Source organism: Canis lupus, chromosome 7, assembly GCF_011100685.1.
Source record: "Canis lupus familiaris isolate Mischka breed German Shepherd chromosome 7, alternate assembly UU_Cfam_GSD_1.0, whole genome shotgun sequence".
NCBI classification, from domain to species: Eukaryota; Metazoa; Chordata; class Mammalia; order Carnivora; family Canidae; genus Canis; species Canis lupus.
In genome coordinates this window covers 73,884,171-74,902,926 of record NC_049228.1, presented here as the reverse complement: position 1 = coordinate 74,902,926, position 1,018,756 = coordinate 73,884,171, and the positions used below count along the sequence as shown (strand labels likewise).

The 1,018,756-nt window shown below is 40.5% G+C and overlaps 2 protein-coding genes and 2 long non-coding RNA genes across 11 annotated transcripts; all 4 read right to left on the bottom strand.

The window, feature by feature from the left end:
• Positions 1 to 32,556: 32,556 nt before the first annotated feature.
• On the bottom strand, positions 32,557 to 59,808 carry RAB12 (RAB12, member RAS oncogene family). The gene is made up of 6 exons (XM_038543836.1): positions 59,307 to 59,808; positions 42,973 to 43,033; positions 36,716 to 36,854; positions 35,555 to 35,644; positions 34,987 to 35,091; positions 32,557 to 33,772 (listed from the first exon to the last, which is right to left on the bottom strand). The coding sequence occupies exons 1-6, from the start codon at positions 59,806 to 59,808 to the stop codon at positions 33,659 to 33,661; spliced, it is 1,011 nt and encodes a 336-aa protein (XP_038399764.1). The 3' UTR covers positions 32,557 to 33,658.
• A 168,679-nt stretch (positions 59,809 to 228,487) lies between these two features.
• Positions 228,488 to 1,007,476, bottom strand: PTPRM (protein tyrosine phosphatase receptor type M). Of its 8 annotated transcripts, XM_038543828.1 has the most exons (35): positions 1,007,375 to 1,007,476; positions 817,008 to 817,130; positions 718,077 to 718,348; positions 683,401 to 683,479; positions 665,451 to 665,566; positions 641,371 to 641,545; positions 636,132 to 636,425; positions 538,851 to 539,159; positions 533,497 to 533,606; positions 523,150 to 523,351; positions 520,318 to 520,420; positions 496,643 to 496,916; positions 495,560 to 495,596; positions 488,855 to 488,929; positions 460,305 to 460,437; positions 379,065 to 379,216; positions 375,332 to 375,406; positions 375,075 to 375,101; positions 370,817 to 370,828; positions 369,911 to 370,098; positions 333,004 to 333,091; positions 313,696 to 313,772; positions 309,731 to 309,767; positions 286,197 to 286,294; positions 259,769 to 259,885; positions 259,036 to 259,086; positions 254,752 to 254,906; positions 254,359 to 254,494; positions 252,506 to 252,655; positions 251,611 to 251,784; positions 250,149 to 250,280; positions 246,465 to 246,590; positions 244,325 to 244,488; positions 237,789 to 237,924; positions 228,488 to 229,337 (listed from the first exon to the last, which is right to left on the bottom strand). In XM_038543828.1, exons 1-35 carry the CDS (start codon positions 1,007,445 to 1,007,447, stop codon positions 229,284 to 229,286), a joined length of 4,524 nt encoding a protein of 1,507 aa, XP_038399756.1. In that variant the 5' UTR covers positions 1,007,448 to 1,007,476; the 3' UTR covers positions 228,488 to 229,283. The 8 variants fall into 8 exon arrangements, with proteins under 8 accessions (XP_038399756.1, XP_038399758.1, XP_038399759.1 ...); XM_038543830.1 differs by lacking the exon at positions 259,036 to 259,086; XM_038543831.1 differs by lacking the exon at positions 488,855 to 488,929.
• LOC119872615 lies at positions 783,467 to 785,969 on the bottom strand. The gene is made up of 2 exons (XR_005362676.1): positions 785,736 to 785,969; positions 783,467 to 783,778 (listed from the first exon to the last, which is right to left on the bottom strand). It is a non-coding gene; the product is annotated as an uncharacterized LOC119872615 (long non-coding RNA).
• On the bottom strand, positions 905,547 to 912,483 carry LOC119872614. Its single transcript, XR_005362675.1, has 3 exons — positions 912,403 to 912,483; positions 910,826 to 910,984; positions 905,547 to 908,383 (listed from the first exon to the last, which is right to left on the bottom strand). It is a non-coding gene; the product is annotated as an uncharacterized LOC119872614 (long non-coding RNA).
• Positions 1,007,477 to 1,018,756: the final 11,280 nt, after the last annotated feature.

Below are 1,018,756 nucleotides of genomic sequence, written 5' to 3'. Positions count from 1 at the left end.
GCTAAGAAATTTCTTGAATAAAGGAGAAATAAGGGACACCAGGGTGGCTCAGTAATTGAGCGTCTGCCTTCGGCTCAGGGCATGATCCTGGCCCTGGGATCAACTCCCACATCGGGTTCCCTGTAGAGAACCTGCTTCTCCCTCTGCCTATGTCTCTGCTTCTCTCTGTGTATCTCTCATGAGTGGACAAATAAAATCTTAAAGAAAAGGGGAAGTGAATTCATCCATCCATCCATCTATCCATTACTTCTGCTGTGCAAAAGCATAAGTACTCCCCTTCAAATACGTGAACATGAATGTTTCCTTTTTTAATTTTTAAAAGTGAGGGCAGAGAATATACCACATCAATTACTGCTAGATACATTACAAATCTTAAATGAGGGGGAAAATGGCAAAGAAAATTTTATATGTTTTTTTTCTCCTGATTCACAATGTTAAAATCTTTAATGCTATTTAGACAGCTTGTGAATAGGATGAAATATAAAAATCTTGGTAATAGTGAATTTGGTTGAGAACTACAGGGAAGACTAATCATTTATTTTTTATTTTTATTGTTTTAAGTAGGCTCGATGCCTAACATCAGGGCTTGAACTCACCACCCTGAAATCAAGAGTTGCATGCTCCACTGATTGAGCCAGCCAGGTGCCCCAAAGTCTAATTTAAATTGTAGAAAATTTATAGGTTTTTTTTTTTCTGATTTAGGAAACCAGACTTTAATGTATGATAATAATGGGAAGTAGGTAGCATCTGTTCACTGTTGATTTAAGAATTGGGACACCCAATCTTGTTCTGCCCCTGGCAAGCAAAGAATGACCTGCAAATGTCCTGATTTAGGACCAGACTGACCTCAGCCAAAATCTCAATAGACCACAGGGGATCTTGCTAGCTGAGTGAATCTGGTCAAATCATGGCTTAACTTCTCTCCATGTAGCTTCCTTTGTCCACCAGCAGCATGACAATAATAGTGATAAAATACTCCCCCAAGAGTTGTTGTGAGGATTAAATGAGATATTGTGTGTCAGACCTTTTGTACATTCAAAACACACAGACAAGTTCCATTTAATTAGCCATGTGACCTTCTGGCAAGTCACTTAACCTCACCAGTTTCAATTCTCTCCAATTCTAAATTCTCTTCCCAAACAGCCTCCTTGGATTATAGAGAATTGTAATTAGCATATCAAGCACCAGCCTCATTTGTGCCAGCTCCCCGCTATCACTGCAATTACACTGTTTATATGTAAATGGAACCCCAACTCCCTGAATGGTGCCAGTGCACTCAGCTAAGAAAACAGTGTCTAATCTTATTGACACTCCTCCTTTCCTTAGCAAACCCTTGTTCACTAAGAACACAAAAGGTACACTTCTGAGCAGCCCCTAAGGAACTGACAAGGTTGGGGAAAAATGCAGTTTAAATTCTTAAGATTTTTCTTTGGTTGAGTGATGGGAATGGAAATGACCTTACAAATACTACAGGGCAGCCACGGTGGTGCAGTGGTTTAGCGCCGCCTGCAGCCTAGGGTGTGATCCTGGAGACCCGGGATCTGGATCGAGTCCCGTGTCAGGCTCTCTGCATGGTGCCTGCTTCTCCCTCTGTCTGTGTCTCTGCCTCTTTCTCTCTCTCTCTGTGTCTCTATGAATAAATAAATTTTTAAAAATCTTAAAAAAAAACAAAACAAATGCATACTACACACCTTCCTTTAAGAACATTGTTTGGAAGCTAATTCTATTTGCAATTAGCAGTGACAGCTCCTGAAGCATTTTTAAGCTGAAAGGAAAGTTTAACTGACCTGCAATCACCATCAAGATGTGTGTTTATGTCGGGGGAGGGGATCAGAAGTGTGCATCCAGCAGAAATCTCTACAGTCAGAAAGGTTTGTCTGACTGAGTCTTAGAATCTGCTGGTTGATTCCGTTTCCCACCCAAACATCTGAGTCAGCCCTAGTTACGGCTCATTCATTTAGCACAAACATTTTGCCAAACACAGAGAACACAAAAATGACTAATCATTGCTCTGGCCCTCAAAGAGTCTTGTTAAGGAGCCAATATATAAGCAAGGATGATGTATTATGATGTGTGAGGGGAGATGGGTGCTGCTGTGGGGCACAAAGGAAAGAATAAGCAGCCTCCTGCGGGTACAGGAGAGGGCTGGTGAGGAATAGTCTCAGAAGGAGGTGACCATTTTTGTCTTTCCCAAATCTGTGTTCCCCTAATTATAAAGGTCCTCTCCTGCTCCTCATTTTCAAGGAAGATAGTAGCTCTTGCTATCTGTCAAGATTAAGTCCTGTTTGGGGACATGACATTATCCCCAAGCTGGATGTGTCACAGGGAGATCTGCATGGCTAATAGCTGCAAGCAAATCAGAGTTTTGCTGGCTTGTTTGGGCATGTCCTGTGTAAGGGGAGCTCAGCCAGGACTGCTCATCTACCTCCTCTGTGGGGAAGCCGGGGCTCACCAGCAGCCAGCAGCTAGGAGTTCCTATGGCCAGGGGAAGGGCAACTGTCATGTTCCCCAAACAAAGCCCCACTGTTTACACTGTAAACAGTAGGTGGGCTTTTCACTAGGTCACTTTGAAAGCCCCCCATCTTTAGGATAATTGATTCTTTGAAATGAGGCCACTTAGAACCAAGAAAAATGTGGAAAGGTGGTTTATGGTTAGGTTCTCTCCACTCTCATACAACCCAACCTGAAGGTGGTTCTTTTTTTATTTTAACTTTTTATTTATTCATTCATTCATGAGACCCACAGAGAGAGGCAGAGACATAGGCAGAGGGAGAAGCAGGCTCCATGCAGGGAGCCTGACGTGAGACTCTGATCCTGGGTCCCTAGGATCAGGCCCTGCCCCCTGAAGGTGGTTCTTAACAGCATCCAAGAACTACCTTGCCCAGTTTCAGAGCCCTCAGGGCAGTGGTTCTTAAATTCCCCTATCAGCAGCACCTGCCCTCAAATTCCCCCGCCCTCAAATTTTCCTGGTAGGTCTGGGTTGCACTTGAGATTTGCATTTCTAGCAAGTTCCCAGGTGAGACCAAGTTTTGACCACTGCCTCAGAGCATGACTGATTGCTCTTGATAAAGTAAACTTTTCAATTTAAGTATGACACTTAGTGTAATCTTACATGGTTAGACCAGATAAAATAAGAAAAGGATGTTCAATTAAAGACCACCTCTGTCTCACTTGACTGAGTGGGTGGGTGACGGGTTTCCCAGAACCAGTCTTTTTTTTTTTTTAAACATTTTATTTATTTATTTATTTGAGAGAGTATAAGCAGGGAGGAGAGGGAAAGGCAGGCTCTCCACTGAGCAGGGAGCCCAATTCGGAACTTGATCCCAAGACCCTGGGATCGTGACCTGAGATGAAGGCAGATACCTAACTGACTGAGCCACCCAGGTGCCCCACCCCTCTCCCCCAAACCAGTCTTCACTGAAGTTTATCATATGGGGCACCTGGGTGGTTCAGTTCTGACTCTTGGTTTTGGCTCAGGTCATGATCTCAGGGTCCTGGGAGCAAGCCCAGCATCAGGCTTTGTGCTCAGCAGGGAGTCTGCTTCTCCCTCTGCCCCTCCCCCTGCTCATGCACACACACTCTCTCTCTCTCTCACGCGCACACACACACGTGCACGCACGTACATACACACACATAAATAAGTAAATGAAGTCTTTTTAAAAAATTACATTTATCATAAATTGCTTTGATTTTTTTTGAAGTCAAGAACACTAATTTCTTTCCAGAAGAAAATTGGGAATTACAGTATACAGAATTAAATTCCTTTCCAGACTGGGTTTGGACATATATTCTTTTACACCAGGAACACAAGGCACTTACTTAACATAAATAGAAGGTGGTTTTATTGAGGATTCAGTAGCTACTCCCTCAGGCTTCTAAGAAGGGAAATGGCATCACATCATACACACTAGAGAATCAGAGTTCCTGCCTTCCGCACAGCAGTAGAGTTTCTTATCTGCCCTTCTCTCTGCAAGCTGGCTGTCTTGGCTCACTTGGTGCTTTCACTGTGTCTAGCTTTAGTCTGTGATAGCTTTGGCTGTGACCACACAGGAGGTTGCAGCTCTGTCCCCGCAGCTGACTGACTCCTTTTCTCCTACCTGTGTTCCAGAACTCTTTGGAGAGAAAATCTGATTGACCCAACTTGAGCCAGGGATCTGCCCTGATCCAGCTGTCAGCTATGAGGCCGATGGCCAGCCCAGCATCCCCAAAAGAAAGGGGAGTCTTGGTGGAGAAGCAATGATGGATGCCTGCGAAGTGGACCGTATACATCCTACCTCACATCTTTGTATACAAGGCACTAGGTGCATAAAGTACCTAGCTAGATACTCGGAATGGATTAGTTTCTTTTCCTTCTCATTCTTCTTCCAGAAAATTAATCAGGAATTCAGGGAATGGGGTAGAGGAATCTGATTAACTGCGTCCAGGAGGACAGCATAGGTGGGAAGGTCTTCTGAACCCTTGATCCACCCCCAAGTTGGCTGCACAGGAGAGGCAAAATCTTTAGGTCTGCTCACTCAGGACACTGGGGAATAGTCACACACCTCTCTTTCTTCACACTTCAGAACAGTGTGACTATTCGTCAGAGGTTTTCTTTTTGCAGGAAAGGTGACAGAAAAATTATGGATGTTGTTAAAAAAACAAGATGCAACAGAGTACATTTGAAGATTATAATTTGCTTTATTCAGTGATTCACAAATTGGGCAGCATCCCATCTAGCAAATAGGAAGGAGCTCTGAGGAGTTGTACAAAACAGAAGATTTACAGGCAGGAGGGGGGGCAGAGGCAAGGAAGTCAAACAAAAGAAAGGATTGTTTCAGTCCATGACCCCTTCCTTTAGGGGAGGGGTAGAGGTCTATCAGGCCACCAGTGCTCATCAAGTAGTTCCAGGCTTATGGGTTTAAATTCCCCTCTAGGGAGAGGCTGAAACTGCAATTAGGACAGGTATTAAGTCTTGCTTTTGCTGGCATGGGGCTCAGCACAAGTGACTCTATTTTGAACCTCTTGTTTCTTTTCTTAACAATGTGTAAAATTGTACCTTGATCTCAAGGGTCTAAACCATATGCTTAACTGTAATCCAAATGCTTGAATGAATATGTGGATTTAATAGCACATGTATTATTTTGTGCCAATTTATGGGGCAAAAAACCCTTTTGTAGTCCCCAAAAGACAATGGCCTTTAATATTAGCATGCGTGACTTTTAATTCAAGTCCTTGTTTAGGCAGTTTCAATTCAAGGAGATTTCTTACCTTTCCTCTGCTCCCTTTGCCTCCTTCCTTCTTTTGTTTGTTTTTAAATTTGAATTTTACCAATATTTCTAGGACTTTCTGGCAGTAGAAGTGGTGTTTTTACCGGGAGAGTTTTGACTCATCACAACCTTATACCAAAAGGCAAGGTGGGAATCCAGAACCACAGTAAAAGTTCCGTCAGGATACTCTGGTCCTACTCCGTGCTCACAGCCTTCCCTGGGGGTCTGGTGTAAGACTGGGGCCAGGGGGATGGACATCACCCCAGGAGTTCCTCCTGTCTTCACATTGTACCCCGGGGTCTATTCCCCACAGCAGGGGGTTCCCTGGTTATTTTAATTTCAAAGTAATTTTGCATTTCTACCTGTAGCACAGCAACCCACACATCCGTTTAGCATTTATCATTTCTGGAAGGTAAAAAGGAAAATTCTTCTTTCTCAGATTTTTTAGCTATAAGCAAACTACTCTCATTTGCCACATGTTGAATCAACCATTGACTGACCAGGCACCATAAGAACATATTGAAATTATCTATCTATCTCCTCTGGGAATTCTATTGTTTTTAATCATTTTTATGGTGGCAGGAAAGAAAACATTGAAAATATATTTCACTATATTTACTCTTATCAGAGAATTTCTCCTATTCACACCAGTGATTGCTAAAAGAATTTAGACAAGGCAACTGCAAAACCAGAAGTTCTAACTAAAAAAGTAGCCCTTTCTCTTTTGGGTTGGTTACAATTTTTCAAATTGCTTGACCAAATTATGAAAAATAATGTTGTATCCAGTAGTTATAATGAACCTCTGTGCACTTGCAGTGACCTCCCCTCTCCATTTGTCTTCTCATTTATTTTAGGAAGAAAAGCTTTTAGCCAACATTCCTCCCTTCTGTGTTTTGTTTTCCTGCTTTGAACTGGCATCTGAAGATGTCTTGTTAATTTGAAAATAATCTTTTCCTTGGAACTATGGGGCTATGGTTCTCAAACCTTAACATGTATCAGAATTGTCCAGAAGGTTTGTTTATGCAGTGATAGCTGGAGCCCAATCCCAGAGTTTCTAATTCCACAGGAATGGAGAGAACTTGCATTTCTCACACCCCCGAGGTGTCTCTGCTGTTGGCTGCTGCTGTTCCTACAGGGCCATGCATTGGGAACTGCTGATCTAGATAAAAAGCAGGCAGCACGCCCTTGCAATTGGCCTTGCAATAGTTTACAAACACTGTCATTAAACTGTAGAAAAAAGTGACAGATTTTATATACCATATTGAGCTGCCTATATTTTAAAGATGAAAGAGAGAGCTTAATCATTCCTAAACTTCTCCACAAGCCTCCTCATCCCTATGCAATTAACTTCCCATGTCTTGCCATCTCCCATTTATTTATAAATACAAGTTCAGCCTCGAATTAAGGAATCCTTTTTTCCAAGGTCGGAGAAATTCCTGAAGAAAAGGGGAAATAGTATCTACTGAGTCCCCATGGCCTTTGCGACATCAGGCTCTGTAATCCTGGGTGAGAGTTTCAAGGGATAATGAAAACCATAGTTTTGGCCTCCAGAATTGAAACAGTTTGTGTAAATTTCCCATCCCCTTTTATACCAGGAAAGAGGCAATTGGGCAAATGAAGAATACAAAACCTCCTAAGTTAAATATTTTCTCAACCAAATGAAGTTTAGTCGATTACTAATTTCAGGAATTATTTCACATCCTCTTTTAAATCGGCTGGAGAAACCGATAACACACATAGTTTTCAGGTATAAGTGCCAAAACTCAGCCCCGCTATCTCAGCCTGATTGATGTTGAGAACTTTATCACTAACACCTCTGAACTAAAACTGTAACCAGCCAAATGGGGACCAATTAAGTAGCCAGTGGATATTTACAGCGCTACAAATTTCTTCAGACCAGAAATGGGAGACAATAGTGTAAGAAAGGTCACCTTTTTCTGCCACGAATTACAAACATAGAATAAAAGTCAGTTGAGGAAGACATAAGTAAAAATGGCTTTATTTGGTTTGATTAGACAAAAAAAAAGTCATAATTTATGTTTAAATTAAAAACAGAGAACAAAAATTCTCCCCAGAGATTTGCTTGCACTTCAGGATAACAAAGAAACTGCCTCTTGCTCTAGAGGGCAGAATGGGCAGGTTTGCCAGCAGCCACTAAGGTTGGAGGGCCGCTAGGCTCCAGGGTTCCCCAGCTCTGACACGGGTGCCCTGTGTGTCCCCTATTGCTTAGCCCCACGCTTAGCTGGGTAAGAGAACCAGTTCCAACAAGAAGCTCATGCTGTGTGCTGTGCCTGGAGAGATAGATTGTCTAAATTCATGAAATGGTTACCTTCTTTCCGGCCAAGACCGCAGCAGGGTGACAGTCCCCACACTCCTGCTGTATCACCGTTTCAGAACTATATGTCTGCTCATCACTCCGTTATGAAACCGCTCGTTATTTATTTTGCCAACTTTCTGTGTTTTATGTTTGCAGCAATTCTTCTTATACTATGTGTCCAAGACCTTTGTCATTTAAATGTTATGCCATAGGGTTGTTTGTAGATACACAAGCAGAAGTATTTTTTTAGAGTAGAGGATTTAGAGATAAAACCACACAAATCCTAAGTGCATATCTTGGTGAATTATCACAAAGTGAATATATCTAAGCACCGTCCAAGAAATGGACCATTAGCCCAGAGCCCTACCGAGCCCCTGCTACATAAAAGTGGCCCCTCTCTTGACTCCTAACGCCATAGATTAGTGGACCTGTTTTGAACCTTATATATATGGAGCCATTCGGTGTGTTTCCTTCTATATCCCGTTTCTTTGGTTCATGTTAATGTTTAGGAGTTCCAGATAACAAATCGTTCTATGTGACTCTATTGCATTCACTTTCATTGCTACATAGAATTCCATTTTAGGACTGCCACAATCTGTTTATTTTTTCCACTGTTTGTGGTCACTTTAGTCATTTACATTTGTAACTATTAAGAATAACAGTGTTGTGAACATTCTTTGCTGCACATGTTACATGCAGTTCTGGTGGCTGTAATTTTACAAAATAATGCAAAATAGGTTCTAGAATGGCTGTACTGAATCATACACCCATCAAAGTGTGTGTTTCTGTCCCTCCAACATATGGCATTTTTCTTCCATTTACATGTTAAAACCAGCCCGAGTGGGGCACCTGGGTGGCTCAGTGGTTGAGTGCCTCCTGTGGCTCAGGGCATGATCCGTGGTCCTGGATTAGAGTCCTGAGTCAAGCTCCCCACAGGCAGCCTGCTTCTCCCTCTCCATGTGTCTGCCTCTTTCTGTGTCTCTCATGAATAAATAAAATCTTGAAAATAAAATAAAATAAAATAAAATAAAATAAATTTGCTCTGAACTTACTGATCTCTCTCTCTCTCTCTCTCTCTAGTATGTGTTTTAAAGATATTTAAATTCCTAGGTTTGGAAGGACAGATGTCATTGAAATGTTCTATAGGGTCGTTGTTTTAAATTATGAGGTCGTGGACTCCTTTGAGAATAAAACTTAAAGTCCTTCTTCTCTCTAAAATGCATTTATGCACAAATGCCCAGAAAATTCTACCTGAACTTCTGAGGAGACTCCAACCCCCAGGAGCTCTTCAGTTCCTGACTTCCAGATCAAGGACTCCCTTATAAAGCACTGACATTAGCAGAGTAACTGCTCTCAAGAGATCTTCCAAGTCTTATTTCCTACTTTTTCATCCCCTCCTCCCTTATTTCCAGCAGAGAAAAGTTGCAACTTCCTACTTTGAAGGAGTCACAGCTCATTTCAAAGAGATCAGGGTCCACCTCTCTTGAGCACACTTGCTTTGGGAGCAGGAGGGCCGTGAGAGCTGGGCTCCTTCTGCCTTGCACATGGTCTCTTATCACCCTTTGCTCTTCACCAACCTGCTGCCTGCACTCTTTCAGGTGGGGTAGCCCATCATGCCCGCTCACACATCCAACGTGCCCCACCCTGACTCTGCCTACCCCCACCCCCCGACTCTGTCTCTCTTCCTCACCTCCACTTTCCAAGACAGAAACATTACTCCCCAATCTCCACATTTCCAGGAGAAAAATATGTCAACTATGTCAAATGGTGCCAAGCCCCAGGCATCCTTTCTCATTAGTATCCCCCAGAACTCTGATGCCTGGCCCCATCCTAGTCAAGTTAAATCCATGTCTCAGGGCAGAGGCCAGGCATTGGTGCATCTTCTAAGTTTCCTAGGGTAATTCTGACACTCAGAGAAAGTTGAGAACCACAAGGCCAAGGGCTGTGGAAAGGCCAGCTATATAAAAGATATTTTATCCATACGTATGGAAGAACCATTTTGGTGTGAAATGGAAGAGGGAATGAAAAATATTTCTGGAAAACTTAGAGAAGATTCATCTGCAGTGGTCCATTAAATTCAGAGTACTTGGAGCAGCTCCAGACTCCCCTTTAGCCAAGAACAGAGAAAAAACTGAGGTCTTCACCCTCCCATTGGCTTGTTGTTTTTTCTTCTTAAAAATTAAAACCTTAGGGTTAACATTTTTGTCAAGATAATGCATACTCAACAGAGAGCAACTTTTTTGAGTGTGCATTACTCTGTATAATTTAAAATTACAAATTAAAAGTTCCTGAAAGAGATGTAGTCCTCTTCAATGTTTTCTCTGTCCATGTGACTCTTGCCTTTTTTGTCAAGTTTAGTCATTATTATACTATATTAATTTAATTTTCTGCTTTTCCCTTAAATTCTAACAATAACAATAGCTTTCCTGCCTATTATATAATGTAACTTGAAAATACTTAACCTTAAAAAAAAAAAAAAAAAAAAGAAAATACTTAACCTTGCACTTACTTTTTAGCATTATTTTAAAATATTCTTTCCTAGGGGTGCCTGAGTGGCTCAATCAGTTGGGTGTCTGGCTTCAGCTTGAGTCATGGTCTCAGGGTCCTGAGATCGAGCCCCGTGTTGGGCTCCCTGCTCAGCGGGGACTCTGCTTCTCTCTCTGCCTCTGCTCTTAGGTCTGCTCCCTCTCTCTCAAATAAATAAATAAAATTTTTAGAATAAAATAAAGTCTTAAAAAAGACATTCTTTCCTAAAAGATAAAATAAAATAAAACATTCTTTCTTTACTAGGAAGCCACAGAGAAGACCCTCTCCTCAATGTATTAAATCTCTGTTCAGAACCACAGATAACAAGACCACAGGGTTGATTTGAACCTAAAAAGCTTTTTGCTCTTTCAAGTTCTCAGTATCTCACTTTCTTATTTTTCTTCTTTTCTCGCATTTTCTTCAGTTACAGGATTGGGCTGAATGAGGGTGCCTGCTTCTTACTAGCAGGACAACCTTCGGACAAGTTACTGAGACTTTCAGTGCCATCGTACCTGGGTTCTTCCACTTAAAATGAGGATAATAATGGTACTTACCTCTTTTCTATTTATGTGCCTATTGTTTTAACAAGTAAGTATTTCACATGTAGGATGGGCCAGATACTGTTGTAGACGCTTTACAAATACCAGCATGTCGAACCCTAGCAGGGTTGTAGAGATACATGAGTAAAGTCATAGCACAGGGCATGGAGCAGAGGGCCTCATTATCCTCCATCTGCTCACCCATTTCTTTCCTCTGGATCTTTGTAATCTCCGCTTACACCTATGAAGACGGCCTCCTCTCTGCCATCATGTGTGCACGTTCTGCATGAGGGCTTAGCACTTTCTGTGAACACCTTCTGCTCTAATGAGACCTAGATTTTTCTATTTATTTGTGATCTATTTAAACTGAGCTATGTGTCCTCTTAGAATCATTGCTGCTAGGGGAAGGCAGAGGGAGACCAGCAGGCCTGCTGGTGGAGCAGAGGCTTTGAAGGATGTGTGGGAATTTTCTGTCTAAGGGAACAGGAAAAGAAGGCAGTCACAGGAAATGGCATGGCCCTGAGTTTGAGGAGTGGGGAGGATGCCAGTGCGACGGTGAGTCCAAGGACATGAGATCAGAGATGAACATCCTTCCAACAATGGGGAAGTTTATTTACAGAGATAAGAAGCCTGCCTGTGATGACCTGGCCTTGGAGAAACTTTGGTTCCAATCAAGCTTGCTTTCTCTAGGACAGTCCATTGAAAACAAAAAACCCAGCTTTACTGAACTATAATTCACATACAAAGAATTTACCCATCTAAAATATACAATTCAGCGTCTTTAAGTGTATTACAGAGTCGTGCAACCGTTGCCATAACCTTAAGTTTAGGACACTTTCATTGCCGCCAAAGAAAAGCTCATGTAGTCAGCACTCATTCCCCATTTTCCACCCTCACTCCCAGTCTCTGGTGACCATGGATCTCCTTTCTGTTTCTACAGATTTGCCTACTGTGGACATTTCATAGGAGTGGAATTACACAGTATGTAGGTCTTTTGTGGCTGGCTTCTTTCCCTTAGTGGAATGTTTTCAAGGCTCAGGCATGTTGCTGCATGAATTCCTTTTACGGCTGACTAATACTCCTTTGTAAGGGTAGATCATATTTTGTTTATTTGTTCACCAATTGAGGGACATTTGGGTTGTTTCTGTTTTGGAGCTATTATCAGTAATACTGATGTGAACATCCATGGACAAGTTTTTGTGTGGACGTGTTTTCATTTCTCTTGGGTATGTATCCAAGAGAATAGAATTGCTGGATCATAGCTTAACTTAACTTTTTGAGGAGCTGACAAACATTTTTTCCAAGGAGCAGCACCATTTGACATTGCTACCATCATTGCACGAGGGTTCCAATTTCTCCATATCCCAGCCAACAATTGGTGTTGTGTGTGTCTTTTTGATGATAGCCATCCATGTGGATGTAAAGTGGCTTTTCATTTCATTTTTACCCATTTTTCCCTAATGACCAATGATGTTGAGCATTTTTTCATATATGTATTGGTCAACTGTGTATTTTCTTTGGTTAAATGTCTATTCAAATCCTTCCCCCATTGTAAATTGGGTTATTTGTCTTTTCATTGTTGAATTGTAAGAATTCTTTATATATTCTGGATATAAATATTTTATCAGATATTATTTGCAAATATTTCGATACAGTCACACTTCATTTTATGGATATACATATGGATGTTTTTTCACTTCCTTGATGGCATTGTTTGCAGCTCAATTTTTTAAAATTTTGATGAAGTCTAAATAAAAATTATGCTTTTGGTGCCCTATCCAAAGCCATTACTGAAGGTCATGAGGATTTACTCCTAAGTCATATTCTAAGAGTTTTGTAGGGACACCTGGGTGGCTCCGCGGCTGAGCGTCTGCTTTTGGCTACTTTTGGACCTCCCTGGGGTCCTGGGATTGAGTCCTGCAACAGGCTCCCTGTATGGAGCCTGCTTCTCCCTCTGCCTGTGTCTCTACCTCTCTCTGTGTGTCTCTCGTGAATAAATAAATATTAAAAAAATAAGAGTTTTGTAGTTTTAGCTCTTAGATTTAAGTGTGTGGTCCATTTTGAGTTAATTGTTGTGCCTGGTGTGAGGTAGGGGGTCCAGGAGATTCTGGAAATCCCATCTGAATCAAGGACTCATATCTATTACCAAATGAAAAATGTTTTAGATTTTTGACTACTGTCTTAGATTTTAGTGTGGGAACTTGGGCTCATTATCTTTGAGAAAGTAACAAAAAGTAACAAATTAACTGTCCTTTGAAGCAAAAAGAGAATAAAATCCTGATCTCTTAATCTGCTGAATATGTTCTTCTTTTCCATCTTCGTTCTCTTTCTCTCAAAACCCTTACCTTTTGTTTATTCTCCTTTTTTCTCCACTCATTTATTGTGTTGTAATATCGTAAGCACATTCAAATATTAGGAAACACACACACATCCCTTGTTTAAAAGGGACTGCATAAGATCAATCATATATATCAGAATGATTTTATAAGTCCAATACGAATTCAAATATTGTACTCTCCAAATCACTCATATTTGATTTACCCCCCCCCCCCTTAGCAATGCCTGGTCCACTAGGAACAGTTGATGAACACCCACCAAAACAGTAAGTGTGGGGTAGAGGAGATCACTGACTATTGGGTGGGTCTGGGGAAGGTCCTGTCTCTGAGCCAAGCACACGAGTGAGCATAGCGGGATGACACAGATAAGGTCTTGACTCACAGGAAGCGCTGCTTTTTTCATCTACTCCTTGTGCCAGCAATGTTTATGCAAAATCTCCTTACCTGCTGGACAAACTGCACAGCAGATCCTTCACCAGTCCAAGTGCCTTCCTTACTCTTAGGGGAACAACTGCAGCTAGAATGAAGGCAGATCCCTCTTCTAGGCTTGAGGGGTCTTGCGTGGCCATTTGCCTAGCCCCTTGCCTGTGTCCTCCACTTGCCCAGCACATCCTGCTCCAAAGCGCATCCCAGTACCTGTCCCTAGAGCAGTTCTCTGAGCACTCTACCTAAGACATCCCTTCACTCTGCCCTCACTCTATCCTGTGGCCACCTTGGCTTTCCCTCATGCTCTTGGTATCTCCTTGGTCTGCTCACTGCTCTCGGAAGGTCAGCACATGAGGCACGGACCCCCCACTGCCTCCAAAGAGCATCACAGCACCTCCCCACATACACCCCCACCACAGTACAGCTGGGCACTGGTAGGTGCTCATAAAATGCCTTTTAAAAAAATATTTTATTTATTTATTCATGAGAAACACATGAGAGAGAGAGAGAGAGAGGCAGAGACACAGGCAGAGGGAGAAGCAGGCTCCATGCAGGGAGCCCGACGTGGGACTCGATCCTGAGTCTCCAGAATCAGGCCCTGGGCCAAAGGCAGCGCTAAACTGCTGAGCCACCAGGCTGCCCATAAAATGGCCTTTAAAATCATTAACTAGGTAGTTGTTTTCCTGGGCATAAGACGTACATGTAGCCTCCCTTTGGACAAGTCTGAAGCACCTTCTCCCTTCCCTACTGTCCTGCAGGGTGCTGCCCCCGCGGCGGGGTGAAGCCAGGCTGTGCTCCAGAGGGGGACAATTCAGGATTAGGAGCCACGGATGGGGAGGGGGCGGCAGTTTTTCTTCCAGGAGACAGAGTGGGAACCAGAGCTGGGGAACAGCTAGCCTGGCTGACCTCAGTCTGGGCCCCTGAACCTGCAGACCTGAGCTTTGCGCCTCGCACTCCCGTCCAAGTCCTGGGCGGAACCTCTCACACCAGCTGCAAGTGCGTGGGGTTGGGGGGCACAGCGCTGAGGGTCTCGGAGCCAGCGCCTGCCCCACAAACCCCAAGACCTGTGTGTCTGTGGGCCCCATGTCTGAAATCCGAATACAAAGGTGCCCAGCTCGCAGGCTGTTGTAAGAATGAAATCATTTCATACATCTGATGTGCTTAGGATGGGACCCGTGGCTAAAGGTGTTGGTCAGCTGTTGTTATTACACAAAAGGGAGCAGGAGGAGGGCTGGGGAGAAACCAGTGGCAGAGAAAGAACACGCGCAGCTGCCTCTCTCCGCAGCGCCGCCCGCCCGCACTTTGCATACAGCTGGCGCACAGACTCTCTTGACAGAAGTCCCTGAGCCAACTGGCACACGCGGGGCAGAGAAAGGAGCCACGGTTGCCAAAGCTTCAGAATAAAGACTTAGCCCGCTGACAAGTGCCACGGGATTCCTTTTGTCCGGGCACACCGCCCCCCCCCCCCTTTTAAATTAAGCCAAAACTGGGAATCTAAGGCCTTTGTCCTCCTCTCAAGGCCTCAAGTGCAATGCTAACCTGCAGGCTCTGGGAACTTGGTGAAAAACGACGATGGTCAAGGTTCGAAACCACCCGGCCTTGCCGAGTTACAATTCAGAGAGCATTATTATTATTTTGAAACCATTTTCCAAACAAAACACTTTGCAGCCTCCTTCTTAAAGAAATGGGCACGTTTAACAGCTTCAGCAGGCTCCGGAGGGGCAGCAGAGGCAGATCTGCTGGGGCCCAGGGGCTCAGTCCTCAGGATGTCAGGCGGGGGGTGCAGGACCCCAGCACCTTCATTCACCCTCATCGGATTAGCTTTCAGGCCCTGGGCAAGGTCACCGGGAGCCCAGCTGCAAGTGCAAATTTGTAATGAGAAAGGGTGCCCTCTTCAATATCAGCCAGTGTGAACCGGTTTCCTAGGTGACAGGTGGTGCTGTTTTCCTGGGTAAATTCACAGGGAGGGGAAGGAAGTCAAAATTAGTAAAAATTAACCTGAGCAATGAACTAATCCTTTTAACCAATAAAAGCTGACCTCCAGCAATCACTGGGAACTGTGGAATGTATTTTAACATGTTCTACTTCCCTAATCCTTCTTCCAATCGATACCATCAATGGCAGGTTTGATTGTTCACCAGTTTATTATTCAATTTGTATGAATAGGTAAAAAAAAAGAAGCACAACCACAATTGGTGTTTTCCCAAATGAGTTCCATTTGCGTTCTGTGTAGCAATTAATGCTAAACTGTCAAGTTACAATAGGACAAGGAGGCTTGTGTGAGAATAAAGATTTCTCTTTCTTGGTCTCAGAATTAGAGAGAAATAGCAATTCTTCAATGACTCTGTGAGGTTGTGGCTTAAATGTATCCCCATATCCATCCATGTACCTACACAGAAATACTACGCTGTACACAGTTACGTGGCCTGCCTGCCTGCCTGCCTTCCATCGTTCCTTCCATCTTGGCTTCCCTTTCTTACTCCTTTCTCTCTCTTTTTCTTGCCAGATATATGTACTGTCAGCATACATTCACTGAATGTTTGCTTTGGGTCAGACACTCATTTTACAAAGACTGAAATGTCCCCTGCCTTCCTTTCACAATCTAGTTGGGGACACAGGCATAAAAAGGCATTATAACCCGAATGTCAAGCTGCTTCCACCAGCCTGTGGAGTCAAGAAAGTCACCTTGACGTTCACAATCCCCAATTCCTGTCCTGGCCTCCACCTCCAGGCGAGCCTGGCTCCCCACCGCGTTTTGCTCCCCTCCCCAGCAGCGGACAGCTAAGGCAGGACAAGGGGACAAATGAATGGATGAATGAAAACATAAATAGGGTCAGAATCAGGTATGTCTTGATAGAGGCATGAATATGTTCCTGAAAAGTGGTTCGGTTTATTTGAGATCACACGTTTTAAAATTCAGAGAGGGAGCTTACTATTTAAAGCGATCTGACTGGGTCGGGGGGATGGGGTAACTGGGTGATGGGCATTAACAGGGGGCACGTGATGGGATGAGCGCTGGGTGTTACGCACAACTAATGAATTATTGAAAGCTGCATCTGAAACTAATGATGTACTCTAAGTTGGCTGGTTGAATTTAAATCTTAAAAAAAAAAAAAAAAAAAAAGCAACCTGACAGCGAATCATTTTGCAAAGCAAGGAAATTGCCGTCATTTTGTAATGACCCCGATTCACCAACTTCGTTTCACTGGGATTTTCCCGTACGGACTTGTCTTCGAGTACACAGTTTTCATAGCCCCCAGAAGCCTCCAGGAAGCCACGTAGCATCTGAGACAGGGGGGAGCCGAGGCCGAGGCCGCAGGATGCCGTCCAGAGGGGGTGGGGAGGACCCCTCGGGAGCACTCGGGGGGGCGCGCTGGAGGCTCTCGTGGCCGCCGGCAGAGTCGCGGGTGCACCCCTCTTGATGCCTTAGAGTCAGCTTTGAGGAGCTTCCAAATAGCCAATAAGAAATCCTTGGAAGCCAAGGGCCTACTCCAGTCTCCCGTGAGGGGGGTGGGGCCCGGAAGGCCGGGGCGACGGGGGTGGGGGGGGCCCAGGGGGTCCGCGGGGGCAGCCAGCTGGCCGGGCCGCACCAGCGTCTCCGCAGACCTCCTGGCTCCCAGGGCGCCCCCCACCCCACCCCGTGGCACCAGACGGGGGACATTTGAGCCCCCCCCGGCCAGGGTCCGTGTCAGGGCCTGGACGCAGGTGCTCCATCCCCATCGCAATCTGGTTCTGTCGATGCGGTGAGACGGAGGCCGCAGCCCAGCGGTTCCCAGAGCCGCAGTGAGCCCGCGGCCGGCCCAGGGCGAGAGCCCAGATGCGTCCGAGCCGGGCGGGGCCCGGCGCTGGGTGTGAGCGGCCGCCCCGGCTCCAGCCCTCAGCCCTCCAGCCGCTGCTGCTTTTACTTGCCTCTCAGCTTGAACGCGGTTACTAACACCAGCGGCCTTAGCAGCCGAGTCACAGGAGGCACAGAGCAAGCCCCTTTGTACCTTCGTGGTCTCCAAGTGCGCAGACGGCAGGGCCGGCGGATCAAGAGGCCCTTCTATGCTCGGGTCAGACTGCCGGCGGCCGAGTGGCCCCTCGCCCCCTCCCCTCCTCCCCTCCCCCTCCTCCCCTCCCCTCTTCCCCCCCCCCCCCCCCGGGCTGCCCCTCTCTGCGGGTTGTCTGTCCCGGAGCCATTGACCTCTTTTGTTCCAAAGCGGCTTATAGATGACTGTGGGTACGTCCGGGTCCCGGGGCGCGCCCCTGGTTTCCCTAGAAGCCTCTGAGGCAGAAGCCCCGCGGGGCCCCCGGGAGCCCTTCTCCAGCAAGACCAGCCCCTCCTGCCGCTTAGCAGCAGCGGGACGTTGGAAATGCAGTAAAAACTGCAAAGGAGACCACATCTGCCCGGATTGCCACTGCCCCCGTTTCTTGGAGTCCGTCTCCTCTCCCTGCCCCCAGCCAGAGTCCAGGATAAGGCACCAAGACCAGGGGGGCACCATCCTTTCAAGCTGAAGGCCTTCGGGCCGGACTTTTGAAGGAACCATCTCTGAGGACAGAGCGACGGCTGATGTCCCTGCCCGGAGAAGTGCTGGAGCTTTGGGGGGGCCTCCCCGGGCGGGAGCCTCACCCTCACAAGGACCTGCCAAGACAAGCGAGCTCAGGGAGCCGGCAGGATCCTGCCAGGACTCGTAGGGCACGGGGGGGGGGGGGGGGGGGCGTTTCCCTCCAGCGCAGAGGGGGGCCTGGGGGCCGCCCCCCACCCCACCCCGCCAGCCGCAGCCTCAGGGCCGCTAGGCCCGAACTAGCTGACTCGGCAGGTGGCTGGTTGCCACGGCAACCTGACAGCCTCTCCCGGAGGCTGGGGGGGCTGGGGGGGGGGGGCTGTGCGGGAGGTAGGCCTCGGCTGGTGATATGCTATATGTTGGCAAATTGAACTCCAATAAAAAAATAATTAATAATATATATATATATATACAAATCAGAGATTAAAAAAAGAAAATTATAAAACGTTGATGAAGAAAGTTACACAAATGGCAGAGAAAAGCACCAGAACGCCTGAAAGGGACCAGCGGCTGGGCCTTAAACGTGAGGGCATGGAATCCTGAGAAAACAGTATCGTGGTGGAGATTAAAATCCCACCCAAGGACAAAAGGCAGAGAAAAAAGGGAACAACCTGGATCTTTTGAACTAAGGGAGAGAGTATATGAAAGCGTCGGAGGCAACTCCCTCAGCCTGCAGCCTGGGGCAGTGAGTGACAGGCAGGGGCTGGGAGCGACCTTGGCAATGACAAAGCCAGGCTTGTGTTAGCGATGGAATAGCTGCAGCCACCCTCAGCCAGGAGCACACCGAGAGTTTTCTATCAGGGCTGGCAGATGGCTAGAGATTTTGCACTGCCTTGGATTTAAAGTATTTCTTCCTATGAAATCAGACCTTTCTTGTAATGTGAAATGAATTTAAGTGGCAGTTTCAAGTAGTCGTCACCAATGATACCAGGCACAAAATGAAAAAAAAAAAAAAAAAAAAAAAGCCAGGATAGTTATTGTGAGGTAAGGCCAAACCAGCAAGTGTTCATGTGTTTTGTCAACTCCGTTCTCCTCCGTGTGACCACTCTTATCCACCTGCAGAGACCCAAGCTATGCGGGGGGTCCAGCTGGGGTGAGTAGTTGGCTCTGGATGTTGAAGTAGGAGGACTCTAGGGGCAGCCTGCTGGTTTGTGGGATTAAAACTTGAGTCAGGGTCATCGCTGAGAAAATCTTCAGCCTTCCTGACTATCCCAACAGGCTAACCTGAAAAGCCCTAACTCCTGAGCGACAATGGATGATATTTGCTTTATCAATTCATCTGAATGAACCTGAATGTTATTGTTTCCAGAACACTGAAACGATGCTAAGGCTCTGTTAAGTGCCAGGATGGGCTCATACTAAAGGGTTTCATTAGCCACATATGAAACTTCCTCCCTTTGCCAACAAATCATGTGGACCACAATGTGAGGGAATGGCTCACCCCCAGCTGCAAACATTTTGTGACTTTCTTTGGAAGATATGCCAAAGAAGTTGTCCATTAAAACACAAAGTCACATAGCCTTGTATTGAGTTTAACTTAAGCCCTTTTCCTGGAATTCATCCAAGCAAGATGGTGTTGGCCTCTGCTGCTCTCCAAACCACAGTCCCAGGAAGCCCCACTGCTACCAAGTGAGGGCTCACCCTTTTGTATTTTCTCCCTGGGGCTCTGGCTGGTGCATTCACATATCTATAAAAATGTTTCAGGTGCGTATCCAGTATATAAAAAGAGCTTTTACAAATCAATATGTAAAATGCAGACAATGGATAGGAAAAAAGGGCTAAAGATGGGGAAAAAAACATTAAAACCATAATGAAATACCATTATATAGCCATCAGAATGCATAAAATGAAAAAAAATAGGCAATTTCAAGTTGCTGAGAAGTTATATTAATGTAATTATAACTACTAGTTATATTTATGTGACTGAATAATTATAGTATTTTGTTATAAAATAATAAATTGTTATTATTTTTAGTAATATTAAATAGGGCAGCTTAATTATAGAGCTGCTGGTAAACATGCACGCTGAAAATTGGTACCAATACTATGGGGAACATCTTTCCCAGTTTCCATTAAAGCCGAATATACATACCCTATGACCCGGTAATTCTACTCCTAGGTACACACAGCAGAAATGCATACCTATGTTCACCAAAAGAACGAGCAGGAATGTTCATATCAGGCCCATTTTTAATAACCCCAAGTTATCCAAATGTCCACTTACATAGGATGGATAAATCACAGTTCAGTCATACAATGGATAATACAATGAGGATGGACACACCATGACTCGCTGTGACAACACAGATAAATCTCCCAGTAGCATGAGAGAGCATCTTATGAATGAGCCATTTGAAGAAAGTTCAAAACCCAGCAAACCAGTCTATGGAGTTAGAAGTTAGGATAGTGTATAAGAGGGTACTTCTGAGACTTTGGTACCATCCTTTCTTTACTTCAAGAAAAGTCTATCAGCTGTACAACTAATGATTTATATATGTTATTCTACGATAAAAATGATGAAGTCGGGGGTCCCCGGGGGCTCAGTCAGTTAAGTGTCCAGCTCTAGGTTTTGCCTCAGGTCGTGATCTCAGGGTCACGAGCTTAAGAGCATTACACTCTGCACTCAGCAAGGAGTCTGCTTAAGACTCTCTCCCTCTCTCGCTGCCCTTTCCCCACTCACTCTTTCTTTAAAATAAATAAATAAATCTTTAAAAAAAAATGATGGAGCGCCTGGGTGGCTCAGTCAGTTGAGTGTCTGCCTTTGGCTCAGGTCCTGATCCCGGGGTCCTGGGATGGAGCCCCACATTGGGCTCCCTTCTCAGTGGGGGAGGCTGTTTCTCCATCTGCCTTCTGCTTTCCCTGCCTCTCTCTGTGTCAAATAAATAAATAAAATCTGACGATAGATGATAGATAGATAGATAGATAGATAGATAGATAGATAGATAGATAGATAAAGTAAATAAAAGATGAAGACAAAAAAGAACCAAAGTAAAAACCTCTAGGAGAGCCTGCCCCTGAGAAGTGCTGGTCTGTCCAGTCCACGGGACTGTCGTCCCTCTGGTACCTACTGCTGGCCACCTCTTGACGTTCCCCTAATTTCTCAGAGGCCCAGAGAGAACTATCTTTCTCTCCTCATCTCCTGTTTCTCTTTCTTTTGTTTACCTCGCAATGGCCTCGCCAGTCACTCTCTCTGCCTGACCCCAGTTGCCAAGGAGAGAGGAGCTAAGTACCCTTTTCTTACATCCTAAACCTACTCATTACCTAACACCATCATAGAGCAAGAGAAATCATCCTTTATTTCCAAGTGGTATAAGCTAGATCATGACTCTTCGAGGTACCCTTGCCAAGGGTACCTACTTCGATGAGTCGTTAGAGTGTCCACTCAAATTCTCCCTCTCTTTTTCTCCTTCTCAGAGGAGTTTATACTTCCAGCTTCTCTGTTCCTCATGCTGTACCTGACGTTGTTGTGTCCTCTCTAAAGTTCTTTCCCAGTCTGCAGGGGCTGTCCTGCCTTGTGGAAATCAATCCCTTGGCTATCCCTGTCCTGCTGCTTGAATTCCTTACCCACCCATCCCTTGGCTATGTCCCCTGCCCTGTTCTCAACTGCTCCTGCCATAAATGCCACAGCCAGGAGTCACGATCTGAGTGCTGTCCACGGCCAGAATTTACAAAGCAAATATCAAGTCGATTTAAAGAATAAAATACAGGTTTTTGTTTTCCTTAAACAAAACCTAGATAAAAAACAAACAATAAGGTTTATGAAAAGAATTATCTTGAAAACTATCATACTCTACCTAACACTTCTTTTTTGTTTTTGTTTTTAAAGATTTTACTTGTTTATTCATGAGAGGCAGAGACACAGGCAGAGGGAGAAGCAGGCTCCACGCGGGGAGCCCGATGTGGGACTCCATCCCAGGACCCTGGGATCACGACCTGAGCCGAAGGCAGATGCTCAACCGCTGAGCCACCGAGGTGCCTCTACCTCTAACACTTCTTTATGAATAAAGATCTTCAGCTTTAGATTTAGAAAAATTCCTGAGTGCAAATTGAATTCACTAGTCGGTTCAAATCACTGCTAAAATGTAGGGCATGGTTTTAAAGATTTACTTTCCTTTTCTAAGTTTGCAATATAGCAAAATGATGCCTTTTATATATGGTAGAAAACATTAAAATAACAAAGACTCCAATTTAGAAATAATGGTACTATTCATAAATGTTTTTTAACCTGCAGGGTCTTTAAAAAAAATCATTAGTGCTCTGGCTCCTCCTAATGGACAGTTTGCATGATTGCAGAAGCACTTCAAAGATTATTCCAGGACCCCTAGATATTTCATTATTTTATGGTCCAAGTAGTTTCCCTAGGGGTTTGAGGTGGCCTAATTAATATACACACTACAATATAGTGGGGGGAAAAAAGAAATTCAGGCTTACAATGTCCTCAACAACATCCTTTCACTCAAGGTAATAATGGATTCCAAAGAAGTTTCCCACAGTTGTTCCAATTTAGTTGAAGGCATGACTTCAAAGCATAGAGACAATCCCCAGAGTCAAGACGATGGGTTTCTACACCCAGCTCTCCTATGAGCTGCCTTGATCTGGAGAGTAAAACGAAAGAAAGGAATAGAGAGTGTGACTTTTGAACTCTGCATCACAAAATTTTTTATAAAGTTGAGCAGCAGATATTTGAAGCTTGTGTTCAATTTCAGCAGCTTGGAGTGTGTGTAATTTGCAGAGCTGATTAAGAGCAATCCATATGTTTTTAAATCACCAAGCAGATGGGAGGACTGTCTTGATTTTTGGTGGAAAATAAAAAGCCTAATGAAAATGCTAGATGGAACGGATGGCCATAAAGCATCATTCTTGGTATTCAGTTTATGCACAATTACTGAATCCTTCTACTGGCTTTTCTAAAAATAGGCTATGGTAAGGTATTTTCGGATCAGCCATGGGGGAGATGGAGAAGGAAGTGACTTTTCTGTTTTCTTCCAGAATATTTGTAGTTTCAAGTGTCATAGTTAGATCTGCGATCCTTTTTGAGTTAGTTTTTGCATAGGGTGAGGGGGATAGATTGAGGTTCATTTGTTGCATCTGGATGTCTAATTGTTGCAGCACCATTAATTGAAAAAAAAAACCTATCTTTTTTCTATTGAGTTGCCTCTTCCCACATTTGTTAAAAATGGATTGAAAAATAAAAAAAAATAAAAAAATAAAAATGAATTCACCTTATATCTGTGGGTCTATTTCTTGACTTAATTCTGTTCCACTCATCTATGTGTCTATCCTTTCTTCTCTGCCATGTCTTATTACTGTAGATTTATAGTTAAGATTTAGAAATATTAAGTCTTAAATAATGTGAGTCTTCTAGATTTGTTCTTCTTCAAAATTGCTTTGACTACTCCAGTTCATTTGCTTTTACATATGAAATTTAGAATTAGCTTGTTGATTTCTACAAAAAAACTCTTGTAGGGATTTTGATCAGATTGACAATGAAACCATAGACAAGTCTGGGGAGTGGATGTCTTGACATATTGAGACTTCTAATCCATAAAAGCAGCAATCTCTCCATTTATTTAGATCTTTTTTCTTTAATCAAGATTTTATAGTTTTCAGGATATAGATTTTGCATATATGTTGTTAGATTTGTCCCTAAGGAAAAAAAAAAAAAAGATTTGTCCCTAAGAATTTCTTGGCTCTTTTTGGGGAGGGGTGCTATTTAAATGGTATAAAATTCAATCTCAAAATGTTTATTGCTAGTAAATACAAATACTGCTGATTTTTGTATATTGACCTTGTTTCTTGTGACCTAGCTAAAGTCTATTATTGGTTCTAATAAATTTATTATAAATTCTCGGTGAATTTCTATGTAGACAATCGTGCCATATGTGAATAGAGACAATTTTGTTTGTATGTATTTCCTTTTATTCCTTTTTCTTGCTTTATTGCAGGCTAGGACATCTAGTATGCTGCTAATTAAAGAACAAACATCTTTGGCTTGTCCCTAATTTTAGGGGGAAAGCAATCGATATTTCACCATCAAGTATGAAGTCCTCTGTTGTTTTTTTGTAGGTAACCTTTAGCAAGTTGAGAAAGTTCCCTATTTCTTTTGAATGATTTTTGGCAGTTTGTGTTTTCAAGAAATCCATTCACTTTAATTTAAGTTGTCACATTTATGGGCATAGAATAGTTTAGGAGGTTTCATTATTATTTAATGTCTTTAATGTCTGTATTGATGTCTTCTCTTTGAGTATAGATATGGATAACTTGTCCCTTTTCTCTGTATTTCTTGATGAATTTGGCTAGAGGTTTATCAATTTGCTGATCTTTTCAAAGATATTTACCCCTCATTTCTTTAAAACTTTTATTGTGATAATATATATATAATATAAATTTACATTTCAGCTATTTTTAAAAGATTCACTTATTAAAAAATTTAAACAAGATTTTATTTATTTATTCATGAGAGATACACAGAGAGAGAGGCAGAGACACAGGCAGAGGGAGAAGCAGGCTCCCTGTGGGGAGCCCGACTGTGGGACTTGATCCCAGGACCTTGGGATCCTACGACCTGAGCCAAAGGCAGCTGCTCAACCACTGAGCCACTGTTTATTTTAAACACAAGTTGGGGGGAAGGGCAGAGGGAGAGGGAGGGAGGGAGAGAGAGAGAGAGAGAGAGAGAGAATCCCAAACAGACTCTGCACTGAACAGGCAGTCCCATGTGGGACTCAATCCCACAACCGTGAGATTATGACCGGAGCCAAAATCAAGAGTTGGAAGCTTAACTGATGCGGGTGCCTCCCATTTTAACTATTTTTAAGGATACAGTTTAGTGGCATCAAGTACATTCACATTGTTGTGCGGCCATCACCACTATCCAATTCCAGAACTTTTTCATCCTCCCTCCCCAACTGAAATTCTGTACTCACTAAGCATTAACTCCCTGTCCCCTTCCCCCAGCCCTTGGTAACTCTCATTGTACTTTCCGTCTCTAAGAATTTGACTACTCTAGGTACTTCATATAAATGGAATAATTTGTCAGTATTTGTCCTTTGTGACTGGCTTATTTCACTTAGCATAATGTCTTCAGGGTTCATCTATGTTGTAACGTGTGTCAGAATTCCCTTCCTTTTTAAGGCTGAATCACATTCCATTTTATGTACCTATCACATATTACATCTTGTTTATTCATTTATCCATCAGTGGGCACTGTGTGGGTTACTCCCACCTTTTGACTATTTTCAATAATACTGCTATAAACACGGATGTACAAATGTTCGTTTCAGTCCCTTTCCCTTCTTTGGGCATGAACCCAGAAGTAGAACTGTTGGATCATGTGGCAGTTCTATATTTAATATTTTGAGGAATCACCATACCACTTTCCAGAGAGGCTGAATCATTTTATATTCTCACTAGGAGTGCATAAAAGTTGCAATTTTCCTCCACATTCTAGCCAGCTTTTGTTATTTTGGTTTTTTGATAATAGCAATTTTAATGAATGTGAAGTGGTATCTCATTGTAAGTTTGTGTTGGACTTCCCTAATGATTATTTTTTGTTCATTCAAAAAATTGGGTTGTAAAAAACAAATTGGGTTGTTTGATTTTTGTTGTTGTTGAGTTGTATGGATTCAGTTTTTAGTTTATTGATTTTTTTCTATTATTTTTATGTTCTTGATTTCATTGATTTATGTTTCATCTTTATTATTTGCTTCTTCTTGCATTGAGTTTAATTTGCTTTTCCTCCACTAGTTTCTTAAAGTGAAACTTAGATCAGTTATCCAAGATCTTCTTTCTTTTCTAATATAAGCCTTTAATGCTTTAAATTTTCTTCTGTATACTACTTTTGCTACCTCCCACAAATTTTGATGCATTGTATTTGCATTTTCATTCAATTTAAAATGTTTTTACATTTCCCTTTTGATTTCTTTTTGACAAATGGGTTGTTTAAAAGTGTATTGTTTATTTTCCAACTATTTAGAGACTTTACAGACATTTTCTATTATTCTAGTTTAATTCAGTTGTGGTCAGAGAACATATTGTGTGTGTAAAAAAAGTTTAAATTTTGGGATGCCTGGCTGGCTCAGTTGGTGGAATACACGAGTCTTGATCTCAGGATTATGAGTTCAAGTCCCAAGTTGGGTATAGCGATTATTTAAAAATAACGTTTTGTTGAAAAAAAAAAAAACTGTTTATTTAAGTAATCTCTATGCCCAACTTGGGGCTTAAACTCATGATCTCAAGATCAAGAGATACATGCTCTTCTAACTGAGCCAGCAAAGTACCCCTTGATTTCCTTTCTCTTCAATTTGTTAAAGTTTGTTTTATGGCCCAGAATAGGATCTATGTTGATAAATCTTTCATGTGATTTGAAAAGAACATATATTCTGTTCTTGGAGGGAGTTGAGTTAGGTTAACCTGTTGTTCAGGTTTTTGATAGCCTCACCGATTTTCTGTCTGCTTGTCCTATTGATTATAGAGAAAGGAACATTGAAATCTAACTACAATTGTGGATCTGTGTTTTTTCTCCTTTCAGTTTTACCAATTTTTGCCTCATGTATTTTGAAGCTGTGTTGTTAGGTGCATTCAAGTTGAGGATTGTTGTCTTCTTGGTGAATTGAAACCTTTATCATGATATAATGTTCCTCTTTTTTTTCCTGGTAATATTTATTGTTCTGAAATCTATTTTTTTCTGATATTAATATAAACAATCCAGCTTTCTTTTGATTAGTGTTTTCATGACATCTCACCATCTTTTGACTTATAACTTATCTTTGTCATATTTATAAATGTATTTGTTGTACACAGCATATACTTAGGTCTTGCTTTTTTATATGACAATCTCTATCTTTATTTTATTTTTTTAAAAGATTTTATTTATTTATTCATGAGAGACCCAGAGAGAAAGAGAGGCAGAGACACAGGCAGAGGGAGAAGCAGGCTCCATGCAGGGAGCCCGATGTGGGACTCGATCCTGGGTTCCCAGGATCACGTCCTGGGCTGAAGGCAGACGCTCAACCATTGAGCCACCTGGGCTGCCCCAATCTCTATCTTTTATTGTATAGATTTAGACTGTCCACAGTTAATATAATTATTAATATGGGTGGAATAAATTTCACCATCTTGATAGTTGTTTTCTATTTATGTTTGCTTTAGAAAGATATTTAAAGGCAGTGCTTGTGCTTTAATCACACTGGTGACTTTTAGGAAACTATAATGGCTATAAGAACACAAACTTTTTGGGCCATCTTTCCCTTTGCAGGAAATCAATTGCCCGATGAGTGGTTAATACAAATAGATAAGGCATGCTTACGTATATATTTAACCCAAAGTGTTACTAAGTCTTTTCAAAGAGTGTGAGAGAAGGCAGCAAGAAGTCTAAAGACTTGGGGCTTGCAAGGTCTTAGCTCTACCTCTTGCTAGTTCTGCAGATCTGGACAAGCACCTAATCTCATTGAAGCTCTAATGGAGGAAATAATGCTAAAATGATTGGAGGTACTATCTCTGAATCTTGGGTAGATCTGTGGGAAAAAAATCTCTCCACTTAGAACACTCTAGAGAAAATGGGAATTCTGAATGTGTTTGGGCAATAAAAGGGAATCTAATAAATAGTCATAGTTGACTTGAGAGGTTTTTGTTTTTGTTTTTCTAGACAGGGAGAATAATTGCAATATATATACAAATCAGTGACTGTTGTAAGGATGCAAACAAGGAACCATGAAGCTTCAGATAATTCAGGCTAGAGAGAAGAAGACTCCATTCAATGGAGCTTGGAGGCCATTTGGATACAGAGGATAGAAAAGGGAGAGGTCTAGGGCCACTTTCAAGTTTCGTATTTGGGAAATTTGGTAAATAGTAGTTCTTTCATTGAGCTACAGAATACAGGACAGGTTAGAGGGGGTGGCTCATCAATAGAAGGTGATATCAGTTTTTAATTCATGTCAGTTGAGTTTGAGGGGTCTGGCGAACTAGGGTGGAGGTGTCTGTAGGTAGCCCGATTTATGAGGGATCTGGGCTAGAGACGTAGAAGCCGTTGGCATACAGGTGGGGGCTGGAATCATAGGCATGGGTCAATGTATACACTGAAAAGTGGGCTGAGGGTAGATGCCTGGGCTATTAGTGGGGAGGCTTTCAGCTGTTAGTAAGGAACATTCAAACTAAAAGTGGTATAAGCTGCTTTTATCTTACATAGCAAGATGATACAATTAACTCAGTGGCGCTTAAACTGAAGGGCCTGTGTCATTTCTTTTCCTCATCTATTTTCTCTGGTATTTTGACTGTTCTTTGGGAGACTTTCTTTATAGTCCAAGATGGCTGCTGCAGTTCCAAGCAATCCTGAGGATGACTAATTCCAGAGGCACCAATCTGTGTGAGAGTCCTTTTTTAAGGTAAAAGAGAAACCACCAGTGGGCTTGAACTCAATGTAGTCACTTGCCCATCCCTAAACAATCCTCAGGGAAGTGAGGGAGTTATGGTGAGTGTACACTGGTTAAGATTCACCCCCCCACCCCGCCATGGCTGCTCCCAGAAGCACAGGACCATTCAATACCTGAGCAAAATGAAAGAGGTGAAGAAATGACCATTGGATAGAAGCCCAAAGGCCTGCCACTTGCTGGGGAGCATAATGCCTACAACACAAACCAAGGGAGATGCTAAGACATATTCTGAGGACACTGACATTAGGGTCCACAGAATCCAAGAAAGAAGAAGAGATTCTGGAAAGATAATATGATGATTAAAAACAAAAATTAACTGGTAAATTTGGAATAAGGTCTGTAGTTTGGTTAATAGTGCTGTGCTAATGTCAATGTCCCAGTTTTGATAATTGTGCTATAGTTCTAGAAGATGTCATCAGGGAAAACTAGGGAAAGGGTATGTGGTGACTCTGTACTATTTTTTGCAATTTCCTGTCAGTCTAAAAATATGAAAAAATAAAGGGTTTTAAAAAGCTACAGCAGTGGGCACCTGGGTGGCTCGGTGGTGGTGGAGTGTCTGCCTCCCGCTCAGGGCGTGATCCCAGGATGGGTGGAGTCTCACGTTGGGCTCCCTGCAGGGAGTCTGCTTCTCCCTCTGCCTGTGTCTCTGCCTCTCTTTGTGTGTCAATCGTGAATAAATAAATAAAATCTTTTTTTTTTAATAAATAAAATCTTAAAAAAAAAAAGCTACGCAGTAATAGCTAATTAAGTATTTGCTGCATGCGGGGATTATTATAGGAAATCCACGGACTTTGTTCTTCTCCGTCTACACGGACAATTACAAATTCATTTTACACCAGTCTCTCTACTCATCTCAGTTTCTGAGAATCCAATGAGCACTCACCTAGGACAATGAGCTATAAAAACAGCTGTTTTTGTTTGTTTTGTTATTGAAGCTTTTTATTATGTGATATACATATACTGTTAGTGTTGGGACCCTTTTACATCATGATACTCTCTATTGTGGAATCCATATAGTTCCATACTGTAATGAAGACATTTATACAAAGTGACACTTTGGGATTTGCATGGCCGCATATAAGTATCAGTGAACACCGGCACACACATCACTAATAAGCATGTTGACACTTCAGTGTTAGAGGCTTCATTTATTCCGGTTGTGCTTCCTTTGGCAGATGGCCGTTATGTTTGACTTTATTACCATATTGAGGATGCCAGAGAACTTGCATTTGCCAAGGAATAATCTCTTGAGATGCAATGTCAGGAAGTAGAATGGTGTAGTCTAACTCAATGAAGTCAGCATTTCTTTGCACCTGCTTGACAGTTTGAATTTTTACCATTTTATACCATGTGTTTTCCGTAGAATTCTGCTGTATTATATAACCACAGGCTAAGTGTCAAACTGGCTTCGTTTCTGGACATACATTTCCAAAACTGTCTGGAATATTTTGTGCTTCAAGTATTTCCTTCATGGACTGAGAGTCCCTTCTAAAAATCAAGAGGGATGACATTGAGTTTCAGTTTCTCACTTGATGGACTGTCAGAGTTGACAATGAATAACCGGCCCTAAAGAATTATGGAGGGTTATAGTAGAGGACCCTGAAAAGTCCTAGTCACACTGTCTACAATCCTACTGATTGGAGAAGAACCCTAAACACATAGTAGAAACCTAGAGAATAAAAATTTAATGAAAGGCAAGAGCTGTAAACCACACTAGGACACTTTGCAAAGTCCTACTTTTATTTTTTTTATTTTTATTTTTAAAGATTTTTATTTATTCATGAGAGATAGAGAGAGAGAGAGAGGCAGGGACACAGGCAGAGGGAAAAGCGGGCTCCATGCAGGGAGCCCGATGTGGGACTCAATCCCAGGTCTCCAGGATCACATTCTGGGCCAAAGGCAGGAGCTAAACCGCTGAGCCACCCAGGCATCCCAAAGTCCTACCTTTAACCCCAAAACTACCCCACTGAAAACAAGGGTGCTTCTGCTGATACTACAGCAGACAGACATAGAAGCAGGAGCAAAGATTTAGTTGTAAATATGAAAGGCCACAGATCACTGAAGTAGCCGCAAATGCCCACGGCAAGAGAACTTTTCTTTCCTTAAACTCTTTCGAGCAGGTTTCCTGAGACCCCTCCCAATACCCCAGTGGCCAGGAAAACAGGTGGAAATCAGGCATTTTTAAAGAGGGATTAGCTATAGGAAACTAGCCAGATTATTGTGGGGTTTTGCCTTTTTTCAAACTTCATTTTTTTTCAAACTTCATTTTTAAGACAAATTTTTTTAAATTTAATTCTCAACTTTTTTTTTTTAAGTTAAATTCAATTATTATATAGTGTATTATTAGTTCCAGAGGTAGAGGTCAGTGATTCATCAGTTGCATATAACACCCAGTACTCATTCCATCAGGCACCCTTCTTAAATGCCTGTCCCCCAGTTACCCGACCCCTGCACCCACCTCCCCTCCATGAATGGATAAAGAGGTGGTACAGATACACGATGGAATACTACTCAGCCATCAAAAAATCTTACCATTTGCAACAACGTGGATGAAACTAGAAGGTACTATGCTAAGGGAAATAAGTTAATTGGAGAAAGACAGTTTTAGGATCTCGCTTATATGTGGAATTTAAGAAACAAAACAGGATCATAGGGGAAGAGAGAAAAAAATAAGACAAAATCAGAGAGGGAGACAAATCATAAGAGCCTCTTTATCTATAGTAGGCACATCATTGTGTTTTTTTCTTTTAAAGATTTTATTTATTCATGAGAGACACAGAGAGAGAGGCAGAGACACAGGCAGAGGGAGAAGCAGGCTCCCCATGGGGAAACTGATGCAGGACTCAATCCCAGGACCCCAGGATCACACCCTGAGCCACAGGCACTCAACCCCTGAGCCACCCAGGCGTCCTAGGCACATCACTGTTAACATGCTGACCCACAGAGGGAACGCTAGGGCAATCCGCTGATAAGACAACTGAAGGAAGCTACAATGGCTGCCAGTACTGGGGGCAGCAGATGGGAAGATGGGGCATTACCCAAACTTTGGAGCTCAGACAGGCCCAGCCTGAGCTCTGGGGGGTGCTGCCAGCCTGGCAGGTGCTGATGCCGAGCAGGGGCAGGACCCGCTGGGCAGACAAACATCTGAAGAGGGAGTCAGCAGGTGCTGGATGGTTGGGGCTGGGGCCAGGCAGGCAGGACATGGACTTGCCCCAGTCTGCCCAGTGTGCGGTGCAGGGAGAGGACGCTGGTGGCTGGATGCCCAGCCTGGGCTATTCCTCTAGGGAGCTGACTGGAATGAAAAAATGATAAGCAAATCCCTCCTGTTCTCCTTCCCAGTCCGTCAAGTCTCTCCCACCCAGACCCAAAGAGGAGGGTCTGGTGAATGTTCTAGAGTCCCAGCGCCGCACCACAGAGCACAGCCACGAGGGTGGCAGTAATAGGTAACTAATCCCCACGATCCACATCTGACAGTTGAATGGTAAAAGGTACAAACGTTAACAAGAACATTTTCTCGAGGACAGTATATACATAAGTGTTTTAGAGTTCAAAGGCACTAAGCACATTCACACTGTGTGTAATCACCACCACCACTCATTGCCAGAACATTTTCATCTTCCCAAACTAAAGTTGCTCCCAATTAAACAATAACTCCTCATCCCCCCTACCCCCGGCCCCTGCCAACAACCATTCCACTTGGTCCATGAATTTGACTACTCTAGGTCCCTCATATATATGGAATCCTGTCCTTCCATGCCTGGCTTTCTTGCATTTAGCAGAATGTCCCCAAGGTTGGTCCATGCTGTGGCGCGGGGTCAGAATGTCCTTCCTCTTTAAGGGTGAACAATACTCCACTGCATGTGTAGCCCACTTAGGCTTACCCACTGACCTGCTGATGGGCATCTGGTGTGTTTCCCCCTTCTAGCTATTGTGAATAATGCTATGAACACTGGTGTGTTAAGAGTCTTTTTGGGCCCCTGCTTTCTGTTTTTATTTTGGTATGTACCTAGAGGTGGAATTTCCGGATCATATTATAGTTTTAGGTTTAACTTTTGAGAAGCAGCCTGTATCCTCCATAGTGGAGGATACTATATTTTTCTTCTCTAAAATGCTCCAAAGATTAAGATGCGAAGCTTTTGAAAAATACTGTATGGTGTACAATCTCCAACTCCACAAAGAAATGTGGCAACTCAACTGTCATTCATAAATACAAAATTTTATTTGCACTTCATTAGTGTAGAAAGACCACAATGCTTTTCATATCACAACACTCAAGACACGCCAAGTTATTCAAATACATAATTACTTATTTACCTTGACTAAACAAAACAGTGCAGTTTAATAAAAGATATACCAAAGATAGAGTTCACAAATTCATTATCAGACCAAAAAAAAAAAAAAAATTCTTTTGAACACAGTCTAGGCTTAATAGGAATAAGCTTCGCCGTAAAGGGGAGAAGTTTTATCATTACAAAGGTATAGAATGTTTAGGTAAATACGTATGTTCTTTGATATAGTAAAATGTATCTCTTTAAAATTCCTTTAAACAGGATTTGTTTAGGACAGCAGCGTTGTTTTAAAATCTTCTTCTATAGTCTCAAAAACACTTCTTTCTTTATTGAATCTTTGCAGTTCTTAAAAGCACAGGGTTATGTCCATCAGGAAACCATGAGAGAGATTCTGCGGCCTTAGGACCAAGTCAAACCCCAACCCTCTAACTAGCAGTATTCTACGGTGACACTGACATTAATAAATAACCTTCAAAGACGGCTGTGAACGGAGCTTTGCTTTGTGGCAGAAATACTCCCATACTTCAGAGATGCTACGTCTGGGGAAATGTCTTGTAAATAAAGAAAAAGCACTTATGACAGCTTTATTTTTTTTCCCAAAAAGTCTTTAGTTTTACAAATTTTCTTTAAAACGGTAAGCAAAGCACCACTTTCTTTCTTATCAGAATGTCTCCGGTCCTCATACTATAATTAACGAGGACAATTATTTATTTCAAGAAACATTATACCTTTCATTTCTCCCATTCTTCATATTAGAAGTACTATGTTTCCCAGTGTATGTACAACAGATGCTGGGATAATGAATGAAATATAATTTGGAGGGAAATATGGAATTTATAACCAAAACTTACCCAGGATTGCATATTTGCATATTTACAAGTTAGTGTAGAGCTCTGACTTGGATTACAAAGTGCGAAAGGAAATCGTCAAAATGATTGTATTGTAGTGCAGAAGAGAACATTTTCCCCTTTCCAGGAATCATTTCCACTTTGTCTCCAAAGTAGCAAATTAACAGCATCGAACGTGTGGTCTTGGTGGAGGCAGTTCTGGTGGAATCTCGGGTTCTGGTTGTAACGAGAGGATACTATTGGACAACTCATTCCTTAAAATATCCAGAGGCATCTTAAGGACAAAGGAAAAAAGACAAACACATTTATTTAACCACGCGTTGTAGGTGTAAGTGCTCTGCAGACCACACATGGGAGCAAAGGAGTTTCACATAAAGATCTCCAATCATCGACGTTGAATTAGATGCTCAAATATGAAGCAACAAAAATTAAAACCAGATTCAGGGTATTTTGTGTCACGCACAAACACTGGCCAGTCCTCAACATACTGCATGGTAAAAGAAACCGGATGGATCTACCTCATAAACATGTATTTTCATAGAACCTTATGATAATGGAAATCTAATGTATTAATACAGGGAAAAAATGGTTCTGCACCCTCAGGGGTAGCATCACTAAGGGAAGAAATAACTTCTCTTAACAATTATATAAACAATCCTTTTATTTATTTATTTTTAAAAGATTTTATTTATTTATTCATGAGAGACACACAGAGAGAGAGAGAGGCAGAGACATAGGCAGAGGGAGAAGCAGGCTCCATGCAGGGAGCCCGAAGTGGGACTCGATCCTGGAACTCTGGGATCACACCCTGGGCGGAAGGCAGGTGCTCAACCGCTGAGCCGCCCAGGAATCCCCTAAACAATCCTTTTATTAGGAGCTTCTGAATTATGTTTGGATTAGCAGATTATATGTAGTAACAACATAAACCCAAGGAAAGTTCTTTTTAAAAAATCTTTGAATTTAAGCCTATAAATGTTTGAAGAAACTGCTGTTCGACGATGCTGTCTAGCAATTTTCCTGCAACTTCGTGTCCCGGAAAGGCCTAGGGAATGGAATCAGGCCCCACAGGAAGCACTGCACTGAGGGTGAGGCAGGGGCTCCCACCTCACTGAGACACCTGCATGCTCCCCCCAGGTCCCCACGGTCTGTATCTATCTTAATTATTGTGGGAAAATGGGGAAAAAAACCAAAAGCAAATGTCAAACAAACAAGGCCTGTTGTTATACCTGCTCCAGTCACTTCCCGCAACCATCTTTAGGGCTCAGCAAATCTATTGGACACCAACTGTGGACACGGAGACGCCCTGGGCGGGACACGGTGGTCACCACAGCTGGAGGCCTCCGGCCACCGTAACCATCTCACCTGCTTCTTCACCGCCGCTGAGTGAGTACCTTGCTTCTCTTTCTAAGGAAAACATTCTCAACCAAAGCATCATGAAGGGAACAACAGGTTTCAAATGAGACAGCTGACTGCTGTTAATTGTTTTACCTTTTTCAGAATGTCATCGACAAGCTTCAGAAAGATCTCGTCCACATTGAAGTTATCCTTGGCACTGGCTTCACAGAACCGCATCCCGGTTATCTGCTGCGCGAACTGAGAACACAGATTCACATTTTCCATGTGGCCTGCCATGCAGTGGTGCGTGCGGCCAGGTGGCCTGTGACTGGGGGAATCACAGCGTTCTGCGCTCTGGCTTTATGGGAGGGCGCCAGGTTTTCAAAGCCCCGTTTACGCTCAAGGAGTTCGATTCTCCACGGAAGGGTGCAATACCAGAGCACAAGTCATGAAAGCAATTTTACGGATTAAAGAACGTTTCTCTGTAGAAAATGTTGGGTTAGAGAACAATGTAGTATATACTGATGCAGACACTGCGCTCCCCGCCCCCCATCTCGAAATGATCTTTAAAACTCCCTGCTCCTTTAAATCCAAACAAATGAGAAGGATGTGACTGTATAATTATTTCACAATTAAAAAAACCATTTACTTAAAAAAATCTACGACCTGCTAACCGCACAGCGTGTGGGCAGTGATGTCCCCTTCTCCCCATTTCTCTCACCTTTTCACCTTGCTGCCTGGTGATCTCTCGGTCAGTTTCACAGTCCAACTTATTTCCAACTAAGAGAAGTTCTGCATCTTCTGAAGCATACTGTGGAATTTTAAAAGAAGCTGCATTTCAAAGGTGGGCAGTGTCATATACTGACAGAAAACGTAAACAAGTCTGCTGCTTTGCGATCATTGTGCGTTCATCCACTCCCCCAGTCTCTGGGCAGTGGCCCTGTCCCCGGCCCTGTCCCAGGTGGGATCGACTCAGGTGGGGTCGGAGACTGTCCTCATGGGGCTTAGGGCTTTAGAAAGTGATGTGCTTGCTAGCAGGCATTATGAACCACAACACTCTGAGCCTCTGATGATAATTTCTAAGAATCTTCCAGAGCAAATGATTTACAAGACAGGCAAAGCCCTGTACTTAAAATGGCCATCAACTGAAGAAAGTCCAACAGAATAGATGGAGAACGAAATAAGTTACCGTACATAAAAAGAATGCAGCCATTCAGAAAAACCCAAACCACCTATGCTTTGGAAGAACATTAATAGGCTGGCATGATAGGATATTCAGTGAAACAAGCAGGCTGCAGAACTACATGGAATATGGATTCAATTCAGTTTTTCAGAATGGCAGAGCGATACATTTTTTTTTTTGCGATACATTTTTAAATTTATTTTTGTGCCTGATTTTCCAAATTTTTCTATCATGACAAGATTATCATTAATCTTATGATCAGAAAAAAGCTAGGTTTCTAAGTTCTAAAAAATATATATAGGTACAGTAGGATCTCTCTTTAAAAACACTAAACTCTCTTGAATAACTCATTGAATTTTTGGGGGTATTCTAAACAACTACTTGAGACAGGCTGCAGAAAAAGACACCTGGATGGTATGACCTTGGCCAAGTACTCAGGGATCTCGGTCTCTTTCTCAGCATGGCATGTGGGGAGCAGAACAGTGCCCGCCTGATGAAGCCTGGTGTGGACTGGGCAGGGGAAGTACTAGAGAAACTCACAAAAAGGTAAAAAGCAAGAGTCAAATATGAAAAGGGGGAGAGCATTTGATCTCAAGACCTCAGCAGATTCACAAACTGAGTACCTAACAGGGCCCTGATGCTTGAGGCCTTTCTGTCTATGTGATTAATATAGGTCTCACAGGAAAAGGCAACACCTACCTTATCAATCATCTTCATCCATTTTGGCAAATCATCAAAAGTCTCCTTCTTAGTGATATCATATACTAGTATGATCCCCTTGGCACTTCTGTAATAAGCTGAGGTAATGCTGTTGAATCTCTCCTGACCTGCTGTGTCCCTACGAAATAGCAGCAAAAATCAGCTCCCAAATAAGAACCAGAGGGGGCAACTCCACCTTCCAATGTGAACAGGAGTGGAGGCCCCGCCCTGCCCCCCTGCAGGCTGATTCTAGTCACATCCATGCATATGCATCAGTATTAGTGGGGGTAGGGGGGTGAGAGGTAGTTTTTCTGAGTTACATTCAGACAAAAACAGTCCCAATTTCTCTCAAGATTTTGAAAATAAGAGAATAATGTGTAGAATGATGAAATTTAACACCATCTACAAAATTTTTTTTTTTAAAGTAACCTCTATGCCCCATGTGGGGCTCAAACTCACAATCCTGAGATCGAGAGTCACATGTCTTATCAACTGAGACAGCCAGGCGCCCCTACAAACTCTCTTTTAACCGACATCAATGGTTATATCTGATTTTTTAAGATGATGACCAAGACTCGCTTGCTAATGAAAAATACTATAAAATCAGTCTCATTATTTTCTTAAGTCTTTCTAAAACAGAAGAGGGGTCAAAGGGGAAGGTAGGACAGACCAGATAGTTTTGCAAATACGATGAAGTTCAATATTATCTGACTACTTTAAAAGCCAGAAGCTGTATTTATTCTCCAGGCTGAAGTCGATCATTTCAACGTGAAGAATGATGTAAGCTTATACTAATAGTGTACAGCAGCTGGCTAAGACATATTTTCTCCATCTAATAAGCCAAGAAACTGCTGAAACCCATCATGTATTTATGAATGAGCTCAATGGAGCAGGGCTTCTTATCTGTAGATAAATTTCTTTAAAGATGATCCGTAATTTAGCTCTTCCCACAGAACCCGAACTCAACAGCATGCTCCCCCTAGGGCCACCTGAGACAGGTGGGTCAAGCAGGCAGGAACATTGCCAGGGGGCAATGCGGTGAACAGATAGGGTTCTTCCTGAAAGGCCAGTCAGGGCCTCCAATGATGAGGGCATGTGGGTTTCCGCGGAGTGGAGAGAATGTGTACCTTTTCCCAAATGCATTTGACCAAAGACTACTTCTCTTGAGGTGCACTTTGTGGGACTGTATCCCTAAAATACCCTTCCCTTCAGCAATGATGATATCACTGAGCTTGCCACCAAATTAGTTCACATTAGTGATGCCTGTTGTTATGCCAAATAAACACAAAAGCTTGTTGGCAAATTCATTTTCACATAAAACAAAGCCATTTGGATATAAGGATCCCCTGCTGCTTTTGACTATAACGCCCAGGAGGGCTGAGACCAGTCTGTTTCTGTCCAGCAGGGTCCAGCAGGGTGCCCAGCCCACAGCGTGCTGCCATTAAGCATGTCCCGAACAAAAGTTTACATGTTTAAAATGTGGCAGTTGATGCCACTTTAAGGCAAAATAAACTTTATTTTTTGATCTAGAAATGCCATCTAGATAGATGGGAACTGAATTCTTCAAGATTCCTAAAAAACCTCAAAGACCACACTAATGGGCACTGCACCTTCAAGGTTAGTGAGAAGGAACTGATGCAGATACCATTTCATTTACACAAGGAATCAATGGATAAAATTGTTTCTGGAATCCTAGGCATACAGGAGTGTAACTAATACTTTTTTTGGGGAGATGGAGAGAGGCAGAGGGCGAGGGAAGACAGATTTTAAAGCAGGCTCCATGTCCAGCATGGAACTTGATGCTGGGCTTGATCCCACAACCCTGAGATCATGACCTGAGTTGAAATCAAGAGTCGGACATTTAACTGACTTAGCCAACCAGGTGCCCCTATAATTACTTTTGCATCAATAAAGAGTTAAATCTTTCAGAGCATGGTTTCCCACTCTATCACAAGTTATGGCTTGATCAAATTAGGATCTGATCAAATATTTTTAATGTCTTAAAAATATGCTGTGCTGTTTTGATACTGTTAAGAAACAATATCTCATTTCTTTAAAAAGTAAAAAAAAACCCCTACATTTTACTACTCTGAAATCTTTGGTGAGCATAATACTTTAATAGTTTAATAGAATAAGCCTTTATTCTAAGCAACTTTAATCTGGCTATTTAGCATAACTCAACTGACATTAATTTCTGCACATATTCAAAGAATTAGAATCTAGACACTGGGGGTTCCAACATAGTGAGATTAGAGATAAGGTTTTTTTTTTTTTTTTTTTGAGATAACGGTTTTTTATTTTTATTTTTAAATGCTTTTATTTATTTAAATGTGGTAAGAAGACCTGCCATGAAATCTTTCTTTTAACAGAGTTTTGGATGTAACAGAGTATTGTTATGTAAGGCACAATGTCTTACAGCACATTTCAAAAGTGTTAAAAAGCCAACAGTTGAAGAACAGGGAGAGTAAAAGGCATTTCTGATAGAGCTAAAAACACCTGTTGCCTGGGTGGCACAGCCAGGAATCTTAGAAACATTAAGAAATCAGCTGTCTCTGCTGGCTTTCACTCAGACAACAGAAGACGACAAGACCTCAAAAGGCAAAATCTGAGGGATTCTAACACAAATAAGCCAGCAAGTTCAGTTTACAAAAACATTAACCAGCCAGTTAAGGAAACATTAACCAGTTTGCCACTCCCATGTCAAGTCATTCCTTAAATTCCACCTTTTTGTGTCTGGCTCTGAAGGCTTGAGATAGGAAAGCATCTTCCTTTAAGAAACTGACTATTCCTTATTTCCAAAATATGTGGGTTGTGCAAATATGCTGTCTAGTCCTCTGAAGCTCCTTTCCTTGATTTATTTCCCTAATAAATAATCTGCTACCACATACAAAGAACAGGGAAATGAAATGCAGACACAGTTCAACAAGTATTTATTACAGATCTCCTATGTGTCAGCAGCATAAAAGTGCCACCCAAGTTCCTACTTCTCAAAAAATGAGATGCTAAGAAGACACCAATGCACTGATGATGCTTCTTTCTGGGAAGGTGCAGAATCCTAATATTTCCCTTCTTTATCTCCATAAATATGAGTTTTCACTGTCATGATAAAGAGACCATTCCTAGAGATTTGTAGGGTAGTAATGGCAGCTAAACTGTCATTTCCTGCAGCTGGAATAAGAGGTGATTATTTCTCTCTTTGCTTTTTGTGCAAATTGAAAAATTCCTGCAATTCTGTTTCCCCAGTTTTGTAATATGACCATGCTTTGAAAATTCAAAGATTCTTACTTGCATTTAATATATCCACTTAAAGATGTCATTATTAATTTTCTGTGTATGAAATCCAAGCAGAGAATGAAAAATAAGCCTGATGTTGGCATAAGAACCAAATCTCCTACAGGGAAGACTGGCATGGTGGACGGGACAATATATGACACATGTTAATTCCCTGTGTTTAATCTGTAGGACCGCATCTGAATGTCATTTCATGAAGCTATATTCTAGTTGACGCACTTTGTTTTAGCTACACTTACATAAAGGTCTTACACACATACGTGAAGAAAGAGATGAGAAAGTGGTCCTTTTTTTCTGACCACAGATAATCCAGGGACTGAAAAAAATGTGGCCATGATATAAAATGTAGCATAAACGTGTGACAATGCCATCTACAGCTTATGGTACCTTAAACTTTCAGGAACCTCTGGTTAATATTTTCTCATATTGGCTATATCCAGAAATCATCAAGAAAAAAAATGCATTTCTTCTAATCAGATCTCTGTGAAAGCCAACTGGGAATGTTCATGGATTGACATTCTAGAAAATCAGAGCACAGCTATTATTAGCAGAGCAAGGCCGCTGAGGCTCTTTGAAGAACCCTCTCCAACTACACAGGCTCCTCCTGGGCCCTCAACTGTGATGGCAAAGTGGTGACAACACTCCCCCAACAAAGCAGACCATGACAGCAACAGCACAGGCGAGGCTTCTGACTCTGAAAGGAGTCATGTATTAAATAGTGAACTGTGATTCCCATATTTGCTATCTACTGTGTAACAGTAAATGAAGGAAATTTAATCCTTTACATAAAACACCTCGGATGGCACCAATCTTACTTTGAGTATTGTGTGATTAACAAGTGGTGGGCATTTTGGGGACATGTCATTCACTGTTGAAAACACCTTTGGGAAAACTTCAGTCCCTCCTTTCTCACTGAATCACTGGGATGCTCCCTGTGGAAAACGTGTCATCAACCTTTCAATACATTCACTGAATCTTGTTTTTCTCCCTCAGTTGTGTTCTTTGGAAGAGTCAAGGATGGGAGTTAGGAGGAGGAGTTAGGTGGGGAATGTGTTTACAACCAAGAGAAATATGGTTTCGGAGTGTCCTGTGTATTTCCTGGAACTGTACCAGCACACTTTTCCCCACAGGGTGGGATTCACAGGTGAGCCCTTTCAGATAAGATTCAAAGGCTCTGTCCTGAGATTCCAGAAGTATCCAATGTCACTGGCCCAGACAGCCTTAATGGGCTGAGTTCCAGGGAGCCACAGGACATCTGGACAGACTTTTTATAGGTTGGATTACTGTTGCCTGAGATGAAACCTGAAGTATGAAGACAGTAATTAAGGTATGTCTGCTTAGACAGGCCATGATGTCATCACTTAGACACTGCTGTCACTCACTAAGCAAGCTCCACAGGCGTTCTAATACTAGCTCTATCCCCCTGTGTTCAATAATCTCCTTCAGAGAGTATCTCACCCACAGGTGCTAGACAGAGGTGAAGTACCTCAGATGATCCTTTTATTTATTTTTAAAAGATTTATTTATTTATTCATGAGACACACACAGAGAGAGGCAGAGACATAGGCAGAGACACAGGCAGCGGGAGAAGCAGGCTCCCTGCAGGGAGCCCGATGTGGGACTTGATCCCGGAACTCCAGGACCACAACCCAAGCCAAAGGTAGACACTCAACTGCTGAGCCACCCAGGCATCTCCCAGATGATCCTTTTAAAGACTCTTTACCTTAGAGAGCTTATAATCAGAAACAACAGCTCATGTGAGAGATACTTTGTCATCACTTCCAGAGTTCAAAAAAATGGGCAGCAACACCAAAGTTTGTGGGCTTTCCAATTAAGGGCTAATAAAATGAACACCCATTTTTTTGGGCCATCATGTATTTGGGCTAGACTGTTAATGTTTCATAATCAAACCAAAAGCCCAAACTCCCAACCCCAAAAGTCCTCACAGTGGGTTATACAGTCGCAGGTGACCAAATGAAGACATTACCTCAGACACCTCCGGGAGGCAGCAATGCCGGCTGGGCTGCAGCTGTGCCCCACACGGGGGCACGGGTGAAGAATGAAGGCATGGCACTAACACTCAAGCATTAGGTGACCGATGATGCCACAGATGAGGCAGCAAGTAACGCAGATGAAAGCAAACACACACATGGTGGACAGACACTCAGAGCTGAGGTGGACCTGCAGAGGAGTTAGTAGGCTGAGTACACAGTAGCAGGGAGGTGAAGAACAGAGGGCATTCTCTGAGCCCCTCGGTGGTGCCACGGTTAAACCAGCACCACATCTGCTCTGCACCCCGCAGGTCGTTTCCCAGTGCCCCTGGTGGGCCCCTGGGAGCCCACAGAAAGCTCCTGGTGCCACGCAGCTACCACATGGCTGGTTTAGCTGCTCTTGGTCATGATGTGAGAAGGGCGCTTCTCTTCAGAAAGCGGCCCTGGATTGATTCATTCCCAGTTGGTACAAGTGGGGCTTACATCATGTGGCATGAGCCACGCGTCCAGCGGGAGCATGTGCATCCCACAGTGATGCTCCCACTGAGCCCCCCCGGGCAGCCCCCACTGTCTCTGGGTGATCTGCCTCGAAACTGCACAGATCTGGTTTGGAACGTGATGGAATTTTTTTTTTTTTTGCATACTAGCCGACAAAAATCACTTTAAAAATGTGCAGACAAGCATTTGAGCAATCATCTTAGTGATGACAATTTTGCTAGTATGTCAAATGATTTGAAAAGAGGCATCAAGGCTCCAAATTATTAAAGTGACATTCTCCTTTCACCACTCCCCACGTGCAAATGAAGTATGAAACAGGTAGACTTCCTAAATTTTCTCACTGTTCATTTTACTTAAAGATGAGCAAAGGAGAGGAAAGGTAGGAGAGGCAAGCCAGCTTGAACAGTTAATTTTATCAGACAGGCGTACAGACTGTGAACATACATGGTGGTTACTGTGTGTAGATCCCCCACTTACCAGATCTGTAATCTGATTTTCTTTCCTCTTAGCTCTACAGTCTTGATTTTAAAGTCAACACCTGCAAATAAAGCAAATGAAAGTGAAGCAAAAAAGATGCAATTTGCTATAAAAAAAATCCTATCTGTACGTTTTGTATCATCAACAGAAAAACAAAAAATGTGGTATTACTAAGTCCCAAAAGGAAAAGCAGAAGTCCATTAATACCTGTAACGTGGTCTATACTTCCACACAGACTGTATGAAGTCAACCTAGGTTATATTTTACCCCAAACTATCTACGTAGCATTTGCTAATCGTAATATAATTTATTACTACCACAAGTTTAACATAAAAGCCATTTAAAAATTGCGTTTGATAATTACATTAAAAATGGAATGGCTTTAAAAGAATGATATATTGGGGAAAATTCTTACAAAAAATGCTGGAAACTTAATCTTGATTTCAGACAGCCTTAGTCTGAATTTAGAAATTACTGTATTAAATTCTATAGCATCCACAAAAAATTTAGTTAATATATAAACATGACTTCTTTATTACATTGTCAATAGCGTGGAACAAGAATTATTTCTAAAAAACTTACACAAGTTAACCTAACCAATTTTACTTTTTATTCATTTTAATACTGAGCAAACCATCATGTATCACTCACTGTCCCTTCCTTTTTTTTTTTTTTCCACTGTCCCTTCCTAATCAAGCCCTTAAGCCTTCAGAGAATTTTTCTTTTCTTTTTTTTTTTTTTTTTTAAGATCTATTTATTTATGATAGACACAGAGAGAGAGAGAGAGGCAGAGACACAGGCAGAGTGAGAAGCAGGCTCCATGCCGGGATCCCGGGACTCCAGGATCATGCCCTGGGGCAAAGGCAGGCGCCAAACCGCTGAGCCCAGGGATCCCCCTTCAGATAATCTTTTTTTTTTTATTTTTTTATTTTTTTAAAAGATTTTATTTATTTATTCATGAGAATGCACAGAGAGGAGAGAGAGAGAGAGAGAGGCAGAGACGCAGGCAGAGGGAGAAGCAGGCTCCATGCACCGGGAGCCCGACGTGGGACTCGATCCCGGGTCTCCAGGATTGCGCCCTGGGCCAAAGGCAGGCGCCAAATCGCTGCGCCACCCAGGGATCCCCCTTCAGAGAATTTCTTAAACCAAATTTCCATTTGTGTATGTTACCTTATATGGGTCTCGATTATAGAAAGCTTGTAGATTTCAAAACAATGTTTTTCACACAATTTTCGCAACAAACCAAAGGGATGCTGACTGAATTTGAGAGTTAGAGACATTCCTTACGGGAACCACTTGGGCCTGCTCCTTGGGACCCAGGGTCACAATACTGCCGGGCCTCTGCCAGGCACCTCTGCCAGGCAGGGCCCGAGTCCGTCGGTGAGCGCTGTGCGCCACCCAGCGGGTAAGGACCCCGCTCTCTGGTTCTCCATCTCGGCATCTGAGGCAGCACTGCAAAGCCAGAGGATGTTCTTGAGGTGAAGCGCAAGACATGTGACTTTTATAATTAGCAACACACCGCAGACACCACTGCAACACCGAAAGACGTGTTTACAACTCGGGGCAGCAGGGCAGGGGGGCGGCCGCCAGCTCTTGGCCTGTACAACACAGAGAAGTTGCAGGAATGGAAACGGTCACAGGAGAACAAAGCTAGAGAGTACCCTATGTTTTAATTCTTAATCTCTTACACCAGGCATAATTTCAAATGTCACTGAGCGAAAGCTGGTTAATTCAATTTCACTTTCAGTTCTGGAAAGGATCTGCTCTTCAAAGTCAAATGATACTCTAAACCAGCCTTGAAAAAGGAAGCGTCTGTGGGCTACCAATATCCTCAGAGTTCCCGAATGACTCAATCATAGGGAAGCACATAACTTAAAGTGATATTCTACAAGGCACAAAAAACAGCCTGGAGAGATTTGTTACATCTTTATTTTATTTTATTTATTTTTATTATTTATATTTATTATTTTTATTATTATATGAGAGACACAGAGAGGCAGAGACACAGGCAGAGGGAGAAGCAGGCTCCATGCAGGGAGCCTGACATGGGACTCGATCCTAGATCTCCAGGATCACACCCTGGGCTGAAGGCAGCGTTAAACCTCTGAGCCACTCCAGCTGCCCATGTCTTGATTTTAAACAGGCACAGCTTAAAGACCAAACGCGGTCCTTCCGATATTAGCTGAAGTTAGGGCCTCCCCCTGTTGCTCTGCAAGGGCAAACTACAAATCAAATTCCTATTTTTGTCATGACTACTATTTTGTTTCTCAGTTACTCTGAGGTTTTTTTGTTTTTAGGTTTCAGTAAAGGGGGCTGTGACTTTTGTAAAATTTGTCACAGTGGCTGCTACTGTCAAAAAGAACTGGCAGGTGATCCCTCTTTTGTGAGCTCTGCTCAGGGTCAACTAGAGGAATCCCTTGAAGCAGGCAGTGCCAAAATTTTGTTTACATTGTTTTCTCTCAAGAATTGTTCTGAGCCCTGGGTAACATTGACATTTTCACAATATTGTGATGTTACCCAGGGCAATTTACACATTTAATGCAATCCCTACCAAAATACCATGGACTTTCTTCACAGAGTTGGAACAAATCATCTTAAGATTTGTGTGGAATCAGAAAAGACCCCGAATAGCCAGGGGAATATTAAAACCATAGCTGGGGGCATTACAATGCCAGATTTCAGGTTGTACTACAAAGCTGTGGTCATCAAGACAATGTGGTACTGGCACAAAAACAGACACATAGGTCAATGGAACAGAATAGAAAATACAGAAATGGGCCCTCAACTTTATGGTCAACTAATATTCGACAAAGCAGGAAAGATTATCTACTGGAAAAAAGACAGTCTCTTCAATAAATGGTGCTGGGAAAATTGGACATCCACATGCAGAAGAATGAAACTAGACCATTCTCTTGCACCAGACCAAAGATAGACTCAAAATGGATGAAAGATTTAAATGTGAGACAAGATTCCATCAAAATCCTAGAGAAGAACGCAGGCAACACCCTTTTTGAACTCGGCCACAGCAACTTCTTGCAAGATACATCCATGAAGGCAAGAGAAACAAAAGCAAAAATGAATTATTGGGACTTCATCAAGATAAGAAGCTTCTGCACAGCAGAAGAAACAGTCAACAAAACTACAAGACAACCTACAGAATGGGAGAAGATATTTGCAAATGATGTATCAAATAAAGGGCTAGTTTCCAAGATCTATAAAGAATTTATTAAACTCAACAGCAAAGAAACAAACAACCCAATCATGAAATGGGCAAAAGAGATGAACAGAAATTTCACAGAGGAAGACACAGACACGGCCAAGAAGCACATGAGAAAATGCCCCGCATCTCTGGTCATCAGGGAAATACAAATCAAAACCACAATGAGATCCCACCTCACACCAGTGAGAATGGTGCAAATTAACAAGACAGGAAACAACGAATGTTGGAGAGGATGTGGAGAAAGGGGAACCCTCTTACACTGCTGATGGGAATGTGAACTGGTTCAGCCACTCTGGGAAACTGTGGGGAGGTTCCTCAGAGAGTTAAAAATAGAACTACCCTACGACCCAGCAATTGCACTGCTGGGGATTTACCCCAAAGATACAGATGCAGTGAAACGGCAGGACACCTGCACCCCGATGTTTATAGCAGCAATGTCCACAATAGCCAAACTGTGGAAGGAGCCTTGGTGTCCATCAAAAGATGAATGGATAAAGATGTGATCTATGTATACAATGGAATATTACTCAGCCATTATTATTATTATTATTATTATTATTATTAAATATTTTATTTATTTATTCATGAGAGAGACAGAGAGAGAGAGGGAGAGAGAGGCAGAGACACAGACAGAGGGAGAAGCAGGCTCCATGCAGGGAGCCTGATGTGGGACTCGATCCCAGGTCTCCATCTCCAGTATCAGGCCCTGGGCTGAAGGCGGCGCTAGACTGCTGAGCCACCCGGGCTGCCCTTACTCAGCCATTAGAAACGACAAATACTCACCATTTGCTTTGACGTGGATGGAACTGGAGGGTATTATGCTGAGTGAAGTAAGTCAGTCAGAGAAGGACAAACATTATATGGTTTCATTCATTCAGGGAATATAAAAAATAGTGAAAGGGAATAAAGGGAAAGGAGTGAAAATATCAGTGAGGGTGACAAAACATGAAAGACTCCTAACTCTGGGAAATGAACAAGGGGTAGTGGAAAGGGAGGTGGGTGGGGGTGACTGGGTGATGGGCACTGAGGGGGGCACTTGGAGGGATGAGCACTGGGTGTTATGCTAAATGTTGGCAAATTGAACTCCAATAAAAAAAAAATAAAAAAAAAAAGACTTGTTCTGAGCCTGAATACGTCAGACGCTCTTTTTCAACCTACTTGAACAACTTCTGCAGCTTTTAAGGATCCTATACCAGGACTCTTTTGTAACCACAAAATCTAATGAATAAAAAGTAACAGCTAAGAGTGTTAGTGTTCAAAATCAGGAAACAAGAGGTAATGTTATCACCTTTTGATTGTAAATACGTTACTAATTTTAACAGGAAAACAAAACAAAGATTAAGAATCTGGGGAGCCAAGATGAAGACTGTCTGGTTTCAGTGATATTCATTACATCTTTACTAACAACAGAAAAATACCCAGTGGTGAAATCTAAAATTTCACAAAAGAACCCATTAAGATAGCTCTCTCTCTTGAATGCAGTATCTCTTCCCACATTGAACCACCACTCAGTGGCTTATAAGGACTAGAAACTGACTCCAATTAATGGCTTGCAAACACTGGCTTGTAACAGTCTACAACTAAATGTTTCTAAAAACCTTCTTACATGAAATAATAATAAAAAAATCTCTCGATGTTGTCTATTTTAAGAATTAGCAGGTCATAAAAGTTACAACGATCCTTAATAGAAGGTAGTAAGTCCTCAATAACCTCAGATATTCAGTGGATCCCTTTTAGGAAAAGTCAGCACAGAGCTGGCCCAGAGAAGGAGCTGCTAGGACCAATGTCTACGAACAGGTAAGGGGCAGAAAGAGTGGCATCTCTACTTCCCGCCCTTGTTGAAAAACTGAAAACCCAGTTTTCTCCAGGTAATGTGACCAGTGGAGGCAGTCAGCCCTACCATGAGTTGATGGGGACAATCCCTGCTCTTAAAGGGCTTAGTCATACTGACCTAAATCAACACCCCATGCAGTTGGCAAAGAAGTGTCTTTCTTTGCTGGTCTCTCTTCTTAGAGAACCTCCTTGTCTGCCCAGAAACCTTTTACATCCCACTTGATTCCCCATCTGAACCTTTCTGCCTGCCCCACAGTCCTATCTGTGCACTCTGTTCTCAGACCTGCACTCTCTCGGATCTCCTATCACATCATTCCTTCTTTGTTGCTTGGTGTCTCCCCTGAGGACGGTCATCTCTGACTCCCTATAGCCCAGGACACTGCCTGGTACACACTAGCAACTTGGTAAATCTGATCAATGAAAGACACCCCCTCTTCAAATCCTGGACATGTAAGGAAAATGCTATTTTTGGAAAAATTAAGGAATTCAGGACTGATTCATAAAAACAAAACAGGGCAACAAAACTCATGCAAAACACTTTAGTAGAAAGGAAAGGCAGATGTTCTGAGTGACGGGTGCCGGGCACATAGATGTCGCCCTAGAAATGGAATATTTCATTTCCCCTACAATTCCAATTGTTGATGGTAAATCCTTAAAGGATAGGGCAGTCCTAATAATATATACTCATATCCTCTCCCTGCATTCGCTCATCCCAGGGGAGTATTATGGTAATAGTTCATTCAGTCATGTAGATGGGAAGTGGTCCACTAAGTGAATCATTCTGGCAACAGGAGCTTACCTTTCTTTAAGCTTACTAAGGCTATGAAAGTCTTTCAAAAAATATTTTAATCAGAAAGGACACAATTCACAGGGCTAAAATTCCTGTATCAATGGGCACAGATGGTTCTGTTTGAGTTACCATGTGTTCCTGATCTTACTTTTCTTTAATAACAATGATGGTGGACATCTGTCAAGCCCTCCGTGCTGACTTGGGATCCTATAGCAGCCCAATGAGGTGGGCATTAGTATCCTCATTTTACAGAGGGAGACACCAGTGTAGGCAGAGGACAAGGTATCTGCTTTAAGGTCATATCACATGCTGGCTGAGTGCCAGACCCAGATCCAAATTTATAACACTGGCCGCAATGAAAACTGGTTATAATAAGAGTCATATGCATGGAAAAAAGGGAAAGGTGTGAAATGTTCTGTAAATGACCCAGAACCACCCTAATCGAGCTGTTAAAGAACAAAGCTGAACTTTGCACTTGGCCTTCTTTGTATTTATCTTTCATAAATCTTTGCAATGGCATAAAGAATTGGCATACTTAGTGCTGATAAGATTTCTAAGTTCCCCTTAAGGCAAAACATTTCTAAAACATTACCATATTTCTTTCTGCCAGGCCATAAGAAGTTACAAAAATGGAAGTGGCAAAAATAAACAGAAGCTTCTTTCTTCACATTCCTTTCCAGCAAAAAGCTAAACAAATAAAAGCAAGATTAACAGCATGATCCACACCTATGATTACAGCCCAATGGTCTTCTCCCTTTTTTCTTCTTTGCCTATCTCCCCTATACCCGCAAGATCTTATTTTCTTTTACTTCATACTTTTTGGAGGTTGAAAGATTTCATAGTCTTTGAAATAAATTGTTTCAATTCAAAAATGGTTGTGATGTTACTGCCACTTTAATAATAACTATCTTAAGTTAATACAGTAGCTTTTCTTCCAAGGATATAGATTTTATATGGAGTCATCCAATTTTAGACATGGTATTTCTACTAAGGGAGAAGATTTCCGGCATTTTCACTGAGTTGAGAGTGAGAAAATAAATTAAGAAAAGAGTCAAAGTCACATAGAGGTAAATTTAACATTGGAAAACGAGTCACTCAAATGTGGGGCCAGTCTTCTGCCCAAATGCCACCTACCAGAAGAGAGAGTACAACAGAAGTCCCACAGGAAAGCACCATATAAAGAAGTCAACGCAACAGAAACCAAGTGCTCTGATTGCAAAATATTCAGTGGTAGATACTATTATTAAAATATGACGGTACCTGGCCTGAAAGAGATGCTATGACATTATAAATGCTCATCAGGGGATGCCAGGGTGGCTCAGGGTGATCCCGGGGTCCTGGGAACAAGTCCTGCATCAGGCTCCCTGTGGAGAGCCTGCTTCTCCCTCTGCCTCTCTCTCTGCCTCTCATGAATACATAAAATCTTAAAAAAAGAAAAAAAAAACCACTCATCAGGCCTGAGGACATGAAATCTCTATCCTATCAGTAAGATCTGCCTCTTTCATCCCAAGCTGGACAGGCCACCATGCGAGCAAGTAGAGACCACCCGGTGTCTCCCCATCCCTGACACATGCAGCACATGGAAATAGCCTCACACTCGACTGGACAAAGACAGGGGTACCATAAACACCACGAAGCAGGGAGGAGTCTGAGGTGACCGACTTCGAAAGACGGGCAGGGAGGGGAAGCAAGTGGGCCCCACAGAGCCCATCAGGATGGGCAGGCAGCTGCGTTTTCATGAAGTATATACACTTAAGAAAGAATTTCACGGGGGGGGGGGGGGGGTGTTCCCTTCATAATAAAAAGATTAACAACTCTTTTATGCTGTTTACTATGCTTCAGGCACTATTCTAAGGGCTTTACGTCCATTAATTCACTGCAGTGTGTCCTCTTAACAATTTTATGAGGTAGGTATTGTTGTCCCATTCTACAGATGAAAACACTGAGGTCAGGGGCTACTACCTGCCCAGAGTCACGAAGCTGTGTTAGGGCATGAATTTGAACCCGGTGAATGGTGCCAGGCTGTGCTCCTCCAGCCCCACTGGGCAGCCTCCTCTGTTGATGAGAAAAGGAGGGGACAGCTGGAAGGTTATAAACATCACTTTAATATTAGTTTTGCATAGTTAGAGAAATATTTTTAAAAAGTAAGAGGGGGGCACCTGCGTGGGCTCAGACAGTTAATGATCCTGGGGTCCTGGGATTGAACCCCACGTTGGGCTCTGCTCGGCGAGGAGCCTGCTTCTCCCTCTCCTTGCTCTCTCAAATAAATAAATAAAATCTTAAAAAAACAAGTAAGAGTGAAGTTCACGGCTTCTTGGACAGACAGTTCCTGCAGCAGCAAGACTTCCTCTGCTTCCTGGTTACAGGCAGACAGACCCCTCTCTGAAAAGGCAGAGTTAACTTCCCTTTGGTCACAAGAGGAAAAGCATATTGAGTGAGGGGAGGAGAATCTGGGGGAAGAAACTCCAAAACCTAGATGATCGAGAGAAAATATTACAGAAAATATCAGTAATATTTTCTTCTTATGAAAAAAAATTAACTTGACTACTAATATTGGGTTCATAAAAGTGCAGGGACTGGGATCCCTGGGTGGCGCAGCGGTTTGGCGCTTGCCTTTGGCCCAGGGCGCAATCCTGGAGATCTGGGATCGAATGCCACGTCTGGGATCGAATCCCGGTGCATGGAGCCTGCTTCTTCCTCTGCCCCTCTCTCTCTCTCTCTCTGACTATCATAAATAAATTTAAAAAAATTAAAAAAAAAAGTGCAGGGACTGTCAAAAGTATTTTGCACTTTACCCAGGTCATGTGTTTACATTTCCCTTTTTAAAGATCTGCTTATTTGTTTTAGAGTGAGCATGTGTGCGTGTGCAGGGAGGGCAGAAGGAGAGGACAAGAATCTTAAGCAGGCTCCCTGCAAAACATGGGGCCCTATGTGGGGCTCGAGCCCATGACCCTGAGATCATGACCTGAGCTGAAACCAAGAGTCGAATGCTTAACTGACTGAGCCACCCAGGTGCCCCTACGTTTCCATTTTCACATTCACCTATATATTTCACTATGTATCTCTAAAGGATAAAGATTCATTTTGGAGCGTTCCAGAGTTTTTGCATCTATGGTATGAATGAGGAGAGAACACAATTGATGTTTATAATTTTCTCTTTCAGGCCAGGTACCTAAGATATTTCATCTCCATTTATTCCTGTAGCCTGAGATACGAAAAGCATGGAAGCCCCCTACTTCTTTCTTTCCATGAAAGAGGAAAATGAAATTAAGCTGCTCACTTAAAGACACACCCACACGTCGTGGTAGGGCAGATCCAGGGACCCTGCATCTACCTCTGAAATCCATTCCTTCCACCTGTCACACCGCTGGGGTGAGGGCAGAAGGGCATGTAGGAGGAGGAGTGGCCAGGGAGAAGGCAAAGTGCTTTGCTTTAGAAGTGAAAATTTGGTTGTAGGTGTGGTTCCTTAACAGTCAGGCCTGGGGAGGGAGAGGAAGCAGGTGAACACGAAGGCTCTTCACAGAAGCCGGTCCCTTCACTGGGGTCCTGAATGCTAAATTATGGTTGGGAAAGCTAGGAGAATTTTATTCGTCAGCTACTTCCACCATAGGCCTGCCTGGTGTGGAGTTGCAGGCCATTATTTGGTTTTGTTAACTCAGAAGGCATTACGTAAGCACCAGAAACCAAACAACGGAGGCTGTCGGATTTTGGGGGGAAGAGGTTTTCAATGGAATATAGTGTTCTGTTAGGGCTGCACTGTGTTTTTGGGTTTTGAAGGATAAGGAGTTTTTGAAAAACCTAATCACATTCAACTAAGGGCACTATTTTAGGTCTGTAGCTTTGGTTTTTCCAAATGTAAAAGGTGTGCGACAAAAGGAGAAAAATCAATTTCTTCCTCTGTTCACTATAGCAATATAGCATTTTACCTCTTTTCTAACATTTTATTGTGGCCATCTCCATGACTCCCTCCCTTGCCCTTCTGAAAAGGACAAGCCAGGTAAGGAGGTGTTAGCTTTGTGCCCTACGAGATGGCTAGTGGAATGGTATCTTACATAAATACAACAGCCTGATAATACCTGCAGGAAGGACTCACTATATAAAGCTACATTTTCTTTACAAATGCCAACAAATGCTTAATGAGAACAATGTATCTGGCACTCGAGGCTGCAGAATAATTTGGACTTAGCAGTTCTCAGAGGAGCCTACTCTGCCTTCTGAAGCCAGTTCTAAGATCTGCTAGCAGATTGCTCCTGGCGGATTCCACGGAGCTGGAGGGAGAGAGGCAATCTCTAAGAATCTGGATCTTTATCATGCATAATGAAACCTTTCTTCTTCCGTGCAGCACAGTGACAGAAAGGCTGAATGCACTTAAGCCAGGTCTTTAAATAGATTTTTATTCAACTTAAACAACAGACGGCAACTACATTTCCATACTTTCTTTGAAAGCTGACTATTCCGCAAGAAGGGACGTGCTCTGCACAAGCCTATCCGTTTGCACCAAGTTCATTAAATAAATCAAGCTAATGACAATACATAGCATCTGCTGTTTTAAAAACGAAATGTTAACCATTCGCATCTGTTCCTTTCACACTCACATCTCCCTGAGTCATCGTGTTACATCATTCTGGCAGGGCAGTGAGACAGCACTGGAGAGGTTCGGCACTGGGCTCTTGGGGTGGGAATTCTGGACTACTCTCCCTAATTCTCTTTTAAGTGAAACACTTAGGCAGATCAGCCATGGCATGGAAGACTGCATAGGAGCAAACAAGACCAAAATAAAATACACAATTTAGAATTTTCATCCAGAATTAGATGCTCCTTCTGGGTTTTCCAGTAAAAATGTCTGACCTGTTTCCAGAACGAAGCACAAGCAGTTGGCTTCCCCTGACAGCGGTTCCACTGCTTCCAGGTAAAGCTGACCAGACTTGTGGGCTGCATTTCATCCAGCATGGCCCCTAATACTCAAGGCCAACCCACAGAAAACCGTTTCTGCGGGGGACTGACATTCAGCTGTGACTGAAATACAGTCACCTACCTGCACCACTAAGTTCCCTGCCCATGGCACAGGGGTCCTCAGTGTGCCTTCAGCTTAACTCTGGACTCAAAAGGGATGAGTCCAGCAAAGAGAACACAAGGACTATGGCCAGCACCTCAGTGAAGACAGGGCTTCAGTAAAGAACCATCACCCATGACCAGACACTCAGGGGCCAGCTTGTAGAGTCTAATGCATTGATGCACAATGAGAAAAATGAAGAGTGGTAAGGTTCTCAGGACTACATTCAAAGAACTTTTTAATTCTGATAGTCCTTCCTACTTTTTTTTTTTTTTGTCTACTTCTTTTTTTGAAAAGTTGGTGACAGACTTTCAAAAATGTCTTTAGTTGCAAAATAAAATAAACTGGCAATCCTAGGTTGGGATCCTAGTGCTGGGGGAAATTTTTACTGCCCAGGAAAATCAGAATTCTAGTCTAGACTGCCTTCCTCCTACTTTTCCTTATTCATATATGTAGAATTTTGGATAATTTTAATGAATATGCAAAAGGCCAAAGATGCTTTAAAATGGCTATTTAGGTAAGAAATCCAGTTCTTAGAGCATATTTTGAAATCCCAGAAGGCAAGCGATGAGTGATGACAGTGGCATAAAGAAGTCAATTTCACTGACACTGTAGATCAATGACATCACAGGCCTGCAGGGGGACTAGATTCCATTAAGTTGTGAAGGACTCTGGTGTTTGATTCTGAGTCAGAATTTTCACAAATCAAAGTAACTTTAAATCTCAGAGTAAGCTAAGGAACAAACAGAAAGAACTCACTTGTAGCCCTGGCCCTGACCACTAGCTGACCAGCTGTGTCACAGTGGGTAAGCTGCTTACGTCTCTGAACCTTCGCTCACTCATCTGTAAAATGGGAATAATTTTCAGGATTGCTATGAGGATCAGTGTCCCTTTTGCTGGCACATTTTAAATATTCAATAAATAGTAGCTACTGCTAAAAGAATGTTATATTTGTATGCACAGACCACTAAAATACTTCTCTAAAGACACAAGCCAGTTGGTGACAGAGCCTAAATCACAAGCCCCAGTTCCTCCTCTCACTCTAGTGCTTTTTCTAGAATGTAATGCTGCCGGTGTGGGGGTGAAAGTTGGTGCTACCTGGTAAAACCATTTTAATTCAAACAAAGTTAACAGCTAGAAATAAAAGAGGCTGAGAAATGTAAATTTTGTAAGTTTTCTTGTATGTTAGATAGTTGTAAAGTTCTATAGCATAACTAATTTGTTTCCATTTCTTAAACTTCTAAAAACTGCTCCAATACTTTTTTTTAAGTAATATATATATCCAGTGTGAGGCTCAAACTCAGGACCCTGAGATCAAGAGTCATACGCTCTTAAACTGAGCCAGCCAGGTGAGCTTGCCCTTGTACTTTTCAAAGGACCTGTCAAATTACGCTAATTATATCAGCGTAATTATTCCATGGATACAAAATCCCACTTGAAAATACCACCCCATCTAGACAATTTCCATTGCATAGGTCAATTAGTGAATAGTCTTTTAAAAAAATTTTATTTAAACAAAATTTTTTTTAAGTAAATACAGTCTTTTTAGCTTTTCATATCCTGGTGAATTTTGTGTTTTAAATCAAATCAATTTCTAATTTGATAAAAAACACACAAAAAAAGTCAACATTTTGCTCATTTATAATTTCACAAAGTTCTTTATCTCAAATCTCTTTAAGTTTCCACTATAATCTTTTAGAGAAAGTTCAAGTGAGACTGATCCTCTACAAAAAAGCACTCACTGGAGCCACTCTTCTAACCTCTGAATTACATGAGGCCGTCACTTCAGTGACCCACCTGGGTTGGCACATGCTCAGATTCCTCCCTGCCACGCTGTGGGGCCTGGGGTACTTTCCAGACTCTGCTGGCCTGAGCAGCACACATCTGCAAGCCCAGACAGGGAAAGGCAAAGTCCGCTGTGGAAGAGAATCTTTCTCTATGTGGATCCAACTGTACTACCTGAAAAACTGGCCTCAGGAGGACAATCGGCCTGAGCTAACTGCTCAGCCGGTAGGCATTCAGGTGAGGCAACCCCAATCCTATACCACACCCAACACTGTTTTTAAATACCATTTTTATAAAGGAACTTGGGGAATGAGTTTATCTTTACAGCATTCCAATTAGGAGGGAGCCTTCCAGACAACAAGCCCTCTTCCTACTCCCCCCATTGGAGGGGCTTCCACTGCATTCCTCAAAAATTCCGTACACATCTCCAACACTGCTCTTACCAACACAGGTCATCCTGCTCCCCAGAGGTTCTGAGCCACTTCTGGACAGAGACCACATGTTCTTTACCACTGAATCTTTGGTGGATAGCATAGTACCTCACACCCCGTAGGTGCTCAATAAATGATCTGACAGCTAGAAGGAAAAAGCAACTGTGAGGCAGAGATGGAAGGGGGACTACTTAGGTTTCCTGAAGGGTCTTAATACTGTGGATCAGACCAGAGGTGATCAACTTTCTCTGAACGTCCCACAATTAATAAACACTTACCAGCCAAGTACTATCTAGGCTATGCCTGGAAGAAATAAAAATGAGCAAGGCAAAAACCCAATCACAAGGAACCCCACAGTGGTGGCAGTGTGGGAGATATGTGAAGTGTATATATTTATGTTTGCCAAAAGGACAGAGAACCAAACTGCCTGGTCTCCTTGCCTCCTGTTTCTTCATCATTCCCAAATAAATATCCTATGTAATCCTGCCAAATTAGCTTCACTGTCTCCATGCCAATGCTATATTCAGAGGCCTTTCCAGATCCAGTTGCTATGGATAAGGTCCATGCTCCTTAGCACGGCAGTCAAGGTCTTAAAAGCCTTATTCCCAACGTCTACTAATGAGTCTTTCCCAGAATGTGGCTATGAGATTGAGATTTATACTAAGAAATATATATATTTGGACTTTGTCCCCATTCCAGTCCCAGAGCTCCTAGAACCTTTGGAATTTTCTAGGGAGAAAATTATAAAGGTGACCTTTGGAATGCCCCCCAGATCACCAAAAGATGGGGCCTTGTCAACAGAAGAACCAACTAAGTGATTGGAGGGTCTGAATTTTTGTCCCCCGCCCCAAGGAGGGTAAAGGGGCCGGACATTGACTCTTATCACAAATGGCCAATGGTTTAACCATGCCTATGTAATGAAGCCTCTATAAAATCCCAAAGGGCAAGTTTAGAGCTCGGGGGCTGGTGAACACGCAGCATTTGGGGAGAGCATCATGCTCGGAGATCACGGAAACACTGGGCCCCTTCCTGAATTACATCCGTTTATAATTACCTGGTAATCTAGTAAGTAGATTTCTCTGAGTTCTGCCAACTGTTCTGACAAATTAATCAAACCTAAGGAGGTGGTTTGTGGGAACCTCTGATCTACAGCAGGCCAATCAGAAGCACAAGTGAAAACCTGCAGTTGCAATTGGCTCTGAAGGGGGGGGGGGCGGGTAGGAGTAGTTCCGTACAACTGACCTCTTAGAGTCTGCTTAGAAAGCCCTTCTTCACTGTTCTTTCCCACTCTAAAGTACATCTTTGCCCATCTCCTAATCCCCTCCGCCCACCTAACCTCTCATTTCTTTACCTATCAGTGCTTGTGCTAATTTTTATCATGCAGTACAACAATATTATCCCTCATTTTTATAATATATTAAGTGTGCAGCTATAAAACTGATACTTCTGAATTGCTTTAACTCTACTTACATCAGGTACTAAAAAGTACAATGTAAACCTCATGTTTTTGTTTTTTTTTTTGTTTGTAAACCTCATTTGATCGTTAGTAACTTCCTATCCTCTATATGATCCAAGACTGGATATTAAAACAGGTATAGGTATGCTACTCAATTATGATAGCATGGTCCCAAGGGCATCACTTTAAAAACAAAGGATACAGAGAATGCAAGTATGTCCCAAATAGTCTATTCCAAAAAAGGACCAAGGGAAACACTTCTCAATGGCAAAACAAAAAAGACAATATGAAATCAGGGTTTAATTTTCCAACGAGACACTGGAAATGTATACTGATCTGTCACATGACGTTTAAAAAACAATTCTTGGGCAGCCCAGGTGGTCCAGGGCGTGATCCTGGAGACCCAGGATCGAGTCCCACGTCGGGCTCCCTGCATGGAGCCTGCTTCTCCCTCTGTGTATGTCTCTGCCCTCTCTGTGTCTCTCATGAATAAATAAATAAAATCTTAAAAAAAAATAAAAATAAAAATCAATTCTTTCCCAAATTGTACTGCCTTGACTACCACTGGTTACAGTGCTAAATATGTGTACAAGTACATGGCAAGATAATTCTGTATTTCAAATTTAAATACTACTCAAGGTTTCTTGGACCTCTTTGGGGAAATCCTTTACTGACCATCACTGAAGGTGACTGCCCTTTACTTTGAAGACCTACCTCATCTATGTGGTTCCCCTAGCTCTGACAGCTTTAAGGGGTTTTCCATCGAAAAAACTATGACCCACACCAACGTGACAAACCTCAATTCCAAGTCCTGAAATCTGACTTCATTAAAAAAACTTCCCCTGCAGTTTCAATTTTAGATCCTGAGGACAAAATGCTTTCTGACCTGGAGAGCTACTGTATTTATTTACTCCATTGCCGTACTTCACCCATCCAGGTGATTCTGGAAGACTCCTCCCCCCATTTCAGCAAGTCCAGGGTTATTTGAGGTCATGGACAAATACAGCTGAAGTCCCTCTGACCCTCACTGACAGTTAAAACGAGGAATTTAGTGTAGTTTTAGTCTTAATAGTCTCCATAGAGCCTCCACAGGGAATTTCAAACTTCATTATTTCAGCGCATCAGAAAAGTGAGCTCAAAATCAGCAGAATAAGCCCTGGTTCTCAAGCACCGGAATTCTCCACACATGACCCACTTTGGCCATCTGGGCGGGCGCACAGCTGCAACTTCACTACGCCGCCCGCCTGCTTCCCCCCTCGCAGCACCCCTTTTCTTGGGTGAGTAACCTAAAGGCCAGGAGCTTCCCGTGGCCTCTCACACCGTCCCCGAAGGCTGAACGGGACCAATGCATCACCCTCATCTCATGACCGCCCTTGCACGGTGCGAAAGGGGACGCTGGCTCGACACCCAGCGGGGATCAGGGACTGGGAGGGGCGCGAGGGGCTTGAGCCGCGGACGACAGAGGCCGGGAGGCCCCAGGGACAAGTCTGCGTGGGGACCACACGAACATCTCGGTCTGGCTTTAGGAAAGGATCAGGGACGTCCCCTGGGGCCGCCCCTCCCCCTAAAATTCACGGAGAGGCCCGTCCGCCCCGAATGCAAGGCCGCCCGGCAGGGGGTGCGGGGGGGGGGGCTCGCAGGCGAGGAGAGGACCGAGGGCACGGCCCCGGGCACCGCCGGCCCAGGACACCGCGGGAGGGCAGCGCCGGCGGCGGCGGGGCGGGGGGGGGGGGGGGTTGGGTCCGGCACGGCCGCGGCGCCCTTACCCACGGTGGACTTGCAGGCCTCGCAGAAGGTGTCGTCGGTGAAGCGCTCCATCAGGCTGGTCTTGCCCACGCCTCGGGAGCCGATGATGATGACCTGCAGCTTGAAGTCGGCCGGCCTGGGGGGCTGCTTCCTCCGGCGAGCCTGGCCGCCCGACAGCGCCGGGGAGCCCGCGCCCAGGCCGCCGCCGCCCCCCGCCCGCCTCTGCAGCGCGGCGCCCGGATCCATGCACGCATACGGCTCCCGCTCGGCCCGCCGCCCGCCGCCGCGCGCCCCGGGCCCCGGCGCCCCCTCGGCCTCCGCCGCGCGCCGGGGGTCGGCCCCGGGCTCGGCGTCCGCCCGCTCGAGCGGCCCCGGCGGCCCGGCGGCTCCGCGCTGAGGCTGCGCCTCCGGCCGGCTGCCCGCGCCCGCGCCCGCGTCCCCGCCGCCGCCGCCGCCGCCGCTGCCGCCGCCGCCGGGAGAGGAGGAAGGGAAGCAGCTACTTCGCAGCAGCGGCAGCAGCATCCCGGACGAGGAGGGGCAGGAAGCGCAGGCGCGGGGCGGGCGGGGCGGGCGGGGCCGCGGGAGGCGCGCGGGGCGGGCGGCCGGGTGCTCGCGCGCCCCCTGCCGGCGGGAGGACCGCGCGCGCGGCGCTCCCCGCCCGCACCGCCGGCGCCTGTGCGCGCACCTCGTCCTTGCTCTCTTGCCGCCGCTCCGCTGGCCCCTCTCCCCTGTCTCTTTTCTTTTCTTGTAACTTCTCTTCCCTCTGCACCCTCCCGCCTTTTCCTTCTTCACTCCTCTTTTACCCTCTTTCACTAAGCGCAGTCCCCAAGCACCACCACAGTTTATGACCCGTCGCTCCCCCAAACCTGTTGCATCATCGCTCAAGATCACAATCTCGCAAATCACTGTTGCAAACCCAAAATGTGGCTGGGACGGTCGCAGGCCCCCGAGCCAGGCCTTCTCCGTCACACCCTGCCCCCGGGGGCGCCTGTTCGGACCCAATCAGGCGGAGCCCCCACCTGCTCCCCCGGGGGGGGGGGGGGGGAGGGTAGACTCCTTTCTGTCTCCCGGGCCTGTCTTCCTAGGAACACAGGAAATCACTTGTTTCTAGCCCTGGTTTCTGCCTCATTCAGAGTACAGAAGTTTCTATGCCGTTTCGCTTTTAATATAAGTCAATGGCATGCTGCTCTGGGTGAGCGAGTGAGTTAAACCTCCAACAGTAGTGAGAAACTCCAAGATTGACACTCCAAGAATTTAGGAGTTATGGACTCGGGCACGTGTTTTGCCTCTTCTAGTTGGAAGGATTGGAGGATACAGAAAATCACTGCTGTGATTCCTCGCCAGGGATTTGTTTAGCAAATTCCTCAGTGTGAATTTGAGCACCTCAGAACACAGGGTTCTAAATGTGATAGGAGCTGGCACATTTGCCGAGAATGATCACGTAATCCACCGAATTTCAGCTTTATTTAGAACTGGGTTTGGTAATGCATAGTACATGTGGATGTTCCTCTACAAACCTGTTCTGTAAAGATCTTGTACTGCCCACAAATTAATTGGAAGTTTACATTTGTACAGGAGTCCTTAACTTTCCAAAAGCCATCACAATAGTTTTTCCTTTTTTTTTTTTTTTTTTGCTAGTTCTTAAAATATTTAAAATATGATTGGATCTCTGTAATTTTAAACACGACTCCATCCATCATTTGCAAGCAAGGAACCACTCTCAACTGTTGATTTCTTTCCTCCTCTATAGGAATGAGAGTAGGAATCTCTCTTGCCATTTAGCAATGACACTAAGCAAGCACATCCCTGTTCACATGCACATGGCGTCATCAGTCTTGACATACATACCAGACTTTGGTGGGAGTCCATCCTGTTCTTCAATGTGTCCGTGAGGGACATGTTGGTCACTGATTACAATGCATACCTGGTATTTTTGTAGTGATCTGTGGGCGGAAGAGCTAGCTGTGAAGTTTGTGCTCCCTGCAATTACTCATAGTTAATATACTGGGGTAAGGGAAATTTTAACCGGTTGGGGAAATGGTGTTATTTAACTAAATTGTGGTAACTGAAATTTCTGTTTATCGGAGTCTGCAAAGAAAGTACTGTCTGTACCAAAAAAGCATTCATTATAATGAGGGTGGGAGTCAGATTGCATCATTCTTTGCTAACAGAACTCTTGAGTCTTGTCCAGACGCTCACGCTGCTCTGTGAAGTCATGTGGTTCAGGTAAAGCTCGCCCAAGCGTCAGGACCAGGAGGAGAATGTTGTTTTGTCTCAGTCAATCACTCAGATTCTATTCTCCTTGCCAATAAGTGGCTCAGAAGATGGCATATGACCAGTCTGGTCAATGAGACATGCAGGGAAATCCTTGGGAGGACAGAGATTCTGGTAAAAGGTTTGAAGCTCTTTGAAAAAGACCCTAGAGAGGAAAAACAACAAACAAAAACAAAAACAGGCCCAAGGAAGAGAGAGACCTTCTTCTTTGACCTTTTGTGTGAAAGATGTAATGTTTATAGGAGTTCCTGCTCTCTTGCTATCTTGAGGACAGCTAGTTGACAAGTTGTAGATGGTAAAGTGGACAGAAAAAAAAAAAAAAAATCCTAGATGTGATTGTGAAGACACGGAATTAACCAACAATAGAGACAACCCCACCCCCGCCCCATCTAGGGACATCTTACCATGCAAGAGAATAGATTCCCTTGTTGTTTAAATCTTTTGAGTTAGGTTTTTTCATATTTGTAGCTGAAAGAATCCTAACAAGTGTAGGAAATGTGTGCTTACGCATGACATTATACAGGTAAGCTTGAATCAGTCCTAATCTTTTTTTAAAGAATGTACTTTATCAGTCACAAATTACCTGTGATGTGCCTGACAACTGATCACAACACACAAGTGTTTCACGGTCCTCCTGTTTGGAACTGGGCGGTGTCCTAGCTATGAAGGAAAGGCAACAGGTGGGAGTAACTCGAGAAGAATATCAAATTCAATATATTTCCCCAAACTGGAAGCCAAGGTAACATTCTGTTGGACACAGAGACTGATATAAAAAAGCATCATCTAAAACTCAGAGTGGATCCAGGTTTTGTGGGGCTTGACAATTTTGGGGTCATTTTATTTATTTATTTATTTTTGGGGGGGGTCACTTTTTAAGGAAAGAAAAAATTTCAAAATTACAAATGCAAAACCATCAAGAACTGCTTAGGGTCTGAGATGTTAGCTAACAAGTTAGCTCACCACAGTTTCACAGGTGCTGGCAGAGGACAGGAGGCTCCTGGGTTAAAGGCATGGACCCTGGAGAGGCAAGCAAGTCTAATCTTGCTCCTGCTAAGGCACCCCGGGTTTTACTGAGATGTAACTGACATATAACATTGTTTTAATCCAAAGTGTAAAACAGAATGATTGGGTACTTGCATATATTGTGAAATGATCAATACAACAAGTTTAGTTAACATCCATCAATTCACAGACTTAAAATTTGTGTGTGTGTGTGTGTGTGTGTGTGGTGTTTTTTTTTCTTTCTTTTCTTTTTTTTTTTTTTTTAATTTTCCAGCAGCTTTCAAATATATAACACAATGTTTTTAACTACAGTCTCCATGCTGCTGGCCACTGAGCTAGCCGGGCGTCTCAAGAATTTCCTTCTTTTTAAAAGCTGAATTATATTCCATTGTGTGTATGTGCATTTATCACGTTTCCTTATCCATTCATCCGTTGATGGACACTTCGCTTGTTTCTATGTCTTGGCTATTATAAACCATGCTGCAATGAACACAGGGTGCAGATGTCTTTTTGAGATAGTGATTTTTTTCTGGGACGCCTGGGTGGTTCAGTGGCTGAACGTCTACCTTCCGCTCGGGGCGTGATCCCGGGATCCGGGATCGAGTCCCACATTGGGCTTCCTGCACAGAGCCTGCTTCTCCCTCTGCCTGTGTCTCTGCCTCTCTCTGGTCTCTCATGAATAAATAAATAAATCTTTAAAAAAAAAGAGAGAGAGAGACAGTGACTTTCTTTTTTTGGAGAAATACCTAGAAGTGGAATTGGACCACCCAAAAATGGAACTGGACCAGATGGTAGTTCCATTTTCAATTTTTTGAAGAACCTCCATACTGTTTTCCAAAGTGGCCACATCCATTTACATTCCCACCACAAGCAGGTCATATTTTATTAGTTGACCTTATCACTTTATTGCTTCCAGCGCAACGAGCAATATGGGCATCATATTCACCTCAGTTCCCTTTGTCCCCAAGTCCCACAGCTGCTGTGGGACTGTGTCCAGGTGGATGCTACACACAGTGGGGTTTGCATGATAGCTGGGAGCCCCAGTCTTTAACAGGGCTGCAAGCAAACCTGCCCAACCTTTGCCAGGAGGGAGTCATTGTTTTTACTACACTGGTCAGCAGATAAATCCTCCCTCTGTTTTGAAGAGAGTTGGGATCTCATTCTTCCAAGGTCATTTGCTCTACAAGCATCCCAGGAAAAATCATCAGAAACATAAGTCGTCAGTGCCCCTGTTTGCAAGATGTGCAGAAGCACAAGAGACTCATGGAAAATTATCTCCCAACAAAAATTAGGTTAAAAGTAAATATTTTTTACGAATGATAAAATAAATGACAATTCACAAATTTAAAAGAGCTGATACCTGCTCTGAACAAAATTTTAAAGCTTGGTGTTTTCATCAATGAATTGCCTGAATCATGTCTATAATCTTTCTTACTACATTTGTTGGCTGCATACATTTGATTATATGAAATAATTTTGTAATATCTTTTATAGAGAGAATGGAAATGTAGTCTTTACTCTAGCATGGTTGACTGGAATTTTTAACTTCTTGTTATTGGTAGTTGGGACACGTTGAAATACATGTGACTTCATATCCAGACATATTCTCTGTTCACAGTTCTGCTATAGGCTTTTGTCCTACAAACACAGGGATTCTGATCAACACTGTTTTTATTCAAAAAGAAAGCAAAATGTATCACGTGTTTACAATTGTCTATACTTCACTATTAAAAAAAAAAAGATTGATTGATTGATTGATTTTAGAGGGGGAGGTGGGAAAGGGGTGGAGGAAGAAGGAGAGAGAGAATCCCAAGCTGACTCCCTGCTGAGTGCAGAGCCCCATCTTGACTCAGGGCTCGATCCCACACCCTGAGATCATAACCTGAACCAAAATCAGGAGTTGGTCACTTAACCGACTGAACCACCCGGGAGCCCCATCTACACTTCACTATTAAGTGCATCCCATACTGGAAAGAATTCCACTCTGCTTGGGCACTGATGAGGACTGAATTTTCTACTTAGAATTTTGAGCTTCTGATTATTGAAATAATATGCCTCAGGTGAACTTCTGGCTGCACCTGTCATTTCCCCACCAGTGTCCATGTATTTTTGGTGCCAGCTAGTAGGACAATGTTCTAATTGTAATATGACTTCCGAACATGAACCTTTGTGTCACAACCCACGTTAGTTGGCACAGTGGTCAAAAAGCTAATTCCTACCTGGAATTATGAGTAATTTGATTGTACATACAAGTGACTATGAACCACACAATATATCCCATTAAGCCTAAACTAAAAATTATGCCCAGTTCAATGTCCCCATAGGTATGGCCACTCAAACACCACCTGACAAAGGTGGAAATGTGATGGAAGGAGAGACGGTGTGGGAAGAGGCAGCAGCCTTGACAAATTGCACTAAAGTTATTTTCCTCTAAACTTCACAGACACTTGGTTATGAGAACACAGTGCTTGGATCCCTCCCAAGCTTCTGCAAACAAAAGGTCCTTAAGCTTAAGCTTCATCATTTGTGATAAATCCACAGCTGCCTAAATCTCAACTCCATGCTTATATATTAACCAAAATCAATAACCTTTTCCTCCTTGTTACTCAAGATGAATAAATGTCTCAAATATGAATGTATAAACTATATTTACACTTGAAAAAGGACATCTGTTTCATATTTGGGGATTCTGTATAAGAACTTGTTGACAAGAAAGAGTTTGAAATCTAATGTGGGAATAATCGATAGAACCAAACCCTGGAAGAAATGGGAGACTGAGTGCTGCCCTTTGCCTCAGAGAAGGGGGTTGGTGGATGGTGATCAATGCTTTTGCAAGCAAGAGGGAAGAAAAGCATGCCTAGGATGCTCAGAGCCTCATAACCATCATTATGCTATTGTCTCTATGAAGTCCAAGGCCATATCAAGACCTTTGGAAGCCCTAAGCTCTGGAGAGTATGGCGTCTACCAGTGCCTTCTCTGTGTGTAATGTAAAAGACAAAGTAGGTGAAATGAAATATAAACTTAAGGGTGTTAGGGGTTTAAATGTGTGTTCTGAAATGTTACATTGAAATCCTAACCCCCGGTGCCTTAGAATGTGACCTCATTTGAAAATAGGGTCATTATAAATGTGATTAGTTAAATTAAGATAAGGACACAATCCAAAATGGCTGGTGTCTTCATATGAAGAAGAGATGAGGTGCGCACACGTGAGGGGGTTGCCATGTGATGATAGAGGCAGAGAGTGAAGTGCTAAAGCTGTGAGCCGGGGAAAAGCCAAGATTGCTGGCAAGACACCAGAAGCTGAAAGAAGCAGGGAAGGAATCACCCCTGCAGACTTCAGAGCCAGCATGGCCCCACCTAATATCTCACTTCTGACCTCCAGAACTGGGAGAGAATAAGTTTATATTGATCTAAACCACCCCATTTATGGTCCTTGGCTTCAGGAGCCCTAGCAAGCTATAGTTGAGCCTTGAACACTGTGAGGGTTAGTGGTGCTGATGCCCGTCCCATGCAGTTGAAAATCCATGTGTAACTTTTGACTCCCCAAAATCTTGACTACTTCCACGCCCTGCTACTGATCTAGAAGCCTTACTGATAACATAAGCAGTAGATTAACACATATTTTGCATGCTCTATGTATTACCTACTGTTTTCTTACAATAAAATAAGATAGAGAAAAGACAATGTTATCCAGAAAATCATAAGGAAGAGAAGATAGATTTACTGAACTGTCTTTACTGAAAGAACCCCATGTTATGCAAGTAACACATATGTGTGTATGCTCAGTTCAAATTATGTTGTTCAAGGGTCAACTGTAATACGAAGGGCCAAGGAATTCTGATTTTTTGGGTCATGGTTAATTATTTCAGTGCCTTTTTTTTTCTTTTAGAAATATGAAATTCTTTTCTAAAGCTCTGCCTCCTTGTCCATCTCTCTGGCTGCCTCTGGTTTCCTGATGCCCTGGGTACAAGCTTGGTCTGCCCTTTGTGATACTCAGAACTGAAATTCTTTTTCTCTCTGCCCCTAGTATTGTTTCAGTGATGGACTGTTGTTACCACGACACTAGTCCATGTTCTACTTTTAGGACTCAGTTCTGGGGTAAAGCCTGTTACTGCCGTGGAATCACAGGAAGCAATCTGGCTGGACCCCTATCTGCCCCTAGATGACAGCGGTACCCTCCACCCCCAGGAAGCCTGCGCTGGTGGACACAGTAGGTCCAGGGAAGGAGACTGACTGTAGGACAGTAGAGGTAAGGGCATGGCCAATGCAACTTGTGAGGATCAGTGTCTGCTCCCACCCTCTACTCTATGGGCTACTGCCTCTTAAGTTTTGACAAATGCTCATTTGACATTTTTCTCGATGTTCTATCGAGTGCTATGCAAATGCAGCTGGCAGACAAGCCCCCTAATGGCCTCTTCCAACTCATGGCTTTTCCATGTCGAGGTCCTGTGGTTCCTCTACAAAGAACTTTGAGAATTTGGGAAGATTATCCACATCTCTCATTGGCCAGAATGAGGTCATATACTTTGAAGCCAGGTGCTGGCAAAGGAAATGAGTCCATCATCAAGGGTTACCTCTGGTCAGTCTCCATGAATTACTGGGAGAGGGCTGGACACGAGTGAAATCAGAGCTTGGCTAGCAAGGAAGAAGGTGGAAAGGGATGTTGGGTCGGCATCCAACAGTTCCTGCTGTAAGCATCAGCCTCAAACCCAGCAGCATCCTGGCTGCTCTTCTTCCGTGCTTAGAAGCCCACCTGTCTGTGATTTCACCCCAGCCAGCTGGTCTAGTGAGAAGCTCTGCCTGCATGACTGCCTTGTTTTCCCTTTGCTCCAGCCTCCACTCTCTCAGTCCTATGTTTCTGGCTGCACAGCCCTACTTGTAAGGTAGGGAAAGGCAAAGAATACCCCGGGCTGGAAAATAAGGCCTAGACAAAGAAAGAGAGATGCAAATGCTTCCTACATGTTCTGGGACCAGTGAGGGGTCAGGAATTTTGGAAGAAGAGACACACAATTGGAGCAGATTAATTAACTCATTTATTCAACATGCTTAAATCGATCACCTGCTGTGTGCTAGGCCCTGGGGGCATAATCCTGGACAAGAGGACACAGTCTCCATGATGGACATTCCCAGGGCCACTCTCTGACCTTCTCCACTCTGTTCCAAGCTCAGGAGGTGACCCGTTTTAGCTGCCAGGACAGGCCCCTCACCCTCAGGCTTCCAGTCGGGTTTGGCCCAATTGAGGCAATAGTAGGAGATGAGAAGTGGGGAGAGAGTGAGGGTGAGTTTTTTTCTTCAAGTTCCATCCCTGTTGGACCACTGCGGGTCAACTACATCTCTCTTAATGACATGCCATCTGCTCATTTTATTATGCCTTATCAGTGTGTTAATTTTCCCCACATGAAAATATTTCCAGTTGAATATTTTAGATACTGTCCTTCATTTGACCTGAGCACTTTTACCTGTGTGAAATGGCTCAACTGGAGTAATATGCTTATCTCCATTGTATTATTTAATGACAAAATGTATTAGTGCAACTTATGCTGCTTAATAAAGTCCTTGGAATATGTGTGGGTATGGGTGGTGTCAAAAAGATGGAGAATTTAAACATCCCAGTAGTAGCTTATATAACACACTCTGCTTCTCTCTCTCTCACATACACACAAATGCACACACACGTACCTACATACAGACATGCATACACTCCTCAGCTGTTGTTTTGGGATTTTCCTTCCCTCTTTAATATTGTTCTTTTATTTTAAACACAGACAAAAGCACACACATGGGAGCAGAGTGGAAATGAAACAGCCAGTGTGTGCGTGTTTTTTTGTGTGTGTGTGTCTTGTAAGAGTAGATAGAGATGTTACATCTCAATCAAGATAGTCCTGTGTCCCTGGAAAATTTTAGCTAAGCAAGTATACATGTCCTTTCTCAAAAAAGGAAAATTAGAAAATTTAAAGATAACAATGATTTGCTTGGTTTCAGATTATAGAAATTGAACAGTGACAAGTTTTAGCAAAAATGGAAAATAAATTTTTATGCTATGGGCACCGCACATAGAAACCACAGAGAGAAATGCAAATGGGCCCAGGGACTGAAGGGGAGGCAGAAACCCCAGGGCCATCAGGACTTTCTCTCACCTTCCATCCATGTCTCTTGGGATGTCAGTTCGATCGGTTTATCTCTTGTGATCTTCCTCTGCTTCCCAGGTGCCAAAAGAGGAAAAGACTATTACCTGCAGCTCCTAGAAAGAAAAAGTATATACTCCCCACTCTTTTTCTATTTCCAAACTCATTGGGAAGGCCTCTGGTTGTCCTGGCTTGGGTTGGTGCTCCACTTTTAGACCAACAAAGAGTGGCAAAGAAAGCAGACATCACCTAAGAACAGGACAGCTTGATGTAATCAGGTTCATGGGCAAGGGAAGCCAATTCCAGAGAAGTACCAGCGGGTGGAGGAGATGACGTGGGCTGTGAGCTGGGGAGACAAAATTATAGCTGTCTGCTTCCACAAGCAGGTAAAAAAGGGGAGAAGACTTATAATAACATCATTCAGAGGTAATAGTTGGGATATTGGAACACTGTTGTTTTCCCTGAGAAAACACATTGTCTATCCACACTTTAAGATAGAAGCAGTGGTAAGATCATGTGGGTGTTTTTAAATTTTCCTAATATTTTTATGTATTTTGTAAGTTCTTATATGAATCCACTTTTATAATTTGAAAAAACCTTATATTTTAGAAGCAATAAGAGAAGTATTTCTGGACACATCAAGTTTTTGAAGTTTTCTGAACACTTGTAATCTGTACATTGAGCATTTTTGATTCATGGGGTGCCATCCTGACATAATTTTATCTTATCTATCACTGCTCTTTTATATTTGTTCAGTGGGACAAGCTTTTCTCCATATCTGGATAAAAACTCAGGCAGCTCGATGGCTTTCAGGTCCCTCTCAAGTAATACAAATTGTCTCAACACAGAAATGAGGATTTCCAGTCCCCAACAATTTTCTAAACTCAAACTTGATTTGATTGAGGTGTCTCTCCTCTACCAGGTGGGAGGCCTGTAGCTGAAGAATATCCAATGTTCTATTCCATTTTTCCCCAAACCCCATCTGTGTGCTAACCATGATTTCTGACACCTGCAGGATTGGGCATTACCTGGGGACGATGGGAAGGCAAGAGAAAGAATGGTCTGTATTACGCTAATGCTGTCATGAGCTGGCCTCTTGCTTTCTGGTGCTGGCAGGTTCTGTCTCATGAGTCTTTGTGTGGGTGCCTCCGAGGCCTTCCTCCAGCCACCCACCCGAGCGGGCACCTCCCATTTGCAGTTAGGGAGTTGGGGGTGATTTTTTTTTTCCCTGGTTCACGGTTTGCATTTCGCCCAGAGCTATACTTGCCACTCCTTGCACCTCCAGGTGGCTGTCTTGGATAAGAACTGACCTGCAATGGCTTTCTTATGTCGGAAGCATTCATGCCCATTTGCTATAGCATCTTGGGGTGCAAGCTTCCCACACAGCTGCCATCCTGCCCCTGGGGCCATTGGCAGAGCATAACATCTCTCATTCTTTAGATTTCTCAAGTGGGAATCAGAGACCCATTTCCGGGGCTGCCATGGCATGGAACTCTAGCCAGGCTCTTCACGTGTCCCCCTTATACCTCTCTCAGCAGTCTGAGTTGAGATCAAGTGTCCCCCATCTCCCTCCCCCAGGGGCTGGGACTTAGAGCCCATCAATAGTCTCTCTAAAAATCCTCTGGATAAATCCCCCTGGTCTCCTCACATCCTGATCTTTGATGTAGGTCAGGATTGCAGTTCCTCACCACTTACCTTAAGAGTTAACATCCTTATTTGGAAGCTCAGTTTGGCCTATGATCTTCCTATGATGTCAGAGTCTCAGCAAAAAGTTGCATTTTTGTGTTCTTTTATGTTAAAAAATGCCCCCTCACATTAATTTTAAGTGAATGAATAAAAGAATTCATAAATAAATAAATAAATAAATAAATAAATAAATAAATCATCCTTGAAAGCTGTTTTTTGTTTGGAAAAGTTAAAATTGCAACTGTGCTCTGTTCTCTCTGCATCCATTCTTAAACATCTCACATCTGAGAGGTTATGTGGTGCTGGGCTTTAGAGTCCACACTAGAAATGTAATAGTAATACCTTTCTAGTGAGTTGGTTGAAAAAGAGGGCTTCCAAATTGCTTGTTTCTGCACTCAATTATTCAGAATTAGGAGACACAGAAGAACCTAGAAAAAAGAGCCATGAATAACGTATTGCTTTGTGTCTACCTCAACCCTGAAGTAAGCAAGAAATTACATAAAGGATTTTATTTTTTTCCTTTCACATCTTTATTTTATTTTAATTTTTTTACATTTTTAAAATTGAAATTCAATTTGCCAACATATAGTATAACACCCAGTGCTCATCCCATCAAGTGCCTTCCTCAGTGCCTGCCACCCAGTTACCCCATCCCTCCACCTTCCTCCCCTTCCACAACCCTTTGTTTCCCAGAGTTAGGAGTCTCTCATGGTTTATCTCCCTCTCTAATTTTTCCCAAGTAAAGGATTTTAAAACTGGAAGATTTGCACCTCAGTCAAGATTACAGGGTTTTTAACTTTTTAATTTATTTTTATTTAAAAATTTTTTTTAAGATTTTATTTACTTATTTTAGAGAGAGAGGACAAGCAAGGGGAGGGGCAGAGGAAGAGGGAGAGGGACAAACCAACTCCCCACTGAGTAGGGAGCCCAATGGGGCTCGATCCCAGAACTCCAGATTCATGACCTGAGCTGGAGGCAGATGCTCAACTGACTGAGCCACCCAGGTGCCCAATTACAGGGATTTTTTTGAAGATTTTTTACTTTTAAAAATCTCTACACCTAACATGGGGCTCGAACTCATAACCCTGAGATTAAGAGTTGCACACTCTACCGGCTGAGCCAGCCAGCCACCTGGAGATTACAGTTTTACTGTATGTTTCAAATATTCTTCTGAATTTCCTCAGTGATGGTCATACTGTTAAAAAAATCAGATTTTTTTTTAAAATTTTTCCTCAAAAGGAGGCATTCAAATTTGAAGATTAAACTCAACGATGTTGTACTTTAATAACCATGTTCGATGGTATTAACGGCATGATGGGGCCCTCCCCAGGCGATGCTGTCTCTCAAGGATGGCTTCACACATCCGTGATCCTGATCCTGAGGCCAAGGGAGGCTGTCCCACGCAAGGTGTTTGCGAGGAGGTGGGGGGCCAGGCCTCTCTGTTATGCGGACAATACACATTTCTTTTACTGCTGCTTTAATTGCATTTCCAAAGTCTGAAGTTACTACTGCCCCTCACTGGGACTAATCATTTTATTTGGAAGAATGTCTTTCTAATGGTGGAGCTGTGGCTTTCTGCCACACAAAAAAGTGCCAATTTTTTTTAAAAAACCCTCACCTTCCTCTCTTTTTCCCCTTCTTCCTCCTCTTTCCTCTCCTTCTCCCCCCCCCCCTTTCTATTTTGTTCTCTACATGAACCACCCATTCCAACTTTAGTCCAGCTGAAGATGTGCATCCTAGAATTTGCCTGGTGACTGAGCCTCTGTTTTCTCCCCGTAGGCAGAGAGGAGGCTAAAAACCCTGGTGGCCAGAAACTAAGGTCTTGCTCCTCTTCCAATGGTCCTTCCTCCCGGTGCAGTCCCACCCATATGTCCAGCTGTGGTCCCTCACCGCAGAAAGCCACCAGCCTCTTTGAGGAAGTAGGCTAACCTTGGTCTTTTTCTCCTGATGACTTCAATTTCTTAGGTCTGACTACATATTTAAGCACCAGGGTGAGAGAAAATGGGTTTCTCTAGAAGTAATAAGGGCCTATAAAGACTCTTAGTCCTGGGAGTCAGGGCTCAGGGGACTGTACTGTCTTCCTTAGCCCGCATCACAACAGGTGCCATGCTGCTGTGACTCCCTCGAATCTGCACCCAGGCACGCTCAAGGCAGCTTGACTTTTCAGCAGCACTTTCCCTTTCAGGGCTGCCACACCTGTGAATGTGACCTGGATCTTCCCAGCCCATGTTGCTTTATCATCTAATTTAACGTAGTAGTTTAGGCAACGAACAAACATTAACAAGTGGGTCAACCTGGCACTCCTGTGTTAGCTGATTCCTGCCTTGAGAAAACTCACTATGCGGTAGAAAAACATGTGTCTCCTCTGTATCTGCTTACTACTCTCCATATTCAGTGTAGCAAACACCTCTGGAGCCTCTTCAAATCCTCCCGACCTCACATGGTGTCCCAACTACCCTGAAGCCACCTGCATGGTACAGGCTCTGAACAGCTTTGGGAAGGGGCCACCTGACAGTGTCTTGCATCTCAATGGGTTCGTGTCAACAGTCTCTCACTTCCTACCACAAGGCTTCTTTGGATGCCAGCTTGGGTCCCTCCACAAACACCTGGGACATTCAGGAGTTAACCCCAATGGAGTCCCCTTGGCCAATGGGTGACAAGAGTTTTTTCCTTTCACTGCTTGGCCAATATAGTAATCCGGAAGCAGTACTACATCTTGGAAGATAGTGCACCGATTAGCACTACCACCAAGGACAGAAGATGTAGGGATTTGAGCTTCATTATATCCATTCAATCCTGTTTGGTTCCTGTACAATCCAGTGGTATCACGGCAGATGCCAGTGGGTTACTGCAAATTAAACAAATGGCAGCCAAAAGCAGTGGCTCTAATACATGAACAATACCTTTATTGGAGCAGTTTAGCTCCTCTTCTGGCACTTTGCATGCAGCTCTTGATCTGGCAAATGAATTTTTCTCAAAGAAGCATCAAAAGCAGTTTACTTTCATCAGAAAGTATACCAGTAGTTTCCTGAGCTCTTCTATTCTTCGTCATAATATAATCTATAGGAACATTGATTATCTTGACACTTCACAAACCACCATGCTGGGTCGCTTTATTGGTAATATCATGCTAACTGGATCTGGTGAGCATACACCTGAAGAACTCTACAAGTCTTTGTAAAATTTAAATGTGACTGAGGGTTAGAGATACATGCCATAAAGATGTGAGCATCTGCCACTTTGGGAAAGATTTTAGGGATCTAATGGTTTGGGGGAAGGAGGGAAGTTCCCTTTAAGGAAAAAGAGAAGTGGTTGCCCCTTGCATCTCCTATGAGAAAAAACAAAAACCACAAAAAGACAAGGCCTTTGGTGAGACTTTTTGGATTTTGGAGACATAGCACATACCATATTTGGGAGTACTGCTCTGACTCATTTATTGTACAGCTCAGAAGGCTACCAGTTTTAAGTAGGATAGCTCTGTAGAAGGTCCAGGCTAGCTTTCCATCCGGCCATTTTACCCAGCAGAGCTGATGCTAGTAGAGGTATCTATGGCAGATAAGGACACTGGATGGTCAGTTCTTCTACTTCTGAAGTGATGCCATTCTGCAGCAGAGAACCACTTGCCATTTGAAAAACAAATGTGCTATTGGGTCCTAGTGGAGACTGACCTGCTTGCTAACCAGAGATACCAAGTGCCTTAGACCAGAGCTGACCATCATGAACTGGTATTATCAGCTCTACCATGTTATAAGCTTAGAAGGTAATGCTACAACTAGGGAGGTGTATGACCTATCCACTTAGAGATGAAATCCAGAGCTCGATCTGTAAACAGCCCTGTGTCAAAACCTCCTGTTAGCAGAAAACGTGGCTGCTTAAAACCTACTGTCAGGGTAACAGATTTCTGCTGCTGAAAAGTTGTTACGTCTGCCTTATGCAAACTTTTTCCCTGTAGGGTGGAAATTGTCTTGGGATTTCATAGGGCTTACAGAAGAGATTTCATAAGCCGCTTTGTGTCTTCTTACTAATAAATATTTGTTTATTCAATATTTATATTTGTTTATATGTCTGTTTTGAGACGTGTTCATTATATTCTAGCAGCAATGTTGTTAACTTTCACCCACCTCAACCATTTTGGGTGGCTCCCATCACTTGCTAACAAGCAACCGAAGGTCCTGAGTGACCACATTAGCTTAGGAAGTTTGCCACATAAGTAACTGGGCAAGGATTAGCATCCTGCGTTTGATATGACCAAATAGAGAGACAATGGGGCTGAGAAACTTGATGAATCCAAAGTGTCCAGGAAAACTGGGGTTCATTCAAATTTGTCAAGATCTATGCAAATAACATATTTATTATTATAAAATAAGAGTAATTAAAACAGGGTAGTACTGGTATGGGGATAGACAGACAAGGACAGAAAAAAAGATTCTGGAAACACGTATATGGACATTCAATTTATGACACAGGGGCACCATAGGACAGTGTGTTTTCAAGCACCAGACCTAGAACAGTTGGGCACCCACATGGCTACAAAATGAAATTAGGCCCTACTTCACACATCTCTCAAGACAAATTCCAGGTAGATCAGGGACTCAAATGGGAAGACGAAACTGTATGTGACTTAACAAGTTCACTTGGGAGAAAAATCTTCATGATCTGGGAGAGGAAAGACTTCTTGTGCAGAACACAAAGAGTTCTATGTAGACAGAAAAAGATCAATACTTTGACAACATTTAAAATGAATGATTTCTGCACTTTTAGGATATCTAAAGAACTATTGTAAATGAGTAAGAAAAAGACAGAGTATCCAACAGGAAAATGGACAAAAGACTTAAATATCTTTCGAAGAGGTATTGCAAATGTCAATGATCTTCCGAAAAGATGGTCTACTCCCTTAACCAGTGAAATGCAAATTAAGCCACACACCAATCGGGTGCACAAAAGTGAACTTGTACTGCAGTGCCCCCTCTGTCATAAGTTCAAACATCCATGTCTCTTTTTTCAAGACACTCTATTCTGTTCCAGAGACCCCCTGTTTTACCTGCCCAGAGAATAAGTCTGTTTTCTGTCAGATAGGAGAAAGAAGTTTCCATTGCATAGAATTACGAAGGCAGTTGGGAGTTTTGTTTTGTTTTGTTTTGTTTTGTTTTGTTTTGTTTTGCTTTGTTTTGTTTTGTTTGTTTGTTTGTTTGTTTTGTTAAGCATACAACCAATTGTCCTCACCTATGCTTCAATTCCTGAGTCCTTAGGAAGATTCTTTGGTGTATATCATGTTGCTTCTCAGCTTTCTCTGCTGCTGGCATAAGATTCAATTTCCTTGGATTTACTGAGTAATTTATCACTCTTCCATCTGCTTCTAGAGACCAAATTTTATTGTCTCTTATTTATCCTTGAGGGATTGATTATTACTAAAAAAAACAAAACAAAAAACAAAAACCTAACCCTTTCTCATTATCTTAGTGGGATTTCAAGAGGAAGAGTCTCTCTCTCTCTCTCTCTATATATATATATGTATAAAATGTATAAAATGTATAGTCTATACTACATACCACATATGTAATATTATATATATATATATATATATATATATATATATATATATATTCCCTAACTCTGAATAAATGTTTAGAAAAATGTTTTTAAAATAAGTTAGGAAAGAATCAAAATCTGGTACCTCTGACTCAGTTTCTTATAGTCAACAGAATGGAGAACTGCATGAGAATAAATTATTATATCCATTGTCAATAGAATTTTCTGTCATTACTGTTTTCTTAGTTTCTCATTTAGTCCCCACATAAAAGACAGCCTTAACGAGGGCCTCGAGCTGTGTGCCAGAAGAAATGCACCAGAATCACACAGATCTTTCAATTACGGTGTTTGGGGTGGATTCTGGTCAACCTCAGGAGGACCCTCCCACTCGGGTGTTCAGAGGAAGTAAAATTTCTCTCTCTCTCTCTCTCTTTTTCTTTTTTGGAAGTATAGAGAGATTGCACATTTGTTTAGACCAAAATTTGGATGTTTATAATAAAAATATTGTTTATTTTTACTGGTCTGGCCTTTCTGCACAGGAGAGGGAGCCTAAACTTTATTCAGTTTGGCCCTGTCTGCCCTGGAAATGTTTAGCTGTTCTTTGTAACATGCCCAGACTCAGTGCTTTCCCCCACCTGCCCCTATTTCCCTCCTTTCTCCAGTGTATGGTTAGTGGAAGGGCTTCTGGTGGCTTCTTCATGGATCAGGGCCTTGGGGTTCCTGAGGCCTCTGATGAAGAAATTCATGACAAAGAACTCTGGACCATTCATTCTTTTGGCCTGGGTGACTCTTCCAGGAAACATTAACCACCTCCTTTTAGCTGGCCAGGCCTTACTTTACCTCTCCCTGGCTAATGAAATCTGGGTACAAATCCCAAATCAAAAGCAAGGTGAATATACACAATGTTCAGGCAGCTTCCTGAGTCCAGGCCATGCTAACCCACCTGCCCATGGAAGAGATATCCCTCCCTCAAGTAAAACTTTAGTATTTTACATACTTCTCGTCAAAATCCAATAAGCAATGATTTCAATTTTATACAAATCAAGAAAGGAACATAAAAACAGAGAATTTAAATGCTCAATAACAATAATTAGAAACATTGAATCATTGGGCTGTAATGAGGATTTTCATTGGTATGAAAATCTCTGTATGAAATTCCAATGCATAATTGTTCCAGGATATCATTTTCCAGAAACCGTCATTAGATGTTCCAGTGACATTGTAGATCTTGAATAATTTTTTTAAAGTTTAGATCTTGAGTAATTTTTTTTAAGTTTAATTTTGAGAAGCTATATTCTCCACAGGCAACTGAAAACGGCAGAGTTTGATGTATGTTAGGAACTTCAGAAATACTCAAAATGTGTCTGGTAAATGGTTGCTGCAAACACAGTATAATTCTTAAACAGTGTCATATTAGTTATTAGAAAATCATCCAAGTTCTTTCGTTCTTCATATTGACATCCCATTAATTTAACTTTCCTTGCCATGTGTATCAGCCAATTTCAAGTGTAAACTTAACATTGTTATAGGAATTTATGTTTGTTATATTCTTCAAATTATGTATGTCTTCCAAACAGTGAAAAGGTGTTATATTTTCAATTATATAAAACTTTTTTCTAAAATTATTGTTGTATGTAATATGGGGAAAGGAAGAATTAATTTTGAAATTTCATTTTGGGTCCTAAATGATAAGATCTATAGTAAAAATGAGTATTGTTCCTTTTTGAGGAATAGTTGAGAAGTTGATTTCAGTGTCAGAAGATTGCAATTTGTTTCACCTAAATAACATTAAAAGAAATAAATATTGCATTTTTCTTCAAAGAATTCCAAATCCTTTTGATGCTTTCATGGGCATTAGTACATTACATTTTTGTTACTGTATCACTTTGCTTATATTGCTAATTTTACTTTAACCACTATTTCAAATGAGTACAGGGTAAATACAGTTGAAAATAGCAATTTAAAATATCATAACCTTGGCTTGCATTATAGGATGTATCTTTTTTAATTTTCAAGAATTTCTAAGTGGGTTTATCTGAGGCCTGATGGCATCCACCTGCCTTCTCATTGCAGACTTAATGGTTTCAAATTTGTGCTTGGCAAATGTGTTCTTAATACAACCAATATTTACTGAAGCAGCAAAGTAGTTATACAGTTCTCAGATATTAACAGAAATCCAGTGTTATCAAAAGTTTTTGCTGCAACATTCACTGACATATTTGAAAATGTGCAGAACAAGGAATACTGGATGCCTTAGAGTTTTTTCCTGGGGCCCTGCTCTTGCCTTCCATTCTGTTTTCTAGGGATATCTATGGCCTGTCAAGTATTTCTCTCTAAATTTGAATTTGGTATTACTCTTTTAAGAATATGCATAAATCCTTATCAACCATGTCATCTATTGGGGAAAATTCCACAGAAGCTTTGCACACAGTATTTGCATCTTGAAAATCTAGAAATCAATAATTATCTGTTTTTCATCTGGGCTTTTACCTGAAACAGCTGGGTAATATTTTGCATTTCTTACCTTATTGAAAATGATTTTGTTCACCACATCTATTGTACTTCTATGGAGTTTTGCATTTTATTCCCCAAATAATGCATAATATTTTACATTGATCCTTGTATTTTGTGTAAATGTCCTGTTATAATGTTTTCAAATCTTGTCATGGATTTTGCAAAGTGGAGAAAATTACCCCCATCACATTCATAAATGTTTTTAGATCATCCTTTGAACACGAAACATTGTCCTACAGAAAAGCTGTATCACCATATTATTCATTCACTGTGTCCATAATTTCTTTTTTCATTTTCATATAGTTTCTTTTTTTTGTTGTTGTTAAAGATTTTATTTATTTATTCGTGAGAGAGACACACACACAGAGAGAAAGAGAGGCAGAGACACAGGCAGAGAGAGAAGCAGGCTCCGTGCAGGGAGCCCAATGTGGGACTCCATCCTGGGACTCCAGGATCACGCCCTGAGCCGAAGGCAGGCGCTAAACCACTGAGCCACCCAGGGATCCCCTCATTTTCATATAGTTTCTATCCTGTTGCTTGGACAGTTACATTTTTTTTCAAATCAGTTTATATTTTTAAATACTACTGTATTTAAAGTACAGTAGTACAGTGAAGATGTACATTTCACTTATTTCATGTTTAGCGAGAACATGTGACAATTGCTGCCAACCTTTGCAACCATACTCATTTTTTGGTTGATTGTCCTCATCCCTAAAGAGTTATCAATTTTGACAATAAACTGAGTTTTTGAGATAAAATAAAGTATCAAGGATCTGGTGACTTCTTTTCTCCATTTGGGAGGAATCTGCGTGTAGTAAGATTCTAATCTTTCTGCTTGCACTAATTTTAGAAGGGTAAAAATCTCTGAGGTGGATAGTTTCCAAGAAGAGTGTTCAACGAGAGCCAGTATGTAATGTTCAAATCATATGGCCATCTACTTGGATGGGTAGAAATATATTTGGTTTAATGCATTCTCTTAAAAAAAAAAAAACACTTGCAGTTTTTCTTGAAATGCATCAGTAATGGTTGATGTCAGCAATACAGCTGTGTTACAGTCTTCTTTAGAGTTGTTTTATTTTATTCTCACATTTTTTACTTACTTTTTTCAAAGATTTACTTAATGAACAAAATGATTTAATTATTTGTGTTGTGATCTTAATGATTAAAAAAAATTTTCCTGTCACCTCAGAAAGAAACAACATAATAATTTAGTATTTTTATCTTAGAACTTAGAACTTTATAAAATAACATGTATTTAATAAGACTCTCAGTTTTAACAGTAATAACTTCTTTACTGACAAAATATTCACAACAGCAGATTACACAATTGCAATATTGAAACAGATCATTTGTGGATTATTAATTTGTGGATTATATTATTAATTATAGGAAGGCTTTTTCCTTAGAGATGTGTATCCTAACGAAGGTATTGTAGATTTAAATTGGGAACTCTGTTCTACTATTCTAGAAGAGTCACTAATCAGCAGATGACTAAAACTGCAACATAAAACACAAAATTTAGTCACTGCACTAATACCAACAAGGAATTTAAAAAATTTTATTGAAAAGACTCTCCCAGTTTAGTACATCAGACTGAAAAAAATCTCCTTGTTTAAAAGCACACATTTATTTAGATGGGCTAGATGATTAGGCCTTTGATTATTGACTAATTTCCTCTTTAGAAGTTAATGAAGAATCACATATGTATTTTACACTCTTAGAATAAGCCACTTTCCTTTTATCTATCAAAACCTATCCATATATACTGATTTTGTTAAAATAAGATGCATTACTGCCATCTCCTGGAAAACTGTCATAATAATTATACAAATTGCTCATCTTTGAAGTGTACAAAATATAGTACAAACACAGACCATCTACAATAATAAAGCTGTTTCTCATGTGAATAGTTCCCACCTTGAACGTGGTGTCCTTATACAGTGCACAACTTGAACAACTGTCCATCTTGCTCTTAGTTAATCTTCTGGGGCCAGTCATACGGTTTTCCCGGACACCTTCCTTTAACGGTGTGATTCTGAGGAAGAAAGTCAGAGACTCACCTAGAGAGGAACTTGAGTGTGCGTGACTGTGCTGGCCTTCTCATTGGTAAATTTGTCTGCTATCTATCCTGCCCCCAGCCTTGCCTCGGGCTGTTCTACACATATATTGACTTGCTAAATTTCTGCTGTGGCTTCACAAGTTAATGTCCTTGGTTTTCAAGCCCTTCAGCACTGGGGTGCTACCTACTTCTCAAGCCTTATCTTTCTTCCTCACACTTTTGCCTCTAAGCCTTCACAATGCTGATCCCTTTGCTTAGAAAATTCTTTTCCTTCCCCCCTGCCCCACAACTTCAAGGCCTTTAATTTTAAAGCACAGACATAAGCTGACCTAAATCCCTAAATGTTTTTATTCCTATGCTAGAAGTAAGATAAGTATATTCTCATCTTAGAAATTGTGAAGCAACACTTCCAGCTTCTTTTTTTTTTAAGATTTTATTTATTTATTCATGAGAGACACAAAAAGAGAAGCAGAGATACAGGCAGAGGCAGAAGCAGGCTCCCTGAGGGGGGCCTGATGAGGGACTCAATCCCAGGACCTGGGGATCACAGTCTGAGCTGAAGGTAGATGCTCAACCACTGAGCCACCCAGGTGTCCCAATACCTCTAGCTTCTAACAATTTCTGTAGTGAACAGGTTTTGGCAATACAAAACATTTTAGAAATCCAATGAAGGAAACTTTTGGGAACATGCATGGTAATTCTGAAATAGAGAAAAATCTACTGAAATCTGTATTGAGTGGATCTAAGATCAAAACATGAGACAGCATACAGCAGGACAGATTGAAACATCCCGATATCAAAAGGCCCAAATACAACCTTGATTACCAGAGGGCCATGGGCTCCAGGTCCAGAGAAATTAGGCGAAAGGAAGTCATGCTCTGGGAAAGTAATAATTATTGCAAACCAGTTATGAACTTCCACCTGACCCAGAATGAAGGCATTAACTTCCACCCTCCTTTTTTGGCTGCAGCTACCCTGTTCCTCAAGTCTTTGTTATGGTCACTGTGGCCCTGACTTGGATGGTGCCCATGAAAATTTTGCAACTATGGACAGTGTGACTTGAAGGTTTTACTATTTTAGATATATTTATAGTCCAGGATGAATTGCTGAGATCTCTTAATATTTTCAGAATTGATGGCAAATTAAAAGAGTAATTCTAGTAAGCAAATCAGGAGGTTTGTACTGGTTGATTTAAATCTATCAACATTCTAGGGTGCCTGGGTGGCTCAGTCAGTTGAGCCTTTGGCTCAAGGTTATGATCCCAGGGTTCTGGGATCTAGTCCCACCTGGGGCACAGGGGAGCCTGCTTCTCCCTCTCCTTCTGCCTACAACTTTCCCTGTTTATGCTCTTTCTAGTTCTCTGTCAAATAAATACACACACACACACACACACACAAATAATAAGTCCATTAACGTTCTACGTTTGAGGTGGTCTCATGCTTTGGGTGAGGAAGCCTCACAGTACTTGAACGGCCCCTCCAGGCCCTCCTAGGTGGTGCTGGCAAGATGGTAGGAGCTTCCTAAGTGTATGGCTGGCTGGACAACTGTGCTCCTGACCTACACACATTTAAGGACACATGGCATAAGGATATGTGGACACAGGCCACTCGCAGAGCTGGTGCAGTGCCCGGCCGAAGGCACAATGAAATCAAACAACCTTGAGATCCTACAGATCACATCTTGGCCAAGTAGATCGCCAGCACCCGGCTTTGACAAAAGTGTGCTGAATAAATTAGAAGTAAGATAGTAAAAGGAAAAGAGACACACTTTGTCAAAGGAGCACATTTCCAGGCTGTATCAGTGGTCAAACAAACGGAGAAATGAACCAGCGGCCCCTTGGAAGAAAGGAGGTACCTTTGTTACACAAATGGCCTCAGGATCTACATTAGTCCCAAGGTCTCAAGGTCTCACCTGTAGGTCAGGCTCTACAGTTGGAGCCTTGAAATTCTCCTTACCCCCTTTCTCTCCTTTCTCATTTATGTATCTCATTATTTTTAAAGATTTTTTTTTATTTATTCATGAGAGACGCCAGAGAGAGGCAGAGACACAAGCAGAGGGAGAAGCAGGCTCTCTGCAGGGAGCCCGATGTGGGACTCGATCCCGGGACCCTGGGATCACGACCTGAGCAGAAGGCAGATGCTCAACCACTGAGCCACCCAGGTGACCCAGCTTTTATTATTTTTAATCAGTAAAAAATTGTAACAAATACAATATATTTTTTATTATTCTTCATTAATGGAACGAATATTCAAAGTGACAACTCAGAGAGAGAGAGAGAGAGAGAAAGAAGTGGGGGGAGGGAGGCGGACAAGAGAGGGAGACAGAGATGGGAAGAGAGACTGATTTATTATTTAGTGTTTCTGGATTTATCTGCAGCAGACACGATCCATTAACTGTCAGTCATGGAAGCCAGTTTTCATGTTCTAACACTCTCCCTGCTTTTTTCCTTCCTCATTATCCTGCATTTTTTTGGTTAAAATTATACTAGTTGAATTTTCTGAAATTAACCTATCTATGGTCTTCGGTGTCACTGCTTCCACGGGTTCTATCCTTTCCTCGATCAGCCCTGAAATCTTCGAGGTCATCACACTTGGTTGGGGGTCTTTCTTGCATTCATTTTTCTAGTATTCAGTGGACTCTCTCTGGGAGCTATTTCTTTAGATATTGTTATGGTATCTGGCTGTGGTTTTTAAATCCACTCAGGCATCAACCTTCAATTCTTTCTCCTGCAGTCAATTCTTTCTCCTCCTTATTTACCAACAAATCCAAATAGTCTTTGACCAAGTATACAAACATACTAATGTTCATCTTAAAGAGCCTTCTTTTTTACCCTCCACATTAGAAATCATAATATCCTGCTCTAAAGTGGAAAGTTCAGAATATTTAAGATTCTGTTTCTGTTGTTCAGCTGTATCTATTGAGTAAACTGCTTGAAGTCACAGAACTGGCCTCACCGACACTATCAGTTTATGAGGAACCTTTTTTGAAAATCTCATTCCTTTTTTTCCAACAGGCATCCAAGTCCAGATGGAAGAGTAGACAGTGTTTGTTTCAGTGCCTATGATGTGAATATATTCCTCGGGGGAACGGGAGGGGACAGACTGCTGATTGCAGTTGCTCCTGAGCCTGGATCACCCTGTCCGCTGCCCCTGCCCCTGTCCCCTGCCCCCTGCCCACTGCCCCTGCCTGCTGCCTGCAGAGCAAAGCCTGGCAGGGTTCCACCAGTTGAGATCTTGATGCGTATTTTCCAGTCTATATCAACAACTGTTAATCTGAACAAAGATACCTGCTCTTGCTGCACGAGTGATCCGTGATAATCAGAATAAAATGCCACCAGACAAGTGGCCCTCAGATGCATCATGTCTGTACAGCCAAGCACAGATTCACTCTCTGCTCATGTTTGTCCAGCTGTCAAGTGTAGTACCTTCCAGTAGGGACATGGAACAGCGATTGCTTTTCTGTGTTATGTGCCATTGACACTATATTACACCCTGCTGCATCCTTTCTACAAAGGGTTTTTCAACTAGTTTTTCTTTTTCCTTCTGGGTGTAACATTTGTCATTAACTTTAGCATGACTTCTCTCAATCTTCTTGGGAATCCTATGGTTCACACATGCTTTTGCTACGGGGAGTGCAACTTGTTTTGTTGTTTTTCTTTTTTGCAATAAAAACCTCCCCCTTTTTTTTAAACTGGAAATCATTATGTTGGGCTTTTTCCAGGAGAACTCATTAAGTTCTACCAAAGGGATGACAGAGTCTTAAAAATGATGCGACAGCTTCATTTTCTTTGACAGAGTTCATACTTTTCTTTGACAGAGTTGACACCAGACAGCACACCACCCATTAGCACCTTCCAGTGTTGGTCTCCTAAGAAAAATCATCACAGGTGGAGATTCCCCAGCTGTAGCACACACTAATGCACATTTCCTATTCTCACTGAAGTCGTGCTCAAGACACGTTTTTGCAGCATTATTCTGAGGTGTATTAGCATTATTATTTTCAATACTATACTCGGTGAACCACTTTTCAACCACTCCTCCAAGTTTGTGAACTGTAAAGTGTAAGATACAAAATTGAAAGAAGTGCCAATTTAATGAACAGAAATGACCAAAATAACATCAGACTCCATTAGCATGATGAGCTTCTAAGGTGATGGTTGAGATGACCTGGCCAACAGTCTTTGTAGGCCAAGTCATTTTTTCTTTTTCTTTTTTAGAATAGGTGAAATTTCTTTGAAAATTGTAATTAATTTTACATTCAAAATTCAAAAGTATATAAAGCATTTTTTTCTTCTGTTTTGTTATCCCAAACTGCCTGGCTGCCCGTGAAGGAACTGACGGGCCACCAGGGGCTGTCAGCAATCAGAGAGTCACATGCTGAGAAATGCTGCTCTATATCAAAGTAAAAATCTATCTAGCACCAGCCCCAGGACTCCCTCATTACTGCTCTTCTGTAAAGCACATCTACTCCAACCTGCCTAGCTGGTCCTACCTTGCCTCATGGCTTCCTGTGACAGAGATCCCCAACTCTCCCTGGTAGCCCATTCCACTTGAGGAGTTCTGATTAGTGACACACCTTTCTTTATGTTTAGCTAAAAGCAACAATGGTGAGAATGAGAAGTGTATTTTATTTTTAGATAATCCTGAGTCCAGAAGAAATGTGAAGTGAAGGAGAGAGACGCACAATCCTTTGAGCTTCCCCTTCCTCTCTCCCCTGACCTCTGCCCTGAGGACATCTGCTGGGTTCCCGAGCTGTGAGAGCCTCTTTCCTTGGGATTGGTTAGTTAGCTGGTCAGCTAGTACCTACCCAAGAGTGGAAAGCCTGGAAGTCTGGGCTGTGTATGTATAAAATGACATGTATATGGCCTATGGTATATGTTATGGTGTGTGATATGTGGCATGTGGTATATGGTATATGGTATTCGGTATGATATGGTATATGGTACATGGTATGGTATGATATATGGTATATTGGACAGTACGTGGTATGTGGTATGTGGTATATGGTATATATAATGGTCTATAGATGGTATATGGTTTATGGTATATAGTATATATAGTACATAGCATATGATACGGCAAGTGGTATATGGTATATCAAGAGGTATATTGGTGTATGGCGTGATATGTGATATATGGTATATGGTATGGTACAATATATATGTGTGCAGAGGAGGGGATCCCATACTCAATAAGCCTGTGATATTACATGATTTTCTGTGCTCAGAGGAGGACTACACAAGCTTTGTGGCTACATGAAGTTGACCTGGGGTGGAGTCAACTACTGTACTCAAAATCAAACAGTGGAATGAATGCACTTGTCATTCATTCAGCAAACGTTTACTGATTCTGGGGATTCAGTAACTAAAATATGAGAATTAACTCTTAGAGCTTCTATTCTGGAGGGTGTCATACCCAATAAACAAGTTATTATATAACATGGTTTGGGGACAGAAAGGGGCATAGAGTATTTGTGATGTCTCTTTAGATAAGGTGGGTAGGAAAGCCGTCTCTGAGGAGGTGAAATTAGAACAGCATCCTGACTAAGTGGAGGCCCGAGCCACAGGGACTTATGGAAGAGCACTCTGGCAGAGGGTGAAGTGCCCTGGCCTCTAGAGTGCACTGTGGGCTGGCTGAAGGGTGGAGTGCAGGGGTGGGGCAGGTCTTGGGCTGGGGTGGGGTGGAAGCCAGGAGGTCTGTGTATCCATGCATGGCCTCCTAGCTAGGGACAGAACTTTGCATTTCATCTACAGCAAGTGGGTGGGATGGGAAACCTTGGCCAATGGGGGACAAGGGAGTTACTCGATCTGATTTCCATCCTTATAGAATCCCTCGGACTGTTGAATGGGAAAACAGAAGATTTGGGGAAGCCTTAGAAATACAGAGCTGGATTTGGGAGCTGGAACAATGGCTGTACTGCTGGATGACCTTGACATGTAGCTTAACCTCTCTGAGTCTCAGAGTTGTATCCATAAATTGGTGATAATAATAGTAACATTTACCTCATAGTATTGTTTACCTCTAACCACTATTTTTCGAGCAGCTGCTCTGTGCCAGCCCTACTGTGAGCTGCTGAGCTGTGGTGAGAGCCCAGCAGGCTCCTAACACAGCAGAGTTCAGGAAATGGTACCCATGGCTATCATCTTCATGATGATTCAGTTAGTGTCCTGGTCCAATGGAGGAAGCGGCTCTGGGTCTCATATCAAGGGTGACAGACACATGATCCTGGCCAGGAATCTCTCTGGGTGTCTCTCATTTCTGGAGACTCAGGCCAGGTGCTATGGAAACATTGGCAACATCCCCACGCCTGGTTTATCCACTACTCCTGACCCTCTGCCTTTGCACTTTTAGAATTCTAAGACTTTAAAAGTGACTTGCATTAATTCGCCTTGTTTTGGTACATCTTATCCCTCGTACTTCTAGCATTTGATCTTGACTTTTTGTGGTGGTTGTTATGTCAATGATCTCACTGAGTCAAAAATTTGCTTTTCTGTAGCTTCCAAAGTGCAGAAATGTAGAAATACTAGTTGGTCAGCCTATGTATCTGCAATCTAAGGATGACAACCAGCATACTGTGTTGTGTTATTATTGATTGGTTTTATTATTAACACGACCTTAGATAAAATCAAATTAAGAAGCTCTGACTTGGAAGGAATATATCTTTTTAAATTTTATTTTTTTAACTTTTTATTTTTTGGAAGTGATTATTTGTTTATTTCACACACACACACACACAGAGCACAAGCAGGGTGGAGAGGGGCAGAGGGGGAAGGAGAAGCAGACTCCCCACTGTACAGGGAGCCTAACGTGGGATCGATTAGGACCCCAGGATCATGACCAGAGCCCAAGGCAGACATTCAACTGACTGAGCAACCCAGGCACCACTTCAAAATTCATTTTTAATTGTGATGAAATACAAATGACATAAAAGTTATCTTAACTACTTACTATGGCATATATACTAGTTACTATAGTATATATACTATATATAGGTACCATAAATACTACAACTATACTTAATTGTATAGTTTAGAGGCATTAGGCAGATCCACATTGTTGTGCAACACGACCACTGTCCATCTCCAGGACTCTTTCATTTTGCAAAACTGAAACTCTGTCCCCATTAAACAACAATTGCCCATTCCCTCTTCCCGCAGCCCCTGGGACCCAATATTCTACTTTTAATCTCTATGAATGCAACCATTCTAGGTCCTTCCTATAAATGGAAGCATGCAGTATTTGTCCTTTTGTGACCAGCTTATTTCGCTTAGCATCATGGCTTTGGGGTTCATCCATGTAGCCTATTGTAGAATTACTTTCCTTTTAATTTTTAAAAAAGATTTTATTTATTCATGAGAGACACAGGGAGAGAAAGAGAGAGAGAGAGAGAGAGAGAGAGAGGCAGAGACACAAGCAGAGGGAGAAGCAGGCTCCATGCAGAGAGCCTGACGTGGGACTCGATCCTGTGTCTCCAGGATCAGGCCCTGGGCTGAAGGCAGCGCTAAACCGCTGAGCCACCAGGGTTTAAAATTTTAAACCTTAAATTTTAAAAAACTTTATTGAGGCATAATTGACAATAAAGTTATAAGATACTTCAAGTATATAATGTGATGATTTGGTAAATGTATACATTATGAAAAGATTTCCATCATTGAGTTAATGAACACATCCATCACTTCACTTATTTATTTCTTTTTTTTGGTTTAGGCTTAAGTTCTACTCTCTTAGCAAATTTCAATTATACGGTACGGTGTTCATGTTATGCCTTAGATCCTCAGACTTTATTCATTTTATAACAGAATTTATACCTTTTACCTACCTCTCCCTATTTTCCCCACTTTCCCAGCCCTTGGCAACCACCATTCTACTCTGTTTTTAAAAAAGTCTACATATAAGTGATATCACATAGTATTTGTCTTTCTCTCTCTGACTTATTTCATTTCATGCCCTCAGTTTCATCCATGTTGTCACAAAGAGCAGGATTTCCTCCATTTTTTAAAGGAAATGAAAATTTCCTTCTTTTTAAGTGGAATAATATTCCATTGTGTGTGTGTGTATATATATATATATATATATATATATATATATATATATATATACATTTTCTTTTTTAAACATTTTAAATTCATTTAATTAACATATTATGTATTATTGGTTTCAGAGGTAGAGGTCAATGATTGTGATTCATCAGTCTTATATCATACCCAATGCTCATTACATCTCATGTTTTCCTTAATACCCATCACCTAGTTATCCATCCCCTTACCTCCTTCCCCTCCTGTGAACTCAGTTTATTTCCTATGATTAAGAGTCTCTTATGGTTTGTCTCCTTCTCTGATTTTGTCTTGTTTTACTTTTTTCCTCTCTTCCCATATGATACTCTATTTTGTTTCTTAAATTCCACATATGAATGAGATCATATGATAATTATCTTTCAGTGATTGACTTATTTCACTTAGTGTAATATCCTCTAGTTCCATCCATGTCATTACAAATGGCAAGATTTCAGTATTTTTGATAGCCGAATAGTAGTCCATTATATATAAGACCACATCTTCTTTATCTACTCATCTGTCAATGGACATCTGATCTCTTTGCATAGTTTGGCTGTTGTGGACATTACTGCTATAAACATTGGGGTGCAGATCACTACATTTGTATCTTTAGGGTAAATACCCAGTAGTGCAATTGCTGGATCATAGGGTAGCTCTATTTTCAACTTTTTGAGGAATCTCTATACTGTTTTCCAGAGTGGCTGCACCTATTTGCATTCCCACCAACAGTGTAAGAGGGTTCCCCTTTCTCTAAACAACTGTCAACAATCCTCGTCAACAACTGTCATTTCCTGACTTGTTAATTTTAGCCATTCTGACCGGTGTGAGGTGGTATCTCATTGTGGTTTTGATTTGTATTTCCCTGATGCTGAGAGATGTGGAGCATTTTTTCATGTGTCTGTTGGCCATCTGTATGTCTTCTTTGGAGAAATGTCTGTTCATGTTTTCTAGCCATTTCTTGATTGGATTATTTGTTTTGGGGTGATGAGTTTGAGAAATTCTTTATAGATTTTGGATACTAAACCTTTGTCTTGTGTGTCATTTGCAAATATCTTCTCCCATTCTGTAGATTGCCCTTTGGTTTTGTCAACTGTTTCCTTTGCTGTGCAAAGGTTTTTTATCTTGATGAGGTTCCAATAGTTCATTTTTGCCTTTGTTTCCCTTGTCTTTGGAGATGTGTCTAATTAAAGTTGCTGTGGCCGAGGTCAATAAAATTGCTGCCTGTGTTCTCCTTTAGGATTTTGATGGATTCCTCTTTCACATTTAGGCCTTTTATCCATTTTGAGTTTATTTTTGTGTATGGTGTGAGGAAATGGTCCAGTTTCATTATTTTGCATGTGGCTGTCCAATTTTCTCAACACCATTTGTTGAAGAAATTTCTTCCATTGGATACTCTTTCTTCCTTTGTTGAAGACGAGTTGCCCATAGAGTTGAGGGTCCATTCCTGGGTTCTCTATTCTGTTCCATAGATCTATATGGCTGTTTTTGTGCCAGTACTATGCTGTCTTGATGACTACAGCTTTGTAGTAGAGCTTGAAATATACTATATTTTCTTTATTCATTCATCTATTGACAGACATGTAGGTCCATCAATTTGCTTATTGTGAATAAATGCCTCAGTGAATACTGGAGTACTGATATCTTTTCAAGATAATGATTTCATTTCCTTTGGAAAAATACCCAGAAATAGAATGGCTAGGTCATATGGTAATTCTATTTTTAATTTCTTTAGGAACCTCCATACTGTTTCCCGTAACGGCTACACCAATTTACATTCCCACCAACAGTGCATGAGAGATCCTCTGTTGTTGAAAAGTCTATCTTTTCCCCATTAAATGATCTTGGCACCCTTGTCAAAAATAATTTGACCCTTTGTGTAAGAGTTTGTTTCTGGGCTCTCTGTTATAGTCCATTGGCCTATATATCTGTCTTTATTCTAGTACCACATCACTTTGATTGCTGTCACTTTGTAGTAAGTTTTGATATTAGGAAACAAGACCTCAGCTTTGTTCTTCCTTTTTAAAGATCATTTTGGCTATTTGGGATCCCTTGAGATTCCATATGAATTTCAGGGTGAATTTTTCTGTGTCTGCAAAGGGCATCATTGGGATTTTGATAGGGTTGTGTTGGATCTGTAGGTCACTTCACATAGTATGATAAGTTAACAGTATCAAGTCTTCCAGTCCATGAGTGTGCGGGGTGTCTTTATTTATGTCTTTTTAAATTTCTTTCAGCAATGTTTTGTGGTGTTCAGTGTACGAGTCTTTCACTTCCTTGATTAAATTAATTCATAAGTATTTTATTCTTATTTGATGTTATTGTAAAAGGACTTGCTTTTTAAATTTCCTTTTCAGATTGTACATTGTTAGTGTGTAGAAACACAATTGATTTTTGAATGTTGATTTCATATCCTGCAACTTTGCTGAATTTATCAGTTCCAACATGCTGTAGTGTGTGTGTGTGTGTGTGTGTGTGTGTGTGTGGTTTTGAATGCTTTCAAAACCATCTTCTCCCTATCTATTAAAAGTCTGTGCATAAATGCTCTTAACATCTAACAAAGACTGGATGTGGATGTGTAGGGAATCCTGACCACTCCATGCTGGTATTGGTATAGATAGAAAAAGCAAATCACACGATTGCCAAGTGTGCTTTGAATCTATCAGTTACACAAAACCAAATATAAATGCTTGAAATTCCAGGTTGAAAATGTTGACAGAAAAGAGGAATATTCAAGAGATCTTTTTAGATGTTTTCAATTTGCTTAGTTTTGAAATGTGATCTCTGAATAAATTTGAATTGTGCTTATCCCAACATGTCAGAAATTTCACAGAAAATGGTAAATAACATTTAGCAGAAAATTGCTTTGCTTTGTGGGATCTCCTATTAGACCATAAATGAGATGTAAATAGTTTTATAATTTAGGAGAAACAGTGAATAGCTTTTCCTGCTTGAGAATGGAAGACTTACCTACTTTAGAAGTAATTCGAATGCCTGCCTGAAAACATCATAATCTGAGAACTCAGAGTTCAGAGAATTTATGCACTGTCAAATTAGAGCTATGAATAGAGGGTGGGTTTACTGGGCTCTACATATAGTTAAAGGAAAAGGATATGATTAGAAAAGTTAAAAAATTGAAAAAAAAAAAGAAAAGTGAAAAAATTGGAGCTGCTTCCACTTTTTAGAGGGTTGGGGCCAACCCCTTTTCTACGGGGCCAGCCTTTGGGGTGGTTGGAGAGAGGGAAACAAGGTAAGCAATGGTTACCTGCATTGCTCTGAATCCTGGATGACTTCAGCTAGGCCCCAGGAATATGCACTTTGGCTTTATTCCAGACCAGGCTTCTCTTGAGATAGTGAGCCCAGGGATTAGGACAGGGAGGACCATATGCATTTACACCCTGGAGCTAGCACATCAGAGTCTGTAAAAAGCAGATCAGCAGAACCTGTAGCTCTTTCAAGCACACAGTTGCAGTGAATCAAAGCCTTCCCCCTTTCTCCTTGGCCTAAGAGACAAATGACCACTGAGCTCCTTCCCAGACATTCCCCATTCTCCACCGGAGGAGCAAGCGACCAGATCATGCGTGGGCCTGCCTATAATTATTGTTTACTTCCATTTCTGTGGCTCTGCTCCTTTCAGCCTATTAACATAATGAGAGGTTCTGTAGCCAGGCAGCTGGGGATAGAACAGGTTCGGTTTAGACTCTGACTCACTGTGTTTCATTGGGTCAAACTCCAGTTGTGTCTGCTCAGGGTTTAGCTCTCTTCTGTAGTCCCAAGAATGCAAACTAGCCTGCAGTCTTGCCAGGTTACTCTCCCTGGTTTTGCTCCCCCTTGCACCACTTCCTCCCCCAACCTCAAACTCAGGCTGGCCTGTAGAGTCTTTCCTGAGTGTATAGAAATGGCTCTTCTTACTTAGGCTCATAAATCCCGAGCACTTTTCCTTTCTTTATGCAGTAGGTTATCCCTCCCCTTGATACTGGCGATTAACAATGACTCCATTTCCTGTGCCTTTCTAGATGGTTTTACCCTTACAAAAAATAACTGATTTTTAACTTTTCCCTTTTCTCTTCATTGTTTCACTTCTTTTGTAGAATTGCTTCACTTCCCTTTGGATTATTCTATGTAATAAGACAAATATGATATCCCCTACTTTTATAATTCCCCATTTGGAACTATGTAAAATATTAATTGTCCCAGTTCCTTTTCCCAAAAGGAGACATCCTTTAAACTATGCCAACTGATGCATCTGAAAAGATTAGCTTTTGACCGTCATAGGTAACTTTGACCTGCTTATTTATCCCATTGTTCTAAAGTGGGCCAGATTTCTATTTTTCCTAATAGATTTCTCCTATATTTAAAAAAATCTGAAATAATTTCAAACTTAGAGGAAAGTTCTAAGTACAGTACAGAACTATTTTTTCCTACATCATTTGCCCACATAATGTTCCGACTCCCCCAGATGCATTTGCACAACAATATATGCATAACCACACTATGGTTAATTAATATGATACATTGTTGTCATTTAACCCTTAAAACCCCTTTAAATTTCACCAGTTGTCCTAATAATGTCCTAAATAGCAAAAGAATCCAATCTAAGTTTCACATTGCATGCAGTTTTTATCTCTTTAGTTTCCTTCATTCTTGAATAATTTCAGTCTTTCCTTGGTTTACATCACCCTGAAGCTTACAGGTTTGTTATTTAGTAAAATATCCTTCAATTTGGATTGATTTGATGTTCTCTCATGGTTAAATTCAGATTAACCACGCATCTTTGCAGGAATATCATAGAAGTGATGTTATGGTTTCATCACAGCCTTTCATGTGGCACATTTCAGTTTCTCTCATTACTAGTGGTTTTTACTGGGATCATTTATTAAGATGGTATTTGTCAGCTTCCCCCTGTAAAGTTATTCTTTCTTTCCCTTAGTAAATAAGTAGTATTTTGGAGGAAGATTTTTCTGGCTCTATGTAAACATCCTATTCCTCATGAAACTTTTAAATTACTTATTTTCTTATTTATGTCAACAAGGACCTCTGGGTTATACTTCTATTCAATGGATTATAATCTGTCACTATTATTATCTATTTGTATGCTGAAAAATGTACCAGATCGGGTCAGTGGGAGCCCCTTCAAGCTGGCATCTGTGTCCATTTGTAGCTTCTCTCATTCTTTGAGTACTGTCATACTTTCTGGCACAATAAAATATTTTAGGGTCATCTTGAACTTTCCTTGCATCAGTTGCTGGAATCAGCCACTTCTCCAAGCTGATGTGGTATGGAAAATAAAGGAACCCCAAAGTTCCTTTAGTGTGGAAAATGGTATATAGAAACCAAGATGTGGGCACTAAATGTGCTCATTGTTATTCATGTACTTGGTGTTCCCAGCTCTGTCAGTGCACAGAGCTAAGGAATGTACGTAAGTTTGTATATGTGTTTGTATGTAGGTATATGTGCACATGCACAAACACATGTATACATTTTCATCTGTATTTATTTTGGTATCTATCTTTATGTCCTAAAAACCTCCAATTCCAATCAAGTAACAATGCTCATGCTAGGTTTTCTCCCTTTCCATTTCTCCAATGCCAAGAAATCTGGCTCCCATTATCCTCAGCATTGTTACTCATTTGGTCAGTTTCCCAGCTGTACTCAATCTTGAATTGCTGCCTCCAACCCCACCTGCATACCTATGTAGATGCTCTCCCCACCCTACACCAGGCTGGCCCCCCCAAAGGCAAGACTTCTCATTCTATCAGCTCTGATACCCCAAGCCAAGTCAGTCTCCTGTGGGAGACATGCTCACCTTCTTGGGGCTCTGGCTTTGAGGACAACACATCTTACTCGCTCTACATCAGGCAGATACCTATTTTGCTTTTTTTTTTTTTTTTAAGGGCGGAGATGTGCATTAGATATATCCAGGATTGAAGACAATCTGCACAATCAGTGATTCTTATTGTATTAATCATAACAAGATCTGTAAGATCATTGTTGGCAGGGTATCTCCAAGGTCCTAAGCATATTCAACTTTAAGTAAGCAAATGCACCCGTATATATCAAAAGATTACAACAAGTGTAGTTTCCTATAACAAATACCCATAGTCTCAAGGTCCTACATCAATATTCCCTGCAACTGTTTCAACAAATCTTTCAATAAAAGAGGAATGCTCTTTGCTGTTTTAGGTAAACATACAAAAACTCAACTTTGTGATGACAAGATACAAAATCCATATAGATTTCATTTATATTTTGTTACTTGCACATGAATCCTTCTTAACCGTCTCTCTTTCAAAACAAGAGATAATGGATAACATAAGACTTTGTCTTCTCAGAATCACTTGTATCTATAGCTTTTTATCTGCTCAAAGTTCCTTCTTCAAAGAAACAAGCAAACAAAAACTTGTGACTTCTTGGATCAGGTACTTTTGAATAAAAAAAACATTTGAGGGGTCTGTTTCTAGTGTCTCCAAGTATCTTAAGTAATGCCCACAATAGGGCTCTGTGGCTCATGGCAGGGGCATTATCCACAAAGATAAAGTGACATTTGGTTCAGTTTGGGGAAAGTGATTAGCCTAAAGATGGATTGGCATTCATTATAATGAGTGCTAGAACCAGAAACCCAGTTCTCTTAGCTGAAGCTACTGCATTGTCCACTAAGCCAGACTTTTATTTGATAAGTATGAGCATAATTCAGTTACATCCCCAAAGGGCTGCTATTCTATTTTCATTATATTTTTAAAATATCTTCAAAAATTTAACTATATATTAAACTTAACATCTATAGAACTTTTGAACCCTAAGTGTAACTTTGAAAGAAATCAACAACAGGGAAAAAATTTAGTTAACACTAATAATTCATAATTTTATTCTTAACAGTATTGCTTTCATAAGTTTTTATTTTAATTCCAGAAGATTAACATATAGTGTTAATGTTGGTTTCAGATTAAAATATAGTAATTCAATAGTCCCATACATCACTCTGTGCTCACCATATTTCTAACAATATTGTTTAGATATTAATAGATTTTTAAAGACTTTGGGGCTTAAAATTTCTGATGAATGTGGATGCAAAAATTATCAAGAAAATCCTAGCAAATCAAATCCAACAGTATATTAAAAGAATCATTCCCCACAATCAAGTGAGTTTTATTCCTTGGTTGCAAGGGTGGTTCGATATTCACAAAGCAATCACTGTGATACACCACATTAATAAAAGAGAGGATAAGAACAATATGATCCTCTCAAGAGATGCAGAAAAAGCATTTGACAAAGTACAGCACTCATTCTTTTTTTTTTAAGACATACGATTTTTTTTTAAATATATTTTTTTAAATTTTTATTTATTTATGATAGTCACAGAGAGAGAAAGAGAGGCAGAGACACAGGCAGAGAGAAGCAGGCTCCATGCACCGGGAGCCCGACGTGGGAATCGATCCTGGGTCTCCAGGATCGCGCCCTAGGCCAAAGGCAGGCGCCAAACCGCTGCGCCACCCAGGGATCCTACAGCACTCATTCTTGATAAAAACCCTCAACAAAGTCAGGATAGAGGGAATATATCTCAACATCATAAAGGACATATATGAAACACTTACATTCATATAATCCTCAATGGGGAAAAACTGAGAGCTTTTCCTCCATAATAAGGAACAAGACAGAGTTGTCCACTCTCATCACTGTTAATTAACATAGTGCTGGAAGTCCTAGCCTCAGCAATCGGACAACAAAAAAGAGGTAAAAGGTATCCAAATTAGCAAGGAAGGGCAGCCCGGTGGCTCAGCAGTTTAGCTCTGCCTTCCGCCCAGGGCATGATCTGGAGACCTGGGATTGAGTCCCACTCAGGCTCCCTGCATGGAGCCTGTCTCTCTGTCTCTGTCTCTGTCTCTCTGTGTGTTTCTCATGAATAAATAAATAAAATATTAAAAAAAAACAAATTAGCAAGGAAGAAGTCAAACTCTATTTGCACAACATGATACGCTATGTAGAAAACCCAAAAGATTCCACCAAAAAATTGCCAGAACTGATACATGAATTCAGTAAAGTCACAGGATGCAAAACTAACATACAGAAATCTGTTGTATTTCTACATCCCAATAGTGAAGCAGCAGAAATAGGAGTTAAGGAATAGTTCCTATTTACAATTGTACCAAAAACTGTAAGATATCTAGGAATAAACCTAACCAAAGTAGTAAAAGATCTGTACTCTGAAATTTATAGAACACTTATGAAAGAAATTGAAGATGACATAAGGAAATGGGAAAAAATTCCGTGATCATGGGTTGGAAGAACAAGTATTGTTAAAATGTCTATGCTACCCAAAGCAATCTGTACATTTAATGCAATGCCTATCAAAATACTATCAGCATTTTTCACAGAGCTAGAATAAACAATCCTAAAATTTGTATGGAATCATGAAAGATCCCAGATAGCCAAAGTAATCTTGAAAAAGAAAAGCAAAGCTGGTGGCATCACAATTCCAGACTTCAAGTTATATTACAAAGCAGTAAAAGACAGCATGGTACTGGCACAAACACAGGCACATAGATCAATGGAACAGCATAGAAAAACCAGAAATGGACCCCAACTATATCGTTAATTAATCCTTTCCAGTGGAAAAAAGACAGTTTTTCAATACATGGTGTTGGGAAACCTGGACAGCAACATACAAAAGAATGAAACTGGACCACTTTCTTACACCATACCCAAAAATAACTTCAAAATGGATGAAAGACCTAAGTATGAGACAGGAAACCATCAAAACTCTAGAGGAAAACACAGGCAGTAACTTCTTTGACATCAGCCATAGAACTTCTTACTAAATATGTCTCCCAAGGCAAAGGAAACAAAAGCAAAAACGAACTATTCGGTCTCCATCAAGATAAAAAGCACAGCAAAGGAAACAATCAGCAAAACTAAAAGGCAACCTTTGGAAAGGGAAAAGATATTTGCAAATGACATATCTGATAAAGGGTTAGTTCCAAAATCTATAAAGGACTTATCAAACTCAACCCCCAAAAGACAAATAATCCAGTTAAAAAATGGGCAGAAGACATGAATAGATATTTTTCTGACAAAGATATAGCTAACAGATACATGAAAAGATGCTCAACATCAGTCATCATCAGAGAAATATAAATCAAAATCACAATGAGATACCACTTCACATCTGTCAGAATGACTAAAATTAACACAGGAAACAACAGATACTGATGAGAATGCAGAGAAAGGAGAATCTTCTTGTACTGTTGGCGGGAATGCAAACTGTTGCAGCCACTCTGGAAAACAGTATGGAGTTTCCTCAAAAAGTGACAAATATAGCTACCCTATGACCCAGCAATTGCATTACTGGGCTTTTACCCAAAGGATACAAAAATACTGACTCAAAGGGATACATGCACTCTACTGTTTATAGCAGCATTATCAATGATAGCCAAATTATGGAAAGAGCCCAAATTACCATTGATTAATAAATGAATAAAGAAGAGATGGTATATACATCAACAATGGAATATCACTTAGCCATAAAAAAGAATGAAGTCTTGCCATTTTCAGTGATGTGGATGGAGCTGAGCAAAATAAGTCGGAGAATGACATATACCATATGATTTTATTCATATGTGGAATTTAAGAAACAAAATGGATGAATATAGGGGAAAAGAAGAGAGAGAGGCAAACTATAAAACTATAGAGAACAAACTGAGAGTTGCTGGAGGGGAGGTGGGTGAGGGGATGGTAAAATGGGTCATAGGGATTAAGGAGGGCACTTGTGATGAGCACTTGGCATTGTATGTAACTGATGAATCATTAAATTCTACACCTGAAACTAATTACACTCTGCTAACTAACTGGAATTTAAATAAAAACTTGAAACTAAAAAAAATAAAAAAAAATTACATGTTACAAGCCATATTAAGAAAATAAAAGACTTCTGTACTCAAATAATGATCTTTAAGCAGATGGGATTATTTCTAGAAATAAGTTAAAAATACTGATGCAAAATTCTGCTAAAGAAACGAAAAAGCAGAAAAATAGGTGTTTCTTCCAAACATAAAGTATTTGTCCTATTCTTTTGAAAAAGACATCTTAATTTAGGTCAGCAAATTGTACTATAGTGTTGGAAAGCAGGCAGTGTGGTGATTTGTGTGAATTTACACCACCTTTGATCTTAGCAGTTTCTTGGAGATGGATTACCCTGCCCTGAGCAAAGGAAGAGAATTGATCTCAATGAAGAAGCCACAAATTAGACAGCAGGATACTCCCATAGCAAGCTATGAAGGGCAGTAGATAGTAATTCCATTTAGGAATTGTTGCAAATAGCAGTACCTTTAAGCCATTTCAGCTGCCTGCAAAAGCCACCTAAGCATAGCTAATTATGTTTGTGATAATAAGCTTTTACTCTGGTATCAAATGCATAATTTTTTGATACATTACATTTGAAACACAATATCACAACTCTGCTTAGGTTTGCATAGCTAGGTCATCTTCATTTCCATTTTATTAAAATAACCAAAGAATTTTATAATTGACCAGAAGGTTAAATTAGCCTAATTAACAAGATCGGAAGAGGCATTTCCCTCTTTTATTACTTTCTCTAACAGAGTTATTATATCTAATAAAAGTCATTAAATATGAATTTTCAAAAGTCACTGTCCTGGAATGACACATTGACATACTTGATGAGCAAGTGGCTGTCATTGAGGGTCCTTTCTGTGATTATTCAGTAGAGAAGTTGGCTACTTTGACTTCATGGGACTTATTTTGTAAATGTAGAGGTTGTGTGTATGATATTTAACAGCTGGTTGATTGAGTTAATTCAGAAAAAAAATCAGCCACTCAATTACCTTATGAACAGACTAAATTTTTTCACCTTAATTCATTGTTTAAAAATAATAGGGTAGAGGTCTGTGTTCTGGTCCTAAAAGAGCACAGCCTGGGGAATCAGACAGGAAAAGGGGTTCACTTGCATCACTGGTTTTTTTTTTTTTCATGGTTTGTCTCCCTCTTTAATTTTTCCCACTCACTTCCCCTCCTTTTCCTTATAATCCCTTTCACTATTTCTTATATTCCTCGTAAGAGTGAAACCATATATATATATAAAAAAGAAACCATATGATGATTCTCCTTGTCTAATGGACTTACTTCAGTCCCTATAATACCCTTTGATTCCATCCACCTCGAAGCAAATGGTGGATCGTCGTCCTTTCTGAGGGCTGAGTACTATTCCATTGTATATATACACACATCTTCTTTATCCAGTCATCCTTCAAAGGAATCATGACTCCTTCCACAGTTTGGCTATTGTGGACATTGCTGCTATCAAATTGGGGCACAGGTTTCCTGGTGTTTCACTGCACCTGTATATTTGGGGTAAATACCAAGCAGTGCAATTGCTGGGTCATAGGGTAGCCCTTTTTTTAACTCTTTGAGGAACCTCCACACAGTTTTCCAGAGTGGCTCTACGAGCTTGCGTTCCCACCAACAGTGCGAGAGGGTTCCCCCTTCTCCACATCCTCCGCAACATCTGTTGTTTCCTGTCTTTTTTTTTAATAAATTTATTTTTTATTGGTGTTCAATTTGCCAACATATAGAATAACACCCAGTGCTCATCCCGTCAAGTGTCCACCTCAGTGCCCGTCACCCAGTCACCCCCACCCCCCGCCCACCTTCTGTTCCATGCATCACTGTTTTTATTCATTTAACAGACATTTCCTCTTTCCCTGGTCTTTTTATTATTTTTAAAGATTATATTTATTTATTTATTTGGGGGAGGGGGAGAGGGGCAAGGGAGAGGGAGAGAGAGGATCCCAAGCAGACTCTGCTGAGTGCAGAACCCAACTTGGAGCTTGATTCCACCATCCTGAGATTATGACCTGAGCCAGAACCAAGAGTTGGATGCTTAGCTCACTGAGCCACCCAGACACCCTTCTTTGGTCTTTTTAAATTGGAGCTTGACCTTAAGTTTGCCTGAGCTGACCATCCATACTTGTCCTCCTTGCTCCCCATGCAGACTCCTGGTGACTGAGTCTAGGCTTAGTTCTGCCACAAGGACACCATCCAAGGGCAGAATGCACCAGCCAGGTGCTGTGGAGTGTGAGACTTTCAGGATTCAGGACTTCTGATGGATTTTAATCATTTGTCAAATGTTTAAGTTAAGAAAAAACCACCAGTGGCCACTGCTTCATGGGAGGGCAAGTTTGAAGGCAAGGTAAATGGCAACTGTAGCCCATAGAAAGAAGAGCATGATGCAGTTAAGCAGCAATATCTGTGAGCCACTGTGATCTTGCATAGGAAATATGAGAAATTCACTTTCACCTGGGGTCCTGTCAATTAGGATTAGATGTTGCTACATATTATAGATACCCTGATGTGTGCCTGCCATGACTGTGAGAGTAGGCATAGGCAATGGTCAGCTCTAGTTTCTGAAGAAACAACCTGAGGGGTGCCTGGGTGGTTCAGTGGTTGAGTGTCTGCCTTTGGCTCAGGTTATGATCCTGGGGTCCTTGGTTTGAGTCCTACATCGGGCTCCCCACAGGGATCTTGCTTCTCCCTCTGCCTATGTCTCTGCCTCTCTCTGTGTGTCTCTCATGAATAAATAAATAAAATCTTTTTTAAAAAAAGAAACAACCTGAAAGGTGGGAGAAAACATGGATGCTGAGAAAATATGATGTTTGAAGAGCACTGCAGGGTCAGGCGTATCCATCCTTGGTGTGAACAGATGCCACAAGCAAAGCATATCGGAGTCACCTGAGAACACAAGGACCCAAGGTTAATGAAGGGCTACCCCAAGGTACAATAATACGGAGCAAGGCAGCTGGGAATTTCTAAAGATAAGAAGAAATAGGAGATTCCATATTACTTTATGAGGCATTTTCCCTTTTGACTGAAAGCTTTCAGGGCTTGAGGACACGACTCTTGTGCTCATTGTTTGTTTATGGTGCACAGCCCAGTCCTTGGCACAATTCTTCTTTCCGTAGACACTGTGCTCCACTGTGTGGCAGGCGCTGTCCAAATGCTGAGGAATCTACAGTGAATAAAAGTGAATAAAAAAACAGGAGTCCTTTCCCTTACTGAACTTTTGTTCTTCTGGGAGGACAAGAGTACAGAGAATAGAATAATTTATATAGTGACAAATGGCATGAGGAAGGAGGACCGGGAGGTTATAAGTGCTCAGTACTTTAAAAAGAGTGATCTCAGGTTGGGGTTCCCAGAAGATGTTACCGAGATGGGAATTTCTGACTAAGCGATTTACTGAGGACGTGCTCTGAGGAGACACTGGTAAGCAGGTGGGGAAAGCGGTCAGAAGACTGGTGGAAGCCAAGCAGGGGTGTGGTTGCAGCAAGTCTCACAGGGCAGCTTTGGCTCTGTGTGCAGGGCAAAGGAGCTGGGCTTAGATCCTTGGATCTTCAATTATTGGCTAAGAGCTGCCTAGCAGGATATGAAGTCCCAATGCTTCCAGCTTGAGTAGTGTGGTAGGGGCGGGGGGAGTCCTCTGAGGAAGAGTCACAGGTCTGGGCATCCAATGAAGAGGCATTTGAGGAGACATGTCCTGAAGAGATATAACCACCACAGTTCACCCCTTGTTCTGCCATGATCCACCCTGTCTCTCATCACATCCTCTCTGACCACTCCCAGTTTGCTCATCCTGGTGTGAGGCCACAGTTTCCAGGTAAAAGTTTGCAAGAGTAGGGCTGTGCATCCTGTTGCTGCAGTGGACATGAGAGTGTAGATAGAGAACAGCCATCACTTCTTCCCATACTTCTGTTGGTTTAGGTGGATTATTTACAGGGTCACCAACAGTGTCCCCTGCAAATGGAATTAAAGAATCTGGTCAGATACTGTGAGATACAAGGCACCAGAAATACTTGGCTATCACCTGAACATTAGAGCCAAGATGATGGCATCCAGAGTGAATGCGTATGTGTCCCTGGCACCCTTAGACGAGGCCAATTTCTGTCCTGTCCCCCTGCAGGTTATAACAGGCAAATGTTCTTTTTTTTTTTTTTTTTTGCATAGTTCAGATTTCAGCCCCTCTTCTGAAATTCCAACATTCGAGCTTCTGAACATTATATTTTAGTTCCCTCTCACTCACAGACCACAAAAATTCTCTGTCCCTTTGTTCCTTTGACCATTGTCCCCTGCAGTGGTCATTGCTACCAATCATGGACAAGCAAAGTGTGTACCACATGACAGAGCAGCAGCCACAGGAAGCAGGAGCAAAGCAGGTGGGCACAGCTCAGGGAGCAGAGAACCATCAGAGTTTGTAGACATGAGCACAGCAACACCAGCTTTGGGCAGGAAGACACTTGCCAGCCACCAGACCAGTTTCATGAGAGGCATGTCAGGGCCCGGATGTCTTTGGAAGACAGGGGAGGAGAAAGGAAGTGTGGGAGTGCACACATGTTTTGAAGACAAAATCAGACAAGTCCATGAAGAGCTGGGAACTCAGATGTTCCTTCCCAAACCAGTTGCACGGCTGTTGCCTCCTGGTCGCACCAACCTGATGGCTTTCTGCTTTGATAGAATTGTGATCCAGCATTTCACACTGTCTTAATAAGCTGGAATGAATCATGCTCCTCATCTATGCCCCTCGTACTAGCTTTGTACTAACTACACATCCCTTGGCCTGTGAGCCAGACATCACAAGGTCTTTTTTGCCCCACTGTCCTCCATTCATGCTGAGGTTAGGAGCATTTGCTGGGCCATCTGAGAAGGAGGCATGACACAGATTAACTTAAACCATTAAAAGTATGGAAAGGGCCAGCAAATGAAGTCTTATATACTGTGAATTATGAACAATGATGACTATGTCAGGCAAAGTAAGTAGTGTCCTATAGAGGGAATCATTTCAGACAGAGGATTTGTTCATCTAGAAAAATTGACTCGATATTTTGAGTATTGACTCAATATTTTATTGGCCCAATATTTTTTTTATAAATAAAAATCTACATTATGAGTATCTTGAAGTATCTAGAGATGTGTGAGGTTCAAGGACTTATTTTATATTTATCTTGATGTCACCTCCTAATAGCACTTACAGAAGGTACTGGAACACAGGTAACATCAACAATAACTTCAGGGGGCTGATGGGAAGCTGAGTACTGCCTCTTAACCTTAAGGCTGTTATAGTGTGGTGAAAAATGCACCCCCCAATGCCCCAAGATATATTTGTCCCAGTCCCTAGAAACTGTGAATTGAATATTATCTTATTTGGAAACAGTCTTTGCTGTTGTGATTGAGTTAAGGACTTTGGATGGGGAGAGTGTCCTGGATTATCCAGGTGGGCCCTAAGTGCAATCACATGTATCCTTATATGAGGGAAACAGAGGGAGATTTGTTACATTTAGAATACTAGGCCAAGAGAAGACTGTGAAGGGTTAGAACAATATGGCCATAGACCAAAGACTGCGGGGAGAAGCTGGATTCCAGAAGCTGGAAGAGGCAAGAAACAGATTATCTTCTAAAGTCTAGAGTATTTCCTTTTGGTATCTAGAGTATCATGAGTGCTGAAGAAATGAGTCTAGAAAAGACAAAAAGAGGGGACATTTAGGGCACCTAGGTTGCTTAGTCAGTTAAGTATCTGTCTTTGGCTTAGGTCATGATCTCAGGGTCCTGGGATCGAGTCCCATGTCAGGCTCCCATTCAGTCGGGAGTTTGCTTTTCCCCTGCTGCTTATGCCCCCTCTCTCTCTCACTCTCTCTCAAATAAAAAAAGAAAAGAAAAGAGGGAATATTTAGATATTTAAGGACCTATAGGAGTTTTCCAAATGGAAAAGACATTCCAAGGCTGTTTAGGCATGGAGGTCAATATGGAGAGGTCAAGAAATGATCACAAAGGCTGCTGCTGCTTCTAGGAAGGCCCTCTGTGCCCCATCCTCCTGCTTCATCTGTCTTTGGTGGTTCAGTGGATCTCAAATGGGGGTGATTTTTGCTCCTTCCTACAAGGGACATGTGGCAGTGTCTAGATGTTTTTAGCTGTCATGACTTGGGGGCCGCTACTGGCATCTAGCAGGCAGAGGCCTGGGATGCTGCTAAATATCCTGTGATGCACAGAACAGCCCACTACAGAGAATTATTCTCCAAAGTATGGAGTGTTTTGAGATGGGGAAACTCACCCACCTAATTGCCCTTACTCCTTAGGTTCCATCTCATGAGTCACTTCTTTCAGCCCTGATGAGATCAGACCTCTCATGGTAGCTCATACTCCTCCTTTACTTGCTCACTCACTGCTGATTTAGGACATCAGATCTTTATGGTATGACATTTTATTAAAGCCTAGAAGAGGAAAGGCAAGTCAGCTGGGGGCTGGGGGTAGGGGGTCGTGTGGACCAAAAGAGAAAGAAGAAACAAAGCTATACAGGGTCTATGTTCAATATGGCAGGCAGTCCAGTCCTAGCTGAGCTGCTAACCAGTTTCGTGACCATGGGCAAACCACCTGGTATCTCCATTAGAATCCTCAACCACAAGGGGTGAGTGGATTAGATAGTCTTGTGGGTCCCTTCAGCAGGGACTGCTTGCCTCTGGAGAAATCAGCATTGTTCTGACTGCCATATTCTTGGTGGGGGGTGTGGGGGAGTGGTGCTTAGAAATGATACTGGAAGGACAGGCTTTCAGTAGCCCAGCTGCTGGCAGGGAAAAAATTCTCTTGGCTTAAGTAGAGATTTTGAAAAAAGGATGGAGGGAGCATTCATTGCCCTTGTGCCCTAGGGAAAGTATTGCTTTCATCCTGAAGGAGAAGGAGAACCAGCTTCAATGATTTCTTTGTCCTTTGTGGAATTTGCCACTCACATGCATTCAGCAGTCAGCAGTCACCACTGGAATGAATCTGAACAAAATTTACAAAATAAATAATTATAACTAGCTTCAAAAGGAGTATAACATTTTTTGTTAAATCTTTCAAGTGAAATCTGGATCCAGCTGCCAAACAATAGATAAGCATTAATTCATGTGGGCATCTGAACAATGATGCCTTGGGGTGGAGAAGGGGGAGAATGTATTGCTGGAAGAAACTGGTTGATTGCAGCTACTTGGTGTGGCTCTTCTAGAAGTCAGACCAGGAGAGAAATACTGAGCATCTGAACCTCACACAAGGTCTGGAATCACAATATTGGTGCCTGGAGAACAGATACAGTCTGCTTTACTGCAAGTGCCAGTGATTTCCTGGCCATGAATTGCCTTCACCAATGGGACTGCCTTTAGCAATTCCACTTTCTGTTCTAGGACCAGGGTCTTACATCTTAAAACCCAGGGGACACTGTAAAAATTATATTCAATGCAGGAATGTGGTTTTGAAAGGGGCTGTTGGTTTCCTTTTCTATGTGTGCTTATCCTATCAGGTTAAACATTTGACAATAGGTATGAAACTGCATATACCTTATCAGTTTCAATTAGGGTTGCCATATTTAGCAAATATAAATTCAGATTGCTGAATTAAATGTGAATTTCAGATGAACAATACATAATTGATTACTTCAAATATTGCATAGACATAAAATTATTCATTGATTATTTGAAATCAAACTTAAAAATGTATTTATGTATTTATTTAAGGATATATATAGAGAGATTGAGCAGAGGGAGTGGTAGAGGGAGAGAATCTCACGCAGATTCCCTGCTGACATGGAGCCTGACGTGGGGCTCAGTGCTATGACCCTGAGATCATGATTTGAGCTGAAATCAAGATCTGGATGTTCAACTGACTGAGCCACCCAGGCGCCCTGAAACCAAAATTTAACTAAGCATCTTGTATTTTAAATCTGACAGCTTACCTCAAATACAGTATTTTTTTGCATATACAAACATTTGTATGTATGTACAAGTATAAATATATTCATTTTCCCACATAAATGGTAGCATATTGGATGCTATTCTGTCTTGATTTTATTATTTAATGATATATCTTATGGATTACTCTTTATGAGTACACACATATCTGCCTCATTCTTTTTAAGAGCTACTGAATAGATAACCATAGACATTCAGACATCAGTAGATATTTATCTACAACTCAGAATTTTTTAAAATAACATTTATCCCCAGCATGGGGATCAAACTCAAGATCCCAGAACTGTGAATCATATGCTCTACTAAGTCACCAGGCACCGTGCCCCCCCACCCCCAACTTAGAGTTTTATAGTTGCCAAAGAATGCAAACCTTTTTCTTCATGCTACCTTCTCTAGGGAAGATCTAGAGATGTCTGAGAAAGACAAATGTGGCCTTAGTTTTGCCATCCAGTCACTAATGAAAATGTATTGTCAGACTTTTCTAGTGCATCATTCAATATCAATTAGTAGCAGTCATAATTTCCCCTTTGGAGCCCTATTTTAACATGGACTAGTTGCTTTTCAGTCATATGTAGAGAGCATTCTGGATCTTGTCTATACACCAATCATAAGTTGGATCCCTTGTTTCCTGGGTCCTATGTCTTAATCTTTTTTGGTTTACACTCTTATTTTATAGGAGAGCATTCTCTAGGAGTTTTCTTACAAACAGCTTACAAAGTGGTATTACAGGTTTTTGCATTTTTGATAGGATTCTATTCTGTTCCTATATATTATTGATAGTTTGGTTGGGTATAGAATTATAATTTGCAAATATTTTTCTTTCAGAATTGTAAGGAAAATATTGCATTATCTTCTAAATTTTGGTGTTATTATTTAAGAGGCTTGATGCTATTCTGATTATTGTGGGTTTTTTTATTGTAGCTGGGTTTTTTTTTCTTTTTTATTCTCTGGAAGTATTTAGAATTGTTTCTTTCCAATGATAAGAAATTTCTTGAAAATATGCCTTAAGGTTGGTCTTTTTATTTATGGTATTTGGCTGTTGATACACCCAGTAATTTTAGAGACTTATATCCTTCAATTAAAGTTCATATTTTTTATTTATTGGGTAGATTAGTCCCAATAATTTCCCTTGTTCTCTCATTTCAGAGCACCTATTATTTTAGAGCACCTATTATTAGGATATTTGACTTTTGGGGAATGAATCTCTAATTTTCTTATCTTGTTTATTTTTCATCCTCTTGTGTATTATACTTCCCAGGAAATTTTCTTGACTTTTTCTCTCAACAATTTTTATGAATTTTAAAATGTTGAATGTTTAAATGTTGTATAGACCAGGATAGGCTCATATATGCTGTGGTATTGACACCAAAATTTCAATGACAACAAACAACAAAGGTTTCTTTCTAGTTCAAGCTACACAGACCTTGAGGGTCAGCATGGCTCTTCTCTGTATTATTGTCATGCTGAGACACAAACCCATGGCCCAATTCACCCCTGGAACATTGCTGGTCTCCTAACAAGAATAAAAAAAGGAGCACATGCAAATCACACATTAACTCCTAAAGCTTCTATTTGGACAGACCCTTCTGCTCATGTTTCAGTGGCCAAAGCATGTCACATGACTAAATCTGCCATTTGTAGATTAGGAAAGTACAATCCTCTTCCAAGAGGAGAAATGAATATTGTAGATAATAATATAAATATATTCAACCACACATCACACTTTTCAAATAGCAAGATTGTATTCTGTTTTCTGATTCATCAAATTACTTGATTTATGGGTTTAATATCATCTTGAACCTCTCTGAGGATATTATTTACATTTTGATTGATATTTTAAAGCTTTTGCCTGAAAATTTGTTTCCCCTGACTCCTTTCTTTTTTCCATTTATTTGTTTTTATCTGACTTCATAAGGTGGACTTACCTTGTATATATTGTGATCCTTAGTTGCCCATTCAGATTTAAGAGTGAGTCACTTAAGAGCAGATTGGAAGTTGACCAGTAGGCTTCTCTTTTAAGTGGGTAGAAGATCTCTTATCTGGGGACCAAGAATTAGTCTATGGAGGTTGTATATCAGTCAGAGTCCCAACAGGAAATAGAATGGCATTTGAGAAGGGGACTGGGAGGGAATTTAACAATGGAGCTATTAGTGGAGTTTAAGGAACCAATAATGGATGGTGAAGCACCTAGTGACTGGGGAGCCATTACCACTAGAGATTTGAAGAGACCAGGGATATTAGAAGTTTCTGGAATCTAGCAAAGCTTAAAAGCTATGGGAGAGGGGCTTCTCAACAGGAACCATTACTATAGGTGGGGGAATGCAGCATACCAAACTCTAGCCTATCATGAAGGAACAGAACAAATACTCCAACCATCTCTCTCTTCCAGTCTTACAGGCTCATGCCAGTGCACCTGTAACCTAGCAGAACTTTCCTAGAAGCCAGCAGGCGAGAGAACCTGTGTGACACAGTGTGTCATGATTTGCCTCCTGGAACACAGAACACAGGAGAGAAGGATAGAGTAGATCTGAAGGACCAAGAGAACATCCTGCAGAGATTATTTCTCTAGGGCACAGCTCAATGTCTCCAGAAGGCAGTGAGTCCTCTGATAGCCTTCTCAGGGTGAGTAGCTGGCTGCCAGGAATTCTACAAACAAGGTGAGACAGGAGGCTGGGAGGCAGTTGTTGTAGATGAAGAATCTTCTCTAATCCCCACTTCCGTTCTCCATGCCTCAGCCAGCATTCCATTGTATCTTTTGCCCTCAGTGCTCCAGCTGTTCAAGGAAGGGTGGGATGAGCCAGCTTCTTTCCTGCCTCTTGACTCCTGGGCACACACCTTCAGATGTGGCTTCCTCTCCTCTGCCAGATCGGTTACCATTTCTCTTCCAATACTTTGGAATTTCTTGGTTCTGTTGCATTTCCTTTTTTATTTCTCTATTTTACTAGAAAATGGTACTATTTAACATTTTTATATATTATTTTAACAGAATATGTATTAATTATATATAGTTCTTTTTTAAAAATTTTATTTATTTATTCAGAGAGAGAGAGAGAGGCAGAGACACAGGCAGAGGGAGAAGCAGGCTCCATGCAGGGAGCCTGACGTGGGACTCTATCCGGGGTCTCCAGGATCACATCCTGGACCGAAGGCGGTGCTGAACCGCTGAGCCACCTGGGCTGCCCTTATATATAGTTCTTTAATATTATCTGTTATTCCCAAAACAGATACAAAATAATTAATTAACTAGAGTAGCAAAAATAATATGCTGACAGTAAACCCTCAGAGGGATATATTTTAAGGATGAGAGAGAGAGAGGCAAAGAAATTATAACCTTGATATTGTATGGATTTTTAAGAATGGTGTTGGAATCTTAAACCTAAAATTCTTTGGGTGTGAATTATAAATTAGAGTGCATGAGTAAACACATTCATGTTTTGGGAAAATTTCACGGTGGAAGACGTGGAATGGGGGAAAGTATGTGAGAACACTGTGCATCAGATTTGAGGCTATGGCTTTAAATACCAACAAAATCATGTGTTACTGATGAGAAGTAGTGAGAAGTTCATAAATTCACCTAACAAAGTTCTTGCCAGGAATATAGCAATGTTTGACCTGTTATCAGAAAAAAAGAGTCAAATATAGAATGTAGGATCCCTGACAGGGACTCTTCAGAGGACTCACTGTCGTGAAGAACAGAGAGAGGTGAGGCAATTGCTCTATATTAGAGGAGAATAACAAGACATAATACTCAATGCAAGCATGTGAACCTTGTCTACATTCTGAGTTAAAAGGAAAAGGAATATAAAGGACATCACTGGGACAACTGAGGAAGTGGTGTTAGATTATTTAGTTGAATTACATTGTTTTTTAGGGGTGGTAGATGTGTTGTGGTTGAAGCATCACCACGTGCACTCTACTTTCTGGAGGTTTGGCAAGAGGGAGGTGAGCGTGCACAGGAAGAGTGAAGCGGGCTTGGCAAGGTGTCAGCCGCTGCTGGATTTTACGTGTGTTCACTGTATTGCTATTTTGAATGTTCAAGACAAAAAGTGAATACATTTTAAATATGTACTAAAAAAAACCTTCTAACTTTAATGTTTTAAAAAAATTGTTGCAAGAACAACAGTTGTCCCCCTACCCTCACCCTTTTTAGTAACCCATCTCTGTTTTGCTTTGTGAAATCAATAATAAATGACTGAGGCACACTGAAGCGAGAGAGGAAAGCTAGGGACCATGTTCTAGAGCAATAGCTCTGGCTGAGAAACGCAACTTGCTGTCTTGCCAGGAGAGTTTGTTTAAAAAGATGGCTTCTTGCATCTTCACCTTACTACTTCCTGCTGTCAAACACCAAAACCCAACCTACCTTCTATCCCCTATATAGGGGATCATCATATACTTTTCTGTGAGAAGAGGCAGGAAGCCTAGGGATATGAATGTCCTCTCTGACACATGCCAGTCAGAGGTCCCATCCTGAAGAGAATGTTGACCCAGGATTCAAAATTAGAAACTCCTCCCAGGTGCATGGAAAAAGGGAGCTGAAAACGTAGACACGGTTCCAACTTCTCAACACTGAGTGGTGACGAACAAGATCTCCATCTTCATTCTCATTTTGGCAGGGTCCCCAAAGGATGAGAAAAAAACAAAGGAAAGAGAAAGGGTAAGAACTATGGGTGGTTGGGATATCTAGCTGCTAGAGCAGAAAGTGCAGTCTGCTCTCCCAAACTTACTTCTTCCACCTGCCTATGAGCCTCTCATCAGTGGCACTCTTGACACCTGAGCTGCTAACTCCCAACATGCAGTTTCCAAAATGTTTACAGCACTGGGTGAAGTCACTGGCTCTAGAATACCCATGTGGCAGCTGACCAAGATTTCTTCCATTTCTGAATAGGTCGTACATCTAAAAATCAAATCTGCCACAGGTAGGATGGCACTGCACACATACATGTGTTGATACCAAGCCCACCTATGCTCTGGCACATTACAACAGGGAAAGAAAGAGTTTGGGGAAATTAAAATTGCTCCCTCCCATCCCTGATCTCTCTGAAGCTATGCTTGTATCTTTTATACCTGTTCACTTATTTTTTTTAAGGAGTGGTTGTGATGGGCCTGGTATAGACACATATGTCAGTTTGCAGACACAGATATGATTAAAATGTAGGTGCTCATGCTTACAGACTACAGACAGACACATACACATATATGAGGTTATTTGGAATAGCAAAGAAAAAGTTCCTAGCTCCTGGATATTTGTCTTTTCCCAGCTTAACTGACTCAATGTTTCATCCTTCTGAGGGCAACAATCTTGAAAATCCATCCTGCACACTGGTTAGAGGGGGAAGGAAAGGAAATAGGGACTGGTAACCTCTGTCACCATAAAGTGTTTCTTTAGGGTGAATTCTCAGGGCAGACTGGCTGGGCTATAAAGATGGGCTCATTTTAATTGTAGAAGTGCCAAATTATGGGCAGCCCCGGTGGCCCAGCGGTTTAGTGCTGCCTTCAGCCCGGGGTGTGATCCTGGAAGACCCGGAATCGAGGCCCACATCAGGCTCCCTGCATGGAGCCTGCTTCTCCCTCTGCCCATCTCTCTCTCTCTCTCTCTCTCTCTCTCTCTCTGTCATAAATAAATAAATAACATCTTAAAAAAAAGAAGTGCCAAATTATCTTCCAACAATGTCATGTAGATGTTCATTTCCAGCAGCAATGATGAGAATATCCTTCCCCTCCAGCAGATCTTCACCAACCATTAACACCAGAAAACAAAAGATGTTTTCATTACAATGGGTGAGAATGGTATTTCATCTTTTAAAGTTTTCATTTCCATGCCTCCTAATGAAGGTAAGCATTATTGAATATATTTATTGGCCATTTGCACTTCATTTTCTCTGATTTTTCTTTTTTTTTTTTTCCTTTGTTTATTTTTTCCCCTGTGAGATTGTCTTTTTCTGGCTGCCTAGAGAGAGTTCTTTACATATTCTCAGTATTAATATTTATCTGTCATAATTGTTTTAAATATTTCATCTGATTTGTCTTCAATTTTGTTTTAGTGTATATTTTGTTATAACAGAAGTTTTAAAGATGCTTTACTTTTATAATCTAAAAAGCATATATCTAGAGAAAGTAAATGTTACTTCTAAGCTTATTTTTCTATAAAGCTAGAATTCAGGTATGATTGACTGAAGAGAGTCATAAACACTCTAGTATAAGCACTGGGGACCTAGAAAGCCAGCACATAACTCATGGCACCATCTTGCAAATCTCAATTGCATCTGATACTTCCATGTTGTCTACATAAGGCTCTTGTCATCAATCAGATAACAAGTGACAGAGTTTTCTGACAACTGTGGGCATGCTCTGACTCTTTGGAGGCCTGAGGCATCTAGTCAAGAGCAGAGGGCCTTCTGTATTACTTATGAGAGTCTAGTAGGGCTGCCACAGCACTCACAAACACATGGAGAACCATCCAGGTGGCCAACATTTGCTCTGCCATAGGTCATTGATGTATAGAAGCTTCCAGTGTCAGAGCCTACTTTGAGCAAAATTCATTATCTCTCAACCATTAAAAAATGTCAAGACCATTAGCTTATGGGCCAGATAAAAGCAGTTAGTGGGGCTAGATTCAACCATAGTTTGCTGATCCTAGTTCTAAACAGTCTTGCCAGGGCCTCCAGTGAGATGGAACGTCAATTACTTCTATTGGCTTCCTTTCCTTCCTTACCTCACTATTCCTACTCCCCTGGAATCACCTTTCAAATAAGCAATTTGACTCAAATCCCTCTCAGGGTCTAGCTCTGTTCTTAGACCTCTTCCTAAACTTGTAAATTGGATTTTCTCCTCCTCCACCTTTACCCAAAGTTACAGACCATAGAACTGCAGAGAAGGAGATACTGGCCCTCCCCGTCTGCCTTCCCTGTACTTTTTCTAGGCCACCCTGTGCTTCTCCTGCTCATCCCATATGCCCAGCTGCCAAACCTCTCCACTCTGTATTCCATTTCCTCAAGGATACTTCAGTGAATAAGATGATCCTTCTCTGATACCATAGTGCTTTCCTTCTGCTGGGGAAGGAAGAAGAGTAAACCCACAATTATGCCCAGTGAGATCACCTGGATGTGTAGTAGGGCACAGAAGTCAGGGAGAATTTACAAGAACTTTCTTTTTTTTTTTTTTTTAAAGATTTATTTATTTATTAATGATAGACACACACACAGAGAGAGAGAGAGAGAGATGCAGAGACACAGGCAGAGGGAGAAGCAGATTCCATGCAGGGAGCCTGATGTGGGACTCGATCCCAGGACTCCAGGATCGCACCCTGGGCCAAAGGCATGCGCCAAACCGCTGAGCCACCCAGGGATCCCCTATAAGAACTTTCTTAAGCCTCGTCTCCTCACCTGAAGAGAGGATGATCACAGCTCATTCTTTATGGGGCTCTGGGAGAATGAAATTGATATCAAACATTAATCATGCATTATAGTGAAGGGCACACAGCAGGGGCTCAGTGATTAGAAGTAACTGCTGTCATTAATGGACAAATAATGTTCTAGGAATTCACAATGGAAAGCTCATGAGTAAAGGCCAGCTCATGGGAGAGGTAGAAATGGGTAGGGTAGGACCCTGAAAAATGACCAGGGTTTGGGTTGATGGGCTTAGGAAGAGAAGCACTTCATAGTCAGAGTACAGCATGAGCAAAGAGATGAGCCCCAAATGCTCAACAGGAGAGGCTCCAATAACTAATCCAGCCCCCCACCCCTGGAAACACAGACCAAAAGAGAAAGTGACTCAAGCAGCTGGGACTCGCTTGTTGAATATGAATTTATCAAGTCTCTACTTCTATTGCAGACAGTGTTCTAATTTGTTTAATAGATAATCTCATTTGATTCTTACAACAATAATTAGACCCACCCACATTTTACAGAGAGGAAACATGAGGTTGCAGAGAGGTTAAGGGGCCAGCTTGTCTAGCTGCAGCAACTCTCCTGCTAACTGCCATGCTATGATGATTCTGTGGCATGTGGGAGAGAGCCTGAGCTGGGCTGGGGGCTTAGAGAAGGCAATCTGAAGAAAGTGATCCATATGCTGCTGTCTGAGGAAGGAGCAGAAGTTCTCTCTGGGGTGGGAGGTAGAGAGCACTCAACGCTGTATTGTATCCTAAGATTCAAAGGTATGTTGGAGGCAGCAGAAAGAGTTTTAGCTGGCTGGGGCAGAGTGCTAGAGAAACATATTGGGGGTGAGAGGAAAAGTCATAGGCTAGAAGTTGGCTCATGAAGAGCCCTAGAAACTCTTAGGGAATCTGGACTTTATTCTAAGACAACAGAGAGTTTTTGAAAGGATTGGAAGAATAAGGATTTCTTTCTTTCAGTTTTGTTTGCCAGATAGCTCTTGGTGAGCATGGAAAGTGGACTGGAAAGGTGCAGGACTGGAGGTAGGGGTGTCAGTTAGAAGGCTGTTGTAGCTTTCCAGGTAAGGAAAGATGGTGCTGTCAACACTGAGAATGTCAGCAGTGACTGAGAAAAGGTGAACAGTGTGGGAGGGCTTTATGGAACAGGTAGGACATGATGATTGATTGATTGCAGGTGGTAAGGGAAAGGGACTTGAAACTGATGCTTGGGTTTCTGCCCTGAAGCTGGGGAGGGAGATAGCACTCAAGGCTATATTATATCCTAAGATTCAAAGGCATGTTGGAGGAAGCAGAAAGAGTTTTAGCTGGCTGGAGCTGAGTGCTAGAGAAACATTGGAGATGAGAGGAGAAGTCATAGGCTAGAAGTTGGCTCATGAAGAGCCCTAGAAACTGGGATAATGGTATCTTTCCCAGCAGAGGAAGAGTCAGGAGTAGGTAGGAAGACAGAAGTCATCAACATAAATTCTAGAAAACAAAGGGTGCATTCTTCCCAGTCATCCAATAAATGAGTACATCCAATAAATGTACTGTTTAGAGTAAGGGCAGTTGGAAAAGTATGGTTTCAAGTCTGGGGAAATACGGGATGAAGAATTGTGTCTGGTGACCCAGGAGTCTAAAACAAAATCCTTCTGCTTAATAAATGTAATTTAGCTTTAAGTGAAAGCAGAGTACTGTGGCTATGATGAAAACATTATTACATCCCTGCTTTATAAACATGTCAAAGAAAATTCAAAAATCTATCACATCATGACAACCTTTGGCAAAGGTACATCAGTGAAGAAAATGACAAGTAATTTTAAACACCTCTGTTTTTTTATTGACATGACATTTTATTTTTTAATATATTTTATTTAAGGGATCCCTGGGTGGCACAGCGGTTTAGCGCCTGCCTTTGGCCCAGGGCACGATCCTGGAGACCCGGGATCGAATCCCACGTCGGGCTCCCAGTGCATGGAGCCTGCTTCTCCCTCTGCCTGTGTCTCTGCCTCTCTCTCTCTCTGTGTGACTATCATAAATTAAAAACTAAATAAATAAATAAATAAATAAATATATATATATATATATTTTTTTATTTAAATTCAATTTGCCAACATATAGTATAACACCCAGTGCTCATCCCATCAAGTGCCTTCCTTAGTGCCCGTCACCCAGTCATCCCATCCCCACCCACCCACTTCCCCTTCTGCAACCCTTTGTTTCCCAGAGTTAGGAGTCTCTTATAGTTTGTCTTCTCTAATTTTTCCCCATTCAGTTTCGCTCCTTTCTCTTATGGTCCCTTTCACTATATCTTATATTCCACATATGAGTGAAACCATATGATAATAGTCTTTCTCCGATTGACTTATTTCACTCAGCAAAATACCCTCCACTTCCATCCATGCTGAAGTAAATGGTAGGTATTCATCCTTTCTGATGGGTAATATTTCATTATATATATGTATATATCTCATTATATTATATACATATAATATATATATATCTCACAGCTTCTTTGTCCATTCATCTGTCAAAGGACATCGTGGCTCTACACCTGTTTTTTTTTTTTTATAGACTATTTATCCATGAGAGACACACAGAGAGAGGCAGAGACATAGGCAGAGGGAGAAGCAGGATCCCCACAGGGAGCCTAATGTGGGACTTGATTCCGGGAACCTGGGATCACGACCTGAGCCAAAGGCAGATGCTCCACCAGTAAGACACTCAGATGCCCTCACAATTCTGGTTTTGATCAAATTCTTCAGCAGCCTTGGAAAATCTACTGATGGAGACAAAGGCTCCAGGAAGGCCAGCAAGGACATCCATTCATGAGGTGGGTGTCAAAGGCTGGGCTCAATGTACAGATGCACATTATTCCTTGGCTTATGGTCACATTTTCCACCTTAAGACTTTTGGGCTTTGGAATGTGTGGCAATGGACAGAGGACAATCACGTGATTACTAACGGTCTGCCTCAGTTATCTGTCCTATGCTCCCAAGACAGGCCAGGTACATTCCTGAAGCCTCTCATGCAGAAGCAAGCATTCTTCAACCACCAGCTGGGCTTATCTACTCAATGTAGATTTCAAATGCATCTTCTGACAAGTCTGAACATACGTCTTCTGAAAAATCTGAGGATATGTCTTCTGAGACAGCTGTGTCTTTGGCTATGAGGCAATGTTTAATGATGACATTTTCAGCTCTCAGTTGCTCAGCTCCATAGAGAGAGTCTCTGGCCATGAAAGGATCTGGATGCATCACCCTGATATGGCACGGGATTGTTCTGACTTTCCACAGATCTAGCAGTTTCCCTGCTCCAGCATCATCAGCCAGTTCAAGGAGGTCTTCTACAAACAGAGGAAGTTTGACTGTAGCTTTGGTGGCAATATTCTGGCATTTTAGGACTTCATCTTTGCATAGCTTACCTCGAATTTCAGCATAAATGACAACCTTCATTAGCATGAGGAAGTGTTCCTTGGCAATGTATGATATAGATGGCTTCATGTGGTTAAGTGTAATGTCTGGAGGAGGGGTACACTTCTGCAAAGCCACAGCTACATCAGAAACTGAGTTAAAGTCCTGGTCTTTCCTAAAGAATTTGCCTTGATGGGAACATGGGATAAGAAAACGCCACCTTTTTTTTTTTTTGCCAGTGAAATCTCCATGACCATGAACTTGTTGCCTCCTGAGTCCTGAGGATGGTTAGGAATTGCCCACACTAAATAGAAGGGGCTTGCTTGTGACCTCTTTGTTCTTTGGAAGTACCATGGTCTCCATTTTAATTTTGGGTGGGAATTTACTTTTTTCCATACTGTATATTTGTCTCTTTCATCATGGTTTTAAAGGGCATGTCAGTAACATGTGCATCTAAATAGGAAGGGAGGGCAATCTAGGTTTACCTAGGGAAGCGGTGCTGAGGGGATAATTAGTATGAGTTCTTCAGGAATGGAGTCAACTTGAAAAGAAGCATCGACAAATAAGTTGATTTTTAATTCACATATTACAGCACATAGAAGATAATCAGGAACTGTAAACTATTAGAAAATTTCATGAGACTTCAAAATAATATAACTTATCAACAAGATTATTTAATGATTCCCCCTTTTCTGTATCTTCTTTTAGTGAGTACTGAAAGCTAAGTAGGAGGTACTGGGAACAGCACTCTTTCTAAAAGACATAGGGCTCCAGAGTATTCTTTCTAGACAGAACAAATATTCTCAGTTGGACCATAATAACGCCCTTACGCTGCAAAGCTAGAGCTTGTACAGCCCATACAACTCTCCCATCTATAGTCTTCATCGATCCTCCACTATTTCTTAAGGCCATTGGGGAACTATTACCATCCCCATTCTACAGGTAGGAAAATCAAGGATTGGGTAGCTCTTGGAGGAATCAGATGGCACTCTCAAAATAGATAATTTGAAGAAAGTTTAAAAAAGAGACTGTACATGGATGGGCAGGGTAGGGGGGAAGCAACATCTGGGAGCAGCTCCTCTCCCTTTGTCTGAAGGTGTAAAGGGAAGCAGTTAGCAGAACCTAGAGTATATGGTTTGGGAGGAGGCTGCCCAACCAGAGCTTTGGGTAAAAGAACTCAGCCAACCACAGCAATTTGTTCAGGGATACATATTTTGTTCTCCCTCTCTTTGGTCTCTGACCTACGGTGACTTCCCCCACACCCCCTTCTTGGCTGACATTAATCAGAAGCCAGACAGCGAGAAGAGAGGCTGGTTGATGCCAGCGTCCCAGGTCAGCCTCGAGGGCACAGAGTAGGGTAAAGAAGAGGTGAGTGCAACTGGAGACAGCGGAATACATCTTGCAGGAATGGTTAAGTGATTTGCTGGAGGCTAAGACAGGAAGGTGCAGACACATGATAAAAATTTAGTTCTTGACACGCACTTTTACTGCATCTTCTGGAGAACTGAGGAAGAGTTAATCAGAGTGTGAATGTGGCAGCAGAGATTTCTCTTGCTTAAATTCTCTATGAAGATGAAAATCACAATGCATTGCTAAGCCTATGGTTTTAGGAGTATCCTGACATGGTCATTTAAGCGTCAAGAATTCTAAATGGAAAATGGCTTTAGGCAAGTGATAAAAAGAATGAATACAAGCAGCACAATGAGCAGCTGGTCCATCATCTCTGTTCTTTCCTTTTTAGGTTTCCATTAAAAAATTAAAATTTTAGAATTATTAACAGGGAGTTTTACTGTATATGTCATTTTTATGGCCAGGAGAGGCAATAATTCTCTCTTAGCTGTGCATCTAAAGAATACAGACTGACTCATGCCCTTACATCTTCCAGAGCATTTAGGGACACAATGAGACCTAGTGGGCTGCTGTAATTCCCACTGCAGCTGGGGAGGAGGACTTACTGTCAAGCAAAACATTGGAATCTCACTAAATTCAATTGATTCCTGAAAATCAAAGTTGAAGCCCATTCTTTTTAAGGGATTCCAATGTATGCTCATGTACTACAAATAACTTTTGATGCAATTGCTATCCCAAGATCAATACTTCTCACTACCAAAGATTTTAGGAATATCTCAGCATGCTCACTTAAACTGCTAGAGAACCCAAGAAGTTGAGAAGTGAGAATTTCCTTAATAAAACTCAGAGTATCAACTTCGAAATAAAATTTGCTTCAACGTGGATGGAACTGGAGGGTATTATGCTGAGTGAAGTAAGTCAATTGGAGAAGGACAAACATTATATGTTCTCATTCATTTGGGGAATATGAATAATAGTGAAAGGGAATATAAGGGAAGGGAGAAGAAATGTGTGGGAAATATCAGAAAGGGAGACAGAACATAAAGACTCCTAACTCTGGGAAACGAACTAGGGATGGTGGAAGGGGAGGAGGGCGGGGGGTGGGAGTGACTGGGTGATGGGCACTGAGGGGGACACTAGATGGGATGAGCACTGGGTGTTATTCTATATGTTGGCAAATTGAACACCAATAAAAAATAAATTTATTATAAAAAAAAAAGAAAAACAAGAAAAAAAAAAAAGAGATACCATCCAATGGATATGGGCTATTTCAGACTGGCTCCATGATTTTTGGGAGACGGTTGAGCCACTGGGCAAAACAAATAAACAAACAAACAAATAAGTTGAAGGGACACAGTGGGGAATGAAGACCAGTTTGGAGAGACCAAAATCTCCAGGATGAGAAAGCTTGGCCCATGAATGTCAATGATCAGATCTGCCACTTTCCAGCTACAAAGCCTCTGGCAAGTCATTTAACTAATAAAGGCATTATTCTTGTCTATTGAGTAATTGCATTTTGGCCCACCTCACTAGTAGTTGTTAAGATCAAATGAGGGACTGGGTGGCTCAGCGTTTGAATCTGCCTTTGGCTCAGGGCATGATCCCTGAGTCGCCGGATCGAGTCCCACATCGGGCTCCCTTCATGGAGCCTGCTTTCTCCCTCTGCCTGTGTCTCTGCCTCTCTTTCTCTCTGTCATTAATAAATAAATAAAATCTTAAAAAAAAAATCACCCAGTCACCCCATCATCCCCCCACCCGCCTCCCCTTCCACAACCCCTTGTTCCTTCTCCAGTTAGGAGTCTCTCATGTTCTATCACCCTCTCTGATTTTTCCCACTCATTTTTTGGGTGCACTTGACGAGATCATCTCGTGCACTGGGTGTTATTCTATACGTTGGCAAATCGAACTCCAATAAAAAAGATACAAAAAATTAAAAAAAATAAAAAATTTTAAAAAATCAAGTGAAATCAGGGATGTGAGTAGTACCCAAATTATTTTAAGCTTAAAAAAACTAAACTATTGTTTATGTCAACTCAAAACATTTTTCCCAGAAGATATAGAGGTACACACTTCAAATCTGGAATCTCTAAACACTCAAATGTTTACTAGCATGAGTGAAGTTCTAGGGTGCCCTCAAATGAAAGGTTTCCTGTGATCACATGTGGCTTAGGAATATGTTTTTGGCGTCTAACACAGTTCTTTTTCTTGGATCTAAAATCAGCAGAGGCTCATTGTCTACTAATGACCAGTATTTGGGTGCTGTATCAAAATGCATGGTCATTTAAACTGCTAGAGAAGGCAGTTACTGCTCAGACTGCAGTTACAAATGAGAAGGGACTGAGGAGTATCCTCAGAGAGGTGGTTAGCACCCAAAAGAGGCAAGGCCTGGTCTTGTGGAAAGAACTGTAGAGCCATCCAGTTGATTCCAGAGTGAGGATTTTGAATGAAGGACATGGCAGCCTCCACAATGGATGTGACCAAGCAGCTTGAGCCCTAGGCATGGCCCTTGTCTGGTGGATCTTAGATCCTCAATCTCTTAGCTGCTTTTCTAGTGTCAGCCTGTCCTGCTTCCTGGACTAGTTGTAGCCAGTTGGTTGCTATATCTCCTGTCAGCCCCCAACTGGAGACTGGTGTCTCACCAAACAGAACCTTTGCCTGAAGTCCATATGTTCCCCAGCCTGCCTCAACCTTGGCCACTGACAGAGGACCCTCTCCATTTGCTCTTTCAGCCTCATCTTTAATTTGAGTAATAGCAACTCTCTCAAAAAAGAGCTGTCCCTGAGATCCACCTGTGGAAGGGCTCAGTTCCAACTCTTCCCATCCCTTCTTATATTCTGTCCTCATTTTACTTCCTGACCCAAACCCTCTTAAGTCCCCAGACACCGACTAGCTCACTCTGTTCATCCACATCTTTCCTTTGTCCTCACATTCAGAAAAACTCAGTGGAAATTGGAGATTTGAGTTTTTGGAGGGGAAGGGAGGGGATGCAGGGAGGACAGGAACAGGGCTTTGCAGGCTACCTCCTTCCTTTCTTCAAGAATCAGATCATGTCAGTAGCCCAAACAGGAGAAGCAGAGTTGGAGGTCTGCCTTTGATGAGAGGAGGTTCAGCTGACACACCTCAAGAACAGTTTTGTAGACTTTAAGGTTTTCAGTGTGCCCTTTGGCCCTCTCTCATACCATGCCAATCATCTAACCCAAGATTTAAAGACTGGTTCAAATGCAGTGGTGTGCTTTATCTGTCAATGTCACTCATCTGGCATGCTGTTTTTAATAATAAATTGTATTCATTCTTCTTACTACAAATTATTGCAGCCCATATGATGGAACCATCTGAGGCTGGAGAACAAATGAAAGATGAATCTGTTCAGCAAGATTATATTAGGAAGAAGAAGTGAAATTCAGTTTGAGATCATGCCCCTGCTCAGAAAGACATTTCTATAGTCATCAATGGTGCATATAAAGCAGCAGTGTACAGCTGGTGTACATTCCTCCTCCTGAGGTCTCCTTGGAACTGTGGTGCCACTGATGAATCCCTCTGCCATGTCACTGCTGGACATCATTACTCAAAAGATGGAGCAGAACAAGCATGGGAAATGGACATGAGCTATCGAGACTTGATGAAGTGAGTATCAGGGGTTATGTGGTATCACAGTTAGTCTGAATACAGCCAATAATCAAAATCACAGCAAATCAAAGCAAAGCTTCTACTAGAAATTCAACGATTGAGAATACTAATACTCTTGTCCTGCTATGAAGCTGAATTAGTTTTTTTTTTTTAACAAACATTGCCTCCTGGAAGAGATCTTCCAGCAAGCTGAATTTTAAGCCTGCTATAAATTCATGCCTAATATAATATAACATTTCTTTTCTGAAAAGGAGAATAAAATGATCCAGTCTGTGAGCAGATAGAAAAGTGAATTGGAGTTTGGCGTTCATGTGAAGTACAAATAAAGTCATAAAATTAATGTGTGGTGAGATACTGGCCTTTATGACAGTGTATAAGAAAATGCACCAATAATAAATTTGCTCAAAGGATAGACTATTTTTTTTCTGCCTAAAGCTCTTCTGGCTGTCACCTTGAAATGAATATTTATTAAGGGAATAAAATAAAAGCATTTTATATCCACTAAAGGAATGTGTTTAAATATATATGATGACAAAAATATAATAGATGATGAGGTGGACTGGATTTTTAAAATAATTGAATAAATCATATTCTTTAGGAAAAATGTGTTAGGAATATGTTTTTGGCATCTAATATGCAATTCTTTTTTTCCTTAAAGATTATATTTATTTATTTGAGAGAAAAAGAGAGAGAGAAAGCACAAGCAGGGGAGGGGCAGAGGGAGAGGGAGAAGCAGACTCCTGCTGAACAGGAAACCCAATGTGGGGCTTGCTCCTAGGATCCTGAGATCATGGCTTGAGCCAAAGGCAGACTCTTAACTTACTGAGCCACTGCCCCATGAACAATTCTTCTTAAATCAAGATGTGGAGTCGGCAGAGAGATGACTGATTTTTGGACATGGGATCTCTGCAGCTATTTCTGAAGAACTTCTATCAATCAATTAGCAAGATGCCCAGGTGGGTGCTCCAGCTGGATGGTGTGTTAGAAGTTCCTTATGCAGAGACTTCGTCATGCCTGCTATAGGGCAGCGTCCCCTCCCACTGCTCCAGACCCTCACCTTACTCATCCAGCCAAAGTGCCATCACTGAGAAATAGGGGTACAAAATTAGATGACCACTGAAGTGTTCTGGAACAAGGGAGCTAGACTTGCTAAGCAATGCCCCACTACCACTGCAGTCTTGACCTTCCTTCCTGCAGTGGCTCTACCTCCCAATGGTCCATGGGACAGAATTGGCCATTCTAGCATGCCTGGAAGTAGCCCTGGCTGCCTATGGGTGGGAGCAGACTCAGTGGGAGCTTCTTCCTTGGGACCTTGTAGCTTAGAAATCTCTTCCCTTGACCTTTTAAAAGCCAATTAAAGACAACTTTTCTCTTTTCCTATGTACCATAGGTAACACTGCTGTAGAGTTGGGAACCAAGTTCTGGAAGTAGGAAGGGCTTTTATAGGTTGTGTGGCTTTGAGCAATTTGGACAGAGTGGACCATATTTGCCCTGATTTCAAATGGAACAGATTCTGCCATCAGCTGGAACTTCCCTGCAGAGAAGCCAGCAGAAAAAATGTTCAATTATAGGCATTTATGAGTACATGCTTGTTAGTTTTACTTTTACACCACTTGTTCTCTCAGTTCCTAAATTCCAAGCACGTTGGTTATCCTTCAGAATTCTCTCTTTTCCATTCCTCCCCCTCTGCCCTCATTCAGGCTCCAGAACTCTATCCCCTTTGCTACGAAATGGTCAATGCACCTTCAAGTCTTTTTCTGTTCCCCAAAATCAAGTGCTACCAATCATGTGTCCTTCCTATGTCCAAAAGCCCCAGTAAGGTTCCTGTCACCCACTTCCATCAGGTCTTTGCGCTCTGCTCATGCTGCCCTATCCCTCTCTGTGTTCTTGTCTCCTGTGGCTCTCCTAGCACTTGCCCTGCTCTGTCGGACAGATAGCAGTTCCCTCCTGAACATGCCTTTCTTCCTTTCCTTCTCTGCCCAGAACCCCCCATTCCTCCATTCTTCGGAGGCCTGATGGAATCTTATCCCCTCTGGGAAGACTCCTCCCCACGCAGCAATCAATTCTCTGTGCTTGCACATCGGTTTTCTCATCTGCCATTTAGCTCGTGTCAGTGAGACCCTTTAGAATTTCAGAAAATCAGTTTCTGAACCCAGATCCATGGTCTGAAGAGTGTAGTGTTGAGGCTGCTATCCTGAGGAATCTGTCCTGGAGAGTTTGTGCTCATATGTGGGTTGATCTGGGAGTTTCCGAGGGCAGGATGACAGCATTTGATTCCATAGTCATGACACTGTAGGGACTCAAGAAAAGTTGTCTGGGTTAAGTCAGCCTCAAAGGGCACAATCCAGTTAGCAAGTGTCTGTGAGCATAAGACGGCATTTTTAAGCACTGAAAACTTTGGATTACTTTGCAATTAGCCTCAGGTGGTGCTTTGTTACTCAACACTGACCTGGTGGTCATTCATTTTTATCTTCTACTGCTACTTTGTTTTGTTTGTTTGTTTGTTTGTTTTTTAGATTTTATTTATTTATTCATGATAGACATAGAGAAAGAGAGAGAGAGGCAGAGACACAGGCAGAGGGAGAAGCAGACTCCAGGCTGGGAGCCCGATGTGGGACTCAAACCCAGGACTCCAGGATCACGCCCTGGGCCAAAGGCAGGCACTGAACCATTGAGCCACCAGGGATCCCCACTCCCTTTTTTTTTAGATTTTATTTATTCCACTGCTACTTTGAATACTATCATCTATTGTCATCTTGAATAATCGAATTAATTGTCCTTATAATGAACACCAGTTTGCTGTCAAAACACTTCCAGTCCCTTCTGGACAAGAATATCAGGTTTTTGTTTTGTTATTTTAAAGCCATCCCTTCCTTCATTATTAGCCATGTGGCTTGGGTGGGATGCACCCCACCTTCAAGTCTAGGTATCAATTAGCATATTCCTGTCTCCTAGCTATAGTAACTGGGATATAGTTCAGGGAGGGGCCCAGTAGGTCCCTCTGGCCATGGTGACTCATCCAGGAGTGAGCCTTTGATCTCAGCTCATCTGTTCATAGAGAAACTCAGGCCCACTTCTGGGAATCCAGGTACCTGTATTTTCTATTTCCAGGCTCAATAGCATGAGGATGGGAGACTTGGGGATGTCGTGCCATAAGGGGAGGACCTGTAGCTGTACTGGGGGTTCACAGAAAACCTGAGAAGGTGTCCAGTCAGTGGATGTGGAGCTCAGAGATGGTTCTTGCAGACACCGTGAGTCCTAGATCAAGCTCTTCCTGAAATCACTTTTATCCCTGGATTCTTCAGTTATATGAATTGAACACTGCCTTCTTTGGACTAAGCCAGTTAGACCAAAGTAGTTTACCATTACTTGCAATGACAAATATCCTGAGATTCTTCTAATAGCCACGTTTGTTGTCTTTCTCAATCACCTTGCTTTCTGAAAGATTAGTCATCAACACTCAGCCTTCCCACCTTAGCTTCTCAGTCTAGTATGCTGTGTTCATTCAGTGATACTGCTTATGGGTTCATTTTTCCACCTCTAAAGAGCCTCCTCATGTTTCTTCTACTTGGAACTTTCTTGGATCAAGGGATACTTCCCAGTTTTATACAGCCATAATATTCCCGGTCATACCTGCAAAAATCCTACTAAACAAGAAAAATTAGGAGACAGAGATTACTAAAAGGAAACGAGGCAAATAGTAGGTAAATACTTGCACAATATCTGGCAGGTGTACTCCAGTGTATCGATGTAGATTCATTGCATGGATCCCTCCTTCCTGAAATCCTGCATCTACTATTGCCCCTAAGCTCCCAAGCTGCAACCCACGGGTTTGGGCACTTGACCAAGGCTAGCCAATCCAGAATCTGTGGCCACAGTGATTGGTTCAGAGATGGACACATGATCCAAAGAGGCTCTTTCAGTGTATTTACTGGGATTTAATATTTTCATTACTGCGATTGTACACTAAGGCAATATATGCCATTATTACCCTCCCCAAGGCAGTTATATACAGTAGGAGGGAAAGAGGCTGATGGTAAAAGGAAGCTGAAAACAGAGCCAAGAAATTGAGAGAGGCAATGGAGAGGGGGCTGGGGAGGGAAGGTGGGAGGGAATTAAGATATATAGCCTCTGGATCTAGCTAAAACCATTATACTTGTCAACATCTTGGTTATACCCAGTGAATTCTCTCTTTTTTCTTTTCTCTTTCTTTTCTTTTCCTCCCTCCTCCTCATCCCCCTCCTCCTTCTGCCAGTTCTGTTCATTTGCCTGGAAAAGAAAAGTGTTTTAAAAATCATTCTTTCCTAACTTCCTAATTTTAAAATTTCATGAGTGGTGACATTAAAATATTAAGAAAACCAAACAGATATTCATCAGGTAGTTCTCCCAGTAAAGGGAAAAAGTTAACTTAAATGCATAAGTATTTTTAAAAAAACAGATGTCCATTTACTCAGTACTTAGATTAACACATGTGTTAACATTTTGTCATGTTCACTTCAGATCATTATTTTTTAAAGATATGAAACAGTATAGTTAAAGCCTTTCCTCAGAAAGGATTTCTTCTGGTGACTTCCTCTTTCTATCAAAACTATTTTAAACTGGTTTTCTGTCACTTAAAATGGAAAGAGTTTTTACTAATAAATATGCCTCTCATCCTGCATAGAACAAACAGCTCCAGAAATGCCATCTGCTTTATCTCCTGCTGTAATTGTATTTGATAAGTTGTTGGTGTCTAACAGATACTCAGTCATGATGGCAGCTGTTGTTTAACTGTATGCCCAATCACTATGGCTGAAACAGCTAAATTTGGGAGAGTTCTTATTCCAAAAAACCCCCCAATTATTTTTACAAGAAAAATAAGAATGCCTTTTATGGTAATAGGAGGAGTTTTTGCTGTTTGACTTTCACAGGTAAGCTCTTTTTTTCTGTGTGAATTTTAACAAGTAAAAACCAATGTTTCTCCCACCAAACGCACAGGCAGTAAGAGAAAAAGTAGATGAGTTGGACTTCATCGAAATTAAAATTCTTTGCCTTTCTGGGATGTTATCAAGAAAATGAAAAGGCAAACTACACACTGAGAGAAAATACTAGCAAATCATATATCTGACAAGGGATTAATATCCAATATACAAAAAGAACTCCTACGATTTAACAACAACAACAACAACAAAAATCAAACAATGCAATTCAAAATAGGCAAAGGACTTGAAAAGACATTTCTGCAAAGAGTACATACACATGTCCAACAAGCACATGAAAAGATGTTCAACATCACTGATCTTTAGGGAAATGAAAACCAAAACCACAATGAGGTATCACTTACACACCCATCAGGATGGCTATTATATTATAAAAATGCAAAGCCAACAACAACAACAAACAAACAAAAACAGAAAGAAAATAGCAAGTATTGGTGAGGATGTGGAGAAATTGGAACACTGTCTATTGCTGGTGGGAATATAAAACAATGCAGCTGCTGTGGAAAACAATATAGTAGGTCTTCAAAAGTTAAAAATAGTATAACCATATGATCCAGCAATGTTAATTCTAGGTATATACTCAAAAGAATTAAAAGCAAGAACTTCCCTGGGTGGCGCAGCGGTTTGGCGCCTGCCTTTGGCCCAGGGCGCGATCCTGGAGACCCGGGATCGAATCCCACGTCGGGCTCCCGATGCATGGAGCCTGCTTCTCCCTCTGCCTGTGTCTCTGCCCCTCTCTCTGTGACTATCATAAATAAAAAAAAAAGAAGCTTTAAAAAAAAAATAAAAGCAAGAACTTGAACACATATATGTACACCCACGTTTATAGCAGCATTATTGACAATGGCTGAGCCATGAAAGCAACTCAAGTCTATCAATAGAAAACAGAATGGTGGTCACCAGGGGTTGGGGGAGGGGAAATGGGGAGTTAGTGTTTGATGGGTACAGACTTTCTGTTCTGAAGATGACAGGTTCTAGAGATGGATGGTGATGACAGTTACATAACATTGTGAATGTTATGTACTTACTGCCACTTTAAAATGGCTAATTTTGTCATGTCATTTTACCACAATAAAAAAAGCAGCAATTCTCAAAACTATAGACATAGGTGGTAGATTAGTGGTTGACTGGGCAGCGTGGTGAGAATAGGGATTAACAGTCAAAGGGCACCAGAATGTCATTGGGGGTTACGGAAATGTTCTAAAACAGATTTATGGTAAGGATTATACAACTTGGCAAATTTCCTGAAAATTATTGATTTGTACACTTGAAGCAAGTGAATGATATGTAAAATATGTTTAATAAGGCTGTGAAAAATCAGCAATGTTTCTTGAAATAGCTCACAGAAGAATCCTAGTTCTACAAAACGTTAATAAGAGTTCCTCAAAAAAGAATGCCTAGGTGGCTCAGCGGTTGAGCGTCTGCCTTTGGCTCAAGGTGTGATTCCAGAGTCCCAGGATCGAGTCCCGCATCAGGCTCCCTGCATGGAGCCTGCTTCTCCCTCTGCCTCTCTACTTCTCTCTGTGTCTCTCATGAATAAATAAATAAAATCTTAAAAAAAAAAAAGTTCTCCACTCACCTGTGTTTGGGAAGCACTGTAGGTATTTGTAGGTATTTCCTGTTGAGAGGTTTACCAAGGTGCCTGAGAAGATAAAGGTCTGAGAAGGCATGTGGCAAAGACACCCACTTTGCCTGTTCTTCCCCAGAATATCCTAAATGTGTTTCATTGGTACCCTTCCTCCCTCCAGAGCTCTCATTTACGTCCTTCTGTCTAAAGTTCTTTGGAACATACTTTAGTAAACACTAATCGAACGTTTAGTAGAAGTCTCTTCAGTTGACAGGCGGCTGCTTAAGATCATTTTAATTGTTCTGTCTGGGTCCCCAAAATTGCTTTCTCTGCATTGCCATCCATGTAACCAGAGGGGATTATTCAGCTCAGTGAGTGCAAAGAATGGAGATTGCATGAATGCTTCACCAGATAGTGTCTGTCTGTGCCACCAAAGCCAGCAGTTCCTGGACATATGTGAGGTACCCTACCCGCCCCCACAGGGAGGAGACAGGAAGAGGGGAAGGCACTCCCTCAGCCCAGCTTCCTCTAGGCACTGGGCTACACCTACTCATTTCTCTTGTAGTACTGCTCTCGCTCTCATGAGGAAAATAGACTTTTCTTGATATGCTGTTGGATGACAGCCCAAGGTAAAATCTTAGGTAGAAACTTCAAGAGGGTCTTGTACAGCTAACTAAAGTACGGAGTATTTATTACACACCCTCTGTATGCCAGGTACCACATAAGGAGTACCCATATGCTTCATTTAATCCTCTTGGAGCTCCTATGGCAGGTAGTATTCCACTCCTTGGCAGGGGAGGACCTGAGGTGCTGGAGTTAAGTGATTCCCTTCTCACCTTGGGTCACACAGCCAGGCCTGGGTTCCAATCTAGCTTGTGTTCTTCCCATGACACTACACATTGAAACTATGGTCAAATGCAGCTCAGGAAAGTACAGAAAATGGTAAACAAGGTAGAAAAAGTATTGGCAGAATGTGATTTGGCAGAGGATCCTCGGTAGTGATATGTGAAATACATCAATGTGCACATGAGCATGTGCAAACACACACACACCCTTACATAGTGAAGCTTGTCACTAGGTGAGTAGCCTGAGGCACAAAGAGGCAGGAGAAGGGTGGGTGTCCCGAGAGGCCATTGGGTGTCGGGGGGAACCCACAGAGGAGCACTTCTGTGCCAGGCAAGTCCCCATAGAGAATCTGCACAGAGGCAGGAATAGCTGGTGACAACCACGGGCCCTTATGTCCAGGGCTCAGGAACTCACGGAAGAAATGAGAACTCCAGAACAGAAAGCAGGACAGACCAACACCAGCATGTCAACAGGCCAGCAAGTGCCTTCAGCCAAGCCAGGGGAAGGGCGGCGTTTCCTGTTCTGTCCCCCAGCCCTACTGTGTGCCCTCCCTCCAGGAGTCTGCAGGTAAGGGGATCTCTAAGACTGAGGCCAAATGGACCTTCTTGGCTCCTGGCTGGATGAGGATACTGAGCCCTAAACCAAAACTGGAGCTGACCAGCCCCTGCGCCATCACTGACCTCTGGTTAGAGCTGGGTTTCTGGGCATCACCATCATGTAATGATAAGTGATAAAGGGGCAAGCACATCCCATAAGCTGCCTCATCTAATGCCCATACTGAGACATCTCTGAAGTACTTACTGTCGCTCCATTTTAGGGAAGCAGAAACTGAGAACACACAGAGGTGAAGCAACGTGTCTGAGTCTAATAGAGAATAAGAGTAGTAGTGAGCCCAGGTCCCTGTGTGCAATACCTTCGCTTCCAACTGCTCACAGACAGGGACACAGTCATGTGTTTCACTTCATCACGATATTGATGGAAGTACCGAGATCCTAAATCAATTCTTGTCCCTGTCTTGAGAATTGCTATCTGGTTTTCTGCTTCTATACCAGCCTTTGTCACTGTGGGCTCTGCTGCTCACCTCGGGAGGCCAGTCAACACTAGTGGCTCATATCGTTCTGTGGCTGAGGCCATTTGGCACCTGCCTGAAGTCCAGAGGCAGGGCTCGGTACAGAGTAGCTGCTTAATAAACACTTCTTAGACTTAATGACCACCCACCCTCCCCCAAGGCATCCAAACAGGTGAACTGGAAGAAGTTCCAAGAGTTCTAACTACTGTTACAGCTACCTCTCACTAGGTACCAGGAAGCCATCAGTACCCACCTAGTCCTGGCTGGGTCTTCTGGAGTTTCCCCTCCTGCCCCCTACCATTTCCACTCTAGCAGAGGCTCCTGGAGGATCCTCATCCAGGACATCAGCTCTCCCACATATCAACGGACAGTTCTGAGGATCTTTAAAAAATACATAGATCTATCTATCATCTATCTATCTATCTATCTATCTATCTATCATCTATCTATCTATCATCTATCATCTACCTATCATCTATCTATCACCTCTGTTGCTCTCTTTTTCCTTACTGGAAAAGTAATACAGAGTATTCTTTTTTTAAAAATATTTTATTTATTTATTTATTTATTTATTTATTTATTTATTTATTTACTTATTTATTTACTTATTTACTTATTTATTTATTTAATACAGGCAGACAGACAGAGTGTGAAGAAGGGGCAGAGGGAGAGAGAGAATGCCCAGGAGACTCTGTGCTGAGCGTGGAGTCCCATGCGGGGCTGGATCTCACAACCCTGAGGCCACCACCTGAGCTGAAACCAAGAGTCAGATACTTAACTGAGCCACCCAGGCACCCCAAGAATGTTCTTTTAAAAAAAAAAAAAAGGAAAAGAGAAAAAGGTAAGCACAAATAAGAAAACGAGGACCTCGTTTCGTATCTACAGCTGAGCAGTCATGAAAGCTTAGCTTTGTCTTTATACTTGGAAGTGATTTTTCCCCCTAAGTATATGTATATAATTGCAAAAATGGGCTCATGTTATGTTTTGCAATCTTCTTTTTTAACCTATCTACGTAGTGAACATTTTTTCTATAACATGTTCTACAGCATAAACTTTGAGGCCTGTCTGTATCTGGCCATTATAAATAATCTTATTTCTGAATGTTTAAATTGTTTCTAACTTTTTCACTATTATGGAAAATTTTCAGTGAAGATTCTGTTAAAAGATCTAAATGCACATTCATGATTATTTTCAGATAATAAGTTAACAGGTGAGGAATTCTGGGTTTAAAAAATATTTTTAAGGGCAGCCCCAGTGGCCCAGTGGTTTAGCGCCACCTTCAGCCCAGGGTGGGATCCTGGAGACCCGGGATTGAGTCCCACATCAGGCTCCCTGCATGGAGCCTACTTCTCCCTCTGCCTGTGTCTCTGCCTCTCTCTCTCTCTGTCTCTCTGTCTCTCATGAATAAATAAATAAAATCTTTAAAATATATTTTTTAAAAAAATATAGCTTAAAAAACTTTATAAAAACAATAGGAAAGCAACATATTCTCATTACATATGATGTAGAAAATACAGAAAAGTTGAAAAAAGAAAAAAGTCAGTATTATCCATAGTAACCTTTCCCTCTCCCAAATAACCATTGACAATATTTTATTTTACTTTGTCTAGGGTTTTTCTACGCATTAGAGAGCATTATAATTAGTTACTTTACATAATTCTGTACTCAGTAGTTTTCACTCTGAATTACATGGCAGGATAATTCATGTTTGCTCAAAACTTTCCCTTATCCTTTGTGTGTTTCAATCCTCTGCTTCAAGGATTTTCTCAGAGGAAAAATGAGAAGCTGCTTGGACACTATAGATATTTATAATAAACAAGCCTCCTAGGACCATTTGAGGGGCTTCTGCTGAGCAAGCCTTTAAATTTGAGTAGGAATATGGCATGTCCCAAGATACTCTTTTAAAAGATCATTCTGGATGCTCTCTGGATGCTTTGGGGGAGCAGATGGAGAAAGAGAGAAGCCAGAGACACTAGTCAATAAAGTGGTCTAGGCAGGTGAAGGTGCTGGGCCAGGTGGGGAATGCAGCCCCACTGGGTTGGCTTTGGAGGATCAAACTTACAATAATCCCATGATGTGGGAGGGGGAGGGAGAGATAGGAGTCAAGAACATAGTTTGAGTTTAAATTTAAGCAACTATGTGGGTAGGATGTCATTTACTGAGATAGGAAAAGCCGGGAAAGGAATAATGTTTGGAATAAAATTTCCTGTTAGTCTGGGCAGATGGAGGCTCACTTTCGATTTAATTTCACATCAGAATATAAGGAAATGGGTAATTCTGACCCACCCTTGAAGTCGGTTATGCCTTCTCTCTTTCCCTTCTGGTCTCTCCTTGTATTGTGTGCTATTTATCACATTCTCACTTCTATTGTAGGACATGCTTCTTATACCCCTACTATAGTTTTGAAGTTTTTAGGGCAGGTGTGGTTTTAATTTCCCTTACAGCTCTGCATTCTCTTCACTGCCTGCTACAAACAGCTGGCACTCAATAAATAGACTTTATTCATATATATTAAACATGCCATGTAACTCAAATGTTAAAAGTAGAATAGAAATAAATTCACTGGTCTTGTAGAGGAAGCATTATTAGACCATTGTGTAAATAAGAGGACGAGTAACCTGCCTAAGGTCACAGAGAGACAGTGCTGAAGTCAGAGTCAGATGCTAAGTCCAAAGCCCTTATATTCCAACAGCGACTATTGTGCATACCTAAGACAAAGCAGCATGCAGGTCATTTGTTCTACATGACTAGTAAGTGTTTTATGTGTATTTGATAGCAAGAATTCAGAGGTGAGTAATATATTTTCTCAAGGCCCTTTGAAAAACTGCACTATATTTTCCATTGAAAATTAAATCAGAGAGGAGAACAAACCATAAGAGACTCTTATCTAGGAAACAAACTGAGGATTGCTGGAGGAAAGGGGGTGAGGATGGAGTAACTGGGTGACGAACATTAAGGAGGGCATGTGATATGATGAGCATTGGGTGTTATAAACAACTGATGAATCATTAGACTCTATCTCTGAAACTAATAATACGCTATATGCTAATTAACTGAATTTAAATAAAATAAAATTTTTTGAAAAAAGAAGGGAAATTCAGCAGAGGAAGAAAAATTCAGTTTCCTATTGCTGCTGTTACAAAGTTCCACACATGTTACTTTCTATGGCAAGGGACTCTGTAGATGTGATTGAATGAAGCCTCTCAACATGGCAAGATTATCCTGGTTTACCTAGGTGGGTCTAGTGTCACCATAGGGTCCTCCTAAAAGGAGGACCTTTTTCTAAAAAAGTTATTTTTGACTGGCAAAATAGCCCTAACATGTAATTTACCACCTTAATAAAGTTAAATGCATAGTTTAGTGGCATTAAATGCATTTATAATGTTTTGCAACCATCACCACTCTCCACCCCCATAACTTTTTTCGTGTTGTAAAATGAAAACTCTGTATCCATTAAACAATAATTCTCTATTTCCTCTGTAACCTCCGGCCTCTGGCAACCACCACTCTACTTTCTGTTTCTATGATTTGGACTACTCTAAGTACCTCAAATAGATGGAATCATACAGTATTTGTCTTTTTGTGGCAGGCTTATTTTATGTAGCCTAATTTCCTCAAAGTTCATCCATGTTGCAGCACGTGTCAGAATTTCTTTCCTTTTAAAGGATGAATAATATTTATTTTATGTATGTATCATATCTTAAGTAATTACTGGTAAGGAGGGACTTATTGTTTTCATTTTGCTTTTTGTTTTCTATATGTCTTATAGCTTTTTTTGTCCTTCATTTCTTACATTACTATCTTCTTTTGTGTTTAGTTGATTTTTTATAGTGAAATGTTTAAATTCTATCCTCATTCCTTTTTGTATATAATCTATAGCTATTTTCCTTGTGGTTACCATGGGATTACATTTAACATCCTAAAGTCATAACTCTCTAATTTGAATTTATAGAAGCTTAATTTCTTAACATACAAAAACTCTGCTTCTTCATAGCTCCACTCCCACTCCTTTGGTTGTTAAATTCACAAATTATATATTGTGCGCCCCAGACCATAAATTAATTTATTCTCTTAAATGCATTATTCTCACATTATGTGGAAAATACGATTCAGAATTACAAAGCAAAGTTACAATAACACTAGTTTTTAGACTAATAAATTTTTCTTCAAATGTATTCATCTCTTTAATCATATACAAAACAAAACCTTGCAGCTACAAATTATGATTGCAACAATACTTGCTTTTATAATTGCCCATGTATTCACCTTTACTGAGATCTTTAATTCTTTATCTGGTTTTGAGTTACTGTCTACTGTCCTTTCACTTTGAAGAAGTCATTTGGGCATTTGCAAGGCAGGTCTAGTGGTAATGAACTCCCTTAGCTTTTTTTTTTAATTGAAGTTTGATTTGCCAACTTACAGTATAACACCCAGTGCTCATCCCATGTAGTGCCCGTCACCCAGTTACCCCATCCCTCCACCCACCTCCCCTTCCACAACCCTTTGTTTGTTTCCCAGAGTTAGGAGTCTCTCATAGTTTGTCTTTCCCCACTCAGTTTCCCTTCTTTCCCTTATAATCCCTTTCATTATTTCTTATATTCCGTGTATGAGTGAAACCATATGATGATTGTCCTTCTCCTATTGACACTCACCATAATACCCTACAGTTCCATCCATGTCAAAGCAAATGGTGGGTATTCATCCTTTCTCATGGCTGAGTAATATTCCATTGTAAATATAGACCACATCTTTATCCATTCATCTATCTAAAGGACATCGTGGCTCCTTCCACAGTTTGGCTATTGTGGACATTGCTGCTATAAACATTGGGGTGCAGGTGTCCTGGCGTTTCACTGCATCTGTATCTTTGGGTAAATACCTAGTAATGCAATGCTGGGTTGTAGGTAGCTCTATTTTTACCTCTTTGAGGAATCTCCACACAGTTTTCCAGAGTGGCTGTACCAGTTCCCATCAACAGTGCAAGAGGGTTCCCCGTGCAAGAGGATGTGTTCTCCACATCCTCTCCAACATTTGTTGTTTCCTGTATTGTTAATTTTCACCATTCTCACTGCTATGAGGTGGGATCTCATTGTGGTTTTGATTTGTGTTTTCCTGATAGCAAGGGATCCAGAGCATTTTCTCATGTGCTAGTTTGCTATGTGTAGGTCTTCTTTGGTGAAATTTCTGTTCATGTCTTTTGCCCATTTCATGATTGGATTGTTTGTTTCTTGGGTGTAGAGTTTAATAAGTTCTATATAGATCTTGGATACTAGCCCTTTATCTGATAGGTCATTTGCAAATATCTTCTCCCATTCTGTAGGTTGTCTTTTAGTTTTGTTGACTGTTTCTTTTGCTGTGCAGAAGCTTCTTATCTTGATGATGTCCCAATAATTCATTTTTGCTTTTGTTTCCTTTGCCTTCATAGATGTATCTTGCAAGAAGTTACCGTGGCAAAGTTCTAAAAGGGTGTTGCCTGTGTTCTCCTCTAGGATTTTGATGGATTTTTGTCTCACATTTAGATCTTTCATCTATTTTGAGTGTATCTTTGTGTCTGGTCTAGTTTCATTCTTCTGCACATGGCTGTCCAATTTTCCCAATACTGTTTATTGAAGAGACTGTCCTTTTTCCAGTGGATAGTCTTTCTTGCTTTGTCGAATATTAGTTGACCACAGAGTTGAGGGCCCATTTCCAGATTCTCTATTCTGCTCCATAGATCTATGTGTCTGTTTCTGTGGCAGTACCACACTGTCTTGATGATCACAGCTTTGTAGTACAACTTGAAATGCGGCATTGTGATGCCCCTGGCATTGGTTTTTCTTTTTCAGTATTCCCCTGGCTATTTGAGGTCTTTTCTGATTCTACACAAATCTTAAGATTATTTTAACCGATTCTGTGAAGAAAGTCCTTGGTATTTTGATAGAGATGCATTGAATGTGAAAATTGTCCTGGGTAGCATACACATTTTTACAATATTTATTCTTCCAATCCATGAGTATGGAATGTTTTTCCATCTTGTTATGTCTTCCTTCCTATGAAAAGCCCACAGCAAATATCATTCTCTTTTTTTTTTTAAATTTTTTTCAAATATCATTCTCAATGGAGAAACACTGAGAGTCTTTCCCCTAAGATCAGGAACAAGACAGGGATGTCCACTTTCACCACTGTTATTCAGCATAGTACTAGAAGTCCTAGCCTCAGCAATCAGACAACAAAAAGAAATAAAAGGCATTCAAATTGGCAAAGAAGAAGTCAAACTCTCCCTCAGAGACCAGTAAATGAAGAAGAAGGTCAGAAGATCAGAACAAAAGAAAACAAAAGGACCGTTAAATTGAAAAACAAATTTTAAAACAAAGTAGTAAAAAATAAAAGGCCAAAATCCCCAAAGGAGAATAAAAAAGAAAAAGAAAAAAAATAAAGAGGAAAAAGAGAAAAAGATGGTGTTGGGGGGATGGTGATGGTGAAGAAGTGGTAATGGAGAGAGAATGTAGTCTACCTGAGGGGTCCTAGAGGGTGATCCTCTTGGTTCTGAGTGTATTTGGTTCCATATGTTAGAAGATGCTCAATCCCAAATTTATATAAACCAGCAATACTTATAGAAAGCCCCAACATTGACCACAAAAACATGAACAAGATAAAAGAGGGGGGAAGAATGGGAAGGAAGAGAGCATATACTCTCACAGAATGAACCAACATGGTGTTCCACTTGGTTCTAGATGTATGCTGGTCATGTTTTAAAAGGTATTAACTTCTGCCATTGTAGAACAAAATGCAGAAAAAATAACAAAAACAGATATCCATATCTTGTATATCTCCCAAAATTAAATTGAATACATTGAAGGAAATCCAGAAATGCAAAATATATCTAAGACATGTAATTGTAGAAATATGAAAGTCAAAAAGGAAAAAAAAACTTAAAAATGAAAAGCTGGTAAAATATTGTAGTTAAGGTGGGAAAAGAGAAAAAATATTGGATATTTTTAGTCTGATATATAAATATATCAGGTGTAATGGAAAAAGGAAAAAGGGAAAAAAAGGGGACCCTCTAGATCTATATACTATTTTCCCTCAGTTCTGGAGCTTTCCAGTGCCTCTTGGTCAAGAACTTTCTCTTCTCTTGTTCTTCCAGCTGGTCTTCTGGGGGAGGGGCCTGCTATGCTGACTCTCAGGTGTGGGTACCTGGGGGAGATGCCCCGCCCCCTGCTGGTGCCGGGCTCAGTATGAGCTGTTTACCCGGTGAGGCCTCTGTTCCCTGGTGGCCCCACCAATCCCAGGTACACAGTGACACAAGGAAGAAAAACAACACTGGCGGTGGCCAGGTCTCCAGCTCTGGAGTCAGCTTCCCGAGGGTAACTACCCGCAGTCTCCCAGTCCGCACTGGCCTAGATGCTTCTGGGGTGGTGTGGGTGCGCTGATCTGCACAGCTTGGGAGCCCCTAGTGGCAGGAGAGTCCTTGCTGTCCTGTGCCCTCCCTGCTTCCGCCTGACCTTGGGTGTCCTGGCATCCAGGGCCCTGTGCTGCTGGAACTGTGTTCCTGGGGGCTGCCTCTCTTGAAGGAAACGGCACAGTCACCTCTGTCGAGAGCCCCTCGCCTAACCGACTGTCTTCTCCCAAATGCCTTGAGCGCTGTGGCGCTTCAGTCTTTACCGATATCAGACCTTGGTTTGAGGTGAGCTTTCCCTCGGGCGCCCCTCCTCGCATAGTGACTCCGGGAATTCTGATGCTTCACTGCCCCTCCTGCGAGTCTACCCGATTTCCCTGTTAAGCACTTTTCCATCTGGGAAAAATCCGGTGTGCATTTTTAAAGTTCCCGCTTCTCCGCGGCTGGGCTTTCCTGTCCTGGAGGCTCTCGCTGCTCTGCTTTAGCCCAGCTTCTCGCAGGGTCCCTCCCCCACTTTATTATTTATTTATTTATTTATTTATTTATTTATTTATTTATTTATTTATTATTTATTTATTTTCTGCCTTCCTACCTTGTTAGAAGCAAAAACTTTTCTCTCTGTAGCGTTCCGGCTCTGTCTCTTTAAACCTCAGGTCGAGGGACGCCTGGGTGACTCAGTGGTTGAGCCTCTGCCTTCAGCTCAGGGTGTGATCCCAGGGGCCTGGGATCGAGTCCCACATCGGGCTCCCTGCAGGGAGCCTGCTTCTCCCTCTGCCTGTGTCTCTGCCTCTCTCTGTCTCTCATGAATAAATAAATAAAATCTTTAAAAATAAATAAATAAATCTCAGGTCGGATTTGTAGGTGTTCAGGATTCTCGTTCACTTTTAAGGACAGATTTGCCTGATGTAGGATTCTAGATTGACAGGCTTTTGTTTTGTTTTGTTTTGTTTCATTTTTAGCACTTTGAATATGCCAGCCTACTGTCTTCTGGATTCCAAAGTTTCTGATGAGAAGTCTGCTTATAATCTTGTTGAGGATCCCCGTATGCAATGATTAGATTTTTCTCTTGCTGTTTTCAAGCTCTTTATCTTTGGCCTTTGGGTGTTTGATTATAATGTGTCTTGGTGTAAGTCTATTTAAGTTTATTTAGTTGAAGTTAATTGAACTTCTTGGATGTTTATATTCATACCTTTCTTCAAATTTGATAAGTTTTCAGGTATCATTTCTTCAAATTTTCTTATTGCTTCTCTCTGTATTCTGGGATGCCCACAATGAGCATGTTGATCCTTTTGATGGTGTCCCACAAGTCTCCTCTGTTTCCTTTTCTTTAATTATTTTTTTTCTCTTCCTCCAACTCAATAGTTTACAGTTTACACTGTCCTATTTTCAAGTTTGCTGAATCCTTCTCTGCCTGCTTAAATTTGCCTTTGAATCCCCCTAGTGAAATTTTCATTTCAGTTATTGTATTTTCAGCTCCAGAATTTCTTTCTAGTTTCTTTTTAGGGTTTTCATCTCTTTATTGGTATTTCCATTTTGTTCATTCATCATTTACTTGACCTTCTTTACATCTTCCTTTAGTTCTTTGAGTTCCTTTATGACAATTGTTTTCAAAATCTTTGCCTAGTATATCTGTCATCAGGTTTTTTCGGGGATAGTTTCTGTGTTTTTTTTCCCCTGATTCTTCATATATGCCTTGTGACTTTTGTTGAAAAATGGACATTTGAGTCTAATAATGTTGTTAATCTGGAAATTGGGTTCTCTCCTTTCCTCAGGGCTTGCAGGTTTTTAAGCAATTATTTTTGTATTTGTTCTTTGTTTCTGTTTTTTTTTTTTTTTTTTTAATTGTAGGCTGTATCTCTGCTTAGGGTCAGCCTGAGGTGTAAATGTCAGGTTCTTCTGGGTCTTCTCTGTGCTTTCCCCTGGGTGTATGTAATCTCTTTCTTTTTTTCTATATATGTAGTTGTTTTTGAGTGTTTTAGTCTTTAATGTTTAGTTCCCAAAAGGAGAAAAAGAGAAAAATAAAGAGGCATAAAGAATGCTAACTTTTTTAAAAATTTTTATTTATTTATTTATTTATTTATTTATTTATTTATTTATTTATGATAGTCACACACAGAGAGAGAGAGAGAGAGAGGCAGAGACATAGGCAGAGGGAGAAGCAGGCTCCATGCACCGGGAGCCCAACGTGGGATTCGATCCCAGGTCTCCAGGATCACGCCCTGGGTCACAGGCAGGCGCCAAACTGCTGCGCCACCCAGGGATCCCAAGGATGCTAACTTTTAAAGTCCCCTGGAAATTGCATCAGCTGGAGGGAGAGGGCCTTGCAAAACAAGAGGGTAGTGAAACAACGGCTGCCCACTTCTTTGTCCATACCTCTATGATCAGAAGCACTAATCAGCAGTGAGAGCACAAATCCCTGATATTTAGAAGCTAGTGTTCCCTTTTGCTCACCTTTGTTTTCACACATTGTGTGCAAGCTGTTCTGCTTGTAACAGATTCTGCTAGTAAAATTGTTGTCTAGATGGAGCAACAGATTCCTGGTAGTTCTTATTCTGCCATCTTTCCCTATTCCTTTCTTCTTGACAGATATACATGTCTCCGCTCCATGGATGTGCCATGAATATGTTTGATTTATCTCTTATTGATGTTTAGGTTTCATAGTGGGCACTGCTGGCTGCTTTCCTAACAACACTCTCCATCCTAACATACTCCCAAATCTCTTCAGTTACTTATCCCCTTCACTGTTCTAGAAAAACTACTGATTAACCTAAGCCCATTAAAACTTGGCTTTATCCTAGTGACAGTTATTGGTCCAGAAATGTACATATAACCTAAATTAATCAATAAGATTGAAGGTTAGGGCTTAGAGACCATGCTTGGGGGAGAGGGACTATGCTCTTCCCTTTGTGTTCTTTCTCTTTTGGGTTGGCATAAGGAAGTATGTGTCCATCTTGCAAACAGGAGAAGTATCAACTGACCCAAGAAAAGGCAGAGCTGAGTGAGGAAAGATCCTGATTCTTGATGACATTTTTTAGTTGCTCCACATACTGTATCTGGGCTTCTCACCACTGGATTCACAATTATGTGAGAAACCAACCTTTCTATTTTCTTAAGTTAGTGGAATTATAGCATCTGAAACTCATGTATTCTGATACAGGGTTGTTAAGAGGATTTAATTAGTTCATTTTTTAAAGTGCTTAGAAAGGTGTTTAGCACATAGAAAGCACTATATCAATGTCTGTTGAATAAATAAATAAAATACAGGTCTTTCCACTATCTTAAATTGTAAGTAATGATTCCACAAACCTCTTGTACATACATGTCTGCACTCTTCTACCAAAATAAATGTAGGTTAAATGACTAAAAGAGAAATTGCTGGGTCAAAGGGTATAGACATTTTAAATAAAATGGGTATTGACAAGATGCATTTGAGAAATTGCACTCCTAAAAAAGTTGCTGGACTTGCATGTCTACCAATAGCATATAAGAGAGCTTAGTTTCCTACCATTTTATTAAAGGTCATATTATTAAGACTTTATTTATTTATTTATTTTTAAAGATTTTATTTGTTTATTCATGACACAGAGAGAGAGAGAGAGAGGCAGAGACACAGGTAGAGGGAGAAGCAGGCCTCCAATCAGGGAGCCTGATGCGGGACTTGATCCCGGGTCTCCAGGATCAGGCCCTGAGCTGAAGGCAGCGCTAAACCGCTGAGCCACCCAGGCTGCCCAAGTCATATTATTAAGGCTTTTAATCTTTGCTAATATGATAGATTAAAAATTGCACATTACTATTTTATGTTTGAATTTCCTTTGTTGTGAGAGTATGCATCTTTCATGTGTGTTTGCAATGTGTATTTTTTTAAAACCTAGAAACTCTAGCTTCAAATATTCAGAACTGTTTTTCCATATATTGACTACATAAGAATTAAAAATTTTATATATTAAAAGAAAATAAAATATCACCACTAAATACAGAGAGTAAAAGGTCATCTTTAAATGAGAAAAAATAGCTACACATGAAAATGGGTCTATAAATATTTCTTTTAAAGCAATAAAAAAGATAATATTCAGCTTTAAAATAGGCAAAGGGCATGAACAGACACAGAATTTAAATAAGCAATAACTACGTAGCCTACTAAAACTCACTAAAAAATAAAAATGAGATAGCATCATTCATCTATCACATTGCAAGGACTTTTTTTCCCTTATAATCTGAATGTTGCAAGGCGTCAGGGACACGGACTGATAGAGTATCAATTGTTCCATTGCTAGATAATATTTAAATTGTCTTTAACATGTGTATAACCTGAAGATTTTTTTTTGTTTATTTATGATAGTCACACAGAGAGAGAGAGAGGCAGAGACATAGGCAGAGGGAGAAACAGGCTCCATGCACCGGGAGCCCAATGTGGGATTCGATCGCGGGTCTCCAGGATTGCGCCCTGGGCCAAAGGCAGGTGCTAAACCGCTGCGCAACCCAGGGATCCCTAACCTGAAGATTTTTAGGCAGTAAGACCACTTTGTATGATCCATAAAAATGGGTACATGTCATTATACATTTGTACAAACTCATTGAATGTACATCACCAAGAGTAAACTGTAATGCAAACTATGGACTTTGGTGATTATGATGTGTCAGTGTACATTTGTTACAAATGTACCATTCTGGCACCAGGATATTGATAATAGGGAAGGCTGTGCATGTTTGAGGACAAGGGAAATGTGGGAACTCTCTGTACCTTCCTCTCCAGTTGCTGTGATCCTAAACCTGTCCTAAAAATAGTCTTTTAATAAAAAAATCATTAATGTGTATAACATGCTCCCTGATGCAATCATTCTACTTCTAGAAATTTATTCTAAGGAAGTCATCAAAGATGCAAACAATACATGTACAGATGACTCATTGCACCATTATTTATAACTGGAAAAATACACACCCAATGTTCAATAATCTGGGAATGTTAAGTAAATGTTGTTATAGCTATATGATGAAATACCATGTAGATATTAAAAATCATGAGCTAACTATTAAATCATAAAGGATGTTGGTCATGATATGTTAAAGAAAAAATGTCAGAAGGCAGTATTGACAATATAATCTCAATTTTATGTGTATGGGAAGGAGTAAGGTAAGGTGTGGAGTGCACAAGTACCCACAGAGGAAAAGGTTGGAAGTATGCACAGAAAATGTCAACCATAGCTATCTCTAGATTATACAGTTTCAATGATCTGTACTTCCTTTCGTACTTTTCTGTATTGTCAATGTTTTATTTTACAGTGAACATGTAATACATCCTTTCCTACAAATAGTAAAGCTATCCAAATTACTTTCTATTATACTAGTAATTTTTATAGAACTTAGGTTATTCTAGTTTGCCACAAGCCAAAACAAGCTAGAAAAATGGTATGCCACAGAAACTGGATATTAATTCTTTAAAAAGACATCTCAATTATTTGCATTAAAACTAAACTCTATACTGGCTTCTGATATAATGGTGGCAGGACTGATCATCTTCATTTTGGAGAGAGAAACTCTGCATTATTCAGATGAACTTAACACTGCTGAGGCAGTTTTTTTTTTAATTTTTAAAAGCATTTTTGCATATTTTTTTATTGGAGTTCGATTTGCCAACATATAGTATAACACCCAGCACTCATCCCATCAAGTGCCCCCCTCAGTGACTGTCACCCTGTCACCCTATCCCCCTGCCCACTTCCCCTTACACTACCCCTTGTACGTTTCCCAGAGTTAGGAATCTCTCATGGTTTGTCACCCTCTCTGATTTTTCCCACTCATTTTCTATCCTTTCCCCTAAAATCCCTTTCACTATTTTTTATATTCCCTGAATGAATGAGACCATATAATGTTTGTCCTTCTCCGACTGACTTACTTCACTCAGCATAATACCCTCCAGGTCCCTACATGTTGAAGCAAATAGTGGGTATTTGTCGTTTCTAATGGCTGAGTAATATTCCATTGTATACATAGACCACATCTTCTTTATCCATCATCTTTCGATGGACACCGAGGCTCCTTCCACAGTTTGGCTATTGTGGACATTGCTGCTATAAACAGTGGGGTGCAGGTTTCCTGGCGTTTCACTGCATCTGTATCTTTGGGGTAAATCCCCAGTAGTACAATTGCTGGGTCGTGGGGTAGCTCTATTTCTAACTCTTTGAGGAACCTCCACACAGTTTTCCAAAGTGGCTGCACCAGTTCACATTCCCACCAACAGTGCAAGACGGTTCCCCTTTCTCCACATCTTCTCCCACATTTGTTGTTTCCTGTCTTGTTAATTTTCACCATTCTCACTGGTGTGAGGTGGGATCTCATTGTGGTTTTGATTTGTGTTTCCCTGATGGCAAGGGATGCAGAGCATTTTCTCATGTGCTTGTTGCCATGTGTAGGTCTTCTTTGGAGAAATGTCTGTTCATGTCTTCTGCGTATTTCATGATTGTATTATTTGTTTCTTGGGTGTTGAGATTAATAAGTTCTATATAGATCTTGGATACTAGCCCTTTATCTGATAGGTCATTTGCAAATATCTTCTCCCATTCTGTAGGTTGTCTTTGAGTTTTGTTGACTATTACTTTTGCTGTGCAGAAGCTTCTTATCTTGATGAAGTCCCAATAGTTCATTTTTGCTTTTGTTTCTCTTGCTTTCATAGATGTATCTTGCAAGAAGTTACTGTGGCCAAGTTTCCAAAGGGTGTTGCCTGTGTTTTCCTCTAGGATTTTGATGGATTTTTGTCTCACATTTAGATCTTTCATCCATTTTGAGTGTATCTTTGTGTATGGTGTAAGCGAATGGTCTAGTTTCATTCTTCTGCATGTGGATGTCCAATTTTCCCAGCACCATTTATTGAAGAGACTGTCCTTTTTCCAATGGATAGTCTTTCCTGCTTGTCGAATATTAGTTGACCATAGAGTTGAGGGCCCATTTCTGGGTTCTCTATTCTGTTCCATTGATCTATGTGTCTGTTTTTGTGGTAGTACCACACTGTCTTGATGATCACAGCGAGGTGCGAGGTTAGCTTGTATATTTGTGTTTTTCCCAATTTTTTGAGGGTTGCTTGTTTTGTGATGTATTTCCTTCTTAGGACCGCTTTTGCTGTATCCCAAAGATTTTGAATGGTTGTATCTTCATGTTTTTTTTTTTTTGTATCTTCATTTTCATTAATCCATGAATCTTTTTAATTCTTCTCTAATTTATTGGTTGACCCATTCATTTTTTAGTAGGATGCTCTTTAACCTCCACGTGTTTGAGTTTCTTCCAAATTTCTTCTTGTGATTGATCTAGTTTCAAAGCATTATAGTCTGAAAATATGCAGGGGATAACCCCAATCTTTTGGTATTGGTTGAGACCTGATTTGTGACCTGATTTGTGGTCTATCCTGGAGAAAGTTCCATGTGCACTTGAGAAGAATGTGTATTCAGTTGTGTTCAGATGCAAAGTTCTGTATATATCTGTGAAATCCATCTGGTCCAGTGTATCATTTAAAGCCTTTGTTTCTTTGGAGATGTTGTGCTTAGAAAATCTGTCATTTCGCTTCAGAAAGCGCCGTGTTGAAGTCTCCTACTATTAACGTACTATTATCTAAGTATGTCTTTACTTTGGTTATTAATTGATTGATAGACTTGGCAGCTCCCACATTAGGGGCATAAATATTCATGATTGTTAGATCTTCTTGTGAGATAGACCCTTTAAGTATGATACAGTGTTCCTCTTCGTCTCTTACTACAGTCTTTGGGATAAACTTTAATTTATCTGATATGAGGATTGCTAACCCTGCTTTCTCTTGAGGACCATTTGAATGGTAAATGGTTCTCCACCCATTCATTTTCAGGCTGCAGGTGTCCTTAGGTCTCAAATGGGTCTCTTGTAGACAGCAAATAGATGGGTCTTGCTTTTTTATCCAGTGTGAGACCCTGTGTCTTTTGATGGGATCATTTAGCCCATTCACATTCAGAATTACTATTGAAAGATATGGATTTAGTGTCATCGTAATACCTATTTGGTCCCTGTTTTTGTGGATTATTTCTTTGGGCTTCCTCTTTCTTTTACAGAGTCCCCCTTAATATTTGTTGCAGAGCTGGTTTGGTGGTCACATATTCTTTCAGTTTCTGCCTGTCTTGGAAGCTCTTTATCTCTCCTTCTATTCTGAATGACAGCCTTGCTGGATAAAGTATTCTTGGCTGCATGTTCTTCTCATTTAGGACCCTGAATATATCCTGCCAGCCCTTTTTGGCCTGTCAGATCTTTGTGGAGAGGTCTGCTGTTAATCTGATATTTCTCCCCATATAAATTAGGGATCTCTTGTCTCTTGATGCTTTAAGGATTTTCTCTTTATCTTTGGAATTTTCAAGTTTCACTATTAAATGTCGAGGTATTGAACGGTTTTTATTGATTTTGGTTGGGGGGGGGGGCGGGGGAGAACCTCTCTATCTCCTGTATCTGAATGCTTGTTTCCCTCCCCAAATTAGGGAAGTTCTCAGCTATGATTTGTTCAAATATGCTTTTTGGCCCTCTGGCCCTCTTGGTGCCCTCTGGAACCCCAATTATATGTAGATTTTTCCTTCAGAGTCTGTCATTTATTTTCCTTGACCTTTTCTCATGGTCTTTTAATTGTTTTTCTCTTTTTTCCTCAGCTTCCTTCCTTGCCATCAGCTTGTCTTCTATGTCATTCACTCTTTCTTCTACCTCATTAACCCTTATCATTAAGACCTCCAGCTTGGATTGCATCTCATTTAATTGATTTTTAATTTCAGCCTGATTAGATCTAAATTCTGCAGTCACAAAGTCTCTTGAATCCTTTATGCATTTTTCCAGAGCCACCAGTAGCTTTATAATTGTGCTTTTGAATTGGCTTTCTGACATCAAATTGTAATCCAATTCTGTAACTCTGTGGCAGAGAGTACTGTTTCTGATTCTTTCTTTTGTGGTGAGTTCTTCTTTCTAGTCATTTTTGCTCAGTGTAGAGTGGTAGTATGAGTGGGCTGAGTCAAGAATTTCAACCACCACCTAAGTAAATTTCAGCCTATATGATTCTCCCAAGGTCAGATACCAGAAATTGAAAACAAAGGTCAGAATGAAATAAAACAAAAGGATCGCTAAAGTGAAAAACAAAATTTAAAACAAAGCAGTAAAAAATAAATGGCCAAGAATCCCATAGAAGAAAAGAAAAAAGAATTTAAAAAGGAGGAAAAAAATGGGGGACTGGGACATGGTGGTGGTGACTAAGTTGTATTGGAGGGAGAATGTAGTCTACCTGAGAAGTTCTATAAGGTGATCCTCTTGTTTCTGAGTATATTAAGTTCTGACTGTTAGAAGATGCTCAGTCCTAAATTTATATAAACCAGAAATACTTGTAGAAAGCCCCAAAACTGGGATCCCTGGGTGGCTCAGTGGTTTAGCACCTGCCTTTGGCCCAAGGCACAATCCTGGAGTCCCGGGATGGAGTCCCGCGTTGGGCTCCTGGCATGGAGCCTGCTTCTCCCTCCTCCTGTGTCTCTGCCTGCCTCTCTCTCTCTCTCTCTTTCTCTATCATGAATAAATAAATGAATAAATCTTAAAAAAAAGAAATCCCCAACAATGACCACCAAAACATAAATGAGATAAAAGAGGGGGGCAGAATGGGAATGAGGAATCTCACAGAATGAACCAGCACGATATTCCACTTGCTTCTGGGTGCATGCTGGTCATGTTTTAGAAGGTATTAACTTCCTCCATTGTAGAACAAAATGAGGCAGAGTAAACAAAAAACACAAAACAACAACAACAAAAACATCTTGTATATCTCCCAAAGTTAAGTGGAGTATGTTGAAGGGAATCTAGAAGTGGAAAATATATCTAGGACCTGTAATTATAGAAATATGAAAGTCAAAATGGAAGAATCTTAAAAACGAAGAGGTGGTAAGATATTGTAGTCAAGGTTGGAAAAGAGAAAAAAAATGGAAATTTACAGTCTGATATAAAAACGAAGTTGTACTGGAAAAAGGAAGAAAAAAAACTGGAGGGGTACCCTCTGGTTCAATATACTGTAAGTCCCTCGATCCCCGTGGAGCTTTCCAGCACTGCTCGGCCAAGAACTGCCTCTTCCCAGGTCCTTTCAACTGGTCTCTGGGGGAGAGGCTGCTGTGCTGATTCTCAGGTGTGTGCACCTGGGGGAGCTGCCCCGCCCCCTGCCAGGTGCACGGCTCAGCGGGAGCTGTATACCCCATGAGACCTCTGTTCCCTGGTGGCCGCGCTACATCCCAGGCACAGGGTGACACCAGCAGGAACAACCCCACTGGCAGTGTCCAACCCCACAGCCCTGGAGTCAGGTCCCGCAGTAACCACCGCAGATACCAGTCTGCACTGGTCTGGATGCTCCGGGGGTGGGGGGCGCTGACCTGCACAGCTCGGGGCACCCAGTGACGGAAGTGTCCTCACTGTCCTGTGCCCTCCCCGCCTCCGCCTGTCCCAGGGGGAGCGCAGGATCCTGGGCTGTGTCCCCTGCGCCCTGGGCTCTGGGACCTGAGCCACTGGAATCACGCTCCGGCCGCGCAGCCCTCTCTGCGCAGAGCAGCCACCTGGGCTGCTCCCCGGGCCCCACCCGGCGTGCGCTCCAGCTCTTTACCACGCTCACAGGTGTGGGGTGAGCTCTTCCCTGGGGCGCCCCTCCTCTGTTAGTGACCCTGGGAACCTGGGGGCTCCACTGCCCCTCCTGTGGTTCTGCCCAAGTTCCCTGTGAGCGCCTTTCCCTCCAAGAAGAATCCGGTGTGGATTTTTAAAGTTTCTGCTTCTCCGGGGCCGGGCTCTCCTGTCCCGCAGGCTCCCACTGCCCTCTTTACCCCTGCTCCTCGCGGGGCCCCTCCCTCACTGGATTCTTTTTTTATTTTTTTTCTGCTTTCCTACCTTGTTAGAAGTGCAAATTATTCTCACTGTAGCATTCCAGCTGTTCTCTCTTTAAATCTCAGGTTGAGGGATCCCTGGGTGGCTCAGTGGTTTACCACCTGCCTTTGGCCCAGGGCGTGATCCTGGGGTCCCGGGATCAAGTCCCACGTCAGACTCCCTGCATGGAGCCTGTTTCTCCCTCTGCCTGTGTCTCTGCCTCTCTCTCTCTCTCTGTGTCTCTCATGAATGAATAAATAAATAAAATCTTTTAAAACATAAATAAATCTCAGGTCGAATTCGTAGGTTTTCAGGATGATTTGAAAGCTATCGAAGTAAGTTGGTGGGGACAGGTGACTTGGGGATCCACTCCTCCACTGTCTGGCCCTCTCAAGTCCTGAGGTTGTTTTTGAATGAATAATAGTAGCAGTACTTTGTAGAGTCTGGGTGGCCCAAAAATCACAACTTTAAAGTTGTATTTTTCATAGTCACAAATGGTTAGTTGAAACGCATAGCAAGATTTTCCTGAGCTGGAAGCTACTGGGTTGCTTTTTAAGAAACATGTAATTTGAAAATTAAAATGATCTTGTTCATTTTAGTTTAGGTGGCAGTTTCGGAAATTAAATTGTTTAAGATGAAAGTGTGTGAGTAAGCACCATGTCTTCTTTTTAATCCTATTGTAGTTTCTAAATTTACTTCTAATATACAAAGGAGCTGGAAATTAGCCTGATATTCAATGGGGCAGAAAACTTACTTATCTTGATGAGAAAAATAAAGATGCTGGGGAAGCTGACAGTAAATTGCTTTGTGTAGGAATTACTTAATTTGGACCTGTGCTCGCTGTTGTTTGGGTTGACTGTTTTTATTCATGCTTCCCACTTTCCCCTGCATGTGGGCCAATTCACCCTTAGCCTATGTTTGGTGCTTCCTGAAGAGTATTAAGACCCAAGTAGCCTTCTGTAATTCTCTCCTTCAGAAACGATCACGTCTTCTATCATTACCTATTTCCTTATGCTTCATGAACACACTCCACCATGGAACCACTTGTCAAACCATTTTAAGTCATATGCTCAATTTCCAGTGGTTTTCACAAAAAGGGTCTTTCCTTAAAAACTCCTTTCCTTGGGGTTTGGAGACTCTCTGGATTCCACTGGGTCACTGTTTTCACAGATAAAGTAATTTCGCGGTTGCATTTACGGTTTCAGCTAGTAGTTGTGCTCTTCGTTGCTACTTTGCAACTAGAGGGAAAAGGTGAGTCATTTATGTTTTCAAAGGTGTTGCTTTGTCCACTTTTTTCAGAAATGCTGAAAAAACGGAAATGATCTCCCCGGCCACTTAAAGTTCCTTGGGGCTCAGGCAATCCAAACCATCTTCTTTTTTCTTCCTACACCTTCCCAGAGGAGCACAGAGTTCCTTGGACTATAAGGACCATTTTTACACCATCGTGTTCCAAATGCATGTCTTTCTTCTAGACTTTTCCTCTGAGATGGAAACTGACAGGTCTAGCTTCCAGCTTCTGCAGACAGGCACCATCACAGACTGCAGTGTTGGAATGAAGGCTGTCTGGGTGTCAGGGACGGCAATGGAGATGATTTTATTTACTCTTTTCATTTCACAGAGGAGGAACCTGAGACCAGGAAGGCTTCAGGGTTATGTCTACTTGACAATTTCAGAGAAATTCCAGTTATATTTGTCTGAAACATTGCAAAATCAGCATGTCCTTTTTTTGGGGTGTATATATATATATATATATATATATATATATATATATATATATTGACGTGGGACTTGATCCCAGGTCTCCAGGACTGTGCCCTGGGCTGAAGGTGGCACTAAACCGCTGAGCCACCCAGGCTGCCCTTTTTTGTATATTTTTTTTTATTGGAGTTTGATATGCCAACATATAGCATATCACCCAGTGCTCATCCTGTCAAGCACCCCCCTCAGTGCCTGTCACCCAGTCACCCCGACCCCCCACCTGCTTCCCCTTCCACTATCCCTTGTTTGTTTCCCAGAGTTAGATGTCTCTCATGTTCTGTCTCCTTCTCTGATATTTCCCACTCATTTTCTCTCCTTTCCCCTAAAATCCCTTTCACTATTTTTTATATTCCCTGAATGAATGAAACCATATAATGTTTGTCCTTCTCCGATTGACTTACTTCACTCAGCATAATACCCCCAAGTTCCATCCATGTTGAAGCACATGGTGGGTATTTGTCGTTTCTAATGAGTAATATTCCATTGTATACATAGACCACATCTTCTTTATCCATTCATCTGTCGATGGACACCGAGGCTCCTCCCACAGTTTGGCTATTGTGGACATTGCTGCTAGAAACAGTGGGGTGCAGGTTTCCTGGCGTTTCACTGCATTTGTATCTTTGGGGTAGTACAATTGCTGGGTTGTATAGGGCAGGTCTATTTTTAACTCTTTGAGGAACCTCCACACAGTTTTCCAAAGTGGCTGCACCAGTTCACATTCCCACCAACAGTGCAAGACGGTTCCCCTTTCTCCACATCCTCTCCAACATTTGTTGTTTCCTGTCTTGTTAATTTTCACCATTCTCACTAGTGTGAGGTGGGATCTCATTGTGTTTTTTTTTAATTTTTTTATTTATGATAGTCACACACACACACACAGAGAGAGAGAGAGAGAGAGAGAGAGGGGCAGAGACATAGGCAGAGGGAGAAGCAGGCTCCATGCACCGGGAGCCCGACGTGGGATTCAATCTCGGGTCTCCAGGATCGTGCTCTGGGCCAAAGGCAGGCGCCAAACCACTGTGCCACCCAGGGATCCCTCTCATTGTGGTTTTGATTTGTATTTCCCTGATGGCAAGGGATGCGGAGCATTTTCTCATGTGCGTGTTGCCATGTGTAGGTCTTCTTTGGAGAAATGTCTGCTCATGTCTTCTGCCCATTTCATGATTGGATTGTTTGTTTCTTGGGTGTTGAGTTTAATAGGTTCTTTATTGGTCTCGGATACCAGTTCTTTATCTGATAGGTCATTTGCAAATATCTTCTCCCATTCTGTAGGTTGTCTTTGAGTTTTGTTGACTGTTTATTTTGCTGTGCAGAAGACTTTTATCTTGATGAAGTCCCAATAGTTCATTTTTGCTTTTGTTTCTCTTGCCTTCATGGATGTATCTTGCAAGAAGTTGCTGTGGCCAAGTTTTAAAAGGGTGTTGCCTGTGTTCTCCTCTAGGATTTTGATAGATTCTTGTCTCACATTTAGATCTTTCATCCAAAAGAAATAAGTATGTCTTTAAAATATCTAATTTCTCATCCAAAACCAGCTCCCCACTCCCCAGCTTTTCCTATGACAGTAAATGGCACCAACATTCTCCCAGTTACTTGAGCTGGAAAGTAAGAATCCTACTGAATTCCTCACTTTCATTACTAATCCATCTGCCAGTCCTGTTGGGTCTCAGGGAAAAGCAGCTTGTGTTTGTCCACTTCTTTCTCTGGCCACCATCTCTACCCTGTCCAGGCCACTGTCTTCTGCCTGTGCCACCGCAGCAGCTTCCTTACATTCTTGGCTGATTCCAACCCATTCACCAAGAAGCCACAAGGTGACCATGTTAAAATGTTAACTCGGAACCAAAAAGCACCTGAGTGAATGATCTCAAAGGCTCAGAGTACAAACATGATGGTGTCTCTGAAGAACTGAGGGGCGCCAAGGAGCTGGTGGGTAGACTGTAGTTGCTGATGGGGCACAGGGTCTCAGTGGGAGCAGGGGTGGGGGGCAGATATGTAGGGTTTTGCCAGCTTTCCCCTGTCTGAAGCCATGTGGTGCCAGAGAACACTGTGGCAGTAGTGTTTTCTTTCCACTGGGGGTGACAATGCCAGGCATGGCTAGTCATCATGCCTGTCTAGGCTCCAGTCACCACTGTGTCACTACTTATGAGAACCTGGACATAGCCCTGAGCCCCTGAGCCTGGTAATGTAAGGGCTGGATGAAAGATCCCTAGGGTTCCTTCCAGCTCTGTCTGTCTGTCAGTCTGTGATCGAGGTGGGGCTGGGCTGGGGCTCACACTGCATTTTTCACCTAGGGTGCTTTCTGGCAGCCAGAACATTTGTGAATTAATGTCTTAATGTTACTGAGACCCTTGCTGGCCTACTGCATACTTTTTTTTTTTTTAAGTTGTATTTGTTTTAGAGAGAGACAAAGAACAGGGAGGAGGGGCAGAGGGAGAGGGAGAAAGAGAGAGAGAGCTACTCAACCAGACTCCCCCCTGAGCATGGAGCCCAACACAGAACTTGATCACACCACCCTGAGATCAAGACCTGAGCCAAAATCAAGAGTGGGCCACTTAACAGACTGTACCACCTTGGCGCTGCCGCCCCCGCAACCCCGAATACTTTTAAAGTAACAGTTTTTCTCTGACACTCTCTGACTTTCCTTCTTTCCTGTTCTCTTCCCTCTGGCAGCCTCTATTCTCAGTGATCCTGGTGCTCAGGCTGCTGTTTGGCTGTCAAGGGCTTCCCTGATTTCTGATACTCCTCCCTGTGCCCCATGTGAGCAAGAACGAATGCTGTGAACTTCTCCTCTCCCCTTGCTTCCATTAAAACTCTGACTCTTCATCATGAAAAGGACCTGACTCTTCCATTTTCTGTACAGAGTATGAACAAACCAACAACTACCGTCTGCCCAGACCCCGGCAGAGATCTACAAGGAAAAAAAGTAAATCAGAAGTCAGGTGACAAAGCTTTGGAAGGTGGAGAACAGAAGGAAAAGTGCTTAGTGATTTAGCGGGCTGCAGAAAGTAGAAAACTACATGAGAGTGGGTGATGTGCATGAGAGTCTGACTTAGACAATGAAATAAAAACAAAATAAGGGAAGTCTCAGGAATTGCAAGTGCCAGGGACCTTGGAAAATAGAGGTCTAGGTGGAGCCAACAGCAGGGCTATTTGCAGATCCTTTAGGAAACAATGAGCCCCACGTGCTGTCTCTGTTCCACGCATCTGAGGGACTCCCTTTCACCAACTGCAGCTGAATACCAGAGTTTTACCTGAGGAAAAGTTGAACTAGAGATATCTGGCCTTGGGGATGTCAGTCATAGCTGAACTCGGAGCTATAGCACTGGGAAGAGGCTGGTTGGAGGAAAGAGTACATGTTGATTGATGTAAACCTAAGCTCCCTTCCCCACTTGGCTCCAAGGAGATCACAGCCAGACTCGCACTTCCCTGATCCCTCCAAGGAGAGCCTGACTATACCAAGAGAAAAGACCTAAAGATGCTGGCCACAGAGGGGTGAGGGGCTCACATGCAGTGGCCAACCCATCGCCTTGCACAGTGAAGCCCAGTGGTCAGTAAATAATCCACCCCCCATCCTGAGTCTACATAAATTCTAATAAACTTTTGGAGTGTCTTGCCCTTAAAGAAGGCAGCCAAAGATCACCAGACACCCTCAACATAAAAGACACAAACTGAAACAAAAAAAATAAGGAAGTCAAAGGAGACAGTGACAACATAGAGAACAGAGTAAAAAAAAATTAATTATAATTCATATATTCGTAGTTTCACAAAACACCACCCCCATCCACCACCCCCATGGTCCACCACCCCCATCAGGAGATATTAAAACTCTGATTGCAGAAATGAAAAATTGAAAGGAGAAATTGAGTGATAAAATGATAATAAGTCTTCTGGAATGTAGAATAGCAAGAAAAGAAGCAATACAGGAGGAAAATAATGAGAAAATTAAATGATCATTTCAGAAGGTACAACAAACCAATAATAGGCATTCCAGAAATGTAGAATAGAGAAAATGTGGGAAAGAAAATGCTCACACAAGTGATTCAAGACTTATGAGAATGGAGAAATTGCCAAGTGTGTTCAGTTTGAAAGGGTTCGTTGAGTATTCAACACATTTTAGGGGAAAAGATCTGCATGAAGGTGCATTAGCGTAAACTTTCAGAACACTAGGGGAAAAAATTGAGTCTTAAATCTTCCAATTTAAAAACCAACCAACCAGGTAACAGAAAAAGAATCAGGAATCGGAGTGGCAAGAGACTTCCCAGTAGTAGGACTGGATGCCTTGAAATTCAGAGGGAAGGGGCACCTGCATGGCTCAGTTCGTTAAGCCTTTGCCTTCAGCTCAGGTCAAGATCCTGGGGTCCTGGGATGGAGCCCCACATCGGGCTGTCTGCTCAGCAGGGGGAGCCTGCTTCTCCCTCTCCATCTGCTGCTTCCCCTGCTTGTGCTCTCTCTGTCAAATAAATTTTAAACATGTTTAAAAAAGATTCAGAGGGACAATAAATCTCAACCTCGAATTCTATTATCTAGTCAGATTGTTAGTCAAGAATATGGGTGGGAGAGAGGGATTTAAGATGTGTAAGGTTTCCAATTTTACTGTCCATGTATTCTTTCTCAGAAAGCTACTGGAAGACATCCTTCAACAGAAGAAGGGAGTGAGTCTAGAGGAGGAAGCCCCAGGGCCCAGGCAGGCAGGCAGTTTATCACAGGAGAGGCACAGATTGGCAGGCGTCAGGGAGGCACCCAGTTTATTTATTTATTTTTTATTTTTATTTATTTTATTTTTATTTATTTTTTAAAAAAATTTTTTAATTTATGTATGATAGTCACAGAGAGAGAGGCAGAGACATAGGCAGAGGGAGAAGCAGGCTCCATGCCCCGGGAGCCGGACGTGGGATTCGATCCCGGGTCTCCAGGATCGCGCCCTGGGCCAAAGGCAGGCGCTAAACCACTGCGCCACCCAGGGATCCCAGCACCCAGTTTAGAACAAGACAAGGGGTGCTCCAAGAAGGAAGTCTTATAAAAAAGGATGAAATTGGTAAGATGGTCTGATATATTTCAACCTACCGAGAGGAGATTATATAAATGATAGAGAATTTGAGATCAGTTAACAAGGGGAACTCAGACAAAAACCACACCAAAGTAAGTTGTAAAAGAAGAGAAATTGAACTAGTGTATACATACAAATACGGTGGAGTATTTGGAATATTTAATTATCATAAGAATGTAAGCCTGTGTGTGTGTAGGTGGGTTGGAGTAAAAAAGCTGGATCTTAATCTTCTATAATGGAAATGAATAAGTACTATCTAAAAGTTAAAAGAAAAATCAAGAAATCTCAGTACTCACAATTTATTTAGAAGTACAGAAGCAAGAAGCAAAGAAAAAGCTAAAAGAGGTTGCCCTCTAAGGAGTCAGGGAAGGCTGAAGAAGGGGACTTCTCTTTCTTTGTCACGAAACTTTGACTTTTTAGAGTGCTTACAGACACAAAACTTTGCTCAGAAGGGAGGGAAGAGGAAAGGACCTGATAAATGAATTCATATCAAGGTAATTATGATCCATAACAGTTTAATGTGTTATAGTCTTCAAGAGCATGTGCATTTTAAAGGTGACAAGAAAATTCATTTACACTTTAGCCCATAGAAATGAATCAGGCCCCCTAATGGATAACTGGGGGGTACGTGTGGGAGCCACATAATCTGAGATGACCCCGCACCTTGCAAATCACAAGTGGAACCGGGCAGAATGTGGATAGCCAGATCAAAGAAGGCAGGTTACTTCAGAAGGCGAGAGAACTCTGCAGTTTAAGTATTGTCTTGTTCAACTCCTGATCTCGAGAGCCTGGCACAGAGTGAGTGAGTGGGGAATGGAGCTGACCCAGAATTGGAGGAGCTCAGGGAAGCAATGGGACTCACCAGGGCAGAGGGTTGTGGTGCAGACAGGAGTAAAGTTGGAAATGATGTCTGTTTGCTTATTGGGGGGGTGGGGGGTAGGGGAAGGGGATCAGAGATATCTGTTGGGAAGAGCCTGCTGATTCAAGCTCAGGATCGGCCCCGAACCTGCTAGAATGTGGATGGAGGTGGATCCTGAGTACTTTCCCAACATCATGCATCTGGTGCAAGGCTTATGGGTAAGATAAATACTCTCAATATGGTTGCAGAAGCATCAATATGTACAGAGTTTTGTACAAGGACACTGCAGTGTTATTTATAATGGCAAAGGATAAGAAACAATTCTGGTTTACATATTATGTGAATTTTTTTGTATTTTTAGTAACTGTGTCAATGTATGTCTGTGCATAACTCTGTATTGAGCTGTTATTAAAATGATGTTAGTGAGGAATTTGGTGGTATGGAGACACTATGTCATGATGTTAGTGGGAAAATTAAACAGTGATCACAACCTTTGTTTAAAAAATACGTAAGAGGACATAAAAACCTGGAAGCAATACAATGAAATATTAACAGCAAAAGGAATATAAGTTGATTTCCTTTTTTATTTGTGCTCTTTTTCAAGTTTATATAATGAACATGTATTGCTTTTTTTAGTGGAAAGTGTAAAAAATGCTTGCTGGGCAAAGCTCCTATGGCTCTGATAGATTTCTATCGTTGGAATCAGGTAACAAACCACTTCTTCAAAGATATGCCAAGATTCGACGTCCCTTCTAATATATTGAGCTTTCATTTGTAAACACCTATTGAATTTTGAAAAGTTAATAAAAAAATTCAGTCATCATCATATCTTCCTATCTACAGAGTTATTGTTATTCTTCATCTTCTCTGCTTAGAGGTCGCAAGCTTATTCCAGGTGGTTCAAGAAGTTACTATACTATTCTTTTTAAATGATGTGATAAAGATCTTTATTAGTTTTTCTCCAGTCTCCATAGTGGTCATAATTAACAAACCCAGCTGTCATTCAGACTGGAATACATCAAATCCAAAGGCCACAGAGCGTGTTCGCAGGCAGTGCTGTGCACGTCTCTCTGTAAGCAAGAGAATGCAGGCAAGAGGGAGCCGTACATTTTGCATCCCAGAGCACTGACATTGACCTACTACTTGACAGAAACATTAAAACACAGAGAGATCTGACACCTTCTACTGAAAATTTCCTTTCCCAAAGGTAGCCAGGCTGAAATGCCTCCCATCTGTTGCTACTGTTTTGTTGTCACACAGAAAAGGCTACATGGCTTTTTCTCCTTGGCCTTGCCAGAAATTGGTTGCGCAGGGACATGGGTAGAGGAGCGTGTTATTCCTAAGACCTGAGAGATTTCCCAGAGCTCTTTTTACCTGCCCTTTCCAGATTATTCTCATTCCCCTACTCAGAAGGCCTCTACCAAGGCCTACGTAGTCGTGTTAGGTGAAGGAATGAATTTCACTGGTTATAAACACAGGTTCGGCCCAGTTGCATCTGGGCAGTGCTGAGGTGCTGAGACACGCCCGTGCAGTGCATTTCCTTGTGACAAATACCACGCAGGACCACAAGATGGCTCTGTAGTTACAGCAAAGGTTTTGCTGATGCCCCAAACCCTGGTCCCTATCAGGGATTCTTCCGCAGGAGGCAAGGCCTCGCTGGGACTTAGAGGGGCGCTGTAGGTAGTCATGATAGCTCCTCTCCATCCTGGGTAAGTTCTAGAGAGGTGGTGCTTTTTGTTTTTTCTTTTTTCTTTGATGGTTTCTTAATTTGTTACTAGGAACTTGAATGTGTCCAACTGGATACCAATGCTCTGTGAAAGCACATCACGTACAAGTATTGTGTATATGTTCATCCAGGCACCACCATTTTTTTTTTCTTAAAAATATTGTTTAAATGGGGGAAAAACAAGCTGTACTTAAAGCAATCTTTGAACAAAGCTTACTTTGAACAATCTCTGTCCTATAAATCCCTCACTGCAATTTTCAAAATGAGTCGGTTTCTGATATAAATAGGCAAAAAGCACACCGTTCTTAGGGCCCAATTCAACTGCGAAGCACATAAGTCAAAGTCTCAAGGGCAAAGGCAATTTCTGGGGGCTCGTGTAGCTCTGCATTTTCTCTGTGGAGAACAGTGTTTTCCTGAAAAATCTAAGTGCAGTGCTGAGCTAACCTTAGAGTCACATTTGTGTGGGCTGTTCTTGGCAAAGTTACCTTCTCCCCCAGTGGCTGTAATGAGGTCTAACACACGTTCACTTGGTTCAGGAGGGTTAGGTGAACATGAAGCCCAAACCCAGGGGCTTCCAGACTGGGCATGTGGGTGGTCCTCTCTTGAAGTGGGTGTGATATGAGAGGTTTTGCCAGCTTGGGCTCAGAAGCAGGGTCAGCATTCACCTGCTCCCCAAGCTATTTCTAAGGAATTATACACACACGCCATTCAAAAAAATCTCTGCTCACAAATGTTGTGAGCAGAGATATTATTGTGTCTTTTTGCTTGCCTAAGCCCCCTGTGTACTGAGGCTCCTACACGCTATCAAAAGTTCCCCATCACCTGAGCAAGCTTGCTGTCCCATAGTGACAGTCCAGCTCCCCAGGGTCCACGCCCTGAACACCAGTGACCTGAGTCTGGATTCCATGTCAGCCACCCACATCCTGGACCTTTCTAACCACCAGGTGACTCCAACTCCACTCTTTCTTCTCAGGTCCTCTAAGGCAGTGGTTAGCAAACTTTAGGGTACATCAGAATCTCCCAGAGGAAGATTTGAAACCCAGCTGACTGGGCCCCATCCTCAAAGGTTCTAATTCAGCAGCTCTGGGGTGGAGCCTGTGAATTTGCATTTCTGAGAAAGAGCCAGGTGATGCTCATTGTCCTGCTGCTGGGCCACCCTGGAGAAGCACTGCTCGCTGGGTGCTCAGACCTAACCTCATATTCCAATCACCTGGGGAGGGTTACAAGCCAGCTCTGCCCTGGTGCCACCTAGGCTAATTGAACCAGAATCTTGGGCAGCCCCGGTGGCGCAGCGGTTTAGCGCCTCCTGCAGCCCAGGGCGTGATCCTGGAGACCCTGGATCGAGTCCCACGTCAGGCTCTCTGTATGGTGCCTGCTTCTCCCTCTGCCTGTGTCTCTATCTCTATGAATAAATAAATAAAATCTTAAAAAAAAATAAACCAGAATCTTTAGAGACAGGGCATTCCTGTGTCTTTCTTTCTTTCTTTCTTTCTTTCTTTCTTTCTTGGCAGGCTGGTCTTGAGGGAGGGATGGAGGAAGGGAGGACAGGGAAGGAGGGGGGGAGGAGGGGCTGGAGGGCGGTGTGATGGCGGGAGGGAGGGATGAGTGAAGCCTTCAGGAGGATATGTTTTTCTGGATTTTAGAGGTTTGGTTCTTGGTGGTCTTCTTTCTTCTCTTTTCTTTCCTTCCTTCCTTCCTTCCTTCCTTCCTTCCTTCCTTCCTTCTTTCTTTCTTTCTTTCTTTCTTTCTTTCTTTCTTTCTTTCTTCTTTCTTTCTTTCTTCTTTCTTTCTTTCTGATTTCATTTATTTATTCATGAGAGACATAGAGAGAAAGGCAGACACAGGCAGAGGGAGAAGCAGGCTCCATGCAGGGAGCCCGATGAGGGACTCAATTGTGGGACTCCAGGATCATGCCTTGGGCTGAAGGCAGGCGCTAAACTGCTGAGCCATCCAGGCGTCCCCATTCCTGTGTTTTTCAAAACTCCCCAGCTGATTCTGAGATGGTGTCAGGATGGAGATTGACTGCTCTAAGTATCTCGACCCCACGTCTGCTTCCTCGGTCCTTGACTTGCCCAGCCGAATTGCAATCCTGTCTCAGTCCAACAGTCTGCTGTTTCCACTTCTAACCCTGGGCTGCTGAGCACATGCAATCACTCGGATTTGGTCCATTACAAGTGTGGAGTTTCCACTCTCCGTTGGGTACTCCAGGCTGCTCAGCAGTCCTTCGATGGGTCCCCTGTCAGCTCTCTCCCCCAGGTTCTGCAACAGCATTTTCCTTCTCCAGGCTCTGCAAGCCTCAGCCACTGGCGTCTACCAGGCCTTGGTGGTATGGAGACACTATGTCATGATGTTAGAAACTCTGAGCTTTGGTTATTCTGTCAAAGGGCAATAATAACTGCCCGGCAGAGGATGTTCTTAGGATTAGCGACAGTGACACAGTGCCAGGCGTACGAGGAACCCACCACGATGCAGTTATTGTCCGGTTATGGTGGTTGTTGCTTCCTCTCAGAAGGTGGTCCCATCACCAACTGTGTAAATGGCCATGAACCTTTCAGTCTGCTGTTGGCCTACTTCCAAATTTTTACTATCTCAATGTCATTATCTCCTCTTGTCCTTCCTGCCTATGTCAATTAATTTAGAAACATTAGCCTTCTGGAAAGACTCAGAAGTGAGGAAGAGCCTCTCTGCCTTTGTTTCCACCTCCTCACTTGCTCCGACGAGTGGAAAATGCATGAGTCCAGGGGGCCATGTGCATTTCTTTCTCTCTCCGGAGTGGCTATTGCTGGGAAGTCAGATATCTCCTCCTTGGCCACACAGAGCAAGCAGCTTTCTCTGACACAGGATGCTATGATCTGCAGCTTATCCTATATCTCTCTTTTTTTTTTAAGATTTTATTTATTTATTCATGAGAGACACAGAGAGAGAGGCAGAGACACAGGCAGAGGGAGAAGCAGCCTCCATGCAGAGAGCTTGACATGGGACTTGATCCCTGGTCTCCGGGATCACGCCCAGGGCTGCAGGCAGGCACTAAACAGCTGAGCCACCCAGGCTGCCCTTATCCTATATCTTGATGGAGAACAACATAGGGCCTCTTGGGTGCATGCTGGGTGGGGTGGAGAGCACAGTGCGGGGAAAGGCCCAGCCCCGATATAAACCATGCTTTCTTAGTATAATAAATCAGGCATGAGTCTCTGGTGTCTCTCACTCAGCTGGTTACAAATAGGGAGGCGAGGGACGCAGGGGCATGATGATCTTCCCCAAGCCCCGGTCAAAGTCACATTTCCTGGTACCCCTCCAAGGCTAATTGGTCCATCTGTGCCCTGGATCCTGTACCCTCTAACTTCCCCAGGGACTAAGTTCTACCAGTCGTCTCTGCTCTCAATGTTGTGCCCAAGATTGCGAATCTGAGAAACCACCAAGGAGCCTACACCCATGCAAACACACAAGGGTTTAGTACAAGCTCGAGCTTGGGTCCAAGTGTACCCGACACAGCGGAGCAGGGACTTGGACCCCCAGACTAAGAGGCGCAGCAGCTTTATAGGGGCCAGTGGCCAATGGGATTGTAACATATGCAGAAAGTTGCACAGTCATGTCGGTGGCCGATTGAATTACATCTTACCCTATAGTATCCATTTGAGCTGGCCTATTACTTTGGTCAGAATCGGCGCAGTTTTGGCGGGCACAAGGCGGGGTTACATTGTTAGGAGCCGATTTCCGATTAAGGTGTACCCAGCGGCTCGACTAGGGTGGGGCAGCGCCTTAAGCAATAAGCAGGTCATGTGGGGGTCATACAGGAGGTGGCGGGTGCAGCACAAAACGGAGTTAGTCCTGCTCTGTTTGTCCAGAGCAGATTTTTGTTAAAATCCTGTAGGGGATTTTTGTTAAATTTCCTGGGTCCCACACCAAATGATTCTTCAACCTCTCCCTCTCTGTAAGGTTCTCTTTCTACAGCATTAACACATATTTAGATTGATTTATGTTATTTATTTATGTTATTTATTTTAGCTATTTATAAGATATAGTTAAAATATATTTACATGATATTTTTATATGAATATAGAGAAGTATATGTATATAATTTATGCCTTTTTCCTCTGAGAAAAAAAAATCCGAAAAACACTCCTTTACTAGGCTGTCCATCTTCTGTGCTCCCAGCCTGCCTAAGTGCACTGTGTCTACACTTGCTGGTCCCACGTCCTTACCTCCCGTCCATCCCCTCTTCACCCTGCACCCTGCCTGCAGCCCCAACCATCCTGGGGAAGGTGTTCTCACCAAGGCCACCACTGGCCCCCTGGTAGCTAAATTTAGTGCTCATTTTTCAGCCCTTATCTGACCTACCGGGTCTTCAGCATTTGACATTATAGACCAAACTGATGTGCTTGTAATAGTCGACTCAATTTATTTCCTTCTTTGGTTTTCCTTTTGAGGACTGCTTGACTACTCCTTCTCTGACCTTTTTGAAGCCTCCCTTCCCTCTCTCTGCCTCCTAAGAGCTGGTGTCCCCTCCTTTTCCCACTCCGCACCTTTCCCCACTGGAGTGCAGCCTCTCCCATGGCCTGAAGCCACCGATGGGACTCTCTCATGTCTCCCTCCCAGCAGGTACTCTGTAGTGCCAGGACTGCATGTTCTACTACCATGGGCTACCATGCCTCGGTGTCCCACAGGCATTTCAATCTAAGACCAAAATTGACCTTACTGTCTTCAGCTCTCACCTTCCCTGCAGTCCCACCATCAATCCCAACAAGGGAGGAAATGCTTCAGCGCTGCCTTGTCCCCTCCACCCAGTGTAGGATGGGACCTGAGGCCTCATGACCTTCCATCTGACTGGCTGTGACCTCTTCTCCAGCCAACTCCACTTGAGCCTTCATACCCTAGGAAACAGGACCCCCACGGCTCACCCAGAGGCCAAGCTGTTTGCACCTGCCTGCTTTGTTCATGGGGTTGGCCCTGCCCAGTCTGGCTTTTTCCATGGAGCCTAAAGACTCCGTTTACCATCATTTCCTCTCTGAAGGTCTCAGGGCCCCATCGTGACTGGGCTGGGTGCTTCCTTATGTATTCTCCTGGCACCAGGTGTGCGGGTCTGGCCTATTGCTTAAAATGCTACATTGTATGTTCCCTCCTCCTCTCTCTCTCTTACCCCTCATAGAGGCTGGGAGGCTCTTGAGGTCCTTGGGTATTCTGCAACCCCAGTGCCCAATACAGATCTTAGTACTGGCAGGAGCTCAACAAATGTTTGGTTCACAAATGACCATACTCTACCCAAAGGGGTTTGAAGGCCAGATGGGAGTATTGCATTAGCTTGGGTCTGCAACTTCGCAGTTGAGTGATCTTGGTTTTCATTTCCATAAAAGGAGATGGTGATTTTTTTTTAAGATTTTATTTATTTATTCATGAAAGACACACACACACACACACACACAGAGAGAGAGAGAGAGAGAGAGAGGCAGAGAGAGAAGCAGGCTCCATGCAGGGATCACAACTTGGGACTTGATCCCGGGTCTCCAGGATCAGGCCCTGGGCTGAAGGTGGCGCTAAACCGCTGAGCCACCTGGGCTGCCCAGAGATGGTGATTTTAACTGAGTTAGTGCTTGTCCCATGATTAGCTAGTAGCTGAAACTCAGTAAGCATTGTTATTGATGGGGGTGTAATCTAGATTCCGTGAGTGAGGATCTGTTTATCAGGACATTAAGGGGAAGGAGGAGAAAATGGCTTTGCCACATGTCTGAATGAGAAGGGAAGAGGAGGGAGAGGAAGGGACAGGGAGACGGTAGTATAAGGGAAATTCTGGGAAAATGTGTGGATAACATACCTTTGTTTAGTCAAGAAGAGGTATGGCTCTTGCCCTCAAAAGACTCAACCTGGTTTTTCCAAGAAGATGATAGTAGGGTTGAAGATGCAAATAATCGAAACTAGGTTATCCTAGATGACTAACTTGCATATTTGAAGATATAATATCCCCGCCTTCAGTCTCTGATTAGCTTAATGAATCCAGTCTTCTGATGACTCTGAAGGAAAATATATTCCTGAGTACAAAGGATGGTCAGGTTTTCATTACCTTCTGGAAATAGGGTGTCCATTGAGGAAGGCTGCATCTGCTGAATAATTCACCAATGAAGAAAAGAGGTTTAAATGGCCTGATACCAGTTTTTGTCATCCAAGGTACTAGAAAAAAATTCAATACATAGCCTCATCCTCAAAATATGTGCCCCTAAATTTACCAGTTCATTCCTTCCCTGTCTTAAAAATGCCTCTGGACAGCAAGTAACTGGCTCTAGCCTCTTTCTCTCCTACTTATTCCACATCTGAAATAGAGCTATCTGGACATATTTGAACAAACTCAAAGTACAAATATAATTTATCCTAAAATGAAGGCCAATTTCCTAATTTTCTAGAGAAGACTGTGAATTTTGTATTAGTAAAAAAAAGTCATTTTTAATGCAAAACATTGAATAAAAATAGTTCCTGGGGCGCCTGGGTGGTTCAATCAGTTAAGCATCTACCTTTGGCTCAGGTCATGATCTTGGGGTCCAGGGTCAAGCCCTGGTTCGAGCTCCCCGATCAGCAGGAGTCTGCTTCTCCCTCTTCCCCTCCCCTACACATACACACACACTCTCTCTCTCAAATAAATAAATAAAATCTTTAAAAAAATTTTCCCTGATATACCAAAGCAGACCAGACACACTACTTTGATAATGAACATGAATGTCCCTTCCAAGAATCTTAAAATTGGCTCATACATTTTGTCTACTAGCAGCACCTGGCAGCACAGTGGTGCTTTACGTGCTGGAAACACTGCGTTGGAGTGGCTGATGCTGGAGGCAAAGGCAGTAACGGGGCATGGACATGCTGTGTCAGAGAGGAGTATCAGCTGAGCAAAGACTAGCCCACATTTTCATAAAAGGGCACACTGTAGTTTTTCCTGTTGATCAGTGAGAGAATCAGTAGTGGCTGGGCTTCCTAAGACTTCAAAGCACGTAGTGACTCATTTGATCCTTCAGTTCTGCTGGTGGGAACTCCTTAGCTGCCAGTCCTGGTCATGGGAATTACCCATGTGGTCTGTTCCGAGATGGGAAGACTTCCCAAGCTTGGCAAGTCCCAGAAGATGGCACAGATCCACTAGAATAGTGGTATTTTTCCTTCCGGGGAGAATAGGGGGTTTGAAAATCACTATGCTCTGAGGCGGTCTTTAGACTGTGGGAAAGGGTGGGCCCCTTCATGTACATAGACGAACAGGTTACAGTTTAGTGTACATACTTGACGTGCATTTTCTCACTTAACCTTCCCAGCCAACCTGTGGAGCCAGTGTTGTTACCTAGGTTAACAGATGAGGAAACAGGCTTTGAGAAGCTAAGTGGCCAGACCAATGACGTGCTGATAAACTGGCACACAACAATATTGTTCTGAGATAAGACCACTCTGATGTGCAGCATTTGTGGGTTTCCATGGCACAAAAATATCCCCTTTCTGGCCAGTTTCAAGGTACAACCAGTTTACCACTGGCTCACAAAACTCATGCATATTTAACTCTCAGCTCTCCCAAGCTGATGGAGCTCACTCCAGCATGGCTCTGACTGCTGCTTGAAGGCACTTCCGAATAATCCCTGGACTCCACATCTTACCATATTGCCTTCACGTAGGTATACGTGGGTTCTGTGAGGGCAAGGCCAATATTCGGAGCAGTTCCCCACTAGATGTAGGAGCAAAGGATTAATGATTCTCTAATTCCTACAACAAACAGGATTGTTTCTGCCGGTTCACAGGATAACCGAGGCCAATAGGATTTTATTTCCTGTAAAAGGATTTTGTCGGATGCAAGAGTGACAGATTTTACTGCCTCGTGGAGGGCACCCCATGAGCAGCTGTGTTGCTGGGGGCTGCCGAGCACAGGGGAGGAAACCCACCGAGAAGGGTGGATTCCATGCTCCGTGCCTTGACTACCACCTGCCATCTGGCCATCCAGGTGTTATTTTCTACGTTACCCTGTTAGCGTCATCCACCAGTGCTGACAGCTTAGCCTTCTATCCAATCCTAAGTTCCTCAGCAGACTCAGAGAGTCAGCCCACTGAGTACCAAGCTCAGCATCTTGCATAAAGTACAGGCTCAAAAACCAGTTAAGGCCCCATCAAAGCGTATACGTATTTCCACAAGTGTGCTTTGTTTTGATGATGCCCCAGACAGGTTTTGTGTTGGTCTCGATTTTCCAGCTAAGAACCATCATGCACAGAAAAACTTGTCCCTATCATGATTCGAAACAGGTCACAGTGTGCTGAAAGAAAAATGACCATAAGAGAGCTTGGGTTGAGGTGACCTAACCAGTGTTTGCAATTCCTGTGTCCAGCCTGGCTCTTGGAACTCAGATGTCCTTCCCTGGAAACTACCCAGCAGAGCAACAGTCAGTACCTGATCAGAGTCAGAGTTGTCCCCCCTTATCTTTGGGGGGGGTGGGAACTCTCAGTGGATGCCTGAAACTGCAGAGTATAAAGAACCCTCTATATACTATGTTTTTTCCTATACATATGTACCCGTGATAAGGTTTAATTTATAAACTAGGCACAGTAAGACATTAACAACAACAATAATAGAGCATTTGTAACAATACGTTATAAGAAACAATACATTATAAAAACTGGCCAGAAAGGGGATATTTGTGCCATGGAAACTCACAAAAGCTGTGTGAATGTGGTCTTCCTTTCAAAATATCTTATTGCACTGTACTCACTCTTCTTATTATGATGCTGTGAGATGATAAAATGGGGTCAAGCGAGGGCAACAATTGGCCTGTGATGTAGTGTTAGGCTACTGTTGACCTCCTGGTGATCTTTCAGGAGACTCATCTGCTTCTGGACAGAGGTTGATTGTGAGTAACTACAACCACAGAGAGCAAAACCGTGGATAAAGGGGGACTATTGTACCCCCTCGTCACAACAGTGGAAAGCAGTTCCAACTCTGGAACTTGTTAGAAGGCTGGTATAATGAGAACCAAAAAGCTAGGGGGAGCACAGAGCTCCCCAGATCTGCTGCCAACTGCTAGATGAGCTTCGTGTCAAGGTGGGCACCCGCTGTTCCAAAACACAAGTGCCTGCAGCTGGTCTCCATAGAGATCATGGCAGGAGTCCTGCCCCTTGCCCAGACGAGAGCCCGGGAAAAGGGATGCAAACTTCAGTGCCGACTCAAGCACTGTCATCTCTGTTTCTGCAGCAGAGCCTCGGTTTCATATTGTGGGGTTGATTTCTTTTGTGTCTTGTCAGAGTATCACAGTCCTTCTTCTCAGATGACAAGGCTGAGCCTATTTTGTTCTGGTGACAGCGTCCAGAGCGGTGGCCAAAAGGATGGAGCCAAGCATATGGAGGTGAAAGGCTTGTCTCTCCAGGAGAACTTTTGGGCAAGTCAGTTGCCAACATACCGAGTGGGCTCTCTTGCCAAGTAAGAGTGATGGAACTTTGGGTTAGAGCCTGGCCACAGATGCGGTCGTGGTTCCTCTTTCTCCAGGTAATTTATTTGGCTCATAAACACAGCAGACAGAAAGGTGAGAAAGACAGGCCTTAGGTTTGCTTTCACATTGAGTGCCATGGGAATTCAGCAAATAGGATGGAGAAAGGGGTTTTGGTGGCTCTATTCTTAGGAAAGATGCAGGGCAATGCAGAGCATTTCCCCCCTCCTGTTTACTTGATGTAATGTTGTTAGCTCTGATCCCCACAGAGAACTAGGCTGGATAAGAAGACATGACAAGTCTGGGAGCAAGGAAAACATGGCTCTGATTCCATCACATATCATGACTGTGACCCACTATTAGGCTCAGTATCCTGCCTGCCTCTTTCAGGGGCAGCCAGATGATTATTTGCTTCTAGAAGCTTCTAATCCTTTCTGGAGACCCCTCAGACTATCTTCCAAGCTCTTGTTATTCCTTCTTTCCTTTTGTCAGTCTTTGGATCTCACAGAGAGACAAATCACCAGTGTCTTGTTTCCCGTCTATTTGATCCCCTCCTCTTTGAACTACAAAGGGAAAGTTCAATGAAGGACTTGCCACCAGCTCCTCCCACAATGTGGACTCACCTTAACAACACTAACGACCATGTAACCAGCTGCCGGGAAGTGAATCATTTCTAAGGGTAAATCATAACTCTGCTCCCTGACACAGGTTCCCAAGCCCAAAGCTTTGCTTCTGGTGCCATGAGCAGAAAGCTGCGTCATCCCAGACCAGTGACTGTCACTCTCCCCGCCTGGTTCCGTGGCACCGTATTCCTAATGTACACTCTGGTCAGAGAACTGGCCTGTTATTGAGAAGAGGCTATTCCAGCGATGTGCGGATATTGAATGTGCTGGGAGGAACCATTTCGTTGCTCCCCTGCAGGGCCTCTGTTCACCTGCTGCTCTATTTTACAGTCCACTTCCATCCTATTGAAATCGATAGACACATCAGCATGTTCTGCTGCAACCAGGCACATCGGCAATCTGGGAGGTGGGCTCCCAGAGGTCCCTGGCATGGCGCATTAGGCAGTGGGCCAGCAGGTTCACATCCGAGAAAGCTCTCCATCTCATTAGCTTCTCCCTGTACAGCAAAAAGCATGGTCATCTAGGTTAGAGCAATTAGGGCAGAATTGCTTGCAATTGTGATGGCAGATGCACCAGATTTCGGAGACTTTAGACAATGCTATTCCCTGAACTGTCGAGTTTCAGAGCAGAGCTAATGCAAGGATGCGAAGCGAATTTATCCAGCACAGGGGTTTTGGTTCTTGCTACCATGTTCTGAATGGGCAGCAGAGAAATGCTTACAGGTGTCAGCACAAGATCAACAATCTCAAGGAAGCTCTTGGCTTCCCAGCAGAAATGCCATGTTCCAAGAAAAAAATGCAGAAAAATGTATTTTGCTCTGCTAGGAATCCTCGTAGGAGCTTTAAGAGTCGCATAGCAGCCGGGAGCCAAGAAATCCCTTTATCTGTATGGTTAATAAACTGAATCTGGGGCTAAGGCTCAAAGTCCCACGGTGTCTGGGCATCTGTGGATGGACAAGGGATAAATTGTTTCATGAGGCTATCATCGATCTTGCCGTTGATCTAATTTTCAGTGATCATTCATATTCTTAACTGAAAGAAAGCTAGGGAACCAAGTGAGTAGATGATAGGGTTAACCTTTGTGAACACATTATTTGATTTCTCTGGATAGTTCGGTTCAACACATTGAGAATCTGCTAAATTTCAGCCACGGTGCTGTGCCGAGATTGGTCCTTGAAAACTCCCAGTTGATGAGAAGGCTAGACAGACACTGAAACACAATTTCAACATAATGAGAAATACCATGGCAGTATGCACAAAGGGCTCTGTCAGCCCTCATCCCACTCTGGGGACTAGAGAGCCTCCTGGCTGGAGTGGAGTCCTGAGCTGAGGCTTGGTCTTGACCCACAAAGATTTCCAGCCACGGGCTGGGAAGGTTGTTTACTGGGTGGGTTTGGTCCAGCTGGTCCAGTGGCACCTCCTGCTGGTGGCAGAGACTCAACACTGCCACCTGTTTACAGCAGTTGGTGAAGCCAGGAGTGGAGGCTTTTGGAAACGGACTTTCATGGGTGGGATCTAGGGTCTGGGGGCTGGGTGAGAGATTTCTGGAGAAATCTGCAGGGGGACAAAGTCAACACATGTAGAGGAGATCCCCATTATGCTACAAGGAGTCTGTCTTCTTTCCCATAGGAGCCCCCACCTTGGGGCTACAAGTGAACTGTTTTATAGGCTGAAGGGCCCCATGCAGAACTTTAGAGGCGGTTTGCCTTTAAGTCTTTATAAAATATGCAGGGATTCCCAGGTCTCCCTCTTTTGCCTTTCTGGCCTCAGGTGGGCCTTGTGTGGGTTGCGTGAGTAGAGTCTAAGCACCCTGTGTGTGAAGTGGTTGGCAGGGAGACACACTTCTCAGTGGTCCTGGTCCAGGTGCCTTCCTTCTGTTTTCTCTCTGGAGGGGTTTCCTGCAGAGACAGCTGCAATGCAAACCTCAGCCCCAAAGGCCTCAGGGCGAGCTCCCTAGATGACCAAAGGGCGGCCAGGAATGCAGACCCTGGCATTGGTTCAGGAACGGCAGAGACTCAAGGGGAAGTTCTCGGGGGCCCTGAGGGGGAGAATTGTCCTTGCTCTTCAGAGTGAGCCACTGCAGGGGTGTTCATGCCCCCTGGGGCTGGGGCGGAGGGCCTGAGGCTGGAGCCCCTGTAGCGTCCCCCGGCAGGACGGACGGAAACCAGGAGGACCTCACAGGCGGGGCAAAGCCAGAGCCTCCATCAGCAGCATTTTCCCCAATTTGGGTCCATAAATCCAATCCCAGCTATGGTTGAAGCTGATTCCAGGGGACTCTTGTTCGTGTCCTCAAAGTATTCTGATGGAAGTCATCTTTCTCTCACTGAGCCTTTCAGAGCTTCATGACTTACCTGACTTACCTGAACCAGCCCGGCCTCCCCGTGCACCCTGCACGCTCGCCCAGAGGGAAGCGCCAACACGCACAACTGCCCTGTCCCTCTCCCCAGTGACCATGGCCCACCCGGGTAAGTGTGGGCCTTCCAGATTTGTCCTCCACTCCTCCACCACCTGCGACCGACCGGCTGCTCCCCAGGGCTCCTCATGCTGGTGAGCTTTGGAACGGGCGTAGGCTGCACATTCATCCACTGCTCTTCCTGGGATGTCCTCCCCTCTCCACCATTTGTGGGGTGACCAGCCCTCTTTGCTTTCTCTGGCTTGGCAGTGTGACCTGGGCAAAGGACTCTCAGTGCCAACACTGACAAAGCCCCAGGCTCATCGGAATGACTTGGTTGCCCTACCTCTCCACCCTGTGGACTCTTGCCACAAAGCCCAACTGGATGTCCCTTGTTCCATATAGCAGAGACGGTGGCCCACCAAATATTCAAATGCTCCTTATCCTGACGCCCAAAGTTCTGCTCTTTCTACCCTATTAGGCAGCTCCCTAACAACTACCTGGCCTAGCTATGAGAGTAAAAAGAATAAAACAGGATGCTAGAAGTAAATATGTGTTTAGAAAGTCTTATACGTTGGAAGGTATTCAAAATTCCCTATCGTGGAGTTGTCTTGCTCAGAACATGAGTATGATTTTCACCACATTGTTAAGCTTATCCATTTTCTGTTGTGATAGGGAAAAAAGTGCTACACATTCAAACTAGCAGAGACCAGTGTGGGTACTTGTAATTTATATGCAGACTTCTGTAGTGGGATTGGAAACCGTGGCCTTTCCATAGTTCCTATACACACCCTCCCCCCCCCACCCACCAATGAGCAGAACAGTCACATCATACTAGCAAGTGTCCTTTGGCACACCTCAATCCAGTGCCAATGTGGGTGACTGATGTCTGGGATACAGGTCTATTAAAAAATGCCTAAGCTCTTGGCCAAGAAAATAGAAGAACATAAATCACATGTTGCTTTACACAGAAATTGCATGTTAAAAATTTAATAACCACACAACCCTCCTTCTTCCATTACATTGTGGGGGCAACATTCCCACCTCCCAGCCCTGAGAGGGACTGGAGATTGTCCGGGCCCCCCAAAGTGGTATAAAAATAGTAAAGGCCATCAATAGTGATTGATTAATTTCAATAACATAAATAATGGTTGTAATTGCAATTGAAAGAGAACTGCTTTCCTCTTTGATTAATCTGACCCTCTGGGCCACCGTTAACACAAGTGCATTAGAATGCTAATCAGGACAGAAATGCAACAAACAGCTGCACCACCTCAGGACTCCAGTTCTGCTGGGCTCCCCCCACACCTCCCCTGCACTCCATCCCAACCCTGAGTTATCTCCCACTGCAGCCCAGAAAGTCCCTCTCTCAGCCTGGAAACATCCCACTTCAGTTTTGAAGCCAGCTCCTCTCTCAGAGCTATCACTACCACAGAAGCATCTCAGTTGGCTGGTACTTCGAACATTGCCCTTGGCGATTTTAGAGCTCTGTGTGACCCCCGGTGGCTGGGTGGCTGGGTGGCTGGGTGGCTGGTTGGTTATCCCCATTTTATAGAGTACTGGGTACAGACGCTGAGAGGTGAGGTGACATCCCCACCCAGCCAGCAGTGGGGAGGCAGCCACAGAAGCAAATGTGTTCCTCCACCCTGTATATTCCAGCTGGGTCTCCCCAAGAAGCTGCTGAAGGCTCTCCTGGGCTGCCTGCCCTGCTGACCGACCTTACCATTGCTTCTTCCTGGATCCTCCTCAGGGCTCCTGGGCCTCTCATACCTCCTTTTGTCCCCACCCCTGCCCCACCTGTCACATACAAGCCTGCAGAGTCACTGCTTTTTGATGAGCCCTCTGGGTCTCTGAAAGTTCCTTTTCCTATAGCAGTAGGCAGGTCTTTCCCATCTTGATCAAGGAGGCCAGCCAGTTTTCATTGCTTGTGGGCCTGCTCAGGAACACAGCCACTCTGTCCCTGCTCCTTGAGAAGGATGGACCCAAGTGCAGAGTCGCAGTAGAAAAGGGAAAAGGGCAAAATGCAAGCAGAGGAGACCTGTGACCCAGATGTCCTCACACCTCTCCTGCCTGCTCTCTCCCACATTCTGTTCTCAGTGAGTTCCCTCCCTCCCTGGTTGGCTGCAATTTAAAAGGAGTTCAAGTCTAACCTGAAGAAAACCATCTCCCAATGAGAACATTCTGGATCTTTTTTTTTTAAGATTTTATTTATTTATTCATGAGAAACGCAGAGAGGAGAGAGAGAGAGAGGCAGAGACACAGGCAGAGGGAGAAGCAGGCTCCACGCAGGGAGCCCAATGTGGGACCTCGATCCTGGGACTCCAGTATCACACCCTGGGCTGGAGGCGACGCTAAACTGCTAAGTCACCGGGGCTGCCCCCATTCTGGATCTTTAAGGGGAGAAGGCATCATAGGAAAAAGAAAAGCCAGAAGTTCTATTTTTTTTAAAGATTTATTTATTTTAGAGAGAGAGAAACAGAGAGAGGGAGAGAAAGGGAACAGGGGGAGAGGCAGAGGGAGAGAAAGAATCTTTAAATGGACTCCTTGCTGAGTGCAGAGCCTGATGCAGGGCTTGATCCCAAGTCCCTGAGATCATGACTGAGCCGCCAGAGGTTCTATTCTATTTTGAATGTGGAAGAGCAGACTGGTGCTGTGGGCTGGTTAACGGGAGGACCAGAGGCACATCAGCCCTGGCAACATTTGGAAGCCCTGGGCCTTCAAGGCACCTGGGAAAGACCATGCCCAACAGATCCTGGTCCTGGAAATGCTTTCACAGGAGGTAAAAGCACTCTTAGCACAGGTGAACTATTGAAATTCCTTTTTGAGGTAATCCGTGCCTGAAATATCTTGACTTGAGTTCTAGGCAAGTCAGGGCATGTATGTTTTCTTAACCTGTTCCCAGAAACTGGAAACTCTGGATCCCTCCAGAAAAAAAGTGTAGGGGCCACTTGAAAGGATGAAATATCTTCCTGTTGCCAAATTGTCATTACACGTGTGTACTGGTGCTGTGTCAATGTCGAAGCTCTCTTTTTATCAAAACGCATTAACAATTGCTTTTTGATAATTGGTTCAAACTTTCGGCAGCTTATACATTCTGGCACCAACTGTCTTGCGGCTGATGGACACTCTGACTGGGTTCTAGAGGATTCCAGAGAGCTGGTGGTGCCAACTCTGCAAACACCCAGTTAGAGTCCTTTCTTTGTTGCAGTGATGGAGAGAGAAGACTCTTACATCTGTGCTTTCAACGTCAGGCCTAAATGAAACCAGTTTTTGTTTTTTTGTGCAGTGAATTCCTGCACTGCCACTTTTATGTGCATCTGCCTTCATCTTTCCCTATCCAGGTCTGAGCCTTTCTCCACATCTGTGTTCACTTCTTTTCTTTTTGTTCTCCTCTCATTACTGTCCTCTTCCATGATCACAATATAAATATGAAATGTATTAAAACATTTTGCTTTATTTGTTTTACATATTTTTCTAAAGTTACGAAAGTTGAATGGAATATTTTTATTCCTCTTTCTGTCCCAGAAAACAAAACCCAGCAACTCCATAATGCCCCATCATCATAGAGGCATTATGTGGCCTCTGATGGGGTCTCTACCCATAAGTCAACAGCTTTCTGGCGACTGTTTCTTCAATTACAAAGGGACACTTACTAAGTATATCTGCTAAATAGTGGAAAGGCTTGAGATTTTCTCAGACATTATTTCCAAAAGTTATGGAGTTGATAATACAACAAAGAACAGGTGAGCAGCATGTGAGATATCCTCATTCAGGTGCTTAGGGCCATTAGGAGTTTAGATCACTGCTCAAGGAGCCAGGGAAGGATTCAGCTGCCTGTTTCTTAGGCTTGTGTTACATGAAAATACCCATTTATTGCTTTTTTTCTCACTGAGCCAGGTTCTAGCACTGTAGGGAGATTACTTTCCCAAGAACTGACTCTACATGGAAAAACTAGACTAAAATTTATCTTTCTCAGTCTGACTTACCTCATTCAGCATAATACCCTCTAAGTCCATGCACAGTCACACATGGCAAGAACTTACCCCTTTTATGGCTATGTAATATTCTATTGTGTGTGTTTGTGTGTGTGTGTGTGTGTGTGTGTATCACATATTTCTCATCCATTTGTCTATCAGTGGCCACCTAGGTTGCCATATGTGGAATCACAACAACAAAACAAATGAATTAACAAACAAAAACAGAATCAGGTCTGTAAATACAGAGAACAAACTGATAGTTGCCATAGAGGAGTGGATTGAGGGGTTGGGCAAAACGGGTGAAGAGGAATGGGAGGTACAGGCTTCCAGTTATGGGATGAAGAAGTCACAGGAATACATGGCAAAGCATAGGGAGTGTGGTCAATGATGTTGTAATAGCGCTGTATGGGGACAGACAGTAGTGACACATGTGGTGAGCACAGCAAATGTATAGAAGTTGGACCACTATGTTGTACACCTGAAACTAATGTAGCACTGTGTGTCGACTAAGATAAAAAAAACTAAAAATAAAATTGAATTTAATAGTAATGGGAAAACAAACTAGATAGAAAAATGACCCTTCCCACCACACTCACACATATTGTTCTCTATCAAAGGTCTCAAACTCTGAAAGGGGACATTGTGTCCTTTACCTTCATATCCAAGAAGCACAGAGACCATCTTCAAAGCTTGTTCCTCATCATTCATGTCTGCTCTGAGATCCAGGGGTGCAAGAGCAAAAATCATTATTATGTCACCTTTGGAGAATGCCAGCTTATACAGTGACCCTGAACATCAGTAATTTGCAGGGGATAGTTATCAAAGGCTGAAGTTAATTCAGAGATTTGTGCCATATTTCTTTTTTTTTTAATTTTTTTATTTACTTATGATAGTCACAGAGAGAGAGAGAGAGGCAGAGACACAGGCAGAGGGAGAAGCAGGCTCCATGCACCGGGAGCCCGATGTGGGATTCGATCCCGGGTCTCCAGGATCGCGCCCTGGGCCGAAGGCAGGCACTAAACTGCTGTGCCACCCAGGGATCCTCTCTTTTTTTTTTTTTTAATTTTTTTTTGTGCCGTATTTCTTTTCGTAAGTGAAAACATATATATAATATATATAGTTATTCAAATATATATATAATATAATATATAATTATATATACTATATATACTATAATATATTAATATATACATACATGTATATAATACATACTATATATAATATATAATATATAACATATAATATAATTATATATAGTTATTCAAATATGTTCAAATGTAAAAATATAACCCTCTGTAATATTGAACATATTTGAATAACTATATAATATATGGTTATATATTATATATTATTGATTATATATCAATAATAATATATTATAATATAATAATATATTATATATTATTATTATTGTAATTCATCTTCAAATTTAAAGTCATTTGAAATAATTTTCTTTCAGGAAGTGACAACCATGACTTGCCTTGCCTGATGGGCAGGTTGGCCACCCCCATCCTTTCTAGCAGTTAGCCCCATTTTCCTGTTATAACAGTGCACAGAAAGTGGTGTACGGTTTTCTGCTACACAGGATGAATTCTCACTAAACCATGGGGAAATGCCTCTAGCATTGACATGATTATTTTTGTTACCATCAAGCCAACAAAAGACAATTTTTCAAGATCACACTTATCTATGCCTTAGATTTCTTGTGTCAAATTGCAGTAATTTCTTTGCAGAGTGAAAAATATTCACTGCTCAAAAATAACATTAGAGTTGGGTTTTTTTTTTTTTCTCCTTTCTGGGCAATCACTAAACTTCAAATAGCCACTGGTGAATAGCTTTCCTCCCCATCCTCCTGTCAGATTAAAAATAAAACAAAAAACAGAAAAACACCTTCAACTAGTAGGAAGTATGACAACATACCCTGCATTTAAATTCAAGCAAAGAGAAAAATCTAGACTGTATATTTTATTCTGCCCAGGGCTAAGGAAAGTACCTTAGCAAATAAATGTCTCCTATAAATAAAACATTTTCTTTCCTTTTCCAATAGTCAACCTTCTTGGGAAAAGGGATTTCCCCCCAAAAGTTGGAGTACATTACAAAGAAATAAGGCCAGGATATTTTTCAAGGGAAATCATTCTGGTGAAATGCCACAGTTCTTTACAGCACAGCACTGCGTGGAAGTCACCTAAACATAAGAACTGCGCTCCTCACTCTCAGTCCTGAAGTCTCACAATCAAGAATCTTAGCAATCTTCCAGCAATTGATAGGTTAAGTTTCTAGCTGCTTCCAGAATTCCTTGTTGCGTTCGTTTCGTGTGCCGTCTCCCCTACCTGAACCATCCTTTCCGCTGGTCACTTGCCTCGAGGCAAGGAGTTCTAATTTAAGGGATTGATTTAAAGATTCCATGGTGACTGAGATGTTCATCTCCTGAGGGACACAGTCCGCATCGCTCAAGGAAATGAGCTGAATGCAGAAGCTATTCCTTGTGGGCAGGTCATCAGCTGTGTGACCATGATGGGGAACAGCAAGTGGCTCAGCCTGTCCCGGAGGAGTGTCTGGTTCACTCAGAGAGTAGAGGCTGGGAGGGGCAGGACCCAGCTGATCATTTGGAAAATACTCACTCAGCTCTGGGACTCCTCTCCAGGTCAGAGCGTCCTGAACTCTAAGGTGCATAAAATCACCAAGTCTTGTAAAACTGCAGACTGTAATTCTGTGGGTCTGGTAATCTGCAGTTCCTAAAGACTTCCAAGTGATGCTGCTGCTCCTGGTTCTTGGATACTTTTTGAGGAGCTAGGTGTCGGAGGAGTGAGGATTGCAGGGTGCTCCTTGAAGTATGGCCTGTGGATCACAGCACCCCCGAGGGCTTGTCAGAAATGCGGAATCCCCAGCCATGCCCAGACCTACAGAGCTGGAAAGTTGGGTGTGGGCCCAGCTCTATGCATCTAACAAACTGTCCCAGGGAGTTCCGTGTGCCCTGAAGTTTGAGAAAGTGCCTTAGAGCCATGGCACTCGGAGATGGTCCTCACTTGGGTAGCATCTGTGTTAACCTAGAAGCTTGAGAAAAATTCAAAATCTTAGACTCTGCCCCAGATATTCTGTGTCAAGAGTCTGCATTTTAACAAAACTCCCTGGCGAGTGGTCTGCTCTCAAGGACTGTTTCAGATAAGAATGACAGCCTTGAGCATTTAAGGTGGGAACAGCTGAAACCTGAGGTGTGGCAGCCCTCCACTGTGTCTTGGCCCACCCATGGCCTCGTCCCTTGTCTGCCTACCTACAGCCTTGACCCTGTGTCAGCCAAGATGGATTTCTCCCAGCACCCACACTGCTCAGAACTAAGCCTCCCTGTCGGGTATAACTGGGTCCAAGAGGATCACATGTATGCTTGGCCCCGTGCCTCCCCCACCACAGCCCCCTCGGCACCTGCATCAGCTAACTAAGCCACCAGGCCACCGGCCACTGGGCTATGAAGCTTCCACATGATGCATTTTCTTCTTCATTTAATATGAAGAGTAACATATGTCTATTGTAGGACATCGACAGTATAAAGGGGAGAAAGCCTCACGTAATTCCATCCCCCGGGGAGAATCATCCTTTATACTTTGCTGTATTTTCTTCTGGTCTTTTTTCCTATTCATTGTTAGAACTTTACCTCTTGTCACTTAATATTGTTTTAGGCCTTAAAAGGGCTTTTTATAAATATAATCTTAATGCCTGTAAATGCTCAACTGGAATAGCAGAAATTATTTTTTTTTGTCTTAATGTTAGACATTTGGGTCATTAAAATTTTTTCTTTCTCTACATGAAAGGATTGTACCTTGCCCTCACAAGCTTTGGATACTACTGTTTTTGGAATATTTGCTAATGTGATGAAAAATACTGTACCATGCTGCTTTCCTGCTTCTCTACGTGATGATGAACACTGTGTGTCGTCACAGCCCACTGTTGTCGAACAGAACTGTTGGAAACATACGTTCGAAGGCAATTTTACTTTTTTCCCCTGTGTGTCCTTGGAAAGCTCTCCTTGTTTCTGGGCACCCAGTGGCTGCATCCAGCCTTTTTCTTCAGGACCTCCTCAACCCTCCAGAGCATGCTTTTGGGGAGTTCAAGCTGACCACAGGCCAGTAATTATCCATGTCAGGTTTACCCCTTGATCTGGACCTGATCATGGGCAAGTAGCTCCCAGGCCACCTCTTCTTTAGTTCCAGGTGAGTGTGAGTGTGAGTGTGTGTGTGTGCGCGTGCACCATGTGGGCATGTGTGGGAGTGGCATTTGAGAAGAAGTCTTTCCTTCTGAGAGATGCAGCTCCCATAGCAGGATGTGCCAGGCTTGGTGAGGAGACAGGTCTTGATTTCAATCCCCACTTACCTATTGACCAGATGTCCCTGTACAGGGTCGACCTGCATAAGCACACAAGGCAGCCCCGAGATAAAGCTTTCTGGAGGCTTCTTCATGAAAGCTACTAACTAGATTTGAGAAAGTACTCCTCTCTGTCCCAATGGTGGAGAGTCTCTTTCTAGGAAACCTTTCCTCTGATCTTTACATTGCAACAACTCTTTCCCTTAACTGAGTACTGAGCTAAGGACAATGTGCATAGGGAATTTCTCTCACTTTCTTTTGGAATCAAGAAATCGCTGAGACAACCGGAGGGTATTATGCTGAGTGAAATAAGTCAATCGGAGAAGGACAAACATTATATGTTCTCATTCATTTGGGGAATATAAAAAATAGTGAAAGGGAATACAAGGGAAGGGAGAAGAAATGGGTAGGAAATATCAGAAAGGGAGACAGAACATGAAGACTCCTAACTCTGGGAAACGAACTAGGGGTGGTGGAAGGGGAGGAGGGCGGGGGGGGGGGGGTGTTAATGGGTGACGGGCACTGAGGGGGGCACTTGATGGGATGAGCACTGGGTGTTATTCTGTATGTTGGCAAATTGAACACCAATAAAAAATAAATTTATTATTAAAAAAAAGAAATCGCTGAGACAGACACTCATTTTCACTTCTTGTCACACATCTTTATCACCTATTTGTCATATTTATCACCTTTTCCTTCTAAGTTAGACCTACTTGTTGACATTGTCTCTGAATGCCTTCCTCCCCCTCTCCCCCCTCATCTGCTGCTCCTGGCCTGGGAGCTGGACCAGCCCACATCTCTCTTGGGAAAAATGCAGATGCCATAGCATGAAGGGTGCAGGTCTCTACCTTGAGTCTGAGAAGAAGGATAAGGAGGATGGTATGGGGGGTGCTGGCTTAGGGAGAAGAACCACTGGTGGAGAGACTCTCTCTGGCTTGGAAGAGCAGGGAAAATGGAGACATCATGAGTACCAGGTCTAAGTGCCAGTCACTTAGAGGAGGAACTCAGTAGCAGCTTCTTCCTGGTATTAAAAACCATTAGAAATAAACAGAAACGAGAGTGCAAACCCTGCTGCTATCATACCTGAATGTGAGAGATATGCCTCTGAGACACTGACAAGGATCTAAGAGTGGTGGCGGCTATTTTACTGCCACGGGCAGCTAAAAACAGTACAGAAAATTGTTAGGGTTATGCTTTTGTTCCATAATTTACTTTTTTATGTGTATTTTTTTTATTGGAGTTCGATTTGCCAACATATAGTATAACACTCAGTGCTCATCCCATCAAGTACCTCCCTCAGTGACTGTCATCCAGTCATCCCGTCCCCCCTATCTCCCCTTCTACTACCCATTGTTCATTTCCCAGAGTTAGGAGTCTCTCATGTTTGTCTTCCTCTCTGATTTTTCCCACTCATTTTCTTTCCTTTCCCCTATAATCCCTTTCACTATTTTTTATATTTCCTGTATGAGTGAAACCATATAATGTTTCTCCTTCACCGACTGACTTACTTCACTCAGCATCATACCCTCCAGTTCCATCCAAGTCAAAGCAAATGGTGGATATTTGTCCTTCCTAATGACTGAGTAATATTCCATTGTATACATAGACCACAGCTTCTTTATCCATCATCTGTTGATGGACACCGAGGCTCCTTCCACAGTTTGGCTATTGTGGACATTGCTGCTGTGAACATTGGGGTGCAGGTGTCCCAGCATTTCACTGCATCTGTATCTTTGGGGTAAATCCCCAGCAGTGCAATTGCTGGGTCGTAGGGCAGGTCTATTTTTAACTCTTTGAGGAACCTCCACACAGTTTTCCAGAGTGGCTGCACCAGTTCACATTCCCACCAACAGTGCAAGATGGTTCCCCTTTCTCCACATCCTCTCCCACATTTGTTGTTTCCTGTCTTGTTAATTTTCCCCATTCTCACTGGTGTGAGGTGGGATCTCATTGTGGTTTTAATTTGTATTTCCCTGATGACAAGGGATACAGAACATTTTCTCATGTGCTTGTTGCCACGTGTATGTCTTCTTTGGTGAAATGTCTGTTCATGTCTTTTGCCCATTTCATGATTGGATTGTTTCTTGGGTGTTGAGCTTAATAGGTTCTTAATTGATCTTGGATACTAGCCCTTTATCTGATATGTCATTTGCAAATATCTTCTCCCATTCTGTAGGTTGTCTTTTAGGTTTGTTGACTGTTTCTTTTGCTGTGCAGAAGCTTCTTATCTTGATGAAGTCCCAATAATTCATTTTTGCTTTTGTTTCTCTTGCCTTCATGGATGTATCTTGCAAGAAGTTGCTGTGGCCAAGTTCAAAAAGGGTGTTACCTGTGTTCTCCTCTGGGATTTTGATGGATTTTTGTCTCACATTTAGATCTTTCATCCATTTTGAGTGTATTTTTGTGTCTGGTGTAAGAGAATGGTCTAGTTTCATTCTTCTGCATGTGGCTGTCCAATTTTCCCAGCACCATTTTTTGAAGAGACTGTCCTTTTTCCAGTGGATAGTCTTTCCTGATTGTCAAATATTAGTTGACCATAGAGTTGAGGGCTCATTTCTGGGTTCTCTATTCTGTTCCATTGATCTATGTGTCTGTTTTTGTGCCAGTACCACACTGCCTTGATGACCACAGCTTTGTAGTACAACCTGAAATCTGGCATTGTGATGCCCCCAGCTATGGTTTTCTTTTTTTTTTTTTTAAAGATTTTATTCATTTATTCACGATAGACAGAGAGAGAGAGAGAGAGAGAGAGAGAGAGAGAGAGAGGCAGAGACACAGGCAGAGGGAGAAGCAGGCTCCATGCCAGGAGCCCAACGTGGGACTCGATACCGGGACTCCAGGATTGCGCCCTGGGCCAAAGGCAGGCGCCAAACTGCTGAGCCACCCAGGGATCCCTGGTTTCCTTTTTTAATATTCCCCTGGCTATTCGGGGTCTTTTCTGATTCCACACAAATCTTAAGGTAATTTGTTCCAACTCTCTGAAGAAAGTCCATGGTATTTTAATAAGGATTGCATTAAATGTGTAAATTGCCCTGAGTTGCATAGACATTTTCACAATATTAATTCTTTCAATCCATTAGCATGGAATATTTTTCCATTTCTTTGTGTCTTCCTTAATTTCTTTCAGAAGTGTTCTGCAGTTTTTAGGGTATATATCCTTCACCTCTTTGGTTAGGTGTATTCCTAGGTATCTTTTGCTTTTGGGTGCAATTGTAAATGGGATTGACTCCTTAATTTCTCTTTCTTCAGTCTCATTGTTAGTGCATAGAAATTCTACTGATTTCTGGTCATTGACTTTGTATCCTGCCACACTGCCGAATTGCTGTATGAATTCTAGTAATCTTAGAGTTTCTATGTACAATATCATGTCATCCACAAAGAGGGCAAGTTTGACTTCTTGGCCAATTTGAATGCCTTTTATTTCTTTTTTGTTGCCTGATTGCTGAGGCTAGGATTTCTAGTACTATGTTGAATAGCAGTAGTGAGAGTGGACACCCTTATTGTGTTCCTGATCTTAGGGGGAAAAGCTCTCAGTGTTTCCCCATTGAGAATATTTGCTGTGGGCTATTCATAGATGGCTTTTAAGATATTGAGGAATGTTCCCTCTATCCCTACAGTCTGAAGAGTTTTTGATCAGGAATGGATGCTGTATTTTGTCAAATGCTTTCTCTGCATCTATTGAGAGGATCATATGGTTCTTTTAATTTTTTTTCTCTTGTTGAAGTGATCTATCACGTTGATTGTTTTACAAGTGTAGAACTACCCTTGCATCCCAGGGATAAATCCCACTTGGTCATGGTGAATAATCTTCTTTATTACTGTTGGATCCTCTTGGTTAGTATCTTGGTGAGAATTTTTGCATCTGTGTTCATCAGGGATATTGGTCTATAATTCTCCTTTTTGGTGGGGTCTTTGTCTGGTTTTGGAACAAGGTGATACTGGCCTTATAGAGTGAGTTTGGAAGTATTCCATCCCTTTCTATCTTTTGGAACAGCTTTAATAGCATAGCTATTGTTTCTTCTTTAAATATTTGGTAGAATGACCCTGGGAAGCCATCTGGCCCTGGATTTTTGTGTCTTGGGAGGTTTTTGATGACTGCTTCAATTTTCTCACTGGTTATTGGCCTGTTAAGGTTTTCTATTTCTTCCTTCTCTAGCTTTCGTAATTTGTGGTTTTCCAGAAATGCATCCATTTCTTCTAGATTGCCTAATTTATTGGCATATAGCTGATCATAATACGTTTTTAAAATTGTTTGTATTTCCTTGGGATTGGTTGTGATCTCTCTTTCATTCATTATTTTATTAATTTGAATCTTTTTTCTTTTTAATAAGGCTGGCTAGGGGCTTTTCTATCTTAATTCTTTCAAAGAACCAGCTCCTGGTTTTGTTGATCTGTTCCACAGTTCTTCTGGTCTCTGTTTCATTGAGTTCTGCTCAGATCTTTATTATCTCTCTTCTGCTACTGGTGTAGGTTTTATTTGCTGTTCTTTTTCCAGTTCCATTAGGTGGGAGGTTAGCTTGTGTATTTGAGTTTTTTTTCCAATTTTTTTTAATTTTTTAATTTATTTTTTATTTATGATAGTCACACACACACAGAGAGAGAGAGAGAGAGAGAGAGAGGCAGAGACACAGGCAGAGGGAGAAGCAGGCTCCATGCACTGGGAGCCCGACGTGGGATTTGATCCCGGGTCTCCAGAATCGTGCCCTGGGCCGCCGATCTGCTGCGCCACCCAGGGATCCCCCTTTTCTCCAACTTTTTGAGGGATGTTTGTATTGTGATGTATTTCCCTCTTAGGACCGCTTCTGCTGTATCCCAAAGATTTTGAACGGTTGTATCTTCATTTTCATTACTTTCCATGAATCTTTTTAATTCTTCTCTAATATCCTGGTTGATGCATTCATCTTTTAGTAGGATGCTCTTTAACCTCAATGCGTTTGAGTTTCTTCCAAATTTCTTCTTGTGATTGAGTTCTAGTTTCAAAGCATTGTGGTCTGTAAATATGCAGGAAACAATCCCAGTCTTTTGGTATGGGTTGAGACTTGGTTTGTGACCCAGTATGTGGTCTATTCTGGAGAAAGTTCCATGTGCACTTGAGAAAAAATATGCAGGGGACAATCTCAATATTTTGGTATTGATTGAGACCTGATTTGTAGTTATGTTGCTTTTTTTTCAAAATATCAACACAGACCAGAGAGGTGTGCTTTATTTACATTTTGTATATCATTATGCTTATGCTCGACAATTATAATTCTTTTGAATCATTGTATAATTCTTCCTTACCAGAAAGTAACACTTGGGTATAACACAGAATTCCATTAGAACATAGTAACAGAATCAAACTTAAAAGATCTGTAGATCACCCAGTCACTGAAGAGTGTTGATTAAGTACTGCATAGAGGTGTTGGGTGGCCTTTTATGAAAAGCAGAGAGCCACAGTCGGAAGGTCAGGCTGACTACTACCCTCTTCCTGAGGGACGCGCCCAAATCCATCCCTACCACAGTAAGTCCGGAGACTTCTGATGTGCAGAAACCTATGGTGAATGGGTATAGAGGAAGGAAAGTGGGGGATGGAGCTGAACAGTGTAGCACCACCCTATGATGGCAGGAACCACATTTCTGCCTGCAACTCGTGGGGGTGGGGGTGGGGGCAGATTTTACAAGGTTTTCCTATGATGGCAAGGACCAAGACTTCGGCCCAAATTTTCGTTTGACATGTGGCCAGGTGTCAACTGCAATATCGGAGTCACCGGTGCAGGAAGACCAAAGGAACCAGGTGACAAGCCTTTCTGCGCAAACAACTACATCAAGTGTGATGTGCATTGTCATTTTGGCTGAATTACATTTCAAGTCCCAGGGGCTTTATGCACAATGACTTTGGACTTTTCAGACCCAGAGGTCTGAGGTATCATGTCTCTCTTGTCCCTAGGCCAACATCAGCCCCAAAGAGGAAATTGCTGCTCTGAGGTTGGCATTGAGCCTCTAAAGGATTTCCTTCTCTGGTCAAATATTCTATTGTAAATCACTCTGAATTAACATTATCATGTTTTTTCTCTTTTTGACTTAAATTTTATGTTTTGTTAAACATTAAATTGTTTGACTTAAGTTTTTTGAATGTTTCTATTCCTTGGCCCTACTGAATCAACCCAAAGTATAGGCCTGCTTTGTCTTCTTTTCAATTGTTTAGAACAGCTATAATGTTTAAATAATTTTCATTTTCAAGCTTAACACATGCAGTTTTCTCAACTTTTCTTCCTGTAGTATGGACTCTGTTATGGGCATTGCAACTAGACAGTCCTGATTGAAGACCTTGAACAAATTACTAAATCTTTCTGAGTCCGTATTTTCTGTTTTGTAAAATGGGGATAGTAAGGCTGTATTAATTATTTATTGTTTCATAGTGTCATGGGTGAAAAATCATTTATTTAGGTTTATGGGTTCTTCTTGTGTAGGCTGAGCTGGACCTTCTTAACTGGGCTTGTACATGTGTGTGAGGTCAGTTGACAGGCTGGCTGTTGCTGGCTGGTCCAAGGTGGCCTCACTCAAGTGTGGTGGTCAACTGTGAAAGAGGTAATGAGACCATATGCTTCTCAGATCAGTCAGGGTTTCATTACATGGTGATAATGTTCTAAGAAGCCTCAATACCTATGCCTGTTTGAAGCCTCTGTTTTTACTAACATTCCATTCACCCAGGTAAGTAACATGGCCAACCAGATTCATGGGGTGAGGAACTGGACTCTGCTTCTGTATAGGAAGGGTCAAAAATTGCGGGAGTCTTTATCATCTATCCCCAAATGTTAACCACATAGTGATGACACAAGGATTAAATGGCAAACAAGATGCAAAAGGCTGAAAGGCTGAGTGCAGAGCCTGGTACATAGTAGACATGCAATAAATCTTGGTCTTCCTCCTCCACGACTCGTCATCACCTGGTGAGTGGGGAGGGCCTTGCAGACCCCCTGTCCTCTAAGGAACTTACCTGTCAGAGATGATGATGGGATTAATTAGATTTTAAAAATGCCTGGTAAAGCTCCATTAATTCTATAGAGATATGCAGGATGTAAATTTAAGGTGTTATTACATTATTATGGCTTTCTCATCCTGGCTGGGGCTGCAAAATCAAGACTATCAAATATCATAGGCACTTCATTCTATTTTTACTATTAGAGTACTGGATAATAAATTTAAATGGCACAAACTGGAAACTAAGATGACCTCTTTCCTCCCAATTGTATCTGTTGAGAATTCGGGTCTAAGCTTTGAGAACTGTATCTTTTTTCCACAGGGAAGAAATGACTTGGCAGTTCAGATTCACGTACAAGGCTTTCTGCAAATGTGGTAAAAATAGCCTGTCTATGGAGCTGATCCTTCCTTGGGAAATGTTATTGAATGAAATGTAATGGCGACCAATCTGAGCCGGACTCGAATTTTTTTCCCTGTATTTTTCCATTGTGTCTAAGTACATATCTTTCTTTTCCTCTTCTATTTCAAAACATGATTTTAAAATATTGAAGTAATATTTCTCTTTCCCTTTAAAGATACTTGTTCCAAGCTGACAACTTAAGGCTTCTTTTTTCTCCCAGCATTTAATCTGTAATTTTGTAGGTTACACTCATTTGCAGATTTTAGAAAGTGCCTTTTATTCTTCTCTAAGTGTTACAGCTATTTAGATTAATGGGCCTCGGACTCTTTGATACCCGTTTTTAAGGCATTTCAAAATGTGTAGAAGATGATATCCCTTCATATGTGATAAGTAAAAATCTTGGCAGATGGAAGACTTTTTTTTTTGTTTTTGTACAAAAGAAATCTTTGGAACTGCAGGAAAGACTCAGAAAAGAGAGAAAAGGTCTTCCGTATTGTAATTTTCTTCTCTTTTTCCCCGTGCTTTGGGAAACCTCTTTGCAGCTGCTTGTAGGAAATAAGAAAGGGGTGCAGCTGAGGTCAGGCCCACAGACAGGAGACAGAGAGGGGGCCAGGTTGCTGCTCATCATGAGCCACCCCCATGTTCTGCCCCTAATGGTCACCACTTATTTCCAATATGGAATATTTATAGAGCTTAATATTCCACCTCATGTTCCCTTCATTAGCACATGATGACTCTGTGAGTACCAATGTTCTCCCATAAATAGTGACCCAGGCCCCTGGAGGGTAGGTTGGCTCATACATGCACAGAGCGGTCTTGAGAACCTGGCTTTTGTGTAGTTCCAGTAGCTGGAGCTCAGTCGTGGGGGCAGAAGGGTGTTGACTACTGCCAGTCACTTCCTTTGATAAAGGACTATCTAATCCCAGGTCTCCACTGCCCTTGAGGGGAGGCTGAAGGGAGAACTGGCTGCATTGCTGCTCTGCTGGAGCTCAGCGTACCCCTATATCTGTGTTCTGTGTGCATGTCTTTCTGCCCATTGTCTGGCTGGTTGTAAAACTGGTTAGTGGTGAGGAGAAAAAGTGGTGAAGAAATCACACAATTGTTTGCTGTACTTGGTTGCTGAGTCAGCCTTCTTATTCTTTGGTTGAGACAAATGCAAGGATGTGGGTGAATTATAATTTGGTGCCTATGTGAGCAGAAACACCCCAGCCAGATACCAGAGGGGGCTGTAATGAACAGATATTGGGGTGGGGAGGCACATTCTTTTTTATGGCTGAGTTATATTCCATTATATATCTATATCTATATCTATATTTATGTCTATGTCTGTACACACACACACCATCTTCTTTATCCATTCATCCATTGATGTACACTTGGGTTATTTCCATAATTTGGTTATTATAAATAATGCTGCAATAAACATTGGAGTGCATGTATCCTTTTTAAAAAATATTTTATTTATTTATTCATGAGAGACACACACACACACACACACAGAGAGAGAGAGAGAGAGAGGCAGAGACACAGGCAGAGGGAAAGCAGGCTCTATGCAGGGAGCCCGACATGGGACTCGATCCCCGGTCTCCAGGGATCTCACGCTAAACCGCTGAGCCACCAGGGCTGCCCGCATGTATCCTTTGAATTAGTATTTTTGTATCCTTTGAGTAAGTACCCAGTAATGCAATTGCTGGATCATAGGGTAGATCTATTTTTAACTTTTTGAGGACCCTCCATACTGTTTTCCAGCACAGCTGCACCAGCTTGCATTCCCACCATTAGTGCAAGAAGGTTTCCCCTTTCTCTACACAAGGATATCACATTTTGAAAGATTTTGTTTATCAAATTGCACAGTTATGTTGGAACTAAGGACACCCTGGAGCCTCCAAAAAGTTGGAAATCATAATACATCTCATTTTACTGATAGGTTTTTAATTTAAATTAAAAAAAATAAAGTAAATGTTTTCTTTTATGTTAATTAAGAACATACCAAGGATTCTGGGTAGTTGAAGTAATAGCAGCTGCATAAATCTGAATTTCCCAACATATCCTCCAAAAGTCAGCTGAGAGCATCCAGAAGAGCAATGAAACCCAGCTCTTAGCAGAACAGGAGGACAGAGAATGCTGGAGGCTTTGAGAAGAAAAGCAAACGCCAAACTTCAGCAAGCTATTTTTCAGGTTCCTACATCAAGATGGTGGGAGACAAGGGTACTCTGGGAAATAAGAATGGAAGAGAGAAGAGGGAGCCTATTGGTAGGAGTAAGGTTGACCTAAACTGCTAAAAGAGAGTCTTCCTGAAGAGCAAAAATGCCTGGTGAGCGAGCATGACCAGAGGGGGCAGTCTTCAGGAGGTGTTGCTTTGGGGTGGGGTAGGGAAGCTATAAAGGAAGGGAGATGCACCCTTTGGAGAATGGGTGGCATGGAGGAAAGAAGGCAGAGGGAGAAGAGCACCTGACTGGCTCAGTGGTTGAGCATCTAACATCAGCTCAGGGCATGATCCCGGGCTCCTGGGATTGAGTCCCACATCGGGATCCCAGCAGGGAACCTTCTTCTCCCTCCACCTATGTCTCTCTGCCTCTCTCTCATGAATGAATAAGTAAATGAAATCTTAAAAAAAAAAAAGAAGGCAAAAGGAGAAAAGGGCAAGAGGGAAGCCAAGTCTACCTCCCTCAAAAGATCACCAAGCAGGAGTTAACTGTAACAGCACTCAAATTGAATTAAATGTCATCAAACAAGCATTTTAGAATCCAAAGGCCTGCCTCGAAGCAGAAATTCAAACGCCACACCTAAAAACAGACAAAAAAAATAGGGAGAAGTGAAAAGAAAAGTGATTGATCTCAGAGAAGAAAAGGAAGAAAAAGATGAAATGATCTCAGAAATGAAAAAAGGAGTTGTAAGGCATGTCAGGGAGAAGAGGCTCAAATGAAAATTTAATCAAGAGCGCTGAAGAAAAGTAGGAAAGTAGCTGGGAGAATGATAATGATATAAAGAAAAAAGTCAAAAGGCTCAGAGAGAAAGAAACCAGAGTGTGAGAAAGGCAGACAAAAAACAACAGACATAATTGGAGACCACGAGGAAGAGAAACAAAACAACAAAAACTAACATCTAAACTGATAAAACAAGAAAAAATTCCAAGTAAAACGGAATCTTGAATCTGGGTGTTGAAAGGACCCACTGAGTACGAGGCGGGGGCGGGGGGGGGGGGGGGGACCAAGAACAATCAACTCTGAGACACTATCCTAGAGAAATTATTCAAATTTAAAGATTTTAAAAAATCAAGGTTTCCGAGAAAAAGATAACATCATTTACACCAGCAGGAGAATGAGACATGCATCAGAGTTCCCCAAAAAGACAAGGAAGGCAACGATCAAGCTGTATTTAAAACAAACAAAAAAAAAAGTCCTGGAAAATATGAATGAAAGATGTTCCATCAAACCAAACTATTCTTTAAGCGTGAACGGCCCGGAAAATGTTTCAAGCAAACAAGAAGGTAGAGGATCCTCCGTCTGTGGGGCCTTCTTGCCCAAGCCGGGAGCGTCATCCAGGCAGGAAGGGAAGGGAGAAATTCTGGGGGGTGGCCACCCAGATGTGGGGAGCAGGGACTGCCCCCCCACCTTGCCCTGGGCTCTGCACCTCTGCCCTCGGCTCTGCCCCAGCTCCTTCCTTTGCCTTGAGCTGGGAGGGAGTCGGGTCTGTCCGGATGGGCAGGTGCAGCAGGTGGCCCCTCTGCTGGGAGAGGGGGGCAGCTCCATCACTGACCCGCTTCCTTCCCCGCAGCGGCTTCCCCAGGACCAGCCCCACGGCCCAGACCCCACGGTCCCAGGCTGCCCTGGAACTTCATCCCCGACACCCCGTCTGCTGGCAGATGGCCAGGCCGAAGCTGCAGGACTCCTCGGAGAAGGGCGCGCCTTCTGAGAAGGGAGGGGCCCGAGGACAGCCCGGAAGGACACCCACGGCCCGGAGCACCCGAGGATTTGCCTCCCCACACCCCTCAGTCTCAATGCAGCTGCGATGCATACACCAAGTGTAAGGGGCGGGGGGGGGGGGTGACTGTTCCAGGAGCATGGGGAGGAGAGCAGCGAGATGGGGCTCAGGGGCCAAGGGGTCCTGCTCACGCGGCCTCCGGGGACGGGGACGAGGCCTGGGGGTTGCCTCCAGACACCTGCTCAGGAGGCCCGCCCACAGCCGCCGCTTGCTCATTTTCGCCAGCCTGACTTTGAAAGCAACACTGAACTGGCAAAAATCACCGCAGGGTGTTTACATCCCCAGAAACGGGAACCTGTGAAACGCTTTTCCCCTGTTTACAAGATGGTGAAGTTGCAGTTGGTCTTTGGTTTAGCCTCCAGTTTGGGTGCCTGGGCACCAGTGTCCCTGATGGTGGCTTTGCAGAGGCCGGGGCTGCCGTGACATCTCCTGCCTGCGACCTTGCTGCCCGCAGCTGTGGCGAACTGTCCCTCCTTTGTTCCTTCCATCACCTCCCCTCTGCCACCACCCAGGCCCGCTTCCATTTCTCCCGCTGGCAGGTGCTTTAAGGATTCTGACTTCCAAAGTACCAAATTAAAGCACCCCTCCTCCTCCTCCCCCTCCCCCTGCCTGGGAGACTGAAGGGGAAGATTAAAGGAGGGGACTTGCAGCGAGCGCTTCATCCGCGTGACTGTAGGTCCAGGAGTCCGGTAAGTCAGAATGAGGGCTGGAGGGTAGCGGTCTGCAAGCTGTAGGGTGTGTGTTATGTGCTCTGTATTCTCACCAAAGAGAAATAATCCAACCAACAGTGGAGAAGGGAGCAGAAAAGAAAGAATAAGCTCACTGTCAAGCAGGCAATCAGTAGGGGACAAAATAAAAATAAAAATAAAAATAAAAATATAAAAATAAAAATAAAAATAAAATAAAATAAATAAAATAATTAAAATAAAATAAAATAATAAAATAAAATAAAATAAAATATAAAATAAAATATAAAATAAAATAAAATAAATAAAATAAAATAATAAAATAAAATAAAATACATAGAGACTAGTGGCAGTTAAACAGGTGTGAGCGCAAGAGGTAACCGCTAGAACAAAGGTTGACCCGTCCTAAATGTTGTGCCCAAGATTGCGAATCCGAGAAACCACCGAGGAGCCAACAGCGATGCAAACACACGAGGGTTTATTACAAGCTCGAGCTTGGGTCCGACACAGCGGAGCAGAGATTTGGACCCCGAGACTAGGAGGCGTAGCAGCTTTATAGGGGCCAGTGGCCAATGGGATTGTAACACACACAGAAAGTTGCACAGTCATGTCAGTCCACACGCAGGTGGCCGATTGAATTACAATTTACCCTATAGTATCCATTTGAGCTGGCCTATTATTTTGGTCAGAATCTGCGCCCAGTTTTGGGGAGCACAAGGCGGGGTTACATTGTTATGAGCCGATTTCCGATTAGGGTGTGCCCAGCGGCTCGACTAGGGTGGGGCAGCGCCTTAAGCAATAAGCAGGTCATGTGGGGGTCATACAGGAGGTGGCGGGTGCAGCACAAAACGGAGTTAGTCCTGCTCTGCTTGTCCAGGGGTAGGGGATTTTTGTTAAATTTCCTGGGTCCCACACTAAATACCAGAAGAAAATTAAAAACTGCAAGAACAAAGGAAAAGAACATCACATGGAAAAAGAAACATAGCACCTGCAACATAATGTGGTGATTTTAACCTAAGATAATATAAAAGAGTTGAGATCAAACCCAGACTTCTGCCTCCAGAACAAATATTAAGATATCCCTTGTTCTGGGCTAAGGCAACTCAGCAATATAAAGACCGTAAATTTGGTTTTAACTTATAAATTCAATACAATCCCAACAAAATACCTACAAGCTTTTAAAACCCAGCCAAGTTGATACTACAGCTTATATGAAAAAATAAACATACAGGGATAGCCAAAATATTTTTTAAAAAAAGATATGAAAAGAACTGGCCCTCTCGGACATTAAAATATTCTATGTAACCTTTATAATTTAAATGGTTATACTGGTGCATGAGTAGACAAAAGCAGCTGTGGAATAGATCAGAAGTAGACCTAACTACGTGTGAAAAATCTAATCTGTGATAAAGGTGGCACTTAAATCACTGGGGCAAAGACAGACTTACTGGTAAATGGTGCTGGAACAACTGGTTAACATTTGGAAAAAGGTAAAAAAAAAGGGAGATCATATTTCATGCCATCCAGAAAAAGAGATGGGGCAAGGGGTCCAAACGTAGACAGCGAAATCTCATAATAATGAGAGGAAGACATGGATGAATTTCTCCATAACTTATAACCTTGGTAAAGGGAAAAGCTGTGTGTCTATCACTCAAAAGCTGAATAAACTAAAAGAAAAGGTTGGTTAAGTTCAACTACATAAAAATAAAAAGAACTTTTGTATCTCAAAAGAATATAAAAATCTGGGAGAAAATATTTGCAGCACATATCACAGATGAAGGGCTGATATGATATATACATATGGTAGCAAAAATGGGCAAGGATACAGTCACAAAAATATATAATACAGTTCCTTAAATGTATGAAAGAGTTTAAAGTAGTTCTTAATAACAGGAGGGCAAATTAAAATGAATTAAAATATACTATTTCTCACCTATCAGATTGGCAAAGCTAAAGTGTGCTATGGTCCAAAATTCAAATGTTGAAACCCATCCCCCAACTGATGGTCTCAGGAGGTAGGGCCTCGGGGGCGATTAGGTCATGAAGATGGAGCCCCCATGATTGGGGTTAGTGCCCTTAGAATAGAGACCCCAGAGAGTTCCCTCTCCTGCCTCCTCTTTGAGGACGCAGCAAGAAGTCTGCCACCCTAATGGGGCTCTCACCCAGCAGGCAGGTATTCAGTCTCGGACTTCCAGCATCCAGAACTGTGAGAAATCCATTGTTCTTCATAAGCCACCCAGCTTGCTGTATTTTGTGACGGTGTCCTGAGCAGACTGGGGACGTGTGAGGACACATTCTGTTGGCCAGACCGTGGGGCTGAAGGATTTACCTCCAAGTTTATGAACGTGGTTGTTGATGGGCTTCCATTTCTCCTGGGCTAGTAGGCCAGGGGCTCCGTTCCTCACCGTGTCACGTAGGGCTGCTCACCAAACAGCAGGTTGCTTCCACCTGTGTGAAGAATGAGACAGGGAGAGCCGGAGCCAGAGAGACAGAGAGGTAAGGTGATGAGGAAAAGGTAGTAACATGTTAGCATTTGGGGCATACGGGTTAAGACATATGAAAGTTCTCATTCTTGCAACTTTCCTCTAAGTCTGAAGCTCTTTTGTTTTTTTTTTTTTTTTTTTTTAAGAAATGATTCTGGAACTATACAAAATCTACCAAAGTACCAGTCAAAGCCTTTGACCGCCACTGAGCTGCCACAGGGCCTTGACATACGTTGAGCACTGTTGGGGCTCACTGTTCCTAAATGCCAGGTGTTGTAATGTGACCGTAAAATCTGAACGTGGGGTGATTTCAGGAGGACCGAGGATCTCAGACTGGGAGTCAGGATTAGTCCCTTCACTTTGCAGATGAAGACAAAGAGGGGGTGTGCCCCTGTCCTGGAGTGAGCCCCCTGCCATGCTGACACCCAAGGGGATGGGAGGAGAGGATGGTGCAGGGTGGCTGGGCACAGTTACTGTCACTTCCCCAGGAAGAAGTTCCCATCCAGATTGCCTGCTCTCAGTTTCCCCGACCTTTCTAGTTGGAGGGGTGAAAATGTCATATTTCTCCTATTCTGTTCCTGCTCAGTTCCACCCCTAGTTGCCCCTGTGCTAATATGTAACCCAAGGCCAGAGCTAACAGATGCACAAATGTCGGCTCTCCTGAAAGGGAAAGATAAACCCAACTGATTATAGTTGTCCTTGACAAGATTGATGTGTTTAGGGAGTAAGCACACAGTTCCAACACGGCAGTGATGGTTAGTGCCCTGGGCCCCGCCTGTGGCTTCCCCCAGACCTCCTCTCCTTCGGCTCCATAGTTCCCTCAGCATCTTCTTGATGTTCTATTTCTCTCTGAACCTTCTGCACAGGAGAGGTGAGAAAATGGGGAGTCGTCTACAACTGTTTACCAAGAAACAGTGCCGAGCTCAGTAAATTTGTTTGGATTGGTGCCCCAGGGTGGCTCAGTGGTTGAGCGTCTGGCTTCAGCTCAGGGTGTGATCCAGGGGTCCCGGGATCAAGTCCCACATCGGGCTCCTTCTGCCTCTCTCTCTGTGTCTCTCATGAATAAATAAATACAATCTTTAAAAAATTGTTTGGATTAATCTCTTTTAAACATACCAAGTATTTTCAAATTCAGAATTTGACTTTCCTCCACTCCTTCCTTGCCTCCCCACTGTTCCTCACACTGCGCCCCCCCCACACACACACACCCACAGGGGACTCTGGAGGCATTGAAGCGGGTGGCTTCTTGAAGCTGCCTGGCCTTGGCCCCTCAGAGTGACCTGAGTTGGCCTGGGATGGGAATGCTCCTGTGCTAAGGCCATTTTTTAAAAAAAAAAAAATTTATTTATTTATTCATGAGAGATAGAGAGAGAGAGGCAGAGACACGGCTCCATGCAGGGAGCCTGATGTGGGACTCGATCCTAGACCCTGGGATCACACCCTGAGCCAAAGGCAGACGCTCAACCGCTGAGCCACCCAGGCGTCCCTAAGGCTGCCATTTTGGAAAACAAGTCAGGGAAATCCCAAGCACCATCTTCTCCACCTTTAGAGAGCCGGTTTAAATAGCTCTCTATCTGTTGTAAAGGGGCCAGCTAAAATGTGATTGTTATATTTAAGAATTTTTTAAAACTATGTTTTGATTTTTATTTATTTTGCAGTTGGGTCATTAAGGAACATGTACTCTAGGATAAGGGATGCCCGTGTTTTATGATGGTTCAAAGGTCTCTTAGTCTTGGGTCTTCACAACCATTTTGAGCAATGCTGCCCACCTCTTCAGGTCTACCCTGTGGGACTGCAGTTGGATTTCACTCAAGCTGCTTTAGACTTTGAGGCCTCGGTTTCCTCATCTGTAAAATGAGTGGAGAGAGAGTGAAAGTAAAAAGTCCAAGACTTGCATGACCTTTAAAAACCTGTGATGTCGACGTCTGGATGAAGTGTCAGGCCCCTGCCCTCTTCATCCTGTCTGTCTCTGGGCCCAACCAGAGGGTCAGCTCTTTCCTACAGCATCACCCCCTCCTTGTCCTCCTACCCATTTAGAAGATCTTTCTTATTCCTCCTTTGTGAGCAAACAGGTAAACATCTTTGCGGCCCATACCAAGATTCTGACCACAAACATGGAGAGGCTGACTGTGGATCTCTGAGGTGACTTGCAGCTCTGATATTCATGGCTTGTTCACTCTGGCTTTGAGCTGCCCACTGCCTGTGCCAAGCATATGTTTTGGAGAGATTAAGACTTCATGACAGACTTAATGTTGAGTTTAATCCTTACACTTGGTTGTGCAGAGCCCATCTGTACATGTGTTTTCAGCATATCCCTTTTCCCCTCCGGATGATATAAACACACGTCGTATATGTGTGATACAGTCAATCTGTACCATGCTTGGTGGTGGTTAGCGTGCAGGCTCTTGTCCTGACTGTCTTGTTGTGTCATGTTAGTCTGGGGCAGCACAGCAGCAGGCAGGTATTGGTCTAAGCAGTTCAGCTGGGCCGGCTAAACCTGCAGCTCTCCAGAGCTGATGGAGCTGGCTTTGGAAGACCAGGCCCCAAAGGCTGTTGGCTTCAGAACTCAGCCACCCTCATAAAAATAGTCAGGGTGGATCCCACCCGGACACAGGAAAGAAACAGAAATTTGGAAGCTTAATGGAAAGAATCATGAAGAATTACAGGGGATTGGTGTAACAGGAGATTGGCTGGTAAGAGGTGAAGAGGACAAAGACCAAAGATCACAGACAAGGAAGCAGTAGAAGGAAGCTGAGAAAGAACACCCCAGGAGGAGGCCCCACCCCCGGGGCTGAGATGCAGACCTCACTGGAGGTGGAGGGCATGGTCGCGGCTCAGGGGGAGGCAGAGATGTGACAGAGGTGCTGCCCCAGCAGAACTGGGTGGGAATCTGCCCTCTGGAAATTGGGGAAGCTTCTGCAAGGAGGGCCTCCATCTCAGAAGTCATTGCAAGGCTACGCTCTAGCAGCTGTCCTCAGAGGCCCTGTCCTGAGGGAACTGCTGCCACAACCCGGTGAGAGATGCGCACAGACCAGAGAGAGAAGACACCTTCCATGTTCCTCATCCCTCCAACGCCCCCCACTGGCAAGGAGTATATCAGCCAACCCCGGAAAGATATTTGCAGGGCCCAGCTCCATTTGTTCAGAGCAGACAATAAATTTTGAGTTTGGAACTGAGAGGCAATAATCGATCACTGGTCAAGAAGAGCGAGGCATGAGAAAGGCAGAGATACTTTTCCTTCTTCCTCTCTTCCAGGAGCCAGCACCTGAAGAGCAGGTCACGATCAGGAACGGGATCAGGGCTGCTGGGCAGGGCCACCTAGCCTAAGTACCCGTAACTCCAGGGAGTCCATTCATGAAGACTTCACGGGAAATGGCCCCTTGATGTTGTACAGCTTGGCAGTCCTAATTTGGAGAAGTAGGTCATGTTGCCAGATGAGGACCAATGATTCCTAAGGTAGGGACAGAGTTAGTGGCCGAGTCAAGGTGATCCATCTGGGTTGAACAACACTAGGCCACAGTTGTGATGACAGAGGGTAGCCTCAGTTTACCTCGATGAGACTGACTAGTTGTGTGTTCTTGGGGAAGTTACTCCTCTGGGCTTTGGTTTTTACAATTATCAACAAAGGAGCTGAGGCTAGATACTTTTTTAGGTCCGATTAGCTCTGTAAGTATATATATTTGCACTTCATTTACTCATTCATTTATTCATTATTTATTGACTCAGTGGCAGATTTACTGTGAAGTTGAAATCTCAGGGTTTCTTGCTTACTTAGGGTCCTTCCAAAGCCCTGGGTATTTTTGTATCTGTAAGTTTCATTCTTTTCCTTCAAGTAGACTCTCCAAATTGTATAAGCTTCATGTCTCCAAGCACCTAGGTTCACTTACGACTTCCAAACCTTTCTTGAGCACTCCCTCCGTGATTAGACACTGCACCAGTGATGCTAGGGCAACTCCTGTGTCTGTACTGCCCAGAGCAAGTTCTCATCTATAAAGGCCAGGTTCCTGTGAGGACCCCACAAGGGAGCACATGCAAAGGCACTGGGCACTGAGCAAGTCCTCCAGAAATAGCAGCTCTGTCTCCATTCTTTGGAGTAAGGGGATGCTCTGAGAAGTTTGGGCAGGAGGCTCAGGGCTGAGATGTATGCCATAGTGCACAGAGCTGCAGGGGAACCCCTGGGGTGCAAGACGCAGAATTAGCTCCTGGGTAATATGTCAAAGGACCCCTGAATTGCACCCACAAGGGTGGTTGCAAATGGGGATCTGGGCATCCCCTGTGGAGGTCAACCTTCTGCAGAGGCTAAGATTCTTTCCTGAGGGAGCATGGAGGGAACCCTGGGGGAGAGCCGGATGCCCTACTAAGCTGCTGGACAGTAGTAACCTTGTAATGCGATCTCACTGATGGTGAATGAGAACCACATGCCTGTCAGGAGAGGGGACACAGGGAGGTGGTCACCAGAACCAAGAGCAGAGGCCAGCAGCAGTCTTTCCCAGGCACAGGATAGGTCCCAGGAATAACCACTCCTTGGGTGGGAGGGTCCTGGGAAAATAGTTTTTATGGGGTTTCTGCCTATATCAATATTTCTAATTAAAACATAGTAGAAACTCAGGCCCAGTTACTGTTGGACATTTAGAATAATGGGTGGGAGGAAATACCCCCCTGTGCGTGGCCTGGTCAATGTGTGCTAGGATGCCTTGTAATATGCCGGCACCGTATCCTCATGTTCTCTCTTGTCATATCCCCATTCCTGGCTAATGTAATAGCTCATTTTGAGAAAACGTGGCCACACATCCCAAAGTCTCAGTGCCATGGCTCTGGGCACCTGTTTGGTGGCACAATGGAAACCTCTTTGCTCTGTGGCCCCCAAGGATCATTTCTGTGATGCTGCTGCAACACCACTCAGGGGCTGCAGTGTCCTCTCACTGCTTGTGTGCTATGGGCTGAATCGTGTCCCCCCCAAATTCCTGTGCTGAAGGCCTCACCCCAGCACCTCAGAATGTAACTTTATTTGGAGATATGGCATTCACCAAGTTAAGATGAAGCTACCAGGGCAGGCTCTACTGCACTAGGACTGGTGTCCTTGTGACAAAGGGGAAATGTGGAGTAAGATTCGCATACAAAAAGAATGCCATGTAAACATGAAGATGGCCCTTGATGAGCCCGGGAGAAAGGCCTGGAACAGGGGTTTCTCTCAAAACCCTCAGAAGGAGCACCTTGGTCCTGGACTTCCAGTCTCAAGAACTATAAGATCAAAAACTTCCACCATCGGAGCCCTTAGCTTGTGGTATTTCATTACAGTAGCTCGAAGTGACTCATACTGGCTTCCAACCACATCTCTCCTGACCTACTCAGGCAGAGTGCTGCCTCCCTAGAATGGGATCTCTGCCAATGTTGACCCCTACCTTAGTTCTTAGTCCCTTTGGTCTGTTATAACAAAGTACTGCAGACTGGGTGGCTTAAAAACAGCAGACATTGGTTCTCACGGTTCTGGAGGCTGGAAGTCTGAGAGCAGGGTGTCAGCATGGCTGGGTTCTGGTGAGGGCCCCTCTGCTGACTTCTCAGTGTGTCCTCACGTGGTAGCAAGAGGACTGAGAGAGCTCTGGGGTCTCATTTATAAGGACACTAATCCCATCCATGAGGGCTCCACCATCCTGACCTCATCACCTCCCAAAGGCCCCATCTCCTAACACTGCCTTGTGGGTTAGGATTTCAATATATGAGTTTGGCGGGGAAACAAATAGTCCATAACAACTGTATCAGGGATGTTAACCAGGGGCCCAGTGGAGCAAGGGAATCAGTCCCATCCTACGAGGAATGCTTGTCCCCCTTGTGGCACACACAGCTCAAGACCAAGCAGGAGGGCAAGATGTCACTACATTGATGGGGGAAGGAGAGGATACAGATCAGAAGGGCCCATGGGTTGCAGGATGATGGCCTCTGAAGGGCTGGGGGGAGGGTGTGGGCACCCAGAGGCCCCCTCGGTGGTAGTGGGGAGCACCCACCTGGATGCCAGTGGTGGTGGTGGACGATATGGTGAAGGATGCTTGCGGCCACCCCCACCCCCTTTGCTGCTGTAATCCAGAGGGAGCAGGAATAGAGTTCAAGGCAAAGTTCAGGCCCGAGGACGGGAGGTAGGCGGTCTCTAGGCTAGAGCTTGAACTCTTCCTGCGTCCTATGCGAGAGTCCCTCATAACTAGTGTGTGAGCACCAGCTGGCAGCCCATTTACACAATCCCACACAAAAGTAACATGCAGGCCAGCAGGAGTTGTGACAGGCACTTCTGGTCCAGGGGGTCCAGCCCTGGGGCCTGGGACAACCCCGTAGGCTCCAGTTCTAGAGCTCCTTGGGGCATCTGGTGAACCCCTGCATAGGAGAGACGGTCAGAGAGTACCCAGAAAGGGAAGTGGAGATGGGGTCCCGGCGGGGCTTGGGCATCCTGCCTGGACGGCTTTGCTGCCCTTGGCTGGGCCCAGGCACCAGATGTGATTTAGGCAATCTCCAGGGAGGTTTGGCTGGTGACAGGGTCCTTGCGGAATCCTTTTTGGGTGCCTGCCCGCTACAGGGTGCTGATGGCTTCAGCTGGCTGCGCCCATCAGGGGGGCTTAGACGGTTTCTAGGTAGGTACTTAGACCCTCGCAGGACCACCCGAGCACGGGCTCAGGGAGCCCGGCCCAGACCACCTGTCGGCCTCGGTTAGTCCTGGGCACAGCAGAGAGACGGAAATTCTTTTTTCAAGCTTCTAATTTCAACTACCTAATGTATTTTTTCCAGCTTGATTGAGGTATGATTGACATATAAAAATTGTCTATATTTACCGTGTACAATGCGATGTTCTGCTATACATATACATCATGAAATGATTACCACAATCGAGCTATTTAACATTTCTATCCCCTCACACAGGTGTGTGTGTGTGTGTGTGTGTGTGTGTGTGTGTGTGTGTGTGTGTGGTGAGACCGTTTAAGCAAATTTCAAGTATGTAGTGTAGTATTATCAGAAACGGAATTTTTAGAAAGTCATTCCACAGGGAGGGATGGCAGGAGGGCAGACAAGCCTCCCACGAAGCCAGCCTGGGGCCGGGCTTCAGCTTGCCTGGGGGTAGAGGAGGTACAGCCTATGGCTAACTTGAATCAGAGATTTAGCGGTCACAGCATGGGCTTGACATTCAGACATGCCTGGGTGGAGACCTGACACTTAGCTCTGTGACCTGGGGTAAGTTACTCAGCCTCTCTGAACTTCGGTTTCCTAATGTGTAAACCAAGAAGAGAAATCATACCATTGGCTCCAGGGGGGCTGAGTGGGCATGATCTGGCTCTGACTGCCTGAAACTGGACTCGGGCTCTGTGGTCACGGGCTACCTGTGCCAGCTGGGCACATTACTCAGCCTTTCTAGGCTCCGTTTCCTCACCTACAGAGTGAAGATAATAACAGGGCCTATGTAGTGTGGTTTGTGAAGTTAGTTAGTACAGTAAAGAACTGGGACACACGGCACATAGCAGGCCCCCACTCGGCATCAGCTGTTGTCACTGCTACCTGGGGACGATGGCAGGATTCCACGTCGTCTTGCATCAGGGCAGCTTACACCGTGCCTGGCACATAGTAGGCACTCAAAGGTCGGCTTGAAAGGGCCTCTCAGCCCATCCCCCAGTCCGACCCAGTCCATCTCCATGGTGGGTGGAGGGATCCCCAGGCTGGAGTGGGAGGTGGCTTGGGGACAAGTGTGTGAGGTTGTGTGTCCGAGCCTGCACTTGGGGAAGCTCTACTTTCTCAGGAGTCACACAAAAGAAACAGAAGGCCAGAAACGGGTGTTGGCCTTCCTGACACCCAGGCCTGTCCCTGCAGAAGTGTTTCCCTTGCTTCCTTCTTCCCTTGGTGTCATTTAAAATATAACAATAAGAGCAAATACGTAAGGCCAGATAGAGTTCAAAATACACGTATTCATTCATCGAGTCCCCTGCACAGCCCTGTAAGTTGTGTGATGATTATTCCCATTCTGCAGATGGAGAAGTGGAGGCCCAGAGGGGATGTAACTGGTTACATACAGTCCCTCAGGAAGTGGCAGGGCTAGAATTCAAGCCTGGCCCTGTCCCCATGTCCCTGTCTATGGCAGCACTCCATGCTGGGGGACGTGATGACTTTGGCTTTGTTATTGTTGTTATTTTTAAATTGTATTAGCAGTTCATTTATTTTATACCACAATAAACTGCTGTTACTTGATGAAAAGGGAAGCAGAATTTCTGTGACTCTGTAGTTTGGGATGTTTACTGGTTTGATTGCGATTTAATGAGTAGAAATTAAAAAAAATACTTTCAGTATATACACTTATCAGGTAATATATATTCTAAACGGCATTCAAAAATTAAACATCTGCTTAGATACATTAATTTGTGTGGGAAAGTTATTGCCTCATTCTGATGTAAACTTACTAACAAAATCCGTCACTCTGTATTTACAAATTGGCTTTCAAGTTCTGGGCAGAGGAGCCTCCCCCTGGATGGATGAAGTGTGCTATGTGGCGTCAGTAGGCTAAAATGTCATTAACCCCAAGGAAGGCAAGAATGGTAGCGAGCGGAGCCTTGGGTACGATGGTAAAATTATGAGCACATTTCACTGATGGACCGGCAACTTGTCCTGCATGGTTGCTACTCCAGTCAGCTGGGTTCCCGCTCTTGCCAGCCAGAGCTGTGTCCCAGCTCGAGGAACTGGATTTCAAATCACATCCGTGGTGTTGTGACAACTGGTGACATAAGAGTGTGCTGCTGTAATTAGTCTCTCAAGGCAGACAATTTTATGGCTGAGGACAGGGCCACCCATGTGTCACTCCCAGGATGGCAGCCTGGGCTGGAAGGCATTGGCTGCCACTGTGGGAATGTCCTGGTGCCCTGAAGACCTGGTCTGTTTAGAGGTACACAGTCCTTTGCCTTTGTAGCTTGGCTTGGCCCCCTCGCAGGGAGCATGAGGGCCCAGAGGAGTGTGAAAAGAGGAAGCTTGCGGGCTGTTCTCTCTTTCCAAGGCCGGTAGACTCCAGGCCAGCCACGAATCACTTGGGAAGTGGGTCTGGAAGCCATTCTTCCCCAGGAAGACCCAACACTTTCCTGTACTGCAACATGAGGGCCCCAGTGAGGATCGGGGTGTCCAGTTCAGGGTCTGTGGGGAGCCTGGGTACAATGGAGCTTCATGGAGGAGCAGAAAGATTCCTATTTCCTGCCTTCAGTTTAGAGGAGAGATGAGGTTTGGAGCCAATACTTTATATTACTGCAGAAATATAAATAGATCTATAGAGAGAGATATTAGCTGTTTATCTAATATATCTACATATCTAATGTAGAAAGTAATATAAAGAGGCTCATTTAATGAGACTCACTATCAATTATCCACAAGACATTGGGTGCTGGTTATGCATTATGTGTCCTATAGGCTCCGCAGGAAGTAAAAAAATGAGGTCAGTATGCTCCCAACTTTAAGGAGAACCCACAAGGCATATGGACAGCCAGGTGGTGACACCGGTGATGTGCAAGCAACACGCAGGCAAATGTGGAGCTACCTGCCTGAGAGCACGTGCTCTGAGTTGCGAGGAGCCAGTGTGATGGCCACAGCAGGCCGAAGGGCTTCCTGGAGGAGGTGGGACACCTGTGCACATTGAGTGGTGGGCAGGATTTGTATGGGCACTAGACCCGCTGGAGGCCTTTCTTCCCTCAACCTCCTCTCAGGAAAGGGATGTGCTGAGTCACTGACCTCGAGTGTGCTGGGTGGCAGAGTGGAAGCTCTGAGCAGTGGCGATGATGTGCCCCAAGAATCCAGAGCAGGCTCACAGGCTCACCTGCTGCCACTGCACAGAAGCTTTGCCTTGAGTAAGAGCCACGCTGCTCCAAAAAATCTCAGAAAAGAGGACAAGGGAGAGGAAAGGAGTGGAGGAGACTCACCCTCATTCACAGGATGCATTTTAAACTGTTGAGCTGATAACCGTAGCTACCATTTATTAAGTACTTTTTAGGTGCTTTTCATACTCAATCTGAGTGTTTTGGGTTGCAAATGACAAAACACACTTGAAGCTTGTTGGAATCAAAGGAACGTTATGGCTCACATAACCAAAATAGTACAGGGGTCAGATGTGGCTTCGCTGGGTTCTTCCTCCCTCCCCCCTTCCCACACCCCCCTCACCCCCTCCCCCCGCCGCCCCCATGGTGGGCCTCCTCTCCAGGCCGGCCTCCCTGGCTTACTGGACTCATAGACTCTATAGATCAGGACCAAAGTAGAGGTCTCTTCTCCAAACCTTCCAAGTCCTGAGCTTCGCTCTGATTAGACCATCCTAGGCCACATGTCCTGGGTCACATGACTGGGATTGGGCCAATCGGTCCGGACACGGTCAACGGTGCCCAACAACTTGGTTGACCCTTTTAAAAGGATGCCGGGGGGCAACAGCCGTGAAGGGGGCCTACAGTGTGCACACGATCTCATTGAATCCTCCCATCAGCACCATGGCATGGTTATTAGTTTTCCTCTCTTACAGAGGAAGACACTCGGGCTGACGGGCGAAGTAAAGTACTAATGTAGGAACAAGTTAGGGGCAGACGTGGCTGGGCAGGGAAAGGAAGGGAAAGGCCCCAGAGTCAGGCTCCTACCCATCCCCAGGAAACAGAGATAAGACAGTAAAAACAGGAAAATCAAACCTGGCTCCCTAGCTCCAATTGTTAGGGAGTCTCCCCCTTTAATGGCTACTAAGTAATCACAGAAACCCCAGATGTAGGAAATATTACCGAGGAGATAGTAACCTGAGAGAAGGGAATACCTTGGTTGGGCTCCTGTCATTTACAAAAAAAAAAAAAAAAAAAAAAATCTTGTTTGTTGCTATGACAATTACAAGTCCCGTTTGTTGTAAATATCCACCCTGATATTGACAAGAAATGGACCAAGTTCCCTGGTCAGTTTTCTCTAAAAGGCAGACCCTAAAGGCCCTCAGTGGCAACCCTGTGGGGACCCCCTCACTCCTGGGAGCTGCCTCTGTGTCTCTGCTTAATGAACCTCTATTGTTTGCTCTCTGTTGTCCCTGAAATTCATTCTTTAGCTCCAGGAGGCAGGAATCAAGCTCCCCGAGTCTCTCCCTGGGTGAGAAGACTGGTTTGTAAGGGAAGAGCTTGGACTGAATCCACGTCAGTGACCCCCCAGCTTATGCTTGCGGTCTCCGCATCTTCTTGTCTCCCGTTTTAGAGACGGGGTTAGGTGCGTGGCCCCGTGGTGGAAACAGGCTGGAGAGACTCGGAAAGGGGCACTCGGGGAGAAGGGTGTGACCAGGGTGGGGGGCCCGGAGGACGCAAGAACCTGAGAGTGGGGAGTGGCTTCGGAGCAGGTGCAGTCCTGGGGAGGAGGGACGGGGCCACAGCACAGTCCCCGTGACTGAGCAGTGGGCAGGGGGAGTGCGAGGCCTGGGAACATATACCTGGGGGTGAAATGTCCTAACCATCGATCGTATATACCTGCTTTGTGGATAAAAATACCACTGCCACTAACACTGGCATACTGCTTTTTTAGCACTGCATAGTTTTAGATTTCTTCAAAGAGCTTGTTTGGGCTTCATGGACATGGATTTTTATCATATGTCACTCTTGTGCTTACATAAAATTGGGCTAATCAGTGAAATACATCAGTTGGGGTATTTCTAAAACGTCTCCCCATTCAGCATCAACCTCCAACTACATGGGATCTGCTTTGGGTTCAGGGTACAGGCCTGTGTTTCCCACGGTGACTGGGCCATCAGGGCAGGAGAGAGTGACCTTTCTTATAAAGATCTTTTCAGGGTTTGCTGATTTCCTGCCCTTTGGCTGCATTTCTAATGGAGATAGGCAGTCCTTTCTCACGTACCCTCTGAGAGTGCCTTCCTTTGTTAAGTCACTTGGCGGTTGCCTTGCAAGAGAACGTGGAATTGCGTTGTGAAATACTTGCTTCGCAAATGAATGAGACCATAGAATGTTTGTCCTTCTCCGACTGACTTACTTCACTCAGCATAATACCCTCCAGTTCCATCCACGTTGAAGCAAATGGTGGGTATTTGTCGTTTCTAATGGCTGAGGAATATTCCATTGTACATAGAGACCCCAGCTTCTTTATCCATTAATTCATTTGGGGAATATAAATAGTAGTGAAAGGGAATAGAAGGGAAGGGAGAAGAAATGGGTAGGAAATAATCAGAAAGGGAGACAGAACATAAAGACTCCTAACTTTGGGAAACGAACTAGGGGTTGTGGAAGGGGAGGAGGGTGGGGGTGGGGGTGAATGGGTGACGGGCACTGAGGGGGGCACTTGACGGGATGAGCACTGGGTGTTATTCTGTATGTTGGCAAATTGAACACCAATAAAAAATAAATTTATTATTAAAAAAGAAAAGAAAAGAAATATTTGCTTCGCTAGCATCAGTTTCACACCCCACTGCTCTGTGCCCATGCTCATCACACGCGTGGTATTTTCTCATTTCGAGGCCGAGTCCTAGTATAATATTTTTGAGAATATTTTAAAATAGCAATTAAATTCACTGGGGGTCATAGCAGTAACGCCAATAACTCAAAGTGATGACCGTAGGATGGAGGTTGTCTTGCCTGTCACTTGCCTGATGGTCTTGTAAGAAACGTCCTTCTCTGAATCCAATAATACATCTTAGAATTGACTTGGTAGTCACGTAAGCATGTATTACCCAAGGTGGGAGAGCGCCTACGGAGATGGGAGTGAGAGGGCTGTCAGTGGGTCTAGCCTCCACATTAGAATCACCTGGGGACTTTTAAAAATGACCTATGCCCAGGCCATATATCCAGAATTCTTCTATACATATACATAATAGGTCTAGAATGGGGCTCCCTGCATCGGAAGGGTTTAGAAGGTCCCCAGGGACTTCGATGTGCTGCCGGGGATCCATGTCAGTTGACCATGAGATTCTAAGGTTTCTGGGAAAGGAGGAGAGTAGCTCCTATCAGGGCTGCCCCTGCTGCCTGAGTGGGCTCCCAAGAGCTGGCTTCATCCCCGCCCCAATACTGTGGCCAATCTCTACCAAAGCACAAAACCTCCAAGGGTGCATGCAGCCGTACCCCTCAGGATTCTCTGCCCAAGGGAAAAGGCAGATTGTCCCTGTCACTTGCTCTGTGGAGCACCTGGAAGAGCACCACAAATGATCCAGGACCAGAGGTCTTTAGGTTCTGTTTTGTGGCCCTGCCCTCCATGGGGGACCAGACACAAGACATTTGTGTGGTCTTCTTTCCACTTTACCCCTTCCCCCAACCTACACACACTCATATGCACACTTGGCTCTGCCCCCAGGTATGCACACCTGAGGACCCATTTCTCATGTGCAAATCACTGTCCACAAAGATGCCTGACTGTCAGGGCACAGATCCTCCAGCACACGTGGCATTGGCACTGGCCCAGCCCCCAGCTCTCTGTTAAATCTAGGAGGACCTTGCATTTTCTGCTCAGATATGGCAGATCTATAGGAACCCTCCTGTCTCAGATGAGACCCTGGCTGGTCACAGCACTCTTGCAGCCCAAGCTGGGTAGTAGCTGCAGCCTTGGTCCGTTCAACTGGCTCTGCTCTTAGATGGAACTATGTTCTGTGCCTGCTGAAGCCCTTCTGGGGCACGGAAACTAGGAGAAGAGTTAGATTGGAAACTAGGGTCTTGGGCAGCCCGGGTGGCTCAGCGGTTTAGCGCCGCCTTCAGCCCAGGGTGTGGTCCTGGAGACCCTGGATCGAGTCCCACGTCGGGCTCCCTGCATGAATCCTGCTTCTCTCTCTGCCTGTGTCTCTGCCCCCCGCCCCACTCTGTGTCTCTCATGAATAAATAAATACAATATTAAAAAAAAAAAAAAGGAAACTAGGGGTCTCTGACTCCCTGACTAATCCCTGGGGAAATGGGAAAATGCTTGTGTTTAAGTGAGGATCAACGTGGGGCCCTGTGGCCAGAGCTACCAGTGATCAGAAGGGGAGAGGCAGGCATGGGAAAGACCCCGGTGAGAATGTGTGAAGGGCAAGCTCTCCTCTCAAGCACTTCTTTGTCCCACCTGCTGTCGGGGATGGGAACCATGTGTTCTGCTTTTAACCTCCCAGGTTCTTCCTCTGCAGAGGCCTTGTAAATCCCCACGGTCATCTTTCTGCTGTGGAATTCAGTGTTAGCGAAGTTCCAAATACAGACATTCGGCTTTATGTAATTGTCAAGCCAGAAGCGATTATTTGCTTTCCTCAGCATTTCGGCCATATAAATCTGATTTACGACTTTTGGGGGAAGAAATTAATTATAGCAGAAATAAACCTATGGTCTAAGTAAGAATGGGCTTCAGGGTGTCCACTGACATGAAAAATGTAATGTTTGTGGGAGTGTGCAATTTTGTTTTTTGATTGGGAGAGTGTTCAAAACTTTTTATATTTTATTTTATTTTTTTTTTAAGATTTAATTTATTTATTCATGAGAGACACAGAAAGAAAGGCAGAGACACAGGCAGAGGGAGAAGCAGGCTCCATGCAGGGAGCCCGACGTGGGACTAGATCCCAGGACTCTGGTATCACAACCTGAGCCAAAGGCAGATGTTCAACCACTGAGCTACCCAGGTGCCCCTCAAAACTTTTTAGATTCTCAAATGGGTTGGTGATCTCCAAAATGGTTAAGAAGTCTTCTGTACATAGGAAGGCTCATTTGACTTTGGGATCTTATCTCTGACATTGATGTTAGAACTCATGTTGCTTTGGCAGTTTAACCCAGTTTACTGAGGGGCCGTGATGCGGTCCAGTGTTAGTCACAGGGAAGCATAAACTAAACATGGATGAGGAAGAAAAAGAAAAACACATAATTGGAGCATACAACTAAGACCCCTGAGGCTGATACCAGCATTAGCTACAATGGCTAAGAGGTGGGAACAACCCAATGACCATCAACAAAATGTGGTCTGCATGTACGAGAGGGTATTATTCAGCCTTCAGAAGGAGATTATGACCCGGGCTACACATGCAGGAACCCTGAAGACATTCACTAAGTGGAACAATCCAGTCACAAAAGAACAAATTCTGTATGATTCCACTTCTCTGAGTTACTTAGCGTAGTCAAATCTACAAAGTGTGTGGAGTGGTGTCTACTGGGTGCCGGGGGAAGGGAGGCAGGGGAGTCACTAATGGGTGCAGAGCTTCGATTTGGGATGAAAAAATTCTGAAGGGGGATAATGGTGATGGTTGCACGTAATGTGAACGTACTTAGTGTCACAGAAGTGAACTTAAAATGGTTAGAATGATTAATTTTACGTTACATACATTCTACCACAATAAAAAATAAATGAAAAGAAATAAAAAGACTCTTGAGGCCAATGTCAAAATGCCAGCATCCTATTGGTGTGTTACCAGTAGATTGCAGATGGGGCTCTAAGCTTCCCAGCAGCCGCGTATCAAGCATTTTTCCTTGGAGAGTGAGGGGCTTACCTGACTTATGAAGCAAAACACTTTGTTATAATGGCCACTTAAGTACTGACAATTAAAACCAATACCCATTACACGGTCATTTAAACGTGTGACAATTTGCTAATGCTTTTATAAGCTAATGGGATTGGAAAGAGAAGGTGAGTTATGTTTAAATGGATATATATAATTTAAAATGAGGGTAATATCCGATAAATTGGTGTTCTATGAAATAGATGGAGATGCTGGGAGAGTGTCTGGAAGACGCGGAGACTTGGGCAGGCGGGTACCTTCCCTCGTGAAAGCAGCAGTGAGTGTCCCCCCCCCCCCCCCGCGCTCTGCCTTGGGTCAGGGAGGGACAGCCAATGCGTGGGTTGCAAAACCCCAGATCCAATAGGTTTCCCGCCCCAGGAAAACCTCTCTGCAGCCTGGGGGAGGAAGTACTAACTAGCTCCTCCCCACTTTGAACCCAATGAGGAGCGGTCAGGTCTGATGATCCGGGATCTGACAGGCCCTGGAAGGATGCAGAAGCCCGCACACAGCACGAGTTGTGCATTGTCTCCCCAGGGCCGCAGCCGCCCCCCTGGGAAGCACAGCTGTCCCTGCTGGCCTGGCTTCAGCACAGAAGTTCTGCAGGCTAGACGCACCCCCCCGCCCCGCCCCGGGGGGCCAGTCCTGTATTGTCCCTACTGGAGTCACCCCTAGGGGGAGGTCTAGGCTGATGTCTTGTGTCACCAGCTCATACTCTCTGGGGCTGCCTAGGAGGCCCCCAATGCCATCTTGGAGCAGCAGTCGTCCAGGGATGTCAGGGTGCTCCCTCGTGCCAGCTGCGCTCTGGGCCTGGACTCTCAGGACAGTCCCTTGCCTGTCCACCTAAGAGATGATTCCTGCAGCCCCACCTCTAGGCTGAACCCACTGTTCCGATTCAGTGCTCGAGGGAAGACCGCTCTGTCGAGAAACTCGTCCTCAGGTGCCACAGCCGAGGCCAGGGCAGGGATTCTCTGCCTTACAGGAGCTGCATCGCCCTGGCCTGTGGCTGATGGATCCAACCCGGCATCCCCTGGGCTTCCTCCAAGGGAGCAGGCGTGCAGGCCAATGCACTAGCTCAGCCGCAGGGACCGGTAAGGGGAGAGGCCCCCCTTTGCCTCCCCACTGGAGGAGGCCTCACTGCCAGCATTCCTGGCAGGACCACCACTTCTCCATCCTTTGCCAAGGTCAGGGAGGAACAAGGAATGGGTGCTGGCACGGGGGGTGCAGTGGGATACCAGGGCCTGCCAGGTGCAGGAGGTGAAGCTGCCAATCAGCCTTTCAAGTCCAAAGGGGCCCCTCTGTGCTGCCCCACTCTGACCTGAGAGCAAAGCAGAGGGTCAGAGTGTCTTTGCAACACTCAGGTGGCCAGGGGACTCTGGAGAAGTCAGAGGCTCAGGAGTGCCTAGCGTGCATGCCAAGGTCTGAGCTGGCGTGAGAAGCCCAGGGTGAGCTCTGACTCTGCTCCTGCTCAGGGCGCTTCTGTCGTCGTCGTGTTCCAGGGCGTGGGCCTTCCAGGCCCCCAGTGCCAGTGCCTCCAGGCAGCGTGCGTCTGGCCTGCTTTCCAGAGCCACTCTTTGACTTAGGCTGCAGTGAAAGCTTTTTCCCTGGCATTCGTCATGTGCTCACAGGCTCGCTGATCTGAGCTGCTTTTTTCTTCATCCTAAGAATTAGCTGCAAATCCACTGTGTCCCACATGGGAGCAAGTGAAAAGAGACGCCTCTGTGGAAATGGTCTGGGGTGAGCCTGCCAAGGCTGTACTAGTGGCAAGACAGTGGTTCACTTTCAACAAAGGGGGAAAGGAAGGGTGGAAAAGAACCCACGTATCTTCTTAAAACATGCCAGTTGCCAAGAAGCACCTGATTGAATTGTCTAGATGCGGAAATTAAGACAGAGAGATTAAACTGCACAAGATCAAACAGCCAAGGAGCCGAGTGGCCGTGACTTGAACCTAGCAGGCTGGCTCCAGAGCCCAGGCCCTCCAGGGAGGGCCCGGGGGACACGTGGGTACAGCTGGCCTGAGTTCAAGTCCTGCCACGACCCCTTGGCACTGGTGCAACTTCAGGGAAACCACAGGATCAGTTTCTGCGCCTGCAAAATGGGGCTGATAAAAGCAGCTTCCTGGGGACATTCTGGGGGACTAGAGGTGCTGTCTGCCACAGAGCTGGTGCAGACAAAGAGCTCCAAGTCTGGTCTTTTGTACACCAGGAGCAAGGGGCAACTTCCAGAGATGTTCTTAATTAAGTTGCTATGGTAATTACGTTTTCATTCTATTATTTATATGAACATAGAGGGACAAAGTGGCATCTTAATGTTGTTTTAATGAACCAAGAGAAAACGTCTGCAGACGCCAAGCAGCACATCTGCAGCCTGGTTGTGGTCTTATCTCTGCTTATGGGCCCAGCCGGCTGTTCGCTAAGCTCCAGGCCCAGGAGCCCATCTCATTCATGGAAACAGTTGGGAGAACCCAGAGCCCACGCTGGCATTGCTGCCCAGCTGCAGCAGGGAAGAGCAATTTCTTCCCATGCCCACCCATCGTAGCTACTTCCATTAATGATCATTTTACTTACCACAACTTTTCCTTTATCTGTGAGAAATTCTTTGGGTAGATCTTAGGTCTGATACTCATATCAGTGGTGGTTTGCATTCCTGGGACTCTTTCCATGTTTACCATGCCTTCCTATTTCATTTTGTTCCAAGCCACATCCTTGAGAGAAGGAGAGGGAAGACCCTGCCTTCACACAGGTCAGGGAATGGAGGTCTGGATGTGGGTGGCGAGGCAGCCCTCCTTTTTTTTTTTTTTTTTCCACTTTTTGAAATATATTTAATTTTATATATTAAAAGTTATACTGAAACTGTTGTGTTTTTTATATATAAATTTATTTTTTATTGGTGTTCAATTTGCCAACATATAGAATAACACCCAGTGCTTATCCCATCAAGTGCCCCCCTCAGTGCCCGTCACCCAGTCATCTCCACCCCCTGCCCACCTCCCCTTCCACCACCCCTAGTTCGTTTCCCAGAGTTAGGGAAACTGTCTGTCTCCCTTTCTGATATTTCTACTCATTTTTTCTCCTTTCCCCTTTATTCCCTTTCACTATTTTTTATATTCCCCAAATGAATGAGACCATATGTTTGTCCTTCTCCGACTGACTTACTTCACTCAGCATAATACCCTCCAGTTCCATCCATGTTGAAGCAAATGGTGGGTATTTGTCGTTTCTAATGGCTGAGGAATATTCCATTGTATACATAGACCACATCTTCTTTATCCATTCATCTTTCGGTGGACACCGAGGCTCCTTCCACAGTTTGGCTATTGTGCACATTGCTGCTAGAAACATCGGGGTCAGGCAGCCTTCCTGGGGGTGGCAGGTGGCGGCAGTGGCAGGTTGTTTCATTTCCATCTGGCAGTGGGCATCAGGGGCTCTGGAATAGTCTCTGTTCTTTAGAGAAGAGAAAGTGGAGTGAAACGCTGTCTTTTTTTTTTAAGATTTTGTTTGTTTATTTATTTATTTATTTATTTATTTGACAGAAAGAAAGAGAGAGCACAAGCAGAGGGGAGGGGCAGAGGCAGAGGGAGAGGTAGGTTCCCCGCTGGGCAGGAAGCCTGACATGGGACTCAATCCTAGGACCCCAGGATCATGACCTGAGCCAAGGGCAGATGCTTAGAAAACTGAGCCACCCAGGTGTCCCTGTCTTGTTCTTTTTGCAAATATACTCAACAAACATCCAATGACATTGGGTTTCTAGGATGACCCATGACTTAAATGGTGGATCAGATTCTTACAACTCAGTAGGATTGAGGTTGGCCATACAGTTTCTCTTACAGGAAAAGGTGAGGGGGTCAAATGGTTACATGCCCCCCACCCTACCCCAGTAGCACATGATTATCCAATCATATTGAAATGACTCTGTTAGGTTGCATCTTTTACTTAGTAGGTTCTAGCTCGTCACTATCACAGTAGCAAGAGCTGGAGGTTCAAGGCCACCGAGTCAGAGACAGCTGTCTCGTAGAAAAGATACATGGAACAGAAGTCCTTGCAGATGGGGAGGATTTGTCACAGGAGCTACTATCCAGTCTGTTTGGGGCTGACATTCACATATGCTGCCTGTCATGGAAGTTTCCTGAAGGATGAGACCCTACTGGGAGACAAAGTGGGGACCACAGGGATCCTGTGGATTGTGGTGAGCTGGAATTATTTGGTCAAGAGGGTCTAGAGGTTTCCACAAGCAAATGTCCCATCACTGTTCTTACCAGTCACCTGCACTTGTTGCTTCATGATGCTCAGAAAAAAAAAAAAAAAAAAAAAAGCACTCTGATTCCCACTTGAAATCCTATAAAGGCAAACCTAAAATCTATGGGAGCTCTATGCAGAGAGGAAATTCAAGGCCAGAGAACCCTAGAGCACCTGCAGAGGCAAAGGTTGTGATTGGTACTAGGACTGGGTGCGGGGGTGGGGGCAGGTAGTGCACACAGAGAGGCCCAGAGGGATTGTTCAATGTGTGCAAGTGGCGGTATGGGAGCCCAGCAAGCTCCTCAGACTGGAAGATGCCTCTTCCACGCATTTACTTCACCTGGAAGGGAAGGAGGATGAGTCTTTGTTTTGTTTCATATTACTGTGTAAAACTATCCATGACAAAAAACGTACCATTTTAAGCATCTTTTTTCTGGTTGGGTTTTTTTAAAACTTCCATAAATTCAGATAAATTTTTTATTGCAATATGATTGAAATATAACCTTGTGTTTGTTGCAGGTGTACAACACGATGTTGTATGTATTGCGAAATGATCATCACAGTAAGTTTAGTGATACCCATTGTCACATATAGTTTTTTTTCTTACTATGAGAACTTTTAAGATCTACTGCCTTAGCATCTTTCGAATGTAAAATATAGTATTGTTAACTATAGTCACCATGCTACATATCACATCCTCAGGACTTATTTATAAGTGGAAATTTGTTCTCTTGACCTCCCTCACCCATTTCAACCACCCCCCACCCGTGGAAGTGATGGTTATATGACAATGTGAATGTACTTAATCCTGCTAAACTATACATTTAAAAATGCTTAAAATGGTAAAGCTTATGTTATATGTATTTCACCAGCAAAAAGAAGAAATACACAGTATGTATAAGAAACCAGACCTTGATTTGGGCACAGAGCGGGCAGTTATACAAATGGTAAAAGAAACAAAAGCAGTGCTGGTGTTCACCCTTCTGCACAGGGGCCCAAGGACAACTCCCTGGAACAAAATTGGAAAACACCTGAATTAGCCCAATCTCCTCAATTTACAGTTTAAGAAACTTCAAGTTATCAATAATATCATTCTCCCTTCTTCCAAACTACCTCCCCACTACCAACTTTAATTCTGATCAACCAACCACCACCCTGCTCTGGTTGAGATTCTACACGTTTTTTTTTTTTTTTTTTTGAGATTCTACACTGTTGACCAGAAGGAGCAAGTAAGTCTTAGATCTGTTTGGTGAACCCTGAACCCCCATGGGGTTATATGTCCTCTACTTTTGGAGCATCACTGCCTCTAGCCTCTAACTCCCAGCCTCTGTTCTTGATCACCTTGAGTGAAAGGCCAGGCAAGAATGTTCCTTAGACCACAGCTGAGCTATGCTTCCTGATAGGCCTGTTGTCATGAGTTGACCTGTGTCCCCTCAAAGATATGTTTCAGTCATAACCCTTAGGACCTGTGAATGTGACCTTATTTGGAAATAGGGCCATTCCAGATGTAATTAGTTAGGATGGAGTAAGGTGAACCCTTAATCTGAGTAGTGTCCTTATTAGAAGAGAGAGACACACAGACCCCCTAGAGAAGACAGCCATGTGGTGACACACAGAGATTGGAGTGCTATAACTACAAGGCAAGGAAGCAAGGAAGAACCCTTCCTTACAGGTTTCAAAGGGAGTATGGCCCTGCCAACACCTTAACTTCATACTTCTGGCTTCTAGACCCAAGACAATACATTTTTGTTGTTTGACACCTCCCTGTGGCGCTTCTTTGAGGAACTTAATTCACTGTGCTGGGGTGGGAGGCTCATATGTGGACAGACCAGCGAGCAAGTTCAGAGCTTCACTTATTTGTAATCCACTGTGAGGGTGTTGATTGCATCCCAGTGATGTTATTTACAACGTAGTGTTTTAATTGCCTCACTTTTTAGTGTTAAATATCTTTTCAAAGGAAGCTATATAACCTGTAGTGCATCAACCCTGGAGACAATGTCTTGGTGATTGATGGAATTACGTCATTAGATCAGGTAATATGACAAAGCATTAAATTTGGAATGTCAATGTAAATACATGGACTTAAAAGAAGTACCATTGACAGTTATTTTGGAAAAAGTGTCTCAACAACATCAACAGAAATAGCATTGCTTCCAACATTGGCAGCTCACACACAATCGTGGGACCTACATTTTGGTTTCTAACACTCATCTCCAATTAAAAGAAAAAGACTAAATTGAGGGTTGAATAATTGTTTTGGAGAAGAATAAAAAACATCTAAAGTATAAAAAAAGGGAGTTATTCCAAGAAAGGGTGGGCCCAATGTCATAGGCCTCCTCCTTGTTATTTTTAATAATGGAAAGTGTCATCTATGCTATCTGTAGGTACCATGTTGCTTTGGTGACCATGTGTCTTTCTGTCAGCTGTAGATATGGACCAGCATACGCAGGATGCAGTGACTTCAAACTGATGAGTCAGCCAAAATAATCCCAGTATAAAAGGGAACTGTACCACGAACAAGAGAGCAAGTGGGAAGTGAAGTAGCCGTTGGCCAGCACTCATGATCCCACACAGTAACAATTAAAGAATACCCAAATATAGATAACAAATTAGCCAAATGCCCTTAAAAGAAGAAAAAGCAAGCTGCAGACTTACTCCCTTTTTGCTCAAGGAACAAAATCCCTGGATAACTCCACTAATTATCATGAGATAATAATAAGACCTATGTCCCCAAGCTTCCAATTGTGGGGATAGACCAGACCAACAAATCTCAGTTATTGCACAATAAGTAGATGCCACATATGAAACCTAGAGACCAGTTCATTACTGGAAAAGACTTCGAGTCTCAAAGTCAACATTGCTAAGGAAGAAAGGAAGTGAGATGTCTCATAATATAATACCTACTGCTTCTTTGCATCTGCGAGAAACTCACCCTGATAACCAATGGCTCAGGTTTGAAGGTCTGAATGTTTGAATGAACTTGGTCTGTCCAGCCACGTACCAGCAGACAATCAGTAAGTTGCCAGCACAAGGCCTGCCATCTCCCAGTGGCATCGAAGTGATATCCTCTTACTCTGGAGTCTGGTAAATTTCTAGGGTCCTAGAAAGGTGTAAAATATCAGTTATTGAACTGATGGTGTTATCAAAATCCTAGGACAATGTAAAGCACGTGATACTGGGAATATGCAAGGATAAAATGAACAAATTAAAGCCACGGAACCAGTATCATCATAACCTCTCCTGGTGTAAGGGCATTAATCAGTTTTACATTTCTTGTGAACATTTTGCATTTAAAGAGTCTTAGGATATTGAGGGGGAGTTAATACGTTAGATGCAAGATTTTAATTAAATGTCTAAAAGTGCTGGGTTAGGTTTGTAATCTAGGGTTTTTTTTATTGATTGGGACCATTTATTTTGTTAAATCTATAATTTTTTTATTTATTAGTGTTAAGTAATTGTAAATATTTAGGGCAATGTTGGTTGTTTAGTATCCAGAAGTATGCTAATTGTCTAATAAATTCCTAAGATTAATAGTTGGAACATCACTTGAGTTACAATTAGTAGTGAATATTCCTCTCCATGCACAAATGCCCCTCAGACACTAAGAAATCAATCAGCACTGAAAATGGAAAACCAGTACTTTTCTAATACACAGTAGAATAAATTCAGAAATGTTAAAAAAATAAATGTTCATTTTTGTGCCAGCTACCATCATCTTCTGAACCAGCTATGGTCTATGTGCTATACTTTGGGATATAACACTTTTTAAAAAAGATTTTATTTATTTACTCATGAGAGACACACAGAGAGGCAGAGACACTGGCAGAGGGAGAAGCGGGCTCCCTGTGGGGAGCCCGATGATGGACTTGATACCAGGACCCCAGGATCATGTCCTTGGCCAAAGGTAGATGTTCAACCACTGAGCCACCCAGGTGCCCCCTGGGATATAACACTTGCGTAGAAGGTTCCAGAACCTAAGGGATGATATAAAGCCTACATTGACCTACATCTTTACATTTCTAAGCTAGACATACTTCTTTCTGGAACCTCTTATTAGGTACCCAAATTGGAACCCAAGTCAGAGATACTGAATTATCCTTCAAAATCTAAGCTAAAAATAACAAATATTTACCTTGCACAGCTTCTGTGGGTGGGGACTCTGGGGGCAGCTTAGGTGGATGTTTCCAGCTCATGAAGTGTAGGCTGGGGTGGGGTCATCGGAAGACTTCCCCGGGGCGGGAAAATCCTCTTCCCACTTAGTCTACAGATGGTTGGCTGAGGACTCAGTCCCTCCCTGGCTGTTGGTTGGGAGCCTCAGCTCCTTGCCAGCAGGGGCCTCTCCAAACAGGTGTTCCTCTGGCCATCTGGCTGCCCCCCAGCCCCGCCCGATGAGTGGTCCATGAGGGGGCCAGGACCCCATGGTGCGATTTCAGGCCCTCATCTCAGATATCACACCACACTTCCACTTGCACTTCATCCCATTTGTGAGAAGCACGTCTGGAGAAGAGAAGTCAGGTGCCACCTGTTGCAGGGAGGCTGTCAGAGGCTCTGTGAGCCTAATTGTAAAATCACTGCAGCTCCCTGTCCACGGGAGAGCCAGGGACGCAAACTGGGGTCGTTGTCTGAGCGGGGGATGCCACAGCCTGTGCAAATGTCCCCGTGCACCTCGGATTTCCTGGCGGGTGTGTGGCATTGGGCTGAGACGTGCTGAGTCACTGCCGTCATTTAAATGCCATTGCTGCTAGAAACATCGGGGTGCAGGTGTCCCGGCGTTTCATTGCATTTGTATCTTTGGGGTAAATCCCCAACAGTGCAATTGCTGGGTCGTAGGGCAGGTATATTTTTAACTGTTTGAGGAACCTCCACACAGTTTTCCAGAGTGGCTGCACCAGTTCACATTCCCACCAACAGTGTAGGAGGGTTCCCTTTTCTCCGCATCCTCTCCAACATTTGTTGTTTCCTGCCTTGTTAATTTTCCCCATTCTCACTGGTGTGAGGTGGTATCTCATTGTAGTTTTGATTTGTATTTCCCTGATGGCAAGTGATGCAGAACATTTTCTCATATGCATGTTGGCCATGTCTATGTCTTCCTCTGTGAGATTTCTGTTCATGTCTTTTGCCCATTTCATGATTGGATTGTTTGTTTCTTTGGTGTTGAGTTTAATAAGTTCTTTATAGATCTTGGAAACTAGCCCTTTATCTGATATGTCATTTGCAAATATCTTCTCCCATTCTGTAGGTTGTCTTTGAGTTTTGTTGACTGTATCCTTTGCTGTGCAAAAGCTTCTTATCTTGATGAAGTCCCAATAGTTCATTTTTGCTTTTGTTTCTTTTGCCTTTGTGGATGTATCTTGCAAGAAGTTACTATGGCCGAGTTCAAAAAGGGTGTTGCCTGTGTTCTTCTCTAGGATTTTGATGGAATCTTGTCTCACATTTAGATCTTTCATCCATTAAAGATGAATGGATAAAGAAGATGTGGTTTATGTATACAATGGAATATTACTCAGCTATTAGAAATGACAAATACCCACCATTTGCTTCAACGTGGATGGAACTGGAGGGTATTATGCTGAGTGAAGTAAGTCAGTCGGAGAAGGACAAACATTATATGTTCTCATTCATTTGGGGAATATAAATAATAGTGAAAGGGAAAATAAGGGAAGGGAGAAGAAATGTGTGGGAAATATCAGAAAGGGAGACAGAACGTAAAGACTGCTAACTCTGGGAAACGAACTAGGGGTGGTAGAAGGGGAGGAGGGCGGGGGGGTGGGAGTGAATGGGTGACGGGCACTGGGTGTTATTCTGTATGTTAGTAAATTGAACACCAATAAAAAAAAATTGATTTGAAAAAAAAAAAAAAAAAAAAAAAAAAAAATAAATGCCATTAGCTGGAACAGAAGCAGAGCGAAAACGACACTCTGTCTGCTAATTGCCTGTGTTAGAACTCGTGCTCCTTTGGGCTTTCTTGTTCTCCCTGTGTCAGGGCCAGGATCAATACCGTTGTCTCCTTTCCCTTTAGCTCAGGTGAGCTGGGCTTTCTAGCAGTTTCTCAAGTAAGAGCACATATTTTTGTTGTGGGATGTCTCAAAGTTTGCGAGCCCCAGGATGGAGTCTCTGGGCCTGCAGGACTTGCCCGTGCCTTCCCAAGCACGGAGCCCCTTGTCTCTCTGTTCCTTCTGCAGGTCCCAGCACCACCGTGTGGCGTGCCCCGGGTCGGACTCCTCGCCCCCAGAGCTCTTGTCTGGGGGGGACACCACATAAATGGGTAGAGAGGGTGCATGGAGGGTTAGGGTTATGAAGGAGATGAGAAGGTCCTAAGAGGAGGAGCAATCTAGCCTGCAGGGCCAAGGGAGGCTTTCTGGAACGAAGCAGGATACCTTTTAGAGTTGGGGTCACCTTCTAGTTGGTTTCCACTACTCTTTCCTCATGGAAGCAGGGACCGAGGAGCTCCACTCCTGGCCCTGGGAGGTCTGTGTGGGTAAGAGGAGAGCAGAAGTTGCCCATGAGACCCTCCCATTGGAGGAGTTGTTAGGGGTGTCCTGGGGGGCGTGGTGGGGGGTGTTGCAGAGGGACATTGAGAGAAATGATGGCTCAGGACTGCATGCGAAGAGAGAGCTGCGGATTCCTGGAGAGCCAGTGGGGGAAGCTATGCAACCCAAGGCGGTGGCAAGACCCCAGAGGGGCTGACAGTGTAATGCTCCCAGAGACAGGACCCTCGACCTGGCTACCCAGATTTCCTGTGTCCTGTGGCTCATACAGGTTGACCTGGCCTGATAATCATGTGGGCTGGACAAGGTCTTCCTGGCTGTCATGAGGACAGGCGGCAGAGGAAATCCTAACTACACAAGACTGGGGATTTTGTACAATCTTGGGGGTGGGTAGAATAAAAGCCTCAAGAAAGATTGAGATCTGATCTCCCTCTGGTCTGCCATGGTGGAGGCTGGAGTCAGATATAAGTTGATTTGAAAAATAGGATGAAGCTTCTTGCATCCCCTGAGCTGAGTCATCCTGCTCCACAGAGGGAGGAATATTTAAAACTAAGCTGAAGCTGAAGTGGGTGCAGGAGAGAAGTCACAGGGTGGAGTGGCTTTCAAGGCTGAGGGAACAGCATGCGTGAGAGTTTTGACGTGAGATGTGGCAGGCTACAAAAGAGGACGGTGGCCCAGAGGACTGGGAGACTGTGGGGGGCAAGGTGACCAGGTCACATGGGGCAGATTGAAAAGTCAGGGCTTGGCCTTGAATACAATGAAGGGGGTGGGCAGGGAAGAGTTAAGCAGACGTGTTGGCTATGACAGGACTACTTTGGCTTTCTAGAAGATCCTCTGGATAAAGCCTGGAGAGTGGATTGGGAGGGCCATGATCAAACCCCAGAAAGGAGTTTGCAGGCCACTGTAGAGGAGAGGAGTGGTGCTTGGGGGAGTGTTGTATTGGTTTTGGTGGGGTGGAGAAGAGGACGGAGGGGAGAGCTACTAAGGGGGTGGTCTGACAAGCTCAGGCTTCCTGATTAACCCACCCCCCACCCCCTGCGCCGGGGAACAGGGTATCTGTGAGCAGGAGCTCCTAGAACAGAGAGGAAAGAAACCTGCCCATCCTTCCCACCCGTCCATTGGTTGAACGGTCCTGAGCCTGGGACTTCAATGATGGCTCCTGTGCTCAGGATCTGTCTCTTGAAGGATTCTTTCTTTGAATTTGGTAAAAGAAGTGAGAATGGACATGGAGATAAATGCATGTTTAGCTGTGAGAGTGGACCATTTATTTTTCCAGGGAACTATGTTATAAAGCTATTGTTGTTGCCGCCTAGGTAGCTTGAGTGCAGAAAGTCTTGAACTATTTGCCACGGAGAGTTAGTAGGAAAAGATGGATCCCAAGAGTTTACAGCAGCAATAGTAGGCCCATTGGGTGATTTTCTTCCTACCAGCCTTAGTAGCTTGGGCATATTATAGGAAGCAGATGGATTGGTTTCTTTCATGTTCAAAGTGGGTTTCTTGTAGGCAGCATATAGTTGGGTCTGTGACAATCTTTGGCTTTTAATTGGAGGATTTAGCCCATTTACATTTTAATGTGATTATTGATATAGTCTAGTTTAAATCTACCATCTTGCTTTTTGTTTTCTATTTGTCCCATCTGTTCTTTGTTCCATTTTTTTTTGTCATATTGTGCTTTCTTTTGGATTGAGTCTTTTTTATGATTCAATTTTCATCTCCTTCATTCGTTTAGTAGCCATAACTCTTGTTGTGTGATGTTAGTGGTTGCTGCAGCGCTTATAGTATCTTTACTATAATACCTTTAAGATTCTTGAAGATCGACATTCTTCATGTATTCTAGAAGAATCTTATCAGAGTATATTTCCATTTCTCACCTCTCTGCCTTTATATGATTGTTATCATATCCTCTCTTTCTACCTATGTTATAAACCACACACTACATTGTCATTATTATTAAAAATTTAAACAGTCCAATAGCTTTTAAAGATATTTAAATAATAACAAAAAGGGCCTTTTGCATTTAGCCATTAGTTACTCTTTCCAGTATTCTTAATTTCTTTGTATAGATGCCGATTTTACCTGAGACTTTTGACTCATTTCTTTTTTATTATAAATTTATTTTTTATTGGTGTTCAATTTGCCAACATATAGAATAACACCCAGTGCTTATCCCGTCAAGTAGTGCCCACCTCAGTGCCCATCACCCAGTCACCCCCACCCCCTGCCCACCTCCCCTTCTACCACCCCTAGTTTGTTTCCCAGAGTTAGGAGTCTTTCATGTTCTGTCTCCCTTTCTGATATTTCCACTCATTTTTCTCCTTTCCCCTTTATTCCCTTTCACTATTTTTTATATTCCCCAAATGAATGAGACCATATAATGTTTGTCCTTCTCCGATTGACTTATTTCACTCAGCATAATACCCTCCGGTTCCATCCGCATCAAAACAAATGGTGGGTATTTGTCGTTTCTAATGGCTGAGGAATATTCCATTGTATACATAGACCACAGCTTCTTTATCCATTCATCTTTCGATGGACACCAAGGCTCCTTCCACAGTTTGGCTATTGTGGACGGTGCTGCTATAAACATCGAGGTGCAGGTGTCCCGGCGTTTCATTGCATCTGTATCTTTGGGGTAAATCCCCAGCCGTGCAATTGCTGGGTCGTAGGGCAGATCTATTTTTAACTCTTTGAGGAACGACATCTTAAAAGCCATCTACGGAAAGCCCACAGCAAATATCATTCTCAATGGGGAAGCACTGGGAGCCTTTCCCCTAAGATCAGGAACAAGACAGGGATGTCCACTCTCACCACTGCTATTCAACATAGTACTAGAAGTCCTAGCCTCAGCAATCAGACAACAAAAAGAAATAAAAGGCATTCAGATTGGCAAGGAAGAAGTCACACTCTCCCTCTTTGCAGATGACATGATACTGTACTCCACCCCAAGATTGCTAGAACTCATACAGCAATTTGGCAGCGTGGCAGGATACAAAATCAATGCCCAGAAGTCAGTGGCATTTCTATACACTAACAATGAGACTGAAGAAAGAGAAATTAAGGAGTTAATCCCATTTACAATTGCACACAAAAGCATAAGATACCTAGGAATAAACCTAACCAAAGATGTAAAGGATCTATAACCTAAAAACTATAGAACACTTCTGAAAGAAATTGAGGAAGACACAAAGAGATGGAAAAATATTCCATGCTCATGGATTGGAAGAATTAATATAGTGAAAATGTCAATGTTACCCAGGGAAATTTACACATTTAATGCAATCCCTATCAAAATACCATGGACTTTCTTCAGAGAGTTAGAACAAATTATTTTAAGATTTGTGTGGAATCAGAAAAGACCCCAAAGAGCCAGGGGAATTTTAAAAAAAGAAAACCATATCTGGGGGCATCAGGATGCCAGATTTCAGGTTGTACTACAAAGCTGTGGTCATCAAGACAGTGTGGTACTGGCACAAAAACAGACACATAGATCAATGGAACAGAATAGAGAATCCAGAAGTGGACCCTGAACTTTATGGTCAACTAATATTCGATAAAGGGGGAAAGACTATCCACTGGAAGAAAGACAGTCTCTTCAATAAATGGTGCTGGGAAAATTAGACATCCACATGCAGAAGAATGAAACTAGACCATTCTCTTGCACCATACACAAAGATAAACTCAAAATGGATGAAAAATCTAATTGTGAGACCAGATTCCATCAAAATCCTAGAGGAGAACACAGGCAACACCCTTTTTGAACTCGGTCACAGTAACTTCTTGCAAGATACATCCATGAAGGCAAAAGAAACAAAAGCAAAAATGAACTATTGGGACTTCATCAAGATAAGAAGTTTTGCACAGCAAAGGATACAGTGAACAAAACTCAAAGACAACCTACAGAATGGGAGAAGATATTTGCAAATGACCTTTCAGATAAAGGGCTAGTTTCCGAGATCTATAAAGAACTTATTAAACTCAACAGCAAAGAAACAAACAATCCAATCATGAAATGGGTAAAACACATGAACAGAAATCTCACAGAGATTTAGACATAGCCAACACACACATGAGAAAATGCTCCGCATCACTTGCCATCAGGGAAATACAAATCAAAACCACAATGAGATACCACCTCGCACCAGTGAGAATGGGGAAAATTAACGACACAGGAAACAACAAATGTGGGAGAGGATGTGGAGAAAGGGGAGCTGTCTTGCACTGTTGGTGGGAATGTGAACTGGTGAAGCCACTCTTGACTCATTTCTTGTACTCAAGTCTTCGAATGAATTTTTTCAGTTTTCATACATCAGAAAGCATTTTTATTTTACCTTTGTTTTGGGAAATAGTCTTACTGGGTATAGAATTCTAGGCTGACAGCTTTTAATCCATGCAGTACTTTAAATTGTTGCTCTATTATTTCCTGCCTTTTGTTGTGTCCAAAAAGAAGTCTGCTAAAGTTTGTGCCTTTCTCTACTTGCAATATATTTTTTCTCTGGCTGTTTTCCAGATTTTCTTTTTGTCATTGGTTTTTAGCAATTTGATTATGATGTATGTCAGTGTAGTTTTATGTTTCTGATGCTTGAGATTTATTGAGCTTCTTGGATCTGTGAATTTATGATCTCCATCAAATTTGGAAAATTTTGCCCCTTTTCTTCAAATATTTTTTCTGTCCCTCTATTCTCCTGCTCTGGGGAGACTTCAATAGTTCACTGATGCTTTGTTCAATTTTGTTCAGTCTTTTCTCTCTATATTTTATTTTGAATGGTTCCTATCAATGTCTTCAAGTCCACTAATTTCTTCTACATTCGAATCTGCTATTAATCCCACTGATATATTTTTTATCTCAGGTTTTGTGATTTTCATCTCTTGAAGTTCAGTTTATATCTTTTTTTTTTATATCTTTCATGTTTTAGTTTAAATCTGCTAAGTCTTTAGTTTCTTGATCATCTAGAATCATATTATAAAATTAGGGCTTTAATGTACTGGTCTACTAATTCTATCATCCCTGTTATCTTTGGGTGAGTTTTGACTGGTTGATTCCCCGCCCCCTCCTTTTTTTTTTTTTTTTAATGTGTCATGTTTTCCAGCTTTCCTGTTTTGTGTTCTTAGTAATTTTGGATTGCTTGCCAGACACTGTTAATTCTACTTTCTTGGGTGCTGGATATTTTTGTATTTCAATAAATATTCTTGAGCTTTGTTCTGTGATGCAGTTAAGTTACTTGGAAACAGTTTGATCCTTTCAGTTATTGCCTTGCTAGGCAGGATTACAGCTGTGTTTAGTCTAGCGATAATTTTGTGCCACTTACTGAGGCCAAATCTTTCTGGGTGCTCTATCCAGTGGGAACAGGAGCTAATCTGGCTGTGTGTGAACTCTAATTGTTGTTCCCTCTAATTTTGGGGTGGTTCTCTCTTTGGCCTCAGATAATTTTCTTCCATGCTTAATATTATCAGCTCTTAATGGAAGACTCGATGGGGGATCTCTGCAGATGTTCAGAGCTCTTTATACAGCTCTCTCATCTCTGCTGCCCTGCTCTAAAAACTAGCCACTTTGATTTTTGGAAACTGTCAGATCAAATAAGAGAACTCTTGTTTCAAAGGGAAACCACTGGTCTACACCTGGCTTCCCCTGCCTGCCCCCATTGTCTGGAAAGTCTCTCCAGGCTATAAACTGGTGCAATTCTAGGGCCCACTTAACTTGCTTTCTGTTTTTCCTTTACTAGTTGATGTCCAGTGTCTTGAAAAGAATTGTTTTAGGAGTGCCTGGGTGGCTCAGGTGGCTAAGCATCCAACTCTCGATTTCAGCTCAGGTCATAGTATCAGGGTTGTGAGACTGAGCACCATACCAGACCCTGTGCTGAGCGTGCAGCCTGCTTAAGATTTTCTCTCTCCTTCTCCCACTGCCCCTCCCCCCACACTTGTGATCTTTTTTTTCTCTCTCTCTCTAAAAAAAAAAAAAAAAAAGTAAAGAAAGCATTTTTCTTTTTTTAAATATGTTTTCTCCCAGTTAGTTGGGTAGGTGGGTAAATCTGGTCTTTGTTACTCTAGCTTGTCTGGGATTAGAAGTATTGGATGAATTTCTCTAAAACTGACCTTTTGTAGGATAGATAAGATGGCAGGTGGTGGCCAACCTCTCAGATGGCCTCCAAGGATTCTCACATCCTGGAATTCATGTCCTTATGCATTTCCTTCTCTACTAAATAGGGCTGACCTTTATAACCAATAGGATATTGTGGAGATGGCAGAGAATGAGACTTCCAAGGTTAGGTCATAAAAGAACCGTTGGGTTCTGCCTTGTTCCATCTTGGATCACTGGGAGAGGCTGGCCCCCGTGCTGCAGGGACATTTATACAGCTTGCATAAGTATAAGGGCTCACATGGAAAGGAATTGAACCTCTGGCCAACAGCCAGCATCAACTTGCCAGGTGTGTGAGTGAGCCATCTTGGAAGTCGGGCCCCTCCACCCTTTAGGATCTCAGAAGACTGCAGCTCTGACCCAACATTGGAACAGTCCCTTAGCGAGTGACCTTAGAGCCAGGATCACCCAGATAGGCTACTCCTGAATTTCTGACCCATAGAAAATGCATGAGATCTTAAGTATTTATTGGTATTTTGAACATTTCATTTTAGAACCATTTGTTTTTCAGCACTAGATAACTAATGATGATTTTTGTACCTGGAACTGGGATGTCTTCACAAAACTTAAAAATAGGGTATGAGTTTGGATCCAGACCACAAGCAGAAGCCAGAAGGATAACAAGGAGAGTGCTGGTGGGCAGCTCATCCACACTGTTACTGACTACCAGCTGGTTCACCTTGTTGGCACATGGCAGTGGTGTGGCTGCAGCTGTTCCCACCTTTTGAGTGTGAAAACCATACAGCTGCTGCCTCATTTCTGCTTCTGCATCTTGCACAAAATGGCCCCTGGGGCTCAGCTAATTGGAAGTACAGAGAGAATGGGAATTTGGGAAATAAGTTCAGTGAAGCCACATATCGCAAAGCCACTTTAGCCTGTACACTGAATTCTGTTAAGTAGTTCCTGAGCAGGACCATGTCAGGAAGCTAGGCGGCAGGATTTCCTGTGTCTCCAGCCTTTGCAGGTGTCGATAGTCTGGGAGGCTGAGGATGCCACTGTAGAGGAGAACCCAGAGTACTGAGAGAAGAAAGAGAAGGGATGCTGAGCCAAGGGATACTTCTTTCCTTGGCAAGGGGCAGAGACTTACTCTGTATGCTGAAAGAAATGAGAATCTCAACCATGCTGCAAGGCCTCATGGGAAATCAGAAAAAGCCACACAATGTCCCTTTTCTTCTATCACTATTTCTGCTAAGAAGTGAAACCAAGTGAAAGAAAGAAAATTTGAGAGACTCAAAAGTCTAGAGGAAACTACTGGCCTCAATATGAGATGGGGCTTGATCCCTACAAAATGGGTGAATTGTCAGACTCCCAAATCTCAAGCCACTTCTGCGCCAGGCGGAGGTGGCTTATCTTTTGGCTTAGGGCATGAAGACCCAAGCCATGACTCTGTAGGAGAGAACTGAGGGCATCACGCTTCCCCACCTGTCACAGGCTGGCTGGCCCACAGTGGGTACAGCTTTCCGCATGTCATCCCTAGTCCTGTATCTGGGGGAAGCCATTTTGAGGAGGTATGCAAAGAGCAGTTTTTTAAACATTTTAGGAGTTTAATTGAAGAGAATTGCGTGGGGATGGTGAGAGGACAGTGTATGGGAGGAGCCCAGCGGTGAGGCATTTAGTCTGGATGCCCAGCTCAGTGCTGGCCTGCTCTCCTGGTTGTGGCGTCCCATCTCCTTCAGGGGCGCTGGGCAATCCCTCATCAGGGCATAGCGATCGTGTCCTCACAGCTCAGCAAAGCACAGCAGGCCTAAGGTGCAGGTGTCAACCTCAGTCCCCTGGGCAGACAACCTCTACTCTTGTTGTCCCTACTCACCAGGGTCCTCAGAGCAGGCAGGAATTCCTGTCAAGCCTCCCCATTTTCCGGAGGGGGTGATGGGTCCCGTATCTCCCTGTCTCAGCAGGAATGGAGTTTCCTTTCACTGTGTGTTGTATCAAGGGTGCCTGTGCTTCCGCTGCCATCCTTCTGCCTCCCCAGGCCTGGAGGCACCTGGCACTGACCAGATGGGGTGGCTTCGGACAAGTATTTGATGTCTTCCAACCTGAGTCTCTTGGGCTGTAAGACGGTTCCATCACTGTCGCAGGGGGGAATGGCTGCCTGTTGGGAAAGCACCCTGCATAGTTTCGGATGCAGAACTGGGTGTCTGGTAAAAGTTCACCCTCATCGTCGGATGGAAGTCACTTAATATAGCCCGCAACTCAGTTTGAACTCATATAGTCCGTGCATGGCCTCACCTCCTCCCTCAGAATCAGCCAGAGGCCCCGAGGAGCGAGGCGCAGGCCGCTCTGCGTGATCGTTCCCTCGGCCAGGGACTGTCTTGTTCAGCTTTGTGTCCTGCTTAAACACAGCTTTGTGTCCTGATCCTTTAACCCCTCAGAAAGTGTTCTCTCAGCAAGTTTCAGGTTTGAATGAAGCCTGGAGAGGACAGAGGTTACCCCACTGACCAAGACAAAAAAGAGAAAGGAAGAGGTTGTCCTGGTCAGGAAGTCACGGCTCTGGGACTGGCCTCTCGCACTCTGGAACAGTTGTGGCCACCAGGTCAGGGGGCAGGCAGCTCCTCCCCCGCCAGGGAGGCTCCCAGGATGGGCCAGGATGTCTCACGGACAGAAGTTCTCTCTCAAAAATCCCAACCCTACCTGCTCCAGGCCAACAGACCCCATCTGTCTGCCAGGGGCCTGCGGTGACCGGAGCTGCCCCCGTCGCCGGGGCGCTGGGACACCAGGAATACAGCAAGACTGGTCACGCTCTTTATTTATTGAGGAAGAATTCACACAAGGTCACGTCATACAATCAATCATTTCCTGCGCTTCATAAAAATGATTGTCACTCACTGTGCTTCACAAAAATTTCTTTTAATGAATAAATAATTTGATGAAATCAAAAATATTTACAATATAAACAAAGGGAGAAGCTTTGGATCTATGAATCTCACCATCGAGCTTTGCATTTTTGAACTGACTTCTTCCCAAGCTTTTTCCCTTGGAAACAATACAAATCTGATAGAAACAACAACTCATACAGCGTATCTTTGTTCGTTATACGTTTATCTGTTAGTCTTGGAAAGGTACAGAAGCTTATATTATGCAACATGTTAAAATACAAATATTAACTAAAATAATATATTATCATAATGCCAGGTAGCATTCTCCACAAAACAAAAATGTACACTCAGCCGTAACAATAACAAAGGGTTCACGGGCCACAAAATAATACCCCAAAGGTACAAATTCCTTCATAAGAATATAATTGTGCTCTTGGGTTTACCAGATGTCTACGCTGCTCTAACAAGCCGATGCCGAGGAGGACAGTATTTGATGACTCTGCTGTGTGTGTGCTTCTGTCAGGCAGCAGCATTGCTGGGAGTTGGGCAGTGCAAAGCAGTTTCATAAACGCTTTCTTGGGCTCTTAAAAAGAGCCAATTATGCAAAGCAAAATAAGCATATTGAGAAGTCTTCATCTCATCTACACAAATACCATGGAACGTCTTGGCTTTGTGGGATGAAAGGGTTGGTTTGCAGCGCTGTTTATGCCATCAGCCAGAATTCAAGTATTCCAGGGCCACTTCATAGCAGAACTTGTACTGATCCTAGAAAGCGGAAGGGAGAAGAAGTCAGCTATGTGATATCCAAATGCTGGTGCTGTTAGAGCAATTGTGCCAGGTTAGGGTTTTAATTGGAAGAAATCAAACTGAGAAGGATTTGAATCAGAAATGAATCAGAAAGTCACGGTTGGGAGCCACAAACAACTGCTGTCTGGAGACATTCCCCACAAGTTGTTTCCCGATGAAAGGTATTTTGACATCTACCTCTTCTAGAATTCCTGGAAAGTTCTGGACAACTGGAACACATATATAGATTTGTCCAAACATAAATGTTTACCTGTACATCAACATCCCGAATACAGAGTATGGGAAAATCAATCAAGAAGTAGAAGGAAAAAAAAAAAAAGACTTTCCCCAAAGTCTGGGAGAAATATTTTGTGATTCGCTCATACAAGGTCCTCAACATATAAATGCGTCACTCCTGGCCCAGCTATACCCTTGATGTCTTCCATTTTGTGAGAATTTACAAGCACCTCTTAAGTACCAAGCACTTGACCTGGTCCCTGACTTTGAGAATTCCATGGTCTGATTGAGACCAGTACCCAATGATAATAAGGCTCGGCACGGAGCAGGGCCCCCGAATGGTCCCTCAACCTGGGCGCAGAGGGGGAGGGAGCATAACTTCCTAGGGAGGACCTGTAAGAGGTAGCAGGTACCTACAGGCATTCCAGGTAGAGGAACCACCTAACGAAAGGCCCAGAGGGGAAGTGTTGGATTCCCTCTGGGAACCACATGTCAGTTGTTAATCAGGCAGCAAAGTCATTTTTCTTGAGCACAGCTTTCTTAGATCATGGACCTTGGCCTGAGGGAGACCTGCCTGAGGTTCTGGCCCTGGTGGGATCTCAGGTGGTAGGAGAGGGCCTTTGCACTTGTGTTTGTATGGTGTGCTAATGGACGCTCATGTTAGTGTGGTCTCTGAGCCAAGCAGAGGGACACAGCAGTTGAGGATGCTTCTATTTGCCACCTGGCAGCAGCCTGGCAGCTGAGACAGAGTGGCTCAGCATCTAGAAGGCTCTCTTCCCATCTCCATAAGAGATAAGCCTTCACAAGTTGTTAAGCGTGAGCACCACTGTCTCACTACCCAACACAATGGCCGAAACCAAGGAAATGGATCACTTACTTTGAGTTTGCCAAATTAATTAAAACTAAATTTCCATCTTTTGGATATGTGCCTCTTAATTAGTCATTGCAGTCTTCTTGTCTTCACCTACATTTTGTTCTCTGAATGTCCCACTAGTCCAATCTGTTTATTTGAAGACAAAGAGCCATATTTTATCCCTTTGCATGTAATACACCAGTCTTTAGCACAGAACCTGACATACAGTTGGGAGTGTCAAACGTTGGCCGTATATGTAAATGATAACAAAATATGGGTTTAGCAGCATTTGATTCAACCCAATAAATATTGAAGGCTGGAGACCAGGGATTTTAAGATACAGCTTTTGTTCTTTGGGACTTTACGATCTGGAGGGGAAGACAGGAAGCAAACAGACCATTTCAACATACTAGAAGTGCCACAAGATGAAAATATCAGTAGCATCCACCAGGATGGCTAGGATTAAGAAGACAGTAACAAGTGTTGGTAAGGACGAGGAGAAACGGGAACCTCATATGCTGCTGGTGGGAATGTGAAAGGTGTAGCCACTTCAGAAAATCATCCAACAGTGGAACTGGAGGGTATTATGCTGAGTGAAGTAAGTCAATCGGAGAAGGACAAACATTATATGGTCTCATTCATTTGGGGAATATAAAAAATAGTGAAAGGGAATAAAGAGGAAAGGGGAAAAAATGAGTGGGAAATATCATCAGAAAGGGAGACAGAACATTTCCTAACTCTGGGAAATGAACAAGGGGTGGTAGAAAGGGAGGTGGGCAGGGGGTGGGGGTGACTGGGTGACGGGCACTGAGGGGGGCACTTGATGGGATGAGCACTGGGTGTTATTCTATATGTTGGCAAATTGAACTCCAATAAAACTAAATAAATAAAAAGAAAAAAAGAAAAAAGAAAAGAAAAGAAAATCATCCAACAGGTCATCAAAAGGTTAAACAGAAGAATTGGCTGATGACCCGGCAACTCCACTCCTAGGTATATGCCCATGAGAACTGAACATGCATCTATCAAAGATTTCTGATCCATATTTCAGGATTTGATACTTTTATTTTCAAAATATTTAAGCCATTTTGAAACCATTTGCATTTCAAAATTCTAAAAGACCATGTTGTCAGATGACTGGGCTGAAATGTTGGCTATGAAGTGGTCAATCCTATTCTCCTGTTTCCTTCACAGAGACAATGTTTTTCATGGAAATCTGAGAGATACAATTACTTATTGCATAAACATGGTCTCGCATAAACCTAACTGTGCAATTTTGGTGACTACTACAAACCATCCTTTTGATGGTTTGTAATATATGAACATGCATCTAGAGGGTCATATAGCCACTGGCCTCCAGCCACAACCCCTAAAAGGATTGTGGGCTTCACTGAAGGGGTTGCTATGTTAGAATCACTGAAGCTGCCCTGTCCCAGGCATGACTATAATTTTCAAAATGAATTCGCTGTCATCTTATCCCTCCTAAGCAAACTGTCAATCCCAGTAGATTCTGTGATGACTGGTTTCTGAATCAGCAAAATAAAGGGAAGGAGAAGGAAGACCATAAATTGTTGCGTGGCCTCCCCCAAGCACCCCAGGAAATGCTGGAAAGCAACTGATTACCCTTGATCACCAGGTACAGGCCTGTCTTCTGCAGTTTCCTCTCTCAGCTCACTTGCTTTGGAAGGTATAATTAAGCCACATGAGCTATCCCTGTGGTTCCGGGGGAAAAAAAGAACATTTCTGCCTGGATCCCACATTCTCCTGATTTGGGCAGCATCAGCTGGCTTTGGGCATGCAAAGCCCAAACACAAGCAGGGGTCATCCTTGCATAGGGTGGGAACCAAGGTGGCCAGCTATTCCCCTCTAAAACCCCCAAACCCACCTTCACGGCAGACCCACCTCTGGTTCTCATGAAGAGGGCAAAGTGACATCTAAAGAGGCATCTAGGGCAGCCCCGGTTTAGCGCGGCGGTTTAGCGCCGCCTGCAGCCCAGGGTGTGATCCTGGATACCAGGGATCGAGTTCCACATCAGGCTCCTTGCGTGGAGCTTGCTTCTCTCTCTGCCTGTGTCTCTGCCTCTCTCTCTCTCTCTCTCTCTGTGTGTTTCTCATGAATAAATAAATTTAAAAATCTTTAAAAAATAAATAAAAAATAAAGAGGCATCTAAAAGTGAGGTTATGTTTTAGAGCTCCCCACCTCCCCACACCGCTGTTCACTCAGGGAGTACATCACGAGGCTGCAAGGCCTGCAAGTGGCTTTGGGGAGCTTCCTGAAGGGCTTGAGCTGTGCCTGTCTCAGCACATGCTGCCTTGTGTCTGAGGAACCAGGGGCCCTGCGGTCACCCTGGGCACTCGCAGTTCCCATGCTGCCTGCGAGTGGGAATCTCTGACACGATTCAGAGAGCAGTATGCACAGTTCACCTGGGGAACCCTCCTCTCCCCGATGCGCCTGCTCTTTGAACCTAAAACAAATTTCACAATTTCACCTGGGTCCTGGACTGACAGGTCCTACAGTCTGGAAAAAACCCTGACTGATGGCCCTGGCTGGAAGGTCAAGTGGTCCCCAGTGTGCCAATAATCATGAGTGGGGCCATCTGTGTCAATGTTCCCAGGACATTCCCAGCCAGGGACACCCCTCAATGAGACAGTGGTGTGTCTCTGACAATAGACAGAGTACGTCATTACTTTCATCTCTGCTTTGAAAAATGTAGGGAGAACGTTCTTCCCTCAAAGGAAGGGAAGTTTGTGCCTGGTTTCCTACTGAGACTCATCAGTGTGTGGTCACGGCCTCCCCAGGTTCAAGGGCAGCGAGGGGAAGCTCTGTATGGGTGAGGGTCCCTCAGTGCCTGTGTCCTGGACCCCTGCCCCAAGCCAGGAGCTCTGCTGCCTGAGCCAGTTCCTGACTCAAGGAAGTCAGAGTCTGGGGTGGGGGGCAGGGGGAAAGGGCACAGGGCTTTACTGGAGATTACTTTCTGCAGGGTGCAGGAAGACTACACCTGGACTTCCACAGGAGGACTCGGGGAGAATGGCTGCTTCCCCAGAGGCTGTGTGCCAAGCCCAGGCCCAGGCCCAGGCCCAGGCCCAAGGGAAGTGGAATGTCCTCAAGTCTCCAGAGATGGGCCACACTAGGCCTCTCTGACTCCCCGTCTGGGGCCTATGTCCTCCACTCCAGCACTCGCACATACCCACACCTACACCTACTCCCCCATCTACCTCTATGTATGCGTGCACACGCGTGCACACATACATACATATACTCACATACACATACTCACCCCTATGCATGCACACACACACATGTATACACATACAATACTCGCATACATATACTCACACACATACCCACCTCCCTACACCTACTTCCCCCTCCACCCGTACATATGCACACACACATGTGCACACACACATACATATATATGCTCACATACACGCCCACCCCCCACACCACTATTCATGCCTACACACACACTGACACACACACACTCACATTCACCCCTGCACATGGCATGTACTCCCACCTACACACCCCCACAATCTACTCCTACACATGTATACATGCACCACCCATATCCCTACACATGCACACCCACCCATACCTACACACAGCCCCCAACATCCACCCATACACATACACATGCACCCACACTTGGTCTGGGGCCTTGGCTTTTGTGACAGTGCCTCAGGTAATTCTGACATATGGCCCTGGCTGGAGCCATTCTAGACTGGGCACTAAGTAAGCTTCTTAACCCTACCACATATTAGAATTACCTGGGGTGCTTTTAACATCTGGCTGCTGCAGCCAGCTCCCAGATCAACTGAATCATGGCCACTGTGGTGAGCCTAGAGCTTAGGATTCTTTAACGCTTTCATTAAAAAAAAAAAAAAAAGCAAAAGCCAATTTATAGAAACAGAATAGAATGGTGGTTGCCAGGAGCTGGGGTAGGGGAATGAGGTGATGTTGGTCAAGGGTATACATTTTCAGTTATAAGTAGTTCTTGGGATCTAATGTACAGGCCGGGTGACTACAGTTACTAGTGATACAGTATTATGTATTTGAAAGTTGCTCAGAATAGATCTTAAGCATTCTCACTACAGAATCACAGGAGTCCAGTATGTAACCTAAGCGGGGTGATGGATGTGTTAATTATCCTGATCTTGGTAACCTTCGACAATGCAGATGTATGTCAAATCCCATCAAGTTGGCCAGAGTTCCCCCACCTTCCAGGGGACAACGTTTCTTTAGGAAAGATCTGTCCCCCAAAGGCTGTTTCTCTGTTCAAACAGAGCCCTGGGGGGGAAAAATAAAAAAAACCAAAATGGAGCTCTGGAAACGCCTAAAAGCCAGTGAGGACAAAAAAAGAAAGGAGATGTTTGTTGAAGCAGCCCATTTCCCTAGAAACTTCAAAGGCGCTCAGGCACTGGGGACTCCATCTGAATCTAACCAGGCCAGGAGGAGGTGGCGGGCGGGGGGGGGGGGGGGCGGCAACTGAGCCTCCTATGGGACCCAGTCCCTGGCCCTCCACACCCCATCCCCTCTGCCTCCCGACCAGCCAGCACAGAAGTGCGCTCCAGGACTTTCTGGAACACATTTCATCATTCTAAGAAGATGCAGCTAGGCAGACTCAGGACCCTGTGCTTTTCAGTGGCTGGTACATTTTGTGCTTAGGAGAGGCTCAGGCCTCAGATGGTCTTCTCTGCCCAATGAAATTGTATTTGGGTTTTATCGCCTGGACCTGAATTAATTAATTCCCTCAGCCAAGGTACACATATATGACTACCAAAGTAACAGAATTGTACTTGTAAGCAAAAACAAACAAACGACAGGAGTCCTCATTCAATTCAGGAAGCTTCAAGCCCTCTGAAAAGAGCCCTGTGACATTTGTTCTTCTGGTCACCAGATTTTACCTATTATTTTGCTAACAATCACTGTCACAAATGTATCAGACATTCTTCCGGGAAATTGAAAATACTTTCCTTATATTTTTCAGTACTGACCTTATCCTAAAACTGGTATTGACCCTCAGAAGTTTGAGCATTCAAAGATCTTATTTTCTCTATTAGAGCAACCTAATCACAGAAACGCCTAAATTATTATAGAACAGTGGGCTCCCTGCTGGTCCCACCACCTGCACGTCCATTCAGTCCTCAAAGAATCCCCTCCATCCTTCAGTCTGTACCACCAATGTGGAAAAAGCCACACTGTTTCTGCACATAAAAATTCGTGAGTGATGAAAGCTACAGCCAGAGCCATTAGTGGAAAGCCCTGGAAGGGTCTATTACTAATGACCTGCTTAATTCTGGCTGCGGTGAGAGGGAAATGATACATATATTTTTTTCATCAAGGTCAGCTTTGCCCAACTACCAACCAAAGTTTGGAAGCTACACATCTGTCCCTGAATCCTGGAGGTTAAATGCCACTGAAGTCAGAATATTTTAATTTAGGTATTTGCTTCCATCTTCTGCCCACCTTCTTATCTTTTTTTTTTTTAAGATTTTATTTATTTATTCATGAGAGACACACAGACAGAGGCAGAGACACAGGCAGAGGGAGAAGCAGGCTCCCTGAGCCAAAGGCAGATGCTCAACCACTGAGCCACCCTTCTTATCTGTCTTAAACTCAGGCCACCTCTGATGGCCCAGCTGCCCTATCTCAACTGTCCCCACCCAGCCCCGAAGACGGAGGATTCTGGTACGACTCTTCCAAATTCACGGGTGATCCCAAGGAGTGAGACAGTTCTCTGCCTCTGGGAGGGGCTGGCTCTAGGGACGCCTGCACACGGGACATGCCAGCCAGCCTTAGCCTATTCACTTGAAATCTGCGCCTCTGTAAAAGCCACTGAGTGTGTGGCCTGGCACATATTAAGCACCATGTGAATGATAGCTGCTAGCTGTCATCATGCCACCTCATCCTCCTCACCCAACCAGTTCATATGTACCTGCTGGCTGCAGGATGCCCAGTAAACACCTGCACTCTCAAGAACCACTTTCTCACCTTTGCAGTTGCCAAAACACTCTCACATATACTGTCTGGCGGGATCACTTCAACCAGCCAACGTTATCCCTGGTTTACAGGACTTGGGGTCAGGAAAGCTAAGTGACCGGCTCAAGGAGACGTGAATTGCCAGGTTACTTTGTCTGAGGTCACTTGAGTTGAATGAGTAGCAGAGCTGAGAGTAGATTTTGGGTTTTCCTGGGCATCCCCTAGGGTGGGGAGGAGAGGTCAGCAGTCTGGAGGGCATGGTCCTTTTCCACAGAAGCCAAGGTACTAACTGCTGATGGTTCTGGAAGTCGGCACCTGACCAGACAGAGCCCCTCCACCAAATTCCCTGGGCAGCACCCTGCTTCTTGGAAACAGAATAACCCATCAAGCAGGACATGTGTACCTGGGGGAAGCAAATGCCCCAGGACAGTGACTTGGGCGAAGGAGGACACGTCCCAGGAGTGGGTTGGCAATGGTGACTGTCATTACACAACCTGGGGCACTGTGATGACTGGGACCACGGCGACTTTCTCAACTTTGGCTTGAAGCTCCACTCTCTCTTTAGTCCCTTTCTTATACGTTAGATTTGAAGCCCACTGCCACAGTGCTGAGGGCCAGGCCATACAGGCTTTCCAGGCTTGTGGTACCAGCCATGTCTTCCTCCCTCTCCCTACCCCAGGCTGTTCTCCCGACCTTGGGATCGTCCCATCGTTTCCTTCAGATTCTTCTTCTATCAACAGAGAGGTACAAACACCGAATCTGAAAGCTCCCCCCTTTAAGCTATTCTACTACTTGCAAGTCGCGGTGGTTGGCATTTAAATAGCTGCACACAAGAAAGATTTCCTGAAATACTCTAATAATTGCCCCTAATCCTTTCTTTCTTGGCTCCTTCGTCCTCATCTGGGATACGGCCGCTAGACTTAAATGCAATATTCCAATGTCAAACTAAAATTCACAGCTTTGATAAATATTAGATGATTAAGCTATTTATAAAATATATAATTTGAAAATCTAAAAAAAAAAAAAAAAAAAAAAAAGAAAATCTGGCACTTGGTGTGCTGTGATTATGTCTTCCCCGTGAAGACTAAGCACTTAGCCATGTGGAAGGCACTGCCAGGAAGGGAAATTAATAAGGATGTTCACTTGTGAGTCTCGCCTCTTTCCACAGTGCCAGTGTGTGGAGGTGAAGTCACCCTGTGAAAAGCCAAATGAGAGAGGGGAGGGAGGAAGGCCCTCGCAAGCACAGTGATTCCACTATGCTTCTGCAGACGAGTCTCCTCGCTCAGGAATCAGTTTTACCGCCAACTACGCCAGCCAAGTGGGAAGACACCCGGTTCAGCAGGCCAGAGTGAGGGTCCTACCAGGAGGTCCACCATGTTGGGCTTATTGTTCCTCAGTGTCTTCACTGCATGGAAGACATCCACCGTCCTCTGGTGCCGGAGCATCTCACAGACGATGCTGATGGCGCAGAACGTCCCACTGCGGCCTCCTCCGTTCCTGTTGGAAGAGAAATCAGATGGTCCCATTGGCCTTCACACTGCAACTTCTCGTGGTGCCCAAGCCCCACACAACAGGTAATGGTGAGGGCCTCAGAGGCTAGGGGAATGCTCCACCTGGGTGGATTCTTTTAATTAAAGCAAATGGTGTCAATGAGCCCAAGCACTGGGCCCACGGGTCACCTGACTGGAGGCGATGATCCACTGGCACGTTCTGCTCTCCTAGCTACGCCTCTGCCCTGGATTCTATAATCTGATGTGGTGCCCTATTAGTTTTATTCAGGACTCAGGGCTGAAAATTTCCAGGGAACAAACACCTCATCTAGTATTGGCCATGAAAACTGGTGATGAGTGTTGGGTATGTTCAAAGACGGACTTGGCCTTAAAAACAATCCATGAGTATTTCATTATTTATCTCTAAAATGTAAGGGTTCTCTCTGAATAAAACTTTTCATTCTGAACAAATTTTAGATGTGCAGAATCATTGCAAACACAACACGGCGAGTTCCCCAGCATACTCACCTTCCCCTAATACGAACACCTCTCATAGTCATAGTATGTGATCAGGACCAGGAAATTAACACTGGGGCAATACTATTAACTCAACTACAGGCCTAGTCCAATGTCACCAGTCAAATGTCACCAATGTCCTTTTTCTGGTCCAGGATCCAATCTCGGACCTTGCCTTGCACTGACTTGTCTTGGCTCCTTAGTCTCCTTGTCTGTGACAGGTCCTCAGTCTTTCCTTTTTTTTTTTTTTTTTTTACCTTGACACTTTTTTTTTTTTTTTTAAGATTTTTATATATTTATTTGAGAGAGAAAGAGAGAGAGAGGGAGAAAGAACATGAGCAGGAGGAGAGGCAGAGGGTAAGAGAGAAGCAGATTCCCTGCTGAGTGGGGAAGCCAGACATGGGACGTGACCCTGAGACCATGAGCTGAGCCAAAGGCAGATGCTTAACTGACTGAGCCACGCAGGTGCCCCAATCTTGACACTTTTGAAGAGTACTGGTCAGTTATTTTGTAGAATACAAAATATAGAACGCACCTGTAGACAGTAGCCATGGTCTCCATTCACAGTTTGAGAAGTTATTACAAAATACAAATTGTGGACTGTCCCTTCATTTGGGTTTGATGCTTTCTCATGATTGAGAATGAGGTTATGCATTATGGCTAGAAAACCACAGAAGGACTGTCCATCCCTCTAGGGGTTCACGATGCTGAATTGTCTTATTGCTGGTCATGTTGGCCTGATCACCTTTTAAGATGGTGCCTTGCATTTTTTTTCACTGTATAGTTATCTTTTCCTTGTAGTTACTAATTGGGAGAGATACTCTGGAACTCTGCAAATGCCTCGTCTCTCCTCAAAGTTTCACCCATTGGCTTTAGGATCTATTGGTGGATTCTGCCTGCAACAATGGTTACTGTGCTGTTTGTCGAATTGGTTTTCCACTTCCCTCTCTCCAACATTCTACTGTAAGAGAGAGCTGCCTTTTCTCTGGCATTTGACTTATTTGCTTACCTCTTTTATCTTATTATTTATTTATAGGTCCATTTAGACTTACACATGTTCACTTTGTTCGATGATCTAAAATCCAATAGTATCAATCTTTATTTTGTTGCTTAAATTGTTCTGGTGTTGGCCATTAGGAGTTCCATCAGACCTCCATTCTTTTTTGAGTACTTTCTTACTTTCTGGAACCACAAGGTGTTCCAGACTCATCTTGTATCTTCCCTGCACCAGCTCTGAGATCAACCATTTCTCAAGGAGCTAAGGGATTTTTTAAAAAAATAAACACAGTATAATTATTACATCTAAAATAAATATTACTATATTCATATAATTGAATTTCTAGTCTCTGTTCCAATTTCCAAGATTGTTTCAGACATTTTCTTACAGCTGATATTTTCAAATCCACATCCAAGTAAAGTCCACACATTGTAATTGGTTGATATATCTTACAAGTTTATGTTAATCTATAGGTTCTTCTTTGCTCTTTTTTTTTTTTCTTGGCAATTTATTTGTTGAGAAAATGGGGTCATCTTTCCTGTAGAGAGCCCCATGTCCTGGGTTGTTCTCATTCATTGCATTTCTGTGAATCATTTAACATGTTTCTCTCTCCTATTTCCTATAAACTGAGAGTTAGCTCCACAGCTTCATAAGAATTACATATTCTTTAAGACAAGGATACTTTACAAGTATACTTCGTTGGGAAGCAGGCACAAAATATCAAGTTGTTCCTTGTTTTTGTGATTTTAGGATTGATCATTGTGCAGGAATGCCAGCTTGATCAATTCATAATTAAGTCCGAAATCAGTTTTTTAAATAAAGTATAATGTACCTACAATTAAGTCCACAAATGGTAAGTATACATTTTAGTTAATTTCCAAATGCATATGCCACTTAACCATCATTCAGATCAAGATGCAGACCACGATTAGCCTCCTAGGGCTCCCTCAGACTTCTTTCTCATCAATATCATCAATAACTCAAAGATGATCTCTGTTCTCATTTTGGGCATCATAAATTTTTTTGGTCTTTTTTGAATTTTGTATAAATGGAATCCTACTATTTTGCTTCTGGCTTATTTTACTTAATATTATCCATGTGAGAATCATCCACCTTTTATCAGTGGTTTGTTCTCTTATATTGCTCAGAATAATCCCACTGAATAGATACACTACTGTATAATTTATTTACCTATCAGCAGAGGAATGTTTGGGCTGTTTCTAGTTTTCAGTATTCTAAGTAAATCTGCTATAAAAATGTCTCCTGGTGCATATATGACTCAATTCCATAGTCACGTACCTAGGAGGGGAAGAGCTCAGAGAATATATTTATATTTAGCCTTCAGCATTGCTGTCGAACAGATCCAAAATGGCAGTACCATATTTACTTCCTGCCAGCAGGGGATGGGAGTTCCAGTTACTCTGCAGCTTCACCAACTCTTGGTATTTTCATTTATTTGTCTTTCCAATTTCACCCATTCTATTTTTTATTAAAGATTTTATTTATTTATTCATAGGCGCAGAGAGAGAGGGGCAGAGACACAGGCAGAGGGAGAAGCAGGCTCCATGCAGGGAGCCCGATGTGGGACTCGATCCCGTGTCTCCAGGATCACACCCCAGGCTGCAGGTGGCACCAAACCACTGCACCACCGGGGCTGCCCTATTTCACCCATTCTAGTGAGTGTGTAGGGGGCACCTAATTCTGGTTTTAGTGTGTATTATCCTGAAAATGAATAAGCTGAGTACCTTTTCTGTGATTATTGGCTGTGTACATCTTCTTTGTTTATAAAACGAATCTCTCATCAAGTCTGTTGCTCAAACAATTGGGTCGATCTTTTCTTATTGGCTTGCAGTAGTGAGGCATTCTGGCTGTGAGTCCTTTGTCGGATGCATGTATCACACGACTCTTTGTCCACTCTCTGTCTTGCATTTTTCGCTCTCCTTTGTGTCTTTTGACAAACAGTAGTGCTTAAATTTAATGGAATCCAATTTTTCCACTATTTTCTTTTGTAGCTAGTGTTCTGTGTCTTGGGTAACATCATCTTTGGTTGCCTCATGGTCATGAGGATTTTCTCCTGGAAGCTTCATTGTTTTCATTTTCACATTTTGGTCCATGATCCATCTGGAAATGATTTCTATATGTAGCATGAGGAGGGAGGCCAGGTGCACAACCTGTCTTTTGCTCCTGCCCTGCAGTAGGTATGTTGCTGTGGGGTCTTTGCTGTAATAAGGTGATCGTGACGTGTGGCTCCATTCCAGGATTTTCTCTTCTGCTCCATTAGCCTACTTTCTGTCTCTGCACTGATACCACACTCCTTTTCCCCCACCAGCTTTTCACCTGATGCTTTCAGCAGCTGTTCAGGACCACTGTCTACTTCCATTATTTTTGCAAAATGGCGATCCCTTATTTCTATCTATTTCTTCTGGTTTTATGAACTGGGAGATGTATAAAGAAAAAAAGAACACCCCTATTTGCTCACCGTGAGTATATGTGAGGCTCGAAGAACCATCCCAATTACAGCACCTGGAGGTCTGTCTGGGGCAGGGACTGCTCTGCCCACAACCATTAGGTGGCACTACGCTATGCTGAATACAATGTTCCTACCTCAGAAATGAACTGCAGAGAGCTTCCGTGGTTCAAAGCATTCTTTCCCGCCCTATACTGGCGGATACGAGTTCAACCTAACTTTGTTTCTCACAACTAAAAGATTTATAAATCTAAACAGCCATAAACAGTCTTACCAGGCATAGGTCTCATGTCCACCCTGATGCCAAGAGAGCAAGAGGCAGCCCCGTGGCAACCATGGGGACTTCAGAATTGGGGAAAATGTTTCCCAAAGAAAGATCAATTTCTCCTACCAGAATAGGGGTGGGGTGCTGGGCTGGCAAGAGGACATAAATGACAGGTGCCCACCACTGTACACAATAAAGAACAGCCTGCTGTAGACATCACGTGGAATGGCAATGTGATTGCTTAGTTCTGGGGTCACAGCTGAGTCTTGGGAGGGTATAGTCGGTGGTTGTCTATGAGGTGCAGTAATTTAAGGGGTCTCTGTATCTTTCCCTCAGGCCGTCCCAGTGCCTCAATGTCCCCCAGTGTGACTAGTCCTTTGGGTTATAGCACTGGCCCTTGTTAGAAAGCTGCTAATCAAAGGAGGTACCATGCATGCATTACATTCCTCGTTCCAGACGCTGACACACTCCAGACACAGATATGGGGATCTGCAGACTGTTTTTAGTTTTCCAAAAGACCTTACATATAATACAAACCTTAACTAAAATGGCAATTTTCCTTGCTGGGTCTTTATCAATTCACACTGGTAACCCCCCTCCCCCCACCAACTGTATTCTGATCAGAAGTTATATCTGCACTTAGAGAAGTAAAAACGGGGGTGTGTGCTGCTAATCAATCCTCTTTGACATTTTCTTGGTAGAAATGTTTTTAATGAACTGGGTCTATAAGAAGGAAGGGAAAAGCAGTAAGCAGGGAGGACAAAGGATCCTTGGGGCTGCTGGTTGAGGCTAAGTGTGAATGGGTTCAGAAGACTCTTCTCAAGAGACTGTCAGTTTCTGTAGGAAGAAATACTGCCACCTTTCGACTCCTGAGAGGCAGGGCACAGTTCTGAGATACCACAGACCCTCCTGGGCCCCTGGGCAGGTGGCAGGGCATGAGGGATGGGCCTCAAGGCGAGGGTAACCCATGTCCTTAGGCAAGCTTATCATTTTAACTAGGGTTGGTCTGCCCAGGGTTAAACCTCATTTTCCCTTCAATTTGGGAGAGATCTCACTGTGTGCTAATGACACTCCGCTGAAAAGAGACATAAGCCTATACTTGAAGTTTCCACAAATTCTCTAAACATTTTCCCTAACTGCCATGACTTTCTAATTGCTTGCTCCATTAAGCCAATCCCAGCTGGCTGATTAGCTACATATCATCACCAATGAGAAACTGCAGGTGAAAGTGCTCCAAAAACCATGGCTGTCTCTATTCAGTGACTCAACGTTGGCCGCATGTTGAGATAATCTAGTAGTCTGCAAAAACATGGATGTCTGGGGCCTCTCCTCAGGGATTCTGATAAAGCATATTGCTTTGGGTGTGGCCTGGGCACAGTTATTTTTTTCTTTTTTGTTATTGTTGTTGTAGTTTTTAAAAATCTCCCCAAACCACCCTCAAAGTGCAGCCACAATTGGGAAATCACTGCTCTGTAGCAGGGGTTTCTCCCTCTGAGCACCTGCTAGATCTGCTGGCCTGGAGACCATGCTTTGGAGACACCGGCTCTAACCAAATATGTATACATAATCACATATATACACATTCCCAGGCAAAAAAAAACAAGACACAGACAAAATTCTCTCAGAAGACAATTCCTTTGAAAGACAGTTCCTTTGAAACTTCTGACATGATTTCCTAGAGTATTACCAACTAGTATGATGGTAGGGCAGCTGTGCTAGCACCAGCTTTGCCAGGTGGGGCAGGGGCCCTGATTTGCAGCATTGCTGATGTAGAGGATGTAAATACTTCCACTGTGGATGATTTCAAGTTACCAACAGTTTAATAATCAGCTCAGGAAATACCCCTAAACTTAACACTTGGCTCTCATGAGCTGGTAGGAGCCCAGTGAGCCCACTCAGGTGTTTCTTGGGAAGGGTGGGGTGGGGGAGTGGCAACACAAGGTCAGGGGTTACTTCTATAGCAGTGATACCTCATGCAATGCAGAATGTGCCTCTCGTTTTCTGCAAAGCAAACCAAATCCTTAGCAAGTAGACAGACGATCTGCATTCACCCAGACCTACTTATTTTCTTCTCCATTTAGAGACACAAGGGATAGTAAACTAGGGGGACAGTAGACCGTGGCCGGGCCCCCCTGAGGTGCAGAGCCCCTCTTAGCACTTACAAGCAGTGCACAACCGTGCGGCCTTCACCACCGTTGTATTCCTCCTGCCACTTGTCCACTTGGCGAATGAGCTTCAAGAAGGAGCGCTTGGACACCGGTGTGTCCCTGTACATGGGCCAGCCCAGGAACTGGAACTGCTGCACCATCCGGTATCCATCCTGGGGCTACAGGGGATTTGGCGACAAGCAGGGAGTGGAAAGAAAACAGGCATCATTCACGTGTGGAATTCCAGCAGGCTGATTCCACCTGCTTAGACTTCTCAGAAAGCAGCCCGTTAGTAGAGGAGAGGCCTGCCTATAAATAACCCAGGAGGCTTCCACTGGCCTGAAGGGGTATGAGCTTTAATCTGGGGCTGTTATAAAAAACTAGGAGTTTTAAGTGACAGACCAGACAAATAAAAGTGAAGCAGAATGCTTACAGGGTTGTGCAAAAGCCAAGTGACAAGTAACACACAATGTGAGGCACTGACCCCGTTGTGCAGTAAGGGGTAAAATGGGTTGACTTTAATTGTAGATAATTTAAGGGTAAAGAGATAATCTGGAGATGTCTGTGAGCTTAGGGGGACAGAGGTTTCACAGCGTTGAGTGAGCACAACGTGGTGTTGCATTCTGGTGTGAATCTTGCTACAATGTCCGTAGTCAATCTTTACTTAAAACTCAATGGAATTGGAGTATTCCAAGAAAGTGTTAGAAACGTGGCAATGGTTGTCATCTGGCCGCAGCTAAATCACTGGATTACATCTCCCACGGCCTTTGGCACCTTTGACCTGGGTGATCGTTCTCGCTCTCTGAGCCTTTCTTCACCTAGCTGTCTTTCTCCACTCTCTGCCCTCTTCTCGGCCCCCTTTCTCCCTGACCTCTTGCTGATGGAAGCCCCAGGTTCAGTCCTCAGGCCCCTTGTCTTCTCTCTCTCTCACCTGATGAGCCCACTCTGTCTCATGGCTTTCAAGACTCCAATAAGTCATCAGTTTACATGTCCAGAGTGGGTCTCTTCTGAATTTCCCCTCCTAGATCCAGGCCTACTTGACATGTCCACCTAGGTGTCTAACAGCCGTTGCAAACCTGGTCTGCCTCCCACCCTTCTCTCTGGGAAGGAGAGTCCTGTTATACCCACAGCTGTCCCCAACTAGGTTATTGTCACTTCCATTGGGTCATTTTTCAGGGCTCTAATCTTGAGACACACCTCACTACCCCTTGGGATTCAGCCTATTCCCAAATCCCATTGGCTCTGCCATCAGAATCTATCAGGATCTCACTATCTCATTACCTCCAACTGCTGCCACTTCATCCTGCTGTTGTCGCTTCTCACTTGGAATTTTATAATGGCCTCCTGACCTGTTCTCAACCCAGAAGCTAGAGGACTCCTATTTATTTATACTCTATTTATTATTATTTTTTAAAATTTAAATTCATTTTGCCAACATATACTGTAACACCCAGTGCTCATCACATCAGGTGCTAGAGTGTTCCATTATAAAGGTAAATTATATCATGGGATTCTTCTCTACTCAAAATCCTGCACTGACTTCTCATTTCCTTCACAGCAAAAACCCAAATCCTAGCAGCGGCCTGTGAGGCCCTACATGGTCTGTCCCCCAGACCTCCCCAGTTCCTGGCTACTTTCCCTCTACGTGGACAACTCAATTAGCTACTCTCACCTTTGCTTACTGCATTTTAGCCACATCAGCCTCCTCACTGTTTCTGAGGAAAGATAAGGCCTTACTTCAGGACCTTTGCACTGACTACTGCTTCTGCCTATAAAGTTGTTTCCACAGAGAGCCATGAGGCTACTCCCTCACGTCGGTTGGGTCTTTGCTCATAGGGCACATCTATTTAAGACGGGGACTTGTTCTCCCTTCTGTTCATGGCCGTAGTGCTTTCTATCTTCCTATCTTTTCCCTATAGCATTTATTGCTTCTAACATACTGTATCTATTATAACATCTGTTATATCTATTATTTATTGTGTTTTCTCCCATTAGAATGTAAGCTCCTTAAGGTCAGGGAACTTTGTTTTGTTCACAAACACCTAGAATGTATTCCAAACTCCTAACCAGTGACTGACACAGAGCAAGCACTCTAAATGTTCAGTGAATGAGAAAATAATGAACCCGGACATAAGTGACGCTGGCTGATTCTTACCCTGGCTGCGTTATAAATACGGAATATCCTGCTGATGATGTCCTCTTCTAAGTCAGCAGAAACAAATTCCACTTGGATGGGCCCATGTCTGTGAACTCCGTTCTCTGGCCAGTACTGCGGACACAACTGAGTTCACAACACAGAAACGCAAGGTTAATTATAGGAATGAAAGGACTCCTAACAGCTTGGAGGAGGTCACTTTTGACATTCAGTAAGTCTTAATACTTCCTTGATTCACTTCATTTTCTTTCCTCTCCCTCCCTCTTTATCTCCTGGCAAGTAGATTTAAGGACTTTCTTGTTGGCTGATTCCTCAGCTCCACCTGTCCTTCTACTACTTTTTCTTCATTTTCTTAGAAAGCATCTTTAAGCCACAAGCCATTCTGCTTTCCAAGGAGGCCATCTGGATGCTGTTCAATGCATCCCATTGTGAGATCCCTTCTGCATGCCTTTATCAGGCCCTGGGGAGATGGCACTGGCTGCCATTACAAGAGTTAAGATACTTGAGATGGTGCATGTACCTGCTGGCACCCAAATCTCCATCCTCCCCCATGTGGGCTTGCTTTGTACTTTGTAATCATTTTTGGGAATAGGGTCATTCAGTGACAAGATACTGGTAACAGTGTTGGGTTACATTTTCATGATCTGGTCCAAACCCTCCCAGCTGAGATCTAGGAAACCTGATATAATAAGAGTAAAGGCCTTTGTGTTTTACCCAGAGGTGGTTTTAATGAAAATCACAGTTTCCTAGAGTCTCACACACCAGGTATTGGTGACACCAGGTAACTAAAACTTTGTGTGAATGTGATGCACACCTTAGTGTGGAAGAAGAGATGCTGGGAAGGGTGGCTTATGAAAGAGGCATCTTAGTTTGCTACCACCCCACAGAAATACTAAACGTTCAGAGAGATGGGGAGAACCCCCACGACTTTTCCTTCTCGCAGACCTTTGAGATGCCTTGAGAGCCTTTAAAGTCTGAAATTAAACTTTTTAAAATATTTTATTTATTTATTTATGAGAGACAAACAGAGAGAGGCAGAGACACAGGCAGAGGGAGAAGCAGGCTCCCTGTAGGGAGCCCGATGTGGGACTTGATCCCCGGACCCCAGGATCACACCCTGAGCCAAAGGCAGACACTCAACTGCTGAGCCACCCAGGTGCCCTGAAATTAAACTTCTTTTCGGACTTGGTATCCAATGATGCTTTTGGGAGTAGAGTTTAATTTTTATCTTTCTGATTTACCAGAGGGACGAGTAGCTTATGGGAGGCAAGAGGGAATTACTTCATTATCTATGGTTTCTATTGGGCCAAGAGCAGATGAAAAATCTATCTCATTTTAAGCAGAATGATGTTACCACAAAAGGAGAATTCACATGTTGAATTTCCTTTTTTTGAATGACTTTTATTTTCCAAGGTACCTAAAATCTTATTGACAGAGGTTGTAAAGATTGATTTACACCCAAGATTGCAAGATAGTTTTCAGTTAACAGTGGGTCAACTGAAACAGCAATCTATTACAAAGAAGTTGAAGGTTTGAACCTTCATAAGAATAAGGGCGGAGTAAACTAAGGGTACTCTTTACGTTAGCTAAGTCTATAGTATTTTAAAAGTTACGTTTATTTATTTTAAAATAAGGCTTCCATAAACATTTCACTTCCTTCATTTCCTGGTGACAAGTTCTAAGACTGCCTTGTCAAATGACAGCACATTGATGTTTATTTTCCCTTCCTAACCAAGTGTACCCACTGTTAAAATTAACAGGCGTTATGATGGGAAGTCGAGATGGTAATAGAAGTCCTAACATGCACATCTGAACAGTTCTGCCCATTTTTCTCCAGACTGAGCTGGCTCTGTTTTCTGCTTGCTTTCTCAGTTCAAGCCCTGATTAAAGCTTATCACTTACACCGGAGAAATATGAATGGCCCGAGCCAGCAAGTGGTGCTTGGCACGCCACATTCTGCACTCAGCCCAAGTAAACCGTGTAGAAAATGGCTTAAATGGTGCATAACACGTCCATGAACCAGACCTATAAATACTTAAAATAGTTGAGTGCTATTCTTGTACAACTGCAGAGACTTTAAGTTCAAATGCTCAGTTTAGTGTTTTCTAAATGACTGTGTCCCAGGAGCCTCTTTCTCTCACTCTGAAAATCAGCTCTGTCTGTTGAGCGGAATTGGACTCTTTGTCTTCTCCCACCAGGGTCGGCTAAGGCTTGGTTTGAATCCAGACAGTTAGGGTTTAGAATGCAGCTTTAGAATTCCAACATTATCGTTCTAAAAGAACATGGGGAAGTCACTAATGCCTGATTCACAGATATGAAAAAAGCACTGTATCACTACATTTCAGGATTCACATTAGGGGGAAAGGGATGATTCTGAAGAGGAAACAGTCACTTGTCCCCTAATGGTCTTTGACTGAAGAATCTTGAATTAGTGACATTTAACCCATGGCATTGTGAGTTAGAAGATCAGGATCCCTGGTGCTATTTTGAGTTGGGCCTTTGAAGTTCCCTGAATTGTAGTGCTGCTGGTCTTTAAAAATGGCTGCAATCTCTCTTTTGGAGGGGATCAATGTGGAAGACTTCTAAAATATTTAAGCTTCTTACGTAGAGAGGACTAGATGAGGACAAGGATTATCATTATTATTTCATTCACTAGCTTTCAGGCTAGAGCCTTAACAATATCATGTAGGGCCTCAAACATAATTAAAAATATTAAAGAACTGAAGTGAACGTCCACGGAAATTATGGCAGATTGATGACAATAAAATGGATTTCAGGAAGGAAAACTCTGTCCAAGTTGGATGCTAAAACTCTTCAGGCCTCTTTTTTTTTTTTTTTTTCTTTTTTAAACTTGTCTCTACCAGATAGAAAATTAATTCAGTTTCAGAACAAGTTTATTCTTAAAACACAAGAAGTCCAAAGTTCCCATAACACCCTCTGACACGGTGGTTAAGTGTGTAATCGGCATAGCTGTACCCGAATGCAATAAATTCAGCTCCTAAAGGGCCACTGTGCCAATGCTTGCCGACAATTCCCTTTAAGGGAATGTTTCTAACCCCATTACTAGTACCTAGTCAATACAGCCCTATTCTTTCTCTTTTTAGGTGTAAGGACAGCAGCTATGGGGAAGCCCCATTTATCATTCTGAGCTTCTTTTATGTCCAAGTCCCAGTTTTATTTCTTTTTACTATCTTTACCAAAGAGTTGACAAAAGTAATCGTTGTCCCTTAAACGCACTTGCCGGTCTCCACTGTCACCCCAGTGTGACCATCTCGACCTGCAGGCTCCAGTGAGCCATGCCAGGAAGTCCACTGCTGCCCTTGAATGGGAGAAGCTCTGTGCTGGGTGCTGCTGTCCTTTCCTCGGGGCTCCCTGGTTTGCTGGCTCTGTTTGATGCAGGTGTGTGACATTCTTATCCCGCAGCTCTGACTCCACCCATGACCCTGTATCTCCCTCTGGTTTCTATTTCCATCTTTTGGGAATAGCCAATTTCTGACCCTGTCTTGCCTGTCACTTTATGATCTTAATCTTTTGGGTTTCAGATTTCACCCCCAACCCTAATTCCATCTGCTTTTCACATTTGTGCTTTCGCTCCAGCTCCCACCCGTCAGCTGGCATTTGTGATCCATGTTCTCATTGTGCAAGCAGAACAAACCCAGATTTGACTCTGGGCACAAGCCTCACCTGGGCAGGATCCACATCATTTAGCATAACCACAGACGTGCAGTGATAATCCAGGACCAGTCTCCAGAAGTCTTTCACTGTGTTTGGCAAAGGGTGCTGGGTGACTATAAAAGCTGAAGGCTGTTTATAGCTCTGCAAACACAAACAAGAAAGATCCAGATATACCCAGGAAAATGAAAAGGGGGGAAGGCTTCAGTTATCTTGTGCACATGGAAACTTGTGACACAGAACTCTGGGCACATTTAACAACTGCTGAATCCCAGCAGCACTGTCAACACCGAAACAGACTAAATATAGACTTATCTGCAGAATACTAATCATAAAGTATTCTCACGTCGACACCCAGAGACCTTAATAAGTAGCTCTTACAAATCTTTTGATGTATCTGCTGGAAAGGCAGTATCGGCCCTATAGGTAAGTGTCTTAATGGAGAAAAATGTAATTTAATTTGCCAAAAACGTACAATGAAAATACTTCCGCTTTCCCTAAAATTTGTTCAAGGGTCATTTGTATGGGTGACAGGATTACTAATTTCTGCCGCAGAAGGATACACATGCTTCTTAGGGCTCTGGAGAGCCCTCAAGTAAACTTAAGTACCTTTTAACTGATATCACACCAATAGAATTAGAGTTTCCATATTAGCCCTGAAAATATCCATTTACTTTTCCCATCAATCGGACGGCAAACGTTCATTCGGTTAGAAGTAAACACACTGACAGGAGGTAATGAGTTGTGTGCTGTGTGTCCTGACACACCATTTTCCCCATGTTAATTACTGCCTGAACCGGGAGGCTGGGCCAGGAAAACAAGGCTGCGAACCGTGTTGTCCCACTTCCCTGCCTCACTGACTTAATAGCGGTCTCTCCCCCTCCGGCCGGCGGCTTAAGCCTAGAAGCGCTCGGGACGGTAGCTGGGACGTGTCTCACTGATCAGCGGGTCCCGGCAGGTGTCCCCCAGACACCGAGGCCGCGGCATCGCCGCAGGAGCACGTGGGCTCCGAAATGGGCCTCGCGGGCAAGCTCGCTGGCGTCTGAGCAACGAAGAACGAGGGCCGGGGAGTGGGAGCAGCGCAGGCCACGCTCGGCCGCCCGCGCGGTGGAGCAGCCCCTGGAGCACGGGCTTCCCGAGTCCGCGGGGCGGGGCGGGGATGGGGATGGGGATGCGGATGGGGATGCGGATGGGGATGGGGATGGGATGGGGATGGGGATGGGGATGGGGATGCGGATGGGGATGGGGATGGGGATGGGGATGGGGATGGGGATGGGGATGCGGATGGGGATGGGGATGGGGATGCGGATGGGGATGGGGATGGGGATGGGGATGCGGATGGGGATGGGGATGGGGATGCGGATGGGGATGGGGATGGGGATGGGGATGGGGATGGGGATGCGGATGGGGATGGGGATGGGGATGCGGGCTTGGGTCCCTGAGGGCGGGGCGGGGCGGGGCGGGGCGGGCTTACGTCCATAAGGGCCGCGTTGATGTAGTTGCTGCTCTCCCCGTCGATGGTGATGAGGAAGGGCAGGCAGCGGTCGGGGGGCAGGATGTCCATGCAGCGGTTCTTCTCGTGGTTGCGCGGCAGCAGCGCGATGCTGCAGTCCTCCACGCGCAGCGTCGGCGTCACCATGTTCAGGGTCTGCGCGGCAGCACACGGACGCGTGGGGAGGGGCCCGCGGCGGGGCGCACCGGCCGCAGGTGCACCGGCTCCGGGCCACGCTGCGGGAGGTCTGCGATCCTCCGCCGGCTACCGGGCTCCCCAACAGCCCCCACCCCCAGCCCCTCGCTTATTTCCCTTTCCTTCCCCTGGATTTTGTCCGCAGCCGCTGCCCATCAGATAGAAAGGCCGCCGCCGTGGACCTGGAGGACGACGTGCCATGTGGCCTAGGGCTGCGCACCCCGGGGCTTGGGAGTAAGAGGCCGGCTGTGTTTGACCCAGTGCCGCGTCCACTTGGACCCGGCGTCACGATGAGGCATGCGGCGAGGAGCTCTTGCCCAGCAAGCACTGGGAGCGCACCTGCTCGGTGTGGCGACACCCACGGGGGGAAATAGCCCCGCTAGACCACTGGCTCTCAACCGGGTCACTTGGCTCCCGGAGGCCACTGGCAAAATGTCTCTACACAGCGGTTGTGTCACAGCTCGGGAGGAGGTCTCCTGGCATCCAGGGAGGAGAAGCGAGGGGTGCTGCTAAATATCCTACAGGATAGCACCCACAGCCAAGAATTATCCAGCCCAAAATGTCAGTGACGCTGAGGCTGGGAAGCTCTGTGTTGGCTCAGGGGTTTCATAGCTGACTCTGAGATACTTCTGGAGGAGCAAAGCCACAGCCAACGGTTGCCTCTCCCTTTCACAGGACTTACCCGGAATTCCTCTTTGATCTGGCTGGAGTTAGTCTGCGGATCCAGTTTGTTCATGTCGTAATACAGAGACCTGACTTGGGAAGCGGGGACCGAGGTGTCTCCACAAAGACAGGCTTCCAGGATGGCATCATGGATAAACACGTACTGCTCCTAAAGAAGCAAAAGGGACTAGTTAGAAACCAGGGTGGGTTGGGAGAACTAGAGAAGAATGGAAGACAGCCAGCCCCCCTGTCTGCAGGGACAGCGGTCCATCGTGGACGATCCATTCCAGCCACAGCGAAACCAGGTGTAAGGACCTCACCGCTGGGACGTGGGGTCCCGCTACCAGAGTAGTGCAGATGCCCACGTGGGATGGCTGGCGTGTATGCTGACTGCCACGTGTGCAGCGCAACAGGAGGAAGAGACACATGGGCTCAATGCAGAAGCATGAAACAGATTGATTAAAACCACTCAGACACTGATAAATCCCAGAGCAAGCACTGTCATGCTGCACCGGCTGGGGCTTAACCACCTCTGTAATTCTGATCCCACGGGTTTGAGACTCAGTATTTCAGGTGAGGAAAGGAGCAGAACCTTATCTGTCCAAAATGGAAAGAGGAATTTGCTAACCAAATCAACAGTGTGAAGGATGTCCAGAGAAACTGGGCATCACTATGAAAATAAATAGTTTCCAGCACTTAGAACTACTTATTTTGAAACATTAATGTGATAATGACAAAAGTCCTTAGGTGTCCGGAGCAGAGCTCTTGTACGTATGCACCAGTCCACAGTATACACAAGGGCCCTCTCATTCTGAACTGGCACGGACTTTCCCTACAATTAATCAGTAGAGTTTCACCATATTTATTATTGATCTTTAATTACAGGAGATGCAAAAAGAGTCTCATTACTTTTTATTTTAATTTCTATAAATTACTAGGATGCTTGATTCTCAAAAACAGACCAGTCCTATTAAACAACACCTCAGGAACAGAGAGCCACGTGGGAAAGGGGACGTGGCAACATTTGATCAGCTGTAAAATACACTAAAGGATACATTATTATCATTATCTTCAAAGCAAAGAATCTCTATTACAAAGAAAAAAGATGACAAGAGCCTTTAGAGTTCCTGTTATTTTTTATTTAGGTTAATTGAAAATGGAATTAGGTTCCTGTAAACTTGAAACCAGTGGCTTTTGTAAACTTTAATGTAAAATCTGAATGGAAGGGATTCTTACTTATTCTTCCTTCTGCCTTATGAATCATTTTTTTCCAGGTGGTGGGTGTAATGCCTCCTTAAATCAAGCAGATATTAAGTAAAAATATGAATTTCCTCAGGGCAGGATGTAATTCTTTTCCTCAAGCATTTGAATTCCTGACACACCGTGAATTCTAATTTATAGAAGTACTAGGCAGTACGGAGTACTTCCACAATGTGTGCAAATTCCCATGATGCCAAGCCACTGGGCAGAATTTTTAGGGATAGGAGAAGAAAAAAGTGTACAGAGATTACCCTTAAGCCACTTGGCAAATGCCTGGCTATTCTCAGGAGTCATCTTGCTGTGGTTACTAGCTAGTTTAAAAGACATAATAAAAAAAATAGTACTGAATCCCTCAAAGCTTAATGTAGAGCTTCTACTGGGGCCATTGATGCAGAAGCATGGTCATATTTAGGCTCACTGCAGATTGTTACCTGGGAGACTCCTGGCCTTTTCTGTTAATGAAAGGAGAGAGGGAGGGAAGAAGAGGGAAAGAGATTGCCAGGTGTATCCCTTTTTCTTCTGAGGAGTTTTGAAGAGAGAATTGTCAGTGTTTCTTCCCCCCTTGGCTCTGGGAGGTGGGGTGCAGGGGGCCCAGGGATGAAGCCCAAGTACCTCTGTCTGCACCATGTTCACTCTCCGCGACCGCAGCTCCCGCACGCAGTTATAGATGTCAACCACGCCTTCCCTTTCTGCCATGTCCAACATGATATCGATCACGATGAAGCAGCCAGTCCTCCCTGCACCCGCACTGAGGGAAAAGAGGGGTCTGTCAGTGGAGAAAGGAGGACCCCTGTGCTTCTCCCTCTTTGACCTGTTTGCTATGGTGAAAGTCATCTAAATGAAATAACCATTTTGAAGTATACAGTCCAGTGGCATTTAGCACCTTCATGAGGTTGTCCAACCATACATCTATCAAATTCCAAACCATTGCCATCACCCCCAAAGGAGCCCCTTTATCTTCTGCCCACTGTACTTCCTTTGAGAGGCTCCAGGCACTCTGCTTACCTGCAGTGTACCACCAATGGGCCTGCATTGGGCGGGCTCTTGGATTTGACCTGCCGGACGAACCCCAGCAGCCCTGTGGCATGATAGGGGACCCCGTGATCCGGCCAGCCGGTGAAGTGAAACTGTCTGATCTCTCGGATCTCATGAACACCTCTCTGCCATCAGTCGGTCAGCACAGCAAGGAGGAAAGAGAACAAACAAAAATAAATGATGAGCAACCAGGAGAGCGTCAAGTATCCCTAAGCAGTCAGTCAGTAAGCCTAGGGCTAGGAAGCTATGCATAGCTGGGAGGAAGGTCATTCTTAGATTTAAAAAACACTTGGGAAGCCTTATTCCAGGTAGGAAGATATTCGTGAGGGTGAAAGGGAGGTGACGTTGGGGGAAAATGTCCATTTATAGGTGCAATTGCAGCAAATGGATGCACTCTGATTTCCTTGAAATTCCCTCCAAAGTAGGCTCTATCAACAGTGTGTGTCACTTAGATCCCATGGTGTGAAGTGCAAGTCCACAGAGAGAGAGGCACAGAACAGGGACCTGATGGACTTCAAGGGTATTTGTGGCCTCAAGACCAGCGACTGAAATGCAGGAGCCTTCTTTAGCTCTTCTGGGTTCTGGTACCTTCTTGCACACACTGTGGATGCACAGAGAATGTCACTGGAAAAGTGAATGGGGACCAGTGTCCAACTAGATAGGCCAGAGAACTCATGTTCATGTGCATCTCAGGTTTGTTAGGTTTCTCCTTCTATCTATCTATCTATCTATCTATCTATCTATCTATCTATCTATCTATCATCTTTTAGAGATTCTATTTATTTATTCATGAGAGATCCACAGACAGAAGGAGAGACAGAGGGAGAAGCAGGCTCTCACAGGGAGCCTGACGTGGGACTCGATCCCTGGACCCAGGATCATGCCTCAAGCCAAAGGCAGAGGCTCAACCGCTGAGCCACCCAGGCATCGCATAGGTTTCTCTTTCTAATTTGGGTAAACATTTAATCCACTCATCCAATCACCAACAATCTGAGTGAATGCGATGCTTCAGGCATGACTCCAGATGCTGGGGTCACAGAGCTATGGAGACAGGGTTTCCTGTCTCCATGTGGCCATCACAGCTGGCTTGTGACAGACAGGCAGGGCAGCAAATGTATACCATGGAAATCAAGAGGCATTTTTGCTGGAATTCTATGTTAGATCAGTAAATTGAAGAAGGAGGGTTACGTCCCAGTGAAGTAAAGTGAAGACAGAAGGAAAAAGACTTGCAGAGTTTTTTCTTTTTAATTTACTCCTGTTTTGAAAATAATAAAGTTGATTTATATCCATCAGTTTTTTTCTTTCAAACTATCAACCTAGATATTAAGGATGTGTTGCAAAACAGAAATCTGTTTTGAAAAAAAAAAAAAAAACACATGACTTCCAGAATAAGGCTAGATGGTAGATCTGTGATCAAGTTTGACTTCTCTTTTCCCTTATTTGATGAGCACTTACTGAATACCATCTCTGTGTTGGGCTCTGAATTTGGTTTTACTGTTATCTTAACATTAAATACCCATTACCGTGCTCACTATCACATTGGTCATTGTTTGCATACACTTAGCAAGCAAGTATATTCTTAGGAAGCAAGTAATTCTTCTTCCTAAGTAATTCTTAGGAAGAAATTCAGATTTTTTTTTGTTTTTTAGAAATTTGGAATTTTTAATGTGCTTGGAAAAACTAGAAGAGGCAAACAATTACAGATTTTAAGATAAGACTTGTATGCTGCCAAGGTGTTAATATGCCTTAGTTTAATAACCCACAAATGCTGAAGCTTTATTTCTCCTTGAAAATCATACTATTCTTTAATGGAGTTTAAGCACTAAGGAATTAAATCATTCAGGGATTCAGAAATGCAAATCCATACCATCATCTACTAAATATGCTCTGTGACTCCAGAGTAATACTACTGGGTGGTTAGGAGCCCTCATCTCTTATCACTGAAACCATGGTAACATTTTGGCCAATCCCAAAATCTCCACCAGAAGACAAACGGTTGAGCCTGTATCACCTTCTAAAGCTCTGGAGAGCCCCTCTGAGCTTTACATGTGACACCTGAGCAGGGGTAGTTCCATGAAGTGGGAAAGCCTCTAATAAATATTTATTTATTCCAAAGAGGACAAAGGGCATTTGTTTCTCCCATATACTGTTTTTGTTTGTTTGTTTGTTCTAAATTTTTTATTTTTTGAGATCTTTACTTCCTAGCTTTGGTAGATTGCAGCCCCAGCATCCTCCAAGTTCAGAACCCCAGCCACCAGGAGAAGGGCCCCGAACTGAGCTCTTAAGACTCATTTTCTGAGCAAGGTAAATGTCAGTTTCTGGCATGCAGAGACCGTTTTCCTAAAATAAGCCTCTACCCTCTAATATGTTCACTATTGACAAGATCAGCAAAGGCAACTGCTTCTGAGCCAACTCTTATTCTTGTTTGTGGATGTGGCAATTTCTCCTTTTGCTGTTTTGTAATATATTTTGGTGAAAAGATCATCAATGTGATCGCTGATTGCAGCTCAGATATCCCAACTTGATATCAATTATATTTTTTGTTTACTTTTCATTGTAACAAGTATTAATGATACATAAAAAAGTGACATTTACTTCATTTGCCAAGTAAATACAATAGGAAGGAAGAACCCAAGACGTCATAGTGCCTCACTCAAAGTGGGTGCTTAATAAATAAGTCTCGTGGAATGAATCAGTCACCAACTACCCTTTCTGCCCTTAAGCGTGCAGGATCATATTTCCAGTGCCATCTCTGAGGCACCTCCTGAGTAGAGAGATTTTGGTGGCCAACGTCAACTTCCTTTCTGGCAGGACAGTGAGCGAGAGATTCACCAGGCTCCCTCGATTCATGGAGACTTCTGAGCTGTTTTCTTCCTGACACGATGACAATTTTATTATTTAAAATCTATTTAGCTTTGAGTCATCAGCTGCAGGAGAAAGGAAATATGACAATCCCATGCAAAACAAGAACTCAGCAGTTTCAAATTGCAATGTGTCTTCTTGTCTGCTTGTTTGGGGGGTAGAGCCCAAATCCATCTTTCACCTTGAGTCCCTTGGTGCAACATACTCTCAAAATAGAACCTGAATTGCAGGCCTCGCAAAGAATATACTTGACTGTTTTTCTTTTTTTTTTCCTTTCTCTTCTAAGGAGAAAGTTTAAAATCTACAGGAAGTGATCCACAGAAGTACTAATGATTTGTTTGCCTTAAAGATTTCAATTGCCCAGTTAGGAAATCACTAACATGTCATTTTGATTTCCGCCAAATCCTTAATAGCCTCCTTACTCCCTTCCTTCCACCAACTTTTGCTGGTTATCTGAGGACTAAAATAACTGGATATTTCAGAAACATTTCTGTGCAGCTGGGAATGTAGGAGAGCACAATAAGAGGTTAAAAAAAGAGCAAAGAAACAAACAAACCCTTCCTCTAGCAACAGAGATGCATTTTCAGCTTATTAGAGAGCTGACTATTGTTCAAAGAACTCCATGTTTAAGTGATGGCTTCGGATGATTTTTTTTTTTTAAGAAAAAAATATTGAGGGTCTTTTATCACTATCTGTTTTAATGCAGTTATTCATGAGCGCTCTTGCCAAGAGCCATACAAAAATCCTCCACATTTTTTTTTCCAATCCTGCCTAAGAAAAAGAAGAAGAAAAAAAAAACAGACATCAAAGTGTGAGGTTCAGAACTTGAAGAATTGAGTCAACCAGAACTCCACATTCTTTGAAGTCTCCAAGCCTCCTGCCTACTTATTAAAAAAGACAGGCTAAGGAAAAAAAATGCTAAATAGTATGAGAAACAGATTAAAATAAAGTCTTTTCAGCCTTGTGATTCTATGACAAATATGGATTTGAAAACCGGGATATGTAGTTGAAAACATCAGGGTAAATTAGCCAAAACACAGATGCTGCCATTTCCTTGATTTTCCCAAACTGGTCTTGTTAATCCAAAAAGTGCATTTAGATGCGATGAAAATTAGAGAGGAAGGTCAGGAGCCAACGGCCCAGCAGTGCACTTATCACCCAGGTCCTCCAAGGCAACCTGCTGCTATTGAATGAGTGTAGGCTTTTACTGCACCAATTTGTGACAAAATTGTTAGGCCCAGGGCAGGGCACAGTTATGGGGAATCGTCTCTTGATGGAAAAGGCTGTGGACCTCTGAGACAAAACTGTGTGTCCCCTTCATCAAAGGCAAGATGAGGATCAGAAGGCAGAGTGTTTCTCAGTCACATCACTTCCACTCTCCCCACAGCCTACCTGTGCCACTTCTCTGGATGGACTGCAGTTTGCTTCACCTCCGGCCCCTCCCTATGTCAGCAGAAAGAGGGGGAATAAGGAAATTCCCTGTTATGCCCTACAGTGTGCTTCCCAGAGAAGAGGCCCCATCCATGCACATGGGATGAGGCAAAGTAGAGCCACAGCACAGCATTCATGACCCAACACCAGCAAGTACAAAGGCTGAAACCAGTATGAGAATGAGTATGAATGAAGGGACTAGTGCATGCAAGAGTGTCCTGTATCTGCCTATGTTTCCAGGTAGGTCACTTCCACCTGGAAAAATACACCAGTCCACATGGAGCCATAGGCCTGAAAAGCCTCAAGGAAGTAGGGCCTGGGTCTCAGCACTGACACTAACTCACTACTAGGAAACCCATATGGCCGGACAATATGAAGGACATTTATCGAAGTGTGAACAGAAAAAGAGAGATGGGCCGAACAATATCAACTAGGTTAAACAGAAAAGGGAAATAGATCCGCATTATCTTTTGATTTAGTAGCATAATATAGATTCTTATGAAATGGGAATGATTTGCTTTGAAGATGGAACCAAACCATTATAGAATCGGAGGCAGGATGCAATCTTGACACATCACTAGGCAAAGCCTCCCTGCATTCAGGTGTGACCACATATAAATTATCCAAAGGAAGTTAATGAGGCTGCTACCACTAACATCTGACCATAACTTTTCAAAGTGGTGTGAAAACTTACCTTTTCAACAGCAAATGTTCTTATCACATATTCTGCTAGTAGTTCTGTTTCTATTAGGGTAACTTTAATGTCTTTATATATCTCTGTGTCATCTGGCCAGTACTTGCAGCATTTGACCTTTAGAAAACACAAAGGAAATGAAGGGTTTAGAGGGGATTTTTTTTTTCTTTTTTTGTTTTCTCTTTTGGAGCTACCCAAATGATGGGTCACAGTGTGATTTACAGGATAAAATTTGCACACAAAAACAGAAATTTAGCTCTACACTTCAGAATGAGGTTTATTTATTTTTTAGATCACCTGTGTTTCTTTTCTCACCCTCAGAAGAAAACAAAATTTGAATTATAAGGGTAGGAAAGCCTAAGAAAATTGTCTAAAGTTCACAAGTTGTATTTAAATAGCAAACATCCCAGTTACCATGACCATTCACTTCCTGTTTATCTCTATTCAGGGAAGGGCTTGGAAAAATAAACGATAAAAGGTAGTTTACAACATTTTAGCTCCTCTGAATTTAAAATTCCTTCTAGGTCAGAAGTTGCCTAAACAATTTTGAGATTTTTTTCTGGCGAGGGAAGATTTTTTTCTGGCGAGGGAGATTTTTTTCTGGCGAGGGAGATTTTTTTTCTGGCGAGGGAAGTCACTATGCGGTTTTCCCAAGTTAAAATTACACATTCATTTTAATCTAAGTAAATTCTACATACAAAACTTGGTAAAATATGAGCAGTAGTCTTTCCACATTGCCAGAAGCCTCTAATCTAAAGATTTTTCAGGTGGAAGAAATTTGTTAACTTGGCCCCCTTCTAGTGAATTGATTTTTTGTCCTGTAGCTCTTCCAGACCTCAGTGAATGCCTGGAAGGAGGGAAGAACAGGAGGGAGGCTGGGCCACCCCCCCCCCCCCAGGTGGCTGATAGGGGTGGGGGTGGGGTGCTCTCTCCTTAGCATCTGTGATGTAGGAACGAATTAAAGGCAGATGGGGCTGGGCAGGGAAAGGTAAGGGAAAGGCCCCAGAGCCAGGCTCCTACCCATCCCCAGGAAACAGAGATAAGACAGTAAAAACAGGAAAATCAAACCTGGCTCCCTAGCTCCAATTGTTAGGGAGTCTCCCCCTTTAATGGCTACTAAGTAATCACAGAAACCACAGATGTAGGAAATGTTATGGAGGAGATAGTAACCTGAGAGAAGGGAATACCTTGGTTGGGCTCATGTTATTTATTAAAAAAAAAAAAAATCTTGTTTGTTGCTATGACAGTTACAAGTTCATGTTTGTTGTAAATATCCACCCTGATATTGACAAGAAATGGAGACCCTAAAGGCCCTCAGTGGCAACCCTGTGGGGACCCCCTCACTCCTGGGAGCTGCCTCTGTGTCTCTGCTTAATGCACCTCTATTGTTTGCTCTCTGTTGTCTCTGAGATTCATTCTTCGGCTTCAGCAGACAAGAACCAAGCTCTCCCACATCATCTGCTCTTCTGTCCTGAAGTCCTGACAGCTTTATCCACTCCTGTTGCTCTTCCTCTGTGGATGACTGCTCTACCTCCAGCTCTGTTTCTCCAAGTGCTGAATTTAATTTCTGACTTGTTTTGTGGGCATTTTCTGTGGAAATCTTTCCAAAGACGAAGTACAAAGCCAGTACGTCTAAAACCGAATCCTTGGTCCCTCATCCCCCCACCCCCTGTCTGACTCCCAAGGTCAATGACACCATGATTTCTGCAGTTACCCAGGCACAAAATCTGCTGATTCCTTCTACAAAACCAACTGCCAAGTCTTAAGACTTGGAAATAAGAGTATAAGAGTTAAATAAGAGTATTTTCGAGTTATCTCTCAAATAACATTCTCCAACTTGTTTTTCTCTGTCAGAATATTAGTTCAGGTTCTGGTACTTCCTGCATGGGCATTCTCCCCATACCACCCAAGAACCCTTCCAAAGTGTAATCCCAGGGGCATTCACTTGCCCTGCTTAAGAAGCTTCTATTTCCAACTACAACCCATGAAATTAAAGAGAAATTAAATTTGGCTCAGCATGTAAGGACTTTTTATTTACTTGGCCACAACTAACATTTTCTGCTATATCTTTTACTACTGTCCTTTTTATCCACATATATTTTATGTTCAAAGATAAGTGGCTCACTCAGATCCAAACTCCTACTCATGCCATTCCTTCTGCTTGGACTGTTCTCTTCCAACTTGTACTTTGTTCCAGCTGAAGATTTTATTCATTCTTCAAAGTACATCTCAAATACCACACCCCTTTCAAAGTCTTTCTTCTATAGATGAGAGCTTTCTCTCACTCTCTCTCTCTCTCTCTCTCCCTGATCCTCTGATAACACATGCCTGTCCTGTTAATAGGATCCCTTCTTACACTGCTTGATTCTGCTTATTACCTGTCAGCATGAAAAGGGTGGTGTATTGCTTTTTTTTTAAAGATTTTATTTATTTATTCATGAGAGACAGAGAGAGAGAGATAGACAGAGACAGAGACACAGGCAGAGGGAGAAGCAGGTTCCTCGCAGGGAGCCCGATGTGGGACTCGATCCCGGGACTCCAGGTTCAAGTCCTGGGCCTGGGTGCTAAACCACTGACCCACCTGGGCTGTCCTGTATTGCTTATTTCTGTAAACCATGCAACATCTGCCAGTGTGTCCCGTACACAACACCTATACATGCAGTAGATCCATACAGGATTGATCTCATGGAGAAAATCATAGGATTGGCGTAGGACGGAAAATTCCAGATTGGGAGAGTGCTGAATTTTATTTCTGACTTGCTTTGTGGGCATTTTCCGTGGAAATCCTTCCAAAGAAATCCTTCTTTTTTATAAAAAGAAGTACGGGCTGAGATGACCTCTTCCAGAATGCCAAACACCTTGGTACACTAATGTTTCCAGTGTGGTACATGGCTGGTCATTATCTCAGCTGCTTCTTCAAGAAACTTTTTGGCAGCTGCTTCGGTATAGTTCTACTTAAGCCTTATTAGTATTACTTGGCAAGATGTAAGCCAGACACATTAGGGTTTGGGGATACAGTGGAACATAAGACAAAGATAGTCCCTGTCTCATTAAATTTTTAGTCTTTTTTGGGAGTCTTTTTTTTTTTTCCCCTCATAGGAACATTATCTGTGACTTTACAGAGTATAAATATTTTTAAGTATTATGGCTTATATATAATGTTTCAAAGATTTACATTAGCTCTTTGCAGCGTTTAAAATACTCTGTGTGAGAAGGATAATTTCTCTGGTTCCTTTCCTTGGCATAAGGTGAATCTGGGCAGATCATGCATATTTGTGATGATGTCTAACTTGATACTAACCCTAATTTCACTTATAGAATGCCTAATTACTTTCACAATGCTAATTAACAGAGATGCTTAGGTTGTATAGATGCTTAGGTTGTATATACTAGAGTCCCTTCTATATTGGGAGATTTGCCTTTACCTAGAGATTCCAGTTACGCAAGCAGAAGGTAGTGGATAGGTACAATGGGAGTATTTAATGTGTGTTTCTAAAGTTAAACGGTTTTTACTTAAAAAAGGTTTTATTTATTCATGAGAGACACAAAGAGGGATAGAGGTAGAGACACAGGCAGAGGAAGAAGCAGGCCCCATGCAGGGAGCCCGACGTGGGACTCGATCCCGGGACTCCAGGATCATGCCCTGGGCCAAAGGCTGGTGCTCAACTGCTGAGCCACCCAGGCGTCCCTAAAGTTAACCAATTTTCAATAGAATGAATATAGAATTCAAAACCTATGTATTTCTCAGCAAATTACAAGAGACCAGAACACACCCACACCTGCATCCTATGCTATACTGGGTGCATCGTATCTAATAAAGATACCTTATTAGAATGCAATCAGTGTAGGACATATAGCCGGTCACCTATTTTAGACTCCTTACCCTCCCCATCCCAAATTTTCAACAAATATGGGTGCTAGCGGCTTCAACGCCTTGGAGTCAGGGACACCAGAAGTCCTTGCAGCGTATTGAAGGCTTAGCGTTCCGTTTTGGGATCGTTCTCCCAACTCCCTTGGGAGAGCTAGGGTTCCGCGGGCACGGCCACCCATCCCTCCCCCATCCCCTGTGCGCCCCGCCGGCCAGATGCAGCCGGGCGCCCCCACGCGTCGGCGGCAGGAAGCGGGGGCGGGGTCCCGGGGGGGGGGGGTCGCCGAGCGTCTCTAACTACAGCCCCGCCCCTGCCGGCCAGGTGCCACCGCCCTCCCAGGGAAGCGCGTGAGCGGCGAGAGACGCGGGCCGCTCTCGGATCCGGCCGGATGCATCACAGGAGCGGTGATTAGCAGAAAGGAAGCCTTGGGGCTGCTTCCTTCCAGAACGTGTTTATGGGTCGAGCCTTTCCGTGCAGAGGCACCTGGCTGGGCGGCGCAGAAGAGGCGGACGAGCCATTCCGAAGCCCGCCCTCTCCATCTCATCTCCCGGAATATCCTGAAATGGCTTGCCACATCTGTTTTTAGCCTACTAAAAACCTTTCTAAATTGGGTTCCTTTTAGTGTCTTTTTAACTACTTGGACTAGTGTCAAGTTACTATTTCGCTAAAAAAAATAAGAGGAATGCATGCTTTTCTAGAGCCAGACTTCTTCCTGGGGGAAAAACAAGTGGTGCCTGGGGAATCTGGCCCAAGTCACCTGCTGGCCTCTAGGGTCTGCATACAGAGATGTTAAGATCAGTGGTTTGGGGGCACCTGTTAGAGCCCAGGACCTGCAGAACCAGATGCTTCTTTCCTCTGATCGTCTGCCAGGCTTGGCTGCCTTTTGTAGCCTGGCGCTACCTGCACAGCTTCCAGGATAGGCTGTGCCTCCCATGCATCCCAATTACCTAAGGTAACAGTTTCCATCCTGGAAAGCAAGGCTCTGATCAGGCTCATCTAATGACCTGGGTACCTCGGTGATGGTTCCACTGGGCAAGGCTGCCAGCCCATCACCTGGGAGAGCTGCAAGGGGTGCATGAGGAAATCCCTGTCTCCAAGTGTGAGGGAGTCTTTGTTGGCTTCAAAATTCACAAACATGAAACAGCACAGAAAACAATTCCAGGATTTTTAGCAGTCTAAAAAATAAAATTCTTCGAGGTTGGTCATTTTTAACCAGCAGCCCAGAAGATCCCAGGTACAATGAGGTCCCAGGACCCCTAGGGGCTTTCTGCACCTTTGGCCAGCAGCACATTACTATTACCATCCAGGCCTCTTGACTTCTCTTGAGCAGGTTCTCAAACTTCAGCAGGCCTCAGAATCCCCTGGAGGGCTTGTTAAAACAAGCAAGTCTCCACCCCAGTTTCTGATCCAGTGTGGGGCCCCAGAATTTGCATTTCAGACAAACTTCCAGGTGATGCTGCTGGCCTGTGGACCACACACTGAGTAGCAAGGATTAGACAACATGAGTTGACTGCAGAGGCTGGCTGTCTCATTAAGGTCGATGTGAGGATGTGAGTCAGGCAAGGCACTCAAGTTTGCTCAACTTTTGACTTTCATCTGCAGGGAGGGGCTGATTTTAGTTCCTCTGTCAGAAGTTCTAAGATTATAGTGAGGGGCTGCCAAATTTGCCTGCATATTTGAATCACTCAGGAGGGTGGCTATTAAATTCCCAAGCCCAGGCCACGCTCTGTGCCAATCAGATCATTATTTCTGGGGGTGAGGCAGAGGCATTACTATTCCTTTATATTATAGCTCCCCGGGGTGACTCCGAAGTGCAGAGAAGTCTGGGAACCACCGCACTAAGCACTACAATGTAATTAAAACATTTGCTCCAGTGATGTTTCATCAAAAAGGGGAATATCAAAGGGATATTCCTCTTCTCTTTGTATTATTAAGTGCTGATTTTGTGATCTGGACTCCAGGTGACCGCAGGAGTTCAGAGAGCCAGAAGTCCACGAAGGTTCTAGAGAGGGGAAAGGGAGGGATTGTCGGGAGAAGGAAGAAGGAAAAGCTTTGACATATGTGCCTGGTTTCTAAATGGAAAAGAAACAAATAGAAACTCCAGTGCTTCCTCCACTCTTCCCTCCTGCAAAAGGTATGCTGGGGATCCGGCAGACTTGGGAGCAGTCCACTCTTCCACTAGGGTGGCTTGGTGAACTCTCAACAGAGTTTAGGAAATGGTGTCCATGATTCGCAGGGAGGAGATTGCTATTCACCAGAGCTGGCAGGGAATCCCAGAGATAGGTTCCAAACACTCATTTTCAAGATCATTACAACTGTCACACAGAAGGCTTTTGTACTTGGATTTCAGCACTTGGATTTCGCTGTGTTCTCCCGACTGTGGCTGCACATAGTGGCTCAGGGACGGCGAGTGGTTGGCTGGAGAGAAAGAGCCGGCGTGGGCCAGGGCCTGCCTCGGTTCTGTCCTCTTCGTTCCTTCCATTGCTTGTGTCCTAAAATGAAGAAACGGAATAAAGGGAGGCGCAGGGAGGGCAAGTGACTTGCGTGGGTAATGAGCTGGATGGGGGTGAGGGAGAGGCTAGAGACTGGAGTGTGGGCCCTGGGCCCAAGGCTCTCTGGGAGGAGGAAACTCAAGATGGATTATACTTCCTTCAGTCTTGCCAGGTCTGAGTTCAGGAACTGATACCAGCTGGGAAGCCTTGCAATGGTTTTATCTCCCTTGCCTTTTGAGGAGCAAGAGAGGGCATGACGGGCGCTGGGGGCCAGCGAGAGCAACAGAAGCACACTCTTGAAACCATTGCTTATTTTTATCTGGGATCATGAATTGCTACTTTTCTTCTGGTGTCTTCTGTATCACCAACTCTAGCAGCTGCCAGGAAGGTGCCTGGGGCAGAACCTGAAGGTCTGTTTCTGTGCACTGTGCATGGGTCCCAGGACTCATTTTATTAAGAAACTCATAATTAAGAAGGCTTAAGGAATTGAATGTTAGTTCTTAAACTGGGGGCACCATAGTGTGATCTAATAAACATGATTGTAAAGGGGTAAAAGGGAGGAAAAGGAAAAAGTAACTGTAAAAAGTTTGATTCGTCAAGAAGTTTTCTTTTTTTAAAAATTTATTTTTTATTGGTGTTCAATTTGCCAACATCTAGAATAACACCCGGTGCTCATCCCATCAAGTGCCCCCCTCAGTGCCCATCACCCAGTCACCCCCACCCCCTGCCCACCTCCCTTTCTATGACCTCTTGTTCATTTCCCAGAGTTAGGAGTCTCTCATGTTCTGTCTCCCTTTCTAATATTTCCCACTCATTTTTTCTCCTTTCCCCTTTATTCCCATTCACTACTTTTTATATTCCCCAAATGAATGAGACCATATGTTTGTCCTTCTCTGATTGACTTATTTCACTCAGCATAATACCCTCCAGTTCCATCCACGTCGAAACAAATGGTGGGTATTTGTCGTTTCTAATGGCTGAGTAATATTCCATTGTATACATAAACCACATCTTCTTTATCCATTCATCTTTCGATGGACACCGAGGCTCCTTCCACAGTTTAGCTATTGTGGACATAGCTGCTAGAAACATCGGGGTGCAGGTGTCCCGGCGTTTCATTGCATCTGTATCTTTGGGGTAAATCCCCAGCAGGGCAATTGCTGGGTTGTAGAGCAGGTCTATTTTTAACTCTTTGAGGAACCTCCACACAGTTTTCCAGAGTGGCTGCACCAGTTCACATTCCCACCAACAGTGCAAGAGGGTTCCCTTTTCTCCACATCCTCTCCCACATTTGTTGTTTCCTGTGTCGTTAATTTTCCCCATTCTCACTGGTGTGAGGTGGTATCTCATTGTGGTTTTGATTTGTATTTCCCTGATGGCAAGTGATGCGGAGCATTTTCTCATGTGCGTGTTGGCCATGTCTATGTCTTCCTCTGTGAGATTCCTGTTCATGTCTTTTGCCCATTTCATGATTGGATTGTTTGTTTCTTTGCTGTTGAGTTTAATAAGTTCTTTATAGATCTTGGACACTAGCCCTTTATCTGATAGGTCATTTGCAAATATCTTCTCCCATTCTGTAGGTTGTCTTTGAGTTTTGTTGACTCTTTCACTGTGCAAAAGCTTCTTATCTTGATGAAGTCCCAATAGTTCATTTTTTGCTTTTCTCTTGCCTTCATGGATGTATCTTGTAAGAAGTTACTGTGGCCAACTTCAAAAAGGGTGTTGCCTGTGTTCTCCTCTAGGATTTTGATGGAATCTTGTCTCACATTTAGATCTTTCATCTATTTTGAGTTTATCTTTGTGTATGGTGCAAGAGAGTGGTCTAGTTTCATTCTTCTGCATGTGGATGTCCAATTTTCCCAGCACCATTTATTGAAGAGACTGTCTTTCTTCCAGTGGATAGTCTTTCCTCCTTTGTCGAATATTAGTTGACTATAAAGTTGAGGGTCCACTTCTGGATTCTCTATTCTGTTCCATTGATCTATGTGTCTGTTTCTGTGCCAGTACCACACTGTCTTGATGACCACAGCTTTGTAGTACAACCTGAAATCTGGCATTCTGATGCCCCCAGATATGCTTTTCTTTTTTAAAATTCCCCTGGCTATTTGGGGTCCTTTCTGATTCCACACAAATCTTAAGATGATTTGTTCCAACTCTCTGAAGAAAGTCCATGGTATTTTGATAGGGATTGCATTAAACGTGTAAATTGCCCTGGGTAACATTGACATTTTCACAATATTAATTCTTCCAATCCATGAGCATGGAATATTTTTCCATCTCTTTGTGTCTTCCTCAATTTCTTTCAGAAGTGTTCTATAGTTTTTAGGGTATAGATCCTTTACCTCTTTGGTGAGGTTTATTCCTAGGTATCTTATGCTTTTGGGTGCCATTGTAAATGGGATTGACTCCTTAATTTCTCTTTCTTCAGTCTCATTGTTAGTGTATAGAAATGCCACTGACTTCTGGGCTTTGATTTTGTATCCTGCCACACTGCCAAATTGCTGTATGAGTTCTAGCAATCTTGGGGTGGAGTCTTTTGGTATCATGTCATCTGTGAAGAGGGAGAGTTTGACTTCTTTGCCCATTTGAATGCCTTTTATTTCTTTTTGTTGTCTGATTGCTGAGGCTAGGACTTCTAGTACTATGTTGAATAGCGGTGGTGAGAGTAGACATCCCTGTCTTGTTCCTGATCTTAGGGGAAAGGCTCCCAGTGCTTCCCCATTGAGAATGATATTTGCAGTGGGCTTTTCGTAGATGGTTTTTAAGATGCTGAGGAATGTTCCCTCTATCCCTACACTCTGAAGAGTTTTGATCAGGAATGGATGCTGTATTTTGTCAAATGCTTTCTGTGCATCTATTGAGAGGATCATATGGTTCTTGTTTTTTCTCTTGCTGATATGATGAATTACATTGATTGTTTTATGAGTGTTGAACCAGCCTTGCATCCCGGGGATAAATCCCACTTAGTCATGGTGAATAATCTTCTTAATGTATTGTTGGATCCTATTGGCTAGTATCTTGTTGAGAATTTTTGCATCCATGTTCATCAGGGATATTGTTCTATAATTCTCCTTTTTGGTGGGGTCTTTGTCTGGTTTTGGAATTAAGGTGATTGTCAAGAGGTTTTCAACAGACTTTTTTTTTCACAAGAGCCATCCAAAGAGAGAGTGACCCCAGTTCTATTAATAGCTGTGTGCGGGGCTAGCCCAGTATAGCTTCGATAGAGATCTAGGGTAGCAAGTGCTAGAACACTGCTAGAAGCACAGTTACCAAAAAGAGCCCCAGCCAAGAGCAGTTGCCAGCCAACTTTCCAAGAGAACAGACTTATTATAAGCAAAAAAAATGTTTACAGTGCTCATAGCAATAAAAAATTCATTCATTTAAATGCCCTGAAAATATAGGCTGCTTAGGTCTGTGTGATGATGTCATATGGACAAGCATTTGCTTTCTTCCTTGCTAGCTTGTGGTGTTGCAGCCAGTGACTTATACCCTGAGCCTCAGTTTACTCCTGCCATCTTCTGCAATAATAGCACTGATTTTATAGGAAGGTTGGGAAGAGTATCTGACATAATATATATCAAGGCTTTGCATAAGTACTTGGCTTCTAAGAGGTTTCATAGTTCCTAGTTCCAGACCTGTTTTCTTTGGCCCTAGGGTCTCCTTCTGACAACATTCTTGAAAACCATTTGAAACTGGCACTAATCCGGAACTTCTGGAGGTCTGGATAGTTTGAAGTTGGGAAAAGTGGCTGGAGGAAATCCCCCTTTCTCATCTTCAAGCTTCTATTGAACATCCCCTTGCCCACCACCAAAGTTCCTGGGTTTCTATCTAGTTTTCCAACTGCACCCATTAATTAATATTACATATGATACTTGTAATAAGGTACAAGGTCCTGCCCATATACATTATCATTTGTTTTCATCAACTGCAATGAAATGGATGGACTAATAGGGAATTTTAAGAGTACTCTTACAGACTATCTGAGAAATCTGTCTTGTTATTTTTCTCTCCACTTCATGTGGATGAAAAGAATCCTACCCAACTATATCATAAAGCATCAGCTTTTTCAGGGAACACATATGTCCAGACTCTTTGTTTCCACCTTATCCAGTAGATTTGCCTTTGACTTTTAGCCATTTCCCTAAGTTAAGTCCTCCTGCCATGGAAGATCCTCCATCACTGAGGATAATAGGAATGTGTCACGTACTCTAAAGATCATTCTGAAAGATGAGTTTAAGAAATCTTTTAGGCGATGATAACTTTATATCTGAGTCTATATCTTTGCCTACATCTATATTTATATCTATATATCTCCTGAGGGCACATTTCTTTTTTTTAGAGATTATTTATTTATTCATGACAGACAGAGAGAGAGAGAGAGACAGAGAGGGAGAAGCGGGCTCCATGCAGGGAGCCTGATGTGGGACTTGATCCCAGGTCTCCAGGATCAGGCCCTGGGCCAAAGGTGATGCTAAACCCTGAGGGCACATTTCTTTAGAGTGAAATCTGATGTATCTTTGAGAAAAAGGATCCATATTTTCTCTCACGGAGGTAACAATTTAGATTTACATAGGAGTTTTCAGGTTTATAGAAGTTTTAAATCTGTTGGCTTTGTGCAAGTCATGAGATAGCTCTGACTAGACCATATGGAGGTTGTAATTATCCTAAGTCCTAGAAGGATCTGATTGCATGCCACTTCACCTAATTTGGGGGGGTTATCACAGTATTATCTCTATTTTCTAAACACATAATCTGAAACTCAGAGAGATTAAGAGACAGACTTGGAAATTTAAGGGCTCTACATGTGCCTTCAATGTAGCCAAGCCTATGTCTGAGCTCAGGGCAGTGGTATCTAGGCTGTCCCGCCAATCATTCAGACAACCCCAAAAGCCCATGATGAGCAGAACCTAGTCCAGGCATTGCTGGAGTACAAGAGAAGAATGAATTATGGTTTTAATGCTCATGAAGAGACAGGTATATAAATAACAAATTAACTCAGAGCAGAATGAGAGGCAAGGTTAGTAGTCATGAGCACATTACCCAGAGCTACACTGTTTGGGTTCAAAGCTTGGCCTCATTTTTCAGCTGTGTGACCTTGGGCATGTTACCTAAGCTCTCTGTGGTTCCATTTTCCCATTTGTCCAGTGGGATAATAATAACAAAACTTTGTGAAGACTAACTAGATTCCTGCTTGCAAAGCTCTTAGAAGATGCTAGGTTGGCATAAGTAAACATTTGCTAAAATTAACAAAATGAAAACTGCTATTGGAAGTCAGAGGAAAGAATATTAATTCTAAAGGAAGAGATTCAAAGCTGCGCAAGGGAGCCCACATTATAAATGAGATCAGAAAGATGAAGTTCTGGTTCTATGGATGGATGGAACAGGGGAGGGGTTCTAAATGGAAAAAGTTGGCAGAGGCATCTCTAGGAAGCCTGCAAGGTCCTGAGTTCCAGTTGGGGTGGTGATGGGGAGGGGTCCTTGGAAGGATGGGATCTGCCCCAGAGCAGTAGGAACAGTCTCCGTTTCACCATCTCCAGCTGCTCTGACACTGTCCTGGTTGAACTTCAGTTCTATGTTTTAAAATAGCAGAAATGGTGTTGGCATAAGAAGGTGTATATTGAAGAAGAGGAGGAAAATGCAGGAACTGGATTCCTGCAGGACTTACATTTTTAGAGGGTAAAATTCTCCCTTTGTGAGAATGTGCGTAACCCCTAGTAATCAGGGCTGGGTTTGGGGGATCTCGGGGCAGGTGACTGCCCAGGTCCATATGTCAGGCACCTTTGTCACTAGCTGCTGAGTAGATAGTGGCCAGCTGCTTGCAGAAGCCAGATGGGGTGATTACCATAATGGATACACCTCAGGATTCCTAGAGGTGAGCTCAGGGACTTGGCCTCCTGCCTCTCCTAGGCTGCCAGGATAGGACTTCTCTGGCTTATTTACAGACCAGAAATGTTCTTGAAAACACTACTCCCAATACACACAGACACGCACACACAGACACACATACACATACGCATTTTTCTAGGCAGAGGTATAAAATTTTATTTTGAAGGACCACCAATAAAAAAGCTTTTATAGCCTCTTTAGAAAATCACATTTAATGATGACACACACCATTGGTGTGATGGAAAGGGGCCTGGTTGGCATGCAGGAGAGCATGGGGCTAATTCTAGCTGTATTACAATCTAGCCATGTGACCTTGTGCAAGTCACAAAAATATTCTGGTCCTCACTTTGCTTATTTGCAGAAGAGGAGAGTAGATCATATTACTGTTCATATTATCCCAGGTTTGAGAATTATCCCAATTACATGACTCTAAAATGAGGTTTTTTGGAAGCCATATAGCATAGTGGTCAAGAGTATGGTTTTGGGGTTCTCATCGTGAGCTGACAGTTGCTGGCTTTCAAACTTTGGGCCAATTTCTTAATGTTTGAAATCTTCATTTGATTATCTGGGAGGTGGGGGTAGCATAATGCTTACATTGCAGAGCGTGGTAAAGGCCTAAAGACCCACCACGTTGGCTAGCATATGAGAAATGTCCACTAGCTCTTAGCGGTAGCTGTCCGTTGTGTCCCCTCTCCCATTGCGCCAGCACCTCTGTGATTCAGAAGGGAAGAGCTTGCAGTGTAGCACGCCCTGGCCACATGCTCTATTGGTTACCACAGCTCGCATACTATGGTTGATGCCAGGATTGGGAAGACAATGAACTTTAATCTCAGGAACACAGATCTGGGCTAAATTCCTGTGAGATAGTCTGAGGATATGCACCTGTTCCAGCGAATCTCTTCGGGAAGGTAAATGGCTCTAGGGGTTCAGGAAGAACATACGTGAGTCCCTGGTTTCCCTGGGTTTCAGTGTCTTCACCTGTCCTTCTGTCCTCTTCCTTAGGTTATGACAGGAGTTGCTAAACAGAGCAAGAGACTTTGAAGAATTTAGGGACATGGATAGATGACCGACCTAATTCCTGACTGAGCATCATAGAAATTATCCTGAGTATGGGAAATATGTGATTCAACCAGTTGAATGAATTGGAACTCACACAAATTCACTCTTGATTTTGGATTCTCTACCCTATGACATCAGAAAGTCTATGTTTGGTGAGATGATGAATGCACCATGCATTCTAGAATAAAAATTCTCATCCATTGAGAATTTTAAGTTATCAGGGTTCTGTTTCTAGCTCAAAGGAGACAATCTGAAGTTAAGAGATATAAACTCAAAAAGAGAGAAATTGTGTAGATTCATAAAACCACTCAATGGACTATTTTGCCTCTTTGGCCCTCTTCTCTGGGAGGCCCCCAGCATTTACTCACATATTTATTTAGGCAGATAACCCCAGGCCTTTAGGGGAGGCCAGAGCAAGGCCTCAGAAGATGAATGAAGTTAGCCTATCTAGAAAATAGAGAAGGGAAAAAATTTTGCATTCAAGATACGACAGCACTTACTGTGGGTTTCAAAAAATTACTGAGGAATAGGATATAATAGCAGTGTGCAAACTGGGGAAAAAACCAATTTCCAAGTGCTCATGTGAGCAGAACAAAGGTGGAGGGCTACTGCAGCCTTGAGATCATCCCATACTGCATTCAATTACACTGCCAAGAAACTACAGCTGTATGCTGCCCGTGCAGGTACAAATGTGACCGGGGCTGTGCTATAAAACTCTCATGCTAGGATGCTCTAGTCCCGGGTGCGCTGTCCATCTGCTGCACATTCCAGCCCTCCACCCCCTTAAATGCTTTACAGACACTAAGGCAGGTGATCACTTACATGCACCCCAAAGACAACTGCAGATAAAGTTAGTGGTAACAGAGTGAGACAAGAGAGGGTCCAAGGCCAGGCCAGGAAAGCAGTGACTATTCAGGAAGCTCAGACACAGACGAATGTGAGGATATTCCAGGGCCAGTCAGTTGTGGCAATACAGCAAGTGACAGGGCTTGAGAGGGGTGACCATGAAAGCCGGCACCCCCACCAGTCATCTCCATGGGTTCGGCCAGAGAATGTTAAAGAGCTGGACTGCACGACACTTGCAGTTACCCAGGGAGCCCAGAGAGCGTGTTCTGAGAGACACCTGGTATTCAGACCTGCAAATTTGCTTTGATCCTGCAATATCTTGCCACTGTGGCAGTACTGGAGATGGCTGATAGGAAAGCGTCAGATGCCTTATAGCAGGTGAGGCATTGGCTCCAAAGCCTTCTTTATAATCCATCGTCAGATAAAAAAAATCACTTTCCTTTCCTTTTTTTTTTTTTTTTTTTACACGGACATGATGGATTAGGCTGAACTGTGAAGAATTAATACAAAAGGGCTAATCACGTAGGCTAAATGTAGATTTATTTCTGTCATAACCAAGAGGGCTACGGTGAACTTCATTCACACACACATAATGACCTAGTTGTACATATATGTGTGACTTTAGATTTCAGCCTGTTCTCCCAACATGGAAGACAGCAAGAGAAGGAGGGCAGGAAACAGAAATTCCACTATCTTATATATTCCTTCTTCCACTTTTTCAAAAACATTTATTGACTACTTTCTAACACTTTCTATGTGTCTAGCTTTTCAGGATTCACAGGTGAGATGAGATAAGCTAGTCTTTGCTCACAGGGACCTGTTGTCTGTGGGACAAAATGGTACCCAATGTTCCTTCTTGAGCACAATTGTATGTCATGCCTCTAATATTGGATTGTAAATGTCTTAAAGGCCGGGATCCTCCCATTTGTTTTTCTGGCCCTTACCTACAGCAGGTTGAGAGGTCACTGGATACCCATATGTTAACAAGTTGAACAAAAACTCCAAGGGGTTAAGGTTTTTAATGTGGACAACAGTGGAGAAACAGGACATGCATGAAGAAGATATGTTTATAGCAGCAATGGCCACGATAGCCAAACTGTGGAAGGAGCCTCGGTGTCCAACGAAAGATGAATGGATAAAGAAGATGTGGTTTATGTATACAATGGAATATTACTCAGCTATTAGAAATGACAAATACCCACCATTTGCTTCAACGTGGATGGAACTGGAGGGTATTATGCTGAGTGAAGTAAGCCAGTCGGAGAAGGACAAACATTATATGTTCTCATTCATTTGGGGAATATAAATAATAGTGAAAGGGAATATAAGGGAAGGGAGAAGAAATGTGTGGGAAATATCAGAAATATCAGAAAGTAAAGACTGCTAACTCTGGGAAACGAACTAGGGGTGTTGGAAGGGGAGGAGGGCGGGGGGTGGGAGTGAATGTGTGACGGGCACTGGGGGTTATTCTGTATGTTAGTAAATTGAACACCAATAAAAAAAAAAAAAAAAAAAAGAAGAAGATATGAGCCAGATCCTGTCTTGCCCTCAGGAAATTCATTAGTTCACTGTGACAGTTCATACCGAATGCAGAAGAAAGACACAGTGGTCTGCACTTACAATGGATGGCAGTTGGCTGTGCCCAACAAGGCAGAGGGCATTTCTGAAACTGAGGTAAGGATGTGTGACTGAATGTGTGTGTGCGTGTGTGTGTGTGTGTGTGTGTGATGAATATATCTAGGAAGAACCTTTTATCAGGTGCAAGGACTGTGGAAGTTGTGAAAGAGGTTTAGTCTAGTTACCCGTGTGAGCAAATGTGAGGGGCGGGAATATTCTGCTTTAAAAAAAATGCAAGTGTGTACAGACACACACACACACACAGATGCACACACACTCACTCACACAAACACAAATATTTATTTACAGGAACACTATTGGAATAAATTTTCCAGAAATTAGGGTTAACACTGTAGGTATCAAATTTTACACAAGAAGTCTCATTACTTTAAGGCTTAAAATGCAGCAGTTAGTATTTAACTTAAAACACATAGGGCAGCCCCGGGTGGCTCAGCAGTTTAGCGTCTGCCTTCAGCCCAGGGTGTGATCCTGGAGACCCAGGATCGAGTCTCGCATCGGGCTCCCTGCATGGAACCTACTTCTTCCTCTGCCTGTGTCTCTGTCTCTGTCTCTCATGAATAAATAAATGAAAAAATCTAAAAACAAAACAAAAACCCCCACATAATAAGCTTTCAGTAAGACTGAAGAATAAAGCGATGTGGTCTTCTCCTTGCTTTCTTCTGAGAGTATTTGTTTTCCTTTCATCTCACATTTTTCAGAATGGTCACCCAATTTAGTGTTCAATAAACTGTTTTTTGGTGGGATGAATTTGTTTTGCAATTGTATCTGTGTTTTCATGTCCTTTATACCACAGTTTACCTTTCAATTAAACAGATTTGCTCTCCAAATTGGATTGATGGACATTAAGTAACAAAGATGATTCTCTAATGGATTTTGGGGGAGTAAGAAAAAACTATTTCTATGCACAAGGAGACAGTCTTCCAGATGCAAAAGTCACACTTGCAGCTACACAGAACACAGCAGGGGTGTGCATACATATCTTTATTAAATGATTGCAAGAGTTCTCTAAAGGAATCATATTCTCCCCCAAATACCTTTCCTGCTGCATGCAGGAGACAGAGGCGATACCACTGATCACAAATGTGCATGGATGGTGGAAGAGAGTGGTCTAGTTTCATTCTTCTGCATGTGGATGTCCAATTTTCCCAGCACCATTTACTGAAGAGACTGTCTTTCTTCCAGTGGATAGTCTTTCCTCCTTTATCAAATATTAGTTGACCATAAAGTTCAGGGTCCACTTCTGGATTCTCTATTCTGTTCCATTGATCTATGTGTCTGTTTTTGTGCCAGTACCACACTGTCTTGATGACCACAGCTTTGTAGTACAACCTGAAATCTGGCTTTGTGATGCTCCCAGATATGGTTTTCTCTTTTAAAATTCCCCTGGCTATTCAGGGTCTTTTCTGATTCCACACAAATCTTAAGATGATTTGTTCCAACTCTCTGAAGAAAGTCCATGGTATTTTGATAGGGATTGCATTAAACGTGTAAATTGCCCTAGGTAGCATTGACATTTTCACAATATTAATTCTGCCAATCCATGAGCATGGAATATTTTTCCATCTCTTTGTGTCTTCCTCAATTTCTTTCAGAAGTGTTCTATAGTTTTTAGGGTATAGATCCTTTACCTCTTTGGTGAGGTTTATTCCTAGGTATCTTATGCTTTTGGGTGCCATTGTAAATGGGATTGACTCCTTAATTTCTCTTTCTTCAGTCTCATTGTTAGTGTATAGAAATGCCACTGACTTCTGGGCACTGATTTTGTATCCTGCCACACTGCCAAATTGCTGTATGAGTTCTAGCAATCTTGGGGTGGAGGCTTTTGGGTTTTCTACGTATGTTTCTCATTCATTTGGGGAATATAAATAATAGTGAAAGGGAATAGAAGGGAAGGGAGAAGAAATGGGTAGGAAATATTAGAAAGGGAGATAGAACATAAAGACTCCTAACTCTGGGAAATGAACTAGGGGTGGTGGAAGGGGAGGAGGGCAGGGGGTGGGGGGAATGGGTGACGGGCACTGAGGGGGGCACTTGACAGGATGAGCACTGGGTGTTATTCTGTATGTTGGCAAATTGAACACCAATAAAAAATGAATTTATCATTAAAAAAAAAGAAAAAAAAAGAAATGTGTATGGAAGGTAAGACTGCTTGATTGTGCCTATTGACAAACCTGTGGATGGTTATAGGCAATTTTGAGAACTTTAGAAAAGAATATCTTCTCTCAAAATAATAATTTACTGTAGTCAGATCGGCTCATTTTGAAAAGAAAGTTTATAAATTATAGACTGAGCATCTTTTACGGTCTGCATAAAATAAATATAGATAGAACACCAACAGAATTTGTCCCATCGGTACCTAATCACACATTGCAATATTCCGCTCTAGATCTACACAATTCATGTATAAGAGTGTGGAAGAAATAGGAGTGGACAGCTCTCTCCTGAGGAAGCGACACTCATGCCTTTTTACTGAATCACTCCCCTTTGAAAATCCAGACTCCATACTTTCCTCCTGCTGCTGGTGTTCAGAGCCAACACAGTGAGTTCCAGGGAGGTGCCAAGGCCACGGGCATTAAAACAGATCTCAGCTGCAGATGCATCTGTTATTCAAATAGATCTCGGAGCCAGAACATAAACAATAAACGTACAAATATTCTTCATATAACCATAGGATTTTAGAGTTCATTGGGTCCATTTCCCTTCATTTCGAGGATGCATAAACTAAGGATGCTAGGTAGTGAGAACCGGTTGGTTTAGTCCCTGAGAAATGCCCACAATGCCCTAGTGTGTCGGTTCTGCGAGGACTCTGGCTACTGGCTGTCCCAGAATTCCTGAGTAGCCTGGCCCTTCTTGCTGCCAACCGAGTCTTGCTTATTCCCTTCCCTATTCTTACCTTCTTCCTAAAACAGGAGCATGTCAGGTTCTACACCAAGCCAACCTCCTTCTCCTGAGCTCTTGGGCCTCCCTAAATAGCTATTTCCCTAATCTCCTCAAGTCTTTTAGCCCATGGCCTTGCTGGTACCATGATCCGGAAAACGAATGTTATCAGGAGAGGGTGCTATTGCCATTGCCACAACTCAAAGTCCACATCCTCTCTCACTGAGTTTTGCTCCAACCTGACTTGTCTCTATGTCTTCTGTCACCTTTCTAACCCTTTCTGCAGTGGATACTAGAATTATGTTTCAACAACACTAGTTAGAACATATATGATTCACCGGCTTGATGCCTTCCATTAAAACAACACTACCCACTCCGTGTCTACTTTTACCTCCTCCTCGGAAGGCCATAGCTAGCCTTCCAGCCTCAGTTAGCTGACCTTTCCTATTAGTTCTCTCACACTTGCATCAAACCACTTGTTCTTTCCCATCTTGCCATTTATTCCTGTTCTGTGTTTTTCCTACAATGGTGCTGCTTCGTTTTGCCCAGATGGATCCAGCTCCTTGCTGTGTTCTCATGATGTCTTCTATGTTCCCTCAGGCAGAATTTGGCCTGCACTGGTGCTGTCATCCTTGTAATTCACATGTATTATAGCTCATTGCTTAAATGGTTATGTATTACCATTTTTATGTTCCTTGAAGACAAGTGCATCATAAACATTTTTGTATTTCTTAGTGCCATGGATACAATAAGTATATTATTAAATGTTGGAGGCATTATGCTGAGATGGGAGTAGAAAGCCTACTTTTAGGGTAATTTGTGAATAAGACAAATTGGGCTCTTTCATTAGTTTTTCTTTTTAAAACATTTTAAAGAGGGGAACTGAGAAAACCTCTGGGCAGAGAACACCTCAAAGGTTCAGTAGGGCAGCTAGGGACTCATCCTTTCTGGAAGAGCTGACTGGCATGGAGGGTCCATAGAGGGTCCCTCTCCTCTCTCCTGCTGCTGATAGCTCAGTACCAGCTAGTGCCTTGCTTCCTGGGTGATATACTGGGGGAAGGTGATATGAAGTGTGGTAGTACCTGGGTGGGAATCATCACAGGCTACAGTGCCAAATTCACTCTTTTTCCCCCTAGTTTTGTGTTAAAGTTATGGAGGGAGATAAGGTTTGAATCAGCTACGTTAATATGATCATTGAAATGGCTGATGGTAGATTGAAATGGAGAGGAATGTCATTGAATTAGTATAAATTAATCAAAGGTTCATACTATAATTACCCAGGTCACAAATTATCAATCATAAATATCCAGTTCATTAAAAAAGATCTATAAAAGGCAATAATGAGAGTTCAAGACAGAAAAATTTTGGGAATGTCTATAAAAAGAATTTGTCTCTTCTCTTTCAAGTATGAGTTTGATGTCTTAGAAGAACTTGAGAGATTTTGTACAAATATTATTGGTATTTTGTACTGTTAGGTATTACCTATGTTATTCTTATGATTCAGCATTATTTCCACATTTTATAAAGGGGTAACTTTGCCTCTCTTTTGCTTCTTCCATTGATCCTGGATCTGATGGCTTTTGGAGAGAAGCAGATGTTCTTTGTTGTATGTGACAAGGGCACTTGGAATCTTAATATACCTTCCTTGCATGTGAATTAGAAAGTTAACGCTGACATTTAGTGTTCATCTGAAGCTTCTTTCCTTTGTTACTCTTTTAGTAACAAATGTTGTGAAAGCAATCATAAGTCAACCTCTTTGGGTTGATAATAACCTTTAAAGCATCCATTTTGATGGTTTCATGCATCTTCTACATTAATAGAGTTTAACATCTCTGGCCTTGACTTCTCTTAGCTCCAAAACACTATCTATCACCTGTTATCAGAACTCTTTCGAATAACTCAAAAATAATTTTGAGTCCTATATGACTATAAGAGCTCATTTGGATTTTTAATAAACAGTCACATTCTAATGAGGTCTTCATAAAACTGACTAAATATGCTTAGAAATCATTAGCTTAAATTACCAGTGCAAAAACCTCCTTTGGGAGTTCCGCAGATTTGGTTGTAAGATTTTTGGCAGATGGATTAGTACAGCTACCCAACTGAGTTTCTGAATCTCCACACAAACGGTGTAAATGGGAATGTCTGGGAAACTGGCTACTGGATAAAAAGCTAAATGTCCCTCAGGTGGGTTCATTAAAGAGGGAAAACAATCATAACACATTCCAGAGCAATTTAAATGCCAGGTGTGCAGCCGTCGGCAGGTGCCAGGGAAACTGACAAGGGTCCCTTCCCAGAACACATGGGCTGAAAGGGGATGCACAGTGGTGACAAGGAAGTCTTAGATAATGACAGGTCCTGGCAGATGTACCAAGGACCCCGCTGGAGGGAAGTGCAGCGTCTGTGTCTTCTGCACCAGGTGCTGCGACAGGGAGGGCTTCCCAGTGGCTCCAGCACTGGCAATTACAGCCGCCTAATGCTGAGCGCTTCAGGGCAAAAATCGGGAAAGCGGGTTCCCAGCTCTGACTTAATGAATCAGCAGCAAGTCTGTGTAAACAAACAGGCATCCGCCTAGCTCATGCCTAATTCATGAAGGACACACCATGTGCAGTAAACATGTTAAGTAGGTAGTTGTTGCCCTTAAAAACCATGTCATTTTGATTTCTTCGGTGGTTTGCTGTTGCTGTTTTTAAGCATGGAAAATGGGGAAGTAATCTCTAAACAAATGTGCAGGATTAACAACGGGAAGTGGCTTGGAAAAAGGGTAGTGCGTTTTCCGGAGGGAATGTGACCTCTTGTCAAAACCCCCAAATCATGCCAGGCATTTCAAGGACAGATGCCATTAAATTCATTACTAATTGAAGACAGGCAGATCCACGGGGCTGACGGTAATGAGGTGAGCGTTCTTCAGTGTTGACCACATCCCCACAAACCTGGTAAGGATTTTTTTTTTTCAATAAGCTTACCAGACCTAAAATTACTGAGTTTCTTTAAGCCTATGGGCTTCCATTTATGGGTAAACCTGAAACCTAGTCACCCTCTCCCCTTCAGCTGCATACTTTTAGCTAGGACTTCCATGGTTACTTGTCCGAAGGAATAGTTTCCATCAAAAAACCAACAGTGACTACCCTGGATAGGATGGGGTCCAAGTGCCTGATGGAATGAACAGACCACCACCACATGGACTTTATTTTTTATTTTTCCAAAGCCAGGTAACTTGAAATGAAAATAGGCTCCCTGCCACATATGCCATGTCCAAGAGACAGTGGGCTTTAGCGTATCAGTTTTTTTTTTTACTACAGTTATTTTACAGCACGATCTTCTTTTGATCTTGCAGCCAAAGAACTATGCTGTCCTCATCTTTCCCCAAAGTTTATGGGTTTATCGTATGAAAATAGCTTACTTCTTCAGTTACTGGGTCTGGAGAGTATATACTTGGGAATTTCAATTAAGCAAGCAAAGAGCATGTGTGCCTTTATTTTATTTTTAATTCAGTAGTATCTGTTACTTTTAAATTCTCTACTTCTCAAATAATTGATCTTGGGATTATGTTCAGTAAGCTCTGATGCAAATACGTAAAATCTGAGGTGGTGAATAACTTTTAAGGATTATGGTGATGGTGAAAATATGGCATTATACCAGTAGTCTCCAGATTTCTCTCTCCTTATCATACACAGGCCGTCAGCAGATATTTGTGAAATGAATGAAGGATTCAGAATCCATCATACATACATTTCAGGGAAAGAAACCCAAGTACATGAAAACAGAGAATCTTTAGCTTAACTCTTTCACGTTAACCTAGCATAGGCGAACAGCTCTCTGACACTAAGTTGGAAGAAATCTTCATTCATTTCATTATGCAGTTACTGAGTCCCAGAAGGCAGAGGCCAAAAATTCTGGTGGCACTGCTCGTTTTTTTTTTTTTTTTTCTCAGTAGTCATTACTGCTTTCATAGCAAGAGAATGGGACGAGAAAGGTAAATTATAGACATCACTGTAAGTCTTAGGTAAGGGTGACACTAATCCCTGTATTTATTAAGTCCTTAGAATGGGTTGGGAACTTCTCTAACCACCTGACACGCAGAAATTCCCTTAATCTTTACAAGAACCCTATGAAACAGGTGCTGTGACATCCCCATTGCCCAGGTGAAAGGTGGGTGGCAGAGAGGTTGGGCAGCCCCTTCTATGCCAGGTATGCAGTGAGCACCTGCCACCCCAGGCTCTAAGCCATCTCCCCTGCTCTGTCTCCCAGTGGAGGGAACTGAAAGACAATAAACAGGTTTTGTTTTTTCAGTACATAAAATATTGCTTTGTAAGTTTTTATACTTTACATAATGGTCTCCTAACTATCAACCCATTGTCTTATCACTTTATATCCTTTATCGTACAGAAAGTTTTCCATTTTAACGCGGTCAAATTTTCCCATTCTTATCATGTTGCACTTTTGATATCTTTGAAACATTCTTTTTTAAAAAAAGGTCATAAATGTTTTCCTTCATATTTTGTTCTAAGTCTTAAAGCTTAATTTAATTAGGTTTTAAAGCTTAATTTAAAGCTATATATTTTGGTCTTTATTTGGTATCCATTTTTGGGTGTTTTATGATTTTTTTCTTTTTTGTCCACATGAATAACCAAATGTCCCAACTCATCTGATTGCAAAGCTCATGCTTTCTCCACATATGGCCATAGTCAACATCTGGGAGATTTCTCTCTTTGTGGTACCTATAATTTTCTATTTTCCTATGTCCTTGTCTGGTTTTGATCAAGGTTATACCAGTCTTCTAAAATAAAGTGAGAGAACAGTTTTGCCTTTTCTCTTCTCTTCAAATAATTTTTATTAGATTATCCATGCCTTGAATTTTTAGTAGAACACACCTGTAAATACATCTGGAACTGGTGCTTTTCCATGGGTTACTTTTTAACCATAATTCACTTTTTAACCAAGGCCTATTCAGAATTTCTGTTATTTTTTGAGTAAGTTTGGGAAAACCAAATTTGTTAAGAAACTTACCTAATTTACCTCAATTTTCAAATTTATTGTTAGTCATATCACCTATTATGATAAAAGAATCTTTATCCTATTCCGAATATTGAGAGCTTCTGGCTTTCTATTTATGTTAGATTGCCAGATGTCTGTCTATTTCATGAATCTTTTCACAAAACCATTTAGATTCTGTTGATTTTTTTATTATTGTTTCTGTGCTTTATATTGAATGCTTTTCTGCTCTTCTATTTATTTCCTTTTTTCTTTAGCTGTACTCTGTTCTTCACATAACTCCTTGAATTATATGCTTAGTCTCTCTTCTTTTTTTGTATAAGATTTTATTTATTTATTCATGAGACACACAGAGAGAGGCAGAGGCAGAGACATAGGCAGAGGGAGAAGCAGGCTCCTTGGGGAGCCCGATGTGGAACTCGATCCCAGGACCCCAGGATCATGTTCTGAGCCGAAGGCAGATGTTCAACCACTGAGCCACCCACGCATCCCAGTCTCTTTTCTTTTCTAACAACATTTAAAAACATATACACCCTTTTAAGTCCTAGTTTATTTGCATCCTACAAGTCTACTCTGATACTTTATGATTCACAGTTTGAACTCTGTTCTGATTTCTATCAGAGCATTTTATTTTGACCCATGAGTTAGTGGAAGTGCTTTCTCGCCCAGACCCTCAGTGAACTGATCTGCCTGCTTGTCAAATCCCTCTTCTGCTTCCCTCCACTTCCCCCTGGACTGACCTTTCTCTAAGTGTTTACCTCTTGCGGGCTTAGGTGTCGTGTGGCAATTTCAGTTCAAATTCCTAGTGCTATACAGGCCTAAGACATTATCTCCTGTTCACAGTGGCCTCTAACACCCAAGACCCAAAATCATTGAGGCTGAGGCCCCCCACCCTCCCTCCAAGACTGACCCACACCACCTGCCCAGCCCCTGGAGAACACTGGCAGTGTCCACTCTTGTCTCCAGTCCCACTCTTCTGGTTTCTAGAAGTTTCCATTTTTGGGAGCTAAGTTAAACATTTTTAGCATATATATTTACATTTATACATGATTTACACATACATTATATACACACATTTAAATATATACTCATATTTTACCTAGAATTTCTAGATGTTTGTAGGAGGAGGGTTTTGAGATTACTTAGTTTGCTATTTTTGCTAGAATTGTAGGTATTTCCCACTTCTTTTTTTTTTTTATTTTTTTATTTTTTTTTTTTAAGTTTGTATTTATTTATGATAGTCACAGAGAGAGAGAGAGAGGCAGAGACACAGGCAGAGGGAGAAGCAGGCTCCATGCACCGGGAGCCTGATGTGGGATTCGATCCTGGGTCTCCAGGATCGCGCCCTGGGCCAAAGGCAGGCGCCAAACCGCTGCGCCACCCAGGGATCCCTATTTCCCACTTCTTAATGTCTCTCTTCTTGATTTGCACCTCCTGATACTTCTGAAAATTCTTTTTTTTTGGAAACAGCTTTATTGAAGTATAATTGATATATAATTGATCCATATACAATGGTTCATGTGTATAACTTGAGTTTTGACACATGTGTACATCCTGATGGCATCACCATGATCAAGGTAATAAACATAACCAGCACCTCCCCAAGTTCCCTGTGTCCCTTTGTTGTTTCATTTTTGTAAGAACACTTACCATGAGACATATGCTGTTAACAAATTAAGTGCACAAAATTGTATTGCTAACTACATAAGCACTATTTTCTACAGTGGATCTCTCGAATTTATTCATCTAGTGTAACTGAAACCTTAAGGCCACTGAACATCAACTCCCAATTTCTTCCTCCTCCCAGCTGTTGGCAACCACCATGGTATTCTTTGCTTCTATGGATTTGACTATTTGGGATAATTTGTATAAGTAGAATCATGTATTCTGTGACTGGTTTATTTCATTTAGCACAATGTCCTCTAGGTCCGTCCATGTTGTTGTATGTGGCAGGACTTCCTTCTTTTTTAAGGCTGACTGAGAATCTTAAGAAACCACCCCTTTATGGTTGCTGCCCCGGTATTTCACTCCTAGGCTAATCTTCTAGGCTACCCTTACTGCTGAGGGTCAGTCTCACAATGACGACCTTCTCTAAGAATTAGTGGGTTCTTGAGTTGAGCAGAGCCATGGAATTGACCCTGCTACAAAACAAAGTAATTGCACCCTGTGTTTTTTCTCATTTTTAAATTCAACTCTGTAATAATCTTATAGCATACTAAAGTTATAACTACTTAAGCATTTCCTGGTTAAATAAAATAGCTCTCATGACCAGTTCCTCCAGATAAAGTAATACAAGACTTTGGGGGCAGGTGACGATCTCTGTTTTACAGGTTAAGAAACAGAGGACCAGGAAAGTAAAATCTAAGCAAGAGGAGATGCAGGAATGCCACATGAAGAATTGCATCCAGAGTCAATTTTCCTGAGTTAGGGAATGCAGTCATGTCGAATACAGCACCTATTGAGTTTTAACACCCCACAACAAGTGTTCATGCTCAGAGGTGTTTTTGTGTGCTCAATATAGCCAGATAACAACTGCTTTTAAATCCTGAGTGCCTTTCCTGTCTGTTGCTATCGCAACAAATGAAAGCAATTCAGTCTATGTTTACTGATAATTTATAAGCAAGTGCAGCAAGCGATAGGAGGAGGTACATTAGTTAATGTTTTCTGGAGTACACATCATACTTCAAAAGCCTACTCTTCCCTTACTTACTTCATGTTACCAACTGAGCAAGGAACAGTGGCCATGTAGGTGGATACCCCACTTACCCTTCCTACTTCCACCAGGTTGGTCACCATTATGATGCTTGCAGTGTTTTCATGCCACACCATCCTCCAGAAGTCATAGATGGTCTCTTGCATTGGTCCTGCAGCAAAACAGAACACAAAAGACTTCAAAAAAAATGTTTGTAAGTTTGCAACCAGAAGATTTCTGGGGCTTGCAAATGAACCTGTTAATATCCTCATTTTGATAGATGGACTTGGCTCTCCTTTCTAGTGTTGATGTAAATGAGGACTCTTCTAAAACAGCACCTATAGAAATACTGACTTTTTCATACATGGTTGAATTTGCTCATGTCATCAAATGTATCTGCATTTGAGCTCTTTTTACTTACCCTTCTTAAACTACTGCTGTGAAAGTTACTTCTCCATCATTTAGCTATTTATCTCCATAATACTCAAGAGTGAAATTTTAAAAAATGGATAACATTATTCTTCCTGCTGACAATTGGCAGATATCCCAGGGAAATAGTATATAGAATGAAATGAGCCTCTATAGGAAAAATGGCCTTTTCTTGTTTCTAGTATTTTTCTTATTCTGTGCTATCAGATGAGTCCTTATTTTTTTTCACCTGACTTCCAAAAGTGAGAAAGAAGTTAGACTTTTAAGGCAGTTGTACTTCCTGTCACTGAACATGATCAGCATCTTGGGCTCAGCTCAGCTCTTGGGGCCTGAGTATTCAAAAGCTCTTTCTTATGGACTGGGAAAAAAAGGGAGACAGGCATGACAAAATATCATTTCTATAGGTACTAGCAGGTACAAGGAGGTGGAATATAAAATTTCTTTGAATCCAGATTTGTAAAACCCTAATCTCTACCTTATGCTCATGCATATTTGAGGGGGTAAGTGTCACAGTATAAATCTTCACAAGACAAGGAGAAATGCAAGGAAATGAGAGGAATACAATTTCAAAGGCACAAGAGTCACATGATATGTGTGCAATCATACAAATGTTCAGGCACATGCTGGGACCAGGACCCAGTCTTACTGTAGGATCTTGACATTGCAGATTACTAGATTTGAAGTTCAAATATTTGAATTTGAGATTTGCCTCTGCATTTTAACTGGTTGTGTGATTTTAGACAAGTTAGCCACTGTGAGCTTCAGCGTCAACATCTTCCTTTATCTACATACTGATTTCAATAACACTTCTCAGGGTTTTTTTAGGATTCATGGAGTTAATGCATACTCAGGCATTTTATAAAGAGCAGAACATCTGAACAAAGAAAAGGTGTGTTTAAAGATATTTATGAGTGGTCTTTCCTTGGCTAAGGCTTAAACACTGTGCAATGTGTGGCACACCTGGAGGCCCCCTTCAATCGCCTCCCATTCCTCTTGACCAACTGTCAGCTGGTTCTTGTGTGATTTTTCTTCTCCTGCTTCACCATCAAAACCTCCTTCCCTTTTGTCCACAACACAGGCTTCTATCATTTTTCCTTTCTGCTCTGACTACATGCTCACTCTTCCTGTGAAAATTGACTCCACCTCTTGATGTCTCTGAGGCTCATCCCTTTATAGGACCATGTATACCACCTTTCACAAAGCTGTACCTGCCATTTCAGCCCATGTCCCTTGGCATGTGTGTGTCATTCTCCTGATACACGGGCTGAAGATTTCAATGACGCAAATCTAAGGTTAAAGAAGGGACAAGTAAACATTGGATGCTATCCATCGCTACTTTCATAGCTGGTGGAGAGGAACTTTCACTGTGTACTGAACAGCTTGTCACTTATTCACAAGAAAAAAAAAATACCCTGAGTCTATCTTTGTGTAAACAGTTTTCCCAGCATGACCCCCAAACAAATGGGTGGCCCAGACACTTCCTGCTTCCTTCAGTACATACACAGGTCTGTGCCACCTACTCTGAAAGTTCCAGAAAAAGTTCTGATGACAGTGGCTATCGTGGATGACTCAGATGTTCCAGCATCATGGAAGGCATGTGCCTGCAGAAGAAAAGCTACCTCTCCCTTCTGTGCCCGACAGCAGTCACCCCAGAAATATTCCAGGCTAGGGGCAAGTTCCCAAGTGCAGTTCACTTACCCTTTCTTAGGTTTAGACTCCCATATGATTACTTAATTCGAGCTCCCCCTGGAGGGAAACATGGCTGTTGTGCTTTACTACAATATCCTTAGTGCCTTATAGACTACCTGGGACATAGCAGGAGCTCAATGAATAAGTGAATCAGTGTGTATGTCTATGTATGACCTGTATTATTATTAACATGTATTAAAATATGTATAAATATTAAATAATGTTAATATATTTGTACAAATCCTCTCCTTGACTTATATTTCGGAGATTATCTGTAGAAGCTAGAAAGCACATTGACTTTACTCCTTTCCAGTTCATTGAAGCGGGGTGGGGGGCATCTTTTGCAAGGATCTCTTCAGAATGAGAGTGATGATCACACAGGACTCAGGGTGCTGTGACAGAACTGCTCCCAGCCAATAAGCAAGTCACTCCTGTTTCCCAGACTCAAGGTTCTGTATCTCAACTTAACTCAGCCCATTTCTTAGGTAACTAGAGTGCCATCCTGGCCTCCAGTTACTGTTCTCTACTGAGAGCCATGGTTCTCAACTGTGGCTGCATATTACAATTACTTTGTAGCTTTTTAAAAATTCTGAGATCTTCTAGTGCCACCCATGTCATTGCAAAAGGCAAGATTTCATTCTTTTTGATGGTTGAGTAATACCCCATTGTGTGTGTGTGTGTGTGTGTGTGTGTGTGTGTGTGTATACATATTACATCTTCTTTATACATTCATCTGCTGATGAACATCTGTGCTTTTCCCATATTTTGGCTATTGTGGACATTGCTGCTATAAACATTGGGGTGCAGGTGCTCCTTCGAATCACTATGTTTGTATCCTTTGGCAAATACCTAGTAGTGCAATTGCTAGGTCGTACAGTAGCTCTATTTTTAACTTTTTGAGGAACCTGCATAGTGTTTTGCAGAGTGGCTGCACCAGCTTGGCATATGCTAAGTGAAATACTTTAGTCAGAGAAAGACAACTACCATATGATCTCACTCACATGTGGAAGTTCAGAAACAAAACAGAGGATCATAGGGGAAGGGAGAGGAAACTAAGAGAAGACAAAATAAAAAAGGTGACAAACTGTAAGAGACTCTTAACTCTAGGAAACAAACTGAAGGTTGCTGGAGGGGTGGTGATTGGGGGATGAAGTAACTGGGTGACAGGCATTATGGAGGGCAAGTGATATAATGAGCACTGGGTGTTATATGCAACTGATGAATCACTGAACTCTACCTCTGAAACTAATAATACACTATATGTTAATTAATTGAATTTAAATAAAATAAAATAAAATAAAATAAAAAAAGTTTTGAGATCCTCACCTCAAAGACTGATTTAATTGGCCTGGGGTGAGGTTAGGTCTGGGTGTGTTTCTAAATCTTTCCTGGTGGAAAACCATAGATCCATAGCATCAGGAACATTTGGCTCCACCTTCTGACCTATTAGGGGGTCTCATATGGAGATGTAACTGTGGAACCAAAGATTTGTTTGTTTTGAATCTACTGATTAGTCTAACTTTGAATACCAGCAATTTGAATCAAGGAATCCTAATTCTCTCTGATTTAGAAGGAACTTCACTCATAGAGTATCATCAAGGAACATGGCTGTACCATCTCACTAAGGGGGTGAGGCAGTTTAGGTAATTGGGTGTTGTTTTGTTTTGTTTTTTAATGTTTACATAGGAAAAGATTAGAATAGAAAAATGAAGTAGGTCATTGTTCTTTTCAATGCTAAAATTAGGACAGGTATCCAGAAAAACCAAAACAGTTGAGTTAAGATCTGAAAATGAATTTGAGCACAAAGATTATTCTAAGTCGGTCCCAGAAGGAAACAAACAGCCATGCAAAGCGAGGGTCCCCATCTCCCCTGGTGTGCTTTTCCTTTGGTCTTCCTCATCTCTTCTTCCCTTACCTCACATGGTACGTGTCCTGTGAATATTTGAGAGCAGCCCTTTCTGACACACAGCTTGACCTTCTCCCTGACCTGGTCACTGGTGGTTCACCAACAAAACTACTCAGGGGTGGGCACTAGAGATTCTCATCTTCTTGACTAATGAGTCAAGATATTTTCATGAATGCTTATTCAAATTTTGTTTTTTGTTTTTGTTCATTTGAGGGGGGAAGAAAAGAAATGCGAAGACACCTCAATTTAAGGTTTCTAATGCAAATTTGGTCAATCCTAGTCTTCTTTTCTCTTTTAAAGTAGTCAGATTCTACGGAATAATATATTTCAAATTATTTCCCTGAGACATGGAGAAATTATGACTCAGAGACATATGTCTTCTAACAAAATCATAAAGCAGGCCAGAGGCCAGGTAGGCTTTACTGATATCAAGAGTCACTCCCTTTGATTTTGGCAGCTCCTGGTGGGGTCTAAGAGACCCCACGGCATAAGCTTACAGAAGCAGGCCTGGGACACAAGGCAGCTACCCCTGGGGACCTGCACCCTCACAGGGCTGAAATTTGGGGAGGAACACCAGGGCAGGGTCAGTATTCCTCTGCCTCTCATGTCCCTCTCCCAAAAGCTGGTGTGGCAAATGTCCTTCCCATGAGGACAGTAAAAGGTCACTGGGGAGTGCTCCCAAGCTGGACAAAGGGCTCCCAAGATGAGGAATCTACAATAGCAGACAACAGACTCTGAAAAACCTCCCTCGCTCCAGGGACGAATAGCTGTGACCCACACCCCACCGTCTGATTCCTGCAGTTTGTGGCTGGGTGGGAGTCTGAGATTACCGTGGCTGTGCCTTTACAGATGTTTGTACAACAGGCAAAAGGTTATTCTCAGCAGTCGTCCCCTCGAAGGACTAAAGCACTTGTGAAAGGTAAGGTAACGAAATTTCAATGGTATCAGGCCAATAATATATTCCATTTCCCTCAAAATAGCTGGCTTACATGGGCCTCTGCTGAGAAGAAACTGTGCTCGGGGGTCATTCTGACCACCCCCAAGCCCAGAAGGAACAGCAGAGAAAAAGGTCAGGGAGGACTAGAGTGCAATAAAAAAAAAAATTAAAGGCAATGAAAAACATAAGTGAAAAGACATTCAAGGATGGGCTCTACTGTGTTCAGATGAGTTTTCTAGTTCATGGGAAGTAAGAGATATTAAAAATCACAATTTCAGATCTTGATAGAAGACTTGTGTCTCTTCTTTTCACATCCTAATTTCTCTATGGCATGTTTTCTGTGTTAACTAGAGCTGCCGAGAGGTCAAGGTCCTCAGCTCACAGTGGCATATTAGAGTTTTTTGAAGGGAAGAAAGATAGTACAAATTCACATTGTGATTCATGATAAATAGAATAATACCTGACTTCTTCAAGGGCACTTGCTATTTCCCAGTTCCTGTTTGAAGTATTTTATAGGTCTTATCTCATTAAGTTAAAAAATTGCAGTCCTATGTAATTGGGGCTATGGTTCTCCCCCATTTTGCTGAAAGAAGAGGGGGCCTGGGGAAGTCAGGCATGTGGCTAGTGGGCTGTAGAGCTGGGGTTGGAGGTCCAACCCACTGTGTGACGCTGCCTCTATGCCAACGTCAAAAGCATCTCAGAAGGGTCCTAGCTGACAGGTGTGTGTGTGCAGTCAGCATGATCCTGGCAAGAAGATAACAGAAGAAAACTCTTGTCAACCACCTGAAACTACCTCTTCAAACATGTGGTTGTTTTTTTTTAATCATGTTGCTTCCTACCTTTAAACCTCCCCTGGGTCCCATTGCCACAGAATCAAATCCAACTTTATGAGCATGGCCAACCCCAGCCCCTTCTCCACATCCCAATCTCTCTATGTCTTGAGCTGTAGTCACTCAGGAGCATTTCCAGAGCAGAAGCCCTCCTCCAATTGCCATCACCCCCCTCCTATACAGGCTTCAGGTCAAGCCTGCAAGTCCCTCTATCTCAGCTTGGCCCACTGAAGGTCAGCTGGTCAGGCAGGTGTTCCAAGACCTGAGCCATGGCTCCCCATTTCTTCAAACATTTACAGTCAGTTGTGATGCCAGTGTGTTTTTAATGCAGGTCTTCCTCGTTGATATGTGAATGTGGACCTGCCCATTCAGGTCATTGGTTCTCCGTTTCTAATGGTGTTATACGTAGCTTGTTTCCCTTGTTCATACCCCCTTGCTGGCCCTTGGTGGGACTTTGAGTGTGTGGCCTGTAACTACAGGTCAGCATTCAGCTTGCTCGTGCCAGGCACTCTCAGGTATAGAAGGGACGCCAAAAAAAAAAAAAAAAAAAAAAAGAAGGGACGCCAAGTGAGTTATAGAAACACATCCCCTACTCTCAAGAAGCTAGTACTTATATAAGGTAGAGATAAAAAAAAAAAATAAGGTAGAGATAAGTCAAGAACATATTACACTCTCATTTAAAGGGCAGTACGGTAAATATCCTGATACTTGAACTTCAAACTGAGCTAGCACAAACTGAGCTACTGAAGCTCACAAACTGAGCTTCAAACTGAGCTATCTCCATGTGATTGGAGTCACATGGAGATATTCCATGGGACACATGACTAGTTTTAAAATGATTCATTTCTAGACATTTAACTCTATATGGATGCTACCAGAACTCATCTCCCTGAGAAGGAGCCCCCGTGCACAGCGGTCTTTCTTGCATTTCACAAAACCCTCACCCACCTCAAATACTACTAAGGGGCACCGTGCACAGTGGTCTTTCTTGCACTTCACAAAACCCTCACCCACCTCAAATACTACTAAGGGGCACTGCTCAGGTATACAACCTACAAGTCTGAAACAAAGCAATTGACTGATATATTGGCTCTGAAAACACACAGAGCTTCCTGCCTTCCTTGTCTGAAAGATATTCCTATTACAGGTAAAATCTGTTGTTAGAAATGGGGCATATATTTTTTAAATACTAGGAGAATTTTATTTGTTAAAGAATGCCATTCAAGCCTGTACTTGATCATATTAGAGACTGGGGTATTTTGATTCATGTTGAGATGCTCTGAATTCAGAACACCTGAAGCAGTAGAGGCTAGTAATACAGCTGCTGTTGCTGCTTCTTTTTACTTTTTTATTTCTATTTTATTTTATTTTTTAAAAGATTTTATTTATTTATTCATGAGAGACACACAGAAAGAGGCAGAGACACAGGCAGAGGCAGAAGGAGGCTCCATTCAGGGAGCCTGATGTGGGACTCGATCCCAGAGCCCGGGGATCACACCCTGAGCCAAAGGCAGACACTCAACCACTGAGCCACCCAGGCATCCCAACTTCTTATATTTTTAGAGGGTGGAGGAGGGACAGAGAGGGAGAGAGAGTTTTAAGCAGAGTCCACGTCAACTGTGGAGCCTTACATGGGCTCAATCTCACCACCCTGAGATCATGACTTGAGCTGAAATCAACAGTTGCTTTACTGACTAAGTCACCCAGGTGGCCCTGGTAATGCCTATTCTTATAAATGCCAGTGGAATGTTTTGTTGGACCACTGAATTTTTCTGAATGAAACCCATGGCTGAAAGTTTCATGTGTTTTCTTTCAGGTTAGATATGCTTCAATCTGTAAAGCAGCTGAAATATGTTTATCACATATCAAATATTTATTCTAATTACATTTTATCTTAGAAAATATTTACTATTGTTTATCTGCTTTTCACAAGTAGGCCCAGTGGCTGGAAAGATGAGTCTAGCTACTAAATGGGCAAGTCCAGAGGGAGCCGCTGAGCTCTTCTGTAGGACACATTCACGTATGTGTCCATAGTGGAGGGACCTATTTTATTTATTGAACAAAAACTCCCAAGGATCAGGACTATGTTGATAACGAATAGTAAAAAAGAGTAAATAAAGTGATGGTGCTCTACATTGATTAATGAGAGGGAAACATTCTGAATATTTTACCCTAGATATATTAAGAAATGTTAAAATATTCCAAGGATGGCTCCCTGGGCATGGAGGTGTCTGGCAGAGACAACAGTGGAAATGTCCAGGCATGGAAATGTCTGGAATCCCAAAGATTGTAGCAGTGTGGATCCAGGTGAGCAGCATATGGAGTATGAGGATGGGAAGGTCAGAACGGTGGTGGGCAGCGAGACAGGCCTCCAGGTGGCCTCACACAGCTGACACACTCAGGGTCACCTAGAGGAGAGACGAGGCTCACATCTCAGTCAGACTGGGGAGACTGAGCTCCCCTGGGGGAAGTTCTGGATGAAACCGAGCAGGATTCTGGTGGCCTTGGTGCAAAGGAGCCAAGTGAGGGCCCTGGGCTGGAAAGGGGATCCGGGAAAGGGAACAACAAGGATGGTGAACAATGAACTGAGGCACAGTGATGAGCCCCTCGGGTCAGATGTGCTTTATGTGTACCCTCTCATTTATTCGCCACTGCAACTGTATAAATTTCCATTTTAAGAGGAGGAACAGCTTTAGGAGAATAAATGCCCCAGAGGCTGGGATTATAATCCAGAACAATCCAGTTGCACTTTTTAACTTTCAGAATGACCTAAGCAGACTAGGTGAGGCTTGTTAGTGAACATCAATCAGTCTTCCACTGTGCTGGGACTGGTCCTGGGTGTGGGGATCGGGGGTGGTGGTGGCAGTGTGTGGTGTGGGGACCATATTGAATGGAGGCAGCACAGGAGGAAGGAGTGGGGACACTGAGGGCACAAAGGAGCTGCAGAAAACCCAGGAGTCCTTGCTCTGGGCACTGGCCTGGCTTGGGCATCGTCAAGTCCTTCAGCATCTAGTTCACCCCACTAGGACTGAAGACCACTGAAGGAAGAATACAAATGTGGAAAAAAGATGAACTTAGGATTTATGCATTTATTTTAAAGCTCTTGCTCATAAATAAAAGTGGTCCTAAATTTCTGATCCGTTATTGTTATTGTTCCTGCTGGCAATAATCGAGAATAAGTATTATAGACGTTAGTTATTCAACGTTCAGAGCATTAGATGTCCCTTCAGTGGGTTCTGAATAAGTTTTTATTACAAAACTTTATGTGATTTCTCAATGTGATACTTCCATAACACGTCTATAATTTTACATTTAGTAGCTTTTCATTTGTGCAGTAGTGAAATGTAAAAGGTAAAATATGCCACCATGTTTTATGGACTGAATCTGCCTCACGTGTCACAAAAGCGATAATGGTGACATAGACAATAGTCAAATTCTGCATTGATAATCCTTAACAGCACTTATTTGATAGGCGCATTTGCTCTCCCCTGAGGCTACTTCTGTTAAAATCATGGAATTTTTATGAGTAATTTTTGGTTTCAGCTGCAGAAATAGAAATCAAAGTTGAGATGGCTGGGTGCATGGGATGTGATATGCTCATCTGCCTGAATTGCTAAGAATACCTGCCCCCCCTCGAAATTACCATTTAAAAGAAACAATATAAATCAACTAAGAAATTAGAAGCAAACACTGAGGATTGTTTTATGGGGAGAAAAACTCGGGAATACTTTATTTAACTTAAATTAAAAAATATAGCTAGTAGCATGTTAAAACAGGATTTCTAAGGATAGCTCTTACGTGATGTACCTTCTACGTCCAGAATTACAGGGTTCAGAATGTTCACTAGTCTATTGGAACTTTCATTTAGTGACAGTAAAAGAGAAAACAGGCACTGGAGCTATAATAAAATACACCTTTTTAAAAATAGTGTCAAAAGCAATGACTTAATGACATTAAATAGTGTTTTCAGCTAATAATTTTAGTGGTTCGCACACAAAGATAAATCCCTTCTTACCAGGGAGTAGGCTTTCCCACTGTGAGTCTCTTCCCTTTGCCCGGCCCACTCCGGTTATCAGCTACCTGCCAATTACCCTGTTTCTTCTAAATTGGCTCACAGGTGTGTGTTCTTCTTATAACCTAAAACCAGGCATACACTTCCTGCCATATTCATGAGTAACGGTTCCCCTCAAACACATAATCCACATGTTGATGTTTACACTTCACTCATACCATTCCCTAAAATTGTCCTTTCAGGCTGAAATAACAAAGTGTGCCAACATTGACAGTGCAAATATCCGTGGCTTTCCCTAGATGATTAGTTTCAGGGAATGTTGGTTTCCAGGTGCATTACTAGAACATATGCAATCCTGATTGGATACCAAAAGGTCATGTCAGATCTAATTAAGAGAATATTGGTACAAACCAAACACTAATGCACAAGCTGCACACAGATTCTAAAACAGGCTGGGAAGCTTCTTTCTCTGGCATGAGTCACAACCCCTCAAACATTATCTTTTTTTGTTGTTGCTGTTGTTAATAATGTGTCTTTTGTCTTATTCAGTTATTCAATTAAAGTAGTTAGAAAATATTTAAAAACAAAGATGATCAAGAGAGAGAATGAGGCAGAGACACAGGCAGAGGGAGAAGCAGGCTCCATGCGGGGGAGCTTGATGGGGACTCGATCCCAGAATCATACCAAGTGGAAGGTGAGCACTCAACCGCTGAGCCACCCAGGCGTCCCATCTTTTGCTATGTCTTAATAAAGATACACTTTTTTAAAAAAAAATAAAGATACACTTAATCAATACCTATTTTCTGCCTAAGAAATATAAGGCACTTGGTATTTTAAAATTTTAATCTCGGGGATCCCTGGGTGGCTCGGTGGTTTGGCGCCTGCCTTTGGCCCAGGGTGTGGTCCTGGGGTCCGGGGATCAGGTCCTGCGTCCGTCTCCCTGCATGGAGCCTGCTTCTCTCTCTGCCTGTGTCTCTGCCTCTTTCTCTCTCTCTATGTCTATCATGAATAAGTGAATAAACTCTTAAAAAAAATAAAAAAAATAAAATTTGGGCATCCCGCATGGCTCAACGGTTTGGCGCTGCCTTCGGTGCAGGGCGTGATCCTGGAGACCTGGGATCGAGTCCCACGTCGGGCTCCCTGCATGGAGCCTGCTTCTCCCTCTGCCTGTGTCTCTGCCTCTCTCTCTCTGTCTCTCATGAATAAATAAATAAAATCTTTAAAAAAATAAAATAAAATTTTAATCTCTCCTTTCCCATTTTTCATATTCATATTGTCTAGTACCTTAGTTCCAATGTGAGTTCATCCAACCTCGATAAGTCATTATTATAATTCCTTTCTGTTATAAATTTTTATATACCTTCATCCTTTTTATTCTGGTTTTCTCTAATTTACCTTTGCTAGGATAAAGTTCCTGCATTTTCACACCACTGTTTTTTTATTATTAAAGATTTTGTTTATTTATTCATGAGAGACAGAGAGAGACAGAGAGAGACAGGCAGAGACATAGGCAGAGGGAGAAGCAGGCTCCATGCAGGGAGCCCGATGCATGACTCAATCCCAGGCCTCCGGGATCACACCCTGAGCCTAAGGTAGAAGCTCAACCACTGGGCCACCCCAACGTCCCTTCACACCACTCTTAACTGTGTCTCAAGTCACAGCAAAAATAAAGGAGCATCTTTTTAGAAAAAGTAAACTGAAAACAAAATGAGTCAAGTATTCTGAGTACTTTCTTCCTTTCCCCTACCAGGAATTTTAAGACTTTTAAACAAGGAAACGAAAATAGTGACTCTGAGACCTAAGTTTGTCATAATATTTTTAGAAGTTTTCTTTCTCCTTAAACAAAAGCTACATGTGTTAAGGTTAATTTAAATAAAGCATTTAAAAATAAAATCTGTAAGATCAGCTAAGGGAGCCTTCAAACAAGTTATTGCTGACATGGAAACACATATATTTAACCGTTTAGATATATTAGTGTAGTAATAAGATCGCAAATAAAGATGAAAAAATAAAAAGCCATTTAAAAAGTAACTCCGGTGGCTCTCATACCACATATGCCATATGATGACTTAAATTACAATCATAGGTTTTGTTTAAAGGAAAAATGCCAACATATTTTTATCTATAAAAATGTTGGCACACAAACTCAAAACTAAAAAAAACTAAAAAGTTTTTTGAAAGTAGTATAAATTTTCCTTTAAGAAAATTTAGAAAAAAAATCTATTTGTCATACAGAAACAGAATGAGGTGATCTGATTGTGTTGCTAGGAAATTTGTTTTGGAAACTTGTTAATAAATTACTGGCAAAGAATTTTAATATTCTGTTTGCTTTCCCCTGTGTGAGTAGTGAGGCTTTGGGTGTGGGTCAGGGTAGGAGCCACCTTCAACTCAAAGCCAAGGGCACAATTACTCACAAGTGTAGGGTCTACATTTTCTTGCCTACATGTAAATAGTTCATGGGGTATCTGCATATTTTTTTTTAAAGATTTATTAATTTATTTATTCATGATAGACATTGAGAGAGAGGGAGAGAGAGAGAAAGGCAGAGACACAGGCAGAAGGAGAAGCAGGCTCCATGCCGGGAGCCCGATGCAGGACTTGATCCTGGGACTCCAGGATCATGCCCTGGGCCAAAGGCAAGCGCCAAACCGCTGAGCCACCCAGGGATCCCCTGCATATATTTTTTTAAAGAACATAACCGGTTATGAAACAGTTACATAATTTTAAAAAGAACAATAATTTTTAAACTCATTGTGCACCGACTTGACTGTGGTCCTTTTCCTTATCTGACATGCAGTGCTTGGGGGACACCTGCATTTTCTGGGCCTTTGCTGTGTGGAATGGATTTCAGAAGTGGTCTGAAGGAATTTCTTTTGGTTCAGTGTAACTAACCACTTTCAGGCATCTGGTCAACCTCTAGCCAAGTGGAAGGTGGTTCCTGGTACCTGCCTAGTTAACCCCAGCCAACACGTATAGGTTGAAGAAGGAGCCCAAGAGCACACGTTTCCCTTTATTCCCTACTCTGCAACTCTGTCATTATTATTCTCTTTCCTCCAAGATCATTTCTCAGCCCTGTTTGTTATCCAGTGGCTTCTTAGCCTTCCAATACTCCTCTCTAAGATATCCTTGTATATTCTTATCTCAGAAATTGGTCTGGACAAAGCTTATTGTGAAGAAACTTGTCTGGCCTTTGGAATTAGTGGTTTTTACTTCCGTGTAATCTGACCCCTTGTGTGCTTCAGGGAAGCCTTCAGAACACCAAGACTGGTGCCCTTTGCTGCTATCAGAGCTGCTCAATTTCTGCAAGACTTCAAAAATGGAAGAAAAAATAGATTTCTCCAAGCTTTTTATGTAGCTTATTGTCTTTCTAACCCACGTCTGTCCTTTGTTTCAAAATGATGATAATCTTTGTACTTTGAGGAGGATGCAGGATATTGGTGAAAAAGTAAGTGGTTCCTTTTGCTACATCCTTCTGGAAAGAAGCATAAACAGTGTAGAATTATTAATTTTTGTGAAAACTATATGGATATACACTGTACCTGCATTAAAGCCTGAACTGCCTACGTGTTACTAAAAGTATATCTTTTGGTATCCACATGAGGATAATGATAAGAATTGCAGCTAATATTTATTGAGTAGTTGCCTGCAGAGCTGGCATCTGAGCCGAAACAGTCTAACTCTGGAATCCACTCTCTTTAGCCTTTCTTCTCCATTGCCACTTGGAGGGGAAGTCTTATCTTAGCCCCTGACATAAAAAAAAAAATATTTCTATATGGAAAGAATTTTGGGACCCCAGTTTCAAAGATTTGATCGTGGCCATGTTGCATAAGCAAAGCAGTATGTGTGGGTAAACCCAGCAGTGGGGTGATACTTAGCATGACCTGCACTTGGAACTGAAATGTTCCAAAGCATTTCTGGAAACCCCATCTACCTCAATGAACCATTATTTGGATTTTGCTATTTGTGGACTATATTCAACCCTCCTCGAGAATCATGCCTCCCTAGCAGTTACATAAACATTTTCAGCTTGCCATGAATGGGAAGGCAAAGGCTGCTATTATTTCTGATGTGGAAAGCTGAATGATAAAGGCAGACAAATCAGAATTGAGTGACGGGGGTAAAGATTAGGCCTCCAAAGAGAAACTCTTGAATAGAAAAGAATGAAAGGGTTGGTAGGCAGCGTGTGGCAATAATCTGCTCTACCCTGTGGAGAGAGAGGCCCTGCTACTGGAGGGACCTATGGTCCTTGATCCCTGGGAGGGGTTGTATGGCAATATTGCCTGAAGAGCTGGGAAGAGGCGCATGAGAAAGTGTTTGTAGCCTCAGATGGGAGGAACATGACAGATGTTCACACCACAAGAGCCTCTTGCTGGCTGAGTCACAGAGCATTCATCAGGCCTGTCTCTAAAGAGAACCCTCATAAACTCATCTTGAGTACTTGTTCATGCTGTAAAGAGGGGACCAGAGAGAAGGCAATCAAGGAGAAAAAAAGAAGAATGGCAGCCTTCAGAATGGAGGGGTTTGGTGACCCAAGGGATCTGGCTGCCTTCTGTCAAGGAGAAATAAAGCAAAGGGAAAAACCTATATTCACATGCTTCAGGGGCCACTGCCAGAGAAATAAAAGCTTCCATTAGTCTCTCTATTCTTTAATTAAGCTTTTCTCAGTATACAAGTGGGATCTTCTTTTATTTAGGAAAAAAGAGAATAAATCTAATAAATGAGTAAAATAGAGATAAGTTAATTCCCTAGACATTCTTCAGTGTAGGCAACCTCGATTTTTCAACGGCAGCATGGGGCACTGCATCAGAGAATTTCCACAAGCATGTTTTGGAGTAAGAAGGCCAGGCACAAAAGTAACTTCCAATGGCCAGAAACTTCCTAACTTGTCTGCCGCAAACTTGTTGAAAACCGAGTCAGTGTGTGATAAAGGAACCTGATCACCAGAGTCAGGAAAATGGCTCTGGACCTGCCCTGGGTCTCACTTTTCCACTTGCTAAGGAATATGAGCAAGGGAGAGAAATAGCCTATAGTAGTTCCCAGATCTGGTCTTCCTGCAAAATCAAATTAGTTCTGGTTGTTTATATCTACAACAGCACCATAGAGTTCCGGAGGTAAGTGCTGTATTCCCAACCCCGTCTGAGCCAGACACCTGGTAGGTTCACAGAAATATTTGTTCAGTTTTGGATGAATTAGGTCTGAGAGCAATGTCTTTGCTTTGAAAAAGTCCACTATGTTGCAGGTTCCAGAAGCCAGCACCGGGGCCTGTGGCTCTGGGTATTCAGCTACAGCTCTCTATTCTTTCAAAGGGCCGAACCCAGAAGGAAGATGTGACCTCATACTTTTCCTCGATTGGACAAAAGACCCCTCAGGAGACTGAAAACACATTAGGTTGGACACTGCATGCGATCTCTGAAAATATTCATGAATGTTAATCCATACAGTTTGCAAATACTTTTGTATACATGACTCATTTGAACTATATGGATGAAAGTCACTTAAATCAATTTGTGAGTTTAGTTCCCACTGTTTCAATGACAAAACAGGGGAGTTGGACTTCAAGACGTTTAGAGTTTCTACGGGTTTGAAAAGATTCTAGGATTTTCCACTTCAAATGAGGAATACCAGTAAATTATTCTTACAGATTCAAAAAGCATTTTAAAACAATCTAAAACCAGGTGCCTGCTTGACAGCAGCATCGTTTGTTTTCAAATTATTCTGTGTTGGTTTAGATTCCATTACTCGAGGGACATGCTTCCGCAATGGCATCTATAACAATAGGGGTGGATGCCACCTACTGCAATCTATTTTTGGTTTCATCTTTTAATTTGCAACCTGTCTTTAAACATTCTCACTACTAATGAGCAGGTTTATTAAGAGCAGAGGGTGAGCAATGTCTGTGATCTGACCTGTTGGCTAATTGGCCAGTCTCTGTTGAAATTAATCTGGTGAAGAAAAATTATGGTTTCAAAGTAAGTTTGTGGGTAAGCTGTTAATTGCAATTGTTCATTCTTCCTGGAAAACTGTACAGGGAGAGGTAACGTGCAGTGCGCTCCGCATGGAGAGTTTGGCACTGGGCATATGTAATATGTGGACTTCATGAGGGGTCACTGTTTGGCTGGGTGTAAATGACACTTCCTCAAAGCTTCCCTATTCAAATTGAAAAACTAGAGAATACTCCACTTTACCAGGCAAGGAGTTTATTTTTTTTATTTTTTATTTTTTCCAGGCAAGGAGTTTAAATCAACCTCAAAGATAATACAATAAGTAAATCCAAACATAGTCTACAATCCATTGGCAATATGAGGACAATGTAGTTGGGAAGAAATGTCAGCTACTGTACTTGTACACACTGGTATTCGAGTGAATAAAAACAAAAGTTGTTTACTGAAGGCTTAGCTTTTGATTAAAACTTTTTTTCTTCCAATTCTACTGAGAAATAATTTCAAGGGTTCATCTCCATCTGGAGGCCAGAATGCAAGAGACAAAAGCTTCTTCACAGAGTATGTAGAACTTGCATTTACACTGACAAGTCTCTGCTCCAAGTGTGACTTGCCAAGGAGAGTTAAGTGTACCTATTCTAAGCACCATTATTTACTGCTTCAGAGGCCAGAGGGAGAATCTGGAGCTAAGAAAATATAAGCCACATTTATCTTTCTGAAAATCCTTATGAAAAATGTTCATACCACAGGGAATATGTGGAAGACAGGAAGAAGGAAACTAGATCAAGAGCAAACGGAAGAAAGTCACTCTAGCAAAATTTGAACTGTAGCTGACAATTGGGAGGTGTGTGTGCTATAAAACTTCACTGCCCAGGTTTTTGTTATTTTCATGTTAAAAGTTTGCTTCTGGCTCAAGATCTCTGGAGGACATTTATTTTCAGGCTTCTCTTTTTCTCTTTTCCAAATTATCAATAAATAATAATTATGGACAAATAAAATTGATTATATACAGTGTATAGGGGAGGGGGAATATGCACAAGTAGGATCTGGGCAGAGATAAGCTAGAGCATTTAATAGGATGGGTTATCTCCAAAACCAGTGCCTTGATCGGCTGGCACATTAGAAGAAAAAGTGCTCGTAAGAATAGGAGTTGACTAGCTTTAACTCAGAAAAGAAATAGTTGCAGAAGTTGGAGATCACGATCCCCAAATCCACTCAGGTGAGTAGATGCTGTGTCAGGCCAGTGCAAGATGTCCTTTATGTTTGGTTGGAACGTTCTATTGCCTAACTGGTGTCTGGCACAAAGGTCACCCCAATGCGTTCATGTATCCATTTCTTCCCTCACTCACTCATTCTTGTAATCTCACTGGGCATCTGCTTCGTGCCAGCTCTCCACAGGCAGTGGGTACGGACCTGTTGAATTAGTAAATGAACTCTGGGGCCCTTCTGATGCCAGAACATGAAGTCACCTTCTGCCAAGGCATCTTCCTCTTTAGCTGGCCTGCAACGCAGGGTGTCCTTGCCAGGCAGAAGGCAGTCCTGCCTGGCACACAGTAATATTTCTCATAGTAAATAACTATCTGGTAGTTGGTTTTCTTTATCAGCCCCAGTATGACTGCATCCAGAAACATGACACTGGGCAGCCAGAGTTTCTGTGAACAGAGGACGTGCTAACTTCAGATTGTTGAAATCTACATATTTAATTCTTCTTGAGGACAGGTGCCTCTTGACATCGATTTTGTCATTTATTTTGGGGGGAGGTATTGTGCTAATTTGACAGGCCAGGCTACCCCACTGGAATCCTGACCTCAGCCTTGATCTTGCTGCCTTGTCAGCATTAGCTCCCCAGACTGGCGGGTCTCTAAACAGGTGCCCAAGGTCTGCTGGGGAGGAAGACTCTGGAATTGTAGTGTCATATTTCAGGACACCTAAGACAATTTTAATTAAGAGGTATTTTCAGATATGACTATATCATAGAGAATTTGTTTTTTGAGGGGAGCACGATCATAACTTAGAAGGAAGGGACTGGATTTTGAAAGGCGAGCTTCAGTACAGGAGAAAGAGCACAAGCCCTGCGCCTCTTATCCAGGGTGAGAATCACAGGGAATCATGCAGCACTAGACACGAAAAGGCGGAAAAGCATCTAGAACCTTTGTGGGCGCATTGTAGACACTCAACTACATGTTGGTTTTGTTTTCAACCCCTGTTTCTCCCCAGGGGCCTCTTTCTTCCATCTATGAAATAGACAAGTAATACCCAAATTAGTCAGAGGATAGAAAATTAATTATACTAAAAAGTCTAGCACTCAACAGGCACTTAATGTTTATTGAATCAATGGACAAGTTAAAATGCTGAGTTTCAAAAAGAAGCATATTATAGCAGGCAAAACTACAAATACAGAAAGAAAATATATTTATCGCTTTTTATTGCATGAGAAGGAACATCCTTAAAAATCAACCGTTTTGACACTATATTTAATTTTAGAAAACAGATTTTGGTTGTATGCAACTTAGATTATTGGATAAAAGTGACAACTGCCTTGCTGTCATTATTGTTGTCTGAATCATTTGTGTGTACCCCAGATTTTTGTTTGTGGTTACTCTCTGTTACCTTTGTTTCCAGTTTTCTCTGCAGGATAATTCCATACTAACCCATCTTCTTAAAGTACTGTTTTCACCACCACTCAGAAACACCCATCCTCTCCCCTCACTGCCCTTCTTCCTTTCATTAAATAACACTCCACTCACAGCCTTTATACCAATGTCCTCACCTTCCCCATCAGGCTTTCTTACCCCTGTAACTCAGGGCTTTTTTTTTTTTTTAATCTAGGGTATATATATATATATATATGTACATATATATATTATATACATATAATATATATATATAATTTTTTAAAGATTTTATTTATTTATTCATGAGACACACACAGGGAGAGGCAGAGACACAGGCAGAGGGAGAAGCAGGCTCTATGCAGGGAGCCTGATGTGGGACTCGATCCCAGGATCCTGGGATCATGACCTGAGCTAAAGGCAGATGCCCAACCACAGATGCCCAACCTGAGCCACCCAGGTGTCCCCTGGGGCATAGAGATTTTTCAGGCTAGATTTTATTGTCTGTGAATGCCTGAATGCCTATATCAAATTGTGTGTCTGTGTGAGTTTTTCCCGAGAGAAGATCAGCAAGCCACTGAGAAGGCCCAAGATGCCTTGGAGGTGAAGACCCTTCCTATCTCAGACCCTTCCTGCTTACACCCTCTACCTGGGCTCCTTGCTCTTCTCTGACCTGGCCAGGCATCCTGTTCATCCCATCCTCCATCCTCTGACACAGGAACCCTCCTTCAAGGCTTGCTGAAGACCTGCCGTCTGCACTCACACCACTGATGCCCTTGACCCCTTTCCTGGCTCCCAGAAATCGCAGTCAAGTGCTGGCACACCACCACATGACTGTGACATGCCCTCTAGATTTCCTGATGCCTGTGGGCTCCCCTGAAGGAAGGACAGGCAAGTTCCTCTCGTAGGAACCTCCTGTATTTGGGTGCACCTCCAGCCCACAGATGAGTGGGACTAAAAGGGGCTGAGTGCCAAGCAGGCTGTGTCCATCTCAGACTGACCTTCCTCAACTAGCAGATGGCATCATTTCTGACTTTTCTATAGCAGGACTTTTGAAGTCAGTTTCTTTCTTTCTTTTTTCAGATTTTATTTATTTATTCATGAGAGACACACAGAGAGAGGTAGAGACACAGGCAGAGGGAGAAGCAGGCTCTCTGCAGGGAGCCTGATGTGGGACTCGATCCCAGGACCCCAGGATCACGCCCTGAGCCAAAGGCAGATGCTCAGCCATGGAGCCACTCTGGCGTCCCCTGAAATCCATTTCAAAAAGAAAACCAAACAATGGTAAAAAGAATATTTCTTCAGGCCCCCATCATTTGCATACTACGTGGCTGGCAGGTGTTCCCGGAGTCATTTTGCGGGAGCGGTTCTAAATGTGTGCAGCTTCCTCTAGCTCATGGCCCACACTGTGGTCTCCATGGGGTAGCTTTTGATTGTGAGATACGATCGGTTCTGGGCAACCCTATCCACCTGCGTACTCATCTGCCCCTCACCGTGCGCCCTGCTTTTGAAATCCCCACTCTGAGTACAGACATGCAGTTAACAGACAGGACTTCCTCTTCTTTGATTCCTGGTGTGCCAAATCATAAATCCTGAATGCTACAGTTATATATATTATCTGATATATTAGCTGCAGACAGAAAACAATTAAACGGAGCGGGGGGGTGGGGGGCAGGAAGAAAATACTATAAAAGCCACAGATCAGGCTTGATTGCAGTCCCTTCAGTCTGTAGAACCATTACCGTTACCCTCAAAGGTCAAAATTAGTTACTGGTACAAAAATCAATAAAGTTGAGGTGAGGGAGGAAGAGATCGAAGAGATAAATTCATGACATGTCTTCTGGATTGAAGGGACTTGGTGAAAATCTACGTATTTTAAGCTCTTGGGGATAAAACTGGTTGTCAGTAAATTGGATTGTTCATGTAGTTTCATGGGTTCCTGCTACGAATAGGGTTTAAAGAATTAGATCAGTGCACACTAGGAAAGAAAAAGAGCAAGGAGAGATTTTAAAATTGCACCTGCTTTATTACCCCTTTTGCTGAATTCTTAGACGTTTGTGTGTTTTGCTTTTTTTTGTTTTGTTTTGTTTTGTTTTTTGTTTTTTACAAAGGCCAATTACTGCGTAGGATCAGAAGTCCTCTGGCAGGCTAAGGCTATCAGGTACGTTGTGTTTGTGTAATATACTAGAAAAGAGATTCTAACTTTTCAACCCAGACATCATGGTCGGAATGCATTACTCTTAACATGATGTGTACTGTCCTGATTGAATGTTATACTAAAAAGATCTGCTCATTTCTGGGGTGCCTGGGTGGCTCAGTTGGTTGAGCATCTGACTCTTGATTTCGGCTCAGGTCATGATCTCAGCATCCTGGGATCGAGCCCCGCATGGGGCTCCATGCTTAGCGGAGGGTCTCCTTCTCTCCCTCTCCCTCTGTTCTCTGCCCCCACCCTGCTCACACTCTCTTTCTCTCTCTAGAAAATAAATACATAAATCATAAGCAAAAGTATGCTCATTTCTGCCCCTCTGCCTGCACCAACAGCAGTGACGTAAGTACTGCCAGTTTTGAAAGTGCAATCCCGCTCCGGGAAAGGTGCCATGCTCTGGCAAACAGGACATTATATAGCATCCTTCTCCATTAAGGGCACATGGGTGGCCTACTGCAAAGTGATTACATTTGCCATTTCTTAGCTGCCAACAAATGTATTTACTCATTAACACTCAATAGGTTGAATGCTCCCAGAGAGGACTACTGAGCAATTAAGTATGATTCAGATGAATTCTGAAGACACCAGAAAGTGACTTCTCTAATGGCAGTTTTGTTTTCAAAGCATTATCTCCCTCTGGGAGAGAGGGCAGAGAGGAGGAGCAATGGAATGCCAGGTGAGAGGCTGCACATAGGCCTTTGGGGGTTTTAATCTCTACTTTGGTTTTTTTTTTTTTTTTAATTTTTATTTATTTATCATAGTCACAGAGAGAGAGAGAGAGGCAGAGACATAGGCAGAGGGAGAGGCAGGCTCCATGCACTGGGAGCCCGATGTGGGATTCGATCCTGGGTCTCCAGGATCGCGCCCTGGGCCAAAGGCAGGCGCCAAACCGCTGCGCCACCCAGGGATCCCTAATCTCTACTTTGGTTGGCTGTTCAGTCACATTAAACTAGAGATGTCCTCAATTTTGAAAATTCAAATAAGATTTAACTACAGTCATGTTATTAATAAAAACATGGGTTGATAATTAAGAACTCACTAGTATTTTGTGTATTTTATCTTCAAATTTTCACATATATTTATAAAACTGCTAATTCCAAATTATCATCAAATTTACTAAATCAGATCTGTTATGACTCTTACTGTAGAATATTCTGAAATCCATTAGCAGGGTTTTAAGGAACTAACAAAGAGATCCTTTATTTATTATTATTATTATTTTCTTTTTTCAGAGAGATCCTTTAAAAGCATTGATTGATTCAGTTTGGAAGCAGCAGGGTATAGGAGAAGGCAAAAAGGATTGGACTCAGAGGCCCTGGACACATGTCCTTGTTTTGTCCCATCAGGTAGAGTTTGCACCAGATGCTTGCTCTCTGAAGACCTTAGCAACTCCTCTAAGGATTTGCTTCCTGTCAGGTTCAAGCAGGGCATGCTCCATGCGACCTTTCTTCTGACTAGCCAAGTGACCTTGGAAGGAGCCATTACTGACTTCATTTCAGTTGGGGAAACATACTGGAGGTTAAGTAGGTCACCTAAACCCAGGTGTAGAATCATAAATGGTGACACGAGATTGTGGACTCTATGTATGGTGCCTCCCAGGTTCTGGCTGAGGCTATTAGGGTTGGGAGGACAGAGGCCCACAGTGGCTTCATTCCAGCCATACTTAGAACTTTTCTATGGCAGGGCTCTGCTGTCCAAAACTACCAGTAGGGAGTAGCCAAATGAAGCTATTTAAAAATCAACACTAAAATCTAAAATTCAGTTCTTCATTCACAGTAGATACTAGTATCTACTAGTGGCTACCATATTGCCCAGTACAGATATGGAAGATTTCCACCATTATAGAAATTTCTACTGGATAGTGATGTTCTATGTGTTGGCATTCTGCTCACTGACTACAACCTATGATTCATTAACTGAACCTGACCTTGATCCTTTAGCTACTTCTCTCTTCTCGTGGTCCATCACACACCTCCAACTATCCTGCCTGTAAGCCTACATTTTCTAGCCATGATTTTCTTGGTATCCTTTATTTTCTTGCTCCTTGCTCCCCTGTCAATCCCTAATCATTGGCAATTCATATCCTTTTGATTTCCCTGCTCCTGTTTTTGGGGTATCATGCAATACTGGAAACAATGGTAAAATAATATAATGAAGAGAAAGCATGCTCTCAACCCTAACTGGGTCCTCCCTGCTTCTCAGCATTTCTTCAGCTCATCCAACAGATGCACAAACACATCCCTTATGATGAAATTTTCCCAATACCTCAGACCTCTCATAGTCCTCATTTTCCCTAGATGGCCCACCTCACAGTCAGTGTCTCAGGAAGATGATAAAAGCTGTGGCCCCTACATGTTCCTCTAGGTCTCCTGTCTCCTTTAGCCAAGGCAATCCACCATCTACTTTCCACCCAGGAGCACTAATATCCTGCTTTCGGATCTTGCTCGTGATGTCTCTGCCATTCAGAAGTTCTCCTCTCAAGCCCACCGCTGCCACAAAGCAGTTTTTGGATCATCCCATCTGAAAGCAACTTGTGTTTTCTCCAAGTTTTCCTAACATTTTCTCTGCACCTCTCCCACAAATTTCTAACTGGTTAGTGTTGCTTATAATAATGGACCTTTCCCACTAACCACAATGTGAGAGGGGGTGCTTGATGGATTCAGCCGCATACCTGGCAGCAACTAGCACAGGTCTTTGTATAGACAGCAGTCAGCATATATTTATTTAGTGAATATCTATGTACCTATTTATGAGGATATAGGCTTAATTCCTAAGGTAGACAGACTTAATTCAATAATGAATTGATGAATACACTTCTTCTAACGATCACAACACGAAGTTCTAACTAAATGATTGCGTTACCAGACCTTCCGACAGGAAAACAAAGCGGGGATGGGGGGCGGGCGGGCGTGTATTGATGACAAGATCGGCAATAAACAGGACTGTGACAGTGGGGAATATCATTCTCGGGGGGGGGGTGACACACGACAAAGTGATAGAGAGGGGGCAAACAACCAAACAAAGACATCAAAGCTGTAATAGACTTACCTTGGGTAGCAATATAATGATTGGGTCGATGATAACCCTAAAAATAAATGAGAAAGAATATTTGACCAACTTGAAATCGATAAGCAGCATAGAAGTCACACACTAAGTCTGCCACAATAAATGCACATACAAATACCAACAATTGCATTAGTGGGAACTTAAATGACCAGATCCAGCACCAGAATTCCTTATAAAAAGCACCGGTGCATCAAACATCACAGTTTTGCTGCTTATACAGGTGGTGGGAGTAACTTAATCATACACTGGCTATGAGATGATGGGTGAGCAATAAATACTAACAGCTTATGGTCTCTGAAATAACATGAGCACGACTCTTATTAGATCGCGAACAGGCTGGGGATGTGCAATAGGATTTCATTTGTGTTTAGGATGTCACTGGCAACATGCCAAGGCGTTAACACATATTCTGTTCTACAGGTATAGGCAGTTCCATCAATAGTAATACTGAACATCATTCTTAAACACTGTTAACTCCATGGCATGCTGCTCTAGCTATGGCCAGAAATTCTGCAAGGCTCCTTCCTTTTATCATGACCCTGTGAGAAGAAAAGAATGAAAGAAGAAAACTGAGACCAAAGAAAGAAAGGAACAAAGAACCCTGAAGGATCAACATCTGGGAAAGAGAAAACCAATGTAGAGAAAATTACATGCAGGTAACAGAATATCAACATGGACCTTAATACTTTCCATTTCCGTTGCCTGAGATGACCCAATATACTATGCCCAAAGCCAGATGGGAAACAGGAAAAACTTGGAGAGGAAATACAGATTTCTCAGACAATTTAAATGCATATGCTAGATTTTTTTTTCTCTTAGGAACAAGTCATTGATAATGAATAGCAAAAGCAAACACATTCTTTTATGCAACTGATCTGCTGTGGGTCTCAAATATGGACTCTTTTGACAGATATTAAATAGGATTATTAAATGCTCACTCATCCCTTGCCAGCTGACAAGCTCCACAAAGCAAGACCCTGTCTGACGTACAGCTCCATGTGTCAGTCCTAGCAAGGCTAGGAGATAGGAGGAACTCAATTTACAAGATAGAAATAATCCACACAGTCCATGAATGACCTGTGCTGCTAAATGCAGTGGTCATTTTTCAGTTTTCATCTCTGTGACCTATCTCCACCTACTTAACATGATTAATCCCCATTGAAATACTTTCTTCTTTGGCTTCTAGGATATGATCCTGGTTGTCTCCCTCTCCCTCCCTGGTTTGTCCCCCTCATTGATTTGCTCACTCTTCCTCTTCGCCTTGATGTTGATGTTGGGGTGTTCAGTTCTTGGACTCTTTTAAGTCACCTACATGGACTCCCTTGGTGATCTCATCTGGCTCCGTGGCCTCAGTGCCATCTGTATACTGATGGGTTCTGTATCCTCACTTCCAGCCTGGGCCTTTCCCCTCAAAATCCCCATGTGGTTATCAATTTCCTCTTTAGCACTTCCACTTGGATATCTAACATATACTTAAGGATTAACATATGTAAAAGTGAATTCCTTATTTCCTCCGTCCCTCCCACCCAAATCTGCTCTGCCCTCAGTCTTCTTCCCAAATAATGGTAACTGCTTCTCAAAGCCACCCTGACCCCTCTCTTGCTCATACACCCGGTAGATAATCTGTCAGCAAATCCAGGGCTCTGTGTTCAGCATGGATGCAGGATCCTACCATCTCTCATCTTCCAGTGCCACCACGGTCTGCATGTGATGGGAAATGGTAGGAGGTAGCAGCCCCTCTCTCTCATTGCTCCTTTAGCCTCCTGGAAGGTCCCCTGCTTCTGCTCTTACCCACTTTGGGATCATATCAGCCCTGTACTCAGATCTTCTGGTGACTGCCGCCATCTCATAGTAAAAGCCCAAGTCTGCATGACTGCTTACATTATCTGGCCCCACAATCTCTTCACCTGCTCACCTGTGACTCCACCCCCTCATACCACTCCACCAACCCTCGCCTGCTTACTTTATTTCAACATTGCCAGGCATGCTCCACAGCAAGGCCTTTTCATGGGCTTTTTCTCAGTCTGGAATGCTCTTTCCTTGATTATCTACACAGGACAACCTTTTATTTTCTCCACTCAAATATTACCTTTTCAGTAGAGCTGACCAGCCACTGCATTAAAAAATTACAATCCACCTCCATACTGGTACTTCTGTTATGGCTTTCATTTTCTCCATCGTATATAATACTATCTAATATACCATATAGAATTAACTGGCTTAGTTCATCTATTGTCTGTTTCCTCCGATTAAAGCACCAGCTCCATTGAGTCAAGTGGTTTGCTTTTGTTTTTGGTCTGAATGATTCACAATTACAACTCCAATACCTATAACAGTAACTGACATCTAATATAATAGGCTGCTCAATAAAATCTTACTACCTAAGTAAATAAAGGGGCCCTGAATATTGACTCTTTTCTTTGTTAAAATTAAAACTAATTAATCTGGTATTTTCATTACTTTATGTCTTTCCTCCTCTACATCTCTACCCGCCCATTCTTTAAAGCTTAGTTAAAATCACTTCTACCACAAAGCCTAATCTGATTATGTTTACTACTTCTGGCAGAGATTCATCAAACACTTATTAAGTGCTTACAGTATTCAGTATTTCAGTATTCAGTATTTCAGGGTTTCAGGTCTGTGCCAGGTACAGGAGATACACAGATGAGTTGGATACTACCCTGTGCTGAAGGACTCTGCTAGGGCTCTAGAAGCTGGGACTGGAGCATGAGCAGTATTCCCTGGACTCTCTCAAAGGACAGAGTTTTATGAAGAAAACATTTCTTACTTTAGCTTCTAAACTGTGAGGTCTTGGGGAGAAGGTAACAGGTCTTGGACACCTCTGTATTCTCCCACAAAGTACTCACTAAACATCTGCTGGATAAAAAAAGAAGTGCAATGTACTTTAGGAAGAAATTTTGCTTTAGTAGAAAAAAATCTAACTTGGGTTGGGTATGTTTTGGGTCATTATGAAATGTAGCAGTGTAGGAATCTTCATTTGAGGAATGGGATCTGAATTACTCTTCAAACAGTCATCCTACAGGCCCCACCCTCAGATCCATAACCAATGTGTCAAATCCTTCCAAATTGTACTAAAAATAACATTTCTTCTTGTTATTTTTAGATAACCTTAGAGACTGTGATGCTACTTCTAGTAGCATCTGATTTATATTCAACCAAGACATATATGAACATATATAAACATATATATATGGTAAAACCTGTCCATGGAAGTATTGATGAACCAGAAGACAATGTGATGGCCCAGCACAGTGCCTTGGGAACTGCAGGAGAGCTAAAGCCTGTTTAATGTGAACCTGGGTCTTGAAGGTAACAGTGACTTTCCCTTCGTTTTCAGGCTACTTTTGATTTCATTCATTCTTTCAACTGAAAACATGCTGTCTGCTCAGGAACTTATTCTAATGTAAGACATTAAGTTAACATGATGCAGAATGAACAAAGAAGCCATCTTCAATAATTAAATAGCCTACATATTTAATGACATGTCTTGTGTGCATTAGATGTCCTGGTTAACTAACAGCTGCAGACTACTTTGAAGGCAACTTAAAAGTGCAGTAATGACGAGAGATTGCAAATCATCGAATTAGGAATTAGAGAGTTTTATCCTATTAATATGTAAACAGATTTTTTTTAAGTGTCAAATAATCTAAGTTGTTGACCCAAAAATGGAAATAACATTTTCTTGGTCCATAGGAGCACAGGACATCAAAGAAGGCACAGAAGGTTGCAGAGGAGTTCACCAGCCCATGGGCTGACTTGAGAAAAGGAGTGGCCATGTCTTCACTGTACAGTTCTGTAGGGTGTGGGGTGACATGAATGTGTTTTCTCTGGAGCTGGAGCAATGTGTGCCCACCAATATCACAGTAGATACACGAAGTGGAGTGTGTCACAACAGTTGGGCTTACTGACAGTTTCAAAATACATACATCAATATAATTTCCATTGATATAGTCTGAGTTGGTATCTCCTTCTATGGTCTGCAGCCTCACCCGCGAATGATCATCTGCAAAGAGAAAAGAAAACAATGGTTAAAAGCAATCTGTTGGGCTGTGCAGAGCCCCAGAATGTAAGCATGTCACACAGAGATCCTCCACATCCACGTTGCTTTAAAGATAAAGAATTAAATACTACACACCTTCTACATTTCCTATTTTGCTCTTAAAACTAGGAAGGATTTATAATTATTTGCATTTTACAGCAAATCTCATTAACTTATTCTTTGATCATTTACAGACATGAAGCATTGGCAGAGGTATGAAACTTCCACATTTAATCCTATGAATCACAGCAGAATTATTTCTTGGATTGAATGCATAGCAAACTTCACTAAATCACATACAAAACCTGAGATTTTGACAGCTGCCTATGACATCCACCTTGACAAATGATGGTTATAAACCATGGCCCAGCCTCCGGGAGGTGCAGACATGGACCTAACCTGGGTTGTCCCTGAATGCTCTCTGCAGCATGTGTATGAGATCCAGAGTTAGGTGGATCCAGAGTTAGGTGTGCAAGTGAGAATCCGCCACTCGGAGTTTGGGGGGATTCTCTCTTTGGGCTTTAGTTTTCCTGTCTGTAGACTGGGGATTCACAGTGCCCACCTCATTGGATTATTGTAAGCATTAACATAAAATAGAAAAAAAGATGAGAAGAGAGCCTGGTATACAGTAAGTGATGGATAAATGTCGGCTGTTGCCACTGTCACATGCCGTGTGACAGACATGCAGGACTGTTCTTCTCACTATCCCTACAGCTGATGCCCATACAGATGGTAGCAACCCGAGAATGGGCCCATGTGCAGTCAGAAGTTTTCCTTGTGGAAAGCTAGCTCTAAGATCTAGTTTCTCAGAGTACATTGTGCTTAAAACCAGAGACCCCCATCCTTATTTTTGCTGGTGACGTAGGGGAGGTGAGTCATTGGGGTGCCAGGGACGTGTGGATTGTTCAGGCTTTTGTATTTGTTAGGAGAGCCAGCGCGCACACACAGCTACTGCAGAGGAGGGTGGTAAAGCAATGCCAGCAGTAAAGCCATCTGAGCCTCCCAAATGAAGGATGCTCCAATAGACCTGAATCATGGGTATTCCACACACATCAGGCTTTTAGTCAGCTTTTCCAAAAGGAGATTAGGTCTGCCTTCCTGTACTCTGTGGCTTTCCCTGGGCAGTTTTTTAAAAGGCAGGCATCACATCAGAGCCTCCCAATCTTTAGAAGCAGTGTTGTCTTAGGATCTATTGTACCTCCTTGTCAGAATCCTCACTCTTTCACACTTTATTTTTCTTAGAGGTTCAGGATGAATGCAGCCCATTCCCTGTAATTTACCACCGTTGGGCTTCTCAGATTGTTCTGGAATGTTCTGCAAAGGGACTTCCATCTCCGATAAGACTGCACTCTCATTTCCCATAAACAGGACCTTTGAAATAGAATTTCCCCATCATCTCCCAGTGTTCATTTGGTTACTTCTCTCCCTCCCTCCCTCCATCTTTTTTTTTTTTTTTTTTTTTGACTTGGCTGCCATTTCTCCAGATTTAATCTTTTCACTATCCTCCTCATGGGGAAACCCACAAGACATATGCAGGGCATATTTCCTAAGCAGACTGAACTTGGTTTTACTTCTTTTTATAAGCATGGTAGTATATTCTCCTTATTCTAAAGTTGATTCCATTGGATTATAACCTCTTGGGTGAGAGACCACATAGTGTCCATTCTGAATATCCCTATGAACACCTTTCACCCAATGCCCAGCCCATGGCCTCTCTTCACAACACAACCACATGTAGTGGTTGCAACACATAGCAAGTAAGTGCAACACATTTAACCCTTCACCCCACAAACGGACACCAGGTCTTGGTCATCACTGTCTCAATGGAGTAAGGGGCCAGTTGTCAGGCAAGGTTCACTGGGGCTTTCTGGGATGCTGGTAAGGGACTGTCATGGACTTGCTTAGTGGTTTTATGAGTGTTTGCTTTACAACAAATCTATTAAACTACATTTGGATGCTTTATACCCTGTTCTGTACCTATATTTCACTATTTAAAAATAAAAATGAGGGTATTATGCTCTTTGAAACAAGCCCAACACAGGGCAAATACTATATGATTCCACTTACATGAGAGATGCCCAGAGAAGTCAAATTCACAGAGACAGAGAGAAGAATGTGGTTGCCAGAGGCTGAAGGGAGGTGGGGGACAGGGAGTCACTGTTGAGTAGGTACAGATTTTCAGTTTGGGAAGATGAAAAAGTTCTAGCAATGAGTGGTGATGGTTGCATGACAGTGCAAATGAGCTTACTGCCACTGAACCAGACACTTACACAAGGTTCACGTGGTAAGTCTCATCTTATGTTTATTTTACAATTTTTAAAAAACTGGGAGTGGACTTACTTTCTCTAGCCCTCCCTTGTAGAATACCTCCTCAAGTTCCACTCTAAGCCTGGATGTCCTGAGAAATAGCACTTTCAAAAGTGGGAAGGGCAAGTCAGGGACTCACACTCTTGGAGCCCTTGGGAACTCCCCCTGCTACTTCCCTTTTCCATGAAGAAGTAAACTAAAGTCAGTGGTGGCAATGACTCTAGAGTTTGCCACTAGAGGACAACTCTCATGCATTATTAATGTGTACTCCAGAGATGGTTTAGGAATTACTGAAACGAGGCTTTGGAGGCATTTTTTCTTCTAGCGATAAAATGTGTGACTATTGATAAATCAGTGTATCTTAAGGCAGGGAGAGAGATATTTTAGCACTGAGAATGGGCTTAATCTTTCAGAGGAAGGAGTCAGGAGGAGAGGAGCTTAATCTTGCTGTGGAGGAGAGCAAAAGGATGTGAATTGTGCCTGGTGAGAGGAGGCTGGTCATTGCACTATTGCCCTCTTGGCTGCATTTGGCCCGTACTTATCAAGGTACTTATCTGCCTTCTGGCGCACCAATGAGAGCACCATCGTTCCTCAAGAGCAGTAAAATAAAAAGGAAAAGTCTCACCATCACTCATGCTGAATCAGAGAAAATAAAGACAAAAGAAGTAAGATGATCTGTCCCTCCAGCCAGGAGAATATTCCCTAAATTCCTGCTCCATATCTGAAAATGCCTCAGTGACAGAAACTGGGATTCTGAGGCATCTTCTTTTAAATCAAGCTCAGTTGGTTATGAAAACAATAAATATAGACTATTGGGGAGCAAATAAGTCAGTACAGGTAGGCCCGCTACCATCTTTTCTTGAAATCTCATTTACCTTGAGTCATAAGCCAATTAAGACTATCATATATCATACATCACACAGTCTTTCAGGAAGCTCAATTCCCTCTCCTGGGGCAGTCTGGAGGTGAAATAGTATCAAACAACTATGAGGAAATGCCTAGAGGACATTTTTGGCATTTGGCAAATATGGGAGACACTCAGGCAAGGGATCCGCAGAAATGCCACTGCCCATTGATTGAAATCTCTATCCCTCCACTTTGTTTTGGAGGCTTTCCCAATACCAGGGGCTATGGCTTGGGTTGAAAGGAGGAAGGTGTTTGGAGAACTCAGCTGTTCAGGTATAAAAGTATGGGAAATCCAATGAGATTTGTGGCTAACAATAGGTCAATTGTTCATGAAAGTCACAGGGTCAAGACTATATGGACCTGGTATTTCCAGGAGACACAGCATAGTAAGGTTGAAGAGACTGGATGGGGCAAATGGGTGATGGACATTAAGGAGGGCACATGATGTAATGAGCACTGAGTGTTATATGAGACTGATGAATCACTGATGCCTGCCTCTGAAACCAATCATACATTGTATGTTAATTAGTTGAATTTAAATAAAAAATAACAATTAAAAAAAAAGACTTGAGCTTTAGAATTATAAATTGCCATTCTTGTTTCTCCTCCAGTATGGGTGTTTTTGATTATTCCAAAACCATTTCATGTTGATACTATGTAGCATTTAGCTTTGGTGTCCCAGAGACCCTGATTTGAATACTGGCTCTACTACTCCCCCAGATTGTGAATTTAGACAAACTCTGAATTTCACTGAGCTTCATCTGTAAAAAGAGGCTGATGATGGACTACCTTCAGAGGATCTTGAGGAAGACCAAGTGAGAAGTACATGTCAAGTACATGGAATATTGGAGAGTTTCCATTAATTAGGAATTACCCCTCTTATGTCAATAAAAGTGACATCCTTGTTGTTTAGCAATTCAAACCACAAAGATGCTTGTTTGGAGGTCAGCAGAGCAGGATAACACTGCATACCTTAAAGCAGTCAATCTTTGGGAAAAATGAGTTTGAGCTGGTTTTAAAGAGGAAACAGAAAAAAGGTTTGGAAACAAATAGCTCCTATATCTTAAGCGCCTGGCATCTTTTCAGGAACTTGTCTTTTTACTTAAAATTTTTTTCTTAAAGTATAATTGACATACAACATTAAATGAGTTTCAAGTGTACAACACAATGATTTGATATTTGTATATATTGTAAATATATACACACCACAATAAGTCATTAGACAAAGTTACACATTTTTTTTTTTTATTGTGTTGAACACTTTAGGATTTACTCTCTTGGCAACTTTAAAGTATGTACTACAATATTGTTGACTATGGTCACCATGCTTACATTACATTCCCATGCCTTACTTATTTTATAGTTGGGATTTTGTACCACTTGACCGCCTTCACCTACCCCTCAACTCCTCACCTTCTAGAAACCACAATATTGTGTTAGTTGCAGGTGTTCAACATAGTGATTCAATATTTATGTACATTACAAAATTCTCACCATAGTAAGTCTAGTTACCATCTGTCATCATACAAAGCTGATATAATATTCCCTTTGCTGTATTTTTTTATCCCCATGTCTTATTTATTTTATAACTTGAAGATTATACCTCTTAATACCCTTCACCTATTTTGTTCTTCCCCCTCACCTCCTCTCTTCTGGTGACTAACAGTTTGTTCTCTATATTTATGGGTCTATTTTTGTTTTGTTTTGCTTTGTTTTGTTTTTTAGATTCCATATATAAGTGAAATCATACAGTATCTTTCTCTGCATGACTTAGTTCACTTAGCCTAATACCTTTTAGTTCTACCCGTATTGTCACAAGTGGCAAGGTTTCATTCTTTTTTATGGCTGGATAGTATTCTATTATAATTTTTTTTTTCATTTATTTATGATAGTCACAGAGAGAGAGAGAGAGAGGCAGAGACATAGGCAGAGGGAGAAGCAGGCTCCATGCACCGGGAGCCTGACGTGGGATTCGATCCCGGGTCTCCAGGATCACGCCCTGGGCCAAAGGCAGGCGCTAAACCGCTGTGCCACCCAGGGATCCCCAGTATTCTATTATATATAGATATATCTATATCTCCCTATCTATATGTATATCTATTTATATCTATGTGTATGTATATGTCTATACATCTACATCTATATATATATCTATATATAAAGATCTTATCTATCTATCTATCTATCTATCTATCTATCTATCTATCTATCTAAATCACATCTTCTTTATTTTTATTCATCCATTTGTGGAGGCTGAGAAAAATTAAGGCCATTCCACCTCAAATTTAGCATTAGCACAAGTACAGCCATCTTAGGTCCCTGGGAATAAGAGCTGTACTTACAGGAAAAACTGCAGAATGTCCTAGGCAGGGAATCCCATATTGGAAAGACAATAAAACTCAGAATGCCCTCGGCAGAGAATCCTGTATCAGATCTTAAGAAACTCCCCCACCCTTTCCCCCATATTGGAATGGAAAAAATTCCTCCACCCCTTCTGAAGATCCCCTAGACCAGCCCATAAAAAACCCAGCTATAACCCACTTCAGGGTCCAAGCCCCTGCTCTGCTGTATGGAGTACACTTGGACCCAAGCTCGAGCTTGTAAATAAACCCTCATGTACTTGCATCGGTGTCGGCTCCTTGGTCGTTTCTCAGATTCGCAATCTTGGGCACAACACATTGATGGCCACTTAGGTTGTTTCCATGTCTTGGCCATTGTAAATAATGCTGCTGTGAACATAGGAGTGCATGTATCTTTTCAAATCAGTGTTCTTGTTTTCTTTAGATATAAATACCTAGTAGTGGGATTGCTGCATCTTCTGGTAGTTCTGTTTTTAACTTTTTGAGGAAGCTTCATACTGTTTCCACAGTGGCTGCACCAATTCACATTCCCACCAATAGGACATGAGGCTCCCCTTTTTGCCATATGGCTTGCCAACACTGGCTATTTCTTGTCATTTTGATAACAGCCACTCTCACGAGTGTGAGGTGATATCATTTTGTGGTTTTGATTTGCATTTCCCTGATGACTAGTGAAGTGATGCTGAACATTTTTCATGTGCTTGTTGGCAATCTGCATATCTTCTTCAGAAAAAAATGTTTATTCAGATCTGCTGTCCATTTTTAAACTGGATTTTTTTTGCTAGATTACCTGAGTTATTTATATGATGTGGATATTAACCCTTATCAGATATATGATTTGCAAGTATTTTCTCCCATTCAATAGGTTGCCTTTTCATTTTTTTGATGGTTTCCTTCACTGTGCAGATTTTTATTTTGGTGTAGCCTCATTTATCTATTTTTGCTTGTTGCCTTTGCTTTTGGAGTCAGATCCAAAAAGTCATCAACAAGGAGCTTATCACCTGTGTTTTCTCCTAGGAGTTTTATGGGTTAAAGTCTTATATACAAGTCTTCAATTCATTTTGAGCTAACCTTATATATAGTGTAATAAAGAGGCCTAGTTTCATTCTTTTACATGTGGTTTCCCAGTTTCTCAACACCATTTATTGAATAAACTGTCCTTTCCCATTGATATTCTTGCCTCTTCTGTTATAAATTAATTGACCATATAAGTGTGGGCTTATTTCTGAGATCCCTATTTTGTTTCATTGATCTATACGCCTGTTTTTATGCCAATACCATACTGTTTTGATTACTACAGCTTTGTAACGTAGTTTGAAATCAGGGAGAATGATGCCTGTGGCTTTATCTTTCTCAAGACTGCTTTGGCTGTCCAAGGTCTTTTGTGGTCCCACACAAATTCTTAGAATGTTTGTTCTTTTTCTGTAAAAAAATGCCATTGGAATTTTGATAGAGATTGCACTGAATCTGTAGATTGCTTTGGGTAGTATAGACATTTAAACAATATTAATTCTTCCAATTCATGAGCACAGAATATCTTTCCATGTATTTGTGTCTTCTTCAATTATTTCATCAATTTCTTACTGTTTTCAGAGTATAGGTCTTTCACCTTCTTGGTTACATTTATTCCTAGATATTTTACTGTTTTTAATGAAATTCTAAATGTGGTTGCTTTCTTAATTTCTCTTTCTGATAGTTTGTTGTTAGTGTATAGAAAAGCAAAAGATTTTTGTATGTTGATGTTGTACCCTGAAAATTTACTGAATTCATTTATTAGTTTTAATTTTGTGTGTGTTTGTGTATGTGTATAGCTATTAGGGGTTTCTATATATAAAATCATGTTATTCATAAATAACTATAATTTTACTTTTTCCTTTCCAATTTGGAAGCTTTTTATTTCTTTTTATTAAGCAATTGCTATGGCTAAAACTGCTAATACTTTGTTAGATAAAAGTGGCAAGAGTGGGTAGGCATCCTTGTCTTGTTGCTGATCGTAGAGGAAAAGTTTTCAGTTTTTCACCACTGGGTGGGCTTTTCACCATTATATTAGCTGTGGGCTTGTCATATCTGGCCCTTATTATGTTGTGGTACATGCCCCCACACCCACTTTGTTGAGAATTTTTAACATAAATGGTAGTTGATCTTTGTCAAATGCTTTTTCTGCATGTATTGAGATGATAATATAATTTTTATACTTCATTTTGTTAATGTGGTGTGTCACATTGATTGATCTGTGGATATTGAACCATCTCTGCATCCCTGGAATAAATCCCTCTTGATCATGATGTATTGATTCTTCTAATGTATTGCTGAATTTGGTTTGTTAATATATCATGAGGATTTTTGCATTTAAGTTCATCAGGGATATTAACTTTTTTTTTTTTTTACCATCTTTATTCTTATACAGTGTAACATAGGGGTTAAGGTCACTGGCTTTGGAGTGTGAATCCCTGGGTTTGAATCCCAATTCTGTCCCTTTCTAGTTATGTGACTTTTAAAAAAAATATTTTATTGTTTATTCATGAGAGAGAGAGGCAGAGACACAGGCAGAGGGAAAAGCAGGCTCCATGCAGGGAGCCCGACGCGGGACTCGATCCCGGGTCTCCAGGATCACACCCTGGGCTGATGGCGGTGCTAAACCGCTGAGCCACCAGGGCTGCCCTAGTTATGTGACTTTGGACAAGTTTTTTAACCTCTCTGTGATTTAGTTTCTCTCTTTCTTTCTTTCTTTCTTTCTTTCTTTCTTTCTTTCTTCTTTCTTTCTTTCTTTCTTTCTTTCTTTCTTTCTTTCTTTCTTTCTTTCTCTTTCTTTCTTTTTCTTTTCTTTTTTTTTTTTTTTGATTTATTTATCCGAGAGAGAGAGAGAGAGAGAGAGAGAGAGAGGCAGAGACACAGGCAGAGGAAGAAGCAGGCTCCATGCAGGGAGTTTGACGTGGGACTCAATTCCAGGTCTCCAGGATCAGACCCTGGGCTGAAGGCGGCACTAAACCGCTGAGCCACCCGGGCTGCCCTGGTTTAGTTTCTTTAATTGCACAATGGAAATAAAAATAGTGCTACCTTAAAGAGTTTTTGTGATGATTAAGGGAGTTAATATAAGTAAAGCATTGGTAAGTGGCACATAGGAAAAACTAAGCACAAGTGAGTTTTTTTTTTTTTTTTGCATCATTATTGCCAATAACTTAATTCAAGATCTGGTGACTTATCCCCTGAACTATTTCATTTTTGCTTTCAGACTTTTCTTTCTCTACTGAATTCATGCTGAGGGCTGCTTTTCTAAAACACAACTTACTGTGTCCCCATCTAGTTCATACCATTCAAGAATATTAACAGGAACTCATCAACAGTAGTCTCTGTTGCAGACGGTCATCAAAAAGATGTGACTGGTGGTTGACCCATGAGCTGACCCGGACATTTGAAGTTCCTTGCCCATTCCCCATTATCCTTGGAATGTGGGTTCTGTTTGTTTTTCCTGCTCCCTGGGGCTATTCTAATGACATAGTCTTGAGAGAGTGATATGGTATAGAGAACAATTGCACAATAGAGGTAATTGAACCTAGTTAAGATATCTTCATAAACCTTTAAGTTTGGCAGGCAGATGCAGGGATCCACTCGTCTTGCTGCTGCCCAAGACAAGCCTCGTATCTAAGTTCCCTTTATTTATTAAAACTCCCAACTCCCATCCTGGAGTGCCCTGCCTCTTTCTTTGGTGTCTCCCTTCCCTCTGTGTCTGGGAGCTGGTTTCCCCAGGAAGCTCGAAGAGGGTTGTGAACCAACAGTTTCATAAAACAAATAGGATACAATCATCAGAAAGTATCACTACAGCTTTAATTTCTTTACCTTGGAAGATCTCTGTGACATATTTTGGAGTGAAGAGGAGGAGGTTATAAAGCAGCATGTCTTGTAAGAGTCTGTTTATATGAAATAATTGTGTATGTGTGTAGAAATGCATAGTGGGATAAAGTAAAAGAGTGAGATTTCTGCTGGGTGGGAAAATTTGGAGTGATACTGATTTTCATCTTTCTGATTTTGTGTACTACTTTGTCTACACAGTTTATACTGTCTTTATAATCAGAAATAAAACAATAAACCTATTTAAATTAAAAATATAAAGCCAACAACTTCAAGGCAGAGAATAGAAAGAGATGAAAGAAACAAACAAAAAAAAACTTTAGTAGGGTTTGAATTTAGTTGGTGAAGTTCTGAGCAATTTTCCCCAACTTTTTGCTACTGTGTAATTTTTCTTTAATGTGTATGAATTGTTTTTATAATTGGGGAAAAAAGTTGCCAATTTAGCCATGGATGACTGGAATATGATCAAAATCCAACTAATGTTCATATTATAATCACAATTCAATGTTAGCCTATGACAAAAGATAACAAATTCTGACATGTTGGGAAATCTATTTTAGAGATCTTGGCTATTCCTCTCATTCCTTTCAACAAATCTTTGACTATAAGAAATAGGGCAAAATAATATGTTTGGGTAAGAAACAGGCACATAAAGACCTGGTCTTTACATAAAAAGCATAAAAAACTTTGCTTACTACTGAAAAATTATAATCTGCTGGTGCTTTTCCCCATGGACGTATACTTCCATATGCATGTGTGCATGTATTTATCTGTGAATGTGCGTGGGTATTGATGTGTGGGTATTTATGTGTGTGCATGTGTATTTTTATGGATGTGTAAACACATGGGTTTATGGATGTTTGCATTCATACATTAGAGGTGGGGTCACCAGACATTTAAAGCAGGTCTCTATGCTTTACTCTATGTCTCTATAAAGGGTTAATTATGCCCTTTTGGTCATATAACATTATATTTAGAACACTTCTAAGTAGTCTCAAACATTTTAACATTTTTGTTTTAAACATGATGGATATGGGCAATAGCCTTGCAACTGTCACTTGTGTGTAATTAGGTATTACTATAGCAGTAGAAGTGGAGTGTGTCATTGATAATATTTCACCTCTAACCAGTTCTCTCTTTCTGCTAAATATTGATGACGTGTTTAAGGTAAATTGGAATCACAATGATCTAAGTAACATTTGCCCTCTGAAAGGAGACTCAAAATTAATTTTAATTACAATTGATTTCTGCAAATAATGGCTTTGCTCCTCCTGTGGTTATATACTTGCCAAGGACTGCTGCTGCACTAGTTTCAAGGTACAAGATGCAGAAGAGACAAGGAATGGATGGGAAGCGCTCAGTGACCTACCCCTGCATGGTCTGTATGTCAGCCTAGTGTCCCTGCTTGGGAACACCTGGATGCTCAGGCCATGCCAGTTCTGAGCACCAAGCGTATATGGAATATTCAAGTTTAGTTGTAGGTGGCTCCGTGTTAATGTTTGTTCTTGCTGTTTGTTTTATGTGTTACTTAGTCTTGCTGTGTTTCTTGTTTACACCTAGACCTCCAATTACAGACCCTTACTCTTTTATCTTCAGTGTCTTAGCAGGATCCGTGACTCTTATTTTGCCTAATCTTTCTAGATGTTTTTCTTTGCTTTCCTAAACATATTGTGTTGATTTGCTTCCCCCTTGTTCTCATCCATCTGATTTATAATGCCAAAAGCTCTCCCTGCCAGCCCATACTTATCTGGCTAACCCTTGTTCCCACCATCCTCCCTTCACCTGCCTTTATTCTTTCACTGGATCATGATTGTAGTAGATTCCTGAGAAGTGACACTGTTGGAGGGGCTCAACTGGTAGAGGAAGCACAGTGCTATGAAACAAAACCGTGGAAGAGTGGTCCTCAGTATGAGCATCAAGATTGGGTCACTGATTAAAATAATCATGTAGGATAGATTGGATTAAAGGTTTCACTCTCCTCTTAGACACCTCACTATTAGCTGGGAAAATGGAGTAGGATGGTATGGGTTCCACAGTGAGGATGAAAACTAAAGCTCAGAAGGGACCCCCTTCTCTTCCCCTTCAAAAAGTTGTCTGTCCTCCTGTCATGTCCTCATTCATTGCCTCCTCACCCCTGTCCAAAGCTCTGTTTACTAATTTCATGAATAATTCTCATGTTGTTACATCAGAGTCTTTACTGCACTAGATCCTATTGACACCCTCTTTTCCCCATGAGACAATGCTCCTTTGTACATGTTAGTCATTATTGCCTCAGTATTTCCCATCATTGAAGGCTAGGTACTAGGCTGTCTATGCTTCCTCAATTATTATGCTAGGTACTAGGCTGTCTATGCTTCCTCAATTATTATGCCAATGGTTTCAACCACCATTCTGTGCAAGATTCACTAGTTTATATTTGGGCCCAGATCTCTTGCCTTTAGGCTTCAAAGTAGTCTATATAACTGCCTATTGAATATCTCATTTGAATATTTCATAGGCATCTTGGTGTGTCCCCAGATTCAATTTATAAGCTTTCCCTGCTACTGCCAACATCATGCCTATCCCTGAGCTCCCCACCTAATCTGGCTCCCTTATAGTGTTCCCCATTGGAGTAAGTGGCCCATCCTTCTGTGTATACATTCACCATCCATGTACCACTCATCCATCCATCCATCTATTCTCCTACGAGTCAGAAACATAGAAGCATCTCTGCCCCTCTGTCTTCCTTACTTCACATCCTATCTATTCGATTTGATCAAGTATTTCTTTTTGGAATCCATCTATTTCTCTTCTTTCCAGTCTATATTATCATTGTTTCTCACTTGGGCAATTGAAAGAATCTCTTAAACTAGTGACCCTTTCCAATTCATTTTTCATTTTGCAATCAGATTAAATTTTCCAAATGCAAATTTGATGACCAACCCCCTCCCCCACCTCCACCCCCCAAAAAAACCTTTTGATGAGGTTTCCCTTTGTTTTTATAACAAACACTAAAATCCTTAACCTTCCCTAGCAAGCCCTGTAGGCCTGGCTTCCACTTGCTTCCCCCTCTCCACACTGGCCTACTCCTCCACACTTCCACATCTGGCTACCTGGTCTTCCTTTAGTTCCTCAGACCCTCAAGGGGTTCTCTCATATGAAGGGTGTGTTCACAGGATGCACCCCCTATCTGCAACACCCTCTTGCTCTACCCTTTTACTCACTGGTCTTCCATTTCACATCCTCAGGGAAGCCTTCCCATACCTCTTGAAGTCAAGCCCCACATTATAGAGTCTCACATAGCACATGCCTCTTCTTTGTGGCCCTTAACTTTATTTTATTTATTTCAATAATTATTTAATTCCTTTGTATAATTATGTAAGTCTCTCCTCCCCTGCTCCTTCCCTGGAACGCATGGGGGGCTATGTCCACTTTGGGCCACCATGGTCACCCCAGGTCTTCACATTTCCACCTTTCCCCTTGCTCACCCTCACCCTGCTCCAGGGTCGCCGGTCTCCTTGCTGTGTCCCATGCTGACACAGGCCTGTCACCCCACCCTGAGGGCCTCTGCCTGGCCCTGGCTCCCTTCCTCACCTGTGTTAGGCCTTGGCTTGCATCTCTCAGGGAGGCCTTTCTTGACCACAATTTAAAACCTGCAACCTGGGGATCCCTGGGTGGCTCAGCGGTTGAGCTCCTGCCTTCGGCCCAGGGCGTGATCCTGGAGTCCCGGGATCGAGTCCCACATTGGGATCCCTGCATGGAGCCCGCTTATCTCTCTGCCTGTGTCTCTGCCTCTCTCTCTCTCTCTGTCGCTCATGAATAAATAAATAAAATCTTAAAAAAAAAAAAAAACCTGCAACCTTTGCCCCACGTGATTCCTTTCCCTGTCACCTGCCTCACTTCCTAACACACATATTATGCGGTGTACTTAGTGACCTTTTCTAGTGCCCCCATGGGAATGTCAAGTGCTATATGGGCAAAGGATTTTGTTCTATTCCCTGCTCTGTCTCTGACACCTGGGATAGTGCCCCACATGTTAATAGGCACTCCATAATATCTGTTGAAAGGATGCCTTTAGCTTGGCACAGAGCCTGGCACATGGCAGACCAATATGTCTTTGTTGAATGGACCACACAGACACACAGAGTGGGGAAGGAGCCTGAGAAGGCTCTGCAGATTTCTGGCTCCTTATCTTCAACTGCCAGCCCCCAGAAAAGAGGACCCCAGGCTCCAAGGGGTTCCTGTTAGCCAGGAAATTTGGTGTGTATCTTAAGCTCAATGTTAATTATAATTAGGAACTACTGAGAAAATCAGGAGGGCTGTTTTTGTGGTGTGGTTTATATTTGGAAAGGACCAGCTCAGCAAATTCATAATGTAAATAAGGGAAAAGTTTAATTCACTTAAGAGCAAAAGCCAATAAACAGTTTTTAAGCACCATTAAAACCATTTTATATGCAAATGATGTTGCCAAACAATGAATGTGATCATTACCAACAGGAATGTTCTCTGAAAAGCACTAAAGAGATTTTCTAAGATAGATGGACTGAACCCCCTAGTTCCTCCTCCTGGTTGGTGGTCATTCTGGATGCCTAGGTACTGGGAAGCAGGCTTCTCTGGCAGCAAAACCAACTTTTTTACAATTACACCATTTCTTAGGATGGAAGGGGATAGTAATACTTTTCCCCATGCCTATAAAGAAACTGAGATGGGTGCATACATAAGTGGGATTTGGTAAGTATTTTTATTCTTTTTATCTCAAATCCATCCACAAACTCTAAAATATTGAAGACTTATTTTCACTGCTGTAACTAAAGATGCATAGAGTCTCAAATGAAGCAGCTCCCATATGAAACAATTCCTCAGAACAACCTGGGGCCACTCCCCTAACGAGACAGCACTCAGCCTGCAAGCCTGACTTGGAGGCTTGGCGAGGGTTGGCCCAGGGCAGTTCTGGGATTCTTTTTTTTTTTTTTTTTTTTAAGATTTAATTAATTGATTTATTTATGAGAGACACACAGAGAGAGCCAGAAACACAGGCAGAGAGAGAAGTAGGCTCCACCCACGGAGCCCAATGCAAGACTGGATACCAGGTCTCCAGGACCACGCCCTGAGCCAAAGGCAGGCGCTCAACTGCTGAGCCACCCAGGCATCCCCAGTTCTGGGATTCAAGGCAACAGCAGTGGTGTTTCTCCAAGCCATTGGTGGTATCAAACTATCCTACTTAGCTGGGGTGAGTTGTCAGTGGTCTCTAAGGATTTGGATACCCTACTTAAAAAGCATTAATAATTGTCTGTCTGGAGAAGGCCTAAGTGACTGCTATCTCAGGATATGCCAGCACAGAGCATCGTACAGAATTACATAAATAATCACAGACAGTTCTAGAGGGATATTAGAAAACAACAGAAAACTAGGTGAAAAGATGACAATTTGCAACAATGCAGAAGAGCCTTGGGGGCCTCGTCCTAAGTGAAATAAGCTGGGCACAAAAAGAAAAAAAAACTTCATGATTTCACTTATATGTGGAATCTACAACAGTGGAACCCAGAGAAACAGAGTAGAAGGGCGATTCCATGAGTGGGCAGGGGAAATGGGGGGATGTTGGCCAGAGGATACAAAGATGCAATTATGAGGGATGGATAAGTCTAGAGATCCTATGTATAATGACTATATTAAAGGAGACTGTATTAAATACTAGAAATATGCCAAGAGAGTAGATTTCATGTGCTCTCACTGCACACACAGAAATGGCAACTATGTGAGAAGATCTGTTAACTAGCTTGATTATAGTGATCCTTTCCTATGTATCTGTACATGAAACCATCATGTGAACACAGCATAAGGAACACACACTTGTCTCATCGCTGTGTTGTACACTTGAAACTAATGTAATGTTGTGTGTCAGCTATACTTCAATAAAAAACAGAATAGAATAGAATAGAATAGAATAGAATAGAATAATTCTGCATGTAAAAGATGATACATGTGCACAGGGAAAGGCTTCCAGATGCCACAGAAACCGAGAAGTTAGAATAGGAGATGGGATGATAGTGTAGACTTCCGTAGACAGAATTTTCATCTTGATGTTGTCTTTACAAAAGTCCAAGAACAAACAATGCAACCGGATGAAGAAATACTGAAAGACGGGAGGGAACAGGATGGAGGGCAGGTGAGAGGCAGAAAATTAGCCAGGTGATAGCCAGGCAAACTACCCAGAAATGGAGCCCAGAGTCACAGCCTGTCAGGAGCCGGGTCACTGTGCAGTGTTGAGTTAACAATCAGGGAGCAAGATGCGGCCTGCAATTACCTACCAGCTCATCCTCTGGAACTTGAGGCTTCCAAATGCTGATTTTAACAAAAAATTTAATAATTTTTAAAGATTTTATTTGTTTGAGAGAGAGAGAGAGCCCAAGCCACGGGGGAGAGGCAGGGGGAGAAGTGGACTCCTCTGCTGAGCAGGGAGCCGATTTGGGGACTCGATCCCAGGACCCTGGGATCATGACTTGAGCTGAAGGCAGACGCTTAACCAATTTGGGCACCCCCCAAATGCTGATTTTTAAAAAAATTTTTAGATAACCTACAGAATCTTCTAAGCTGAAGAGTAAAGAACAACACAGGAAAAATGAAGAAGAGAAGATGTGACAACAATCAGTGTTCTTTTATGTCACATTTAAGTTTGTTTCCATAATAGATGAAATTCTGAAACTGACATTGAGAATGTTCATGACTGACCCAAGGTCACTCAATTAGTATATGGTGAGGCCAAGACCTCAACTCCGTCAGCTAGCTCCAAATCCTGTGTTCTTCTCTTCTGCCCAAAAGGTCTTTCCTCTTTAGCTCACCCCTCACTAGTGTACCTTTCTCCAATCCGTTCACGCATATCTTGCTCTGCTCTGGCCCCTAGACTGTAACGTCCTGGAACAGTCACTGTCTACACAGGTGGGTATAAAATCATCGGTCCTAGGTGTGGGGTCTTGAGGGCTGAAGATGATGATGGTGGTGGTAGAAGTGTGCTCTGGGTGGTAGAAATGAGAAGCTGTCCCAGCACCATCTGTTCTTCATGCCCGATTGTGTTTAATCATCCTTCTGTATCAATGCCTAGTGTGGTGTCTCACAAACAGGATGCGATCAGTAAATATCTGTTCAATGAAGGCATAAATTATTTGTCTATCTGACCACACATTCTCAGTCCAGCCATGGGAAGAAATCAGGTAGAGGAATGAGATTCAACGTTTCTATGGAAAACAGCTACACACCCAATATCCAGAAAGTCAAGGCAGAGACAAGGTGGGTGGGGCTTCTGGAAGCTGAACAGAATTTTATAGGAGAGAATCTACTTGTAATGTCATGGACAGCCTACAGACTTTTCACAGAAAGAAAGCAATCAATGTAGGCCATTCTCGCGTGTGCCTGGAGGGGCCATCCCTCTACCTAGGTCTATAAAAACAAACTTTCCTAAGCAATTAAATTAGAGAAAAATATTTTTTTACATCACAAAAGGATGACTACCTCTTCATGAGATCACAGGCACATTATTTTGTCTCTCTGTGCCTCAATTTGAAAAGGAGAACAGCACATAGTAGAATTAAAATATTTTATGTTTGTTTAGGATTTGTGGCTTTTCAATGCCTTCCAAAAAAAGACAGTATAAATTTTTATTTCAATGATGTTGGGAGGTAGTTTAGTCCACGCTTATCTTTTGTTCTGTTTCCCTGCCTACTCTATGTTCCAGTGTGCTAGCCCCTGCCCTCCAGCCAGTGGTCCCCTAGGCTAGAACAGGGGACCTGGACTATAATTAAATGTCCTCTGACATCCTGTTCCCCTCAGCACTCATTCTGAGCAAGGGGACAATGAATGGTAATCACACTCTTTGACACTGCCTTCTGTGTGCACAGCAGGGGCCCACATCTGGGATATTACGGGGACTGCAGGTCAAAGGCCCACCACCATCTCCTTCTACCTGGTATGGAGGGAGGCCCAGGGCATATTGAGAACTCTCCATTGTACCTTGTGAAACCCCCTTGGAGCTGGCTGCAGTGCTAAGAGAGCTCCTGGGACCCTTTAAGCCATTATGAGAAATCTGGATTCTTCTAAGTGCAAAGCTTTAGCTGCTCCCAGAGAATATGAAGGAACTTGGAAGGATCTATATTGGTCAACCCATTCTTCCCATGACCACTCTCTGGCAGGAAGTCACATTTCCCCTCCCTAATCTGATGGCTTTGCACACGCAGCTCCAGCCCAGCACTGTGTCATCTCCTGGTACCGGCGTCACAGTGCTCTGTTACCTGCCTGCGTCACCCTGTCCTGAAGGTGAGCACACCATCCCTGTCATCTTGGAATCCTCACTGTGGGCCTGGTGCTGGGTGCTCCGTAAGCGTTGACTGAATCCACCCAGGGGCAACGAAGCCTTAGATCTTAGGGAAGCATCTTCTGCCTAACGGAGACTCTGATATTACCACTCAAAGCACTAAGTAACTGAACAGAAAAAACACTCGAAGCTAGAACTTGTCACCTGCAAAACCAGTGGTGGGGACTTAGGAGCGGTCAGAGGGAGAACAGGGCATGCTCATGTTCAGTCGGGATGGTTCGTTCCTTTTATGTGTAAACCCCACCCCCTCCTTTTTTCACGATAAAACACACTGTTGATCTGCACTGTCCAACAGTGGGAGACACAAGTCTCAGGTACTATTTAGATTCAAAATAATTATAGTCTAATACAATTTCAATCTCAGTTCATTAGTGGCATCAGCCACATTTCAAGTGCTCATGTGGCAGGTGGCTACTGTTTCAGAGAATGTAGACTCAGAACACTTCTACAATCACCGAAACTTCTATTGGCAGTGTCTCCTGTCCTTCCAAGAAATGTTAACTTGGACAAATAAAATTTCACTGCACTTTCACAATCAATAAAGCTAATACATCGTTCCCTGGACTACCCCAACATTTCCAGCGTGTTCTCTCAACAGCTACATGATGAGCTACAAGCTCTCCAGCTCTATTCCTGCATTGTTTGTTTGTTTGTTTGAATTTATGTATCTTCAGAAGTGGTATTAATTCTGTTAGTACCTGTCAGCACCTTGGGGCAGTCCTGTGTGACTTGGAGCAGTTTAGCGCAGGGGATGGATGGCTCCAGCCCTGGGAGAAGGAGGCTCATCAATCTACCATGCGTCTCAGCATCGTTACAGAACATTAATGAGGTTGGGCTCGATTTAAAAACCGTCCAAGGCATTATGGATTGGTAGCATTCAGCTTCCCAGGAACTGGGAATTTCTGAGATACAATCCTCACTCTTTTGCTAATGAGTGTTGTGATATGGGGACTATCATTTAACTTCTGAGTTTCAGTTTCCTGTCTTTAAAATGGGGCTATTACTGACCTACCTAACCCAAGTGTCTGGAGGATTAATGAGTTAATGCTTGCTGAGAACTCTGAGCTCCTTGCATTAAGGAGTGTTGCACATCATTATTTCTATTCATTCTCATGTAGCAGCTGGGAAACATTAGGACTATTATGTTTACTCCTAAAATGCATTTTCTTTCTCAGCATTTTAGCATTACCTGTGTTACCCAAACCTTAAATCTGAAAGTAAAACTAGCCCCACAGCAAGACACATTGACGTAGTGGGGGTATTTAGGTAGTTTTCCCTTTCTTTAATACGAGCATAACACTGGCTTTTCCAGAAGGATGAAGGTGGTAATTGCACTGTAAATTCTTACCGCGTGAGGCTGGTGGTCAATCTTAGCAGATGCTAAGAAAAGAAAGTTATACCACAGCACAATTACACTGTCAACACTTACATGCAATGATATTCCCATATCTGTTCTTCATTCTGTTCTCATCTTTCTTGGCGGAGTCCCATGGTGCAGACTGCCCTTCAAAGAAGCTCTGGAAGAAAGAGAAAAGTGACACAAAGAATTACAATTCGGTGCGGTAAACACAGGATCTTAACGATGGAGGATGTTTTTAAGAAATGTACAGCAAAGGTCAAGAAGGGAGAAGGATGTTCACAGGAATGAGAGGATGGATTAAATACCTTGTTTTGCTTTTTGTTTTCCTTTACTTAATATATCACACACACAGATGGGGGCTGAAGAGTGAGCCCATAATTTATCATACAATCCATTAAAATGGTGGTGTTCATGCTATCCTACTTTAATTAAATACAGAAAAAATTAACATGTCTCTCAATTTCTTAATCATATTGCCATTTTTCAATATTCTCTTAAGAGATACAAAGATACTGTTTTTTCCTCACAACTGCTAACTGAAAGAATGTTATTTTTGGTTAAAACTGTGAAGGTGGGGGAAACTATGACTTCATGCCTTCAAGGCTAAAATCCTGTAATAAATTCTGCCAGAGTTTTCTCTTCATTTCTAATGGAGCTTAGATGTCCATTTATTTAAGGATTTGGCATTACTATGCCCAGGATCTTTAATCTTCATGTTATTAGTCAGATATATATTTTTTCTGTTTCAGTTAAAATGAAAATGTCCTTTGGTATCAGTTGACAAGTGAAAAAAAATCTGGGACTTTTATTTCCACTTTAGTTCACATTCCCTTCTATCCTTGTGTAGCCAAGCATATAAAAGGCAACAGGAAGAAGGATGGAAGCAAGAAGCAGTTAGTCAAACTGATTTCTTGTCTTTGCCACAGCTACTCTTATACTTCTTGGTATCAACTGGGAAAGAAGAGGAAGAGAAAGAAAACATAAAGGTATAGCTGATGAAGAGAGCACCATTCTGAGATGCTTCAGGGCCAGAGAACATGGTGTTAGGAACTCACACCCTCAAACACACCCAGGATGGCATTTCAAGTTCTTTTCTAACCGAAGCTCCCAATTCCTGTCTCTCTTGGAGTGTTGGGCCATCTTGGCCATTACTGATATTCAGTGATTAGTCTGAGGTTTAACAGAACCTATTTATTATCCCTTTTCTATGGGTCCAGTTTGGCCTATTAGTTAAACCTCATGGCTGCTGCTGCCGTGAGTACAGCATCTGTTTACAGACTCCACAAGGGAGCATCCCCCGCTGGCATGCTGCACAGACCTGACCACGCTGTGGATGGTGCTCGGCTCATTTCAGTGTCTCTGCCACCAGACCCTGAGACTCTACAGGGACTGTGTGCTTGTCACTGTTGTTTGTGTGGAGCCTATGCCTCATGGGAGGAATCCAGTAATTAGTTATTACGTGAATGAGCCATCACGGTGTTTGGTGATGGTCTCAAAATGAAGTTTTACTTGTACAGCTCAAGTGTGCAAGGGGCTCAAATACCTGGACAATCTGCCTATTACAGTTTGTGAAGTCCATGCCTTTTCCATGACCTGATGTGTGTTGATCCTGCTGTTACTGTATAGGGATATCTCAGTGCCCATCGGAGAGTGGCTGGAAGAGAACCCTGTCCCAGCACCAGTCCCTTCATGCAAGAAAGCAGGAGGACCCCCCATTTTATGACATACGAGAGCAAAAAAATAACACTGTGACCAGAAGTGTTACAGTTTTAAATGGCCTGTCTTAATTTAAGGTACCCGAGTCACAATCATCCTTGACACCTAATTACCATAATAGTTTGTGCATTATATTTATCATTTCTAAAAAATGTGGTGGCAGACCAAGATCAGATGTACTATATATCTACAGTTCAATTACAGTTCTATTAATAGAGTCAATTGAAGGGTAAATACTGCACGATGCAGGGCAAATATAAGGAAAAACATTTCCAGGTTATTAATAAATTAAGTCAACAGAAATACTAGCAGTAAAAATCACTAGTTAATTCCCTCAAGAACAAGACCATCATATGATGAAGGATTTATTCAGACATGTAACTTCTATTCTGTTATGAAATATGCATTTAAAAATAGCTTCAGGGCTTTTAGAGTCATACTCTTTTTCTGAATAGTGTCTTTGTTACTCTATAAATGACAATTATTTTACAGTTGAGTAATAACTTTTATCTGACTGCCCTCATAACAATTTAATTCCACTTTGAGTGTGTCGTGATGTAATTGCCAATTTCAATTCCCTCTGCCTTTTCTACCCATCTAAAGGTTTCCAGGTTTTGTTTTTTGTAGGAAGATGAAGAAGGGAATAGCCTCTGTGGGGGACCTTTAAGTCTTCTAAGAGAATCTATGGCCCTTGGTGAGCATGATCACAGGGCACGTGTGTATGTGTGCACACGCACGCTCATGTGTGTGTGTGTGTGTGTGTGCATGGGTAAGTGTGTGAGAAAGAGGAGTATCAACAGTAGACTGGGGGAGAGGCACTGGTACAACTAGTAAAGATAATGCTCCCAGGTCACCTGAGGCAAAGCCACATGAATCTCTTCCCTTCCTGATAAGATGCTCTCCTATGGAGATGGTATGCACATCGCAGCTGTTTCTTAGCATTTATGACAACCTCAGGTCTTCCAATACAATAGCCCTTGTTTTGACTTATTTTATTTATTTAAAATGTTTATTTATTTTTAAAGATCTGTTGATTTATTTTTAGAGAGAGAGAGAGAGAGAGAGAGAGAGGCTCCAGCAGACATCCTGCTGAGTGTGGAGCCTGACCCAGGGCTCTATCTCATGACCCTCGGATCATGACCTGAGTCAGAACCAAGAGTTGGACACTCAACCTACTGAGACCCCCAGATGTTCCATGATAGCCCTTGCTTTTACAAACAGTTATTTTAATCTCATTGTTTCCATGTAACTGGTGACCAGGAAACAGACAGAATCCAATGATGAAACAATAATGATCCCCTGTCACTGAGCTCAGGCACGTAGCTCATGGCATGTTTTCACAAGGTGGGGCCCAAGCACTATCTGACTCCAAACACTTGCTGCAGTGCACTTACTAAGTGCTTCGGAATGAACAAGTCCACTGTCTCAACTAAAGCTCATGAGATTGGTCGGTCCAGCATGGAGGGATGCCTCCCTGCTCTAAAAGCAGAGGGACATGAGATGTAGAGAGAATGCAACCAACTCCTAACACCTGGGCCTGGGTCAGACCTCAGTGTTTTTTGACTCTTGATCCACTTCTGTACTACACCTCCCCTGACCAAGACTTTCAAGGAGAACCAGTGTTAAACCTACTTAAATAGACGGGGCCAACGATTGCTTTCCACACCCGATCACATCTCCTTGTCTCTAAATGAAGGATTACAACAAGAGAATATAAAAGATGTCAAGTAAACTTCATTTAACTGTTAATTACTTTTACAAAACAGGAAATTTTCTTATCTCATAGGATAACGTGATCGTGGCAGGGAAGCATTAGCCGGAGAGCAGAAGTGGGAGGGTATTCTTGCCATAAGCCTCCCCAATTCCCTATCCAGGAATTATGTGAATTAGTTTTAAGTGGCAGATTGTATTTTTTCTTAAAAGCAAAACAAAACATAACAAAAAGAATTGCTCCAAGGAAAGGATGAAATGACGAGTACCATCCATAGTTACCTGACTCCCTATGGACATTGTGACCAGGTCTTGCATTTTCTGGAACAGTTCAGCTTCTAATATATAGCCAACTCCTCATGAATACATTTGCAATTATTAGAAACACATGTCCTTATCTTTGGCTTGGAAAATAAGTAATGTACCTATGCGGAGCACAGAGAGAGGAAAAAAGAGCTTTCTAGATTGACTAATTTGGCTTTTGTTTCCTTTTGTTATGGTGATTATTATTATTTTTTATTTTCTATTATGGACCCAGTTTTAAATGTTAGAGCTTTTTGTTAGCATACATTATCTGTTTAAATTTCTAGTTAGAAAATAAAATTTTATCTATAGCCCTAGAGCTATTGGGAATTCCCAGAAACTGTGACATGTTACATTGGCCTGCCACACTGTGAGCCCCTCCTTTCCTGGTTTAGGAATTCTAAGCAAGAATAATCACCAAAGCAGGAAGGCAGTTCATCGAGGCTATCTGGTCCACAGGGAGGCCTGGCACAGACAGCTGTGTGACTCCAGAGGCAGCAGATATACTTGCTTCCTGTACTCCTCATTATCCCAAGAGACTGAGCCTTTCTGACTATCTGTCACCCACTTCTCTTTCTTTCCTTTTTGGCAGACTACGAGATGGACAGATAATCACTGATAAGCCCATCAGTGAAACATATCTGACGAAAATTAAGTAATTTGACTATGCAATCATTCTATTATGTCCTATTTCACATAACTTTTGGCTTTTAAGTATTTTTTTCTTTTTCCAGTTTTACTGAGATATACTTGATATACAGCATTACGTAAGTTTAAGGAGTACAGCATAATGGTTTGAATTACATATCTTGTGAAATGATTACTGATGCAAGTTTAGTTAGCATCCATCAACTCATATAGGTACTTAAATATTTTTTAATAAGTTAAGAAAATCAACACACATTTTATGTGCCTTTCTTCTGTGGATTTTCTTCTTTGGACAAGGTTCTTTAGCTATCTTTTTTATTTTTTTTTAAATCTTCAAGAAGGTCAAAAGTTTTACGTGGCCTTTAAAAATTATATAAATTGCCTGAATGTTTTAAGAAGAATTCTACTCTGAACCAATTTTTTGGCACGTGAGTAATCACTACATACTTTATGTGGTACCTAGAGAAGGGCTGTTTCTATCAGATTTTTTTAAAGTAAAGCCCATGAAGTTTTGAATTCTCCTAGTGCTGAGAAAATAGAACTCTGGTCCCTTACAAACATAGTGGTCTGAAGGGGCACCTGCATCCCAATGTTCATATATGCAATGTCCACAATAACCAAACTGTGGAAGGAGCCCAGATGTCCATCGACAGATGAATTGATAAAAAAGATGTGGTACATATGTACAATGGAATATTACTCAGCCATCAAAAAATGAAATCTTGCCATTTGCAATGACATGGATGGAACTAGAAGATATCATGCTAAGCAAAATAAGTCAATTAGAGAAAGACAATTATCATGTGATTTCACTCATAGGTGGAATTAAAAAATTTTTTTTAAAGATTTATTTATTTATTCATGATAGACAGAGAGAGAGAGAGAGAGAGAGAGAGAGAGGCAGAGACACAAGCAGAGGGAGAAGCAGGCTCCATGCAGGGAGCCCGACATGGGACTCAATCCCGGGACTCCAGGATCGCGCCCCGGGCCAAAGGCAGGTGCCAAACCGCTGAACCACCCAGGGATCCCCCATAGATGGAATTTAAGAAACAAAACCGAGGATCATAGGAAGTGAGGGAAAAATAAAATAAGAGGAAATCAGAGAGGGAGACAAATAATAAAGACTACTAATTACAGGAAACAAACTGAGGGCTGCAGGGGTAACTCGTGATGGGCATTAAAGAGGGCATGTGATGGAATGAGAACTGGGTGTTATATGCAATTGATAAATCCCTGAACTCTACCTCTGAAATTAGTAATACATGATAGGTTTAAAAAAAAAAAAAGAACTCTGATCCTTGAAGGAACCAGAGGATTCCTAAGCACACGTCAATGTCTGGCATCTGTTTGGGGGTTCTCTGCTTACTGCCCCTCACGTTTCCCTGAAATGTTTGTCTGAGACAAACCCTTATAGTCAAGTTGAAGTACAACCTTTAACTCATTCATCTCTCATCTTATAATTTCTGCTTGATGGTTATAAGCAGATTGGCTAAAATCAAGTTCAAGCAAAGCACAGGCATGCTTTTGCAAAAGAGGTCCAATGAGAGACAAAGTGATGGGCAAGGGAAGAAGAACACAGCTAAAATCATCCTGTAGCAACCAATGACTTCTTATCCTTTGGGCAGCCACATAAGGACAAGCTTGGGAGACAGACAATGACAGCCCATGCTCCCAGGACACTTTCTATAAGAGGAATTTAAAATACAATATGGACATTTAGGCAATATTTAATGCTTAGTGTGGATTTTTAATATGCAGATTTTTAATATACAATTTAACATGCCAACGTTGGACTTTTTATTATGAAAAAACACTTTATGTATTTTGGGGATTTAAGTTAATGGTCTCACTGCACCTTCTGTTAGAATTTTCATAAATATACTTATGCTTTGACTCTACTTAAAAGGTAATTAAAGTGTTTCCTCGGACTACCTTAGCTCATATATACTGAGAAAAGGCAGCAAACCTGGGAACCACTCTGAAAGAGTAATAAGTCTCAGAAACAATAAAAATGAAACCAGGCAAGCTCCAGTGAATACCAATGACTTTTCCACTTTAAGATGCTGGGCTCTCCATGGGCGCAGAGCAGAAGGAAATTGAACATCCCACATACAGTCATTTTTTTCTGAATGGGAAACATGTTTTTGTGATCCAATAACCTCCTTCCCTAGCCCACACACCACTATCATTTTCCACAGGATATAATTATCCATCTTGGTTGCCCACCTTGAGAGAACGTTACTCCAAAATGATGCAGTCTGTTACAAATGCCACAGCTCCTAGATATTAAAAAGGAGAGAAAAAAAATCCTATTCAAGAGAAAAGCTGCCAGGAAGAAAAGGATGCAGGTCAAGGCTGCACATAATGTACAGGATGTTTTCAGGCAGTGCAGGGTCAAAGTTTTTTTAGAAGCTTCTGAAATAGAATTTTTCCTCCCTTTCTCGTATGAATAAAACTGGGTACATAAGATGATTGAAGCCATCACCCTGAAAGACAGAAGATGAACTCGCTGGGGCATTGCAAAGTCTCTGAACTTTCTTTGTTTTCTGCATATACTTCTGGTTCTTCCAGGCACTGCATTTTATTAGGGCCATATAAACTATTTATTGTTATTGTACTAAGGCAGCTGAAGACACCTAAAATTGCCTGATGGGCCCTAGAATGGAGTGCTGATGGGAAGGTGGCCCCAAGATCTGCCCCCCTATGGTCTTTGGTGACTGTCATTAGCCAGTGTCCTGGACAGAGGCAGCCAGAAGGAGCATGTGACGCATTACGGGAAAAAGGTGTGGGGGGCAGGGCAGAAGCCAGAATCCAGATGCACAGACTATGTCTAAACCGACTGAAATCTAAATATGAACATTTCTTGGTATTTTTAAAGAAGGCTGCTAATCGATCTCAGTACTTCCAATGGCCATGTTTTACTGAAACTTTGTCCAATTCCCAATTTTGCAGAATTTTTCTATTTTGCAGGATGATCCAGGCGTGTGATGATCCTGCCAATAGTCATATTGTATTTATTTACCTCACATCTCTTTCTCTTTTGATAACAGAATTGAGGTTTGCAGCCTGAAAATATTATACGATGTTTTCATGCCCAGAAACAACCTCCCTGCCCCTCTGACATTTGGTTGGGTTTTAGAGCATGTTTTTCATTCTGCTGAATATTGCTCTGAATGAGTGAATTTTCACAGTCATATACTTCCTGTTGAAAAATATATGCTTATGGGGTTTTTGACGATCTCTCAAGTAAGTCTTCATATTCCTATTGCATAGATGAAGGAATTTAGGATCAAAGGCATGATGTGGCTTGCCTGAGATCAGGTAATCGGTAAACAGAAACTAGGGCCTGGATGCCAGACCATCTTTTGAGCTCTGGGCTGCTCCCTCATGGCCACAATGTTGGCGGAGAACACGTGGCTCTGTGCCCACTGCATTGCCCCGTGCACTCAGCTTTCTGAAGTCACTCTGGCTGTGGGTCATAAGCCATCAAGCATTTCTAGTTTCCACTTTTTTATGGAAGAAGTTCATTCGATTACACACAGCTCCATCCTATCTGTACAGTGAGTTCCCAGGAATGTGAAGCTGTGCACACTCTGGAGGGACCCTCAATCTACCTGCTTTTCTTTCAATGTGCCCAATTTCAAAGTTCCCTTTCTTTCCACCTTCAGAATACTGCAGTAGTAAGCTCCCACTAATGATGTGACACATCTCTCTAGTGCACTGAAGCAGAAAAAAATCTGAAAACCACTGATCAAGTGGCCAGAAAGACAAATAGTCTTCAGCTGAGTGATGGAGGAAAAGTGGTAAAAATGGTAACTGGGCAGTACTGGCTGTTTCTGAACATTCATTCCATGGATGGGTCCAATATCCCATAGTGCTATAGAGACTGACACATGGTCATGTGGTTTTAAAAGGGGGGCTATTTTGGCTAAGAGACACATGAAAAAATGCTCAGAGTCACTCATCATCAGGGAAATACAAATCTATACTACCTCATACCAGTTGGAATGGCTAAATCAACAATTCAGAAAACAGATGTTAGCAGAATTGTGGAGAAAGAGGAACCCTCTTGCACTGCAGGTGGGAATGCAAACTGGTGCAGCCACTCTGGAAAACAGTATGGAGTTTCCACAAAGAGTTAAAAATAGAATTACCCTATGACCCAGCACTTACACTACCAGGTGTCTATCCAAAGGATGCAAAAGTGCTGATTCGAAGAGGCACATGCACCCCAATGTTTATAGCAGTATTATCAGCAATAGCCAAATTACAGAAAGAGCCCAAATGTCCATCAACTGGATAAGGAAGCCTGGATAAGGAAGATGTGATATATACAAACAGTGGAACAGTGGAATATTACTCAGCCATCAAAAAGCATAAAATCTTGCTATCTGCAGCAACGTGGATGGAACTGGCGTGTATTATGCTGAGCAAAATAAGTCAGTTGGAGAAAGACAAATATCATATGATTTTACTCATATGTGGAATTTAAGAAACAAAACAGATGAACATAGTTCAGGAAGGGAAGGAAAAATAAAATAAGATAAAAGGGAGGCTATTCTGATGTATTTAGGGCGAGTTCCAGTCTTGCATTGATTTTAAGAGGCAGAGTGTAGCTGCTCAGGGATATTCAACCCTTTGTGGCCTGCATCCCTCTTCTCTTTGTTCCCTGGAAGAGCACTTAATGACAAAGGTCTGCATTCTCAGCAGGGCCCAGACACCTTTCCCCCATGTCAGTTGCCTCCTCAGGGACAGATGCCTGTTCTACACACATGATGAAGCTCATACCCACTGATACTGCAGAGAGTGTTCAGAGTTTTGGGGAGTCTCTGGTTCCCTGGCACTTGTGCCTTAGGGGGGCTGTCAACGGCTGACCATGAGAAGACATTCCTTAGTTTGAAACTCCAAGGCTGCTTCTGCAGGTGAACTTTCTAGATGGTCCTGATAGGGCCTATGCTGTGCACATGCAGTGGAGACTGGCATGACAGGAGGGCTGTACCATAAGGGGTTCATAACACTGTTTATTCCAGTATCTAAAACTTGGTCAAAGTTTACTTCTTTGAGTTGGGCATTGCCTATCTCTTGATCATGGGGGAGATCATGAGATTAATCAATTTTGCAAAGACTCTGGAACTGGGACTTGGCCCTGTCCTCACTGCATTGCCCCGGCAAGTCCGAGGATGCCACAGTCATTGGATGGGGTATCAAAAGAGCGATGCCAGTGAGTGCCCTTCACAAACAGCACCAACAAGAGGACAGCTTTATTTTAAAAGCAGGTGAAAGCATCTGATTCAACTGCTTCATAGTTTCTCTAAATCACTCTAGGTTTGAGTCCTTCCTCCAGGATTGCCACCCACAGTCCAGAGAGAGCAATTTTCATTTCCTCTCTGATGCAGATCTTGCCAGGGTTTGAGATGTTAATACTTCTCCAGAGCTGTAATTTCCTCTGCACCTGCCTTGAAAGAATGATTTGTCAGGGAGCCTGGTCTAAAAGCACCCTGATCTTCAGAGATGAGCAAGAGTCCCTTTTGGGAAAAAGGAATCTTTAAAACATCTAGAGAACAAATAGATGCTTTTTTAGCCATATAGCTGCTCCTTTGTTTCTGAGATAGAAAAGTTGAGTTCTATTTGTCTCTTGCCTGTATTATTGCAGCAGTAAGTTCCTATCTGGGTGCTTCACCACCGACCTGTTTATACATTTCTTCCAGAGTGAGTTTTTAAAAACACACCTGGGCACCTGGCACTCTCCTATGTGAATACCCAGCCAGGCCTCCCTACTGACAGCATAGCAGTCACAAGGGGGAGACTCCGTGTGTGCAACACATCTAGTGTACAGTAAGTGCTCAATCAGAGCACTAGCTGCTACTGCCCAGGTTCTAATATTAAAGCTTCAGGCTTTGATGACAATAAATTCTTACTGACTTTGCTGCCATTTTTGGCACCTGTCACCCTGACAATAATCCTTTGTATTTTTTCCCCCTCTAGTGGGTCTATATTTTTCCTCCACTGATTCTATAATGTACATAGAAGTGGGGCGATTATTGCTTTGTTCTTGCTCCCTGTCTTAAAAAAAAGTCAAACATCTTTCCCATGGAGTTTCTTGGAAAGCTGTGAGTTTTAAAATGTGCTCACCTCAGAAATCACAGCACATAGACTCCATCAAATGTGACTAAAAATCCAAGGATACATTTTTAGACATGACAGGCTTGGAAATGAATAAGCGTAGCAGAAAAAAAGAAATTTTAATGAGACGTTTGTGGCTCTCTTTTGACATCTATTAATTTATAAAATCTATCAGCACAATTCCCAGGCTCTTCCTGCAGTATCTAAAGTCATGAAGATTAAAGATAAAAAATTTAGAAGGGAGAATTTAGAAATTTGGAAATCAAGGTTAGAACTAACTTTTCAATATTTTAGGGAAGAATAATTGCATTTCAATTTGCACTGTCAAAAGTTCAATTTGTACTCTTAAAAGCAAACATTTTTATGGAAAATTATAGCCCATTATGAAATTAGAGTCCTAGCTGTTTTCCTTTATTGGCTGATGTTTCGCCAAACACCATTTGTTTTTATTTTTTATTTCTTTTGATTTTTTTACATTTTTAAAAAAATTTAAATTCTCTCTTTTTTTTATTTTATTTTTTATTTTATTTTTTATTTTTATTTTTTAAATTCTCTTTGACAACATATAGTAAATAAGTCAATCGCCAAACATCATTTCTTATTGAAGACTGGACACACCATCACTTTAGAGGTCCACAGACTACTTCTTGTGAGGCAAGTCTTTACTTTCAGCCCTAGACTACTATGGGTAGGAGGAAGAGATTCTAAACAAAGTTTAAAACAATGAGCCTGTGCCAGGCACAGAACGGAAATCCTGGCATGGCAGAAATTTCTACAAGTTCCTGACCACCACTCCTCATCCCCTGCCCTGAGTGACAGAGCCACTCACAGCCTCCATGGGGAATCCTGAAAGAACTACTTCATCACTCAAAACAGATAGAATGAGATAGAATGTTATTGGTTACACCCGTCTTACCACAGACCTTGGGTGGGATGCTTTGTTTATCGGAATGTACTCCCGACTAACTAATCATCTCATGAAGTTGCAAGTGGGTGAAGGGAAAGATGAAACAAAAATCTGGAAGGCAAGCGATGCTGCGGGGAGGAACCAGCCACAATCTGCAAGTTCTTAGCAATCTGCGTCTCTGTGTACCACCTTCACTGCTTCCCTCACCCCATCCCTCTTTCCTCTAATTTATTTAAGGATTTAAATTTAATGCTTGTACATTTAAATACATTTATTTGGAAATGAAACTTCCTATCATTACGGCAAATGGAAAAAACCAAGACACTTGAAGCAGGTAAAGATAATAGAAGTAAGTAATGAAAACAAAACAAGTGGTGTTAATTCCAGCCTGGCAATACTGCTCGGATGTGTTCTGAGTCTTCTTTGGGTGAGAGAGATGCAGAAGACATGCTAGCCCCAAATCAAAGCTCACTGATGAATCAGGACCAAAGAACGAACTGGACAGGTAATCACTTGCCCACCCTGTAATTCGGTGCTGTAAGGTAGGCCTTCTAGAAAGTCACATTGTACATCATTGGCTGTTTGCATCTCATGCTTGGGGAGAACTCTGAACTCACCAGCAATCCTGGTGCACCACACAGGAAACAGAAGAGGAGAGAGCATGGGATCTAGTACAAGAAGACGGGTTGAAATCCCAGCTCTGACTGATACCTAATGTGACCACAGGTTAGCTACTGAATTTGATTTTTAATTTACACAATAGGAATATTCTAACAGTTTAAATTATTTAACAGGATGGCTTTTAATATTAAAACCAATGGATTTCGGTTAAAAGAACATGTAAGGAGCTCACGCATATAAAGTGCCATACAACTGTCATGTTATCAGTATAATGCATATAACTTGTAGAACTTTCACAGAAATGTACAGGGCACCAGAGCATGGTCGGCTGTCTCTAACCTGACCATGAGCCCCATGGGGAAGACTGAGTCTCTACACATCCTCAGCACTGAGCATCTCTCCACCAGGTAGGGGCAGCTGCCTAATTATTAATGAATCAAAGGTGACAATGACAAATTGGAAGAGTCCTACATCATTAATTTGAGTTTAATTATTTTTGAGGCTGGTTCTTTAAAAAGTTTTTTAAAAATTATATGCTCGTATCTAATTTTAAATAAATCACCATCATGATTGTGGGACCCAGGAAATTTAACAAAATCCCCTACCCCTGGACAAGCAGAGCAGGACTATTTTGTGCTGCACCGGCCTTGTGCTGACCTGCTTATTGCTTAGGGCACTGCCCCACCCTAGTCAAACCCAGGGCACACCCTACCCAGATTTGGAAATCCCGCTCAGTGACAGGCCAGTTCAAATGGATACTTTAGGGTAAAATGTAATTCAATCGGCCACCAGCGAGTGGACCAGCATGACTGTGCAACTTTCTGCGTATCCCATTGGCCACTGGCCCTGCACAACAATGATTAAGAGTAATACTGAGAAGGCACAGTTCACCTGGAGGGCACTGCACTCAGAATTCTGAAAAATTCCTCTAATGTTTTATACCACAGTTTTTGTTGTTGTTGCTTTTAAGAATCACAATCTGCTGAGAGGACAACAATTAGTGTAAGTGAATCAAGGTCAGATGCTAAAAGAAAGTAGCCAAAAGTTGTATTTACAATCTGCTGACACTTGAAAAAAATGAAGAGTTGGCCCTAATTCAAGGAACTGGATATTAGATTAAAACCTTGGGGGCACATAGTTCAATTTTTTTATTTAGGCCTATAAGGTTTGAGATTGAACTGAGAATAATATGCTTCCTGAATTAGAAGTACTGCCTTCAAATATTTTAGAGAAGGCAAGAGGGTCGAAAGTAAATAAAAGTAAATTTGAGGGTCAGTTTTGAAATGCAAACAACAAAGATCTAATGCCCTTGGAGGACCTCTTTCCAGCTCCATCATAAAACAGAACTTTCACACAATATCCAGACACTGTTGATTCAGCAAAGAAAATTCCTGAAAGGGGATCTGAATTTTTGCCAAGATGCGTAATAAAGAAGACTCTTCGGCTCAAAAGATTTTGATCACGTAAGAATTCTCCTAATGAAATCACAATAAACTATCAATTCCATAGTATCAATAAGAACAACAGATAATAGTAGGAATAGACCAGATGACATTAATAATAGCATAAGACAACAAGTGCAGCATACTTGCTACGTTCTAAATACTATTGTAGGTGCTTTACCCAGAGCCTCTCATGCATTATTATTATTATCCATAATAATATCACTCTTCCTTAAAACATTGCTGATTTCTTGGATTATGGCTCAGCCAAATTCCCTAAATAACCCAAAGTGGTTCTAGCCTTGCCGCCCAGGCCTCAGTCACCCTAGCCATGCTGAGAGTGCTCAATGCTACAAATGGCTAGTGGCCACGGAGTGCTGACCTTCTAGGAGGGGCCGTGCTCCATTGATGCGGCAGTCATGACTGCAATCCCTGCAGCACACATCCGACTGTGGGCGAGAAGGACAGAGCAGTTCTAGGGGCAGATGGGAGAATGAAGAAAATCTTTGTGGCTCTGCAGGATATGCAAGAGCCCAAGGTTGTACTAATGAATGACAGGAAAGGCTGAGGAAGGAACAAGAGAAGCAAAGAAGCTCAGCTAACTTAATAGGAAGACATTGAAAGTAACATTACTGTAGGTCCAAGATAAGGGCATATTAACAGTTGTTGTCATTTCCAACGTTCCGATTCTGGGGGACACGCTGTTGCTCTGGGGGGGGGGGGCTTGCTCTCCTTGCCTTGCCTTGAAAAGTTGATGAGCTGTCACTCAGCTCAAACCTACTCCTTTGAAGGATTTTCTTCTCAGACTTCAATGATGTTCATTTTTTTTCCTCCAAAATTCTATTGCATCTATTAGTAGGTGCCATTTAAGTTTTATTTACAGATTTGATATGTAATGTTTTGTTGCCACAGTTAGATTATGTGTTGCCTGAAGAGAGGGTCTATGTCCTCACTTTTAACCCACATAGCATAGAGCTGGGTACAAAGCAGGGGGCTGTAGGACGCTGGTTGCAGGGTTTCCTTAATGACTACTATAGCCAATGAGCACGGCATTTCCAGATGTAGAAGGTCACCGTGGTTCTGTGATGATAGAAATGTACTACATTTGTGCTATTCAGTACAAGGACCACCAGCCACTTATGGTTATTGAGCACTTGCAATGAGGCCAGGGTGCCTGAGGAAATGAATTTTAAATTAAACTTAATTTAATTTAGATTTAAATAGCCACATGTGGCTAGTAGTTACCATACTGGACAGCTCAAGTGATAGGGATCGATGGGATTGATGGCCAGTACTTGCCAGATGATTCCCTGGTCCAACCTCTCAGGGAAATCTCCTTGGATTGGTCTCACATTTCAAGATCTCTCAAATTTCCTGAATAAGAAATGTGAAGCCCTAATTCCCAGCACTTCTGAGTGTGACTATATTTGGAGGCAGGGCCATTAAAGAGGTAGTTATTTTATTTATTTATTTGTTTGTTTAAATTCTAGTTAGTTGACACACAGTTCTCTTTTGGTTTCAGGAGTAGAGCAGTGGTTCATCATTTACATTTAACACCCAGTGCTCATTATCATCAAGCATCATTAAGTGCTCCTTAATGCCCATCATCCATTTATTTAGGCCATCCCCCCCATCTCCCTCCATCAACCCTCAGTTTGTTCTCTATAGTGAAAAGTCTCTCATGATTTGTTTCCCTCTTTCTTTTCTCCCTCTCCCTAATGTTCATCCATTTTCTTTCTTAAATTCTGCATATGAGTGAAATCATATATTTTTTTTTCTCTCTCTGACAGGCTTATTTTGCTTATAATACAAAAAGGTAGTTAATTTAAAATAAAGTCAGATGGGTGAGTCCTGATTCAATATGACTGGGGTCCTTAGAATAAGAGGACATTTTTACTGAGGGATGGCCATATGAAGAGGCATCAAGAGGGTGGCCACTTGCATGCCTCAGAGGAAACCAACTCTTCTGGCACCTTGACCTTGGACTTACAGCTTTCAGAGTTGTGAGAAAATAAGTATCTGTTGTTTAAGCCAGTGGTATTTTGTGATGACAGCCCTAACATTCTAGTACACTCAGCATACTTAGACATGAACTGTTCCCGGTTATGGATGCACAGATATTAACTGAAGTGACTCCGATGTGTAACCCAGAATGCCACTGTACTAGTTTACAATGGGGATATTCTCTTTCTGAGTGTCTGTTATGCCCACAGTGCCATGTGCAGTGGGGCACACTACCTAGAAAGTCAATTGTCATGCTGAGGCTGGTTTGGTGCCCACTGGGTGGGAATAAAGCAAGTGGAGGTTTTGGGAAGATAAGTCACCTCAGTGCAGGAAACTGAGAATGCCTGGTTCTGGCAGACACAGCTCTCCCTCTGCAGGCTGACATTCAGTGCTGGATATGCACATGCAATTTCTCCTTCTCTGAACATCCTCTTCCTAGTGAACATTTGTAGTCTTAATCTTGGTGGGGGGGGTTGTTATCACTGATTTCTTAGTCAAGCCATGGTTCATGCAAGCAACAATACTTTCTCAATACTACAATCCTGTGACATGTTGATTAAAAGAGACCTACTCACAGAGGCAGACACACCCTACTGCCACAGCCGTCAACACACAGCGTCAAATGAAAGGCAATGTGGTCTGTTGGCTTACCATGGCTATTAACTCGCTCCTCAGGTAGGGCTTATTTTGTAATGATATACAGTGGGCTACTCCGGCAGCTAGAATTAATTAAGAACTACATGGGGATGCTGAAGAGCCAGCAGCAATCTGCAGGGTCTTAGCAGTTAATTAAGGGTCAGAGAAGGGCCTTCCTTCTTTCTCCAGCTCCGTCTGCCATGTCGGGCCTCAAAGCTATGAAGTCTTGCATGTGCCGCCTTTTCCACTTCAGATCCCTAGTAGCAGAAGATGACCCAAGAGAGGTCATTACTGCATGGCCATCCTTATAAAATGCTCACATTTAGATCATCCTTGACAGATGGGAACATTTTCCTGTATATATGATCTTTGAAAAAGGCAATTTCACAACTTTCCTAAAGAGTTGGTCTATGTAGACACATTTATAAAAAAAAAAAACCCTTTGAAAAGAGTCAACAATGTATGTTATCTACATAAACACATCTCTGGGCAGAAAACCAGGTCAAGAAAGTGAGCAAACATCTCAGCAGATGGGAGGGTCTGGGGTTAATCAGGATAGACAGGTTTGAGCAGCAGCTCCAGTGGCCAGCTCTGAGTCCATCACGTCCACGGGCCGTACACAGAGTTCACCAGGACACTGTGTGGCATGGCCCCTTTCTTATTTTCAGCGGCTTTTTTATGCGTACCCAAGAACTTCAAATGAACTTATAAGCAATTACATTTCCACCGAAATGTATAATGTGATCAGGTCTTTCATTTATTTATTTTTTCATTTTGCCTCTGCTCTCACTGACGACTACAGCCATCCCTCAATCAGAAGTGAAGATTGAGGTTTAATGACTTGATGTATAATTTAGTTTTCTGCAATAGGCCTCTTCACTTTCTGTTTTGCATAAGCTGAGGGAAGGATAGCAGTTTATCAGATCTGCAAGGACACTGAAGATGTACATTTCAGCTCTTCCTTTTTATCCTCCAACATCCTTAGTTAGAGCTGTGTAGTCACGTGAAATTAGCTGCTGTAAAATATGACAAAAGTTCAGCCCAGGAGATAGCAGGTAGTTTGGCTTTACACTGCTCCCCAAAATAAACATTTTTAGGAAGCTCTGGCTGCTGCTGTATAAATTTTATCTTTACAAAGATTCCAGGACTTTCTTTTTCATTAGATCCATGGTTTCTCAGATTGTGTATGGGGTATGACCCGAGCAGATGTAAGACGTTGGCCAAAAAAGAGCTAAGGAAATAGTGTGTCCAATCCATTCAGAATGCCAAAATGAGATGTTTTGTATTGAGAAACCAAAATTCCACCTGCAAACATCTTCATGTTTTGCCATAGTTATTTTCTTTTCATATTCTATTTTTCTTCCTACTCATGTGAAATTATAGGCACACAAAATATACTAGTTTTTCCATTTGAATCACGTTATCTGGATGCTTTAAAAGCCATTTCGGTGCTAGAAACAGAAAATAGTTAAAAAGCTGTAGCTCTTCCAGCAGCACACCTGTGATAATCAGTAGAATATTTCCAGTTCGCCATGCCGAGAGCTTTAAACATGCAAAAACACATATGCACACACATAGTGCACACACGTGTACAAAACAAGCTTTTACAAATCTTGATCAATTAAAGCTTTGCATTTACCCTGGGGATTTTAACTAGTAAGATTCTGAGAGTTCGTATCATTGGGAGATTGCCTTTTGAAATATGTTTATTTCTACATATCAGACATTGACAAATAATTTCAAAGTCTCCTTTCTACTGTTCCTTCACTTGATCATACTTACTGCCCTTACTGGAAAACAGCGTTACCGTGTTTTGGGTGGGACATGCGCCCATTGGTGGCCAGTACCAGAGGATGAACCCACCTCCCTCTCTTTAGCTTTCTTCCGTGGTGCCTCTTGGGTGTTGACTAGAGCAAGTCTATACTCAAGTCTGACTTTCAACACTTTCAAATAAAGTGAAAAATATACATATAGAACAAATAGAGCAAGGTCAGTTTGCAAGATAAAAATTCTTACATCAACATTCTATAGTCATGCAGTCAATAAACAATTTCCAACATTTCTGCTATTTGTTTATATTTTAGGAAATTGTGATCTGCCATTCACAATTAAAAGAAGGTTGCCGAGGATTCTGGGTATCTGGTGCAAACAGAACTCCTTTTACAACTGTCTCATTTTCTCCACCCTTTTAGATTTTACAGGTCCAGAGTATGAGGGAGACCATGAAGGAGATTTCACTTCTTTGCTATAGCCAAAAGGTGGCATGGGCTCTATAGTCGGCTGTCTGGGTTCAAATTCCACACCTCTCATGAGTTTTGCAACACAGGTATGAGACAGAAATATTTAGGCTTTGGATTCCCCATGTCCATAGTGAGGAGGGTGTGGGGAGTTCTATGTGAGGAAATGCTTGGCCCAGTGCCTGGCCCACAGTTGATGCTCAGGTCATGTTAGTTGCTATTATGATAAAAGGGTTGATTAGTTTTACCACCATGAAGATGTTCACCTCTACCTGGTTCTAATAATTTTTAAAACCATGAAACTATAATGATTAGATTGTTAAACTTCAGCATCTCGGGCCTACATTGACATACCATAGGACAATTCTGTAAAGAGTTCCTTACCCTAATTATTCAACCACTGTGCATACAAGGTGCTATGCAGAGTGCTAGACACTGTGGAAACACACCAAAGAAGAGAAGGCTTCATCCTTGGGGCAGACACAGCTCAGCTATAACACTCATGAAACAGCAAACAGGACAGAGCAGGAAACAGAGGCCAAATTACATGGCTCGGACTCTCACGTGTGGTAAAGGTTTGGAGAAAGGAGAGGTCCGTGAGGACTTGATGGGTGAGTGAGGGAGGGCTTCACAGAGATGGTCCAGAGATGGTCCTAGGAGAACCAACCGGAAGAACATGGAAGGGGAGAAGGGATTCAGAAGTGGGTTCCAAGCAGAGGCAAGCAATGCCAGCTACGAAGATGGAGCTATGACAGTGAGTGAGGGAGAGGGAGGGGATGATCTGACCTGAGTGAAAGATTTTTACTACAGAACAAAAGGCTATATGGAGAGGTGGGGCAAAGCTTACTGATAGGAGGTCATAACCACCCAGTGCTTCACACACTGGAGGTTTCTGAGCACAAGGGAATGTATATTTCGGTGGGTGAAATATTATTCAAGACAGCAAAGCCTGGTGGTGGTGTAATAACTGATTCAATTAGAGATCGTGACCAGGTGGCTCTCGCAGTGACCCAAGAATGGAATGCTGAGTGAAATAAGTCAATCGGAGAAGGACAAACATTATATGGTCTCATTCATTTGGGGAATATAAAAAATAGTGAAAGGGAATAAAGGGGAAAGGAGAAAATATGAGTGGGAAATATCAGAAAGGGAGACAGAACATGAGAGACTCCTAACTCTGGGAAACGAACTAGGGGTGGTGGAAGGGGAGGTGGGCGGGGGGTTGGGGTGACTGGGTGACGGGCACTGAGGTGGGCACTTGACGGGATGAGCACTGGGTGTTATTCTATATGTTGGCAAATTGAACACCAATAAAAAATAAATTTATATAAAAAAAGAATGTAAGGACCCAATTTGAAACAGTAAAAAAAAAAATCTATTTATGCATGCATTGAAGTGTGTACACAAAATTCCATTCTCACGACAGTCCTTTGAAGGAGACATTAATCCCCTTTGCTAAATGAGGAGTTGGAGGGTTTTAAGAGGTGAACCAGTAGGGGCAACCAGAGCACAATGCCAGAGGATGATGGGAGACGGTTTGAGATTTTAAGACATTCTGCCTTCATTCATCCCTTGCCTAAACATCAGTCATTTCTCTACCTACCTGCTTTCATATTTGCTTTTCTGCAGAAGTCTGAACACAAGAGACACTCTTGGAACCATTACAATCCTATTATTAACCTCTTCATAAATCAAATGGACATATCTGAAAGAGGATGCTCCGATTTGTATTATCCATTTAATCACAGTTTTAAAATCTACTACTAATTTTTTATGTAGTCACTGTTATAGCTTCTACCAGTTGCAAACTGCAGAAAAAACACGCTTTCCACAATGATTGTGGGCTGAAGGATAATCACGTGTCCCATAAATTAAGGGGAGACCCCACTAGTAAGCCTTCAACATGAGATGTTAGAACAGCATCTGATGTCAGTCAAAATCCCAGTGTGTTCTTTCTTCCTTGATTAGTTATGTATGCAAGCTCTTGCAGGAATGCTTCCTGAGGACAGAGAACTTCTAAACTATCATCTACCCTTGCTCTGAGTTTTCCAACCTTTCTTAACAGGGTGTTCTGGCACTTACAGAGGTACCCAGAGTCTGTCTCCAAGGCTCTGAATGTCTAATGGTACTTCTGAGGGTCCTTGTGGGAAAAATGTTTATAGGTCTAATTATTTAACAAATGCTTAGAGGAATGTCATACTGAAAAATGGTCTTCCACGAGCAATGCCAGCACAGCTCAAGCACTGATTAAATTGTTTTGACATAATTGCCAGTTCACAAGAATCATGACAGCCACTACTCAAACAATTTTGGAGGGAAAACTATTGAAAAAAAATCACATGGGAAAAGCTTTGGAAAATCAATTATGAAGAATCATTTATTTATTTTATGAGAACGCTGATGTCAAATATTGGCATTTTTTAAGAGCACCAAAGTTATCTGACCAAAGCAGTAATTGTGGTTAGAACTCAAACACATAAATTTAAAATTTTTATTTAGTGCAAAATAGATCAAATTCCATGTTCTCCAACCTACCCTATATTCTTTAAAATGGTTAGGAGGTCACTAATATTAATGAGACCTGTGCCAGGCTATAAACAAAAATTTGGACAAGGAAATTGGACATCAAGACTGTACACAAAGCATAAACCACTGAAGACTTGTGAAAGATTTACTCCCCAACAAAGCAGGGAGCTGCCCGACAATAAGCAATGGCAGCCAGCATCGGTGCTCTGAGCACAGTGACAATGGTTGCAGGCCCGTTGGGAGCAGGCCAGCTGCCCCACCATGTAAGCACTGGGTGCTGAAACGAAACATTTATAGGACCATGCGCTAACAGAATATCCAGAGGAATTTCAGAAGGGAGGAGGAAAGTGAGCAAACCATACAGGGCTCTTGAGCAAAGCACTTTTCATTTCATTTTAAATCATTTATCCAGCTTCATTTTCTCCTCCTTTCTGCTCATCAGACTTACAGTACAAGTTGTATTGTTCTTAAATTCAGGCAGCCTTGAACTACAAACACAACAAACGACAGACCCACATCACTAGCTATTGCTGCTGTAGCTCCTGGTTCCCCCTAACCTCTGACAATGGGGGATATGTTTCCACTGGGATGATCTTGTTAGACATGAAAGTTTTTAGACAAGGACCTGAGAAGTAGAAAGAAGAGGAGGAGGACTGGGGGCTGCAGTGGGAGACTGTGGGCCTGGCTGTGGGCCAGGCTGTGGGGCAGCACCGAGAAAGAAGATGAATGTTGAGCCCCGGGAGGCAGAAGAGAAGAGGTGACTGAGCACAAAGAGTGGAACATATAACTTCAGTTTCCAAAACCCTTGTGACCATTGAGGAAAACTGAGCTGGCAAGATGCTCACACAAATGATCAAGACTGGAGAGATCTGGAACTTTCCTGATAAAAGAAAATCAGGGGTGTTCACTCCATTTCATATGTTCGTTCTATGTAGAAAGGCAAGGAGCAAAACCAGAAGGCAAAGAGGTCAGGGGTCTGGTCTCAGATGAGAGAAATGGAGTGACTGGCTCTGGCAGAAAGCATTTCCAATAATGGAAGAAGAAATACATGACAGCAAAGGATAGCAGAGGCCCAGGTTCAAGGGAGGCATGGCTGACGTTGTTAAAAGCAACACTGCAACCCTACAACCACTGGAACTATGTGACAACCAGGTGGAAAACATGATTTTAGGACATAAGAAAGTTATGCAGCCTTGCGTGGGTTCCTAGGTACTCATAGAAGAGAAAACAAAAAGAGATGATTTTAAGGATGGAAACCAATATTTCATCATCTTTTTAATTGCAGGGCCTCGTTTTGAGGGTCTACAGTAAACACCTGCTGATACATGAATGAGCAAATTAAAGAAATACTACCTTGTAGATGCTACAAATCCCAGGAATTCTGGATTGTCAGGAATTTCCTTATGATGAGATATTTAGACAGGAAGAAAGATATCTATGAGGATAAGGTTAAATTAATCTTAGATTGTAAAATTTAAATGTGTATGCTAAAATTTCTATAATGACTGATAAAACTAAAGAGAGTATACAATTTCCAGATTAGTAGAGGAAAAAAAATGGAAGGACAAAAATATAATTAATTAAAAATAGGCAAAAAGAAAAGAGTGAATGGAGAGAAGAAGAAAAAGTAGAACAAACATAAGGTGATAGAAATGAATTCACATATATACCAGTATTCACAACAAATTAGAGCTGTTCAAAGGGATAAATTAATAGAGTTTAAAGGTAAAAGTGTAAGACTTCATTGAAATAATAAAATCCATCTACGTGTTATCTATGAGTGACAACTAAAATAGAGAGGTTGAAAATATATATAGGAAAATACTAATTAGAGGGAAATTGGCATATTTATATTGAAATTAGGCAAAATAAACTATAAGATAAAAATATTATGAAAGAAATAGCAGTGCAGCCTAATGATGTAATGTTCTATTCATCTGGAAGAGATGACAATCCTAAACTTGTTTTTCCCTGATAACTTGCTGGAAAATATATGACCTCTTTTAACATGTCTCTTTCACTAACTGTTAGATTAAATGGACAAAAAGCTAGTTAAGTATACAGAAACTCTGAACACCAAAATTTTTAAAAAGCTTTATCTAAAGACCATAGAGAACAGTGCACTCAACACTGTTGTTAAAATACACAAATAGTTAAGAAAGTCAGCCATGTGTAAGGCTCTAAGTAGTGTACACAAACGTGAATTTCCTCTGCTCATAGTGTAATTAAGTTAGGAATCACTAATAAGAAGGCAATATAAAACTTTCCTATGCACTGATAAATAAAACACACACTCACATGCTCTAGGTAACTTATGGTCAAAGAAGAAATGATGATGAAAATCACAAAATTAAACACTCAAAAATCAATGATAACCATACTCACTCTTATGGAGAGAAAGAATGAAGAGTAAATAGATATTTACATTAGAAAAAAGAAAGCTTTAAAGTTAATGTGGTTAACCCCACTTAAGAATTTAAAAAAAGAAACTAAAAAAAAAGTAGAAGAAAATTAATAAAGAGTGGGAATAGAAGGAATCTTTAAAAATGCAATATTCAAAATCAACAAAGCCAAAGGTTATTTCTCTGAAAAGGTGAATAATAAAATTAAAAAACCTCTGGCAAGAATATTCAAGAAGTGAGAAAGACAGAAGTTGCGAATAAACATCATTAATAATGAAAAAAGAAAAAAGGAAACTGAGTACAGACAAATTAGAAAGATAATAAAATATTAACACGTATGTGCCTACATAACAAAGTTAGACAAAATGCACAAATTCCTATGAAAATATTAACTGGGACTATTGAAAAACTAGTAATTAAAAATTTTAACAGGAGGAAATTGCCAGATCTAGTCACTGCCACAGGCTACTTCCAAAGATAATTTGAATCTTACAAAAGAAAAAAAAATACAGAGTGCTATCCCATTGATTTAAAAAAGTACATATACTTTTCATTCTAAAATGTAAAAAAGGAAAATAGAAGGATAATTAAGGGACTAGTATCACTCATGACATAAATGCAAAAATCATTAGTGAACAGTATTCAGCAATGTTTAATATGTGTCATGACCAAGTCAGGTTTATTCCAGGAATGAAGAGTTGGTTCAGTATTAGAATATTAGTTATATGAGTGAACTCATCATGCTAACATATTAAATCAAGTAATTATTTTATATAACAATAAATGCTGAAAGAGCATTCTATCAAATTCAATATCAGTATACCAGGGATGGAAGGAAGTATCACCAGCCTAATCCCAACTAATTATTAATCATTAAAAGAATTTTCTCTTAAAATCAGGACCAAGACAATGATGCTTACAACCTAAGTTTTATTTAATGTTGTACTGAATGTTCTAGTTATCTTTATAAAATAAGAATAAATGGATACGATGTAGAAGGACTAAAAAGAAATAAATAGTCACTAATGAGAATAGACATGATTTCTCCACAGAAAACTCTAGAAAAATCTACAGACATATCATTGAAATAAGGATAGTTGGAAAGTATTTCTGGACATAGAAGCAAAATACAAAAGGAATAGTATGTGTGTGTATGTGCGCATAAACATATATACACACCCACATATATACATACACACATCTTTCTATTTATGTGTATATTCTATATACTTGCAATAAAGAAAATGTAACTTTATTTAAGATTTTATTTATTTATTTGAGAGTGAGAGAGAAATAATGAATGGGGGGAGGGGTAGAGGGAGAAGCAGACTCTCCCCATTGAGCAGGGAGCCTGATGTGGGGCTTGATCCCAGGACCATGAGACCATCACTCTGAGATCACGACCTGAGATCATGCCCTGAGGTGAAATCAAGAGTTGGGTGGTTAACCAGCTGTGCCACCCAGGTGTCCAAGAAAATGTAACTTTAAAAGATGCTATTGCCATAACAAAAAAACTACACATAGCTAAAAGATGTACAAGATTTTATGGAGAACTTTTTGAAACTTTACTAAAAAATATAAAGGAAGATCCAAATAGATAGAGACATAAATCATATTAACAAATAGGAAAATATAATATTGCCAAGAGGTCAAGCAATTCAAAACGAAATTACACAGTTTTTCATAAAGGCAACTGTATAAAATGTCCACATTTTCTAGGGACAACATGATGTGTGGATCCTGGAAGCACAAAGCCTAAGGACTGCCAATACATTTCTACAGAAGAACAAAGGAGGCCACAGAAGAGCTCCTACAAGTCAGGAAGAGACCTTAACCCCTAGTGAGAAAAAGAGGCAAAGGACATGAATAGTTCACTAGAAAAAAATTTCACAAGGCCAGTAAACATACAAAGACCTATCTGGTTTTATTTATTTATTTATTTTTAATTCTTTTTTTTAAAATTTTTATTTATTTGTGATAGTCACAGAGAGAGAGAGAGGCAGAGACACAGGCAGAGAGAGAAGCAGGCTCCATGCACTGGGAGCCCGACGTGGGATTCGATCCCGGGTCTCCAGGATCGCGCCCTGGGCCAAAGGCAGGCGCCAAACCACTGCGCCACCCAGGGATCCCTCTATCTGGTTTTAGATGGAACAATAATGAGATACTCTTTTTCCACCTCTCAAACCAGCAAGGATTAAAAATAAAAATGGACTATCATTCATTGCAGCGTGGGTGCGTTGAAGTAAGCATTCTCATGGAGACTGCTCATGATGAGTGTGATTGGTATAATCTTTCTGGAAAGCAAGGTGTTAATATGCATGAAGAATCTTAAGCTCCTCATACACTTTGAACCAGTGATTCCACCTCTTGAAATCTACCTGTAGAAAACAATGGACTGGGGCAGTCCCAGTGGTGCAGCGGTTTGGCGCCGCCTGCGGCCTGGGGTGTGATCCTGGAGACACCACAGGATCGGGTCCCACGTTGGGCTCCCTGCATGGAGCCTGCTTCTCCCTCTGCCTGTGTCTCTGCCTCTCTCTCTCTCTCTTTCTCTCTCTCTCTCTCTCTGTGTTTCTATGAATAAATAAAATCTTAAAAAAAAGAAGACAATGGACATAAACCCAAGGAATTAATCATAGCAGTGTTCAAGACAAAGACTTTGGAAACATTTGTGGTACAATATTAAGTGGGAAAACACAGTATGAAACTATATAATGATTTTAATGTATTAAAATACTCTGTGTGGAAAAGGACTAAATATTGATGGTGGGTTTATGGGTGAGTGCTATTGTCTTTTTCTTTACAATTTTCTTAAAATTTCCAAATTTCTTTCAAAAAGTATGTGTTGCATTTACTTATTTATTTATTTATTTATTTATTTATTTATTTATTTGAGAGATCGAGAGAGCGAGAGAGTGTGAATGTGTACAGGGAGGGGCAGAAGGAGAGGGAGAGAGAGAATCCTCAAGCAAATTTCCCACTGAGCCGGATGCAGAGCTCAATCCCTGAGATACTGGCTTGAGCCAAAATGAAGAGTTGGACGCTCAACCACCTGAGCCATCCAGGTGCCCTTGTATTGCTTCTAAAGGAAAACAGCAATAAAATCAGGACTTGGAAACCTTTCAAAACATATTTTGTTACTCTGTATCCTACAACTATTTTCACCATTAAAATAGAGAAAAAATAAAAGCAAGCTTTCTCTTTAGGCAGATAGATTATGTTAATTGGATTTATAGTACATTCTTTTCATGTTTTGAGAAATAGGCTTAAAATACACATCGTAATCAGCCAAGTGAAATACTTTGGCTATAAAATTGGTAAAGAACTCAAATGCATAATTACCTAAAGTACATAAATGCAATATATATAAAAACATACGCTGTATATTTATAATTAACAATGAAGACATTATAACCATTCAGTATCTCTCATATAATTTCCTAAAAGTAAACAGATAAAAGGTATCGCTAAAGGGCAGCAATAAAAGATAAAGAGGGTGAGAAAAAATTTTAAAAGTGTAAGATACTGAGTAACATGGGCAAATTCCAACATGGATGTCAAATCACTTTTATTTCAAAAGATGCAAAAGAAGAAATTGGAAAAGTTAGCACATCTGCTTTCTTTTCAGTGATATGGCAAGTCAAAAAAATTATGGGCTCTGATTCAATATTATTTTGGTCTGAATAATACATGGAATGATAATGTGAAATGAAACAATGTGAAATGTGAAATAAATGTAGTAATTCAGAACATTTAATCCATATATTTCCTTATTATCCATGATCCTTAAAAAACTGGGACAGTGGGGATTAAAGATATATTGGAATTATGATCATGAACACATTTCAGACAATGTGAGGGCTTGACAGAAAAGTGTACTAATATTGTTACCATATCCTCTCAATTCAAAGTTCTCAGTTTTTGGAAATGGGGTGGGGTTAGAAGAGTGAGAAGGGGTTGAGTTGGAGGAACGGAGGGGAGGAAAAGATAGAAATGTCCTGTTGGGATGGAAACCATCTCATTCAGAAATGCTGAATAAATTCACAATTGGCAGGGGAGAGCCAGAGAACTGCCTGTGGATCCTGAGCAATGGCACTCTACACAGCAGTGACTGCCAGCTGTGGCTCTTAGGCTGCCAGTCAGTGCTGCCCACTGGAAAACATTCCACCCATGGAAATATGTCAACCAAACTAGAAGTCTGGCACCCCTGAGTGATGGCACTACTGATGTCAGAGACATATAGTAAGGACTTGGTCTTCACAACTGATTGAGTTGCTTCAGGGAAGTTGAGTCATTTGCTGGAAGTTCCAGCATGAGGGTCTCAGCTGACTCTTCAGTAAGGTGACAGGTCAAAGGCTTGGGACCCATATCCTCTGACTGGAAATCTATTGTGCTTTCTACCATATAGCACTACTGTTTGGAAAAAAAATGATTGACTTTTCATATTATGTAGTCAAAGCTTAAAGATGTTATCTTGGTTCTGCCTGGAGGTCAGACAGCCAGTTAACAACACTGTCATCCTTGTGCTGTATCATCTCATTAACAAGAGATTCAACATCTTCCAGAAAGGATCTTTCAGAAAACCTTGGGCTTTCACACACAACTCAAGTTTACATATTCATTTTCTCCCTCCCTTCCTACCTCTACTGGGTTGGATGGCAGTAATAATCCAGGGAAACAGCATATAAAATCCATGATCTCCAGAGCTATTGTTTGGTTTTAGCTTATCGCTGGTCTTGGTGGGTTTCCACTGAGCCAGGCTGCCTGATATCTGCAGAATGAGTTTCCTGTATTTCTCAACAATGAAAAACTAGAGCAGGAGAGGGGCAATGTTGGAGTGACCTCACTCTCAGAGCTGGGCACCGAGCGAGATTAATGGGCAGCATCTGCTTCTGCCGAGATGAGGAAACACAGAGTTGGCACTGATGCGGGGACCCCAGGGCTGGATGGGTCCTCTGCCAAAGGACAGAACACTTCACAGCAAACAAAAACACAGAGAGGAAAAATAACACTCCTGCCATGAAATCACAAGTCAAATCAATAAAACACAAGGTTAATTTCCATAGGTTTGTAGCTCTGTGGTGTTGCATGCAGCAGTGACGGCATAATGGAAAGAACATGGGCTTTAGAGTCTACAGAGATGGGATAAATCCTACCACTTGATGGCGGGATGGCCTTGGGGAAGTTACTTAAATTTGGCATCATTTCCTTGTCTGTAAATGGGTATGATAATGATGTACTAGCTTTGTGGTTAGAAATATCCCTGTGCATGCATGCGCGTGCATGTGCGTCTCTGTACAATGCTGAACACATTAGGTGTTAGACAGAAGTAGGTACCATCAATATCATGATCAAAACTCTCAGAGCCAATTAAGACTTTATGAAAAGTCAGCTCCTCCAAACCTTGCTCCCTGCTGAAATATGTCCACGGCAACACAAATTACTTTTATGAGCTTTCAAACTGTGTATGATGATGACATATAGTTTCTCTCTCGGAACACTCATGTTAAAAAGCCTCACCTAAATAATTCTACTTTATTTCTATTGAAATTAAATAAGAATTTTAAAGCAAACGTGGTTTACAAATATGATCCTAAAATTTTCAAACACATGGTTGGCGTTCAGTGAGTAGAATGATTGATTAGCTAGACCCACATCCATTAGTACCAGTTTAATACGATCGGTTATTGGTAAGGTCCAACTTGGTCAGCACAGTTTTTTCTCATTGGCTGTTGCTAACTCACTTGATCCTGGGTGATGGTTTACATCATGGCGAGTATTTTGTTGTAGTTCTATCCATCTTTAATTTCATCTTCCCTTCTAAGGGTATATGTGTTTAAATACACGGGAATTAAGTTAGCAAATATAAAGTAACTTCTATTTAGTAGTGTTTGTCAAACATCTATTGAATGAGCCAATTAATAGATAGCCTACCATATTATCAGTTAAGATACTGCCTGCTGTATTTCCAATGGATGTGTTGCCTACTATGTTACTTGAACTCAGAGCCATGAGACTGTGGAGGGCCAGGTTGTCTCTGATGGGAGAACCAGGAACGCTCTTGGAGGAGGTAACATCTGAGTTGGGTCTAACAGAATCAGTCACATGAAGAGGGAGCTGGAAGTCAGTCTAGGCAGAGGTCACAAGGTGAAGAACTGCCAGAGACATGAAGATTCTTGGGGCATGAGAGATGACTATAAGGCACATGGTAGAAGGTGGCCACAGTCACAAATCAAGCCTGCAGGGCAGGCTAGAGTTGAGTCATGGAGGTCTGAGTATACTATGCTAAGGAGTTTCTTAGTTTTGGAAGGAATCCACAGCAGAGTTTTGAGCATCAAATGTGATAACATCTATGTTTTACAAAGAAAATTGATTGCAGAGTGGAGAAGAAGACAGGACATGAAATGTGGAGAGATAACTTGGTACTGTCATGATGGTTCAGGCAAGGTGAGAGGACCAGGCAGTGGGGTCAGAGAGGATTCCTAGGGATGGAACTGGGAATGATCAGGAGGGTGAACATTCTGGACTTGTAAGCTGCTGATGGGGAGGTAAGGGTGAGGGAGGTGGCAATGATGGCCTTGCGGAGGCTTGCTAGGCCAATTTCGTGGGTGGCAACATCATCCAACTGATCCCAAACAGACGAGGTCAGCGAGAGCTAGGACACAGGCACATTTACAGTCCCTCTGGGCCAGGTCCTGTGACTAATGCCATCCGACACTAAAAGCATGTTAACAAGTGGGAAAAGTACTCAACTTCTCCCAGGGTAGAAAATTCTAATAACCAGCATCCAAATGGAAACTAGACAGCTGACCAGAGGCGCTTCAAACAAACTGGTAAATGTCTACTGCCATCAACTCTCATCAGAGAGAAGACATAGTGTTGTAGGAAGTAACAATCTTTAACCAAATTTTCTGAAGTTTGAGCTTGTACGTGATATTATCAGGGGCATGGGCAAAAAGCAACTGAATTAAGCCAGCTAACACACAAGAGGTCCTGAAAGCAAGCAGGACAACATGGAGCATGCAATAAATAGAACAGACACTTTTATATTCACAGTTCAGAAAAAAATAAACCAAATACTCAGTCAAATCAACCCTTTCTATTGCATTATTTAAAAGTATGCAGAAACTTTTATTTACTAAGAAAGTATCTATCAACACATGCACTTGACTTGCCCCAAATAGCTGGAGCAACTTCAAAATTTCAGGTAGAAGGGTGTTTTTTTTTTTTTTTTTTTTTTTTTTTTTTTTTTTTTATCATTCTCTCCTGGACCAGCTCAGCATCACCATAATAATTAAAGGAAGAAACATGTCAAAACTCACTTGGCTGCTAGAGCCATTGGAGCCACAGCTGTTGTGATTCTTAATGCATTTACAGTGCTTGCCAACGCTCCTTCTAACTCCGCATCCTTAAGCTTTCAATGGTTGTGCTTTGTTTGTTTTGTATCCTGTGGAATAGAAAATAACCTGCACTGATTGTGGCAATTGATTGACTCAGCTGGTGCCTCAGAATATGAAATGGGAACTGAAAAGCACATCTGAAAAGTGTGTGGGCTGGAGGTGAGCAGGAAGGGGGTGCCTCCACCCCGGATTGCGCGCAGAAGCACGGAACCAGCTGTGTCGGGCAATGGTTCTATCAGCTAAGTAACACAAAGTACCTTTAATTCCACCTGCCCCTTCCTCTGTTTTCAGATCTCAACAAAGATGCTGTGGCGCACCACGCCATTCTTAAAACTTTTCTAGAAGTATGTACAGTTCTCCCTCTGCCAGCTAGCCTCCAGCAGGGGAGAGATGGGCACCCCTGGGGAGAGCTGTCCTCCCCACGCTCTGCGGGTGTCCCCACTGAGCATCCACGTCTGTCTTCCCATCCAAGGGTCTGTCTTGTCTAAAGACATCTGAACCAGAATGAGGAATTACAAGTGCAAGGTCCACAGAGTGGAGGCAGCTTTCAGGGGGTGGTTTTTCTTTAAGTTTTGTTGGGTTTCCTGAGGTAGGATGCAAGTAAGCAAAAAACAGACTTGGAAGGGCAATTGAGATGCTTTAATAATAATTCCTTCTTCACTTGCTACAGCTTCGTCAAATATGCACACACGCATCCAATGTTAACATGGTGCTCCATTTAACAAAATTGGCTATTTTACTTAGAAAAGAGGGGGAAGGATGAGAGAGGAGAATACCTAATCCATCCATTTCTTTGCTACCAGGAGATGGACATGTTTAAAGAAAATCAGGGTTTCAGAAAAATGCATAGGTTGTACTTAAGCCCGAAGATTCTGGCATAATATCTTCAATTTCCCAGTTTAAATTGAGCTGCAAAACAGTTTCCATGTTCAATTATACAATTAATCACCAGTGCTCGTACCCTTGAGAAATATACAGGAGAAAAGTAAGTGGGATGAGAATAATACTTTTCTAAATGTATTTAGATATATATGTACACACTATTTTTTTTCAAGAGCAGGCTGCAAAGAGTTACTTAGGTTGTAAGTTCTAGTTCCAGCAAATGGAAAATAAATTTTTGTGCCCCACAGCAATATTATTAGCTAATGAAACAGTGCCATCTGTGTTTTTCAGGATGCCCTATCTGGGAGTAGTTTCGACGTGCTGTCCTTTTATCTGAATTCTACAATGATCACGAAATGTGTTCTTTCAGATTTAAGTGACTGTGGTCCTACGGAAGGTTAACGTCTTTTCTGCTTGGATCCCCAGAGGGACTTTCAGTCATAAAATAGAGAAGGAAAGAAAGACTTTTGGGGACCCCAGAGGGGGAGGAATTTGCTCTCCAAGCCCACAGGGTCCCCCCTGAGGCTCCCTGTGGCAGGACGCAGCAGCCTGTAGCTCCCACCTGCCGGCGCAGTGAGAAGGGACAGGGGCCCAGACACCTGCATCTAGGATGGGGCCCATCAGTTCAGGGAGAAGCAGCAGAGTCACCGTGACTCCAGAGGACAAAGGCCCAAGTCTCTGGGGGAAGGATGGCCCCGTCCGACTTGTGTTCCTCATGGGCAGCTATCTCCTTTCTCCCAATTTTGGTAAAACCACAGCTGTTCCCCCAGAGGCTAGCATAGACTGCTCTTTGCTTGCTGGGAGGAAGAACACCTCCTCTTCTGCAGCAACATAAACAAACTTGCCCTTTCTGCTCAGTCTTTCTCCAGAGAGCCCTGATCCACTCTCCGATGACAACCTGCCATTTTCTGTTCAATTCAGCATGTTTACTTTTTTTTATTGTGATTCATGTCTGAGTTTCTTTTGAATCAAATTACTGCATCTCCCTGGTGAGATATGCCATATGACGATCTTGTTAGAACAAAATCAAATATAAAATTTGCACTCAGTGCTACTCAGTCTCGTCCCCACCACATGTTTTCCCTTTTGTTTGGACACACTTCTGTCAGCTACTTGAATGGTAATGAATCCTTCCAGCGCCTAGGACAGTTTTCAGACATTTCTGTCTTGGAATAGATAAAGACAGACTGGTTGAAATGGTGTCAACAGAGAGAAAGTCACTATTTCAAAACTATTTTACAATGTAGATGGCTAGGTTTTCTCGATATACACGGACTGAAGAAAACCAGAAAGACCAACTGATTGAGCCTGGTGTGTCACGGCACTCACTGGAGACTTTCTTAACATTTTATCCTCCGAGATGTAACATCGTTCATTGCTTCAGTGAGTCATGAAGCCAAGCATTCCATAGCATTTTTTTTTTTTGAATGGAAATGGAGCAATGTAGTTCACATTATGCTTTCCAGTGAATAGTTTCCCTCTCCCCTTTACTTTTCTGGGTGCTGGTATTGTCTTTCAAGCAATTCCTGTGTGCCTCATACACATAATGTTTAAAAAAACTAGATGGTTGCTAAGTAGTGCAGGTATGAGTCTCCATCCAAATACAGGAGAGACCCATGTTAGCTGTATTTCTTCAGTTACCCTGACTTCCAGAGTAACGTTCAAACTTCTTGGTGTGATGCTGTGTGATCCGAGCCTGACCACCCATGACCCTTCGCCCTACTAGGATTCAGGCACACAGCACTACCGCCATTTCTAAGTATATCCCATTGTCTAGATTTTGTATCTACCTGGAATCTGCCTTTTTCTACATTGTCCTGGCCAACTCCCTAGCTCATCCTAGCTCAGTCTGGTGCCACAGACTACCCAACATGCCTCCAGTGGCCTTGAAAGTCCTGCTGCAAATCTCTCACGTGGGGTTTAACTTGACAGGCATGCTGTAGTCCCTGTACGGCTGCTTCCTCTAGTGGGGCGAGCTTTCTGAGGTTGAGGGCAGGGCAGAAAGTTCTCTGCATTCCCCAGTACCCAGCAGTGTCAGACTCTGAGCATGTATTTTAGTACACACTGGTGGACTAATGGGCATAGCAACTTGTTAAATTAACTACCTCTCCTCCATCTTTTGTTGCCAAGACACCCTAGAACCTTTTTAAGAAATAAACAGTATTTGGTGGTCGACAGTCACATAACATTCCCTAGGACTTTCCTAATTTCTATATGAAAATATTCTTTTAGCAATAAAAGGGGACAGAATATATTTTGAAATACTTATTTTCTCAAACTCCTTGTCCACAGAATCAAATGTATCTACCCATTTAAGTTACTTATTAATGGGAACTTTTGATGATAGGTGCATGGCAAGGAAACCATCGAGTGTTTTAGATGAAGCAAAAATGTACGGAGCCATAAAATGACTGGCTCACTCTATCCTCAGAGTGCTGAACAAGAAATGACAGAGATGTACTGAAACCACAAGGTGACACAGTTCCCCCGAAAAGAACATGGTGTGAACTTTTCTCTTGGATCTTATCGTATTTTCCTCTTTTACTTAGTTAACACTTCAACTAAATGCAGATTCAATTCTAGCACTTATGAGTTTCAATTCTAGCTAAATGAGTTTATCTCCACAACAAGCTTATGAGGTGGACACTATAGGTATTCCATTTTACAGATGAGGAAACTTAGGCCCAGAGAGGTTAGGCACCTTGCCCAAGGTCACACAGCATAGAAGATGCAGGGCTAAGCTGGAATATGGGCAGTCTGGGATCAGACTCCATATCCCAAACCACCACAAGATTCACACCACACCAGACAGTCAGGGCACTCCTGACTTCCAGTGTGGATTAAATGAAAGGATGCACACTTAGCTGCCAGGTTCATAGAGCTGTGTGTGGAGCACTAGGATTAATCCCTACAAAATCTTCCATTTCATAATTCTCCTCTTAACCTCCCTGTTTGTTCCTGCTTTCCTTTCTAGCACATGTTCTTTTTAAGTTTTTTTTCCTTTCTTCTTCTTTTCCTCTTTAAAAAAAACAACAAACTGATAATGGTTTTGGTGTTTAAAAGCACTTACACCCCCAGCTTACTGAGATATAACTGACATGTAACATTTTGTCAGTTTTAGGTGTGCAATGTGATATTGGTATATGTTTATATTATAGTCTTCTCCGATCCACTGAACAGCTAGGATGGAAAAAAGAGTTTTTTTGAAACATAATTAATACATTTTATTTCAGTGTAATAACCCTTAATAAATCATCAATTAGAATATGCTTCAAATGAATATAAACTGTTTTAGTTTGTACTTATAAATCATATTTCTTCAGGAGATATGAATGGGAAATGATTTTTGGGTATGCTTTCAAATACGCATCATCTATAGTGTGTTATAGGAAGTCTCAAGGTATTTTTACATAGTCCATGAAAAATTGGACTCAGGTGATTTTATGAATTGTTCTTTGAGCCTATAACTAATCTCTTTGACATGAACATCTTTAATAAACATTTGAGCAATATCTGCATTCAGAATATTGGATAGAACTAAGACATCATTTCTATTCATTAGGCTTATATTTTCTCACTAACCTAATTTTGTCTTTCATAAGATATTAATGCTTTTGGAAGTCTTACTCTTAATCCTATTAATTCCTAAGCTAGCCTTTAAAAGTGCATGAGGAGATATGCAGAGGCAGTCAGTTTCACCAAATTACAAGCTAAATTGCTAACAGTAGATCTAAGAAGTTGGGTGTTGTTAAAATGCAGAACTTCATCTGAAAATATTGCCTGGACTGAAATCCAACCCCAGAGGCCTTAGTTTCCTTGGCGCAGCAGCCTTCTGAGCCGAGGTTATAGGCAACACAGGAGGATGCTCCGGTCAGCAGAGCAGAGCATGTCTCCGCTGGCCTAAAGACCCAGTCTTAAAAGAGGCATAGCTGTGCTGCAGCTCTGACTGCTGTAATGAACTCTTTGGTGATTCGGCTCAGAAACGGAGCTAAACCCAAGACAATGCAGCATCTGGGGCATGAAATGAAGTATCATGAGTGTCCCCGAGAGGAGAAAGAAGCAGAGTTTGAAACTCGTAGGGTATGGAGGTGGTAGGAACTGATTTTTAAAATACTTTTTTTATATTTTATTTTTTTTAAACATTTTATTTATTTATTCATGAGAGACATACACACAGAGAGAGAGGCACAGACACAGGCAGAGGGAGAAGCAGGCTCCCCGCAGGGAACCTGACTCGGGACTCGATCCTGAGTCTCCAAGATCACACCCTGGGCTGAAGGTGATGCTAAACTGCTGGGCCACCCGGGCTGCCCTAAAATATTTTTTTTTTAAATAAAGATTTTTATTCATTTATTTGACAGAGTGAGAGAAAGAGAGAAAGAGAAAGAGAGTGAGCCCAAGACGGCAGAGCAGCAGGCAGAGGGAGAGGGAGAAGCAGGTTCCCTGCCAAGCAGGGAATCATGACCCGAGCTGAAGGCAGATGCTCAACACCTGAGCTCCCAGGCACTCCCTAAAATACTCTTAATTCCAGACAAAATGTTTCCCAATCATGAGCTGGTTAGGTAGATGTAGTGCCAGAGACACACTCTAAAATGTCAAGAGCTACACATCTATATAATCTTGTTTTCACTGTACACAAGCTGCTTTTTCTTCATCAATGAGTATGAACTAATTTTATTTAATAAGGTAAAAAAAGAAGTCCAGCCCTGCTCGCTTCCTCCCCTTCACTGGCCTCGCCCATATGCACACACTCAAGTGATGGTACACGTCTTTGAATCAGACTTCTTCAAATCAGTTAATTCTCTCCAGTTCTTGAACGACTTTCCAACAGAATTAGCTAATGACTGAGGTGGTAAAGTGAGCCCTACATTTTAGAAAAGGTGAGAGAACACTGCTGTGCCTGGAAATGCCCCAGAGAGCTGCCCACCCTAGATCCCAGTATAGCCGCACTCTCTCTGGGCTGGCAGGACAACAGCTGTCACAGCCGTGACACTAGCCAGCCCCTTTACAGGGAACTAATCTCCACCACATGACATCACTGGTTGGTCTGTAATTGCTTTAAGTGGACAGTTTCTTCCTGGATAACTACCACAACACTATTAGGATTTAACATCATAATTACAGAAAAAGCCAAGAAGCATAATCATGAGTGAGGAAAGAGCCTGGTAGGCCTCTGTTTCATTGCATATTTATGAGGAATAATGGAAAAGGTGAATTCGGCCTCCTTTTTCCATTTTATGCACGTTACCTTCCCGGTAATAAATCTCATGGCCAGATGGGAACAGACCCCAGGATGACATGCCTGGTCCCTTTCTGGCAGCCCTCCCAGGTCCCGCCGGTCAGCTGCAGGAGCTGGGAGCCCATCCCTGGCATCACGTCCAGGATGGCAGAGAAGGAGCTGTGGTGCGGCGCTCGTGCTCACCTCGTACTCCTCCTTGAAGCCATAGCTCTCGGCACACTTCATTTGCGTGATGTGTTGAAGCAGGTCTGCCACCCTGATGGCAGGGTGGAGCTGCCCAGTCTGGTAGGGCACGTCAGCCGGCTCCCTCTTCTTGTAAGTGTGCGACTGCACCAAGCTGCTGGTGTCGCTGGCCATCGTGTGGCTTTCGTCTAAGGAAAAGAAGGCCATGATGGAAGTGAGGGGGACCATGGGCTACGTGGGGGTCACTGAGAATGCTAAGAAGCTGCTGCTGAAACCCCCTCCACCTACAGCTTCAATAATCCCTACGGTGGCTCAGCAAAAAAAGAAAAGTTAAAATGTTTAGAAATTTGAATGGGATTGGCAATACTGATAGGAATGAGGCAGAAATCTTTGTTTTTTTACAAAGCAGTCCAAACGATATATTGGTTTCACAAAGCTAGTCAGTAAGAACCCTTTAGCCTTTGGGCGCTCCAGTTTATAGAAGTTTCAGTCTGAAACTTCACCAAGGCCTGGCCCCAAACCAGCCTTGTATCCTTCCAAAGATTGGTTAACTAGTTTGTATGATGAAGTAATAAACTCTGTACAAATGTTCTGTGAGCAAAAGAAAAGTGCACAAAATGGGTTGGCTTATAAAGCTAGCAATGAAAATGTGGGCTCAACACATGAACTCCAAGGAAAGCAGAACTAGGAAACAGACTGGGTCTGATGAGTCACTCGCATGCTCCAGTGTCAGAAAGCTTGACAGAAGACTGGGGACCAGCACATCACACATGGAATGTTCTACAAGAGCTAACATGCAGGCCGACACACAGCAGAACCAGCTGGCTTTGTCAGAATCTACAGATAAGACACACACTCCCATTCATTCCCTTCACACCTTTTCCATGGGCGAATGGGGGAACTTACCATTTATTGGCACTTTTAAGAAGGTACATATCAGGAGAAAAGAGGAGAAAAAGGAAACAGGGCATAAGCAAAAATACCGTGTGAATAATTACAGGTAGTCTTTTGTCTGTGCTTTCCTTTGATAGTTAAGTTTTCTATCTGTAGGTGCTCAGAGGTCAAGGCCTCAATTCTTCCATCACCTTGGGATGGGAGTGTTTAATATAAGCACTCAAAAACAAAAAGGAGGTTAAAATAGTATCATAATTGCTCTTCATTCCCCATGAACTAAGTAATGACTGACTAAGTCTTATTTGTATTCGACACATTTTCTTGTTTAAATTTCCTGAACAAGTCAACCAAATTGTACTACAAAACTAATGTCAAAATTTGGTCAAAAAGCCTAAAGAGGCTATATTTTAATGGAAGACTCCTAGCAAATTAGATTAATGAACTGCAGAAATTGTAGCTATTAAAAAATATCTTATGCAGGAAGGTGCTATTAGATTAAGAGTTCCACATGCTACAGGTTAGCTAATTATAATGCTGAATCCCTTTAGCTGTTTTGTGATTGAGGATGTGTCACATAAAATATGTTAACTTCACTTAAAATGAGAATGTTAAATCAAAATTGATTTCAGGTATACAGAATTAAAAATTATTTAAAAAGTGTATGTTCATTTTTTTAAAATTACCAGATTGTTTATCAATAGGGACTTCAGCTATGGATATTCTTTCTTTTTTCTTTCCTTTCCTTTCCTTTCCTTTCCTTTCCTTTCCTTCCTTTCAGGTAGGGCCTTGTTTGGTGGTTGTGCTTGGGTGAGTGTTTTCTTGGTTTTTTCTTTGGTCTGTTCTTTTGGTTTTTTCTTTCTTTTTCTTTTTCTTTCTTCTGTCTTTCTGTCTTGTTCGTTCTTTTTTCTTCTTCTTTCCTCTCTTTCTCTCTCTCTCTCAATCTCTCTCACAGAGATTCAGCTCCAAGGGAAATTTAGTTCAAGGACACTTGGTTAGCTGGGCCTGTTATCTGAAACCTCAGTTCTATCTGCATCACAAAGCACCTGGGGATGCATGGTATGAAAGGTGGTACACAAGTGTGTAGCTATGTTGCTGTTGCTGAAATGGGACCTGTATCACTACAAGGTGGCTAAAGACACAAAGACAAAATAAAAAAGAGTGGTAAGTTGATTTTATGATTTTTTCATTTGGATTTGCTTTGAAATTAGCCATTCATATGTTCCCATCTTATTATAACAGTCACAAATAAACTGGGAAATTTCCACATCAGGTTTGCTTGCTGGCAACTGCCAAGCTCATAAAATGGGATACTGAATCCATTGAGCTTTTAGCTATTCCAGCAAGAAGTTCTGTTCTTTATACTAAAATAAATGGAACATTAATTAGTTTCCCCCCTGTGCCTCTTCTCATTCTCTCAGTTTTGTACCTTTTGGGATGAACATAATTAAATGCCCTCCATTGTGGACTGACCTTCTAAACGTCCCCTAAATGAATCATTTGGGTCTTTTTTTGTGGAGACACCACAACCTGGTAGGGCTCTGGTCTTAGGGGTAGGCATTCTTGGAAGGTTTAATTCCCAGAGTGGCCACCACTGTTCCCATCGTACTTAGCACACCCCGCTGCGTTATGATCTCGGCCTCATTACTAGTGTGCAGGGCCCATCTTAAAGCATTTAAATACTACTGAGGCCATCTAAGACATGAGTGCGATTATCAAGTACATAGATATCAAAGAGGGAATAGAAGGCTTCTCGTGCCATCTGTTCTATGAAACTGGGTCACCTACACTATTAGAAATTCTGGATTCCACCAAAATTAGTGATTAATCAGTTCAATCTGACTTAAAAAGAATTATTACTGATAAAATATATCATCTGTCATCGACTTCCTGTATTTGTTTAAAAGTTACCAACAATTATTTCCACTAAAAATTATGCCTAGAAGGAAATCAGAAACAAAGCTTCTCACAGTTCTGATGGTTTTTGAAGAATTTGTGAACCTATATTCTTTAATAGACTATCTTCAATTCTCAACAAACCAGCTGAAAAATCTAGAATTGAAAAGAGTGCTATGTTTTTAAGGTGTGTGTGGGGTCTTCTATTTACCTATCTATAAATATCTATCAACATCTATTTATCTATCTGCCTACCTACCTACCCTATCTACTTGTTAATCTCTCTCTCTCTCTCTCTCTCTCTCTCTCTCTCCTTCCCCCCTTTTTTTTTTTTTTTTTTTTTTTTTTTTTTTCCTTCCCCCCTTTTTTGGGGTAAGAAAATGATGTAAAGGCACGGTAAAGCTCTTTACATTATTAGGCTGGCACCTTAACACATAAGAATAAAAGGTGGAGATAATAAAGGATTTAAGGGTGCCAAGCTCCAAGTCACAATAAAACACTCTTGTCTTAATGTAAGTTGTTAATAGTGCTGTTTCCCAAAAGTGCCAGAGTAGATGTATGTACAGCTTATCTTCTTCCCATGGTGTCAAGGGATCACCTCATTAATCCTTACTATGCAATATACAGATTCACATCTGCACCAAACACCGTGGGAGGAACGGTTCCCGAGCACTGCCATTTGCTGCACTGGTACATCTATAAGCCAGACGTGATAACAGTTATTTGTCAATCTGGCTGACTTACTCTTCACAAATGTGCATCATTTCTGCTACTTGAATTGTCTGTTCAAGTGATTCCCTTTCGGTAAAGAAGCCTAACCAAATTTAAAAGATGTCATTAGTGTTCATAATAACAAAGCAGCGACTTTAAAAAATGATATTTGTTTAATAAGCTTATCTTAATCCTGCTGTGCAATCTGAACATTTTCTTCCCTCTGACAGTACACATCTCAGCCCTCCCCACTCCAGCTTCCCCAAGGTCAGAATATCTACTAGAGGAGCTGTAGAATGAATGCCGTGGCACACAAAGAAATCGCAAATCTTTGCCTATCAAAAGATGCTGCAAATGTCATCTGCATGTAGATGACATTGTTCGGGTGCCTAAAATTAGCCTGTGTCCTTTACTTACGAAAAGAATAAAAATGCAGCCTTTCCTCCATCTAGCTGGTATTAAAAGGGAGGAGGGCTTTAGTGAGCTTTGTTTGTTAGCCTGCAAAATGATGCAAATTTAAAAATTAGGGTTATGTCCATTCTGTCTGAGTTGAGTTGTAACTCAGGCAACAAACTTGCTTAAGGTCAGAAAACACCGTAAGGAAAACACATCACCCTCCGTACAAAAATCGTAACAACTTAGAGAAAAGAGAAGCACAGGGGGAAAAATTATGTTGCAAAGATATCAACCCTTGTAAAGAGAATTAGGAAGCAGGAGTTGAAGAGCTGAGGATGGAACTTTTGCTACGATGAATTGGTATATACCTTGAAGTCGTTTGTGTTGTGCTCCTTTTCGGTAAGGTTAGTAGTAGAGAGAGAACATAGCCGTGATACACTTGGGTTATTGATGCATCTCAAATGCAACAGCAGCTCATGCTTGTTTGATTATCAGAGCCAGGTAACGCCATTTCCCCAAAACCTTCTTACATTGGACAAACGGAAGTTCTTTCAGCTCCCCAAGGGAACAGTTCGCATTTTCAATGTGTTCTGCACCACTGGGCTAACATTTTATTTCATTTCTAGTGACATCTGACACATAATAAACCATGTGATTATAAAGTGCCATCTTGTCACTTTGCTGCTGAGAACATCAGCTCCTTTGAAATTCCACTGTGTGACAGACACTTGGGAATGCTGGGGTGCCCTGAGAGGCTCTAAGGAGGGGTAGGGGACCCAAACTCCACTGTGATCATTTTTTCTGCATAACATTTGGCATAATTAGAAAAATGCTATTTTTGAAATTGAAGTTTTTAGTGCTTAGTGGTAAGTGAAAATAAGCAGCAGCAATTTTTACTTTTATGACTGTCACATTACAGAATTCAGCTTTTGGAAGTATACAGCGGAGGGATGACATACTGTGTTTTCCCTTGGGATCAAATCTGACTTTAAATTCTGAACACAGAAAGGGAAAATACTAGAACCAGGATAGTTCATTTGAACCCTTGGTATCATTTCTGACATACACGAGGCAAACCCTTCTTATCAATGGAGACTGTTTGGAGAAAGTCTTTTTATTAACTATGCCCTCCCCCCAGGCCACCCACCACCCCCTTGTCCTGCTTACAATTACTGCATCATACAGAACAGAACTCCAGGCTTCTATAGAGTGGCCACTGACTTTCTAAATTACTCCTGCAATAAACTGTGATAAAGGGAAATGTTCTCACCTAAAATTGCAGTTGGCACAAATGGGTCTGTCATACATCATAAGCGGGTCAATGCAGAGAAAGTAAAAAGAGAAAGAACAGTAAATGATTGATGAAAGGCCCCCCCACTTTTCCCGCAGAAAGCCATAGAAAGCATCGTGTTACAACACATCAAACGTATTAAGCTCTTCAAGCATCATGGACAGCAAAGTGAGAGCGCAGATAGATTCTGATTGCTAAGGGGTTATGAACGCATGAACAATGGAAAAATCTGTTACCTGGGTAGTAGGAATTGGGCACCGATGTGCTCAGTGTATTCGTTTTCATTGTAAAGGACGAGGGTGAAGACACAGCTGTAAAAGAGAAAAGGACTAGTCAGCAGTTACGGAGAGGCAGTACCTGAAAATCCTGCCCTCTGATGTTGCTCAGGACACCATGCTGGTAGAGACTTGACTGAAGAAACGGCTTACATCTATTGAAATCTATATGGTAAATGCTATCACTCATCACTGTCTCTGGGGAATTATTTGTACTTCAGAGAACAAGTACCCTTTTGTCCCCTAAAAGATTTTCTTACCCTACACATGAAGAAAAATCCCCATAACCTTTGCGGCCATTTTGAATCGAGAAATTCATTAGACTTCTAGCCTATGCTTGTAGAATTCTAGTATTATGCCATTTTTTGTTTGTTTGTTTGCTTTGTTTTTATGGCTAAGGGTATGAGAAGGTGTCTACACTTTTTGGAGAATTTTCTGAAGGTTGATGTTGTTGCAATTTGCCAACTCCTCTCTTTTGTCCTATTTTGGATATTCTGAGAATTTCCTATAATGTTATGACCTGGTTTACAAAAAATAAAGGTGATGTTTCATGTGCACTGTATTTAAGGTGAAAGTTTCATGCCTACATATTGTTCTATTAGTCTTTCAGTCTTTATAAAGATGCTCATTTTTCTTTGAAATACTCCTCTGATAGACTCAGGATTTAACTACTAGACCTCTTCTCCCTTCATGTTATTGGGAGGGAAAGTCAATCCATCCAATTAATCTGATTTCAATGAATGTAGGTATTTCCTTTTTTAAAAGTAGTCTGTGAACTCTCTTAAACATCTTAATTGATTAGTGCTTTAAAAATCACCTTAATTTCATTAAAGGGGAAGGATAAATGATTTAAATGTGCTCAAGTGTTCAAGTTGGTTAAACATAAGTTTAAATCCTAACTTTCAGATGCAGTTATACAATTTATTTGATGCTAAAGTTCTGGATCAGGACACTAATACCCAATTACATCATTTTATTATGGGAAGAAGTACCAAATCCCTGTGGCTATTGTATGTTACCTTTATTCTGCTGACATATTAATATATTTTAGCTCTCCTGGAGAAGTTCCTTTATGACAGTGTTTTTTTACATCTGTTTATATTTTTAAAATGTAGAATTAATAAATGACAGATGAAGAACCAGAAACCAGTCTGCCTGTCATTCATATGATATTTTTCCGAAATAGAAAGATATCATATTTATAATGCATGTTTATGGTCAATGGCCAGGAAAAAAGAGAGCAATTGATGAAAATAAGAACAAAAACCCTGAGTACTTATAAAACATGCTAGGGTCAGTAAGAATAATGTCTATTATCTACAGACATATTTATGTCATTGGTAAGAGGGTGCAAAGCAGATACAAAATAGCTATGTTTATTTTCATCCTTTAAAAAATATTTTAAATGCTTTGATCTTTAGTATAAAAATTAAACCCATTCCCTCTCTACATATCTACTCCTTTCCTTTGTGTAATGTATTAAAAGAAGATGGTATGACTCCCATTTGCTTTAGTGAACAGATTATTCCCCATTTTCATAAATATGTCCATGCTTATTTTTAAATTCTTCAATTTTATTTTTCTCACTGTCTCATTTCTAAAAGATACTTATCTCCCAACCCTAAAAGGCCTCACACATACTCAGACTTGTAATAGGTTCAGGGTTGGAAGCTCAGGGATCTAATGAACCCCTCTCCTGCATGTTTCCTTCCCCAGTAGCTCATCTCTTATTTTGAAGGCACTAAGAAAGTAACTATGATAAAGTTTAACATCAGGGGCACTCCTGAGGGTTGGGGATTGGATGGCACCTACTCACTGCTCACAGAGGGGGAGGAAAATGGAACGCCTACTGCTGTGCTTCCTCTATCGGCTTTATTGATGGGAGGCATAAAATAATGACGCGTAGCAGATGAGCCATGGAAGCTGATGCTGGTTTCTGCAGCAACCTGAGCATTTTTGGATTTCCACAGATACGCTCACTTTTTAAGAAGTTACTTTAAGAAGTAACTGCCAAATTGAATTTCCTGTCCAGAGGCAAATATTCCCTGTTGTTCAAACTTCAAAAGCCTAGAAACTACTCAAGTAGGTTTCTACTCTGGGGAGGTAATTCCTAGTAAATTTATGTGTGAGGAATTTCACCATGAAATGGGAAATTTGGAAGATTAATGGGTTATCCTAGAAAGTGAGAACATCTATCTGTGTGGCCCCTTCCATGATGATGTTAAAGAAGTAACCACTTCTACCAAGATTCTAACCCTGTTGGTGATAGGCAGGACTCTTTCTATCCACCCCACCTCCAGCCCACATCAGTGTATCATAAGTTGCTTTATTTTGGCCATTAAATGCATTGTACATATACACATATAATATTTGATGTAGTTTGTGGGATACTAGAGTACCAAAGATTATGTCATTTACACTGAAAATGCCACCAAAGGGCAAAGAGCAATGACCAAGGATGAAGAGAGCCACCCTTCCCACTGGGGTGACAGTTTAGTGTTTGCTAAACTCTTGCTCCACTGGGCCAGTTGTGCATATAGATGAATGAATGTAGTGCCTCGAAGTAGGAAGAGGTGGGCATCTGTAGCCACCAAAAATAGAAAGCAGAAACTCTCTGGAGCCTGGATGAATGCAGGAGAAGGGCAAAGTATGAGGGAGAGGGGGACACTGACCATGTAGAGACCAGAGAGAGGATGGGCAGATGGGGTGCCTGGGGCTGCAGTAAAAGAATAGGCCGAGCTGGTGGTCAGGACACAGCACACACTGTCCAAGCTGGTATCAGCCCTCTCCCCCAACCCCTGAAACCCGATTTCTGGGCTACTTGGTCACGGTTCCAGACTTTCTGCATTTTTATTAATGATGGTGATGGCTGCACTTTTGTTCCATCCTCCTGCTGTCCAACATGTTAAGTATGAGACTAGGGTCAGTGGAAGTCTGTGGGCATGGATTTCACAAAGTAAAGAAACCTCTGCCCTTGAGCCCACCGTGGCCACGAACCACAGAATCAGGCACCCACATGGATTTACTTCTGGTCTCTGAGAAGATCACCAGGGACACAAGAACTGCTTGTCTTGTTCTTCATATTTTAAATCAAACTGTTAGCTTTTTAAAATAATGCCTGGTACCTGGAGCACAGGTGGCAATATGGGAAGGCATTAGCTGGAGTTTGGTTTACAAACCTGGTGTGAGATGTGAGGCGTGTGAAGCGGAAATACAGTTTAACTTATTAATTGCCACTAATAGCCCTATAATAGAGGCAGAACCTGTGAGCTAAACAAATAAACAATTAACTTGTTCCTGTCATTTAGCAAGCTGTTTTCTAACAGGCTTCCCTGTGTAGTTCCACACCTGGCTAGCTCATAAACAGGATCTCAACAGCAAAAAGGATGATGCGAAGCAGGTGCCTTGGTCTTTAAGAAGAGAAAAGCCTTCATGGCAATGCTAAGGCTTCACAGAAACTTACTTGTGGCTTCCCCAGTGCTCCTTGGCTGGCCCTATCATCTCAGGCATATCATCCTCTCCTAAGCAACTCAAGGTACCCAGAGAAGTTTTCAGAATTGCTGAAGGGGATGGAGAAACCACCAGGGCCTAAGAATTCTTCAGGAGGTTTCTCTGTTTTTCAATCCCCCAGAACTATCCAGCATTCTGGAAAACCAGAGAAATGTATGAGAAGCTAAGAAATGCATGCACTTACATCTCCCATTCAGATTGTGCGTGTCCATGAACGAGAATGCCTCGTCGCAGTTGGTGCCTTGCTCGGCATAGCTCTTGTCCATTGAGTTCACCATCACGGTCATCTCCTGACGCGTGCTGCTCATCGTCTCCTTCCGCTTCTTGGCTAGTTTCCTTAGGACAAAGAGTTCATTATATAGACATGCATGAACATGGTAAGTGAGGCCTCGACACATGTACTGGGTCATGATTAAGAATGATTTCTACTGAATTACTCCTATTCATCCATAACATCTATTTATGATGCCTTCTCAAGGTCAGGTCCTCTGCCAGCTGCAGAGCCACAGATGAAAAGCATCCACTGCCCATCCTCAAAAAACCCATGGAGATATTAGGAATGTACAGCCTAAAATAAGACTTTCTGTTTCTCCTACTATATGCCAGATTAAAATGACCAATGGCCCTAGACCAAGGCAATCACAATCTTTTTATTGATAAGCTTCTAAATTTCACTAAATTATTTTCTACAACCAGTGGCAAAGAGTGGATTCCCCTGGTAAATATCTGCCAAACAAAAACTGAATAATCCAAGGATGCATCTCCATGGCATACTGTAGAACTAAAAAAAACAAAAGTAGGCAAGAAGTGAAGAAAGTAGGATCAATGGAAGATGTGCAGGAAGGGAGCTGGCCGTGACAGACAGCCTACCCAGGGCAAAGGGGCTCAGGCCTCAGGTGCACAGGACGGTATATCCTGACTTCTCAGGGAGCTGTGACATGACTTAATGCCACATGACCCCAGAGGACTTCCTCACCTAGGCTGGTCAGCAGAGCAGAAGGTAAAGAAATTTCAAGTTGTTGGCTTCCCTTGGAGAGTTTAGCAGAGGAGTAAGTCCCCATATCTCCTCCCTCCATTGAAAAGAATGCAAAAAGGCCAAGGAAGGTAGATTTCCAATTCTTTTGGAGACACAGTTTAACTCTTGCCTCTGAATCTTGCTCTCTGACCACAAAGAACTCAAAATCTTAAGTTATAAATACCTGGACAAAGTCCTAAAAACATAATATACCTGCTATACAAATAAAAAGATAAAGCAATTTTTTTTTTTTTTTTTTTTTTAGCTCTTACTACCGGAGGTTGTTTTATGTACCTGGGACAGCCAAGAATAAAATGAGAGACACTTAAGGAAAACCTATAAAGTGAGGTTTAAGACTATTGCACCATAATGCCAAAAATATTACGTCCTAAAACATTCTAATTCTGGCAAAGCACTGGTGGCATTTACAAAAGACGACGGCAGCCATTTCTAGTAAATCATCTTGACTCTGATTGACCTAGGACACAACAGAATTTAAAATGAGCCACATAATCAAAATCACGCCCATATTAGGTGATTGCTAATGCAATGTAAGACATTGACAACATTAGACCATATGGATAATCTTTATTGTCATTTCCAAATGCCACATAATCCAAATGCTTTCTTGCCTGTAGTTATAATAATCTTTTAATTTCATACTTCGAAGGCAGAAGGGTTTCATTAATAAGTTGCCCTTTTTATTACTAAAAGTTTTTTTAAAAAAGATACATTTTAAACAGAAAAGTGAAAATCATCTCTAACTTCTATGACAGTGTTAACGTTGTAAAGATTTGAAGAAGCAACCCAGAGTAGCTTCTTGGAGAGCTGGCATTCTTCTCTTGCCAGCATGCAGACCGTGGACCACGATGGTCTTCTTGAAACCACCTTTCAGCTTTGCTTTTTTTTTTTCCAGCCAGCCATGCTGGTCTGAGCTTGGATGTTCTCAACAGGTGTTCTGGACAGAGGCAGCAACCGGGCTCAGGCCTCTCAGCTGTGGCTACAATAACACATTTTCTCTCCACTTCTGAACCCGCCAGCTCATTGGGAAAGCATTTTTAAGCCAGGTCTCTCCAGGAACACTGAAGTGGAGGGCTGAGATAATTAGCTCCACAATTCAGGCAAAAAGTCCCCTTTCTGCTGGAATTTCTTTGATTTGCTTTGGACTGATTTATGCAGATGTCTGCCTCCACATTCTCTTTTGTTCTGCCTATGAACAAGGGCATCGTTAAGTTCACCAGACTTCTCTCGTTAGTCTTTTCTTGCTTGTGTTCTAATCCGATCCTTACAGGTTAGAGAGGACAGTGAATGTGCTGCTAGTGTTGGTGGTGGGAGGTGGTGGGGGATAGGGGAATGTGTGCACCAATAAAATCTAATCTCCTGGAAAAGCTCTATCTCCTTTCTAATCCTCCATCTGGGTGAAGTTCAGTGATGTCAAACTATACACTTCATTTTTGCCCCCAAAGAAGCCCATTAAGGACCCAAGATAGCCTGCTCAAATCAGAGGTCCTGGCAGAGACCTATAGCTTTAAGTTTATATTAAGCACATACTCTGTTCATGAACCTTCTTCAAAACCTGGCTTACCATGTTCTAAAGTTCCAGCAGATGGATCCCCCATTGGAGGTCACAGACACTGTAAATTTCAGGAAAAAATAGAAATCCGATTTTATGTGGACTTCTTTAATTTTTAAGTGTTGTTAAATAATGCAAATTCAAACTATTAACAAGCTAAGTGGTCCCCAAACAGCATGTTTATGGTACTTCTGCTCTTCATTAATATAATAGCACTTAGGTACTTAATTAGTATTGGGATGTGAGTGGAAACTAACATGGAGTGTGCAACAGATAGTGAGTGACAGTACTCTACAAGTATTATCTCACTTAGTCCTAGTAATCTTGTAAAAGCCCTTCCTACTTCCTAATTTACAGATAAGGGAAATGGGCCTCAGAGAAAAAAGGTGATGTGTCCAAATGGTAGAGCTGAGATGGCACTCCAGATCTCTTGACCTCAAAGACATTCATTCTAGAACAATGTGTTATTTCCAGTAAAGTATCTCATTACATTATGTTTCCTTACAAGTTACGTTATAATTACCACCAAATTATATAAATACTCTACCTTCTCGTAACTGAGAATTATGCTTTGAAAAAGTAAGATTAATTTACTAGCACCTAGCCATTTACACAAAGAGATGGTATTCAATATGCTTGTTAACCGAATTAATCATTATCATACCACAATATTATTAAGGAGAGTTTTTCTACAAGCTGCTTATCACAAGTAGCTGGCTTGGTTATGGAGGTTTTGAGTCATTGTGGGGTTGTCATTTGTTCTTATACACAGCTAAATGTGGTAGCCCATAATTACAGAGGGCTGAGGGATGCTGGATTTAGAACTGAGGCTTGGGAATGACTGTGGATAAATGGAAATTTTCACTTTCTCTTTTTTCTATTGCTCTTTTAAGCTTTGTGTTTCAGATTTGTATTTTTTTAATGAAAACTTTTAAAACTGTGAGAAAAATTTTGTGAACATAATGAAATAAAGTGTTTTGTGCAGGGAAACCCCTAAAGTGAACGGAATTCTCTTTGCAATCTTATCTAAAGATACAAGGAAATTTATGTTCCAATTTGATTTTTAACAAATTGTTTGCCTAATGTATTTCAATTTCCAGTCTCCAAATTTGGACTGCATGAACCTCAAAGACCCTTAATAATGATGATGATGATGATAAATTCTTACCAATATCTAAAAACGGATCATAAAAATTAGAAGACTTCTGGTTTACAGTCCAACATGTAAAGAGCTTGGAAGTCATCACTCTGTTCTAACAAGTAAAGAGATGAACAAATTGAAACCTGGAAACTCTTCTTAGCTTTGCCAGATAATTGAGGTCACAAGACTAGCTGCTGCTAGTCCTAATAAAGACTTAATAAAGACCCCAGAGACAAACAGGTGATATAAAGAATCATGATCCACCAGAGCAGAAGTCCATGAGCAGAAAGCTCTGTGAGAACCAGCTCCAGAGTAGAAAACCTACTCAGTAGGTTCCTACAGAGTTTCTGGAGGCTCAGGTAGACAAGTCTGAGACTTAAAAACTCTAGAGGGCATCAAGTCTTTGGGGGATTCCCCATAATTTTGTGAGTTTTATTCCCAAGAGCCCTATCAGGTCCTCAAAGTAAAGATTGGAGGAAAAAAATACAAAACCCTTCAGCTTCTAGTAGAAGGAGGCAAAAGTCAGCCATTTTGAAATATACCCAGAACAGAGCATTTCTATGCTTTTTTTTTTAATAAAGATGTATTTATTTATTTGAGAGAGAAATAGAGAAAGTGAGCACACAAGCAGGGGGAGTTGCTGAGGGAGAGGGAGAAGCGGACTCCCTCTTGAGAGGGGAGCCAGATGCAAGGCTAGATCCCAGGACCCTGGGATCATGACATGAGTTGAAGGCAGATGCTTAACCCACTAAGCCACCCAGTTGCCCCCATTTCCATGCTTCTTGTAAGGGCTCACCCTCAAGAGGAAGTATCACTATAGCCTAACCTGCTAGGGTTTTATCAAAGCCTAACTCAGTCTAGGGGAAGAGAAATACCCAACTCCAGCTTCCTCTAGCTATCCTGTCTCACTTAGTGGTTTGGCTACTTACTGAGAAGCATGGTGAAGGTCACAGCCCAAGGGCACAAATTTATTAGAAGACTACAACCTAATCACAGATCTGTAGAATGCCTTTCCTCCCCCAGTACTTACTATCACATTACTAAAGGACTGTTTATAGCAGTTCCTTTTATTCAGTACACAAAGTCTGGATGTCAATAAAAATTACAAGGCAAATTCAAAGGCAAAAAACACAGAAGAGACAGACCAAGCATTGGAATAAGACTCAGATGGCAGGGATTTTGGAATTATCAGACTGGGAATTTAAAATAACTATGATTAATATGCCAAGGGCTCTAATGGAAAAAATAGACAACATGCCAGAAGAGATGGATAGCAGAAGCAGAGATGGGAATTCTAAGTAAAAAAATCCAAAGGAATGCTAGAGATCAAAAAACCTGTAATAAAAGTGAACAATGCATTTGATGAGCTCATTCAGAGAGAAGAGATGACTGAAGAAAAAAATCTCTGAGCTGAAAGATGTGACAATAGAAATTTCTAAAACTGAAAAGCAAAGGAAAAAAAAAAAACAGGCTGAAAAAAGAATATCCCCAAACTGTGGAACAACTACAAATGGTGTAATGAGAAACCAGAATAAGAAGAAAGGGATAGAAACAATATCTGAAGCAAGAGCAATGGAGAATTTCACCCAAATTATGTCACCAAAAGAGATCTGAGTAGCTTAGAGTATACCAAGAAGAATAAATGCCAACAAATCTACAGCTAGGGATAACCTAGTCAAACTGGGAAAAGTCAAAGATAGAGAAAAAAATCTTGAGAGAAGCTAATAGAGGGAAAAACACCTTACTTATACAAAAGCAAGAGTAAGAACTATATAGGATTTCTCCTCAGGAACCATGCAAGCAAGAAGATAGCAGAGTGATATATTTAAAATGTTGAGAGAGAGAGAAAAAAACAAACAAACCTAGAATTCTGTACCTTGTGAAATTATCTTTTAAAAAGGAAGGAACAACAAAGATTATCTCAGACAAAAATTGAGGGAATCTGTTGCTAGTAGACCTGCCTTGTAAGAATTTTTAAACAGAGTTCTTCAGTAAGAAGGAAAATGATATAGATCAGAAACTCAGATCAGCATAAAAAAAGGAAGAGTATTATAAAAGGAATAAATGATAGTAAAATAAAAACTTATCTTTTTAATATTCTTAATTGATCTAGTAAATAACAGTTCAATATAATAATAGCAACAATATAGTTGACAATAGTTTATGTATAAGAGAAATGGATGATACTAATTATACAAAGGATAGGAGGGAGGAATTAGGAATTCTTTATTATTATAAAGTACTTATACCATCTGTGATGAAGTATAATGCCATGTGAAAGTGAAGTTGGAGGGGCGTCTGGGTGGCTTAGTCAATTGAGCATCTGCCTTCATCTCAGGTCATGACACCAGGGGCCTGGGATTGAGCCCCATGTTGGGCTCCCTGCTCAGTGGGGAGCCTACTTCTCTCTCTTCCTCTGCCACTCCCCCACTCCCCTTACTGGTGCTCTCTCTCTCAAATAAATAAATAAATAAATAAATAAATAAATAAATAAATAAAAATCTTAAAGAAAGTGGAGTTGGATTAGTTGTAAATGTATATTGCTAACTCTAGGGTAACACTAAAAAGAGCTAAAGAAACTTAAAAAAGGAAAGAAAATGGAAAATGCTCATTTAAAACTACTAACAGAAAAAAACTGAAAAACAAAAAAGAAGGGCAATGACTAGAAAACAGTAACAGTATGGTAGAAAATAATTCAACAATCTCAATAATCACTTTATATGTTAATAATTTTTTAAAAAAGATTTTATTTATTTTTTCATGAGAGACACACAGAGAGAGGCAGAGACACAGAGGGAGAAGCAGGCTCCCTGCGGGGAACTTGATGTGGGACTTGATCCCAGGATCCTGGGACCACGACCTGCGCCAAAGGCAGATGCTCAACCACTGAGCCACCCAGGCATCCCAAGAAATACACTTTAAAAATGAAGATACATATAAATTAAAAGTAAAGGGGTGAAGAAAGATATGCAATATTAATATTAATCAAAAGAAAGCAGGGAAAGCTACATTAATTTCAGACTGAGGAATGTCAGAGCAAGGTAGGTTATGGAAAGTAAAGAAGGGCATCAATAATGATAAAACACCCTCTCTTTAATGTTCCTAAAAACAGAGTGTCAACCCATGTGAGGCAAAAACTGACAGACTGCAAAGAGAAATAGATGAATCAACTATCATAGCCAGAGACTTCAACACCCCTCTATCAGAAATGGACAGATCCATAAGGCAGAAAATCAGTAAGGACATAGTTGAACTCAATAGCATCATCAATCAACTTGATATAACTGACAGATATTGAATACTTCAGTTGACATAATATTAGAATACACATTCTTTTCAAGTTCACAGAGAACATTCACAAAGATAGAACATGTTCTGGGTCATAAAACACATCTTAATAAATTCAAAAGAACAGAAATCATGCAATGTATGCTCTCAGACCATAATAGAACTAAATTAAGAATCAATAAGAGAAGATAGCTGCATAATCCCACAATGCATAGAAATTAAAGAACACTCTTCTTAACACATAAGTCAAAGAAGAAATCTAAGGAGAAAATTAAAAATATTTTAAATGACATGAAAATGAAAACACAACTCATCAAAATTTGTTGGATGCAACAGAGGGAAATTTCCAGAGGGAAATCTCTGGCATGGATGTAAATATTAGAAAGGAATAAAGATCTAAGTCCAAATATACAAAGAATTCTTAAAAGTCAATGGCAAGAGAACAACCAAATTAAAAAATCAGCAAAAGACCCTAACAGATGCCTCACCAAAGAAGACTTGCAGATCACAAATAAGCATATGAAAAGATGCTCCACATCATCTGTCACCAAGGAGTTGCAAATTAAAATAACAAGATATTGTTATGAATCTATTCAAATGGCCAAAATCCAGAACACTGACACCACCAAATGCTGATGAGGATGTGGAGCAACAGGAACTCTTATTCGTTCCTGGTGGGAATGGAAATTGGTAACAACCACTTTGGAAGGTAGCTTAGCAGTTTCTAACAAAACTAAAAATCCTGTTAGCATATGATCCAGCCATCATACTTCTTGGTATTTACCCAATAGAGGTAAAAACTTATGTCCACATAAAAACCTGTACACAGATGTTTATAGCAGCTTTATTTATAAATGCCCAATCTTGGCAGCAACCAAATGACTTTCAGTAGGTAGATGGACAAATATGTACTGTGGCACATCCCGGCAATGGAATGTGATTCAGCACCAAAAAGAAATGAGCTATCATGCTATGAAAAGACACAGAAGAAACAAATGCACATTACTAAGTGAAAGATGTCAATCAGGAAAAGGTCACATATTCTCTCATTCCAACTATCTGTCATTCTGGAATAGGCAATACTGTGGAGTCAATAAGAAGATCAGTGTTTGTCAGGAGTTGGTGAGGAATATCCATGACTAAGCAGAGCACAGAGAATTTTTAGGTCAATGAAACTATTCCATACGACACTGTTAGAGTGGACACATGGCATTATACACATGTTTAAAACGACAGCATGACACTACCAAGAGTGAACTCTAATGTAATCTGTAAACTTTGAGTTATAATGACAGGACAATGTAGGTCTGTCATTTGTCACAAGTGTACCACTCAGGTGCAAAGTGTTGAGAGTGGAGGAAGTAGTATGCGTATGGGGCAGAAGGTATAGGGGAAGTCTCTGCACTTATTGCTCAATTTTGCTGTACCTAAAACTGTTCTAAAAAAAATTTACAATAATGCCTGGAATAAAATTAGAAGGAGAAAAAAATGTTAGAGCCCTAAAATAAAGGTTAGGAGGGAGAGAAATGTGAGATGAATTCAAATTAAAAGGATGGTCCTTCATTCAGAAATATTCCATTATTTCTCTTACATTTCCTGGCATAAAAATAAGAAAAAAAAACATGGGATAGGGGTGAAAGAAATGGCAGAAAACTTCTTGGCAAGTTATTAACTATGTGACAGTATGAGTCAGAACTGGTAGAGAAAGCATGTGATGAATGAATTCTTTAGCGATGTCCTACAGAATGGCTGCCAGTCAGGACTCAAGCGCATCATGGCTGCAAAGTGGAAATAACTCTTCCTCTCTGAAACTAACCTGACTGGAAATTGTGAGATGGAACACACCACCAGGATGGAAGGGTATGTTGTTACAGGTACCAAGCAAATTCAAAAGGGAAGGAATCCAAGGCTCAACCTCAATATGGACCCAGCCACTCTGATTTTTGTGACTCAGGGTGGTAGGACATGGTTTACTAGATAGCATGGTGCTACCTCTTCCAATCCTATTACAGACCCTGCCATGTTGGGTTATATCAACAAAGATGGAGACTGAGAAATGACTTAGTCATTGTTCACTTGAAGATCAATTGTTGGCTAGAGAAAAGATGTCTTCATTTTTTAAATTATTTGTCATTTAAAAGTCTACTGGGTTTGCAGAGCTTGAGGATTTTCAAGTTGCATACAGACATAAGAATGAAGAGAAAAATGGCTTTCTGGTCCTGGCTTCTACAATTAAGTGTGTGCTCTGACTTAATTAAGGACTGGGGCAGAGGCTGGAACCAAGAAGAAGTATTTAATTTTTCTCACAGTAGGTATGAAAAAGATATTGGCTGAGTCAAAGAATGCATAGATTTTACCAAATTGCTAAGATCCAGCTGAATAAACCTAAGCGAATAAGGGGCTGTCTCCTTAAAGATGGATCTGTGAGAATTACCAGATAATGTTGTTTATAAAGGTAAAAAAAAATTAAGAGTAAAAAGAATAGTTGTCTGAAATGTAATTAGTTCAATTCGAAAGAACTAGCAGTATGAAGACTAACAAAATACTGAAGACAATAATTATAAAAACTTATTAGAACTTTAGAGAAGCTAGGAATTTTATGTTCATTAAGTCTCTTAGTTCTTACACAGCCCAGTAAGGAAATTACTATTATTACTCTTATATTAGGGAGGGGGAAACTGAGGCATGATGGCATTAAGTTGCTCAAGGTCACCTGTGCGGCATAAAATCACCTCCATGAGAGTGTCATTGGCATCACTGATCAAAATTTATCTGTTGCTTAAGTCTGGATGATGAAAATAAAGGCTATTTACTTTGCCAGCTGGGACTTTATAGTTGTTGACTGAGGTAAGAGTGTTCTTCCAACAACACTGCTAACTGTATCATCATTTGAGAAATGCACTCAATCTGTCCCTAATAGACATAGTACTATAAAGTATACTCATTGCCTCCCTGGGTGTCTTCTGGTTTTCATTGGCTAGTAAACATTGACTAGTAGACATGGCATGTGTTTATCACAAAGAATACAGTTTCATGTTAGGACAAGTCAAGATTTTGCTCTTTGTTGGGTCTCTTCAGAGTTTGCCTTTTGACTATGTGAGGAGATAAGATGTTTGGCCAACGTGGCTAAAGTAAGACTTGTCTGACATACTCATCTTCCTACCCTGGAACTGAAAACGAATTGTACTAACACATCACTTTAGGCTTACAGCTTTATTTCGGGTGACCTAGTGGTGAAGAAGACCAGAAATGCCTCCCTGGCAAGTGAGGGCAGCTGCAAAGGAACATATGTCAGCAAGAGAAGTAAAAAACAATGTTCATCTCTTAGACAAGTAGCTGTCCAGATCTTTGTACACACACACACACAAACATATACACAAGCATATGCACATAGCCATATGTATTGAATGTTGAAGCGGTTCAAAGAACAGGGTTCTAATACACAAATTTAATAAAAAATTAGTCTTTCTCTCCCAAAATTAGGTGTTGAAAATGTAATATTTGGAAAAGATGGACTTCCTTCTAAAATAAGTTGAACTTATATGAATTACAATCTCAGATCACTTCAAAATCATGACCTAGACCTTTTTGTATGACAGGCATGAGAGCCATTATCATGAGTTATAATAAATAAAGAAATCAGAATTCTTACATTATTTATTGCAACAAGAGGCAGGGACTTCTAAGTTATTAAAACATATGGGAACAAAACAAATTTTTCAATATCCTTACATATTCAACAATTTTTATTTTTGGAATTAAAATTAAGAATAGAGGCTGTTATTTTCTGGAGGGAGACTGAGTACCTAAAGTTTTTGAAGAGGAGAGGTTCAACTGATGAAAAGTAAAGTTTCTCTCAGCCTTGAATTTCAAAGGAACTTCTGATTAGAAAGCATTACCCATATATGGTTTGGGAACCTGTTTTTATGACTCAGCCAACAGGTATTTTCCTATGTTTCTTGGCAAATGTTAGTGTGAGCTACTTGAGGCCAGGGCTTTGCCTCTTCTGTTTGCTGTATAGTCCCTGTCCTAGAACTGTGACTGACATATGTGGTAGGCACTCAACAAATACTTCTACTTGTTCCTAATGTTTTGAATGTCTGATTAATCATAATTTCCTGATCATAAAAATACAGGATGAACATAATTGTGAGTGTGTGTGTGTTAGAGAGAGAGAGACAGAGAGAGAGAGAGAGAGAAACTGATACATATTCAATAATTTTGAAGATTCCTGGGTTAGAGCTTACAGATGACCCATTTCTCATGGCTTTAAACACACAGCCAGTTCATGGATGTAGATGTTTTACCTTTTTCTAAGTCGTGAAAAGGAATTTAAAAAAACCCACAACTTTAAAAAGTGACTTGAATTTAACATTATTCCTATAACAACCTTGGAGGAAAAGCCTTTGGGTCAATCCTGAAATGCACTATATTATCATGCCCCCTCATTTTTACGTATCTGCTCAGGCACTTTCCTCATTTCCTTAGGTCTTTTTTCTTTTCTTTTTTTTTTTTTTTCTTTTTCTTTTCTTTTCTTTGTATTTGTTTATGTTTGCTGGTTGCTTTCTTGGTCTTGTCTTGCTTCGGGTTTCGTGGCGTCGGGATGGCTGTGCTTTCTTTTCGGTTCGGGAGTGGGTTCTTTGCTTTCTTTTCTTTTTTTTTCTTTCTTTTCTTCTTCTCTTCTATTCTTCTTTTCTTCCTTTTCTTTCTTTCTCTTTCTCTTTCTCTTCTCTTTCTTCTTTCTTTCCTTTCTTCTTTTTTTGTTTTAAGATTTCATTTATTTAATTTTTTGTTGTTGTTGTTTTCTGTCTTTTTTTGGTATATTTTTTATAGGAGTACAGTTTGCCAACATATATCAAAACACCCAGTGCTCATCCCGTCAAGTGCCCCCCTCAATGACCATCACCCAGTCACCCCATCCTCCCGCCCACCTCCCTTTCCATTACCCCTTGTTCGTTTCCCAGATTTAGGAGTCTCTCATGTTCTGTCACTCTCACTGATATTTCCCGCTCATTTTCTCTCCTTTCCTCTTTAATCCCTTTTCTGTCTTGTTAATTTTCACCATTCTCACTGGTGTGAGGTGGTATCTCAAGGTTTTGATTTGTATTTCCCTGATGGCAAGTGATGTGGAGCATTTTCTCCTATGCTTGTTGGCCATGTGTATGTCTTCTTTGGTGAAATTATGTTCATATCTTTTGCCCATTTCATGATTGGATTGTTTGTTTCTTTGCTGTTGAGTTTAATAAGTTCTTTATAGATATTGGATACTAGCCCTTTATCTGATATTCACCAAGACCAAGTGGGATTTATCCCTGGGATGCAAGGGTCTTTCAACACTCATAAAACAATCAATGTGATAGATCACATCAACAAGAGAAAAACCAATTCTATTCTATAGAATTCTATTCTATATTCTGTTCTATATTTGGCTCACGTGTCTGGATGGTGAGAGCTCCTGTTTTGTAATCATCTGACTTGTGTTATGATCCTCTCAATAGATGCAGAGAAAGCATTTGACAAAATACAGCATCCATTCCTGATCAAAACTCTTGAGACTGTAGGGATAGAGGGATCATTCCTCAGCATCTTAAAAGCCATCTACAAAAAGCCCACTGCAAATATCATTCTCAATGGGGAAGCACTGGGAGCCTTTCCCCTAAGATCAGGAACACGACAGGGATGTCCACTCTCACCACCGTTATTCAACATAGTATTAGAAGTCCTAACCTCAGCAATCAGACAACAAAAAGAAATAAAAGGCATTTAAATTGGCAAAGAAGTCAACCTCTCCCTCTTTACAGATGACATGATACTCTATATAATAAACCCAAAGACTCCACCCCAAGATTGTGGAACTCATACAGCAATTCAGCAGTGTGGCAGGATACAAAATCAATGCCCAGAAATCAGTGGCATTTATGTACACTAATAATGTGACTGAGAAATCAGAAATTAAGGAATCAACCTCATTTACAATTGCACCCAAAAGCATAAGGTACCTAGGAATAAACCTAACCAAAGAGGTAAAGGATCTATACCCTACAAACTACAGAACACTTCTGAAAGAAATGGAGGAAGACACAAAGAGATGGAAAAATATTCCATGCTCATGGATTGGAAGAATTAATATTGTGAAAATGTCTATGCTACCCAAGGCAATTTACACATTCAGGGAAATCCCTATCAAAATACCATGGACTTTCTTCACTGAGTAGGAACAAATCATCTTAAGATTTGTGTGGAATCAGAAAAGACCCCGAATAGCCAGGGGAGTACTGAAAGAGAAAACCAGAGCTGGGGGCATCATAATGCCAGATTTCAAGCTGTACTACAAAGCTGAGATCATCAAGACAGTGTGATACTGGCACAAAAACAGACACATAGAACAATGGAACAGAATAGAGAACCCAGAAATGCTCCCTCAACTCTATGGTCAACTAATATTCAACAAAGCAGGAAAGACTATCCACTGGACAAAGGTCAGTCTCTTCAATAAATTGTGCTGGATAATTAGACAGCCACGTGCAGAAGAATGAAACTAGACCATTCTCTTACACCATACACAAAGATAAACTCAAAATGGATGAAAGATCTAAATGTGAGTAAAAAATCCATCAAAATCATAGAGGAGAACACAGGCAACACCCTTTCTGAACTTGGCCACAGCAACTTCTCACGAGATATGTCCATGAAGGCAAGGGAAACAAAAGCAAAAATGAACTATTGGGACTTAATGAAGATAAAAAGCTTCTGCACAGAGAAAGAAACAATCAACAAAACTGAAAGACAACCTACAGAATGGGAGAAGTTATTTGGAAATGACGTATCAGATAAAGGGCTAGTATCATTTATTTATTTGAGAGAGAGAGAGAGCGCGCTAGAGAAAGCATGAATGATGGGGAGGGGGAGAGAGAGAGAGAGAGAGAGAGAGAGAGAGAAGAGACTCCCTGCTCAGCAAGGAGTCTGATGTGGAGCTCCATCCCAGGACCCTGGGATCATGACCTGAGCAGAAGGCAGATGCTTAACGGACTGAACCACCCTGGTGTCCCTTCCCTAGGTTTTCTTTCCCATCCAAGAAATTCCTTGTGAGCTCCTCAGGCCCCCATGTGCCCCGCCTTGTTCTATATTTGGCTCACGTGTCTGGATGGTGAGAGCTCCTGTTTTGTAATCATCTGACTTGTGTTTTAAGCTGAATTGCTCTGAACACATGCTGCAGTAAGGACCAACACACACTTGCATTCTGTTCTCTAACATCCACCTGCGGATAGCACCCTCCTGACAAACACATCCACCTCTTGGGAGTAACTCACAGCTCCTATGAGCACCTAAGGTAATTTCCCAAACCAGTGTAAGGTTTTTAAACACTAAAAAAAAGCCAGCAGTAAAAATAATAGATGCAGTATCTGTCATCCTTAGTAATATTTTGTTTAGTTTTATTCTCCTATCAGGGCAATATGGATCCAGAGGGACTGAATCAGTATAGCACAGAAAATATGAAACGGGTATAATCCACAATAGCGCAAAATGGGAATAAAGTAACATTAGTGATGGTGGGTCCCCACTCATAGCCAGCTTATGTTGCTGAATTCCATGTGTGCACATTATCTCGAAATTTAATGGTTTCAAAAATGTCACTCTGCAGCAAGACTAAATTGGTGTACTGTTGATCCTTTATCAGACTATAAATACAAGTGAGAAAGAGAAATTTTTAATGTGTATCATATTGGAATAGTACCTCCAGTTTCTTCTTGAAGTTTGTTAAGCTCACTAAAAAATTGGAATGCCTCTGTCTAACAAAAACAGAGCATGCCATTGGTGTCTGCACATAGGGAAAATAGAGACCAGGGAAAAAGATAACTGTGTGTTCTATACTCTAAGCAGTGACGTCATCACAAAAACCAGGTGACCCCTCGAATATGCAGAACTAATTACCCAAGAAGCTCATTTATACACATGCGAAAACTTTGAACAAAATCATTCTATTCCAAGTTTAAAATATAGCTGCTGGTTGACTTATGGAAAATTAAATGTAAGCTGTTTCTTTAAGGGCTCTAGCAACCATCATGGAACCGAGCAACGAAAAGAGATTATTCCAGAAGCACTAGCTTCTGGACATCCAGAAAGGGATGTCCCCCTGTGTGTGGATTCAGATGTCTTTCCCTAAGAAGAATGACCCCTTGAAGATGTCCACTTCCTAATCTCAGAACCTATGAATGTGTGTTACGCTACAGGCAACAGAGAATTAAGGTTGCAGATGAAATTGAGGCTGCTAATTAGCTACATCAGGTGGCCTGATGTAATCATAGGACATCTTACATAGCAGTAGGTCAAAGAGATGTGGTGCGAGAAGAGCTCTACCCACTCTGGCTGGCTTTGAAGGAAGGGGTCACAAGCCAAATAATTAAGTGGTCTCTTGAAGTTGAAAAAAACAAGGAAAGAGATTCTCTCCTAGAGTCTCCAGAGGGGAATGCAGTCATGCTGACACTTTGATTTGAGGCCAAGGAGATCTGTTGGGCTTCTAATTTACAGAACTGAGAGATAATAACTTGTGTTGTTTCAGCCACCAACCTTGTAGTGGTTTGTTATAGCAGCAATAGGAGAATAATATAACTGCATTTAATCAGCATCTAGGATTTTATTATAAATATTATAAAATTATTAAATAATACTACAGGCATTTCTGAGGTCATTTGACTGACCATTTATTTGGCTTTTCTAAAACATATATTTACCAATCATTCTTCTCAACCCAGACGTACAGTTTCTAATTAACTTATATGATGGTTGCTTTATCAAAAATACAGATTTTTAAAAATATTTAGGCCTCTAGTAAGTATATTGACATATAAATACTAAAAATATTTTCTTCAAATCTATAGCTTGTTTTAAAATGTGTTTATTGGCTTACACAGGTTTATAATTTTGATATATTCAATTGTATCAATTATATCTATTATAGTTTTGAGGCATTCTCTACCTGAGGTCATGAAGATATTCTCCTATATTTTATTAGATGCCGACAACCTTTTTCTTCCTAATGACAAAGACAAAGGGGATGAATTAGATGTTGGCTTGTCAGATATGGTAGAAAGATAAGCTGACAACAGGGTTAAAGATGGTGGTGAAAGGAGTTGATGTAGATCTAGAAGCAACAGCTGTCTTGATTCAGTGATCATCCTTTGCAGCCAGATTGTGGTCTCTAAATGCCATTTCCTACTAAAAGAAACCAGAGTTTCTTGAAAAATTGGCTGATTCCAGGCATGGGGAAGACAATGCATAAAATGCACTGAGAACACCCAGTCATGCCAGGAAATAGGGGAATTCTCAAAGATTTCTGGAGTAATCTCAAAAGAACACAAGAGACAATAAGAAGGGGCTTCCATTGGCCAAAGGTCAGATACTTTGAACTTCCAAACACAAATTACTGTGAAGTAGTAAAAAATATCAAACATGTTAAAATTCGAGTCCATAGTGATACTGTTGGCCAGTGTACACAACTGCTATGACACCAATTCACTCTGAAACTGGAAAATAAAATAAAGAAATCAAACATTTATCTTGAGTTCCTATATGAACTATATTTCAGGGTAAGCAAACAGTTAAGTAGAGAATGGCACTTAATAAATACAGACAGAATGATAGAATTAGGATGTCACCATTTTGAAACCTCTAATAAAATAATAGATCTAGGCAATCATCATCAGTAGCTTAAAAAACCATTAAGTGACAGGACGATGTGGAACTTTATAATGGATGGGTCAGATTGGCAAAAGCACCTCCCACTAATCAATCTGAGTTATGTACTTCCTGATGCAATGTATTACAAAGCATCACCTATGAACAAACAATTCTTACCAAAACAAGAAACCCAAATCTAATGAAGCCTCTAGTTCTTGCTCCAGTTCATAGGAACTACAGATAATAAAAGAACATGTTAAATGACACTACCAAATACATCAGCAAGTTCACAAGTGGGAAATTCTATGGGATGAATGGTTCACTCAGCAAACAAATAGGGTAGGGTATAACATATTAACCTATGTTCTGAATGAGGAATCACATATATGAAAAGCTAGGTGACCAGAATAATATCCAGGTCTCCCTTATCTCGATTTATTGTTTCTAATACATTCTGACCAAGACCTTGAGCTTGACAAGCTCATCGTCAGAACTAACTTTCATACAGCCAGTTTGGTTTCTCCATGCTTTAATGGAAATCTGTAGAAATAGGAATTGAGATGCACATGCCATATGAAGCTAATAGACAGATTGTTCCAAATGCAGGGTTCCAAAAGTAACAATAAGCCTGATTTTTGAAGACAGAAAAATAGCTCTTCTTTTACTTGAGCATTTCATCCTGAAAGGGTGTTCTCCTTTTCCTCATCCACTGTTTTTCCCCTTTTCTTGTGATCGAGCAGTCACACAATTTAAAAACAAAGAGAGAAACTGAGCCTACTCAGGTGATAGCTGTGCGATTCTTAGGAGCAAATAACACAGACATGAAAGACATTTCCTGAAATGTATAACAGACTTTCAAATTATCTTTCTCTAACTAATTAGCATTTTAGAAAAATTGAGTTTAATCATTAAAGAAGCCATCTGCTTATCTGGGAGCTGTCTGGTGAACAGTGCTGGCAACATCCAGGGGATGTATACCCAGCAGGTACTGTATTTCCTTTTGATTTTTGAAGCAAAGAGAAAAACTCTACCATCCCCCTCTGCATCCCCAACTAATTGAAACTAATGACCTGTCTTTGTCGTGCTAGGTCGCTCTTCACTCACATCAAAGAGTTAAAGGGGAGTAGACATTGGGTAGAAGGTATTTGAAAGCTTCTCCTGCACATACTATACATACAGAGAAGAGAATCGTGGCTTTGTTTAATTTCTAAAGGAACTGTTTTTATTTTTTCCCCTTTTCATTAAATGGCATGACAGCAGACATATATTGACATTTGACATAAGTCCCAAATGTATGAAGTGTTGTCTTGGGTAAATTGAATAGTTAAGACTCCCTGGGGGTGGAGGATACAGCAAAGATGGGCCCCATTACATGGAGATTTCATTTTCAATCATGTCATTATGGATTGCTTAGTGGCCGTGCAAGGCTGTGTTCTTCTGTGAAGGGTCTCCTCACTGAGTCAAGGAAAATCCTCAGGAAGTCATTCCACCAATGACGTTTAGAACTAAAAAATTTATGTGAAAAATATCTGTGACCCATATATTAAGATTAACAGAGTTGGAATCCTTTTGCTAAACTATCCATTGGAAAGAATGGTTAAATTTCTATCCAGCAACTCAAGGCCAATGATCTGAAGCCCTGTTAACATTTCATTCTGACAAGATACAATAATTAATTGTTACAATTGCTATTTTATGGATATGAATTTCAGAGCTCATTTATAGAAAGTCAACCAACTTTCAGGAAAACACATAAGGGATGAGCTGCTTACGGTGAAGCCCTGCAGTCTCTCTGTGGAGGGCTTTGGAGGTGAAGCTGAGAAGTTGGGATGTAATGCTTAGACAAAAAGAGTTATGCGGAGCAGAAAATAATATAATAGGGATTACGTTTTAGGAAAATGAATTCTTTCATTTTCTCTTATCTCCTCCTACCTCCACTAGCCTTCCTGTCAGATGCATGCTTCTTATTTCACTGAGCAAAGAGCAGCAACCAGAGGACAGCCCCCCTCCTCCTATACATACTTGATTAGTTCTGACTTTCCATGTGAAAGACACAGAAACTTTGTCTTGGTTTCCCCATATATAATAGGGAGAGGGAGAGGATACCAGCCACATTGTAGGGTGATCAAGAGGGTTAAATGAGAATACCTGTAAAACACCCTTACTTATTTGCTAAGGACTCAATGAATAGGAGGGAAAAATGAGACCAAACCCTTTTCTAACAGCTGAATATTGTTTATATAATACTACTGTTTCTTCGTGGATATCTGGCTATCCACAAGAGATGTCTTTCACTCTTTCCCAGCATTAATTCATTCAGCATTTTATAAACACCCTCTGTTAGCCTAGAAAGGTGCCAACCTCTTAGGAGACAGAGTAAAGATGAGAGTCTTTGCTTCAGAGAAACATGCAGCTGCTAGAATAGATGGGCATGCGGAAAAAGCCAAAGCAGCAACCAACAAAACGTGTCATAATACAGCCTCCAACAAGTATCAAGGCACACAGGAAAATGAGGGAATATACTCTGGATTATCATTTGGATAGTGCTTTCCTTCCTGTCCGTTCCTTTCCCACTCTGCCATGGCAAATTCTCCTGATAGCAGTTTGCAGAATAAATATCATCTCAAAACAGCAGTGGCTAAAGGGAGAAAAGAAATACAAAAAAAAAGAAAGAGTTCAAGGTCAAGGTAAGCAAAATGCCTCAATTCTCCAAGGGTAATCACCTGATTATTACTTCATCTGATTATTCTTACTTTGTTCATTGGGATCTACTATCCTAAGGGTTTGGGGAAGTATTTGATGAGTAAATTGCCCTCAGTTTGATGGTTCTTGTGAATGACTATAAAGGTGATGTAGTGCTTAATAACATCCATCGGTACCTAAGTGCTTACATTTAGTACAAAGTAAAATTAGGTATTAAAAGCATTAATGATCTTTGGATAGGTAACTCAGGGATGATCAAAGAAAACACTCTTACTATATGGTGAACCAGTAATTACGGTCACAGGTATCAAAACAGGTATCTACAGGCTAGATTAAGTCTTGACTTTTTCCCCCAAATGAGTCTTATTCAGGAGAAACTACAGCTGTCCTAATAAAAAATGATATGGATTTAGCGAACCCATCTACTACATGCTGTTTTAGTCCCCCTAATTCTCTCTTGACAGTTACTTTTAATGGGACAGGTCTCCATGGGAAATGCCCAACCTGGCCAATGGGAGCTTCCAGTGTAAATTTCTTAGCTTTTTCAAAAGAGAAAATGAAAAATGGATCTCTTTGTGTGCATGTGTGCATGTATGAGTGTCTGGATGCGTGTATAATGAAAAGCAGGAGTATTTTTTGACTGCCCTGCGCTATATAAAAGGATTCTGATAAATGGCTGGCATTATGTAATGTCTGCATGCCCAAAAAAGCAAGTTGGTATGCATAGTTGAAGGACATAAGTTCAGAAACAGTAGAAACACTTTAAAGCTCCTGAATTCATTATTCACAGTTTCCACATTTTCTTGGTCTTGTTTTCCCCTCCCTCTTCCCCTTTAATCCACACTGTCTTTAATAATTTCATATTAAGTTTCACAGTTCTTCTTCATAGCAATCTAATGATTGTACCATGTAATGCTTCTGCAAAGCTGTACAAGCTGAGCAACTAAAGACCAGGAGTGTCTACAAACTGAAATGAGAAATAATGCCTTCACTGGAAGCAAGGCTGAGTTCAAACATCCTGTGAGGATCCACATTGCCTTGATGAGGCAAGGAGGCCCAGAGCTCAGCAGCCCTTGTGCACTCTCAGCATGGTGAAGGAACTCCTGACTTTGATACTTTATGGAGAGTTTTTTCCTTCTTGAATTTGAAGGGCCGATTGTCATTTCTCTTTTCCCAAGGACAGATTCATGGGGCTGGAGTTCTGCATATTCTTTGGAGAACAATAATCATGCCACTGTTCCACATGAGAACAGCCAAGAGAAGGACCAGGGTGGGTCCAGAACAGGTGCTCCTGTTCTGCTCCTTAGGGCTTTTCCTTTATACTGGGACAAGGCCCTGACAGCCATTCCCGATGCTTCACATTCAAAATGGTGAAACGTGGAAGACAGAAGAAAATGAGAACCAGAAAATTGTTATTTTCGTGGAGCACCGCACTGCCCCTTTGCCACATCTCCCCATGTCCCCCACAAAAGTGCAGCAGTTTATCTGCTGTTTATTCGAAACCACCTAGAGAAGTTTAATAGACAGTTATGAACTAATTGAGTGCGTCTGTGCTGCTGTCTCCTCATTCATCTTGCTTATTCAATTTAACTCCCTTAGTCTTCCATAAGGCACAGTGTCCCTGCTGCTCAAAACAGTCGCTGGCTGCAAGAAAAGCCCTGGAACAACAGGAAGCTAATAGTTTAACTGTTCCTCTAAATTTGTTTGACAAAACTGACATTTAGAGCATTATGTCACGTTGTCGGTAATCTGCAATTTACCCCTGGGCGTGCAGTGGATGCTCATTTTATTTACCTCTCATAGTTAAAAGCGTAATTAATATTCCACTCTGTAACAAAGATTAGAGATTTGACAAACATTGTAATTTAAATTCTCCATTATAGCAAACATTAAAATCAAACATCTTCCACACGCCCCATTGCATAAAGGACACGTGTAGCTGTAATTTAACTTTTTAGTTTTTAATACCACAAACTAATTTCTGCTGTCAGTTTAATGAGCTGGAAAACACAAATCTTGCTGCTCTCCGTGTGGGCATGGACTGTGAGAGATGAACCGAAGGGAGGGAGCACGCCAATTTCTTTCAAAACATATTTCTAAATGCACCAAGCAAATTGTGTATGTGTAAGCTAGTAAATGCAAGGTGATACCACGGATTCCTAGAACGATTTTATAGCTGTAAGAAAATAGCTGCAAAAATAAAACATTTCAAGAGAGAAACAGAGAAACTACTCTAATATTTTCTAAAGTAAAGGTGTGGATGTGTAAGAGATACACGGAAGCAGAGGTGGATACTGAGCACACATAGAACCAAACAACAAAGCCACAATACATTGTGCAATACATGGAGACAAACTGAGCAAGGGAGTCACTATGATGTCCATTACAGACACAAAGCCCTTTCCAGAACACCCAAGGTGGGACGAGGTGGCCAGCTTGCTGAAGGAGTTCTCAGAGAAACACTATTCTAATTCATGCTAATTTTCACTGGAATCTCAGCTTCATAAATTTTATGTGACTGATTAAAATTATTCTATGTAGGATACCTTCAGGCAGCTAAAATGGCTCATTAAACAAGGAAGCTAGCTGGGGATTATCAGTAATGTAACAAATTTGTATACTATGAATTTGATGTCTTTAGAAAGAATGTAGGAGGAATATTGAAGCCCCCTCCCCGATCATAGCTGGGCTCAGAGGGAAAGGAAGAAATGCCTTCATCTCAGAGAGGCTCGGCTGCTCCCGCTCCTCCTGCCTGATACGCAGAAACCCACTGGCTTGCCGACTTCTGCTCGAGACTTCATTAGTCACTGCCAACTTCAATCTGCTTCAGTTATTTTGCATTCAGATCCCGGGAGGAAGCGTACTCTCTGGTGCAATTTCAGGCTAAACCAAAGATAAACTGATTCACTTTAGAAAACGACAAGCCAGCATGTCCCAACTTATACTAACATCCCACAACATGGAGAAAAGTATGTGTAAATATTATTAACCTTGCCAAAGCATTAAATGAAAAAGATACATATATTGCCAAGGAAGAAGGTTTCCAAATGGCCTGAGAGTCAAACATTCCACACAAAGCTGTTTCCATAAACAACATGGCTCTAGAATGAAGCACATCCATTTCCAATCTCCCAGGGGGTAGGCAAGGACCCTCCTGGTCGATCTTTTCCAGAGAAAAATTGGTTATTTTCCCAAGCATCCCATCTTAGCTGAAAACTCCTGATGAATATTGATAGCATATTCAAAATGAAAATCTCTGCTACTTCTTGGTAAGAAAAAAAAAAAAAAACCCAGCCATTTCTATGAAGTGTTTGCAATTTCTTTCAAAGCGCTTAGGAATGCCCGTGGAAATAATGTGCCACCATATGACTCTGAGACAGTCTTTAAACCAGTTGGGTGAAAAATTAAATCAAAATGTACTTTTTATTTAAAAAGGAAATTTTGGAAAACAGTAACCAAATGAGGGATTTGGCCGTTCAGGTTATGACACAACATAAAACAAAACCATCCACCCAAAAAAACCATGAAAAATGAGTGAAAACAAACTGAAATAGGTAGATTATCAACACAATCACACTGCATCAGAGAAAGAGTGTCAGAAAGAAAAGAATCAGCAGAATATGTCTTTTTTACCTTCAGGATATTGTGAGGTTTGACGTATCTGAATTGTTATTACTGTTGGATAGATATGACTGTCGTTCTAGAAATAACTTATTTATTTATTGAAGTTAGTTAAGATAGGATGCCATGATCTCTTTTCACCCACAAATTCTCTTTATGCAAAATTTTAGTTCACCGAAATTTCTATCTCCAAATATCTGAGGTCTTGGGGAGAATTTCAGACAGTAGATACAAATGGCCAGACAACTCTATCAGGAATAAGTTAAAAAAAAAAAAAAAGAGAGAGAGAGAGAGAGAGAGAGACTTGGGGTCAGAAATAGAAATCCAAGGTAAAGTTAAAAGTGGAGCAGAAACAGAGATTTTTGCTATAAAACCAATCAACATGGAGGAAAATGAGGAAGAAAGCAGGACCACAGAACTGCACTCTCTGCAAAGGGGGCACCCTTGGCATGTGCCTCAGCAGAGGCTGAGTACCCATGGTTAACAGATCGGGGGAGGTCATGGGAAGCATGTTGTAGGCTATACAAAGGTTATTCCAAGCTCTTTTCATTGAAAGCAGCCAAGTTACTCTGCACCTCAGGTAACCAGACAAGAAGCAGGAGGTAGGCTAGAGGGAAGTATTAAAATAAGGAGAGAATAAGTGAGTCTTAAAATCAGAAAGGTTTTGAACAATTGTCTATAATGCCTGACAGGTACGGCAATGGCTCTTAATATGCATATTCCCAGGAATTAGGGAAAATGCTTTTACGAGTATCTTCAGGAAATTTGGGGAATGGTAGATCCTGGAAAGTTCCTGTGGAGCAAGAGATGGTAAATGACAATTACTGCATAATATGGGTTATTACTATTTAAAAAAGTTTACACAATTGATGGTCCATTTGTGTAGTGCTTCCGTGTTATACCAAATATAACTCTCTTAAGGATCATAGGTCACCTCTTCCCACTGGTTCCTAATCTTGTTCCTTAACCACAAGGTAAAATTTTAAACAGCATAACTTTCAAATTTCATCCTATTTGCTAGGGTTAATGAGGTGGTCAAAATGGTGTCATTAAAGAACATCAAGTTTGATCCTACAGAAACATCTGTTTAAATCATTAACAAAGATGTTCTGGATTTCATAGACAAAATACAAACCAACCATTGAAAGCTCAATTGGAATTTGGATTTAAAAGTCTAAAGACATGGAGTTACTGCAGATTAAAAAAAAAAAGGATCAATTAAAAAAGAGAACACAGAGTGCTAAAAAAACCCAAAATTATCACTTAAGACAGAATGTATTTTTCCCATCATGGGTAATAACCAAATCTTTTAATTTAATAAAAGTGAAATAAGTGAATAAGTTTAATAAGTGAAATAAGAAACAACCATTACTCAAACTTTTGAAGTTGTGGTTCAGAAACCGCTACCTAATGTTATTGCTGATTAATATTGTCACTGTGTCCTTACAAATGTACCACCCAACAGAAGCAGACCCTTTCTTATAGGACTCTAGGGGTTATAGTTTTATCTAGCGACTATAGGAGGACCAACTTTCTGCATTACTAAGAGCCTCTGTATGCCTCTCATGAAAAGCTGTGCTCATAGGATTCTGGCTCCTAATGAGCCAACTGCCACCACCCCCAAACCCTCAATGGGGAACTGGGGGCTGGTATTTTAATTGTGGGAGAATCCCAGTGACTTTGGAAACTCTTTCCATCCCCACCATTTTGTGGGCCTGGATTTGGAATAAGGCATGACTAATCTCCATTTCACAGTTTAACCTGGTCAAAAGTAGTATAAACCTGGGTGACAAATATTTGACTCTTGTTGATGACCTGTCATTTGTGAAGTATCAAAAGAATGCTGACAAGGAATCCATTTTATGAAATCTCTTGTCAAAGCCCTGCCACAGAATGTGTGCTCAATGAATGCTAGGCGAATGAGAATCTGACCATCCTCAACTAGATAGGGTAGACAGGTAGCAAGCCCTGTTTGATCAAAGTCTGTGTCCCATGGTCTCTGAGTAGGCCAGCAAACATTTGTTTACCAGGCATTATTTACTCTTTCATCTTCTTATGAATTGCATTCCTTGCCCTTGAAGTCCCAGGCCCCTAACTCAGACTGACATATATACCTCACTGTGCCTGTCTTTGGAATTCCCATGTCTGTGTGGACTTCCCATACATAGGAGATTAAATTTTATTTTCTCCTGTTAACCTGTCTCATGTCAATTTGATTCTTAGTCTGGCTAGAAACACCTTGAAGGGGACAGGAGATTCTTGCCCCCCAACACTTGAAACCCAAGCTAAACGTAGCAGAGTTTGAGTTTTGAATTTTCAAGTGGGCATCCTGGAATACTGGCAGACAGAGTCACTTAAAAGCCAGAAGATGCAAAATTAGTCAAAAAGTGGCTAGGAAGAACATTCAAGACGTCAGGGAAAGGAAGTTGGAATGATGATGGCTGGTGGGCAGAGGGGGAAAGAGAAACAATGTGCTTTTCCTCTGTATTTATAAGATGTACATGTAAGTTAAAAATCATATATATATATATATAATTTATACAGTAAATTTTTATATAGAAAGTGCATACAACAAATTATACACACAAACATAGATACAGGAGAGTGTTAGGAAGCATTACATTTGTAATTAAGCAATACAGTAGTTATTATTTATAATCCTGGAGAGTGAAGGAGGTAGTTGCTAGATGTGTTACTAAATGCATTGCCTGCAGTCCACACGTTCATTGTCATCCCTGGGGTCACATTTGCACATGCTGTTCTCTCCACGTACCTGCTATCACATTTCCATTCATTCTTTATGACTTCCTTTCTGAAGTTGTTCCTGGTCCCTGTTTCCCCTTGGCATAGGAGACCTTCCCTCCAATGGGAACAGTCCCATTGTCTCTTCCATGGTCCTCTTTCATAGCGCCAACTGCTTTGTTTTTAGGATTCTTTTCTTCAATAGACTATGATTTGTTTGAGATGGCAGTTTCCTTTTTCTTTAAAAAATTTCTCCCTATTCATTCCACAAGGTCTTCATATCTTTTCATGTCCTCACTTCTCTTCTGAGCTGGGTCACATCTCACAGCCATCATGACAATGGCTTCCTCATGAACTCAGCCACTAGGCTCCCCAGGTCCTCCATCATATCCCAAAACCCCACACTGAATTTCAGTCTGTGCTTCTGTCCTCCCGTGGCCCCCTCCTTGGGTCTCTCCACATCATCTTCCCACTCTATCAGCGTGTGCCCAAATTTCTCTTTTCAGAAGGATACCAGTCGTGCTAGATTAGGGCCCGCCCTAATAACCTCATTTTGATTGGATTGCCTAAAGATCCTATTTCCAAATAAAGTCACATTTTGAGCTATGAGGAGTAGTAATAAAATCCTTAGGAGGTGAAAGACTTTTTTACTGAGAACTATAAGACAGTGTTGAAAGAAATGAAAGTAGATACCAATAAACGGAAAGACGTTTCATGTTAAAGGACTGGAAGAATTAATAGCATTAAAATGTCCATACTCTCATGGTCTATTCTTAATATTGCAGTTACATTTAGTTTTTAAAAAGAAACTGAAGTATAGAAAATGCTTGTGTTTTATTTTTTTTTATTTTTAATTTTTTAAAGATTTTATTTATTTATTCATGAGAGACACACACACAAAGAGAGAGAGGAGAGAGAGAGAGAGAGAGAGAGAGAGAGAGAGAGAGAGAGAGAGAGAGGCAGAGACACAGGCAGAGGAAGAAGCAGGCTCCACACAGGTAGCCTGACGTGGGACTTGATCCCAGGACTCCAGGATCATGCCCTGGGCCAAAGGCAGGCGCTAAACTGCTGAGCCACCCAGGGATCCCAATGCTTCTGTTTTAAAACAAAAATGGAACATCACTGGTTTTTAAAAAATTAATAAAAGCTAAGGTCTTCACAATGCTTAATGCGCCTTACATGATTCCATTAGCTTGTGTATCAGCTCTCAGATCTTGTCTCTCGACATCCTTCCTCTTGCTCCTTCTGTTGCAGCCCCACTGGTCTCCCAGCTATTTCTCTGCCTTAAGTCTCTTTCCCTTGACACTTTCAGGGCTCACCTCTCTAGTCACGCACTCAAAATGGAGACCTTCTCTGGCCATTCTATTTACATGTCTAACCTCTTCCAACTTCTCTCCTCTCCCCTCTGCTCCCTGTCTTCCTTCCCAGCTTTACTTTCCTTGAGAATACAGATAAGTTATTTATTTTCTTTATGGTCTATATTCTCTCATCAGAAAGCAAACTCTACAGAGAAGGAATTTGGTTAATTCTGGTCTGCAGAGCTTAGAATACTGCCTGGCTCATTACAGCTGCTCATTTGGTATTTGTTAAATGAATAAAGAACACATATTTAGCATCTACATATGTACTTGCCAATGTGAATGTGTTTATTGTAGAATTAAGATGACTCAGTTGCACTGCAAATGTGTTGTATATTGAATGAAGTAGCTGTACAAATGAGCACACGTGAGATCAGGACATGCATGAGTTTGGCCTGTGATTGTGGGTCTAGCATTTGTCGTTTGTTTAGGTGCTAACTCCTTGTTCATTTCCTCTAAGCTTGGCATTTTCTGTTTTCCCTCCCATGGATAACGCTTAAGCTTTTTAGACATAATATCTAATTTCTGAATATTTATTGATCATATACATATCTTTCAAATTGCTAAGCATTTTTAAAAGGTTCTTTTTTTTACTATGACTTTTTTTATTTGTTGCAAAAGCTAGCAAACCAAATAATGGAATAAATATTCAAATTTTGTGCTGCTTATTATCATTTTATTATTTATAAACATTTGCTAGAGCAAAAATGAAAAGTTTTATCCTAAAGTTATGGTTTTCCTTTAGTTTTTATTTGTTTGAACATTGTGTTTATACAGTTGGCAAGGCTCACAGTAATCATTAATTAGGGTCATTTTCTCCTTCTTTATAATAAATATACAGGTATATTTCAAGTAATTGATAGAATTTCAACCAGAAGAGCCCCCAAAGAGATTTTCACTCATCTGTCATCTGTCATCTGCTGATATTTGATGATAACTATTTAAAAGCAACCAATGGATCTGAAATAAAGGCCTGAATAACTTCATCAGTCACTGATGTTCTCAACTGTTGAGATGTGATGGTCACATGTTGACATATTAGCAGCTCAGGCCAAGTGTGCAGGGGCCAAAGATGATTCTGAAAAGGGCATTTAGTTCTTAGTACTTACAAAGTCATTTGAAAATAATTTGCGTGTAAATACCTGATGGGAAGTTTTTTTCAATTCTTATTTATTTATTTATTTATTTATTTATTTATTCATTTATTTTTGGAAGTTTTTTTTTTAAAATAATTCCTACACTTACTACACAAGATTGGTGCCATTATAGCTCTTTCTCTATAATGTTTTAGATAGTTTAAACCATGTTGGTTCCTGCAAATTATGTACATCCTTTCCTATACTATTCCAACCCCCACTACCATTTTTGGCCTGGGTGTGTAAACTCTTCTTTAAGTGCCTTTTTGGCCTCCAGACTGTGGACAAGACCCAGATCTTTTTCAACAAGATCTCCATCAACACACACACACACACACACACACACACACTTTTTATTCAGCAACTTCATTTCATTAACGAGTCCAGGGATAACACTGACATCTACTGATTTATAAAATCCCCTCTTTGAGGCCTTATCCTAACTATCTCATTTGTCCTGTTTCAATAAATTGCTAAAATAGGTGAAAGTTTAATATGTTTTTTCTTTTTCTTTTTTTTAAAGAGTTATTTATTTATTTATTTATTTATTTATTTATGATAGACATAGAGAGAGAGAGAGAGAGAGAGAGGCGCAGAGACACAGGAGGAGGGAGAAGCAGGCTCCATGTCAGGAGCCTGACGTGGGACTCGATCCCGGGACTCCAGGATCGCACCCTGGGCCAAAGGCAGGCGCTAAACTGCTGAGCCACCCAGGGATTCCCTAACATGTTTTTTCTAAAGATAATTAATTTTCATTAAACAGAATCTAGAATATAGAAGGTTAAAGAATGTACAAACCACTCATAATTTTAGCACTCAGAATAACAATTACTAATGCTTTGAGATCTTTTAATCCAATCTTTTTTTAAACATATATTTATTTTAGAGACTCCTGGGTGGCTCAGCGGTTGAGCATCTGCCTTTGGCTCAAGGTGTGATCCCTGAATGCAGGGATCGAGTCTCACATCAGGCTCCCTGCATGGAACCTACTTCTCTCTCTGCCTCTGTCTCTGTATCTCTCATGAATAAATAAATAAATAAAATCTTTAAAAAAACAAAACAAAAAACCATACATTTATCTTAAATAAAATTTGGATTTTACTGTTCCATTTAATTTCTATGACTCTCGCATATCACTAAAATTTTTCTGAAAGCATAGGTTTTAATGACTCAGCACTACTTACTAAAGTGACATTTATTTATTTATGTCACTATTAGAAATTTAGGTAGCTCTCAGATTATTCACTGTCATGTATAATCCTATAATGAGCATTTTTATCTATAAATCTAAAAATTCCCTTAGAGGAAGTTTCAAGCAGCATTGTGTTAATTGTCACATTCATTTAAAATAGCAGTGATGCCAACTACAAACTACTTTAAAAGACTTGCTTACCAATTTCTACTCTCACCAGAAAATGTGTGAGGGTGTCCTTTGTACCCTACCCTACTGGATTTTAAAGGTTGTCAATTTGATATGAAAAATAAGAAGTGTGTAATTTTCTAAGTTTGCATTTTATTATTTATTAATGACATTGAACAGCTTTTAGTACATATATTGATGGTTTGCATTTTCTTTCTATAAACTGATCATTCCTATTCTTTGCCCACTTTTCTATTAAAGTATTAGTACATCACTCATGGATGTGAACGGATTGCAGTAGGAATATCAGACATTCATCGCTCACAAAATGTTCAACTTGCATAGGAGTCTTCATTGCCTCCACTGCTCTCTCTCCATTCATCTCTCTATGCATTTTCTCTCTACTCCATAACACCTAATCTTTCCCATCCTTCAAGGCTCAGTTCCCTGATGCCTCTGATCTTTTCGTCCATGGTGACCTCATTTGTCTCCTTCCTCCAAAGCAATCATCATCCTCACCTCATCCTGTCTTAATTAATTGCCTTCCAATATATAGGATGTCTTATGAGATCCATGAAGTCAGAAACCATTTCTCGCACTTTATGGACTTAGCACATTGCCACTAAACAATAGTGATCCTAATCATTGGGCACTCAAACATATTGTAGTGCCATAAAAAAAGAAAGGCATGGATTTTAAAAATGTTATAATTTTCCTCTCCCAGAAGTATATTTTCCCAAAGAAGGAAAATGTCATCAAATATAAACAACTCTTAGATAATAGAAATTCATTATGCATCTAGATGAGATTATTTTATATTACATAGTACAAGCTGACATTATGTCCTGAGATGAACAAGTAAGTAATTATGTATGAAAGCTAGCAGTGTGTAAATGGTAATATTTTTGGCAGACATGATATCCACTGAACATAGTGGATATGTCAAATTATTTTTATAACTCAGGCATAACATATAATTCCAAATATAACTATATATAGATCACAGCAATATAACATATTGCTGTATTCTAAAATGTCAAAATATTGAAAGTTATAAAGTACATAACTAAACATATAATAAAGAAGAAAGACGGCAAATCCAAAGAACTTGGTGTAGTTCATTCCTAGTAATGGAAATCATATGCATGTTTGGTAAACATTTCTAAAACTGAAATATAAGCATAACTTAAGACCATTCATGCATATAGGAAAAATAAGGATGTTTAGAGAACCTACACGGTGACCTAATGGAATTTGTTTTTAGTATCAAATAGTTAAACTTGATGTATTTTCCTTTTATGGACAGGAATGGAATTTATAGCAGTAAGAAATGACTGTTTCTTTGCATATTAAGTGCATAATTCTTAAAACTTTCCAGTAAGTAGTTTAGTATTTCAGCATTGAACTTTAGATCACATTCTTAATATTTTTATGATGAACATATTTTGTTCCCAAGGCTAGAATGGTTGTCTAATTCTCAAGCAAATTAGATGAACTGAAATCATTTAGCCACACAATATTTTGGCTGATAACAATGTAAGAGCAACTCTATAAAAAAATCTAAACATTTAACCACAACTTACACACAATAAAATACCACTTTATGTTCGCAAATGCCTATGAAAGAGCGTGTGGCACATGCTGATAACCCAAATTCTTTCCACCCTCTGACCAGAAGAATCACGAAACTGGATACACTAGAGAGAAAACAAGAGGATATAAATTCTCAAAAAAATTTCTGGTTTTATGATGGGGAGTATTATTTTTTTTTTGAAGTTACCACATAAGGACTACTTACGAAGAAGAGCTCTCAGTCCAGTCATTTTCAGTATGAAGTCCAAATGCAACTTGGGAAAACTCTTCAGTGAAGCAAAGTACAGGCAAAATGGCCCTCCTGCCACACTAACTTCACCCTGGCGCATTAGAGCTGACCTACGTGGAGATGGTTGTCAGGCTGTGGGCCAGTTCCCTTCACTTCCTCCCCAAAGCTGTAACTGACTTCAAGACATAGGCTTCATTTTTCTTCTCTCCCCTTCTTGGGGTATTTTTTAAGATGGCATGATGTTTTCAAAACTAATCTTCTTTCTATTTACGTATCAATTAAATCCCACTCAACTATTTCAGTAAACAATTAGAGGAATTTACAAAGAAGACAAGCCTATTTTACTTTAAAATGCTAAGACACACACATGAAGAAGAGGGTAAACGACCTCCCAAAGTGTGAGAAGTGATGACAAATAAAAAGCATCACATAGGGGCACTGCTCTTCCCAAATTCCGGGAAGTAAGGGATGTACAATAATGCAGCTCACCTTTCCCCCATTCCATTCTGCTTAAGGCAAGGGAGTGACAGAGCAAAAACTGGCCACATTTTTTAAAGCATTTGGTGTCAAGTGATTTACATTTCTTGGGTTCATTTTGTCAAGAAATAGCGGAGAACCTCTTGCAGTTAGCTGGTGGCTTGGTTTAATTTTGCACACGTGAAATGATCAACACCGTGGAGGATGCAGGGGAAGGCTGGTAGGGTGGACTTTCCACCCACACTTTGTAAGATAAGGTCTCAGGTGTGCTGGCCTCCCCCACTGCCACACCCTTTAATTTGCATCTTGAAGTATAAGAAAAATCTTGTATTTATCAGCAGGAAAGTTAACTAAGAAACCAGTCTTCCCCTCATTTAGAAGTATTAAAGAATGATAAGAAGGGCATACATGTAAGGGCATACATATGAGCATATGTATACACATGTACATACAAATATACACTTATCCTGCTGAAGCATTCGACCTGTTGGTCGAAGACATTATGACAATGTACCCTACTACTTCAGCATGGCTTACCTAAGAACAGGGAATTTTTCATAACTTTAGTATTATTACTCTTAAGAGATCTAACCATGATACAAAAATATTATCTCTCTATATATGCATATTCAAACCTTCCAAATCATCTCAATAGTGTCCTTTATAGTTGTTGTTGTTTTTTTTTTTTTTGGCTTGTTTTGTTTTGTTGCTTAAAAATCAATCAAGAATCATGCACTGCATTTACTTGTCATGTTCCTTTAGTCTCTTTCATTTAGAACAGTCCCTTAAATTTTTTTCCTTACCTCACACGATCTTTCTAAGAATACAAATCAGTTGTTTTATAAAAGCTTCCTAGAACCTGTTTTTTTTTTTTTTTCAAATATGACATAGATTGAGGAATTCACTCTATAGTAGTTTGTACCATGCTTCTCTGAGCTCCAGTTATCTAAGAGAGCAAAGGAACTCCATGAATGTTAATATCTCCAATACCGGTTGCATTGTGTTACCTTCAAAATCTGAGAACGGTGCTATACTAGGAGCTGTATACCAAATAACCGCATCAGATGGGAGCTCCTCCCTGTATTTCCCCAAAATCATCTGAACTAGCAGTAATTACACAGATGCACATTTGATTTAATTCACTGTAAACAAATACATATATTTAATATTTGTAAATTAAAGTGCAAGCTCATCTTTAGGGGTGATGAACAGGAAAGTAATCCCAGCTATGTGCCGTCAGAGGTAAGCAGGTCCCTCACGTGGGCAGAGGAATCCTGAGGGGACTGGTGTTCAGGAAGGGAGAGGTATGGTAAGTGAGACAGGGAAGTTTTTCAGGTTTAAACGAAGGCTGACCAGAATTATGTGCAGCTTTAATTATGTTTTATTAAGATAAGGAGACCGCCTAGGAGAAGGGGAAGGACAGCACAGCCGAGACAGCATCAAGGAGAAAAATCCTTAAAATAATAGCATGACGGTCTTGATCTTGGAAGAAATAAAATGCTGTTAGAAGACAAGGAACTGATACGGCAGACAGGTTACATAAATTACCAGCAGCAAGCTAAATGTCGGAAGATTGGTGAGAAATCTGCCAATTTCTTATCATTTCCAAGATAATAAGAGAAGAAATGAAAACATGAAGGAAGAATTATAAATTTGACTGAAACCAAACATAAGCATCTTAAAGGCCAGCACTATTCTAGATATATACCAGCCTGTGTTTTTTGGGGTGTGCGTGTGTGTATGTGTGTGTGGGTTTGTATATAGACCAGTTCCTGCATGTGAACAAAAAAAAAAAAGTAGAGGTGCTTAGTGGATGTACATTATTGAGTCCTCCTTCTTTTAAGATTTTGTTTATTTATTTGAGACAGAGCAAGTACATGCACATGAGCAGGGGGAGAGGCAGAGGGAGAGAGAGAATCTCAAGCAGCCTCCACGCTGAATGAAGAGCCTGACATGGGGCTCAATCTCACAACCCTGAGATCATGACCTGTGCGAAAGTCAAGAGTTAGATGCTTAATGGACTGAGCCACACAGGTGGCCCATTCAGGCCTCTTGGGGTTCAAATTAGATCCAACACAAAAAGGGCTGCCTGGATGGCTCAGCCAGTTAAGCATCTGCCTTCAGCTCAGGTCACAATCCAGGGTCCTGTGATAGAGCCCTGCATTGGGCTTCCTGCTCGGCGGGGAGTCTGCCGTCTCTCTCCCTCTGCTGTTCCCCCTGTCTGTGTTCTCTTTCTCTCTCTCAAATAAATAGATCCAAAATAAAGAGGCTATGATAAATCTAACACAGCATAGAGAAGGGCCTCCCCTTCAATATCACTTCAAAATATTTATTGTACAACAGGCTTGTATCATATTTAAAAATGTGACTATGAGGCACTGCATGGAAGGATCAGAAAAGTAGGATTGTTATTATTACTATATTGAAAATAATCAAGAGAGTATGCTGCTGGGGGAGGGAGAAGGTAACTGGAGTATGTCTCATCTGACCTCTCCGGCGGCCTGACCCCCGGGGGTCCTTCACATAGCTGGCACAGGTGCCTCACATCTTCTTGCTTACCATCCTTACACAACCCACTAATGGTAAATTTGAACAAGTTAGTCCAGTCAGCCTAGGTAAATACTCCAACTTAATGCTTTATGTTATTGTTATTTTTTAATGCTTTATTTATAATTGATTCTGGAATCTGGCAGTTTTAGAGGCTGTCAGTAATTGAGCCTATCTAACAGGGTGGGCCATGCTATACTCAACAGAGATACTGAGGCAGCGGGCTGTCGAAGGAGTGATGGCCATAAGGCCAAGGCAGAAAGCACTTGTTTCACTACTCAGAAGCTATAACCCCTCAGGATATGTTCTGTGTAGACTGTTCCTCTCACCAGTGTTGAACCAGCGGTAAGCAGACATCCAAGTCCAAGTAGGTGCTCAGGAAACATCTGCTGAATGAATGATTATTATGGCTGGTTTATTCTGTTATAAATTGGAGGCATGTCTTTAATTAAGTAGACGCAACTTCAGTTTAAAATTATGATCCAATTTCTAATAATCACTGGCAAAATTTTACTTTAGTGGAATGAATGCACTTATCTCCCTAATTTGCAGTCTAGCCAAAGGAACCAATCTTCCAGTGGATATTTGGTTACTAAAAATTCCAGAAGCAGCATGGACATATCGGAAAATGTGGGCAAAGCTTAGGGATGACCTGTTTCCACCCATTAGACCTGGAATGTTCTCATTCTACCAGACTTCTTAGTGATCCCATGGAGGCTGGAATTCCTGGAATGAGCTGCCAGCAATTGGTGAAGTCCTGCGTGAAGTTTCAGTGAGAATGTGTTTGGCAGTCAAATGCCTTGGCTCTATTTTCCTATCGTGGAGTTAAAGAACATTATCTTGTTCACCAACCATAACAGAAAAGCTAAACTTCATCTTTAATTATGTCTGAACATTTGCCTGTTAGGACTGCTTACATACTGCTCTGTAAGGCTTTTTGCGTGTGGCGTGAAAGAGAAAATGCTGATGTAACTCAGAACTATATTAGTGAAACCACAGGACAGCATGTGGCCTGATTAATCTCATGAACTCAGCATTAACATATTGCTGGAACATAATGCAGATTATAAATTTATGAATGTTCAGTACCAACTCCCAATAAACAGAAAAGCTTACTCCTAAGCAACTTCCTAATTCTGTTTCTCTTAACCTTGTCCTATAAACAGAAACTAAAGTGCCAAAGTAGGGACTCATGAAATTCCACGAAGCAAGAAAAAGTAATAGTTTTAGTTTTCCCATCCTTTTATTGTAAACATGTCTTTCTAATAGTTTAAGGGTGGCTGACCACATTATAAGTTACATGGAACAGTCAGTTGAGTGATTATCAATGATACTCTAAGATGGCTAACTTAGTGACACAGCATCTGTGGAGCACACTATTTTCCATGAAAACATACGCTGGGTAAATAGGAACATTACACCTAAAATAATACATAAGAACCTTGAAGGATTTGCCTTGTTTGCTGGGACATCAGCCTAAGCCGATGAAGAAGCCCATGAATGCAACATTATCTAATGCCTTGATATTCACTCAAATAATCAACAAATAGTTTTGCGTGCTTTCTGTGGGCACAAACTATTCTAATCTCTCAAAATAAATCAGAATCCAATATTGTTCATACCTTAGAGTGCTTGACTGGGCATTTATGTGGCTTTCTGGCTAACATACTTCCAATCAACTACTTAGAAGAAGAACAAAATTTAGAATTACTAATGGCCTTCCTATTTGCCTGTTTCCATATGCTCAGGTCAAATTTTTGTCCAAGGTGTGATACAGATATGCTGAGGGCTCTTTTAATCCCACCACACAGGGATCCCTGGGTGGCGCAGCGGTTTGGCGCCTGCCTTTGGCCCAGGGCGTGATCCTGGAGACCCAGGATCGAATCCCACATCGGGCTCCCGGTGCATGGAGCCTGCTTCTCCCTCTGCCTGTGTCTCTGCCTCTCTCTCTCTCTGTAACTATCATAAATAAATAAAAATTAAAAAAAATATTATTAATCCCACCACACACCTCATGCAGATCTGAATTTCTGAGTGCCCATGGCCATCCTGGAGTGTTCTCTGAGTGATGTCATGGTTCAGAAGGACAGTGGCTTCTAATTGAACTAATGATAGGGGAGCCCAGGTGCAGTATGGGAGGACAACATTGCACATTGTTTAGAAATATCCGTGCCCAAGTCCCTCCAACTGACAAAAATTTCCTCAGACTGCTTTTTGACATTAGTCTAATGGTCTTTCGGATCATAGTTGCCATCAAAGTTGAAAAATAATTTGAAAGCCAACTAGAATGAGAATTTTCCTGTCAACCCCCTTACTGGACACTCATCCTAGATAGATGAACATTGTAGGCAAACATTGTGTACAAACAGGACACTTTCTGGGTATCGCAGAACCAGTGTGCCGGGGTGTCGTCCACTCATGGGACTGACGTTCCCTTGTATTGACAGAGCACTTTTCTCCCAGGAGATAAAGACTTACTCATTTCACTCCCTCCTCCTGCCACCTCGGCACGGTCAGAGTACTCAAGAACAGAGGGATAAAGCTTTACCCCCAAGAAGAGAGGGACCTGACACCTTTTGCTATGCTTGTGGTAAAGACCTCTGACTGCCCCAAGTATCCTAAGGCAGGTTTACTTACACTCTGTGGGAAGGCGTCACATGGAAGGCCTCATCCCAGGGTTCATAAGAGATGCTAGTACAGGGTAACCCGACAAGCCGACCACTGGTGCTGGCCAACCCAAAATCCAGCCCAGACTCTGGACGACAGCCAACTCAATGCAAGCAGAGGCTCTGTAATTCTAGATTTTGAAGGACTTCCTCAAAGTCAGCCAAAGCCAGGCAAAGAGCTTAACAGAAAAAGAACATGAGCTAGTAACACGAAATTACTCAAGCTTAGCTCAAGATTCAAATGTGCCCTTTTCACTTTTTCTCATACAATGTCAAGACTGATTTCATAATTTTTCTCTACTGTCCCTTTTGCCTATTCAAAACGGAGAGCTGGTGTGGTGCTGGCAGTGCCTCTACGCGTCACAACAAAGGCTGAGCTTTGTCCAAAGGCAGTCACCCTTTGCTGACTTGATGCTCATTTCATGTGCAAGGGAGCCACAAAGCAAAACAGACTCTTGCCACCAGAGACCAGAATTTGCTTAACGGGGTCCATCTGAAAGGCCTCTGCTTTTTGGTTTTCCTGGAACACATCAAAAAAAGGAAATTCTAGGGGCACCTGAGTGGCTCAGGGTGTGATCCCTGGTCCTGCACTGGGCTCCCTGCAGGGAGCATGCTTTTCTCTCTGCCTGTGTCTCTGCCTCTCTCTGTGTTTCTCATGAACAAATAAATAAAATCTTTTTGTTCTTTTTTTAAAGATTTTTATTTATTTATTCATGAGAGACACAGATAGAGAGAGGCAGAGACACAGGCAGAGGGAGAAGCAGGCTCCACGCAGGAAACCCGACATGGGACTGGATCCTGAGTCTCCAGGATCACACCCTGGGCTGAAGGTGGCTCTAAACCGCTGAGCCACCTGGTCTGCCCATCTTTTTTCTTTTAAAAAGGAAATTCTAAGCACTGAGAATTGAGAATTTTGACTTCTTTCCATCCTGGCTCTACCTCCCAGGGCCCCTGGACAAGTGTGGGTAGCAGCACCGTGGCCCCTGACAGATTTCTGTGCAGAAATGTCAGAGTCAAAACAGAATGTGTTCAGCGGCGGAGTCCTGTCCTGGGGTGACTGGGTCCTCAGGTGGCCGACAGGTGATCCTCCCAGGAGATCCTGCCTCCGGAGACGAAGGGTTTGTACGCCCCATCTCCCCCCGCCCCAGTGATAACAAGGGCCCACGCAGCTCAGATCTGACCAAACAGAGAAACACAATCCACATCTTGGTTTGGCTAACACAATTTCATCCTGGGGACATGGCATTCTCAAACAGGATGGCACTGAACAACACAGTATTTCAAAAGCAAGAGAAATAAAAAAAAAGCAGCACAAAAATGTCATTGAGAAGGAGATTTCTACATTTATTTTGAACAGACTGGATATGTTGGATGAAGGCGGCTGTGGCTACACTATTTCCTGCTCATGTCGTTTCCAGAGGCCTACGCCATAAATCACGTTGCTACTGCAATCACGATAATAAATATGACCTAATGAAGGAACACCCCAGACCAATCGGGAATTTCCTGCTGGTTATAGGGGTGGTTTGTGTGTTGCTCTTACAGGGCCTTGGGCACAGCCTTCCTTTATGAATAAACTTCCACAGACAGAACTTTCTGGAGACAGATAGACACTTATTAAAAATTTTCTTGCTTTCTGCATGTTATCTCTCTGTCCTGAACAATTTTCTCATACTTCTCCCATCAATGTCAAAACACCACTGGCTAACACCACAGATTTCTCACATTGGTCACCATAGATTGGTCACCAAAGGTTATTATGCTGGCTGTGTGACCATTAGGGATGTATGCAGCCTCGGAAACAGGGGGGGGGGAGTTAGTGCCAGGGGAGGGGATGGGCATAAGGACAGAAAGACTAGGAGAAGGAGAAAGCCATAAGTTTTAGTGCTGAATCAAATATTCTAAATATGTTTCTAACTGCGATGTTTAGACATGTAAAATAAGGGGGAAAGGTTGGCAGGCCGAATGGCTGGAAATAAAAGTTGTCGCTCGGTCTCATGAACAGTCTTTTGGAATGAAGAGGAAATTTATAGGAGTGTGACATTACAGAGGGTCCCCAAGAGAAGATGTTCAGGGTCAGTACAAACCAGTTTTACCGGATCAGTATGACCTGGTGCCTTTCTTATTATGGCACCCGTGAGAATTCAAAATCTAAGATCTGGTATGTCTGCAACAACTTAAAAAGAACCCACAGTGCTCTTGTAAGGCAGGCCAAGATGCCGCGAGTGGGCCACAGGTGGAGGGCCCTGCCTCTCCAGCCTGAGTTTGGAATGGAGTTGGTGCAGGACCACCCTTCCAAATCCTGGGGTGCAGCCCTGGTTTTTAACCCAAGAAGCCCTGTGTCCCTCCCAGCCCTCTGCGACTTAATCAAAGCAGAAGGCTGCCAGCTGTGCACTGCTGTTTTCTGTTCCCTGCTCCTCACATGTCAGGCCCCCATGACAAAAACACCCTGAGTCTGCACAAGAAGAGGTGCTGGGGAGGGCAGCTGGTCTCAGGCTGCAGGGCAGGGCAGGGGACGGGGCACTGCTTATGCTCATTACCTCTGCCCCAGAGCTCACTGCGGGAAGGAAACCCTTGGCCCGTCATCTGGTCAGATTTTTTAAGGGGTTTGAGAGGTACACACATTTTGTGGACTTCACTTTTACACTGGAAAGCATAAAACCAGAAAGAAGAATAAAAATAGCATGAAATCAATTTAGAATCATCTAGAAGAGAAAATGCAGCTCTATGACTATTATTTGATGGTTTTCTCCCCCTACAACTTTTATCTTGAAAATTCTCAAGTCTATAGTAAAGGCAAAAGAATAGTACAATATACATCTGAATATTCTTCACCCAGACCCAGCAGTTGTGAGCATTTGCTTTCTCTCGCTTTTTCAAAATCTCTGTGTATCTGCATCTTATATGGTTTTTTTCCCAGAAGCATGTGATAGTTTTGGATATTATTTCTATCTCTAAGTACCACCCTAGAATGCATTCTCTACATAACCACAATCCTATTATCACCACAAATGAGAAAAATAACGATTCTATAATGTCATTTAATATGTAGCCTGTATCCATTCAATATCTCCATCTGTCACCCAAATGACTTTTTAGGAAAATCCTGCATCCAGGTTCAAACACTGTTTTTGGTTATGTCTCTTTAGCCTTCCTTAATCTAGAATAATCTACCAGCTTTTTTTTTTTCCTTTTCAACAACACTGAGTTTCTGAAGAGTCCAGGTGAGTTGTACTGCAGAATATCTCTCCTTCTAGAGAAATAGTTTTTATTGTTTCCAGGTTAAACATTTATATCATAACTGCTACACAGGTGAAATCTAGACCCTTCTTTTCTTTTTAAGATTTTATTTATTTATTCATGAGAGACACAGAGAGAGAGGCAGAGACACAGGCAGAGGGAGAAGCAGACTCCCTGCAGGGAGCCCAATGCAGTACTCAATCCCAGGACCCTGGATCACGCCCTGAGCTGAAGGCAGACGCTCAACCTCTGAGCTACCCAGGTACCCTAGACTCTTCTAACCATCACATTAGGAGGCAGATGGTGATGGTGCCACTACTGACTTTGCTAATTTGATTAGTGAAGCATCGATCACCAGATCTTTCCATTGAGGAGGCTCCATCTCCCCTATAGTGACATAATCTGCAGGGTGACAATTTAAGGTTGTGTGACTATTCTGACTCCTAGACTCCCTCTCTCCCAGTCTTTTCAAGAAGCACTGATGGTTCTCATCTCAATCAATTATACTGGGTTTTGCAGAAAGTGATCTCTCCTCTCACCTCTAATATATTCAGGGTCCTAAATGAGAAGAACATGCAACCAAGAATACTTTATCCAGCAAGGCTCTCATTCAAAATGGAAGGAGAGATAAAGAGCTTCCAAGACAGGCAGCAACTAAAAGAATATGTGACCTCCAAACCAGCTCTGCAAGAAATTTTAAGGGGGCCTCTTAAAATTCCCCTTTAAGAAGAAGTTTAGTGGAACAGTCCACAAAAACAAAGACTGAATAGATATCATGATGACACTAAACTCATATCTCTCAATAGTAACTCTGAATGTGAACGGGCTTAATGACCCCATCAAAAGGCGCAGGGTTTCAGACTGGATAAAAAAGCAGGACCCATCTATTTGCTGTCTACAAGAGACTCATTTTAGACAGAAGGACACCTACAGCCTGAAAATAAAAGGTTGGAGAACCATTTACCATTCGAATGGTCCTCAAAAGAAAGCAGGGGTAGCCATCCTTATATCAGATAAACTAAAATTTACCCCAAAGACTGTAGTGAGAGATGAAGAGGGACACTATATCATACTTAAAGGATCTATTCAACAAGAGGACTTAACAATCCTCAATATATATGCTCCGAATGTGGGAGCTGCCAAATATATAAATCAATTATTAACCAAAGTGAAGAAATACTTAGATAATAATACACTTATACTTGGTGACTTCAATCTAGCTCTTTCTATACTCGATAGGTCTTCTAAGCAAAACATCTCCAAAGAAACGAGAGCTTTAAATGATACACTGGACCAGATGGATTTCACAGATATCTACAGAACTTTACATCCAAACTCAACTGAATACACATTCTTCTCAAGCGCACATGGAACTTTCTCCAGAATAGACCACATATTGGGTCACAAATCGGGTCTGAACCGATACCAAAAGATTGGGATCGTCCCCTGCATATTCTCAGACCATAATGCCTTGAAATTAGAACTAAATCACAACAAGAAGTTTGGAAGGACCTCAAACACATGGAGGTTAAGGACCATCCTGCTAAAAGATAAAAGGGTCTCCTCTCACCTCTACATTTACCTGACTGGTGTTACTCTCTAAAGAAAGACTTCCCTTATCCCTTTCTGTTTATTCCTTTGTATTTATTTATTTATTTATTTTTTAAAGTTTACCAAAGATGCATGAATTATAAAAAAATTTGAGGTGTTATAACCAGTTACTGTCATCATTCTTTTGGATATCAAATTATCCTTAATTTGGCCTGTGGCAGCCCTTTCAAGCTGGCTCTTGTGTCCTTTTGACATCATCTTTTTTAATATAACCTTGCTTTCTCGCATAAGATGCTATAGGCTCACCTGATTTTTCCCTGACCTAGACCTGGAAATAGTCATTTCTCCAAGAAACCTTAGTTTTTGTTTTTTGTTTTTCTTTAAATTGGGGAATAGAATTTAGAAATCAAGATCTTGGTGTTTTATTGTATCTAGCTCATTTGAGTGAATAAAACTTGGGATATGTTATATGTATTATATGTATTATATATTGTATATATTTAAATTATGACATACTAATATGACATCATACTAATATTTCCAACTCAAATTTAACATTACAGAGATTCTTTTCTTTTTCTAAAAGTCTCTGCATCTTGGGCAGCCCGAGTGGCTCAGCGGTTTAGCGCCGCCTTCAGCCCAGGGTGTGATCCTGGAGACCCGGGATCGAGTCCCACGTCAGGCTCTCTGCATGGAGCCTGCTTCTCCCTCTGCCTATGTCTCTGCCTCTCTCTCTCTTTCTGTGTCTCTCATGAATAAATAAATTAAATCTTAAAAAAAATTTTAAAAGTCTCTGCATCTTTTCTTTTGCAGTGAGAACTCTGATCCTAATTACATTCATATATTGGCTTCTTTGCTTTATCCTGCTGCATATAAAATTTTTTAGAATAACAATACCAGTATTACTATGAAAAATAAATCTACTAAAAAAGTGTAAGATTTCATTTTAGATCTTTTCATCCTTAGACTATATAACACTAAAAATATATAGTCAGAGCTGTGTTCAAAGTTACTTGAATTCTTTTTCTTTCTGGGTGGTAAATTATTAATTTGATATATACTTAGATCATATGTTTCCATTCACATTCAGTCTCAGGCCTAGCTTGCTTCATATTTTTAATTAATTTTTTTGGATTATGCAAAATATTTACATGATTCAAAAATCAAAACTGTATAAAAAATTATTCTCAGAAAAGTCTCTTGCTTATTATCTTTTATACCCTCTTCTGCCCCACTGCCATTCACCTATTCATACAGGTAACCATTTTCAGGTATTTAGGGCTTATTCTTCTCGAGTTCTCTTGTAAAAATAATTGTGTGTGTGTGTGTGTGTGTGTGTGTGTTGTGCTAATAGACAAACATACACGTTTATTTACTCTCCTTTCTTCTTACTTGGAAGGTATCACTCCATATACAATCACTTGAGCCTTATTTCCACTGACCTTTTCAAAATGGTAGCATTCTAATCCTATCATCCCTTCCTCCTTTATTGGCTGTCATCCTTCTATAAAGATAAGATTTTCTTCTGTTTGTCTCCTCTGGAAATCACTGCATGGGCCTTCTGTTCAGAGAAGTAGTTTTCCATCGCTTTGTTAGCTGTGTAGCACTATAATGTACATACCACAGTTTCTCACAGCTTTTCAATAAGATGCACCATTCAGATGGTTCTAGAAAGTTCCACCACTAGCTGCAAGCATTGCTGCTGCATAACTACTTGGCCTTAAGGCAATTTTGCCTTAAAGATAAAAAAAATAACTGGTTGACAGTTTGGCCTGGCAGTTTGTTGGTTTCATCAACTAGTTGACAGTTCGGTTTCATTTTGCTCTTGCTGTAGTATTCCCATTTTTTTATATAAGCAGCTGTCGTAATGGTCTATAGAATGGTACATACTTTTGAACCCACGTTTTCCACAGAGCTTTGGAATGTCTATCAAGGGACATGTGACAGATGCACCAAGAACAAACAACAGTGTAGGCTTTTGCAGTGCAATACACAGTCACAAATATGCCCCCTAGTATTTGGAAACTGGTATCTTTTTTTTTTTTTAAGATTTTATTTATTTATTCATGAGAGACACAGAGAGAGAGAGGCAGAGACACAGGCAGAGGGAGAAGCAGTCTCCTTGCGGGGAGGCTGATGCCGGACTTAATCCCAGAACCCTGGGATCATGCCCTGAGCAGAAGGCAGACACTCAACCTCTGAGCGACCCAGGCATCCCAGGAAACTGGTATCTCTATCAATGAAGGAAGAAATTTTAGTGAGAAAAGAAGTGCAATGGTGAATGAAGAGATGGATCGACCAGCAAAAAACCCCAAACTGTATAGTATTAACAATGAAAGACTTTGGGGCACCTGGGTGGCTCAGTGGCTGAGTGTCTGCCTTTGGCTCAGGTCATCTTTCATTAATAAATAAAATCTTAAAAAAAAAAAAAGAATGAAAGACTTTGAAGACAAGTGCTTAGGTACAACCCACAAAAATATAGTTGGGTATCTGCACAGGACTGCCATGAATCTATACCCATCTTAAACGTACGGTATTCAAATACATTATATTTTGCCATGTAGTCTTTAATTTTGTCATTAACTTTTCAATTTCTTTATGCCCTTTTTCATGACTGTCCCTCTTTTATTTTTCATGATTTTATCTCTTATAGCAAAATTGCCTTATGGCCAATTAGTTACGTGGTGAAAATCCTGGTGGCAAAAAGGCTTGAAGCAAAGATGCTTAAGGTGAAAATACCGGGTATGTGTTCAGACATCCTCCCGTGTTCTACCAACCTCTACCTTAAACTCCACCTCCAGGCACCCTGATTCAGTACCAAGTGGCACAGCCTACACGAAGAGCCAGCAACCTGAAGGGTGTCCTACCAACACCAGGGCTGCAGGTGAACTCAGGGTGGCCACCTGGCTGGCTGGCAACCTGTAAATAAGCTCAGTGTGACTGCTGCCACTTGCATAGAGCCCACAGCCTCCCTGTAACGTCCTTACTTGGCAAGGGCAGACCTTTTCAGAGGTCCGCCTGCTTTCCTGCTTTTAGTAGGCATCCACCTAAGAAGACATTAATTAGTCTCTTCTATGCCAGCCTTTGAGGATTAAGGTATGACCCGTTCCACGTGACATTGCCTCCTGCACACCATTTCTTTTCCACTAAGAGGAAACTCAAGTCTTGTTGTAGGAAAAAATCTGCCATGACTAAAGAGTCTTTTCACATTTTTCCACCTATATTCTCTGTCCTCAATAAAGCAATCATTTTGTATGTTACCTTTGAAATCTAGGTATTGGGGGGGAGGAGCAAGACGGCGGAAGAGTAGGGTCCCCAAATCACCTGTCTCCACCAAATTACCTAGAAAACCTTCAAATTATCCTGAAAATCTATCAATTCGGCCTGAGATTTAAAGAGAGACCAGCTGGAATGCTACAGTGAGAAGAGTTCACGCTTCTATCAAGGTCGGAAGACGGGGAAAAAGAAGTAAAGAAACAAAGGCCTCCAAGGGGGAGGGGCCCCGCGAGGAGCCGGGCTGAGGCCAGGGCGAGTGTCCCCAGGACAGGAGAGCCCCGTCCCGGAGGAGCAGGAGCTGCACCGACCTTCCCGGGCGGAAAGGGGCTCGCAGGGAGGTGGAGCAGGACCCAGGAGGGCGGGGATGCCTGCGGGCTCCCGGGGACACTAACGGACACCTGCGCCCCGGGAGAGTGCGCCGAGCTCCCTAAGGGCTGCAGCGCACTCGGCGGGACCAGGAGCAGCTGGGAGGGGGGAGGGGGAGGGGGCGGCTCCGCGGAGGGGGCTGCGCGGCCCGGGAGCACGAATCCACCAGCGCAGGCTCCGGAGCACAGGGAGCCGGGTCACAGCCCAGGATCCGGCCTCCCCCGGGACAGGCAGAGGCCGGGAGGGCCCAGGACAGCGAGGACGCTCCTGCCCCAGCTGAGCAGATCAGCGGCCCCGCCCCGGAGCCTCCAGGCCCTGCACACAGAGTTCCTGCCGGAGCTGAATCCAGGTTTCCAGAGCTGCCCCGCCACTGGGGCTGTTCCTCCTGCGGCCTCACGGGGTAAACAACCCCCACTGAGCCCTGCACCAGGCAGGGGCACAGCAGCTCCCCCAAGTGCTAACACCTGAAAATCAGCACAACAGGCCCCTCCCCCAAAAGACCAGCTAGACTGACAACTTCCAGGAGAAGCCAAGGGACTTAAAGTACACAGAATCAGAAGATACTCCCCCGTGGTTCTTTTTTTTGTTTTTTGTTTTTTGTTTTTTTGTTTTGTTTTGTTTTGTTTTTGTTTTGTTTTGTTTTCTTTTGCTTTTTGATTTGTTTCCTTCCCCCACCCCCTTTTTTTCTCCTTTCTTTTTCTTTCTCTTTTTCTTCTTTTTTTTTTTCGTGTTTTTTTTTCTTCCCTTTTTTTTCTCTTTCTCTTTTCTTTCCTTCTTTCTCTCCTCTCTTTTTCTCTTTTTCCCAATACAACTTGCTTTTGGCCACTCTGCACTGAGCAAAATGACTAGAAGGAAAACCTCACCTCAAAAGAAAGAATCAGAAACAGTCCTCTCTCCCACAGAGTTACAAAATCTGGATTACAATTCAATGTCAGAAAGCCAATTCAGAAGCACTATTATACAGCGACTGGTGGCTCTAGAAAAAAGTATAAAGGACTCAAGAGACTTCATGACTGCAGAATTTAGAGCTAATCAGGCAGAAATTAAAAATCAATTGAATGAGATGCAATCCAAACTAGAAGTCCTAACGACGAGGGTTAACGAGGTGGAAGAACGAGTGAGTGACATAGAAGACAAGTTGATAGCAAATAGGGAAACTGAGGAAAAAAGAGAGAAACAATTAAAAGACCATGAAGATAGATTAAGGGAAATAAACGACAGCCTGAGGAAGAAAAACCTACGTTTAATTGGGGTTCCCGAGGGCGCCGAAACGGACAGAGGGCCAGAATATGTATTTGAACAAATTCTAGCTGAAAACATTCCTAATCTGGGAAGGGAAACAGGCATTCAGATCCAGGAAATAGAGAGATCCCCCCCTAAAATCAATAAAAACCGTTCAACACCTCGACATTTAATAGTGAAGCTTGCAAATTCCAAAGATAAAGAGAAGATCCTTAAAGCAGCAAGAGACAAGAAATCCCTGACTTTTATGGGGAGGAGTATTAGGGTAACAGCAGACCTCTCCACAGCGACCTGGCAGGCCAGAAAGGGCTGGCAGGATATATTCAGGGTCCTAAATGAGAAGAACATGCAACCAAGAATACTTTATCCAGCAAGGCTCTCATTCAAAATAGAAGGAGAGATAAAGAGCTTCCAAGACAGGCAGCAACTAAAAGAATATGTGACCTCCAAACCAGCTCTGCAAGAAATTTTAAGGGGGACTATTAAAATTCCCCTTTAAGAAGAAGTTCAGTGGAACAGTCCACAAAAACAAGGACTGAATAGATATCATGATGACACTAAACTCATATCTCTCAATAGTAACTCTGAATGTGAACGGGCTTAATGACCCCATCAAAAGGCGCAGGGTTTCAGACTGGATAAAAAAAGCAGGACCCATCTATTTGCCGTCTACAAGAGACTCATTTTAGACAGAAGGACACCTACAGCCTGAAAATAAAAGGTTGGAGAACCATTTACCATTCGAATGGTCCTCAAAAGAAAGCAGGGGTAGCCATCCTTATATCAGATAAACTAAAATTTACCCCAAAGACTGTAGTGAGAGATGAAGAGGGACACTATATCATACTTAAAGGATCTATTCAACAAGAGGACTTAACAATCCTCAATATATATGCCCCGAATGTGGGAGCTGCCAAATATATCAATCAATTATTAACCAAAGTGAAGAAATACTTAGATAATAATACACTTATACTTGGTGACTTCAATCTAGCTCTTTCTATACTCGATAGGTCTTCTAAGCACAACATCTCCAAAGAAACGAGAGCTTTAAATGATACACTGGACCAGATGGATTTCACAGATATCTACAGAACTTTATATCCAAACTCAACTGAATACACATTCTTCTCAAGCGCACATGGAACTTTCTCCAGAATAGACCACATATTGGGTCACAAATCGGGTCTGAACCGATACCAAAAGATTGGGATTGGGATTGGGAGGAAATTGAAGCAGTCATCAAATACGTCCCAAGACACAAGAGTCCAGGGCCAGATGGCTTCCCAGGGGAATTTTATCAAACGTTTAAAGAAGAAACCATACCTATCCTCCTAAAGCTGTTTGGAAAGATAGAAAGAGATGGAGTACTTCCAAATTCGTTCTATGAGGCCAGCATCACCTTAATTCCAAAACCAGACAAAGACCCCACCAAAAAGGAGAATTACAGACCAATATCCCTGATGAACATGGATGCAAAAATTCTCAACAAGATACTGGCCAATAGGATCCAACAGTACATTAAGAAAATTATTCACCATGACCAAGTAGGATTTATCCCTGGGACACAAGGCTGGTTCAACACCCGTAAAACAATCAATGTGATTCATCATATCAGCAAGAGAAAAACCAAGAACCATATGATCCTCTCATTGGATGCAGAGAAAGCATTTGACAAAATACAGCATCCATTCCTGATCAAAACTCTTCAGAATGTAGGGATAGAGGGAACATTCCTCAACATCTTAAAAGCCATCTATGAAAAGCCCACAGCAAATATCATTGTCAATGGGGAAGCACTGGGAGCCTTTCCCCTAAGATCAGGAAGAAGACAGGGATGTCCACTCTCACCACTGCTGTTCAACATAGTACTGGAAGTCCTAGCCTCAGCAATCAGACAACAAAAAGACATTAAAGGCATTCAAATTGGCAAAGAAGAAGTCAAACTCTCCCTCTTCGCCGATGACATGATACTCTACATAGAAAACCCAAAAGTCTCCACCCCAAGATTGCTAGAACTCATACAGCAATTCGGTAGCGTGGCAGGATACAAAATCAATGCCCAGAAATCAGTGGCATTTCTATACACTAACAATGAGACTGAAGAAAGAGAAATTAAGGAGTCAATCCCATTTACAATTGCATCCAAAAGCATAAGATACCTAGGAATAAACCTAACCAAAGAGGTAAAGGATCTATACCCTAAAAACTATAGAACACTTCTGAAAGAAATTGAGGAAGACACAAAGAGATGGAAAAATATTCCATGCTCATGGATTGGCAGAATTAATATTGTGAAAATGTCAATGTTACCCAGGGCAATATACACGTTTAATGCAATCCCTATCAAAATACCATGGACTTTCTTCAGAGAGTTAGAACAAATTATTTTAAGATTTGTGTGGAATCAGAAAAGACCCCGAATAGCCAGGGGAATTTTAAAAAAGAAAACCATATCTGGGGGCATCACAATGCCAGATTTCAGGTTGTACTACAAAGCTGTGGTCATCAAGACAGTGTGGTACTGGCACAAAAACAGACACATAGATCAGTGGAACAGAATAGAGAATCCAGAAGTGGACCCTGAACTTTATGGGCAACTAATATTCGATAAAGGAGGAAAGACTATCCATTGGAAGAAAGACAGTCTCTTCAATAAATGGTGCTGGGAAAATTGGACATCCACATGCAGAAGAATGAAACTAGACCACTCTCTTTCACCATACACCAAGATAAACTCAAAATGGATGAAAGATCTAAATGTGAGACAAGATTCCATCAAAATCCTAGAGAAGAACACAGGCAACACCCTTTTTGAACTCGGCCATAGTAACTTCTTGCAAGATACATCCACGAAGGCAAAAGAAACAAAAGCAAAAATGAACTATTGGGACTTCATCAAGATAAGAAGCTTTTGCACAGCAAAGGATACAGTCAACAAAACTCAAAGACAACCTACAGAATGGGAGAAGATATTTGCAAATGACCTATCAGATAAAGGGCTAGTGTCCAAGATCTATAAAGAACTTATTAAACTCAACACCAAAGAAACAAACAATCCAATCATGAAATGGGCAAAAGACATGAACAGAAATCTCACAGAGGAAGACATAGACATGGCCAACATGCACATGAGAAAATGCTCTGCATCGCTTGCCATCAGGGAAATACAAATCAAAACCACAATGAGATACCACCTCACACCAGTGAGAATGGGGAAAATTAACAAGGCAGGAAACAACAAATGTTGGAGAGGATGCGGAGAAAAGGGAACCCTCATACACTGTTGGTGGGAATGTGAACTGGTGCAGCCACTCTGGAAAACTGTGTGGAGGTTCCTCAAACAGTTAAAAATATACCTGCCCTACGACCCAGCAATTGCACTGTTGGGGATTTACCCCAAAGATACAGATGCAGTGAAACGCCAGGACACCTGCACCCCGATGTTTATAGCAGCAATGGCCACGATAGCCAAACTGTGGAAGGAGCCTCGGTGTCCAACGAAAGATGAATGGATAAAGAAGATGTGGTTTATGTATGCAATGGAATATTACTCAGCTATTAGAAATGACAAATACCCACCATTTGCTTCAACATGGATGGAACTGGAGGGTATTATGCTGAGTGAAGTAAGTCAGTCGGAGAAGGACAAACATTATATGTTCTCATTCATTTGGGGAATATAAATAATAGTGAAAGGGAATATAAGGGAAGGGAGAAGAAATGTATGGGAAATATCAGAAAGGGAGACAGAACGTAAAGACTGCTAACTCTGGGAAACGAACTAGGGGTCGTGGAAGGGGAGGAGGGCGGGGGGTGGGAGTGAATGGGTGAAGGGCACTGGGGGTTATTCTGTATGTTAGTAAATTGAACACCAATAAGAAATAAATTAAAAAAAAAAGAAATCTAGGTATTGGAAGTCTGATTTATCTGTAAATTAATTGTACTTTATAAGGAGTTACTACATATAAGGAGAACATGGATTTATTATTTTCAAACAGAGTGGACTGAAATATAAGAGATTCAGATAAAATTTAATTACTGATTCTTAGAGACACTGTATTATCTTTATCTTTCTGAAATCCAAGGAAGTCTAGAACAGACACTAGAGAAAGTATGTTAGTGGCTCTAACTGTGCTATCGGTTTCAGAACGAGATAAGGTAAACCCAGTCTTACAGGGTTGGGACTGAGTATGTGTTTCAAATATGGCATTATCAGTTGTGATTTTTTTTAAGTAAACAAAGGTAAAAAAGCAACTGTAAATAAAGATGGACATATTCTTGACAATTTATAACACAACCAATTTATATGCCAATAAATCACACTTACTAACAGTATCTCACTGCATCTTAAAAGAGAATTCTTTAAAGTGTCTGGGCGATGAGCAAGTTGCCCTGGTCACTCTGGGGGCAGGGCAGTTGAAGAGGTGACCCATGGGCAGTGGCAGCCTCCACACCGCTCAGGCAATGGGTTACATTTCCTCTGCTCCACTTCAAGCAAGGAACAAATGAAGGCCTCACACAGCAGCTTTGAGGGATGCCAATCTCAGGCAGAGACACAGTTCTCAAACACTGCTTTGTTATGATCTCATTTGGGGCTGAGGGTCCAATAAAAAAAAAAAAACTGGCTGCCTTAGCAGCAGAAATGCCTTAGCTCTCCCAAGGAGGACTGAGTGGACACGATACCGTCCACGCTGATGTCTACAGAGCAGTCACTACATCCTTGTCCTGAACATTCAGAAGTATCAGCAACCGCCCCTGATGTGAGCTGATTTCTAAAAAACAGGGGATGCTTTCTTCACTTCCCTTTCAATTCTGAGATCTTTGAATAAACAAAACCAAAATAACTTATACCTAGCAATCTTCAGAAAGGCATTTTCTGAAAGATTACTTGACTGTGACCACTACCTCTTGTCTTATTGATCTGGTGGCTTTTAACTGGGAGCAGTGTAACTTTTTTTATGTTACACATTTTTAAACATGCTTATGCACCATCCCTGGAGATTCTTAGCAAGTCAGGGGTGCCGTATGAACCTGTTTCAAAAAGAAAAAGTTCTCATGGTGTTTCCGATGTACACCCCCTCATTTTAAGAAAAATCACATTTTGTCCATTAAATTGGCTATAGTGAAACTAAGAGAAATTTCACAGTGAAGATCATCAGCTTAATAGTCTTTACTGTCAAGGTATTTGCGCTCACCAAATTTCAACAAACAGAGCATTCTTTAACCATTGGCTTTCAAGGGCTCAATGTAAACAATAGATATGCCAACCCCGGTGACCTGGGACAGATCCTGAAGACGGGCATTTCTTTAACATTATGGTAATGCACTGACTTGTATATGGGACGCATTAGGTGCTCTTTTCATTATAGAACAGCATTATTCACTTAAATATCTCCTACAGAGTTTGCTTCAAAATTATGAGTTGTTTCAGAGTTATAGTGTGCAGAAAAATGTTGGCTGCTGTTATAATGAAGGACTGTAAAAATCCCAGCTGTGTGCATCCTTTGTATAAAACGCAGGAGGAACCATCCTCTGACTATACAGTATTCAAATTTTATGCACAACCGTGGCTAGCTTTATGCTATAACTGCGTGCCTCCTGGACTTGTTTTGTTTTGTTTTACCTTTTAAAAATGAGACACTGCTGAACATTTCCTTTCTACCTCTCCACAAATACCTGGGAAATAATTAATGTTAGCAAGTTTAATTTATTTTTTGGATTTAGAAGCCTACACTTTCGGACAGTTTCTTCTGTTTCTGTAATGAAATATATTTTTAGCTCATGAGATGGAAAGCTTGTATGCTTTCAAGAATGGCTGGAAAGAAACAGAAAAAAATAGGATATTAAATATAAGCATCTGAAATTGCCATCTGCATACAAATCTCCAAAAGGCAAATGGAATAAAGCATGATGTATTGTTCAATGCCCACAGGAGAGCTGTTCTTCAAGGGTAAAGCGGCTTACAAAGAAACGTGTGTGATTCTCATGACAACCGCCCTGAAGTCCACACGCTCTCCAGGTGGGCACAGATGCCACATCTGGTGTGCGACTTGACTGCCGTATTTTGGCCAGCTTGGTGCACAGCACCGACATTCCTTCTCCGAATGCCTCGCCCTGGCTGCCTTCTATCCAAGTCCTGTTTATTTCACCTCTTAAATCTGTCCAGTCTTCTCCGGCTCCTCATTGCCAACTGGTGTAGGCTTCTGTTTTCACTTGCAACTGTTCCCTACAGGACTCTCCAAGCCAGACTGGCCCCACTCCAATCTGCTCTCCACACCATCACCAGAGACTGCTTTGAAAACAAATCTGTTTGCATGATGCTCTGACTTGAAACACAAGAGTGGTTTCCCTTCCCTTTCAGAAGAGATGAAAACTCTCCAGGTCCGACCCCCAACCTAGAACGCATCTTGCAGTGGTTCCACCCTGCTACCCCAGCCTCCTTGCCTGCCAGGTTCTGCCTCCCTCCCAGAGAAGCCTCTCTCAACCTGGCCTCTTCCCAGTTACTCAGACTTGCCATGTTCCCTCTTGACACGGGGCCCATGGCAGATGTTTCCACTGCTTAGAATGCTCTATCTTCAACTTCATCTCATTAACTCCTTTCAACTTGGAGATCTCACTGGAGTCTCTTCTTGAGTGAAACCTTCTCAGATCATGCTAAGTCACTCCCCCTATTATGGGGTTGTAGATAGAAGACCCCGTGCCTCGCTTTCTGGTACATCATTCACAGAGCATTTGCATGTTCATTTTGTGATTAGTTTATTAGTACCTGTCTTTTCAACTACAGTGTGAGGCCCACAAAGGCAGGCATGAGGCCACCTTAGGCTTTCACTGTATTTCACTCTGCATTGTGCCTCGCCTGTTGAGTGTAACATGGTGCTAACCAGATATTCTGGAGTTGGCTGCTTCAGTTCAAGAGCTAGGGCCATCATTTGTCAACTCTGTGACTTTGGAAAGTCACTTAACCTCTGTGTACCTAAGTTTCTCCAGCTGCAAAATGGAATAAAAATAGAATTTTAAGGATTAAACAGTTACATAAAGGGTTTAGAATGATGCCCAGCATATAGTTTTATAGAATTGTTTGCTATTCCTGCCCCTACCACCGTTTCTCCTACTGCAGTTACTATCGTTAAAGCCATCTAAAATGCTGAATGAATGATCCTCTAGGGAATTCTAAAAGATTACAGAATATTCCTATGGAGGTGGACTAGCGTCACTGATGTGGAAACAGAGGGGACAGCTGTCCACGGAGAGCAACTTTGTGGGCCACACATGGGAGTGGTCATTGATTACAATGAAATTGTTGAATATAATTAACTCTTGGTGTGGCAAGGTGGTTTGTGAAAAAAATGAGCTATGTTGTACCCATACGTGTGCACATACATGGTGATGTATGAAAAGATGACCATCAGAATAATCGTTGAACTCGGGGGTAGGAGGGAAGATATTAGATTATTTTCCCATTTTCATGGTGCTTTCCTTCTCTGAATATTTTATACTACACATGGGTTAGCTTTCTAGAGATGAGAAAGCTATCAATGCCATCATGTAATCTGTTATTTTATGTGTCTAGCATGTGCTTTTGGGTAGATAGCAGTTTCCAAACAGGATCACCTGAGGTGCTTTTTAAAAAATAAAGATCGCTGCTTATTCTTTATTTGGGGAAACTTAAGGTAGGGGCTAGATATCTGTGTACCCTTAGATGATTCTCATTTGGAAATAAATCTAGCAACAAGGCGATTCAAGAGAAAAGAGAACTCTAACTGGTGCAATTTTCATAACAGGTCATTTTAACTTTAAAATGTTTAAAATACATGAATTTAGCTAAATCAATCTCAGAGCTCTATCCCTGCCTCGGAGGTGAACACTTCTTTAAAATAAATCAGATAAGTGTGATTCTTTAATAGATTCAGCAACTATAAATACATCCACCCACCCTATTCAATTTTGCACTACAATGAACAAATCCAAGGGCCTTCCTTTCATGATGTAATCACAGCACAGGAAACATAATTAAATTAAAATAAGGACTAAAACTATCAAAGGCAGCTCATAAGGTGAGCCAGAGACCCAGTATAATTAAAGCCCCCAAACTAATGCCGCTCATTATCATTCTAAAATTGAATCAAAACATTTTAAAAAGAATAAGCTCCCTTTGATTTACAGTTTCCTCTTTTGCAGGAAATCTTTTTTTTTTTTTTTTTTTTAAAGATCTGATTTATTTATTCATGAGAGACACACAGAGAGAGGCAGAGACACAGGCAGAGGGAGAAGCAGGCTCCATGCAGGGAGCCTGACGTGGGACTCGATCCCGGGACTCCAGGATCAGACCCTGGGCTGAAGGCTGGTGCTAAACTGCTGAGCCACCCAGGTGCCCCTTAGGAAATCCTGACAGGCTGAACTACCTTTCAGATGCTCTGCAACGAGAGCGATCTTTGCAACACTGCCGGCGCTGATGAAGGGAAGTGGGTCCTGAACTGGTAACGTGGGGCAAACCTGGGGCAGGTCCACCTTCCCGTGGGGCCCTGGGTTTGCTTGATGCAGCCGAAGGTCACGGGAAGTAGCCAATGGAGATATTTCCTAATGCAATGTTACTTTCCTGCGATGCACGAGCAGCAGCAAATACCTGATTCAGGCAGAATCACGGCTGCTCAAGGCCGTCACCTTTCTGGCACGAGGTCGGCTGCCTTTTGCACTTAGTCTGGTTCAGCCTCCCTGCCCCTCTGCACTGTAGTCCAGGCTTTGGTACACTTGGGAAGGCTACTTGCTCCAGGCCTCCGCCGGGCCCCCTGCATCTCCCAGTGAGGCACAGCTCAGCTCTGGGTCACCTGCTCTTACATCCCCATCGGCAGAGGCCTCGGCCTTCTTGCAACAGGCTTGGGGCCGGGGGCACAGCTCTGCCAGAGGATGCCTTCTCCTCCTGCTGTCCCATCTGCTCCTGCATCTGTGCTCCTTGCCGGCCCTGCAGAAACTCTGATGCATCTCTGCCTCTCACCACGGCCGTGCCTCCTATGGGCTGGTCTTTGCAGACCATGGTCATGTAGCCACTGTCCACCACAAGGAAGAAGATTGGGGTATGCATGGAGAAAGGCAAAAGCCCTCTTCACTCTTCCTCTTTCCTCCCTGATTACTGCTTATTATTGTAAAATTTCTAAGGTAATTTTTGAATTTCCAGAGGGGTCAAGATTTCTGTTTATTTTGCTCACCGCTCTATTCTCGATGTCTAGAACAGTGCCTGGCATGTAATGGGTTCTCAATTTGTTGAATGAATAAATAAATCAAGAGGCATGGAAAACTTTGTAATGAAATGTTAAGGAAACTGCTTATTTTGTTGAGTGGATGATGGGCTGAGGAAGCATACACCACAAGGCTAAGAAAGCTTTTCATGCTTTTAAAAAGGTACAAAAAAAAAACTTAAAATAATTTTTCTTGTTCCCCAAGGCTACCAGTATTTGAATGAGTAAAAAGAAAACACATCTCCCCTCAGAAAGGCGGGAGAATATGGAGTTGATAGAAAAAATGTAAAAAGAAGTACAAAATAATGAAGTCAGGGTACAGAGAAAGGGCAGAAACGAGAAGGGGTAGAAAGAAAAGATGAAAAATCTGAAAGAAAAGATCAATCTGACCCAAAAGTAATTAGAACTGAAGCCATCACGAGGCTTTCAAGAAGCCATGATGCAGGGTATTATTAATCAATTCTGTATGTGTGTGTAGTACTGAGAGAAGGCAACAGCCATCATTTATTGCTGAGGTTAACTTCCCTTTCGGAAGGTTATTGGCCTTGATCTTTTCTCCCCCGACTGGCTGTTGGTATTTTGCTAAATCAGAGCAAAATCTTTTTTGAGGAACAACAGGGTATGTCTGAAGCTAAGCTTCGCATGACCTTTCTCTTAGCCCTTTATGCAACAGTCATTTGGAAGTTCAAAAGACATCACAAATTACCATCCTACTGGTGATGATGTGCACTTTGGTTCCCTTTCTTATTATTGGGGTTAAGCCTAGTAATTGACAGCAACATTCTATAATGGAAGTGCTGAATTGGGGATCTTTTTTTTTTTTCACACAATGACAACTGGAATAAAGAAAATCATGTGGTCCGGATTTATATTTGCACGAATAATTATGGGAATTACAAAATGGAAGGGACTTAAGAAGTCTCCAGATCTAACTCCCTGCCTCTGGGCATATCATTCTGAAGTCCCTCAAGATAGATGGTTATCCAACCTATTTTTAGAAGTTGCAATGGATAGAGATTACACAGCCTCCTTTGTTAGCTTGTTTCCAAAAAGAACTTCTAGATTATGTCTAACTGTACTCTTTCTCTCTATTATACTGCCACACAACAAGCAATTCATTAATCGCTCAAATATGGGATGAATTTGCCCTTAGGAAACTATTAACAATATAAACTCATACATTTTTAAATTTCCCATTTGACCCTGGATGGACTAAATCTTTAATTTTTAATACTTTGTGAATATTCCTTCTCTTAATTAACATGCAAAGCTCCAAATTCTAAAAATGTGGGGATCCCCCCCTTCTCCGTCATAGGAATAACACAGGCTTGTATTTTCAGTCTTTGGCATTACAGAAATGAGGAGCAAGGAAGAAAACATGTAGCAGTAAAGGCAGACAACTCACAAATAAATCTGCTTTACAGTTTCAGTGAGAAAATGTAATTCTCAGCCTGTGAAACAATCCATGTTAAAATATGCAATGTCTCAAAGTGGAAATCCCTTCAGTTCTAATTCTAAACTATGTGCAACCAAAAAATTACCTTCAGATACCTGTTTGACTCAGCATGCTAAACCACGCCACCTTGCTTAGGGCTATTTCCTTCACAGAAAGCTGAATATAACCAGTCACAGTTCGCTGGCTTTAAACATTTGGCCTAAGGTATTAATAGGTGGAAGACCTTAAAACAAGAAAATTATACACTGTCTAATTAAATTCCCAATTGTAAATGTCTCAAGTTGGTACAGGAGGGAATATTTCAGATTGCTGGTGTGATTATACTGTACTATTGACAGAGTAAAAAACAACATCTTCCAAAACCAACATGAAAAATAAAAACAAAGTAATTACACATTGAAGTTTTTATAGGAATTCTGGAGTCTTTTTTTTGGGGGGGGGTAGGTCTAAAATTTCAAATATATGCTTTTATATCTAATTTCCTGATGGGACAAATACTGATTAACTCCGTTGTATAAGTCCTTCTCGGGCACAAAACATCATTTCCTTAGTTTACATTCTAGGTCACTGAAAAGCCAGAGAATAATATTAGAAATTAATTTTTCTTGACGATGGTATAACCACCATAATTAGCAGGCAATCCTTTGCCCGTTTGCATGTGCTGAATTTTCTTTAATTACTCTGCAGTCTAATTATGAAGCTCAGTCTAGAGAGGAACTCAGAAAGCGGGTGATGTAGAAAGCAGAAGGCCACTTATTCCACCTCATGGATTTACTGCTTTGGAATCCTATAGCAAACCATTTGGAACAAACTCTATTTGTGCAGGCATTAACATGTAAACAGTGTCAGAGAGGAGATGCATGGCACTGAGCGGCCATGCTAATGGAAAGTGATACTGAGTTTACTAATTCAGATAGAGGCACCCAGAATTGCTTTCTCTCCAAAGCACAGGGACTGTCAGGGAAACAAATGCGTGGCCCATGTTGCAATTAATTTGATTCTTGTTCTTTTAAGGCTCTCCTTGTAGATTTAATTAAAGCTTTCACACACTGGGCACATTCAAGAAGTATGAGAGTTTAATGGCTTCTTTTGAATGAAACCAGCAGTTGGAAGTTATGATTCAAACAGTAACAGGCAATCATAAGACAAACCTATTTTTAATAAGAAAGTGCGTTCATTCTTACTCATGGAGCAATTCATTTTTTATTTTAAAAAGGGGTAGCAAATTGCACTTTCTCCTAGGGTATTTTTCCCCTCTTCTTACTGCCTTACTATTTCTGCATTGAAGAGTTTCCTATGCTCTGTGGAATTACACTTGTACTGTTAGGTCGATAATTTCTTTCATCAAGTTAACTCTATTACCCATTCTGATGTCGCGAAACCCAAACCCACTTGTCTTTGCGTCAATCTTTAAGTTCACTTCCCCAATCACACTCATTTTGATTGTTTGCAAATGGACCAATGTTCCCTGATGGAAAGCAGTACTCTTCTGATCTGACCTGTTTTAATCACTCTGCACCCATACTGACATGAAATGAGCAAGCTAGGTGCTCTGTTACAGCAAGTGTTATGAAACACTATGAAAATGATCATTATTAATAATAATACTTCAACACATGCTGTTTTACATTTTTTTATGTTTGAAGATCTTGCCATTTCCTCCTTATAGTTCTCATAATCCTTCCACCTGAAAGGAAGTTTTCCTTCGGAATTTGCCAAGACTTTATTCACATATTCTATGGTGTTTTATCATTTTCAACCTAATATTGAGTTTATGTACATGGCTTTTGTTTCTGACTAGCCTATAATGCTCTTGAGATTTTGGATTAGTCTGATATGTATTGCTTCCACAACTCCTAGTGTGTGCCCCGAATAAGCACACACTCAAGTATTTACTGAATGATTCAATATGTCACTCTACCATTCCTAAACCCCGAACTGAGTACAATCTCTTATCAAGAATGATGAAACAGGAACATCATAAATCAAGAAAAAAGTATATGTGCTTAGTGTGTATATATACATACACATATGTACACACATATATGCAGGGCTTTGTTTTATGTATCATCATGCTCTGGTACAATTAATGACAGTGTCAAGTGAGTCCATATGGGCCTCATTCAAGACTAGTTGTTGACATACCAAAGGTGTTTTGCGATAGGATGGTCACACAGTACCAGAAAATCAGAGCCACAGGTTTCCTTGAAATTTCCCTTCTGCTCCCATAGGCTATCCTTATCCATCATATAAATCAGAGTGACATGAGGAAAAATATCTGAAAATGTATTTATCAATCTTTGTTTATTAAATCATGTTTTCCCTTAAGCCCATGATGTGATGTGCACTATGCTGGAACAGCAATAAATCCTTACTTCTCTAAAAGGAGTAGCTGAGGGCAAGAGCAGGTGTACAGGAGACTAAAACAAGTTCCAGACTTTATTTGTAGCCAAAATGTGGACTTTATATAACAGGAAACAAGCTTCCCTATTCATTTGAGGCTACAGATCTGACAGGCTGGAGTGAGTGTCACAGAAATGAACAAATCAAATAATTGGTCTAGAGTTCTCATAGGAGCTATCCGTGTTTTAATTTATTTAATCTATTTCTTTGTTGTGAAGATCAGAGTTGGTAATGTGAGAATAAGGTATCAGCAGTGCTAAGCAACCAGAAACATTATCTGCAGTTCTTGTGGATTGAACAGAGAGGCCAAGAAAGGTTCTACGACTTGCCGGAGGTCATGGATGACTGTGACCTTACCGGGGCTAAAACCCAGGCCCTAGACACAACTCAATGCCTGTTCTTCCAAACCAGGATGAGCTTACTCATTTTCTGAAGCAGCTTAATAGTTTTTTATCCACTAGGATTCCCTTGAATGACCTGCAAGAAAACTCCTGTCCTATAAAATGGGTACAAGTAAATATGTACCGTCACTATGGTTTTAACTTGACAAGAAGAGGTATCACTTCTTTCCTTTAGCTTTCAGCTTCTTTTCTAGGATCAGCTACTAAGGACTGGCCTGGGGCCAGACAGAAAGAATTACATAAACAAGATTTCCAGTGATATCACCTACTCCATTCCAAAAGTATTTAGAGGGAGCTGATGACTTTCAATTTCACATTGTTAAAAGTTAATCCAAGTTACACTGGACATTTAGTTATTTCGACAGAGAACATCCCCACGGACATGAATCCTTATGGACTTGACTGTTCATCTTTAAACTCACAAATTTTGTTTTAATTGGCAAATAAATTTGCACAGAACTATGCCAGGCCCCTTTTCATTGCACGTGGCTCTTGGCCAAGTGCACTTAGGCACTGGTCAGGATGGGCCATGCAGAAACAAGAAAGCTCTGTAAAACAGGACAACTAGAAGGTTGTCTTATCAGCAAAGGGGATAAAGAGGTACAATCTTTCAGTTGTAAAATAAATCAGTCACGGGGATGAAAAGTATAGCACAGGGAATATAGTCAGTAATATTGTAATAACTTTGTACAATGACAGATGGTAACTACATTTACCGTGAGCATTTTGTAATGTATATAAATGTCAAATCACTGCCCTGTACACCTGAAACTAGTATTTTTTTCTAGAAAAATAGATAAAACAGGACAACTAGAGATATCTTTTAAAATACCAACTTTAAAAAAAATACTAACTTTTAAAATCTTAAGCAAAATAAATTGGATGATACTCAAGAAAGTGTTGGAAGTTGAAGTAATTGCTCATAGAGAAGAGGAAAAAAAACTTCTCTAGCAATACTTGTCTTTCCTAATGAGAAAAATCAAAATTTGAACTTATAAGTTGCAGATTTTTTTCCTTGAGAAACAACCTCTTGTCCTGACATTGGTAATTAAAAAAAAAGGGGGGGGAGGAGTTGGTAAGAGTTCTAAAGTGTTAAGAAGGAGTCTAATTGTCAGGGCTCTCACAGTGACACGTAAGATTCTCATTCTGAAGACACTGTTTTCTTCGCAAAACTCCGCTAGTTCAATCCTGATGCCAATTATCCGATAATATTGTTGAAAACAGGAATACAGCAAAAGCATATCCAGTGGAATTACAGGGCCAGTCAGAGGACTAACACTGGCCAACAGTAATGACCCAGAAAAACCTCAGCCCCTATTCCCTACCTCCAGATTCAGATGATTTTTCTGGAAAATCAAAAGGGCCCTGGGCTAGACACAGCCTCCTATTATTCTAAATGAGCATAGGACGTGGATGCAGACACATTTATACGAAGCCTGCCATGTTTCTCTTGCCTGTGATTTGCTTTCACTGAGGCCCCAACATGTTCCCCCCTCACAGAGGTCCTAGCTGTTTACCAAGCAACATTTCCTCATTTCTCATAGTCCCACATTCATGGCAGACCAGTGGCATCTGGTTCAATATTTCATTAAATCCTCCTGAAAACTAACAGTTCAATCTATTAGAAAAGTACAGTCCCTAAGCAACATAAATTACCTAGCAGGCTGTGGTTGTAGCACGCCACACAGCCCATTTGCTGTGGAGACATTTATAGCTGTAGACTTTCTGCACATTCTAGATTCAGGAAGCATAGCCTTCATAAGCCTCCCTCAGACAGTAAACTCTGAAACTTAAAAAAAAAAAAGTTTTTAGCAAGAAAAGGTTATTTAGGTGTAGAATGAACAGTTTCTGTTTTGCCTTAATTATCCAGGAATTTAATGTAGGCTCTTTTCTTGGGAATGAGCGTGTTTTGGCACCTGTAGCCCTAGATCTTCCACTTCTTTCTTTGCCCTGAGCAAAATGACTGAAGAGCATTAGCACGATGGCCCCATTGAAGACTCTGCTCAACAGAAAATTTAGAGCTAATTTATTGTTGCTTCAGGGCATCTGCAAGTTATGTGACTTAGAAGTCAGTCTGGATGAACAGTTTCATTCTGGACCAGTTTTGACAATCAGTGGTCAGTCCACACCACCTGCAAATGTTGTTGCCACTTGAAGAGTCTAGAAGCAATGGACACCTTAGATGGCTCTCAGGAGGGACCTGAATTTTTTTATAATAAAAATCCCAGGACAGACAAAATTAAAGTGCCTGGACTGGCCCAGAGATTGATTCGTCAGGAATCTCCCTGTAAATTTCTGCTTTAATGAGTTTCTCCTCCTAGTCTGGGCTACGAGTCTGGACTTCTATTTGCGATAATGAATGAAAAGGTAAGCAAACCTTTGTGTATTACTTTGACGGGCCCCAAACAAGCTAGCTTTAGCCCCAAGACTGCCAATAAGTAATTTTGAAGACTGCTATCTTTTTTCTGAGCTTAATGTTACAAGTTTGTTGCGTAGAGCAAACAGTACAATGAAGCTCCAAGAACTACGAATGTTCAGCTCCTGCACGAATTTATTGCACGGTAGTTTGAGGGAGCCGACACTGGTAACTGACTGTAATTGTGTGGCTGGCACAGCAATCAATCACAGCTTGGCCTTTTCCGGGCTGAGCACTTTCTCCAGGCATCTGGGGCCTGTCACAGATTAAGACTTCTTGCTTGGTGGAGCTCACCTAGCTGCACTAGAAAAATACAGACGTTTTCAAATTAATCGCGTGGCCCCTGCTTTGTCAGTGACATGTCAGGAAATTAGCATAGCTGACATCATTCAGTTAAGCAGTCTCCAGAAAAGTCACGTTAAAGCAATCTGTGCAGAAATTGCAAATTGGGATTCACAGCTGTGGTTACCCCCCCCACCCCCCAAAGCATTTAACTTATCTGAGCTTCTGTTTTCTCATCTATAAAATGAGAGGTTAGGAAGAGATGAACTCCAAGGCTCCTTGTGGCTCTTGAAATTCTATGCATCATTTAGTTTGAACAATCTTGTGCATTAAATGCATTCCAAATGATAGTAATATAAAGTGAATACTTGCATACTAAATCATGTTTCCAAATTACTTATGCTGTCGTTTCAGGAATAAGCACTTACAGAAAACAAAAAAAAAAGGACCCAACGTAAAAAAAAAAATCACATTTCAAGGAATTAGTATCCATTCAGTTATGTGAATATAGAAGCTTTGCAGAAAAAAAGACATTTGCAACCAATCCATATCATTCCTCAAGACTAAATAAAAGTGCATATCCATGTACCACACTCGGTTCCTACCTCGGGTGAAATTCTTACCAATCCTCAAATCATATGGAATCTCATGATAGCTCTAGATTAGACATTTAAGATTTTTTTTCTTTATCGTTGCTAATGCTGTTTCTATGTCTAAATTTCTGCTATCCAGGAAAGTTACACGGAGATACACTTTATGAAGTGTTCAGCGCATGCACTCAGCGAGGGAATTGAGGGAAGTACCTTTAAATAAATCCACTACATTTACCCTTGCTTCACCTCCTCAACAAATAAAAAGTTTGTCTTCTTAATTTGATAAGGGATAATTGCCTTCTTCGACATGGTATTTTTGAGGTTGTCACTTGTAGGGTAGCCACTGCTACATGTGTCTGTCATAGACTGCAACAGAACTTCCTAAATTAATTTTTCTGGGGAAAGGAGAGAAAATAATGAACATAGAATGGTATGGGAACATTGGACTCTTGTCTCTTGTGTTTCTCACTGTGATATGTCTCAATGACACTTACCGTTTTTAGTCTTCATTTTCTTCCCATACACTTAGAATATTTCTTAAAGGAAACTATCTCTAAGGGGGTTGATACGATATTTATAGAGAAATTTAATTCCAAAGTCAAACAGGAATGCAATATATTTTATTTAACTTCTCTCATGGAGTCTAGGTAGAGCTTACATGTGTGATATTGCAGCGAATCTGGATTATGGGTAAGCAAACGCCCCTGTCTATAAACTAACTGTGGTGACAGGGGATCTGTACTATGGTGAGGCTGGATGCCTGACCAGAGGCTCTACTGCGAGGAATTTCAACGCAAAAGGATTTGTTGTTATGTAGATTTGTGTTACTAAGAGAGGGGTAAGTGGTCCATAAATCAGCTTTGTTCTATAAAATTCAGTACTTTCCCCTTATATAAACAATTTGTGATTATCCATTGTTTTATCTGGATCTTTTCCGTCCCCCATTAACACAAATAATTGAGTGTTGATTCTACTCATAAAGGGAACTTTAGAAAATAGTTATTTTAAGAAAAATGGATATGGAGCTAACTTATTTTTCTCACTAATGAAAAAGAAACAGTCTGCAAATTACCAAATTTAGCAAATTTGCAAGTGAGAGAAAGAGGGAAAGATAATTAAAACTAAGAGTACCACACACTAAATGTAGTCTATGCATTTATTTTTGCTAAGTTTAATTTAAAATAGTTATCATTGATACTTCAAAGTACATTTTGTAAGAATAACAAAAGATGTTATGAAGACCTATCATAGTTTCCTATTACTTAGTCTTGGCCATAAAGCAGTCTGGGGCTGCCAGGTTTAACGTGAAAACCAAACAGTTTGGCAAAAAATTAAGATTTAGATGTGATGAAAGATGAAAATATGTCATCAAATTCATTTAAAAATACTTAGTAGCTCTCAGGAAATACCTTTCAGGCTAAGATAAATTCTATAATATAATGTTGAAATAGATGAAAAAAAAAGCATACAGATGCCAGTAAATATTTTTAACTGAGTGCTAGAAACATACCCAGTGCTGTTCAGAGCTGGGAACCAGAGACCATTTCCTGCCCAGCAGAGGAGGATACAAATGGGAGTATTTACAACTGGGAATAAGCAAGGAAGGGCACAGACCCGGAAGGAAAATCAGTGCAGGGCCCCAATGCCAGCCAAAATGGCAAAGCATAAATCATTTCAAAGACTTAACTTCTTATTTCCCTACATCATTGGAAGATATATTTATCTCAGTGTCAGATGCCATACTATGTCAGCGAAGACAAAAAGAGAAAAAGAAGAGCTGCTGTATCACATTCATCTATGCACCTCTCCACATTTGAGAACCACACGTAAGCAGCCTTGCCTGTTCCTTCAGGAAGAGTCCCCAAGCCTGTCCAGAGCTTGCTGTAGTTCAAACCTCAGACCACACCGCATCTTTTTGGCCAGGGCACTAAACTTCTTGCCACAGGTGCCTCTAGCAACTCAAGCAAGAGAGTCTTCTCATGAAACACAGAGCTGGGGTATGTTCTGTCCACAGCCTGTTAGCCTTACTTTCTTCTCTCAGAATCTAACAAGTCAGCATGTAAGAAGTGACAAAGACACAGGTGGAGTCTCAAGTTCCAGTCTTTTCTGTGGGTTGGAAAGAGGGTATTTATTAATTATAGACTTCTGAGTCCTAAAGGTGAGCCCAGCTGATCAAGGTCATGCTGAGAAGTGAGGAGCCTGGCTCCCTTGGATAATGCAGTGTAAATGCATTAAAAACAGGTCTTGTTTGTGGGAGTGACAGGCTTTATGACACAAGGGCTAGAAGTGGGGGGGAACTATCAGGATTTCCATACCGAGTAGTCACTGCATTTGGGTGAGAGAGGCTGCCAAATCACCTTGGGTTTCACAATGTGTGTATTGTGGGGCTTGGAAATCAGTTACACATGAAGACGACCACTCATTTGTTGTGTATTTCAAGCCTGTGGAGATGCTTGCTGTGTCAAAGGCGTCTAAAGGAGCCTGAGGTGTGCAAGTCCCCTCTCTGCTTCCCAACCTTCCTTGAGCAGAGCCGATATCTGGAAGCAGCTTCGAGACTGCCTGCCTGGCTCTGCAAGGTTCCTCTTTCACACAGGTATGGTTTTCTTCTTTTGCAAAATCTGAGGTGAGACATACTAGTACAATAGAGGTCAGGTGATTCTCTTGTGGCTTCTTTCCAGCTCAGTGGGTAAATACTAGGTCCATCTTTTCCTATTTCTATTCCATCTTGACTAAAGAGCATAATGGCTCAGAACGGCAGCTCTGGAGACAGGTGGCCTGGCTTCCCTTCTTGGTTCTATAGCTTACTGACCCTGCCACCTTAAACAACTTACTTTCTCTGTGTCAGCTTCCTGGACTGTAAAAACAGGGTCATGGTCTATATGTCATAGAGCCTTTACGACCCTAACTGTACTAATGCTCATAAATAACTCATAGTGGTGCCCAGTATGAGGCAAATGCTGAACATCTATTGGCTAATAATCATTGTTATAATCGCTGTTGTTGTCATTATTATTACGTAAGTAACAAGTAATACAAATGGAATGACTGCTGCGAAGAGTCAACTCATGTTCACTCATGGATGTGTTCATCGTAATTTACATATTTGAAGGCAAATTGTTTTGATCTTTTTTGGGATCACAATCATCTCTTTTGGTTAATAAGCTTGTTCCCAGGGAAGACAGGCTCTGTATGAAGTTTCTTACAGATGCCACACATCATATATGTAAACATATAGTGCCTCAAATAAGATAGTTGAGCAAAATCCCATGAATAGGGCTCTGTCCTTGTCATGGTGACTTCAGTTAGTACAAGGAATTCAGGGGAAGGAGTTCTGTTGGGAAAAGAGAGTGGAAAGCAAGAATGGGCCTTGCCTCTTCCCTCAGTAACAGGAAGCAAAAGTGTGGAGTCAGCCAAGTCTCTTTTAGAAGCTGGGGGGCTGGGCCATTTGGTAGGAAGAACACTAGGAGGCTCACATATGGTAGGACCTGCTGTTTACCCATTTATTCAATGATCCACAGACAGTTATATAGTTAGAAATGGCAGATAATTAAACCACAGTTCCTGCCCTCAGAGAATCTCTAGTCAACTCACAGCCATTTGGAAAGGCTGCTTAGAAAGAGTCAAACCAGAGAATAAATCAGGATCTGCTAATTAAGCTTCATTTAACCAAAAGGAACCCTAGCCATAAGTTTTAGGGAACATAAACTGAATTTATTTTTTGTTTTTTTGTTTTTTTTTAAATAAAATCCATAAGACTGAAATTACACAAATTCTGAGGCCTGTCTATGGGGAGCAATGTGGATTTCACTAGAAGCACTGTTAGCTTCTAGAATGCTGGACACATTCTGTTTGTAGGTGATCTCTGCCATAGCACCATGACTAGTAAAGAAAATAAAACAATTGACAGTCATGTAAGCCACTGGCCTGGCACTACCCGTATTTCACTCTATGGCGTCTAAAGATAATGCAAGGGAATATTGTTTTCTTCACTCACAAGAGAAATACCCAGTGCAGCACAGTGATCTGGGGCCATGTGCCCTGGGTGGTTCCAGGTCGATGGCCATCCTTCCTTGAGTCAGGGGTATTCCGGCAACAGTTAAAGGAACCATTTTTCCAAGGCATGGCATGGTTTTTTCACGGTCACCACTGTAAGTAAAAATGCTGGGATACTTCAGGCTGCACACTTCAAATGTGGCTTGATGTATTTCTGTGGCCCCTGAGCGTCAGGTAGACATGCACCAATGGAATGGTATCAGTGTTCTCTAGCTATGAGCTGCACTGAGGAACCACCCTCCAGCCCGCAAGGCTGACACTCCATTATGAGCCACATCTGCAATGCTGTAGGGTGGGCTAGTGCTCTGAGGCTGAGCACTGATTAGAATGGTGAGGGTGGTGCTGAGTTCAAGACCTGCCTACCCATCATTCTCTCCACCAATAGTCAAACACTGTTAATTGCGATTGAACATACATAACACAACATTTTCTAACTTTACTATTTTAAAGTGTCAGTGGCATTAAGTGTACTCATACCATTGGGGAACCAGCAGCCCCACCCATCTCCAGAACTTTTTCATCTTCCCAAACTGAAACTTTGCACCCATCAAACAATGCCTCCTTATTCTTCCTCCCCTCAGCCCCTGGCAACCACCATACTGTCTCTATGATCTGAATGTTCTAGATACCTCCTATTGGTGGGATTGTACAGTATTTGTCCTCCTTGACTGGCTTATTTCACTTAGCAAAAATGGCTTCAAGATTCATCTATGTTGTAGCCTGTGTCAGAATCTCCTTACTTTTTAAAGCTAAGTAAATCACATTGGATATATATATCACATTTTGTTTATCCATTTATCCATCGGTGGACATTTGTGCTGTTTCCACCTATTTGGTTATTGTGAATAAGGCTACTATGAATACAGGTATACAAATATCTGTTTGAGTTGCTTTCAGGGCTTTTGGGTATATACCGAGGAAGATGTTTTTATAAATAGAAACAGTAGGGCTGCATTTCTGGGTCCCAGTTAGTACATTTTCCATTTCATGTACACCTCCAAAAGGGACTGCATGTTGCTAGAGAAATAAGCTTAGCAGATTGTGCCTGCCAAATCACAAAATTAACTCAGGAAGAGACTTCTTCCAGTGGGCTCAAGTCATCATAATACACAACATGTTAGAATCCAAAAATCTAGTTTGTATTTCTCTATTCAACTTAGTTTCTCTCTTTATTTATGGGTCTTTGTTACGGCTATTTCATTTACCTTAGCTTAACTTGATTTGTTACTTGCTCAGAACTCCAGTTTGATTGTAGTTCTTCACATATTATCACTACAATTAGTGTAACTTCTGAATGAGAAATGATTGCCAAGTGCCCTCGATTTAAACTAAAAATGATAAAGCTAATGCTCTGGTCAGGATAGTAATTAAGAGATATTTTGAGAATTCAAAATTTTATAAGTCATAGAACACATGGTATTACAATAATTGTTGGTAACGTCCTTTAGCTCTCTGTGTTAGCAAAAGGACCTGAACATCAATAAAGAGTGTCACACTGCACATAATCAGATCTATAATTTTGACCTTTGAAACTGAACTTGTTAATGATGTTCATTAATCAACCACATTCTTCCTATAGTTGGCTTCTTCCTTCACATAGTGATTTATTATTTCTGTTAGCAACTTACAACTTCAGTTAGGTTTTGTCGTCTCTTGTTCTGTATATCAATGTCTATCAAAAAGGCAAAAAACCACACGGAATAACTACCATTTATTTCTGCTGTATGCTTTTGCTCAAACATTGTCAGGGCCTCTGTGCTCGGCAGGCTTCCCTCGGGAGTGATCACTAACAACCTGGTATCAGCTGCGGGCAGCTGAGGGACACTTGAAGCTGACTGTGGAGTAACAGAGCTTGAACCTCACCACTGAGATCCTGATAGGTATGTCCGTACTTAAGGGGACACTCAATAAGCTAGACTTGCTGAAGTTCCAAGTTAAAAAAAAAAAAAAATCAGTCTTAGACTATAGGGAGAAATTTAGGGACAAGAGTTAGAAGTTATCTGGAGATCCAAGTGGATGGGTCATTTAAGCCCAGGCACCAGCAGAGCAATTAGGACATAGAAAATTAAATTGTTCTTGAAGTGAAGTCAGTGGAGCTCAGGCACCTAAGCAATTTCCTGCCAAGGAGTGAAAGTAGGTTGGCCCGGCCCTTGGGAGCAAGCTGTGGCATGGCTGTGATGTGGCACATAGGCTTCTGTGGGCTCCTCAGAAGGTGCTAGGTGCAGGCCGAGGAGGGGGTGGCAAGGCTGTGGGGCAGGCCTGCTAGATGTGCCACGGGGGCTCTGGTATTCACTGCAGACAAAAGCGGCAGAATGTTTTCATAACTATAGCCTGATGTTGAAACCAAGTGGGGTCACCATGCAGTGGACTGGATGTGGGGGTGCCTCAAAAGCTACAAGGCATCAGAAATTGTTTAAATTTGGATTCTCTTTCTTAAATACAGGTTATAAAGGTGTGTGTGTGTGTGTGTGTGTGTGTGTGTCCTGGGGCAGCGAGCAATGATATATAGGGGACATCTACTATCTCCTTATTCTCAGATTATAGCACACTGGTTAAGTATTACTCCTCAAACTCAGCATAAGGGAATCAATAGCGATACTGTCATGGAGCCACAGAGCCTGTTCACATGATATCCATGTTTCCTGGCTTTGTTACCTGGGCTGGACTAAGCAGCAGGAGAACCCAAGCACTCAGGGCACATTCCATCAGGAAGTCACTCTAGGAAGGAAGGCCTTGCTCATGTGGGCCGGCTTCCTTCCCAAGAACCCACTGCAGGGGGTAGTCTTGTACTCTTTCTTACACTGGGCGAATGATTTTAAAAGAGCAGAAAGATGATGAATGTGCAATCTTTTCGTGAAAACACTCTAAAAGATGTGACTACCTGCAGCTCATCTAGAGTCCAAAGATCTCAAACCTGGATGAGATAGAGAGAGAGAGAAAGGGAGAGAGAGAGAGAGAGCTCAAGCGAGTGAGCTGGAGTCAACAGTATTCTAAGTGCAGAAAGCAGGAACAGGTTCTAGTTATAAACTGGGGGCATACTGAATGCACACCACCCGGCAACCTCACCAACAAGCCCAGGGAAGCTTAAGTTATTGTGTGTTTCCAAGTAGGAACTACCTACTCACAAAATCCTTTGCAGGCCAATTTCACCATCTGAGGGCATCACAGGTACTAATGAGAACGTGGGCAGAGAAAAGGGTGGGCAAGGAGTCTGTTGTCCTTTTCCGATGTAAAACAATATCTATAGCCAGAAACAGGTGATAAAGAATTTTAAAATGTGGTCCTTAAATGTCTTTTGCTTGGTTTATCTTACCATCAGGAGTCATAAATTGGTGACCGGGTACCCATTTTATTTAGCCAAAGTTTAAAAATTGATTAGTTGCTAATAATTAAAAAAATGAGAAGATTTAATAAAAGAAATGAAGATTTCTTGCTTCCCTGTGGGTTGGAAAGAGCAGAAAGATGTGTGTCGCTGCAATATCCCTGACCGAACCTGGAAGGCAGGTGCTTTCTTGAAACACACTCTTCACCAAGGGCCTCACCTTCACTCACCGGGGTCATCTTTACAGGCCCCACAGGCAGTGCCCATTGTGACTCTTAAACTATACCTACTGTGATCTTTAAGACCAGAACTCTGAGTCAACCCTAGCTTGACAAATAAACGGAAAAACCTCAAGTACTGTATCTACAAAACTATACAAATCAACAGATGCAATTTCATTGAAGCCATTCTCAGCAAAGACACTCTCATGAATTTCCAAGTGTCCCCTGAGGGGGCAATACTACGCCCAGATGACAGCCACTGAATTAAGAATTTCAGTTAATGCTATGTCAGCATTTCATTTTCAAAATCTTAATATATTTCTGATATTTCCCTCCCATCCCTTTTAGTAAAGGTTAAGGCCATCCCTGAGAATTAGGCACTGATACCTGACCTATTCTCTTTAAGGAGTGGCCAGTTCTTATAGGACAGGATGCTGATGCCAAATCTATCACCCAGGCTTTTAGGCAAATTAGGAAAAAAATAAAGGCCATTCTGAGAGTTCCCAGTAACTATATGCTTACACTAAGCTGTTCAGTAAATGGCTTTTTCCTGATTTTGTTTCTGTTAATGTTTTCTTTCTGATATAAAGAGAGTAAACCAATGTTTATTATACACACATTCCTATCAAACACACACTCCTTGGCGACACACAATTCCATACAAGGAGGCCGTAGGAGACCTATTAGGAGCCCAAGGGCTGCAAATGAGAAAACCCGAATGAATGCCCTGGCTTAGCTACAAAAGATAGGAGCCTGAACATTTTCATTGTAAACCTACTGAACAAAAGACCTAACAAATCAGTGTATTTTAATTTACTTAGGACATGCCCATAGTATAAAAGAAAATCATCCTGAAGCTGTTTATTCATTTTTTGAATATGATCATTTTTATCTATATTGATGTTGATTGTGAAAACTAAAGGAGTACATGCTTTATAAAGAATGTTTCAGAGGTGGTTTAAAAACAAATAATAATTTAAGCTAATGATAGTTATGGATCCATCTTTGCTTTAATTAAGCTGTATCTGAATTTAAATATGTCCCTGATCCATTTAAATTATTTTAATATATCAAATCAACAATGTAAATAATTGTTATTCAAACTACTCAAAATAGGGAATCTGGCCAACAGATTGCCTACATAGCAAACTTAAAAAATATCTTATGCTATCATAAAACTTATATCTCCTCCAATAAATAAGAAACCAAAGCAATTCAAAGTCCAGTGAATTGGATTCACTGCAAAGGCCTTGCATTAAATAGGAGTTTTTGTTTTTAATTGCTAAATATACTACACACCCAACATCACAAAGCATCTTGCAGGGCATGAGAGCAAGGTGTCAGAGATGGAAAAAAAAAAACAACAACATATCACAGCCCTAAATATGTTATAATCTAATAGAAAAGACAGATGGGACCCAGGTAACTCAAGAGCCTGCATGCAAGCAGAGTGTACGTGAGTGCTGTAATGAGGGGGTGAGTAGGGAAGCACCAAGCCCCAGGTTCCAAACTGGAATTCTGACTTTCAGGCAGGTGTTGCTTCAAGCCACCTGGGGACTATGATTTTAACCTTTGGAAGTTGCGTTAACGTCTGCGTGAGCGTCTGAGCGATAAAATGGGCCATTCTTAGATACGACAACCAGGGATACATTTTTTTTTTTTTTTTGCCAATTTTCTGTTTGTGTTGTTTTCACAAATAAATAGAAGTATGCTGAATTTAATAAGGAAGGCAGGTTTTGCTTGTTTCAATAAAACCCATTCACTTCAGTTCTACCACAGCAGGTGCCGACAGGGAAACAGCATATATGAGAATAACAGCAACAAAAACTATTTCCAGTGGGTCTGGGGAAGTCCTGGGTGCTTTAAAAGGCACATTCTGTGGGGGCCCTGGGCAAAACCACCCCTTTCCTATTCACCTTGATACACTCTTTCATGCAGTGTTGCATCTGTAATGCTGAGGTCTGCCCAAAATAAAGAGAGAGAGAAAGAGAGAGAGAGAGAGAGTGGGAGAGAGAGAGTTATTCTTTCTTTTCCTCATTAAAAGGAAGGAAGGAGAGTCGTCCCTCTCTATCCTCTTTAAAATTTAACTTTATGTAGTTTTCTACAAGTGAACCTAAGTCCAAGACACCTTTCCGTGTTAAAAATAAATTTAGATTTATGTTAGAACAAGGGTCAGGCATCTTGACTAAAGAAGTCAGGTTAGACAATGGCATACTTGAAAAAATATATATATGTTTGTCTATTTCTCCTATGCTCTAGGTATTTTTCTTTATTGTCTCACTCATCGATACAAAACAAAACCAGAAAGAATTGAAGAAGAGATCCTACACTAAGTTTGAATTCCTAACCAAGGTGACAGGTTTAAAGTTATCCTGAGCTTTCATGCCCTTAGTATTTCCCACTCTACAAACCAGAAAGTGAAGGCATGTCAACATAACTGGAGATATACACCATCTACAGAACACGGAGAGCTGGGGTGGGACTCAATGGGGACAATCCATGTGAACCACTGGGGACACCAGAACAGTCCATTTTAGTAGTAAATATGCAACCCCTTCTTAACACCCTTCTAGGTTCTGTGAGACTTGAGTTTCAGAGGCAAGAAAGCCCGAAAGAACAAGTTTTAAGAAGCTATGCTAATGAGCATAGGACAAAAATGTGCTATGTGAGAAAGTCATGGCCATCAAAAATAGAAATCAGCAGGACAACTGTCCCCTGAGAGATCTGTGAAACACCCTGTTCACTGTGTGCAGGTTTGGAGCTGGTGCTGGTAACAAGGCAAGAGGGTCCACACTCCATATGGCTCCAGAAGCTGACCCTAACCTGTGGGAATTGAGGTAGTTGGCTGAGCAGGATCTAAGGCAGGTGCAGGGAGTCCACACAGATGTACAGTACTATTCAGACACTGAAGAGAGTAATGCTAGCCTTTTGTTCTGACCCCAGAGGCAGACCACTGGGTCCCTCCCTGAATCTGGGTCTCGGAGGTCTGGGTCCACAAAGTATCTGTGTTAAATGCCATGACCACTCAGAAGAATTTGGGGCTCAGGGATAAATCTCCAAGAGCGGTAGTATTGATGTCTCGAGACTTTGGCTTCCTTCTGTGTAAGCCGTATGCCAGCCCTCCTTTCCACTGAGCAGGGGCCTGAGCAGAAAATACACCCAGCCTAGCCCAAGAGCGGTTTTCCTTTGTGTCATCCTGCACGAAGGCCCAGCTTCTGACAATAGGACACTGAGCTGCCTTACTCCTGGTAGCTGTGTTCCCTTGCTACCCTCATGATTCAAGATCCATGTTCTCCATGGGCAAAGGAGAGGTGGACTCCCTCTAAAGGAGAAACAGCCCCTTGTCCTGGCCTGTCTTTCGTGTATGGAAACAAGAACTCTGAAACATGTATGGATGGTCAGCTAGAGCTCATATACAAAAGTAGCAGATCATGTATATTATTAATATAGTTAATATTTATCAGGGCTAGTCCTTTGTTGGTAAGAACTCGTTTTCTTCTAACATTCTTCCAAAGTAAGCACTATTGTTATGCCCTCAGTATCCTGGGAAGACTGAGGGACACAAAGCCATGCAGTGTGCCCGTGGTCACATGGCTTGGAAGCCATAGAGCCCAGGCCTGCATGCATGCAGGTGAACTAGGGACTGCTGGTTCCTGCACTTGGCTCCCAGACTCCAAAGTTTGTCTCTGAGGAGGAAGGGCAGGAGTAAACACCCCCTTGCTTCATGACTTGCTGTCAAACTTAACAAAGTTCTCTTGGTCACTAAACCAGACAAGGACAGAACACCCTTGCTATTGTGAGTTATCCGAGCTCCACGTAACAGCTGAGAAAATGACATGAAATACACGTACTTGAAAGGATTTACAGAAACCATCTGTGAAGGAGGAAGTGGAAAAGGTTTTATTTAGCTATTTTCCCATGATGGCTCAAAAAGAACACTAAAACATGATGGAAGAGTTTCAAGTATTTGCACACTTACAGCAATGGTAAACTGCAGCAAACTACAGTTTCCAACTAATGGATCTGGACACTACCTGAGTTTTAACAGAGCAAGAGGCACCTCCGAGTTGAGTGCTGTGGCTGTAAGCTGTGGAGCAGAGTGGTGAACAATCAGACAAGCTTGAGTTATGCTAGGTTCTTCCTGTACTTGGACACCACCTTGAACAACTTTTCAAACTTCTGGGCTCCTATGCTATTATTTATCATGCACCAGCCATGTATACGAGTTATCTTACTCAACCTTTGTGTTCCCCTATGAAGGACCAAGTAGCATCGTCACATTTCCCATTGCAAACTGAGTTTAGACAGGGTAAGTGACTCATCCATGTTTACTCTGCTAAAGTAGGAGCTTGGCATTCCAACCAGGTCTGTAAGATTCTAAAGCCCAAGTGGCCACCCCTTACCACTCTCTGACACTTTCCTCCTCTAAAATAAAAACAAAACAAAAACTTGGGTGTTCTTATTCTCCACCATTCTGTTTAAATAAAATCTTCCTTATAAACAGCTCCCAAAGAACCCTTATAGAACATAATAGAACATAATCAAACCTTAGGTTGAATCCAGAAATTGTGGCTAACATAGGAGCTATTAGGATAATCACATAAAGTCTGGGTTAGAGGAGGCCTCAGTTTGTTTAACTTAGCCTCTGTCCCACAAGCCCATCCAGTTATCATCTAGAAAACTGAAGAACATTAGCTGATTGATAGATTAGGATGACATATCCATACTTATTTGCGTATACCCAGATATCCACTTTCATGCATGCCGAAGGATGTGCTGGAGTAGAAAAGTCTCAGAATTCGGTTATTTATATGGCAGCATATCAAGCACATGTATTTTACATGATAATCACAAAGAAATGTCTACATATGACTTTCTTGATGTGGTTTCAGAAAATGTGATTTTGAAACAAGACTTTGAATAGAGCACCCAGACTTAGGACATTTTCTGCATAAAACTCACACTGAGCTATAGTGGAAAAAAATTATCCCAAATGTAAACAGCAAAAGCAAAAGAACTATAGATAATGTCAACTTGCCTCCAGCTACATGCTGCAGGCATCTCTTTGAAAAGTGGGCTTTCATCAAATTTTCTCTTTTTTGTTTCGTGATGTCTTCAGAAATACTTCCTATTTTTATTAAGATTTTTCCCCTCAGTATCAGTATTGTTTAAATATAAGAGAATAGGTTTTAAATATTTAATAATATGTGCTGCATTTGCAAAATGCACAGTTGTTAAAATGTGTTCTGGAAAGGAGGTAGAGAGGTATAGGGCTTCAGGATTAAAATAGTCACATTTACCTGTAACAGGTGTTCATGAGTTGAAAAGCTAACATTTGCTATTTTGACCAAGAATGCATATCTCTTTAATTATTTTCATATGGACACAACTTCTGTATTTTCTATTTACCATAATAGCTGAGACAGGAATGTACTATAATTAATACAAATGTCCTTAAATTTCTAAAAGATCTATAGCAATTTTAGAAACAATAGTAAATATAATTAATCAGGGTAAAATTGATGGTGCTTGTATGCTAAAGTCTGTCAAACATGTTATTGAGATAAATTATTCCCTATGAAAAATGTTGAAAATGCAGGTATTCTCATTTACACAAATATATTTAATTATACATGGATGAAAAATGATAAATACTAAGTATCTCCTGCTCAACTTATTTTATATTAATTTTGAGAATACAACTGACCCTTGAACAGCACTGAATTGGGTAGGTCCACTTCTACACTTTTTTTTTTCAATACAGGATGGTAGCATAAATGTATTTTCTCTTCCTTATGATTTTCTTAATAACATTCTTTTCTCTAGCTTACTTAATTGTAAGAATACAGTATATAAAACATACAACAATAATACATACAAAGTATGTGTTAGTTGACTATGTTGTCAATTGACAGTAGGCTCTCAATAGTTAAGTATTGGGGGAGCCCTTATACTTGGAATTTTGACCACATAGGGGGTCAGTGCCCCTCACCTCCACGTTGTTCAAGAGTCAACTGTATGTTGTCATATGACTCTATATGAAACTTTAATTTCATATCCATCTTAGACCTTTCTTAACATTTGTTGCAACAAAACACTGCACGCTCAAAAGAATACATATTTTGGGGAAAAAATAATAAGTTGCTTTGCTTATCAGATAAAAATAAAAATAAATGTAAAGATTTTGCAAAAATTTTTAAGGAAAAGTTGGTTTCATATATTAATCAAGCATGGCTCAAATTGTAAACAAATTAACAACATTCATTTGTGATAGGTTTATAAGACAGAATAGCCAACTAAAACTGATGATTCTCTTAGTTTTTAGTCATTATTGTCTATATGTAAAAGAATTTCATGAGTTAGCATGAGTTGAACAGATTTTATGTGTTCTACTGGAGGTCTACCTTCAGCAACTACTTTTTGTAGATGGCCAGTCCTTCAGAAAGCAATACGGTCTTAGCTAATAATTGGCAATGCTTCCCAATTAAATATGCTGTCCCCTCTGACTCCAGGGAGCTCAGGCCCATCTGGCCTGGCATGTCATCAAACACAGATGGTAACCACTGACTTTTCCTCATCAGGACAGACTTCCAACCCTATTTCCAGAAATACTGATGAGTGTGTTCCACCACCCTTTCTCCTGGGCCCAGTCTGTCTTTATGACCAATGGCACATGTTGGTGTTGGCTGACGCAGAGCACTGTGGGCAGAAGCAATGTGGGCTAATATGCAGGAATGGAACTCAGAGTCCGATTAGCATCAGGCTTTAACCAGCAAAAATGACTCATGACATACAGAACCCCACACCTGGGGCAGTTCTTTTCCTTCCTTCTCTCTCTCTCTCTCTCTCTCTCTCTCTCTCTCTCCTTCCCTGTTTTCATTTTTCTTCCCACTCCCTTCTTTTAATTAAATGCCTCCAGTCTGATGGTGGGAAACGGTGCTAAAAAGATAAGTGTTCTCCAAGTCATACTTTTAGACTGGAGCTGACTGAACAAAGATAGCCTTTGGAAGAACTACAGGCTATGTTTAAATAATGAAATACAGCAATGAAGCCACCCACTGTACTTCTAGAATGACACACATACAGTGTCACCAGAGGCTGCTATTTAGAGAAAACCTGGTATTTTGGAAGTGGGAGGAACTTCAGAGGTCATCCAGTACAATTTTCTCAATATACAAATGAGAACACTAAGGCCCAGAGAACTATGTATATCACAAATGTAGTTAAAATACAGGTCTAGGAATTCCAAATCTGAAGTTGGTGTTCTCCTGGGGGTCTTGGGAGGTGCGCAAAGTGGGGGAGGGGATCAAAAGATGGTGAGAGGTGTAACTAAATTTATTGTGGTGATCAGTTCACAATATATACAAATATTGAATCATGATATTGTACACCTGAAACTAATGTAATGTTATATGGCAGTTAGGCCTCAATAAAAAATCAATTCAGTGTTCTTCTAACCAAACAATGTGGCTTATTACATATCAATGATACTCCTGCAATTTGTTCATGATTAATATCATGTCTTAATGATTTAAAAATACAGTTTTTAAAATTTAGACTAAAATTTTGGAGAAAAACCCCCAACATTTAGAATTTTTAAGAATTCCTACTGAATATGGAAGTTTGCACCACATGACTGTTCAGGTCTAAATTTTACAAGTTTTGTATTTATGGGCATGATATATTGGCAAATTTACCTTCCAGAAAACATATTCTGTATTTCAGAAAAAGCAAATACAAAAGCGGTACATGCTGTGAAAACAATCCTTTTAAGATTAGTACCTAGTAAATAATCATGTAAATTTGATAGGAGTTATTGGTATTTAGTCTAATAAATCAAGATCACATGTTAACGTAGGCAAGCTCTTCAAATGCATAATTTATAACATTACCTCCATGACTACCAGAGAGATCTAGGTGGAATAATGAATTAATCCAGCAGAAATAGACCCCTGGAGGATGAAATGACATTTAGCTAAGGTCACAGGGCAACTGGATTAGTAGTCTCAGGATATTCCTCATAGGGAGTTTGCCAGATGACACAAAAATCCAACATATTCCCTTAACTAAAAATAAATCTCTTCAAAGTGTTTAGTTTGAATATCCAGGCATAGAAAGGCCTGATGTTGCTTCAAATTTATATTGAGTAATATTAAAAAAAAAAAAAAACAGGACCAACTACAAGTAGCAAAGATAAACTATCTGCATAAGCACTGAGTTAGGGTGCAATGTAGAGCATCCAGGAGAAAAATACTTAAGAGGTGATGGAGAAGTAAGAGTATAAGAAATTAAAAAAAAAGAGAAACATGGAGGAGGCAAGAACTAAAGAGATAAATAGCTAGAGAAGAAGAAAAAAGGATAAAGAAAAGAAAGTTACAGAGAAGTGAAATGAAAAGAAAAAAAAAGAATTAAAAATGAAAAGACTTCCATTATACAACTAATAGGTCATGGGATCTAATATACAGCATAGTGACCATAGTTAACAATACAGGGTTGCCTATTGAAAGTTGCTAAGAGAGTAGATCTTCAAAGCTCTCATCACAAGAAGAAAAAAAGGAAAGAAAAATAAGTAAAGAAATGAAATGATTGGTCAAAGAAGAAAGGAATCAAGGATGTAGAGCAAATGGGAAGGAATAACTCAAACGATGGGGGCCCATTAGTGCCACGTGCAGCTGGGACAGAGGGATGGTTTGTCTTGAGGCCTAGGTAGAGCAATAAACATCAGGTGAAGGAAAAAGCAAGAAAAGATGCATATGTATGCATCCATGTGGATATGAACTCACCCTTTAAATACTGTGCTACCCACGGTCTTCTCTTCATCCTTAACTTCCTTCTCACTCTACAGTGACTCTGAGCAGCCTCATCCAAACTTAGGGTTTCAGCTCGGCCAAGGCCAATGACTTGGACTATGGAAAATGTTGTTCCAAATCTTTACCAGGGCATCCAACTGCCCAGTGGGCATTTCCACTGAATCTCACAGGAAGAGTGAACTGAAAAAGTGCAACATCTACCTCTCCAATCTTCACTCTCCAAATATGTTCTACTTTGCCTATTCCGCATTTTCTGAATACTAATATCTCCACAAAGTTGTCTAAGTCAGTAACTAGGTTCTTTCTATGTTGTTTCTTCTCCCTGGGCTTTGCCTCCAAATGGCCTCTAAAATTTACCTCCTACTATTCCTAAAGCTGCCCCCTCTTCATCCAATTGCTCCTCCTGACTTGAGTTCTTTTCCCTCTTCATGGTGCTCAATCCTAACATCAGAGTGATCTTTCTAAGATTAGAATGACATCACATTACTACCTACTTGAAGGCCATCATTGGGTCTTAGTACCAAGTCCAGCCTCCTCAGATGACAGACAAGACCCTCATGACCTCGGTTTGCTGACTTCTCCATCCTCACCTCCTACCATCCATGCCCTTACTCCCACTCTGTAATTGTTTTGAAAACTACAGAGAAAAGGATTAAGATCTGAGTATTATTTCTGTTTGGGAAAATTTAAGCTATCACTTACTATCTATATTTTTATGTTGATAATTATATAAATTGAACACTGTACCACTAAGTAAGTTTTTCCTCATTTCCACAACACAAAGGACACTGTATATTTTTCAAGTGTGGGAGGCAAGGATTGCTTATTACAGCCATATTAGACTTTCTCCTCCCGCAAACCACCCCTTGGCTAGACAGAGCAATCCGACAACACCCAATGTGCTTTAGTTCTTGTCTTTAGTCATACCACGGCCTGTGCTCCTGTAAGGCTGTTTGTTGAGAGTCTCTTTCTCATGGGGTGTTGTAAATTCCTAGCATGGTGCCTAAACACAACATGGGCTCAGTAAATTTTATCATCACCATTATCTTCATTATAATGAGCAGGAAAATTCTTCTTTCTCATGTCTTTGAGAGCATCAAATGTGTTAGTACATCAGTAATCAGCACTAAAAACTTTCTGATTAGTAAATGTCTAAAGATTTTGCAAAGCTTTATGTACCATTGTGTGGGAAGACACATAGTCTTACATTAAACTTGGCATGGTATGCTTGGCATAGCCATACAACACCACAGCTATTACTCTAAATTTTGTCTGAAAACCTTGAATGCTGTATGAGGAAAAACACTGATAATCAGAGTCACAGGTGGGTCTTGAAAGCCAACCCAATAATTGAATATTTTCACACACATGAAGCAACCTGGCAAACAATGGGACAGAATCACATCCCTGGCAACAGCTAGGAGCTCACCTTTTCTTCATTACCAACACAACTCCAAGGAATATGATAACGAACAGCAAGATGCCAGCAATGACTCCAGCAATTTTGACTGTATGGTCTGTTTCCTTCTCAGGTTCTGGGACTGGCTTTGGGGTGGCAGCTCCTGAAGATGGAAAGAAATGAAAAAGGACAGACGGTGGGTAAGAGAATAAAGATGTTACATTTTAAAAAATTTTGCTGCATTTAGCAGAGTAAGAAGACTTATCAGAACCAGCAGACAGACAAGCTTTTGATTTTTTTTCAACAGCTTTCATATGCACTGAAAGGAGGGTAATTGCTCACATTGTTCTTCAATATTTTACGAAACCATAACAAAAGTTGGATAGTACACCCACGCCTGACCCTTTTATAAGAGACTCTTCTCAAACAGTTTTTTATATTTTATTATCTCTATTGGCTCCCTGCTCTTTCTGCCATTTAAAAACTTGCTAACAACACAATAGCTATCCTAAGCCTTTATCCAAATTTGATTTGCTGGAACATTTTCCTCAATTATTTTTCATAAGTGAAGCAGTAATTCCATAACATATTAGCCCAAACACCTGGAAAAGTGAGATAAGCTCATTTACCATGCATTTTACCAGCAATTGTTTTTTAACACAATAGAGATTTTTCCCCTGCCTTTGGAAATCTAAATCTAGGTCACATCTGGTAGGCAAAAGACTCCTTCTAAGCAATTTATTCACAAAGTGGGAAGCAGCTGATGATCACACTACTGGCACCCACATTTAATATCTGTTTAAATGAGATAACCAGAGCCTTACAGTGGCTACTGTCTTAGCCCGCCTGCCTTCCCATTTCCAAAACATCATTTGTCCTGTTTACGGTATAATGTGATGGAATGTCAAATCCATGTCTGATGAAATATCCATTTCCTCTGCTAAATGAGCTAAGGATGAAAAAAAAATATTAGGAATGTAATGTTCAATTCACTAAGCAGAATCCATTTTTTTAAAGGGTTTCTACCCCTTTAATCAGAACGTGACAAGTGCTGAGTGTCTGAGCCATCATGCCACCACCTTCGCTAGGGGGTCAGGACAGACCATTCTGAAAGTAGGGATTTTCTGTTGAAATTTCTCACCTTGGGATTTTTTCATTTTTGTTGGTAAAAAAATATAATTAAAATTGAATATTGATACCAGCCCTTACTCCCTTTCATTGGGTTTTCCATTCATGGTTCACCTGATTTCTTAAAAAACTTAGCTATCCTTGTGTCTGGTGCATTTCAGACTGGGCTAATTCTAAGATGAGTCATCTCAGGGAACAGGGAGTGTCAAGCTCTAACTTTCCATCTGTTCCCATTGGAAACATATAAACTACATTTCTTTCAAAAGTTATTCATGTCAAGATTTTATATGAGATGCTGCATTTTGAACCCAGCTATGGCCACCAAACTGATGAAGCTGGTTTAGACTGGGAAGAAACACAAGGCAGAGATGAGTTTCCATCTACATGTGCATTCCAAAGTGACAATACCAATGAGAGCAGTTATGATGTAAAAAAAAAAGTCACTCCTTATTAAATATAAACCCTTCTGCATAACCTATTTTAGGCCATTTTAATTTCTGATAACTTCAGGAGGATATCCTGTTATTTTGTTTGAATGAATATCCCTCACACTAGTTATCCAGATAAACCTTGAAACTATTCATGTTTACTATTTTTTAATGTAATTACATCTTAAGTATATCACTCCACTATGCTACTGGAACATACTACCAAGTGGTGGATTTGCAGGATATTGATACATTAAATAAACTGCTAAGAAAGATTTAAAGATAAAATGTGTGTTATAAAAAAATAAAAAAATAGTATAAAAATAAACATTTAAAATTCAAAAAAGTGAAAAAGGGGGCAGTGTTTTTCAACTTTGATTTCCTCTGTTCAATTAGAAAAAGTTAACTTGAAAAAAACAAAATGAAATTGGTTTTATTCTTCCAAATGTTGGCATATTGGGAGCCATTCCATTAATCTCACTAGTTAATAGATTTCAAGTGCTCCAAATATATTTTCTAAATAACTGATTCACTGAGTTTCTCTGTAACTAAATTATGCCAGTAAATACAACACCTGGGAAAGAAATACAAAAAACTTTAGTTGGCCTAAAATACTGAAATGTGAAAAACAACATGGACACAACCCATACATCATAAACACTCAGTAAGGAACAAGTCTATCGTGTTAATGGTCACATTCGCTTCTGTTAACTAAACAACTGGTTATGTTTTACTTTAGCTAAAATTTTGTCTGAGCTCCATGAGATTGGTGAATACTCTACACATCTTTGAGTTAGGAACAGAGACCCCCCTGGAAGCCTTTCATTCCCCTTGGGAAGCAGACAAGCACCATTGTTATGCAGCCAGCTTAAGCTCGGTATTATTATTCTTTAGCACTTACTTTTAACTCATTTCACATTGCAGGTCAAGAAAATGAAATGTTCTATCTCTGCAGGACACAGTTGCAATGTGATTATGGTGGCAATCATGCAGAATGGGAGAGCAACTCAGAAAAGAGAGGAGGGTGGCCCTGAGCTGTCTGCGAGTGACCCTCTCTTCCCTCCCTTTGCCTGCAGCAGGACACAGCCACCAACCAGATCGCTGTGACAGAGCCAGAATGAAGGGATTGATTGGAATGTCCGGGTTTAGGACTAATCCAGGAAGCATCAATGTAAACACACATCGGGATGAAATAAATCATCACGCTGAGATAATCTCACAGGAGGTGTGTGTCATTAATTCCAGTTTCACTCTGGGTACCCAACCCGCCATTCCCGCCTTTGTCTGCCTGCCCTGCCTCTCCAGCCTTTCCTGAAATGGGTATCTTTATGGATTCCCTTCCACAGGATGCTCTTTTCTTCACTTTTGTTTTTTTGGAAACATGTGGTTGTGAGCTGTCAGTCTGCCTGGGACAGAGGATAATTTGTGACAGAACGTGGTTGCAAATGATAGCTTGTTTCCCCCCACACACACCCCAATCTATGAATTTAACAGTATAATTTACAAACTGCTTGGCAAAAGAGTTGTTTTCATAATATTTTCCCCTCTGTCTTGTTATTTTCTTGCCAGGTTTCTAATGGTATGAACTTTTATTCTTTTTTTTTTTTTGTATAAATTCTAATTCTTTGTGGAAAGGCAGTTTTTTCTTCTTCTACTGTGCATTCTGTTTAGAGTTTACTGCACATTTAGATCCTTTTAAAGGGAATAAATTCAAATATATGCATTTAATGGAGGCATTATCTAGGCTTGAACATATTCGTTAAAATGATGAATAAGCTAAATATTTCATAGATTGGGGGTGACAGGCTGCTAAAACTGTAGAGCATAATCTTCACAGATGCCCTCTCTGCTGACTCCTAGTGATAGCTTTGGGTGTTTTGTTTTGCTTTGTTTAACGACCAAGAAAATTAAAAAGGGATGGTATTTTTTTTTTTAAGATTAATGTATTTATTTATTCATGAGAGACACAGACTGAGAGAGAGGCAGAGACATAGGCAGAGAGGAGCAGGCTCCTCACAGGGAGCCCAATGCGGGACTCGATCCCAGATCCTGGGATCATGACCTGAGCTGAAGGCAGGCACCCAACCGCTGAGCCACCCAGGTGTCCCAAAAAAGGATGGTATTTCAGTGAACTTGCACTATGTAAGGTTACGGATATAACATTCTAATGTGAAAAATCTCAAAAGAAATGGAATCCAATACAATATTTGGTTGGTTTTCAACTTAGTAGAAAACAGTGACTCTTGGCCCAGTGTCCCATGTTAAATTAAATAACAGCAGCAGACCAGGCTGAGAACATGGTGTACTCAGCCACTGGTTTGAGGTTTGGGCCCAATTTTTGACTACTGAACTGGCTACAGAAATTTTTCCAGAAGACCCAAGAATGCAAGCCCTGAAGGCCAGGAAAGCCATCATTGCTGCCTGGAGCTACTAACCATAGTGGCCACGGTAGCAGGACTGCCTAACCTTGAGAAAACAGGAAGCTTTCCTAACAGGAATAGTGAAGATTAGGAATAACCCAGGGAATAACCCAGGGGCAGCTTGGCTGCCCAGAATGTCTGTGCAGTGGAGACTAGAGCTAGGCTGTCCTTGAATGTGGGAGAAAGTCAGCAATCGTCTTCATTTATTCAACAAGAATTTATTGAGTACCCCAACTGTGCCATGGACTATTGTAGGAATACAACAGTAAACAAAAGGATCAAATAAAAACCTCTGTCCTCATGAAGTTCTAGTCTTGTGGGGAAGGTTAGACCCAGATGGAAACAAATATTGTCAGCAGGATGTTAATTAGTGCTGGTCTGCAGAGAAACCTGCACCTCAGGGTGGGGACTGCGAGGGTGAGGCAGGTGCTACTCAGCTCTGAGACAGGGAAAAAGGGGATCAGAAAAGGAACTGCTGAGAAAACAATATTTGAGCAGAGACCTGAAAAAGAGAAGGGAGGGAGCCCTACAGACACCCAGAGGGGGGTGTTCTAGGCAATGGGAAGAAAAAGTTAAAAGATACAAGATGAAATCGTGGAATATGGAGGTGAGTCTGCAGTGGACTGAGCCGGGGAGATGGTGGGACACATTGTCAGAATTGGGGGCACCTTCCTAGTTCACCGGGAGGACTTGGCCTTTTCTCCACATGAGAGAGCTATGGGAGGATTCTGAGTGTTGGAGTGACATGATCTGGCTTGTGTTTTTAGGCCACGTGTCAATGTGGACGAGCCAGAGAAGAAGTAGGGATCAAGGGAAGTTTGTTTGTTTGCTTTGAAGATGGGGGAATGCACACCATTTCTGAATGCTAATGCTTCTGATCCAACAGAGAAATTTTGATGTGAAAGAAGACTGCTGGAGCAGTGTCCTTTCTTGGAGGGGAAGGAGAAGATGGTCTCCAGTGCTCCAGGGAGGGGCTGGCTTCAGCCACAGGACAGACTTCACCCAGAGAAACAGGAGAGATAACCAAGCACAGGCCCAGAGGCCTGAGGGTGAGCAGATGTGGGGGTCCCGTGGTGGAACATTTGACTGTGCTCTTCTGACTGCTTCATTTTCCCAGTGACGGAGGAAGCAAGATGGTAAGGTGTGACTGTGCATGAGGAAGGAAGTGTGGGTAATTTGGGGAAAGGAGAAGTTTTGAAATAGTTTCCAGTAACAGTGGGAAGGAGACGGGTGAAGGATGGAGTAGTGACTAACCCGGAGTCCCAGAGGACACAGGAGGGTTCCAAGCAGCAGAGAGAGTAACGAGATGGGGATATGCTAAGTGGTACAGGAGTGAAGTCCAGGGGAAGAAGGGAGAGCTAGATACCTGAGCTTGCTGAGAAAGGCATAAGGCAATGAATCCTCATGGTTTCCAGGCAGAATGTGATGGTGAGATGGGAGGGTTGGGGGAGGGCTGAGCATTGATCCAGGAACACAGAGCTCACTCCTTATAACTAGGATGAAGAAGAGGAAGAGGAAGAGAAAGAGGCAGAGGATGTCACTACTCAGTTATATCCCAAAGGTGGGGAGAGATGTAAAAGTGGTCAGGAATTAATGGTGGAAGCATTTCTGGAATGTACACTTGCTTGAGTATGTCAGAGTGAATCTTGGTTTTCATAAACTTCAAAGTCACAACTTTTCTTTTTTAGGATTTTAATTATTTATTCATGAGAGACACAGAGAGAGAAGCAGAGACACAGGCAGAGGGAGAAGCGGGCTCTATGCAGGGAGCCTGACATGGGACTCAATCCCAGAACTTCGGGATTGTGACCTGAGCCAAAGGCAGATGCTCAACCACCGAGCTACCCAGGTGCTCCAAAAGTCACAACTTCTTACTGAGTACCTCTTATGCTCAAAGTGCTGTAACTTGCATCTGCAGGGGATTCGAGATGAGTAAGAAGACCAACATCTCATCTTCAGTGCACAATACCTGAAGGCACGTGAAGTGCCATGGGGGAGCTACAGAACCCAATGTTGGGACAGTGGACAGGAAGGCTTGGGAAGGCTCCTTGCCAGAGCTTGTAGCATGAATGGGCATGAAGGACGGGGAGGAATCCAATAGAAAGATTCTTCATAAGCCAAGACAGAGAGGTAGAGAGCACAAAGACGTCTCTGTGATCAGATACTCCTTTAGCTGGGCTGAAGCCCAGGTGCAGGTCAGGGAGTAGTGGAGGAGAGGCATGGGAAACTGAGGCTTTATGGTTTCCTTACTGGCTTTGCTTACTGGCTAGAACAGCTTATACCAAATATAAGAAACGAGGAGCTACAGAAGACAATGGAGCTGTGCCTTGAGAGGAGTAAGTGGGCGACACTACACAGGCTCATGGGGGAAAGGACAGGCCAGGCATCTGGGGACCATCAGGAAGGCTCCTGCCTCACCTGGGCCTGGAGCCTCAAAGTCTGATCTAAAGTGGGGAGTGGACCTGAAAGGTGAGGACGAGGGAATCACAAAAGGCACGCCGCCAGCTGCACATGGGTGCGCACAGGTCTCAGATGCCCAGTGCTGGGTGGCTGCTGGGGCCATTCATGCAAGTACGTGGTTGGTTTCCTGCCAGGGAAAACATGTGTCTGGGTTCAATATTTGAACTGAATCTAAGCAACAAAATGCTTCATTCCTACCACACACAAACGGTTTCAGTGGCAAACCGAACACTGAAATATTACTCTTGGTACTTGGAGGCAAAGAAGAGAAAAAAAGTTGGAGACAGCAACCATGGGAACCATTAACAAGAGAAACTGTTATGCTATATGTTGGCAAATTGAACTCCAATAAAAAAAAATAAACCTCTCCAACATTTGGTGTTGTCAAAAAACAAAACAAAACAAAACAAAACAAAACAAAACAAAACAAAAAACAAGAGAAACTGAGGAGGCTAAGACACCTTAAAAGATGAGGTCATGAGGAAAAATAAAAACGAAAAATAAAATGGCAGGTGTGGACATTTGTAAGAGGACAGTCTCCCCAAGTATGCTTCCTGCACTCGGGTCCCAAAAGATGTTCTGAAGCATCAACTGAGGAAGCCTCGGCCACTTTATGCTAGCATTTTTATGACTTTATGGACTACAGAAGCTATTTTAATTAATTTTTATAGGTTTTGTTTTTGTTTTTGTTTGTTTGTTTTTACCATTCGCAGATAGATTTCTTTTCTTTTTCTTAAAAATAGCAATGCCCTGGTTTTAAGCATGACTGTGAGACAGTTCATTCATGTCTTGTTGCTCAGAGAATTAGAATTCCTTGCAGTCTGTTTTTAGTTTTTTCAGCTGTACCTTAATGTTACACATAATCGAGAAACATCTCCAAGATTTTTCATTTAAATTACATATCATTGTTATTCTTTCCGGGAAATGCAAAGTCAATCACTACTCTGGAATAATCTACATTCACATTTTATGTATTATTTGTAACCTGATTATGCTTTTGAATTTATAACTCTTCCTTTGTCCCTAATTTCCACTGTAGGGCATGCAGAGTGTGTACGGCTTACAAGTAATAATCAGAAATATAATTTCTCATATAAAACTGAGATACTGGATTGTTTGATATATACGGTCTCTAAAAAATTAATCTACTTTTTTATTTTTGTTCTAATTTCATGACAGTTACTGCTTTCATTTATTGATGTGGCCAACACCCTGTGGGTAAGATGATCTATCAAAGCCTTACCACTTACTATCTGGGCACTAAAACTTTCAAGAGAATTATTAGTGCTGTTACTATTCTGATGAAATAGCTTTATTTTTTCCATTTGCATTTCTCAAATCATAGTCAAGTAATAAAGTGAGGAAACAAATTGTCAATAATAAGTTATCAGCTGTGCTCACTTTTCATACAAAGTGAATTATCCATAAAGGGAATGCGAGTGATGTTTTTGAGGATGTTTCTGTTAAGAGTGAGTTTTGCTTGAAACTAAACTTTAAAAGCATTAAAATAAAAATCTCCTGTCCCTCTAATTTTCTTCCAGACTTTGTGTCTTGGGTCATGATCTAGCTAGCTTATGTTTGGCTCTTAAAAATCATTCCTGTGGGAGAGAGAATTACTACGGCTTCCTGAACAAAGTAGTAGCTGTTTGCCAAAACCCCTTGTAGCTTTTGTTGCTGCTAAAATTGTTCATTCACTATTTTATCAAGAAGTAAGTGTACCTCATAAATTCTATATGGTTGCTAGAAGAATCAGTATTTCTGAGATTCAAAAAATGTACAGAGTCTAGCAAACTGAACACAGAAACATGGTATGTCTTTCACAGAGCCAAAAGGTAACCCTCAGAAATGTAATGAGGATTCCTGGGGTTTCAGGAGAGAGTGGGGTCATATAATTCCCTCTATACTCATTTAGTAAACATACAACTTTTCCTTAAACAATGAAGTTCTTTAATAAACAAGGCTTATATTAATTGTGTCATTTTGTTCAATATTTTCTAGAATAGTTTCTCCATTCATAGATAGCTTAAAAACATTTGGAGAGTTTTTCAAACATGATGATGACTAGATTTTCCAAGATTCAGGATCAAAGGTCTGTGGAAGGACCCAAGAACCTATATGTAACACCCTAGGTGATTCCCTGCACAACATAAGAAAAAAAATCCCACTTGAGAACCTCATTGGTCCTAAATTATCTGTGAGGAAGGTTTTCACAGACTATGGCAGCATGGGAAAAATATCTAATTGGTTTGTTATTTTTAAAACACCTCTGATATATTAATATTTTATCAAATAGCAAATTTATTTCAGTGTACTATTTTAAATGATCCTTTTACCCGATTAAGAGGCAAACCTCATAGAATCAAACTCTAGTTTTATGAGTTGCCACAATGGTAGAGATTCCTAATTGTAAAAGAATTTAAGGAATGCCAGGTGCTACTACAACATTCCATCGGAAGGAAGAAGGCTTACATTTTAGAAGTCCTACTTTATGTACCAGTTATCTTACCTAACTTTATTTAATATTACACCATGAGGTATAATCAGTACCATTTTACAAATGAAGAAACTAAGGCAGCAGAAGCAACCAGGGTAGGTAGCTTGTCCTCAGACAGTGAGAAGGAAGGTGAAGGAGTTACACGCTGAGTCCAGGGGTGTCTGTGAAGCCCACTCCTGCTTCACTGCATTGTAACTTTCCCTAATAACACAGCTGACACAGAGGACTATTGCTCACACTCTGAATGACAAGACTTGAGTTTAAAATCATCTTGATAAAGTGTAAAGACGAGAGCCTAAGAAAAGAATGAAAATTAACAAAGGAGAGGTGCAGAATAATGCAATAAGGAAAATTAAAATCCTCAAAGAAGAATAGGATAAATATACGAGGACATGTGACTTCCTGGGCCTAAGTGCAGAAAAGAAAGTCCTGGTAATACAAACCATGTGATTTTTTAAATGAATCAGAGGAATGACATGCACATAACCCTTCCAGGGCACAATACACTGGTCAAGGTAGAGACAATGGAAAGGAATCAAAGGGAAGAGACACAACCAATAGGGGAGGAAAGAAGGATGACACAAAAAGAGGCAAGGAATTTAGATCATTTATCTAACAGAGGAGACCAGTAGGTGCCTGATACAGTCTTCCACTGGAGCTTTTCTTTTTTTTTTTTTTTTTTTTTAATTTATTTTTTTATTGGTGTTCAATTTACTAACATACAGAATAACACCCAGTGCCCGTCACCCATTCACTCCCACCCCCCGCCCTCCTCCCCTTCTACCACCCCTAGTTCGTTTCCCAGAGTTAGCAGTCTTTATGTTCTGTCTCCCTTTCTGATATTTCCCACACATTTCTTCTCCCTTCCCTTATTTTCCCTTTCACTATTATTTATATTCCCCAAATGAATGAGAACATATAATGTTTGTCCTTCTCTGACTGACTTACTTCACTCAGCATAATACCCTCCAGTTCCATCCACGTTGAAGCAAATGGTGGGTATTTGTCATTTCTAATAGCTGAGTCAAAAGTAAGGAATATTTCTTATCCACCTTTGACTTCTAGTGATTAACACAATGCTTTAGTAACACTTAGTAAGGCTTTACTGAATGGATGTCTTAAAACATATAGGAGGCATTTATAAAGAGAATCATGACCACGTGTGATCTGTGTCTGTACATGGAATCTTTTTGAATAAGAATAGTAGCTCAAGGTTTTACAGAGAAAAGCTGTATGTTTTCCTCTCTAGATGCCTAGAATGTAGCATGCACTCAACATTTGTCAGAGAACGTAAATGAGTTTGGATTGTATATAAAGGGTGTTTTAACCCTCAGCATATAAAAATGAAATATGTTACCAAGGAGGGTTATGCATTCTATCCTTGGGTTGAAGAATAGGTACCTGACATTTGACAGGTCAGTTCTTACCTCCTCACCTAATCTTTGAAAAGTTAAAAAAAAAAAAAAAAAGAAAGCTATATTTTCTTCATGTCTTCTCCACTCTCGTTGCCATGAACCTGGCTTATTTCCTTTCTGGACTTTTGTACATGACTCCTGGATAGACATTCCATCAGTTTCTTTTACACACTGTAGCCATACTGGTCTTCCCAAAGAACTGCTCTAATCAGGCCTCTCTTTCACTTAAAAACACAGCAAAAAACCCCAAGAGTTTCCTAATGTTTCTTTAAAAAGGTAATCAAGGCCTTCCATGAGCTAACTCCAACTCCTTTTCCTAACTATACGTTCTTTTTATACTTTCCTTCATCTACGTTCAAGCCCAATGGACATGTTCAGTTTTCCCCATACATCCAACATTTCCCCTTCTCAGGACTCCCTGGTCTTTCTCCATGGAAACATTCCCCTACTCACTTTTCATAGGTTCAAATTGTACCCATCTTTCAAAGACCACCTAGCCCAAGTGTTGCTCTTGATTCCTTTGTAGGAAGTATTTCCTGTCCCGCTGAACTGCTATAGAACCTTGCTTTACCCCTCTTGCACAGAACATACTTTCTACCTTCAGTTCAGTTATTTTGGTACATTCTTTACATTATATTCTAACATCAGTTCCTTGGGATAAAGCTGTTTTGACTTTTTGGTGCTTGTATGACCTGGCCTAGTATCTTAAAATGTACCCACAGTACCTGTGAGAACACCTTTGCTGCACTGAAGATCTCTCATGATTAATCTCATTCTGAATCACACTCTATTCATAACTTGCCTATTCTTTTCCCATTTATGTTGAAGTTCTCAGAGAGCACAATGGATATAAAAGGATAAAAACAAGAAAAAAGTGGAAGTGGAAGTAAGTAAAGACAACAACTTGCCCAGCGTTTTGGTCTTTCCTCCATGGGCCCCCAGGATGTAGTGAGGGGATTGCAAAGGAAAGAGGCATCTGCAGCTACTTTCAGATGACCTTCCATGGGCATCCAGACAATACCCCAAGAAAGAAGGAACACGTCTGAACACTGGTGCCACTGAGTATACTGAGAGACCATTAGCACACAGAAGAAGAGTATTTCTCAGTATGTTGATGACAGATAAAAGTCCTTACCTGTAAATTTACTGACCAAACTTTCACCAATGATAAAATGAGATTAATAGAAAGAAAGAGCATGGAAATAAATACTAGTGGCAAAATGTTATATTTTCAGCACCAAAGCAGTGAAATATATATCCATCAATGACGAGAAAGTTAACTGGGTACATATCAGAGAGACAGGAAATGAGTATCTGTCAAGAATAAAGTGTTATGAACTCAATACTTGTAATGATTAAGTAGCTATAGACTATTTTTCACCATCATATATGGAATTTGTTTTAGAAGTCTTTAAACTAGGCAAAATTTCTGCTGGAGAACAATGACAATGGTCTGGGGCTTTTTAGAAAGAAGAGAGAGAGAGAGAGAGAGAGAGAGAGAAACTTGCTAAGATAAGGCTAACATGATTCGAATAATGGAGAATCATTGGATTTAATAATTGGTTATATCATTCCTGTGATCCTGCTTTAGAAGTATTTTTTAACTTCCTTGTTGCTCATAGAAGAAACAAGAAAGAAATCTGAAAATTCTCTTTATTAAGCCTCTATTTTGGCTAAGAGACACATGTAACCCACTCTGATGAGGTCTTTAGATGTTTGTCTGTGCGAGCACATACGTACATAAATATACACCAGTATCTGAGGAAATTATTCAGACATACAAGGAGAACCCACCAAATTGGTAATATTTTTTAATAATAAATTTATTTTTTATTGGTGTTCAATTTGCCAACATACAGAACAACACCCAGTGCTCATCCCATCAAGTGCCCCCCTCAGTGCCCGTCACCCATTCACCCCCACCCCCTGCCCCTCTCCCCTTCCACCACCCCTAGTTCATTTCCCCGAGTTAGGAGTCTTCATGTTCTGTCTCCCTTTCTGACATTTCCCACCCATTTCTTCTCCCTTCCCTTCTATTCCCTTTCACTATTACCAAATTGGTAACGTTAAAGATAGTTTTGTTTCTTATCACATTTACTCTGAAGTCCTATATAATCTTGAGTAAATAAGTAAAATTAGACTATTGCAAAGACCAGCAAGATCCTAGGCAAAAGCTGATATGCTGGTATGAGCTCTGACCAAGACCTCCAATTGAGTCAACTGTTATAATTAATAATAAACCATAATTAATAATTGCATCATTAGCAATAGCAATAAGTAAATTAAACTGAACATCAATTACATTGCTAAAGTGATGTATTGCTTGAATATTTACTAGAGTGAATGGGAAAACTCATCAGAGATCTGATAGGTGGGCTAAACAGATGCCATTTCTTAACTTCAAGGCAGGTGCCAGGCTTACTTGCAAAGATTGTTTCTCAGAGACAGTTATTTACTCTCCTAAATGAAAACAGCATGTGAATGAAAACCTGAGAAACACTCTGTATTTTTCCAACTTCATATTTAATGTCTAAAAATGTTATTCAATGAGCTAATCTATAAGCTTTCTTAATGGAGTTCTATTAAACCGAATCCTCTCGTGCCCCCTTCGAGAACTGATGTAATCAAAGAGAGGTGTCCACGTTTAAATCAAGGATAGTGAGAAACAAAGGAACCCCAAATGGCCAGGACAACAAAGGGAGCCCAGCATTTTATTCCATGGTGCAGGGCTACAGGGAAGAGGAGAATAGGTTATACACTGCTTTGGGCTATTACTGCTTCAAATAAAGTAGTTGTCTTTGAAAATGCAGTAACTTTTTCATCATTATCATCATCACCATCATTGCCAGTAGCAAGATAATAGCCTGGTCATGCTGATACAGTTCATATCCCAAAGACAGACAAATGGAAAATATCATCTGTGGGGGACTCATTACAGGTCTTGACATATGATGGAATAATAACGTTCCTCTCATGTTCTGATGCTCCTGGAGCCCACAGCATGCACATGGTGTTCATGTAAATAACACCCTCCATAGCATCAAGAAATCCATTCTTTTCCCCAGAAGTTCAATTTTGAACCACTCAGAAGGGCCTCCACACTCAAATTGGGGCGTGGAGGTGGCCCGGATTAATTACCTAGTTCTCTTGAAAGACCGGAGGGCCATAAAACAATCTTCTATTGAAATAACAACAACAGAGCTACAAAAGAAGTTTCTAGCAACTGCGAATTTCTCCCCTTTACCCTGATCCAGCTTTGTGCAGGTCCTTTATATCTGTCACTGTATTTATTCTCCCAAGGCCTACCATGAGGCTAAGAAAAGTAATCTCTCTGTTTTGCAGATAGGGAAACTGAGATTTAGAGTTGATGGATTTGCCCAAAAAGCCTGGGCCTTGGACTCACTACTTTCTATCTGAAGTAAATGCAACAAACAAACAAACAAAAACGAAAGTTTTCTATGTTATGATATGTTTTCTACGTTATGTGCACCGGGATCCAGAGTTCCTGTGTGAACTACCCTACTAAAATCTGATGCAGAGATTCATTGGGCCTAGATTCTCACCAGATATGTTTAAAAACGACCCTGGGAAATCACGTGGTTTTGAAAATGATCTGGACTCTACACCCAAGGGCCCTCAATACACTGTTCCCCATGAGCTGGTCAAAGGGACTCATGATTCTTACACCTTTCTGTTGTGTGTACATATAAGGGCAGATGAGAAAGGGCAAGAACCAGGGCAAACCACTGGCAGGAAATTTCATTGAAGTCTGTTGTTCAATCTTTTCAAAAAAAACACGCAAATGTTGCATTTTACTTTGGGACATACTGATTTTTAATAAAATTACTGTTTTGAATGATTTATCATCAAGTAAAGTGATACCCCTTGGATTCCCATTTGACAAGCATATGCGATGGGAAAGAAGCAACACAAACACTACAGTTTCATGGAGGAGAGTGACATCTATTCCCCTGGCCCTTAGGACAGCCTGCCCAGAGAGAGAACGGCCACCCGATGAAGAATATACAGTGGCTACCCCGAAGGAGGCTGGCCAGACATAAAAATCAAATAGAATAACTGATCCTAGACTAGATCCTATAGTGGAGGGAAAGGTCACAAAGGGCATTTTAGGTTCACTGTCAAACTAGAACAAGAACAGTAAAGTACTGAGTTAAAGCAAATCCATCAGGTTGATTACTGTACTATGATTACCTAATAGAATATCCCTATCCTTAGGAAGTATGCACTGAAATATTTAGGAGTGAAAGGTCATGACATATGTAAGTCATACTCAAATCCTTCAGAAAAAAAATATGTGTGTGTGCATGCTTGTGTAAGGAGAGAGAGCAGATGATAGAACAAGTAGAGTAAAATGTTTAGAATAGGTGAATATGATAAAGGATATACCAGCATTCTCTGTGATTTTTTAAGTTTGCAGTTTGAAGTCTGACATTATTTCCAAATAGAAAGTAAATGTGTTTCCTGCCCAGAAAAATAGTGAAAGGAAAAGAATATACGGTAGCTAAGCTAGAAATGCCATGGTTTGAGAACGAATCAAGTATCCCCCGAGATTTCACCTTGGCAATGATGACAATTCTAGAAGCTGTGTGTGTGTGTGTTGGGATGGAGTGGGGAATTTTAACATGCTAGAATTTTAGAAGCCCATCATTTTAAAGACCTTTGGCCTTCCTTTCAGCCCACTGGAGTCACTAATGAACACATCTTGGCATTATCAAGATAGGAAATGAAACCTGTCCTTGTTGAAAGGACTATGCTTTTTCTCCTTTCACTTGCCCATCCTGACTATCCCCTGATTCTTTTACAATGTCAATAAAATATTTAAGAATTCTTTTTTAAAAAAAGGAGATTTGTTTATTCTACATCTGCTGCCTCTTCTATACCCTATTGCATCAAGATCATGAAGGAATTTCTGAGTCCTTCCCATCCTGATTGCATATCTTAGATCACACCTGTAAGTACCTAAAAAAAAGAAACCCTCTCACAAATACTTAGTATTTTACAGTATTCTAAAAACATTTATTTACTAAAGAGACTAGTCCAAAGCCAACAAAAAAAGTTAACTGTACAACAGCAGCACATGGCCTTTTACCTACAAATTCTGAATGAGATTCATGGATTTCTTAGACCTAAAATTGTCAGAATCAATCTTGATGCCTTATATTCTAAATTGTAGTGACATTTTTCTGAAGCAAGGGACAAAAATCAAAATATCATGATTGGTATTTATCAACAAGTAGATACTGCTGAACAGCATCTATGTGTCTGGTTCTATGCTGGACACTTGGATGAAGAGAAAGACCTAGAGAAACAGATAGTGTCACTCAATCTTGATAAATATTTTAAAAATATCCAGGCCTTTTCCATGTTACTCATATCAAGGATGAATTAATTTAATTTTACTATAAAATGTAAACATATCTTTCCTTATTAAAAAAGGCAAGACTAATTTAACTCATTAATATAAAATCTTTCACACACAAATCTTAAACCATTTTGTAAACTGTAGGCACTTTGTTTTTCACAGTATATTGAATCTTTTACCAAAAGTTTGGTTTATTTTGAATTCTAAGCTTTACTTGCAGCATCTGTGTTGGACATGTACAATGCATCATATTAATATTGAAATTAAAAGGTAGATTTCCTAAAATATAACATTTCAATTTGTGCTTTTCAAGACAGAAAGCTAAAAAGACCATTAAATACACTGTTTTATTTTCTTTTATCACTCTGCTGGTGGAAGGGAAAACAAAAAAGGATATTAAAAAATGAAGTTGTTTTCTGATATTGAAAACTGTTACATAGAAATTCTTAAGTTTATGTAGCATAAGTGGAAAACAATACTATTTTGGTGCAATATACATCTTTTAAAATATATTATTTCTGAAACTAAATGCTTAACATTTGACTCAGTATTTCCTTCCCCAAAATGACAAGGAAAAAGCAACAGAATCTCCCATGGCAGTCCTGTATCCCCTCACCATTTCCTTGTAACTATACTGTTTTATAGATGAAACTGCCATAGCAAAATGACAAATATAACACATAAAAGAACAAAAAGGGGTAATAAATCACCAGTGACACTACAGCCCATTAAAATGCATTCAGCTGGTGTTGCAGAAAGAATAAAAATTTCCCCTCACTTTACATTCTTTGCAGCTGAAAAGGAAATTTTTAGAATCCTCAAGCAATACTTATAAGACATGCTGAAATTCCAACCAAATTCTCCCCTCACTAACTTTCTATATTGGCCTCTATGGCGAAAGTATATGTAGCACTGACACAAACCCCCCTTCACTGTTTAGCAAAAAGTGCCTAAGACAGGGCAGCATGTGAATTGCTAACCATTCATATTGATATGAGAATGCACCTGAAAAATCAGGATACCTAATTAATTGGAAAATAGTAGCTCTAATTCAGCCACCGTTTCCAAAAAAATAGATTATCAGCTTCAATGAAGAGTTTAGCTATTTTAATTTATGAGAAAGCTTAATGGTGACATTATCTTCCCTTTATTTTCACCCAAATTTTCTCAAAAGATTTAATCAAAGCTCTTGTGACACCGAGAAGGACTCTGATACCATACAGATACTATGTTCTGGAGCACAACTGAATATATGCTAACTTATTTCATTACACACTTATCATTATTACAAATGGTTCAAGATGTTAGTAAATTTTGTTGGCATGGAATATTTAGTCAACTGTTTATGTTGGCTTTAGCGAAGATCCTTGGTATAAGTTGCTTGAGAGCAAAGAGTACACAGTACAATTCTTTAAATTCTCTGCATCTTTTAACATAGAGCTAATTATTACACATCAAGTTTCCCAAGGAGACAAGACGAGAAGCTCTTCACATAAGGGATGAATGAGAGATGCTTCTCTCCTAAAGTATGGACAGTGAACATGTTTGGAGCGAGACAGAGCCTATCTCCCTAAAGCTAAATGTTTCAAGGATGGCAGAGTTGTAACTTAGTCTTGTCAGAATGGAACTATATGTCCTACTTCCTAACTGAGGCTGACCATGGGATGGTCATGTGATGCTTACTCCACCACCCCCCCCCCCCCGAGTCCCACTCCTCTTGATGGTGGTCATAGTTGGGAGTGCCTCTGTGGTACAGATATTATTTTTCCTCAAAAAAGGGTGTGGAAATTAGTTCCTGAATTCATCCCATCAGAAATTTATAGCTGGTCTCTGAGCATCTTTCAAGTGCCAAGCACTGAGTGGCAGGCTGTGGGAAGTATCAGGGTAAATGAAATAGAGCCCCTGTAGTGGTAGATAAAATATTTCTACACATATTTCGTAGTCAACAAAATTAACAATCTCCAATACAAGACTTTATGAGTCTAATGACTCAACTCTCAAAACGGGCAAAATATAACTGTCTGCAGCTAACAGTGCTGAGATTTTATCTGAGTGACCATATATTCAAACAACACTGCTGAGTTTTATTATCCTTTATGTTCTTTGTCAGTTTTGATTCATATGAATACCCCAGTAAATAGCTCTCAAAATAAATAAAGTGGATAACTCAGGCAAGAGGTTGAATGAAACCATTCCATCTCGAAGGTACATACAGTATCCCTTTGCTATGTTTGAACTTGTCCCTGAAATTCCTTACCTTGTGCTCTGCCATGCTGACTGCAGATTATCAAGACCCCAGGGCCGGAACTTAAGCTGTATCATTTTGCTGGCATTTAGCTCTTCTGTTCATACCTGCTCCCTCTGTCTACTAAATCTTTCATTTCATAGAGCTTTATTCCAGTCTTTTGATCTATTTCATCCACCCTCCAAAGTTTCTAGTGTGGCTGGAGTGTACAGTACAAACTTGAACCTGTCCACCTCTGAAAATACCTCAATTGCTGCCCATTGCTTGTAGGATCAACATGAAAGTCCTTAAGGTAATTTCTGAGGTCCCGGTCATCCTCTGCCCACCTGTACAACCTGACCACTCATACTTCCTTCTTGCTCTCTGCTCTCCAGCCATGATGGACTTTTTCTTTTCTTTTCTTTTTAAAGATTTATTTATTCATGAGAGATACAGAGAGACACAGGCAGAGGGAGAAGCAGGCTCCCCACAGGGACTGTGGGACTCGGTGCCCCGACCCTGGGATCATGCCCTGAGTCAAAGGCAGACACTCAACCACTGAGCCACTCAGGCTTCCCTGTGATGGTCTTTTTCACAAATATTTCATTCTTGGTCATGCCACTTCCCACCACTGGACCTTTGCACTTGCTGTTCCTGCCACTGACTAAACTCAAGTTCAGTAAACAATCATGCCATCTTCAAGCTGTATCCAGTCCACTGAGACACTCAGTATGACTAAAATATGATTTTAATTACATTTTCATTTTATAAATAGAGAACCCTCAGTCCACAGAAGGGCAAATGCTTTGCCTTGTGCTTAGGCCTGTCGCAGCTTATTGCTCCTAAAGAGTACCAAAGATCCACTGGCTGAGTCTGACGGGTGGAGGGAGAGAAGTGGTCAGATGCAGTCTGGGGAGTGGAAGGAAGCAGATAACGTTGGTGTGAGTGGGCAGGCCATTCTCAAAAACAATTAAATTTAAATTAAACCTTTCTTATGGTTCGTGCTAAAATAAATGGCTGATTGAAACTGTCCTGTTTAAAAATGGGTTGGAAAATCACGAGTCTATTTTATTTGCAGTGTAGAGGTCTACTGAATCAAATATATATTTATATATTTTAAAGAAGAGATGAATTTTGCAACTAACATAAAATCAGTCCAAAGTAGGCAAAATAAAAGACACAAAAGCTTCCTGTCCTCATCAAAATTTATTCAAAATTTCCTAACGATATGATGAAAGCTACAGAATACCTAGCACTAAATTTAACAAGAAAGGTCATCAACTGTTCAGTCATTTGGTAAATAATGTGGAACACCTGCGAGGTGCCCACACGCTACACTGGGAACAGGGCAGATGGAACCCTGCCTCCCCCACATTCTGGGAGGAGGCACGCAGTCATCAGGCAACTTCACAAAGAAGCAGAGTGATGGGCAGGATAATGGCCAGGGACCAACAAGACACCTGCGCTTCAGGATGGTGGTCTAGGGAGCCTTCTCTGAAGGAAGTACCTCTACACTGAGTCTTGGACTCTGAGAAGGAGCTGGAAATATGAAGATCAGGGGAAGAGTTGCAGTCAGAGAGAAGAGGAAATGCAAATTGCTGGTGCAGGATCCAGCTTGGTCCTTTGAAGAGAAAGGAGATCAGTGTGGAGGGCAGGAAGCGATAGAAGGCGAGGGCCGGGTGTGAGAGGGTCCAGACCCTGCACGTCCCTTTGCTGTGATGTGATGTTTGGAATTTATGCTGGTGCAGTAGGAAGCTACTCAAGAGCATCAAGAAGAGGAGTGATGGAAGGAGACTTCAGTTTCCCAAAGTCAGTCCAGTGGTCATGTGTCAGATGGGTCAACAGGGAGCCACAAGAGTAGTCAGAATGTGTGTGCAGTGGTTTAGGCTGGTGTGCTGGCGATGAGAAGGTGAGAACCTAGAATATGTTTTAGAGGGAGACCTGACAAAGCCAGCTAATGCAGAAAACCCCAAATCTGTATCACAAGCCTTGTAACAAGATTTGAATTGATGGAGAGATTTATCATATTTCTATAGTCATGATAACGTATAAATTTGATAAAAATCCAATGAGAACCTCACTGGTATTTTTGGAACCTGACTGCCTGGTGTGAGCTTGGCCACCTTCTCAGTGCCTGGGATACATCAGAACACAGCGAATGAAGATTCTTGCCCTCAGGAGCTTGTGTTCTAGGAGGGGGAGAAAGATAGTAGCAAATATAAATAGCACATAAGGTGAGAAGTGTTATAAAAAGGAACTAAGGAGCAGCCAAAGGGGACAAATTGTGTGGAGAGGGTGGGGAGAGGTCTCATGGAAGGCTGCAGTGTGAAGAAGGGTGAGTTGAGAAGGTAGATCTGAGCAGAACTTGTTGAGCAGGTAAATCTGAACAAGGACTACAGGAGGCAAGAGGGTTGGCAAAGTGGGTATCTGGGGAAGAATATTCCTAAGTAAGGGGAAGGTGGGAGTGAAAGGTCAAAGGAGGGAGCATGGCTGGTGTGGCCAAAGAGCCACAGGGAGGTGAGGGCAACTAGTGTGGAATGAGGCAGAGGGAGGAAGGGAGAGCTCATCAGGGGAATGGGGCAGTCCTCTAAGGCTGTAGGCCATCGTAAGAACTGATAAGTAGACAAGGAGGGAATCAGCAGTGAAGGATTTTTGACAAAGAATATGGAGAGAATTCTAGTTTTATCGTATAATAAAATATCATTAAAAACAGCTTAATAAAAAATGATGATAATAACGTAGGATGACCCTAAGAAGACCCTAACAAAATCTATACGTGTATGTTAATATATGACAATATGGTGCTTCAATTCTGTGAGAAAATAATGGTTTATTTAATAATGAGAGCCAGTCTAACTGTTGTCTATCTGGAAAGAGCTAGACCTCTCCCTTGGCAATAGACCACACTCTATTGGTGGTGATTTCTAGATGGATTCAAGAGCTGAAATGCAGGAGAATGGCTGAATAATCACAGATGTGAAGCCCTTCTCAGGCAAAATAAAAACCTTGGAGAAATAGAGGAAAATGGGAACATATTCGTTATCTGAAAATGACAACTTCTTGATGCCAAAAGACACAATGAAGTAAAAAGAATAGCAATGACTGGAATAAGTATGAACAAATGGAGAAGAAAAAATGCAAATGGCCAATAAACAGAAGCAAGGATGCTCAGCTTCAGGAAAAGTCAGGAGAATCCCACCTTCATGCATGATACTAGAAACATGAGGAGGTAAACATCCAGTGCAGGTGGAGCTATGGGAAAGGGGACACTTAGCAGGTACTGGGTGGAAGAATGAGCTGCTGCAATTTGGAAGGAAAGGAATATGGACAGTGGTTCATAAAAAATGAACTTGCTCTTTGACCCATATTTGGGAATCATTAAAAAAGAAATGTTAAAACGGAAAGAATATATACAGAGGGTTATTTATTCCAGTTTGTGGTGGTGACTGTTGTTAGCAGGAAAAAAAAAAAACTGGTGAAAATCCGAATATCCATTAACAAGGACCTGGGTGAACAGACCATCATACGGCCCTACAGAGGAACAATATTGAACTAGGAAAAAGAATGTCTGAGATTGATTTGTATTGGCTTGAAGGAGAATTCATGACCCAGTAAGTATAAAATGCTAGTAGCAGAGTTAAGTATACAAATGGTGGTGAAAAATCTGAATATATTTGTATATTTTTATGTAGAGAGAAGGACAGCTATTATAGGGGCTGGAGATGAGATCAGTATTAGACATGGGATAAAATTTTTCAGTATATATGAGGTTTTTTTTTTTTTATAAGCTTTGTTCATTGAAATATCCCAAGAGCCTACCTAGCACAGGGTTTAGCATATAGTAGGCACTCAGGAAATACGTGCTCCAAGAATCGATGAACAAATAAAAAGGTTTGCATCATTCCCATAAGTGAAAAGAATGTGTTAAGGAAGGAAAACACTAATAGCTAACATTTATTCAGGGCTTACAAAGTACTTTACTTGTTCATTTAATCCTGACAACTTTACTGTGCGTAAAACTATAACTCTCACTTCACAGATGAGCAAACTGAGGATCAGAGATTTGAAGTAACTTGCCCAAAGTCACTCTGCTGATAGGTGACACAGCTGAGATTTGAACCTGACTGATTTAATTCTAGAGCCTGTGTTCCCACCTGCCATGCTACCTATAACTGTTCTTAAGTGAAACTGTCGCCCAGCCGAAAGGCCTGTGTGAGATGTAGCTCCTGAGGCTTTCCCATGGAACCCCACAGAGCACTGCTTAAGAATGACTGGACCAAACAATTTATAGGGCTCCCAATGCTGATGTTCTCTGGCAATTGACTAATGAGCATCTGTGGGATGAAGGATTTGAGATCCTTGCCTTTCCCAATGTACCCCCCCCACAGTCACCACCAAATTTACATCCTAATTTGTGGTGCCGGCCTAGTGTCAGACCTCGCCTAGGGCTCAAAATTCATGAGCTGAGACATGTGGCATCTAGCGCTCTCTTTCATTCTTTGTAAAATGGCAGGATAAACATGTTCTGGAAAGATGGTGTTAGGGCTTTAGGGTAAACTTAAATATGGTATTTGCTACAGACCTACTCATCAGAGAGAGTCCAAGAAATCTCTTTGGGCTGTTGCTGGTAAACTTCAATTGTGGGTTTTCTTCCTGAGAAGTAGGTGTCCTTCTCTGTGACCCAATGGCTAGGACCCCCAGGGGTGTCAGGATGGCCTATCATGCTGTGGCTGGCAAAGGGCTACCTGCCCAGTAGAGATGGCCCAGCAATGGAAGTGGAGGCCTGGGAGAGCCATCTGAGGGCTCAGCCTGAGAGAACAGCTGGGTGGGAGTGGAGGGCATCTTTCTATCATGGTAAATGCAGGAGACACTGATCAGTGGAAAATACCAAGGCGAGGGGCAAAGCACACATCTCAAGTACAGTGAATCTTCCTATTCTGCCGTTTGTCAAGTAACACCCAGAAGTATGAAAGCAGAAGCCCAGAGAGCAGGTGATGGGATTGTCTCAGGTTGGGGACCAGTATATGATGTGTGATGAGGGCAAGGTGGCAGGGGGCCAAGAGGGTCCAGGTGTCCATAAAACCCAACTGAAAGGGCTGCACAGGGTGCCAGGGCCAGATGGGATGCAAGTGACGTCTGAGGGGCACAGGAGGGGAGAAAGGAGAGCATGGAGGGCACAGAGGGCACAAAGGGAGAAGTTCAAACAGACTCAGAGGTCAGAGGAGCCCAGGGCTCAAGTCACAAAGCCCGGAATCAGATTCTGGTCCCTGACTTGTCCCTGGGGCCCGTGGAGGTGTTTCATTCCTTTCAGCTTTCTTTTGTCAACTGAAAAGTGTGACAACATTCTCTCGGTGGCTGTTGCGAGACTTAGTGAAATACTGCCTGTGGAAGTCTCTAAGCACAGCATCCAGAACACAGAAGTTTCTCATACACACTCAGTTGCTTGACTGCCTCAGTAGGATCTAGTTCAGTGACTTCCATGTTTTAGATTGTACATTAAAAAAAAAAAAAAAAAAAAAAAAGATTCTTGGGATGCCCTGGTGGCTCAGTGGTTTAGGGCTGCCTTCAGCTCAGGGAATAATCCTGGAGACCCGGGATCGAGTCCCATATCAGGCTCTCTGTATGGAGCCTGCTTCTCTCTTTGCCTGTGTCTCTGCCTCTCTCCATGTCTCTCATAAATAAATAAATAAATAAATAAATAAATAAATAAATATCTTTAAAAAAATAAGAAATAGGGGATCTCTGGGTGGCTCAGTGGTTTACCACCTGCCTTCGGCCCAGGGCGTGATCCTGGAGTTCCGGGATCAAGTCCCACATCAGGGTCTCCGCAGGGAGCCTGCTTCTCCCTCTGTCTCTGTCTCTGCCTCTCTCTGTGTCTCTCAGGAATAAGTAAATAAATAAAATCTTTATAAATAAATAAATAAATAAATAAATAAATAAATAAATAAATAAATAAATAAAAAAAATAAAAAAAAAAAAAACAACTCTATTGGGATGTTGGGTGGCTCAGTTGGTCAAACATCTGACTCTTGGTTTCGGCTCCAGTCATGGTCTGAGGGTCAGGAGAGTGAACCCTGTGTTGGGCTCGCCTCCAAGAGAAGCCTGCTTGAGATTCTGTCCTTCTCCTTCTCCCTCTGCCTCTCCCCCAATATGTGCATTCTCTCTCTAAAATAACTAAATAAATAAATTTTAAAAACTAATTTTAAAAAACTTTTATTTGCTTTAAGAGCCACATTAAGGAGAAAAAGGAACACTTTGAGATATATTTCATGATTGCTTTGTCAACACACTGGCAAAGATTCTCTCTGTAACCAAACTCTGGCCAGACTCCTCTGAGCCCTTCCTCCCCTACGCCTCAACCTTGGCCTGTAAAGACTTGAACCCTGATGGTTTCTAACTGCTCCCGGCTGCATCCCTAGGTGACCTGGTCCCCCTTAATCTGCCTGCCTGAGAAAACTGAAGGCTACCCAAAGAACTGATGGTCTGTTCCAATGACATCTGAAGACAGGGCCCCTGTGTCCCAGCCCCTTGGGAGAGGGGAGCAGCCTAACTTGGATAAATGCCGGTTAGCAAACTAGATGGGTGCTTTATGGACTAATACACCTTTCCTGATTCTTATAAGTTTTTACTACCCTGACTCCACTGAGCCCCTGCTCACATCATCCCTTCCCCCTCATTCTCCCTTTATTTTATTTTAATTAATTAATTTATTTATTTCATTTTTTTTTTCATTCTCCCTTTAAAACGCCAGTCCCCTCTGTGCAAATCAAAATGGAGCCCACCTCTATCCTCTATAGTCAGTAGTTGGTGCATAAAATTTGTTTTTACAGCTTTAATGTCCAGCTGTGTTTATCTTTGACAGTACAGACATATGCTACATATACATTTTTCAAAACTTGAAACTGTGTGGGAGTAATCTTTGGCTAGTTCTCTCTCTCTCTTTTTTATTACTAATTATATCTAGCAAGTAATTCTACATGCTCTGATATATCTGATCTGTACTTGAATCCCAGAAGTCACTTTGTTTATAAATATTCTAGGATACAGATCTTATCGTATTAGATGTATGTGTTAACCAAAACGGATGATAAAAAATTTGTTTAAGGAAAACATTCTCCACAGGATTTCAGAGTTGGCTGGGTTATTAAGTCACAAACAGAAATATCTTAATATAAAATAAACAGCCTAGAGATATTTATAAAAATCAACTAAAAATCTTAAAGAGAAATTTCTAGCGTGTACAGATTTTAATTTTCTTCCCAAAGCAGTACTATATCAGAGAAAATTAACCACAAAATAAAAGGAACAAAGTAAAAACCTGAAGCACTTCCAGTTTCCAGCACTTTGTGTGCACTCTTTAGAGTGGTTTTGAGGTAGATAGGGCCTTTATCACAGTTACATATTCTGTTTCCTTTTACAATCTCCTAAATCCAGTGGTTTAGTAAAGCATTTTTTAAATCTGCAGGTTATAACCCAATAGTGGGAAATCAGTTTAGTAGGTAGTGATAAGAATTTTTAAAAAATGAAACAAAATAAGATGGACCGGGATAGACCAAATCAGAGTGAATCTTATTCAGTGAGTAGTCTTGGCAGTTTGACTTCTAATGCCTTAGCTTCAGGTAAATAAACGTGTATGCATATTGTGTGTATTGGATAATGATGCATTCTCAAGGTTGGCTGAAGACAAAAAATTTTAAGGAACACTCCCCAGTGCAATGACAGGCCTGCTCATCCTACACACTAGCATTCTGTAATCTGATCTGCCTTTGTTCAATGAATCAGATAATAAATATTAGCTAATGTTTATGAGCAGTTTTCTGTGTCCAGGACAGTCCTGGTGATGAAATCAGGTGCATGTATTCATTGGTGTTAGACGAGCAAGGGAGGTCCCATCCATGCCAAGGGAAACACAAGAAGCATGGGCCACATTCTGGGACAAAGGGACTATGCTGCAGAGGACTATCTCACCAAGGTTTCCTAGTGTAAGTACAGCCTTGAGTAGCAATTGGAGGAGCATGATGTCAGCACAGTCACAACAAAATGAACAAAAACACTGCTGAGGGCACTTCAGAATGTATCCCTCATGTGTCTCCTATTGGCTTCTGGAAGGGACCATATTGATCTAATAAGCAAAACCACAACTGTTCAATGGGGCACAGATGTGCAATGTTCAGAATTGTCCTAATGACCATTTCCTAAGCTGCTCCACATGACAAGAAAGGTTTGGAGATCCATGTCCCTTTCGCCTGCTAGTTACAAAACTGTTGTCTTGTCCTAACTGCTAAATGACGAGCACGATAGTAATTTTTCATTCCTAAGAGCATGTGTGTATGTAGGTTTTGATGTGACTAATGCAAAATGCCTGATGCCAAGAGCTTGGGCAACCATACAAAGTAAAGCTTTTTATAAGAGTTAGTAGATCTATACCTGGCACACAGAGGGTGCTCAATAAATGTCAGGTAAGTGATTAAATGCATTAAGTCTCAAGCTTGCAGCATGACTCATGAATAAATCTATTAAAAAGACAGTGTTACTGCTATCAAAGTTGATGGCTGATACAAATGGAAAATGCAAAAGAAATATTACTTTATTTTGAATTTATCTGGGTTAGATTAACCATCATTAAAACCAGCAGTAAACACTGAGAAAAGCTCAGGAGTAGTTCTTTACTGGTTTTTGAGGCTTATTCTAACACTCCATCATTTTAATCTCTAATAAACCAAAGTAAATGACGGAGATCTCCTGCATCCCTTAAAAGAATGGCAGCCATGCACCACAGCAATGTATGTGTCCTTCACAGATTAGTTCCCAAATAACAAGATACACTGGATCTGAAAGCATCATGAAGGCGGCTGATTTATGAGGTAGCTTCTTAATTTGCAAGTTTTAGAGAGAAATCTGTGTTCAGAAGTTTCACTTATTTCATGCCTAGTAAATAGCATGCTTAATATTGAAGTAGTAGGTAGAGGTAAAGCCTGAGAAGGGGGTTATTTAGCTACATTTCCCATAAGCACTTGTTTTAGGATAATGGGGCCAACCCAGTTTTAAAGTTTGCTGACAACAACTGGTGCCAGCCTAGACACAGTTGGGGGTCAGACTTGCTCAAGCATCTCAGGTCATCTTCAGGACACCTAACCGGGCCATCGGCCCATCCTTCAACATGAAGGTGTCAGAGCGGAGGACTTGTGTTAAGAAAGACACTATCATGTAAGGACTTCTACTGTTGGGAAGAGCACTTTAGAAGTTCTGGATAACAAAGAGTCTGTAATGAGTAGAACTTCCATCAGTAAAAGAAATGTGCTTGGAAGCGACAGAAGTAGCACTGTTAATAATAACCCTATAGCTTTTGGGCCCTGAAACAGGGGATTGAAAATATGTATATATAACATTAGGCTAGAATTTCAGCAGAGGAAGAAGTAGAATTAGCCTACATTTCTTCACCTTACAAAACTCAGCCTGTACATTTCCTAAGTCTCGGTTGCTTTTATTTTCCAAAATAATAAGCTCACAGAACAACTTAAACATTTATGAATTCTTACGATGAGTTAAGCTATACTTTTTTCCCCTTAAACCTTAAGAGTACATTCCTTCGTTTCACACACTTAAAACAATTGCTGGAGTGGAAATTCTATGGAAAGTAGCTAAATGTTCTTAGCTTGAACCATGCCTGTACTACCTGCCACAAACTATGATGTCGATGATGCCTCTGAAACCAGAATTTGAATCCTGCCCATGTAATAATGTTAGGAAATCTTGACAATGAGTTGCTTTTATTACAGGACAAAACTTTGTCTTCTGGGGTTCTCTGGCCACTCACCTTCAATCTGGAGTCATTTATTGGGCTCTTTTCTTATGAGTTTGTGTAGATGTCCATACACCTCTGGAGATAGTATGGATGGACAAGCTAATACCTCTTAGCTAAGCTTGCTTTCTGTGTGCTGTTTCTTCTATAAAGAAGCACACAGTTCAAGTCTATGACTCTAAGCCATTCAATTTTTCAAAAAACGTCCCTAAATTATTCAGTGCATTTGACTTGCAGATGTGCCACCGCTTTACGTAAACACTTGGCTTTGAAACAAGGATCTATAAGGAATGCAATCAGTTCTGTTCCAGTTGTACATACACGAAAAACTGTTTGAACAGTGTCACCCCAAAGAGCTTCGGGTGACTTTCATTTCAAAATTGTGCATTGCTACATGGGCGTGCAAACTAGACCCTACAAGGGTGAAAAGTAAACCTCGCTCACCCTCACATTGCAAAGCCTTTTTAGGTGAATTTGCATAAATGGGCATCCATCTTTATGGATTTTGATTGAAATCTGCTTGATGGTATTGCTAGGCAAGTCCCAAAAATTTCATTCTGTATAACATTAGGCTAGAAAGGGACACACAAACAGACAAACACATGATGAAAACATGCAGTGGCATTGTGCGTAATGCATGGGTATAAATGTGCACACAGAAGAGGCCAAGCACATCACTTGATTTAATGCGGGCACAGGTCTGTACCAAGAGTCTGAAACATTATAAACAAGCCTTAAGCAAAGGAGGAAATGTAGAGGGGAAACAAAGCTGAGAAAAATGAGCAGGAAATGGGCAAGATGACTCATCTATACTTGAACGTCTGACCTGTCAGTTGGTCGTCGCCTGCGGCAGGGGCGATGCGAATGTAAGGTGTTGTAAGCTGAGTCACGATTATCGCAGCTATGGCAAAGGAAGATCCCCAGGTCAGCATGCATGAGGGAAGAAAAAGCCAAACTGAGGCTAGGCTAGCAAGGAGAATCTCGATCAGTAAATCACATCGTCCCAACTTTGTTCCAACAACGACAAAAAGAGAAGAAAAGCAAAAAGCAAAACAAAAACAAAAACAAAAACAAAAAAACAAAACAAAAAAACAAAACAAACCCAAAAAACAAAACCAAAAAAACCCAAAAACATAGCAAAGTGTCGAATTTTCAGAATTCTTTTCCCTTAGATAAGCTTTGTCAGGCAGTTAGATTTCTAACTATGACACAGTTCAAGCTTTGGCTGAGATTTTGGGTAGATCAACTGAAGGGGGTAAAAAAAAGGAAAAACCAAACCTAAGTCTTAAACAAGACTCAAGACTGAATAGTGTTCCCGACTGTTATCGAGTGTCTGTATAAATGATTCCTTGCTAATTCTGATGATCCCAACTTTAGGCTTTTAAAATTTATTAGGTTACTTCAAATTCTGCTGCTGAAGTCACAGTATTTCCTCTTCTTGCTAAAATCACCTTTGTGAAGCACATTATCTTCTTTCACTAAAAACAGTTTTAGGTAGAGAAATTTCTCTGATAACTAAATTTCGTGTAGAACATTTCCATTTGGGAACCTTAGTTTGTCACATTAAGGGACTGAAAAAAATGCATCTCAAAGCAAGGGTTAAAAAAAGGAAAACCAGTAATTGCCTTTGCTATAGTTGTCATGGTTCACATATGACCAAAGACATGATTAAGATTCTTGAAGTGGACCAGTCAGGCTTCTTGGTTTGCCTATACAGCTCAGCAGTTGTGTTTAAATGGTTAACATTTATGACACACAGATATTGGGGAGGAAAAAAAAAGAAAATTAAAACGTCAGTTCTAACATGATACAGCTGGAAAATGATGCAAAGAAAAAATATTCGAAAATTAAGGACAGGCTTACATGAAAGATTACTAATTTACATGGAACAGCCTGGGTGCTATTAGAAATGTGGCAGCGAGTAAGGAAAATAGATCATCTACCATCTGCAGACAATTAAACCCAAAACTGCTGCTGCATAATATTTTGAAATATCCCTCTGCACCATTCAAACGGTGCTGCTCCTTGTAACTAGACAACTGTAGCAACTGGGTTCGAAAGTGGGAAAATTATCTTTCACACATTATTAATGAAAACTTCCTAGTCTTGCTAAGTAAGATGAATAAACTACCAGTTGGAGAAGATGGAGGACTCCCGAGGTACTACAGAGATAATTTTCTGGGTAGGATATAGTATGCAATTTTGCATACTGATATAGTCAGTTGTAAACAGTAAAATGTGATTTCTAAGACTCATTAAGAAGTTGATACCAAGTTTATACATATAACATTTTCTTGGTCAGAGACCATTGTTGAAACATTCCCGTATGGTTTTCCATTACTTACAGGAAAATGTGACCTACTCTGCTTTCAAGACCAATTATAATGTCTTATCAAAAACAGAGATCTACCCAATACTGAAAAAAGTTAAATAAAATGAACAAAAAGTTACTTGAGAGTGGCTATGTTGGGCAGCCACGTATTTACAACTAAGTGAAAGGCAAATTGCAATCGGAGGCTCAAAACCCCGATGGAAGAAGTATATATTATAGATATCAGGAGGGATTTTTTTATATGATCTCTATGTTCTGCCTTCTGAAGTATTTATTTGTGACTATTATTTTTAGTTACCAGGAAAAAACTTGATTCTGTTACAAAATACCTTAAAATAGGAGTCAGCCAGCCCAAGGCCTACTTTTGCAAATAAGTTTTATTGGAACACAGTCAGACTTAATTGCTTACACAACACTCACAGCTGCTCTTGCACAGCAACAGTAGAGCTGAGAAGTTGTGACAGAGACCATATGAGGTCTGTGACCCTAACATGTTTACCATCTGCCCTTTACCTGAAAATCTGCTGCACCCTGTCTTAAAATATCAATAAAAATGTATTAAAAAACAGAATACTGCTAAATTTGGTTAAGATAAAGTAAGAAATCCTAAACCTATGCTTTGAAGACAATATCTGATAGTAGCTGATAAATGTAGGATCTCTTTTAGGTCCAAAGGTATGTGTGAAAGGTAAAAAGTGGATCAGACTTCTGAAGCATCATTTCAGCTGCATGTAATGGGGTCTTCTGGAATGTGAGGAAGCAGTATTTATCAAACTCTTTCGCATGACTTTCATGTTACTTGGAAAATTAGTTTGGGTCAAATTATTTGGGAAACATAGGGTTGAACAAAATTAAACAGGTTTCTTTTCCTTATTAACTTCTCAGGGGCCTGGATATACTCATGATGTACATTAGGAAGACTATTTAAGATCAATCAAAGAATATATTTTCTCTACAAAATGTTGAATGACAAATGTAGATCATATCTATATTTCTCTTTCTAAATCCATAGCTAAATGATAACATATTAGCATAGATTAGTGGTCTTACTATATATTTTTTTCTCCTGTATTGAATATGAATAATTAAAAAGAATCTTAATTAGCTTTGCATGTCAACAGACATTCTTTTCAGCTCTTTTGTTGGTGGGTTTTCATTTTGTAGCATTGTGGCCTAGAAACTATGGTATTTCTTTGAACAAAACAGTGAACAGGAAAACAGTCTACAGAAACTTCTCAAAGAGCCTATTGATTAAAAAGAGAAACATTCAAATTTCTGAATCTAGTTAGAAACTGTATCAGGACAATGGAAATCCTTCAAAGTTTTCTGAAGGTCTTCTAGCAAAGCATATGCACGTTGCAGGACAAATGTTAAGTTAAATAAAATACTGAGCTTAAAAACAGTGAATCATTTTTTGCACAAAAAATCCACCTTAAAATATGACACTAGAACAATGTTTTTTTTGTTTGTTTGTTTGTTTAAGACTTTTAGTCTGACTCCTATAATGCTTTTGGAAAGAATTTAGTATGTGTTCTCATGAAGTTTTTGTTTCAAGTTCTGGTTACACTGCTGTTAGCCAAATCATAGCAAAGAAAGGAATAAATACACACATATGACTCTAGCCCTCATACACTGAAAATAAAGGAACCAAACAAAAAAGTCCTTCAAAACATCTATGAACTCAAAATCCTTAAAAATTTAGAAGTGATATATTTATGTACTAGGACGTCTCACAGATTATCTCCTAACATTCAGTAGGTGCTCACATACATTTTAAAATAAATTTATAATAGGAAAGCCCCAAAATGGCTATACTGTCAAGGAGAAGGACAGCTGGTACAATGTTATGGAAAATATTATTTTATGGAAGATTGATGCAAAGTATACATTTTAAATTGATTATTAAGTCAATTAGAATGGATATACCTCATTTAATACGAGAAGTCTTCCTACAAGACAGATTTTGATTTTTAAGTGTATCCTGTCCATTTAGAATTGATAATCAACAAAGCCTTCTAGAACTAGCATAAAAAGAGTTTCAGCCCTACCACTGACCAACAGGCAGTCATAAGGTATGCAAAAGTCAAAGAAAATACATATACTAACCGCTAAGACAGTTGGACCAAAGTGGTCTTGAAAGGAATCCAACTATAAAAATGTGAATGTGATTAAAAATCAAAATAAAACTAAGAGAATCTGAGAATACCTAAGAGCTATTCTATTCACTTTGCCATATACATGGAGGGTAACATCCAAACATCATGCATATTCTATTATTGCATGGTGTCTTTATCTTTTTAACTCAAGAGATAGAATATTCTGTGATGAGTTTGCCTATAGCCCATAATAAAAAGAGTCACATATACCTATGAGAAATCTGGATGTATAAATTAAAGGGTATAGGAAAATATAGGCAATCCCCCACACATATGGAAATAGGTAGGAACATACCTTGGGTATTTTTCCCATGTCTAATTTTTATGAGGCTTTATATTTGAGATGATTAGTGTCAAAATATACCCATGGAATATGATTAAAATAATCACAACATTAAATTTATAAAGAGTATGAAATATATCTTTAAGAGACATAGCCATATTTGAAATTACAAACTAGATTCCTGTGAAAACAAATCCACCTCCATATTTTCTCTCTAAAGAGACTTGTCAACAGTTGTTTCATGAGAACATCGACATCTTTGTAAATTCAAAATGCTGCTTAGGAAAGTGGTTTAGTGCCTGGAAATTCAATTAATGCACCACACTGTCAGCCATATGTGGCAAAAACACAAAAAGTTTGAGATCTTTTAAATTTCAAGCATCTTTACTGCAAGGTACCAATAGAATGATTAGAACTGCCTATTTCTCTGTTTTGACTAAGTAGTCAAGATGGAATGGCTTCCTCACTGCTGAAAGAATTTTTAGTATGAATAAAGAAAAATGATCTGACTGTAGTGGGGGTGAAACATTAGACTGTGCTGTAAAGGAAGTTCATTGAATCTGTAAATGTAGAACATAATAAAATAAAATAGTGCCGGACAGTGCAGTTCTACCTGCAAAGAGATATTCTCCTGTAGTGTCCTCTTGTATTATGCTCTCATGAATAGAAGTGACAATGTTATATAATGACTATTAACATTCGTTCCCTTCTTTCCCCAAAAGAGTTGATTTGGATAGAGTTTGTTGCTATATAAATGTTTGTAAATGACTCAGAAAATATGAGTGGGGAATATTTAGTCAATCAGGTCATCTGATTACTTAATCATCCTTGGGTGAATTGAAAAACAAATGACATTATTGATTAAATCTAGCTGATGGAAGAAAATGATCCAAATCATCTAATTCAATCTATTGTGAAAACAGCCAATGTCAGATTTCTAAGTCTCTACAACTGTGTTACTTATATAATTATTTAGCTATGTAGCTGAACAGGATGACAGACATTTCACCACTTTCAAAGTAAACTGGGCAGGGCCACAATTTAATAAAGGGGAGAGCAGACACTTATACAATGCAGTACTATAACTGGCCAGAGTTCTGCTGGATTAAGGGCTGTGAGACATAGTCAAACACTGAGGATCGGAGTTCAAAAGTTTAGAATTAAACCCTGACCCACAAATTTGCAGCTGAGGGACCTTGGTCAGTCGGTTCATCTCTAAAAATATGCGTTTTATTCATTTAGAAAATAAAAATAGCAATACCTGCCTCCTTTCTCACAGTAATTTTGAAGAAATAGATAGTGCGTGTATAAAAGTGTTTTCAATTTTTTTTAGCTATGATATTCAATGTAAGGCATTATAAATTAGGCACTGTGGAACTGGATTTACTCTTTCTGAACCCAAGGGGAAATAGAATTCACTCCAGCAACTGGAGCACGGGCAGTGGTGTGGAGGTCTCAGGATATCAACACCTCATTGAAGGGCTTCATAATATCATAATAAATAATAGCTAAGAGCCTATTACAGTTTATAAAACATACCAATATCTGTAATTTCATTTATTATTTATTTACTCCTAAAAATAAAGGCAGTTAATCAGGTACAATCATGATATTAAAAAACTGAGTGTTTCAAAATCAATATAAATAGATTGTTGGAAACAGAACTATGAGGCTATGAGGACCCACAAAATACATATGATGTGAGTACCTGACACAAGGCTTGGCACATACCATGAAACTAAAAAATATTTGTCAAGCTAACTGAATAAAGAGGTCATGTATCTTGACAAAATAAGAATTCAATGAGAATTTTGAAAATGCAGGTGGAAGTCCATGACATATCAAACTATGCTTCCTGACAGGGAAGCAATAAAAACATGGTATTTTTATCCAACAGAACTCAAGTGATTGCCTACGGTCCGATTATGTCTAGTACCACAGACATACAATGCCTTCATGCCATCATTTCTAAATTAAATCACACAGAACTTCATCATGCTCAGGATCACTCTGATGGTCTGAAAGGGTATGCTCAAGTACAAGTGTTAATTTATAATGCCTCATTTTAATGCAGGATTTTACATTTCTTAAAGCATTTTCTCATACACGTCCCATATGCTGGTTAAAACCACGCTGCAAGGTTGAGAAGATGAGGTTACAGCTCGAGCACACACACAACTGTACTCTCTTCTTTAGGAGGGTGTGTGTGGTGAGCTTGTGGTGGTTCACCTAGCCACTTCTACATCCAGTCCCTGATCACATTTTCTTGGGACTTTAACCAGACCTGGGAAACAAAGATCTACTAACATCACCCAGTTACTGGGTTCAATAGACCCGCTGTCAGTGAAAAAAAGCACCTGCTCTCCACCTGGGAGACCTCTTGTCACTAGGTACTTGCTTAAAAATAGGTCATATTTTACTACTTTGCACATCAAGATTCATTGGTCATAGTATTCATTTGGTCCTATAGTTTTAAAAAAAAACATGTACTAAGATCCATAAACACTACTTTTATTGAATTTTGAAAAAGCTAACCATTGAAAACTGCTTGGAACGCAATAATATGATTCCTTATTTTAAAAAGTATCTACATGAAATAGTCAATGTTAACTGCTAAGACTCTAGTACATGCACACACACACACACACACACACACACACACACTTCTTTCAATAAAGTTAACATTCCGAGAAGTTTTGAAATACCATCTAAATTTTTAAGGGACATAAACTGGGAGAACATCCCACAATTTCAACCTACCTTTTGTGGCCACTCGGACACAGTCTATTTTGGTTTCCTGTGTTAAATAAAGAGGGGGAAAAAATCACTATTCGTGTTTTATTTAAAATGAATAAAAATATCTGTAGTTCTATTTACATGCTGATAAGGAAAGATCTCATTGTTCCGAGTGTGGTGTTAATCACACAGTGATTACTCCTGGAACCCCGCTCAGATACAAGTTCCCATGATGATTACAGAAACCACACTCAGATACATTTTCCAGCTCCAGAGCTGGTGGCTGTAGGCATTTCTGGAGCGGATGGTGAATGAGGGGCTACATACAAAATATTTCTGCCTTGTGGCCCTGGCTTCTCCAGATCCTTGCTCACTCTCTGTGCAGATACTACTAGAGGATAACTCCAGAGTCCTGGATTTCCCCCCTTTTCACTGGCAAAAGTCGAGTCAGTGAGGATACTTGGACCCATGTGGTGAAGAAGGGAAACCATCATGGTATCTGGAAAATTCCCACTTCTTTCTAAAGAGACTTTAATATCTTACCAGAGTTCTGGGTTGGTCTGAACAGGAGAGGGGAAAAAAAAAATTCGGGAACAACTCCGTAGTTTTTGTTTTCATCGCATTTTTCTAAAACTATTTTCTCTTAAGAAAAAAAACTGAAGATACCTAATTTAGTCACAGCTATAGGAAGCATAAACTCTCGTGAAACCAAAGAAATGGGACAGAATAGGCTGAAAAGACAGATGTTGTGTATCTCACAAAATTTTAAATGAGCTGAATGTATGTGCTATAGCTATAACTACTTCCCTGCAAAATAGTAAGCTAAGCAGAATTGCTAGCCAACTTTTGGTAACAAGTAAAAACTGAAAATAAAAACCATCATGTTGACAATATACTCTTCCTACCAAAACAAATACAAATATATTCATTTCTTTCCATAGATTTCTCTAGGTGAAAATAAGTTTAGAAAGAGAAAACAAAACCCACATTTGTTCCAAGTAAAAACATACAAAAGCATGCCTTTATTTCTTACTACTATCTTCTTTACTCTATGTTCACATTAATAACTCTAAATAGCCTAAGTAAACAGCCATCTATAAAACTTACCCCATTGGCTCTACTAGCAGCTTGGAAATAAATTCTGTAGCTTTTATGGGGGAGAAGGGGAGTGTTCCAGTATCCATTGTATGTCTTATTATCACCAATAGTAAAAGGCTGAGCAGCTTGGAGGCTGTTTGCTGGGAATTCTGCAGCAAAGTAGTACTGTGAGTTCAGTATTGATGCATTCTGGAAGTGAATTGGCACAGGGTAGCACTTTAGGATTTCTGTTGTCTTTTTAGTTCTTCGAGGACGTTCTTCCTCAACAACTACTTGATAGACACTAGGGGGAAAAAAACAGTATTATCAGTGATATTTTATGATAATTGGGCTGATACCCTTTGCCTTCAATTGCATGGGGCCCATGGGATATCCAAAATAAAGAATGCACTGGATATCATCAATAGTAAGTGCTTAATGCATAATGGATACTCACTTAACACTTGCTCAATACAAGAGGGGGAAGGGGCTTAATATTTTCCCATAGAACTCTCTCACCCCGCCCCCCAAAACACAATGTATTGAGGGAAACAAAGTTCATCAAAATTACAAAAAAATTATCTAACAATCTCTGCTGTTTATGTGAGCAGGACACTAACATTTTTTCACATGTAATTGAAGATGAATTTATAGAAAAATTAACTCAATTTACCTAATGAGTGAATAAATGAAATTATAAATTATATTCACTGTAAGTTTTTTTTAAAAGGCAATGTACTATTTTCTTCAATGACATCTGTATGAATGCACATGAAGTATTAACAAGTCAAAAAACACAATATGTAATGATTCATGTTTAATTAAGGTTTAACTTCCCATATTTTCTTATATTCCTTTGCCCTTCACCATATCAGATCAGTGGTAAGAGATGATGTAAGGAGAGCAGAAAAAAGAGACTGGAATTTCAAAAGCCAAGGCCTTGGAGTTATAAGCAGTTTCTAAGAGTAGATCATGAACTGGGTCACTTTAATCATACGTGAAGATAAGATGGGGATGAGCATGCTCTGAAGATGCCTGAACAGGTGTCCCAGCACCTACCCCCTTTCCTCCCTGTCCCCTTCCAATGTCTGAATTTCAAAGTAGCCACAGGAGAATGGGACAAACCTTGAAGGGATGGATGCTTCTACTAAGATACGTATTTTACCATAATGATGAATATTTGTGCAGTTTGGGTGGGGAAAAAAAAGTTTCTAATACTGAGCAAAAACTAACTCTTGACAGCAGCTTTCAAGAACTGAATCCAGAATAGACGGATCTTGTTCTCATTGTATCAGAAAAGCATTGTGACTCCCTGGAACAATGCTGCAATCCTAGAGTTGCTCATATAGACACTCATCAATGACCAAGAAGAGCAGGAGAGAGGTGCCTAACATCCCTATCTGCCTGGGGAGGGCCTGGAGAGGTCCCTCTTTGGGTCTTGCTCTTGTGAATGCCGAATGTGCACTCAGTGAAATCACCTATTTCTGGGAATACAACTATTTAGCACATTCCATTACAGGAATGCAATGCAGCAGCTGCTGCCCAGTCTATATTTCTGTCCAAATAAAAATCACCTGCTGTAGGACATCAGAATGACTACAGTACAATGATAAAGCAAATTCCGAGTATGATATAAAGTTAAATAAATAAAAACCAGAAATACTTCCTAACCTCCTAACATCAGACCTGATACTATTGGTTATGTAAGACATTCCCCCCAATCTGGTAGAAATCTCACTGTGTGATGGATATGACACAAAAGGATGTATTTAGGAAGAATCATCCTCTATAGAAGACAAGGAACACATATTGAGATAAAGTGGACTTTAATTTCTTGCCCCCTTCTCCCTGACTTCCTACATATATGGTTAAATGTGACAATTTTAAAATATATCTGCAAATTCTGATACTTTTCCCATCAGGAATGGGGCTGGCCAACCTTAATGACAACATACAACCAACAGAATGTAACAGTGGGACAATGGATAACTCAAGGCGTTGGTCAGAGGAGGCCATGCATCTTCAGCCTGGCTCCCCAGGAAGCTTTCTAAAAGAAAAAGCCAGCCACCACATAAATGGTCCAGTGACTCTGAACCTGCCATACTGGAGAGGTCACATGCAGGCGCTCTGCTCTGCAGTCCCAAAGAGCTCCCTGCCAACAACTGGCATCACTGATAGCCATGTGCGTGGGGCATTGTGGAAGGCCACATGACTGACCTTCAGCTGATGGCTGACCTAAGACCCCAAGCTGGGACTGCCCAGCAAAGGCTTTGCTGCCCACATAATCACAGCAGAATAGAAATGTTATTTTCAACCGATGAGTTTGGATATGCAGCAAATATTAAACAGAAGGTCAGGTCATAGAATAGCAAGAGTAAGGGATCAAGGTCAAAGTAAAAGATAGCACCACGCGGGGCAGCTGGGTGGCTCAGTTGGTGAAGCATCCGTCTTCAGCTCAGGTCATGATCCCGGGGTCCTGGGATCAAGCCCTTCGTTGGGCTCCCTGCTCAGTTGAGATTCTGCTTCTCCCTCCGCCACTCCCCCTGCTTGTGCTCTCTCTGTCTTGCTCTCTCTCAAATAAATAAAAATAAAATCGTAAAAAAAAAAAAAAAAAAAAAAAAAGCACAGCGCAGACAATAGCTGATTGATGGAGAAGTCTAACATAGTATGCCACTAAATAGAAACAGCACTAAGAAAATGTGACTAGTCTCTTGAAATGCCTTTTGTAGGGGTTGGGGGGAGAGGGGCATGTGCATTGATCTATGCTCTAATCCTAATTCTGCTAACAATTGGGGTTTTAGATTTTATCTATTTACTTATTTATTTATTCAATTATTTATTTATTTGAGAGAGAGTGTACATGAGCTGGGGTAGGGGCAGAGGGACAGAAAATCTCAAGCTGAATCTATGCTGTGCAGAGAGCCCAACGTTGGGCTCAATCCCATGACCCTGAGATCATGACCCAAGCCAAGACCATGAGTTGGATGCTTAACTGACTGTGCCACCCAGTTGCCCCTCAAAAAACAACAAAGAAGCTATAGATGGTACTTTTACCTTTGACCACAATTCATACTCCTATCTCTCTGCAAGTCATTAATAATTTCCAGGGAGGGAGCTCCTGGATCTGCAGTGAGGCCAGTGCCCGGCTGGTATCCTCTCTAGCTCTCAGTCCTAACCAGAAACTGTTGCCAATGGTACCAGGATAGTAATCACTCATTTTTCATTTCCAGATCCTCCAGATGAAATAGTAGCACAACCACTTCCAGGCTGTCCAATCTCACCATCTTGAATTCTCCTATTACAAACACCTTGTCCTCTATTACTTCACCCTGGCCTGGACCCAATTTTGTTATTTAAATGCTGTTCTCCCCAACACACAGAAATCTTTTGCAACTCTTAGCAGATGACCCACCCTCACAAAAAGATTGAGACCCTTTTATGAACCTTTTATCAGGGGCTTATGATCTGTTCCCCCATTTTGATGTACTCTTGCTCTGACCCACACTCATAAAAATATATTTTTTGTAAAGACTAGTACTCATTTTTGTCTATTTATCAGTATTTTTAAAAACCTCACAAGTTCCTAGAGGAAAGGTCTATGATTTAGTCATCTCTATCTCAGCACAATTAAAATGAAGTCAGCCATAAGGTACATATTTTTGAAAGCATAATATAATCCAAAAGTAATTTCCATTTTATATACATTATATGTAGTGGCAGGGAAGAAATACAGTGGTGATCACAAATATGCTCTGCTTAACTAAAATTTAATACTAGGTTTATTTTGTATTCATTTCTTGAATACTCAAGAGCAAAGAGAAGAAATGATCAAGAAACAGGTTTCATGATGATAAGATGCTGGTTAGATTGTAAGTTTATGCAAGATAACCCACGATTACATAAAGAGCCCTGAGAGAATCAAAAGCTGCCTCTCTGTTTTTCTACCCTCTTCCCACACCTTCATCTCTTACCTCCCATCCATCTTTTCTCCAACTTTGCTAGTATGTGTGCTGGGTTGTGTGTATATTTACTCACTTATTAAGAAATGTTTTTGAGCACGTACTATGTATCAGGCATTGCCCTATCTTAACAATACAGCATTTGACATTCTCTAATGAAAGAAAATTTTGTTTTGTGATTTAAATACCATCTATGTGAATATGGGGAAAGGAAATTAATTTTTCCAAGCAGAAATTTTGTGAGGATTAGATGAAAAATTGAGAATTAAATGATCATTTAGAGGGCCCCCATTTGAGCCAGCTGGTATGTTATACACTTTGCTCCACTCCAGATATATTACTTTTTAAATGGCTACCATCTACTCATCTTCAGATATATTAAAGGAAGAACTAAGTTGACTAGAGCAATTTCAAACCCAAAATGTCTTTTCATCCTTGCTCCACAAGAGAAATTAGATTTGCAAGCATCCAGACCTCAAATCTATTTGCTCTTTAATAATTTAAGCACTGAAAGGTCAAGCAGCTCTTTTCCATTCCCCTTTATCAACGTCCAAGCGCTAATGAAAAATAGCTAAATCCTATCTGCTGCCCAATTGCCACACATTGCTGTCTTCCGGATGGAAATTAACGCATTATTGGCACCTAGGTCAATGGCACCTTAACAGAACTCTCTGACACATTTCTCATTGGTGCAAATAATATCACTTTGCTAGTGAATTTCATAAAATCTGCCCAACCACAAATGCAGTCTCAAAAAGCAGCTTTGAAAATCTTACTCTCTGAATGGTTTTTCTAAAAAGATGATTAAAAAGAGCAAGTTCTTGAGGATGGAAAGCCAAGCAGAAGTTTCTAGCTTAGCGAGCTGAATTAAAATTCTATTATCCTTTTAATGTATTACTCATACTCCCTTTGTTTATTAAAGTTACACCATCCCTATCCTGATTCCACCAATATTCTGGAATTTAAAGTAACATAAAATCTTCCTACGGCATTTGCAATATGAAGGCACAATCCATAGTGAAGATGAATCTGCCAAAAATGTGACATCACTATATCATTACTTTCTTATGGAATGAAATTTAATTTAAAATTTAATTTATGCGAGGCTTTCCTACAGCAAAACTCTAAGGCTTTTACAAGGAGAATAAGAAATCTGCATTTATATAGGCTAGCACATGAAGTATAACTTAGAAAAGAACATCGGAACATCTTTCATGTACTCTGTTAAACCTGAAAGTTCAAATGTGATGAGACACTTTTTTTTTTTTTTTCTAACTTTGAAGACATTGAGGGGAAGCCTGCTGCAGAGTTGAAATTGACTCTAAAATTTTGGTCTTAATTCATTTCAAGATTAAACCCTTAGTTGTAAGTTCATTTTTCTTATCCACTTATTCTATTTCTTATCAGCATATAATACTGGAGGGTTATCCAACCAGATAGCAGGACAGGGGGTAAGGAGGAGGGGGGGAGAGGGAGAGAAGTTAATGATCCATTTCATTGTTGCTTTGGCTAATCCTTTAAAGTCTACACTTCTGATCATTCAAGGACTTAGAATATTGTTCATCTCATGGTACCTAAGAGTGCTTTTTAGTTTGATTTGCAATTTTTGGTAAAACTATCTATTCTATATGTATAAAGAAAGAATAAAGGCTGGTATTTCTATCTTCCTGAAGATTATTTTTGGGAGGGAGGTGATAGAAAATGAAAGTATAAATTAGATGCAAAGCGTGTAAAAATGTGTAATTAAAGTTTATTGCCATGCAACAGCACAGAATTTATTTTCTTCCTGTTCTTGGTATGGTCCTTCCCTTTTCCTAAACCTGTCAGCACTTACTGAAATGACACCCCAATCATTCAAACAACCCAGTACAACTTAACTAAGCTTTAAAAATACTGTTGCCTTTAAAAATACTGCCACCAGGGATAAAAGGTCAGTTCAATATGTTCAACATGTTGATCATCATGACTAGGATTCTTCAGAGTCCTTCATGTATCACTAGCACTGAGAGTTGTGGACCTAATACAGTTCTGTTCATTAAGTCACAAATGACGACTGATAACTAGTTTTACACAGATAGTGGGCAATGGGTAACACACCGCACAGCATAAATAGATATGGGGTGGGGGGTGGTGTGAATATTTTATGTTAGCAACTTTAATTTCTCTTTGTCCTGCTCTGTTCTAGGTAAGACTGACCATAAATCGCTTTGGAATATTTTGTGGGACACCACAAATATATTTTATGTTCTCTCAGCCATAATTCATCACAAGGAGCTTGCCTAGCATCCATAAGTTACTGGTGTTCAGTGTGTGTTGGTGCCCATGCGTGTGTGCATGCATGTGCGTGTGCATGGGCAAGCATGCCTGAGCGTGCAGTCCAATACCCTGCTGCTCAGCTAGTTAGTGATAAAATCTGATATAATAAAATATTAATTACAGCTGAAAGGTTGGGTGAGAAATATGAAGTCAATTACAGTGCCATATCGTGAACAAAGGGCAGGAAGAAAAAAATCCTTTAGTTATGGAGGTTTGGGATAATAAAAGAACAACTAAAACATTAGACTCAGGCTAAGAAGCTCTGTAAAAGGCCACCTGTTATTAATCTCCACAACAGACACCAAATTTCAAGTAAATTAGTCTTAGATGGAACCTCTTTAAGAATGATTTCTCCCCATTTTAACAAATGAAGACATTTTCCTTTGCAGATTTCATTTCACTTAAGCTAATCATAATTTAATCATCACAATTTCATAACAAACACAAGACTGTAAAAATTATAATTTAAGGTCAGCTACTATTATTCAAGTATGTTTTCTTAAATAGCACTAGTGATTTGAATAAGAATGGAAATCAAATACCATCGAAGCCACACTAACTGTTTTCATTACTCCATGTCTGTGTTATATTCAACTCAGAGTCTTTTGGTCCCTAACAGGAACAATACTGCAGACTAGGTGAGCTGGAATATAAATGCTACCATCCAAAAGGAAGGCAGGTGAACCAAACGGGGGTGCCGTTGAGAGACCACTGAACTCAGAGTCATCATACACAGGTAACTGGGTCCAGCTTTACCACTAAATCATCGACCAACCAGTAAGGTCCTTTCAAGATCTAATATTTTATAACTCCTGGCACAAGACCAGGCAAGTCTCTACATCAGTACATGAGAAGAAAATTATTTCAATCCTGTAACCTCCCTCCTCCCTTTCTAAGCATTGTGCCAGGCATAGGGGAAGAATAAGAGGAGGAAGCAGGTACAGACTGTCCCTGTCCTTGAGAAAACCAGCCTAAGAGTACTAGAAATAGGTGGCTCAAACGGAGAACTATTGTGATGAGAACCTAAAATGGGTTTGTACAAAGTGTAGGGGAATGCAGGGGAGGAGTGACAAATGTTTATGCCAGTCTCAAGCATCAGTTCATTGAGGACATCTGGGCTGGACCTAGTGTCTAAACTTTACCACCAGTAATACCTGAAGCCTGCTGTACTGCCTAGGGCCACCAGCTTTCTTTTTTCTTTCTTTCTTTTTTTAAATTCTATTTATTTATTCATGAGAGACACAAAGAGAGGCAGCACACAGACAGAGGGAGAAGCAGGCTCCCTGTGGGGAGCCCGATGTGGGACTCGATCCCAGGACCCTGGGATCACGACCTGAGCTAAAGGCAGATGCTCAATCACTGAGCCGCCCAGGCGCCCCAGACCACCAGCTTTCTCTCCAAATTAAAAATAAAGGTATGACAACAAACAAAAAAGCTAATGTCTTTATATTGCCTATATAGTCCCCGTTCTCTCCAGCCACTTGTGCTAACACAACCCCACCAAAGCTCCAATAAGCTTTAACATCATACTCACTAATGACTGCTTGTGACAGCTTCCAAGAAGCCCTAAGGACCCTTTATCAATAGTACAGAAGACTGAAGGTAATGGGTTATGCCCTAGGTCAGATACATCCAGAAGTTCCAGCAGGCATGCCCCAAGAGCAATCCCAAAGTGGCAGGGTTTTCCCTCACAATTTTGATACTGTCAGCTCCTGGTAAAACTGCATTAGAGAGTATGACAAGCAGGGCTCTCTGTCTTGACCCCCACAGCCACCCATGATGTCCAAGGTGAGGCCTGAGAACGCAGCTGCCTCTGCTCTCTGTGGGCAGGTGGGGAAAGAAGCCTACTCACACCCAGTCCTGGGCTCTGCTCTGCTCTACCTGTCTCCAAATCACTGTCAGACAAATTTGGAACTACTCTTTCTGTCTTATATAGTCAATCCTCAGGTTACAAGATCCATAATTTCTCAATTTCAGTATTTCAAATGATATCCATGTTTTTTTTTAATTTTTTTAATTTTTTTTTGATATCCATGTTAATCATTAAGGTCACATCAAAACACTTCAGCTGTGTTTTGGGGGTGAGGGTTTTTGCAGAGTTTGGCCCCAAGGGCCATTTCCAGCTGTCCCCCGTCCACGGACAGCCTCTCTGCTCTCTGGAAGGTTGGCTGCCATTCCCTAAGCATGGGGGCCTGTGCTTGCTGATGCACCTACCTACTGTGGAGGCCCTGGTAATAAGACCAGAGCTCTGCTCTAATACATAGAATGCTTCAGAGGAGATTATGTTGAAGAGAAGAAAACTTGAAAAATAGGGGAAAGAAAGCTATGAACTATATTTTCATGCACAAAAGCAAGTTTGAAATGGAGTTTGAGGGAAAGTTAAATTAAGTTTCATTGTATAAATGCTCAAATACATCTACTCTATTATTATTATCTTCCCCTGCCATTTTTAAAGCTTCTTTTCAAGGGTTCTTGAAGAACAAACTTAGTTTCCAAAATGAATTTTCAAAGAGATGACTGACATTGTCATCATAGAAGCAACATTAATAAAAAAATGATCTTTGTTTCCTGGCAGTAAAGGAATCCAGAGTATTATTTTTTAATACAATAAAATTCACCTAAAATCAGGTGGGGTAAGGATGGTGGTGGTGGTAATAAGAGATTTAGTACCTTTTGTTAACACACACTGTTGCAATTCAGCTATAATAAGTAATAAAAATCCAAGCCAATATAGTAATATAAAATTGAAATTTTACCATTGAATGACATTTTGGTCTTTGATTCTGTATATCACGATGAAAAAAGGAAAAAATTTAGGTTGGAAGTCAGATATTTAGAGCTCTTTTCCTTAAACAATTTTAGCACCAGATAGAATCTTTCAAAAGGTTCGAACACTGACAAAAGAACATTTAGCCCACCAAATTTATGATGCTCCTGCAGTTCACATGTCTTCAAAAAATAAGAGGGAGCAATTAAAAAACCACTATAAGCATTTCAAAAGAGCTGGTATCTTTTTTCTTGATTCTCTGGAGACTATTAAGGATGGAGAAACGAAAAAGAGCATACATGTCAACAAAGAAAGACTGATTAATTTGATTAAAACAATCTAGCACACTAAACACATTTGTTTAATCCAAGTCCTTCAAGTACTCAAAACTGTAAAGCTAAACATTAAATAAATTGTAATGGGAGTTGGGCTTCACCAAAAAAAAGAGAAAAAAAAGTTGGTTTCAAAATAATAATGAAGAAAACAACAAGAAAAATAATCCCTTCTAACCTCTAAGAAGTAACAGTAATAAACCCCAAAGATTCCAATGACCGTAATCTAAAAATCAAAGGTGCAATTAACATGTTTTCTAAATACTAGGAGAGACAATGAAGAGAAGATACTAGTTTGTGATGTGGCCCATGTCTGCAAAGGAAGGTGTAAGCAGGTGGGTTCTGGAGAGAGTCTACCGGGAAGAGATCTGCGGGCTGAGGAGGGAGGGAGACACTCCTGGGAGGAAGCACATGTCTGATGTGCGCCTGTCATCACTGGTCACATGATGCTGCACAGGCCTAGTGCTGTTGTTCACCTCGCTGGGTCCCAGGACCTCCTGTGCAGAAGAATGCCGGCATCTGATGAGGATGTCTGCTCTTGACAGTTAGAAATCCTCTCATAAAGGTCTGAGCATCGGCCTGGCACATGATAGCTTTTCGATCCAAGTCACAATGATCATTCATTTTTTATTATCGAAATTATTACTCCTGTATGACAAACTGCTCAGATCATAACTGAGGTTCAGGAGTATTCTGGGAGTACCTGGAAGGTTTTCCAAGACATGGGCAGAAGAAAAGGAGCCATCACATCATCTAGTTATTGTTACTGCCATCAGTAACAACAATATTCTCAGGCGAGAATAGTGTCAATACTAAATAAGAAAAGCTTTCCTAGTTGAGCAGAAAGTATTTGTGTTAGATACTGAGTGCTTTGCTGTCATTAATTCTCTCAGCTGTCCTCTGAGGTAGATTATTACTCATCCCTTACAGAGAGGAATGGGACTCAAAAAAGTTACATGACTTGCCCAAGTTTCAGTGCAAACAGGTACCAGGATTTAAACCCACGACCATCAAACTGCACGAGATGATTGGCTGCACTGTTTATGATTCTGAATACTTTTGCATCTTCTTTCCCAGGAAAGAGCTGTTATTTGCAACTACTCCAACCAACAGTGGTTGACGGAACAAAAGGTCTTCCGAAACTGAAGATTTTATGAGATGAACATACAGTATTAATACTACACACACACACAGTTCTTACAACTTCCATAAAATTATTTTCAAAATATGGGTTACCTTTATTTATTTATTTTTTCTTTTTATTGGAATTCAATTTGCCAACATTTAGCATAACACCCAGTGCTCATCCCATCAAGTGCCCCCCTCAGTGCCCATCACCCAGTCACCCCAACCCCCTGCCCACCTCCCATTCCATCACCCCTTGTTAGTTTCCCAGAGTTAGGAGTCTCTTATGGTTTGTCACCTTCTCTGATATTTCCCACTCATTTTCCCTCCTTTCCCCTTTATTCCCTTTCACTATTTTTATATTCATGGATTACCTTTAAAACATAGATCCTACTTGTTATTTTTTTTAAGATTTTACTTATTGATTTAGAGAGAAAAAGAGAGTGCGAGCAGGGGCAGAGGGAAAGAGAGAGAGAATCTCAAGCAGATGTTGCACTGAGCATGGAGCCTAATGCAGGGTACAATCCTCAATCCTGAGAACATGACCTGAGTTGAAACCAAGAGTTGGAGGCTTAACTACCTGAGCCACCCATGCACCTCTAAAACATAGATCCTATTTAAGTGATAATCACAGTATGTGGGCATAAATATTAAATAATAGTTATGATTAGAAATCTGAAGTTTATTATCAAAAACAGGGAATAAAATAATAAATCCAAACTATAGCAATCTAACCAACATGCTTTGTTAAGCAAATCCTGATATGATAGTTTTACCCTTTTTGAGCACTTCAGTGAAAGAGCTTTCTCCTGAATTAATCTTCATGACAAGGCTGTGAGATAGGTGGTGTGTACTGGACTCCAGTTTTAAAACTGAAGAAAGGCTCAAAGTTCACAGGATGGCCTAAGGTCACAAACCCAAGGCTTCTGGTCCAGGCTAAGTGTTCTCTTAATTAGATGAAGTCCTATGAATGATTTACATTGGAAACACCAGATTTTACTAAGTAAAACTGTAGTCATTTGGAGAAAACTCAGTGTACCATAGAAGCACCTGCGAGCCGCCTCTCACCCAATAGCCCCTGTGATTGGTGGGGGCCATGGACAGAAGCACTCATCTAGGCGACCTGTTAACTTTCTGCCAGGAAGCCTCATGGGTCAATTTTCCTTCTTCTGTGGCCCTGCCCTGGTAGATTGACCCAATGTGCAAATGCAATCATATTTCTACCCCATTAAAAATCCTACAGTCCTGGGGCACCTAGGTGGCTCAGTGGTTGAGCATCTGCCTTTGGCTCAAGTAGTGATCCTAGGGTCCTGGGATCAAGTTCTGCATCAGGCTCCTGCAGGGAGCCTGCTTCTCCCTCTGCCTGTGTCTCTGCCTCTTTTGTGTCTCTCATGAATAAATAAATAAAGTCTTTTAAAATATCCCACAGTCCCATCATTTGTGTGTGTTAGGGGTAATGGGTGGGCAGAGGATGAAGAAAGAAAATTCCATGCTAAAAACACATCAACTGCAACTGGCATATTCTCAGTGCTGAGAATTTACGTCTTTTTACCTGGGGTAAGGATTGAAGGGGAGGCTGACCCAGGAAATGACTGGATGATACACACTGTCCATGTTAGTCTGGATATATCCTGAGGGCAGTGGAGAAACCCTGATGTAATATGAAGCAGGAGAATGAAAGATCCCTGCAGCCACACTGTGCAGTGGTGACTGGAGAGCCAAGAAAGATAAAAGTATGAACTATAGCAGTGATGGGAGGATGGAAAGTAAAGGAGAAAAGGGGGGGTGTCTGAGATCTAAAGAGATCAGAGGCAGGATAGCTTCCAGAGGAGTCAGTACAGATGTGCAAGCGTATAGGGACCTTCCTGAGGGAATCTGTATTTGCAGTAATAGCTTATTTGAAGTTGCTTTTCTGAAATTCTCTTCTAATTAAAAAAAAATAACAAATTGATTCAAGGGTAAAGGTAGGGTCTTCTTTCATGCTTCTACCCTATATGGATGGGACATGGTATTTAACTTTTATTTAAGGATGAAAATATAAATTCGAAATCCTTCTTGTTCCCGATACATCCAACTAGTTAAAAGGAGATTTCTGTCCTTCAGTTCCTTATCTATAAAAGTTTTCATGATAATTACTTTTGCTCACAAGAAAAAGATGAGGTTCAATCCAATAAACATTTATTGCACACTTAATTAGGTTTGAGGTACTGAATGATATTCAGGAACTAAATTATGAAAATCATTTTGTGATCATTTTGCAGTTCCTATCACATTTACATACACTTTACATAATGATTAGCCTAGGAAAATGCTCACTTTCAGCATTAAATGCACAAATCTAATTAATACTCCTGAGTGCTGGTCAAACCTCATTTACTATGTGTGTGTTTCTAATTGTATTTACTAAGATGACCACTGTTTACATCTCTTTACTTTCTCTTCTCCTAGGCTTTTCTCCAGGTTGTCCCTCTCTTGGGTGGACCTACACGTGCGTCCAGCCCCTCACTGGCCACTTCCTAATTCTCTTTCATGTTTCAGCCTAAATAGCATATCCTGATCCCTGGTTGAGATTTTGTCCTCGATCTGATGCTCTTGGAGCACTCTGGACTCTTCTATCCAGCTTGATCACCGTCTTAGCACAGTTACTTGAACATAAAAGTGCTCAGTAGATGGGGCACCAGGGCGGCTCAGTTGGTTGGGTGTCTGCCTTTGGCTAAGGTCATAATCCCAGGTCCTGGGATCAAGCCTCTCATCAGGGAGCCTGCTTCTCCCTCTCCCTCTGCCTGCTGCCCCCCATCTCATACTTTCTTTCTCTCTCTTTCTGTTACACAAACAAACAAATAAATCTTTTTTAAAGAGTGCTCAGTAGATATTTGGTGAACGAATGAAGAATGAACGAACAATAGCCAAGTGTCAACTGTGAAATTTCCTATGGCACTCTGCATTGTTACAAAGGGTGAGCATTTTAACTGGATACTAATAATTGCAGAGAGCTCTTACTGCTTCTCACTGAGCAGAAAACACTTGCACTGAGACTGGTCAGGGAAACACCTTCAGGTTAAAGCAGAGAAATGGAATCACTGGACAGAGAGAACCACACAGAAGCCATGGGGTGATATGGAAAAATGCACATTGTTCCCTATGGTTCTGCTACCAAACAGGCTGACGAGCTGAGTATTAATTAAGTAGCTGAAAACCAAAGACAGCTGGCCATCAAGCATCATATAATAATATATATAATAAAATTATTTCTGATGAAACAGAAGGCATGTCAGAATTTTTATGTGCTTTAGTATTATCACCCTTAACAATTTCACTGAACATATTTCTAAGTGCTGGCTGATGAACTGCTCTGCTGAAGAGGATGACGGAAAACCACATTCATGATATGGCTATGCACACCCCCATAATATGATTAAGAAGTGTTGTCACAGCCAGAAAGTGGTCAGATCCTCTCTGTGTGGCTCCTCAGCTCTGAAAGCGTGTGGCTCTAAGTAACACACTGGGTTGACTTGCCCTCTCTGCTCCTTACGTGACTTGATCAGCCTCTTAGAATTTGGGATCTTTTCTCTCATATCATATATGATTTTAGCACTTTAAAACCTAAGAGTAAGGCATCCGTAGTTAAAATCAATTAGTCTGTCAAAATTTCCAAGATCTTTGCTCCCAGAGGCTATTAGTTTTAGCTCAGAATGCCTCTAGAATTCATCCCTTAAATTCCTTGGAATCAATAACTGTGATTAGGAAGACCAGCAGCTCCTGAGAGCGAAGGGCATAGCAGCTTGGAGATTCATAATGAAGGTGATGCAGTGTTCAGTTCAAGGCATTTGTAACCTTCTGGCGCTCTGGGTTTACAACTAAGACTACTCGTAAATGATTCTACTGTTGACATTCACAGATGGTCCAGATAGATGGGGTAAAGCAGCATGTAACTTTCTCTATTGTCAGTGGAAAATGAGACCAACCTATATGTCTACCTCTGTCACCTGGATGGATGGTTTCTGGGAGGCTGGTCAGTCTGGTCAGGGAATGCATAGGACTACATGCTCCCACCTCCAGAGAGATAGTCATGTATAACTTTTGGCTTCCACTGTACATGATACTCAAAGGCTTTCATGTAATCTGTAGTTCCAATCTCAGACACCTAGTTTTTCAGAGATAACCATGGATTCTTTAGGGCACAGCAGAAAGGAGATATAGTATTATCAAACACTTGGGTCTTCCCTGGTCCCAGCCAAGAATTAGCCCCAATCATCCACTAAGCATACTGGTGCTCAGAGAAGCCTTAGCACTTGGCTTTCAGGAGGCAAAGACAACACTGTGTCCATTCAACAGGCACTGCATACACAACCCAGTACAAATTATAATCATTACAAAAGCACCTAGCACAAGGGCATGACAAAGGGGTTAGGGTGATGTAATAAAAGGAAGGTAGAGAAAAGCAAAAAAGAGACAGATCCAGAAGCTTCTCAGCAAGAGGGACTAATAGTACCACATTTCTACTGCTTATGAAAATTGAGATTTTAAAAATACTCATACAATTAGTAATTTCCAATAAATTACTAGATAGAGAGTCACTGCTAGGATAGGCTTTCAGTTTCTAGTGTTCTAGTGTCCACTTTAACAATACTCTAAACAGTTAATATCATCAGTTGCTTGGGTTAGTCAAAACATTTTTCCCCTCTAAAAAGTACTAAGTGGTTTTGATTCCTTTAAATCCTGTCTCTAATAAAAAAATTAGTATGTGACACTTACAAGATCTCTTCCCCTCATGCCTAAAGGTTAGCTATGTCTTAACTGGACCCAGTGAAAAGAAACAGTGGGAAGGCTCAGTATTCCCACCAGCCGCCATTCCTCTGAAGCTCTTCCCATGCCCTGTCCCATCCATGCCCCACTGCAGGGCTGATCTTCCTCATAGATTTTTCCTTGCCTAGAGCTCCTGAGTGATCTACTCTCCGCCTAAAGGCTACATCTCTACTACTTAGCTTGGGGCATAAGGCTGCTCAATCTAGCCCTGAGCTCCCTTGGAGCCCCCCACTCACTCTACTTCTAACATGCTTCTCATTCTCAGATCAGACCAACTTGCTCAGTTCTCTCTGCTCTTTTGGAACTCATCAGTCTTACCCATTTATTCCCTGCCACACACCTAACCTCCCCAGCAAATACTTCCCCATAAATCACTTGGACAATATCCATCGCAAGATTCAGCTGCTTGGCTCCAGAGGCGCTCTTCTTAAGTCTCACCTGACCTTCCTGTGTACAACCCCTTCCCTTGGACTCTCTGTGCCAGTCCTCATCCCTGCAATAGGGTACCAGATAACACACTGGTCACTTGCACCTAAATTGCTAACTCCTGAAGAAGAGTGCCCATGACAGGCTCTGCAGTGTTCCCAGGACTCAAAACAGTGCTGGAAACCGAGTTAGTACTTAATAACTATAATCCTAACAACCCCCTGTGAAAAGGTCATATTACCTTGCTCTGCAAAGATGAAGGGCCAGAGGTTTAGAGATGTTAAGGGTATTATGCTGAGTGAAGTAAGTCAATTGGAGAAGGACAAACATTGTATGTTCTCATTCATTTGGGGAATATAAATAATAGTGAAAGGGAATATAAGGGAAGGGAGAAGAAATGTGTGGGAAATATCAGAAAGGGAGACAGAACATAAAGACTCCTAACTCTGGGAAACAAACTAGGGGTGGTGGAAGGGGAGGAGGGCAGGGGGTGGGAGTGAATGGGTGACGGGCACTGGGGGTTATTCTGTATGTTGGTAAATTGAACACCAATAAAAAATAAATTAAAAAAAAAGGGATGAATAACAGTCACAGAGCTAGTTGTTGAGAGAACTGGGACTTGAAATTAGGTTTATTTAACTTCAGACTATGTCCTTTTTCTATATCCTGGGGCTCGTTTTAAAAGTTAGGTCCATAATTGATGTAACCCATAAAACAGAGTAATTATTTGAATATTACTCTATCTTCCCTAGAATATGCCAAAGGAGGAAAGAGTGAGTCTGCCTGCCTTGCCTAAAAGGCTATGCATGACACCTGACACTATCTTGTGTCTTTGTCTACAATGGTCTTGATTATTGACAGATTCAATAGTTTCTAATTAATTTAAAGCAAAGCACTGTTTATTTTTTTTAAAGATTTTATTTATTTATTCATGAGAGACAGAGAGAGAGAGAGAGAGAGAGAGAGGCAGAGACACAGGCAGAGGGAGAAGCAGGCTCCATGCAGGGAGCCCAACGCGGGACTCGATCCTGGGTCTCCAGAATCACATCCTGGGCTGAAGGCGGCACTAAACCACTGAGCCACCCGGGCTGCCCAGCAAAGCACTGTTTAGATAGGGAAATGATACACTGATTTATAGTAGGCTAACTTAAAATTATATTACTTTAAATTTATATTACAGGATCTTTGGATCTTAAAGCCAACTCTGCATTGTGATGTTTTACACTACAGTTTTCCTTTCTCAGAATAATACTGTCATTCCAACAATAAAATAAAATAATGGCATAAGCTTTTGGGGAATAAGTAATAAAAAATATTTGCCAACCACTACTTAACTGGTTCCTCTGACCCAAGATCAAATTCTTGGAGAAAACTGTTCTGATTAAAAAGATAATTTATAGAATCTAGAGAATAAATTCTAACATAACGATTAAATGACCATAAAATTGTACTTGAATCACAAGTATATATGTGTGTATATATATGTATATATAAAAGAAATGGTTAGAAGAATCAGATTCTTCAAAGGTGAACAGAACATTAGACTTCTTCGAGCCAAGCAAGTTCTGTGTCTCACCGACTCTCCACTACATCATCTTATGAATTTCACTTTCAGGATGGTTATAAACAGAAAATCGGTTTCCTTTTGTTCTACAGTTTAGTTTATTTGGTAGAGATGACCATAACCATCATTAGCTAATGATTCAGGAGATAACAGGGAAACATCTAACTTTTTTAAAGAGCTGTACTACAGAATGGGGGCAGGGAAGAGTTCATTACCATTTTTTAATATCAATTTCTAAAAACTTGCAAATGCAGAAACATATAGGAAACAGATGCAATCAAATTTCAAAATGTAGTAGAGATACTAGAATTTACTGGAATTCTGTTATTTATGATTTTATTGATACACCTTTGTTAAATTCTTAATTTAGTTTTCATGTAAGATTAAGTTTTTTTGTGATATCATATTTAAAAAATATATATAAAACGAAACAAACAAAGGAAAATCTAGAGGACCAGAGTTAGTCCTATGAAGAAAAGAAAAACAACACAAACCACTTACTGACACTGTTTGAAAGTGCTACCATAAGAAAAAAACACTTATACAGCAGTTAGTGGATGTAAAATATGGTTTGGAGTATTTTTTTAAACAAACAAAAAAAACCTACCTCTTTTAATCCTTAGAAGAACCTCACAATGTTGATTTGCTCAAAGGCTCCTTGCATATTCAGAAGAGAATGGGATGCCCAAGCTGGTGATTTTCAGGGAATGAAAATGTCTTTCCTTGGATGTACTGATGGCAGACAATCAAATGGATTGCCGTTGCCTTAAAATAACTTTTTAAAAATTAATATCTGGTCCATACTTCCTAATCTAAAGCTTCCTAAACCATAATGAATTATATGCCAACAAGTGTAATTTCTACAGGAAAATTATAATGATCTCTTGCCTTCCTTTTACTGTTAAAAGATCTGTTTCACTGTCCCATCTGAGGTGGTAGTTTTCATAGATCCTCAACATTCTCCTGTTGAATCTATTTATTTATTTATTTATTTATTTATTTATTTATTTATTTATTTAATAATGATAGCCCTTCAAGGTCTTGGAAACCTTGCTTCCAAATTCCCTAGAGACTTTTACCCTATCCCAAAACGCCCTCCCAACTTTATTTTATTTTTTTAAAGATTCCATTCATCTATTCATTCATGAGGCAGAGAGAGAGAGAGAGAGAGAGAGAGAGAGAGAGAGAGAGAGAGGCAGAGACACAGGTAGAGGGAGAAGCAGGCTCCATGCAGGGAGCCCGATGCGGGACTCGATCCCGGGTCTCCAGGATCACGCCCTAAGCCAAAGGCAGGCGCTAAACCACTGAGCCACCCAGGGATCCCCCCTGAATCCCTTTAATAAGAACTTCTGGGTCCAAGCTGATGACCGCAAAAAGAACAAATTCCATTTTCCATACAGCTCCATTTTCCATACAGCTCCAGAATCAAATCAAACATTTTTAGGAAGTATAACAAATTCTCTTAAGATAAATACAATTGCTTTACTGACTATTTATCCTCAATGGAATAGAAAACCTGTCCTTAACCTTGGTCTAAGAACATAGCAGAGAGTTTTCAAAGGACAAAGAGCTCAGTTATGAGAAAAAAAATCGTATCCTTTAATACACTTTTAATTTTATATCTGACTTGTTACAAAATAATATTTAATTAGTAGTTTGGGCAAATCAGGAAATAGAAGTGACAATGATGGTTTCAGATCCATCCACATTCTGTTGACTGCCTACTTAAGGCAAACGAAACTCAGGCAAAAATGACAAAAAGGAGTAAATGAAAACAGCATACATTTGTCAAGTCTACTACGGTAATGAATTCAAGGTGAAATCTATTTAATAAAAATCTGAACATATTACATAAAAATAAATAAATTCTTGATTTATACATGAAACTGAAGTTTTTATATGGTACAAGGCTTTTTTTTTTTTTAATCAAAAGTATTTTGGATGAATAAAACATTTATGCCTGCCTTTTCCTAACAGAAAATATTCCCTGTCTCATTTGAAATTTTACTTTTCAGGAACATGCTTTTTAATAAAATAAGGCAAAATATTTCTTCCATCCCTTCTTTATAGCCTCATCTCTTCCTCATTCATGATGTAGTGAAGTTCCTATTTGTTTTAAGATTGTGGCCCTGATTCTCAGCAACCGGAACTATTTGCCAATTGCTTTTTAAATATAACTATTGAGGAAGCGTTCATTGTGAAGACAACCATAGTATAAGAAGTTACCAATGACAGGAAAAGCTCGGTGTTAAAAATAATTAGGACTGCCTTTGTTGGAAGAACAAAGTGGCTGCCATCCATTAAAAGTCTATTCGCACACTTGGGCAACAGTTGTAATGTTTTGGTTGTTGACTGTGATTGGTGCCCACCTCCCATCCCCGTGGACGGGCAATTTAATAGATGTTTTCCCCACTCGGTAGTTTCTCCTGAATGAATGAATCAAAGAATGAGTACTTAAAATGGTAATTTTCTAACATTTCACTGAAATGAATATCAGAATGTTTAATTAACATATTCAAGCACTGAGTTTTAATTAAGAAGACATATAGCTCCAAAACATTTACAAATAAATGGAAACAACAATGCCTAAGGAACAAAAATGAGAGTCATTTGAAAACACCATCACCTAAAGGCTCAACAGTGTGATGGAGTCTCCTGCTGTAGACCATTAGAACGTATAAAACATCGTTAATGAGGGACACTGCCCACAGTACAAGTGTAAAATCACAGACAGAATTTTTGTTAGTGGAAGAAAAGCACAGAGTTTGTGGAAAATTCATTCTTTGTTTAGAGCTGCTATTTTACTGGCAAATTACAAGGATTTTCTCTGTTGGATTGTGTCTGTGTGTAATGAACAGTGGAAAGGAGAAAAGAGAGAAATGAGGTGATTCTAAAGGAATAAAAGAAAATTAATCTTTCTCTTGTCTTATTAAAGAAAAAAAATTGAATCCATGAACAGACAGTAAAATTCTGTCCTAGGTGCTAGCTTACTAGCCAGAATGATGGAATTTGTGTTCTTCCTGGCCATCTCAGGATTTAAATAATTTTATGTGACAGAGCTGATGTGTTGATCAATAAAAAGACAACAATTGTTTACATTGAGAGTTTAGTGCAATTTTAAGAATCTGCATTAAGCAATGCTAAGTGTTTTGTAGTGAAATCAATGCAGAACCACCTTACTTCATGAAGTACATAAATGAAGCAGGACTGAGATTTTAAACCTAATGATTATGGATTAAAGAAAAATCAAATCAATTGAAAGAATTGGCTTTGGAAATCACACAATGACAGTATTTTTGAGCATATAATACTGTGCAAAATCCAGGAAAGGAAGCAGATGTTCACTTCCATTTCCCTCCTTCTTCTAGTATTTATCTTATCATTTGGGAAAAGCTTTCTTGTATTGCAGTTTGATTACATGTGCATTTTGCAAATTTCCAGATGTGTTCAAATGTTTTAATCTATATTATGGCTTTATATTTTAGGTCCCTATGATTCCCTAATCAGAGTTCTTATTTCTCTAAACATTAAATGAAACCGAAAATTTTAATATACCTCATTTAGTTTGAGAGTATTATGGACATTTTTTCCAAACTAGTCTTTCTAGACATATTGGTCTTGCATCTACTCAATAGATAATAAGCCCTATTATGTTGTACTGTAATACCAAATCCCTTGATAAGAACATTCACTTTCTGCAAAAAACAAAACACAATAATAGAAAACAACTTTTTGACAGCTGGGGTCAAGATAGTTTCCATTCTCAAATTTATACCCATAAAATTTACCCATTTAAGTATCCTTCTAGTTAAGGTGGTATCTGTGGTGGGTCTACCTGCAATACTTTCTGAATATGTCCCAGAAGAACTGATCTGGATTCTAGCATAGATTTAGATAATGAACATAGTACATTTATTGATTTCAAGATGCTAATAGTGTGGCTCTAAGAAGGTATAATAAAGACAGAATGAAAAGCGACTCTGGCAAATTCAAGGAATGTTTAGCCAATAATAAGATAATGTTTAATCAAAGTGGAGCAATAGTGAGGTTGGAAATAAGGCATCAAGACAGCTGTGAAGGAAGCTGTGATAACATAAACTGAAACCTTAGCAGAGTTAGAGGCTGGCCTTCAAGAAATGATGTGAGACGTGGTGAAGGTGTGTATTTTGGACACTCTGACAAGCAGTTGAAAGAGTATTTTTATAACATCAGAATAAAAAGCCCAAGGATATCCATAATTAAATAACCAGTAAGGCTCCAGTCTCCAAAAACTGTAACGTTTTGAAAAGAAAACAAGATGATGCCTTTGAAAGGCATACTTAGAAAATATCAATCGTAGTTTGTTTTTTTATTTTTATTTATTTATTTATTTATTCATTTTATATATATATATATATATATATATAGAGAGAGAGAGAGAGAGAGAGAGAGAGAGGCAGAGACACAGGAGAAGGAAGAGAAGCAGGCTCCATGCCGGGAGCCCGACGCAGGACTCGATCCCAGGACTCCAGGATCGCGCCCTGGGCCAAAGGCAGGCGCCAAACCCCTGAGCCACCCAGGGATCTCCTCAATCGTAGTTTGGAATGCAAGAAGCACTTTAAAAAAATAAGGAAAGGAGAACTGGGGAGGGAGATGATGTCGATTGCTCAAAGGAATATTATTTGAAAACTCAGACTTGGAAAGATCTATACACAGACATGGATGAAAATCCAACCGAAAGAGTGTGAAGGAAAGAGGCAAAAAGATCAGAAAATGAAAAGGAGTTTATATGAGAATAAAGTAGAACAGGGACTAACCCATTGTTTTGGAGAAATGGTTAGGATTTCAGATTCCTTCCATTTGGAGGTGAGTGGTCTGTACCCTTTCATTTGATCGTGATACTTCTGCAGGAGAACCCTGACTCCCATCCTAACAGCTCACATTGCTGAGTCTAGGCGACTCTTAAGTTGGTCACAAGAAAATGATGCTCTGGCCATGGTCAGAGCATCAATTTTCACTTAATAATATTTCAGCTTTCTGGACTGAAAAAGTCTGACGGAAGGCCACAGATACACTCGGATCTTGGCCAGCCATCTAATGAGTATGTGTCTGGGGTCACGTGGATTAGGGCAACCCCTGGGCGCTGCATACAGGTCAACCCAAAGGGGCGAGGTAGTGTCAGTGGATACATATCTTAAATTTGGAATAAAGCTTTTACATATTTCATAGTCTTCTCATGGAGCGCACTTATGAATGGCCATCCTAAATCCCTTAGATGAAAGTCCCTTACTACTATGTTGAGTAAGTCAATAGAGTGAACTAAAAATTGTCTCCTTAAATTTTGTAGATTTTTCAAATAAAAATTCCTGTGATTCCACCCTAACTTGACCTTATTATCAACTAATGCTGTTCTGTTTTTACTCCTAACTATGTGAAATGAAACTTGTACATATCTTATCAGGTACAAAGAAGTCCAACTGATTATCCTATGATACTGTCGTGAAAACATGATCAAATAGCCAAGTTTCAAAAGGTTAATGAAGTAAAATTCTAAACAAGAAATATAGAAAAAAAAAACATATAGCCTTAAATGGGAATGAAAATGTTTCCTCAGAGCATGCTATTCAAAATAAAAGGTTATTCTGAAGGGAATCTATTCTTATAGCACAGAATATCTAAATCCCTCTGAAACAAGTAGAAATTTCATTTATATAGATTAATGAGCTTATGACAAGTTCATACTCAAGAGTTATTCAGGCATTCCTTTGCTCCTTTCTAGGAAGAATAAATTTATTTTATTCATTCACCGTAGAAGATACACTTCGTAATTTCTTAGCTATATAAATCATCATGGAATGAGAAATGGGGCCTACATGTTGGTAATAAACTTAAATATGTTCAAATAAAGACTTCACAGTGCTCCTTCCAATCGTCTGTTTCTTAAAAAAAAAAAAAAAAAAAAAGTAAATATATACCACATAGTCATCAGAGAAATAAGCCAATTTCCCAAAAGTTAACTGACTTAAAAGCCCAGGTAAACAAACAAACAAACAAGCAAAACTTGAAGGTCCATTTAAAGAATAGAGCTCAGGATAAAAATAGCATCTGCCCTTGGGTAACTAAATTGCAGCAAGCAATTACTTTTTAGGAGTAAAGCCACCTCTCTCAACAGACTAAGGCATTTGTTCCTTATCTTCAAAGAACAACCCACTTGCATCAGAATCAAACTGTACACAATACTTGATCACCCCACATCAAAGCACTTTCCCTTTCCTGAGTCATTTCTTTTAATTAGAGCTAATAAAAATATGGGTTTACAGGCTGGCTGAGGTTCATAGCAGATCCCTAGAAAACACAGCCAAGAAATGAATCAATTTTGATTTTAGGGTCTAATCTCCCTAGAGCCAGTCCACCCCTCCTCTACTCGGTACCTGACAGGCGCGCCTCGGCTGTGGGCAGGTTTCAGCATGACTGTCACTGTATTGTCCGTTTGATTCAAGGGGGTCTCAAGTTCATAAGCCGGCATAGACGGTGCTGGGGGAAAAATGTGTGAGATGGGAGACTCATTATTTCTGGTTGATCTTTTCAAATCAAATGGTGAGTTCCATTTGCGGAGAACATGAAAAACACAGTGAGCTTAAATTGCAGCTGTGAACCGACCACGGGCAGCCTTTGTGTATACACCCTACACAGACTGTCAGGAACCACCGCTAAAACCAGTATATGTGGACTTCTTTGATTTGAAGCTGGGAGAGAGAATGAGGGGGCTCCTGAGGTGTTAGTAACATTGTGTCTCCTGATTTGCATTCTTGCTAAATGGGTGTAGGTTAGCTTGAGAAAATATATCAAGTCAGATACTTATAATTTGCAGACTTATTGGTAGGCATGCTTTTCTTTAACTTTAAATGCATATTTAAGAAATAATCACTAATATCATAAAATGGAACATTACAGCTCTCACATCTAAGTCAATAAGGAAAACTTGTGTGGGCCACAGATCCATCTAAGGATCTGAAGAGGCCTTTAGGTGCCTGTAGAAGGCTTGTTGAAATTAGTGACCACCGGCGGGCTCTCAGAGAGAGCAGGAAGGTGGAAAAGATAAAGGAATTGGAGCAAGAAAGGCTTGAGTTTGATTTTTGTTGTTTTGTTTTAATCAGCCTAAGAGCTTAGGCACATGAATTGTCTCTGGAGCTTCAATTTACTCTTCTTTCAAAATAGGAGAAATTATCCCCTAGGGTTATTATGGGAATTCAAAGAGATAATAGAACCAGGCAAATATAATTCTACAAATGTTACTTTTTTTCCCCCACTTCATGTGAATCCTATTTCCAAGTCCATTTCCTGGCATTCTTTGTTTTCTAGATAGTTCAGTCTTAATCATGAGAAGATAATGACAAAGCTCTCCAGTAATCTTGTCTTTGCCATGGACTAGAGAGATCATTTCATGAAGCTGTGATGTGGGAGGCACATGGTCTTTTGAAGACTCACAGGTGTAGGTACCTAATGAGAACACTAGAGATCATTTTTATTTTTTACAAATATATATAGTTTTTTACATCTCTTATATATAAAAAGCTTATATGTAAGAGACATGGGTTATATCTCATTTCCATTTATTGGATTTTCTCAGCATTAAAAATTAACTCCAATTCTATTAAAAATTAACTCCGATTCATAACATAGAATTACATTTTGTAGAGAGAATAGTTCTTTATCTGAGGTCCATGAAAGTAGAAAATTGGGGCCCATAAACTGTAATTTTCTCTGAACTATAAAAATCAAATAGTTATTTTTGATGAGTCCATGCAGGCTAACTAAAATGTCAACTGTCTTTGTTTTTGAATAGAACTGTATGAAGCTGGTGGTCAGACTCCTATCAACCAGAATTTTTATATAACAGAAATGGTAAAAATGAATTATCTTTTCTAAATGAACATCCTCTTCATATTTGAAGCCATATTTCAAGGATATGAAATATGAAATGTTTCCTCTTTAGTCTCCATCATAAATTCAAGCACCAGATTATATCATCTTAATCACATCCAGGTATCAATGCACTTTATCATGATCAGAGAGGGAAGGCATGGACAACTACAACTAGAAGCCAGATTTTCTGATTTTAAGTCTAGCAGTGTCTAGAAATGTATGACCTATGCCATTTCCCTAACCTCCCAAGGACTTCTTCCTCGTCTTCCAACTCTCCTTATTATTCTTATTACTGAACTCTTCCAAAGAAATATCAAGTGTCTTTTGGACTTCAAGTTGAGTTTGTGATCATAAACAAAATCTTATATGATGAAAAATTTCCCTAGAAGTTATAATTGCCTAAAAACAAAATTCCAAACCTCCCTCTCTGAAAACCTAATCAAGTGCTTAGGTACTCTTGTTGTAAGCACTTCCCTGCCTCCAATTCTAAGCAAAAACTTTCTAAAAACTAGAAATGAGGACAATAGATATGAAAGCAAGCCTATTATTTAGCTAACACCGATTGATTAAAAGCGTTATTTCCCTCACCTGCCTCCTGCTCATCTACCCCCCACCAAAACACACAAAGCCAAAACTCAAATACTTCCCCACTTATACCCAAAGGGGGAAAAATGGAAAAAGGAAATGTCCATGGGATTGTGTTTATTGCTGTTATATATCCCACAGCAGATGGCAACTCCATTTCCTCTAGTCCGAAGCACAAAGACATTTTCTGCACAGTTGCACATGCCCAGAAATACTTCTCGAATTATGTCTTTGGTTGGATGGCATAATTGAGTCTCCACCAGCAAAAAGCTGGAGGCTGTAAGTGCCTGTTGCCACCCCTCTGTCATTGCAGAGGACAGGCAACTACTAATGGTGAAAGTCCCAAGGATGGCTGATCCTTCTGGAAGCAGACTCCATATAATGCTGTCTTTCTGTTGGGCAGTCAATCATTCATGGCTCATTGCAGAGATCTTTCCAAAGCTGCTGCTCTGGTAACTTGAACTGTGAAGGGGGCAAGAGCATGCAGACCAGAACCCTCATTCATGCTCAGGCCCTCCAATGCAAACTGTTAAAACATAGCTACTTCCTAATGCAGGAGGATCTTAAGCTCTCAAATTTTAAGTATTTGGAGCATCTCATTCAATTCCATGAGTCTGATTTTCATAAATGCCAAAGTGTTCATCTGAAAACAGTGTGTAAGTTTGGATGAGGTTTGTATCCTTGACAATGGGAATGAGAAAGTACAAAGCTGCTACTTGTGATAAAAGACATAACTCACAAATGTTTAATACCTGATATTTTGGTGGTGAACTGATTTGTCGCCGGAGGTCCAAACCCCTTAGCAGTGCTAGCTCGGATGGTAAAGGAGTACGTGGTCCCGGGATACAGTCCAAAGAAGAGAAAATGGGTTTCATTCCCCAGTTTTGAAACTCTTCCACTTTGATTGGATAAGTCTATTTCTGGGTCAAAGGAACTGACTGCTTTGTAGGTGATCTGCAAGAGAATAAGAATGTGATAAAATATCTGGAGCAGATGGACTAGGATCACATCTTTATCCAATAAACCCTTGTGATGTATGCACTGTCAGATGCTTTATGATAAGCTCCGCTATTCACTTAGACTTTTCAAATCCTGGATCCGGTGAAAGGGCGCAGGAACTCAGCCAAAACTGCTATGAGTTATTACTTTTATAGACAGAGGAACTGAAAGCCAGTAGATTAGAACATAAAGGATGAGTTCAGGTTTAAGCTAATACCTTGAAGTTGTTTGCTTTCAAAATGTCACTTTGGAAAACTACATTACAGTTGGCTTAAAATGACATCACACAATGTAAAACTAGCTCAAACAGATAAGGACCTGACAAGGAGAAGGCCTCATCTTTCATCCAGGGGCCAGTTTGATTTAGTGCTGAACAGGATTACTGTCTACTGGAAACAAGGGTACTTTTAAGTGTTTTCATCAATGTGGGCAAAGATATCTGCTCTCAAAATAAATCCTAGACACGAGTCAGTAGTTCTTGACCACGGTGCTCTGAGGGGTCATATTTGCTTCTTTTCTTTAGAGCAACACTGTCCGATAGAACTTTCTAATATCATGGAAATGTTCTATTCTGTACTCTTCAGTATGGTAGCCACGAGCCCCAAGTGGCAACAGAGCACTTGAAGCGTAGTAGTGAGATCGAGGACCTGAAAATTTTATTTGATTTTAGCTAACTAAAATAAAAAAATTTTAAATTTTTATTTATTTATTCATAAGAGACACACTGAGAGAGGAGGCAGAAACATAAGAAAAGGGAGAAGCAGGCTCCCTGCAGGGAGACCAATGGGGCACTCAATCCCAGGACTCCGGGATCTTGACCTGAGCCAAAGGCAGAAGCTCAACCACTGAGCCACCGGCACACCCCTAAAATTTAAATCACCATGCCTGACCAGGAGCTGCCATTTGAGGCAGTACCACTCTAGAATCTCTCATATGTATGCCACATAACAGGTGTTCAAGGCACATTGGACGAGCCTGGAATGTGTTAAAATAAATATATCATAGGTGTCTTTAAATTTGCCCTTTTAAATGATTTTTGAAAGAATTTCAACATAAGTAGTTCATCAACTATTCACGAACATGCATTTTAGTGGTGATTACTAACTTCTACTGGTTGTAATGATATAATTTTTAAATGCGGCATATTCAGAAGTTTTAAATTGCAAAACTGAGCACTTTTCTTGCTTTTAAATGGGTAAACTTACTTATAATTTATGTGCGTGAACACTAACACTGTTATTATACGGAGTGATAATTGACATTCTTTCTTCTTATATTTATACCATGTCATTATAATTAGGGAGACCTCTCTGAAAGAATATTTAGATTGAATCATCTAAGCTTTGGCAAGAAAATGTTTGTTGTATATATTAATCACTACAGTGCATGCCATTCTCAGAGTTAGGCAGCATCTCTGTCATTAACCCTCTAGCTAACTTCCCTCACGATATTACTTTGAGTCCAGAGACAAGACAGTGTCTACACCAGCTGCTCTGGAAGGGACTTCAGCATCGTCACCACTGTGTGCTTAGTTGCTTACTTGGTCCTCATTCTGACACTTCTATAGAAAAGGGTGGTTCAGAGAGGGTAGATCTAAGCTAAGCTATGAGGGCTTATTTGCTCCCTAAAGTTCATTCATTCATTCATTCTCTCATTCTCAAGATATTCATTGCCTGCCTCCAATGAACCAAGCAATGTGCTCTGAGCTGGGATCTCACATGGTGGATGAGACATAGTACCTGTCCTGGAGGAGGGACCGATCTGGTGGAGAAGTAGAGAAGCAGTTCAACAGTTATGATACAGTATAATGAAAATGAGGACTAGCACTGCCCACCCCAGAGCTAGGTACACTTCCTTGTTCATTTCATTGTCCTACTAAAAACTGTAATGGGATACAACTGTATATGAGACAAAGTCCAAACTCCTTACCTCTGGGCTTAAGAACTGCCTACATCTTCTCCAAATTTGTTTCTGAATACTCGACACAATGACATTACATTACCTCCTGTCTTGGTCAGGGAACAAAGATTTTCTGTATCACTGACACTGCTTTTACTCATGAACTTTCACTTGCCTGGAATGTGACAGGGCCAGCGTGCCCTGTTTTCTCTCCCTACTCAGATTCATTCATTCCATTCAGATATTGATGGTGTGAACACAGACTCTGTAAATACCAGGGTCAGTGGGTGGACACAGGCCATGTCCTCAGGTGGCTAAGAATCTGGACTGCAGTGGGTGGAGCTGGGAGAGATACACGGTAAGTAAATGAACCATTTTAAAATACTAAAGTTGAGTAGATGAAACCCACACGGTGCTCAGGCAAAGAATATTGTAGGGCAGAGAGGGATGCATGTAGAGCTACCACGGATGGTTGCAGAAGCAGCCACTGAGGGGATGACAGCTAATTTGAGGAGATTTGAACTTGAGTTTGGGAAAGAAGAGCATGGACTAAGGCCGTGAAGCAGGAGCATTCTGCACATAGTTAGTGGACAGAAGGAAGGCCTGTGAGACCGGAGCCTAGCAAGTGAGGTGAGTGTGGTCCCTCGAACAGGAGCTGGAGGAATGGGCAGGGCCATATGTGCAGCACTCCGTACCCTAAGATGAGAAGTCAGGATGCATACAAGGGGGAGCCTTTGAACATTTTTCAGCCTGAAAACCAAATGATCAAACTTCCCTTATGAAAAGACCACACTAACGGCAGGAGGAGCAGTGGTTTGCTGGAAGGAGGCAGTGGGCAAGTAGGGAGGTCACAGGGTACTCCTGCAGAGACCACGGAGGAACTACACCCTGTGATGGTGCAGTGGTTGGGACGAAGGTGAGCATAGGGGGGAGAGCAGCAAATGAAGAGAAGTGGCATATCTGAGAGTCAAAGTGGACAGAAGTCAGTGATAGGTTGAATGTGGAGGGAATGATGGAGGAATCAAGGGTAAGGTGGCATATTTGGGGCTTAAGCAAAAGATGGCCCTGCTCACTGACATGCAATGGAATGAATGAGGGGAAATGAGCTGTTGGCTTGTGGCCATGGTGTGCATGGTTTAAAGCTGGGATCTGAGAGGTCTGGTCCAGGAATAGAGATGTGGGGGTGAGTGGCACTGAACTATTATGATTTGAGAATGGATGAGGCCATTGGGGAAAGGATTTGAGAGAGAACACTGACATTTAATATAATCAGTGGTGGAGGAGGAGAAATCAACAAATGAAGCCAGAAATGCCAATAGAGAGAGCTATCATGGAAATCAAAAGAAAAAAAAAGGAAAGGAAAAAAGTGTCTTAAGAAGGAAATGCTTTCAAAGACGCTGGGAGTTCAGGCGAGATTGGAACAAAATGTGTCCGCCTGCCCGTGTCTGAAGCCAGAGTTCCCATTTTACTTTTCAGTAAAGGCTTCCAAAGGAGGCCTAACAATCACTGGATCAGCCGAATGCGTGATGTTGTGACTGTGTTCATACAGTTTATTTGGCGATGCATCAGGGAGTGCTGTAAAAGCTCTTGTGTAGTCTTAAATCATGATTTAAATATGCCAAAGGAAATGGAACTTTTCACGTAATCGTATCTTCTTTCTGAGGAGTGACTGATGTCTTATTCTTCTTTCTGATCCCAAGGTGATCAGTAAATATTTGACACTCAGCATATTATTTTCCTAAAAAGGCCACTGGGGAGAAGAGGTGTGTGCATGTGCTCCCATAAATGCTCACAGTATGGCAAGGAGGATGTTGCTGCTCCCACACTGACTATAGAGCAGAAAGCAAATGCTTTATCTAAGGACCTGTTGCTCCACTAGGGTTGATGGGTTTATACTCACCTATTGCCATGGTCATACAGGGTAAGCTAGACTGGGGATCTGTAATGGGTGTTTCAGTCACAGCCCTTCAAGAATTTGCTAGGATTATTAGATCCTCTCTCCCCAACCCATAAAAATGCATATACATACTAATTTAGACATTCTTAAAATTATGGATCCTCTCTTTCACTTTTTAAAAAAATATTTTATTTATTTATGTGTGTGTGTGTGTGAGAGAGAGAGAGAGAGTTGGGATGGGTGGAGGGAGAAGGAGAGGGAGAGAGAGAGGGGAAAGAGAGAGAGAGAGAGAAAGAGAGAGAGAGAGAATCTCAAGCAGACTTCATGCTGAGCAGAAAGCCTGACGTGGGGCTCTATTTCATAACCTTGAAATCATGACCTGAGCCAAACCAAGAGCTGGATGCTCAACTGCCTGAGCCACTCAGGTGCCCCTACTCTCCCTCACTTCTAACAAATCCCTAACAAGCCAGTATGTTGTACATATGCAGACGCAAGATGTCAGAATGGTTATTGATCCTCCTCAAAGCCATCCAGAGCCCTCGGAGTTTGAATACCAGGAATAAAAAAAAAAAAAAAAAAAGTTCCTTAGGAACAGGAGGAGCAATCCACTCTAGAATCCACTGCCTGTGTGAGAGTGGATGCTCCATCTACATATATCTGAGCAGCTGTTCTAAAGGACACCAAAAAACACCTCTATGTTTGGGTGTTGGGTACACCCAAATGTACCATGTCCCTTTGGCATTTATTTTTTCATTTGTTAGTTTAATGCATGTTTATTAAGTGCCTATTAAGTAAAGCAGTGGGAAACTCCCAGAAGGAAAGTTTGGGACTGCTTCCACACTTGCACTGTATCTCTGGCTGAGGGCCAAGGCAATTCTAATGCAGCCTCTATGAAGAACACTGACATTCCACGTTGGGCCTCTGCAGTTTTATGGGATGATTTCCAATTCATACGTAGGTGCCTGAAATTTTCTCAAATTACTTTCCCTTCTTTTACTTACAGTCTCAAGTTCTGAACTAAAAGATTCATAGACAATCAAAATAGAATAACATGCAATTTGGGGCCAGGAGGGGATTAAAAATCTTCTACAGAGTGGGACTTGGCTGGAATCTCGCCAGTGCTAGATACAGTCCTTTAACGGAGAGCCAAGCAATTGGAGGAAGTAATAATGAAATCTGATTTCGGGGGAGGAAAGAACCTAGGATACTTCAGAGAAAAGTACGATATTTGGATGAAAAACTGAAAGCAGCAAAGGTCTCACAGGAGGAGAGAGGAGGCAAAAGCATCAGGAGGAAAGAAGAAATAAGAGCACGTGGTGTGATAGTTCAGAAGGTTTTCAGAGAAAAGAAAATTCTATATATATATAGCTCATTAGGTTCTAGGAGAAAAATAATAGGAGATGCAGTAAGAAATTTAAATTGGAATTAGACGGGGCAGCCCCTGTGGCGCAGCGGTTTTGCGCCGCCTGCAGCCCAGGGCGTGATCCTGGAGATCCTGGATCAAGTCCCACGTCAGGCTCTCTGTATGATGCCTGCTTCTCCCTCTGCCTGTGTCTCTGCCTCTCTCTCTCTGTCTCTATGAATAAATAAATAAAATTTAAAAAATAAAAAATAAATTGGAATTAGATTATGGAAGGCCTTGAATACTGAAATGAAAATTCTTGACATGGCCCTTAAATTCTACTTCTTTCTACATTCTTACCATCTCAATCAATAGTCATTAATTAAGCCCAGTTATCCAGGCTCAGGATCTTGGGGTGTCTCCAACTCTTGAACGCCCCCATCAGTTGACAAATCCAGACTATTCTACTTTGCTATGTGCCCACACAACACTGGACTTTACACACCTCACATGTTAAAGTGATTTGCTTTTGGTACTTATTTCATTCTCTCTATAGTTAGTTGCTGTTAGGATTGCTACTTCTAGTAGAGAAGGTACAGTACTTTGTTCTTCTGTCTTCTCTCAGTACCTTATATACATATATATATATATATGGTTTTTATTTAAATTTATTTAAATTCTAGTTAGTGAATATACAGTGTAATATTAGTGTCAGGTGTACAATACACTGATTCAACACTTTCATACATTACCCAGTGCTCATGATGACAAGTGCACTCCTTAATCCCATCCCCTATATCCCCCATCCCCTACCCATCTCCCCTTCTGGTAACCATCAGTTTGTTCTCTATAGTTAAGAGTCTCTTTCTTGGTTTGTCTATTTCTCTCTCTCTTTTATATACATAATATAAAATTATAATATAAAATATATAATATTATGTGTGTGTGTGTGTGTGTGTGTGTGTGTGTGTGTGTGAAAGCTTGCTGATGCATTACTCTCATGACCAGGAATCTGGAGTTCACTTACTAGGCTTTTGAGTGAAAGCCATATAAAGTTAGTGAGGTACAATGAAAATACCTGGACACACATATATTCCTCTGTATTTGGAAGTATTACTGGCTGATAAACTTCTAGAAATAAGCTTCACGTGCAATGCTTAAATTTTGATAGGTTCCCCCAAATTGTCTATTAGGGGAAATGCATCAGTTGTAAGGGATGCAAAATGTACATTCCCATCAGTAGTCTATGCACACATGCATTTCTCCACATCATTGTTTAACACCTGATATTACACAAACTTTTTGTAGCACTTCTTTTTATTTCATTTCTCAATCATTAGTAATATAGGGTAGATATCTTTTCACATGTTCAAATGCTACTTGGACTTTTTTCTATGAGTTGTCTCCTCTTATTCTTTGCCCAGTTTTTCTAATGGAATTCTTTGGACATTTCTTATCAACCTGTATCAAGTCTGTATATTGTGACCAACAGCCTACTAAGTGCTACCAATTTTTAAAATAATTTCTTCTGTCTGTATTTAGACTTTCCTAGTGGTATCTTTTGTCGTTCAAAAGTTTAAATTCTTATATAAGTAAATCTGTCAATCTTTTAAAATATAACTTCTGGGGCTTATGTCAAGCTTTAGTAAGATACGTTACAGAAATATCTTCCTTGTTTTCTTATAGTATTCTGTGTTTATTTTTTATTTTTTAAAGATTTGATTATTTATTCATTCAGAGAGAGCAAAGAGAGAGGCAGAGACACAGGCAGAGGGAGAAGCAGGCCCCCCCGCAGGAAGCCCGATACGGGACTCGATCCCTGGTCTCCAGGATCACACCCTGGGCTGCAGGCGGCGCTAAACCGCTGCGCCACCGGGGCTGCCCAGTATTCTGTGTCTGGAACATGAATCCATTTGGTTTTTGTTTTTGTATGATGTGAAATATGTGTGTGTCTTATATGGCATATTATTCTTACAAAAAATGCTGGGTTTGCTAATATTTATTAAATGTTATCGATCTCTATTCATAAATGCACTTGCACTATAATTTCTACCTTGTAAAATTCTTGAAGGTCATGCACCCAGTTGTAACAGTTGTTACCTCTGAAAAGTGAAATTGGGAAGCAAGAATATTATTTTGAATACTTCTGTACTTCAAATGTTCTCTCAGAAAGTGATATTACATTTTTAATTTAATAAAATCAAAATTTTGATCGCTGTTGAGGAAGGCTGTAATTATCAGTCTAGGTTTTAGGCAGATGGCTCTGATCAAAATAAAGGGCTGATGGAGAGGTAAGGGACAGGAAGGGGTAGAGCCAGAACAAAGGTGGGGAGAACAGAAAGGAAAGGCTGGTTAAAGAAGACTGAAGATGGTTGTTAGGGGAATGAAAAGGAAAGGCAAAGGATAAGATCAAAAGAAAGCTTTAATGCTCTCAACTGCCATGACTCCTGGCAGAAAACGATGTCAGCATTTTCCAATGAGTAAAGGTTTGGTTTATCTTTCCCAAGAGGTAAAGGAGAACTTGAAAATAACCTGAACCCATAGCATTTCATTTACAACATCTACAGCATCCAACCTGTCTTCTCTTTTCTCCTTGCAAAAATGATCCAGCTGTGCTCCCTGCCCTAAAGAAACACCTGTATCATTTATCACTAAGTTTTTCTCTAGCTCTGATCATTTATCTCACCTTCCAGTTTTTATCTATAATCAAATGTGTTTCTATGATAGAACATACTGTTCCTAAGGTCCCTGCTTTTTTGGGGGGAGCAACCGTTCTACTTCCTTAGCATGGCATCAGAACCCAGAGGCTGTGGTTATCCAGAGGGGACTGAGTCTGGAACCTGTGCCTGTCACTGACTCTGGCATAGGCTAGGCACAGCATGTACATCTTAGCTTAAGAAGAGTCTCCTCCTGAGATGCCACCTGAGAGAGAACAGAAACTCCCCCTTCCTACTTTTGGAAAACATGGGGGAAAGAGAAAGATGTGGTGGCCAGAAAACTTGTATTTAATCACTGAAACCTGATTCACACATTTAACATTTTCACTTACGTATCTAGAAAAATAAACCGAACTGCTCTACTTACCTATATCTGAGTTTTAAAACCCTGATTTATGACACATCCAGGTATCCCCACTAAAACACATTTAGATCAGTGTTCAACTGGGAGACCCTGGTTGCTGAATTCAGAGATTAATGGGTTCTTCTTCTTCTTCTTCTTCTTCTTCTTCTTCTTTTTTTTTTAAGATCTTATTTATTTATTCATGAGAGACACAGGCAGAGGGAGAAGCAGGCTCCATGCAGGGAACCCGACATGGGACTTTATCCCAGGTCTCCAGGATCACTCCCTGAATGGAGGGCAGTGCTAAACCACTGTGCCACCCAGGCTGCCCAATGGGTTCCTCTTTTGAATTATTATTTCTATAGTTTTCACGTTAAAGTTACTTATTATACAAAGATGTATGTTCGGAGGTACCAGGAAGAAAGAATCCGGCTATTATTTTCTGTCTGTCTAGATATCAACATGTGGCTTTTAGGACAGATGGACATGCTTCTTGGAACTTAACATTGGCTGTTATCTTTCCTAGTAAAATAATCTGTTATTCTTAGGTGGGAATCTCCAAAACTGAGACCAGAAGATGGTCTTGGGGCCAAAAATATTAACTAAAAATTATGATCACTGAGAAAAAATATGAACTTGTTTGATTTTAAAACTTACCTTTTTAAAAGCTGAACTACAGATTTTCATAACACTGAATTCTTTCAAAATGAAGCAGCCAATGAACAGCATCAATAACTTATTAAATCAACTTTTTCTTCTATATTTTCTCTTACTTTGTTTAGCTTTCAATTAAAAACATTATTTTTTGCATTTCAATACCAATTTTCAAAAAGTATAAGGAAACATAAATGTGAGGCTAGTTGGGTCAGGGAGGGGGTTTACCAGTGATTACTGTCTGACAGCTAATCTGTTCAGGCTTTTGTCAGTAGCTCTGAAAGGTATTCAAGCCGAGGTTCCCGAGGAGGAATTGCCTCAATTTTTAGAAACCTCACAACATATAATTTTGTTAAATTTGCATTCAAATAAATGCTGGCTTAAAAAAATGCACCTGCTTGTTTCTATGACAATAGGTACAGTGAAATGATGCTCATACAGATGTGATGATGACTGTCACCCCTTGTTACTGCTGTTATTTTTTTCCTTGAACAATTCATCAAATTCTTCTCTGCTCTCTATCATTCAACTATTTGATATGCCTCAGTAGACAAAACTATGTCAAGGAAGTCTAAACGATGTTTTGCTAATACTAAGAAACCAAAAGTCATTATTCTATTGTTACCCCTGAGACAATGTCTATTGACTTTGCTAATTGGATAATCAGCATTCTTCTATAATCCAGTAGGAAAATATTTTATAGCTAGCAAGAATAGGATCATGTGGTTGCTTCCTAATCAATGTACACTTCAAAATACTTATTGTTTTTAATACAGGTGATTTTTTTAATACTATGCTGTGTCTTTACATATAATCACATATAGTCTAGAAACATCCAAATCATTATAAATATATGTCCTGAAATGATACATAATTGAAAAACTCAGGTTTTTTTTTGCTTCTATGCAGTAACCATTGTAACTACCAAAGGCATTGAACTTCTTTTTTGTTTTTTTTTTTGATTTTTATTTATTTATGATAGTCACACAGAGAGAGAGAGAGAGGCAGAGACACAGGCAGAGGGAGAAGCAGGCTCCATGCACCGGGAGCCCGATGTGGGATTCGATCCCGGGTCTCCAGGATCGCGCCCTGGGCCAAAGGCAGGCTCCAAACCGCTGCGCCACCCAGGGATCCCGGCATTGAACTTCTTAAAGACATGATGCCATTATGCATTTTTAAATACTAGATAGTCCGACTATCACATAAATTATAATGAAAAATTAAATTACTAATGAATGTATACACTACCTCATATAAAGTGATGACACCATATGTTTGGATTGGTTCTCGCCATTGAAGAAATATTTTCTCTTCAAAAGTACTTCCTTGAATGGATTCAGTAGGAACAGCACCTGGCACTAAAAAGGGTGAAAAATCAATAAATGTTTGAGAGACCACCCCCCTCCAAATTAGATTTTTCTAGACATATTAGATTTTTAACTCTTAATTGAGATATAAGATTTAATAGTCCAAAGGCACATTCAGTTTTCTTTTAAAAATCTAAAATTTAAAACCATTTTGGCTACACTGTTCTTATAAAGAAAATAATTTCATCACTTTTTTCTTTAAAGTTTGAATCAATTCAATGAAGCTCAATAATCACCTTTTAACAGAACTTTTACATTCTTTAGAAATAAAGAAAGATGTAGAGCAATAAGAATTCCCACACATTGCTTGTGGCAGTGGAAACTGGTATAGTCACTTGGGAAAATAATTTGGTAATATTCAGTAAAGTTAAAGAGGCATGTATCATAGGCCCTAATAATCCCACCTCCAGGCATATTTCCTAGTAATATTCTTGCACGTATGTACCAGGAGACATATAGTAAGATGTCAATATACGATTTTTAATAAAAATAACAAATTGGAGACAAACTGAATGGCTTAAAAATTGTTTTATATTCACACAATATAATACAAAAATGATTGAGAGTGACAGCTATATATATTTTCATGGATGAATTTTACATTCATAATGTTATTATTTTTATATGTTTTATATTAATAATGTTGAGATAACAAGTATTGGTGAGAATGTGGAGAAATTGAAACCCTCATATACTGTTGGAGGGAATATAAAAATCATACAGCTCCTTCAAAACAGTTTAGCAACTCTTCAAATAGATACACATAAATAAATTTACCATGTGAATTCCACCCCTAGGTATATATCTAAGAGAACTGAAAACATATACTACTCAAAAATTATACATAATATCAATACTAAATTTTACACAAATATTAATATACTAATATTAACGGCATTTTCATAATAGCCCCAAAGTGGAAACAACTCAAATGTTCACTAACTCATGAATGGTTAAACATATCTCAATAAAATTATAAAAGGGGATTGGAGAATATTTTAGAGGATATGAACAGTCCTTTAAGGGTTGTTAACATCTCCACAGGTTAGAAAGACTGCCTAGAAATACAAAAGGACACTCACAGGTAGCACACATTTTTTTAGTTAAGGGGCTACTGAGGTAGATGTAGAATTTTCTAGTTATTTTAAATAGAACTCAATATAGCTTGGCAGAAAAAAAAATACTGATTCTGATGGGAGGTCTGGGTTCTGATTTGACACTTCTCAGAGATTAAACTGTGTAGTTTGGGCAATTCATGAACCTCCCTGGGTCTCAGCTGCCTCATATTTAAAATGAGGAAGTTGGACTAGTTCATCACTACCATCCAAACTCTAAATGATATATAAATATGCAAATATTTCCTTATCTTAGGTTTAAAGAATCGATATGAAACTACATGGAAGTGAGGAATGCCTGGGTGGCTCAGTGGTTGAGCATCTGTCTTTGGCCCAAGTTATGATCCTGGGGTCCTGCGATTGAGTCCCACATTGGGCTCCCCATGGGGAGTCTGCTTTGCCCTCTGCCTATATCTCTGCCTCTCTCTGTGTGTCTCTTATGAATAAATAAATAAAATCTTTAAAAAAATAATTAACTGGATGCCAGAGTGCAATGAAAATAATAGATTTTTATTTGGAAGTCATGCATGCCCTTATTTCTGGGACTAGCAAGACAACTAATAGAAAACAATAAGTTATTCTGATCTCCTGTTTTGACAGAACTTAATAGAACTCCTAGCTCATGTCCTTTCTTAATCTGAAACCCAAAAGTGGTGAGTGGGTTCATGCATGAAGGTTCGTGAGCAAGACACACCTGCCCATCTCTAGAAATGACCACATGTCATTCTCCCCCTATCATTGGTTAAAACATTAATGCTGATTAAAACATAAATGAGATGATTTTCCACAAATTTTATTGTTTAATCTAAAGAGTAATAAAATACTTTGAATGTTTTATTATCTACTCAGTATCATGCCTATTTTTATAGAGGAATAGAATGTGTCTTCTTTATAGTTTATAGTTTAGAAAAAAAAGGATTATATATAAGAGATAGAGCAGGGAAAGGTCATAATGAGCTGTTTTCAGTCATTAAAACAGTAACGATCACTTTTTAAAGGCCCCTCCCTGAAGCTACAAACAGCTCTCTATGTAAACTTCTTCTAAATCTACTACGGTTGAGAACTGTTACTATTCTCACTTCTCAGATGAGGGAATTAAAGCCCAAAGATTTAAAGATTTTTATTAAGTGCAAAGGAGGTCAGAAGGATGAGAATGCTATGGGCTGTAAGAGTGGGAAGCAGCTTTTTGAAGGACGTGAAGGCTGAGGAGCCCTTTGGTGGGCAGCTGAGGAGAAGGAAATGAAGGCAGTCAGGTGGAAGGCAGGAGGTGGAGGAGAGTAGGCTCCGAGAAAAAGCCTGGAACGGAAGGAGCATGGCCTATGGCACTGACGCCAGGGTGACATCTTTGCAGAATTAGCTGCACTGAAGGAAAAGTCACTGGTTTTAAAGAATGACCCAGGAATACAGAAAACCTTGAAAATTAAGATTTAAATTAAGTTGTTCAAAGTTCTGTGGAGAGAGTGACATGATGCAGGTGTATTTTCTTTTATTATTAATTTTTTTATAATTCAAGTATAATTAACTTACGGTATTATATTACTTTTAGGTGAACAATACCATAATTCAACAATTCTATACAGATTTCTCAGTGCTCATTAGGGTAAGTGTACTTTTAATCCCTTTTATCTATTTCACCTCTCTCCCTGCCCATCTGGCAACCACCAGTTTTTGTCCTCTGTATTTAAGAGTCTGTTTTTTGGATTGTCTCTCTCTCTCCTTTTTTTTTCTTCATTCGTTTTGTTTCTTAAATTCCACATATGAATGATATCATGTGTTTGTTTTTCTCTAACTTATTTCACTTCGCATTACACCCTCTATGCCCACCCATGCCATGTGGCAAGATTTCATTCTATTTTACAGCTCAGTAATATTCCATATATTATCTATCCCTCTATATGTGGACACTTGGGTTGCTTCCATATCTTGATTACTGCAAATAATGCTATAATAAAAATAGAAGTGCATATATATTTTTGAATTAGTGTTTTAATTTTTTGGATACTCAATAATAGAATTACTGGATCATATAGTAGTTCTATTTTTAACTTTTTGAGGAACCTCCATACTATTTCCCACAGCAGCTGCACCAAATTACATTCCCACCAACAATGCACAAGGGTTCCTTTTTCTCTACATCCTTGCCAACATTTGTTATTTTTTCTGTTTTTGATTTTAGGCATTCTGACAGGTGTGAGTTGATACCTCATTGTAGTTTTAATTTGCATTTCTCTGATGATTAGTGATGTTGAGCATCTTTTCATGTGTCTGTTGGCCATCTGGATGTCTTCTTTGGAAAAACATCTATTCAGGTCTTTTGCCTATTTTTAAAATTGGATTATTTGTTTTCTTGGTACCGAGTTGTGTAAGTTCTTTATATATTTTGAATATTAACCCAATATCAGATGTGTCATTTGCAAGTATCTTCTCCCATTCAGTAGGCTGCCTTTTTTTTTTATTGTTTCCTTTGCTGTGCAGAAGCTTTTTATTTTTATGTAGTCCCCAAAATTTAATTTTGCTTTTATTTCCCTTGCCAGAGGAGACATACCTAGAAAAATATTTCTGTAAGTGATGTCAGAGAGACAGGACTTAAATAAATAAAATCGGAAATGAAGGAGGAGAAATAGCAACCAACACCACAGAGACACAAGTGTTTTTATGATTAGTTTTGTGGGTGTGTAGGCAACATAAGAATGGGGTAAAGCTGGAAACCACCAAAGAAGGTTAGAAATTTCAGCATGAAATAGGAGGATCTGGATATAGGTAATGAAAATTGAGAAAAAAGAACAATCTAATATTTAAAGTAGAAACAATAGGAGTTAGAACCAAAGTAAGCATAGAAATGCAGCAGGTGGGGAAGAGTCAGAGGTGACCAACTCATATTGTTGGCACTTTCTTTTCACTTATCAGAGAGATAAGGAAGAATTGGAAGAAGCAGAGACAGGGCTTCTCATCTCAGTCCTGACTGGGTGACCTATAGCAAACTGATATTCCTTATAAAAATAACTCCAATAAGACAACTACTTGAGAGCAACCATCAAGGTGGGACCTGCAGGGCTCCAGAAAAAAGAAGAGGAATTTGTGGGATGAGTTCCTCCTTTACCCTGGCTGTTCCCACGTTTTCCTTCCACAGCAATATGATGGTATATTGTATAGGTAATAAACACTCAAAAATACTTTGTCAGTTCTTTAAATGAAACAGTAAAGTGCTGTAAACATTTAATGCATGTTATAATCAGTAATCAAGGATCACTGCATAATCAGCTGCTTAAGAAAAAAAAAGGGTAATAGCTCTTTTTCCCAGGAATAAGTAAATGTATTCATTTGATGGGCTTCTCAAGTTCTTTGCCACTTATTCTGATGCCTGGCAAATAGGTTTTAGGTCAAATATACGATAGGCTACCACTGTATTTATGTGCCATATGTGCATGTTTTGTATATGGGAGTCACCTGTATAATCAACATAAAATCTCATTTATGTCTATGCTATTGGATTCAATGTATAATTTTACTATTTTAAATTATTTTAGAGGTTTATTGCAATTGTGTATTTGTTTTTTTTTCATGAGTTGCTGGTGACATGTGCTGTCTATTTGTTAAATCTTTGTTTATCGAGGTAATATCCAATTACAATATTGTTTCTATGGGAAAGTATGATCTATTACAAGGCCACCAATCTAATGAAGTAATTTCTTAGCACTATGCTGAAAAGCAAGAGTAGCCTCTATTTTGTGCTAAATTTTTATCGGTACCATGAAATATGTTTCAGAATGCTATTTAAATATATTTAAATAAACATTTCATAAATAATCTAATACCCAAGCAACAACTCCTAAGTCTAACATAATAATAAAACTTGAATAAAGAACTATTTAGAGCAATATAGCATAATTATATATAGATAGAAAGGTAACTCTATGACTCATAAAGAATTAAAATTCAACATCTTTATTCATTTTCCTTTTTAAATCAATGCCTAAGTTCACAGAAGCATATTTTTATTATTCAATAGAGTTACTGGTTCCTTCATTTTCATTATAGAGACCTCAATTTAAAAGAAATAAAAGCTGCTTTTCTGAAAGCATATATATTTCATATAAACATATCATGTAAAAGTACTCACAATCTTCATCCGTCTGTACTATGAGTTCTTGACTTTCCTTCCGTCCTTCAGGATTCATGAGGATGAGTTTCACACTAACATTGGTATATGGTGAAAGGTTAGTGATCGTATGTTGAGGGTGTGAATTATCTGTGTCCCAGCTTACTTCTTCTCGCACTTGCTCCTGTCCTCCAACTTGGTAACAGTAGTGGACTGTGAGATTATAACTATGGCAGCGAGTTACGTTATATCCGAATGGCTCCCAGCGGATAGTGATTTGTCGAGATTTGACTTCTACCACTTCCAGTTTTCTTGGGCCACGCATGGGATCTAGTATAGAAAAGAAAAGAAGTAACAGGAAACATAAGAGAAACGTATTATGAGAGTTCTGGTGAAGCTCAGAAGTCACAGATAGTTCTACTTGTCCCAATAGCTGGTCTTCTCTTCTTCCATAACAATGAAATCCCTAAATCCTAGCTGGGCATAACACCACCCAGAATAAAGACTAGAATTTTTGGTGTCTTCCGTGAGGTATGACCATATGCCTAAGTTCTGGTGAACGGCATACGAGATGAGATCAAGAACAGTTTCTGGGAGGTATTCTTAGAAGAAAGTCTCACCATCTTTTTTCCTTCTTCCTACCCATTAGCTGGAGTGAAGATATGATGTTTTTTGCTCATGCCACCATGATGGACCATGAAGCACGTAAACATCAACCATTCAAAGCAATAATGAAGAAGGAGGCAGAATTTCTGGTAATCACTAAGTTACCGAACTATCCCTGAACTGTCTACTTCTGAAATTTTCATTAGAGAGAAATACAGTACTTTTATTTAAGGCTCTTTTTCTCTGAGGCTCTGATACATGAAACCAATCTTGATGTTAATTGATAAATATATCTTATCTTTTTAAATTGATTCATAATTATGTAATTGGAAAAAATAAGAGAGAAAGCTTGAGAATGCAGCATGAAATAACATAATGATTAGAGAGCATAAACCTCTGAGCAGGACTCCAGGCCTTCTCTGAGTTTTGATTCATATAGCATTTCATGGAATGAAATGCTATATGAATATGTGCTATATGAATATGAAATGCTATATGAATATATGCTATGTGCTATATACACTTTTCTAAGAAGTTTACCTTTCATGGCTTTGTAGAGAATCTAATCTTAAATGCTCCATGTTGGAATATCCACAAATATACTTACTCCCTATATTCTGATTTTTTTTTTCCTGAATTGTGGTCATCATACATGAATGTAAAGAGATCTACAACTGGTAAGATAAAGTCAGCATGAAAACTTAAGAAATAATAGCTACCATTTACTGCATGTGCACTTACTATGTGTACCTTGCTTCATATGTAGTCCCCATTCCTTCAAACAATCCTGTGAACCAAGTACCATTCTTCCCAATACATAGATGAAAAAATTGCAGCCAGCATTGGTTTAAGAACTTGGTTCAAGGTTTGATTGTGGTTATGAATTCATACGTGTCTGACAGTGAAACATGCTGCTTTAACTCTCTATTGCAGTGTCTCCACCAAAGAAAAGAAAATCAGAAAAAAAAAAAGAAATTAGAATGTTCACAATACACAAAACTGCACCTAAAACATGACCAAGGAATGTAAAACATAATAAAGATCGCATGTATTTAATTTTGGAGCAAATGTGCCATGAAGTCTCTTCTCTTTCTAATACCATAGAAGAGGGTTCTATTCTATGTTCCCAGTTCAGCTTTGGCAGAATACCCTCCCTATATTTTGTGGCTGCTGGAAATTTGTCTGGACTGTTACTGGAGTTCATTTCTTGATTTCCATTTGTGTATAAATTCCTTGTCTTCTCCATCACTTAGGACTAAGGGAGAACCTAAAACTACTCCCTTAACTGTGACCTCCAACAAATGAAAACATTTCAACTGAAATAATGCTTTAGTTTTATATATGCAAGATGGGATTTATCTGCCAGATATCTGCTTGAACCATAAAATGAGGTTAATAATGATCATTCATGCTACTCCATCCTGTAATAACTCTAGGAACCAAGGATGAGTGAGACGAAAACTCCCTCAGGGAATCTTGAGTGGCATTCCCATGAAACTTTTCTTTCTATTAAATAATTTTTTTATATTTAAATTACTAGTGTTAGGGGAAATATCATAAGTTATTTGGAAATAACTGAAGGTTTTTTTCTAGTCTAGTGACTTTTTACAATGTAAAGGAAATGTCTAACTTTATATATAATGCTTTATTAGTTGCATGTTTACAAAAATTTTGAATAAGCTCCAGATCCCTTATACGTAAACAGGTTAGCATTCATCTCTTTGCCCCTTTCCTTATTAATCACAGGTATCCATAAGAAGTGTTCTAAAGCAAAAAATAAAAAATTAAAAAAATAAATATAGAAAAGTGTTCTAAAGCATTTTCTCAAGGTTTTCATCAATTTTACTTACTAATAAAACTAAATGTTTTAATAAGTATAATAAGTTAATAAGACTAAATGTTTCAGAGTTTAGTTTAAACAATGTAGTTCTAACTTAATTTCCATAGAAAACTACTTTCTACTGCGTAAACAAGCCTGCTTCAATTCAGCACTTTTTAGTCAAGAAAATACATACATGAATGAAGCTCCAGGATTGAAAAACCAAGGGTCCTGTCTGCTTACTGCTCAAGTTTTCTTGGAATGCATGCTAGCTTCCTTTCTGTCATACCTCTACAAATTCTATCATGGTAAAATTATGTTTCAAACTTTCCATAACTTTGCCAAATAAAATAGTTAAGCATAGCACAAGAGAACCATATCTAATGACTAAGGTTCCAGAGTCCCTGCTGTCAAGAGTGGTAATTGGTAGACTAGAGATAGAGGTTGTATGAGATCTAAATCTTGGATAAAAAGAAGCTTCTGTTCACTGACTTGAATCCTCAAGATCCTGGCTACCCAAAACAAAACAATCTTACAGAAGCTGTTACACACAGAACATCTCCATTTATGTTCTTCATGGTCCTTTGCTAAGGGTGCAGCGCTGTTGTGTTTCCTACTATGTCTGTACCAAAATGGCAGAGTAAAATCATATCAACAGGGGGCAGGGATGAATGACACTTTGACTACCATTCTATCCCAGTCATTCCATGACTGCTTCTATTGGTCAAAAGCTTAAGAGAGAAGTTGAATCAATACCATGACGTCAGCAACAGAGTCCACCTTTATGGAGGGCTGTCATTTCTCTCATCAGGACCAGAAGGTAAGGGTTAGTTAAGTGAGAAGAGAAAATGATGTCTGATAACATAACTGAATGCTGTACCCTGCCAAGTACCTGTGATAATGTCCTCTTTTGAGGGTATTGTTGATGAGCTAAGTCTAATGACTCAGGGAATCTGAAAATCCTTTCAACTCATCCCAAGGAAATGGCCTGATTTCATCGCTTTTTTCTTCTCTTCTGCTATTCTGCAAATTGCACTCTGCTCCAGAAATGGTTTACATCTTAAGTTAGCATTTTATAGTACCTTTATCTTCAATGTTTCTGTTGGAACCATTTCTATTAGCATGCCGCTAAGTGTGAATGAGGCATTCCATGTGGACATTTGCTCTCATGAGTTATACTGATGCTTGCTGCAGACTTTGAAGGGCATTGTTGCAGAAATATATCACACTCTAGGCAATAGATGGCAACTTCATAACCAGAAATGTGTAATTTCAGTTGGCTAATTACAACTCATACTGCATTTCTAGGAGCAGAATGCAAGCACTGCCAAAACAACGTGGAATATATGACTACCATTATATGTGCACAATATAAATCTCTTAGAGTTAGATAATGGGGTATTAATTATACTCACAGGACCACTCATTGTTGGATATTTGCTTCCTTTTCCTCAGAATCCTAGAGAACCTATTGAGGATGTGGGTCACTTCCAAAGCCGTTTATCTTCACACTCATACCCTCACCGGAATGGGTCTCGTGACAGGCCGCCACTGGCATGAATCATGAATCATCAATCTGGGCCCACCGACTCACAATAAGAGACTAGAATGGACTCCCTAAGAAGCACATTGGCTGTCTCGCCTGAAGCTTCGTCAGGGAGTTCTTACCGCTTGCCAGGCTGGTGGTAGCATTTTTCATTCTGTTCTCTTTCTGCCAGTTCCAGCCAGGTTTCATGCAGAGAAGCCTGACAGTTGCAGCCCTGACCTGAGGGACCAGTAAGCCCAGTTCTGGCCTCTGGCACTTTAGCATCCTATTTAATCAGTGATCCTGGCTCCCTCTACACTCAATTCTGTTTTCCTATGAATGAGGGCAGAAACTGACAGGTAGGATCAATTTCTATTGCAGGTTCAATTCACAGCTCGTTTCTCTGGAACTCTGCTCTTTACTCCTATTACTACTATGGTTCTTTTTCAGAAACTCAATTTCAGAACCTATGAGAGATATTTGGGTGTAATTTTAGGATCCTGTCATTGATCATCAAAAACACAGATTACAACCAATGCTCCTGCTAACAGGTTCCTCTTTCCTCCCTCTTCCAGAACTATCCAGAAGTCTATTGCGATAAAAGGGATAACAACCAGAATGGCCTGGTGGGCCCCACGCTGGCACCTTTATCTAACTCTATTTCTGCTTCATCAGTCAGACAAAAGCAGACAAGACAATATCCCAACAGCTTTTTTTACTCGTCAGTTAAATCAGAGCAAATACCTAATTAATATTATACTGGCTTACCCAATCATTCAATATTCCTATGCAGCAAGGATTCCAGGGACAGGGCACTGTTTTCAAGTGACACAGCTGCAGTTTTTGGATTAGCCAATGTTTTCCAGAGTTTAAAAAGTGCCCCCTTGTCAGTGAGGCTAAACATTTAATTTATAAAATTCATAAAATTTATGTTACCCTATAATCATTCTATATGTACTTGAATAAATTAAAAGTTGTTGTAAGAATTACATGAATTTGAATAGTCTCATCCACCAAAATACTTTTCACAGGTATTGCATAAATTGTTTTTGGAATATATCATAATTAAAAATCAAGAAATGTACTTGAAAGTTGTCTAGTTTTCTTAAATATTTCACACAATCCTATATGGAAGAATAGTTTCTTCCTAAAAAAAATTAAATTTAAAAAACAGGACTATTAAGAGATGAAAAAACAGGTTTACTGAATAAATGAATGGAAGCATAGCAATGGCAAGCCTCACACAAAATCAAACATTCTGCTTTACTCCTTGGTTTAAGATGGACATACTCTTCACGGTGCCCCTTGTGTTTTCCAAGTATGGGTTTGAAGTTAGCCTAAATGATAAAGGTATATAATCTACTACTGCATGTTGCTGGAAAATGGACTAACCACATAACACTTATATTGATAGTTTTAATTTCCATCATAGCACAAAGCTGGAATTGATATTCATGTTTTATGGAAAATGTAAAGGATTCTTACATAACAAAATGACTAGGATATATATGAAGGTGAGAATTTAGTCCCTTTGAGGAAGAAGGCTAAGGCTGCACACATACTCTAAATAGGAGCAACCACTCTTTTTTTATTTATTTTTTTTTTTTTTTGTTTATTACTTTCATAGCAAAGAGCTGAAAAATGTTAGGTCCCACAAAGGAGCAGAACCTGACCCAAGGCCCACAAGGCATCTCCACCCCACAGGGGTGTGGGCTGGGCCAGGCAGGGCTGAAGGCAGCAGGAATGGGAGCAAGAGACCAGGCCCGCCAGAGAGGCCCTGCTAGGGTGGGCAGACCGGCAGGGGAGATGATGTAGTTTAAGGACCGGACAGGCAAAGCCTCTTTAGGTCTTGTTGAGCATCCAGAGCAGATCCAGAAGGCTGAGGGGGTCATCAGTATATATTTCAAGTCTTTGGCTAATCGCCCAATGTACATGCTTTTTAGGATAATTTGACAGGTCCTTCAGGATAATATATATTTTTTAAATATTTACTTATTTATTTTAGAGAGAAAGAGCACAGCACAGCAGGAGAGGCAGAGGGAGAGAGACAGAGTCTCAAGCACATTCCCCGCTGAGCATGGAGCCCAGGACTAGATCCCATCACCCTGAGATCACCTGAGCCAAAGCCAAGAGTCGGATGCTTAACCAATCGTGGCACACAGGCACCCCCAGGGTAATATTTTTTAAACAAAAAATTTTAATTTAATGTTCTTAAATAAAGTATGTTAAAAGGTGAGTGGAAAAAAGAGGCAATGAACATTTAACTGTTGACAACTTCTGAAGTAAAGAAATGTAGGCATTGACAAGGTACTCAATGGCAATAACATTTGTCATATTTTATTCTTCCTGGATTGATTAACTGCACAAAATAAGGCTAGAAGTCACACAATGGTTGAAAGTTGTTATTCTGGTAAACATAAAGTGTTCTTTTTGTTGGCATTAATTTAAGGTCTTTGAAATTTTAAACAATAAAACCTTTGAAACACATTGAAAAGGACCAAATGAAACAATTACTTGTGTCCCTACTAATATCAAATGTTAACATTTTATGTTTGGCTTCAGACCAGTTTTATTAAAGAAATAAAATATTGCTCATTCAATTCTTCTACTTTCCTGCAAGCAATCCCAAGGTTATTATGTTTTACCCCCAGATATCTTTTTATACTTTTATTACATATATCTGGGATGCTTACAATTTTATATAAAAGCTACCATTCTTTGCAATTTAGAATTCATTCTATGTTAGTCAAGTTGAAAAATATAAAACTAGTTATAATTTTAATTGGTGTATAGAATTCCATTAAACAAATAAACCATAGTTTACTTATATATTCTTCCATTGAGGAACAGATAGGTTGAGTCTACTTTTTCTCTATTACAAGCAGTGTAACAAGGAGCATCCCTGCTTATATATCCCTTAGCCAGGGATCACATAAAATGTGGGACTGTTGGCTTGTAGAGTTAGCATGTCTTCAAGTGTACTAGATAATGTTAAATTGCCCTCCAAAAGGAAAACAACATTCAGATAGTCCTTTCCTCCCAGTGAAATCCTATTTCAATGCTATAAACCTAAAACCTGTTCCTGAGGAGAGATCTTGAATTACTGGTACTAGTTCCAGTAAGATATAAATAAGCAAAGTCTAATCTGGGACCAGTTTATGAACTGTCTTATGTATTTGACATAATCTTTGAAATGGAAATTTATGTACAGAACTGTTTTTCTCTGGCTATAGTGTTTGACAAGTGTTTATGTTAGGAATCTCTCCCAATTACCATTCATTATATCCTATTATGTATATATCCTATTATGTATACCATTCATTATATCCTATTATGTATATGTGTATCAAAGAAAAATAAAAAATTCAAACTCATCAGAATTAGATAAATTGATGGATAATATATCCCTAAAATAATAAAATAATCATTAAGTTTTCAGATTACATCAAAATGGCATATCATTCACTATGAAGGACTCTCCCACTTCAACACAACCAGATCCAGCATAAGATATATATATATATTTAATTGCACAGACCATGATGTATCTCCAGTGGCACCTTATATCATGTTCCTTGTCAAAATAAAATAAAATAAAATAAAATAAAATAAAATAAAATAAAATAAAATAAAATAAAATAAAATAAAATAAAATAAAATAAAATAAAATAATAAATGCCTACCTCAGCTCTGCAATCTAAAGAATAACCCTTGGGCACAGAGCAGGATAGGGAAGCTAAACCTCTAGCTCCAGGTTAATCTCACATACTTGGAAGTAGCTAAAGCATCCATAGTCAGTACTGCCTCCTGGATCCCAAGAGACAGGATTTGTGTTTACAAATTGTCTCTGAACAAAATCATCCTTAAATTATGTCTCCTGTTTTGAGATTAGGACAAGCCAAATATGAGCTCATTAGCAGAGATCACACACATACACACACACACACACCCCACCAGAAAACTGCCACCAGTTAGCAGAAATAGGAAACTACAGATTTATATCCCCAAGACTGTCAGATGAAAAATATAAATTTTGAGTAACACTTTCAAATTTAAAAATATAATCACCAAAATGAGAATGTCATCATGAAAAATGAAAAGTTGGATTTTAAAAACAATATAACTTTTAGAAGTAAAAAATTAAACTATAACAAAAACTCAAAGGAAGGATAAAAAACAGCATGATTGGACACAGCTTAAGAGAAAATTAATGAACTAGAAGATAGGTGAGAGGAAATTATCTAGAATGCAGCACAGAGAACCAGAAACAAGGAGTGGTTGAAAATAGTAATGAGGCAGCCCTGGTGGCTCAGCGGTTTAGCACTGCCTTCAGCCCAGGGTGTGATGCTGAAGACCCGGGATCGAGTCCCACGTTGGGTTCCCTGTGTGGAGCTTGCTTCTCCTTCTGCCTGTGTCTCTGCCTCTCTATCTCTCTCTCTGTGTCTCTAATGAATAAATAAATAAAATCTTTTAAAAAAAAGAAAATAGTAATGAGAGATGCAGAACAGAATTTGAGGGTCTAACTTGTCTGTAATTGGTATTGCAGGAGGAGGACAGACAGAACAGAGGGGAGGCACACTACCAGCAGATAGAGTCTGAGGAATTTCCAGACCTGACAAAAGACATCAATTAAAACATAAAGAATATATAATATATACAAAAGAGGGTAAATGATATTAAGTCCATACTTAGACATAGTGTAGTTAAATTACAGATACTAAAATCAAAGAAAATATCTTAAAAATACCTGGAGAGAAAAGTCATATCACTTATAAAGTAATAGCAATTAGATTGAAAGTAGGTTTCTCAATAGTATCAGGGGAAGGCAGAAAATGGGAATAATATATCAAAAGTGTGAGAGAAAATATGTCAACTTAAAATTGGAAACTAGTAAAGTGATCTTTCTATAAGTAAAGGTGAAATAAAAAGGATTTCAAAGAATCAAAACAGAGTGAGATTACTACCAGTAACCTACATTAAAGGATAAACTTCAGAAAGAAATAAAAATGATATATCTGAGATGCTACGAAAAATAAGATGAGTAAAAAAAAATCTAACTCTATATATGTAAAATAATAATAATGTCTAATCTGAGAGGTTCAGAAAATAGCATGGAATTTAATTTTTGACTATTGTAATGTAAGTAATATAAGTAGGGAAGGCAATGCTCAGAGTTAGAATAGTATAAGACCCTTACCTCATTGGGAAGAGGGGGTAGTTTAAGATATTAAGTATAGGCTTTTAAAAATATGTACAGTAACTTTATTTTCTATGTTAACCACTATAATAATAGCAGTAGAGTGATATTTTGCAAGAGTAAAGAATAACAATTTTTAAAAGCCTAACACACTCAGAGGGGAAAAAACCCCAAATACTAATATGTGTAATTCTACTTGTTGGTAGAAACACATTCAGATATATTACAAATCACAATACATGTAAATGAAACTTTGTCAATTAAAAGATCTGGGGAATTACACTCAATGTAAAATCAATACCCTGCTACATATTGTTTATAAGAAATAAATCTAAGCCATATGTACTTGGAAATTCAAAAGGAAAATAATATAAAAAAGGTAACTGCAAAATAATCAGAAGAAACACAGGATAGTCGCATTAAGGGAACACAGAGAATCATTACATAATGATAAAAGTTTCAATTCATCAAAAAGATAAAACATTCACCAAGAAGATTATAAATTCTTATGCACCCCATAAGATAGATAGCCTTAGAATACATGAAGAATTGATATCTTAATACAAAACCAAATAAGGATAACGTGTGTGAGCAACATATTTCATTCATGCACCAACGAGTAAATTATGAACAGAATATTCAAATCTACTCATATATATATAAATATATATTATATTTATATAAAACTGACAATACTGCATTACCAACTTAGATTAATTAGGATGATTTAACATAAAATATCTATAAATGTAATTCATCACATTAGCAAATTAAAGAAGAAAAACCATAGGATAGTTTTAAATAAATGCAGAAAGTGTATTTATTAAAATGTCCATTCATAATAGGAAAAACTTTTGGCAAAATAAGAACAGAATGAAATTTCACACACCTAATCAGCAAACATTGTTCTGAATGGTAACACATGAGGGAAGAACACAAGGATGCAAGCTATCACTGCATCTATGAATATTTTCCTGGAAGTTCTAGCCAAGATGGTTAGGAAGGTACAAAGCATAAAACTTGATAAGGAAAAAACAAAACTCTAACTAGACACCACTTACATGTCAGCACACACACAGGTTTTATAAATTCTAAGAAGCAGCAAGTATTTAGCAAGGTGGCTAAATATAAATCATTGTTAAAATTCTTTGTATAGAAATCCATCAATAACAAACTGGAATACCAGTTTTAAAAAGATATAACTTACAAGAGGACCAAAATATATAGGTGACCCAGGAACAAATCTTGCAAAAGAACAAAAATAAAATCCAAAAATGCATTGAAAAGCATTGGTGAGGATCAGCATAACAGTAGAGCTATATCATGTTCATGAACAGGCACACTCAGTATTCTAAAGCGATCCTTTCCCCCTAAAGTAACCACTGGAATCAGTGCAAGTTCAATCAAAATCTAAGAAGAGTCTTGAGAAAGGATGAGTTGACTCTAAAATAAATACAGAGCCAATGCCCCTAAATAGTCATAACACCTGTGGCCAATAATGGACTAGAGAAGCTTTTCCAATCAGGTATCAGGAGTTATTTATTTATTTATTTATTTATTTTTTTAAAGATTATTTATGATAGACATAGAGAGAGATGCAGAGACACAGGAGGAGGGAGAAGCAGGCCCATGCCGGGAGCCTGACGTGGGACTCGATCCCGGGACTCCAGGATCTCGCCCTGGGCCAAAGGCAGATGCTAAACCACTGAGCCACCCAGGGATCCCCTTTTTTTATGCCACAGAGAGGGATTTATTCTTCCAGGAAATAAAACTATAGCACTCTGAACTATTTAGAGCTGCAATTCCACCCAAGATTTATGTTAAGATTTTTCTCTTCACTCAAAAACAAGACTCCAAGAAAAAAAAAATCGCTCAGGGAAAAAAGTTGAAAGCCCTCCAAAATTATTTTGTTTACATCTGGAAATAAAGGCAGATGTTACCACTTTACACTGACAGGTGCCACACCACGGGCTCATCCACACAGGCTCCTCCTTATACAACTCGTACTGCACTTAAAGTGATTTGACACCCAGAGCTCTCCCTTGAAGGCACAGATAGCTACAGTGACCAAACAATGGTAATGCTGAAAGAATAGGCATGAAGCTGCCTAGAGTGCTAATAAATGAGAGAGCTGGAAGTTCTTATTCTGACTACTGGAGTAAAGACAGTTAGCACTGGGGAACCTGTGTATCCACACTGGGAAAAAACAAGTGAAAAAAAAAACAAAAGAAGCACCAAGTGTCAATGAAGAGCTTGATTATTTATACTACATTACAATCAAGAACGTATTTATGTTTATTAAGCTGTACCACCAAAGAAAGCTAATAAATAAGCTTATTCTTGGGAAAAAAAGAAAACCAACCAAATAGACTATGGACAAAAGATATAAACAGGTATTTCACAGAAAAGTATACAAGGTGTACCAACAGACAGAAGATCTTGGCAACCATTTGAGAAAAGAAAGATATCCAGGATACACACTGAATGCCCATGGATCACAGGATAAAGGGTGTAACTCAAAAGAGAAATGGATGAAAACCACAAACATGAGTCTCAAAGAAGAGGGAAAATACATAAACATAAAAATATGTTCAAGCTTCATATTAACCTGAGAAAGGCTAAAAAGTAAGGTTGTAGCAAGATTCCATTTTATACCAATCGGACTAGTAGAAATGGAGAAATCTGGTCATACTAACCTTTGGCAAGATGTAGGTCAATGGTAAGTGTTATACACCCCCCCCCCCCCACGAAGGAGGGCATTGAGTGGTACAGCTACCATGGAAGAACACTTGGCAGCATCTTGTAAGGTAGACAGACATTCAAATACTCTGTGACCTAGTAGTTATATTTACATCCTAGAACAGCACTTCTAAACTTCTCTGATGATAAGAGTTATCTGGAACACTTTTAAAATATCAGGCTTCCTAGGCCTTTCCCCAGAGATGCTGATTTGGTGATCTTGTAATGAAGCTGCGAAATTTGCACCTTGGAGACGCAGCCCAGGTCAATCTAATCCCCAGAGAAGTTTGGGGAACAAGCCTAGAGCTCTGCTACTCAAAGTTTGGTTCTCACACCAGCAACAGGGCCCCACCTGAAAGCTCATGAGAAATGAAGATGCCCAGGCCCCACTTCTTGCCTCCTAATGTGAGTGTCTAATGTGCATCTGCACATTAAAGCTTGAGAAACTTTAATTTAGAGGATTATTTTTAGAGTGCAGGCTGGGTCCCTAGGTCTTACACTCAGACTAACATTTGTTTTGGTCCAAAGGTGAGGACTGTATGGTGCAATTTTTGTTGTAGCTCTACATACACACTCCTTTGCAAATTCCTAGGAGTCTGTGTAACTGTGATGCAATATAAAACATATTTCACACTGCAGTAGAAGAGTCTGAAAGACACATCCTTAGAGCCACTGTTCCCTGTGGGCACCAAGAAATACCTACAGAAATGTCTTCAGCGCATTGTTGACAAAGGAATACAGAAGAAAAGTGTAGAAATAAACCAAATGTCTACTGACTAGAACGCAGATAAATACACAACAGAAAATTATACTGTAGTGAAAATGAATAAAGCAAAAATGAATCTTAGAAACACAGAATTGAGTGGAAAACTCAAGTCACAGAAGACTACTGGGATATGATTTAATAAAACTGAAAAACAAGGGGTGCCTGGGTGGCTCAGCTGGTTAGGCGTCTGACTCTTGATTTTGGCTCAGGTCATGGTCTTGGTCATGAGACTGAGCCCTGCCACAGGCTCTCTGCTCAGCGGGGAGTCTGCTGGAATTTCTCTCTCCCTCTCTGTGTCTGTCTGCTCCTCCCCTCATCTCTCGCTCTCTCAGTAAGTAAATAAATCTTTAAAAAAATGCAAAAAAACCCCAAACTGGAAAGCAAGCAAAAGAGAATTGTTTAAGAATGCATACATATATGATAAAACCAACAACTAAGAAAAGAGCAAAGGTAAACTTTACACCAGTTCCCTCTGACTTGGAGGCAGAGGGATAAAATGGGAAGGAGCATGCAGTTAGATCAGACACAAAGTTTCTAGGGATGGTCTGCTTTTAAGCTGAGGAGTCCATTGATCTTATGTTACATAATTTATGTAGGTTGCATGTATTCTTTTGTTTAAATCAAATATTATACAATAGCTTCAAAAAAGATTATTATACAGAAGGCATGAATATTCCAGCAACATTGTTGAACTTTCTGAAATCTCCTTTCTGGAGAATAGTTGATCTTTGTTTTTCATGGGAAAAAGACTATGGTTACTACTAACCAGACTTGAGGGAGCAAGACAATGTCTCATTAAAGATTTAACTCTTCTGGATGCATACCCATGGATGGGATCTGTGACCTCAAAAGCATCATAAAGCCCTTTTCCCATAAAGCGTCATGGGCTCCACAGCAGTAATGTCCTCATCCCTAAAGCCAGACCTTTGGGGCCTGCAAGCTGTGTCTCAATCCTTTGCTCCCCTTACTCTGACACTTACAGTTTGTTTGTTTGTTTGTTTGTTTATTTATTTATTTATTTATTTATTGCATTCATTGTCCTTGTCCAAGCTTCTGGACTTCACTCTCCTTCATTCCTGGATACTCACAGTGAGGTTCAAAATAAAACTCAGGACCTCCAACTGTAGGGGAGAGCTGCTAGGAAGGCAACTGTACAAGGCCATGGCTAGCCTGAACAGCATCTTTATGTAAATTAGAAAGAGCACCTCTTCCTCAAGGCACTTTTTCTCATCTGCTATAAAGGCGCCACAAAAAATACATACATCTATGAGGCTTATGCTATGAATGGACACTGTGTGTTTACACATCGCATGAGCTGAACTGTATGCCATGGCCATGTTTGAATCCGTGTGCGTACATAGGTGTGTATGTTTGTGTGGTGTTCAAAATGTGCAAGTTATATGATCAAAGAGATTTGTTTCTAGCATATATATGTGTGTGTGTGTACATATGTATGTATATGTACACACATATGTTGCACACTAAAAGGAACTTTTAGTTCTTGGAGAAGACATTTTTTTAAAAAAGATTTTATTTATTTGAGAGAGAGAGCGAGAGTACAAGCAGTGGGATGGGCAGAAGGAGATACAGGCTCCCCACTAAGCAAGGAGTCTGACGATGGGCTCGATCCCAGGACCCTGGAATCATGTCCTGAGCTGAAGGCAGACTTCAGCTGCTGAAGCCAGCCAGGCATCCTAGAGAAGACATTTTTTTTTTTTTGTGAAAAATTTCAAAACTTATGAAAAACCAAGTCCGCAGAAATAAGTACGTTGTGAAGCATGACCTGAAGCATGCATGTTGACAGAGGTATATGGATTTTTTTTCAGTCAACTAATACCATTAACTCATTGACCAGATTTCAATATTCATATGCACATGTAAAGTACTAAAATTGCTTTTCTTGAAGGTACCAATTCCAGTTACTCATTTCTAATCTTACCTGTCCCTCATGCCATTGCCAGAATGCCTTTCATACGTGACGGTTCCTTTGAACCAGTCAGAGGGAATCTAATTGATGCCTCCTTATCATATGAGCCAAAAAGAAAATGTTTCCATTATTAGTCGGAGCTATCAAACAGGTGACATAATCATTCCTGCTTTCTATGCCAGTCAGGGAAATCTATCTGCTGTCCCCCAAATACAGTTCTCCCTCCAAAGTAATCTGTTTTCACTGACCCATATACATGCAGTAATAGTCACCTTCTTATCTGCCAGAAAAGGGACTTCCAAACTTGGTTCCTTTCAAACTTGGCTGAAAATCAATCTCTTTCACAACTATTCTTAAAATAAAAACTGAGACTTTCATCGGCCCACATGGTCAAAATCCCACTGTTCATAATGTCGATTATGTTTCTATGTTTTATAGTGCTCTATAACAATTAGGTGTGTTGAATATTGCTCTCACATCTAATAAGAAGGCTTTGTCCTAGAAGATGCTTATATTTGCTATTGACACATTTGATAAAAGGATACTAATGCAGAATGATAAATGACAAGAATCCAGCTCAGTTATTTCATTTTCATAAGCCAATTCAAGGAATGACTCATCTTCTCCAGTATTTACTAATGTTTTACAAGAAGTCCTTCCAAGTTCTGTGTTTTGACTTGCACCTCTGTTTTACTTTATTGCTTTAAAGAAGTTGCACTATAAACTTGGCTTCCACTAATCCCTGGCATTGTCTGTTTTGGCTTGAGCTTCTTTGTGACATTTCCAAAGTGTAAAGTTCATCCCTGTAGAAGGAACACTATCACTCTACAGCACAATTAGAACCTTCAATTGTTTTGATGCACTGGCACAAAGTGCAATTCATCCTATAGATGAACTTTACAAAAAAACCTTTGTATGAAATAAAAATGAGTCTGCAGTAAAAGACTGCCTTGGTATTTCTTGCAGACTATATCAAATAGGAGGTGGCAAAATGATTTCCACAGAGTTTTAGAGAACTGTCAAAAATTGGTTTCAAATGGGTTTTGACCTCTTCTGACCCTTATTAATCTGTGATACCCAAAAAAGCCTTGGGAGTTTGGATCTACTATTCTATCCAGAGCTAAAGAGTACTATGGCCTTTCACTCTCGGTTAGAGAAGTAATGTGACTGATGTTGGACAAAAGCCAGTCATAAATAACTTTAGTTCTACCTGTAATAATCATTCCCTCTAGTTAATACTAAGCAGAGAAATGTTATTTAAAACATTTTGATGTGTTCAGAGCCTCCTATTTTGGTATTTACAATTTTTTTATAATTGCATTTTTCTGTTTGAGGAGTCTGGGCCAATAGTTCCACAAAAAAACATACTCAACTATGCTAGACTGATCACTGTACTATGATTCTTCCTAGTTTTCATCAACAACTTGTTTGGGGGGAAAAAACTTTCCTCAATTTAAAGTTACATATAATTGATAAGGTTGTATTTAAAAACCCAAGTTTTCCATCCTTCTAATCTTCTACGGCACCTAGAGAATGAGAGGATAGAAACACAGTTCTAGAAGGATAGCCAGCTGTCAGCATCCTACTTGGGATTATAATAGCAGGGCTACAGAGGGATTACTATAGGAAAAAAATGAACCACTTTCTTTTATTTTAAAAAGGTAAGAAGGAAGAAACCAAAAATCATAGCTTGAAATTATTTGTTTCCCAAACAGCAAAGAAATTTTAAAAAATGCTCTTTTTGTAAAATGTAGTTTACTTTTCTGCTGGATTATCTCCAGAATTCACTATCTTATTAGCACCACAGTAGCATGCTATTTACCCTAAAAGTAGTTTTTGTGTGGAGTTAACTCCATTTTCCCATCTTTCTGATTTTGCAATGTTCTTTTTTTAAGGTTTTATTTATTTATTCATGAGAGATACTAAGAGAGAGGCAGAGACACAGGCAGAGGGAGAAGCAGGCTCCTGTGGGGAGCCTGATGCGGACTTAATCCCAGAACCCCAGGATCACCACCCAAGCCAAAGGCAGATGTTCAACCACTGAGCCACCCAGGTGCCCTGCAATGTTCTTTTTCTAACCTTTCCACATAGTTAAGTACAGGGTACTATGACAAAGCTCAATTTTCTGATTTAAAAATATGGGAAGTTTCCATCCATGTCATTGTGAGCAGCAAGATTTCTTTCTTTTTATAACTGAGTAAAATTCCATTGTATGTAAATATACACCATATCTTCCTTATTTTATATCTATATCTATCTATCTATCTATCTATCTATCTATCTATCTATCTATCAACTTCATCAGTTCATGGACACTTGGGCTGCTTCCACAATTTGGCTATGGTAGATAATGCTGCTATAAACACTGGGGTGCATCTATCCTTTTGAATTAGTGATTTTGTATTCTTTGGGTAAATAGCTATTTGTGAAATTGCTGGATCCTAGGGTAGTTCTATTTTTAACTTTTTGAGGAAACTCCATACTGTTTTCCACAGTGGCTGTATGTTAACTAACTGGAATTTAAATCAAAACTTTAAAAAAAAGATACACATACACACATACGCTGGAATATTAGTCATAAAAAGGGATGAAATTTTACCATTTGCAACCACATGGATGAAGCTAGAGACTATTATGTAAGTGAAATAAGTCAGTCAGAGAAAGGCAAAGACCATATGATTTCACTCAAATGTGAAATTTAAGAAAACAAATGTGCAAAGGGAAGAAGAGAGAGAGAGAGAGATGCAAATCACAAAACATACTCTTAACTAGAAAGAACAAACTCATAGTTACCGGAGGGGAGATGAAGGGGGTGATGCGTGAAACTAGTGATGGGGATTACGGAGGGCACTTAATATGCACCAGGTGTTATATGAAAGTGTTGAATCACTATATTGTACACCTGAAACTAATATCACACTGTATGTTAACCAATTGGAATTTAAATTAAAAAAAAAGAAAAAAATGGAAAGGCAATGTGGATTTTCCTGGAAGCCAGAAAACCAATCAATTATTTGTTGAAGATGAACTGATTCATAGTTATCAATTCCAACATTTTTGCAGGTCTGTCACCTGTTCCATATCCCCTCGAGAGTAGTCTGTTACATTTATTTATGAATGACTACTCCAAACTTCTCCTTCAAATAACTTTGTCCCTAATGTCAATTGGAAAAAAGAGTTCTAAACATGCTCATCTCCACAGCCCACCAAAACAAGGAGGGGTGGGGTCAGAAAGCCCCTCCAGGAATCTCTTGCCTTTTCATGGCACCCCTCCTACATCCCTCCATTCAGACATGCAGCCACTTGTGGGGAAGGTGGAGGTGGTGGGAATCAGGGTAAAGTGGGATTTTATAAAGCTCCTGGAGGTAATCTGGAAACCACCTTCAACCCACCTGGTAAGGAGTCCCTAATTACAGACAGGTGCACACATACACTAGTAATTTAACACTGGGAGAAAGGATACTGTGTGACCAGTATAATGCAGCACACTTTTATTCTTAGGTTATTGGTGCTAGTTTTTCTTTCTTTTTTTTAAACCTGTTGTATTTTCTAAGAATCATTTCTTTAATAAAATAACAAGGGAACTATCACAAATAAGAATTATTATAACAGCTAATTCATCACTCAACATTTAAAAATAAATTGCAATTGACTGATACACATTTTTCATTTTTAATTATTTGCCACAAAAAATTTAAAAAATACTGACAAGTATGCTTCCTTGAATATTTCCTGGAAGTTGATTAAAAACTATAATCTTAATAAGGCAGATCATTAATTTGCCATCTAGCGTTCAGTTTAGTTATAAAATACTCATAATTCGACAATGGAATGGTAATCAGAAGAAAGAATGAAATCCTGCCATTTGCAACCACATGGATAGACCTAGGAGAGTATAATGCTAAGTGAAATAAGTTACATTGAGAAAGACAAATACCATATGATTTCACTCATGTGTGGAATTTAAGATGCAAAGTAAAGAACAAAGAAAAAAAGAGAGAAATCAAAAAACATTATAGAGAACACACTGATGGTTACCAGAGGGGAGGTGGGTGGGGGGATGGTGAAACAGGTGATGAGGATTAAGGAGCACACTTGTGATGACGACGGAATAAGTTATAAAATTGTTGAATCACTATATTGTATAACTGAAGCTAATATAACACTGTATGTTAACTATACTGGAATTAAAATTTTAAGAATAAAATAAAATACTCATGGATCTTACCATGTTGAAAATGAAGTAGGCATTTTCATAAGGTTTCAGAGATAATGATTCTAATAGGTTACTGATATATATAATAAACTGAAAAAAAATCTTAGCTTTCTTCAGACTTTCTGAAGTTGAGTTATTAGCAAAGAAAAAAAATCTTCCAGAATTTAAAATAATGTTTATTTTGACTTGGTGCCCATTTTCTTATATTCCCAGACATTTCTCACTTACTAATAACTTGGAGCAAGAGCACAAGTGTCAGATATAGTAGGGACCTACCTGGACCAATGTGAGGTGGTGGTAATGCTTAGTTTTGATAGGAAAGTCCAGGAATCTGGATTTTGAAGACAACCATCTATGCTCTGAATGATGTGCCCTGACAAAGTCAATTTGACCACACTGGCAATACTGTGGAGTGATAGGTCCCAAAACTAGACCTTTGTAGATCAGGGAGAGATGAGAGAATACAAATGGTGTCTATGAAAAGATAACAGGTTCCAGCAAGGAAACCAAATCATGGAGAACCTATAGAAACACAGATTGGGGATGGTGGGGAGGAGGTCGTGATAAACTATCACATTTTCTCCCCAATTGCTCCCCTCTCCATGCTGGGAATCAGTTAAGAAAAATAAATACAAGAGTCTGGATATAAGATATAGATGCAAGATAGAGACAAGATACAAGATAGGTGGTCTTCTCAGCTATACATAAGTATGTTGAGGTTGAGGTTTTAGGAAGTCTGTCTTCTCTTTCAGGTTCTCAACTGAGAGATAGAGACCCAATGACAGGAGAGTTGTGAAGATCAATCCGTCAGGTTATTACTGATAAAGGTGACTGAAGAAAAAGGCTTACGTCTGTGACCTGATATAAGCTTGCTACTACGTCTACTCCTATTGTTCCTCATTTAACTCTTTTTATAAAGCTTTTATTTATTTATTTGAGAGAGAATGAGCAGAGGGAAGAACAGAGGGAGAAGTAGACTCCCCGCTGAACAGGGAGCCCAACTCAGGGCTCAATCCCAGGACCCTGAGATCAATGACCTGAATCGAAGGCAGATGCTTAACTGACTAGGCCACACAGGTGCCCTCATTCAATTCTTTTTAAAATATCTTTTTCAGCTTTAATGTCATAAAATACATCCCTTTAAATTAAATGATTCAATTTTTTTAGTATATTCACAGAGTTATGTAAACATCACCACTAAGTTAAAATATTTTCATAATCCCCCAAATAGACTCATCACTTAGCAGTCACTCTTCATTTCCCACCAATCCTACTACTTACAGCCCTGGGAAAACATTACTCTATTGTATAGACTTCTCTCTTCTGGACATTTTATACAACTGAAATCAGACAATATGTGGTCTTTTTTAATTGGCTTCCCTATACTTAGCATAATATTCCCACAGTTCATCCATGTTGTACATGTATCATTATTTCACTCCTTTTTATTGCCAAATAATATTCTATTGTATAGATACACCACCTGTTTTTTTTTTTTTTTTTTTTTTTTTTTGTGCATTCATCACTTGATGGGAACTGTAGATCGTTTCCACTCTTTGAATGTGTTACCGTGAACTTTCATGTACAAGTTTTGTTTGGGCCTGTTTTCATATGTCCTAGGTATATTCCTGGGTCTAAAGCTATGAGTGGGATTATGGGGACGTATGACAACTCTAGGTTTAACCACTTGAGGAACTGTCAGACTGTTTCCAAAGTAGCTACACCATCTACATTCCCATCAGCATTTCTATGAGGGATCCAGTTTCTCCACATCATTAGCAACACCTGTTAATTTCCATATTTTTTATTTTACCTTTTTCTTATAGCAATGCTAGTGGGTATGAAGTGGTATCTCATTACAGTTTTGGTTTTCATTTTTCTAATGGCTGAAGATGTTAAGCATTTTTTCTTGTGCTTACTAGTCATCTGTATATCTTCTTTAGAGAAATGTCTACTGCAATTTTTGGCCCATTTTTGACTCGGTTGTCTTTTTTCTAATTGAGTTGTAGGAGCTTTTTATATATTATACATGCCAGTCTTTCTTTTTTTTTTTTTTTAGGATTTTACTTATTTTTTCATTAGAGACACTGAGAGAGGCAGAGATAAAGGCAGAGGGAGAAAGAAGCTCCTCATGGGGAGCCCTTTTAGGGACTTGATCCCAGGACCCTGGTATCACGGCCTGAGCCGTAGGCAGATGCTCAAACACTGAGCCACCCAGGTGTCCCCGAAGAACAAACATTTTAAGCTTCATTATGTTGAGTATATTTTTTCTTTCATCAATTGTGCTTTTAGTGTCATATCTAAGAAACCATTGCCTAATCCACATGGAGGTCACAAAGATTTATGTACTTACGTTTTCTTCAAAAATTTTTATAATTTTGGGTCTTACATTTAGGTATATGATTTATTTTGAGATAAGTTTTGTAAATGTTGTAAAGAAGTTGTTTGATGTGATTCTCTTGCATGTGGATGTCTAATCATCCCAGCATCATATGTTGAAAAGACTGTTCTTTCTGCATTGAATGGTCTTTTTGCACTCTTGTTGAAAATAAGCTGACCATAAATGTAGTAAGGGTTTATTTCTAAACTTTCAATTCTATCACAGTGATCTATATGTCTATCTTTATGCCAATACCACAATGATTTGATTACTGCAGTTGTACAGTAAATCCATTCTTTTTTTTAATTGAAGTATAACTAACATAGTGTTATATTAGTTTCAGGTATGCATTATAATTATTCAACAATTCTATACAATTCTCAGTGCTCATCAAGGTAACTGTACTCTTGATCCCCTTTATCTATTTCACCCATCCCCCCACTCAACCTGCCCTCTGGCAATGAATAGTTTGTTCTCTGTAGTTAAGCGTCTGTTTTTGAATTAAATTCCACATCCCCCTTCATTCACTGGGAGATCCAAAAACTCTTCACTCCAACTTAGGAGGAGGTCAATTTATCTGTGGTTATAGAAAAGAACAATTATGTCCTGAGAACCATACCCAGAAGGAGTTGATCACATATCTTCAGTTTGTTATTTTTTAGAGATAGAGAGAGATTGTGCATGTGCATGCAAGCCAAGACAGGTGGGGGAGGGGCAGAGGCAGAGAGAGTCTCAAGTAGGCTGCATGCTGGCCATGCAGTTACACAGAGGGTTGAATCTCACGACCCTGAGATCATGTCCTGAGTTAAAATCAAGAGTTGGACACTTAACTGACTGAACCACAGGTGCCCCTCTCCTCACTTCCTTTTTTGAAAGTCATCATTCTGAGTCACCACTCCTCACATGGGAAGGAGTGAAAGTGACAAAGATTCTCTCTGTGACCAAACTCCAGCTGGCTCTGCTGAGCACTTCCTCCCCCAGCCTCACTTTGGCCTATAAAGACTTGAATAAACCCTAACAGTTTCCAAGCACTCAAAGCTGCATCCCTAGGTGACCAGATCCCAGTTAAAGTCCCTGCCTGAGGAAACTCTAGGCTACCCAAAAAACTGATGGTTTGTTCCAGTGACACCTAAAGACAGGGCCTCTTTGTCCCAGTCTCTGATAGAGGGCAGCAGCCCAACTTGGATAAATGCCAGTTAGCAAACCAGATGGGTGTTGTATGGACCAACACACTCTTCTAGATTTTTGCAAATTTTTGCTTCCCTAATTCAACTAAGCACTTGCTCAACCCCTTTCATTCTCCAGTTATCTTGGAGCAAATCCAAGTTGCGTTTAGTTCTTGCTGGACTCTTTTCCCTATTACAATAGTACATGTTGGATTAAAATCTGTCTTTACCACTTTAGTGTCTGGCTTTGTCTGTGATAGAGGGAAGGGCTGAGGACCAAGTCCTTTTCCCTCTATGAAAGAATCAGGAATAGAAAATGGTCATTCCCCAAACATGGATGATGTAAAAAAGAACTAACAAACAAAACAAAACAACAACCCAAAGCAAAACACCCTGAAAAACTAAATATATAACATAACTTAAAAAAAAGAAAACCAGAAAATCAACATACTACATACAAAGCTGATTTCTAATGTAAACCGGAAAAGCAAGCATATATTATAAAGAAATTAGCATAGGACCAAATAATAGAAGAGATAATCTAGGTAGAGTGGACCACTGATAAATGAAGACATAATATCAAGTGATCACATAACCATGTCTATTCAGCAGACTAAAACAGGGTGTAAAGTTAATATAGAAAATTCTATAACACTGACTAGCAAAGTCCTAGGCACAGAATGGGATTCAGGGGAAATATGAGGCATATTAAAAAGAAAAGATTAGGTTCTGCAGCATGATAGGCCTCTAGTTGCTTGCCATGAAGTGTGAGTTGAGATCTGATCTGCTCAGTTATCACTGGGGTAAAACAAATTGACAGTGCAGCCAGAGCAGAGTAATGAAGTGATGAACTGCATGTCTTGTTCTAATTTCCCCTGCATGAGGTCTGTAAAGATCCTGGAGACAGTGCAGGATTAGGGGTACAGCTATGGGCAGGAGAGCTCAGATGAGCCTCAGAAGCAGACACAGGTAACCAGCAGAGGACAGACTGGAGAGGGAAGGGTGGAAGGCTGGAGCTCCCACAGGAGGACTCTATCGGCAATGGTGAACTCAGACCGTACCAGGAGAATGACAATCTGAGAAACGGCTAGGAAACACAAATCATGAAATGTAGTCCATTAGATGGTTAGGGGTGGGAAAGATGGGTGGGATAAGAGCAGAATAAGAAAACAACTTGAACTGAAGGCAGTCTTGCCAAGACAGTGAGACAGGAGAAGGGCTTGGGTCGTGATGTATCTGATTGTTCGCTGCCTGTGTCGTATCCATAGAAGGATACCCAGTGTGAGTGTGGCACTTAGGGTAAACATGAAGCTCAAGGTCACAGGGTTATATGACTGTTCAAGCCACTGACATAGATGGTGGTTCCATGAAAAAACATTTACAAGGATGAGAGAAATAAAGGAAAAGACCTCATTAGCTGAACTTTATTTTATTTTGATTTTAATTTTTCCTTTTAAGATTCCTCAAGGCATTTGCCCTCCCATATGAAAATAACAGTAATGAGATATTAAGAGTCAAAAATTTTAAGCCATTCATTCTTTGATACGTGGCACTTTTGATACATTAGTTTACAATAGGTTTTACTGGAGTTTTAAAAGAAGGTAAGTTTTTAGTCAGGCAAAGAATTTTCAACTCTGAACTAGAGCCAACTGGCATTTGGATTTTTATATTAGGTACATACTTAATAGTTACACATTTTAGAGAATGCCTCATTTAAATTCTAATGTATTTTAATAAGGAATGAAAGGAAATATCACCCAGTATATTTTTTTTTCTTAAATTACCCCTAGTGCTTGATTACTCCTCCACAATCAAAATCATGTCTTAAATATGAATGATACAAAACAAGACTACATACAGCCTGAATGTCTAACAGAGAGATTTTAACTGCTTGTTTAAAATGACATACCTAGCTATTCAGTAATCACTTTATAATAACCCCTTTCATTTCCAAATCTACTTAGCCATCAGGCAGTAGTGAGCAAAAAGCTGGCAGCAGTTTTTACAACTGCACATTAGTTTTACATTTCATGACAAGCTAATTCTAGAGAGTTCTAAAGAGAGACAAGCATAGGTCCTTGTGATTTTCTTTCCTTTGCATGAAGGAAACATGTGTCTAGTTTCTAAATGAAAGATAAAAGACTACAGACATATACTTTTCACTTCACCCTTATGTCACAGACAATTTGCCCCAATTGTACCCCAGGTACGTGGTACATATCTAAGTCAACAAAAAGTAAGTAGGCTGACAATTACTCTTTGACTCAAGCCAAAGAGTTGCAGGGGTGCAGAATCCCAACCACAACTGAACTTAATCATGATATGATGATAGGGTCTTCATAAGAGCTCCTGGGTTTTTAAGTGCTGCATAAACATAATCCAAAACTTCAACTTCCACATTTTATTTCATTTGTAAAGATTTATCTATCTATCTATCTATCTATCTATCTATCTATCTATCTATCTATTTATTTATTTGAGAGAAAGAGAAGAAGTAAGAGGCAGAAGGAGAGAATCTGCAAGCAGACTCCCTACTGAGTGCAGAGCCTGGTACGGGGCTCGATCTCATGACCAGAGATCATGACCTAGGATGAAACCAAGGGCCTGATGCTTAACCCACTGAACCACCCAGGTGCTCTGCAATTTGCATACTTAGAAGGCAGAAAATGTAACCACATTGTACTGAAATGACAAATATGCTTGCCCATTTTTAATTTGGTCACACAAAAGGTATTTCGATGCAGGCTAACTAACTTAGGGTCATACCTTATGATGCCTCTAATTAAATTCAAAGCCCCATCAAGTGTCAAGTGTCTCTATATTGTGCCAAATGGCTAAAAGAGTAAACTGATTTTTAAGGCATTATTTAAACTAATCCACGATCCATACCTGAGCAATACTTTAAGCTCCAGGTTTAAGCTTTTAAGGTTGCCATGAAAATCACCTGGTAAGATGATAAACCATGGTATAAATCTTCTCAGATTTTAGTTGCTCCATCCTTGTCAGGAAAGCAGAGGCACAGATGTTGTTTATAATGTTGTACAAAAATAAATGGGATATGCTATTTCATACATCAGTCTGAAGAAGATGTAGCAGGACATCCTTGCTATCACTGCAGTCTACATCTGCTAACAAACTGCATTAATTCAAAATCATTATCCCCAGCAATGTTAGCTAAATCGAGAATTTAAGACAAGAGTTTACTGAACCAAAGTGACAAGAGTGCATGGCCATATAAATCTATGCTAAAGAAATATTATCAATTAATGCCACATGGCTACATAGCAGAGTTAATTTTTTCTAAATGGATACATTCTGATATGTATAATCAACCTGAGCCAAGGAATGTAGAATGAAATCAGCAATGGTAAATTAACTCGCAAATGCAGGAATTGATAAATGAACAATATTCTCCAGATCAACTAGTGAAATAAACTTTGAACTGCTCGTTGCATTCAGACCCCGAATGAACAGAATAGCTCTCTCACCACAAAATTATGGTTAACTGTTCATCTGGCAATAAGAGCAGAACAGAGCACAGATGTGAAAATTGCAAAACTTAAGATTAAAAGGTAACACATGAAAAGAAATTCGCTTTTACTTTTTGACTGAATCTTACTCTTTTTCTATTTCCCCATATATAAACCCATATCGCTGTTCTCAAAAAACGTGGATAGGGGTTTGGGCTAAACAGGTAACAAGTGTTAAGAAGTACACTTGCGATGAGCCCCGGGTGATGTATGGATGTGTTGAATCACTCTATTATATACCTAAAACTAACATTACACTGCGTGTTAACTAGAATGTAAATGAAACCTTAAGAAAAAAAAAAAAACCCTGTGGTTCTTTTCTTTTAAATCCTACCACTACCAATGACCTTGAAGTATATCTTATCCTATCAATTCCAAATCAGCTCTTGGTTGACTTGCTACATACTTAAAAAAAAAATTTTATTGGAGTTCAATTTGCCAACATATAGCATAACACCCAGTGCTCATCCCGCCAAGTGCCCCCCTCATTGTCCATCACCCAGTCACCCCAACCCCCCCGCCCACTTCCCCTTCACTACCCCTTGTTCATTTCCCAGAGTTCCATACTTTTAATGATAGCACACAGCCTGCTGGCCCAATGCAATCTTATACTTAATGGAACTCAATCACAATACAGGAGGTAGGAAGGAGTAGCTGGCTCTCCATGTGGGGAATCACCCAAATACAAAAATAAAGATGAATGCAAACACTATTTGGGTGAAAACGGGGACAGCAAGATTCATGCCTGGCTGCCACACATTAAAACACATGGTACAAATTTAGAGAAAGTATACCAGGCAGCACCTGCCCAATCTTCATGAGCTAATATGCATTCTCTAAGTTTTTGCTACAATCCAGAAGCTTGGGGTGGTCACCCATGAGGCTACAACTGAAAGAAGTGATTGCAGTGGGTAGCAAAGACACCACATCATCACTCAGCAAGGGTTCTAAGGACAAGAGGAAGCTGCCCTGAGTTGGCAAGATAGGGGACATGCCAAAGCCTGGGGAAAGTGTACATGAGAAAGAAGCAGTCAAGTGAGGGAAGCATAACCACAGTGTATGCACCCAAACCTCAGCTTATGGTGGAATTATCCATTAAAGCGTCTATTCTTTGCCATTGCATAAAAATCATTACTTCTTTGGTAAAGCTATGAATGAAAAAGATTTAAATTATTAACCTTAACTTGTTCTACCAGTTTGTAATATATCCAGAAGAAATTTTTCTTTCTTTTTTTTTAAAAGATTTTATTTATTTATTCATGAGAGACACAGAGAGAGACAGAGAAATGGGCAGAGGGAGAAGCAGGCTCCATGCTGGGAGCCCAACATGGGACCTGATCCCGGGTTCCCAGAATCACGCCCTGGGCTGAAGGCGGCGCTAAACCGCTGAGCCACCCAGGCTGCCCAAGAAATTTTTCTTCTCTAATTGGAGCCTTCAGGTTTTTTTTGTGTTGTTTTGTTTTTGCTTTTGTTTTTGTTTGCTTTTGTTTTTTATTTTATTTGTTTTTATTGAAGTTTTATTTGCCAAAATACAGTATAACACCCAGTGCTCATCCCATCAAATGCCCTCCTCAGTGCCCATCACCCAGTTACCCAACCCCCACTCACCTTTTTTTTTGACCAGGGTATGGGTATCCACAACTGCAGGAAGATCCTTCAAATCATCTCAGGGTGTTAAGACCTTTGCTAGCTTTTTTTAAACTGCATACTATCTCTGAAAGTCTATCCCAGAAAAGATAAATATAGATCTAACCATGCATCAAGTACCATATTTTAGAAAATAACATTAAAGGCAATATCTACCATTTTTGAATATTTATGTTCTAGGCAGTATTCTAAGAAAGTATACAAGTATATTTTTATTTTATTCTCTTAATAATAAATTTATTTTTTATTGGTGTTCAATTTACCAACATACAGAATAACACCCAGTGCTCATCCTGTCAAGTGTGCCCCTCAGTGCCCATCACCCATTCACCCCCACCCCCCACCCTCCTCCCCTTCCACCACCCCTAGTTCGTTTCCCAGAGTTAGGAGTCTTTATGTTCTGTCTCCCTTTCTGATATTTCTTACCCATTTCTTCTCCCTTCCCTTCTATTCCCTTTCACTATTATTTATATTCCCCAAATGAATGAGAACATATAATGTTTGTCCTTCTCCGACTGGCTTACTTCACTCAGCATAATACCCTCCAGTTCCATCCACATCGAAGCAAATGGTGGGTATTTGTCATTTCTAATGGCTGAGTAATATTCCATTGTATACATAAACCACATCTTCTCTATCCATTCATCTTTCGATGGACACCGAGGCTCCTTCCACAGTTTGGCTATTGTGGACATTGCTGCTAGAAACATCGGGGTGCAGGTGTCCCGGCGTTTCATTGCATCTGTATCTTTGGGGTAAATCCCCAACAGTGCAATTGCTGGGTCGTAGGGCAGGTCTATTTTTAACTCTTTGAGGAACCTCCACACTGTTTTCCAGAGTGGCTGCACCAGTTCACATTCCCACCAACAGTGTAAGAGGGTTCCCTTTTCTCCGCATCCTCTCCAACATGTGTGGTTTCCTGTCTTGTTAATTTTCCCCATTCTCACGGGTGTGAGGTGGTATCTCATTGTGGTTTTGATTTGTATTTCCCTGATGGCAAGTGATGCAGAGCATTTTCTCATGTGCGTGTTGGCCATGTCTATGTCTTCCTCTATGAGATTGCTCTTCATGTATTTTGCCCATTTCATGATTGGATTATTTGTTTCTTTGGTGTTGAGTTTAATAAGTTCTTTATAGATCTTGGAAACTAGCCCTTTATCTGATACGTCATTTGCAAATATCTTCTCCCATTCTGTAGGTTGTCTTTTAATGTTACCCAGGGCAATGTACACGTTTAATGCAATCCCTATCAAAATACCATGGACTTTCTTCAGAGAGTTAGAACAAATTATTTTAAGATTTGTGTGGAATCAGAAAAGACCCCGAATAGCCAGGGGAATTTTAAAAAAAAAAACCATAGCTGGGGGCATCACAATGCCAGATTTCAGGTTGTACTACAAAGCTGTGGTCATCAAGACAGTGTGGTACTGGCACAAAAACAGACACATAGATCAATGGAACAGAATAGAGAATCCAGAAGTGGACCCTCAACTTTATGGGCAACTAATATTCGATAAAGGATGAAAGACTATCCACTGGAAGAAAGACAGTCTCTTCAATAAATGGTGCTGGGAAAATTGGACATCCACATGCAGAAGAATGAAACTAGACCACTCTCTTTCACCATACAGAAAGATAAACTCAAAATGGATGAAAGATCTAAATGTGAGACAAGACTCCATCAAAATCCTAGAGGAGAACACAGGCAACACCCTTTTGAACTCGGCCACAGTAACTTCTTGCAAGATACATCCACGAAGGCAAAAGAAACAAAAGCAAAAATGAACTATTGGGACTTCATCAAGATAAGAAGCTTTTGCACAGCAAAGGATACAGTCAACAAGTATATTTTTAAGCAAAACTTAATAAATGCAAAAGGAATAATTCTAAAATTATACTTAAAACTTTTTGGAAATAAAAGATTGAGATCAAACCTCCTTTAATTTAAACAAGGAAGCAGAACTGAACAAGTATCAAATTTTTGAGGAGAGAAATATAGCAATCTGTAAAAGTTCCCAGAACTTCTTATGAGGCTTCATTTCCTCATGGATGTTTTATATGCATACAAAATAATATACAAGATTTAACAGGTATTTGCAACACTGACAACCACATTTTATTAACTTCAAAGGCTGGCTTCTAGACAATAAATCTGGTATGTTCTAATAATGTAGGTATTAAAAATCTGCTACTTACAGAATTATGAATTTGGTAATTACTTCTGAGTTGCAGGAAATCATAAAATGTATCTGGTTTTTTCTAACATAATTCCAGCAAAAAACAAACTAAAAAAATAGTTTCAGTTCTTTATTAAGACCACTTCAAGGTGCTACAAGGACATGTTTTTATCATGGATTATGTTCTTAGAACTAACTCTAGCAAATATCCTAATTCTGGCCATGTGTATAACTTTAATCACTTTCCAGTTCCACAGAATTAAGAGGGGGGAAGGAGGAGGACTTGCCTGATAAAAATCACGAGGCTGACTAAATGGGTACTGGAAATACTATTAATAATACTGTGGCAATATTATGATTAGAAATATGGCTATCTGCTAAAAATTCAAGCAGCTAACTGCAGAGAGGGGAAAAAAACCCAGAAAGCTAGTATATATATTTTTAAAACTGTGTAGGCTTTCTTCTTTCATCAATCCATGCAGCTGTTTCCTTCCTCCTAAAACCAATGAAAATTTGATTACCGTGACCACAAATCTCATTCTAAGTTACAGAGATGTTCTCAGAATCAGGTGGAAGGCAGATGTAGCTACACCTCTCTTTCTGTCTGAAGATTCACAAGAGGCATTTGGGGGGAAATCTTCAGTCATTCAATGAACACTGTTCATTGTAATTGTAAAAGTATATAAACATGAAGAACACAAGGAGCTCAGAGTCTTTTACATCGGTCATACATAAACTGTCTCAATACAGAGTAAGAATTTTGGAAGTACAAATTCTTTTCCTGTTTTTTCAATGGAGACACATCCCCATTGTGGGGGGAAGAGAGGGGGAAGAGAAACCCAAAAGTATTACCAGTAAACATTGGTGACCTGGAGCTAATAGAAAACACTGCAGCTCAGGACCGTGGCAGACACTGTGTAGGTAGGTGGACTTTTCAACCGGGTCCAGTCATTATTCCAGACCTCCTCTTGCTCGACTGGAAGTGCACTGCCACCCAGTTACACTCAGCTTCTAAAAAGCATTGCAGAATTAACTGAAGAGAATACAATTCATTTATAAGTTTTATAAATCTGAATTGGATTGAGGAAAAAAAAAGTAATCGGAGAATTAGAACCCAGAGAGATCTGTGATACTATTATATTAGAATACATATATTGACCATCCCTGACTTATGATAGTTTGACTTAAGATTTTTCAACTTGACCATGCGCAAAAGCGATACACATTCAGCGGAAGCTGTACTTCGAATCTGCAATTTTTATTCTCCCCACTGAGCTCGAGATATGCAGTAGACCTTCTCCCGTGATGCTCAGTGGTGGTGGCAGCTCCCAGTCAGCCACGAGATCACCAGGGCTAACAACTGAAAGACTTCAAACCATTCTGTTTGTCACTTTCAGCACAGTATTCCATCAATTGCATGAGCTATCCAACACTTGACTGTGAAATAGGCTTTTGTGTCAGATGACTGTGCCTGGCTGTAGGCTAGTTTAATGTAAGCTAGGGCTACACTGTGAAGTTTGGTAGGTTAGGTTTGTTAAATGCATTTTCAATTTATGGTACTTTCAACTTCCGACAAGTTTATCTGGACATAACCCCCAGTGTAAGTTGAGGAAGCTCTGTGCTTATGGGAGTGGAGAATTCAGACCGCTTTATTCACATATACACTTAACTCATTTCTTAAAATGAGAAATGTAATAAACCAAGTGAAATGGGTATTTTTTTTAAATAACTTCAGTTGACTTGAATCGGCAACAGAAAAATGACAGGATGCTGCCTCAATAATAAAACACTAAAAATCATATTTGAAAAGAAGAAACTCTCAAACATCTAAAGAAGCCATTATCGGAGGCACAAAAGATTTTCCTCATAAGTACATTCTGAGAGCTAGGAAAATTAGTAAAGATGTAAGAAATCTATTTAAATTGAAAAACCTACTTTTATAAATTTAATACACTTGTACTTTCTAGTTTGTATCCCATTGAACTATAATATTTTTATTACAATAATGATATAATGTGTTCTAGTATGGGTGGGTCACATCACCCTCTTGTGAATGCTTCTGTTTCAAAATTTTTTGGATTAGCTTCATATATCTCTAATACTCCAGATAAACTTTAAAATATTTAGCAAGTCCCTAAAAGTTACTGGGATTTTAGTTGAAATTATATTAAATTTAAAAGTTACTTTGGGAGAACTAACAGCTTTAAAAAATTAAGACTTCCTCCATTTAATTAGTATTTCTTGTTAGGTTTTGTCCTAGGCATTGTATATGTTTTTGGTAGGTTGTAAATGGCATCTTCTTAGTTACATTTTACTCCAAGATTATGGTCAAGCTGGGAATAGCAGTGAACACAACAGTAACAGCAAACATTTATACTGTACTGTGCAGCAGGCACCGTTCTAAGGCTTTACATATAATCATTTATTCACAAATGGGGAAACTGAGGCACTAACATTAGGCGACTTGCCCAAGTTTCTGTAACTGATAGATAAGCATCAGAGCTAGAATTTGAGTTCAGGCAGTGTGGCTCCAGACTTAGTGATTTCTATATATTTTATTTTCTAAGCATGTACTGGTCTCTCAATAGTTTTAATTAATTTTCAAGGGCTTCTTCCACATTTTTTTAAAAAGGGTTTTATTTATTTATTCATGAGAGACACAGGGAGAGAGAGAGAGAGAAAGAGAGAGAGGCAGAGACACAGGCAGAGGGAGAAGCAGGCTCCATGCAGGGAGCCTGAGGTGGGACTTGATCCCGGGTCTCTGGGATCAGGCCCTGGGCTGAAGGCAGCACTAAACTGCTGAGCTACCTGGGCTGCCCATTCTTCCACATTTTTGAGTGAGAGAATACCACGAAAAAAAGTAACAGATAATTTTATTCTTTTTTAAATATTATCCTTCATTTTCCCCTTAATTTATCAAAATAGTACACAATTCCTGAATATTAAAGAACTGTGAATATATATATATATATATATATATATATATATATATATATATATAATTTATTTATTTATTTCTTTTCTTTCTCTAGAACATCAAGGATTACTGTATCCGGTGTGTTTTGCATGTAATAAATGCATCCCAGTTATCCTTTTCTCGCTCCTTCTACCCTGTTGGTTAATTCAGGCCTTTGTCATCCTTTACCAACTCTGGAATGAGACCAAGCTTGACTAGCCTAGGAAAGACTCCTTATTTGTGACTCCTGAATTCAACTACAGCACTGTTACATCACTCTCTTAATCTCCACAGATCTGCCAGAAACTTGTTAGTGTCCCTTTAATGGCAAGGCCACCTCTTCCTCCTTCACCCACCTTTTCTCTTGGTATCAGAGATTGCGAATGTGCCTCCATTGTAACTCTCCTTCATTGTCTTTCTGGAAGGCATTCACTCTGGATGCAAGAGGAAGACCGTGTTCGCTCTATCTGCAGCACGGGCTTGCTGTCCAGAATGCTTTGTTTCTGGCATTTTCATTAATTCCACGCATATTGTGTCTGACAGAATTACTGCTGTGTTTGTTGACAGGACCCTCTGGCCTCCAAACATCAAATGCATGATGTTCCTATCAGACTTGACACCTGTTTTTCATTCCCAGGCATTGATTTTCTACCCACTAGCCAACATATTTCATAGAAAAAAACTGTTAGCACTATCTGCAAAGTATTGATTGCTGCAACACTGAAATCCCTACCTGAAAATTTACAGCCTTAATTTCCAGTAGGTTATATCAGTTATCTACAAGTGGGTGAAGATTTAAGAGTGTGATCAGCATGTGCTAACTGAAATGTTTACTACAGAAAAGCCTACACAACTTGAAACTTATGACAGAATTGGAAAGACAGAAATAAATACTAAGCAATTGTTTGACTAAGTTCCTCAAAGATCTGATGAAATGGCCACTGTTTTCCAAGGAAAGAGTAGAAATACATACAAAACATACACTCCTTTTTTTTTTAAAAAAAAGGAAAAGAATCCAAAAATCAAAAGAAAATGTGAGAATCAATGTTGCAGTTTAGGAACAAAAGACTGGGTAGTTAGCAGGTAACTTAACATTGGGGGTAGAAAGATTCAGTGAGCTCATTCATCATTCAACAGTCATATACTGGGATCCCTGGGTGGCGCAACGGTTTAGCGCCTGCCTTTGGCCCAGGGCGCGATCCTGGAGACCCGGGATCGAATCCCACGTCGGGCTCCCGGTGCATAGAGCCTGCTTCTCCCTCCGCCTGTGTCTCTGCCTCTCTCTCTCTCTCTCTCTGTGACTATCATAAATAAATAAATAATTTAAAAAAAAAAAAAAAAAAAAAAAAACAGTCATATACTGAGGAAGTACTATGTGCTAGTTACTATATTCAAAATTTCATTTGAATCTTCTCATCTTGTCCTCACATTATTCATAGGGTTGAAACTATTTTTCACACTTTTGGAGAAGGAATACCTCATTTAGGAATTCCCTCTGTGTTCTATTAAAGGGGAGACACAGAGAAGGCTTTCATTAATGGAATTAAAAGGACCGAATATTTCAAAATTTATTATTTTATTTATTTTTATTTTTTTAAGATAGATTTATTTATTTATTTATTTATTTATTTATTTATTTATTTATGATAGACATAGAGAGAGAGAGAGAGAGAGAGAGAGATAGGCAGAGACACAGGCAGAGGGAGAAGCAGGCTCCATGCCGGGAGCCCGACATGGGACTCGATCCCGGGACTCCAGGATCGCGCCCCGGGCCAAAGGCAGGCCCCAAACCGCCGAGCCATCCAGGGATCCCCAAAATTTATTATTTTAAAATAAACAGATGACCTTTAAGAGAACCCCAGGGTCAGCATGCCAACCTATTACTATAGAAATGTGTACTACAGAAACACTATGAACACATTCATATGCAGTATTCTATACATGAGGATTTGAATAAATTCCCACTTTAAAGCAACATGGTAAGGGAAGAATCATTGGACAGTTACTTTGAAATGACTTTGGGAGGTCAATGGACCAGAGTCTAGATCCATGAAACTTTCTCTTCTATTCTACCTATAGCAATAATTACTGAATACCTAACTATTAGACCCAATAGTGTGTTCAGTGCTGTTAGGAATACAAAAGCAACATAAGGTACAACTCCTACTGCTCAAAAGCATTTTTTTTGTGGTGGATATGAATCTAATATACACAGAACATGCAAATGAAGACGGTATATAATGTCCACACTGTACTATTCTAGACAGACATGATATAGACTGGAATTGGTTACAAACAAATGGCTTACAAACACGGTGGTATCTAGGCTTTTGCTTAAAGGAAGAGGTGGTCTGAACTGTTCATCAAAAGAAAGAATGCATTCTAGGCAAGGACAACATCATTAGCAAAAGCTTGGTGGGAGATTAGTGTGTCTGGATCAAGTGCTAAGACCAGGTGGACATGCTGCTTCAGCCACAAGAAAGATCAAATCAACCAGGGCTGCACTTGAGGTTAAACTTCAACCTTTGGACATCAGGAACACATAAGGAGGAAAACATTCAATTCAAGAAATATTTACTGAGGGTTTACCCTGTCAGGCATTATATTGATTTGGAGACACAAAATTGAGTAAGACATAATCCCTACTTTCAAGGAGCTCACATTCAGTCGTGAAGACTGAAATATAAACTTGTACGAATTAAAAAACAAAATATCAGGACAATAATAGAAGTAAGTATATTCAAGGTACAAAAAAAATCACAGGAAAGAAAGAATCAATTCTGAATTGGGAAATGAGGGAATAGTAGGGATCAGTGCAAGGAAGGCTTTTCCAAGAAGGTGATATGGGAGCTTTGGGTAGAAGAATAGAAGATGGTGGCCAAGCAAGCAAAGCTGGAAAGGACATTCCAAACCTGACAAAAATGTCAAGGAGGTCAAGATGGACTTGAGGTGAGGGAAACCATATTAATGAAACCAGAGAGGAAGTTGTCCCAGATTCCATTTGGGAAACACATGCATAATCCATTGTATAATGAAGCCCAGCCCAGGGCTTTGGAGAAAAAGAGAAAGCAGAATCTGCACTTTCATTTTCTAGAGGATTTAGGTGGATTACAATGTTCTATAACTAAAAATCAAAGGGCATGAATTGAAATGTTTCATCATTTGAGATGTTACTGCCAAATTATTAAAGGCATAATAATGAAGGGGGCTCAGTTTCAAGACTGAATTCACAATCTTCTTTGCACACTTTGTCTACCTCCATTATATCTTCTTGGTAGAAACTACTGCCATTCAACCAGCTGAACAGGCTAGAAATATACAAGTCAACTTTGATTCCTTACTTGTTCCCTCTCTCTTCCCCTTGTATGCAATTCCTCATCAAATTCTGCATTTTATCTCCTAAATATCCTTTGAATTCATCAGTTTTTCACCATATCAACTTCCAACATCACAAAGTTACCATCTTTTACTTAGAGTATTACAATCACTAACTCCACTATCTATATATAGTAGGTACTTTACAAATACTAGTTTCATTAATGAATAATTTTTTGAGTAAGGGAATTGCTAAGCAAGGCTCTAGGAGGCAGCACAGACAACAGTGTATATATGGCTTTAATGGGCAAGTTGGTCATGTGCATAAATTAAAAACACGTTGAAGGCACTATCTATAAACATAGAATTGCCCATTTTGTATCTATATTTTTTAATAAATTTTCTTACAGTAATACAAAGTGCCAAAGATTATGCTAGGATCTACTTCGTCCTCTCCAAGAAAAACAAAAACAAAAACAAAAACAAAAACAAAAACAAACAACAACAACAAAAACCCAAAACAACAATAAAAAAAGATAAGGCTATTGGATTATGGATCTCTAGATCTAAGAATGATAATCAGAGTGGATAATCAGAATGGATTATCTAAGAGTTCTAAGATCTAAGAAGATAATCAGAATGGATAATCAGGGGTGCCTGGATGGTTCAGTGGGTTAAGCATATGCTTTTGGTTCAAGTCATGATACCTGGGTCTTGGGATCGAGGCCTGAGTTGGGCTTCCTGTTCAGTGGGGAGTCTGCTTCTCCCTCTCCCTCTGCCTCTTTCCCTACTCAAGCTCTCTTTCTCTCTCTCAAATAAATAAATAAAATCTTAAAAAAAAATAATGGATAATCAGATTGGAAAGTGTTTAGGAAGAAAGAGGGAATAGCTTTGTTAAGTACCATAAAGACAACCATCCAGTGGGAAGTGCTACAAGGTAACAGAGAAGGATGAGGAAGGAATGGGGGTTGGAGAAGGAAGAAAGGGGAGTAGATGGGGCTGGAGGTAGAGCAAGTGGTGGACAGATGAAAAGAAACATTAAGATAAATTTTAATTTTTATTTACAAGTTTTTCAAATATAAGACATGTCTTTGTGTCTAGTCAACTGTCCTCAAACTGCAGCAAACCTATCACTTTACACTTGGCTTTACTTGTCAAATCTTCCATACTAATTCAGAAATTATGTTCCTCTTTTAAAATCAAGCTTTAATAGGTTAAGCTCCTTCTAGTTTTTTTTTTTTTTTAAGATTTTGTTTTTAAGTAATTTCTACACCCAACATTGGGCTTGAACTTACAACCCTGAGATCAAGAATCGAATGTTTCACTGACTGAACCAGCCAGGCAGTCCACATTCTTTCCAGTTTTATATTGCTTTGATTTTTGTTTTTGCTTTTATTTATTTATTTATTTATTTATTTATTTATTTATTTCCTATTTTGTTTTGTGGAAAGTCTCTTTAATGTCTGACTAATAAACATTTTTATACATGTATATATTTGGTTATGAAATATGTTAGCAGAAATGTGCAGAATCTGAAAAAACAGAAATTTCAAAATGCTCACAAAGGTTATTCCCTCACAAATATAGACATTTCCATACAAAATATGTTCTAGAGGAATGTAAAATCCTATCAACTCTCAGATGCCAAAGTTGTAGGAACCTCCATTTTTTTTTACGGGATAAACTTCTCGTTCTAGAATACAAGATAATTAATTATCAAGTCATCTCTCTAGGTAAAAATTGATTGCCCAAAATAATTGTCTAACTTATTTATATTAAGATAATAAATGGATGGAATTATATGTCACTTGAATTCTAAGAGTCTAATCCTTAAATGGATAGATCAAGACTTGATCAACTTTAACAATACTTTATAGTGTTTTGTTAGAAGAGAATTTTGTTTTTTAATGAAGAAATGAATATTATCAAATTCAGGCAATAGCTTTCTATTACTTTTTTTATTTTTAAAAGATTTTATTTATTTATTTGAGAGAGAGCAGTGCACGTGAGAGCACAAGTGGGGTGGGGGCAGAGGGAGAGGGACAAGCAGACTCCCCACTGAGTAGGGAGCCTGACTTGGGGTCAATCTCAGGACCCTAGATCCTGACCTGAACTGAGGGCAGACGCTTAGCAGACTAAGCCACCCTGGTGCCACAGGGTTTTCTATTTCGTATACATAATACAGAAGACTATAAACTAGTATCAGTGAACATTTGTGTACTATTAAATTCAATAATTTGGGGTATTTGGTATCTATATTTTAAAAAATTATTTGACAGAGGAAATAGTTTATTTATGAATGTATCACCAGCCCCAGAAGCTCATGTCTTGTAATACAAGACACTCAGCAAAGGCCACATAAGTCGTATTTTTAAATGACATGCTTTGATCTATTTTAAGTATGCCAAAATTTGCAAATATGGTAACTAAAATACTAGTTAAATAATATTCCATACATTGAGAAGTCAGCATGAATTAAGTAAATATAACTACCATTATTGTTCATTTTACTTTTCTTGAGACTCTTAACACTGTGTGTGATTTTCGATACTGTTTTTTTGTCCTAGTATATTCTTATTTCAGTATATACTCACAAGTATGATTTTAATTCCTATATATGACACAACTTAGTTATAACACAAATTAAATAGCAGAAAATGATTCAAAGAATTGGATTTGTCTAAACAAGTAAAAAAGAAGTCAATATTCAATCCCATCTGCTTTCCCTTCTCTAAATCGCCCTGCCCCATGGCTGTACATGGTATATGTCTGTACCATTCTCAGACTGTACCTACCATCCATGGAGGCAAAAATATCTTATAAACTTGTGATCCAGAGGTGTGTCAAGATACCTTGCTTCTGCAACACCAAAGAAATTGTCTTCAACACCATACTTTAGTCCACTGCAGCTCTGTGTCTGATTTTAGCAATTTTTCTGAAGATTTTTGAGTGGGGATATTTCTCTTCCATTTGGTTCTTAGTAAATTTCTTCTGTTGATGAATCCTGTGATTGTTTCCAAGGGCACTAGTGCTGACGGCCACTCACTAACAAGCACATTTTCCCCATGCTCTCTGCTATGAATCTTTTCATACAGGCACTTAAGTGTAAAACAGGCTTGCTGAAGTTCTCAGGGAGTAAACAGGAAGGATTTTATAACAGACCATATAGTAGAGATCTAAATATTAAAAAGATATCGTTTAAAAAAATAAAAAGATATCGTTTGGTTCCTTATGAACCTGAAGCTCATCCCTATCTCCTCTCCCTCCTCCCATCTTCAAATCCCTGTTTGTACTTGAAATGGGTTAGCTATCATTTCCTCGGGACCTGAAAATCAATGGCCTAAGGTTCTACATTCTACCGAGGTGTTTTCCCAAACTTCCCTCCCTAATCTGGGGCCAGCTATTGGAGTAATTCATTTCTTCTGTTTATGCAATTGTAAACTACTCTATATTACATGATACACAGACATAGCAGATAGATACACAAATGTATTTGTTGAATGAATCAATTACTACCTTCTTTGAGTGTAAGTACCTTTTGCAGAAACTTGAAGGTGACATTGATTAAGTCATAAGGAGAAACCTCTTGTTCCAAATCAGGCAGATTTTCAAGAGAGAGTTTCAAGAGGTAGGTAGTCTTCCCATCCCTCCAGCCACAGCCTTTATGTCCCTATTAGAGGCTAAAGGTGATGGAGAGGTGCCCCATGTTTCCAGAACAGAGTCAATCAATGTTTTTCAGCTTCAAAATCTAAGGTCACTTAAGTCATTTCTTTTTATATATTCAGACAAAAGTACTGCCCACAAATGGAAGAAAGAAAAGAGAGGTTTGAGGAAGCTGTAATAATCAACTTGTTCCAAACATGGTGCTTCTCTGGACTCAAAATTTTATCTTAAAAATATGCAAACTTGGGATTCTCTTCTAGAGTTCACAGGTTCACTTTAGCAAAGAAAGGTCTTCAATGGTCAGCTCAGCTTGAAGTACTAGAGGAACAAGCTGGTATTGTCCATAAGCAGGAAGGCTTGCAATGGATGTCTTTAGTTGGCTGTGGCCCCCATTTCCTGTGGCCATGCTTCCCAGAGGGAATACTATACTTGACAGTTGGGTGGGGCTGTGAGTTTACTCCTCTGTTTAGATGGACTCCATAGCCAGTATGGCCCCCTGGTTCAGGATCTAAACTAGGAAGTATTTCCAACTAAGTCCCTTAGCCAGACAGGGCCACCAGTTCAGTTCTACAGATGGGTGTAGCCACTGGCTGGGATTTCTGGGTGCTGCAATCAAGAATGCAGTCTGCAAAGAACTGAGGGCTGGTAGCTATAAGCTCTGCTCCTTTCTCTGTGTCTATCTGATCCCTAATGGTTAAGCTCTGAAGATACCCTCAGTGATCCCCAAAACATGGTCCAAATTGGCCTACCAAGAAGCTTCTTGTAATGCTGGGAAATCTGAATGTCCATCTTGGTTCTCTTTTTCCCACTGGAGAAACCATATGCCCAGAGAGGCTTTCTTGGTGTGGGTCTGTGCTGGCCTGTGGGACAGGCATTTGGTCAGGCTATAGGTTTTCCTCAATATGGTCCTTCTCAGTCTTTATGGTCTGGGGGATGCTTCAGCTTCATGCCCAGGTTCTAAGATTTCCAAAATGGTGTCCTGTCTATGACTAGTTGATAGGTGGTCTTCGTGGAGGGGTACTGAAATAAAAAATGACCTATGTCTCCATCTTGATGATTTCATACCACTAAAGTTTTTCATTTAATTTCATTTAATCTTCACATAATTTAGTTTAATTTTGAGAAAGAACACCAGAATTCTCTAAAACTGTTCATTTATATATCAATTTACTGCAATGATCTATAAAAACAAATTTAGTGGGCTCTTAGAATAAAATCCTTCGTGTCAAATTGTGAATGCAAACTTACATATGCCAACAGTACTTAAAATAAAAATGATACCTATTATTAGCTTAAGTTAAATATAGATAACATGATAAGTATGGTCTGTTTTAAAATCAATCAGAAGACACTACAGATCTTTAATGTTAGTATATGATTTCAGTGATCCATGTTCCTAAGAACATATAAGTAGGTTTTTATCACCTGGAAATAACGTACCTTCCAAATTCACACTTGACAGAATCTTTAGTTTCTTCAACTTACCCATTTCTCTCAGACTCTTCACCCTTTTCCTTCCTTCTCCTTCTTTCCCTTCCAGCTAGGATGATCTGTTCATCCCATGAATGACTCTCACTGTTACTCACAACCCCTTGACCCTTGTCTTCTCACTACCTTCACACTGCAGACCCAAGTCCTGTGTTGGGAGTTTCCAGATTCTGACTTCTTGCCCCTGTGTTGGAGACTCTATAACTTGCTGGGAGTTCTGAGTAAGAGGATGGTGCCTGAGATCGAGTGCCACCCACATCAAGCTCCTGGCATGGAGCCTGCTTCTCCCTCTGTCTATGTCTCTGCCTCCATCTCTCTCTCTCTCTCTCTCTGTGTGTGTGTGTGTGTGTGTGTCTTTCATGAACGAATGAATAAATAAAAATCTTAAAAAAAAAAAAAAAGAGGATGGTGCCACCTCAGACTGATGATATCCTATATTCCCAGGTCAAGACCTCACTAGGAAGTTTCCACTTCTCTCTGTCCTCTCCCCTTCCCTCAGAAGTTTGATCAGATTTAACATTGCATATCCCCAGCACTTCCACAATGCCTAGTAAAATTTAGGCACTTAGATATCTTTAGGTGAATAGCAGAATGGCTTCTTACATATTAAGGAACTTGGGAGGTCATGCTGAGGGATCTGACTGATTTTACACTGCTCCACATGGAAAGCGTGGGCCTTGTGAGAAAGCTTCAGAGAGCCAAGCTTTAGATTAAGAAGAGGGCAACTCAGAGCCACTTGCACATCACAAACTCATAAGGAGCAAACTTCCCAGCCCTATGTGTGCTTTAGTAATGGCGGCGGCTCTCTGCTGTGGTGTCTGTACAGACGGCCATGGCTGAGGAAAGAAGATGACCTTGAGAAGTCCCTCCAAGAGTCAGATTCCAGAGAGATGTGCCATGAGCTGTAAAATGATAGGAACTATGTATGGAGAGTAATGAGCAACAACCAGAATTGACAGAATTTTTATTAGAAAATGCTTCCCAAGATTCTTTGCTTTCTTTGCATCACATGCCCCAAGGAGCTAGGTACTATGCTCTTGCTGAGGTATAGTGGAAGTGGGGCTGAGAAATATGAGGAGCAACGTATCACCGTATGAGGAAGCCTTAGGGGGTTTGGCCAAGTTCACAATTAGTCTTTCTAACGGCTCCTGTCTACCAGAGAAGGGTGTTCCAGATTTAACCTTATTTCAAACATCTCTATCCCTGGGGGTACAACTTGGGAGCTGTGGACAGCCTCTTAATCATCTATAAGATCTACAAGGAAGGAGACAATAGACCTCAGAGATAAGAAAAATGAAGAAAGGAAGCAGAGATGCAAGACAGAAGGACAGTATGAGTTTACATTCCACACAGGTTACAGGGCCTAATCATTCCTCCCCGTGAGGCCTGTCTATATTCTTCCATCTAGGTCTCTTTCCTACTTTTGTGCTTATCACCTGCTTTCTGTGTCTTGGAACCAAAATGGCTTAACCATACCACATAGCTCCTGTAAGACTGCTCAAAGCAGCCACCTCACATCAACCAAGGCCTAGGTCAGAAATGCTCACCTGTCACCATGAACAGAAACTAAGTATTTCTTATTGCCCAGAGCAGTTTTCCGACAGAGCAAGGAGCAGGATGGTCATGGTGTGTTGCTACCTAGAAGACTGCCAACCTCCTAACAGCTTTTCTCTAAGCCTTCCTGACAGGTGTTTCTAGCCAGGATATCCACACATTTATTATCTAGAATTTATTTAGTTACAACCAAATCCCATTACTGCAATGGAAACAAAAGGCTCAGAAAATGCCACTGGATCTATGCCCAGGAAGCTTCAGTGATCACGAGTGCTAGAGCTTTAAAAAAAATCATAGTCTTATATAGAACTCTTCCAAATAAGACTTTGCTGAGCACATTCAGATTCTGCGCTCATCTACTGCATAGAAACAGTATGCAAAATGGGTGTTTACTGTGTTGGATGATTGTCATCTTTTTCTTTTAATGCCACCAACGAACAAAACTGTCCAACAAAAGTGGAAGAAAGAACCCTGAAATAATAGCATATAGCACAATATAAATATACCATAATTGGGCTGTGAATGCACTAAGTACTAAGAGATCAAAAAGTGATTCTGCTGATGTAGCAAAGATAAGCCCAATCTTATGTAGCACAGAGAGTGCCCCATGTTCTAAAATGGTTTTTAAAATTCTCATGGGATCTATAAATATTTTCAAAAGTATCTTCACCTTACTCAGATGTCATTTCTTTCTTTTTTTTTTTTAAAAAGCCCATAATCTGGAACATTGCTTAAGTCTTAGACTTTCTTTTCCCCTCAAATTCTGAATATTCACAGGACCAGAGAAATTCTTTCTAATCATAGGCATTACCCTTCAGACACAGTCTACAGTAATGCTGCAAGGACTGTGCCTTGGCTCTCTCTCCTTTGTCAAGCCACAAAGACATGTGAAGCCACAAACAATGAGAATCCCACTAGTATGACTCAAAGTAAAAGAATGGTTACTTGGACAGAGGACTGGAATGACTTTGGTACAGAAAAGCACACACACACAAAAAAGATGGGTAGGATGTAGTTTTGTTAAGTGGAGAGTAATGAACACAGATACTTCAGACATTTTCTGCCAGAAGATACTTCAATAAAAAAATCTGATGAGGATTAGAGTCAACAGTTAATTATAAATGATTCATATATATTAAAACTCATCTTTAAGGCTTCTCCTTGATAACATTTTTTAAAGTTTTAATTCTTGTTACCCTGGATTATTGAAAGAAAGTAATAAGTGTTCCCTTATTAAATAATAATCAAGTTTCTTGGGTGGATCTTTTCTTCAGTTACTCTAAGTCACAAGGATTTAATTCACAAGAACAATCTCAACAGTACAATGTTTAGATATTCAATATATACTTCAAGTCGGTCTTCCAAAAGAAAAACATGATCTCTAATCCTCCTTGTTGAACTCCACAGCAGTCAACAAGGGATAAGAAAGAGCAGTGGAGATAAAATGTGTTTCCTTTTCCATGGCTGCACAGTTTAATATTAAGTAAGGTGCGAGAAATGGTAAAAACCACAGAAATAAGGACCAAAGTACAAGTACAGCCATACCATGCTATGGTCTACCACATTATTTTGTTACCTAGCTAGGACAGCAATGCTTTTTATGTGTTTTTCCACATGGGCCAAATCTAAAGAGAAATTACAGTAGGGTTATCTGATTGTGAATGCTACTAAATGTTGTAATAAATTAACTTACCTCATTTAATTCTTATTAAGTCTGAGTTATGCATGTTATCTCTAGTTCTAGATAGAACAGGCTCCCCCAAATTAAGTCACTTGTCCAAAGTCATACAAAGAATGAGTCACAAGTTCACTCCAAAGTCAATCCACTTTGCCTTCCACTGCACTTCTTCCTTCACGAACCCATTTTTACAAAGGGAATTTACATTCTATAGTCAAGTTTAAATGTACTTCTCCTATAAAGAATGAAGAGAATCGATGATATGCTCTCTGGAAAGCTTTTCTGTTGTGTTTTTATTCAGCACTTTTCTACAAAGTCCAAAAGCCTGTCATGGACATTACATTATTATTCTTCATCATTTATCTGGGTACACTAGTTTTGGATGTTATTACCATTGTTATTACAAATAAGAAAATTAAAATGAGCACTGGTGAACAGGAATGCCAGTGTGTGAATGGCAGTTTGGACTGGAAGTCTTGCCACCTAATACATAATCCAGAGCCCTAGCCATTAAATCTTACATTTTGTGATACACAAGGCCAAGCTACTATTAATCTTTAATGAAACCAAATGTCAACTATACCATTCTGAAACATCATTCAGTTTCTAGTATAATATTCAGTATATATTCAATCTTATGACCACATATTCATACATAAAAGTTGAAAGAAAATCCAATTTCCCTCTATAATTACATAAATTATTTTTAACGTGTCACAACAATTTTACACGAGAAAGGAAAATAAATTTATCCATCAATTCACACTCAAATATGTTTTTTTTTTCTTGAAGGAGTCAATCCCCTGATATTGTAGCTAATTATTTTTCCTTTCCTTAAAGAATCCTTACAAAGAACAAAGTTATTCTTATGAATGGCTCCTTTTCTGTTCATCGGGAGCAGATGTCTGTGTCTGCCTGGAGGATAAGTCTAATGCTCTGTGACACTGAGGGAAGGAAGCATAGCAAAAGGACCAGGAAACAACTTGCATCTCTGCTCAAACTGGGTTCACAATACCGTTTCCTCTTTGTACAAAGGCACAGCAACTACAAAACTGCCATTTAAAAAAACTTCCTAGAGATTTCTCAATAACCTCTAATATTATTATTGATCATCGGCCTCCTATTTCAGTTGGATTTGGATCAAAAAGGCTATCTTTTATATGGTACCTTAGTAGAAATAACAATTATTTAAGAAAACCACATGTGTGAAGGTCCAGCTGTAAGCTCTCAATATATGACACAACCATCTCACTTAATGGATTCACCTCGATACTTCAAAATAAACATAACGAGTATGTCAACCCCTCTGTCTTTCTCTGAATGTCACTTCTTCAGGCTGGAACATGCACCTACTCTTCTTATTTATCAGGAACACAGTCTTAGTTATCCCTTAAGGCTTGGCAGAAAGATAGCCTTCCTACCTTCTCCAGCCAGCCTCTGTTGGTACACCATGGGCTTGAACACTGGCTCCTCTTGGGTCATATCACACGTTAGTAGTTCCTCTATTAAACAGGAAGTTCCCATTCACTACCTAATAATTGATACGCTCATCATTTCTAAGGCTATGCACTCCTTGAGAAGTGGGGCCAGGCATATAGTTATTTCTGTACCTCCTCAGCACATTTCCCTCTGTTTCTCAATATGTGAGCCATCAATGTTTGGCAAATATAGTCCAGTGACCCCTTGAGTTATAAGACTCTTGGGTCTAGTCAGAGCTCCAATGGCCTCGTACAGGGGGTATCACCCACCTCACTGTATAATGGGCTGATGACACCCACTTCTGGGAAGCTGTTTTCCCGACCCCAAATCAAAAATATGCTTTGAAAACTGTTTTTCTAGATCAATATAAAGTATCATGTCCATGTGTGTGTATTTTTTAGAGGATAAAATGTTGCAAACTGTGTAAAACACTTGAAATGATAAATACATGGACTGTATAATAACATATTTGATCCACTTCAATTACAAACACACTTAAAGAGAATACTCTTTGAAACCAGCAGGGGATAGAACTACCCAACTGGTGTCTAATTTATAGATGAACAGAGAAGAAAAAAATTTCATTATAGATGAATATATCCATTCCCATAATAAACATCGAACACTCTACATGACTACTGTAGTGACTACATAACCATGAGTAGCAGAGAAGTAACTATATCTATGCACCCAAGAATACTGGCCAGCAAGAGACGGAAGACAGAGAAGAGAGGTGGAATCATTGCCTAAATGATTCTCCCTTGCACTCTTTGTTTAGAATGTGTGATTGTTTTCAGGTTAGTTATATGGACAGAAATGTTGTTTTAAAAAATGAGTGTGCATATTCAGTGATCAAATGGTATCAACTACATTAATTATCGGCTGTTGTCAACTCTCCTCCTGTCGTCTAGCTTCTGTGACCACACACTTAGTTTCTATTTTGTCCTGTATCTACCAAATGCAAAAATCATTACTTTTTGAATGCACCAGAATCTGCTATAGAAGGAGCTAATAATGCTCTAATATTTTTCTTAAGTTATTTTTTTTATTCAGTGAGGAAAATCAAGGTGTTTACATTAAACTCTTAAGAGTAAAAACCCAATCATGTGCTTTCTTTATTCAGTTGGCAGAATTCTAGTTCTCTCTTCTTTACCTGTCCACCCACCAGCCCTTCGACAGATGATTTCTTCTTGTAGTAATAGCACTCCAGGACTGTCGCAAGTTTGCTCCAATATCTCATTTCAGTGTTCATGCACAAGAAAAGGGATCCTAGTTAATAGGCTATACTTCTTAGAAGACATTTTAGGCACTATTTTTTGTTAATTGATTATACTTATCTACCTTGGAAGCTTTTACACCTAACTTTAGTATCATTGCAAGGTTAATTATGGCAAATTCAATTTTTTTCCTATCTCTAGGCACTGAAAATGTTGTGGATTTCTTTTAGGGGGGTGGAAGTGGGGGAAGAGGAGTGGCATTTTCAAATATAATTCCAATTTAAAAGGCTTTAAAATGATGAATGGTCAAGTCCACACTTATCTTGAAAATAATTAGTAATAATCTTCTTTCAAAGCTTAGGAGCATCCATATAAAGAACATTTCTTTCTCCTTAAACATTCTTATCACAGATCCCATGGAGGGGATTTGCTCTATGCAAATTTTAAACTAATAATTTTAAAACTATCATATTAAGTCAACTACAATTGTCCACCTGCTTATCCATGGTTTTACTTTTTTATGGTTTCATTTACACGTGGTCAACCAAAGTCCATCATCTACCTTTCTACATATTGTCACATGCTTATGCCATTCACTTCATTTTATCTCATTACATAGATATTTTATCATCTCACATCATTCTAAGGAGGGAGAGGGCAATACAGTGAGCTATTTAGAGACCCCACTCACATAACTTTTATTACAGTGTATTGTTATAATTATTCTTATTATCGCTATTGTTAATTTCTTACCCTGCTTAATTTATACATTAAACTTACTCATAGGTAAGTATGTGTAGGAAAAAAAAAGCATACATTGGGTTCAGTACTATCTGTGATTTCAGGCATCCACTGGAGGACTTGAAACATATTTCCCATGGATAAGGGCAAAGAGGAGACTTAACTCTATGTAAGTAAGCTAGTTGCCAATTATAGTGATTAGATTGCCAGAGATTCAAGTCCTAATGAGTTATTCAAAGTATTAGGGACATTTTTCTTTGCTGATTTTGAAGCAATGTTTCACATTTTGAATTGAGTATGAACAGTTTTAACTGAGAAGATGTCATTTAATATAAAAACAAACAAAAAAGCCCCCCGAAACAAAAAACCTCCAGGGGTTTGAAAAGCATATTCATTCTGTCATGTTTAAAAAAATTGCAGAAATAGGATAAGCAGTAATTTTTCATTTTGTCTTATACCTGTTCTTTGGACAGGGCCTTTGTGTTAGGGCAGAAATTGGGGTCTGTGCTGAATGATCTATACCCCATGTATTTGTCATCATGTAGAAGTGTTGTGCCATTTCTTATGTTGGCTGAGCCAATGGTAGTCTCATTGAACTACACACAAGCGTGGGTTCATTGAAAAGGATGATTTCTGAAACTCAGTGAGCTTGTCACAAATGAGTTTCTGCTGATGAGCATAAACAACACTCCCAGACATCTGAAGAGAGGGGCTGAGATGAGAAAAACCCTCTTCTCTGAGGCACCAGGTAACTGCTGGAGCATGAAAAATAAATTCTGTAATTGATAAACTCCTCTGGATTCACAGCAATGCACTATTGGAAAGCAACTGAAAGGATGGATCATTATGACGGACTGTTAAAAAGAGACAGCAGGCCCAAAATGGAGCCACTTATGCTAAACCCCACCAAGACTTTAATATCTAACGTAACTGCAGCTCCAGCTTCTCCCAGAAATGTGACCTTTAACACACCAACCTGGAGTTTACTGGTCAGCACTGAGAGGTTATCCACAGACCCCTTCTGTTTCCATTAGGAGTGTGGTCTTACATAAAATGAAGCATCATTTCCTGATAATTTCCTTGTTTCCATTGTTTCTCTGTCTTTAAAAACCTATCTCTTTCTGTAGCCCTTTGAAGCTCCTTTCTATTTCCTAGAGAAGTCAGATCTTTAAAATATACTCAGCTGAATTATTATTATTTAACAGATTTGATGGCAGTGGGACCAAAGGAGACCTCCAACGGCTTTGAGGACGAGAAGAAACACAGACGAGATACCCCATGAACACTCTGAGTTCATTGTCTTTCTCACCATTTCCTGGGGCTATAGTATGTTACCTCTAGGTTCTAAGTTCTGCTTTCTTTCTGTTGAGCTCCCGATCTAATTGGCTTTTCAGTCTGCAATTGCCAGGTTTGTGGGTGGAAATCCTCAGTTCTTAATTCTGTCCTGAGATCCACTAGGGGATCATTAGTGGCAGTGTGCAGCTCCCCATCTGCAGTCCCTACTTATGGAAGTCTGCTGGGTCAGTCCTTTCCACAGTCCCAGCTTCCATGGGAATGGCTGGTGGCGAGTACAGAGCCTACTATAGGCCATTGTGCAGTAACTCCTATACCCCAGACCTTGGTTCTGTCCTCTTCTTCCATGCTGGAGGCTGCTGGGAGCTGCAGTTCTCAATTTGTTCAGAATAAGTATGTGGTCCCTATTGAGGGGACCTATGTGAGGTCTGCTGGTTCAATCCTCTCCATAGTCCCTCATTTTTGGTTATCATTGGTATCTGCAGCTTTGTTTTCTCCATTACTGTTGGTTGCTATCATTGTGCACATGGGTATAGGTTAATTGCTAATGGGGATCTCAGAGGCCAAAAAGCCACAAAAATTGATGGTCATGGGTTGAACATTCAAGAACTGTTGAAGTACTTGCCACCTAATCTAAAGACTCCTGTGTTAGGGTAAGTTGGTCATGGAATGGGTTAGATTGACATTAGTTCACCTGCCAACCTTAAGAAAGTATCTATACAATGAGATATATCGTGCAACACTACACAAGCCCAACCCCCTGGCACATTTCTCTTAGGTATTAACCTGGCTCTGACTAACTATAGACTTATATACTATTAAATCTTTATAACCAGGGATCCCTGGGTGGTGCAGTGGTTTAGCGCCTGCCTTTGGCCCAGGGCGCGATCCTGGAGACCCGGGATCGAATCCCACATCAGGCTCCCGGTGCATGGAGCCTGCTTCTCCCTCTGCCTGTGTCTCTGCCTCTCTCTCTCTCTGTGTGTGACTATCATAAATAAATAAAAATTTACAAAAAAAAAATCTTTATAACCAAAGACATACATAATCAATCAATTGATCAATCAATCAGATCTGTAATTTCTAGAGTCAAGTACCCACATCTGGCACACCTGCTTATTTCATGTCTAGGAACTATAGTCTGGGAAGTTATAAATATCTGTAAAAATGGCAAAATCTTATAGTGTCCTGAAAGCCTGGCACTTTTGCTTCGTAACTAACCACTGGGTTGGGGGCTCCAGAATATGACAGAACAGAAGTGTGGTCTAAACTCCATTCTCAGCTATGAGTCCTACTAAACTTCTTCCAGCCCTCAGGGAAATTACAATGGCCATTATGAAAAATGCTCCAAATATGTAAGATCATTTAAAAACTGCACTTAAAAGTCAGGGTTCCCAAATTAAACAAACAGAATGGGATACCTATCTTAATCGGTAAGCTGAAACTTCCAAAAGGTCTCAAAATTCCAAAATAGTTTCACTGAAAGATTCATTATAAAAGGCTAATGACAGATTAAAGACAAGAGGAACCTGAAACAAGGGACTGTAAGACTGAGGTTGTTCTTATGCTTCCCTCTGGTCTTCTTTTTCTGAATATTCAGCCTAGTTATCCTCCATCAGAATTGTCTTTGTGGGACCATCTTTATTTTTTTTAAATAAATTTATTTTTTATTGGTGTTCGATTTGTCAACATATAGAATAACACCCAGCGCTCATTCCATCAAATGCCCACCTCAGTGCCCATCACCCAGTCACCCCCACCCCCTGCCCACCTCCCCTTCCATCACCCATAGTTCGTTTCCCAGAGTTAGGAGTCTTTCATGTTCTGTCTCCCTTTCTGATATTTCCCACTCATTTTTTCTCCTTTCCCCTTTATTCTCTTTCACTATTTTTTATATTCCCCAAATGAATGAGACCATATAATGTTTGTCCTTCTCCGATGGACTTATTTCACTCAGCATAATACCCTCCAGTTCCATCCATGTCGAAGCAAATGGTGGGTATTTGTCGTTTCTAATGGCTGAGTAATATTACATTGTATACATAAACCTAGTCTCAGCAATCAGACAACAAAAAGAAATAAAAGGCATTCAAATTGGAAAGAAAAAGTCAAACTCTCCCTCTTCGCCGACAACATGATACTGTACCTAGAAAACCCAAAAGACTCCACCCCAAGACTGCTAGAATTCATACAGCAATTTGGCAGTGTGGCAGGATACAAAATCAATGCCCAGAAGTCAGTGGCATTTCTATACACTAACAATGAGACTGAAGAAAGAGAAATTAAGGAGTCAATCCCATTTACAATTGCACTCAAAAGCATAAGATACCTAGGAATAAACCTAACCAAAGAGGTAAAGGATCTATACCCTAAAAACTATAGAATACTTCTGAAAGAAATTGAGGAAGACACAAAGAGATGGAAAAATATTCCATGCTCATGGATTGGAAGAATTAATATAGTGAAAATGTCAATGTTACCCAGGGCAATTTACACGTTTAATGCAATCCCTATCAAAATACCATGGACTTTCTTCAGAGAGTTGGAACAAATCATCTTAAGATTTGTGTGGAATCAGAAAAGACCCCGAATAGCCAGGGAAATTTTAAAAAAGAAAACCATATCTGGGGGCATCAGAATGCCAGATTTCAGGTTGTACTACAAAGCTGTGGTCATCAAGACAGTGTGGTATTGGCACAAAAACAGACACACAGATCAATGGAACAAAATAGAGAATCCAGAAGTGGACCCTCAACTTTATGGGCAACTAATATTCGACAAAGGAGGAAAGACTATCCACCGGAAGAAAGACAGTCTCTTCAATAAATGGTGCTGGGAAAATTGGACATCCACATGCAGAAGAATGAAACTAGACCACTCTCTTGCACCATACACAAAGACAAACTCAAAATAGATGAAAGATCTAAATGTGAGACAAGACTCCATCAAAATCCTAGAGGAGAACACAGGCAACACCCTTTTTGAACTCGGCCACAGTAACTTCTTGCAAGATTCATCCATGAAGGCAAAAGAAACAAAAGCAAAAATGAATTATTGGGACTTCATCAAGATAAGAAGCTTTGCACAGCAAAGGATACAGTGAACAAAACTCAAAGACAACCTACAGAATGGGAGAAGATATTTGCAAATGATGTATCAGATAAAGGGCTAGTTTCCAAGATCTATAAAGAACTTATTAAACTCAACACCATAGAAACAAACAATCCAATCATGAAATGGGCAAAAGACATGAACACAAATCTCACAGAGGAAGACATAGACATGGCCAACAAGCACATGAGAAAATGCTCCACATCACTTGTCATCAAGGAAATACAATGAGATACCACCTCACACGAGTGAGAATGGGGAAAATTAACAAGGCAGGAAACCACAAATGTTGGAGAGGATGTGGAGAAAAGGGAACCCTCTTACACTGTTGGTGGGAATGTGAACTGGTGCAGCCACTTTGGAAAACTGCGTGGAGGTTCCTCAAAGAGTTAAAAGTAGATCTGCCCTATGACACAGCAATTGCACTGCTGAGGATTTACCCCAAAGATACAGATGCAATGAAACGTGAGACCACGTTTATTATGTGAGGTCTACCAAGGTAATGAATGGCCTTCCAGACACCCCTATATCCACCTTCAAAGCAGGGGAGGCCCTCATATGAGCCCCCCTCAGATTTGAAGAGACGCTAAGGAATTTTCTGGTAAACTGCTACATTAGCTTCGTTTAATGTTTGGCTGTTTAAAGCCAAGGGAAAACTAAAATTTAAAAAACAAACAGGGATCCCTGGGTGGCGCAGCGGTTTGGCACCTGCATTTGGCCCAGGGCGTGATCCTGGAGACCCCAGATCGAGTCCCATGTCGGGCTCCCGGTGCATGGAGCCTGCTTCTCCCTCTGCCTGTGTCTCTGCCTCTCTCTCTCTCTCTCTCTCTCTGTGTGACTATCATAAATAAATAAAAATTAAAAAAATAAAAATAAAATAAATAAATAAAAAACAAAAAAACTTTGCCAAATTCTAGTAAATATCAGAGGTGTGGTCTCCACTTAAAACCCCACTCAGAAGCTAATGATGGAAGCCACAAGCCAACTAAAGAGCTTCTTCCATAAGCTCAATGTACCCAGAGGGAGAAAACAAAATTCCAATATAGATGGGTATAGGTCCTTTGACATCCCGGTTACAACCTAAGTCCTTGAGAAATTAAAAGCAACTGTCCTAAATCTTCCAAGTCTCAGTGAAACTAGAGATGCAGTTTTAGAGGTAATTCAAAGTTCACCTATTCATTTTACAGATCCCCAAATCTCTCCTATTTATCTCAGATGCCTTGTTAATTACTGGCCTTAAACAAAAATCCCTCTTGGGGAAAACTGCATCCTTTCCCAGTGCCTCTGAGATGAAAATATTAGAAGTACAAACCTCAGGGGTAATTGCTATCAGAAATAGAATAATAGGGTGAAAGTTCATTTGAAATTTACACAAATGAAAAATCCTCTGTCTTCAAAAAATTTTTTTTTCTTTAAAGATTTTATTTATTTATTCATGAAAGACACACAGAGAGAGGCAGAGACACAAGGCAGAGGGAGAAGCAGGCTCCATGCAAGGAGCCTGACATGGGACTCGATCCGGGGTCTCCAGGATCACACCCTGGGCTGAAGGCGACGCTAAACCACTGAGCCACCTGGGCTGCCCTGTCTTCAAAAAATTAATAGAAAATACTTTAGCCATTAAGCAGGTAACCTTAACTTGTTTCATTTGCTGGGGAAACAGTTTGCACCCAACTGTTCCTTTATAAATGACTGAGTTCTACATTATCATACCCATGTTATGGCTAAAAATTTTAAAACAGTAACTATAAGGTCTGTATTTATATGTTTATGTGTATCTATATACGTATGTTATAAATGTGTGGCATTTTCCACCTCTGAATGGTATTGCTAAAATTAATTTGTAAAAACCTCTACTGGGACACCTGGGTGGCTCAGCAGTTAAGCGTCTGCCTTCAGCTCAAGGCGTGATCCTGGGGTCCTGGGTTCGAGTCCCACATCGGGGTCCCTGTGGGAGCCTGCTTCTCCTTCTGCCTATGTCTCTGCCTCTCTCTCTCTCTCTCTCATGAATGAATAAGTAAAAATTTAAAAAAAGAAACCATAACAAAAAATAAAATAATAAAATAAAAAGCTCTATTAATTGGCTTAAAAATAAACACAATAAGTTATTTTCCAATCTCAGAAATAGAATAGAAACTAACCCAAATGCTATTCAGATTCATGTGATCTGGGAAGATATTCAGTATTAAAGCTAGTTTAGGCTTGCTGGTTTAATTAAAATATTAATGTATTTATAGTTTTCTCTGGCCTGGGTTTACTAATCAACTAAGTTCATGTTTTCTCTGTTACAAAAGGTCAACGAAACAATAGCTTGGGACAATGGCTAATTTCATCTCATGAAGCTTCTATGGGTAATCTAAACACAATAGTTAAGAACAAATACATTGGGGGAAAAAAAAGAAAAAATAAATTGAATAGATTTAAGTAGTATAAAAACTTGTTTAGGTAAATTTCTTAAATAGTTTTCCTAAATCTTTTTGGTAACTTGAAACCTTAAAGTTTAGCTAAGTGATGAGTTTAAGTTAAAGTCACTGAATATCCAGATAATTTCCAAATAAGATAAAATATGGAACCATTAATTACTGAATGTGGATTTATCCATTTCTGGCTTTCTTTTAATAGAATAACTAAAGGTACTTAAATCTGTTAGTAAACATGTTTTATGCACACTGAGAAATTTTCTATGAACACATTTTTAGAAGTCATTAAAAAGCATTTATAAGTCTGCCAATTTACACAATGCTACTGTAAAAGGCAGTTCAAAACTGTTTGGTTCCTAAGAGTTAAGAATTCTAATTAATATATGTAATTAAAGTGACTAGAAATAATAAGGAAAACATTTCAACATGCAATAAAAGTAAGATGTGTACTTTTGGTAGAAGGTATGAGGAATGGAAATGCATTTTTCATTTAGGGAAAAGAAAATAATTTTGTCCTAAAGCGAGGCTGATTATTTTGAGGAAAAACATAGGAGAAAATCTGAATGTAAACGACAAAGTTGTAGAGGGTTTGTTTAGAAGGAATCTTTGAAAGGGAATTCTGCCATGTGGCCAAGCTGGCTAATATTAAAATGAATTTACTTAAAAAGGAGTTTTACTATTTAAAGTACACTGTGCAAAATTAAAATTTGGTTTTTCTCTCTTAAAAGTACAAAGTTTTGGGGCACCTAGACAGCTAGCTGGGTAAGCATCTGCCCGTGGGCTCAGGTCATAATCCCGGGGTCTGGGGATCCAGCTCACTTCTCCCTCTCCCTCTGCTACTCCTCTTGCTTGTGCACTCTCTCTCTCAAATGAATAAATAACATCTTTTTTAAAAAGTACAAAGTTTTTGGTCTGCTATTAGTAAGAAATTATAAAAAAAGGTCTTATTTTTGTTTTTGTGTTTTTTACCTTTAATGTTATCTTTCTAGAAAAACAAACATTTTATGTTTTGTCTTTATTAGGTCTTTGCTTACTTAAAAAAAACCAAGGCTTTTCAATATTAAAAAAGCTAAGGTTTAAAAAAAAAAACAGCTAAAGTGTTTGTTTTTTTTTAAACAACTATTTAATTTTCTGTATTTGCCTGCAAAGTCATCACAATGCTAAGAACTCAGCATTGTGATGAACTGTGATCCAATTTTTTGATATTTTTGACAAACTTCCCAAAAATCAAGTTCTAAATGAAGTCCTTTTTCGACCTTGAACTAACTTCCAAATTTCCCAAAGAGTGTCTGCAATATCTAAAAGGATTCGTTTTCTCTTTTTATAAAAAGACAGAGAGAGAGAAACTAACTAGGCTTAATAGATAGATTAAATTACACGAGAAGCACTGTGAACAAGTGACACCATGCCTTCTTCATGTTGTCTAGGTGTGTGTTATAAGTATTCCAGACATTATATGAAATTCCTGGAAATCTGGTATGTCCCGGTATAACGCTAAATCAGTTAAGATTCTAGTTATCTTAAAATGTTCTATGTTACAGAAGTGACCAAATTTCCTCGTCAATTCTATCATAATGAACTCTCATCAGATTCCTAATGATAAACATTTTTTAAGTCTTCTGTCATTTATAGACAGTTATTGTTTTATTCAGATGCATTTACTAAAGGGTATCTGTAAAAAGGTACTTCATCTTCAAGGAGATTCATGGACAGGACTTCTGACAAATACAGGTTTCTGATAACCTTAAGATAATAAAACTCAACTGAGTGAGGATTTCTGGAGCTAGAGGAAAAGCAGACTCAAGCAGAACAAGAATAACATGGGACTGAAGTAACTGAGGAGGATGATTATAATTTTTATGACTGTTTGAAACCCTGCTGGGTTTCTGATGTTTGTTTTTCCAGATTTAAGGGAGCTTCTTCTCTTAAGCTATCTATAACTTACAGCAATTCGGTAAAATATACCTTTGTAAACAAAGATGAAACATTTACTTTTTCTCCCTCCAAAAAATGGAAACTCTTGAGTATTCTTTTCATGGCAACACAGTTGGCTATTTGCATAAGTTTAGTGAGAATCTGTTCTCCTTGTAACAGACACAATTGGAAATACCAGTTATGTTACCAAGATTTTCCCTGGATTGCCATGTCTGAGAGAGATGTACATAGACTCAAACATGATCACACAGCTTTAAGGAACTGCTTAGAAAAACTGGCCCGGTAACTTGCTTACAAGGTCCCAGCAAGGCAGTCTTCAAAAGCATTTATATGGTCAATCACTATTCTTGCTGCCCTCTTGTAAGCAACCAGCCAAGTTTAATTCCCATGAATTAGTTTTACTGTGACTGTATTCAGTAAAAAAATGTGGATGATTGTAGAGAGAAAAACTGTGTTTGCACCTTTGTCTGTATCAAATTCTGATCCCGTTAATTGTCTTTGAAGTGTTGATATATACCTGTAAACTGTACCGGGTCCTGAATTCTTCCTGTTATCTCAGATGTCTGGCTCCAACTCTCCAAACTACCATTTCCAGTTTTGCATAGCTGGGCAATGCCTAGCTTACCTAACTGTGCCCCTGACACTGCACAAGCAACATAAGACATCTCACTGGCCGGCTCCTCTGGATTTAGGGGAAGCCTTCATGCCTCAGGGTGTGCTCCCTTCGGCAGGGCCATACTTCCAAGATATTGCACACTGATCCGTAAGACAGTGACTGTCCTTCAAAAAGCCTTACACTCTCCTCAGAGTTGTTCTTGATTATCTTTTAGCTAAGCAAGGAAGTGTCTGTGCTGTAGCCAACAACTGCTGTCTCTGGATTAACACTTCTGGGGAAGTGCGAAACTTAGTGACATAAGATCACTGAGCAATGCACTTGGCTTAAAAAGAAGACTCCTTCAGTGGGGTCCTTCTTTGATTTATTTGATTTTGACTGGTTCAGGTCTTGGGGACCAGGGTTCTGAAGTGTGTTCCAAACAGTAGGAATTATTGTGCTTATGATAATCACCATCGTCTCCCAGGTGCATTGTATTCCCTCAAACCACACTCACAAACCACCAAGCAAATGATCTCCCTCTTTTTTTTTTTTTTTTTTTGATCTCCCTCTTAAGAGTAGATCATCAGGGGGATGCCTGGGTGGCTCAGTGGTTGAGCACCTGCCTTTGGCTCAGGTCATCATCCTGGGGTCCTGGGACGGAGTTCCACATCTGGCTCCCTGCAGGGAGCCTGCTTCTCCATCTGCCTCTCTCTCTGTGTGTCTCTCATGAATAAATAAATAAATAAAATCTTAAAAATAAAAGTAGATCATCAGAAAAGGAGCAAAGAGAATGACTGACTTAGAGACTGTGAACCTGAAGCTGTGGCCTGTGAAGCTCAGAGATTAAAGCAAAAAATGTCATGACCCAGGAATACCACACAAAGAATCAACAAAATTTCACAAAAAGATGCAGGTACAGCAGAGCAGTATATTTCAGAGTGAGACGAATACTGTACATTTTGATCACACTTCTCAGCTGAGAGTCTGATCAAAATGGGGGAACTGTTCAAAGGAGACAATGGGCCCAGAATGGAGTCACTTATGCTAAATCGCACCAAGACTTAAGACCTGACCTGGCTGCAGCTTCCACTTCTCCCAGAAATGTGACCTTTAACAGGCCAACATGAGTTTCCTGGTCAGCACTGAGCTTATCTGCTGACAGACACCCTTCTACTCCCCTTAGAAGGGCGACCATGCCCCAAAGAATGCATTCTTTGCTAGTAACTTCCCTGTTTCTCCTCCCTCCCTGCCTTTAAAAACCCTTCTGTAGCCCTGTGGAGCCTCCTTCCATTTGCTGGAGTTCCGGGATGCTGCCTCATTCATGAGCCATCCAATAATGCCAATCAGATCTTTAAAATATATTCCGTTGATTTTCTGTTGTCTAACAGGATAAATTCCATTTGTTTTCCACCACAAAGTTTTGACACTATGTATAGACTGTTTCCGTGCATTTGGTGTATGTATATGTGTAAGTGCATGTATATGTATAAATTAAGTATACACACAAGTCTCACACACATAAATATGTGTGCATGTATATTCTTAACTTAGACCTATCTACAAATTTTCAAACAAAATACAATTTCCTTTTTATTTAGATGTATTCTGTGCATTATTCTTTAGTTTAATACACACTTTAACATTTCATTTAGCAGTAAACAACTGAAGCATAATGTGTCCATAAAAGGCAATTATCCTAACAGTTCTAATTATGTTGTAACACTTGCTCTTTTTTCCTTAAGTGTATGCGTATACAAATGTTTGCTTTCTTTGAGACACAAATTGAAAAAATGTAGACATGAAATATGTTTAATAAGTCACTCATTCAGGAGAATGTTCCTGTTTCAAAACAAAATTAAAAATCTTTGGAATCTTAAAATATAAGAAATAAAATTTCTTATAAACCAGTCAAAAAACCAGTTTAATGATCAACCTAAGTGAATCCTTGGCTTAACATAGCTTTCTCAATAAAAAAATTGTGTGTGTGTGTATATATATATATATATATATATATATATATATATTCATATTACATGGTATTTTTGAAAGTTTATGTATATTTCTGGTGACAGGTAATCTTTCTTAAAAAAAACAAACTGGCCCCTTACTAATTTCTTATATCCTGACTGGTAAAAATATACCAAATTTCCTCAAAATCTAATTAAATACTCTACACCAAAATAAAATCTCATCCTTCTTACATTGCCTGGATTAAAGAAGAGGAAAACTGGAACTGCTTCTAAAACTTTTGGGTTTTTTCGCTTTAACTTGAATTTGTTTATGACAAAATCTTAAATTTCAAGATGGCATGTTTAAACATAATTTTCACTAATGGATGTAAAAGAACTCTGTGCCTAAAACATATTTGTATTTTTCTCTTGAAAGACCTACATTTTTAATGCTAAGGAGTATAATCTCTTTAAGTGAAGTGATGGAACTCCTACAGTTTCATAATTTTGAAACTGTAGAAAAACTTTTAGAAGCACAAATGGATTTTCTTCCCCAAAGGAACATGTGGCCATTCAACTAGGCCCCTTACTCTGGAATGAATGATATTCCTCCACCAGGGAGGCTAACAAAGGGTGGTGCCTCAGAGGCAGGGTATTTTCTAAACTAAAAAGACTAACATCTGGAATTTTTGTTGCTACAAACTAAAAAAAAAGCTGTTCTTTAATACTATTTTCATACTGTTTTCTGAAAGTTCATGCTGTTGAAAACGGAACCAGTCCTAAACATGAACGCACTGAGAGCAGTGTTTACACCAAGGTATGAATTTACCCACACAGTTTGGCTAGCTGGCAGAGCTTCCCTCCCTCCCTGCCATATACCCTGCAGAGAAGGGGGAATGGACTTTTGCTTCCATTCCTACTCCTTCATCCTGCCCTGAAGGAGCACCAAGAGGCTTACACCATTCACCCTTGAGTGGTCTAGCTCTTTTGTGCATATCCCTTGCATCCATACTCTGGTTTAAAACAACAACAACAACAAAAAACAAAACAAACAAACAAGAAACCTATGTTTTTGAGAGACACAATATTGGATAAATCGTGATTCCCTTTGTTCACAAAGAGCATTTCCAAATACCACAGAGGTGTTCATGCAAAGAACACAGATGATATAATTGGAAGTCTGTGGAATGCCAGAGGCCATCCTGGTGGAAGCAAAGTAACCATTCTCGAGAAATTCCCCACAACTCCTCAACTTATCACAGGCATGGATATCCTTTAGCGTTTCAGGAAACAAACAAACAAAAGGATTTTTGTAACAACCCTTAAGTTTTAAATAAAAAGCAGATGTACTATTTTCCAAAGTTTATGGAATCAATAAAGAAAACTTTGCATCTAAAACAATAAACTACCAGAGGTCTAATTACCAGTTTGAAAGGGATGAGAATCTCCTATAGTGCTGCAAGTCTCACAGATTAGTATTACCTCACAGTCATATCTCTTCACTCAGGGCAACTGTGATTCCATAGTCTGATCCACTAGAGAGTAGCCAGGAATATGGAAATGGAACCACGGCAACAACAAACCTGATTTTCTTCTCTAAGAGAGGGAGAAAGAAAATCTGAGAAAGAAAAACACGTCGGGGAAATGTTTAATTTTCTGCTTATTCCTACACCTCTAAGTTTGGTCATTTTACTAGAAATGATTTTAAGGTGAGTACTAATAAATGGATATTTCTTCTTTCAGTGGTGAACAAGATACCTCTGCAAAAACCAATAGTTAGCATTAAATCATTGTTAATTGCATTGTAAACGCAGTACTTTGAACTTTGTTCTTGGTATTCCTGTTAAGTTCACTGGCTGCCACAAATCCTGTACATCACCTGTGATAATTTTCTTCAGCAATTATTTACTAATGGCTAAAGCACGCCTTTGCATTTGAAAGTTCAGGAGGAAGGACCACAGAAAGGAATTGTGGAAACAAGTTTTGTATTTTTGCAAACGTCCCTCTAGGTTACCGTAATTTGCTTTGGGCAGTGACTTAGCCCAAAGAATCAGAATCATAACTCACTGAAAATTATTGAATCTTTAAATGAGTCTAAAAATGGGTTAAAAGAAACTGACATGAAGTGAAACCATGCAAGAGTTTTTACTGGGACTAAAGACTGCAGATGGTTGGCCATGAAGAACTGATCATCAGAGAATGTCCTGCCCAGTCTTTCCCTTAAAGGAAAGGTTTGTTTGCTTCCCAACACCCTGCCAGCAAGCAGGCCCCAGTCTGGAAGTTTGGATCATCAATGTTTCACCTATGGTTTTCCATTGCCAACATCTGTCTCCTATCTCCCTTCCAGCCTGAACTGTGGACATGATCTGGTCTTTTCCATCTTTCCTCCTACAATTTCAACCCAATGAAGCCCTGAGCTCCAATATTCCTTTTGTTGTGCCCAAGATTGTGAATCCGAGAAACTACCAAGGAGCCGACACCGATGCAAACACATGAGGGTTTATTACAAGCTGGAGCTTGGGTCCAAGTGTACCCGACACAGCGGAGCAGGGACTTGGACCCTGAGACTAAGAGGCGCAGCAGCTTTATAGGGGCCAGTGGCCAATGGGATTGTAACATATGCAGAAAGTTGCACAGTCATGTCAGTCCACACGCAGGTGGCCGATTGAATTACATCTTACCCTATAGTATCCATTGAGCTGGCCTATTATTTTGGTCAGAATCCGCGCCCAGTTTTGGAGGGCACAAGGCGGGGTTACATTGTTATGAGCCGATTAGGGTGTGCCCAGCGGCTCGACTAGGGTGGGGCAGCGCCTTAAGCAATAAGGAGGTCATGTGGGGGTCATACAGGAGGTGGCGGGTGCAGCACAAAACGGAGTTAGTCCTGCTCTGCTTGTCCAGGGGTAGGGGATTTTTGTTAAATTTCCTGGGTCCCACACTTTATTTTCTCCAATGTCCCCATCCTTTCTAGAAAACCTGTTTTATTGGAAACAGACACTTCCTTTATTTCAATCTGGATTTTCATAAGTGAAATATTTTCCTTGTCCTAAATATCCTAGATTATGGGAAAGGATCTTGGGTTGGGCTTTATAGGGCCTCTTCTGGACTTTTATCTTAACACCATTTTTCTTCCATCTCAAGATACTATTGCCAAATTACTTCCATGGCATCAAACATCTTCCAGCTCACAGTTTTCTCCTGCCCTTCATCTCCTACAGCCTATAATCTCTGTATCTATAAGAGCCACATTCAAGGTTAATCTTGCTCAAGGAATCCCAAGTCCCTCCCTGTCTCTTCTTGACCTTCGATTCCAGGAACATCTTCAGCCTAAAGTAATGCTGTATACATCCAACATCTTCAGTTTAGATTTCACCCTTCCTGATCCTAACCTCTCACCATCTTCAGGGAGTCTGTAAGTACTTTGACCCTCTGTGTTTGTATGTCCCATCTACATGCTGCCACACACCCTAGGGAGAATCAGAATATTAATATCTTGATATTTCCTTCTCCATTCCTGCTCTTTTCAACATGGTGACTCCTCTTTCTAGAGCTGAGTCTTTTGTGATGGAGAGTCTGGCTAGGCTCAGAGCCTGCTGCCAACAAAGCCAGGATGGGATGAAAATCAGGATGTATTTGAGGTCTGTGAGTTAACCATGTCTGAAGGAACAGAAATTTCATCAAGGAAAATAGGAAGAGAGAACACTGAAAAGAAGGTGAACCCAGATAAGAAAGCCCAATGCTTTGTACTTAACCTGTGAGACAAAAGTCACTGAAGACTTTTGAGCAGGGAACTGACTTGACCGAAGAAATTTTAGGAAAACAAATTTGGTAAAGAGCATCAAGGGAAAGGAAGACAACAGAAATCATCTCATGAAGGATAAAGTGACCCTTATAATATCCTTTAGTCTTGAACGTCCCCATCTCTGCCTTAGGTGCTCTTATAGGCATCACATCTGCCATAAAGCATTTCTCAAAATAGTCTCTGATTTCCTACTTTGTGTGTTTCAGGATGGAATAGATACTTATGTATAAGAAATGCCCAGCAAACTTGAATCTGTATACCTGTTCTTGAAATTTCATTCCCAAACAATTTAGTGTTATGCTATTAACAGGACTGTAAAGCGAGTTGACATTCAGATAGGTATTACAGTTTAAATGAAAAAAATATAATTCAGGAAAAGAAATCAGTAACATAAGCTTAATTCTATGATCCCAGTCCCAGTTTCCTGCATTCATTAGAGCAGAGTGAAGTGCTCTGTTTCAAAGTAGAAGGTGCCCTGATGTTATTTAGTCCAACTGACATGCTTTCCATGGAAGAAAAGTGGGGCGTAAAGCAAAGGTGATTTATTTGGTTTCTTAGTTAATTGGTGGAGAACAAGGATTCAAACTAGAGGAGTAGGTGACCCTCTCAGGCTCTGAGCATAATAATGATAATAATAATAATAATAATAATAATAATAATAATAATAATAAAGCCGAGGAAATATGATTGTTTTATTTACTGTCTTAGGATGCCTCATCTTTTAACCATAATCCTTCAAAATGAGAGTTAATAGTGATTGAGCATCTTCTGTGCCAGACATCATGCTCCATGCTTTATGTATTTCACTATGAAATCCCACCCGGCACACAAGATCCCTTTATAAACGAGGAAGGCTATTGTAGATGCTGCCTTGTTTGAAAGGTTCTTGCTTCCCCCCACTCCACTTATCTGGCCAATATCTCTCCAAGTGCTGCCTGCCTTTCAAAGCTCAGCCTACATTCCAAACCCTCTGGGAAGCCTTCTCCCATGACCACCGCTAACCCGAGCATCTTCATAGGGCTGGAGCCGGACCTGTGGGCAGTACAGTGCCATTCATCCCGGGGCTGAAGCCTCCTTACATTCTTCTTAAGCATTTAATTTTTCCTCTTTGCTTTTCCCTCTAGACTCTAAACTCTGAGTGGGCAGGATTTAGCCCTTGTACCTTTTTGTATTCCCAACACTGAATAACTTATGCACAAAACTAAGGCAGAGGGAGGGAGTGACGTCAGTGTGGATCTCTAAGCCCCTGCTGGTTTCCATGGATTTAAGCAGGAGGAAGAGGGCATCCAGCAACAATGCTTTTGTCTTAGCAAGCTTCCAAAACTTCAGAGGAAAGAAAAAAGCAACATTCACGTCCAAAGCTATGAGAAATCAAAAAGAACAATCCATTATTTTTTTCTCTGTCAACCAACCACATTATTAAACCTTAAATCACCCCCAATAAAAAAGAAATAACATTCCTAGTTATTTAAGCTGGGAACCAAAGCATTCAAGTGTTAGGATACACAACTTTTTTTTTTCTTATTCTTTAATTACCTCTTCCTAAAAACAATAAGTAAAGACATTTTATTTGAAACTGTAAAACAAAAAGGGGGCTTTTCTCTTAAGATTTTGAAGCTGAAAGATCTAACCTTTCACCAGCCTTCTTCGTCAGGCTGTAATTTTTCCATAGTTAGTCCTGTCAGCTACTGTTTATTGATTTCTCAGAAATTTATTCTAGTATAGCGGAGCACTGAACTGCCGACCTCCCACTGCACACGTACTCTGCAATTTCAGGGTGAGGAGGAGGAGGAGGACCAGAGATTGCGAGGGAGCAGGGCGCTACACGACCATGTGATTAGAGAGGCACTGTCTCTAACACAATGCCACTTCAGTTGCTTTTTCATTCTTCAAACAAAGCCACCTGCTAATCCCTCATGGGTAGTTCAGGAATAATTTCCACAGAAACAGTTCTTAGAAATTACATGGACCCTAAGGAAGAGGCAAAGACATGCTGTCACTTTACAACTGAGGACAGCCACACAAGTGGGAAGGCATGAGGCAGCCCAGGCATCAGAAGGCAATTATCGAGGGGAATTCAAATTACTGAAAAGAATCAGGATTCCTCTCCTACTATCTTTAACCAGGAGATAAGAATCTATCACCAGAAATAATCACAATACATCAAAAAATTTAATATACAGTTTTCCACTCAGTGTTAACTTTCAGTGTTTAGAATTAAGATTCCTGGTGGTCAGCAGCAGATTTCACCTTGCATTTCAAACGCTGGGTCCCACACCACTATTCTATACTGTTAGCTCTCTTCATTCTCCATAATACTGGACCTCAACCACAGTGTCTCAAATACTCCACTAATTCCAGGTTCTCCTTACTTGTTAAATCAGGATGAACAACTGGTTGAGAAGGCCCCTTTTGTTTTTTTTTTTTTTTTATTTTTTTTTATTTTTTTATTTTTTTTTTTTTATTGGTGTTCAATTTACTAACATACAGAATAACACCCAGTGCCCGTCACCCATTCACTCCCACCCCCCGCCCTCCTCCCCTTCTACCACCCCTAGTTCGTTTCCCAGAGTTAGCAGTCTTTATGTTCTGTCTCCCTTTCTGATATTTCCCACACATTTCTTCTCCCTTCCCTTATTTTCCCTTTCACTATTATTTATATTCCCCAAATGAATGAGAACATATAATGTTTGTCCTTCTCTGACTGACTTACTTCACTCAGCATAATACCCTCCAGTTCCATCCACGTTGAAGCAAATGGTGGGTATTTGTCATTTCTAATAGCTGAGTAATATTCCATTGTATACATAAACCACATCTTCTTTATCCATTCATCTTTCGTTGGACACCGAGGCTCCTTCCACAGTTTGGCTATCGTGGCCATTGCTGCTAGAAACATCGGGGTGCAGGTATCCCGGCGTTTCATTGCATTTGTATCTTTGGGGTAAATCCCCAACAGTGCAATTGCTGGGTCGTAGGGCAGGTATATTTTTAACTGTTTGAGGAACCTCCACACAGTTTTCCAGAGTGGCTGCACCAGTTCACATTCCCACCAACAGTGTAAGAGGGTTCCCTTTTCTCCGCATCCTCTCCAACATTTGTTGTTTCCTGCCTTGTTAATTTTCCTCATTCTCACTGGTGTGAGGTGGTATCTCATTGTAGTTTTCATTTGTATTTCCCTGATGGCAAGTGATGCAGAGCATTTTCTCATGTGCATGTTGGCCATGTCTATGTCTTCCTCTGTGAGATTTCTGTTCATGTCTTTTGCCCATTTCATGATTGGATTGTTTGTTTCTTTGGTGTTGAGTTTAATAAGTTCTTTATAGATCTTGGAAACTAGCCCTTTATCTGATATGTCATTTGCAAATATCTTCTCCCATTCTGTAGGTTGTCTTTGAGTTTTGTTGACTGTATCCTTTGCTGTGCAAAAGCTTCTTATCTTGATGAAGTCCCAATAGTTCATTTTTGCTTTTGTTTCTTTTGCCTTCGTGGATGTATCTTGCAAGAAGTTACTATGGCCGAGTTCAAAAAGGGTGTTGCCTGTGTTCTTCTCTAGGATTTTGATGGAATCTTGTCTCACATTTAGATCTTTCATCCATTTTGAGTTTATTTTTGTGTATGGTGCAAGAGAGTGGTCTAGTTTCATTCTTCTGCATGTGGATGTCCAATTTTCCCAGCACCATTTATTGAAGAGACTGTCTTTCTTCCAATGGATAGTCTTTCCTCCTTTATCGAATATTAGTTGCCCATAAAGTTCAGGGTCCACTTCTGGATTCTCTATTCTGTTCCACTGATCTATGTGTCTGTTTTTGTGCCAGTACCACACTGTCTTGATTACCACAGCTTTGTAGTACAACCTGAAATCTGGCATTGTGATGCCCCCAGATATGGTTTTCTTTTTTAAAATTCCCCTGGCTATTCGGGGTCTTTTCTGATTCCACACAAATCTTAAAATAATTTGTTCTAACTCTCTGAAGAAAGTCCATGGTATTTTGATAGGGATTGCATTAAACGTGTATATTGCCCTTGGATCTATTCTCACCTGATGGCTGGCAAGGCACCCATAGGCAAGTCACTTGACTTTGCTATGTTTTGATTTTCATCTGAAAAAGAGATAAACTATTTACCTGACTCATTTAAGAATGTTCCAACATTAAAGATAGGATTCAGCATCAAGTGCTTCTCACCATAAGCTAGTCATAAAAATTAAAGATGGTATTTATGTAACAAATATTTGCTCATAAAATTAGTCCCATGGTCCAAGCTTGCCTGATTCTTGTCCAAGAATCTTGTCCAAGAACTCCTACTACTTGTGAAAGTACAGAATCCTAGGTCCCACCCCTGAGATCTGGAATCAGCTCTTTGGATGTGGTCAAAGATAATTGTGCAGAGGGTAGAGGGACAAATATATTTTCAGTTTCTTGGTTCTCGTGGAATTTAATACACAGCCATCTGGTGATATTGTTCAGTTTTTGTAGGGGGGGGGGGGTTGGATCCAGTGTTTCCATTTCAGTAAAGATGACAAGTACCCTAACAGAGAAGTGAAATAGCAATTAAACTCATAAAGCATTTTGAGAACAAAATAATGTAGGTTATCTAACTGGAATGAGTTTCCTGAAATAAGATTTCAGAGTCTTGACTAGAATCAGATGACTTCTCAGAGAATATCCATATTCAAATACACACTAAGATGAGAACAGATAGAAAAGACACTTATACCTTTGGACCACATTTGGTTCATCTCTTGAGGATGCACATGAACACTCTGGATGGCACAGGAGGACCGAGAACTGTGACAATGTTTGGTGTGACTCAGGAGGCCTACTTCTTCTATGAAGGGGACCCAGCACTCCACAGCAGTCATAAAATACCATGGTTTTAGGAATACAAGGTCATCCTGGATTTTGCCTTCATCTTTTGAAAACAGGGCCAGAGGGCAGCCCTGGTGGCGCAGCGGTTTAGCGCCGCCTGCAGCCTGGGGTGTGATCCTGGGGACCCGGGATCAAGTCCCACATCGGGCTTCCTGCGGGGAGCCTGCTTCTCCCTCTGCCTGTGTCTCTGCCTCTCTCTTCGCTCTCTCTGAATGAATAAATAAATAAATCTTAAAAAAAAAAAAAAAAAACAGGTCCAGAAACATACCACCTTCCTCTATCAGAGAAGCCAACAGATAAGAGGAGTAAGTGGGGGATTTGCCTTTGCCAAATACACTTTTGCCCTATATCCAAAACGATGTTTGATACAAGGACTTTCTAATGTATTTGTGATTAATCAAGAATAGGAAGGCCAGACAGGAAGCCTCATCATGTAATATGCAAATATTTTCTGCTAAACATTCATTATGCCAACAGGACCATGGCAACTCATGTGGGCCTCACTCACAGAAACACCAGTCACAACTATGAGTTTTTCCCCATACAACATGTACAACTGTTACTCTTAAAGTTTTATAAGGAAGTTGACATTTCTCTGACATCTCTTCAAAGTACTTATAAATGTTTACCTATAAATGTTTACTTGAGGCAAGAGGGCATGAGCTAGTGGTAATCCACAGAGTGGTAGCTATTAGCCATGTAAATCTGACACACCTAAGTCACCCTAAAATAAAATAAACCCAGGTCCTGCTTATAGGTAGAGCTCCCCAGATCCAGCAGAAGGGATGCTCAGAAGGATATCCCCCATCTCCAATACATGTTGTCTGCTGGACCTCCTGAAATCACTTGTAAGGGGAAAAAAAGCCACTTATTCCATAAATTCAAAGGCTTACAATATAAGAGACAGATTGAGGTGGTGCTTAGGTATAAATGAGTTTCAGCTGCACAATAATAATAATACAACTATTGGTAACTGTAATCAGGGGGCTCAAGAAAGCGGGCAATCCGGGAAGCACTAGGCTTTTAAAATGGGAGAGGCTGCCCCTGATGTGACAAAAAGGCAGTCTTCTACAATGAGAAATGCCACTGGAGGTGGTGGTAGGAGTCTTGGAGAGAGGTCTGTGACCCCATTCACTTGTTAAATGAAGGGATAGTCTTCAATTTGCTGAAGCACAGTTTATCCATCTATACAGTGGGAACCATGTCAACCACAACTGTATCTCTGGGAGTTAGATGGAATTACTTACGTAAAAGCATTGAATGTATACAACCATGTATCGAAGGGAAGCAGTCGGTGCATCAGAAGGCTAGAGCCTGGGAAGAGAAACCCCACACAGACAGGTTGTCCAAAGCGAGCCTGTTTGCTTTAACAGGATCAAGACAAGATGCAGTACACGAAGCTATTTTAGTTATGCAGCTATTAAATTGGTGGCTTTTCCCAGGAGGCTTTTGTTTGTTCCTAACACAGCTGACCTGATTATCAGAGGGGACTCCTTAATTGAGGTCTATCTGCTCCACGGCTTTATGACCCTACCATTAGGTGCACTGTCATGCAACGCACCCGCTGTGCCCCAAGGACCATTCTTTAAAAAGCTCTGAAATAAAATGAACCTTTAGCTATTACAAGCTACAAACATGACTTTGGAAGATATAGAGTATGCTCATCATTTACATAACCAGGCAGCTGGAGTCTACCAAAATGCATATTTTGCATTAAATGCACCAAAAACATCTTTGTTGAAAAGCAAAGGTGAGGGGGAAGCATCGAAGGGAAAAGACTTAGCAACAAATGCAAGGCTGAAGTAAATAAAAACAAATTCAAGGTTCGTGTAGAAGTAGGACGGGATTTGAGTTTCTTCATATGATTCCTGGTTTACTCCAACTCATGCCACAAGCCATGAGCTGTCCTCACAGTTCCTTCTAGCTTTGTGAACTTTATGGCAATTAGTTGTTAAAGCATCTCTTCTCACCCCAGTGCTACAGGCTTTTCCTCATTCTGATTCTCTTCTCTCATGTCAGATGTCAGCCTTCTTCAGAACTGTACTACTGGGGGCTGCAAAGGACATTGACTCAGGCCCACCCTCTCCTCATCTTTGTATCACTCAGTTGCAAGCCTGTGAGAACACCTTTCACGTTTTCTTCTTCTTTTTTTTTTTTTTTATAAGTCCACTAGATAAGGCAGGCAAACAGCCAGTCAAAATATGCTAACTAGTGCCAAAAAGTTATCAATATGAACCGCCTGAGCAATTTTTCTATCCCATTCCCTACAAGATAGACACTATTCACATGGCAGACACACACACACACACACACACACGTACACACGCACACAATTTACATAAAAACAGGGAAAATCCACGAACTACAAAATCATAGTGATTCTATGCATCTCCTTCATTAGTGTAAAACCAGGGGCTTATATAACACATAACCTCTCAACCCTCACTCTAAATGACTGGCTGCTTTCCATTTAAAGCCCAAATCACTTTTAGCCTTCAAAACAATCCTCGATTCACCTACAAATCAGAGAAAGTGATTTGGATTAGAGAAATTCAATGCACAGCTGAGACTCCTCACTGTCCTTTGCTCTGCAGGCCACATGGGGCCCATGGAGGTTAACAGGTCAGTCCCTGAAGAAAGAATTACCATTTTTCCAGAGGTATGTATCTTCCACACAGGCAACACCTGACCATCAGAGAAGTTTCAGTAAGTGCTTTTCAAGTCTGGAAGAATTCACTCAGTTCCTATTTGCCAGAATTATTATTATACTCTCGGAGCTTCTAGCAGGAAATGAGTGACTGAACTTGGCATTGCCCTGGGGAAGAAAAGGAAAGTGAATATTTCTCTTCTTTTTTCCGTAAGTTTCCTTCAATAGAATGGTCACAGGCAGAAGGCCAAGAAGTAGCACAAGGAGTACATAATAGTTAAGGGAGGCCACCTTGTATGGCACAGGCCCTGAAACATATATTAAATGAAGCTGTTGAACTAATGGTGCACTTAGGCAGATGCAAAGAAATACACACTCTCTTAAAATCCTTAATGCTCATAACTAATTAACTGCCAGAGATTTAGTTTACAGATTTGAGCCACAGCTATGACTGTTTTGCTGGAGTTTACATTTTGCTTTGTCTCTGTAATCTTCAAGATGGCACAAGGGGGGCAGCCCCGGTGGCTCAGCTGTTTAGCGCTGCCTTCAGCCCAGGGTGTGATCCTGGAGTCCTGGGATCGAGTCTCATGTTGGGCTCCCTGCATGGAGCCTGCTTCTCCCTCTGCCTGTGTCTCTGCCTCTCTCTCTCTCCCTCTTTCTCTCTCTCTCTCTCTCTCTCTGTGTCTCTCATGAATAAATAAATAAAATCTTAAAAAAAATATGGCACAAGGGAAGAATCTGGTCAGGCCTTCACTGAGCAGATATAAGAATTCAGAGGAGATCTTCCACAAGTTTAGGAATCATGTGCTCTGGCAGAGGAGCGTTCCTTTCTCTCTAAGTGGAGAACACTGGTTCTGTTGCCTAGAAATGGGATGCCCACTTTGCCGGTTCTCTTAGCCGTGGCAAAGTAAGAAGCACTCTGGCTAATAAATGCCCCAAAGCAAACATTAGACTATTTTGTACATTTCACTTCACTCTTTGATCCTAGTAGACAATCTCTAGAGGATATTACTTCATCTTTCAGCTTTTAATAGAAGAGAAAACTTTGGAATTAAAAAATACTCCCCAAACCCGTTAGTTCCTTGACTGCTGGCTGTGTTGGTGAGTAGAGATGCATGAACATTTTTTACGGATTGAGATCATGGAAAGATGAAGTAAAATTCGCTTTATCTCACCTATGCTGAGAAGTGATTATTTATTGGTTCTCAAACTTTAGAATGCCTCAGAATCACTGTAAGGACTTGTCAGTACAACCTGGTGGGTCCCATCACCCAGAGTCTCTGAGTTGATGCCTCTGGGCTGGAGGTCTGAGAATTTGCATTTCCTGTAAATTCTCACATGATGTTGATGCAGCTGGCCTGGGGACCATACTTTGAGAACCTCAACCTGATAGAACATATAGAGCTGGTCTTCACAAGAACAGAGAAACAATCACCCAGCTCCTCCCAGCCATGCCTGTATTTCCTACCAGGATTTTTCATCCCATGTCAGGCATCCAATGACCTAATGTTGTGACATTTCTGTCACTGGCTCTGACTCCTACCTCCTCAATAGCAGGTGCTGGTGGGTGCTAAGGAGTTAGCATATGTTTGGGTCAAGTCCTAGCAGGTAAAGAAGTGCTTGCTCTGCTACTTGAATGTATCACTCTCAGGGCAGGATATTCATTTCCTTCTCGGTGCTTGCTTTTCAGTGTTAACAAGGTTTATAGAAACCAAACTCACATAAGAAAAAAAGACAGAAGCTGCATGTATATATGTATACCTGGCATTCAGGCACCTAATATCCATTAGCCACCCTTTCTTTGTGCGGTTTTTCTGCCTTGGGGTTGGCTTCATAAATCTAAATGTAGCCTAAATGTGAGTGAGTAGACGACCTGCAATTTTCCTATTACCCATCCCATGTGGTCCACTGATGGCCAAAATAATCAAGAGCAGCTTTCTTTTCTTTTCTTTTCTTTTCTTTTTTAACTTAACACTTAACAACAACTTGTTTAAAATTCTGAGTCTTAATGACATGAGCTGAGGCAGCCGTGCTCAAGGAAAGGAAAACATCAATTATAATGTACGGCGGGCACTGACTGTGAACTCTGAGCTAGAGACAGCAATGTGTGTGTTAACAGTAGTAGGTAGATTGGTTCAGTAAGACCAATCTTAAAGCCTTCTGCCTATAGGTTTTCCATATACCTGACAGTCACCTGACACGAGCAACGTCACCAGGCCAACTTGCTGCTGGGGTTCAGCAAAGAAAGGCAATCAATGGGGACACTGCTTGGCTCACTGAGAGAAGATCAGTGCAGAGAAAGGGGTGTGTGTGGCCCATGAGCAATGAGGACTTGCCTATGCAATTCTTGGAATTATTCCATAATTATTTCTGATTTTGTTAGATATATCTGATAGCCCTCCGAAGTCACAAAAGTCAGTGTGCATGGAGACTGGTAGGCAAATCCCAAACCACACCTTTCATCCAGACTTGGATCAGCATAGAAATCATTGCCTGAGTCCAGGCTCCCAGGTAATACTGTTAATTTCCAATAGAATTTCCAGAAAACTGTTAAGGTAAGTCACGCACTTGTGCGCACGCACACACACACCATTATCACTATGGTTTTAGCCATTCAAAGCTTGAGGAGGGGACAGTATTTGGCAGCAAAAGCACCAAGACCTCCAGGCAGAACCAGAGCTCTACCCTGGAATTTCTGAGAAGCCCACAGTTTTGTGCTAATCAGGACACTGGAATGAAAAGTGCCAGCTCTACTCAGCAGACAGCTCTGATGACTCACCTGCTCACCGATACTGTCACAGGAAGTATGGAAGGATGCAGCTGTAGGGCTAATGAGTTCAGGTATGTACTGAATCAAGCACACCACTCTGTTCTCTAAAGCTTCCCTTGCCTACTCTTCTGCCTCAGGTCAGACATTTCCAGCTTATTTAAAATGCCATGTTTTGGGATGCCTGGGGGGCTCAACAGTTGAGCATGTGCCTTTGGCTCAGGGCATGATCCTGAGGTCCCAGGATCGAGTCCCACACCAGGCTTCCTGCGCGGAGCCTGCTTCTCCCTCTGCCTGTATCTCTGCCTCTCTCTCTCTCTCTCTGTCTCTCATGAATAAATAAATAAAATATTTAAATAAGATAAAATGCCATGTTTCCCTATAGATTTTGGAAATGGTATTCTCTTTCCTCGGTGCCCACTATGTTGTTCACCAATTTATTCGAACCACCATTCTTCATGTCTCGAAATTATTCGCTGTATTCTGACCAAGATTGTGATGGTTAATTTTATGTGTTGACTGGACCATAGGATGCCCAACGTTTAACCAAACATTATGCTTCTAAAGAGTTTGTTCATCCTGAAAATCTGAAACGTCACCAATATATCTTATGATGGGTTATTTCCTACATAATTTCCATAAATTATGGGCTTCCTACACGTGAGCCTTTACAACATTCACTGCTCATGTTTTTCTGGACCACATGAACCATCAGCACATCAGCAAAAACTTTAGTGTCAAACAGTTATTAATGGAAACAAGCTCTCCTGGAGTTAGGCAATTAACATCTGATTAGTTTAAAACAGAACCAAACCAAAGACGTTCTAAATGAAGTTGCTAGAATGGGTTGCTACCGGAAAATATAAAGCTGCTTAATGCAGTTGGTCCCTTTCTTTAAGGAAAAGTTTCTGCTGCAAGGATGTTAATGAAATTAAGACCCTGGCTTCTATTATGTGCTACCTAACCTTGCAAGCAAATATTTGTTTTAGTTTAATAGTTACTTCTAATGTGGTTTATGTATACAATGGAATATTACTCAGCCATTAGAAATGACAAATACCCACCATTTGCTTCGACGTGGATGGAACTGGAGGGTATTATGCTGAGTGAAATAAGTCAATCGGAGAAGGACAAACATTATATGGTCTCATTCATTTGGGGATTATAAAAAATAGTGAAAGGGAATAAAGGGGAAAGGAGAAAAAATGAGTGGGAAATATCAGAAAGGGAGACAGAACATGGAAGACTCCTAACTCTGGGAAACAAACTAGGGGTGGTGGAAGGGGAGGTGGGTGGGGGGTGGGGGTGACTGGGTGGCGGGCCCTGAGGTGGGCACTTGACCGGATGAGCACTGGGTGTTATTCTATATGTTGGCAATTTGAACACCAATAAAAATAAATTTATAAAAAAAGTTACTTCTAGGCAGCCTTGGTGGCTCAGTGGTTTAGCACCACCTTCAGCCCAGGGCCTGATCCTGGAGACGAGGGATCGAGTCTCACGTCAGGCTCCCTGCATGGAGCCTGCTTCTCCCTCTGCCTGTGTCTCTGCCTCTCTCTGTGTGTGTCTCTCATGAATAAATACATAAAATCTTTAAAAAAATAATAGTTACATTATATGGTCTCATTCATTTGGGGAATATAAATAATAGTGAAAGGGAATAAAGGGGAAAGGAGAAAAAATAAGTGGGAAATATCAGAAAGGGAGACAGAACATGGAAGACTCCTAACTCTGGGAAACGAATTAGGGGTGGTGGAAGGGGAGGTGGGCGGGGGGTGGGGGTGACTGGGTGGCGGGCACTGAGGTGGGCACTTGACGGGATGAGCACTGGGTGTTATTCTGTATGTTGGCAAATTGAACACCAATAAAAAATAAATTTATTATTAAAAAATAATAGTTACTTCTGAAGACTGCCTTAAATTCATGTTTGTCCTCTCTCTCCCTTCCTTCCATTCTTCCTTTGGTCCTTCCTTCTTTTCTGCCCTTCCCAATCACGAGCCATTGTCTCATCACAAACAATAGTAATTCCATTAACTTACTGCCAAAGTCCCTACAATCCTCCAGGGGTTAAAGGCACTGTGTCACTGGAATAAAATCTATACCCTCTATTTTGCATTATTCCTCAATTAAAGAATGGTGTAACCAATGGACTTGGTCTTTAAAAGTGGGTGGGGTAAGAAGGGTTTTCAAAGTGAATTTCTTTTTGCAATATCCCCAATTCTTTCATAATCTTCCCCCCAAAAGTCAGGGCATAGATAGAAAAGCAAATTAGGAACGTCATTCATGGTTTTCTCATTCTCAATTTCAATACATTGATATTAACTGGGAGAATACAGATTCACTGATTCCACTGAATTACACTCAATTTTACTGGGTCAGTAAGCTTCAAGCAAACCAGGAGTTTAATCTGAGCCATTTCTACAAGGCCTCCAGTAGCTACAATAATCATTCATGTAAGAAACCATTAAAAACACCCTGTCACCTATAAAACCTGGCACACTGAGGTGAGTCTCCTGCAATCCACCCGTACCCCTGCCCCCAAGGCCCAACCATCATTTATATCCATGGAAATGGGCTGACATGAACACAGAGCATATTCTTGAAAAGGACAACTTCTAAAAAGGCACTGTGCAGGGGAAGGAACTCCTCCGTCTAGGTGATCAGTGCAGACTGTGTGCTTGTAATCCTTCTGTGTTAGACTATAATCTCAGATAAACTGGCTGCAGTGAAATACGGAGAGAACCAAGCACAGTACATACTTAGCACACACATAACCACACACATAATTTCAACTTATTTAAATCCAATAAATATTAATTAAATATTTATTAATGCAATAAGTATATATAAATACTTAAGAGAAGGCAACATTTTCTCTAACATTTAGGAGTTAGAAATAGTTATTTACTCTGCAGTTGATCTTCATCAGGCTTCCACTGAACTCAATCAACCTAAAATTTCATGGGGCCTAAATCCAACTTGTATCAAAACCCTTAGAATCTGAACAGGTTCTTGTACATGAATGTTCACTGAAGCACTGGAAAGAACGCAAATGCCTATCAATACATGAACAGATAAACAAAATCTGCTCTATATATATGGTGGAATATTATTTAGTCATAAAATGAATGAAATTTTGATATATGGTACAACATGGATGGACCTTTCAAATACTATGCCGAAACGAAACAGACACAAAAGAACAAATATTGTATGATTCTACTTCTATGAAGTATTGAATAGGCACATTCGAAGAGACAGAAATTAGAATGGAGGTTACCAGAGCCTGAGGGTGAAGAAAGAAGTGGAAGTTCATGTTTAATGAGTCCTTTAGTTGAGGATGATGAAAATGCTTTGGGGACAATAACAATGTTGTGGGTATAGATAGTGGTGATACTTGAGCAATGCTGTGATTGTATTTAATGCCACTAAGTTGTACACTTACAGTTAAGATAAGTATTATTTTATGCATATTTTATCACTATAAAAAAATTAAAAGCCCTCACTAAGGATTCCTATGATTTTTTAAAAATTTTTTTTAAGATTTTATTTATTTATTCATGACAGACACACAGAGAGAGAAAGAGAGAGGCAGAGACACAGGCAGAGGGAGAAGCAGGCTCCATGCAGGGAGCCTGATGTGGGACTCAATCCCTGGTCTCCAGGATCATACCCTGGGCTGAAGGCGGCGCCAAACCGCTGGGCCATCGGGGCTGCCCTGACTTTTCTTTTAATCAGATCTAGAGCAATTCTATTCACTCTATTCAAACTTCAAACTTAGAAAAGGGTTACATTTACTTCACTAAAAATTTCAGATGATTGGAAGGATCTCTAAATAAATTTATTTTCAAATATGTATTTGCTTTTGAGGATGTCAAAGGAGTAAAAAGGCTTTTTTACTTAAAATTTCAAAAATAATCAATTAGGCATTGTGAACAAAAGCGAATCATAATAAAACACTGTTTTTAATCTTTAATGATATGTTTTAAAAACTAGCATGGTATTAATGAGAGCATTAAATGCATTTGTTTTTCATGGGTTTTTCTAAACCAGTTAAAATAGAAATCGGAACACCACCCAGATCCGTTTCAGCATCAGCCCTCACTGTGTCCTGGAGAATGGGGCCCCACTTCCCATCCTTTGTGCCCCGAGCATCACTGACAGCTGCTGGCTGCGGGTCTGCCCTCTGCTCACTGCAAATGGTTACACGGTGGAAGGACAAGAACACTGCCAAGAAACATTCAAGACTGTTCTTCCCCATAACTGATTTTCATGTCTATTATATATTAAGTATTGTGAAGTGACAGCTTATGCTATTAATAATTTAAGAACAATTAGACATAGTAAATATTTCTCACCGTGTTTCTTTACCAGTGGCTTAGACAGCTTCAACTGACTCACATAATCACAACTGAGTCAACCTTCTTGTAATTATAATGTAAGAATAATCCTTATAAACTCATATTTAAACACAACCTAGCAAAGGGCTTGCATAAACTTTTACACAGGTTTCTCCAGAGGCACATTGTAGGGAGTAGGGAAATATATACGGTTTTGGGGGTGCTGCTGCAATATGAAAGCTCTGCTTAATGACAGTCTCCATGCTGGGGTTACCAACCATGTTAGTTTGCTAGGGCTACCATAGCAAACTACCACAGACTGGGTGGCCTGAACAAAAGAAATTAATTCTCATAGTCCTGGAGCCTGGAAAGTCTAAGATCCAGGTGTCAGCAGGGTTGGTTTCTTCTGAAGGTTCTCTCCCTGGCTTGCAGATGGTCATCTCCTACACTCCACATGTCTGTGTCCTAATGGTCTCTTCTTATAAGGACACCAGTCATACTGGATTAGGACCCGACCTAATGACCTCATTTTAACTTAATTACTTCTTTTTTAAAATTCCCATCTCCAAATAGAATCATATTCTGAATACTAGAGGTTAAGACTTCAATGTATGAATTTGGGGGGAAGGTGATTCAGCCCCAAATACCTACTCAGAACACCACTATCAATTACTATAAAGATATTTTCTAAGTTTGAAAACTTCTCAGTTTGGACCATCTCACTCCACACTTTACCTCCTTTGCTTATTGATGTCAAGTTAACTCCAGCCCCTGCCCTGCTGTTGAATCTCTAACATCATGGCTCTTACACATAGGGGACTTGGCTGGGGATGTGTGTCCACTGCTCCCACCCGTGGGTTTGAGCTTCCGATCTTCACTGAAACAATGCCGGCTCTTTTTGGCACACAGAGACAAGGGGAAACACTGCCCAGCTGATGGCTGGCAGTCGCGGATTCGAGTAAGTGCCACTGTGCTTCTCTGTTGCTCTAAGAATGGACCAGAACCAACAAAGAGAAAACATTCCTAAGGCAACCAGGTACAAAAATGTAAGGAATCTGCTTTTCTCTTTCCAGAGAAAATGAAAACACATTTCAAAAACCCTACAAAAGGCTTTGATTCTGTGTGTGTTAGACCGAGCTAAGCTGCTTTAAACCCTATTACACAGTACTGAGGACTTGAACTATAGGGGATCTGTTATCACATTCATTTCAAATTCTGATACGCTCTCTAGAATTTTTTAAAATGTTTTCAGCCCCTCTATTTGAGCATGGGGCCTCAGACAGCTCTCCTTTTATCTTCCAACTTCAAAGGATAATTTTGAAATAAAGGTTTACTTTCCTGTGAATTCTGATAGTTTTATACTGTCAGGGACAATGGGTTGACGTTTTTAGAAATGAATCCCAGACTCTGAAAGAACTTCCATCCGTATTCCCATTCCTCTCCCTTGGATGGTGGTTCGGACTACAACTATTCCAAGGGCTCACCCAGTCCGGACACAATGTGAAGTTACTCTTTGGATAGCAATCGTGATGGGAGATACTCTAAATATTACCTAAATTTGTATTAATTTGAAAAATTTAGTTTGCTAACAGTGACGTAGCTGTGCCCTAACAGAAAGAACCTGATCTGGAGCCAGACACATAGGAAACTGTATCCCAGTTTTGTGTGGCCTCTGAATACCACAGAACTTCTTGAAAACTTAGCTTCCTGATTTGGAAAATAAGGATACTGTTATCTATCTCACAATCATTTTGGGGATTGGGTAAGAAAATGGGTGTAGCAGTGTCTTAAGTGTCTTATAAAACCAATGAGGGCATTTTTCTTGAGTCTTTCATGACTGATTGTTGGTCTTTGTTTAAAACCACGAGGTGGCCTCATGGCATGGGACTACTTCCTACCTGGCTTTCCTGGAAGACTAGTCCATAAGGAATGCTGAAACACACTGCTTTCTAGACCACACTATATTCTAACAGTTTACATTATTATTCATCAAGTTAACAGTATTTCAAGGCAAACTGATCACCTACCAACCTTGATAATGCCGATTTACTATTATGGGTGGATATCTCAAATGTCTCTTGCTCTTTAGCATTAAATATTGAGTGGAAGTGGAGCTTTTATTGACAGCTTTATTACTTTATTTTACTACCACACGTTTTTATGTGATAGTAAGCAGCTAAACACACATTAAATACATGCTGAGATAACTTGATAATGACATTCCACAGATTATTTTCTCCAAAAAGGCTGGTGGCAAAGAAGACAGAAAAATGCATTAAAGGGAGAAAGGAAAAAAAAAAAAAAAAAGGAGAAAGGAGCCTGACCTAGACAGAACTAAGAGCTGAGAGTGTCGTATGTGCCAGGCACTGACACACACGACATGGAGAGATACAAGCCTACGTTTTTGTCTTCATCTTCCTATACATTAAGGATGGAGCCAGGGACAGGAAACATTCTGAAGTCCAGGAGACTCAAGTGAACAAAGATACATTCAGAGTCTTATGCAGGACAGTCTATGTGGTGGATGTGATAAGGACTCACAGTTTATACAAAGGATGTGCTAAATGTTTGACAAGTAGAGAAGAAGAAAGGAATTTCTGAGAAAGGGAACAGCATGTGATAAAGTGTAGAGAGATGACAAAGAATGACCAAAATAAAAGCCGTTGGGCAGGGTCTGGTCAGGTGCATAGAGTCCTGAATATGAAGATCCTCTCAGGCCTTGCTAAACATTCCCTGGTTCCTACAAGCTCCAGAGAACTTTCCATATACTTAATACTCATTTAGGCGTAGGGGTTGTAACATGACAGCCACTCCTCAGGAGGCAGGCTGGGGTCAGGGGCCTTCAACTGGGATATTCAGTCTGTGAATGAAGGATGGCGAAATGTGGGGATGGGACTCACTGCCCTGCACTTTCATTGATGTAAGTGGTTTCCTTGAGAAAACGAACAAACAACCTCTTCATTCACCGCTCATTAGATGCTAATCCAGACTCTAAATGACATGGATTTATTCACTGAATGTTGAGAGCCCACCCTGGGCAGGTGCTGCATGTGTATCAGTGAGTAAGAAAGATACTACTCTCGAAATCTGGAGGCTTCCAGGGTAGCAGAGAGATCAGATGTTTAAAAGAGTGCAGGGGAACGCAGGGTTCCCTGGCCCAGGGAGAGCTTAGGGAGAGCCCCCTGAGGAAGGGATGAGAAGCAGAGATGGAAGGGCAAGCACCTGGGGCCACAGGGGGAAAGCACTGGCGCGGTGCTTCATGGGCCTTCTCAGGCAGGGAGATGCAGCTCAAACGCAGGCAGGTGAAGCAGGTACATGACATCTGAAGCCAAGACAGCAAAGTTCCCCCTGTGAAACTCTGCAGGGGACCAAAGGAACTTGGGATGATGAATCGAAGGGCGCATAGTGAGCTGGGATGGGTGGCTGATACCAGCGCCTTGGCATTGCAGATAAACTTCCAAAACGGCCACAGGTTTGGGAAAGAAGAAGGGGTGGGGTTTGGAGATTGGTTCCATGTACGAGATAGAATAGTGGAAAGAGTCAAGGGGTGAGTCCTATTTTTTCTGGCCAGAGTGAGCGGACAGTTTGCGGAATTATTTATTGAGCTGAGAGACCCTGGAAGTAAAATATTTATCTGGGGCGGGGTGGAGGGAGGCTGTCAGACAAGAGGGGGATGCCCGGTTGCATTTTAGGGATGAGGAGCTGGAGACACTCTGGTAATGCGAGTGGGGTGTACAGCACCTGGCCACCGTAGCACACCCAGTGGGCACATAGCCCCTCGGGGCTGGGATGAGGGCAGGGCCCAGGAGACGTGCACACATGCCCCGTGGATGGGCTGGTCCCCTGCCCTGCGGTCATTCTCAGTTGGGAAGAGGAAGCGGGTCCAGAGAGGCTCCAACTGAAATGCCAGTGCGGCCCATCCCACCTCCGCCACCAAGGCCCCAGCCTGGCCTGTTCTGGGTACCCTCTGTGCTCTGCCAGCAGACTTCACAGTGACAAGAGGACATGAACCACAACAGCAAGATGCCGAAGCCTATGCTTCCCCATCCTCATTTTTTACTTTCTATTTTATTTCTGCTATTAATTATTCAAAACGAAATCACTTTCTGAGCATAAAGTGCTGGAAAAAGATAAATAATGCAAATGTATTAAGGGTTCTATGCCCTCTTTGGGAGAAGAAGGTTTAATTTAAATGTTGTTCATTTGGACTAATAAATACATTATGTAGCATGTTAACTATCTGTCTCAGATGAAACACCAAGATTCATAATCTTTCACAAAGAATGATTTAGGTATACTCTTTCAAATCAATTATGAAAATGCTTCCAAAATACCCAACTGATGACCTTATCAGAAAGAATTATAAACTGCTAATTGCCGGTATCTCTGCTTCTGAATCTGCAATTATTTTATATACAGAGTCATCTATATTGTTGATTTCTTTTAAAGTCCTCAGAAACTGCGGGATTCTCTCCTAGAATAGAATGTTTATATGTCTTATACACCTGGGCAGGACAGACAGAGGTGGCAGGACAGGAAAGCAAACACAACAGAGGGCCGATTTCCTCTGATGGCTGGGCCCAGATCATCTGCAGAAATCATCACTCTGCCCTCACTGCTGTTTTCACTTAGGCTACGGTGAGAGCCTCAATAGTCACAATGAAATTAAAGACCCAGCTTACAGATAGGTCACCCAGGTAACATTCAATTTTCTTTGCCACGGGCCTACGGCTCAGTGAAAACACAGGTGTAGAGCCTAGAGCCATGTTCTGTCAGCTTCCATGGTGAAGCATTGCTTTTTAAAAGGTACTAAAGCCAATTCTGAAAGCAGAAAGATGTGTCTTTGTTTTAAAAAAATTATGAAACAGTATTGGAATTTGAATGAAAGATTACTCTGTCTCCTGCTTATAGGCCTTTCATGATAGTTAATATCTCAACCTTACTATTATGATATAAACCTTTTAAATAATTAAAGCTGAGATTTGATCAGTCTGCTCTAAGGGTCAGGCATGATATTGACGAAATATAGAACAAGAGTTAAGATTTCATGGTGCTATAAAGAAATTCTTTTTAAAGCAAAAAAAGATACATGCTGGTATTTCAAAACAAAAAGAAGTATTACCAATGTCCACTTAATAAATGAGCAGAACAAGTTTGCTAATCTGAGAGTTTAACTGAGGATGAAACATTTAATGTGATCATTTTACTAAGTCTATATATCCTTAAGGCTAGAAATCATGTTTAATACCTGATGGTCAGAGTCCCACTTTATAAATTACAATAAATTGACACCTGGCCTCAAAACTGCAGCAACAAGCAAACACACAAATTGAGGAGTAATAGAGAAGGTCACCTAATCTTACATTGTAGTTGTTAACAGAGTTACAGCTTAAATGACCCTGGCCAATAATTATCTTTTATTCCTTCAAGTTATCTCTTAATGCTGAGTAACTGTCAGTTTATATCAATATGCTATATACAACTAACCACCCCATGCAGTTTATGTCAATTTTATCTGATTCTATCTTGAAATGAGAGATGTTTATTGTCCCATCACATCCTTAAATCAACTCTGAACCAGGGCTGTAGGCCTGACTCACAGAGCCAGGTTTTGTACTGAAGCAAAAGCAAAGTGCACCTCGAGCTGCAAGCACTGGCTCAGAGAGCTGCTTCTGCAGCAACAGACTTGCTATGCACTTTTGCCAATAGACTGGTTGTGCCCTGGTGCAAATAGACTCATCTCACTTGTACAAACACTTTTATAGACTCACTATGCATTTGTGTCAATAAACCCACTGTACTTATACAAATATACTCACTGTGCACTTGTGCAGACTCATTGTGCACTTTTATAAATAGATTTGCTATGCATTTGTGTAAATAGACCCAGTGTACTTGTACAGATAGACTCACTCTGCACTTGTGAAAATAGATTCGCTGTACACTTGTGCAAAAAGACTCACTGAGCACTTTTGCTGACAGACTCACTGCACTGGGCAAACAGCCTCACTGTGCACATGTGCAAAGAGATTTGCTGTGCACACATGCAAGCAGACTCACTGTACTTGTGCACACAGGCTTCCTGTGCACTTTTGTAAATAGACTCACTGTGTACTTATATAAATCGACTCACTGCACTTGTGCAAACACTGTGCACTTGTGCAGACTGCTATGCACTTGTCCAGAGACACATGTGACTTGTGCAAAAGGGCTCACTATGCACTTTTGTGAACAGACTAAGTATACACTTTGTGAATAAGCTCACTGTGCACTCGTGCAAACAGACATGCTGTGCACATGTGCAGACTGGTGTTACGCTTGTGTAAACGGACTCTGTGCATGTGTGCAAGTTGCTTCAGCTTTTCACATCTCAACTTCCCTGTCAACAAAATGTAAGAACTCAACCTTTTTCTTCTAAGTACATTCTGTCAGGAACTATGAAGGATCTGAGATTTTACCCTCCTTTTAAATTAACAAGTTATCTGCCCCAGTTTCATAGCTGTTGGCAGAAGTAAGACTCCTGTCAGAAACAAAGGACTTCATTACGAATGATACGGCAAGTAGCATGAACTTCCAGCTACCCAGGGCTCCCCTTGCCCCCAGAGTCCCATGGTCCACATCATGCTACACATGCAGTAGGTCTGTGTTACATCTGAGAAACTGTGGGTATAGGGAATCCAAATCTTTTCTTATGTATATAAGGAAACCTGTCTGCCTTTTGCTCCATAAATATTATTTTTACTGTACTGAACAGTAAGACAGCTTGTCCTCTGTTCCAGAAAGAGGCACTAACTGTATCTTCCAAGGCTGTTCACTTTCCAAACATCCTTGAAAAGATAGCCCAGAACAAAGGCCACTGGTGACTCTGCTGGCAAGACATGCAGAAGCAGGAGAGGCCCTAAGAAAACTGCATCCCAACATCCTCTAAACAATTCAGGTAATATAAATTTCTCTCATTAAAACTGAACTGAAGGTTAGATCAACACTGAGTATAAAGAATAATTTCCTATATTAATCCCTATAGTAAATTTTTCCAATATCTCTACTAAACTCAAGGTTATCGTTTTTTTTTCATTAAATGCAACATTCTCCATACATATATTTCTGATCAGATAATATCTACCAGATAATTCTGGTTGATCGATAGTACTTAACATTGGGGCAAGATCAGAAACAAACCTTGCCTAATTTCTCACTAGTAATCTGACTACAAATACTTCATTTAATTCATCAACTTGCATTACGCACCCTGTGGGTTCTTAAATAGCATTCATTCTCCTCGGTCCTTTCTAGTGGCTCCCCAAATCTCTAATTTGATTCAGCTTTTGTTCTCTATGCTTTGTGGCTCAGGGACAGCTCATCCTACCTCTAGACCCAAGGGTATACTTTTGTCCTTTTTTAAAAAAAACTAGTTTTAGGTTTAAAACAAAACTGAGCAGAGAGTATAGATTTCCCATATAGGCCTGCCTCCACACGTGCAGTTTCCTCCATTACCTCCTCCTACCACAGTGGTACACTTGTTACAATGGATGAACCTACAATGACACATCATCAGCCAGAATCCATAGTGTACATTAGGGTTCACTCTCTGGTACATTCTATGGGTCTGGAAAAATATGTAATGACATGTATCCACCATTACAATATCACACAGAGGATTTTCACTGCCCTAAAAATCCTCTGCATTCCACCTATTCATCCCTCCCTCCCCTCTAACACTCAGCAACCACTGTTCTTTTCACTGACTCCATTGTTTTACCTTTTCCAGAATGTCATGTGGTTGGAGCTATACATACATAACATATACATAGCATCCCATAGCAAAAGTGAGAAAAGATAATTTTTCCTTCTACATCATTAAAGAGCAAAGGAATCCTTCCTAGAAGGCTCCCCAGCCCTAGGATCTTCCCTGACAAAACTTTTACTTTTTTTTAAAGATTTTTTTTTAAGTAATCTCTACACCCAATGTGGGGCTCAAACCTACAACCTTGAGAGTTGCATGCTCTACTAAGTGAGCCAGCCAGGTGCCCCTTCCCTGAAAGGCTTTTCGAACACTTCACAGACTGAAGATCTAAGTGTAAAAATAAACTCTTTAAAATATTGTTCAAAGACAATGTGGAAAATACCTTCTAAATTAAGACTGGACAGTGAGAAGCCACAAAGAAAAATAAGAGTTTAAGAAGCAAATGTTACATCATATCTGGCCATCTACTGATAATGAATTTATTTGTATTTGGCCTGATTTAAATTCTAATTCTAAGACACTTTTATCATATATTAATAGATAAAATGGTATATCCCTAAATGATATGACTGATACATTTAACTATATAAATTTAAACATTTTTCTTTAACAAAATACAGCATGAATAAAGTCAAAAGGCAGATAGTAGAATGAGGGAAAATATTTAGAAAACATATGATAGGTAAATGGTTAACAACCCTACTACAACTAAAACACTCCTACAAAATGAAAAGGGGAAGAGTGGAATAGCACCCTAAGGATAGAAATAGAAAATTTGATGATGAAAAAATATAAAAAGTCAATGAAAACATGAGAAAAAGTGAAATACAAATTAAAATAGTGACATACCATTTCTAAGCTGATGAACTGGTAACAAAATTTAATAGATCATTAATATTGAATGCTCAAAGGCACATTCAGAAACCAACACTGTCACACCTTGCTAATGCTAGAATCTTCTGAAGTGTAATCTGACAAGATCAACTAAAACCTTAAATGAATTTATCTTTTGCCCACCAATTCTACCTTAGAAGTTAAAACTATTTTAATATAAGGAGATATAGATATTTATTGAAATATTCATTTTAACACGAAACAACAACCCCACCCATCAAAATGAGGAGAGGTGAGTGATTAGGGTATCCATATTTCAGAACAATAAGTAGCTATTATTCAGAATGAGTTAAATCTCTGTATATTGCACTACACTCTAGCAACTAGAGATGATCACTGAATACTGACAGATGTTAAATAAAGTTGCAGAATATATAATTCTATTAGAATTAGCAGTAAGGAACAGACCTGGGACATATATGGATATTTACTTATATATCTAAGTGGGCATAGAGAGAGATGTGCAAAGAAAATACTTAAGTATTATTCTCAGGAGAAAAACTGAAAAAAAGATGGAGGAGTCTGTTAACTTCTGTATTGTTGGACCTCTTGTATGGAACCTATTATTTCAGTAATTAAAACAGATAAGTAACAAGATATAAGCATTAATGAATAAAATGTTATTTCTGATGAATTCGTAATCTAACTTAAAAGCGATATAGTCTATCTCAAGAATCGTGAAATAGCAACATATAGTACTTAAAAGAAATATATATTAATATCTGTATCTTTTCTACTGGTAATTTAAGCTACAAAGGGTTTTCAATGCTAACTATAAATTTGTGTCTACTGTCACTTCTCTAGATCTACATGGAAGAAGTGCTACAATTTGGTCAACAGAAATATTTTACCTGAATAGTTATATTTCTTTTTACTACTCATTCCACATGTGTAATAACATGGTTGGAAGATCAGCAATTTTGATATCAAACAATTCTATTATCATTCTTATTTTAATAATAGGTGTAACCATACTTCCTAATAAGATTTCTTGTATTTGTAGTTTTAATTTCATTTATATGCATTATTCATTTTTAAAGCTTTCTATTCACTTGCAATTTATTCTAATAGGTAATGTAATTACCAGTTCTTCATATTCTTAAAATTAATTTATAAAAATATTACCCAAACAAAGGAGCATGGTTAACCGTCATAAACTAAAAATCTTGACATATCATCAAGGTTTCATGATCTCTTGTCATTACTGTGCAGGTCTTAGTTCTCATTTATTTTACTTCCATTAACTTAGTTTTTAGCAAGCAGCTTTATCCTTACAGAATGGAGTAGGCAAATTCTAAGTAGAGGCCAAATGCCATAGAATGTGCTCTGATGAGTTATCTGTCCACATGAACGGGGACAGGTATGGCAAGAGCTGGTTTGATAAGAAGAGGAGGAATCTGGGCATGCTTAGGGAAGAATGGCTAGAAGCACACAGGAGCATGAGGTAAAAGACTAAAATTCATCTATTTACCATCTCATGACATTGCTGCATCAGAGGGTCCAGGCACAAACATGTGGTATATCTTTTAAGTTAAAAGGAAGTGAACTTTTCCTAGTATGTTTTGGAGACAAAGGCCCTCCTGAGGCTAGGTCCTGTTCCTGAGTCCAGGGCAGAGGATACAGGTAAGTGTGTCTTGAAGCAGTCTTCACAGTGGAAGATTCGATCTGTGTACTTGAGTTCCTTAGATCCAGAGCATCAGAATCCTCATCTCCAATCTCATTTAATAAGGATCCTCAACTTTCCTGAGGTCCATGGGTAAATAAGCAAAAGGAAAGACATCCCCCGCAAAACACTCAGTCTTGGCTGCCTTGCTGTGCTAATCAAACTGTGGTTGTCAAGTATTGTGTGTTCTGGGCAAACTTAGAGGTGTCAGGGTCTGCAGCAGTACTCTTCAAACAATAAAAGTGTCAAAAGCGTTCCTCAAGTCAACAATAATTGCAGCCCTATCACGGAATAACAATGTCTCACATGTGATAAAGCCTTCATAGTTATCCTCTCTTCTTTGCCGCCCTACAGTGACTCTGGGTCATATATGCTTTTCTATCTTGACACATGAAAGAGTCAAAAATGCAATGTTCTCCCAGGTTCCAGTGGACATCCAATCAGTTTTTGACATTAGCTTGAGGATATACATCCATTTTTGTTTTACCTAAAGCAAACTGCAACTTGATCTTTGTGTGTCAAACAAAACCCAACTTACTCAGCTTAACAATTCTACTGCAAGGTTTTGCCATAGTAGTACATATCTTCAGTTGTGATGAGTTTATTCATTTTATAAATAGATCAGAATTTGCTAGCAAGCCTACTTTGAATTCATGGTGTATCCGGTGACCAAAGTACTCCACTAGCCATTTTTCGTGCATTAGCATATTTAATTCTCCTGGTGCTGCTACGACGAGGAAGGTGCTAGTATCAGTGGAAAACTGACCAGAATTATCTGTAATCTTAGGTCCAGAATGGGTATTTGTTGAGCTACTTTTAGCTATTAGTATCAGAACCAGCACTCACCTCAAGTCAGTCAGACTTTAAAGTGAAAGAAGTTCACCAATACGCGTTCTCTTCTCTGAATTTATCCAAAATATTTGCAAAGGCAGTAACAAAATTACAGATCTTCATAATTTAGAATGATCAATCATGCTCTGAGTCCTGTCAAAAAAACTTAAGCATACAGTACATACTGAACATGCATGGGGACTCTGGTAGGTTATAAATCCTTACACAGAGACCATAAGAAACAATTTGATTGCATCATAATTTGATAAAGAACTAAGGCATTTGCTCTAATAAAAATTAATAATTTCATTATCAGTACTCCTTTTTTTTTTTTTGCCAAATATATGAAACTTGGAGAAAGACTTGGATGACCCCAGGAACTCTTTAAAAATTGTCCAAAGAAGATTTAGTGGCTGTCTTCCTTTTCTAGAAGATACTGGTGTGAGAAGCAGAGGCACTCTCAAGCATTCTGGCGGCTTTAGGACGTCACTCAACATACTGTATTTGGTGCTCAATTAGGGGCTAACACTGATGTTTCTCTATGATAGCAAACCCCTGTGACAGAGGCTGATAGATCAGAGCACTGGAACAAGGAACCCGGTCAAGCCCCTAACTGACAGATGTACAAAATACACCTGAAAGGTTTTGTGATTTCCTTTTTCAGTGTTAAATGGCCCACTAGACACAGCTGGGAGAGGCCAAAGGCCATTGCCAGATAACTTCCAGAGTCTTCTCTTAATTTCTCAACCTCCTTGGTTTATTCGAAGCTACATAGGAAGCTGCCTACAAAGGTTTCCAAATCATGCCAAATCATGCCTGGATGTATTGTTAGCATATTCATTCTTCACAGCCCAGAGACCTGCTTAACACCTTCCAGAGAACTATCAGGGGACTTTAAGAGTCACTGGATAACTCTAAAAGCAAACACTTCCATCTGGTCTTTCTGGAACCCCTTCCAAACCTCTGCTACAAAACCACTTGAGTAGTTATATCTTACACTGCCCCCCTCACATGCCGTGCACTTAGGTTCACACACAGGGAGTGTGCTGACCCGATGTCTAAAGGCAAGCAGGATTTGAGGCTTAGGTATCACAAAGCCTCTGGGGCAGAAAGACTCACAAGGAAGGTGCTGAATATATTATAATAAAAAATGTGCTGCATTGCTACAGTGTTCCTGTCCTCCACCCAAATGCAAGGATGCTATTCAATGCAATGTATTTACATCTGGAGTCTAATAGGAAAGATACTTTTTATGACCTTTTAATGTTATAATTAAAAAAGGTTCTTAATGGTTTAATGTGTTGGAAATGCATTAAAAACATAATGCCCTTTGGCAGAGCTGTTTTAGAAGCAGAATTAGAACACTTTAATTTTTTTTCCTGGTAAATAAACTTAAATTAAAAATAAATTATGTTCCATTCAGTGAGGTCTCTGGCCTGTCTTCCCTGTGAATAAAAGCCATTGTTAGATCTTAGAAAGGCTCCCCTCTGCCCCCAAATGCCCACGAGCCAACCGTGTTAGTCCAAACAGATATTCTAACACCAGTGGCAGTTTGGTACGGAAAATCAGGCTATCCTTGATTTAGAAAAGAAAATAAATCAGGTTTGGGAAGGGTTGAATTTCAGATCAACCTCATTCAAACCAGAATGCTTCTTTTTTCTCCCACAAGAAGAACCAAGACTAATAAATTAATAGACACGGGGAGGCTGGCCTTCAGTGGAATGCAGGTATCACACAGGGTGGCTGGCCTTCATGTAAGGCCCCTTGGCTGAGAAGATATCACTTCTCTTTGCCCATATGTGAATCTTGTTCATGCGTATTTTAAATGAGTCTCTCCAGGGTCATGTTCAGCAAACATGAGAATCAACATTTTCAAACCGATATTAGACTTAGAGTAGAACAAGTAGGACAGAGGGTGCTACCGTATAAAGCAAACTAAAGATGTCCTCAGGGTGTGTGATGAAAGACAAAATGATACTCTAGCCCTGTAGTCAGCAGAGCATTCCCAAGATCAGGGCTGCTGATCCCTTACTCATGTATGCACATGTTCATCAAAGCCCAAGGCAAGGACACAAGAGAGCAAATGGATATGAATATATTTGTTCTTATGCAACCACATGACTCCTGCCACAAAGGAGAGGAGATACATGAAAACATTCCATACTGGATTGAACACAAACTCAACCTCTCTCAGACCAAAGAACTTCAGAAGATACAAGAGACTGAGCAGATGAGAAATATGTCCCACATTTCATGTCACTGAAGGTGCTACAGATAAGATAGCTCTAATTGCATGGTATCAAAGCAACTGAGTAGAACAAAAATAAATTTAATGTAACATATATTCGAAGTTCCTACTACAATTACATAAAAGGTTCTAACAAGGTATATATAGAACAAATATATATATATACCTCTATGCAAATAGGAATAAAAGTTTACCCACTGTATTAGTTTCAAAGAATGGTACATTATAAAAAGCACTCTAATTTCTTGTATCACTCTTTATTCTTGACAAACAGAAGGCCAATAGTTGACAGGATGGTTGTACCATTCTGACACAGTACTTCTAGGGTACTTATTTATACTTTGACTCTCTGAAAGCACACTACTCGCTTTAGTAGGCAAGATTTCCATAAGTCATAAAGATGGAGCATTTTTTTTATACCTTGAGTATTATTAATTTCATTGAAAGCCCAAGTTGTTACTTAAAGTCTCAAAATAGTTTACAAAGAATCACAGAAACTACATATACACAGTACAATTATCAGAGTAATTAAAAAGGTACAATCACACATGCTATAATATGAATGAATCTTAAGGACATAATACTAATGGAGTAAGCCAGTAACAAAAGGACAAATTTTACATGATGCCATTTATAGGAGGGACCTAGAGTGGTTAAATTCATAGAGATAGGAAGTAGAATGGGCCTGCAAAAGGTGCGGGGATGGGGAATTTGTGTGGCTACAGAGTTTCAGTTTTGGAAAATAAATTAGTTCCAGAGATTGAATGTACTCAACATTATTGAACTGTACACTTAGAAATGACTATGATGGTAAATTTTATGTTATATGATTTTACCACAATTAACAATAAAAGGTAATCTAATAAAAACTCTCCTGCTTCTCTCCATTCTCTCTTTCTGTATAGCATTTATCATAGCATATATATATGTATATATATATTTGTTTATTGACCGCACATTTCATCCCTCAAATACCCCCAAGTGAATCAACTTTAATGGTGGATCTTGTCCTTTGCTCTACCCTCAGAGGCAGGAACAGTGTCTAAAGATGGGTGTTCAATAATTATTTCATGAGTAAATTTTTTTAAAGGTGCAATCATTCTTTTTTTTCCGGATTTTTAGTTATATTAATTCTATAGAACACATTTCAGTTTGGCTTTTTTTTTTTTTTTCATTCTCACTAATCTTAATTGTTAGGTCATTAGTTTATCACCATCCTTCTTTAACTCCTGAACTTATGAGCAAGTCACTTAGACACAGTTAAACAATAACCAGGATACATAAAAAGCAACATCCCAAAATAAAACACATAAAAGGTCTACTGTGGGGCCACCTGGGTGGCTCAGCGGTTAAGCATCTGCCTTCGGCCCAGGGAGTGATCCTGGGATCTGGGATCGAGTCCCTCATCAGGCTCCCTGCATGGAGCCTGCTTCTCCCTCTGCCTGTGTCTCTGCCTCTCTCTCTCTCTCTCTCTCTCTCATTCTCTCTCTCTCTCTCTCTCATTCTCTCTCTCTCTCTCTCTCTCTGTGTCTCTCATGAATAAATAAATAAAAATCTTTAAAAAAAAGTCTACTGTGAAAATTAATCTAACAACATTTCCCCATTTCTCTTTTTCAAGTAGCTACCACTTAATGGCTTGTGATACCATAGCTGCACATAATTATAAGAATATAAGATATAATAGAAAACACAAACTAAATTATATTTTGCTTAAGTGGCTACTGAAGTAATTTCAACTCTCTGAGGTTACTCAACTATAGCTGAACTGCAAAATTGGAAAAATACCTGGATATGCAGATAAATCTTAAAACTAGCTATATCATTTAATCATTTAAAAAAAATACTGTGTATAGGCAGAACATTTTATCACCTGCAAAAATACCTTTACAGATAATATCTAACCGGATCTTCAAAAACACCTCTGATACAGTCAGGGCAGGTGTCACTGCCCTTATTTAAAGATAAGGAGATAGAACCAGGGAAGCTAAGTGATTTGATCAAGGTCACATGCAAAGAGCCTATGCATACATTTGAAAATAATTTTCAGAAACATAAGAAGCAGGAACTCTGGAAGTGTGCTACCATACAATTCTTGAAAGAAATCTGACCAGGTAATGAGATTGTGTCTACCAGCCACACACGAAAATCAATTCCATTGCTCAGAGAAGGACAATAAATACTGATCTTGCCATTTTAATGCAAGAAGCAAAATACATTTTCATGGGTGTCACCAAAACACGATAGGCCAGGTCTCTCTGGTACAGCACAGAAATGAAAACAGAGAGCTTGTCCAAAAGAAACCAATTTAATAGAAGAAATGAGAGAATGACGTGTGTCATGAATGCAGTGCTCCACTGACGAGAACTCCAAGAGCCCTTAATATAAAACTGGTCCTCAGATTTTCAATTTGCCAGGTATGTAATATTTGTAACGCATCTGGGGCAATGAAATCGTGTTGCTAACATCCAATTATTTTGATTGAAACTGTTAGAAGATTTTTTTTTTAATGGTGGTTAACGTTTATTGGCCATTTGCTATATGTAAGGTTCTGTTCTAGGCACCTTATACACATTGGCTCATTAAAGCTTTATGGCCACACTATGAGATATATATTTTTATCATCAGCCCTGTTTTATAGATAAGGCAACAGAAGTCAAGAGAAGGTAAGCACTTTTCCCATGGTCACGTGTATAGCTCCCAGCAGAGCCAGAACTCAATCCCTGGCAGCATGATCCCAGAGCCTGTGTCCTCCGCTGCTGACTCTTGGCTCTAGTAACCTCCAGCATTATCATTTCATAAAAGGGATACTTTCACACAAAAATCAGGCAGCGTACAGCATATCTCAAACTAAGAGTCACTTCTTCAAATGTTATCTATTTAGCAGTATTAAAAACTCACTACCTCCCTCCATCCTGCCCTTTTGCTCAGCCCTTTGTAAATGCCATTACTGACCTCCCTCCACTGGTTTGTGGAGCAGGACTTGACATGCACAAGAATGGAGTTTCCGGACAAGGATCAAATAAAAGTGAAAGTCAAAGACTTTCAGGGTAGAAACATATGATGGATCATCTCTTTAGAAAGAGAACAACAGGGCAGCCCCGGTGGCTCAGCAGTTTAGCGCCGCCTTCAGACCAGAGCGTGATCCTGGAGACCCAGGATCGAGTCCCACATCAGGCTCCCTGCATGGAGCCTGCTTCTCCCTCTACCTGTGTCTCTGCCTCTCTCTCTCCCTGTGTCTCTCATGAACAAATAAAGAAAATCTTAAAAAAAAAAAAAAAGAAAGAGAACAACACAGAATCTTCATGTCGAAGACACCTGCAGGGTCAACCAGTTCAATCCTTTTCTGAATATAGAAATCACCTTCTGCAATGTCAGGTTCTGCCTAAATGGATCAGCCATTGGAAACTCACTATTCATGATTCGGTTCTTGTCAGATTTGTACAGACCCTCTGTTCTTCTCCATCACCTTTCTAAATTCTTTCCATCATTCCTCATTGGTGGACCAAGGTTCCAGAATCTTTCCTACCCTGGTGCTATCCCTAGAGCATAGTCCATTATGTACTCTCTTTCTTAAAATGCAGGGAGCAGAAATAAGTGTGATAATCAGAGGGAGGCTAACTAGCACTGTAGCAATAAGACTATCACCTCCTTCAACATGGGTGTTTGGCTTTCTTAATGCAACCTAAGATTATAGTAGGTTTTGTGTGTGTATGTGTGCAGTGGAGGGGGGATGGTGGTAAGGAAATAACAGTACAGAGTGATACAGATCATACTGTAGATTCACATTCATTGAAGCCACATCCTCAATCTCTTTTGTATATGCTGCTGCTAAATTTTATTACTTTAATTCCACAGTAGTACTGTTGGGTTTTAAACCGCACAGGATGAATGTGCAATTATTCCTCCTGCCTATCACCCTATTAGATTCACCCACTGTTCAAGCCTGGCCAAGGACAATTTCCTTCTACTCTGCGGAATATTTAGAGGCCCTCCCAGCTTTTGAGCTCCATGACCTGCTCTCTGTGAGTCCCAAATGCTCACCAACCATCCGAGTGACAGTCTGGGACCATCCTACACCTTCTAGTCTATAGTCTGCAGTACCTGTGTCCTTCCTTGTACCTCAGGCCTGCCCTCCACAGTGTCCCACTGCTCATCGGCCACGACCACCAGGCTTATCTTCACATTTTCTCAAAAGCCTCAGGTCAAGAAAGAGTGAAACTATATATTCTTTCATACAGTAAAGAGAAATTTGTCTTCACATTCCTCCCCTTCTTTCAGCTTTGACTCTCTGACCTCACATAAGCTTGTTTCCTAAGACTGACTTGTCCAACAACAGCTCTCTTGGCCACGTTCAATGTCCGAGCATGACACTCCAGAAGCAGTGCTCCCCTCAGGGTGCAAACAGCTTAACAGCATCCTCTGTCGTTAGGCTTCCTTGCTTACCTGAGGCATAATACTTTTTCAGGCCTAGCGTTGGCATGCAAATATCAATTCAAAATCACTTTTAATTTCTTTAAAAGACTGATAATCTCTTATAAAAGGTATGCGGTCTCTTTGAGAGTTACTTATGTACATATTCAGCAGCAATAAAAAAAAACAAGCATTATATTCACGGAAATGTATTTAACAATTGTGTCAGGAGCTGAAATGTACAGGCAAGAGACAAGACAAAAATCTGTAGGGGAGGACAGGACTGGAAACATTAAGTAGGCGGGGTAGTTCGTGAGGAGAATGAAACAGATGGTCTCCTCTCTCCAGTCTAGACAATGGAATTCTAACCCTTTCTTGGACAGAGAGGGAGACTATATATTGCCATGCCCAAAATAGAAGTCCTTAAAATCACACCAAAGTGAAATAACACTGAATGCATTGCTCAGGGATCATGCCTGGAATACAGAAGGTCCTGTGGGCTCCCGTCTCCCCACTGGTAATAAGGGGGTGACAGAATCTGCCCTGGAGCCTTCACAAGGCAGTTATCAAATCAATAACAGGTTTGAAAGCAATGCCTCTACGGTGAAATGATAGATCTGGCATTCTACCTCGCTACTGTTTGCCCGGCAACAGACGATAGGATAATATAAGAAATTATCTTACAAAAAAGGAGGGCAGTTTTATTCAATGAAAGAGAAAGAGGAGATGCCATCATCTGGCAAAGTGAGGGAGAGAAAGAATTTTCAAACTTCTTTCTCCGTGGACCCAGCAGCCAGGGCTGCAAGAACGGCCAGTCCAGAATAGCAGTTCGTTCTAGAGATCCAGCACGGTGAGTGACGTGAGTCCCCAGCAGTGGATCCGGGAAACAGAGGCAGGGTTGGCTAGAACAGGCCCATGACGCATCCCCGGAAGAAGGTAGCTGTTCTCTTTTCTAATGAAATTAAATACCACCACCAACAACATGAGAACAGAATTTGCCCATGAGTTTTGAACTTGTGGAAGCAATGTACTCCATATTACAGAGGGGGAAAAAAAAAAAAGGAACATCTATAACCGTTCAGGCTTAATAGTTTCTCCTACCAGCCAGGGGCAGACTGTGCTTTGAGGATTTTTAAAACTTAAAAAAGACATGAAACATATTTCTGTGCCTATTAATAAATACTGCTATCTGAAGAATCAACTAATTCCATAAAAATTTACTGAATTGCCACCCCTCGGCTCACCATTCAATACAGAGATTCTTCATTTAAATGAGGAAAGAACACTTGGGTATCCTGCAATATTATTTCTCTCTACTTCCCTAGCAGAAAGGAGCCATACAGAAACAGCACTATCACCTCTCATGGGAGCTTGCTTCAGGTTTTGATCTTTAGAAGACACTACATTTCTCCCTCCATCAACCCTACTTTATTTAAGCTGCAGAACGGGTTCAGCACAGTCAATTAGAGCTTTATAATCTCAACCTAAAGACTGCACGCAGCCCACAAATCACCCTTACTTATTTTACAAATGGGCCCTGTGTCACTGGCAAGCAGCCCCTCCATTAAATATCCATCAATAAAAACACAGCTTTAAGGCCATCTCTAAGATGGACTCTATTATTCCAGTGCCCCTCCAGGCTCAAAGCACATCAACCATGACCATAAAACAAGGGGACCAGGGTGGGAGGATCTGACCTAGGAGCAAATGTCATTAAAGTAGTCAGTTTCTGTCAACTGTAGGGAGATCTCCTATATGAACTAAATACTCCCAGGCAAGTATAAAGAAAAATTCGGGAAAAAAGGAGGTGGAGGTTGCCTGAAGATACCAAGCCTTGAGGTCCCAAATTCCACAGGCAGGTGGGCTACTATTCACAGGTAAAGGGAATTATTCCTTTCCGCAGAGGACACTGACCGAGCTGGGGGAAGCATATTAGGCACCCAACAAACACAACGCCCAGAAAGACAGTGGTGACCAGTCCCAGGCATCCCTTACTCACCAGCACATTTTGTTCTTGTTCTGAGAGCCGGCCCAGGAGACCCAGTGCCACCCTCCCCCGGCCTGGTGAGCAGCACGCTGATCTCATACTCTGTATCCGGGTCGAGGTGCCCAATCTTGTAACTCGTGGAATCCACTGGCTGTCGGTCATTCCAGCTTCCGCTAGCTGTGCAGTATTCCACCTCTCGGGCGACAATGGGCCCATCCCCATTGATGGAGTTGGCATTTAGTTGAATCCATAGGTAGGTGGCCCCTACAGAGGCGAGCTGAGGTGGAGCTATCGGAACAGGAGGCTCTGGAAGGCAAATCAGAGAGTCCTCTTTCAGAAACTTTGTGCTTCAGTTTTAAACCAGCTAAATGTACATCAATTATTACAGTATATAAACCATGAATGTGTCAGGAATGAATTGGTAAGGATGGGTTTGTTTAGGTTATTAAGGAAAGGCATACTGGTGAAGTTTTTCACAGTGTTGAAATTTGTGAAATAAACTGTCTTAATATCTAAGCTTTCTTAAGTAGGCATACCCCACAGTTTGTTACAGGACATAACTAATTTTTCTCAGACATCTACAGGTATCAAAGGATTTTTTTTTCCCTACTAAAAGTAACTTGCTAAAAGCTCTCTCAATGATAGCCCTTAAACTCCAGGAGGCTTTCTATGGCCAAATTCCTTATTGAGAATGTCTTCAAAATCATCAAAGGTGCTAGTTATCTAGCTCATTAAATCCAGTTTCCTCATACTTATTGCTCAACAGATATCATCAATTTTAAAACATGGTGGAAATTATAGTTTACCTCTTCATAAATGCATTTCCAGGATGACTTGTTGCTCCAAAAGCCATCCTAGTGGACTCATTCAGCCACAGGAGAAGGAAGACCTCTGGATAATAAAGCCCACCACTGCTGCTGTTCAAGGAGCCACCAGTAATTAGTCATATGAAAGCAGCGAGTAGAAAGAAAAGCTCTAAAGCAAAGTGCAAGCCATGCCCAGCTTGATAAAATTCTAAGCGATCAATAGCAAATACTCCTTAAACCCAAGAGGGTCTCTTTCATTGTTTAAAACTTGAGATGGACTTTTTTCTACACCGTTGTCTGAGAAGGGAGAAATAGACAATGTCATTTTAAATAGTATTCCCAGTATGTGAGTGAGGTGTCGGTTGAACGGCTTGCCAGACACCCAATGAAGGCATTCTATATGCCCATTGTCACTGTAAGTGGCACCACACATGATACCGGGAAAGGAGATAATTATATAAAATAACATATTTCTATCTTAATGAACCTCCACCTGAGGAAAAAAAAAACCCTAAGATCTAGTGATTTTTTTTTTAGTTTCAGAATTAGAGTTTAGTGATTCATCAGTTGCATATAACACCCAGTGCTCATTCTATCACATGCCCTCCTTAATGTCCATCCTCCAGTTACCCCATCCCCAGCCACCTCCCCTCCAGCAACCTCAGTTTGTTTCCTAGAGTTAAGGAGCCTCTTATAATTTGACTCTCTCTCTGATTTTTTAAGCATGTTTCCGCAGGTGGTTTATGTCTTTTTGGGGAGTGTGTGTGTGTGTGTGTGTTTCAACTCCTCAGGTAGGGCATATGAATGCACAAAAAATAAAGCCTGCTATGTTCCAGTACTGGCATACACTAGCCTGCATGCTGCAAATTTTGTCACCACAGAAGACACAGCCAACTGATGACTGTTCTGTTTCCTGCTGAAATGACTCTCACGGCAGCTAGGACCATCTGATGTTGGTCATTGAGACCATACCTGGTTGATCCCTAGAATAAGCTACCAGTAACAACAGTTCTCTTTGGTGCGTGGGGGTGTCTTTGTTCTTTTTCTGTAGTCAAGGTGCGATGAACCTTACTGACTTTCAAAAATAGCTGGGAAATCTCATTAGACTAAGTCAAAATAGGCACTAAAGGATGACTTGTATTTGGAAGACTACGGAATTCATGTAAATGTACTAAAATATTATTCCTATTGTTTATATACTACAACTTTGTGCTAGCTCTTCATTTCTTTAAACAGTTCTTACTCAACTCATAAAGATTTAACATCAATTTATATCATTATGCAATTCCTTGAACCGAGACAGGAAATGGGCATTTTATAGTATATCCTAAGGCAGTTATGTAGCCAGGCTGAAAGAGCAGTTAATTACTTTGAAGTTGCAAATGCTAGCAAGGGTTGCTGAACTGCCATTCAAAATATAACTCAGGGGCAAAGCCACGAAGGTTAGTGAGTGCCCACCAATTCATTTAGGATATTGTTACTATATCCTAAAATAGACATGACTTTAATGCTTGTTTGACCTGAGTATATTTTCTCTATTAATTTCCCATGAAGAAAAGTATCAGATATGGGAAATCAAATGAAAGATTCAGCTGGAACCCGGAACAATTACGATAGATGTTCCAAGGGACTTTCAGGTTGCTTAAAGAATCCGTACAAGAATAAGTTTATATTAACATTTCGGATAATTTTTCCCAAAGTGAAGGAAGAAAAGGCAGGATTTGGGGGCTGGTGCCAAATCAGTGTGTGACCCTTAGAAAGTTACAAACTCCATGGATTTTAGTTTGTCCAATTTTTAGAAGATTAACACCACAGAGTAATGTATATTAAAAAAGAGTTAATCTATATACAAGTGGCCAACAAAGTGTCACTGTTTATTTTAAAGTAATCATCTCGAGGTAATATTTCAGTTAAGTATAACATGCTAGTACAATTCAGCATGTTATCTCATTTTAAAATATAAAATATATCTCATCTTAAAATATAACATATATAAAATATATTCAAAATAAAAACATATAAAATATATGAAATTTGGCTATAAAATTATAAAATGGAGGAAAAGTCAAATTTCAGATTTGAGCTACAACAGCAAGCCAGCCGTCCCTGGCTTTGGTCATGCATAGGAATGAAGAGAGGTGCCTGGACATTTAACACAATCACAATAAGCCAAGCTGCCATCATGCTGTCCTAAGGCAGGAAAATGTGCTGCATAAATGTGAATAACAACTCGTTCATTCTTTGTTTCACATTTGTTCTGGAAGACTAGACATTTATGATTTACTTAGGCCACCCAACAAATGAGGCAATTTTTAGCAAGGTTACTAGATTTACATTATACTGATAATGAAGCATGATGCCTTAAGAACATGGCTGGTCACAGTGAGATGCCCTGGCAACTATCAATCAGACAATGGGACACAGTCACGAAGAACTGAGCCGAGATGAACATTCAATAATAATAATGATCATAAAGAACTCAGCTATGGAACACCGAGGCTGCTGCTTTACTGGATTTGTTGGTAAACGGTGTCCATTTTCTACACGGTGAGTCCTTGCTTCTCTACAAAGTAGGGTGTGCATTACTGTGAAATGTTAGTTTTCTTTTTTTTTTTTTAAAGATTTTATTTATTTATTCATGAGAGACAGAAAGAGAGAGAGAGACAGAGAGAGAAGCAGGCTCCATACAGGGAGCCCGACATGGGACTTGAACCCAGGTCTCCAGGATCAGGCCCTGGGCCAAAGGTGGCACTAAACTGCTGAGCCACCGGGCTGCCCAAGTGTTAGTTTTCTTATAGTTATTAAGCCTAAACTCAAGGACCAGCCAGACCAGCAGAAGTTTCACTACAAACCAAAATTCCTACGAATCTGCTGTGGCAAAATATATTCGTGGAGCAGGTATTTCAACGTGTGCAACGTCAATCACTGCTGCTGCTCGGGGGCAGGCTCACACCAACACAATTCTCTCAGGAGCCAGGAGTGAATAATATTGGCAGGAGTGATTTCACAACAGAAGCATATGCCCAAACCACCTATAGATTCTGTAACAGAGAGTGTGTCCCCAGAGATTTTCGCTCAATGGGTGGTAATATCTGGGCAGGCATTTATGTCTTAAAATTTGGAAAGAGGAGGGGCACCTGGGTGACTCAGTTGATTAAGTGTCTGCCTTTAGATCAGGTCATGATCCTGAGGTCCTGGGATCCAGCCCTGCATTGGGCTCTCTGCTCAGCAGGGAGCCTGCTTCTCCCTTTCCCTCTGCCTGCTGCTCCTCTTGCTTGGGCTCTCTCTCTCTCACTCTTTGTCAAATAAATAAATAAAATCTTTAAATTAAATAAACAAAATTCAGAAAGAGAGCAATGACAAATGAGGCAAACTGATGTACAGGAGCAGAGGGTAAGAATCACCTCACCCTCCTCGTCGTCCTCATCTTGGCCCTAACAGGTGCTGGCTGCTTACTATGTACTATTCTAAGTGCCATTCATACATGTTTTGCTTGACTTTCCTGATCACCTTACAGTGTAGGTGACCTTGTTCATGTCTATTTTACAGAGAGCAGCACAGAGCTGGTAAGCCACTGGCCCATGCCCACATAGCGAGTTCTGGGTCTTTAAAACTGCTTGCACAGAGAAATTTGCTGATAAAAGGAAGAGCCCATCCAAAAGAGATCAGTTTTATGTTTCATATTTAAACAATGCAGGGGGAAAAATTTCAAAAACAGGCATCATTCTGTTCTCCTAGGATAAAACAGCAATGGCCTGACACAAATGACATAAAAACGCCTCATAGTACATCCACAAGTCCAAATTATTCTGTCTGGGATCAAGAATTGCCTTGGCAGTTTAATACCATAAACTCCTCAGTCCACAAAAAAAGCATTAGACCAGTAAAGGAAACTTATTTCCTTTCTTTTTTTTTCCCTCAAACCCCACCTTCCTGAATATAATGACTCAATTTTTCAGTCATGCAAAATATACTAATGGAACCTAACTGCGACATTATGAATGTTAACTCAGTATTATCAATATGGCTTGTGTGATATGAGTGAGCATTTTTATACTGGCATTGCTTCATTTTATTAACCACCGTGCTATCATAAACACCCTGGCTGGTGAATATTTGCATTTTAAGTGATTTTCTATCAGTAAAAAAAAATTCATTCCTTAAAAAAATTTATAGGTTGCGATCTCTGTATACACAGTTGGCAGAAGAACTTGCCAAGAGCACATTCGGTGCTTTGTATGCAACTAAACCGATGTAAATAAAATACATTTTTCAAAAATATTGCTCACATACAAAATTTGTACTTAAAATGCAATCCACTGAACTACTCTGTTACCAAGCCACTGTTCTGAAACAGACAAGGGTAAGTTTGAGCTTCACACAAATAATGAACTGACAACCATCTGACATAATGACTATTTAGGGGTATAAAATACATTAAATACCTTTAACCACCAATTCTGCATAGTTTGATAATCCAACACCTCCTTCAGTGCGAATCATGCAGCGGTACTTTCCAGCGTCTCGTTTTGTTGTATTTACGACATTAAATGAAGCTATGAATCGCCGGGAACTAGTCACCTTTATTTCCTTGAGTGGAGCATCCCGCACATCAATGCCCTGTATAAATGGAGGGGTGGGGGGTACAAAAAGAAATAATATCAGCTGTCAAGTTGAACCAGTAAGACACCTGATGGCATATTATCCCTGTTATCTCCATGTGGGTCTTGGTTCTGTTGTTGATTACCCATGGGCACTGGTTCCAAGAGAACAGCTGGCCAGGAAACTAAAATCCTGCCATGATCAACACTTTCACAATTGAGGGATGCAAAATTAAGTGTGCAGAAAATGTCTTGCTCTGTTTTTTTTTTTGGCCTTCAAGATATTAATTATGTTAAATGAGCTCACCAGGAGTAGAAAAATGCATATGGAAAAACATTTTACTCCCAAACGATCACCATTTGGTATTTTCATACCACTTTATTTGAAGTTGTTATGCGTGGCTAGGAAACAGAATTAATTCACTTGCTACCATATTGCTGACCTTATTTTATTTATGAACAAGGAGACAATTTATTAAGAATTACATTAAAAACATAAGTAGGTATTAGCATATTCCTTACCAAACAGGTCTGACAGGCTATTCTAAGCTTTATGATGCTCTTCCAGAATAAAAACACCAAGTAGATGCTTAATGTTACCTGACGCTGAAATGCTACAAGAAACATTTCTCCCCTATCCCAGAGTTTCAAAACCCACATAGAGCAGATTCCCTCCGTGTGGCAGCTTTGTCTTACACCATCGCCAACACTTTGAGTATGTCTTTTTATGTAGCCTTATAAATCTATTCTATGTTTCCTATAGCTTAGAGTCTCACAAAAAGGCTAGAAATTTTAGTTCTTAATAGTTGTTCACAATCACCAGGAAAGAGGCTATCTTTAGTAGGGTATTTGCAAGCATGGAGTAAAAAACAATGGGCACAGATCTTGTGGTTAATGCATGATACCAGGCACTCTGTCCATTTGTTCACTCTGAATCCATTTTGGGGGCCAACCAGGTGCTATCAACTGTGTTAAGACACCAGGCTCAATGGTGAATGACAGAAGCGTGGTTGTGGTGCCCCTGGCACTCTAGTTAGTGGGACGAATAGGCTGGAAATGAATACAGAATCACAAGTGACAGCCAGTGTGGTGAAGGGACAGATCAGATGACTAGCAGAAACCACCATCTTGGGGATCCCTGGGTGGCGCAGCGGTTTGGCGCCTGCCTTTGGCCCAGGGCGCGATCCTGGAGACCCGGGATCGAATCCCACGTCAGGCTCCCGGTGCATGGAGCCTGCTTCTCCCTCTGCCTGTGTCTCTGCCTCTCTCTCTCTCTCTCTCTCTCTGTGACTATCATAAATAAATAAAAAAATTTAAAAAAAAAAAAAAAAAAAAGAAACCACCATCTTCAGTTATGGTGGCTGTGGGAGGCCGGTTTGAGGACATGAGCTGAGATGTGAAGGGTAAGGAGAGAGCGGTGGGAGAGAAGGAGGATTCTATTTAGCCAGAAGAAACTGGAAGGAAGCCTGGGATGGTGAGAGAGAACTGAATGCTCTGGATGAATTTAAGGCAGCCGGTGGAACCAGGGAAGTAAGGAAACACCTGTGCATTCAGGGACTTGCAGGTTCTATTGAAGTGTTTTTATGTAAGAGTATGAAAATGCTAGGCTGCATACACATAATGAAACTCATCTATATCCCTTAGTGATTTATACTATGCAAAGTCTTTTCAAAGCTTTTCTCTGTGATTTTTTTTTTTTCCTTTGGCAGTATGCCCTAATGGACATGGATTTGGAGCCAGACTGACCAGGGTGCCAAAGCTTACCGCAAAGTGATTTACCTTCCTAGCGCCTCCTTTCCCTCATCTGCAACAAGGAGATGACACAACTCACTCGCGGGGCAGTTGCAAAAATGTAAAGATATATGCAAGCACACTGGCTTAATGGCCAGCACCGCGTCTCCCCACCCAAACTCTGGACCAACTGCATGGCAAGGTCAAGGAGAGAGGCGGACAGGCTGTCACTGTACCACTTTTACTGCCTGGGAAGCTGGTTTCACAGAATACTGCTGATGTGCAGTGACAATGGGCTTGCGAATACTTAGCAAGAATTAAAGACTCACCCCCCCCCCCCCCCAGGCACAGGCCACCTTAGAAACCACAAAGGCCTCCCACATGTTGGCTGCTGCTGTCCAACTCACAGGATGGAAGAACAGGGCTCCTATTGGGGGTCAGCTCCCGAAGAAGGGGCTGGGCTGTGCATGCTCACAGCTTCCTTCCCAGGCAGCTTCTGCTTGGGCAGAGAAAAGGCAGCAGAGTGCTCTGCTGGTACAGTTCCTGCCACAGGGAAGGAAACATCAGGGGCAGGAAAGAAGAGTTCCCCCAGCATCACCTTCTCTGTTACCTGCCACAACAGCTTTGGGAATAGCTTCAAAACATGACATTCCACATACACCTTATGCGTCTTATGTCTGTCCTGGTTTTTACTGAAGCCTCTACATTTGGTCTGCGCCAAGCAGTCAGGAGAGCAGAACAAAATAAAATCAATCTGGCATGATTAATTAATACAATGGGGGAAGGCATTCTTCTCTGTATTCTTTACATTCAGGCTCCCATCCTTCCTTGCAAATAAACAATCAAATTCTACCACAAGGAGTAACCTCAGGTCTACCAATCCTCTATAATTCTGTTTGTCTTTTTCCAAACTAAAAACAAAACAAAACATATCTCCAGTTTTGAGAAAAAACTGAAGTCCTAAAGAAAGGCAGATTTCATATCTGTATTTGTTTTATTAATAACAGCAACCAAAAACAGGCTATCTTATTTATTTGCTCCCTTGCAGCACGAGTCCTGTTAAGAATATACTTTTGTAGTAATCCCATTGTCTTTTGCCTACTAGAATAAACCTACTTCAAATGAATGTTCATTTAAAAGAATCTTAAAGTATGCACTTAATGATCACTCATGATTCAAGGCTGCACTGAGGGCACTCAAGTTTAAGAAAAGCTCTGTTTTGGTCGTATAGATATGTTGAGAGGAGTATTACTTCATAGCTATTGTCTTTATGCCACAGATTTAGTCTTTAAAATAAATAGCCTCAAACTAACAACTCTACACGACTCTAACATATGACCTCCCAGGACTTGGGCTTTCTTTCTGAAGCCCATGTATTGAATCACACAGAAAGTTAGATTCAGTTTCTTCAAGAGAAATACTACATAGGAAAGAGAAACCAAGGGATAACTAATAATCATTTTAGCTTAGAATCCATACCAAATTGTATATCTTGCTCAAATCTGCAGGTTATTTTGTCTTCAATCATTCAAAGTTACATGGATCCAAGCATTCATTTAACCAACATTTAGTAAAAAATCTTTCAGGAGGCAGGCGCTGAATCATAGCCAGGGAGAATGGAGCCAAAAGCCCAATCCCTTACCTAACTGAATTTCCAGTCTGGTTAGAAAAAAGCAGACAAGTAAGGCAATGATTATAGTACAGAGCACTAAACTGCATAGCAAATCCAGAAAAGGGGGACCGCATTGAAGAAGGGGGGTGAGTATTGGATCAGCTTTCTAGAAAGCACTACTTGAGGCCAGGCTGGAGGATGCTGGGAAGGAGGAGATATGGAGCCCAGTGAGTGAGAAGAGCTCTGCAAAAAAGTCAAGAAGTCAAGAGAACATGGAATGATCTAGGAAGTACAACTGATTCCATGCTACTAGAACAAAGTGCATCTAGAATGGCAGGTGATGAGGCTATAAAGATAAGCTCATTATGGGCTGCAACCAGGAATGTGACATACGGAGGATTATAGTTTATCCTGACTCCAGGAATGGATGGATTTTAGGTAGAGGGGTGACATAAACATATCTATGGCTACAGTAACAGACTGAAGGAAAAAATGTGGGATCCCAGGTGGTGTCAAGGGAAACTGGTAATTTTTAATTTTTTAAAAAAAATTCATTTTAGAAATCAGCAAACAACAAAAGGAGGAGAGAGAGGAAGAAAGGATTCTAAAGGTGTTTGGGATTCTAAAGATATTTAGAAACTAAAATGGATAAAAAGTGTGTTATACTACAGTAACATCTTCCTCTTACAGCAGACTATAATGTCTTTCAAGTCAAGAAATGGATCTTATTCATTTGGTGTACATGGATGCATAAGATATAAAACTCAATAACTTAAAAAAAAAGTCAGTAACTTTGTGCTGACTCTAAAAATCATAGTCCCAGTGGAAAAAAATGTTTCATAGGTAGAAGAGAAACATGGATTGGCTAAATTGACAGATTTACACTCCACATCCTAAAACTGGACAATTAGTCTTTTGCTCCAAGGGAGACCAATAGGGAAAATAAAGATACTTTAGAGATTCTGTGTATCGCTCAGTCACCAACAATGCCCACTCATCATGATTGAGGTAGGCAGAATAACAGTCCCCAAAGATGTCTACTGACCAGTTCCCAGAACTTGTCAATATGCTCCCTACACACAGTCAAAGGAAGTTTGCAAATGTGATTAAAATAAGAGTCTGGAGATGGGACGATTATACTAAATTATCCAGATGGGCCCCCACTGTAATTACAAGGTAGGAAGGTCAAATGCAGAAGAAGGAAATGTGACCACAGAAACAAAGGTAGGAGTGATGTGCTTTGAAAATGGAGGAAGGGATCATGAGCCAAAAAATAAAGGAGGTCTCTAACAAGCTACAAAAGGTAAGGAACAGATTCTCCCCAATACCTTCCAAGAGGAACCAGCCTTTCCATCACCTTATATGATGCTTTCTAACTTCTAGAATTATAAGATAATAAAGCCATTATGTCTTTAGTAATTTGTTAAAGAAGCAATAGGACACTAATAGAGTAACCATCAAGATATTGAAAAAAACCTGTGGCTTTTCAAAGATACACAGCAGTCATGAATCCTGATTTGTCATAACTACAAGCAAATCTTTAAGATAGGTTTAGATCTTAAGGACTGGTGAAAGTTCAATTCACAGGTCATCACTGAGGCAAAACAAAGTTTAAAGACTCACACTTCTCAACTTCAAAACTTACTACTACAAAGCTATAGTAATCAAAGATATAGCATAACATTAGCATAAAGACAGACACAGATCAATGGAATAAAGAGCCCAGAAACAAACTCATACGTGGTCAGTGGATTTTCGATAAGGGTGCCAAGACCACTTAATGAGGAAATGACAGTATTTTCAACAATTGGTGCTGGGAAAACTGGATATCCACAGGCAAAAGAATAAAGTTCGACTCTTATCTTTCACTGCATACAAAAATTAACTCAAAATAGATCAAATGTCTAAAATTAAGATCTAAAACTATAAATATCTTAGAAGTAAACAGAGGGGAAAATCCTCATGATGTTAGATTCAGAATTGATTTCTTAAATAAAATACCAAAATCACAGGCAACAAAAGAAAAATCAAACTGGACCATCAAAATTAAAACTGTTGTACCTCAAAGGGCACTATTAAGAGATTAGAACAATGGAGAATGGGAGAAAATACTAACAAATCATATACATGATAGAGATTAAGATCTTGAATACATAAAGAAGTCCTTCAAACCAATAGCAACAACAAGAAACAATCCAATGTAAAAATGGGCAAAGCATTTATAACAACATGGATGGTCATTAGTCTAAGTGAAATAAGTCTGCTAGAGAAAGCCAAGTACCATATGATTTCACTCACATATAGAATCTAAAAACCAAAACAATGGATAAACAAACAAAAAGCAGAATCTGACCTGTAAATAAAACAAATTGATGGCTGACAGAGGGAAGGAGGTAGGGAGATGGGTAAAATGGGTAAAGGGGAGAGGGAGATACAGCCTTTCAGTTATGGAATGAGTAAGTCATGGGCATAAAAGTCATAGCATAGGGAATATAGTCAATGATACTGGAATAGCATTGTATGGTGACAGATGGTAGGTACACTTGTGATGAGCATATCCTAACATGTAAAAAAGCTGAATCTCTATGTTGTACACATGGAACATGTATCAACTGTACTCAAAATAATTTTAAATGGGCAAAGAAATTAAATTGACATTTTCCCCAAAGAAGATGTACAGACAGCTGATGAGTATATGAAAAGATGCTCAACATCTATAGTCAATAGGGAAATACAAATCGAGACCATAATGAAATACCATGTCACATCCAGCAGATGGTTATCATTCAAAAAAAATAAAAATTAAAAATAACAGGTTGTGAAGGATGTAGAGAAACTGGAACCCTGTGCATTGCTGGTGGGATTATAAATGATGCAGTCACTGTGGAAAACAGTTTGGCAATGCTTGAAAAAAGTTAAACAGAATTATCATATTACTCAGTAATTCTACTCCTACATATAACCCAAAAGAATTGAAAACAAGTACTCAAACACATCGCGTATGTGCCAACGTTCACAGCAGCATCATTTGCAAGAGCCCAAAGGTAGACAACAACCTAATTGTCCACTGATGGATGAATGGATAAACAAAAGGTGGCCTCTACAGACAATGGAATATCATTTAGCCTTAAAAAGCAAGGAATTTCTGGGAAGCCTGGGTGGCTCAGCGGTTGAGCGTCTGCCTTCGGCTCCAGGTGTGATCCTGGGATCTGGGATCGAGTCCCACATCGGGCTCCTTGCAGGGAACCTGCTTCTCTCTCTGCATGTGTCTCTGCCTCTGTGTGTGTGTGTGTGTGTGTCATGAATAAATAAATAAAATCTTTTTTAAAAAAATGAAGGAATTTCAGACACATGCTACGACATGGATAAACTCTGATGACATTATGTGAAGTGAAATAAACCAGTCATGAAAAGATAACTATGGTATGATTCTACTCATATGAGGTATCTAGAATAAACAGATTCATGGAGACAAACAGTAGAATGAAGGTTACTAGAGGTTGGGGAAGTGGGAATGGGAAACCCAATATTTCTTAATGGGTTTTGTTTCAGGTGATAGAAAAGTTTTGGAAATAAATAGTGGTAATAGTTACATAACATTGTGAATGTACTTAACCACTGAATTATGCTCTCAAATGTGGTCAAAATGGTAAACTTCATGTTATGCATATGTAGTCATCACTATCTACTACAGACCAATAGCATGAACTTCAGCTTTTTGCACTTTTCTTCGAAGACTGCCTACTAAAATAATCTGGAGTGAGGGTTAAAAATGTTTGCAAAAAGTAGGTAAAATGTACTTGGTGAGTTAAATGGAGAACAGAATGAGAGATGCAAAGCAGACATGATCTTTCCAAGCAAGGGCAGAAGAGGAAAGCAAGAGAAAAAGGGTTCAATCAGCCAGGTATGGGGAAGCCAACATACAATCCTGATTAGACGGCAGAGCATTCTAAATGTCTGCAAGACACCAGATACAATCGGCAAAGGACAGACCCACACAAAGTATATTCTTAGGGACAATAAAAAGAGATATGGAGTTTTAAAATCTAATGTTTCCTAGAGAAGCCTTTTTTTAAATATAAAAATAAAAATTACAGACATTTAAAAAACTACACATAATTCAATCACTTAAAGATAAATATGGTAAATATTTTAAGGTATTTTAGTTTACTTTTCTCTGATGCATTATTTTCATTTAAATAAATTTAAAATGGTAGTCATATATGTGTTTTGTGTGTGTGTGTTTTATCTCCATGATATCTACAGACTTGTTTATACCCTTAGATGGTTTCAAAAACATGTTTTTTATTGTTTCCCACTTAATAGCTATAACCATTATTTCTGTATATATTAATTTATCATTATACACTTAAATTATTTACATGTTTCACTATTATAAATGATTTTAGGACAATCTCTATTCCTAAAATTGTTGGTTTAAAAGGAATGAAAAATTTTAAGGGTTTTTTTTTTTGATGAACAATATAAATGGCCCTACAGAGAATTAATATCTACTTATAAGGATTGTTTTATTAACAAGAGTTCAGATGGCTCCTAAAATCAAATTATTTTTTAGCTCCTTTCAGGTACTACAATCAGATGAAATAGGACAGAGAATTGGCCTGAATCACTGATCTTTTCTTACAATATTTTCAAAACAGTATAAAATGGGGGGAATCTTCAGCTTATCTTGGGTAAAAAAGTAAATATTCAGAAAAAAATTATATTTATTTTTGTGGTACTGCATGGCTTCCATTGAACAAATTCAGTAATTTTCATTCAAATGCAGTCATAGATAGTAGTTTAAAACTAAAATGAATCTCATTTTTAAAATTTTCAAGAATGATAAATTCCCTGTAACATTCTGAGATGCAGTCTACACTGGCCTCTTTCCACAAGACAATAGTATTCCTTGAAATTCACATCTTTAATACCCATAAGTGGATATTTCTAAAAATGGAATAGATAAACCAAACTAAATGAGATTAAGTGTGCTTAAGATAATGTAACTGAAGAGTGTGTAGCACTACTAAAATGTATACTTAGAATCAGGGACGCATGGCAGTTTTTAAATATCTATAAGATAAATCACTCAAATTGATGCACATCACTTAAATTGGTAGCATCACCAGTAATTTTACACAGGCAGAAAAATCCCACTTTGAAAATGGAAATTGAACAGCTGCCTAAAAACTGGCAAACATGGGGACATCGCTCAATGTGAACCAAATGAACAGAGAACAAACCATGGAAGTCTAAACAAGGCAGGAAAGCATCAGGAGAAAAAGGTGTGAAGACGGAAAGAATAAAAGTAAGAAAGAGGGAAAAGTGACAAAGGAGAGAAGAAGGGAATTAAGCCATCCCTGTTTATCTGCGGGGGGTGTGTTCCGAGACCCCAGTGCATGCCTGAAACCACGGATAGTTCTGAACCCTAAGTATACTATGTTTTCTCCTACACATATGTACTACCTACATCTATAATGAAATTTGATTTATAAATTAGGCACAGGAGATCCCTGGGTGGCTCAGTGGTTCAGCGCCTGCCTTTGCCTCAGGGCCTGATCCTGGAGTCCCAGGATTGAGTCCCGCGTCAGCTCCCAGCATGGAGGCTGCTTCTCCCTCTGCCTGTGTCTCTGCCTCTCTCTCTCTCTTTCTCTCTCTCTCTCTCTGTCTATCATGAATAAATAAATAAGATCTTTATAAATTAGGCACAGTAAGAGATTAACAGCAATGACTAACAATATAGAACAACTATAGCAACATATTATAGTTGTTGTTACGTGAATGTGGTCTCTCTCTCTCAGAATAACTTATTACACTGTATTCACTCTGCTGGTGATGCTGGGGGATGAGAAATTGCCTACGTGATGGGATGAAGTGAGGGCAATGATGTGGGCTTATGATGCAGCATTAGGCTGCAACTGACCTGAATATGTGTCAGAAGGAGAACCATCTGCTTCTGGATCGTGGTGGATCGCAAGTAACTGAAACCATGAATAATGGAAGACTGCTTTAGTGCAAACATAGAAACTCAGAGAGGAGTGGAGAGAAGTTGAGTGAGGCAACAGAAGAGTGAGGGGGCATGGCAGAGGAAGGGATCAACAGAGGGATGGAGACAGGCCGAGGCACAGAGATGACAGCAGACCAAATGCTCAACCTTGAGAGGAAGTCATAACTCACCCAGAGAGGAAAGACCCACTTCTTGGACAATGTTTATTTGTCTCCTTTGAAATTCTACAGATATGTTTTAATATTAGCCTCTTTGTTTCCTGAAGCTGAGAAAAATCTGTCTGGTCCAACGGTGACTTTGGGTTCTGTATTAGCTCAATGATTGACAACATGCATGAAGAAGCATTGGGTTGATGGAGGAAACATGAGAGAATGTCCTTGGATAACAGGGGAGGGAGGAGGAAGAGAGAGTGCTCACCCTTCACTTTGTTAGTATTAAATCTGATTTCTTGGGTTGTTAGAGGGGAGGAGGACAGAGTGTTTATAGCTGTTGGCAGGGCACCAGGCAGCTTTGCCTGTGACATCTTCGTAGACGAGAGGAGAACAATATGGGACAAATGCCAGGAGGACTGGATAGACTAGGAGCCTGTGAATGACCACACTCTATGGCCGCTTGTCAGCATGGATGCTAAAGCACATTTCTGAAGCCTGGGCAAAAGTTATATCCTTGACTTCTCCAACATGTCTACTAATGTCATTGATAGAGTCGTAGTTAGTTGTGTTTGTCACATGTACAGGTGACAACCAACCAGAGTAAAATGGGATAAAAGATATCCACAAAGCCTACCAATGAATTTAAATTAATGAGATAAATATCAAGCAAAATAAATGTAAATCAATCCTGTACTCCCTTGACTTTACAAGTGGGTAACTGGAGCCATAACTTAGAACTGTTTTCATCACTTACAAGTATACAAAGATGGTGAAGTGGGTTTTTTTCAAACCTAATTCAGATTTTTGTTGTTTTAATAAAGTAGCTGGAGAGGAGGTTCCAGGAGACACCGCCAGAAGACAGCATTCTGTTCCGAGACCCCCATTCTCTGTGGAGCATATGAGAAGTTGGCTTGCCCAGAGGAATGTGGAGAGGATCTCACATGAACATGCAGCACTCATCTCTACAGCGTAAGAGTTGGTAAACACCTGCAAACAGATGACTCAAGAGGGAGAGGACAACTGTCTTCCAAAACTGAAAGACCAGACAAGTAAAATAGGAACTGCATTTGAGTGTCATGGCCATGGGGCTCTCCCGCTTATCTGAAACTCTTTGGGTAAAGTGTAGTTCACAATTCAGATATACTTTTAATTTTAAAAAGGTTTCTATACTGTATATTATTTGATGGTGCCATGTATCATCACATAATAGCACCCCATAACCAAGGATACTGATATTTCTGCATCAAATCATGTGACTATGACTATAAGGGGGAAAAACAGCAACAAGTTTCAGGTCAGGTTTCATGATCTAACAAATGACAAAAGTGGGCAGGTTTTGCTAAAAATGGAGAACTCCCATTTTTAGCCTTTGGAATAAGAGTGACCTCCAAGGATGTACACAACGAGTCCTACTCTCACCTCCACCCCTATGCTCTGATGCCACCCTACCATGACCCCCACAAGTCTGTTGGATGCCTGAGCTCCAGCCACAACAGGCTCCATGCTGTCACTTTCTCACCCAGGCACTCTACCCTCAAGGTCTCTGCCTTCCTCCTCCTGGAGGCCCTCCCCAACATATTCCCATAGCCTATGCCTTCACCTCCTTCCAGTCCTGCTCAAGTACATTCTCAAGGAGGCCTCCCTAGGCCCCAGATTTAAAACTGAAACCTCTCCTGCATGGCCCTGCCAATGCTCTGTGTCCTGCCTAGCTAGTCCTATTAATGCTACTGAGCATTTTTTGACATACCACATAGCTTACTTATTATGGTCATTGTCTACCTCTCCCCAGTAGAATACAAGTCTCACAGAGGCAGAGATCATTCTTTTCACCCCCTATTAGAATACAAATCCCACAGAGGCAGGGATCTTTGCCATATTTTTAACTGCTATAAGATCTCTAGCACAAAAACCATCCTAGCACATCCAAGGAAAGGCTGGTGGCACTATGAAAGGGATTTATTTAGGCATTGAACAAGTTGATCTTTAAGACGCCTATTGGTCCACAGATAGGCTTCCTGAGGTCAGAATTAAACAGGGAGTATGGGGGACAGTGGCCTCTTTTCTCTGATTCAGGGAGGTGTGAAAAGGCATATGATCCTTTTCCCCATGTGTCCTTCCCCATGACAGGAATGGCAGATAGGACAATGTGTTCTGAACCTCTGGTACTTCCAAGCATCTAAGAGCCTATGAGATACTTTCTGTTATTCTGGCAAAATGAAATGATGAAAATGTACACCGGGTAGAGACAGTGAATTTGTCAGCTAGTTTTCTCTAAATTCTCACAGTTAGAAAGAGGTGCCCTCCCAAGGGCTGGTGCCCCATGTTCTCAAAAGCATTACAGCAAGACAACGTGGCATTGCCAAGGATGGGCATCCAGATTGTTCTTTAGAATATTAGAGTTCTCAGTGAAAGAGAACCTAGGATATGACTGTCAGTAACAAAAACCCATACCTGATGCAGAACCTGGCACCTGAATGTCCAGGTCGTTAAAGAAATTGGTGACACATCTTTTGTTAACTTAATGAAACAACCATAATGGCCATGTCTGAGATGAAATGATCTTAAGTGGGTTAAATATGGCTTTGTATAAAAGCAAGAGTATCTTTAAACATGCATATATTTCAATCTGAGCATGCTAGGGGAAAAAGTGCAGTGCCTGATAGTCTTTTAAATTAGGCTTACAATCTCCTTTATGCAAGGGACTGACTGTAGGACTTCTAAATGAGCAGCAATTTACCATCAAAAAGATACATATTAAGTCTTTTGGAAATCAGAGAAATGATTGAAAGAAATTGAGTCTGGGATGTTAGCAGCACTTGGATCAAATTAGTCAATCCTGGGCATTGTGAAGCTGCTCTGAGAGCACAAGCTTGGAGGAGATACAGGCCAGTCACCCTTCCTTAGCCATATCCTTGGGGATCAACTGCACCTTTGTTTATTCAACAGGGAATATAGTCTGTATTATTCCACTTGCATTCATTTGTATGACACTGACTGAAATTCTTACCACTGGGATCACATTAATAGCAGCAAGGCCTGGAATAAACGTATTGAAAACATTTTACATAATCTAAATCCAATAATAATTGAATACCTCAACAAATCTACCTTCTTGAACCTACACACACACACATATATATACATATATATTTTAAATAACTAAGATACTGTTGACTTTGGCCAAGGCCATAACCAAGCCAACCCAAATATTTACCAGTTTGGAAGAGTAGAACTAGAAGTTCATACTTACATTACCATATACTATGAATATACATTGACAGGCATACTTAAATTGGCTAAAAAATATCCAGATAGCCAAAGTAACATGCAGATAGCCAAAGCTGCATATTCTTTCAACATATATATAATAGTCTTCCAGTCATTTTCTTTTTTTTTTAAAGATTTTATTTATTTATTCATGAGAGACACACAGAGAGAGAGAGAGAGAGAGGCAGAGACACAGGCAGAGGGAGAAGCAGGCTCCATGCAGGGAGCCTGATGTGGGACTTGATCCTGGGACTTCAGGATCACGCCCTGAGCCGAAGGCAGGTGCTAAACCACTGAGCTATCTAGGGATCCCTCTTCCAGTCATTTTCAAGTAAAAATCTGATTATAGAAATTTCGAATCTCATGCTGCTATTTACGTGTAATCCATTTCACTATGTATTTGTAATATAACCAACCTTTGCTCAAATTTCACAGAGAAGTTCGTCCAAATAATAGATATACACAATGCATGCAGTAATTAGAAACCAAGGAAATTAGAAGTTCTTTAGTCTTAAAATCAAATATCTCACTGTTGACTAGATTAACTGAGCCTTGGGGAACTTAAAGGCCTGACACTGACAAACATTTCCTGTTACTTTAAAGCTTTGGGTTTGCTAGGCAAAGAATTGACCCTGTTTCCTTCAAAACTATAATAAAGACTCTCTAATGTGAGGAAGATGGCAGTGCCTGCATAATCGTTCACCATCTAAAAGATGGGGCTAGTCTTCAGCATGGCTGGCTAAGAACATCACTTTTTCCCCAATCAATATGCCTTAAAGTACACAACTTTTTCTGAAAATGAAGCTAAACATGCAAGAGAAAGCAGGCTGAAAGCCCAGTGGTTCTGAATTTCAACTGAAATTATCAATATGATCTCAGGACATGTTTTAAGTGTGTGTGTGTGCATGCACATACATATGTATATATCCTTGTTCTGCCCCATGGGAAGATCCAGAGACAAAAGAACGTAGTAATGAGCACCTCTTATGCTCAGATTGTAATTTGTAATGACCAGTTCCACTAAACAAGAACCAGGGTTCCCTGGAGAAATGGCTGATTCTAGGTCATCAAGGTGGAAAATGTAAAATATAAGCCTGGAATGTATTGTCCCACCAGAAAGTAAGAATGCCATGTCAGATGACCCCAGAACAAGAGCTACCCACCTGAGTAAGCCCCGTTCATGAGCAGCAATAAAGATAATAAGTGTGATGGATCAAAACACATCAAATGTGTTTAAATCCACAAGCTGATGACAATGACAACAATGTCATGACGATGACCATGATGTTGGCAACAACAACAATAATACTAATAACCCCTTCAATGACTTCTAGGTGATGCCAGTTAACTACCTCATTATTTTTGAAAACTTGCAAAAAAGGACAAAGTATTTATACCATCTTCCCTTTATATTTCCATATTAGGGTAACTCAATATTTGATACAGGAGAGTTTTTCTTATTCTAGCTACTGAACCAAGAAGTACTGATATCACAGAACCCTTCTGAAACCCTTAGTGAATTAATGAATGTAGGAATGGTCTTCAGTGGCTGATAACATCACAAAAAGGAACACAATTTGCAAGAAACACAATTGATAGAAGAACACATTAAATGACACCCTGGAGGGCAACGAGCAAAACTCAAAATATGGGAAACTGTACAGGACAAGCACAGTTTCAGCAACAACTACCATCACCACAAAAGGGGGAGGGGGAGTGGATAAAGAACCTAAAGATAAAGAGGACTTAAGAGACTCATTATCCAATTGCAAAGTGTAAACTTTATTGCTATCACAATTCAAACAAACTGCTAAAAGAAATAAGGTTATAAGACAGTCAAGGAAATCTGAACACTCACAATTTTTTCAGGGCATGCATGGTGCTTATTATTATTATTTTAAGGGCTCTTGTCTTTTAGATCAGAGGTCTGAGGCTAAATCCAGCCTGTCACCTGTTTTGTACAGCTCAAAAGCTGAGACTGGTTTGAAAATTTTTTAATGATTAAAAACACAAAGCAAGAATAATATTTTGTGACAATGAAAATCATATGAAATTCAAATTTCAGTGTCCACACACAGAGCTGCATTGAAAACGGCCACTCTCATTCATGTGTGTGTTTCTATGGCTGCTTTCCCACTACAACAGCAGAGCTGAGCAGCTGCAACAAAACCCGTCTGGCCTGCAAAATTTACTATCTAGCCCTTTACAGAAAATGTTTGCCAACCCCTGTTTTAGAGAAACATTTACAAGTTAAATGATACGATGACTGGGATTGCTTCAAAACAATCAGAAGGGAGCAGGTGGAAACAGAGATGCAGCAATTGGCCACATATTGTTAGGTGTTGAAGTTGGACGCCAAGTGTATGAGGTTTATTACATTATCTCTCTACCTCTGTGTGTATTCTCAACTTGCGTAAAAAAAAGTAAAAAGAAATGTTTCTTCAAGGAACCAGTTAGAAAATAATTGCTCATTTTTGTACTTCTGAATAGCTATTTTAACCATCATTATTTCCCTAAATGATTCTGCTGCTGACTTATAAATACCCCAATGCTGCAGAAGTATTTTGTCTAGGTTTCATCCACTTCCTGTGAAAGCATCCAGCCATCTATATGGTAAAGATACCACTACCAGTAGAAGAGAAAATGCACAGTGACAAAGGGAAGTCATTAGTAGCTGGTTCTTTGGCAACAACTGCATAACTAATATACCTAGCGTGTGGAGTGTGTAACAAACATTTCTTGAGTGAAAGTAATAATGGGTTTCCAAATCTTAAGAATAAACAGAAAAACCATTAGTCAGTCACTTGTCCTTTGTGCTTAGAGGACATCACTTCTTATAATAGAGACAAACAATTTTATTACACTTGGACAAGAGCCAATGCCCTTTCTTTTGAATGAAGGGAATGAAGGATGGCAGTTTCATAAATAGGAGAGATGCAGAAGAGAATAACAATCTACTTTATGATTCCAAAGTTCATCCTCTGTAGGAACTGCCTGGCTGCCGCTGCATGCCAGTCAGAGATTGTCCAGGTCTTGTCTCACACTGAGTCATACCAGGACTAGGGGGGGACATAGTTTGTTCTCCGTTCCACCTCTATAGTCCAAAAGACATTTTTAAGATTAAAGCCCATCAGAAGTTGCCAAATTTTCTTTCCATCTCAAGAAAGGACTTAAGTCAACTTCTCTCTCCTTCCTCTGTGCGTGATGCCAGATTATGAGACCAAAAACATCCTGGGACTCTCAAGGCCACCTGCGGCGGATACATAAACCTCCTACATGAAACATTTTCGGTTTTCCCCTCCTTCTGAAAAGAAGAGGTAGAAGAGGAAAAAACTAGAGATTCTAATAGTATCCAAACTTTCCAGGGCCTTCAGTCCAAGGCCTGGATCAGTAAAAGGAAAAGAAAGATAGAAAGGTATTCTCAGCCCCTAATCACAGAAATTCCAGAGCACAGCCACCTCTATCTTCTCTTCTTGTGACATACCTATGGATTTTTGGAAGCAAGAAAAACAAATGAACTGTTTGATGTATATGAGAAAAGCAACAACAACAAAAAATGCTTTCACAGGATTTATGGTTCTTGGGGCCAAATAAGAAGCCCTTGAGAGGACTAGATGCCTTTCTCTTCTCCCCTCCAAACTGAACCGTCCCGACCTGCGGTTTTCAAGTACCATTTCCCGTCCTGGCCTGGAGGCCTTTAGACTGCTGGGGAGGACAAAGCTCTCCAAATGCTGCTCCAGCTTTTTCTAGGGCATCCTTCTCAAAGCACCAGTAATTTATATCTTTCTTGATTGAGTTAGGTAACATCACAAAATAATATTTATTAATTAATGCCTCCTGGAATCTCCTCAGTAAGTCATACTGTTTGTCAATGTAAAAGAAATCGTTTCCTTTAAATTAAGCTAATCCAAAATCACACTAAGTTAAAACATATGGTATATGCTTTGAAGGCTTTTGGTGGTTTCAATCTGAATGTTCATGTTGCATTATATATATATGGATATTCAATTGACTAAAACAATAATGGATGTAATTTCAACCACTCAAAGTTTTAAGGAGAAAATGGTTCCTATAGCAACTAAAGACAGTCCTCTTTGTGTATTCCTGGTATTTTCTATGATGGTAAGTGATGTTAAATTTATGCTTTAATATATATGGTGTAAAATACCCAAGTTAAGCTTGCCAAGGGCACTATAATTTTACATCTTTTCAAATCATTTTATGGCTTTTATATATAATAGCAAAATTGGTCTGGTATACAGTTCTGATTTTTCCCCCTCATCATCTTTAAAGGAAGCTAAAAGCCACCAAAAAAGGTTGACCAAACATATACATTCCTTAACAAAAAAGCCAAGGCAACATCTACACACGAGCAGAATTTTAATTTTAAACTCTGATAAAAGCTATCACTTAAATTACTACAGTATATTAATGAATCCACAAGAAAATGCCTGAGTCTTTGTACTGTGCAAGAGGCAGTATAGTTAAGGATGTACGTTCTGGAGTTAGACGGCTTGGTTCAAATCCTAGCTCTTGTTACCAGCAATGTGCTACTGGAAAAATTACTGAAACTTCCCAAGCCTGTTTCTTGTTCTATGAGCATATAAGAGAGTGCTCCTATGGATGGGTCCAGAGAAAAAAATGCCCAAACACAGCCTAGCAGAGTATCTGTCACACAGCAGTGCTCAGTAAATGGAGTTGTAATTCTTTTATCTCAAACACATCTGTTGAAGTCAGTGATATAAATACTAATAATATAATTTATAATTTATTCATTCATAAATAAAATTCTATAAGTAAGAGTATTCTTCTGAGAACCATTTTAAGTTGCAAAAATCTAAAAGATTTTCCGTTTTCTCTCTCTAAAAAACCCCACAAAGGTCTAAAAATGTAGCTCAGAAGAGAAATGTGAGGAATTTATTATGCAGGTGAAAAATACTGTTTTCCCAATTGGGTAATTGAAGTGGAATTATATATCAAACTCTTAAAAGAAAAAAATAATCTCAAGGTCAACAGCTATAAAAGTTTTAATCCTAAGTGAGCATTATTCTTAGAAATTCAGTGTTTCCAATTTAAGAGCTCATACTGAATTACATTTCACACACGCACACACACACACACATACACGAGTGAGGTGGGTTCATCCCTCAATTACTATGACACAGGTTGTTGTCTTAGTGAGGACTCAAACATGTTAGCCTTGAGAGGTATATTTCTATTACCTTTAATTGAGGTCCTGTGGTAAGAATTTTTTTTCTAAAAAAATGAATTAGAGAACAAAATTTTATAACATGGGAAAAAAATACCTAAGGGAAAGGTATAAGAAATGAAGGTTTAGAAAAGATGACATATTAATAACCACATTTGCTTCCAAAATTACTCAAACTCTGCATGATATTGCTGCATACTCTGAAATAGTAAAAGGGACATCAGTAGGTTCTATATGCCCCTTCTCTCATCAAAACCATCCCTTGGAGTGAACAACTGTATCTATAAAACAGGCATCCCAGCAAGACAGATGTTGTGCCTGTTTTTTGTGCCTGTTTTCCTGGTCCAACTATGGGCCTTTGAGACTCACCTGGAGGAGACACATGATTTGTTCAGGCAGTCAGTAAACTAAGTGCCATAAGTAGGTATTTACTAAGTATCTCTTATGTGACAGGTACTATTTTAGCAGCTACATTGCAACAAGTGTTTTCAATAGAGTCCTTCATAGTAACACCATCTAATTTCCTTTTCTATTTCTTTGAACACATGTTATGAAAGCATTTAAAAATGTTATTCTGGTGCCTCACTTCTAATGAACACTAAGCCCCATTTGATAAAAAAGTAAAACTCAATGATATTGTACTATGATGGTTCCAAAGTTAACACAGATATTTTCACTGTAAATCTGAGTATATTTGGTTAAAAGACCACTGTTATTTAGAAGTACTCAATGAAGAAAAATATCCACGTGGTAAAATTCACTTATTCATAAATGTATATTTATAATCGACTTTACTAGCAAGTGAAATTGTATGGAGGAGCCTCCTCAATGATTAAAAATGAATTAAATACATAATATACTATTGTGTTAAAGTTTCCTACCTTTCCTGGGCTTTCATTTTCTCATTAATAAAATGAGGAATTCAATTTGAAGACTGATCCACATCCAGATATTATATAATTCTGTGATTCTAAAAAGTAAGCCATTGAAAAATGATAGGGGTCTCTATCTGTTGAGAGAAAATTATTATTTTCCAGGCTTCCTTGGCCAGCTACTATTCACCCAACTTGCACATGCCAATTCCTGGCTTGATCAAAGCTGCCATTTATCTGTTGTTGAAAAGGCATCTCCACAGCCTCCCTGCTTTCTGCCATTTGTCCTGGAGGCTGAACCACTCTCACTTCCCACTCATTTCTGGGTTTGATATGGTAGCCAAATATCGTAGATCGAATGTTTCTGTTTCTCCAAAATTCATATGATCAAACCAAATCCCTGATGTGATGGTACTGAGGTGGGGTCTTTGGGAGGTGATTAGGTTTGGGTGAGGTCATCAGAGTGAAGCCATCCTGATAGAACTGGTGTCCCTACGAGGGGATGCCTAGCCCAGAGCTCTCACTCCACATATGAAGACGCAGTAAGAAGTTGTGTATAAACCAGGGAGCTAGAGATCACCAAAAACTTCACCACAATGGTATCCTGATCTTGGACTTCACTCTCTAGAAGTACAAGAAATAAATGTTTGTTGTTTTAAGTCACCCAGCCTGTGATAGCAGCCCAAACCAAAGAAGACACTGAGCAAGAAAATGAAGGAATTTGGAGGAGCCTCCACAATGATTAAAAAAGAATTACATAGCAGAAGTTAAAAAATGCCCAAACTACATAGGTGCAGGGGAAGAGGACAGGTGCCCCGTGTTTCCTGGAAAACAACGTGCACAAGCCATCTCCAGATTTATGACCATCAATACTAGCTCTGGTGATCATCTTTACTTATTGAAAAGTGAAAATAGGCATTACAAATATTAATTCTCAGGGGAAACAAATGTATGTAGGAAAACGAAACTTAAAATACTTAAGAATGAACAACAGTAATGTTAATATAATCATACATGGCTTAAGGGATTTTTAGGACTCTGTAAAAAATACATAACTCAGAAATTGCTCATCAGCATGTAATATGTAAGTATGAAAAGAAAAAAACTAAAATTCCATTTTCTCTTCTCTGTATCTTATATATGTATAGATATAGAGTATGTATAGATACTCTAAGATATTTTCAAAAGGTAGGCTCACAGTGATCAGGAAGTTGATAATAACAGGCAATACCATCATGTTTTAGGTACTTGAATGATTTTACACTTACATTTCATCTGAGTGTATGCCACAGTTACAGTCCCTGCTGTATTCATAGATGGTCAAACTGATAGCACACAGCAAGTACATTCAACAAATGCACTGCACATCATTTTTGTACTACAAAAAAAAATCAGTTTTGTAGATGCGATCTTCCTACTGTACCTTGCCTGGAAGGTATTTTAAGTCTTTTGCTGCTATACTAATGGATGCTCATTTTGTTATATTGTTGTTTTGTATTCTAGGAAAACCAGTTCTATGTTGACAATAACCTGTAGCCCACAGATGAGACAGAGAAAATGTAAGCAGATGGGACACAACTTGTTAATCATAAACATTTCTTCATTAGTGTCATCATCAGATTTATATGTGCTTTGTTTTTGTGAAAGGCTCTGACAGTGATTATATTTAATCTATATTTTAAACAATCAAACCACTGGCCATTTTCGCAGAGGTGGATCAATATGGACATGTAATACATATGGACCTTTTTGTTTGTTTGTTTTTTGGTTATGATGGCTCCTTGATGTTAATCATGTAATGTCAGTCACAACCAAATTATTCCAACAGTATGGTAAGTGCATACTATCTATTCACCTAGAACTGTAATATAGGAAGATGCCATAGGACAGTGGAATCAAGCAGGTGTTAAGTAAAAGAAACACAGGTATACTATCCTCAGCTGTGCCATTTACCTTTGTGACCATGAACAATCCTGCACCTCAAATTCATCTCTAAAAGAAATATAAGACCATGGGATACACCATGCACCTGCCTTTGGTGGAACTCAAAATATGGTAATACAAGTAACACGAATAATTATAAATGATTATACTCTGAAGCATCAATGTTCCCCAAATAAAAATGTATTATTAGTTTCTAAATCTTAACTTACTACTGAGAAGATTCAAATAACAGAAAAGTCTAAAAATATATTTCTCATTCTTTTCCTGCCTGGGTCTCAGAATTACTTTAAAGACACAAGTGACTTTTTACTCAGACAAGCATTTTTGAAACTGTGTAGATTGGCAGAATGAAGAAATGCTCATATTTATAGGTCTCCACTTGAAAGACCTGAGCCATGATTCCAGGTTTGCTTCTCCCCACAACTTTTAAAGAATGACCTCAGGCAAAGGCCAGGGCATGGGCAAGGGGGCTGAAGGGCTCTATGAAACCATCACCTGTCACAAATCCTCACTGCTACATGAAGCCACTCTGCACAAATACAATTTAATAGAAACCATTCTTGCAAGTGAAGGATGCTAGTTTTATTTCATCAGCTATTAATAAACATTTCCCCACAGGATGCTTACTCAACTAGAGGAAATAAATCATTTAACAGTGAAATTATTCTAACATCACGAAGATTCACAAATTCCATGCCATGTCCAGGACAAACTAAGTTTCACTTAGAATTTCAAAGGACATGATCATGTGAAAAGCTACAGGGCAACAGGTAGTCATCAATGACAAGAAGGGCAAGACAGATTGGGTAATAAAGAAAGACATCAATGGATGAATTATAAAAACAATTTATCAACACTAATGATCAAATCTAATAAAACAAAAGCAAGAGAGTCTGGGAACATGGGAAATTCAACATGACAGCACATCGAGGCTACTGAATACAGGTATCATTATACCTTGGGTTTTGCCTTTTTTCATTCCTTACTTGGGAATGTGTTGTGCTCTGCTTCAGACCAGTGACTGTCAACCCAGGATGCACCCTGGAGTCACCTGGGGAGCCCTGAATGAGGCCCTATCATAGACCAATTAAATAAGAATCATGGTGTAGACCAGGCATTTAAAAAAAGAAAACAAAAACAAAAACTCTCCCAGTCATTCTAAGTGGAGTGAGAGCTCAGACGTTGCATTTAGACCTGTTTTTTCTAAATAGCAGCTAGCTTTCTCCCTATGACATGACAGATTCTCTTTAAAAACAAAGTCTTCCATTTTGTAGTAGGAAGTAGTTAAAGATCTCCAATGCCCAAGACAAAGCTGAAGTCCAACCATGACCATCCCAAGCCCAGGATGCAAAAAAGAGAAAATTGTATTTTCAACTTGCCTATAAATTCTTGAGAATATCTAAGACTCTGTTGAGACGAGTGTTTAGACTTACATTGTGTTCTCTGGAGTAAGATTACCACAAATATCAGGAGCCCAAAACTATTTTCCATGAAAAATTAAGATTTCTAGAGATAAATCAAAGATGACAGGATAGTGTCATTTTTAAAAGGTAGTTAATGCATTGTGGAAATTATCAATGAAAAATGTCTGTCTCATCAATTACCATACATAGTCCATCTTGATCAAGTTAAATACCAAACAACCACTAAGAAAATAATTTTCAGTCTCAAACATCAAGATTTTAAAAGAACTAGGAAGTGGGATATACAGGAAAAATTGAAGTCAAATACAGAAGATCAAGGTTGAGCACAGTACTCATGAGTTGCAAAATTTCTTACAGTAGTGAGTATAAAACTTTAAGAGAGAAAGAAACAGTAAAGATGAATCTGGTGCATGAAAACTCAGTCCTCTGCATACATTCCTCCTTCCCGGCCAGGGGATGTTCTCGCAGGGCAGGATGATGAGAAAACAGTGACATCCAGGTAGAAAGGTGAGGAATTGTGCAGTGGATCCAAGCGTATTAAGAATCTTCCTCCAGAATGTTTTACCCAGTTGTCAACATATTATTGACTACTCCTGGGATGGCACAGCTGGTTGTTTTACATTTTCCCCAGAAGTAGAGGAATAAAAATGACCATTTATTTCAGCTGTGATGATGAAAAGGTAAGGGGAATGTAAAAGTTATAGAGTGTCATGCAAATGTGACACGTCACAATCACTAAGACACTGTAGAAGAGGAAGGACAATACGAGGTGGAGAGGTGACATCAGAGAGGAAAGGTCAGTGTGCGTGAAGTGAAAGTCACGGTGGGATGGAACAGATACACAAAGAGGTTAAGTCATGAAGCAGCTCTGCAAACTAAAGTAAGTAATAATTAAGCAAACTAAAACAAAACCAACAAGATCTACAAGGAATGAGGGATGGGTGGGAAGCAACACTAGGCACAGTAAAGAATGAGCATCCTGCACATCAGTGAGTAAAAGGCAGAAACAAGAATGGGAGAATGCCACAGCCTAAAGAAGCATGTGGTATTCTGGTTAGAGGGGACAGGTCACTTCATCCCACTCATTCTCTCAGAATCCCGGTGACCACGGATAAATCCATGAAACAATTTGCCATGCAAAATACTTATGGTGGAATTTGAAAGACTGTAACACAAGCACACAAATTATGATTACACTAAAAATGTCTACTTAAATATTCAAAAGTAAAAGATGTGTTGTTATTTTCTAACTTGAGGCTTTTTTCTCCTTGTGGGGATTCAAATTATAAAAAGGTGTACATGTGTGTGCACACGCACATGTGTGCACGTGTGTGTATGTGTGTGTGTGAGATGCTCTGGCTATTTCTCAAGAGGAAGAGTAGGGGAGAGCTCTATATTTGATACTTTAATATCCTGCTCTAATAGTAATTTCACAACCATATCTTCAAAGCAAGATAGCTAAGTAGAAGCAAAAGGAAAGAACAGAAACTAAAAATAAAAAAAGGTCTGTGAAAAAGAGTTAGCTTATCTAGAGCTCTTAGTAATCTCGCAACTTATCACTAAAGGAGGAAAGGAACAGAGACAATTCACAGGATCAATTTTCCATCAGTACCCCGACACTGACCTGGGCCCCTGGGCCCTTCCCCAGTGGCATGCACCTGTCCCCGGGCTCTCCCTGAACAGGCGACGGCGAGTTACTGTACCTGCAACCACAGCTTGTCCCCCGCCACAGTCCGGCCAATGGCACTGCACTGGAAGGTGGCAAACTGGCCGGCATTGACTTCCACATTCTGAATCCGCAGGAAGTGGGGAGTTCTGGCTACATGAAGAGAGAGAATTAACGACATTAGAAGTGGAGATCTGTAACTTATAATGTGTCTTTTTGAATCTATCTGCAATTTCGGGCCCTTCCATTCTGTTTACCTTTGAAGAAAACATCGCTTTTGCTTATAGGAATGCTTTCAAGATTTCATTACAATTGTAAAAAGTATCATGGAAGGCTTTGGTGTGCTCTGTGAAAGAACAGAGAAGCCAAGCATTCTGGGATAGAACCAAGAAGAAAGAAGATATTTTATTGTTCCTGCTGTGCAAATTATCATAGCTCAGCAGTCTTCTCGTAATAACAGATCTGTATTAATAAAGATTACACTGAAGCCTAATTGATGTTTTGAACAAAAACATATTAGATATTTATACTAACAACATGAAAAGAACAGTAAGAAGTTAAATGGTGTTGTCAAGGAAACTTTTTAAGCCAAGTACAAAGCTGTGCGTAATATATATTTTAATACAACTAATCGGTATGCAGCATTACTTATGTAATATTTCCCAACTACCAAAAATACCCCATAGACAGGCTCTGTGGAATTATGTTGGGACTGCCATAGCGTGGCAGTTTCTGCTGATTCTTATTCCCAATTCAAGAAGAATGATTCCAAATGCTAAACAACATTAAGTCTCATAACATACATTGTCCATGGGAGACAGCCCTCTGAATAAAGGATAATTCTATTTGATCTGAGAAGCACAGACCAAATCTCTGCAACAGAGCAAAAATGTGTGGTAAGGAACTAGAATGACAGGTCAGGAATTAAATTTTATGATAACTTCTATTTTTTAAAATATTTTATTTATTTATTCATAGAGACACACACAGAGAGAGGCAGAGACATAGGCAGAGGGAGAAGCAGGCTCCACGCAGGGAACCTGATGCGGGACTCGATCCCGGGACTCCAGGATCACACCCTGGGCCGAAGGCAGTGCTAAACCACTGAGCCACTGGGACTGCCCAACTTCTATTTTTTTTTTAGGAAAAAGTCTCATCACAGCAGTGATAGGATAAAAGCAAAGGGCTGGGAAAGGAAGAGGTTAGGGAATAGAAAAGGGAGAGAACAGGATGCTAGTGTTTTCTGGGAGGGATGGGTAAATCTGGAGAATAACTAGAATAAATTTCTTCTGCCTTTCTGGCTTGCCCTCACTTTCTTTCTTTCTTTTTCTTTTCTTTTTTCTTTCTTTTTTATTTTTTTTTGACTTGCCCTCACTTTCAATGTGTCTTTAGGCCATGCCTAGACACTTTCAAAGAATGGTACCCCACTACTGAGTACCCAAACATGATACACCAGAACTACTATCAGCCTGTGCAGAACATAATTAGGAATGGAAGTGGGTTACTACCCAAGAACAAAGAGAAATGCATTTTAATATCAGTAACACATAGGTAAAGTCCATTACTAATTTGAGGGCCACTAGTAATTTGAAAAATATATTCATGATGCTTAGCATGCAAAATGTCCTAAGTAACTTCTTTAAAAAAAGCAGTATAACTATGGGTCATTGTTTCTAATGCTAATATATTAATTTAAAGCCCTATGACCTAATTTTTCACTAATTTAAATTATCCTTGGCCAAGAATAACATAATGTTGTGGTTTTTAAAGACCTCTATTGAAAGTTCCTGAATCAAATTTCTCTTCTAGTCTCTGTTCTCAAAAAGCTGAAAGATGTTTTATTTTTAGAAAATGGAAAAAGGTAACATTTTTTGAGCATTTGTGTGCCATAAACCTTTCCACTGAACATTCACAAATGTTCTGTGAGGTAGATATATTTTCCATTTTGCAGATGGGAGAATTTGTGGACACTTGCCTAGTAAGTATCAGAACCAGAGTGTGAATAGTTCCAAAGCCCAGGCCCACTGAGTTGAATTCATATTATTTGAAATTAATAATAAAATTATTTAAAATTAATAAAATCCTTATTATTTCAAATTAATCAATGAATGGGGCGCCTGGGTGGCTCAGTTGGTTAAGCGCCTACCTTCGGCTCTCGCCATGATCATGGGGTCAGGAGACTGAGCCTGTGTCAGGCTCTCCACTCGGAGGAATCTGCTTCTCCCTCCCCCTCTGCCCCTCCCCCTACTTGCACTTTCTTTCTTCCTCTCTCTCTCTCTCTCTCTCTCTCTCTCACTCACTCCTCTCAAATAAATAAAATTTTCAAAAAATAAAATAAAATGAATTGATGGATTCATATTATTTATATTGAATTTATATTATTCAATTAACTTGATTTTATATTCTTTAAAATTGTTTACTTGCAATTCCAACTTCGGTAGAATGCTACTCTCCTAACCTCACCGCTGCCACAAATGAATATACTTTTGCTACACAAAAATTCCTAACCATTATTATTTTAGATTAACCTATATGACAGGTTCCCCATACTAATAGAGATCATTAAGAATTTGAGATGTGACTAAATTAATAGGACTACACTGGAAGCAAAAAAGCTGTATGTTTGTCAAGAAAATAGAAACAAATAGAATATTCTTTTTCTTCAAATCCAACACAATACGTCCACTATAGTGTACCTGTCATCAACTGGAAACTTCTTCAACTGTTTTCCCCCTATAAAATAATTCTAAGCACATTACCCCTAGTCACATGGACATCAGACTATACTGTTTACACAGCATTCATGAAAGGAAGAAAGATGATGGAAGAGGTAAGCCCTCTGTTCACTCGTGTGTTTGTACAGCAGTAGATTTTAGCTACTTCACAGGAATTCAAAGGTAGATGATCAGAGTGGTCTATGCTCTATAGGCTTTCAAGACACACGCACACGTACAGACACACACACACACATGCATACACACACGTACACACACTACCCTGCACTCCTGGCTCCTTAGGGAGCGGCTAAATACATTTCCTGTCAACCATCCTTAGCCATTGGGGGGTCCCCTTTCAAGAGGGTCCCTGTCACACAGCCTTCACCATCTACAGAAGTTGCTCTCCTCAGATTACCAGCAAGCTCCTAATTGGCCCAAAATCTCCATCTGTTACTCATGTATGTCTTTGGCCTTGGCTTCTTATCCTGCACCCCACCTATGACTCCTTCTCCTCTCTCCTTTTATTCTCTCTCTACTTTAAGGTCCCCAAGAATTTTCTCAAAATTCCTCTTGCTTTTCTTATGCAGCACAAGTAAGTTCTCTAAAATTTCTCAACCAGAAGGTCTAATCAAAGCATGTGGAACACCACAGCTCAGCGGCCACCCCTCCTCCCACAGATACAGAAATGCAAGAAAGATTCTCGTTCCTATAATATTTCCCTTCCTGATATAACCATTAGAGATTTTCAGCCCTTCAAAGGCTTCTACACTTTCTGAGTGGCACAAGGGAAAAGCTAAAATACATTTAGTTTGAACATCAAGAGTATGCTTGCCATGGGCTAAAATCATTTACAGAAAATGAATTTTAAATCTTGAAATTTTTAATTTCATTCCTTATCTAGCATGGCAGGAGAGTTATTTTGGAAAAGCAAGGGTGAGATATTCATATAGTTGTCTCTTTCTCTTTTAAAATACTATAGCATGTTTCCAAACTGCCCAAGAAATAATATAATTCATTTTCCCCTAGATCTGAATGGCATCTGAAAACAACTACCTGGACCAACTCACTTACATGCTCTTCCTACTAATATGGTTAATATATTTCAAAATGTCCAAAATATTGGAAATCAATTTAATTCTTTTTCCTAGGATTTGTGATTTAAGTAATTTATTTTTCACTTTTAGAAGATATTTTCAATAACAAACATTAAAAATAGAGAAATATGTAATTTTTAATCATAAAAATTTATCTCTAAGAAGGAATTTTTGAAATACGCATATATTTCTGCACATTGTTATAAAAAATGGAACATATCCTATCACATGTTGAGGAGACACATAGCATGTTGACCTAAAACCTGGGCAACCTGAGGAAGGCTGGGAAGGTAAACTTTGATTCATCCAGAGTTAGAGTGAATTCAGGAATGTTCATAAAGATTATTTATTGCACTAGGTGAGGAGACAGATGAAAAGCCAAATCACGAGAACAACCAAAAATTACGTAGGTATGGGGAGAGGGTGGGATGAAGGTTAAAAAAAAAATTCCACTGGAACCAAAAAAAGGAAGCTTCTAGCACCTAGTAAATCCCCTCTTGTGGGGACATAGTGTGGGCAGCTATGTTATTCGTGGGTTGTTCTGAGGTCTCTGGTGGGAGCTTCTGGCTTTGCATCACATTATCAAAACAACCCCTTGCCATTAAGAAAACTAAACACATCTAACACAGTCTATTGGTATCTTTCTCTTTTTCTGTGGCAACCATGCACTTAAAAAAATTAACAAAATATGGTCAGCATTTTCCTGTCTTAAATATTCATCTAAAACTATTTGAAAATCTGCCTGATATACATCAATGGTCCTCAATTGTGGCAACACCATCCCCAGGAAACATCTCACAATGTCTGGAGACATTTTTGGTTGTTACAACAGGGGTAGAGAAGGAGAGGGTACCACTGGTACCTAGTAAAAAGAAGCCATGGATGGTGTTAAACATCTGCAGTGCACAAGATAGGCCCCCAACGCGCGCCCCCCCCCCACCGCCAAATTACCTGGTCCAAAAGGCCAAAAGAGTCGAGGTTGAGAAGTCCTGATATACATGATACAGACATACTAAAGTCTACTGGATCATCCTCTACTGCTGAATATTTGGGTTTCTTATACATATGCCAAGATAAAAGTTTTCATAATTAAATCATCATATAGACTTTCTGCTTTTTCCTTAGGATAAGTTTTTAGAAATTGAATACAGTAAGACAAAAGTAATGCATTTTTAAATGACTTTTGACACAAATTGCCAAACTGCTTTCCTTAAAGCATATAACAATTTGCATCTCTACTAAAACGATATATAAAAGAGCTCTTTCACCACCCCCTCAAAAATACTAAGTATTAATTTCTGTAATCTGTATTGAGAAACTAATGAAATACATGCTCTTTGCTCTATCAGCTAACTTTATAATAATAAATAATTTGAATATCAGAACTGTCACTAGTTCTGTCCTTGGTCTGTTCATCCACTGGAAATCCACCCTAGCGAGACTGCTTTCCTATGCGCCCTGTTTCTAGCAATGGTTAACTGAACCAAAAAGAAAGACACAGAAAAACTCATTTATCAATACAATCTACTAATACTTACTGCCTCCAGGGTTTTTTTTTGTTAGGATATAACCTACATTTTTAATTTGGAGGCTAAAAATATGATTATGTGACAGTTTGTCTTTGTTTGCCCCCGCTCCTAAAGATTTATTGGACAGAACGAAAGTTATTACTTTTGCCTTAGAATTGTTTTGATCTTCAATACAGCTTTCTGAAAGACTGTCGGTGCATATTACTCACATAGTAAGGTTAAAGGTTTAAGGAATTTATACTTCTGTTCAAATTGTATTTTGGGAGGGCCCTTCTCTGGAATGGATTGACTGTCTTTGCTTTGGAAAATAGCATTGCTTAGTTGAGAAAAACACTGCCAGAAAAAAAAAAAAATCTGGCTAAGATAATAAAAGCCACAACCCAAATGCAAGCCAGATGAACACACACAAACCTATTATGCATAAATGTTTTTATAAGCAATGTATCTTTGTCAGATGAAACATAATTGATCTAAATGGAAGACAGTAACTCATCCACCAGGGTGAACAAGACAAAGGTATTGTGGAATTCTGTTTTCCACATCAGTTTCTTCTAAGAACATGGAAGTCAAAATTTCTAATCATGGCATTTGTAGGGACGCCTGGGTGGCTCAGTGGTTAAGCATCTGCCTTTGGTTCAGGTTGTGATCCCAAGGTCCTGGTATCAAGTCCAGCATTGGGCTCCCCCGGGGGAACTGCTTCTCCCTCTGCCTGTGTCTCTGCCTCTCTCTGTGTGTCTCTCATGAATAAATAAATAAAATCTAAAAAAAATGCATTTGTAAGTTTTTTCAATAAATGTTAAAGGCCTATATAACCTTTCCAAAGTTATAAAATGCCTGGATTCTCCTTGTCCAGTGATCTGAATTCTAGAACTGTTTCCTTATCGGAAGGCCAACACTATTTTATGATTTGGATTTCTGCCACATGTGTTCAAGCATCACTATTTCAGCCCATTACTACCTCTGAACAAAAGTAAAAGTTCCTCACCCCAAGCCTTGGTGGACATTATCTATCTATCTATCTATCTATCTATCTATCTATCTATCTATCTATCTAATTTGTAAAACAGGGATTTTTTTTAAAAAAGTACCTATCACATAGGGTTGAAAAAAAGATTAAGCAACATGCTCCAGGAAGGTATGCTGTGTGCCTGGTACCATAAAAAATGTTCATTAGTATTTAAAATAACTAATGTATCACTGGAAACTGGAAAAGATCCCAAGAAAAAAAGCTCTACAGCCAGAAAAGTTCTGATCTCATGCTGAGCTGTATGCTCTGAACCCTGCCAAACTATCTTAATTGTAACACCAGGTATAGGACCGTTAAAGTAGGAAATTTCAATCTATCCCATATTCAAAAAGAAAAATTCTCTCCCTCTTTCCAAATTTATAGGCCCATTTGTCTCCTAGATACTCTTTCAAAATGCTATGCCAGCTTTCTTCCAAAATCGGCAGGAGTTCTAAAAACTAAGTACCTTCCATGAATATCAAACAGGAATTTTACTACAACTCTCCTATTTTCTCATCTCTGCCATATTCTGTTGCTTCTTATTAAGAAAACAGTTTGTAAAAGAAGAGAGGTTTTCAGGTTTTAATTGATCTCAAATCAACCTCTGATCCCAAAGTCAACTATTATTGACCAAGATGCAAATCCCTTCATAGATGTTTTGTATTATTGATCCTTCAAAGCCCGCACCAAAATGTTAACAACAAAATCAAAGAACGGTAATTTGTGAGATCAAAGTGCGAACTGAAGGAGGGCAAAAGAGGAATGAGTCCTGACCCTTTTATGATTTTCATTTGCATTTTAATGGTAATGGCATAGGTTGAAATGAACTGGAAGCTTTCTCAAACTGCCAGAACAAGCAGTCAACTCTTTTATTTGTGTAGCATGTCATCACAAACAAGAAAGCCAACTTCTGCCTACGAGAATAGCTTGGGACTGCCCACAATGAAAAACAGTACATTCTGCATGCATTTTTCTTTTTATATTTTTAGATGGACACTGATCAATTACTCCATGTAAGAAATCAATCAGTTTAGCTACTTAATTTGCAGCTAACTTATTCTTGTGGGCCCATATGGGTGGAGTGCCTAAAAATAATAATAACAGCTAACATTTATTGGGCTCTTAGAATGTGCCAAGCACTGTTATACGTTCTTTATGTACATTCTCATTTAATCCTCACATTTACTCTGTGAAAGTATCATTATTATTATCCTCATTATATGAATGTGTTTATAGGGCCAAAGAGGCCAAGGAACTCTTGAGACAGAAAGAAGCAGGAAGCTTTGCTCTTAACAGGTTACAGGACACAATTATTTTTGTTTTGCTTGAAAGTTAAGGATGGATTTTTTAAAAAGATTTTATAATTTTATTCATGAGACACAGAGAGAGAGGCAGAGACATAGGCAGAGGGAGAAGCAGGCTCCCCACAGGGAGCCTGATGTGGGACTCAATCCCCAGACCCAGGATCACACCCTGAGCCAAAGGCAGATGCTCAACTGCTGAGCCACCCAGGCATCCCAAGGATAGATCTTAATGAAATAATTTTTCAAGTGGCAAAACAGATTCAACATTCTTATCATGGAAAAAAAAGTTAGGTACTATACACAAGTAACTTTTATAAGTCATTCATATCTCAAAGAAGAATGACATTTTTGGAGGAGAAAAATCCAAGTTAGGTTCCTATGTGTTTAAAATGAAATGTCAGTTCTGAATTCTATGGACCTCTCAATGGAAGCATGTGATCTGTCATTACTCAGCAGTACATAATTAAGAAAATAGTTCTAATTTTTTGTCACTATTATTCTTATTTTAATCACACTGCTTAATGTCTTCATAAAATATATGAATTTAGAAGCAGGCCAGCAATATTTGGGTATGCAAATAAATCAGTGAGTGAAAAAATTAATTTTGTTTTATAAAATAAGAATAACTTTGAACTTAGGATGCTGTATTATGAAGTCAGCATGTCTTAAATGTTTAAAGAAAAACTGCTAACTTATTTCATATTCCAAAGTAGTAAAACACCACAGTATTGGATTTTGTATTCACTTTATGCAATATATGGCATGTAGGTTTTTGTTTTCAATCTTTTTCAAAAGAGTAACCTACTAAATAAAAGATATTTGAAAATGATATATCCAATAAGGGGTTAATATTCAAAATATATAAGGAACTCATGAAAAGATGTTCAACATCACTCATCATCAGGAAAACACAAATCAAAACCACAATGTGAGGTATCATCTCACACTAGTCAGAATGGCTAGTATCAATAACACAAGAAATAACAAGGGTTGGCATGGATGTGGAGGAAAGGCAACTCCAGTGCACTACTGTTGGGAATTGGTTGAGCAACTCTGGGAAGTGGTATGGAGTTTCCTTAAAAATTAAAAACAAAAATACCATATAATCTCATAATCTCACTGCTGAGTATTTACCTAAAGAAAACAAAAACATAAATTTGAGAGATATAGGCACCCCTAATGTTTACTGCACGATTATTTATAAAAGCCAAGACAGGGAAGCAACCCAATTGCCCATTGATATGTGAAAGGATAAAGAAAATGTTATATACACATATATACACAATGGAATATTACTTAGCCATAGAAAATGAAATATTGTTATCTGTGACAACATGCATGAATATACAGAGTATTATGCTAAGTCAAATATGTCAGATGAAAAAAAGACAAATACCATGTGATTTCACATATATGTGGAATCAAAAAACAAAACAAACAAACAAAATAGAAACAGACTCTTAATACAGAAAACAAACTGGTGATGGCCAAAGGGGAGGGGAGGACAGGTGAAATAGATTAAGAGGTACAAACTTCCAGTTATAAAGAAGTTACAGGAATGAAAAGTACAGCATACAGAATATAGTCGATAATATTTTAATAATTTTTTATGGCTACAGATAGTAACCATACTTAATTGTGAGCATTCCATAATGTACTGAATTATCAAATAACTATGCTGTACACCTGAAACCAATAAAACAATGTGTGTCAACTATACCCTAATATACCTTTGGCAAATGCCAAAGGGAGTTCTTTGATTGGAAGTCAAAGGATGTTAATTAACATCATAAAATCATTAAAAGGTAGAGCAAATCTAACTGGCAATGGTAAATTTGTAGTTATAGTTAGATTTTGCAATATGGTAATAGTGGTGCACAATTTATTTACAATTCTAAGTAATAAAAAAAGAACATGGTAAAAATAACTATAAATAAAATTATCTGTTGTTAGTTACACGATATTAAAAAAACATAAGTTATACCAAAGAACCTATTTTGGTTTCTTTTCTTCATGATTTTATTTATTTATTTGAGAGAGTGTGTGTGAGAGAAAGAGAGAGACAGATCATGACCAAGATGAGAGGGAGAGGGAGAAGCAGACTCCTCACTGAGCAGGGAGCCCAATGAGGGACTCAGTTATTAATGAGGTCATCCTGAGATCATGACCTGAGCCAAAGGCATATGCTTAACTGGCTGAGTCACCCAGGGGCCTGGAATCTATTTTGTAATAATCTAAAGTGTGAGGGGAAGAAGAAGTAAATAGTGTAAAGCTTCTAAATTTTATTAAAATTAGGTTGTTATCAGTTTAAAACAGGGTGTTATAAGTTTAAGATATTTTATGTAAGCCTTATGGGACTTATATAGAAAAATTTTTTAGTAATTTCATGGAAGAACAAGACAAAGTTACAGCATATTGAAATCAAAAACTCTGAAACACACAAAAAATACATCAGAATCAGAAACAAGGAAAAATGGATCTACAAAGCAAACAGAAAGAAATTAACAAAATGGAAATAGTGAGTCCTTTCCTGTCAATAGTTACATTAAATATAAATGGATTAAATGACATTATCCATTAGGTCTAAATGGATAAAAAACAAAAATAAGATACAACAATGTGCTGCCTACAAGAGAAGCATTTTAGCCTTAGAGACACACATAGTCTGAGAGTGAAGGGATAGAGAAAGATGTTTCAAGCAAATGGTAAGAAAAAAAGAGAGAGAGAAAGAAAAGAAAGAAAAAGAAAAAGCAAGCAAGCAAGCAAGCAAAGCAAAGCAAAGCAGGGGTAGTTATACTTAGACAAAATAGACTTTAAGTTGAAAATGGTAAAAAGAGGGCCACCTGGGTGGCTCAGTCAGTTAAGTGTCTGCCTCCGGCTCATGTCATGACCCGAGGGTCCAGGGAATGAGCCCTGCGTCAGGGTCCCTGCTCAGGAATCTGCTTCTCCCTCTCTCTCTCTTCCCCACTCATGCTTGTGCTCTCTCTGTCTCAAATAAATCAAAATATTTTTTAAAGTTTTTAAAAATCTTTAAAAAAATCTTTAAAATCTTTAAAAAATTTTTTTTACATGATAAAAAGAGACAAAGAAAGTCATTCCGTAATGACAAAGGAGCCTAATCAAGGAGATATAACAATCAGATGTTAACAGGAAGATATATGTATACAATGATGAAGTACTCACATACAATGGTGAAGCACCCACATAAAAAAATACTCCTAAACTTCAGAAACTTCTAGAAATAAAAGGAGAAGTAAACAGTAACACAATAATAGTTGGGGATTTTAATACCCCACTCTCAATAATGGATAGAGCGTCTGGACAGAGCATCATTAAGGAAACAGATTTAAACAACACTATAGACCAAATGGATCTAACAAACATATATAAAACATTCTATCCAACAACAGCAGAATATACATTCTTCTCAAGCATACATGAAATATTTTCTAGGATAGATTGACTATATGTTAGGCCAAAAAACTAGTCTTTGCAAATTTAAGAAGGCTGAAACTGTATCAAGAATCTTTTCTGGAAAAAAAAAAAAAAAAAGAATCTTTTCTGACCACAATGGAGTCAAACTAGAAATCAATAATATGAGGAAAATTGGCAAATTCATGAACACATGGAAATTAAACTATTCTATCCATTAAACAAATGGATCAAAGAAGACATTAGAGGGTAGAAAAAGTTTCTTTAGATAAACGAAAATAGAAACACAAAATACCAGAACGTGTGGTATGCCACAAAAGTAGTTCTGAGAGGAAACTTCATAGCAATAAATGTCTACATTAAGACAACAACTTTCTGAAAAAGAAATAAAGCAGTCAATCTCATTTACAATAGCATCAAAATACTATAATACTTGGGAACAAATTTAACTAAGGAGATATAAAGATCTCTACTACCCATTGATGAAAAACATTTTTGAAGACACAAATAAATGGAAAGGTAGTCCATGTACTTGGACTGAAAGAATTAATATTTTTATCTTTATTAATTTTTAAAGATTTTTTTATTTATTCATTTGAGAGAGAGAGAGAAAAAGAGTGAGATCACAAGCAAGGGGGAGGGTCAGAGGGAACAGAAGATGCAGACTCCCCATTGAGCAGGGAGTCAATCCCAGGTTCCCATGATCATGACCTGAGACAAAGGTACCGATTAAGCCATCTAGGCACCCTAAAATTAGTATTTTTAAAATGTCAATACTACCAAAAGCCATCTATTGATTCAATGCAACTCTTACTGAGATTCCAATAGCATTTTTTTAAAGAGGTAGAAAAAATACTCCTAAAACTTATATGGAACCTCAAAAGACCCTGGATATCCAGAGTAATCCTGAGAAAGAAGAACAAAGTGGGAGGCACCACACTTCCTGATTTCAAGCTACAGTATAAATTTATAGTCATCAAAACAGCATGATACTGGCATAAAAATAAACAAATAGATTAACAGAATTGAGAGCCCAGAAATATACCACAGCATACGTACTCAACTAATTTTTTAAAAATAAGTCAAGAATACTCAATGGAAAAAAAGACAGTCTTTTCAATAATGGAGTTAGGATAAGTGGATATTCACACATATAAGAATGAAATTTAAGCAGAAATCTTAACATCATATCTTGTAACAACACAGGAATTAACTTAAATGGATTAAAGACTTATATGTGAGACATGACACCATGAAATTCCTGGAAGGAAACAAAGGAATACAGCTCCTTGGCATGGGTCTTAGTAATGATCTTTGAAAATGACACCTAAAGCACAGCAAAAGAATAAAAAATAAACAAGTGGGACTACATCAAACTGAAAAATTCTGCACAGCAAAATAAACTATCAACAAAGTGAATGACAACCTCATGGGATGGGAAAAATATTTGTAAACCATATATCTGATAAGGGATTCATATCAAAATTATATTTAAAAAACTCATACAACTTAATAGAAAAAAAACTAATTAAAAATGGACAAAGGACCTAGAAAGACATTTCTCTAAAAAAGATACATGAAAGATCAATAGGTACATGAAAAGATGCTCAGCATCACTAGTCATCAGAGAAATGCAACTGAAAACCACCATGAGATATCACCTCATGCCTGTTAGAATGACCATCATCAAAAAGACAAGAGGTAACAAATACTGGTTTAGATGTAGAGAAAAGGGAACACTTGTGTGCTGCTGATGGGAGTATAAATTGATGCAGCCACTATGGAAAATAGTATGGAGGATCCTCAAAAAATTAAAAATAGAACTACCATATGATCCAGCAATCTAGCTTCCTAGCAATCCAAAGGTACTGAAAACACTAACTGGAAAAGATCATCCTCACACTCATGTTCAGAGAGGCATTATTTACAACAGCCAAGACATGGAACCAGCTTACGTTTCTGTCAACTGATGAGTGGATAAAGAAGTTGCAGGATCTGTATACAATGGAATATTATTCACCCATAAAAAACAAGGAAATTGTACCATTTGTGACAACATGGATGGACCTCAAGGGCATTACACAAAGTGAAATAAGTTAGACAGAAAAAGACAAATACTGTATGATTTCACTGACATATGGAATCTAAAATGACACAAACAAACAAGAAAACAAACTTATGGAAACAGAGATCAGTCTCATAGTCACCAGAGGTGGAGGTTGTAGGGAAGGGAAATGGTAGAAGATGGTCAAAAGAAACAGATTTCCAGCTATAAATCAATACTAGGGATGTAATGTGCAACATGATGACTACAGCTATCCCTGTCATGTGATATACAGCAAAGCTGGTAAGAGAGTAAATCCTATGAGTTCTCATCATAAGGAGAATATCTTTTTTCCTTTTAATTTTATTATATCTATATGGGATGGATGTTAGCTGAACCTATGGTGGTAATCATTTCATAATAGATGTAAATCAAACCACCATGCTGATGCCTTAAACTTTTACAGTAATGTATGTTAATTATTTCTCAATAAAACTGAGGAAAAAAGATAAATAGCTCAATTAGAAATGGTGATAAAATCTAAATAGTCACTTCTTTAAAAAGGTAAATAAGTGGCCAATAAACACACAAAAAGATGCTTAACATAATTAGCCATTAGGGAACCAAATTCACAAAGAAATACCACTCCAAAGCCACTGAGGTAATAAACAAAAAAGAAAAAAGAAAGAAAGACAAATAACAAATATTGGCAAGAGTCCACTGCTCCTCAGAACGTAAAATGGTGCAGCCAATTTGATAAACAATTTCACTGTTACCCAAAATGCTAAGCATAGAGTTATTCTGTGACCCAGCAATCTTCCTCCTAAGTATGTACCAAAAGAATTGAAAAAAATGTCCACACAAAAGCCTGTAACAGAAATGTTCATCACAGTATTATTTTCAATAGCCCCAAAATTAGAAACAACTTGAATGTCCATCAGTTGATGAATGCGTAAAGAACATGTGGCCATTCATACAATGGACTGTTCCTCAGCTTTAAGAAAGAATGAAGTATTGAAACACTCTAGAACATGCATGAACCATGAAATGTGCTAAGTGAAAGAAGTCAGGCAGAAAAGGCCATGTATTGTATGATTCCATCTAAGTGAATTATGGGAAAACAAGCAAATCTATAGAGGCAGAAAGTAGATTACTAATTGCCTAGGGCTGGGAGTAGAGGCCAAAGAAACAGAGACTTGACTTTACAGTGAGTGCAGGGCTTCTTTCTAGGGTGATGAAAATATTCTAAAATTGACTGTGGTGACAGTTACACAATTCTGTGAATATACTAAAAACACTGATTTGTACACTTTAAGTGAGTGAATTGCATGATATGTGAATTATATCTCAATAAACTTGTTAAAATGCTGCATGGCTTGTAAGACATAAAAATACATGCAAGGAGTACAAGGTTATAACAGAAATACCCATACATGCATAGCTTATAACCTGCTTAAAAACAGGAGGCAACATTATGAAGCTGATAAAATGCTTCTTCAGGTTCTCCTACTAGGATTATTGGGCCAAATTCAAAATATATTTTTAGCGTGCATACCAAATAACAAAAATTATCTGTGTTCATTAGAAGTGGGCTTAAGCCATCGAGCTGCTGATTCTGCACAGCCATATCCACATTTCATGCTGATCCTGCATTTTATTGTCACTACATTAAAATCAATTTTATGAGCAACTGTATACTCTTAACAGAACAAGTACTTTAAAAAATATTGAAATGCCTACTCATAAACCTATATGAATCCAAACAGGGGCCTTAAGAGTGAAGTAAATAAAGTTCAGCAGTTTTGCATCTTTTTGGAAAGCATAGTTTTAGTTATGAAATATTTATGTTCCCTTGTGATTTAAATCTAATGACCATCACGATTTAAAAATAATTGATTATTATTTAGAAATCTTGCTGGGAAATCCCTTAAAATATTACCTGCAAAGCTTTACATTTTAAGACCAAATATTGCCTTCTTTAAAATCTTTATTTGCATGTTTTCCCCATAAACTTAGAGATTCAGGAAAAAATAACTATAGAAGGGCCATCATCAAAACCATTTAAAGTTTACAGTTCAAAATACTGTTGCACCATACATCACCTTGGTACAGAGCCTGTTTTGCAATTCTGTGTCTTTTAAGAGCAGTTTGCAAAGCCAATTAGGTATTAGCACCAGTATTCTCCAATGGAGGGATCATAAATACCATTTCTATGGCTATAGGCAGCTGGGCTTGGAAGGAATGAACAAAACTTCAAGAGACACATTTCAGGAGGCTCTGATTGAAGGACAAGCATTAAGTAAGTCTTTAGATCTTGCTGAAGACAATGACTCAAATCCTGCAGAATGGGAGGAGACACACTTCAAGAGCTATTTTATTGGCCGATGACCAGATGTAGAACAAACCCAGGACGCAGAACAGGAGAGACCCCTGCAAACTTGGTCTCACCAATTGCATCAACAACAGGACAGCAAAAACATCGGCCTTGGGGCAAAGGTTGCTCTGAGTAAAAGGGGGTGCTCAGCACATAGTATGCATGCATCATTATTCTATTTCCTTTAACCTCCTGGTAAGGTAAATCTGAGGCGGGATCATTTATGTACATTAGAAGATCCCATGGCATTTTTCCAAGCCCAAGGCTATTACTCTGAGAATATGGCCAAGTTCCAACTCAGGTAATTATATTCCACTTCCTAAATTTGCCCTGCTGTTCCAATTAGGTACAGTGTTGTTCGTTTTCCTGCCTTTCCAGAAAAAAAAAAAAAGAGGAGAAAATCTTCTTGAACCCACTAGTCTTGCTGACAGAAGAAAGGCAAATGCAATGTGTTATAGAAGTAATGTCTGCCTCAGTAAGGAACAAGATATTGTGGCATTTCAACTTTGGTGTTGTGGCAAGCTCTGAGCATCAGATAAAGATCTCAGAGAGAGCAAAATCCCTCTGGAAGGAATCAGACGACTGTGCCATGATACCCTCATCAGGTTAACAACCACTAAGGGCTCTCGGTAACTACCACAGGGAATGAGCTCATGATCTCTTCAATCCAGGCAATAAAAGCAGAGACACTTGTGCAAATGTTTGTGTCTCTAATATCCACTGCAAATATAACCACTTTCTCAGGAATTTGGGTAGGGACCATTGGCAGAAATCCAGAAATGTATGAACCAGCCAGTCTCTCTTTAATGCTAGGGACCCTAAAAATAAAGCAGGCAGCCTTCCCTCACCTGGCCAAAGATTTAAAGTCTGACAATATCAATTTTGGGTAAGGTTATAGGGAAAATAAAACTCCCATGCATTGCTGGTGGGAATATAAACTGGTTCAGACACTTTTCATAGCAATTTGGCAGCATCTAGTAAAACTAAAAGTGTTTCTACCCTACATCCTAGCAAATCTGCTTCTAAGAATATACTCTACTGAGATTCTTGTACATCGCACCCAGAGGCACTAGCACAAACAACTGGGAGAAAAAAAAATGTTCATGGAAGAATAGAAAAATAAAGTATAGTACATTCATATGATAGAATATTATGGATTGACCTAAAACACATAATGCTAAGTAGAGAAAAGAAAATACAGAGTAATTTATACTGCTGGATACTATTCATTAGAACTTACAAAAGGCAAATACTATTTTTGTACTTTTTACGAACCACATAGTGATTATGGGAAGAAGCACACCTACATGTATGCACACATGCATGCACACACAGATGTTTGCCACATTTTGCTTGCTCAGATCTCAAAGCACTATTCTGTGGTCGGGAAATTCCCCATTGTATGTTTTTTGGTAAAAGTCTTGCCTGACTCCCAGGATAGAAGGAGAAAAAGCCACAGTGGGCTTTCCTAGATAACTTTGATTGCTAGCAAGGGAATCAAGCACACAATCTAACTTGCCAATCCCTGACAATCCCACTTGGGTCTTGAGCCTAAGCCTGAGGAAGCAAAGGTGCAGAGACAGTGACAAAAGTTCAGGCAGGTGGCAGGGGTCAGGTGGCCAAAGAGCAGGATGCAGCACTCGTGCTCCTGAGGATGGCCTCTCAGGCATAGCAGTCACCACGGTCCTGACTGTAGAGCCTCCCTCTGGGTTCCCACCCATTCCTAGGGCTTAGATCACCAATGTTCCCCATGATTCTATCTGCCACCAATCCCCTTTCTATACAAAGCTTTTCTCTTTAACTCTGCTACGTCTGTTTCTGCTATTTGTACAATATGAGTCTTACACATACAGGGGGCAGCAGCAACCTCACTCCTATGGTGGCCCCAAGGGAGGTAGGGGAGGAAACAGGACTGGCTAGGTGCAATATTTTATTTTGTTTTAAGGACAATGGTTCTGGTACAAATATGACAGCCTGTTAATAGCTGTTTATACCAAGTAATAAAAAGAAAAGTGTGTGTTTATCATCCATTGGCATTTTTCAAGTGTTAATTTTGAAAAGATGAAGATCAGGCCATTTCTGGGGCTCCCGAGTAGTTTAGGTAGATTTCTTGTGTTTGATAGATCCCAGGCCTGTTTGGGGCCATCTTGTTTGAAAGTATGTCAGTAATACACTGAACTTAGGGGCAAAATGCATAGATTCTCAATGTTTAACTTTGTGCTACTATTTAAAAGGGAAATCCACAGATCTTTGCAAGGATAGTTGACTACACCAAAGTAGCCCATTAGTCCTCATTCCTGATCTTCATTTTAGAGGCACTTGGTTACATACAATGAATGACACATAAATAGATGTTTTTGGACTTCTAAAGACTTACTGGGAAACTCTTTTAGCAGGACAACTTTTCCCTAGGCTTTAGCATCTTCTCTGTAACATAAATATACCCCCAACAATGGACCCAAATGGGTAAGAGTTGAGGCAACTTACTGCATGGATGTCCTAACACCTTCACTTCATCAATAGCGAGGTAGCCTTGATGTCCAGAAGTTATCACTTCAAAAATCACCTGGAAAATTAAGAAAGATTTATAATATTCACTCATTTTGTCAGAGTTTTATCAAATGTCTCCTATATAGAAAACACTTGGTTCATTCATTTATTCATTTATTCATTCATTCGTGTTTCCACAAACATTAATGGAGAGCCTAGAATCTGCCAGTTAATGTTTCAGGTTCTATGACAAAGATAAAAAAGATCCCAAGCCAGTTTTCAGGGAAGTTATTGGGAAGGGATAGGTCAGACAACATCCTACCTCAAGACTCACCTGGTAAGGGGGTAATACCATGGTTAAGAGGTGATGTTTGGAAAACAGAGGCTAAAGTCATTTACTAGAGACAATGTTGAGATTTAAATTCCTTTAAGAAAATATATTTTCTGGTCAACTCCTTTGAAGGGATTCTATGACCATGCTGAACCATGTGGGACCCTGGGTTTTATACAACTCAAATTAAAAATAAAAAACAAAAAAACAAAAAAAACAAAACCCTACTATATAAGTGCTATGAAAAAAAAAAGTACGGGGTACTGGAAAAACATATACCAAAAGGATCTCCCATGAGGAGGTTGCATTTCTTCTAACAGCTGAATATGAAGGAAAGAGAATAAGGCTTCTTCTAGGGCATGTGCAAAGGCCCTGAGGTGGCCGTGGCTATGAAGAGGAGTACAGGGAGCTATTGCTATAAAAGTCAGCTGTGACCAGGTTAGAAGCTCCTCTTATAGGGCAGAAAGCTCCAGGGAAGACACTATATTAGTAACATAAAGATGCTATGGCTGCTGAAATTCAGATGGCAGAGGTATGAATTAAGAGGACAATGATATAAAAATCTCTACAGTGGTAAAATCAGGAATTCTTTGGCAACTGCTTGATCATGGGAAAAGTAAGGCAAGAAAAGAAGGGCAACATACTCTGAAGTTCTCAGAATGAACATTTGAGATTGTAGAGCCACTTCAGAGAAATTGAGGTTACAGGAGGAAAAAGAACCAGTAAGAAATTATCAATGTTCTTAACATGATTGTCTAAAATTGTCTATCAGGCTATTATTAAAAAGGTTCACATACATGACTTTACTCTCCATTTACACATGCCTGCCTCACCGAGGAGACTTTGGCTTATGCAATGCAAATTTGCTAAGTCTTAAAACAACCCAGCAACTGCACTCTCAGAGAAATGAAATTTTTCATTCATATAAAAACCTATACACAAATGAGAAGCTAGATTTACAGGAGGCAAAACCTGGAAACAGCCCAGGTGTCATTCAATGGTAAATGATAAAAAAAGACTATGATATATCCATAGCACAGAATACCACTCACCAATACCAAGGAAGTAACTATTGATATACCCAACGATTTGGATGATCTCCAAAGAATTATGCTGAGTGAAAAAGCCAACCATAAAGATTACATACAATAGGATTCCATTTATATAACATTGCATAAAGTCAAAATTTTTGAAGGGAGGACAGATTAGTGGTTGCCAGGGCTTAAGGATGGAGGGAGAATGGATGAGAGGGTTGGTTACAAAAGGACAGCACAAGTGAATAATCCTTATGATGTTGGAACTTTTAAGGTTTTCTCTATAATAGTGGATGCACAAATCTCCTCAGGTAATAAAATTGGATAGCTCGTAGCAGCTTTATTTGCAACAGCTAAAACATGAAAGCCACCAAGCATCCATTGATGGATACAATGGAATATCACTCAGTCTTAAAAAGGAAGGAAATTCCAACACATGCTATGATATGGAGAAACCTGGAGGACATTATGATGGGTGAATGAAGTCAGCCACAGAAGGGCAAATACTGCGTGACCCCATGGATGAGTTACCTGGAACAATCAAATCCAGAGAGATAGAAAGTAGACTGATAGTTGCCAGGGGCTGGGGGAGGAGGAATGGAAAGTTACTCTTTTATAAATGCAGAGTTTCAGTTGTACAAGATGAAAAGAGTTCTGGAGATGGATGCTGGTGATAGTTGCACAACATTAAAGAGGTATTTAATGCCACTGTGCTGTATACTTAAACATGTTTAAGATGATCAATTTTATGGTATTTGTATTTTTACTATAGCAAAAAAAGTAAAAAAAAATGTACAGAATTAAATATACACACAGGCATGCACAAGTTCAAGTAAAAGGGGACATCTGGAGAAGCTCTGTAGAGTTCAACCATGTCAGCCTCCTAGTTGTAATGTTATACTTTCAGTTTGTAAAATATTACCATTGGAGGAAACGGAGAACTATGTACACAGGAATCTGTATTACTTCTTACTGCTGCATCTGACTCTACACTATCTCCACAAAAATTTCAACTTAAAAATGTAACTAGGGAGTACAATTTACTAAGCACATAGTATGGTCCACTCACCAGGCAGATATCACTCCATTATCTTACTTGTCAGTTCATGCAAAAATTCTTCAAGGATTAATATTTCAAAAACAAAGACATTAAGATACAAAATAATTGTTAAAGACCCAGTCTTTCCAATTCTGTTTTCGCTACTACACATTGCCTGAACAAACACTTCAACCCTAGGACTACATTATTGATGTGTGTGCAATGGATGTAAAAATGGAGAAAGCAATCAGAAGAGCCCAAAACGGAAAAGCTCAGGGGGCTCCCTAGATAAGAAGTCATCCCAGAAAGAGCTGCTAGACTAGATGACACTGCATCATAATGCCACTACACTGAAACACAAAACACACAGGGGACAGGAGAGGCCCAACGCAGAACAGAAATGAAATAACATTTTGTCCTGTTTATAAGCAACAATTTTGTTCACCGATGACACTGCGAAAGGAAGAGATGCATGCATATTATTACAATGGAATCTTGCATATTTAGCTTTCTACCGAAGTCTAGAAGAGGACAGTTGGGACAACAAAAAGCAGATGAACACGGAGAACAAGTAGAGGAAAGAGCCCTCCAGACACCCTCAAATCTGGGGCCCTGAGGTAAAGTCACATCCTGCCTGGCAGGAGCCAGCAAGAGCAGGAAGTGCGGGAACCAGCCTGCTCTGGTCACGATGGCCACTGCACCACCAGCTAGCAGAGAGCTCCATGGCCCTGCTCATGAAAAGGGCATTTTGAGAGTCAAAACCAGAAATGTTCATCCATCCTTCTTTTCTCCCAGCTGACCCTCTCCTCCTTCTTCCCTCCTTCTTACACATTCATTCAATTCAAGTCTCCACCGAGTGTCCTCTTTATTCCAGGCAAGGTGATAAGTCCTGTGATAAGCCTCATGAACACAAGAGATGCAAAACTGTCCTTCTTGAACAAAGTAAATTTTTACTTTATCAACTACAAGGGTTGATGTTTCTTATAAAAATGGAATAATCCTTATTTTTAAAGAGAGATGTCAACTCTTAGAATATACTGTACATATAAAACATATTCCTGTGGATCTATTTTTGAAGCCAACATATGTAAATTTAACACACTGTATTTCATTTAAACCAATAAAGGACCGTGGTCCTATGAAAGAACAGGAGAGAAAGAAAGGAGGGGAAGAAATTAGAGACCTAGAGAAGTCACCTTAAAACCTCTGAACCTCTTTTGTCATTCATCACATTAACCTTAAAAGCTTTACACTCAAAGCTTCTGAGTCTTATTGTCCAAATATTTATAGGATACTTAGTGTAAGCTCTGAGAGGAATCCAAAAAATAGATAATTTTATGAAATTTAAGCTTTAGATCCACAAAAAAATAAGGAATACAATGAACAAACAGAAACAGACAATGGCCAAATAACAGGTGGGAACAATAAAGAGCTCACAGGACTGTGATCTTTCTTCACCACAGGACTGTCACCTCCTCCTTACCAAACCAACCAGGACACTTCAACACAGCCAATACAACCTTCAACCCAATTCTCAGCCTGCTCGTTAAACTCACAGATGCCCCAAAAAGGACCGACAAGTTTCTCTGCTGGACCAGAGGCAGTGAGAGTCAGCAGCAAGTCCATGCATCCCAGGTTCCCAGCAGAAAGACCTGCCAGTGAGGCCACAACAAAAGAATCAAACACAGGCTCATTTCTGAAACTTTATTTGCGCCTCTCAGTCTCCTAGCTGGGATACCAAGAAGCATCTGATTGCAAATACACCAAGAAAACAATGGACCTTTCAGTAATTAGAAATTTTGGAAAGGAAACTTCTAAAGCTTGGCAGGTTCCAGCACTGATTTCATTTAATTTCTCTAACTGCAGAGACAAAAAGGACAGAATAACCTTCATGGGTAAATTCATGTGCATACTGCGCACGCGCACACACACACACACACACACACACACACACACATTGATATACAATATACCAAGAAAAATTCTATATGACACATTTAGGTATTATACTGGAGAAGGTGGATTATGTGCTACAGGTTTGGAAGCAGTAACTTCCATGTTTCCTTCCAAAAACTGGAGCAAGTTTTTCAGATGACCATTTTCCACCTTTTATTTAGCAATTTCAGTAAAAGGGCTTCTGAGTACCAGTTTTATTAGCTACTTCATCAAGTGTATTATTTAGTATATAAATGTTTCAGCACATATCACAATTATAAAGCAGGTCTGATTTATACTGACAAGTTTGCTATTTTGAAATAAATACGATTAAATGAAGATAACCTGAATTTAGGTGCTATAAAAGCACCTCTGACTGGCTACTCACTTGGTTTGAACATCTGACCAGGAAGAGCTTCACCCTGTTGCTTCTAACAAACACGAGGGTTAAGACATGCCACTGAAACCATCAGGCTGGTTTTAAACAGGTTTCTTAAAAACAGATTTTAGAATCCCATAAAAAGGTTTCCTTGCCTTGAATTCTTGTTATCTGCTAAGTTTTCCATTTTGTACTTTTTCCTAGCCAGTGCCCTTAACCAAGAAAGCTTCAAAAGCAAAAATATTTTTGTCAAATAAGAAACCGCTCTATTCAAAGTACAGGTATTGCTCTAGTGAAGTAAAACAACTGTATGCAGAACCCAGTGGGGGTCCCTGGGATGTCTGAAAATGCCAGAATCCAGGGCCAAAAAGATTGAGGTCAGAAGAAAGAAGCTATAACACAAGAAAGCCAGTGGCATCACCAGAAAAGGAAAAAGAAATGTGAAACAAGCTGACTTACAAATGTGCCCATGCTTACTTTTATCAAATAGGACAGAATGCACTGAAGTCTAGATTAGAAGTGAGCTTTGGGTCTCTTTAAGAAATGCATCAAGTCTTTTCTTTTTGGAAAATTCAAAAATTTAAAAACCACTTATATATTACATCCATCTATGCCTCAGGTATATTTTAGTTATATTATATAATTTTCCCCAGTCAACCATATGAGGTGAGTGAGTAAATTCCCTTTTAGGGAATGAGTAGGCTGACTCAGAAAGTAATTAGGTAATTTTTCTGAGATCACACAATTAGTACATTGCAGAGTCAGGGTATAATTCTGGGTCTATTTTACTTTTAAGTCTGGACTCTATATCATGAAACTACTTTAACTAGTAGGCATGAGAGACTACATATATGTAGAATATATGTACATATACCCGACCTCTATATATATACATGCATATCTATCTATACACACAGACACATAAATATATAATACACAACCATGCATGCACACACATATACAAATATATATCCTTGAATTCATACACACACACACACACACACAAGTTCTAAGATTTTTTACTTCTAGATTTAAGTAAGGAATGTAGTAATCATCTACTTGACCTAGAAATGTAGATGCGAGAAACAGTTATATGACATAGTTTTAACAACATCAATTCTAAGACAAGGGTCAGCAAACTATAGTCAACAGACCAAATCTGCCCCAACCTCGGTTTTTGTGTTACCCATAAAGTAAGGATGGGTTTTATAATTTTCAGTAGTGGCAGAAAGTCAAAAGAAGAACCCTATTTAGCAATATATGAGAATTATACAAAACTGAAATTTCAATGTCCACAAATAAAGTTCTATCATAACACAGTGATTCTCGTTCAACTGTATATTGTCTAGGGCAGCTTTGCACAAGAACAGTAGAGCTGCGTAGATGTCACAGAGACCATCTGGCCCACAAAGCCTGAAATAATTATGACTACCTGGCTTCCAGATTTAAGAGAAAACTTTCCTGTTTGGCTCCCCAACAACTGCCATTACTCTGGATAACAAGAAAGCATATATCAAGAGCAACTGTTTGTCACAGCCAAATACAACATGCCCTGCACTCCCTATGGGAGCCTCACATTCCAGCAACAGCAGGGAGGAACCCTCCCCTGGCTTGACTTGCTTCAAGTGTCCCACTTGGGTACTGTTTACAATAAATACCCTTAAGCTTGTAGTATCATTACCATTTTTTAAAAGATTTTATTTATTCATGAGAGACCCAGAGAGAGAGACAGAGACAGAGGGAGAGGCAGGCTCCTTGCTGGGAGTCTGATTTGGGACTTGATCCCAGGGCCCCCGGGATTATGACCTGAGCCAAAGGCAGACGCTCAACCACTGAGCCACCCAGGTGCCCCTCATTACCATTTTTTTAAAAAGCATAATTGGAATATACCAAAATAATACCATAGAAACTAATTACTTCATAGACATCAAAACACTGTATAAAAATTATATCAAACTAGGGCAGCCCCGGTGGCACAGCGGTTTAGCACCGCCTGCAGCCCGGGGTGTGATCCTGGAGACCCGGGATGGAGTCCCACGTCGGGCTCCCTGCATGGAGCCTGCTTCTCCCTCTGCCTATGTCTCTGCCTCTCTCTCTCTCTGAATGAATAAATAAATAAATCTTTTTAAAAAAGTATATCAAATTAAAAATAAAATAAAACCAAACTCATTGGGGCACCTGGGTGGCTCAGCGGTTGAGTGTCTGCCTTTGGCTCAGGTCATGATCCCAGGGTCCCGGGATCGAGTCCCACATCGGGCTCCCTGCATGGAGCCTGCTTCTCCCTCTGCCTGGGTCTCTGCCTCTCGCTCTGTGTCTCTCGTGAATGAATAAAATTTTTTAAAAAACTTATTTAGCAGTCAAATCTTCTACAAAGAAACTGAACTCTTGAGAATGTATAACACTTTATTTATTTATTTATTTATTTATTTATTTATTTATTTATTTATTTATATTATTATTACTATTTTTTGTATAACACTTTAATATTAAATCCCGATCCCCCAGCTATGGGATTCTACACAATGTTCTTTGGCAGGAGCTAGATTTCAGTGAAATATCTTTGTTTGTATTTACTGAGACACATGACTTTGGAGTGGTTTAAGTGGTTAAACCACTAACCACTAACCATTAAACCTGCACATCCCAGCTGAGGTCAGTGAAGGCAAAGCTCTGTCTTTTGATTCAGTTCTCATACCATAAACAAGGGTCCTTATCCCAGTCTGTTCAGTAATGCATTTTTCCTATTTCTGTGCCTTTTATTGGTGATGCCGCTACTTATAATGGCGCTCAACCACAGTCCTGAGGTGTTGTCTAGCATCCCAAAGCACAAGAAGGCTGCAATGTGCCTTATGGGGAAAATACATGTGTTGGGGAAAATATGTGTGTTTGGGAAGTTTCATTCAGGCCTAGGCTATCATGCTGTTGGTTGAGTTTAACATTAAAAATCAACAGTGTCCATCAAGGAAGGGGTCTGTCACAGAAAGACTCATAAAAAAAGGTTACATGCGTTGCTCAGCTGATGAAGATGTTGAGACCACCCCTTACAGGACTCATCCCTTACATCCCCCAGAAGCAACAGTTCAGTGTTCAGCACTCACTGTGACTTCATGGAGCATAACAAGCATGAATGAAGATCAACTCCATTCGTGTGCCTGGATTCACACTGAGTCCCCATTTCTATCAAAGTACTCAGGCCCAGGAAGGATGCAAAACTCATTTTTACTGATGGTTCCTGGATATTATTTGTTGTCATGGGATGTAAAGGAATGTAGAATAAAGAGAATCAATATTCACTCAATATGTCAACAAATAACATCTCAGGAGATAAGATGTCAGATCCCCACAGAGTGTAGAGACTTGAGGAACAGCCATTGGCTCTGAGGTGACAAAGAAGCGGTTAAACCACTAACTAGAGCTCTTTCGTTTGCTTGTGAAAAGCCTTCTGGAGGTTGGCCTGTGAGGGGCTTGACATCAGGCTATCCTTCAGAAGCCTGCCAAATAGGAGATGAAAGCAGTTTAACACTGCAGCATCCCTGATCCTTCCTGCTTCAGTGAAGGGCAAAATTAGATTTCCACGCTGCCACTTTTCCTTGCTATGTGTGAGCAAAGAAAAGGGGTTTGCTTACCAACACAAACACTCACCACGGAAACTGTGTTGGTGGAAGTCATTTGTCAATTCCCTGGGACAAAGGGGATTAAATAGTATATATCTGCCCTCCCGCTCAAAATCTGGGAGATCCTTTCTGGCTTTGATTTAAATAAAAAGCAAAGGTGGACCATACTCATTCACAAAAGCATAGATAGTAAAAGAAAACTTTCTATAATGATAAAGAGTCAAAGCAAAACCACAACCTATGTGGCCGTAAAAAACCAGCAACAAAATGCTGAAATATTTGTTTATATGGACGTATTAACAGAGGAAAGTAAAAGCCCACCTTACCAAAGTTAAAGGTATTCAAAGGACAGCAAGATTCTCCTTGGAGTGAATTATTGGTGCCTCGTGATGGCTACTCATTTAAGTCATTCTTACATGATGACTTCACCTGCTTTTCAACCAATAAATACGACTTTCCTCACTTTTGTTTTTCCTTTCATGTTTAAAAAGAACTAGTATTCTTTTCAAATCTTTTCTAACAAGAGTTCAAACATTCACTCTTTAAGATGGGGTATGGAAGAAAATGAAGTTTGGGGGGAAAATAGGAAAGTCACAAAGGAAAGTGCAGATAAGCAAGAAGCCGCAGACCACAGCAAAGTCTGATATATTACCCCAGAATAAGTGCCTATCCTTGATCATCAAATAATAACTACAAGCTGAGAATGAAACTTAGAGATGTGGTAAGATTTTAACAATAAATGAATAAAAATAGTATCTTTGAAGATGAAAAACCATCTCATGAATTAATCCACTTCCCAAACGCAGCCCTAGGTCCACACTAACGTGACAGCCACGTGTGTCCCCATTGATTTCTCAAAACACACTGTTCATCTTCTTTAAGCAAAAACTGCAGAGGACAAGGACTTCCCGTAAAGGCAGCAGAGTAGGAGGACCCTAAGCTCACCTTGCCCCATGGGTACAGCTGGATAGCATCCCATCAGTGTCAATAACCCAGAAAACAATGGAAGACTGACAGGAGAGACTCTCCACAGCTGAATAGAAAGAAGATGCCACATTCAAGAGGTAGGAAGGGTGAGGGGGTGCTAAACACACCATCATCACGCTCTCCATGTGCAAGGTGCAATGTCTCCACCCCCGTAAAATTCTACATGTCCATCTTGCTGGGGGCAGGTGGATTGTTAAAGCTTGAGCATGCTAGCACACCCACCCCTCAGGCCCCGCTGCCAGCACCCAAGGGTTTTCCAAACTCTCCTCTCCTGAGTTATCTGCTTCTCCTGTGGCTAGTTTATCCAAGTTTGTTCAGAACAGTATAGGCAGACCCACTATGCTTCCCACCTGTCCAGTTTCCTGGGCATTTGCCAGGTGAGTGGGAGCAGTTGGCTGGGGCAGCCATGGGGGATTACCCATTCTTTCCCAAGTTGACGGCCATAAGAGGTGGGTAACTGTCTTTGGTGAGCCAGCCAGGAAGGCCGTGCTGCTTTGGTGAGTGATCATCTGCACCAGGTAGGAGCCTCAGCCCCTCCCAGTGGCTGGACTGATTTCTGAGGGGCAGGCAGGCCAGCTGCAGAGACTGCTTGCAAGGAAAGGTCTCTATCCTGCCCTTGCTGACCCAGCTTCCCCTTTATATGTGATTGGAAAACAGAAACAGATTTGGGAAGCACGGAGCTTCAGGTTTCTGGAGAAGTTATACCAGTGCTGACCAGATTCTCTGTTTTCTACTTTTGGGCTAAACCATCTAACACTTGGTACCCAAGTGAAACCACAGTTATATGACCAAGAATCCCAACTCTGTCTCACCAAGGATTTTGGCTTCCCTCTGCAGGAATCTGGAAGAGCACTCTGATTTGGTTTCTTTCATTTCCTTCTCATTCCTTTCTTCCCTTTCTGGGGTGGGAAAGAAAGGCTACTTCCATCCCCTCTGACAGTCCCCCTTGGGGTGCACTCTGGCAGCACCATCCACATACTGCTATAAGCCGATGACTAGATAAACAGTTTTTTACTGCAACATTGCTTGGCCCATCTACGTACTAGAATCAGAAGGAAAACAGGACTTGGAGTGAGTCAGTAAATTACCAAACTATCCTCCAATTAGAATTGTTTTGTCAAAGGTCTGGTCAATGAAATGAGATTCCATATGTTCAGCCTTCTATGCTGTTAGGTAGTAGACATTCAGCACATAAGGGCTCTAAGGTTGAGATGCAAAGAATGGCAGAGGTTAAAGTGTGTGAGGATAGCGGGCCTGCTGAGAGAAAGCCAGAGGTGAAAGTGTGTGAGGACAGAGGTCAAAGGAGGAAAACATGAGAAACTCAGCTTGTTAGAATCTTCAAACCCCCTGCCCTGGGAATTCCACTGGCCCCAAACATAGACATTCACAGAGCCGCATCTGCTCCAGTTTCTCCTCCTCCTAGCTATGCTCCCGGCAGGATTGGTCTCCCCTTTCAAGACCTGCCAGGACACCAAATGTGGTCAGGAGGCACCCGAATTTGGAACAGGGCATTTCCTTTGCAGCATTAACCTGTAGGGATGAATCCCCAGAGACAGCCTGCCAGATATTATTAGACATACAATCCTTTCTCTACCTCAGACCTTTTAGATTGGAAAAATTCAAACCATACTTTGTAGAGAGGATCCTCAGAAAATGTCTGAATTGTTCACAACTATTTTTGCCACCAAGAAGCCTCCTTAGGCAGAAATGCAGACTCTATTAAGTATGCTCCTGACAGTGAGCATCTCCTAGTAAGTGACCGATAAAGCCCATAAGAAGGCTTGGCATGTGTATGACAAAAATCAGGGTAATACTCCCTTACCAGCAGGGGCAATCCTGGTGGACAAACCTCATTAGGACACAAATGTTGCTGAAGAAATGGTTCATCTGAGCCACTGATGAGGGTGTATGTTAATGGGACTAAAGTGAGGGGTGCCAAAGCAAAAAAAGTCTTACTAAAGTAGAGGAAATTTAACAAAAATTAAATGATGATCTCTCCAAGTTTCTGGAGAGGATTTCTCAAGCCTATCAAAAATATGCCAACGAGGATCCTGAGGCTCTTGAAAATCTGAGAATGGTTAATTTGATCTTTATTGGACAAAGTCCCCTCCCACCCCTGATATAGAAAAGATGCTGAATAAGGTCAAGGGAGCAGCAGGTATGAACTCCTCTCAGTTGGTGCTCATTGCTTTAAAGGTATTCAATTTTAGGGAGGAAAAGTTTGTGAAACAAGCTCTCTATTTCTCATAGCCCACAGTTGACAAGAAAAATGGAGAAAATGAACCATACTTTGAAAAAGACCACCGCAGCCCTGGTGGCTCAGCGGTTTAGCGCCGCCTTCAACCCAGGGCCAGATTCCAGAGACCTGGGATCGAGTCCCACATCAGGCTCCCTGCATGGAGCCTGCTTCTCCCTCTCTCCCTCTGCCAGTGTCTCTGCCTCTCTCTCTCTCTCTCTCTCTCTCTCTCTCTCTCTCTCTCTCTCTCTCTCTCTCATGAATAAATAAATAAAATCTTTTAAAAAAAGAAAAAGACCATCACATGGGAATTGAGTCTCACATCTGACTCCCCAGGAGGAGCCTGCTTCTCTCTCTGGGTATGTCTCTGACTCTCTCTCTCTGTGTCTCTCATGAATAAATAAATAAAATCTTTGAAAAAGATCATCACAAAGTAGAGAAGCTCATTTAACATGGGATAGGGAACTGGTGCTCAGCCTTCTCCACATAAGGGTGGCATGTCAGAGTGGGCTCAGATGGAGCCCCTATGAAACTGTACATGAAGATCATGCCTGGCCTATTGTGTTTCACCTCCCCCAACCTAGATAGGACAGAAACAAAAATTAACATCATGTCAAACACTTGAAGCAAATATTAACCATTATTCATTAGTTTGCTTCCTGTAGGGTGGCCTCCTTGCTGGAAGAACCACTGCACCCATTTCAACCTGGGGATAGATCGTAGTAAAAACTTGGAAAGAACATGAACTTGATAAAAAATTAACTGAAATTGGATTGGACTTTATGATGTTCTATGAATCACTCATTCCTCCTTGAAATTAGACACAGGAAAGCTGTGAATACATCACACAAGAGTTAAACCAGTGCCCATAAGTAGAAAAGGAGGAGATAGAAGAGACCACCACACCCTCCTACTGGGAAAGTCACTCTAATTAGGACTTAAAATACATCTTTAAAAAAAGAATGCATAACAACTATGTTTATTCTGTGCTCTGCATAAATCATGTTTTCTTTCTCCCTAGGTTGGAAAGATAACACACTAGTTCGAGTAACTCGGGCTTTAGCCTCAACTATATGTGCTGTTGATTGTTGGATATGTCATCCAAAAAACAGTTGGTGTTGGACCATGGACACCCTTTGGTACACCCACTTTATAATACCCCAGAAGTTTCTGAAGCCAACTGCTTTCCAATTGTTAAGGCCCAGGCAACTACCTTCCAATTGTTAAGGCTCAGATGATATGTATAGGGTAAGAATAGCTAGATTTTCCCACAATGATCATGAGGCACCCCCGTCTTACTGTCCCACTAATTACTATCCTAAATCAGGTAATTTTCAAAACACAAAAAACATGCATATATTCCCCAAATAGATAGCACATAAAGCCAAAAAGGACCAGCTCCCTATGTGGAAACAACAGTCCATTTCTTTTCCAGCCATGGATGATATTCACAGCCAGGTTCAGCTGGGCAGAGGCTACCATTTAGTGGGCTTTTTGTCTTTGTGCTCTGACTGGGTTTGTCTTTATCTGAAAATTATATGGCATCCCCTGGGCTGTGGACTGCGTTACAAAATCTATCCCAACACAGCATCTCTCTCTCTCTCTCTCTCTTTTAAATTTATTCATGACACACACACACACACACACACACACACAGAGAGAGAGAGAGAGAGAGAGAGAGGCAGAGACATAGGCAGAGGGAGAAGCAGGCTTCATGCAGGGAGCCTGATGTGGGACTCGATCCCGGGTCTCCAGGATCAGGCCCTGGGCTGAAGGTGGTGCTAAACTGCTGAGCCACCCAGGCTGCCCCCAACACAGCATCTCTGATCACCTGGGTGACTGCCTTCGCCCTTCACCCTGCTCAAGAAACAAAGCATTGGGCCAGCTCCCTGCAGGTATTTACCAGACTAGATCATGACCTCTCTGTCCTAGGGAACATCCCTGATGGGAATGCATATTTCTTTGGTTATATGGTTGCCATGGGGGGGGGGGGGCAGGGGGCGGGGGTGGTTGCTGCACATCAACATGGGCTTCACAACTTGTCCTGAATTCTAATCAACGTGACTTATGGTCATAAATCATTAGATTCCCCTGCTAAAGTCATCCTGGTAACCATAGGGCTCTAGATTATATCCTAGCTGAGCAACGAGGAATTTGTATCATTGTTAATACATCTTGTTATGTCCATATTAATGTTTCTTCAAAGGTTGAAACAAGCATCAAGCAAATTAGATGGCAAAGTACATGGTTACAATAACCATGGGCCAAGCACATCCCTTTCTTGGATAGAATAGGGGAAGGAATCAGAGATTAGTTTTCATATTTATTTTCAAGGATTCCAACAGGTATAAAGTCTCTCCTCAAAGAAAACATCAAAATGGGCTTGACCATTCTACTCTCTTGTAGCAGGGCTCTCTATCTGGGATTTAGACTCACCCTGTGGCACACACCTAAGCTATATTCTTTCAATTCACATGCTTTAATGAGTCATAAATAATCAATATAGCAGCAGGTATATTCTTTCCACTTTGAAAAACCCCTTCATCTCTCTCCTATCCAGCAGGAAGTAGCCAAATTCAGAATGGCAGCCATACTCCCATAATAATAGAAGGAAATACTGACAGTGGAGCATAGTCAGCAAGCCTTCCTGCTCAGCCAGAGACTCCAACAGAAATAGACCTTTTAACTCATGCTCTAATTGTTCCTATTTTTTAATTTAAATTATTTTTTTATTCCAGTATAATTAACATACTTTGTTACATTTCTTTCAAGTATACAATAGAGTGATTCAAATATTCCATATATTACTCATGTTAATGTGCCTCTTAATCCTCTTTATCTATTTCACCCACCCACACCCACCCACTTCTCCTTTGGCAACCACCAGTTTGTTCTTTATAGTTAAGAGTCTGTTTTTTGCTTTGCCTCTTGTTTTCTTCATTTGAAGTAAATGAATTCAAATTCCACATGTGAGTGAAATCATATGGCATTTGCTTTTCTGACTGGTTTACTTCACTTAGCGATATACCCTCTTGATTCATCCATGTTGTTGCAAATGGCAAGATTTCATTCTTTTTAAAGACTGAGTAATATTCCATAGTGTATATCTATCACATCTTTATCCATTCATCAATCGATGAACACTTGGGTTGATTCCATATCTCGGCTGTTGTAAATAACACTGCAATAAATGTAGTGGTGCATATATCTTTATGAATTAGTTTTTTGTTTGCTTTCTTTGGATAAATACTGAATATCAGGGTAAATACCTGGTAGTAGAATTCTGATTTCATTGTAATTATTTTTTAATCTTTTGAGGAACCCCCATACTGTTTTCCACAGTGGCTATACCAATCTGCATTCCCACCAATAGCACCTGAATGTTCCTTTTTCTCCACATTTTCACCAACACTTGTTTCTTGTGTTTTTGATTTCAGCCATTCTGACAGGGGTAAGGTAATACATCATTGTGAGGTTGATTTGCATTTCCCTCATGACTAGTGATGTTGAGCATCTTTTCATGTGTCTATTGGCCATCTAGATGTCTTCTTTGGATAATGTCTGTTCATGTCTTCTGCTCATTTTTTAATCAGATTATTTGGCTTTTTGGTGTTGAGTTGTAGAAATTCTTTATTTATTTTGGATATTAACCTCTTATTGGATATATCATTTGCAAATATCTTCTCCCACTCAGTAGGTTGTCTTTTGGGGTTACTTTTATTGTTTCTTTTGCTGTGTAAAAACTTTTTATTTAGATGTAAACCCAGTAGTTTATTTTTTTTTTTTATTTCCCTTCTCTCAGGAAACATATCTACAACAATGTTGTTATGGCCAATGTCAGAGAAATTATTGCCTGTACTTTCTTTTTGAATTTTTATGGTTTCAGGTCTCACATTCAGGTCCTTAATCCATTTTGGGTTTATTTTTGTGTATAGTGTAAGAAAGTGGTCCAGTTTCATTCTTTTGTATGTAGCTGTCCAGTTTTCCCAACACTTTTTGTTGAAGAGACTGGTTTCTTTCCATTGCATATTCTTGTCTCCTTTCTCAAAGATTAATTAACCATATAACCATGGGTTTATTTCTGGGATTTCTATTCATTTCCATTGATCTGTGTCTGTTTTTGTGCCAGTACCATATTTTCATTACTACAACTTTGTAGCATAACTTGAGATTCAGAATTGTGATGCCTCCAGCTTTATTTTCTTTCTCAAGATTGCTTTGGCTGTTTGGGGTCTTCTGTGTATGGAAATTTGAATGGGCAAATTTTAGGATTATTTGTTCTAGTTCTGTGAAAAATGCTGTTGGTATTTTATTTTTATTTTTTTTTTTTATTATTATTTTTTTTTAAATTTTTATTTATTTATGATAGTCACAGAGAGAGAGAGAGAGAGAGGCAGAGACACAGGCAGAGGGAGAAGCAGGCTCCATGCACCGGGAGCCCGACGTGGGATTCGATCCCGGGTCTCCAGGATCGCGCCCTGGGCCAAAGGCAGGCGCCAAACCGCTGCGCCACCCAGGGATCCCTGTTGGTATTTTAATAGGGACTGCAATCAATCTGTAGATTGCTTTGGGTAATATGGACATTTTAACAGTATTTATTCTTCCAATCCATGAGCGTAGAATTCTATTCTCATTTTTTATTCTTTTTTCTTTCTCCTATGCAGCTTGATTGCTTTCCACTCCTCTTGTATCCCAGTTCACTGATCTATTCTTCTGCTTCCTTTAATCTACTATCTATTCCCTCTGGTGTATTTTTAATTTCAGTTTTGAGTTCATCTCTGGTTGTTGTTGTTGTTGTTTTTACATCTTCTATTTCTTTATTGAGGGTCTCACTGAGGTCTTCTTTTCTCAAGTCCAGTGTGTATCATTAAGATCATTACTTTAAATTCTTTATCTCTATTATCTCCGTTTCATTTAGTTGCCTTACTGTGATTTTGTCCTGTTCTTTCATCTGGGAGATAGTCCTCTGCTCCTCATTTTGTCTAACTCTTTGTCTGTTTCTATGTTTTAAGAAAGTCAGCTATGTCTAATGCTCTTGAAAATAGTGGCCTTATGAAAAAGAGGTCCTGTACTGCTCTGCAGTGCAATATCCCATGTTTAACAGAATATGGCATGTCAGAGATGTCTCCTATCTGTGTTGTGTGTGCCCTACTGTTGTGGCTGAGCTGCATTTGCCTTCATATAGTCATCTGCAATGGCTCTTTTTGTCGGTCATGGGCAGGATGCAGTCCCTGTGCTGTGAAGAGGCCAGTCTGGGGCTGCCTTGAGCTTGAGTTGGGTCAGAAAAGACGTTTGTCGAGCTACCATTGCACCAAATGTCACGGTGCGCTCCTTACACTGTCCCCTGAGAGGCTTTCATGGGTGGGTAAGATTTGTAGTCAAACCTCATGTCTGCTCTCAGCCCACTATTGGGGTCATAGTTGAACTGGTGTGTATCATTATCTTCCCCTCTCCCCAGGTCAGGAATCACTTCAGAGTGGTGTTGTCCCCTGCCAGGGCTGCTGGCACAATGCCAGGCCTGGGGCGCCACTTTAGATGGGCTCCTATAGAAGGTGGGTTAGAGGGGACAGGTCCATAGGAGAACGCAAGCGCAAGGCATGTGATATTAGCAACATTTGCACAGGTATGCTTGTGCGAGACCTGGGTCAGTTTGAAGAACTGTTTTCAAAGTGGCTTCTTCTCCACAATTAGCTATTGAGAGCCTTTTCTGCCAGTCTTCAAGCCATTTTCTGGATTATTTACACTTAGGTTTTATCTAGGTGTATCCATGGGATGTGGTGAGCTTAGGATCCCCCTACTCCACCATCTTCCCCAGAATGCAATTCTTTTCTACCCAACTGTTCTTATTTCCTAGCAAACTTTCTTGAGGCACTGATGAAAACATTTTGTATTAACTGGAACATTCCAACCGCCAGACCAAAAAAGCCTTGATACCAGCAAAATGCCTAGAAGACCACATTCCACATGTCCTCTTCCCTGTCCATGGTCACACGCTGAACACACTGACCCCTACCCATGATCACATGCTCTCTCCGTACTCTCTTGCATGTACCTGATTCTCTCCTGGTAAAACTCTAGGTGTCCACTGTGGGCAGATAGACCAGTTTGTATGGCTTGAGCTTGCCACCTCCCCAGGCTGCTGGCACCCAAAATAAATTTCTCCCTTTCTCTTTTCTAAACCTTCATCTCTTGAGTAATTGGCTTCTCTTGTGAGGAGTTTATCCATGTTTGTTGGAAAACAGTGTTGGCAAACCCAGCCAGGGACTATGCTCTCGATTTGCCTACCCGCCCCCTGGCCCCAGGATTTCCTGGGATAGAGCAGCTGGCCATTGCAGTGCTCAGGGCTCACCCATTTCTTTCCTGAGTTACTGGCTGTGACAGATGGATTGATGATATGCGTGGCAAATGTAGACAGAGCTGATGCCACTCAGAATATCTTTCCATGACTTTCTAGCTAAGTAAGTGGGCTGAAGGCAAATACAGCAAAGAATCCAAGGTAGCTGGATAGGGAATGAAGTTTGGAGTTTAAGTGAAAAGATGGAATGATCCAGTCATTCAACTACCTCAGCAATTTATTTACCAGGAAAGATGTCAGACTGGTAAAGGGCAGTTTTCTTTTGTTTTTTGTTTGTTTTTGGTATTTTTTTTTTATTGGAGTTCGATTTGCCAACATATAGTATAACACCCAGTGCTCATCCCCTCAAGTGTACCCCTCAGTGCCTGTCACCCAGTTATCCCACCCACCCCCGCCCACCTTCCCTTCCACTACCCCTTGTTCATTCCCCAGAGTTAGGAGTCTCTCATGTTTTGTCACTCACTGATATTTCCCACTCATTTTTCTCTTTCCCCTTTATTCCCTTTAACTATTTTTTATATTCTCCAAATGAATGACACCATATAATGATCGTCCTTCTCCGATTGACTTACTTCACTCAGGATAATACCCTCCAGTTCCATCCACATTGAAGTGGCTATTTGTCCTTTCTGATGGCTGAGTAATATTCCATTGTATATAGAGACCACATCTTCTTTATCCATTCATCTTTCGAAAGACACCAAGGCTCCTTCCACAGTTTGGCTATTGTGGACATTGCTGCTGTGAACACTGGGGTACAGGCGTCCCAGCATTTCACTGCATCTGTATTTTTGGGGTAAATCCCAAGCAGTGCAATTTCTGGGTCTTAGGGTAGCTCTATTTTTTTTATAAATTCATTTTTTATTGGTGTTCAATTTGCCAACATCTAGAATAACACCCAGTGCTCATCCCATCAAGTGCCCCACTCAGTGCCCGTCACCCCCATCCCCCTCCCACCTCCCTTTCTACCACCCCTAGTTCGTTTCCCAGAGTTAGGAGTCTCTCATGTTCTGTTTCCCTTTCTGATATTTCCCACTCATTTTTTCTCCTTTCCCTTTTATTCCCTTTCATTATTTTTAATATTCCCCAAATGAATGAGACCATATAATGTTTCTCCTTCTCCTACTGACTTATTTCACTCAGCATAATACCCTCCAATTCCATCCACGTCGAAGCAAATGGTGGGTATTTGTCGTTTCTAATGGCTGAGTAATATTCCATTGTATACATAAACCACATCTTCTTTATCCATTCATCTTTCGATGGACACCGAGGCTCCTTCCACAGTTTGGCTATTGTGGACATTGCTGCTAGAAACATCGGGGTGCAGGTATCCTGGCGTTTCACTGCATCTGTATCTTTGGGGTAAATCCCCAGCAGTGCAATTGCTGGGTCATAGGGCAGATCTATTTTTAACTCTTTGAGGAACCTCCACACTATTTTCCAAAGTGGCTGCACCAGTTCACATTCCCACTAACAGTGCAAGAGGGTTCCCTTTTCTCCACACCCTCTCCCACATTTGTTGTTTCCTGTCTCGTTAATTTTCCCATTCTCACTGTTGTGAGGTGGGATCTCTTTGTGGTTTTGATTTGTATTTCCCTGATGGCAAGTGATGTGGAGAATTTTCTCATGTGCTTTTTGGCCATGTCTATGTCTTCCTTTGTGAAATTTCTATTCATGTCTTTTGCCCATTTCATGATTGGATTCTTTGTTACTTGGGTGTTGAGTTTAATAGATTCCTTATCGATCTTCGATACTAGCCCTTTATCTGATAGGTCACTTGCAAATATCTTCTCCCATTCTGTAGGTTGTCTTGTAGTTTTGTTGACTGTTTCTTTTGCTGTGCACAAGCTTTTTATCTTGCTTAAGTCCTAATAGTTCATTTCGGCTTTTGTTTCCCTTGCCTTCATAAATGTATCTTGCAAGAAGTTGCTGTGGCCAAGTTCTAAACGAGTGTTGCCTGTGTTTTTCTCTAACATTTTGATGGATTCCTGTCTCATATTTAGATCTTTCATCCGCTTTGAGTGTATCTTTGTGTCTGGTGTAAGAGAATGGTCTAGTTTCATTCTTCTGCATGAGGCTGTCCAATTTTCCCAGCGCCATTTATTGAAGAGACTGTCTTTTTTCTAGTGGATAGTCTTTCCTGCTTTGTCGAACATTAGTTGACCATAAAGTTGAGGGTCCACTTCTGGATTCTCTATTCTGTTCCATTGATCTATGTGTCCGTTTTTGTGCTGGTACCACACTGTCTTGATGATCACAGCTTTGTAGTACAACTTGAAATCCGGCATTTGTGATGCTCCTGGCTCTGGTTTTCTTTTTCAATATGCCCCTGGCTATTTGGTGTCTTTTCTGATTCCACACAAATATTAAAATGATTTGTTCCAACTCTTTGAAGAAAGTCCATGGTATTTTGATAGGGATTGCATTAAATGTATAAATTGCCCTGGGTAATATTGACATTTTCACGATATTAATTCTTCCAATCCATGAGCATGGAATAATTTTCCATCTCTTCTTCAATTTCTTTCATAAGTGTTCTGGTAGTTTTTAGGGTATAGATCCTTTACCTCTGGTTAGGTTTATTCCTAGGTATCTTATGCTTTTGGGTATCATTGTAAATGGGATTGACTCCTTAATTTCTCTTTCTTCAGTCTCATTGTGAGTGTATAGAAATGTCACTGATTCTTGGGCATTGATTTTGTATCCTACCACACTGCTGAATTGCTGTATGAGTTGTAGCAATCTTGGAGTGGAGTCTTTTGGGTTTTCTACGTACAGTATAATGTGATTCACAAAGAGGGAGAGTTTGACTTCTTCTTTGTCAATTTGAATGTCTTTTATTTCTTTTTCTTGTCTGATTGCTGAGGCTAGGACTTCTAGTACTATGTTGAATAGCAGTGGTGAGAGTGGACATCCCTGTCTTGTTCCTGATCTTAGGGGAAAGGCTCCCAGTGTTTTCCCATTGAGAATGATATTTGCTGTGGGCTTTTCATAGATGGCTTTTAAGATGCTGAGTAATGTACCCTCTATCTCTACTCTATGAAGAGTTTTGATCAGGAATGGAGGCTGTATTTTGTCAAATGTTTTCTCTGCATCTATTGAGAGGATCATATCATTCTTGTTTTTTCTATTGTTGATATTATCTGTCACTTGATTGCTTTATGAGTGTTGAACCAGCCTTGCATCCTGGGGATAAATCCCACTTGTTCATGGTGAATAATCTTCTCAATGTACTATTGGATCCTACTGGCTAGTGTCTTGGTGAGAATTTTTCCATCTGTGTTCATTGGGGACATTGGTCTATAATTCTCCTTTTTGGAGGGGTCTTTGTCTGGATTTGGAATCAATGTGATGCTTGCCCCATAAAATGAATTTGGAAGTATTCCATCCCTTTCTATTTTTTTGGAATAGCTTTAGTAGAATAGGTATTGTTTCTTCTTTAAACATTTGATAGAATTCCCCTAGGAAGCCATCTGGTCCTGGACTTTTATATCTTGGGAGGTTTTTGATGACTGTTTCAATCTCCTCATTGGTTATTGGCCTGTTCAGGTTTTCTATTTCTTCCTGTTCCACTTTTGGCAATTTGTGGTTTTCCAAAAATGCATCCATTTCTTCTAGATTGCCTAATTTATTAGTGTATAGCTGCTCATAATAGGTTTTTAAAATCATTTGTATTTCCTTGATATTGGTGGTGATGTCTCCTTTCTCATTCATGATTTTATTAATTTGAGTCTTTTCTCTCTTCTTTTTAATAAGGCTGGCTAATGGTTTATCTATCTTATTAATTCTTTCAAAGAACCAACTCCTGGTTTTGTTGATCTGTTCTACAGTTCTTCTGGTCTCTATTTAATTGAGTTCTGCTCGGAACTTTATTAACTCTCTTCTTCTGCTTGGTGTAGGTTTTATTTGCTGTTTTTTCTCCACCTCTTTTAGGCGCAAGATTAGCTCACGTATTTGAGTGTTTTCAATTTTTTGAGGGATGCTTGTATTGCGATGTATTTCCCTTTTAGGACTGCTTTTGCTGTATCCCAAAGATTTTGAAAAGTTGTATCTTCATTCTCATTAATTTCCATGAATCCTTTTAATTCTTCCCTAATTTCCTGGTTGACCCTTTCATCTTTTTTTTTTTTTTTTTTTTTTTGGTGGTGTGCTTTATTTATTTTTATAATAAATTTATTTTTTATTGGTGTTCAATTTGCCAATTTACAGAATAACACCCAGTGCTCATCTCGTCAAGTGCCCCCCTCAGTGCCCGTCACCCATTCACCCCCACCCCCCGCCCTCCTCCCCTTCCACCACCCCTAGTTCGTTTCCCAGAGTTAGGAGTCTTTATGTTCTGTCTCCCTTTCTGATATTTCCCACACACTTCTTCTCCCTTCCCTTATATTTCCTTTCACTATTATTTATATTCCCCAAATGAATGAGAACATATAATGTTTGTCCCTCTCCAATTGACTTACTTCACTCAGCATAATACCCTCCAGTTCCATCCACGTCGACCCAGCAATTGCACTGTTGGGGATTTACCTCAAAGATACAGATGCAATGAAACTCTGGGACACCTGCACCCCGATGTTTCTAGCAGCAATGACCCTTTCATCTTTTAGCAGGATGGTCCTTAACCTCCACGTGTTTGAAATCCTTCTAAACTTCTTCTTGTGATTTAGTTCTAATTTCAAAGCATTATGGTCTGAGAGTATGCAGGAGACAATCTCAATCTTTTGGTATTGGTTGAGACCTAATTTGTGACCCAGTATGTGGTCTATTCTGGAGAAAGTTCCATGTGCACTTGAGAAGAATGTGTATTCAGTTGCATTTGGATGTAAAGTTCTGTAAATATATGTGAAATACATCTGGTCCAGTGTATCATTTAAAGCTCTTATTTCAGGTAGCCCGGGTGGCTCAGCTGTTTAGTACCACCTTCGGCCCAGGGCGTGATCCTGGAGACACGGGATCGAGTGCCATGTCAGGCTCCCTGTGGAGAGTCTGCTTCTCCCTTTGCCTGTGTCTCTGCCTCTCTGTCTGTGTCTCTCATGAATAAATAAAATCTTAAAATAAAATAAAGCTCTTGTTTCTTTGGAGATGTTGTGCTTAGAATATATGTCATTTGCAGAAAGTGCTGTGTTGAAGTCTCCCAGTATTAGTGTATTATTATCTAAGTATGTCTTCACTTTGGTTATTAATTGATTGATAGACTTGTCAGCTCCCACATTAGGGGCATAAATATTCATGATTGTTAGGTCCTCTTGTTGGATAGATCCTTTAAGTATGATATAGTGTCCCTCTTCATCTCTTACTACAATCTTTGGGATCAACTCTAATTTATCTGATATGAGGATGGCTACCCCAGCTTTCTTTTGAGGACCATTTGAATGGTAAATGGTTCTCCAACCTTTCCTTTTCAGGATGGAGGTGTCCTTAGGTAAAAATGAGTCTCTTGTAGACAGCAAATAGATGGGTCTTGCTTTTTTATCCAGTCTGAAACCCTGCATCTTTTGATGGGATCATTTAGCCCATTCATGCTCAGAGTTACTATTATATATGAAAGATATGAATTTAGTGTCATTGGGATCCCTGGGTGGCGCAGCGGTTTGGCGCCTGCCTTTGGCCCGGGGCGCGATCCTGGAGACCCAGGATCGAATCCCACATGAGGCTCCTGGTGCATGGAGCCAGCTTCTCCCTCTGCCTATGTCTCTGCCTCTCTCTCTCTCTCTCTGTGACTATCATAAATAAGTAAAAAATTTAAAAAAAAAGAATTTAGTGTCATCGTAATAACTATTCAGTCCCTGATTTTGTGGATTATTTCTTTGGGCTTCCTCTTTCTTTTACAGAGTCCCCCTTAATATTTCTTACAGAGCTGGTTTGGTGGTCACATATTCTTTCAGTTTCTGCCTACCCCGGAAGCTCTTTATCTCTCTTTCTATTCTGAATGACAGCCTCACTGGATAAAGTATTCTTGGTTGCATGTACTTCTTATTTAGGATGCTGAATATATATCCTGCCAGCCCTTTCTAGCCAACCAGGTCTCTGTGGAGTGGTCTGCTATTAATCTAATATTTCTCCCCATATAAGCTAGGGATCTCTTGTCTTTTGCTGCTTTAAGGATTTTCTCTTTATCTTTGGAATTTGCAAGTTTCACTATTAAATGTCAAGGTGTTGAGCGGTTTTTATTGATTTTAGGGGGTGGCCTATCTCCTGGATCTGAATGCCTGTTTCCCTCCCCAAATTAGGGAAGTTCTCAGCTATGATTTGTTCAAATATGCTTTCTGGTCCTCTGGCCCTCTCGGTGCCCCCTGGAACCCCAATTATACGTAGATTTTTCCTTCAGAGTCTGTCATTTATTTCCTTAACCTTTGCTTATGGTCTTTTAATTGTTTTTCTCTTTTTTCCTCAGCTTCCTTCCTTTCCATCAACCTGTCTTCTATGTCACTCACGCTTTCTTCTACCTCATTAACCCTTGTTGTTAGGACCTCCAGTTTGGATTGCATCTCATTTAATTAATTTTTAATTTTGGCCTGATTAGATCTAGATTCTGCAGTCATGAAGTCTCTTGTTCCCTTTATGCTTTTTTCCAAAGCACCAGTAGCTTTATAATTGTGCTTTGGAATTGGCTTTCTGACATTGTATTTAAATCCAAATTCTTTAACTCTGTGGCAGAGAGTACTCTTTCTGATTTTTTTTTTTTTTTGTGGTGAGTTCTTCTTTCTAATCATTTTGCTCAGTGTAGAGTGATTGTATGAGCAGGCTATGTTAAGAATATGAACCACCACCTAAGTAAATTTCACTCTAGATGATTCTGCTGAGGTCAGAGACCAGAAATTGAAAACAAAGATCAGAACAAAATAAAACAAAAGGACCACTAAAGTGAAAAGCAAATTTTAAAACAAAGTAGTAAAAAAATAAAAGGCCATGAATCCCATTGAAGAAGAGGGGGAAAAAAAGAAAAGAAATAGAAAGAAGAAAAAAAAGGAGAAGAAAAAAAGGGGGGACTGGGAGATGGTGGTGGTGAAGAAGTTGTAGTGGAGGGAGAATGTAGTCTATCTGAGGGGTTCTAGAGGGTGATCCTCTTGTTTCTGAGTATGTTAAGTTCTGGATGTTAGAAGATGCTCATTCCCAAATTTATATAAACCAGAAATACTTGTAGAAAGCCCCAACCAAAATATAAATGATATAAAAGAGGGGGGCAGAATGGGAATGAGGAATCTCACAGAATGAACCGGCACAGTATTCCACTTGGTTCTGGGTGCATGCTGGTCATGTTTTAGAAGGTATTAACTTCCGCCATTGTAGAAGAAAATGAGGCAGAGAAAACACAAAACACAAAACGACAACAAAAAAACATATCTTGTATATCTCCCAAAGTTAAGTTGAGTATGTTGAAGGGAATCTAGAAGTGGAAAATATATCTAGGACCTGTAATTGTAGAAATATGAAAGTCAAAATGGAAGAATCTTAAAAATGAAGAGGTGGTAAGATATTGTAGTTAAGGTGGGAAAAGAGAAAAAAATGGAAATTTATAGTCTGATATAAAAATGAAGTTGTACTAGAAAAAGGGAGAAAAAAAATTCGGAGGGTTATCCTCTGGTTCTATACACTGTAAATCCCTCGGCTTCCCCTAGAGCTTTCCAGTACTGCTTGGTCAAGAACTTGCTCTTCCCCTGTCCTTCCAGTGGGTCTCTGCGGGAGGGGCTGCTGTGCTGATTCTCAGGTGTGTGCACCTGGGGGAGCTGCCCCGCCCCCTGCCAGGTGCAGGACTCAGTAGGAGCTGTTTATCCTGTGAGGCCCCTGCTCCCTGGCGGCCCCGCTCTGTCCCAGGCACAGGGTGACACCAGGAGGAACAACAACAGTGGCGGCGGCCAGCTCTCCAGCCCTAGAGTCAGCTCCCGCAGTATGTACCACAGCTCCCAGTCTGCACTGGCCTAGGTGCTCTTGGGGGGCGGGGGCGCTGACACAGCTTGGGGGCGCCTGGCGGCAGGAACATCCCCACTGTCCTGTGTCCTCCCCACCTCCATCTGTCCTGGGGGAGCGCAGGATCCTGGGCTCTGTCCCCCATGCCCTGGGGTCTGGGGCCTGCACTGCTGGAATCGTGCTCCTGGGGCGCCCGAAGGCAGCAAGCCACAGCCCCCTCCAACCGGAGCCCCCACCTGACCCACCAGCTTCTTCCCAAGGCCCCGCCAGGTGCGCTCCAGCCTAAAGGGTGGATCTTGGTTTAGCCTCTCCCAAAGTGCAAGATACTTTGTGTCCTCATTCCACAGAGAATTTACCACAGGTTTTAGCTGAAATCCATGCCTCATCTTCTTCCAGGACCCTTCCATATATCTAAAAATTTGTTTTAACTGGGAGGCTCTAGAGAAATAGTAAGACTATCACCATTCTGATTTGGTCCTCACATCTTTTATCGCCACCCACCCACCCCCAGCCCACCATTTACTGAGAGGCATGGGGAAAGGGACTTCAAAACCATTTGTGCATTTTTTTCTTTTCAAGGCAACCATTTATCTTAAAGATCACTGCTTCCCTTGCCTCTGACTGGATTCATTATCACTATATTGTGCTATTTTCATTAGCACAATAAAGCAAGAAGGTGCTTATGAGAGGAAAATACTATTCTTAACATGGCAGGAAGTCAACGTCTAAATCAAAGGACTTGGTCCTGCAGCCCCAGGTGCCCTTATGAAAGCAGGCAGCCAGCAGTGCTCAGTGCTGCCACCCAACAGAGGAGCAGGTTCTAAATAGCAGCAATTAGGACAAACAGTAATTAAGAAATTAAGTATGTGTTAATCACCAAATACTTGACAATTTATGTTTTAATGAACAGCAATTAACCTAAAATTAAGTGTGTTCCATGCAGGTTACCATTGTGATTTGTACCTGTAGAATACTCTTCTCCTAAAAAAGAAAGAAGAAAGAAGAAAGAAAAAGAAAGAAAGAAAGAAAGAAAGAAAGAAAGAAAGAAAGAAAGAAAGAGAAAGAAAGAAAGAAAGAAAGAAAGAAAGAAAGAAAGAAAGAAAGAAAGAAAGAAAGAAAGAAAGAAGAAAGAGGGAATCCCTGGGTGGGTCAGTGGTTTAGCGCCTGCCTTTGGCCCAGGGCGCGATCCTGGAGTCCCAGGATCGAGTCCCGCTTCGGGCTCCCGGCATGGAGCCTGCTTCTCCGTCTGCCTGTGTCTCTGCCTCTCTCTCTCTCTGTGTCTATCATGAATAAATAAAAAAATTCAAAAAGAGAAAGAAAGAAAGAAAGAAAGAAAGAAAGAAAGAAAGAAAGAAAGAAAGAAAAAAAGAAAAGAAAAGAAAAAAAGAAAGAAAGAAAGAGAAAGAAAGAAAGAAAGAAAGAAGAAAGAAAGAAAGAAAGAAAGAAAGAAAGAAAGAAAGAAAGAAAAAGAGAAAAGCTACATGGAATGAATTACAATGGCAATAATACTTTGCTAAGAAACATTCTGAAACTCAATAAATGCCGAGTTAAGATAATGTTAGGGGGGGATCCCTGGGTGGCACAGAGGTTTGGTGCCTGCCTTTGGCCCAGGGTGCGATCCTGGAGACCCAGGATCGAATCCACGTTGGGCTCTCGGTGCATGGAGCCTGCTTCTCCCTCTGCCTGTGTCTCTGTCTCTCTCTCTCTCTCTGTTGTGTGACTATCATAAATAAATAAAAATTAAAAAAAAAAAGATAATGTTAGGGGAAAGAGTAGGAAAACAAAAGATCCCCAAGGAAACTTACTATTTAGAGAAAGTACACAGGGTAGTTGTGTCTACTTTTAGCAAAAACCTCTCCAAATCCAACAACTGCAAAATTCAGACTCTGACCAAGCTGAGAAACAACTAGTGTGTAGTAGCCAAAACCCAATTGCCTAACAAAAGAAAAAAGAGAGAGAGAGAGAGAGGAGAGAGAGAGGAGAGGACAGGGGCAAGGAGCCCCGGGTGGCAAACCCTGGAGTTATGTGGGGCCCTTGCTTCCCATGGTACAGAGTCCAGAGCAGGCTAATACCAGGAACACTCAGGAAACCTCACCTTGCATTTTTGTATGACAGCAAGGTCTGGAAAGTTCTGCTGGAAAGAAACCGGGTTCACTTTATTTCACCTAGTTTCATGGAAGGATTCATTCCTGTAACCCTTTTTCACTGAGTACCTTCAGCCATTCCACTAAATACATTTAAAGAGTGACTTAGGAGGAAAGCACTCAAATATTAGCTATTTCCCTTGTTCTGTCTACTATAATCTTAATCTCAATAAACTACCATTATTTATGGAAATGCTAGCACACCCTAAATGTGCTTTTCCATTCATCTTTACACCATGTACTGCCTCTCTATTTTGTCCCATAATTAGTGAGGTTCCATAGGTTTAAGTCAGTTGCCCAAACTTACAAGTAAACAAGGGTGATACTTAAGTCAGTTCTGCTTAACTCATGGTATATGTTCTACTATACTATGATGCAGCCTATTTCCAAATAATACTATAATGTGAAAGTCCTTTATAACAGTTAATTCTGGGGGGATTCTTGGGTGGCTCAGCAGTTTAGTGCGTGCCTTTGGCCCAGGGCGTGATCTTGGAGTCCTGAGATTGAGTCCCACATCAGGCTCTCTGCATGGAGCCTGCTTCTCCCTCTGCCTGTATCTCTGCCTCTCTCTCTTTCTGTGTGTCTCTCATTCATAAATAAATAAAATCTTTTTTAAAAAACAGTTAATTCATCAATCTTAACTCATATCAAAACTATTAATAAAGTGTAAAAAGCATCTTTTAGGAATAAAGTGCTTTACAGACAAGAAATATTTTAATATGCTAATATTTCAAGTATATGTCCACTCTATAGAAATGTTTTAGATCTCTCTAATGTATCTTGCAGCCTAAATTCACTAATGTAGAGGTGATGTCTGGGGGAAAGCTGATTTCCAGTGCACTGACAGAGGGTATCCCAAGGGTCCCAGTTCCTTCAGATGTTCATGTCCTACTATCTTGCCCTTGGCTTTCTAATACGGAAATGGTCTGTCTATATCCTAAAAAGGCATCATTTAGAAATGGACTCTTATGAACTATGCTCACATGACACCAGAAAATATTTTTAAAATTTTGTGATTTAAAATGTAATACTGCTGACACTTGAACACGGGTATGAACTCTGTGAATCTGCTTATACCTGCATTTTTTCTCAATAATTACAGAACAGCACTACAAACATTTCCTTTTTGAAGTGAAAGGCCTGTACTTGGAAAACTATAAAACACTAATGAAGGAAATTAAAGATAACACAAACAAATGGAAAGATATCCCATACTCATGGATTGGAAGAATTAACATTGCTAAAATATCCAAATTAGTGAAACAATCTACAAGATTTTTTTTTTAAGATTTTATTTATTTATTCATGGAGGCACATAGAGAGAGAGACAGAGACAGAGAGGGAAAGAAGCAGAGACACAGGCAGAGGGAGAAGCAGGCTCCATGCAGGGAGCCTGACGTGGAACTTGATCCCCGGTCTCCAGGATCACACCCTGGGTTGAAGGTGGCGCTAAACCACTAAGCCACCAGGGCTGCCCTGCAATCTACAAGATTAAATGCAATCCCTAGCAAAATACCAACAACATTTTCACAAAACTAAAACAAATAATACTAAAATTTGTATAGAACCACAAAAGAGGGCAGCCTGGGTGGCTCAGCGATTTAGCTCTGCTTTCAGTCCAGGTCATGATCCTGGAGACCCAGGATCAAGTCCCATGTCGGGCTTCCTGCGTAAAGTCTGCTTCTCCCTCTGCCTGTGTCTCTTCCTCTCTCTCTCTCTCTCTCTGTTTCTCATGAATGAATAAAATCTTTTAATAAAACCACAAAAGACCCCAAAAAGTAATCTTGAGAAAGAACAAAGCTGGAGGTATCATCATTCCAGATTTCAAGCTATACTACAAAGCTATAGTAATCAAAACAGTATGGTATTGGCACAAAAACAGACACAAAGATCAATGGAATAGGATAGAAAGCCCAGAAATAAACCACGCCTATATGGTCAATTAATCAATAACAGAGGAGGCAAGAATATAATGGGGAAAAGCTCTTTAAAAATGGTATTAAGAAAGCTGGACAGCTACATGCAAAACAAATGAGATGGGGCTACTTTCTAACATCATACACACACACACACACACACACACACACACAAATCAAAATGGATTAAAGACCTAAATATGAAACCTGAAATGTTTTCTTAACATTTTTCTGGCTTATTTTATTATAAGAATATAATATATAATACATATAGCATACAAATTTGTGTTAATCAACTGTTTATGTTTTTGATAAGGCTTCTGATCAATAGTAGGTTGGTTATTAGTAAAATTTTAGGGGAGTCAAAATAATGCATGGATTTTTCCAGTGCATGGGGGGTTGGCACTCCTTACCTCTACAATGTTCAAAGGTTAACTATAGTCACATAGGGCAGACTCACATCCTTAGACTAACAGAATTTCTGATAGATAAATCGAGGTGGGAAATTAATGCAAAAGCAGATGGGCTCACACATGATTCACGTTTTTAAGAGCATCAGGATATGATAGCCATCTCCTCAGTAAAGGCAACTGACCCAAAGAGCTAAGGACTGCATTGGGCAAGGAAGCTCTTTCCTTGGGCAGTGCTGCCCATGCACAGGCAACTTACTTTTCTAACTGTTTTCTGGTCATCTCCAGTTAGGTTGACACCTTGGGCCAGGGATGGGAATAGGATTTGGTAGATATTCTCCTTCTTACTTTCCTTTGTTAATATGGTTTACCTTTCTCATTCCAACTGGGAAACATCATTCAGGTTTTCCATGGTGATTTTAAGCCCTATTGTTCAGTGTCTGGAAGGTTTCCTGCTGACATCTCTATTATCTCATCTACAGAGTGCCGTTTATCTGATAGCTTGTGTTACTATTAGAGTAATGATTTCAGTAAGTTCACTGCCCAGCAGATAAAGAAGAAATATGCCTTTTCACTATGCCTTTAAAACTTTAAAAACTAATGTTTGGTGGTAGGGCTCAGAAATTAAACTAACAAGTGACCTTTCAGTGGATCCAAACCTTTTACAGATGTTGATCACCAGATTCTTAACAACCTAGCAATGCTGTATTAAAGAATCTCTACAAATCCACTTTTAAATCAAAAGTAGAAAGCTATTCCTAATGAATCAACCAGTGAACCAAAAAGCAATAGTGATTATGAAACAAACAAGGGGTAGTGAAAGGGGAGGTAGGTAGGGGGATGGGGTGACTAGGTGACCAGCACTGAGGGGGACACTTGGTGGGATGAGCACTGGGTGTTATACTACATGTTGGCAAATCGAACTCCAATAAAAAATATACCAAAAAAAAGCAATAGTGAGAATTAGGTTCTGATTCAACTTGATAAGTCATGTACTGCTCATGTAAGAGAGGTTAGAGCAGGAAATAGGTGGACCTGGGGGGTGGGGGTCAGAGGGTCACAATTGGGGCGGCTAACTATTTTATTCAAAAGAGCCCAAGAGGGATCCCTGGGTGGCACAGAGGTTTGGCGCCTGCCTTTGGCCCAGGGCATGATCCTGGAGACCCGGGATCAAATCCCATGTCAGGCTCCCGGTGCATGGAGCCTGCTTCTCCCTCTGCCTATGTCTCTGCCTCTCTCTCTCTCTCTGTGTGACTATCATAAATAAATAAATAATTTAAAAAAAAATCTAAAAAACAAAAACAAAAGAGCCCAAGAAAGGAAGAATTCATTGGAAATCACAATGGCCTGATAATAGGACCACCTCACTTTCAATATAATTCCATAATTCCTTTTTAAAGGCCGATCTCCTAAGATCATTAAACCAAATCATTCCTCTCATTTAAACTGTCTGAACTTGATGTGCCAAGGCTGTTATGGACTGAATGCTGTGTCCCTCCCCAATTTCATATGTTGAGGCCCTGAACCCAATGTGATGATACTTGGAGATGCAGCTTTAGGGAGGCAATCTGGTTTAGATGAGGTCATGAATGTGGAGCCCCCATAATTAGCATCCTAATAAGAAGAAGGGAGACCAGAGCTCTTTCTCTCCATATGCACACACAGAGGAAAGGCCACTGAGCATACTGTGAGAAGACAAGAAGGAGGCCATCTAAAAGACAGGCCCTCACCAAGAATTGAATCTATGAGAATCCTGCAGGAGGACCTCCAGGTTCTACAACCATGAGAAAAGAATGCCTATCATTTGAGGCACCACTCTATGGTAGTTTGTCATAGCAACCTGAGCTTAGACAAAAGCAAAATACCACTGTAAGATCTGGATTGCAGCCAGTGTCAAAACTAAACCAATGCATTGGACTCCAGAGGTGTGAGGGGCCCAAGGGTGTTCACCCCTAGAGATTCTGGGTGGGCAGTGCTAACGTAAAAGAGAGGAAAATTGGAGCACAGATGAGCAGTACCTTCTGATCTTGCCTACAAGTTTGTCCCACTGCCTTTATCCAGCATATGCCTGGAGACTAAGGCAGAACCAAGTGCACGTTCCAGAGGGACAATGGGAACATCATAGACCTATGTCTTCTATATTTTGGTAAGGTCTCCTCCAAAAAAAGTTTCTAAAAGCACAGCTTCTTAGCCTAGTCCATCATATAAAAATTTTTGAAACCTAGCTTAACCAAACCCACTTCCCCTGATTCCTTTTTAAGACTATGGAAAAAGAAACTTTGTCCCAGAAACAATTTTTTTTTAAATTATGCCACTGATTGCTAATCTAGTTATTAAAAAGGTTATTTGTTAAATAGGGTATTTTCCCTGTGGAAGAAAAACTTTTTTTTTCTTTGAGATTTTAAGATTTTATTTACTTATTTGAGAGAGAGAGAATAAGCAGTGGGGAGGGGTAGAGAAAACAGAGAGAGAGAGAGAGAAGCAGATTCCCTGCTGAGCAGGGAGCCCAATGCAAGGCTTGGGGCTTGGAGATCATGACCTGAGCAGAAGGCGCACACTTAACCGACTGAGCCACTCAGATGCCCCATTCTCTTTGGCATTTTATGAATAAAAACAGAACATATACATTGGAGAAAATTTAGAATATGACAGATGGTAGAAAGAAAAAAGTTCATATCACCTGTTACCCTACTAGCTAGGGAGATATCACTTTTTAATATATTTATTTCAGCATATATTTTAGTCTTTATTTTATAATATATATTATACATTATTATATATACCTTATCATATAAACATTATTTTAAAATTAAAAAACATAATATATAAAATTTAAACAATGGGATTTATCATTTTATACCAGTTTTTCCCCTTAGCAACATAAGCTTCAAGAGATCATTAAGTGGCTTCCCATGACATTATTCTTAATTGTTGCAAAATGCATTTTTGTATTGAGGTAACATAAATTAATTAACGCTCTAATGTTGGAAATAATACTGTTTCTGATTTTTCATCATTATAAATAAACTGCCATGAAAATCCTTATAGTTAATTATTTGCAACCATTTTTCCCTACTTAGGATGAATTCCTAACAGTAAATTGCTAAATTTAGACCTACCTAATTTTTAACACTCTTAAAAGAAGTGTGCTTTTAAAAGACTTTGAACAATTTATGTGTGTACTATTTAACAATTTACATATGTACTATTCAAGACACATGTATCTCTCAATCATTAAATTCTAGAAATTGTTGCAGGTAAAAGGGTAGAGAGACAAATGAGGCACAACAGTGACAGTCCATTTATTCCCATTATCAAATCCAGGGGGAGAGGAACCAGGATTGATGCATCTTTCCTAATAAACACCAAACCTGCAAAATGGATTCCTGGGTGTTGTGCCTGTCATTAGAAAGATGAGCAGCCCTTGAGAAGACTCAGTTTTCCCCTCCCTGAGTCTAGCCAAGCACCTCAATTAAATATGAGAGATGATCTTGGATCTATGTTCCAGCTGGCTCCTAAGTGAGCCAAAGGAATTAAGGAAGAGAGAAGCAAAATATCTCAATCCTCTTAATGAATCCTCTTACCTTGAAATTAATTGAGTATTTTTCTCAATATCAAGTTATTTAAAGGTACTGTGGACAAAAGTGGGGGGGGGGCACCAAATGCCATTGTCACTAATTCCCCACCTTTGATCCTGAGACAGGATGATCATGTGATACAAGTCACTCTCCTCCAAAAGGGACATGACATCAGGGTTGCTTTGGTGCCACTTTTTAACTATTCCTGGCCTCCACTCTTTAGTTACTTTAAAGGAGAACTCCACATGGGTAATGTGGCTCTTAAAAGAATATCCCAAGTAACAGGACAGCAGCCCCTCCAGGACAAGGACTTAGCCTATATATGTTATTTTCTTTCCACTGGGATGCGAACAAGGAATGCATCTAGCTAGCTGGTCCACTGAGGCTCACTTCTTAATGACATTTACTCCTGTGAGAAAACCCATGAACAAAAGGGGCTTCCTCTTTTAGAATCAAGTGCTATGTCTCTGTTGGTCAGATACAGCTTATTTAATATAGCACTTGCAGATAATGTTTCCTGCCCTGCTGTGGGTCACTTAAAACAACATTTTTGTTTTTATTTTTCTTTTACTTTCTTAAAACAACATATGCATAAACAAGTTTGAAAGGTGTTCGTTACTCATTTTTCAAGGTAACACACTGAACACACTCCTTACCATAAGGAAGCATAAGGTTCCCTAACCTCAATATAAAAAAAAAAAAAAACTATACTTTTTTATAGTCTCCAATTATACTAATATACAAACTATATTTTCAGAAATTAGAAGATGCATCAAAAACAGGAAATGAAAACAAAGTACCTACCTGATAAAAATTAGGCCAGAATGTACTAATGGCCAGTTCTGCCCTGTTCCACGTGCGGGTAGGGTCTCCAGATATGTTCCAGATAGGATTGCCCAAAGGCCCGTTATTAACCTTCACGTAGACATTGAGTAACCCGGGAGCAGCGTTATTCTTGCTGGACACAAAATAGTGAAAATCAATGCAGTGGGTATCATTTTCTTTCAGCTGAGGTAAGAGGAGGTGGGCTCTCTGGCCCTCAGGTCTTCCAGATGTGTTCACCAGCATGAAAGAGCCTATGGAAAGAAAATCAAAGGGAAGTTACAGCCTGAAATACTAATTTCTGGTCATTTGTCAAGCTGCCATCATTTATGTGGGTTGACATTGCAATACACCATATCTTACTTAGGCTTTTAGAGTCCTGTCTCTTTCATACCTTTTCACCTCCAAGTGTTTGCCAAGAACAGTGAATAGAAAGTTCCCTTGAAGTTACTGCAATTAGTCTCCTAAGCAACAAAAATATGCATAATTTGCTGCCCTGCACTGATTATCTGGTAGTCACTAGCCACATGTGGCTATTTACATTAAAATTAAGTAAAAATCTGTAATATTAAAAGTCTAGGTCCTGAGTCACATTTCAAGCGTTGGCTGGGCACATGTGGCTCAGTGCTCTCACATTGGCAGGCACAGATACTGAACCTCTCTATAGAACCTCAGAAAGTTCTATGGGACCATACTATTCTCTACTGGTACCACCACTTGGTAATTGCAGCCATTTAATATTCTCATGTAACCTAGAGAGAGAGAGAACAGATTTGCCTAATTTGTGGAATCCTAGAAAACTTCACTGGCCCTGTGATTCTCCTTGTTGTCAATACAATATAATTCTCTTGCAGTTTAGTGCTACCACCCCTTCCCCATTGCTTTAACAACTGACTTCTTGATAGTGGAGATGTTTTCGTGACAGATATGACAGCATGTACTGATGCAACCACTGAACCAAAGGATGGTCATTTGCAGAAATATCTATGAGCAATTTGTATCTTTATATCCACAGCACTAGCCTACCCATGACTGCTGAAGAATTTCCACATGGATTCAGGCTTTCAGATACCTTGGCATCAACTGTGTCACTCAGGCCCTCCCCATGTCTAAGATCAACAGAAATGGCAATTAAAATAATTATATGAATTTTATATATCATTTATTTTGCCTTTATCTTCCTTATGTAAATATAAAGGAAGATAAAAGCAAAATATTCTAAGATAAAAGGGATAAAAGGGAAAACAGAACATCATAAAGCCTTTTTGGCAGAGAGGAAAAATGTATTGAAGCTCTAGGGGAAAGAGCACCTAAATTTGGAGCATAAAGATGAAAAAGGAAAGTATTACTCACATATGGTTGGACTCATGATTTCTACTGGATGAGGATACTATTCCCCCAGTTGAATTGTCTTTTTAAAATCTCCCCTATTGTGAATCATAATTTTCAAGGACACACATGTATGTATGTTATCTATAGATATCTATAAACATACATACACTACTAGAAGTGTAGTTTTTCTTTTCTTGTCTACAAACTGTGATTTCCTAAACAGCAAAAGGAGAAGATCACCTTTCCCAGAGAATTATTACAAGGACAAAATAAAAAACATAAATGTAGTTCTATCTTCTATAAATTAATAGGCTACTGTTAAGGGAACAATATTAGACAATGTTTACTGAAGGCTGTTAGTAAGAGGAGCTAGTAGTGTTAATGACATTAAAGACAAACAGGAATTGAGTCACAGAGAGATTAGGAAGCAGTTTATCCAGGTTTTAGGATGAGTTAGTGGCCAAAGCAAAACTTTGAGCCTCTGAGCTTCCAGCCCATTACTCACCCTGCTACACTCCAATAACCCCATGTTTCTTCATGTGCCATTTGAGCATATATGAAGAAAACAAAGCCCTTCACGACAGTGAAGGAAAATTATAGTCGCTCTTTGAAAACAGAGCAATTTTTCAAGAGATGAATGTTATGCACCTGGAAATATGAAAGCCAAGCCACAAGGGAAGGGTTATCTATGGAACATATATTCCAATAATAAGGAAGAACTACAAATGTGATTTAAGAATGAGTTGGGGGCTCAGAAAGGGAACAAGTAGCAAGGGAATATCATTGAAATGATTCGGGGTTAGCTACATTCTACAAAATGTGAAAAACAAAAACAAAAAACAAATCTTCAAAATAGGCAGGGTCGACCAACCCCATCACCACTCTAAAGCTGGCTGTTGGTGTTTACAACACAAGTTCAAAATCGTACTTTTCTCTTTGTAGTAAATCCGAGCAGATCTATTCTGTATTTGATCAAGTGGGGCTCCATCACCCACAACATGGTTACAATGTGTATTGTGACACGGCCCACCATGATGTGGCCTTGAGGCCAATGCTGAATCAGCAAAACATGTAGTAGTGCCCTAAGGCCAAGGAAAGTACTTCTTGCAGAATTTCCATCAGTGAAACTCAGGTAGCCACGGTGGTAAACATAGAAGCATGGCAAAATGTGTATTTCCTGTATCCTGTGACATCTAGTTTGGATGTCTGGATGAAGCTGAAACAGAGAAGTCTCTTTTCACATGTTGGTATAAACTGGATAGCTTCCTACCATTACTGTTCAGGGAATCACCAGGAATCCCAAAAAATATTATTCTTCTAGCTGAGCCACCGATCCTCCACTATACTCCGTTCCAGCACAAAATGCTGCGTCAGCTTTCTGAGCTGTCTAATGTATGCAGAAATTCTTAACTTGAGGTCAAAGTGAAATTTAGGTATTGTAAGTTATAAACACTCAAATGATCATAATTTTTATACTCCTTTCTCCTTTTTAACCTTTTCAAGCCAAAAAATACAGTCTGTTTTGTTACCTGGGGTGCTTCTGAAATGCAGGTTAGCTCAAATCGGATTAGCAATTAGGGGCATGACATCCATATAACACTAAAGTCCCTCGGGTTCCTGTGTGACTTTCTGCAGGACCTAAAAATTATCAAGCGATCTCAACAAAGGGCTTCATGATGACCTTTTAAACAAAACTACAGTCCTGCAGTGGTGCCTTCACTCAGGGGAAGAAGTGGCAAGAAGCTGAGTGGTTTCCAGAGCCATCCTCTCCATTCTGTGAAGCTGCCTGGGAAACTGCAAGAACAGAAGAAGCTGTGGAGCTTCTGCCCCCCTCCCGAGTTGAAAAGGAAGAACATTGACTGATGGAGAAGACAAACCCTGAATCCTATTCTTAAGTTGGCAGAAAGTGATCTCTATTAGAAGGGACTTAACTGTAGCAGAAGGACGAAGCCAGAGCCGTAGGGTACAGGGCTGAGGATGCAGTCACTGGGATTCGGAATGCCAGAGAGGAGTTGATAAGACTAGTATTTTTAGAAGCGTTGTTACTGTTTTTGTTGGCTCTCCAGCTACAGAGCTGCCCAGCTTTTGAGTGGTCAGCCCCAAACCCGTTTTTCTCAGAAAATCTATCACTTCCAAGTATGTGCTTCTGTGAAATTAGTCAGAGATCTTCCAAGAACATGGGTGTGGTGTTGCTGGAAGTGCCAGCTCTATCCATGCCACCTTCTTCACCTGTTCTGGCCTCAGAAAGCAATTATGCATGGACTGGTCACAAGAAAAGTTGTTCTTCCTTTTGACAGTAGAGAAGCCGCCTGAATGTACTATGGTCAATACACACCGTTTTTAGGAAAAAGTCTCCCTTTACCAAGCACCTTCCCTGGGGTATGGTCACCTGAGAGTTCCTTTTTGTTTTTCCATCCAGAGTCTCTCCATTGGGATTTTAATGTAGCTCCCATAATTAATGTTAATGTATAAAGGCACTTAGGACCCTGCATGCCATATAGCAGAAGTACAAAAATTGTTGGTGATGAGTATTATTATTACTTTGTTTTTCTCATACCTCAACCAAATGTGTGGCTTCTCTAAATTATCTGCAATTCCTTAGCATATAGCTTGATCTATTTCCACCTGTCCTCTTCACAACCTCCTGGTCCTATTCCTATTTCTCTAAGTGATAATTTCTAAGTTTCTTCTCACGAGAGAGGAACATTAGTATTAAAGGGTTACAAAACCTTTAACACACTTGATCTTGCCCCTACATTTAAGCTTTGGGAAGAAGATCTTTATTTCTGTGTGTGGTCATGAGGTCTTATCTCACAGCTTCGAAGTACAGAAGATAACATTTCAGCCAACACAAGTATTTCCTGATAGTTCTACTTGATTGTCTTATGGTGAGTTTACATGAGAAAGTGTGAACACTTACATTTAGCACACTCTGGCAAACCCAGAATCCTGGGGGTGAATTCACAATTGTGAATACAGAAATGGCAGGTAGGATGGAAGAGATGTCTTTTAACTGAATTCATCACCTATCGGCAATGAAAGTAAAATTAACTTGCCAATGTTTAAAGGATCCAAGGCATTTATATTCAATTTTAGACTATTAAGTCTGTTTTTAAAAATATCTCTGTATGGCTGAATGTTTAATTTTCACTTCCTGCTTCAATGTTTTGGCTGTGAGCAAATGCATTTTCAAAGACTAATTGGGTCTCCCTCAGTAGGTGCTTCCTTACCTCAATTTTTTTCCTCCAACAAAAAAACACTCCAACTGGGTAAATAAATAAAAGAAATCAGAATTCAAATTAGCATAGAAATTCTGCTTGTGTTCGAATAACAAAACACCCTTAAGTCACAAGTGTAGAAGTTGAGAATATAACATTGCAGGCAAATGAAAAGAGCTCCACGGAACAGAGCTGGCTTCAAATGGGAGAGTTTTAAAAGCACCCTTTGAAGGACTTTAAGAATCCTTATTTTGGATTCTCTGGAAAGGAAAGATTCTTACAAGAACATGAAAAATGCACATTCTTAAATCTTTGGGTGAATTAAATTTAGCTTAATCTTATCTACTGGCAAATGTTTTTGACTGGACTATCTTCCATCATTGTTTGTGACAGCAGCCAGAGCTACATATAATTAGTTATTCCCCTCTACCCCGTCATTAAAATTTGCATTGGTGTGGTAAAAACTCTAGATTTTTAAAGGCGAAGGAAACTGCATGAATTGTCCTCATACATTTCAGAAACTTTGTGTGCCCAACAAAAAAGGAGCGTTTTCTTTCATCCAGTAAGAAGAGAGTATTAGGTGTTATTAAATACTTTGGCTGGTGGAGAAGCAGCATTTTATCAACTTGAAAAGGAAAAGATTTTCTACCCCAATTGTGTCTCTTTGGCATGGGGATTATTTTAAGCTGGCTATTCTTTTTCCCTCTCTTTTAAAAAAATTATTTATTTAAATTCAATTTATTTAACATATAGTGGATTACTAGTTCTACCCCCCCTGAAACTAAGGGGTAGAATTTAGTGATTCATCATTACATTCATTACATAAAACATCCAGAGCTCATTCCATCAAGTGCCCTGCTTAATGTCCATCACCCAGCTATCCCATTCCCCAACCCAACTCCCCCCACCCCCCCGCCCCGGGGACTCTCAGTTTATTCCCTATAGTTAAGAGTCCTTTATGGTTGACCTTCCCTCTCTATTTTTTGTCTTATTTGTCCTTCACTTCCCCTATGTTCATTTGTTTTGTTTCTTAAATTCCACATATGAGTGAGATCATATGGTGCCCATATTTCTCTGATTGACTTATTTTATTTAGCACAATGCCCTCTATTTCCATCTACATCATTGCAAATGGCAAGATTCCATTATTTTTGATGGTTCAGTAGTATTCCACTATGTGTATATAGTATTCCACTGTGATCTATCTATCTATCTATCTATCTATCTATCTATCTATCTATCTATCTATCACAACTTTATCCATTTATCTATCAATGGATATCTGGGCTCTTTCCAGTTTGACTATTGTGGACACTGCTGCTATAACACTGGGGTGCAGGTGCCCCTTTGAATCACTATGTTTGTATCCTTTGGATAAATACCTAGTAGTAGCTGGTTATTCTAAACAGCAGACACAGGAAGCTCTCAAAACTGAGTAGAAGTTAGCCTTGCATAAGAGACACTTACCATGGGAAGCTCTATTTGTAACAGTGTTTCCCTTCCCGTACAGGAAGAGGGGGAAAACCACATTTCTAGAAACTTATCAATGGAGAGGCAAATACTTAAATGTTCATAACAACCTTACCCTTGACTGCTTTTCCTTCCCAGACACACCACCTCCATCCATCATCCTCTGTCTTTAGCTGAAGATAGTATTTAAGATGATGGTTTCAGCCATTTTAGGAAGTTCCTGTTCTAGGGTCTCTCCCATGTATACAGGAAGGGTACATGATATTAAACTTCTGATTGTTTTGTCTGCTTAATCTGTTTTATATTAACTTAATGATTAGACCAGGCAAAGAACCTAGAAGGTGCAGAGGGGCAAAATTTGCCACCTCAAAGTGTGTCTCTTTGACATATGGATAATTTTAGGCAGATTATTCTTAAGAAATGGAAGGCTCAGGAAGAAACTTAGACCTTCCCCCTAAAAGAATTTAGGTAGAGGAGCTGCTCCAGAAAGTGAGCCATCATCATAGATAATTACTATATGAGCTAAGTGTGGTAGACAGGCAGGAACTTACAAAAGTCTGTTTGTTAAAATTCCTCTCTATGTCCCATTGTTTCTGCATGACCCAGCAAACAGCTACTTGCCAAACATTTACTCTTTTTTCATCTTCCTGTGAAACATCCTTCTTCCCTTTGAAGTCCTGGATGTCCACCTCCTTTTCCTTGGTTCTGCATGGCCTCTAATCTTCAACTGCCTAACTGCTTGAGGGCCTGATAGTCTTACAAACCCCTTCCCCTCGCCTATACATATGTAATTAAGTTTTATTTTCTCCTGTTAATCTGTTTTGTGTCAATTAAATTCCTAGACCAGCCAAAAAACCCTTGAGGCACAGGAGAAATTTTTTCCTCCCTAACAAAGGCAAGAAGGGAACGTTACCCCCCAACAAATTTTAATGCCATTATAAAATTCACTTCTTAAACCTCTTAATTTTAGTAAAAGCACATGGATGATCGGCCTTTCTCTTCCTTTGGCTGTTTTGTCTTTTTTTTTTTTCCTTTTTCCTCTATGACCATGTCTTCAAATGTATAGACTTAAAATCCAAAAGCCAAATTGAAAGTTTGTAAGTTCCATCTTTGTTGGTGTACATCTTGCCTCTAGTTAACATGGCCATTCTTTCTTCTTCTAACCCATTATACATACCAGTTGTAACAATTTAGTTGTCTAGAGAAGTGTTTTTTGAACACTCTATGATGAGGGGCCATTTTTTAAAAATATCCAATGCATCTCATCAAATTTACGTAAAATGCAATAAATATGGACTTTCACAAAAGAATAAAAAGACTTGCAAAATACAACCCCAAATTTGTTACTAGATTAAATAGATGCAAATCACTGACAAATTTCTATAAAATTTTCTAATGACTTGCTCTTGATTTCTATAGTGGTCATGGGCAGGATCAATGTGTTGACCAGCTCTGATGTGCAGACCACACCAAGTGGTATAGGCTTAAGGTTTGCATGGAATAGTATACTGGTTCCCAAGTACCCACATGTACAGTTTTTTCTTAATGTGGTAGGAAAATACTAAGACGGACAAATTGAAAGAAAGGAAGGGGAAAAAAATTCTCTGGTTTCTCAACCCAAGGATGAAAGCTATCAGGCCAAACCCTTTGGCTGTGAAAGAAATTGGCTGAAGAAAACACAAAGGGAACATAGGAAGTGAATGGAGAGAAAAGAGGCAAACACGATCACAGGGAATGGAAAGACAGCACCAAGACTAAATTCAGAAAAGAACTAGCTTTGAGGCAAGGAAGAGAGGAAGAAAGCTCCAAAAACACATCTTGGCTATTCTTGAGAAAAGGAGAATGCAGGGAAGTAAACTGTGCCACCCAGTGCCTGGGCTGGGTTCTATATCATTCCCATCTCATTAAATCCTCGCAACAATAAAGACCCACAGATACACAGAGGACAGTTAATTCACCAAAGGGTCAACCAACAGCATCCGATGGAGCTAAAAGGAATCTGAATTTTTCACGTTCAAGCTCTCAATGCAATGCTCTAAAACCAACGTTTTTCAAACACTTTGACCCAACATAGTACCAAATACATTTTATATTCATCCCAGCACACACATCTGATGTTACATGTGAATACACACACAAACATACAAAACTTGTATGAAGAAATGTGTGTCACTATTCCTCCTGCCATGTGTATGTGTATTATACTCACATTTCCCATTCTATTCTGCTCCATTTTGCAACATACGTAAGTAAAACAATGCTGGGCACAACCCACAACAGATTCTACACCCCATCCATGTATGCTTTCAGGTCATACAGCAACTCCTTTCCCAATCACCAAAACGAACAAGATCTATACTGTGCTCCATCCGCTTCCTTCATAAGAGTGCTTTTCATTTTTATTTTTATTTTTTTTAAGAGTGCTTTTCATTTTTAATTTGTAATTTTAAATTTGATCTCATCCTTCAAATACCAAAATATATCCCTCCTCCTGTTTCCTCAGCCAGTACTAACAATGGTCCTAAGGAACATGTCTTTTCCAATGAGAAACCTCACAAAATAAGGAAGTTGAAAGCCTGTGGAGAAATAAATGAACTCAGGGAGCAAGGCTCAAAGGAACAAAGCCTCTGCAGGGAGGTGCCACCACCACTTTAAAAATACTTATTAGCACCCATTTCAGCCTGATAAAACCACATCCGCAGCCACATCCATATTCTGCAGACCAGATGTCATGCATCCTTCATCAGCTACTGCCTCTTCTATGCCCCTCTCAAAAATTTCACTCTGGTACAAATGTGAATACTTATTTTGCAACCCTAAGAGAGTAAAACTTTAATAAAACAATGGTCTTTTCACCCAACAATCATATCTGCTTTTCTGTTTTGCCCTCTCTCTTGTCTTTCTCTTGGATTCTTAAATATTACCAATGGCAAGACCATTTGTTAAGTGCACTAATTTTTGCCACAGTCCTAATAAGCTGGTGAAAATACCCCAGATGGTAAAGAAGTAACATCACACCGCAGGAAAGCCCCAGCAAAACCATCTAACTGTGCCACTTCTTCATTTCCTGAGTCTAGGTGGCACTCTCCTGGGAGAAGAGGTGATGGGCTCATCTGGCAGGGGCCTTCTTACAAGTCAGACTGGCTGGTACCCAGCACTCTATTCTCCCCAAGGGAATGCCACATCAATCTAGGTGCTATAAAATTAATAATAAGCATAACTAAAGCATAGCATACACCTAAATAATAAGCATCATAAGTATACCATATACCAAAAATGTGCATAAAACACTTCCTTCAAGATATTTTAATATAAAAAGGCTCAAAAATACACAATTGTTAATTTAGTGATTCAAAGCATAACTGAATGGGTATTTTTACCATTTATTATTCATAAAAACACGGAGCTGACCCAAATAAATTCATTGCCTTACCTGGCCACTTTTAGCCACAGCGGGGTACATCTGAGTGTCCATTATATACTGGGCATTTTAAGAACTATGAACAATAAACCCTGGACCAATTCTTCCAGCAAAAATCTCACAGCTCACCTGTAATTGTGTTTTAGATATTTCGTATTCAGCACAGAAAGAAAAAAAAATGCACAGAATTAACAAACCCAACCCATTAAGTTTACCAACATTTACATAACCACAACCCCAAGGGCCTGTAAAATGTGTAGATTTAGAACTGTCAACTGGTAGCTCTTTTTTTAAAAGAGTTTTGAGACTGGGAAGGAAAAATAAAATGAGGTAAAATCAGAGAGAGAGACAAACCATAAGAGACTCTTGACTCTAGGAAACAAACTGAAGATTGCTGGAGGGGATGTGGGTGGGGGGATGGAATAACTGGGTGATGGGTATTAAGGAGCGCATGTGATGGAATGACCACTGGGTGTTATTTGCAACTGCTGAATCACTAAATTCTACCCCTGAAACTAATAATACACTAAATATCAATTAAAAAAATTTTTTTTAAAGAAGGAATGAAGAGGCTCGTGGCAAACGAAAGACATCCTGGAGGTTCCATCCAGAGAAGTAATGTGCTCCCCTTTCATAAGAAAAGTCAAGCTATTTTGAGAACTAATTCACGTTACAGTATGTCATCAAAACTCGCTTCAGTGACTTAGCTGGAAAATACTATGTGTGCGCTTTATAATTTACAAGTAAAAAACAAACACAAAGTAAAGCAAACACAACCTTTTAACTATCTGCTGACGCTAATGACTGTATCTGGGGAAAAAGCCATGAGTACAATGGAGAAGTGACAGGTATACTGTTCAGAACTTTCTTGAGAGACTGCTTAATTTCCCATACGTCAGGTTTTTTTTTTTTATTGATTGACATCTTTAGAAACTAGTTCAGTTTTGTTCTAAATCTCAGAATGACACAAATCATCACAATATAAGTGTCTACTTATTTTCCCCATAAATTACTGTTGACTTAGAGATAATTTTTTTTTCACATGCGTATCTGCTAACAGACTAAGCTTTGTCTTGCTTTAAGAAGAAATTACACAGTTAGCTTCTATGTAAAATGTAAACCAAACGTAACTGTTCTTCAGTTTAACAGGAGCCTGCTAGTGGTGCTCAAAAGGAGTTAGCTAAATCACTTTGTCATAAAAAATATTTCTCCAAAACATTGTAAGTATTCTGTTAGCATCCATAATTGAGAGCTCCCCATAATCCTGAAGAGGGAACCAAAGATTTTGCTCAAGATGTTTCATGAGCCTGGCAGAGGGTCAGAAGCCAAAGCCCCGCAGGGACTTGCGCTGCCTGGTCAGAGGGGGAGAGAGCAGAAATAATCCAAACTTGACAAGGTTAGTCAGTAGAGGAAATTAAACTGGCCTCCACGTTAAATGGAGGATACAATATCAAATTTATAAATGATCAAAATGGTCTGGAAATTAAGGAATCTGTTGGATTAATTCATCAGGAACAACATCAAGATATCAATAAATAAAGCTTTTTCAATATTTTTTTTATTCATGACAGACATACACACACACACAGAGGGAGAGAGAGAGAGAGAGAGAGGCAGAGACACAGAGGGAGAAGCAGGCTCCATGCAGGGAGCCCGATGTGGGACTCGATCCCAGGACTCCAGGATCACATGCTGGGCTGAAGGTGGTGTTAAACCGCTGAGTCACCCAGGCTGCCCTAGATATCAATAAATATATAGCAAATGATATGAAAAGGCAATTTGCATTAGCAAAAATACAATTAGTAAAGAGAGGTCTGCGAAAATATTCAGTTTTACCACTAAATCGTGAAATTTAAAATAAAGCAAATATTGGATACAATTTCAAATGTAAACTTCTTAGATATGTAAAAACTTCAAAGACCAAATGTTTGTGAGGTTCTGGTGAAGCTCCTGCAAGTGTTCAGAAAGGAAGCACTGTCATTTTTTATAGAATTCCAATAGTAAAGATCATAAGGACAGTCATGCTCTTTGCCCTTCTAGAGCAGGTGAGGAGAGAAATCTCACCTACAAATCTTACTTAGCTTCAGGTGACCTTATGAAAGGTCTAAACCTGAGTTGACTCATGTATAGTGTGACAAAGGAAAATAGGTAAATATATTGGCTACTAATATGGGGAGTAATAACAGCTACCACATACATAATATTTAATACGTGCCAGGCATTCTTCTAAGTGTGGTATATATATTTACCCTTTTAAATCTTAGAGAAGACAAGAAAGCTGAAATGTAGAGAGGTTAAGTAACTTGTCCAAGGTTATACAGCTAGGTTAGTAAACATGAGATATGATCCCAGGCAAAGTGACTCAGTCTGTGCTCATGAGTATGATGCCATGCTGCCTCTCAGTTTTGAAGCAGTACATTAGTTAGATTCGATTTGATTTGATTTTTAGTTAGATAATTTTAGTAAGAACACTATAGCCTCTTAAGTCAATACATATATACTGTACACAGTGTATATAGTACTTGCATTTCATATATAATATATATACACAGATATATCTATAGATCTAATCTATCTATAAAATATACACACAAATACACATACATGTGTATATAAAGAAGTAAAGTCCGAATCTGAGAAACTTAAGGCTACAAGGGAAAAAGGAAAACTTGCTCATAACCAGGTGAACAAGTCTTGGCTAGCCTGCTGGAGGAAGGGGACCCTGTGAAGCAGAGATCTGCTTTCCCCACCCAGGCCCCAGTCGATCCTACAGCTTATTGCTGCTGCATGAAGGAGCCCAGCCAAGAACAGCCACACAAAGCCCCCAGATCAGCAGAACCACTCAGCTGAACCCGGCCCAAATAACTGACACATAGAATTGTTAGCTATGGGTATTATTTTAAGATACCAAGTTTGGGGAACACCCAGGCAGCTCAGTGGGTTAAGCATCTGACTCCTGATTTTGGCTCAGGTCCTGATGTCAGGGATGTGAGGCTGAGCCCTGCCTTGGGCTCCATGGTGGGCGTGGAGTCTGCTTCAGATTCTCTCCACCTCTCCCTCTGTCTCTCCCGCCAAAACAAACAAACAAATGAACAAAAAAAGGTACCACGTTTGGGGACAGTGTGTTATGCACCCAAAGCTAATAATGTCTGAGGACATTATTAATGAGGAGAACACAGAAATATGCTTTCTATCCTGTGTATTATAAACATTTTAATTATAAAAGTTTTAAATAATAAAAAAATGTTGATAAAAAGCTAACAGTATCTTCAATGGCCACATACTTATTCCACTGAGGTAGTAGTGTATTTCCTGCAAAACTCTATACATACAGGTGTATATATATATATTTTTTTTTTAAAAGATTTTTATTTATTCATTCATGAGAGACACACAGAGAGAGAGGCAGAGAAACAGGCAGAGGGAGAAGCAGGCAGAGGGAGAAGCAGGCTCCACACAGGGAGCCCGAAGTGGGACTTGATCCCGGGTCTCCAGGATCAGGCCCTGGGCTGAAGGCAGTGCTAAACCGCTGAGCCACCGGGGCTGCCCCACAGGTGTATATTTATATACCTGAGGTGAGTCTTTTATTTTTTTTTAGCCTTTTCTTATATTTTTCAAAAAATAATAACCTGACACATTTCTCTGCAGTTTGTTTTGTTCTTTATTCAGTAATATAATGTAGACAATTCTTTAGGCCAAAATGAGCATAAGGACCCAGTTCTACATTTTTAATACCTGCCACTACAAAGTATCCTCCAATAAAATAGCCATCCATATGAACACACTGCAGAATAAGGTCCTGCTGGCCCAATTTGCTGGCCAAAAGGGATATATATTTTTAATTGTCCAATGTTTTGAATTAATGGATATAAATACTAAACAACTGCTCCAAACATGAAAATAGTTGATTTTTTATTTATTAATGATCATGGTCAGTGCTTTACATAAAGTAGCCCTGTTACCTTAGCTAAGAGCAGACTGGCTAATGGGACAGTGGGTTTGAGGCTTAAGGAAGCTGTCTCATGGCTTTCTTGGTTCTAAGTGTGGCCAATGACCATGACTTCTTCTTCACATTCTTACTGTTGTCACTAAATCTCCATTATGTGCTTGCTATGTGCTGCTCACTGTGCAAAGTACTTCTTAACCATTCTTTTATTTGATCCCCTTAATAATGCATTGAGATGAGTATTATTATTTTATATTCAGAAGTGTTAAAAATCCTTCCCAAGGTCATACACAAAAACAGGATTTTAATCCAATCAATCTGATTCTACAGCTGATATTTTAAACCAACATATAATCAAGATTTTGTAGCACATTGCAGAGTCAACCAAATATTTGTGGTGTATGCTCTCTGGAGAAAATTAAAAATAACAACAATAACAACCAAAATATACTAGAAGTTATCAGGGTTATCTTCAGCTTCGAATTACAACTCTTAAAAAATAAAATGAGTTGACTCTCAAATCACATAAGCTATTCTCTTCCTTAAAAACAAATTAAAACCCACTATGCTCAAGATGACAGTGTGGAGCCAAAATTAGTTCTATTATTTTTTCTCAAGTAAATGAGGCTTAGTGACAAATGCAAAATAGGGAGATAAGAATCGAATCTATTTCTTTGAAAACTACCAAGGTTCACTGGAAAATATGAATTTTAAATAAGACATTTAATATTGTATAAACAATTAGATCAGCCCCTGATCTCTTCAGAAGCCCAGAGGATGCTGTTTATTCTTGTTGCTTCCTAATGCAATAAAATGATACAATAATACTCATATGGCTTTACTTAAAAATGTGACTTAAGGTCAAATCATTCAAAACAGATGTCCAATTTCCTTAGTTTACACAACTCTAGAGAAGACAAACATCATCTGCTAAGTGCTAAAAGAGTCTGGGGGTCAGAAACATTCGTGATGATTTGCAAAGCTACTTGACGATGCCAAGTACACTCTATCTTCTTCCTCGACAAAGAGTCCCCCATTCACACGTTTTGTCAAGAGTCACCATGAGAACCACCTGTACAAATAATACATTCGTGACTGCTGCTAATGTAATGGGAAGAAATGGAGAAGAGTTTAAGACACTGATTACCCTAGGTATTTTTATTCCAGTCTCTTTAACCAATGTTTTTGTGAATAACTCACACAGGTATTCTTCTTAATTCAGTTGAAAAAACAGATTGGGTAGACATAAACACACTGAATAGAATTGCAAAGTGAAATGAATGTAAATGCACAATGTTATAATTTTTGATGTTAACATGTAGGTGAAATATTAGGAATAGCAGATCGATGACGGTAGACCAACATTGGGCAGTGATATGGAGGAGTGGAGAAGGATAAATGGGACCCTTAAGTTACAACCAAAGGATTTGATGTGTGAATGGGTATTGGGAGGCTAGAAAGCTGAGGATGTCTAATATGATTTTTAGCCCAAATTATGTAGAAAACCAATGATTCCATATTATGCTGACAACTGAACTCCACCTGACAAAAAGCAAAACAACATTTTGTACTTCTTCATTCCCAGCCTTGCAGATGACCTGGCATATGGAAGGCACTCTGTTAGCTGCAGATTAACTTCTAGATTACATTAGAAACAAAAAATGCAATGGATGTATTTTAAAATCAATGTATGTACCTACTGGTAGGAATATTTTTTCTTTGTTTTTGTTTTTTTTTTTTCCTTTTTATCCTTTATATAATTAGCACTCTAGGAAGAAAGATCGAACTTTAGGCATTTTGCAAGTACCTCGATTCTATTCTGAATTTCTGAGCAAAGCATTCAAGGTCTAACCAGTCTATAATTACAACCTTATCTTCTTTCACTTCCTAAATCAATAAACATGTATTGAAACAAACAAACAAAAAAAAACATGTATTGATTAACTACTGTGTGCCAGGCACTGTAGTAGGCTTCATTGATTCAAAGTTGAATAAGACTCAAGCCTGATTTTTTTTTAAAGATTTATTTTGAGAGAGAAAGAGAGAGGAGGGGCAGAGGGAGAGGGAGAGAATCTCAAGCAGATTTCCTTCTCAGCACGGAGCCTGATGTGGGATTCAATCTCAAGACCCTGAGATCACGATCTGGACTAAAACTAACAGTCTGACACTCAATAAATTGAGCCACCCAGGTGCCCTGGGCCCCATTATTAACTCTAGCAGGTAAGTCAATAATTATATTATAATAGTATAAACAGTGATGGAGATATTCTAAGAATCATTCAGGGCATAGAGAAAACAGGTGCTAAAGCGAGTTCAGGGAGGTAGGTGTTTAGTGATGGCCCATTAGAGGAAGAGACCTCTGGGCTGAGTCTCCCAAGACAGGTACTGAGCCAGACCACTGGTGGAAAGAAAATGGCCTAGGGAGTCTGCATTTGTTCATTCAGCAAACACTTGGGAAGCCCCTATAAGTAACAGGCACTGATATTTAGCGTGAGGAAGACGTATTCATGGCCATTCAGAAGTTTCAAGACTAAAGGGGCAGGCAACAACATAATTAAATAATCAGAGTAGAAAGTTCTAAGTGTATGCCAGACATACACTCCAAGCAGCAGAGAAGCAGAAAAGAGTGGCTAACGTAACTTTGGTATTACTGTCAGGATCATTTAAAAACTAAACTGGACCATCACTGGGGAATTTTAAAGCACCACAAAAATATAAATAATGATTCTCCTTATCTGACCAGATGGAAGGATACTTGCAATTCACTTTATTCACGGTGCAAACTGTGCAAAGGATGAACCAACATTCAACAACTCAAATCAAGATGCAATCTGACCCCACAGGGAGCAGTATTTCTACAGCTGTTTTAGGAATCACAGTGTGTCTTTCCAGGAAAGCAACTGAGCTCTTCCAGAAGTAATAGTGGCTCACATTAAAATGCTTTGTTCTTTACAGCTTGGTTCTTTGCTTTTATAAAACTTCTTTCATGGGCTGTATTGCTGACTTAAGTGGTCTTCCAGAGAGTTGAACTCCCACCTGGCACACAAACAGGTCAGAGCTTTAAAACTAAACATCACTTTGAGGGTTTGAAAGGTACTTTACCCCCACGAGAGTTAACTGCCAGAGAGGCAGTTCTTTTTAGAGCATTTTAGAGAGCATCTTTAAACCTTTTCATTAGGCAGAATGACTTCCACACCCAGAGGATAAAACTGAACTGAAGGCAAAGAATACTTAAAAATCATTCTGGAAAAAACTCAACTTAAATAATATGTTCAAAATCATTCAGCTGGTTTTACATTTAAAATGATCTATCTGACTTTATATTCTTTGGTAGGTAGGGAAATAAAGAGAGTTATCTACGAGCAACAAGAAAAATTAAGTCCTAGAGAGTAAGAATATCGAAACAGAAAGACCGAATAGGCAAACAGATGTCATCCAGGCCACTCACTTATTCTATCAGGCACCCGTGAGATTTGAACTAAAAGTGATCCTAGATCTAAAACTGTGAAATGTTATCATTGGTAAGATAACCAGAATACTGGCTGCACTTAAACCACAGAAAACATTCAATAAATATTTACATTAGAACATGCTCAGAGAAATTGGCACTCCTAAAAAAGCCTGTGGTTTAATAACTACCATTTACTGGCTACTTTAAGAAAAACAGATCACTTCTTTCCTAGGGAAGCTTAAAATCTAAAAACGCAAATCCTCATCATTTATCTACTCAGGCAAAAGTACCAAGCCCAGGTCAATTAAATCAAATTTGTATGACCTTTTTATACTTAAAAAAAAAAAAAAAGACAGACACTTAAGTCAAAGGGTGGTGAGATTCTGATGACTTGTGCTATTGCCAAATTTATTTTTTCCATCCAAACCTAATGGCAGAAAGGTAAGTACGACTATGGGAAACTCTACTGAGTTTCTATAGATATCTCCATCCTTCTTCCATAGAAATAACAGGTATGCACATGTTGCATTTTTTCCTGGCCAAAGTTTTATGGAGACTTTCAATAACCTAATCTACATAGAGGTCGTAGGGTCTGCCTCCTTAGTCCTGCTTTAGGAATTTACCCAGGCAGGCTGCACACCAAGACCTCTTAAATTCAAATGAAGGTGAAATTATTTAGAGATTTGCTCAGATTTACTGAGGAACTGCACTTAGCCTGTTCAAGAGCAGGGCCACAGTATAATAGTCTTAGCAGAAAGAGCCCCAGCAGAAGCATCAAGTTCATCTTCTACCTTCCTCACCCCATTTTACATTTCCTACCCTCCACTTCTATGCCCTTGTAATAATTTATTTAAGAATTTCTTCAACTAGGGACGTCTGGGTGGCTCAGTCAGTTGAGTGTCTGACTCTTGATTTCAGCTCAGGTTATGATCTCATAGGGCCCCCCACTCAGAACAAGTCTGCTTGGAAATCTTTCCCACTTCTTCTCCCCCTTCCCTACCTTGAATGCACAATAAATAAATAAATAAATAAATAAATAAATAAATAAATAAATAAATAAATAAAATCTTTTTTTAAAAAAGGATTTTTTTTTCCAACTAAAATCAGAAAAATCCCTAGGAGGAGGCTATGGAAAAAATTCCGAGGATATGTGAACTTGCATGAAAATAAAATTATATTTTAATATTTAATACCTTCTGATGGCATGTAGCATTTCTTTCAAATATACTATAGGAGATATACCACAGTCATGTTAGTAATACTGTGCCTTTATCATCAGATAGACAAGTATAGAGCTTCTCCTACCATATGACTGTTACATTAACTACTTTGAAATTACCAGAGTAAATAGATGTATTCATTGTTAGCACAGTGATAATATAGAGGCATTCTTATTATATCAGGTTTTTAAAGATTTAGATTTCTTCATTTCAATTTAATTGGTTCCATTGTAATTGTATGGATTTTATCTTATGTGTTCAGAACCATCATTCTGAGAAAGAATCTGAAGGGTTCACCAGACTGCTGAGGAAGTCTATGTCATAGAAGCAATTATGAACTTATGTACTAGATGTTCATATCTTTCTATGATTCCCCCTTCCTTTAAGCCCATTTGCATTTTAAAGATGTTTTCAAAATACACAGAATTTCAGGCACCTAAATATGATACAAATATGGAGGAGAAATTTTCTCCCCAATATTCAATCGAACATATCACCCACAATTTCCTGTCTACTTTGGTTTTTTTGTTTATTTTTTCCTGGTAGGTACATTGCTATCTGCATCAGGACTTTAGCTTCCTGAATATATGAGGGTTCTCTCTCTAACACAGACACAGACATAGATACACACATACAACTTCACACACACACACACAATCTCACACACAGTCATATGCATATACCCCAATACCAGAGTATCCATCCTAAGGGTGTGCTGGGTTGTAAGCAAAAGGTAAAAGACCTTTCTGTGTAGATCCTCTGTCCACCAGAGGACCCAAGTCCATATGCCCAGTTGTATATTGACCTCCCCAAACAGATCACATTCTCAGGAGAATCCATTGTCACTTCCACACACAAGTTAAACAGAGGCCTTCAAAGTGTGACGATTTTTAGACTTGTTCTATGTATATTTTGTAGTTTTAAGCTCATTTCAATTTTTCCAAAATAAGCTGTATAAAATGCTTATTAGGTACAAGTATAAATATTTTAAAATATTACACTGTCACTTGCGAAGCCCTGCTACAATAAGCCAGATTGCATTCAAATATTAAAGACATGAAAATCCTCGGTGAAAAATGGTTAGCCTCACTTAGTTTTCACATTACTATAAATATTGAGTGTGTTTCATTTTAATCATTATTCTGTTTACTTAGAAACTTAAAAGCACAAAGCATGAATTTCTTTAGGAGATTTACTGAACTTCTAACTTCCAGTTAAAAAAAAAAAAATCTTGCAGGGAAGGCTGAGAGGCCAAGAAATCATACATTCAAGTTCCTTATAGTGCATTTCCTAATAGTCTAGATACTGAACTAGGAGCCAGATTTAGAGTGGACAGGAATGGGGATCTGGGCCTCCGGGACCACTATCTATCTCATTCTACAGGAGAATGCAGACGTATCTAAAGCATCCTAGGAATACAGCAGGGTAGGATGTTCAGAGGAAGCACAAAGAAGAAGGTAAGTAGGAAGGATTGAATAGGAGGTCAGATCAGAAATGGCTTCTTTCTCAGAGGAGGACTTTTTAAAGGATGTGTGTGCCATCTGAGCCAGAAAATCACAAGAATAAGGATTCAAGTGGGAGGCAATTGAGAGCACTGGTCAGCATATTTCCTTGGAAGTAGCAGGGGCAGAAACTAGAGGGCAGGAGCTGGCCTGTAAAATAAAGACTGACAAGTTGAGATACATTTAGGAGTGGGCTTTCCTGTGCTCAAGGGCATTGCAATCTCAGGGAAAATTTGGTACAAATCACAGATCCTTACATGTCAAATAAAATTATTCTTCTATAATATACATCTCAGATAAGTTCCCTGCATGGTGGGCAAACCTTGTGTCTGCTACATGCGGATATTCTAGAAGGACAACAAGGACAAGCTGAAATGGTGGGAAAAGAGGCTGAGCAGGTGATTCTCATGTGGAAAAACTACTTGTTCTCTGATTTTAGTGGCGGGATTTTCCAAATCATGTGTACTAGGTCTTTGCCTGGGATTTGAGGCTTGAAGGAGACAGACTCTTGTTCTGGCCTCCCTGACCACATGAACCCATCCGTTTATCTGAATCTGCTTATCCCTCCCACATTAAGAGAGAAAAAATGAAAAAAAAAATGAGAGAAATATATTTCAACAAACATGAGAAAATCCTCCAGAAGTTTTCTCAAATATGAATCCTAAATCCACCACCACTTCACACTGGGGTCCCAAAACACAGGGCCCAGAGGGCTTCCTGGCTTGCACAGGGAAACAGTGAGGAAGGCAGGAGTGTGGGGGAAAGGCAACAGGAGGGCAAGAGAAGGGAGCTGGTGGGTCACTGGCCCTGACAGTTTGCACTCACTCCACAAGTCAATTAGCTGTAAAAACACTCTGAATCTGCAGATTGTCATCAGGGAAGAATTTATTTCCTAGTCCCGGTCTCCTCCAGTGGTCAAAGTCAGCCTCATGGGCACCAGCTCCTCATATTTCTGATTGGTTTGCTGCTCCCTTAGTGGCCAAGGCCCACTGCAGAAGTAGCATCTACTGTGAGGCTCGGGCTTGCAGAGACCATCAGCGGGTCACAAGGAGCACTGACCCTCAGAGGCACAAGCAAGCCCAGGTACGTCCAGTGAAAATGCTGCTTCTTGATCACAAATAATGTTGGAGTGGGGGACAGTCATGAGAGGGGGCCTGGCTGGCCCAGCAGAGATGCCATGATGGCATGGCCGCCACCATGAAGCATCAGGGGGAATCTACCCTCTATGGCTACACAAAGCAGCAGACGTCAGGCAATCTCCCTGGAGGGATATCAGTGACGTGGAGCAGAAAACTATGGTCGGGCCAGGAGGTGCCTGGAAGAGGCGTAAACTGGGTCCAGCACCTGTACATTAATGTTCATACCACATATCTATACATACGTGGAGATCTAATGCAGACATTAAACATTTGGCTTCCACTTCAGTTTTTACGATTCATGTTGCAGAAGTTTAGACATTACGCAGGACATGGGGCCTCGGTGGAGGTGTTCTTCCTTCATTCCTGTCATTACAACTGTGGGTGAGGTAAAACTGTTCAAATCTCATCTACACGCTTGGATTTTACATTTCCTATACTGTGGAGAGGATTCCAGAAATGAAATACATGCCTCAGGGACTCCCTTCTGTAATCAAAGGATGCAGTACTTTAAAGCAGTCACGTGATTGGAGCAATAGGTAAATTAAATCATAAATTGTTCCTCTCTTGATTGAAGATTGATTGGCCGCTTGTCAACTGGCAGGTCAGCTCCAGGAGGACTGGTTCACAGGTATATCCTCAGCATCTCAACACACCAGCCAGCACCTCCCAGGTGCTTAGCAAACAATGTCACATTCTTTGTCTGGTGTGTGGAATGCAGGAAGTTAGCCTACAAGGATCATATTGATCTCCCAGTACAGTAACTGTACTTCTTATTCTTATACCAAGATTTCTCTCCAAAACATTTCCGGGCATTGTGCGAAGTATTTTACACATATTAACACTGTTTTTAAAATAAGTTAAATCATGTTATATGGGTAACTCCATTAACAAAAATAAAAATAGATTGCCAACTTTCCCAGGACTTAATTTTGCAGTTTCTAAGTGCCACATTTAAACCAGTACTGGATGAGATGCCTGGGTGGCTGAGCGGTTAAGCATCTACCTTTGGCTCAGGCCGTGATCCTGGAGACCCGTGATCGAGTCCCATGTTAGGCCTGCAGGGGGCCTGCTTCTCCCTCTGCCTGTGTCTCTGCCTCTCTCTCTCTCTCTCTCTTTCTCTCTCTCTGGGTCGCTCATAAATGAATAAATAAAATCTTAAAAAAAAAAAAAAGAAACAGCACTGGTGACATAATCTGCACTCTTTGAAACTGTGACCTTCCCATACCTCACTTTTATTTACCATATTTGATCAGAAGAGTAAAGTCCACATCAAATTCTTAATAAACTCTAAGATGAACATAAGCCTAATGGGCTCTGATTTAATATTTGGAGTACTACGAACCACATAGAAGAAGTCTTACAACCTGAGAAGTCAGAAAGATTCAAATGGAAGATGCACCCTCTCCTTCTCTACCAGTAGCAGTTTTAAAAAGACATTAAAATAAGTAAGATCCCTTCTTCTCTTTGCTCCATTTTTGTGAGGGTCCCATGGTCTGCTTATCTATTTCCATCTGTTGCTGTAAAGAATGAATAGTATGATGTAATCTTAGCTTGACTCCTGCCCATACCTCCAATGTCAAGGGCATTCAAAGGCATTGTCCTAGTGCTATATTGACACAGAAAAGTTGACTGTGGAAGCAGCTACACGTGATCCAAACAGCAGGCCTACTATCGGAAAGGTGACCTGATGGAGTCCTAGGGTGAGAGGAACACCTCGGAGGAGGCAGCACAGTAAGGACACCTGCTTAGAGACCAAGTGGAAGAGACTGAGCTTTCCTGCCAAAGGCTCACCTTTCCAGCCACAGATACCCCAGAGCAAAATGTAAACACAAGTACAGTCTCATTCCTCTCTCAGCAAATTAATTGTGCACTTGTAATAATTCTTTCTTGTAATTTTCAACCCTGGCATGAAGATCTTCCTTCATGCGGATTCCCTGAAGCCACTGTCCCAGCTGCATAGCAAGGCTACCTGTTAGCACAGTCATTAGATCACAGTGCCAATGACACCTGGGCTGCTTATTTTAACACAATCTATAACATTTAATCTGGTGACTTTATTTCGAGGTTTAAAAATCTGGTTTCCCAGCTGCTTAATGAGATAAAGCCCCTCATCTTTCTTGTGGCACATCGGACCCTTCAAACGGGGCCCAGGCTACCTGTAAAGTGCTACCATCTGTCACGTGCCTCCACTCCTTACAGACTCCTTCCATGGGTCTCTGAGAGCAAAGAGAGGCCAGCAACTCCTTCGCTCTGCAGGAGTCAAGAAGTTTCCCAAAAGAGATGGCATCTGAGCTTTAAAGATAAGGAAAGAAAGAGGAGAGGAACTGAGAAGGTATCTGGACACACAGGTTCTCCAAAAAGTGGCTTCAGGAGCAAAGGCAAGGGTGGTCAGCCTGGAGATAATGCTCCTACCTGTGAGTTATTTAGAATCAGATGTATTTGAGATGAGCATTACCTCTGCATAAACACAGGAAATATAGATATTGCCCCGGGTCCCCTGAAAATGTACCAACTCACTATAGCTTAGACATATAAATGACCCTTTCAGAATTTTTTTCATTAGTCTGATACTTAATAGCATCGCTTAAAATATTTTTTAATTTCCACTTTTAGAATTGTTACTGTAGTTGTATCACATGTTTCTAAGTGTGTCTGCATAAAACATGATGATATTTTTAAACCTTTGCTACCAGGACATATAGCTATTGTTATTCAAGGCCACCATGATATAAGCATACATAAATGAGAACAGAGCAAGTACCAGGAAAGTTCTCTATTCACGTGGAAAGTAAAAGGAAATCCAGAATATTGGATTACATTAACCTCACTAATCACATATCCAGTATGACTCAGTATCTGAAAGGAGGCTGAGGATATCTAGCACCCATGGGGCTTTATACACGTTGAATAATTTAATAATTAAATCGAGCTAATGACCAGTATTATACCCTATTTTGCAGAAGCTGAGAAATGGTGAATAACTTGCTCTGGGTCACCAAGGCTAGTGGAAATCACATCCAGGTACATTGGATTCCCAAGTCTGTGATTGTTCCATTGCGACCTACTCACTGAGGATGACACTTTTAGCCACGTTCCCAGGCAACATTAAACAACTGAACTATGGCCATTAATTCTCCTTACTCTGATTCTGTGTTCGCTAAATTACCCAAATGTCTCTTTAAGTGTTAGCCAGAGGAAACTAGTGTCCTCTCTGATTGATGGATTTTTTTTTTCATTGCAAAATAATAAACCGGAATTTAACTTTATATAAGTCTTTTGGGAGCTTGATTACTAAGCTGATCCATTCTCATTTACAGACAAAAACCTCACATAGTCATGCTACAAGGTGAGTTTGGTATTATTTCCATTTCACAAATGATATAGTAAGATATAGTGAGAAGTGGTACATTATTCATAATTATTCAGCCACAAAGGAATGGGGATGGGATCCAAAGGCAAGTCAGTTTTTGAACCTTTGGGTCTAGAGTTGTACCATGGCCACCTACTTTATGTGGGTCCCACTCCCCAAGCATGGAAGGGACAAAAGAAAAAGAGCAGAGTGAAGCTTTGTAGGTGGAGAGCAGTCCCATAGACAGGGGCACGCTAGGTAGAGACATGGGTCAGGCAGTGATTTCCAAGCCCTAAAACCCTAGTCCCATGCCGACAACACCAGATGTCACCATGTCTCATTAATCACTGTTTGCCATGCACATCACACAATGTCTGGGACACTGCTCAGTACAGCTGAATTGTTTTTTTCTTTTCCCTTAAGATGAGAACTTTTAATATTTACTCTCTTATCAACTTTCCTATGTATCATATAGCAGCATTAGCTATAGTCATCATGTTGTATATCTGGTCCCTAGTGTTCATCTTCTAACCCGAAGTTTGTATCTTTAGACAGCCTTCCTCTATTTCCCCTTTCCCCTACCCTCCGCCCCATGTAGCCACAAGTCTGATCTTTTCTGAGTTTGTTTTCTGTGTTTTTTTTTTTCCAGATTCCACATAGAAATGTGATCATACAGTATTTAGCTTTATCTGTCATGTTTTAATTAGCATGCTTTCAAGTTCCAGCCACTTCCACCCAGGTTGTTGCAAATGGCAGAATTTCCATTTTCTTTATTGCTGAGTAGTATTCCATTGTATATAATATATACCACAACCTCTTTATCCATTAACCCATCAGTGGACACTTGCTTCACTTCTTTTTTTTTTTTTAAATTTATTTATTTACAATAGTCACACACAGAGAGAGAGGCAGAGACAGAGGCAGAGGGAGAAGCAGGCTCCATGCACCGGGAGCCCGACGTGGGATTCGATCCCGGGTCTCCAGGATCGCGCCCTTGGGCCAAAGGCAGGCGCTAAACCGCTGCGCCACCCAGGGATCCCCTTGCTTCACTTCTCTATCTTGCCTATTGCAGATAACGCTGCTGACATGGGAGTGCATGTACCTTTTCAAGTTCATCCTTTTGTTTCCTTCTGGAATTCCAATAATGCAAATTTATTTCTTTTCATTATGTCCTGTAATTCCTATAGACCTTCTTCAGTCTTTTTGTTTGTTTTCTTTCTTTTTGCTCCTCTTATCTGTAATTCCAAATATCCTGTCCGCCAGTCACCAATTCTTTCTCCTGCATGGTCAAGTCTACTTTTGAAACTCTCTATTGGATATCCAGTTCAGTTATTGTTTTTTTAAACTGTAGGAAATTTGTTTGTTTTTACTTTTGTAAACATTTATTTATCTGAGAGAGAGAGAGAGAGTACAAGTGGTAGGAGTGGAGGGAGAAGGAGAGAGAAGCTCAAGCAGACTCCTCAGTGAGGGTGGAGCCCAATGCTGGGCTCGATCTCACGAACCTGAGATCATGACCTGAGCCAAAACCAAGAGTCAGATGCTTAACCAGGCACTCCTATTTGCTTGTTTGTGATGGTTGCTATCTTCTGATTGAACTTCTTGTTTTCTTCATGCATTGTTTTCCTAATTTCATTTCATGTCTGTCTCTGTTTTCTTGCAGTTCACTAAACTTTCTTAGGGGATTATTTTTAATTCTTTATCTGGCAGTTCATACATCTCCATTTCTTTATGGCCAGTTATTGGAACTTTATTAGTTTCCTTTAGTGGTGTTATATTTACCTAGTTTTTTTGTGTTCCTTGATTCTTTACCTGTGCATTTGAGTAATCAGGCTCATGTTCCAGACTTTACAGGTTTGCTTTGGCAGAGACTGTTCCCCAGTCAGCTCAGCCTTGGTTTCTGGGTGTGTCTGCTGCTATAGTTCTTGTGAAGGGGCAGGGGAAGGGAACCTACTATTTTATGGTCTAGTTTTGGGTGAGGCAACTTTTGAAGCTCTGAGGATGGGAAGTGGGGGGACGCTGCTGGCTGACACCAGGAGAACAGTTAGAAAGGACTGAAGGCTTGGTGTCCTTCCCAAGTGAGGCTGTAGAATGGGCTCCATGGTTACCTGGATTGTCTGGTCAGTCTTACTAGATGGTTGGGACTGGGTACTATATTCAGCAATAGACAAAGCTAGGAATGAGCTTTCCTTCTCTGGCAGAGCAGCAGGCCAGGACCCAGGGCCTGTATAGTTCACTGGGGACCTGGATCAGACCTGAGTGTGCACTGAATTTCCTGGCCAGCTGAGGCCAGTGGTTCTGCTCCGTGGATGGGGGAGCCAGGGGCTATTCGGTCTATACCAGTGCCACTGTACAGTAAAGGGCTCCCCTGTGCCCTGCTTAGGATTCCTGGTCAAACTGGTTAACAGCTGTATTCTGTGATGAGCTGGTATACAAATTAGATTCCCTGCTCAGTATAGCAGGAGAAACAACTCTAAAGCAAGTAAAGCTCTTTGTATTTGTCTTAAGTCAAGAAGACCACCAGCCTAAGTTCCCTGACCAAACAGGGCCATGGATTTGCTCTGCAAACTATTAGCCCTGCCTGAGCTTCTCTCTGCCCAAACGCTGCTGGGCCACTTGGTTGTTGCCAGCCCTTCTGGTCTTATGGGGCTGGGCCCCCCGGCATGTGGTGCTATGTCTCAGCCCCCTTGCCTGGGCCAGAAGGGGAGGGTCTGCTCCAAACTACCCTCGATTTCTCAGTCTCCTAAGCCTTGGCTATGATTTAATCCCCTTGCCTGTGTGTAGCAGGGTTAACCTCCACACCCAGGACTGGGCTTTGCTCTGGAGATCAGCTGGGACAGCATCCCTGCTTGTGCACTACTAGGCCACACAGTTTTCAGAAGTTGTCACAAGCCCCTTCACAGTGCATGGGGCTGTGATTTGGCTCTTTGCATGTGCATGGGCGACCAAGCTCTAGGACCAGCAAAACTCACCTTTTGGGATCCAAATAAAGCAGATCTGTATTGCAACAAGTTCCCTGGTCAGAACGCACCCCTGACTTGGTTCTGGAGGTGAACAAAGCTATTGGTTAGACCTACTCCTTGGGCACTGCAGGCATGAACTTGGTTTGCCAAGATCCGTGTGCTGGTTGTTGCAAGGCTCTCCCTGTCACAGTCAGATTCCCAGTGGTTCACAGTCTGATTCCCAGATTCCCAGAGCTCCACAGATTCCCCCTCAATTCCTACAGGGCCAAATCAGAACAGGTGCTTCTAGAAACTGATCCACAATGCTGGCAGTGGGCTGGCTGTCCCCCTGAGTATTCTTTTCTCACTAGAGAAGCCACAGGCTCAAGGGAGACCTCTCTACATGGTGCTTAGTGTCCTGGGGGAAGAACAATGTGATCAACATGGAGCCTTTGGGGCACCTGAATGGCTCCATGGTTGAGTATCTGCCTTTGGCTCAGGACGTGATCCTAGGGTCCTGGGATGGAGTCCTGCATCAGTCCCCCCACAGGGAGCCTGCTTCTCCTTCTGCCTATGTCTCTGCCATTCTCTCTCTCTCCCTCTGTGTCTCTCATGAATAAATAAAATCTTAAAAAACAAACAAACATGAAGCCTCTCTCTTCTCTTTCTAATGCAGGCTGTCTTGGCCTCCAGTGAAGGACTGCTTTAGCCTCACCCCTGTCTTCTAGAATTCTCTCACTGGTATCTTGACCTTGAATAGCTGTTAGTTGTTCTTCTTATGAGCAAGAGTGAAGTCAAGAATGAGCTATTTTGCCATCTTGGTGACATCACTCCTTGTGCTTATATTTTAATTGCAATTGCAATGAGATAGAATTTCAGGAGAGAAAAGGCAATACTGCTGAACTTTAAGCAAAGACCATTATGCACAGCATTCTAATCATTTAAGAGGCTATGTACATAAGGCTAATAACTAGCTCTTCTAAACTGAGGAGAGAGAGTGAAGTAAATGGACACTGTAGCAGGAGTCTCTTAGAATGTGTGTGTGTGTGTGTGTGTGTGTATGTATATATGTATAATGTATATTCTCAAGAATATCCTCATAGCAAATAAAGCTGTAAATTTTCCCCCTGGAAGTTCTCAACATAAAGTGTGCCTGTCTGTCTAGGAGTTTGGTGGGTATGCTCATGCCTGAAGATAGGGGATATTACCAGTGACCCTCCAGGGTGTATGTATGTAAAATGATTAGCTATTGAAAATTATGTCCTGGGAAACAAATCCATCAAATAAAGATCAAAATCTGGTCTTCTGGGTGAAGAGATAGGAAATGAAGCTTCTCTTCCATACTCCTTATGTAATGTTTATACAAAAAAAAAATCTAGGTCATTAAAAATCCCTTCTTAAAAATGACATATCAGCAAACAAAATGGTCACATTTCTGAAGGTTAAAAAGTAAAAAAATCAAAAGTCTCTCACTCTCTCAAACCTTTCATTCCGTGTGTTGGACATGACCAAATGCTAACAAGCTCATATGTGCACTCCTAGATACTAGATTCATCTTTAAGCAGTATTTTAAGTTTAGGAAGCAAGCTTAAGAATAGTTCTGTTCTGGTACCTGAATTTTCAAGTAGTTGCCAGTATTTTATACTACAAATTTTCATCCCAGAATGGAGTTTCAAGTAAAATGAAATTAGATTCCATTACATTTTCCACACTACATTTTTTTGGACAAGAAACTGTAGAGATTTTACATAGAAAGTTCTCTTGATTCTTACAAAAGAACCTTTGCAGGAATGTAAAGGACTACTAGATTCTCATTATTTCTGCTTTAGCCAAGAGAGGATAAAAAGAAGTATGAGACCAGAACTAGAAATTCATCGAATTCTTTCCCTAATATGCTCTTATCTTTTCTATATCTCACCAATAAAAACCAGAGGTCACATGGTAAAAAAAGGATGACATTTACTGGAAAATGGAAGACAATCATTTCCTTAAGAGTAACTCCATCAATCATTTCCTTTAGCTAAAGGAATTCTCTTTCTTCATTCTCTTATGGCATATACAAACTAAATATTGCTTAAATTTTCTGTTTTCTGGAACTTCAGGGGGAAATCCTGAAATGCATCATAACAAATAGCCAATTCAGCAGTCTAGGTCCAACACATAGAGAAAGATAATTTTATGGCTCATTTTCTCTCCAACACCTGCTCTCATTAGCTAGGCTTCTTTGAATGAAAAGACAACTAGACTGAAAACGTAATCCCACTGACTAACAATTTAGAAAATCAGTTTTCATTGAAGTTCAAAGCTGTAAACCTGATTAGAAAACCGCTCCCTGATTGAAGCTGTTTATCTTGGTGGACATCGGCAGTTGTAATGAGAATCAGCTTGGTAAAGAATGTTATTTTAAGTTCTTTTAAGAATATTTTTTCAAATTCCCTTCCAAAGGCACCTCCACATCTCCAACATTTCTTGTCAATGAGGATGCTTCCTTTAAGCAATGAATAACCAGAATATGGGGTACAAAATGAAGAACAGATTCAAAGACCTACTGTGATTTTCTTTACATTCACATTTTTGATGCACTGGGTGGGTGTAATAGCAAAGAATAGCGAAGATGGGCTTCTCACTCTTCTTGGATTTCTTCATTTTATCCAGCTACTTCTGGAGCCAATGTACTTCTGGTAGGATTTCTACTGATATACAAAAGCAATGAGCCTTACTATCAATTCTGGATTTTCCCTGGAGCTCCCAGGTGTGGCCCACTGAGCACCATGTTCAACCCCTGGCAGAAGCAGACCAAGTCTGTTATCTCTCACCTTACACCAAGCCAATCTCCCTTGAAAGGGATGAGGAAACAGATGACATGGGCTGATAGCTTCAAAAAGATGGAGCCACCATCAATATTTTCCCAATGCCTGGCCAGCTATCTGCTCTGCCTTGGGCAATCCCATTCTTTATATTGAATACCAGAATATTAGGTAAAATAACACTTTCATAAAATTTGAAGTTAGGCTGTTAGGTAGACAATATTTAGAAGGGTTCTATTTTCCAGTTATGTTGAATTTTTTTTTTAAATTTTTATTTATTTTATGATAGTCACAGAGAGAGAGAGAGAGAGAGGCAGAGACACAGGCAGAGGGAGAAGCAGGCTCCATGCACCGGGAGCCCGACGTGGGATTCGATCCCGGGTCTCCAGGATCGTGCCCTGGGCCAAAGGCAGGCGCCAAACCGCTGCACCACCCAGGGATCCCTATGTTGAATTTTTTTATCACTGGAAAGTTTCCTATTGCTACTAATGCTTCTTGCCTTAAGTCAACTTTTTTCTGATTTCAATTTAGTATCTCAGCTTTTCTTTGGTGTAGGCATGCAACATTTATTCACCCTTTCTATAGCTTAATATTTAAGATATGTCATTTGTAAGCAATAAATAGGCTTTATATCCCTATCCTTTTTATCCAAGCTGGCAATCTTTGTCTTGGCAGAGATCTTTTTTGCATATATTTAGTATAATTTTAACTATATTTGAGCTTGAACTTTCTGTTGAGCCACCTGTTCTTTGATCCTTTTTCTCCCCTTTACTTGCCCCTTTTGGATTTAGTAGTTTTAATATTTGAATGTCCAGACTGGAAGCTTGTTGTTTACTCATTTTCTTCTCTGTTCTTTTCATGATTACCCTAGAGATTACAACATGGCTCCCTGAGCTACTAAAGCTCAGTATCAATTTGTACTTATAATAACACTTCCCCAAACTCAAGAAGTTTAAAACACCTTTAATTCCCTTTTGTTTTTCCTGACTTATGTGCTGTAGCTGCCATGCATTTTAAATCTCAAGCAGAATTCCCACTGAGTGCAGAGCCCAATGCAGGGTTCAATCCCAGGATTCTAAGCCAAAATCAAGAGTCAGGCATCCAACCAACTGAGCCACCCAAGCTCCCCAATTTTTACTCAGACTTTTTTGTTTTTAAAGATTTTATTTATTTATTCATGAGAGACACACACACAGAGAGAGGCAGAGACACAGGCAGGGGGAGAAGCAGGTTCCTTACAGGGAGCCCGATGCGGGACTCGATCCCAGGACTCCAGGATCACGCCCTGGGCCAAAGGCAGGCGCTAAACCGCTGAGCCACCCGGGGATCCCCTTCACTCAGATTTAAGCTCAGATTTACCCTTGCCTTTATTCCTCACTGCTTCTTGCACCTTCATGTTTCACCTAGGATTTTTCTTTTGTCTAAAGAACCCTCTTTAGCATTCGTTATAGTACAATTGTGCTGGTAATTAATTTCCTCAGTGTTTTATTTTATTTTTTGCATAAAAATAATTTTGTTTCATCTTCCTCAGAAGTAGAATTCTGCACTGATTAAATATTTTCTCTCAGCACTTTACAGGTGCCATTCTACCTTCTTTAATTAGCTCATATCATTTGTATTGGGAAGTAGCTAAAAGCCTTACTTGCTCCTTTGAAGGTAACATGTCTTACTTTTCCAGCCGCTTTTAAGACTTTTTCTTGTCTTTGGATTTTAGCAGTGTGACTATGGTGTGCTTAAATTTTCTTAGCATTTCTCATGCTAGGTTTGTAACTCCACATTTGTGGCTTGATGCTGTTTGTCAATCTTGGGAAAACTATTGTTGTTACCTACTCAAATATTATTTCTGTCCTTTTGTCTTCTTTCTTTCTGGGATGCCCATGATGCATACTAGACCTTCTAGGTACTATGTCTCATGTTTTCCATGCTTTTTTTTTTTTCCCTCTCTGCACTTGAGACCGTTTTTTCTGTCCAAATTTTGGTTATTTGAGTCTTTTAGGTATGAACAATCTTCTGTTAAACCAACCCCTGGGTCTGTTTACGTTTTTGTTTTTGACAGAGAGAACAAGCAACACATGGATGAGTGGGTCGGGAAGGGGTAAGGGGAGAGAACGAGAATCCCAAGCAGGCTCCCTTCTCAGTGTGGAGCCAGACACAGGCCTGATCTCATGACCCTGATCTCATGATCCTGAAATCATGACCTGAGCTGATATCAAGAGGTGGATATTTAACCAACTGAACCCCTCAGACACCCCTAACCCACCCACTGGATTTTTAACTTAGATTATTATAAACTTTCATTCGAGAATCTCCATTTGATGGGTTTTTCTTTTTAAATAGAATCAGTTCCCTGAAATTGTTCCATATTGTCATTCAGTTCCCTCAATATATTAATCATTGCTATTTTAAAGTCTTCTGATTAATGTTGTATTACAGTTAAATAGCTAAAACCTGGACTACCTAGTGGTTTCTACCTTTATGATTCTTGTCCTATTGATTTTCAGTTAAATCCTGTGTTTTAGGGTACCTGGTTATTTTTAATTGCATGGCAGTCCAAATGATAGATTATTGAGAAAAATTGAGGGTCCAGTTGATGTTATGTTCCTCCAGAGAGCATTTACTTTTGCTTCTGGCATATGGGTGGGTTAGGAACAGATTATTTTATTCCAAGGCTGCAGTCACTGTGCAGTCACTGCCCTCCTCCAGACTCACCCCTATTCTCTTAGTGAAACCTGTTGGGGCCTCAACTGAAAGCTGGGCTGTTTCCCAGCCTCCTCTGCCCTAGCAGGACATGACTTCCAAACCCTCCGAGTTTTCCACAGGCTCCAGTATACTTCTCAGCTCCCAGATGACACTTAATTCTGCAAGTGCCTGAGTAAGGAGACTTGCACCAAATACTAGGCTCACCTTTTTTGGGGCACCTTCCCTGGGATATCAGCCCCAGAAATTCCTATCTTATAAATCTCAACACTTTCAAGTGGATATCCTTCACCGCTTCCAGACTGTCTAGCTGTTCTGATGAGGAACAGTCCCAAACAAGCTTATTGCCACTATTGGAAATGGAATTCTTATACTGTCATTTAAAAGCTCAAGAATCGGGCAGCCTGGGTGGCTCAGTGGTTTAGCGCTGCCTTCAGCCCAGGGCCTGATCCTGGAGACCAGGGATCGAGTCCCATGTCAGGCTTCCTGCATGGAGCCTGCTTCTCCCTCTGCCTGTATCTCTGCATCTCTGCCCCGCCCCCCCTCTCTCTGTGTCTCATGAATAAATAAATAAAATCTTAAAAAATAAAAGTAAATAAAAGCTCAAGAATCAGGACACTTGGGTGGCTTGGGGGCTGAGCAGCTGCTTTCACCTCAGGGTGTGATCCTGGGGTTCTGGTATCAAGTCCCGCATCAAGCTCCCCACAGGGAGCCTGTTTCTCCCTCTGCCTATGTCTCTGCCTCTCTCTCTCTCTCATGAATAAACAAATAAAATCATATATATATATATATACATATGTGTATATATATACCTCAAGAATCAAAAGCCTCAGAATCTTAAGTTCTCATTGCATTTTCTCCCAAATTGCATATATTTTAAAATATACTTTAGGACAAATTGTTGTAAACGTGCATCTAGAATCCAAGTTCTTATTCCAGATGATGCAAGGGTCTATGATCTACCCACTGCTGTGGAGTATCAAACCTCAAACGTTTGACCTCAGAGAAGTTACTGAAACTGTTCATCTGTTTTACTATTTATCATTTTACCACCTGTAACACAGGGAGCTGTGACAATAATAAATAAAACTCCTGAAAGCATAGGAAAGTATGTTCCACCATAGGGAGTGAAAGCTCAACAAACGTTAGCAAACTCATAATAATAATAATAATAATTATTAAAACAAGTATTAATGTAAGTAGCATCTTTCATATGATGCATTTGTAAAGGCAGTTCCTTGGTTTATACTAGTAGTTTCTCTCTTGAGATTGTTACTTCTGATGACTCCCTTCTGCTCCCATACTTTGCTGAATGAAGATACACTCCTCATTGTGGTTTTTGCAGCATGGTCAGCCTGTTCCTTGCACTTATTCCTCCGCAGTTTCACCTGCACCTCACTATTTTAAGGTGTTTCCATGTCCCCATTTCATAGCCACAAAGGAAGATATTAGCAGAAAGCCCAACTATATTCATTTCCTCTAAATTGAGACAGACTAAAAGCTCAAAAAACACCTTGTAGTTGGTGATAGCCAACCACCCATCCCAACCCCAGCCCCAAGGAACACATCCATCAGCATCTTCCCTCATTTCCTACTCAAGGGTTAGAGCTAGAGTTTTACATTTTTAGAGATTTACCAGATCTGACTACTTCAACACAATTTTTGTGACTAAAACTCTAAAACGGACAAATCTAGAATTCATTCTCTTTCCTTTTTTTTTAAGATTTTATTTATTTATTTATTTATTTATTTATTTATTTATTTATTCATGAGATAGAGAATGAGAGAGAAAGAGAGAGGCAGAGATGCAGGCAGAGGGAGAAGCAGGCTCCATGCAGGGAGCGTGATGCGGGACTTGATCCCGGGACTCCAGGATCACTCCCTGGGCCAAAGGCAGGCGCTAAACCACTGAGCCAACCAGGGATCCCCTCATTCTCTTTCCTTAATAAAGATAGCAAGGGCAGGGAGTGAGCATGGGGCGCCTGAGGGAGGCACAAGGAGAATGTCATTAAAACACACAACAGACTTCTCCACAAGGAGAATGCTTTTTTGATAACTTGAAACATTTTGGATCCCCACTGAAATCTATAAGACTCTCTACCTGCAACCATAGATGTATGGATTTCACCCAAAGTAAAATGAGCAAAACATCACAGTCGGCCACTGGAGGAAAATCTATTTCCCAGTAAGAGGAAAATTCAGAATCATTCTGGGTGCAACACATTCTACAAAAAAAAGAAAAAAAAAAAAAAAGTATGTCTATATACTAATGAGGCAGATGCCACCTAAGAACCAGCCAAATAGCCATATGCTCCCCTGTGACACTGAGGATGAAAAGAACTTTCAAATTCCTAAAACCAGAATTGAGGCCGAAACACACTTTGAGAGTTTATTTATAAGGAAATTTGCCACATTGACAATGAAAGCTATTTAGCTTCCAGAAGTTAATGTGCTACTTCATACAATAAATTATCACAGTTTTAAAAGAAAATGAAAAGATTTCACTTTAGAAGCAGTGGGTTTATCCTTACTGTGTAAAGTAGGAGCGCTCCACAGTGAATTTTATTTCTAAGTAATTCCTTATAATTTAGAACTTCATGAAAACAAAGGCATGAGATAACAGTAAACCACATTTTTTTCCCATGTAAAATATGGTGGTTTGCCTGTTATTGCATAAGGAAGGTTTAGCAGAAGCATGGCAACCTGCATGGTTCAACTCAAGCAAGCATTTTTCTTACTGTTGTATCTGACTACAAAAAAGACAAAATCTCTCAGAGCTGCCTGGCCAGTCTGACTCTGAAAGAGTCTACCTATTTAAGTAGGCATGCAAATAGAAACTTGACACTAGTTCCAGTTTATCCAGCAGATAGCTACCTCCTATAGGCTGGGTACAGTACTAAATGGGGAGAGGAGGGAAGGGGGAGACCAGCTCCAAAAAAGAGGTAAATGTGACAAGGTAATAACTGAGGCAAGCCTATGGCTACACATTTTGAAAAGTCATGTATTTGAAATTCTGACTCAGAAATGAAATGCTCATCTATCTTCACCTTGTCCATTTCTCTCTTGAACCAGCTCTCTTTATGTGAACAGCCACTCTCCCTCTTTGGTGACAGATGACACTTGTGTTTGCCCAGCATATTCTCCCTGGAGGAGATTCTCCAAATGCACACAGTCTATGTCAGTGTCTCAATCAAGGTGCAGATGCCTCAGGCTGGCAAATAAGAATTTTCCATCCCCTAGTAATGTTGAGGAATTGTTTGGATTTAGGTATGTGATTCTCCCCATGAAATATGTAATACGAATGCTAAGAGGAAGAAAGGTGGCACCTTTTCCCTTTCAATCCTGAGTTGTAGAGACATAAGTTTGAGGTCATCGTTAGCCATCTCTCATACCATAGGGAGAAACTCTGCCTAAGAATAAAGCCACAGCATAGAGGAATTGAACTGAGCTACAGAAAAGGAGAGAGAGCACCTGGCTGATGTTGTTTAAGCCCCTGGATCCAGCTCTGCCTGAGGTCATTCCTTATCCCCCTACTCCCAAATATACGAGCCAATAAATTTACCTTTATGATTAAGATAGTTTTGAGTTTTGGAAACTATCATCAAACAAGGGAATGAGAATACCCTTCTACATCCAACATTAAATGGTACTCTGTCAGTCAAGAAGCAACTATTAGATAACTAGCTACAAATTAAATTCTAAGGGACCTTCAGGGACTCCTAGCTTAGACCTACTTGGTGCTCTGTCCTTGGAAATAATGTGATACTCTGAATGGGTAGAGAGGGCAGGTTCATTCAAGAAGTATCAGAAATCATGGGCAGCCGGGGGGCTCAGCAGTTTAGTACTGCCTTCAGCCCAGGGTGTGATCCTGGAGACCAGGGATCGAGTCCCACGTCAGGCTCCCTGCATGGAGCCTGCTTCTCCCTCTTCCTGTGTCTCTGCCTCTGTGTGTGTGTGTGTGTGTGTGTGTGTGTGTGTGTGTGTGTCTCATGATTAAATAAAATCTCAAAAAAAAAGAAGTATCAGAAATCAGCTAAAATAGGAGCAGGAGCAACTACTCAGAATGGCTGAGTGGAGTTTCAGAGACAAGAAGGAAAGTAAAATAATGCCTTCTTTACAACAGCTACAGGAGGCAGGAGCCAGTCACGACAAATTTGTGAGCACCTTCAAGTGCTGGGTGCTTGGCCAGGCAGATGAGACAAGATTAATAAAATATGGCCCAAGCCTTCCAATCCACTGTGGGACAAGGACACGTAAACTAGTAACAGCAACCTTGTACGCATGCTCATCATGTTACGCACAAGTCCCTGCTATGTCTGTGGATACGTGTGGGAGCCCCACCTTCTCAGACCAAAAGATGAGGGCAGAGAATGTAATAATACCCTAACATCCCAGAGAAAACAGTTCTAGTTGTAAGAAAGACGGAGAAGCTCTCAAAGGTGTTTCATTTTATGTCTGATTCTCATAGAAAGAAGTCATCGTTTTATTTGCTGCATAATGATATAAAGATAATTCTTTCTTGATTTAGAAAAAAACTCAACATAAAAGACCATCTGTTCTATCTCATGAGAGATCTACCACTAAGGCATACAAATAATTCGTCTGGCCTTCCCCCACCCCATTCTGCCTCACATGTATGTAACAGAACTGCTGGCCATTAGCTGTTGAGCTCAAATAGCACCTGGGCTGGAGAGTTTTACCTTGCCCAAGGTAACCCACATCTATGACTGATTAACACAGGGGTATGAAGACTCAGCTTCCTCACCCCCAACTCAGGACCACTCTGAAAGGCCATGAGACTTCAGGTGCTACACATGGGGTTGGCTGAGGTCTTTGCTGAGACTGTGTTACAGGAATAGGCAGAGGGAGAAGGAAAGCTGTTTCCTCCCTTTCCCTTCCCCAGATTCTGATCCCAAGAGCATCTCTAAAGGAGATCCTGCATGCTGATCTAGATCCAAGGGAACCCAATTTGCAACAGTGGGCCATTACAGACCCCAGGAAACACCACAGGGATTCTAGAAAGAAGAAAATAAGTTTTTGTTTCTAAATTCTCACTACTGAAAGATGAAGGGCAAGCATAAAAAGGTACTATCAAATTTATAGTAAAAGGGAGATTTGTCTGTGACTATAAAAAGGAGAAATCAATAGAAACAGAAAAATATTGCTAATCAGGCGATTTCATTTATCCCATATAAATTTTGGTTATAGTGTAGTGAAAAGTTTTCACAAAATAAAAGCTTTGATCATAAGAAAATCCCACAGGACCTATGTGGTCATGAGAAGATGAGATGCTTTACACATGAGTGAGAATATAAGCAAAATTCTATCGCTTCATAAAAAAGTAACAGAACATATAACCTAACTTAGGTAAAGCATCCAGGTCTGGACATTTTACATGTCTTCATGAAGCTTTTAAAACTGTTGCACATTCATCTGAGACATACCCAGTGCAAGCTCCCATAAAACAATTTTGAACTCGATTGGCCACATTCTAACTGTTGCTTCAAGAAAAAGCAATTTCGGAACCTCAAACATTTCCAGTTTAATGCTTTTATAGGACAGATGATAATGAATTCCACCCAGAGAACAACTTTCAGTAATAAAGCCAAGGGTTCATTTGCCCTTTAATAAAATCTCTGAAAGACGTAAACCAGAATGCCTCAAAGATTCTGCCCATAACACAGTGCTGGCTCTCCACATCTTGAAGGTGACATTCCTCATCAGAAGTTCTAGGGCTTATCTCAAAGAGATGACTGTAGTTTTGTCTAAAGGAGTGAACCTCAATTCAATTCAGACCTACCAGGTCTTTTTTAAAAGATTGGACCAATAGAAACACTGAAAGTTCAGACTAAAATGGACAGAGATGGTTCTGATGAAAAGAGACCATTGAATCCTCAAACTACTACAAGCAGATATGAGGCTGGGGAAAAGACTCAAAAAAAAAGGTCACTTACTATGCAAGGAGAAGAAAGACTCAGACAAAAGCCAAAAGTCATGGGGAATCATTTCTAGATAGCAGGACTGAATCCTAATCAAGTAGCTGCATCGTCTGCCAGGCAGTGTTTCAGACTTTCTGTGAACCAGTAACTCCTGCATGTTTCTCATTCCAGCCCGTTCCAAATAGAAGGCCCCCATTTTCCAGTGGCTGTCCCACTGCTGTATGTTGAGGGTGGTGCACATAACTTGTCTTTTTAGTTCACAGATCTTCAGACTGAAGATACAAAATTTTATAAAACACACACACACACACACACACACACACACACACATACACCCCAGAGGTGGCTCTTCTGCATCTGAAGCTTATTTAAATGGTGAGACCTTAGACTCTGAGCCTATGCTTTGATGAAACCAGACTTCAGCTCTTGGGGGAGGAGGTGAGTGTATTTTGCACATGGAAGAGACATGATGCGAACTGTTGTAGTCAGAGGACGCTGGGCAGGTTGTATTTTCCAATGATGGCCAAATCAATATGCGTTCTCTTTCACATGCTCTTCCTAAAAGGTGATGTTGACACATGTCCACTGAAAGGTGGGGTCTATGTTCCATCCATTTAAACTTGGAGGGCTTTCCTGGCTGTGGTGGAATTGATGCTACTGACGTCCAAGGCTGGTTCCTAAAGTGCAATGCACTTCCCACCTTTCCCTACAAGATGCTTGCCTTTGCAACCTGATCACCATATTGTGAGGACTTCCAGGCCACACGAGGAGGCCATGTGTACATGCTATAATCAGCAGCCTCAGCTAAATCTCCAGCTGACAGCCATCAACTGCTAGACATGTGAGTGAACAAACCTTCAGATGATTCCAGGCCCTGGCCTTTGAGACCTCCAAGTGAAGCCTCAGACATCATGGAGCAGAGATAAGCCACTCCCACTGTGCCCTGTCTGAATTCATGACACTCAGAAATGTTGAGAGATGATCACAATTATTGTTTTGAGTCACACATATTCCTGTGATTCAAAGTATGAATCTTGATTATAAATTCCATATAAAAATTTACCTCTCAAAAAAATTACCTCTCAATGTACTATAAAAATAAGTTTTGAGGTTTTTTCTGCCTAGCAGAGTATTACTTTCAGAGAATTACCCCTTTTACTAGTTTTAAAACATGCCAGCCTATTGCATCATGTGTGAATTTGCACTAATTAATGATGACAATGATAATCCATTGACAGGTCTGGAGTAGGTCTTCTGTTGAAACACTTCCCATAAATGCAAACAATGCACAGGGATATTCCTTCATATGCCCTGAGCACATCTTGTAGGAGGGCAATTGAAGAATGCCTAGTCTGGACCAGAAGTACCAGTGGCCCAATATCATCCACTACAAAACTATCACAAAGGCTTTGATTGATACTCTCCAACAGCAGAAAACTGTCAAGAGTCTCAGAGGAAGTAAGGCCAGTTGAAACAAAAATCACATCAGGGTTTTTGTTGTTTTGTTTATGTTTTTAAGGCACAACAGAACTTAATGGTAAAGAGCTTGAGCCCCGGCATCCAAAAATCCAGATTCAAATCTCATCTTTTCCATTTATGAGTTGTGTAACTTGACTTTAGATAAGTTAATTAACCTCCCTGTGCTTTCATTTCATCTGTAAAATCAGGATTGCCTGAGTCAGGGTTCTCCAGAGAGACAAAACCAATAGTACATATCGGTTATCTAATAGAATATTATCAGAGACAGAGACATTTCAAAGAACTATCTCATGCAATTGTGAAAACTGGCAAGTCCAAATTTCATAGGGCAGCAGGCTGGAAACTCAGGATTTCTAGGTTGCAGTCTTAAAGTAAATTCCTTTTTTAGGAACTCAGTCTTCTAAAGCCTTCAGTTGATTCAATGAGGCTCACCCATCGTATGCAAGATTATCTGTTTATTCAGAGTCCACTGATTTAAACGTTGACCACAGGGCAGCCCGGGTAGCTCAGTGGCTTAGCACCGCCTTCAGCCCAGGGTGTGATCTTGGAGTCCTGGGATCGAGTCCCATGTCAGGCTCCCTGCATGGGGCCTGCTTCTCCCTCTGCCTGCATCTCTGCCTCTCTCTCTCTCTCTCCCTCTCTCTCTCTCTCTCTCTGTGTCTCTCATAAATAAATAAATAAATAAATAAATAAATAAATAAATAAATAAATAAATAAATAAAGTCATTTTAAAAAATTAAAAAAAAATAAATGACCACATCCAAAATACCTTTACAACAACGTCTAGGCCAGGCTGTGACCAAACAATTGGGTACCACGGCCTAGCCAAGTTGACACATACCATTAACCATCACAGGAATTAAAAACAAACAAACAAACAAACAAACAAAAAACAGTAATTACCTGACTGGGTTATCATTGGGTTGGAGTGAGATAATGCCCATAGGTGCTCAGCATGATGCTGGACAGAGAGCAAATGCTCCATGCAAGCTAATTATTACTGGGATAACCATCATCATGTCCTGGACACCCTTCGTTTATACCCATTGTTGTTACATAATTATAAAGAGCTCCCTTGTGTCCCTTGGTTATTACTTAAAAATTAATCTTGTAAGCCAGAGGATCACACAGCCTCATGCTTCTCCACCACACCTGTATGTGAGTATCTCTAAAGGAAAAAGGAAATGGAACTGCTAGGCATTTCTAAGAAAGCAGGTCAAAGGCATCACCCTCTTTAGGTCCGGATCCCCTCACTTGCTTGGGGCGTTAGACCTATATTCATGCTCGTCACAGCAACTCACTCTCTGAATTATGAGTCTAATTCAAAACGTTGGTGTTTAATGTGTTAAACACTTATTATGGTGACTCCTTTCCCAGATTCTTGAAAGTTTAAATAGTATTTACTCTGGTAACATCAGGACAGTTTAAACTGACCTAGGCTATTAAAAGAGAGAGAGAGGGAGAAAGAGAAAGAAACAACATAGTACACATGTTATCTTTCTATGCCCACAGGATAGGGAATTTCAAAGTGTAAGATGGTTTTATTTTTTCTACTCCGTTCCCATCTCCCACTCCCTCGCCAAGGGGCTCGTTTTATAAATTTTCTGAACCTAAGGTTCAATTTGGCATTTGATTCTCAAATCGTCCAGCAAAGGACATTCACATCATCAACAGCATTAAGTCACTTCCTTTCCATGATTATAATCATGTCAGAGTATTTTAAGCAACTCTGGTGCCAGATAATCTGCAAAGTGCTCTCTGAATAAGCAAGTGCTAAACATGCCTCTCATTAAGCAATGATTTGAGCCCAAAGTGTCCTAATCTGTCTGACCTAAACTTAGAAATACAACAATCTTGCCTTTATCAAGAAGCATTAAGCAAAAGTGAGGTTTCAGAATAACCCCTAGATCTTTCTGAATTACACAATTTTGGTTATGTTATGATCACGTACATTTCAGCATGAACTTCAGCACTGATAGAAACCCCTTCAATAGGATCTGCTTTTCCACCTTAAAAGAAACTTAAAATAATGTCATGTGGCTATAAAATAACAAGCCTGATTCCTGCCTGTAGCTTCTCCAATTACTTTCCTTGTACTTTACAAATTACATCTTGTCCTTTCATCTCAGATCAACTTGAAAAAAAAAAAAAAAAAAAAAAGAAGTGAAGCCTGTCTTACACAACAGAAGTTCCCATAAAATTTATATGCAGTTGAATACAACAAACACATTGACCAAAGCATCTTGGATTTTCAAGGGCATGTCAAAGCCAAACAGTAGCAGCTTTCTGGAGTTACAACAAAACAAACAAATTCTGCAGCCAACTGTTGCACCATATGTTTCTAATGGCTTTTATTCTACATAAAGCCAATCCATCGTTTGAACAAAACCCAACATCACAGAGGCACGTCACTGACGGCACATTTCTGACCATTTGTCAATTTCTTGCCACAGCGAGCTCTGAATTCTGAACAGGAAGCTGAATCATGCCAGAGAAGAATGGACACCCTGCCCGTGGCTTTTCCAGCCTAGACCCTGCCAGAGCAGTGAAAAATTTGGATTACTTTCCCTATAGACTTTTGGAAGTAGACCTGTGATTCTCACAGACCCCAGATGTCTTTCCCAAAAGCTTGAAGCTATGATACCTTCAAAGGAACACTCTGCCTGGTGACTATACATGCACAAGTGCCCTGATACGTTAATTTAACTTATTTCCTAACTAATCACATGCACTTTTTTTTTTCCTTGTAAATTATCCAGAACAAAATTTAAAACTTGAGAAGCCTTTCCCCACCAGCCAGTAATCCTGCCTGGAATGTTAATTGGAACATGTTCAGAAAATAAATATACTTTTGTGTTGGCATAAGACCGGCATGAAAAAGGAAGGCAGAGTTGCACCCTAAGGGTTTGATTACAAAGTAAAATATGAGTAACCTTTGGCAATATTTAAGACCATGGCTCCACTTCCTGGTACAGATAATCAATAGTTGACACCTGCAATCCAGCCCTTGTTGAAAATAAAAGGGATATGTATTTTTCCTCAAAACTAAGTGCAGTAAGATTGAAGACAGTGATTTTCTAGAACCTGTAAGAAATTTAAATTCTTCCCCACGTTATCCCACAATTGTGCCCAGAGCTATTCTGGAACCCCCAAGTCAGTCCCTTACAAATCCTATCACTGCAATTGACATGTTTAAGTAGTGAGATGAGAGATTTGGGATAAACTCTGCACCTCACCCTGTAAACACATAAAATCCAGTGTCTATTCTATTCGGGGGTAACAGAAAACCCAAATCAAACTAGGGTAATTCGAAAGGGAAATATGCAGAATCATTAACAGACCCAGGAATGAAAAACTCCCAGATACGAGGTGAAAAGGATTCAAACATTCAAACAATGCCTCTGGCTGAAATCTCTGTCACTCAGCTCTGTCCGGCCTCAGCCAGAATGATTGGCAACCATAATGGGCCTATCTCCTACCTACTCAAGTACTCAAGGCCCATGGGAAACAGCTTGTTTTCCAACAACTATGACATAAGTCTAACGATTCACTCTAACCAAATGAACTCAGTCTCTAAATAAGTAGTGGTGGCCAGAGAGACAGGATTACAATGACTTGCAAAATCCCACCTCTCAACCAACCTTTATGGCTCCGGCCAGCCCTGTGTGACATGTCCCACTGCTACAGTTGGAGCAGAGTCTCACTGGAAGCATAGGGTTGGCAATAAGACAGGTGGGGCCCAATGAAAATGTGGGTTCTAATACTGAAAGGAAGGGGAATGGATAAGTGGACACAAAACATTTTTTAAAAAAGATTTAAAAAAATTTTTTTAAACTTTTATTTATTTATGATAGGCACACAGTGAGAGAGAGAGAGAGGCAGAGACACAGGTAGAGGGAGAAGCAGGCTCCATGCACCGGGAGCCCGACGTGGGACTCGATCCTGGGTCTCCAGGACCGCGTCCTGGGCCAAAGGTAGGCGCCAAACTGCTGCGCCACCCAGGGATCCCTAAAAAAGATTTTATTTATTTATTCATGAGAGACACAGAGAGACAGGCAGAGACATAGGTAGAGGGAGAAGCAGGCTTCCCATGGGGAGCCCGATGTGGGACTTGATCCCAGGACCCTGGGTTCATGGCCCAAGCTGAAGGCAGACACTCAACCACTGAGCCATCCAGGTGTCCCACAAAACACAACATTTGCTACATTGTGTGGTGTTACATTTATCAGATCCATAAATTGTATCAAACTATGTTATGAGATTTAACTCATGACAGTTGAAAGAAGGGAGGCATTCCATTAGGTCCAGGCTAACCAGAACACTCACTCTATAAAGTACAAGACAGCATTTGTTAAATGATTATTTAGTTACCACCTGAAAATAAAAAATGAAGATAATCAATACTCAATTGCTAAAATGCTCAAACCAAAATGAAGGCAAAAGTGAAGAGATAAATGAGTAAATAAACAGAAAGAAGAAAAACACAAATTCCCAAGGGGGATAGGATGCTGGCTAGATAGTTCTCTCCCAAGAAGGAGTAGTCTAGTTTCCACTAAAAATTAAAAAATAAAAATAAAAATTGAGAAGTACCACATAGAAGTCTTTACTCTTCCTCTCCATGACCCACTGGAAGAATTCCACTTCATGAAACCCACAATTGCATATATTCAAGGGTCTTGCAAATGCTCTTGCAGATCCTTCATGAATTTCTCGAGATTTACATGTCACACTGACATATCTTTGAGTGATCTCACAGCCAATGTTTTAAAATTTCAATAACACAACACAAACACATGTTTTGGCTACTTATACATACAATTTTTCAATTGATATTCTGCATATCTACAAACCTATGATACAAAAATGCCACTTTACATTAGCAATCTAGTTTTGGCCACCTATCTTTAGAATACAAATACCTAGATTAGCTAAGATGGAATATACCAGCATTTTCCTGGAAATAAAATATGCATCTATTGTTATCTTGAATGTGAAAAGAGTGTCATCTTGAATTCTAAGGCAGGCAAATATATAATTATTATGTACTCAGGTATTCAGGTGTCCTGAAAATATTATGCACAAAGCTGTCTAACATTTATATATATTATTTTGTTTGTTCCTCTCAACACAGAAGTGCTCTGAACCAAGCACATCATCGCAAAGATATCACTGTTATTATCATCACCTATATTCAGGTTTTCATTATTTATAATAAAAATGGTACAGATAATCCAAATGGTAGATAATAGAAAAGTTATTTTATTTTGAATTCAGAATACAATTTGGTCTTGACAGTCAATGCACGCCTTTGGTATCATGGGACTCAGCGGCACTGAATGTGAAGTGCTGGAATTTACTGGAGGCCAGACAAAAAGAAGAAAAACGATTCATTATTGCAGTACTTACAGAATTCCATCATTCATTTATGCAATTATTCTGCCTTTTACAAATATTTTTCATGCCTATTACTTCATTTATCTTTTCAGGAACAACTAAATACAAGGAGCACAGGCATTACTTCAACTGTAGTACCAGCAGGACTTCCACTTCCAGTTTTCCTACAGGGCTTCCGAAACACAATTTCTCTATTGCACTGGAATCATCCTTTCACTACTGTAGTCTTGCTTACTTCTTATTTCAGTCTAGAAAAGCAGAGCATCCTTCCCATCCTATGGATATGGCATGATGCACTCCTGTCACCCTCAACCCAGCTGAATGGGAACTCAGGAGTGAGGTGCCTTTCCAGCTAGAGGAGGGGTAGAGGCCAGACCCTCTGCATGTGAGGAGGCATCAGATATGGCCGTGTGTTACGGGCTTTACACTTTTGTCGCTTTCAAGTTTCAAGTTCCCCTCTCAAAATTTTCAAAATTCCGTAAGAATTATAACTCAGGAGTCCCTAAGCCTTGTTGCTCATCAGAACCATGAGGGAAGCTTTGCAATTCCAGATCCCTGTTCCCATTTGATTTTAGTAAGCATGAAGTGGATCAAGTGTAAATGTGACAGACATGTGCCTATTTACACATGCACAATTCTCTTAAGATTTCCCAAGTGATTCAGATCATCTGCCAGGATGTGTCAGCCATTGTCACGCTGCTCTGGATTACAAATGGCCTAGAGTCATGGAATCTACTTGGCTCTTCTCTATAACCCTGACGCATCTGGTAAAGCACCCCGTACAATATGAGCAGATTATGACTCCCATTTGTTGGCAGGTGACTGATCCACAATCAGTGTCCACAATCAGTTGGAAATCATGTTTGCTGATCATCTCAGGACCCATGTGCCCATTATGGATATGCCTGCACTGCCACGGGCACATGTATAACCATGCAGATGGGTCCTGATAAGGAGGCATGCAGATTCCCCAAAGGCTCAGTGCAGGTGTTGATTCCCCTTTGGCTTCTGTTGTAAAAGTCTAGGTGATCCTTGGTGTTCCGTGATTGTGCCCAGCCAAGATCACGGATGCCCTGGAGCAAGGCTCTAGCAAAAAGGAGATGTATACATTTATTGAACGCTTACCTCTTTCCGAGGTTAAAAAGATGGATAAGCCATAGTCCCTAAACTCAAATAATTTGCTCAAAAGGACAGAGATTTGTAAACCAGAGCACAGATCTAGGAAGCATTATAGCAAAGGACGAAAGACAGGACACATTTTCTTTTGCCTCTGCTATTAAGTGAATTTTAACAAAAATTTGAGAAGAGCTACACACCACAGCTATCTTTAATGAAATCAAGTTCATGGCTGTGAGGAAAAAAAAAAAGGAGGAGACAGATTAGAGGGGGCTTATGGTTGAGAGGAAGTATTGGGTCGGTTTGTTTTTAAGATTAGGTAGATAGTAATTTGCCTTTTTGTATATCCATATGAATGGGAAAATATGTCTATGCTACTTTGCACCAAAGTGCAACCATGATGTCCTGCATATAGTCAATGCTTGGTAGATTTTTATTAATGGAAGGGAAGCAGATCATTGCTAAGAAAAAGAGCAAAAGAAAATATGCCAAAAGGTCAAGAGTCGTTTTCTTTGGATGATATGATTGGAGTTACTTTTATTCTATTATATGGCTTTCTGCATTTTCTATGATGAGCCAGTATTATCTTCATTATGGGAAAGAGAATAACAGCATGAACTTTCTGTATTTCATGGAAATTTCATTTGACATAACCATCAACCATCTAACATCCTTAGTTGCTGTTGATTTCTGCTTTTGTAGGAAACAACTGAGCCCCGCAACATATGGAAAGAAACCACCGTAGAACATCCAGTTGATGCTTCTGAAGTCACAGTGCTTGACTTCACTGGTCAGCAACCCACAAGCCAGCCACTCTTCATCATGATCAGAGGAGAAGCTTGGCTGGCACTGCCAGTTTTACATCGACCTCAGAGGTTGTGTTTAGCGCAAGCCCTACAAAGACACAGGAACAGGGGACATGCCCATTGTGAGGCTTAACATTTTGCTAATGCAGCTTCCATTGAGTCTGAAAAATGTACATGGAGATGAGAATGCACTCAGAACGTTTTTTAGACTCTAGAAAGTGTGTAGTTTGCTGGGAGGTAAAATCGAGCAGGGTCATACCACCCTATCAGAGCATCACACAGTGCTAGATGTAAACAGATCGATGGAGCATGTTTCATTCTGGTTCTTGCTGCTGCTGCTGTGCCTGCCTGCTATCAGATTAGTGAGGATGCAGTCCAGTAATAGGAGCAGCAAAATGGTCTGAGAGTCATCCTTTACACCAGACACATGTAAATGGCCATGATAATTATGCTTATGAAAAAAAATTTTGTGAGGATTAAATGAATTAATAAATGCAAATCTTTTAGAGCAATGCCTGGCTTGTGGTAAGCACCGATAATATCCTATTAAATATTATTCCAGAAAAATGTAAGCTTCAGAACATCGGGGATTCCCATCTGTTCTGCTTACTGCTATCTCCTCGTGGAGGTAGCAGCCAATAAATATTTACTGAGTGAACAAATAAAGGCTAAGAATAAAGAGGTGAAGTGCTTGGTTGGAGGGGTTTAGGGTAGTGGTGACCAGCAGGGACAGAAGTGTCAGGTCTCACACAGTTGAGAAAGCATAGAGTCTGGAGTCCAGAGCACTGTATCCATCAGCCAATCTGAAGCCTTTTACACAAAAGTCATTTTGACCCAATTGCTCAACTTCCAAATCTATGTTTTCTCCTCTTTCCTCACCCTCCTTCCTGCCACTCCGCCATTCCTCATAATACCTGGCCCTGAAGGACCTCCAACTGTTCCTTTAGAGCAGAAGTTCCCAAGATTTCTTGGTTCCTGGCACTCAGTATTTCAGTGATTTTTTGTATGGCATCCTTTGGCCAAAAGAGCCACCTTGTTTTGCATGCTGTCCAGCTGATGTTGCTGTGTTTCTCTTGACCATGTAAACATCCCGCAGTACCCCTGTAAATTTTTCGCAATGCTCCACGGTGCCCTGGCACACAGTTTGGGGACCAGAGCCTTAGCAACCCAGCTCTATTCTCAACATAGACTGCAACTCATTTAGGAATGCCATTTGTTCAGATCTGCCTCTTGCCACCCCCTTGTATCCAATTTCCTCCTTTAATACCGGGGCAGAGCCCCTGATCCCAGCAGTACCATTAACCACCACATGTGAAATGGCACTGACTTACACCAACTGAAGCAAGAGAAGATCAATATCTCTGGATCTTTAGAACAGAGAGCCAGCCACATTTAAGCATTTGGCACAGATCCATGAAGAAAAACCCAAGTCTGGAAAGCAGAGTAGTGATCGGGGTCACCCAGGAACCCCAGCAAGCAGCCAGCATCATCTTGAGTAGCACAGGCTTCCCCAAAAGCTCCTGGGCCAGCCTCCTTCGCCTGACAGCAAGTGCCTAACAAGCTCTGAGTCACTTTGGGCAAAGCATGCTGGGACAAGGAAGTCTTTCCCCTTTTACTACATCCTAAGAGGGAGAGCCATATATCTAGGTTGTGTTTTGTTTTATTATAAATGGCAAGGCAAAGCTGTTAACCTTTGTAATGGGAAAATGTAACACACAAGTGAATTTAAAAACGTACCTTGCTGAGAGAACTAGTCTTTCTAGTTAGTGAAAGCAAAGGGGAAAAAAAGAAATGAGAAGAAAACACTGAAAATTATGCAGAACAAAAATGAGCAATAAAGTGAATTAAAAAATAATACTAAAGAATCTTTTATTCAAAAGGAAGAGAGTGCTATTGGGCAAAAATCAAAACAAAATAATCGCCACCACAAAACTGCAACTGCTTCCAAGTGGTGTTGGGAAAGTTGGGAAGGACCATCAGACCACCACGGTTGTTCATGTTTCCACCATAACCGGTGAGCAAGAGTCCAGACTGACACTGCCTTGGAGAACACTGAGAAATCACACTTTCTCTAGAGAGTTTATTCTGAAAACTGATGCTATTCATGTAAGTGTTGCATAGGAAAGTGAGGCCAACCCTCAGGGTCTAGATCCTGCTCATAGGAGAACAGCTATGGCCTGGCCTCGGGGAAGCAGAATGGGGAACCACCATGTCACGTGCATGAAAATAGGGATTTCTCTGAGAGATGGAAGTGGGCTGGAGTGGGGATAGAGGATGTCAGAGAGGGAGGGCTTAGGGGCATTTGCTGCTGAGACTCTTGTGCAGACCAGTGGGAGAAGCCAATACAGACTGATCAGCCAATACACCTGACTGGGGGGCAGGGCTTAGGGCCCCTTTGGTCCAAGCTTGAATTTATAGCAGCCTGCTAAGGGCCACTCACTTCGACATCTGTCATAAGCAGCTCAGGCTGCTGTAATAAAAATACCATAGACTGGGTGGCTTAAACAGCAAGCATTTCTTTCTTTTTTTTTGTTTTTTTTGTTTGTTTGTTTGTTTGTTTGTTTTTTGTTTGTTGTTTGTTTGTTTGTTTTATGCATTTCTTTCTTACAGTTCTGAAGACTGTGAAGTCCAAGAACAAGGCACTGGCCAATTCAGTTCTCAGTCAGGCCTTCTTCCTGGTTTGAAGAGGAACATCTACCTGCTATATCCTCACAAGGCAGTGTGGGTAGTGGAGGTTTCTGTTCCCTTATCTCCTTATCAGGATGCTAATCCATCATGGGGGCTCCAACTTCATGACGTCATCATCCCAGGCTCCATCTCCAAATATTATCACATTGTGGATTATGGTGTCAACATATGAATTTGGAGGTTTGGAGGGTCACAGACATTCAGTCCATAACTGCACCTTTCTATCTATGGAACTGAATGCATGTGAAATCATCACTCTTCTCCTGCTCCCACATGAGATTCTTTTGTTTTCTTAGTCGTTCTCATGAAGTTTTTGTATTATTGCCTTCATGTGTGTAAACATTACCATGTATCATCCTGTGTCTTTGCAGAGAGGAAAGGCAAGAGCAGCTCTGTGTGTGTGGGGAGGGTGAGGTGGGGTGCTTTACATATCCCACCAAAATCTCAAGGCCTGAATAAGGCATCAAAAATAGAATGGATACTATAAATGTGAGGGACATTAGGACAGTGGTTCTCAACCAGGGCAGTTTTAGCACCTGGCAGACATTTTTTTTACAATGTGTACAGAAAACTTTGATTGCCATGAGTGTTACACATTAAGATGCATCTACTAGATGACAGGGATGCAGCTAAACATGCTACATTGCATGGACAGCCCAGAATCTCACACACACACAACTGTCCCTGTGAAGTCAAGTCTGGACCACAGAACTGCTACAGGAAAGAAAGTGTGAGTGGTCATGTTGTCCCAGGAGACTGAACATGTCAGCATGTGGGACCTGAAAATTAAGAAAAGATTAAGCTGCATTTGGCCATTTTATTTATAACTTTCTTCAGTCCAAAAGGGATTTGAGGCAGTTGGAATTGACAGTTTGAGGTTCATAGTGGCCTGGAGAGACTTCAATGTAAGGGCAGTGACAAAAACAAAGGTAGTCCATGAAGACTTTGCTCATTAAAAAAAAAAAAAATGACAATGATGAGAAAGATGGAAGTGACATTTCTATCTCACCCTTAGACCACATCAAATCAACAGCTTCAGCTACTTAAACCCCACCTAGAAATCCTTACTTGTACATACCTTTATGTCATAGGCAACATTCTTTGGATAATCTATCCATTGGAAAAATTATAGATATAATTCTATAAGTACACAGTATATAAAGTACCATTTAGACCAGAAACTGTCAAGTCAAACACAAATTAATGAATCCTATTACAATGATGCTTTTTTTTGGTCACTAGAAATCATAACAACTCAAACCAATCTCAATAAAAGAAGAAAATATTTCCATATTATAAAACAGGACAAGCATTCCAAAGCAAACTATTTCTTTTTATTTTTTGTTTCCTGAGTTTGTCTCAATAGCTCAATATATATGCCTACAATGAAACTGGTTAGAGAGAAAAAAAATACTAAAATTCATAGAGAAAATATAGTTCAAAAAGTACAGATCATGGCAGGGTGTTGCCAATAAATATAAATGAAACAAATTATTTGATGAAGTAAAGAAATATAAGTGGAGTCACACTTCAAGCAGATATATCTATGAAATGTTAATACTCTATCTTATCTCTATCCATTTGTCCCATAAACAAGCCATAGAATACTTTACATAGCCACCTAACATGGGCTGCTTTAGCACATTAACCACTGGATAACAAGGCCTTCTTTGTGTGCCTCATGGAATTTTTCTAAATTCTAGACGACACAGCGTGAAAAGGAACAGTCCAATTTATAGTTAGACTGTTTGTATACTTCACAGGGATGTTGAACTCCAGAGAACCCAGACTATGGGTAGTGTGCTCATGGCTGGGTTATTATGAAATTGCCCTGCTAGGGCCGCAGAGCTAAACCAAACTCCCACGAATCACTACTGCATGGGTTTTCTGCTCATCACTTATCCTGAGATGAGTCCTAGCAGGACATGTGGAAGTAGGATTTGGACCAGAATTCTAGAAGACCCTCTCTTTTCTAGAGTCAACATTCCCCTCAGTCTGAACTGGGAGAGGCTGACTTGTGGAAGGCTCACAGTTGTGGGATGGAAGACGGCCCCTGTCACTAGAGGCAGGCTGGAGCCAGCAGGAGCCCCCACGAGGAGGTCCTGACCTGCTGCATTTCTCCTATGCTGCACCGAGGCTAAACCTCTGGTGAAGTCACACTGTAAACGGCAGCCCAGTCTGCCACCAAGAAGAGTCTGACCGACATTTGAGACAGAGCAGCCGAAGGGAAAAAAACACTTACTCTTCCCCACAGGTCACAGTGGACACACTACAAGAGTCACTAATAGAAGTGGCTGTGCCCAGAGGATCGGCAGCCTGGCAGCATGAAAAGACTGGAGGCTTCGGAGAGAACATTTCTGCATGGAGGCAGCGGAGCTCCCCAGGGAAAGACTTCTCAGACCTGGGGGATACCTCAAAGGGGCCGGTTTCTAATGGGAGATCTGGGGGCTCCGTCATCATGAGTTCCTCTCCATTCAAGATCAGCATCCGATGCAGACAGATTCTGAGTATTCTTTTCCCAGGAATCACACAAAAATAAAAGCAGCAGGTTTAACTGTAGAGAGTGAGTAGCTTCCAGGGCTACCTTCTGAATTCTGAGGCCGCATTCTAAGATGACTACCTTTGGTTTAGCTGGTGATACCAACCAACAGGAGTGAACTGGAGTAGCCAAAATCCAGATACAGCATTTCATTTCCCCCTGAGCAGGCTCCACCCCAGCCAGGGCTCAGCACAGCAAGGAGCTCAAGTCGGATGTGGCTAATGTGAGACAGGGGAGTCCTAGGGCAGGTGGACATAGCAAAGGAGACCCACCTATTTCTTCTCCAGGAGGATCCTGCACTGTCTCATGCTGGTTCTGGGTGTAGCAACAAGTATAAATCAGCGATGTGTTTCACTAACAGAAGTGGGGAGCCATCTGGTACTAATTTTTCACAAATATCTGACCATGCCCCACCATACTTCAGGAAATTCTTTCACGGTTCCTGGCCACCTTTTGTGGAAGGGCTTGCTTTCCTCTTCCCTCTCCTTTACCCCTTTTCAACGTCACACCCTAAAAGTGCTAAACCACCTTGAAATCCCTCAAGCTTATTATCTTTGCTCTGCCACACTGACCATCTAGAAAAGTTTGATATTCTTTCCTCAGATCATTGCCCAGGCCTCATCTCTCCTGAGAAACTTTCTCAACCCTAACCTTTAAAAGAAATAAACTTTTTGCTCCTGAGTCTTCCTGGGTCTCTAATAAAACCCTTTCACCTACTGTGCTTCCACCATGAATTCCCAGGTGTCACTCTACTGGGACATGAATCCCCCAGGGCGGTGGCTCACTCACTCCCTGCATATTATAGCACAGAAGTCAGTACAGCACACACATGCATTCCTGCATTCATGCCATCCCTAACACTAAGGATGGCAGTTAATGTTAATTAAACATTCACAGGCACAAGCACAGTGTAAGTACTTCCTAGACATTTAATTTTTTTCTTTTTTTAAATTTAAATTCAATTAATTAACAGAGTATATTACTAGTTTCAGAGGTAGAAGTCAGTGATTCATCAGTCTTATATAACACCCAGTGCTCATTACATCCTGTGCCCTCCTTACTGTCCAACACTCAGTTGCCCCATCCTCCTGCCCTTCTCCCCTCCAGCAACCCTCAGTTTGTTTCCTATGATTAAGAGTTGAACATTTAATTTTGAACCATAACTCTGTGTGCAGTGTTTATTATTATTTCCACCTTGGAGGTGCAGAGACTTACTCCAGAGAGGTAGGTAACTGCCCCCAAGATATCTCAGCTACAAAATGCAAGCAATGGTTCAGAGGTGCTTAGACATTTAATTTTGACCACAACTCTGTGTGCAGTTTATTATTATTATTATCTCCACTTTGGAAGTGCAGAAACCTACTCGAGAGAGGTAAGAAACTTCACCCCAGATATCACAGCTACAAAGTGCAAGAAAGGGTTCAGAGGTGCTTAGGACCTCTTTATTTATTATCTCCCAAAATCCACAACATGCCAAGTTCTATGGTAGATACAAAGATAAATAAAACCCAGAGTCCAGAGGGCAAAGACAAGATACATTACAGTTCAACTAAGTGTCATAGGCCCTAAGATGTCACTCTGTGCCTGGTAAGATGCGATAGAAAGAAGGGAGGGATGGGTTTTACATTAAGATGGACTTAAAATTGTTCTCAAAAGATGGAATGAAGTAAAAGAAAGTGAATGTGGTTAGTTACACTTTAAAGCTCTCATTGAGCAGCAAAAATATCCAAATCTAGCCCAGGATACTGATAATGTTTTCTTCAGTCTCTGAATTAGTTTTCACCCTAAGTCTCTTAAAAAAATAAGTAAATATAAACCAAGTTAGTTTAAGAGAAACTGTACCACTGAACAGAATCATATTCCCCAGAAATTAAGTTACATCTTTCCCAGACGTTAGTTAAAAACTTCCTCCAAAGAGGCTGCTGGCCATGACAAAAGCAAACTAATTGCATCCTGGGAGAAGGTGGGAATAAAGTGTAAAATCCCTAGGCCAGTGTGACCTGCGAGTGTGAGGTTAAGGACAGACACCACTTTTCACCTGTACCATCTGTGCGGCAGAGCATTCCTTTCCAGCATGAAGGCTTTTTCATCCTTAAGCGCTCAGATAGAGAGGTCAGTAGCCTCAGTCCCTACTGACTTTCCTGCAACTCATTCCAAGTGAAGACCAGCAGGGAGATTAACACTGCTCAGGGTAGCGCATGACAGACTGCCCTGGACCTGTGCCCGAATTTCATGACTTCTGAGAATCACATGATGCAAAGACAAGTCCAATTTTACAGCGTGACCCCAATTATCCTATCAGAGATGGTTCTATCCATCATACAGTTACAGGACAACAGAACAGCCAAAGTGCATCCCAACATAGGTAGATATTATTTCACAGAATAGATATGAAAAACAGAAGAGAAATCATTTTGTAAATTGAATCATTTAAAATCCTTCACAATGCTAGGAATCCTTTTGGTATAATAAAAAACCATAACTTTTATTTTATCCATTGTGCAAGTTTAGGCTCATATAGTAGTCAAACTCTCACAATTGCTACAAAAGAGCAGTAGTACAAAAGTAACCCAAAATGATACCTAATGCTATTATATATCTATCTCTACGCAAAAATTACAGTTGTCTCTGAAATTCACAAAACTTCAAATTCATTATGTACAGAAGTCATATGTAATTATAGCTATATCAACTAATTTCACATGATATATAAATATTTTAGGGGTTACCAGTGCATGTTTTTAATGTTAAATTTACCTTGGATTATCAATATAATCTACTGACCTGGTCTTACTCCATCAATAAATAATTATCACCTAGGTAATTAGACTAACTAGAAAAAAAAAATAAAGACCCTCTCTTCTCAAAGAGATACATTTCAAATAAAATTTTAGTCATTATGTTGAAATGTTATTTAATGGTCCTTTATATATTTATGTTGTTTGATCAACTGTGTGCTACAGATAATTATGACAAGTGAATCCAGAAGCATTTGATTTTAAAACACAGAACTTTAATGTCATGAGAAATTTTTTAGAAGTATTAATTTATTTTTATGTTTATTTTATATGTAGATAAACAAAATAGGGTGATCCATAAATGTGTTACAGAAGCAAGCACACAACATATAAGATAAATTCAGCAAGGAAAATGGAATAAAAATATGATGCCAACAAGAAAGAAGAAGAATGCAAAATTCTTCAATGTTGAAAAAGAATTTGTTCATGATTTAAAATTTAAAAAATGGACTTCAAATTACTATGGTATTTATATTCCATGTGATATATTTAAAGAACAATTGAACCATTATATTTATTCTGAATTAAATTATTCTGAATTAAATTTTATAACTTATTGGGAATTGGATCCTCTATACATATTATAACTTATGATGAGAAACTCTAAATATCAAACTATATAAAGGGGAGTATATTATTGTTTAAAAGCAATTCTAGTTTGAAAACAGCTAGACTGGAGGATCTTTATGTCAACTCTACATGCCATGCCAACACTGAGACTCTCACTTTTAAGGATTCCCACTTCAGACAAATACTGCTTCGTGGGGACCTGGGTGGCTCAGTAGTTGAGTGTCTGCCTTTGGCTCAGATCTTGATTCCAGGGTCCTGGGATTGAGTCCCACGTTGGGTTCCCCATGGGGAGCCTGCTTCTCCCTCTGCCTATGTCTCTGCCTCTGTGTCTCTCATTAATAAATAAATTTTAAAAATCTTTAAAATAATAACAGCTTCATTAACAGGACACACTTTCTCTCTTACTACAGTGGCATTTTCCAAATGCAATGCTAGTCCAATTAGAGACTCCTTGGAAAAAGGGTTCTATGTTCAAAATCTGAAAAACACTGCAAAGGGAAACTCTGCTTGCCACAAAGATGAAGTAACAGGCCCAAATTAACCATCTTGTGTGGAAAAAAATAAAATGCATACAAAATATACAAAACAAGTTTACAAGACACAGAATCCCAGCAAATGAAGGACAGTAATAATTGAAAGATGGGAAGCAAATGAAGTGAAGCCTACAACTACCCCAACTTACTCCCTTAAGAGAGTCACCAGGCTACATGTAGGTAAGAGGAATTCAGGCAGAACCCAGCAGATCCCAGAGCCCAGAAAATTAAGAAGAGAGAGTTCAGAGAGGTCAAGGTAGCTAGAGTTTGTGGAAAAGAGTAGTGGAGAAAAGAGAGCTACAGAGAAAGAGAGCAAGCTCTGGAGATCCATAGTGCATTCTCTGAGTATTTCAGCTGAATACTTATCAACCCAAATACATAAGGAAACAACCCAAGCCTGGAAAAAGAATTGTTCAAAAGGATTAGAGGTGACAATATCCACACTGGGCTAGGAATGGTGCATATTCCCACTAGTCATTCTGAAAAACCTTTTAATTCACAGAGTATTGTGCAGACCCAGGACGGTTCTCCCTTAGTAATGGAGAATAATTAACCCTAGAGGGCACATTGCTCAAGCCCCACCTAACAAGTCTTAAAAGCAAGATGAAAAAATAATTGTTTCCAAGTAACTTAACACCTCCTAGAACAAAGCTGAGCAATATTTACAGGAATACAAATATATCTGGTACCTAATACTGTAAGGTCTACAGTGTCTGGCATTCAATCAAAAGTTATCAAGCATCATGGGGTGCCTGGGTGGCTCAGCAACTGAGCATCTGCCTTTGGCTCAGGGCATGAGCCCATTCTGGGGATCTAGTCCCACATTGGGCTCTCTGCAAGGAGCCTGCTTCTTCCTCTGTCTGTCTCTGCCCCCGCCCCCCCCCCATGAATAAATGAATAAAACCTTTTTAAAAAGTTATCAAGCATCCAAAAAACAGGAAAATAGGACCCATAATGAGGAGATAGATCAATCAATTGATATGAACCCCAAACTTAGGGAGATACTGGAACTAGTAGAAAAAGACATTAAAATAGTTATTATAGCTATATCCTATATGTTCAAAAAGTTAAGTAGAGACAGAGAAGACATAAAAATTGCAGAAATTCTAGAGATGAAACCCACAATGTATGAGATGAAAACTACAGGCATTTCAGAATAAAAGATGAGGGAACTTGAAAACATAGCAATAGAACACAAAGGGCATAGTAAATATATTATGTTCTCAAGGAAATAGAGAAAGAGAAGCAGTGAAAAAAATATATATATATGTTCCCAAGGACAAAGAGAAAGAGACACAGAGAGAAATATCATTTTAAGGAATAACAGCAAAAGTTTCCAAATTTGATGAAAACTTGAAAACAGCTTTGATGATAAACACACCAATCCAAGAAGCTCATGAACCTCAAGCACAAGAAATATGGAAAATATAAATAAATAAACTATGCTGAGGTGCATCATAAACAAACCGTATCAAACTAGTGATAAATGGAAAAATCTTAAAAGCAGCCAGAGGGAAAAAAGATACAATACTTGGAGTAGATGACCAAAGATAAAGATGAAAGCTGATTTCCCATCAGACATGATGTAAGAGAAAAGAAAGCAGAGCAGCATATTTAAAATATTGAGAGTAAAACTGTCAAACTAGAATTATATATCCAGAAAAAATATTTTTCAAAAATAATGAAGGCAAAATAAAGCCATTTTCAGAAATACAAAAGCTGCAAGAACTCATTACCCACAAATATACACCTTAATAAGTGAATGCAGTACTTTAGGCAGAAACAACAACAACAAAATACCAGATAGGAATACAGATCTACACACAGGAATGAAGAAGAGCAGAAATGGTAACTACAAGGGTAAATATATAGTATTTTCCCTATTTAAATCTCTTTAAAATAAAAGATTGCATAATATAAGAGACTGTATAAAGTTAAAGGTAAAACAATGTATTGCGAGGTTTATAAAAGACGCAAAAGGAAAATGTATGATAATGACAGTATAAAGACTGAGGATAGAGAAATAGAAATTCATTACTGAAGATTCTTATATAACATGGTATACGATCACTTGAAGACAGCCTGTGGTAAGTTAAATATTTACACAATATGAATACTATTAGAGTTGTAGTGGATAAGCCATCAAAGAAAATAAAACAGAATTATAAAAAATAATATAAAAGAAGAAGAGAGGGAAGTCAACAAAAAAAAGAGATGGGAAAAAACAAGACAACAAAATAATAGATTTAAGAGTAGCCATATCGATAATTACAATAAATATAAATGGTATAAATATGCCAATTAAAAGACAGAGAGTACCACAATATATGAAAAAAAAAAGCAAGTCCCAATGACATGGTCCCTATAAAAATACACTTCAAATACAAAGATACAAGTAGGCTAAAAGTAAAAAAGTAGAAAAATGTATATCTAATACTAATTTTTTTAAAAAGCTGGAATGGGGCGACCCGGGTGGCTCAGCGGTTTAGTGCCTGCCTTCAGCCCGGGGCATGATCCTGGAGACCCAGGATCGAGTCTCATGTCAGGCTCTCTCCATGGAGCCTGCTTCACCCTCTGCCTGTGTCTCTGCCTCTCTCTCTCTCTCTGTCTCTGTGTCTCCGATAAATAAATAAAAAAATTTTAAAAAAACTAAAAAATAAAAAATAAAATAAAAAGCTGGAATGGGGGCAGCCTGAGTGGCTCAGCAGTTTAGAGCCACCTTCAGCCCAGGGAGTGATCCTGGAGACCCAGGATCTAGTCCCACATTGGGCTCCCTGCATGGAGCCTGTTTCTCCCTCTGCCTATGTCTCTGCCTCTCTGTTTCTCTCTGTGTCTCTCATGAATAAATAAAATCTTTAAAAAAGTAAAAATGAAATAAAAAGCTGGAATAGTTACAAGGTAGACTTCAAAATAGGAAATATTACCAGGGATAAAGAAGTCATTTCACAATTAGAAATGACTGACTCATCAAGAGAATGTAACAATCTTAAACATTTGTGCACATCATAATAGAGTTTCCACATATATGAGGGAAAAAAATGATAGAACAACAAGGAGAAATAAACAAATCCACAATTATAATTAGGGATTTCAATATCTCTTGCTCAGTAAATAACAGAATAATAGACAAAAAATTATTACTGATAAGTAAGATTTTAAAAATATTATTAATCAACTTTACCTAACTGACGTTCATAGAACATTACAACCAAACAGCAAACTATACATTCTTTCCAAAGGCACAAAGAACACTTGCCAAGATATTATATATTTCTGGGTTATAAATAAACTTTAATAAATGTAAAAAGGACTCATATCATGCCAAGACGTGTTTTCTGATCATGGTGGAGTTAAATTTGTTATTAATAACATAAAAATACCTGGAAAATTTCCAAATATCACTTCAAAGAGAGAGGACATATGTTGACATCTTTCTAACAGTGTAGCACAATACACAATGAAGACGCTCCCTTACATTGAGAGATTTTCACTGGTTTTCTACTAAAACTTCATTTTGCCTGTCTTTATTGATTTCCCTTCCAAACGTTAAGTCCATTCCTGTACTTTAAACTATAATGTCTTCCTAATCTACTGCTTCACTCTGACCTTTTCCCCAAATTCTAACTACACACTGGACATCACCATGAGAAAAGCTTACTATTAATAAGATAGAAACATGCCCCAAACCAAATTTATCACGTTTCCCTACAATCAATTTTTCTGTCTTCATGGAACAAAAGTATAACTTAGTTTATACTTTATCAATGGTTGAGATAAGGGTGGTAAGAAAGAGGAACAGAGAGAAGTGGACAAATCTGAGGAATACTTAGGAGAAAGAATTGTAACTTTGAACTGCCTGGATGAGGGGGAAGGAAGAAGGTGAGACCACTTCCTGGTTTCTAGCTTAAACAAGTGGATGGAGAGCAGAGCATGTATGGAGTAAAAGAAATCTTCTCATACTTGACAAATGTGTCAACTGATTTCATTTTTTATTTATTAGTTTTATGCCTCTTTAGTGAAATCGATGATGCAGGTTTCCTGAAATTTTGTGCCACTTATCCTTTTGTCCATTCAGTTCCCTGAACTTAAATTGCATTCCCTCACTATCTGCTGTTCAAGGTTCATCTCAGAATCCTCCAAATAGAATTATTTATTCACCTTGGTTCAATGTAACTCATTCCTTTTTTGAACTCCCATAAGGCCATAATTTTAATGTGGCTCTTATTTTACTGGGGGTACTCAAAGAGATAAAACCCACCTGGCACAGTGCATGCCACAGTGTGAGCAAGATTGCTCCAGAAGGCTGCTGACACCCTGGAGGAACAGAAATTCCCACAGCGGCCACCAAACACCCTTCTCAGTACCTGTCACCCACTGTCTCTTAGCTGAAAACAAATATAACCTCACAGATTGGGTAATATCAAACATCAAGATGCACACACAATCAAAGATTGTTAAACATTTGGATAAAATTAACACCGAGAGAGAGGCAGTAAATACAACAAGTCATAGAAGTAACACTCCAGCAAACAAGTATTAGAACAAATATTTTAAAAGGGGTCTGAATGGAAATAGACTACCATGTTAAAAAAAAAGTGATCTTGAAAATGTTAAAAAAAAATGATTTTTGACATGAAAAACACCACAGTTGGTCTAAACAGGAAAAAAGGATACCGTTGAAGAATTACTAATTACAACTTAATTACTAATTAGTAGTACATTAGCAACCTGGAAGACAGAGCCAAAGGGTTATCCTACAAGTCATTTCCTTCTCACCAAATGAAAAAGTGGGGGGGAGAGATTTAAAATATGAAAGAAAAGTTACGACAGGCAGGAAGTTTTAACATATGTCTAGTATGAACTTTGAAAGAAGAAAACAGAGAAAGTATCAGAAAAGACCAAATAAATAATAGAAGAAAAACGTGCAGAGTTGAAGGCACATGTCCTCTGTCAATAGGGCTCGTGAAATTCCAAGCTGGATGAAGGGAACAATGACTCATATCTGGATAAGAAGCTCCTGAGAACCAGGTCCTTTGTCTTAAAACACTTGAATATTTCATATGTGGCTACCAAAAACATTACATTTAAACTATAGCATGGAAGGAAAAACCCAAAAATGAATGACTGATTCAGTCTTTGAGAAATGGTCTTTCTACTGAGTCCAAGCTTTTCCCCTTTGTCAATTTCTGTAAAGTTCTCTGGCAAAATTCCTCTTTGAGATCATAACACATTAATAATGTGTATCTACTTATCTTTAACTCCCATTCCTTCTCATTTTATGTTTCCCTTGCTCTCTCTCTCTCTCTCTCCCTCTCTCCCCCTCCCCACCAGTCCTTACTCTCTCCTACTACATTCTCATGTGAAACTATGGGGATGTAGTCTTGGTATATGTTTATCTTCATGGGAAATTGTGTAAGAGGCCCTCTTGAAAGGAAACCTCACCAAAATGAACATAATCTGCGATCATATATAAGTCACAGGGATTAATTCATCAGTACAATGTCTCATAGGAGAGGTGGCTAGAGCATTTGCTAGTTGCATTGTACATGACAGTGCAAATAAACTACAACAGGTTTTAGAAATGCTCCTCTTTCTGCTTTAGTCTCACCTGAGATTGACAAGTTTTACCATGCACCCCTGTACTCCTGCCACTCCTTATCATTTCATATCGCATTTACACACCATATAGTGGCACTTCATGCTCACTCTTCAGAGAGCTAGACCATCTAGACCCAATTCTTCCTTTAAGCAAAGGTACTTTGAACAAGCATCTCTTTAAAAGAGAGAAAAATAAAAGCATCCTTTCCAAGGCTTGGTTTTCAACATTCGGTGGTTAAGTTGGCAGCTGGACATTTTAAATTCTGGACTGATTACACAATTCTCTCATCATACTTTGTAGAGTTTTATTTTCATACAGTGCCATGACAGTCCATCATATTCTTTCCCCTAAGGAAGGAGAAAGAGTCTGCCTTTTATAAATAGCTGCAGGAGATTCCTGGGGCACATCATGCCCCTCCTGCACCAAACCCATAGAGCTTAAGATCTAAGAGGCTCACTTCCCACTGAGAAAGAGCATTCCCTTTCAGTCCCACGTATGTTAATAGGGCCATCTCTGGGTGGACTGGAAAGAGAAAAGCAGCTTATAAGAAACGCTCCTGCTTACAGAAGGGGAGAGATAAAAGAACGGGAAAACAGCACACAATGGACCCAATAGAACCTACAGCCTAATTGACATAATAAAAAAAAAAGTTAAAAGTCACTTGAAAAACTAAAATGAGGGGAAAAGCAAGCCTTAAGGAAAGTGAATGATGGTCATAGAGGAACTGGGCACTGGAGGAATAGGTGATAGTCACTCAATAATATCTCATTTATTAATGTCATCACAGAGATAGATTTGCTAATGAAAATACATTCATTTGAATTTGGATTTAATTTACTTTTTCTTGATTAGGAATCAGTGGGTAAGAGACCTGATGGATGTAAATTATCATACAAAAGTTTTCAGATTCAGGGTTTCACCTTCAGCCCAAAGGCATATGCTATAAATTAATTTTACAAAAGTAATCCCCGATATTAAGCTATCTGGAGTCTATCACAAACCCAGGCTACCATAGGTGTGCAGAATCACCCTCATTACATAAACTCTTTCAAGTATTCAGGATACAGATGGTAACTGACCCACAGTACTTTCCACTGAGGTTCTGAGATGCCTGTCTGTATGACATAACATCACCGAAGGGAAGCCAGACCCGGTGTCCCTCCCTTTGGTGCCACGCTCAAACACTGCAGCTCCAACCTGGCTTGCAGCCATGGTGCAGACACCATGACTTTTTGAGTCTTCCCAGCATCCTGTGCAAAGCCAATGCGAAGCCCCTCACTGGGGATGTGTAATCAGGGCAAATCTCTCCTGCAGAAGGACAGGATGCCAGGGAAACTCTCACCATGCTCTGAAAGAGGGTGGCTTTGATGGAAGCCAGTTCAGGGCTGGCAATCACAGGCTGTGGACCCTCTATCAACTCCCACTTCTCCTATGCTTCCTGCAGAAAACTGTTCCAAAAACCTTCTCATGGTCTGCATATGTTTTTTCCCCACAGGATTGTTTCCTGAGGCACACTACGTGCTTATGCTGCAATATGACTTGTGGAAATGAGCCCTATACTGATTGAAAGAAAATCTCTGCACAAAAGGTAGACTACGGCAAGTATTCACTTGTTCAGAAAAACTTAACCATGGATAAGTGTTGATTTTATTAATTTAAAATGAAGTTAAATTAATATCTTCATTCAAAATAGCAGAAAATAAAGAGTGTGCTTTGGTAAAAAAAAAATCTATATATTTCAAATAAGAGAAAACTGCTAAGGAAAATAAATGCTCCAGTGAAAAGGTATTTCATATAAGATAGACTTGTCAAGTACAGTGCATTTTATTCAGGTACATTAGCAATTTTGCTAAAATTTAATGCCCCTCATCAAACTCAAGATAGTACCTTCCAAATGTCTATTCAAATCACAATCTCTCCCTCCATCTCACAGTCTCTCTCTCTCTCTCATATGCATAACACACACACACACACACACACACACATACACACACACAAAGCAGGTGTCTTTCAGGCTAATAAGGTACTTAGCTCACACTATTTTCATTGCACCTCTAATGCTTTATGAGTCAAGTGCTAATGCAAATAGTCTACTGCTTATAAAAAGGCTTTGCTCAAGAAATTCATTTGTAAGCAGGCTACCTAAAAATCGTAATACATGTTCTTATGAAAACTGTGTACTTCAAGTGATTTGCATCTCCAGACTGTACATAATGAGCCACCAGGGCACACTCTGTGTCTCATGGAACAAGTGTACTACTGAACCTAACTACTAGATTAGGAAGTGCAGTTTGCCTTGCATTGTGGGGACTTATCTGTACCTCTGCCCTAATTTGCCAATGGGCAGATATCAAGGTCCAGAGGAATGGGAGCTAGAGCCGAGGAAAGCCTGGGAGGTGGAAGAAAGGCAGCAGATAGATGCCTTTTTTGCTCCTGTAGATTCCCAAGAACAGGATATTTCTGATTCCAGCTGGTTCTCCAGTTGCCTTTTTTTTTATCCCCCCACCTCCCAGGCTCCACCTGTGTCCTATTATTCCAAAGTTACCATGTCCTGCAGCAGCTCAGGACCACTGACTTTCCCTGGACAATTCTCTGCCAAGGGTACCATCACAAGTCCATCCCCGAAGCAAGCATGAAACCTGTAGACTTTTGTAGGAAATGGATTGCTAGTCTTCTCAGGACACTTCCCTCTTCTGTTCTTACCCTCATTCTTCCCTCTGGTCTGCCACCCTCCCCTCTCACTCTAAACTCTAAGAACAGGACAAAAATCACATGAAGGGCTCTGGTAAGATTTACCTGCACTGTAAAATCAACATGAGCTCAGATTACCCAGAGCACTTGGTCAATGCAGGGCTGGTTAGTGGGTGGGATTGTGTGACCGGGATGCTGAAGAAGGAGCGCAGTTGAGTCTGAGCTGTAGACTCAAGATGAGGCATAGTAACAATGGGACAGCAGTGACCAGAGCATGGACAGAGGAGCCGCAGACACAGAGTTACCCCTCTCCGTGCACCCTGCCCTGGCCTGGGAGGGGTGCCAATGAGGCCAAGAGAAGGTGTGAGCAGAGCAGGGCCAGTAGCTGCCCACAGAAGGGAAGTGGGAAGGGAAAAGGAAGGACAGAATTGCTGAGTGCTTCAGAGACGTCCACAGAACATCGGCCAGCCCAGTGGGCTGACACTAGTGCTCGTGCCTCCTTACCGTCCAGGGTCCCTACCTGTCCAATGTCGGTAATGATTACTAAGAATTAACTGCACAGGAAAACATAGAGCCACATTAGTCGTAGAGCTGGGGACTCTGTAATTGGCCACTACAATAATTATATGTATGTAATTATAATTATTAAAGTCTAGAAGTCTTGGCATGGCCTCCATCTCTTCCGATCAGTAGAGTACAACAAATTAAAATCAGGAAAATACAAACAAATATCTTCACACTCAGTTTATTCACATTTAATTTACAGAACATCAGGGATTTACATTTTGGAGGAAATTCCAGAGATAGTTACAGTGTCATACTGAAAAAGCTAATAAAATGTTACATATTCAAAAAAATTCCTCATCCCTCCTATTTAGAGCTTAAGTGCACATCCAAAAACTTCCTTTAAGAGTAGCTGAAATCTTTTATGACTGCTCACGCAATTCCAACATTTCAGCCTCAGTCCTTCCTCCAACAAGAGATTAAGCGCAGGGGGATCAAAGTCTAAAGTATGTTACCAAATCCAGGCTCACTTTCTACCTGAAACCAGTGAAGAATTAAAAATTAGCAAAATCCTTTGCTGTAAATCTCATAAGGTATAGTTTCCTGAAAAGATGCAGGCCATGCTTTCCCTAAGTGGTTAGCTTCGTTCATTTCAATGAAGTAAGACACAGACTTTGTCTGGAACCACCACGCAGAGTCTCCCCAGGGATGGGGTCCCACTCCCTGCTGGCACTGAATCCCTCTGCAAGGTCTGGGACCAGCCTCCAACACCAGCACGCCAGGCCTCGGCTGCCCTCTCTGCCTTCGGCCCACTGCTTTTAAGGCATTTTATCACATGTGTCTATTTCTTCAGAAGACTGTGCAAAGTTATAAAGAAGGAAAATTAAATTCCACTCTGTCAGTTTTGTTTCCAGTTCACAGATCTGATGGAACGGAGAAGAAGAAAGAAACACTGCCAAATGTGAGGTTTGGGAAATGCCTTCAGTGTGTTCCCAGAAGCTCCTCCCACCCCCTACCCCCACCCCCCCCTCAGACAGACTGCAGAATGTCATTGACAGGCATAAGCCAATAGGACACAGGAACACGTGTCTTTTCCTGGGATAGCCAGAAAGATTTACTACTTTAGCTTTACACTTAGAAAAGAATCTTAAGTATCTGACACACACACAAAAAATCAACCAATAGAAGGCTATGTCTGTGCCTCCAGAGTAATGATGTGAGGCGAAACCTATGCCCATGCAATAAATGGTAACACCGCAGAGACTCTCACACTGAGTTAGATACAAAAATAAAGTTAAAAATCGCATATATTCATATATGTCTATTTCCTCAAACACATAAAACCACCCCAAATCAACTATCAGTCCTAGCAGATGACACTGTGCTTATTTTTCATTTCTCAACATAGCATTGCACTTGTTTGTATAGGAAGCTTCTGGGTACTAAAAATGAAAAAAAGTAAGATTATAATGAAAAAGAAGAAATGCAAACAACCACATCGCAGGCACAGATATTTTTTTTTCAAATGCCATTTTGGTGTTCAAGTAATAATTTAATTAGACATCCCAAATACCTTCATGGTGCAATAAATGAAATACGGAAGGAGATACATAGATGAATATGTAGGTAGGTAGCACACAAGCTCTTTAAAAATCTAGAGTTATTGGGTGTTGTTGTTATTGTGTTTTAATTTAAGGTGCCAACAAAAGTGTTACAGGACTGCCTAATATATATTTTAATAAACTTTAGTCAAGTTAATGTGTAAAAAGTTTAGTTTTTCTGTTTCCCATTTCTGCTGCCAATATTCCATACTCAGGATAAACAGAAGTAATCTTTCCTAAAGGAGAAATTTCAGCAGAGTTTTTTTTTTAAATCTACTCTATGTCAGCACCACAAGAAAAATAATGACATCACCAACAATTTCAGCTCTTAAAATTGGAATCTGTGAAAAAACATGAATCCTTGGAAGCAGACCCAGGTTTATCAAAGGAGAAAAAGCTGGGAATACAGAAAGAAAATTGCTTATCTTGGATTGGCATGCCTCCCAAAGCAAGACTCTCAGAAAGGAGCACTGCCAAGGTACTCGAGATGTGTTAGATATCACTTGTTGCTACCTCAAGCAGGGTCAGGGGAGGAGTGGAGAGGACAGTAAACACCTGGTAGAGAATACTGATGTTAGGGAAAGGTGGGGGGGGAGGGGAAGGAAGTATTCCATCCTCTAAAAAGCAACCTTGTTTCCCACAGATTCTCTCCTCTCAATCACTGGAACAAGGTTAGGCACCATATCATCTTACCAATATGGTAGCCCTGTCCTTCATGAACAAGGATGACCACTTCCACCTCTGTATACACAGGTAACAAAAATAGGGTGATCTACATTTTTTTAAGCATAAAAAGCAATTAAGCATGGAGTTCTGAACCTGTGCCTATCAAATGTCCCATGTCTAGTGAAAAGGGGGCAAATAAGTGAAGAACGAGCAACCCTGAGCAGCACCTTCTATCCACTGGGCAGCCATGGTCTCCAGTCACAGCCCAGCTCTGCACAAATCAACAGTGATTTCATTGTGCCTTGCAGATTATATTCCTTTAGTATTTATTACCTCTAACTGATCTGATTTGTCGTACCTGCTGACTATACCTATGACAGTGGAATTTTCAGATGTGTTTATAATATTCATCTGTGAGCTCATAATAATTCAGAATCTGTTCTCCCCATGGAGGCTGCATGAGGTTCGTGGGTTGCAGACATAATCTTGATGAAGTCCTATAGGTTTATTGATTTACAGACCAAATTTCATGTTAGTTCCTGAACTTGGGGCTTCCATATGGTGACAATTTTGTTCACCAAACAGGAAAGGACAAGCTGGAGGCCCAATTTCCAACATGGATTGAACTAAGGTTTTTCCTCTGGGTCTTCCCCACCCAAGTCTAAATCCATTTCCAGTATGCCATTAGGTATGAGACCTGCTGTCTCCACTGAAAACTCTAGACCCTAAAACATACATCCGTTCAAGTTGGTCCCCATTGCGGTTCAATGCTGTGTTCCCCTTTCATTCCTGGCACCTAAGATACTCGTTTTTCAAGTCTGACCTTGTCTATGTATTTTTAAAATCTTTTGAATATTAAAACTTTGATATGCTTTTCTAGACCTTGCACTGATTTAGGAGTGGAGGGGGCTACTCACATTAACTGGTTCTGCCATCTTGAAGAAAGACAAGTTTCTCACCTAACCTCAAAACTCTCTTTTATAATCTTTATATGAAATTTACTGAGCATAAACCTTTTATAAAGATCAGTTCTTAGTTCCATATATATTTTACACCGTAAAGCATAAACCATGCTTTCTTCCCCCCCAAAAAAAAACTTATAGTCCACACCAAAAGATAAGATAGTTGCCCACAGAATAAGTAAGTATCTAGTAAATAATGCAACCCCAAGGGTTAGGAAGGTAAGAAAAACTGCTTCTAAACCTACTGTCGAAGGAGCGTATCAATTCCTAAAACTCTTTGAACTTGAACAGTTTTTTAAAAAAATATTTCATTTATTTATTAATGAGAGACACAGAGAGAGAGAGAGAGAGAGAGAGAGAGGCAGAGACACAGGCAGAGGGAGAAGCAGGCTCCATGCAGGGAGCCTGACTTGGGACTTGATCCCGAGTCTCCAGGATCACGCCCTGGGCTGAAGGCCAAACCACTGAGCCACCCAGGTGCCCCTAACTTGAATAGTTTTTAAGAAAGTTTTTTTTTTTATCCCAGTAGTACCAAGGTTGAAGTGAAAGGGATGGGGACAGAGTGCTGCAGGTTATTGCAGAGGTTCAGAAATCGTATGAGAAACTAAATAGGTCAGTAGCATTCATTCTGGAAAGAAATGAGCAGAAACTGAAGGACAAATGGCCAGCCTTGGTGGTTGTATGAACATGGGGAATGAGTTTGAAGGAAATTAGTGATAAGGAGGTCAGTTCTAGAGATGCTAAGTTTACAATAAAGTGTTATCCACAGATAAATGTTTAAAACAAAGCTGGAAACATGGAAGTAGAGAAAGACGACAGAGTTGGAGGTGTTTCTTCAAGTTATGTTCAGAGAAATGGTGGTAAAGGCTGTTGGGAATGGCAGTGCCCAAGAATCGAAGATAATAAAAATGGAGGGGGCAATAAAAATGTCTAGTGAAGTCAGGTTTAGCGCCTGACTTTGGCCCAGGGCGTGATCCTGGAGACCCGGGATCGAATCCCACATCGGGCTCCCGGTGCATGGAGCCTGCTTCTCCCTCTGCCTATGTCTCTGCCTCTCTCTCTCTCTCTCTCTCTCTGTGACTATCATAAATAAATAAAAAAAAAAAATGGAGAGCAATTTCAAGTGTTTCTGTCACTTTTAACATAAATAAAACCAATCAGAGAAATAACCACGCTCTAATATATTTTCCATTTGCTCAATATAAAATTGCATCCTTAGAAAAGTAAAGATGGCCCATTTACAAATGTTAAGGTACAAACGACAGAAATGCTGGGAGCAGGATGTCATTACATGCTCGATATATAAAGAACACAGGAATTATCCTAAAGCACATCTGTATTTAAATGAAGATAATGTGACTGAAAAGACTTACTGGAAGTGAGATTAAATCTGCTGACAGAGACTGACAGAGACAGTTGCTTAAGGGAAGAAAGTGATCTAAAATAAAAGCATGATTTTATTCCATTTCTTATGAAGTTTAATTAAATATTTCCATTTTCAAAGTCAGGCAAATGATGTCAATTACCAAAAGCCTTGGCGTTGATTTTAAATGATAATTTTGCAGAACACAGACATGTACATCTTAAGATTTCAAATCCAGGTCCATATGTAGAGAGCAATCAGGCACCAGCAATAACATAATAGATTTCAGATCCACACTGATGATAATAAGTGACAAAGACATTTAAACAAGGCACCCATCTGAGCAATTTTAATCGAAATTTGGTTACAAAGCTCAGTACAACTCTCAAAACATACTGTTACTTTCAGAAGTGAACTTTCTAAATATCAGAGTAGACAACAAATCTTAGCCAGGTCTGCCCAGTTCATATTTCATGTCTTCCTTGCCACAGTGATTACTTTAGGAATGAGCACCATACTCAAAGTGGTCCAATGAGACTCAATTCTAGGACTTCCACTTGAATGACTGGCCAACCCTTAGTGCAACAGGGACTGATGCAGTAGCATCAGAGCCTGGAGCTATCGTTAGACTTCTTGTCTCTGCAAGGGAAAATCCTGCTGTGATGGACAATGAAGCCAATACAGTGGGGAGCAAGGATGGCATTATATGAGCTCCTGGATCCACCGAGGCCTGAAAGAGTATCCTTGGACATTTCACTTTCATAATTCAGTAATCCTCCTGTGTGGTTGGGGTCCACCTATGTTGAATATTCACTAGGTGGAAGAGTCCTAACCCAAATATTGATCAATGTTTTGAAGAGTCTGTCAGCATATACCTTTCAGAATTGTTTTTGGTGTTCTGTCAACATACATTTTTTTTCTTACTATTTCCTATTTCAGATTAAACTCTGGTAATTCTATATTAATTAGTTACAATGTATAGTCAATGAAGTAGGCATGTGTTATGACTTAAGAGGCTCCAAGTGTGGACAGAGAAAGTTTTCAGTCATTCAATTCTGATTATTTCACTCTTTAATGGTTCCTCATTTTCCTTAGGGTGAAATTCAATCATGTTTTCATGACTTCCTTCTCCAGCCCTTTCTTGTGTTATTCGTTCCCTCACAAAGGTAAGCATTTTGTCATTCTGAGTTTCTTTCAGCTCTTCCAATATGCTACATTCTCTTTTCTGCTGTAATTGACAAAACACCACCTTCGCCTCACCTCCAATAATGTCCATGTCCTAATCTCCAGGACTCCTAATACCCTAATCCCCCAACTGTAGGAAGCTGTAAAACCACACAGAAAAGAGGAACTCAGGTTACCAATGGAATTAAGGTTGCTAATAAACTACCTTGACATAGGGAGATTATCCCGGATTATCAGATGGTCACAAGAGTCTTTACAAATGGCAAGAGCAGACAGGAGGTCAGAGTTAGAGATGTAAAGATGCTAGGCTGCTAACTTTGAACACGGAGGAAGGAACCACAAGCCAAAAAACAGCAAGTTGCCTTGAGAAGCTAGAAAAAGCAAGGATATGGATTCTCCTCTAGAGAGAGTCTGGAAGGAATGCAGCCCTGCTGACACCTTTATTTTATTCCAATGAGATCCATTTTGGTTACTTCTTTTCTCCAGAACTGTAAGATAATTTTTCTTATTTCAATCTTCAAAATTTATGGTAACTTGTTACAGCAACAACAGGAAACTAATTTATCTGTCTAAAACATTATTTCTTCCCCCACCCTCTCACTATAAACCCTTATCAACCTTCCAGTCTCATGTTAGACATCACTTCCTTTCTGAAGCACTGTATGAACACTTAATATCATGCACCTTTCTTCTGTGCTACCATAACACCTGATATTCTCAGCATTGGTTTTCCATAATTCTAACTGCCATTACACGCCTGGAATTACCTACATACTGGTCTATATCCCTCAATAAATGGAGGATTCCTTGAGGGTTTGTTTACCCTTGAATATGTACTACACCAGAGTGCCTGATACATAATAGTTTCTCAAAAATTATTTGAGAAAATGATGTAATCAATGAATGAATCAGTGAAGAGAGGGATTTTCTCTAGAATTCAAACAGACCAGCTCTCTTATTATAGGCAGAATTTAATTTATCAGGAGATTGAGTTCAAAAGTAATGTCATTGGTAACTAAGTACTCAGATAAGTCTACAAGTCTTTACAAATTGCAATACAGATTAAATACTGTTCATCTGTAATAATAGCAATGGGCTGTTATATACAAACATCAGAAATCTAGGCAGAAATGATAAACTATACTTCTGATGCTGAAGAGTATACAAGTACTCTCTTGCACCAAGTCTCCCCCTTCATCCCTATCATCTCAGTGATAATCGTCATTGGCCAATGTTATGCCCAATCTTCATAGGTCCAACGATTCACCCAGGTGATTTAAGCTCATCTCCACTGTCCCCATGCCTTTTGAAAGCACTGAAACATTTTACTGGGTGAATAATGCAATTCCCGAACCCGGTGGCCCCATGGACAGAGACAACACACTTAATCCCTTTTCCAAGTGACAGCAGGAGGAAGTAGCAGGATTCCAAGTAAGCAGAGTAAGAAACAGAAATGGGTGGCCAAGACAGGTTGTTCATGGCAAGGGTCCTCAGGAAACAATGCCAGCAAATGTGTCTAACAAGCTTTCTAAAGCTGGAAAAGGTAAAAGCAAGCCTCAGAGAGATGAGAGTGGCAGAAAAAAAAAAAAAAGTTTTTCTGGCCAAAGACTGCCAAACTTAAGAGAAGGAAAGAAAAAAGATTATTTCTAAAAGTGCGATCTCTACTGCACAGGCCTATAGAGTAACCATTAACTGCATCTGGCTATCTAAATTTAAAATTTAATTAATGGGGGATCCCTGGGTGGCTCAGTGGTTTAGCACTTGCCTTCAACCCAGGGTGTGATTCTGGAGTCTCGGGATTGAGTCCCGCATCAGGCTTCCTGCATGGAGCCTGCTTCTCCCACTGCTTATGTCTCTGCCTCTCGCTCTCTCTGTGTCTCTCATGAATAAATTAAAAAAAAAAAAACAACCTTTAAGATAAATAAATAAATAAATAAATACATAAATAAATAAATAAATAAATTTTAATTAATGAAAAAAAATTAGTTCTCCAGTTGCACTAGCCAGATCTCAAGTGCTCAGTAGGCACATGTGGCTAGTGACAGATATAAAACATTTCCACCATCACAGAAAGTTCTATCAGGTAATGCCATAATAGATGTAGTCTATGATTTTTGGGTTCACCGGCTTATAGAATGTAACTGTTAGCAATTTGGGAGGAGGGAAATTTAATGCTTTCAATTTTGCATTTAAATAGTTTCTCATCATACTAATAAGATGCACAATTAATTTTAAGGATTTGGGGTAATTGGGACAAACTTATAGACTGGGATCAACTTAGACACATATTTGTAGATGCATAAATCCAAACATCTCACACCACTTAAAAGATTTGGGGCAAGGTAGTATCATCTCACATTCACAGATACTTCCTTGTAATGTTCCCCAATCATGGATGAGATCAGCACTATGGGAACCTCAGTGAACACCACTGATTTAATCATTGATTAATAAAGATGCATTGCAATCTTTCCTTTGTAAGATCAAGAACAAGATAAGGAGGCTATGTATATGGAAAGTCCAAAAGAATCTACAGAAAAGCTTCTAGAATTAATTAGTGAATTTAACAAAGTAGGTGGATACAAGGTCAACAAACATTTGGAAGAGGAATACATTTCTATGTGCCAACAACTGTTAAAAAGTAAAATTTTAAGTGTAATATTTAAAACAGCATGAAAAAAATATCAAGTATCAAGAACAAATGTAACCAAAGCTGTTTAAGGTCTCTCCAAGGTATATTATTAAACTCCCCTGAACAAAAACAAAGAAGACCTAAATAAGAGAAGATATTACATCATGATTAGTGATTAAAAGAAATGATTTATTTGATATACTGAATCTCTCCCAAATTCATCTATGGATTTAATACAACTCCAATAAAAATCTCAACAGGTATTTTTATAGAACTTGACAAGCCGGTTGTAAAATATGAATGGAAATGCCAATAGTATCTAAAATATTCTTAAAGTACTTGAAGACAAAGTAGGACTTGGTCTAACAGATATGGAAACATAGCACACAATCATAGTAGTCAAGACTATAATTATTGGTGCAAGGATGAACAAGCTGACCAATAGAACAGAATAGAGAGCCCAGATACATAACTACAAATATGTGTATAGTTATGCCCTTATATTAATTTATGAAAAGGTAGTAGAACAGGGAAGAAAGAATGGTCTTTAAAGTAATGGTGTTGGAGAAATTGGGTCTCCATATTGAAAGCTGGCAGGAAAGAAAGGAAAGAAGGAGGAAGGAAGGAAAAAACAGAATTTGACTCATACTTCAAATCATGAAGAAAAATAAAGTCTATGTAGATTAAACAACAAAAATAGGAAAATACATAGAGGTTTTAAAAGATAATATAGAAGAATATCTTGTAGACCTTGGTATATAGAAGGATTTCTTAAATATCACATACAATGTCTTTGTTCTTATAAAAGAAATTGTCTGACTGAGGTAAGAATTCTATTCATTAAAAGACACCATGATGAGACTGAATAATCATAGAATAAGAGAAGATGGCTAACACACAACAAACAAAGGGCTTATAAGAATACTTAAGAAACTTAAAAAAAAAAGAATGTTTAAGAAACTTGGGCACCTGGGTGGTACAGTGGGTTAGGCGTCCAACTCATGGCTTTGTCTCAGGTCATAATCCCAGCATCCTGGGATCAAGCCCAGGATGTGCACTCAGCATTGAGTCTGCTTGAGATTTCTCTCCCTCTCTCTCTCTGCCCCTGTCCTCTGCTCTGTCTAAAAATAAATAAGTATATATATTTATTTTTAAAAAGATATTTAAGAAACTAACAAAAACAGTGAGTAAATAGCTTCATAAAAGAGGAACTCCAAGAGGTCATAGGTATACAATTGTGGAACTTAATTGGAAATAAGGGAAATACAAATTTGAACTGCAATAAAATTCTATTGCATATCTGTCATCTGGGTTTTTAAACTGACAACTTAAATTGACAATACCCACCATTAGAAAGATGTGGCACAAGAGTACTTCTCATGTGTTGTTACTGGGAGTGTGCATTCATACAACCATGATGGAAAAAGTTTGTTGGTAGTAAAAATAAAGTAGAAGTCACGCATCCTATATTCTTAATTCCAATCTCTATGTGATTATATTAATTAGGATACATATGCAAGAATATCAGTAGCAGCATTGTTCCATGGCAGCCTAAAAACAGAAACAACCCCAAGGTCCAGCAAGAGTAAAACAGGAAAACAAAATGAGTATATTCCTACACTAAGCAATGTAAATGAACTAATGCAACTATATGCAACAATCTTGAATCATGAATAATACTGAGAAAAAGAATTAAGACACATGCTAATGTAGAGAGTGTAGTTCCATTTCGACAAAGTTCAAAAGCCAGTGGAACAAAAATTGGGTGTAATCTATAAATAAGTGTTAAAACTACTTTTACAAAAACAATGAAGTTATTCATGTAAAACGTAAGATATTGGTTACATCTGGAGAGAGGAAAGCACTGTGGTGGGGAAGGGTTATCTAGGGGTTTCTTTGATATAGACAATATTCTGCTTCTTGACCTGGGTGATAGTTAAGCAGATGTCAATATCAAAACTATTTAACTGTACATTCATATTTTACTCATGTTTGTGTTACATCTCACAATAAAAAATGCTTTACAAGAACCAAAGCTTCAATGAATCACATAAATATGGATGATCCACACCCAGCCACCCTGAATACTGCATACTTTTCCTCAAATTTCCTGAGAAATTTGAAGTAATTAAAAGACACATAAAATAACAATGATGAGTGATCGTGTATCATGGGAAGCACATGGTCAAACACTGTCTGAAGTGCAGGTCTTCAGAAAGGCAAACCAGAGGCACAAAATGAGAAGCTATGAAAGTATGAAATATGTCTGATCTTATTGTCATGATTGCCATATATTACATAATTAAAATGATTCACATTAGAACATGGCGATTTAAAGGAGCCTAAGATAGACATGGTTAGAATTTTTCCTATACTAGGATGTGAAGAGGATCTGAGAACATTTATAAGTCTTAAAGACAAATAATGGACATAAGCAGTTCTAGACTAAAACATATTTTTTAACCTTAAATATGTCTCTGAAAAGATGTTGCCTTCTCAATCACAGTAACATCAAGGAATCATTTAATATGTCCATAAGCTAGTCTTTATTTTAATTCAATCACTTTGCCAGTTTTATGACTACAGTATAAGGCACATATTTAGATACTCTTTTTTTACAGCCATAAGAACAGGTAACATGAGCATTAAAATCACTATACCACATAACTGCAGGATGAAAGAGTTTTGAAATATCTAGTCTAATTCCTTTATTTTACTGCTTGGTTGAGTTGTCTGCCCTTTTCTGGGAATTACATTGGTTGAGCTAATCTAAAGAGCTACCTTAAAAACATTTTTAAAAATCCAAACACTTATTTTGCCACAACTGCATTCCATGAAGACAGACTGAATGGTTCAATACTAATGCACTTGCAATATTTTCATTTTCAAAATTGGATGGGCAATGAATTTTTGTCTAATATAATTAATTGAAAGAATATTAATATACTTTAGTTAGATTTTTAAAATACCATGAAGTCTTATACTAATCATTTTAGTTCTGCTTAAGGCAATAGATAAGCCGTTATTTCTCATTTAAGTTAATGGTCTCACAAAGCAGAAAATAAGGACCTATAGAAAGGCCATAAAGAAAACTCAAACTATCTACCTTAGCTGTCATTGTCAGTACCCTGGTTATATCCTCCTAGACATTGTCTTTGGTCCTTTAATTTTATAGAACACAATCAGACCATATATTTATAATCTTTTCCCTTAGTTAAAATTATGTGCAGTTTTAAATATCAATAAATGTATATCTGCAGCCTCCCTTAATGGCGCTAGAGTCTTCTAATATGTTTCATACATGACTGGTTCATACAGAGCCAGTCCAAGCCAGTCCAAGATTGCTAGACATTAAGATTTCCCTAAGTATCACAACCATATATGCACAAAAAATAGAGAACAGGTCTAATCGTCTGATGACTAATGTAAATTTTGTTTCAAAAGTAATATTACCCATTTGTGTGAAATGTCCAGAACAGGCAAATTCTTAGAGACAGAAAGGAAATTAGTGGTTTCCAGGGGCTGGAGGCTAGTAGAGAATGAGGCTAGGAGAGAGAGGATGGAAAGTGACATCGTAATTTACAGGGTTTTCATTTGGAGTGATGAGAATATCCTGGAACTACAGAGTTGGAATGGTTGCACAACAGTGTGAATATATTTTATCACAATTAAAAGAAAATCTTAATACTAGAACTTAGACACAAGTTCTTTAAAAATACCCACTAAAACAAAATATTGCCAAGTGCTCTGTGGTGCACCCACATTCCTCTAATTTTATAAATCAAACCCCAAAATGGGTACTTGAAATACTCATTTTTTAACACTTTGTTTTCTTGAGCAGGAGGTGTTTTCAGTAAATTTACTAGAGATTGGCAAAATCAAGACATGAACATAAATGCAATATTGAACATCTTGAGTCTGGAGTATCTGTCTAGCAGGCTACTAAAATTAGAGGTCTCATTATAAAGAAAAACATAGTCTAAATATTTATAACAAGAAGTCAGAAGCCTACTGATGATAAAAGAACAATGAAGAAGATGAAACATTACATTATTTCATAAATTCTTACTAATACAAAATATCAAAATTATTATAAGCAATTGGTAGAAAAATTAACTTCTACACATATTGATTGCATGGGTTTGGAGAAGCATATTTTAGCCTACTGAGATGATTAATAAATATGTTTCTGGATTCTAATTCATCACTAACCATTGAAAACCTGCAAAGGCTTTGAGGTGATTTTCAGAAATAATTAACATTTTTTTAATTGTGATAAATTACAGACACATGAAATTTACCATCTTACCCTTTCTTAAGTGCATAGCTCAGAGGTATTAAATATATCTGCGTTGTACAACCAATCTCTGTTTTTTTTTTTAACTACCAACCTTCATAGGTATTTTATTTCCGCCTTTTTAAAATTTTATTTTACTTTTTAATTTCCCCTTTTAAGCTAAGACAGCACATCACACACTCAGGCATTTCTGTCACTCAGGGGAGTTCTAACCCTAGGGTAACTATAACCAGCAGACAATAGGATGGGAATTCGAGTCTTAAATTGAATGGGAGGGTCCTCCTCTGCTGGGGTGAAAGGAAACTTGGACTTCTGAAGGCAAGGCAGACATCAATGTCTAAATCAAAGCCCAGAGGCAGTACGAAGATTCCTCAGTCCAAGGGACTGGTCAGTGACAGCAGCAACTATAGCAGCAGTAGCAGCAGACCCTGAATTTGGGATCAGCCCCTTCCAAGACTGTGGTTAAAGAACCCACTAGACTGTCCAGAATACTGTAGAAGCCACCAGACCCTTGCCAGGAAAAAGGCTGGCTTCTGGCGGCTTAGTTCCCGGGAATTCTGCTGCTCCTGAGATCACACATACTCTCCTTGGCAGTGTTCCCTTCGATGGGGAGACCAGAGGAAGTGAGGGTTATGCTCAATTAGGTACTTTCCAAGATACCAGACAATAGCCTCAAAACCTACAATAGTTCACATGCATTTAAGTAGCTGTTAAGCTACGATCTGCATAATTAGTTCTTCTCAGTGCTGTCATCTTCAATTACAGAGGACCACTGAATGTTAAACAAACAAACCTAAAGGCCAAAGATGGGGCTGCTCTGAGCAGGGGCAAACCCTGGGTCACAGGAAGGGGCCACTACAGGCATCAAAGAAAGAAGGCCATTGCCATAGAAATTTCAGCAGGAAACAGAAGGAGCACACAGTACAGACACCAAACATCTTCAGGACATCAGGAAAGGAGGGGGAGTCTCTGCGGGGGAGAAGGAGGGTGTCTTGAGCAGCAGAGGTGTTGGAGATAAGGCCAGGCATCTAACTGCAAGGAGTTCAGGACAGCAAAGAGGGCAAGAAGGGAGGAGGCAACTGTACTGACTTTACAGCACATCTGGACACTCAACCCACATAGAAGGCATTTCCACCTTCTTTTTAGAGAACCCAGAAACCTAGTGACTCAGCAGAAAAAGGACAGAGATGAGTGCTGGCAATTCTCTCCTTGACATTTGGCCTCATAAAGCATTTAACACTATCAGGCAATCTCCAGCAGGTGGTCCACCAAATGGGGCAATTGCAGAGGAAAGGGGGCTGAAGCCATTTTATTTACATGCATTTCACAGATCCGAAATAATAATAAAGAATGATGTTGTTCAGTCATCCTGGGATGTCATTGTTAGGATACTAATAACAGTTTGGCTCCTGAAAGTTATATATACACTATACAGGTACACGGGGGTGGGGGGGTGGGGAGCAGATCATAAGAACATTCCCCTTGGGAGTGGCATTCTCAGGCTCAGCAATGGCCTTTGGTCTAACCCCTCTTGTAGGAACAGTCTGGTGTCTCAGGGACATTCTATTTAGTAGGTGACACCACTGCCCCTGCTGAGACCTCCCAGGGTGAGTGAAGTGAGCTCTGACTTCCCTCTTCCTAGATTACTCAGGTCGCACCTGCCCTTTCTGAGAGCCATATGGTCAAAGTACACACATGTATGGAAGCCTTTTTGCTAAATCTAAAAGGTTATGCATGTGTACGTTTCTCTTTGCTCTCAACGCAAAGGGACCTATGATCTGATCCACAACCCGTCTGCGACTTGAATGACGATCACATGCACCTGCTGCCCAGAAGCACTAAGCTGGCTCATCTCTGCCAAGTTCAGAGAGGTTCGCAGTTCACAATGGTTGATGTGCATTTATATTATCATCTTTCTGCTAATCACATATGTTAAGTCTGTCATCTTTTTTGCTATTATGCAGTACTTTATCTCAGATTTGCAATTATGGATCCAGGTTTTAAAAGTGGCTTATTAAAATAAAAAGTGATGACAGAAATAGTCACAAACTTTACAGTTCAAAATAATATCTTGTTGAAAAAAAACCACAATGCAATATACAATGAAAGTGAGTATGTGCTCATATAAGAGCATTTAAAAGAGAGATGGTACCTTACAGTTTGCCAAAATGGATCAAGTGTAAATAGGGAGATGATAAATATCTCAAAGATTTGACTGATCCTGTGAGTAATGCATTTGCCCCAGTTTTCAGGAAGCAGACCGTCATAAAATTTTCACAAACAGTGGCTCAACAAAAAGTTGGCAACATTCTTAAAGTGGCAACCCTGGATAATCCAACAGGGATTTTCCAAAACCAACACGTTAATTCCCTCCATAAACCTAAATAATGCTGTCGGGAAAGGAAGGTAAGACCCTCAGTTCCAGAGGCACCATTCAAAACTGGTCTCAAAGGAGAAACAATAAGTACACAGATCACACTTTGACACCCTCCTGAAGCCAGCTGCAAGGTTGATGAGCCATATTACGCGCAGGGAGAAAGCGGAAGAGTCTCCCGGCAGAACTCCTGCATCAAATGACACTGCCAGCCACCAGTCTCCTTACAAAATATAGTGGCAACAGAAAAGTCAAAGTCATACAAGAGAAAATGACAGTTGCTCTCCACAATATCTCCTGGGAGAAAACCACGAAATGTAGCCTGTGAATCAACTATTAGAACAGGTGGAACTAGAAGGAAGAGCTGCCCTACATCTTTTGGGCTTGACAGGAGTAGAGTATTTTGCTTAATGTATTTGAGGCTTCTTTTGTGAGGCACGATGCAGACTTGGAAAAGTGCTCTGAGGTCATCCTACTGGAGCTCTAGCCAGGCTTCCATCAGAAGGGCTTAGAGCTGCACCTGGCTACCACCCCACACCCTGATTTATTATTCATTGGCACCAGTTGGCACAGAGCACCTGAGGATCAAAGAGTTCCAAGCCAGTGCTATTTTTGAAATCTCTGGCACATTAAAAAATGCAGTGATGACAATATACAATTTTAAATGGTGTTATTTTAAATATTTAACATATGAATACTTTAAACATTAAAAATATAATGCAGTATACTCATGCTATTCATCATATAATAAAATAGATAAAAAATACTAACTTCCAGCACATCGTAAGCAGCATGATCCAGCAGTGAGGCACAGATTTGGCCATGTGATGAACACATTCTACTTTCAACCCTCTTCACATGTCTCTGTGCCCTAAATTTATCCATTTTTGAAGATAATGCTAAAAGTCTAAGTGTGAGGCTTGGGCCATGGCCTTCCTGTCCCTCTTGTCCCTCCACCTTCACTCCACTGACACACACTCAGGGAGACTCAACATCATAAGCCTTCTCATCTTGATTCACTATTGAAGAAAGAGAGAATGGGGAAATGACCACATTTTAGCCCAATTTCCAGCACACCATGGGTTGGAGAAAGATGACTCCTTGCTGCAATGAAATGTCTTGGATGGCCACAGACAATGTCAAGAAAGATAGTCTATGATTTCATGTGACCAACTCAAGTTGTATATTTCAGCAACACTTCAGTATTTTATAGTCTTTTTGTTTTTTTTTAATAGATGGAATATTTTTTAATGCAAGTGATAACAATATTAAAAAAGCATCCATATTTTTGTTTCTAGCTCTGAGCAGTTCATTCAACAGTGTTAGAGGTTTTAATTTTTATTATTATTTTTTAATAGTGCTGGAGGTTTTAAATGGCTTTGTATTTGAAAGTAGTCTCTGTAAGTCTCTGCATTTGCTTATATAATACTAGCCCTACTTCCTGAAATGCAGTTTAAAAAAAGAATTCTTGCAATCTTACTCATCCTGACCAGACTTTCCCCAAGGTGGTGGTATTGGATTAAGAAACTTAAAAAAAAAAAAGAAAGAAAGAAAAAAGAAACTTCAGCCATACTGTTTCTGGCATGGCTGCTCCAATATTAAAGTAACATTTCCAGGTATCATTTGGAGATAACCACCCCTAAGCATTCCCCATAAAAGCTCTAGAAACCTAGAGAGTCAGGTTCTAGAGAGGCTGGAAATACATTCAGTATTTTGAACAGCCTGTCATTCTATAACTGGGAGATAAAAAGAAGCCCACATAGGCACTAAGTTAACTCAATGGAGAAGTGGTGTATTAGTTTGCTAGAGCTGCCATTAAAAAATACCAACAGCCGGGATCCCTGGGTGGCGCAGGGGTTTAGCGCCTGCCTTTGGCCCAGGGCGCGATCCTGGAGACCCGGGATCAAATCCCACGTCGGGCTCCCGGTGCATGGAGCCTGCTTCTCCCTCTGCCTATGTCTCTGCCTCTCTCTCTCTCTCTCTCTGTGACTATCATAAATAAATAGAAATTTAAAAAAAATACCAACAGCCAAAAAAAAAAAAAAATACCACAACAGAAGTGCATTTTCTAGTAACTCTGGTTTGGAAGTCGAAGATAAAGATGCAGTAGGGTTGCTTTATTCTGAGTCCTCCCTCCCTGGCTTGCAAATGGTCTCTTCTCATTGTATCTTTACATGGCTTTTCCTCTGTGTATTCACATTGCTGGTCTTTTCTCTTCTTTAAGAACACCAGTTACATTGGATTAAAGCTTACCCTAACAACTTCATTTTAACTTAATCACCCATTTAAAGACCTAAGCTCCAAATACAGTTACATTTAGGTGTTAGGCCTTCAACACATGGATTTGGGGTAAGGGGGACACAATTTAATCCACATCAGATGGGCACCAACAAATGGGACTGATACTTTTGCATATACATGTGTAAATTATGATGATTATCATCATCATCTTAGACCCTTACCTCACACCATATATAACAATTAACTTTTATAGATACTAAATGTAAGATATTTAGGACGAAAGTAAATCTAAACCTTTTAAAAGAAACCATGGAAGAAAATCTATGTGATCTTGAGATACACCACCAGAGGCATCCTCCATGAAAAAAGAAATGAATAATTGGATTCTGCACTAGACATTGTCCTAATTCTCTCATTGAAATCCTACAACAACATTATGACATGAGTTATGATTTCCACATTTTACACATTAAAAAAACTGAGGTTTACCGAGGTCAAGGTCATAAGCTACTATTTACAAAGAGCTCTCTGTAAGTAAACTAATAGCGGTTTTCCTATTGAACATATTACAGAACAGAAATAAAACTCAAGCCTAATATTTCAGTAGAATAAAATATTTTCTCAAACTGAATACAGCCAAATTGTGGTGTGGGAATCTATTTATTATTATCTCCCAAGTTAAAATATCCATACCTCCATTCTTCAATTGTGGATGTTCCTTTAACACAGCCCTGGCATAGTCTGCTGAGTGAACTCTCAGGGCCCAGCTATGCAAATAGCTTGAAAATAATGTTTAAAAAATCCTTTCTTTGGAAAGAAACCATTTTTATTTTTATCAGTTTAAAATACAACCTTTCAAAATTAATTTTAAAATTTGTGATTGACATTTAAAAAATGTATTAAGTGTCAGTCATACCATCAGTGGGCACCGAAAGCTTGAGAAACACAATCTCCTAGGAGAGGTACAAGCCTCAGAAAGACGAGCACAGATGTCAGAGGGATGGTAGACAGGAGATCAGCAAAACCACATAGCACAGAACAGAACAGAATGGAATGGAAGTGCCATGTGCTCTGCATCCTCTAGTTTTCCCACTTAGAAAGAGAAGTCAGAGTGGTCTTTATATACCTCTACAATAAACCACTTCTGCTAGGCCCAAGGTTAAAACTGAATTTAATATATTGCATCAGAACACCATGAAGAATAATCTATAAAAATTATGATGATGTCATCTGTAAATACCTATTGGTATCAATAGCTTTAAATTATGAGTTGGCATTCTGGTTTATTAGGAAGCTCCTTAAGATGTATTAAAAATCTGTTTACTCTTAGTATTGATTTTTTTGATAAATATATTATCCAGAGAGGTTATATGCAGTGATTTCTCTGGAAAAGCTGACATTTATTCAATGATATTTACTTTACTGAATTAAGTAGCAGTATATGTCATATATCTTGCTGTATCTGGAAAATTATCTTCTCAGAGTTAAGGTAAGGTAAAAGAATATCTGTTTTATAGAAATATTAGAGCATGGTTTAGGAACATAAAGCTTAGGAAAGTCTTTAGGTGGGTAAGTTATGCTTTCACTGGCTTTTATATGAAAACACCACAAAACTGAAGAGGATTCTTAAAACTTATTTTGGTCGGGGCAGCCCGGGTGGCTTAGTGGTTTAGTGCTGCCTTCAACCCAGGGCCTGATCCAGGAGACCTGGGATTGAGTCCCACATCAGGGTCCCTGCATGGAGCCTGCTACTCCCTCTGCCTGTGTCTCTGCCTCTCTCTCTGTGTGTCTCTCGTGAATAAATAAATAAAATTTAAAAAAAAAACTTATTTTGGTCAATTAACTGGTTTTCTTAAAGGCAGTATCCATTTTGAAGAAAAGTCATCATTATATTCAAGTTCAAGTAATTTTTTTCTTGTAATAATTTACAAGGATTATGGACTTTTCTGAAAATACAAGAATGGCAGAGGCTGCTAGCTAGTCACTAAATGTTCTTTTCTTTTTCCCCCTGGGCATCCAACTAAACTATACCCCCAGCTGTCCCTGCAGGTTTCAGGAACCACATGACTTTATTCTCTCTACTTCTGAATTTGGTCCATAGAAACTTCCCACATGGATCTTCCACTTTCTCCTTTGCTACCCAGATATCCACTTGAGGGCAATCTTGGAGAACACATTCTAAAAATGGCAGAGTCCTTGCAACATGGATTGTGTACGTGGAAGGGCATTCCTAACCCCAAAACCTCCAACCTAGAAGCACTCTAGACTACTATAGGAATGGAAAATAAATGTCTACAGTGTTGAGGCCACTGCAATTTGGGGATTTATTTGTCCCAGTATCTAGTACATTTTTTGTATTCTATAAATTCTTAGCAAAAAAAAAGAGCTTAATTTTCTTTAGAAAGCTCTTTAATCTTACAGTAAGGATCTAGATCACAAGGCCTATTGAATTTAGACTCTTCCTATTCTCAGAACTCATTCAATAAGTTAATAGACATTTGTAGAATAATCATTTCATTTGCTCTTACCAAGACTTACGAAGTAAGTGAAAATGTCTCCCATGAATGTAATTAATTACTTAGCTTGGAAAACAACCTATTTATAAATTGTATCTTCAAATTACAGAGAAAGCCTAATAATACAAAAATATGATAAATTACTAGTTCCTTAAAGAACAATGCTTTTGGTCACATTTTGTTGTTGTTCTTGTTGGTTGGTGAGTTGTTTTCTGTGTTTGTTTTTTTGTGAACCAATTTTCGTTTCTAATTCTTAAGGGTGAGCAGCTACTCCCATAAATTACCTCAGGATGTTATCTTTCTTTTCTATTAATGTATTGAAGGAAAGTTCATCAACTTAGAAAGTACTGGACTTAGAATCTGAAGGCCAGTAATTTACCCACTGAGTAGTAGAAATAGCAAGAAAGGCAGGAAATGCAACAAATGGTGACTCTAAAAGGACTTCACAATAATTAATATTTTTGAAAGGTTTTGCTGAATTTGTCAAAGATGAAGTCTTAGAGATCTCTTCCTTGATCTACCTGAACCTAATGGTATAAGCTAATCTAGAAAGAAAGGAACTATTAACTTGAATCGGAAGATCCCTTGAAACCAAGACTGTTTCTAAATTCCTCTCTTTGGGTGAGTTGACTATGTAAAGAGGCAAATGAGGATAGCCTCTCTCTCTACTCCCTAGGCTGACTTCAGAAAATCTGGGACCAAAGTTAACCTTGCTGGCTGAAAAAAGATCTGACCTCTGGGATTTTACTCTGAATCAAAACACGGGCAGGCTGTGAAGGGAAAGAATCACATAGGATTTAAATCTGCCCCCCCTGGAGCTCCAGGGGCTCTCTGTTCTTTGCAGAGAACCTGTCACTAAAGAAAATAATTGTTCTTATCCACCGGGGAAGGTCACTAATGATAAAGACCTTATGAAACACAAGAATAAATAAGAACTCTTAACCTAGCCAAAGGAGAGGAGGAAGAAGTGCACAGGGCATATTCATTAGCTCATCTGCAAAACCTGACCCTGCAATTTAACTAGAGAAGCATAGTGTCGTCACCTGGGGCAAAAAGCAGCCCACCCAATAAAAGAGCAAAGAATTAAATGTCTCCATCTGCTGGGGGACTCAAGGAATTACCCAAATTAGAAAGTGATTTGGCCGGCAGCCCGGGTGGCTCAGCGGTTTAGCGCCACCTTCAGCCCTGGGTGTGATCCTGGAGACCCTAGATCGAGTCCCACATTGGGCTCCCTGCTTCTCCCTCTGCCTGTGTCTCCGCCTGCCTTTCTGGGTGTGTGGGTGTGTGTGTGTGTGTCTCTCTCACGAATAAATGAATGAGATCTTTAAAAAAGAAAATGCTTATCTATCATGCCTTTTAAACATTAGCAAATGCTGTTAGAACTCCTATCTTTGGATTTATTATGTGTTATCTTACATAATGTGGCTACCGGTGTAGGGGAAATACATGACTGGTAGGTTCACCTACAGGGTTTGTTATCAGATCATATGTAGCTTCTATCAAGCACAATTTCCATGTCTCCCTGCATCATGTTCAGCCATCTTTATATCACTTTGTCACTGCACATTTCATAATAAAAGGAGTTGAACTTATTTTATCATAACAATGTATATGATAATTCTGCAGTTAAAAATCTCAGCAAGTAGCACTACCGATGAATTTATACACCTTCCCTACATACAAGTTTAAATAATTCACTTATCCAACCCTTTGCTGTCCAGAAAGCCTCCAACCAGTTTCAAATATATGAGTATTAATTCCACTTTTATAGTTTTCTAGAGCATGACATTTAATAAACCTGACCTTCGTAGAATTTGTAAAATTCAGTTATGTGATTTTGTACGATGTAATTTGGGGAGATTATTTTATTTTAATAAAATATTTATTTTTAAATTTATATGTTATGTTTAATATTTTTATTTAATAAATTAAAAATAACAAATATACTTTATGTATTTTTAAATATATAATATTTATATTAGATTTACACTAAGATAATAATGGGAATGAAGTATTTATATTGTCTTTATTCAAAAAGAAAAAGTGAGTTATGACATTCAGATACCCTTTTGGCAGTATTTCCAGAATCTTTTTGTCTTCCTTTCTCCCCTCCACCCCCCAGAGCTGTCTGAGCCTTTAATTGTGAATTGCCAGCGTAGGCATTTCACTTAAGATAGTCTAGGTCAGCGGTTCACAAAGTGTCTTCCAGGGACCCTGGAATCCCCAAGACCCAGGAATCCACAAGGTCAAAACAGTTTTCATGATAATTATATGACATTATTTAACTTTATTATTCCCATTTCAATCTCATTTACTAACAGATATACATTGGTGCCCTGATGGCTAATGAAATGTGTGTTTATGCACTGCTTTCAAAATTTCTCAGTTTTAATTTCTAATCCAGAAAATATAAACAGGTATTACCCACATGAACAAAAAGCTCTTTAAATATCTCAAAAAAAAAATTTTTTTAAGAGTGCAAAGGGATCCTAAAACCAAAGTTTGAGAATCACTCAACACAGAACTGCAAAATCTCAGTGGCATAAATTCTCTATGTCCCCCAGGTGCTGCCCCCTGTAGTCAACAGATTAAGTTTGGGGGGAAGGGGAAGAAGTCATTCTTACATTTCCTCCCTCAGGCACCCAGGCTAAAAGCATCCCAAAGCTTCCACAATTAGCATGGCAGGAAAAAAGGGAAGAGAATATGGGGAATCTCAAACTGGCTGTAGAAGCTCTGCCTGAAAGTGACACATGTCACTTCTACTCACATTTCACCAGCCAAATCGGGTGTAGCCACATCTAAATCAAAGGGACAGAAACACACAATCCTCTCATGTTTCTAGAAGGTGAAAGCTGAAAGCAGTTATTCAACAACACTACTACCTACCACAAGGACTATCTCTTCAGGCAGCTGATGTCTTCCTGGCATCTTTTCCTAAAATTATTCACCCTCATGACCATGTACTCAGGGGACCCCATGAAGCACATTTCAGGAAGCACACAGGGAAAAAATATTTAAATATGACACATTCAAGTTCACATATTTAAGATTTTCTTTCAAAATAATTGAGAAACATCAAATCTCAACAAAACATATTATGGTACACTTGCCTAAACGAGTGTATATAGCACTATTATGTTAAAAAGGCTTTCTAAAAGGCTTCATTTGACTGACGTATAAAACCAATTATTTATAATAATTTGTGCCACTAACAAATGTCCAACACCTTTTCATAAGAGCAAGACCCAAATCAATTCAAATAAATTAACATTCCTGTCTGAACTGACTCACCCAGCCCAAGTAACAAATTCACATGTCAATGGTGGGCTGACCCAATGACCCATCTGCTGAAAAATACAAACTGTATCATTTTGTTTTCCAAATAACAAGCATTGATTGCAGTGTTAGAAAGGTCACTTGTCATCGGCTGGGTCACTGACCTGCTGGCAAATTGCAGCCTGTCACTCCACAGTGAGCCAGGACCATCAGGAGGAACTAAGGCATGTTGTGCTTATAAAGTACAATTGAGGAGGTGACACCATTTTTCACCAGATGTGTGTTTAACGGGATGAGTATCACAGTCAACAGAGATGGAAAGAGAAAAGAGCATGAAAAGGAATAACTGTAAGGGATATTTCGTAATTTTCCAGGATGACTACCAGAAACCTCACTGATGTATATCTGCTTTAAAATGCATTGAATCAAACCCAGTCTATGTCTCCAAGTCTGATGCTAAGGATTTCAATATTTTGTACATTTTCTATGGGTAAAGAGTAAATAGAAAAGATGTCTCTTTCAAGTTCCCTAAAAGGAACTAGGGAATATAAAATTAAGAAACAACCCCGTATCAGACAACCTAAAGCATACAAATAAGGATGGGCCCTTTGAAAAACACGTTTCCAATGACATCCTGTAAGAATGCCACTCCAGTCACATGTCACCCCACGTATCCAATTCAGACACTGCTACATTATCAGTGGTCTGGATTTGTCCGCCCACCAGAGAGAGGCATCACGATTGTCCAGCTGACAATGAATTAAATAGCCATATTTATTTCTCTTTCTACCATTAAGCTTTTAAATATCACTTTAAGATATAATTTATCACAATCTCCTAGAATAAAGTATCAGCCAACCATGCATTAAAGGCCACTTATTTAAAATAATGATCTGCACAATAATTTCATGGGGTTTGCCAAGAAATGCATGTATGATTTTTTTTCTGTATTCAGTCCCATATCATGGACAGGATACAAATGAATACAGGCATATATCCAAAAATAAAATTTAATAATTCCTTACGCATCTTCTTACAAAGTGCAGCTAGCCACCAAAATACCTACCAATAGGATAAGGATCTTTATACTTGGTACATGCAACGAGGCATGATACCCCAGTGTAAAGCCTGTGCCCTATTTTAGGGAGTCCTAAAATGACATCTCTGAAGTTTGTCACTCTCAATCAGAGCATCGGATCCATGAGACCTCTCCAACAGAGACCAAGGAATCAACCTGATATGCTCAGAAAAGGAAGATATGGGTCAAGTTAGGTTTTTCAAGTTTAAATCTAAATGTTTTCAATGCGATGTGACAGGATGACATTTTGCCTAAAATGCACCAGTGTACAAGAACTGCTTTGGCACAGCACCAAGCTGGTGTACCTCACTCCAGTGCCCTGTGTTTCCCCACATACACAGTGTATTTTGCTTGGTTTCAAAACTACAGAACAGTTTAAAAAAGGCAGTATAGTAAATACTAATACACTTGATCCAGACTTAACGATTGTAACATCTTACCGCATTTGCACACTCTCTAAACACACGCACATACACATACTTTATTTTCTACACAGACATCCAGTCACCCCTAAACACTTCAGCACCGATCTCCCAAGAACAAGGGCATTCTCCTACATATTCATATGCTTTATTCAATAACCAAATTTTCTAATTGCATGTTTTCCTGATACCTCCAAGGAGAAATTTGGAATTTTCTTCTATGTATATACAGTCAAATGATTTCTTTTTTTGATCCTTTGCCAGAAATCAACAAATGGCCTCCTTCCTTTGCTTCTTCACCAGCTCAGTACAGCCTTTAAAAGTAGTTTTTCCTCCAGGCTATGATGTTGGTAGCCCCCTGATACTCTGCAACTTCCTGAGCAGTACTGTGAGTGCATTAGTTCCCCAACCTCCACTCACTGTCTGGTGACAGGATGTTCCTTCAGCCCCTGCTCTGGCCTCATTACTCAGGCTCTCATGGCCCCTCCTGGGAGCACCTCCTCCTGGAGGCCTTCTGCTTGCCCTCACCCACCAGTCTCTGCCTGGGCAGCAGCCTGGCCCCACCACAGCACTGGCCACACCACTTCTACATCCCCTGGAAGATGGGGCACAATTTGTGGCTTTATCTCAGTGCCCAGAACATATATCCCCAGGGCTTCACACACAGCTGGAGCTCTAAAAGAGGACTTCCATTTCTTCCTGGTCTTCAGGTAAAAAGAATAACCCAGGCTTAAGTATTTCCTATTTAAATTTATTCATCTGTTGTATTCCTTGGACCATGGAAAGTCTGAGAGGCACTCAGGGTAGGACCTGCATCTGTGAGGACACAGGCAGCAGGAGACGGGGTGAACCAGAGCCTTCAGGCCACACAGAATTTCCAAGGCCCCCTCTGTGCTGTGCAAGGGCAACTTTAACCTTTTAGCAGCCATGCACGCTAGTGTATCAGTAGCCTACCCAAGATCCAAAGATCCTGCTGCTTGGCAGCCCCAGACCCAAGCAGAATGTCTCCCTCAGGCTTCAGGCTCTCTGGTCTCTAGAGAAACTTTTCAAATCAGCCCCATCCCTACCCCCCCACTGCAGGCCCAGTGAGGAATCTGCACTCTAAAAACCAACACGGAGTTCCACATCAAAATCCACTGACCCTTCTTTTGACTTTTAGGCCAAAGTGGGCTCCTCTTTTCCACTTCCAGGGGGCCCTGCACACAGAACACCCAGTATGTGAGAGCTGCCCAGCTCCTCAGTGTGATTTTCTCAGGCTGGCTAACATAATGGCCCTATCGCCTGGTCTGAACCCTTCCTGAATCCCTTCTTCTACTCAGATTGAGAGATTTACATCTCTCATGATTGGCCTTGTCTGTTTATTCCATTACTAGGCTTCACATAACTCTTATGATGTCATATAATTTTGGAGGAAATCAAGAAAGAAATTAACGTATTTTAAAAACACATCTTTATATATATATATGGACTCATTTGTATCTTTTTTAGGAAATATTTAAAAAATAGCTAGCCACTGTTTTTACCTTTTGTTACAGTTTCTGAATCAGCCAAGACAAGAATTTGGAATGAATTTAAAGGAGGATATTTGTTGCACACTGACTATGAATGATTGAAATATGTGATCATACATATTACAAGTGGCCGTTGGTCCTCTTGAAACAACTATTAAACACCAAGACACTTTTCAAAAAACAAACAACAACAAAAACAAGACCGCTCTGATCTTTAAAAGCTTTGCACATAAAAACGGAATCATTGAAAACATTATGTCAAGTTACTGGCTTGACACAGGCAGCAGGAGATGGGGTGAACCAGATACAAAGCTAGATACAAAAGGCCAAATACTGTATGATTCCACATATATGAGGGACCCAGAGTGGTCAAATTCACAGAGACAGAAAGAATGGTGGTTACCAGGACCAGGGTAGAGGATAGGATGGAGTATCTAACAGGCACAGAGTTTCAGTTTGGGAAAATGAAAAAAGTTCTGGAGATGGACTGCACAACAACGTGAATGTACTTAGTGCCACTGAACTCTTAAAAATTGTTAAGATGGTAAATTTTATGTTGTTGACACCCATGCTGAAGTGAGGCTACTCAGCACCCCATCCTGTTTAATTAAGAACTCCCCACAGATCACTGATCTGAAATGGGTTTTTTAAATTACATTCTAAAGTTATTTTTCTCAATTTTATAATTTAGAAACTACTGAGAGACGACAACTCCAATCCAATTTCTTTCACTATGTCTCATCATTCACTGTTTAAGAGCTAACTGGAAACCCATCCCAAGCCTCACCAAGGCTATCTGAGTGAGATGTGTAGAGTGTCTATCAATGACTATTTTACATCAAGTTGGCAGGCAGGTATTTTTCTATAGGACACCTGAAAGAGGTTCCCAAGGACAATGAAACTTTTTTTTCCCCTCAGTAAGATGACTGGAAATAGTCAGAATCAACCCAAAAGATGCCAACTTAAAGACTGTCCCCTAAAAAAAAAATTCAGTGTTACTTTTGATTACAAAGATATACTTGATCATAAAGGAAATGTGCGACATAGAAATGATAAGGCAATTACCCCATCCTCCCATCCTAAAATAAACATTGTCTATATTTTAATGGACTTCTTTCAGCTTGCTTTTTTAATCTATTCAAAAATCATATGAAAGGGGATCCCTGGGTGGCGCAGTGGTTTGGCGCCTGCCTTTGGCCCAGGGCGCGATCCTGGAGACCTGGGATCGAATCCCACGTCGGGCTCCTGGTGCATGGAGCCTGCTTCTCCCTCTGCCTGTGTCTCTGCCTCTCTCTCTCTGTGTGTGTGACTATCATAAATAAATAAAAATTTTAAAAAATCATATGAAGGTCTCTATCTATTGCTTCTTAGTCGATACCATTTAGAAGAGAAAATAGGAACTTAGCATGAACTTTACTCAGAATCCAAATTAAGTAAGCTAAGAGAGAAATTCACACCAATTTTGTTCCTGAAAAATTACTTCATAATAATAAAAGAAGGACATTCCTTGCATACTGTGCTGGGCCAGGTATGAGTTCCCAAAGTGGATTATCTTGTCTCACCTGGTCAACAACCCTAGGAGGCAGGTTCTAAACACAACCTTCGGGACCACCCCACTCCATCTGTCAGAGCTCACCTCTGCCCCAGGCTTGGCTCCTGCTCTTCCATCTGCCCAGATCACTCAACCTCCACGTTCTCCTTGTGCTGGGTGGGATCCTGGTCTCTGCCCCAGGTCACCTCTGCAGAAAGGCTGATCCTGTCTACTGCTCCCATCACTTACTAGACCCTTCTCCTGATGTTGCTTTTCTCCACAGCCCTTAGCACATCTCACCATCACAGTGCATGTCTCTGCCTATTAGCTCCTGTCCATCTCTCCCAAGGATGCAATCAGCGAGGGAACAAGTTTACTACCACAGCTCCAGCATGGACAGCCAGGCCCACGGCTGTCACCCCCACAAACATGCATTACTAACTCATAGTTTACAGAAGAGGAGGCTGGGAAATTGAGAGTTTAAGAATCTCCTCAAGGTCAATGCCTGCAAAGTGACAGAGTCAGCATCTGACCCGCAGCCCCCACAATGGATAAGCCTTCATGTTCATTTTCAGAAGATGCAGAAAGTTGCCCCCCTGGGAGGAAGACTATCCCCTCCCTAGGTGCATGTCCTCATGCGGGAAGAGCACACCTCAGTACTCAGGAGAGCAAAACTGGGAGCTGCTCTCTGACCTGTAAGCCTGGAGCAGGTTTAACTTCTCTGAACTTCAGTCTCCTAAGGTATAAAATAGAGATAATGCCTTCCAGTCTTCCAGGGACCCCAGGAAGATCAAAGACACACAGCAAAGAAGCAAACTTTGTTAACTGCTCAGAGTCATTTCCATGTATAAAATTCCTTTGTTTGATAAAGGAGAATGAGATCAGAGGGTGCCAGGCTGCTACTTGCCTGCAATATAGATTTTTTTTTTGCCTTTGTTTTTATTTTTTTGAAGGAACAAAGCATCCAAGAAAGCTACATTTGATGCTATAGCATGCTGAGTCTGATGAACCAAATTTTGTATTACCTTTTAATATTCAATTCCAGAAAATCGTAAGTCAGGGAATATGTGGTCTTAAAGGATAGAATCTTTTGGCAATCCAAGAACAATCTTACCAGACTGAGAATGAAAAGTGCACCAGGGAGGGGTCCTTACTTGGCTCCCTCAGTGATGAATCCCGATGTGATGAATAACAATGCCTAGCATATTGCAGGTGTTAAGTAAATATTTGTCGAATGTTGACAGATTCAAAGAATGAATGAAATAATTAGGCAACTGTCTGAATATTCTGTGCCAAAAATACTACTCACTAGATACACACTGAAATTTAAGGAGGAGGGACGCCTGGGTGGCTCAGTAGTTGAGCGTCTGCCTTTGGCTTGGGTCATGACTCCAAGGTCCTGGGATTGAGTCCCACACTGGGATCTCTGTAGGGAGCCTGTTTCCCTTCTACCTATGTCTCTGTCTCTGTCTCTGTCTCTCTCTCTCTCTCTCTCTTTCTCTGTGTGTGTCTCTCATGAATAAATAAATAAAATCTTTAAAAAAAAAAGAAATTTAAGGAGGAAAAATGCCTTTCAACCCCAAAGTTGTTTTCTCTTCATCACTCACCAAACCTTGCATAAGCCCTGAAGTGTGAATAAACAGGCAAGTCTTCCCCAGCAAGAGGAAAATATGCCTGATGAATGCACCCAAACTCTCATTCCTTTGTCTGTCAATCCATCATCTTTCCCAAATGTGAAACTGACCCTGCCTAAATAGATGCAGTCATTTTTTCTATTTTCTGGGTCATCACACTCAAAGTGCAGACTGCCCTTCCATCCAGCACTGCCCTCTCTCTGCCTTTCATAGCGGCACCCACAGAGATGATTCAATCCTTAGTCATAGCGTCTGTGAAGATCAAAAACACCACCATTCCCAGTTTGCAACATATAAACTAAGTGTAGAAGGCTACAGGAGCTTTCCCTAGCTTTATCCTATACATGCTTACATGCTACGCTTCCCAGAAAACATGTTAAGTTTTCCTAGCACCGGGAACCAAATTCACATAATTACAGCTTTGCTAGGGCACAATTTCTTAAGGGGATAGTGTCAGGTATAAATAAATGTCAATATTATGAGTTATCAAATGGCTATGGTTATGTTACCTTCACATTTTTAATATTATGAAGAGGTTTATTGTTTTAATTTTTGTATAAGATAAAGCTTCATTTGTTTGTACATCAGATATGGAATTGGTTAAATATCCATTTTACAGAACTGGAACATGAAGGTACAAAGAATATCCTTTAATGATATGAAATGAGATATAAAAATATCAACTACTGTCAAACTGTGCAGGTGTTTTTACAAGATAAAATACTTTTCAATCAATACTTCTTCATACTCTGATAATTAGACAACGTACTGCAGTACAGAAAATGACAGAATACAACAGTGCTAACAAAGTGTACCGGGTTATTATTTGGTTACTTAATCAAGGGTTCTTGCACCCAAAGTAGTAATCTTTAAGCAGAAGTCTAAGAAAGTTCTCCATTGCTGATGGAGATCAATTGATAGGCAATGAACTACATGCTTACCAATAAAGAGGAACCATGTATGGTACAGTTTCACCAACAAACTAACTAGTTCAGAGCTAACTGCACAAGTATAATCTGTAACATAAATGTCAGCTTCAAATACAAACATTTAAATGGTATTTGGTCTTTATTTGCCCTAAACCTTTATTTCTCCAGCCAGTGTTCCAGCCTTAGGGTAGTTACCAAGTCAGCTTATTTAATAGCCCAGACCATATTTAAATTTTTTAAATATGGCTAAAAATAACCTCACACAGGAAGATACAGAGAAACAAACCTTAAACACACTGAAGCATCCATCTCAAAAAAAAGGACCCAGAAAAAGTAAAATTTTAATCAGAGCAAATTTAGAGTAAAAATATCAGTCTTTCACTGTCAGAATTTTAAAAATTCATCTTGATGGATTATTTGCTTATTAGAATCACTATAGTCCAACAAGGATGATGCTATTAAGCAATAAAGAAAATCACAGCACTTTTTATTTTTTTAATTTTTTAAAAAGATTTATTTATTTATTCATGAGAGACAGAGAAAGAGAGAGAGAGAGAGAGAGAGGCAGAGACACAGGCAGAGGGAGAAGCAGGCGCCATGCAGAAAGCCCGATGCGGGACTCGATCCTGGATCCTGAGATCCACCCTGGGCTGAAAGCAGACACTCAACCACTGAGCCGCCCAGGTGTCCCGACACAGCACTTTTTAATAGAAAACAACTTTATGAGAAAGAGAAAATCCCTATTCATCAAGTTTTTTTCTTACTGATTTTAATGGCCTAATGTTTGGAAACTATATCATCTGAAAATACAAAATAATACTTGGGTATTAATAATTATATGAATACAGAAGCAATAACAATAACTGAATCCAAACCAACAATTGTAGATTGATGCCAAAACGGTCTAAGACAAGGGTCAGCAAAATTTTTCCATAAAGGACCAGACTGTAAAGATCTGGGCTTAGTGAACTGTCAAGTGTCTGTGGTGTCAGTTCTTAGCTCTGCCACTGTCTCTCGAAACCAGTCACAGATGATATTTACTAAAATATACAAAGCTCCATGCCAGTAAAATCTTGTTTATGGACGCTGAAATTTGAATTTCATGTGTCACAAAATATTACTATTTAGATTTTTTTCAACCATTTAAAAACATAAAAAGTATTTTTAATTTTTGAGCCATCCAATAACTGGCAGCTGGATTTCGCCTGTAGGACACAATATGCCAATCCTTGGTCTAAGGCATCACAGGTCTAAGGCATTACATACAAATATACATGTGAGAAAAAATCCAATAATATATGAAATAAACGTTTAAAGAAATTAGCCTTCAGAAAACTTTGGTTGTATCTGCTTTTGCCACCCAATTACTCAGACAAATCCATAACACTAGTTTCTGTTTTGGTGGAGGAGGGCCAACTTTGGAATTTGTTTTTGGTAACAAATAAATCATGTTACACACATTAATGCAAAAGGAGGAGGAAGAGGAGAAAACCTTTGTAACTAAATAGTATTTAAAGCAATTCATGGTTATATTGTCTATATACACTGGAAACTCTGTTTTAAAATCCATACTGTAGGATACTATATGAAAAGTTTTTATAAGATGATATTTCCTTATTCCTAAATAATGAAATCGCATTGAGAATTTAACTTCTCACTGTAGGCATATAGGTCAGCTGAGCACCAGTCCACAACCTTACTACCATAGGGGCTGTTGCTTTTATAACACTGCCGGTCTACACAACACTTAATAATATCGGACTTAGATTGTTCACTATATTTTTGTAACTCTCTTTCCCAAGTACATAACTTCCTAGAGAGAAAGATTTCATTTCTTATAACATTTCATGCCCCACAGTAATCAGCATCATGATTAGCATATAGTAGGGCTCAAAGGAATTTTTTTTTAATGGCTAAAGTTTGTTTAATGAATGGGAGGAAAAAATACCATTATTGGCAGTTCTATGTGTTATGGCAAAAATTCAGTCTGATGGAACAACTACCAATTTTCAGAAATTTCATCTGGACCCATGCCCACTGACGTCGTCGGAAGAAAGAGGAATCAGACTGCTAGTCTTTCCCCAGCTCCCTCCAGACATCCTGACACCCAACCACCCACACATCCCCCACAATCACAAGATAATGAGAAAAGGCTGAGTGCACTCTTGCGGAGAACTCCCCCAGGACTAAATCTGAGCACCTTCCCACTATCATGGCCTCAAGCCATCCCCAGCCTTTCTGGACACAGGCTGGGTCCTCAAAAGATAACAGGCAACACCCCAAAGGCCTTTTGGGATGAGAAGCCTATTTGGGGAAGGACAGCTCTGCAGCAGGAGCTCTGTTATGCTCCTCTTCTCTTTCCCCATTCACTGGTAGGCATGAAAGCAACAGCTGGAATCTGTAAAAACAACTACAGTACCACTGATTCAAACACAAGTCATATTCAAAAGCATACACACATACAAGAGTAAAGGAGAGCCAGAAAAAGAGAATGTCAGCTGAGGGGAAATAACTAAAAGCTAGAACCATTTGAAGTCCAGCAAAGCCACAATGCTAATAAGGAGCTCAGCATTCCCTTCTTCGAAGTTATAAGGAGTTAAATGTGGGAAGGAGAGGGCAAGAACATGCAGGGCATCATAAAAACTACCATTACAAGATGATTGATGAAATGCAATTAGTGCTACACTTGGGTGTATCAACAAAGAATTTTACGGTTACAAAAAAGTCCAAAAAAAGTACTTTATCTAAAATCCAAATCAGAATAATGTTTTGCAGTTTGAATCCTGACTAGGGCACACTCAGCACCCCTTTGTAACATGAATCAGCCTATCTAAACTCATAGAGTGATGTCCAACGCCACCACCTGCAAAGGGGTGGTGACCCTTTAAAATGACCAAGTTCCAATGTGATTAATATTGATTGGCTCATCACCACCTTCCCACTCTTCCTTCAAAATAAGAAGTAGAAAAAGAAAAAAAAAAAAAAAGAAGTAGAATTCTTGCTGGTGTTCGATGGAACAAATGCCTTCCACTCATTGGAAAATTTACTGAGCACTTCTACAGAAAAAAAATGTATCCACATGGGTGCATCACCATTTTATCTTCGGTGCCAAGTGAGCCCCTGAGGCTGACAAAGTTTAAGTTATTTTCCAAGGTCTTCCATTTGATGGAGACTTTGTTATTTGGATTTCCCAGCTAGAGTTCCATCCACTAGACACATCTGCCAGAAGAGACATCCATCTATTTCCTGTATCTGCTGCTTGGGAAAGGATCAACTGGGGAATGCCCATTAATCTAGCTCAGGTGTACCCAAAGATAAAGGAAATAAACTTTAATTAGGCTTTAAAGGAAGAGATACAAAGGTAAATTCTTTGTACTTTGGAACCAGTCCTCTTAATTGTACTATTCTCACTAGTTAATCACCTTGGACGGCCGTGCTCAAAGACCAACCTCCTCACTCACCCTGCTAATACCCAATGAATATTTACTGTGATTCAGACTCTTATGAAGTTTCGATTTGAAAAAGAAAATGTAAAACTACATGCAAACCTGATGGCATCCATGGATCAGAAGTTGGTTTGGTCAAGGTGTTCACCTGCTCCCAGTTGAAGTCATCATCTTCAGCTTGACTATATCCACAGGTGCTATACGGCTCATCAAAGAGGCAACCACCTAAAATGTAAGAATGAAAAGTAATGTAAGCAACAGAAAGACCTCAGGAATAAGCTATGATGATGGCAGGTAACTGTAAACCTACTTGATACTACACTAAATTTGATTTGACCCTTGTGTCCATGTAGTATAGATCTTGATCCTAGTGTACCCTAAGTGCTAACCAAGCTGAGTAACCATGCTTTGCCATACTGCCACACTATACTGTTCCCCCAAAGAATCCAATCTTTGTAGAATCCAAATGAAAGTAGACATAAACAAATTTATAATTCATATTTTCCAGATTTGCAAGAATTTGGAAAAAGTGATCTTGTGTTCAAAACTTTAATAGGATTGCCCTAGGTATTCAACATGTTTTTAATAGAAAAACATAATAATGTGTCCAAAAAATTAAAAGAGAAATGCTTTCACCATAACACTGGAACAATGTTGGGGCAGGGGGAGGGGAATGCAATAGAGACCATGAACATAGTGTACAAAATATTTTTTTAAGAATTATCCTAAATCTAAGATAAAAACAGGTTTCACTTTACACTTTGGAGATTTGAGGTCTCAAATTTAAAAGAGATTATAAATTTGCTTACAGTCCACACAATTTTTAAAGGCAAGAATAAATTCAAAACTAAACATGTGGTAAACATCTGCTTAATTCTGGTGCTAGAAATAAAGCTACTTAAAGAAACAAAGAATAAAAGAAGATGCAGTTTTACAAAGCAATTCAGCTGTTTCAGCACCCTGGGGCAAACTGACGATTTTAAGTCCCACCCACATCCTCTTAAATGTCTCCTCTTACTTTGAATTATTATAATATCAAATCTTTTCACCAGTGTTTCACATCGCAAGAAGGACTGATTATATTGACCATATTATTATGAAAATTTGAATATCCATTATATAATGATATTACTTATATTAATTAAAACTATTAACTATAATTACTTTCCAATGATGAGAATTAAGGGTTCTGGTCAAGAAAATACAAAAATAAGAATGTTATTTCACTATGTCTGCAATGTATGCCCTGTCAGTGAGAAGATAAATAAAATAGCAAGTACAAACTCAGAGGTAAAGACAGATGTTAGAGGTCATCTGGGCCAACCTCCATCCAAATGTTTACATAAATTCTACAACCTTCTAGATAGACAGCTTTGAACAGGTGAGGCATTCAGAAAATTGAGAAATGCATCCCTACCTTGTAGACAATTCCCCCTTTAAAAAGGCCCAAACCCTGCTTCTTCAAATCTATACTCATTTATTTTAGCTCTACCCTATGAAGAAATAGTAAAAAAAAAAAAAAAAAAAATTTATCTGCTCTCACACAGGAAAGCTGATTATTTCAAAAGAGCTGTCATGGTCTAAGTCTTCACTTCTCCAGACAAAACATGCTTTGCTTTCCCCAATTCCTCTTGCTAGAAGGTTTTCAGATTTTCACTGCCCTGGCAGGTGTTCTCTGGATAGTCCCAGGGTTATTAGCACTCTTCCAAAACAATGACTGCCAGTATTGGAGCTAGAGTTCAACTGGCTACTTTTTCAGACCTCAAGTTCTTTCATGGGAGATTGATGGTCCATTCCAAGCTTTTGTGAGCCTCAAGTCCCATACGTCTTTTTCATTCCACTGCCTCTCTTGCAATAAGGGAAGTGACCTTCTGAATTTGAACTCAGGGCTGTACATGGGTCCTTACTAAACCCCATCTCCTTGCTTTCTATGCATTACTCCAGCCTGTTGAGCGCTTTGGGAATCCCGATTTTATCATTCAGATGTTAGTACCTAGATTGGGTTATCTGCAAATTTGATAAGCATACATTCTATGTCTATCTCCAAATCGCTGATAGAAAAGTGTTAAACAGGGCCGAGTCAGGGACTTCAGACCATTTAGGAGGTCTCTCTCAGTTTTCTGTCTCTGTCTTAGCTATTAGCTCCACGCATGACGGTGAAATTAGTGATCCTGGACACTGTCTTCTGTGACACTTTAACAGAACTGGTCAATTAAACATTTCACTGAGAACAGAAACTCATTACAAAGATACAGCACTAGCTCAATATTTCACCTTGACAACAACTGGTAATTTATACTTCCCTCCTACTCAGCTTTAACAAGTTCAGAAACAAAGTGGATTTGTTTAAAAGCACATAATGCTAACAACTTTCCAATTTGGGGTAAGAAATGTTAGAAGACTATGCAAACATCTATGAGAAATATTTTCCTTCGGTTGCAAACCCTAATTTTGATGTAGAAAATAACTGCAGTTCTGTAGAAATAGGCTCAAACAGCAATAGCACTAATAATATTCAAACAGAAAGAAACAACCATGAATTTTGACAGAAAAGGGGCTCCCCGATAGAAACATAGATAGCACTTTGATGGAAGTCCTGCAGTGTAATCTTAAACAGTGAAAATAGCTATAGGCGACCACAAAACAACTCAACGCTGGTTAAAGATCTGGTTTACAAAACCACCACTGGTACTGAAGATATAACCAAATATAAAGGCAAAAAAGCGTGTATGGTGGATAGCAAACCCCAAAGGCTAATACAATGCTGGTGTAAGAATATAATTTCCCATTATATAAAGCTGTTTTTATCACTTGAAAGGAAACATAAAATGCATGATATGGTTCTTTCTGGACCCATGTATGATTATCAAACCACTGGAAAATGGGATAGACTACGAGTTTCCTATTGCTCAAAGATATATTCCCCTGCACACCAATTTTCAGAGCCACCGCTGGCCTTTATCCAAGAGAGTTGAGACCCTAAAAATAGCTAAAGGTGGTTTATTGAGCTAAAGTGAGATGAAATTAAGGTGTTTATATCTGAATTAAAATAACCAATTAAAGAGAGAAAAATTAAACTTTGGTTTTCAAGGCAGCTTTGTGCAATGGTGACATGAACAGGATCAAACATGTGGCACATCCCCATTCTTCCACTGCTGGTTTTTTGACTATAGACAAATCGCTTCAGCTCTCTGAATCCTGGTTTCTCCACCTATAAAATGGAGGTAACACATACCTCACATAATATTTCTGATGATTCAATTAGATAGCAAATGTTAAGTTAGTGTATCATGGTGTCAGGCATGTTAAACTACTATCAGTTATTATTAGTTCTTAAATCCTACTTACAATTACCCTCATGGGTTCATTTCATTGCAAGTAGTTGGAATATGTAATTGAAAAATTTTAAAGTGTGTGTCACAAGAAGGTGAAGAGCCATAAGCATTTATGCAGGCACACTCCTGTGGGCTCCTCTATGGAGTCATGTAGGAGCAAAGAACAGAGGGTTGCTAGAAATGCTTTGGGGCCAATGAAGAACGTGATAAGAAAGCAAAGTCCTTAGATGCAGTAAAATGAAGCACTTCCAAAAATAAACCTTCTTGATTTTCAGAATAACACAGCTTTTGTACAGGAATATACAGGGATGTGGTCAGCAATAGAATAGCCACAGTTTCTCCCAAGTTGTCTTGTTTGGACTAATGCCCAACAGCTCAAGGCTGGACCATATTCCTCTATCAAATCAAATTAAATTATTTATCTTTTGTGGATAGGAATCAGTACTAAACCAAAAGTCATGCACAAGATGGAGCAAAAGTGATGCAAGCTGGATGGGATGATGGTCTTCATCATTCACATTCTTGCTCTCCCTCCTCATCCGGCTCTAACTACCCCCTCCTCTCTCTCGGCTGCCTCCTCTCCCTCCTTCTCCCTCTCTCTCTCCCTGCCCACACGTACACACTAACACACATGTGTGTGTGCCTATGTGCCCTCATCAGACCTTGGGAAAGACTTTTCCTTAGCAAATTTTTTAAAGATTTTATTTATTTATTCATGAGAGTCACAGAGAGAGGCAGAGGCACAGGCAGAGGGAGAAGCAGGTTTCCTGCGGGGAGCCCGATGCAGGACTCAATCCCAGAACCCTGGGATCACACCCTGAGCCAAAGGTAGACACTCAACCACTGAGCCACTCAGGTACCCCTCCTTAGCAACTCTGAATACAACACACAACATGTGCTAGATGAGGAGAGAGGTATTATGCAAAAGGAAGTGTCCATGGGTGTCAAATACTCAGGTAACTGACAACAATGATGACTTCTGTACAATAATGATGACTACATGGCTTGTTCCAGGACATGCAGAGCAGCACAATGACATGAACATTAAATTAATGAAATCAAAGAAAAGCTAAAGGTTCAAAAGCAAGGCAAGTAAAGCACAGAAAAACAGGACTAGAAGATTATACCAGGAATATGCCTAGGACTCTACCATCACTGCCAAGTAATAAAAAAATGTCACAAGCCTCATGAACTGGAAGTTAGCCACAAAACTCACTTTAAGCTCTGGGGTAACCAGTGCAGAGAGAAAGATATCACTGATTACATAGTTCACATATCTATGAGACCATGATGTTACTACAAAAACTAATAATGGGAGCTAAATGTGATAAGGGCTCTTTTATTGAGGGCTTGTTTAATCCTCACACCAAACCTATCAGATAGATACTATGATCCTCATTTCACAGATACAGAAACTGAGGCACACAAGGCTGGTTATACAGCTTACACAGGTCTCAAAGCTGCAAGGTACTGAAGCAGAGACTGGAACCCAGCCATCTCGTCTTGAGAGCCCATTTTCCTAACACTATGTGATAGTATCTTCCAAGCTGAAAACCCAAAAGACACCTGACTACCCCTAGTCCTAAATCCAGAGAGAACTGTCCTCCCTAGTAAGAAGTAAAAAACATAAGTTAACGAAGAGTTCTCAAAAGCATCCACTAGAATAAAACGTGCTTTAGGGTCTAGTTAGAAACATGTTATGGTAGTATGTCCCCAAACTTCGATTCGGTGAACTTGATTTTATGGGAGCTCAGTGCATTCTAGGACAAAAGCTCTAATATCCTGTTAAATGGTCTTTATGAATATTCTTTTTCTCAACAAAGCCTTAGTGGGCTACCGTGAGTTTGTGTACTTACTCCCCAACTAAAAATTGCAACTACTCTGTGTTATGACTAAAACATAAAGCCACATGCTTTAGAAATCAGATGAAATGGCTGCTTGAGATTCTCTCTCCCCCTCATGATCTCACTCTCTCAAATAAATAAATAAATCTTTAAAAAAGAAATCATCAGTCCTTATCCTTTTTATTTTCACAAGAATTGCAGAGCTTAAAAAACAAACAAAAAACAGGTGCACGAAAGCATATAGATAGAGTAGGAATTCTGCTGAAAAGTAATTTTCATTATAACTCTGGTCTTAATCAACTTGGTACTCTCTAGAACTCATATATTGTAGGCACCCAATAAATGCTTTTTAGAAAAATGAGTAATGAATTCCCCCAAATTCTATGTAGAATTTGGCTGCAATAATTTTGGCTGGAAATGTTTAAAAGAAGTATAATGTAATATCGACTTGAACAATGAAAGCAATCTCAATATAGCTCCACAAAATAGCCATCCCTGTCCTGGTGTATTCCAAATGAGTAAGTTATAAATGTGACGAAATCAGTGAACATGTTCATTTTTATTATGGTTGAAAACCATAAGCTGGTTGAATGTTAATGAAGTCTCCACAAATTATGGCTCTTGCTTTAGAAAAGTTGAACTCTTTTTTTGGCAGTAATTAGATAGCAAGGCTAGTTGTCTATAAAGGTCATTCTTGATTTATGAAAATAAAATATTATCATTTGCATATTGAAGGGATTTATCTCTCTTCGTTCTTTGGAGTAGCATAGAACTATTCAGTGGATACACGAATAGTATTACATCATTGAGATAGAAGCTATAAAGGAGAGGATGGTCCAGTTTGTCCCCAAAGGAAACCTTTTAAGATCTGTCATGTAACTATTCTATGTCCTGCTGAAGCATCAGCCCTAGAGAACAGACAAAAACAAATGGACAAGGGTTAAAGCCCACCATTTAGAGTAGTGAGTTTGAGTAAACTCACCATTTGAGTTTACATATTTTTATCTTTCTATTGTTGAAGTGTAATTAACATACAGTATGATTAATTTTAGGTGTATAATATAATGATTCAACAATTCCATATATACATCCTGACCCACGTGGATCATATGTTGACCCAGCACACAAACATGTACATGTTACAAACCAAATTAATCTCTACTGAGATACACTGATATTATTCATCTCTATTTGGTTTTGGAAAAGCCTAGTCCAGATCCACTAAACTGACTTCAGGATCCTTCAAAGGTTGCTACCTGTAGTCTTTAAGGTTTGGGAATGAGAACCATGACCTGGCACTGTTTATGTGTCTGTTACATAACAAAACCATGCATATGTTTACATGTATTATTTAATTTTAAAAACCCTAAAGGCAAACACTGATATCCTTTATGCCAGTTATCAATGTATCACCTCTCAGTTCTAAATTCACTTGTCCTTGCTTGCTCTGCAAAACTGTAGCCAAGCCCTCTCTATGTTTCCTGTTTGCAGGTGGCAAGACAGTAAGCTCTAACAATAGAGGGTTCTGGAGAGGCACTGTGGAAGGAAAGGACAGGCTTGCAGGGTACCCTGGAAGGCTCCTCAGCCCACAAGGTTTCTCCTGACCCACAATGCAGAAGCCTTCCCAGTGCCAACACTCCCTGAGCAGTTTTGTGGTGGGGAACCCCCCAGAAAGATCCTTCCCATGAACAGCTTCACCTACTACTCTAGAAGACACTGTTTCTCCAAGGCCCCACAGTGACTTCCCGGCCATCTACTGAGCCCTAGGTCTCAGCTCTAGAAGGGTCTCCTCCTTGGACCCCTATTTCTTCCCTGGAGCAGTGCCTGCTCCTCCTATCTGCTACTCCTTTATTCTTAGAGGAATTCTAGCCAATCTCCTATATTCCAGTCCACTATTACAGTTAATTATTCTTTAAGTGAAACTCTCTCTCTTCCAATTACTGTGTGGATCTGTCTCCTGTTTTTATAAATGGGAGTCTGGAGTGGTCAAATATCTTGTCCAAAGCCACAGAGTTAGATGTAGGGCTAGTAGTTCACCCAAGGTCTGAGTCCAAAGTTCATACTCTTTCCAGTCTGTACATTTTTATCCTAAATGCACCTGTATAAAGTAAACAACAATGTGTAATATTTACATAATGACTGTTGCATGAATTGCATTGCAAATAAGCTCTTCAAAAGTGCTGGTTCTAAGAAGCCGGTGGAAGACAATCAAATGTTAATTTCATAAACTGACTTATAAGATACATAGATATTTTGAATTGTTCTGCCCTTAACAGGTTAAACTGACTTATATACTCTAGCAATCAAGTTCGTCTTGTTATAATTACAGTCCATTTAAAGTTATTTTGTGAAAAGACTGCAATACTCCTTGAGGAGATTTCTGGAACATTTTTCTCATTTGTTCTAAATACAGAATGACCTCATTTAAGGCAGCCTTTACCAAATGCATAAAGTATTAAATGGGTCTCTTTACAGAGAGGGCAAATCGCAAACTAATGCAAAAGTACCCTACAAAAAAATTAATGTTATATGTTCTATTTTCCTAAAATACATGTAATCTCAGGTGGTCTTATCCACTTATTTCAAATTAAAACTGTCAGATAAATGGTTATAAATTAATACATTTCAAACTATAACAGAAAGTGAGCTATAATATACATAATTGTTTTAAGCATTAAAAAAAAAACCTACACCAAGATAGTGAAACCACTGATTTCTTCTTATAAATCAATCCCAGTGATGTGTACGTTCAATTGCCTGCCAAACAATGCAAATATATAAAGCCTCTTAAACTTTGAGTGCCCTGGCGTTGGTTAGTGAATCAGACACTAAGCATTATAGAATTGTTCTTCTACATAATTTAATCTAGCAAGCAGTTTTTACACATTGCACAGGCATTTAAATGGCTAATGCTATGCTCTATTGTAAAAAGTGCTATTTGCCGTTGGATATATTTTATATAATTCAAAGGAAATGAGTTGTCTTGTTCTTAAAGTTTCTATGGCTTATTATACTTACTGCATACTTCATTTTATATCCATCTATTGATTCCTAATTGTAAAAAAGGCCTGACTGCAACAACCATGCATTTTTCTTATTGATCTTAAAATCTTCTTTTTTCCCAATGAGTAAGAGTGTCATTTCTATTTCCAACTATTGTACAGATGCATCCAAATCATTAGGGACCTCAGTTTTCCATTCACAAATAAGGATCTTATAGAATTGTTACAGAATTTAATTAAACCACTCATATAAACTCCCTATAAATTCTAGTCTACCTGAAGCTAACACTAGCCCTCTTATTGCGCACACCAATATTGAAAACTACAGTATGAAAAAACAGTTTTCTGCCTCTATCATAGCAACAGCCATAAAAAAAGGAAAACAAAATGACACAATATCTCCAAGAACTGTCTGGAGGAGAAGATGGTCAAATCAAGACGAGCATTTATCACTTCATCTTCAGAATTGCCTGGGTCCTGGCTCCCACACTCATGCAGTGGTTCTCAAAGTGGATCCCTGGACCAGTAGCATCACCTGGGCTCTTGTTAGAAATGCAAATTCTCAAGCCCTTGCTCCCACCCTACTAAATGAGAAACTCTGGGGTGGGGTTTTGTGTTTTAACAAGTCAGGCCTCCAGGTGATTCTGGTGCTTACTAATGTATGATAACCACTGTTCCAGACCGACCTATTTAACCAGACTCTTCTGGGAGCAGCCCCAGGAATCTGCTTTCAAAAAAAAAAAAAAAAATTCCCAGAATAATCTAATCATTGACCCATTTTTAGAAAAGTGCTCCAGATCAGTGGCTTCAAACACTTTTAAGAAGATATTATAAAAAAAAAAAGATATTATCAGTTTTCTTAAAAAAAGTCACAACCATCCTACGTTTACTTATTTATAAATTATATAACGCAGATTATTATAGACACACACATAGCTGACCTTTTAAAGTGTGAACTACAAAGTAAATATAAATTGAAGTTCAAATATTTTCTTTCATGCACCAAAGGATTGTACTATACATCTCAAAGGGTATGGAGATAGCCTTTTGGAGATCACTGCTCTAAATAACTCCTTTTAGTCATAAATATCTTTCAGGTGAATAAGAGCAACCGAGTAACATTGCTTGATCAAAGCGTTGAATTCCATGCTCTAATTTCATGCTAAGAACCTCCCCCATCTGTAATTTTTTCTTAAGAGAGTGCAACTGCTCAACAAGAGCAGATATCCTAGATAGAAAATGATCCTGGTTGTTGGTCAGAGAAACCCAAGAAGTTAATAAAACACACACACACACAATTTCATTTTATGCCCAGTAGCGCTCCTGCCAGTTTAGAATGATTTACAAATCCATCTCTTGATGATTTTATTAGCACAAAATCATTATCTGGGAAAGCTGATAAAATAAACTCCTGAATTCACCAGTATGCAGTACAGCCAAGCCATGTTATTCAGCTTAAAACAGGCAGCCAATTGTTTATTTTTACTGGATGTTGATTAACCTAAACTCAACTAAATGTATTTCCCTCAATGAACATTTTTTCTACAATTCATGCTCATTGGATAGAATCAAATTATAAGGAAAAAGTAAATATAATTTCCTATATCCTCTTGGTAAAACATTCATTCCAATTTCCTATCATTACGAGTAATTATTCTAAAACAAAAATTGGTAACTTGTAAGACTGACTCTATTTAATTGGAATCTGAGACCCAGGATACATTAAATCCTGGATCTGTCAACTACCTATTCTATCTTAGGACAAGTCATAGACTATGTGTCTTGTTCTCTGTGTGAAAATGGGAGATGCAAGGCTCACATTACAGGACCAATTAATGTACATGATGTCAATGATGAAAATGGGGGGATTATAATACAAAAGTCTTCCATTTATTTCAAGAGCCTAATACTAATATGGCCCCATGAGCTGGAAGTGAGAAATACTAACTGGTGGCCCCCATCCCACCCATCAGTCACTGTTCCTTTATCCATTGTGCCTTTCTTAGAGGGTACACCACAATGGGTTTGGTATAATTCTCAATTCCAAAGATTTGTATTTTTTTATACAGCATGGATCTGAAATCCAAGTCTCCTACCAATATGGTGCTCAAATGAGGAAACAGCATCTATTCCAGTGCCAACAGTCGGGCAGTGGCTCTGCTGGGCTTACTGAGAAACAGTGCACTGGTCTTCAACTCAGAAGTTCCCTAAAGGATTTTTGGGGCAATTCTGACCTCAGGCAAATCTCTGAGGATTTATGTCCTATAGAAGATATGACTCTTTTGTACTCTTTATTACCTATCTCCTAGGGAAATGGTGCAGGGTGAACTTGGTGGGGTGTGTGAAAGCATACTCACTGTTACAAGATGATGAGCATCAAAGAAAGCCACAGCCGTGTTTGGTGTATGCTATTCGAAACATGAAATTAAAGTGACAGACATCTCCATGGTTACTCCCTATGGTGGCTGAAGCACCATAAATCAGAGGCTCAAGCCAAAAACCTGTGAGTCAACCACTTCTCTTCCCAACACTTTACCCCTCAAACACCTTCTCAGATGTTTTTTTCTGCCATTCCTGCTACTCTCAACCATTACACAACTTGAGTTTCAGCTCATGTCCCCACTGACCTTGACCTATCCCCTCACATCTAGACTCTTCCTTGTCCAGTATATACTATACATGACCAGCTAAGATGACCTTTTATAAGACACACAGCTAAAACTGGCCTCTCCCTACTTAATTCATGGGCCCTTCAGTGCCCATGAGAAAATATTCAAGTGTTATCATGTAACATAGGAGGTTTTTTTGGATTTGAACCTTGCTATCTTCTTTATTTTCATTTCTTACTATCACTTCACTGTAACAATACACTCCAGTAATTCCTGACCATCTGTAGATTCACTCCAAGGACTGTGTTGCCCACATGCCACATGTTTGCACACACTATCCCTGCATGCACACCCAAGTCTGGCTGGCACCATTCAAATACCAGTTCACATGCTACCTCTCTTGGGTACCCATTTCTGATTCCTTTCCACAGATAAAATCAATCCCTCCTTCCTATGTACCATCACTGCAAAATATACAGGCCTTCTAGATGATCTTATCACCTCATACAGCAAAATGACTGTGGACATGTTTGTCTTCTCTGCTGCATCCTGAGTTCTATGGGTCTGAACAATGTTCTCCTCACCTCTGTATCCTCAGTCCTAGAGAGTTGCCTGTTTCTCATTAAATATCTGCTAGATTTAATGAATTTTGTGAACTTTTCTATAACAAAGGTAAGCACAAAAATCATCTACTGTTCTATCTTTATTAGAAATGAACACTGAAGGAAAAAAATACTGACAGATTCTATTCACTCAATACTCTGACTATACCAGAAGAAATTTTGATTCCAGAGTTCTTTGTCTTTTTTATCTGTTTCATGGCATCTCCTTCTCTCTCTCTTCCCTCCTTCCCTGTCTGCCCAATTCCTCTCTACTGTAGACCCATGTGCTAGGCACAGGAAGGGAGAGAGGGAGAGGGGGTTAGAAGAAATACATGGAAGAAAAAAAAAATCCTTGTCCTCAGAGAAGATAACCTGGGTAGGGGGGGAAGGAAGTTTTTTAAAGGGAAGAGAGGAAAACTTCTGTAGGAGCCAAGTGAAAGACCCAAAACTCATCCTGAAGGCCTCCTGTCCCTAAATGGTCCAGATAAAAAGAAAACCAGAGAGTCAGCAACTAGATGTAAGAATCTAAAATATCCATGGCCTGTTATTCTAAGAATCTGCATAATAAGGCTGTTATTTGGCAGACCTCAGCATAAGTCAACAAAAAGCATACGGATTTTCTGTGTATCATACTGGAACTCTGGTTTAATGCCTCAATCGGGTGTTTGGATTTTATGTTTCAAACATAAAAAGAATGCTAAGGATTACATGTTATATATCATTCACCTTGATGAAATGTAAAAGTAGTGAATAAGAAATCAATATCAAACTTCCCAATTCTCAGGCCATAAAGAAAGTAAACTTTGAAATAAAATAGTTCATTGTATAATTTTTTAAACTAAGAAGCTTATTCTCAAAGCTAAGAACAATATTCACATAATATAAAAATGGCTGTGAGTCAGCTTCCCTCCAGCCATTTTACGTGAACAATTAGTTGCTAAGATATAGGAAACCAAGAACATGAACCCCTTCTCAAGGTCAACACAATCGAAGTGTCTTTCTTCTTGTGAGTATTTACTCAATATTCTAGTTCCCTTTTTAACAGGTATTGTTTTGTCACTGGCTAAAGAGAATAAGTAGTCTAAGGGAATAGCCCTGGACCAGGAAGGAGAATGTCTGGTTCCTAGTTCTGCCCTGTCTGTATGTGGCTTTGGGCAAAGCAACCAGCTGGCAACATGGAGATACAGTGGACAGAATGTAGATTAACCATCAAAAAGACGTGAGCCCTATCCAGTTAGCAGCTCTCCTCACATATTCATGTGTAAAACCATCTACCTTCTAGAACATTATAAGAATTAAATTTTGTATATATGTTTATATACACACATTTTATATTATCTATTTGCTGATCTACCAAACCGATATCCACTTCCCTACCCCACTTACTCTCCGTCTAGTAAATTGGTAAATGTTGGCTCCCTTTCCCTTCTGGCCCTCAGTGTCTCATCTATACAAAATAGCCTAGATAAACTAGATCACTGTTCTTTCAGTATGACTCTCAGAACTCTAAGGCTCCCTTAGGCTGCAAAAAATGAGCCTGCTGCAGGCCTTCCTAAAACTCTGCTTCAACCTCTTGTGTTCAACATTTGTTTATTTTAAATATTGGTGTTCCATGGGCAATGAAAGAATTGTGCCCTAAAAAGCTAACATTTAACAATATTTGACAACTTCAGGTCTAGATGATCTCTAAGGTAAGATTTCCATATTAAGATTATACATTCTATGATTTTTCTCTCTCTTCTCATAAATGCAATGTTTCTTTATCGGGAACATGACAGAGATTAAAATCTGTCAGTATGTATCCAGGTGTTTGATAAAGAGGAGTCTGATTATAATATAGAAACTAAGAAGAATAATGTCAAATAATATAAGCAAAAAGGAGAGCGGAGCTCAACTTTAAAGAGAGAAGGTTAAGGCAGAGGTGGTGAAGAGGTGAAAAAACATTTTGAACATCTGTGCAATGGCCGGCCAGGTTCCTGGCCTAGGAAAAGCAGAGGACACAAATTCATAGGACTGGGTACCCACCATTCTCAAACCTGTGTGGGCTGGAACTGATTTGAGGTGATCACTGCCTTCCGAATCAACCCCCAAAAGATACGCATCCTATTTGCCAAAAGGATTTGAGAATATCTAAGTTCAGTAGAACTCTTCTCAACCTGCCCCACTCCTCAGTAGCTACTTACTCACGTCTAAAAGCATCTAAATCCATTTACATTTTCTACTACAAGAAAGAGGTGAAAGAGGCTCAAAATCTAAAACTCTACATGAAAATGAATGCATATGACCAGTCCTGTAACCACATCTACTCCAGTAAAAATACTTATTTAGACCATATTCAGGGCCATGCAAGCAATCCATACATACAAATAACTAGATGTTAGATACAGATATTTCTTATCTTGTTTTTTTTTTAAAGATTTTATTTATTTATTCATGAGAGACAGATTGAGAGAGAGAGAGAGGCAGAGACACAGGCAGAGGGAGAAATAGGCTCCCTGCAAGGAGCCTGATGCAGGACTCAATCCCAGGACTCCGGGATCATGCCCTGAGCCAAAGGCAGACACACCCAACCGCTGAGCCACCCAGGCATTGCAGATATTTCTTATTTTGATAAAGATCACTTTAGGGCATTAAACACAGGAAAAATTGATGGCGAGCAGGTTCACAAAAAGATAATGCCCCAATTCAGTGACTTCTTAATATATCTGGGATAAGTTCTATTTGCTTCAGAAACTATTCATTGGGAATTATAACATAAAGCCAAGAGAATGGAGAACCCTGCTTCTCAGGATTATTTTTTAATTTATTATTATATTTTAATATAGCTAGCTTGTTATAAGAAGCTGTGGTCAAAAAAAAAAAGAAGAAGAAGAAGCTGTAGTCAGTGGGATTAATCAAAGTGTCACCATATAGTTGTTTTTAAGCATCTGAGTGTGTGATTTTATGCTTGATTAAATATGGCCTGGATGTCTCTTTCTTATGGGATGCTCTTTTAGTAAGCTTATCATTGGCCCTTGTCCATACTGGACACTTAACCTGTAACAGTATCTAACCTAGCACTGAGTACTCCGTGAATTGAGAATAAACCTTGTGGATCAATATAATATTGAGTGGATTTAAGAAACAGTAACCCTTCGGGGCAGCCTGAGTGGCTCAGTAGTTTAGCGCCGCCTTCAGTCCAGGGTGTGATCCTGGAGACCCGGGATCGAGTCCCACGTTGGGTTCCCCATGGGGAGCCTGCTTCTCCCTCTGCCTGTGTCTCTGCCTCTCTCTCTCTCTCTCCCCATCATGAGTAAATAAATAAAATCTTTACAAAAAAGAAAAAAGAAACAGTAACCCTTCATGGGGGCAGAAATGTGCCTATAGGAAACTTCCCAGGCCAACTTTATTTCTATAACATTTAAGCCAATGATCAAATGTGGACTCTGAGACCCAAGCCTCACAGCTAAGAACAAGTACAGTTAGCAGCGGGTTGCCCAGGCTCAGCCCTCACCAGGAAACATGTTTTTGATCAGAGCCGCCCCCTGCCAGAGTTCCTGGGTCCCTTCTGCGGTACTGATTTTGCCAGGATAAACAACATGCTCTCTTTACCACTGGTTTAGGAAAAAATGAGGGAGCAGGCTCCACTTTTCAGCAGCTCACCTGACTGACACAAAAGTTCCTGGGTTGGGAGTAAAAACCAAGTTGTATCAATATCAATTTTTTTCCATGTGCTCCATAAATTTCAGAAAGATGTTTATCATAGAAATGCAGACATGACTTTAACCACAGGAGAGCAAACTGTGGCACCATTACTAATACTTCTCAATAAAGGCCTTCATTATACTGAACTTTATATACTGCTAACTTCAAAATTAAAAAATAAAACCCAGGGGAAACCAGAAGAATTAATTAGGTCAGAAAAAAAAATTTTAACCCAATTACAGATAAACTGTTAAATCACTGGCTCAACCAAACATTATATCTTCTTCAGACACTGAGATATGAACCCAAATATAAATCCCAATTTACAATCCCTCAAGGGTTTACATAGGGCTCCTGAAAACACCAACTTTCCCTGTATCACAGAATATTTTTTAAAGGTTACTGATCTCCAGTATCCCTACCGTGGCATTGTTCCCATTCTGTATAAGCTTAAGAAAAGCATATAAACTTTCCTCTTACCTCGGTGATTCTTAAACTTTGGGGAGTTTATAGATCGTTTTGAGAATCTGAACAGAGCTATCCGTGATCTGTCTCCCAGAACAAATGTGTATACGTGCAAATTTTATAATTTGTGTTTACAACATTCTTAAGAACAATTCAACATTTACTCAAAGGGCAGTTCACTGACCACCTGTATCAGAATCACTGGATAATTTCTTAAAACACAGATCTTGAGCCCTGCCCTAGATCAATGGAATCAGAATTGCTGCGGTGAGGTTGAGGCTTTGAGTTTTAGGTCACTTCCCAATCATTCTGTTGCTGGTTGAAAACAGGTTAAGATCCTCTGTTCTGGCCATTTTCCCTTCCTCTCATGGTATCAACTGGTTTGGAAACAGATGCTCCCCTGGTACCCTCTCACCACTCCTGGCATAGCCTCTGTCATCTGCACCTGATCTAAGAGCATCTTCCTCAGCATCTTCACCCACCCTGCATGCTCCACTCACAATCACCCCCACTTCCATGCACAACAGGCTCCTGGACTCTTGTATACCTTTACCATCCACTTCCTACCCAACCTCCAGCAAACTGTTGTTCACTCTTTCATTAAGATCCATTGATGCAAAATGTACTGGTTTCCTTTCTCTTTCTGAGTTAATCAGCTCATAATTCTCCCCAGGCTTACGGCAGAAAGAATGTCTGGCCGTCCAGGATGCCTATTCCTTATCTGCTTGTAGTAAGCCTGAAGGATGCCTGTCTTACCTGCTACACAGGAACATGTATCATGTCACCCCTCCAATGGCTATGCCAAAAAGACATTAGACATCCTCCAATGTGTTATATTATAAGGAAAATGAGGCTGGGGGCTTTGCCTGCTTTGTCAAAGGCATTCCAGTCACCATATGGTAAGTCCAGACCCATACAAGGGCACCGCTCAATGTGGCAACAGATGGCAAAACACAAGGTCCCGATCCTCAATTTCAGCATACTTAAGCAATATAGGACAGATGTGTGACCAACTCTAGTTCAGCCCTGTGATGAGAAGGACACGTGGTCCCAGAGATTCGTAAGAGGCTATTTCAGGTTAGGAAGAACAGGGGGGAATTCACAGGGGAGAAGGCATTTCAGATGTGGCTGGGAAAGATGGGTCAAGTGTTGGGGGGGCAGAGAGAGAGAGATTCCAGAGAGCAGAAACACCCAGGCAGAAGGGGAGAAACACACACTTAAAGAAGGCATGGAATCAGGGCTCGTCTCAGCATGAATGATAGAAAGGGGGGCTGAATCAGGCTGCAAAGGCAGACCAGAGCAGGACAGTGCCAGGCAGGGTACACCGTGGGCAGGAATGGGATTACTGCACTGCCACATTCATGATCCCATAAGGTCACCCACAGCAGCCAGGTGACAAAAGAGGGCAAAATAGATACCCCATCGTACAGACAAGGGAGGAGGTCAAGACAGTGATCTGACTCACTTATAGTAAAGAAGCGGGTAATGGCAGAGGGGGAAGCTGATCCTTGGTTTCCGAACCCCTAAGACGCAGGATTCCTGTACAGTATAACTGCTATACACAGTCACAGGAAAAGGACTATTCCATGGATGCTCCTCCCATGTTTACTACTTAAATAAATTGCACTTTTGCTAAAATGAACACGTTAGATGTCACCCCTGAATATCATCCTCAAACAGCACTGACATCTTAATGCCACTGAAGATCCTTTACACACTTATTAAAAAAAGATTCGGTGGCAACAATATCAAGTTAATTAAGGGAAGGCAGGGAGAAGTGAGATTTATCTCCTTAAGTAGATATCAGAGAAAAGTCACTCCTAGAATCAACTACCGATAATTCTGCCCAACAAATCAATCCTTTACAAACTGTAGCATGTTAAGCAGGAGCGCTCAGAGAAGCAATACACTGAGGTAGGCATGTTTACAGCAATATGCAGAGACATGCAGAAATAACTGCTTGTTTGCTTTTTCACTTACGCTGGAAATCTGACCTTACACGAAAAACAGCCACAATGTACAAGCTTGAAAACACAGACACTGAGGCAGGGTGCTAGGAGATCAAATCTCCCTTCAAAATTGAAAAGAAATGATAATGCACTCCAGCTCAGAAGTGCTGTGTCAGAAAGGAAATTAATATTGGAGATGGAACAGCATCTACTGTTCCACCTGCAGGAAGAAAACAATGGTGTTTGGTCAAAAAGTACAAGGAAATGTAGGGGTCTGGTAGGAATAGAGGAAATGAAGATGGACCTGACAAAGAATCCAAAATGGAACAAAGTTGCCCAAGTGAAACTCCAGCGGGAGGGCAAGGCTTGTGTTGAAAAGGCTGTGATCAGAGCCATCTCTCAGCGTAAAATTCAGTGGTCTTGAAACTCTTACCTTGCCTCTTACTCTTGCCTCCCACATAGCAGCAGACATTTGGAAAGGGACTACAAATTTTTTTTAAAAAATGTAGAAAAGCACAAGCATAATTAATTATTTCCCATCATTTTCTGAAGGTAGGACTTTTCTATTTAAAAGGTCTGGTCATAACACTGGGCCAACGATATTTAAGAAGAGAAAGAAATGGGAGAGATTGTTCTCATCTCATTTTATTTTGAATCACTTTAAAAGCCAAGTGAACACACAATGCACAAAATTCTTGCGCTGTCTCAAATCCTATTTTTGCTTTGGACCCAAATTCAATCAGCTACTAAGCATTCCAATTACCCTTCCATGTGGACCAGACACGTTCTTCTCCTCGCTGTGGCAGGCAGATTATCCTTGTCCATGCCCTAAGACAGTGTGTTTTCATTTCCTTATTTCTCTCCTCAATTCTAGTCCTCCTTCTCACTATGAGAAAGAACCATGCTCGCTGGACAAATTACAACATCTAACTCCTCGAAGGACCTAGGAAATGAAAATCACACTTGCTTTCTTCTTTGCTAAGTCCTCTGATGTTCAGCCACAATCTTCCATTCTCACCATTAATAGATCCACTTTGGCTCCTTCTGGCTGGCCTTTTTATTTTCAGGCCATCTACCCTTTCCTGTAGGGGGACATGTCCCTCTACTACTGGTAGTTTGTTCGATGTGCCTGATGTTTATATTCCCATTCTGGGATCCAAATATCACAGAGCATAGCCTGGTCAATCCAAACAGGAGAGCAATTCATCAAAGGGTGAATCATAAATGGCAGATTGGAGAACCATGCTCTTGCATGGACCTAGGGACGAGAGACAGACAGGAGCAGTCTGCTCAGGAACACAAGACTCTCAAGTCACTCTGTGCTCTGCAAAAGCCACACCATGAATCATCACTATCTAACCCCACTGTTCATTCCTCAAAGTTCCCGTTTCCTGCATTTAAGCTTCTCGCTGGCTGCGTGTGGCCAATGAACCACATTCCAGCTACCAGGGAAAAGACGGAGGGACTTTCCACCTTGCTTTGGCCCCTTCACAGGGAGATGAGTCCTGTCTCCCACTTGTCCTGAGATCCCCCCAACCACCGCTACCTAGCCCCACTGATTATCCCTCAAGAGAACAGATCATGAAGAGAATAAAGCAGCACTGCTATAAAGATGCTATCGCAATAGTACAACTGCCAGTCCAATCAAAGGGCTTGTTACATCATTTTCAAGTGGCACAACTGCCTAGCAATTATTCTAGGTGATGTGGAAGGGAGCCCGATGGCTCAATAGTGAGAGAAAATGAAGAGAGTGCAGGGAGGTAATATCTTGGGAGCTAGAGTCTAGTCTACAATCAATGATGCTCATATGTATTTGTTTACTATTTACACATACTTTCATTTAAATATTTGTTTGGACTATGTGTCCATATTTGTGTTAGTTTCAAGCAACTAGAAGATGACAATTCGTATTCTATAAAATTCTTCATAAAATAAGCACAAGGGAAATGGAAGGTGATTACACAGGGTTGCTTTACACTGCTCCATGCAAGGTCCAGCACGGAGCCACACACGTAGGATCCTAATAATCATTCATTGCAGACAGAAACTATATGATGAAAAGGGTAAAGAAGAAATAGAACTAAAACACAAATATACAACCCTGGTTAATGTCTAAAATGTTAACTAATCTATATTCAACAACAAGTTCTAAGGCATTTTCACATACTTGAAATATAAACTTGCCATTTTGAAAAATAAAAAAAGAATAAAAAGGAATACTGCCCCATTAAAGATGTATTGGGAAGAATTACAGCACACGCGTGAACAGTTATGTTAGTGATGCCAAAATGAAATAGGAGGAGATGGGCCAGAGAGGAAAAGGGGGGGGGGGGTGGAAAGGTGAGTGGAGCCAAAAATCCAACAGTGTAATGGGTCCTGAAATGAAATAGTATGCATACAGCCAAAAAAGAAAATAGAATTATAAATTAAGCCAACAGAAAATGGTATGATTCCACCAAAAACATTAGCAAATAGAGCCAAAACCAAATGATAGGAACAAGAATAAAAATGGCATTTTAAAGAGAAGCAAATTTAACCATTTGAAACTTCTCGAAGGTAGCATAGTATGGCAAAACTACCCTGCCAGTCATATATGAACTAACTAGTTTTGTTGATTTAAACCCTGGTTATATTACATGGAGGGAATGAGAAAAGAATCTGATCCTTACTCATCTTGCCTACTATGTAGCAGTTACTTACCATATCACACTTAATACTCCCAGTCAACAGCCCTACCAGGAAGCACTGTGCTTGTTTAACTGATGAACAAACCACAGCTTAGAAGATAAGTGTCTTGAGATTATATAAGCAAGTTAAAAACCAGAACTAGCATCAAATCAAGATGTGCCTGCTTTTAAAATCCATCCACTTCATTTTCTTCCCTTCACAAAAATTGCATTTCGAGATCACTGGTTACCTCTCAATAAATGTTTTATAAAATTACTAATTTTCCCAAACAGTTTCAATCAAATTTATATGGCTAGAAAAATATCGGTATCCTCTTCCAAAGGAGCTTAAGTCTTCTACTAAAGCACAGATTTGTAAACTGTTCCTCCATGTCTTGTTCATCGTAACATTTCTAAAATCCACCCTTCCCCAATTCTTAAGCCCCTAAATGACTTTTTCCTTTAAAGAACGGTTAGAAAATCAAGAATGTTTACCCCACACACACCAAAAAAAGCAAAATAGATTTTTAGCCAAGAGCACCCACCAAAGTAACTGATTAACTTAGAAAACACATTCTTTGCTAAGTGGCCACAGCTGAAAAACCAAAATAGCTGAGTTGAGTAGGTAGTTTTCTCTGAGTACTGTTTCCATGGCCTACAAGTTCATGTCCAACATTAGTAAATCCTAAAATCAACCATTACTTTCATGTTTCCTACTTGTAGAAATCATAGAAATATTTTTTTAAATGTACCCATGGCCTATCATATGTACTTTTCTAGAATGTTGTATAGTCCAAGCACAAGTGGCATTCAAAATCACACTACAAATATAAGATCCAGAAAACACAAAAATGCATTCAGCAGAACTCAACTGCATTTATTAACTTAGGAAACTTGGCTAATCCTTACAATAAGAGATTTTCAATAAGAGTCAAAACCAAAAACCCTGAATTCATTTGATTATAAACATAAATGCGTATGAGTTGGAGGGGGAACAGGAGGGAGGAAAATAATTTTAAAAAGGTGCTATTAGGCTTGGCAAATGCCAGATGGAAAAGTCATTCATTCAACAAATATGCACAGGCACCAGGTACGTGCTGGGCTGTGTACTAAGCGCTGTGATATGGTGGTAAACACAATGTAAACAGAGCTCAGTGTGAATATCAAGACTCCACCACCTAGTGAACAAGACTGGTCTTTTCTCCAAAGGTCTGTTTGAGAGAGTCATGATCTTGTGAAGAAACAAAATGTGGAAAAAAAAAAAAAGAAGTGCTGCTCTGGCCAAAGGATAATCTAAGACAAATGAATTCAAAGGTGAATACCACCTTCCTCCATCTGACTCTTCCTCTCTGCAGGCAGCCATAACAGCTGTGATGGTTTATTTTACGTCACAGTGGCTAGATCATGGGGCTCCCAGATATTTGGCTAAACTTTATATGGGTACATCTGTGAGGGTGTTTCCAGAAGAGACTAGCATTTGAATCGGTCGGCTGAGTAAAGCAGATAGCCTTCCCAGTGTGGATGGGTATCATCCAATCTATTGAGGGCCTGACTAGAACAAAAAGGTGGAGGAATGGAAAATTTGTTCTCTCTGGCTGACAGCATGAGCTGAAACATCAGCCTTCTCCTGCCCTTGGACTTGGACTTACACCATTAGCCCTCTGGTTCTCAGAACTATACCACCAGTTCTCCTGGGTCTCCAGCTTATAGATGATAGATCACAGAATGTGTCAGCCTCCATAATCATGTAAGCCATAAAATATATTAAATTATATATTTTTATATAAATAAATAAATTATATATATGTTATGTATACACGTATATAATTATGACATAGGCCCCCCCAAAAGCCAGTATATTAGTCAGAGTTCTCCAGAGAAACAGAACAAATCAGCTACATATATGTAGGGTCAGAAGATCAGGCTGGAAACATTAGCTGGGGACAAACTGATATTGGCTTGACTGCTGGGCACCCAGCCTTCCTCATATCACAGTACATACAGAAAACAAATAGCTGTACATTTCACTGGAGTAGAGTGGGACAAGCCCAGTCTCTGTCCTTTTGGGAGAAAAATTACCCCCAGGGCCCATCGGGGACACATAGGTTGGCAAGTTCTGCTCTGCCATAGGGACCAAGAAGAAACTATTTTTGTTCCTATCGCAAGGGGACTGGCTTCCATCTTGATCACTTCTGCCTTGGATGCTCAACTCTGGACATTGAAAAAGGCTGTTATGCTGGGAGTTCAGTTTTACTGGGACCAGAGACAGTGAAGGAGATAATTTTAGGTGGACAGGCACTTATCCAAAAATGAAGAAATGAGATTGAAATAAACTGGTCATTTGATGGCACATTTTGATCCACATTTGTGGAGAAAAGAACTGTTCCAGAAGTGACCAAAGGTGGGAAGGATAAAACAGGGATGTGGCATAGTTGAGGTAAGAATGTCAGATGTTCAAGTCCTGGAGGGTCCTACATGTCAAACAGAAAATTTTTATTTGCTCTGACGGTCAGTAACAAGCCTTTCTGGACACCTGAGCAGAGACTGACATGAGAACAACTACTCTATCCGCAGCTGCACAGTATGAACCAGAACAAAAGAGAGACCAGACATCACCAAGGAACACACTGGCTTCAAAATTAGGAAAAAGGGTTAAATCCACCAAGTATCTTGGAGGAAGATCTGGCAATATAAAAGATAGTATGTTACAAAACAGCCTATAACAAGCTTGTTTCACTAAGAGGCTTAGAAATCATCTGAAAGTTCTTTTTTTAAAAAATAAGGGGGCCTGAGTGGCTCAGTCAATTAAGCATCTGCTTTCGGCTCAGGTCATGATCTCAGGGTCCTGGAGTCAAGCCCCACGCTGGGCTTTCCACTCAGTGGGGAGTCTACTCCCTCTCACTCACCCATTGTGCGTGCACGCTCTCTCTCTCTCTCTCTCAAATAAATAAATAAAATCTTAAAAGAAAAATTTTAAAAATTAACAGAATTTAAAAGCGAACACAAGTTATAAATTTAAATGTAGATTATCAGAACTAAACTTATCCTCATGGTATTTCCTTTAACAGTTATTAAAATAACAGAAGAAAATATCCTTTAGTCACAAAACTATCCTGTAATTCCAATTTTCTCAGCAAAACCTAGAAAGAGATTATGTATTTGGGGATTATACGGAAACCCTTATCAAGTTGGATACCAAGTCTGAGAAGCTAAAGTGAATAGGGACCTTGCTTAAGAAGTCAAAAAAGCAGCAGTTAACCAACATTAATTGACATTATAACACTAGATACCAGCCTTCTTAAGCCATCCTCAAACACAGGCTTTTATCCGACTTGCTTTAAATGAAATTATTAAATGCTTGACAAAGCACAGACAGATCTGGCCTCACCAGGCAAGCAACTTCACTTAAAAACAGAATTGTTTAACCTTAGGGATTTCTGCAAAGGCTTTTGTGGAGGTTTTTTGGTTGATGTTAATATCCCTAGCATGGAGATTGAGAATATACATCTATGCTTTATAAACCACAAAGCACGAGATACAGGTAAATCATCGTTAAAGTGAGTGACTCTCCCAGCAAGCCCCATCTTCCTGTCTGTGACCCTGTAAGCACAAACCATATGTCAGCACATTACGACGGCTCAGGCTATTAGGAGCCAATGGGGTCAGACTGTAATTAACTTAAATAGGGCTCCAAGTCCTACTGCAGGCAAGACATGCATTTCCCACATGGTCCCAAGGAATTTTCTTTAACGCACCCATAATCTCAGTTAAAATAAAAATATTATTGGCTTACATCTCTGGATATTCCAAAGTATACAAGGAGACCATGCAGGTTGTGGATTGTAGGGAGAAATGCAATTAATGAGCAATTACTATTTAAAGACCAAATCCCTGTCAAAACAGCTTGACAAAAAAAATGGTGGTTTTTAACACACACAGCTTGCAGTAGTGCTGCCAACAAAAACAGTGGGTGGTAATTCTGCCAACTAAAATGGTGCTGTAGTGGGGGCAGGGGAGAGAAGAACCATTCTGCTCTCTCCCTTGGACCCCCTTCCAGCAGCAGCTCACGTGATCACATCCCAGTCCTGTTCCTGCAGAGCCCCCTGGTTCTTAACAAGGCCATCTGGGCAGGTAACCCCAAATGCAAATGTTCCAGCAGCTAGTAGACCTTCAAAGCATGTCACACTAAGTGAAACTGCTCCTCAAATACAAGCAGTCTCACCCTGAGCAAACTGAGACCACTTAGGTTGTAATCAGGAAATATCAACGGATGAATTCTAAAATTATCCTGGAGTGAAACATGGGCAAATTGCTTTAAACTTTTTAGTGAACAGAAATTTCCAGGATATCTCATCCATTTTGGAAGTTAATTCCAATGGGGATGGGACTAAATTGGGCCTCCTTAATGGTACCTTCCCCGATCATGGGAATAGAAGGGTAGGGGTCCCTAAGTCAAGAACTCTGCCTCCCGTTTGGAAGTTGGTTTGTTTTAATGGCGACAGCAAGGATTTGGAGTGCCATAAAATATTAATCTATCATCATCACTAATGAGGTTGGGAAACCATACTTGGCTTTGGCCTCCTGTATTAGTTAGGATTCGATTAGTCAAAAAGGGTAAGAAAACCAAATGGTAGTGGCTTAAACAGGACCCCAGAGTATTTCTTCCCAAACAGATGAAGTCTGTGTTAAGTAGCCCAGGGCTGATATGGCAGCTGTGCTCCAAGGTGTCCCCGGAGACCCTGAACCCTCCCAGCCTGTGGTTTCACACTCTGAAGGGGTAGCTTTGATCCTCCCTGTCAAGATGAGTTCCAACCAGCCCATTCACATTCCATGAGAAAGGTGGGAGGAGGGAAGATAAGGGCACAAGCCTCCTCTAAAGGCACTTGGGGGATCTGTGCAGGGCATTTCCACATACAGCCACAGTGGGGGGCTGGGGGCTCAATTCAGGGTTTCTAGCCACATGTGACTATTTCCACTGAGGCCTCATGCTTGTAAGATACCCTGAGTCATACAAGTCTCTACTGTCTTCTCTCTGTCCCTTGACTATGCCTATACAGCCTCTGACACCTTTCTGCTTCTCTCTACTCTCCCTCGCTGGAACAAGCTCTCTATGGAAATTGTCACCAGACATTCACCAGAAATACAAGGAGGGGCCTCATCCTACTGTCAAGGCCGTAATGGGATGCAAAGGCCAAGGGAAGAGGCGCTCGAGGTGTATCCCAAAGTGGAACTCCAAGCACATGGTTTCACAGAAAGATCACTGTACATGGTGGTCAGGTTCTACTAATTTAAAATATTATTCTGTGGGTCTATTTAAGGTTCTAAAGAATTTAGTGAGCTGATAAAATTTTATATGTCTGAATTATGTCCTCACTTTTAAAGGCTATCATTACTGAATACAGAATTCTAGACTGGCCAAATTATTTCAGAACTTCAAAAATATCGTATCACTGTCTTCTGGATATGCCATTGTTTCTGTTGAGAAATCAACTCAAAATCTCACTGTTGCTTCTTTGAAGATCATATCTTTCCTTCTCTGTCTGCTTCTAGCATCTTCTCTTAGTCTTTGATTTTCAGCAATTTGACCTTGCTGTCCCTAGATATAGTATCCCTTGTGTTTATCTTCTTGAGGTTCACAATTCTCCCAAACCTTTTGCCAAATGTCTTTTATTAATTTTGGAAATTCTCAAGCACCATCTCTTCAGACATTCCTTCTGTTCCATTCTTCTCTCAGCTTTTTCTCTACGTCCATTTAAGTTTTTTTTGTATCCATCATGTCCATATGTCTCTTGGGTTCTTTTCTGTATTTTTTTTTAATCTTTGTTTCTCTTTTCGTCAATCTGGATAATTTATTCTGTCTTTTCACTACTTTTCCCTTCTTACGTTTTAATCATCTATTAAGTTTTTAATTTTAGCTATTGTACTTTTCAACTTCAGAATTTCATGTAACTGATGTCAAAATTCTGATGTCTTTTAACTCTTCTAACATATTAAATCATAGTTATTTTAAAGCTCATACAGCTCAACTCCTATTTTGGGATACCCTGTAGATCTGCTACTACTGTTTGTATTTTCTCTTGGTTTTTGGTCATAGGTTTGTGTCATCTCTTCATAAGCTTGGTTATTTCTGATGGGCTTCCGACAGGTAGACAGGTTTGAGGTACTAGCAATTCCAGGTCATCTTAATCTAATCAGAGATCAAGATAATTTGAGCTTGTCTACTTCCTACTTACCCTAACATCTAGGATGTGGCCTTTGGGGACCTGGGGTATTTATCTTCACCTTGGCAAGCCCTAAGTTTCAGTCAAGTTGCCCTAGCTCTAGCCCTGTGAGTCTCTTGAAAGCTATGCTCTTTAATATCTATTGTCAGTAATCAAAGCACAGGCTGAGAAGTGTGATACTCAGTCTTGAGGAGAAAAGTGGTCCCAAATGCAGGACGCACAGATCTGGGCCTCCTGGATTATACAACTACTCTTTGGCAGACCTTTATTTAACATCTCCAAAAAGACAGCTGTATATATATGGTCCAGTTCTCTAATCGTTCTCAGCAAGAGTTGACCTAAGACAGATTAGTTCTACTGCCACTGACTTATGGGCTGATAAACTTTTATTTCCATTGTTACAACTATAGGAAGTACTACTCTTTACTGACATTTTATAGGAGAGAAAATGAATGTTTAAAGAGTTTTGATAATTTACCCAGTTTATCAGCTACTGGTGTCATGATTTGAACCAGGTTCTGTAGGACTTTAAAGTTGAATCTCTTGGGGCATCTGGGTGGCTCAGTGGTTGAGCGTCTGCCTTTGGCTCAGATTGTGATCCTGGGGTCCTGGGATCGAGTCCCATATTGGGGCCCCCGTAAGAAGCCTGCTTCTCCCTGTGCCTATGTCTCTCCCTCTCTCTCTGTGTCTCTCATGGATAAATAAATAAAATCTTAAACAAAAAAGAGAAGTCTTTTAACAACTACTCACTTTACTTTCTCTTATTTGATCCTTAATACAACCTAAGCAATAGAGAAACTCACAAAATGACATGCTAAGGTTCCAAGCATATTCTGACTTCAATAGCTGATTTCAAACTCCCACCCTTATGATGGTCTTTCTATTGGAGTTCAGAATCTAAACACATTGGGATTTGTTTTCTCCTATAGCAAAATAAATGTGAACTTCAAACAAATGACATTTTGAGATACATCACATTTCAGTTGAAAATAAGATATTATCTATGATCCCAGTTATCCTCATAGTTTCTCCAGGAAAATGGAAGTGGTGGTGATGTCCAACGTAGTTCTCATTTTTTAGACAAATAAACTGAAGACTACAAAGATAAAAACCTTGGCTACTGGTTCATTTATTCATTCAAAAAATGTTTTACTATTACCTACTACATGCCGGGCATTGTTCTAGGCCCTTGAGATATATTTTAGTAGGTGAAACAAAATAGAAATGGAAATACTGCAAATTAACCAATTATACAAATCCTAAATTCTATGGGGAGGGGGAAGAGAGCTGTGTAAAAGGATTGAGGGACCAGGACAGGAAATAAAGAGCAGGTTGCAGGACTTCACTTTTACGTAAGACTTTCTAAACTACAATAGATAACTGCTTCACCTCACTCCCCCTCTATTCATCATAAAAACATGCTTCTTTATAGACTAATTGAGGCTTTTTTTTTCCACCTGCAAATTGTTTCCTGTCATCCTTAAATGCCTAGGATAAAAACCTTAGCACTCAAGATTCATTGTGAGTAGCTACTATGTCTTTATGACTTACAAGAAAACAAATACACTAATTATTCTTTTGCAACAGAATCTAATATCCTCCACACTGTGGCCTTTTTCAGCCCCAAATCTGCAGAGAAATGTGGTCTGATTTTTTCAAGCCTGATTTTATGTATTTTTCACAAAACCTTTTAAAGAAGCTCTACTGAGTAATTCTTGAAAATATATAGTCTGGTTTAGGCTTTAAAACGGATTTCCTCAGTCAATCTAAATAACATAAATCCAAGTGTGATGCTTTCCCCCTAATTGCAGAAAAATCTAAGTCATAAGCCTGATTTCATGGTAATCAATGCCATTTGTTTGATGAATTTTACAGTTATTTCAGAATACTCACGAAGCTTCTCAGATAAGAACACACTAAGCCCAGAATAAGAGCTACTGAATAATGTATTCCTGCTTTTATGTAAACAAAAGTATCATTAATTTGATAGCTTCTATGGATGTTCTTAATCTACAATTTAAAAGAAGAGCGCATAGGTTTCTATATAAACCAGTTTACAAATCAAGCCACATGTAATAATTTATACTACATATAAATTCCTCTTTTTAATTTTATGTCCAAAATATTTAAGAGAAAATTCACTGACATTAGCCAGTTACACACTTAATCCTATAGTGGTAAAGCCCTATATCTACCCTTTAAATAAGACAGGAGTTCTGTTTGTCTAGCTGGTTAAAATACTGGGTTTTAGCCAGCTTTTTTTATTTTATGAATGTTATTAAAAATTTTTCAAGTAATTGTATTTCTATCACTCTAGTACAGTAATCACTCATCAAATACTTAGGAACAAATTCACAACTCACTGACATTAGGACAGAAGAATTTCTTAAACTGTTGTTAAAGATTCCACTTAAAAATGCAATGCAAGGGCACCTGGGTGGCTCAGCTTAAGCGTGTCAGACTCTGGGTTTCAGCTCAGGTCATGATCTCAGGGTCCTAAGATTGAGCCCTGAATGGGCTCTGCGCTCAGTGGGGAGTCTGCTTGAGATTTTTTTTTCTCTCCCTCACCCTCTGCCCCTCCTGATGCTCAGGCTCCCTCTCTATCTCTCTCTAAAAAAAATAAATAAATGCTTTTTAAAAAAAAAAACATGCAAAGGAGGTAAGTATATTAACTTTCATTTACATAGCACAACGCACTGCACTAAACAATTTTTTACATGCATTATTCCATAACATCCTCACAATAGTGTATTATGTTTGATAAAACAGGTATTACAACTCCCATTGTAGGTGATAAAAATTAGGCAAGGAAAAGTTAAGTGACAATTAGTGGCTACACAAGTGGTAATACTGAATTGGATATCTGGACTCTTTTCCTTTCTACCTGTTCTTTCCTGTTTCTACCTGTTCTACCTTGAACAACCTAGATTTGAATGCTTCAGTTAAGTGACATGTTGCTTAATGCTTTTGTCTCTCTCTTTTCTCATCAGTTGAATGGGAATATGATCACTGGTTTAATTGCACTGTTATCAGAATTATATCAGAAAAAGTATATACAGCATTGTGACTGGCAACTGGGTAATAAGCAAATACTCTTCCATATAAATCTATGCATCTTAATTTGTAATTTTGTTAATTTGTTTCTCCTTTTGGCAGAAATTATTAACAATTTTATAAATTTAGGCTTATCACACATAATCCATCTCTGGCTATGTCTCACACTTCCATCTTTTAGAATTCAAGTATGCCTCAGAGTCTTGTTCAGTGCTTGAACTCTGATCTGCTACACAGAATCCTCCATCAAACCAAAGCAGTTCTTTACTTGTCTTAATAGGTTGTTTTTAATTCAAGTATAATTAACATACAATGTTCTACTAGTTTCAGATGTGCAATATAATGATTCGACAATTCTATACATTACTCAGTGCTCATCATGGTAAATGGACTCTCTTAATCCTCATCCCCTATTTCACCCATCCTCCCATGCCCTCCCCTCTGCCAACCATCTGTTTGTTCTCTGTATTTGAGTCTGTTTTCAAAGTAGTTCTTTAAAAAGATTGAACTTAGTTTCTCAAATATACATTGTTTTATTTATCTAATTTCATAATATAATACCTTAAGTAGAAATGAGGAGCAAGATAGTTGGGTGAATGGATGTGAAAGGAGACGTCAACTGTCTCCATTCCAACCTCCGTCTGTACTTTCTAATTGATTAAGTTCTTTCCAGATTATTTCTTAACTCGGGCAAAAGACCTGCAGACAAACATCCCCTGACAGGAACCCAAACTACCCTGTCAAGCAATAAGGACTACTGCCATGAGCCAACAGACCCCATGTAAAGGACCCCAAGACAATGACCAACTGGACCTTCACAGTCCACTTACATGTACCCACCCACCTTTGTCCATATTTTCTTTATACAAACCTGGAAGTATTTTCAGCACTTTGGAGATAGTTTTTGAGACATCTTCCAGGTGTCCGCCTCACTGAAATAAATCCCTTTTGTTTCACCACTACTGGTTTCTCTGCCTTTGGATTTTGTCAGCAGTGAGTAGTTGCACCAGGTCTGTTTAGAACCTCGGAGCCAGGTGCTCTTGTGCCTCAGTGACAAATGAGTGATGAATGGAAAGACACGTCACTGGATAGGAAAAATCCAGGGACTCAGCTATTTCGCCTAATCAGTGGGAAAATCCCAGGACTTCAGGCACCACATAAGAAAAGAAATTAAAAGCCCATTTTTGCACCCAATTATTCCCAATTCGTTCTAAGATTATTTTTTACAGTTGCTAGAAATAGCTAACATATTTTTCACTCACTGCAACTTAATGTATACAATGCCTTAAAAATGGGAAGATGAAAATTCTATGTAGGATTCACATTGCGCTATCACAGATCACCTTTTTCCAGAAACTTCCAAGTTTATTACCTTTACTTTTAGCTATTTGAAGATATCTACCCATGCCTTCCCACACACTCATATCTTGTCTCTCTTCAAAATCGAGCGAAGGACAGTGGGGAATAATGTGTTAATGACATAAGTAATCAAGCTCTAAAAGATATAATGTTTTTTTTATAGAACTGGGAGGAATAGAAGGTGGCACATCAGAATAACAATAGCTCTTGACAAATGGGTGCACAGTCATTCCAGTAAACAGGAACTTCCCTGCAGGAAAACTTCCCCCCACCCCTGGGACCTGTAATTTGGCTGTTGCCTTTGAGAACTGATGAAAGCAATTACAGGACAGAAAGGCTGATTTCCTTTGCATCTGTTCAGGCGAAGCCTGGGATAGGGCTTCATTTATACTAAAGGAATTCATGGTTTCTTTCAAAATAGAGCCCTGAAAGATGAAACCAATCTCATCAGAAGCACAGACATCTTATTGAGATGAAAACCCCTTAAGATTTAGTTTTCCAGCCTTAAAGGTCAAGCCACTTACTAAGAGTTATAACAGTTTTGTCAAAAGTGGCCACCTTCAGCACTTCGCAGAAGCCACAGGGGAAACACAGAGCCATCCCTGTGTGTTTTCATCAACTGATAATATTAGTGACTGACAAATAGAATGTTTTATTAAAAAGCACAAAGGAAATTGTGCAAGACAAAATTAATCTCTTGCTGTCCATGTTTTCAAATGCTCTGGGCTGGGTGACCTAGCTCCATGGCAATGACAAACATTTGCTTTGGAATAAGGCAGGCATGCCAGCAGGTTGAATAGGCTCTCCCCGTCTTCAGTAAAACTGATGCCACCCCTGGGCTGCAGACCAGGTGGCTGCCCACCTCCTTGCTGCAGCCTGAGTACAGCCAAAACGAAGAGGTATGCACTCCCAGGAGTAATGCCCACTGAACACCTACGGAAAAAACATTCACTGAACACCTGCTTCATGGCCACTGCTATGGTAAGAACTTCTCATGAAGTTTCTCATTTTGTGTTGAAAACAATACAATGTATTCTATATATTATGGTTATTCCCATTTACCAATAAAGTGAGGCTAAGAGAGGTTTGCATCTTGCTCCAGTTCATGAAGCCAGGTACTTAAACACCTGTTTATATACTTACCACTACCCCATGCCGCTTCCTCTGCAATTGCAATAAAAATAGGGATGGCCACAGGAGTGACAGCTTGGAGCTAAGGGTGGGGTGGAGAAAATCAGAGCCCTCGAAGACTTGAGAGCAGTCCTATCTTTATAGAACCTTCTCTGATGCTGGAAATATTTAAAACTGTCCAATGCATCAGCCGTATGTGGGTAGGGAGCACCTGAAATGTGCCTAGTGTCGCTGAGGAAGAAAAATTTTATCTTTATTTAATTTTTATTCATTTAAAGAGCCAAAGGCAATGGCTAACATATTGGACAGTGCAGCCTTAGAATTTAGGAGAGACCAAAGACTTTTTTACTGAAGTGTCAATACAGGACAGGAAATCTAAAGCAGTAAATTCTCTGAGACATTCAGATGGACCCTCTTCCTTTTAAGATTCAAGGAAGAAGACATTACTTACACTTATAGAAAATCAAAGTAGAACCAACCACAGCAGCATAGTGGTACAAGCAAGAAGAACATTCTAAGCAATGGGAGCATTATAAACAAAAGGTTAACTCACTGCATAAGGTTGAAAAGTGAGAAAACAAAAGGAAAATGGTCTACAAATCAAGAGAAAAGCATCACCAATACACAGGAATGAAAAATAAAATTATGTGTCCAAGGCAATAGATTATTCTAAATTAGAGGCAAAATATATTGAGAAAGCATGTTTGAGAATTGCAAATATTTGATGAGTACGGTCACTGGGAAGCCACAGCGCCCACAACTGGGCACAAAGGCAACACTGGGGCATGCCAATGGGTAGCCAATAGCCATCACCTGAGGTTGGAGAAGCAAAGGGCCAATGAGGTACCAGATATCTGCCTTTCAGTATGTCTCATCACAACCCTACTGGGAATGCCATGTCCCCATTAGGGTCTGGGCCCACACTGGCCTAAAGGGTACATTGGATGAGGACCAGGGCAGAGAAACTATCTGGGACAGGTTGCTGCAGACCTCAGTGTCAATCACACACAAAGCTTCTCCAGGAGCACCAACTCCTGAATTTACTGTTTTAGCTACTCATCAACAGATCCACAGATACAGTAACATTTTAGATACCAGTTCCATACTGGTTGAAAATGAGGTCTGGAGTCTTATCTCATCTGTGGGGTCAAATGAAAACCTTCCACCACAGGACAGAGAAAAAGCAAACAGTGACCTGAAGACCATACTCAGGCTTCATTTTGCTCAAAAAGTGCTGAACACCCAATGCTCTTTATTTCCTGTGAATTACTTGGCTGCACAGAGAGATCAGGAAACTTCAATTTAAAAGGCCAGACTTGGGCTTTTATGGAAACTCAGAAGACTGGTAGAAGTAGAAATGGGGCCATTTATCCACCTGGAGCTGAACGGTGGTGTCCCCTCTTACACCTGACTTCTTCACTAACTAATGTCTCTTGTCCTTTGCATGAGAGGCCACCTGGGTTTGTGGCCCTTGCCATGGAACCTTAGGTGCCCATGCTATAAAGTGGCACTGCAGCTAAGACAGGAGCCAAGGTGAAGCAAAAATAAATACCCAGAGGAAGACAGGTAATCTTTGTCCTAATGAGTTTGAAACCATCAGTCTTAAGAGAATTAAGGCTTTTTTTCCCTAGTATGCCAATGGGGCAACCACAGACTATTTTTAATTGAACTTGAGCAATGTTACAATACCTCCTTCCTGATATCAGGAAGGCTTTTACAAGCAGTAGGAGAATTCCATCCCATTTTCTCTCTTTTTCTAATTAACATATACAATTAATCTGTAGTCTGTTTCTCTTAAGAAATGACAACTCTGATAAATTTCAAATATCAACTCTACAAGAAGCCATATTTGCATGCCCATGCCCCCCAAATTTTTATCTGTTCACAAAATTACATGACACTCTTCATTTAGGAGAACACTATTAACAATTTAACTATCAAATTACACTCTTAAGGATACATAAAATCACAATTATATAAACATATTCCAGATTTAATAGATAAGCCAAAACCTAATTTAAAGCTGGAATATCACAGGGAATGGGTGAATGCACTGCATTTATATTCCAACCTCATTTATTATGTACGGGAACAACATACTGCCTTGTTTCTTCTTTTCCTACGAACCCCTCTCCAAACCCCTCCCCAAACCATGCCACCTCTGACACATGCAGACATGGAGCACCCACCCTGTCCTTGTTCGTGGTGCCTAATATTAACATTAATCATTTATCCTCTGAGCTCACTAGCTGGACTGAGCTTCATTTGGCCTTGCATATAGGTGTGGAACATAAGGTGGGGAGTTTCCGGCCTGATATAGGTATCAGTGTTTAGTGCAGATATCATTTTTCTTTTGGGGGAGAGGGATTTTATGTTGAATGACTTTATTGTGCTGTGAAGGTCCTCAAACACAGCAGGAAGCCAGCTGCCTATGGAGCCATGGAAAAGCTCTGGATACTAATCCACAAGTTTTATGCCCAGAGATTCTGATTCGGTGGTTCAGATATGAGACCCAAGAGTACACACTATGAATATATTCCCCAAGAGTTTCTAAAGATCAAGCAGACTAAAGAAACAACGTCCCTATTGGTTTGAGCTGCACTGAACCTCCTCTCTCAAGGATAAAGCAAGGTTAAACCTATGGGGGAGGCCAGAAAAGGCACTTGGAAGATGGTGCATGAATCCAGAGGAAGAAGAACGAACGAGAGTCCAGTTGGGTAGAAAAGAAGCCTGCAAATACAGGTTGTAACAAATCAAAGCTTCAGAGAGACCCTTTCTCTATATCAACAGCCCTGTATCTTCTGTGTAGATAGGTCTATTAGAAATAGGCTGTTACCAGTAAGAGGTCATGGACCTAGAAATCCTTCCCTGGGTCTGACTTTTCACTGAATTGTATTCTTCACTTCAAGTAAGAGACAATCAAAAACAACTGAAAAAATAAATATAGGGGTTCCCCCAAAATGGCTTTGATAGATGGTTCTAGGGCATTTACACAGTACTTTTCATTTTTTAGGCTCTGAAAGAAAGAAAAAAAAAAAAAAAAGAACTGGCCACCGGCAAATGCAATGTCTCCAAACATGGACTTTATAGACAGAATATAAGTTGGAGAATCTTTAATGGTGCCACTGGACACCAATGGCAAACTTAGGCTAACAAAAAATGGCAGACTAGACTTTCAACTTCAAATAGTGTAATGCATCAAAATCAAACACAGCAATGTAATCTTGATGTAGCTAGACTTCTTGCTCCCTAGAACTTTCCAAAATCAGTCCAAATTTTCCAGTCTTCTTTGCAGCAGGCAGGATGTATTCCTATAACAGTGCTAACCAACGAAAATAAATGTAAGTGGAAGTATCATGTGGCTGCTCCCAGAAATCCACTTATAAACCACCTCACACTGGCCTGGCACATCCTCTCTCCCTGCAACTCTTCTTCATCACTTGTACTTAATGCTAGCTAAAATTAGCACATGATGGCTGGAGCTTGCACAATCATCTTGATCCCTGAGTTGTCACATTAGGCTCATACGGGGACCAAGAAAAAAGAAGCCTACCATACCAGTCACTGGTTTTATTTCTGCATTCCTTTCACTTAGAAAATATAATAAAATTTTACTTGCTTAGTTCATGCTTATTTTGTGTTTTCCATGACCTTGAGTTGGATCTAATCCTAATGAAAACATAAGGCTTTATACCAATAATTTCCATCAAGATGTTAGGAAATGTTTTCTTATTGGATTTTCTTGCTCTTTAAAAGGAAAACTTAAAAAATAAATAAATAAAAGGGAAACTTTAGTATTTGGTCTTCGCCTCTGCCATTATCCAAGATGGCAACATACAGCAAATCTATTAGCAAAATTTATAAATTTTTCTTCCACTCACAAGTGTTAATTAAACAAGCTGGAGAGGAGCAAGAACAAGGAGTCTTCTCTTTTCCCTTTCTTTCCCCTACATATTTCTTCTTTAACTCAACATTGATGGTATCAAGGTTTTAAGGTCACATTACTTCTTACTGTGATCATCCTTCCCCTTGCCCATGTAGAATTGATAAATGAAGATGTATGGTGGGGATGGATGAAAAGAAAAGGTGTCCCTAGAAGTCAGGAAACTGCAATTGTATCCCAGCACTATAGCAAATCATCTTGATGAGCCTGTGACCCTCATTTACCTCCCAGTGCCCAGTCTGTGAACTAAAGGCACTGGATGAGACCTTTATTTTTTTTTTAATTTATTTATTTATGATAGTCACAGAGAGAGAGAGAAAGAGAGGCAGAGACACAGGAAGAGGGAGAAGCAGGCTCCATGCACCGGGAGCCCGATGTGGAATTCGATCCCGGGTCTCCAGGATCGCGCCCTGGGCCAAAGGCAGGCGCCAAACCGCTGCGCCACCCAGGGATCCCTGGATGAGACCTTTAAATGCTCTTTAAGTCTAGGGCTCTATGGTCCTAAAATAATACCACCTAAAGTTTCTTTAAGGGCTCCAAATTAATACTTGCTATACCCCAAGCTTACATCAATTCCGAACATTGACATTTAAGTGACTATTTTTATATCATTGTATCCTAAGAATGCATTTCCACTGCTATTCTACTAAATTGGTACTCTGTTAAAAACAGAATGGGGGGGGGAATTGAGAACCATAAAATCTCTGAAAAGAATTTCCTAGATACTGAATGTTTTGGAACAAATTTCAAAATCCCACATTGATAAACAGAAAGCAAAACCTTGATGAAGAAGTGTTAGTCCTTCTTAGAGTGTGTAAATCCTGTAAGATAAAAGTTGTTAAATACAATGTAATCCACTCTGGAGTACAGTTAAATAGATATGATGGATGGCAGGTTGTCTTGATCTTTTCCATTTGTTAAATTATGATAGATGAGTGATGTTCACAGCTGAATCTCCAGGCAGAGCCTGTGTTTGAACTCCCTGTCTTCATCAAGAGCTTCCAATCAACAACTGTTCTGAATCTGTCTCCATCAGACCAATGTGACACTCCACAATTATGATAAAGGGGAAGGCCAGAAACCTTACAGAATAAGTCCCACGGTATTTTGTGTGATGTGAAGTGCAATCAAGACGTCAGTGAAGTGAAACTCAACACATCTGCAGTGTTTTGGACATTGAAATAGGCTTTCTAGGCAATCCTAGCCCTGCCCCCAAGGAAAAAAAAAATGTTCCTGGCTCCATAAATATTTGCCTTGAGGGAAAGACTTTACTGAGATCCTGAAAGAAAAATTTTGTACTTTATGTTCCGAGAGTAATGCAACAATAACAGATAAATGACTTAATTTTTTAAGATTTTATTTATTCATTTGAGAAAGAGAGAGCATCAGTGAGAGACAAAGAGAGCACAAGCTGGGGGCGTGGCAAAGAGAGAAGGAGAAGCAAACTCCCACTAAGCAGGGAGCCTGACGTGGGACTCGATCCCAGGACCCTGGGATGCCAGGGCCCTGGGATCTGACCTGAGTCAAAGGCAGACCCTTAACAGAATGAGCCACCCAAGCGCCCTGATAAATGACTTTTATTACCTGGTCTAAATTTGAATGAAAAGTGATGCAGAACAGCTAAGCTGTATGTAATCCAAAAAATAATCATTTGGACTTTGGTACCGATATAGGTGTTGATTTAGTTTGTATGTGCTAATAAGCACATGCATGTTTCTAACTTGTGTGGTTTATCCAGACACTTCCCTGCCATAAAAGCAAGAATTTATAAGGTGGAGAGGTAATGGAGAAACTATCAGAGAGGCGACTGACAGTTTTAAATACTTAAACAGCTAAAGAAAATAATTGATGTACCAAATTTCTAAATAAATAAGTTTTAAATGCTCAACAGAGGAAAAGTGAACATGACATGGTTAATTTCTATCATCAATCATCCCGTGGTGACATACTCTCAAAAACCTGGGAATACAGATTCTTTAGAGATACGTGTTTCAGCATAATACTGAGTCTACTTTCTTGGTCCTTACAAAACAGATCTTATTACATAAGTACCAAATATTTCTAATAATGGGACCCTCCACATCTACACAACTATAACCTAAAGTTACAGTGAAGTTTCAGGCATAATAAAGATATAGGGGCAAAGCGGAGTATTTTTTCCATAAATACTTGACACTTGAAAGGCATTTCATATGAACATTACAATATGTTTAGAGTATTTTTTTAAAGATTTTATTTCTTTTGAGAGAGAGAAAAAGAGCATGTGCATAAGTGGGGGGAGGGGCAGAGGGAAAGCAAGAGAGAATCTCAAGCAAACTCTACATGCAGCGTGGAGCCCGACTTGGGGCTCAACTGACCCCATGACCCTGAGATCATAACCTGAGCTGAAATCTACAGTTGGGCACTTAATTAACTGTGCCCTGAGTATTTACTTTTCACTAAATACACAAAAGATAGCATCACGGTCTAAAGCTTGATTTTAATTCATTATTTTATCATTAAGATAAAAAAAGAGACTGGGATTTAAAATTGGATTAGCTCTATATGATTCTATCTGGTTAAAGGTTTTAAAAATCTATACAGTTATGGTATCTAAAAAAACTAAAGCAGCTAATTGGAATAATAATTTAAATAATAAACTCAAATGTGTGCTCTGGGACAAGAAGGAGAAAAACACCTAGAACAAACAGTTTCAGAACAAACAGCAGGGAAAGTAAAACAGTCCCAAGATCATTTTTAATTGCTTTACTTCAATGAATGTTACAACATCCTTTCGGCAGGAACTCCACTTTGACCATATTCTTTTGAATGTTTTTTTACTGTTTGCTTTTCTTTCAGCCTCACTACAAAATAGATGCTATTTTTAAGTACAATAGAGATTTTGCTTATAGCAGAAAATTAAAGAATAAGGGGAAAATGGGGAAACAGCTAATCCTGAACCCAGGGTCTAGCTAGCCTTAAGCATGATTCTGTAAGTTTGCCCTGTGATGATCATCCACTTCTTAGAATCAGGGACATACAAGCATCCTTGCAAAGTCCTCTGGGGAAAAAGTTAATAAGTTTCTCTATTTCTCTGATGCGCAACAAAGGTTAAGGCATTTCATTCAAGAACACCCCACATAAAAAGTTGAAGGGAAAATAATTTTCAAAAAACAACTAATAGCTAATTTCTTGATGATCCTTTGTTTTTTTTTCCTTATGAACATACATTTAAATTGAAGTAGAATTCAGAAACAGTCCAGTGCACAGATAAATTATTCCTGTCTCCATCAACTAAAAGAAATGCTGCTATTTTGAACATTAAATAGTCATGAAAAAATAGAATAATTTAACCCACTGAAATACTGTAATGTGATTTAGAAGCAATATTTTTAAATATCAAAATACCTGACTGTTAAGGATCATCTCATATTATGGTACAAAAGAACTGAAACTGGAAGAACTTGGAGAAATCTTAGAACAAAAGGCCTGTGACTGGAGACAAGATTTGGGTTCTAAGTCCCAATTTGTTACTCGTGCTTACTGATTCTGTGACCTTGACCAAATCACCCTGAACCCTGCTGCCCTTGATTGTAGAGCCTAGAACACAGAAATGATTCGGCTACAGTGCTATCTCAGGGATTACATTTCTAAAAGATAGCATTTGTAAAACACTCAGCACACAGCAGATGATCTTAAGTAATAGATATTTTTCAACTACTTAGCATAATTCTTTGGGGTTAAATTTCTCACATTTTGGGTTTGCTGCAAAATTGCAAATGTTTAACAGCACACAGGAAAACCTATTTATCCATTCTCCAGTTATTCTAGAAATAAAAGCCAAACACATACTCACTTTCCCATATCCAAATTGGGGAGAAATGGTAATTTGGCTGTTTATTTGGATTTCTATGTCTGCAAAACAGCTTTCCAACATAAATTCAAATTTGACATGCTATTGGCTTGCTACAAAAAAATCAGCTACTTGGCTGTCTCTCAAAAGACTCTACTAAATACAGCTGTGAAACTTGACAAAAAAAAAAAGCAGGAATACCCAACTAAGCAAAATTTATCTGAGTATACACGTAAATTCATTAAGGATTAATACTAAAGACAGCATATTTTCCTTACAAGCCTAAAAATTTTAGGGAAAAAATGCCATCTTTTGAGGTTTAAAAGTATCCAATGAAAAAATAAATTGAAAATATAATCTCAGAATTCACACAAGCACAAAATGAACTGGATTTTCTCATAAGTATCTTTGGCATATAATAGAATTAGAGGAGAAAGAGGCTGGTCTTAAGAGTCATTCAGTCCAAAGTCCCTCCTGTTCAAAACTCCCTTCTATCATCTCCCTGACCAGTGTTTACCCAGCCTCTGCTTGTTTATATATTCTGAATGACAGGGAACTCAGCACTTTTCAAATCACCCATTTCATTTTTTGACAGCTCTAACTGATACAAAGCTCTTCATTAAAAATAAGACCATCAAAATATCATATGATTTCACCCATAGGTGGAATTTAAGAAATAAAACTGATAAACATGGGGGAAGGGAAGAAAAAATAAAAGTAAAACAGAGAGAGAGGCAAACCATAACAGACTCTTGACTCTAGGGAACAAACTGAGGGTTGCTGGAGGGGAGGTGTGCCTAGGGGGATAGTGTAACTGGGTGATGGGCATTAAAGAGGGCACTTGAAGTAATGAGCACTGGGTATTAACAAGCAACTGATGAATCACTAAATTCTACCCCTGAAACTAATAATATAATATATGTTAACTAATTTGAATTTAAAATAAATAAATAAAGCCATCAAGAAATCCCCAACAAAACAAAATGAAGCCAAAGCAAAACTCTGTCCAACTAATAGATTATAGCTAATAAGCTAACCAAAAAAACCCAGGTCTTGTCATATGAACTGTCATATGAACTGCAATCACAGCTGATGCCCTGTGTTCTTTACTCATATACTGATTCTTCTTAAACTAGAGGCATAGCTTTGCATTGCACAGATCTGTTATTTCAAGGTAAATATTAGAGCTCATGTATTTGCAAAAAAAAATAAATAAATAAGAGTTGAATTAAAAAGTAGGAAGTAGGAAACAGAAATAGAAAACAATGTCAAGTTCAAAAGAGGTGATGGTCCCAGTGTACCTACACTAGTGATGTTGCATCAGAAATATGGTTTGGAACATCACTCTTTAGTAAGGGACAAGGGCAAATTAGCACTTTCAAAGAATGGCTATCCTCACGCTTAGTGAGAGACGGCAGGATTTGAGACTCAACTGAGGAATGAAGTATATTTAGTGTGGTTAGAAGGCTTAGAAGGAAAGTGAAGATACATAACTACTCATAAACATCTACTGAAGACCTTCTAGGTATCAGCACTGTGCAAGTCACAGATTAGTAATCTTTAAATATTTGAAGACCTATGAGGGCTAAAACAAAGTTAGAAATAATACTAAGTATTGTTATAATACTAACAATACTCTCAACAGCCCACAGAATGAGAGAAAATATTTTCCAATCATAGATAATAAGAGACTGATACCCAGAATATATATATAAAAAAAACTCTTAAAACAAAATAAGAAATAAACCAAAGTAAAAATGGGCAAAAGCTCTGAAGAGACAATTCTCAAAAGAAGATATACAAATGGCCAATAAATCCATGAAAAGACACCCAACATCTTCAATCATTATGGAAATGCAACTCAAATGCATAGTCAGTACCACTTCTCACCCACTGGGTTGGCAAAATTAAAAAAAAAAAAAAAAGATGGGCAGTAACAAGAACTGGTGAAGATGTGGAGAAAATGGAGCCCTCATACATGGCAGGTGGGAATGAGAACGGTGCAATTTCTTTGTAAAAGTTTGGCAGTTTTTTAAAAATATAAACATAGAGTTACCATATGACCCAGAAATTCTACCCCTATGTAAGTGAATTGAGAGAAAGGAAAACATACATTCATACAAAATCTTATATACTAATATGGATAGCAACATTACTCATGAATAGCCAAAAAGTGAGAACCTAGAAGTCTATCAACTAATGAATCGATATATAAAATATGGTATATCCACACAATGAATTATTAAACCATAAAAAAGAATAAAATACTAATATATGCCACAGCATAAATGAAACTAGAAAACATTATACTAAGTGAAAGAATTCAGTCACAAAAGACTCTGTATTATATGATTCGATTTATACGAAAGGCCCAGAATAAGCAAATTGGTAGAGACGCAAAGTACATTAGCAGTTGCCTAGGGCTGGGGTTGAGTGGTGGAAATGGGGTTTAACTGTTAACATGTATAGGATTTCTTCAAGGGGTGATGAAAATGCTCTAAAATTAGATTGTAGTGATGGTTTTACAGCCCTTTGTTTCTACTAAAACCATTGAATTGTATACTTTAAATCAGTAAATTGTATGGTGTGTGAATAATATACCAATAAAGATGATTTTTTAAAAAAGGAAAAATGACACTCAGTGTCATTTCAGAAAGCAGACCTAAACATCAGTGTTCAGAAGAATGAGAAAGTTAAATTTGGAGACAGAATAAAGTGTGACAGTCCATCATTTACATGTAGCCAACAGTTAGAATGCGCTCTCTCCCTGCTAAAGACAGCAAGTTCAGGGAGAAGCTGAATAAGTTTCCAAACTAGCTACCATGGATGAACTGTCTACAACTGAGAAAAATCATCTGGATCTATTAAAATCTAGACTGAAATGTAGCTTCTAAAATACTAGCAATGTGTGTAATGAATAAGAACCTTAACATTTTAATTCAACACTTAATCTTCAATAACACTACTATTAACAATAGCTTAAAAATAAAAGCCATAGTCCCATTAACCTAAGAATTTACAAGTTTATTGCAAATATATGTTTATACCAGGGACAGCCAACAAACATTTCATACCGCTTTCTTAATCTTTGCTAATCTCTGTCTTCACATCAAGCAATATATGCTGCCTTACTGTTAATTTGGCCTGTGTGTGTGCTCTGACCATGGGGAATGTATAAATCTGGTGTACCCACAATGGAGTTAAAAAATAATAAAAGTTCACAGCTGGATTCTGAAAAATCCGTACAGTCAAGATCAAGTAACTGATCCTTGTAGAAAACCATGTGGCAGGGATAATGCAATGCACCAGCATGCAGAGATGTGATCATGACTCACTGAATCCATCTTCCTCTTACAATAGTCACTACCTGCAAAGGGCCAGGTGCCTTGTAGGCTTGGTCTAATTCAAGTTAGGTTTTACTGGGCCAATGTTTTTTCCATATTTTTAATTTAAAAATTTTAAGTGTAAAAAAGTAAAGCCACACTTTTCCAACAATAGAAACCTTCGTGATGGTTATTTGATTTGGAACTCCTAACATAATAGTTGATGAACAAAAAAAAGAGAGAATTTATAAACATCACACTAGTACATTCAATAATGATGATATGAAAAAGCAAAGTATTACTCCTTTCATTCAACAGATATGTAACTGAGTAACAGCTATGTACAAGGCTCTTGTACCCCTGGAGGGTCACATGTTTTTGTAGAGTTCATACCATACATTTTAAAAAGAGCATATTACTAGAGTACACAGAAAAAAATTACAGTAAGTTTCATGAAAATAAATAGAAAATCATAAAAATACTTACTAACTGTCAAAAACAAGTAAGAAATAGGTGGGCAAATCAATAGGAATTCAGAAATAGGCCACTTTTAGAAGATGGTAGGGGTAGAGCCTTGACACAGAATGTATTGCAATTTCAGTCACTAGAAGTATATGTAAGGGAGCTTTCTCTCGCATTGCATTAGACAACCCAAAATTCCTGTACATTTTTATAAAATGTACTGATTCAATATAGCCTTGGAATAGTTTTCTAAAGTATCAGGATCTACCCATTTCCTATTTTTATCTCCCCATTCTAAAATGAGAACCCTGGTTCTCAACATCAATATATTTAATCATTTACTTTATTCAACAACACACAAATATAAATCAGAATGCCTACACCAATACCCCTAAGTAAAGTTCAAGATCGCTTTGCAGTTGGATGTTTTTTCCTATAGAGAATTTATTATGTACAGAGCCCAGCATTTAATAATTTGGCTTTCAATTTGCCTTTGTGCGTGTGTGTGTTTATGTCATCATCAGATTCATTTGCCTAACCTTAATTTTCTGGCTTTAGATTTGAATATTTAAAATATTTCATCATTTCAAACTCTTGAACTACAAAAGCAGTCATATAACCCTTCTGTACTTTGTTCTGGAATACAGCGAAGTTCCTTGGACACAGTTTGAATCTTTCAGGTCTTGCATTAATGACTTGTTAGGTGGGTTTAAATAGACCTCAGTCTGGGATTAATGATTCCTCACTTCTGGGGACTCCTGAGTGGCTCAGTGGTTTAGCGCCGCCTTCAGCCCAGGGTGTGATCTTGGAGACCTGGGATCGAGTCCCATCATGTCAGGCTCCCTGCATGGAGCCTGCTTCTCCCTCTGCCTGTGTCTCTGCCTCTCTGCCTCTCTCTCTCTCTCTCCCTCTCTCTCTGTATCTCTCATGAATAAATAAATAAAGTCTTTAAAAAAATGATTCTCCACTTCTGAGTCTAGATTTCTCTGTCTGCTTGATGGGTGCTTGTTCCCATGACCCTGTTCATCCCAATCCTTCCTGATGATTCATTTCCTAGACTGGACAAGTTTCCTCACCTGTATGCACTGAGCTGCTGCACAGTGGAGGGGCACACTGTGAATCTTCAGGGTGCCCATTCTGGGTGTCTCTCTCCCCTCCAATGCTCTATGCTATGAACACGAGCTGTCTTGGTCTCTGCAGACTCCTATCTGTCTTCTCCATTCAGAGATTCCACTGGGCTCCACTCAGACTGCCGTTCCCTGAACCATGGTCTGGAAATTCTCCCCATATGTCAGTAGAGGCCATTATAGGGCTTGTCTCCTTTGCCTGCCCCCTTTCAGGGATCACTGTCCTTCCTTGCCTCATGTCTGTGTCTTGAGAAACATTGTTCTATTTTATCTTTTTTTGTTTGTATTTTTGTCTTATTTTTGGTGTGTTTATTTTTGGGGGGAAGGGAGATGGTTGGTTCAAATGTTGTTTCATTTTGGGGAGATGGATATTCAGGTTAAACTCTAAGGCCTGGGATTGCTGGGTCCCAGGGTAGCTGCATATAACATGGTCTTACTTTGGGTTCTTCAGAAGCAGACCTCATGACCAAGAAACCGATGTTGGCAAGAAAGGGTGTTCTGCTGACCCCACTGCCCTAGCTGAGACAGGTGCTTAATCCTTAAGGGAAACCCTGGGAAATGGTGCAAAGAACAGGCTTCAAAATTAAGTCACCTGAGGAATTACATCATTCATGCTCAGGACTCACTGGTTGACAGCTTTTCCCAGGGAATATTAATTCCCAGGCATTTCCAGCCTGCCATGATGGTAGGCAGAGGAAACTTTCAAGGTTCTGGGGGTGGAAATCTCATAGCACACTGAAACATCCATGGGCAGGAGGGAAAGGGCAAAGACAGATCCTGGAAGGTGATTCTCTTTGACTTTGCCAAATCTCCCTCCACCGGGTGGGTACCATCTTGTATTCACACCAGCAATGTAAGTGAGGGCCTGTTTTGTCTCAGCTCGGCTGATAGAATTTCTCAAGATTTTGAATTTTTGCCAACCTGTTGGATGAAAAATGGTATCTCGGTGTAAGAGCTGCCTTAATTTGCATTTCTCTTATTCTGAGTGAACTCGAACATCTTCACATAGGCCTAAGCCATATCCATAGCCATTTCCATGAACTGTCTTTTCATGCCTTTTATCCATTTTTCTCCTGAGTTTTGGTCTTTTTCTTTGATTTTTAAGAATTATTTAATATTACGAGCCTATCCGTTTATTTTTGACATTGTAAGTATTTTTATCCAGTGTGTCATTTCTCTTTTGATTTTGCTTAGAGTGGTTTTTGTCATGCAAATTTTTTCTTTAATTTTTTTTATGTTGTTACGAATTCATCAATCTTTTCTTTTACCCCATCTGGCTTCTAAGTCATAGAAAGGCTTTCCTTATATGCAGTTTATAAATGCATTCACCCATGTTTTATTTTAGTATTTGTCTGGCTTCATTTTTAACCCTTGATTTTTCTCCCCTTAAGTTTTTCCTACAATTATATCCCTGACCCATTTGAAGTTTATTTTGCGGTATGGTGTATAACGTGAATCCTATTTTATATTTTTTAGATAATTATCCAATTGTCACAACACCCCTTATTAAAAATATTCCACCTACCTCTTCAAGGAATCACAGTAAAAAGCTAATGGTTTATCCTCCCCATGTTTCTTAATCCTCTATCAAACCAAAAAAAGACATGGAGGAACTTCAAATGCATATTGCTAAATGAAACGAGCCATTTTGAAAAGGCTACATACTATATGATTCCAACTATATGATCCTACAAAAGGAAAAACTAGGAGATGAAAGGGGAAGCAGGGAAGACAAGGATAAATAGGTAGAGCACAGGAGATTTTTAGAGCTGATGAACTATTATTCTATATAAGGTTATGAAGGACTCAAGTCATTATGCATTTGTCAAAACCTAAAAAGCCTACAGAATATACAAAACAAAGAGTGAATCTTAATACAACCTATGGACTTAAGTTAATATTAATCTATATTAATCTATACTAATACTATACTAGTACTAATCTATCAATGTTGGCTCATCAATTGCAACAAGTGTTGCAATTCCATTAATGCAAGCATGTTAAAAATAGAGGAAACTCAAGGAGAAAGGGTATGTGGGCACTCTGTACTTTTCTCATTTTTTTTCTTTTTTTTTTAACATATTTATTCACGAGAAACACACACAGAGAGAGGCAGAGACACAGGCAGAGGGAGAAGCAGGCTCCATGCAGGGAGCCTGACATGGGACTCGATCCTGGGTCTCCAGGATCACGCCCTGGGCGGAAGGCAGGCTCCAAGCCGCTGAGCCACCCGGGCATCCCTCATTTTTTTTCTATAAAGCTAAACTACTCAAAAAATAAGGTTCTTAGAACAATGAAATGAGAATAGACAGCCTAGAAATAAACTTTCACATATATAATCAAAAGATTTTTTTATAAGGGTGATAAGACCTTTCAACGGGGAAAGGATGAAAACTGTATTTCCACAAGCAAAAGAGAATGAAGTTGGACCCTTACCTTACACCATATATGAAAATAAACTTGAAATTCATCAAAGACCTAAACATAAGAATTAAACTATAAAACTCCTAGAAGAAAATCTTGTAGAAATTGACATCACATTTGGCAATGATTTCTTGGATATGACACCGAAAGCACAGGCAACAAGAGAAAGAAAAAAAAACTAGACTACTTCAAAATTTAAAACTTCTGTGCATCGAGGCACAATCAACAGAATGAAAAAGCAACCTACCAAATGGGAGAAAATATTTACAAATCAGGGATCTGGTACAGAGTTAATATACAGAATATATGAAGAATATATACAATTCAATAACAACAAATATTAAAACCTGAATAAATGACTTGGATAGATATTTCTCCAAAGAAAATATACAAATGGCCAATAAGCACATGAAAAGATGCTCAACATCTCTCATAATTAGAAAATGTAAATCAAAACCACAATAAGCTACCATCTCATGCCAATTAGGATGGCTACTATTGAAAAAATAAATAGTAGTAAGTACTGGTGACAAGGTAGAGAAACCACAAACTTGATCCACTTTTGGTAGGAATGTTAAATGTATACACCCCAGAAAAATTGAAATCAGGGTCTCAAAAGTTTTTTTCACCCATGTTCATTGTAGTGTTATTCACAATAGCCAAAGGGTGGAGGTAACCCAAATGTCCATAACAAAATGTGGTCTATACATATAATAGAATACTATTCAGCCTTAAAAATAAGTAAATTCTGATATCTTGAGGCCATTATGCTAAGTGAAGTGAGCTAGTCACAAAAGACAAATACTGAATGATTCTATTTATATAAAGTATATACAGTAGTTAAATTCATACAGATAGAAACAAAAAGAGTGGGTGCCAGAAGCTGGGCTTGGGAGGATAAGGAGATGTTACTTAATAGGTACAGAGTTTCAGTTTTGCAAGATGAAAAGAGTTCTAGAGATTGGTTGCAAAACAATGTAAATGTACTTTACTGAACTGCTTACAAAAAATGGTTAAGATAGGAAGTTTTATGTGCATTTTATCACTATTAAAAATAAAACTAAAAAATAAAAAAATAAAATAAATAAATAAATAAAAATAAAAATAAATAAATAAAACCTACTATTTTTTTAAAGTATATCTTTTCCCACTGATTTGGGAATCCAATTTCATCATACTGAATTTCTGTATGTCCTTGGGTCTATTTCTGGATTTTTTTCCCCCAGTGGCCAACTCCTGTGTTAGCATCACACTATTTCATTACTGGGGCTCTGTGAGTATTAGAAAAAGCAAACTCTCCATGACTCATCTTTCAGGTTTTCCTAGATATTCTTGCATGTTTATTTTCTATATGAACTTGAGAATCAAATGGTCAAGCTCAAAGTAAAAATCCATCATTTTTACTGGTTGTATTTACTTTTTAACCTAAAGATAAATGACATCTTTATCATGTTGAGCTATCCAATTCAAGAAGAGGTTATAACCACCTATTCAAGTCTACTACTGGATCTTCCAGGAAAGGTTTGGAGTTTACTTTTTTTTTTTAAGATTTTATTTATTTATTCATGAGAGATACAGAGAGAGGTAGAAACACAGGCAGAGGCAGAAGCAGGCTCCTCACCAGGAGCCAGATGCAGGACTTGATCCCTGGACTTGGGATCATGCCCTGAGACGAAGGCAGATGCTCAACCACTGAACCACCATTCCATACGTCCCAGTTTGGAATTTTCTTATAGAGTTATTGTATATGTACACTTAATTTTACTTCCAAGTATTTTATTTTCCTATTGTTATTGTCATTGCTGTTATAAATAGGATTTTCTCTACCACTTTATCTTCTGGTCGATTAATATTTTACTTTTGTAAGCTAATATTATATCCTGGAACCTTACTGAATTTTTTATTCTTTGTATCAGTTTCCTCATCAATTCTTTTGGATTTTCCAGGAGTCACCTGCAAAGAAATAGTCTCCACTTCCTATCATACAATTCTTATGCCTCTAATTATCTTTCCTGTCTGCTTTCATTTACTAATCCCTCAAATATAAACAGAGATGAAGATGCTGTCAACCTTGTCTTATTGGGGCCTAGTGAGAATGATTCTCATATTTCAACATTAAGTAAGATGCTGACTTTCTTCAGTCTAAATATTCTAGCTAATGTGACAGAATGACTTACCAATTCTTATTTTATTGAGTGGTTTGGTTTTGGTTTTGGCTTTGGTTTTTTAAAAAGTCAGGAATGGGTGCTGAATTTTCATACAGGCCCTCAGCATCTATAAAGAAAATCATAATAAAAATCTTGACCATAATCCCAAAATCTCTACAAAGGCAGAAACGTTGGCTGCATTTTCAACACTCTATCTAAAGAATACTCACTCATAAAGTTTAGTATTATTTGTAATAAATGCATAAATGAGCAATTTTAAGTTCCTAATTCTTCTGTATATCAATTATTATATCATTTTCTAGTGTTTATAATATACAATGAGTGCATTATAATTGTCAGAGGATTTGTACTTGCTCATCTAATAAGTGGACCCAAGAAACAAAGAAAAAGTAACAGTGGGAAGCCACAAAATTCATCTGTACAATTTAAGCTTTAAAGCATTTGATAACAATTCTACCTTTATACTAAGAGACTTGTTTCTTTTTTTCTCTCTGGAGGTCAAGAGCAGCAACAGAGAGCTAATCTAAGCTTATTTTAAATAATCTATACCAGTTTCAACATTCATTACGCTCTCATTGTAAAAATGTTCAGGTGAAAAGCTCAGGGCATCTAGCAGCATGTTGAAAGCTTTAATTCAGTGGGAGTAGGGGACACCATAAGCCAATAATAGAAAAGCCTTTTTAACAAAGGATGTTATTTTCTTAAAGTAGTAATCTATAGCAAATTACACAGAAAGAACTTGATTATAGTTTTCAGTCTTTCAGAAAAGAATAATTTAATATGAGTTAAAAGCTGATTCATTTTTGCAAGGGTTTTACTAGCTGTCAATTATAATCTTTATGAACCGTGTCCACTGAGTTGATGTACAGTTAAACACAGACTGGAAAACATTATTTGGTTACAATTAAGGCTTTCAATATGATATTGTAAAAGTCAGATATACTACCAAAAATATATATTCTTAATCCCCTGTTTAATTTCTATTTCTATAGTCCAGATACTCACTTTCTTTACCTCTCCGTGTGCTTTCTGAAAACCAACTGAAAAACTGAATATAGCAGTTGGGTATAAATAATCAAAAGCACTTTTAAATAGCATATTCCACCATATTCTAGTGCTAAAGTAATTCTCAATAGAATGCTGGAAAAAGGTAATACATGGGGTCTCAACATTTGGGATCACTGTGTCTGAACACACAAATACAATACTATAGTAGCAAGGACTCTGAAGATCACTAATACATGCTGAAAATCACCTACTAACACATTCAACCCCTTCACCTAATAGAGAAAAAAAAGTGAACTCAAGGAGGCCAAGTGATTTTCTAAGCCACATATCCAGTGATTGGATGCTGTCTTGTTTCCTAAAAAAGTAGCCAGAACTAGTTTTGGGTTTCCCCATCAAGTATGAACTCCACTTTTTCTGCTTCTCTCTCTAAACCACAGCTAACACAAGAGAATGTGGGACACATATTGTAAAGAATTACACGGTGTATTTTTAGGTAGCTGGCACTGGATGTCAATTTATATTTTGCTTAAAGACCTAGAGGAAAAGTTCCCTTAAGTCATTTAAAAAGAGCCTGCAGGTGACTGATAAAATATTTTTCTTTCTTTCATGATTTTAATTTGTATAATACAAAGTTAAAAGAATAGTGTCTCAAGTAATTAATAATGATTTATATCCACCTATAGTAAATTTATAAATGCTCTCCCAGAAATGACATAGGTTTTTATTTTTATATATATTTTTAAGATTTTATTTCTTTATTCATGAGAGAAACACAGAGAGAGAGATAGAGAGAGAGAGAGACAGGCAGAGACACAGGAGAAGAAGGCTTCCCGCAGAGAGCCTGATGTGGGACTTGATACCAGGACCCTGGGATCACGCCCTGAGCAGAAGGTAGATGCTCAACTGCTGAGCCACCCAGACATCCCCATTTAGGCTTTTAAAACTGATTCCACAATTATTTCCAAAAGGAATTCAAGAATCAAGAGACACCAAATACCAATGATCTAAAAATTACCACTGTAAAGGCCAATTACTTGTATTTATTCAACTCCCTTCCTCCCCCGCTCCCAAATCTTTAACAATTTTTACATGGCTAGTCTCAAAAAAAAGTACTTCATAGGAAATGTTTCAAGGCTGGTTGGCTAATAATGCATAGTTGCTTCCTATAATTTTTTTCTGTTTTAAATCATAACTCATCCCCACTACTCTCAAAATTCTCAATATGTGCAGTATCTATTTTCAGAATAATCTCTTTTACATAGGTGGAAGCAAATTTCCTTTTGGCAAGAATAAGGGTGTAGTTTGCATTGTGTTCCACTGGGACAGTCTGTTCCTCCATACCAGAATCTTGGCTTCCAGTCCTTTTAAAGTTGTCTTCTATTTGAAACAGGCACCTCTCTTAAGCTATTTTTAAATCTCAATGAAAAAAATTGGCACACACAAACCCTCATCATTGCCTCATTCTTGACATCTCTCACACCCTCATGCCTATAACAGATGATCACTACATGTCATCCTCAGATGATCTGGGCCCAAAGCAATGTCCCTTGGTTATCTAGACAGAAAAAATATATATAAAAAGAATTACAGCAGATTATTATAAATATAACTATTAAACAAAATAAGATAAATAATATTTATACATTCTATGTACTGAATAATTAATATAGTGCTTCTTTCTCCTTTGAGTTTATAATGAAAGTTTATTTAAAAAGTTAAAATTATTTACTGGAATTTAAAATACAGAAAAAGCTTCATCTTAATCCTTACAATAAATGAAAAAACTATGTACCAGACACAGCTGATTGGACTCTGACAATAACTAGTACATCAAGCTGCTGTGTGTGTTAAGTATTACATTATAATGCTCACAATATTTTTTTGTGTTTCCTCCAATGTGAAATTTGTTTTTTTCTAAAAAAATCATAATCTAACTTTGAAAAACTAATAAAACAGAGACTAATGAAGAATATTTTAAAACCACACAATACTAACAACCTAAGTACAACCACTATTAAATCTTTGAGGTATATAAGTAAATAAATATAGATATCGATATATTTTCAAATATTTTAGGTATAAATTATTTGATTTATAAAAAGAGATCATGCTATTCAAATTTTATAATTTTTTTCATTTAGTATATTTGTTTTATTTAATGTATGTTTTCATATCAGTTGACATATTACTGAAACGTTGTTTCTAGTGACTATATAGTATTCTATTATTACAGATAATAATCATCCCATGTTTGACATTGATTTTCAACCTGAGCTCTTAAAAACACTACAACAAAAATTCTGTAGCTATATAATTTAAATTACTTCCTTAGAATATATTCCTGAGGTAAAATTGCAGGCTCAAAGACCTTGTACAATTTTAAGGTCTTTGCTGTCTTGTTTCCTAAAAATGTAGCAAGCAATGTAAACTTATCAGCTAACTGTGAGACAGTTATACGTCCTAGGAGTCTTGTCAACATTATTGGCCTTTATCTCAATTTGATGGACTGAATATATAATCATTGTTATTTTAACTTTAATCTCTGTAATTATCAGTAAAGTTGATTATTTGCATTCATTCCCTATTTGTAGTTTTCTTCCGAAAATCATCTTATAGTTCTATTCAAGTCAAAAATGTGTTAATTTCATCCATAAGCCTTAGTGACAATTTAGGTGGGTATAAAATTCTAGGTTAACACATTTCTTCTTAGTACTTTAAATTCCAATGTCTTCTATAATCTATTATTAATAACAGATCTGTAGTCACTCTTTTTGTCTTCTTTTGGTCAATAATCTGCCCATTCTCTTTGAAAGTCCTTAATAGTCTCCCTTTCTACCTGTAGTGCTTTGTAAATTTTTACCATCTTTACTACAAATTATCTTCTTCTGGGGTGCCAAATTCCTTTGGAATGATTCTATGGTTGTCTTTACCCCAGACTAATGTGATAAAAGAGTACTTGTTCAGATTTTATGCTGGTTTCTTAGTCCAGGGCTTCACCAGCAAAGAAAGATAAGGGACCTTCCTTATCAACTCCCTCTGATGGCATATCTTAATCTATACATTTTCAGAAACAAGCTCATGATGTGTACAAAATTCTGTATGTCTATATAGTATCCCACAATGAAGGCAGCAAAATAGAGTGATTTATCACAACAATGACATTTCAGTGCAATGGGGGAAATGATGGTCTTTTCAATAAATGGTGATGGGTCAATTGGATATGGAAGAAAGGAAGACTGACCTTACCTCACACAATTCACAAAATCAATTCCAGGACGACTTAAAATATAAATGTGGAAGATAATAACATATTTATAGGAAAACATAGGAGAATATCTTAGTGACCTTCGTATAGGCAAAAAGTTCTTTTTTTTAAGATTTATTTATTTATTTATTCAGAGAGAGCAAAAGAGAGGCAGAGACACAGGCAGAGAGAGAAGCAGGCTCCACACAGGGAGCCCGACGTGGGACTCGATTCCAGGTCTCCAGGATCACACCCTGGGCCGCAGGCAGCACTAAACCGCTGCGCCACCAGGGCTGCCCTAGGCAAAAAGTTCTTAAACAGGCCACAGAAAATGTTAACTATTAAAGAAACAACTTACAAGTAGAATATCTTAAAATCAAGAGTTTCTGTTTAAAAAAGATTATCATAAGATAGTAAGAATGAAACACAGCAAGTGAGAAAATATATTTTAATTAAATATATCCAACAAACCACTTAAATCCAGAATTTAGAAAAACTACTATAAATGAACATTTAGAAGATAGGATATCCAAAGGAAATATGGTCAAAAGACTCGAATACATACTTCACATAAAGATATTCAAATGGCTAATAATATGAGAAAAGGTGATGAGCTTCTTTAAGTCTTCCAGGAATTGCAAACCAGTATTGCAATATTTCAATACTACACAGTCACCAGGATGTATTACAATGAAAGTGACAGACCAAGTATTGTGTAGAAAAACCAAAACCCTCTTACATTGTTGAAGGACTGTAAATTGATACAATAACTTTGGAAAACAATTTCATTTGTCTATTGAAGCTAAGCGTATGCATACTCCATGACTCATTAGTTCCACTTCTACATATATACCCATCAGAAAATAGTGATGGTACTAAAATGTTAGTAGTCTGATACAGATGATATATTTTAGGCAATTTTCCCACAAAATGGTTAAAATGCAAAATTTTGTATTTAGTAAGTTTTAATCATCCAAGAAAATTCTACTCATGTTATACATATCCTTCCTTTTATCATGATGCTGGAAAGATAATGTACTTGTATGAATTATAAGATGCTTACTGCATTGAACTAGGTAAAACTGGAAAATCCTGAGATTAGGATAATGAGTAATTTGAGCCAGAAGATATGTCTCTGGAAAGCTATTATAGGGGAAAAAACAAAAAAAAAGCAAAGCAAAACAACACACCATATAAACAAAACATCACCTGCAGGGCCAGTTAAGAGTAAGGGTGGACTCATACCATTAATATTCAGAAGAAACAGGAAAAACAGAATATAGAGGTATCTTCCACCCTGCCTCTACAGTTGACTACTAAGCATCAATAAGCAGGATATTCAGAAATTCAAAAATCCCTGTCTTGTTCTCAACCCTCTCCAGCAACATCTTGCTCCCAGCTACTTACAGCTATAAAGGATACACCAACAAAGTAGTTCTTTGTTGGGAATGCTAATGTTCTTTAAAACCAAAGCAGCCTAACAGGTAAATGGGCAAAATATATTAAAAAGAAGGAATAGAGAACAATAAAAATCCTAGCTGAGGTTCAAATTCACTATTAATCTATAAAAATAAACTCCCTTCCACCAACCTACTTCAAGAGCAAGAATTCAGTGGTAGACAGTCTGAATCGGTGCTCTGGACACATGCCTACATTCCACAACTATTGATCTATAAGTCCATAATTAGTCAATAAGTGAGCCTCCTAAAGTCCTTCTGCATGTTAGATCATGTCATAGTATCACTTCTGGTCTGACGTGTCTGCTTATCCAGTCTTCTCAACTGTCAGCTCACCAGGAGGCAATAAACAGTATGCAGGGAGTCCACTAGCAGGGACGAGCAAAGGCGGAGAGGAAAGGAGGGAAAAAAAGCAGCAGATAGAAAGAAAGGTAGAAAAAAGATGTTCAGTATTATATTTGGCAAAATGCCCACAACTGTAGATGCCCCTACTACCACACAGGCTGTTAGCCCTAACTTACAGCCTCTTTTAATTATGTGTATTTACCAATGGTGTACTTTTTTCTTCAGGGTGACATCTGGGATCAGAGGATCTTAACAACCTTCTCCTGCTAGAGTTATATACAATTCAGAAACATAAAAATGTTTATAGATGATTTTATTGACTATAAATTCTTTCATACATAGGATGTGTATGTGTGTGCACACTTGTGTGCATACATGCACGCACAAGCCCCCGAGGCACTGGGGTTTGGTGCATTCCAAAGCTTCAAGGTAGCAATTCGGGAGTAAGAATGTCTGAAAATCAAAGAAGCCAACTATCAAAAAAAAAAAATGGGTCAAATCTTTAAATCCACACTGTTACGTAGCTGATTATTTTAAACTGCATACATTTAGGACATAGACCTAAAATGTCTCAGAAACATAACAGTTGCAAATATACCATCTCCCTCTGCATCCCTTTGTAGGCTTCCTCCATAGCCCACTTTTTAATACACTAACAGGACATCTATTTTGCTAAAACACATTTTTAAAAGTGAGGGATCTGCCTAAGTTTGTCTAATGGTAAGTGCATATTAATCAGTATTCATTACTGATCAATTTTACTCCTTCAAGGGCAAGTTCCATTAGCACCTCAGTCAGGCATTTCCTCCACAAACACGTGTTGTGCACCTACAATGTGTGAGGCGCTGGGAATGCACAGCTGAGTAAGACAGATCCCTACCCTCAAGGAGCTCATCGAATATATAAGGAGGCAGAAAGTTGAAATGCTATGGGATATGTGCATCCTTGGGGTCCGGAAGGGGCGCCAGACTCTGAAGGAGGAAGCTCCATCCCTTGGAAACGAAAATGTGAAGGCCTGACCTTCATTTTGAAAGGCTGACAAGGAATTCACAAGACAAAGGGGGAAGCATCCTTCAGGTGGAATAAAAGGCAGAAAGAAAACCACAGAAGACATCACAGCCTGCTGTGAGAATGTGGGAAAAATGGCAGAAGGCCATGGGGATCTTCCCAAGAAGTCTGACTTTTATGGAAGGGGAGATGTGTGCACTGCACAAATGATAGCAACAAAGACCAGTTAAACCCAACTTCAAAGGCCCAGCTGGGAAGGGGGCTGCTCTGGGCCCATAGCCCTAGGGGGCTAGAGAATGGAGATGGGAGGAGGTGAGAGGGCAAGAGCAGCAGGAGGACTTCTGTGGGAAGAGGAACTTGTATTCAGTACAGACTTTGTCAAGGGAGTATCTGTATGGGGTGAGGGGTGAGGAAAGGACAGACCATATGCATGGTTTGGGAGGGAGTTTGCTTTGGTCATTTTCAAGTGCAAGTGATGAGATTTTGTGATCAACTAAGTTTGTCCAACAAGCACATTAAATCACTTATCTCTTCCACAGCATTCCCTCTGCACTCGCCTGTACCTCCACCATTCAACTCAGGAACTATCTCCAGATATTATTTACTAACGCAATTGGTCACCCTGATGACAACGGGGCCAAAGGATGGCAATGTACTTTCTCACTCTTCTTTCAGCCTTTGGCACCTGGCAGTGACTGGAATGGAGGGGAAACTGAGAGCACTTTCTGAGGAACAAATTTTTCTCCATCCAAGTACGACTTTTGAAGATCTGTGTCTTCTCCCTCCACTCCCATGTACAGAAAGTAGATGGGCATAATGTCCCCTACTAGTGTCCAACAAGGACACTACCATGCCAGATCAGGGTAGCCTCTCTAGGTTACTATTTAAATAAACTGACTTGCCAGATTATTAGAACACAGTATTCATAAGAATTGAGCCTTGCATAAAGGCTTGAGAAGGACCAGCCTACTGATTTAATACCCTCTTTTCAACTACAGAGCTGTCCAATAATGAGAAAAGTCAACAGCAAGTCAGTGTCATGACCCCAAGAAATATGACAACGGCACCACAGTACTCTTCTATCACCCTACTAGACAAGACCCCCATTAAACTCCCTCTTAAGAGTGTGTACCAAGCTTCCAGTAAGACTGAATATGCAGGAGACCCTCAATATCTGCTAATTTTATTTGTAAATAATAACCTTTAATTCTTTTTAGAATTTGTAGAATATTTATAAAACAAGAAGCAGGAGTTTAATGAAGAGGTGCATTTTAACTCTGGCAAGACCAAGTAACCAGGTACCTGTATGTTTAGAAACCCTCCAGATGACTGATGTTCAGGATCTTAAAAATCTCTATTGCAAACTGCTCCATCGAGATCAACTAAAATCAGCTCTGGAAAGAGAATTCGTTAGTTGTGATCCTTTGCTGGATTTTATTCATTTCCCTTCCTCCTAACACACCCCGACATTCAATAGTGATGAAGCGGCACATATGGATAATGCTGTTTGGTATATGCTAACAATCTTGGCAGGTTTCCCTTTAATAAACCACTCCAGATGTTAGTCTGGAGTAATTATGCCTGCCATCATTCAGCTTTAGGAATGAAATACTGCTGTTAGAATTCCTTGTTTGTGTTTCTATGGATCATCTGCAAGTATAAAGGCTGCAGAGTAAAGACAGCCCCATGAATGGGCTCTGCATAGAAAGGGGCAAAAACAAAGTCCCAGCAATAGAATGACCAGTGTGAACTGGCAACTATAAAAACACACATGCTATTAGAAGTTTTCAATGATTCCTACATAGTAAATTTGTATATCTATAGTTAATGAAACATTTACACATTCCTTTGAATTAATATTTCAAAATATGCCAGTAAAGTGATAAATCTGATTCAAACAATTATCTGTGGTACAGATAAAACAGGCTATTGTACATGAAAAGACATCGACTCTGAAAACCTGTTTCTAGGAAGATTTAAATTGAGATAACATGTGCTAAACTTTTAAGAGTATTGTTAGAATCAGGAAAAAAAAAACAAGACTTTTCGTTTTCTAAAGGTTTATTTTGAAAAAAAAAAAGCTCTTTGGTGAGCCTATTAAGAAATAAAATAAGTCAAAATAGATCTATAACTCAGTGTCAGAACAATAAGCTACAATGATTTGATTTAAAGAAAAATCCCTGAAAAGGTATGTCTGATGTTACAAGTAATACAATTTTCTTGACTTTAAAATGAATCTACTTGGTGAGGAATAATAAATCCAATCTTTTGGGACATTTAAATGATCATGCTGAAAAGCCAACATTAACCATTAAAATGATTAAGCTGATACTAAATGACTGCTGACATTAGAATATTGAAAAGTATTAATAAGGCTGTCAGTGTCACTGAGGCACAGAGAAAAGGAACTTTTATAAAGAACTAATTTTACATTAAGGAGTTTAAGCAACATTTTTATCTACTTATCCTCAAACCATCATGAGAGCAATGTCAATATTCCTGTCAAAATCCATTAGCTTCACTGAAGGTATAAAGAGAAAACTTGCACTTGGATGGGAGCTTGGCCACAAATTGTGAACCACACCACTTGAACTACTTAATAAGCACCATGGCACCAGACACCACCTTCTAGAAGCTGACAAAGCCAGAGATGCTAAATCTATAGAAAAGCCATCTAAGGTAGATAAAATCCAAGCAAGGAATACCGACTAAAAAGAAAATAAATAACTATATGTCAGAGATAGACAGGACATTTTTAATGCTTACAATTACCTGATGATGTGCAGAAATATCAAGTAAATTGTCTGAAACCTATTACATAGCACATGCTGCTGAATGCACTCAGAACTTTCAGAGATGACTGCAAGGCAGCAGACCCACCCACCAGCCATAGCTCGTCCCCTCTGTGCCTTCAGGGCCACGGCCTGGTGCACGGTGCTGTAGCACAGAAAACAGTGTGGCAGCCTGTCTCTATCAGCTGCAGGAAACCAGGCCACGTGTCCCTGCACTCATGCAGACACGGCCAGCAACCGAAAAGGCAAAGTATTCTCAAAACCAATCTGACACTGAAAAATTACCTTTTTATATCAAGAGTAACTCGAAGGACCTGGGGCTCCTTTTTGGTTTGTAGGTCTTATTAGGGGATTTCATTGCCATGATAAGCTCTGATTTCCTAGCTGTAGGGGAGGTTAGCTAGAGAACAACAGCCTCTGGAGTAAGGCCACATGGGTTCAAGCCCCTGCCCTGCCACATAGTAGCACTTCCAGCACACTGGTCCAAGGGACCAAACTCCCGAAGCCCCTGTTTTCTCATTTGCAAACCAAGGATAACAGTGACACTTCTGGCTCGGGGCTACAGTCAGAATCAAATGAGACAATGCTTAGGAAAAACTAAATCAGGGCTGCTCGCAGAAGCCTCCAATAAAGCTTTGTGTCGGTTTCTTTTTTCTTTAAGTTTTTTTTTAACCTCAATTTTTAAAATACTATCTCAAATGTATACATTCTGACCTTTGAAACTTACCACATTCGTGTTATATTTCATGACTATATTCTTATATCTCGTTCCTTTTCTTTATATTAATACCATGTGGAAGGAGTTTCCTTCGCCTGTTGCTATTAACTATCCACACCTGATCAAAATCAAAGTGTTTCCCCAAGCATTCTTCTTATGAGGAAGAATAGTCATTAATGTCTCACAACAGTGGCAGAATGGAAAATGACTATAGAAACATGAGACACGTGGAATTTATTAAGACTAGAATACACACCCTTCCTATGTTTTGGGGCTGGTGAGGCCTCAAATTTAAGGGAAGTTGACAAGGGCAAGGGAAAGGAATAGGGACAGAGTAGTCACTACAAGACCCAAAAAGACCAGACCTCATGGAAGCAAGCCACCAGGCTTCTGTGATCACCTGTGCTACTCCTAGCCTGGCACAGAAGAGGCCAGTCATGCCTAAAACAACCAGCCCCCAAAGTTGTCTGTGATACACTATGGCCTCTAAAGAGTGACCTGGGGTCCTGTGGCTTTCTAAGATCTAGCATCATCAAGCTTCTCTCTGTGACCCACTACACTTCAAATTACACTTCCCATTTTTTAAAACACCAGTCACATCTCTCCTTTCTCTATACTTATTCCTAATTGCCCCCCCACCTCCTTTAGGCTCACCCCCTCAACCCCAAAGCCCTAGTCTGCATCTGTGATAGCCCTTGCCTTCCAGAACCCGGTTGAAAATGCCACTTCCTCTACCACACCTTCCCCAATTCTCCTTGGGTGCAATTACTCTCTCCTTATAACCTTTAAAAGGCACCTATTTTCCACCTGAACTAGAGTTCTTCACTGATTTTCTAGATTGCCTCTATTATACTCTCCTGAACAACAGACCTGCAGGGGATTTGTCTTCATATTTTCCATGCAGCATTACACATAGTAGAGAGTCAATATATTGTTTTTGGTGGAAGGAGTGGATTAAGTTAAATGTTATACCAATGTACCATGTGTTTCTGTTTATTTCTGTTCATCAGCCTTTTAGTATTTCTAAAACAGGAGGGCATTACAAAGTAGTAGGAAGGTCAGTCTTTGGGATTGGACTGCCTGGTTTCCAATCCTAGTTCTGCCACATATTAGCTGTGGGACTAAGTCACTCCCAACAACTGAGGCATATATGAAAGTGGAAGATAAAGCTCCTACTTTCATAGGATGGGTAGAAAGTGGAATAGATTATGTAGTAGTAACCCTTCCAATGTTAGCTATTAAGATGTTTATAAAAACACATTCACATAAGTCACTAGTTTCTCTCACACAAGAATAAAAGCAGCAATGTCTGTAGCCCATGTCACCCTGCCAGCAGAGTCATCTTCAGAGTGAGCCCCTGTGGTATTTACACTAGTTCTGGGTAATGCATATTTGATAAGATACTGGTGTGAGCTCCGTGCTCAGAAAAACTACTTTCAAAATATAAGCAAACTAATTCCAGGAAATCTTTTTTTCCTTCGTATTCTTCTGTAACTTTCACGATTTTGTTCTCTGTTTCTTGCTGGAAAGTTCATTGAGGAAGGATAAATATACCTCCTCCCACCCAAATCTCTTGTGCATGTATACTATACAATAATGTCATTTCTAGAGGATCATGGCATTTCTCTCCAATTATCAAGTAATCCATGTCTTTTGGTGGACACAGGGATAGCATGTTCCTGGCATAATTAAAAAACCAAAGAAGCCCCAGTGGCCCAGTGGTTACCGCTACCTTCAGCCCCGGGGTGTGATCCTGGGGATCCAGGATCGAGTCCCACATCGGGCTCCCTGCATGGAGCCTGCTTCTCCCTCTGGCTATGTCTCTGCCTCTCTCTCTCTCTCTCTCATGAATAAATAAATAAAATCTTAAAAAAAAAAAAGGTAATTTGGTTTTAACCAGCAAAAACAGAGAAAGACAGGATTTTGTGACTGGTGATACTCATCCATGAAACCCAAGGATAATCATGGTTGGCTTCCCAATCACTTAAAAGTTTCTAATTTCACAACTGTTTCCACATAATGTTTCAAAATGAAAATGTTGGTGACTCTTAATAATGCCATTATAGAAATACATTTTCTGCTCCCACGAAAACATTCTGCTATCCACACTCTGACTTTTAAAAACTATTTAATACTTCTTAGGCTTGCTCAAGAGCACTCTCATAGATTTTGACATAAGATTGGAACTACATGAGGGATAGTTTCCCAGAGAAAGGTAAAGTAATATATAATGTGGACTTCAACATACCTGAGTCAATTTTTCATAATTCATTCATTCTACAAACATCAATAGTTCCTATTATGTGCCCAGCTCTATGAAAGTCATTTTGGATAAAAACTAGAACACAGTCTCTTCTCAAGGGGATTGCAGTCAGAAAGTGGTCTAGTCTAACAGATATTTAAATTTCAAAATATAAACACAACCCAATTCAATTTCTTATTTAAAGCACTGTTCAAAAATTTCCATATTGTTCCCATATGTTCAATACAAAAATTTTTTAAATTTTGCTTCCAATATTTCCAAATATAAAAGCACTCTAGGGATGCCTGCGTGGCTCAGTTGGTTGACCATCTGACTCTTGATTTCAGCTCAGGTCATGATCTCGGGGTCATGGGATCAAGCCCCACATCAGGCTCCATGCTCAGTGCAGAGTCTGCTAGGGATTCTCTCTCCCTCGCTCTCGGACCTTCCCCTCACTCCCACATATGCTCTCTCTCTCAATGAATAAAAATAAATAAATAATAAAAATAAAAGTACTCTGATTTTCATATTTCCCCACATGGAAGTTGGCTGGAGTAAAGATCTCAAAACTACCAAAATGTATAATCAAAACATTTATACTAAACAATTATCTTTTTAAAAACTACTTAATTCAGATGTGGCATATAAGAAATATCCATTGTGGGCAGCCCGGGTGGCTCAGCGGTTTTGTGCCACCTTCGGTCCAGAGCGTGATCCCAGAGACCCAGGATCGAGTCCTGCATCAGGCTCCCTGCATGGAGCCTGCTTCTTCTGCTTGTGTCTCTGCCTCTCTCTCTCTCTCTCTCTGTGTCTCTATGAATAAATAAATAAAATCTTTAAAAAAAAAAGAAATATCCATTGCAAAGTGAAAACAGGTAAATATTTTTTCTGGGTCATAGGACAATGCTTTTGAAATCTATTATAAAAAAAAGAAATCTATTATAAATAGCACTATTCCCATTCCATTAAAATTCTAGAAAATAACTCAACATATAATCATAATTTAATTTTCCATTGGATTAGAAAAGAATATAGAGTTGAAGAAGGCCTGTCTAAAACCCCAGTACTAACCCTTCATTTCATATCACTGTGCAGCTGAAGAAATGTTAGGCTTCTCCTGAAGGGTTTATCAAGGCAGTCAGAATTAATGAAGTGTAGGTAATGACTGTAATTTTAAAATACTGAGCTGTACTGCTTGCATATGGTCTTCAATTTACCTATTCCAGGAGTATTTTGTGACTTCCAGACTTGGAGTTCTGAATAGTTTTCTCTCTTGAAAACATTTATACATGTAGTTCACTAGAACTTACAAAATGTCATACACTGTCAAAAAAAAAATTGTATATGTCAGAATAGGCCTGAGCACTTTCTGAGACAAAACATCCCCATTCAGGGAACTCTCAGCCCAATAAGCAATACAGACAAATTAAAGCAGGTGTAATATAAGGCACTACATATAATAATGTAAATAACACATAAGGCAGAACAATGGGAGAAAATACAGCGGTTAAATATGAACTTTGGTGCTAGCCTCAGAACCGAATCACAGGTTTTTTTCTATGAACGTGATTTTTCTGCATAAACCATTCCAAACAACTAATGAATTAATTAGAGAAACGCGGCCTTCAATGCTCCACACTGGGAGCCACCTGGGACCACTGTGAATCTGTATCTACTTTGCGTTCTTTTCCAGGTAGGAATAGTAGCAGGGACGTCTGGCCTCCAGGAGCTTCTGTCGTAGAGAGCTCACCTTTCACAGCTCAGGGTTTGCTCCTGAATGACATTAATTTCTACAGCTATTAATAAAAGATCTTGATTGTACCCATGTGGCACATGGCTCCTCTGATTTCTGCCGATCCATGACCGACAAACTAAGTGTCAGTACAATCATCTTTTCCTCAAGTATATATCCCTAAGGTACCTGGATGTGAAAGATAATGTAAATAGAGCTGCTTGACAATTATTTAATTAGGCTCTTTGTGGTACAATGATAAAGGAAAATGATTTATCACCTTCAAGGTCAATAAGCCCTTTTGAGGAAGGCACATTATTTGGTAAAAACACTGGCTGAGTATAAAGCACTGATATGAAGTAAGGAAATTATTTTTTAAAAATTAAAAGGTACTTACTACTAATTACAACTTTAATGAGCATAATGAAGAAGAAGAAAGCCAGGGATGTTGACTGACAGGGAAAGTAAATTCACTCAGCAGGCATTGCTGATTACTTATTTTCTGACATTGGTCTGTAAAATTTTCAGGAGATCCTGGTTAATTTTAAGTCCACTTGTGTACTGGTCACTCAACTCCCTCACGTTGAAATAGTACCCAACAGGTTTGCTGGTCGGTGCCAGCCCCCTTTGCTCCTGGCCACGACAGGGAAACAACACACAGTGGCTTGTGCTCCCAGAGCATGGGGCAAGGCACACACTGTGTGCTGAACTTGCTGGCTCCGCTGTAGGAAGGCCTAGGTTCTGACACTTTTTAACCAGGGCAAATTTCCTTATCTCTAAAATATGAAGCTGAGGGGAGCACATAAGCCATCTGCTTCCCACAAAGCCTGGTGCTTACAAATGTAATAAAAGTGTGCTTCTAGGGATACCTGGGTGGTTCAGTGGTTGAGCATCTCCCTTTGGCTCAGGGCGTGATCCGGGGGTCCCAGGATCGAGTCCCACATCGGGCTCCCTGCATGGAGCCTGCTTCTCCCTCTGCCTCTGTCTCTGCCCCTCTCTCTCTGTCTCTCATGAATAAATAAATAAAATCTTAGGGGAAAAAAGTGTGCTTGTATTTCCTCGTTCCTGCTCTCCATACAAAAACTGCCACCCCATCACTTACTCTGAAACCTCAGTCATGTAACGGTCTCTCACTGCAACTGTGTCAACTTATAACTAAGCTCAGGAGTGTCACCTGCCCCAGAGGTGGGTTATCAGAAGAATCAAAGGGGAGAACTTATGAGAGAAGGCTCTGCAGTCCCCAAAGGGTGGTCATACTGCTCATGGTAGCATTCCTGTGCTGATGGGCAACCTGAAACACAAGTTAATATCAATGTTCTCCAGGCCAGCCAGGTGGGTGAGACGTGGTTATGAACCAGGAAATCACAAGATTCCAAGGGCTGGACAAATAACTCCAAAAGATATGCCCAGAGAAAGAATCCACAAAATGATGAGATCTTCCTGGTGATCTTCAGATCTAAGATTGAGTCAGTGAAAAGGGCACATGGGAAGTCAGAAGTATAGGCAGAGTAGGGAGGATTTGGAGTTAATAAGTGTTTGTGGAATATTTCCTATGTATAAGGAGACTAGCAGGTTTCCTAGGTGGGGAAAAAATCCGAAAGCTGCCTCAAAGACAGGGATAAGCAGGGTGGGAGGAGGCTGCTACCATAGGCCCAAGGGCCACGTGGGAGTGGGTGGCACAGCACTGGCAGGCTGCAGTGGTGAGCATAGGCACTCAATGTGGCTGGGCATGAGACCTCTTTCCAGCACCAGGAATCCAATCATTCGTGGTCAGAGGTCACACTGCCCAGAGCTCAGGTACAGATGCTAGTTAGCTCTGTCTTGTTTAACTCCTCTTCAATGCATCAATTCCCTGGTCCAATCTGTTTTCAGATGGATCCTACTTAGATCAAGTCACTGCTCAAAAGCTTCCAGTGGCTCCTCACTGCCTTTAGTGTCTAAATTCCTTACTACATTTCCTTCTGCCTTCTTCCAAAACATGACCCTAAGCAACCTTTCTGAATACCTCTCCAGGCTTCTTTACGCAATCTATATCCCAAGCATACCTAACATCTTCCTTGTCCTGCGTGTTCCTCCCAACCCAGCTATCCTACACGCACGGCCGGCTACTACGGTCTGTGCACCCTGGAATTTGGCACCTTTCCCATGCTGACACCCTTCATACAGTCACCGAGAGACACATTCACTTCAGGGCACCCATCTTTGTCTCCGGAGACCCTGTGTCATCATCTCTCATTTCCTTAACACCCAGAGCCCTTTATATGATTGATGTATGTCTAATATAGTGCTTACACCTAATAAATTCTCATTAGGTTTGTTCAGTGAGTGTATGCATTTTAACTCTTTTCTGGAATCTATTAAAGTACAAAAGCTTAATTACTTGATCTGTTTCACATGCTAGGGTACAAGCTATGTAAGAATAGAATATCAGTGTAATTCAGTATTCTTCATAGCACCTAACAAAACCTGCCAATTATAAGCATTGAGGAAATAGCTGCTTAGTCAGTGTTGAATGTGGACTAGACTGAGACCCTAATTTTAGCCTCATACACTAAAAGTTTGGCGTTTCAAATCAAGCCTCTTATATTGTTAATATATTGAATATTATACGCTTATTAAATGTGCATCAAAGTACAGCAGAAAAACAAAATTATCTTCAAGGATATAAAATAAGTTTAAATTATGCAGCATTTATAATATTTTTTTATTTTTTATTTTTATTTTTTTAGCATTTATAATTTTGAAAACCTTTATTTTAAACCTAAAAATAAAATACGATAAAAATTCAACATTAAAGATACACTTACTTATCAGCATGTAAACCTTAAAAAAAATCTCGTGATATTATTAACTTGTGGTTTCAGTTGCAAAATATCTCGGCATATTATTAACTTATAGCTTTGATTCTGTTATTTGAGGTCTGTATCATTCCATAACTTGTGCTTATGAATTATTCAAATAAAACTAGAGTAAGAATAAAAAATGGAAACTGGTCAGTGTCTGATCAACAATAGCAGAGAGAGCCAACTATAAGTAAATACCTACTGAATCCCATTGAATTCTACTGAATTCAGTCATGCTGGGTCCATCAGTGGAATGAATAGGAGAGACAGTTTTTCTCCCTCTAAAAATTATACCAGTTTCTTTCATTTTGCCATTCTCTTTTTAAAATCTACTATTTCTCAATGATCAGTTTTCCCAGAGCTTACCCTCCTCCCCGCTGACACACAAATACACACACAGAGGTTAAATTGATAACACATTGGCTCATTTAAGCCTGATTCAAGTAAACCTAGTTAGGTGAAAATCTACACCACATTAATTACTTACCTATAATTAGGAAAGTTACTATGATCTTTATATTTTGTTCACACTCTCTGAGAATTACAAAGTAGTACTTCATGCTTAAAGAAGGTGACAGCACGACAGTTAACATCATGCTCCATGGTAAAAGCTGAAAGCTTTTTCTCTAAGACTGAGAACAAAACATGAATGCTCACTCTCACCATTTTTATTCAATATCATACTGTAAGTCCTAGCCACAGCAATTAACCAAGGAAAACAAATAAGAGGCATCCAAATTGAAAAGGAAGAAGTAAAATTTGCAGATGTCATGATATTAAATATAGGAAATCCTAAAGACTCTACAAAAAAAAAACTATTAAATTCAGTAAAGTTGCACGCTACATTGACATAGAGCAATTGGTTGTATTTCCATACACTAATGAGCTATCAGATAAAGAAATTTTTAAAATTCCATTTACCATTGCATCAAAAAGAATAAAATACCAGGTATAAATTTAACTGAGGAGGTAAAAGACCTGTACTCTGAAAACTATATCATATTCATGAAAGAAATTGAAGACAACAAATATAAATGGAAAAGTATTCCATGCTCATAGATTGGAATAATCAGTATTGTTAAAATGTCCATACTATCTAAAGCAATATATATATTCAACGTGATCCCCATAAAAATGCTAATGGCATTATTCACCAAACTAAACCAAAGAATCCTAAAATTTGTGTGGGATCACAAAAGGCTCTAAATAACCAAAGCGATCTGTGGAAGGTATCATGCTCCCTGACTTCAATCTATACTATAAAGCTGTAGTAATCAAAAGAGCATGGCAATGGCACAAAAACAGACACACAGATCAATGGAATAGAACAGAGAGCCCAGAAATAAACCAGTGCATATATGGCCAATTAATCTCTATGACAAAAGAGGCAAGAATACAAGATGGGGGAAACGGTCTCTTTAATAAATGATGCTAGGAAAACTGAACAGCTTCTTGCAAAAGAACTGGGCCACTATCATACACTATACACAAATATAAATTCAAAATGGATTAAGGACTTGAATATAAAACCTGAAACCATAAAACTAGAAGAAAACACAAGCAGTAAACTCTTTGACATCAATTTTAGCAATACTTTTTGGACCAGTTTCCTCGGGCAAGGGCAACAAATAGGATTACATCAAACTCATCAGCTTTTGTACAGTGATGAAAACAATCAATAAAACAAAAAGGCACCCTAATGAATGAAAAAAGATATCTGCAAATCATGTGTCTGATAAGGAGTTAATACCAAGTATATTAAAAAACTTACATAACTAAATATCCCAAGAAACAAGCAACTTGATTTAAAAATGGACATAAGACTTGAATAGACATTTTCCCAAAAAAAGACATACAGGTGGCCAATAGGCATATGAAAAGATGCTCTGCATCACTAGTCATCAGAGAAATGCTAATCAAAACCAGAAAGACATCACCTCACACCTATCATATTGGCTATAACCAAAAGGACAAGAAATAACAAGTGTTAGTAAAGATGTGGGAAAAAGGGAACCCTTGTACACTGTTGGTGCAAATTGATACAGTCACTATAAAAACAGTATGTAGTATGCAGTTTCCTCAAAAAATTTTAAAATAGAACTCATATAATCCAGCAATTCCAATTCTGGGTATTTATCTGAAGAACATGAAAACATCAAATATAAGAGCTGAATGTGTCCTATGTTCACTGCAGCATTATTTACAATAGATAATATGGAAACAACCCAAGTGTCTGTCAATAGATGAATGGATAGAGGATGTGATACACACAAACACATACACACAGACACATATATAATGGAAAGTTAGTCACCAGAAAGAATGAAATATTGCCATATTGCTTCTAGGATGGACCTAGAGGGTATTATGCTAAGTGAAATAATTCAGAAAAAAACAGGTATCATATGATTTCACTTACATGTGCAATCTAAAAAACAAAACAAAAATAAATTAAACAGAAACAGACTCATAGATACAGGACACAAACTGCTGGTTTTACCAGAGTGGGTAGGGGTTTGGGAGTGGGCAAAATAGGTGAAGGGGATTAAGAAGTACAAACTTCCAGTCACAACATAAGTAAGTCACAGGGATGTAATGTACAGCATGGAAAATACAATCAATAACATTGTTTTTTTAAAAGATTTTATTTATTTATTCATGAGAGACACAGAGAGAGAGGCAGAGACACAGGCAGAGGGAGAGAGAAGCAGGCTCCATACAGGGAGCCCGACATGGGACTTGATCCCAGGTCTCCAGGATCACACCCTGGGCTGAAGGCAGCACTAAACTGCTGAGCCACCCGGGCTGCCCAATAACATTGTAATAACTTTGTATGGTGATAGATGGTAACTAGACTTATTGTGGGGATCATTTCGTACTGCATAAAAATATCAAATCACTCTGCCATACACCTGAAAACTAATAGGGTAGTGTATGGCCATTATATTTTTAAAAAGACAACATAAACAATTAAAAATGAGAGTTTTAGTGTTTTATACTTTTCTGCAAAAAATTTTCCCCTTTACACCATCTGCACCATATGAATTAGATGATCATGACCCTCAGTGCACTTAATATGTGATCTTCACATGGACCTATCAAGGGGAGTTAAATGAGATCAAGATAATATATGACTCCTTCAATGTCTTTGTGTTTAGAGTTACCAAAAAAATTCTGATACAAGTGGATTTGCAGAGAAGTAGTGAAAATAAAAACACTATTACTGTGCTTGCTTTGACTTAAGATGAAAAGTCAAAAAATCCTCCAAGAAAACCATACCTTCCTCACTTTGGTAAAACAACACACACACACACACACACACACACACACACACAGAAATTTTAAAAACAATTATTTACCAACTTATCCAACGTGTATGGCACAAGTTTGTGTAATTCAACATATTTTATGACCTTTTTCAGCAAAGGAAAATGATTAACAGATCTTAGACGTTGTACACACTCCACTAGCTTTTACCTACAATTAACTAAATTAATGCAATGCAACAATAACTTCATCTTCAGATTACCAAGAATCAAGCAGTTAAACAGTATAACCTTTCTGCTTTAAAATTTCTCTACTTAGCTCCAATATTAGATTGAGCACACAAAATTATATGTGAGTTAAGAGCATATTTTATAACATTTTCTTTTTAGGGTAAAGGTGACATACAGGAGTTTGTTCTTCTGTAAGAGCCTTCTTTTATTCCTAAAACAATAACTATATTTATCATAGCTTCTCAGTATCTGTATTTGTTGGATTCACTCCACATGAAGTACAAGACTTTCTGTGTGATTCCTCACTAGCTTTGTTACCTTTGTAACATATTTTAAGGGTCATATTTTTTATTATTGCATATTTAAAAGATACATATACAATTTTATTATTCAGGAGTTATTACGAATGACAAAAATGTTCTTTTAGAATTTTAATACTATCCTTTCACGCCCTTATTTGTTTTCCTATAATAAATAATTTTCTTAAGAACATCTCTCCCTTGTGCTGTGTGGGGGAACACTTTTTATCTTGCTTCTCAAATTAAAAATGGTTCTCTGCAGCATTTCTGAAATTTGAAATAATCCACAATATTTTACAGAGTAATATACAAAAATTCTGAGCTAGCAGTGTGTTATGAATACCAGAGGCAACAAAAACTCTATATATGAACAATATATGAAGTAGACAAGCCAGGTCACCACACACAAAGAGGAGAGGTAGGATCATCCTGAACTGTAGGGTTTATGTCTGTCTCAATCTCAAAGGCTTCAGTTCTCCATTCAAAGATCCATATTATGGTCCTAGTTTGTTGACAAGATTCCTTTTCATTTTAAAGCCTCCTATGGCACAACTTCTAGTAACTTTGTATCTTTTAAAAATATAACACCATAAAGGGGTGATGAAAAGTTATCATAGCTCAAGGTCTCCATGGTTAGGTAAATAACCACTCCTCCTCCCTACAGAAGAGAATATCAATAGACTTCTTTCCCTCTTTGTAGATTCTGTGTGTTCAGTATCCTTCCATCTCTGGAAGTGCTTTGGACTGTCAGGAAAAATCTGGGTGATGAATCCCTCCAATTACCTAGCCATGTGCAGAAGAATGAGATGCATGAGTAAGGTTTTATAAACTAAATAGTATCAGTAAACTTCCTTTATAATTCATCATGCTTTCAACTATTCATCATAACATGGAATGATATATAAATTTGTGCACTTCCAACTTTTTTTATTTTTTTTTAATTTTTTTTAATTTTTATTTATTTGTGATAGTCACAGAGAGAGAGAGAGAATGAGGCAGAGACACAGGCAGAGGGAGAAGCAGGCTCCATGCACCGGGAGCCCGACGTGGGATTCGATCCCGGGTCTCCAGGATCGCGCCCTGGGCCAAAGGCAGGCGCCAAACCGCTGCGCCACCCAGGGATCCCCACTTCCAACTTTTACATAAAGTCTGGGTTCAATATTCTCCACTAGCTACCAAATACACCCCCACCTTCTCTACCCTTCTACCACTCCCACGAGACCAACCTACATGGGCTCAGCCTCTGGTTGGGGTCCATGAACAGGGGGCTCCAGGAGGAGGCTCAAAGGCTAAAGGAAGGAGAGATCTGGCATTTTAATTTGTGGCTTCCATCCCTGAAGGCTCTGGTTTGGCACCAGCTGAATTCATCTATGAAAGTCATAGTTCCTGTGAGCTACACGCCCCCCCCCCCCCCCCGGGGACTGTTGCCTGTCCTGATGCTCCCACAAAAGTAAAACATACAGGGAAAGATGCACAAAAGGCAACTGTTATCACCCAACAGCAAATCCTTATAGCTTGGAAGTGTCTGGACTGATCTCTTCTTGACTTCTGGAAGCACCTGCTTCAGTTGATACCTTACACATAAAGGTATCAACCTTCATCTACAACTTACTGCCTCATCACACATGAACCCCCGGGATTCTCCTGAATGCCATTATCTGGGATTTCTTTTTCCCCAACACCTCTACCTTGTATTCAACTTCCAGTGATAGGCCAAAGATACTCAACAGCATCGAAGCTTGGGGGAACAGCATCCCCAGAGCTTTTCTAAAGGACTATCTCTGTATTTCCGACACCATCTTTCCTTTTGAGATTCTCCATCATTCTATCTCCTTTCTTCTAGTGAGAGCACATTCAGAGATTTCTCTAGCATTTCCTCCCTATGGAGTAAAACTCCCTGGAGGGGAGCCACTGTTATAAGCAGGAGAGGGTGCTGTCTTTCAGGCATGGGACACAGACTTGGAAACATGGCATTGTGGCTTCGGAGAAAGAACCATTCCCGCCCATCTTTCCAGGAAAGAGTCAGGCATAGGTCTTCCAAAGTGCTACTATGCTGGAGAAGCAGCTTTCACTGGAGTGTCTTGAGAGCTGACAAAACACCATGTCATAACTTCAGTTTGCTTCAGTTTGGTTCCATGAACACACTTCTGGGGAATTTTTTTTAATACTTTAAACTCTTATATACCTCCCTATTTATGGCCCATACAAATATAGAAGGTACATGTAGTCTAATGTAATTTCAGTCCATCTCCATTACCATAAAATATGAAGCATAGTATTGCTTGCTGTCCATTAAGGAAATTATCATTCTACATGAACATAAACATCTTCTGTTGCCAATACATACTTTACTGTGCTTAGATGTGCATTTTAAATGGAAAGTTAAATTATTCTAGGGAATAAAATTATCATTAGGAAGGTTTCCTAAAGCAATTACGGTAGCAGTGGATTTTTAAATTATCATCTAACAGGCTGCTGATATCAGATAAATTAGAGTAAATCAAAATAAGATTAAATGTGTAAATAATGTGTTGCTTCAATTACACTATAGGTATAAGTCATTACATGCATTACATGGAAAGGTTTTTATTGAAAATGGAGAGTATTCGCCAAAAGTGATCCCCCCCCCCCCGGTGATTTTATGCTACTATTATATCTCCTTGCCAGAGCACAATTAAATCTCAGATTTTCTCTAACTCACCAATGAACCTCTTTTTGCCTATTTTACCCATTTAGAAATCTCATACTTCATGCATAAAAAATCCCATACTATTAAAAGTAATGATTTGCCTTATCAAAATTACATTATCAATATTTAAAACAGTTTTTGCAATCTAATAGTAAAACTGGTCAGTTTTGTGCATACCCAATGCACACATTAAAATTTTACTTTAAAACATTTATTATGAGATTAGATGAGGTTATAAACTAGAACAAAATAATTTTGAATAAGTCAGAAGAAATAACCTTATTTTACACCAATTCTTTCTACAGAAGCTTATATTTGTTTTATAAAACAGTCAAAATCTTTTTGAAACTATTACTTTTTTCAGGAGCTTTCTCTTTGATGTCATTAACTTTGGCCCCTCTTTTTATCTTCAATCTTAAATTAATTCCCTGGGAAGCATATAGCTTGTTGGCTGGTCGGAGGGATTAAATATAAGGGTTTATAAAGAAAAGCAGCTTTTGATACAATGCTATTACAACATGATCACTTACCCATAAATTGTCAAATACAGAGGGTTTTTTATGTTAGACACAAATGTTGTTCATTTTAAAAGCTATTATCAGGCAACAAATAGAATGGGGATTATTTTTGTAGTTTGTATTCATTTTACAAATAAATAATCAGTGAACATGACTCCAGGACAACAAACAATGCTTTCTGCTCCTGTGTTATTTGCTGGGATTTTTATATCTTTTTTTTTGCCACAGGTTTTCATTGTCATATGCTAAATGGCCCCTTCATATCCACCTAGTCAAAGGATTTCATTGATATTATGCATATCAGGGAATATGCCTGAAATATTCTAATTTAACATTAGCTTTGGGGGGCTTTGGGTTTCTATGATTTAAGACAGCAATTGTGTAACAATAAAAAACTGTCTTGTTTAAGGCAGAAGTGTGTTTTTTTTTTTAATCACCACTCAATATATTTTTTTAGAATAGTTTTTGAGAAAGCACTTTAAGCAAAAAGATTTCAGGGTGAAGGTTGGCTTTTTGTCTTAGAGCTTTTCCCCAGCATTTACTTCCTCTGTGTCTGGCAAACACACCCTGAGTTCCTTCAAGGTATGTATCCCTCCATTAGTGGGTACAGACTTGGAGCCCCTCCCTTTCTGCAGAAAGGTCCATGAATGCTTCTCTTCAGTCTTGATGAGTGTGGTACCTAGAAAGAAGAAAGGATTCCATCTTGTTGCCTGCAGCATGCCCCAAAAAAGACAGGGCAGTAGTTAGGTAATAAATCTTCCTAAAACTTCTTTGGCTCGCTCCTGACAGTCACTACCCTGAGTCCAGCTTTCTAGCCTGCCACTGGATTCTGTGAGCTTCCTGATGTCCTTAGGATAAATTCTCCTGCTTTAAATTAACTGTGGTCCAGTTTTATTGCTTGCAGCCAAAGAATTCTTACTGATACAAATGCCCTTTTCTGAGATTATCCCTATGATAAAGTAATGAATACTGACTTGATTTTAGCCATCAGGTGCTGTTCAAAGAGATGAATTATTGCCTGGCCTTGCCTGGTGGCCTGGAAGAGGCCTTAGGAGGTAAATTCAAAGAAATCAATAGCCTTAGGAGAACTGCTTCTAAGAGTTTTGCTGTTGCCAAGTCGCCCTAGGACTTGGTAACTGATCACCTTGGTAATGTTATGTTTGCCCATTTATATAATGGACCTTCTAACTTATGACCTATAATCTCAATTATATTTATAAAAACCCCAGGTGACTCAGTTCCACAGACTCATTCCTACAATAAAATAAGCAATGAATTGACCCCTAATATGTTTCTATCTCACCTATTAGACACATTAAGAGTCTGGATATAAACAGTTTGGAAAGACCTGAACAATGTTTTCCCCTCTTCTAATATGTTCACTATTATCTTTAGGAATCTCTAACACCCTTTGAGGCATCAAGATATAATGATCATACTTTAGCTAAAAATTCTACCTACAAACTTCTTAAATCAAATGAAACTAGCCATCTCTGCTGAAATACGATGTTAGCTGGGTCACACAGGTTTGTGCTTATTCCAGCAGAGCTCAGACAAAGCTAGGAACACTTGGAGGCGTTCTGAGATATCCTTTATGGTGGGTGGATTTCTAAAAATGCACCCACATCCACCCCTAGATACCACACCTTGTAGAACTGGAGAATATGACATATCACTCCTGTGACTTGTTCATTATTTTGCATATCATCATATGTATACTTAGGATTATGATAACATGATTATGCCATGCTTTTATATGGCAGAATAGAGCTTAAGAGTGAGACATTCTACCCTCTGGGGTTGATCTAATCTCCTGAGCTCTCAAAAGTGGGGAGCTATCTCAGGCTGCTAGCAAAAGGGAGAAGTCAGAAAGATTTGATTACATGAACCCTTGCTGGTCCTGGAGATGGAAGGGCCATGAGAAGGATGTAAATAGCTTTAGACAAGCTGAGAACAACTTCCTGCTGAATACCAGCAAGGAAATGCGGTCCTCAGAGCCCAGCCACAAGCAAGGGGGTTCCACCAGCAATGAACATGGAAATGAATTCTTCCCCAGAGCCTCCAGATAATCACTCAGCCAGGGGACATCTTGATCTTGGCCTTCTGGTGCCCTGAGCATACAAAGCCAGCCCAGCCTTCTGACTTGGGAGAACTGGGAGCTATTCAGCGCCCACTCTCTTAACCTGCTACATCTATGGCAACGTGTCACACAAGAACAGAAAGCAAAGACAGCCCTTGATCAGGAAACTATAGGAGTGCATGGGTGACTCAGTCATTTAAGTGTCTGACTCTTGATTTCTGCCCAGGTAATTCATGATCATCTTAGGGTGATGAAATTGAGCCCCGCGCAGGGCTAAGATTCTCCCTCTCCATCTCCTACCCTTCCCATCCATTCCCTTGCCACTCACAGTCTCTCTCTCTCTCTCAAAAAAAAAAAAAAAAAAAGGTTTTAGGGGAACCTGGCTGGCTGTATTGGTTGAGTACTCAACTCTTGATTTCAACTCAGGTCACGATCCCAGGGTCATGGGATTCAGCCCTGCATTGGCCTCCACACTCAGTGGGGAGTCTGCTTCAGATTCTCTCCTTCTCTCTCTGCCCCTCCCTCTATTCACATGCTCTCTCTTTCTCTCTCAAAGATATATAGATATAGATATATACATGTATATATGTGTGTATACACACACACACACACACACATCTTAAAGGAAACTCTTGATCAGCTAAAATTACTTCTCATACCAGGGCTTCTAGGTGTCTTCCTACAGAAAAGAAAGTGTCTGTGGGCAATTATTCTCTAAGTTCCTTTGCCAACTCCCCATACCCACTAAGATCCTCTAGCTATCACCGAAGAGACAGAAGGAAGGAACAGGACAGCAACAACGAATGAGTGACAATTCAGGGCCAGGATGTTACAAGTAGTCTTCACTTAATGTGCACAGCAGTCCTAGTAGGAGAAAATGCATCCTCGTTTCACAGAAAAAGAAACTAAGCCACCACAGATAGTAGGTGACAGAGAAGGTCAAAGTACACAGCAGCAGGTGAGAGGAAACATGAAACAAATATTCTCCAAACTGGGTTTTCACTGTTAAATTAATCCCAAATTATACTTACCCAAAAATTACCACAGGACACTAAACCATAGGACACTAAAGAAACCCAAACAGTAGTGTTCAGGCTCAGGATGCTCTGGCCAATGAAACACTTCTCCATCCCTGAGACAGAAGGAAAGGATGTTCTCACAGAGCCTTTGAAATAAAAACTTCTTAACTCCCCCACAAGCCCCTGTAGCAAACTATTTGTGAAAAACAAAACAAAACAAAACACTTGTGATTTCTTATAAATAAATAATATCTGATTTTTAAGCTGCATTTTAAAAGTAACTTGAAGAGGTCATATATCTTCATCAACCCTACAATTACACCACAATGAGTCTTTTTTGATTTTGGTTTTTGGCACCTAACAAATAGAGTTGTTTAAATACTTTCTACTATCAAATGCAAGCCAAGAAGACACTGCACCAATCATGTAACAATTGTCCCATATCCTTAGAAAGCTGGAATAAATCAGGTATAGCATAATAAAAGGGAACAGAAGTGAGTGAAATTTAATATGCCACAGTCTTTTCTTCTTTGTTTTTTCAAGAAAATTTATAATATTTTTTAAAGATTTTATCTGTTTATTTCACAGAGAAAGAGAACAAGAGAGCACAAGCAGAGGGAAGGACAGAGGGAGAGGGAAAAGCAGACTCTGCTGAGCTGGGAGCCTGACTCAGGGCTCAATTCCAGAACCCTGGGATCATTACCTGTGCCAAAGGCAGATACTTAACCACTGGGCCACTTAGGAGCCCAAAGAAGATGTATAGCATCGATGACATAGCCCCATAGCCAAGTAATTCTAAATAAAAATGCCAGTTAGTATGTATTCAATGCTATGTTTCATATACATTCTTATGGATTTTCCCCTGAGATAGCTCTATCTGAGATACTCTCCAGCCAGAATATTTAAATACACGTGAACCAGGATAAGGCAAAAATCCAGCCTATGGTTATGAACTGGAACTCCAGAAACTGACCAACTGTACTGGAATCCCAGCCCTTCCTACCTGAGTGTTCTTGAGAATGATACACAATTTCAGCCTCCTCTTCTGGAAAACAGAGATCACAGTACCACCCACAGGATGGTAGAGGTGAAATAAATTAACATTCACAAAGTACTTATACAGTGTTTACTAGGTGTCAGGCATGATTATAAATATCAGTTCTGATGAATGTTTTGCTCTATTATATTTATACACTCTCCTCTACAGCCACTGTCAGCACTTAACAGACAACCAGAAGAGACTTCTAGGGTCTTCTTTTCCAAGGACCCCCATCCCTACATATTCCCAATTAAACCAGAAATATACTAACGTACAACCATAGGTATGAGAGGACCACATTTTTAGTACATAAATATAAATGTAAAATTACTGTAAAGTGAATTTAAAATCTCAGAGTTGTTATTAAAAGCTAAGTAGCCAACAATCAAGCAGGTAACGTGGCTAGTAAAGTGGTTGTGGTCATCAGGAAGGCAGAGCAAATTAGCAATATTTAGTAAATAAACCAGTAATGTGTTTGGGAGCTCTTCTTGGATGTGAATAAGGATTATTTTTTAGGAATGTAACACTAGGGGGATCCCTGGGTGGCTCAGCAGTCTGGCGCGCCTGCCTTCCGCCCAGGATGTGATCCTGGAGTCCCGGAATCGAGTCCCACATCAGGCTTCCTGGGTGGAGCCTACTTCTCCCTCGGCCTGTGTCTCTGCCTCTGTCTCTGTGTCTCTCATGAATAGATAAATTTTAAAAAAGGAATGTAACACTATTTTAATTTCTGAACACAGTAGGTGAGAGAGTACAGAATACAGAGATATGCATCAAACTGATGCTGAAAACAAAATTATAAGGAGAACACTTGATGGTATATGCCAATAGGCTCCACTTGCCCATTAACCAATAATTACAAATTTGCTCATTAAGAAAAACCACTTTTAGCAAAGTTCTATAAAATGCAGATTTGGTAGGCAGACAGACTCTACTTTCTGGCTATGATTAACCTTGGCAAGCTACTTAATTTTTTAAATTGAAGTATAATTGATAAACAATATTCTATTAGTTTTAGGTGTGCATCATAGTGATTTGATATTTTTAGACATTACAAAATGATCCCGTTGGTAAGTCTAGTTACCATCTGTCACTATACAAAATTATTACAACATTATTGACCATATTCCCTATCCTGTACTACATTCTTATGACTTATTTATTTTATAACTGGAAGTTTGTACCTCTTAATCCCTTCTACCTATTATGTGAACCCCCACCCCTCCAACACCATCTGTATGTCTTCTTTGAAAAAATTTGAGTCCTGTGCCCATGTTTTAATTTGATTGCTTAGGGTTTTTTTTAATATTAAGTTGTGTAGGCTCTCAATATTTTAGATATTAACCCCTGCAAATATCCTCTATTCAGTAGAATGCCTTTTTGTTTTGTTGATGGTTTCCTTCCCTGTGCTAAAGCTTTTTAGTTTTAGGTAATCTCACTGGTTTATTTTAGCTTTGTTGCCCATGACTGAGGAGACTAGTCCAGAGAAAAAGAAAATTAGGAGCACCTGCGTAGCTTAGTCGGTTAAGCATCCAAATCTTTATTTCAGCTCAAGTCATGATCTCAAGTCATAAGATGGAGCCCAGCATTGAGCTCCATGCTGGGCATAGAGCCTGTTTAAGATTTTGTCTCTCCCTCTGACCCTCCCACTGGCTCCTACTCTCTCTCTAAAAAAAAAAAATATATATATATATATATAAAACATATATTTATATTTATACAATTTATATAATTTATATAATTTATAATAACATATAATTATATAATATATAACTTATAATATATATGTAATATATTATAATTATATAATATATTATTTAAATTTATATAATTACATATAAATATAATATATAATATATAATATATTTATATATAAATATAAATTATATAAATTATATAAAATATAAATATATATATGTCAAAGAGTTCATTACTTAAGTTTTCTGCTAGTTTTATAGTTTCAGGTCTTACATTAAGATTAAAGTGTGTATTCATTTTTAATTTATTTTTGCTTATGGTATAAAGCAGCTGTGTATCTATTGTAGGATTTTGGTTTGTGGTTACCATGAAGTTCCTATACATTAATATGTGTGTGTGTATACACACATATTATATATTATATTATATCCTTCACCTACTTTTAGTTAAGTTACAGTTGATTTCACCATTTTTGTCTTTTAATCCTCCCACTAGCTTTGTAAGTAAGGCTGATCCGTACTTTATGATACATTTGCCTTTACCAGTAAGATTTTTTTCTTTCATATGTTTTCTTATTCCTAGTTATGGCCTACAATATTTTTGTAAGACCAAGCTAGTGGTAATGAAATCCTTCAATTTTTTCTTGTCTGGGAAACTAACTCTCCTTCAAATCTAAATGATAATCTTGCTGGGTAGAGTATTTTGGTTATTAGTTTTTCCCTTTTTAGTACCTGCCACTCCTTTCTGGCCTGAAAAGTTTCTGCTGAAAATCAGCTTATGGTCTTATGGTGTTTCCCAGATATGTGACTATTGTTCTCTTGCTGCATTCAAGGTTCTCTTTTTCTCTTTAACTCCTGTCATTTTAATTATAATATGTCTCGGATGTGGATTTCTTTAGGTTCATCTTGTTTGGGACTCTCTGTGAATCCTTACCCAAGTTAGGGAAGTTTTCAGCCATTATTTCGTCAAATAAGTTTTCTGCCCCCTTTCTCTCTTCTCTTTCTAGGATCCCATTATTGTGAATGTTAGTCCACTTGATGTTGTTCTAGAAGTCCCTTAAACTAACCTCATTTTTTAAAAAGATTTTATTTATTCATGAAAGACACAGAGGGATAGGCAGAGACATGCACAGAGGGATAAGCAGGCTCCCTGTGGGGAATCTGATGGAGGATTCGATCCCAGGACTCCAGGATCACACCCTGAGCCACTGAGCCCCCCATGCGTCCCGAACCATCCTCATATTTTAAGCTCTTTTTTTTTAATTTTTGCTGTTCTAACTGGGTGACTTCTACTATTCTGTCTTCCAGGTTGCTGATCCATTATTTGGTATCATCTGTTGAATCTCTAGTTTATTTTTCATTTTGGTTATTGTACTCTTCTTCTATGATTGGCTCGCTCTTATATTTTCTAACTCTTCATTTAAGTTCTTACTGTTTTCTCCCATTTTTCTCCCAAGTTTGGTTAGCTTTTTTATGGCCACTGCTTTGAATTCTTTATTAAGTAAATTCCTCATCTCAATTTCTCATTCTTTCTCAGAGTTTTATCTTGTTTTTTCATTTGGAATATATTCCTCTGACTCCTCATATTGTTTGGCTTTCTGTATTTCTTTCTACAAAGGATGAGGAACAGCTACCTCTCAAAGCCATAGCCCTATGTAAGAGCATTCCCTGTGTATACTGAATGTGACTGGTGGTTTGGGCAGTCTGACTGGAGCTGTATTGGATACAAGCCATGGGAGCAGCAGTGTGGGGAGAATCCCAGAACCTGCCATCCCAAGGCTGCCTTAGGATGGTTGGAACTGGACCAGATACAAGCCAGGGGCCCTAGGTACATTGGGTAGCCCTAGCAGGCCAGCAAGAACACCTATACCCTGCTCCCATCAGTGTTATCAAGGTGGAATGGGAGCATAAAAAGTGGCACCAGAGCCTTTAACCCCAGAGAAAGTTCTAGCATTCCATTTCAATTTGGCAAACACTGTAGGGTTAGTTAATGGATTTCCTTTATTTATATTCTAGTTGCTCTTTAAACCACTGATTTTAATCTATGCCCCAGGTTGGGCAAATCCGCAGTGAGCCCTTTAGTGATATCCCTCCCTTACAAAGGTTGCCGTATCAGAAGTGGGAGTCCCATCATTATCATTTCCCCATCTCTCCTACCCTTCTCTATTAGTCTCTCTGTCATTTGTTGTGCAGAAGTTGTTCAATTAGCCGCAGTTCTTCAGCAAGAGCTACTCTACATGTAGGTGTAGATTCTGTGTCCAGGGGAGAACGTGAGTTCAGAGCCTCACTATTATGCCATCATGGGCTGCCTTCCTGGTGAAATACTTTGAACACTAAATCTCAATTTAAACAAAAAGGGTAACAAGAGCTACCTTCTCATAGCTATCTGAGGATTATATGAAATAGTGCATAACAGTTTTTGAGAAAGACTCATTAAGTTTATCCATCATTTTTCAGCCAATTCTGAGATTCACATTTTAAAAAGAACTATATTACAAAAGGAGGGAAAATCCTCAAAACAAGTATGGCTTTTCTATACATGTTAACCTTAAGAAAGTTAAAGGTTTCTAAAGCACAGTGTCGTTTTTTCTCTGAGCACTCACTTCACTCACATTTCCCCTTGACTCCATCAACCATTACATGTTGGATTCCAAGATTTATTTAAGTATGTCTGCAACCATTAGAGAACAGGGGGAAGAGTTACGTCCCAGGGGCTGGGCAGGTTCACTATGGATTGAGCCAAATGTTGAACCAGCCACTCAGGGCAGACACAGAATAAGAGTGGCTATTCTTAGTGGGTAAAGGAAGGAAGAGTAACACCTGGCACATCACTCAGTTAGCTGAGGTCACAGCTGGTGCAAGTTGTAAGGACCAAAAAGGATACATTTCATTATTTCCAAGGAATACTTATACCATAAAGTTGTAGGATAATAGGTACTTCTTCAGTTTTCTCTGTGCAAGCAAAAAATGCCCAGTTTCCTAGGTAAAAGAATTTCCCAACTTATTAGTCCCTTGTCTGTGTGCATTTGGACAGAGGACACAAACAACAGTTCTAACATGTGGGAATATTCCTCGAAAATGTCATCCCTCACAAGCATGATGTGAAATAACACAATTCCCTTCATCACTACCAGACAACAATGTATTTTTATGTTGTGCTGCAACAATTCAAGCATCAATCAATGAAGTTTTCACAATACACTAAGGCCCTTGGAGACAGAAACCTGCCACCTTGAATAGAGCTCGCTGCTGTAAGCAAGCTGTGTTCAGATAGTCACCTTTGGTTTAAGGGATAGAAATGCCATTATAGAATGCACATGCAGCCAAAGGACACCACCACTCATTAACCTGCCCCTCTGCAACATGTCTGAGTCCTTCATATTTGAAATATTTAGAATTCATAGCTTCCACTAAATTATATTTCAATAATGGGTTTAAAAAGCCTATTGCTAAAGTTAACTATTAACTTAAAAATTACATGACACATGAATACATCACGGTCTTCCGTATTACTTTCTTGTAAAAGATTTTATTTTTTTATATTTAAATTTTTTTAATATTTATTTAGAGAGAGAAAAAGAGCATGTAAGCAGGCAGGAGAGGCAGAGGGAGAAGGAGAATCTTAAGCAGCCTCCATCTTAGCACAGAGCCCAAAACAGGGCTCGATCTCATGACCCTGAGATCATGATCTGAGCCAAAAAAAAGATTTAGATGCTTACCTGAGTCACCAGGACACTCCCAAAAGATTTTACTTTTTAGAGCAATTTTGTTATACATCTAAATTTTTTTGAGGTGTATGTAAACATTTTTGAGGTGTATGTAAAAATACACCTCAATTTTCAGGTGTATACCAAAATTGAGAGCATGGTACAAAAATTTCCTATATATTTCCTGACCTCCATTATCATGCAAACCTTCCCCCATTATCAACATGGTAACTATTTTCCCTAGGATGAACCTACACTGACACATCACAATCACCCAAAGTCCATAATTTTACATTACGATTCATTCTTGGTGTTGTAAATTCTATGGATTTGGGCAAAGTATAATAACACGTATCCATCACTGTAATACAAAGAATATTTTCACTGACCTAAAAATCTTCTGTGTAGATCTCTCCATCCACCATCCAAGCCTGGAAACCACTATGATCTCTTTACAGTCTCCACAGTTTTGCCTTTAGCAGAATGTCACTAGGTGATACCATACAGAATTGATTTCTTTCAGGTTGGCTTCTTTCCCTTAGTAATATGCATTTAAGTTTCCTCCATGTCTCCCCATGGCTTGACAGCTCCTTTCTTTTCAGCTCTGAATAATATTCCATTGGATGGATGTATCACAGTTTATTTATTCATCCATCTACTGAAGGACATCTTGGTTGCATCTAAGTGTTGGCAATTATGAATAAAGCTGCTATTAATATCCAACTACAGGTTTTTATGTGGACCTAAGTTTTCACAAGGAGTGTGAGTGGAGTGCTACATGGTATGGCAAGAGTATGTTTAGTTTTGTAAGCAACTGCCAAGTTATCTTCCAATGGTACCAGTACCATTTTGCTTTCCCATCAGCAATAAATGAGAGTTCCTGTTTCTCCACACCTTCAACAGCATTTGGTGCTGTTAGTGTTTTGGATTTTGACCATCCTAATGGGTATATAGTGGTATCTCACTGTTGTTTTCATTTGCATTTCCCTGATGACATATGATGTTGAACATCTTTTTATATATTTATCATCTTTATGTCTTCTTTGGTGAGGTGTCATTATAGTCTGTGACCCTTCCATATCATTTTAGGCTCATAAAGTCTATAAGAAATAGTCACAATTCACTATAAAACTTTGAATGCCAAATATAGATCTGAGAAAATAAAAATATCCCCAATTATAAACCCTGATCTGAAAGTCCCTTATTACTCATACTTAAAATCATATGTGGAAAAATATAAAAAAAAGAGAAAAAAAAGGTCCTTACATGTTAAATAAGTCACTCAACATGGCATAGGAAGATGGATTCAGATTTTTCAAAATGTGAACAGTGTGTTTTCCTAGTTTCCTAGTTGTCTAAACTATTTATTTAATGAATATTAGCAGTTTTGGTAAATGCTACTATATTGAAGTTGCAGAATGCATCAAAATACCTGACTATGTGTAAATACATGCTTAAAAATAAAGGGCAAAAATAAAGATAATCTCATTTTTTACCTGAAGGATTAGAAAAAATAAAAAGATTTAAGCATCTGCTGTTGGCAGAGGTGTGAGAAAACAGGAATGCCCCTATTGCTACAGGGAGAATGAATTATACATCCTTTAGGGAAAGTATCTGGTGATGGCAGTTAGCATTTAAAATGCACATGCCCTCTGACTCAGCAATCCTGCTCTCGGGAATCTATTCCATAGAAATAAAAGTATCAGCATTTAAGGATAGATACAGATAGGTATCTTTTGTTTAAAAAGTATTTGTAATAGTAAAAACTAAAATAGCTTGAAAGTACATCACAGGAACATGACTGAATCAATGATGCTACATCCACATACAGAATATTAAGCTGCAATTAAAAAGAATGGAGGAGATTGATATGTATTGACCAGCAGAGATGTTTTGAGATGCTAAGTGAAAAAGACTTTGATAAGTACTGAGTATGACATAATGCCATATCTGTAAAACCTCAAAAAATTGGGTTTTAAAAAGAAAGATTTAACTCCTCTAAGAGCAAGCCTAAATTATTTTGTAATAAAAATGAGAAGAATTGAAAAGTATAGGATAAAGTTTAGACTGACATACTTTATCTACTATATATGAACATACACAGATATAATGTTTGAGTTAACTATTAACTGCTACCTATAAAAATATAGCCCATGTGATCTTCTTCTTAAATAACTGTCCGATACTGACCATTCCCCACACTCACGATGTACTTCTCGTCATGCCCTGTTAGTTCCTAAATTTAACGGCACAAGCTTCCTATAAGTAGGTTACTACCACCACCAAATTGTCCCAGACCCCCAGAGCTGAAGCTAGCCTGGGTGAGGGCTTGCAGGATCAGGGGAAGTGAAAGGGATGGGGGCAGTTGGCTTGCATGGATCATGTGGACAGTTGGAATCACCTTAGATCAGTATTGTTCTTGAGTCACTGCTGAGTCTCCTTCCACAGGACCTGACAGATGATGTGATAGTGCTTGCAGGTCCAGAGCTGCACATGCTCAGTGGTTCTTTGAGGGAAGACCTTCTCACTCCCCTGAGGCCCTATTCAGTCAAGGATGAAACATGCTTGTGTCCCAAAAGTCGCTTCTCTTACTGCTTCCGGCTTTGAGTTCTCACACACAGAACAGCATCCCTGGATGCAATCAAATCTCTTAAGTAGGATGACCGTGAGATTTTTCTTGATCTGTGATGTGCTAGCATCCCAATAAACCCATTTTTAGTTGAAAATAGCATCAGTCAAAAATGCATGTAATACACTCAACCTACTGAACATCATAGCTCAGCCTCACCTACTTTAACCATGCTCAGAACACCTACGTTAGCCTAGAGTTGGGCGAAATTATCTGACACAAAATCTATCTTATAATAAAGAGCTGAATATCTCATGTAATTGATCGAACACTCTACTGAAAGTGATGAACAGAATGAATGTACGTGTACAGAATAGTTGTAGGTATGTCAGTTGTTTATCCTCATGATAGCATGGCTGACTGGGAGCTGAGACTCCCTGTCACTGCCCAGCATCACGAAAATACTTCACTGCATACTGCTAGCCTGGGAAAATATCAAAATTCCAAATTCAAAGTATAGTTTCTACTAAATATGTATCACTTTCACACCATCATAAAGTCAAAAAATCGTTTAAGTGGAACCACCATAACTTGGGGGAACATCTGTGTATCTTATAATCCAACCAGGGAAACTTTTAAGGATGAAAAAGGGTGCCATTAAATATTAAGCTGGAAAAAAAAGATGTATGTCAAGACTACTCTAAGAAAAAAAGAGACATAGCCACCCTACCCATGACCCTTGAGCCATGACTGGCTAACCACCCCTTTTCCTCAAGATGTCCCCTTTGTAGGTATGGGTGCCCTCCCTCATCCAGTATAATGACTACCTACTTGCTAAAAGATGATGTCTGAAGCCCTTCCTCACCTAGGTGCTAGAAAAATCACATCTTCCTCACTCATTTGTTCATCCCCAAATACACACTGAGCACCTTGCCTTCTTTGTTCATTCCTTCTGGTAATAACCAAGTACATACGCATACACCCTGTCTTTGTGGAGGTCACATTCTGCTTGGGCTGGACACACAATAAAGAAATAGATATGTAATAGGTTAGGTGATAAGCCCACAGAGAAAAATAAGTCAGGGTAGGGCATAGGGAATGTGGGTTGAAAGTAGTGGGAACTGTTCTGTTTCATATGGAAGGTGGGGCTGTCCTCTCTGAAAAGGTAGTTTTTTGTTTGTTTGCTTTTTGTTTTTAAAGAAGATAGAAGTTTGTTGAATACACCACAAGAGAATGGTAGGCGGGGCAGCAAAGGAGAGGCTGTCTGCTGAAAACGTAGTGTTTGAGCAGAGATCCAAGGGATGGAGAGCAGAGCATTTCAGGTAGGAGAAATCACTGCAAAGGGCTCCAAAGGAAGAGCATGGTACTCAAGGAGTAAGCACGAGGGAGGCAGGGGGCCTGTTCACACAGGGGAAGACTTTGGGTTTTACTCCAAGAAACGGGCCAAGGAACATGTGCCAGGAACTCTGCCACATGATGATCAGAAACAGAGCAGCCTCTGTCTTAATGGAATTCATGTTTGGGAGTGGGGGCAGTGAGATATTAATCAACCAGAGAGAGAAAGGCCTTCTAAGGAAGGTGCCTCTCACCAACTCCCTTTTCAACTGTGGTCCATCTGCTTCTCTTGTTCAAAATAAGAGGGGTAAGTTCTGGTGGATTCCATCTCTATGTCTAGATAGTAAAACTTAACTGTTCTGCTGTATTTGCTAAACCATACAGCCATTAAAGCCAGTAACCACTTGTCATTTTTGGTTCCAAGAATCCAACGTTACTACGAAAAAGTAAAGTAGTTCTTTTACACAATGCACTTATTAACTTCCAAACAATTCCAAAAGCCTGTCTTCAGGGAAGAATCTGGTGGGGTTTTACAAACTGTAAGAAATGTGTAATCATTGGCTGCTTCGGGGCAATTCTAAAAACAACATGTGGGTTTTACACAACTGGTTTATCAAACTGGAAAGAGAAAAATATTTGGAAAAACGGGATGAGTAGGACACTCAATGTAGTCTGTCTAGAAAGTGTCAGCATTTTAGGTAAAGAGAAAATGCCACTCCTTAAATCCCAAATTAAATTTCCAAATAATTTTGACATCTGTCCCTAGACTTGGCTTATCAGGAATTCATAGGCAAAACTGTGCCAAGCACAAAAAAACAGTATCAGTTCAAAGACTTACAAGTGCCTGTCAAAGAACTAAAAGCGTACTTTTAAAAATATTTTCATAGTCTCAGGACTTAACAAAAATCATCTTGTTCATATTGTTTTAGTTTTTAAATAATCAGCCACATTCAAATCAATAGAACGCTTGTCAGTAAGAATTGTGCAGTTAAATCTTTAGATTGCGGGGGGGGGGGGGGGGCTCTCTTCTAAAATTCACACACACACTGGACTAGAATCACCCTCCAGCTGATGGAAAACTTGCCCAGATGGGACATCAACCAACTATTTTGAGACATAAAATTTTCATGAGGGGTGGAAGGATGGTACTTTAGATACAAAAGTCAGTGATGCTGATAGCTGATGTTGGCTACATATTAATCCTCTACAGTGGACCTTTGCAAGCTAGAGACAGTATAAATCGGGCTAATGCACAAGGATGAGATATGAAGTTCAAGCTCACCAAAACACTGGACAGAGGGAAGGCTCTGCCCCCATAGGTGGAACTCATGAGGAGGCACAAACTTTTCTTTTTTTTAACGCCAAGGCTCTGAGATGACCAAGAAGTTATCTGTCTACTAACCTGTCACTAAAGAAGATAGGAGACAAAATAATTTTTCCAAACATCACAACAATAAATGATTTCTGTATTCGAATAGCCAAGAATGAAAAAGTAAGCCAAAGAAAATGTCTTTGCTTCCCTGGACTTCTAGAAGCCTCGACGACACTTTTTGAGAACAAGAGGCCAAGTCTGAATTATGTCTTCATCCCTTGATGCCTAGCAGAGTGCCACAGTTAATTTCACAATTTAAAAAAATGTAGTGAATGTGAGAGTAAACAATTTTTTTTCCATCACCCGCCAAGTTTTGTGTCATGCTAGTTATCTGCAAAAGTCAGTGTGTGGAGAAGGGTCAGACATGGGGTACACAGTACCCGTATTCTTTACCAAGTGATAAGAGGATCAGGAAATTGCTCTGAAAACATGTTCAAGCAACAATCAAAAAAAATTTTTTTTTAATTTTTATTTATTTATGATAGTCACAGAGAGAGAGAGAGGCAGAGACATAGGCAGAGGGAGAAGCAGGCTCCATGCAGGGAGCCCGACGTGGGATTCGATCCCGGGTCTCCAGGATCGCGCCCTGGGCCAAAGGCAGGCGCCAAACCGCTGCGCCACCCAGGGATCCTCAAGCAACAATCAATGTTCATTTTGTCCTCGCCACTGGAATGAAAAGAAGTTGTGACATCAGTAAACATCCAGAGACGTTTCAGGCTGTGTGGGTTGGATTTAATTTTTATGCATGTATTTATTTTCTTCTCACTGCACAGTCTCTGCATGGGCTCTTCGTGGAAGTCAGCTCTGGTGTGCTTTCGGTGTGCCCCATGGATGAGGGCTCTCTTGCATCCAGGGCTTTTCAGCCTTCCTTGAAAATGTCACAATGTCCTCAGCATCAAGGACAGCTTCTGGCAAGTTATGTGAGATGATTTAAAATGCAAACTATCTGTGCAACTGAAAAGGCACTAAAAGAACGGAGGCCTGAAGCTAAAAAACTAAAATCTCTACTCCCAGGACCCTGCCAGCAAGACCTAACAAAAAGAGTAACTTTCTATTTGTGATATTTACAAAGCAGGATTGTTTTATTAAAACTGATTGAGTTTATGTCTCCTGCCAAGTTGACTAAAATATATTTCTAGATGCAGCCTGAGTGCACACATTGTTTCAACACTTAATTACTATGGTGCCAACACGCTCTCTACTGCAAACCTCATACTAGTTCTAGAACATACACGTCACCCTAGGGAAAGAGTTAGGGCCTTGAGCACTTACTACTTGTGTTTTTGAACCAGTAGGACTAAAAGTCATTTCTTTCCATTTAACTGAGCAAAATGATAGTGTCTGGCTTCATTTCTGCAGTATTCACAGAAACAATGCAGAGCCTCGCCAAAGGAGATTAAGACAGAATTTAATCTAATGGGTTATTTTTATTTATTTTACTTCCACCAGCGTCGATTCTCTGTCTTATGGACAAAATTAGAGTACCTCAGGAGTAACTAACTTCTCTACTCTTCACTGGAAAACTGACTGCTCTCTCATTTGTGTCATGCTTTATTTACACCTAGGAAGGACAAGGAACTGCCTCTATGAAACTATGACCTTGAACTTCAGCCTCTCAACACTGCCCGCCCAGCCTCTGGGTTCCTCCCTGGTGTTCTCCTTCATTCCCCATAAAACTGCTGCACATTTGCTCCTCCTCTCCAGACCTTCCCATCTTCCTCCCAGCACATTCTTCTACCTTCTGCACCTTCACAGAGAAAACAGAAGCCAGAGCAGAAATCCCTTTAGCTCCCATCTGTCTGAAAGTGTTCCCACCACTTCCTGCAGCCACAATGGAAGAGGAAATCCTACTCTAATTTTGGGATAATCCCTCCATCAAGCGTAGGATCAGTTTACCACTCATCTTCTTGGGATGCGGTTTCAACTTTCCTGAAAATGGTTTTCAAATTCAGCCAGTCCTTAGAATCATCTGGGCAGCTTTTAAAAATCCCAGCACCAACCACATCCATTACCAATGGCAGGGGAGCCTTTGTGGGTGGGGCCCAACATCATGTTTTTAAGGGAAAAAAAAATGTGTTTTTTAGAAGATTCCAGGTGCCTCCGGTGCACAGATAAAGCTGAGCACTGCTTTCCTCTGTCTTCTAAGAATGTTTAAGTACGTGCAAGTTTCTCCCATCTTAAAAACATACCCTCTCTAAATCTCATGTCCCTCTGTAGGTACATCCATAACCCTTCGTTTCCTTCATGATGAAATTTCTTAGATGATTTGTCTATGCTCTTTTCACCTCCTCACCTCGACTCACTTCTCTACCCAGTTTATTCCAGCGTCTGCCCTACTGTCCTCCTCGTACAGCTTTCACAACAGCCAGCAGTGACCCTATTGCCAACACCAGTGGACTCCCCAGTCCTGCTTCCCTTAGCGCCCTTGACCACTCAGCAATATATTTTGTCTAATTCCTACTTCCTAGAGGTTTTTTTCTAGTAAACAGTGTGCCCTTCCAACTTCCACATAACAATCTTTCTTTATCAGTAACATCATCTTCTACTATGCCTTTGAATACTTTTTGTTCCCATCTCTTACTCTCTTACTTTCAAAAAACCAAGCAAATACGTGATAATCTTTTGTCTTTCAATGCATCCTCTTCAGAGAAATCATTTCTATCAGATTATTTTTTTTTTGTAGGAGGCTCTCAAATCTGACTGGTATATCCCTTGTTTTTACTTGTGTTTATTATTGTTTGTGGCTTCTCATGTGGCTTTCATCTTTAAAATGGTTTTATTTTTCTCTCTCATCTCTTAACCATGATTGATTGGCTCAGCTTTTCTCTCTCTTCTGTCTTCTTTCACCCTAGGTATCTTTTCTTTAAACTTTTTGTTTGTTTGTTTTGTAGAAAACCCAGCTATTATTCTTCCTTGGAGACCATGAAGAACGGAGTCAAAATTTGTCTTCTGTTTATGAGATATTTTGTCTTCTGATATACATTCTTCCTCTACCTTTTGTCTGTGGTCCTTTCTTCTCTGAGTTTGCACTCTCTCTGCCAAGGTGTGGTATTTACCAGAAGGTATCCATGCTGGAATGGAGACAATCAGACATGTACCAAATAGTAAGAGAGTAGACTTGCAAGCTTCAAATCCAGAAAGGAATTAATTCCAACATTCTCTCCACCTCTTTGTACCCTGGGAGTACTTCACACTGGAGTTTTCGGTGTGACTCTCTCAGCTTATGCAAAGTCATTAGAAAGAAGTTCTTCATATTACAGGCTCTCTGTGTGGTCATCTCATGACCACCACTACCTGACCTCTCTCCCAGCCTCATTTGGAGCAGTCCCATATTTCTGGGATACTACTCATTCAAGTCGCATGTGGTCACCATGGTGGCCAACACAGGCACACAAATTGGGCACTCACTCCAGGGAACTCCATTCACATAGACTTTGATGTTAATGGAGTCCCTAGAGTTGCTTAGGGCACAACCTGTCCAATGCTACCCAGTGACTCTTCTGCTCTATCAGCTCCAACATAGCTGCTATAGAAAGAGTCCTCCTCCCCCATCGTATCATTTTAGGGAAGCCATTTAATTTTTATAGGCCCGACTGCTTGAGAAATCTGCATCTTGCCCCAAATTTGAGGACTGTGTAAGCTCAGAGCATCCTCTCTTCTTTGGTTCAAATTTTACTGTATTTGGCAGATATTCCTTGTAGTTTGTGATCTGAGGTATAGCTACTTAACAGGAGACAGGATTTTCTTCTTTATTTTTCATTCTCTTTGTTCCTTTTGGGAGCTTCAGGCAGAAAAGTGGAATAAAAATTCCTTTGCTCCACCATCTTTAACTACGTCTCTGTTTAATTTTTAAACAGTTTAAACTAAGGCCAACACCCCCCCTTTTGGGGGGAAGCCAACCAAATGCTAACTATCCAAAAAGTCTTATTAAGTTGATTAAATTATAAAAGAATCACTTAGGCTTCAATTTGCTATTCTGAATATTTCCAGACTGGACTCATTCCTAAAAGACAACATATTTTACTATGTTACATTGTATGTAAGTGATAAATATATATTTTGCTTTCTACTTATTAACAATCTCAATGAGAAAAGGCTCCCCATTTCAGTGACCATTGATTCCAACGCTTGTTGAGCTTAAACTCCATTTTTTAAAATGGGTTCTTGAAAGACATGCTTGGAAGATTATAAACCTTACCAATGCCAGGAATTAACTTTCATTTAACTTGATCCTGAATAAATTCAGGCTGAGTGCTTTGAGAAGGGTAGGCTCTTCCCTGAGAAATTACATCTAAAAGTTAAGAGTGATGATCAAAGACAACCACCTTTCTCTCTTCACTCTGCTAAGTGTGAATCCAGCTTTAACCATCTCCCATCACTTGTGTACTTTGGTATACTAGCCAATATAAAATTCTAAGGTTGTCACCATTTATGTCGTAAGTTTTTTTATTTATTTGTTTCTTTTGTAAATCATGACAAAATTAAACTAGATCAGCTATTTGGGCTTTTAAAGATATTATTTATTTATTCATGAGAGACACACAGAGAGAGGCAGAGACACAGGCAGAGGGAGAAGCAGGCTCCATGCAGGGAGCCCGACGTGGGACTCAATCCGGGGACCCCAGAATCATTCCCTGAACTGAAGGTGGCACTAAGCCGCTGAGCCACCCAGGGATCCCCCTATTTGGGCTTTTAAAAGCCCTGCTTTCTCTTCCACTCAGCTAGCAGAACCTCAAATGTAAAATCACAATCAAGTACAATGGCCAGTTATATAACATTGACTTAGAAATGATCACTGATTTTCTCTAAATTGATTACTTTCTTTTGGCAGAATACTTCAAAAATAATAATACGTATTCCATATTATTATATCTTCCACTTACACAATACTGAAACATTCCTCTATTCCATAATATAAACATTAACTTCATAAAAAGATGGTTACCTAGGCATAAAACATTTGGACAGGTTATTATATATATTTTTCTAGTTAAGAGTGACAAAATGAAGAGCTGATAGATTATGACCCCTTGGAAGCAAGTTATGTAGTTGGAACGGGTAGGGGTCGGAGGGGGGAGGAAGTCTGGGCAAAGCGTCTCTCAGGACCAAACCACATGTCGTGCTAATGGAGGCAAAGCAAGAAATGTAACCTGACAAGTGTTCAGAGACTGAAGCAATGTTCCATCAAGTGTTTTTAAATTCAGTTCCACACAAGTCAAATCAGTTTTGCCCAGATATTTTACCAGACATTTAGCTGGTGTGTATATAATTATCTGTCTCTCCAAATCGTTGGTGGGGAGGGGCAAACACGACAAGGAGGGGCAAAGTGATTACAGAAGTGAATAAACTAGAAGACCTGATGATGTAAAAGAGAGCTAAGACCCATTCCAACATTAAAAATGTCCTGTTTCATTTTAACATCTAAGCAACATATTTTTGTTGTTTTAAATCTAAAGGTCGCTCAGAAGATTGAGAGCAAATATGTAGGGTATTATTCCCGATGGAAGACCTACCTTGTTCACCATCTTTATCAAGACAATGCTGTAGGATTCTCAGCATGTGTTACAACTTCCCATCATTTTTCATAGCCAATCAAGTTGCTTACCATACCACAAAGCATCCTTAGAATATAATCTTCAGAATTCATTCGGGGTCCTTAATAGCTAAAATACCTTGGAAGAGATCCAAGACATAACGGCTCTATGTAAGTTTCATCTCAGTTTTGAAATGATAATCATATTGCAAAATACAAAAGAGCAAATAGTACACCAATTCTTCAGGCAGACCTCCACAAAGTCTCAAGTACCAAAACAGAAACATATCACACTGCTGCATGAATGTTTTTATAGTCCCCACTTATTTTCTCTGCCTCTATATCTATAGATATCTATATCTATTCAAAGATATATCTTTGCTACTTGATTCACCAACTAATTAAGGTGAAATACAATTGCTAATTGTACAATTGCTAATAACTACATTCATGATCAGCTATAGAGAAATACACATTTTCTTCCTGTGTTTCAGTCTGACTTTATAACATCAAGCATGCTGAAACATAATTTATGGACTGAAAATATACTTTGAATCAAAGCAAACTTTTTTAAAGAGAAAGTGGAAGGGTGAGAATCTATAAATAGTAAGTTTTATATCTCATCATATACTCTTTATATCTGCACTGTCCAATATAATAGCCCTCAGCCACATATGGCTATTGAGTACTGAAAGGTGGCTAGTCCAAGTTGAGATGTAAGTATAAAAAATAAAATACCAAGTTTTGAAAGCTTAGCTAAAGAAAGTAAAATATCTCATTATTTAATTTTATATTGATGACAGATTCAAATGATAATATTTTGGATATTCAGGTTAAATAAAATATATCAAAATATATAATTAAAATACATTAAACTTTTTACTTTTTTAAACGTAGCTACTAGAAAATGTTATAATTACAGTTCACATGATATTTCTACTGGACAGTGTGGTTTTTACAGTGATTTGAAATAGTCTGAGGCAATTCAACCATCCACTAGATTAAATGAAGCTATAAGATGACATGCATGGTCTCCCTAACTCTCCTGTATGTGTTGCAGGGGTAGGAAACAGCATAGCTGTCCATCAAGAAGGCTACTGAAACAAAAGATTCAACTCCTTGCCTTTAGCCTGATCTCTGACATTTAACTCTTCCAAAAATGTCCTTCACTTCACAGTTGAATGCAAGCAGGATATCAGCCCAAATCAGGCCATCCTCACAACACCCATACCACACGTGTGGTTCTCATCCTAGATCACTGCCACCAAACAGAGGTCTTCTTTCTATGGAAATGGTCACCACAAAGAGTTGGGGAAATGGGTCGTATGACTGTGCTAAATTCTAGCCCTAAGCTCACTTAAGCTCTCCACTGCTTCCATTGCTTTGTACCTTCCTGCCCTGGCTTCCCTAGATTTCCACAACTGGAAACTGTTGGTCATGGAGCATTCACCACATGGCACCTGGGCAGTCTCTAATACACCTTGGGGGCAGCAGATGTAGCATTTCATGGAAGAGTGTCATGAAATACATACATTCATTCATTTAACATATACTTACAGAGCTCCTATTATGTGCCAGGCATTGTTCTGAGGCACCTGGCATACACCAAGGAACAAAGAGACAGTGATCGATCATCTGTTCAAGCAAGTAGACAGAAAATAAACAAAGAACATAATAGGTGAATTACAAAGTATTCTAGGAGGTAATGAATGGTAAGCAGAAAAGACACAGTGTGGGGTAAAAGCAGGGAAAGCCTAGGGCTGAGGGTATTATAGTTATATGGGTGGTTGAGAAGGTGGGGTTTATAAAAAGCCCCAGAGATGGCATCTGGGGACGGGGCTGGAGGCAGCTATATGGGGAGCAGGGCGGACATGGTCCACGCACAGAAAGGAGGTCAGTATGGCAGCAGTCAGCTGGGTGGGAGGCTGAGTCACAGGCCACAGAGCTAAGGGCCAGACCAGGCAGGATTCATGGGCCATTGGGAGGACTTCAGTTTTCACTCTGAGCCAACAATCTGCTGGAAGGGTTTAAGCAGAAGAATGATTTGCTCTGAGTGTTCTTTGAACTCATCATCTTATCTGTTGTTCTAGATACTCCAGGAGTTAAGGGTAGAAGCAGAGACTATTCAAAAATGTGTTTAATATTGTCACAACTGGAAGCTAAATAACAATTAAGACAAAGAAAAATAACAGTCATGGTTTCTGATCTGGTCTGTGGGAAAAGAGGCTATGAGTGGTAAAGTGGGAGATGTTAGGCAAAGCCTGTCTTGGCCAAGACACAAAATGGTGTCCTTCTGACTCTGCACTAAAGAGCTGGTATGGAAGGCATTCAGAATGTCTTCAGGCATGCTTGTGGTAAAATATCTAGCTCCTCCCTCCTTTTATGTTTTTTTGAGGATTTTATTTATATATGTATGTATGTATGTATGTATGTATGTATGTATGTATTTATTTATTTATTTATTTATTTATTTGCAAGAGAGAAAGAGAGAGAGAGCAGGAGAGGAGCAGAGGGAGAGGGAGAGAGAGTCTCAAGCAAATTCTGCACTGGGCACAGAGCCCCACGCAGGGCTCAATCTCACAACCACAAGACCATGACTTGGACCCAAAACAAGAATCAGATGCTCAATCGACTGAACTTCCAAGTGTCCCTGCTCCTTTCCTTTTAAAAAAGGACTGCTTTAAGGGAGTTTGCCTTTCTCTTTTTTATGAAAGAAAAATTTTCTCTAGAAACAAACAAACTATAACAGCAGAAAGAGAAAAAGATGGAACACAACTGACCCTGGGAATTCCAACCTGATTTAACATTTTATGTGGATTGCCTTTAGATTACCTCTAGCAGGAAAATGTGACCATGTAAAGAAAAAAAAATTATCTGTATAAACAAACATTAATACAGAACTAATTTTCTTAGTTCTCATTTCACTGAATAATTATACCTTTGGGCTAACATGAATAATTTATTAAGTAGCATGCAGTTTATATGTAGCCCTGCAACTTTTTGCCCTCATTATACAATCATTTGAAATCATTCTAGGGTAAACCATGGCTGAAAAGTGACTTCCATGCAAATGTCCTTCTCCTTTTAGCCTATGGATAGTTAACTAAGTGTCTCTTCAGGTTAATAAGAGCTATTCCAAAAGCTTTTTAAAAATTTTCTGTCTGGTATTTTAATCTCGTCAAGCCTTTCCTGAGGTAAAAAAAAAAAAAATTCTGTCTGAAATATGTTCAAGAATTCATTTAAGTTCTAAAGTACTAAACTTTTTTTTTGTTAGATTATGAATACTAATCCTTAACTCAATTAAACTTTTAAGTAATGTAAAACTATATATTTGTTCCCTGGCTTCTCTATGGTTGTTATCAAAAGTAACCTATACTTCCACTAGAACCATTGTTATAATAATGTCCTCCTAAAACAATTCAGTCATGGTGGCTTGGGACGAAAGGCCCTCAGAGAGTTCCACTTCCCATTAAAACTGTCTCCATTTTTAGCTGTTACAAAAAAGCCAATGCGGAATGAAGCACTAGTGCATTAATCCTCAGAGGTGACCTGTTTAGATAAGTCTCCCACTGCAAAGAACCTTGAGTGGTCCTCCTCATTTTTCTTCTTCACACTCTCTGGTATGTTGCAGATCATCACAAAATGGTAATCTAATTACGACAACTATTAATTATGCTCATGATTAATTTGAAATACCCAACACAAAATGTAAATGGTATGGTAAAAGACAACACATAGTCTTAATGAAATTCTAACACCTGAAAGTGTTCAGCATCATTATCAGTCAAGCAACTGCTTAATTTTCTCTCCGCTGAGCATATTAATAGAGTTGGCCCTGGTATTATTTACTGAAAATGTGCTTCAATGCAAAACAATTAGTGTGCACCTGAACTGTGGCCCGGACCTGCAGACACTCTTTCCCTATGAGCCTCTCAGGCCATGCCTAAAATAAAATAATTAGTCCCTGGCTTTTGACTTGCTCTGAATACCTTCTCACCTACTTCCCCCAACATCCAGTCCCTCAAAGTCTACCAATTGCCTTGAAATCTCCAAATACAATACAATTTACCCATATTAAGTAAACTACTATGCAAAATTTTTATAGTGGAATAGTGGGGAGAAAGTTGGTTGAGAAAGATAAACAAAGACAAGAAGGCGTAGCTCAAAATACCAGGGATATAAAGACTGTATTCCTGAGATATAAAGTGGAAGAGTATAGGACCAGGGAAAAACCATCTGCTGAGTGTCCAGAAGACTCGGCTACAGGAGATGGAATTAAATCTGTATGACAGCTCTGAGGGCTGGGACAAAGTGTTGTGAAGATTATGTGGGCATTGGAGCCTTTCCATTAATTAAACTAAAATAGAATTATTGACCAAAGCACAAGGCTGCCCCAGTGTTTACCCTAGCAAGAACACCCTGGTAACTTTACTCTGTGTCCAGGTAGTGACAGGGGAAGGCCGAGGTAATACAGATATGAGCAGTATTATTGGTCTAACTTGGGATTTCCTTTCCACCTACTTTACAATTTCCCCCGCACAAGCAACAATCTTTGTCCTGGGAAGGGAAGGGAACAGAAGCCACAGAAAGGGAAGGAAAGAGAGAAATCAAGGGAAAGGAAGGGAATATATACAGAGGATTAAAGGGCAAAGGGTGGAAAAGAGAGAAAGGGGATGCTGAATCCAGGAATAAATTTTTTTTAACCAAAACTTGCATTAATAGTTTAGCCTCGTAACACTTTTTTTTATCAAAATATTCTTTACTTAGTGAAATGTATCTTAATGATATATATTTGAAATGTCTTATGGCATGTCTTTCTCCTAAGATCAAAACACACCGTGTTTCCATCAAACAATTAATCTTGTTGTTTCAATCTAATAGCATATTTCTCATCTATATTCACAGAATATTAACAAAAGTTAAATAAATCTGCTCTATAAAATCCTGATTCAAGTATAGGTAGGTTAAGCATACACATTCAAGGAAAAGCTACAAAGATTCTAATTTAAATGCTCTTTTAAATTATAATACCTTCAAAAAGATGCAGATTGCCTGGAGACAGCAGGAGGGATAATTTGATCTCTCATCTCGGAAACACTATTAAGGCTGGAGCTGATCTATGTCTACATACTATGTCTGATCAAATGTACAAGTTAGTATATAAAATGCAAACAAATACCTATTTAAATGAAAATCTGAACATCTTAAAATCTAGATCAGCTATAATAAACCATAAATGGCCAATATCTCAAAGGAAAACTCATTGGCTGAGATTTCTAGAATGTAATGCATATGTATACACACATGGGAACACCAAAAACCCTTAAAAGGAAAACTGGTTGCCTGAATGAAAGTGTGTTCTATCCAAACATACAGGATGAGGAAATGTGATAATAGCATCTACTTATTCATCAGTCTAAAAATAAAAAGAATGCTCACCTCAATGTCAAAGTAGCTACATGCATGAGGGGACTCTTGCCAGGAAATATTCACTCTCTTATTGCTGTCTTGGTGGAACTACAAAGTTTTTTATGTCTAACCTAGACCCCTCCCACAGACATCAGCCTATAGGTGTAATTGCATACTCAGCGACCCCACTTAAATATCTATTTGACACCTCAAATTTAAAATGCCCAAGCCAGGGATCCCTGGGTGGCGCAGCGGCTGGGCGCCTGCCTTTGGCCCAGGGCGCGATCCTGGAGACCCGGGATCGAATCCCACGTCGGGCTCCCTGCATGGAGCCTGCTTCTCCCTCTGCCTGTGTCTCTGCCTCTCTCTCTCTCTCTCTCTCTCTGTGACTATCATTAAAAAAATAATAATAAAATAAAATAAAATAAATAAAATAAAATGCCCAAGTCAAACTCTTGATTTTCCCTATCACCTTTCCTCTTTCAAACCTATTCCTCCCATGGTCTTCCAACCCTCAACCCTCAGTTAATGGCAACACCATCAATCTGCCTATTTGGGCCAAACACAAAGGAGTCACTCTTGACCTTGTCTACTCCTAATGAAATCCAATGTCACCAAATTCTACGGTTCTACCCATAAACATATATCCAGAGGCTAATCACTCCTTATTACCTCCATTGTTTCCAGCTGGTCCAAGCATCTATCAACTCTTGCATTAAATATTTCAAAAGCTTCCTAATGGGTCACTCTTTTTCCACCTTTGTCCCTGTACAATCTATTCTATAAAAAGCAGCCAGAATGATTCTTTAAAAAAATAAGTCAGACCATATGACACCATTGGCTCAAAAATCTTCAATGGCTTCCCATGTGCAAGTAAAAGCCTTAGAGTGTCCTATAAGACTTTAAATGATTTGTCCCTGTTTCCTTTCTGAACCCCCCTCCTGCTACTCTCCTCCACCCTCACTTTGATTCTGCCTCTCTGCTTTCATAATTCACTCCAGACCGGCTTTCTCTTCTGTCTGGAACATTCTTTCCCCAGATATCTGCATGGCTCCATCTCTAACTTTCTTCAAGGATCAGGGAGGCATTACCTGGCCACACTATTTAATGGTACAAACCACCTATCCCCATCAATGCTCTCCTTTTCCGCCTTTCTCTGCCTTACTTTTTTTTTTTTTGTTTCCACAGCACTTCTCCCTGTCTCATATATTATCTTACTGTGGCAGGTTGTTTTCTAAAAATAGAGGTCTGACAGTACATCCAGACCCACATGTTCCTCTAGAACCCTGCCATTTCCCTATCAAGAGGTGGAATCTATATGCTCTCCCCTTGAACCTGGGTGGGCCTTTGTGATTGCTTCCACTAACAGTGTGGTGGAAGTAGTTCTATGTGATTTCCAAAACTAGCCATAAAATGCAATGCAGCTTCCGCCTGGCTCTCTTGGGATACTTGTTCTTGGAACCTAGCCACCATGCTGCAAGGAAGGCCAAGCCACATGAAGAGGCTCATATGGAGAAAAATCAACCCAGTCCAGCTGAGAGCCAGCACCAACTTGTACACCACCAGAGTGAGTCACCTGAAAGCACTTTCTCCGGCCATAAGGCTCTTGACGGGACTCCAGTTTTGTCACACAGGGACTTGTACTCACAAGGGTTTACACTTTGGATTTAATGCTCTGTGGCCAGTCTTGCACTTCCTAACAATTTTACTTTTGAATCTGTATTCTGCATGTGAAGCTTGATGGGACAATGGAGCATGAGTTGGGGACTTGAAGCCTTCGCTCCCTTGTGGTCCTTCACCTGTGGGACATTCTTAGTTATCCACTCCCCCAACCACTGCCCTCCTCCCCCCGCTCACTATCACACAGTGACTTCTGCCTCCTCTACCCGAGGCAGGGGCCTGGGTACAAACATAAGGAGGGTATCTGTAACATTTCAAGGTACAGCATGTCAAGAGCCATCCCCACCCTGAGCTGGCAGCCATGGTGAGTATGACAAGTGACTTGATGTGGGCAGGCCCTCTTCCATCCCCAATCCAGGTACCAAGCACAACCTGCATGGAGGCTAGACTCCCTTGAGGGCCACCAGTACACTACCAATTTGGTGTTGGGCCCAAGGGAAAAGGCCTGCCTTGACCTCCCCCACCCCTGGCCAGATCACAAGGTGCCTGTCCTCTGGCTGCAAGCCAGTGGGCTGCATGTGCTGAGTGGCAAGGCAAGGCCTGCAGTTGCACTATTCAGTATGATTCCCCAAGCCCAAGGGAACTCAGCATTACAAAGCAAATAACAAACACCATGTCCTGTTCAGGAAGAATCTAAAAAAAGGAGGAACAAATGTTCTGAATTTTAATATTTTAACAGCCCCTTTTGCTGCCCTTCCAACAAGGGGCTCTGAAGTTCACTGTGCATACGCCTGCTGTGGCCTTCACTGTGAATTGCCTCTGTGGAGGCCCCATGAAGCCAAGATGAGCTTTCCCCAAGGATTTCTGCCCAAACCACTGATTCCTGAGCAAGAGAAACGTTGCTATGCTTTTTAGTCACTGAGCTTGAGGGCGGCCAGTTGTGCAGTAAAAGCTAACTAGAACACTTACTTGGCTGTTTACCTCCTGACTCCTGCCCCCACCACACGTGCGCACATGTGCACACATGCAGTGATGTTGAGAGTGTTTTTTTTTAGTGCTGTACCTCCAGTACCTAGAACAGTGCCCCACATAGTAGCTGTCCAATAAATACTTGCCCAATGAACTGAAGTCTCATTCTGATGAAACTTTATCTTTAGATGGGGCTACAAATAAGCAGGTGACTGGTACAGGAAAATGTCACTAGCTTAAAATACTGAGGGTGAAGTAGCTGGGAAAATATGCGGTGCATCCCTGCTGATGGCCAGTGCTTAGGAAGGCTGTGGTCCTTCCTCCAGCCATCAGTGACCTGGTGGTTCCGGGAAGAGGGCACAGAGTGAGCACTCTGCAGACAGGACTGCCCTTCTCCATGCTGACCATCGGCTTACCCCGCAGAATATAATGTCCTGGCCTGTGACCACCGTAACCACAGTCTGCAGGGAGGAGCAGAGGGCAGAATGCATTTATTTTGCAAACATGGACAAAATGTCTACTACATGCAAAGACGTATTCCTGGCCATTAAAGGAAGTGAAAACATGAATCAGAACTGGTCTTTAGCATTAATCTTTTATTAAGATTATATATGTGAACATACTTGGCAAACTATATGGCCACGTGAGAACAAAACCATTAATGACAGTAATGATTATTATTCAAGTGTTTTCCATACCACATTGCCCCTCATTGTCAGATGTCAGGTATTTATCCAACTAGAACCAAGAAGGTATACAGTAGGAGTCTACAAGGAGTACCAGATGATGACAGTATAAGTAGTTTTCCATGAAGCAGGAGCTACAAGTCCATAGTAGGAACAGCCTTACCTTTCCATAGGACAACTGGATCTTTCTGGACCACCCAGATCATTTCAAATCATGACTTCATTTTTATGAATGGTTGGGTAAATAAATATATATATATACACACACATACACACATATAATAAACAAACAAATAAATACATAAATCTATACTTCTGACCAATTATAGATTACGTTTCCATTTACGAGCCTGGAAATTGGCAAGAGACTAATTTCTCTCTATTCTTGGCACATTCATTGTCACTGCTTTTCCAAGGACTCTTCCCAACCTTTCCCTACTGAGAACTCAGTCCGGGCCAAGATCTTTAGAGCAGCAAACTCACTGGCAAGAATCCCACATGAGCGTCATGAATGGCTCACAGATGCAGCTGATGCAAGAGACAGAACCAACTGCCAATCTCGGGTCTTCTTTTCTCTTGGAGGAATTCAGAAACTGAACCACACTATAATGAGAGCTTCGAAAAGTCACATCGGTGCTACATCTTTTCATTTCTCATGAAAAGAAGAACAGCTTTTTAAATATAAAATTCTGTTGCAAATGCATCCATGATTTCTTGAGCAGATCTTTCCCTTTGCCTCCTTGTCCCTCTGTCCAGTGCAAAGACCATCCTGTTCTCCTGCACAGATTTCTACTGTTGCCCCAGTGATTCATCTCACCATTAAGCTAACTTGGGTACATTAGGAAGTGACTCTACTGTGGTATCAGGAAAGTCAGCTGGCTCTTCTTGAGAGGAGGACGGAGCCCATGCTCTCCCTGAATTGTATAACCTGCTGAGGTTAGGTCTCCAGATATTAGGGAATGATCTAATGTTGTGCTTAAGAAGTTTTGGGGTGCCTGGGTGGTACAGAATCCAACTCTTTGTTTTGACTGAGATTGCGATCTTAGGCTGGGGTTAGTGTCTCAGTCGTGATGCTGCACCCATGCAGGGCTCTGCACTCAGCAGGGAGTCTCCTTGAGATTCTCTCTCCTTTTCACTCTGACCCTCTCACTCATGTTCTCTCTCTCTCTTTCAAATAAATAAATCATTAAGAATTCTGCTTGTCTGTGGACCTCCCTGCAAAGGTTCCTGAACTTCTCCTTAGAAGCTTCCCTTCTATGGGTGCTCTGTAGTCTGCCTTCTTGTGTGCAAGTATAGCACCTTCCAGGGCCCACTGGCACCCTCTAGAAGGCTGGGTGGAGAACTCTTCAAGCCATGCTGTCCAAAGACTCCCCAACAAATGAGGAAAAATGACAGAAACTTTAAAATGAGGCAGAAGAATCAAAATCATTGACTTTCTGGGACAATCTAAGGCTTCTCCATGAGAACAAGCCAGTCTGGAAAGACCAAATCACTTTTCTTTGGTGCCAGCCTTCTCCACTAATCTAGCCACACTTGAACACTTGAGTTTCCATCATCCACAGAGTACCCCAAGGTGAAAGAAAAGACATGCGTCACAAATGAGAAAAAGAGATTATTCAGTGAGGCTGCTCTGTGAAGAATGAATGTGACAGGGAAGATGGTGAGTAGAAAGAAGAACCGATCAATGCCCCGACTACTATTTACTGAGCATCTACTCTCTGCCAAACACCACTGTAGGTTCTGGAATGTCAGCTAAGTAAGTAATAAGATAAGCAGGCCCTTCCTCACTTGGAACTTTCTCTTCACTTAGAGAAAGTAGAGGCAGCTGATAGTTAAGGAAACAAATAAATGAATAAGACAACTTTGTATTGTAGGCAGAAAATGAACTGAGGCAAGGGAGAGGATGCTGTAGATAGGGTGGTCAGGGATAGCCACCATGTACTCATTTAGACAATAAATATTTACTAATTTCCTCAGTGCCACGCATTGTTCTAGACACTGAGAATTCAGAAGTGAATGCATAGACAGGAAAGAGCAAAAATATTCCTGAAATCATGGACTCATATTCTAGTAAGAGACAAACAAAATAAGAGACAAAACTAAATAAACATTTAGTATGTATGATGGAAAAGAATCTGCGGGGGGAAAATAAAGCAAAGGAGGGGAGATATGGAGTATGTGTGTGTTTGTGTATGTGTGCGTGTGTACGTACTATTTTAAATAAGGTCACCAAATAGGACCTCATTAGCAACCATCTACCATTTGTTTTGTTGTTGTTGTTTTTTTTCAAGATTTTATTTATTTATTCATGACAGAGAGAGAGTTAAAGGCAGAGACACAGGCAGAGGGAGAAGCAGGTCCCATGCAGGAAGCCCGAGGCGGGACTCGATCCTGGATCTCCAGCATCAGGCCCTGGGTTGAAGGTGGAGCTAAACCGCTAAGCCACTGGGGCTACTACCCCCCATCTACCATTTGAATGTAGATCTGCACAGAGAAATTTGCCCATTGAAGAACTAGAGGTAAAGCTTCAAGTAGAAAGACAGGAAGTGCAAAGGCCCGGAGACGGAAACAGGGTTAGAGCATTAAAGACTAGAAATGTTATCAGGGTGACTGAAGCACAGAGAATGAGAAGGGAAACAGATGAAGCCAGAGAGGTGACCAACATGAAAGCATTCCTGGAAACCAAAGCAAGGTGGCCCGAAGAGAAAGAAGACACAGCTGCTGTAAACATTCACTGTTCGATCTACTTACCAGGAAAGCTTCACATGAGACAAACAGCACATTCTCCTGCCTTCAGCTACTCACTGTGTCAACCAAGTAAGACACTGAGGACCTACAATGAGTAAGACACTGTGTGCTGCATTTTCTCTGTTGGTCATGTCATACTTCAGGCCCTACCTGTCCCCCATCCCCCCCATATATAAAGTCTTTACATGGCAGAGAAAGCAAGCACTCAAAGCAGAGTAAGTGTGCAATTCTAATACAGCTGGTGACTGGCATGTTGAAAATAGGAAGCAGAGAGGCCCATTGATTCAATCCAAGTCTGAAGCAGAAATGCCTGGACAATGTCTGCATAAATCACCGAGCATTTCTGCTACTCTCTGCACTAAGCTTATGTACTTTTTAAGTACATATGTTTATGAAACAAAGCTACCTTTTTTTTCTTAAGAAGGTCTAAAAGTTTTAAATAGACATTCAGGCCTCCTAGGACTCGTTCTGGAGATAAAGAGGCAAATTCTGTGTAGCTGCATTTGAGTCACCCCACAGCCTAGAAGAGCATTCAAGAATAAACAGCAGCCATCAGGGTCTTCTTCCCAAAGGAATGCGACTAAAAATCCTCATTGTTCTTTCCTGGGAAAGAGGCTTGCTGATAAACACCGCAAGCCCATGCTGGCAAGAGCAAAACATAAATGAAACACCTTTTTGTTTCATGGCTGCTTTTTGAGCAGGATTGTTTCATGAAAATTTCTGTCCGTCTTGAATGATGCCCTGCACAAGGCCAGCATACAATTAAAATCGTAATGCCCCTTTCATGGCTCAGCTCATGTAAAACCCACTGTGTAATTTGACTAGAATATAGCATATGAAATGAGTAATGGAGCTTGTATGTGTATCCTGTCATTCTGTATTACTGCTGCGTAAAGAAAGGAGGATGCAAATAGTTAGTGATGAGCAGGGTGAAGGAGGGAAATGAAAATGTCAGGAGCAGGAAGAAACTGTTAAATGGCACCAAATGCCCGCGCGGGGTGTTTGTCTGCCCATGTGCTGCCTGTCTTCCTCAATCCATCATCAGAAAGGACAAGCCACCTCAGGAGGCATGAATGTCCTAAGTCAGGAGGATGGGGGGGCCTGCCTTCCCCGACTGCCTACGGCAATAGCATGCCCGCCCTAAACTGTCAGTTTAGGGGCTTCGCTCTAATTTAGCTGCTGTCAATGGGAGATCCAGAAATAGCAGCACACAAGGACCTTGGCCTTCAGACCCTGCCGACGATTTGGGTAACCCTCACACCGGAGGGAAGGGATGATAATTTGGTACAGGGACATGGACACAACTATCTCCTCTCAATCTTTTGTTCAATAAATAGTTCTAATTTTATGAATTAATCCATGAACCAGCTAGTCAACTCTTGGTTTTAAAAACAAAAACAACAACAACAAAACCTCTCCATTACGTACTTTATATTAAACACAGGGAGTGGAAATTGAAAGCTGCAGAAATAACACACAAAACCTAGCTGTTCCAAAAATAAGCAGAATTTACAAAGAAAAAGGTGGTTTAAAAATGCTTAAAATCCAACCCCACGACTGAAAATGTGGGGCCAGTAAAAAGCAGAAAGATTCCAAATGAAATGAAAGGAAAACGGGGAGTCTATCACTGTCCACATTCTCTGCAGAGGAGTTCAAGCTGGGGCAAGACCACGAGGTGCTCTCCAAGGGAAAGGTGTTGCTCCCACAAGCTGACTGCTCCCCCCACCAGGGGAACAAGTCCGTTGGAGAGAAGAGGAAACTACTTGCACAAGGGAATCCTCTCCCTAAAGAACGAGACAGGAAAACAACAAACTTCTCATTCTCTCAAAGAACAGGGCACAGAAGCATCCAATCACCTGTAAACAAGCGGACCACCAGATGGCCACAGAAAAGAACTACACCTCCAAAAAAGGTTCTTCACATATGTTAACGTATTCTCATCATCTATATTCTTCTGTTGCACTTCGGCTCAAAAGCATGGACTTTGTTCTCTTTCCAGTGAATTCCTGAATATGGTAACAGGGTAGGCAGCAAAGGGAAACATGAAGAGAGTATATTTAATCATACCTCATAGTGGTGATTCAATTATCTCAGGTAGTTGGTTTACTCAGATTACTTCCAGTGTGCATTTCAAAAGCTAGCCCCATTGTACTATTTTGTTCTTTAGGCCCAAGTGATTTTTTTTTTGCTTTATTTTAATTAAGAGACATTATTTTTTTGAGGTTTAGGGTTATAAATTGAGCAGAAAGGACAGGAAGTACCTACCTGTTTCCTCTCCCTCCCTCCACCCTTAGTTTTCCAGTTATTAACATCTCACACTGGTATGGTACGTTTGTTACAACTGATGAACTAATATTGATACATTACTATTAACATAGTTAATGTAAGAGTTCACTTTGTGGGGGCGCTTGAGTGGCTCAATCAATGAAGTATTTGCCTTGGGCTCAGGTCAGAATCTCGCTCGGAGTCCAGGGATTGAATCCTGCACTGGGGGCTCCCCGCTCAGCAAGGAGTCTGCTTCTCCCTCTGCCCCTCATCCCATTTGTGCTATCTCTCTCATTCTCTCTCTCAAATTAATCAATAAAATGTTTTTTAAAAAGGTGTTTTGTGTTACACAGTTATGTGGGTTTTGTCAAATGTGTAATGTCATACATCCACTATTACAGCAATTTTACTGCCCTAAAAATCCACTTTACTCCCCCCTAATTATTCCTCCCCCATCCCCTCCCCATCCTCTAGCAACCACTGATCTTTTTTTCTCTTGGTTTAAATTATGATCAAATATGCATAATATAAAATTTATAATCTTAATAATTTTAAGTGTACAGGTCAGGAGTGTTAAGTACATTCACCTTGTTGTGCAATCAATCTCCAGAATACATCCATCTATTGAAGGACATTTGGTTACTTCCAGTTTTTGGCAATTATGAATGAAGCTGCTATGATAGTTGTGCACAAGTTTTGTACAGACATAAGTTGTCAACTCATACCTAGCAGCACAACTGCTGAGTCATTTGATAGGACTCAGTTTAGCTTTGTAAGAAACTGCCAGACTGTCTTCCATAGTGGTTGTACCATTTTACATTCCTGCCAGCAATGTGTGAGTCCCTGTTGCCCCACAACCTTGATATAGCCTTTGGCATTGTGAGCATTTTATATCTGAGTCATTCTGATAGGTATGTGATGGTATCTCTGCTATTTGAATTTGCAATTCATAATTGTATATTATATTGCACAAGTGGCTTTTCATATACTTATTCTCTATCTTCATATCTTCCATGGTGAGCTGTCATTTCAGATAGATCTTTTCCCACTTTTCATTGGATTGTTTGTTTTCTTATGGTTGAGTTTTTAGAGTTCTTTGTATACTGTAGATACGAGTCCTTTATCAGATATATGTTTTGCAAACATTTTCCCCTAGCATGCGGCTTGTCTTTTCATTCTCTTAAGAATGCTGTCTTGCAGAACAGAAGTTTTAACTTTAATGAAGACCAACTTATCAATCTTTCACTTCATGGATCATGCTTTTGTTAATGTTATCTAAAAAGGCATCATCAAATCCAAGGTTACCCAAATTTTCTCCTATTCTAGGAGTTTTATAGCTTTGCATTTTACATCTAGGTCTATGACCATTGTGACTTAATTATTATGAAAGGTATAATGTCAGGGTCTAGATTCATTTTCTGGCATGTGGATGTCCAATTGCTCCAGCACCATTTATTGAAAAGACTCATGTGTTTCATAAAGTTCCTTCAACTTTTTCTGCTTCAAATGTTGACTGAATAAGATGTTTCAGTCCAGTCTGGATCGTGGATCTCTATATCATTTTGATACTGTACACAAAGAGGGGCCTTTCTAGTAATAAGAATGTATGGGTCAGTCACAGACAAGGGTAAAGAAAAATATTATTGCCCACTTCAGATAAAGTATTAAGAATCTTTAAGAATTCAATATTTTTAAACTAAGATATCTAAGCTTTCCTATTAATTTTTTAAGTCTTCTTGCCAAAAACCACAATAAATTACAGTTTGGAAAAATCTGCAATGTCTATGCTATTTCAGTAATAGACAAAATATACAATCAACAACTTTTTTTCTATATGTTGGCAAATCGAACTCCAATAAAATATATATATGCATATATATATTTTATACATACATATATACATAAAAGAACTTTTTTTCATTAAAAACTTCATTGAGGGGCAGCCTGGGTGGCTCAGCAGTTTACCACTGCCTTCAGCCCAGGGTGTGATCCTGGAGACCTGGGATCAAGTCCCACGTCGGACTCCCTGCATGGAGCCTCCTTCTCCCTCTGCCTGTGTCTCTGCCTCTCTCTCTCTCTCTCTCTCTCTCTGTATCTCATGAATAAATCAATAAAAAAAAAAAAAAAACATTGAGCAAGAGGCACCTGGATGGTGCAGTCAGTTAAGCATACGGTTTCTACTTTTGGTGATCACATGGTCCTGAGATAGAGCCCCAAGTCAGACTCCACCCTCCATAGGGAGTCTACTTGATATTCTCTCTCCCTCTCCTTCTGTCCCTCTTCCCTCCCACACTAGCTCACTCTCTAAAATAAATAAATACATCTTTAAAAAAAGATTTTACTTATTTATTCATGAGAGACACAGAGAGGCAGAGACATAGGCAGAGGGAAAAGTAGGCTTCCTGTGGGGAACATGATGCAAGACTCGATCCTAGGACCCTGGGATTACAACCTGAGCCAAAGGTAGATGCTTAACCATTGAGCCATCCAGGTGCCCCAATAAATACATCCTCAAAAAATAAGAATTTCATTAAGCAAAGCAATCACTGGTTTCAGACACACTGAATAGTAGGTTTTAAAACATTTTTAAAAACATTTTATTTATTTATTCATGAGAGACACAGAGAGAGAGAGAGAGAGGCAGGGACATAGGCAGAGGGAGAAGCAGGCTCCATGCAGGGAGCCCAATGCGGGACTTGACCCTGGGTCCCCAGGATCATACCCTGGGCTGAAGGCAGTGCCAAACTGTTGAGCCACCCGGGCTGCCCATGTTTTAAAAGATTTTTTATCCTTTTATTTATAAAAAAGCATAAAGCTAATTTAAGGAGATTGAAATTCACCTTTTATTCCATGAATATCATAGAAACTTAGCTTACAAAACATTTTGACATAGCTATTAATACCGATGGTACTCTAGATGTGGTCCACAGACTACTACTACTACTACTACTATCACTTGGGAATCGGTTAGAAATGCAAATTATTAATCCCCACCCTAACTTTGGGGATGGGTCTGGCAATTTCTGTTTTAACAAATATTCCTGATAATTCTGCTGCACTCTAAAGTTTGAGAACATCTGATCTATTCTATATGACCAGCTCCACCACCCTTTGAAGTCAAAGAAATGTGTGCTGTGATCATTACTTGTCAGATTTCAATCTATTAAGAGACGGGCTTTAAAAGACTTCCTCAAGAAATTTAAGATGGAAAAAAAAAAGAAATTTAAGATGGAACTACCCTACATTCCAGTAATCGCACTACTGGGCACTTACTCAAAAAATACAAAAACATTAATTCAAAGGGAATGTTGTTCCCCTATCTTTATTGTAGCATTGTTTACAATAGCCAAACTGTAGAAGCAGCCCAGTGCCCATCAAATGATGAATGGATAAAGAAAATGTGAGACAGATTTCATTTAGATAGATAGATAGATAGATAGATAGATAGATAGAGCTAGAGAATATAATACTAAGTGAAATAAGTCAGAGAAAGACAAACACCATCTGATTTCACTCAGATATGGAATTTAAGAAGCAAAATGGATGAACATAGAAGAAAAAAGACAGAGAGAGAAGCAAACCAGAAAACTGTCAACTATAGAGAACAAACTGATGGTTGCCAGAGAAGAGACAAGCGGGAGGTTAGGGGAAATGGGATAGGGATTAAAGTGTACATTTATCATGATGAAAAAAAAAAAAAAACAAAATTAAAAAAAAGAAAAAAAAAGATCCTATAGGGAGGCTAAAGAATAAAGAAACAGCAGTGCCACCTCCCTCGTCAGGACAGGGAGACATTTCTGGTACCATGACAGAGCTGTTGAGACCTGCCTCCTGCTTCAGACTCCCACTAACTCACAGCCAAGTGCTATGCAGAGGAGGTTCTAGTGTGAACAAAGACCATGTCACTAACAACAACTATGGCCACCAACACTGCCAATTTGGATCCCCTCTAAGAAAAGTGGTAGCAGAAGGAAGAAGGCAGCCCTCACGTAGGCACATGGGGCAGCCATGGAGGAAGCAGGGGTATCCAGAAGGTAATGAGGCCAGGCCCAGGGACGTGCAGGTGGATAGAGGACACTGCCTGCCTCTCTGCAGCCTCCAGGCTTCCCTCTCCTCAACTTGCCTCACTCTCAGCACTGGCCTCCTCCTGTGTCCTTGGAGCTCCCTCCCTCCGCATCTCTTGGCCTCTGTACTCTGGGTTTCTCTCCCACCTGTGCTCTTTGCCCCACATTCCATGTAAGTCAGCCCTTTTTTCCTTCTGGTCTCAGATGGATGTCAGGTCCTCAAGGACCCCAGACGTGGTTTGATCCCCCATCCCATGCTCTCAGATGTATCCAAGATGCCTCGCCCACAGATTGTAAACTCTGTAAGGACAGGACTTGGGCTTGTACAGCTTATTATCAGTATGTGCAGGATGCAGGAGGGGACAAGAATGCATTACTGTTAATGTGAACATAACCCCAGCCTAAAATCTGGGTGTATGTTTACAAAAGAAACTCAAGCCTTCCAGTACATTCCATTCCCTGCTTCCAGGCTCACCAAGAACAGTGTGATTTAATGGGTTCCCTACAGAGCTACCAACAAAGAAAGGCTGTCCTGACTAAAGACTGTGGGTGCCCAATTCTTTTAAGTGGGTCTTTCACATTATAAGTAATAAAATACCAATATGACTCCAGTTTGGGAGAGACTCAATCTTGGTGAACTGACAAAACTGACTTCTGCTTCTCCAAAGACCAAAGACTCTGGATCTTAGCAACTTCATAAAGGAGACACCGCCCTCTCCAGCTTATCTGGGCAGCTAAACAGTATATTCCCTTACAATGTCACTCACTAAATGGACTTTTAATTTCCGCAGGCGTTATAAATCCAGAAGAGAACAGCACCATGGACTAGTCTTTATCTATGTTATATAGTGAATTATTATTGGTCTGACAGCCAAAATGAGCAGGATTCCAGTAGCAAAGAAGAAAGCTCACGCATTTATTGCCTCTGAGACTAGATGGTTGGTATTAGCCTTGTGCTTTTAAAACTATACAACAACCAAGGTGCATTTTAGCATTCTCCCACTAAAGTGGCTATAAGTTTTACTTCACACGCTTTCTCAAAATATCTTTTTTTTTTAAATGATTAGATGTGATCCAATCAAAAGGAAACCAAAGCTTAACCATTTCGATATAATAGGTGGATCATGAGGCAATTTCATTTCCAAACACTAAGGATTTTCTTTGAATTGTGGACATGGTTACACGATTAGAATTGAAACATGATTAAATCTTAGGCATGCAAAGTGCATGTGATACTGAACTACACCCTAATAAATAGTGGCAAATGAGGTTGCTGATTTAACATCAGATTTCATATAATTAAATTAAAAACTGACTTTAATTTTAATTAAATACTTGCTGGGTTTCACTTAAAAACATAACATTTCTGTAAAATTACTCCAAAGTTTAGCCATATAAGTATTTGAAGAGTTTTAGGGAGAAACACATTTTTTTTTCTATTTAACTACTTTAATATGACAGAAGAATCACACCTGTTTAAAAGAGTCGACAGAGGTTTTAGGGAGACATATTTACTGAAAGGAAGCAAATACATACTGAATATAACAATCAATACAGCGATAGGCCTCTTGTTCAACCCGAAAGAATGATTAGTTCTTTTAGTTAACTGGAACTTAAAATTCAAAAGGGAATTTTAAAATAATAAATTAATTAAACAATTTATTTCGAACTGTAATGATGTAAATGTACATAATTCTCTCATTTCATGTATGGCCAGTCTTTTCTTAGAGTGTAGGTCTGCTGATCAGAGGTCCCATTCCTTCGTTTTGCATCAACCTCACCTACTTATGCTTTTTCTCCAACTTCTGGTTTAGATTTCCTCCAATCCCATTGTAATTTTTTTCAGCTGACTTGCTTACCTTAATGCAATAGCATTATTTTCTTTTTCTTTTTCTGAAGCAGCTCACCTTTAGTGTTTCCAGAAAATTCATTTAAATTTTTGTAGGACAACCCCCTCTCTCCATCCCCGACTCAATTTCACCAATTTTCTTGGTAGGGTAATTTTGCAAACGAATTAAATTGCAAACACAATTGGCATAAATAGGGTTGAGGACATATAGAGATGACTCTTCTAGGCAGACAATGCTATTGTGCATAGCTTGGGGTGGACATTAGGTAGGATGTTTTACTGAATTAAAAGAGAGTATTAGTTGGTCAACTGTGTTATTTTTAAATGTTTCCACAGTAAATAAAGATTTTCTGATTTGGAAATAAAATAAATAAAAGTGTACTTCATGCTAAGAAAGGATTATCCAGTATAGAACTATCGAAATTTATAAAAACAAGTAACAAGGTATTTGTTTTAAAAAGCCATTCCTTACTTTGTAAAAGAATTCATCTCATAGCCTCTTTAGTAAGTACAAACCCCAAAATGTTATAAAATATTCTATTTATGGCATTTCAATTAATATGCAACATTTAAAAGAAAAACATTCTTATTATAATAAGTTACATTAGCGTACAGGAAGTCTGTTTAAAAACAAATTCCTACACAAATTACTATGTTTAAATATGCACTGAAAATTTATGGTTATTACAAGTTTTCTTGCCATTTAGCTTTTTAAAACTTGATTTCATCAATATTAAATTGTTTTAATAACAGAATATTTTGAAAATAATCCATAGATTATCCATTCATAAGCTGTGTCTACATATACAAATAAAATGGAAAAAAGAAAAAGACAATCTGAGTAAAAATGTAAAACTTTTCTTTGGGCTGTAAAAAAAAGCCTGGATTATTTTAAATTGCATATTTGCTTTACTATTTAAAGAAACAGTAATTTGGATTTCATGGTTCATTGAAATAACCTGAAAAACATGGATTCACACTAAAAATAAAGATCATAAAAAATCATAGCTTTGAATCTTAAGAAACAGAGGTTTTCCAATCATAGCATTTATTTCATGCTATGTCCATAACAGTTTTATTTTACAAAGTATTATACTAAGGAAAAATAAAGCACAAATAATCGAAAGGGAATATCCAGCCAATAACCCATGAGGGGACACATGTTTTCGCTGTCATGAACACCCCCATCTCATGATTTTGTAAAGGAATCTGTCTTTGCTCTTGCAACAGAGCATAAATACCTAGTTTAAGAGAAGACTATATTTAAATTTTATAAAATACTATAATAAAAAATACTATAATAAATATATTCCTAAATATTGTAAAAAAAATGTTTTATCAAATCAGCAAGTGAATCTCATTCTCCATATACTGGCATCCCAAATATGGAAAATATATTAATATCTCATTATTAGATGATAAATTATACAAAGATGGAAGTTTTTTTTTAAGTGATAAAACATGAAATGAGAAGCAATTTCTCAAGCCTTTCTCTTTCAAATGCTGTCAGGTTGATGTGGCCACAGGTAATTAAGCAGAAGGGTAAAAATCACCCACAGATTTTATGGTAATGTTCACATAAGTACACCAAATGACCACATACTATGGCTTCTCAGAAATAAATTCAACATTTAAACACTGTTATCCAGACCTGATGCTGCAATGAAAGAAGAAGTACAAACTGGAAAAAGAAAAAAAACAAAACAGGAGCTCATTGCTGTCTTTTATTTCCCACACTGTGGAATAATTTTTTCCATTCCCAAGATGATTTAAGTTGACAAATTGGTTCTTCTGGTTGCCTAGCTTTCTGACCTCGAAAAGTCCATTTTCCAACTCCTGTCTTATCCAGCTGTTGACAGGCTAATGCCACCAACCAATGTAATAAAAGCTCCAAGGGGTTTAGGATTAGGATAGGGAATTGTAACAACAGTAGAATAATTAGATGTGAAGTCTGCCCAACTTTTAAGACCTGATCTTATCTCTAAAAGAGAACAAATAGAAGAAGAAAAAAAGAGAGAGAGAACAAATAGTTCTCTGGAAGGAGGTTAATGTATATTCCATTTCTCCCAGGGTATAACACCGTGGAGCACTGCTCTAGGAAAAAACAAAAAACAAAAAAACAAAAAAACAAAAAAACCTGGTAGCTCTTCTCGAAAGTCGATACAATTTAAAGGCACTCTCTACTCTGATACAATTTTTCTTAGAAACAAATGTCCAATTTTCTTTTCTTCACAGAGCTACAAGTCAATAAGCCTCATACAGCTACTTGCTTTCAGATTCTAAGATATTTGGGGCAATGTCTGCCATGGATGCAGACAGAAAAATGGGTAGTTGAGAAATCAGACGTCTGCCCCTCCATATACGTCTTACACAGCGCCCAGGGCGGGTCCACATCCCATAGTACCCAAGGACATAGGTCAGACCTGCACCCACCTTAGATCATTTACTGACCTACCAAAGGCTCAGTTTCCTCATCTGTAAAGTGGGGTATTATCTACAATAGTACTCACGGATGGGTGGGGAGAGGCGTTAATATGTCTGTAAAGCACAGTACTGGAAGTAGAGCAAGTACTCAATAAAATGTTCACCTATTTTTTACTGCCCTATTCTCAGACCCTAATTGAAGCCTATAAATGAAAGTCTCCCATTTTAAAATTACCTTTGATTAATCATTATGTTCTCAGTATCATATCAAATCCTGTAAGAAAGAGTAGTGATTACAGTTATCCATCCAATACAGAAATACAGCTCTGGGTAATTACCCTCTTCTTAGGATTCATGCTATCCCTCTGGTTTTATGTATGGGGTATGATTAAACTATATCCATTTCTGTTATTAATATCTGGAAGACATGTACGTCTTATTGAGAGAAACAGTCTGTTGTTAATGTGACAGCAATCATATCTTGATATATTATGCAGTTTTGATTAACTAAGGCTTTTCTTCTTTCTTTCTGTCCTGATAGTATGGAATATTTATGATCACATTTATAACAATCCACCAAGAGTAATTAGAAAAACTCAAATGTAAAACTTAAATACATACACATAATAAGCACATACTTATTTAGTATATAATATAAAAAAGCAAATCTACTGGCTGAAATAAAACTTTTTTTCCGTTTTTATTTTTTGTATATTTTTTATTGGAGTTCTATTTGCCAACATATAATGTAACACCCAGTGCTCATCCTGTCAAGTGCCCCCCTCAGTGCCCATCACTCAGTCACCCCATCCCCCTGCCCACCTCCCCTTCCACTACCCCTTGTTCGTTTCCCAGAGTCTCTCATGGTTTGTCACCCTCTCTGATTTTTCCCACTCATTTTCTCTCCTTTCCCCTACAATCCCTTTCACTATTTTTAATATTCCCCATATGAGTGAAACTGTGGAAGGAGGCTTGGTGTCCATCGAAAGATGAATTGGATAAAGAAGCTGTGAGATACACACACACACACACACACACACACACAGAAATAAAACATCTATTATTCTTCAGGTGACCTCACTCCCTTATAATTTACACTTCTCTGTAGGTCAATACCATAGGAACTTTTATACGACTAAGGAAATGAAGAACTAGTTGAATATAATTGAGCCTAGCATAGGCCATTGAATGTAAAAGACACTTCAACAGCAAATCAAATAAAAAACCTAAAAAATATTCATAAACCTCCTTTTTCATACTCAGCACTGTACTTGGAAAAACAGGGAATTCAGAAAAACTCAAGATGAGCCCTGCTCTCAAGGCACTTAATGGGAGCATCTATTAAAATGAACAGAAAGTGCTCGAGACGATGACAATAGGTCCCTGGAGAGGGAAGGCATACCATACACTGGCTGGAACAGATGAGGATATGTTCCATGAAAGGGCCAGGACCAGCAGTCCCAGACGGGACACATAGGGCCATGATCAGGTTTGCTGTGGGATGAAGAGAGAGGCCTAAGAAAACAGACCATGGTTTGCATGTTCTTACAAGTTATTTCCACCTCACTGAAACACATACACACACACCTTCCAACTGTTTTAGCCGATTCATGCTTTATTCTGGCATATGTTTATTACATCATTGACAATGAATTTGTTTTATAAATGCCCTAACCTCCAAAAGACTGTAGCTATAAGCTTTTATTGGCATTGAGTCAAGGCTTTGGAACCCACATTCCTAGGTGCCCTAAAGTGACAACTAAATATGCAATTTTCTCAACTAAGAGTTAGGAATCCTTCTAATCAATCCAGCCATCCTACAACGTATTAAGGTTTTGATGGAAATGACTCTAGCTTTGAAGTCCAAAGGCCAGACTCCACCAGCAATTCTACCATTATTCTAGGTCATTTGCTTCCTTTTTCAGAGACATGCTTGTCTCCCTGCAGGTAGTTCTAGTGGAGTGCCACCATGTGTCCCTCCCCCATCACATCCTCAGAAATGGGGACATAATCTAAAATTATGATACCCGTCCCCTGGCCACAGCAATGAGAGCTTCACATGACCCAAAGCAGGAAAATCAGGTTGTTTCCTGTTATTTTAAATACTGCCACAATATACAGGAGAAAACTCTGCTTTTTTCTTATTGGGATGGCTAATCTGGAATAGGCTCCCTTGCTACTCTTAATAAAATTCTTAACTGCCTCAGGGACCTGGTGGAGAAAACACAAAGCAGATGCACAATTGTATACTAGCTTGTAATCTTCTTTTGCCATTGTAGGAGAGAAAGGAGAAAGGAGAAACACTGACAGAAAAGCCAAGCCAAGTGTCCTGGCCATTCTGATGAGGCACCAAATCCACTCCTTGACTTCTCAGTCGTATCGATCAATCAATCTCTCTCTCTCTCTCTCTCTCTCTCTCTCTCTTTTAAGGTTGCTTAAACTAGTTTCAACTGGGGATTCTGGCCTTGCACCTGAGGGCATCCTAACACACAAGAACTTTGAAATTAAACTTCTTCAAAGCTCAGTTTTCCTCATTATCACAAAATTCCTCCCACTAAGATACTCTCTAAAGCTCCTTTCATATAATCATTTGTTTCAAATTATGTAATTATCCTATACTTTAGAACGGTATAAATATTTGTAACTAATTCTTTCAACTGGACACTTGGGAAAAAGCTGCTTTCTGCAGCAAGTTCTGATTTTCCAACTGCCTGTGGATACGGATACACAGAAGAAAGACCCCCCCAAATGCCAGTTGTTGATATAATAATGTAATATTTTTCTTGACCTTCTAAGATAGCTCATTTTAAGGATTAGTCTCCTTTCTTAGGGCAGTATCTGTTCCTGCCAATTATTCTTCCATTCTCTCATTCATCTTTCACTATAGACCACTGTATCTACCGCCACTATTCACCAAATAAATTACCCAGAAAATACTAGTTATTAATTTCCATTGAAAGATTTAGTAACTTGTATGTGGTTACAAGTCAAATAAAGCATAGTAACAAAGCTCTAATCCACCCATTAACATGTGGCAGCATTCTCGGGTTAAGTTAGCAAGCACTGATATATTCTAACTGGAAAATAAAACTAATGTAAAGACAATCTATTTGTTCATGGGAAATGAGTCAATGGAAACAACAACATAAGGACAGGATTTGCTTGCTCAACATACATAAGAACTAAAAGCATTTAGAATAGTGAAAGTCAATCAAATTAGAAAAAAATGCTTTGAAAGTGGAAATGAGATACCCAGTTTACATGGATCACCTGGAAACCAAGAAAATTTATTACAAGTTAAGTTTATTTAAGAAGATCAACTTTTCTGCTGTGAGAAAAGAGTTTATAATGATCATTGCCTGTGGAAGAATTTAATATTTAATTGAATTTAGAAGTGTTATTAATGAAATCTGTCTTGTACCAAGTGATTAAATCTAAAGAAAATCATTTTCTAAAAGACTATGAGAAATTCATATGCATTATGGACTACATAAATTATTGCTGAATCAAGAGAAAAAAATTAATACTTGGCAGACACAAGCATATCTGTTAATAAATCTAAAATTAACATAAGAATCAGCCTAATAATACTCAAATAACAAATGGATTAAAACTACGATTCTAATTTAAATAACTTAATACTGTAATGTAGCACTTTGTGATTTTTTTTTCCTCCAAGGACAGTCTACATAACATTCTCAACCAATGAAAACGAAGTTAAAATCATTAAAAGACTGGAATAGACATAAAACGTAAATTCTTACAAGCATTACCACTAGACCAAAGTTTAGGAAATTATAAGCCACTGAGAAGTTTATACAACACAGGGTCGGCAGAAACATGGATAGTTCTCAGACTTTGAAACTTAACTGTAGTCATATGGTATCTTTCTCCATTCCTGAAAACTTGAACCTTAGACCAAAATAATAAGTATACATTTAAAAAAGAAACAATTAGATTAATCACATAAAGTCAAAATTGTTAATCTGCAACTTCTGTCTTCCAAAAGAGTTTCTGCTTATACATGCAATGTTCTTCATGAGACATTTACTCTGGACCTTGTTCTACTAATCCGGTTTTGCTGTGTCTCTCCAATAAATGTGATTAACTGGGTGTTTAGAGGTGGGATAGAGGAAACAAATATCCTGTGAAGTTTTAACTAATAATATTTGTTTTGTTTGGTTGACTTTTTTTTTTCTCATCTTCAAATCAGAGCTGAAATGGGTAAAAGACATTTTAGCATTAATAAATGTGTAAAGAACTTTAAATACCTATTCTGGTAAAAGCAAAAAAAAAGTCCTTCACGCTTAAATTACTACCAAAACCTTATTTGATGGTGAGGTTGGCCAAAATATAAAATTATATTTTTTAATACTGATCTGGTTCACTTATGGAATCATGTATCACATTAATGCAAAGCACAGAAAAGTTTCAAAAGTAGTAAATGCATTCCCTTGTATGAAGCTCTATGACACACAGTGTTTAATATTTGCACTCAAGTCCAAAACCATAATGGCATTTTCAACAAGTTCATCTTGCTTATTAATGTCCTAATTCCCTTCTGAGATTTTTAAAATATGTACTTATTTGATAAGAACTTCCTATTTCCCCCCAAAGAATCTTTAATGGAGTAGAAGAGAGAAAAAGTTCTTCAGATTTCTCCAGCTGTACACAGTGCCTCCTGCCTCCGAAGGCCCTCAGCAGGTAGCAGGCCTTCTGTCCCAAATGGACATTGTTATGAGAAGCTCCTGTTCCCTCTGAGGCTGCAAGAACCTCAAGAAAATGCAAGCCTTTCATTCATGTTAGCCCCACTACTGCCTGGTAAAGGGACTCTCAACTCTGAGATACACAGTGTTTTTGCATCCTTGAGGGAATACACAAAATGAATATAAACATGACAGGGAAGATTGGTTGTACTTGAAAATACATGGCATCATAGAATGATGATGTAATGATCAATTCCATTCATTGATTTGAAAATGATTTTAACTTTCCAGCAAAACACAGTCTTGGGAGAACCAAATGAGGCTTCAACTGAGCCATCTCCTTAGAGCAATCTACCTCCTCCACCTGGACTACTCATTTGTCCAGGCTGTCACCCAGCCAACTGAGAATGCCTACTATACTCTGAGTCCTGCAGACATTCATGGGTATACAAAGAAGAACCTGTTATAAGCAAGGTCCCAGCTCATAAAGACCAACTGCTCTCATTCTAAATGTGAGGCACCCAGGCAAAAGCTTTTGAAAGGCTCTCTTTCTCATGTGACTACACAGTCAGAAAATAGAAGCAGTTGTCCGGTGTGCACAGTCTCCAACATTCTCTTCTTTGCCATTCCTACCTCTCTCTAAACAAATGGAAGCTAAATGAGTCATTAACCATAAATAAACTGAGTAATTAATCTTAACCAAATGGGTAACTCTTATCAAATTTAGTTGAAGTGGACATTCTATGGGTTTTACAGTACCTTAGAGCTCTCTGAACACTGTAATATATCCCCTGTTAATTTAGTAGAACTGCCTCAGCAAGGAAGCCACAGACAGGCAAATGCAACTTCTGGTTAGTCCCCAGGGGCTCCTTCTGTCTCTAGTGGCTTTTCTAGGATCATTTAGGAATTAACTTGTCAGTGCTCAAGTGTTTCCACCATACTTGGGCCCAGTGTTATGGAACATCAAATAATCAAAGCTACTTAAATTTTAAAAGAATGTTCACAAGTTTATTATTTATTCAGCAGATAAATAATTTAGCAGTCCTTTACAATGTACAAAATTCTCTACAGTCTTAAAATATACTTTGCTAGAAAAGAGATATAAAAATAAGTATGACATAAGACAATGTATGATAACTGAAAAGTCAAGAAGGAGTCCAAAGAGTCGAAAAAGGGAAGGTCATTTCTTTATGAATAATAAAAGCTAGCATTTATTGAGTGTTTACTATATATTAAGCATAGAGTACCATGCTAAGCACTTTACACAAAATATTAGCGCATTAAATCATGAAGTACTACTTATCTGGTGGGAGGTCAGACAGGAAGAAAATGAGATTTGAGCCCTGCTCTGTAAAATTGCCTTAGCCATTAAAGTCAGAATAACTTTAACTACTGGAATATTTTTTAAATGTTGATTTAAAAAAAACCCAGAAAGTTCATTTTATCTGTTTCCATAATTTTATAAAAATGTTTAAAACCCTAACATGTATGAAATATTCACTCTAATATTCCCGGAGCATATATATCAAATATATTGCAAAATTTTAGAGGACTCAATGCAAATGTAACAGTTTTTTTTTCTTTTTAATTAAAGATTTTGTTTTAAGTAAAAATACTCATTTTTCCCTGGAATCCTAAAAACACCCTATTAGCGTCCTATTAAAACCAATTTAGCTTTTATATATATTTTTTTAAAAAAACAAAAGTGGAATAAGACATATGCCTATGTGGTACATTAATAATGCATTGTTTATTATCTTAGAGGCATTTAATATGAAAATAATACATTCTAATTTATTATATGCATGTTATTTCTTGTTCAAGTAAATAATTCATACAATTCCCATGCTAATTGAGATCATTTGAAATATGAAACTTAGAGCTGTTTCAGTAAGTAAGCTGGGTAAACATAACGTATAAGGTGATAAGTAGGAATACAACAATCAAAAAGGAAACAAAAATAAATCCATCATCAAGGAGTTTTCAAGGATAACGAGGAGAAAGTTTCACAAATAGCTTATGCAAGGCCCAATGGGATTGATGCTGTGTAAGTGGTAGCAGAACTCAGGAGAAACAGATACAATTTTATCAGAAAGAATGTAAGACATTTTTCTCTGGATGACGATTGAGTTGGGCATTACAGATAAGGCACAGGCCTTTCACAAGCAAAAATGAGGAGAGAGATTTCCTGCATCTACTGCCCTCAGTCAAGGCAAAGGCAGACAAGGCAAAAACCTGAAGGGAGGTAAACACTCAGGTGGTGGGGGGAGGGGTTCCTGTGAATGTCCTAACAGTAATGGCCTGAATTCAGCAGGGAACCAGGCCCTAAAGAGAAGACCAAAGGCCATGATAAGAAGCTAGAACTTTGTTTTATTGGTCTACATTTCTCAAATTGGAGAGGGGAGATAGGGGGAGGGAGACAGGGGAAACAGATGTAGCGGCAAACAAAATGAGAATAAAATCCTATTCTTTACAAAGGCGGAAATGTTCTCATGGAAGACAGACATCTAAAACACAAAAAAATAAATAAAAACATGATATGGTGACATATAAGGGTAGATATTTTAATGTGGATTGACATTTGGCCAGAAGGAATTGGAAGAAGCCATAAAGGATATGGAGAGTGTGTATCTCAGGCAGGGAACAGCAAGAATAAGTTTGAAGGATGAAGTGTGTGAGGATGTGCAAGGTATAGTAGGACCATGTGATGGAGAAGAGAAGAAGAGATAAAATCAGAGGAGTGTTGGGAGCAGGTCATATAGCACCTGTGAGGCCTTGACAAGGATTCTGTATTTTGCCAAGTGAAATGTGAAATCATTGAAGGTACCATGACCAGATTCATATTTTGAACGTATCTCAGTAGACCATCATAGGACAACATGGAAAGCAGGAAGGTCAGTTCCTAATGCAATAATCCAGGAGAAGAATAATGCCAAGAAGACCTACCTGATGGCAGGGAAGGTGGCTGGGAATATTCTGAAGGTTGAGTCACCTGGGTTTGCTAACAGGTTGAAGGCGGGTATGAGAGAAACAAAGGGAGCAAGGATGACTTCAAGTTACTTAGCCTGAGAACCAGACAAAAGGTATTGTTATTTACTGAGATGGGAAAGAAGCAGGACAACCATTTGGAAAGAAAGATAGGAGAATCAGGAGTTCCAGGAGAGTGGTCCTGCTCACTCTGGTAGGATGCCATAAAGAGCAGGTCAGATCTGTCAAACTCCAGTGCCCAAATGCTCTACTCAGCTTTGATGGAGGCTGAGATGCAGGAACAGATGGGTGACAACATGAGGAATTCTGAGCAGAGCAAAGGGAAGACGGGAGAGTTGACAAGAAAGGGAAAGTCAAGTTGAAGGGAAAGCAGCATACCAGGAATGAGGGAGAAGAAGTCTTCTGGGAACTCACAGAAACCAGAAAAGATGTGGACTGTTTGCTGAATGATTCTCCTATAGAAACCACCAGAGAGGAATGAAAGGAAGAACAAGAACATGGAGAATGCTGCTCAAATAGAACATGTTCATGAAATAAATGATGGAGGACAAGTTTCAGCAAGTAATGGTTGCACCATCTGAACTGCTTTGAATTCAGCAGCAATATTCCTCTTTCCAGGAGGCACTTGGAATGTCGTTTTTACAACAATGTCTCATTAAGACAACAACTAAAAAGCCAACTTACCTCTATAGAGAGGAAGAGTTCATGATAAAGACTCCCCCTTGGTTATGCGCCACATTAGGTAGCACTCTGAATTGAATGAAGAAGAGGAACGCACTGCTGCTTTGAGAGAATTATTGCCCTCCCATTCTTCCATTTCCAAGTGCTGTCTCAACACCACTGCCGTAATGACATGCTGTAGTGCGATGCATCGGTGGCTAATCCTGAGGATTCTCTATTATCTCCTGCTTTAGGATGTGCAGCATCAGAAATCTGACGGATTAATGAAAGACTGTTAATGCTAATTGCTGACATAAGACTATTTAGGGCACTGAGGCAATCGCTGAATTTTTTTAGATGTTTTCACAGCTTTTCAGAGCACTGTACTCATCAGTCATGCTAATTCCAACAGTAAACAGCACACAGCTTTGGTGAGAGACCATTAAAACTCTCTTTTATCATTTCATCTCTGTAACTCCTTCCCAAACACCATCCTTAAATCCAGATCATTTGCCTTAGATCATTTATCTGCTGTATTCACCCTATCCAGACTTCAGACACAGTTGATGGCTAGATTTTACACGTTCCTAATTAGAACAGATGTGGCCACCCTGGCTTAGAAACACCTCAGCAAAGTGAACCAGATGCTCTGCTCATGGAAGGGCCATCAAGTGCTGACACACTTAAGTTTCTTAGAGATGATTGGTGCCACTGAAGACCTAGGGGCCACCCAAATGTTAATAGTATAGCACAGTGAATGGAAACACAGCCCTTGGAATTAAATATGAGCTCCAGTTATAATTATGACCATTATTATCAGTGCAACTTTTAAGCCAATTACACCACCTCTCTGAGCTCCATTTTGCTCTTCTATAAAAATGAGGTTATCACTTCATGCCTTTGCATATAAAATGTCTAGTAGAGAACTGCCAGAAAAATGGAACAGGCCACTGATTCAGAAAACACCATGGTCTGGTTCCTACCAGAAGTGTGTCACTACAGAGGAAATGGATACACTGGTCAAACAGCTTGATGACAACTGGCCATTGACATCATCCCCGTTCCATACATAACCAACCTTCTAACTTGGCTTCCCTTTAGATTGTTTAGATCTGGGTACAATGTGCCTTTCACAGAATGCTTTGTCACATTCTCATTGTAAACTGATAGATTAGCATTTGACATTTGGATTTTTATACATATGCACCTTGTGATTTTGTTTAACTGGAGTACAATCAGCACAGGATATATTGACAATCAAATTTCATTAACATCCAGAACCTGGAGGACATTATGCTAAGTGAAATAAGCCAGACACAGAAAGACAAAGACTGTATGATCTCACTGATACATGGAATCTAAAAAAGTCAAACTCACAGAGGCAGAGAGGAGAATGGTGGTTGCCAGAAGCTGGAGTTGGGGGGATGGGGGTGGCAGGAAATGGAGAGGTACTGGTCAAAGGGTACAAAATTTTGGTTATTCAAGATGAATAAGCTACAGACATCTAATGCACAGCATGACTATAGTTCATAATACTGTACTGTACACTTGAAATTTGTTGAGAATAGATCTTAAATGTTCACCCCACAGGAAAAAAAATAACTATGTGAGGTGATAGATGCATTATAATTAGCTTGATTGTGGTCATCATGTCACAATGTACATGTATATGCATGCTTTAAATACATACAATGTTTGTCAATTATACCTTAATAATAAAACTGGAAAAAAAATTCATTACGACCCACAGCTACTATTACTACCTCACCCTTGACAGATACGTGGCACTAGAACAATCACCAGGAAAAGTCTAGACATGGGAGAAGGGAAAGGTGTCAGGGAAATCACCCATCTATCTAGGAAACAGTTCTGTATCTCGGGACCATTATCTAACTCCCAAACTAGACTTTCAGTAATCCTCAGAAGCACCCCAATGAATCCCCTGGTGTATCATGAAATTTAAAAGTTGGCCTTGTGTTAGTTAACTCTCTGTCCATCTGAATACAAATGTGCTATTACAGCCAAGTTAATAGGAAGAAATATATTTTATCACAGTTACTAAAGTTGAAAATCACTGCTGTAGAAAATCAAGTTTATTGATTATTTTTAAGAGGAAGAGTCAAAACAAAGAAGGAAATTAGCACAGGTTTTGACGAGGCTCGGTTATATTTTCTCGGTGGGATTCAGTTTCAATTTAAAGCTGAAAAGACTCCCAGCTTAGAGATATTGGGTGATTTGGTTAAAATTCCAGAGGATTAGATTCAAGATTACTTTGTAATCTCATGACTTTAAAACCTTCTTAATTAAAGACTTACATTTGTTTTAAATGAAATGGGACATGGACTTGCAGACCAGAAAAGCAAATCAGTGTGAGGGAAAAGGTTCTGAATGGTGGTCCCTGAGGCTCCCAAATTTAACGTGATACTCAATTTAAGAGGAAATTCAGGTCCTGGATGTGGGTCCCCCCTTCACGCAGCCTGTGAAACGGGCTGACCTCAGGCCCCCCAGCACAGATCCACTGGCTCGCATTAGTGCTGCAGCATACATCTGGAACCATTCTCCTCTTCCTAGATAAGGCAAAATGTGGTGTTAATGATGTTCTATCTTATCTCGAGGAGAGAAAAACAAAGCCTTAGGTTCAAAAAAAAAAAAAAGTGCCTTCCTGAGGACTCACTTGTGTACAAGCTCGGCCATGGAAATCCATCATCCTCTCAAGGATTTCTTCAGAGTTCACGATAGAAAACATTTTTAAAATAACAAAGATGAAACTTTAAAAGCATCACTCCAATTTTTTTCTTTAATCCCCTCACATGCCAACTCTAAAATAAATCAGCAAACAAGCCACAAGTCTGTTCCATTTTGTTAACTGTTCCAAAACTCCCTTCCACATTTTCTGCAAGCAACTGTCCTACTTCTCTGTTGCTCTTCACAACCCCATTTCTCAGGAGACTGGTATGCCAATCCCCATAGGTCCCTCGCCCCTGAAGTGACCACAAGCCCCCAGCACACATCGGGTGCCCAACCAAGTCCCTGGCGGCTCCAGGCCAGGTGCCAAAGGCTGTTCTTCTTAAGCTCTGTCTTCCCTCCTGTCTGGACCACCTCACCATCTTGGAAGGCCCTCACTTCCCAGGGCTTCCTGTGTTTCTTCCTCCTCCACCAGGTGTCCAGTGTCAGGAGGGTCTGCACTCCTCCCTGGATCCTCTTCTAGCTCTCTTCTTGCTCTCTAGATATTTCATCTATCCCCTGGCTTCAGTAGCCTGGCCTCCCCTTCGGCCCACCTCGGCCATCTCCACAACTTGACTCCCACACATTCAAAACATCCCCACAGCCCTGGTTGTCCTCCTGTGTTCCTTGGTGAGTAAATGGCATCTCCCTCCAACCTCAATTTTCCCCTTTCCCTCACCTATTTTATCCAATCTATCATCAAGCCTTGCTGATTTTAGCTCCCAAATACCTCACCCTGTTGTCACTTACCCAGAATACTGACATAGTCCATGAACCCATTTACCACCACCCATACTTGCTCTCTCCACCACATTTCTAAATCCATTATCTTTACAACCTGAGTGATCTTTAAAAACATTATGTGTATTTGTGTGGGAATGTGCATACACACACACACACACACACAAAAAAAAAAATTGTGTTAGTCCGTGTTGCTCTTGGCTCAAGTAGTTTCCAACTGTACCTGAGATACTTCACATGGTTTAGAAGACTCTCCCATTTCTGGTCCCCACCTACATCCCTACTCTTTCTAATAAACCTTACCCTATTCTGTGTTACAGACATGTTGGCCTTACAGTTTCTAAAACATTCTATACACCCTGCTCAAAAAAATGTCTTTTGTACACTGGTGCCCTCTGCTACACCACTACCACCACCACCACTTCTACCCTGAAAATGGATCATCTATACTGTTGATTAAAAATCTGGATGATCAGGCTTCAGCCTAAACCTAAAGAATCAAAACATCTCAGAGTAGCCCAATACATCCTTCCAACAATGACCACATGATTCTGTTAAGTAGGTTTGGGGACCTAATATAACTAATTATCCCTCCAAACACTTGACTGACCCCTCCTGATCATATCCATGGGGCCAAGATCACCATTAATGAGGCAATCCACTCCTACGGACAGGTTAGACAGCTCTTCCTTATACTGGCCTGAAACTTGTGCCCCAGAACTTTCTACCCATTGCTCTACTTCATTAATTCATTAAAATCTCCTCATAGGACATGTTGACATCCCACCATCTTAATGTTTTCCCTCTGAAGCTGCTTCCATGCATCTACTATTTTTTTAAGACTATATATTTCTAGAGCACTTTAAGGTTCACAGCAATTTGAGGGGAGGTTTCTGAAATTCCCCATGTACCCCCCCTCTGCCAGCTGGATACCCAGTATCAACATCCTCCACCAATATCAGACATTTGTTGCAACTGATAATTTACAGGTGCATTATTATTGCCCAGAGTCCATAGTCCACCACCATTTTGAAATGTAGTTCCTAAAGCCAAATTTCAATGGTTCCAGGCCAATTCTTCATTGAAGCTAACTTAGTGGTTCTCTCTCAACAGCACACTGGTCATGAAGCCAGTAGTGGGGAAAATGGATATGCACTGGAAACCTAGCCTGTCACTTAGGAAGGCTCAAGATTGCAAGCCACACCAAGTCTCTGCTTCCTAATTTGCTAAATTGAAATAGCAACAGTGTCTTCCTCTTTGGGCCAATATAAAGATTAAAATAGCTCATGCATGGATAGCACAGAGCTTGGTGCTTGTCACACAGAAATGTACATAAATAGATGTGAGCTCCCTGAAGACAGAGCTTTATGACAATTTTGTTTAGCACTGCCAGCATTCAGAATACTGCTTGACCCAGAGTGGGCATTCAATTATTTGTTGAATGACTGAATCATTAACAGTGGTGGGCAAAAGCAGAATTTAAAATAAGAAAACACAGGATCCCTGGGTGGTTCAGTGGTTTAGCACCTGCCTTCGGCCCAGGGCGTGATCCTGGAGTCTCAGGATCGAGTCCCACATCAGGCTCCCCACCTATGTCTCTGTCTCTCTCTCTGTGTCTCTCACAAATAAATAAATAAAATCTTTTAAAAATAATAATAAAATAAAAAAATATTTGATTTTGAAGATAGCTAGAAAAAAAAAGAAAAAAACTAAGATGGAAAGGAATTCCAATTTAGTTTTCCTTTTAAAGTATATTCTTTAGATGACCCTTAAAATGCCAACCAATGGTTTTGACCAATCATATAGTGATTTAAATGTTTCATTCCTTTAAATAAAATCGAATAAGAAAAGTATGATTTAGAATCAAGACTTTGTACCTTATTTGCAATTTTTAGGAAACTGTATTATCTTTTTCCAATCTCATTTCAAAGACAGTATCTACCATCCAACAATAGTACGCTAGGGAGTAACAGAAATGCATTAAATCGGTTGCATTAAGTCAAATCATTAAACTACTTAACAATTTTTGTTTCTGAATTATTTTAATTCATTAATATTAAAGTGAAACGTAGTGAATGTCTCAGACATTTAAAAAACCCAATCTAGTATACAGAAACCCAATAGTGCCTCATAGAATATGTACCCCAACATACATATTTCTTATATTACTATGGAAATATATACCTAGTATATTTGTCACATGGCCATTTGAAAATTCTCAAAAATCTTTTAGAAAAAAATTAGCTGTTTTTTTTTTTCCAAAAGGAGAGCTACCCACACTAGGATTTCCATTTCCACAGGGCCTCTTATTAGTAACAAAAGGAACTCTGCTCAAGCATGGCCACAAGTAACATGCTTCCTAACTAACCTCTACTGCTGGTTTCTGTGCTGGTCCTTCTAGAGGAAAAATAACTGGGTTTAACTTTGATTCTACTCCATACCACAAAAACTTCCCACCTGAAATATTTAAGATGGTATTTAAGGTAAGCATGGCCCATGTACTTGGCCTCTGGTTGCCCCTGGTATACACCAGAGGCCTCATATTCATACTACCTTGGACACAGCATGAGGCGGGGAGGGAGCAGGTGCTTCCTAAATACTTGCTGGAAAGAACTGAGCATCATCACAGGTCCTAGGTAATCTATATCCTGATGGATCCCTTCCGTGGTACCTCAAAGCCCAGAGTCCAGCCCTAAAACACTAGGACAAAGACTATCACAACAGATGGGTATGCAGTCTGTCTGGCCAGTGCTCTTCTGGGCAGACAACATCTCCCTCCCAGGGAATAGGAGGGTAAGGACAAGATGGCCCAGAGCAGGACATACAATCCACATTAATGAAATGTAAATGACTTCCCTGCTCAGCTTCTTGGCTTAACCAGGTCCCCCAGGGAGGGAGCTATGACCCTGATGAAGGAAAGGCCAATGTCTGAGGCCCAAAAGGACTGTGATGCTTGGTGTTCAAAAACTGAAGAGAGAAAATATCCTGCTCAAAGTGAGGACAGAGTGACTGGTTGTGCAAATCAGTGGGGTCAGGAGGGGAGTACAAACAGCATGGGACGGAGACAGTGGCTTCCAGAAGGATTCCTAATTCCACTGTTCCATTAGGCATCATTTTGGAGCCTTCAGAGGGAATTCCCTCTGTAGACAAGGAAGGACACCAAGCCATCTGCATAGTTATAAGGCCTACAATGCTCAAGTAAGGGGCAGTCGAGTATAATTAATTCCCAATGGGAGATGTAATCAGACTGAGTATAAGAGCTTGTCAAATATCTCACAATTATAACCCAAGTACGAAAGCTGGAAGAACACAGGTTAGGCTTAGACCCTGAGCGAGGGCATTGGGGTTGTACAGATTACAACTTCATGACTAGCAGACCTCTTATGTTCATAAAGCCACCAGCTTCGTTGCAGGGATGGGGGTCACGTGGAAGGTAATAATGCTAGTAGAAGCTATCTCTATGCTCCCTCCCATTCCCTGAGCAAATTATACCATGTCCCTGGTCCCAACATGTTCTTCTGGCCATCTACCCACGGGTTGACAGTTGAACTCATCGAAGAAAACTCTGACAGCAGTTTTTAGGTCCCTAAGTACAAGACTGAAATAGAAAATTTTCTCTCTCCCTTAAGTCTGTGTGTTAGGCCTATATGGACCCTGCTAAAGTCCAAAAATTGTTAAACCTTTAAATGGGGGCAGGGACTAAGAGCTTTACCAAAGAAGAGTGCTTGTCTCACAGAGGGCACACAATGTCCTATGTCATATCATCTGATTAGACAGTATCAGAAAATAGCCCACTTTAAAAAACAAACCTAGAATGTAGTCTCAAGAATTAAGCTTGGTCTATGGACAGCCTTCCCTTTGCCTTGGTCAACATCCTCAGAGGAAAAGGGGCAAAGTCAGGGGAGTATTTGCATTAGGCAATCTCACAAATGTTAATTCATTCAATCCTCACAGTAGGAAGTATTTTCTCTATAAAAAAGAAAAAAGAAAAAAGAAAAGAAAAGAAAAGAAAAGAAAAGAAAAGAAAAGAAAAGAAAAAGAAAAAGAAAAAGAAAAAGAAAGAAGAAATGAAGCCAGGACGCTGTGTGCCCCTCAGCTGTACACTGTGGATATGGATTTCAAACCAAGACCTATAACTGCTAATGTCACACATTAACATCAGTGGCCTCACTGCAACTTTGTCAGTGACTGATGAGAACAGAATAAGTGCTTCTTGATGATCCCAGAACCTCTGCTATCTCTCAATGTTTTCATTCAAGAAGGCATGGAAGAGGGGACACCTGGGTGCCTCAGTCAGTTAAGTATCTGTCTTTGGCTCATGTCACGATCTCGGGGTTTTGGGATGGAGCCCCATATCAGGCTTCCTGTTCAGTAGGGAATCTGCTTCTCCCTCTCCCTCTATTCCTCTCCCCTGTTCATGCGCTTGCTTGCACGCTCTCTCTCAAATAAATAAATAATTTTTTAAAAAAGAAAAAGAAAGCATGGAAGAGTTATAGTGCATTTTCTTTCTTTCTTTCTTTTTTTTTTTTTTAGTGCATTTTCTATTCTCTTACCTCAATATAATTTTATCACAGGGCAGGGATTAGGTCATAGTCCTTTTTCATTTTTAAGACAAAAATAGCAAAACTGATTCAAATTTCATGTGACTTTTACAAAAATCTATCTGCATTCACTATGATAAAGAGCTGGAAAGTAACTAGTAGGTAAAACCAAATCAGGAAATCTGAAAATCTCTGACTTCTTGATATGCTATTAGGTTGTTTTTAATTTTATTCCAACAACTTTCATATCAGGAAATAAAGGAAACAATTGTGATGACATTCTACTGCCTGCTTAAAAAAGATATTTAAATCTGGGAGTTTTCTTAACCTTCTAAAGCTTTTTTTACACACTTTTATCTCACTACTACCCTTAAATATATGCGCTCAATGACAGCAATAGGTATACTCCAAGCTCCTGTAAAGTCTCTATAAATTTTGTTAGAGGCAAAAATTGATTCCATCCAGGTCCTTGAAAATGTTAGCCAAAGGAAGGAAGTGGCACAAACATAATGGCTGGTTCCCCAGACAGCAGCCATTCACCTGCACACACCCTCAAGTCCTAGGAGCCCTGCACATGCTCTCCCGTATCATCTTCACAATAACCTTGTGTGGTAGATACGAGACTTGCCTCCATTTTACAGAAAAGGAAATGGAGGCACAGAGAAGTGAAGTAATTTGCCCAGGCCACATAGCCAGAAAATGACAGAGCTGGGATTCCAAGCCAGTCCCCCAGTACTGTCACCCTTGCACTTCAACAAATACTGATTGCTTTCAGACTAGGTAACATGGGGGGAAGCCCCTTGTGCAAGATGCAATCTGACCTCATTATGAATAGAGAATTAGGACTTCTAGTTCTTCATTCCTTAGGAAGCCTGGAGAGTCTGGAGCAGTGCAAGGAAAGAATGAGGAAGGCCAACAGGGGTTATGGTCCTACTCACACCTATAAATATTCACTTGTGTAAATCACTAGGCCTTGGTTTGTTCTAATTTAAAATACCAGAAGCCAGGAAAGGACGGCTGGTAGGATAGTTTACAGTATATTCATATATGAGCTGGTTTTAGATCTTCCAATATTGGCAGGTTTTTGTTTAATCATGATGGTTCCCATACATTTTTCAGAGCTCTTCTCTCACCACTCAGTCCCCTTGTTCTCCATGGGGGATTCTCCATGGAACAGGGGTGCACTGAAGAACTGAGGCTTCGCCCAGTAAGTCCTGGACTCACATTCACAGCCCACCAGCTGTGGCCACTGGATTGATTTGACTATTTCTCAGGGGAAACAATGCCACTCACCTCCTATCATTGTTCTTGGGGCACATAAAGGGTCCAGGGCCTGTTAACACACAAGGAGCTGTTTTTATTACTCTAGGCCTTAATTATCTCTTACCTAAACTCTCAAATTAATGAAAACATGGAACAAAGACACTCGATGTAGCATTAATAGTGAAGCACTGCTAATGACCTAAATGCCCAACACTAAGAAAGGTAAGAGAATACACATTGTGGAATAGTACTAAAGTCATAGGCAGCTATTAAAAATCATATTTTCCAGAATGATTTCTCAGAATGAAAAAATAATGATGATCTTGATCTCTGAAAAAGGCAAGCTGCAAAAATTGCATTCATAACATATTCACTATTGTGCACAGGAGTACACATGTACAATACAGATAGACACATGCAGGGAAAGCTGGAAAATATACAACAAATTGTTAATAGTGCCCTTTGAGTAATTTTATCATGTTTTAGTTTCTTTTTGAAACTTTCTGGTATTTTCTGATTTTTCCTACAATGATAATGCAAGATTCGTATAATCAGAAAAAGGGTTAAAAATATAAAATGATTTTTGACAAAACAAATATATATTTTTCCAAAAAAGTTAGGATTTACACTAAAAGCAAAACCATTTTAAAGCCACTAAATTATACAAGAACACCCCAGTAAGATATCACCTTACATATAAAAGAAAAATAAAAAAATAATAATTTCCAGAAATTCAAATAGCATTAAAATAAGCAAGCTACACATACTGAAGATTTAAAAATAAAAAAGGCATAATAAAAATTTTATACAAGTGACTGCCTAGAATCACAGAAAAATCAGAAATGGAAAGTTTTAGAAAATGATTTTTCCTCTTATGCCTGGAAAAAATATCTTGGAGGGATTATGGGTTCAGAGGAGAACTTGGCCGAACTTTGGCTTGTTTCAACAACCCCTTTTTTTGTTCTTTTTCTCTCTCCCTCAACACACACACACAGACTCACACAAAGCCAGGCCTCATCAAGTATTTAACTCTTGACTTGCTCAGATTAAACCCGTCCAGCTTTCCCTAAAGGTCTCACCCACTGCATGCCTGTCCTCTTCAACGTTGCAGTGGGGCTTGCTCTCTCTCCCCTGCCCCCAGCTCAATGACCACCTCCTACACTAGCAGCAGGGCTGCCACCCCCTCTTAGGCTTGCCTCTCTGTAAGCACCCTATTTATGTGGGGCCTTGCCACAGGGTAGCCCAGAGGGGATGTACCAGCCAGGCCAGTCTCGGCTGCATTTGTGCCCATAAAGTTCCACCTGACAGCACCTCACAAAGACTGACAAGGCTCTGGCATGATCCCATGACAGCTCCCTGGGGGGGTCTTTTCTTCCAACTGGCAGAAGGAAGAAAAAGAATGTTGGAGGTGAGCTATAACAGGAGGGGAAAAAAGAAAGTCAAGAGAAAGGCCAATCCCCCCATGAAGTTGTTCTCATTCAGGAACCAAGGTCTATCTGTCCCTGACTTAGCATTCACCACATCAGCACAAGACTTGCTTTACTCAGCCTAAGGTCATGAAATGTCAATGGAACTCTTGAGCACACTTCTCTTCCTCAAGAAGGATCTAACACCTTGTGGCTTATGTCACTCAGGGTAGGCCGAGTTGTACAATTACAAGATACTGGGGAATGTATCACTTCTCGCCCCCACTCCATGCCCACTGCGGGTCAGGCAGGGGCTCTTTCCAAGTCATCCTCACCCCTGGAGCCAAAATACGGTAAGCTGCCATGGCAGGGGCCACAGGGATTACTGAGACGCACACTGGCCCTCAGTGCTTCTGCTCAGAATTTGACAATGAATTAGCCCAAGTCATATGGCCGCATGGACAGAAAGTACAGTACATGCCAAGAGGGAGAGTCAGAATATTTGTGAATATCCACTCTTCTGGAAGATCCCTCAGAGCTGCTTTCCACCTGCTCAGTAAAGAACACAATCCAGAAACATCTCCACCATGGTCCCCGGATACTGCACAAAATGATGAGAGAGTATGAAGCAGAAGCTTCAACTGGCTACAAGACAAATTGTGACTGTGTCTCCCCCACCTCTTGAACAAGTGCTTTCTGAAAGCTAACTGTTAAATAGTACAGAGCTTAAATAGTTACTTAAGATTCTACATCATCATCAACATCTCGTATTTTAAATACACACACATGCATACAAACACAAGCAGTCACTGCCAACCATCTGTACTGAAAATAAAATATTCTTTTTTTTTTTTTATGAATAACACTTTTCCAGGATTGGAGTCCCCAGTGAAATGTTTCTTTACAAAGCTCAGTCAAATCCTAAGTGAAAATTCTTTCTTTCTTAGAAAATGTCATCGTCTGTAAATGTTCCCTGGGGCCCAGCTCAAGTAGGCGCTCCAGAGCTGCTCCCAGAACTAAACCTTCCGTGAATCAAGCTTTTAGATACTCTCCACACTTTTGGCATCCAGACATTCATACAACGCTGAATTATTTATTCACCAATTTTACACAACTTCTTAAACACCAATGGAGACCAGGATGGTTTTAGCTATTTGATGCTACATCTTCTCAAGTGGCTAAAGACGCTATAAAGCACCCCATTGCTTAAGCCTGCCATCTCAGTTCCATTAGCGGTAAAGACCTCTCTATTCAAACTGCTAAGTAAATCCTTCGAGAGCCCAGGGACTGTTTCATGCTTGAAAGCAACTGTTAAGAATTTGACAACAACCAAACTGTTCCTATTTAATCCTTCTCCCAAGGTAAAAAGAATTATAGGTAAACATATGCCTTCATTATTTGCTTTGCTGCATTTCAATACCCAATCCCACACAAAATTGCCAGCCAAGGATTTAATGCAATCACTTTCTGTATTGCAGAGCTATTGCCTTTGCAGAATGGAAAAAGCTTAACAAGCGCTATAGAGCTGGTTAGCCAGCTACTGTATTTTGTGTAGTATACATCTTAAATGTCACAGAGGTGACGTCCAATCACAATGATGCTTTTCATGAGATCTGTTGAGGGGATTCGAAATAACAGCTCCAGGTTGGTTCGTCTTAGCTGGTACGAAACATTTCATTTGAATACAACCCTAAGGTTACACTAAACTATGAAAAGAAGAATGGAGAGAGATGTGGTAGGATTGACATTCTTATTGTATGGGTTTGAGAGATGGTCGCTATGGAGTATTTCTTTGGGGGTTCTTTTCTTTCAAGTTGTTTTATTTTTAGCCTCTACTAATTGATATGCCTGTAAACCTCCTCAGAAAGAACCAGGGTGAGGCAGGCCATCTACTCCAGTGGAGGACTATTTGGAAAACCAGTACATTAGAGCAATTTTTTTTCAACTGCTCTACAATGCCCAATACCTCCCTCACCACATCCACAACCCAGCAACACATATGTGCGAACAGTCATCAACAGTCATCAAGATTGTTGTAGCAATGGAAAGGTTTCCTTCACGGAAAACACTGTAGCAAGATCATCAGGTGAACCACTGATGACATCCGGAGTTATATTCCTACATTTTGGGGATGACCTCTCTTTACATACCCACTAACCAAACTCTTCTCTAATTACTGGAGTCGGTACCTTGGTATCGCTCTCCACAAAATCCATTTCTTCTGTCAGTCATTTAAAGGAAAAGCTTCTATGTTACTTCTGTTGTGGAGTTTAAAAAAAACAGTTGGTAACCTCCCGGAATTTGGACTTAAAAAACAGTAATGATGCACTAATTCAATAATAGTTTCTCCTATACAAACCTCACTAAAGAGCCTCTGTACGTCTTATGACACTAGGACACAATTTTCTCCAAACATACATCCTCTATTCTTTGGGGGATTTTTTTAAAGATTTTGTTTATTTATTTATTTATTCATGAGAGACACACAGAGAGAGGCAGAGACATAGGCAGAGGGAGAAGCAGGCTTCTCACAGGGAGGCTGATGTGGGACTCCATCTCAGGACCCCAGGATCACGACCTGAGCCAAAGGCAGATGCTCAACTGCTGAGCCACCCAGGTGCCCCACATCTTCTGTTCTTGACTGGGGTTTTAGAGGTGGCTTCTCTTAGGACACACTCAGTTGGCCAACCAATAGCTGAAAGACATCCTTTAGAAGAAAAGAGAGCATTTTCGAATCAGGTTAGAACAGCTACTTCTGTGGTTTTTACTTCCAGGTATTCTATAGGTCAACAATCAAATACACATCATAACTTCCTTTTTTTTTTTTACAGCCTTTTATATTGGGTTTGCTTCTAACAGTATTAAGATTTTACTATAGAAAAAAAAAAAGATTTTACTATAGAAGGGCACCTTCTAGCTTTGTCATTATGGGCAATGAATGAAAATTAAGTGCTTATTATTCCTGACCAAGAGATTCAGGAAGCACCCTACTAAAAATTGGAGATTTTCTCAATAATATCCTAACTACAAAGACTTCCTATTTGATAAGGTTACCTCATGATTAAATATACATTTTTAATTCTAATCTGGTTTTTCCTACTAATGTGTCACATTTGGGGACTCTGCTACCCTTAATCTATTTTAATTTGACAAACTGATTTGGATATTAGGCCAAACTAAAGTAACTGAGAAGGTAAGTGAGCTTCGATTGTCATTATTTAAATTGTATTATCCTCGTTGCTGAGAATGACCTTTCTGCTAGGAAATGTGCTTTCTCCCAGCGAGCCAATCCTATCCTGTTGACTCTGTGCAGTCCAATGTGCCACACAGAAGAGAAAGGCTGAAGGTCTGTGTGGGCACAGTGCACCTGACAAGTGCCAGCGAAGACGACTTGTCTGCAGGTTTAAGGGCCTGAGAAGTATAATCAAAAGCAAAAAATGACACCAAGGCTCAGGCACAATACCTAGCCAATCTGCTCACTCGATCTAGGTGTGACATCCTGGATTTACAACTCCTACTAAAGCTAATTTTATTAATGTGTTAAATAGACATTCTGAAATGTGTTATCACATCAGAATGGAAGTGAGGGGGGAAATACACCCCCAAAAATGGATTATTCAAGTAGAATAAATAGTAAATCCATAAAAGAGAAGGGGCAGTAATGAGAATTTGGAAAAACAGAGGCATGAAAATGTACTTGACGGCAATCCCCTTCTATATTTAAGCTTGTTAGCCCTCCTCTCTTCCCTCGGGGAAGGAAAGACAACATTTTCTTTATCGTAGTGTTCTACTCAACTGTCTACGAAATGTGCAGTATTAAGTAATCACTTCCAGAAAGCTTTTGTGGGTTTTCTTTGGGCGGGGAGGGTTGTGTTTTGTTTCAGGATTTTTGGCTACATTATTAGCAAGCTGCATGTGAAAATAAAACATATTCATTAACAGTGGAAGAGTATTTCCAACGTGGGGCTGTCAGCAAGGAGACAGACTCAGGGCAGCATCTCAGAACACAGATTCCAGTCCACTGACTTCTCATGATCCCAGTCCCTGAAGCTCATAATTCCAGCAGCTACTTCTAGCATTCCTCCTCCTCAGAGCCAATTCACACAGAACCAAAAGTCCAGGGCAGCGTTCCAGATCTTGCAGACCAAGAGTAGGTAAACCAAATTGAAACCAGAAATGTTCACAATTTATTCAACGATGCAGCATTCCTGAACCTCCCACTTCCCAGACATTCCGCCACACTAACTCATGTGGTTAACGATTATTGTCTTCTCACGAAAGGCTTACAGTGAAATACAAATATATATTTATATCTATTCCCAGTGTTTAAGCTTGATGCAAACCCTCTTTAAAATTGGTTTTTTAATTAAAGCTTATCTTTTTTAAGCAAATAACTCCTAAATTTACTTAGGAAAACTCTATGTTTCCCAAAAATGGAAAAGAAAGACTATCTGATATATTTTGACTCCATTCAATAAATCTTTGTTGAGTGTATAATTTTTCTCCAGGGAAACAGAATGGAAAAGGGGAAGTTATGCCTTCGAAGAGCTTACAGATTAATAGAGGAGAAAGTCATTTAAACAAAAGCAGTACATTCTGTCGTGTACAATGGTCATGTGTTTTGGGCACTAGAAAACCATCAAGCACGGCAACATTAGTTCCAGTCAGGAAGAATCCAGGGAGGCTTCAGGGAAGAGGTGACATTTAAGCAAGGGCTTAAAAGCAGAGAAAGATTTTAATTTTTTCAACTTAGAAATAAAATTTTTTGTTCCACCATTTCAAGTCTCCCATGTTTCCTTTTCCAAACTCACTTTAAAATTGTAACAGCCCCCTTCAAAGACCTGTGCTTGGAATCATGACCTCCATACACCCACTGACATGCCTGGGTGCTTTTCACACAAGCCACACATGACACAGTGTAGAGTTCTACTTATCTTGTACTGCGAGGGGCCCCATTCAGCTGTGAACTATTTCGAAAGCATCTACCCATTTATTTTAAACTCCCCTCTGCCCAGGGCACGATCCTGGAGACCCGGGATCGAATCCCATGTCGGGCTCCCGGTGCATGGAGCCTGCTTCTCCCTCTGCCTGTGTCTCTGCCTCTCTCTCTCTCTCTCTGTGACTATCATAAATACATTAAAAAAATAAAAATAAAAAAATAAAAATAAAATAAAAATAAACTCCCCTCTGCTTCTTGTGAATACACAACCTTCCTCTCTGTACTTCTTTTGATGGAGGAGGTGCTGATGGTGAGAACAAAGTCAAATGACCCAGCACAGCCCAGCCACTCACATGTGGAAACACTAAGAAATCTCTGTCTTGGGCACCAGCCAGGAAAGCAGACCAGACAAACAAGAGACACCAGGAACAATGTAGCCATGTGAGTGGTGAGAACGGGCGGGTCTCCTTAGGCCTCCCGAAATCCTCTCCCCAGCAGCCACCAGGAGCTCTGCTGTCCTGGGAAGGCAGTCCTGAGGGGAAGCAGGAGGAAATACTAACACTGGGGAAGTGGGAGGAGACTATGCTTTTCTCCAAACACAAACTGGCTGCTGGCTCTGGGGTGTCCCTAAGAGGCCAGCCCTGGGCTGGGAATAAAGAGAAAAGGGGGCCCAAGGCATGAGAGCTATGCCACCCACCCACTGCCCAGGCTAGTACCTGGTGAGGGGACCCCAAGCTCTGCAGAGCAACCGAGGGTCCTCCTAGGAACCAGAACTAAAAATGGTTCTTTAGCTGAACTCAGCTAGAGTCTCAACAACCAAAAGACATGAGCACATAATCCCCAAGGCTTTGGGGATGTTACCTGGGGTCAGGCCTATGGCCATGTACTCCCTGCAGAAGGGCATTTGCCATGTGTGCCTGTAACAGAAGCCACATCCCCGCACAGGAATCCAAGGAGAGTTTCATGAAGTCCTTTACAAGAGGGACAGAAGGATTCTTCAAAGGAAGAAAGAATGGGCACCGCTCCTTCATCCTCTCTCTGCTCCACAAGATGGCAGGCACAGGCCTTCTGCACCCTTCCTTGTCCCCTCTGATGTGAGAGATGGCCCCTCAGGTCAAACAGAGAAGGCTCTACTCCCGGGGCTTCATTTCACCGAGATGGCAAGGTGCGAGTACTGACAGTCTTGGCCCTAGTCCAAAATTCTGCTTCATTCCATTACATAAAGTCTTTCTTCCTTTTTCTCCCTATTTCATCAAAGCACACGTCTGACTTTAAGATAAGGGGCCCCAAGGCTCACCACCTCCATGCACATACTTGGGCCACCTACCTGGCCAATGGACTGCAGCTGGTGGCAGGCAGCTATTATTCGGTCACTCCAGCATATACCAGAGTGTGTCCCGAGGGACACCAGCCAATCAAGGGCTCCGCAGTGAGTGTGATTAGGATATGCTGCAAATCATCACCGTCTTGGAGGGTCAGATGCTCGTTGCGCACCCAGGACTTCAATAAAGAAACCTGGGTAGCCCTGCGTCAAACACATCGTTTGGGATCCCTGGGTGGCGCAGCGGTTTGGCATCTGCCTTTGGCCCAGGGCGCGATCCTGGAGACCCTGGATCGAATCCCACATCAGGCTCCCGGTGCATGGAGCCTGCTTCTCCCTCTGCCTATGTCTCTGCCTCTCTCTCTCTCTGTGTGTGACTATCATAAATAAATAAAAATTTTAAAAAAAAAGACACATCTTTCACAAAAACAACCAACTCCTCCAATAGAAAACCAATAGGTTTTCTCCTGTGAAACCTATTACCATACCTCACGTAACATAATAGAAAAGCAAACTCATTCCACCTGTGGAATGCACTGCAAGAAAATACCTTGCTGCATTGGGCACAAACCTGCCCCTTTATCACCTTCCACCAGGGAGCCCAGCTGTCCCTCCTGAAGCCACAGAGATCAGAGTCGCCCTCTTTAAAATGCCTGCCTTGAGGACACCTGGGTGGCTCAATCGGTTAAGCATCAGACCCTTGGTTTCTCTCAGGCCATGATCTCAGGCTCCTGGGATGGAGGCATGTAGGGCTCCACATTCAGCAGGGTGGCTGCTTCTCTCTCCGCCCCCCCCCCACTTGCATGCACATGCCAGGTCTCTCTCAAATAAATAAATAAATCTTTAAAAAGAAAAAAAGAAAGAATGAAAATGCCTACATAGAGAACTCTGAGGAACTCCCTTGTCCCCTCTCAATTTTGGTGGTGGTGGTGGTGGTGGTGGATTTTAATTTGTGCTATAAGTAATCTAATTGCTTCTGAAGGACAGAGACTCTTCTGACACATTTAATGGCAGGTCTTCAAGGAACTGCATTTTTATAACACTCATCGAAATAAAGAGATGAGGCTTTAAGAATAAAGGCTGTCTCTAAAAAGATCAGGTCGTCTCAAACTACTTCCAGCTCCTCAAATAAGCAACATGTGGAGAGTCTGTTTATCAGACATCCTTTGAAGAGAGGCCCCTATACTTTGAGGAAGGTGGGGGGTAGCCCAAGGCTTTCTGGAAAATATTCTGAGCTGGACAAGGGAATCCATTTCAGGTGGGCCCTTCGCTGGCCTGAGGGCCTGTCTGCCCAGGGTCTACACCTCCCCAACCCCCTTTCCACTGCTCCATTCGCACTCTCATTGCACACCAACCCCCATCCAGTATGGACTCTTGTGCACCCTCCTCTCACAGTTAGTGGTGCCTGTCTCCTCATCACCCCCCCCCCCCCCGCCGTGCCTTCTGCGGGATGTCACTAGAGTGCAATGGAAAGAGAACTTCAGAGACAGAGGAGACAAAAACAACCTCCTTTTTTATTTCAGAATCAGAATGCAGACGTGAGAGGGCTGACAGAGGGAGACCCTATGATGCGAAAAACAAACTCAGGCCTTTGCTGAAGAGAGTTAAGTCAGATTTGGCTGACTTGGTTTGATGGCAAGGCCTGGCTATGCCAATTAGGCTTTGTAGCTCCAAGGTTTTCGCAGAAAACATATGTATGGAAAATAGTAATACATAATATGTTTCAGCCCACAGTGAAAAGCTTACAAGTCAAGATTGTTTTATGCAAACAAATTTCTGAAGCGCACCACCACAGGAAATGCCACCCTTCACACCATCCTTCATGCAATGATGATTCCTTGGGGGAGGGCCATCTGTCCCCAGTAGTCCTGTATTCTTGGCACCCTCAGCCTTAGACATTCCAGGAAGCGCTGGCGTCTCTCCCCCTGTACCAGCCCTTGACCCTCAACACCAAGCCAGTTATTACTATTTTTATGTAAAGGAATAGTCACAGATAATCTGCAGGGCCAGGGTCACCTCTCCACACTTGACATCCACTCCTTGGGTGTTGAGTAGGCCCACGAAGAACAAATAAGATGGAAGAACAAAGTATGCAAAACAAATAGTGCTCAAAAAAAAAAAAACCAGAATGGAAATAACTCACGATTAGTGCACTTCTATTAGTGATAAGAGCATGGGTGATTTTCCCCCCTTAAGAGTTCCCAAATTATCTCTATTGTTGTAATGAAATTGTAATTAAGTGTCTTTAAATGAGGAGGGTTTTTTTTTTTTTAAGCAAAATCAAACCAGTTCCCCAAATTGAAAAATTATCAGAGTTAAACAAGGGATTTTGAAGATAACCTTCCTTAGAGTTCTCAATGTTAACCTCTTGAAACATCAAACTGAAATCTTAAAATGGAGAAACAAACCATTTACTGAATTTTATTATAATACTGTATTGGTTGGGTGGGGGCAGACAAATCGGGTCAGAATTAAAGCCTCAACTCATCCCATCTCAAAGTAAAAAACAATGAAAAACTGCTCATCCCTCTTAAAAATTTAAATAAACTTCTAAAAATAGTCGTTAGAATGAGTTTATTTATGTGTTCCCTGGAGTGAAGAACAATTCTTTCAGCAAATGCATGTAGAAGCCACGTTATGGGATAAACACAACTGATGCAATATTGATCCTGTGTCAAGCTCATTATCTGTTTGTCAACAGCAGCTGACAATTTCTAAATGAAAAATGAGAGGGATACTGAACTAGGCTTTCACATCAGGCAGAGAAGGCAGGAAAAATTCATCTGGATGATTTGGTTGGGTCTGATAAAATTCAGATTATTAACTAGATCAATTGCCTATAAGTGATCCAATTTTCTCTAAAGAGAAAGACAACCCTTCAGGGTAACAAGCTATTTTGTTCTTTTTAGGATCACTTATCATTTGCTCCCTATTACTAAGCTTACAAGAAGCCCTAATCACCTCAAACATGAACATTCCGGGTTCTTTAATATTCCTTCAGTTCCTTAGCTTTGAAATGATCTTTGATCACACAGAATCAAACTTCTAGCATCTTTTTCTGTTTCTGAAACCGGCATTCCAGATGTGCTCTAACTATTGCCTTGCATATCCCAAAGGCTCATTACCCTGTGTGTACTTTATTACTATGGCAACGCCAGTTTTGCCTCATGTTTGTGCTGTTTTACGCTGAGTTGGCGGTTTAAGTAAATTTCCACAATAACCCTTAAATCATTTGCACAATTAGCAGGTCTGATTTGGATCTACTGAACACACGTTCTCTGGTTCTGCTTCTTACCCTCAGTTTTTCTAGGGAGAGTGGAGGTTTTCATCCACTGTGCTCCATTCATTGCCAGCAAATCAGATCCAGCAAGCTCCCACTGAAGCATGCATGTGTTGCCTTCTTTTTTTCCAACACCTAACCAGCATGCCCAATAAAGCTATCAAGGAAAATTCAGATTTTTCACTCAATAGGGCCTTTTCCACCTAAACAATACTACAATTTATCTACCTGGTTTAAGTGAAAAAAATTACAGGTTAGCCCTGCTGGAGCTGACAACAGTAATCTGCTATCCCAGGAGATTAATCAAATAGGGTCACCTCTTTGTTGCACTGAAAGCAACCAAGCATTTATTTCCTGATCAATAACTGCATGGGCAATAGGGCAACAGGGTCCCAGCTCTCAGGGGAGTTTCAACTTCTTGGAACAGACACAGTGGTTAGGTCAGCATCAGCCGCAAGCCTGATTTATTGAGCGCCTACTGAATGAAACAAAAGTAAGGACAATATATAATTAAGGGGTAAGTTGTGTTTAACCCTAAAATTAAGAGTTGATCTTGATTTACAGAATACATAAAGACCCAAAATGTCTACATTTAATTATTTTTTAGGTTTTATATAGAGACCCAAAATACAGATTAGCTAGCTAGATACAGAGTATCACAGACTAAAGTTTGAAAACCCCAAATTGTCCTTCGAGGTCATAAGCAAAGCTATTTTCTTACACACTGGGGATGATAGCTCCCCTAAAGAGGAAATGCATTACCGTAGCAATCACTAGCAAAAGGTAGTAACATCACAGAGAGGACGCTGTTTCCCTTAGGCAGGTGGGAAGGCAGTGGCTGTCCTGTTCTCTTGAGGAGAAACATGGCAGCAGCCTGGGGAGTTCAAGCAAACACCTTGAAGGCAACCTCCCAGTTGAAGCTGAGTAAATTCTACTTCGTTAACCCAAATACCTAGTTGCATGGTTTTTTTTTTGTTTGTTTTTGTTTGTTTGTTTGTTTGTTTGGTTGGTTTTTTTATCAAGCCTTGTTGGGGTGGTCCAGCATCATCCATACCTCACAGAAAGAATTAAAGCACCCGTGAGGTCACAATGGAAGGGGCAATGGAAATGAGTGAGAGCCACTCACAAGGAGTGTCTCCTCCTTCTCATGTGTCCAATTCTGCAGGATCTGGCATGAACATACGATTCCTTTTTTTTTTTTTTAAGATTTATTTATTTATGATAGACACAAAGAGAGAGGCAGAGACACAGGCAGAGGGAGAAGCAGAGGGAGAAGCAGGCTCCATGCCGGGAGCCCAACGCGGGACTCGATCCCAGGACTCCAGGATCATGCCCTGGGCCAAAAGCAGGGGCCAAACTGCTGAGCCACCCAGGGATCCCCTGAACATACGATTCCAGCTTAGCCTCACTCTCACTTACCACAGAGCCATGAGTTGGTACAAACATCAAGGTATGGTTGGGATTTAGATGGATGGAAGTGGAGACATTTTAAACGAAAGGTTTAATATGAACCAAGGTTCCAAGGTAGATAGAATCAAGGTGATTTTGTGGGACAGGCCTGACAAGCATGGTTAAGAGAAGCTGGGACATAACAGAAAGTGCAATGGACCAGAAAGATGAAATCAGTCTAAGGAAAGCCCAGAACCCAGACATAAATTATCCGAAGCAGTGAAAAGGGAGTCAGTGAAGATTTTCCACGCAGAATAAGGATCGTGTGTCCTTAAAGGGACCTGCAATGTGACCAGCACTTCAACTACAGCTTCCATGTACATTTTGGCTATTTCTTCAGAACAGAGAGCAAAAGTAAATTGGAGAATACAGAAGGCCATTCTGTCCCTCTCACACACATACACACAACGCACATTAGTTCCCTTTACTTTCTCTGTCTTCGAAAAAAAAAAAAAAAAAGAGAGAGAGACAAAGAAATAAAGATGCTATCCCAGACGTATAAGAGAAAACCATGCTATCTATGGCATTAGTGACTTTGATATCTCTCAAAGTCAGTGTTTCTCAAGTCTGAATAAGGTTCAGAAGCCTTCTGAAGATATCTGGGACCCAAAGAAATGCCCTACTAAAGGGTTCTGGGAGACCCTGTCTTGAGAAACACTAATTTAAAACTAGAAAACTGGGTGGCTCAGCGGTTGGGCACCTGCCTTCAGCCCAGGGCCTGATCCTGGAGACCCGGGATCGAGTCCCACATCGGGCTCCCCGCGGGAAGCCTGCTTCTCCCTCTGCCTGTGTCTCTGCCTCTCTCTGTGTCTCTCATGAATAAATAAAATCTTTAAAAAAATAAAAATAAATAAAAGATTAAAAAAAATAAAACTAGAAAACTTGGGCAGCCCCAGTGGCTCAGCAGTTTAGCGACACCTTCAGCCCAGGGCCTGATCCTGGGGACAGGGGATGGAGTCCCACGTGGGGCTCCCTGCATGGAGCCTGCTTCTCCCTCTGCCTGTGTCTCTGTCTCTGTCTCTGTCTGTGTGTGTGTGTGTGTCTCTCATGAATAAATAAATAAAAATCTTAAAAAAAAAACCTAGAAAACTTAAGACTTCATAACTGATAAAATATAATTTAAGGCATCAGATACAGTTTACAAATCCTGTGGAACTTTCACCAACTAAGAATTATCATCCGAACACAAGCTTGAGAGCCCCACTGAGGACAACTATGCAAAAAACCCAGTAATTTCTATCAAACAAACTGCTCTTGTCAGTCTGTTCTAATTTCAAGGTAAGTATAAGAAAATGTTCAGTTCAGGGCACCCAGGTGGCTCAGTGGTTGAACATCTGCCTTTGTCTCAGGTCATGATCCCGGGGTCCTAGGATCGAGTCTCACATCGGGCTCCCCAGGGGGAGCTGGCTTCTCCCTCTGCCTATGTCTCTGCCTCTCTCTGTGTCTCTCATGAATAAATAAATAAAATCTTTAAAAGAAAAAATTTTAGGGATCCCTGGGTGGCGCAGCGGGTTAGCGCCTGCCTTTGGCCCAGGGCGCGATCCTGGAGACCCGGGATCGAATCCCACATCGGGCTCTCGGTGCATGGAGCCTGCTTCTCCCTCTGCCTGTGTCTCTGCTTCTCTCTCTCTCTCTCTGTGACTATCATAAATAAATAAAAATTAAAAAAAAAAAAGAAATCTAGAAAAAATTTTAAAAAGAAAATTTTCAGTTTGAGGAGTCTTTATGAGACATTTCCTAAAATGACCATTTACCTTGTCAAGTTTTCCAACTGCCAAAAGAATTTGTCTCGTGCCTCTCACATCCTCCTGTATCTGTCTAAGGAGTCTCTCTGTTGTCGGTAATTACCACTTTCATTAAAATGTCTCCCAATCCCCAATACTGACAAAGAAGTGGACGTCATTTGTGTAGGGCTTCCCCAGAGAAATAAAGTTGTCATCATTCCCCACCAGCAACATGAGAAGTATCTTTGTTAGCAATTATCACTAGTAAAATTCTCACTATTTGGTGAGGCCAGTTTCCCCCAAACCACTAGAAATGCCCTGTAACTACCGTTTTACTTCTGAGGAAATACTTTCCCTAACCTCAGGCTAATAACCATAACTGAGGAATAACCAGAAATCCCAGAAATCCCCCAGGGCTTGGGGTTGCTCTTCTAATTCCAAAAGATCAAAAGTTATGTTTTTTTCCTTAACTGGGAAGGGACGGGGGGGCCCCAATAGGACCTGAGGGAAAGTTAATTTGGATGGCTACCCTATGTATGTATCACATACACACATTTTCTAAACTCAGGCTCCATATGAAGCTATTTGAAGACAGGACCTCCCCTGCTATTGAAAGGGGAGGAGCAGGTTTTTGGACTGCACCGCTATCCCAAAATTCATTCCACGGCAAAGAATTCTGCATCTCTGCAAGAGGAGATAGTGGCCCCAGGTAACAGGCAGCCAGGGGCAGCAGTAGGAACAGAACAGCTAGGCCTGTGCCCAAGGCAATGTTGCATACAGGACCCACCTGTGCACCGGTCCCCACACCGGTTGTAGCTTCTTAGTGAGATGAGAACTCATTGTCGTCATCAAGAATCTCCCATTATTTTACAACAAGGAGAAAAAAAGAACGTGAGGTCAATATTCACTACAATTCTAGAAGACCAAAAATCGCAGAAGAAGAACGAGAGCAGGACAGAAAAATCTCAAGAACTCTAAGGACTACTGAATTATTTTTAGCTTTAAATGACATTAGCCAGAAAATATACACTAAGAAGTCTGTGCAATCATTTAATAATAGCATAAACATACCCTGGGGGAGAGAACAGGAATGACAAAGGGCATCCCAGACAGCTAACCTTGACATCCTCCTCCATCGCTTCTGATAGGCTGACTTTCCAGGGTGCAGGGGACGAGTAAGCACTTCAGAGTTTTCCAGATGTTGCCAGAGTTGCTCTCTTTACTTCTTACATCTGTTCCAACTGGGAGAGGCTACTCTTTAATCAGACTGCTCCAATTCCCACACCACTACCCTACTCTTCCAAGAGAGTTCATCTAAAAGTTCTCAAAGCTTTTTCAGAGCCAGCAATACTACTAACAGTTTTTCCACCTCCTTCAGAACAGTGGAAGGCAGGTGAATGCAGAAGCTTCAGTTCATCCCCAAATCTGCATGGTTCAAGAATGGGCCACAAAAATGGAAACAGCCCTACACGGGAAAATTCAGTGCTTTATTCTGAAAGGCTTAGGGGGTTAAGTGGAAAATCCAAAGGAAATTTGGACTCCAGATAACCACACATCAACTTGAGTCACCTAATCAGGGATCGCAATTGCCATTCTACTTTTAGAGTCCTCAAAAGCTCACTGACAGTAATAACATTAATTCCAGAGATCACTGTGGAGTTTCAATGGAAAAAATTGAAATAACCAATAGTTTCTTGATGCAATCTCACAGATCAATGAGTGTTTTCTACCTAGAACTCTGAAATTTTTCATAAAAATGAAATGTAAAAAATTACTAGAAACTCCCTTATCTTGAACAAGCTGTATTTAAACGCGTGTGATGTCAGGAATGTGCAGAAGCATGCCAGCCTGGAATAAAACATAAATCAGGAAAAATGATTCTTCATCTCTCCAGATTATCCCTGCTTCTCATTGCCATCTCATCTCATATTCTCATGGTCCTTCTATCCTGCCATCTCTCTAAAAAGCCTACTCAGAAGCAAAGGGGATGCTCATTCCTTTGATGTGAATATGAGTTGATGTGTGCCTCTGTCAGGAGCTCCGGCCTTTACAGTCTCTTCTCTAACTAGGGAAAGGAAGGCTTGATGGTTTCATTCACTACTGGAACAGGTGGGAGAGTGATCCCGCAGAGCAAGAGGGTCCAATGTCCCTAAAAGGCCAGCAGATGGGCAGCTGATAAGGCTAGCAAGGGCAATAAGCCAGCTACTGAGCTGCTCCCCATTCCTCTCCCCTCAGGCCATTCAGGATTAAACATCAGTTGGTGGGCAGTAGAAAATCATGTCTGTGGTGGGGTAGGGCGGGGGGGGGGGGGCACTGCCTGGGCATCAACAGGGCTTTGCCATATGTAGAGAGGATTACCAATTCTCTGAGGACTGCAAGGAGAGGAATGGGCAGCTTACCTATGGCATCCAGGATTCTTATTTTAGGAAAGTGACATCTTAGCTTTCGGCAGGCAGTCAGCAACTTGAAACTTCACAGCCTGGAGGCTATCATAGAGAAGGCCCCACAACCCTATCCTCTAACAGATCAAGCTGGTACATGCAGAAGTGATGTTTGCTCATTTTCTGGCAAGAGACTACTAAAAGAATACTCAAATGCTTAATTTATGTAACTAATATCTCTGATCTCTTATTTTTTTTAAGAGAGAGAGAGAGAGTGCATGCTCGCATGTATGTGATGGTAGTGGGAGAGGGGAAGAATCTTAAGTAGGCTCCATGCCCAGCACAAAGTGTGACACGGGGTTCATATCACAACCCTGAGATCATGACTTGTGCCAAAATCAAGAGTCAGATGCTTAACCGACTGAGCCACCCAGGCACCCCCCAATATCTCTAATTGTGAGGCATGGACAGGTTGAGTAATTTGCCTATCATCACAAAGCAATTCAAGGAGCCAGAAATCTGGCTCCAAAGTGTAAGCTGTGGTCTAAACCTCAAGATAAGCTTCCTCCCTCAGGTGGGAGATGCACCCGAGGAGACAGCTTGGCACACCAGAACACGTCACTCTCAACACAATTTATCTCCATGCTCTTCCACATGCAGTGAGCAAAGAAAGGAAGCACCAACTGCTGCGGTGAGAATTTCTGTAGGAAATACGCTGAAGGATGTCTACATTCCTTACAGCTCTGAATCTCAGTTTCTGCATCATTAAAATGGTGGGAATGGCAGCAGCTCCCCTTCAGAGCTGGTGTGAACATTTAGCGAGGCGGCACCTGTACAACACTGCACTGAGGGCTGGCACACACCCAGCTCCTTCTCCACCTGCCAGAGGCCACTGGTAAAGTCCAAGTCCAAGGTAAGGCAGCTGGTGTTTGCAAGCAGCAGAAAGGGAGGTCAGTGACAGAGTAGAAGTAAAATTCAGAGAGCCACCAGATGAGCTAGCAGGTTAGGGGACCTCCAGCAGAATGGTTTCAATCAAAAGAGATAAAAGGGAGTATGCAGAGACACCAAGGCCAAAGTCAGAAAAATATGCTTCTGAGGGAATCCAGGGATCTGAAACTAACAAGGAAGCTTCCTCCAGCATCTTTGGGGCAGACTGAAGATTCAAAAACAATACAAAACTCCCATTCCTTCAACTAAAGCCAGGGGATATGTCTAGAAGAAAAGCTTGGGAACTAGAATGATAAGAAAGGTCAAGAGAGCCCAAATAGCCAATTCCTGCTCTAAACCAATATAAACTAGTCATATAACTAGAGTTATTTTGCTCATCTCCACAAAGTAGGTCTTGGAAAATACCACCACACTCTGCTACCATGTAGTATGAGTACTGTATGCATGCAGGATACACAGGAATCATTCACCCCTTGGGTGAACACAACCAATTCAAAGCCAGTCGTGAAAACAAACAAAAAACATCAAAAATGATGTTTACCCTCTCTACTGACTTCAGAACCAGACCGTAGGATAAGAAGTCACTGGGATGCGTGGGTGGCTCAGCAGTTGAGTGTCTGCCTTTAGCTCAGGGCGTGATCCCGGGATCTGGGACTGAATCCTACATCTGGCTCCTTGAGGGGATCCTGCTTCTCCATCTGCCTGTGTCTCTGCCTCTCTCTCTCTCTCTCTCTCTCTCTGTCTCTCATGAATAAATAAATAAAATCTTTAAAGAAAAAAAAAAAGGCAGCTCTTCACCTCCACATCTGATCTGTGGGAGGTGTTGAATGAGAAGCAGTGTTCCTGATGGCCCCTCCCCATCTGGGGCCACCCATGCGATATCAGAACCTGAGTCTGAACTGTGTCCTTCGAGGAAGGAGGGTGATGGTTACTGAAGCAACCAAGTGAGAGTGATTCTTCTTTCTGGAGTTGTGCAGACCCAAAAAGCCCCCTAAATCATTTATGTGCAGGGAACTAGGAATGACAACCACTGAATTCTCCAGCCTCAACACCACTAGCCAGAAGAGTCTTCTCCAAAACACCCAAACCAGGCCATTATATCCTTGGGAGTTTTAGGGATGGTCTGTCTTTAGTTAAGAGAGAGGGCAGGTAGCTAAGCAACAAGGCAGGTAGGTAGCAAGGGCAGGTGGTAGATAGCAAGACAGCCACCCTGCAGTCATGGAAGGAGCAAACGCCCCTCCCTACTCCCTGCCTTGCTCCATCCAGAGGACAGCTGAAGGGAATGACTGTTCTGGGGGGCTTTACCTGGTTCCAAACCACAGCCTCTCCCTATCTATTCTGTTTTGCAAAGGCTTATCTCAGGATAAGAACCAGACCCCTCGATGTACCGACTGACCCTGTATCATCTCTCTGTTTATGCCCAGGTAAGCCTTGGGTTGCTGGACAGGACAGACTAGGCTGTCAACACAGCAGACCCCTCCCCAAATCACTGCCACAGGCCTCAGAGCTGATACATGAAGGCCCATACATTGCAACCTATGCAAAATTGAAGCTGTTCAGAAGAAGTGACATCAGAATGAGCTGTGCATGGTTAACCCTGATGCCATCCACAAAGTTCTACTTTACAATGTAACCCAGGAACTAATCCTTAGAATAACCGAGAAGATCTGGCTTGATCCACTGCAAAGTCTTGAAAAGACAAGCTGATTTTCACCTTGCCTCCTTTACAATTCTACTGGAAAAAAGAATGTTGATGGGCTATGAACAAGAACATCTTTTCCTTCCTAAAACTTTTTGCTATGAAGCTTACTACCAAAAAAAAAAAAAAAAAAAAGGTGCATGTGGAGGGTGGTATGTGTGATATTTTTGATGTCCAGAAAATAAAATACAAAATAAGGGGATGAATATGGCTAATTTCTGAGACACTATCACTGAAATTTTACATAAGCACAAGCCTTTTGGCTATATATTTATTAATATTCTAGTGAGTAAAAATGAGTTAGCTTATCACATTAAAAATTCATCTGTGTTGCACTGCAAGTTTTTCTCAGTATTCCAAATTATACCAAAGTGTCAGCCCCAAAAGAGAAGAGCCAAAAACACTATCATAGGAGCCCAAAGCTTTAATGGAAAGTAAATTGGAAACTGAAAACGTAAATTCCTGTGTAATGTGTATTACTGGGTAATGCCACTGAGAAGTACGAAAATATCAGGACTACTTTTATCATTCCAACCAAAACTAAATTGAAAAAAATCTTTCTATTCCAACTCCAGCTGAAGGAACCTGTGCCTGCCCTGTGGACTCACACCCATATTCCCAGGGGAACGCACATGCACCAGATGAACGGGATACTTCATGGGCATCTCTCAGGAACCAAACCTTCCCCTGCCTCTATCTTCATTTACAGTTACTTCTAGACCATGCATTTCACAGGATGGAGATGTCAAAATAAAATTTTAAAATCCTTTTGTTTCCTCCTCCTGAGTGCACACATTCCCTCACTATTCATACATTTGGCATCGCCAGCAATACTTCACAAACACCAAATTTCCTCCTATAGCTCCTAAGGAACCTACTTCAGACTAATTTGAATTGAAATGAGTATTTCCAGGTGCTACCACTAAAGCCAGGCACTTCATGGGATTTCCCACACCACAGAATCTTGGTTTTCTAGATATTAGCACATATTCCACTGGAATCAGGTGGAAGGTTTTTTGTTTTGTTCTGTTTTAACAGAGCAGCAGCTATGTCCAAACCCCTTCACGAACCTCCAGCCTTACCTCCTGGCATCTGGCATGTGGCCAGGCCGCCACCATGTCTCACTTTTAACTCTCCGGATCCTAAATCTGTCTCCTGAGGTCCCAAATTTAGCATGGAGACTTGCCAGGCACGAAAAGAATTGGAACAACTCATTCGCAACCTGGATCATTTTTCGGTCTCCCCAAGACAGAGGCAATTTCAGTAATCTCAAAAAAAGAGAATAAATGGATCAGGCTCGGTTCGCAGTAACTACACTGATCAATACATCAACTGCAAGCCATTTGTTGTATGAGGAAAAAAATCAGCACATGTGATGTAATGTGATGATTTCATAAATGATTATGTTGGCATCAAAAATCTATGAGGGAACTAATCGCCACCTTATAAAGACTGGAGATGAAGGGGAAGCAGGCCCCTGATTTAGCTATAAACAGAAGCCAGCGTGTCAGATCTAAACACCCACTGAAAGTGCTTTCTGACCGGAGCTCACGCTGAGCTGCACAAGTCTGGGTGCCACTCAGCCGCAGGAATCAATGCTCCATTGTGAGCCGGCGGGCTTAGCAGAAACTCAACAGGCTACTGTGTGTTTCACAGCAAGGTCCCTTAAAGGATAAAAATCACTAATTCTGAACCAGGGGAGCAGGAGGTCTGTCCACTTTAAAGCCAAAGCTACAGAGGAGCCGTAGAAAGACTCGGAGCTAGAGGAACACGAAGAATGGGCAGGCCTCAAACAGACCACCCGACACAGCCAAGCACAAGAGGGAGAAGAAGACAGGAGGTTCTGGCCTGCTCACAGCCTGCCTGCCATGCTCTCCTCACGCTCATCTCACAGACCCCCAGCAAGGGTACAAGCAAACGCCAATGCCAGACAGGCAGAGGCCTGGCACATGTTAACAGGCAGGAACCCAAGGCAAAAGGTAGCTTAACATCCAAGTCAGACACATCCGGAAAGATGCAAAATGATTCTCCTAAACTGGAGTCGCAAGAAGGTATTTCCTGGAGTTTTGGAGTAGACCACAACCAAACGAGTCCCCAGTTAAGGAAAACTCTAATTATTTCTTTATCATAAAGTGAAAGGTTAATATCAACGGAGACTATAAAAATCATTCCAAAGAAATTATTCTTAAATACTTTCATAATAGCTTATCATCTTTCTCCTAATATTCATGTCAAATATTGACATATATATTTAAACTCACTGAAGCGGTAACAGGCATTTTTTTTTATTCCATCAACTTTAAGGTACCAAGGTTGCAGTACAAGGGGAAATGGGGCTAAATGAATAAAAGTACCATTTAAATTTGTATAGTGCTTACCAGCTTATACAGTGCTTTGTGTAGAAGCTCTGTCCCAAATTTCCCCGATCACCCAAACATCTAGTCCAACAAAGCCTTTCTCCAAAGCTTCTCACTGGCTTTCTTTTGATTTTCCCCTCCTTACTAATCCCCTCTTCAAAGTCCCTTTACTGGGCAAGACTGAAAATCAAGTTCATAGAAGTGAAGTAACTTGCCCATGGTCTTATCATCACATAAGTGCTGGATATGAGGACCCCTGCCCAACCCTGACTGGTGGCCACCTCTCTGCAGCTGGGAGAGTCATTCAAAACAGACTCTGAAGGTGGCCACCAGGAGTGCTCTGCTGCTTAGGCCACCAACTAGATAAGCAGATCTTAGCAAGTTACTGACATGCCCCGGGCATCAGTCGCCTCATCAGGAAAACGGCGAATGGTAGGGCAGTGAGGGCTGTGCGTATCACAGTACTTAGCACACAGTACTTAGCACACCGCAAGTCTACTCAAACACTAGACTGCTTCTGTAATTCTCATTATTCTCTCTCCCTCAAATATGAAAGATGCTGGGCAGCAACCAGATTACCTTAAAATTAACGGACACAAACAGCTTATGAAATTCATACACTGCAACAACACATGATCCTGTAAACTCTTACTATCCTTCTGTAGTGGGTTGAGTAATGGCCACTCAAAGATATCAAATCATAATCCCTGGAACTTGTAAATATTACCCTCCTTGAAAAAAGGGGGTCTTTCCAGATACAGTTAAAGATCTTGAGATGAGAACATAATCCTGGATTATTCAGGGTGGGCTGCAAATTCCGGTGGGCCTCATTAACTACAGTTAATGAGGGTTCTTGAGAGAGACTCACAGAGAAGAAAGAGGAAGAGGCAGTCAGGTGAAAGGAGGGCAGGGAGGGGAGCCATGCGGCTGCAAGCCAAGGACAACCACAGCACCATAAATGAAGCCAGGGGAAAAGCGTGGAATGGTTGGTCCACCAGGGCCTCTAGGAAGGAGTGCAACCCTGCTGAGCTCAGGGAGCCACCTTGAACTCAGATTTCTGGCCTCCAAAACTGAGAAAGCAAGTGTCTGTTGTTTCAAATCATCAAATCAGGAAGCTACCACAGCAGAGAAAACGCAGTCATTTGTCAAGCAAGAAATACAAGGAGGAAGAATTTCCACAGCTAGAATTATGCTTCTTGCAAAAAATGCTAAAGGGGAGGAAAAGTGGACCAAGATGTGGACCCAAGATCCAGGAAACTATTTAGAAACTCGAGTCTTGGGAAATGGTCATTTAGACACTTTGGCCAGTTTTGTCTCTTCTAAGAGGTAGGAATGTGCCATCTGTTCCCTTGCAGGGCAGAGCCCCAGAACTCAGGAGCGGAGGCTCTGTCTATGCACAGGTGGTCTTTACAGGGTCTCCTCCTGTGGACGGCTGTGCCTCTTCCGGAGGAAACCAGGCTCTGGTTTCTGTGATGAGCTTGTTCCTAGGCAAGCAGTGCTCACTGCAGATGAAGGAGCAGTTTCCACCGAGGCAGCACCGGCAGGCCCCAAGAGATTCAAGCGCAGCTCTTGGAAGCTGCCGGCACCTGTCTGGGGACAGGAGGAGCATTGTGGGTGCAGAAGCCAATAGCCCACAGTGCACTCGGCCAGCAGCTGCCACAGGTGCTCCTCTCTGCAGCTTATGAGGACCCAAAGGCAGGGCGGGTGTAGCACGGAGACTGCTTTACGAGCAAGGGAAGTATGTCCTTCAGGGAGGCTCCAAGGGATCATGAAGACATGTGTTCTGGAGCCACAGACTGCTGAGGTCTGGTGACATCCAAGCCAGGAACTGTATTTGCAAGCAAAGTCAATTCAATTCAATGCAATCAACATTTGCAGAACGGTCGGAGGGAGTGGTGGGTTAGGTATTGGAAATGGACGGGAAGACAAGATTCCTGCCCTCCAGGTCTCTGGACATGGAGGAGCTCTGTAGGATGATGATGAAAAGATAACGTTAGAGACAATCACGAAGGCAACGTCTGACCTTTGCTGCATGCTTCTCACTTAACAGTCCATGTCCTGAGTCTCACATATTTATTATTTCATTCCATCTTGCCACAAACAATGAGGTGGCCACTATTCTCCCACTTTGCAGGAGGAATCTGAGGGCCAGCGAGGTTAAGTAACTCACCCTTCATCAAACAACTAGAAAGGAGTAGCCAGACGCTTGAGCTCCAGAGTCCTGCTCTTAGCCACTGGGACAAGTGTGAAAGGGGACAGGGGATGTGACTAAAGCATAATGTGAACACTGATAAGAGGGTGGCTGCCATCACACCAAAGTAGGGTGTGTTGTGGGAGAAAAGTATAGTACAGAGAAGTGGTGACATGAAATTAGACTTTGGACGATGAGGAGATCGCCAGGAGGGAGCGGGGTGGCCCCACATTGAAGAACTTGGGCGAGAGAATGGGCTGCAAGGTGACTGTCGAGGGCACATGAGGAACACCACAGCCATCTCTAGGAGTGCCCCACAAAATTCACCAAGTGTGATGGGAAAGGAGGCCAAATCAGCCTCCGACCACCAAAAAAAGCATTTGCTTTCTCTCAAGAGGCCTTCATGAGCACCTGAAATGTTTTGTTTTGTTTTAATTCTAGACTTTCTAGTTCCCTTTCCAGGCTCCTGGATCAAAACTGTCCAGCTCTCCATGCTTTAGCAGCCCCACCACCACCAGATGACACTGTGAACCCTAAGGGGGTAGAAACTCTGCTGTGGTAAATGGGACAATTGTAGCAATGTTCCAGGCAAAAGATGGGAGAGCCCCAATTAGACAGCAGAATTTCCATATAGTACTTATTAAACTTGTAATTGTACAAATTGCAGAATCATTTGAGACTAAGTAGGCTTGCATTAATTCTCCTAGTACAATCTATGCTTTCACTATAGCAGTTCAGCTCTTAATTACAAATTCAATCTGTCTTATGAGTAGAGCCATTTTTTATTTCAAGTTTGAACACTGCCCTGTGGCAATTAAAAATATGTATTTTAGCAATATCTCAAAACAAAGCATAATGAGTACATCTTATTTTCTAAACAAGACATTAAAGTTCCTTTTTCCTTAACAGCTCTTAACAATAACATATTTACAAAGCTTAACAGTGGCTGAAGAATGACCTCCCTGAACAATAACCGAGTTAAAACCCTCTGAAACAGGTTGCAGCCAAGAAATTCTAAACACTGGACTGCACTACTCAAGCCACAGAGAGCCACTGCATTTTGGAATGGCAAAAATTAGAATGAGACAGAATATTTTTATGTGGTCTAAAACTTAGTAACACTTTAACATGTTCAGAGTTCCAACAATTCAAGGGTCCCTACAGGGAATATAAAGTTTATATCCTTTAGGAATAAGACTTGCTTGCTAAGTAAGTGGGTATAAGTCATAGTAAATAGACTACTGTACCAAGAGACACACACAGTTGCTTGCTTAGTCTTCTATGTTGCTTTAAAATAAAACAAAAGATTCAAAATTGGATTCTCAGGTCAAATAGTAGTTCAACAAAAAACAAACACTAAGATAACAGCAACGTTTAGCAGAAAAAAATTCTAACATGACACAAAAGTTGAATAAGCAAAAAACACTTCCCCCAAGAAAGTGCTGACATCAACAATGCTATTAACACAGCAAAGCTCAACAATGGTTGGCAACCCTGTTATAAAAGGACACAAGATTAGCACTATTTTATGTCTGCTTCACAGATAATGTTACTTAATTCTAGAAAATTCTCTGAGTACCTAATTTCTTCTGCCTCACCCCAGAGAACTGAGCACTGACTTGAGCAACAGTAGATGATCCATAAACACATGTAGAGATAATGAACACCACACAAATTTGTCTTAACATCAGACATTTGAGTTCATTCCTAGGAGAGTATGTGTCAGTTCAAATACAGTCACAAGCACTTAACTCAGATTTCAGTTAGTTAAACATAGGATCATAATTTTGAACCACACTGTTTACTAGAAGATATTACTTAGCTGTCACTAGTAAACATTCTGAGTTTTGAGAAACCAAAGATTTTCTGGGTAATTCTGGGCACAAACACAAGAAATGCCTAAGAACATATATTCTGATTAACTGCAAAAGGACTTCATTTTGTTTTACTTGTATATATATATAGAGTTTCTTAAAATACCAGCCTGTCATATTGAAGAATCTGATCTAATGTTGTATCTAAAACTTCTAATTTCAAAAAGGCTCTTTCTATAAAGGCCATTTTTGAAAATGCAAACCATCCCATTTTGGGAACTGCAATACATCGTTCCAAGGTTTGAACATTTTAGTGTTCATTAATACTAATGTATGTTATTTATAAATGTTCTGACATGTAATCCTAAACTGCCCATATCTGGACAGTTTGGGGGAAGAATCTTTTCTCCTGCTGTCACATTTTTATTCTTTGCAAATTTGCATACTTTTTCAAACAGTTGTGGTTTCTGAAATCTAAAAAAAAAAATCTAATGCTTACATACAGCTAAACAAGCATTTTACAAAAGATCTGGAATATAAGCTAATATTGAAAACCTGAATTATACATCATCTAGGTCCACTGTACATACTATAATCCATTCTGACTGTCCTCCCTCTTCCTGCTGACCAGTGCAGCGTAGTGGAGAAGATCAGATTGGGAGAAGAGGCCAGAAACTTCAGCACAAAGAAATAACTTTCTAAGGAACTCAGCTGATCTCCACATATAACATCCAGAGGATGGATGAGGAAATGACTAGCATCCACATCTGAGATGGAGAAAATAGCCAAGGAAAGGAAAAGACAGCTTTCTCCCAGCCCACTCAGCCCCTGTCCATCACAACCCCAAGGCCTGTACTGCTGATCACAAAACACTTCTTCATCCACGCTCATCCACACATGCACACAGTTGAGTTTCTCTATGTTAAGAAAATGATAGGAACTAAAAGATAAATAAAGGAAACCAGGGGAAAATACAGTTGACCCTTTAACAATACGAGGATTGGGGTACTGATACCCCACGCAGTTCGAAAACCGTGTATAACTTTGACTTCCCAAAAACTTAACTACTAATCACCTGTTGACAGCCTATTAACAGATATTGTATATATTATGTAGTCTATACTGTATTCTTACAACAAAGTAAGCTAGAGAAAAGAAAATGTTAATAAGGAAGAGAAAATACATTCACAGTACTAAACTGTATTCATCAGAAATTCCACATATAAGTAGCTCCACACAGTTTAAACCTATATTGTTCACGGGTGAACTGTTGCAGAGAAAGGTAAATGACATTCCTACCATGAATTTCAACAAAGCAATAAATAAGATGATAACTCCATAGAAAAAAAGCAAAGGACAAGTCAATATATAAACACAAATGGCTGATAAACTTTACCAATATTTTTTCAATACATTTCCAAGGAACACTGTCTTTTGTCAAACAATCTGGCAAAGATTAAAATATTTCTGGTGTGTTTTGGGAGTATGAATAGAAATAGATACAACCTTTCTGGAGGGTAGTTTGTCAAAAATCCATGAATACATTTACGGTGATTATTCTATGTAAATAATAAGGCATGTGCAAAAAAGTTGATGTGTGTGAAAAAATGTTAATCACATCACAATTTAGTATTTTGCATAACAGCAGTAGCTTGGAAACAATATCCAGCCCACAAAAATGTTGCATAACAAGCATGTTCTTCTGTAACCAGGAGTATTATACAGCCAAGGAAAAACATGCTCTCAGAGGTCTTCTTACATTTTAAGGACACAGAAAAGTACAGTTTAAGATTGTTTAAGGTTAATTTAAGGTCACAATTTAAGACTAAGTTAGAAAAAGAAAAAGATCGAATTATATACATATGACTTTAATTTTTTAAAATACACATGAATTGCAAACAAGCAGGAACAAAATATATTGAAGTATAGTAGTGATGAATGACAGCATTATTAACTTGCCTCTTCCTTATATTTTTCCTGTTTTCCAAACTTGCTATATCAAAAAATGTTTTTTAATTTTTAAAAGTTTTTTATTTTATATATTTATTCATGAGAGACACAGAAAGAGAGTCAAAGACATAGACAGAGGTAGAAGCAGGCTCCTCATGGGGAGCCCAACGCCGGACTTGATCCAAAGACCCGAGATCACGACCTAAGCCAAAGGCAGATGAGGCACTAAGCGCTCTGAAAAAAAATAATTTTAACGAATAAGAGTCTAAGGGGAGGTAAATTACACAATATATAAAAAGTAAAGAAATAAGTTAACTGTAAAATAATATTTCTACTAAAATATTCCTAGAAAATGTAAATTCAAAATACATGTCCATATTCATTTAAAAGGCTATCTACAAATGGAACTTCCACTAAAGAGGTTTTAAGGTAAAAGGTAAGCTACACAATGCTGTAATTTATGAAACGTATTCACTTATTGAAGAAATAAGAGGCTGACACATGCCACATGCCATTTTAACCATTAGGGACACAGAAAGATCACATTTTGCAGCCACTCTGGAAAACAGCATGGAGCTTCCTCAAAAAGTTGAAAATAGAGCTACCCTAAGACCCAGCAATTGCACTACTGGATATTTACCCCAAAGACACAAATGTAGTAATCCGAAGGGGCATCTGCACTCCAATGTTCATAGCACCAATGTCCACAATACCCAAACTATGGAAAGAGCCCAGATATCCATTGATGGATGAATGGATAAAGAAGATGTGGAATATTACTCAGCCATCAAAAATGAAATCTTGCCATTTGCAACAATGTGCATGGAACTCCAGGATATTATGCTAAATGAAATAAGTCAATCAGAGAAAGACAATTATCATACAATCTCACTCATATGTGGAACTTAAGAAACAAAACAGGATAATAGGGAGGAGAGGAACAAATTAAACAAGACAAAATCAGAGAGGGAGACAAACCATAAGAGACTCTTAACTACAGGAAACAAACAGAGTTGCTAGAGGGGAGGGGGGGTGGAGGATGGGGTAACTGGGTGATGGGCATTAAGGGAGGGCACATGATGTGATCAGCACTGGGTATTATATGCAACTGTTCAATCACTGACCTCTACCTCTGAAACCAATAATATGTTGTACATTAATTAATTGAATTTAAATAAAAAATAAATTAAGTTTTTAAAATAAAAATAAAAACAATTAGTTTAATTATAAACTAAGCACCTGCATGGCAAGAGCCTTCATTGGAATTATTAAGGTTCACCCGCCTACTTAACTGGGGAGAGGACATAACCCCTTGAAAAAAGTATATGGATAGAGAAAAAAAAAATACAATCTAGTGATTACCTCCAAAATGAGAAAAATTAGGCCATTTTCTAAAACTGGCAAATGGGATTTTAAGTCAGTAACATTTATCAGTTGTTTTTCTTTTTTTTTTTTAAACAAACTCACCCACTCTAAGTATCAAGTTTATGTATTTAGTCCCAACTTGGGGTTATTCAGTGAAAAAGATTCAATAACTAGAAGGCTAGAAAGAAATTACACTACAATATTTTTTAAAAGTAACTTTAAAACTAATTTATTATATTTTTATTAGCTTTGTTCACTTTTGGGTCACTATTTCAGTATCCTTAATCCTTTCAAAGCAAAAGACTGACTGCCATTTTAACACATGAGTATTTATTCTCCTAGTCTCTATCAAACAAACAACTGGGGGAAATAATTCTGTGACGTTTTCTTGACACACTGTCATTACAGCAACAAGAATGATCATCCCAAAAGTCAGTTCTTCAAGGAGGCCTTCCCTGATTAGCCCAAGCCTTCCCCATTACATAAGCTCCCAGTTTACAATCATCTTGCTATGGCATTCGGTCTGTTTTTGTTTGCCCCCTTCACTGAAATGCAAGTCCATGAGGACATTGCTCACTCTTGATCCCCACTACGCAGCATAGTATTAAGCATTCAGGAACTAAAAAGACAGGTAAGTAAAAGTCACAGAGTCCTGGGTGTGAGAAGACTGAGAGATTACTCATTAAAACATAAGGATAATTAGGTCCCAAGTTTTCTCAGGAGTTAGATTAGCTTCATTCCAAGAAACACACTACTCTCTTCTCCAGGCCAGATGGGGAACAGGCATTAAGAATCAGATTCCTATTCCAGATGAGGGCTGCTGTGGGACCAGGGGAAGAATACTGGATATGCCCCACAAAGGCCAGTGTTCACATCCAGGGCTCTACTAGTTACTAGTCATTCCAGGCCTAAGTTTATTTCCCTCTTCCTAAAATATGAGTGCTATTACCAGTCTCATGGGATTATCTTTTAGGAGAGAATTAATTTTTTGAGAGAGGAAAAAATTAAAACTGCACAACTATAGAAATGTTTTATTATTATCTTGATAAATGAAGACTGTACTGTTTCAGCCTCCTGGGACCTCAGGACAGAAGATGCCCACCATATCCAGATATTCACAGGTGAACAGCAGAGCAAGTCAAAGACCTGAAAATGGGCCCCAAAGTATTCATTATATAACCAAGGGGAAGATCTGCATCTGTTCCTGACAGTAAACATATTAAAAATGAAAAAAAAACATATTAAAAATGTGGATAGAGGAACATTGTTACTAAAGCATCTATGCCACCATGTTCTTCTCTCAATGTAAGCAAATGACACTGTATAAAATGTATTTGACATCCGGGCCTCCCTGGCAATGCTACATGCTCCTAGGATAACACTACCACCAACTGATGTTCCTTCACTTAATTACTGTCCCCCCAAAAGCAGATGAACATTAACTAGGCCAGAACAGAAATCAACTGCTTGATGGATATTCCCCAACACTTAAGTAGCCAATAAAAAAGTCATTCCACACTCAGGTCAATCTGTTTCACTCCTAAAGGGGCCTTTGGCAGCCAATTCCTCCTCAGAGGCACATCAGGAAGGCACTGATGTTGCTTAGATTTCAGTACTTGATGGGCATCTTCCTGAGGTTTTCCCACAGCCATGGTGACTGCCTGGGTACCACCTACTCCAAAATCCTCCAGGCAAAAACCATCTCTGCCATCATCATTGGGGGGTGGGCGGTGGCGCTCTGGGATCACAGCCAAGTCCTGCCTGTGCCTGAAGAGAACCCTGGCTCCTGGCTCCTGCCCACATCCAGCCTGGCTGACGTCCTTGGACAAGCCATTCAGACAGTAGAAAGACCCTAGAACTCCAAAGCACTGCGACAATACTGCTGTGCCCTTGACTCAAAATTCAATGCAGAGAAGTGAGCTTCAAGGATGATAATTTGAGAAACAAGCAGCTTTTTTCACTCTGCTAGGTATGTATGCTGATTTCCGTCCTTAAATCAAATCAGCCCTACATCATCTTTGTGCCCTATAGTTGCCTTCCCTGAGCTGTTTTCAAGTTATTCCTTCAATCTGGAGGTCAGGTTGAAAAAAGGAAAGAGCTGCATACATTTTGCCGCTACAGTGACGCTGAAGCTGTTCATGAGCAGAACATCCCCAGCCCCCCCACCCCGTTATGTCACTCAACCTCCTGACAAGAGAGCCTTGGGGGGATGGAAACCAAAGAGCAGCAAGCATCTTCACAAACCAGTAGTTCATGGTGTACACCTTTCTGTTTCACTCTGTTACTACTCTTCTCTTATCCTTTTATGCTCCACTTAAATTAAATGAAACTGATTTTACTATTTCTTCTATACATTTCATTGTTTTTTGTCTTTTGCCAATCCAAGGTATCTGTTGCTTCCCTAACATCCACAGGAAGTAAACTGAGGAAAAGGCAGGAGGAGTGTTACAGAGAGACAAAGTTAAGACCTAATTCTGCCTTCAAGGAGCCCTCAAAAAAGGAACAAGATGAGTACACCTGACTAAAGAAGTTCTGGGTTCAAATCCCTACTCCACCACCCACTTGCCACCAATTCCTAGACAAGCTATGCAGGTTTTCTGAATCTTGGTGTCCAAGACTTGCGAGTATGGCCTTCCTCACCAAGCTGCTAAGATTCAGGACTCGTAGAACAGACACAAGCAACTTATAATGTGTAAAGCACTGTATCTGAGAAAGGTCTTTAACTCCTTAATACAGAGGTTCAAGGTCAAAGGCCTGCCCAGTAAAAGTCCTGCAACACTGTTTCCTCCAGCAGGGACCGGGTGGGTAGGAGGGTGGGAAGGAAGTGGACTTTAGTGATCGCTAATGCATTAATGACGGACATGTGGCAGCGACAATGAGACACACAGATGCAACCTGACATTAATGGAGAGATTTGCCTGTGGTCATGTACGTGGTGGGGGGGCGTGGGGGGGGGGGGAGACCCACTGCCTCTTGCCTTTAACTTGCGTATGAAATCAAACGTCAGCCAAGATTAATTAGAAGCCTGGAGTTTCATTCTCCACTGCTGATAGGAAAAGTAGATTTCCATAAATGTGAGGAAACGTTTACGTGGGACGCAAATCCGGCTGACATTGAGGGAAGGGCTGCTTCATTGTGAATGCTGCCTGTGTGGTGCTTGTCAGGGCAATTACTTTCCGCTCAAGTGGTTTGCTTTTTAACATTTTATTATCTTAACAACAAAAATCTCTGGAAGCAATAATTATTTATTATGTTAATTCTTTCCCTTTCTTCCTGAAATTTCTGTAAGACCATTAAAAACTAGCTGTGCCCTTGAAACAAACCATGAGTTTATTAATACTCAACCAATTAAGGGGGGAAAAAGCAAAGGAACAGAACACTCCAGACCAGCAATTATTAACTAAGCAGTCAGTTTGCACTCTCCTTGCCACACATTTTATTCCAGGAAGCATCCTATAGATTTAGCTGACTGAAAAAAATAAGTGAAATGTGTTTACATCATGACAAGGACCTAGAAAATCTGAAAGGAACTTGCTGCATCTATCTAGAAAATGTTCAAGTCCCAGTTATAATGAAAGCCTATTCCTTTTTCACTTCTCACAACTATGGAAAGCCACCTCTCAGTGTGCTTTTTCAACCCTCTAGGGATGGCTCCAAAGCAGAGGGCAATTTTATCTTCTTATCTCAATTCCCTTTGCTCAGCATACACCCATGCACACACACACATTATACCACCCTTCTACTTCTTAATTAAACCCCTTTCTTCTAACATGTGCTCCAATCCGTAGGCTTCCCCATTCTAGAACCCTGCTGACTGTCAGGCCAATTCCCCAACAAGCCCAGAGCAGGGGCTACTAAATAAAGGGCCGCTGCCAATGCCTCTGAAGCAGTGCAGGCAGCTGTGAGCCAGGACCTGGGTGTGGGCTCCCCGCCTCAGGAGGGCAGCGGCCCACCAGCCCAGGAGCAGGAAACATCCAGAACAGGTGAGACACGGTAGCCGGAGACAGAGAAGCCAGGCCACTAGTCTGGTCCATGCCTGGGGCCATAAGGAGCAGGGCCTCCCACACAGCCTTCGATGCAGCAGAAACAGCAGAGCCTACCTGGAAGAGGACAGGAAAGTGCCGGGGGACACCCTTGGGACATCTCCATAGATTTTCCAAGTGGCACGTGGAATAGAGCTATCCGTGAGTGGAGAAGGCAGTACCACCTACTCCTCTTTCCTTACTTTTCTATCTTATTTACCCTTCAAGCCTAAGTTGTTTGCACAAACGTGACTACGTAAAATTTCAAAAATTAGTCACAGCCTTTACTTTTCTATTTTGCAGGTGACCCTAAAAACCTACAGAACTGTGTGATCTAAAACAACAAGAAAAACCCTCTGAGTGGGGTACAGTGGAACTATTAAGAAAGTAAAAATTCTGACTCTTCAAGGCCTGAATAGTTTTTTGTCCTTAACAGTGTATCAGTATTTCTGACTTCGAAACCGCTAAAATACATAACCCAAGGAATCAGTCAAACAACAGGCTGCTGAAATTCTTTACTTCCAGTTCCATTACAATTGTGATAATGTTGAGTAAAAATTTTCAACTTTTTTTTGGGAAAAGAACACCAGTAGGTAGGTATAAGCAATGGGACACACGGAGTTCCCAGAGGTCAGTGCTAATGCTTCCTCATCTGCTCTCCCAGTCCCCACTGCTTGCAGAAGAAAGCAGCCACCAGTCGTGGTTTTTAAAAATCAGTGTATTTCAGGCTATTCCCATTAGTTCTCAAAATCAGCATGGTCCAATTATATTTCCTGACATTGTTTCTCTAAGCACAAATACCTGCAACCTGGTGTCTAAATATTAACACAGGCCACCAGAATTAAAATCTAGCTCTCTTGAGATTTTTGTTAACTCTTGCTCATTTCTTTTCCCTCAAATAAAGCAAATCCTAACAGAGCTAAATAAAAGCAAGGTGGCTCTCCCTCTCTCAGGGTCTGTCTGTGTCTATCTCTCTGTCATTACTGGTGTTTAAACATACAAAAAAGCTGTTTTGTGTGCATTAGAATATTTCTGAACTTTTAGCAGTGAGTTTTTCAATCTGTGTTGTTTTATTTTTTTTGGGGGGGGGGGGTGCTCAATTAGAGCACAGACACGCTTGTTAGCCTCCCTCAGCCCTCCCTCCTTCCCTCTCTCCAACCACTGGCAGGCTGCTTCCCTAAGCTCTCTGATCTAATTCTGCACAAATGCTTAATAAGGTTGTAGAGATTTAATACAATTAAGAGTGTTGCTCACAAATTAACCAATCCATTAACACTCTAGCAAAGAAACAATTCCAGAGGAAAAGCCAGCCAAATGAGGATTAGAAGACAACTGGCTAAGGGTACAATCTGTTTTAAAAAAATCACACTGTGGTGCATGTGTTTTCACATCTACACTTACATGTTTTATACTTTATACCTTTCAGACCAAAGAAAAATCAGATACCTTATGCCACCTGAGAATTTTCCTCTTTCCCTGTTCAGTTTCTAGAAGTGGGGGGATGATCATCACTTTGCCAATTCATACGCACAAAATCATCATAGTTCTTTATTGAGTTAAATACTTATGGATTCCACTCTTATATAATAACTAATATAATACATATTAATATTTTAAGTCACTTTCTCTCATCATAAAAGGGATATATGAACACACAGAAGGAAATCTGGCAGAGGCAGGAAAGCTAAAAGAAAGCAAAAATAGAAATAAATCCACTATCAAGAGATAACCACTATAAATATTTTGGCTTTTATTTTACACATTTCCATAGATTTTTTTAATAAATATTTTTAGTGATGCCTGGGCGGCTCAGCAGTTGAGCATCTGTCTTCGGCTCAGGGCATGATCCCAGTCCCGGGATTGAGTCCCACGTCGGAGTCCCTGCATGGAGCCTGCTTCTCCCTCTGCCTGTGTCTCTGCCTCTCTCTCTATCTCTATCTCTCATGAACAAATAAATAAAATCTTTAAAAAAATAAACATTTTTAAATCATTAATATTAGCATTCTTCTCTTCTTCTATTTTGTCACTTGTTTTTGTCCCATATCACTATATTGTGATCACCTGACATCCTTAAATATTCTTTGATAAGATTCTTAGTGGCTGTGTGGCATTCTATTACATGAATATACTGTGACTTAATGTACTCTCTATTGTTGGATATTCAAGTCTTTCCATTTTTCACTATTGTAGAAAATGCCTTAGTGAATATGCTTGCAGAAGACTCTCTGTACATGTCCACTTTTATTTCCTTAGTATAGATTTATCATATTTTAATAAAGCCCCAACCTTTTTCCATCCTAATGCATCATCTTTCCACACCCCAGGTGTGTACACTCTACTTCAGATGATCCATCACTCTGGAAACAAACACAAGCCAATGGGTTGACCTTGGATAACCCACTATCATTTCCATCTTTTTTAATCCCACTCAAATAATATTATATTCTTATGTATGAAAATTGCTAAAATCCTTACAAGATGCTGGTGTTGTATTGTCTGAAAGAAATTTAAAGGAGAAATGTGACTGAATATTAGTAAAAGGATAATGTGCTTCATCATTTTCCTAAGTAGTACATTACAAACGATTGGCTGCCTTGCTTTAAGAACTCATGGGGAACCTGAGCTCTGGCTCTTTCTGAGGCCTGAACAAACCATTTAACCTGTGCCTCAAGATCCATGTAATAAGATAATTGCCACCCACTTCCCATTAAAAAAAACCATGAGAAAGACCACACTGAGTGTACAGGGAAACCGTGGAGACGCACAGGCTGTGTTAAGCATCTCGACAGCTTTATGTGCCTCTTGTTCCCTCACATTCTGCTTCTTGGAACAAGGTGAGAATTCAACCGGAAAGTGCCAATTGTCTGGAAGATTTAGTTACATAATGGGAAACGATTTTTTTTTTTCTTCTGCAAGATTCTTTCAGGTCAAATTGATTCTTTAAGGGCAAATGAGTTTATTCCATTGTTCTGCTTTCCTATAATTATTAATGACTCAAAAACTGAAGTCCTAACATCTAAATTATTTTTAAGTCCTAATGATCTGGTTCAACTTCAGAAGGAATAGTTGAGGCAGAGAGGCATGAAATAGTTGTCAAAGTCACGGAGTAAGTCAAGGCCAGAACTGAGTTACTATAAACCAGGGGTCACCAGCTTGGTTTCCACCTTTTCATGTTGGGGGAAAGAGAAGAGTTAAACAGTCAGAGCACGGAGGATTTTTAGGGCAGTGAAAATACTCTGTATGACACTATAATGGAGGATAGATGTCATTATACATTAGTTCAAACCCACAGATGTACAACACTAAGAAGACAGAACTCTGATGCACACTGTGGACTTTGAGTGATAACCATGTGTCAGTACAGGTTCATCGATCGTTAACAAATATTCCAAATGGTGGGGGCTCCTGATAATGAAGGAGGCTATGCCTGCGTGGGGGAAGGGGCATAAAGGAAATCTCTGGTACCTTACTCTTTAGAATTTTGCCAGGAATCTAAAACTGCTCTAAAAAATTAATTCTTTTTTTTTTTTTTAATTAGGTCTCTAGAAAGAAAAAGGCAACAGACCCCTAGCCACCAGGGCCTGCTCTATCAGTTCCATGGTTGGTGTAGAAGTCCCAACAGAGCTGCAAACCAGTAGACCTCTGCAGCCACAGGAAAATTAAGGGATACACAGTACAGACAGGAGAAAGGGCACTGATTTCCATCCTAGATTTAGATAGGCTCTGCTTTCCTGTCTGCCCTTTCTCAATAGACCTCACACCTTACAAAATGAAGGCGCGCCTCTCTAGTGTAAAAACATCCATGGCATCAAAGACACAATGTGAGCTATTGCTCTCAAGGAAGCATTCTTTAATGATTAATCAAACACCAGACACTCACCGTGGGGCTTCATGTCTTTCCCTGTCATATCCATATTTCATTTAAGGGTAAAACAATGTACTAGAACTAGAATATTTCAGCCCTTGTGGAATGTGATAAAATCAGGTATATGACACAAGTTAACAACCACAGATCTTCCTTCCCTTGACCATAAAGGACTCATTTCACAGCTGAAGAATTGGTGAAATTATGAAAAGGGTGACATTGGTAAATATTAAATGCAAAAACATTACCTTTAAGTGTACCTAAATGTAATAATTCTTTTTTAGCATGTATACTCACACTCACAACATGACATCAGCTGGAAATAAAAGAACCTTCAAACAACTGGAAGTATGCATGTTCCTCACACTGATTCTTTTAAGTGGAATTTCAATGCTTTCCAAAATTTTCAAATTATACAGGAAAAATTCACAAATAAAAATACAAAACATTTAGTTTAGATTTAGTGTGCGTTTTACAGCAATATAACTAAAATCCACTTTATCAAGCATTCCTTCATGAAGTAATTTGCCCAATGAAAGTCAACCCTCATCTTCTAAAATATCTAACATCTTCTACCTCATATTAACAAAAATGTGCTATGTCAATCTGCTGCTCTGCCAGTTTATTTTGAGCAGCTATACTGCTCTTTTTAAAAGACATTTAAAAAGTTGGATTCTGCTTTCTTTAGAAACTAATATAGTTATTTCTGAAAGTATGTCCATGATTCTTATTTAATTATTCCCAGAAGTCAAACACCAGAGTTCAACACATACATTCACATATTTATCAGAAAAACAGCATGCTTTTTTGTTATAATCCTCACTTTAGAATACCTCATAATTTTAAGTGCCCCTTATATTATATTCCTATAAATTAATGAGAAACAAAATAAATTTGCCATGGTTAAAGGAACTTATACCTGATATAAAATCTAATTAATTCCATTAAGTCTACATTGTTTTAAACTTGACTGAACAGCTTTTAATAATCTGCCGTATTATTTCTTTTCACTGTTTTTTTACACTTTTCCCCAAAATGCAAATTAACACTTATCTGAAATTAAAAACTAAGTTAGATCTTTTCTCATAGAAAGTAAAGTTGATGTGACTGCCAGCTTTGATGAGGACCACTATACTAACTAAATCATATAATAGATATTTTTCATTCAGTGATTAGCCTAAGTCTTCATCTCTAAAGTTTGACAAAAAATATATAAAAATGTATATTTATATATATGTACATGTACACAAAGTATATAAATGTATGTAGATGTATATTTAAAGCATACATTGGCTAAAATTTTTAAATTAATATTTTTGCTTTCAGAATGATTTCTGTATATTTCTGTATTTCTGGGTTAAACAGATACCTTTAAGTTAAAAATAATAGATGTAATTAACAGGCATTGGTGAATCTTGGTTTACACAGTCGGTTTGGATTTACTTCCTAGCAAACACGAAGGTGCATGACTGGACAGCAAAATCTTTACAGATTAGTCAGTTTCCAATTTTTGGCTTTGAGCTTTTTTAAGAATGAAACTATTAAACTGGTACAGATATCTCTAATGCTAGAACTCAATATGAATCTTGGTATGTAACTTGAAAAGAATTCAAAGGGACACTGGTATAACAAAAATTCTCCAGTACTGTCTACCTATATATATATGAACAAATTTCTCAACACAGATTTATAAAATAAAAAATGGAAATAGGGGATGCCTGGGTGGCTCAGTGGCTGAGTGTCTGCCTTCGGCTCAGGGCGTGATCCCAGCTCCTGGGATCGAGTCCCACATTGGCCTCCCCACTGGGAACCTGCTTCTCCCTCTGCCTATGTCTCTGCCTCTCTCTGTGTATTTCTCATGAATAAATAAATAAGATCTTTTTAAAAAAATGGAAATAGAATTTGGGCTCAACCCTATTTAGCAGTAATGTCATAATGTCTATCCACAGATACATGAACTAATTCTTTAAAGCCCAGCTGATATCTAAAACACTATTCCGGTATATTTTAACCATAATTCAATTGTATATAAATAATTTGAGTGATAATTGAACTAGATAAAATTTAGCACTTACAGCACTGCTTTACAGTCCCATAAAATTAAAGATAGAATTAAATCTCAATTTGTACACATTGTTGTTGCAGAAAAGTTTGGTAAGCAATCACTAAAAGATTCTCAAGCTTAACCATGTTGTAACAGAGTAAGATTCTATGGGGAAATAAAATGTAAATACCAGTTCAAGAAAAAAATTAAGCATGTAAAATTTCTCTCAATTAAATACAAGCTTGTTCATGTATTTTTCAGTGGACAATGGAGAGAATCAAATCTCTTTGGTATTTGTGTGTTGCTTCTGAAGGATGTCTTTAAAGGATTGTTGTACATTTTACCTTAAAATGTCAATATTTATTGTAGAGCATAAATTCCCTCCTTCTCAATTGTATAAATTTATGATGTAAAATTTCAGATGTGAACTTATCAATGTTCAAGGAAGTGTCCAATTTTTTAAAATTCTTGACTGGATACACAAGTCTGAAGATGACCCGGGACAATGGCCAGGGATCATGGAACTTACCAGCATCTGCCCTGGTTCAAGAAAACCATTTCTCTAGAGCAACATCTCATAAAGCAGTATCTATCCCTTATTTTGTTCTGGACTCTAACAGTCTTGTTGGTTATATTACAACATAGTCTCCAGAATGAGTAAACTTGTCCATTGACTCTGTTTTGAGTCATACTCCAAAATAAAAAGACCAGCCTAAGTGTCCCAAGAGTTGCCATTCTCCTCTGTTTGTTCACCCTGTCATTCAGGGTCCAATGCCTTGTACATGTAGAGCATCCATCCACCTACCCTGGGGGTCTTGAAACAGAAGCATGTCAAGTTCATGGTGTGTGCTGAGGGCTTCTGTGTTTGATACAAAGAACTGGCAGGTACTATGGCTTAGTGGCTTTAGGTTCAGGTTGATCAAGTAAAACCTTAGCTTTGCCCTTGCAACTTGTCTGAGCTTGGTCACTCTGCTAGGCCTCTGAGCTTATTCCCTGGCTTGTAAATAGGTTAGGGTAATTTAGGTGGTTATCAATTTCAAATCAGGTAATACACGTAAAAAAAAAATCACATAAAATAATACCTAGACATTTTAAATATTCAATAAGAATTACTTGTCCTTTTGTTCTAATACTTGTACCCTTAAGTACTGCTGTGTCGATTAGAAATAAAATAGATAAAGCACCAACCAGACATGGTAATGGTTACACTTTTACTTACCATCTCTCTATTTCTATCAATATTCACTGTCCTATCCATATCCTTCAGAGGAGAAATAGGATGTCAATACCTGTCTCTGATAATTCTAATACAGTAAGAGCAGTGATGGTCCAGGGGGATACAGATACCTGCTTAATTCACCACTGTCTTTTAAAATCCACCTACGACATGAGATGAAGATGGAGGATGAGAAAGGAGGAAAGAAGAAAAAGAAAGCCTAGGACCATAATACAGGTATGGGAATAAAAGAGAAGTCAATTTTTTTATTCCTGAACCTTGCCTAACACCCTGCACTTTTCCGACTTCTGGCCAAATTTCCAACCTATACAAACTCATCCTTATATATAGCAGCAATTAAGATCTACTGCTTAGAGACAGAAGGGAAAGATGCCAAGTCACCAACAGCATGATCTTCTAATTAAAAGAGAACAAAAAACATGAAGTTTTTTCCTCTTTCCAATTTCCCAGGCCTCTTCCCTTCCACATCTACTGTAAGTAGATGACCACTACCTCAAAAACTCACTTACAGATAACTAGACTTATTATGATCATTTCACAATGTATATAAACGAGCCACCCAGGTATCCCTATATGTTATTTATTCTTTGGAAAAGAATATGCCCTTGAAAACACTTCTTGACTATTCCTCCAATTATTGAGGATTTCTCACCTTCCTGTTCAATTTTAATCAATAGAACTGAAGCATGAGAGAATAACCTTGGGTCCAGTATGGAAGAAATAATATGCATTCAGAAAGCATCCCAGGAGAAAAAAAAAATGCCAACTTGATAGCAATTTCCTATGTATAAAGAGACAGAGAACAATCACCTGTTGCTAGTAGATTTTTCATTTTCACTAAAAGCAGGCCTAGCAGGAGGGCTGCAGGGCAGGATGAGGAACACAGGTGAGCTCTACAGAATGTCCCAACTCCAGATGTGTGGCTCAGCACTTGAGTGTCTGCCTTCGGCTCAGGGCGTGATCCCGGATAAGTGATTTTGACAAAAAATCTAAATCCATAACTTTTTAAAAATCATGTGAAAGAAAAAAAAATTATGTGAAAGATACTAATATTCTCTTATTATTTACTTACTCTTCTTTATTTTGGTGTAATTGCCCCTAACAATGTTGCAAAAAAAAAAAAAAAGTGATTTAAAGCAAAGCACAGGGATGCATGGGTAGCATCCTGCCTTTGGCTCAGAGTATGATCCCGAAGTCCCAGGATCGAGTCCCACCCACATCGGGCTTCCTGCATGGAGCCTGCTTCTCTCTCTGCCTATGTCTCTGCTTCTCTCTGTGTGTCTCTCATGAATAAATAAATAAAATCTTAAAAAAGAATAAAGCAAAGCACATAATTATGGTAAACTATAACAAATAGTTCTTTCCCATGGTGGCTACAATAAGACCTAGCTCACTAGATTGTTTTAAATCCTTCAAATGTGGATCTACTTGCTTCCTTTGTCTTTGACCAACCTCAAAAGAAAATGCAATTTGTACTACAGATTGCATTTAACATCAATTTCCAAAGACTAGCCCACCTCCACCTGAAGGGAGTGGTTTAAAAATAAAATTGCCACTGACCTTAGTGGCACTTTGCCCCTGAGACCACTATCACACACAGATAAGAGATTTACAAAGGATTTCACACTTCATCCCACACATATCCAGATGCTAAACACAAGAAATTATAAAAACATAATCCAGAGGCGCTGAAACCCCAGAGAAGACAACATTCTACCCTCCTGTGCTTGCAAAAAATATGTATAATGTCTCTCATCAATTAATTTCATTCAAGTTACTTAGAAGCTAAGTGCTTTTCCTCCTAATTTCCTGTTTCAGAGAGCTGTAAAACAGCAATGGCTACAGTGCACTGTGAGCTAAGCCAAATTTACAACTGTTTTTAGCATCAAAATGAGAAACTGTACCAAATCAATTAAGCACAGGTGGAAATGATGGCATATGCTTTGGGCCCACAGGTGGAGACAAGAGCACAGGCTTTGGGCTTAAGGGGCATTTGGAGGAATGGAGCACTTTGAGGTGTACATGCCATCTGTGCAACACTTAAAATGTGTTGGGCCCTCCGTTTCATAAACTATAATATAGCAGTGCTACCATTTCCACCTTATAGGACTACTCTGGTGATCAAGAACATGCGAAGGACCCACATGTAGGTAGGATGTGATATTCATATTTCCTCTGCCCTTGCCCTTGGGAAGCCAGAGGAAGTGGCAGCAAGTTTGTGAGTTGGATTACAAATGGAAGAAAATCTGGGGCTGGGGGAACCACACCCTCTGGGGTTTGCAGACAGAAAGGAAACACACCAGGCAATGACTCAAGGTCATTCTATGGTCATAGGACTCTGAGAACAATGACAACAGCTCCAAAAGACCGGGCACTATGTTTTCCATAGGATGACCAGGGAGGGAGACATTATCCCCTCTTCCTAGGTAAAGAAACTGAGGGATCCCTGGGTGGCGCAGCGGTTTGGCGCCTGCCTTTGGCCCAGGGCGCGATCCTGGAGACCCAGGATCGAATCCCACATCGGGCTCCCGGTGCATGGAGCCTGCTTCTCCCTCTGCCTGTGTCTCTGCCTCTCTTTCTCTCTCTGTGACTATCATAAATAAATAAAAATTAAAAAAAAATACTAAGAAACTGACTCCAAGAGGCAATGTGACTTTCACCACTGATAAATGACACATGCAGGATGACAGCTCAGGCTTCATCGGGCTATAATCACCTTCAGAATACACCCAGAAGTACAACGGTTTCCGAAGTTGTTGTTGTTGTTGTTGTTTTTTTAATACAGCCCATGATCATATTTGATCTCTAAGGCAAACCTATGAATGAATCAGAATGCCACTGAATGACCCTAATTACACATAAGGAACTAAGCTAACTGAGGTTGAACAGCTTCCTTTTCAGATGACGGTGGCAGGGTGGACCCTTGAATACAGATCTTTCAATCTTAAATTCCCTTTTCTCATGCTACCAATGATTCCCCAACTTTGTTCTACAAAGCAGAGGCATCTCAGAGCACAGACACTGGGGCCCAGTAGACCCTATGTGGGGTCTAATTCTCCACCTCTCCTTGTATCCACACTATTTACAATGTAGTCCTGCAGCCCCGCACAGCAAGGGCTGAGGTTTATATCCCTACCCTTGTCCTAGGCTGGCCTTGTAGGACTGGCTTTGACCAAAAGAACAAGGTGAGAGGGATGATGTGCTCTTCCCAAGCACATTTCTGCTATCTTTGGAAACTGCCGGCTGGAGAATAAAGAAGTACATGAAGGAAAGAGCAGCTGTCCCTGCCAAGGCCATCCTTCAGCAGCCTAACCAACCTCATAGACAGACCCCGGACAAGATCAGCTAAGTAAAGACATACACATGAAGCATACCTACCAATCCCAGTTCAGATCAGCAGACTTCCCTGCCTAAAGCATGAAAAGTAGAAAATTGTTGTTGTTTTAGGCCACCAAGTTTTGGGGAGCTTTGTTACACAGTAATTAGCTAACCATTATACCTTGTTTTCCAATTTGGAGAGTCCTTTGTTTTAATCTTCCCACATAAAATTTTGTTAAGCCCAAATATTTTGGGGCTTTTTCATCTATGTAAAATTTTGTTTAATGAAAATATTCTGGTGCTTTAAAAAACAAGTTGGAGAAGTACTACAGTAGACTATAGTAACTTCCCTACCATCTTCTTATTCCTGTGTTCTTCACTTTCAGTGAGCTTTGAATGTGTTATGTGGTGTCACCATGAAGTAAAAGAAATGCACACACACAAAAGTTGCATTTGGAACACTGAGTCAGATGTTAAGATTTGGAACTCATTTATTTTCTGCCACCACCACTCTCTTCAACTGGTCACAGAACCCATTTTTCCATGGATAAAACTCCATTTCCTCACTCAGGTTCTATGTGGTGCATGTAGGCTGGCCACATGCCTGGTCCAGTGGGCAGGTCAAGTAGTGCATGAGGTTAATGGGAAAGCAGGTGATATAACCTGACTCAGCCAGCCCACTAGCAGAAGTGGTGTGTACCTTGGGGGAACAGAATCTCTTTACCCACCGCGCTTGGAGCTGGAGGCTTCAGCTGCAACCCCTTAGAAATACCACATAAAAAAGAAAGATGTTTAGAGAAGAAGACCCAGAACACCGATGGCTGTGTTGAGTCCCTGGGACCAGCTGTTCCTACCCACTGCATTCTCAGTTTCAAGAGCCAACAAATTCCCTATTTGATGAAGGCCAGCTTTGACTGAGGCTTTCTGTTCAAAAAAGTTCTTACTATGACAGAACACACATTTGAATCTGGTATTCCAGCAGCCAACATAAAGAGAAAAACTTGATAGGTTATACAATTCACTATGTTCACAAGAAGAAACTAAGTACAAAGGAGAATCACCTGTTTCTAGAACTAAGACCCAGAAGGCAATCTCCCCAGATGGCCATTATAAAGATTCTATATCATGTACTAAAATATCACTCAACATCTTTCTAACAGACACAACACTCCATTTGAAATGCTTCTGCATAGAGCACACCTCAATACAGATGGATGGCATCAAATCAAAGCATAAATCAGGGAAAGGCAACCCTGTACCTGTGTGTATAGGGAGGGAAGATACATGGTGCATATACCCCACACTCAGATGACCTGGCTTTGTTAGAAATGGAGACAGCTTCACCTCCCGAAGCTTCTATCAGTACTCACAGTCAAGCTTTTATTAGCTACTGTGTGGCAATGGGTTTGAAAATATCATATCCTCTCAGCATGGTATCTCACACATAATTAGTGCTCAAAGCACGGTTGTCACTTATTACTATCAATTCCAACCCCCTCAAGTAAGGCCTATCTCTGTCACCTCAATTTAAGTAGAAAATCACAGCCTTCAGACTCGTTGCCATATAGCCTTTAGTGACACTTATGAATGGCAAACACATTCTCAAGTATGGAGGAAAAGAGTGAGCTTCATTTGTACAGAGGCAGCCTACGGCAAATGTGGAAAGCATCTAAAATCACTCAGATATCCCTTCAACTTCCTCTTAACAAGCAACTTCATGAAAAATCAGGTACTCTCTTAGATTAGACCCAATGTTCTAGACATTTCTCCCATCCCCATCTATCAAAAATAACCCATTAATTCAGGTCTCACTCTCTTAACACCATGCTATCTGAAAAATTAATTTGAACTAAGATGACAATCCTCATACTCTTCGAGTGATTGGAGAGACCTTATAGATCCTTGAATCGAATGTCTTCATTTTAACAAGTAAGAAATCTGACATCTAAGGATGTCAACTTATCAAGGTGACAGCTAGTTGGGGATGTCATATTAAGATGACTTAATGAGCCACCTCTCCCAGACATGACATTTCAACAAGCACCTTTCTTCTTTGGTCAAAATGATGAGCTGGTGGAAATTTCTAGTGTCCTAAATAGACTGGTATGCCCATGTTGAGGTTTGTGAGTCTTTTAGGAACTACTACAATCAAAATGCCAAGCTTTTGGTCCCCTTATGGGACCCCTAAGACCAATTATTCTACAGTGTCCATGTTTCAATGAACAGGAGATAAAGGAATAAGTACTGGAAAATATTATTCCCAGTGCCATCTTGTCTCATTCTGTTCTGTGAAAGTGTCATCTTGAAATGCAGCGCAGAGCTGCAAATCTGAAGATCTAAAGTCATCATGTTCTGATTACTCTGAAATGTCTTTATTATTTTATCATATCCTAAAAATTCCAGACTGATAGCACATTTACTATAGGTCACCAAGTTGAAAGATAGGTACAAAACAGCCAAGTTTCTATAAAATGCCTTGTTTCATAATTCACGTTCTCTTCTGACACCAGAAAGCCTCTGCCTCATAAGAGAAATATTCTTTGGTCAGTTAATAATCTGGTCTAAAAATCCATGTGATGATCTTTAGATGCATTCTTAACACTAATCAGAGAAGATGTGGTAAGTTCTCCAAAGGGCAGGGTCTCCGAGCCACTGTTACTTTCTTAGTTAACAGTCTTTCAACTTTTACAAGCATCAAGATCATCTGGATGTTTCTCCACCAGTTTCTGCAGCCCCTTCCAGAGAATCTGACTCAGTGGGTGTTGGGGCCAATATGAGGCCTGGAGTCCCATGTGACTTTAACGCACCTACGTAACACCACTTTCCATGCCACTGAGTAGTGCTGGCTTTGCATGGTGCCAATTCTGAGGTGATTATTTTCCCATTTTCGCTTTTTTTTTTTCTAAAACATAATAGCGGCCATGTACTTTATCACATATATATGTGTACAACCACATCGACATAAATGTCACTTATATAGCCTCCGGGCACCACTAACTATCAACACTCAAGACCCAGAAAAAGACTCTATTAGCTTGAACCATATGAAACTGTCCATATTCGACTCCTTCTGACTTACTAGAACAGTGGGTTCACATGGTTAAGCCTATAATGGACATGGATGGTGCAGGACCAGCTAACACCTTCTCTTCTTCACAGACAAGGCCTTGTCACCTCAAGAGGCCTTCTAATGTCACAGCCTTGGTTAGTCTTTACAATAATCTTGCAAGGTACTTTTCCAGAAAAGAAAACAAAGGCTCAGAAAAATTAAGTAACATACCCAAGGCCATGAGGCTATTCAGAAGCCTTGTTGCAAATCAGCAACACCTGATTTGCCTGGGGGCCTCTGTCCTTCTTTCCAAACCCCAGGGAACCGACAGTTGACGTCAGAGCCTTAATGTCCTCCAGCTGTCCAAGTCCCCCTGTGACTGGGAAGGCCCCAAACCTTCCGAGGGTCAGCAACAGAGGACTCTCAATAAGCTTGCAGCTCCTTGCCCACCCAGCAACACTGGAAGAAAAGGGAGGGGCTCCTTAAAAAGCCACGCAAATGGAATGAAAATGTTAACTGACAAGAGAAATAGGACAACAACTCCCACAACATTACTCTCAGGACATAATGCCACTGGATTACCGTGGAGATTTCACACCATATTCAGGGGTCTAGATTTCAAACATCAAAGAAGTAGAGAACACAATTTATGAGACTTTTGTCCCCCTCATGACCTCTTTTTATGAAGTATCATCACTTGAGTATATACCAAACTGAATGAAAAAGGATCTAGAGGGGCACCTGGGTGGCCCAGTGGTTGAACGTCTTTGGCTCAGTCGTGATCCCAGGGGTCTGGAACTGAGTCCCACATCGGGATCCCTACAGGGAGCCTACTTTTCCCTCTGCCTTTCTCTCTCTCTCTCTCTCTCTCTCTCTCTCGAATAAATAAATTTAAAAAAAAAAAGAATAAAAAGGAACTAGAGCACACTGGCTCTACTAAAGATGAGCCAGACGTTAATGTGAGAAAGTGAGCTCTATGTAGGTATAATTAATTACATTCCGAATCAGAAATACAACCTGCAGAGATAATATATATTACTCCTTGTTATGGAACCTTCTTTTTTTTTTTTTTTTTTTTATTTATGATAGTCACAGAGAGAGAGAGAGGCAGAGACACAGGCAGAGGGAGAAGCAGGCTCCATGCACCGGGAGCCCAACGTGGGATTCGATCCCGGGTCTCCAGGATCGCGCCCTGGGCCAAAGACAGGCGCTAAACCGCTGCGCCACCCAGGGATCCCTGGAACCTTCTTACCAGTGATGCCATAGTTCTTTTAATTTACCAGTGACTAAAATCAAATCCCCCTAGAGTCATGACGATACACCTACCACATGATAAATTCCATTTTTGGCAAAATTGTCCTTTATAACATAACTGATTCAAAGGTTCCTATTATACGTGACAAAATCACAGGCTCACTTTTATATATTTAAGTAACAAAAAGTAATGCTTTTTCCTTTAAATTTAGCAACTAAATATCTACATGCCTATAAACTGCTAAGGGTACTAAGCACAAAATCCCCAGCCTGGGCCTATTATTAACATTATTCCAAATGCTTCCAGAAGTCAAACTTGATAGAAAAAAAAAAAAGCAGCAAGCATAAGTACTTTGATATTTTTCCTCCCCAGGGGAACTTCACTGTATTCATTCAATAAATATTATTATTAAGTAATTAATTTGTGCTATACATTGCCCAGTGATTCAATTTTTATTTTATATATCATCAGTAGTTTTGTTCTTGTTTTTATTTTTGTTTTTTTTAGAGAGAGGGAGGAGGGGGAGGGAAGGAAATAGGATCTTTTTTTTCTCCTTTATGGAATCATTTCTTTCCATGTCAAAAACACTGCCAATTTTTTTTTCATTTAAATAAAGTTAGTTAACATAGAGTGTTAGTTATTAGTTACTAGTTTCAGGGGTAGAATTTCATCAGCTGCATATGATACCCAAAGCTCAAAAAAAAAAAAAAAATGATACCCAAAGCTCAATTCATCAAGTGCCCTCCTTAATGCCCATCCCCTAGTTACCCCATCTTCCCACCCACCTGCCCTCCAGGAACCCTCAGTTTGTTGCCTAGAATCAAGAATCTCTTATGGTTTATCTACCTCTCTGTTTTTGTCTTATTTTATTTTTCCTTCCCTTCCCCTTTATTCATCAGTATTGTTTCTTAAATTCCACGTATGAGTGAGATCATATAGTATTTGTCTTTCTCTAACTTATTTCGCTTAGCATAATACACTCTAGTCCCATTCACATTGTGACAAATGGCAATATGCCATTCTTTTTGATGGCTAAGTAATATTCCACTATATGTGCGCGCGGGCGCACACACACACACACACACACACACATCTTTATCCATTCATCCATCAATGGACATCTGGGTTCTTTCCATATTTTGGCTATTGTGAACATTGCTACTATAAACACTGGGGTACATGTGCCCCTTCAAAGCACTATTTTTGTGTCCTGTGAATAAATACATAGCAGTGCAATTGCTGGGTCATGGGGTAGCTCTATTTTTAACTTTGTGAGGAATCTCCATACTGTTTTCCAGAGTGGCTCCACCATCAACAGTGTAAGAGGGTTCCCTTTTCTCCGCATTAAGTAGGCTCTGTGCTGGGCAGGGCTCCATCTCACAACCTTGAGATCATGACTTGGGCCAAAGTAACAAGCTGGACGCTTAATCGACTGAGCCACCCAGAACCCCATCAACATTTATTTTCAAAGGAATACTTTAGGTCACACCTTGTTTTTGTATCCAGAGATTATACAACGAGTTCATTTCAAGCATGTGGTTGGGACATGAATTAAAGTACCTCAAAATACTCCAACTAAGAAGAGAGATCAAACAGGATCCATCAAATAGCAACTGTAAACAGGGTGTGGTCCAATTCCTGTCTTCTGCTGTCAGAAGCCTACCTGTGAACCTGCTTGGATTCCACAGCTGGAAGCTGGCAAGAGTGAATGGGGCCTTTGACTTCCACAGTAACGCAAACTAAAACACATTCTTCTCCTTGAATGCAATAAATCTGCTTCCTGCATACTGAATAGGAATGAGATCAAAATGAATATTCACCCATCTGAAAACAAACTGATGCTCTATAAGCTTTTATGCTTTGCAGCCCATAAAAAGCAAATGCTTTGCTTCTGCTTAGGCTGTTGTATTTTGAAATAAATCAATCTGTTAAACGGTGGCCTTTTCTTCTGAGGGAGATTCCAAAAACACATCTGTTTTGACAAGTGCCTGACAACTCTGCTCTCACTCATCCTCTCCCTCACATGCTGCATTCACTGCTCTCCAGCCTCCAGGTCATAGCTCTCCCCATCAGGCACAGATAGAAAGTGAGTGACACTGCCTTCAATCAGGTCCTCCTCCCTTCCCTTCCCTTGCGTCCAACACTTGAGTTTCATACAAAAAGTTTTTAAGGACGCATTAGTCGTCTGTGTTCTGAGCAGAAAAATACCAGGATCAGATTTCCAATGCTAACTGCAATCACTTCCTGAACTCTATACCTAAATTTGACAATGCCGTAGAAGTATAATCTCTTGCAGAGGTAAGCACAGTACACAGGCTGCTTCCTATCCATGTTATACACCTGCCCCTGGCCATCCATCCCACTGCCTTTTGGGGCCTCTTGCTAAAAGGCCTGATCGAGAAGGGCCCAGAAGTTAACATGAACTCTTACTTAGTTGGCAGATATATACTACTACTTCTAGCTCCACTGCTGTATACAGAAATAGCAACAACAGACAGAGCAAAAAAAAAAAAAGAGGAAAAAAACGAGAAAGATAATCCCAGATAAGTTTCAAGCTGTCTTTGGGTCAGTGCTGAACCTCCTGGAACTACACCTTCCACTAAAGAGTTTAATTTTACGGAGAAGAGTCAGAAGCATGGAAAAGCAGATGAAGATGCATTAAATAAAGAGCATGCCTTCCTCGGGTCTTAAGCAGATGAGTGCTAAAGCCTTCGGTGGGCAAGGCCGGGCCCCTCCTGTAGCAGGCAGGTGGGTTTAAGGAAGCAGCTACACCTAGTGATCAGCTGGATCGCAGCAGGAGGAGCGGGGAGCAGGCCAGCCTGCCTCGTGGGAAGCACTAGGCGCCTTGATTCTTTCAAAGTCTGGCGACAATGTTTTCAAGATAAATCTGTTCAGTAACTTCAGGATCGCTTTTCTTTACCTGGGGTGTTAAATGACAGACATGCCAATGGCTGTCTTTTGTGGATAACAGAAATGCAAGGCTCTATTTTAGGACATGTGCTAGCAGTACACTGAAGAGATGTACAATTGAAAATCTTTTATTTTCTATCAGGAAGTCTGAGTTCATTTCCAAAAATGTGAAACCTCCAGTTTCACATTTCCACATTAAAATTCCAAATTTTATGTACATTAATTTCCAGCTCTCTCCTCAGAAAGCCCTTGTTTCTAAGTCAGTGGATTTTGAAACTTTTAATAAATGGACAAAGACTTGGTAACTGTATCTTTCTTATCATTGCCTACCACCACCCAAGCGCTCCCCTAGAAAGGGGCTTTACAAACAAGAAGTGCTCAATAAATATTTATTTGAACTCAAGGCATTATTTTGTAGGCACATTGGACTATGCACTTATTACAACAAAACAAGTATCTTCTATACACAATATCTACCCAGAGAAATTTCCAAAGGCTCATCATTACTGCAAAATTTAATTAAAACTTTATGTTGTGGTAAGTAAAATTATAGAAAACTTTTTCTATTTAAGTTTTACAACCGGCTGGATCCAATATCTTCCCTAGATAAGACTATTATTTGAAATGTCACACTGGCGGTTTCACCTAACAGGCTGAGAGTCATAGCATCAGCCTGTTCATAATTTTGGCTGTGTTCATCAGGAGGCTAATAAGTGTATGAATGTGAATTCTATTTTTACCCCTGGTTCTCTTTCAACTCTCATCCAAGGGAGGCTGATACACAGAATAAGGATCCCAGTTCTTTCGGGAAAAGTAGTTCTAGTGAGCATCACAGTGGCCTCGAGGGCTTGTTCCAACACAGACAGCAGCCAGCTCCCCCTTACCCATCCTCCAGATTCAGTAGGTCTGCAGGCGGGGGGAGGGGGATGCAGAGTAGGCATGTTTAATAAGTGCCCAAGTGATGCTCATGCTTCTGGTCCAAGGATAACACTTTAAGAAGTACTCTTTTAGATCAACATTTCTCAAACCATGGCCACAAACCAGGATTCCCTGGGGATGCTATGAGACCCACCATGAACCTTTCTCTCCAGAATCACCATCGGTCCACCCCAGAAATCAACAGCTAGAAGGGACACTCCAGGTGATCCTTGGGCACAGTAAGTTTTAAGAAACACAAGTCTTTTTTTTTTTTTTTTTAAGATTTGTATTTATTTATTCATGAGAGGACACACACACACAGAGAGAGAGAGAGAGAGAGAGAGGCAGAGACAAGGGCAGAAGAAGCAGCAGACTCCCTGCAGGGAGCCCAATATGGGGCTCAATCCCAGGACTCCAGGATCAGGGCCTGAGCCCAAGGCAAACATTCAACCACTGAGCCCCGCAGGTGTCCCACGAAGCACAGGTCTAAACACAGTTTGCACTCAACAAGGACTCAACATCTCCAGGCCCTCCCCAAGGCCACCTAAAGCCACTCACCTGCAAGATGTCAGCACAACCTATGTATACACTTGTCACTCTTTTGAATACCTCCCCTTTCTTTTCCATAAGTTCCATTCTTTAAAAGCAAAGAGAGTATAAGGGCAGTGACAACTCTCCACTGCTAGGACCTCCAGAATTCACATCACTGATGCCTGAGCTCCTAACACTTTTCTTCTCATGCCTGTTTTCTTTTATTGGTCTCTTACATACTTCCATTCCACGGTGGGGGGTACTACGGACTCCCAAGGTTGGTGACTAAAGCTTTCCTGCTCCCCACCCAACACCAGCTCTACTTATTTTCCTCTGTTGAGTTTTTCAGAGCTACAGAGCAAGCTCAAGCTTCCTGATGACTAAACTGGAAACCACAGCAGTATTTTAGCAATATTTCAGGAACCCAAGAAGCTGCATTGTCTTGTGAAGGGAGGTTTATATTATTTTGCATTTTTTTAAATGTTTCACTAGTGAGTGTGAAACACGTTAGTTAAGTCCTTTCTCACTTACAAAATAAACTTATTAATGTGTTATATTCATAAAGATAGTAACTGAGATATGAAACTTAAAGTTTGTGGGAAAGTTGGTTTTCAAAGACAGGAACCTCAGAATTAAACTAAAGAGCAGAGTGTGGTAGACAACACCCTTAAGAAAAATGTTATACTGCCAAAAAAAAAAAAAAAAAAAAAAACGTAACTGCTTATTAACATGCCTGACCCCCAGCTGAGACCTATGTTTTCTGATATTTAATTGATACATACTCCTTCTAGAAAATTTCATGAATCCCAAAACAAAAAGTGAAAGGAAGCAATACTCAGTTCAAAACACAGTTCCCCTACTAAAATATACACAGAAAGCCCATCAGCTCCTAGAATGTCCTATGTTATAGAACATTCATGCAAAAAAATCAAAGAAAGCCACCAACTTCTATATAATTGTCACAGAAACACTTCAGTTCTAAAACCAATTTTTGCCAAAACCAAAGGCTATGCTTCTTTCATCAAGGATTTATACAATCTGAAGGCAAAAAATCAGATTATTTGTTCATTAAGGAAAGTTCTGTTAGAATTACACAAGTTATTGACACACTCATATATCACGATATGTAAGTAAGTTCACTTCTAAAAAACTGCATAATAACGCTTTGGAAACATGGGAGACTAAAATCTGTAGTTTTCCAGATCAGAACAGTTTATTACACTCAAGCAATAAATACTTTCCTACATACACATAACACTAAAAATGTTATAGTAATTTCTTGGCATATTTCTTTCATGCTCACTGATTTAAATTTGAAGTATTTGCTCACATGAATTATCAGTCTAGTTAAAGCACCATAAAAATGTAAAATGTCATGACTATAGTTATCTGAAAAAGAAAAATAAATGACACTGCTAAACAAATCTATTTCCATTCTTTGTAAAGGGTACTTTAATATTTTGCATTTTAAAATAATCTACACTTACCAGAAAAGTTGCATAAAATAGTACAGATTTCAAGCTTTACCCACCTTTCCCTAACATCTACAACTGACATAACCCTCACAGAATTCCCAAAATTAAGAAATTAAACACCAACTAAACTATAGACTTTATTCCAATGTTGCCCGTTTTCTCACAAATATCCTTAAAGAGTATTTTTTAAATAATTTTTCCACAAGAGTCCCAAATTCACAAGGTTATGTTAAAGCTTAATTTATTCCAAATACTGTAGAAGAAACAGGGCCAAATCTGTTTCTATTTCTATCTCTGCAAACCAAAGTTTGCTTAAGAGACCTTAACACATCAGATCCATTATAATGTACAACTAAACACTTTGTCGGATAATATGTATTACAAGTCAGCTTTTAAGAAACTGGGTCAAAGAGGAATGACTTGTCAGTTTTTGGCTTCTCACCATGGAAAAGAGAATTTCAAGCAAAAGTGAAATGATTTTAACTTCCTTGAGTCTGACTCGATTCCTCTTTATAAAAGTTATTTTTAACGACCATTAAAAGCCTAGAAGGCAGAAAGTAAGACTCCAATAAGAATACGGGCATTAGAAATTCCCAGGATATTAACAAATTAGAAATCATAAAGATGGAAAACAATTTTTAAAATGGAATCTTTACAGTAAATAAAGTTGACATGAACCACAAAAATCTTTTTTTTTTCCAATAAGTTTAGCATTCTATTTCTGATCTCTGGAATCCAAACTCCCCATAGTCCATTTCCAGGAATGACTGATTAATAACTACATAAATTCCAAACCCCTCTCAAAGAAGACAGGAGATTGAGAGCACTGCAGAAGGGAGAAGAGCAAACTCCCGTGTGTATAAATCTTAAGTCACACACACGCAAAAAAAAACTCACCACTGAACACATAAAAATCTCATGATTTAGGTCACTGGGTGGCCTAAGGAGAGACCCCATTTCAAACTTAGGGAAATGCCCCCCGAAGTCTAACTTCCTACAATTATCCCTCTCCTTCCCTTCTGTGTCAGGTAATTCAGGTACAGCATGAGTGTTTGCAAAATGATCAGCATTCACATTCCCATTTTATTCAACACACTGTGATTGCCTGTTTGATCTAAGGCTTCATGCTAAGTATTTTAAGGGGGACCAAGAAGGAAAAAGATATTGGTTTTGCCTTCAAGGAGCTTGCAATCTATCTCCTCTATCTCTAAAATTGATTATCATCAAGTGTGTCACGTGAAAAGCAGCCAATTATTACAATTTCCAGAAGAATCCTCAAAAAAAAAAGTATCAACGTCACTCATAACGTCACTCATAACTTTCCCAACATACACAAAGAAACTGTCTTTTCCAAAGCATTAAGAGCCCCACTCGTAGGCTATCTAAAATGCAAAGTGGAGGGGGGAAAAAAAACATAATGCACAGCAACATGTCTGATCGTTTGTTGCACAGAAAATTTACCAACTTCAAACATTTACAATTTCAACATTTCTCCGCAATCTCTTAGACACTGCTCATTCCCCCTTTAGCCACTAACATACTAGGATAACTAGAAAGCACACCCCAGTTAATGCTATAATAACAAATAGGATGATCCATTTTCTCCGAAAAAAAATCACGGCAAAATTTTGGTAAAAGTCTCTTTGAGTTTGACAGTTTAATTCAGCTTTAACAAGGACATAGGTCAGTACTACCTAATGCTGAAATCCTTTTTAATGATGAAGGGCTGATGCATTAAATAAGCTCCATAAATATTTGTTTCCATCCCCGTGCACACAACTTAAAAATCCATCCAAACGCTATTTGACAGGCTTAACTTTAAACAATTCCCAGGCAGGGAGTCATGAATCTTAATAAAAAGAAAACCATCACTAAGGCCCTCATATTTGGCTTCCAACACTAATGAGTTACAAGGCTCTAAAAACCGGGGAATCTATCCCATAATTTGTCAATAAGAACGAACGGAGGCCAAAATCTGCATCAATTTTATAGCAGACAGCAGTGTCTCGTTTTAAGTCCTCCGGAGCACGTGCAATTACCAGACAGTTAAGGAAATATTAAACTTAGGGAAAGGGCATTTCTTTATTGAAGTTGACAGTTTGCATTTCACAGTACAGAGCAATCTGCCAACCACAATCTCATTTTCATCTTTGCGGCCAGCTGTGGTCAAAGGTCCTGCAGCTCAGCAACACACAGTAACGCCAGCATCTGCGCCTGTGTGTACCTGGGACTCCAAGAAAGTAAAAATGTAGGTTTCCCCAGGCCAGTCAGCCAAAGATCTCCAATGTGTAGATTATGCATTTTGCAGTCAGTGAAAACCCCTTCATAGATAAATAAATAAACAAACAAACAAGCAAATAATTTTAAAGGTCCAACTTACTCATTCCTCCCTAATAAACACAGAAATCTACTTTGCAACCCAAGTTCATGGCCAAAGCGTGCGGGTTTTATTAAAATAAAAACAGGAATCCTAGTTCACCGTTACACGTGGACCTTAATGAACTGTGTGTGTGTGTGTGTGAAAGTGTGCAAATGTGCACGCCCGCATCCACTTGGAGTGTTCCGGGTACCGACGACAATCCAGACCGCGCGGCGCTGGGCCGCACCCCGACCCCCACCCTGGGGTCCACAGGTGGTCGGGCCGAGGGGCCGCTCCGGGCCCCGCACGCCCCCGCGCCAGCACACGCGCCTACCGACCCCCGCGGCACGCACGGCCCCTTCCTTCCCCCCCGGGCCCGCGGGCGGCCGCGCTGGGCTGACAAGTTGCCACCGGCCCCGGCGCTCGGCTGCGGGCCGAGGGCGAGTCGCGGGGCCGGGGCAGCGCCAGGCCGCGCGGGCCCGGGGCCTGGGAGCCTGGGAGCCCGGACGCTCCCTCCCGGGCCGCCGGTCCTCCCGCTGGGACCGACGAGGAGCGCCCGCCCGGGCTCCGCGGAGCCGCCGTGCGACCGTCCGGGGTCCGGGGTCCGGGGTCCGGGGTCCGGGGTCCGGGGGTTGGGGGGGAGCGCCGGGCGCCGGGCGTCCTCCGCCCCCGCCGCAGCCGGAGCGGGTCTGGGCGAGCCGCGGGCGCACTCGGACACCCACGGCCCGGCCTGGCCGCTGCTCCGGGTCGGAGGCATCGCGCAGCGCCCACGCCCGGCGGCCCCGGGCTGCGGCGCCCAACTTCGAGCAAAGTTTTCCGCGGGTGCTCTCGGGGCCGGCGGGGACTCGCGGCGGCGGAGCCCGCCCCCAGCACGAGCCCAGGCCGCGGCCGGGCGGCGACGGGGCGGGGGTCGGGGGGCGGGGGTCGGGGCTCCGCGGCCAGCGCTCGGCGCTCGCCCGCCCCGGCTGCCCGCCCGCCCGCCCCGCGCGCCCCGCCCGCCCCGGCTCGCGCCCCGCTGCCCGCCGCGGACTCCCCAGGCCCGGAGCTGCCGGCGTCCCCGCTTACCTGAAAACGTCTCCCCCGCCGCAGTTAGCAAAAGTCCGGCCAAAGTGGCCAGGCAGGTCCCAAGTGTCGTCATGCTGCCCGGGGCGCGCGGGGCGGGCGGGGGCGGAGGGCGGACGGGGCTCGGGGCTCCGGGCGGCCACGGGCGAAGCTGCGCAGCCGCAAGCACAGCCCGAGCCCCGCGGCGCCCGCACTTGCCCGAGTCCGAACTCCGGCAGCGCCCGGGGCGGGGGCGAAGGGCCCGGGTCCCGCTCCCCGGCCGCCGGCCCCGCTCGCAGCCCGCGCGGCCGCGAGAGGCAGCGGAGGGCGCGCCCGCGGAGCCCAGAGCCGCCCTCCGTGCCGAGCCGGCGCCTGCACCCGCCGCCGCTCTCCTTCCCCTGCTCGGGACCCGAGGCGCCGGCGCCGGCCGTGGCGGTGGCGGGGGGCGCGCGCGTCCCGCCCGCAGCCCGGTCGCCGCCAGCCGCGAGCGCAGCCCCGGGGGCGCCGATGGCCGCTGGCCGCTGGCCGAGCCCGCGCCGGCTGCGCGCGGGGCTCCTGCTCCCCGACTGACTGGCGGTGCCCCGCAGGCCGGCTGGAGGGAGCGCCCACGTCACGGCCGCCCGGCGCCGCCGCGGCCCGCTAGAGGGCGTGAGCGCCCGGCCCCGCCGCCCGCCGCCCGCGCCCCGGCGCTCGGCCGCCGCCGCCTCCGGGAGGGAGCTCAGGAGGGAGCTCGGGAGGGAGCTCGGGAGGGAGCTCGGCCGGGGCGGCCGCCCGCGCCCCGCGCCCCGCGCCCCCGCTGCCCCCGCGCCCCCGCCGCCCCCGCCGTCCCGGTGCGGCGCGGCCCCCGCGGAGAGGAGCTGCCGCACGGCTCGCACCCGCTCCCGCCTCCCCGGCCGCGGCGTCTGCCCTGCGCCTGGCTCCGGCCGGCGGGCCGCGCCAGGGCTGCGCCTCCGCCAGAAGTTTGTCCCGGGCCACGGGCCGCTCGTAGTTTGCAGGACCCGCCCCTGCTCGGACCCGCGCCGCCGGGCGTGGCGAGGCCGGGGCGGGCCGGGCCGCGGCGTCCGTGTCGGGGGCGGTGAGGAGGGGGCTGCGGGGTGCATCACGCCACGTCTCGAAATGTGTAATTTGCCACTTTGTGCTCGGGACCACTCTTTTATTCATTTACGGATGCTTCAGCAAAGAGGTCGTTTTGTCCAATTACTGAATTAGTATCAATCAACCACAAGGTTCTTCCATCCCCCCCAGAATAAGCACACGGAGCCAGCCCCAAACAGTGCACACGCCACTCCTCGCTGAGCCAACGCATTGAGGGGCTCGAAAAGAGATGAAATCCGAGTGACCGAAGGGAGGTCGCAGCACGCACGCCCCCAGCCCGGCGAGGACCCCGGCAGCCCGGCGGCCGCGCCGTGCAGGTGTGCGCCGAGCTCTCGGGCGCCGCCCCCGCCCCCGCCCCCGCCCCCGCCCCCAGGGCTCGCAAAGGCCCGGGAGCGCGCAGATCCCGCGCCGAGCTCCACGCCGCCCCCGGGGCCCCGCGGCCAGCAGACCAGAACCTCTCCGCGGCAAATTCAGGGACTAGAGGACTTCTGCTTTCGGTGTCCCAACCCCAAATTCCCTTCTCTTGGGGAATTCCACTTACTGGATCCTTAAGAGAAGTGCGCTTTAGAAAAGGCTCTCTATTAATCATTTACTTCTTAATGATTTTTGCATCATCCTGCTACTTCTCACCAGTAGGTACTCGTCGAGCCTTGTCTTTACATGCAAAATGAACGGGGCCAGCGTCAAAGGGGGAAGGGAGGCGCATACCTCAAAGGAGCAGCAAGTGAGGATGCTGCAATCTGCAACCTGGGCTTTCCATTTATTAAGAGCACGTGTGCACTGTGACCAAGCCTAAATTTGCCTTTTTTGAACGGTGATGTGCTTGCCAATGGAACTCTTAAGCTACTAGATGCATGGAGCATCCAGACGAGGAGGTTAAAAGTCAATCCAGTTGCTTTCCTTCCGAGTAACGTGTTTAAGTTGGAAGAAGTTAACATGAAGGTAGGATTTCATTTGCGAACCACGTTAATTCTTTCAGCAAATACCTGTTGAGGCCCTACTTCATGTCAGGCGCTATGGTGCACGCTGGTGGCTGTCTTAGGCTAGGCTCCCCTAGAAACAGACCTGGAGGTGGGGATATATGTGCAAGTGATATCTTCTGGGGCAGTTATCCCAGGAAGCAGCACAAGAGGAATTGGAAAATGAGACAAAGGAGAAAAATAAAATAAAAATAATATAATGAAATAAGCCAGTGTGGGTATATCAATGAGCAGATTACCACTGTGGGCCCTTGGGACTCAATTCCCTGGCAGCCTCAGGAAGAAAGTGAGGAACAGCCTTAGAGTGGACACCCCGGGGCAGGGAATGTGTACGTTGGTTTGGTGGTGGGTTGGGAGGCAGCTGCACTTGTAGCTTTTCCTTGCACTTAAGGAAAAAAAGCCCTGCAGAGATTCCAACTAAGGCTACCCTGGTAATCTGAAGATACCCGGTCCCTTCTTCCTGTTAAACTTAGTGGAAGGGTCAAGGAGTTGCATTATCTCTGTTTCCTAAAGGAGGCTACAATGTTAAGCTTCCACCCATTATTAGTCTGCAATCCACATTGCAAGCAGTGACGGGTTTTACCAGCAGCTCCTTCCCGTTCCATTTTTTGACAACTATCTTATGTATTCCCTCTCAGGGATAGGTAACTGGTCAGAGCGACTGTGAGCCCACATGGAAGGCCTCTATTGACAATGAATGGATTAGAGTTTCCCTAAGGAAGGGACCCTGTAGGAATCCTCCCAGCGGGACATTTGCTTTCACTTCTTTTTTCAGCAGGAAAGATTTTTTATTTTAGTCAAACCACAGGATACTCATGGCTCTCTGGGGACAATAGTGACATTTACAGAATGGCTGGTCAGAGTTAGGGCTTTCAAGCCAGTCCCTCATATTGGTGAGCTTGGGGCAAGAGGATGTAAATGGAGACACATCATATGTCAATATTTCAGTTATTAATCAAGTTATAACTCTGTATCTACCATTTAACGTTATTTAATTTTGCAACATATTCCTCAATCACCGTGTTCAACTATATGCAAATACTATACTAATGTGTAACTTTCCAGAACCATGGATTAGAACATGAAGAGAAGCAAGAAAATTGATGGTTGGCACCACTCCTAGAAAAAACTCGTTATTAAGACTATTTAATATTCTTGCTATCTGAAAGGAAGGACTTGATTTTTAATTAATTTGACTTTTCTTTTAACTAAATGTCTCTGCCACTACATCATCCACACAGCTAGGAGTGTCCATCTGCCATGTTAGGGCACACAGAAAACCTTCACAGTACTGTTTCAAGGCCATGGGACAAGGATTCTGAAGTTTCTCTGGGGACTGAACAGAGTTGGTTTTGAGATTGGATGTTTAGGGTTATGTTTTATGCTCTCTCAGCACTGAGCACCAGATCCCTAGTGACAGAGGTGACCATGTGTCCCTTAATAAATTCATTTGTATAGGTTGTGATACTCCGCGCCCTGTGAGGCACACAGCCAGAGCAGGATCCCATTATGCAGGGTTTGCAGGCAGATCTGCCAACTATCCTTATGCAGTGACGATGTCTTTAGCAGCAATTACTCAGTTCGTGAAACTTGTCCAAACCCCATTAAAGTCAAAATGTAAACTAAAAAAAAAGAAAGAAAAAAAGAAAAAAAGAAAACTAATTTGACCATAACCCATCCTTACCTATCTGAAATGTTATGTTGAATTTGGAGGTTAACCACATGCAGAAAGTCCCTACTGCATCCAAAGTATCACACCGCCAAAAAGCATAGACATAGACTTTTAAATACCTGCCAAGATCACTTAATTGGAGCTATCATGATCCAGCAGCAAAGGAAAAGAAAAGATTGTCTTTGTTTCTGCTACTATATTCTCATTTCCAGGCCTCGCTGTAGTGATTAATTCCCATTTTTAGAGATGCACTTAGATTCTGAACATGTATTCTGAGATAAGAAATGTAATAAGCATGCTTGTATAAGTTTCCACAATGATATACTGTATTATCTTTCATTGATGAAGGATAGTGTGTCCTTGAAAAAAGAGAAGAATAAAAAGAAAGAAGGATAGAGGGATGGATGGATGAAGGAAGGGAGGGAGGAAATATGAATGAAGGGAAGGAGCAAAAGAGAGAGTCAGAGACAGAGAAAGCTAGCTCAGAATTTGGAGTCCAACTTGACTGAGTCCCAACTGTGCAATTTAAATTAATTTAAGTTAATTTCTGTTTCCTGGCTTGTGAAAATGGTATTACATGTGAAAGCTGTGTGAACTGGGAGGCATTGAGCAAACCTGATTATGTATTGCGTTGATCTCTGGGTAAGCAAGGCTTTAAGCAAGCATCACATCACAGTCTCTGCTCCCCCCTGCCCCATTTGTCTTTGCCTCAGGGAAGCGTGAGCCAGGGGGTAGCAGTGGGGAAACTGGGCACAGCTATACAGAGCCCTGCACTATGCACACACTCACCACTGGCGTCTACTCTACTTGGTTTCAGACATGAGAGTAGCAGAGAGAACTTTTCACCCAGGACTTCACAGGTTCGCTCACTTTTGAACGTGTAACTCATCACATAAGCATTGTCTCATCTCATAGCATCACAAGAAGGATGAGTTCAGTACAATAGATATTTTAAGAGAGAGGGAGAGATCACATTCACATAACTTTTATTACACTATGTTGTAATGTTATAATGGTTCTATGTTATTGTTGGTTATTGTTCATCTCTTATTGGGCCTAATTTATAAATTACATTTTTAAAGATTTTATTTATTTATTTATTCATGAGAGACAGAGAGAGAGGGAGGCAGAGGGAGAGGCAGGCTCCCTGCAGAGCAGGGAACCCGAAGCAGGACTCCATCCCAGGATCCAGAAATCATGACCTGAGCCAAAAGCAGCTGCTTAACCGACTGAGCCACCCAGCTGCCCTGTAAATTACTTTTTAACATAGATGTGTATATATAGAAAAAACATAGTATACATAGGATTCCGCACCATCTGTGGTTTCAGGCATGCACTGGGGGGCTTGGAAGGTATTCTCATACCTGGAAAATAAGGGCTGGGAGGAGACTACTCCACATGAAACCAAAGGGAATGGGATGAAAATTTAAAACACATCATTAGTTTTTCACAAAGGTCGGAAGAAACCAGGTCATTTAAACTTTCACCAATGAAACCCTGTTCTCACCTGAACAGAAGAAGAAAAGAACAGGGGCAGGTGCCCTTTTTTGTAGCTGTTTATATCCTACCTAAGGTCAGAACCTGTCACTGACAAAAGGCAAAGCTCATCCAAGCACAGTTCAAAGCCACTTCTGTATAAAGGCTTAAATCACTAGGATGAATTTTTAGATGCCCCAGGAATTCCTTCTTGTGGCCTAATTAAAAGGGGAGAAGTAATAGGTTTTAGTTCTTTGCTTTGCCCACAATACCCTCGGAATCTAAATTAATCTCCTGAAATGTTGATACTAGGGCAACGCATTTGCATGTTCTTTTTAAAAACCTAAACCCTCATGCCATTAGTCTGTGTGACATAGAACAAGTCATTTAACCTCTCTGGGTTTCAGCTTCTTTATCAGTAAAATGAAGGTAATAATTGTGCCCATTTCACAGAGTTATGAGAATTAAATCAGATAATAGGTGATCCTTGGGTGGCTCAGTGGTTTAGCCCCTGCTTTAGGCTCAGGGTATGATCCTGGAGTCCCAGGATCGAGTCCCGCTTCGGGCTCCCTGCATGGAGCCTGCTTGTTCCTCTGCCTGTGTCTCTCATGAATAAATAAATAAATCTTTAAAAATAAATAAATGCATGAGATAATAATGTAAAGTGTCTGATACAGTTTCTGCTGCATTATTAGTGACATGTAAGTTCTTGTTATTAACTGCTGATTTTAAAATCAGATACTAAAGAGAGTCCAGTATGCACAGAGTTCTATGCTGGGGTTCTGTATGAGTAGGGATGGGGTGGAAATATCGAATTGGGCCCAGATACCAGTTAGATGGCAAGACCTTCAAGAGATATTCCTGTTCTTCCATCAGACTCTTCTTCGGGGGCATACTGCAGTTCATCAGCTGCCAGATCCAACAGCAGACTATGCGGTAAAACTACATGGTTTATCATGGCAGGTCCTTCTTGTTTGTTCATCTTCAAAGTGAGAAGAATTGTTTCTGTCCTGTCTACCCCACTGCACTGTAGGAGAGTTGATGTCAGTAGGCATGAACATTCTTTATAAACAGATCCCTAATTAATGAACTTAAAGTTTATTATGTAGCTCTTCTATGCCATTTTACCATATGAGGCTAAAAGTTCACAATTTACAGATTTAGGTCATAGTTCTTTAAAAATCTGTTTCTGATTGGAACTTTTCCCTTTTCATTGTTTTTGGTAAAATAAGTAGGTAGGCTGATAGTCTCAAAAACTCTCTACTTAGGGGATCCCTGGGTGGCTCAGCGGTTTGGTGCCTGTCTTCGGCCCAGGGAGTGATCCTGGAGTCCCAGGATCGAGTCCCACGTCGGGCTCCCTGCATGGATCCTGCTTCTCCCTCTGCCTGTGTCTCTGCCTCTCTCTCTCTCTCTCTCTGTATCTCATGAATAAATAAATAAAATCTTAAAAAAAAAAAACTCTCTACTTAGTCGGGGGGGTCCCATAGCAAGGTGGATCCTACATGGCAATCTTAATAGACTAGAAGACGTCATTTTTCCAGCCACGTCCAAACTAGAGTTCCCAGAATAGTGGCTCTAGGAAGTGATCTGCTGGAGAATCCCTGCAGCCGTCTGATTTCTGTGGGTTGTTTTGTATACTACTGTGCAGGGACAGATGCATCCCAGGGTGACTTCCCTGCTCTATGTCGTCAGGACACCAGGGCTACTTCACGCTGTGGGGCCCTCTGGGGAAGCAGGTCATGCAGTGCCCTTTCCTTCCGCTCCTGCCTCCTGCATCCTGCCCCCCCACAGAAGCACCCCTCTGACCAGAATAGCCTGTGGGCCCTGCCCCTCGGGACAGAAGAGCCAGCAGCAGGCTACATCCTGTCTGGAAGCTGGGCTCCATCCACGCAAGCAGCAGCACCGGCCACATAGTGGACCCAGGGGCACCCCCCCACCGCACACACCCGGTGGGGGGGTCTCCAGCTGGTGCACTGCATATGGGAGAAGACAAGGGAAGACATCGGTTTATGAGGGTTCTATCAGAGTCCCTGGCGGTCACCAGACAGTCACACACCTCTTGTGTCTAAGTCGCCCAGAAGTCCTAGGAGAGAACGTCTTCTGCAATCTCTTCCTGGAGCTGGGGAGCGTCCGAGGTGTGCCAGCTCACTCGGAGAGCCCAGAGCATGAAATGACACTCCGCTGCCTGAATCATGGTCACTTCTAAAGCACCCGGCCCCAGCTCCCCACATAGCAGCGACTTGCCACGTGGGGGTTCATTACAGGAGAGAGTAACTGTCTTTGTGTCCCTCTCTTCTCCCCCAGAGGCTTTGAACCCATGTTTCATATTAGTTCTTGTGCCTTTTGTAAGATAACTGTTTTTCTCGGAGCACAGTTTGGAGGTTAGTGAGGTTCTTCCAAAACTTGGAGTGGAAATCATGTCACTGTACCCTGTTCCCACGGATTCTTATTTCCTTTCTATTTCACTGTCTTTAAAACAAATCCTTTGAAGTCAATAGGTATGTTCCTTAAAGCTCTGCTTGACTAATACTATTAAGAAACGTTACGCTAACAGTGTCAGCCCTACCTCAGATTAAATTATTGTAACAATGGATTCCTGCATCCTGTGATCTGTAATAAAGCTGAGTTTCCTGGAGAATATGAAAAAAACATTTCACCGCTGACATCAAAGACAAGATCATCTTTACTTTCTCTTCATCTTAGATATTTTAAAGTTTCCAAATGTTGCATTGTGAATTGAAGATTTCTAGACAGTCATTATTGTCAAGTTGAGACAAGCCTTAGAGGAGAACATTCAGACTTATTTCAATATGATGTGGGGCCTGATATTTACTGAAGACTTGCTATGAACAAAGCATCTTGCTAGGCCATTAAAACTCTGAAAGATGGGTATTTTCATCACGCCCATTTTAGAGATGAAGAAACTGAGGATTAAAGTAGAATGACTTCAATCTTATAAAGATGAGACGATAAAAATAGGCAATGTTAGCTAAGCTATAAACTGGGAGAGCTGCAATTTATGGGCAAAGATTCTAATTTCCTGAGCTCTTCTCCTGACCACTCTGCTGCATTTCCACCTTCATTTGTCTCTCTTTTCTGGCCATACATTCTTCATCAAATTGGTTTTATTTTTTTAAGGATTTTATTTATTTACTCATGAGAGACACACAGAGAGAAGCAGAGACATAAGCAGAGGGAGAAGCAGGCTCCCTGCAGGGAACCCTATGCGGAACTCTATCCCAGGACCCCAGGATTATGACCTGAGCCAAAGGCAGAAGCTCAAACACTGAGACACCCAGGTGTCCCTCTTCATCAAATTGTTGTCTAAATTGCCATCCTTGGGCCACACACTGCGCTCATCTTTGTTTATATCATGATGTGAAAGCTTCCATCCAAGCCTTACTTCAAGGATGTAGTTAGGATTGCAATCATCAAGGGTAACAGAAAACCCAGCCAACACTGGTGCATAGAATAATGGCTAAAGGTGTAGGAATAAGTAGCACACTGCTGGAGTTCAAAGTTCAACTTCTGCACTAACTGAGTAGGGTAAATTATTCAACTTTTCTATGGCTCAATTTGGTCATCTAAAAATGGAATAACAATGGGACTCACTCTTTTAAGTTCTTAAGAGGAATAACTAAGAATTTAAGTCAACTGCTTAGAAAATGCTAATAAGTCACCAGTATCTAGTTTCTCACATAGAGGTAGGGAGCTCAGGTGGTGTAGCCATATCACCGAGCCATTGAGAACACAGCTTTCTCTTGTCTTACTGCTCATTCTCAGCCTTGCAAAATGTATGTGCCTCCCTCTGCATTACAGAAATAGGAAAGGCAAGGGACCAAATGGCCTCTTCTTGTGGGCTTGTGGGTTTTACTGGGGAACGAAAGGCCCTCCAAATGACTTTTTTCTCCTACATCTTGTCAGTAAAAATGGTGTTATATGGCCACATCTCACTTCCGTGGTGGCTGGGAATTTTAGTTCTACTTTTTCCAGCCTCTTGGGTGGAGTAAAGCAAGGGAGAATGTGTTTGGGGATGACTGTTCAGTGGACTGACCTCTAATACCACTTGAAAGACCCAGCTCATAGTCTACCTACATGTCTACCCTAATCACCAACTTCAAGGACATGATTTATACTCTTCCTTTGGAATTATTTTGTGATTCTTTCTGCTAGGAACCATTCTTTTACATGGTTGGTTTTATCTCAGCCTTTGGGTTCCAAATAATGCCCTCTCTATGGAAAGCAATTCTATAACCACTTCAATAAATACAGGTCTCTCCTCTTATCTTTTTAGGTAGCACTTTGTTTATTTCCTTCAAAATGCTTCATTCAATTGCCAAGGTTAAAGGGATGGTATTCTTTATATTTCCACAAAGGAGGGTTTCTCCTTGCCATACCACTATGACCCCTACTAAGAGGACAGAATGGTGTCAACTTCAGGAAGGAGGAGAATATACTATGGAAATTCATGTCAAAAAGAATGGGAGGTGGAGAACCATCCCCTTCCAGCTTCAGTGAAATGTTGGAATTAAAAAGGACCTGAAAGTAGAGAGAAGGGGCTAGACATCAAGGCAGAGGTGCCTAAGAACATTGAGGTCAATGGCCCAATTTCTGAGAATAGTCTGAGAAGATGGCATACCTCTCACAAAAATCTCAAATTTAACATGGCACTAATCAGAGTCAGCCACAATCACTCAGTAGCTGCACAGGAAAGCACCTCAATTTTGTTGAATGAATGAATAAATGAATGAATTGTTTTGGGTGATAAATTTTAACAGGATGTGAGTATCCTGTATTTTAATGGGGTATGAGAGCTCGAGCTCACTACAGTATAGCTAGAATGTGATGTTTTGTTTCCTCAAAAGATGATGGCTCCTTCAGGGCAGAGGTTGCATTTTTCTTTTTTTCATCTTCTTTTGGGTTCTCCTAAGGAGGAGCTCCATGGATCTTTGTTAATTGATTGAATATGGGGCTGAAGAGAAAAAAACGACAGAATTAGAAAGAAACAAAGCATGATATGTCCCAAAGTTACCTTATTTTTTCTTCAGCAGAAAAGAGAGATCTTACTTGATACTGCCTGTTCACTTCAGGTGTCGCTGCTACTTTGATATAGAAGAATGGTCATAAAGGTAGTAAGCTTCCCAGAGGACAACCAAGATAAGAAAATCAGTATTTAACCTTAAGAAATAAGGCTTTGTGCTTAGATAATGGCTTCTGTCATATGCATCCTTACCAGGGAATCTAATATGATGTCTGAAAATCTTGATTCATTTCTAGTTTTTTACCTGGAATTTTTTAACTGTTGGCTTGACAGAAACCAGGATCTTTTATCCCTGTCAAATATCCTCATTTTTGTTAAATTATGTACACTTTTTCTGCTTCCAGAATCAACTCTCCAATATAAAGCAATCTCTTGCTTTCCTTGTCCTCTGTTCATTCAAATAGCTCCATGAGACCATGCAACACACAGAAGCTGTGCATCTGTCTCCACCCCTTGCTGGCATGGCGACCTTCGGGCAGGTGCAGTGCCACCATCGTAGGTTTCCACTTAGGCCAAAGACCAACAATATCTGCAAAAGTATCAGGAGGATGAAATGAGATTTACGTGAAACATTTTATATGATGTAAACTGATATACAGATGAAAATTTTTGTATCTTATAAATAGTATCATGAGCCTATATCTCATCCCTTTTTACATAAGATACTGAGAGCAGAAAGGCCAACACATTCATCAGTCCTTTGGGTTAAAGATGTTATATCAAACCCACACTTTTATTGTTGCCTCCTCATGAAAGCCAAAAACAGTGATAATGATAATAAAGAAATAGGCAAAAAAAAAAAAAGAAAAAGAAAAAAAGGAGTGGGGTGGGGTGGGGTGGGAGTAACTAAGCCACATAGACAATATGGCAGGGCAGGTAATGCCAACAGAATTTTGAAGTGGAAAAGAAGAAAGAAGACTGACAACTTACCCAGCAAGACAAGGGAAAACAGATCCTAAGCTGGCATTTGAGAAACCTGAGAAGCACCTCAATCTGTATCACTGAAGACCCAAGGCTTCAGGAAGTGGTGTCTATGTGGGCTCCAAAACAGAAGGATTGGTTACTTTGTTTAAATGTAATCAACTGCCCCCCTACCAGCTCATCATTTCTTCACCTAGCCAGCTGACTGCCTCTGATCTGCT

What these genes read in the sequence shown, in the direction of transcription:
- RAB12 (XM_038543836.1), bottom strand. Translation starts at nt 59,808, where the DNA reads ATGCTGCTGCCGCTGCTGCGAAGTAGCTGCTTCCCTTCCTCCTCTCCC. An exon ending in AAAATCAGATTACAGATCTG is followed by an intron (nt 36,855 to 42,972) that starts GTAAGTGGGGGA and finishes GCTATTTCGTAG; the next exon opens with GGACACAGCAGGTCAGGAGA. An exon ending in CCAGGCAGCAAGGTGAAAAG is followed by an intron (nt 35,092 to 35,554) that starts GTGAGAGAAATG and finishes CTGTGTTCTCAG; the next exon opens with TTCGCGCAGCAGATAACCGG.
- PTPRM (XM_038543828.1), bottom strand. Translation starts at nt 1,007,447, where the DNA reads ATGACGACACTTGGGACCTGCCTGGCCACTTTGGCCGGACTTTTGCTA. An exon ending in GTTCACCACCAAAATATCAG is followed by an intron (nt 520,421 to 523,149) that starts GTATTAAACATT and finishes TTTTTCCCCCAG; the next exon opens with CACCGTCTATGCCGGCTTAT. An exon ending in ATGATGTGGATCCTGCCCAG is followed by an intron (nt 246,591 to 250,148) that starts GTGAGGCTTGTG and finishes TTGTGAACTCAG; the next exon opens with TTGTGTCCGCAGTACTGGCC.